This window comes from Trichoderma asperellum, chromosome 3 (genome assembly GCF_020647865.1).
Source record: "Trichoderma asperellum chromosome 3, complete sequence".
In the NCBI taxonomy this organism is placed as follows: domain Eukaryota; kingdom Fungi; phylum Ascomycota; class Sordariomycetes; order Hypocreales; family Hypocreaceae; genus Trichoderma; species Trichoderma asperellum.
Genome location: NC_089417.1, coordinates 4307959 through 5342831, shown reverse-complemented (window position 1 = coordinate 5342831; position 1034873 = coordinate 4307959). Strand labels below are relative to the sequence as shown.

The window sequence follows — 1034873 nt, the reverse complement described above, 5'->3', positions numbered from 1 at the left end:
TTATGGCCATATGCGGAAGGGCAGTTGCGGACAGTAAAATTGTAGCAAAATTTCAAGATGTCGAGATTATGAGTCCAAATAGCGAGAGAATTGGGCACGGAGGACCGTCCGTAAAAATCACGTCTCGTGTTTTTGATGCAAACGCAAATGTTGTTACAAATGCCAGTGCGGCGGAGATGTGGGACGTATTTCGGGAATCCACATAGTACGAAGCTGGTCCTCCAAGAGAACAATGACTATAAATTGCCTCTGTAGGATTAGACTCGAGTAACGCCCAGCCAGAATTATGACAATTTTCCCTAATCAACTCATAGGTCTGGCCAAAATGCTCACCTATGGAGACACTATTTCCATAAAATCCTTCAACCTTCTTGCCTTTTGATTCATTATAATAAAGGGAGCCAGCCCCAAATGGGAGATTTTTGTATAGTTGTCCCTCAACACTTACATTGAACTGTCGCTATTGCTGCAATAATGGCCAACAAACTTCACATGGCCGACAAATCATAACCGGGTTTTCTGTCGGCTTTTGCCGCCAGGGTAAGCTGAAAAGATAGAAATTCAGTAACCGGGAGAAACATATTGAAGCAGCTTCTCACAAAAGTAGGCAGATCTATAAAATGAGTGATTTGATTATTTAAATGAAGCTATCGGCGTAACTGCTATTCATTTAGATATGGCGAAAGCGTGTCTCTAAGGAAGAATCGTATACAACAGATCATTACCAAGAGACAAAGTGGAACCAAATTCGTGTTGCACACATTGGCTCATCACCAAGCCATGACGAGTTGATTGACACAATTTAACAAGAAAGTCTCTTTAATTTCAGAGTATATAGGTTTTGGGTTCATTAATTTTCATGACGGGGCGTTTCTTGCGCCAAGATCTAAAGAGCAAACGTGACAATACTTCAAGCTCTAGCTATGAATCCAGCTCAAGTGAAATTTGCATTGCGTGAGACCGCAGAGCTGACTCTCTTTAGAATAGATACGCGTTGAAAATAAAGTAATAATCCGAACGTGGAATGCTGAACATTGTGACGATTCGGTAGTATTTTAATCTGGCGCTTATGTACCGTAGCGAATTGGCTTCCTAACTATGAACAAGAATGATATCATCGGGCTAGGAAAATAAAAACATAAGTCATATCTTGGTCCAGAATACATGACTCCTGAAGCACGGTAGAGGTATTGCTCATTTTCAAAAGAATATGGAATTATTTACTTATCTACAGATGCAACGATATTCTATGATTTGTAGGGCTGAGATTGATATTCTGGCGATAGGAACACCCTTGACTGAACCCCATCTTGTATCAATTTAGACATAGCCAGCGCTTGATTAATGCCCATAGAATGACCAATTTTGTCCAGACAGATTGCAATCCATTTGCGAAGATCGCCGCACGCGATTGGGGAGTTCCCAGCAACCAAGAGCGGCCACATAATGGTGAGGCCGCCTGCCCCGGTAATTTGAAAGGATGATAGAGTAGCCCCAATATCTAACCCATGGCCAACAGAAGCGCCTGGAGCAGAAGATCCCAAGTGTCCAGAGTCTTCTATTTCCATGCCCAAGTTGTATGGTACGCTAGCACAGATATCTTCTACCAGTTGAAGACAAGTCTGTCTGGCTTGATTTGTCAAGTTGCTACGTTGTGGGTAGCCAATGTTATCGTTTGTGATACTTTCTAGATCCTTGACGGCGTTGATGATAAGTTCCTGAATAATGATACGAGCTGAGCGGTAGTTATTCCACATGCTACTTGCGTAAATGCTGTGATAGATGTGGTAACTATTACCCCAAAAAGCCTGGGTTATGGGCTTTCCATCGAGCATTGGAACCTTAACCGTATCGTATCTCCACAAAGGAGGCACGCTGATCATCAGTGATACCAATTCCGCGTCGATTTTTAGAGCTGTGCCAATGATCTCCTTGGGCTCGACGATATGTCTATTCTTTATGTTGGCGCAAAAGTCTGTTAACCGAGTAATCGCAATGAAAAGTTGGTCTATGATTTGATCATCAGGATTCCGATCTAGATGGATATCTTCGGTTAGGTTAGTAAAAACCGACGAGCTGTATCGTTCCTGGTATATTCGAATGATGCCCTAGATGGAATTCGATTGGTATTTTATTCTAAATGCGAGTAGCTTTATAAAAACTCACCACTTGAGCACGTAACTGAGTGAATAAATCCAGCCCCTCCTGCCGAGAAAGTTGCGCTGATCCGCGAAGCTCTATTAACTTTGTTGCGCCTTCCATGTGATTCACCCAACGATCGATAAATGAGCCATCAGTACATGTCATGACCTTCCCCCTCAACGTTAGTCAGCCATGCATTGGGGTGTTGGGAACAACTTACTTCAAACATGCCAAGCATAACTACCGCTGCCAGTATACCATCTGTCTTGCACATGGATGGGTCCTTCAGGGCTAGATTGGTTTTAGACAAGGCCGTAGTATACTCCTGTTGTGCCTTCAGCATGGTCTTGGGAGACAGTCGAATATTTGCCAGGGCCGCTAATGCGACGGCGCTTACTGCGGCATTGACTGCCGAATTTCGTGATCTCTCGATGAGTGGCAAAAGATATGACATATGGCCGCAGCGGGGACCTCCAATTATGTAATTAGCATAGAGATAGCTTCTTGCAATTTCTTGCTCAGGGTACACAAGATTAGCCCTTGGAATACTTAAAGCCGTCTTTTCGCAGCACAGAGCTCCAAAATCGTCCGAATCTCGAGGTATTCCAGTTGGAATTGATGTCTGAGGCTCTACAGTGCTCGTTGACGCAGGGCGCTTCTTGCTCGCAGGAAGTCGATAATTGCGAACGACCTCCTTGCTCTGATCCTTAAACTTAAGCTCCAGTAAATTTCGGTATCCAGGACAGCTGACGTCGGCTCGAATACACTGAGTACATGAAGGCGTCCTATAATCGCACTATGAAACATGCTGATCAGTACGTAGATTTTTTGCAGCCCCAACTCAACTGTTGCCTTGATGAGTGACAGGAAAGTAGAGTTTGTATATGTAAGTGTCACTGGCGCCTTAAACGCACGGTGTTTTCGGCCCGGGTGTGTAGTTTCAACGCACCTTCAGGCGGCGATGCCGGCAGCGCTCACACGCAGCACTCGGCTTGCCACGATAAACCATGATCCGTGTTGGGGTACAGCTGTCAATAAATTACTCAAAGAAGAAAGAGATGCGTTTACCAGCGACGGAAATGTTTGAGAGATCAATTGAATAAAAGACAAAGGTCATGATTGTGTCAACGCGGCCTCCCCGTTATTTAAGCAGATCCGTTTCAGGCAACCAGCTCGGCGCTATATCGAATAGGGCTCCAATGGTTCCGTTATAACCGTGCTCCGCTGAACTTGGCTGTCACTATCAACTGCTAAGCGCTAAGCCTTATTGCTATAATTCCCCACCATCTTCGGGCTGCATTGGTGACTAGAGCGGAGGCAATCCCTGCTTACACCTTGACAGCATGAATGGTTTGAGAAATTCGAGGCAGAAACCAGCTGAAACCGTCAACCAGAATGAATATTCGGATCGATCAAGATAAGACGCCGGACCTACCATAAGCAAGATAATTGATAGGAAGCACCATCTGCCGCATTGATTTAGAGACATGTTATCAAGTATCCATCGTAGAGAATTAGCATTCGAAAAGCGTGGGATCATAGAATAAAGTAGTAATGGGTAGAGAATCAAGATCTTAGTCATTATGGTATAACGATTTTGATGGTAAAATATAGCAATTGTCTGCTATAGTTCAGTATATATTCTTTTACTGAGAATACCTTTTTATAATACCATTATTTATGTACTTCTCCATTGCAGTATAAACAATCATAACGAGCATTGCATTGACTATTTTTCGTTACTTACATACACTTTATACATTTCTATTAAACTTTCTTACGACACAAAAAGTAAGAGTTATTCAAGCCTGAGTATTCTATCCAGACTAGCGTTATTTTTAAACAGAGATGATGTAACTTAGGGCGTGTTTTGTAATAATATGAGCATTTTGTAAGTGTCCTTATGCACTAAATACAATGCCTACCCACTAAACAAAAGTACAATGACAATTCATGAGATTTTAGCCCTTGGTTCATATTATAAATAATTTGAAATGCCAGCTAACTCTTTGGTGTCATTGTATAGTATTCGCGGCTTGTGTTCGCAGATTTTTGGCCACGAATTGGAATTACTCTTCAATGTATGCTTGATGCCACTTCCCTTTATTTAACCATAAGAAGAGTTATAATATCTTTATAAGCTTATGCTAACCCTATAAACCTGCATGCGATGGAAATTTCGCATAGTGTATATATTTATGTCCTGTTATTCCTTGCCTTCTAACCATTTCCGGGGTCCCGAGATCAATGAAAATTCGCTTAGACCATATACCCTACTCCCTCGTTCGGTGCTGCTGTCTCAACCCAATTTCAGCGGGTTGATGCTGACTCTGGTTATAATTCTCTCTGCTGAAGCTTGCGCTGGCTGCTGCGACTGCCAGAGATAGTACTCCCAACTTGCCACCGCCAAAATCTCCTCTAGCAGCCCGATGCGCGAGCTTTTCCTCAGTGGTTCGCTTGCCATGATTTCTTTCTGGAACGGCTTTATGCGTAAAACCGGCATACAAATACAGGAAAACGACGATCATCTCCTCGACCTTTGCCATGAATAGTTCTATCAGGACAGATGACGTTGATTCCTCTGCTGCCGAATCTTGGAATCGTTTGTTAAAAATGAGAAGAAGAGAGTGGATTATGCGAATAAACAAGAACGGTAGTGACAATGTTACGACAAGTAGCATTCTACTTTCACCTTGCCGTTCTGTTATGTAGCGCGTAATGTTGGCGCCTATCGTCAGAAGGGTGAGGAGAATCAGGACAACCAGGTACACAATAACTCCAGCCTTTACCGTGTCTTGGTTTATAATATCGGTTGCGGTGTCTGCCGATGTTGCTCCAACAATACAGAGGATGAGGGCGACAACAGCTGGGACTTGAACGATTCTCGCAATAAATAAATTGAAGATAGTGTTGTACGGCCGTTTAAGGAGATAATAGTATCTATGACCTGTTAACTAACGAGACTTGACAGTGAAAATAAATGATTTGATGCTAACACTCGAGATAAAATTCCTAGTGTTGCTAGCAAGAGCGGTGACAGACCCAAGAAGCCAGCAATGGTAGCAATGGTCTCGGCAGTGTCAGATGTGGCAGTTATCGTTGCAATCTGTGCAGAGCAACCGATGACACGCATGATGCTAAGTATCGTGAGAAAAATCCAGCCTGAACTCCGCGCTAGGCCGTGCCGAAAAGATACAAATACGCTGCAGATGAGTGTAACGACGTAGTAGACGAGTTCCCAGACGGCTAAGCCATCACTCAGCGTGACGTGAGCCATTGCGGTGTGAATCCGTTAAGGTATGTAATCTGATGAAGCCGATGAAAACATTGCTTAAGCTCGGACTATTTATTGAAAAGAACACACTTCATAGACTATAGGTTTACGAAAGGATCATATTGATTCGACGAATCCAACAGACATGGAGGTTTCCGAAATAGGCAATCGCTAAGTTTCGCGAGGATTGAATGCGCGCGGCCCCCTGCCTCGGGCTGTGCTTAGCGCCGAAATGCATTCCCGCAATGGCTTAACTCACACGTAATTGGGGCGGCGCCGTTGGAAAATTGGTGGTACCTCGTAGAGAAATCTCCAAACAGAAGACTCTTCGCATAAGGTACGCGTACGCACCTTAAACTGAGTCATCTGCTTTCCTCATAGAAGTCTATATGTCTCTGTTGTCAAATTTCGAATCCTGAGTTCAATCCCCTTAAATGTAGGCCGGGCTCCGCGGATTACGCTTGCTTTTCGGGCTGACTTGCAAGACCGACGATGTCTGGCAATGCTTGCTCAAAATTGACTGTATCTGTACCATGAGCAAGCTGCATTATCGTTCCTCTTATTGGTCAAGGCAAGGTAGGTATTTTCCGTGGTTGGCTAAAAGCGCTCTTTAATCACGTTATGTCGCCATAAGCTTCCCCTTCTTATATTATAGAGACGCTTAATTGATCCATACCCCTATAATCTTAGTGAACTGCCTTACGCGCTTTGCAAATAAATTATTTATAATTGCTTCATAATATATAATTTAAATACAATTTATCCCTTTGTATCTTCCTCAAGCCTAGCTCAGTCCCATCTATATGTTGCTACGGTAAACAATGTTCCTTTATCACTGGTGGTGTGTCTCCCAATACGCCAGTGCATCTGCACTAGCCTGTCTTACTATAAGCTAGGTATGCATCATGAATATCAGTAACCGTCTTCTGCATTGCGAAAAAGGTATATGGCGCTATATTATTACTTACCCATTTGAGGCTCCCTTCTAGATTATCGATCTCTTTTCTTTTCCCCTTTTCCGATTCCTTTTGCGCTTTCTCGATTTTCTTTTGATTATCTCTATCGGACATTCCTCGGCCCAGTAGAGCAATTGGATCATTGCGACCACACTGTTGCTGTGGTTGTAGGACTTGTGAAATCGGAGCAATAAGATCGCCATAACACGCTATTCTTTGCTTCGGTGATGCGGTTATGGAATATGGTCGTGCATCGCCCTTTGGGATGCCAACTTCAGCATCGACATCAGTTGAACTTCCAATGCTAAATTATGTTAACATACTATGTGATGGTAATTGACAACCTACTATGAAGACTCACCATAATTCAAGACCGGTTGGCAGAAAGAGATTCATGTTGGCGTTTAACAATGCAGAAGAGAGTTGTGATGCCTGGCCGGCTGCCACGCCGAGTCCGATACCAATTTGGCCGATTGTGAGACCGATGCCAGCAGCTCCAGGCCTGTACAGCAATACGTTAGCTACGACAAGTTAGGTGTCGGGGAGCTATGAATACTTACACGAACCAACTGGCGATTTTTGCAGCTTTCTGGAAGATCTGATTCTCTGGGCTGGGAACGATGGCAATATTGATTGCGTCCAAAACTTGCATGAAGAGTTCCATTGTGATATTGTAGTGGCTTAGTTCCTGGCTGTACCCACGGAGAAAAGGCTGTCCATCTCCATGAGCAATCTGTGGCAAGGCCAGTGGACGGAATATAGGGCCTCGAGACCACCCTCTGTCGCCGATGTAGTATTCACTAGCGCATGGTTGTTGATTGTATGACTGCATTTGGTATACTTGCCCATCACCTGTATAAGTCTCACTGCCAGCAGGGAATTGTAAAATTTGGCCGTCGTAACCATTGTGTATGCGTTGCATATCGTCAATCCAATGGCTACCGATTGATGAGCGATAATGATCATCTTGACATTGTTCAGCTCGATAGTGTCGACCACTTTGGCCAAGAGGCCGGTTGCCAAAGCTGCTTCCATCTGATGAGCTTCTAACGTTTTTTTTGCGATTCGTATAATCCGCATCCGCTTGGTTATAAGATGATGACCGCTTCCCAGTTGATAGAGGGCGTTGAGGGCTATTACGACTGTTATTATTCGTGAAGGGTAGTCTAGGCCCACCATAAATTCCGTTGTTCAGCTGATTAGCTCCAAGAGCCGAACCTATAGCATCGCGTATTAATCCCATACTGATAAAAATAGTCCTACTAAGACGTAACAGACGTAGGCAGGTTGTCTTAGAATAGTGATGACTTTGATGTAGGTAGCCTACTAAGGCTCAGCAAGAGTACGGCGGGGTCTCTTGGGGTGATTGCCATTTTTATAAGGGACGATCTTGGGAACATTTGACTATATATGTGCCGCCATGGCAAATGTGACGGGTATAAATCAGACGTAAGTTGAGTTTCTGTGCCCAAGCCACTGGGCTGCTGAATAAGGTTCCTATGCTACTCTATATCGGGCTATCAGTTCGGCGCTAGTTATAACTCCAGGCAGAACTACAAGTATACAATACGAACTTGAAGGTTCCTTGGGGAAAGTACTTCCATAAGCTCGTGGATTACTCCTGCACTGGATGTTTGTGAATTTTACCCCAGGTAGAGCCCCTTTGAAGATCGACAGTACAAATAGGTAGTTATGCTGGTATTACAAAACCTCGGTATATAATCGTGCTTAACTACGTTCACCATACCATGCGATTCCTTTCCTTCATGATTAATTGCATTATCTACTTTATGGTATAGATGTGAATGGTCCTCTCATACACCTTAGAACGGACTATATCCACTCTTTGCCATATTCACTCCTAACAATGTCGCTTCATCCAAATCCTCCTCCGGTAGACCAAACAAGCCATTATGAAGTTTCTTCTGGTAGACTGCAGGACAATCAGGAGAAAAGATGCGAGAATAATAAGCCTTGGCTAAACCTTTGGAGTCGCCCGCAGCAAATGCAGCTCTGCCGTCCTGGATACGCTTTGCCGTGCGCTCATACCGGATATCCCAATCAGCATCTGCTGTGCCTGTAACACGCTCAACACTATCTAGCATCTCCCGTTGACTAATTAAGAAACTCGACACATATATAGCCTTGTTCTGGAATTGCTGTAGTGTTAGCGATGGGTCGTTGTCATCGCCTGGGACCCTTTTCAGTCCCAGAAATGAGGCGACAGCGCGTCCGCACTGTGCCCATGTAGTAGTGTTGATTCGAGCTTGTCCATCATCAAATATTGTGACTTCTCTCTTGTTGATGTCGAATCCAAACCAGTCAGGTGGACACGCCAGACTAAATTCGTACCACAAGCCAGTCACCAAGACAGTCCATTTTAAGCCAAGGCGCTCAATCTCGGAGAGAAGTGGCCTAAAAGCTGGGCCCATTCCAGTTTCATCACCGATGGCTTGATTGTTCAATACAACATCCGCCGTGTAGATGTTGGGCATGATGTGTGGTATTTTGGCCTTTGCTGCCGCCTGCACAATTTTATTGTGTATTTCACTTCCAGCCGAGTAAGCTAATGTAATTATAAGAAACTCATGGCCTTTCAACGCGGAAACGATTGATTCTTCGTCATCATAGTCCACGAAAGCGATTTTGACGCTATCGGGAAATTTGGAAGCGCCTCCCTTACGGGTAAGTGCTGTGATTGTATGCCTATTAGTCTTGAGAAGTTCCTGAGTGATATGTCGTCCCAGTTGCCCAGCAGCCTGCTGGTTGTTAGTAGATGAATGCTAAAGCTTTGGTTGTTGGTTTGAACGCACTCCCACAATTGCCACTCGCTTGACCTGAGTTTTTAGGTCGAATGGCTGGTCTTTAGCGATCTTTTGCCCGTCCATAATGTATGGTAGTTTGGAGTGTTGGAGTTGGATAATGATTGAATAGTATAAATGATAGACATATGAGTCGTAACATAAAATAAAGTGTCTATGGACGGGTTATATACATCACAGCTAATGTACAAACAGTGTGCCAGCTTGTTTTGTTAACCAGGATTATTAATGATGGCTCCTAATACTATATATTCTGTTAGTCAGACTGGACTCCGGATTTCCGGGTCGACGAACATCGTCCTCCACCGGACTCCGTATGAGATCGCTGACAACTCACGCTCCATTCCTTTCCATTACTAACATTGGATCTGATGAATAATTGGCACAGCAGTTGAAAGCAAAATCCTTGGCTTATCGGACTCCGTTAAAGCTCAGGGCACGGATACACCGCATATAATGCCAATTGCAGTTGTTGTGTTGTGCGACTAGTAGAATGGCTAGGTATATATAGCCCTCCAAGTATTCCAATAATACTTCTAGAACCATAACATAAACACTACACTGTTACTCTACCATCTTAATATCTATATTCCTGATATATTAGGCCCTGGGCGTTGGTGATGGATAATACCGACAACCTGGTGATCCCAAAATGGGTATCCTTCACTAAAGAGTGGCATACAAAACCATACCCGGATATTTCCCCCAGTCGTAGTGGTCTGTCTGCTGCTGGGAAGAACGTGGTTATTACAGGAGGCGGCACAGGCATTGGGAAAGCCGTCGCCATTGCATTCGCCCAAGCCGGAGCCAACAGTGTCTCCATCCTAGGAAGGCGGCTGGATAGACTTAAAAGCAGCGTCATTGCGATTTCGGCCGCCACTCAGTCTAACACCCAAGTCCTTTACAGAAAAGCAGATCTTACAGAGCATGCGCAAGTCCAAGATGCACTTGCAAGTATTACAAGCGCAGTAGGCAAGGTGGACATATTTGTTAACAATGCAGGCGCACTTCCACCCCCAGGGTTGGTAGCAAAATACAATGCAACAACATTTATGGGAGCCTTTGAGATGAATGTCCTTACATCGCTCAATGCTATTCAAGCATTCATTCCTCTCGCCGGGGCTGATCCGATACTACTCAATATATCTACTAACCTTGCGCATGTACGGCCTATGGCTGGCATGCCAGCGTATGCGGCAAGCAAGGCGGCACAGCTTAAGATGGTCGAGCATTTTGCGGTAGAGAACCCGGAGCTACATGTTGTCAGTCTTCAACCAGGGGTTATTGCGACGGAAATTGCTGGCCCTGACTCTAATGTACAAGGTCAGGACGAAGGTAAGCAGCGGAATGCGGTTTTCAACTTTATAACTTTACCAATTTCCATGCCATCAAGCTAATAGTTTCATGAGTAGTCGAATTACCAGCGCATTTCTGTGTGTGGTTGGCGTCATCTGAGGCAAAGTTCTTGAAAGGGAAATTTGTATGGGCTAATTGGGATGTTCCTGAGCTGCTGCAACGGGCCGAGGAGATTCGCGACTCGCGACTGCTTACAATCGGCCTGGCCGGTGTTGCAATGTAAGGGAACTCGTCGGTCAGATATGTACATACGCGGCGCGCTATCGCATGATGCAACTTACGTAACAATAGCCTACCGGAACTCCGCTCGGAGTTCTTGATGACATGGCCAAGTCCGCACGGAGCTCCGCCCAGTTCCGTTGCAGGAGTCCTTCACTTTAGAATGCTAAGTATTTTTTTCTCCCCCTTAGGGATTTAGTATTTTGTTGGAACCAGCTTTGAAATCAGTTACTTTGGGCATTCATATATTCCGCCATTTTAACGACTTTGTTCAAGGCAGCAAAACCAACCGCGGCGTCTCCAGCCTTTCCCGTGTCTGAAAACCGGCATGGGTGAGACGAGAGTGCGGAAGGATCTTGGTAGAAGAAAGGTAAAGCTAATGAAGTTCACCATTAAAGACTCAATGTGGCTCCTTACACGTATCCTTAGGCATGCGATGCATGTTGCCGCCGGAAGATTCGATGTGATGCCAATGTCCCCAAATGCTCCGCCTGCGTCTTACACGGCACCTCATGCACGTGGACTCCAGGGCTTCATGTAAAAGCACCTGTTATAAAGATACAGGATGTGTAAGTATTCGCAGATCAATGACCAAACCAATGATACTGACGTGATTAAGTATGAGCTCACAAAATCGTCGCTTCGCTGATATCGAAAGTCGCTTAGCGGCTCTCGAACGCTCCCTTCGCGGCAACTCAGTGTCTCGGCACACATTGATGGAAGAGCCGAGATCCCCAGTGTCTACCCTTACAAGTGATTTAGCAGGATTTACGACGACGACGGCGTCGATCGAAAACAGCGGCCATTTCGCCTTGCCACCCCGGGACCAAGTGTCTGTATTGGTAGAAAACTATTTTTCTGACTACAATCAGGCCATGCCCTTGTTTCATCAACCCTTATTTATGCAAATTCTGGAAAATTGGTACCGATTTCCCCACGAGCGAAACGAAGCGTCATGGGCATCTATAAATGTCGTCCTCGCTTTAAGTCTACAGCAGACGCCCTCGGCTGCAACAACCAGCGACGACCTGGTATCCTCAGAATGCATCAAGAACGCTCAATCAGTACTGAACCGTCTTGTTATTCGAGATGAGGATTTACAAGGGTTGCAGGTCGTCTTGGCACTTGTGATTCTGTTTCTCGGCACCTCGCGGCCGCAGCCCTCTTGTGTCCTGATCGGGACGGCAGTTAAACTAGCGCATCGGCTTAAACTTCATCTCCAGGAAGGACTCGATGATGAAAATATTGAGCTGGCGGCTCAGAAGGAGAGATTACTATGGATTACGTACATACTGGATAGAGACATATCCATGCGAACGGTTGAACCCTATGGGCTTCAGGAGCACGACATGGAGGTTGATACCATTTCACCAATTCTGAAAGACGATCTTGTTGGTGTTTTGTCTCTGCCAGGCAACCCTAGCCAGACTGCAAACATATTCCATCTCCGGATTCAATTGGCCCGTATTCAGGGGCTGATGTACGATCTCACATACTCGGTGCGAGCGCGGAAACTTTCTGGCGACCAACAGACCACCGCCGTAGAACGGCTGACGCACTTGCTCGAGGGATGGCGCAATGCTGTTCCGGAAGGCTTTCGTATTGAAGATCTCCCTACTTGCGGATCGGATAATGTTCTGAGTCAGTTTGTACCCTTATATCTTGCATATTTTCTATGCCTGTTTACTGCAAATCGCTTGCAAATTCGCAATTCAACCTGGATAGAGCGCCTAATGGCTTTTTGTGACGAAATCATACATAGCGACGATGTAACCGGTCCATCCTCGTCGAAGTCACATATAAAGTCAAGTATGAAGTTGTTGCCGACTAATTGGTCCAGCATAGTTGAGGCCGCAAGATTATGTATGAGACTTCACCAATTCGTCAGCCATATTCGATTATCGACATTGCCGTAAGTGGTATAAATATTAGGAGCGCATACTCGTAATGCGAAAGACACCACTGACACAGCCTTTTTAGTAGCATTATTTGCAGTTACCGATCTGCACTTGTCATCCTTATCGCAAACAACCTGACCGTGGGAGAGCATCCTCTCCATGATCAGATCGAAGATGACTTACGGCTTATAGAAGAAGCATTGATAATATTCGAAAAACAGTCTATGGACACAAATGACGATTTTGGACAACCTAGTGTTTTGTCTGTTTGCCGGAAATTGAATCACGGGTCAAAATTAGCAATATGGAGGCTGCAGCAGGGTTAACCCCTTAGTGCTATTTGCAATTCCTTGCCTTGTTTGCTTAGGGTTCAATCCAAAGCCTTTCTCTTCAAGGAATCTGGTCTATACCCTCATTGAAAATGTCCACATCTTGAACAAAGTCTTGCAGAGCTAGATCCTCACTAATTATGAAGTTTGGATCAATGATCCGCACCCCGGCATTCGGCGATAATGCAAAACGTAGTATTGAGATGAATGTCAGCTGATTGTGCACAACTCGCGCCAGAATTCTCTCTTACATTAAATCCGGACCGTTGATACATTTTACGCGTATCATGTTCGATCCGAGTACTGTGAAGGTGGTTCCAATTATGTACTGGGCCGACAATGATTCAAAACAATCTCTACAACTTTGATACCACTAACAGGCGCTTGTCTGTCGACAAGTCCACATAGTAACCCTGAGGATGTTCGACTTCCCTCGGCCAAATGCACACTTCATATAGGTCAAGGTGGAGTCTCCAGCTTACTGACGTATATACGGTGCAAGATTCTTCAAGATTTTTTGTGGTGAAACCTTAAATCGGCCGAATACAGCCGTGCCTACGTTACCTCGGTCCGCGGATGAAGAAACCGGTAGGTTGGATCATTGCAGGTGGAAAGCGGTCGACCTCTGTGTCATTTCAGGTTTCTTCCTTTTGCTTTCTTATCCCCAATAGGTGTTATTATCGCTAATTAATAGAAATTGCATTTAGCACCACGCTCTAACTTTACAGCACTGTAATAAATGTGGCTATTTGTATTCAGTATCCAAGGAATTTGCATGTACTTCTTATAAAGCCTGGCATTACTAGTGTCGGATTTACTTCGGAGGTGGCGTCGGATCTTCAAAAAAGATACCCTTCACGGTCCCATGTTCCAAATCCTCGGAAGTTCGATCTTGCAACAGAATCAAGCCCGTAGGAAATATGCCGACCACATCAGCTACCGATCGTACGACCCCAACCCGCAGCTACCGCTGCGCAGTTGCCTGTCAGGGCTGTCGCCAGCGCAAAGTTCGATGCAGCTTGGCTGTCACGGGTAAACCTTGCATAGGCTGTACTCAGGATCGGACCGAGTGTATTGTCGTCCCAAAGCAGCGAAGGAAGTGAGCTTGGAACATTATTGAATTCAGATACTGTATCAAATCCTAATAACTGTAATTGCAGAACCCGAAAATCGCATCCCAAAGTCATTCGCCGGCATGATCCAAATCCTATGCAAGGTTCCAACGCTGTAGATGATCTTCCCGCTGATGATGAGTCGAATCCCAGTATGAGCTCATCTACCTTTCAAAATGGGGGGGGTGAGGTAGATCCAATCTCTATACCGACTCATCCGGCTTTTGGAGGTGACTCTAGTGAAGGCGGTCCGGGCAATGGAGGCGATGTCGGAATAGCATCGTTGGAACAATCTCAAGAAGTCGGTACTACGACTATTCGCGCCGAAGTTCACGGTGATATCGAGAATGAGGAGAGAAGCGGGTTTGAGATTGCGACAGCAGCGTTAGGGCAATCTCAAAGAAACGGCGAGGTGCCTTTCTACGCCGGTTAGCAATTTTAAATCTGTGACACTCGAATGATTCCAGCTGATCTACTACATAGGAGGCACGACCGGACCCACATCCGCTCTGGACATTTGTTCACCAGAGAAATCGTTGTCAAGGCACTTTCTCATCCCATCTCGGGCTCGTTCCCCTCTTTCAGATGTGGACCGAAGCTATCTTCAGGCGAAAGGAGTACTTACGCTTCCCAAGGCAGAAAGCTGTGACAGCCTCCTTCGAGCGTATCTCCATCACGTTCATCCCATAATGCCAGTCATTGAAGTCGATCACATCCTAGAATACCAGCATAGCGGGAGACTTCATGAGTACAACATTCTCCTACTCTGGAGTATTTTCTCTGCTGCAGTTAATGTGAAGGTCCTCTGGCTCTCTTCATGTTGGGTTGTGCTAATCAAGTAGCAGTTTGTCCCTTCTGAAATCTGTCAGCAAGAGGGTTATAATTCTCGAAAGGAAATGAAGGCTGCAATGTATTCACGTGCAAAGGTGAGTGGATAGCGAGCTTTGATCGGCCTGAGCGAGTGATGTTGTCTTGAACAGACCTGCTAATTCTGTGCAATAATAGTGTATGTTTACCGTCAGTAAAGAAATAGACAAGGTGGTCCTTATACAGTCTTCTTTATTATTGGGATTCTGGATTTCAGAACAAGATCAACATTTGCAACCTTGGTACTGGACTGGAACCGCAATCAACCTCTGCCAGATGCTGGGACTGCATCGTGATCCAGACTTCTCAAAATTTAATTCTGCAGTCACCGATCGACAACGGTGCCTGTGGCGTCGGCTTTGGTGGAGCTCATTCTATCGAGACTGCTGGCTTGGCTTAAATTTCGGAAGGCCACTAAGAATTAACCTTACCGACTGCGATACACCTTTGCCAATGGCCACGGATGTGCTTATTGATTTAGTAGGGGTGCCTGAAAGTACATCCGCTAGCTTTATACCAGATGATATGTCTAGGCTGGCCTCTTACTGGGTGACATTGGTTGAATTGAGCAAGAAACTGGGTGCTGTAATTGCTTTAAACTACCAAGCTCAACGACCAAGGCCTACTATCCAGCAGTTTACATCTCTTGAATCGGGGATTCTCCAGTGCGCATTACCAAATCAATATGAGTCTAATCAGACGAGTTTGGCACGGTTTCATTCTTTACATGTTCATTTGCACTACCAGTAAGTCTGGTTTCTGTGTCGTTCCGGAATTTTGGCTAATAACAGCGGGGATAGGGTACTTCTTATTGCTTTATATCGGCCTTATGGATCCGAAACTCCAGCTGGTCTTGATACTGAACCTGAAGATTGGCAACATCGGATGTGTCTGAAGGCTGGTGAAGCTGCATCTAAGACCAATGATATTTTTAATGCCCTCGCAGAAGATGGCCTTCTCATATTCGCCGGGCCAATGACGTAAGCACATGGACTTAATTCAATTCTTCGCTCATTTTATTCCTGACTCTCAACATCTGGCTATACTCAGCCGAGGATTACAATATCTGACACATTGTAGACCAGGACTCTTAGCCCCAGCAATGCAAACGCACTTACTTTTTTATAAGTCTGCCGACCCCCTCACAAGACGCCTTAAGCTTCACAAACTTGAGATGTGCATGCTTATTATGGAAGAACTTCAAAAAACCTACAGTGTCGCTTCCCTTTACCGAGGGATTTTCCTCAAGGCTATGGAGCAGATCTGCCCCTCCTACCAAACAAAATCAATGACTTCCGACCAAGCAATCAGCTCAGTTCCAAGAAGTGATTCTGCCAACAGGAACCACACTGGGGATAAGGTTGCCTCTAGTCAGTCAGTCGCAGAACATGTTGGTAACACCACTTCATTTACCAGTGCGTCGGGGCAAGATACCGACATACTTGGAGATTTCATGGACTCATTAATTGATGACTCCTCAATATTTAACTTCTGGGAAATATGGAATTAAAAAAAAAAAGCTAGTACAAATTCCACTTGATTCATTAAAAAAGCACCTGCTTCAATTCAAAGAATTAATAATTAGCAAAATTGGAAGCCTCAAGGTTATAGTCTTCAAGATCTAAACTATAGCTGTAAAGAAAGATAGGAATGTGACAGGTGTAACTCCATGCAATTGTTGTATATAGCAGAGGTTTGTTTCTCAAATAGTGACTGAATCCATCTAACAGAACATAATATTACGCATGAGGCGATTCAATTGGCTACGCAGAGATTACACAGACTTTCTCCATAATCAATTTTTATAATGATACCAAGTGTTCGCAATACAACGGCGAAGCAGCCTGTTGGTGGAACAAAACACCGCTTATCGGCTGCAAGACGAGGGAGGTGGCCCTGGCAACTGTTTCGGACTCAATATGCCTGGCAATTCCCAGTCTATTAACATAGCTGGTATGTGGACTAGCGGTGGAGGTGCAGATGGTGGTGGCTGTACTTTCTTTTCTGGCTATAACTGTGATGGTGCCAACCAAGTCTGGGCTACATATGGCAGCGGCTCAGGAACATGCTTGCCTGCAAGGGGCAGTGTTGGCTATCTGTGGAAGAGTGCATGGTGCGCGGCCGGTCTCTAAGCAGCGCTGCTGTTAAATTAAATAAACTAAATCTAAAGTATAGATTTATTTATTTAACTTTAAGTTTATAATATATATATATATATATGTATGTATTTCATTTATTTAGTAGAGTTTCAAGTTTACTATTTATAATATAATTCTTTTATATAAAACCTGGAATATTTTCTTTTTAAGTTATTTTCCTTATATTTAATGTAGACGAACATTACTTCAGCTACTATAACTATCGGTATAGCCAAAGTTTCAGCAAAGACAACCTACCGGCACAGTGTTATAGTATAATGAGCAATGACGACGAACAAGCTATGTCTGCCATTTTTGGACTTACTGTGTATGACTTGTACGGGTGTCATGACATGGTATGACTCGACCAGGGAATCAGCTCTGGAGTAATTGCTCAGGGTCATCTTAGTACATTTCCAAAAGAACTGGAATACCGTGTTGTGTCTATAACACTAGTTAATCCGGTTTTGCTGATCCATCACCGCTGCCCCATGCCTCATCTCGTGGATCCCGGTAAACGCATCTATTCAATGAGCAACGTCCTTTCGTAAGTCTCCACGAGTGAGAAATGTCGGCCCATGAGATCATGGAGAGCAAAAGAATTCCTCTAGAGACCGCAGAGCAGATTATAAAGCTATGTGATAACTGGCTAATGAGCGTTGCAGAAGCAAAAGGTTGATAGAAAGGGATGCAGGTGGAGCTTAAATAAGTGTATTTTACGACATGTTGCGTAAGGCTATACGACACATTGTAAACAGGCTTTGTGCAGGTTTACCCTTAGGCGCTTCTTCAACTCCAGCAGGTGTAGGTAATGGTGACATCCCTTGAATAGGATATCTGGTGGAATCAAATGGGATGGTTTTATTATTGTGATTACTAAAAACAAGGGCTATTTGGGTTACACAGCTATCCACTCCATTTTATTCTCACTTCTCATTGATACCATATACTACAATCAATAAGCTATCTGTAAAGAGATTATATAAAGAGCATAGATTTATGTTTTATGGTTTCTTATATAGCTTTTCTATATTAGCTGGTTGTCTATGTAAGCTGTGTCGCGAAATCTTTTCAGTCCACGATAAAAGAAAGGCAACGACAATTGTTCAGCTATCTTTCCGACAAAGGGGTCCATTGGCCTGCTGATACCAGTAGTTTGACCCTATGCACGTCACGCAGTAGAATAAGTCGTTGGGATCGTAGTTCTTCTTGATCGCTTCAAGCGTTGGCCTCGTTGTGCCGTAGAAATTTACCAGATAGTTCGGATCTTTGTAGTTTGCTTCATTGATATAGGTTCCAGTGTCAGGTGCCAGCGATTCCAATGAGGCGCCTTTAACGTAGGTTATATCATCCTGTGCCGCTTTCACTTCCAAGTAAGGAGCTGTATCTGGCCAGTTACGGGCCACGAGGTTGTTCACTAAAGATTGCCGCCAGACCGGGTTGATGGTAGTATTAGGGACGTCCAAAGCCACAGCACCGCCGCCGTTGACACCCACAACGGTAAACGCATTCTGGCCAGGGAGGCCTGCAGTGACATTGACCATTTGTCGCAGGGCAGTGCTATTAATGAGCTGCGTACTCCGCAGAAATCGAGAAGTCATAATTATACTCTGCCCAACGTTCATGCTATTTGCATGAACATCGTGGAAATAGGTGAAATAATCGGGAAATGCAATGTATTCTGCCATTATGTTCATACCCTTAGAATTTAATGGCGCTAATTTCGCTACCACGGGTGCCATGCTTTCTTGTATATCATCGACGCTTCTATTGAAGCCACCAAAGGCCGACTCTAGTCGTCTGACTTTCGGAGCCAAGAGTGTGTCTCCGTCCCAGGCCGCCCAGCCAGCATAACCACCAAGATTTGCCTCTAGGATCATAGGCGTAGTTTCATACCAGGTCGCAACGGCATCCAAGAAAGAATGCTTTGACGGTCGCGTTGACGACAACTCCATAGGTGCCACCGCCTCCCCCCTAAGTGCCTGGAACAAATCGGTATTCGAGCACGCATTCACCGTGACGACATTTCCATTTGCGAGAACAACTGTATACTCAAGGACTTGGTCCGTAGCAATACCGAAATCGCGCATAGAAGCCGAGTGGCCTCCACCTTGCAAGTATCCGCCAACGGCACCTACTCCTGTACACGTTCCGCCAACGACGATCGCGTTTTGTTCGTGCGCAAATTGATACACTTCTGCCCACGTGTATGCTCCACCAATGGTAATCGCGCTGCCGGCCCAAAGAGCTGCCCCGGTAGACTCCATACCCTCAGGTTCCTGCGGAGAACATTGGCTAGTTGATAAATATGAGTCGTGGAAAGTGAGGCCCTGGCGGAGGTTATGTGTCCAGATCTCGAGACTAGCGTAACCTGTTGAGCGGCCCAGGAAATCGTGACCAGTTTGCTTGATAGCAACGCGCATGTTATGTTGTGTTGCGAACTTGAGCGCAAGAGAAATGTCATTTGCGTTTGTCACATTGACGGCGTAATAAGGAGAGTCTCCCAGCGAGCAACTAGAGGTGTTGCCACCAGGAATATCACAGTTTAAAGCGTAAGAGTAGTCATAGCCAGTTGGAAACCATGCATGAAAAAGCGAGCTGTTCCAATTGGTCTGGATAGTGGCGCACTGAGATGGGTTGTTTAGAGGCCCTGGGTAGCACGAGCAGCTACGGGAATATTCTGAATAAGCTTTCCTGGGAGTGATGCGTTGAAAGCATTCAAAGCTGTCTCAGTTGGCCAGCAGACCGCGTCGCCTGGGACCTATATGTTTGTTAGCAAACCGATTTGAGTATGGGTCCTCCGCGGACTCATTGTTTACATACACATTTACATGTATCTGCGCGCAGGCAGGGAAGGATTGACAGAACGACCAATTTCCAGCCGACCATTTTTCACGGCACAGGTTGATATATTTGATAGCAAAATGATGAACTGAGTCCTGGTACAAAATGGCGGGATCTCAAACATTTTATCTTCGTACTCCTGCATAGGTCACCCATGCTTCTTCTTAATCCAGGTCTTTTCAAGACCCAACTGAGGCAGTCATCAAGATTACTTGGTTTACCACCTGTGCCAGAGCTATACCAGTTAGGGCAAGAAAGTCTACAACACTGGATCTACTCCGTTTGTTGAACTCAACCAGGTGCCTAGCCCAGTTCTAACCCATCCCGAGTTAATCTGCTACTTATACATAGCGTATATTCTATCTAGTCTCAATACACGATGTTTTCTTCTATATTTTCTACAGTCATTCTCGTAAGTGGTTGAACAACCCTCAATTACAGGTGTCTTCTGCTGCTTGAAAGAATTTCAGCATGTGCTAGACAACACGGTCATATCTCAAAACGCCTACATGTACGCACCAACCTCCCCATAAACACCACCCAAGATCTATCTACGTCACATAGTAAGCAGGAAGCAATTCTCTACCGACCGATTATTTTCCAACGTTTTGTCTGTCATCCAATCCTTGCTGTTTTGCCATGTACCAACCCTGCAACCTCTGCTTAGGGTTAGATTAGAGGCAAAGATCAGGATTAAGAATATCCCGACAAAGTACATGTCGTATCCATTACCACCAGTCTCTTCCTTTAATATTTGTACTTTCCCTTCTTCTCGTCAAGCTGACAAGGAATAAACCCAGTAGTATGTTCCCGACAGACTCCATACGACCCTGCCTAACTACATGTCCCTTGTTTATGTACCGTACAAGGATCCATTTCCGTACGATGGAAATATTTCCATTCATAATAAAGAGCGGTGATATACTTAAAACATTGCAATATAATTATGGAATCATTTTTTAGTCAGAACGTGTTAGCGACATCTCATACTTGTCACCTAGACGCAGGCATAGTTACTGCAGTTGATATCGGTAGCGTTGTTATGGTGAGTATCTCGCTGAATCAGGAACTTTATTCGTAAATTTAAGTATTACAGGCTAATATTACTATGTATCAATTAACCATTCTATATGCCTAATGAAATCGCACGAATGCTTCATAGCTGGAGCAAGTGAAGGAAAGCCTACTGGTGGCATTTGTTCGCGTTGGGCGTCGAGAGTTTTTCCGGGGGCTTCGACAGAGTATATTACTAGCGGTAACTAACATGCGCTTATACACCGCCCGGTAAGCAGCAGGAAATATAAGTAGTATTAGGCAATTGCAGGGGAATCCCAAACAGGGGAGGCCGACTGTAATCTGTATTACCCCATACAATTAAGGACGGCTTATGAAGCCCTTCCTAGCATAAATAGCACCTATAAAAGTAGGGTTGTAAACAAAGGCTGCTTTAAGTCGTGTAATCAAGCTATTCCTGTTATATTGCTAATACCTATACTATAATATCTATAGAACACTTATGTAACAAAAGTCTGCTCTACTAGTGACCCCACGCTATATTACATCCTACACTACATAACCTACCTAATAACTTTAAATGCAAATAATATAATAAATTTAAATAAAAAATATAATTTCTTTATATTATTAAATAGCCTGGCTTCTATAGATTAATATTTTATATAATAACCTTAAGCTGCATATACTACAGTAAAGCAGCATAGTATTAACTTAATAAGCTTATTTATTAAATTTTAGTTTATTAAGTCCTAAGCCTTTTTTATTTTTTACTTTAATAATATAATATTTATATAATTATACCTTAAATTTTAAAGCTTTAGGTAAATTTATAATAGCTTTTTCTTTAGGGTACTTTAAGTATACTTAATTAAATTAAAATCTAGGCTATAAGGCATTTAATTAATATAAGTAATACTATAAATCTAAAGCTATTTTAGTATACTATTAAAGTTATAAATTTTTATATTATTTTACTAAAATAAATATATACTATTATATATAAAAAAAAGGCCCTTTAATAATATATTTTAATAATTTTTTATATTATATTTTTACCTTAAGGCGTTAAAATTATATTTTATAATAATTAAATAAATCTAGATGCTTTTTTAAATTCTTTTTTAAATTATAATAAAAATCTAGGCTTATTTATATATTATAATATTAACAATTTTTTATTAAACCTTTTATAAAATACTTTAAATACTTAACTGCGCTTATTATTAAGTTTATTTTATACTATAGCTTTATTTAAGAAAAAGGCTTATTATATATATTAGCCTTAATTATTAATTTAAATTTAAATACTTATACTTTAATTAATTTTTTTTTAATTATAAATAAATTATAACTTAGCTTTTATTATTTTTTTTTAATATTTTAATTTATTATATTAACTTTTATTTATATTTATATTTATATTAAAAAGTATAATAAATTATATATAAAATTATATAATTATTAACTATATTAATAAGTATATTTTATATTATTTTTTAATTTTTTTAATAAATGTATAATATATTAAATCTCTGCTTTTAAAAGCTTTTTTATATAATATTATCTTTTTACTAGCGCTACTAAATTACTTATATAATTAACTATATAATATATAAATTAACTGCAATATATATATAAAAGTCGCTGTATAAAACTGCTTTATATATTATACCTTTCTGCTTTAAATTAAATTCTTTATTTCTTTAGTAATTCTCGCTTATTTAATATTAAAAGCATATGTTTTTAATATTTTATTATTATACAATTGCTATTTAAAGATTGGGTGTTATTTTTAGTGGTTTATTGTTATGTACTAGTGGAGTCTCTAGTGGCGCAGACTTTTGGCACCTGAGTGTAGAAAATAGTGGGATTAGGTTACCGGCAAATCGGCCAACAGCGTTCAAGCAGGTTGCCATCAGGTGGCATATAAAAACAGCTGGAGGGCATTGAGGTACTGTATCAAGCAGCGCAGCACCTACCTATATTATAAACAAAAATACAGCTGTAACCCCTATATTAGTGAGAATTTTACAATAGTAATTTAAAATATTGATAATACAGTTTTATTTTACCTGCTGTTTAATTTTAAACCGGCAAATGCCCTAAAATATAAAGTAATAAAATATATTGTAAAGAAAAATTTAGTATAAAAGCAGAATTTCTGTTTAAGATTATGCAGCAGTTTGTAGTATTTATGAGTACTATAACAGCACCTGGCCAGCACCTATTTAACACCTTGTTGGCACTGTTCCAGTACATAGAATAAATTACTTTACTTCCATAATTCTTCGGCGACCTCTTTCTTTGTCAATCCTCTTTAGGCAATCTCTCAACATAAAAGAATTCTTCCACAATGCGTTTTGTCCATTCCCTCGAAATCTCGACGAAGCCTTATTGGCATAGCCTTTAGGAATTTAACAGGACTCTTTGTGAGTATTCTTTCTCTGCCACGAAGGAATAAGCCCATCTGCTTTCACAGCATATTATCTTCTGTTGCTTGCTATGCTAAACACAACATCCTACATGTCTTCTGAGAGTCAGCATAGGATGCAAAATACAATTGGCCAGAGAAGATATTTAACAGTAGCCTAATGGAAGACGGCAGTGACCAATCTTCCCCAAGGAGTGGTGTGAGGTGGAGTTTTAGTGAATCCAGCGGTGAAACGGCCAAATTTGGCCGGGGGCGTGCAGATGGAGTGTCACCTTGCTTGAAGCCTCAATAGATGGTATGGGCCTCTGAGCTTTATGGCGACTGATTGTTATCATACGATAAACCATATTACCTTTGTCCGTGGTACTAAATATCCATTGCACTGGCCGCTGATATAATCCGACAGTGAGGCGTTTCCGCTAAGAATGACAAGTAACCATATCCCTGTAATCCGGCGTTGTAACAATGCTCTCTGGGTACTCTTTGACATCGAAACCATTCGCCGCACTAGTGTTCTATAGAGTCTGAAAAGGGGGAATAAATGCCGAAGATGACGAGGACACTCTACCAGATTCAATAAAATTGACAGCATTGGGGTGCAGCGTGTTCTTTCCAGGATCAGATGGATGTGGTTTTGTACCTGCCATTCTTGCTCCGTCTCTGGTGACAGTTCTCATTCTTGTTCTTCAAGAGTGGATTGTTGATTGCCCTGGCGATCAAACTGCATCGCTTTTGAATTTCCAGTATGGCGCAGCTTTGGCGAAGAGGAAGGTACATTGGACTTTGTGTGCTCCATCAAATGAGGACTGTGCCTATCTTCCATAGATCGCGCAAGTTTGCGAAGCATTTTTGCTTCCTCCAGAGACAACTGGCGTAGCTCTGTAACTATTGTTTGATCCCATATAGCTCTCTGACGCTCAAACCTCTCCCCGTACATGGCCTAGAGCGGTATATTTCGCCTTGCGCCAGCATACGTCTCCAAAATTGCCCAATGCAAAACATCCAAAACGCTAATCGTGTTTCTTTCTGAGAAGCAAGCTGTCGGGCAAATCTTTGTCTGGATCTCCTCTGGCACGCAAAGTATGACTCATTGGCCCTGGACAAGTTTTCGCATTCCCATGCATGCTGCATTCAATCAGCTATGGCCGTTATGCAACAGTTAACATTACTTACCTTGCACCAATCTATCTCTGATAAGATTAGCCCCCATGAGTAGCCGTAGTTCTATAACTAGCCGGACGCTTTAGATTAGTTCCTCTAGCGTGAGCCTCGCCAAGGTATATGAGACGAAGATCCAGCTGGTGGGAAGGAGGTATTTGAAGTTTTTTACGTATCCCTTGCAATCTAAAATGTATAGTTTATCGGCATCGTTGAAAAATCACAACAGATTCTTCTTTCTCTTCGACAGGGACAATCTTTATAGTCACTCCTGAGCAGCCTGGATGTTGGTGAATTCAAGAATATGTGCTCTAACACCAAGAATGACATGAAGATGAGGGTCTACACACCGGAAGAATGCCAAAAATGTCTTGTCGGACAGTGCTTCTTCTGTGTACCGTTAGATAAGCTCAATGCTATTCTCAGACTGTAATAACCATTCCAAAAGCAAGGCATTGGTGTGTAGCTAATCATTAAGATCCAACTGTTCAATTTCAAGAGTTCAAAAATTAAGTGGGTCGTTAGTGCCACTGGAACTATCTATTCAGAGGAAAGAAAGATAATTGAGATGTACTTGAGCATAGCATCTCTTGTGCTCCTCTGGTCGCCAGCCTTGATAATCTTTGGCTTCATCTCAGACACATCTTGGTGACTCATTGTCGCAATTGTTTTTGCAAGACCTTCTTGATATTGCTCCTCTCTGAACACCTCAAGGCTTACAGCAATTGAAGAAGGTGAAAAAGAACCCTTGAGACGCCCTGAAATAGCCATTACCCTTTCGTTCTGGGGTGAGAGTTCAAACGGCGCGAACAACGGTGTCCTTGTTGCAAGTTATGACGGTACCAGCATTATATGCTGTCACATGAAGCAACAAGAATCCTTCTACCGCCTGGTTAGCAAAAATTGCTCTGTATACACAATGTCACGTTCGTTTGCGTTGACCTGATGACGTACCATCTTACCAAGATCATACAATACCTCGCGAAGCATATCCTCATGCAAGAATCCGGTTGCATTGGCGATCTTACGAAAGCGATGGACGGCCTCCGCTGTCCTATCAATTAAATCCTTATGGCTTAGCTGAATGATGGTGCTAAAAGTTTGAATCGCATCGGCAACGATCGATAGCGGGGAAGCCTCGTGAGACAAAGCGTGGGGATCATCACCATTCCGTGGATGCTTTGGAGGAAGAGAGACATTGTTACGACCCGCCTCTTATGGTCGCAACAATGGGCCTACAGGGTAGGCAAAACTGGATTAACATAGGACCGACCTACTAATTACAACAGATCATTAGATCATTATAATAATCCAATAATTTATAAATAGATTATTAATTTTATAAAATAATTTATAATAAATTATTAAAATTTATAAATAATCTAGCTTAATTAATTAAATATATATTTACTTTTTATATTTATTTAAATAACTTAAATAGCTAATTATTAATATAGTTTTATATTTATAAATTAAAAAGTATTTTTAATTTTTATTAGTAATTATTATTATAATATTATTACCTATAGGTTTTTTAATTTATTTACTAATATAAACCTAAAGAATTTATTTTAGGTTTATTTTTTAAAAATTTACCTTATATTAATTATTTAATATATAGTTTATTATATATTAATAACTTTTATTTAAATAATTACTAAACCTATAAGTAATATTAAAATAAATAATTTCTAAGACTTTATTAAATCTATAAATTAATCTAATATAAAAGAATAAATATAATATTAAATACTTTTATTAAATTTATAAAACTTTATAAACTATTTAATTATTTTTAAATAATTAATTTATTAATTAAAAGTATAAAAAATTAATAATATATAAATTATTAATATTTTATAATAATAGCTTATTATACTTTATAATTTATTAATAATATTATTAGCTATAGCACTTGCTATAGTTATACCTATAGTATAATTTATTAAAATAATTAAAAAATAATTTAAAAAAATTCTTAAGTTTTTTTACTTTAATAAATTTAATAAAAACCTAATTAAGCTATATAAGTTTTTTAATAACCTTTAAATTTATTTTAAATATTATTTTTTAAACTTTTTTATATTTATTAAATTATTTAAATATATTTAATATATAGAAATTTAAATAAATAAAGCAGCAAAAGATTAAATTAAAGTAATTTTAAAAGATTATTAAAAAAATACCTTTAATAAATAAAAAACTTAAACTATAGCTTATTTATTAACTATAATAATTTTAAAAAAAAATTAAAAAAGTTTTTTAAAATTATTAATAAAACTTAAAAAGTTAAAAAAAAACTTAAAAACTTTAAATAAAAAAAACTATATTATTAATATACATTAATATTCTTTTAGTTATTTATTAAAGTAAATTAAATTAAAAATTTAAAAAAAGAAATTTATTATTATAGCCTAAAACCTAAAGTTAAAAATAAAATTTATAAAATAAATTAATAATAAATTAATTTTATTAACTTTATTTAAAAAGCTATTAAAATTAATAATTAATAATAAAAAAAAAAGTAAAAATAAAAAGCTAAAAAAAGCAGTATTATAATTAAGCTTTATTTATAGGTTAATTAAAGAAAAAATAAATAAATATATTATTAAAAATAATAAAACTTAATTAAGTAAAATAAACTTTAATATTATTAAAATTATTAAGTTTAAAAGAAAATATAATTTTTATAATAAGCTAGGCTATAAAAAAGTTTATTATTATTTTAAAAAAAAAAAAAAAAAAAATAAAAAAAGTTTTAAATAAAAAAATAAAATAATAATAAATATTATAAAAAAAAATATATAAATAAATATTATTATTAAAATATTTTATACTAGCCTTAATTAAACTATTTACTATAATAATATATACTTTATATATAAAAGTAATAAAAATAAATTAAAGCATTATTTAAAAAAACTAAAAAAAGCAAAAAACTAAAAAAAAGTTAAAATTAATATTTTAATTTACTATAAATTATTTAATAATAAAAATTTAAACTTTAATATAAAATTAATTTATAAATATTATAGATTTATTAATTTTATTTATAAATATAATAAAAAATAAATAGTAATTTAAAAAAAAAAGTATAATTATAATAATTATTATTTATAAAACCTTAATTATAAATACTAAAAATACTTAAATTATAGATTTATAGAAGGATATTAATATAGTTATAAAGGGGAATAGTAATAAAATATAAAAGCTATATATAAGCTTTTTAAAAAAAAAAAATAAATTAGTAAAGGAATACTTTAAAATATAAACCTTTAAGTTAAAATTAAAATATATAGTCTATAGTAAACTAAATATAAAAAAGTACTACTGCCTTAAGGAAAAACTATATAATATATATAAAAAAATAAATTACATTTATAAATTATTTAATTATAAACCCCAGTAATATAACTAATATAGTTCTTAAAAACTATAGTATAATAAAGCTTGCTTAAAGTTTAATAAAAGAATATATAAATACCTATAATATTACTTATAAAATATAAAATATTACTATAAGAAACTATAAAAATTAAATAAATTAATTTTATTTTATATATATTAATATAACCTCTATTACTCTTAAGACTTTAATTATAATTATAAAAGATATAATATTTATAAATTAATAAATAAAGAATATAATTATATATATATTTTAAAAGTATAAGCAGAAGAAAAAGAAAAATAAAAAAACAAGCAGTAATATCTTAAAGAATATTTACTTTAAAAAATAAATTTAAAATAAATATAAAAATAAATAAAAGCTATTAAATAAAACCTTAAAGATATTTATAACTATATTTTAATTTATAATATTTTTAATACTTTTAATAAAAATTATAAAAAGTATTATTAAAAGAAATATAATAATATATACTGCTAAATATATATATTTAATAAATTAATAAATTAATATAGTAAATAACTAAAGTAAATTAAATTAAAAAAGTATTTAATAATATACTTTTTAAACTATATTATATTATATTATAAAAAATATAATAAAGAAAAATATTAATTTTTTTAAATTACTTAAAAGCTTTTATAAAAAAACTATAACTTTAGTAATTATTTAAATATAAAATAAAAAAATAAAACTTTAATTAAAAAATATTATTAAATAATTAAAAAATAAAATAATTAAATTAAATACTAATAATATAAGAAGTATTAATTTAAAATATAGTAAAAAAGCCTTTTAAATATAATTATTATTAATTTAATTAAAATATTTAAAAAAAAACTAATAATTAATAAATATTTAAATTAATAATTAATTAAAATTTATATAAATAATAATTTAAATTATAACTTAATTACTAATAGCTTAATAAACTAGCTTAAAATATTATATATTATTAAAAAAGCTTTATTAATTATTTTTAATATTATAAATATAAATATAAAAATAACTATTATTTATAAAATTAATTATTTTTTTATAATAATTATTAATTAAATTAAAGATATTAAATTTAATATATTAAACTTATAAAATTATAATATTTTATTAAAATATCTATAGTTAAAAAAATATAACCCTATAATTAATTAAAAAATAAAAAAAATAATTTAAAAAGAAAATATTTTTTTAAAGTTATAACTAAATTAAAAAGGAGGTAAAGAAAGTAAAAATATATTTATAAACCTATAATTAAAACTTTTTATATAATTAAAAAAAAAAAAATAAAAAATAAAAAAAATAAAGTTAAGAAAATAAAAATATAAAAGAAAGTTAAATTTAATTTTAAAAAATTATTAATATTATTATAATATAATAATTAATAATAAAAAATAAAAATTATATAAATTAATAAAATTATTATTAAATATTATATAAAACTAGTTAAATTTAATATAATATTAATAAAAGTAAAAAAATAAATTAAAATTAATAAAAATAAGCCTTTAGTTAAAATACTATAATAATATTAAAAATATAAAAAATTATATTAATAAATATTTAAAAAAAAACTATTATTTTATTTAAAATAAAATTATAAAATTATTTTTAAAAATAAAACTTTATTAAAGCTTTATAAAATTTATAATTTTAATAAAATTAAGCTTAAAATACTTAAAAAATAACTATAAATATAATTAAATAAAAAATATATTAAAATATTAAACTTTTTAATAAAGTACTTTATTATTTTTATATTAAAAAAAAATAAAAAACTTTATTTAATTATTAATTATAAATAACTTAATAAAATAATTATTAAAAATAAAATACCTTTATTATTAATTATTAAAATTAAAAAAAGGTTATAAAACATAAACTAGTTTATAGCCTTAGATTTTATAAAAGCCTATAAACTTATAAAAATAAAAAAAAAATATAAATAAATAACTGCCTTTAAAATAAAATATAAATTATTTAAATATTTAATTATATTATAAAGACTTATAAATATACTAGTATTATTTTAAAAAAAAAATTAATTTTATTTTTAAAAAATACTTAAATAACTTTATAGTTATATATATTAAAAATATTTTAATTTTCTTAAAAATATTAAAAAAATATAAAAAATATATTTATAAAGTATTATAAAAATTATAAAATATTAAACTTTTTATTAACTTAAATAAATATTAATTTTATATATAATAAATTAAGTTTTTTAAATATATTATTATATTAAAAGAAATTTAAATAAATTTAAATAAAATTATTGCTATTTAAAATTAAAAATTTTTAAAAACTTATAAAAAATTATAAAGTTTTTTAAAATTTATTAATTATTATTAAAGATTTATTTAAAAATATAATAAAATTATAAAATTATTAATTAATATTATTTAATTTAAAAAAAATAAAAAAAATAAAAAAAATAAAAAAATAAAAAACTATTTTAAATTAATAAAATAAAATTAATATTTTAAAAACTTAAAAATATTATTATTAATAAATTAATATTTATTATATATAACTTAAATAAGCCTATTAAAATTAAAATAAATACTTTTAACTTTACTTTAAGAAAAACTTTAAAATAATAAAATAAAAATAATAAACTTAAACTAATAGCTTTTTTTTTAAAAAAACTATATAACTTAAAATTAAAATATTTTATTTATAATAAAGAATTTTTAATAATTATTAAAGTATTTAAAAAATAATAATACTATTATTTAAAAAATAAATATAAAATTAAAGTTTATATTAACTATTAAAATATATTTTACTTTATAACTATATAATAACTTTTTATATAATAACTATATTATTTTAAGTTTTTAATAAACTTTAATTATAAAATTATTTATTATAAAAAAATAAAAAATAAAAAAGCTAATGCTTTAAATTAAAAAAAAAAAATATTTTAAAGAAATTCCTAAATTTAAAGTATAAATCTTATATAAAAATAATTAAAGGAATTATAAGTAAATTAAAATTAATACTTTATTTAATATAGAAGAATATAACTTTATTTTTAATAAAATTAAAAATTAAATTAAAGATTAATAATTAAAATAATTCCTTAAGGAAATAACTATAATTAATAAACTTTTAAAATAAAATAAATAAATTTAAGTATTAAAAAAATTATAAATAAAAGTAATATAAAATATTTATTATAATATAATTATAGCAGTATATTAAAGTATATAAATTATTTATAATTATATATTATATTACTATTACTTTAAAAAACTTAAATAAAAAATTAAAGAGGTTATTAAAAAATATAATATATATAAGAAAATAAAAAATAAATAATATTAGCTATATAAAAAATTATAATTTATTTTAATTTTTAAATAAAATTAATATATTATTATATTTAACTATATTATTAATTTATTAAAGTTAAAAAAATTATTAATTAATATAATTTATAATAGTATTTTTATAATAATAAATAAGTTTTTTAAATAAGCTTACTTTTTATTATATAAGAAATCTTATATTATAAAAAGTTTTATATATTTTTATATAAAGTATATATTTATAAAATATAAATTATTAATAAAAATTATATTAAATAAAAAAAATACTTTTATTTTTAAATTTTAATAAAAATTAATAATTAAATTTAAAACTTATTATAAGTTAAATATTATATATTATTTATAAATAAATAAGTAAATAAAAAAAATAAATTAAATTATTAAAGTATATTTATAATACTATATTAAGTTTATATAAAATAATTAAGTAAAAAAGCTTTTTATAATATAAAGTTAATATAATAGTTTTATTTTAAAATTAATAAAAGTTATTTTATTTTATATTAACTATAGATTTATATTAAAAGCCTATAAACTACTTTATAATAGCTTAAATATAAAAAATACTTAAATTTTAGCTAAAGATATAATTAAATTATAAAAAAAACTTAAAAAATAACTTAAGTTTATTTAAAATTATATAAAGTAATAAGTTAATTATATAAAAATTAAAGAATTAACTTTTTAAAAAAGAAATATAGCTTATTTACTATAGTATTTATATAATAAAAAGTTATTAAATATTAAAATAAATTAATTAAATAATAAATTAAATTTTAAAAAACTTAAATTATTTAAAATTTTAAAAAAAATTAAAAAAGTTAATTATAAATTAAACTTATTTAATAATATAAAATTAAAAATAGCTGTTTTTTATATTTTATTATTAAAAAAAGCATTAATAAATAAAAAAATAAATAAGCTAATTATAAATAATATTATTATTTAAAATAAAAAAAAAAATATAAAATTAAAAAATTAACTTATATATAAATAAATAAAAAAATTAATAAATAAAAGTATTTTATAAAATAAAAAAAATATAATTTATTTAAAAATATATAAATCTTTAAAAAAAAAGTTAAAAAAAATATTTAAATAATTTTATAAAAATATTATTAATTTTTAAAAATAAAAATAATAATAAATTTAAATTAAATATAAATTAATTAATAATATTAATAAATTAAAAAAGGCTAGTAAAATTAAATATTAATATAATAGCTTAATAAACAGCAGTCTTTACTTTTTTATATTTAATATAATTTAATTCTTTTAAGTCTATAATATTTTATAAAACTATATATTTTATTTTTTTATATTATATTTTTTTTTATTTATAAAAATACTTAACCTTTATATTAATATATTAATATTTCTCTTTAGCTTTTTTAAATTTATTTCTTAAATAAAAATAATATATAGTAATATACTTTAATTACTTTAAAGTTAAATTTTAAATATTATAATATAATTAATTTAATTTAATATACTTTAAATAATAAAAAAAATTAATAAAAAATAATAAATATTTTTAATAATCTTTAAAAATATAAAAAAAATAATATTTATTTATTTTTTTAATATTAATAATAATTAATTTAAATAAAAACTTATAATATATAATTTTAAAATAAATTAATTTTAAAATTTTATTTAATATAATAAAGTTAAAAAAAAAAAAACTAAAAAAATATTAATAAAAAAACTAAAAAATAACTATATTTATTAAATAAAAGATATATTATTTATATTAAAATTTATAAAGGTCTTAAGGGTAAAACCTATAGAAAAGGAATATTATATTACAACTTGCTTTTTATAATTATAATAATAAGCCTATAAAGTAAGTAAAACTAGATTAATATAAGATTAATTTATTAATTATAATAAATTATTAAATTATTATAATAATTTAATAATTTATAAATAAATTATTAATTTTATAAAATAATTTATAATAGATTATTAAAATTTATAAATAATTTAACTTAATTAACTAAATATATAAGTTTACTTTTTATATTTATTTAAATAACTTAAATAACTAGTTATTAATATAATTTTATATTTATAAATTAAAAAGCACTTTTAATCTTTACTAGTAATTATTATTATAATATTATTGCCTATAGGTTTCCTAACCTATTCACTAATATAAACCTAAAGAACTTATTCTAGGTTTATCCCTTAGGAATCTACCCTATACTAACTATCTAGTGTACGGTTCGTCACAGACATGCTCCACCATATACAAGGTCCTTTACAATTATGTATAATAAGTAGCCATATACCCGAGATCAAATGCGCCCCGATGTATGCTGCTGGACGACGATATAGAATAGAAGGAAATTATATAACTGCTAAAAATCTAGACTTTTATTAGTGAATTTAGGCCATAATTAAATTTTAAAGTAAGAAAAGTAACCTTTATATATTCTAGGTAACATTAAAAGAAATTCAATTAAAAAAAATATAATAGTAATTAATAAATTATATATTAATTATTATATTAATTTACTTATTATATATAATATCTATTATTTATAAATTAGGTTGTTTATGTAATTATATTTTTATCTATAACCTGCCTAAAATTAATAATATATACTGCTATTAACTAAAATATCTCTTAAATAGAATATTATTAAATAGGTGATAAGAATTATACTTTTAAAAATTAACTATTATTATCTTCTATAGTTGCTTAGAATTATTAATTCATCTATTGATAAAGCTGGACGACGATATAGAATAAGAGGAAATTATATAACTGCTAAAAATCTAGACTTTTATTAGTAAATTTAGGCCATAATTAAATTTTAAAGTAAGAAAAGTAACCTTTATATATTCTAGGTAATTAATAGCATTAAAAAAAGATTTAATTAAAAAAAAAATATAACAGTAACTAGTAAATAATATATTAATTATTATATTAATTTACTTATTGTATATAATATCTATTATTTATAAATTAGGTTGTTTATGTAATTATATTTTTATCTATATCCCGCCCAGAATTGACGATGTATACTGCTATTAATTAAAATATCTTTTAAATGGAATATCATTAAGTAGGTGATGAGAATTATACTTCTAAAAATTGACTGTCATTATCTTCTATAGTTGCTCAGAATTATTAATTCATCTATTGATAAGTAGAGTTGCTGTAAGTTAACGGCTCATCTTAGTCTTGATTGACCTTCATGCCCACCTCGCTCCATTGAGCGGTAATAGGTTCATGATTCCCCGAAAATCTTTGTCCGTCAAACCACAGCTCAAATCTTAAATCTGCGGGAGCAACAATAACACGAAGATCAAACTTGCAGATGTAGAATTTGTATCCTTTCCGGAAAAAAATTCCTCTTTTCTGCTTAAGTAGGAGTTGATGTTGTTCTACACCATCCAAATTGCTTTTCACTCTACATAGTTTAGTGACACCAGCTATTGACAGACATTTGTGTTAACTAGCATTCTCTTTAATATCACTAACGTGGCCATGAAACTAACATACCTTGTTTAAGGCTCTTTGGGAGAAATGTGGCCTCGTTTTGAGAAGTTACTATGTCTGCATTCCAACTCCTCGTTGTGTCGTTAGGTCCCAAGCGGTATTCAAACGATTTAACAAGTGGAACGTTCGGATCGATTGTATCTCCCTACTCTAAGCTTTAGTGATATATGGAATATTTTTATTTCCGAACTACTTACCTTTCGAATAATCCATTGAATCTGATTAATGGCCCACTTCTTTTTAGGATTCCAATGATCTTCAACTATCTCTTCATCAAAATGGGTATCTGGAGAATACATCTCTCTCACTACAATGCCGTAACTTGAACGAGCAATTCTTGCTGCGAGAACAGGAATATTTCCCGTTTCTCTCCTTTGCTGGTAGTCTAGCAGGAGGCCTCGAACAACAACAAGTTGCGGGTCGTGGCATGGTACTACTGCAATCTTAGCGGCATTGGCGTGCGGGTAAGCTATGACATGTTGCTGAATCCTGTCACGTATATAGGTTGAACTGCCAAGTCCACCAGAGAGTACCATATATTCCTTGAAACAATCAGCTTATCTCAGGTTGCTGTCATTAATATCCAGCAATCTGTGCTTACCACTTGCTGAGTAGGATAATGCTCGCTTAGCCAATTTAGCTGCTCTGTTATTCTCTTCATGATGCCTTCGATCTGTATTTCAAAGAGAGATTGGATCTCCGCCCTATAATCTGTCAGCTTCGCTTGACAGTACTTCTTATAATAGATTCTTCGAGGCTCTTTACATTGAAAATAGCATGCGCCCATTTTCCACAGCAAGTGTGGGATAGCTTAAATCATTTGATACCCCTTCCATTGGCATTCTAAACACAGGTTGCATATACACTTTTTCACCAAACTTGTGTTTTAAAATTTTAAAATGGTGACTCTTGGACAAACGAACCGCCAAATCGTTTGGTAGCTGGCGCTGTATATCGGGATTCCCGGTAAGCCTCTCCATGATAAGTCGAACAAATGCCCGATCGATCAATGTTGATCCAATCCCTACACCTTTCACAGCGGAAACTTGTGCCATCTGAGGGAAATTGATATCAGCTGATGTTATGCGCATTAGAGCTAAATCGGTTGTTCCTCCCCCAGCATCTACCGTTAGAAATACGCTGCCTCGGTTGAAAACGATTGGGCTTGTCTTGAGCGTTGCAACGGCCGCCGCTTCAGCCTCTGTAAGATCGATCTGTGCTATGTGTTTTAGACCCTCAACTCCAAAACCCGCATCGCGCACAATTCCCTTGAAAATGTTGATAATCTCCATACGGGTCCAAGTAGTGGGCACACTGAATAGGAAAGTTACGGCCATGTCTGCCCAGCCGCCGAGGTATCGTTTCCCCGTCTGCATCTCAACAGTTTCTTTAACGTGCAGATATACCTGGTGTAGATAATCTGTCGCAAATAGCTGTGCTTCTTTTGTATTTTTCGGTAAATTCGAAAATCCTCGCTGCTGCGCTGCAGACAATGTTTCCTCATCGATGAAGATTTTAAAAAAATCTCGTCGTCGTTTTCCTGGCAGTTTATCATCGTCATCATCGCACATAAATCCCCAAGACGATACTGTTCCATCTGGATTGTATATCAGAGTCGTCGGGACTTTTCGCTCTCCTCGATCACCACTTCCAGGCCAGTCATTGATCACCTGAATTGGTGTCTTTGGGGTCATCCATGCAGCGCCTTGATATATTTCATCAGCAGTGTCAATTTTTGGTTTGCATCTTCATTTGCATATTCACCAGTATACGTTGTGCCGAAATCGATTGAGACGGTAATATCGCTGTTTTCAGCCATCATGACATCATTTCCATGTGTCGTCTAATTGACCTGTCTAGCAATCTCTCGTAGAGGTTGACTCAAAGCTAGCATCTGGGAATTTTATAAAACGTAAAGTTCGGCCATCCGGAAGTCTGCCGATGTTTGGAGAATCGCAATTATCCCCTGAGTAATATGCGAGGAGCGGAAAGCACGGCTGAAATGCTACGCTGTTGGTTGTGCATGTTTCAAAGGATCCTTGTCTAGTCTCTCATTTGATGCGACGGGGGGATGTATCTTCGCAAAAGATCCTGAACGGTCTGCATTTCATAAGGCGACTTTTCCAAATAGTGTTGCTATTCAATTGGTAGCCCAGTTTATTTTGCTTTTGTTTGCAAGCATAAAACAAATAGAAGAGGATCAGTCATCCGATTGTATGGATTGTTAGCTTTAGTAGGTGAGAAGAGCTCGAAAAGAGGGGTGTGGGGAACCAGTCTTTGCTGCGTAGAGCGAAGTTTGTCCCAGTTGCGATTGCATAATGCTAGTATATTCATTGTCCCACTTTGATGCGTGGCCTCATGGTATAGCTTGCAGGGTTAAAATCCGCCAAATAGAAATCTTTGGGGGCTAACGCTAGTGAATTTTATTAGAGTCGAGAATTCATGAGCAACCAACTCATTTCTCAATCTGGAAGTCCGTGGGACTTTGGCGTTGTTCTACATATATCCCTGGAGACCACATATATTTACTACTATATCAATCCATTGTCATACACATATTTCCCGCCTTTAAACAAGCGCTATTCCGAATAGCGCTTATTTCAGCATTCAAATCCAACATGAATGCAGAAACCTCAATGGCCTGGACCTGCCCTTCGACTTATACTATTACTACTGGTATATCTTCCGGACATATTTCAACATCCTGGGCTTGTACCGCGACCACATCTTCCAATCAAAACACTCAGACGACGAGTTCCATAAGCAGTTCATCGACCACTGCTTCTATTACGTCTACTACAAAACCAAGCCTCCCGATATCCGATAGCCCAAGCGGCCCTACCTCTGCCTCTACTGAATTTTCGGATACTCGCACTGCCTATACAACAACTGAAATAAGTGCAACTCCTATTCCAACATCTTCGCAAATTATTACACCTATTCGCCAGCATACGGGAATCTCTACTGGTGCTACAGCTGGAATTGCGGTTGGCTGTGCTGCAGCTGGCCTCGTTATCGGTCTTCTCGCTTCCCTGCTTTTATTACGCCGCCGAAAGCACAGGGAAATTACCCATGATGTGGCAATTGTTGCTCCCAAGCCGTCTCCATTGATACATGATATCGATTCCAGTAGTTCTGGCACGGGCATACAACTGAGTCAATATCTCCTTGACGGAGTTCCAGATCAAGATATTGTGAGCGAATTACAAGCCTTGGGGGAGCTTATCTGCCAGCATGTCGAGGATAACTATACTCTTCAGCCGGTAGACGCTAACATACAGGTTTTATTGCAATCACTTCAGAGACTTGAGCTGGAATCCAAAACCTCGGGGTTAGACACCGAATTGATGGTCTCTTTAAGTGCCAGGAGCAATACTCGATATATTGCCCTCCGCTGTGTTATTGCAGCTGTTATATTCGCCAGCATTGACTTCCACTCCGTTAGCCATTATTCAATGCTCCCCAGACCTGCAGCTGAAATTATTCTATCTATGCCTGCTGCTGAATACGGGGCCAACAATACTCTAGGTATGTGATAGTTGGGGCTTAAATAAGAAAAAAAGCTAACAGGGGTGTATATATAGCCTTTTCTCAGGCATTATCGACTTGGCGCCGCTTATCCGCTTTCCTTCTCCATTCAAACCGCAGCCAGCGTACTCCTTTGCAAATGAACCAAACCACAGTCGCGACACAAGCCCAACGTCTAACTACTTCTTTGGTCGATTTTCTCGGCGTTTTTGTTAGGCCGGGAAGAGAGAGCCTGCAGGCTGATCATTTACGAGAAGTTATAACAGAATGTGCAAAGTTTGGCTATGTACTTTTCTCTCAGCCGGCTGAATGGAAGTTCAATTTTGAAGGGACTTCTATGGTAAATGGAAATAGGCATTCTGTAGTGGTATGCCCTGGATTAGAAAAATACAGCGATCATAATGGAACGCCATATACGAAGCTACGAAGAGTTGCGGCTCCTGTCGAAGTAGCTGTTTAAGCTTTGACAAGGGTTGGGAGGTCTAATGGGTATTTGGACAATGAGGCAGGATTAGGTCTTTTAACACATCATTCTGCCTACAGCTATATCGTATTAATAGTAATAAAATGATCAAAATTATCCACTTCGAGCGCCACACATGAAATAACTTGCTATTATCAGCGCATTGGATGTGAGTAGGGTGATGGATATAGCAAATGGAAATACTGCGGTGAATTACAGCTGTGCATGCCTATAAATGCATGCTAAGTATACTATAAATGCGGAGCAGAGTTTGCTGATCCGCGGGGAAGAAAGATTCCTTGTAATAAATAAAATTACTTGCAGGGTATAGCTACATTCTGCTGAGCTATATATGTACTTCACGGATATCTTATTCCCAATTAGACGGCCTCGCAATGTCAATGACTCAGAACCAACATACATAATGCACGAACGGAAATAACATACAAATAGGAAAGTGAAGGTCAGTGTAAAGGGGGATATGAAGAAAAGAGGAAAATCGCCACCTCGAAACAGACAGTTTCCTTTTTGCCCAGACACTGCTATAAACCCCCAAGGTATTTAGAAGACGCACAAGCTAAAACTAACTGTGGGGACAACTGAGGAGATATCTGAGTTCTCATTTGGCTTCGCTGCTCCGATATTCCCAGCGCCCAAACGAAAGTTGCCGCGCACCAGATTGCATGTAACGCTGTAAATATGGCAATAATTAGCTGAGGCGCTTATCGCTATAGGGGTTACGCTAACATATAGGCAGCGTGTTCCGTAAAGAGGCAATGCTAGATTTTTTTTCCCCATTCATCATCTTCGTCAAATATAGCTCTTTGAACCTTCTTGAACTTATAACAGTTTTCACGGCATTTTATAAGCTCCAGCTTTGTAAAGCTGGTCAAAAAATATGAGCAAAATTTTCTCTTCTATTCGTTCAACTTACCGTGCAGCCAGTGTGGCTATTGACAGCGGGCACACCCCAAATGAAATGCGCCGCAGCTTTGAGCTTGTGCAAATGTGCCACCGAGACCTACAGCTTCTTATTAAACTTCGCCACGAGCATCTTCACCTTCTGGAAGATCAGACCCTGTCACTTGAGCGTCTTAATGCCGTCATTGAAAAAGTACATGGTGACATGGTCGCCGCGTATCGCATTGTCGAAAAATATCGACCGGGACTGCATAGTGGTAAAACATCGCTGCAACATCGTATAGCATGGGCTAGTCATGATTCTCAAGAGCTTCAAATGCTAGGACCAATCATAAGTCAGCATCATGCAGCTGTGTTAGCTGAGATTACGTTTCTCAGGAGCCTTACAATTATCAGCGCAACGCAAAATGACGCAGGGAAAGCGAAAGAGGGTATTTCCTCACAGAAACAGAAAATATTCGATAATACAGATCTTTTAGAGGACTTAATGGGTGATGCTGCTGGTACTTTCACCCTTTACCTCAGAGGTTGTTTCATGGGTGTACTAATCTAATCTGAATAGCTTCTCCAAATCTGCTGCCCACTGCTCCGCTAACTGAAGTCAGCGCCAGGGCAAGTATACCTAACCTGTTGACAAATCAGGTGTACTGTGATCTACCCGAGCCCGTTATTCCCAATCTCATTCCTCACCAACAACCATTCAGTATTCATCAACCAACTGAACAATTTTCTTCTATTTGGATGCCAAGTGCCGAGACAAGTCTGGAGAGTCATCTACGCAACCAACGAGTGGTTTTGAATCAAAGCGATCATTCAGGATTGTCTCTTCTGCTCGAGGGTGTTTCAAATCCAAGCCTCAATCAGACATTGAAGACGCTGGCTCAGCCTTCTTACACTTTATCTAGTGACCAAATGTGTCAGCCATTGCTGCCATCATATTCATTCTCTCTTATTGGCGATGACTTCGCTCCAAGCCCCCATGCTCAGTATTCTCTAATCTCTAAACCTTCCACTCTGTCTCTGGGTTCAAGAGAAACGCCCAGCCACCAAATATCCGAAATGCAGCGCAATACAATCTCGGATCTTTCTGTTAACTATTCACACCTCCACTCTCTTCAACCAACTCCATCATCGAAGACAACAGCCCTGGCTTCGATTTCAATAGCTCCTCTTGCATCGGAATTTTCGCAAAACAATCCTCCGAATCAACACTTTGCGGAACAGTATCAATATGCAGATAATAGCACAAAGGAAGATGATCCGCAATTTAGTCCACGGATAGAGATGAGAAGCAACAAGCTTTATGAGTTGCAAGGATCTGAAAGGTCTCGAGAACAATTGGTATCTCAATAGTGTACTGCTTTATTATGTAATATAGTAATTGGTCATCACAACAAAACAATTATTAACATGCCTTTAGGAGCCATCATTAAAGCATATCTATATTAAAGAAAAAAATGTCCCTATTGACTATCTCACCATATAATAGTTTCTTATAGTTTTTCATCATTTACTAATTGAATTGAATAGTTGGATGTTAAAAGTGGAACCAACAGGTAAGCAGTCAATTATCACCGAAACCGCAACGTCTATCACTCTATGGTGACGTGGTTATGACCGACGTTCGGCTTGGGTTTCGCTGCTTAAAATATACCTTTCTGTGATCTTCCTTTGCTTATTACTTGCACATTCATGTGCATAAATATCTTATCGTTTAAACGTTACCATGTCTGCCACCATTCTTCTTGAGTTAACTACCAACCGGTCGCCCAAGGATCATGCAGACACCGCCGGTGACTTGATTCAGATTCAAATGACTAATGATGTTTCGTTCCTGCCGAATGAGCCTGAAGCAATAACCACAGCAATTGCTCAACCCGAGCGTCTGCATACTGTTCGGTCTAGAGTAGCGAACACGACCGATAGACCTAGCGATGAAATACACGACCAGTCATCTCGGCTACCATTTCGGCGCCTTATCGCCGCGTATCTATGCCTTTCAATCATCTACTTTACTTCATCCCTTGACATCAATTCAGTTGCCCTAGCTCTCCCAGTTATCGCCCGCGACCTTGGCGCTGGCAGCAGCATTACTTGGACTGGAACGGCCTATTTGATGGGCCAGGCCGCCTTTCAGCCGCTTTACGGCCGCCTATCTGATATTATCGGTCGGAAACCGGTATTAATGCTCTCTGTTGGTTTTCTCGTCTTTGGCGACATTTTGTGTGCCAATTCCCACACTCCCGCTTGGCTCTACGCGTGTCGTGCCATAAGTGGCATTGGTGGTGGCGGCATTAGTTCTATCATATCAATCATTGTTAGTGATCTCGTGAGCCTTAAAGACAGAGGCAAGTACCAAGGAATGCTTAATGCCTCCATTGGCGCTGGATCGGCTATAGGGCCATTCCTTGCGGCAGCTCTGATACAAAAGATGAGAATAGCGGGGATTTCGAGTTGGAGATGGATCTTTTACATCCCTCCAGTCCTGGCATGCGTTTCTGCTATAGCCTCTCTGTTTTTTCTGCCGTTAACAGATGTCAGTGGAAGTTGGAAGGCTAAGGCAAGGCAAATCGACTGGATGGGCCTTGCAGCTTCTCTAGTAGCAACTATTTGCATCCTGGTGCGCGGAGCTATATTACTACCTCGACTATGAGATAATCCTGCTGATGAGAACTTTTTGTTCTATAGATACCTCTCAATCTAGGCGGAACGTCCTGGGCATGGAGTAGCCCCGCGGTTATCTCCCTAATGATCATCGGCGGCGTTGCAGTGGCCGTTTTCACTATCATCGAAAAAAAGTATGCTCGCATTCCTCTAATCCCTCTTAGGCTTTTCACCAGCAAAGCCAGCGCAATTCTGCTCATTCAGAGCGCTCTGTACAACATAGTATGGCAAGTAGATATGTATTTTCTGCCAACATATTTACAAGATGTTCGAGGATTCAGTCCTTTGCAAGCTTCTGCGTTGATGCTGCCCATACTTTTATTTTCGAGCGTTTCTGGTATTTTGTCTGGCCCAGCCATGGCGATTCTCGGAAGGCAAGTCATATCATCCACTAAATCCCTAATATTGAGAGCATGAACGGCGTTGACAGGTAGAAGCTACGACTATATATACCATCCAGGCATCTTTCTGTGGTTGTTTGGCGTCTGCTTAAAAATGATGTTCAGCCAAACCACGAGCGTTGGGACTTATTTGGGAGCATTATTAGTTGAGGGCTGGGGTATTGGATGTGTATTTCAGCCAGGTACAGTCTATTTAATACATGCCTGCTCCTATACGACGATGTTATCATGACTACTTACCACTTTTAGGTCTCGTTGCTCTGCATGCACATTGCCCACCCAAAGATCGTGCGGTTGCGACGTCAACGCGGAACCTCTTCCGAATGCTCGGTTCCGTCATTGGTATGACAATCGCAACTGCTTTGCAGAGTGCTGTTACACAGGCGGCCTTGTCCGACAATGTCCCAGCTTCAGTGCTCTCGCAAGTTAAGATGGGAACGTGGCGATTCGGCACTACATCTTGGGACCAAGACATATCTTATGCCAGGTTTAAAGGTTTCCAAGCGGTGTTTGCAATGGAAATTCCTTTCATGGTACTCTGTTTCCTTGGTTGTTTTGGTATACCCAGTGCAACGTTAGGGGGAGACGACCAAATAACAGAAAGAGACGATCACTTTTCGCTACAAGAGAGAAATTAACTTTCAGTAACTATACGAGCACTTTCAAGCCGATGACTAGCCAGAGAAGTCTTCAGAAGACCGCACACTCCAAATGCCAGTAGGCTTTTAGACACAGCCTTTATGTTAGCCTTTTACACATCCTCCTTGCTAAGATAGCTCTAATCTAGATAAAGAATGGTTATCTTAATGTTAAGTAGATACCGAAGGTCCAGATGATTGAGGAGACAACTTAAGTAAGGAACCTGGGAATATCTCGGTCGTGATAAGCACAAAGCCCAAAAAGATTAGTTTATCCGGTATAGAGGCGTACAGATGTCTGGTTATAGTATCGTAAACACATGCATACTCACCCAGGGCTTTCCAACTCCATGTTGTGAATGCAAGGGCTGGATATGTTTTATCTCCACATGTCAACGAAAGGTATACGAGAGCTAAGTTAGATTACAAAATATAATTCTAATATTACCAGCTTTCTGAATAAATGAAAGTGAAACGACATTAACCTCTCTTATTTACAATTTCTCAGATACTTTTTAACATCGATGTTGAAGTAGTGGACTTCCTGTTGCTGTTCCATGCTATGAATAACATCAACCCTTTCCATTACTGGTTAACGTTAAAGACTGAGCCATCACTGTTACCACTGTAAGTGTAACCGCAGTTGCCGTTACCAACGACATATCCTTCACCAGAGTCGCTGCCGGAGATGGAGAGGATGAAGTTGGGATGGTTAAGCTGTGATGAGCATGTCTCGCCTGGGTGGTACAGCAAAAAGCAGTTCCTGTTCCTTGGTCTGAAAATGAACGTCTCGCAAGTTCCGAAATTCTGGCAGGCATTGCAGCAGTCTGTTGCAGTGCTAGCGCCATCAGCCACAGTGTTGAAATCGGAACCGACTCCTGGTCCGTTGTTGGCGACATTGACAGCATAATAAGATTTACCACCACTGCTGAAGTTAGGGCCAAACGTATTCAGTCCGGTACACGCGTCATAGACGGTAGGGCCAGGGATGACGGCCGTGGTGGTGGTGGAAGCTGTAACAGTGCTGGTCTCGAAGGTTGTTGTGAAGGTTGTCACACTAGATGTGAAAGTGGAAGTAATTGTTGATGAAACATCAGCGGGAACAACAGTCTTGGTAGACGTAAGAGTATTGGTCTTGGTAATCTCCCTCCAATAGAAAATGGTTTCTGTGACTGGGTGCGCAGTGGAATGCACAGTCTGGGTCTTGGTATTGGGCAGGATCTTAGTACCTGTTAACGATAAGTAAGCAAGTTAGAATGCTCATACTGCGTGTTCAAAAGGGAATACGATAACCTACAGTCTACTTTAGTAGGATACATCGAGGCCTGAAGACCATGAGGTTTCTGCACTTGAGCACGGGGAGGGTGAGGGTGGCCGACAGCACGGCGATTGAGAACATCCGAGTTAACAGTATCCTGAATGTTTCGGAAGCCTTGAGTAGTTGGCACCACGGTGGTCGAAGTTGACGAGGCAGTGTCGGTATTTGTTGTGGTTGTGGTCACTGTAGCCGTAATTGTGTCCGTCTCAACGGAAAACACCGTAGACGTGGTGGAAAAAGTGTCTGTCACAGTGCTATCTGTGATAGTCTTCGTCTTGGTGGTAAATCCAGTAATAGTGTACCACAGACCAACGTAACTCGTCACCGTTGGGCGAACAGTGACAGTCGTGGTTGGCTGATGGCTGCTGGTAGATGTTTTGGTGACAGTAGACACATGTTTTACCGATTTCGTGCCAAGTTCAGTACGGCAAGTGGTTGCTGGGTTAGTAGCAACGATAGAAGTCGCTAAGAATGGCAAAACTGCCAAAATTTGAAGTGCAGTCTTCATAGTGAACGGAAAAGGACCGAATAGTACCTTGAGTGAGAAGAGAAAGAAACTGGGTGCACTGCTGCAAACATTCGGGAGAGACGAGGAGACAGGCGCCTGTCGATTTATACAGCTTTAACTGCTGTCTTAGGTCGTGATCAAGTTTTGCTTCCTTCTTTTCCTCATCCCTTCAACACTTTACAGGTAATGGGCGAAATTGCCCGCGGGTCCGGTAGACCTTCAAGCATCTCGTTCGTTGTGGTCGGCGTGTTCTAGACGCGAGTTGTCATGGAGTAGCATCAAACTAAGTGGATATCAGGCGTGTTTCTTCAGTAGCTCCTTTATGGAAAACACTATTGGCTACATCACGACTACGGCCATGCAGAACCAGCTGCTCGGTATGCTGATTTTAAACCAAGAAACAATAGCTCGAAGCAATAGCGCCAAGCAATAGCGCGATCGAACTATCTCTTGGCGTCAGGAACGGGGCCATTTGCCGGACTAGTCCAGCCGTTAGCTCAGGGCAGATTTCAACTACAATGTCGAGCAAGACAAGAGGTTTCCAATGGGAATCTAAACCCCAGCCTAGTATGTTGCGCACTGTGAAGAAAAAATGGAATGGAGGAAGTATAAGGCCAATTATTCAGAAGCCCAGCTTATATTCCCTCATGTTCCATTGCCCAACTGACTGGTCGCGCGACTCGAGACCAATGAGCTCTTCGGCCGAACTGAGAACTTCTGGGCCACATTTATAAGTAAGTTCGCTTGCGTTATAGGCAGTATCATTATTGAATGATTATGAATCTATGAGAACGATGTTTTAGTAGTATTCTTCTTCAGCAATCCAGCAAAATTACTGCAATCGTATATCAAGTACAGCTTGTCGCATTGCCCAGTCAGTACTTGATTCATGTAGGGAGAGCTCGCATTCATACTATCAGCATCCAATACTTTCACCTGAGGTATATTTAGCGTGTTTATGATTTAAGAATATATTAATAGATTGTAACAGGTTTACGGTGACGAACGTTCCAGGCAACAGACTAATGGAGTACAAAGGCTAGCTAGCACTAGACCAAGCAATACTTTATATTTAAGTCAATATTTTAGCTCCTAGAGACCCATCAGATTAAAATAAGAATTAAGTAAGGAATTAAAATCTATAAACCGGAGATAACGCTATTGACTAGCAATTCGCTTTCAGCCGGAACGGCGGACGCTTAACACAGCCTAGTGAAAAAAGATGATGCTCAGCTGGGACTGCGATAGTTAAAGTACAAGGGTTAGAAGTCGCGAACTACTGTAAACTTTTCAATAAAGGCTTTAATAGTTACAATTTAAGTCAATGCAGCGGGGTAGCTGAAGAATAAGATTGTCCACGGAGTAATGTAATATATCATCAGGGGACTTTACCATCTTGTCTCGGCTCTATCGTGAACAAGAGAAGGATATTCAGTGAAACGGAGGGGGGCTTCTATCTTCTTCTTGGTGGTATTTCCGCTTCTTTCCGTTCACCATTTGTGTTTCACTGAGCAACACATTTTATAGCTGAGACTCAAGCTCTTCTTTTGTCTCGAGCTCGGCTGCTATCTCAGCGGGTTTGGCGACTTCTTATTCAGAATGCTATCCCATAAAGGCATCGCCTTTCTAGGCTTTGCCACAACTTTTCTCTTTGGCAATCAAGTCTCTGCCGCTCCGCATGCCAATGAGGCCCGATATCCCGATGTGCCTCGCCTCAACAGTCGCGATGACTCTTCCAACGCTACAACAAATGGCACGAAAACGAGCCTAGAACCTATTGTTCCTCCGAGCATTGACCAGAACGACCTCTCAATTCTTTCTCTTGCCACTAATGTCACATTAGCATGGGCCGGCTCGACTGCCAACTCATTCACCAACTCAAGCCCTCAGCGGCGAATGCTAAAGCGCGATGGCGGTATATTGTCTCAAGCCCTTATGACATTTGCCTACCCAACAATCCCGCTTGACCATTCTTTATACGTATCTGATGTTAGCTGCACTAAGGGTAGCCTGACTGGCACTCTAAGCGATAATGCCTATGGATTTGCGAAGAAAGAGTGGACTGGGGCAAATGATATTGTTTTTGTAACATCTGTGGATGGCTGTGGCCTGGACAATCAAAACGACTTTTTTCATGCTAAATCTATCTCTTTTTCCGATAGCAACAAAAGTTTCACGGCCACTGGATCCTCAGCTGCTCTCAAAGCTGTAGCCGTCCATGTGAATCTCAAATGGGGCGACGTTGGATCCACACAAGTGAAGCGCGCTGTTGATAAGAGAGACGTAAGTATTAAGCCCTCTCGCCATGGATCTACAGCTTTATCTTTGCAGTTTTATTATTATGATTATTATTATTATTATTATTATGTTCCCTTCGAATTCCGCTAACACGCTCATCATAAATCTAGATGTTCGAGGCGCACCCCCTTGCAGCTCGGGATACAGAATCAGTTACCTTATCCTGGAATTACTGGCTTAACGACGACGATCACCTCGGTACCGATCCCGATGCGCCATGGCCAAACGCCGCTCCATTGGAGAAATGGGGTTCTGAGGGAGGTGAAGAAGATGATTCTTACGAGAAGGGCGAAGTCGCAGACCCTAGCGGTCACCATAAGCGCTCAAACGAAACGTCTTCATCTGTTTCTACTCATTCTGCCCGTGATCTCGAATACGGTTTGGCTCTCTACTGCGTTGAATGTGGCTTTGGAGGCTCAGCAACGCTCTGGGGTGAAATAGACGCATCTCTCTGGACTCTTTCGGTCGATACGCTGCAAGTGGGAATCAACGCCAACTTTGAAGCAGGACTCAATCTTGGCATGGAGGCGTTTTTTAAATATGAAAAAGAATGGAGCAAAGAACTAGCCAGACTTAATCTGGGCGGTTTCGAGATTCCCCTTCTAATTGACGTTGGTCCATTCATCAGTGTCTCAGTAGACGCTGAGGTGACTATCGATGCAACTGGCACCCTGCTCATCGGCGCCTCCGTATCTTGGGACAACATTGACATTATGCTGGATTTGCTTCATTCTGGCAACAGCCATGCAAATGGCCTTTCGCCTACCTTCCAACATACAGCCGAGGCTTCGGGTGAGCTTCATCTCGAGGCATCGCTAGGTCTGCCCATCAAGCTAGGCGTTGGCATCAGTATTCTTGATGGGGAGTTTGAGGTAGACGCTGCTATAGTGGACACTCCTTCAATTGTCGCTGAGGGCGCGTTTGAAATATCGGCCTCAGTCGGAGAGGATGGTGAAATCGAGGTCGATCTTGATGGCACCTGCTACGGTATTGCTTGGGATATTCATTTTGAGAATACGCTTCAAGCTGTTTTAGAAGGAGATTTCGTTGGTTCGGATACATTTGACCTCATTCCTCCTCAGGAGAGCGCTCCCATTGCTCAAGGGTGCATCGGATACGTAAACGATGGCACTGATGACAACGATTCAGGCAATCCCCAAGGTAAAGGTGCTAGCACCGGCATGGGCGGCAACGGCTTGAACAGCGGTGGTCTTGGCTTAGCCGGCTCTGGTTCGGGCTCCAATTCCGGCCCCAATTCCGGCTCTGGTAGCGGAAAGGGCTCCAGCAGTTCCAAGAGTACCAGCACTGCCAAGAGCACAAGCACTGCCAAGAGCACAAGCACTGCCAAGAGCACAAGCACTGCTAAGAGCACAAGCACTGCTAAGAGCACAAGCACTGCCAAGAGCACAAGCAAGAGCACCAGCACTACGAAAAGCACCAGCACCAGCACAAAGCCAGCCAGCACTTGCACGCCATCTTCAACGGCCATCGTGAATCCCAAAGTTCCTACAGGACTCACTTGCAAGAAGTCGGTTAACCAAGCAAATGTAAATACTACCTTTAATGTTGGTAAGGCTACCACAGTAAATAATGTCAGCCTCTGTGCTACCAGCTGTCTTAAGAACCCCAACTGCGCGAGTTTTACATATAGCGGCAGCAAAGTGTGCCAGCTATACAACAAAGCTGTCAAGAGTTTGGGGGTGACAACTAAGAAGAGCCAACCCCAGCTGACATTTTATGACAAGGGGTGCTTTGTATACAACACATGTCCGAAATAGACGACGAGACATATCCTGTAACATTCTTAAACGAAAACCCGCTTTATTATAGTTATATTATAATTATATAATGAATAATATTCACTTTTAGAACCTATACCGCTATTCATCAATATCATTAATTAAATCCTTTCATCTATCCACCTCCTCTTTTGGACTTTATCTCATTAATCTATTGTCTTATTAATCGTGGCGCGCATAAGATGTTAGTGTCGTAGTATATATATTACCCTATAGAACACGAATTATCTCAAATTCGAATTGAGCTGCTTTCGCTTTCGCCGCAAACGTCAAACTTCGGATATTACCTGTAGCGCTATAGCATATACATAGAACATAAAGAAGATATTTAATCATTTATAGGGTATATATATGAGGTTGGTTAAGCAGTTAAATCTGGCATTATCGTAGCTAAAAGTTCACATACACGATAGCTTCTATACACCTGTGCGACCTCTCCATTCATTAACACGGAATATCCAATCGTGAACAAGCGCTTCGAAAACACCAGTCTCATCTATAGGAAGGCCATGAGTACCACGATCCAGAACAGCATATGTTGATCGAGGATAAAGCTCCAGGAGGCGGATACTGTCTCGGTAACCCACGACTTCGTCCTGCCGACCACATATAATAAGGGTGGTGGGGGCGAGAAACTTGGCGTTTTTATCGTTCAAAGAGTTAGATAACTCATATCGCTGCGGATCTTCTCGTATCGGGTCCAGCGCTTTTTTATCTGCTGCTCTCTCTGCCGGAAGGTAAACCTTCTCATATTTTGCCTTTAAGGTCTTGATGTAAGCAGGTGTTTGAACAAGAACATTGCCAAGAAGGTTCTTGTCTTCAGTTGGCACATTTGACATGAGTTCCTTGTTTTCTACCAAAGGGGTGTAAGGATCAAGATCTCGCATGCTATCTTTGGGTTCAATAAGCGGTACACGTAGTAGTAAGCCATCGACTTGATCGCGATATTTTTGAGCTATGGCACGTGCAAGATAGCCGCCACATGAGGTACCGATAAGAACGAATCTTAACTTCTGGAGCCGAGAATCAATGAAATGTACTAAGCGAAGATATATATCGTCGAGATCTGTGACATTATCGGCAGGTGTGGCGCCCATGCCTGGAAGATCCACGTAAATTCGGAGAAGTCCTGGTGTTTTACAAAAGATTGGCTCAAAATCTAGCTCTTCGACTTTTCCTTCCGCCTGCCATCCGTGAATAATTAGGACGGGAAAGCCTTGTCCGAGCTCATATGCAGATAAAATAGAGGTCATGTTGCATTTGGGGTAATATTATAGTAATATAAAGAGCAAGAACCGCAAGAGGGTTTTATTTCGTTAACATGCAATTTTGTAACAAATAGCGCAATGCCACATAACTTTATTGTAAGAATTTGGAGGCATAAGTATTGTTTGTCAAGTAAGATTATTTATTCATTCTGTTCTCCTTTAGGGGGAGGTGATTATAAGAAATATACATTTATAAATAAGTAAATAAATATAGGTACTAAAATTAAAATAAAACTGCTATTATTTAAAATATACATAAATATTATTATTTAACAATAAAAGCTGTAATTTAAGGGATATATACTCTAATTAAGTAAAATCCACGCCGTGGTTAGTAAATAAGAGCTATAACATAAAGGATAAGTACTATAGTTTAGCGGATGAGTACTGTAGTTTAGCGGATAAGCGCTGTAATATAATGCTGCAAGTTATTGTTACAACCCGCCTCTTATAGTTGCAACAATGGGCCTATAGGGTAGGCTAAACCGGATTAACATAGGACCGACCTACTAATTATAATAAATTATTAGATTATTATAATAATCTAATAATCTATAAATAAATTATTAATTTTATAAAATAATTTATAATAAATTATTAAAATCTATAAATAATTTAACTTAATTAATTAAATATATAAGTTTATTTTTTATATTTATTTAAATAACTTAAATAGCTAGTTATTAATATAATTTTATATTTATAAATTAAAAAGCATTTTTAATCTTTACTAGTAATTATTATTATAATATTATTGCCTATAGGTTTTTTAATTTATTTACTAATATAAACCTAAAGAATTTATTTTAGGTTTATTTTTTAAAAATTTACTTTATATTAATTATTTAATATATAATTTATTATATATTAATAACTTTTATTTAAATAGTTATTAAATCTATAGGTAATATTAAAATAAATAATTTTTAAAACTTTATTAAATTTATAAATTAATTTAATATAAAAAAGTAAATATAATAATAAATGCTTTTATTAAATCTATAGAATTTTATAAATTATTTAACTATTTTTAAATAATTAATTTAATAATTAAAAGTATAAAGAATTAATAATATATAAAATATTAATATTTTATAATAATAGCTTATTATACTTTATAACCTATTAATAATACTATTAGCTATAGCACCTGCTGTAGTTATATTTATTATATAACCTATTAAAGTAATTAAAAAATAACTTAAAAAAATCCTTAGGTTTTTTTACTTTAATAAATTTAATAAAGATTTAATTAAATTATATAAGTTTTTTAATAATTTTTAAATTTATTTTAAATATTATTTTTTAAATTCCTTTATATTTATTAAATTATTTAAATATATTTAATATATAAAAACTTAAATAAATAAAGCAGTAGAAAATTAAATTAAAGTAATTTTAAAAGATTATTAAGAAAATGCTTTTAATAAATAAAAAACTTAAACTATAGTTATTTTTATTAATTATAATAACTTTAAAGAAAAACTAAAGAAATTATTTAAAATTATTAATAAAACTTAAAAAATTAAAAAAAAACTTAAAGATTTTAAATAAAAAAAACTATATTATTAATATACTTTAATATTTCTTTAATTATTTACTAAGGTAAATTAAATTAAAGATTTAAAAAAAAAATCTATTATTATAGTTTAAAACCTAAAGTTAAAGATAAAATTTATAAAATAAATTAATAAAAAATTAATTTTATTAACTTTACTTAAAAAGCTATTAAAATTAATAATTAATAATAAAAAAAAATAAAAATAAAAAGCTAAAAAAAATAATACTATAATTAAGCTTTATTTATAAGTTAATTAAAAAAAAATAAATAAATATATTATTAAAAATAATAAAACTTAATTAAGTAAAATAAACTTTAATATTATTAAAGCTATTAAATTTAAAAGAAAATATAATTTTTATAATAAAATAAACTATAAAAAAGCTTATTATTATTTTAAAAAAAAATAAAAAAAAAGTAAAAAAAGTTTTAAATAAAAAAATAAAATAATAATTAATATTATAAAAAAAAATATATAAATAAATATTATTATTAAAATATTTTATACTAGCTTTAGTTAAACTGCCTGCTATAATAATATATGCTTTATATATAAAAGTAATAAAAATAAATTAAAGTATTATTTAAAAAAGTTAAAAAAAGTAAAAAATTAAAAAAAAGTTAAAATTAATACTTTAATTTATTATAAATTATTTAATAATAAAGGTTTAGACTTTAATATAAAATTAATTTATAAATACTATAGATTTATTAACTTTATTTATAAATATAATAAAAAATAAATAATAATTTAAAAAAAATACTTTAATTATAATAATTATTATTTATATAACCTTAATTATAAATATTAAAGATATTTAAACTATAGATTTATAAAAGGATATTAATACAGTTATAAAAGTAAATAGCAGTAAAATATAAAAGCTATATATAAACTCTTTAAAAAAGAAAATAAATTAATTAAAAAATACTTTAAAAAATAAAAAAAAATATAATTTAAAAAAAAAATAAAAACTTTTAAATAAAAAAGCTAGTAAAGATAAAATTATCTATAATAAAAGTAAAAGAATTTATAAATATAGTTTTTATATAGTTAATAGAAAATATTAATAATAAATTAATACCCTTTTAGATATATACCTTTTTATAAAATATAAAATTACTTTTAAAAATATATATAATAGTAATAATATTAATAATAATAAATATTATTAATATAGTTTCCAGGAACTATAATATAATAAAGCTTATTTAAAGTTTAATAAAAAAATATATAAATACCTATAATATTATTTATAAAATATAAACTACTATTATAAAAAACCTTAAAAATTAAATAAATTAGTTTTATTTTATATATATTAATATAACTTTTATTACTCTTAAGACTTTAATTATAACTATATAAAATATAATATTTATAAATTAATAAATAAAGAATATAACTATATAAATATTTTAGAAGTATAGGCAGAGGAAGAAAAAAAATAAAAGAAAAGATAATAATACTTTAAAGAATATTTATTTTAAAAAATTAGCTTAAAATAAGCATAAAAATAAATAAAAGCTATTAAATAAAACCTAAAGAATGCCTATAACTATATTTTAATTTATAATATTTTTAATGCTTTTAATAAAAATTATAAAAAATATTATTAAAAGAAATATAATAATATATATTATTAAATATATATATTTAATAAATTAATAAATTAATAAAGTAAATAATTAAAAAAAATTAAAATAAAAAATTATTTAATAAATTATTTTTTAAATTATAATATATAATATTATAGAAAATACTATAAAGAAAAATATTAGTTTTATTAAATAATTTAAAAGCTTTTATAAAGAAACTATAACTTTAATAATTATTTAAATAAAAAATAAAACAATAAAACTTTAATTAAAAAGTATTATTAAATAATTAAAGTATAAAATAATTAAATTAAATATTAATAATATAAAAAATATTAATTTAAAATATAATAAAAAAGCCTTTTAAATATAATTATTATTAATTTAATTAAAATATTTAAAAAAAAGTTAATATTTAATAAATATTTAAATTAATAATTAATTAAAATTTATATAAATAATAGTTTAAATTATAACTTAATTATTAATAGCTTAATAAACTAGCTTAAAATATTATATATTATTAAAAAGATATTATTAATTATCTTTAGTATTATAAATATAAATATAAAAATAATTATTATTTATAAAATTAATTATTTCTTTATAATAGTTATTAATTAAACTAAAGATATTAAATTTAATATACTAGACCTATAAGACTATAATATTTTACTAGAATATCTATAGTTAGAAAAATATAACTTTATAATTAACTAAAAGATAAAAAAAATAATTTAAAAAAAGAATATTTCCTTAAGGTTATAATTAAGCTAAAAAAGAAATAAAAAAAATAAAAATATATTTATAAACCTATAACTAAAACCTTTTATATAATTAAAAAAAAAAAAATAAAATAAAAAAAATAAAGCTAAAAAAATAAAAATATATAAAAAAGTTAAATTTAACTTTAAAAAATTATTAATATTAGTATAATATAATAATTAATAATAAAGAATAAAAATTATATAAATTAATAAAATTATTATTAAATATTATATAAAATTAATTAAATATAATATAATATTAATAAAAATAAAAAAATAAATTAAAAATAATAAAAATAAGCCTTTAGCTAAAATATTATAATAATATTAAAAATATAAAAAATTATATTAATAAGTTTTTAAAAAAAAATTATTATTTTATTTAAAATAAAATTATGTAACGAACTGTACACTAGATAGTTAGTATAGGGTAGATTCCCAAGGGATAAACCTAGAATAAGTTCTTTGGGTTTATGTTAGCGGATGGGTTAGGAAACCTGTGGGCGATGATATTACAATAATAGTCACCAGTAGTGATTAAAAGAGTTTTTTAATCTGTAGGTATAAAACTGTATTAATAACTGGCTATTTAAGTTATTTAAATGAGTGTAGAGAAGTGAACTTATATATCTAGTTGGCTGGATGTCTTTAATGTATTTGACGGTCGAGTTCGTTGAGTTGTATTTAATGGATTTGATAATAGATTTTATCGAGTGGCTTTTAATTGGTTGATGGATTATAGTTAATCTATTCTGGCCTACCCTATAGGCCTGTTGTTGTAACTATAAGTGTTGGGTTGTAATATAATACTTCCCTTCTGTTAGTCTTGTCCCTAAGACCTTGTCTTTATATCTATCCCTTTCCTTACTATCTGTAAGTGTTGATTTCCCTCTTTTTTTATTCTTTCTCTAGCTAATAAAATAGTTGGTAGTAAGCGCAAATATTCTGAGTTTTCTTAGGTTCTACAGCGCAATGCGCTTAAGTATTTTATCTTACTTATGCTATTAGTGATAAAGTCTTGTCTTTATTGTAAGAAGTGCGGTTATAAGTGTCTGGCCTCTGAAGAGGATTCCCTGCGCTGTTCCTGGTGTGTTTATTATTAATAATTAAATTGTGAGGCCTTTGGTCTTTCTGCGACTTAGCTTTGGAAGATGGCGAATAAGGGTGCTGTTTTTGATTTTAAATTAGAAAAGGCGGAGGAGGCCTGGCTAGAGGCTGGTGCATGTATAAAGCGGCTTTGTACTTAAAAGAAGGAGTGGTTTAAGAAGATGAAAAGGGCTATTGAGCGAGGGATTGATAATTTAGAAGAGTTGGAGTGGATTGAGCGTGAAGAGCGTGAGGCAGAGGCCGCTTGTTAGGCCGCTATAGTGCAGTTGGTAGAGGGTTCTTCCGGGGCCGACTTTACTTCCTTAGGGCAGGTGGATTATTTAGCGATATTGGAGATAGATTCTAAGTTAGTGGAATTCTTAGGTTTTGGTGGAGTTTTTCTACAAGCGCTATTGCATTCTTAAGATTCTTAATAGGTTCTTATATTTTTTCTTTTTTGTCTCCCTTTTCTTATTGTACCCTATAGCATTGTTTGCTGTCCTCTTCTGTTTTTATAGCATTAATGTCTTTTACTTTATATTTTTCTTCTTTTCCTTTAATAACGATTTTATTTTAGATGATTTTTTTAGTGTTTTTATTGATTTATGCTTTTTCTAGCAGTAAAATGTGAAAGATTGGGTAAACTGGTTTTCTTTGTTTTTCCTGTTTCTTAGGGAGTTTAAGTTTATAGTTGACTTCTTTAATTTTTTTTAAAATTTTATATAGTTTAAGTTTTTTAAAGTTAAGCTTGTTACTTGGCTGATTTATTTTAATGTTTGCTTGCTTGTTACTATGTATGTGGTAAAGTAGCTAGACTATATCTCCTTCCTAAAGGGTTAGTCCTCTAAGCCGGTGCTGGTTTGTATACTTGCTTATTTGTTCTTAAATGAATTTAAGCTGTTCTTGTAGTTTATTGTAAACTTTAATTATGTTTTTGGCTTTAATTATAGCCTTTTTAACATCTTCCCCTAGCTGTGGCGTTCTATAGGCTTTGGGTTTAAATCTATAGTTTAGGAAGAATGGCGATTTTTCTGTAGATTTTAATGGTATGCTGTTATAGGCAAGTTGTATGACTAGTAAAAGTTCTATTTAGTTGTCTTGCTTGAAGTTGATGTAATAGCGTAGGTATGTCTTAATTATTTAGTTAATGCATTCTATTTATCCATTCATTTATGGGTAGTAGGCAGTGCTTACCTTATGGTTTATTTTAAGTCTGGCAGTGAGTGCTTTCTAGAATTTAAATATAAAAGTACTGCCTTTATTAAAGATTATTTCTTTCGGTAGTCTATGGTTACTTGTAATAAATCTTATTATTATATAGGCTAGGTCTTCTGTATTACTTGCTTTTTTAAAGGGTAGGAAGTATGTTATTTTTGTTAGTTGATATACTCCTATAAAGATACTATTGTATAAGGTTTTGGTGACTGGCTTTTTTAATGGTGGTAGTTTAGTGATGAGGTTAAATAAAATGGACTCCTATGGTTGTTATGGCATGGGTAAGGGTTGTAGCTGTCTATATGGCTTATGTTAAGAGCTTTTGGCTTGTTGGTAGATATTGCATTTTAAAACTATATTAATTACTCTGTTTATTATTCCCTGAAAATAGTAATACTATTAGTAATGTTTATAGGTGGTTTTAATGCCTCTGTGTACGGCAGCAATTATGCTATTATATACATCCTTTATTGCTTTATTTTGTAATTCTTTAGGGACCTAGATTTTATTGTCTTCCTACATTAGTATATTGTTTTTTATAGTAACTTCTTAAGGAAAATCGTTGGGTAGAAGGTTATTTAGTTGTAGTCCTTTAAATTGTGCCTTAATCTTATTTAGGATTAGGTGATCTTCTTTAATAGTGAATAAGTTGTTAATGTATATTTGCTTATAGTTGTTATTTTTATTTTTCTATAGGATTTAAGCTTTAAGTTCTAGGATTTCTTTAAAATGTTCTTCCTTTTGACTTAAAGCATTGGCTCTCCTATTCTCCGTCCCTTTATAGTAGATAATTTTGTAGTTATAGTCTATTAGGAATTTAAAGTAATGAGTTTATTGCGCAGAGAGTTGTTGTATAGTTGTAAAGTAGGATATATTTTAATAGTTAGTATAGACCTTAATTTTATGTTTGTTTCCTAAGCAATAGTGTTGCTATTCCTTAAATGCTTTAATAATTATTAAGAATTCTTTATTGTAGATAGGATATTTTAATTCTGGACTATATAGTTTTCTAGAGAAGAAAGCTACTGGCTTAAGTCTTTTATCTTTATCTTGTTATCTTAAGGTTCCTTCTAAAGTAAAGTTAGAAGCGTCTGTTTCTATTTTAACAGGCTTACTTGGGTTATATATAGTAAGTATGGGTTTGCTTGTAATAGCATCTTTAAGTTTTTAGAATGCTGATTTTATTTTATTAGTCTAGAATAGTCTTTTATCTTTTTGTTTCTTCTTGCCCTTTTTATTTTCCTTAAGTTAAGTGGCATTGGTTAATGGTTTTGCAATTTTGCTATATCCTTAGATAAATCTTTAATAATAGTTAGCAAGTCTTAAGAAACTTTATAATCCCTTATGGGTTTTTAGGAGTTTTTAATCTTAAATAGCAGCAACTTTATCTAGGTTTATTTAAACTTCTTCTAGTATAATAATGTATTTAAGGAATTTAACTTGTTGTATATAAAATTAATATTTATCTAGGTTAATAAAAAGCTTGGCGTTTTATAGTTTTTATAATACTTTATAAACATATCCCTTATATTCTTTTAATATCCTTAAGAAGATTAAGATATTATTAATGTATATAACTATAAAGTTATTTAGGTATTCCTTAAGGATAAAGTTAATTTTTTTTTAAAATAATGCTGGTGTATTTATGAGTCCTTATAGCATAATTAAGTATTTAAATAGTCTATATCTTGTTTTAAAGGCAGTTATTTATTTATGTCCTTCCTTTATTTTTATAAGTTTATAGGCTTCTGTAAGATCTAGGGCTGTAAACCAGTTCATGCCTTATAATCTCTCCCTAATCTCAGTGATTAATAGTAAAGGCATTTTATTTTTAATAGTTATTTTATTAAGCTATTAGTAGTTAATAACTAGATAAAGCTTTTTATTCTTCTTGGGTATAAAGATAATGGGGTACTCTGCTGAAGAGTTTAATACTCTAATGTATCCTTTGTTTAATTGTGTCTATAGCTATTCTTTAAGTGTTTTAAGTTTTATTTTATTAAGATTGTAAATTTTATAGAGTTTTAGCAAGGCTTTATCCTTAAGTACAATCTTATAATCCTATTTTAAGTAAGGTAGTAGTCCTTCCTTAAGTACTTACTGATATAATTTCTTATACCTCCGATATTGTTATAGTATTTTAGCTAAAGGTTTATTTTTATTAACTTTAGCTTATTCTTTTGCTTTTGCTAGTACTATATTAAGTTTAGCTAATTTTATATAATATTTAATAATAATTTTGTTAATTTATATAATTTTTGCTTTCTGTTGTTAATTGTTGTATTATAGTAGTACTGGTGATTTTTTAAAGTTAAATCTAACTTTCTTTTGTATTTTTGTTTTCTTAGCCTTATCTTTCTTATTTTATTTCTTTTTCTTTGATTGCGCAGGAGGTTTTAGTTGTGGGTCTATAAGTATGTCTTTGCTTTTCTTGCCCCCTTCCTGGCCTAGTTATAACTTAAGGGAGATATTTTCTTCTTAAGTTATTTCTTTTATCTTTTAGTTAATTATAGGGTTATATTTTTCTAACTATAGATGTCCTAGCAAAATATTGCAGTCTTGTAGGTTTAATATATTAAACTTGATATTCTTAGTTTAATTAGCAACTGTTATAGGGAGATAATCAGTCTTATAGGTAATAGTTATTCCTATATTTATGCTTATAATGCTAGAGACAACTAATAGTATTTTCTTAATGATGTATAGTATTCCTAGCCGGTCTATTAGGCTGTTAGTAATTAGGTTGTAATTTAAACTGCTGTCTATATAGATTTTAACTAATTGCTGGTTTAAGTATTTATTAATTATCAGTTTCTTCTTAAATGTTTTAATTAAGTTAATGGTAATTATATCTAGAGGGCTTTCTTGCTATATCTTAGATTGATATTTTTTGCACTATTAGCATTTAATTTAATTATTTCGTTCTTTAATTATTTAGTAATATTTCTTAATTAAGGTCTTGTTTTCTTATCTTTTATTTAAGTGGTTATTAAAGTTGTAGTTTCTTTGTAAGAGTTTCTATGTTATTTGATAAAATTAGTGTTTTTCTTTGCGGTATTTTCCGCAGTATTATATATTGTAGTTTAGAAAGTAGTCTGTTAAGTAATTTTATACTTTAACTTTCCTTGGTTATTTACTCTGCTAATTTACTAATTTATCAAGCACATGCATTTGGCAGTATATATTATTATATTCCTTTCAGTAATATTTTCTGCAATTTTTATTAAAAGCGTTAAAAATGTTATAAATTAAGACGTAGGTATAGGCGTTTGTAAGATTTAGTTTAGTAGCCTTTATTTATTCTTATGCTTGTTTTAAACTTGTCTTCTATAGTGGATGTTCCTTAAGATACTATTATCTTTTTTCTTATTTTTCTTCTTCTTCTGCCCATGCTCCTAAGATGTATATGCAGTTGTATTCTTTATCTATTAAATTATAGATATTATATCCTTTGCAGTTATAATTGAGGTCTTAAGAGTAATAGAGGTTATATTAATATATATAAAATAGAATTAATTTATCTAACCTTTGTAGTTTTTTGTAATAGTGGTTTATATTCTATGAATAATATTGTAGGCATTTATATATTTTTTTATTAAACTTTAGGTAAGTTTTATTGTATTGTAGTTCTTAAGAACTGCATTAATAATATTTATTATCGTCAGTGTTGTTGCTGTTGTATATGTCTTTGGCAATAACTTTATATTTTATAAAGGGGTGTGTATCTGGAAGGGTGTTGATCTACTGTTGGTGTTTTTTATAAATTTTATAGAAGCTGCACTTGTGGATTCTTCCAGTTTTGTTATAGACAATTTTATCTTTACTAGTTTCTTTATCTAGGAGTTCCCGTTCCTGTTTTTTAAGGTACTCCTTAGCTAATCTGTCTTCTTCTTTAAAGAGTTTACATATGGCTTCCATGTTTCATCGCTATTTGCCTTTGCAGTTGTATTGGTATCTTTCTATAGATCTACAGTCTAGGCATCCTTAGCATTTATGGTTAGGATTTTATAAGTAGTAATTGTTGCAGTTATAGTTTTCTTTTTAAATTGCTGCTTATTTTTTATTGTATTTGTAAATAATGTTAGTGGATTTGCAATATTTATAAATTAATTTTATGCTGAAGTCTAAATCTTTGTTGTTAAATGGTTTATAGGAGGTTAGAGTATTAATTTTAACTTCTTTCTAAGGTTTTGCCTTTTTTAGCTTCTTTAGGTAGTGCCCTAATCCATCTTTATTGCTTTTGTATATAAGGCATGTATTATTGTAGTAGGCAGTTTAACTAAGGCTAGCGTAAGGTATTTCAGTGATGGTGTCTACCTGTGTGTTTTCCTTTATAGTATTAATTGTTGCCTTCTCCTTTTATTTAGGACTTTTTCCATTTTCTTCTTGCTTTTTTTTAAAATAGCAGTATGCTTCTTTATGGCCTGGCTTACTATAGAAATTGCATTTTCCTTTAAACTTGGTGGCTTTAATGGTATTGAGGTCTATTTTGCCTGGTTGGGTTCCGTTATCTTTAGCAACGTACTTGTCTTTTTTCTTTCCTTAGTTAGCCTGTGGGTAAGGCTTGGTTGTAGTGCCGTTTCTTTTAGCTTTTTATTCTTACTTCCTTTCCTATTATCAATTATTAATTTTAATAGCTTCTTAAGTGAAGTTAGTAAAACTGGTTTTTTATTAATCTATCTTATAAATTTTATCCTTAACTTTAGGTTTTAGGCTATAGTAATAGATTTCTTTTTTGGAGTCTTTGGTCTAGTTTACTTTAGTAAGTAACTGAAGAAATGTTAAAGTGTGCTGGTAATATAGTCCTTTTTATTTGAGGTCTTTAAGTTTCTTTTTAGCCTCTTGGGTTTTATTAGTGATTTTAAAAGACTTTCTTAGTTCTTCTTTAAAATTGCTGTAATTGGTGAAGATGGCTGTAGTTTAAGCTCTTTGTTTGTTAGGGGTGTTCTCTTAATAATCCTTTAAAATTGCTTTAATTCAGTCTTCTACTGCTTTATTTATTTAAGTTCCTGTATATTAAATATATTTAAATAGCTTGGTAGGTGTAAAGGAGTTTAGAAAATAGTATTTAAAATGAGTTTAAAGGTTGTTAAGGAACTTGCGCAGCTTGAATGGGTCTTTATTAAATTTATTAGGGTGAGGAGGCCTAAGAATTTCTTTAGGTTGTTTTTTAATTACCTTAATGGGTTGCACTATAGGTGTAACTACAGCGGGTGCTATAGGTAGTGGCACTGCTGGTGGGTTATAGAGTGCAGCAAGCTATTGCTGTAGAATATTAATAGTTTATATGTCATTAGTTCTTTGCGCTTTTAATTAGTAAATTAATTATTTAAGGATAGCTAAGCGGCTTATGGGATCCTGTAGATTTAGTGGAGGCGCCTGTTGTTATGTCTGTTTTTCTATGCTGGATTAATTTATAGGTTTAATAAGGTCTTAGAAGTTATTTATTTTAATATTATCTATAGGTTTAATAACTGTCTGAATAAGAGTTATTAATGTATAATGAACTGTACACTAGATAGTTAATATAGGGTAGATTCCTAAGGGATAAACCTAGAATAAGTTCTTTAGGTTTATGTTAGCGGATGGGTTAGGAAACCTATAGGCAATGATATTACAATAATAGTCACCAGTAATAATTAAAAGAGTTTTCCAATCTATAGGTATAAAACTATATTAACAACTGGCTATTTAAGTTATTTAAATAAGTGTAGAGAAGTGAACTTATATATTCAGTTGGCTGGATGTCTTTGACGTACTTAATGGTTGAGTTTGTTAAGTTATGCTTAATGGACTTAATAATAGATTTCATTGAGTGGCTTTTGATTGGTTGATGGATTATAGTTGATCCGTTCTGGCCTACCCCATAGGCCCGTTGTTGCGACCATAAGTGTTGGGTTGTAACAAATTATAAAATTATTTTTAAAGATAAGATTTTATTAAAACTTTATAAAATTTATAACTTTAATAAAATAAAGTTTAAAATACTTAAGAAATAGCTATAAATATAATTAAATAAAAAATATATTAAAGTATTAAATTTTTTAATAAAGTACTTTATTATTTTTATATTAAAAAAAAATAAAAAACTTTATTTAATTATTAATTATTAATAACTTAATAAAATAACTATTAAAAATAAAATACTTTTATTATTAATTATTAAAATTAAAAAAAAATTATAAAATATAAATTAATTTATAACCTTAGATTTTATAAAAGCTTATAAATTTATAAAAATAAAAAAAAAATATAAATAAATAACTGCCTTTAAAATAAAATATAAATTATTTAAATATTTAATTATATTATAAAAATTTATAAATATATTAGTAATATTTTAAAAAAAAATTAATTTTATTTTTAAAAAACATTTAAATAACTTTATAATAACTTATATTAATAATATTTTAATTTTTTTAAAAATATTAAAAAAATATAAAAAATATATTTATAAAATATTATAAAAACTATAAAATATTAAGCTTTTTATTAATTTAAATAAATATTAATTTTATATATAGTAAATTAAGTTTTTTAAATATATTATTATACTAGAGGAAGTTTAAATAAACTTAAATAAAATTACTATTATTTAAGATTAAAAACTTTTAAAAACCTATAAAAAATTATAAAGCTTTTTAAAATTTAGTAATTATTATTAAAGATTTATTTAAAAATATAATAAAATTATAAAACTATTAATTAATATTATTTAATTTAAAAAAAATAAAAAAAGTAAAAAAAAATAAAAAAATAAAAAATTATTTTAAATTAATAAAATAAAATTAATATTTTAAAAACTTAAAAATATTATTATTAATAAACTAATATTTACTATATATAACTTAAATAAGTTTATTAAAATTAAAATAAATATTTTTAATTTTATTTTAAAAAAAACCTTAAGATAATAAAATAATAATAAAAAACTTAAGCTAATAGCTTTTTTTTTTAAAAAAACTATATAAATTAAAATTAAAATATTTTATTTATAATAAAATTTTTTTAATAATTATTAAAATATTTAAAAATAATAATATTATTACTTAAAAAATAAATATAAAATTAAAGTTTATATTAACTATTAAAATATATTTTACTTTATAATTATATAATAACTTTTTATATAATAAATTTATTACTTTAAGTTTTTAATAAACTTTAACTATAAAATTATTTATTATAAAAGAATAAAAAATAAAAAAGCTAATACTTTAAGTTAAAGAAAAAATATTTTAAAAAAATTTTTAAATTTAAAATATAAATTTTATATAAAAATAATTAAAAAAATTATAAATAAATTAAAATTAATACTTTATTTATTATAAAAAAATATAATTTTATTTTTAATAAAATTAAAGATTAAATTAAAAATTATTAATTAAAATAATTTTTTAAAGAAATAATTATAATTAATAAACTTTTAAAATAAAGTAAATAAATTTAAATATTAAAAAATTATAAATAAAAGTAATATAAAATATTTATTATAATATAATTATAGTAATATATTAAAGTATATAAATTACTTATAATTATATATTATATTATTACTGCTTTAAAAAACTTAAATAAAAAGTTAAAGAAGTTATTAATTAATATAGTCTATAATAGTATTTTTATAATAATAAATAAGCTTTTTAAATAAGCTTACTTTTTATTATATAAAAATTATATTTTATAAAAAATTTAATATATTTTTATATAAAATATATATTTATAAAATATAAATTATTAATAAAAATTATATTAAATAAAGAAAATACTTTTACTTTTAAATTTTAATAAAAACTAATAATTAAATTTAAAACTTATTATAAATTAAATATTATATATTATTTATAAATAAATAGCTAAATAAAAAAAATAAATTAAGTTATTAAAGTATATTTATAATATTATATTAACCTTATATAAAATAATTAAATAAAAAAACTTTTTATAATATAAAATTAATATAATAGTTTTATTTTAAAATCTATAAAAGTTATTTTATTTTATATTAACTATAGATTTATATTAAAAGCTTATAAATTACTTTATAATAATTTAAATATAAAAAATATTTAAATTTTAACTAAAAATATAATTAAATTATAAAAAAAATTTAAAAAATAACTTAAGTTTAATTTATATAATATAAAATAATAAACTAACTATATAAAGATTAAAAAACTAACCCTTTAAAAAAAGAATATAGCTTATTTATTATAGCACTTATATAATAAAAAGTTATTAAGTATTAAAATAAATTAATTAAATAATAAATTAAATTTTAAAAAACTTAAATTATTTAAAATTTTAAAAAAATTAAAAAAATTAATTATAAATTAAACTTATTTAATAATATAAAATTAAAAATAGCTATTTTTTATATTTTATTATTAAAAAAGTATTAATAAATATAAAAATAAATAAATTAATTATAAATAAAATTATTATTTAAAATAAAAAAAAAAATATAAATTAAAAAATTAACTTATATATAAATAAATAAAAAAATAAATAAATAAAAATATTTTATAAAATAAAAAAAGTATAATTTATTTAAAAACTTATAAATTTTTAAAAAAAACTTAAAAAAAATACTTAAATAATTTTATAAAAATATTATTAATTTTTAAAAATAAAAATAATAATAAATTTAAGTTAAATATAAATTAATTAATAATATTAATAAATTAAAATAAGCCAGTAGAATTAAGCATTAATATAATAGCTTAATAAACAGCAGCCTTTACTTTTTTATATTTAATATAATTTAATTTCTTTAAATTTATAATACTTTATAAAACTATATATTTTATTTTCTTATATTATATTTTCTTTTGCTTATAAAAATACTTAACTTTTATATTAATATATTAATACTTTTCTTTAGCTTTTTTAAATTTATCTTTTAAATAAAAATAATATATAGTAATATATTTTAATTATTTTAAAGTTAAACTTTAAATATTATAATATAATTAATTTAATTTAATATATTTTAAATAATAAAAAAAATTAATAAAAAATAATAAATATTTTTAATAATTTTTAAAAATATAAAAAAAATAATATTTATTTATTTTATTAATATTAATAATAATTAATTTAAATAAAGACTTATAATATATAGTTTTAGAATAAATTAATTTTAAAATTTTATTTAATATAATAAAGTTAATAAAAAAAACTAAAAAATACTAGTAAAAGAACTAAAGAATAACTATATTTATTAAATAAAAAATATATTATTTATACTAAAATTTATAAAGGTTTTAAAAATAAAACTAATAAAAAAAAAGTATTATATTATAACCTGCTTTTTATAGTTATAATAATAGGCCTATAGGGTAGGCTAAACTAAATTAATATAAAATTAATTTATTAATTATAATAAATTATTAGATTATTATAATATTATTGCCTATAGGTTTCTTAACCTATCTGCTAATATAAACCTAAAGAACTTATTCTAGGTTTATCCCTTGGGAATCTACCCTATACTAACTATCTAGTGTACGGTTCGTTACAGTTATAGCTGCTATTTTAAATATGGAATCCGCCTGCTTGAATGCTAGATAGGCCCTACCTATATATAATATTGGTTATACTTAAATTATACATAAAAATCTATTTTATATTATGTTAAACTCTAAGGCAACTTATATATAACTTTATGCTGCTCTCTTTTTGGTGTATCTTTCCTAGTGTAACCACGGGATTTGAGATGGATTTTCCGCCTTAAACGGGGCATTTTCGAGCTTATATGCCTTCGAAATAATACCAGGTGCACGAATTATTCCCATTTGCCTCATAGCATCAATTTGAGGCCCACCCCTACGCGTGGCAGAGTCAAGATTAGACTTCGAAATTCGTTCCCAGACTCCGGCTTTGCCCTCAATCTCTCCTTGATATGACCCAAACAATTGAGAAAGATCTTGCGTAGAAGGTTTTGAGTTATTTTTCAGAAGGGCTGCAAGCTTGTTCGTGAGGCAGGCAGCAGCTTCCATTCCAATATTAGCACCAACGCCCCACTTAGGATTCATCTGCATATTGTTAGTGTTTTTTTTTTTTCATTAAAACAAAAATAGATAATAAAGGAATAAATGATAAACAAAAAGGCGTTAGAGGAGAATTTGTTGACATACCTTATGCGCTGCATCCCCCACAAGAGCAACTCTATCCCAGTGCCATAGCTCCACAACACCCTCCTCGAAATTTGCGGCACCTCCAGCGAACCGCTTATCCCACAAGTCTTTAAATGCAACCTTGCTTGTCAATTTAACATTAGCAAATTCTGCGATTATATCTTCCGGCACATTCGTTGTAAAGGGAACTCTATCATAGCATGTCTCAATGCGCTTATAGATAAATAAGTGCGTCTCTTTCTGGGAAGGAAATGCCTGAATTACCCAGTCGTCTCCATGTATCTCAGCTCCCTGTCCTGAAGGAATATCATCAAACAGTGGTCCTCTGCCAAAGACACCAGTGAATGACGCTGTGAAAGGATTTTCAAGGAATAGACCATCAGGCGTAATTTTGCGCAACTGGTCACGAACTGAGCTCCAAATGCCATCAGCACCAATAATGACAGATCCTTCATGGCTTGTGCCATCAGCGAATTCCGCAGTCACGCCATCTGTGCCGATCACAATGTTGGTGAGGTCTTTCCTGGTAAATATATGCTCTTCTGGCTTATTAAGGCCGCTGAGGAAAACCTGGGAAAGGCTGGCACGGTCTGTAACAACTACAGGATAGCCATGGCTGAACAGAAAGAACGTTAGCTGGGGAAACAGATATCTACAGAAAGGCATGGATAGATTGAAGGTAATATCTTATTGTTCCTCACTTACATCTGGCAAAATGCAGCATAATCCTGATCTTGGCTTAGTTGCTCTGCGTTGGCATTGCGGTGCACCATGCCCGTCATTTGATGAGACACTTTCTTCAAGCTCTCCAAGAGACCTAGCTGTTCGAACATCCTCGTGACTTGAGGCATAAGGAAAATGCCAAATGCAGTAGTTGGAGCCACAGCACTTCGCTTTTCGAATAGCGCATAATCTATTCCGGCGGCTTGCAGACTGTTTGCAAGGAAAAGCCCAACGGGGCCGCCCCCAATAATGATAACTTTAAAAGCCATTTTGGATTGAGTGTTGAATGGAAACTGAATGTATAATTTGTGTGAGATACTTATGGCACCGGGGACTTTATAGTTGTTTCAAGCCCAGGTTGGCACTCCCTGCAGTATGAACGAAATTTAAAGCTTGGGCTTCAGATACGAATTCCACATTTCATGAGTAGTCTGTTTACGGGTATATATGCTACTTTGAATAGCAATACTAGAGACTCAACAGTATAAATAGAGAGCCAGGGGCATTTACTGTAATTTTGCTAAGATCTCTTACATTTGGCAATAAAGTTAAAATGTAATGGAGAGGTATACTTACATAGTTTTAAAAAAAGAATAGTGGATATAGCTGGAATATAAACCTTTCCCCACTAATTCTTAATAACAATCTGAACATTTATATACCAGAGCAACTCACACACTCGAGTAAGTACATTAACATTAGTAGCAATATTTTTTTAATTTAAAAAAAATATAGTTTAAAATGTAATTTAATATAAATACACACACACACACACACACACACACACACACACACACACACACACATATATATATATATATATTATTATTATTATTATTATTATTCTAAAATATATTTCAAAGGGTGAAGTTAATAAAAAAACCATAAATTTTATCATTTAATTACTAAATCAGTTTTTAAAAAATTATACTATTTTTTCAAGAATATTAAAAAACTATATTTCTATTTATTTATTTATTATAAATTTTCCTATAATATTATTATAATCTTTCTCTTTCTTTGTATTTACCTTTGATTGTTTAAAGAAGATGTTTTTTTTTGTTGTTTACCATTTGCCTCGTACGGCTTTTTGCTGATGCATTGTAGTGATCTGCCCATGGGAATCCTAGGAAAAATTCAGATACTCCGCAATTACTTTACTAGCACCTAGATTCAGGTGGTGGATCTAGGGGCTCTTACTTTGCTATGCAGGGGTAGAGTGCACCTTGCTTTGCCGGCAAAAGTCACTCGCGTCAATGTCAATGCTGCCGGTACTAATATTTACTGCTTATTGCGGGTTCCTGCTCTGCTTATTCCTTGTCGCTAACCCCTGCCGCTTATTCGCTGTCGCTTATTCCCTGCCCTGCGTCGTTTTTTTTTTTTTTTTTTTTTCTTTTAAACTGTTGCTTAATTCTTACCGCTTCCTCCCGGTTCCGTATTTTTGCTTGATCACTGCGGCTTGGCCCCTGCCAATCGCCTTGATTTATAGGCCATGGTGATGAATTGTGATGAATTGTGATTAATGGGCTTACTACCTATAATAAGTTCAACTGACGGCTACAGGTAAGGTTTTCGGTAAGCATTAATAAACGTTAGTCTGGCAGATCCGAGCGCTCCGTTCCGTGTCGGGCCGCACTCGATAGTACATACTATGTGCGTGCCTACGTGGAGGAGGCTGATGCGGATAAGCGGCTTTCCTCCAATTAGCTTTTCATTATCCACAAACTGAGGCGCCTGGGTTCGTGTGTCCCGTATTACCAGTGACATTCCTTTTGTCAGAACTAATCAACAACCCTTCATTTTCACCAATCATGACGAATATTAAACCTAGCTGCCTGGAATGAGTCGATACCAATGGCGCAGACAGAGAATCAGCAGTTGAGCAAAGCGGGGCGAAGCCTGCAGAGATTGTGCCATTTACTGACACTCCAGAGAAAAATGGCGCCACAGCGCAATTGGAAAGGACAGCTTAGCTAGATCAAGCTATTGTGATGGCCACGCGTCCAAATGGGCGGTGGAAAGCTTGGCTCCAAGTTGCTTGTGGTTTTTCACGGATGCTTAGCACATACAGTGCGACGGCCGCGATATCCAAAGTTAATACTCTTTGGGATTAACCACGAATCGATAGCTCTCATCAAGACATTCGAATCTACCAGAATTATTACACAGAACATTTTCAATTTGACCCTTCCCGCACAGCTATTCTCGGTGGAATCCAGACATTTCTTCTCCTCTTTTCCGGTGACGCTGCGGGACCTCTGTATGATGCCGGCTATACGCGCCTCCTGGCTGGGACTATAATGCAGCGCCTTTGCATAGAATACTGGCAATTTGTCTTGGCCAAATCATTTTGTATTGGATTCGGCGGTGGTTTAATATCATTCTTAACCCTAAATGTATGTGGAAGTATTTGCAGTTTAAGAAAAAAGATTGCGAATGCAGATTTTGGCTTTTGTATTATTGTAATAATAAATATAGCCTCAGCCCTAGGGTGTATATTACTTAGTTCTATCAGTTTATGTATAAGTTTTTTAATATATGCATACCCATTATCAAGCACCTTAACACTCATCTTTGCACTTGACTTTGATGGCGCACGCAATGTCGCCTCATTTATTGTTAGTGGAATTTATAGAGGCAATACTAGTCTGTTCTTTGTGCCACAACCAATTGTTTTGATTGAACTGTGTCCCATCTTAAGCTTATCGGGACGCGTGTTGTAATTGCACTAGGTCTCTTATTCTTCGCGGTTTCTCAACTAACCCTATAGGTGATGTTACTCAATCCAGCGGAGGATTTTCAGGGGTGTCGCTTTGAGCTGGCCTCACCACTGCGGGCTGGTACTGGCAGTATGCTCGTATCGCGTCCGATGGAGACCAAAAGTAATTTCTTCATAAGAGTATAGAACCGCGTTCAGTGAAATAGCTTATACTCTAAACGGCACTAAAAATTGAATAAAGAATGATGCTCATCGGTGAATGTAATTAGTCTATTACCACCACCAAATTTATTAGAGAAAGTAGATGGAAGCATAGAATTAGGTGTTTGTAAGTGTACTGTTAAGTCTATCAGTAAACTAACAAGAGTTAGGATAAGAACTTCAATGAAATATAGGTATCTTTTTCGTAGTATGCTAATTGCTTTGTAAAATGCATTGAGATAGTACCTAGTAGATTCGTTATTGTGTAAGAAAGTTGATATAAAATAAGTACACATTATTACGCACTCATTTGGATGTGCTACTTAACGAAAGTATCTAAGGACGTTGTACGCCAAATGCTAAGCAATTCTAGGCTATATTTCATATTTCGAAGATAATAAGGATGAAAGTTTTGAACGTCCATACTGCATTGAGCTGAAACTAGGATCTTGGCCAATACCGGCACTGTATTCGTTACACTCCTAATACTATGACGTTTCATTTGTAAACAACACCGGACAAATTCTAGAAGATAGATGACAAAAGAGAAAGGCGGGGGACAAAATACTCAAGTCAGTTTCCGATGAGTTATTATCTTATTATTGAAGAGTCAATATCCTCGTTATGGTTACAATTGGTGGATCAATATTCCCATGGTTGCAAGTTCTTAGCTAGGGGGAATCCTGCTAGAAGTTTACCTATAGTAATCGGAAAGCTAGCGCAAAAAACTCTCCGAAGCACATCATATCTCTGTGGATTCTTCGGCAACGGCAACGGCAAAGGTCAGGCCAGGCTGGCCCTGCCTAGTCCGCCCTGTTCTGGTCTTTACCGTTACCGATTGGTGAATATTCGCTTCTAGCTTGATGTACTGCTGAGAATAAATATTGAATGGCACTTGAAACCTGGATTTGAACGCTGTTCGCACAAGACTCTCTTTATCGTCCCTAGTGCTAAACCGTAAACTCAGCGACGATACTCATCCACCACAGTATCTCATCAAACAGCGCACAAAATAAATATTTACTTCTATTACCCCTTACCAATGACCAACAAGTATCATTAGGCCTCCCAACCACTTGATTAAGTAATAATTGCGCGAGTAATTATTAGTCAGTTATCAACCTATTCGGCCTAGAAGTACTCATATATGATTTGATATGACTGTCCATATTTCCTTTTCAAGTCTGCTAAATAACAATAACTAACTATCCCACAGTCACTGCATTCATCCATATATACAATACCTATGTTTTATTACAGTTTTTACTGGGAAATCTTCTTCCTTCAAGAAAAGAAAAGAAAATGCCATGTTGCTATATACTCACAATGTTTTCGCAACTGTATTAATAATTAATTCCACATAAGAAGCGTTAGCGGTACAACAATTAGTATTTATTTTAGAGACTACATCTTCAACTCCAGATCATTTAACATTTGTTTTCATCTAACTACTCTATATAACGCAACTCAGTACGTCGAAGGTACAATTGATAATCGTCCACCATCGCATACCAGCACATTTCCATTGAGATACGAGCCAGCTTTACTAGCCAAAAATAAGGCCACGCCAGCAATGTCAGTTTCTTCGCCAGCTCTCTTTTCTGGAATCAATTTTGCAGGGTCATAACCACTAGTAGTCATAGCTGAAGTCATATCAGTCGGAAACACTATCTTCATGTTAATATATCCATTCGTTAGCATTGCTATCTGGGACTGAGCACTCACGTCCTGGAGCAATGGAGTTCACTCGAATCCCGTATGGAACCATGTGTGTGGAAAGCTGTTTCATCATGTGCTGCTGCGACGCCTTGCTTTGACCATACGCGAAGCGTCCAGTTGGAGCAAATCTTCCAAAGCCAAGCGTACTGCAGGTGCCGACGATTTGACTGCTGAAGTTTACATTCTTCTGGCGATTACCAGCATCAAGAAGCTTGAGGAAAGCAAGAGAAGTGTACCAAAATCCGGCGGTGTTGATTTTGAACGTGTCTGCGTACTCATCCACGGAGTGTTTCCAATTCTCTTCAATAAACTCGTCTAGCGAAGAATTGTTGTTTAGGGTCTTAGATTCTGGCCCAGAAGTTCCTGAGTTACACCACAGAAGGTTGACATATCCAACCTCACTACGGATACGGTCGGCAGCGGCCTGGAGCGATTCTTTCGAGGTTACATCGCACTCCAAAGTCTTGACAACATCGGGGAAAGGTGCGGCCGTCTCTTCCAGAACGCTTACGCGACGACCAATAATATAAACTCTATGTGCCCCATTTGCGGCAAGAGCACGAGTGATCATACGACCAATTCCTGCATGGTAGTCGTAAATATGATCATCAATTGCTAACTCTATATCCAGACAAGGTTATGCCAAAGGAGATGTTGAGGTGGGTGAATTCCAAAGGATGAGCATTGTGTGCAGGGAAAAGTTTACTACTCACCAGAACCTCCACCAGTAATCACAGCGACGAGTCCAGAAACATCGAAGAGATTTTTGGTTTCAATGGACGCCGTGCCAGTGGAACCCATTGTGTCTTGGAATATCGAGATAAATTTCCAACGGTGTCGTATTTGAAGAGACTCAACGGTGTTTAAGTAGTGATAATTCACTCGCTTCAACTTCTATTAACAGTGAAGGGAATCTTGAGAAGTATATTGGACTGTAGTAAGATATAAATTTATATATATATTACGCGAAACGAGCGCATTAGTTTGCAGTAGCGAACAATTGCTCCAAGTACTTCACCGCCCCATCTACTGTACCCGAATATCCGATGTACATATCGGGGCGAACCACCGCGGCATTGAAGGAATCGTCATCGGACACAAAGTCAGTGGCGTAGACCAGGGCCTTGCCTCCACTAGCATTACTTTCGATGGCGTGCTTGGGAACCAGCTTGATATCGGTAACAAGCTTACCAAATTTACCAACATGATCAGTAATGTCACCCTTCACAAGGAATAAAAAGTTCCCATATGTTACCCGACTGTAAAGGCGCTTAGGAGCAGAGTCTCCCGCAACAATTACGTCGAAGTCAGGGCAGGGGTTACCTGCCTTCCAGGCACCAGTGCCCGATTCCTGAACAATTTCTGACTCAAGGCCGCTGTAGGTAATACCCATACCTGTGATGTATGCCGCATGCTTCTCCACATTGCCAACATATTGCTCACCCTCGTGTTGAGTATCTCGCACAAGACGTGCAGCAACTGAAATAACGTTCCCTGCAACTTTTCGGCGCTCTGTGTCGAAACTAGCAATGATATTGTGTGCCGCCCCTGGTTGCAGCTCGTTGGCATGGGCCAAAACATAACCTAAGCGCCATCCAAGACCGAAGGAATCTGAAAGGCCAGTGTTAAGACCCTGTCCGCCGTTGACGGAGTGCGCATGTGCAGCATCACCGGCAAGGATTATTCGGCCGTTACGACTCTGTGACACGAATGTATCGGCAAGTCTCTCCTTAACTAACGTGGGTTGTCAGCTTAGCCTGTCTGACTTGCATATTTATCGCTTCCGCTGCGCTTCTAGCTAGGGCAGCCTAAGGAGTGGGTGTAGAAGGGGTGGAGAGGCAGGGATCTGGGGGGTGAGGGGGGATAGCATGAAGCGATATCGTAAAAATTTCTCACCTTCAAAAGTGCTGAACCATTCGGTCTTAGTAAATTCAACTCTGTAAGGCGCCAAGTGCTTCTTGATCGACGCTTTAGATTTTTCCTCCGTAATCTCTCCATCAAGTAAGATGTAGAATCGGCACAAGCCCCGCTCTCTAGGAATCCATGCCACACGGGATTGCCCGTCTAGCTCAAAAGTAATAATTTCCGGTACGCGTGGGAAGTCGCTGTCGATAAAACAATCGAGGACAGCCCATGTCATCTCTGGCTTAGTACCTGTGAAAGGAATGCCAAGAGACTGCCGGACCATAGAGCGGGCTCCGTCTGAGGCAACACAGTAAGTGCTGTGAACGATGCGACCAGACACAGCCGTGACATCAACACCTGTCGATGTCTCACGCACTGACTCTACTGGCTCAGAAAAGATAATTGAGTCGCCAAGTGCGGCAGCCAGTAGCTGCTCGACTATAGGCTGCCCAATCATCAAAAAGTTCTTGTGGTGGACATTCTGCAAGTTCTCCCACCAATGGCTACGACGAGCAGTGAATTCTCCATTTGCAAAAATAGAACTCGCTATGAAATGTTAGCTAGTTATCCTACGGTTGCATCATATAGCGTACTGTTGCATTTGAGTCCTTTGGCCAAGAGTTCATCAAGGATGCCAACGACTTCCAGAACTTGCTGACTTCTAGCATTCAAGGCATCTGCACGGCCTAGCTGCAGGGGTTGAGGTTTGGTTTCTGTCGCAGGAGAGCTGTCAGCGATCATTGCATAAGATGAGCAACATCTCCGCCTCGCACAAGGATTCAAACAGGCGAGACTATTGTAGCTTGGATTATAGCGGCTTGACGTACCTAGAACAAGGACTGAAGCTCCAAGTCGTTTCGCCAGCAGAGCCGTCAAGAGGCCCGTGGGTCCACCTAAAAGTGGCACATCAAATTAGCCTGGATAAAGAAATAGAGGCTAGAATAGATAACACTATTCTAGCCATTCTAACTAGAGTGTAAAAAGATACTCCATGTGGAGATCACGTACCACCAACAACGGCCAAGTCAACAGTTTGTTCCAGCATTTTGTAATTCGTAGCCCAGTCACTTGGATCTTTTTTTTTTTTTTCAGTTTAGCGTAAAGAGAAGTTTGCTATTATGGCTTCAATAATCGTGTGATTGCGAAAATGAAACTGGGCCAAATCAGGAGGGCGATTGACTGTAAACCGAAGATGAATGTTGAGTCCGTTTGTAGAGGCAACCCGAAGGTCAATTTTATACTTCACTATCTGCCTGATTATCAGATTAGAATACTCAGTAACACCAGTTCTCAGTGAAGCTGAATCTATTGTCTGCAGCGTCAAAAGAAAAGTATTCGACCCCTACAGTAGCAAAATACAAGTATTTGGCCCTTACGTGAAGAAATAAAAATATTTAACCCCTGTCAAAAATCAATAACTAGGCTAGAAATGTTAAGAGATTGTACTAGGTATTACTACAAAGCAGAATAATTTTGTGAAACAGTAAAGAAGTAGGTATATGAGAATATAGCCGAGTAGTGTAACTAGTTCTATTATAACGTACATGTTTTGTTCATTCTTTTTATTCCGAACCAGGGCAAAGTTTGTTGCCGAAAGAATGCGATACATATATACGAATAAAAACAATGTATTGCCAATTTGCAATATAAAACTATTTCTGTTGAATATGTAAATTCTCATTATATCAACTACTAGTAAATACTATTTGCTAATGTGATTTTAAATTATCTTGAATATTTTCAGTGTATGCAATAATTTTGTAGTTATTCTTGATGTTTGCTTTACAATAATACTTTAAGTATACAACCTTGAATATTAATTTTTCGTTTTTACTAACAATAGGAATATACCCAACCCAAATTTCTTGAATATATGTATAATAAAATGCGATGACTCAACGTTTAAAATTAAGTTCATAACAAATGACAATATCCTATTTAAGTTTATTCCAACTACTACCCAAGTAACGCAGATAACTGATATGCTAATCCGTATAAAGGCCATAATACCTTGATATATTTCTATATTGCCTATTGTCTAAACTTTTCGCAATTTCCACCAGTTATACAATCACCTGCGTTTTTAAATCTGCTGGCCACTGTGCCTTATCCACTGCATTTCCTCTAGTTCCAATTGTAAAACCAGGTTTCACCACTCCATCTACAAATTGCAAAACAGGCTTTACCGTCCTTAACGAGACACCGAGATTGGGACAGGGACGTGTCTCGAAATAGGATGGGTCGAATAAGTAAGCAGATCGCTCTTTCAGCAACGGCATGATCCTGAACAGAAGTTGGAGCATATGGTCGTGGTGTCGATAGACTGGTGATCCATATCTCCCCCAAAGCTGCTTCCAAACGTCTTCAGGGTATGTTCCGACATTATTTATTAGCCAGTTGGTATAATAATCAAGAGCAAGCTAAAATTTGGTCGTTCATTAGATAACCGCAACATATAAGACGCTATAGATTCAGTTGGATAAAATGTGACTCACATTTACTTTGTAGGAGCCACCGGCCTCTCCCCGTCGCACTACTGCATCCATGACGGCGCAAATGCCACTAATACCAGCACTATAAATATGCGTGAGAAGTTTTCCTTCATAAATTCAGCCAACCTTTATGAGACGACGTACCAAAAGTCAGTATTGGGAAATATAGGAGTCACTGGCTCGTCATTGCCCATGGCGCGACCAAATTCATAAGAAACGCCACAAAACTATACGCAATTAGAAACGTGGATTTTGATAAAAGGTTTGTTGTGACTTACAGCATCGGAGATCTGCTGCCATCCACTCCGTTCCTGAAATGGTCCGTTCCAACCGTATGAATTCATTCTGACGACAATGATGCCCTTCTCTCGATCCTTACACATTTCCAACACATCATCAGCATCAAACCCAAACTTTGCCAATGCTCCAGGGCGGTAACTCGAAATGAAAACATCGCATTCGAGGATCAATTCCTTCATTTTCTGGCGATCCTCTGCTTTCGTAAAGTCAAGCGATGCATTCCACTTGCCCCAATTAAGCTCTGGATGATATAATGTCGCATCCGGGATAGATGGCGAGGTAATGCGGAGTACACTTGCTCCAAGTTCGGCTAGGCCACGAGAGACAATGGGAGCAGCAATAATTCTAGTGGCGTCTAGAACTTTTAACCCTGACAAGGGGCGAGACGGATCGCTAGGTTTCTTCCCATTGTCACTCCACCAACACGGAGGCTGGTTTTCATTTGACTTCCAGGTTTCCCAGAGACCGACATGGGCATTAGCTTTGCCATGCTCCGTGGCTCTATATTCCTCAATGGGATGGCAAATGGATCCAGCTTGCTTCCACACGTCGTTTGATAGCTTGTCTAGCTCGTGGCTGTCCATTTTGCCAATTATTTCAGAAAATATTGGCACAAGCTTTTCGAAAGTATCTTCTGTCGGCGGCTCTCGAGGAAGATTTAACATATCAAGAATCCTATCCGGGTTCATAGATCCGTGGATATGATAGAACTTGCCGTCTTTGGTCTTGTACATATTTGACGTGCAGCACCGATAAGGGCCGTCCAAAGATCTATGCACATCATAGTCTTTAAAAAGGCTATGATACAATGCCTTGGCAGAGGGATCGGTGCGAGTATCCGCAAAGGTCACATTACGCCCTTCGGGATCAATAGACCAAAGCATAAGAGACATGATAAAAAGTAATGCATGATCGCTATATTATTATTAGTATTATAAATTACCCCCAAAAAGAATAAGCAATAGGTAACCAACGTATTAATTAACACTTTTTGAGGTGCTATACCATAGACTTTGTCCAAGATAGCATTAACGTATATCGACTCCAGTCCTTTCAGAGCGGCTATGCTTTCTGCGAATCGCCAGTTAACCGGCAAGGAAGGGTTGTCGGAGCCTTCAAATGACACTGAGTCCGCATATTTATCCAAGCCACTAATGAGGTGTGGTACAGTAATTGGATGGTTCAAGATTCCATGTTTCAACACATCGGCAGACTCACGGACAACTGAGTATGGCTTGTCTGATATGTCGCCGAGGTGGTTAGGCGAGTTCGAGCTTGCCATTATGATCTGTGTACACTTGAATCAATAACAAATCTGGTCTAAGCTTAGAGACAGCTACTGAAGAAATTTATAACTCAGTTGAACAACTTGAAAGCCAGGCTGAAAAGTGGGGAACAGCATAATATGGTAACAGATACGTACAATAACAAGTAATACATTTCCATTATTATAGATTTGGATATATTTCTAGAAATTGCATTATTTTAATTATAAAAACTATTACTTAAAAGTATTTTAATTTATACTATTTGAAATATTTTTATTAAAATAAATATAGTATTAAATGTAAATTTTTATATAATATATTATATATAAAATAAATATATTATTATAGCTTTTTTAGTCCCTCGACCCTTTTGAAATTATTCTTTTTATTATTATTGTTATTATCTTTTTTTGCTAATTAAATTTATTTACCATTATAAGGTCTATTAATATGATTCCAATATATTACTTTTTGCTTAGGCTTACACCGCTTGCGGACCAGTCGGATAGTTGGCCTGCATCCTTCCAAATTGGTTCTGCGTAAGCGCTTGTCAGTTATCTTACCAAAGGATCAACGGCAAATCCACACTAGCCTTCTTGCAATACATCTCCATAATGTTGGTTAATAGTGCACCTGGTAGCAAATTCCGTTATGTACACATAGTGTCTATAATGCGGAGTGGATAATGGCTAGTTCCTAGAGATCTGTATAAAAAGTTTTTTGTTGGGGAGATCAACGAGATAAACACGTACAGCTAGGTATATAGACGTTCCGGAAAAGTCTTGTCATTACTTTGTAGGCGTACGGAGTAGTGTCTCTGCATTTTTATTATTGTGGGGCTGCCTTGTTTTCCATCCTGGCTTCCTATGTACAGCCCGTTTGCTAAGCAGTAAGAGTAGCTTCTGTTACATGCCAAAAATCCACATATCCGTGCAGTGAGAGCATGGAACCATGTATTTAATTTTTCCCGAAGGCTCATTATGACTTATTAAGTTTATTAATATATTCGCATAGCAATTCATAAATGCTGATGACAATTGCTACAGTCGGAATACTTCCTATAATAGTTTAGACTATCTATACTCGCCATAAGGCTTGCTGTCTCTGCAAGTAAGAGTAATATTTCCCGCAGTTCCCTTAAAATTTGGAATCCACGACGTGCTTTTACTAGGTGCTATGGGTATGCTTACGGAATAGATATTGCAATGGCAAGACCAGGTACGCATTGCTATCTTCCAGTTACCTCGGCTTACCTGAAACGCAACCAGGGTTCCATCGTTTGTTGCACTCTATAATTCGTGAAACCACTGCTTGGTAATTGTGTTCTCAAGAAAAAGCAATTAGCCAACTTCACATCTTTGGAACAATCTTAAATCCGCAATACACAACATACACGAGCAGAGGCACATATATAATTATACTTGCTACAACTACAAATCCAGCCTATCTCTATCTGGTGGCATTAACAGTTGATAAAATGCCAGAAGTTCATTTACTCGTTTTCGGAGACCAGACTGAGACAGCGATTCCTATGGATGAGCTTTATCAGTACGCGCATGAATCCAAATATATAAGCCAGTATCTTCAAAATTCATTCGACGCAGTACAAAATGTCTTGGATAGCTTAAGTGATACTGAAAAAGAACGATTCAAGTTTGATTCGTTTCAGAGCGTCGCAGAAAGAGTGAGACTGGATAAAACGCCAGATATAGTATTACGCACCCTCGTTCTATGCGTTGCACAGCTTGGATCCCTTATATTGTTAGATCTCTAAATTAATATCCTTTCGTGTAGCAAAATTACTAACTAGATACCTTTAGTACTCTGGAAAACGATTCTGATTTACGAAACTCATGGGCGTCGCAAAACATAATGATTGTCGCGTCTTGTGCGGGCCAGGTTCCAGCTGCTGCTGCGGCCACTACTCATTCGATTGATGATTTAGTCGCAGTGGCGCCCGAAATTGTTGCTATCTCGCTGCGGGTTGGCCTTGATGTAGATCGTCGAACTGCTGCACTTAGTAATGACCGCACTGGAAGCTGGGCGCGGGCGGTTATTGGTATTTCTGGAGCCGACGCTCAGGCATCTATTGATGAATTTCACAAAATCCAGGTAGTGTTTTACCATTACCCAATAAACTGCCCATAACTGACTTTCCAAGGGCACGCCTCAAAGTAAGGTACCTTATGTTGGCGCAACGTCTGCTTGGGCAACTACCATATTCGGTCCCCCTTCAACGCTACAGTCATTCTTTTCTTCAAACCCGTTTGGGACATCAAGAGTTATAGAGCTCCCCGTGGCTGCTGTTTTTCATGCCGCAAGCTTAGACAGGCCTGACACCGCAAAAATAACCGGACCAGCCAGCATACTTCAAAAGTTTTGGTTGAAAGACGTTTGTTTTCTCTCCAGCGAAGATGGAGTAGCTTTTAAACCTCAACGCCTTGATAGTCTTGTATCCGAGGCTGAGTTAAATATGCTGAACAGGATGACTGACAATGAAAAGGTGTTCAATGCGGTAAAACTAAAGATTAAAGATAAGCAGGTGGCCATCACGCCTATCGTTGCAACTAAAGTTTCTGAACGCCTGAAAAAGGCGTTAGGAGAGGCTAGCGCAACTGTCCGAACAGAGCTTTTGGTAGGCGGATTGTAATGTAGTTTCAAAATGCACACAGGAATGGCTATTTCAATAATCTCCTTGTATAGGAGATGTCATGTTTCAAGCGATACAGGGAGTTAGCAAATGATAGTCAGATGTAGCAAACACAACTTAGTATATGGCTTTCAATCAACTAACAAGTATGGTCAAGGCCAACTAATACTTGCTCTGACTCTGCAAAGTAAGAGTTTAAGCTAGGCACCATGTTCTGATTTAGAAGACATACGGCTACAGCTGTTAGCCCATTTATCATGATATCATATTCCCTTCGGGTATGATTTCTACGTAGTTTATTGCGTCAATCTTTGAGTGAGTTGCAGGATATGTACATATTTCACCTTGACAGATTTTAAAGGGTGGAAATGCTAATGGCAAGCACTGCAACAGCTTTGAGTTATTATTTCCTTTCTCTGCCTCTTTCCCCAATATCATTAGTTTATTACTGAATGCCAGATTTACCTTCTATCTCTCTCTAGGGTAGTTGCTTTAAATTGTTCGCGAGGTCGCTATTGAAACGGCTGGTATTCGGGCCGAACCTTGTTCAGGGAGGTAGAACAATACCTGCGTAGGTTACTCCGCATAGTGCTTTGTCAAGGTTTCCGCTACTGCTTATCACAAGTATACCCTGGCTGCACTAGTGCTCTTTCAGTTAATGACAGTGTCTCCAACTAACCGTCTGCTGCAAGGGTTAAATCCGCCATTGTTGTCCGATCCTGCTCTATCCTTGTACTTGCAGAAGCGCCTTGGACGAATTATGCAGCTTATTCTGTAAGTGCTAGTTTCGATACTATACTAATACAAGCAGTATAAAATACAAATTATTAACCGAAGCTTAGATGAATATTTGTTACAATATACATTGCATAACAATTGATTGACAGTATAAAGATATTAATTGTTGAACATCAGACACATTATAGAATTATTATACTATATACAATATATATAGTAATACATAATGTAACATAGTAATGTAGTAAATATAACTCTACTATAGTAACTTTATTTATTAAAGCCTACCTGTTTCTTTACAATTTCCTTTTCAACAAATAATATTATGAAGCATCCTAGTCTTATTTTTATCCATGCATAACTGCTCAGTTAACCCTTTGCTAGCTGTAACATGTATTCTTTTCGACTCATAATTGCAAAAGTCCATACAATAATGAATACCTCTCTATACCCGATAGAGAAAGAGGGGTCAGCAAGTTCAGCTTTAGGTGCCGAATATTAGAGTAGTAAGCCAAGTTTTGTTCAAAACAGGAATAATGCCTGTATATACCGCAATTTATGTACTCAATGTAGTACCCCGTATTGGCCTTACAATTAGTAATAATTGATAATTTTTGTAGTGCATTGATTAATACTACTCTATATACAAAAATAAATATTAGTAATGTTACTGCTTCTAATGATAAGTTGATTATTACTGCTCCCATAACTTTATGAAAACACTCTAAACTAAATATAGTTTCAATATAAACTGTATATAATATTATAATACATAGTGCAACATTATATACTATTTTAGAAAGTTATTCTTATATCTAGTATATTTATAAATTAAATTATATTTGAAAAATAAATACATTATTATATTATTTTACATGAAATTTACTTTGTTTGAATAGTTACATAATAAGTAGTACGTAATGTTTGGTCTATGAACTGCAATAGTGTTTTGTATAACCTCTTAAGTGAAACAATATAACTAATGTTCTTTTGCTCTCTGAAACCTTACATGCTTTATTACACGTAAGTAGTATTGTATTATACATATTAAAGCTGCATCCAAGAAGTATTCTATCTGTTACTACTATTACAATTAACTTAGCATGAATCAAGATTGGCATTGTAGACAGGTATATTTTTTTCTCCGAATTTGTGATTTCCATACTAGGTTTCCAAATTGAGGCAGCTGATAGCAGTATATTAAATGCATAATCCATATTATCTTGGGAATTATTCCCGCTATATAGTGCAATGCCCAGGGAATGACACACCATAACCCTCTTGCCGTTGAACGCAATGCTGTCAGAGCCTACACATTCCTCTCTGACACCGTTGTAATATCCATCCCAGTCTCTATCGTATATTTGCAGATAAACTTGCCGGTCTTACAGTCAGAGATGGATGGTTGAACTGTCATGTAAGCTTACTGTTGCACTTGCAGCCCCGGGAAATAAGACCCTCGAGGATACCCACAATCCTAAGATAGTACTAGGGTCTCGCATCCAAAGGATCAGCTCTGCCTAGTAGCGTAGAGGTGCGGGCTTCACACCTGTAAGCCATGCTACGATAATGCCACAGCTATTGAAGACCAGCAAGCGGACGTGAAGGATCTAAATCATCTACAGTCAGTGCTGAAACGCCTAACCTCCTCGGGAAAAAAAGCGGTCAACATGCCGGTTGGTCCGCCTAGGTTACTCATTATGTGAGAATCTGATTCCGTACAAAATAGCGTTGGCGGAATAAAGAATACAGCAACACAAAAAAAAAAAACAACTCACCGCCAAGGAAAGCTGAATCTTATATAGACTCAGGCGTGGACAAACGTTCTTCTTTTTACCCTTCTTACTAAAGGCTACTCATCTACAACACTAGTGCTTCGCTTGGAGATAGATCATCTTCAAGTACTATCACTCGCTGCACATTATACGTCTTTAACAGCGGCCATTAGTCTCTTCCACACTTCAAGATGATGGACCCGGTACCAATGGAGTCTGCCCTCCGAGGCACTCCAGACCACGTCGTCCTGCCTTTATCAGGCCGTATCCTCGACCATTCTCACATCGATATGGCTGCAAAGATTATTGAGGTTATCTACAGATATCAGAATAAGCGTGCGGGTAGCGAAGGCATCGAATCGGATATTGGTCTGCTGGCTGGTTTGGCACAGGCATACAGCCATGTGAAGGCTAACCAGCCTATCAAAATGTGTCTTCCTGCGTTTCCCTTCAAGTCTCCTAACACGAAAGTTAAGGTACTCGGACGCGTCCCAGACAAGGCAGAGGAGTATGCGCTGGCCCATCTTAACGGCCTCTGTGCTGCCATCAAGGATGTATACAGTCCGGGAGCAGAACTTACCATCATTTCTGATGGTATTGTATACAATGGTTAGTACTTTCGTTCAAACTTTTAGCAGCTTTGGCTTATGTTATGTGGCATTTAGACCTCTTGAGCGTCTCAGACTTGGACGTTTGGAGATATGGAGAAACTCTTCGAAACTTGGCGAAGACCAAGGGCTTCAGCTATATTCGCTTTTCACGACTTTCAGACCTTGTGCCGATGGAGGTACCTGCAGTGTTGGACGAAGTTTCATATGTCGCCAATGCCACCAACTTCCGCATTGCTCTCATCAACAACTTTAGAAGTAAAGATTGGGATGTCAATGAGAAGATCACATCCGACGAGGATATTTGCTTGACATATCGCGGTTACCTCAAGTTCCTCCAGACAGATCTTGCTGACACATACCCTATTTCGGAAACTTTCACCAAGTCAAAGTATAAGAAGGGTATTGAGAGCATTGCTAAGCAAATGCTCATCCGCGGTCAAGCATTTGCCCGTGCAGTTCGCGATAAATTTTCCAACCACGTTCGCTTGTCTATTCACCCTTCCACTGGACACAACAAAGTCTCTGTCAGCACTCTCCCCACCGACTCCAGCTACACAACCCCTTGGCACTGCGCTGTGGCTGTCAGACAAGATGGAACTATTACCTCAGGTCTTGCTCAGACGTTTTGGGACGATCCTACCTGGGAGCTTGTCTATGAAGATGGCAGACCATCATATTTCCGAGAGAAGAGCGATCTATATACCTGGAGCTCCGGCGCTATCACCGTTAATCCTTTATATCCTTGCGGTGTTATCATCTCCCCTGCTGAGGGAGCCAATAAGCTGTCAATGCAAGACATCGATGCTCAGAAGGTTCGCGCACTCTCTGAAATCAACTCACCAGTCATTCTGCGTGGCTTCTCTGGAACCAAGAACCGTGAGAAGTACATTGAGAAGGCTTCTGAGTTTGGAACCCCTCTTCCTTGGAAGTTCGGCATTCTGCTCGAAGTGAAGGACCGTGGAGCAGATACTCGAGGTCTCAACAATGTTCTATCGTCTGAATGGATGCCTTTCCACTTCGATGGCCTGTTTAAGACTTTGGACCACACCAGAGAGGATGGAACCGTGTATAAGCTTCCGAACCCACCACGGTAAGTGATCATGCTAAAAGTTATTGCCTATACGTATATCTAACTAAGTTTTAGATTCCAATTGTTTACTGCTGTCACACCTTCTCCTTCTGACACTGGTTTCACACTCTTCTCTACATCTACGTTTGTTCTGAAGCATCTACCAGCTTCCCTTCCTCTAGAGACCTTGAAGAATCTTACGTGGTCTGTTAGAACTACTTCATTTGAGGCGACAAAATTGGACGGCCTGCCTCTAATAGTTGACCATCCTATTACCGGAAAGCCCTGCTTGCGGTATCATGAGCCCTGGCCTGAAAACAAGACAAGCTTCGAGGCTACCAACATTACAATTGATGGTCAGACACCCGAGGTCTCTGATGCTATCTGCCGCGAGCTAGACGGTCTTTTGCATGACCGACGTGTGGCATATTACCACGCGTGGGAAAAGGGTGACATGTTGGTCAGTGACAACATTCTGGCTATGCATACCCGCAGCGACTTCCAGGGAGGCGCTGAGAGGGAGTTGTGGAGAATTCACTTTGATTGAGTGACTTGCGTATTACAGAAAAAGTTTGTTTGCAGCTTGATTTCTCATAGACATTAGATCCGTTACGGTCATTTTCATTGGCATGCTGTACTTATTCATTTATACTGAACGGAATAAAATTTCAATTTATTCGCTCGTCATTTTCTTCAATAGTTCCAGGTCTATTTACTAAGTTATTTGAGAAGAAATATACTGAGATGGTGCTCAGTACCAGGAAATGCAAATATTCTAACTGCATGCCGGATTCATATATATTGAGTAGTCTTGGAGCATTCAGCTCATGGGGTATACGACGCCCTCTATGAATGGAGTCGAGATTCGACTCTAATTCGTTGGTGGTCTCGTCTGGTTCCCCCGGAAGGACAAGACTTTTATTATGATACTAATACTACTGATCTCCTTCCAATTCTTGTATATTTCGTTAAGTGGCATGTGTACTATTAATTCTACAAACTCAAGCTCATTGAGCATACCAGTCTATGGCTTGTGAGGTGAGGACTCGCCACATTATTCGAAAGTGGAATTTAGTATTGGCGAATCCGTTGGTGACATGAGGAATACAATAGCTGAATATTAGAGTGAGTAGGTTTCTCTTGTGGTAATTTTAAATAAAGCGATACTGGCAGAATTTTATTCTGACACGAAATCTGAAAACCGTGTGGCCAGAAAGATTCTGGCCTGTTAGGTACGGATCCCGCCCACCACTGCCTTCATATTTAAGCTGACTTGTTACCAGGTTTAATAGTCTTATATACTTCTTTACTTTAAGTGCATCTTCTATATCTATCTCAGAAACTACATCTCATCACAATTAACTTTTTTTCGAAGGCCTAGTTACTCTTCAAACCGCTAATTTCCAAGATCATATCCTTTGAGCTCAGTTTCTCTCAAGAGTATTGAAATTAACAAGACTAGTTCAGCGATCTAAGTGTTTTAATGAAACTCACCTCATTCGAGGCGTCTTTCAGGGGCGCCAAAGCTCCCGTTAGCTGGACCGCAGTATTAGAGATAGATTCTGAAAATATATTGTTGAAAATTGCTGAAGATGTGGTGAGGCCAATGAGACCTCCAAACATGCGAATAGTATGAAGCTGTCCAATAGCTAGACCTGTGTCGTCAACATTCTTGACGCTAGCTTGAACAGGGAGTGAGACGTAATAATGAAACACCTGTCTCCCACAGAATCGGCAGCCCGTAGCGAATTGATGGTGAGGATCCCACCTTAAAGAGGGCCAACAACCCGGTTCCCAGAGTAAGTATGACCCATGAAAGCCGTAAAAGCCATACATATCCACCAAAGAAAGGGACCATCATCATTGAGACGGCTGCAATGAAAACGCTAATGATGACAGTGGGAAGCAGAGAGACGGCTTAGGAAATTGCGGTCTCAAGTTCAACGGCTTGTAAAAGTAAAGGCAGTATTGCAACAGAGATACATACTAGAATCATGCCATGAATGAAGCCTCCTATTAGCGCTGCATTTCCAGTCCTTGTGTGGAATAGTCGATGGGACACAATAGGTGCCACAGGCTTGGTCTCATAAAAGACAAACACTACAAGCAGAGTAGCTCCCAAGAGCAAGGGAAAGAGCGTCTGCCAGGAGGCCCATGGAAAGAGTGAACCTGCCCAGCTAAGCGGCACAACAAACAGCGTGACACCGACAATGATAAGGGCCATACGGACCCAATCAAGTCGATTCAAGTTCTGGGCGAGCGTGGCTTCTAGAGAGATAGGTCTAAGTTTGAGGAAGAAGAACACAAGTGATGTCCCCAACCCTATAATCGGCAAGTTGATCCATGCAATCCATCTCCAGAATACAAACGTTGGGAAAAGAGCACCCACTATAGGTCCCATAATGTTACCAATAGCCGTAGGGATAGCCATTAGACCGATATATTTTGAGCGTTCCTCTAATGTCGTCATATCAGCAAGTATTACCTGAGCCAGAACATCAATTCCACCGCCCCCGAGCCCTTGGAGGACGAGTCCAGCGATAAGGGTGTTAATATTTCTTGCTACCCCAAATATGACTGATCCAATGAAGAACAGTCTCAAGGATACGTAGAGAGGGGGCTTCCGACCGAATGCGTCGGAGATGCTGACCCAAATCAACTGCATGGTCAACCCACATAGAGTATGGGTCAGACTCGCCCAAAATGACTCCAAGCTCGTACCGTTTAAATCACCAAGCTATGGTCTAAGTAGAGTCATTAGGGACTGACATAATCACCATATTAGAGAAGGAGAGTATCTTATGGCTCACCGGAAGAGAAATTCCCAAACAAGTTGCATCTAGCTGGAAAACAAAAAGACTCGCCGCAATTCCAATGAAGGCGAGCTTAAAAGACAAGGATTGTTTTAACTTTGGTGCAGTGCCTCCTGCTGCATTCTGATCTGAAGAAAGCAGTTCTTGCTCAATTTCTGTTACTACTTCTGTATTTGCTTTCTATACGCTTTGTTCTAACTTTGCTTCTACTGGACTAGTAGTTGCAGAGATATCGGCGCTTGGGTCGGTACTAGTCGTCATTACGGCCATCTTAATGTAGGAGCACAAATCTGCAATACCAATTAGCTGGCAGCCCCTTCTTCTTATCCTTCAGAATTAGACTTGAGCAGGAGTGGGAGCTGATTCTGTGACTTGCGAAGATTGTAGCAGCTGTAGAGATGTGGAAGCTGGCCAACCGATCGATCGACAAAAAGGGGTGAGTTAAACCTGATGGATTTTCGATGCCAACTCGGATTCGGTCATTATCCGCCGCCAGCGCACCGCCATTCTTAGCACGCATTCTATGCCTGCGACAGGCCAGTTGCCAAGCTGCCAAACTAAAAAATGTTGGAATGACGAATTATAACGATTTACAATAGGTCAGTTAGCAACGAAGGAAGCGTTCTATATGGGTCTCATCAACTGGATTTATAGAGGAACTAAAAAGCTTTGTTGTTGCATAGAAGATTCGTAGAGTGGCATCTTTGAGTGTAAACTCTCATACGTCCGAGCAATCAGCCTATCAATCTACTGAGGAAATGCTCGAGGCCTGGCAAGAACGCTGTTAGAAGATAATATAAATAGTCTTGATCCTAGGTTTGCCAAGCCGCCACCTTTTCACCCCGGCGCTATTTTTTCAGATGTTTTTCAGTTTCTGACCAGCTTTCCACTGCCACGTTCCAAAGCTTGAGACCTATAAAAATCTGGGTTGCCATTGTTGCGCCGACTTAGACATCCATGCCTAGCTATATCATATAGCATGTAAGTGCTGTATTATACCTAGCACCTTAAGTCGCAGTATTTTTATCTACAAGTCTCTGTTAATTTTCTTTGATGCTTTTTGCGCCAGAAAGATTTATCGCATCAACATTCAGTGGGCTGCTATGGCATAATAGCAGCTGGAGTCTTCGGTAGTCCACTAAGATGGAAGCTACCTAGGCAGGCAAGTTGTTGACAGAAAACGCCGCCGGTCTGTTACTACACATTGTATGTATCTGGCGCCGACGTAATTTGTCACCCGCATCCTACCCAAGGTCCCAGGCTACCTACTACCTGTAGTACCTTAGATACCTAAGTACCTATTTTAGGCCGATGAGGTGGCTGTATTTCTCCGCACCTGCGCTGCAGCTGTATTCAAAAAGCGGGGCTATCTTGTGAGCGCGCATGACAGTCACGTGCACTTCGGTCAAATCTCCCAGCCTCCTTGTTTTCCTCTGCACGCGCATTCACTTTCAACGCTGTTGCTCTCCATATTCACCGTCGTCGAGGTCGCTAGCAATGCGTTCTTGGTCAACTGTCCGGCTTTCTACCCACTGAACGAGGCTATCTCCTTCTTTGGAAGACCCGGGACCAAGAGAAGGGGCCTGTTCAGACTCGCAGGTTTTCTGGAGCTCTGGACAGATTGCCTGTCCGCGAAGCTCGCTCCTCTGGGCCATCTTCTTTGTTCGCATTTAGTTGCTGCTTCAGACGAACAAATTTCACGCTCTTGGTCAACTGTCCGGCTTTCTACCCACTGAATGAGGTCATCTCCTTCTTTGGAAGACCCGGGATCTAGAGAAAGCGCCTGATTGGACTCGCAGGTTTTCTGGAGCTCTAAAAAGGCTGCTTGTCTGTGAAATTTCCCACTCTGTTGTATGTGGCTTTTCAATTCCGGTAAGTTGACTCATCCTGTCGTTCTGTTTACATAGGATATTTCGATCTTGGGAGAACGAACAATGTCAGAGACTCCATCTTTCGACTTTGGCTTCAAGGCTCCTGCCTGTATAGAATGGACCCTAAACAATGCGACGCAATATTTGATCGACCCGGATCCGCAAAGAGATAGCGTGAAACTCGATGCTTGTTTTTCCGGCCAATCCTCGGCGGCGTCTTTTCAGCTGCATTGTCCCATCAGAGTGAAAGGCATCGAATCCCACTCGTATATTACAGGCCTAATTCATATCCGTTCCATTACCTCTCTCAATTTTGATGAGAATCCAGAAATCCCGGATATTGTGCGGAGGAAACTCAACTGCAAAGCAGTTTGTTTGCATTTCGATCTTTGTCAGCCTCTTGATCTCATCGCCTCAACTGCAGCGACAGAACCGATACAGCCCAGAAAGCGACTGTCTGGCCAAGTAATCGATGCGTTACGATCGCTCGCTGAAGCTACGGCCTTTAACATCTATATATCGGCAAGAGAAATTTCATTGCCTAGATTAAATGCCATTTGTGAAGCTGTTTCTCAAAATCTGTTACAACCAATTATTACCGACACTTCGACTATCCTGGCTTCATTGTACGGTAGAAGAGGTGGGAAGATTATCACCCTTTCCTCTCAAGCTTATACGTCAACATCTCGGAACGAAAACCCGCCATCATACGATCAGCTAGAAACTCTACCTCTCAAGGCCGAAATCTCGCCACTCAGTACAAATGAATCTCTATCATCTGTAGCTGCGAGTAATAAGTGTAATGAGAAGAAGAGGCGCCGGTTAGATGATTCAAGTACCTCTTCTGAAGCTGATGACCACCATAGCATATGGATCACATTGACCAATATGCGCAAAGAAATGCATAAATTGACGAAGCGAGTTGAGCGGCTCGAGAGAGAGAACAAAGATCTGAATAAAGAACTAGATGAGTTACGCGCCAGCTGTGAGAAGGTTACAGATGCAGCAGACGCTGATGGAGCCGCTTTGCTTGAAGTGCACGAGGATCTCAACGAGCTGAGAGTACAGGTCGATTTTCTTGCTCAAGGCAGATTGGATAGTGATGCTGAAGAGCATATCATTGAAACAGTCAAAGAATCCGTACTCACACATATTTTAGAGAGGGGATATAATACTAAGATCATTATTGAAAAAGCCTAGTTCAAGTATTAGATGCGCTGCCAACAAGCAACCTTTACTTATTTAATAGAGTATAAATATTGCGACGTTTTGCTCACTGAAGCTGACAGAGTCCATAAATACTACATCGCATCCTACTATATTTACGCTCAAAATCGAACGAAAAATAAGAGGGTGGATACGATGGTCGAAGATACCGCTTTTCCATTTTTGTTTTCACGTTTCACCCGATGACAAGCTGCTCTTTGGGCTTCACACTCCCTACTTTGGCGACCGTCGGTTATAGCTCTCAATACCGTGGCAACGCCACCGTTTTTACTACTTCGAGAGTGAAAACATCTTCAAAATGACAGAGATATAGTAACAGACTCAATACTTATTTATCAACGAATTAATTTGGCAATACTTCTTGAGGACTAGAAACTACCAACAACAAGCCGCAGCTTACAGAGATCGCTAGAGACAAATTCCATTTATTTTTATCGATGGTATTTACCCCCATTTGTTGTCCGGAAAACCAGTGCAGTATTCACATAAGATTACTAAGTGAGCTTTACAGTGACGACTCCTCTGCTAGGCACAGAAACAGTGATGGCTCCTCCAGATAATGCTGAGGAAGTAGAGGCAAAGGTATGAGTATTGTCCGTGACGTATGCAGCGGCAGAGCTTGGAGAAAATCCAGCAAAAGTCACTTTGGCTGACTGTGCTGAAGTTCCACTATTTGTGAATACAAGGACTATAGAACTATCAGTATTCTGAAAGGCGCCAATTATGACGTTAGAGATGGATCCGGAAGTTGCGACACGATAAGCTCCAGGGCGAATATATCGGGACCACATGGCGAACGCCCAGAATATACCCGATGGTGTTGCTGTCTTCCCATCCAGGGCATCGATCAAGTGACTGCCTGACTGTGATTGTTGTATCTCAAACCCTTCCCAGAAAAGATAAGCTGAGAGCTGCGCATTTACCATCGCAACAGCCAACTTGTTGGCCCAGGTGAAGCCTTCGTTGGTGCCGCCGCTGCCATACCATGTCGTAACAAATGCTGTGCTAGGCCCGCCTTCAGTGTTCCATTTTGGTAGCGTAGTTTGGCTAAGTGGAGAAGTGGCATCTGCGCTGTACGAATGAGAAGTAATTACTCCAAGATATTGAGTTGAGCCAGCATTGACTAGGTTTGTCGTGTAAGTGCTCTGGTCAGTCCAACCTACTGCGTCACAGCAAGTGATCTTAGTACTAAGACCAGCAGCCTTCACTGTGTTGTAAAGGATCGGTATGAACGATATAGCCTCTTGGGCATTCGAACTGATCTGCATCTGAGAGTATGAGGGCTGGAAATCCGGCTCATTCAAAAACCCTAGATGTGTGATCGTGTAGCCCGCTGATGAGTAGTATTTGACGTATTGCACAAGGAAGTTCGCATACGCTTGTCTCCAGTCACCAGATGAGCATGAGTGGCCTGTGGTACCGCAAAGATACCTATCTCGCAGTCAGTTATTGTCGACTCTAACTCTAACTGCATCATGAAAAGGTTGGCAGTAAGATTTACTCACCCGGGAGATGAGTCTGAGCCGCTCGTTTTCATGAACCCCGGAGCACCCCATGCATCAGCATATATGGTTTTGACACCATACGAAACAGCTTGTTTGGTAAACCATACTTGGCCGCTGTCGTTGCCATCCCATACGTAGCTCGGTGATGCAGATGGAGAGCCTGGATTATTTGGCTCGATACTGTCGCCCGAGCCACCCGATCCGATACGGTTGCGAATGATGCTAAAACCAGCGCCAGTAGTAGTACTGAATAAATAGTCTAGAGCTTGTTTTTGAGTGCTAGCATTGGCACTCTGGAATTGGCTCGCGCGGCCAAACGCTTGAGAGAAGCCGAAGCCGTCAATCTGCTGATACTTCGTATTGACATTAACAGTTATCGTAGATTGTGCTACGCATAAGGCAGCAACATTTGCCAAGATTGCCAAGTGATTGAAAGCAAACATATTCAATATCATTATCCAAAAAGCATTATGCCCTTAGGAACCGAGAGAGATATGAGTACCAGAAGATGGTTATAAAGCATATTTAGTATAATTATTGCTTCTTCTTATTTTACCCGCCGGATACTACTCAATGTCACGAGTAACGATTTCGGTAAATCGGCACCGAAACTAAGTCCAAAAAAAACGTCTATAATGGGTTCTTAGTGGCCAAGTGGAGGAATGACATATTTTGAGAAGGCAGCATTTACCCAGTCTTGCACACATTTGCCGCATTTGCGGTTAAAAGTTCTAGTTCTGTGGTAATTAGAGCTTTTATTGTCCGTAAACACAGATAAATCAATATTTATATATAAACAAAAGTTCCTCAATATAGATGAAACGAGTACCACGCGTATCCTGAAAGTGACAAGATTTTGGCAGCCGCAATGAATTATGCCCTATTCATATATTTTCGGTCACTGTAAACTGGCACGAATCGTACATGTGCTCACGGACGCATCTATAAGTCCCTGAACCTCATTGATCGTGGTTTAAGGACCCTTATTTTGATGACTCATAAGAAAGTGGTATAGTATCATTCTTTATGTCTTGCCTTTTGTTCTAATGAGCTGAATAAGTCAAATTTAGCTACGTCTTTGAGCGGGTAGATTCTGAAAGTCATAGTTTTCTTCTGAAAGAAAAAGAAGAGAAGAGAGGGCGAGGGCGAGGGAGGGAGGAGAGGAAGCAGAGCAGAACAAAAAGAGGAAAAAGAATGGCAATTCGATCACCAAAGGCTTACATTGTTATAATTTGATATTAATGTGTAACAGGTCTCTTTACATTTTGTACATTGTGTGACAGCTTTCTTGTAAGATGCTTAATAACACGGCTAAATCCGCGGCGCGTAGTAACACAATGCCAACGCTTCTACCGCGACCGGAGGCTTACATCGATGAACTATATGTTCCGGTATCTTGTACAATTCGAAAATGATCTACACATGTTCTCTAAACTATATCCGGTATTATAATCATCATATTCGCAGAGGAGCTTCAATAAGTCTTTATGCCAAGTTTCACTTGCTGACTGGCAACACCAGCAATATATCGATAGCTCCCTGGAAGATATTTATGTAACGCCAGCTGTTAACGGTTAAGAGCAATTGTAAGACTCAATATGATTTTAGGGCGGTTTTTAGTTCTATCTATGGCTAATAAGAATTTAAAGAAATTTGTAATGGCTTAGTTTTTAAAGTAGGTAAATGCCACCCCAAGTTTATTCTGCATCAAATAGCTGAGCAGATTTCTTAGCCTGGGTATAGACGAAAAGAATTCTGTAACAAATATTTCCAAATTCAATAAGTGACATCAGAAGCTGTTTTCCCCACTACACTAATACCATCGGACAGGCTAGTAGTTAACCTTTACTCCTCAATCAACATGTGACAAACTGGGAAGCGCACCAATCCTATAGAGATGCAAAGCTTGATTTAGCCGGCAACTTGATTCTAGATCCTAGCCTCCATTTCAGGCTTTATGTCTAATAAGTGGGCTTAAGTAGCTAAATCTGGAAGCGTCAAAGCACATGGCCCTCGACTCTCCTCGTATTCAATGGTATTAGTGATACATGCGCTTAAAATAGCCAGTTCTGTTACACCGTCTCTGTATGGGGAAAAACGCTCTTTGTTCAAATATGGACGAATCACATATTCGGATATACGGAACATCGCTCGTTTAGCACTACGCCGAGAGTTGGTGCTCCTTAAGTATGCCATGAAAGAGAAAGTAACGCATAGACTTTTCAAAAGTGCTGCAGAGATAATGCCATCGAATACTAATGAAATATGTGTATTAAGCCGACTTCAGCTCTTTGGCGATATCAGCAGTGACCTTTCAAGCAATTCTTCCAAATATCGCACACATATCAATTTTCTGGAGGTTGCGATTTCATGTTGACAAACTAAACCATGGCCGTTAAAATTTGAAGTTTCTTTTCTTCGCGGTCCCAGTAGCAGCATAAATTCAAGTTTGGGAGCAATGCATGTAGTTTCCATCATAAATACTTGCGACGAATTGTACTCATACATTGCACAGGTGGTGGAATTGGCTGGGCTGGCCCAACTACATGCGTTGCTGGCGCGACCTGTGTGGCCTATAGTTCGTATTGCTCTCAATGTGTTCTTAGTGGACAAGCATCATTAACTATCAGAGCAGTGACAACAGCAACCATCAGTTTTGTTACCTCTGCCGCCCAATCGTCCACATCGATTCCTGGAACTCAAGCAACGACTGCCGCGGTATGCTCTGCATTACCACTTCCATATCCCTTAAGGCCAATTCTAAGCTAAACGACCTGTTCAAAATGTATAATGGAGATAGGATAACTACAAAAGATCAATTCCAGTACTGGCAAACCGAAATTTCTCAGCTACTCCAACGATATGAGCTTGGAACACTGCCAGGATGCCCTGCCAGCCTTTTGCCATTTGTTTCGGGAAATACATTGACAATCAACTGTGGAAACTCTGGAAAGTCAATGTCATTGTCCGTAACAATTACTTATCCTTCCTCAGGAACGGCTCCCTATCCTACAATCCTTGTTTATGGTGGCGGTAGTCTGCCAGCACCTTCTAGAGTTACCATGATTGACTTCAACAATGATGATCTGGCAGCCCAAGTCGGTACTAGCAGTAGAGGTCAAGGAAAGTTCTATACTCTCTATCGAAGTGGGCATTCTGTAGGTGCAACGACAGCATGGGCTTGGGGCGTCAGCCGAGTAATTGACGCCCTCGAACAAGTGACAACGGCAAGGATTGATACCACAAAAATTGGGGTGACAAGATGTTCGCTCAACGGGAAGGGTGACTTATTAGCAGGAGCATTCAATAACTGCATCGCATCAACACATCCCAAGAATCGGGTGCTGGTGAATCAATATGTTGGAGGGTTTTAGATCCCTTAAAATATCAAGGTGCAAATATCCAGATCGAATCTGAAATTATAGGAGAAGATCCTTGGTTTTCAGCTTCTTTCAACAGTTATGTTAACCAGGTACCAGTTTTACCATTTGACCACCATTCCCTGGTTATTTGATTGGCCCAATGGGGTTATTCGTAATTGGTAATACTATTGATAGGCTGAGCCCATAGAGTTGTTTCAGATGTATGTCAACGGCACATATAGCATGGCAAGCTCTTGGAGCCTCAGACCACATGGGCTATTCTCAGATTAGAGCTCACGCACACTATGCCTTCCCATGGAATCAATAATCTCAGCTGACGGCTTTTGCGCAAAATTCTTTGCTCGGCCAATCGACAAACATTACAATCTTTTAAAGCGATATTATATTTTTCACAGAGCCAATGGATTGGTTGAACCGTTTTATGTGGGGAATGGAATATTAGGTACTATTGTGTAAATTGCACTTATCTATACATATACGCACTTGTATTGCACTGCACTTATGAAGTCCGCACGCACCACATCATTAGGTTTGGTAACTATCGCGTCTTTGCTTAAGGTATGATCCAATATGCAGTTGAAAAGATATGAGTCGTGATACCACAGAGGCGGCGCACGGGTTACCAATTGTATATATATATATATACATATTGAACATTGTGACTAAGACATCATAGATGTATTTGGTTGAAAACGAGCACATTGTATACAATCTCAGAAATAAATGAGGTTTTCCATGGCACATTCAACACCTCAAGGCATCACCAAGTCTTTCACTAATTTCCAGAAGTGCGCTAAAATTTGCGGTTAGTGAATAAGCTGGTTAGTGAATAAGCTGGTTAGTGAATAAGCTGGTTAGTGAATAAGCTGGTTAGTGAATAAGCTGGTTAGTGAATAAGCTTGAAAAACTAAACTCTACTTCATAAGTGTTGCCAAGCAAATCGGGCAATCGGCATCAACCAACCTGCCATTTTTAGAAGTTGCCAAATAAAACATTAAGAATAATATTTTTTCGCGCCAACCTTTTCCACCAATGCAATCGTTGAGAAATATCATGATATACGATAAGAAAAAAAGATCTTGCCAGTGGCCAGTTATTTACAGAAGATACCATTAAGCCTACCTATGCTTAAGGGTGCAATGTTAGCGTATTAATAGCATGATGAGAGTAGCATTTATTCCGTCTATTGGTAATGTATAATTATTAATAATGTGTCTTCTATATACAATATATCAACCCATATAATATAGATTTAGCTAATAACCTTATATATGTCAATGTGATAACTAGACCTATTGGTGGTAAAATAAAAGGCAATATTTTCCAATATTCTTGGAAACTATTGATTGTGACTAGCACAAAATAAGAAGCTAACTTAGAATTAATTCTACCGATATCCAAATAAAGCTATGAGCTATTACTGTATTCGAATTGTATCACTTTGATATACCAAACCAGCCAATGTCGTTGAAAAATTGTCCCATGGGTAGATAAGTATAAGTACATGACGAATTTCTAAGTCTCAAAATACCATATTCTATCTTTTATCTTACATGGTTTAGAGTATATATGTCCGCATTTCTACCCTCAATTACCATGGGCATTATTAAAATCTGTACCGCCGCCTTCGCGATTTTGCCTTTCGCAATCGCCACACAGACTTTTCAAAATGGGGGTACTACAGCTGGGTTCGACTACGTTCGACATGAGAATAAAGGACAAGTTCTACAAGTAGCGGATATTACATACAAAGGCAACTCGGCGCTCCTAATGCAGCAAACATACACACCTGGCTACACTGGTCGATATCACTCCGAGGTGGATCACAACCAAGGCTATCAACGTGGAGACGAACTGTTTTACGGTTTCATGTTCCGCTTGTCATTCACATGGGAATTCGATCAGCAGTCCTACAATATCGCTCAGTTTATCGCTGACCGACCTGGGGCTGGTTGTGACGACGACGACTGGATGCCTTCCTCGCTTATCTGGCTAGAAGGTAATCAGCTCAATTCCCGAATTGTTAGCGGCAATTACCGCCAGCCGGACTGCAGCCGTACATTCACGGGAACTGGAAACATTGCTACTGTTTCTGCCGGAGTTTGGCACAAAGTTATCATCCAAGCCAAGTGGGCAAGCGACAGTTCAGGTTACTACAAAATGTGGTTCGATGGAAACAAAGTTTATGAGCATTATAACATTGCTACGACAACCAATGATGATGCCATATTTGCATTTCGGGTGGGTTTGTATGCTAACGGCTGGCATGACGATAAAAAGATGGTTGGTAATCAGGGATTCCGTCAAGTTTGGTATGATGAGGTTGCTGTCGGTACTACTTTCGCGGATGTAGACCCTGATCAGTACGAGTAACGATTCTATAAGTCAGCTCAGCGCTCCGGTAAATAGCATAGTTTGGCGCCGCTGAGCACGACAAATAATTTTACCACATCAAATATAATTGCGTTTTCTAAGATAAAACACAATCACATTGTATGGTGAAAATTGAAGAAGAGATAGAAGATCAGGGATAGTACTTTAGTGGGTATTGAGTAATCAGCTAATCAGCATATCCATCATGTAGCGTTTTATGTATTATATGATATACAAACCAAGCAATACTATCATACCAAATGCCGAAATACATTATACGTATTTGGTATTGATGACCAACTTATGCTACTCACTAAATTCATGGCTTTATGAAGATATATATATATATACTATACAAAGTTGTTAGAAAAAGAGAAATTATACGAGGGCGCTAGATTGTAATCTCGTTCATTTCGACAATAAACATAGTGGCCAATCCCCTTGCGAGGTTTCAGTCATCAATTGTACTCAACCTTTGCCGCCTCCAGATGATATGCAATCGTTATGGAGGCAGCTACCCAGCAGCGTTGTCCCTGGGACCGGTTGGGCTGTGGCATAGAATATCGTCATTTGTGATATGTCATCGACAATAGATACATCATGGTAGCCCTAAAAGTAGAAAGATTAAGGATCAAAGTAAAGAGCAAATGCAAAAGTAAACAGGACAGAGATTCATGTTTCGATAACATTGAAAATTGAATTATCTTAAAAAGTGAGCTATATACAAATCCCAAGTATGTACAAATATACCTAGAATAAATAAGATACTACGAATGAAAAGTTTTATATACATCAAAAGGAAGCATACATCGACCCATAATCTCGAGATGCTTAGTAGTTGACGGAGCCGCAGCTGCTGGGGTTGCTGTCGCAAGTGCAAGTGCTGGGGGCGTTTCTCCAACCGGTCAAACGGTTAGCAATATCGCTAGCATAGCAGTGAGTAGCAACATTGCTCTGGAGGTTGCCAGTGCTGGAGATAGAGCCAGAGTTGTAGATACGGGCGGCACGGTAAAAGGCCGAGACGTCGCTGCGGCCAGACTCGTTGATGCAGTTGGCAAGACCGTCACCATCGTTGGTGCCAGCAGTGCCCTCGCTAATCATCTGGTAGATGGTGGCCGAGGGGCAAGGGTTTTGAACATTTCCGTTCTCGTTGCAGGTAGCAGCACCATTGTGATCCTGCATCAGACCAGGGTTGCGAACGCCGTAGTTGGTGGTCCAAACGCGAACACAACCACCAGACTCTTGCATAATAACAGCAAGAATGAAACGGTGGTCGACACCAGTAGCAGCAGCAGCCGCCTGGATACCATCCCAAATGGCACCGACCTCTGGGCCGCTATCGTCAGGAACACCCATCCAGTCGCAAGATGAGAACATCTGGTTCTTGTAGTTGTTGAACATGTTCTCAAAAGAAACCCATTGGCTCTGGTCAGGCCAGCCAGCACCGGTGCTGCCGTCACCGAGGTACAGGGTGTAGGAGTCAACACCGTCGCCGACACCATCGGTGATGTTGGAGTTGTCGTATCGGGCCACAGCGTTGTTGACAGTCTCTCCGGTGGCTCGCTTATCCTTCTGATCCTTGGCAGTAGCAGGAGCAGCAGACGTCTTAGAGGCAGTGGTCTTGCCGGTACGCGAAGGCATGTAGTTACCGCCATTGACCTTCTTGTGGGGGTAGGCATGAGCGGGCACAGGCTCTCTAACGCCGTCGGTGGCAGAAGGCGGGTAAGGCACAGCCATGGCAGCGCCAAAGAGCAGAGAAGCAATGATAGCCTTGTTAACCATTTTGATTGATTGATTCGTTCAAGTAGTATTGCAAGAATGAGTTGTTGAAGAAGGTCAGTCTGTTGATTGCTGTCGGAGCTGGGCTTGAGAGTGGTGGTATCTTGCCTGATGAGCAGGATTGTTGTCTGATATATATACGCATCACGGCCACTGCAAAAGTCTGAGGAGAATTATACGGTCAATATCAGCTTCCTATTGAAGCAAGTATGTAATCTCAACAAGTGCGATTGCCGGAATCCAAGATTAGCCTACTAATCATCAGCTTACGCCTCTGTTGACAGACAACTAGAATAGAGCGATTCGGGCATCTCCATTGCGTTCTTAGCGGCCCCGTTGAACCCCTGTATTTCACACTTGTTTCGCCTTGGAGTTATATATATAAGGCTACTTAGTAAGACATGTTCATTTATAGACTATTCAAATCAGTAAACATTGGTCGCATTTTACCCATGGCCGCCACCATGGTCTAAGGCAAACGCTTCAATTACTTGATCTATGCAGTAACCTGCCCCTAAATAATATCATTTGGGCATAAAAATATGTGTCTTCTTGTAAAGACTAGACACAATAGCGTTCTCTACTGCTACATCTATTCTAGGCCATCTGCATTGATGATACGCTCCGGAAAGGGACCTACTCTGTTAGTTCGCGCCGTTAAATTAACCGTACATCGGTTGAGAGTTGCGGCCACACACCACTTGGGAATGCAGAAGGAGCTTATAATTTAACAAGTCACAAGCTTAATGTTGAGAGCCCGTCTATTCTCGGGTTTGCTGCCAAACCTTTGCCAAATTCGGGAAAGAAGCCCGCACAGCTGCCAGGTGGTACCTTACATCTCGCATATCCCTGTCCCCTGTGGCGTTCTTCAGATCGCAGTAGGCCAGGCACTGCAATCTGCCCTGAACGCCTAGTCGACGGATCCCCTGTCGAGCCGTGAGCCGCAATAGGCACCTGGGCTGCGCCAAAGGCAGGTACAAATCTATGGGGCCAGCCTTAGCGTGGATCTCGGTAAATTCTGCGGCGAAACCACCTTGCGTGGTGAGAATGTTATGCCGAATCGAGCAGGTGGATGCATTGGACTGTAGCGTTTACAGAAGGTAAGCGACTTCATTTTGCAGCTTGCAATTCCAATTGTAACGGAAACAGAATGCCTTACCAGTTAAGGGAGGTGCGCGCAGCACTGGAAGATACTGCAACCACTGCAGGACCATGCTGAAGAGCAATTCCTGGCGGAAGCAGAGATGCATTGTACAGCAGCCATCGTATGTTGTTAGTCGTTCTTCGTACGGCGTTATGGATGGAGCACTCTGACTGCGGTCACTTCCCTGCCGCCAGGCGATATCGTCCAACAGCTTTGCCCTGTAAGCTCTCTCCTTCCCAAATCACTGCACTATATTAAGCAGCTGACGACTATTAAAGAAAAGAGGCTGTACGGAGATATACGGGTAGTTTATAATAAGCCAAGTTACAAGCTTGCTCAATGTGGAAGGCACTGGCAAGTGATAGCCGGTACCCATGGTTTGCTTCACAGATAGACTACATGTAACTCATTTGCCTGTGTCGGCGTGCGATTAGGCACCCTTCAACTGCACGCCGGCAAATAACAGTGTCCCATAGGCTGATAAATTACATTCATATTACGATATTTAGAGTTAGATGCCAAAAATGCTATCAACATCCTAAGCTAATGGCTCTCGCGGTCTCCTGCTCTGGATAAGCTCTCATTTCTAACGTACCAGTACCTACTTAGTGGTCACCACGACAGAGTAACATTCCGTATAGTGCATTAAGAGGCTCTCGGAGAAATCTCCGTAGCTTCGGCATCTCCACTCCGTCGTATGCAGGCTGGGTACATATAAACGAAGAGCGAGAAAAGCCCCTGCACTGTTCATTTAGGTTTACGATCGGTACTTCGCAGCGGCCGCCTATGTAAGTAAGAGCATCGTGATTAGGTATGTTGGATTCGTCGTTATACACATGAGCTGTTCCGCAGTACACTGGAATAGGTATTCCAAAGGTTGGTTCGCGGATTGCATAGATAACATTCTGAGAACGAGAGAGTTCAATAATCAGCTGAAAGAGTTCTATATCTTGAAGACTTTCCAATCTTTCAAGCTTGTTTGGAAATGAATAAGTACAATCTAAGGTTCCATTCGCATTCCTAACCTGTCACTGTATCGAGTCAAAATCCCTACTGGTGCAGGTATTTTAGCACGGAACTCGGGCAGGAATGGTCGGTAGTAGCCTATTCTGTATCGACAGCTGCAAGAATGAATCCGGACAATCCGTAAAGTAAGATTTAATTCTCGTTAACCTTCGTACTATGGGTACACTGATCCTATTTTACCATTTCAACGTTACATTGTTTTTGTATACCCCTAAAGTGACATGTTTCATTACCATCAATCTGTTGAAAGGGAAGCTGCGACTAAAGTCACCTCTCCTTTCCTATCACAACGTATGGTGTGGTGCGAATAGATAAATCCTATGGCATGATGCCAACCTCATCCTAAGAGAAGGTAAATGGCTCAGTCAAGTGGTAAGAGGAGCACAAGTATAACCTCTTTCGGAAGCTCTGTAATCCCTGGCTTACCATCCACATCTTTGGCGTATAGACTTACTTAGACTATCGGCTAAAATTGAAATCTGGCACGGGGGGGCATTTAGATTGGTTTTTCTTGCCCCATACAGTTCTTGGCAAACCACATCTGATGGTTAAGCACTCGCCTCAAAATTTGTCAGACAGGCATAATCACCTCGCTCTTTCGAGGCAGTTATCATCCTAATATCAAGCTTGCATGTTACTAGAATTCATTCCATTGCCTGTGTTGCAATAATTAAGAAATGGCATATATCAAAAACAGTACCACAAACAAAACCGATTCCAGCATAGCAACTATGGCATAAATCCGGCATTGACAGGAGGAATAATTGATTCATATATAAAGTCGTTGATTTCAGTTTCGAGAAATTCAAGTCAAGTATTACTCATTCCAACGCGGCGCTCAAGAGTACCTCATTATTGGAAAAAGAGTTAATCGCTCTATATAAGCTAATGTGGCTCCAAATAAACTGACCGTCTCGCATTGGCGCATTATCCCAGATAAATACAGCCCAAAAATTTGGAAAAACTCAGCATTGAGTATAGAATTTTGGCTCAGTATAACATTAATTTAATTTTTTAGGATAGAATATACAGTAGTGTGAAACGTTTTTTTAAGCTCAAGGAGCACGTATCTGAAGATCTGCGCTACCCTGGCGGATCTGCGCCTGCAAGGCAATTCCCAAGATTCACAACGATCGTGATCGACAGTCGATCATACAACGCTCAGGTCACTAATAACCTGCAAATGGAAACAGATAAGATAAATATAGAATATTAGCAAGATCTTCAAAGATCCAGTATGCTGTACTAAAAGTGTGGCTGTCAAAAGTTCAACCCTGTCTGTGTCCCTTTTTTTTCTCCCTCATTTCAGGAGTATCGCAAATGGTGGATTCTCAGAAGATAGTGCCATATCGTGCGCATTAGTGCCCAGCTTACCTCATATTTGCTTGTAACGCAAGTCGAGCAACAAGGAACTACCCAGGACCTAACCTTTTGTTAACAACTATGATGCGCAGCAGCTTTCGTTATATAAATTATTACGGTCGTGAGAGTACCTTCACATTCTACTTTAAGACGTACCGATTTGCTTTGTAAGTGAAGCCTTTGCTATATAGCCAAAAGAGTAACTGGTTAATTCCGAACTGATCTCTTATCTACTCCATCACATTCTGTTTACAATGCCAGTTTTCCCATATACACACCCCGCAAACCGTTTTCTAATTGTGATCATTGTCTTATTGTTAAGAAAACTATTTAATACGACTACTTATTTCAACTCGTGCCTGGTTTATTTTATCGTTATGAGACCGAGACAACGATAGGTATTATAGGGTACCACAGCTCTCGGAAAAAAGGGGGTCATTCTCTGCTTTGCTACCATCTACACCATATGCATCCTCTATCCACCCAGGCCTCCCTTCAGGTAGTCTTGTTACTAATTCAGGAAACTCTTCGCGCGCAATATCTACTACGGTTTGCCATCGAAGAGATTGCCCAACCCAAAAACGTTGTCCACCTGCAGAAGGCACTTCGAGAGCAAGGAGATGAGCCGCACTGACCTCACGCACATCGGCATATCCACCAAAGTCAAATTCGGGTATCTCCTTGGCGCCTAACAGATTATAAATCAGCCGAACGCTCTCGATCAGATGCGCTGCGGACGTCAGCTTGGTAGCGTAAGGACCAAATATCCACGGCGGAGTAATTGTAACAGCATCGAAGTGTGCGCCTTTGTGCTTATCAGCCCACTCCCACACTGCTCGTTCGGCTAAAGCCTTTGAAGCACAGTAGACCGTAATGCCATCGGTAGCAGGGTCGGCCGCTTGCTCATACGTAATAGGGTTCCAATCCTTCTCATTATATACGTAGCCTGCTCTCTTTCCTTTGGCGACATCTGCGACAGAAGCGTGGGATGATGTCACTACCACTCTTTTAACGTCTTTCCCATGACGCTGGGCAGCATCCAGTATAGCTATGGAGCCTCTAATCGCAGGTTTAAGGAGGTCTTCTTCATTGTCTTTTGGCTGAAGGTTGAAGGGAGACGCGGCATGAATTACACCGACCACACCCTCAAATGCCTCTTTGTATGATTCAGGCTTCGTAATATCGGCGGCAATTACATAAGAAAGTTTCGGCGCGAATTCGAGATATTCTTCGGCGAGCTTCTTGAAAGATGCCTCTGATCGCACGATAGCGCGGACATTATGACCAGTTGACCACCAAGATAGCCGGTGCTGCCAGTAATGAGGATAACCATTTTGAAGAAGAAATGTCAAGCGTAAGAACCACAGATAAATCTTGAAGCTGGTTGTCAGATATTCCTAATGCTGCTGGACTTGTACGCTGCTAATGTTAGGCGAGCAAAAAGGATCATCTTTTTGGGTCCAGAAAGGTGTTTATATACTCCAAGTGGTATTATTAAGGAGTCTTATCTAGAGCTAAATGAACTGGCATCTTAGAGGCACTTCTGAATTGCATCATTCTACTGTGATATCTGAAATGCTCTTCGCTTTCACTAAACTTGCATATGGTGTCATCACGCAGAGTGCCTAGACGCACCAGGACAAATGAAAGCTGTGATAGCTTTGCATATTATAGTAACTCTTTATAGCTAGCATTCTCAATAGCCCCCTGAGCATACTATGCAAGCGATCACAAAGATGTTAAGTAGTCATTGTAAAAGTTTAATGTTTATTGATATAGCGTCTATACTTCTTCTAAGCCTCTATATATATGCCCGAAACAGCAGGGAGTGACTTTCACAATTTCTAGTTACTTTTTCCTACTTTTTGCTATATTGGCGCTAAGGTGAGCTCTGCTGCTGACAATCTTAAATGAAGCAAAACCAACGACCTCAGAAAAGACTGCGTTGCCGCTGCTGCCGACAATTCTTTCAAATTTCGGTTGCGGCCTCTAGAAGCAATACAAAATAACGCAGGTCATTCGGGCGAATTATCCTTCTATCGGCATAGTGCCAAGGTTCGTATCATTTAGAGGCTTAATGATTACATACATTTACAAGTATATATTACAACTGTCCTATGAGTACACCTGACAAGATGCTCCATATCAGATGTAGCTAACCTTGATGCTAAAAGCCAGCTGTTACCAGCAAACTTATTCACCGATTTCTTAGCTTTACATTAGACTGCCCCGCGCTTAATTCCGAAGAGTTGCGAGCTGATTGTCGCTCAATTCAGTAAGTCTTTAACTCTTGCCTGTTTTATAGCCCAAACAAGGATAAAAAATGATGAGAAATGAACTGAATATGAAAATTTTGATGTAGCTGCAGGATTAGTGAATGAATTTAGTCAATAATAAATACCCAATCATGATTTTTGTATTGAACACCAAGAACGTAGTATTTTGAAAGCGTTCCTTCTCTTCAGCTCATGGTCAACTATGTGTAGCATGTTTTGCGACGAGGCTTATTTTGGGAGCCAACACGACTTTCTAAGCTCTTAATTGAGCTATTAAGTATTCTATATCTAGCCTTTCAAAAAGACTGGAACGTAACTAAATTTGTGCTGATGTAGCACATTTTTTGCTTTTATTGGTAGCCTATAAACAACAGCATAAACTCTCAAATCTTTTCAACCTTTTCAGAGAATTGACGGCCGCTTTAGCGCAGGCCGTTGACATTGAAAGCTCCTGCACTAACGGTGCAAGCAACGTTGTAGACAGCAAAGGGAAACATTGTCTCGCCGTAGCAAATTGAATTGTAGCAGCAACCCAAAACAATAGTCCTCTGAAGTTCCCCCAGAGCCCTGACAGGTCGGTCATACGAAGAAGTTTCGTAATTTTAGGCCTATTCTCTACATGCTTCGCTGCAGCATGAATTGGAATGTTTCTTTTTGCGACAGCCAGTAATATTAAGCTCACTCGTCGACAGCATTCATATATAACCTCTGATTGGATGCTGCCATTTTCTGTCGCTGGTTCAAAGCTTTCTATCCTTTGACAAAGTGCAGTCCGCTCATGGAGTACCTCATCTGTGAGGGCCAATACAGCGTTGTCTTTATCAAGAAATGTTGAAAGCCATTGGTATGTAAGGCTTGTAAGCAGTAGCAACTGGGCCTCGATATGTGTCGCAGGAGTCTTCTTGACCTGCTGAGAAGTAATAGGCGACATCCACTCTTCTGGAATGGCATTTTGCTGGCAAGAGCCTATTGCTGGGAATAGCTTCTCAACATCTTCTAGAGGGGTATATAAATGATCTATTGCTTCCAGAGCTATTGATCTCGAAACTCTGTTAGAAGGCATCTAAAAGGAAATAGGATTTTTACATACATGTTTATATAATTGGATATATACTGCAATAATGCTAAACTGTCTGCGTCTTGAAAATTAGCGCTCGTTTTTAGGAACAGTTTACTCAATGCTTGTCGGTGGACAATCTGCTCGTCAAGAGAGCGCTGTGCAATAGCAGCGGATTGTTGATTGCACAGGTAATCTTCTTCTAAAGTTGCATTAATGTATTCTCGGATGCTTAGGCCTTGTGGCATATCCCTGGATACTAAACAAACAATCGGGGCTCCCAGAGCAACAATCGCGGTTAAGCATCGGGGACTGAGTAATCCATGCGACAAACTCATATTTGCACTTAGACGGTGCATAACTTGGCTTTTAAGTTCCAGTAATACCGTAGTCGTTCCATGCCCTGTCAATGCCATGTAATGAGCGTAGCTAAGTAAAAGACAGCTACTCAGTATTATGGGGCAGTCCTTATGGTCAACCATGACAAATCGTCTTATGAAGTCTTCGCTATAAAATTTGGACGCTGTTAGACTGACTGAGGAAGCGCCTGACCCTCTCATTTCAGCCATGACAGACGGAAGATACCTCAAATAGTTGGGCTTAATGTAGCGCGACATATCATATTCTGACTTTGAAGACATGGCTTTCGTATTGTTTAACTTGGTAGCCCCACGTCGCTGGATAGTCTGGACGGCGAAGCAGTAAAACTGGAGATTTTCGTTACGCCGACGAGGAACCTTATCCGTGACAGTGTCATGAACAGGAGTGTTGTCTTCTTTCTCTGCTTCGTTCTCTTTGTTGGCCTGCCATTGGCGCTTAGCAGGGCCACCCCAATAGGCAGCGTGACTTCTCGCAGCATCTGAATGAGTCTTCAGCCATCTTATCTCATTTCCTTCAAACTCTGGGGTAACGAAAGTGAATCTTGGCGGAGGTTTGGTATGTTTGCGTAATGGCATTTCTGAGGACTGCTGTGTTGAACTTGAATTGCGTTGTTATTATAGGTGAGTGGTCGAATTTGCTCAATGTCGCTCAATGCCGATTCAAGGTTGCTGTAGCTTCTCACTCGCTTGGCTCTAGATGGATGGGAAGCACGCCTTGTTTAATATTCCAAGTTAGGCTTCGGAAATTCGCAAGTAATCCATGGGCTAGAACATCTTTTACTAAAGAGAGTCTAGCATGTGTTTCTCACAACCCTATGGAAAGATTCCTGTAAATGTATAAGGCAATTAACAATGCCGTGGCAAATAAATTGTGAAGTTGGTAAACCCACCAACACGCTTGTGACCTTTGCATTGGTTCATATACGAAGCTGAGCCGCATATGATAGTAGTGCTCTTCAAAGCGCTTATAAATCCCTGTAACTGAGAATTCTCCGTATGCTATACCGTAGGGCTTAAGAGCGCTAAATCTCTTTAAAAGCCTAGTGCGTCGGGTAAGGCTCACTGACCCCTTAACCCAGGAGTGTCTGTGATCCTACAGCTACCTTAAAGTGCGAAATTTGCTAACTAAGCATGTCTAAGACACAGCTTAAATAAGGTGCCTCCACAGATAACTCCGTTTCATGCGCGAAGTACGAGGAAATGTCACTTAAATTCCATTTTTCGTTTGATCGTCTGAGATATGTAGCATCATACTTATAGCGTTTCCCAGAGCTGTGCGGCCACTGCGCAAAAATTACGGGACAAAAATCAAGAGGATGCGCATCACCCATAACAATAGTCGTAGGATACAGGTATTCCTAAGCGCATCTGCGTTAAATAATGACAATCTAAGTAACGAAGTCGCTAGCATAGCTAGAAATTTCAGCTATTTCATACAGTAGGCAATTTGTTATGATCAAAATTGGACCTATTGAGTCGGTTCCTTTTAGTGTCTCGTTACTATTCAGCAGTAAACTGCTGCTGCTTTGCAAACCCGCCCTGATTCCATTTAGGGTATAACTCTGCTCGTCAACATAAACTCAGGTTTAGCAATCAAGATTTTGCATTCTAAACTTTAAAGAGATGATATTGCTTTAAGAGCTTTTCGGATTTTTTTTTCCCTTCCTTATCCCTTTCTAGATCTGTATACCTATTATAGACGTGAGAGCACAAATCAATTTATGACTTGTCATGATGAATCTAAGGCTTTCGGTCCGATAAAATATAAACCAAGTTAACTGGTGGAAAGACAGAGCTAATACGGAGTAGATTTCCCGCAAATAGTCCCAGTTGTACCAGAAAGGGAAGCAGTTCTGGAACAATGGAACTATAACTCCTCCTAGCGGGCCAATTGGAACGCAAGAATCGCTCTGGCTCTTATACATGGACGAAATATGGCGATATCCAGTGGTTGTTAGCCCTCTTTTGCCTCATCCTTGCAGATATTTGAGGCTCTTCATCTATAATCTTGTATAAAATATTAGACCGCTTGTTAGTTGTCTAGAGAACACTCCTGGCATTGAATGAGGTGTGGCGCTACTTCTGACCTGTAAGCTGACAGGGGGCAATAAACGATAGAACTTTTGTCAGCTTCCTATTACTATTATCAGGTGAATAGATGCTTAACAAAATGTCCTTAACGTATAAACACGCGAGCTAATGAAAGCCCACATTGCCACAACTCAAGAACGCCTATTGAGATATCAAGGCAGCTAAAGTTCATAGTACATTTATATTTAGTGACATGCAGCAGATCGGTGAGCTTCATTCTGGATCGTGGCGGTCAAGTGCAACTGGCAGGAAACGCCATCACCGCTCTGAGTTTGAATAGTTTCTATACATTCGATTCATCACCCTTGAAACTTTTTATATTCATATCCTGTAGAAAGATTGGGATCCGAATTTTAAAGAAGGTTCGTAACCATTATGTACTGTGATGCATTGAGAACTTGCTCCATGGGAATTTGGTCTATGTCATAGCCTTTAGAAAAGCATTAACAACGCTGAGCCAATGCCGTTAGGGTTATGGGTTTAAATGTTAACTGCTCGGTATCTAAACCTTTTAGGTTTTAGAGTCATGGTGATGTTGAACACCATCCATCTCCGACAAACGGACCAGAGACTACATTCAAGCATTTTCGTAGTGAGCTGACTATAAGTCAGATTCACTGTGGTGTGGTATTGGGAAATAGAGTTTGGCCACATTTTGTCTTGTTACAGCTGATTCAACTACCGCGTTGCTCTCAAGTCACCTTCAAGCCTCTCGTTGAAGAGGGCTGCGGGCAGTTGGGAGGACAGAGGCCGAGTAGTGCTTTACATGAACAGGTTCAGAAGAATGGGTAGTAGATGCTTCTGATCAATAACCCATTGCTCGCAACTCCGGTTAATAATAAGTTCCAAGTTCCAACAAGAGATTTTCCGGTTCTTGTATTGAAGAGGAATACCTTTGAAATGCGATGGGCAATGCAAACCACTAAGCCTGGTGAGCCGTTAAACTTAGAACACATTGCGCCCGGGAGTATTGCTGCAGGCATCCCTGTTCGATGCGTCATTCAGCCCTTTGAACAGAAGACAATATTGCCAGGCGGGGAACCTTTTGGAGAGTCTCTGCCCCGCATATTCAATACGACATTGCACTTAGATGGAAACTTGAAGCAAACACTGAGTAGTTAGCCGAATTTGAACTTTTGCGTTGCTACTGGCGCCGAGAAATCATGTTTAAACAGCACTTTTTCCAGAGCCAATAGACCTCATCATCGACCGATCTTGGCTTGAATACTATCCACGAGCTCGTACCTGCTGATGGTAGATCCAACGCTAGCGTCACATACCGAGAGGGGTTGCATGCCTCTGTGGTAGTATTCATCTAGTCACGTTACGGTGGCATTACAGCCTATACATATATACCGTCATGCGCATTGGTGTAGAATAGATATACCCGATTCTGCGATGTAATGTATCGAAATTGTTATTCACAAATATATTTCTCAGACTATGCGGGGTTGAACAGGTCATGGTCATTTGACGAGCAGGAGAATATCTTCTTAGTATCCAATACAGCAAGAAGTAAATGCCATATTATTCTTAATTTCATGTTAAAGACCAATGCTGGGTTCGAAGTCAAAAGACCAAACGCGGAAAGGGAAAAAGCAAGAAAACAGGATTCATGCGGAGGGGTTGCTCCATGTTTACAAATTACATAAATATATTGTAAGTGTGCCCTCATTAGATCTCTAGGAAAGGTAGCTCTGCAGCTTCCTAATTTTCTTTTTTCTTTTTTTCCACATTTATCGAGTACAACTCTAGCCAATATCTTAATATGGCACAAAAGCGACTGTATGAAATGCTACCATGCTTCTTTTATTTAAATTTTAGCACTTTCTGTATGTTAATTCTTGCATCGATGTGTCATATCGGCGCTTCTGCCCCTCTAAACAACCGAAACGGAGAAGAAAGAGGCTGCTCCCGGTCTGTATCAGCGACATACGATGTTATAATATACGGGTCAACCCCAGCTGCGCTTGTAGCCGCCATCCAGACAACGCGTATGAATAAGACCGTTGCAATTGTATCTCCGACTAACCATATTGGCGGCATGCTGGTGTCTGGCCTTGGTTGGACGGATTCCAAAAATGGCAATGCTATCGGTGGTATCGCAAGAGAGTTTTTTAATCGGGTATACAACTACTATCAATCCAGTTCTGCATGGACTCATGGGACAAGAGCACAATATATCAGTCAGAATATAGCTGCTCAGCCAGGGCCAGCAATAGACCAAAGCAACCAAGTACAGTGGACTTTCGAGGCCCATATCGCTGAGCAGATATTGGAAGACTGGGTTGAAGAGTTGAACATAACAATTTTTCGGAATGAGACACTTGTGGCGTCGACTGATAGTGTGATACTAAAAAATAACCGGATTGAGTCTATCAAAACCTTGTCAGGTCAAGTTTATGATGCATTAATGTTTATAGACGCCAGTTATGAAGGTGATTTTATGGCTGCGGCCGGCATTCCATACATACTAGGCCGTGAAAGCCGGGCAGACTTTGGGGAATCTTTGGCCGGAGTGCAAATCGCAGCAGACAACAACTATCAGGGAATGTCTCCGTACGTTACTGAGGGAGACTCCACTAGCGGCCTTATTCATGGAATCGACCGTGTTCTTACAGCCACAGAGGCTCAGCAGTTGAATGGTACTGCCGATAATCTTCGACTTCAAGCATTCAATTATCGGATTAGCTTAACGCAGCAATCTGACAACTTAGTGCCCTTTTCTCAACCAGATGATTACGACGAAGGTTCCTATGAGATTTTATTCCGCTATATCGAAGCAGGCGACGCTACGCTTCCATTTTTCACATCGCAGTTTATGCCGAATGAAAAAACAGACAGTAACTCAAATGGACAAGTTAGCACCGATTTCTTGGGCGGAAATTATGACACAGTCAAGCAAACAAATTACATTGAACAGAGTTTGGAACAACGGCAAATAATCGCCAACAATTATAAAACGTACACTCAAGGCTTTTTTTGGACGCTGGCAAACCACCCCAGAGTACCTGCAACAATTAGGAATGCAACAAGTGCATGGGGCTATGCTAAAGACGAGTGGACAAGTAATGGAAATTGGCCATATGACATTTACATACGAGAAGCAAGACGCATGCAGGGAAACTATACTATGACGCAAAACGATGTACAGAGCCCCAAGGGATTCGGTACAGATAGTATTATTGGTCTTGGATCCTACACTATGGACGTTCACGAGGCAGAAAGAATAGTCATCGGGTCTGCAGTTCAGAATGAGGGACTGGTTCATGTCCCAGTGGCGAATCCTTTCCCCATTCCATTCGGCAGCATTATTCCTTCCTCGGACTCTATTACTAACTTTCTGAATCCTGTTACAATGAGCGGTACTCACGTGGCGTTTGCGGCCATCCGACTGGAGCCAACATATATGATAATGGGACAGAGTGCAGCGACGGCTGCTGTGTTGGCGATTGAACAGTGTGTAAACATACAAAATGTTGACAGGCAAGCGCTGAGCGACCGATTGGAGGCAGATAAGCAAATACTGTCTCTGTGAATATTGAAAATTCGCTAGATCTTTTGAGTTAGCTTGAGAGTCTTATATTACCGTCCTAATTAAATACATTCACCAACCACTTCTTCTCAGTCATCAATAACCCATAGAGAATGGGATTGAACAAGATATTAAGACAATCAGTTGTGTTACTAAGGCACTAGCAAGTAATTAAATGGTTGATTGTCGAAACTATGTAGAGGAAAACAATGAAAAGCTATAGCTCTGAACAAGATAATATCGCCAGGAAGTTAATACGCATATCTCTATGCTTTCATACTTTTTTTATCAAATCTCTGATTTTCCTCCCATTCCTGTTCAAGAATGGAATATAGCAGAGTATCAAACCATCTACGCTGAAACCACACGTTTTCTCGTTTTCTGCCTTCCAATTTGAATCCAACTTTTCCCCATAGCCGTATTGCTGTCTCGTTGAAGCTGTAGGACCAGAGTTCAATACGGTGCACACCAGCATAATTAAATGCCCAGTCCACAGCCCATTTAGTAGCTTCTTCACCATAGCCTTTACCACGGTATTCCTCTGGAAAGCCAGATAGCAAAGTTGGTAGAACGGTGATCTTCTTTAACTTGGAGCGATGGCGGGGCCATATTGAGAGACCCAATTGGTTGCCCGCCGTGACATTCCCATTCTCTAACTTTTCCTGCAAACAGATGAAAACAAAGATCAAAGCTTTCTTTTGGTACGACTCGACAAAGTCATCCATTGACTTTTGGATTGGTGGACGGGGAATAAACGGGTGACCCATTTCCATACACCCAGGTTCGCTGATGATTTGATAGAAGGTATCCAAGTCAGACATCTGCACGCTGCGATAGACCAGCCTTTCAGATATGAAAAGGGTGGTAATAGGCCGCGGCAAAGAAGTCATAATGACTTGAGTCATGATTGGGCATGTGGTGTTGAAAAGGTATATGAAATTTGATGCGTTGGTTGTTTTTCCCCCCTCCAAAACTCGAACCTGTAGCTGGGCTTTGGATTCTACTACTTTCAAGTGCGCGCGATATCGAGGGACGGCTTATCAAGGATCTCAACAAACCGGTCCCCATAGCCTATGACCACAAAAAAACTAATATCGCGTAGAATATTATATAACAGCGGCAATCAGCATTCTAGTACACTAATCTGCAGAGCACAATTTATTCAGATGCTGTGAGTATCATAAGCCGTTGGACTTCTGTTGTCAGTTGGTACACTAGTTAAGAAATTAAACATGGCATCTTTTAGCTGCTTTCGAGACATGTTCAATGCTAATAATGCAACTACTCCGCAGCTGGCGGGCGTAAAGGAGCCCATCAGCCCACTAGCAATAGTAATACGCAGCCAGATTAGAGCTTGGTCGAACGCTGTCAGTAGAGACACTATAGCAGTAACTCTTGATTTTCGACTTGATGATACCGATATAACAGAATGGGCCTTTTAAGGACATGATACGACATGAACGCTACAACTGCGAATATAGTTGAAGGTACGCCTAGTGCATGTGTTCGCAGTTGGCATAAGCCTGCGTGGCGCCAGATATAGACCACACCCGTCAGGTGGTTATGGAATTATGTATTAAGTATTAAATAAACTGTAAATATATATGGGTGTCTATACATGTCATATACTCATTGTGCGGCTGCAGTCTCATACTTCTGCAACCGTTGGGGTCTCTTCCTTTTTGTATTCCCAGCCCGCTTTAACCAGCCAAAACATTGCCATTAGCGGCGTTGTCAGCAAGCCCAAAACTCCGCCCAATATTAATTTAAAAACTTGGGGCAGCCATTTGTCGTGATACACATAATCGGCGCCCTCTTTTGTCCCGAATCCAGTCAATGCGCCCATGAAAATGGGCCATAAAACAAGGAAGCCCACGACGCCGAAACTGAGGCCCCTCAAGGCCTGCTGGATAACTTCAAGAAGAGTCCATGGGCGATGCGGGTTCCCAACTCCGGCGGATGGATCGCGAGGAAGGAAGAAGAACATTCGTACCCATGGGTGAGACGGCTGTGAGATAAAGCCGATGGGCTGTACTGAGTGATGGCGAAGATCATAGCGAAGGAGAAACAACTCGACGAACCAGGTGATGAGGCACTGCACAAATATCGTGACAGCAGCGTCACCGGCCAGCGTGTTGGGGAGCTGCCACAGGCGAACAGGCCGCTTGACTGTGTTTTGTGTGGTATACATGGCTGTGAGATTTGTCATTAGCGATGTGCGTGATAGAAAAGCAAGCATTTCGTGGGCGAGAGAGAACACAAAAAGCTTACCGTACGCGATGGCGAAATTGACACCCCCTGACAGAATCATTGCGCCCACACCATCCAAACCAAAGATGTAGAAAATCTGCCGGCCTGAAAACCGCGTGGTGGGCTCGAGAGTTTTGCTGGGCTCTTGTCTGGCTTCCCCTTCGACACATTGATTCTGCCCGTTCCCGTCTGAAGCGGTGGTGGTGGTGGTTGCCGTTTCCAGACTCGGCTCTTGTGCTGCCGCTGAAGGCGCCGCAGCCCCTGTTTCTAGATCTTCAGGGATCGCCATTGTGGTTGTCCCGCCTGTAAGCTGCTTAAAAAGGGCGGCGTGTTGTTATACGGGGTGGCAGGTTTCTTGTTGGACTCAACCAAGAGCGTTAAAGAAGCATCATCGTGTTTTTGTAAGATTGGCGAATTGAATAAGCATATAGATATGTTAAAAGACACATTTAACGAGCTCAATTTTATTTTGGAATCATCGCCGCCTTTATTAAGCTGGAGAATCCACAGTTGTGTCTTGGCCTGGGCAAAGGGGGGCGTTCAAAATATGAGCTGCTGCTAACCGAGCCAGGGAAGCGGAATAGCCCGGCGCGATAGGTGCTAGCTCATTTACCGAGCACGAATACGGTGAAGAGCACACAGAGAGAGAGCTTTGACTCGAGATCAGAGCAGCTGATGAGGTCGTTGGTGACCGTTGATAAATGCTAGGTATTTAGCTTATCCAGTACATTGCCGGGCTTTTATCTCTTGACAGGACACGCTCCGCATGTGTTAGTCAATGGCTGAATGCTTCCACTTGCATCATAGCCGGATGACTCGGTCAGGCGTAGAGAAAGACCAAGAGAGCCTCGATGCCGAAAGTGGACCGAGCTGAGTTGCGTTAAAGATTTAAACCAACCGCTTCGATTGGGCACAAGGAGGTTAATAGCGCGCGGCTGGCAAGCGGCTCTGGTAGCCGTGGAGATACTCTGGCAATTGTTGCTAACACTGCTTCACCGTCAGAGAAGAGCCCTCACACTAGTGGCGGCCAAGCCGTTTAGCAATAGGGCCGGCCAACGTATTTGCGGTGAAGAGAGAAAAAAATAATGGAAAAGAAAGGAAAAAAAGACAGCTAGCTGAGCTGCTCAGCTACCTCCAACGCCATCCACCATATTACCTCCTGCTAGGTGTGTGATCTACCACCGTCCCGGCTCTGCTACGGAGTACGCCGCATTGGATCTCCGAACTGCCGGCCGTGTCAACGGAGCTGCATTGCTCGGACAGCGCGATTGGTTCCTGTAGCCTGCTTATATTATGCCTCATACCATATTCCGCATCTTTGAATCTTCGACTACCGCTGCAATGGAGCATCTGCCGCGATCCACATTCACAGAAACAGGCTAGTGTCATCAGTGGGGAAAAAAAAAAAAAAGGGAAGATTATGATGTAATTTGATCTTTTGGATTTTCCCGCAGGGTCCTCCTGTCGCTACTTCTCACACCATGGTGTTGTGGCGAAATCATGAATAACCGTGATAAGCGAAGAAGACGAGCGCAGATAAAAGCGGTAGGAGCCCGTCAACGGCGAAGAGACACGCCTGTTGAACCGACTCCCGAAACCTGCTAGAAAGAAAGAAAGAAAGAAAGAAAGAAAAAATTCTGATGTGCGTGTTTATCGTTGTGATGTTGTTCTCATACTACATTTAGCCATGTGATGAGTTTTGGAATCATCGCTAGACTCAGATGGTCATCCTCGTCTTTACTCATCTGCCCTTTCTTTTGGAATACGCCCTTCTTCGCTTTCGGCCTCTCTTTCAAGAGCGCAAAGATGATTTCCGCTCCAACAAGCGACACAAGCTCAAGGCTCGGGCGGCACAGCGGTTACCGGAGATCTATCATAACGTGTTGCTTTCGATAACTTTTCGCTAGCCCCATTGGATTTGCCGCAATGTAGTAGTTGAGAAGTCGGCTAAATCAGCAAGCGCAAATACCTTGAGCCTGCTTCTATGGGCTTATTGAATAGTCTCAATCATGGTTGCGTCGTATCTTGTTCTGCCTAAGAAGACCGCGATGATAACCAGTGTCAGTTGAATCAGTTGTCACATGTTCTCTACGAGCGATTTTCTGTTGTTTCGGGATACTGCGGACATATGCGTATCTCCCGAAACTGATGCTCAGAGTTTATGCGAAAAGACCCATTTTAGCAATTAGACAGCAGTCGTTCATTGCGCTAGAATACAAAGTCAGTCGGTTAGCATTCCTTGGCGATGTTTCATATTGCCAGTCAACAGCTTTTTTTTTTTTACAAATATCGCTGAAGCTTGCGCCACTTGTGCTAGAGCACAGCCAAGTAGTCAGAGCCAATGGCACACTGCAGTCAAACTTCTTGGCCCCTTGACTGTTTATGATCAAAGATCCTATATTTCTCTCAATCACCGTGATCACGGGTATAGTACAATGTTAAACTCTGATCTCTAACACGGGATTTCTATATATCTCCTATAATTTACTTTGACCATATGAAGCCCCCTTCACACAACTCTGTATCCATAACTTTTTTCTTTATCTTGAAAAAGACATCTATGGCAACAATCTCTTGGGTGTTCGTGGGTAATATGCGGCCAAATGCACGCTGGGTAAGGCAAGATACCATGCAACCACACGGTCGAGACCAATACCACCTCCACCGTGAGGAGGTACACCGGCCTCGCGGAAGACATTGATGTACTCCTTAATACCAGAGCTGGTAGGGTCGACACCCTTGGAGCGGATGCGGGCCTCAAGCTCATCTGGGTTGGCAATACGTTCACCACCGGACAAGATCTCTTGTCCACGCAAGAACATGTCGAACGCGTTTGTCACTGGCTCGTCGGGCTTGCTGGCCGGGTCGACCTTGGCATAAAAGGGTCTCGCGGCTTCGGGGAACTTGTCGACTGCGAAGAAGTCGGTCTTGTACTTTTCACGAACCAGCGCGCCCAATGCCTTCTCTTGAGGTGTTGACATATCTTCGTCGTCGCGAACGTTGCGGAATTCTTCGGGGCCTTCCTCTCGGAGCAGCTTCTGGGCCTCTGCGAATGTCAAGCGCACTTCCTTTCCAGGTTCGGGGAGGAGAAGCTCCGGGGAAGGATAAACGGAACGGATGAGTTCGACCTCGGCAGCGCAATGTTCTGTGTGTTTTTCATTAGCGGGGAACTCAATGAAGCAAGCAGGGCCTTTAGAGAAGGGGAAGCATTAGAAAGAAGCTTACCCTTGATGCCGCGGAAGATGTGCAAAAGAACGCCTTCCAGCATGTGAAGGACCTCCTTGTAGTCTTTTCGGATTTCCATCTCCATATCGAGACCAGTGAACTAAAGGGGAGGGAAAAAAAGCACATTAGCTTCCGTGGAAAACAGCTGTACAGCAAAGTAGAGAAGCGGGCTTACCTCAGTCATGTGTCTCGGAGTGTTGGAGTTCTCAGCTCTGAACACTGGTCCAATGCTAAAGACGCGCTTTCGACCACCAGCAATCTCGAATTGCTTATAAAACTGCGGTGACTGGGCCAGGTAGGCCTTTTGGTTGAAGTATGGCATGGCGAAAACGTTGGCACCACCTTCTGAAGCGGCTCCGATGAGACACGGGGGCTCAAACTCTTTGAATCCATGGTCACGCAGATATGAGCGGAACAGGTGCTTGGCCTCGACTCGGATATCCTGCGTTCTCATTGTAAGCAAAGTAACTACTTGGAATTGAAAATATCGACGTGGTCATGACATACAGCAATGGCCTGCTGGACGGGAGAGCGCTTGTGCATGACAATGTTGTCCAAGTGAGTCAGCATAGACGCTGCCGGAGGACCGCCTTCAGCCTCCTTCTCTTGAGCAGCCTCCTCCGGCTTGACCTCCTCATCGCTAAAGTTGGTAACGGCACGGTTCGCTGCCGCCAAAGTCATGCCCAGGGTCGCGGGAGCAGCAGAAACGATAAACAGCTTAGAGATGTGCAGCTCGAAATCGGTCACGCGGCAGCTCTTGACGGGCGCAAAGGGCTTCTCCACGGTCGCCTCGACGGTGACGAAACTCTCGGGGTTGACAGCGCCCACCCACTTGACCATGCGCTTGCTGATGACGGGCGTTGAGTCGCCCTCGGCCTTGGCATCGCCGGTGGCAGACACAATGCCCTGGATGGCCCAATTGCCCTCCTCACGCAGCTCGACAAAGGCCATCTTGGCGCCCTGCATGCGCGTGTTCTGGAGCCATGCCCGGATGACGACCTTCTTGCCAACGTGCGATTCGTTGATGGACTTCAGGCTGACGTCCTCGGCATCGGGCGAAAAGCTGGTGAGCAGAGCCGGCGTGGCAGCACCGTAGTAGTCTTTGGAGGGGTCTTCTTCGGGCTCGTTGCTGGCTGAAGCGACGGCAACTCGCTCAGCAGCGCGCTGGGCCTTGAGAGCCTCCTTCTTCGCCTTGGCCTCGGCCTTCTTGGCAGCCTTCTTCGAAGGGCCGGCGTCGGCGGCCGGTTCGACGGGCTTGTCGGCCGTAGGAGCTGGGGGGTTCGTTTCTTCGGCCATTGTGCACAGCGGATTACACACAAGAAAGTGGTTGATAAGGTCTGGCTGGTATCTCGAACGTGGGGTAATGGGTGTTTCTTGAATGATTTTTTGGAGGGGCAATTTGGATGACTCATCCGGCTGCAATCACGTGAAATCTCGACGACAGGAGACTTCAAGGTGGTGAGTCAGGCCATTGCCGATCATGATGTAGATTGTAAATGCCGATACCGTGATTTCGATTGTCCAATGCCGTGATAAAACGCAAAATTTCTATAAAGAATTTGGTGTAAGTGGCGTTGGGAATATGCAAGACTCATACGGTGTAGCGGCGGGAGCACGGCCGGCGTCGGCGCTAGAAAGAGAGAGCGAAGAGCAGGAAAAGAATAAAGAATGGAGAGGATCATGTCTCTATGTGTCATTACTATGTATGTAGGTAGGTAGGTAGCTATCTCTGTCGCTTGACCAAAAATTTCAAATCGCATTCATGCAATTCGTTTCATCTGTACATGGCTCAACGTTTCGTAAATGCACTGGGGCTCTCCATCATCATAGCTTCTCCTTTTCTGATCCACCAATCTCGCAGAAGGCCTTGAACGTCGTGAATTCCTCTTCCTGGCCAACTGCAGACTCAAGAATCAGCTCTGCAGCAGATCCGACAAAATATATGTGTCCTTCCTCGATGTCGTGCTTTGCCTCACCGACGGCAATCGTGCCTTTGCCATTGGTGCAAATAACGATGCTGGGGCCTTCGAGAGGATCAAAGGTAGCCTTTGCTCCCTCTCCGCGGAGCAGGGAGCGCACGACGCTAAACTCTTCAATCGGGGGATCATACAGCATGACGGCTGATCCAGAGCTGTAGGCAGTCCGGTTAAGCGTTGCGTATGGGTATTCGGTAGGGTTCATCTTCTGCTCATCAATGGGCGCATAGTTGTACGTGAGCATGTCGACCAGAGTGGACACATCCTTGAACTTTGGTGTCAGGCCAGCGCGGACAACGTTATCAGAGGCTGCCATGCATTCAATGATGTCGCCGGAAACGTAGGCATGGATGTCGTCGGCGACGAGGAACAGGGCCTCGCCGGGCTGCAGAGTGACAAAGTTGAGGAAGAAGAGCACGAAAATGCCAATATCGGAGCCGTATTGGCCATGAAGTCGGGTGACAAGCTCAACAAGGACGTCGCCCTTGGTGGACGGCACGCCACCAGCAGCGAAATCGGCGCCCTCAGACTTGGCGAGCGCCACAAGGCTGGCAATTTCCCTGTCAATGTCGTCGGACGAAGAGGACATCAGGCCGCCGAATGCTTTCTGCAGAGCCTTCTTCTTGGATGCCTCATCGCCACCCTGCTCTTTGGCGGCCTGGATAAACTGTGACGCCTCGTGCTCTCCCACCAAAGTTCTTAGGGGCTTCACCGTCTCCAAAAAGTGTGCGACTTCGCCCAGCGGCCTGAATCCACACAGGCCCTCGAAGGGGGTAATGGCAATGGCCATCTCGGGCTTGTGGTTGTCATCGGGGTAGTTTTTCGGGTCTCGGGCGTGCAGCTGCTCGGCGAGCTTCTTGTTGGGATGGGCCTGGATGGAAAGGGCCTTGTTGACGGACAAGACCTTGAAGAGAAACGGCAGTTTGGCGCCGTATCTGGCAGAGACCGGTTCGGAGAGGAGACTCTGGTTTTCGGCGCAGAGGTCGAGGAGCGTGCGGCCGGTGTTGAGGTCCTTGGAGGGGTTGGAGGGGTGGGTGCCCATCCATAGCTGCAGCAAGGCGGCGGAGAAGGAGTAAGTTACTGCAGAAAAATCAAAGGGAGAAAAGCAATCAAGGATATGCAGGTCGCACCTCGGCGTAGGGCTTGTCAGCCTGGATCGTCAGGTCGGCTGAAGGCGTGGCGGCGGCGTATCGAGCAGCGGCCGATTCGCTGCCCTTTTTGCCCCATTCGTAGGAATTGACGCCGCACTGCAGACGGAACAGAGGAGCCTGTGCCATGGTGGATGTGAATGGAATCGGGGGTTTGTTTCGGGGGTATCTAAATTGCAAGTAAAAGAAGGGAGAAGAAGAAAACGAGATGGGGTCAGAAATGTGATCCTGCCTGGTACCTGAGGAAGCGGTCGACGGCCAGTGCTTGGGCAGGAAAACGAGGTGCTCGTGTTCGTCGTGATGGTGGCCGGAGCGCTGATTGGCCCAGAGCTTGGATCAGAGGCTCGCCGGGCCTTTGGCGCAGAATTACCCCGCCGCCCCGCCACCAACTGCCTGTAGCCCCCCCGCTGTGGAGCTCGCTGCCGTATCACTGCATGCGGAAGATGTTGAGCTTTAAATGTCAGAACGTCGTGTATTTTGTGTACAAGGAAAATAAGCTGCCCAGTTCCCGCGATCTGAAGACGAAATTTCAAATGACAAGCCATGATGCGTAAATGCCAATACTCTGGTATAAAATCCCCCAACGCCAAGCTCAAACAAGTGTAAATCAGCCATCCCGCTGTGAGACCACGTCCAGCCCTGAAAGCTCGAAAATCAAGGAACCAAAAATTCCAAAGCAGCCCTGGACCCTCCCGGATTGAAGAGACAACGAGTCACTCAGCCAGCGAGAGCTGTAGAATCATAACATGGGAAATGGAAACAATGCAGCTCCCCCTTGATGTGCTTCCCTCTCTCGGTACCCAGTACCTAGCAGAGCAGACCATGGAGCAGACCATGGAGCAGACCATCTGTGCCGTGACAGTATCGCCACCGTCACAGTCTCGCTCAGTCTTGCTTCGTCGCTTCGCCTAAACCAGTCCCCAGGCAAGAATCCCGGCTAGGCAGCTCACTACGGCTAGCACGACGCGCATGTCCGTCGCCCGCATCGGCGCATCGGCCTTGAGCACGGGCACGTGCACTCTGCAGAAGGTCTCGCCGCCGATGGTGGTGCAGGTGTATTCGCTGGTCATGCGGTAGGCTAGGTCGGACATGCTGGCGTCTTGGCCCGGCGGCAGTGCGGCGGCGAGGGGAGGAGTCGGCGAGGAAGAAGAAGTTGATGATGATGATGATGATGATGATGATGATGCAGCAGAAAGAAGAGCAGCAGCAGCAGCAGAAGAAGCAGAAGAAGAAGCTGCTGCTGAATCGTCAAGCTTGGCCTGCAGCGGGATCGTCACAAGCGTCGATAATGCGGCGTCTGCGGCAGACGGTGGGGTCGCGTGCCCGAGCTGATCCGATGGAGCTGCTGCAATCGAGGGTCGGTTCCGTGCGGGCGCGGGCAGTTTCTGGGCAGAGGCAGCAGCAGCAGAAGACGCTGAAGCTGCGGTGGACGGAGGCAGAGCAGACGCTGCAGGTGTGTTGGGATATGCAGAAGCTGTCGTGAAGCAGAAGAAGAAGAAGAAGAAGAAAAACAAGAAGAGGAGCAGCTCGACCAAGAAACGCTGCAGCACGGCGGCAAAGCACGGCCAGGGCTGGCGTTCCGGCTGCCGGTGGCGCATGACGGCCTGTTTCTGCTGGTGCCGGGTAGAGCACCGCTATTGAATGGGCGGCCCCACCGCTGGCAAACTCTGTGGCAGTTCGTCGACGTCAGAGGCGAGCGACTCTGAGACGCTTGTCTTGGACGGGGAGACCAGGCAAGGATAGCAAGGGGGCGAGTGACGCAGAGGAAAAAGAAAGGAGAGCAGCGAGAGGAAGAAGCAGATCCAGCATCTCCGGTCGCTGAAGCAGCATCTGATGCAATTGAGCGGCGAGCAATACGTGAAACAATACATGCAGGTGAAAGCAGGACAAGGGGGAAAACCGGGGAATCTTGAAAATCGCAATGTCGCATGGAAGGTGAAGCAACAAGTGCATGTATGTATGTACCATTTGATTGACGAATAGTATGTATATATAATTATTTGTAGACAAACAATGAATCAGCTGCCTTGCTGTAGTCAGACAGCTGCTTGCGCACAAACGCTGCTCAACACCAAAAGAGCCCTAGAATGTCCACGTCTCACGGCGTCCCCCCTACCCGTTACCCATCGTCATGCAGCAGCCAGAACCCAAGCCAATCTCTTCTCTCCCGTCACATCCTCAACATTTTATGATTCTGTGCTCAAAGAGGCTACTATTAACATACTGAGCCCATCTCCACCAACCAACCAATCGATCCGGCTTCCTCAGCTGCCCCCAAAATTGCCACGCTGCCCGCCTGAAATGGTTGGCTGACGATGCTCCAATGTCAATGCAATGCTGCCTGCTGTACGGAGAAGCCGCTGCACATCACCCCTTGTTGTTGTTTCCTCCCATTTCCTGGCCTCAAGCGTCTTAGGATTGCCCAAACTCAATTCTGTATTTGATTCCCACTTGGTCCCCATCACTAGCTTTTTAACTTTCGACGTTTGCTGTATGTTTGAATCCCACCCATCTCAACCAATTTTGGCGCCAGCGATAATGTGACACATGACACACAGCATTGTGAAACGCGCCCTACTGTATTGCGTTGTGTTTAAAAAGAAGGGGAAAAATAAACATGAAGCACGACTAACCACAGGGTAGCAGATTTGGCAACACCGTCAAGCAGTAGGTAGCAGTATCTGCAACAGAATGATACCCTACGGCTACGGCCAATTGAAACAGTTAAAGAATATTAAAGGCATATCTAAACTCGGCAAAAAAAAAAAAAAAAAAGTATTCACTTTATACTCGTAGATTATCACACCTTTAGTTCAGGCAGTGAAGAAGAAATAACATGTCTAAGTATGCTCGCTCATCCAAATGCCGCTCGCGCAAACTCAATGCAAACAAGCCATGTTGCTGACTCTTGTCATCGGCTGCTAGTCTTATGCACACACTCTCTCTCCATTTATACATGATTTACAAGCCAAGAAAATATCTTTACTTCTCTCTCACGCATCCTCATTCACCATAGCTGGAATCACCAGTCCTGCTCTACCGCCCCTTTCGCCCTCTGTATTTGCTCACAGCGCTGACAAGCGGCGTATGCGATAGCGGCTCTCCTTTAGCTTCTGATCGTCCTCGCCGACTGGCTCTCGATGAAGGTGTCGCCCTCTCTTTTCTCTTGCCGTTCGACCCATCTCTCTCATCCGGGGTGCCTTTCCAAACCCACCCAGGACCAGTAGGTAGCTTTCTCTTTCCCTTCGCAGGACTGGGTCTCCCATCTTCCGGTTCATTAGTCTCATCTGGCACGCCATTACTGGAGCCTGGGCTAGAGCTCAGAACAATGACTTGACTTCCAGTCGGTATGGCAAACGGTGATTTGTCATTCGTCTTCTTCTCCGGTTGAGAAAGAGAAGTTGACAACGCTGGCAGCTTCTCATCTGCAAGTCTCGTGCGAAGCGATGGCTGCGTTGCGTTGGGAAACACCTTGCTGTCTACTTCCTCTTGTTCTTCTTGCTTCTCCTCGGGAGAGGCATCTGACTCGTGCCCCTCATCAAGCTTGCGCATAGCTTCTTCGTATTCCATATCCCGTGCAGGCACGACCTGGCTCGTTGACAAAGAAGGGGTATCCATCTTCCTGCCGGAATTTTGAGTGGGTTGAGCAGACAGGAATATCTCCTCCAGCGACGGAAACGGGCTGCTTCTGCTGGAACTTGACGCCTGCGATTTCGAGTTGTTTGGCTGTGGTGTGCTCTCGCGTAGATGTAGCAATGTTTCGGGGATCAATGTGTCGTGATGTGCACCGTTCTCCATGGAAAATGCCGTCCGCGGTTGCCGCCCACTCGGGATACTAAACTGCGATACGGCAATGACTGCGTCGGAGTGGATCGCGCTGCCACTATGCGCTGATGTCTGCTCTTCTCCCTGCCCTTCTTCTCGTCGCGTCTGCTGTCCTTCATCCTCTCCTCCTTGGTCTTCAGACGGCTCCGCCATCTTCGGCATAGGCGTGTGAGAACTCGAGACTCCTTCTGCCACGGCATTCGCTAGGCTATATGCTAGTTCTGCCTCATGGTCAGCAGCTGCTTCGTCTTCTCGCTCTACCAAAAAATTTGACTTTGCAGAGTGTGCATTTGGGGGATTGGCTGCAGCTGTCAATGCGTGATCCAGTTGAGCGTCTCCTATTTTTGCCAGATTGTTGCTGTTCAACTGTCCCATAAACTCGAAGCTATTGCTGGCAGTGCTAATTTGCACTTCAGACATGGATAGATCCAGTCTTGGCAATCGCTGACCGGACTGTATTGTGCCAAAAGAGTCGTGCATCAAATCATTTTCAACAGCTGCCCGCACTTGACCCGTACTGGGTTGGCTCTCTAAAGCATCCGCCTCTGGTTGGAGTTCGCTTACCTGGTCATGCCCTGATGGCATCTCGCCCTCTGTAGCCGCCGCCGCCGCTTCCGTGTTGTTGTTGGTCACAGGAGCTTGCTGCAGAATGCGAGGCTCAAGCATCTCCGTCCACTGCAATGATCTGAAGCCGTTGTCCTCTTCTTCCTCGTCCTCTTCTCCGCTCACTTCATCTAGGTCTGGAGCCTCAAATTTGTCGTAGATTCGCTTTCCGGTAATTTCGTCATATACCTTCTCGTTATTCTCGCGGTCTCGTCTGGCCAACGTGACGTGGACGCTACCGTTTCCGCCTCCAGGAATAATTAGGCCCGTAATCGGTAACAATTCTGGCTGCCATTTCGTAGCTTTTGACATGAGGAGCTGATTCCAAGTAATGACCATCCCAGGCTGGGCTGATTCAGGCGTTACCAACGGCAGCGCTTTGATATCTTTGGGCAAGGATGGCAGATCATCCATGTCCGTAAACTGGCTGCTCTTTATGGGCGCTTCATCGTAATTGAGAATTACATCTTGCTCATCTTGTTCCACATTGCCACTCTGCAGGTTCGCAGACTTTCTCTGTTTCTTCTTTTTGCTTTTTTCTCCGGCATCTCTAGCGTAATAGTCTTCCTCGGGCTCATCAGCATAATAGTACGCAGAGTCGTCATACGAGGTATCGGCTTGGTAGTTCTCCGACGCGCGCTTTCGCTTTCGCATAGTGTGATACTTTTGCTGGGGATCCCAGCGTTGGACAAAAGGGAATGGGGGCTCGCTAAGTACCATGTCCTCATGGCAGCATTCCACAGCCTTGTAGACAATTTTCTCTCTCCAAGCATCAGGATCTTCTTCATCCATTAATGGGGCCTCGCTGGCGTTATTACCATCGCCATCTCGCAGAGTGCGTGGATTGACTAGCGGTCGCACGTCTTTCATGAGGTTGTCACGAATTTTTTGCTCATCAGCTTTGGTTGACGGGGCTTTCAAGCCCAGAGCGCCAAATACAAGCCGGCGACCTGCGCCCAGGTCAACACGGGTTGAGCGTTTTCCCGGCGTATCTTTCGGTTCAGATGTTTCGGCTTCGGCTACCTTATTGATATCTGTCTCCATTTCCTGCGGCTGGTCTTCAAGCATCTGATCTAGCAGAGGAGCAGCTTCCATTTCTGCCTCACCGTTTGTTCCGCCACCTTCGTGAGATTCATTAAGGATGGCAGCTAGGAGTGCCTCTTTTCGTGCCAGAAAGTCGTCTTTCGTGGCACCATCCTCGTCGCTGTTTGCTGACTGAGACTGCTCAAGGCCTAGTTCTTTGAAGGCCTTATTACGTTTCCTCCTCGCATTGCGCTTTTGTGTTCGCGTCAAACCAACTGGCCGTGGTTGATTAGTTGCTTGAGCTTGAGTGGCAAGTGCAACTGTGATGTTCTGTTTTTTGTTCGTTGAATGTGCAGGATGTGTTAGCTTTACTGGCTTTTTCGATGATACTTCTTCTACTTCAGACTCAGATTCAGATTCGGATTCAGACTCGGATTCAGAGTCTGAATCCGAGTCCGACTCTTCTGCTGAATCCGAATCGCTTGACTCGTCGCTGCCCTCGCTAGAAGAGCTTTCCCCTGACGAGGCATCTTTGAATTTCTTAGGAGCCGTGGTTGCTGTAGGTAAATTGCTAACACGGCCTCTGTCTCCTTCCTCGCCGGAGGAGCTGTTATTCCCAGAGGCATCGCTAGAGTCGCTCTCAGAGTCCGATCCGCTCTCTTCTTCTGAAGATGTATCCTCTTCTGAATCTGATTCCGACTCTTCAAAGTCAGACTCAGAAGTTTCGTCGCTGCTCAAATCTTGGATTTGATTTGATCTCGCGAGAGAGATTGAAACACCACCATTCAACTGAGATACTTTAGGATTCTCGGAAACTTCGGTTTCTTCAGAGTCTTCGACTTCTTGAATGAGCGGCTTCGGTCGTCCCTTTACTTTCTCCTGACTTTCAATGAGTAATCCATTGGTGGCTTCAATTCCATTGAGGACGTTGGTGTTCTCCTTGGCGCGTAGAAAAGATTCCTGAACAAGAAGGAAAGGAACGTCATCCATCATTTGATGAAAAGTTTGACAAGGTTCTTGAAGCATTGATAGTGATAAATAGGCTTTTCTCATATTCTTGTTCGTCTGGGCAAGAGCCGATTTAATATCTTCATCCGATAATTTTGGAAATGCCGATCGAAACACCACGACAAGGCTGTCCATGTGTAGGTGACTATAGCTCTGAGAAGCTATTGAATCCTTGCCAGAAGAGTTGGAGCTAGGAAGCTCGTCTGCCGTACTATCTTCTTCTTCTTCATTTCCTATCTCAATACCTTCTTCTTCATTAGAATGCGGTATGTAGGTATCAGTAGCCCTAGCGGTGGCATCTTGTCTTAGAAGGCGCAGTTCCGCTTCAAGATCTTCGTCGTCATCATCCTCTTCATCAGCATCATCGTCCATGTCACTATCGTCCTTGTGCTCGCCCACATGTATCCTTCTATTCGGAGAGGTATCAGATGTTGAAGTAGAGCCACCAGGGTATTCTTGATACTCTTGGAAATCGTAGTCGTCGTCGTCTTCGTCGTCGTCTTCGTAATGGTCTACAATTCGCACGTTCTTGACATTTCCGTTCTGAGAAAAAGGCAATGCTTCGAGCAGAAGTTGCTCCTGCTCTTCATCATCATCTTCAACCTCGTTGCTGAAACGAACACGTTTTCGTGGCGGCAGGTCGATGTGAGGGCGGTCGCGAGGAGTTCTTATCCAAGATCTGCCAAAGGCGAGGCCATCTATTAAGTGCCTCCCATCGTCGGAGATCTGGTGTCGTCCGCTGAGTCGCCGTCGCTTCAAATCGCCGGTGAGGAGAGATCGAATACTAGGTGGGAGAGTTAGAATCAATACCGAGCAGCCAAGCACAACGCGGGCGACACTCACATGACCTGGTCTTCGTCTTTCAGAATCCGGCCAACCTGCTGGAAGTGCAGACACTCGAAGCTGCCGCCTTTCCCATCCTCAAGCTCCACGGCGTAGTCTTCAAGGCCCCATTCGCCGCTCTCGAGGGGAATGACCTCGTTAACCTGCTCCAAAACCTTTGCGATGGTGACGTCCTCGGCGCAGGAACAGGGCCAGACAAGCTTGATCTCGGGCAGCCCGTGACGGCGGATCACCAGCCGAAGGCGGATGTCCTGGGGTTGCATTTTTCAGGGACTCGACAGGCGCAGCTGCATGGCCGGTTGGTTGTCGAAGCAGCCAGAGGGGATCGAGGATCGAGGATCGAGCAGCGTATTTGTAGCGCAGGCAGAAGCACGGGACGCGAGATGTTGGGAGGAAATGCCAGCCAGATCTGATAGAAAAATGAGCCTGCGCAGCGCTGCCTTGCCTTGGCGCGTGCTGTCAGAAGCGCTTTCAGCGCCTTGGCTGCCTTGATCTGCTGAAATTTTAGTGGACCCGCGGCTGTGGAGTCGCGGCCGTGCAGCGACTCGAATGGTCAGTTCCGCGCTACCTGAGATGCAACAGCCAGCAATGTAGAAGAGATGAGTTTTGGCACATGACGATTAGATTATATTAATTTGATTAGGTTGTTAATTATTAATATTTTTTTCTTCTTTTATTCCAGCTACTGGTTCTGATGAACCAACTTTTTTTTTTTGTGTCGCTCAATATTGCTAACCAGCAGTTATATATGCGAACTGGCTCCCTTCAGCTCAGTCGATGTGGATATATGGTATATGTATGTGCTAAATAGCGTCGGTTGACAGATAACAATCACGATTTCCATCCTGCAGCCAGAAAAGAAAAGAAAAGAAAAGAAAGGAAAAACTCCAAGTATGCCCATTACCCAATATTCAAACAAATATTCGTCGTCGTCATCGTCGTTCTCGTCTTCTTCTTCTCCTTCTCCTTCTCCTCTTCTTCTCTTTCTTCGTTCTAAATCTTGGTTATTGAGGAAATGATCCCATGTCCAGCATATGGCCCATCTTTTCGATCTGCACAGCTTGTTAGCACATAGTTCTCATCTATTTTCAACCACGAGAGGGGGGCAAAGATTCTTACCTTTGTCTTCAAGTAGCCCTCTACTTCTTGGCTTCTGAAGCCACCCTTGCCTTTCCATGACAAGGGCACCATGGCAACTCGCTCCTTGACGACAATCTCTCGATTCGGGCCCTCAATGGCACGGACCTTGTCGGGGTTATTGGTCAGCAGGCGCACATCTGTCTGTCCCAGGTCCATGAGCATGGCAGTAGCCAGCCCGTAGCTTCGAGCATCGGCCGGGTGTCGCAGCAGCAGATTCGCTTCCACTGTATCGGATCCAAGGTCTTGCAAGTTATAAGCCTTCAGTTTCTCGCCAAGCCCAATACCGCGGCCCTCTTGCCGCAGATAAATGATGATACCGCCAGCCTTGTTGCCCGGTAGAGCCATTAGCCGAGCAGCCTCGTCAAGCTGTTCGCCGCAGTCGCATCGCGCCGACCACGCAGTCTCTCCAGTGTAGCATTCTGAGTGTATCCGCACCAATGGCGGGTCCTGGCGATGGCTTTGCTCCTGCTGAGACTCGGACGAAGGACCGCCCATGCCACTCGTTGTCCGGCCTGGGAACAGCCGACCTGTGTAGGCACCTCGAATCATGCGGTCCATTTCGGTCTCTCCCTCGCGGGGTTCATCCAGCGACTTGCTCCGGATGTCATTGCCAAAAACAATGGCCAGATGCTCCTTGTTGTCGACATTGTTGGTATACAGGTGGAGGAACATCTCGGTGCCGCTGACGGTGGGGATGCGGGCCCGAACAACGCAATTGACCTCGGGCAGCGTTTCTAGTAATCTGGGCTTCTTGCTGCCGCATCCACCGGACGGAATAGAGCTGTCGACCGGTATTCCTCGCAGTCCAGCAGTTGTTGGCGTCTGGTTTCCCGGGGTGGCCGGAGGGGTGAAGGCGGGCGACAGCAGCGATGGCGGGGGCGGCTGCGTCGCCGGCGAGGGGCTGGCATGACTGGGCGGCAGCGACAGCTCGTCGATGGGCTGGCCATCACGGCTCTGGGGAGTGTCGGCGGCAGCGGTTCGGGGGGAGTAGAAGGAGGGCAGTTGGGCGCTGTCGCCAGCGGCTGGTCTCGCATTCGACGGCATTTTGGGATGGGTTGGTTGCGTGGGTCGCACGAGCTGTGTCGGGAGAGCTGAGGGCATGATTAGTGGACAAGACCGAATGCGCTGCGCAACAGGAGAAGAGGATGGCAACGGAGGAGGATGGCGAGGAGAGGCAGAGGAGAGGCAGAGGATGGATTGCTGGGAGCAGCCACGTACCGTCTTATCTGGGCCTGCAGCGGCGATGCCTCGCTTTGCAGAAACAAGCGCGCGCGAAGGTTTGATGGTGATTATCAATTTGCGCTGCGATGCTCCCGCAAAATTACTAACGGCTGGCTAGCAGCGCTGCACAGTGGGGTCGGCGGCCCGGAGAGCGCAGCTTCGGTGCTTCGCTGACTGCTACTGTACGATGGATGCACTGGCACGAGCCCTGAGGATTTCGTGCTGATGCGATTACGTCGTCGTCTATGGCTGAATTGGATCTGAATTGAATCCTTCCGTACAGCGCGCGCAGAGATGCAGAGTTGAGATCATGCCATACTGCAGACTACAATGTTTGCTGTCGCGCTGGTAATCTTTATGCGCTGGGCGTGTCGGCCGACCGCTGCAACCTCGGAGAGACAGGGCCAGGTCAATAGAACCCGCGTAGAAGCCGACCGAAGGACTGGCCCGAGGCGTCGCCTGGGGATGGAATCCCGAGCCAGCGGTGGGCCCTGGCGGCGTCTCGCATAGCCAAACCAATAATGCGCGTGGGCAGCTGTGAGGAGCAGCAATGGCTGCGGAGTCTGGTTCTAGCGAGTTCTTGGTGCCGCAGCAGAGAGCATGTTGATTCGCTTCATCGGCGGGAGCAATAGCACGCACGTTCGAGTCAATGCATCGACACAAGTATTTGCTGGGAGTCAACTGTCAACTGCTAAATGCCTGCGAGATACAGCACATGTGTGCACACAATGGCCCAGCAAAATGTCTGAGGCTAGCAGCGGCAGGGCCGGTTGGACCCTTTTTCTACATGCACCTGCACCTATGCCGTCATCAAGGCTTCTTGATGCATGTGCTCTCAGATGCAAATACTTGTAAGCATCAAGCATCAACAGCGTGACCGATTTAATCCGACCAAGCCGAGCCTCCGATTTCGTCTTGCGAGCTGGGACGACACTCACGTCATTTTCCGGAGCCCGGGCTTACTATTCACCAGATATCGGAAGGGTTTTTTTTTTTTTTTTTTTTTTTTTTTACATAAGCAGCATTTGACTCAAAAGAGCTAAACTGCTTTCAGTCACATCAAACGTTGGTGTAAGAGCAACTAAATATCGCCAGATTCATAATGGACTTGTATTGCACTCTATATCATTCTAACCGGGACTTTTATAATCTAATGGTCATATCTAGATCTATACCCCAAAACTAAATCCTCCACCGCTCAATTTAAGCAGACTGAGCCTTGCCGGTGCCGTAAACAATGTTGGTAACAGACTCGCCGGTGGGAGTGTGCTGAGCTCCAAGAGTGTGAGGGCAGGTAGGCTGGTTGCTCTTCTGAAGATCAAGGGAGCAGACCTCGTTGTATCCGTACTTGCAGAGGGGATCGGCCATGTTGATCAGCTGGTAGTTCTTGGCAACCCAGCTGTTGGGCTCGCTGATGCAGCTAGCAACGTAGTCCATGCTGTTGGAGGCAGACAGAGGAAGCTTTCCGTCGTGCAGAAGGCTGCTGCACTCGCTGGCATCAACAAACTCGTAGTTCATGTTGATACCGCCACCGGTGTGGGGGCTGGAGCTGGCGCTCTCGCCGAAGCCAAGGTAGTTCCAGGCATCGTATGAGATGTCGTGGGCGCCGCCGGACTGGTCGATCTTGAGGAGGTGGAGGCTGCGGTCGCCGTTGGTGACCTTGACGCAGATGTTGTTGCAGTCGACGCCCATGGGCCAGTAAGCAATGCGGTTGGTGTTGACCTTGCAGCCCAAAACACCAATGGAGGACGAGTACTGCTCGTGAGGAGTGATACTGGCGCTTCCGCTGTTACCACGGATGGCAACGGCCGAGACGGAGGCGGCGGAGGCAGCAAGGAGGGCAGTGAAGGTAGCAAACATTTTGAATGTAGTTTGACGACAAGTTAAATGTCTTGTAAAAAGGGAGTGTGTATGATGAAGTGGTTGTCTAACCAGGAATGTTGTTGTCTAAGTGGATATGTGTGCAAAAGAATGAACACACAGGCTTCAATATGAAGGAATGAATCGAAGCGAAAGAGTCTGTAGAAGTGACTGTTTGTCTTGTAGAATGGAGTGATGATTTTCTCTTTTCGAGGGAGGGATCAACGCCCTTATTTATACACATCTGGGATGTATGGAATCGGGGGATGCCGACCCATCTTCCCCCGCAAGTCGAAGAGATTTCAAACCCATCGCCTTCGATTCCCTTACGGTCCGACGGTACGCTGGGACCGCCGCACGGGTTGCGGGTCGACGTTGTTTGTCCATCTTCATCACAGTGTCCAAGAGTTGCTGTTTCCATTCTCTCGGGACATTCACGGTGACTCGGTGTGGCAACCTCGAGCTAGCGTTTCTTTGGCGAGTTTCCATTGTGGGAAAAGCCGGTCCATATTTTAAATGGCTCACCTAAACTAAACGTAGCTTGGCTCCAGGAACCGAACCGGCCGGCACACCACGATTGTTCTATTGTGACAGCGGCATGGCCAGGGGGAAAAGCAGGTACGCGGCGCCTCAGGACCTAAGGCTTCCACGTGGTTCCACCTCAGTTTCATCCGGTCAGTCGGTATCCAGCTTCCTATGAATGGTTGGATGAGTGGGAATAGTGGTTTTTGATGGATCTTTTTCAAACTCAAACGCCTGCTGATGATGGGTTCCGAAGTCGGTAACTGATTCCATTCGGGGATATGACCCTCAATAGGAAATGGCTTTTTCTCTTCTGTCCGAATAACAACCGAAACAACGGTCGACGCCAAACGCAATTCACATGCAAGTAAACTCTTTCCAAACCATCAAATATTGAAATAAGTAATATTTCAAACATAGTTGTTTTTCTAAGTAATTCAAATCACAAAATATAAGGGTGGGGGGGAAACGCTCAATCTACATCATAAACGCTCACTGAGAAATTGTTACGCAGGCCATCTGAATCGCCTTGTTCCACCATCATGACTAGGACAGAAAACTCCGCATCAGAATCAGAATCTTTATTCGGAGGACTACACCAAAAAGGAAATATTCAGATTTTTCCAGAGTTGTTGGCTGGCGAAAATTCTGAACTGCGAGGGGTCGCTCGCCGTTTGATCGGGAAAAGTGGGCGAGTTAAACGCCACCAACTCCGAGTCAGCACCACTATTCTTCAGCCAACGCTCAGGAACAAAGGACTCTAAAGGGGTAACGTCTAACTGTCAGGGAATACGTATAACGCCGCGTCACGTTCTTTAGGGGATTCGAGAAAAGGTGGGTAATCCAGTTTGGGGCTTCGGAGAACCAAACTCAGTGTTCAACAAAGCCTCTTCTTGCCTCCCAGGGGGCAAAGATCTTTTCGAAGCCTAGAAAAATTCTACCGCCTTTTCTTGCCTTCAGACTATGTTTGAAACAATGGATACTACGAATCTTAGTAATAACATTAAATTATATGCAAAATTGCCCCTGGTTCCAAAGAATTCTTCTCGAACAATTCTTTTACAAGCCCGTTATCCATTAAGAGATAAGTGGGCCTAGTCGGTTAAGCGGGCGCGTACCCATCAGCTTTGTCATAACTCTGGTGCCTTTTTTTTGAAGGACTTTTCAAAAGATTTTTCACTTGAGACATTTTATTCAGCCGGGAGAGTGGCTAATCACAGCTGGACTGAATGATTTCGTAGTTTCTCAAGTGGACTGCACTGTGCTGTGGAGTGTCTAGAGCAATACCGTATCAATACCCGATGCGATGTAAAACTGGGGTAGTTGGCTCTTTGATCACGATCGTGGAGCCCGGGTATGGGGACAATGGTTCGAAATGAGCGATAAAACCAACACCTACTAAGGGAAGGGGCAAGTTAATGGTCGGGCCATTATGGAGTTGCTCTCTTAGTCATCAGCAGATGAAATTTCTTCCAGTGTTGTGAAATTTTGACGATCCATCCTCCCGCTCCTTAGCATATGGACATAGGTGGGTTTTTACCGTAGTTCTTCAAGGTAGCAGCGTGATAATTGTCTAGAATCAGAGCCTAGTTAAACTAGCATATAAATAAGTTAATAAAATTCTGAAAATGAAATTATTATTGAGTCAATTCGCTGAAAGCTGGACAAGTCTTTGACCCCGGCCTGTCCGAGAGATTGATCTCCATCCCTGCTTTGGTCTAAAATGGTGCCAGATCTAGCATCTGATCTTAGATCTCGTGGCCGACTCAACGAAAAGACAGGGAGGTCCATGCTTTCTACAACGGGACTCATCTACCCCGGAAAACACCATATGGATCTCATTGCCTAGTGCTCTTCAAAGGATGCTACAAAGTCGCGCGGTATCTTAATTGCATAGGCACCAGGCGGAACGAGAGCTGACAAGTACTTTCAACTGCGTGAAAAGTGTACTCGGAACTTGTTACGTGTTTACACATACTTTTCTATATCTTAACATAAAACAAGCACAAAATTTTATGCATCAAGCGTAAGGAGAATCAAGCACCAAAGTCATCAAGAGAGCGAGTTGCTAACGGGTCCAGCCATAACTAGCGGTCCATCGTTTGATCTAGAAACATTAGTTATCGTGATCTATGAGCATTAGTTGCACTAATACCTTATCCACAATGCACTCGATTTTTCGGCAACGATCGTACCTTGTTTCAGAATCCATCGCAACAAGGGTAGAGGCGTACAGCTATCAAAAGCCCAGACCGGACTGGGCACACTGCGTGCCTAGCACTACCCCAGATCTTCGATAGACACCATACCGTTGCTCATGAGTAAAGCACCTTCAAGTCTTTGCTCTCTCCAGAAGTTCGTCATGTTGATCAACTGTTCATTCATAAGGCATCCCCACTTTCTCGCGAATGCCTCAGATACTTCCCATCCTAAACCACCTCATGGCCCTAACCTTAGAAAATACTTCTAATCAAACCCTTATAATATTTTTTTCCAAATTAATCACATTGACGAAGTGAATAAGTCGATTGCAAATCACCGAAAGTGGTTCAATGTCCACTAAGAGGACATAGAGAATGTCTTCTGCAGCAGCGTAGGCTCTAGTGATGTGGGCGTAGTGGAGTCATTATGTTAAACGTGTAATAGTGCTAGGTTGTGCAAGAATTTTGAGACAAAGCCACAGGTTGGCCAGTGGAGTTTTAGGATGAAGCGCCGGATAGTGCGAAACTGTGATCAAGACTTCTAATGAACATCCAGCAGAAATACTTTCGTTGGTACCAATCCTTGCTATTACTGGTAGATGCTACCCCGTATCATCTACATCCCTTGACGCATAAGGTGGTCCGGCAGCAATATACAGAATAATGATGGTTCATTTCAAAACGATCATTTATCAGTTGGGTGAATCGTAGCACTAGAAAGAGATTTGATTCAAGTCGCAACATCTGCAGATAATTTAGATTTAGTTTTGTATGTTGATCGCTTGACCTCCCAACAGGCGCCTTGAAAAGATGGGCGTAGCTAATTCCTCGGTCCATGAAGACACAATCTTTTCCCCTGTCTGGTGGCTTTTCAAGCATTTTGTATTACTCCTGGCCCTCTGTGAGAACCAACCTTAGATAGATATTGATCCTCTCCATTGGCCACTTTGGACCTGTCGTCCTCTGTCCTCATCAGAAAAGGTGTCTATGATTCTCGTATTTTAGGGTAAGCGTCTAGACTCTTTTCTCTCCACCATTACTTTAATTTGGCAGTCTGAGTTGAAAACAGGATACGATCGATACATGAGTTATCAGATTCTGGAGTCGTAACAACCTGTTGCCAATAACTAGCTCCTTTTTACTACGTCCCTCTCTGAAGACTTTCTGAGACACACCAAGATTCTGCCCGGGTAGTAAAAAAATTATGGAAACTCCCACAGAGACAATTCGGTTACTAATCAACATACACGAATCAAAAATGCCGGTCGAAAGAATGGGATGCGGAGAGCAAGTCCGCTGTCGGTGAAATGTTCCTTTTCCGTAACCGCAGCAAAGCTGAGACAACCGCGGCGCCAGCCTCAAAGTTACAACAACCACCAATTTTGAAACCATGTCTTCAGTTACAATGGTGCTTACGTACAGAGTTTCGAGCCCTTCCGTTGATTGCAATTCGTCATAGCAGGCTGATTAATATGCAGTAGTAAACTTTAGGAATAGTATGCTAATGAGATGGCAGAATCCATTTTTAAGCAATCTCAGCCAATTATGGAAAATAAGTAAATGTGGTAGGCGCGCATCGCATGGCTTTAATTAATTGGCTCTAATGTTATATAAGCAAAAGAAAATTCTAGCTCACTGAGACAAGTCAGTTCGAATAAGTATCGGTAGAATTATAACATGTATTTGCCGTCCTTCACGACAACCAGTTCATCGCCATATACCGCGGAGAACTAGAGTTTGCCTGAGCCTAGCTTATCTCCAGTTGTTAGCGTGATGGAATGGACTTCACTCTACGGGAACCGTCGTTGACAAATTCCAATTCCCATGTCCGACATACCGTACTTTAGCCTTCTTGCCCATACGAGCCGAGTTATGCTTAGGTATTTAATCGTGCCCAAGCCACTACGGTCTGAAATACTATCAATGAGGCGTAAAGGTAAACTACAAACTGAAACTGAATGCCGCATTCGCGAAGTTGCCAATTATTATTCCCTACATATTATAAACAGTAGCCGCGCTTTGTAACCTATCCTAGAAGCAATTTATGGAAGAAAACGTTATATGAAAATATTATATGTATGAAGCTCATGAAAATCCTTCAATAACTCATCAGGCTTTTTCACCATGATGAAAAGCTCCAGCGCAGCAAATCTGGTTGCTTTAACCAATGAAAACGCCTAGATGTATTACCCAGTTTTAACAAGGGGTTCGACAAGTTCCTCCGCATTGTTTCGTAGCAAAAAGCATATTACCTCATCATAGCAGAACATAAAACTCATTAAGCCATAGCCCTCGCCTCAGCCTCCAGAGTCTTCTGTATTTCCGCCCACTTGCCTTTGACACGGTATCCACACATCCAGTAGTTGCCCTTCGAGTCTTTGCCCATGAATAGGAATCCCTCTCCGAACTGGAAAGGCATCTGGCTGTGGTTGATGTACGACGGCAGACACGGTTCGCTGCGTGGATTGATGGCAGCGGCAGAAAAGTCCATGTTGAAGAGGTCGGATTGGGTCCAGTTAGAGTAGCTGAGCTGGTGAGTCCGGCTTGAGCCAAAGAATATTGGCAACGCGACAGCCTGCTCTCGGTACATGGACCAGTAGGCCTCAAGCTGTCCGCGTGATCGCTGGGCATTAACGGCCTCTCGAATTTTCGCCGCAGTGTAGCTGAGCGGCTTGCTGAGGATATCACTGGCCTGTAGCAGCACGTTCATGAAACCGAAACAGTTTGCTACGTACGGCTGATCGGTGGGCAGTAGATCTACCTTGAGTGACTTTCTCATAGACCCTGCCAGCTGAATCGTGACGGGCGTATCTGAGTTTGGTGGGAGGTGGCTCAAGGCCATTCGGGTGCACCAGGCAGTGAGGATGTCGTTTTCGGTCAGGAAGGGCTTCTTTCCCACCTCGGCTTGGCTCATGAGCTCGTCCATGGCGGTGTCGAACATCTTGTCTACATACGCACCGGGCAGACAAACCATGCGGTTTTCTTTGGCGCGGAATGCCAAATCGCCCAAGTTGTTGAACAGCCAGCCTGCCATTGCGCCACTCGACATACGCTCTTTCTCGAGTACATGTGTCTCAATCGGATATTTGCCGAGGTCAGCGCAGGGGTCGCTCTCGAATCCAGCCTGCGGAAGGACCTCGTCATCTCGTCCCTCAAGCATCAAGATCCAGTTCTGCATTACGGCCTTGTTGCCCAGCGTGTCACAAGAGATGTGTAGCCAGTGTAGCGTCACGAGCGTCGAGTCTGTGAAAGAGACGATGTGGAGGCCGAACATGGGCCGGTCTGAGTATAGGTAGTCATCGACAACACCTGGACAGTCCGGCCCTTTAGCCAAGGGCAAGAACTCGTCAGGGTCTGCCACGATTGTTGCGCCAGCATTGGTTGTTGGCTTGGGGAGCTTGCTTGCTAACGGGTGGTCTTCCCTCTTCATGTCATGTACAATGTGGGTGTAGCCAATGGCTGGGCGATCGTTGGAGAAGACGGCTGGGACGTGATAGTCGAGTCCTCCTTTGGCCTGGTCATGGTCAGATGCTGTCTCCTATTGTTGCACACAGCTTGATGCGACCTGCACGGCAAGATGAAGAGAAACCCACGTTGCTTCGGAGTCGAGCTCCCATTTTCCCCCAGCCCGGTCTTTGTACCAGCCGGTCAAGGGCATCACGAAGCTTCTCGGGATCAAGGACGTCATCGTAAGCCATCAAGTTATACAGGACAATTCTCGTCATCACCGGGCTGTTGTCCAAGAAGCCCAAAGGGATAACCTTATCGGTCTCCACGCGAGCGGGTGCGGCACGTCCAAAGATACCCATAATGACTTGCCGTAGTGTATAGTAGAGGTTGACGTGAGAGACTTCCCGATCGTGAATCAAGCAATGTGACGTCGCGTCTCAATACTGCAGAAGCGAAGTATCATCGAACCCGTCTGATGAATTGGCGTGTGGTCTGAACCGCGCCAACTTACCGGCCGATATTTATGTCGGCGATACCGGTTGGAAACGCCGCTGCCGGCTCTTACATGCCCTAGCAACTTGATACTGAAACCTAGTCCTAACTTTCTAACAGTGGCTAGGCATGTGGGCTAGTATTATGTATTTATTGGCAGCAGCTGCAGAAGCTGGAATGGCTGTTTGATTACCTACCACATGTATAGCTCATCAGCTGCACCTTACGTACATCTCTCAAGACAAAAGGTCCGATCAAGCGATGGTTAGTAGGCAGTGGCTTTCAGATACTTCCAGATTCCTGGCCACAAGTCCCATTGGCACAGATATTGAGGGCAATATGCATTATTGTTGGTTGGTGGCATTTGGTAGGCAGCGCCGCTGCTGGCCTTCGTAAACCTGATACTCAACTAAGGATTAGTCTGTACCTTTCCCCTAGACATGAGGCTAATACGCGTGGGCGTAATTCTGTAGAAACAAGGTTGTGACTTGTACACACAGGGTATCAATAGGGAATACTTCCTCCGGAGAGTATGGCAATGGTCAAGCAGACGGCGAGGTGAGAGTGCATGACAATCCATTCATCCGGGCTCTGTATTTGGAACACACCTATGTACAAACATGCAACTGATGTATGCTACATTACCCCATTCAGGATCCCTGTACGGCATCTTATCCGGGACGGGGGCCAGTCGAGCCTGATTGGCGGGGCTTTTGCTGTTTTGAACGTGGTGTGTGTGGAACCAACAGCTGATACTACTAGCTGCGGGTTAGACCGTCCCTCCAATTGACGACCGTTATATGACAGATTTCTTCAGCGCCCTCGCTTGCGGAATTAGTCAATCTTCTAGCTCGATCCTACGCGTGGTGCTCGCTAACCTTGTTTTCTTGAATCTATGCACCTCGGATCTTAGTGGGAGGAGAGAGAGCTCTCATTAGAGCTACTTCAGGGGCAGAACAAGAACCGGATGCCGATCTACCCAACTAGACAAAAAATATGTAAAGATGTGGACCAACGCCAAAACTTGGCGTGGTAGAAAAGGGGGTCTAGGTGCTTGCAGGCCTGCTTCTCCACGGCTACTCCTTTACTGACACTCAGTCTTCTTCGTCTAATCCTGGAGGAAGCGGAAATCCACAACGCCCCGTTAGATGCGACGTGCTGTTGGACGCAACGCGAGGAGTCCATAGTAAATTTGCGAAAAACTTTTCTCCTGAATACGAGTAGAGCAGGCTGGCAGGGTATCTCGCGGAACTCGGCGAGTTCTGTGGGAATTGTGAGTTGTGTGGGCACATGGTGCTCGTGGCAAGAGGGGGTGGAGCTTTCAAGTAGTGCACAGATGGGGAGAATTGCGTGACATTTTATATTAGGTAGTAGTACTAGTAAACCTGTGAAATTACCGGCAGATGTTTGCTGTGTATTCTAAATACATGTGAAAATCCAGAGATGCCTCCTTTTCTAATATCATATGCCGGTTTCTATATAGCACCGGGCAGTAAATCTAGCAACTTTTAGAATAAGTAATTAAAAGCAGTAAGCATATAACAAGTCATGAATGCTAATCAGACTATGGCTTTCACGTCTGTCTCCCAGTGGTCATGCCGATCTTCTCTGGGGTCGAAACTACTGGTCTCGACCCTAACTTCGGTTTCTCGAATGATATGGTGCTTGCTGGAGGTATCATCGTCCTCGGAGATTCTGTTCCACGTATTTCGAGATCCGGCCTTCATGTGCGACTTTCCTTGAGAGTTAAGGTCGCCGAGTTGCGTCCCGCGCCCTCCAGTAGACAGGGGTGCAGACTGATTGCCTGATCTTCCTGACGAACCTCGGTAATAAGCCTTGAAGAGCTGTTTCAGAGGCGGAAGGTTGCAGGCAATAATCCCAAAGCTGCCCTCGAGATGCGACCAGATGACGAGCTGGGCTTCCTTGACTGCAGATATCGTTTAGCAGCTGGGTAGTAGCAAGGTGGAGGGGAAAAAAAGATGGTGTACTCACCCAGATTGTCCTTTGGATGGAATCTCTCGTCTGTCTGGGGATACATGGCAATACGCATGATAGCTGCAAAGCTGGCGAGTACACCGAGGCCGAGAATGGCACAGACTGAGATCTTCTTTCTCCGGTTCATTTGCAATTTACGCACGATAAAAAAAGGTGTGATGGCGACAACCCAGTCTGTGGCGACCTGGATAGATGTTCCGATGTAGCTCATGATGAACCAGCCGTCCGGCGCCGGAGCCCAGCATTGTCCCCTGAGTATTCGAGTTAGGCATGTTTGAAGTCTTTCGAGGCATTGAATGCGCAGGCTGTACGAACAATTTCGGATTCCATCTTGTTGCAAATGGCTTGCAGTCAGAGAAGAGAAAGATGAGAGCACCAAATGCTGTGAGGGCCATGGTTCCCACTGTCGACACTGTCAGCACGATTGACTTGGATAGGCAGACCTAATCTGTCACATCGCTAAGAGATGATACTTACTAGCACCATAAAGAGCAAATCTATAGCGCTTCAGTGTGCATATCCTTAAGATGGTAAAGGCAATAGAAAACTTGGTGAGTGTTGAAGACCCAAAGTAAATCAGCTCATACAGCAACTGAAGTTCCTTGGCTCTGATCTTCATAAACGGATTGACGGCACTATCTGGAGCGCCAACTCCATAGTATGTGCCTGCGATGGCGAGAGCACAGGCAGGGAGATACGGGCCCTACAATGGAAGAATATCCGGTCAGTCACAACATGCCGTATATGGGATCATTGGATAGCCATACAAAACCTCCCACGGCCAGATAGTCATCGATGCCTATCGGCCTTCCTTGCTCCCGTCGAATAAATCGTACCCATACGCGAAGACTGAAGACTGCAGTGCACAAGATTGCCGTCGTGTAGACGATTCCTTGGATGGCGATACCGGCGCCTGCAGGTTTTATTGGCGGCTGGGATTCGGCAATCTTTTGAATCTGCTCTCCGGTGAGTCCATTGAATTCCGGGGTATACGGAAAGTACGCCGACATGATGGCTTGCAGCTCGAAACGGCGACTTCCTCTTGGATAGGTGGGGAAGCAACAAAAAACCACAGCCGACTGTTCACAATAAGAGGTCCCTCAGTATTACTTATAACAGACCCCCGAAATTCTTGAATACCAGCAGCCCGGCCGATGCTACTGTTGCCCACTACGGCACCATGAAATAGGAATATTACCCGCCACGGTACCGCGAAACAGGAAGCTTCCTATCTGGAAATGATCCACGTTCGCTCATCAAATGTTCCGGTCCTGGTCCGAACACGCGTAGGGGCGAACACATGCAATGGCTGGCTTATGGTGCCACCTCTGACTCTATACAGTTGTTCCTGCATTGTCGGTGCTGGTAAATGACCGGGTGTATTAGAAGGTGGAGTTGGAGGTGGCCCGTTACAGTGTTCTACAAAGTCGGGCGGATTCAGGCAAAAACTTGGGCTGATTACTGTCATTGCACATAAGGGATCAACCTGTTACAAGAGACCAGGTTATACCTATACCTTGACAACAAGTAATTCTTTCTCCCTCCAGGGCCCTGCCCCCGAAACCCTAGCTCTCTTGGATGCGTATCGAATGTAGTGAAATCAATTACATAAAGCTAGTGCTCCTTTTTAGCGTCAACGCATTGGCCTTGAGAGCGGCGGAGACCATCCTAGCTTTAAATCGGTCTTAACCCAACCGGATGTGAGCCCCCGAGCCACTAGCTTCTCGTGATTATGGTATTGTTGCTACGGTCACTTGTGGTAAAAACCGGCCAATACCCGGTTACGAGCAGGATGCTGGAGTCCCTGCCAGCAAAGTGCCAAAACGAAGCACGGTGGCAAACGCTTCGCACATCTGGACACTTCCAACCGGAAATCTCGGTTGCATAACGGGATTTTTGCTATACTTTATATATCTTTATATGTATTTCTGACAAAGAATGCTATTTTGTGGCGTAGAAAATTTATAGTTACAGGGCCTGAGAAGGCAAATGTTCAAGTGCATTGTCCATCTTTCTATCTTTCTATCCAGACTGCGATGGCATCTGTGCGATATTTGACATCTATAGAATTTGATAGTTACAGTTGCATTCCCACTCAACTAGGTGCGGCTTCGCTTAACATCAGGGCACTTCGTTGGCTCCTGGCTGTCATTTTTCCGGCACTCTGGAACCTGGGAACCCTGTTAGCACTTGTAACACCATGCCGGGAGGGCAACTATATTTCGCTATTTTGAACTACTCTATACATTGAAAGAAGGAAAAGATTGAGTAATTTTTTTTTTTTTAATTGCTAGCTGATCTAACGGCCGAACATGATTTGCTAATATCAGTGCCTTATAACAGCACTCCTTTTAATAACCACTTACAAAGGAACTTACAATCAGTGTCTTCTCTCTATACTGAGTAACATTATCCTAATCAACTGTTGCTGGCAGCTGGGAATGAACAGCCTATCTGCTTTTCTTTCTCGCCCAATCTCTTAGAGAACGTCCTATATATAGTTCGTGGTGTTTAATACCATTAACCAGGGTACGAAAAGCATGGGTAATAGGCAATCTTGGATAGGATAAAGCTATTCCGTGGGTTAGAATGGGAAATAAGCAAAGAGGAATGCCAGGGCCAAAGGCAAGCAGCGTAGTTATCTGCGCCTTGTACGCCGTGATGCCTTCGTTGCGGTAATGCTATAGTTGTAAGATGGATGAGCTTACAAGGGCTTGAGTCGAGTTACATTTCAGTCAGCGCCGTTTGGATGGCGAGGTAAAGACTTAGCAGTAATTGGAAACGGGAAACGAGATGTTAGAGCTATGTAGTCAACTCGCCAGATATGACCTATTATTATCGTTGCCATTGTAACAGATCCAGAGATGATAATAGGAGGCAAAAAAGAGCAAGACAGCTTCTCAATTTCTTATTTATTGTCAGGCCAGAGATCAGGAACTCCAGGAAGATTGATGTTGAAACGTAAGAAGTTTAATAACTAGACACTGCTCGGAGCCACGTAAGAATATACATTCTAGGAGCTCTGCTCACCTACATGTCTAAGAGAAACTATACCCTAAAGTACTAGTAGCTCCGATATTCCTTTTACTTCACATTAAAGTCACAACTATCTTCCTTATTAAATCATGGCGGAATCTATGAACATGAACTCTCCGACCTTTCTCAATGACTATTATACGAAGTCTCCGGTACAATTGCTAAATGTCATGAAGTATAGAAACGCAAATCACTCTCATAACGAGCGTGCAGATCGCTTCTAATACGTCTATAGGCAGACGGTAGGCCACTTTACTCAACCGCGTGTACATACAGAACCGAAGTTCAACCTGAGGAGGCTTAGAGTCGGCATATGAACGATATCCTTGCTGGTAGTAGATTACTGGATTGCTCTTGACAAGCAAGAGATGGCTAATCTTGCCATTTATTTCGCTTACACGCTGATCCATGATGATGCTACATAAGATTGGTGAATGAGAATCTGCCGAAGCTGACAAGCTACCATGATCCCTACCTATTGCTCGCTAGGCATCTACCGAAATACAACAAACTGCAGACCAAATGCCACCTTTGCTCTCTGGAGCCAGTAAGCTGATAAAAAATGTACTGGATTTTGCAGCTATTTTTCCAGCAGATGAGTTTGACGAATCCGAATAATTTCGCGAGATTACGTCATCAATATGCCAGCTGGAGTTCTATAACGCGTGGGTGAACGATATGCTGCCCTTCTATAAGCAATTCGACGACCTCCGTGACGAGTCGAGCCCGGTGAATTACCGCATGGTGAGCGACTTGACGCTATAGGAAGGGCTCGGCAAATTTATAGAGAACGCACTCCGAAATTCCTAAGAAGATCAAGAGCGTGTTTGCTGTTAGGGATAGCTGTGTGAAATATGTTAAATACGATAACCAAGTTCATACATGGCTACATAACACGGCATCTTTGCGATAGGCGTTACCGTATGGCCAGAGTCTATGGAGTTTCACGGGCCGACAATGCTGTCAGTGTCACATTCAGCCAATATTTTGAAGGGGGCTATAAGATTGGCTCGATCGATCCAGCAGAGTGGACAGAACCCACGTTCCTAGAGCTAGTCAGGAAGCAGAATCAGCGTCAGAGTCTATTGATGGTGAAGAGTCTTCAGCTGCCGAGCATGGATGTCACCAAAAGCCTCCCGGTAGTCCAGGTAGTCTTTGTAGTGTTTTTGCTGGAAAATATTCTGTTAATTGTAAAAGCACGACTTCCTCTATCTCAGTTGGGTACATGTTTTGAACGTATGAAGTGAGACACATTGAAAGTGTAATTTACAATAGCGCTGTTGCGTGAGAACAAACAGAAGAGAGATCTATCGCTGATCAAAGGAGGCAAAATTATTAAAGGAGCCTAATGTACGTCACCTTTCCATGGGGTTAGGAATATGAAAGAATTTCCTGACTGGAAAGGTTTGTTCAAAAGATTAAGATTACGATAACGAAATGAACGCTGCAGGCGAGTCCAAATCCATTATCACATATAGCATGTAGAACAGCAGCCCACTACCTGGATCTGGAAAATAGCAGACTACAATGGATGAAGCCGAAATTTATTGAGGGGCAGTGTATGAAGAGCCAGGTAGGAAATATTGGCAGCTTTCCGACGGGCGCTGTCCACCGGGATACATTTCGGCTTCTTCCCCGTCGACTTACTGGGTGAGTTCTTGAAGCACTGTGAAGAAGAAAAAAATGCAAGGCCAAGCATGACAATCGTTAAGCGGCAATACGAGCTATACAAGTACCCCTGGCATACAAGATGTAATTGCCGCGGGTTTACCATTGAGAGAGGAGCCTATTGACTTCTATCAATGTCTACTCTGACAAAGAGAATGCAGTTTTCCTTGTGTGCTTATACGTGTTCCATTGATCTACTAATTCGTGTTTGTTTAGCCTCCGCTCAAATGACAGCTCACAAACAACAGATTCCGACCACTTCTGCAGAATACACGCGTGTCCTTGTTCTCTCCCTCGTACGGCTCCACTGTCCCTAGTCCACTCTCTCACTCGAGCTTCATTCCGGAGAGCTATATCCGGAAGAATTCTGGCACGTCACAATGATGATGAACTCAATGTTTTAACCCCTTTGTTCAGGTCCACGTCGATCTGAATACTCCTAACCTTGAGAATAGTATGTCTGCTCAGTTTCAGATACAGCGTCATCCTCGGCCGCAGATGATTACGGTAAATGTATACGGTAGTGAGACGAAAATTATCAATGATTCGTATAGATCATTAGACTCTCATAATATTACCCTCTATAATGAATGGCCGTGCGATGGGGGCAGGATCTTCAAAAAGAATATGAAGCTGACCTGCCTATCACCACTACTCGTCCTATATCGCCATCGATGGCTAAAAAATAAAAAATACGATGTGATGCCTGTTTCTCCGGATAATACCCTTTAAACAACGACATCGAATCTACCACGGGGATGGAAAGACTGATCTAAGTTGGAGAAGCGTTGTCAATACGCTAAAGCCTCATGGCCGTCCGAATGGGCGTGCTCATATCTCCGAGCGCGGCAATCTCGACTCTTCGGAGCCACTAGATCGGCCATTTAATACAATGGAGCTGGTCGCCAGCCAAGCCGCCAGTCAAGCTATTGAAGTTGGCAATCGTTGAGATCATGCAGTTCTCACGAGAGCCGCCAAATGCCAACAATACGAAGCCTGTCAATGATATGAGAATTTTTAAAATGAGCAAGGTACGTTGGGAGTGTCAATGCATGCATGGTAAGCGGCATATCCCATATCTTCGCTATCGATATTACTTCCAAGAATCGCCTCATATAGTTGAGTCGCAAACATCTAGAGAATATTAGTAGTAGCATCGACTTGAGAAGCAGCTTGTGGAAACTAGCAAAAAGCCCGCGTCGGTGAAATAATAGTAATCAGACTAGCATGGTTGATGATCCAGCTCTAGTTTGGTTCTTTTGGCGTTCAAGGTCGCATGTGATGCTAGTCAATTGGTTAAATATACTAGTAGTAGTAGTAGGAGTAGTAATACAATGTAGGCCTGGGATATTCTGAAATAGCATGTGCACGTAAGCACACCGATCTTTGGATATTACTGTGTATTAGGCGTCCTGACGTGCACATTTGCTCTCATAGGCCTTCTTAGGTGATTCGTGTTTGATGCCATCTGACGGCGGCTTAGTCGACTTAGCCACCTCTGCCCAAAAAGGCTGCTACTAATATGGTAGCTACGCAACTATGTATTAATGAGGACAAGTAGAAATAAATAACGGTGCTATAATAGTGATGCTACGCTGCGAGTTAGTAAGCTCTCTTTGTAAAAGACGCGAGTGAAGCGTATTACACACAGCAGTGAACTTATCCCCTTCGCGGAAGAAACGGATGGGGCCAAACTCAGCCCCGCGGCTTCGCAACAAGCCCAATGCCTCCAAAAAGGATAAATCTGAGAAAAAAAAGGGCAGCCTCTGTGGCGCTAGCTGCTCAGCAACAGCATTAAAAGCATGGAGCGGGCACCAATGACTTTCAGCTCCAGAGTCTGCCGGACCAACCAAGTGATGATTTGCTGACGTACCCCGTAGATGGCACTGAATAGCCCAGTCACCTGAGGAAATGTAAGGGCCGCCAAACGCCCAAGAAGCGTAGCATCTCGCAGCCTGCCAGCGTGTTGCCTGCACGGCAATGACCGAATGGCCTGCCATAGAGAGCACTACGACAGCCTGGTGAGACAAGATCGGCCGAATCTATGCGTATCCGATTAGCATTCCGGTGTATTTGGCGCCATGCTAAATGGCCGGATGAGAAGCATCACCATTACCCGCATGCAGGATCACAACCACGTGAAGACTCTCGAGGCCCGTAGAGGTTAGTATGAAGTACTACTGCTGCTTCGTATACCTGTATGCGCCAGGATAATGCTTGAGCCGGCAGTTAACCTTTGTATGCTGTACTTGCATACTTTCAAGAGAAGCAAGATGCCTGTCTCACCCAAAATGAGTTTGGCGAGATCGCTGAAGACCGCCATGCCAGCCACCCCCAACAAGACAACGATGCACACAGAAGCCAATGATTGGTGGGTGGCTCGGCAGCAGCCAATGGAGGCTTTCATCGACGGCCAGATCTTCGGCAATTTTCTCCAAAGGGCTGAAGTTCCTCCGTCAGTATGGTTGAGTTGCTTGTTTTCACCGCTTCACTACCGAATAGCTGCCGAATAGCTTGTCGGAGTTTGGAACTCCCGGCAGTGCTTCTCCATACAGCGTAGTCGAAGGATCAGGTCCCCCAGAGCTGCAGGGCAGAGCAAATGATAGTTTGGCGCCACACCTCGTCGGTGAATTGAGATTGAAGAAGCTTAGGCAAGATTTGCGGGAGCAGTAATAAGGCGAGCTGGCCTCAGATCAGAGGTTGCGCGTCGCTTGAATTTCCCCGACACATCAAACCCATTTCGAAACCGACAGCCATCGGCGCAATGATTCCCTTTGGCCTGTGTGATGCTCTGGAATCGCAACTTCTGCTACCCTCAGCCTAATCCAACGCCATAATGACCGAGCATGGATGCTGAAAACTCTCCTCCAAGGCCGCGCGACACCGCTTCGCTGAACTCGTCTTTGGCTCGATTGGGGAAGTTGGCAATAGGAGGGAATTAGTTCACAACCCACAGCAACAGCACCTGCGATCATCCACTGAGACATTTCGCAGTCTTGGCGATATCATCATTACTCCTCGCTGTCGTAATTACCGTTACGTCCGCAAACCTACCCTCTCTCTGTGTCTCTAAAAGCTGCGTGGCGATAAACAACATCAACTTCGCGACAGCGAGCGTCTCGGCCACCGTTCACCTACAGATGTATCCAGTAATCGACCTGAACACGCCATGGCCGGACTTACAGAGGGGCAGTATCGTGCGCTCACCATTATTGAGCGTACATGTTCATCACTATCGATGCTAGGATGCCTGTTTACCATGTCCACGTTTTGTTTCTCCAAATATTTCAGCAAATCTATCAACCGGCTAGTTTTTTATGCCTCCTTTGGTAACCTAATAACGAATATTGGAACCATGATGTCTCGCGCTTATATCGACTCGCCCAATTCAGCTGGTTGCCAAGCGCAGGCATTCATAATCCAGACGTATGTCCTCCAAAGACCTTCCAACCCATGTCGCGGGACGCAAGTTCAGTCAAGGCTAACATCAGAGCGACCATGCACAGCTTCATGCCGGCCGATGTACTTTGGACGTTGACCATGGCCATCAATGTCTATCTTACCTTTTACCACAAATATGACGCCAGAGCTTTGCGCAAGATAGAGCCCATCTATTTGCTATGCTGTTACGGCCTTCCATTCGTGCCTGGATTCACCTTCTTTTTCATAAAAGATCAGGGGGGAACTCGAGTTTATGGACCTGCAGTTTCGTGGTGCTGGATATCTAGCGAATGGGATGTTCTTCGTGTCGCAGCCTTTTATGCTCCTTTGTGGTAAGTGGCTCGTGAATTAGTTTACGGCAAGTGAAAACGGAAATTATAGTTACTGATTACGCCAAAGGGTTTGTATCACAATCACATTTATGATCTACATCGGAGCTGGTCGTACCATATACAAAGTACGAAAGCAGGTATACCTCTTTCAGTCGTCCGACCTCGACCCTCTTTCAGTCGACGAGGTTATGACATCTAACCCCTCAACTGATGCAACAATGACAATGGAGTCCATGTCGGGGATTGAGCCGGCAAAACTTGGCCAGAACAGTAGCCAACCTAGTTATGGAGGTGGCTCAAGCTCAGAAACAGCAACGAGGCCTCAATCGGTCCACGTTGCCAGCAACCTATCCAATCTGTCGAACCAATCTGATGGGTCGCAATCAACATACTTCTATTCTTCGCCTCCTCATCGAGGGTCAAATCCACCGCGACCTAGTGTCACCCATGGTGTGGCATCACGAGCCTTCCGCTCTATTCGCCGGCGAAATCACGAGCGAGACAATGCCGCTTGGTCGTATACCAAATGTGCCCTCCTGTTCTTCACGGCCATGCTTGTCACATGGATACCGTCCAGCGCCAACCGCCTATACTCTCTCACACACGACAGAGCCACCTCCACACCGCTAGAATTTATGAGCGTCTTAGTGCTTCCTCTGCAGGGATTTTGGAATTGTCTCGTTTATATCACGATATCGTGGACGGCCTGCAAGAATTTATTCAACGATATGTGGCTGGCAGTGCGATCGGCCACTCTTAGCCGCATGGAACGCATCCGCGGAAAGGCCAATCACGAAGGTCAAGAACAAAGTCCAGAACAGTCAGTCTAAAACGGCGATGTTTATTTAATTTTTGTCGAGGTATATATACGAATGCGATAAGCGTGGGGAGGGTTTGCGGTAATGAGTTATGCACGGGATGGAGTACACGGCGTACAGGTCACAATAGAGCAAAGGCGAAGAGCAAAGGCGAAGATATACCCATGAAGCACAGAGTATTAAACATTGCAACACATGTACATTGATGGATGCACCATATGGAGCAGTTCATACTTTCTTCCAATAGCTCTATGATATTTGGCGAAATGAAAGATCTCAATCATGGCGTAAATGCATGCCGTTTAGAGGGAGCCGAGGCTGAACCAGCGCAACTACTAGGCAACCCGCCGTTATGCTTCTGCAAAGTGTTTGCCATTTGTAAATCACGAGCGCGCTACGGAGTTCGGAGCACCAGCATGTCTCCAAGCAGACGAATTATCTTGGCCGTATATGAAGTAGTTTGAACACTAGACAACATTAGCGCAAAGGACTATTGGACTATGGGCGTTGTGGAGGTCTGGATCTAGCACTTACATGGTAGTAGTAGTATTCCAACAATCCGTACAGAACGGCCAGTGCCAGCCCAAAACCGCCGCCGTTGGATGGGCAGGGTGCGATGGGCCCTTCTTACAGAATCTCGCGAATATAGCAATCAGTGTGTTATTGCCAAATGGTCCATGTATCCCGACTACGTAGAAACACAGCCCGCATAGCTTCATGCAGTCGCCGCCTAGTAGAGCTCAATGCTGACGAGCTGCAACCCATTCTGGGCATTTCATTACGCCATTTCTATTGTTCATTCTGTAATCCAGCGTGTCCTGCCCATCTCCACTTCTCCGCTACCCCAGATCTCCATTTATTTTGCTCTCAAACCCCTAACTCACCCACCTTCATATGCACAGTTGCTCACTGTGGGAAAATACATACAATGTCAACCGGGTGTGTTGTCTGCCGCTCGCGAAAGGGAAGCTGACCAACCCAATTACCCTTCTTATGCCCTATCGGGCCAACTCCCGTCCAGAAAACATGACTGCTTACATTCCAACAGGTTCGGTGCGACCGCAAATCGCCCACATGTCGCAATTGCGATCGCCTGGGGGTGAATTGTCCAGGTTATAGTGACACCACGGCAATTCTATCACAGAAAGATGGGTCGCGACAGCGACTTCAAGATTCAGTGGATTTCATCTATCGGGCATCAGGGGTTGAGAAGCGCAGAGTTGGGTCTTGTGATGAATGTCGTCGAACAAAGAGTCGTTGCTCTCGCACACGACCTGTTTGTAAACGCTGCACGAGGAAAGGGTTTACGTGTAAATACAACGCCAAGTACGACGCGTCTGTTGCCGGCACCTCTGCCACTGTTACTAGTCAGTCGCCGCAGTCACCGTCGGCGGCAGAAACCAGCATATTAGCAGCCACTTCAAATGGCCGCGGCATCGCATCTACACCTGGTAGCCAAGCTGGCACGATCTCTATGCCTCTATCATCATCAATACCGCAACATTTACAATGGTATGTACCTATAGTAGGAGAACAAACGGACAGTAATATGCTCGAATATGATTGACATGTGACAAATATTAACACCCTTCCTCTCACAGGCTCTATTCAGATACCCTGCCACAAGACAAGTTCCATTTACAGTCTCTAACTGACATGTTCTTTGACCGGATATCCACTCTTCGGTGTTTAGGGTTTATCCATAAACCAACCTTTTTTCAGGCACTGGACAGAGGCACGCTGAGTGAAGATTTTGGAGAGGCAGTCATCTATATAGTTGCTGCGCTTGGAGCTAGGTAGAAGCCATTACCGTTATGTTCAAGGTCAGCTTCTTTTTGCTAACATTGATGATAGAATGTATCTGCTAGATGATCCAGATCAATTCAATAATCCATTTTATGGTATTCCTGGGGTTGCGTGGGCTGAACGAGCCCGAGATCTTGCTATGCGAGAGATAGCAAATCCCTCTCTTTCAACCATGATGGTTTGTGACCTACATTGCCTACCGGATTTATAATGTCGGTATCTAATTCTGAATGGTAGGCAATGGTCCTCCTCTGCGAGCATTCAGTTTTCATGGATCAACATGCCTTGGCATTTGTCATCTTTGGATGCTGTGTCCGCATTATGAGATTACTCGGCTTAGACTCTCTGAAAAAGGCAGCCGCTCCATCAGGCCTTGCTCATATGACGCAGCTGGAAACAGAAAGACGACTTCTGTGGTCTTGCTACCTCATGGATAGCTTTCTTGGTGGCGGAGTAGACGGGAACCTGTACTGGAAAGACGATTTTCCATGCGTACCGCTACCTTGCTCTGATGCGAGCTTCATCGCCCAGGAGCAATATGCCGACTTTGAACCTCCAAAGCTGAGTACATTCGAGCTCTACCCAGATCGTAGCTACCTTACTCTTCGCTGCCATACGATATATCTTGTACAGCTGAGAACGCGGGTACTCAGGTCTGTCGCTGTCCAAGCATAAGAATCATTGGCCGTGCCACTAACCGAATATTCTAGACTCATCAGAAATAACAACCAGGAAGTCAACATTTGGGATTCCGGATCTCCGTTTCTCGATATCATTCAACGATTAGAACTTTGGTATGCCGGTTTACCTGAGCAATTGGTGATATCCGATTTCAATGTATACATCCACAAAGAACTCAACATCATTAGTGCTGTTTTCATGCTGCATTTTCTTTACCACTCCATTGTTTGCGATCTAACGCGAGTTTCGCTCCCGGGATATGTCTTTCCGCTATCAGCCGCGTTCCATTCTTCTCCCCTGGAATTTCGCAGACAATGCCAAGAGCGATGTCGATTTCATGCGGATGAGATATCACGACTTGTTCACGCGGGGTTCGGCTACGGCATCCGGGCTTTCGATGATTTGCACAGCTTAATGGCCACATTCGAGTCAACCAAGATCCAAATCATTCACACTGCGACAGCTACATCCAATTCCATCGACATAAGAGAGCGAACGAGCAAGAATATTCGTTTAAATATGCGAGCGCTGGATATTCTTTATCTGCAGAAGGATAAATCGAATCCTTATGTTAGTCTGCTCTTAACAGTCGATGAGACGATGCTGACCATAGTTACAGCACAAAGCCTTGATACCATTATTGGAGAAATTCGACTTCAACAACGTTGTGGCCGAATGGCAAGCCTATCCAAGCCCAATGTTCGTTCCTCGACGCGACTCCCTCACCATGCCTAAACAGCTACTGACATTTACGGTTTTTAGATCAATGAATTCGGAGCAAGCTGAAGTTACAGGACCAGAAGACGCCGCTTATTTGAGCAGTTTGGCCCCATTCCGCCTCGCAAAAGAAGAGATTCGCGCCCAGGTACGACAACGAAGAGGATCTTCTCCAGCAGGAAACGAGTTGCCAGAGTCTCCAGCAACGGTCCGCCCACCGCCCATCATCTCCTTGCCTCAAAAAGACGCCCTTGGCGGTATTAACTGCGCCAGCGGAAACGCCGGCCTGCTGGGAAGCGCAGATTTTTCTCTAGACCATATGCAGCTAGCATCTACAACACATCCTACACCTCCTAGCGCTACTGGCCAGGACGTAACGGCAGAAATTCAGGGGGAGTAGCGAAGGACATGGTTGGCTTGTCAGACTTGGCAGAAGACTACATCCGCATGGCAGGCGAGATGGCCAACTACATTTCTTGGGACATATCGGAGCCACATTCATGGTTAGATTTCGACATTAGCTCGAACAATATATGACAGCCACGTCCACTTCATGTTGAGGACGAGCGAGAACTGAAGATTCAGGCCTCTAATAAGCATATTTATAATAAGCTTGAAGAGCGGAAACAGCCTACTTAGATACGGCTGACCTCTCTATGACTGTTTTCTTTTTCTCTGAAAGAGAGAGTTGACTTTTCCCTTTTTTTTATATATATTAAAGCAAACTGCTTGGAGGTCTTTTTCTCATTATACTTTCTAATTATACAGCGGGAACAATTTCTGCCAACTCTTGTGGCGTTATTTCTGGTCTTCCAATATACTTGATCCATGCATACGGATCTTCCATCTCATCCTGCAGAGTTGTTTGCTGAGCGCCCTGGATAGCCTTTGGGTACTCACCAGCAAGGCCAACAACGCCAACGTCTTTTCTATATTCTTCCCACAATGCGAGCATCTCCTTGAGTCTTTCTGGCTCCTTTTCGCTTAAATCGTTTGTCTCGCCAGGGTCCGACACGAGGTTGAATAGTTCCCACCTCTGGGGACCCTTGGGCGCTGGTACATATGTTATCTTCCAGTCACCGCGACGCAGAGCTCCAGATCCAGCAATCTCAAAGCCTGCTACATAGTCGGTTTCGTGAATCGGCGACTTGCGGCTCCAGCGACTGACAGACTCTAAATAAGTTCTCCAGCTCTGGCCACGCAGCGATGCAATCTTGCGACCGTTGTACTCTGTGCCTGGGTGTTTCAGCCCAGCAAAGTCCAACACAGTTGGCACAATATCCATGACCGTGCAGAACGCATCAGTGATGACACCCCCATCATCGCTGCCGCGGTGGTTGTTGATCCCCGCATGAGGCTTCACTACCAGGGGCACCCTGCAGCCTCCTTCGGTAGAAAACATCTTGTACAATCTCGATGGCGCGGTTGCGGCCTGCGCCCACAGAGGGCCATACCAGACAAACGAATTGCCCCGGCCAATATTGTCCAGACTGTTATCATAATATTTATTTACATGGGCCATGACGCTATTGCCAACTAAGGGGGTAGCTTCGTAGCTAGCCCCTTCAGCACCATTGTCGCTCATGAACAAGATGAAAGTGTTGTCATACTCGCCCGTCTTGCGCAAATGATCAAGGACGCGGCCAATGTTCCAATCCATCCGATCCACCATTCCCGCGTACACCTCCATAGCCCTGGCAGAGGCGGCGCGTGTTTCTTCGTCCAAAGACTCCCAGTTCTTCACCTCGGCCCCAGTCGTGACAACAGGATGGGCCACTGCATCTTGACCAACAAGACCGAGAGACTTGAGCCGCTCAAGGCGTTTCTGACGTAGTACTTCCGGCCCGTCTGCGTATTGGCCCTTGTACTTGTCACACGTCTCTTTGGGCGCTTGTAGAGGCCAGTGAGGTGCGCTGAAGGGAAGATAGGCAAAGAAAGGTTGTTGGCGCTCCTCCTCGGTGCGGTTTTTCAAGTACGAAATCATCCGACCTGCATAACCGTCTGATGAATACCAATCTTCACCAAGCTCTTTCTCGCTCATGTAACGATCATCTTCTGCATGTAAAGCTCGTGTTGCCGTCTCGAAAAATCGCCCCGGCTCTGTGGTGGGATCCTGGTATTCTGGCTCATAGGCTATTATCACGCTGGTTAGAAAATGTTCGTCTTATCCAAAACGGAAAAGGGAATGGGAAACTAGTAAGCTCATACCGTAATGATTTGCACATCCTGGTAGCAGCGCCAAGCTCTTCTTGAAGCCGCGCTTAATGGGTAGATGCTGCTTTTGCAAGCCCAGATGCCATTTGCCACTCATAACAGTGAAGTAGCCTCCATCAGATAACAGCTCTGGAAGCGCAACTACCCTTTCGTTCAGGTAGCCCTCGTGGCCTGGTTGTCCCTTGTGAGCAGGTGAGCTGCGAACAAGTTCGTATAATTGTCCAAGCCCAGCAATGTGATGGTCTGTTCCTGTCATGAGCATCGAACGAGTTGGACTGCAAGCTGCAGCAACGTGATACTGTGTGAAGCGCAGAGACCCTTGCTGGGAGGCCAGCGAATCGATGTGAGGGGTAGCTATCTCAGAGCCATAGCAGCCAAGGTCACTGAAGCCAAGGTCGTCGGCGACTATGACAAGGAAGTTTGGTCGAGTATCCTTCTGGCTGCCCATTGTCGATGTGTTGACACCGCACGATACAAGGCTGTATGTTGGAAGGTTTGAAGAGTAGCGGAGTGTAAGAGACGCGCAACACGCCGACCACAAGTCCAAGTTCAATGTATGGAGCAAGAACTTTCTTTTTAATCATTAATACATATGGATCCATATGGAGTGTGCAACTACTGCTCCATAGTCAAATAGCTTTCCCCAGCCGTTCTTGTCAAAGCTGAGCGTGTCCACATGGAAGTCGGGGATTTGGCGGAACCGATGTTCCCCGGCTTTCTGGCTTTCGCAAAGTTTAGCAAGTTTAGCATACAGAAGCCATTCATACGGGGAGGCTACACACAATAGCATCTAGCCATGAGATCGTAACCGTCCTAGTTTGGCCACTTGCTCCGCCTAAATTCTGGGGCCGACCCGCGGCCCTCGCCTGCTGCCGGCTTTCGCATCGGATTTCGGTGCCCTAGTTTGCGGTTTTCGGTGGCTCCAAGCATTTTGGCAGCGGACAACGTCCATGGCGAGTTGATCCATTTGGATGGTGCAATGCTCTACGGTCCAGGCGTTCAAGGATTGACGAGTCGACAAGCCAACACAGTTGTGGCTGTAGAACGTTGATGTTGAAACATTCTATATATGTTGTGAATAATCCTGTCTTCTTTTCGTCCGGAGATGGTGGCAACATCTGGAGCATCGGGAACGCGACCAAACGCGGTCATCCTTTCCCTGTCAGTATATAGAAGGTTGTCTTGAACTTGTCTTCGTCTCTATTCATTACAACGCATCACCGTTTTGATATCCTCTATATTCCAAAAGAATTGCTGTCGAGTTAAAGAGGTTTATATCAAAGATGACGATCGACTCATCTTCGTCGGTAAACCTGTCTGCAGGTTACCGACTGAGACAATTCAATGGCACGATTGTGTTCATCATGCTGTAAGTGCTATATAAATTCCATCATTCTCATAATTGATTCTTTTCCTAACTGTTGTATGAACTTGTAGATATATGTGCTCCTGTGCCTTCAACTTTGGCTATGATGTTGGCAACTTTGGCGGAGTCCAGGGCATGCAGAGCTTTGGCAAGCGATTCGGCGAATGTAATGCAACAACAGGCGTCTGCAAGCTGCCTCCATGGTTGTCCTCCCTTATGACGTCCCTTCCCTTTCTCGGGAAGGCTCTAGGTGCCATTGCTTGTGGACCGATTGCCGAGCGATTTGGACGCAAGAAGTGCGTCTTGGTCTTGGCTTGTTTATCATTCATGTGAGTCAACCTTATATTCAATCTTGGGAGAAATACGGTTTCTTGTTGTAGATAGATTACTAATGTCGAGTTCTGCAGTGGCGTTCTATTACAGACGACAGCGAGGACAAGCGCACAATTCACTGTTGGCAGATTCGTAAGCTTCGGCATGACGGGTATGACTATTGTGGTTGTCCCGATTTACCTGGCCGAGACATCACCCAAAGTTTTACGTGGCATGATGACGTCTACATTGCAGCTCATGATTGTATTCGGCCAGCTGGTAGCCTCATTGGTTACATACGGAACGCAGCATATCTCAGGTGATAAAGGCTGGCAGATTCCCGTCGGCCTGCAATTCATTGCCCCAGCAGTCATCGTAGCGTTGCTACCGCTGGTCCCTGAATCACCTCGATGGTACGTACTATCAAAAAGTATCTCGAAAGCGTTTGTGTTATCTAACGCTTCATAAACTCCAGGCTTTTGACTCGAAATCGAATCGAGGAAGCAAAGGCTTCTCTTCGAAGAATATACAAAAATCATAGCGAGACCGAACTTGACCAGGAGATTGACATTTTACGCCATGCTCATTCTACAGAAGAAAAGGGCTCATGGGCGGAGGTTTTCAACAAAGACAACAGAAAGCGTACCATGGTTGCTGTGATTGCCATGTTTGGCCAACAGATTACCGGCCAGGCATTTTCCAGCCAGTACTCTGTTGTATTCTACCAGTCAGAAGGATATAAGAGCCAGGCTTTCCTGTTCAATATTTTAAGCAATGTCTCGGGTCTTGTCTGCCTAATAGCTACCTGGTTTATCATCGACCAAGTCGGAAGACGACCGATGCTGATGACTGGTGGATCAGGAATGGCTATCTTCCTCTTTGTTGTTGGCGGTGTTGGAGTCGTTAAAAACCCCAGCAATTCTGAGAGAGGAGGATTGGTAAGTTTTTTCTTAAGCTTTTTTCTCTCGTAAAATTGCATACTTACGACTACTAGGTGGCATCTTTCATTTTATTCACTTGCTCTTACAACCTTTCTTGGGCACCTGTTTCATACGTGGTGGTATCTGAAGCAGCTTCTACCCGTGTGAAGGAAAAGACAAACCTCCTGGCCTCTGTTATTTCTATCATTACCACATTTGTGACCTCGTTCACTATTCCGTATTTGCTTAATGCGCCGTATGCAGCACTGGGGGCCAAGGTTGGCTTTATCTACGGTGCTATCAATGTGTTGATGGTTATCGTGGCCTACTTCTTTATTCCAGAGATGAAAGGGCGAAGCCTGGAAGAAGTTGATGAACTGTTCGCGTCAGGCGTACCGTTTCGAAGCTTTAGCAAAGCCACAACAACCCCCACAGCCACATATATTGAAGACATTGCTAGGAAAGAGCCGGCTTCTGGGGAGGCTTAGAATGCGCTGCATTCGATAATAGTGGATAATTAGTGAGAAGGAGGCAATCCTAAAGTTAAATCAAGTTAATATAGTCAGCGTAATGAATGCTAGTCTTTTAATCTAGTTGGCTGCCATTCAATTCTCTTCTCAAATCGGTTTCTTTTAGGTCTACATCGTCTAAATTTCCGGTCTTGGTTGTAGCCCAGCAATGAGGAGTGGCCGCAGTTCGTCTTAAGGAACAGTGGAGTATTCCGGTTGCCATGTTAACGATCGTTTTTCATGCTATTAGAGCTGATACAGCTTTAAAAATAGTTTCCTACCGTGATGAAACACCACAAAGGAGGGCAAGTCAGTACTCAATCGATTTTAATTGACTCCAAAGTATTATGAAATTTTACGATTCTTAGACAACATCGAACCGTAGATGGAAACATGCTATTCGAGGCTATATTACTTCAGAGGTACTCCCGAACACAATATTTCATCACAGAAATACGCATAATTGTGCGCATGTAGGAGCGTCCGAGCTAGAATTATTCGCAATTTATCATCCAGACATGATCAAATACTATATTCTACCATTCTCCATTATGTTTTGTGTAAAAAAGATCAATATATTTTGGTCGTAGTGAGCATACTCCTAAGCTATAGACGCAATCTTAAGAGTAAAAGCTGTTGCTTACTTAGACCTTGATATATTAGATTTGTAAATAATGCATAGGATAAAGACTAATGCAGCTTGAGAAGTGAATATTTTGGGTTATGCGAATATCCTAGTCAAGCAAGAAACGTATCAAGTAGTTTTGACTCCAGCTTATAGAGGCAAAGACGCAAGGCTTGACTTATCTTTGAGGCTACTTGAACGTTCGTTCGGTGACTCAAATAGCGGATACGACTAATTAAAAGTCGTACCTATGTAGATCAACTTCAGATATCCCGCAGTTTGATACGTCAACTTGAGTTGCCTTTGCGTCAATTCGGACAAGCTCCCTAGCCTGGCCTCCTGTAAGAGACTGCATGGCGTTCAGGGAGAGGACAAAACCCGAGTCGGTGCTGTCAATTGCAAAGAAGAATTTATGCTTTTCACCATACTCGAGTTTCCAGCAGGAAAAGCATCGGGCAAGACCGAAGCTATGAATCGCGTCGATTCCAATAAATTCCACTGCATCTTTTTGAAGTTTCCAATCCAAATTAGGCTCGAATCCGACACCCTTTCTCCAACAAGCGACTTCACTCAATGAACGAGAAGGATTGTCGTAAAGCGTATTAAATGTTACTATTATGCATGAGTGTGGGATAGACCACATATTGGGGGAGTGTTTGTACAGTACTCACCAGAAACAATTTCAGCAGACGCTATGCTAATAATAGCAGCAGCCTGGCAAACGCTCAACGATAGCATCGTTCAAAGCTTACCACGGAGTTATAAAAAGAAATCTGATAATTTTGTCACTCTAAATATCAATGACTATTTAGAAATCTGCGAGTTTCGAACCGTTAAGCAGAATGGCTGACGGCTCGGGATTTATCTAGTACAATATTGGCCTCGTCGACAGCAAATAGACAGTGCTGCGGCATCTCACACACGTAAGAGGTAATTTCTTGTCATCATTCAATGCACCGCCTTCATATCCTTCCTAAACGTCCTACTTTCTGTCCAAGGTCTCCCTCTTTCCTCGGATGTTTCTCTTTTCCCTCGGACGTTTCCCTCTTTCCTCGGAAGTTACCCTCTTACGGTAGCAGTTGTTGTGGTAATTCTGCATAACGTGCTGGGGAAGCCTTTAGGCAACCATTTACAAAATAATAACATATCATGATCGCGTAGATAATGGAATGGTTGCATTGGAAGTAAAAAAGAGGTGTGACGTAACACTCCGAAAATACACATTGCTATTATCAGCTTCCTTTCTCATTTTTCGATTCATGGAATGTAAATGCTCACTACGCATCTAATCCATAGAGATTTGATAGCCATAAATATTGATAATAATGTAACTCCCGGGACGTTTTCAAGACATATCCACATGTGCGAGGCGCGTCCACTTCATCTGAATAACGTCTTTGGTAAGTAAAGCAATAAAACACTTGCTCCAAATAGCTCCAATTAACCTATCAACTAATAAATGGCGCTTTCTATTTATATCCTTCAAACAAGCTTCTTGTCCTAAAGTCATGGGCTTATCAGATCAGCCATGGGGCTGCGCCCAAAAGGCTGATGTGGCCGGCATGTCACCCTTCATGCGAAGACATGTCATATTTCTTTCTTGTTTAATTTCTCGATAAGGAGCTTTTATAGTCCATTATTAACCCATATTAGTTATGAGACTTCCTTTATAGTGCTATTCCATTCTCAAACTCTGCGAGCACCTCGGAAATCGTAGATAATACAGCGGAATCACACGCTTCAAGATGTCTATAAAATAATGGCATTACCTTTAAGAAAAAAGATGTTACTTTTGTGTCATCACGCCGTATCTGGCGGGTAAAGGTTGTCGTCATGCCATACGTATGACCCTGATTCCGCCGAGCAAGGGTTCTCCCTACATATAGACTATTTTCCCCACAGCTGCTAAAAACATTTGGCTTATAGATAAGTACTTTAAAAAAAAAACTCAAAAGAATCCCCGAGAGTATCCTCCTACAAAAGGCAGTTTGTGTCAGCCCCTCTTTTAGAGCCGACTTCAGTAGCATTTCGTGTTGTAATTCTTTTAATGGAAAAGTAACCTTGAAGTTCTGAATGTCCATTTGGGAACATCGCACGCATGACTCACTATCCCCCGTTTTTAGACGATGAAGTAATAAACAGCTTGATAAATCCCATGAAGTGTATGACAGGGCACAAGTAGGGGTTGTAAGGATTCAAGCAGGGAAAAGACCGGGGAGGCGGCGGGACACCATATTGGGCTAATTTAATTGATGATAAAATTATGCCACATTCTGATATATGTAGTATATTTACTTATTTATTTTCATGGTCTGACTAAGGATACACCCAGCCACTTCTTTAAGAGAGCCTGCACTGGCACGATGTCACTTTATGCCAAATTATGAGAGTGCACAGGCCACGATCCAAAGGCCACATGTACATCAATTTATACGAGCACTTGTGCCTATGTAACATACAAGATATTGGATTAAATACTTTCTTTCTCCGAATAAAAGTGGCCCAATTGGTCAATTAGTCAACATGCTGTCTATTGGCCCAGTTTCCGTATCTTCCTGCATCTGGAATCAGCTATCTTATTTTATAGCCATCTTTAGCCTGTAGCAAAACTCTCGTCTGACACGACTCTCTTCACAGCCTTGTATAGCATCACGGAAGATGGTCTGAGAGATCGATAAGAGTTTATTGTACCGCCACTATAGCAGCAATATGTAATCTCCATAAAAAGGCTATAGGCTTTGCTATTCGTCGCAATAGCACTTGTGATACCGACGAGCAAACGTGCCTTCACAACTTACTGTGCAGGGATAAGGAATAATTCAACAATATCTACTATCCCGATAGCTCAGATTGCACTGCACTCATCACCAATCCTGCCATATGCGCAGATAGCAACTAGAATCTATGCATGGAATGGTAAAGATGAGGCGTGGGGAGGATGGTTCTGCTCCGCGTCGAATCAATAACGGCTTCAATAATTCAGCTAGGCATATGTTGGCTGCGCATGGCCGGGAGTCGAGCGCAGGCGAGGGGCCCATTACTCAGTTATTATAACTACTGTGATACTTGGTATTTGCTTCGCTTTATTCGACACATCATGAATGTAGCAATTGTCAATCACTACCTTACATATTCATAACTCGGATCTTTATATCTAAGACTTCCAGTTTCTATTTTGACAAATAGACCTATTGACACAAATCAGTCAATTCATCTGTCTGATATTAAGTTTTATTGAAAAATGTTGACGTTTCTTATACCTTCATTTTACACTCCCATTTTCGGTCTTATATCTGTATAGATATAGGTGTCGACCCTAATAGACCTCCCCATATCACTCTCTCCCTACATTTCTTTCTTAACCTACTTTCAGTTAATATGTATATATGCACGCAGTCAAATTTCTCCCTCAAGCCAATAGCTGGGTTCTCCAACAAGGGGTTCCAAATTGGGACACTCATCTGTTACCCAAGAAGCGGTCACGGGTTCCTCTTCTATTTCCCAGCTCAATTTGCCAGAGACGTCGTGAACTTTGTAGAGTTGTAAAGCCTTAACGCTAATACTTCCTTATCTGTCAATAATTTTGTTTATTTCGACTTGAAATAGTAAATAGAGAAAATATCCCTCCATTAAATCCCATTTTGAACATGGAAAAGCTTTTCATCCTTGGGTAACTATACATTCAAAAATATATCATGATTCGTCAGAACCCGTTTCATAAGCAATTTGGGGTTCCAATTTCTGCATTTTCCGTGTTACCGTACGCAGTTTACAGCACAAATTTAATCTTCTGGCATAATAAAGGCTCGCTCCGCCTCAGATATGGTCCCACTCCACAAGATAAACGCGGAATATCTTGGTTTTTTTGTCAATAGCAATATCCCCAAGAACCGATAATACGGTGGACAAAATTCATCATGATCTTTATTTTTATTATCTGGACTTAAAACTCCACATACATTTTCCAAACACCTATGGCACCATCGAGCCCCGCAATGGGGTAGAGAGTAAAATTCAGTATTGCTTTGATATTCTGACTGCGGAGTATTTTTGCGAGATCACAGTACATCTACATTCTAAGACATTAGGTTGCATATGCCAGAAGGTAACAGCTGCTTATCCCGCGAGACGTTATATCAAGCGGAGTAGATCTTCCGGCGATTTCCTCTAGTTTACGTTAAATATTAAGTTAAACAGCCCCTGCAATATTTTTTTTCGCCACCTGAATACGGCTTATTGTGTATTATATGAAGTACTGTAGCCCCATTTGACGCTATAGTACCGAATTATGCTCCTTAAAGTAAATACTCCGGCGAATTTAGCTACTTCATCTAATCATCTTTCGCGGAGAAATTATTTCAGCGAGTCATCACATATAGGAATCGAGCCACTGCAAATTTCCTTGAAAACTACCCTAGCAATCGTAGCAACCCTGTCACTGCACACCTGTGGCTCAAAAGAGGCAAATAGAGCTACCCTTGGCATGTCGATCTGCTGTGCAAACTAATAGTGGTATCGTGTTAGTAATACTATTCGCGAAAACGCACGAATAGCAACCCTGCTCATAGACCCATGCTAAGGATATACGAGTTGCCTTGCCTATAATCAGTAGTTATAGGCCCATGTTAAAGTGCCCTTTTTCGATATAATCCACCTTTTAATACGAGATTTTGATGCACAGCAACAACTTTCGGCCATGTTGCGGTGTGTAGTAACGATGGCGACAATATAAATAAGTGCTGTCCCGTCGTATTACAATGTCTACTCTAAAGCAGTCCCATCGTCCTCGAAAAAATGAAGCTGCTTACACTTTCAACCGCAGCGGCCGTTGGTCTGTCCTCAATCGTCCAGGGAGGCTCGGTGGTGCACGAAAGGAGAGACCAAGTCCCTGCCGAATGGACAAAAATCAGTCGTGCAGTTCCTGATGCAGCGATTGAGCTCCGTATCGGCCTTAAGCAGAGCAATCTTGAGCACGCCGAAGATCTCGCTAATCAGATTTCTCATCCCATGTCTGAGAAATATGGCAAATTCCTTACTGCACAACAGGTCATAGACCTATTCGCCGCGCCACAAGAGGTCATATCTGAGACTGTACAATGGCTACGTCAAGGTGGCATCAATAGCAAGCACATTAAGCCAACTGCAGGTCGAAACTGGCTCAAATTTAACACGACAGTAGCCGTTGCCGAGAAGCTATTAGACACAACTTACTACACTTACAGGAATGAGGAACAAGGGGTCGAAGTGGTTGCCTGCGAATCATATAGCGTTCCGGAGGATATCCAGCCCAATATTGACTTGATTATGCCGACGATTCAATTTGAGACTAGAGGCCGCCCAGCAAGCAGCCGTGGAATTAACCGTCGAGATACCTTTAAACCCAAGTTTCGAAAGCTTGAGTCTATCCCGCATCCCAGCTCTCTCGCCAACTGTAGCCAAATAACTACTCCTGCTTGTTTACGAGCGCTGTAAGATCTATCTATTTTGCTCACGCTAAGGTTTTTTTTTTTTTTTTTCTAACAAATTATAGATATGGCTTACCAGACGCCGGCGAGGCTGTTGAAGGCAATAGCTATGGGATTGTGGAATTTGCTCCCCAGAGCTTTAATCAAGATGACTTAAATGCCTTCTACGCCAAATATGCCTCCAATGTTCCCAATAATACCGGCCCCATCATTGATGGCATCGATGGTGGCTACTTTTCAAATGATTCTTCAGCAGATACTCGTGGAGAGTCAAACCTCGACCTTTGCTACGCAATTGGCCTTGTTCACCCCCAGCCAGTTACGCTCTACCAAGTTGGTGATAATGATCCTGCCAACCCAGCGACCAACAACAACTTCCTCGACGCTATCGATGGCTCCTATTGCACATATCAAGGTGGTGACGATCCTGACTGGGATGGAATTTACCCTCATGACGGCGAGGTATCTGGTGAATACCTCGGCCAGCCTGATTGCGGAACCTATAATGCCACCAAAGTCTTTTCCGTCTCTTATGGAAGCAATGAGGGCGACCGTCCAATCTCCTACAGAACTCGCGAATGCAATGAGTATATGAAGCTTGCGCTGATGGGAGTGACTGTCTTATTTTCGTCTGGAGATGACGGCGTGGCAGGCATCCGCAGCACATGTCTTCTGCCAAACGGCGCATTGACACCTCCAGCTGCTGATTATGGCCGTTTCAACCCTAGTATGTATACATAGGCTGCCTTGGTGTTTCTAAATCGCTAACCATACTGCAGTGTGGCCCGGAACTTGTCCTTGGATTACCTCAGTTGGCGGCAGTGCATTACCCGAGAATGGCACCGTCAACGACAAGCAGGTCGCGGCGACTGACTTTGGATCTGGCGGTGGTTTCAGCAACATATTCGCGCTACCCTCCTACCAAACAAAGGCTGTCGCGGAATACTATGCCAACCACGACCCCGGATACAACTCTTCCGTTTACAACAACACGCAACAAGTGCGAGGATTTCCTGACCTTGCCGTCACATCTCATAGCTTCATCACCGGACTCGCAGGCGACTTGGTGGCCTTTAGTGGTACTTCAGCTGCAAGCCCATCATTCGGTGCCATGATCACGTTCATTAACGGCGAGCGAATTAAGAATGGCAAGGGATCAGTTGGCTTCCTTAATCCTGTGCTGTACAGCCATCCAGAAGTCTTCGACGATATCACGGAGGGAGTAAATCCTGGATGTGGTACCGATGGATTTCCTGCCGTCGAAGGTTGGGATCCGATTACAGGCCTCGGCACTCCAAATTTTGCAAAGCTGAGGGACCTTTTGCTCAGCTTACCATAGATTTAATTCTGACTATTACCATTGAAAAGAATATACGGTTACTTAGAAGGGAGGGATAACGGGGTGATAAATGAGTCATAAGCGCAAATCTATTAGATAGAGATACTAAATATGCCAAGCGTATTCGCAAGAATAGTCACCATCTTCTATAAAAGCTTTTCAGTTGGGTAGATGGGATATCTATAGCGCTATTCTTCCACATGTGAGAGATTTGGCCAAGCGCTCGCTCTTGAGAACTGGAATCTTACAAGGCATTTTCTAAGGTTTCACAGCATCTCGTATCCAAATTGTTAAACCCCCAGCTACCCGGCAATTTCCCAAATCAAGACGAGTGGATATCAGTTATTTTAGGATTGGAAAGTTCATAGATTTTAATATTAAAGTTTCTGGGACCCGTCCTCTGAACTGAATGGCGGTGAGATCTCGAGGAATAGTCCCGGTGAAGAAAAGACCAACCTCTTGAAGGACCAAATATGCATAATTTGTTCGTATTCTAGCTCGTAAACCCCACTATAACCACCATTAAGCAGTTCAACAAATACAATATGGGCAAAGGTCCCTAACATCCCAGAGCCTTTTTAGTTTTCCTTATTTACATGCAGATCACTGTACCCACCGTGTAGATTGGGGCCGTATTGCAATCTAGATCTTCGTAGGGTTACCCTGACGTGCTGTTAAGCTCCAGTTGCCTAAACATAATAAGTACTAGATCGAAGCTCGATACATTTACAGCATTCCTATAACTCCTCATGCAGACATGCATTCCCTGCGAGGCATAGTCAGTTATAGCGTTATTGAGTGCCTGAGCAGAGGTAGAAGCCAATGTCCTTCTAGGAATTGCGAAATAATAATACTACTCTATATATGTGGACTGAGATTAAGTAGTTTATTTGGGATATATCTAAGTATAAAACCTCTAATTTCAACCTATACTCGGCGCCTGAGTATTGGATAGAGCGGGGCACCACGAGTAAACCTTGTCGCCGGGGATGGCCCTAACCGGAATGAAATCCAGATAAATGACAACTCCATTCTAAAACAAAAAGATATATTGTATATATACATCGTGTGACTTCTACAACACGCAATGGGTACATTAGCCATATTTATTGATGGCGATAGGGTTCGTACGCCGTATTAGTATTCGCAAAAGTAGGTGCTGGTGCGGTAGTATGGCCGTGATGAGAGGCTGCGCCGCCATTTGCAAAGTCGACTTTTTCGTAGCTGCCCTGGGCAGGAGGACTTCGAGCTGCACTACGGCCCGAGCAACAACATGAGCTGAAAAGCCAAAAGAATGTGCTGACCATAGACAGTCCGAGAGCAAGCCATGATGCGGCAAAGGCGTTAGCGCCTATGTCGGACTTTACGCCATATTCTTTCAGCGATGAGTTGAAGACGCCAACGAGTGTGACAAAGAGAGCTGTTGACGTGATATTTGCAGCGATGAGGAAGCCGGTTGCGACCTGTGAAGTATAGTTGTTAGTGATGAGATGGCTGTTTGAGTAAGATGGATTCAGACTTACCGCAGACACGATAGTTGTAAAGATGCTTCCAATACGACTGAAAATAGCCGAAATGCCAACCAGCAGTTGAATAACAGTGGTAGCAAATGCAAGCACGTACGCAACAAACATCCAGTGAGAAACCTTCTGGTATGTCTGCAGATTGGACTGCAGGTGAGAGGGGAATATATCGTGAACGCCACTAACATTCAGGTGCCAGACAACAAGCGGGTTGAACCAGAAGCTTCCCGCAGGCTTGCTGCAGAAGTCCACATTGAAGTTGCTTCCATGCTTTTCTCCCTCGCAGTAGCCGAACAGACCAATGTCGTAAAAATCGCGTAATTCAGACTGCTTCTCTGCCTCTTCTAAAGCTGCGGCAAGCTCTTGCGTGGCATTGTTCATAGCATTCGAGGTAAGGTTCAGTAGCTGGTCGCCAAAATTGGTTGCTTCGGCCGCAGTGACATTCGAAAGATCAGCCTGTGATATTGGGTTAGGAAAGTTGTTCCATGTGGCATCTCTATAAGCCACCAAAACTCACTCTCATAAAATAGATCTTGTTTAGTGTAGAAGAGTCGGCATCAGTAGAACCAATGCCCGCAAATATGAGGGCAACTAATGAGCCTATTGTCAATAGGTATGGCAGCCCAATACACGCGACGCGGCCCGCTTTGCCCATTTTTTTAGAGAGATAACGAACAAGACAAAGCAACTGTTTACTTTGAGAGCGAACGCTTCTTCTCAGTTAGTATGCTATGCCACTCTCACGAAAACAACTCAAACGACGGTATGCGAGCAGAGTAAGTACATGATATGAATATTTGTTCAGCGGAAAGGCGCCATACTGGAATAAATGAGCCGCGCCGCCAGCTCTTTGACGCCAATGCAGAGCAGAATCCTATTTGGCAATCTAGGTATAAAATTAGAATCAGCCTAGAAAGCGGGCCGGTCATCATGAGCTAAGCCACGCCTACATCAAGCCATCTGACAAGTGGAGCTTGAAAAGTCCCAAAGGGCGAAGTATGACACGACGAGAGAAAATTAGGATAAGCATAGTCACTAGCAGACCGCCCAAGCATGAAGTAACGCGTACAGCGTCTCCCATTGGAGGACTAACTGACAGGAGCTGGTGCGCTGGCTTTGAAGACATCTATCCGGCGTGCAAAGTTGATTAAATCGGCAAAGATAGGCCGGAGTTACCTAACAATGCCGACCAGGGTTATTACAATATGGGCAAATATTATATATCATTATAAGGTATCAACAGCAGAAGCACAAGCAATCAAAGCAACTGTGCGCCGTAGAGAGAGACTGTTTAGGTTATAACTATCGATATAATGTCCAATCGTGTTACATTATAGTACCTATTTCCTTCCAAGAATGTATCTTGAATGGATTGTTAGAGGTGGCTTGGCATCTTCCAGAGCCCCCTGCTTTTTGCCTTCGCTTCCCTCGGCTGCAAGTGAGCCGCATTCTATCCCCAAAATAGGTGCAGGTTCGTGGGATGGGATCCATTGTTGTGAGGAAGCTAGCAGACGCACTACTACATACTAGCCTCTTGTTTTTTTGTTTTTTTTTTCTTCCCAGCCTTTTCTGGCTCCATATTGCGACGTAATTGTGCAGTACGCCTAGCAGGCTCTTATCATTCCAAAGAAAGAACTCAACCCAGCCTTCCTGATGTGAAGCGAGACTCTAATGCCGCACAAACCTAAATGTTTACTTCGTAGCTGCTACTATTGCTAGGTAATATGTATCGTTTCCTCGCAGATAGCTGCTCTTATACGGAGCTTGCCGAAAAGAAACCATGCAGCCCTTTCTACCAAGTGAGAAACGCAGAATATAACCCCCACAAGAGTAATCACTAGCTGAAATTACAGTCGATCCCAGATTTAAAAACAGATTTAAGCGTGTTTTGAATACAATTGCCCAATTCACCACACCCTGTGAGGTTGGGCTGCGTTGGCGGGTCGTTGTAAGCTCAGGGGTGGACTGTGATCCTCACAACACAACAGTATCTCGACTTTTATACCTCTTTACGGGAAGTTTATGGCGTTTCGAAAATAGAAGCGTACCTAGCGTTAATACAGTCGAGTGCCACCGGCTATACTCGGTAGTGGAGGTCCTTATGCCTGGAATGATTACTTATCAACTTACTAGAATACATCTCTCAGATCCAATAGCAGCTTTAATTTATAGCATTGAAGAGCATAAAGGTCATGGTATCTGAATGTTAGTGCTGTGCCAATTTAGTATCTTCTATTTATTACTAGTACCCCGTGCCATCGTTATTAGGTATTAGTGTAACTATTCCTAACGGCAACCCTACGTAGCGCTTCGGTCTTGTGCTCTGTCCCCAGTTTGTGAAGTTAGGCTGAGCTGGTGGGCCACCGTCAGCTCAGGGGTGTGTATTAGTGGGCTGTGACGATCGTAGTCCCTCAACTCGCTCTGTACAGCCCCGGCAGGCCCCTTAGAGCCGACTTATATCAGCTTGTATTGAAGCCAATATTGAGATAAATATCTAAGAGTCAACAGCAGTCAAGACTAGTGAAAATCTATCGCTGTGCTCCTTTGCTACTCTGTCTTTCTCAATATTATATCCCTTTGTTGATTCTGCACAGCGTTTGATCTTATTACATTCTGTGTATATCTTTCGAGTTTACTTTCTGGACGTGATGTCTCCTAGGATATCACGTCTTTCCGCTGTCGCGGCCCTTGCGGCTGTGGCAAGCGCCGCCACCGTCTCAGTCAATGCTACCAAACCTGCTGAGCCCTGTGCCCAGATTGCAAAATTAACTGCGGCAGGCAGTGAGTTCCTGTGTTCTTTAGCAGAATGATACACCCGCTCTAACACAGCCTAGCATCGGAATTCTCTAGTCAGCTTGGACTTGCTTGCTTGGAATCGACGCCATTCAAATCCGACCTCGCAGTAAGCTTTATTGATGAGTATAGCAAATACTTGCAATGGCAGTCTACTATCGAGATTCTCAGAAGTACGTCTTATATCGTCTATTACCTTGTTACATCTCCCTAACCGAGCCCAGATCCACCTGTCGGCTCTCTGTCTTCAACAGTTGATCTCGTTGGTGGCATATCGACAATTCGCAGTCGAGCAGTCGCGAATCAATACAAGTCTCAGTATGACTTTGATCGAGACCTATTTAATCTTATCAGTTCTGCAAACGATGGCCATCTTGCCATTGTCCCTTGCTCATTTGCCATTACTTTCAAGGCTTCCAATTCATTGGTGTCGCTTTCCACTGATGGAGTAGCTATTCCTAGGCTTTACACATTCAGTAGGTATATTTTTGCTGTACTAGAGATTTCTATTTGACTAATTTCGGAAACTAGGTGATGGTGAACTGCTAGCAAGGGGCAACAAGGACGTATCCCCTGTGACGTTGGTCAATGGAGTTGGTGCAGAATCTTTTGTCGAAGCACTCTCCAACATCGAGGGTCTGCAAGACCCCGATGCCCGATACAACGTCATGTTAGCCAACGTGCCTATTACCACCGCAGGCTCCGAAAGCCTCGGTTCTTTTTCAAGGTACAGATCATTTCCGGGCATACACGAATTCAACCTCACATACGCCAACGGGACCCAAGAAACAATCCCGCTCTTCGCAGAAGTTAGTCCTTCAGCTGGAAATTTCACTGCCACCACTGGCGACGAGCTATGGGATGCAGTTTGCGCTCCCGTGCCTGCTACGACTGGTCCATCGAGCAAGAAGCTCAAGAGAGACGTAGATGTGACGAAGGTCTCCAAGAGACAAGCAGATTCAACAGGGCTTCCGGAACCTAGCGGTTATCCTAAGCCTGTTATCAGAGACCCCTTCAACGTGATGGTAGGGTATTTCCCAGAAGATACAAGCCTCAAGGATGTTGCCGTCATGACTGTGTCAAGTTTTGAAACATCAGGCGACGGCATTCCAGATGATGAGACGCGAACCTTTGCCATAAAGGCACAGGAGTTTGTTAATAAGGCTGTCGCTTCTGGCAAGTCTAAGATTATCATCGACGTCACTGGAAATCCTGGCGGTACTGTCGACTCAGGCTTCGCGCTTATTAGCATCTTCTTTCCCAACATGACCATCTTTTCGGCAACTAGAATTCGTTCTGTTCCCGAAACTCAATACCTTTTCGAGACTGCCAGCCGCGCAACGAGCCCAGATGACAGGCAAGGCTTTCAGCAAGTGGGCTTCCTTATCTCAGAATTGGTTCAACCAGACCAGAAGACAGGTTTTGCTAGTGACGCCGCTTTCTTGGGTCCATTTGATACCCTTGGCGTCCCCTCAACAGCAATCTCAGCCGAGAACAACTTCATACTCGGCAACTCGACCAGCGCCCCTATCAACATTTTTGGCAAAGGAGGACCGCTCAATGGTACAGAGCCGCCGTACAAGCCTGAAGATATTATCATTGTAAGTAGTCACTGTTTTTTTTTTCTCTCCCCTTAATTTCTTTCTTCTCTGCTAACAACTGCCGCTAGCTTACCGACGGCTCATGCTCTTCGACTTGTACCATCTTTATCAATCACATGATCCCATATGGTGTGCGAGTTGTTGCAAACGGTGGCCGCCCACAGATGGGCCCAATGCAAGGAATTGGAGGCGTTAAGGGCAGCCAGGTTCAAGAATTGTCCACTATCTCCCTGTTCTACGGAGCGGCGAACCAGGTGGTCCAGAATGCCTCGACTGCCGGGAAGCCACTCTTTACGGAAAAGGAGTTAGACGCCTTCAAGGACCATATCCCCGTGACCCTGGAGGAATTCCCAATCAGACTCAGCACCGGAAGTGTCAACTACAGAAACGCCTTTTCTCCATTCAACGATCAAGTGCCCACGCATTTCATCTACCAACCCGCAGACTGCCGACTATTCTACACTCCTGCGACGCTTATCAACCCAGTAGCCAAGTGGGCAAACGTCGCCGACGCTATATGGGGCAAGGGAGAGTGTGCCTACTCAGTTGTGCCTCCGCCACCAATCCTTTCCATCCATGATAAGCCCTCTTCTAAGCCAAGTTCTACCACAGCTACTGGTAAGAAGAAGACACAGTCATCAGCCCACAAGGCACTTGGCCTATTACTGGCCATGGCAGACGGCTTGAAGCCACAGTAAAGCGCTTGATTTTATTGTTTTTATATATATAATGTAAGCTTTTGGCGGATATGTCCCCGTATAGATGGGGCTTATGTATTAGATTTATTTCATCGGATAGCATTCCAGAGTTATTTTTTCATTCTAATTTCAATTTTTGGCATAGCCCAAATCTGCTCAGAACGAGTTGTAGCTTGATATACTAGTACTACTTCTCGCTACGTATTAAAGAATATATCGAGGGCAGCTAATCTTCATCAAGACTAATCAGCCGGCCCCCTGGTTGTTTCTCGGTCACAGTAGCTAACCTCTACGTGTGGTGCTGGTGCATTATATAGTACTTATAGTCTTCCTTGGTAGCTAATTCCTCATTTATTAAACTCACATATCTATTAGAAGTGAGACGAACAGCAGTATTTTAGCAAAGGATAGTAACATCTCTTGTCTTCAAAGTTTTCGATGGTGTATCACTAATATCTTTATCCACGAGACTTGAGCTCGAAAAAAATCAATGTACACAGTGGCTAAGAAAAGCAATGTCCGTATTACGCCGCAATTTGTTGCATTAGCATATATGAACGAGCTCATGCACCAAGCTGCATTTAGTCATGATGGCTACTAGGGTTCATTTTCAGGTTTATAAAATTCATTAACCTCTCGTCTCGTAATTTTGATGTATATTAACCAAACAGTTCACAGGTAATCAAAAGCAGGCGCAGAGCAATTACAGAGCAACACATGGTCAGGCAGCCATTGCTCAACCAAAACAACGTTGCACATAGCCAGAACATACAGTTTCTCAGCAGCATACCATTGTGTGAGGTAAGCAAATGCAGTACATGCTATAGGCAAACAAAATAGTTGTAAACAAACCTATTAGGTAGTAGATGTAGGTTACTTAAGCGGACATAAAAAGATCCCTCAGACATACTATCTTCTATCTTTGTGATACAACACCAAGTTCGAGTTTCTCTTGCTTCGGCAGCAGTATCTAAACACAAACGACACACATACTGAGTTATTCAGCCCTCTATACTTCCATTCTGAAGGAAAGACAAAGCAGGTTCGCGATTACAATTCTAATCTAAAGATCAGGCTGCTCTTGTCATACCAATAGCCAACATCTCAGGAGTAAAACTTCTATCTCCGAAGATATTGCTCGGACATTCTCCGTTAGGAGAGGTATGTATCCCAGCTGACCTTGCCGCGGATGGTGCTTCGGCAAAGGGCATTCAGTTAATAACCCCACAGCGGTTCAACGCACGCGGAAGCCTATCCTCCCAGAGGGAAACAAATAGTACACAAATAGTATCAAGAGGGTGTGGGGGGCCAAGAGACGATTTATGTCATCGTTCACAGCACCAGTGGCGCCTAACAGAGATGAAGTTCCAAAGGCATGTTAGGGAAGGAATGTAGGGGTGAAATATACTTTTCTATGGAGAGACCTCCAATAGCTTCTACGCGAGAAACCCCCAGCTCAGCTAGAACTGCGGGGCCAAATTTTCCATGAATCCGCATCGACGACTCCGTAGTTTGACCGAATTGCCAGCTTCTACAGCATCTTTTGGAAGTTGAAAAGAGTTTGCGGCTGACAGAAAGTACGTGTAACTCGGGGCAATATCCCCGAGGTGCATCATTGACACGGGCAATATCGAAGGGCTATCCCAACGATGCTCATAAAGCCATCCACAGCCAGCCTATGGGAAAGCTGCCCTTGTGCAAGTAGATTGCTCATGCGGCAGTTTGACATGTGCTCGCGTAGCGTTGGATGTCACCCCGGCTATGGATTGGAAGATGACTGGACACAGGGCCTGCTCCAAGCTTTCGGAGATGGCACCCCTTGTGACCCGAGATGCTCCCCAACAGCGTGTTTGCCTCGCGCGTTGAACCACCAACCAGTCCTCTCTACCCCTACAAGAAGTCTCTGAAGGCTCTCACCCAAGAGTCGGTAAAACGATGAGGCAGAAACAAAAATATTGGTAACACAAAAAGTACATACTTTGCCTTGCTCTTATTGGCGGGTAAATCCATTTCAACGCCACCGGCAACTCGGCAAGCTGCCCACGAAATCAATGGCTCGGGGTGGTTCTGAGCGAGGCCCTTGGTCGTTCTCGAGCCTTGGCCGAAAACGTCTCTCTGGGCCGTGGCGTGCGGGGACTTTGCTCCTCATGCGGGGGAGTTTGCTTGGGGATTGGGTCGCTTAATTAGTTATCCTGAATTGTTGGTTCGGAACGTGGGCGCCGCGCCAAATGCATCCCGCACAAAGCCTTCCCCCAGAACCCCATATTGCTTCTGTCCGAGTGCCAGTATGGGGTATGGGGTTTGGAGAAGGCCAGCGACTACCAGGCCAAGAAGAAGAGCGTGAAGAGTACTTCGTAGCGGATGGACAAGGGAAAAAAAGGGCCTGCTTGTGGTATATCCACACTTATCCCGCCAACGGATGTGCAGCACGGCAAGTTAGTGTGTGCCTCTCCAAGATATTGCATGACCAGCCTGTTTAAGGTGGTACTCAGTTCCCGAAAAGGGTGAGGAATGCAAAAAAAATAAAGTTGAGAATCCAATCATGTGCTCGGCCGTATTTGTGTATATATGAAGGGGACCAGACCCTCTCCAGCTTCGTGTAGAGACTCGTTTGTTGTTGCTGGGAAGCTGCATCAGAACAGTCGTCACAATGCGGTTCTTCAAGAATTACCGAGTGTATGTGCTCACATCGGTGGCCTACCTGGGCTCACTGCTCTTTGGTACGTTTTTCCTCGTCTCTTCTCATCTCGCAATGTTCAAGTGCTTGATTTTGTGTCTCAACCAGCCTCGAGGTTTCACAGAAAGTGCTGACTTATAAACTGCTCCTAGGCTATGATACGGGCGTGATGGGAAGCGTGCTCGCCCTCAAGAGCTTCAAAGAAGACTTTGGTCTGCCAACCGACTCCAGTGGCTTCTCTTCGGCTGAGAACGCCCACATCTCATCCAACGTAGTGTCTCTACTCACGGCTGGTTGCTTCTTCGGCGCCATCACTGCCGCATTCATCAACGAACGCTTCGGTCGACGCTATGCTCTCATGCTCTTCACAACCATCTTCCTCGTCGGCGCAGCCGTCCAGACAAGCGCATCACACTCGATTGGCCAGATCTACGGCGGACGTGTCATTGCCGGTTTCGGTGTTGGTGGCATGAGCTCCATCACTCCTGTGTTTGTCAGTGAGAACTGCCCACCAGCCACTCGAGGCCGTGTTGCTGGTCTGTTCCAGGAGTTTCTCGTTATTGGAAGCACATTCGCCTACTGGCTCGACTACGGCGTAGCCCTGCACATCAAGCAGAGCACCAAGCAGTGGCGTATCCCCGTCGGTCTCCAGCTTGTGCCCGGTGGTCTCATGCTCTGCGGCCTCTTCTTCCTCAAGGAGTCACCGCGTTGGCTCATGAAGAAGTCTCGCCACGAAGAGGCTTTGCGATCTCTATCCTACATTCGCAATGAGGCTCCAGACAGCCCCGAAGTGCTCAAAGAACTTGCAGAGATTCGAGCCTCGATCGAAGAAGAGATGGCCCTTACGGAGGGTGTTACCTGGAAGGAGTGTTTGAAGAAGGGCAACTGGAACCGCTTCGCACTGGCTTTTGGAATCATGTTCTGGCAGCAGTTTTCTGGAACCAACAGCATCGGATACTACGCCCCTGAGATCTTCGAGACAGTCGGTGTCAGCAGCACAAACGCCTCGCTGTTCGCAACTGGGGTGTACGGCACCGTCAAGGTGGTTGCCACTGCCCTCTTCCTGGTCCTCGGCATTGATCGATTCGGCCGCAAGAAGAGTCTCATCGCCGGCGCAATCTGGATGGCCAGCATGATGTTCATTATTGGCGCCGTCCTCGCAACCCACCCGCCGAACCCGAAGAGCACCACTGTGTCCTCGGCGTCCATCGCCATGGTTGTCATGATCTATCTCTACGTTATTGGATATTCTGCGTCCTGGGGACCCACGCCCTGGGTCTACGTGTCCGAGGTAAGAAGAGGCTCCTGTAAAGCATCACGACATGCCCCCTGCTGACCGTTTGCTCTTCCGATACGCAGATCTTCCCCACCCGTCTACGTGAATACGGCGTGGGTCTCGCCGCCGCAACCCAGTGGCTGTTCAACTTTGTCATTACCGAAGTCACGCCTGCGGCCGTCAACCACATTGGCTGGCGTACTTTTGTCATGTTTGGATGCTTCTGCTGCGGAATGTGCGCATTTGTCGTCCTCTTCATCAAGGAGACCAAGGGCCGCACGCTGGAGGACATGGACGTCTTGTTCGGCCTCGTCAGCGAAGACCAGCGCCAGGCAGACGTGGAGCATGTGCTCAACAAGGGCATCGAGCTGGAGCACGTTGAGCAAGAAGTCCATGTTCCCGCCGACAAGGCCGTGTAGCCGCGGAGCGAGTGCGCTTGATGTGGCTGACGATGAAGTTGACGATGATTGTTTTGGCTGTGCCTGTCATTGATACCAGTTATACCAGTTTGTTTACATGCATTCAAAGCTCTTGCTGCCCCATAGTGGACAGCGCAATAGTACATGTACAGTATTTATTACTCGTAGCGTCTGCATTGTGAAGTCCTTGGCCGTTTCGAAGCGTGACGGGGTGAGCGTGTGAGGATGAAACAAGCTGCCTTGTCCTTGAATCCGGAATAATGCTTTTCCCTTGCCTGGGCGCATGGACGCTTCGTCCGTCACGTCACAGCCTAGGAGATTAGTAGGTACCTACGGAGTACATGTAGGCAATATTGCATCAAGAGAAAACCACGACTCTGGCACCAAAGCTGGCAAAGTCGAAAACGGCTCACAGCCAACGTCTCCGCTACCACCAATTGCTGTTTGTCTTGTTGGAGATCGACATGATCGTCAGTGCCATGAACTGACGCAGGACACACGAAGAGAAAAGAGCAAGAGAAAGAAGAGATCACATAACACGGCGGCAAAAGGGGGCCCTGTCCGGTGAGTAAGCGCCCTTTGGGCTGAGCTTGATTGCACTGCATTAGCAGCCAACCGGGCAGCGGCCAGCAACGCCACCGGCATGATGTTCGCTAACACGAAAAGAGAAGCACAAATTAGGCGCCGCTTATCGCCCTGATCTGATCCCAAGGATTGTCTGTCTGGAGCTGCTAGCGGCAGTGCCAGCCGTTAAAAAGCAGCATGGCGCCGACAAACGCCGCCGCCGCGGGCGCGCTCTTCAGTCCAGCATCCCTCAACCTGCCCACCCGGCCACCCACCCGCGATCGCGAACGAGGGCGAGATCGCGACCGCCCCGACCTGCAGCAGACGCCCACGTCGCTGTCCGTGGTCCGCACCAGCAGCAAGGAGCGCAAGGCGTCCTTTTCGTCGCTCAAGGCCTCGCTGCCCGGCTCGCGACGCCGCGCCAACGCCAGCGGAACTGCGACTCCCTCGACCAACACCGTCACCGACGCCTCTGCGCCGCCTGCGCTGCCCGACTACGCACTCGCCGCTGCGGCTAAGATTGTGGCCAAGGACAAGGACAAGGAAAAAGACAAGAGGGACGCCGCCGAAGGGCCCTCGGCGGCAGAGCTGGCGAACATGATCCCCAGAGGCTCGGCCATGACGGCCATGACTCCCGCAACACCCATTGAGGGCCGGCCAGGCATGACCAGCACCATGTGGGCGCTGGCGCAGGGTGAGACGCAGATGCTGCATCACCAGATTGCAGAGACAGCCCAGAAACGGATGTCAACGCTGGACTACCTACGGAAAGCGTGAGCCCCCCCCCCTTTTTCCCTTGCACTTTTGGTACGAATGAATGACAGACTAATATCATAAAAGTCACGAGGGCCGCGTCTACTGGTTCAACACATATCTCTTCGACAAGCCAGATCTCTCCCGAATGCCCAGCTTCGACCCGCGCAAGCTCTCTCGCAAAGCCACAAACTACCTTCTCCTCGGCCTCTCCATCCCCACAATCCACGACCTCTACTCGTCCACGCCGCTGGAGTTCCTTCGCTGCCTCAACGCCCTGCTGGCCGAGTTCGACTCCTTCCAGCAGCTCCACGGTGACTCTTCCAACGCAGCTCTCAGCCGTGCCCGTATCCCCAACATGTTTCGCCGCCCCGGCATGAAAACCCGGCGCTCGACATCTGCCGACGTCGGCCTCGACGACTCATCTCCCTTTGGCCACCAATCGCCCGGCGCGGGCTCGACAAACGGCGGACCGGCCCCCGCGGTTATGAACTTTGCGGCCTCAGAGTCCGACCTGCTTCCCGGCGAGGAATACACATACTTGCTCACCCCGTCATTGCCCTTTGACCCGGACTTCTTCGAGACATTTGCGACGCTGTGCGATGTGCTTATCGACTGCTACACAAAGTTCCTGGCACTGGTGCCTTCGCCGAGAGAGTGCACGGCTCCAGTTGCCGAGCTGTTCACAAAGGCGGACTCGAAAATTCGCAAAATCATCGTGCAGGGCGTGGTGAAGGACTTTGAAGACCACAGCAGGATGCACGTCAAGTCTGAAGTGGCGGGGATAGGCAAAGTGGTCTTGGGAGGATTAATGTGAAAGTGGTCTTGAATTGCAAGCGATGGCGTGTCCTTTTTTATGATGGCGGGCGATTTTCTTTATCTTTTTTTTTTTACTCCCCTTTCGTTTTCCTTTCTGCTGTACAATATTGGAATCACGACGACTATATCGGACCTGAGAAGCGGGCTATTTTTATCTGGGGCTATTTGGGAAGCGGCTCAATTATCTGGAGTTACGGCGGAGAGAAAGAATCATGGAATAATGGGTGGAGACGTGTGCGTATATCTGCCTGGCATAATACAAGGACAAGCGTAGATATTTATACACACATATAGCTGGTAGATAGCCAAAGATAAAAGCTATCACTCGCCACCGTCAATTGGTGTTTATATGTACAGAGTGTATGAGAGTATATATAGGTATGCCGTTATCCTTTCTCATCTTTTAAGAGCGGGTCCATCCATATGTATATACCATATCATATCATATCATACAAAATCTATCTATATAGGACAAAGATGTATATCTAATAGCCCAAGTTGCATAATCGTACACTCCCCTCCAGGCCATACAAAGTCCTCTATAATCGCCTCATCATTTCTTCGCCTTGGCCTCTTCCTCCATGACCAACAACTCAACCTCCTTTCCCACCAGCCACTCTCTCGCAGCCTCCATCACTCTGTCCAATGTCTCTCCGCCCTCCAACACGTTTGGCAAGTTGTGCACATCCAGCCCAGCCCTGTGATCCGTACATCTGTCTTGGTTGTAATTGTACGTGCGTATCTTGTCGCCTCGCGTAATTTGCGCCTGCGACAGCACGCTGCTTCGAAGCTTGGCAGCCTCTTCTTCGCGCTGTTCGGCGCGCTGAGTGGCAATGCGAGAACGAAGCACCTTCCATGCATCTTCGCGATTGCGCTGCTGCGAACGGTGATCTTGCATGGAGACGACGGTGCCGGTAGGAATGTGCGTCATGCGAATGGCCGACTCGGTCTTGTTGACATGCTGTCCGCCAGCACCCCTTGCCCGCATCGTCTCAATCTTCACCTCCTGAGGGTTGACATAAAAGTCGCTCTCCGGGTCATCGATATCGACGTTGTCACCGCCGCTACCACCTTCAGGAAATGAAGGCAGCACCCACACGGCCACAGCACTCGTGTGCACCCGGCCTTTGCTTTCTGTGCTCGGGATACGCTGCACACGGTGCATGCCAGCCTCTCCGCGGAAGATGTCGTATGCGCCCGGATCCTGGATTTCGAGGATGGCTTCCTGGACTGGCTGCTCGCCAGACGAGGAAGACTGGTCGCCCGCAGCCTCGGCCATTTCATATTTGAGCACGTTGGCCCTGTAGCCTCGTCGCGCGCACATGGCCTTGTACATCTTGAACAGCGTGTCGGTGAAATATCTGCCCTCGAGACCTCCCGGCCCAGGTCGAAACTCAACCATGCACGGCAGATCGGCAAAGGCATGTCTGGGAGTCAGACTCTCTTTGAGCTTCCTCTCCAGGAGGTCCAACTTTGCTCGTTCCCCCTCTAGTTCGTCTCGCGCAATCGATGCAAGGTCCGGGTCTTGGTCTGGGTCCTCCGCCATGGAAGCAAGCTCTGTGATTGACGACTGGGCCTTTTCCCAGGCTCGCAGCGCAGAGGCTACGCGGCCAAGTTCGCCAGCGCGCTTGGCCTTGCCGGCATCGAATGAGCTGTTGAGGCTCTTTTGAAGGTCATCGTGTTCCGCAGACAGCGACTGCGCGCGGCGGAGGAGGCTCGGTGCCAGAGATGTGGAGGCGTCTTTGGGCGTTCACCCGGTCAGCTAAAGAGGGAACAAGAGAGGTTTGCGATTTGCGATTGTGGCACACCGTTGGAGGAGAATCGGACAATCTGCAGCTGGTGCGACCGTCGCAGAGCCCGGAAGCAGCTGCGGCAGATCCATGGCGCTGCTGACATTGTCCACAGGGGCAAGACAGCCTTGACGCTGCAGCTGTAGGCGGGTTTTGATATGGGAAAGGTGACGCTCGACACAGGCTTGGAGATTTTTCAGTTTGGTGGCGGGGCAGCTCTCCAAGTACCTCCATGTAGATACATGGCCAAACCACATACCACTCTATACAAGTAGGAAATAAGCCGGTAACGTCGACATTTAATTCCTCAATTGTCTCATTCACAAGTAATGTTTTGTGCAGTATCACATCACATGTCAAAAGAAGACATCATAATACGTGAGTCACTGTCTCTATATATTACTGATTAAACTGTTCTCGCCCCAGTATCGTTAGTGGGGTCTTTTAAGCTACATGAAGCGCTCTATGCACTTTAAACAAACAGAATGCTATGCTTTTCTCCTTCTCTGACCTCTTTTGACGGATTTTCTTCATCTTTTATCCGCCAGCTGACTTTTATGCAGAAGCGATGGCTTCCTCTTTGCTCCTAAGTTCTCGCTCTTTTGCCCACCTCGCAGCTGTTAGAAACGCGGCTCCAATGAGCAAGCAGACGCCTCCCCAGATCTGCGAGCCGATATAGCGTCCATTCGCTACGACAATCAGCTTTCCTGCTAATGGCGGGCCGGTAAGAGCCGCAACGCTAATTATCGTGAATATCATGCCGATTCGGATGCCGGCCTTGCTCAGGTCCTTGGACAGGCTCGCAGTTGTTGCAGGGAACAGTGCCTGAACACCAGCGCCAAAATAACCAAAGAAAGCGACCCAGGCATAGTCTCCAGTGATAGAATCGACGCCTGCCCAAGCAAAGATGCAGATGGCCGTACCAATAATCGTAGGGATAAAGACGTTGACGGCTCCAAAGTATCGATCGGCTAGGTATGCAGGTATAAGTCGTCCCGGAACGCCAACCACGTTGATTATCATGAGCATATTGAAAGATTCTGGCTGAGAGCCATGAAGTCGGTCTATAGAATACGAGCGGGCCTATTAGAAGCAACGTCGGTTAGAACATGTCAAGGAAATCATCCATTGGGTGAATAGAAAACAGGGAAACTCACATAGTCGTACGCAAAATAGGTTGCCCAAAGCGTGAAGAACATGCTGATTGCAAACAGGATATATGTCGCTTCTCTGAAAGCTGACCAGTCAACCAAGGCGCCCGTCTTGCGGGGAGGCAGCCTCGGCCTCATCAGCAACAGGATGATGACGCTGGTCACCAGGACCACAAGGCCCATTGCTCGTACCGTCCACCCAAATCCAACCTTGGAGATCAGCTGCTGCGCAATCAACGGAAATATGACGCCTCCAGTTCCGCCGCCGCAAGCTGCGCTCGCCAGAGCCAGAGTCTTCTTCTTGGAAAAATATGTCGACACATGGGCAATCGTTGGTGCAAACGTGAGTCCGCAGCCGATGCCCTGGCACAGTCCCTGTGCAAGAAAGAGCTGCCAATACGTCGTCGACACGCTTGTTGTGAAAATACCAACCAGTTGCATGAGCAGTCCCACTGCCAAGACATGGCGGAGATATCCAGCGTCAAACGCACGGCCGGAGAATGTACCGACGAGAAAGATGAGACAGGTCTGGGTGCTTCCGATCCAAGACACGGCTGAGGGTCCTAGGTTGAGGGTTTCCACGTAGTAAGGCTGGAAGATGCCGAAGCTGATGGTATAGCCCCAGACGTTGAAGACAATCAGATGTCCGGCCACAACTTGAAGCCATGCCCAGAGGCCACCGTCAGGAGGAGGTCCTACTACGGGTCCAGTAGCTGCGGCTGGCTCTTCGAGAGGCAATTCCTGAGCTTTTTCGTCGGCCATGTTTATCTTTTGCTCCGAGGTGACATCATCATCGGTTGAAGATGCCTCAACAAACCCTACGTCCGGCGGTGTTGGCGGTGTAAGTGCCATGATGCCTATCACCGATTGATCTGGCAGGGCAGAGTTCTAAGGAACAAGAGTTTTCCTCGTGATTTGATAATGGGAGCTTAATAATGGGAATATGGTCGTCGGTGAAGTTTTTTCGATAATAATGCCGATGTCGCTAATACAACCCCGGAGAAGGACAATGAATCAGGAGGAATGCGACGCTTACATATAAGCCGAGATAGGTGAAGCGCTCATGACACCTTGAATGGAACAGAGTCACTACATGTGCAGGTCGAAAAGCAGCAATCATACATAGGCATTCGAAAAGGTGTAGGAAACTGGAAAAGCTTCTGGGGTCGAGCTATTCATACTGGAAATCCAGATGCGGGCACAGCCGTCCGATCCCCGAGCAGCGAATGCATCAACGCTCAATGTCTGTGGAGACTCTATTGCTTGCTGGACGATCCACGGGTCCAATCTCCAATCGGAAAAGGTGAAAATTAGAATAAACCGACAGAAATGCCAATTAGTCAACATCAAAAGCACGCAAAAGAGAGCCTGGCGTTCCAACAGCGGAAGACAAACTCCATTCATTGGCCAGCTCCATTACCAAGACTTCCCCCAAAAGGCAATTTGATTTCCACGCACAGGTGGTCTACGGTAAGGCGTCTCCCTACACCCAAGCCAGCCTAGCATCGCACGTAATTGCCGCTTAATTGCCGCTTGGGAGCCACGGAAAGCGAGAGTAGCGAGCAATCTTGAGGATTGGCGGAGGGCCAAGTCCGTCTACTACCTATTACCGTACTAGAGAGAACGAGCTGCTACAAGCAACCGCTTTGTACGGGTAAGGCGCGCATCTCGTTATGTAAAGCCAGTCCACGGAGCGGCATAAGCGGGCAAAGCGGGCAAAACGGGCAAAGCGGGTTCGTATCCAGTTGCAGAAATAACATTGAGGCGTGCTCTCTGTCCGAATCGCGGAGATGGAGAAGACAGGACGCTGTCAGCTGGCATGTCGGTTGAACAATCAAGCGGCTGCAACCACAACTTTAAAAAGAACATTAAAAAGAGATCGAACCTGCGTATCAGATCTGTGTACGGAGTACCACTGGCTTCATGCGACTACATATCATGCCGAGAGAAACATTCAGCCCTCCGCAGACACTAATTCAAAATTGCTCCATAACTGTGAAGACTTGAAAGAACGAGCTCACCTCGGCTACAGGCTGCTTACTAATGCATATTCATCTCGCACTCTATTTGCCAAGTCTCAATATGTAAAGTCCAGCCATCACGATGAGAGGAGAATTTAGAAAAAGAAAAGGATATGAATCAGAGTCGCTTGCTATCGGATGCGGATCGGTCCGTTGGCTAGACAAAAAAAGATTAATGTGGTTGAGGGGCGAGAAACCATATGAGTCGTTTCGGTTTTTGCTGCCAGGAAAGGAAGTGGCTTGGAAAATTGTGCTAGTTTCGTCAATTTAAGGACTTTTTCTTTTTTGTGATACATTCTCAATCGGAGCTTGAGTCAAGAGTTGCCAGTGATTCAACGGAGCTATCTCATCCATCATTTCTTCTACATAAATAACTGCTACTTCACGATTGGACTGAATATCGTTCTCCCCAACTTCATAAAGAGAAGTGAAGATATACAAACACCAACTACGAACCGCTCATTGATCGAAAATGACTTACACGCTCTACATCGGCAACAAGCGATACTCATCATGGTCCATGAGGCCATGGGTCCTCCTCAAGGCGCTCAACATCCCCTTTGACGAGAAGCTGGTATACTTCGGATCCGACCTCGCCAGCCAGCGCAACGAGTTCCTCAAATTCTCGCCCTCCGCCAAGGTGCCCTGCCTGATCGACGGCGAGTCCTCAGCCGCCATCTTCGACTCGCTCGCCATCGTCGAGTACGTGGCCGAGGCTTATCCTGCCGTGTGGCCCAGCGACAAACTTGCCCGTGCCTTTGCCCGGTGCGCCGCCGCCGAGATGCACTCTGGCTTCGGCGGGATCCGAACCGACTGCTCCATGAACGTGGCGCTGCGCATCGAGCTCGGGCCCCGGAGCGAGGCTCTGCAGCGAGACATTGACCGCCTCACCGAGCTCTTCAAGGAGGGCATCAGCAAGTTTGGCGGTCCGTGGCTCGCGGGCAAGGAGTTCACCGCAGTGGATGCCTTTTACGCACCCATTGCATCTCGGTGCAAGACGTTTGGCATCGAGCTGGACGGTGCTGCGGGGGAGTATCTCGACCGGCTGTTTGACCATCCGGCCGTGACGCAATGGGTCGATGAGGGCATCACAGAGCCTGGCATCGTGGCGCGGATTGAGGCGGACAGCATTCGGGGACGCAAGGTGCTGAAGAATTTGGGTGAGCAGATGATTCTTGACTTTTTGGGATTGTGATGACGATTATAATAACTGGTGTTTTCTTCTTCTTTTTGCTTTGCGTGTAGGTGCTTGAATGGGTACAAGCTGAGGATATATCATGAGGTGATTTTGGTGGTTTACGTAAAAAATTGGTCACATATTTACTGAGATGGATGATTACGAGCTATTTACTAGATATATAGACTCAATTGAACAAATTGGCGTTTTGTGAAGAGAATCTGCATCTGGTTGTCTCTCATGCGCATATAACCCAGATATGGCATGTGATTCTGCCCAGAATAATTGCTAGAATAGGCGCAAGTTGTAAAAGCGATCGTTCCAGCCAATTGCCATTATTATCAATTACCAATGATACATCACTGATTATACTCCATCTCTACCTGCTGAACATAAAGGTACTGTCTGGTTATGCCCATATTTATAATCACATGCCTGAAATTATTCGGCTCATTCTAGGGTAGTGCATACAAGGTCACGATGCTCGCCCATATTGAAGTTTACGTTGCACAAAAGTTAATCACAATACCGCCATGACAGAAGAGGGGAAAAAAAAAAAAGAAAACAAAATATCCAGACACTGATATGAAGCCAGCCAATAAAGACCTATCCTGGTAAAATGTCAATACTCAATATCCTTTAATAGACACATGGAAAGCCCCATTAATGCACTGAAAGCCACCAGCGCTCAAGAGGCTGGGGAAATTGTGGCTCAAGGCCCTGGAATTGCCAAAGCGGCAACCCTCCCGCCCTCCCCACCACTACGGCACAGCACAGCGCCTGATAGGGCCTAAGCTGACCGCAGAGCAGCTGGTCATTACCCGTAGCGTGGCCCAGTTGCTGCTTCAACCTCCATCATCGCTTCATCTCAGCCGCAGCTCGAGCTGTCAGTAGCCATCAAAGCGCTACTGCTGTCCAGCTCAACCCGTAACGATGGCCGGCCAGGGAGTCACCGCGTATCTCATCATCCTCATCGCCATTTCGACTCTTGGGTCACTCCAGTTTGGCTTCCACTTGGTTCGTTGCTCCATCTCATCACGCTGCATTCACCGCTTGCTTCTCCATGTTTCAAAGAACATGTAGCTTCAAGCGAACTTGCTGAGCATCCAGTTGTCTGCCACCAAGCGAGATAGATGCTAATAGAAAAATCCAATCTTCTACAACACAGGCCGAACTCAACGCTCCCCAAGATGTCATCACCTGCCACCGAAAGTCCATCTCGGCCGTAGCTCGAGCTCTCGCGAGGAGCTTCGTCACGTCCGTCCATGAAGATGCCATCGACGACTGCATCCCCATGGACGAGGCCGCCTTCGCCACCGTCTCCTCCGTCTTCACTGTTGGAGGGCTCATTGGTGCTCTGGCTGCCGGTCCATTCTCCTCTCGCCGCGGACGCCTCCTCGCGATGCGCATGACGGCGCTTCTCTTCATCGTCGGATCGGTCATCGAGACCATCGCCAGCAGCGTCTTTGTCATGGCATCGGGTCGGTTCTTGTCTGGTATTGGAGCTGGCGCATCGACAGTCATCGTGCCTCTGTACATTAGCGAAGTATGCCCGCCCGACCGGAGAGGCTTCTTTGGCTTCATGACGCAGATCTCCATCAACATTGGCATTCTCATTACACAAACGCTGGGCTTCTTCCTGAGCTACGGGAGCGCCTGGAGATGGAACCTGGGTATTGGAGCTTTCATCGCAGCTGCGCAGGGTGTTGGATTGTTAATCGTCCCCGAGAGTCCGGCATGGCTCGCTGCGCACGATGACGTCGCCGGCGCAAAGAAGACTCTCCAGCGGATCCGCGGTGTGGCCGTCGACATCAGAGAAGAGAGCGAAGTCTGGGGCCGTGACGGATCCGCCTCCGGAGAAGAAGAAGGTCTCCTTGCTCAGAATGCAGACGAGGTCCCCCCTCCCAATGCCACCTCGGCCAAGAACGAGCCCGTTCACCTCGGGTTCCTGCAGGTTGCCAAGGATCCCAGCACTCGGCCTGTCATCATTGCTCTAGTTGGCATCATGTTCGTGCAGCAGTTCTGCGGCATCAACTCCGTCATCATGTACTCCGTCTCCCTCCTTGCTGATCTTCTCCCCATTTCATCCGCTCTCCTGAGCATCTTGGTCTCGCTGGTCAACTTGGTGACAACCATTGCATGTTCCCCCCTGCCAGATCGACTGGGACGAAAGACATGCCTCATAACGTCCATCGTTGGCCAAGGCAGCAGTGCCCTTGTTCTAGCGCTCTCCATTGTGTTTGGCTTCAAGATTCTGTCAGCTCTTGCCGTCATCGTTTTCGTTGGTTTTTTCGCCGTGGGCCTGGGACCTGTGCCCTTCATTCTGGCATCAGAGCTCGTTGGCCAGGAGGCTGTAGGTGCAACTCAGAGCTGGTGCCTCGGAGCCAACTACGTTGCGACCTTCTTGGTGGCCCAATTCTTCCCCATCGTTAACAAGGCTCTCAATACGTGGCTGGGTGGGCATGGTTGGGTGTACTTCATCTTTGCTGGCCTGGCTGCTGTTTCCTTTGTGTTTGTGACTTGGTCCTTTAGATCCCTACGCTTCCATGGGGCTACCGGTAACTAACTGACAGATATATGTGCGTATGTGACATTGGATGATCCTCTAGCGTTTTGAGTAGTTTTGGGTGAAGATTGAATTTATAGTTAGCATGCATTGATTGTTATTGGCCTGTTTTCGTATTGCAATAGTTTTCTAGGCAGCGGGAATATCAAATCATTTTAGGACCATAATGAGAAAAAACAGCCACATGCTACGAGGGTAGTCCGGAGCGTCATTCATAACAGGATATTTTTTTTTTTGGTTTCATTTGAATTGCCCACTGATCATCACCGAATTTTGAGGGATTCCGGTCATCATAACAAAATCATCTCATCCAGCACATGGGCGCGTGCAACATTGTGTCTGGAGAGCCCACAAAATAAGAGGACACAGATTTAGACCGTAAACCCGAAAACACCGTTGATTTCATGCTAGTGTATCGAAGGCACACACCATGGGAAAGGGGCCGAGCCAACCACTCCCTCCCAACATAAGCCGTTTCTAGAGGTTCATCGACAAAAACATAATTTTTTTTAATGCCGAGAAAAAAGTCTGCAGCACTCGCAGGTGCGCAATCATGCCCAGTACCACAGCGCCACGCCCGCACCTCCCCTCCAGCACCAGCAAGCAACCATTTGAAGGTTGTGCGTTTATTTCTCCTTCTTCGCCTTGGCACCCTTGACCTTTGCGGTTCCGCGCAGGGTCTTCTGTCGGTTCTTGCGCTGCTTGCCTGTATTTCAAAATGTCAAGTTAGCCAACCACACGCTAAGAGAGGACAAAAAAAAAAGAAAAGCCAGATATTGAACGTACGCTGTTGTCTGCTGGCACGCTCGGGCTTGGTGGCGAGTCCGACACGGATCAGGCGGTACTTGGGCTCGAACTTCTTCAGAGCCTCGGGGGAGTCGTAGATGAGGGCGAAGCCGGTGGTCTTGCCGCCACCGAAGTGGGTGCGCAGGCCGAAGACCTGGACCTGCTCCTTCTGGGCCTTGTACAGGCTGCCGAGCTTCTCGCTGAGCTCAGCCTTGGAGATGTTGGCACGGCCGGGGTGGAGGATGTCACTATTCATGGATAAAAGATCATAGGTCAGTCAAATTTTCTTGGTTGGAGTTGTGGTTGAATTCGTTGGCCGCCATTCATGATTCTCTTCGCTCTCTTCATCCCAAAATCGTCCACTATCCAATCCAATCCAATCGAAGCTCGCTGCTCAATTCTGCAACAGAAATTGTGCCCAAGTGCGAGGCAGCAAATCAAATATCCGTAGACAAGAAATGGCAGCCGCCTTGGTTTTCCGCACCAAATGAATAGGCTCGAAGATCGATGGATGTCTCATGGATAGGGATTCAATGGCGGGCGATTCGAATCTGGCGGCGGCACGACGAGAGGAGGGCTTTCACTCACACCACCATCTGCTTGCGGCCAAGCAGGGGGTTGCGGATGAACTTGCGAGTTCGCAGGGTAACGGGAGCGTCGTTATCCGCCATGGTTGCGGTCTTGTGTGCTTGTCTCGTTGAGAAAAGTGACGAAGGAGAGACTCAGCGGTTTGGCGTCGTGGTTCGGTCGTGGGAGAAAGGGCTCGCCGCAAAACTAAAACCGGGGCAGGGAAAATTCCGAGCACCAACTCGTGTCGCTTAGTCTGGGTCCCAACCCTAAGATGCGATGCGGGCGCGCAATGTTGTGCGTTATGTAAGCAACACCGCCCACAGGCATCTGGAAAAAAATAGTTTCTCATCACGTGCAGGGTAAAACTCGGCAGATAGACTAGCTGCTATTTTTGTAGCTTGCCGGGCCTCCGCTCTTTTGGCCAATCAATCCCTTGCAGCAGGTTATGGATACTCAACTGTATGCTCCACCCTTTTGATGCATCGCCATTGACTGAGTATTTGCTACAGAGCAAGTCTTTAGCAGAAATGTGATGGAGAAGTCAAAAGCATTGGGGGCCTGTTTCTCAAATTATCAGATGTTTTCATAAGGCGTATACCGTTTTTATTCATGTACATACTTGGCCATGGAGGCTTCATCGCAAAGTCAAGTCGATCGCTTCTGCTATCAATATCTCCAGCTTGAGCAGACCTTGACGTATCCCGAACCTCAGCACCTCAGACGCTCCGACGTTCAAAATGCCATCTATGACAGACTCTTTGCTGATGACGCTCTTGCTGCTGGTCCTCCGCCACTCAGATACCAGGTGAAAGTGCTCAAAGAGCTTGTCTCTCGCATCGAGGCAAGCATAGAAGACTGGGATGAGCATGTAAGTTGCCCGACCCCCGGCCGTGATATGTCGGTCAGACACTCCACGAGCATGTCTCTGACGCGAAGAGCAGGGAGTCTCCGATGGTCTCATGTCATCCCTCTCTGTGTTACTATCCACACCATCCCCGGATGAGGCCGATGCCGTGCAGCAAAAGTGTCATGTCGTCTACCATCTCGCATCCTTGCCGGATCACGAGGCTCACATCACCTTATTTGAGAATCGTTCTCTCATCTCCGCTGCCGGGACTACTGGACTAAGAACTTGGGAAGCGGCGCTTCATCTGGGACAGCTCCTTTGTCAGGACCCCAGCATTGTTTCCGGGAAACGAATCTTAGAACTTGGGACGGGTACTGGATATCTTTCCATCCTATGCGCAAAGTACTTGAAGTCCACACATATCATAGCATCAGATGGGTCTGACGATGTCATCAACAACCTCCCCGAAAACTTCTTTCTGAATCAACTTGAAGGCTCAAGTGCCATAACGCCAATGGATCTCAAGTGGGGGTATGCACTCGTGGGAACCGAAGAAGAGCGGTGGAACGGCGGCCGTCCCTTGGATGTTGTCCTCGGAGCTGACATTACGTACGACTCGAGCATCATCCCCGACCTTGTCCAGACGCTGTTGGAGCTATTTGAACTGTATCCTCATGTTGAGGTCATTATTGCAGCGACTCAGCGAAACCTGCAGACGTTCCACGTCTTTTTAGAAAAGTGTGAGGAAGAGAAGCTAAAGGTGGAAGATGTCTCATTCGAGATACCGTCGCGTGACCAACAGGAAGGCCCATTCTATAATGACCAGGTTGCTATTAGAATTTGCAAAGTGTTTAAGCTCTGACCCAATTAGATCAAATCACATTTTGTCATTAAGCTGGTTCATCTCGCCAACATGAATTACACGCAAAAGAAGTCTCATTCGCAAGTCACTACAAGGGTGATGTAAGTTAACCGCGCCGCAGAGAAAGATTAATCTGCAATTTACATCATCAAAGAGGCTTGCAGATGCGAACTTCCGCGGCAAACCTTTTGACTCCTTCGGCGAACCGCTGATGAAAAGATGAAACGATAGAACGTCAATGGGTTTAACCTTCAGGGTAGCTCCAACAGATTGCTTCGCCTAGGACACACCGGTGATGGCGCCAGGCAACACGCGTGGCAACAGGGACCAGAATATTTTGGTGGCGTCTTGGGGGTCAAGCCACACAACAATTGGCTTTCTTGATCGCTTGGCACCGATGCATCTCATCAGGCTATCATCGGAAGATACAGCTGGACGCTTTCGAAACCATCTCCAAACTTATAAGTAAAGACAGCTGATTGCTCAATATCAGAGGCAATCCTCACCGATTGTTGACGTCATGTAAACCACAAGACGGTTTTACCCATGTACATGCGTGTGAAGCGCAGGGGATGGAACAGCAGTTGGGCCTTTGGCATCCATGACACCCTGTTGGCCGGAGGTATTTCGTCGACCAACCGCTCTAACCAAGACAAGATGAAGTCATGGGCAGGACCCAAAAAGTCTGGGGAAGTAAGACAAAACGCAATTGGCATGAAGTGACAGGGCTTTCGATTTCATTCTGGCTCACAGTGCTTGTACGGTACAAGTCATAGGTCAGCAACTACGCCATCTTACGGTTTCAGAGGCTGAAGACAGGCAGTGGGCCGACAGTGGTGTGTTCTCATCGGAACCATTGGATCTTCTTGCTTGTACGAGAGTATGCACTCCGTACAGTGCTCTGCACATATACGGACATCGAAGCGGCGGGAGTCGCACCTGCGGGGAAAAAAGAGACTAACGATGGCCGGCAAATGGGAATAAACGCGGCCTACACCGGTTGCTCGAGATCGTGGTCTAGGTAGGCGATGGAAGCTGTGCGCACTGCGCCGCCATTTCATTAGGTCTCCCTGCAGCAGTGCATTTCCAGTGGAGAGAGCGCAGTTTTAAGCGGGGAGGCATCGGTTGGAGTCGTCAATGGGCAGAGTTTCCAGCCTCCAGACTCATACCCTGGTTCGGAAGTCGACGATAGTTCAGTAGAGTTACAGAAAGCTCCGTGTAGGTGCAGCATCCTGCAGCATCCTGCAGAGCTCTAAAAGCTCCACCACATGAGCAATTTGACCTGTCTTGCTTTCTTTCCTGCCTGTTCACAGCGATGAATGTGACAAAGTCTCCGCAGCGGCAGGGATGAAGGAAAAGATAACCGATCAACGTTGGCGTTTTCTTTGAGAGTGAAAATTTTTCTGAAGCTTTTAGCGAGCCCACGCTGGTGGGTGAGAGATCATCGCTGATCGGCAGAGTGTCACAGAGTCTCAGATAAACGTGACTGCTAAGATTTATCCTAGCAAACAGCTTCTGAGTAAGAGCTTGTTGGGGGTGGCTACCGCCGTTGCTCCGTGTCGAGAAGCTAAAGTCGGATGTGATAAGCTTTTTGGTGGCCGTAACATGAGAGATTTCCTCTTGGTGCCTTTGGAGCTTTTGTGCCGCCTGGCTTGACGGGTAGAGCTGACGAGTAAAGAGGGGAGTTTATTGGGGTCAATGCAACGCTGCTGAGTCGTGAGAATGAAAAAGGATGTCGCCGGAGCCTATCGTCACATATGCGCAGCACCATCCGGTGGCCCCGTGAGGTGTGCGATGCATAGCATACGCGTAACACATACTGTACCGCACGTACGGACGCACAAGATGGCATAGGCATATTTAGCCTTGGGCATATTTTGAAGCTCTCTCCAGGTGGGTTGAGGTAGGATTTCTCGCTAGACCTACACATGCTGCATGCGACATTGCAAAGCTAGAAAGCATCTCCGGCGTCGATATTTCTCCAAGTAGACGCGCGAGTCTAAAACTGACATATAGTAAGGCCTACGCTGTGCTTGGCGCTCGATGCCCAATGTTCTAGACAGCTCGAAGTAAACTGACACGGCTCCGGCTGCAACCCGCGTGCCATGGACTTGTGGTGCCAATCTTGCTACTATGTATTTGGAGTGATCGGCTCTGTCTTGTGGAAATGATACTCAGGGGGTCTATGGATACAGCCGAATTTGCCTCCTCTTGCGAATGCTGCATTCTGGAACTGCTGCCGATCACTCAGTCGGGGGGCGGATCACGAGGCAAAAATAGAAGGTGTCTCAGGCCCGGTTGTACATGCTGATTGCTGATTGCTGATCGATCTCCAGGCTCGAGATGAGTACTGCGGTATGACTGCCTACAATAAGCAGTACGTACTATGAAGCGGGAGCAAAGGGGACGGGCTTCAATCTCAGCCACCAAGCAGTAGTGCTCATCTGCCTAGCTAGGTACTAATGTTACAGTATGTATAGACACAGATATCCTCACACTCTTGGGAGATACGTCAAATATCATGGAGCACTAGCGGCCAGTCAATTTTTGCTGTCTATGGCTTGTCGTTATCTCTTCGCCTCAGCCTCATTGGCTGTGTTATCTCCAAATCTCGAGGGGAGGGGGGCCAGGAAGCTGGACAGGGCGCTTCGTTATCTCTGGCGCAAATTGCAGAATTGGCCTGAGCCCAAGTGCTGATACTGAACTCTGTTTGCTCTGCCTGCTTTGGACGCCCTGTCTTTGTCCCACGCAGGCAAAAGTCAATTAGCTCGCTCCATGCACTCCATGCCGCACACCGCGACTCCGGCTGGGCACTGTTTGTTTGATTGCCACACCAACGCCATCTTCAGCGACTGCAGTTGCATGGCATATGCATTCCCATGCTATACTAGCAATTGGGATTCAAAGGTGAGGCCTCATGACCTACCGGTGTCGACATTGATTCGGCCGGGCTTCCGCCTCTTGTGCCCAGCTTCTCCCATTCCCGCCTCTGGATGCGTGACAATTGAGCACTTTTGAGATTGTATTGACCTACTAATAAACGCCTTCCCTTGAAGCGAAAAACCAAGTCAGTTCATCCACTGTGCGCAGAAAAACCAGCGCAACGAAAAGCACGCAAAGTGCAAGAACGCTTATAAGATTAATAAAAAAACGGAGACCCTGGCTCCCCCTCCTTGTCTTCGAAACGGGCTCTCCTCGAATAAGGCCCACTGGCCGGCTAGCCCTGAACAAAGCAGCCAAGCACCATCGCAACGTGCAGCAGCGCCATCGTCCAACTCGCCCGCCGCAAATGCGGCAAGGCAGGGCCCAAAAGAGCTTGTGCTGGCTAAGAACCACCCGAGTGGGCTCGTATCCAGAAAGCCAAGTTTTGCCAACAAAGGACCCATCTGCTGCAGCGTGTCTGGTGCTGAGCCCGCCATCCTCGCCACCCGCATCCGCGCCATTGGACATGCTGGACCTTGTTTGGGCTTGTTTGCCTCCCCGACATCCAGAACCTTAATGTTTGGCTTATAGACTACGCACTGCTAACACACACACAGACAGAAAGAGATTCTCCGGCAAGACACAAGAGGCAACAAGACGCTCCGTCTTGCATCCCCCTCCCCTTGGCGCCCAAATGTTACAGTAGTAGATTGTTCAGGCCGCGGCGAATCAAACTAGAGGCCAGCCCAGCCCAAGAAGGATCTAGACCAGAAATCAAAAAAAGCAACCCCCTTCTTTCAGCTTCGCCTTCACGAAGCTCTGGCAGTGGCTCTCATTGGCTGTCCGGGGCCCCATGTTCATGTTACCAGGCGATTGCGAGCTCCTCCCGCCTGCGTCTTCCAAGCTTTGCTGCCAGCTGTACCGCTACCGCTCTATTTATTGCTATCCTGCAGTTTGCAGTAGCTTGGCGTCAAGATAGGAACAGAAAGTTACTTTTGTCTGCGATTACTGACACCGTGGGAAGACAAAAGGCCCTGATTGACGTGTTACTGAGGCTGCAGCCGGGCAGTATATTACGGGCACGTCAACCCTCTCCCTCCATCCCATGTTACTACTACTCCCGCTTCATTTTATCGATACTCCGTGCCTTATTTCTTTCTCCACACCCTCATTAACCAAGTCTTGCGCACATCACTTCTGCTAGTGTTGCGACAGGGAAAAAAAGGCTGTACCCACTATTCTAATACTACACTACCACCGGCCGATCCACCTTCTCCTGGAAGCAGCTCCAAACCCGCCTCTGCATCGGATGCTGCTGCAATCGCCCACTTATACACTCCTCATCACGCCAACCATCCGCAGCTTGACCTGACCTTGTTATCTCGACGTCAGTCTTCCATCACCCTCGTGTTATCGTTATAAACCAGCACCACCCTTGCCCGGCTCCTGCGATCCTGGCTCAATAGCATCTATCAACACACACACACAATCGCATACTTTGCAAGAGGATTGCAATTACAAGGAAGCAGTACTACCGACTACCATTGCTACTAGCATACCCACGGCGGAACGTTACGCTTGGGCGAGAAGAGCAATCTCCTTGTTGCCCTAGAATAAAAAGAAGCTGCTTCGTGCACCTTTAATATCCGTCCTCAACCCTTGCCAGCCCCATACGACAGGGTACTTACACACATAACACACAACTACCGCTGCCACCGCCGAGCCCTTGAACCTCGATTCAACAGGCACACAAAACCATCTATCACCTGGTCATTGCCACGGTGGTGCTGCTATTTCTATCATAGTCGGCGTCGAACCCTTGTGATCTCGATCATATCATCATCGAAGCAGCGCTGGTTAATTCTACCGATTCTATTTTCGACTCGCTCTCCTCCAGCAATCTTACCTTCTTGATCACCTGCTGCTGCGTGGAGTTGAACCTTTTATGTGTCCGATGGTTTCGTCATTGCTAGGAACAAGAGCAATACCTCGATCATATCGCTGCAGCCGCTGAAAGAAATACAAGAGTAACGACGACGACAGCAACTACAAGAAGACAATACCTACAACTCAACAACTTGACACAACAAATCATAGTCACGATGGACTCCGAAAACTGCTATCACAACTACGCTTACACTCTGCAGAAGTATATGCTTTTGCAAGAGCAACACGAGCAACTCTGCAGCAGCCTCGATCAGATCCGCCCGCGCACTGCATCGACCGGCACACTTTCTACCATCTCTTCTCCCAGCACATCACCCGTCCGCTCTTCCATCTATGCACCTGCCTCCGGACGACGACACTCCCGCTCTGGCCAACGCCGCTCTTCAAGGGCGCACGGACGATTCAATGGCTGGGAAGATCAGCTTGACACCATCGTCGACGAAGACACCATCTTCCAGATCTCTGCCGAGGAACAGCGTCTTTTTGACGTCAACGAGAGCATCAAGCGGGCCTTGACTGAGCTGCTCAACTGCGACGCTGTCCGAAGTGACGTGACGACACGCATGTGGGCTCAAGCCAGACTGATGGAGACCGAGAAGGAACTCCGATCAGGGCGACGGAGGCGAAGCTCCCCTATCCGTGACTGAGCGAGCAATGAGCAAACAATTGATCAAACAAAAGGCGAATTACGCAGCCATTTGTGGGGAATTGAACAAAAAGCCATTGGACCCGCCGACGACGATCAGCTATTTTGAGCACCAAGCCAAGCTTTTGGGTCTGCGATTCAGTCACTCTTTTTCTTGATTGCAACATTCTTAATTCTAATCCTATCAAGGCTAGCCAACTAGCCTCTATACCACTGGGACCATCTTTTTATACGGGACACACCACTTTTTTTTCTTTTTTGTATGGAGGGGAGCAACAAAAGATACCAACGGCTCAGAGTGGAGAGCTGACCACTATTCGATGACACGGAGTTTTTTTTTCTTTTACTCTTTTTCATTACTGATGGGGGGGATACAAAAAAGAACGCAAAATTGGAGCCGTTCCTTTTTTCCCTTGCTATTTCATCATCAATTTTTTTTTTATTTCTCACCCACCTACCTAGATTGGTTATGCTGTGGTCCCAATGGTCTCCGTTGCCTGACGCAATAGGCTATTCTTTTCATTGAAGGCATCGCATTGCGTGCGGCGTGCGTTAAAATTATCTTATATGTACATAAAGCATGTTTATGTACATACCACATCCTGCGGATATTTTTTAGTGTTCATTTTTTCCATATTCTCTTTTTTTCTCTCTTTGCATTTGTTTGTGCGTCGGTGGGCTTTACAGGACGTGTTTTAGGAAAGGGGGGTTCATCGATAAAAGGGACTTTGGGAGCGAGCCTGCTATTGCATATATATTCCTTGTGGCAACTGATGTTTTCTTTTTTACCATTTATTGTTTACTTTATTGGTTGCGATATCATATAGGTAGCTTTGGGAGCGAACAAGCGAGCAGGCGGGTAAAACCAAGCAGTCTGCCAAAGGCTGCAGAGAGACAGTCACAATTGACAATATTGAGTTAAAACAAGGCTTTTCAGTTTCGAAGAGGAAAGAAAGTGATGAATCAAATTTGTATGCATAAATCCTGAGCGAAACCTGATTAAGTGATTGCCACTTGAGACGAAGATGGCTGCATGGATATCTCAACGGCTACTGGCTGGCTGAAACAGCAGGCCTGCTCTTTTGGGAATAAGCGAGCGGCATAATGGTATCAAGTTTATGATGCGTTTGGCCGCGCGCTAGGCTAGATGCTTGAGGGAGACTAGGGATTGGATGCCTGAATGGAAGGTTCTGAGCTGTCCAAAGAGTGTTCTGGGGAGAAAGAAGCATCAATTAATGCATCTGTTGCTCATCGTAATCGAAGCCTCTTTTGCGTGGTGCTGCTAGTAGGTACTAATAGGTCTCACGCACGACATGGCCATGGCCGGCATCGCCGAATAATTGTGCGTCAACTGGGATGTACGGCACTGTAGTTTGCTCTGTAGTTGTCTGGAATTTCGAATACTAATTTATTTAATTTCTCCCACTTTCAAACCCCGTCTTCTGCTGTCTGCAATAAACTGCTTTTGCTTCTCTTCTCTATGGCGTAGACATTACATAATCACATCACAGGCCAATGCTAGCGCTTCCCCACAAAATTGTCATTCATCTGATTGAATCGCAGCCTCGCGTCCGAGATACGCGGCTACAGCCAAAGCAGTGTTTTTCTTTGAGATACCCCGAGACTCGCCGCCATGTCGGTTTTGCTGGAGACCACCGTTGGGGACATTGTCATTGATCTGCTGGTCGACCATTCGCCAAAGCTGTGCGAAAAGTAAGTGCTGAGAGGGAACCTGTTCTATTCTCAATGGCTGCTAACTGGGCTGAATAGCTTCCTCAAGCTCTGCAAGGTCAAATACTACAACTTCTCTCCCATCCACTCCGTCCAAAAGAACTTCTCCTTCCAGACCGGCGATCCTCTCGGCCCTCTCGCCAAGCAATCAGATGGCGGCTGCTCAATATGGGGCCGCTTGTCGGGCGATCCGTCAAAGCGCACCTTCACAGCTCCGTTTCACCCCAAGCTGAAGCATCTCGAGCGAGGCACCGTCAGCATGGCAACAGTGCCGTTGGCTTCAGACCCGGACACGCGAGTGGCGGCGTCGCAGTTTATCATCACCCTGGGCGAAGAGACAGATTTCCTCGATAGCAAGGCTGCTATTTTTGGCAAGGTTGTAGAGGGGTTTGATGCACTGGAAAAGATCAACGAGGCCATGGTGGACGATAAGGGATACCCATTTGTCGATATTCGGATTAAACACACCGTCATCTTGGATGACCCCTATCCCGACCCGCCAGGCCTTCGAGAGCCCAGCTCGAGCCCTCCACCGTCCGATGAGCAGCTGAGGACGGTCCGAATCGCCGATGAACAAGAACTACACGAGAACGACGACGTAGATGAGGAAGAGCTGGAGAAAAGAAGGCGAGAAAGAGAGGCTAGAGCACAGGCCTTGACACTTGAGCTTATGGGCGATCTTCCCTTTGCCGAGGTCAAGCCGCCGGAAAATGTCTTATTCGTCTGCAAATTGAATCCCGTCACACAGGATGAAGATCTGGAACTCATTTTTGGTCGATTCGGAAAGATTCTGAGCTGCGAGGTAATTCGGGATCAAAAGACGGGCGACAGCTTACAGTACGCGTTCATCGAATACGAAGACAAGGCGTCATGCGAAGCGGCATATTCAAAGATGCAAGACGTCCTCATTGATGACCGACGAATCCATGTCGACTTTTCACAGAGTGTTAGCAAGCTTAGCGATGTATGGAGACAAGACACCAACAGTAAACGCAGAGCAAGGGCTCGAGGCGGCTGGGGTGGAGTGCAAGAGCTCGAAAAGCGGCGGCAATATCGTGAAGAGGATGAAAGGAGCTCTGGGAAGGACTATAACATGGTGTATAGTAAGGAGGAGATGAAAGGACGGCATGATCAGAGGCCTAAGCCTCGAAGAGACGATGACAAGCAGGACAGGCAGGACAGGCAGGACAGGCAGGACAGGCAGGACAGAGGAGGCCATGACAGGTATGATCGAAGAAATGACGACAGGCCCCGGCAACGAGACAATGGATATCAATCTCGGAATAGGAGCAGGAGCCCTCGTCGAGGAAACAGAGACGGTGATCGTGATAGACAGTTTAAGCCAAGGGACGGGTATCGACACGACAGGCGAGACAGAGACAGAGGGGACAGAGGGGACAGGGACAGAGACAGAGGGGACAGAGGGGACAGGGACAGAGACAGAGACTACAGGCGCAGAGACAGGTAATGATGGTTTCTTGGGAGCATTAACGACACAACTGAATAATATAAAAATTAGGCAACTAGGTATATGGGATTTTTGGAAGAGCTCCTTGTCATCACATATGAATAAATATCGCTAATATTGAGAAGTCATCCTTGCTTTATGCCTTGTCTTCGCTGCACATCTACCCTCGCCAATCGCTGGCTAGCTTGAACCAGCTGAATAACATTAATCACCTGCTTAAGCGCCATGAAGGGGAAGCATCCAATCACTATGATATTTGGCCAGTATTTGTCAATTTTGTTGGCGCGTGCCAGCTCAAGTGCCGCAGAGCTGAACGGGTCAGGAAACATCTTTGCTAAGAGCGAAGTGTCGACCTCAACTTCTGGGTGCAAGGGGCCGTGTCCATCGATATCTGCGTTTAGATATAGAGGAATGACGGGAGACGAGAAAGATAGGAGGTAGCAAGCGATGAAGAAGAGTTCATTCAGCGCACAAAGGGAAAACAGCACAATCTAAAAGCAAACGTTAGATACACAGAGCTGAGAACCGCCATGGCACGTACATTGTGCATTTACATACCTTGTTAGAGTAATACACTTTCATCAGCCAGCCCTGGCTCTCATCAATGTTCTTGTGGCTTGAGCCAGCACCGCCAATAACCAAAGATGCGTACATGTGCACATAATGGCTTGCAAAGTCCAATGCAATCAGGCCCTGGAACACAATAGCCCAGCGAGGGATAGCCGTCGCCAAGAAGACCAGCAGACACGAGGTGGTGCAGCGGTCGGTGACCATGTCCAAGACTGCGCCGAATTGTGTCCCCTGATTAAAGACACGAGCAGCATATCCGTCGAGGGCATCGAGAAGGCATGATATGGCGTAGAGAAGAGAGCAGGTGCGTGGATGGAGAGGCATGTAGTATAGAGAGGAAATGGCCAAGATTACTCGGATGTATCCTATGCAGTGAATCGAATCGACTTATTAGCAGCAGCAGGTGGCATGAGGGGCTTGTTCTTTTTACCGATAATGTTGGGCCAGAACAAGAAGACATTCTCTGGTTGTCTTTCGGCATCTTGACGGGAGTTGTCGTCTGAGCCGCGATCCTGGTCTCGCTGCGCCAGCGCTCTCCCCGGAGGCATTCTTGGCGATTGAATCAGAGAATCGTATACGATACTATCACATTAAGCAAATTGAAGACGCGGGAGAAAGGAAGCAATTGGTATTTGGCTGCTGACTAAGTGGAGATCCTCCAGATGCACTGATTCAACCGGAGGCTCTCAACCAACACGTTTTGATCTTTGGGCGCATTAGCTTAGCCGTTTCGACATGCATACAAAGCCAAGGCGGGTAGGCAGCAGCAGTAATGTTTATTACCTTGTTAATAAAATAAATAACGATGTTGTTGTATTCGTGTAGATCCACATTGCAATTTCTATCTCTGTTATACCTCCTGGCTAACATTGGTCTTTGCTAGATGACCGCTTCGTGCCTGCTTGGTGCCTGCATCAACAGTGATCATCTACCCTATATAGGGCATCGTAAGACCATATTGAAAAGAAGATTCTGTATAGTCTTCTATTTATCCATACATCTGGCTGTGCCGGTGCTTCAACCGTCGCTGATTACTGTTTGTCTCTAATATGGAAACATTATCTAGGGCAGATTAAGACTTTAGCCTCAGGAGGGATGCGTATGAATCACATAGAATTGTTGTAGACTAAGAGATAGAGAGAAATACAACACAATATTATTAATGATTTAAAGTGTTAGAAATTGAACGGCAATTCTACAATCCTTGCCCATAGATTCTATCCATCTCATCGCATACAGCTCCTCTGCAATCAATTCTCTCTGACTGTGCTGCTTTATGCTGCCAACTATCAATTTCTCAGCTTATAGATCACGAAGGTGACTTAAAAGTCTACAGACACGCAAAGTCGACTTTTCGAAAGCCCACTTGTTGAAAATCTACGAGTCGTATTCCATGAGGGAGACCAGCCACCATCATTTGGTTGTTAAGCGACTGTCCATGACTCAAGAATACTAATTCTTCCTTGGCCAAAGCGCTTTTCGAAACTCTTCTCGGCGTCAATGCAGCATTCACCGCATTTGCTCGGGAAACTGACAATCGGGGTCGTAACGTCAAAGCGTTCTTCTGCGTGACTCGGTAGCCCCATGAACAGAAAGCCAGGGCCGAGCAGCAGCAACGCCCACAGGCCTGCAGGCTAAGTGTAATGAAAGTGCAACGCTTTACAGGGAAACGAAATGAATGCGGTGAAGATGCATAACTCGCGATTCAGTTGACGAGGAAAGCTGCAGCACGTCATGGTCCTCCACGCTTCCGAAGCCCCTGCTCCTGGCCGCCTCAGCTTCAGCACAGCAGCTAATAGGAACTGCCCCCGTGGTGGACAACTCCATAAGTTGTAATATGACGTTGGAGCTGTTGGTTTAATCCCGATGGCTGCCGGCATCACACACTTGCGCTGCTTCCTCAGTCGCCAAATGCTGTCGAACCTGACAGGTTCCCCGCAGAAAACGGGGGCTAAAGAGCTGATATCTCAGATTCCCGTTGGCCCCATGAGTTAATCTGCAATCGCTCCTCCCGTATATGCTTCTAGAGGCTCTCTTAATTTCTGTTACCGCCATTTGCCGAGCCGCTGTTACGCGGAGGGAGGGAGGATTTGTTTATACGAGTTGCTTCCAAAACTCAGCGCTGATTTACGCCTGTGAATCGGCACTTGCAAAGCCTGGCCCATGTTTGTAATATGTAATATGCCATGTAGTAATATACACATTACTTCTCATACCCCGTACTAGTTGGTAATAGTAGCACTTTGCTCTACATGTTATTCATGTCACATGTTGGCTCCCCCATCATTTTACGGGCTGCAAGGGACCCGCATGGTGCTACCGCATCCCATCTCTCCGATGCAGTCGTTTCGGTGAGTGTTACGGCGAATAGCTGCTCTCTGACTCTGTCCATTATGTGCAAGTCTATGCCACTAAGCAAAACCAAGCTAAAAAAGAAGAATTGAAGCATTCAGTTGTTGCCCATTAACCTCTTATATAGATAAACTTGAACCCCGAATCACAGGCAAATCATATAATATAAACCGACTTCTCCATGTAAATGGTGGTGATGGTGGCAGTGATGGCACTCAATTCCACAATCAACCTGCATGTAGATACATATAAGGAATGACTCCTCTCTCTCCCCAAGGCACATATGCGGCAGGTCTTGGAGTATACCGCTCGATATGCATGCAGACTCAGTCACCGCCTCGTTTGCTTCTCGTTTGATTGGCTCTGCTTCATCCCGACGTCCAATTTACAAGAAAGGCAGCGCCCAAGATCTATTGGCCTAGGAGCAGCAGACATGCATAACGGGCATGCAGCCATTTGCTCCTCCCACGGTGCCACGACCGCCCTCCATCACCCACCGACACATATGTGTATACTCTGTCAAATCACAAGATGGTGTGCCGTTGCACTGGCACTTGTTTTTATCTTTTTGTTTTTGTTTTGTTTTATTCAATTTTCTCAAGTTAACTGTAGAGGGAAAGAAAATAGAATAAGCCTGCCAGTGGATGAAACCGATTCGTGCGTGTGTGAGGTGTCACGTAAAGAGTGAAGCCTGTCAGCGAGGCTGTTCAGCGCCTGCAACACTTGTATCTAGCTGGCTCAAGCACCAAATACTGATACATGCACTTCATACACACCATTGATTACTTTACTACTACTACTACTGGGAGCTTCTATAATACCTCTGCTTGAAACAATCCTTTCAAATCGTAAGCTATGAAAGTGATATACAGGCAACAGCTTCAGATCCTTGTCGTAGAACACCGTAGACGTTCGAGAACCCTTCTCCGTTTAAACACCGTCGTCTCACCGGCTGGAATTTGGAAGAGACCCAGCTTCGTCCACCGCTCTTCCTGCAATTTGTAGCCTTGCGAGTACAAACTTTTGTTTGCCAACTACCATGTATCTATTCCTTACATACACGCCTTGCACACTTTACACACCTTGCTCGTATCGACCAATCGCTAACCGTTGTGGTGTTCTACATCGGTTAAATGCAGGAACATTGACGGGATTCCTGTTGTACTGTAAAGGACCGCTGCCCGCCTTCGACAAGTCAGCGGGGTTGGTGGCTAAGAGATTAAAAATAATGGGAAAATTCCCGTGCTTTACTTTTCTTCTTCTACGGCAGGAGTAGCTAGAGTGTGACAGCAAGTATCAAGAGACGCTGCGGGTGTTTGGCAAAGTGGCGAGACTCCTGGGGCTGATGAGGTCAAAGCGCAATTGTTTTCCATGAGGCTTTGACCAGGTTGAAGAATTTCGGGACTCGTTAAAGCAGCAGATTATTCTCGGGCATTCCGAAATAACATGATTCAGCAGCCCACTTAATTTAACCCGGGCGAGGATGAGAGAGTGACGAGCTCCGGCAATGTACGATGGCCATGCAACCCGTGCTCTGCCTGGATCGGACACACAAGCTGAGAGTGTGATATCGGCAATAGATTCCCTCGGCCGTTTTCGACCAGGACAATTTTATGCATAGTCTTGGATGAAACATCGGTAACGGTGGAGCGAGGACGAGAGATGTCTCTCACCGCCGTCCAAGTGCGTCTGCCTTGTCCAATCCCCTGATGCACTTGTGTATGCGAGAAGGTGCAGTATCCAAGACTCAGCCGACTTACATGACTTACATGCATGTATAAACCTGGGCGTCATCGCTTTGCTTGCGTGGAGCCGAGACATGCACATATACAAGATCTCTCCACTGGGAGTCCAGGATGGTGAGCTCTGTACTACAACTGAGACGCTCTCTTCTGCGCGCCAGGCACACGTAGTTCCCCCCAGTCTTGCATGATTGGCACGCCACTACGCTATACTGCTTTCTGGAAAGCCTCTATTCATACAGCTTCGTTTCAGCCCAGATGGCGTTTCTTCTGGCAACTCGCCTGCAGGGATCACGATCTAACCTCTCCTCCTCCGCCATCAACGCTGTGCTTTGGCGTGCCTTGCTTTCAAAGCCGTGGCTGGCTGGTGTAGCTCCAAACAGCCCGGCAGCATGCGCGCTTTTTTCGAGACAGGCGTTGGGCCCTGCTGCTGCGGTGTGCCCGGACAGATGTGCCTACGTACGTGTAGAGTGTAGAGGGGGGTGGCCAGCTCATACGGCCACCGCATAGCATCATCGGCCAAACGACAGGCTTGGAGGACCAGGACGTAGCCCCTGCCATACTTGAGACGTGCTTCTCAACAGCCTCTGGCCTATGCCATCAGTGCTTAGCGGCACTGACGTCGATGGAGCATGAAAAATGACCTGTCTCTAAACTGTATCTTGTAAATCGTGGGCATTGGGGAGTACATACAGGCTGCTTGTACTTGGTATATCTGTGTAATTACTACACTCCACATATGCGTGTTGAATACTACTCAAGCAGTCCACAAGGCTCCCGAAAAGCCGGAGACGTTGCTCTCTCCCCTCCCTCTAACCGTATACTTCTTACGACCTTCTGGAAGCTACTAGCTTCTTGTCATGTTATAACAAACTGCAATATTCCATTGCTCACCGGGCAACATGCTTGTACCCTGTATGATTCGCAGGGGACCTGGAGTAGCAAAGTAGATGGAACATTCTCCCGTATGGCTGGTGCAAGGGCCTCTCCGCTCAAGCCCCCTCCCCCCTGTTCTTGTGGTGCTGTTCATGTATCTGCTTCTACTTTGAATCTCTCTCCCCCCCACTATTAAGGCTACACAACGGGGGCCAACGACGGAACTAGAAGTCTCCAGTGCAATAAAATACTTGTATTTTGGGGCGGGAGCCGGTGGAGGCTCTCGTACGACTCCGAGATGGAGACTTCTGCTTGGGGCCCTCGTTGTGGGTTGGCTATGCGATGTACCACAGAGGGCACAATTTGGTGAGTTCGATCCTGATTTACTTGACCGCCCATGCCGTGGTAACAGAGACCTTGATGGTCCAAAGTTTGCGTTCCGCCGGCGGGTGTATCTGGGCTGGCCTCGACACATGGTCTGGCTGGTCTATTTGCGCATCTGTTCGGGAATACCGAGCAACTCTATTGATTGTCACAGCCATATGGACGAATAAAGTACCAGCCACATAAGATGGCACTTACAATCTGCCGAAGCAAAATAAACTACTCCTTGAGAACACTCGTATACCGGCAAGTTAGTTAGCTGAACACATTGGCTGAACACATGGGTTCTCCGCATCTATGAAGGGTTTTAGTACACACCGTTTATTGAATTGGTATTGCTAGGGTTTAAACGACGTTTCCAAGGAATAGATTTTCTATTTTGTATACCACGTTGCTGATCTGAACCAGCTCTTACACGCCTCTCTGGAGAGACATGGGTGTAAGGCTCAAAATAGAACCGAAGAAGATCCTTCACCGCACGCCCTCTGTATACAGGAAGCAGTTTGGGCTGTTTCGTTTTGCCAGGGAGTCTGATCTCAGACCTTCTGAGACTTGCCCAAGGCCGAAAAGGCTGGCAAAGTACCGGCCCGGCCGTCCGGTGAGATCGATTTTGAGGGGGACCCCCGTCCAGCCCAGTCCACGTGTGGTCTTTCGTTCAGCAGTCAAACAGAACAAGTATGTACATGAGCAGGGATCGAGGTATCCACCCACAAGCACTTGATTCGATATGCATCGAGCCTCCCCCTTCCGCTGTCCTCTGCCATGATGGACTGCGCCAGAGGAAGCACAGCAGCTCCACTTTGTTTTGCGTGTAGCCTTCAGAAAAGGAAGAGACTGGCCGTCTCTGGGGGGGATGACAAGACCTAGGAGTTTGCCAACTAAGCGTGCTGCTGTGTACCGAGGCCAGTCTCTGCGCAGAGAGAAGGCCCAAGTCACTCGTGGCAGGCTTTGTTGAGCAGCAAAAGGGCGAATACAGGAAAAAAGACCACTGGATGTAAATAATTGGACGAATAGACCGACAGATGGATCCAGGCAAACAAAAGATGAGAATCACGGGGAATCAACCAGAGGGGATCGGCGTGTACCGTTTATGTATAACTATCTTAGGAGCTACTGCTCTCTCCCAAACCTTTAACTTTTCATCTCTCTTTTTATTTTATTTTTTTCCAGTTTAGGACTCCCTATTTTCTTCGCCTTACTGCTAAACTCCGTTTACGTTTGGGTGCTTCTCCCCAATCAAACCCTTCTTTTGGTTTTGCCTCAAGATACTTGTTGCCTTTTGTCTTAGTGTCCAGCGCCTTCGAGTCATAACCTTCAACATCAAGGCAACACAAGACGTCAGCCTCATCGTTTCCCATCTCTCTTTTCAACCCAACCACAGTCGAAGCACGAGCCTAACCCAGTAGCCATCTATCAGCGAAGATTATAATCAAGAACAGTTGCTCAAGATTGCTCACTGGAAGCGGCTCTTGCAAGTCTGGATCTCGAAATAGTTGCAGATAACTCGGTATTCCAAGATCTGACACTAAAGAAGACTAATTGGCAGAGAGTGGTACACACATCTATACAGACAAAAATAGATAGATATCCTCATCTTCTTTTCTCTGGGTTCTAAACATGGGTTCATCAAGTGGCTCCCAATCCACCAACCATCACAAACGGTACTCTTCCCCTCGGGACGGCATCTCGCCCTACGCCTCGTCGTATGCGGAACGCAGATCCAACCAGTACGCCCAGAGCGACTCCCACTCCCGAAGCAGCGTAATGAGCGACCAGGAGGGCGAAGAGCCAACTCCACGGAAGAGAATCGCCGTTGCAGTAAGTTATTTTTCCCTCCCTCCCCTTTCCTTTCCATTTCCATTCTACTGGCTTGACTATGGTCAAACTTGTTTTGCCCCATCTCCTTGGCATCAAATTGCAAGTACAAGGTGCTAACAGCCGATGGAACATAGTGCCTACGATGCCGTAAGAGGAAGATCAGATGCACAGGCGACAGCGGAAATGGCCAGCCGTGCTTGAACTGCAAGAATGCTGGACACGAGCCATGCCAGTTCCTTCGGGTAAGACGATCGATACATGCCCTCTCTCCTGTCCCCCATACACAGTCAACACAATAACCATGACTAACCATTGCTATCTCTCCAAAACAGGTGGCTTCTCACGAGACGCCTATAATAAAGAGCGATCCGTTCACCTACAGCATCGACCTTGCCCGCACCTTTCAGGCCCGCGGAGCGTCCCTAGTGCCCCCTATGCCAACTCCTCCGTTGCCGTCTTCCTACCCGGATACCATGCATGTGCCCAGTGGTGAGGCTTTGTCGTATAAGAACAGCTCTGCCTATGCCTACGGGAACAAGTATTATCCCGTGTCGACGTGGACGAACGGATATGTTGAGGATAGCAACGTCGACTACGCCGTGTATCCGCAGTCTTACCAGCCAGCAGCAGTTCAGCCTCCTGTCCAGCAGCAAGCAGTGCAGCAACAAGATGCCTCTTACATGATGGGCTATCGAATGAGCACAAGCTCCCCCGCTCCCATGAAGCATGAGAGCGGCAATGCTCCGCCGTTGTATGTCGAGCCAAACACTGCTGCATACGGCTATCCTACCGGACATGCTTCTGCAACCTCTACAGTAGCGTCTATGATTCATCGTTCTGCTGCCAGCACCGATACAAGCCCCAGCTATGCTTATCAAAGCGTCGCTTCTGGAATACCCAGCCATATGAATACCAATGAAAGACTACTCCCAGCACCTTCCACACGCTCTTTAACAAGCGCTCCTCAACAGCAACATCCCTACCGCGCAGAGTCCATCTCCTCAGCCTACAGCAAGACCTCCCAGTCTTCTACCGGCAGCTCTTCTCCAGCAGCCCTATCCGAAGCAGCAGCAACTACTTACAACAGCTTTGAGAGCTCTCCCTTGACTTCCTATCCCACGTCCGCCTCAACAAGCTCTCATCATGGACGCAGCGGCGAAGGATATACCACTGGCGCAGCTTCATCTCTAGAGGCAATCATCGAGCCAGTTATTGAGCCGCTGAGAATGACTGCCCCCGAGTTCACGTACAAGTATACTGACACTACGAGGAGATACAACAGCCAGTATAATGCAGCTATCGGGAGCTATCTTTCGAGCAGCCAAGGCCTTTCGAATTACACGCTCAGCAGCGATGAGCATGAGCGCAAGCCTAGTATGCGAACTTGAACAACGGGCATAGGTTGCATGTATTGGTGGTGCTTTTTTAGATGGTGTATTGTTTTTTGAGCCTTTCTTAATCTTGTCTGCTATTTTATTTTGCCTTTCTTTGTTCTCTTTTGGATCGTTCTCGCAATTGGTTTTCCTCGCCTTAATCAGATTGGATCACTCACAGGTGCCGCCTCCTAATATCAATCTCTCTCCTGCGTTTGAGATTTTCATTTATTTGTCTTTTTGGTTTGACCTGCCTTTGTCATGTTTTTTTGCTGCTTACTTCGGCGTTTGCTTTCTTCTTTGACGCTTTCTCTCCTTTCAAATTTACACCAGCGTCTGTTAATTTCATCCTTTTGACAGCATTTCGTATCCTGGAGACTGGAGAATAATTCGACTACTAAAAAAAAGTTCTGAAATTCAGTCCTAAAGGAAAGGAAAAAAAAAATTCGGAAAGAAAAAGCCAAAGGCTGGTTTAGAAGAAAAAGAGAGCGGCATGGGAAAAAAAGGGTACTGCGGAGAGTGACGGTCATCGGTCGTATTGCTTTTTTTCTTTATTTCTTTATTTCTTTATTCTAATGGGTTTGTCTGTAATGTTGATTCTTCTTTTCTTCAAGGGGTGTAATGTAAGGCTACGGCGATAGATAAATAGAGCTATTTCAATATTTCATCAACCTATTCTTCAACCTCAAAGGCTATAAGCCGCATTACAATGGCTTCGAGAAGCAACAAGTGAAAGTTACATGTACATAAGAGATGATGGAGAAAACTACAATCAACCCGGATTTACCCGCTTCTCAATTGCGCTTCACAAAGAGTCATAAAGATGGCCAATGAGAATAAGCCTAGACAGTTTGGAATGACAGAGAGTACTGAGAAAAGTCTACGTAGAAGTGAAGTGTGGTTACGTCAAATCGGCGCCCCTGTCGCACGACATGCGTCGTCAAGGACACCATCTGTTTCACATCTTGGGGTTGCTGCGTTTTCTTTGGAAGATCAAGTCGCTTGCCGTGAGTCTATGTTCCTACTGTCTTAAACCAAAAGGAGAAGAGGGGAGGAGGCGTGTATATAGTCGAAGATGCGCAACGTGAAATCGAATACACGGCGTAAAGTGTCAAAAAGAAAAGTCGTGCTTTACGAGGTTGTGCAATCACATGGCGACAGGTGATAGCAACAAGGAAACATCGTTTTTATCTTCCTCTTTTCATTTTCAGAGGGGATTCTCTTTAATGCTTTTTTGGTTATTCAAGCTAAATGAAAGGGATAACTGTAATTTATATCGCTGAAAATATATTGGGCCAGCTGGATGCCGTATGAGGGCGTGGAAATAGGAGAAGGGGGGAGAGGTAGACGATGAAGGCCCGGTAATACGGCGTGTGACAAGCCAAAATCGATGTGATGGCAGCACTCACTTTGGTAAGGATGAGACTAAAGACAACATGAAAGACAAGCAGAGCACCGTGTAAGTCGACCGTAAAAATAGAGTTGCGGTGTTGTAAATGACGCTGTGTTTAAGAAGCACATGTTAATCTGCAGGTATGATTGGAGCGTCTGACACAGCATGCTTAAGATTCAGTAGCGTTTTTTTTTTTTTTTTTACCGAAGACAGCCACTAGAATGACGAAAAGATGGGCGGTAAACGATGTAGATGCATATCAGGTATGCTTGCATGAGAGGTTGTACACGCAAACCGCCGGCTAGCCAAGCATCGTCATGTACGTTGATATTTCAAGAGACCCTTCCACACCGCAACATTGATATAGAGACATTAGAGAGCACACGGTTATATGAAGAGCGAGGGGTATAACCGCGAGAATAACATTTGATACCAGGGGCCATCCGTTCTATTCGACGACGCCAAAGACTCGCCGGCTCAGCACCGTTTGTTGCAGCTGTAGCACAGCAGCTTGCACTCCATCCACTATGCATACGTCTTTGGCCCTCTCCTGGCCGTATTCCTCGATGATGATGGCACGAATCATGTCTTGCAGGCCCCCCATGCCACCACAGCCCATGACGACACAGGTGATGTTTCCAGACGAGAGCAGCCGCTTGGTTGCCTCTCTGAGACGCACGTTGATTTGATCTTGCGAGATGGTGTGGAAGTCCCCTGCATTAAGGCCTGTGGAAAACACGCCGGCGAATCTGGGGTCACTGAAGCTTGAAGGCGATGAGGAAGAGCCTAGAAAGGCGGCCACGCCACTGGCAAGATGTGTCTCCCAGAATGCCCCAGTGGTTACAATGCCCCATTTCAGCTGTTCGTGCACGCCGTCAGCTTCAGCCGTAGGTACGAGAGACAATCCAGTCAGGATACTGGCTTCGAAAATGCCAGTTACGGGAACAGGCTTCAAGGAATATGCCAATTGCTTGACCAGGGGATGAACACTGAAGCACGCAACGAGCACAGCATCGAATGGCGTGGAGCGAAGACAAGACATGAGCCCCGAGTCGTTGGTGACGGCTTCAACACTGGCTTTTATGCCCTCATCGTTGTCGATGCTCGCTGGAGCTTGCTCGGGGGCTGTGTATGTGCGGATGGATATAGACTCGGAGGAGTCAGCTAAGCACTTCACTTGGTGATGGGCTACGGGTCGGATGGGTTTGCGGTATTACTGGGTTGAGAGCTGCTATTGTGTTGGCGGCTGATTCCATGGTCTTGGTCATGGCGAGAGAGGAGTTGGGGTTGAGGAGCAGGATGTTGATGCTGGAAGAGCTGGAGAGAGACATGGTGGGTGGGCGAAGGATTAGACGAAGAATAAGAGAAGGACCAGCTGGTTAGAAAAACAGAACGAGGCAAAAAAACAAAGAAAGAAGAATGGATTAATAAGAAATAGTCTTGCTATAGTATCTAGCGATATGAGGTGATATGATATTGCAGCAGCCATGAGCTTCATACAACATTGAAGCTTCATACAGCTTGATTGAGATGACAGGCGCTGCGGGGTATCACGTGACGTCCCCCAAAGCCCGCCTCTGACGACAACTCAATGCTTCGACCGCTGAATGGGCTATCGCGGGTCCTCCCCCACCATGGCCGTCAGCTAGCACCGCTACCAGACACGACTGACGACGCCTCCACACTCGCTGCCAGCTCCTCACCAGCAACCGCTTGCAACGCATCTCGCTCGCCTCTCCTGCCCGCTCATTGAACCATCGCCAACATGGTCCCTCCCATCGGTACGTGGCCTCAGAAGCCGCCTCCTCCCCGTGGCGCCCTTCCCCTGAAGCTGTGCAGCTGGCGGTAGCTGCTGCCGAGCTGCTCCTGGCAGCATCGCAATCAAGGGGTGCCGTTCACTGCTGACACAAGGAGCGTCTCTCCAGTTCTCGACGGCGGTACCGGATTCCTCAAGGTCGGATATGCCGCCCAAAACTTCCCCGAGCACCAGTATCCGTCGATTGTCGGTCGGCCGATCCTCCGATCCGAAGAGCGGACAGACAACGATGTGGTCATCAAGGACATCATGTGCGGTGACGACGCGGCGGCGGCTCGGACGATGCTGCAGATCAGCTATCCCATGGAGAACGGAATTGTCAAGAATTGGGAGGACATGCAGCATCTCTGGGACTACACCTTTTCCGAGAAGCTCCAGATCAACCCGCAGGGCGAGAAGATCCTGCTTACCGAGCCGCCGATGAATCCCCTAAAGAACAGAGAGAAGATGTGCGAGGTCATGTTTGAAAGATACGGGTTTGGCGGAGTCTACGTTGCCATCCAGGCCGTGCTGGCACTATATGCACAAGGTAACAAATGCCCTCCTTGTTTCTTATCCGTCTGGTCCTTTCCATCCAAGCTTGCGGCATGTGCATGTCACCACTGTCCAGACCTGCGGCTAATATCCATGGAAATTACATAGGTCTGAGCTCTGGTGTTGTTGTCGATTCTGGTGACGGTGTCACGCACATTGTTCCCGTCTACGAATCCGTCGTGCTAAACCACCTTACCAAGCGGTTGGATGTCGCTGGTCGAGATGTCACCCGCAACCTAATCAAGCTGCTCCTGCGCCGAGGATACGCCCTCAACAGAACCGCCGACTTCGAGACAGTCCGCCAAATCAAGGAGAAGCTATGCTACGTCTCGTACGACCTCGAGCTTGACAAGCGCCTGAGCGAAGACACAACAGTGCTGGTGGAGGACTACACCCTCCCCGACGGCCGAGTCATCCGCGTGGGAAGTGAGCGGTTCGAGGCACCCGAGTGTCTGTTCCAGCCTCACCTTGTGGACAATGAGTCTCCGGGTCTGGGCGAGTTCCTGTTCAACACCATCCAGTCGGCTGATGTGGACATCCGAGCATCGCTCTTCAAGGCAATTGTGCTGTCTGGAGGCAGCAGCATGTACCCTGGTCTCCCGTCACGACTGGAGAAGGAGCTGAAGCAGCTGTGGCTGACGCGAGCGCTCCAGGGCAACCCTGAGCGTCTGAGCAAGTTCAAGGTGCGCATTGAGGATCCTCCCCGGAGAAGACACATGGTGTTCCTGGGAGGCGCTGTTCTGGCCAACATCATGGCTGAGAACGAGAGCATGTGGGTGACCAAGGCGGAGTGGGAGGAGCAAGGCGTGCGAGCCCTGGAGAAGCTTGGGCCACGATGAGGAGTGAAGTAGTACCTAGTCTACCGCGTATATATACGGAGTATGAATGGGAGGGAGTAGAATCTAAACGGGAGCAGCAGAGTCGATGACATTTATTTGTATGGCTAGATGAAGCATTAAAAGACGTTATTTTATTTACACAATCATTTTGTTGATTTGGCTGCAGGTTTATGCGTGGTTGGTATAGTAGTGCGTACCTATCAAGGTAGTCGACACGATACTAAGGTACAGAATACCCGAGGTGCATCTTGGTGGCGGATTTGGCTCAAGCCAAGGAACCCAAACAAGATTGCCCCGTTGATTTAGAAAGTCTCAAGCCATGCGAATAAGGTACATAGTTGGTACCTGCTGCCCGTGGTGGTGAAGATTTGGCGACATACATGCAGCTTAGTCATCGACGTATGTAGAGTCAATGTACGATGAGCAGCAGCATTTCAGACAACAACAACATTTACCACGCGGCTGCAAAACATAATTCCCTTGTCTTCGTCATCCAGGGTTCAATGCTCGCCCTGCATTGATCATTCACTCTCTGCTCTTCCTTTTTTATATATTATTTCTTCTTTTCCCGCATTGCCTTACACTACTCTGATTGCTTTACACGAACGCCACATTTAATTTCTCCGCACCGGTCTAATAGAAAAGAGAAACATCCAGCAGGAATCAATCAATCCCACATACTGCATATAGCATATATCTGTCCGTCTGTCCGTCTCTCCCTCTCCATCGTGCTCGCTCGCTAATTCATTCCCAACGTAGCATCGTCTCTCTGCTCTGGCCACGTGCAAATACGGCCCAAGTGGCTCAGCTCCCTGCATCGCATCTGAGATCCGCAGCAGTCCCACCGCCACAGAGGAACCTCGACGGCGAAAAGGACCTGCTTCCGTAACTAACGGAACTGAGCTGCGACCACAGCCACGCACATTCGTGTAGCCGTTGTCTGAACTCAGCTTCACTCGGCCTGAGTCGGTCACTCCCCCCACTGTCGGGCGAGCTCTGACTCTGGAGAGACTGTCTGTCTCGAGGCGCTCGAGTTTCGCGTCTGGATCGACGGGCGGCATTTGAGCGACAACTGCGTGCGGCATCATCCAGGCCTATGTCGACAGACACCGCGGCATCCCGCTCGTCAGCAAGGCCAGGATACCCAATAACCAACCCTCCAACGTAACAATCTCAAAGCTCTCCAACAGCATCGACGGCCCGTCCTATCTCTCCAGCGCGTCGACGACCTATCAGTCCGTGCCCGAGAGCGGCTGCCGACTAGTGATCGCCCTGTCTATACCACAAGGAGTAAAAGAACCACCACATATCAATACGACAACACAGCGTATTACTGTGTTAGGTAGCCGCAATGAATCCGACAAATCCGTCCACGGCGGCATCCGGGCCTGGATCCGGCAAAACTGCTAGCTTTATGAATGCAAGGGCCTACCAGACGGTAAAACGCAGCGTCATGGCGACTTTTGAAGGTGCGTGGGTGCTGACTCGGTTGTTGTCTTTGCTTATTCCTTCTTCTCGTTCCACCCAACAACACAATCACCGACGACCAAGAGTAATCCATAATACTGCTAGTTTCAACGTTATTCCCCATCTGCATTCCCAGAGCACTGACGCTTTTTCCCTATCTCTTCTCTTCTCTTCTCTTCTCCCCCTCCCTCTCGTCTAAATCGACGACTTTAACCAATACCTTCATCCTTACCCACTCAAGGTCCACCCTTGTCATAGCCCACCCTTGTGTCCTTTTTCTGTGCAATCACACCTGGCTCTTGATTTGTCCCTGCCCACCGTCTTGAGCGGGTATTTTTGCTGCTCTGGATAGTGTCTCTGCTCTCATTATCACCATCACTGGCCAAAAGAGAAGGCAGACAGCAAGGAGCAAGGGAAGAGGAGGGGAATTTTCTCCTGCATCTACCAACGGGAATACCATCGGCGTCTGACAAGCGGCAGAAAATTCGCCACGCTCAGCCTCCCCTTTTCTTTTCGTGTCGCTAAAGCCACGCATCATTATCATTGCCATCTCGAGATCTCTTCTTACTCTCTTGTTTCCTCTTATCGGGAACTATTCAAAACCGCCCCTCTTCTCCTCAATCTTGTCTGCTAGTCAGATTTCCATACCCGTGCTAAGGGTCCCGCGCTGGTTATATTAGAACGATACCCGATCTGGGTCATCTTAGCAAGGCTACTCTTTCTAACCAGCCGTCTAACCTCGCATTAAACTCATCTCACCTCCGCCTTACCCACACACACACACACACACACACACACACACACACACACACACAGTTGTGTACATATCCAACGCATACCTCGGGCGATTCGTCGCATCCTCGCTTTCATTACTGTTTCCTTTATATATATATATATATATATATATATATATATATATAAATCTTTACTGCCCTCACCTTGCACTCATTTCGTACGCATTCAATAAGCACATCGTGATCTTGTTTCAAAGACCGCGCGCCTGTTTCCGTCTACTCCCCAGCCATGCCTCTGAAGCTGAGGCACGCTTATCCTCACCAGCCGCATCATCACTATTATTCATCCTCTTCTTCATCAGCTCACCGCCTATATGCAGATGGTCGCGATCAGTCGGCTGGCTACCAGCCCAAGGCGCGTGTGACGGAACGATACCGTATTATTGGCTTCATCAGCAGTGGCACGTACGGACGTGTTTATAAAGCCGTGAGCAGGACCAGCAACCCGGAGGGCATCGCCGTTGTCCGGACATCCAGCGGCCTCACGCCAACCTCCAGCTCAGGGCCGGCCCCTATCGAGGTAGCCATCAAGAAGTTCAAGCCAGACAAGGAAGGCGAGCAGGTCAGTTATACGGGTATTTCACAGAGTGCTATCCGTGAGATGAGCCTCTGTAGCGAACTACGACACGCAAATGTCATCCGTCTGGTGGAGATCATTCTCGAAGACAAGTGTATCTTCATGGTCTTCGAGTATGCCGAGCACGACCTTTTGCAGATCATCCACCATCACACGCAACAGCCACGCCACCCCATACCGCCAGCCACGGTCAAGAGCATCATGTTCCAGCTCCTCAACGGCTGCCAGTATCTGCACACCAACTGGGTTTTGCATCGTGATCTCAAGCCTGCCAACATCATGGTCACGTCCGGTGGAGAGGTAAAGATCGGTGATTTGGGCCTGGCCCGTCGCTTCGACAAACCATTGCACTCTCTTTTCAGCGGCGATAAGGTCGTTGTGACCATATGGTACCGTGCACCCGAGCTGATACTTGGGTCGTACCATTACACTCCAGCCATCGATATGTGGGCTGTGGGATGCATCTTCGCGGAGCTTTTGTCCCTGCGCCCGATCTTCAAGGGAGAGGAGGCCAAAATGGATAGTAAAAAGACGGTCCCCTTTCAGAGAAATCAGATGCACAAAATTGCCGAGATCGTAGGCCTACCGACAAAAGAACGGTGGCCCCTGCTTCCAGCGATGCCTGAGTATAGCCAGCTTAGCACGCTCTCGACGATGCAGCACAGCACCCACAGCCATCACCACCACCACCAAAACGCCCCTAACCGCGGCTATCCACTCAGCTCCAACCTCGAGAAGTGGTACTACAACACCATCAACAACAACTCCGGTGCTGGTTCTGCCGCATCAGGTCCCAACGGCCAGCCCGCACTCCAGTCTCTCGGCGCAGAAGGATACAAGCTCCTCGCAGGTCTCCTCGAATACGATCCGGAAAAGCGCCTCACCGCCGCACAGGCTTTACAGTACGAGTTCTTCAGCTCGGGAGACCGCGTCAGCTCAAACTGCTTCGAGGGCATCAAGGTCGAGTACCCTCACCGCCGTGTCAGCCAGGACGACAACGACATCCGAACCAGCAGTCTCCCGGGGACGAAACGCAGCGGCCTTCCAGACGATACGCTCCTCAGGCCAGCTAAGCGTATGAAAGAATGACAATTCTAGATTTTTACGTGCAGAGAGAGGGAGTGGGGGGCTTTTTGAACAGGAGCCAGGTATGACGATATTGGAATAAGGATGATAATTCTAGAGCATTTATAAGCGTTAGAGCTGTATCTTGTTGATGTTTTTAAGGCGTTGGCATTGGGAGGCTTCATGGTTATACGAATACACGGGTGGGTAATTATTAGGCGTTGGTAGAGAAGGTATTGTTCTATTAAAGAATAGAATTCAATGATGGATTATTCAGTGAGAATATATAAATTTGTAGAATCAAGGAAATTAATATTAACGAGAGGATCAGTGGCATGTCAGGCAATAATATCTTGCACTAACAATGAAAGCCACGGGATAACAGGTATATGGAATAAATTCCCTTCTTCCTCTTCCTCTTCCTCTTCCTCTTCCTCTTCCTCTTCCTCTTCCTCTTCCTCTTCCTCTTCCTCTTCTTCTTCTTCTTCCTCCTCCTTCTTCTCTTCCGCTTCTTTTCTCGCCACCTTTCCCACAATCTTCCTGCCTCAACACCACACTCCCTTTCACTCCCATCTTGTGCTGCTCTTCTCCTCTCACGCACTCTTTCTTTCACAAGAAAAAAAAATTGGCATGGTACAAAAAAGATATAAGCACGGGGTATTTGAGCATTAACTGAAAAAAAAAAGGGGGGGCGTATTGCGTTATAAAGAGGAACAACAAAAGAGATGCTGATACGCGCTTCAAGTAAAAAGAAGAAGCTGGCGAGACAACAAGAACAAAAAAAAAAAAGTCACAAAAAGAAAAAAGAACCACGTTAGAAAAAAGCACAGACGACAATTTTGTCCCTCCCACAACACAGACATGGTATACAGCAGTTCCATCACCTCTCCTCTCCTTTCCTAAGTCGATTCCTTCTCCCCTCCTATATTTTTTCCATCTCTCCATCTCCGTTCTTCTCCTTTGGCGAATTGTATATGTGGCGGTGCGCGCGTCTAGTCGGAAGCAGCCGTCTAGTGTATAGACGGCGGCCACCCGAGCTGAGACTGAGCCGTTCGAACTGAATAAGCAGTCCCAACGCAATATTAATGAAGGGGGGGCGATCCGTAGGCGGGTACCAGGGGTTGTATGCATCATTGAAAGATTTCCATTAAACGTCGTAGTTTTGCGAAACGAAACCAAAGCGCGCAGGGTATGTATCGTTCTGTTTTTGTTCTTTATTTCTTGACGGGAGCGGCAGGGGCCTTGACGTTGTTGGAGAGCCAGGCCAGACCTTCCAGCAGACCTTCACCACTGGTGGCACAGCTGGGCACGACATACCAGACCTTGTCCTTGAGCTTGGAGAGCTGGAGAGCGTCGGTGACTTCTTGGGGTGACATTGCTGTAGAAGGAAAAAAAAAAAATGTTAGCCGTAACCTTTCTTGCTGGATAGTCCAAGAGGTGACGTACCCTCTTTGAGATCCTGCTTGTTGGCAAATACCAGAAGCAGGCTGTCCTTCATCTCTCGGTCGTTGATGATGCGATGCAGCTCCTGTCGGGCCTCGTCCATGCGGGTGCGGTCAGAAGAGTCGATGACGAAGATGAGACCCTGGGTGCCTAAAGAAACGAAAAGGGCATGGTTAGTGTTTTGCTCTCTCGACTGGCTGGAAAGAAGGCGGTATCAGATAAAAAAAAAAAAAGAAAGAAAGAAAACATACCGCTGAAGTAATGTCTCCACAGAGGACGAATCTTGTCCTGGCCACCAACATCCCAAACGTTGAACTTGACGTTCTTGTAGGTGACCGTCTCGACGTTGAAGCCGACGGTGGGAATGGTGGTGACGTCCTGGCCGAGCTTGAGCTTGTACAGGATTGTTGTTTTACCGGCAGCGTCGAGACCCAGCATCAGCAGCCGCATCTCCTTTGATCCGAAGATCTTGCTCATAACCTTGGAAAGCTGGCCACCCATGATTGCGATATCGAGTTACTGGAGCTTCGTTATAGTTGGGGTTCGTCGCGACGAGAGAGAAAGGCGAGAATGCGCAGATGGCGGATGATGGGGATTGAAAAGGAGGGAGGGCTTGCGGCGTTGCAGAAGCGAGTCGCCAAGAAAGAAAAAAAAAAAAAAGGTGTACGAGTCGAATGAAACGGAATTTGTATGCAGGGAGCGCAGCAAGTCTATAGCAAGGCGTTTTTAGTTAGCAGCAGGTCAGAAACAAGTCCATCGCAAGCGCGTTTGCACTGCCAGCGAATCTTGATTTGCCTTTTTTTTTCTCTTTTTCCCTCCTTTCTCCTACTGGCATTTATGTCCAAATACCCGACGAAGCGACCAAGAGAAAGACTGCGCGGAAGCTTGAGAGGGAGGAAAGGGCAGAGAAAAAGGAGATGAGCAAATAGATGCTGTGATCTCTGCAACTTACATGGTAAACGTGGTGCTTGGGGCTCTTGGAGTCTTGAGAGAAGAAAAAAACCCCAGCGATTCTCGACTACCAGCTGCTGCAAGAGAGGAGATTGTAGTCAAACGTATATGAGGGCGAGGCAACACGCGCGCGAACCACCAAAGGAACGTGAATATTCGAAGAACACGGGGAGGGGGTTTGAGTATGACGGCGTTGACGAGGATCCCGAGGGCGCAAAGCTCGACAGGAGGAGAAGAAGGAGAAGAAGAATGAAGAATGGAAAACAAACAATCGAATTAGAGAGAGCGAGGGAGAAGTAGAGAGAGCGTGGGGGGGTTGCGATGCCTCGAGGAGCTCGAACCGGATTCTGGCGATGGTTGTGGTTTCTGGCAAAGGAGGGACGAAAGATGCGATGCCAATGCGACGCGGCACGTGTGGTGGATGGGCAGACGCTGCTAGAACTACTACTACTGGGTAGCACCTAAAAACGAGTGTGGAGGTACTGTCAGGTACGGGTACAAGCCTAGTCCAGGCACGAGAGGCACAAGCTGCAAGTACCTACTACAGCGCAGCAGCCAGGGCGGGGAATGAGGTGTCCTCTTTTCTGTCGCTAATTTGCGATTGATTAATTGAATCGCATCGCATCGGGGACGCAGCGCAGCGCAGCGTCCAGGCAGCTTAGTACATAAGTAGTAGTGGCAGCAGGGCAGCAGTAATTTGGGAGGGCCCTGGCCTGGCCTGGCCTGGCCCCGGCGATGGGGCCACGGGCATGGAATCAGCTGTGCAAATGTAAGTGCTTCATGCAGCGCAGCAGCGCAATTCAATTGGGCCTCCACTCTCGAGCCGGGCTGCTGCGTCTAGCGGCGGTACCGATACATTGACGGCCTAGCAGCAACCTGCTAGTGCTTGTATAAGGAGCACCTATAAAGGAGCACCACCTCTAAAAGGAGCACCAAAATAGTAGCTTGAGCCCCTACAGAGACAGACACCACACCTTGCAGAGCGCCTCTCTCCTCTCCTCCCCTAAACCTTGTATCGCCCATCCCCCGCCGCCAAGGAGCGTGGCCAATGGCAGCTGTGGAGCGGATGCAGTCATTTTCAGGGGTTGCCGCCTGATAATCTCCGCACCTTCGCTGTTTAAGCCACCAAAGTATCTGTACCTCTCTCCATGCCTTTTCTCTTTGTGTGGTTTTCTCGCAACTCATGGCATCGCAAGTCTGCACGGCCTGTGCGCTGCTGCTATCGCAGGTAGCTGGCAAACGCTCAATCTTCGGTGGGCTCCACCGCTGCCAAAAACAGGAGGGCCGTCCATTATTAGCATCAATTAGATCTGTGGGATGGTCTGTGAGTATTTTAGTAGAATTGCTATTTGCAGTACATAGTTAGTAAATAGCAGCTCCGTATTGGTAGCTTCAGCTCTCAAATTCACAACTAGCATAGACTGAGAAAACAGTGAAATCGTCCATCCACAACACAATTTTTTCAATTGACAAGCACCACCAAGAATAAGATAAATTGTGGATTAATCGTTCAAGATTAACAAACGGCAAACTCTAATAAACTCTTAGGCACCCCTTTTTCACTCTCACAACTATAATTCTTCATATGTCTTTCACACGTCGCATAGCCGACTCCCCTTAACTACTTACCTACCCTAAATACCTTGCAGTTTACAACTAACTCTATCTAACAACAATACTAATCAAATCAAAAACCTCTCTCTCTCCTACACACACACATATCGTATATCCCACTCAAGCTTATTTTTTAAACTCGGCTCTACTCCATACCCCAACCTGCATCACCTGCCCCATCCGGCAAACCTGCCTCACGGCCCACATCGTAAAAGTCCTGCTCACGATCTCAGGTTAGGAGTAGTGCCGAGCAACCACAGGTCGATGACAGCCCTTTTCGACGGCTGAGGCGCGCCTCTTTATGCAGATCGATGCTGTCAGCCTTCGTAAGTCTCGTACCGAAAGCCGCAAGATGGCTCTCTTTGAAACACCTTGGCACCAATGAGCGGTAAAAGAAGACGAGGCTCCCAGGCCAGAGATGGCAGGTTCCAACTTCTTACATTGACACGAGATTTCCAGCTCGAAGGACCCAGTTCACCTATAAATTCTCTGATTCCCACTGTTGATCCAAATACAAACCCTCGATCCATTCAGTGATTCAGATACTCTCACTCAACCGTAATTGTGTTGCTCAAACAAACAAACAAACCTCAAAATGAGAATTTCATCCACCCTCTCCGCGGCTCTCGTCGCCTCTCCAGCCCTTGCGGCTCCCACCGCCGAGGCAGCCTCATCCACCGCCAAAGTCGTCTACGCCAACTCTGGCCACATCTACCTCGCCTCCTACGACGGCTTCAAGTTCACAACAACTGTCAACTCCTCCTTCAAGAATACCGACCCCTCCTGGCTGGCCTTTGTCCAGCCCAACAGCCTCTATGCCGTCAACGACATCGCCTCAAACACCTACCTCTATAACATCGATGTCAACGGAAATACCATCAAGCAGGTAACCAACAAGCAAGGCTCCGGCGGCGTCGTCCACCTCGAGACTAATAAGGCTGGGACTCGTATGCTTGGTGCCGGCTACGGCTCTGGTAAGATTGACGTCTGGAACATTGAAAACGGCGGGTTATCCCTCATCAAGAGCATCTCGTCCCCTGGGCCCCTCGGCCCTGATCCCGATCGCCAGGATGCGCCTCACCCGCATCAGACCGTCAACGATCCCACCGGCCGCTACTTCTTCGCCAACGACCTCGGCACCGACTCTATCCTCGTCATAGACTCCCAGGACGACGCCTTCAACATTGCCAACCGCATGTCTGTCGTGCCCGCTGGCTCTGGTCCTCGTCACGGCGTCTTTTACCCTTTCGGTGCTGCCAAGGCAACTCACTACTTCCTGCTCTGCGAGATGGGCAACGTCGTCATCTCGTACAAGCTCAACTACACCGACAACGGCAAGGGTATTGAATTCACTACCACGCAGGTGCTTAACACTTTTGGCCCCAATAGCCAGAAGCCAGCGGGCGCGGGCGCCGGCGAGCTTGTCCTATCTCCTGACAACAAGGACCTGTACCTCTCCAATCGCTTGACCGGCCAGGCTACCGACAACATTGCCCATATCAAGCTCATTGACAACGGTGCCAACAATGTGCAGCTCCTTTGGATCAACTCGGTGTCCTCGGGTGGCACTGGACCTAGAATGTTCAGCATTAGCAACGACGGCAACTCCCTGTTTGTAACCAACCAAGATGGTGCTCTCGGTGTGGCAGCCATTTCTCGCAACGCCGCGGATGGTTCGCTCGACACTAATTTCCATGGCACCATCAGCAACAGTGCGTTTGGTGGCCAGGGTCCCCAGTATATCAAACAGATTCAGTAAAGATGACAAAGTTTTGAAAGGTCGCTTGGCCACATACACGGGACGGTGGCCGCGTGGATTTTGAGAAGAGGAGGAATTATGTAAATCAGCAAGTTAGTGTTATTGATAGCCGTAAGCTAGAAAAAAAAAAAGATGAAAATATAATCAACCACTGGGTGCTCCAAAACTCCGCATTTTACCAGCTCGAGTTCATTCCAAAGAACTCGGCTTTTCATTTGAAAACCCCCGTAACACCGTAAAAAGCGTTGCCGCTCTACTGTCTGGTAAAAGCAAGAAAATAACCTCGCACCCTGTCCCAAAAAACTCCTGATCCACGTATTCGACATGATAAGAAACTAGATGGCATGGAGGGGCATCATCATAAGAATGTATATAGAGGCCTAAGGTCGATATTCGATAACATATCGTCGCTCTACCTGCTGCAGGGTGGTTGAATCGTTTTCCCCTTCGAATTTGAGGTCAACCTTGCCGTTAGACGCCATGCTGTGAACCTCGGCTTTGTAGAACGTCGTCGTCTGGGGATAAAGGGCAAGTACTATATGGCCGGCTTCGTAGTCCTTGAGGGTGCTGGACTGGCTTTCTGCTGTAATAGGAATCATGCTGCTGGCGCTGGATCGGTATTCTTTTTGTTTGCTTTGGTCGTCCGGCTCAATGTCGATGACCTTGTACCGCCGACTCTTTCCTTCGCCGAGCACCTGCGCCACTTCGCCTAGTATCCAGTCGGACGTCTGATCACCGTTGACGGCCTTGGGTTTGAACGCTACCTCGTCTCCCTTTGAGAAGAGAATCTTGGACTTGTTTAGAGAGCCAGGAGCTCCGCCGGCACCGCTTATGGACCCGGGAGGCTCGACGCTATCTGCCTTGGGCGGGATGCTGTCCCTATCACGATTGCTGCTCCGATCACCATGCTTTCGGGAAGCACTCGCCATGGGGCTGGGCACGGGGGAGTCGCCAGCACCGTCGAAATCGTAGAGAGAGGCAGCTGCAGCGCTGTCTCTTGTAGTGGATCTCTTGGACGGACCGGTTGTTGCGGCCTCGGCCTGCTCCTTTGCAACCACCACGGCACGCACCAGCTTCAGCTGCTCCATGAGATTCTTGGCGGCGGCGATGTTGTTCTCGGAGAACTTGACGCCGGAGCGGCAGAGATGTTCCATCTGCTTCATCATGTCGGTGGGCACGCTGTCGGAATCCATTGTGCCGGCCTGCTTGTCCAGGCCGACCAGCTGGTCCAGGTTGTCGTTGTCGGCGTTGATGCCGTTTATGAGATCCTGGAAAGAGTTTTTAGCCGACTCCCATATGGTGGCTTCCTCGCCATGTGCTCCGCCGTTGTTGCGGTTCGAGCCGCGGCCGCTGCGGTTTCGTTGCGACATGTCACGTCGGCCGGGCTGGCTGTAGTAGGGGCCGAGGTCTTCGTGAAGGTTACTGACTTCGCGCTGCGCTTTACGATTAGCCATCGTGGTCCCCTCTCTCTCGGTGGGTGCCGCGCGGTTTTCGCCGACCGGCCCCAGCCGTGCGAGCCAAAGACCCAAGAATTGGAAGAGAAAAGCACGCCAGAGCAAAGACAATGGAAGAGACAAGAAGCGACAGAAACGATGCTATGCCGGGCTAAAAGACAGGGACAAGACAGGACAAGACAAAACAAGACGCATCAACTGGATTGGACGGTTTGGGGGAGGAACAGCACAGATGCAGGAGAACGAGCCAACTTGATATTAACGACACTACTGCAGGACGGGGGGGTCGCTGGAGCGCTGTGGACTTACTGGCCGTCTGCTCTGTCGGCAACCCTGCCAGGTCGCCCGAGTGGGTGCTGCTGGCTGACTCGCTTGTGCTCGCTAAGACGTGCGTTTCCGAGCCCGTCTGGCAGCTGTGCGCTGCGATGGCGACGCGATTTTCAAGTGCGGATGGAGGAGGAGAGGAGGAGAGAGCGAAGAGCGCAAAGAAGGCGAGCCTCGATCAGATATGCGAGAGAGAAAAAGGCTGGGAGAAACAACGAGTGGCCGGGCCGGGGGATAAGTTTCAACCCATTTTATGCGCTAGGGAGGGCTCAAGCGACAGGCACGGCGGGCGAATCAGCAGGTACGAGACACGGTCGCGGCCAGAGGCAGAGAGAGGCAGATGGTTACTGAGTCCTGTTCCGCCCAGCGCGCTGTCGCAGCCTCTTTTGCGCCTGGAGGATGTTGTTGGGACGTTCGGTTCTGCGACAGAGTTTGGCGCGAGGCGTGGTCTGGTGACGGATGCCTGGACCTGATCGCGACGCTGGGCCGGGCCATCTATGTCCCGCAGCCTAAGCTGGAGGCACGCCGGGGATACCTGCGCGACTACAGCGGGCGTGGCGGAGGCGGCAGCGCGTTGGCGGGTAGCGCTGCAGGTACCCAGCAGGTCAAGCTTGCTAGAGAGCACCGCAAACGCGCCAGCACTACTCATGTACATTGAAGTAGGGGCTGTAACAGCAGTACATGAACATGCTGTAAGGTACTTACATGTACACATGCATGTTTCAACTGAGTCGGTAACTGCTGAGCGCCTCCAGAGGCTAATCTGAACTCTGTAGATGCCAACGGGTGCTCTCTTCCCGCTTCAACAGCTCCCCAACGCCTGTTGATTGACTGGGCTCCGCTGCATGCCGGCTTAGTGCTACATGTAGGTATTAGTGGGCGAACCAGTGTTAGAGTTGACGGCTCGGATCGACGGATCAGCAATGCATCGGCTTCTACAAAGTATGTTTTCTAGCCACAGAGAGCCTCGAAATACGAGAGTCATACAAAGTGTCGTTGCATAGTAGGTAAGTACTAGGTAGGGTTGATCAATGTACAAAGTAACGATTCATCCAAGCAGCTTTGATTTCCTGTGTACAATGTTGACTACCTACGTTTGCTAGGTACATGTAGGTAGGTAGGCTATCTGTGCGTCTTGTATACATGCGTACGGCATATCATCATATATAGTAGTTGCCTCAACAATGATGACTCCTTCTCATGCGCCACCAGCCCTTTAGCTAACGTTAATGTTGGCGTTACCAGAGCTAAAGTAGCCCTCCACGGCAATGATCTGGTAGTCCAAGGTTCCCAGGGTCAAGCCCAGGTTGCGCCACGCGTTGAAGTGGTTCGCAACCGTGACCGAGCCGCTGGAGCGGTGGTTGCGGCGGACAGACCAGTACTGGTAAAAGGTGGCGGTTCCGATGATGGAAGGCTGGTTGACTCGCTGCGTGCGGTAGATGTCGTAGACGCTGCCGTCAGAGGTCACCTCGCCCAGCTTGGTGGTGCCGGTCGATGGGTTGTAGGTTCCAAAGTTCTCAACGATGTAGTACTCGATGAGAGGGTTCTTTGACCAGCCATAGACTGAGAGGTAGCTATTGCCGTTGGGGTTGTAGCTGCCAGAGAAGTTGATGACCCTTGATTAACAGAGCGAGTGGTATTAGCTCTCTGCACGTGAATATGGCACAGGGGAGTACTGGTGGCCAGTGTCTTGGAGTATCTGAGTTGTGTTCCTCACTTGAGTCACTTACCTGGAGCTGCTGCCGGGGTTCCATCCCTTGCCTCCGACAAAGTTGCCCGAGTTTGCCCAGTTGACGCTGAATGAGCCGCCAGCACCGTTGGTGTATGTCACGCCGGAATGGCCATCGTTCCAGTACGAGTAGTAGTAGCCGTTGTTGAAGCCAGTGCCGGGGCCAATCGTCTGGCGCTTCTCCACGTCCACGACCTCCACGTTCTCAGTGGGAGCGGACAGAACTCCGGTAACAGCGACGAAGCCGGCGAGGAGAGATGTGAAGGAGACCATGATGTCGATGAGCTTCTTTGTCTTACTGTGGCAGACTATGTGAATATGAGCTGAACTCTCTGATCGTTACTTCACCTGAATACTCCTGATCTGGAGCGGGCTGGCATCGTCGTTATAAGTTGGTTTGCGGATAATTGCAGGAACAGCTGTCCCGTTTCGCACGGCTCCAGGGCAGACTCCTGGTTCATTTTACCCCGCCAACAGGCAGCTTGCTCCTCATGGAAATATATTACGCCTTGATTTCGTATTCTGACGTGGTGATGCCTGATGGTTGACAATTGGTAAATTACAGCTCGCCACGACGTCTGGACCGAGGAATCCCTTAGCCCCGGCACATGCAAGAACGGAACATTTCATTTACTGGCTGACGGCTAATTTGGTCTTGGCGGTTGGGGTATCGAAGTTGAAGAAAAGAAGAAAAAGAAGAAGAAAAAAGGATAAAAACATATCCATGTAGTGTGCGAGAGATTGATTAATGTTTTCAGGCAGTGTCCACTGCCCCTAATTCTCATATGATCGTGGCGCAGTAAACCACAATAGGAAACTATATAAAGCATTCGGAATAGCCACTTGACAATTGCAATATTCTGGTCTTAAATGGCGAATAATCCCATCTTTTTGCCGCCAGGTAGAGACACTGCGTCAAGGTAGCACCCATGGGGCAGCCATGCAGCATTTACTTTATTAAGCTGAATGTATTACCTATACTTAATCCATATGCTTCCAATTAACCATAAACTTCTCCAACACCCCTGCCCACAGTTGCAGACAAGAAGAATTCCTCTCTATTAGCCTAGTGCCGATGAAGGATTCCGGGAATTAAAAAATCGGGACACAAAGACACTGATTTGCGGGGTGAATAGCGGCTTGGCCTGCAGCTTGTATAACGGCTAAATTGGATATATATAGTCGGGCTCGGGGGAGAAGGCATAGTCTGCGTGTTGCTGACACGATGTTTCGGTGGGTACGTTTTCTGTAGTAATGGTTCCAGAGAGTTTATGCGAGCGTCGAGTTCTGGTTGAATAACGATTGATTGTTCTGCCTAAAATCAGCTGGAAGGGGACAACGCATTGGGAATAGCTAGCTTTGCCGCTTTTGCAGAGAAAATAACCAGCATGATCAAAGAGGAAGTCACTATTGCGAATTCAAACTCCATTAGGAGGCTATGATGGACAGGTGACATGGAGTTGCTGAATTCTAAGAAATGCCTCTCCCGAGCGATGTAATGGTTATTTGGTCAATGTAGGTTACCTTGGGATAAAGCTATGAAACACAGCTCATATAAAAAGCTCGTGTGGGAAAGGTTGAGTTAATCTAGAGAGTAGAGAATAGAGCCAAAACATATGATAACACTCACCCTACAATACATGCTGCAGAGTGAAAGAGTAAAGGGAATTCCATCAATGAATAATCGATGGAATATATGGCTAGCTGCATTGTGAACATTATACTACTGGTAAATATTGAAATGAAAGGGAGTGTTATTCAATGCCCCGGTTTCGTTATCAGCAGCCCAGCAAAATTTTCATATATTCCTTAGCATTAAACCTGCAAACTGTGAAAATGAGAAGAAATGAGAAAAATATCGTGGATCAAATCAAGATTGTTCTAATTCACTGGTTGTGGAAAAAGTCTAAGAGACCAACGATACTGAAAGTCAGGCAGAAGACCCTAAAGATTGCAGAACTCGAAATAGCCAAAGAAGACATTCAAGCCGCCTGCAAGGTTTTATTAAACGTTTAGTACGATTGGAATAGACGTTAATTCCTACCCCACCTGTTTTAATACATGCTTTAAAAAGTAGTTAATATTGGAATCATTTAAGATACCGTCTGGTCCAACTGGGGAGGCCATGAAAACAGGGAGGGGGGTGTTTTTTTTTTAAAGAGTTTTCTTGAAACTTTTCAGGTTACGATTTGCCCTTGAAAAGATTTGGAACAATCTTGATTGTCTCACGATAGCGGCCCTGCTGCTGTCCATCTCCATAATGAGTACGATTGGTCTGGTCGCCCAGCTCCCCTTAAAATGTAAGAGCTCGCTTGGATAGGATTAATAGTCGGCAACGGCAAGATATGCATGCATGTAATATATTATAGAGCTATTTCAAGCAAAGGGAATTCAACATACGCTGATTTCTTTTTTTCCATGTTTTAGTGGGGCAGTAGGGCAGAAGATGGAATGGAGTAGCTCAGCCAGACTGAGTCTCTTTTGTAAATCTTGCTACGATCCTTCGCTGAATAGCTGCCACCGTTTGGATGAACGGACCGCATTAACAATAGTTCATATTATGAAATTTCATCGGCTGTCACCATCACAACTCACAACCGCGTAATTGGTTTAGTGGTAAAATTCTCCGTTGCCATCCGCAACGTCGGGGAGCCCTGGGTTCGATTCCCAGATTACGCAGCAAACATTTCTTTTTGGAGTTATCCTCATAATCTTCGTTATTTTTTGAGGCTCTTTTTCTTTTTTACTGTTCTTCGATTTCCTTGGCGTATCGATCGCATCGACCCGAGTATGCATGCCGTTCTTTTTCCTTCGCGGCATTCCATCCTCATGATTTGTGATGAACGTTCGCCTGTTGGTAGGTTCAGGCTAATGAAACCAAGAAGTTAAAAAAAAAAAAAAAAAGAACTTTCATTAAAGATTACGGTTGTCATCGCTACCCTTTCTAGCTACTCATATTTAGGTCCAATATTCTACAGCCGACGGTCTCTCCTATTCTAGAACAAGCCAGGCACGCTATAGATTGTCTTGTTCTCTCTATTCCAACTACCCCCGGCTTAAATGCGCTTCACAATCTCCTTCTTGAATTACGATAGGGGTTCAAAAACATGTGTCAGTGGATGGCTCAGTGAAGGCTTCGGTGGCAATCAGCAATTTATAAGTCTTTTTCTCTTCATCAGCCTTTATTATGTTACGGACCTACAGGTGATGTGCTGTCGACATTGTTTGTCCGCGCTGGAACTTCATATAAACGATTGGAAGAGAATTTCCGACAATATCGCTACTCTTGCCATCACTTGCAGTAACAATATCGCTGATATTACTTCTACTGACAATTAAAGGCCAAATAACCGTGTCTGTATACGATTCAAATGAATCATGTCTCTCGGCACGCCAAAATTTATGAAGCGTTTACATCATTATCATTTATATGTACTATATACGGCGTAAAGCATTTTTATAATTAAACAACATTACTAATATCCTCTCTCTTGCATGGCTGGGACCGCCCCTGTAGCCCCCGTCTCTGACAGAGTCAATCCTTATTCAAATAAAATGAGAATCCTCAAAGTTCGCCCTTCAACGTAGCCTTTGCCGTGGTAAAGGTAGTGGTAGCGGTGGCACAAACACAGCCCTGGCCGGAGATACTAGTCAAAGGAGGGGACTTGCAAGTCGGTTCGGTGGTGAAACCAGCGTAGGTGGTGGTGGGTTCTACAGTGTGCTGAACTAACTCGGCCTTGACAAGGACAGGAATGATCTGGCCGGTGTTGAGGCTGAAAGCTTGGTGGTTTAGCGCAGTCAGAATGCTGCCAATCTCACCAGAGTGGCTGGTGATGCTGATCCAGGTGTTGTCATCGTGAGAAAAGACATCGTCCATTACGGTCTTGCTACGTGCGACCTGATGGGCAGAGGTCTCGCCCTCGTCCTCGTTACCTCGCCACAGCAGGTCGTCCTCCGAAAAGCCCTCCTCAAACAGGAAATGAGGCGCGAATGCGTGGATCTGAGTCTTGGTAGAGCGGCGGTCGCAGGTGTGGATGCTGATGCTCTCACGGAAGAGCTCCTTGATAGTGGGCTTGAAGGGGTGCGAGTGAGGCAGGTTGAGGGTGGCAAAGGTAACATTGGCCGTCTGAATGCATCGCTTGAGAGGCGAGCTGTAGTAGGACTGAAAGTAAGGCAGCTTCTCTTGTTCGAAGCGTGACTTGTAGTAGGCATTGGCCTTGCTGGCTTGCGCAATACCGTTGGCGGTCAACTGAGCATCAGCCCAGGTGGCAGTGCCGTTGCCATCCAATTCAGCCCAATAGCACTACCGGAAAAAAAGGTTAGCAGCCGATTGAGAACTGATATAGAAAATGATGAAAGGGGCCATCTCTAAGACTCACGTTCCAAGCAGGAGTGCCGTAGAAGGTCTCGGCGGCGTTGTGCCATCCCTCACCGTGGCGACCCATGAAGAGCACCTTGTAAGTGGTCTTCCTGTCCTTCTTGCACTCGTCATTCAACGAGTCGACATAATTGGCAAAGCGCTGCCATTGAGTCTTCTTGTGATGAGGGTCGAACTTGGCATCAGTAGGATACGTCCTGTTGATGAGGCCAAAGTTCTGGTTGGCCTATGGTATATGTGAGCTCAGCCTTACTCTAATATCTTGCGGGTGATGATGGGGAATTTTTTGCGTACATAGTCAAAGGTGCTGGGATTGGTATTGGGGTCGTCCTGTAGGAAGAAGCCCGTAACTGAAGTGTACTTGATGTCGTCGCAGCTGGAGACTTCTTTCCAGGCAATGGCGGTGGGGACAAGCGCCAGGACAGCCGACAGCAGAGAGGACTTCATCTTGGAGGAGGATGCTTGGGCGTTTTTGGTAGCGACGGCAAGCTGGCGACCTGACAAGCAGCAATTCGGCTCGAACTCCAAACAGGCGATGCGCTGCGTGGCCTTATATAGTAGCGTAGATCTCTGTGTTAATGCCTGCCGCAGCTGTGAAATGTAACGACGACAGGGCCAGATGGGGCACCCATGAAGTCATATGGAGTGCCAATGCTACTCTGGGGCTCGCCAGCAATTGCGCCGAGCAGCGGTGCTTAGCGCGCCGTCGTCGGTGTCGAGAGCAGAACGGCCGTGGATGTCACTGCAGGCGAGGCGCCCATGTACGCTCCAATCGATGGGGAACGTGGCGGGCCAGGCCGGGGGCTGGAGGCTCTAATTCATGTGCGATGCTTCTGGATGTCCACGTGGAGGAGCAGGTTGGCGGCGTTTTCTGGCGATTTGGCGGTTCCTGGATCGGACAAGGCGGAAGATTGGCCTATCGCTGAAGATTAGACTTGTATCCATCCTGCTGCCAGAGGTGGACGAGAGGACTTTTGAAGCAAGACAAGACCCATGGCGGGATGGTGGAAATGGTGAAGCACATATTGGACTGACTAACTGAAAACTGAAAACCAAAGAGAGAGCAGTGCAGACAGGCCAATTGGACCTATGATCGATATCTCAACTCAATTTCCATTGGAAACATGGCTTCCGTGCTCTGAAAGAGAAAATAGAAGCAAGATGTTTAATGAGAAACGAGGTCTGAATGCCTTGACGTTAAAGCTTGCTGGCAACGCTGGCGTAAACCTGCTGTCACTTCACGTGTCAGCGTCTTTCGCCTGGGGGCCGTTTAGTGGGAGCCACAGGGCTTCCAAGCTGCCAACGCCCGCTAACCGCTGCGATAAGATAGCAACTGGAATGTCACTTCATTTCCCCGCAGTCGAGAATAGTTGAACCCCTGAACAGGCACTACTAAGGCAGCTTTCTTGAAATTCCAGCAACTCGGGAGCTTCGCCAACGCCGCCTTTGCAGCTTCACAACGACCCCAACGAGCTTTGAGTTGGCATTCCGCGGCTGGCGCGACTAACTGTGCACCTTTGTTCCACCCCTGCACCCGCAACCTGGCCGAATCGCTCCATTCCCTCTGCAACATGAGCGCACCGAGCTTCGAAGATCTCGAACAGCCTCGAGGAGAGCCCGCGCCGGAGCTTCTCGACGGTCGCATCTGGGTGGATGGCTGCTGGGATTTTTTCCATCATGGTTAAACCCCTACCTAGTACCCGCCTCTTTGCCATTGGCCTTTTGTGATGTCTTTGCTAACGTATCTTGGGCGTGATTTTAGGCCATGCCGGAGCAATGGTTCAAGCTAGACAGCTCGGCGATGAGCTATACGTCGGTGTCCACTCGGACGAATCGATCCTCGCTAACAAGGGCCCTACCGTCATGAATCTCGACGAGCGGTACGTTGCACCCTATTCGCGGCCATTGAAATATTACACAAGGTACTGACTAGTAGATGGGCAATGCAGGCTCGCAGCTACAGATGCTTGTCGTTGGGTTACCAAATCGGTTGGCCATGCGCCCTACGTGACGCAGCTGCCCTACATCTCGCACTATGGCTGCAGATACGTTGTTCACGGCGACGACATTACTTCTGACAGCGATGGAAATGACTGTTACCGCTTCGTCAAGGAGGCTGGGCGGTTCAAAGTAGTCAAGCGATCTCCCGGAATCTCTACCACAGACCTCGTCGGACGCATGTTGCTATGCACTAGGACGCATTTCATCAAATCGCTAAAGAAGGTGCTGGCTGGAGAAGAGGGTGTAGGCACGGCGGAGGAGCGCAAGATCCAGTCCGAGGCCATGTTGGACAGAATTAAGCTATACGCGACGGATGAGACTGCCAAGAACCCCGGTGTCGATGTCTGGTTCTGGCATTCCGCAACGCCCGAGAAATCGGGTTCCAGCGAGGGGGTACGCGGATCCTATGAGAGCTTCCTTGAGGGAGCGGGTAAGAAGCCTGGCCAGCGCGTGGTATATGTTGATGGCGGTTTCGATCTCTTTTCCAGCGGCCATATTGCGTTTCTGTGTAAGGTACTAGAAGAGGAAGACAAGCTTGCGCGCGAGGCCGGCTGGTTTTCTGCAGAGGCCACGGAGAAGAGAAAGCAGGCAAACGGTGGAAAAGACTACGGCCCAGCATATGTCGTGGCGGGCGTCCACGAAGACAGGGTGATTAATGAGTGGAAGGGGGTCAACTACCCGATTATGAATATCTACGAGCGAGGACTCTGCGTTCTCCAATGCAAGGTAAGACGCGAACACTCCCATTTCTGGCTATGTGCCCCCTTCCCTTTGCATCTGATGCTAATCACTTATTTGTTGCTCTAGTATATCAATGCGACCGTTTTCGGGGCTCCCTTTACACCAACCGAGAGCTACCTCACGGATTTGCCGTGGGGTGTTCCCGACGCAGTCTATCATGGACCAACAGCATTCATGCCCTTGACATATGATCCGTACACGGCGCCGAAAGCGATGGGAATATACCGCCAGATTGGCGAGCACACGTTCTCTCACGTCAATGCGGGTGAAATCGTACAGCGAATCATGAAGAGCCGTGACATGTACGAGGCGCGACAACGGGCCAAGGGCGTCAAGGCTGAAGTGGAAGCGGCAGCGAGGGCCCGAGAGCTGTTGGAGGAGGAGCAGCGCAAGAAGGAGGCAGAGCGAGGAGTCATGTCCAACTGAAGGAATGAGTAGCAGCCATGTTTGCATGCATTGGGTGGATGGCCACAGCAGGCGATGCGATGATTTTCAACTTTTTTGTTTCTGGAGTTTTGGGCAATACCCACAGAGAGTCTTCAACAGGCCAGAGGAGAAAAAAAATAAAGCTTGAAGAGGGCATTAGAATACAAAGTACATAATAGAAGCAGGTTGGCTTGGCGACGAGGTGTCCATGGGCCAAATTGAATAAGACAGGCGGTGATGGCTTTTGCACGCTGAGCTGTGGATTGGGGGGAATGTCACCGCCACGGCTTCTGACCACATGAGGACAGGCTTATGCGCCGCGACCATCTATGATCTCATCATTGTCATACCAACCAAACAGAGTTGCGCAACATGCGTTGAAACAAGGGAGGGGCTTTGTGCTTTGTTGGTGTTCCAAGCCAAAATTTACATGGAGGCACGGCTATTGACGGCGCAACTGCGAGGCCCGACTATTCCGCCCTCTTTTATTTTCTGAGGATTTTTTTTTTGGGTGGGGATAAATGATAGGACGCAGCTTATGTATGTGCTAGTGACGGGGGAGAGCTGATAAGAGAAAAAGAGGCGTTTCGAGAAATTGCCGAGAAGAGAGGAATTGCCATGGAGTTAAAAAAAATAATTAAGCGAGAAAGGCAAAAAGAAGAGAAAAGATAAAAAGAAGAAGAAGAAGAAGAAGGACATGAGGATGTGATGTGATCCCCCTTGATTCGACTCTCCCGGATCGGAGAGAGCGCCATTTGGGGACTCAGAATGTCACTCCGGGGTTTCATCGCGCAATCTGCGAATCTGCAATCTGCTCTCAAACGTCCCGAAGACGGAGCTTCAGCGCAATGCAATTGATTGACTGGCATTTGATTTGACCAACTTGGCGCGCCCTTCACCCCGCATTCTGCTGTCGAACGAGCTGCAAATCTGCATTCGGCGAAGGGTGCATGTTCGTATCAGCCCAGGCAAGGAGGGAGGGATGGCAGATTCTCACTCCTTGTTGACTAATTGGCTTACACGCACGGAGCACGATTGCTTCATTCGTACATTGTCGTCGTCATGATTGTACAAGCATGTAATCCATTGCTACATATCAGTGTACATACGCAGATACAGTAGTATCTGACTACTATTATCCACCACCCAAGAACAGAATGTGAAGCTTACTGCACGCCTGATTTGGCACGGGGGGCCGCGGCCTAAGCGAAAACAAGCGGGTCGGAGCATTTCCGCACGCCGGAAAGTTGGGCCGGGCTGTTCGGCATCGGCTGTTGGGGATCCGCTTTGGCGGGGGAGGGAAGGCAGAGACGAAGCGATAGAAAACGGCGGAATTGCGCAGTACAGTGTATTACTGCAGTACCGCTTGAGGATTGACCGTGTACATAGGTACAACTGCCGGGAGCAGCATCCATCCATCCCTTCAGTCACTGCTGCATCAAACCAAACATCTTGGCCAGAATAAAAGAAATAAAAGAATCCCATGACACAATCATCCATCAGCCATGAGCAGCATCCAAAGCAAGATTACGTACAAAAACTATCCCAAAACAAAAATCCCACACTATTTATAACAGAAAAAAAAAAAAAACGGTCGAGTCGAGGCAAGGAGAGAGAACCTCTCAGCCGGGCTCGGCACATGCGGTGGCGCGGGCAGACACGGGATAGTACAAAAAACATCAAGGTTGCGGGTTTGATAAACTTCGGCCGCGTCGCCTGGTCACCTGCCACTTGTTTTCCAGAGAGAGAAAAAAAAAACTAGCCCAGTCAAGGGCCCCCCCATGGCTTTTGTTGGTTGCTTCTTGTTGTCTTTTTCAGGCAAAAGATAATCTTTCAGTTCTCGTATACTGTACAGTACTGTATCCAACGGATCTCGTTATTTTATTTAATTTTAATTAATCTTTGGACATTTATATCCTGCTTACATCTTTGCAGACGGGGGTGTCTTCTTGTCTCTTTCCCCTCCGGGCCATTGCTGCTTCAACCAACACCAACAACCCCCACAGCCGCATCCGGTGTGTTACCGTACTGGGCAAGAGAGCAGCTGGAAACAATAGCTCCGTTTTAGGGAGCCTCCTCTTTGTTCATCTCTTTGTAGTGCTACCGTCCACGAAATTAACAGCACTTGGCACTATCTCACTAGTACTATCGCTTTGTCCTTTTGCGCCCTATGTCAAGTGTCTCTGCTGTGCTCCAATTGACTAGTTGCAGCCCTTGGCCAGACGGACGACCTTCTAGCGTCGCACATAGAAGCCCGCCTTTTTTTTTCTTCTCTCTTGGGGAGAACCCACATTACGCCGCCGTACCGATTTCTTCTCCTTGAGTAGCCGCTGTCTACTACATGCTTGTACTACTAACTGGAGCCCGGTTGGCACTAACTCACACATACTGTACCACTTGTTGGCTGGCAGCACGCCGGAGTTTCAAGTGGACCCCCAAAGGACGGGATAAGCACCTTTTTTCTTGCCAAAGGCGGAGCCGATTTTGCCTCCTTGGGGCAGTTTCTGTCACTCCCTCTGGGCAAGTGACAAACATTTTTTTTTCTTTATTTTTTCCCCTGCTTAAAAATATCTATTACAAGTACCTCTATTCCGAGATAATCTATTCCGAGACGCTCACCTGCCACCCCCAGAAAGAGAAAAGGACTTCCTCTTTTATCCTTGTACTGGCAACTTACCGAACTAGCTCCCCTGCACCGCTTAGATCAAGCCCAGCCCTCCGATACGGAGTTTCCGTCTCTGAGTCTCCTCCTACCTCATCTTCGCCTTCCCAGGTACAACAAGCCACCAGATTTTTTTTTTCTTCCTCTGCTCCATTTGAGTCATTCTCCATTGCCTTGACCCACCATCCCGCCGGGTACTCCTCTAAATTCCGGGCCTCCCCAATTCCACAGATAAAGACTTCTTCCCTCCTCTTTGCTGAACCAAGGAAACTTTGCTCCCAAAACATCACATTCACTTTGCTCCAGTTTGCCTCTCTACCGCAGCAATGGCTCCCTCCGCTATCCCAACTCAAGATGTCGACCTGACGGCCGCCAACATCCAGGTCAAGGAGGCCACTCAGCCCACCAAGCCTACCACCGATGACGTTGTCCCGGCTCCCCTTGATGCCTCCAAGCTCACCTACAACCTCACAAAGAACCCCCGTGAAGTCCCCGATGAGGCCGTCGCCAATGCCGCCGAGCATACCATCTGCACTGACCACATGCTCACTGCTACCTGGACTGCCGCTGGAGGCTGGGGTGCCCCCGAGATCAAGCCCTACGGTCCCTTGAGCCTCATGCCCACTGCGTCTGTCCTGCACTACGCCACCGAGTGTTTCGAGGGCCTCAAGGTCTACCGCGGCTATGATGGCAAGCTGCGCACCTTCCGCCCTGACCGTAACTGTGCTCGTATGCTGCTCTCTGCTAGCCGCATCTCTCTCCCCATCTTTGACCCGGCTGAGCTCGAGAAGCTCATCCTTTCTCTCCTCTCTGTCGATGGTCCCCGGTGGCTGCCTCGCGACAAGCCCGGCAACTATCTCTATATCCGCCCCACCCTGATTGGTACTCAGTCCCAGCTCGGTGTCCAGGCTCCTCGCGAGGCCATGCTGTACATCATCATCACCTACATGCCCAGACTGGACAGCCCCGTTGGCGGCATGCGCCTGCACACTTCTCCCGAGGACATGGTCCGCGCCTGGGTTGGCGGCTTTGGCTATGCCAAGGTTGGTGCCAACTATGGTCCTTCGCTGGCTGCCACCTCAGATGCCCGCCGCCGTGGCTACCACCAGATTCTGTGGCTGTATGGCAAGGATGGCGAGTGCACTGAGGCTGGTGCTAGCAACTTCTTCATTGTCTGGACGCGCAAGGATGGCAAGAAGGAGCTTATCACCGCTCCCCTGGACGACAAGCTGATCCTGGACGGAGTTACTCGCCGAAGCATCCTGGAGATGGCTCGCGAGCGTCTGGGCGATGAGCTGGAGATCACCGAGCGCAAGTACACCATTGACGAGGTTATTGAGGCCGATGCCGAGGGAAGACTGATTGAGTCTTTCGCTGCTGGTACTGCTGTAAGTCCACTCTTAGTTTGCTGATGCTGATTCAAAGGTTGTAAACTAACGCATTGCCGCCTAGTACTTCGTCTGCCCCGTCTCTGCTATCCACCACCGCGGCAAGGATATCAACATTCCCATGGGCCCCGAAAACACCCCCAACGTCATCACCTCCAAGATCAAGAACTGGATTGGCGATATCATGTACGGCAATGTTAGCCACGAGTGGGGCGTTGTCATCCCTGAGAAGGAGTAAAAGTCTTTTCTTTTTCGCCTAAAAAAAGAAGCAAAAACAGAAAAAGACGAAACTTGTGACGACTGGCAAAAAGAAGCAATGATTTGGACGCGAATGATTCCTTTTGTTATTTTCTTGCATGGCCAAGTGCACAGCCTTGGTTCATTTCACGATTTCGAAATCATCATATAGGGACGGAGTTTAATGGCGAATGGGAATACGCACACAGCGGCGGCGTGATTTAAAGTGTTGGCTGAGGAAAATAGATACATACGTAGCGGTAGAAGAAAAAAAAATTAGACAAGATTTCTTCACCTTCTTCTTAGTCCACCAACATGGCCTGCATCATCTTCATCGTCTCTGCTTGAATATCTTCTTTATATGTCTGCAGGCTGGGTTAGCGGCAAGCATGTTCTTCCACCGAGCCTTGGAATCAACTCACTTCTTCTATTTCGTTAAGAGCCTGTGTATTATCTAACACAAGCTGCTCTACTTCTTCCTTCAAGCTGGCCATCCTGGAATGATCCGCATCGCTCTGCCTAGGCGTCTTTTCTATGCTTGCAAGCTCTCGGCGAAAATTCTCTTCCAAGCGGACGTTCTCTTCCCATTCGTCTTGTAGATTGCGTATCATCTTCTCGGCCTCTTTCAATTGATCCTTGGCGTTGGCAAGATGGATCTCAATGGTGGCTGAGGGGAAGTTTGGAGCGCTGCACAAAGTTGCAGAGAGTGGGTACGACAAATTGGCGTATATGTCGTCTACATCAGACGCGATACAGGATGAGAATGCCTCAAAGTCGGAAATTTGGGAGCTCATATCCTGCTGAGCTTTGAGCAGTTTGCTCCTAACAGAGTTGTGGAGTTCCATGCCCTCTTCGACAAAGGCTCCTGCAAAATGAAAAACATTAGCAGCGGAGACAGAGACAATACCACTCGATAAACTTGTTGCGACTTGATAGCTGACATACTTCTTAGAGGTGCTAGAATGTCTCCCTCGACGGTCTTGTCTTGCTGTACTCTATCTCCCGCTGCAGCGTTATTGAAGGAAGCAGAACATGCTTGAAATAATTCATTACGGCGACGGGCTTCATCCTGAAATGATGAGGATGACGATGACCCGAATGGAATCTTTTCCGCCGAAAACAGCGTTGAGGAAGATAAGTCTTCGGTAGGGGAAAGCTGGCCGGTTAGACGGCCTTCTTGAGGGAAAAGTCGGCTCATCAGAGATGGTTTGCTGTGATGCGCCATGGTTGGATACTGGGATGGACGGGGTATTTGACAAGACAAGGCTGTGTAATAAGCGATGGTATAATAAATAAAATAAATGAATGAGGTGCGAGAAGGTAAGAGAGAACGAGGAAATGCGATGGGTCTGAAAATCAATAACGAAGAAAAAGAAAAGAAAAGAAAAAGAAAAAGAAGAGAAATGAAGAAACTGGCTGAGGAGATAAAGATGGAAGGCACGCGTGCTCCTTCCGTAGCAGCTGCGTGACTTGACCTCTGATTTCCCAGGGGTACGTACCAGGTACCAGGTACTGATACAGATGGAATATTTTCATTTTGCTTCAACCTCACAGATGCTTCAGTAACGCCTCTCATTCTCCTTTATCTTTCTCATCGCCATCTCCGCTCGCGTTGGCCGTCAATCCAAGCTTGTCCTGGATCGCCGCCACGATAGTCTCCCACGTTGCCATTGCGCCCTGGCCGACGTCACCGCAGGCAAGCCCCTTTGAGATGGTCTGGAGCTCTTCAACCCATCCATCTGGACCGCCCATGACATCGTTGAGAGTCTTCAAGTTGCGCTGCGTGACGGGGTTCCGGTACATGGCGGTGTTCATGGCTGTGGCCACGAGAATCTTCTTCTTCTTGCCGTCTACAGAGCCGTCGGTGTCCCATGCCAGGATGGTTGATGAGAGCAGAGAATCGGTGATGCCGTGCACCATCTTGGCAAGAGTGTTTGCACTGAGCGGTGCGATAACTGCGGTGGCCAGGTTAACCAAGTGTTTCTGGTATGCAGCAACTGAAGAACAACATACCTAATAGATCGGCCCCTAATGTGAACAAAGCATTGATCAGTACCAAATGAACGAGCAGCATGCTGGTTCAGGCCACTCACATCTCCTGAGCTCGATGTGCAGGATTGGGGCTCCGCGAGTCCACGGCTGCACCCACTCGGACTCGTCCGTGTAGATGGCGTCGACATTTGGATACTTGCGAATCTCCGCCAGGCTGGGCTGCTCGTCTGCCTGGCCCTGCAGAAAGTGGGCGGCTGAGCTGGTGAGCACGAGGCGGATCGACAGGTTGGGATGCTGCGACAGGCCCCTGATGATGTTGGGAATCTTTATGGTTGCTACGGATCCCGATGCGGCCAGCAGAAGATGCATCTTGCCGTCGCTGCGGGCGGCTGAGACATCCTGCGCCGGAGTGCTCGAGGAGAGCTCGTTGAGATGTGGCATGGCGACGGCTATAATACAGTGGACTACTGCGGCTGCGACTACAGAGCTGCGCAGTATTGTTGCGATGCTTTGGCTTTGGATATTGGACAGGATATCCTCCATTCTCATACGATAACAGCCGGTTTACAGGGGTCTTATGGACTCGGAGCTTCAGTGTCCGCTGCCCTGTGGCGAAGAGGCGGCTGCTGTAATTAAGCCCGATTTGTCACGCCTTCTGCGTCCCTTGGCGGCGAACCGATTTCCGGCTTACCGATCTGGCTGGTGATTGGCCAGCGCCCGCGATTGCATCACGCCTCCGCCAAATTTAGCTGTTAAGTCATCAACGCCGGCTCAACTTTTTTCTGCTCGGCCTAGGCATTGCTCGGCTGTTCTTTTCTGCATCATCTGGCCCCTCGCACGCATCCAGCCATGTTTTCACGATCAGTCGCCTCTGTAGGTCTACATGCGCCCGCTCGCCCGCTGGGGAGAAAAGAACGCAAATGATGGCAATTTGCTGACCATGATACTCTGCATCAGAGCCTCCTGCGGCAAGCTGCCCGGCCAGCAGCCCGGCCCGCAGTTCGAGCTCCTCTGGCGGCTTTCCGCATGCCCGTCGCCCCTCTCACGCCCTTCCAGATGCGACTGCTGTCCGATGCCACCCGCGGCGCCATCGACAAGGCCGTTGCGTCTGCGCCCGTCGTTCTCTTCATGAAGGGAACGCCCGAGACGCCCCAGTGCGGCTTCTCCCGCGCCGTCATCCAGATCCTCGGCATCCAGGGCGTCAGCCCCGACAAGTTTGCGGCCTTCAACGTTCTGGAGGACCCGGAGCTCCGAGAGGGAATCAAGGAGTACTCAGACTGGCCCACCATCCCGCAACTCTACCTGAACAAGGAGTTTGTTGGCGGATGCGACATCCTGGTCTCCATGCACCAAAATGGAGACCTGGCGAAGCTGTTTGAGGAGAACAAGGTCTTGGTCGAGGCGGAAGAGGGTGAGAAGAAGGAGCAACAGTAAGAGACGAAGATAGAAGAAAAGACAAGGTCGATAATTGGAATCAAGTGTACGATATGCGATGGCGTTATACGAAGAGGGCTTAAGCTAAATACACATTATGATATAAATGGCAGCCTTTGCATGCTTCAGGTTGGGCTCCAGGAATTATATATAAATCAAAAGAACCAAAGGAAGAAATCTCTTATTACTATCCAGATCTTCTTTGCTTATGCTCTATGGTGTCTACATCTACAATGGGTATGCTGCTCCGTCTGCTCTCATGTCACTGCCCGCCGACCAAATCGGCGTCTTCTCGACCGGATCAAGCGTGTACCTGATGATCTGCCCTCGTCCAAACAGGCCTCTCTTTGGCCCTCCGCCGATGACAACTACCTTGTGGCCCAACTGTCTCAGCCCCTCGATAACCTCCGGCGCCATCGTCTCCTCTACACTCACCGTCCAGTCCAACGGCTTGCCTGGCTCGGGGAAGCCCGCGCCAACGCATATCCGAGGCGCATCTAACGCTTGCTGGGGGTTCAGCTTGCCAACAATCTGGCCCAGCAGGACCTGCACGTGTCCCTGAGGCTGCATGAAGCCGCCCATGACGCCAAAGGAGGAGTGCAGAGAGCCATCCTTCAGGTTGGTCGCCATGGCCGGGATGATGGTGTGGTAGGGCCGCTTTCGGGGCTCCAGCCTGTTGGGATGGCTGGCGTCGAGAGAGAAGTTGGCGCCGCGGTTCTGGAGGGTGAAGCCGCATCCTTTGGGGATGATGCACGTGCCGAAGCCGCCGTAGTTGGAGTTGATGAAGGAGGCGGCATTGCCCTGGGAGTCGGACACGGTGAAGTAGACGGTGTCGCTGCTCTGGAGCGCCGGTGAAGGGAAGCTGGGCTCTCCGTGCTCAACGAGATCCAGCGCGCGCTTGGGGTTGAAGAGCGAGGCTCGCTGGAAGAGATACTTCTCGGAGAGGAGGCCTTCGATTGGGACGGGGGTGACGTTGGGGTCGGCGATGTACCAGCTGCCGTCGGCAAAGGACAGACGGAGCGCCTCGATGATGGCGTGGAGATAGGGCGTCGTGTTGAAGTCCTCGGGCTTGAACGTGGGGATTTCGCCCTGCTTCTCGAGCTCTTGGATGATGCCGAGGGCCATCAGGGCGATGATTCCCTGGCCGTTGGGGGGATGCTCCCAGAGCTCGATGCCCTCGTCGGGAGCCTCCTTGGCGAGGCCCTGGCCGCGGAACTTGAGAGAAATGGGCTCGACGGGCTCGCTGCCCAGCTTGAGGTGATGCTCCAAGTCTTGTAGCGTGAGATGGCCGCCGAGATCCTGCACGACCTTGACGAGTTCGTGGGCTATTCTTCCTGTGTAGAAGCCCCTTTTGCCTTCCTCGGCCAGCGTGCGGAATGTCCTGGCCAGCGTGGGATTCTTCATGATTTCTCCTGGACGGGGGGCTCTGACGCCGTCTGCTTGGCTGGGGTCGACTTTGAGCATCTCTGCGTAGTTGGGGGAGGCATCTCGGATTAGAGGCTCTGCACTTGACCACTTTTTTTTTTGTTTCTGGGGTTAGAACGTGAAGAAGATAAGAAACGAAAAGAATAAGATAACGTACGTAGTAACCGGTAACTTCTGATACGGGGAATCCCTTCTCACCCAGCTGGATCGCCGGGCTCAAGATCTGCTTCATATCGAGCTTCCCGCTGCCAAACCGCTCAACCGTGTCCACCCATCCGGCTGCAGCACCGGGAACAGTCACGGCGTGGACGCTCGTCATGGGGATCTTGCCCACGTCGCCGTCTTCGACATTGAGGTCGTTTCGGATCTTCTCGAGCGTGCAGTTGGCGCCTGAGCGGCCGGAGCCATTCATGGAAAAGACCTGCTTCTTGGCGGCGTCCCAGTAGAGAATGAACATGTCGCCTCCGATGCCTGTTGAGCAGGGCTCGGTCATGTTGAGGCCGGCGGCTACATGTTACACGAACGGCGTCTTGGGTTAGCAGAATGTACATGTAGTGGTATAATCTCACTTATTAAATGAGTTTTGGAGATTCAACTCACCAACTGCTACGGCAGCATCCTATCGTTGCCATTCTGTCAGTAAATTCGCCATCTAATTGATTTTACGCCTCCTTTTATTGTTGCTTACCGCGGCATTGCCTCCCGCACGCAGCACTTCAAGACCGCATTTTGCGGCCAGAGGCTGTGAACAGGCGACAATTCCCTCAGTGCTGTGGACGACGCTTCGCCGCGAAGGGAATTTGAACATGTCATAGGTTGGGTCCTCAAAGAGAGAGGAGCTGCTGAGAGGCATTGTGGCGATAGTTATTCCAAAATTTCCTTGTATAACGCTCTAAATTTGCTCCCTCTCTTTGTCTTTCTCCGCTGTCGACTATCCTCTAGATGAGGGGAAAGGAACGAAGATAAGATGCGTATCCAAGACAGCTCTGCGAATAGGGCAACGCGCACGAGTTAGAGTCAAATCGCCTGCAAGACAGACATCCATGCATCCATGATTCGTCCCGGAGTAATTTGCCGTGCTGCGTGCATCGTCCTATCAATCAAATGACTAACACGCGCACCCAGCAGCACCAAACTATCCGAATTCCGTAATACACAGCATCACATCATAAACAGCGCGGGGAAGATAAAACGGCTCCCCGCTATATTTCGCTCCGGTGGCCGGACGCTGCTCCTCAAACGGGCAAAACATGTTATTTCCGACGGGGACGATTGCAAGAGTTTGCGGGCTAATACTGGCAGTAATGAGAATTTGGCAGTTCCCATATAACTAGCACAATTGCCAAGAGCCATTTCGGCTGAAAGTTTGAGCGTTGTGAATGCCTCTTCATATGGATGCGGATTATTGATGAAAACTATTGCCATGCTGTTTTATACGCGTATGTAAGCATAGAGACAGTTTGAGAGTTTATACTTCAAGTCTAGAAGCTGACAAAAATGCGTGTGTATGGCTGGTGGATGCTTAGCCTTGCGCCGTGTAATAACTATATTCAGAGGCATATATGTTCCGGCTTATCTGATAAAGAGACAAAGAGGCAAATATGAAAGCGAATGAAACCTTATGCAGTTCTTTCTACAGTACAATGCAATAACAATAAGTGACCAATCTCCCAACTGCTCACAGTCGCGCTCGTCGACTAGCCCGCTCTAAATCTCTCAAAACATCGTCTACATGGCCAACCGCCTCCAAAGCCATGCCATATCCTGCCTGATATCCAGTGCCACCAGCGCCATAGTTGTGTACAAGGACCTTTTTCTTGCCGTCAATGACAATCTCTTCTCGCTCAATGCGTGCACCGCCTTCGCGGGATGGTCGCAGGCCCGCGAACGAGGCGATGATATCAAACTGCTGCAGCTCAGGACACAGTTTCAGGCAGCGGTTGACGATTGATTCCGTCTCATACGAATATGTCGATCCATCGCTACAACTACGCGTTAGCCGGCAAATTTTTGACCATAATGATACGTATATATATATATAGAACAGCACTTACCTCGAGCCCTTTTGCATGTATCCTCCCAGGATAACATGGCCATCCGTACCAGGTCGCGGAATCACATACGTCTCATAGTCCTTGCCATGGCGCATAATGTTTCGTTTGACACGCGGTGCCTTTACAAGGACAACCTGGCCACGAGTCGGGTAGCATTTCTCATCCTCGACGCCGGGCAGTGTCTTTGCCGCAATGCCAGTGCAGTTGACGACGACCTTGGTGGTGGGACTGGCATACGCAGCCTGGATGCTGGGGAACCTCTGTCTCACAAAGTGCACGCCGTACTGCTCTTTGAGTCGGCGGAAGAGATACTCAATGTGCTTGGGAGCATTGAGTGTCAGGGTGGTGAAGGATATGCCAAACTTGACGCCAGGCGGAAGTTCCTGGGAAGGCAGCTCTCGGAACTGCGACAATGTGAGTGATTCGACAATGTGAGTGATGCTGGGAAAAAGTAAGGGATGGAACTAGGATAGAATAACAAGAAGGGCTTACATCCTCCAGATACTCGGCTATGGCCTTGATCTTGTCGTGGGGCACGTGCTCATCCCAATACTCTATTGAGTGAGTCCGGCGGATATAGGCTTCATCGCCCTGCTCAGAAGCCAGCTTTGTGAGATGAGTGTAGCCGAGTCGATCCCACTTCAGTGCATTCTTATCGGTGCCTGAGATTCCAGAAAAGTTGCATCCAGCCCTGCCATCGCCATTGTCAGCCTCGGCCCCAGTATCCCTGGTCTGGAAAGGAGATAATGAGAGGCGAGAAAGCAAGAAGGCAAGAAAACTCATACAAAAGAATAGAAACTCACCAAGGCGACGTATAGGTAGCAGCTGTGTCTCCCGGCAGATGCTCTGCAATGACGGTGATGTAGGGGCCTAGTCCCCGCTCAGCCAACACGAGAGCAACGTCCAGGCCGATGATGCCCGCGCTAGAACGATTGAAAGAAGCACAGTGAGCAAGCAGGCAACATGGACTGTCTGCAGAGTTGATGGACTTACCCGACGATGACAATTGCGTCGCCCGCTGCTGCTGCTGACGTGCCGACGCGCTGGCTGTTGCTGCTGTTGTTGTGCATGCCGATGATTTACCCTGCCGATGCGATGCTCCCCAGAGAATGGAAACTGGAGACGAGCTTCAGTGGTTGCTGGCTGAGGCGGCTCACTCCGCCCAGTATCGAATCGACAGACGGGCACGTTGAGCGATTGCGGATAAGGAGCCTCGGCTCAAGTGGTGAAGCTGCGGGTTGGTGCACGATATTGGATGAAATGGCAGGGTTCTCCCTTGATGTGGCGTAAGTTATGTATGCATTAATTCTTGCTGGATATGCTGTCAGGGTTCGCGCTCTGCCCATGTACTCATAATTGTCGATGGCTGGGAAGATGGGGCCTGTTGATTGCTGCGTGTTAGTGCGAGCATTACATTGGGGCCGCGGCTAATGACATGTCAGCCAGCAAAGACACCCCCAGATCGATCTGGACACCCGCTGCCTACATACAGTGGCGGCTGAAGAGTTTCCGTGACCTTGTAGAAATCCTATTCGGAATTAGACGATGCTAGCGAGCGGATGGTGCCGCAGTTGCAGGACTCAGATCTTGATATTGCTCCGTGTTTATTTGGCACACCCCATGTCATGCGTGCCGTATCGTGTATGAATCATTGGCCTACAGCCTGACCTTATTTTCATCTACGCACGATGTGACGCCAAGGTAGTGGAGATACGCAAAGCCATGAGATGCACTCTACATCAAGTTGATGCCTAGACCTAGTCTCATCGCCCAGGTCGGAGGACTAGTACGCAGCTGAACTGGTAGCTATTGATTTACAACCCTGCTTATCGGCTTCTGTGCCTAGGTCGCAGTCCTAGTGCTGCTACCTAAATTACACACATGGGATGCCCGTCTATACAGCAGCTGAGTATTGCAACTGCGGCGTATCTTTCCACTCGTGCTTCGTATATGCACCCATTTCCAGATATAGACAGTTAATCCGCACTCGCTACATACCTACGAGGCTCTGCTAATGATGACGAATCTTGGAGGCAAATCTCGAGCGCGATGGTGGTAATGGCGGATTTATCAGAAATGGAACTCACCGAAAACGTGTAACCAAGATAAATCTACATCCAGAAGCCTTGTTTTGCGCTATATTGTTTGTACACATGACCTTGAAGCTGTGGAGGCTACAGATTCTCCTTCCGGGAACCCTGGCTCTCATAGTGTATGCATCTGTATTTAAAGGCTCTATATCAGAACCAAACTCTTTCACAAAAAAAAAAAGTAGAAACCAAAAGCTGTAACAATTTTAAAATATTTTCGAACTTGAGTCTCAAAATGGCAGAAACTTGGCTTCAATCAGCTGCTCGCAATTCAGTCTTTCAGGTTTTAAAACGCCTTCAACATGGCTGCTTAACTGTCGCAACTAAATACGCTAGTGGAAAGAACCAGAGCGTTACCTTTGGCAATGACAGCTCCGAATCAGATCTTGGGATTGTAATAATTGTCAAAAATCCTCAAGTCTTTGTTCGACTCTGTCAAGGATTTGACCTGGTAAGAATACAAAGCCCGTATCGATAGAAGTAGAGACTTATATCCTTTAATAGGGAGTCGCAGAGTCATACATGGCCCAAGACTTGGAATGTGACAATCTTGTTGGACTATTCTCTGTATGTTTGTCTGTGTTTTCTGCTCTGTTAATTACAACAATTGAATACACAAACTCATCAATATTTTCTAAAGCTTTACATAAGAAACAAAGACTCTTTAAGCGCCTCCGCTGGTAGCCTTCTATACACATTCCTACCTCGCGCAGCTCAATACTTCTTACCAGCCAATGACACCATCAATGCACTTAAGAATGCATCGTTCCATTACGATACCTCTAACAAACACTTTGCTGGCTTCTTGTCCCCTGACATGAACTACAGTTCTGCTATTTGGTCAGGCGAACCTGGAGAATCACTTCAGTCTGCTCAGCGCCGCAAAATCCAGAATATTCTCGACAAAGCCGACATATCGTCCACTGATCATGTCTTGGACATAGGATGCGGCTGGGGGAATTTGGCCATTACCGCTGTTCATCAGACTGGATGCCAAGTAACTGGCCTCACTCTGTCGGCAGAGCAAAAAACCCTGGCTGAAGAACGAATCAAGGCTGCAGGTCTGCAAGACAAGATTACGATCTTGCTTTGTGATTATCGCAAAGCTCCAGTCCCAGAGGGAGGATATGATCGAATTATTTCCATCGAGATGTTGGAGCATGTTGGCGAAAAGTTTTTGAATACGTACTTTGAAAAGATATCAACGTATTTGAAAACACATGGAGGCCGGGTGGTTGTTCAGGGCATCACAAAAATTAATTCTGTTAGTTTTATCTGTTTATTGACTTTTTTTCTTGAAAAAAAAAAATAAAAAAAAAATAAAAAAAAAAAAAAATAAAAAATAAAGAAAAAAATCCGCATTAGAGAACCACTACTGACTCTTTATAGCTGAACGCCAGCGGCCAAGCTCTCGGCGATTTTCTTTACCACTACATCTTTCCGGGAGGATATCTGCCAACCATAAACCAGCTCTTGACATCAATTCATAGCGGCTCTAACGGCACATTGGAAGTAGAAACGGTTCAAAACATTGGGCCCCACTACGCCCATACTCTGCAAAGCTGGAAAGACAATTTCGACGCAAACTGGGACAGCATTCGAGAGGACTTTGTCAGCAAGAATCCCGAAGCTACAGATTTGGCAATTGAAGCGCATCGGCGACGGTGGATAGTGAGCATACTCCTTTAAGGCTGTTTATGGCCTCATTTGTGTTCAAGCGTCTGTTACTGATTTTGATCATCACAGTACTATTTCCAATATTGTCTGGCTATATTCAAGATGCGCATTCTTGGGGACTATATCATTTCTGCTACTCGGACTCCCTTGCCCGAAATGCCATAGATATTTCGCACTAAGTTGAGGTTGTGTTCTATTCACATGGAATGTATGAGACGACACTTGCAAATGGTAGAAGAGTGGTAGAATGTTAGGCTGGTGGAGGCACTAGAGCTAGCAGAGGACAATTGAAGTAGGTAAAATAACTGTGTGCGTTATGACTGTGATGGATTATATGCACCCCTAAACAAACTACTGCTTTATTCACAGCTATACTCATTGTATTGCTTCTTATGCTACTGGCTAAGACGCCGTCTAAAAGATTGGCTCGCCTATTTTTATACGCAAATATATTTAAAATCTACGAGCATGGTGTATTAATTCAGCTTCTAGAAAAAGTTCTAATAGCTAATAGTGAAGGACTGAAACGGACGAGAGTACTAACAACGAAATTAATTTTTAGAAAAGAATTAAAGAAAAGAACTAAAGCTAACGCAACCAGACCCCCTTTACGTCGACATTCCTTTCGTATTATGTACACGCCGAAGAACGTTCTCCTGCTCGCTCTTGCCAAATCCATCTTCTGAAGAAGGAATGAATCCAAGCTTCTTGAGATACCGTACATTACTCTTGATTGCCGCCTGTGCATCTTTATACTCGGTATATTCTACGCCTTTGTACGGCAGAACGTTTCGCGGTATGCCGAGTTGACAAAGGAATTGCCGAACCGTCCACAACGGATGCGTAGCACCGACCCTTTCCACCGATGCTGTTGCAAGCTCTATCCATTCTGACCAGGGTATAGGCTTGCATGGGGTTTCTAGCTCAGAATTGACAAGATCCCAGAAAACAGGTACCGGCATGCCGCTTCCAGACATAGAGAACGGCGCGATTTCACTGTCGAAGACCTGATTTAGAATTCCCGAAGCGACAGAGCTTACGTCTTGGATATAATTCCAGTGCGCTTCTGGTTCTTCCGGGAAGGCTTTGATAGAGGCTGCGGTAGAAACGACTCTCCATATGAAATCATCCACATTAGCAACACCGTGCTCCACCGTACCGATTATTCGCCCAGGTTTGACAATCGACACCCGGTTCTGGTTGTTCGGAAGGCTCTTGGTGATGTTCTTGATGACTCCTTCGCAGACGAATTTTGTTTGAATATAGGCGGTGGTACCCTTGAGTAATGCCGCAGATATAGCCGGGTGATCTTCAGGGTTTGTGAAGGCTCCGCCCGAGACAAACACGAATTTTGGTTGGATAGGTGATGTTGCGGTCGCCATCAGCAGGTCGACCGTCGAGTTGACATTAGGGTGACATAGTGTATCATAGGTGGCATGCCAATTGACAGAAGCCCCGTTGTGGATAATGGCATCGATACCGGTCTCTGACTTGGATAGCCCTGAGAGTCGGTTCCACTGGGCTTCCGTGAGACCTAGGTGAGCTTTAGAAAGATCACCTGGCCAAATTTCCAACTTATCAGCGTCTTCATCAAGCCACCAACCTGCGATTCTGGCTGTCTCTCGGATTCGCCCCATTCCATCGGGTACCGACTTTGAACGAACATGGACAATAACAGACCGCACAGCCGGATTTCTCACTAATTGATTTAAAATCTCAGTACCAAGGAAGCCGGTGGCACCAGTGAGGAAAATTGTTGACTGGTTACGGATTGTAGTAATGGGGTTTGCCTGTAAAGCGTGTGGGTGCGATATCCAAGATTCCTTAGAAATCGCATTGATCTTGGCTACCAAATCGATACCTGAACCTGGATGGCACGGTACTGTAGCTCCATCCTCCACAGCTGATGCGATTAATTTCGCCATATGGCTGACCGTTGTGTGATTGCCGCTAAAAGATTTCTCAATAGGGACACCAAAGTTGTCTAGTGTAAGTTTTAACATGGTAATGACTCGGATCGAGTCGCCACCAAGCTGATAGAAGTTGTCATCTATGCCTATCGTGTCTGCAGGTATCTCAAGAATCACTGCCCAGTGCGCCCGGATCCAGTGCTCCAGAGCAGATGAGCAGTCGCGGAAAGGTGGGTGCTGGCTGGCTAGATACCTTCCGAGAGTTTCAGTAGAAAGCTTCATAACCTTTCGCATGAGGGCCGCCTTGTCAATTTTTCCGTAGTTATTAAATGGCATATACTCAATGGGAATGAGATATTTGGGAACCATATGATTCGGCAAGGCAGTAGCTAAATTTCTACCGAGGTGAGACAGATGCTCTTGCATTCTGTTACTAGATGCTACCAGTTGAACATCTGTAGCTTCGCCAGTGATTTTACCATCACGAAAGCTTATAAACGCCAGCAGAGACTTTTCAATGTCGTCAATCATCACATCAACTGCTACTTCTTTCATTGGAAGAGAGAGGAGCTTGATATGAGCTTCGATTTCACAAGGTTCCACATGTTGACCGCGGATCTCGACTTGTGCGTCTTTCCTACCAATGTAATCGACAGATCCGTCAGCATTATATCGAACTAGATCACCTGTCTTGTAGAAACGCTTTGTTTCAGTGGTTTGAGTGTCCGAAAGCCACTCAAAGTGATTAATGAATGACTCCGTGGTCTTTCTAGAGTCATCGATGTGGTCTCGGGCCAGTGCGGGGCCTTGTAATATGAGTTCACCCACGCACCCGATGGGAGCAAGTTTGTGATGGTTATCGGGATCAACAATCCAAAACCGATCAACATCCTGCATTGAGAAAATGTCTTGAATACACGATTCAATCGGTTTAAGAATGGCCTTATTTTGTTGAATTGCCTGCTTTACATCCCACTGACTTGCCACTGATACAGTCGACAGCGTTTTTTCTCCAGCATTTAGGAGCTGTTCAATAACACACTCAAATTGCTCAAGGAGAGCAATAGCTTGAGAGCCGTGAAGGAAGTCTGAATTATGAATTAACGCCAGCTGCATGTTGTCCGTGAAAAACTGGCACCGCACGACAAGAGGATAATTGAACACGTCACCAAGCAATTCGCCATCTGCAAGGCTCTCAATAGTGGCCGGATATAGAATGGGTAGTGATGCTACGTCTTGAGATGAAAGAAGTTGTTCTTCAGCAGGTTGAACAATAAGAAAGTTTGTAAAATTGCATGCATCCTTGGCAGAGGAGCTGATTCGTGAGATATTTGCTAGCCCGTACTGCTCATGAGCTACCATTTCAGAAGCTTGAATTTGTAAATCTTGAAGAAAGCTTGAAATAGTTTGCCGCTTGTCCAGGCATACTCTTATTGGAACTGTGGCTGTAACAGGACCGGGCATATCGTTGATACCCTCCACCGGAGCTTGTCTGCTGGAGACGGCTGTACCAAAACATACATCATCGGTTTGCGCATATCGTGCCAATATAATTGACCACGCAGCTCGGACAAGCGTTGTAAAGCAGCTTGGCGACTGTGACAAGTGGATCAGTTTACTCGTCACACTGGCGGCTTTCTTTAATGCTTGTGGTTTGTGCGATGCCACGCGCATGGGAAATGCGGTGCGTGTGGCGCCAGAAAGCTGCGTGGACCAATATTTGCGGGCTGCATCTCGGTCAAGATCCATAACGTACCGGATGAAATTGGTGTACGGAGTTAGAGTTAGTGGTTCGTTCTGGGTATATATGGACTGTAGAATTTTGATGATCATGGAGAAGGTCTGGCAATCAATGATGGCGTGATGGATCTTCAAGGCAAAGTAAGTATCGCAATCTTGAGAAATTATTGCATACCGACAGAGAGGCGAGCCATATGTCATATCAGTATTCTCATGTGACACAATGAATGAGCGAAGGTCAGTGTAAGTGCGAGGCCAAGCAATGGGGTCTTTGATAACAGCCTGAATTGTAGTGCTTCCGGAGAGCACAAATCGTGTGCGAAGGTTGGGAAAGAGAACCATAGTTTGCTCCCAGGCTAGTTTGAAGCGGTCCATGTTAAAGTCACGGCCAAGGCGATATATGTGTTTTGAAATGTAAGATCCAGGCTGCGCGATAGTCAACGCCATCAAGTTTTGCTGTAGGTCGGTGCAAGTGTACATATCTTCAACTTCCGCTGCGTCTGAGAGGTTACATTGAGCCATGACTGCCTGCTGAGCGTTGGATCTATCATCGACGGGAATGAGCCTGAACCGCGCAACCGAATTGTCTTCTTGCACTGAGGAGCTAAGCTGGATGGACTCTGCCATGGAAGAAAGATGAGGATCACTGAAGATTAACGCCACCGTAAGATCAATATTGTGCTGCCGAGCCAAGGAGACCAGGTGAATTGCACTAATGGAATCACCACCAAGCTGTAAAAAGCTGTCGTGTTTTCCAATGGCTGTTGGATCGTCCATATTAAGCACCTGTGCCCAAAGATCTCGCAGCTGGAACTCTGTCGGAGTTGTCGGCGTTTCATTGTCGTAGACATTAGGTGTAAAGCGCAGGCGATCTTTGACGGAGATACCGCGGCCATACTCGACGAAAGAACGACGGTTTACCTTGCCAGATGTCGTCTGTTCTGGTTTACCCTCAAAAATGAGATAAGACGAAGGAATCATGTATGTGGGCAGAGATGCGGCTAATGACGAATTCAGATGTGAAATGAAGCTTTGGACCTGTTCGGATACGGTTTGCAAAAGACGGAGAGTTTGTGGCAGCGTAGCCTCGCCTTCGGTGTACCAAAGGAAGGCAACAAGGATGTCATTGGAATTGCCATAGTCTGCTTTGGTAACGTCGACAATTGCAGCCATGTCATGAGGAAGGAATTCCTGGATTTGAGACTCAATCTCGCCAAGCTCGAGGCGCTGACCATGTCTCTTGATTTGTGTATCCATTCGGCCCATGTACTCAAATGTACCGTCAGCGTTGCGCCGAACCAAGTCTCCTGTGCGGTACACTCGTTTCTTGCCTCCAGGAAGCCAGTCGACATCTTCCATCCAGTTGGCGGCAACCTCGTCGCTGACGTTGAGATATCCTCGAGCAAGCATAGGGCCCTCAATCAGTAGCTCTCCAACACATTCCACAGGTACAAGTTGCCTATAGTCGCTTGGTTCAACGACCCAGAAGGCGCTGGATGTCGGTCTACCTAGATTTGTTGATCGACCTGATCGACCGACAGTAGGATTCCATGCGCAGATGGACGCTTCAGCCGGTCCGTAAAGGCCATGCAATTCGACATGATTTACCCAACGGTCTGCGCACTTCTTGCTGATAGCTTCACCGCCAAGGCAAAGGACCTTTAAGCTAGGGACTTCAGCAGGTGAGAGCAGTTCTGCAACTGTGGGTGTCAAGAACACCCAGTTAGCCTTTGAGGACTCTATAGCATCAGATAAATTGTTCATTCGGGCATCATCAGAAGGTATACAGAGGCAGGCGCCACGCATAAGGGAGACAAGGCAGTCTAGGATGCCAACATCGAAAGTGTAGGCCGAGAATTGGAATACCCGTGTGCCAGGTCCAATACCAAGGTCAGCGCCGTATGCGTTGCTAGACGAGCAAATATTGTTGTGTTGAATAACCATGCCCTTTGGTTTACCTGTAGAACCAGAGGTGAAGAGAACTACGCTCGCATTTTCGGGCTTGGCCGTTGATGCTACCGCATGGGTTGGATCAGGCAATTTGGAAAGTTCAGTCTCATCGATGGACAAGATATCAACTCCGAGCCCACCAAGTGCGTTGCCGCACGTTGAACCAACTAGGGCGATGCGTGCATGAGTGTCATTGATAATGCCTTGTAAGCGAGAGGATGGAGAGGCTGGATCAAGAGGAACAAAGGCTCCGCCGGCCATTTGACAAGCCACCATAGAGACGATAGCGAAAACTGATTTCGGAAAACATAAAAGGACGAAAACCTCGGGCCCAACGCCAAGTTCTTGAAGTTTCATCGCCAGGCGCGCTGCAAAAACACCCAATTGAGAGTAAGTAAGCTCTCCGTCCCAGGAGGTGATAGCTATATCGTTTGGTCTTGAGCGGATTTGGTCTTGAATGAGCCAGTGTACACACGTCTCACTAGAGGGACTCAAACGACTTGATTCAACTGCGTGTTGAAGGTCCCAGGGGCTAAGAAGGGAGACTGAGCTTAGGGGATCGTTAGTCGACTCTATGCTGAGAAGCTTTTGGGTGACGTGATCTAAATGAGAAACCAAGGCCTGGACCTGGCCTTCCACTAGTATTTCAGAGTCATAAAATATATTCAAAAGAAATTTGTCAGGGAACAGGCTAATAATCATCACAAGTGGATAATTAAAGTAGCTATTCATGGAGTCCATTGTGAAGTCATTTGTAGATTCATCGATAGTAAAAATTGTATCATCCGAATCATCCGTAGCGAAGACTGCCGGCGGCTGAATAACAAGAAGACTCGAAAAGTCACAAATCTCTTTGGCGCATGCACTGACTTTAGAGATTCTTTGTAACCCATATTGTTCATAAGGGATCATGGTCGAACCCAGTTTTTGGATATAATGAAGAAACTTTGATATCGATACCTGGTTATCCAAGCGCGCCCTGAGAGGGACAGTGGCAATCATAGGTCCAGAAATCATGTCTGCTCCAGATATTGGCGCCTGGCGACCTGATATAGTTACGCCATAAACGGCTTCGTTGCTATCACAATATCTAGCGAGAACAATAGCCCATGCCGCTCGAAGGATTGTTGCTTGAGTGATTGAGGTCTTGACGGAATTTGTGAAGGAAATTGTTGAGCGATAACGCCGACTTTCAACATTACCTGGCATGATGCGACGAGGTGGGAACGAAGCTCGCGTTGCTCCCGAAAGCTCTGTTTTCCAGTATGATGCGGCGGCGTCACCGTCAATCTCATGGGTGTATTTGATGAACGATGAGAAAGGAGATATTTCTGGAATATATGTGTCTGAATATGCCCGAAACAGGACTGAAAACATTATTTTCATTGTCCATCCATCGTATATTGAGTGATGAGCAGACCAAACAAAGTAGTTTTTGCCTTTCTCAGACACAATAGCGTACCAGCATAGAGGTGTCCCATATCCCATTTGCATGTTTCGTGGCGATCTAGTGATTGACTCGAGATTATCGTTCTCGGCGGATAGCCAATGACTATCATTATCTAGGACAATCTGAGTCGTAACACCATCCAATAACACGATGCGTGTTCTAAGGTTGCTGCAAACCTCCACAACCATATCCCAAGCATCTTTAAATCTAGCAATATCTGCTGATTCCGATAAATGATGGACATATGTGGCAACGTAAGAGCCAGGCTGCTTGACAGTGAGAGCTATGAGACCTTCTTGGAGGGCGGAACAGGGATATGCGTCCGTTATCGTTTGGCCATCACGAAGGCCACATTCTTCTCGGATCTTGTCTCCCAGAGCCAAGCTTAAGCGTGATTCGGATAATAAACTGAAAGGATTCGGAGTAGATTCTGCAACATCCGCGTTATCTTCTTGGATTAAAGTAGCTCTTGAAGCCACTGCTAATAACCTAGGATCATCAAAGATATCCTTAACAGTAAATGCAATTCCATCTTCCTTGGCTGTTGAAACCAGGTATATAGCCATAATTGAATCACCTCCAAGCTGGAAAAAGGTATCATCCTTGCTAATAGAATCCATCGGCACATTCAATATTTCCGCCCAGATTGTCTGCAGTCGCTGTTCCATTTGAGTCTCTGGTTGGCGTTTTGTTCTGTTTGATAACGAGTAGATAGCTAGCTGATCCCGAGTGAGAGAAGATAAGTGTTTATGCAGCAGCCTTCTATCTAGTTTAGTTGAAGTACTAAAAGGCATATATTTGCAGGGGATAAACAATGCAGGAATCATATATCGGGGCAACGCAACACCGAGCTCTCCGACTAAAGCCTTCAATCGATCTTGCAAGACGTCATCAGGTGATAAAAAGGGTGTCTCTGAAATGTTTGACTGGGTGCTTGTTGTCTCTGTTCCGTCACTGAAACAGAAGTAGGCCACAAGTGTAGAGCTATTGTTATTCTTGAACACGTCGACAGCCACCTGGCGAGCACCAGCCAAGAGCTGCTGAATGTGAAATTCAACTTCGCTGGCTTCGATACGAAGGCCATGAATCTTGATCTGCGTATCTTTACGTGCTGAAAATTCTATGGCTCCATCCAGATTGAAGTATCCGAGATCGCCCGATCTATAACACTTATTCCAGTGCGCTTCATCTAGAAGAGGCGCCCATCCAGGGGCTTGTACAATGGAAGCATTCGTACGATCTGTATCAGCCAAGTACTCTTGCAGTAGAGTAGGCCCTTGAATAATAATCTCGCCAACTGTGCCAATTGGTGCAAGGCAGCTATGATCTTCAGGATCCACAATCCAACAGAACCCACCAACAGGGCGTCCGACTGTAAGAGCCGACTCGTCAATAGACCTCCACTCATGCAATGAACTGAACACACAGGTCTCTGCGGGGCCCCAGCCGTTAATTAAACGAACTTTCCCAAACCAGGCCGTGAGCACATCGCGAGGAACTGCCTCTCCTGCCAGCAGTAAAAGCTCTAGCCCAGGGATATTATCTGGGCTTAAAGTACGGACGAAAGATGGCGTCAAGAAGGCCCATGTAACACGGGTATCTTGAATGAACTTTTCGACTTCATTGATCCTGCTATACTCTGATGGAACACATATACATGCGCCTGTAATAAGAGGAGCGATGATTTCGCCGATGGAGAGATCAAAGACGAATGCCGCGAACTGAAGAATTCGGACCTCTGTTGTCAGGCCCAGCCTCCTAGCGATTGCCTTTTGGCTTGTGCAAACAGATCTGTGTCGCATAACTAGACCTTTTGGAGTGCCTGTGCTACCAGAGGTGAACAGGACATAAACAGCGTTATCTGGAGAGACGCTGGTTATTGGTCCTCGCCGACTATCTACAATCCGTAGTAGCTCTTTATCAAACTCAGGAGTAACTTGAATCACTGAGTTGACGAGACCCGAGCAAATTTCGCTGTTTGCTGGCGAGCAAAGTGCAACCCTTGCTCCTGTTTGACTGACAATCTGTTGAAGGCGTTTTCGTGGATGTGACGGATCAAGAGGCACCCACGCGGCGCCAGCCTTGTTGATGGCCAAGATAGATATAAAATACCACATAGATTTCTCAAAGCACACATGTACCAGCTCATTTACTTGGATATCGTATTTACAAATGAGATGATTCGCAAGACGATTGGCCGCCTGATCAAGCTGCATATAGGTGAGGTCGCCATCCCAAGCTCGGATAGCTATAGCCTCAGGATGGTTATCAGCTTGATCCCGAACAAGATCGTGGAAACAAGAATCAACAATCTGCGGGATTTCAGAGTTGAATTTTTGCGATTGTTCAATATCCCACTGTGATGCAATAGAAATAGTTCCCAAGACTTGCTCGGACTTTGGTTCAGCTAATTGGCCAACAACATGCTTAAGTTGTTCACATAGGGCGACGAGTTGTTGCTCGGGGATGCAAAGCGAGTTATAAGTCAGTGTAAGTTCGATGGATTCATTGCTCACATAGGCCTGTAGGACGAGAGGGTATGAGAAGTAATTTTGCATACTATCCATATCATCTCTTCCCGTTTCAACCGGAACCAAAAGAGTATCTTCGTTATTGCCGCTGTTTGAGAAAAGCTGAGCAGGCTGGATAACAAGCAAGCTAGTGAAGTCGCATGCATCTTCGGCATATTCACTAAGCTTACGAATATTTTGCAGACCAAACTGCTCGAAGGGAACCATATCAGCCGCCTGAGATTGGATATGTTTCAGAAACTCAGCTACTGGTTTCTGATTATCAATATGAACCCTCACAGGCACAGTAGCGATAACTGGCCCAGGTATCTTTGTCAATCCACCAAGCGGTGCCTGTCGCCCCGAAACGGTTGTGCCGAAACAAACGTCAGTCGTGCCACAGTAGCGCGCCAAGACCATTGCCCAGGCAGCACGTATAAATGTTGCCGTTGTAATTCCTGTAGTGCTACGTACAAGCTCAATTTGTACCCCCATTGACTGCGTGGCACAGGACTTGTCGGAACTGTCAATAGCTGAAGATGGGAAGATTGCTTTCCTAGCGCCATGGAGCTGCTCGGTCCAGTAATCGCTAGCAACTTGATAATCAAGTTCCAAGGTATACTTGATGAACTGAGAATACGGAATTAGATCGGCGAGCTCAAGGCCTCTATAAGCACAATAGAGCGTCTGCAGGGTTAATGACAGAGTCCAGCCATCAAATATCGCATGATGCATAACCCAAGAAAAGTAAATACTTTGTTCATCTTCAATAATGGCGTAGTGACACAAGCGAGAGCCATAGCTCATATCCATATCACGTAATGAGAGCAAGTATTCTGAAATAGTCATCTGATGAGTAGGATCCCACATAAAGTCTCCTTTCACGACGACCTGTAAAGAGGTGGCGCCTAGTCTATGAATTCTTGTTCGCATGTTAGCACAGTGGTAGATGGTTTGTTGCCACGCCGCCTTGAATCTTGTTATGTCAACATGTGATGGAATACGGTACAAATGTTTGGCGATGTACGACCCAGGCTGTTTCACACTCAAAGACATAAGGCCTTCTTGCATCTTGGAGCAAGGATACGCGTCTTCAATATCCATATCATCAGAAAGCCCAAGAAATGACCTGATAGAGTTATCGCAGACTGCGTCCTGAGAAGTCAGGTCAAGTAAAGTAAAAGGTGCAACGGGAGTGACCTTTTCGGTCTCCTTAACCTCGATAAGAGAAGCCTTGGAAGCGACAGACTTTAGCCGAGGGTCATGGAAGACGTGGTTTACGGTCAAGGCAATGCCGTTATCACGAGCAGTAGCCACCAATTTGATAACAGCAAGAGAATCTCCACCAATGCTGAGGAAATTATCATCTCGACCAATCGAAGGGCATGATATATGCAAGATTTGAGACCAGATTTGCTGTAGACGGCACTCCATGTCTGTTTCTGGCGGAGATTTTTGACTGCTATTAGCTAGAGAATAGTTTTCAAGGTCTTCCTGGGTAAGTGAGGCGGCAGCTTGTAGTAGCAGCTTAACATTCATTTTGGAAGAAGTCAAGAGTGGCATTGCTTTACAAGGGATAAATAATTCCGGAATCATATAAGCTGGAAGGCAGAACTTCAAAGATGCAAGAAGATTGTTAAACTTTTCAGTTAACTCTTGAGTGAGTGGAAGTATCATGTCCGCTTGGCATTCTTGGTTAGCAGCTATTGTATTGCCGGTAAAACAAGCAAAAACCACCAATTTGGTGCTCGCGGCGGTGGTAAACACGCTGACAGAAATTTGCCGTGCACATTCCAAGTGCTTAGTGATGTGGTGCTCAATTTCCGCAAGATCAATACGAAGGCCGCGAATTTTCGCTTGAGAGTCCTTTCGGCTGATGAATTGCATAGTTCCATCCGCGTTGTAAGCTGCCAGATCTCCAGTCTTGTAATACCGATTCCAGTTGTGATGTGGCATCCAATCAGGAAGCTCAGAAACTAGAGATGATGATGTTTTGGTAGGATCATCTAAATATTCGCGCAGTAAGTTTGGACCTTGGATAATGATCTCTCCTACGCTACCTATAGGTGCTAGTTTTGAAGAGTCGTTTGGATCAACGATCCAGCAGAGGCCTCCCACCGGAAATCCAATTGTGGTAGGTGATTCATGGGTTGACTTCCATTCATGCATCGAGCCGTAAACACAAGCTTCAGTAGGGCCCCAACCATTTATAATTCTCAGTTTCCCAAACCACGTTTCAAAAACATCGTGGGCTACCGGCTCGCCAGCAAGGACTAGAGTCTGCAAGCTAGGAACTTCCGCGGGGTTTATCGTACGAGCAAATGAAGGAGTGAGCATTGCCCAGCTGACATTGGCGTGTTCAATGTATTGTGCAAGGGAGTTCATTTGCACTTCCCATGAAGGAATGCAAATACAAGCGCCTGATATGATCGAAGCAAAGATCTCTCCGACAGCTACGTCAAACGTAAAAGAGGCAAACTGAAGCATTCGAACATTTGAATCAAGTCCAAGGCGGTTCGTGATCGAAGATTGGCTACTGCAGAGAGCATGATGCTCGATCACTATACCTTTAGGGACACCTGTGCTGCCCGATGTAAATAAAATGTAGGCAGAGTGGCGAGGAGTAACGTCGACGAGGGTTTTACAGTCAGGTTTGCTGTGACCACTATTTTCAGCCGCTAATGCAGCGTCAAGAATTGGGGAAATGACGACAACCGTGGGAACCAAGTCCATACATTTGGACTTATTCTCCGACGATGAAAGCATCAATTCTGCCCGAGTTTGACGAACTATTTGTCTGAGGCGCTCTGAAGGATGTGCAGGGTCTAAAGGACACCAGCAGGCACCAGCTTTGGAGACAGCGAAGATGGCAACGAGATACCATGCGGATTTCTCAAAACAAACATGGACCACATCACCGAGTTTGACACCAATCTCATTAACAAGATAGCTTGCAAGCCTATCTGTAGCAGCATCTAGCTCTTTATATGTAAAGATAGCATCCCAGGCATCGACGGCGGTGCGGTCAGGATTATTAAGGGCTTGATGCTCAAGGAAGCTGTGGCAGCACTTCTCAACAACTTCTGGTAGTCGACGATTGGTCTCGAGAGCAAATTCAAGATCCCAAGCCGTGTTGCTGGGTATATCGCTGAGTGGCCTATCGCCTAAATTGATAAGCTGCTGAACAATAAGTTCAATCTGGTTTGATAATCCCTTCAGCAAATGCTCGCTAAGAATTTCACTATCATATATGAGACTCAGCTTGACATGACTATCATCCAGTTCACACTGGGCTACCAGAGGGTAAGTGTAGTAATTGTCCAGGGACTCTAATATCCTAGCCTGAGCTGCTTCATCGTTTATGAAGATGCCGTTACCAACGTCTTCACCGAAAGTGACTTTCACAGGCGGTTGGATAACCAATAGGCTAGAAAAGTTGCACGCCTCTTTTGCATAATGACTGACTTTAGAAATCCGTTGGAGGCCATACTGCTCGTACGGAACCAAAGCAGAGGCTTTTGTTTGGATGTCCAAAAGATATTGAGAAGCAGGAGTATCCATATTGAGACGGACTCTAACTGGAATAGTTGCCACTGTAGGCCCTGGCATCGCCTCGAGCCCGGCAACAGGCGCGTGACGGCCAAAAATAGTCGTGCCAAATATCACATCATCGGTATTGCCGCTGTATCGAGAAATGGCAAGAGCCCATGCAGCACGTAATATAGATGCAATAGTAACTGATTTTTCATCTGGCCTCGTGAAAGTAATTGTTGAGGTATAGACTTTGGTTATCGCGACATTCGTCTCCAAGGAGCGGCTCCGTGGAAACGAGGCACGCTTGGAGCCAGACAACTCTCTTTCCCAGAACGAAAAAACATCTTTGTCGTCAAGGTCTCCAATGTACTTGATGAAAGTGGAAAATGGACCTAGTACTGGTATGCTGCCGCCTCGGTAGAAGGCATCCAGTGTCCGAAATAGAATGCCGAGTGTCCATCCGTCGTATATTGAATGATGCGCTAACAGGGCAAAATATTTCTTATTGTTTTCGTGTATAATAGCATAACGACAAAGTGGATTGCCATAGGCAATTCTTAAATCTTTTGAGCTGCTCATAAATGTGGCAAGAGTATGTTTATCCGCAGATATCCAATTCTCATCATTTTTAAGCACTACTTGAATTGAAGTACCGTCTATGAGCAAAATTCTAGTTCGAATATTTGCGCAGGCTTCGACAGTGCGATTCCAAGCAGCCACAAATCGTTCGATATTGATGTGCCCAGAGATTTCGAAAACAAATTTGCCAACATAAGACCTTGGTTGTCTTAGTGTTAAAGCTATTAGGCCTTCCTGAAGGGCGGTGCAAGGATAGGCATCTTCTATAACATCTCCGCTAGAGATTCCACATTGCTGAAATATTTCTGGTGCAAAAATCTTGCGATGTAGGGAGCTCTCAAGTTGGCTAAATGGCTTTGGAGCAACCACTTCTAGTTGCTTATCCAACTGAATGGCCTTGGACGCTACTGCAAGTAATCTTGGGTCATCAAAAATATCTCTTACGTTGACTGAAATACCCCGTTCTTTTGCTTTGGAAACCATGAACATGGCTGTAATTGAGTCACCCCCAATATGAAGAAAACTGTCATCACGACCAATGTTTTTCGATGAAATGGCTAAAACATCTGCCCAGATGGCTTGTAGCTCGTATTCAGTTTGAGTTTTTGGCATAGACTTCTTACAGCTTACTAACGAATAGGAAGCAAGTTGGTCTTGAGTGAGGGCAGACGTTTGTGCTTGCAAAGTCTTTCTATCCAATTTCTTCGACGTGGTGGTCGGCATGCACCGACATGGGATAAAGAGAGTTGGAATCATATATTGAGGCAGTGTGAGCTTCAACTGGCTGACAAGGCCGTGGAATTTCTCTTGCGAACAAGAATCAGGACGGAGAAATATATCAGAGCCGCAATCAGTGTGGTTTTGACCTGATTGTCCGTATTTATCGAAACTGACGAAAGCTACCAAGCTCTTTCCAGTCGTAGTAGTTATAACATCAACGGCAACATCGCAAACAGCACCTAGTTTGTCGCGCATGTGATGTTCAATCTCACTAAGCTCTACGCGAAAGCCCCGTATCTTAACTTGTGTATCTCGGCGGCAGCTAAACACAAGATTTCCATCATCATTATAGAAACAGAAATCGCCAGATAGATAGAATCGGTCCCAATGGTCAGGATCGGGCAAAGGAGCCCAGCTAGGGCGTGAAATCAACGAATTTTTCGTCCGGTGAGGGTCATTGAGATATTCACGTAGGAGTGTTGGGCCCTGAACAACAACTTCACCAGTTGTGCCGATTGGTGCAAGGTTTTGCGGCATTTCTGGGTCGACTACCCAACAAAATCCACCTACTGGTCGGCCAATGACAAGAGGAGATTCTTCTGCAGATGTCCATTCATGTAGAGTGCTAAACACGCAGGTTTCTGCTGGACCCCAAGCATTTATAAGTCGTAGGGTCCCAAACCAAGAGTCAAATACATCCTGACTGACGGGTTCACCGGCAAGCAAGAGAAGCTCAAGATTTGGAACTTCATTGGGTTGAATTGTTCGAGCGAAGGATGGCGTTAAGAAAGCCCAGTTAACTCTTTGCTCTCGAATAAATTCTGCAATTCCGGCTATTCTCTGGTTCTCAGATGGTATGCAAACGCACGCACCAGAGATTAGGGGGGCAATTATTTCTCCAATCGACAAGTCGAAAACGAAGGCAGCAAATTGCAATATCCGCACGCTTGGAGTCATGTTAAGTCTCCTAGCAATTGCGGTTTGGCTTGTGCATACTGACCAATGTTCCATAATGAAACCTTTGGGCGTTCCAGTGCTGCCGGAAGTAAAAAGGACATAAGCGGCACTTTTGGATGATATTGACACGCAGGGTGTATATGACTCGGGTACGGTGTGAGTCAATAGACTATCGAGCTCGGCTGAGACCTCGATTACACCTTGAACCAATCTGGTGCAGAGAACGGCATTATTTGGCGAGGTTAATACTAGTCGAGCTTTAGTTTGGTCAGAGATCTGCAGCAAACGCTCTTCAGGCTGTGATGGCTCTAAAGGGACCCAAGCGGCGCCAGCTTTGTTGATGGCAATAAGGGAAACAAGATGCCATGCCGACTTGTTAAAGCAGACAAGTATAAGTTCACCAGGCTTAACTTTATGAATATGAATCAGATGATATGCAAGTCTATTTGCAGCAACCATTACCTGATGGTATGTAAATCTTGCGTCCCAGGCTGAGATTGCTTGTGCGTTTGGGGAAGTCTGAGCTTGCTTGTCAATAAGTTCATGGACACAAGAGTTGATAATATCGGGCAAGTCACTGTTAGATGCAACGGCAAGCTCGAGGTCAAATGACGACGAGATCGAAACAGACTGAACAGTCAAAATATCATCAGATGTGAGCTGGTGGATAACGTGACCGAGGTGGTTGGATAGTGCTTGTACTTGTCGCTCGGTCAAGACATCAGAATCATAAAATATTGCTACTTTCAATTCGTCGTCATAGATATGTGCTTGAACCACAAGAGGGTAACTAAAGTAGTTTGCTAAAGAGTCAGACAGACCCTCTGTCCCATTAGTAGTGATGAGCGAAGATTCTGTATCTTCAGTCAAAGAAATATGGCGCATTGGCTGAATTACTAGTAAGCTGGAAAATTGACATGCGTTATAGGGGTCCTCCCCCAATTTCATTATCCGTTGCAGACCGAACTGTTCATATGGTATCATTTCTGCTGCGGCCTTTTGGACAGTTTGTAAAAAGTCTGGTACAGGCTGTTTGTTGTCTATTTTGAGACGAACTGGAACAGTAGCAATTATTGGTCCCACAATCTCGAATATGTCAGGAACAGGAGCTTGGCGCCCTGAGATAGTTGTACCGAAGCAGACATCGTCAGTATCACAATACCGAGCAAGGACGATCGCCCAGGCAGACCGAACAATAGTGGCTACAGTAACACCGAGCTTGTCAGGGTTAATGAAGCCTATAGACCTTTCCAACGCGCATGTGACACCAGGCTTTCTAGACGCATTGTGCAGAGGTGGAAACGTTGACGGTTTAGCATTTTGCAGCTGAGACCTCCAATATGAAGAAGCTTCCTGAATATTCATTTGAAGAATGTAGCGGACAAAATGCGAATATGGAGCTATTTCAGGAATGTCATCCGACAAATATGCCTTATGCAAGATGCTAAGGATAATTTGCATGGATATACCATCAAAGACTGCGTGATGCATTGCCCAAAAGAAGTAAACATTTCGCTGTTCGTCTTCCGCAAAGGCAATCTCACATAGTGATGAACCGTATGTCATACGAATTCCACGAGCGTGGTCCAGAGCAGACTGGAGATCACGGTAGTCCCGTGGGTCCCAGTTTGAACTCGGTTTACATATAACTTGGATGCTTGACCCATCTGATGTTTGGATGATGCGAGTGCGTAGATTAGCACAGAGTTCCACAGTTTTCTTCCATGCTGATCTAAACCGAGATACTTCCACGTGAGCAGGAAGTCGATAAAGATACTTGGCAATATACGATCCCGGCTGCTTCATCGATAAAGACATTAGGCCCTCTTGAATCGATGTGCAGGGATAGGCGTCTTCGATAACCTGATCATCAGAAAGACAACACTGTTCACGGATAGTGGTACCAAGAACAGCCCCTCTAAGGTTGTTAGAGAGCAAACTAAATGGCACTATTTGTGTCTCGGCTTGATATGCAGTCATAGTAGCCTTTGAGGAAATTGCCAGCAGCCTTGGGTCGCCAAACAAATCCTTGACTTGGAAACAAATACCAATTTTGCGGGCGCGAGATGCAAGCTGAATCGCTAAAATTGAATCTCCACCGATTTGCAGAAAATTATCGTCCCGTCCGATAGACTCGACGGGGATGTTTAAAAGATCCGCCCAGAGTCCCCGAAGCTTGAATTCTATCTCAGTTTCAGGCATACGCTTCAGGCCGTTCTGGAGGGCGTATGTGGCCAACTGTTGGTTGTTAAGAGAAGCCATCAAGTGACGCAATATCTTCCTGTCCAACTTCGTGGATGTGATTGAGGGCATAAAATTGCAAGGAATGAATAAAGTAGGAATCATATAGCGTGGCAATGATACCTGAAGTTCGCCCAACATAATGGTAATTGACATGCGCAATTCATCCGTCATACTCATAAATAATTCACAGGAGCTGAGCTCGCTGTACCTCGATGAGCTTCTCATATCTGTATTAAAGCAGACATACGCAACAAGATTACGCGCGCCATCCTTCTCGTATATATCCACAACTACTTGGCGTGCCCCTCTTAAAGTCGTGCGTATATAATATTCAATCTCCTCAAGCTCAACTCTAAGTCCCCGGATCTTAATTTGATTGTCTTTTCGACTATTGAAAATGATTGTGCCGTCGGAATTATAACATCCAAGATCGCCAGATTTATAGAATCTGTTCCAATGCTTTGAATCTGGGAGAGGCGCCCATGCAGGAACCGAAGTTGTGGTCGAGATATCTGTACGGCCGATGTCTGCTAAGTATTCGCGAAGGATTGTAGGACCCTGGATAACAATTTCACCCAAAGTGCCAATAGGAGCGAGACGTTGATGGTTATCAGGGCTAACAATCCAACAGAAACCCCCAACAGGCCGACCAATAACGAGGGGAGATTCATTCATAGAAGACCATTCATGAAGAGTGCTAAAACAACAGGTTTCAGCGGGGCCCCAGCCATTAATCAGGCGAACTTTCCCAAACCAGGTGTTAAGCACATCTCTAGAAACTGCTTCACCAGCTAATAATAATAGTTCAAGCTGAGGTATGCCATTAGGATCAATTGATCGTACAAACGACGGTGTCAGATATGCCCAGCTGATATCCATTTTATTTATGAAGTCTTCAAGACCATTTAATCTTGTGTGCTCTGATGGAACGCAAACGCATGCGCCGGAAATCAGTGGCCCAATAATTTCGCCTATAGAGAGGTCAAACACAAAGGCTGCAAATTGTAAAATCCTGACCTTAGGAGTTAGGTTGAGCCTCTTGGCAATATCAATCTGGCTTGTGCAAACGGCGCGGTGTTCCATGACCAGGCCCTTGGGCTGACCAGTACTGCCGGACGTGAAAAGCACATAAGCCGCATGATCCGAGGTAACGGCTACTATTGGGCCACTGTCACTGTTTTCTTCCACAGCTAACGACTCATCCAGTACGGCATCAATTTGGAGAACGGTTTCAACAAGCTTCGAGCATAGATCGATGTTATGCGCCGATGTTAAAGCTAGCGTAGAACCTGTCTGGCCTACTACCTGTCGCAGTCTTTGTTCTGGGTGCGAAGGATCTAAAGGAACCCAAGCAGCGCCGGCTTTATTAATTGCAAGAATAGCAACAAAGTGCCATGCTGACTTTTCAAAACACACGTGGACAAAATCGCTTGGTTTAATGCTATGGGCTTTGACAAGATGATGGGCGAGGCGATTTGCTGACTCATTGAGTTGACTGTATGTGAAGCTGTGATCCCACGCGCAAATGGCCGGAGCTGATGGTTTGAGACGGGCTTGAGCTTCGATGAGTTCATGTACGCAAGCATCTATAATCGTTGGCACCTCGGCGTTGAATTTAAGAGATTGTTCGATATCCCAATCGGACGTAATCGACACATCTTCAAGCAAAATGCTAGGATTCAAGGCAAGCTGAGTGACAATGTGCTTGAACTGATTCGAAAGCGCAACAAGCTCCTGCTCCGCAACAGCAAGTTTATTATAGATAAAAACGAGCTTATCTCCATTTTCATGCAAATGAGCCTGAATAACAAGGGGATAAGTAAAATAGCTCCCTAGTACTTCATCTGCGGCGTCGTCGGATTGTGGGATAAGAAGAGCTTGATTGGCCGCATTGCCATATGATAAAACCTGTTTTGGTTGAATAACAAGAAGGCTGGAGAAATCACAAGCGTCTTTCGCCTCATCGCTCAATTTAATAATATTTTGCAGGCCGAATTGTTCATACGCAACCATTTCAGACGCCTGGGATTGAATATTCTCGAGAAAAGAAAGCACATTTTGTCTGTCATTAAGCCGAATGCGAATTGGAACAGTAGCAATAACCGGGCCAGGCATCTCTGTTATTCCAACCAGAGGGGCCTGGCGACCTGAAACTGTTGTGCCAAAACAAACATCAGAGGAATCGGAGTGGTGAGAAAGTACAACTGCCCAAGCAGCTCGTAACATCGTAGCTTTCGTAATGTTGGTAGTAGGCTTAGGAATACTCATGTCCAACTCAATATACCCTGTGTTATTCATGCCACTGTTTTGATCAGTGTATGTTAGTCGGCTGGGATAATCAATTCTTTTTGCGTTTTGAAGTTGCCTAGACCAGTATTCACTTGCTGATTGAGAATCAGTGTCTAGAGCATATTGAATAAACCGCGAAAATGGCTCTAGCTGAGCCGCTTGTACGCCTTCGTAGACGGTATGTAAAGCTTTGAATATCAACCGTATAGTCCATCCATCAAAAACGGCATGATGCATAGTCCAGATGAAATGGAATCCGTCTTCATGCTCAACCAGCCCATAGTGGCATAGTCGAGAATCATACCCCATCTTTATATGTCGTAAGCTCTTAAGATAATCATTTAGGGGTAAATCGTTCGTTGAATCCCAATGAATATCATCCTTGACAATGATTTGAATAGAAGAACCATCTACATGGATAATTCGACTTCTCAAATTAGGAAACATTTCAACAATCCTTTCCCACGCAGTCTTAAATTCGTTCAACCCTGTTTTGTCAGAAATGCGATAATGAAATCTAGCAATGTAAGAGGATGGACTTTTGGCGGCTAGGGCCATAAGACCTTCTTGAAATTTTGAGCAAGGATATGCGTCTTCAACTACTGTAGTATTGTCAAATAATGTAGTCGCGGAAGTCGAAGACGACTGTGTGAAGAGCGCTTCCATATGACCCTGGGTCAACAGGCTAAACGGTTCAATGGGTTTGATATCATAATCTTTATTGGTCAAACTTTGAGCTTTGGCAGCCACATTGAAAAGTCGAGCGTCATCAAATATTTCCCTTGCATTTAGGCCCAGACCACTCTCGCGAGCAATAGAGACGAGTCGTATGACGGCCATTGAGTCACCTCCGATTTGAAGAAAGTTGTCGTCTCTTCCAATTGATTCAACAGGTATCCTTAAAACATCGGCCCAGAGCCGTTGCAGTGTCTTTTCAACATTCGTCTCTGGAGCACGCTTGTTGCTATCAACAAGCGAGTATTTATTGAGTTGCTCATTGGAAAGCAAAGTGGTGGTGGATATGAGCAACTTCCGATCTAATTTAGTCGATGTTCCTAGCGGCATATAATTGCATGGAATGAAGATTTTAGGGACCATATAAGGGGGAAGAATATCGGCGAGTGTCATAATAAGCTCATGAAACTCAACTATTAGCCGATCTGGTAGAGTAGTGAACAAATCTGCGCTTGCATTATCAGCGGCCATATGCGATGGCAGAGTATCATTGTTGAAACAACAGTAAGCCACTAGATGCGATGTTTCCTCCCTTTTGATAACGTCAACCGCAATTTGACGAACGCCAGGGAGATGAATAGATATCTGGTATTCAATCTCATGGAGCTCTATCCGAAGGCCACGAAGCTTGACTTGGCAATCCTTTCGACCACATATTTCCATCGTGCCATTTGGATTGTAAAAGCCTAAGTCACCGGTTCTGTAGAATCGGTTCCAACATTCTAGCTCGCGATGAGGTGCCCAGCTGGGAAGCGAAGTTAATAGAGCCTCTTCAGTCTTAGATGGATTATCGAAATATTCCCTCATTAATGTTGGTCCTTGGAAGACAATCTCGCCAACACATCCTATGGGGGCGAGCTGTCTGGGGTCATTTGGATCTACAATCCACCAGTGGCCCGTAATAGGTTGTCCAATGGTCATTGGTGAGTCAGCTAGGCTTTCCCACTCGTGAACTGATGCGATAACACAAGTTTCGGTTGGACCCCAGGCATTGAAGAGTCGAAGCCTTCCAAACCACGTCTGAATGATGTCCGACGCTGCAGCTTCACCACCCACAACAAGTATCTCAAGCTGGGGTAATTCTTCTGGTCTTAGGCTGCGCACAACAGTTGGGGTGGCAAATGCAGCCGTTATAGAAGATTTAGACATGTAGCCAACTATATCGTTCATTTGTTCATCCCAAGATGGCATGCACACACAGCCACCAACGAAAAGAGGTGCGAAAATCTCAAACATTGACGCATCAAAGACAAAAGAGGCAAATTGAAGCATTTTTACACTATCCGTAAAGCCAAGGCGGCGGGCAAGAGCCGTCTGTGATGTACATAGTGACCTGTGTTCAATTACAACGCCCTTAGGAATGCCCGTGGTTCCCGACGTAAAAATGATATAAGCAATATCCGTCGTTGATACGCGAACTGCTAGCCGTTGGTCATTTGTCTCTTCTGCAATGAGTTTCTTGTCTAATTCTGAGGAAACCTCAAGTACATTCTGTACTAGGGATATGCATTTTGACGTGGTAGTCTGGGAGGTTAAGATCAACGACGCAGCAGTTTGTGAGATAACTTGCGAATACCTCTGAGTTGGATGAGACGGATCCAGAGGTGACCACGCTGCCCCAGTCTTGTTTATAGCTAGTATAGCCACAATAAACCAAACGGTTTTTTCAAAACAAATATGAATAATTTGACCAACTTTCACATCAAATTTATCCACAAGATGATGGGCTAAGCGATTTGCAGTGCTTTCAAGCTGGCTGTATGTGAGATCCCCATCCCAAGCTAATATAGCAGGAGCATCTGGGCGCATCATTACCTGAGCTTCGATGAGCTCATGAATGCAGGAATCAATGATTTCAGTTTCACATTGGTTAAACTTAATTGCCTTTTTGAGGTCCCATTCCGATGATAGTGCTAGCTCCCGTAAAGGAGTATCACTTAGCGAAGCAAGCTGGCAGAGAGTGTGGCCCAGTTGTTGAACCAGCGCCTCCGCCTGAGAGTCAATCATTGCACTTGCCTTATATGTGATGGTTAATTTGACACTATTATCATATATATTTCCTTGAATGATAAGTGGATAGGTGAAATCTTGAGCAGAATCAACTGATAGATCGGCTTCGATATCTGCGGAGGCCATCGTATCATTATTCGCTTCTTTTGTAGTATACTTTTGTTGAACTGTGAGAAGGCTGGAAAATTGACAAGCTACTCTTGAATCTTCATTCAAATTGGCAATATTTGATAGGCAATACTGTTCATAAGGAATCATCTCCAATGCCTGATCTTGAATTGCACAGAGGAAAGAAGACACAGGTTGATCTCGGTTGAATTGAATCCGAATTGGAACTATGGCAATGAGTGGCTCTGCTATATCCGTTGCACCAGTCATCGTTACCTGGCTTCCAGAAATTGTTGCACCGAAACAGATATCGTCTGTATCACAGTAGCGAGCTAAGATGAGAGCCCATGCAGCTCGGATTAGCATTGTGGTTGTAATACTCGAGGCGAGCATATTGGGTAACTCAACAACTGTATCAACAGTCTTGCTTATCTCTGTTGATATTCCAATGCTGTGATCCATAGAGGGGAATGTTGCCCGCTGGCAGTTTTCTAACTGCATTCTCCAATACCGTTCAGCGTCACAGGATGGAGTAGATCCCGCAAGATGCTGAGAGTTTGCGGCGTGTTCGATGTCCCAGTCTCCAGTGAGAGAGATTGATTCTAAACAAACATCATTATTGAGTTGCTGAATAACATGTTCGATTTGATATGATAGGGTTATAATTTGTTGCTTCTGAAGTATGTTTTGGTTGAACCAAACGCATAGTTCAACACTATCGCCAGCTACCATATAAACAAGAACAAGAGGATAATTAAAGTAAGTCTGCATCGAATCCTCAGTCATTGATCTTTCCGCCTCTCCAGAAAGGAGTATTGTATCGTTAGACTCTTCGCTGGAAAACTGCGGAGGTTGGATCACGAGTAAACTTGAAAATTTACAAGCTTCTTTTGCGTCAAGGCTGACATTTGCAATATTGTGTAACCCGAACTGCTCAAAGGGGACCATCGCTGTAGCCTGGTTTTGAACATCTTCAAGAAATTTGGAGACCTTAATTTGACTATCAAGGCGAATACGAACGGGGACAGTAGCAATTGCTAGTCCTGGCATTGCCTCCAGACCGGGCACGGGTGCTTGGCGACCAGATACAGTTGTACCGAAAGTGAAATCGTTACTACCACTGCATCTAGCCAAGACTATTGCCCAAGCAGCACGTAAAATAGATGCCTTAGTGATCGAGGACTTGGGTTTACCAGACAACGGGATTGCTCTTCGGTATACTTGGGTTGAAATGCCATCATTTCCGCCAGAAGAGCAGTTTAGAGGCGGAAATGCGGCTCGTTTGGAACCACGCAGCTCAGTGCTCCAAAACCTAGCCGCAGCGCTATGGTCAAGTGCCAAGTTATATCGAATGAATGCATTATATGGCTGTAAACGAGGCACCTCAACGTTTCGGTATACGGCCTCGAGAGTCTTCAAGATGATCTGTATCGTCCATCCGTCGTATATAGCGTGATGAGCGGACCATATAAAATAATTGGTTTCCGCTTCACAAAGCAACGCGTACCAGCAGAGAGGGGTGCCGTAGGTCATCTCAAGGCCTCTAACTGAATGTATAAGAGAGGAGAGATTTTCTTCTGTTGTTTCTTCCCACTTAGCCGAGTGTTTGACAAGCACCTGAATGGAAGAATCCTTCATAGGTATAATCCTGGTTCGAAGCACCCCGCATAACTCAACTGTCTTAACCCAGGCTTCTCTGAAGCGCGGAATGTCAACGTGGTTGGCTAGTCTATACACGTACTTGGCCACATAAGAACCGGGCTGCTTGGCAGACAGGGCCATTAAGCCTTCTTGCAAAGATGTGCAGGGGAACGCGTCTTCAACAGCGCTTGCGGGGACTTGACATAGCTCTGCTGCGGTTTTTATGGCCATGTCTCGGAAAGCCTTGGGCAGAAGTGAAAACGGCAGTATGGGGTCTTCTATCTCTCGACCACCGTCGATGAGAGTGGCCTTTGAGGCAACTGCAAGCAGTCTGGAATCATCAAAAATATCTTTTACACATATCTCAATACCCTCAGTTCGCGCTTTAGATACTAAATGTATAGCTGAGATGGAATCACCGCCAATCTGTAAGAAATGATCATCTCTTCCTATTGAATCAGCGGAAATGTTTAGAATTGATGCCCAAATGCGTTGGAATTGGCGTTCCATATCTGTTTCCGGAACTCTCTTTTCATTATCAGTCGCAGCAAAAGCTGATAATTGATCATGGCTAAGAAGAGATGTCATCTTGATGAGAGCTTTTCTGTCAAGCTTTGTAGAAGTAATAGAGGGCATGTATCTGCAAATGAGAAATACGGTGGGTATCATATAGCTCGGCAATAGTGTCTTTAGTTGTCCTGCCATGGCAATGAGCAGGAGCTGGATTTCAGCTGTTAGGTGTATAAACAGCTCATCTATACTGCTTTCTGATGTCTTTGGTAAACTTCTGGTTTCATCACTGAAGCAAAGATAAGACACCAAGGTAGAGCCGCCATCAGTGGCTAGAACATCTACGGCGACTTGACGGACGCCTTCCAAGTTCTCACGGATGCGATATTCGACCTCACTAAGCTCCACTCGTAAACCACGGATTTTAACTTGAGTATCTCTTCGACTGCAGAATTCGATTGTGCCATCATGGTTATACATAGCCAAATCGCCTGATTTATAAAATCGCGTCCACTGTGGTGCCTTTTGAATTGCCCACTGAGGGAGTGAGATCTCCATGGCTGAGCTTGTTCGTTCAGGATCGTCAAGGTATTCGCGAAGTAGTGTCGGGCCTTGCAACATAACTTCGCCTACAGTCCCAATAGGAGCTATCTGGTCCTGACAGTCGGGTTCAACAATCCAGCAAAGTGCCCCGACTGGCTTGCCAACATTTAGCGAGGATTCAGTAGCGGACTTCCATTCATGTAATGAACTAAAGACGCATGTTTCAGCCGGACCCCAACCACTGATAAATCTCAGTTTGCCAACCCAAGTATTGAAAATGTCGCGGGGAGTTATCTCGCCGCAAAGAAGAAGTAGCTCGAGACTCGGGACTTCTTCTGGCGTTAATACTCTTACAAATGAGGGAGTAAGATAAGCCCAGTTGACATCCATCTCACGAATAAATCCGGCAATGTCATTCAAGCGAGCTTTCTCTGACGGCACACAGACACAGGCACCTGATATAAGCGGTGCTACTATTTCTCCAATCGAAAGATCGAATACAAATGCAGCAAATTGCAGCATTCGAACATTAGAATGAAGCTTGAGCCTTTTAATAATAGCAGTTTGACTGCTACAAAGGGCCCGGTGCTCCATAACAAGACCCTTTGGTACGCCAGTACTACCAGAAGTAAAGAGCACATATGCTACATTGGCTGGTAACACAGCAGAAACAGGAGAACCTTGCCTGCATGCGCTATCCCGAGATAATTCTTGATCCAGGGATGCCGTTACTTGGATTATTAGCGGCGTAAAGCTGCTGAATAACGCGGCATGGGCTTCCGACGTTAACGCAGCCACGGCATTCGTCTGCTTGATAATCTGACGAAGTCGCTCTGGGGGATGAGAAGGATCAAGAGGGGCCCACGCAGCCCCAGCTTTGTTAATGGCCAGAATAGAAACAAAGAACCAAATTGATTTGTCGAAGCATACATGGATAATTTCGTCAAGCTTGACGGAATGCTCAGCCATCAAGTGGTGCGCCAGCCGATTAGCCGCACGATCCAACTCAGCGTAGGTAAAGCTGCCATCCCAGGCGCAGATGGCCGTAGCATCAGGAGTCCGGGCAGCTTGCATCTCCACTAAAGTGTGGAAGCAGCTCTCAATAGCTTCTGGCATCTCTGAATTGAATATTTCCGACTGCTGAAGATCCCATGACGACGCAACTGTGATGGCGCCAAGATTTAACTCCATGCCCAAGGCCAGCTCTTTGGCAACGTGCTGGAACTGGTGGGATATTGCAACGATTTGTTTTTCGTGGAGAATTTCAGAGTCGTAAATAAGAACCAGCTGTTCAGATTCATTGTTTAAATGTCCTTGAATGACGAGCGGGTAATTGAAATAATTTTGAAGCGCGTATTCGCCCGTTTCTAGAGCTTGATCGGTGGAGATTAGGATTGGATCCTCTCGGCCACCACCTGCGTACTCCAAAGCTTCTTTAGGCTGAATAACGAGCAAACTGGAGAAATCGCAGGCATCGAGCGCATCGGAGCTCAATTTACGAATATTTTGTAAACCATATTGTTCAAATTCCACCATGGTCAGAGCTTTCTCTTGAACACTTTGGAGGAACGAGTGAACTGGCTCTTGGCGATCCAGACGAATTCGAAGAGGAACAGTTGCTATAGTTGGCCCAGGCATATCCGTTATCCCGGGCACTGGGGCTTGTCTTCCGGATATAGTCGTGCCAAAACATATATCGTCGGTATCGCAATATCGCGCAAGAAGAATAGCCCAAGCAGCACGAAGAATACTGGCCTTTGTGATACCTGTTGCGCTGATATCGGGAAGGTCAAGATTTGCTACCAAAGAACGGACGCTCTTGGAGCTTTGCGACCGATTCGTAAGACTTGCATTAGTAGGTGGGAACGAAGCTTTCTCAGCCTTGTAAAGCTGCTCAGTCCAGTACTTGGAAGCAGATTCAGGGTCAATATTCATGGTGTATTGAATGAAGCGAGAATAAGGTGCGAGAGATTTAGCCTCTAGTCCATGGAACACTTTATGCAAGGTATCGAAAAATACTCGCATCGACCAGCCATCAAAAATTGCGTGATGCATTGTCAAAATAAAGTACGTTTCCTCTTTATTCTCTTGTATCAACGCATACCGACAAAGCTGAGATCCGTAAGCGGCCTGGACCGCTCGGGTAGATTGCAAATAAGACGCCAGAGTCATATCTTTTGTATCATCCCATTCATCGCCAGTAAGAAGCACTTGAATGGAAGAGCCAGCCAGATGGATGATTCTAGTTCTAAGAATGCCACATAATTGAACAGTTTTCTCCCATGCATTTCGGAACTTGTGAATATTAACTTGCTCTGATAGACGATACTGAAAGCTTGTGATGTAGCTACCCGGCTGCTTTACAGCTAAAGCTAAAAGGCCTTCCTGCAAGCTGCTACACGGATAAGCATCTTCAATTTCCATCTTGTCGGATAAATCTAGCTTCAATTTCATCTCAGGAGCCAAGATGTACGTTCTTTCATGTTCTTCTAGCAGCTCAAATGGTTTAATTGAGCTTGTCTTTTCCGAGAATACTTCAATACATCGGGCCTTGCTGGCTATGGCGAGTAACCGAGGGTCATTAAAGATATCACCGATGAGAAGCTCAATTCCACGACCTCGAGCTACAGCAATTAGGCGTATAGCTGCAATAGAGTCGCCGCCAATCTTTAAAAAGCTATCATCGCGACCGATAGATTGAGGGGGCATATTTAGAATTTCTGCCCAAATGTGCTGTAAACGCAGCTCCATATCAGTCTCCGGTTGAACCTTAATTCCATGAGCTAGCGAATATAATTCGAATTGCGCTTGATCGAGAGAGGCAACAAGTTGGATCAACATCTTCCTATCCATTTTGGAAGATGTCGCCAGCGGCATGGCTTTGCAAGGAATGAAAAGCGTCGGCACCATGTAGGTCGGCAAAACAACATTCAACCGTCCGATTAAGGTGTTGATACTGTCCTTTAGTTGTGGCGTTAACTCCAAAACAATATCTTGTATGGTCCTATCCTTTATGCCGACTGGAAGAGTATCATCGCTGAAGCAAATGAAGGCTGCTAAGACTGTCCTGGCGTCACGCTTCAATACATCAACAGCAACTTGGGAGACATTGTCCATGGCATTGCTGATGTGGTATTCAATATCACCTAATTCCATGCGTAGGCCTCTGACTTTTACCTGATTATCTTTTCGAGAGGAATACCTAATGGTGCCATCCGCATTATACACTGCCAAATCGCCAGTTTTATAGAACCGACCCCATCGATCGCGGTCAGGTACCCATTCTGGAAGCGAAGTAACTACAGCAGAAGCTGTTTTGTCCTGATCCGAGAGGTATTCCCGTAATAACGCTGGTCCCTGGATTACGATTTCGCCAAGGGTACCTATTGGCGCCAGCTTCTGGGGGTCCTTGGGGTCTACAATCCAGCAGCAGTAGGCAGCTAGAGGCCGGCCGATCGTAAGATGGGACTCGTTTATAGATTCCCATTCATGAATTGCAGCAATGACAGTGGATTCAGTAGGACCCCAGCCATTGAAGAGTCGCAATTTTCCGAACCATTTCTCGAATACGTCTCTGCCAACTGCCTCTCCAATAAGAATAAGAGTTTCAAGGCAAGGAACATCTTCAGGGGCAACAGTTCTAGCAAGCGATGGGGTTAAGAGAGAGCATGTAACTTTAGCATGTCGTATATAGGCTGCAAGTGAGTTCATTTGCGAATCCCATGAGGGAACACAAACACAGCCACCGGCCAAGAGAGTCGCCACGATTTCACCAACTGAGGCATCAAACACATAGGAAGTAAACTGAAGCATTCGCGTGTTGGCATTAAGGTCAAGCCTATTGCGAAGCGCAATTTGACTGCTGCTTAGAGAATCATGCTGAATAACCACGCCCTTCGGTAGGCCAGTAGATCCAGAAGTAAATATAATGTAAGCAACATCTTGAGGGCTAACAGCCACAGCCAATTGGGTCTCGTTGGATTGATTTGAGGCAAGCTCTCTGTTTAGATCTGGTGTTATTTCAAGGATATTCGACACTAGATCAATGCATTTTGAACTATTAGTAGGTGAACAAAGTGCCAGACGTGCTCCTGCCTGACGGGCAATCTGTCGATGGCGTTCTGTTGGATGAGATGGATCGATCGGCACCCAAGCGGCGCCGCTCTTGTTAATGGCTAGAGTTGTAATAATAAACCAGGAAGATTTGTCAAAGCATACAATGATAAGATCGCCCACTTGTACGCCATTATTCCTAACGAGATGATTGGCCAATCTATCGGCAGCGTCATTCATTTCAGAATAAGTAAATTCTCCATCCCAGCCACAAATAGCAATCGACTCGGGATGCATTTGTGCACGCTGTTCAATGAGGTGGTGGATGCATTGATTAACTGCAAAAGGCTCATCACATTTAGCGGAACGGGCAAAATTTATATCCCAGTCGCCTGTCAAAGATACATGACCCAGGCCATTCCAATCCATGGCCTGCTGCAAATCCCAAGGCCCCGCTATAGACACGTTGCGAAGCAGCTTCTCTTCATTATAAGATATAAGTTGCTGGATCAAGTGGTCAAATTGATTACACAGTGCCTGCACTTGGAGTTCTGATATAACACCCTTATCGTATACGAATTCCAAGTCAACGGTATCATCATCCAAATGGCATTGAACAACAAGCGGGTAGCTGAAATAGTCTGTCATTGATTGCCATGCCAAACGTTGTTCTGCTCTGGTAGAGACAAGGATAGTCCCTTCTTGATCGGCCTGACTTATTAGTTCTTTTGGCTGAATGACTAACAGGCTGGAAAAGTTACAGGCGTCTTTAGCATCCGGGCTAATCTTGGCTATGTTCTGTAAGCCGAACTGCTCATGTGCTGCCATATCGGTGGACTGCTTTTGAATATCGCGAAGGAACTCTGACAAAACTTGGTCTGGATCCAGACGAACTCGAATAGGAAGCGTTGAAATAACCAACCCAACGACGTTTTCCATACCAAGCGTATTGCGGCCAGAAACAGAGGCACCAAAACAAATATCATCTGTGTCGCAGTATCGTGCAAGAAGCATGGCCCAGGTAGCTCGAAGGTATGTTGCTTTGGTGATAGAACTGCCTGCCATTGGTGAAAGATTGATTTCTCTGGATGAAACACCCATATTCATCTCAGATGTAGTAATAGTAATGCCATCCATTTGTAGAGGAAATAAAGCTCGTCTGGCACCTGCTAATTGCGTTTTCCAATAGGTTTCCGAGGTCTTCGAGTCGAGCTGAAGTGCATACTTCACAAATCTAGAGTATGAGTCTAATTTTGGCGCGTTATTGCCGTGATAAATTGCGCTAAATGTACGAATCATAAGAGCCAATGACCAGCCATCAAATATAGAATGATGCATAATGGATACAAAATATTGGTCGCCGTTGGTATCCTGAACAAGTGCAAAACGTGAGAGCCGTGTTCCATAGGTCATATGGATATCATTTGCACGCTTTAAGAAGGCACCCATGTTCAAGCCATCTGTATCTTCCCATTGCGCAACCTCTTTAATAATTATTTGAATTGATGATGTATCACCCAAAGATATAATTCTTGTGCGTAAGTTGCTGGAAAGAGCAACAGTACGCTCCCAAGAAATCTTCAATCGATCAATATCAACATTTTCAGAGATTTTAAACACCATTTTGGCAATATAAGCACCTCTTTGCTTGGCGGTAATGGCCATGAGCCCTTCTTGTAATGCTGTACAGGGGAGCGCATCTTCTATCATATCCCAACTTGCTAGATCGCACTGACTGAGGAGTTCCTCTTTAATATCGGCATCCATCTGGCCAAGCTCGAGTAAGCTGAAAGGTGGAATTCCGGAAACTGAATCTGACTCTGCGTTTGCTTTATCTGCCACAGCAGCCACTTTCCAGAGTCGTGGGTCATTGAAGACATCTTCGGCGGTAAGCGACATTCCTGCTTGGCGGGCTTCAGCAACGAAATGGATCACGGCAATAGAATCGCCTCCTAGTTCTAAGAAACCATCGTCTCTTCCAATAGATTCAATCGGTATATTGAGTCTTTTAGCCCAAATCGCTTGCAATCTACTCTCCATTGCGGTTTCTGGCGCGTTCTTGATGGATTCGACCAATGAATAAGTGCGAAGGCTTTCGGGATCTAGAAGTTCAACTAGGCGCTTCAACATTCGCCTATTTAGTTTTGTAGAAGATACTGATGGCATATATCGGCAATGGATGAAGAATAACGGTATCATATACCGCGGAAGCCTCACAGACAGCCGTCCAATAGTAGAAGCAATTTGACTTTTCAACTCATTCGTAAGGGGAAGAAAAATTTCATTGACTGCCTCTTCAATAATACTACTTGGTGCCATTATTTTTGTTTCGTTACTAAAACAAAAGAAGGCAATCAAGCTGGAACCGGCCTCTGTAGTGATCTTGTCCACCATAATTTGATTGACTCCTTCAAAATTAGTTTTAAGCTGGTACTCTATTTCGCCTAACTCAACACGAAGGCCTCGAATTTTTATTTGTGTATCTTTTCGCGAGACGAATTCAATGGTTCCGTCTGGATTGTATTTGCCCAAATCGCCAGTTTTATAAAACCGACTCCAACAGTCGAAATTGCGCTTCGGGACCCAATCAGGCAGTGACCTCATTATAGCTGCTTCGGTCTTTGCAGAATCCGATAAATATTCCTTTAAAATTGTCGGACCTTGGATGATAATTTCACCTACGGCCCCAATAGGTGCTAGGCGATTTGAATCATCAACGATCCAGCAAAAGCCACCAACAGACTTTCCAATTGTTGATGGCGATTCTCCAAGAGATGCCCACTCATGCAATGTGCTAAATACACAAGTTTCGGCAGGGCCCCACCCGTTAATAAGGCGAACTTTTCCAAACCATGTCTCTAATATATCCCGGCCAACCACCTCACCGGCAAGAAGCAATACTTCAAGGCTCGGGATCGTATCTGGATTTAATGTGCGCGAGAAGGAAGGGGTTGAATATATCCAATTAATATTCATAGTGCGAATATAATCAGCCAATCCGTTTATTCTAGTCTCTTCAGACGGCACATAAATGCAGGCCCGAGCAATCCAGGGGCCCAATATTTCCCCAATTGACAAATCGAAAACAAACGATGCAAACTGGAGCATTCTAGCATCACGTGTCATGCCAAGTCTCTTAACAATGGCAGTCTGACTCGTGCAAGCAGCCCTGTGCTGCATGACCAAGCTCTTCGGTGTTCCAGTGCTTCCAGAAGTGAAGAGAACATAAGCTACAGCATCCGGGGAAACCAAGTTTAGATTTTGGCTATCTTGCTTTCTCGATTTCAGCATCTCGTCAAGGGCGGAAGAAACTTCAAGAACATGTTCGACCAAGCCATAACATACTCTAATATTGTTAGGGGAAGTTAATAACAGCTTTGCCTTTGTCTGTGATACAATCTGCTGCTGGCGCTTTATCGGGTGTGAAGGGTCTAAGGGAGCCCATGCAGCTCCGGTTTTGTTGATTGCCAATACGGAGACAAAAAACCAGACAGTCTTTTCGAAGCAAACGTGAATCAAATCATTCGGTTTAACTGCGAAATCATGGAAAAGATAGCTTGCTAACCTATTAGCAGCAATATTAAGCTGACCGTAAGTGAGCTTCATGTCCCACGCACAGATAGCCATTGCGTCCGGATGTTCTCGAGCATGTTCTTCAATAATCTGGTGAATGCAAGAATTGATGATGTCTGGCTCTTCACTGTTATACTCTATGGCGCGCTGAATGTCCCACATGCCGGAGGCTGTTATAGTTTTCAATGAAATATCTTCCAGGCTGAGAAGTTGTTGGGTAACATGTTCGAAGTGATATCCTAATGCTTCTATTTGACCATGAGTCATAATGTTATCATAGTATGTAAATTGCAGATCGATGAAACCATCTCCTATCCAAGCCTGCAGAACTAATGGATAGTTAAAGTAGTTTTTCATAGCTTCTTCAGATATTGCCTTTTCTTTCGGGCCTTGTTGAAGAATTGCATCGAATGCAGAGTAGGCAGTTGAAGAGAGGTGCTGAATGGGCTGAATGACTAGCAAATTAGCAAAATCGCAAGCCTCTTTCGCATTTTGGCCAAGTTTAGCGATATTTTGAAGCCCAAATTGCTCGTGTGCGACCATTTCTGCGGCATGAGATTGTACCTGCTGAAGGAACTCTGACACAAGCATTTCTCGGTCAATTTTAACGCGCACGGGAACTGATGCTATCATTGGCCCAGGAATATTATCCAATTCTGGAACCGGGGCCTGTCTACCAGATAAAGTCATGCCGAAGCATACATCATCAGAAATACAGTACTGGGAGAGAACCAGAGCCCAAGCAGCGCGAATTATAGTTGCTGCTGTGATTGATGCCTTAGTGTTTTGGAATGGCATAGATCGCCGGAAAACACGATCCTGAGATTTCACAGATAGAGAAGCATCGGGAAAGTGAGATCGTTGTGCTCCATCCATTTCCTTCTTCCAGTACTGATTTGAAGCCTTGGAGTCGAGCGACTTGATGTACCGAATAAAATTTGAGTAAGGTGATAGGGCAAGCTCAGCGCTGTTATAAAATTTGTGGAGAGAATCAAGAACAATTTTCATGCTAAGGCCGTCGAACACTGCGTGGTGAACAATCCAGATGAAATAAATTTCACCGTCATCCTGGTACAGCAATGTATATCGACTAAGGCGGTCTCCATAACTCATGGAAATATTTCGTGTGGTACTCAAATACGTATCGACATCAAAACTAGACACAGGGTGCTCCCATGAGTCATCAGTCGCGATTACAGCTTGTAAAGCTTGCGAATTGAGCAGAACTATTCTCGACCGTAGACTGTCGCATTGTTTTACGGCTTTGTTCCAAGAAGCCACAAAACGCTCAATATCGACATGCGGCTCTAGCCTGTAAACCTGACGATGTATATAACTTCCAGGCTGTTTAAGACCCAAGGCTAAGAACCCTTCTTGAAGTGGTGTACATGGGTAAATATCCTCGATACTGTCAGCCTGCAGTCCGCACTGCTTTTGAACATCGTTCTTGAAGCCCTCCATGCTATCCTCTGGGATCAAACTAAACGGTACAACGTTTCCTATCGTTTCAGTCTCAACAATGCTGGCAATCGCGGCCATCTGCCCAAGCTCAGGGTTTTGGATGACATCTACTGGTGACAAGCGTATTCCATGTCTATAGGCAGCTGTGACAAGTTCAATTGTTGTCAAGGAGTCGCCACCAAGGAAGAAGAAGTTATGTTGCCTTCCAATATCTGCCATGGGAATTTGAAGCACGTTGCGAAGGATGTCGGCCCAAAGAGCACGTAAGACTAGCTCTAATTCGGTCTTTAGTAATTCGCCAGCCGAGTTATCTGAAGGTACCATAGATGCTGCTTCCGAAATTATTCGACTGCGTTTATCCCTTGGCGAAAGCACCACGCTGCTGGCAACTGATATACGTCCCTTGTTATAGTCAGTGTAATTCCACGGATACTGGGGTAACCCTGAAATTGCCTTTCCAGTGAATAATCGATCAAGCTTCAAGTCCACAGACGTCTGCCACAGTCGCCCAATTGCAGATAGGAAGCTGGCCTGACAATTATTTCTTCTGGATTGGGAGCAAACATAGTTGCAAGGTACACTAAGAGTGGTACAAATTTGGGAGAGGGCGCTAGAGAGGGTAGAATGAGGTCCAATTTCGAGGAAAAGGCTATTCTTAGGAACAATATCGAGAAGAGATTCGACAGCAGAGGAGAAACGAACAGGTGAAGTTATGTTAGTCACCCAGTACTTAGGGGCAATTGCAGCGTCAACAATTCCGTTAGTGACGCTCGACATAAGAACAGCCTGTCGCTTTGTCTGCTCTGTAAAGGTAATTTGTTCAGCCTCCAGCAATGCCAGAAATTTGCCGGAGATCAATTCCATATGCTGTGAGTGGAATGCCGTATTAACCTGCAGCTTCCGCGTAGTAACTTGCGGTTTAGACTTCTGGATTGAAGCAATAACTTCTTCCAGAACGCCGCGGTCTCCAGAAATCGTCGTGCTGGCGGGGCTATTTTCGCAGGCCACGACAACGCCGGGGAGCAAGAACTGGGCCGTCTCTTCTGCACCAAGGCCAGTGACTGCCATAGCCCCGTCACATGTACTCATTGCAGCAACATAGCCATAATAATAGGAAATAATAACTGCCTCTTCGAAAGTCAGAAAGCCAGCAGCGTATGCCGAGGCAATTTCGCCGCTAGAGTGTCCAACAACGGCATCTGGCTTCACCCCCACTCGTTCAAATTGACGAAGAAGCCCAATTTGCAGAGCGGTAGACAACATGCAAGCAATTTCCACGGAATTGATCTGACAAAGAGGATCGTCATCTGTTCTCTGCATCTCCTCTTCAATAGTCCAAGAAGGCGGGTGTTTCAATTCTCGCAATACCATATCCATACGTTGTATGTCGTTTCTAAATTCACCAAGCTGGAGAAGTTCCTTTCCCATACCTGCCCACTGGGCTCCTTGGCCACTGAACACCATCAGAATGGATGGGGACATTACAGGGCTATCTATATGATTCATAGCACTTATAATCTTGCCGTCGGTCCCAAGGATTGAGAACGCACGATACTTCGAAGCTTCTCGGCGAATAGCTCGAGTGTAGGCGATATCAGAAATGAGGTTTTGGTGAGCCTTCGCGTAATCATGATAGAGTTTTATTTGCTCATTCAAAGAAATGATGTTGTTTGCAGAAAACAACATCAGCTCTAGTGCCTTATCACCATCTCTCGACTGAGCAGCTTCTTCAGGCGCTTTGTCTTGGCAGTGTGAATCAATAATGACATGAGCACCGAGGCCAGAAGCCCCGAGATGGTTGACACTTGCTCGTTTATCTCGACCAGATGGAAACGCAATTGACTTTGTCAACGCCGTAAGCTTAGGTAGATAACCTGCCCGCTCACTTGGGCAGCTATCCTCAGGGACAGGCATCAAATGCCGTCTTTCTTTCATATCACCCATATCACCAATGACAGAATGCAAGATCGTTTGATGCTCCAGAGAAGCCATCGCTTTCATTAAGCTTATAAGGCCCGAGGCGCTTCTGAAATCTCCCATTGCGCCTTGAGAGGAGCAGATGTAACTGCCGCTGTGACCAAAGACGTTTTGAAGGGCTAAATATTCGATCTCATTGCTAACGAAATTAGAATCCAAAAGAGACTGCGCCTGTTAGCTTTCTGAATTTTTTTTTCTTTGTACCGAGTAAATTGTGATTAATGCGTATTAGCAGCTTACCTCAATATATACGGTGTCTCGGGGATTCAACTGAGCAATGTCGTATGCCTCATGGACCATTGTCTCATGAGCACGTATCCGAGAGCTCGCAGCTTTTTTATAGCCCTTGTCATCGCATACACTTGTACCACGGATAATAGCTTGAACCGGATTCCCATCGCGAAGCGCGTAACGCAATGGCTTGATGAATACTGCAGCAATAGCTTCTCTTTCAAGTGTATTCGCGGGATTGGTCGAAGCTGCGGCTAGGTTAATGCCCGCCACAAGAGCAGCTTTGGCATTTCCATTCTTGATATCATTGCACGCTTTGTGAAGCGCTAGTAGCGAAGCGGAATGTTCTATGCTCTCTATCGTCTCACTGGCAAACAACTGTAGTTAGCGTCCAATGTTCATAGCAGCAAAATTAAATAGTTTCATCAAAAACATTCATGAAGATTATTACCTTGGTCCTTGAAAATCGTATTGCTGAGATATACGCTTTGATGTGGAAAGATTATTGGCGCCGTTCGTGGCGTCGTTATGGGGAGGCATAGCCACATAGCAAGCTACAGCAGCAATGCTGCCACGGTAGTTGGTCTCACATGCGTCTTCCAGACATTCGTGCGTAATTTCAAGTAGTTTATGATGATATGGATCGCACTCAATCGATGTATCCTTTGCCGTAGAGAAGAAAGCTGCATCGGACGACCTGAGGTCTTCACTTAAGAATCGCTCGCGCGTGACGTGACCAGCTGTAGGTTGGCCTTTTTGCTGGGATTCTTGATCAAAAGTTCGGCTACCTAGATCAATGATCATTGAGTTCCAAAATGCTTCGGTATTTCGTATGCCCTCAGGAAGGCGAATACCAACACCGCAAATGGCAATATGGGACCGATTTCCAGCGTCATCATTTTGGCCCTTGGATCCGTCAACAGAGCCGGTGAGGCCCTTTGTAGCCTCTCCGTCCGCAACTAGGGCAGGCATGGCAAATTCTATAATTACGTTTGATAAATCAGTAATAAAGAATGTCTAGAAATGGTATAGATATTAATCTACGCAGTCAAGATGAGTTGAGCTGTAAAATGAAAGAAGACAAAAAAAAGTCGAAGATCGAATGGCTGCTAATATGAATATGACCAGTACCCGGTTTACAGCTACGACTAATACAGGATACCAGTATTATTGTTCAGAATGAGACACAGTCATAGCCAACGGTAACATCAGCTTTAATGGCAATTACGTTTATGTCTCACTAGGCTGGCTCCCTACCGCCAGCGCGTATGCAGGCGCACAGCCGCGGGTTAGTCCGTAGCCTCTAATCTCCTGAGAGTAGTTATTTTCTCATGGTGGATAATAGCAGCTAGATTTTTGAGATTTATGCTGCATTATTAGTTAGCAGCTAATAATTTAGGGGTAGCTAAGATGCGGTCAGATAAAATGCCCACTTTGCAGCTCCCGTACTTGATATATATGTTTGCTCTATGCACAAAAGTGCTGTATATACGAGATTATTTTATATACGATATTAGCGTGTGAGCACGTAAGCAGGTGTGAAAAATATTATAAGATGTAAAATATTTCATGAGAATACCTATGTTGCGAATATTAACTTTTTAATAAATACTATCAATGTCTTTACATTGTCGCCATTATCGAGATGCACCAACAAAAAGCGCAGCGAGCATCGCTGGAGAAAAAGTAGTAAAAAGGCAATCCAATATACAAGAGGTAGAGTATGAAGAGTACTCAAGACGCCATAAACCGAGAAAAAAAAAAAAAAAAAGGGGGGGAAGTGGATGCCATCTCCTCGTCATTTGTCTCTTGATTCCCTCCCTTGCTTTGCGGTATGATGTCAGTTATCAGGGGAGAGTAGAGAGTAGAACCCGCGAAATGAAAATACACACATTAGGAGAAATAGGAACACTCGAGTAAATAGAGTTATCTGATGGGTTAAATAAAGATAATAGTGGCGGTAAAAAGTATTATTACAACAGCGTGAGCAATTATAGAGCTATGTGCTTATAGCTATATGCTTCCCCATCTTTTTGCTCTCCGCTTGGCTAGCAGGTAGGCATATAGAGTGGATCAAAAGGCCAAGCGTAATTGAAGCCAACAGTAAAACGAGGCTGAGATGAGTGTCAAGTAGATATCCTTGCATACGTGACATCTAGGATGTCAATTACAGCCTCTGCAATCGTCAAGGGGCAGCAATATAACACGAATACGGCTGTCCCGTGAAGCCAGCCTAATTTTTAAGCTCGGTCTACGATTGCTCACTCAGGACAGCAAAAAGGGCATGTGTGAGGAATACTACTGTTTTCAGGGGAAATCAAAGCTCTTATAGGTAAGTAAATAATATAAATTCACACCGCACATGCGTATCATCCATGTAGCATCTCATGCGACGTACTTTGATGTTTACCACATATAGTTTTAGAAGTAGAAACTGTAGACATGTATCTGTAGTACACAAATACGGCCGATAAGTATCCAGGTAGCAAATCTATTATGTGATTTGGTTAGGTACTTATCTAGTAAACGTGTTTCGAACAGAGGTAGGTTCTGATGCAGAACCAAGAAAAGATATTCACGTTACCTAACGACGACTGCTTCTTCTGCCCAGACAGTCAGATACCATGATAGGCTGTCGATCGGTCCGTTCCATGGCCATTTAATCAGAAATTAATTACTCATATCGTGTCTCTAAGTCGCCGCAAGTCTCATCGTTTCCGGCCAATAGCATCAAGTGGTTATCGCGCCTTCTTGGCAAGCTACGCCTTTATCCACATATTCGCCAAGGCTTACGTGATTCATTTCCGCGCAAAACCGACGCGGTTGTTACCCTGCATAAGCTACTACGCACTTCGTGTCAGAGGTAGGCTTCAAGCCAGCCACATTCGTCTTGTACTTTTGATTTGTCTTCCTCCTTGCGATTCAACTCTCAGCTTGCCTAACTTTGCTAACCAGTCCCTTGTTTCTTGAACTACCCATTACCCTTGATTTTCCATCAGTGCGATCTTCCCTATACAGCGAATTCAACGAGCTGAAACATAACCCTTGCTTGCATTTCAGCAGATACATCACCAGTGCACACCATTAAGATAATAATCTCGGCTTATCATACTCTAACCGAGCTCTTCATTAATATTAGTAGTATTTTATGAGGTAGTGCAATGATTTACATTCGTTGCACCTCAACGGGGATGATTGTGTATAAGAGGGTGGAAGAGCTGGCGTCTCATCTAAAAGCAGACTTAGATATCTGTTGGCAAGGTTGTGACATTCGTCTTTTATCTCTCATATTAGTAATGAAAATTTCGTATTTTTGGAAGTGAGCTCAAACCGTCTTGACGTGAATGCCACAGCCTACGACCAACAATGCTGTATTCTTTCTTATTGCATGTATATTGTCCACTGAGTATAGCCAGGAACGAATATCCGTTGTGTTCAAGTTATCTTGTAATATTAACTAGACCAGAAGGCGTCGGGTAAGAGAATTGGGCCTACACAAGGTGACACAGGCTCCACCCGCAGCGCTTCCTCTGCTTGTTATAGTATGTGGCGTCGGGAAGTTTCACGGAATAAGAGAGATGAAGGATTATTCACACCATATCCTGAGCGATCCATCTCATGAATTTACTAGTTTTGCGATACTTGTTGTAAGCTAGGCCATCTGACAGAAGAGTATCTGAGACGAGGGCCTCTCTTGCTCCAGATCTGCGCGTCGTGATCAGAATTTGAGACCTGCAGTAGCGCAATCGAAGGGCCAACTAGACGATTTTATGCAGTGATGTAGTAGAAAAGCGCGGGCACGTGATAGCGCGATTACACTCGCAGATGAATTATGTTCCATGTTGAGATTACCATCATCATGCAGTATGTCTTAGAGAGAAGGATTGAGGCCCATAGTTTATCACAAGGCCACACGGTGCTACCCTACAATTTATGGGAATTCAAAAAATATGCAAACGAATATACGTTCGCTAACTACCTACGAAAGACCTGATGTGAGAGCTCTATAAACTGGTCATATCTCGTCAAAAACTGAAAGAGTCATTCTTATACATATTTAAAAGGCTAGAAATACGATGATACCCACATATATTTGAGAAGTTCAATGGACCCAATTACTATCTTTCTCAATTCAACTATTCTATTCTTAACTTCTGGGTAGTATATCGTGAGTATTGCTAGTCGAAGAGTTGCTTTTCTCGCAACAGAATGCCTGTTTGGAAAGATGTCAGGCACATTTGCTCTGCTACGAATGATTTTTTGCACCTGCTCCCTGGCATGTACGTACGAACTGGATGCGGATAATGCCTTGCAGACTTCCATGTAGCTTCTGTGTATTGTGTAAAAAAATTTTGAGCGCCAGCGTAATATGCGCTTAATTATTGGTATGCTAGTAGTTTATGGTTTAGAGTATTAGAGCTGATAAATAAGTCCTTCATGGAAAGTCCTGTCTGTGCTTGTATAGCTGGTCTATCCGTATAGTTTTAGCAGCGAAAAGGTATGCGAAAAGGTATGGTTTCCATCAATAGCAAGCTTCTTGGAAAGCGGACCCGCTTGTTTTCGCAAAGCCGTCCACACACACATCAAGAATGTGGATGTTTCCTAATTAGTCGAATTCCGCTCCGCCAACTATGGAGAACAAAACTCCGCGGTGAAAAATGCCATTAGTGGCAAGTGCCGAGGCTCGGTCTATCTTCAAAGGTATTTGATATAAATTGTATGGTGGCCAAAGAAAAAAAAACAAGCAAACAGAAAACATTTATTCTACTCATTCACATGGGAGTCTGTGAGCAAAGCAACTACAACATGTCTACAACCATGCGAGCTTGGCAAATTGCCACCCCAGGGCCTCTAGAAGATGTGTTAAAACTTGTCGATCACGCAGAGCAGCCTTCTGTACCCCTTCAACGAGGACAGATTCTTGTTCAAGTCCTCAGTGCTGGCCTCAATCCTGCGGACTATAAAATGGTGGAGATGGGATTCGCATCCAAGGCGATTACATCATTTCCTAAAACTTCAGGAATGGACCTCAGTGGCCGAGTTGTCGCTGTAGCAGATGATGTAGCAGATGTCAAAGTCAAAGACGCTGTGATGGTGCGCCTGGACCCTAGAAAAGCACAAGGCTCGCTGTCTCAATACGTTATCGCCGAATACAATGGTTACGCTGTCTTGCCAGCTGATTTCGATCTGGATCTCGCCGCAGGCGCACCGACAACCGCTTTGACAGCATACCAGACTATAAAGCCTTATGTCCAAGCCGGCGCCAAAGTCTTTATTAACGGTGGATCGGGAGGTGCGGGTACCTGTGGCATTCAAATCGCAAAAGCCCTTGGTTGCCATGTGACTACTTCTTGTTCTACTGCGAAACGAGAGCTCTGTGAGCGGCTAGGAGCAGATGAGATCATCGATTACAAGGCTGGCGACATTGTTACACAGTTAAAGCAGAAGGAGATCACCTTTGATCTGATCGTCGATAACGTCGGCTCATCCCTTCCAGACCTCTACCAAGAGTCTCGTCACTACCTTAAACCGGAGGGGGCCTTTGTTCTCGTCGGAGGATCTGCATCTCTGAGCAGTATTAAGAACGTCATGAAGGCCAAATTTACGCCTTCATTTTTGGGTGGAGGTAAAGGCAAATTCATAACTTACATAACGGAAAATAACCACGACGACTTAGCTCAAATAACAAAGTGGTTAGGCGAGGGAGTGATCAAGACTATCATTGACTCAACGTTTGAGTTTGAAGAGGCCCTGGAGGCCTACAAACACCTTAAAAAGGGCTCAGCCGGTGGAAAAATCATTGTTCATGTCGCCAGCAAGGCATAGATTATTGCTTGCCACAGCACTATAGTTGTCCGGCGCGATTGAACTTTTCCGACATTGGAGCAGACACCGATGTCTACAAGCTACACCATGAAACGATTAGCTACCATTTGAAGCACAACTTCTATGAATAAAAAGTCCAATGGAATTGGCATGATACCCTTCAACATCAAAATTGCAAAAGGTATTTCACAGCTTTTGGAAAAAGCCTGGAATGGGCTACAGAATTGGTTTATTTCATTTTACACAAACAAAAAAAAAAGGGTTTCGGGGTGAGTGTGTAACGTAAAAAGCTTTTAGACTATAATCACCGTTCTAATTGTTTCACAAACGTTTCTCCTCTACCATAATACAAGTTATATGTGAAAAGTTGAGCTTTTGATCTCAGCGTCAATCGACTCCCCAAAAGTACCTTCGTAGCCGTTTTCCTCGAGATAGGCACGGAATCGCGCGTCTTCGCTCTCAAGGTCCTTCTCCTTATCAGGAACCAGGAACCATGTAAGAAGACAGCCAACCATGGCAAAGGCAGCTCCGATAAGAAAGACACCCTGAACGCCCTTTTGGGGATCGGAGAAAGAGTTTTGGATGGGGGTGAAAACTTGTGTGCCTATGGCAGCTCCAGCTTTACCAACGGCAGCGGCAAAGCCTAAGAAATGGCCTCGCACCGGAGTAGGAAACGATTCAGCACCACAAAGAAAGGTACCAACCTAGGCATAGTTAGATTTATGGCTGCTCTTAATAAGAATTCAGGAGAAGAAAAGCTTATACGTACGCCAGGACCCATTTCTCCCAAAGTGTTGAAAATGCCATACAGGACAACAAAGAGCGGGAAAACGCTGGTGATGGGATTGAGAGCGCCTCCAATGATGAATGCCAGGATAGACCACAAGAAGAATCCCAGTGCCATGGTCTGCTTGCGGCCAATCTTATCCATGAGAAGACCACCGATGAGGGTTCCGGGAAGGTAAAAGCAGTTGAGAACAGTGCCGAAGCCAATGTTTTGGACAAGAGTGTTGTTGGGGTTCAACGTCCCAATGATGGTTGAACCAAAGATACCAAAAGGATAAGTCTGTCCAACAGAGACATTTAGTTACTGAGATCTATCTCTTTTAGAGAAGTAAAGCAACACTTACAACAAAGTCATACATGAACCACGCCAGCGAAGTTCCAAGCATGGGTTTCCAATAGCGCTTGATCACCAACCAGTACGGAATGTCCGACTTTATAGCGTGTTTTCGGTACTGAGTTGAATTGATCAAGCGAAGACGGAAGAACAAAAGTCCCACTGGGAGGACGAAGCCAAGGCCGAATGAGACGCGCCATACGCCATCGTTAATATGTTGATGATATGCAGCTAGAACAATGAGTACAATGACGCCGGCCATAACGAAGCCGAGATCGATAGCGAAATCTGTAGCTACAGCAACAAGCATGCCGCGACGGCGTCTTACAAAGGCAGTTTCATCTGAGGCTTCAGCACTGCCAGTACCACAAGTTGGATATTCTCCTACCAGTTCCCCAACTCTCATTAGTGGCCGCTCAACATTTGTATATACGCGTGCGCAGCGTGACACTCACCTCCAGCACCAAAACCCGCAACTCCACGGCCTATGATCATCATCCAGAACATGCTGGTGGGAGAGTTTCCGTGGGCCGCAGTAGCCAGCACAATTCCTATGATGAGGAACAAGGTCGCAAAAACGATGCCCGTCCGACGACCCAGCCTGTCGATTCCCCATCCGAAAAACAGCATTCCAAACACTTCGCCGATGAGAAAAGCATTGGAAAGTCTGGTCTTGATAGTGGGAGTGAATGCATCGGGATATAGCTCTGCGAAAAGAGGGTTCATGTATCCAATGACCTGCGCATTGTAGCCGTCTGAAAATAGAGCTAAGCCACCGACGAGAACCATGAAGATTGACGAGATGCGACTGATACGTGAAAGAGTGCTTGGCTGAGCGATGGCATCTTTGCTAGTGTCATTGCTTGGGTGAAGAATTGGCGAAACGGTCACTTCGTCGACCTCTGACTTCTTGGAGTCCATCTTGGCGAAGTTCTTGCCAGCAGCTTGGCTATGACCTTTGGATTGAGAGAGTAAACCGATGCCAGCGCTGTTGTTCTCTCTGGTTCTGTCTCAGCTCCAGCCCGGCTGCATATAAGCGACTCCCACTTCCATGCAATGTCACTTAATATATAGTGAAGTATGGGAGACAGAGAAATTATTAACTCGGCAAATCCTGCACAATACACGTGAGTGCATGCAGCGACAGATAACTGGTGAAGCCTCAAAAGTGCCTATTTAATGTTGTATAAGCGCTATCTTTCCGTGGCCGTGTATGAGCCGGGTTATGATATTCTTCTGAACCAACATAATTACGAGATAAAAGGTCTAGATCTTGAGGGGATAATTGTGTATTGGAGCAGTCGCATTTTCACGATTCCCACGTGCGCATGAACCTGAGGGGTAGTCCCAGCTGCACCTTTGGCAATCTAGCCATTTCCCTTGGCCATGATGCCAACCACATGCTTCTTGTTGGTGTTGTATCAGCCCGAGGAGGCGCATCTTGTGCCGATCGACCGGCAACGACGGCCACGTGCGCCGAGAGCATCTCTTGATTCATTGGGGACGTTCCGGTGGTGGTCCACTTCGGTACTGGTCATTTTGGTGGGGCAGCCCGTGAAGCCATAAGTTCCTCATTGCAGGCGATAATGGACGAAAGATTTCCGGTAGAAGAGGATTCGTTCCCGTAAGCGAAATGCTAGCTTGACGGGTAACTTCCGGGCGCATAGTGGCGGTTTTGGGTGTAAGAAGAAAAGAAGAAAAAAAAGGCAAGAAGAGCTGAGCATTGAAAAAGAACCAGCTAGCTCTGCATAGATTCTACCCACCCATGTCACATATCGCTGATTGAAGTTGCATCGCGTCACCATGTTGTCTTCAGAACAAGTTGCTTTTTTCAAGGCGAATGGATATCTCGTCGTTCGAGATATCCTGAGCGATGCCGAGACTGAAGATTTACAAAGATGGGCTCAAGAGGTTCATGACTGGACTCCAACTGCCGAGTCTCAGTTTATGCCATACGAGGTAAGATCTTTTTCATTCTACATTACGTAGAAGGGGCATGTATACCTTAAAAAATCCCACCCTTACAATTGATAGGAAATAAATTCTCGCGGTGAGACAGTTCTTTGCCGAACAGAAAATTATGCCGATTACCATGGAGGCTTCAACGGGCTCCTGCGAGGCAAAAAGCTCTTGGGATTATTGGAAGAACTTTCAGGGGAGCCGATGAATCTTTTCAAAGAGAAGATTAATTATAAACTCGCCGGAAGCGGTACGTTGTTCGTTCGCTGGGTAGACTGAGCACATTTGCTGACACGAATAGGTGGATTTGCGCCTCATATCGATGCTGTGGCCTATAATCACATTAAAGATGTTAAGCATTTAACCATCTTACTTGCCGTGGATAAATCTAATTTCAACAATGGGGGGCTGGAAGTTGTTGATGCTAGCCATAATATGGATATTCCTCTAAATGTTGACGATCACTGCATCGCCGCCGAGTGGGTGAACGCTCATGAATGGAAGCCTGTTGAGCTGGAGCCTGGTAACGACATTGCCCTGTTCTTTCAACTTTAAACAAACGTTATTAGCATTTCCTAACTGTTATATCAATAGGCCAGCTGCTCATCTTCACCTCATACTTGGCGCATCGTAGTGGGCCGAATCACAGCGACGAGAATCGCAAAGCACTCTATGCTACTTACAATCTTGCTAGTGAGGGCGACTTACACCAGGAATACTACGAGCGCCGAATGAAAGAGTGGCCTGCGACTCACATGCGTAAAATGGGAGAGCTGTATGAAGATGGAGCTTTGAGATATGCCTTTGGTTCGCCCATGCTGAGCGTTGATGCTGGCCGCCAATTGGCCTTTTAGATATGAAGATCAGTATAAAGTAGAAGCTATTAGTATACAAGCAATAAATGTGCAACACTCGCCAAAGATGAGCCCTTGATCAATATTTGTTCCCTTAATAGTGCAGTAAATTTAGACTTGCGTATGCATCACCTTGGAGGCCGATTTTTGATTCAAAATCGTATTCAGTGGCTCCATAGAGATGTAGCATCTCAAGTGGATAAAATCTACACATTAGATCTCATGGAGACTCGTGAATTAGATTTGACCCATCAACGTGCCTACTGCATAATCCCGAGTGGACGATCTATCCACGTGTTCATGCATGGATTGTGTAGAGTGGAGCGTTTGAGCAATATTCTAGCATCTCGTATTAGCCAAAATAAGTGCTTATCTAGAGATTTTCCCATATGTCCATGATGGGAGTATATCTAATATGTTCCAATATTTTGCATTACGGCGACCCAATCTAAACCTTGCATCACGGCTGCTGACAGTTTTATTTTCCCAAAATGACTCTCCCTACATTCCTCGAGCCAGCGACAGTAACTTCCTACATAATATCCATTCTCGAGGCCTCGGATCATACTCCTTATATCGGCGAGCCTATCTCTCAGCTTCAACATTCCTTGCAATGCGCCTCTCTGGCTACCGAAGCATCGCCGCCTGTAGATGAGGCTACGCAAGTGGCAGCACTGCTTCACGATATTGGTCAATTTGCTCCAGCAGAAGATCTTTTAGCTTTAGCAAGGCTCCCTATCCAGAATCTAGGAGATGCCCCAACCACACAAAGTGTTGGCCGTGTCGGCCATGAAACTCTAGGAGCTCGCCTCCTTCTCTCGTTGGGCTTCTCCGACAAAGTCTCCCGTCTGGTGGAATCCCACGTGGCAGCTAAACGGTACCTGTGCGCTGTAGACGAATCTTACAACGATGTCCTCTCAGAAGCCAGCAAAAGAAGCCTATTCTACCAAGGAGGTCCTATGTCTGCCGAGGAGGTGAAGGAATTTAGCTCTGGGCCCTGGTGCCAGGAGATGTGCCAGCTGAGGAGATGGGATGATGAAGCAAAGGTTGAAGGTCTCACTGTGAGGAGCCTAGAGAGCTGGAGAGAAGTCATTCAGAGGCAGATAGAGCGAAAATGATGGCCAAAGAAGTATTCTTAAAAGTACACAGTATGGTATGAGGACTTGCATAAACACCAGTTTGAGTAGGTCTAGTCAGAATGGAGACTTTATGACCATAGTTTCTCATTATGAGTTGTGAATGAACTTCGACGTGGTAAGAGCCGTGGTTCAATATCCTGTATATTTGAGTTTCATCAATGGGACATTCAATTGTTGTATCAGCGGACAGGGCTACCGTATGAGGGAGATGTGTAGACTACAGCAATGAATATTGGCTGTTGCGACTCCTCTCCTCTTCATGTCGGCCCGTTTTTCGCGACAGTGGGGATGAGTTCTGTAGTGACTCAGGCGGCTATACTGACCCTATTTCTAAAAAAATCAGCCAAGAAAAATACTCATAGCTAATAGAGAGTATCCTCGGTGAATATTGAAATAGAGCTTAAAAAGGCCAAAGGTGTCATATAAGCGCCAAAGTACATACGGATGTATCCCGAAAAAGTTTAATTGTATGGCACGTTGTGGGAAAAAATGATTAATGTATTTTGGAACCTCGATTCAGTGCTTTTACTTCATAATACATTCTGGTCATATAGATATTCAAACTATGTCATCAAATATGAGCAGCACAGAGACTCACCCGCCGACAATCATATTTACAAGCGGCTAGTTGGCCTTAAGGGAGACTCCCGTGGGAGATCAAAGCGATCTAGATTCACAACCTTTGTCCAAGCAGCCACGAAGTCTTTCACAAACTTCTGCTTAGAATCGGAGCTGCCGTACACTTCCGCAACAGCCCGCAGCTCAGGGTGAGAACCGAGAACCAAGTCAACACGAGTTGCAGTCCACTTCTTGGCACCACTCTTGCGGTCACTGCCCTCAAAGAGATCACTATCAGAGGGGTTGGGCTTCCAGACAGTTCCCATATCCAGGAGGTTAATAAAAAAGTCGTTGGTGAGAACACCAGGCTGGCTGGTGAAAACGCCGTGAGTTGACCCGTCGTAGTTTGTGTTCAGCACACGGAGACCACCGATGAGAACAGTCAGCTCGGGCACTGAGAGAGTGAGAAGGTGGGCCTTGTCGACCAAGAAGTGCTCCAGCTTGACTCTTGGTGTTGACTTGCCGTAGTTACGGAAACCATCTGCGACAGGCTGGAGATAGCCAACCGAATCAACATCAGTCTGCTCTTGAGTGGCATCATTGCGGCCAGGAACGAATGGAACAGTGATATCGTGTCCAGCATCCTTGGCAGCCTTCTCAATAGCCGCAGATCCCGCGAGGACGATCAGGTCAGCGAGAGACACCTTCTTGCCACCACTCGAGCTGTTGAACTTCTGCTGAATCTTCTCTAGTGCCTGCAGAACCTCAGCCAACTGAGCAGGGTTGTTGGCCTCCCAGTCCTTCTGTGGTGCCAAGCGAATACGAGCACCGTTGGCGCCACCTCGCTTATCGCTACCGCGGAAGGTTGAAGCAGATGCCCAGGCAGTGGAGATTAGCTTGGATGGGGTAACTCCAGATGCCAAGATTTCCTTCTTAAGAGCAGCGACATCACTGTCGTTGACCAGAGTGTAGTTGACAGCGGGGATGGGGTCCTGCCAGGGGAACTGTTCCTTGGGGATTTCGGGGCCCACGTATCGGCTGATTGGTCCCATGTCACGGTGTGTGAGCTTGAACCAAGCCTTGGCAAACGCATCAGCGAACTGATCGGGATGTTCCAAGAAACGACGAGAGATCTTCTCGTAAGCAGGGTCAAAACGCAGCGACAAGTCCGTGGTCAGCATAGTAGGCAGCTGCTTCTTGTTAGGATCGAAAGCGTGGGGAATAAACGGCTCAGCATTCTTCGCCACCCATTGCTTCGCACCGGCAGGGCTCTTGGTGAGTTCCCACTCGTACTTGAAGAGATATTCGAAGAACTGGTTGCTCCATCTGGTCGGTGTCTTGGTCCAAGTCACCTCAAGGCCACTGGTGATGGTATCCCCGCCCTTTCCAGAACCAAAAGTGCTGGCCCAGCCAAGGCCTTGGTTCTCAAGAGGTGCGGCCGCAGGTTCAGGGCCTACATTGCTTGAAGGACCTGCGCCATGGGTTTTACCGAAAGTGTGACCACCAGCAATCAAAGCTACTGTCTCTTCATCGTTCATCGCCATACGAGCAAAAGTGGTGCGGATGTCCCGAGCCGCCGCAATAATATCAGCACTGGCATCGGGACCCTCTGGGTTCACATAAATAAGACCCATGTGTACCTACTATGTATCAGCATAATCTCTTCTAACATCGAGTATACGAAGCAAAAGGTACATACCGCTGCTAGGGGAGACTCAAGATCGCGAGAGTGGATATCTTTGCTGTCGTGCCTCTTCTCGTCGGAGTCGACGACACCGTGCTCTTTGGTAGTACCTGCAAAACCGTGGGCATATCGCACGTCGTTGCCCAGCCACGTAGTTTCGCCACCCCAGTAGGCAGCCTCGTCAGCTTCCCAAGTGTCGGAACGGCCACCTGCGAAACCTATGGTCTTGAACCCCATAGATTCGAGGGCCACATTGCCGGACAGGATGATGAGATCAGCCCATGAAAGCCTGTTGCCATACTTTGCCTTGATAGGCCAAAGAAGACGTCGAGCCTTGTCCAAGCTCACGTTGTCGGGCCAGCTGTTGAGAGGTGCGAATCGTTGTTGGCCCTATCAATCCAATACGTTAGCAAGAGCCAATGCAATAATGATGTATATAATGCCGAAATTCAATTAGTCGGCATCAGTAATCGCTTACCTGTCCACCTCCGCCACGTCCGTCAAAGACACGATATGTGCCGGCACTATGCCAAGCCAGACGAATAAACAGACCTCCATAGTGACCAAAGTCAGCAGGCCACCAGTCCTGAGAGTCGGTCATGAGGGCCGTCAGGTCCTTCTTAACGGCTTCATAATCAAGGGTCTTGAAAGCGGCCGCATAGTCGAAATCATCTCCCAGAGGGTTGGTTACATTTGTGTGCTGACGAAGAATGTTAAGCTTGAGTGATTCAGGCCACCAGTCACGGTTCTTAGTTCCACCACCAGCGACGTTGATGTGGTTTACGGGGCACTTTGCGGCGTCGCCCATTTTTATGATTTGTATGTCCGATATAAGGCAAACGGTATATGAGAGGGGAAAAGGTACAGTTCAAACTTTGCTGCTTCAGGAGCAGAAACAGAAATTGGTAAAAACGAGCAAAGAAGAAACGGAGGCAGCGGGAGGATTATAAAAAGCAGCAGAAGAAACCGAAAAGAGAAAGAGATGGACAAGTGCTCGCCACCAATGAAGAGGAGGGCATTAGAGAGGGGTTAGGGACGACCCCGCGTTTGATCAGACAATTAGCACGTTCTCGGGCCTCCGAGATGTCGCGATTGCGCTGCTCATGGCCCTCATCTGGATCTGCAGTGAAACACTATTTGCGGCTGTTGTGTCATCGTTCTCGCTGCTGACGAACCGAAGACTCGCAATTTCAAAGGCCCACGGCTTCTAGCTTTAAGCCGGCAGCCAAGTGGACAAGCGGGGTCTTGGTGGAGGGGAAGCTCTGGTGGAGGGGAACTTTGATCACGGATTGGTTCGTGAGAGGCAATGCAGCCACGCTTATTCGTTTCGGATTGCATGGGCCGAGTGTGCGCACGGTATGCGGTGGCTTGTCTGTGGTGAGCTCTCGGTACAGCCTGTTCGAGTTGCAAGTCTGTCTCGGAGGCTATGAACTATATCCCAGCTAGGTTGCTAGATGACGCACTTTGCTTGTCTCTACTCCGCATTGCTGACTAGCAGGATAGACTAGATGCCTCTAGTGCCAGGCTACAATCGGCTACCGTAGTAACAAATATTTGAGAACCCTTCTGTCCTTTGTTTGGAAAAGGGAATTAACTGAGAGAATATCAAAGCAGAGGCTGCTATCGGAGTTCTTGATCTTCCCTCTGTTGGACAAACTTGCAGCGTATGGAATCAAAAGTTGGAGCTTGCTTATATATACGAGACGACATTGCACTTATACATATGCGACATAGGATCTTTATTTTTGCTTCTAGAAACCTACTCTACTCTGCAGCTAAGTGCAATTCACAGGTCTCGTTGACCAATCGTATCGGTGACCGCCCTTGCCGCTGAAACTATAGACACAACGTCCAGATGAATTGAGCTTATTAGGGGCTTTTAAGTCTACCTATAACTTTAGTACCAACCAACGTTCGATCATTGCTAGGTCGTCTGTCTACCGTAGGGCTAAGGAGATGCATGCAAGGCATTACGCAAGTTGGCACATGGCGGGGCGATTATACAGCAAACCCCTTTTTCCCTCGATCAAACGCCCAATTCCGGCTAGATTTTGTATTTTACAAATAATTGAGTAAGCAATCCAATTACAGGAGGATTGGTGTCGTCTTGTATTTCAGCAACTATTGCCATCATAAACCCTCTAATTCCTTCCAATTCATTCAGTTACATCACTACCTCGCGAGATACGGCACCTTGTATTACAATTACACTTACACCAGAGACCTGGCCCACAACAACCCCACATGTGCGCTATTGTCCTCATTGAGTAAAGGTCAAGGTATGTAGCAAAATACCGACAAGATCAATCCCCGACTATTACACAGGAAGAGGTATTATTAGAATTTCTTAATCAGTTAGCATCTGTGGCTCTAATGCAAATGGAGATCTTCGCAACTCAGGAACGCACTGCCAAAGAAAGTTCTAGGTTGCCCAGTCTCGAGCTTATGTAAGTTGATAGTAGTAGGCAACTGGAACTCTTTGCTACAATCCACTCGAGCGGCGCCTCAACTTTTGCCTCTTAGCTGTGCTTCTCATCTACTTCAATGCCAACTTCCCCACCTAGCAATAAAAAATATCAAGCTAATCAAGCTACTAAATCACCCTCGCAGAAATATACTGTCCGAATGATAAAAATATACCCTCCGAATGACAAAATATACCCTCCGAATAGCAAAAATGAACCGCCTAAATAACAATCCTCTTATTCACTGCTGTCCAGACTAATAACGCCTGGTGAATTTCACTTTTGGTTTCATTGTTCCTATTTTAAACAGCAACTTGACAGCGGTGCTTATGCCTATTGTTGGCAACACCTAAAAGTGATACCTGAGCGCAGAGAGTAAAACTTTGCCAGGTAAAACTTGCCTAGTAAAGCAACATATTAATCTTGTATATTTTCTTCACTGGTCATGACAAATATACTTGGCCTCTTGTGGTATCTTTTGCCTTGCTTTCACAATGACAACATCATCATTCGAATATACAAGCTTCAGGAAAGTGAGTATCTTCAGTTGTAACTAAATAGTCCCAGAAGGTATATCTGCTGATCTGATGACTTATCATCTCCACTAATATCAGCCGACAAGCTAGTGCGCTAGAATAGAATAAGCTTAAATAGAACAGACCGCCGCAAGAACAGAATGTGCTTTGCGAGTTGACTGGTCAATAGTAGGATCTTAACTTCGATGGCATGCCTATGAACACCTTTGCGAGAAGAGTTTCATCGACACTTGGCGGATTTAATCTATTCTATAGAATGAATTGAGACAAATAATCCACGCCCAGGTCTAAGACTCGGTTCAAAATCGTTTTCTTGTAGTCTAAATCGTAAATTCCCCGTAGGGCGTTATCTATATGTTTGTCACAATGCTCATTTCGGATAGGTTCAGAGGTGGACCGGCAGCCAAAATAATACTCAAAGTCTAAATAAATCACCAGATTATTCTGGCCGTGGATTTTAATAGTATCATCATGGCTGAGGCAGAATTCAATCGGCAAATTGCTAATGGCTTCTCATTGGATTGGCTGCTCCGGTTCTTCCCTGAATCTACGATGGACTTACAAGCACCAATCATGATCTTGGCGCAATTGTATGATGATACTGTAGCAATTCGTAATTTTTTAGCATCAGCGGAGTTACGGCGCCGAATTCACGGTAGCACCTTGTATCGGAATCAGTCGGCCCTTTTCCCCTGCAGCCATCTTATCACTCACTTAGAAGAAAAGCCATCCAGACTTACAGATCTCTGAATTGCTCAATTTAGCCGCTTTCAGCCGAAATTTTAAATATACATGTGCCTTTATCTACTGTATACGTCTAGAAGACTTTGAAATGTGTATGGAGGGAGAGCAAAGCAATTAGCTCACTGTTGCGAGTGTATCTATTCTTAGCATAAGCGAATTCTGGGCATACAGAGTGTAGATACCTTGAAACAAAATTTCAATCGATAAAGTGCTTGTTAGCCACGCAGACTTTTCAATTGCGACGCGTCGTAATGTGCCGTACGGAAACGTTCTAGGCATTCTAAAAGCTTTCCCCGTTATATTGTATTCTCAACAGTCAGCTAACCGTGCATAACTTACATCGTGACTGATGCTTTGGCGCGGACTTTTTATTCGCCAACGCTACTTTGCGTATCCATTTTGATCACAAATTCACTTTCATCACCATCCTTTTACAGTTAAGTAAGCTGCATTCTTACAGTTGAACAACCTTGACTTGGCCCCATAAAACTTGACTGGATGAATCAATTGCCGGTTCTAAGAACATATATAAACACACCATCTGGTCACTTCACTCTGCAGTCAGACTACTTCAAAATTTTCAGCAGATTCTCTATATATCGCTTTAAACATGAAGGTATTGTCTTCAGAACTTATATATATATATATATATATTATCTTCTGATTTCTTTCATTCTAATTGATTCTTACAATAGATCTTTTATATTTCCTCATTTCTTGCCGGGCTCACTTCCGCGGCCACCACGACATTAGGCAGTATCTACTACGAACAGTGGTTTAACTCTGACTGCAGCGGCCAAGCATTTCTTACAGGTTCTCTGACCGATGGATTCTGTACCGTCTTTGAGAATTTCCCCGGCGAAAGCATTTTGTTAACTCAGACAACCCCTTGTCCTGCCGGCACGTCGCCACAGATTACAGTTTCCACGACCAATGACTGCGATAGTCAGCCTGACTGGACGTTTGACACCATAGGACACTGTATTGAAGTCTCTATCCAGCCACAGGCAATCCATCTGAATTGCGTCTGATTGTGAATGAGCATACACCTGCTGATGCGGAAATTGTGAGGCATGAGGAAATGCTGCGAATTTTATCCATAGCGAGCGTATATAAAATACGTAAAGCGAGATTGGTTTCGTATTGGTATAAGCCTCACGAGAAATTAAGATAGAGAATTTGAAAATGGTATATGGCCGCTACTGTTCTTACTGAATATGTTTAAAGCCCAATTTCGCCAAGTCAAGAAATCGTAACCCTCACATGAGAGACATCAATACAATCGTAATCTGGGATATGTATCATTTTCAAGAATACAAGAAAGTGCAGCATTTCTCAATTAGATATATTGGTGTAAATCTAAGCCTTTGACGTTTATATAAATGTGTGTTTCTAGATTAGTATTAACGACGTCTTCTTTCTAAACCAGCCTATGATAACGCTTATCAATATGCTCCTGCGGTGCAGTCTTTCAGTTTATATGTTCACCATCGCAATTTAATTTCCTCTCGCATATTGTGCAAAGATTTTTCTTACTCAGTGCAATACAACTTACTCCATTGTTCTTCATAAAATTTCTTAACATATCATGATATTATATCTTGACCTAGGTCCAAAGAGGATCACCATTAGGTTGAGCACATGTATTCATTTCGAGTTGTCATTCGCAAAGGTAAAACTTGGAACGTATGATTCCAACGTATTTGGTTAATACAAATAGAATTTATTCACACTATGTTAACGCACCATACTCTCCATTGCACGGTGAAAGAGACTAATGGAACTTGTTCAAGAAATATGGGTATTGTGTGACAACCAATGGATATACTCTCCCACTGACTCGTTATCAAGGCATGAAAATATCTCCCTTTCCGAAAATGCGAAAGAAAAACAGGTCAAGGTACACAATTAAACCAAAAAGCCGAAAGACAATAAGTCGTGGACACCGATTTTCCTGATTCCATGTATTATGAAGCGGTGTAACCTCCCCAAAAAAGTCAAAACTTAGGTGAACCAAACCCAACACGTTATACTCATGCAAACCCGTGTCTTGAATCCATGACAAATCTATTGTCAGATATTTGTATTATTAAAGCTTCCATTTTGATCCAATTTCTATGTTTCATATGAGGGCCATGAGCATCTCTCAATACGAGAACAAATGAACTTTTCTTTTTTCTTTTTTTTTTTCCCCTTGGAATAATTCGAATGTTTTTGCGTAAATCAAGTTCACCTAGGCGAAGTCGATTGCTTAAACTCTGTCTGTACCCGGATTCCGTTTAACGGTATATCGTCCCTTGTTAGGTCAGCCGGCAGCTCATCGATCCGAAGACTTTTGGTAGTATGTCTATACCCTTTTGTGTCTGGCCGGAATTGGGAATTCATTACGACCGGTTGTGTGTCAATCGTGAAGCTACCATCGGACTCTGTCTCATCGTTTAGGCGATAGAAGTTGTTGCCGTTCGTTCTATGCGTCGAATCTGCATTCGTGCTCTTGTTCGGATTAAGGGTGCTCAAGTTTGATTTGTTCACGTTGGAAGCGCCATTAGTTCCTCGTTGAGAAGAGAAGAGGTTTCGCTCGATACCGATGGCTTTGAAAAGGAGTCGTATAACCGGTAACAATGTAGGAAGACAAGCGGATATGATACCAGCAGATATTTCGATAACGGTCCAGCCGACTGTTGGCGCAAGAGTGTAAGTAGGATCATTATTCGTGTAGGTGAAAAGCACTGAGGTGCGGTATGCAGAGGCAAAGACAACGCTGTTGAGTAATTGTTAGCGCATGTAATGAGTACAAGGACAAGGTTACCAATAAGAGGGATGCGAGATTTGAAAAGCACAGCTCGACATACAAAAAGCCCAATCCAAAGGCAAAGGTCAAGCCCATCTTTTCTGCTGTTCTGAGTTGAAGGTTCCAGATTTGTGGAATTGGTAAAATTAGAATGGCGAGATCGGTAAAGATAGTCGAAGACGCATTTGCGATCCAAGTGCCAACTTGATTGATGCAGTGACCAGGAAGTTGAGGGTACCACAGTTTCTGGACTGGCACGCAGATGAAGATGAAGAGGAAAGTGATGCAAATAACCCACGCCATGACAAAGCCGCCAACTGCCCATGCCATCTTCTTGAAGTATGGCACGTGGAAGATGCGATAGTACATGAGTAAAAGGCTTATCTTGGTCCAGCCGAGATTCCAAGCATAGAGAATTTCCGCTACCAACAACCACTTCGCCATCATCACAATCTTCGCAGGCTTAACTTTATCCGCATGGAGACCCATGCCGTTGTCATACATGGCGAAGATAAACCCCATAACAACTAGATACCAGCTCTAGTGCATTGTATATCGTTAGCCATGGGCTCCCAACATGAAGTCAAAAGATAGGCATGCCCGTTTGGCGTTGCCTGAAGGAAATAGTTCGATATCAACAAGTCTCATCTCTCCGAGGACCTACCATTGAAAAGATAATCATGTAATCATCCCACCCCAATGGCTGTTTCCTGATACGTCGACTGACTATGCGCAGCACGACGCAAAGGAGAGCCAAGACAGTCATGGATACTGTTACCTGCACTGTCCATGGTTGAAGGTTGTCTGGATTGAAGCCTGGAAGACCTGGGAGCACCGATGGCGTCTCCGCCGCCGCCGCTCTTACTTTTCCTTCAAACAGAGACATGATGCATTTCGACGCTGAAAAGTGGACGGATATGCTCGTTCGAGGAGCTCAGCAAAGTGAGGAGACTGAGCTCTTTCATATTATTCCTTGTTTCTTTTCTTCCCCTGCTCTTTGCCTTTACTTCTTCGCTTATACCCTCCATGATTAGGGTCTGTCAATCAGCTGCTCATGGCAATGAGCTCCACGCCACCATGCCTTGTCAGGGGTGGGATGTACCTACATCGAACTGTGGACACTCAACAGTGGGTTCTGAACTAGCAATTGTGGAAGCTGAGCAAGGTACTATTCAGGCAGTCAGGGTATAATCCTCGTCAACTCAGGTACGGGCATCCGGTGTGAGTGCTTTTTTTTACACGTCGCACGACTAATGCGTAATTCAGTCATGGCAACGATCAGCTCTTCTGCAGGGACCGACCGACTTGGTGCCTCATGCACGCCACAGGTGCCCCGTAAGAACTACACGGCGGCGCCGTTTAAAGCTCAAAGTTCTTCTTTTGTACTGCAGCTCTATCACTGGTGAGATTAGTATGAACTACTCGGACCGGTCTCCTACCTCAAGGTAACGCCAGGTGCGGACGGGAAGCATCTCTTCACTTATGAGGGGATAGATTGATAGCTAGTAGTATGATATGAATATGTTTCTCTACCAATGCTGAATCAGATATTAGAACCAATGATACTAATCTAATCCGTCAGATCAGCGGTCAGCAAACCACACATGGGTTAGCGAGTTGCTGAACAACTGCGAGCAAGGATGTTTTCGTATGCCGTATAACTGTAGCATTCTTCTCTACCAGTGTTCGGACTTTGTTCTGCTTGCCAAGAACTGGCGAGTCGCACGAGTTGCCACTTAAAAGAGGAAGGGGAAATGGGGAAGCCAAGAAAAGGCCCAAAACGGCCTGGTAATCAATCACCTTTTTCTTCAGTAGCCTTGAACAGAGAATAATGGATCCCACGGACTCGGCGCGCACCGTACCCTTGTCTCAGCTGGTGAGCTGGCGTGGCATTGATCGTTTATCATTGGTTATACATCGAGACTGAACACCGCTTGGCGTGCACCATTCAGACGAGGGGGGCGAGTCATTACTATCAACGTCTTAGCATATGCAACATGGTCTCCTACTCGACTCCGAATTCCCTAATAACTCCATTGCGCGGTAGACCTCAGCTCCGCCAATGGGAAATCTCCTGCGTTGTTCCATTAAGCCCAACGGCATTTGGTGCTACTGTATTTAGTGCATTCGACCAAGTGGATAACAGGAGCGGACCGTTTCTATTACCGTAGAATAGCCTCAAATGTGTCTCGGCAGCAGAGATTTGCGTTATAAGTAAACTAAGGTGGCGAAGCTAGAATCACTGCAGAAACCTATCTCCCAAAGTTGCTCCGTCCGCCCCGCACGTCGTTGCAAGGAATAGTAATAGCACTTAGTAACGACCTTCTCTATTCCGCACATTGGCGTTTGCCTACTATGTACATTATGCGCACAGACGGCTTCTTCGCATGCCGGGAATACTCCGTACATGGGCAATGATTAGTTGTGGAACGAAAGAACCCACGAGGAGAAATAAGGAGCACCGTTCTTTTCCTCCTGATAGTCAGGGCGAGACATGAAGTATCATGCAGCCATCACGATAGTCATGGCAGAACCTAGTCATAGGAGATTTCTCACCGCCTATCTATGCCAAAGGAAGTCTTGAAACATTTGTTTTAAGGGCTCTAATGCGGAATTACCCAGAAATAGCCCTTGTCTTTGTATGTAAGGTACATGTGTCATGTTGTTTGACCCATGAAAGGGTTAGCCTCATATGCAGACATACCACGGCTATCATGACTACTAAATGCATACGAGATACAGTACAATACAGTATGCAGTAGTAGCTACTTCTATTAGTGCACACACTCCGTGCCCTGAACCCATGATAGACAACCTTCCCCCTCATTCGGATATTCTCGCCACCGAGGCAAATGCGGGTCATCCAATTGGAGGTTGCTCAATGCAGCTTCAAACCCCGCCGAGCTGGTTCCAAAGTTTGGGGTTCTCCCGAGGCTCAGCTCAAAGGAGCGCTTGAAAGTTTTGAGGGTTATTGTTGTGGCTCCCTTTCTGGTTGGGAGGTTAGTCAGGCGGTCTCTATACAAAGTAAATAATTAGTCCACCATGCCTCGCTGAATAGTTTCTGTTTTAACTACTTTTGACTATTCCAATAAAGAGACAAGCGAAACAAAAAGGAAGCTGGCTTCTTGTTTGTCGTAATTTTATATCTGCTACGGAGAAAACCACATACACAAATCTGTCTCTCTATCACCATCATGACTGCCGGAACCACCATCAGAGTGCCGCATCTGGGCGGAATTGATGCCGGTTACCGTTTGTCTAACGGCGCCGTCGACCCCGCCAAGCCTACAGTTGTGCTCATCAACTCTATGTGCATGACCTCTTCTCTATATGACCACCAGTTCGACAACAAGGCTCTTACCGATGCTGCCAACCTACTGGCCATTGAGCCTCTTGGCCACGGATCCACCGAGTGCTCTGCAGAGAATTACACCTACTGGGACACGGCCATCATGGCCATTCAAGTGCTGGATGCCCTCGGCATTAAGAAGGCTTTTGCTCTTGGTACCAGCCAGGGAGGTTGGATTGTTACAAGAATGGCTCTTGTTGCCCCAGAGAAGGTATGTACAAGTAACTTCTGAATCCGAGGGTAACGAGCACACATGTACATTTGTACGAAATGCATATAGTTCATACTTACTTGATCTATCCCTGCTAAACCCCCATATTTTCTCCACGTATACTATCCGGCTTCAATTCCGCGAAGTGTCTCACTTTACTTTCGCCTAAATGAAGTACTAACAGAGATGAACTCAACTACAGATTCAAGGTCTGTTGATTCTTGGCACTTCGCTCGACTATGAGTCTGCCGCCTCCCGAGAAAAGGGATGCTGGGATCCCGCAACAATGCTTGGCCCAGTAGTTGACACCCTTCACAGTAATGTGCCGACTCCAGATTTCCTCATTGACGAGGGTCTGCGCGAAAGCGTAGTGAACATCGGTTTCTCGGGTGCAATTTCACCAGAGGCTGTTGAGTTCTGGAAGACTACACTCAACAAGATTTACTCTGGAGACGGAGGACGCAAGAAGCTGCGTGGAGCTTTTGTCAACCTCTTGGAGCGAGATGGCTTGTTAAGAAGGGCGCAGGATGTCAAGTGCCCTGTCTACTGGCTTCAGGTGGGTCGTCAGATTAACTATCTTTGTCTCAGTTCCTAATATTAACGAAAATACAGGGCAACCAAGATCCGGTGTTCGGTGTTGAAGTACCAAAGGAGCACATCAAGGCCTTCTCAAGCTCTGTAGAGACCGAGCTGTCTTTTACTGACGGCGGCCACTACCTCAACGCCACCACTCCTAAGGAGGTAGATGCAAAATTACTTCAGCTCATCAACAAGTACTCTGCATTGTAGAGTTTAATAAAGTTGAATAGTCTTTTGAGTTCAAAATCATGATAGCCAAGCATAGCAATATCCAGAGTCTTTATTGAATACCTATAGCGTAAAGACAATACGATTATCTTTCTATTAGCACTATGTAACGAACCCGCTGTTCTTTACCTGTCTGCGCTGAATAGGAGTGCAAATCCCAAGACTATATAGCGTTAGTGGCTCCAACCTGCCGCCCCTTCTACATACTGTACATATGCACATACAAGATAGAAATCGATGATCTTCAACAAAGAAAGCATTGGTGACTTTAAGTGCTTACTCTCACAGGATCTAGGTACTAAAACAGAGGGATAAGGGGCAATCTAAAGAACTTAGCAAACGTGAGTACCGGCGCTTATTGAAGTAGCCTGACCTTGCTATGGATACAAATGACTTACTGACGCAAGAGCGGAATCCACAGGGCGGGGATTGAGCGGACTATCGGATAGAGTTGACGAAAGCGGTCCGCACTCGAAAACGAAATTAGAAGATCTGTGGCTTTCGCAAGACGCCAAAGGGGTTTGTGTGACGCCGTCCAAAACCATTACCGAGGTGTTGATCCCTGTCAGCCACTCGACCGGCGCAGGTACTAGCTGGAAGCCATCAATCTGTTAAGCTGCAAGAGGCCTAACTGGCGATCAATCGCGCCCTCCTAGGGCTCTAACGGCGTTGAACGTTTAGCCGGCCGTCCAAACGTGGAATTCCCAACAGTGAACTCAGCGTGTTGTTGGTTTCACCGAACCACTGGTAAAAACAACCCGGGGTAGGCTTATTGAACCTTCGGGTATGACCAATAGGAAATGCTCCGCTGAAGTGACGGCAACATGACCTGTAACATTCATGCGCACGATCCTACTGTACTTTAGAATACGGGAATCGGTCATACTACAGAATACCGACGGCGAATACCTCTTTTGACGTTGAAAACGGTCTGTGAAATCTTCTCTGCTTCTCCATTTTCTAAAGAGGCTACGCCTCCATTACGCGAAATTATGGGGATTGTGCCAATTTTTCACCATTGTGCCCTATCCACTCGCTCTGCCGTGTCCAATTCACGAATGAGTTCGGCTGTTCGGGTAATTTTCAACTGCGATGATGCCCCGACTCCGCGATCGATAGATATGGAATAGGCACACGTTCTAGACTAGGGCTCATAGCAGTATGTAGGCCTTCGTATGAGCATGGGTGAGTAATTTAATGCCTCCCCTGCTGCTGGCGGTGGGGGCAGAGAGGCGCGGAATCTTCCGCGTTACTTAGAGCTGGGATAATGCCTTCTGAGCGTCGCGGAACATACACTCCGTTCTGTATGTCCCTTGATCAATTCTCATGCCTTGGCAAGCTTTGAGACAAGCTAGGTTGCAGGCTTCAAGGCTTTGCATCGGATTTAATTTGTGTTCTACGGCCGACGAATCCAGAACAATTTACCCAGGCTCATGGTTCTTGAAGCAAACTGACGCGGTATATGGAAGCCAGCGCTCTTGTTACACTCGAGGAGATGATTTGGTGTCACGGACTTAACACCGATATGGGGAAAACCGCACGTTAGTAATATTTTAGAACTTGGAGGAGACCTATCCAGTAATTTAAGAGCCATCTGTCTTCGAAAGAGGAGGCTTCTATTATATGGTTTGGTGGGATGACACGGCAGGCAGAGTGACATCTTACAGATTTACCGATGACAATCCGTGAAACCGAAGGAGAATTATTACAACTTATTCGCCCAAATTCTTCAGGAAACAGTAGCTTGCCTAAAACTAACCACCAATCTTGGCGTCCCTTCCGCACTATCTCCGCACGCAAGTCTTCATACGTAGTTGCTGTCAGTGAATTAAGGATGTAATTAACGATAACAAAATCATATAATACCCTTTTGATCAACCATCAAGCTCCCGGAGGGTAATTCCCTGCCGCTTCTTGTACAGTATTAATCGCAATAAAGATCTGAAGACTACCACTAGTCCCTGGTACAAGCACCTCCAAAGCGAGTATCCGCCATTTACCAGAAGTGAGCTTATAAAATTTAATAATTATTCCAATGGAAGATTAAGAAAGCATCTTAAAAAGTGTATTACTGATATTTGGCTCAGACAAAGGATTGCCTTGACCCAACTTGATCAAGGGGAAATCTATTCCAGCGCCTTATACACTTGCGTTCCCTCAAACCATGTTTCTTTAACCACGCCTTTTATCAAGTTCTCTGGAGTCAGCTCTACATTGCAAACCACAAAATCAGCTTTGAGGCCTTTCTTCAAACTTCCAGTCCACTCGTCAGCGAATGTGGAATATGCCGACCCATGTGTCGCCGCCGAGACAGCCTGGCATACTGTAAGGGCGAACTCGGGATTGATCACAGTCTCCAACTCAGGCTCGCGATAGGACCTTCTCGTTGTCGCAACGTACATGTTGGGGATGGGAAGATGCGGAGCTGTAGGCGCGTCAGAGCCGAGAGCCAAAGGGGCACCTCCATCAGCAAACTCGCGATAGGCGAATGCTCGCTTGCAGCGGTGCTCGCCTATCAGTCTCGGCCAGGCTCGCAAGATGGCAGGGTCAGAGTGCACGGGCTGGATAGATGCCGTGATGCCCAACTTGCCGAGACGCACGGCATCTTCAGCGCTGGACAACTCGATGTGTTCTATTCGTGGGCGCCGCGAGCAATCTGTGTTCTTCTCCAGAACGTCGATTGCCATGCGAATTGTCCGGTCACCAATTGCATGCAGAGCAACTTGAAGCCCTGCTCCATGAGCCTTGGAGACCATGGGATTCAGAAACTCTTCCGACCATATGGGATCGGGAGTCTTTCCCGTTGAGTAGGGCTCAGTTAAGGAAGCGGTACAAGCATCGATAATTCCATCGCAAATGACTTTGATGCCGACAATGCGGCAGTCTGGAGTGCTGTGAGAATTGTATTGTGCAGCCAACTCGATTGCACGATCAATCTGCAACATCACATCCTCCAAAGAATCACTCGGTTTCATAAGCCAGTACGCAGCAATGCGCATACCGCCGAGGCCTTCTTCATTTCGCAGCGCAACCAGGGGCTCCCAGATGAGCTCATCCATGGCCATGTCGACCATGCCAGTATAGCCAGCTGAGTTGAAAGCCTTGATCGCTGCCTTGATGGCCTCTTTTCTGGCTTTCACCGAAGCGACTCTGGCGGTGAACGGCCAAATGTACTCGAACACGGCGCTCTCGTTAAAGACTCCATTAAGTTTGCCGTTTTTATCGCGCTGAAAAGTGCCACCCACCGGATCTGGGGCGTCATCCGCAATATTCATAACACGACAAACCTCCTTCAACCCAGCCGTGTTGCACCATGTGGAATGCAGGTCCTTCGTATCAACAAAGATAGGCCGAGGATCTAGACCGTCCAACAAAGTGGAATCAACGCCTTCGGGAGTCATCGAATGCATCCAGCCGCGGCAAAAGATGCGCGGTACATCCGGATGGGCCTTGGCATATTGCTTGATCTCGGTTTGGATATCCTCTAGGCTCGTGCACGCTTCCAAGCCAACCTTGGTGAGAGCCTGTCCGACGAGAAGAAGGTGTAAGTGGCCGTCGATAAATCCGGGGAGCACAGTCTGATGGCCCAGATCCTTGATCGTTGCGCCCGCAGCTTTAGCCGCATCTACCGCGGCATCTGCTTCAGGACCAACATACTGGATGATGCCATCCCTGATGATCATGCACTCTGTAAAGGTAGGGCCGACGGCCGCCGCGTCCGCGTTGGGCAGCGGCGCTTGGAAGAATTTTCCGTTAACCAATATGGTAAAGCCACGAGACGATGGTAGTTCGCCCATTTGTACGACTGTTTCTCTACTCAAAGAAATGGAAGATGCGCTGCAGTGAGTATCTTGTGTTTACCCCAGCTAAACATTAGAAATCCCCCCAGAGCTTAGTGAACCCCAGATGGAGAACATGGTGGAGCTGTTAGAGCCGAAGCCGGATCTCATGGTGCGATTGCCGCCCAGGCCGTCAACAACCGACTCTTTAACACATGCTTGGCGATGGGCAGTGGCAAGTGGGAAAAAAAGGTGACTTCAATTGGTAACAGCTGACGAGCGTTTACTGCCAAGGTAGAATACGTAATGGCGGCGGACATACTCCTACATGAAGCCGCGTGCGGCACGCCAACTCAAGATCTGATCTGATTAGTGGAAGATACAGCGGGCGCCGAACCGATTAAAGTGTTATGAAAAGAGGCTGGCAACTCTGAAAACGATTTAGTCTCATGCACAAACTCCGCGTATCTTTCGCTGTATAATGCGTCGAATGAGATGCACTAAATGTTGAACAAGGAAGCACTAGTCCGATCTGGCTACGTGGATCACATAGATTTTACATGTATAAGAGGTCCTACCTCCCGACTTCTCATCTAGAAAATGAGACCTTTCAATACCATTAATTCAACTCTATTGTTCATCTTTCCTGTTGACACTAAATTCCAACTTCCAGACAAACGGCGGCAGCGGGTAAATTAAACATTTAGGCATAAGCTAGCCTCTTATTTTTATATACTTTACAGATCTATCAATTGTGATATCGGTTTTGGAGATGTAACTCAAAGTAACCGGCCAAATTTACCAGAACCCACATATAAAGCAATATGCATTTACTATGGAAATAGACTATGGGGAATGGTAGATGATAGCAAACATGGATAGACAATTTACTACTAACCTACATTTCTTCTTAGATATGAGCTTGGTCTTGCGTGAGTGAAGGATGTAGTTACTCTATTGGCAACCCATATTGTTAAGTCCTTCTACCATTGGCAAACCTAGTTCAGAATATTCCATATTATCATCATACTTTATGAGTGAATAATAAGTAGCCTCCTTCTCAACTAATTCCATTTGCGCTATTCCTTGAAAAAGGTCGGTGCATGGGGCAGATTATCTCTACGAGCAAGAAGTGTTTTGGAAATGTCAGCAATATCGGCTCTAACCCCTATTGATGTACTATACCAACACAATATATCCAATGAAAATAGTACGCTATGAATCATGAAGAATTGTGTCACATTATCAGAATAAGAATTACTTTACCATCTATCTTCAAGGATGTTTATATCACTGATACCAATAGACTCTATACTTATCAGATATAAGTAGGATAAGACTTTATTATTACTACGAACGTTAACCACTTATTGATCTCTATCACTTCACCACCACTATCACTACTCAGATCTCAAATTCTTCATAGCATTTGTGACTGTTTGAACTATGAAAAGGAGAGGGGGCTATCTTATTCACATGAACCCAAGCATAATTCAATGACTAGAAAATACAATATCGACTAGTCCATTACTAGATCCAGTTTCTTATACAAACGCTCTCAAACAGTCCTAAGTCATCAGAGTCGAAATTGTCTTTATGGGAAAAGGACTCTGAGTGCCCAATCCTCCATTAATTGCAAATGTACGAGTAGCAATCCAAAATATTGCCAAAACTGCAGGCAGCGCTAAAGCTGTTGCAGTTTTTAATGCTGTTATCTCCAGGATAGCATGTGCCCTGTTCAGAGCCGTCTCCGCCAGCAATATAGAACTTCCAAGAGCCGTCGCCCTGGAGATAAAAGTTCATGTTGCCCACACCGCACATGCCATCAAGCTCAAAGTAGTTGGATCCCGTGGTGTGAATACCAACTGTTGGCGTCTGCCCACTAATGACATGGCCGGCGCGGTCACCGTTCATCAAGCAGTCGCAGTTGTAGTAGTTGGATGGACATGCCATCGTGGTGTCTGAGAGGGAGCCGCCCCATCCAGGAGCAATAGAGCATGGGCCTGTCAGGATATGAAAGTCGGCTGCGACAGAGCTGGCAAAGCCTAGAATGGCGAGGAAGTGATTGGCTGAGCACTTCATTTTGAATTAAAGTATATCGGATATCAGAAGAAGGGCAATGGACCCTGGGTAATGTGAATAAATGAGGAGTTGGCGATGTCGGCTGTTCTTCTCTTCGTTGTCTACAAAGAGGGAAGAGACCTCCTTTTATATTTCTTTTTATCATAGCCGAGACTGTAATGCGCTTGTGAAATGGCCCCGCGCGCCTTCCAAGCTTCTAGAAGCCATCTCTCCAACACAGCGTCTCCGCCTCAGATCGAAAAAGCATATTCGTAACTAGAATTTACAATGCATAAGTGATTCGCTTAGGTCAAGCCATCTTACCTTCTCAATATGGAAGGCAGGATGGTCAGACGGTTCGTCGGCTCAGCCAAGAACTTTGATGTATCATGGCGGACACTCGGGTTCCGCTAGATTAGCTGGAATAGAAAAGGACCAAAGCTCAATTGCGGCAGTTAGGCCAGCATATGGAGACATTGGGCTCCCAGGGCCTTCATCTATATGTACGCTCATCCATGATTTGGATACCTTGTACCCCGATAATTGGTGGAGAGAAAACATTGCCACCAAATTTGTATATGATAGGCGGCGCTTTTCTTTCCACCCTTGTCCTAGTAGTATTACTACCTATTTTGTGCTATGTCTCACCACAGTTACCACAGCGCCCAATGCCAAGCCTGTAGATCTTGCCAAAGTCGTAAAAGCGTAGATATGCTAATGCGATACGGGTACGCGTAGCTAGGTTGTGGTAAGTAATCAGCCGGGTAGACGTGGGGATATAGTGACAACACCCAATTTGGGCCCTAGACTTACCAAAGTCAACAAGATATGCTTCATGTAGAATAATGGATCAATCTTGGCCAAGTAGGTTTATTGAGACACATCAAAGGTATACAGAGATAGAGCAACACTGGCCTATTTCCCACCAGTGAATATACATAAATACAAAACAATACTTCAGGCGGAAAACTCAAGACTCATAGAGTAAAATTAAATTAAATTAACTTGGAATTTAAAATTAGCTTAAATAGAAAATGACTGGCGATAAATATAGTGGTGGTTGTTGTGATATTCAAGCGAACTAATTAGCCCATTTGAGCCTTACTATTTCTTGTTCGTCAGCCGTTATTATATATTCGGCGTATTTGGGGCATATGGAAGGATTCTGATTAATGGATACAACCCCTCATATGTACTCCGTACAATTCGAGCGAATTATGCTTTCGGGGTATCCTCCGAACGAACGTAGTCCGAATAAGCACATGCCTAATGAGTGCTCCGCATACACCTATGGGTTACACAAAAGCATAAGCCTACAGTTGACTTGAGAGTCTGCTCCTGGCTTAGCGTTATGCACTGGTTTCTAGAACCAGAAGCGAAGAAAGAAATGACATGGGTCATTTCAATGACTGATACAGTGATGTCCGATGTCCCGTCCATTCATTGTGTCGTCATTCGACAAACTTCTACATCCATAAGCCTGAAAATAAGACCCAAATAACTCAGCATCAGGAAGTATGCATCCTTGCTTCTAGGAGCGTTACAAGTAAAAGTCTGATGCTACCTATATATCGCCAAAGGGAATTTGCAGAATTAGCTGACATCCAAAACGGAAGGTCGCTCTTTGAACCTTCGCATCAATGATCACGCAAAGGAAATGTACGATATACCGTCTCATCTATCATTAAGAGTCGCGTGATATTTTTCTTCGTACGGGCTGTAAAGTCTAACCTACAGCGCATTTGGGAAAGATCTACTGCACAATTAACCTATACTATTTGCGATTTGTATTATTGGAACGCTTAGAAGTTGCTACTATCTGCCGCAAATGTATATTGAAGCGGTGGCAGTGCAGTGTACAGTTTTCCATAGAAACTATTTTCGAAATACTCCGTTGATGCTGAACCTTGACAAATTTAGCAAGGACATATTCTGTATAAATTTATATACCCAATTTCCTTCATATGCTTACGCCTCCACTTATAGAATCAAATCATTTGCCTAGTGTATTAGCCAAGACTATTGCCAAGCACCCGTTCTGTATATAGCTTGTTGGGGAGTCGAAACCTGCGCTCATTTTGAACATCTTATTCATGCAACACCGTACTATTGGCCATTCCGAATATTAATCATTCGTTAGAAATCCTAGCGGTTAGATATCGTTACGTAACTGTGCATGCCTATGGCTATTGTTTGCCGATAATACCTCCGTAACTCCCCGGGTGATTATTATTGGCATGTCGCTCACCAACATAAATCAGTTAATCGACATACATAGACAGGCATAATAGTACAACTATCTTTTCAAAGGCCCAAGGGCACCTTTGAGGTAGACACGGCAACTTGGGCCCAATCATACAGCAGCAAAGTCGGATATATGATAAAACAGAGAGGGACATACATGCTATTAGCTGTTCTGTATGCGTGCAGCTAACTGTAAAACAAAGGTGATGCAAAAAAAGATAGATATAAGTATATAATTTCTAAACGTTTTAATTTATATTAATATTAAATATTGTATTAAGTATAGGCTCGTGTATACGTGTATATTTGGCCTTTCCCCTTTCAGGCGTTATGCATCGAATTAGTAAACTTTCAGAAGATATACTGAAGATCGATGCGGATGCAGTTTATGCGTATTGGTAGGCTTAAATAGAGAAATACTACTCGTGGAGTAACATTTATTGATATCCTAGCGGAGTATCAATAATAATGTGGATCCGAAGAGAACAGGAAAGATCGCCCGGCTTCACAGAAATTGAAGAAATAGGCTTTGCAGGTTGATACCTTTCACCTACTGACCCAATTGGGTTCTTTGCCATCTCCCGTTCCCAAAATGCTGTGTTGCTCACTATGGACTCTACATTAATTCATGCTTCACACACTACCGGATCAAAGCACATGTAAGGTGTTCATGTCAATATACAAGATGTCTTTGGGTATAAGTTGAATTGGCAATCATGCAAACGGACTTGTAGCGCGCAAATAGCAAATGTATACCTTGGTATAATGACATAGTACGGCTACATATGTAGCTACTGCATATTACTCAGAGAAATCAGTTAGGGTTAGAGTCCACGTCTGCCGTTATAAGGCCGCACGTCTCGTTAACTTTTCCTACATCAAGTTCAGATCTTGTTGTATCTTGATATTCGTTGCCGTCTGGCCATCCGCTGCCCTGGTTCTTTCGCGCTCAAGTGGATACATCTGCGACGCCATGTTGTATAAATGAACTGACTCAACCAACCACAAAGCCATTCGCTCATGAATTGTAATAATAGTGTGGAACATCTTTAACTAGATTTGCCAATGGTATAGGGACCCAATAACATGGTGTGCTAATACTAACAAATTCACTACATCCTTTACACCCCCAAGACTAATTCTTACTTCCAACACCACTAGATCAAAGCATATGCAAGATGCACAAATCAACATTCAATACAGCGTTGGGTATAAGTCTCTTCTTCATCGTGATTCTTGCTCCAAAACGTTACATTCCCAAGACTAATCCGTCCACTTAAAGGTGCTTGGCAAAGAAATCAGCGGCCTGCTTGTAGCCGCGCTCAAACTCCTTGACGTTCTCCTCGTTCTTCAGGTCAGATCTGGCGCCCATCCAGCCGTGGTGCATAGTCTCATATGTGGTGGCCTCGACCTTGTCGCCCATAATTTCCTTGTACAAGGCAACCTTATCTGCGGGCTCGTCCTTGGAGGCAAGCAGGATGTGAGGAGCCGTCTGGGCCTTGGCATCAGCCTCATCAAGCAAACTATTCGAATCGACCTTGGTTAGCAGAGACGGGGGAGGCAGAAAAGTTGCGTTATTGCAGGAGACCATAAACACTCACCCAGGATGAGCGGTTCCACTGGCTACGAATCGTCGGCCAACGCCCTCGTTGCCCGCTCCGCAAGCCAGAACAGCCAGCTTGCCACCCCAGCAGAGGCCAAAAAGTCCCCAGTGGCCCTCGATGGCAGGGTACTTCTCGGTCAGCTCCTTGCGGAGAGCCAGAATCTTGGCTACGTTTGCCTCTGGGTTTGCCTTGGTGGCGAGGAATTCGTACAGCTTCTTGGTCTTCTCCTCTGTGTCATTAGGGATGACATTTATGTCTAGACCGGTGCCATCAAACAGGTCAGGAACCAGAACCAGAGCACCACTCTGAGCGGACAGACGGTCAGCGCCCTGGATGGTCTGAGGCCAAATGCCAAAGATGTCATAGATATCGACAATTCCCTTGGTAGCATCCTCAGATCCTACAATGTCTATGGTGTGATGTATCAGGAAGGCTGTTGATATGTCTCAGGAGGCTCATTGAAGGAAGCTCGTCTTACAGGTGTTGATGCCGGCAATCTTTTCGTATTTGCCCTTGGGGGTGTAGTCGGCAACGACCGGAGCCAACTTGCAGCATGCCTCACTAGCCATGGTGTTTAATGCGAGTTAAAGACTGAAGAAGAAGATATTATGGTATAGCTGTATAAAAAGGCTCTGGGGCTTGATGAGTTGATAGCCATGGTGGACTTCATCTTGGTCGCCTATATATATGTATCTGGACCTCTTTTTTCCTCAGGTGGGGCCTATGCGGACAAATTTCACACTTGGAATCGAGTAGCGCTGCTTCATGGTCGCAAAATAGGATCTTCAAGCACAATCGAGAGCTCGGATTGGCGGTTCAAGGGCTCCATTCTGGAGGCATTGGATCTTGCCGATGATTTGGGCGGCTTCGGTGCCGATCCGGCAAAATGGAGGTGAGTGGCATAGACTGTTAGCGGAGCTGGGATTAATATCCGGGAGGGGCCCGACGATAGCGAGTCGTGTAACTCGTGGTGTCAATCTGCGGGTTCACGGCGGGATTTATAGAGGATTTTTGATAGTGTTTATAGTGTTTCTCAACGTCTTGATCTAGTGGCTTTGGCTCTCAACTGCAGCGAGTCTTGTCGTTGACGCACAGCAAACCTAACGTTCAGGCACCGACCCGAAAAGCACTAGCCGATCACCGTAAAGGAATATTTTCTTACAAGGGCGGGGTCGCTGTTTGATCCTTTTTGGTGCCCCTCTTTTAGCGTGGAACAGCCAGCGAAGTGGAAGCTGAAGCCTCGATAAAATCGGTTGATTCCCATACAAGCGGCAGTGCTGTCGGTACATAGTCTACGGATTGTTATGTTACCGTAGTCCGTGGAAAAGGAAGAGAAATCTTGGGATTTTCCTTAATTCCGTGTTATCTCCGTGCAAACAGCCTCGTCGGCAGTTGCCAGATACCACCAATGTATAAAAGCCTGGTTTGTATCGGGTTTAAATGGTTTTAAGGGAAGCGAGTATCTTTGTGAATTTCATGCTTATATGTCTATTGCTTAAAGATCATGATGCCCGTTCTCGCATGATACCTCTATAGGGTACATTATAGTTGCAAAGTTTTAGACATTCTCATCGCTCATTTACTTCCCTATTGCAGTCTTCTATCGCTCACAGTTACATCACCGCACTGTCACCTCACTTACGTCATTCACTGTTACCACTGTTACCATTGATAGGCTCATAAGTCGCCTCGCGTCAATATTCACATCTAGAAGTCATGATAATGTAATTCCACATCTTGGCCCATGTTATCTGAAATGCCATACCTGGTTCAATTTGTTATATTCCAAAAACATGTCAGATCAAGCCTGGAAAACCAAACCCCCGTATCAAAAGCCCGACCAGTCCTTCAACAAGGTGTTGCAAGGCGCTTGTCATTGCGGCCAAGTAAAATATTGGCTGAGTAAAGATAGTCCACTTGCCTCCAAGTACTGTCATTGCAATGACTGTAAAGTTATCCACGGTATATTACTGCTCCTCACACATTTTTCCTCCTAGCTTTTGCTGCCTTGCTTGTGACTCAAGATGCTCATACGAAGCCAAGGCGCCCCTTTTCAATGGGCAGCTATATTCCACAAATCAAACATGGCATTTGAAAACGGTATCGAAAACTTGCGCTTTTACAACTCCGGTTCCAAGTCGTTGGAACACGAGTTACCCTGCAAAGTGAGCTGCTCCCAATGCGGGACACTTATCATGGATGAAGGGCGGAACATGGCATTGCTCTTTCCAACGCTCTTGCTGTTCCAGAATGAAACACAAAAGAAGAAATTTGAGGTTCAGTATGTAGCTCTGCACGTTTGCTTTGAGGAACATATATCTGACACTCCACATGCAGATGCCATATCTTCTACCCTCAGAGGGTCGTAGACTTACCGGACGGTAAGCCAAAATGGACAGGGTTAGATGGCAAAAGCGAGCTAGTGGACGAAATCTAACTCGCCCTAGTCGACAAATGCAATGCTTTCTTCATCGTTGGCGCCAAGATAGTTTGCTTCATGTTTTCCCATAGCATCAATGGTTCAAATAAAATCACCCATATCCAATCCCGTAGAGGCAAAGGGCCTGTAATCCGGCTCTCTTGTCAATCATAAAATAAAAAAAAAATCCTTTGCGCGCCATTCGAGAGCGTGTTTCTTGAAAATTCTTCTATTCCCATTTCTCATGCATGGATAATATGTACACTTCGTTTCCTCGTCCTCCCAGCAGCGTCTTAGTTGCTTCGCGCGCCCTCTTTTGACTCCCGCAGCTCGTTCATCTTCGCAACTCGCTTCTTGAACTCGACGTACTGGCACTTCTCGTAGCTGTGTCGCTCGTCCTGATGTCCCCGGCAGGGATGAATTAGCGATTTTGCTCGTTTGCTCCTGGAGCTTCCTGCTCCCTCGCCGCTCATCTGCTGCAGCTTCCGGCTGGGTAAAACGTACCGTGCACTTCCACGGAGCATACCAGGTCTCTCTTCGGCACTTGTTGAGGGGGATCAGAAGGTGGGCGCAGCTATCTCTGTAGGCGAGTGGGAGACGAGCATCGCGCATCTCCTCGCGGGTCGCCTCTGCGGTAAAAGTCAGCCGTTACAGATCGCCTTGGGAGGGCCTCTAGAAGGACACGAGAGCGCTTGCACTTACGCCGCACATCTGTAGCCGCGTCGGAAGCCATTCTTGCGGTTCAATTGGCCTTCGATGATATCGTGGGATGAGGTTATACAGATGCCGCAAGGTCCTGTTCGGGTGAAGGCCGGCCGCTAGCCGTGGCTTGTTTCGGCCTTGGAATTTAGGCGCCAACTTTGGTCTTGTGAGGATGTACCATGTACCGTCTACAAGAAGGCACTAAATGATCACAAAGCTCACAACCTCCATCAGGCAGTGAGTAGAACTTTTGCTTGTGTCTATGTTTTATTTGCATAGAAAATATCACGATGAAACAATTTCATTATTGTTATTATTTTGTACACTAATTGTCTGAGTTGTCTTTTAACCATCAAATTGTTATGGAACTCTCTCTTATATGGGCGTCCGATCCACCAGCCCAACACAGATAAGCAGCACTTCAAACATCACATCGTGAATCAAGCCATGTCAACACGACAAAATCGATCCTGAAACATGACGTTGCCCAGCTATGAGTAACATCTCTAGCCTCACCACAGCTCTCCTCTCTCGGTTCCCAATCGCGCGCCGCGACAAAAACTCCCAAACGCGCATCCCGCGTCCACCGCGCACCAAATTAGGCTGGTGTACAGCACATGATTGGCTCACAGCTGCCCGCTACTGCACCGTGAATCTCGTCGCTGCCCAAGGCCTCGCTTGATTCACGGCACAGCAAATGGCCACCACTCAGCTTGGATCAGAAACATTCAAGTATGCGTCATCTGCTTGTAGTTCATGCATGTTGGGTGCTTTCGCGACGCGGCCACGCCTGGTGCGGGCCAGTAGATGGCTTCGTCGTCTCTGCAGCGAGCGCGTTTGCCGTGAACAATGGGTGGGAGGTTGGGCCGAGATGCATCGCAGGTTCAAGTATATAATTAGAGAGAATACAATCTTTAAACGTGCTTCTTTCTTCCCTCGGCTATACAATATCATTTCTGTACAACTCTCTCTTTTTGGCTATTTTCGATCTTGCTCGCAGCTTTCTATTCACTTGCTTCTCTCATTTTAATCTGCACCTGTCCGTAACCGATTCGCTCTTTCATCCAGTCAATCATTCGCTTCATCATATTGTATTATCACTGCGCCATTCGTTCATTTCAGCGACATCTTGTTTTCGACATCAGTATACACACTTAATAATACCTTTACTCAACAACTCTCAATCATGACATCTCAACCTGACGACATCATCGCTTGGCTCGTCCCAACAACCCATTACTCCTGGGCCGACAAATCTACTCACATGCCCGAAAACGCCTCTCGCATCACCTCCACAACTTCAAACTCATATCTCTCATCTCGCCTCTCCGGCCTCACAAGCCACAGCTCTGGGAGAGCCATCCAACTTACCTTCTCACAACCGCCTAAGCGACCAGGCAGTTTTATCCTCGGCACAGACTCGAGAACCTGCGACATAATCTTACCAAGCATGGAGGGTATATCGAAACATCACTGCGCAATAAGCTTTGATGCGCAATCAAGACTCGTACTCAGCGACTTCTCAGAAAAAGGAACACAAGTATGGTACGACTGGGAAAGCAATGGCGACAGAACGGACTACTCGTGGATCCTGAGCAGTGGGTGCTCTGGAGAGTTCCCCAGCATGGTGCAGCGCACTATTGTTGACATCCAAGGAGTCCGATTCCAAGTCGTCGTAAATGATCGTTCAGAGGACTGGAATACTTTCAGAGAACAAGTCGACCAGTTTTGTGAGCAGCCTAGCTGGGAAGATGCCACTTATTGGGCTGATTTCTCATCGTTATTGCCATCAGAAATGTCTCCATTCCAGCACATTTTTGTGAAAAATACAACAAGTGAATCTGCGGAAGAGCTCTATCTTTGGAACCTGGAACGACCGTGGGAACCTATGGTAAAGGCATCGGCATAAAACAGAACTTTAGAAATGGGTATGGATTGCTCATTCCTCGGCATACATAGCGTAAACATCTGATGCTTAGCAATGGAATACTTTTTTGCTTCCTATTAATTCTCAAATCATGATCGCTCAATAATATTGTGACAAGCCCCCGTCTAAGGAGGGTATCATAACAAACTCCAAAAGCATGCCCCCCCGTTACCAAGGTAGTTCACCTCCTCTACAGCCACTCGACGTTCCAGCCCATAATTTTCACAAGTTGCCCCTTACTCCGCGGCCGCCACTGCTTCCTCAGCCGGCCTCTCTGTCTCGTCCATAAACCGTGTCATGGCAAACTCTGGCGCTCTTCTTCGGTGGGCGTTGCGGCCCTTATTTCCCCTCCTCAACGCAGCTGTTGCGGCTTCCTCTCTTACAAGAGCTTTCTCAGCCTCCTTATCAAGCATGGTGCCCTCCAGACTGAGGTAACTCGTCTCGCCGCTAACACCGACATCGAAATTGCGAATGCGGAAGCGAATCTTGCCCTTAACTTTCTTTCCGCTTCCATCAACCCAGAAACCGGTGCTGTGAATCTGGCGCACTACTCCATGGTCGTCGGCGGTAATCACTGATGCAGTCTCTTCCATGCCATGGGCCTCCGGATCCTCGTTGGAGACCCATTTCCAGGCAGATGGCAGACGTCTAGCTTCAATCGATGCGTTGAATTGGCCAAAGCAAACGACACCAATGTGGCCTTCTGTCTGGAGATTGATGCTGCCTTCCATCCAGGCACCGCGGCTAGGAACGAACAGCTCGACTTCGGCGGTGATCCAGCCAAAACCGACGGCGTACTCGTTGACGGATTTCAGGATGCTTGGGTCGTCGTCTGATGTTGCAGCACCTGTGCGCCCCGGGTTCTCGCCCAGCGCCACATTCTTGTAGCTAATCAGGACGCCACGCAGAGAGGGAACGTATTTGTTCTTGAGATGCTGTAGGTGCTGGTACTCGCTGCTCGTTACTGGCTGTGACCAGCCGGTGGGGTATATGGGTTCGTAGAGAGAAACTGTCTGGCTATAGAATGGGAACTGAGGTTTGGCGGGCATGTCGGGGGGCTGGTATATTCCAGAAGATGTTTGTTGCTCAGAGGCCTGGTCGACATCCATTGCGCTTGCATCGGCATCGGCATCGGCATTGGCATCGGCAGCTGAAGGCTTCTCGGCTTCCTCCTCGTCTTCGTCCGCATGCTTCTTTGACTTCTTCTTCTTCTTCTTCTCTCCACTAGCATCCTCCGCATCATTCTCCTCTTCTTTCTGCTTTTTCTTATGCTCCTTCTTCTTGTTCTTGTGCGCTAACTCATCATCGCCAGCTGCTAATTGAGAGGCCTCGGGTTCGTCATCTCTGTTTTCCTCGACAGATGCGCTCTTCGATTTCTTGTGCTTGCGGGTGCCGTCGGCAATTGCTTCTTCGTCTCTGTCGCGCTTCTTTTCTGATTTGGATGCTTTATCTTTCTTATGCTTCTTTTCTGGCTTTGAAATCGCCGGCTCGGGCGACGCAATTGAGGCGGACATTTTGTCGCAAACCAGGCCTTCGAACCAGGACTCGCTGTGGATTGAATAAAGCTTTGCTCTGCTAGGGAAATTTTTTTTTTCTTGGGCGAACTGCAGCGGCTTATCTTATCGATTATCGCGCTGAATGGCGGGGCGATTGATAGCTATGGCGTGCATTAGCACCTGGGAATCTTGGAACAATCTCGTAGATCTCGTCTTCTGCAGCTGTTCAAAATACTTTGATAGCTAGCAGTGATTCTAAATTTTAAATTCTAATGGAGTCTTTCCCTTATAGAATTTGTAGTAGCACAATAGCTCGGGGTGATGTACAGACACCTCTTTTGCAAACCTGCACCCTATCTTGCACTAGTACCAGCAGAACTTGGCGATGCTTAATTTAGGCTCTGCAGCTACAGCTCATTTTCCGAGACTTCAGAACAGGTTCAAACTTGTGGACATTCGGCTCGCATCCGAGATGGTTCTCGGCTGACACTTGTTTCCACGAATTGTTGCATATTGGGGCTGTTTCGGCTGCCTCGAGACCCCGCAAGACGTTCATACCAGACTACGTCTTCCATTTTTGCAGCCGAAAACTGGCGTCGTTTACATGCATAATAAAATACACACTTGGTCAACTATTACTAGCCTTGACATGTCGATGTTTAGCTTCATGTGGGAATGTACATAATATAGCAGCCCAAATTCCAGTTCACTAATAGGCGGGGTCTATCGTTGCTCGGATCACTGTCTATCCGACGGATAACGAAGTAGAATCCACTTGAAAGTTTCAATAAAGGGGCCTTTTGACCACTAAAGAACAAATTAAGCCACCATCGAATGTCACTTGATGGACTGATGTCGTTTGCTCACGGGGACCCTCAGAGTTCTATTTCTCGAGTCCGCCGTTCGTTTGAGACAACCCCGATGCCAGTTCCACCAGCGTCGTGTTCGTACAAGCGCGATTGAAGAGCTATCATGTTGACTAATTGCCCGGGCAACTTCCGGAAGAGACCCTCTACGAAAGCAACGAATTCTAGGAAGCATGTTCTTATTGCTTGTTCCAAACATGTAGATGGTTGCCAACTTGCACTGCTAAGAATTATTTTTCTGCTGAGACTGTGTGATCTCAGAGGTTGCCTAACAAGTCAATAGTGTCAAAAGCACTGTTCCATGCCTACTCAAAATTTTCTGTTGGCTCATCAGCGCTTGTCATGCATATTCCTTGTTCACCGATCTTGGCATTGCCGGTTTAGAACCACCTCTCGGGTTTCTTCCAGGCTTGGCCCCGTTATGCTTGGGAACTAAGGCCATGGCCATACCAACACGACCGGCGAAGAGTCCGAATGCGCTCTAACGGACGGAGCAGGTGCGTAAAAATTGGTGGCCATGTGGCACCCGATCCACCATCGTCGTCAGTGGTGTTTTAATCATTTATCAATCAGCGCCAAGAGTTATCAATCAGATAAGATCCCCGCTCGCATGCATTTCTTTAAAGGCGCCGATCATCGCTCGCGATCCTGCTGAAGCGTCTGGTTGCTTTACTCCTTCCAGTCAACTGCCGCTGGTCAATCTCGCCAGTTTCTTCCATTCTTTGTGGGTGAAATAATATTGCACATCATGGGCGATGAAGAAAAGAATCCCACCGTCGCCGATGTGTCGGTTGGTGACGAGTCGGACACCATATCAGAGCGGCAGCGAAGTAGCAACATCCCATGGAGTATGAAGATTCTCTCCGTCGTACTCGTAAGCTTGGTTGGCTTTGGCTCTCACTGGAGCAGCGGAGTGACAGGAGCCATGAAAAGTACCTTGAAGAAGGTTGGTTCTGATCAAAATTTTTCCTCTTGTTAACATATTCTGACCAGATCTGTAGGAGCTACACATCAATAACGCTCAATATGCAACACTGGATGCAAGCGAAAACTTTATCAAAACAGCTCTGATTCTCGTCAGTGGCGTCGTTACAGATCGAATTGGTGGTGCGAGTAAGTAGCATCATTTTCTCTGCTTCCATCACTGAGGTTCATTTTCTGACTCTCCAATCTTCAGGGGCAATGCTTTGGGGCAATGCTATATATAGCATTGGGGCAATTCTCATTGCGGCAGCCACCCAAGTCCGCAGCTTCAAGTTCATGATAGTTGGCAGCGTTGTTCAAGCCCTTGGAGATGTTGCCACGCAGTGCGCCCAGTACAAAGTTTTCTCGTCTTGGTTCGCTCCCTCGAATGGATTCGCTTCCACACTTGGGTTTGAGCTGGGTCTTGGCAAGATCGGAAGCTTTGTTGGCAAGGCATCCGCCAATGTTATTGCAAAGAGAACAGGAAACTTCAGCTGGGTGTATTGGTGTGCAGTGTTCATCAACCTCTTCACCAATGCGGTAACTGCTGTTTTCTACATTTTCACAAATTACTGTGAACGGCGCTATGCTGGCACCAATGATCCGGCAACCGGTGAAAGATTGACTGAGAAGAACAAAAAGTTCGAATTCACCAAAATGCTGAGGCTGCCTTGGCCATTTTGGCTTGTAGCACTATTTTCGCTCTTTCAAACTTCTGTTGCCAGTGTTTTCTCCTCCAATGCCACAGAATTCGCCCAGAAACGGTTCAATATTTCAGCAGTCACTGCAGGCTGGTATTCAGCCATGTCACAGTATCTCGGCTTTTTCTTGGTACCAATCTTGGGTGTCTTCATTGATATACTTGGTCAGCGGAACACCATTATGTTGGTTTGCGGTTCCGGTATGCTCCTCTCGATGTGTCTTGCCGCTTTTGGTCCTACAGTGGGAGGAACCGCAGCCAGCTTCGGCATTTACGCGTTTGCAGCGTCTCTTGGGCCAACAGTCATAATCGACAGCATCCGAACAAGCATGTGGTACCAGGAAGTATTTGGATCTGGCTATGCCATCAAGATTGCCATCAACAACAGCATGACCATTATTATCGGTATCGTCGCAGGTGTTATCCAGGATCATGATAATGACAGCTACAACAGGGTCATTATTCTCTATGTCGCGCTTGCGGCAGGCTCTGTTGTAGTGGGTATGATAATGGTCGGAATGAGCTTTGTTAGTCCCACCATGGACAGATTACAATGGACGCGCAAGCAAAGAATTATCAGAGGCGAAAAGATTAACGCTCTCAAAGAAGAGTTTGAGGAAGGCAAAAATCGAAAACGACACAACAATTTTAGCTTGTCTTGCTTCGTCGCTATGATAGTTCTACTATTGGGAGCCTGGGCAACTTACTTCTGGGGAGTAGCTACAGGGAACAATAACTAACTCACGATTAATGAAATTTTATGAATAAAGAGAGCAAGAATATTAGACAGCACTTTTAATAGTACTTATTTTACTAAATAATAAGTAGATCCTAAGTTTTAAGAGTATTACTATGCTTCATATCGCTTCATGAATTTATGATTCCCATCTCTATTATTATTATACTATTTAGCTTCAATCTAGTATGCTTCCACATATCTTCAACTATCCCTTCCGAACCGTAGCAAGAAGTTATTTTGTCTATTTATGCTATCAAAATAAAGCATCTCTCCGCAGTGGCCTTCAATGGCGATACAAATCTAAACCCAAGAAGGGCAAATGTCCCTTATCTCAAGGAGGCGTTTAACATTGATCATGACTTACTGCTTTTGCGCTCTGGACTGCTTTCTCCAACCAGCGGCAAATTTCCACTGGATGACTGGGCCTAGGAGAGCGACAAACTGAACAATTACGGCGATTGTAAATGCCAGTCCGACACCAATACCATTTACCATTGGCATTACTATACTCGTACCGCCAGCAGCAAAGAGACATCTAGCAAGATTCAAACTGGCACTTGCAGCGGCGCTCCGGTCCGGAAAGATATCAACAAGATATGTCATGATAATAGATTGAGTAGAGACGGCGGTCCAACCTGTGATGAAAGTAGAGATGATTGGGACAGCAATGTGCACACGATGAGGGTATTGAATCGTCCAGCCGAATAGGAGGATAGACAAACACTGGATGATAGAGAAGACAGGAACTAGGCGAAGTCGGGCTTTCTCAATGGGAAAATCGTCTTCGGTTTTGGAGATGGAATGTGTAGTATCACTGCCATTTTCAGCATCTCCTTGGACCATTTGTGCATCATAGGCGGCTTTAACTCTTTTATAGTCCTTGTCGAGGATTTTGCCAGTGATGAGCGTCCCAATCATAGAGCCCACGCCGTTTGCAATAAATGTCAATCCAATTTGCGTCTCCTTCAATCCATAATGTTCTTTGAAGAGGGTAGACATAGCAGTGATGCTCATTTGCCAGACAGCGTAGTAGATTGAGAGGAAAACGATGATAGGAGTCGCATGTTTGCTGATGAGGATGTGAAACGGTCCCAAAATATCAATGCGCTTTTTTGCGTCGGGTGCTGCCGCTGATGTTTCGCGGTTCCATTCAATCTTTGACAATTTCTGATACATGTTAAGGGGGTATCTCCCTATTAGAGACGAGGGAGTCCGACTACCATTGGCGACAATGGAGCGTAGTGTTTCCGGGAGAAGCAGTACGAGAACAAGTAGAAAGCCACCGCCATAGGCAGTAAGGAACCAGAATATGGCCCTCCATCCTAAGGATCCAGCAATAGCACCTCCAATCACAGGGCCGACGGCAACAGGAACGAGTAGGCCGGCCTGAAATATACCCATGAGGCTTCCGCGATTCGCGCGAGTAGTGACATCTCCAATTACACCCGATCCAATGGCAATCGTACTAGCGCTACCAGTGCTCTGAAGGCATCTGAGGACGATCAATGTGGCGTAGTTTCTTGTATTCGCAAGGCCAATGCATGCCCCTATAAAGACGAGAAATGTGCAACAGTATGCCACACGACGGCCTTTCACATCGGATACAGGACCCCACAGACTTGGAGCGATTCCTTGGAATATCAGATAGGAAGTGACAGTAAGATTGACGAGTTCGACGGAAACATTGAGGTCGTGAGCAATGGTTGGTAGTGCTGGAAAGTAAATGTTGGATGCGAATCCGGAGACTGCAGCATAGAAGCTATTATTAGTAAGACGAAGTTGATGGTTGCAATCTCTAGTAGGATCTGGAATTACTTACAAGTTGCAGCTGTGGAGACAATTACTACGATTAATGCCCTTTGCCGACCATCGAAAATACTATAAGGCTCGGTTGCGTCTGTACCTGATGGTGGTGTTTCTGGCGTGGGTGGTGTTGTTTCAGGATCTTGGTTATCTTTCAATGTAGATGACATTTTTGTTTTTGATTTGTATTTTCTGACTTTGGAAGCTTACAATTTATGATTTCTCCAAGATGCTAAAGGATTCGGCGATTCTATATATCTTTTCCAAGGGGCGAATCTCAAGACAGATCTCGGAACTGAGGACCGTATATCGGAGTTGATCACGGAGTTGATCACGGGGTTCACGGGGTTCACGGAGTTGAAGAAAGTTCTAGTATATGGGTATCTAGCCATGATCCACTATTGAAACGAGAGTTTAGTTATGCCTCAAGCCTTGAGTTCCGGGTTCGTCCGGAGTTCACATCATTTACCCTAGATGCATTCTAGAGCTCTACTGCAGTGAGAGCATAAAGATGGGTCAAGATAGAAAGTTGTATGCTCGTTTCAACGAACATACCATATTCAAACCGTTAATATCATCCCGTCCATCAAAATGGCCCCTATACAGTCCAACGGCACCTGCAGCCCCTTAACGTTTGGCAAAAGATATGCCATCCTGAATCTCGATTTTATGACTATTCTATTCGATATTGCCAAAACTACGCCGGAAGGACAACAATTCGTGTCAAACTGCACTCGTTGGGTCGACGCCTTGCATAAGCGAGATTCTCGACCTTTGAACATCTTCACAACTCTGTACTTCACTAGCCCTTCTCAGGCCGAGCTTCCCAATGAAGCACCGTTTACTAAATTGGTGAATGGTTTTGCCACATTCAACGAGCACAGTCCCATCGTAAAGGTACCTTCGTACCTCAATATTGACGATAAGGACATTGTGCTCCAAAAGATACGATGGTATGGAGGTGCGGGAAATGCCTTGGAAGAGATTCTCCAGAAAAACAACATCGACACCGTTGTCATCGTGAGTTAAATGTACCCAGTCCTGATGATAAGCATTGATGAACTGACGAATATTCGTCAACATAGTCTGGACTTAGTCTCTCCGGTGTCGTCATGAGTACAATCTATCGGCTATTTGATCTGGATTACAACATCTATGTGATTTCGGACAACGTGCTGGAGCTTCCGGTTCAGCATCATGAACAGTTTTCTGCCGTGTTACTAGAATCTTTGATGCCAAAAATGAATCTCCGGGTCATTACGCTTGAAGAAGCCCTGCAAGCCTTAGAAAACTCCTAAAACAGGCCGTAAACCGACATGTATGTAGCAAAGGGTTATTATCTTAATGAAATTAATTCTCCTCCATTCACCACTTCTATATTTCTATCCATGTCCTATAGTTTTATCAAAGTGATCAAGTTGGATTTAGCTGACCACAATTTGTACACAAGTTTCTACTCTTCCAAAGTCAAAACAGAGATTTTCTAGGCCTACATTATCATGCCATAAGTCTTCTACAAGCCACCCATATTTAACATACAGTCTCAACACTGTATAAATACTGTACGCTCTCAACTCTTCTGCTGCAAAAACGGCAAAGGTCCCTCAGGTACCACTATAAACTTCCAGCAATGAAATCGACGAGATACGCAACTTCTCGGCAAAAGGCTTGCCAGCAGTGTTCAGTTGCCAAAGCACGATGCGACCGCAAAGAGAGATGCTGCTCACGATGTGCTCAGCGAGGCCTGTCTTGTGTCTATGTGAACAATACAGGCGGCCCAGTTCCTTTCTCCAGCAGCTTTGCGCGCAGTTCTGGCGGTCCTCTGCTTAGTCCTGAGCGCGACGATGTGTCAACGCAAGGGACTCCTCAAGATCCACCGACGCCTTCAATTCATCCGGCCTTGGCTGACAGTAGGTCCATCGTTGAGTTTTCGCCAAGCATTCCTGCTGCTGCCGCTATAAGACCTCAGTTGCCGGTTACGCAGCCTTCAGGTCCTGTATTCACGGCTCCAGCGCTGCCGCCAGACATTCTCGAGTTTTCTAATCTCGATCTTGTTTGTCCAATTAATGCCGAGGAAATCAGCAACCGCTGGCTCAATGCGTACATTCCCATTCCCGGTCAAAGTGTCAAAAACTACCCGCCTACGGTATCGGCCTTCATCTATCGCATCTTAAAGTCGTACACTGGGATGGCCATACATGGCCGTGGATTCCCGCCATTTGTACATGTCTCTCAGCTGACTGGACTGAGTCAACCGCTCGCTACTTGTCTGAGCATCATACGCATATGCGATCGGCCTTTACTGGGCAGTGAAAACGTGACGGCAGAGATACTGCAGAGGGAGATGAATAATCTCTATGACCGGCGTGAAACTTACGACGACTTTTCTCTTCTCAGCGCATTTCAAGCATTTCTCATGTACACAATGGTCTTGTTCTTCAGGCTCAGCCAAGGCACCAATCCGTTTCTTCGCCAGGCTATGATGAATCTACAAGAGTTGGCATGCGTGACATCTCGCCGAGGGCTAATGTGTGTATCTGAGCAGCAACGCACGCGCCCCAAATGGGAAAGCTGGATCATAGCCGAGGCTAAACGACGAACGCTCTACACCATGTATCTCTTTGATAGCGTTCTTTCTTCTGAAGATGGCTTGCCGACGTTCCTCGGCACCGAATTGGAGGGATTACCAGCCGCAGCTAGTAGAGCCCTATGGTTTGCTCAGACACGACGGGACTGGGAGGCGGCTTATAATATGCATCTTGCGGAGTGGGTTGAGGGAAGCCTCTGCATTGATGAATTATGGCCCATACCCGAAACATTGAGTGAAGCTCTCGTAGCGAAAAGGCGATACAGGGTGGATAATTGGTTGGAGAATCTGGATGAATTTGGGATTATGCTTTATACAGTAACTAGCTGTACACATGGAGGGTAGTATAGAATTATGTTAAAAATTAATAATAGCCAACGTATTAATGATATCACAGCTGTTGAAGGCGATGGTAGTAATAGAACTAATAGAATTAATATCAGGGATAGAACTAAATATATAATCTAGTTATTGTATTTCCTTTTCTAATACACTATCCCCTTTTCCTTGAATAATTCTTCTACCTTCCCCAATTTTGCAGCGACGGTCCCAGCTGAATAACATCTCCATCCTCATATGTCGTTTCGAATTTGTGCTCGCCATAAAACACAACCAGAGACGAAGCCCTGGACGCCTTAAACGTCACGCCTTCCAACTTTCCTTTATTCCATGCAAAACTAGCCTCTAATCCTCCTCGAATACGCATCCCGCTCACCGATCCTTCTGACCAAGCCGCAGGCAGGGCCGGGAGCAAGTCTATCTCAACCGGTCCTCCTAAGCGAGGCATAATTGACCGTATCAACATCTCAGCAATGGCTGCGGCACCGCCGAAATTTCCATCAATGACGAATATATTCTTCTCGGCACCAGCAACGCCCGGCTTACTGTAACTCAGCAGGTTGTCAAAGCTCAGTTCCCCTACAAGGTGGCCAATTTGAGCGACAGCCTTCTCAGCATCTCCCAATCGAGCATAATTGAGGGCGAAGAGCGCGGCGGTGAACTCAATGTCCTCAAGATCGTCGCGGCCTTGCCTTCGCTCAAGGGACACACGAACTGCCTCTGCCAAATCTGGCTGATGCCTAGCTGAGATCAACGCTGACCGACATAAAGCCATGGTGTGAGACAGATGCCGGTGGTAGGGCTGGGCTTCTTCGTAATCATGCAGCCATTCTTGAAGTTGGCCATTTTTGCCAATTTGGAACGGGGGCAGCTTTGCCTGTACCCTTTGATATTCCTTGACGTCTTCATCCCAAGGGTAGCCTGTAATAGTTTTCAACCGGCCAGCAAAGTACTCGCAGAATGCAAAGAGATCGCGAATTAAGACAACATCAAGAGTCGGTGCCAAGTCGGCAGAGTGCTCTTCCTTTGTGCCATCTGCATTGACAACAAAGAAGCTGTTTTCTGGGCTTACAGATGGACCCGTGAGCAGCCAACCTGTCTTGGGATCCTCAATCATATAGTCAAGCCAGAATTTGGTCGCGCCGAGCAGAAGTGGCCACAAGTCGTTCATCATAAGACCATCATCTAGAGTGTACTCGTACATCTCAATCAGAGGTGCTGCCATCCATAGACCGCCAGTCACATTTAGTCCGTACGATATCTCCCAGCCAGGATCTGTAAAACCCCACGCGTTGCTGAAGACATGAGCTACCCAGCCTTCAGGGGAGCCATAGCAGGTACGTGCAGTCTGTTGGCCTTTTACAGCAATTTTGAGGATGTATTTGTAGAGAGGTTTCAGGAGATCCGCTAGGCCGCTGTTCAGGATGGCAAAGTAGTTCATCTGCGTGTTGATATCGAGATGGTAATCGCAGCTCCAGCCCATCTTGCATGCTTCGCCATCATTCCATAGACCCTGTAGATGTAGCGGCAAAGGCGAATCTTCGCGCGTACCAGCGATTGTAAGGTACCGTGAATAGTGGAAGTAAAGCGCAAACATTCCTGAATCAGTATACCCTGATGATTCAAAGTTGCCTCGACGTTGGTCTGTGGGAATGTTGGAAGTAGCGCTGGATATAGGTCCCAGGGTAATGCTCATCCGACGGTAGAGAGGCTGGTAGTCTTCCAGATGTTCTTTCAGAAGATGGTCAATAGGAAGCTGAAGAGCCTCTTCTATTTGTGCAAGAGTTCTCTCTCTCCACTCGTTGCGTAATTCGTTATAATCAGTATTGAGAGCTGCTAGTATCGTTATGCTCTTATGTGCTGAAATTACGAGCTTGCCACCCCTCTGCTCAACCTTTCCCTCGTCAACCGTTGCTGCGACCATACCGAAGCCTTTGACGCCACAGGTTCCATCACTATGCACAGTCTCGAGAGCTTGCGCATCAAACTCTAGCCTTGTATCTCCGTTTATCTTGGAAGTAAAAGCTTCATTTTCGCCTTGCACGCCGACGGCGATTTCGAGTCCACCTAGGTCATCGCCATCAAATTGTATCACAAGGACTTGATGCGGATGGCTTAGAAAGGATCTTCGCTTATACTGGCGACCGTTGAATTTATATCTTGTTTCAGTTACAGCCTCGTCAAAACGTAATTCTCTCTCGAAATCTTGGATATCGCCGGGATTTCCATGGCCGTTGATACAGATGTCAAGCTTCCCAACTCCAAGGTTGGTTCCAAAATTAATCTTCTTGCTCTCAAGGTACTTCTCTGCTCTTTTCTTGCCTTGAGCATAGTCTCCACTGAGATAACAGTTTTGCGTTTTTCTAACTTCAGCTTTGGGATCTTCAGGACGTTCCGTCAATCCCTCGCCGGCATTCCGAGCTTCTCCAGACCAGAAGGTAACTTCATTCAAGATAAACGTCTCAAGGTCTGGAGAGGAAAGAACTGAAGCAGCAAACCGGCCATTACCAAGAGGCAAAGACGTGGGGAAGCTTGTTGATGGCGTAGTATAGTAGAGTCTATGTTCTGAAGACATTTCGAAGATTTGGTGTCAATTCTTCAAGGTTTGGATTGCAACATTCGATGTCTGGTTATCTGTGACATATGCAGCTTCCAAATTCGTAAAGATACTTAACCAACAGAGCTCTACTATGCTTGTGAACCCCACGAGCATAAACAGGCCTTGTTAGTTGCAAAATAAGCCTTGAATTAATCACCAAACAGGTAGCTGAGAAAGTCTAAGCTCGCAATACCCTTCCCTTGGTAGCCCGTTAGCCGGAGCAAAAGTAGTCAGCTGCCCGCGTGGGGTTTTACGGCGCGGGAGCATTGTCCGGCCAGATTCTGTGTCTCACATGGCTAGCATGGCTAGAGCACCTAATTGATTGGCTGGCCTGGCCTTAGTTGCCCCCGGATATTGAGCCGGATATTGGCCCGAGAGTTGTGCGGCCTAGTTCCAACGCCACCAGGTGCTGCATGCCGGGTTATCGTCCGAATATCAAAGACAGCTTTCGATAACTCAACGATTGTCGCCAGACTTTTTAAGAGAATCGCTCTATAGCTTAGCTGAAGAGTTCAAACCGGCCGGTATACTAGAGATGAAAATACCCGTAGGCTGTTTTTACCCAACAAAGCCCAGCCGAAAGGCTTAATACTTGTACCCATGAACGTAACGCTATAGCATAAGCAGCATAAGTCATCACGACAGGGCTTTCTTAGCCCTACCAGAATTGGCCGACGGATCTGGTCACCTCATGCCATGACCATCTATGCTCCTGCCAATAGCAAGGCTGTCCTCGGTAACAATTCTGTCCATCCCCCCCATGCGGCTCGTTTCGCTTCCCCGGAGCCAAGACTCAACACTAAGTTGATCTTTGCGGAGCCCCGCAACTTGGCCCTATTAGTCCGGGGAATTGTGAGCCACAACCTGGAATATACATACATATAAATACGATGCATGCAACTCCTGTATGGTTACAGCGGACAGGGTCTTCTTGATTGTCCTTCAAGGTGCCTTGCTTGCGAGGACTTTTCATCAACTGTTTCTTCTTTCATCTCTTATAACTGTGAAAAGGAAATCTGCATCCGGAAGACCATCATGGAGAAGGAAACGGAAGTCAAAACCGCACTCGAAAACGTGGTCAGCAACATCGACAATGAGCTGACCAACGCCGAGGCCACTGGCAAGCTGGCCAGCATCAGCGAGGCCATGGCCAACAGCGGTACAGCCACAGAGCATCGACTTGGCGCGTGGGAGGCTTTCAAGCTGTACCGCAAGGGAGCGTTTTGGTCCATGTTCATCTCGCTCAGTATCATCATGCGCGCATACGACATCGAGATTAGCGGCAACTTTTTTGCACTGCCAGCTTTTCAGAAGCATTTCGGCATTGACTACGGCCCAGACCATGGAGGATTTCAGATTCCGGCACGATGGCAAGTTGCCATGAGCATGGGCAGCTTGGTCGGCCAAATCATCGGAGCGTACCTCGTCTCGTTCCCCATGGAAATGTTTGGCCGCAAGAAGACATTTGCTGTTTGCCTTGTGCTGACTGCCATCTTGACTTTTATGCAATTCTTTGCTAACACCATTGGCGTCTTGACGGCCAGCCAGTACCTCAGCGGTATTGTGTGGGGAGGGTACTGCGTTATTGCAACAACATATGCATCTGAAGTCCTGCCACTCAGCCTTCGTGGTTTCCTCACTGGTTATATCAACCTGTGCTATGTTATGGGTCAATTCATCCAAACAGGCATCACTCGTGGCTTCATCAACCGGCCCGACCAGTGGGCATACCGAATCCCCTTTGCTATCCAATGGGCATGGCCTGTTATCCTGCTTGCCGGCCTCCCATTTGCCCCTGAGTCACCATGGTGGCTGGTCCGACAGAACAATATGGAAAAGGCTGAACAATCTCTCAAGAAGCTTGTTCAGCAAGACTCCGGCATCAACACGAAAGATACACTTGCTATGATGGTCAAGACAGATCTTCTAGAGCGAGAACTGGAAGTTGGTACCACTTATGCCGACTGCTGGAAGGGACCCAACCGTCGACGTATGGAAATTTGCATCTTGCTGTTCGTCATTCAGAACTTTAGCGGTAATCCAGTCGGCTTTGCAACCTATTTCTTCGAGCAGATCGGTCTCAACAACGTACAGGCATTCGACATGGGAGTTGGCCTCAACGGAGTTGGCTTTGTTGGCACCCTCCTTTCGGCAATCCCCCTCATTTATCTCGGTCGCCGTCCTGCATATATCTGTGGTCTTAGCTTCATGGTTGCCACGCTCTTCGTCGTCGCGCTTTTGAGTTTCGCTCACGATTATACTACCAAAACTTCTTACCGTTGGGCTCAAGCTACTTTGCTTATTATCCTTCAGTTTGTCTGGCAGGCAACCCTCGGCCCGCTGACATACGTCGTCGTCTGCGAGACCCCATCCACAAAGCTTCGATCCAAGACAATTGCTATCGCCACGATGATTGATGCTGTTACAGGACTGGTAACATCTGTTATTGGACCGTATTTGCTCAACCCCGGTGCTGCAGGTGCCGGAGCCAAGATTGAATTCTTGTATGGCGGCATCTCGGTCTTTTCTCTCATTTGGACCATCTTTAGGATGGTGAGTACATCCATGATCTGACTTATCCGCTTAGAAATAATTCACTAACAAAATGTTCCATCATAGCCCGAGACCAAAGGCAGAACCTACGAAGAGTTGGACATCATGTTCGAGAGAAACGTGCCTGCGAGGAAGTTTGCCACATACAAGTTTGATGAGGAGGATCTGCACGTATAATATAACGTTAGTTTAGGCTTAACCTAGTAACACGATTAATATTTAACGACTTATGCTATGGACTTATGCTATGGACCTGGATACCGATACCCTTCCAGTAGGCTGATTAATACATACTTGGAAATGCGAGTCTGTTGCTTGCAAGCAAAACCCTCATTTTCTTATCAATACTCGGTGCTATACAACTAGGTCTTATTCGATTTTTCAAGACACAGGAACCAAGAAGAGGTAAAAGCGCTCGGTTCACGGAGCATACGTGCATATTATGTGTCGATTTATCAATGGTCTAGCCGCTCTACGATTTCGGTAGAGTACATTTAGGTCCATACGGACGAACAGTCATCACATGAATTTGATTAATTGGACTCTATAAAATGGAATTATATGAGGCACCTTCATATTAATCGTCTATACACCATTATTCACGGCACTGTGTTTGACTGTTGCTGGTTTGTCCGACTTGTATTGAACTTTATCGACCAGCCAGTAGCGCACCAATTTTGATGCATGCCAATCTCGCCCGTTGCATCAGCATCATGTTCCATCATCTCTCAATTCTTTAATGGCTTTTAAAATGGACATGTCTTATGGTTCAAGCGTCCATGTGCAGCTTCAATGCTCTAATTCAAGAGTTCCGTCATATGACCATCGAATCGCACATGACTAATCCACGGCGCCTCTCGGCCGACGAGCCGGCGACATCGCCGCTGGCCAGCATTTTCAGCTGGTCGTCTCATCTCCAGCCATCATGAATACCCACTGAAATGGACAACGAAGCGCCTCTACGCCGTCTCAACGGCCGTCTCCAGGCGTGCGACCAGTGCAGGGCGCGGAAAGTCGCCTGCGATCACGCGCGCCCGGTGTGCAGCAGATGCATCAAGCGAAACCAGGCCAGCGGATGCACCTACACGATTGGGTCGGTGCTTCAGCCACGAAGGCGCGTGCGGCAGCAAAAGACCAGGCCGACTAATCATTCCCTGGGCCAGGGCCAGGGCCAGGAGATGTCGCCAACACTGAGCCTCCGAAGCGGCAGAAGTGGAAGTGGAAGCGAAAGCGCAAATCTGAGCGCAGCCAGAAGCGCGACTGTGGATGTGAATGCGACTGCCAAGCCGAATGCATCGCCCAGCGCTGGCTTCTTTGGCTTCACCAGCCATACGGTTGTTTTTGAGGAGACAAAACGAAGCTTGAGTCGGCTCCAAGGCCAAGGGCCGGAGACACGCCTGCCACGGCCTGGTGTTGGTGGCCGGATGACTCCAAGACTCTCCTTTAACGAGCTGCCCCCCATAGTGCGCCATATGAGCATCTATGCTCTCGAGGCTCTACCAGGTCAGCCCAATGAGCAGATTGTATTTCACGAAAAGGATCCCGATGAAAAGCGTTGGTCACAAATTGTACTAGCTCGTATCACAAAGTCGGTTCAAGATTTGCTCAGAAAGAACCCAGATGGGTCTGGCCCTGACTTGGAGAGAGTCGCCGAAATACTGTGCAATAACTCTGCCCAACCCTTGAGAGATATAAATGACCCCAAGGAGTGGATGGATCAGTACTGTGGTGATAATCTTAGATGGGAGTCAATCGGCCTGATATGGGGAAACTTGGAGCGCCTTTCAGATACTATCAATTCTTTGCGGCCCAGCCACGTTGCCTGGATTCCTGGCAAGAGCGATAGGGAGCTGTCCAGAACACATCTCAGTTATTGCATTGATTTGGCACGGAATTTCACCGAGGGCAATGCTGTGCTTCTAGACCTTATGCGACGACGAACCACCCTTGTGTCTGTCTTGGATGGCGACGCTGGTAAGGCTTTCCTTTCCGATAATTGCTGAACTTTCATATTAATGCTGGCTTGATAGCTGCATCTTGTTGGTACTCTCATGGCGCGGCCGTATCTATGCTTACGTTCATGGGCTTGCATGCCCAAGTGGGAGAGATACCACACACGCCTACTCTGTGCTCTGAGCATAACCGGCGAATTGTTGCCCAAATCTTCAACCACGATAAGTTTAGTGTCGCATTCTCGGGGAGACCCCCGCTGCTTAATCGCCGGTACTGTATGACGCCTCTGCCGCTGGATCTTAGAGATGAGGATCTTGCAGATGAGGCAACCTTGCAGAAGGCGGTTCAAGAGCTAGATGAGCGTGGTTGGAATAAGAGTGGTGAAATGTATCCATTTACGCTTATTCGAGCTCGTCGCATAATGGCATCCATTTTGGAAGAAGTAATGGAGCTTGCCTTGGGCTGTACCGTCTGCACTACACTTGATGAACTGCGGTGTGTAACGGACATTTACTATCCTAGTCCACTCAGGTGAGTAGAATGGCTGACAGCATTGCGTAGAAACATACAGGTCAGACAGCTGGAAACACTTGCTGGGTTTCCAGCGTGTCTCAAATACGACCCGCAAGATTTATCAGATCCAAACCGAGACATCGAATGCGTTTACGCCAAGATATTAATTCGTCTAGGCCATCTACAGACCATGTTCTTCTTGGAGCGGCTTTTATGCATTAATGGCAGCTTGGATGAAGGCAACTTGCTCGTCTTGAGCTTCGAAATGCTCACATTGACGCTCACTCTGTGGACAAATAAAGATCAATTCGCAGCAATGCGTCGTAACTTTGAATGGCTTGTTAGTAACGCAATTTGTTTCATTTTATCTCTTGTATAGTCATTCCAAGCTTTATAGCCATTCACTAACCTTTTAACAAGCTCATGGCCCATGCTGCACCAGCGGGTGGCATCCTCTGCCTGGAACTACTCAATCCAAGCTTTAGTGGGAAACATCCCAGGGAAGAACGAATCACTCGCTCGAGCATCATACAAAATCTCAGTCTCTTAGTAGGTTTCCTCGATTGGGTGCGTCCGTCAGCACCGAATGGCGATTTGTGCATGGACTGCAAAGTCATTATACAGCGAGTGTTGGATCATACTTTGAATGGTAGCGTAAACGGCGACAGCCCTTGGGCAGCTCTGGCCTACGACTTCCCAGAGCCTTTAGATTTCAACTTTGAATTACTGGATACCTTTGACTGGCTGCACGCGGATTTTCAATAAGGGGCGACGGATACCGAAAATACGGTCGAAACACCTTTTCAGTTTTATCAACACATACACGGGCATGATGCAAGCGATACATTTTGAATATATTTAATCATATTAATAAATACACGCATAGCCAGAAACTCAAGTATTCGATTAAATTTCTACTAACGTGTACGGAGTAAATGAAATGAGGCATTAAATTTGCCTACAGAAAGCTACTTCATCTTTTCGCGCTTACACAAAGACTCCGCCGTGTGAACAAAGGAAAAGCGCAGCCAGAATAAATTCTATAAGAGCGAAAATCTATTGGTATACACATTAAGTGTACATCTCACGCAGGCTAGCGTTTACATGGAAGCCAAGTCTAAGACGGACCACGCTTCGGTCAATACATGTAATTGAAACCATTCAGCTCTTGGCGCATATTTTGCCGGTTGCCGAAAACACACGTTGCAGTTCTATTCATGACACATACAAAAATTCCTGAACCTATACATTTTCACCGGGGCGGTAACTAAAATTTGACTGTTCGGTTCCTGAATCGGTCGCAGATCGACCGCCATGGCCAATCTGAAGCCTTGATGTGAACACATGTAACATCACATCCCTGTCTTCGGTGCCGAAAGAATGCTAGAGGCATCCATTGTATCTTCCCCGCGTTTACGCTACATCAGTCGACCAATGCAGGCGAAGGGATTGTTAATAAGATGAAATTTTCTTGTATATCTACTGTTTACATGTTTTTAGGGGCTTCTGCAACGTGGAAGGGATTGCAAAATTTGTTGAGGATTCACATCCTAGTCGGCTGGAAATATCCATATATATACCGACTTGGGAGCCTTTAGCAGCATGGTAGCTTGCCCAGCAGGTTCCTGATCCCGCGCTGTTGACAAGATGAAGAAAAGCGGTGTCCTGGCAACTTTGCTTCCTCTGGTGGCTGCAGATAGCGATGCTGCCAACCCCCAGCTTCGGGTGGCTTTCCACGGGGACGATGGAATGATGGTCAGCTGGAATACGTTTAACCACGTTCCTCGTCCGAGTGTATTTTGGGGCAAATCGAAGGATCACCTCACTAACATTGCATCATCGGCGGTGTCTGTCACATATCCCACTTCTACGACGTACAACAACCACGTGTTGATTCAGGGACTGAAGCCAGATACCACATACTATTACCTACCAGCACAATTGAACGAAGATACGTGCTATGAGCCATTCAACTTCACCACCAGCCGAAGAGTCGGTGATAAGACGCCGTTTTCGGTCGCAGTTGTCGCGGACTTGGGAACTATGGGTTCTGAAGGACTATCTACGTCCGCCGGCAAGGGTGTTTCCAGTAACAATATTCTCAGGCCGGGTGAGAAGAACACCATTGATTCGCTCATCAGCAGCATGCCGGAATACGAGTTCTTGTGGCACGTTGGAGACTTTGCCTACGCCGACTACTGGTTGAAGGAGGAGATCCAGGGATATCTGCCCAATACCACCGTCGAGGAGGGATACAAGGTGTATGAATCCATCCTGAACGAATTTTATAACGAAATGATGCCGGTTACTGCTTCTCGTGCCTACATGGTTGGGCCCGGAAACCACGAAGCAAACTGTGACAATGGCGGCACCACTGACAAGGCTCACAACATTACATACGGCCTCAGCATCTGCATGCCGGGACAAACCAACTTTACTGGCTTCAAGAATCACTTCCGCATGCCCAGCGATGTTTCTCGAGGCACCGGTAACTTTTGGTATAGCTGGAACAGCGGCATGGCTCATTTCATCCAGCTTGATACCGAAACTGACCTTGGCCACGGCTTTATCGGCCCGGATGAGATTGGAGGCACAGAAGGCGAAGGTGCTAGCCCTGTTAACAGCAAGATGAATGCTCAGGTCAACTGGCTGGAAGCTGACTTGAAGGCCGTCGACCGCAGAAAAACTCCCTGGGTCATTGTTGGAGGCCATCGCCCTTGGTATCTCAGCTACAAGAATGTCACCAGCACCATTTGCTGGAGCTGCAAGGACGTTTTCGAGCCACTATTCATCAAGTATGACGTGGATCTCGTCTTAACTGGCCACGCTCACATTTATGAGCGTCAGGCTCCCATTGCAGAGGGTAAGATTGATCCCAGGGAATTGAACAACCCAACCTCACCTTGGTACATCACCAACGGCGCCGCTGGTCACTACGATGGATTGGACACATTGCAGAGCCCTAGACAGCAGTTTAGCCGATTTTCGCTCGATACGAACAATGCGACTTATGGATGGAGCAAGCTAACGTTCCACAATTCCACGCATTTGACGCACGAGTTTGTTGCCAGTAATAACAATACTGTGCTCGACTCAGCGACTCTGTACAAGAGCCACAAGTGTGAGTGGCTGGAGAGATAGGCACATGTATATCGGCACCGCAAATGATGATCTGAGCAGGGATATTGAGAGCTACAGAAGACATTTATAGGAGACTGAGAAGTATATGCATAGGACACCTATAAAAGGAGACGTTAATGAGATAAAATAGTAATATAATATATGCATTCAATTCGTAGGGCCGCATCAATATAACTAAAGCAACAAAGATGATACATGGATAAGAAGCAATTCCTCATTCTATAAAATGCCCTGCACAATTAGCCATTCTAATTTGATAGGTTTGTTCTAACAGCGTAATCATCAATATGTTATCCACACTTACCCAACTAAATTATACTAAACTAACTGTTGACTCACAAGTGTTGTTGTCTTGATGGCAATGTTTCATCACATCTTGACATCAGCACACTCTTGCGTCGAACTTTGTTGCATCCTGCAACCTCATGTTAGTTGCGGGTTAAAGTGCGGAAACCGCTCCATATCAGAAGCTCCCCTCAGTTCTCCACATGCTGCCAATCTTTCATTAAGATGAATTTGAATGAGTGGTCAATGCTAATGTCCTAAAGCCGCGGTGATAAGTTCCCCTCCTTGCCCAAGGGAGGACAAAAACAAAGGAACCGCAAGATAAATATGTACGTACAACGCTATAGCATGAACGCATATAGCATTGATTAAACCCTGGTATTGTATGTGTATAATCTTAGCCTATGTGCTCATAACCTCGCATTCCCCGTTTTTCTGTCACCTGCTCCTTGCGTTGGTTTCGTCATCTGAGACAAAAGTCCAAATACTCGTATACGCTAGTGATATAAATTTAGAATTTATACGTGCCTAGTTTGGAAGCTAAGCTTGGGTAGATACGACTCTTTGCAAGACGTTTTGCCACAAAGATGTAAGACTACCTATATCTCACGCTTCGTCATATCACAGCCGTGCAGCGGCTTATCGGCGGTTGTCAATAGGCGTTACTTGGAGAAGTCACTCCCGGAGTATTCTGCATATAGGCTTTGAATAACTTGCGTTCCTGATTTTCTGTGTACACACATCTTTGTGCCCCCCTTTTTTCCGCTCTCTCTTCTTGGTCTGTCCCACGTGAAGCTCGCACTCGCGTGTTGATCTCCAATACTTGTCATATTTTTTCGGATCCCCGCACTAGCTACTTGGTACTAGCTTGAGGAAAAAATGGGCCTGGTTTTTGTGTTACTATTCCTGTTTATCAATTATACTAATGTCCTTAATATCCCTTTGTAGCAATACCTCAAAAGGGAACTTATTTTCTGACGCTGCTGCCTCGTTATATCATTGGGTTAAATTGAGTAGCTACTTATTATTTGGACCAATGCCAGTAGCACTAATCTTCTTTAGAGCCCTTTTCAACTATATCTCTAGCTACATGTAAGCTTAAGATTATCATGACTCAAGATCTCTTCTACCCAGGCGCCTCGGATTCGGAAATGTCTTTGACAACCTTGAAATGGCGAGCGGGAACAATGTCTCTTGCTTCACAAATAACAAGTCACCCCGTTGTGAATACAACCCACTGTTTGGCGACCAAGTCATGAAGTTGCAATTTGCAAGCCCCGCTGTTTGGCTACAAAGTCACGAAGCACGAGATGCAACGCACTTGTTATGCGAATGACGTTACCGAGATGATGGTGGGATGGCGCAGCCCAACGCCCGCCCTACACAACCTTAAGCTTTGATGGATAACTCGGCGTTACAGTGATTTACTGTATAACAGTATTTAAATGAAAGCAATCTCCCGCTATTCGACTTTTTTTTTCCCCAATGTCCCCTAACTCTCCTCTAGAATCCTCTCAACCAACAGCATCTAGAGATACTCAGCAAGATGGATTTTCAACACTTCGCACCGCAAATCGATAAGCTTCCTCAACGCTCACGGAAGGATGTCGTCAATGTAATGTTTTGGAATGTCAGTTGCCTCCACCTTTTATCATCCAAGCATCAACGGTACTGGCGTCAGTGATGAGCAAAGATCAAATGTCAGACGCTAACAACAGATTCCTCACAGGCTATCCGCGACAGCTTCACCCTTTCAACATGGCTCGCAATCGGAGCCGTTGTCCAGGGACTCTTGGTTGTTTTTGTCCGGCCAACGTTTGCGGTTGCACCGGCAGCACTCGTTTTACTGTATAGGCTATCGCGCACGATGCTTCAAAGTTTCGGCGTTCTCCGCAACCCTCTAATGGATGAGATTCTCATGGGCAAGTTCTCTGTGCAGATTGGAGATGAGCATGGTAACGCGCCTACCGACTCAGCACAACAGCAAGTGGCGGTCATTATGCTAGGCGCAAGGTCAAATCAGTATGTTATCCCGTCTGAGCTCTTTATACATGTCCATTCTTTTCCATTTTGGATATTTTATCGCAATCTTCGCTGACATGGCATCACTACAGCCCCTTGGGCATATTTGGGCCTGGGTTTAAACAGATTGGAGACTATTTTGGAGCAATGATTGATAGGCTTAACGCGGATGAGGATAGCGGGTGTGAGTTTCCAACTTACAATAGCAGTATAAGCGTGTCTAGATGCTAAAGTGATACCTAGTTCTTGGATCGTCAACTTACATATGCAATGGCGAGCGACTCACGGTAAGCAGTTCAGGCCAACTCGTGAGAGAATTTTTGACCGATACATAGTTCTCAAGGCCAACGGCGTTATGACATGCTGCTACTTCCGAACCGTAGAGGATATCCATCGGTTTGCTCATGCGCCGCTCCACCGCGAAGCCTGGGATTGGTGGAATAACATCACTGCCACTCACCCACATTTATGTATCATGCACGAACTGTACGATGCGCCAAAGAAGGGTTGGGAGAACATTTTCGTCAACTACCATCGCACTGGCATTGGTATGTACAAAAGTCCACAAATGACGATGGCGCTGAACTAACCATTATGGCAGCAAATATAAAAGAGCCTGTGATCATCAATGGAAGAGAATATCAGCCCATCGCTAACGCATCTCGAGGGCCTTTGGCTACACAAAAGGGACGATTGGCACAGCCTAAACTAGGAGCCTATACTGGAAAGCAAGACCTCGAAAAGCAAGACTTCGTCAATGCTAAATACTAAGTATTCCGTCATCATTCTACACTATAATTGGAACTTGGTACGCTTCTACACTTAGGTTTTCAGTATGAGCAATATCAAAAAGCCGCTTTTGCAGCTTTTCATCATCTTAGTCATAAGAAGAGTCGTTATATAGCTATTTACATGCCCATTAAGTACATGAACAATGAAAATTTATTTACATTGACATAAATGTTTATGTCATGTCAAGGCATTAAATAAATAACCCCGGCCAAATCTTTCATTAATCTAGCAAGAAGCCTGGTTGCCTTCGTAGATGTTACCGGTGTTGCAAGTGCTGGGTGGGACGAACAAAGGAGTGGCTATTCCACGTTAGCTTAAAGAGTCGCGTAAAATCTTGCAAGTATGAATACGTACTGTCGACCTCGAGATCACTCGCCGGTTGTCTAACAATAGAGTACTGGCCTCCAGATGTGAGATTATCCTCGCAATCAACCTGAGCATCACCGCCACCCTGAGAGTTGGAGCCGGTCCAGATATCAATGTGAGCCTGGCCGTTGTTCCAGTCCGACTCTGTCATCCACTAATCAGCAAGAATCCTTAAGCGAAAATTCCTCATGTCTTACCGCATTGAGTGCAGTCATCCTCGTGACGACCGTACTTCTTCAAGAGAGGAATGTACACAGTCTCACAAATGTCGAGCTCACTTTCGGCAGTAGCGATAGTGATGGGATCGTCAAAGCTTCCGCTACCTATTATATAGGTTCATTATTAGACAATTTTATAAGTTAAACCAGGATGGAGTTGTTACTGACCTCCAGCGACGAAGTTACGGCCGCCACAGTCGTAAGCAGTGCCAGCTCCAGGAGGAGAGTTGTCGGGCCAGCCATAGAATGTTACCTCGACGTTGCTGAAAATGCTGCATGAAGCAGCGACACCGACGAGGGCAGCGCCCGCAGTAGCAAGAGTTGCGACAGACTTCATGATGTCGAGTTTAATTGTACGTATTGTACATATATCAAGTATGAAAGCAGATGTAGGTCGTTGATGGACCAAGCAAAGAAACAAGCTCGGCTCTTGAAGATCTCTTTATATTCTCAACAGCGTATACTCTTTACATTTTTACCCCTGGTTATTTGGGGATTCTCCATAACAGGCCTGTTGTAGGTGTAAACAACTAATCCAAACAAAGTAAGTCGTTTCTCGATCTCCCCAGAATCGTGAAGATCATTCCCACGACAAGGAGGTCAATAGCCTTGCTCAAGTCTAACTATGTAACTGTGGATCAACGAAGCTGCCAACACGGCTACTACGTAGCATGCTGTAGTACCTCTCGGATTTGCAGCCGAAAACACAGCTCCTGAAATTTCGTTTCTCACCTACTAGACTATGCATGCAGTAAGAAAAATACGAAGCCGGACCGAGAAGGGAAAGGTCGTTTCCAGAAATACTTTGAAGAGCAAGTCCTTTCCAATCGCATTTAGAAAGATAATGCCCTATGCCCAACCTGTGCCTGGCGTCCCCAGAATGCTGCCATTTACAGAGTGCCGATATTGCCGTGCTTCCACGCTCACCGACGTAACATCGGGCTCTCGCGCTGGACCTTGTTGGCGCTGATCGAAATATCGCATGGGCCGAGTGAGATACAGCTTACGGGTAGCCTATTCAGCTTCTCTCAGTATACTAGTCGGGTTTGAATTCGTAAATTCTCTTCACATTATTTTTACTCAAAATAGACTTCGCATTCTTACCCAAAATAGTCTTCGCAATATTCTTATTCAAAACAAGCTTCGCATGATTCTTACCCAAAATAGACCATTAGATGCATCAAAAAGCCCAAACAAACACACGCTAAGGATGTAAGCTGAGGCCAAGGCCGAATGGCACATATATAAGCGTGCGTATACCTGCCAGGATGTGAAGAGCTATATTAAAGATGATGAAGGAGAAAACAAAAATACGAAAGTAAATAATGCCACATTTAAAAGTCTCTCTACGCTAATTCATATTAATATATTGTATATTACTCCGATTATTTTTGTTCAAGCAGCAGTCCCTCGTAATTGAAGATAAATGCAAGTCCCGCCCTTGGTCTTCGTAAGAGTCTACGTGACTCTGGTACGAAGTATTGAAGAAATATTCTATTTTTGATTGGTTCTTCTCTAATGTATAATTTGAGTGCTGAAAATGCTACTCTTCAAGTATAGTATACAGACTGATAAAAATGGAATTGAAGCCATGAGGTGTATTCTGCATCACTGGTCTAAGGATAGAAGAATATAGATCACAGAGCCCGCTCGCCAGCCATTACGCTATCGCATGATGTAGCCTTTTCATCTCCCTTCTGGATGAAAAGGCTTCTTGTTTTCCTCTTTTGAACACTCAGTACGACTCACATTTATAAATCACATTTGCCCCCAGCCGTTCTACCAACGGATAGTGAAAGAGAGAAGCCTACCAACAGACGAAGCTTTGCTTACTTATAATGTTACCATAATTCATGACGATGATGTTCATGGCCAGTTTCTTGATTATAATATGATTGCACCGTAAGTGATCTGCAGCCGCCGTTCCCATTTCTTTTCTTTTCTTTCCTTTTCTTTCTTTCTTTCTCGCCCATGTTTCTAATATTTGCGATGCAGCCGCCATCCCTATGCTTTGAGCCCCGAAGGCCAGCCTTTGCAAAAAGAGCCGCGGAAGGAAATTGTGGGGGGAATTTCAAGAGATCGATCCTCAGATTCTAGTCTCTGTACGGAGTACATGATCGAGTGAATAGAGCCACTTTGTAGACGCGTGCTCGGACCGATGAAAATGATGCTTCCAGTCTAGTCAGTACCGCTATAGTCAATGTGGTATCGACCGAATAAACAGCAGACTTACTATACAGTGTAGTCATAATACGTCATGGGTGAAGTTTATTCCTATATTGAGATCGAGACTATGGACTGTCCGGGCAAGTTAAAGTGGATACAGCCTCAGGTCAGATGAGCTTTCGCCAGACTTGGTAATATGAGATTTGGCCCAGATTCAAGCTAAAGAGTCAAGTCAATGACGCTGTCCCTGTATAATCTCTACGAGTAATTAAAATCATTCTTCATTTTAACATTACTTGTATGTGGCAGATATTTGTATCAAGCAATACGAAATTCCTCCATGAATAACTTGTACATGTACTCTGGCCATGCTGCAACTGCGCTTAACAAACGAATCATGCGGTGCTTACGTGATTCTAATTCCGAGAATAGTCTTGAGCCTTTCCACCTCACAATTCTCGCCGTTGTTAAGTATGGAGTGTGGATCTTGACGTTGGTTTTCATCTCACTACGTTTTTGGTTTCGAAAGTATACGAGGCTGCTAGGGGCTGGGATTCTTACGCGAACAATGTCTGCCCAGAGAGAAATGCCTGGCCTCGCGCCAAATGCATGCGCCTCTTGCAAGATGAGAAAGCGACGATGCGACAAGAAACTTCCAAGTTGTCTAGAGTGTGCAAAGTAAGCAAAGTTGAAAATCCAAAGGATCAATCAACAAACAGTGAAAATAACGTCATTCTCCAGAAGGTTGACGCTAATGCAAGGCACAGGAAAAGAAGGCGCTGCGATTACGATTATGGCAAAAGGGGTTCACTGTTGGCCTCTGAACAGTCAGATTCGTTTCATGAAGACGACATCTCACCTCGGGCTATAGCCTCTGCATCTTACAAATATGCACTTCCTTCTTCCAACTTATCAGCTTTGTTTTTTCTTGATCCATCCGTCTTTCACAACCATAATATCGATGTTCCCAAGCCGTTAGCCAGGCTGCCTAGCTATATTACGGGACAGCTCGGCCGCAGTCAGCAACATGAAGAAATCGGCAGTCGCTTCTTTAATACAATTCATGCCTGGCTGCCCATGGTATCTCGAAAACGATTTTATGAGGATTTATACATACATTCTGAAAACCTCGGCGCCTCTGTCGACTTGGCGTTTTTACTCATGGGCATGAAGCTGGTGACATGGCAGCCAGCTTCAGAAGACGACGTCTTTCCAGAGAAGCAGACAGCTCGAACCACAACATACCTTGAGACGAAGAGGTTTGGCTTCGAGCTCGAGGCGTCCGGGATTTTCTCTCTTCGAGTCCTCCAAGGGCTGCTTCTTGTGGCGTTATATGAAGTTGGACATGCAATTTATCCCGCCGCGTTCATGTCTATAGCAGCGTGTGTTCGATATGCACAAGCACTGGGGATACAGCCAGGAGGGCTGCAGAGACTAAAACTACCGTTAACGTGGGTAGAAGAGGAAGAACGGAAGAGGGTATGGTGGGCAGCGTTTCTACTTGATCGGTAAGTACAGTCATTCAATGTAGTCCCTTATGGTTATCTAATTCAGACTAGATTTGTTAGCTTGAGCTGTCCCGGGTGTCCATCTACAATTGATGAGCCAGAGCCGGAAGATCCCCTACCGACGGATGATGCGCTTTGGGACGAGGGCGTATGTACATGTATTTTCGGTGCGAGCAGTACCTGATGAGATCTCTAACGTATATTTCTTAGGTCAAGAAAGTGCCCTATTCGCCGCTATTGAAAAATCCAGTCAACATCGATTTCGGAAGATTTGCAGTATTAATACAGGCCTTTGTCCTCATGTCAAAAGTGCAACGACTCACGTCCTCTTCACGAGACATCCCACCAAATCTACTAAAAGAAGAGGCGCAACGGCTAGAACGAGCGATTAAAGCGCTGTATTATTTCGGAAGAATAGAACGCAAGCCGGAAACCGGGCTGCCGAGTTCTGAACTTCATTCTGTGACTCAGATGTGAGTAGCCATATCCTCGGGCGATTTCTCATATATCAGCCATCGTGACAACTAATCACGTCAATAAAAGTTCCTTAATAGCAATATATACCCGCTCAGCTATTCCGATTGAGATGCCAGACAAGTTCATAGAATCGCTTGCTGATACTCTGGACGCCCCCGACTATGAGGACCTTGCCACGGCTGCTCAGCGCGGAAAAGATGAGATTTCTCTTTTTTTAATCCAGCTGATATACCAGACTTCCGTTATACTTCTGAAAGTCGAAAACCACCAAGATGGAGATGGGAGCGTTACAAGAGTAGAGAAGCTCAAGAGCGCCTTATTATGGCTAGACAAGAGGTGGAAGCTAGCTGGTAAGCTGCTGAACCGAGGCAATTTGTAACAAGAAGAAAACTAAAAATCGAATAGGTGTTTTTTATCAAGCGTTAGAAGCTCAGCAAATTGCGTTGTCGAGAGGACTTCAGCGGGCTTAATTAACTAATAATAGTACGATCGCTGCATTATACCGACGGACTTTGTTGTCCACTCGCCTCATGCTTCGTAAACTGAGTCCTATCGTATGAGCAGTGTTTTTCTGACGTCACGTATCAAGTAGTAGCGTCTTCAACTTGCCAGAGATAGCCGGACATACGAACATGTTACAAGCAATGGCAGCTGGACGAATGAAAAGGGCTCTTCATAGGAAGATCTATCTGATTAGTGCGTTTAGCACCAACTGTGGCGCTGCGTCTTTTGAAGATTCAGCACTAAAGCCAGTAACTGTAGCTTACCGCTGTCAGAGAAGTGCCTGTTTGTCAGCTTGTCTTCTAACCTCGCTTATTACTTCTCACTCTCAGTAATCTTCAATTATCGCCACAACTTCAAACCTCATATTCCGTATATAAACTTGCTTTTGACGCCCAAACACAATAACCTCTCACACCTCTTTATGCGTCAGCCGTAACCTCATCGGTCGCCATGTCGAATCGAGGCGAGAGCGTCATCCTACCCAGCAACGCCGTCTTCCTAGTTCACAAGGTTGGCGGCACTAAAGCCGGCCGAGGTTCTCAATGGGAAACTCGCACAAAATCTATGCGCGTCGCCCCAAATCTGGCGCCTCGTATATCTGTGGCAGTCGATGGAAATAACGACTCGAAATCAAATCCCAATAACACCGAGGGGGGTTCCCGGGAGTTTGTCGCCTACACACCTGGAAAACGACAACAGTTAACAAAGCGACCAAAAGAAGTCAAACGCGGCCGGCGTGCCAAACGCTCTGCGACACCGCCAAAAGATCGCTCTTTAGTATCTGTTAAAAAGGAACCGAAGTTGTCTTGCAACCCAAGTCCCATGCCACCGGAGCTCCCCGTTGGCCTGGTAGGACATGCTCTTCTTTACATCAATTTCTGTATGCTGCTACCTCTGCTCTTGTTACATCACGCTTGGTTCTTTACATTCAGCATAACTAACTGTTATCCAAGACTTCCATTCAATAGCCGCTGGCACATATACCCTACCATGTCTCCTTTTCAACCCCGCCAAAAGAGACTGGTTTCCCAAAATGATGGAAGATGAAGCTTGGCGGTGTATCATTCTGTCTCTCTCGGCCAACAGCCTGGCCTCGTTGACAGGTTCTTCCTCCAATTACGTTGATTCCCACTCTCTTCTTGATGAGGCGCTACGGCAGCTCAAGAACCGGGTTGCGAGTGGCTCTCTACCCACTGATCAGACGCTGGGGGCAATATCCTGCTTGGCCATGTGGAGTGTAAGTTATTGGGCTATATTCGTCTCCCTTTCTTTTATTTCTTTAAATAACTACTATACTGCACCGGCTGTTGATATAGACTGACTTGATGAAGAATGACCAAGGCAACCATGATAAAGCTTGGATTCACGCCCGAGGACTTGCAGAACTCGTCAAATTACGAGGCGGCTTTTCCAAAATTGATAATAGAATGAGATCTAAAGTGTATCGGTAAGAAATCTGTATTTCCGTTGACTCTATGTAGCTGTGACTCATGAGACCTTTTAGAGGTGTTTTTGATATTGCAGTGGACGTTGATAAGCCCCCACTACTAGACGATGGCCTTCGGGACTCTCCAAGCAGAGAGATCATTTCAGAAGACAGCTTAGACTCGGAATCTGAGCTACCTTTATCCGAGTGCTGAATCCCACCCCGACTGTCTAGCATCTTTCATGACATCACACAGCTTAACGCCGTTGTTGACGATGCTATGGCTCGTAACATCAAGTTGGACACGGATCATCTCTACGAGTCTGTCTTTGGGCTTTACAATCGTCTTCTCAGTTGCCAATCAGACAAGATGGGCGACTGCGAAAACAGCTTGCGCATCTCTCTCATCTTGTACATCAAGTCTCTCACATCAAATGGGCGTTTTAACGCAACATCTATGAACTTGGTTCGCAAACTTCAGGCTTCTATCCAAGGCTGCTTACACTCTCCATCGCCCCTAGGGAGGTGGGAGCTATTTATGGGTAGTATGGCTTCTTCAGAAGGAACTGTTGAACAGCGATGGTTCTTTCAATATTCGGCTGCAGCCATGGCTGAAAGCCACATGGCCAGCGAAGATGGTTGGACGGCATTCCAAGCAGAGCTGAACAGCATTTTGTGGGTTAAGCCAGTCCACGAAGCTGCTGGATATCATCTGTGGTTGCAGATTACGGGAGCTCAGCCTACGTGATCATAAGTCGCATCTTGCAACACAAACTTACGTCCGTGTGGAGCAAAACACCCACGATACACAAATACAACGACGTTGATTCATCATCTAGGGTTTGGGGAAACAGAATCATACTCCTCTCAAACACCACTTCCACCGATGATTGGCAACATCACTCTAACGCCAAACATCCTACACATGCACAGCCAAAAAGAGTTCTACAGGAAAGGACAACATGGCAAATAAATGCGCTTGGTGATCGCTCAAGATTAATATCTCTCTGCGAGAATATGAATGCGATAAAACATCAGCACGGTTTATAAGCCATTGATAATGTATGAGAGCTCCGTAAACATAAGCACAGAAAACCTATCCACAGACCTCACACCTTTCGAATCCATAAAACAATACATATACCATGCGGCAATTACGATACAAGACGCTCTTTGGATTGGCAGTATTGATGGTGAGGGAGTACACATCTCAGAATCAAGAAGAAAGAACAATATCACAGCCGCTTTATACATCGATAGTCTGGAGGGGAAAAGTTGGCAGACTACAACTTGGATGCGCAATCCAGGCTTACGTGCGGCCTATCATGTTGCAAATTAAATACGCAGGCAGATGCTAATACGAATGAAGGCGGAATTAGTTCGATTACAGCACTAGAGGCTTGATAGCAGAATCGCAAACTATCACACACATTAATGTAGATATGCTGCCATTCACAGCAGCGCTGGGAGAAGGTTCATGGATATTATGCGGCTCATTGAGAGAGCTGATAGTAATAGACATGTCAAGTATGGCTCAATTGCCAGTGCCAGACGAATAAAATCATGCCCGTGCTTTACAAGTGCCATGTATATATACAATCCACAAGTCTATGATAGAAGAAAAAATTACGCGACATAGTACCCTACATAACTCCTCTTGCTTCCCTTTTGCTATATCCTTCTTTTACCGGATCATAACTCGTCACGTTCATGCTGAATATCGGGTCGCCCGCTATCTTTGTGTAGGTCTACTCCCTTTTTCAACCGCCACTTCTCCCATAGGTCCCAGAACTCATTCTCCATCTTCTTGTCCATCTGATCTGGCAAAATAACCTCGTACGTGACATACAAGTTGCCGAATTCATGTTTGTGGTAGACACTTTCGCCCTCTTCGTGCCATACCGGCATACCCTCGCCAGAAATAGTCTCTACCAGTCCGCTTTGGACGACTTGGCCACGTTCGCGGCCGAGACGCACAACGTGCTTATCGAGGTGAGTGAGATTGCGAGTCCAGCCACCCATCCAAGCCTCACGCAGGGAGAGAACCTCTGTCCAGTACAAATCGTGGCCTTTCCGTCGGAAGAAAGTGCCGTCGACTTTGTCGGGGTTATCGTCATAAGAAGGAGCTGCCTCGGCAAGATTGACAATGAGATCGCCGGGAACCCAGTCTGGGCTTTGGTCGGCTTCGTTCTCAAACACCACTTTCGCGTCTCGGCCGATACCGCGCTCGACAGTCAGGCTAACCGTTGACAGTTTACGCTCAACCCGATTGCCATGGCAGATAGGACACTTGTTCTTGATACTCTTGCCCGTACCGCCACAATGATCGCATCGGACCTGCATCTGCTGGAACATGCCAGGGGCAAGCTGTTGCTTAACAATTCGGATACCATGTCCACCGCAAACGTTGCAGGTCTCGACCTTTCCGTCTGCGCTGCCTGAACCCTCGCATCTTTCACAAATGTGCTGCTTCTCCCACTGGAACTCGGTAGTAGCGCCGTTGTAAAAGTCGCGGAGGGAAATTTCTACTTTGACTTCGACGTTGCTGCCTCGGGGCTCGCGACTTGATCTTCCGAAATGTCCATGGCCACCAAAGAATCTGCTGAAGAGGTCGAAGGGGTCGCCGCCGCCGCCGCCTCCACCACGTTGACGATGGGACTGGACGCCGTCGTGGCCATAGCGGTCGTAGACTTTTCGAAGCTCGGAATCGCTTAGTACTTCGTAGGCTTCTGAGACTTGAACGAATTTTTCGTGTGCTGTTTCATCGCCTCTAAAAGAAAGTAGCATTGCAATTAGTAAACATTGTAAAAGTCATGGCGCAGATGCGGTGGAAGGACATACGGATTCTTATCAGGGTGGAACTTCTTCGAAAGCTGGCGGTAGGCAGACTTCAGCTGCTTATCTGTCGCAGATTTATCGACTCCCAAGATCTATTCCATGACTGTCAGCATCATTGTGTTCGAAGAAGAGAAAAAGTGTTGGCACACTTTGTAGAAGTCCTCGGCGCAGAATGCAAGTGATACTAGGGCCAACAAGACGAAGATCGCCCCGCGGAGTATCATGGTGCTGCCTCGTAGTAATTGACCTTTCCAGTAGAGAAAATAATTAATGAATAAAAAATCTCTCAGAAAATTTTGTCGTAATATTCTCTTTCCGAGCTGCTTCTGTAGTAGCAGGGCTCGCGTGATGTGCAGAAAAAGAGAGAAAGGCGGACACGCAGCTTTGTAAGTTACAGCGTGTTAACATTTCCAGTTGCGTCGACGTGTAAATTAGTGGCTTTTTGGGTCTCTAGCAGCACCTGCATCATAGGTGATAAGCAGCCGGTAGGGCTATCGCAGAGCCCCGATTGGCTGGCGGATGAACTGCGGGCAATTACTGAGGACCCCAGAATTTAGTATCTCCACTAAAAGTTAGCAGGTGCTGCTACTTCTTCACTCTATTTTAGGTAGCATCGCGTCTCATCTTCAGCAGGCCCGCTGTGGTGAAGGCAAATTTCGGGAAGATTCCAGGAGGCAAAATAGAAGACAGGACACTTAGTTTTTGCATTCTGTGAGGGCTGTTCGGTTTTCAACACTTCCGAAGATGAGTTCCAAGAAATATGCCTTCGTTCCGATGGACGATGGCGACTCCTCGGATCGCCACAAGGAGAGTCGCATGAGATCGCGACAGGAGTATCTCAAGAAAAGAGAGGCAGAGCGCTTGGCCCTGCTGAGGAGGCAAGTCGCCGAGGAGACAGCCGAACTGAGGAGCGGAGTGCGCTTGTCAGAGAGGGAAAAGGCAGAGTTTACCAAGAACCGAGAGCTTCTGCGGCTGGCTGAAGAGCGGCTGAGAATCGATGACCATCAAGATGGATACGTGATGCCAGAAGACTACATCACCGAAAAGGGCAAACTGGATCGTAAGAAGAAGGAAGAAGCCTTATATAAACGCCATGTCGAGCGGGACGAGTACGGCCAGGAGAAATTTGTCACAGAGCACGATGAGTGGGAGAGAGAGCAGACTACCAAAGCCAAAGCGCAGATTCAGGGCCGAGAGCGGGAAAACGAGGACTACGACTATGTATTGGATGACGCGCAGTATATCCAGTGGAGCCTGGACTCACGGATGCCAGGCGAGCGCAAGAATTTGACAAAGGAGCAGCAGTTTCTGGAGGCACAGATTGAGGCGGCAGAGAAGAAGGCATTGTCGATCCAGGAGACAAGAAAGAGTCTACCCATCTACCAATACCGAGAGCAGTTCCTGGAAGCGCTAGAACAGTATCAGATCCTCGTCATTGTAGGAGAAACTGGCAGTGGCAAGACGACTCAGCTACCTCAGTATCTCCATGAGGCTGGGTATACAAAGAACGGTATGAAGGTGGGATGCACACAACCACGACGAGTGGCGGCTATGAGTGTGGCTGCGCGTGTTGCGGAAGAAGTTGGCGTCAAGGTTGGCCATGAAGTCGGCTACTCTATCCGATTTGAAGACTGCTCAAGTGAAAAGACGATACTCAAGTATATGACTGATGGTATGCTGTTACGAGAGTTCATGACAGAGCCAGACTTGGCAGGATATTCAGCTATCATGATTGACGAGGCCCACGAGCGGACGGTCCACACGGATATTTTGCTAGCTTTGGTTAAAGATCTGGCAAGAGAGCGAAAAGACTTGAAGCTCCTAATTTCTTCCGCTACCATGAACGCCGAGAAATTTGCGCAGTATTTCGATGACGCCCCCATTTTCAACATCCCTGGACGGCGTTATCCTGTCGACATTTACTATACCCCAGCGCCTGAAGCCAACTACCTCGCTGCGGCCATCACAACTGTGTTCCAGATCCACACAACCCAGGGCAAGGGAGACATTCTCATATTTCTGACTGGACAAGACGAAATCGAAGCGGCTGAGATGGAGATTGCTGAGACGGCAAAGAAGCTGGGGAATCGAATCAAGGAGCTTGTTATCTGCCCAATCTACGCAAACTTACCATCGGAACTCCAAGCAAAGATTTTTGAACCAACGCCAGAGGGTGCACGCAAAGTTGTGCTGGCGACAAATATTGCGGAAACTAGTTTGACCATTGACGGCATCGTATATGTCATTGACCCAGGATACGTCAAAGAAAATGTCTATAACCCGGCTACAGGCATGTCAAACTTGGTCGTTGTTCCATGCTCTCGCGCATCTGCCAACCAGCGAAGTGGTCGTGCCGGACGTGTAGGGCCTGGCAAGTGTTTCCGACTATATACCAAGTTTGCTTATATGAACGAGATGGACGAATCACCGCTGCCTGAAATCCAGAGGACAAATCTCAACGGAGTTGTGCTGCAGCTCAAATCACTGGGTATCAACGAGCTGCTCGATTTCGAGTTCATGGATCCACCTCCAACAGAAGCTCTCATCGGCGCCTTGAATCAACTCTTTGCTCTCCAGGCTCTCAACCACAAGGGCGAGCTGACCAAGATTGGCCGTCAAATGGCCGAATTCCCAACTGATCCTATGCTGGCAAAAGCAGTACTGGCGGCTGACAAGGAAGGATGTGTGGAGGAAGTACTCTCCATCGTCTCCATGCTGGGTGAAGCTTCTGCCCTCTTCTTCAGGCCAAAGGACAAGAAGCTGCATGCTGATAGCGCTCGAAATCGATTCACCATCAAGGATGGAGGCGACCACATTTCATTACTCAATGTCTGGAACCAATGGGTCGACAGTGGCTTTTCGCCAATCTGGGCCAAGGAGAACTTTTTGCAGCAACGCTCACTAACACGCGCCCGAGACGTGCGAGATCAGCTTGCCAAGCTCTGTGAACGTGTCGAGGTCGCCCCCTCAACATGCGGCTCCAACAACCTACGGCCCATCAAGCGTGCCATCACAGCTGGATTTTTCCCCAATGCTGCACGGCTGCAGAAGAGCGGCGATAGCTATCGAACGGTCAAGAACAGCACAACAGTATGGATTCACCCAAGTAGCGTGCTGATGTCGATAGACCCACCAGAGAAGATGGTGATTTATTTTGAATTGGTGCAGACGACCAAGGAGTATATGCGCAGCGTAATGCCGATTGAGGCTGCATGGCTGGCAGAGCTAGCTCCTCATTTTCACAAGAAAAAAGATATTGAAGCTTTGGAGGAAAAGAAGATGCCAAAACAAAACCGACGAGACTGATGTTTCAGTCATTGTAATTTTTTTTTTTTTTGGCTTGATTTATTGCGACATACATAATCATAATCTCTAGCCCAGAATGAAGGAAGTTCTAGTTTTCCCCTTCAGCCTTTGGCTCATCTTCCCACCGATACATGATTTCCGTCCTCATAGTATACTTGAGGCCCTCTATGACCTCCACTCCTTCATGGTACAACAGCTGATGCTGGAAGATGAGGACACTGCCTGCCTTGGGATCAACATCCATTCGCCTCTTCTTATCGAGCGATGAAAAAGCGGTTGCACCTCCGACAAGGCCTTCGTCACTGAGGTAGAGATGCAATGTATAGTACGTCTCTTGAATGGAACCATCAGGGTTTTCAGATGAGTACGCGCCATCACAGTGCCCTGGGATGGCTCGTTAGCTCTCGGAGAATGAAAAAGTCAGAAACCCAAAGGGGGAAAAAAAAAAAAGAAAAAAAATTCTTGCGCTACACGCGTTGCTTTACTTACTCCTGAAGAACATGCCCGGTCCATACTTGAGGAACCTCATCCGCTCGTTTAAACCGGCAAATTTCCATGTCCCTTTCTTACTGCGGTCACGGTATGGCCTTGGGCATGGAGCTGTGGCAACGAGCTCCTGCAGTCCTTCAGCTTGGGCACAGCGATCCCATAGACGGTCGACAAGAAGTTGCGTGTCCCAGATGATTCGATCGCTGTGGCGATAGTTTGGTGCCGAAGCTTCTACTCCTGGAGCTACGCTAACAAGAGCGGGCTTCCAGGGAGAATCACCCGGCTTCTCAAGGGGAGCAGAAGCCTCGGCGTAGGCAATTAGCTCGCTGCACTCTTCTCGGGATAGGACGTTGTCGAGGATCCACGCCTTGCATTTGGCGTACTCGGGCAGCCCAGATTCTTTGAAAGGAACGGGTCTTATTGTGACAGGCTCAGACGCTGGGCCAGTAAGAAATGTGTCTGGGATGTCTACTGGATTAGACTTGTAGTCTACGCTGATGAAGCCGTTGAATGACATGCTGGCAGACGTATTGGTTGGTGCTGTTGAAGAAGAAGAAGAAGAAGCTGCAGATGAAGAGGTGGATTTGAATAGCCGAGAGAGCATGATCAATCGGATCCAATCAAGGCAAAATATATAAGACTTGAGGCTGAAAATTAGATGGGGCTTCACCGTAACTTTTTCCTGTTTATAGGTTTGCCTAAATATGCAGCTTACACGCAGGCAGCTAACTATAATTTGTATGCAAAAATGACATGACATGACGCAGCGAGAGCGCAGCCAGCTATTTAAACACGACTATTCTATCTGCTTTTTCGGAACAAGTGGCACAATCCAATTACAAAAAGCAAAATAACATCAAAAAGGCCAAATCATCAGTGAAACTCTGGCCTCATGACTTTTACTCCCAGCCCAACCAGGCAGTGCAAATGCGGCTGCCTTGAGCCCCTTCGCCGTGGAACCGAAATCCGCTGCCGATCCGGTATTGCTGTAGTGCGCATGCACGCTAAAGCGCCGCCTAATTGAATCCTAATCCACCTGAGGCTAGCTTTCCTGGTGCCTGGAGCTGGCTATGCGGAGCAGCTGGAATGTCGACTCTGCCGCGGATGTACCAGCGTGATTTGGAGAGAAGAAGGACTTCGGGGCATGTATCGTGGGATACTTGCCCACCTGGGCAGTTTGGTTTACAGTCTATAACAAGAGCAAGGTCTGGATGGCCCAATATTACGGCACGTTCTCGTCCACAGTCGAGTAGCCGGATTCTATAGCTATTCGTGTGTGGCGTTTATACTGACATTATCGCAGATAACACGCATCAATCTAATCAATTTTTGGTCTTCCATCATTGCTGGTGCCAGTCTGGGTTTTCAAGACCCGGCTCATGTCACAGAGATGATGCACATTACATGTATCCGAAGCCTAGAAACACTTTGACTGCCAGACAGATACTGAACCATCCCTCGCACTGCAGATCTACTCTTGATGCTGCCAAAAAGATGTACACGTCTGAAGGAGTAGTATCGTTCTAATCTGGTTCACGGAATGGAACTTATCTTTTGTCAGAATACGCATTCCTCCCGGCCCGTTTTCTCTTGTTCCAGACATTGTACCAGGATAGCAATGAAGAGTATCGAGGAGACTCGGAAAGGAGGAAGGCGGTGTAGCATTACCTGTACGTACATAGCATGGGAGTTTTGTTTTTAAATAAAGCCATTACTTGGATTATGTGTGCATTTAAAGTCTACATGCTGTTGGATATTGAGTGTGCCATCTCATCCCCGACCTGATTCTCTTCTGGCTGCCCTTATGGATGATCTCGTATATCTATGGCGGTTAGTCGAATTCAAGGTTTTTCGAACTGGCTCAAGGCTGCTTGGACGTACACAAATAATATGCTTGCCATGGTGAATGCTGCGACTGGCGCCATGAATTTCTGTAGACTGTAAGAACATGCGCATGTTTGTTTTTTGGAGTTTTAGATTGCAACTCTTTTGACTTACTCGAGGGCCCATACCTCGGATTTGGGTATATGAGCTGTTTTGGGTGACGATGGAAAATGATGCCGGGGGCCGTTTTCGCTTGTTTAAACTGATTAAGTGAGTGTACGTATGTCTGCGCCTATGGGCACTTTAACAAGGCCCGTGCGCCGGGAGTTTATTATAGTTGTATTTGTGAATGAGGAAGCCGAACTCGCATTTAGTTGTAAGATTGGTTTGTGCATGTGTTTTATTCAAGTCGAGAAGCTATAACTTCAAAGGATTGGTGGGTGGAAAAGCTAGTAGGCTCTCAAGTAGTCTACAAACTCACTGGATGTCACGCCACAATCCAACTAAAAGTGGATTAGTACTTGTTAGTATAATCATTATCCTTGAACAACTTTTTACGTGTACTACGTAATAAACCTATGCGAGTTTCACGAGTCTCTTTAAAGGGAGTGCTCGAAGGGAAATACTGGATCTGAAACTAAACGTGACATTGGACAAGGTTTTATATTTCGGTGTACTATGAAGCAAACGGTGACAATACCTCGGGCAGCAGTTTTCATCAAATGCCTCGTCATCATTTTACACAGCCGGGTTTCACAGCAATTTTAATCATCCCCAAGGGCATCGGCCGACCTAATTGGAAATAACCACTGCTGTAGGTATTCTATGTGATAAAAGTCCACGGCAGCTAAGGAGCGTTGTTAGAGCATTTTCAGTCCCTTTTCCCGCAGTGATGCTCTTAAGTACCGCTTGTCATACTCCAAGTGCACTCAGTCAAACACGCCGCAGCAGCAGGGCAATCCCAGTCGCCAACACAAATCCTGCAACATTCAGTATCATACTTGGCCGAAGCATGAGTAACAAAGGCTACGAAGGCTTACTCTTGCGACATAAATTTTATAGCAAAGATGGATTGCATAAAATATCATGCGTTAACTTTTCGCCTCCATATAAAATAGATCCCCCCAAGACCTAGAAGCATACTAAGCCTCCAGACCCAGATAGCAACCCCGTTGCTGACGCTTTCTCGCGCCAAAACGAGCAATTACCTCTGTTCTACCTTCAACATCCTCGCGTGATAGAAACTCATTTCCAAGCTATCCATTTGATGCCCGGTTGTTTTCGTTGACGTTCCCCAACTCAGAGAATAGACTACCCTACTGTCATTTCCTTGTCATCGTAAACTCCAATTCAGCAATTTTGGCCTTTGTCTTCTCCTCATTACACGGGATTCTCAGCTGGTGAGTCCAGCGATCATTGCTTGAGGCTAGCTGCATGGCTTAGCGGCCTTTTTCTTCACAGCATTTATAACCTCAGGCCTCATCTCAGGCAATATGTATTGCATCGAATGATCGAATGACACGAGGCGCGCCTCTCCATCTTCTTCACAGCAATTTTAATCCTCCCCGAGGCTTTAATTCACCGCTATAAAAGTACACGCCTACAAGTATAATCATAAAGACTACTTACTACATTAACATAAGAATTGCTGTGCTAGTACCTTGAGCATCTTGTATATAATTTCGAATGCAAAGTTAAAACATTCATTGTCCACACGAAATATGCTTCAGCAGACATCCCGCCTAAGAACCCATGTTACCCTAGTTACACGTATTACACGCTCTACAAGCCTCAGCTCCCACTTCAACGCTCCGATTCTGTTCCTGCGTCGACACAGCAACATCCAGCCCTGGATTCCCCCTGAAGAAATTAAACGGCTTCAGCCCAACAACCATCTTCTCCGACGGCATAACTGGCCAATCTTCAATACGCGGGTTATGCGTTGACCCAAACGTATGCCAAACAACAATATCCTCATTCCGCACAGACGTCTTAGCCAAAGCGTCCATCCGCCTCCTCTCAATAGCCGAGGCAATGCCATCTCCTCCTCGAGACTGCATCGTATGCCGCCCAGCCGGGAAAAGCTCCTCGTCATCATAGCGAGTAACCCAAATCGCATGCTTCCCATACTCCGAACGCCGCGCATGGTGAGACGTCGGATGAGAAAGCAGCATCTGGCTGTAAAACGGCACAATCTTAAACCCCACAGGCGTCCCGGTTACGGGATTGACAACCTGCTCATTCACAATCTTAAAAGTCCTATTCGTGGCAAAATCCAGATCCAGCCCCTGCTCATTATCAATCATCTGCTTGCTTGTCACATACCCTACTCCCAGCGGGTTATGAACCTCGGGATCCTCAATCGGCAGGGCATGGCTCTCCTCAACCTGCAACGAGTTTGCATGCCCATCAATCGCCGGGTCGATGCGAAGACAGAAAAGATGCTGGTGATACGGCGCAAGCACACCCGGCGCCACAACAGTTCCATACGGCACTGTTTCTCCCACGGCAATTGGCGCAGTCGACAAAATGCCCGTTGCTCGCACCTCGTAATGGATCGAGGCATCTTGTCCAAAGTGGAACGCAAAGATGTACTCGTAGTTGCTGACAGTGATGATGGTCTGCAGCACCAGAATGCGAGACCGCGTCACAACGGCATTCTTTGTGCGGAAATTGGTATGCTTCCATAAAATGCCGTCGTCCTGCTCATGGCAGCAAATCACGTTGGGCATCTTCAGCGGTTCACCAGACCGCGTGTTATGCCACCCGTCAAAGTACTTGATCGTCCCCAAACAATCGCACCCAAGCTGAAGATTGTTGGCATTGATGCCAGCCCCGTCGTTGCCCAGGTCAAAGGCTGCCTTTCGCTGGTACGGCGATCGGGGATCTCCATAAGGCACAAACATCTCCGCCAGCGACAGGCGATAGAAGAGGCTGCGCCCATCATAGCGAACATCATGAAGCGTGAGACCCTCTCGATAGTTGAAGCCGACGTGCAGATTCCACTTCTCCCAGGTTATCGAATTTCCATCGACATGGAATGAAGGACCCTCTGGCTGTACGACCTGGTATGGTTTTGTGGTCTGTCGGTATTCTGATCGTAGACTTGGGTGATATTCACTGTCTGTGGCTGGGTGGATCTTGCTGCGGTCATATGGCCGAGACTCGTTGTGAATTCTTTCGGCGTGGCTTGACGGCAGCCGATAGACTTTGATAACATGTAGTTTCTCATCTACTTCAGCGCAGATATCCAGCGGATATGCGTAGTAATTGGCATCTGCATTGCTCGTAAGGCGCATATAGAACCAGCACTGGGATGAATGGTCAGAATAAGTATATACGCGCACACACATATATACGTATTAACAAGCAGTGCACGCACCATGGTTATTCTCTCAGTCATGTCATTCATGCCATCCGTTGCATAAGCCCACGCTTCGACACAGACCACCGCCTCAGGAGGAAGCTGCAGAGTCTGTATCTCGGCTTGCACTCGCTCATCCGCTAGGCAGGCCCTCTCGACCTCGCCCATGTAGCTCGAATCAATATACGAGTGTTTTCCCTTGAGATTCTCAAGCTTCACTACAGATTGTTCGTCCAAGTCGACGATCAGTTCAAATAGTTGACTTGCTTCCTTTGGCGTTGGCGAAGCAATCACCTGAACGCGAGCTTGACGTGCTGGGCGAGCGGTTTGTGAAGCAGTTCCATTCTGTTGGCTATCGAGAAACGCAATCATGTCCCTCTTGAGAGGCTCCTTTAGAGTGATGAAGCGAAAATTCGGGTCTTGGCCTGCGAAGCATGGCCGTACAATGGATGCGGCCTGGAGGTGCAGGTTAGGCGCGAGCCGTCATGGAAGGACAGTTGAGAGACGAGGCATGGGCCCAAGTATGTACCTTTTGTATTTCCTCAGGCGAAAGGGGATCAAACGGATGCGAGCGGTAGGATGCCATAGTCGGCATTGTCCAGGTTGTTTCGTGCTTCAATGTTCTTTTTCGGTTTGTTGCTTTAGTTAAAGACCAAGAGTTTCCGTGATAAATATGCATGTAATAGTGCTTTGGCTCAGTTCAAGTTCAATCGTTGCACCCTGAACCAGCAAACCCCTCTACCCTTTTATAGTTTATACAACACCCAAGGCACCTATTGATATTTTGGCTCAGCAGTGATCCCTCCACTCCATCGCGTTACGTACAATCCATCTCCCAGATTTTCTCGCAGCGATGCCGTCTAAGGGAAAGGCTAGTGTGCGGCTGTTGGGGGTAGCGGCCGATAAAGGCGCGGGCCTGCAGCCTCCAAAGGAATTGTTTCCCACCGCGCTCTGCCTCCAAAGGCAATCATCTCCACGCAGCGTGGGAGGCGTCGCTGCGCCCTCTCGGTGGTACAGCCCTTAGAGGAACAACGGCTGCATGTGATGTTTTACAAGGCGCTGTGCCGTGAGTCAGCGTTGTTCCAAGTTGTCATAGTTATTTCAAATCGAGGGAGTAGATGAGAAGGGATTGAGCATGGTTTCGACATCAGCATTGCATCAGAGCAGCTCATAGTGCTGGTGTAAGCTGTATATACTGTGGTGTAGTGCGAACAGGTCAGTCGTTGGTGGCTTGTGGCTCGTTATAGCGCATTAGAACCATTGTTGCCCGCTATAAATGGGGCTCCATGTAATCTGCTCTCGGATTCAAGCATCCAACTTTACATCGTCTTCAAAATATCCACGTTTCATTCCATCGTCTCTCCTCCATCACATCACACAAACAAGACAGTGGAAATCTATAAAACCAGTCACACACTATTAATAAATTATTATAAAAGAAAAAAGCTGCAGAGCACTCGCTTCTTTTCTATATCTCATTAAACAAACAGCATACAAAAACAGCTTTAGCCATACATTTCTTATAACCCAAACATCATCATTAAAGCAAGCATAAAAATTCATCAATCGTGAAACAAACGGAAAACATAAATCATAGCATTAACGTCAAAAGGAGAAAAAGAAAAGAGAGGCAAGAGAGAAATATATCGTCGTCAAAAAGTCGTCATCGTCAAATCGTCATCGAATCGTTCCAAGTCCCATCATCTCCTCCTCTTATGTCTCCTATCTCCATCCTCATCGTCGTCGTCTCCTCCTCCTCCTCCTCTTCGTCCTCCTTCTCCATCGCCACCTCCTCCACTGCCACCAGCAGCTTGAAGAGCTCCCGCCAACGGTCCCAGTTGCCCCAATAAATCGCCGCCAAGCACATCGCCAACCACGCTCACCCAACTGCGCCGCCCCTGTAAAGCTCCCGTCACGCCGCTCACTATTTTCTGGATTTGCTCAGGGTCGGTACCAGCAAGCTGCCACCCACCGTGGATGTTCAGACCACCAGGCCGGTCCGCCAAACGATGAAATTCGCCGCTTCTAGTAGTCAGCCGGCTCCTGCCATGGCGCCCACCGTCCAATGGTCTCCCATGTGAGTCGAAACGGTCAGGCAAATTTTCGACTTCATCGTCAGAATCCGAGTAATGATGTCTCCGATGCCTACCCTCATGACCACGGTTAGGGGAACGATCGTGAGTGGTATCGGATGATTGTCGACGGTGGCGATTTGATCGGTTGAATTGGTTTTCACGGCGTGTATCACTAGATCTGCCTTCAGACTCCGAACTGTCTGATTCAGATCTGAGTTCGTGCTCCTTTTTATGCCTCTTCATCGTTATAGTGCTCGTCGGAGAAAGCGGCCCAAACGACACAGACTTTCTTCTACCAAGGGGAAACCCAGGTGGGGGAATCTCGATGCGAGGCGGCGGCAGCTGCTTGAGCGGTTTTATGGCCTCTGAAAAAGACGAACAGGTTAGCCTCAACAGATATCCTGTATTATCCACAAGACTTTGTCTAATTTGAAGAATCCAAAAAAATTGTTCTTGCAAAAAAAGTACGACTCAACGCACCCTCAGATGGTCCGCCCTTCTGTTCAGGTGGATTCTTGTTTCTGGAGAGGTCACTCACATAATCTTGCGGGAAGCTACCGCCCGCCGGTGGCCCTGGAGGGGGAGGTCCAGGGGGGGGAGCCGGGCCCGAAGGCGGGGGTCCAGCTGGCGGGCGGGCGTATCCTGGCACTCCTGAAGAGTTACCAGGAGGCGGCGGTCCCGAAGGTGGCGGGGGACCAGCCGGTGGAGGTGGAGGCGCGTACCCGTGGTAATCTTGAGGCACATAGGGGTGGTACTCACGAGGTTCCGGCACAGTGGGGTCAGTATACGGCGTGTAGGAGTGCTCGCGCGGCGGAACATTAGCCGGAGGCGGCGGCGGCCCGGCAGCTGGGGGAGGTGCTGGGGGAGGGGGGACATTTCCAGGGATGCTGGATCCCGGAGTTGTGGGATAAGGGGGAGCCCCGTAGTAGGCGCCGCCGGAGGCATTTGGGGGTGAATGCGGCCTGTTTTGGTCTTCAAAGTAGGCTCCGTTTGAAGGGACCTTGGGGTAGCCTACAAGAGCTCAAAAGTAAGTTATCGTTTGAAAGAAGACGCACCGAATAGAAGAAAAAAAAAAGAAACCAAGAGAAAGAGAAACAGCCAGAATGGCTTGGGGCTATGAGGGGGGAATCTTACGTTGTCCTTGCTCCTCGCGCTCCCTCGAGCGCCTCTCCTTCGACCGTCTCTCCTTTCTATCCTCTTTCCTCTCCTCTCGCTTCTCTTCCCGTCTCTCTTCTTCCCTACGCTCTCTTTCCTTTCTGTCCTTGTATTCTTTGATTCCCGCCGCCGCAGCGCCTGCGGCAGCCATGTCTCGCAGCTGACTTCTGCTTCGTTTCCTCTCCTCGTCGGACTCAGAAGAAGAAGATGGGTCTCTTTCACGTCTTCTCCGTCGGTTTCGCCGCCTTTCCTCGGCCTCGGATTCATATCCTTGGCCAGTTGGAGAGCGCGGATCGGGTGGTAGGGGATCGTGCCCGTACTCAATCAAGCCTAGCCCAGGATCAGCCACGGCTTCGGAATAAAGGGATCTGGCTCTCGACCTGCTCCTGCTCCTGCTCCTGCTCCTACTGTGTGAGTTGTGTCCATCGTACTCGCGATCTTCATCGCTGTATCCACGAGAGGCCGATTCCCCTCTCTCCCTCTCCTTCTTCTTATCATGGTGATCTTTCCACATCTTGCCAGCCACGCCTACTGCTGCAGCGCCGGCAGCAAGCTCGGCGCCACGGCGAAGCGCGGACTTGCTGCGGGATCTGCTGCCATGTCGAGAGTGTCGTGACTTGGATCGCGACTTTGACTTGTCACGAAAATGCTTCACGATACCAGCAGTCGCCGCGGTTCCGATGGCCGCCTTGGCCAGGGTGGAGAGACTGCGCTTGCGGCTGGGCTTGCGCGAGTGAGAGCGATCAGAGTAGTAGTCTTCATCAGATGAATAGTATCCTCGATTTCGGCTTCGTCCTCGGCGCCTCTCCTCCTTTTCAGCCTTGCTGGCTTGGTGATACTTGACGGCACCAGCTGCGGCGAGGGCAACGGCGGCGATTCCCAGACCTTTCTTGAGCGTCGAATGGCGATCGGGGGATTCATTGCCGTCACCCCAGTGCTCTTCATAGGCGCTGTGGGCTCGTCTGATGGCCTCGGTTCCGATGGCTCCCAGAGCAGCACCGGCAAGAACCTTCTTACCACGGTGCTCCGAAATCTCTCCGTACTCGTTGGGGCGACTGGAGAGCAGAGCAGTGATGCCAGCGCCGGCAAGGGCACCCTCAGCTAGATGGCGCTTGTGGTGATCTGAGCTCTGGCTTCGCTCGCGACGAGTGGTGCGACGAGAGTAGTAATAGTCATCCTCGTCGCTGTGGTAGTCGTCCCGTCGCGGGCGGCGATCGCCTTTGTAGGGGCCAATCTCTCGTCTTTCGCGGCGGTAATAATACTCTTCATCGTAAGGAGCGGGGCGAGCGACTTCTCGGTCGCCCTCTCTCTCTCTGAGCACAATGATGCTGGGATCCTGCCGGGGAATGACTATCTGCTGCGGGGGGGCTTCCTGGACAATAATCTTCTGGTCCGGAGCCCGTTGGCGGACCACGACGGGAGAAGACGTATGATCTGGCTCGCGGTAATACTCAGTCTCTTTGCGATAGCGATCGACCTCATGGCCATGGCCGTCGTCAAAGCGCTCCTCGACTCTCTTTTCCACTCGCACATCTTCCTCATGGTGGCGAGGGCGTCTTTCCCTCTCCCAGTCGCGATCCGTCTCCCGGCGCTCGACATCACGCTCATAGAAGACGGTGCGGGAGCGATCAGCCTCGACGTCTACGGCCGAGCGTGGCCTGTCCGGGACATATGCTCGCTCTCTTCGCTCATACTCGACAAAATCCCGCTCGCCAGGCCCAGAGTAGCGTGAGCGGCGTTCGTCGTCCATCTCAACAAACTTCTCAACACGGTCGTATCGCTCTACTCGGGGTTGGTTGACTTTGTATCGGGTCACAGTGGTGCTCTTGAAGCGCTCGTCGTCAGAATCGTTTTCGCGGCGTTCTCGATAGACCTTTGTAGTTCTATAGTCGGCCATCTCTCCAACCTAGCGCTGTCTGCTAGGTATATATCTCTCTCTCGCTCGCTATCTCTCACACTGTTTTGTCCACTCTTTCTTTCTCCGCTCTTTTAAATCGTCACTTAGATGAGGTACCAGGCAATTATGACGCGGGAGAGAAGGAAGAGCCAGGGCGCAAAGGCAGACACAGTAAGTACAGTATAAAGGATTCTGAGAGGCTGAAAAAAAAAAAGCACAAGGAGGGGTAACGAAGAAGGGAAAGGGAAAGGATATGACGCAGAAGAGTCGCCAAGTTATCCCACCCCTTGCTGTAACCGTACTAATACTTGCACAGCAGAGGGTCCTATGCCGGTGCTTGGAGCGGCTGCAACGGAGGAGGCAGCGTCTGCTGCAGGATAACGTCAGGACAGTACAAATAGCGTCGAGAGCGGGCCTCGCTGGGTGTGGACAGCTGATGACAATGTCTCATTGGGAGGAGGGGCCGAGCAGCAGTTGGAAGCTGGTCGAAGGTGGGCTGCTGACTCTGAGCTGCGTGAGAGAGAGGCCAGCTAACGGAGGGCTAGACAAGGGCAGGGGGTTCTTGGACTGGACGAGGCTAAGAATGCTGTGCGTTGATCTCGCTGGATCTTTTTGGGCTGCTTCTTTTGTTTTCTCTTTGCCCGGTGATATCGGGTTCCGCGTAAATTAGCGGCAGGGCGGTGGCAGTTCGTCTGTTGCTGTTGCTTGGATGAGCTGCCGCGTGTGTCGTGTCTTTGCCGCCGCATCGCCCCTCGTCTCGCTCTGCCTCGCAGCGTCACCCGCATCGCCAGCATCGCCAGCACCATCGTCAAATCACAGTCTCAACCATCCCTTGGTCCCAATCGTCTTCGACATTCGTCGCCTACAGTGCCACTCGGCACCGTCCACCTGTTCGACCTCGACCTGTGCCAACCCGGAAATCCTGCCACCCCCTCCCAACAAAACAGGCGAACCGCCGTGGTTGGTCACCTGCATGAATCTGGAAGAAAGCGGCCGGCGCCTTGTGACCAGGCAGAAGCGTGGCGCGGGGCCCAGTGGCTGCTCTTCACAGGAACCACGAGGGGCGCGAGTTTTTTCCGTCGCAGCGCCGAGCGCTCTGCACCACCCGATTCTTCTTTCTCGTTCTTTCTGCTCACGCAGCCAAGCCATGCGGTGACACAGTCTCAGCCTCACTCTCTGCTAATTTCTTAGCCCTCTGGTCTGTCGCCGTGACCCCGCCGCGCGCTCTGCCTCTTGCGCTCTCGCATGTTGCCCGCGTCAGGGAACGGTCAGTCCAGCGACAGCAGAATCACGCGTTTGGCGAGATGCGGTGATGCCTGCTCTGAGACCAAGATGTCTCCTGCTACATCTGCTGTCTCTTACAGTTTGAGCCTGTGGCTTTCGACTTTGCTCGCCTCGCGCCGTGCCGCGCTAAAAAGCCCCTCCAGGTACCTGGAGATGCCGTGCCTCAGTGGGAATTGCAGCGAAGAGGGGAGAAGCCTGGCCGGGCGGGAATGTCGTCATAGCGCCATGGCTGTGCGCTTGTCGCTGCTAAACAGCCCACTATTCGGGGTTCCACTGTAGACTCTGTTCTGGCAGCTTCAATGCTGTCTTGCTATCATTCTGCCGTTATGCATCAGACTTAACTTGCATGTATCATCATCTTTCTTGATCGCTGTTAGAGCCTCCCCCCCACGCCAACCATGCACAGCCTAGCTACTAGGTATGTACCGCAAAAAAACTCCGTAATGGGCTCGTCCTCTCGGCCACGGCAAGCCCCCAATCAGCCCACAGCCAGAGCGGCCCTTGCGTTCTGTTAGTACCAGCATCATAGTGCTGCTGCTGGTAGGTAACTGCCGAACATGACCGTGTGATTGGATTACCTGGACTCGAGACTGGGCGTCATTCAGCCTACCGGAGAGCCGACAGATGAGCCCAACGGGGACGTGTGCCAGAACCCGCTGCCCCTTACAGGTGGGAGTCGATAGAGTCACGTCGACGCAAGGGTCGATTTCGGTGAGACATGCCGAGAATGGCTGTTCGATAGTGTTCCTGCAGAGAATCAAAGGTACAATTTCTACAGGTGGAGATACCTGTACTATGATATATCATTGCCCAAAATTCCACAGAAACAGAGATGCCAAGAACAAAAACAAAAAGAGAAAAAAAAAAAAAAAAAAAAAAATACACCGGCTACGCCCATTTGACCCAATCTGAAGCTTTTTGACTCCATCTAGTATGTACACTGCGTCTAACCCAACCAATGCTTCAAGACAGGCTACAACTACTCGTCGAAGCCATGCTTGTTGCCCAAAACACCAACACCGCCGTTGCTTCGGCGCCTCTTGCCGATGACCTCGCGGACCCAGTCGCTCAGCGTGAAGCCCCAGTGACCGGCTACCATGACTCCACTAAAGACATTGACAATTTTGATCAAGAAGGTGAGGAATCCGTCACGGCTTTCCTCCACACTCAGCAGGATAGGCTCAATGTCGTACTTGAAAAAGATGCCCGGGATCTGATGGTCCGAGATTGTCTTGCTATGCTCGGTGACGGCATACTGGTTGGTATTGACGATCCTGCGGTTGGCAAGGTAAACGGTAGGGACCACGGAGAGATAGTACTGGAATTTATGAAAGTGGACAATGGCGGAGTTGACGGTACGATCGAGAGGGTTGACTAGCGATGGGTAGTACGGTCCATACGACATTTCCGAGATGATGTGGGAAAAGTTGAATTCTGCATTGAGCCGTTAGGGGACATGTATGACTTGAAAGTAACAAAGTAAAGAGGGGGGGGGAGAGGTAAAGGAAGTGAGAGGAAAGGAGAAGCACATACTGTCATGGTCCAAGTGTTGGCCCATTCCCATGTAGCCGTGGCCTCTCGCCGTGATGTGGAAGTCTCCTTGCACCTTGTTCAGATCCAGGCTTCCAAACATGCGGCAGCTGTCAGGCCTTCCCTTGGGCCTAGGAGTCTTTGCCCACTTGGCTCTCCTTTGAGTGAGAGCAATAATGTCATGGACATGCTCTTCGCCAAAGCCTTCGTCGTGTTTCGAGTGCCAGCCAAGGCCCGTGTCGAGCTGGCCATTTTCGTTCTTGCCGAGCTTGTGCATGCCCTTCTCATCAACCCACTGGCTCCAGGTGGTGGCCTCGCGGGCCAGCTTGTCCGCGGCGAGAATGCGATCTCCCGACGCATCCTGGACGTTGACGTGCAGATCGTCGCAGTTCATCTTGACAACTATATCCAGATTAATCTGCATGTCGTGCCCGACACCCCTCTCGACAGCGAACGTATGCGCCTCGGTGCCGCGCCACCAGCGACCAAGCTCAGTCCACATGAAGATGCTGGATATGAGGAGCATGGCAACAGTCCATTTCCCGCCACCAGCTGTCTGTGTCACATATTGCGGCTTGGATTTAGCTATACAGAAAATGTTAGATTAGCAAGCAACATATGGAGCTAGATGCGGGAGTGTGTAGCCGTACGGAATGCATCAAAGGCGCTGACGATGCCGCCCTTTGCGCCAAAGTCGTCGTCGTTCAAGCCATGCTTCTCGAACCCGTCCATTGTGTATAATATGCTGGGCTCTTCTCTGCAGAGGAATTACCAATGACTAGAATTGTTTCTTTCTTTCTTTCTTTCTTTCCTTCAATATCACTTAAAGAAATGAAACCGTCATTGAGGACCAAGGCGAAAAGAGGGAGAGGAGCAGAGTGACACTACAAGCCCACCGTCGAATTGCGAGCTACAGCTTCGTTTCTTGGTCGCTACCTCATTCCACGGAATATTGTGCCGACCACTTCGCTCCAGGCACTCAATTCGGTCCAGCGAAGTCGTGCGCAGCGTGAAATTCTCGATTCAGCCTCAACCAAGTCTTTTCCAAGGCGTGGCGAGCTGCGGCGCATGTGAAGCATCAATCGCATTCAGCTCGTGGACACGTCTCCGGTTCAGTTCCCTGCTCGGAAGCTTGACGGTGATTGGGTAGGAGGCTGCGACCGGACTATCCGCGGCCCGGGGAAGTTCTGGAACGGTCACCGGCATGCTAGGCTGCCCTGGATTTTTGGGTCGGCAATGGACTATTATTGAGCGCGCTGAAATGCAGACAGGCAAGACATTGGATATGGCGTGCATATTAGCGACAGAAATGGCAGCGCTAGACTGCTGCTACTCATGATGCTGCTCGAAGAAGCTCTGTTGAGATAGGGCCAAGGTATTTCTCCCGTCAGCAGCCCTGGGAAACTGTAATTTAACGAATCGCAGAACAGAGCACAAAGCACCAGCACCAGGGCAAAGGACCGCAAAGGACCGCGAGGTGACATCTCAAAGCATGAGTATGGAATCCGTCCTCCAAGAAACGACCGCCATTGTTCCAATCGGCAGGGCTGGCTTGTCAAATGCGAGCATGGGCTGGCTGGGGCCCGCAAAAATCGCCAGCCAAGGTTCGCGACTAGGTTCAGCCGGGCAACGAAGTCCCCCATAAAAAAAGGTCAAAAGCATGAAAGAGGCTCAGGAACCCTGGCGCTGGGAAAGCGACCGGCCGAGGGACCCAGCCAAGCCAAGCTGAGTGGAATCAGGGCAGCAAATCAGGTGGCACGGCTTCTGCCCACTAGGCACGATCTCTTGGCCGTGGGCTTGGGCGTTCTGATCCGATCATGGGGCCGAGATGGCCAGACGACAGATGCAGCTGTCAGGCAAAGGCGAAGCGTGGCTTGCGCATGCCGTGACGGTGAAAAGCTTTATTTTGTGACCGTGTTTTTGGCTTTCCTTTCGCTGCTGACGAGGGTGAGAAATGCGGCCTTTCACGGCAATAGCCTGCTTATACGGGCCGTATCCAAAAATAGGCGAGCCAATGACTAGAAGAGCGCCACCAAAGGGAACCACGCGCGGCAAAAGGCTAATAAAAGCCCAACAATAGCCCGCCGTTGCACAAGCTCTTCTCGCTCTTGTAACCGGCAACGAGCGTGGTATAAGGAACGCTGCTGTTGTTCCGTATCCGACGGAAACACCATGTCCGTCGTCATTGCTACGTGGGATGCTGCTCGTAACAGAGGCATATGAATGCTCCATTATATCTCAACTCAGCCACCAAGCTCGTCGCGGCATAATACGATACGCACATGCACCACTTCGTATTCCTCTGCAAAGAAAGCGTTAGCAGCTGCCAGAACGGGCAGCATCAGAAAACGTCAAGCTGCTCCCCGCCTGCGGTCCCCCCATGTCCAATCCCATTCATCTCCGCACCGAACCCGGGGAAGACATTTGTGTGATGCTTGCTTTAGAGATATTTTTTAAGCTAGGCTGGGCAGCAAAATCAATGGAAGGGAGAGTAGCTACTTGTAGAAAAGAGCTCGGAAAAATACTCGCGCAGCTCACGGCCCGCCATTAGAAATCAGCAAAAGGCCGGGTACTTGTGCGCGTAAATAAAAGCTGGCATGCAACCTGTTGCTGCTACCTGCCTCTGCTTGTATCCACGGGCGCGCACAGAGGGCCGCGGTACATACGCGCGAGGTACATGCCAGTCGGTGCAGCTGCCACTCTGCCCTTCCAACGCCCGTAGCGCCAGCCCATCGCCGGTTTTTGCGCCACCGCTCCAGTTAATCCCCAGTCGCAAGACTCTCACTTCTTCATACAGTAGGAATCGCCAAACCGCTGACTCTTTGCGGCCCCCCTTCACAGCGTGCGTGTCCAGTCGCTGCGGTTTTTTCTTCATCTCGTTTCCTGCTTTTCCTTCGTTTTCGATCCTCGTCATCCATTCGTTCACCGTCCACCAGCCCTCGTCTCTGTTCCCGTCATCGCCAGGTGTCGCGGATCGCAGCTGAGCATCTCGCCATCCATCGACTCTCGCTTCTCTTCCTCGCTCGCTCGCTCGCTCGCTTTTTTGCACTCCCCTCGCTATCCGTCTGGATCGTCAAGCCGGCGCCCGTATTCTCGCATCTCTCACATATCACGGAAGCGCATCATCCCGAATTTATCGCATTTTGTCTGCCCGCTCGATTCGCCTTTTCTGCCGACTTCGCGCTCGCTATCTGGCCTTCTCTCGCGCATTCGCATGCTTCGATTGACGCCTTAAAAGCCGGCTTTTACCGCGGGTCTTCATAACATGAAGTCATTCTTTGGGCCGGGCGCCATCGCCGCCCTTCTAGCTGCAGCAGACATTGCTGCCGCGCAACAGACTCCGTTCTCGATTTCCTCAACGGGTGAGCTTGTCCTCCATCTCCATCTGTCTCGATTTCATTTTCTTGGTGGAGCTCGCGACTGACATTGACGCCTCTTTTCTTTCTTCCCTTGATGTAGATGACATCAAGAAAACATCAGCCACCTTGGCCTGGGACCTGCTCCAATACTACAAAGGAAATGAGTCGGGCCAAACCCCCGGCCTTCTTCCCGGACCACCTCCTGCTGGACCTTACTACTGGTGGGAAGCCGGTGCCATGTTTGGCACGCTGATCGATTACTGGTTCTTGACCGGCGACACCACCTACAACGACCTCACTATTCAAGGCATCCAGTTCCAGACGGGAACTGACAATGACTTCCAGCCCCGCAACGAAACGCTCTCGCTGGGAAACGATGACCAAGGCTTCTGGGGCATGACGGCCATGACGGCTGCCGAGGAGAACTTCCCCAATCCTCCTGCTGATAAACCGGGGTGGCTAGCTCTGGCCCAGGCGGTCTTCAACACCCAGGCCAGTCCCGAGCGTCACGATGACACTTGCGGCGGCGGCTTACGATGGCAGATCCCCCCGACTAACAAAGGATACTCGTACAAGAACAGTAAGAGACATGTTTGAGCCTGATGAGAGATGGGGCGTAAATCATGACGATGGCTGACTGATGCATCTGCAGGTATTGCTAATGGTTGTTTCTTCAATCTGGGGGCCCGTCTGGCCCGTTACACCGGCAATACGACTTATGCTGACTGGGCTGAAAAGACGTGGAATTGGTGGGCAGACGTAGGATTCTTGGACAGCGAAACATATGCCATCTACGACGGAGCTGACGTTTCCAACAACTGCACCAAAATCAACAAGGCCGAGTTTTCGTACAACAGCGCGGTCTGGGTTCTCGGAGCCGCATACATGTACAACTATGTGCGTTTCCCCCTTTCTTAATCCCATCATGGCATTTCTATTTGCCCCCTCTCATTCCCCAAGCTAATTGTTGGACAGACCAAGAGCGACACATGGAAAACGAGAGTCGAGAAGCTTGTCGATCACGGCCTCGAGACCTTCTTTCCCAAGGGCATTGCGTACGAGCCCACGTGCGAAGATTGGGGCACTTGCTCCACCGACATGTTGTCCTTCAAAGGCTATCTCCATCGGTGGTATTCTACCACGACGCAGATTGCTCCCTTTACGGCTGAAAAGATTCTGCCCGTGCTCAAGACATCGGCGGCGGCAGCTGTCAAGCAATGCACGGGCGGTGACCTTGGTCGCCAATGCGGTTTTAAGTGGGATACGTTCAAGTACGATGGCGCCACTGGAGTGGGCCAGGAAATGGACGTCTTGGGGGCTGTTTCGTCTCTTCTCATCGGCAGCTCCAAGGGCCCAGTAACCAACAGCACCGGTGGCACGTCCGTCGGCAATCCCAACGCTGGTGGTAACCCGAACAGTTTCGAAGTGCCCGTGACCCCTATCACGGCTGGAGACAAGGTTGGCGCTTCAATCGTCACCATCATCCTCGTCTGCTCCACCGTCTCTATACTCGGCTGGATGAGCATTGGTGCTTAAAGTTGGCTTTGCATCTCAGAGCGCAGACTTTTCTTCTCCATCTTATTTCCAAACAAGAAGAAAAAACAAAATACAATACAAAATGTCTTGAAGTTTATGGCGAAGTTTCGTTGTAGCCAAGCTTTGTAAGACCATACATGGTGTTCCGGTTGGCTATTTAGGGGACGGACTGGAAGCACTTTTACGATTTCTTTATTACCACACGGCGTTGGAATGCACATTTACCAGGAGTCTCTTAGCATTATGTCGTTTGTTCTCTGTTTTTTTACTTTTTTTTTCTTCACTTCCCATTCGACGTTGGTCCTCAAAGAGGGCCTCTTTCGCCTCTGACGTATCGAGCGTATAACGACAGTCGACCCGAGGCTCGTTATCAAAGGAGTTGACCTCGTATTTAGGTTATACGTTTGCCAGATGATGGGATAAATACCAGATGGTGGCTGTCTTATGAAGGGGATGATGAGTTTGCTGATGCTGGATGAGTCATTCGTTCGATGATGGACGATGATGATTGATGGATAGTGCCGACAGAATATGTCGTCTAGGATAATGCGAATATAGTAACTACATGCTAAGACAGTGACTGTTGCTTCTAGTTTTTAAAAGAAATAACTTTCTGGTGAATACTTTGACTTTGACTTGCGAGTGTATGACGATCCTCGGGTTTGACAGTATCGATTTGACTTGAACTATATCGAACTTGTTCTTTGGTATGCAAGCCTGAATTTATCATGTAACGATCCATGCGTGCTGTTGCCGACAACCCGCCGGCAATGTGCGGACAGCGGCAAGATCCGAGTCACAAAAAGAAATCCGGCATCCGGGAGAAAAAAAAAATATGACCAAAATAGCAAAAGCTGCTGCGCGGCTTTTCCAATTGGGATGCGAGGCATGTTGATCGTCGGGATCTCCATTGGGAAAGTTGCATATGCGTCATAGTACATGACGGGAGCTTGGGAATTGGAGCTCGGAAGACATGGCATTGGCAATATGCGCGGATTAGTCACTACCAGGATTTTTAAAATAGATTAAGACTAGAAAAGAAGGAATAAGAAGGAGAAAAAAAATCTGCCATTGGAAAATGAATGAACTGGTGGTGCAACTGGATGTTAGTCACTGGTACTTGATGCATGATGGTCCGATCGGATCAGATCAGGTTGAGGCCACCGGTCGACGTCTCATGTCAAGTAAGAAGAGGTCGAGTCACGTATGGAGTGCTGCAACGTTGACTGCAGCTGCGGAAACTGCAAAAGTAGCTACTATGTATGTAGGTACAGTGCTACTTAGTACTAATAAGAATATAAAATTAAAAAAAAAAAAGCGCAGACAGGTACGGAGTAGAGCATGAAATGCTGTACAGCAGCAGCACAGCTCCGGCGCCGAGAGCAACGCCCCTGAATTGGAGCTCTGCTGTGTGGTTGCTCACAGCGCAGCGGCGCGTGGCAATGACGCAAGGGGCAGCTGAGGTGAGGGAAGGAAAAAAAAAAACTCAATTGCACCGCGTGATGGACGGGCTAATTTGCTCCTCGGCTTACATAAGTGCGTGCGCCCCGTCCGGACTGCGAAATACGTGCTCAATGCTCGGATGATGACTTGCGGATGCTGTGCGTGTGCTTGTACATGCCTGTAGCATCATTTGCCGGCCAGATGATCCCATGTCGGCTCCAGACACAGGCGTCGGCCCCTCGTGGCCGCTGTGTCAAGTCTGTTTGGATGCCCCCTTAATTGGTAGTACTACATACATGGCTTCACGGCGTTGCACAGACTGCAGCATCAGCATCTCGCTACTCCGTGCTGTGCTCCAGGCAGCACAATTGGACAATAGCAGAAAAAAAAAATGCCACAACACGTGGAATTTTGCAATTAGCTTAGTCGCCACTCCTCAATGCTTCACTGCAGCAGAAGACAAAACCAGAGAGAGAGAAAAAACAGGTCCAACCGCAGCGTTACCCCTTCCGGCATTCTCATTACCTACAATAAACTCGCCTAGGGCAACGCTCCGAGGCCCGCGTGACGCACGCCATCGGTCACCAGAGGATTCTCCCCCCCAAGCAGCCCCCCCTTTGCCCTGCTGCAAAAGCCGCTATAAGGCGCTGGAAGCAGAAGTCGCTGAGCTCCGCCGTTACAGTGTCGGGTCTGGCCACTGGCTCCACGCCACGCAAGCGCAAGCTACGGCAGCGATACTTTTGCGCCGACACAATTGCACTGCGGGATTAAAGTAGATGCCATGTACTACCTAAACTTTCGACTCGCTGGCGGGATGGGGCGCCCCTCCCCTCTCTGGCGTTTGCTTTATTAAAAAAAACTGCCCACCTGAGGAGCTGAAAATCATTTCACTGGCTGCTAATTTCGTAAGCCTGATGGACCGCCGGTAGCCATTTCGCCATGGCTTGTGCGCCAGGCCAGGTCCGGCCTTAGCGTTTTGCGGGGGAAAAATTGAAAGTGGGAAGAAAAGAGAAAATATTACGGCATCGGTGGTGTTCTATTGGGTGGAAGGCAGTGGATGCCGATGGATCAGATGGATCAGCAGGGAAAGAAAAAAAAAAAAAAAAGGCGAGAGAGAAAATCCCAGCGGAGCCAGGGGCAACCAAGGGCTAGAGCTATGGAGAAAAAAAAATTAATTTTTTTTTTTCTCTATTTTCTTGGCCCTGGTTAGTCCGAAATTGGAACGTTTTGGCTGGATCTTGGGTCTGGTGACCCCAATTTTTGGTTGCAGCTGCTGTGTGTGACTGCGGTGGCCACGGTTTGTCAGGAGCTTCGTTTCGTATAAGACGGTTCGTGAGCCGAGCTCTTTTTTTCGTTTGGTGTTCTCTGCTATTACAGCACTCACATACCTGCCTCCTATAATACTACTGCTATTCATTGCTCCTAAACTGCGCAGACTTGATTCATCGATCCTACAAGACGCATTGAAGCTCAATTCAACACCTGCACATACCTACCCACCTATACAAACCATCCACGCCACAGACTGAATCCAACATCCTACGAGATTCACCACCTGCAAACCACCTACCACAAATCACCTATAACCAACACCAAAACACCGCCATCATGCCCTCCAGCTACATCTTCACCGAGTCCGCCCCCTCACAGGCCACCTTCTACCGCTCAGGCCGTGGCGGCGCCGGCAACACATTCCGCACCTCAGCCGCCGCATCCTCGCCCTCGCCCGCCTCAACCACCTTCACCCCCCGCCAGCTGCCCAACCAGCGCTTCTTCTCGGGCATTGGCGGCGCGGGCAACGTCCACCAGGCCGACGAGCTGCAGCCCGCCATCCTGCGCTCGCTCGAGACGCCCGCCGACCACAACCCGTCCGTGGGCTACGTCGGTCGTGGTGGCGCGGGCAACGTCTACCGCCGCAAGACGAGCGATGCGGCCAGCACGTCGAGCGCCGACAGCAGCTCCAGCTCGATGAGCGACAAGGCCAAGCTGTGGGCGACGAGAGTGGCCAGCTCGCTTGGACGAAAGTAGAAAAAAGAAAGAGACAGGATTTCTTTTTTTTTTTTTTTTTGTTGTGATTTACTGCTACTTCTACTGCATTTTTACTTGCTTTCGTCTACACTGGCTACTGCTGCTGGACCAGCGAGGCAAAGAGACTCGGCGTTGGATTTTGGAACTTGGCACATGGGGAGAGCGATACAGCAACAATAATCTTTTCTTGAAAAAAAAAAGCAACAGAAACAATAGACACCAATTTGGTGTCATGGGACTACGATTACGAACAGCGCACTACAATACGGAGTAGTACTACTACTGCCGTGTTTTATTATTATTATTATTTATACCCGCCTGAATTTGATTTAGGCTAAGCAAAGGGGGAAACTTGCGAATAGGAGTTGGACACGGATCGGCAGACGATTCCAGAAGAACGGAGGAAAAGTTACTTGAACATACATGGTTCATTTACATACTTATATTACATATACATATATATATATAGTTGATGATGATCAATAAAGATTCTCCTTTCTGATTCACACAAGCTGCCAATTTATCTGCTCCTCCTATTCATTGCTTTGTACGAGTATGTGCCTTTGCTTTCTATGCAATCCTCCTCATTAATATGCCCTGCTGTACAACAAACACACTGCCTAGATACGTGTCACTGAAAGGTATGTTGTCGCCTTTGCTCCGCCTTCCAGGTGCTACACAACGTGCGTCCCAATCCAACATCTCCGCGGCGCTCTTGGATGGATGGATGGATGCTTAAAGTAGCACAGCATTGAAGCCAATCACAAAAAAAGGTATTACATACACGCAATTATGATTAAAAAGATACAACTTCATAAATTCAACAAGTATAGCTAGCTGGTAGTACATTTCATCACTTCTACTCTTATTACCTAGCAGCCAAGCGAAATTCCAACCTCCTCCACAGTACACCACACCGTAACCCCGCTTGTAGAACCGAGCCTCCAAAAACAAACGGAACCCCTCCCTAATTTCCAATGCCACACAAGACGTCTCAACGACAACAGCAAAATCTTCTTTTTCTCCTTTTCAGCCAAGCAATTAATCTAAGACCTTGACACAAGAAAAATAAGCAAAAAAGGACAAATTGACAACAAAAAAAGAATGTGATCTCGCCCGGGCTCGAACCGGGGACCTTTTCGGTGGTGTCAACAGATGTTGTTAACGAAATGTCATGACCAACTAGACCACGAAACCAGCTACTTGTTCAAGCTTCAGGATTGGAGCTTGCGTTGCGGATCAGCCAGCCACAAGTCCCTTAGAAAGCTTTGCCATCTACCAATCAACCAAACACATCAAGTCTCAATCTAATTCATTCCCAGCATTTATTCATCGTCAACGCATATACACGGCAGTCAGTCAACATAACATTCGACATACATTAACATAACAGAGCTTCAACCCAATCCATCACTTCAACCGCAAAATCGGGGTATCATTAGGCTCTCTTTATCTATCAGACAGACAAAAGTCCTACACAACTCCCTCATCTATTGCCCGCTTGCTCCATGTATAAATAAAAAAAACGGAAAAAATTCCACCTTCCATCTCTGTATCATATAAACCAAGTCCTTATGTCTTTTTCGTGAGAAAGAAAAGAAAAAGAAAAAGAAGATTAGTCGTACACCATCAGACTTCTAAACCCACTTTGGAAAATTTGTCAATTTTTTTTTTCTCTTGTTTCTCCTCTCTCCGTTGCTGAGTATCAAAGCAGTTTGTCGTCTTTGGAGAGGAATTTCATCAACTACGCGCGCTTCGTTTCAGGAGTGAAGCAACTAGACATGCAAGGGCAACTTTCGCTCTCCTCTATGCCAATACGCCAGTGTCCATTATCGTCATCAATCATGTGAATTTCGTGTGGATAATATCGGGATTCTCGTGCCAGTCATCAATGCTCACAAGCATCTATCCTCCTTGTTAGCAAATGCAATCCAACTTCACCCATCAAATCATATAAAAGTCCACTTACTTTGCGGAATGTACTCAAGCCAGCGAGAATACTTCCTCCGATCCATGTAGAGTATTTTCTTTCCGGAGGCGCAAAGATCTTTATTCTCATGTCCTTGACTGCCAGCTTCTGCAGTTCCGTCAGGAGTCGGTCACCAAAGCCCTTTGTCAGCGTGCTGCCTCCGGACAACACAATGTTGCTGTAAAGCGATTTTCGGAGATCCAAGTCAGTGCGGCTAATAGCATCAACCACGATCTGGTGGACACCAGGATACTCCTGGCCGATAATCTCAGGATCAAATAGAATCTCTGGCGCTCTGAATCGCTCGGCTCCAATCTACTCAAATGTCAGCAAACAAACAAGGTAATAACTCTCCAACTTCAAGCTCGTCGCCATTCTCTCACCTTCAGCTTGTGTCCGTCCGGCAAGACGTATTCGGCGAATTTGCTCTCGTTTGGCTTCACTCCGATCCAGTCCCTCTCCTCCTTCTTCGGGTCATGCGCCACGTACGACACACTCTCCTTGATCAGCCTGACAACCTCCTTTTCCGCGCTCGTATGGAAGATGTAGCCGCTCTTGCGCAGTAGTGTCTGCAGATACTCCGTCACATCTCGGCCCGCAACATCAATGCGCTGTATGCTGCTGGGCATCGCAAAGCCTTCGTATACGGGCACCGCATGCGACACGCCGTCGCCCGAGTCGAGCACAATACCCGTCGTCCGGCCACTGGCATATAAGGATAATACGGCCTGGATAGACGTGTGCAAGGCGGGAACATTGAACGTCTCAAAAAGGATCTGCGCGGCGGTGTCGCGGTTGCTTCGAGGGTTCAGAGGAGGCTCTGTCAGCAGTACAGGGTGCTGTTGTGGTGTCAGCGCGAAACCGCTCCTCTCATGCTATCGTCAACGCTGCAGGTCGTGCACAAACCTCTTCGCTCAGAGTCTTGAGTCCCTCGCCGTACACGTACTCCCAAATCCTCTCCATATCGTCCCAATCGGTAACGACACCATGCTCCAGCGGATAGTGGATCTTGAGCAGGCCCCTCAGTTCGTTGGAGGCCTTGTTTCCGATGAAGAGATCGCCCTCCAGCGCGCCAGCCAAGACTCTCAGGTGCTTCGGCCGGCCAACCCACGACGGGAAGAAGCATTTGGGCAAGTCTTCTCCCGCGAAACCGGCGCGAATCGTCCCCGAGCCATTGTCCAGCACAATCGGGGCATTGTGCAGTATTTCCGTCATTTTCGCGTGCTGAGCCCGAACCTGAACGATCCAGCTACGACGTGGTCGACCCGTCTATCCTCCTCGTTCTCCTTCGTTTGTCTCGCCCGCTGCTTTGCTTCGGCCGGCTGTTTCCCCTTACTCAGGCGTTTTTTGAACGAGTATCTTGTTGTCTTTACCCAGCTCTCGTTCAGGGTCTCCACAGCATTGGATCGGTGAGGGGCAAAGACGTCTCTCTCGTAGTCTGGTCGGAAAAAAAAGAAGAAAAAATCACAAGCGCACGAAGCCGTCGGGTTGCAGGCCTTGCAGGCTCAAAGTGACCATTCAGCGCCTCGTCCTTGCTCCAAAGTTGTGGTCGTGGGTGATTGGCGCTTCCAGCCGTCTAATCATCTCTCGCATGCACTGGGATGGAGCTCCCTCCTCAGCTATTACCCCAGCCACAACGCGCTGGCAGCTTGGCTGGCATCCAATGCGCAAGCCACACCCGCATCACGTGGGGCTGCATCCCGCCCGCTGTGGCGCCTCAGGCAGGAAAACGCAGCAGAGCCGGCTGTTAAAGTGGTTTCGCGTGGCTGCGCGTCTCCTCCACCGCAGACCGCGTCGCCGACGTGACATCGATCCAAGCTTTCTTCAATCTGTCTTATGGCGACGCCCGGAAAAGCTCTGCGTGACCCTGACGACCGACCATTGCGCCCCAGCCCGACCGTCTGAAGAGGCCACGACCGCTGCCGCTCTTTGCTCTGCCACCATTGGCCCTTGCTTGCAACGACTCGCTGCTGTTTTGTTTGATATTGTGCCGCATTTGCCATCGTCGAGATGGTCAAGGCCAATGCGGGCACCGGCATTTTCAGTGCCACGTACAGTGGAGTAAGAGATCCCCATTGATGCGACGATGATTGTGCGGCCGGCTTTGAATTGCGAGATGCTTGCATTGAGGCAATGGATTGAATTGGAGTAAAGAGGAGAGAAGAAGAAAAAAGTTAGGCAGCAGAAAAAAAAAAGGCTCTAGCTTTTTATGAATGCGAGCTCCCATCTATTGATTGCAAAGGGAGAAGCTGGAGAGGAAGACGAGAGGAAGAACATGATGATATAATGGTTTCAATAAAGGAGCTTATTCTCTCTTTGCCATTTCTGCTGCTACCCTTTCTGCATATTCTTATCAGCTTTCTTTTACTTCCATTATCACATGCAAGCGAAGCTTGAAAAGACGATTCAATGCCATCAAATAAACTAACCGCACATCTCTCTCCCTCCAGATTCCCGTTTACGAATTCCAATTCGGCGGCGACCAGAAAGAACATGTCATGCGAAGGAGACACGACGACTGGATCAACGCAACACACATCCTAAAAGCCGCCGGCTTCGATAAGCCAGCCCGAACGAGAATCTTAGAAAGAGATGTGCAGAAGGATGTCCACGAGAAGATCCAGGGAGGCTACGGCAAATACCAGGGCACATGGATCCCCCTCGAGGCCGGCGAGGCCCTCGCCCAACGACACAGCATCTACGACAAGATTCGGCCCATATTCGAGTTCGTCCCCGGAAACGAGAGCCCTCCTCCCGCGCCTAGGCATGCAAGCAAGCCTAAAGCACCAAAGTCCCGTCCTCCACCTCCAAAATGGAATTCGGGTAGGTCAAAGGTCGCTAGCCATGCGCCTCCTAGCGTTACTAACGCAGCTTCAGCTGTCATGCCTGTTGTCGAGGAGTATGAGAACAGTGAGAACGTCATGGCCGGCATCGAGGACGACACGCCAGACAACCTCACTGTAGCATCAGCCTCTTACATGGCCGAAGATGATCGCTACGATATGGGTCACATGCCCACAGCACACAGGAAGAGAAAGAGAGAAGAGCAGTTACAGGACCTCACAGAGCAGCAGCATGCTGTGTACGGAGATGAGCTTCTCGACTATTTCCTCCTTTCCAGAAATGAGCAGCCAGCAGTGAAGCCCGATCCTCCGCCAAACTTTCAGCCAAACTGGCTTATTGATGCTGAGAACCACACAGCCCTGCACTGGGCCTCCGCTATGGGCGACGTGGACGTGATCAAGCAGCTCAAGAGATTCAATGCAGATGTTGCCGTTCGAAATATTCGTGGCGAGACGCCCTTTATGAGATCGGTCAACTTTACAAACTGCTACGACAAACAGACGTTCCCCTCTGTTATAAAGGAGCTCTTTGAGACGGTGGACGTCAGGGATAACCAAGGGTGCACCGTCATCCATCACGCTGCCATCATGAAAAACGGCCGTGTCTACAGCCCATCTTGCTCAAGATACTATCTAGATAACATACTCAACAAGCTGCAGGAGGTGTTCGAACCGAGTGCGTTCCAGCGGCTGATCGACATGCAAGACAGCGCCGGAAACACCGCACTACATCTCGCCGCGCAGCGAAATGCGAGAAAATGCATCCGCGCGCTGCTGGGCCGCAATGCTTCGACAGACATTGCCAACCACGAAGGAGTCCGCGCAGAAGATCTCATCATGGAGCTCAACGCCTCCAAGAAAGACCGTGGGCCACAGCGGTCATCGTCTCCCTTTGCGCCGGACTCGCAGCGGCGCGCCACATTTCGGGACGCCTTCTCAGGTGCGGGTGGTGACAAGGCACGGAAGCTCCCTCTGTCCTTCCAATCAGCGGCGGCCACGACGGTGCAGTCGCGCATTTCCCCGCTCATTATGGAAAAGTTTCAGCTCCTCGCGAAAAGTTATGACGAGGAGTGGCACGAAAAGGACGTTGCCGAGGCAGAGGCCCGGCGCATACTCACAAACACCCAGGCCGAGCTGAATGCGGTGCGGCAGCAAATCACAGAGCTCGAAGCCCAGCTCGAGCCGGACGACGTGGCCACAAAGGTCATGAACGAGGCCAACCTCGTGAGGCACAACGTCCTATCACTAATCACCCACCAGAACCGGCTGCATATCCATCAGGCGGTGGAAAACGAAATGAGTAAGCTAAACGGCGACGGCAGCGGCAGCGGCAGCAACCCCAACGGCAACGGCAGCGGCCTGCAGGACGACTCATATGAGGAAAGGCTTACGCTCGCGCGCCAGCTGAGCCAGATGCTTATGGAGCAGCGGCAAGCGGAGACCGAGTACGTCGACGCCCTGAGCATGGTGGGTGTCGGCGACAAGATCGAAAAGTACCGGCGCCTGCTAAAGCGCTGCCTGGACTCCCAGGACGGGGACGTCCTGGACGCGAACCTCGACAGCCTGATTGATATGATGGAAGAGGAGCGCGAGGTGCACGACTTGGACGGGTCAACGCCAGCGGGGGGTGAGCCGATGGATTTCGCAGTGATGTGATTTTTCCTTCTTTCTTTCTTTGTTGTCGTTGTTTCTCTTTTGCCTTTTTCTCTCTCTTTATTTCTTACAACAGCTTGAAAGAAGAGCGAGCATATCTATGAGTGAGGAGTGAGTGACAAGAAGATGGTTGACAAGTCACATCCCGCTGTCCCTCTAAACCCCCCCCCCCCCCCCCCCCCCCCCAATTCATGAATGGAAGAGCAAAATAAGGAGGAAAAGATAAACACCACATTTCATGCGCAAAATTTTCCTTTTTTATCCCTTCTTACTTCTTTCCTCGGATATATATCCCTGGAAGAGTATTCCCACCCCTTCATTATATAAGATGTCATCAGAGTCCATGAGGCTTACTCTTCTTCCACTTTATCTCTCTCATTCTCTATTTTTATTTTTGGAGGGAATGGATATGCGTGTATGTGTGTGTTTACGTGGCCAGGGAAGGAGAAGAACAAGGGGGGGTGGCGGACGAAACTTACTTGCTGCCTGACTACCCACGTCGATAGCAGTAAGAACATTTGATGAGATACGTTTTTAGCGGGTTGGTGGTTAAATCTTTATGGAAGAGCACTGTATAGCAGTTATTGAGCGGAACGCATATATCAACCCTAGGCATGGCTTTTCGGCGGCGGATCCGGCGCTGGAGGGTTCAGCAATTTTACCACATATTTGTCGACGATTTAATTCCTCCTTTCGTTTTTTTTTCCCCGTGTGTTCCAAACGTCTTGTTGAGACAAAATCTATAAATATGACGATTAATCAGCTTGTTTGTAAAATCGCAGCAGCTTCCATACCCCATGGCAAGGAGATTCTCTTTTCTTTGCAGCAATTGCCGCAGTGTTGCTAGAGAACCAATTTTCGCAGATCTCGGTCCGGCAGACTCGGCGCTGGGGACAGGTTTGTGGAGCCCGATTGCCCCGGGGTAGCATTACGGCGTGCAATTTATGCGACCATGACGGGCTGCATGGAGATGGGCAGCTATGACGTTTTAGGGTGAATAGCAAAGATGCAGATGCTCTCGGTATTCGTCTTTGTATTTTCCGTGTCCGAAGCGCCAATCCATCAGATTCTGTCCGAGACAAACAGGGTGTGGCACAGGCCTTGGCTTGGAAACCAACGGCGACCTCCGATCCGAATGGACCAACCCCTCCGGAGACGGATGTCCGGGCAGCTCGGTCCACATCCAAATAACCAAATGGGTAGTTGCTTTTTTCTCTGGAGCTCGCGTGAGACAATGACATGCCGCAGCAGGAACGGGATGTGCCCTGCAGCACGAATAATGGAAAAAATTGAGCCCAAGGATTTTCGCCATTGTGAGTCAGTCAAATCAAGATGAAAGATTCCATTATGATTAAAATAGCAAGCTCCGAAAAAAAAAAAATACCCTGCCCGAAGCGACAGGCCCGGCCAGCGGCTGGTTGGATCCTCGGAGTGGTGGGACTGCGAGTGAAGGATTACCGCTTCTGGAGGAGCTAAACCAACGGCGACTGGCTCAGACGGCCTGCATAGTATGGGCGTCAGGTGAGCAGCTGAGTCAGGGCGCGTATGTAAAGACACCGTAAGATGGCGGAGATGACTGGTCGGGCATTAGACGCCGTGCTGCTACTCTGTATAAGTTCGCTCGAGTGCAGGACCAGCCATTCGCTCCTCGGCGCTGCTTCGACTGAACGGCGTCCATAGGGGGCCACGCCTGGAGACCATCTAGCGAGTCATGCCAGGTTAAGAGTATTCATGTAACCCGGTCGCTACGACACACGTAGCCCAGAACAGATGGCTTACAGGCGCTGCAATTTCCTAAGAAGCTGTTCGGTGCAATTATAAGTGCTAGCTCAAGGTGGCGCTTATTCCTAAGGCCACTCGGAAGGATGATGGCTACTTTCGTACAGCCTACAAGCTCTTCGGAGGGCGATGTACAGAGTACATTAGCTAGGAAAATCCAATGACCACACCGACATGCGGTCTAATGCAGTGAAACACCAGTCACGAGGCCTTGTCTAAGATAAGGAGTTCGGTATCTGCGAGAGAGAAGAAAATGGATGCATGTCTTTGAAACGTAAACGCTGGCTAGACGTCGGTATAAAAGATGAATCTTGACTTTAAAATTGCCATATGGAATGACATCCGCCATTAAGAAAGCCGGGAGCAGGGCTATTGCAGCTGAAACATCGATAGATATCCGATAGCTTGCAGGTGACTCCACCAAAATTTCAGACAGACACATGCAAGCCGGGCCAATACTACGAGTACCGAGCCCGAAACCATCTCCACACGAAGGCGTAACTTCTCATCTGTAGCCGTTTGATGAGCCTCACCGTCAGAGTGGCAAAGAGTAATGGCACAACTCGTGGATGCTCGAGGTGGCACCATATCATCGCTTAGAGGCGGACGCCTGTCGGCCTGAACATGGCTTCGGAAATGGAGTAATGGCTCTCCCTGCCCCACGTAGACAACGAGGCAAGCCGACGTGGCATCCAGCAATGGAGACTTCATCTTGCTGGCAATTTACCTGTGGTTGCACAGCATGGTGGAGAGCATCATGCGGGAGAGTCTGAAGGGCATGGGGTAGGGTGGGAATCCAGTGCGGTTTACGAAGTACATACGCCGTACTTGGTACGAAGTGCTTTCATACCGCCATGCAATCGACGTGTGCCTGCGGAGCCAGAGAGCAAGCCGTCGTGACGGCTGCGCTGTGGGATCCGCCAACCCGTCTAGGGGCCAAGTTCAGATGTACGTTGTGGCCTGAACGGTGAAGAAGTGCCTTCCTATGCAGGCCGTGATTTGCTGCGTCGCCCATGCTAGCGCAGATATCGAATGTGGCACCGCAGGATAGCGCCAGTAAAGTCAACAAATGCCATCCTAAGGAAGCCCAGATTCAAAGAAATAGGCCATTTTCATCATGGAGATGCAGAGCTTAACGTGCTGACCAACAGCGGGGGAGGGGTGCCCCAAGCGTGTAAGGCTGACGGAAACCCCCCAGATGAAGTAGGCAAGGTAGTAAGTATATGTAACTGGCGGGCGTAACAATGCCATGGCTGCTGGGTACGTCGACGCCGGCTGCCATTAGCACGAAGTACGGCGGCCTAAGCTGACTTGCTGACACAGCATAATGAAGGAAATCATGTACAGTACTGTAGACGACAGAGCAAGGAGGACGGAAACGAGTCGCTCGTCAATGGACCTTTTCGAGACTACGGCCACGGTCAGATTTGGTGGGGGAGGAGCAAAATCAAGGCTAGAGCCAGAGCGTCCAAGTCAGAGTCGGATTGAAGCTGATCCAAGACACGCTGCCCAAATGCAGGCAGTAGCTTGCTGATGCCCGATGCATGGCTAGACTGCTGATAGCAGGACCAAGTACTGGTACTGGCACGAGGTTCCCGGTCTGTTGCTCGTACGTATTGTGCTAGAAACAGTGTATCCAGAGCAACACGGAGTCGCTCTATCAGACCTGCACGAGCAGCACTAGATGCATACGCCGTGGTATGCATATGCATGCTAGCAGTGCTAGTGTGCAATGCGCATTTGAGCCGCAGCGGTCAGGCCTGCCAGGGTTCGTGCCACGACGAGCTGAAAGCGAAAGGTAGATGTCGAAGCGGTGTCTGGTCCATGAGCCGGAGAAATTTGCCGCCCCACGAGCAAGCGATGCTGGACCAACCGCAGCGCTGGATGTGCGGACATTCGGGCGTAGCTCGTGTGCGTTGCGCAGCGTAGCGTCCGATAGTTCAATAGTCGGAGCCTGTATTTTGATTTCTCAGATCGATCGGGAGAGCGGCGATGCGCTTGTGCAGGTTGATTCGCCGACGACGTGAGGCTGAACGGAATTGGCCACTGTGGATGTGCGAAAATGTAGTTTTGATTGAAGAAGTGGAAGAATTAGATGAAGAGGAGGCACGCGGAGGAGGAGGAGGGGCAGCAGGAGGAGCAGGAGGAGCAGGAACAGCAGGAACAGGCATCCGCTCCCTTGGACCTGCCCAGGCAGCAAAGGCCACCAAAGCGGAAGGCGCACTGCAGCAAAGGCCCTGCAACTCCAGTCGCTGCTCTGTTCCGGCAGGCCTGGGGGCAACGTCTTGCACCGCCGGCAGCGCTGAAGACGCCGTGTGCGATGGCTCGTTTTAGGGGACAGCGTGCTGTGGAGATCGGCAGAGGCTGCTTGATGGGGTTCTAGAAGCCCGCCGCTGGCGCCTCTGGTCAGCTGGGCAAGTATGGCTATGACGCGCACGGGTTCCATCCAGCATGATTCGCTACCGACATTCTGGGTTTGGGAGGACGCCTCTTTGAAGACTTAGTACCTGCAAGTACGTGTATTGATGTACTATTGAAGAATCGGTGTTCAGGTTAAACAGCACTATTACCCTTCGTGTTCTGCCACAATAGAATCCATTTCTACATACATCTCGGCACAGCTAGTCTGTCTTACACACGGATGAGAATGCGAGTGCGGCTCGGGTACCTCGTTCAAGCACACGTTGTGGCCATAGCGTCGTTGCCGCACATGCATCCTGAGCGAAAACAGGCCGGCTGAGAGAATTAATCAATCTGACAGACGCGGGAGTGGTCGCATGTGTTGCCAGGTAGGCATTGCCATCCATCACATTGCTCCAACGCCAGCATGTATGGTACGAGTGATATATGCAGAAGCAGGGCCCATGCTCCACGACTACCCAATACGGCCCGGCAGCATACTCGTGTTAGTGTACGGGGATGTTGCTGCTACCTTGTGCACTGCTGATACTTTGTGCTCCAGTGTCAATACCAGGCATGAACGCTTCGGGATGCCATGGATGGAGTACTAGTAGGTATATGAGTATATGGAGCATTCGAGCGCTCACCTATCTAGCATGAACGCTACTGCGCAATGCGTACACACCAGTAATAATAGCCGGTACCGCTATATATCTTTAGCACTATTACTACTACTGTACCTACCTACATACATATAGGTAGTAGTAGTAATATTAGATTAGATGCCTTTCTGCAAGTAGACTGCCGGTGTGATAACGCGGCTTGCCGTATATACCTTACCCGCTAACATGTCCATGTACACATATACCATGCTCCACGTATTGTACGGCATGCAGTATGATGATGATGTCCACCCATTCATCTGCTCGTGGATTAAACTGCTGCACCACCCCTCGGCCCTCTTCCGTGCTCGTCGCATCCCAAGACGGCAATGTCGTGGCTGCTAACATCTTATCCGCCCCGTGACTGCATGCTGGCCGCGTCTCTCTCAGGGCATTGGCCACGCAATTAACCCGCCACACCATCCGCACGATGGCCCGCACGATTTCCCGCAGTAGCCAGGTTTTTTCAGCTGCCTTGGACCACGCAGAGTGACGCACCTTTAACTCTATTTGCTTCCAGAATCAATGCGCGACTGGCACATGCCCCTGCCGCAGATTGACACCCGCCGTTAGGTCCCGGTTTGCTGGACGCAGGATGCAGTGGGCGCTGTCCGAGGCCTAGTTCCGCGGTATGCTGGCGTGTAATTTTTGCAATCTAGCAATTAATGAGAGGAGCCGTCGTGAGTTTCATATCCAGCTGCTCAGGCGTTTGGCTGGCTTTGTGGCGAGTTTTCGTATCTCTGTAGCTCGTATATATTATTCTTTTTTTATTTTTTTTTTCTCCCATCTTAGTCAAGGTACAGTAGCTCCGCCGATCGCCAAATTGGGGCCGCCTTTTCAGCTGAGCAGGTCTCGTGCCTGACGAGTAGCGTCCATGTACATCTCCATAGCCCCCGTCGCAGTGACGGCGATTGGAAGGCGCCGTGGGATACATGCGTTGTACAAACCGCTCCACGAAAGTCATAGCAAAAGCTCAGGGCCAAAGTCTATCGCCTGCGGTGCCACCCGGTGCAATTTTATTTCTGGTAGCCCCAGGACGGTAGCCCAGGACGCCACCAGATGCGCTGTGGCCAGTGCACATACGCATTTAGCAGCGTCTAGCTTGGGCACGGCCAGCCACGCACACTGCGCTTCGTATGTGCACACAGGTCCCGTAAGCCGACTGCTGGCGGCGTGTTGGAGCAAAGTAATCGGCAACGTACAGTATACGAGCCATGCAGCCGAAATCACCGCTGGCCCGGGTACAGGTACAGCAAGTACAAGCGGCGCAGGGCTGACGGTACCCGGCAGGTACTTGGTCGGGCCAATAAGAGTACCGCTAAGCTTAGAGTTGGCGCGGCGCCGTCTGCCGTATCTCCTGCATAATGTGACTGTACCTGCACCCGTACACGATGGTACACGATGGGCAAACCCAGCAGTACCTCCGTAGGACTCGAGGCAGGTCTGAGTGAGGGGTGGCCCTTCTCGCAGGGACGTGGCCCGCCCCCTCTTTTTGCTCTCTTCTTCTCCTCATCTGTCTGATCTTGTGCCCGGAACTGGCCAGCTTAGCTTTGACGCAAATCCATCGTCGCGTTCTGCGTTGCTGACGGCCTGGAGACAATGTCGCTGCTAGTGCGAGGGCAGCACCAGGCCACAGGACGCGCGCTGTGTGCCGCCGCCTCTTGTTTGGCGCTGCCGTGGCCCTCGTTCGCCCGGCACCACGGCCAGCCAACGGACGCCCATTCTTCTACATCGGCCACATGGCCAGCCTCGGGCCAATGGCCGTCGCCGGCAGCGCCTGTGTCGCCAAGCGCAGCGGGCAAAGCCACCGGGCTCGCATCGAGGGCGTCTCGATAGGGCTCACCTCAGCTGAATCCCCCTCCTCCCAGTCGCCGGCTGCCAGCTCCCGCCGGTTGCGGGCACCGCTAACAGCTACCAGCAGCGCAAATCGCCTCTGGCTCCCTGGATCTCGCTACCGAGCGTGCAATGCGCGGGGGCTGTGGCTCGCCAGACGGTCCCGACAGCACTGAAACTGGGCCCCAGCAAGCTCCATGCCAGGTGCTGCTGTACGGGGCGTGCTGCCGGCGCGGACGAGTCAGGAACGCCGTCAGTCCCTCGGGCTGCGTTCATGGCTGCTGAAAACAGGGATCTCTGTCGTGCCGCCAGGGCCTCGAAACACTCCCTTTGCTCGGGCCTTGCTGCTTTTGCGCCTAGCTGCTGGGTAAGCCGGCCAATGGCGGCTAAGCTGCCGGCATCAGACGCCGCAGTCTGCCCGTTGTTTGCTTGCTGGATTTTGCTGTCTTGCTGCTGCAGGACACAGCCCATGGTGCCCCCAACAGGATCAACCGCTTGGCGCGACCCAAATTCCGCATCTTGACGTCGACCCGCCATCTTCTTTGCCGGCGCCGATACCCAGTAGCTGGACGAGGGAGGGGCCAATGTGGAAATGGACATGCTACTTGCTGCTAGCAGCCATGGTAATACATGCTGCTACTGTAATGCCATGCCATGCGAGGCAAATCACAAGCACTGACCCTCGGATGCCACACCCCCAGCTCGACGATGCCAGCTCCCATCAGCATCGTGGACCTTGATCGCGGTGCTACTGTACATGAGTCTCCTGTTTCGTACATGGCGTTCACTGCCCAAGACTGCTCTAGCGGTGCGACTGCCATACTGCCACCCCCCCTCTGGCTCCGATGTTTCTCTAATGCTAGCTTGGATGGCTCGCTGGGCATCTGGTACTGCTCTTCTTCAGACGACCAGTATGCGCTTCCCCGGTGGGATCTAGCGCGGTGGGAAGTATCTCGCTCGCCGCTTTGCCCCTCTGTTTGCAAAAAGAAACAAGAGAAAAAAAGCCACTCGCATATATTAGACACACCGTATCCTGTCCCATCTCATTTTGAATTATATTAAGGTTCATCTCACCCCGACAAACGTCTGTTTTCTTTTCCCTCTTCCCTTATGGTTGTTGTGTCTCACTCTCACACACTCGCCCTCTTCCGGTCAGCCGTTCCTCTTCATCGCCAGCAGCAGAAAGGAGACTTACTTTTCAACTGAGTCGCGCATCCCTTCCCTCGTCATAGGCAGCAGACGGCCCATCGATGTTGTACCTGCTTCTTAGTTGCTATTACGACACGAGACAGCCCAAAAGACTGCGTACTACAACGATAGCAACGCCTGGTTTTAGATAATTCGTCCGCTTATATCGCCACATTCGCGCATAAACCGGTGTCACTTCGGCTCGGCCTGTATTCAACCTCCAGGGCCTCACTTGAAGGAGCGTCGTGACAAGCTCACTATCCGAGGCTGCCGACCTCTGAATACGTCCAGAACGCCGGGCCTGGGAATTACCACTTTGGGACTGTTCTTGTCTGCCAAAGCGCCCCACGGCAGCGCACATCGCCAGTAGCCGCCTCATCGTATCTCGCTCTCCCTGCAAACGCTACCAGACGCCGTAGGGCAGAAGAGTGCCGTCTGACCGCAGGAATAGTGCGACTTGGCAGGGACCCCGGCTGACGGCGCCAGGCCAAAATTTCCATAAGCAGTCACCTCCATTCCACCATGCCCGTAACCACGCGTGGAGGCCTACCCGGCGCCGACTACAATTACTTGAAAGCCCAACCGCCCGCCTGGGATTCGGTTCGAACTGGACTGTCCATTTTTGCTTTGTTTGTCATTGCACGCTACTGTGTGCAGAGGACGTACCGATGGCTTAGACCAGCTGCGAGGCGTAACACCACTGCATCACCCTCCCCCACTTACAACTTACTGCCCCAAAGACAGTACCAGCCACACCTTGGCCCGATGGATGATGAAAAGAGGATTCAAGGGGTCAACGACCAACAGCAAGATGTGAATGCGCCGGCGACAGCAGCGACGACGATGACGACGACAACGACGACGGCTTCTCCCATTGATCGGCGCCCGCATTGGAGAAGCGCTGGCGGCGCCTTGCCTGGACCCTTCATCTCCCGGCTGCCTCCCGCGCCACCTTTGACTCCGCCGGAGCTGAGCACAGCCGTCTTCACCTTGGACGAGCAGTCGCCCAGCAGCCAGAGCTTCATTCACCAGCCCAACCCCGATTACATGTCCTCGACGTCCACTACTGCCATTCAGACAGACGGCCCTGATTCTGCCTCCATCCCCCGGCGGCGATCCTACACTAAGACGTTCCCCATTAGCGTCTCTGTGTCTCACTCTCCTCCCTCGCAGTCGCCCAAGGCTGAATCACCGAATTCAGCCTTTTCGCCCAGCTCCTACCCCCCGTCGACTGGGTTGCTACCGCCTGCGCCTCCCTCTGGTCTGGACCTGGAGGCGGATGATTACAGCCATGGCCATGGCCACCGGAACGTCGATTTGCAAGGCGAGATCATCTCGGTCCTCGATCGCGAAGGAGCTGGCTGGACTCGCCATACACGTGTCTACGGTGGCGGAGCCTGCCTGGCCTGCGCCGCCAGCGGCGGAGGTTTCTACGGAGCCAATGTCACCCCAGAAGAGATGCGATGATGAGGCGAAAAGGTTGCTAGGGGCCCTGTGGAAGGCGGAAGGAGAAAGCCCAGTCGTCCCAAAAGGGGGGAGGGGGCGTATCCGCGTGCGCGACGTTGTGGCTTCGACCGGACCAAATCGGCATTCGCTAATCATTGTTGTTTCCCTCCTTGCACTTTCTTGTTGCTCTCGACCTGCTTCGCTTAGAAGATTCGAAAATAGCGCTGGCAAGGGGGAAAGAGAGCAGATGGCTGCATCATCTTACGCATGAAACCCAGTCAGGAGGCGCAGCATTCTTATTTTTATCTCTATTTCTTTCTGTAGTATGTCTTTTACATGGGTGGGCGCATCGCTGCATCTCTTTGTTTACAGTTTTGTTCCTCCAACATTCCTATTTATTTCTCGATATCTTTTTCTGCTTTCTCTTCTTCGTCGCTTGTTCTCGGTAGATGGCTGGCCATGTCATCTTGATTTGCATGTTTCCCCCTCCTCTGCTGTTATTTATTCCTCACATTCAAAGGCTTTTTCTAAGCTGCACTGTAATATGGAGTCAAGTTCTGTTTTATTGGAATGTTTAAAGAAAAGAAAAAGAGCTATGATTGGGGTCTTTTGACATTTTTTTTATTCCCTTTCCGCCTTTCTCGCCCTCCTCTTGTTCTACAGCTTATTAGGGTTACGAATATTATGACGATATGATGAATGCGTTTCTCTTTCCTTTTTTACACTTTCTATTTATTCATATCAATAAACTCTACGGGAAAATTCCTCTACTTTTTGATCGCAATGTTTTTACTTTGTGACTAATCATTGCCGGGCTACTACCTAGGTTAGTACCTAGTTTCAGGCCAAATGTGTACGAAGTTAGTATAGTACCTATTCCCCAGCAATCAATTACCAAATACGCAAGATGAAGCTCATAGTCCCCCTCTCTCTTCCCACCCTCTTACTCGGTTGAACGGTTCAAGGGCAACAAGTAAGTACCTTAGTAAATTTCTCTTCTACTTTATTGTTCCTAGCCCGTAACCTTAATTGATTACCTTTCTTTTCGCCCTCCAAACAAGGGCGGCATCCCGGAAGGACCCGTTTCATATGCCTCGAGCATGCATACAATATGACAAACACCACGTGTGGAACATCAGTCTTTATGACGATAGGTTATTTAATTAACAATGTGAGTAAGCGGGCACCTTCTATCCCTCACATCGCCTGGGCAAAATGGGCGGGGGGGCAAACAGTGCCCGGCTCTCCTATGGCTTTGCTCCCGGTGACTTATTACTTTTGCGTCCCCTTTGGGTTTACTGCCTGGTCTTGTGCTTGTGAGCTTCCTTTGCCAAGCTTTCAATAGCGTACTCCCCTTGAAAGAGGAAAAAAAAAAAAGTTCCAAAAAAGGTAATGAAGAAACGGTCTTTTTTGAGGCTCTAAAGGTCTCATGGGGCAGGAGAGTAGCCAAGAAGAAGAAGAAAGAAGAAACAAAGATTTGTCATCTTTTGCTGGAAGACAAGGGCTCCCGAATAGGCTACCCTTGTGTTAGGCTGCTGATAATACCCAGCGACTTTTAGGATGGTTGGTTGTTGACAGCTCTAGTTCCAGGGCTAATTGTTTGCTTACTTTTCTCGCTAATCCGCGAAGGACGTGGCTAATGATTAGTGTATGAATCGGAAAACACCAGGAAGATCCAATTGTACGATGATGACTGGGAGTAAAAGAGGGTGACATGGACAAGGACATGGATATAGACATGTGCTGAGCTGACTCAAGTGGTAAGTAATGGTCCTCGTATATTTTCAATGAGTCAGATCCCGGATGAATGACTTCCGAGCCGATGAGTGAAATGGAAAACGTGAAATGTTGTTCTTTTCCATCTTGAGCTATGTTGGTTCCATACGAATTACCAAACACACAAGATGGGGAACAGACAAGGGTGAAGTGGGATATATGATATGTTACCCAAACAGGAGAAAATTCTCACAAATCACATAGCCCGAAGACGCATCAATACCCTTGACCGAACACGCGAAATGGGTAGCAGCACAAGGCTGAAACGGGGCACCACATGCCGGAGGAATGGTCCGGATGACTGGAGAGGTTGCTAGCTCCTTTTTTCTCTATGTAAAGAGAGTCAGTATGTCTTCCCAATTTTTCAAATCCATATAGCGGTTAGTGGCGTGAGTTATGACAAGATTTTGACAACACTAATCAAGAAGTAGACGTCAGTCTGCTTCTAGCTCCCGATAAGCATCATATTTTCCAGATAAAAAGGCTTAAGGGACAAACTAGAAGAGATAGAACACACGCTATTTGTCGTGCTGTCGCTGTCGTACTACAGCACGTAGAACCACCTACTAGGATGGGCTTTTTACGGTTCTGACGTGAGCGCGTGTCAAAACCTGGTCAGCACCCCGGTTTTCATTGGAAAAACAAGCCTCAGGGCGGACTTATGAAGACGACTTTAGGGCCAAAATCCCACCAGGTCAATGTTCAAAAAGCCATTATGTATCCCTTATGCTTGTCTTTCCAAGAATCTATATATAAAAATTCCCAATAGAAGAAGGAAATCTCAGGTCAAAGCTTGTTGCTGACACGTAGTAAGACAAAAGAAATATATACTCAGAACCCGAAAGAAGAAAGAAAAAGAAAAAGAATCGCCAGCGAGATCCACTCCTTACCAGGGTCGGATTCCAGGAAACTGTTAGCACCTGTAGGACTTGGTAATTTATGCTAGTTGGTGCTTTAGTGTGTCCCTAAGCCAGGCTAGGTATCTGTAATCTTCTTTGGTGTTTGTTGGTGACGAACGAATACAGATAGAGCAGTGTGTATGTCACATATGGACCGATTTCAACACTAGAGCGGCCATCAGGATTTCCTTTTGCGTGATTATTAACAGTAGCAGCGAAAGATGAAGATGGGTCGCTCACACGAAGCTGAACGCAGGCATTTCGTAGCATAAAAGGAAAACTACAGATTGAGTAATCTGAAACTGCATGTAGTCTATCCCAAGTCGGCTCTGCTTCTCAAGGTTTGTTTTTCCTTCTGCTCCGTATAGAGGGAGTCATTGATCATCAAAAGTTCGCCACAGCATGAGTCAAAAGAGGCTCTCATAAGCCAGTCATGCACCCCAGCTTCCAAGGCCAAGGGCCAAGTGAGCTACCAAACAACAGGTTTCCTAACCAGGATGATGCGTGTTGGCGGGAGTCAGACGACGCCGTCTTTCTCATCAACGGGAGTGAGCATTGCCGATGGCCGCGCGTAAATGGATGCATACTTGCTAGTGTTTTGCGGTCAGTGATCCATAGTTCTCCGCTACTGCAGGCCTTTGGGACTCCAGAAAGGAGTCCCGCTTAAGGAGCGAAATGACGGAGCATATCTAGTTTATGCGGAGAATCCAAGTTAAAGACTGAGACGCATGAACCATTTCGATGTCTAGTCTCCTATTGACAAAGTCCTTTCCCAATCAAGTCGGTCAAAAACACCCAGCCTCTCATCCAAAGAATACTAATCATCCTCTTCCACAGGAAGCGAGGACCAAGGAGTCAACCAACGACCCCCCCTAATGCAGTTTGTCCGACTCGTCCGTACTCCGTAAGCACTGCTGCAACAGACCGAATGGGTGACTCGATAATCTATCCACCGACAGGACGTTCGTATCTTTGTAACGCGGGATATAAATACGTCGCTGAGACATGGACGGTCTCTTAAAGGATGTGGCCTAACAGATTTCCGCAAAGAGTTACATGAATGTATATCTTGGAGTCCGGTTTCAAGGTACCTCATAGCACACCCTGGCTGTGAGGCCGAGATGCAGTCAGATATTCGCTTAGAAATGCCCCCCCTCCCCTTGCTATAGCCGCTGTATTGTCGTAGATGGCATTATTCTCGCTTATGCTCGTCATAGAGGGGTGTGTAGGGTCCTAACCTGATTCTTTCCATCTTGTCCTAGAACGATCGTTCTGTTTAACGTTAAACGGACACGCCTTCCCCTCAAATGAGCCTCTCCCGGAGGAACACTTGATAGCAATAACGATACAGCAGCAATAACACACGTCGGCCGGCGGATAAGCGAGATAACCGCTTTGGTAGTACGCCCCCCTCCTCCATGAGGGTAGATTTTAACTTGTCACATTACTCCAATACCATTCGTTGGCTCTCCAGTGTCAGCTTCTAGGCATCTCATCGTCGAGGGGCGCATGACGGGCAGCCATGTAAGGCGCCGCACTCGGGGACAAGAGATTTCAAGAAGCTCGTCATTGGTTTCGTACTGTCCCTGAAGAGCATATTCTCATCGCCTGTGTCTTGGCGATCATTTGTCCTCCAAGAATAACACTCGTGGGGAAATGCACCAGCGTTTGCGCACTGCTTGCTGCCACTCCGCACCGAGAAATGCCCTTGCATTTAGCTCAACTTGCATTAAGTTGTCGGCATTTTGGGATCACGCCATGTAGAGGCCAGGCGGATATAAAGCCCGCGGCAACGTCTCTAAAAGGCGGAAATCTCTTAGCCGTCAAGCTGCGCGCGCAGAAGCAATTAGCATCTGCAAGATGAGTGGAGCGCATGCCTGGTTGTCGGCCATAGAAGCCCTATGTAGCGTCTCATGCAGAGGCGAAGGAAAATGGCTCACGAAGGAGTAGGACTTTGCAAGGCCCTGATCTGGGCCGTTCGAGAGGCTGTTTCCGACATAGAATGCGTGTGCTGCTTCTTTGCTTCATCATATCACAGCACCGCGGACAGGACCAGCGGCACTGCAACCGACCGTGTGGGGATACCCAGCTAATGTTACGCACAGCAGCATATCAAAGGGCCGATGGTGATGATTCTATGGCCTCTTGGATGAGATGAGATGCATTTGCTAGACGAGAAATGAATGTCTTTTTTCTTGGCCGCATGGAGAAGATTATACGAGTGCTCTTTCGATGTTGGGAAGGAGCATCTATGTGGGCTGAATTAGCTTTTGGCATGGACTTGGGAAGGCGTCTCGCTTAATTGCATGCATGAACAAAAAAAGGTAGCTCCAGTGTTACCCGGCTCTTCACTTAATTGATTGACTTTACAGCTATCAACGATTTCCACCTTCTATTAAAATTGCTATATCGTCTACTCTAAATAAGCCATCTGCCAGGGAAGGGATCGCGCGGTTGTCACATTAAAGTATCGCTTATACTCTCCCAGAAGCTCCAAATAATCATCAACAAACTTGGGCCCTCGAAACCCGTCCAAATAGCATTCACCAATGAGCTTAAATCTCCGCTCACGGTCTGGAGCCAGCCTCAACAAGAAAGGGACGCTCGCACCATAAACGGCACATATTTTGTCACCATCTTCAACTTGACCGGTACAAATAACCCACGATCTTTTGGTCTTAACTAGACGCCGCCCTTGACAAAATTGCTGCATAGAGTGGAAACTGCTCCCGTGGATTCTCATCCGCGGACCGTGGTTAAAGCGAGACATGAAGTCTAACTCTGGTTGCCACACCTGGGATTCAGAAATACCAGATACTGGAATATCAGCCCTTCTGGGCTTGGATGTCGGCCTTTGAGTTGTCTGTGCCACTGTATCGAGCTCAAGGATTTTGATCTCCAAGACCGGAGATGCCTCTGGATGCCCGCTTCTGCAAAGTCGAGCCACTGGTTGTTGGAAGATGGAGGCCTTGGATCCAATTTGGAAGGCAGAAAGCGATGCAAGACACGGGTGCCCGTCAAGATGCAGCACCCAGGACGGCAAAGGCTGTTGGCCTCGCTGAATGAATCGGGTTTGGCTGCGTAATTCGCGACTTATATGCCGATTCAGGTCAAAGAGGGACGAGGATCGACCGTTTTCAAGAGCGCGGTACTCTCGCATTGCCAAATCGGCGGCCTGGATCAAGGGATGCTGTTCAGCTTTTGCAACAGCATCGTGTGCTTCTTCCCAAATATTTCTTGCGGCAGCCACCACGTCTTTTGCAGCCTCGAGGTCGGTTGCTGTAGACGAGATTTCAAGCCAGGCGTTTTTTGCTTCTTTCAGTTCCTTCCATGCTCGCTCTTTGCCCCTTTCTACTCCGATTCTTGCCTGTTCTTGAGCCCATTGCCATCTATGCCACGCATTTTCTTCCTTTACGCTCAATTTGCGCCACGTATTGGCCTCGCGTCTCCCTCTGCCGCCTGTCTGTTGCTTTGTTTTCAAAGCGTGCCAGGCTTGTTCTTCGTCATCTTTCAGCTTCAGCCCAACCTCTTCGAGACTTTTCAATGCACCCCGAGCTTGTCTGCGCTGCATAATTTGTTTCTCAAGCAATAAAGCTTTTTCTCGATATTCAGCCTCTGCCTTTTCCGTCTTCTTTCTCCATTCTTCCCATTCTTTCCTTACATCTTCCACTTCACGCCAAGCTCTACTAGCCTCTTCTTTTATCTCGGGCCAGATACGCTTCTTTGCTTCGAAATCATAGAAGATCTTATTCTTTAATTCCAGTTCACACCGTAGAATGTCCGCTTTTGCATTCCAACTCCGCTGTTTTGCTCCCAACATACTCCTCAACTCCTTCTGCCTCTTCAGCTCTTTCCTTTCCGAGTAATCCCAGATTCTCTCTTGCTCTTCTCGCAATTTATGCATTGCCACCTCGTTTTCTCTTAATTCATGACACAGTTTTTGGTCTCCCCCTGCTACATTTTGCGGTGATCCTCTCTGCTGGCCCTTTAATTGACGCCATGCTCTTCCCCTTTCTGTTAACTCCCGCCATATGTCAGCTTGGCATTCTAACCCGCGCCATTCCTGGCTCTTCTCTTTCCATCTCTTCCACTGCACTTCCTTCTCTCTTAATTCATTCCACGCTTGGTTTTCTGCGTCTTTTGCTTCAAAGACTCTCGTCCTTATATGCTCAGCCTGTTTCTGTGCCTCTACAGCTGTTTTAGCGGCTGACTCAATGCGATTTTCCCATAGAACGCTCGATCTCGTTTTGAGTGCACTTATTGCACTTATTTCCTCTTTGGTTTGTCTTCCGATATGAGAAAGAATATCGAGATGATTGTATAAATTGATGATGTGCATCGTGACCTCGATATACAGATCTTTGACTGGCTTGTTATAGTCTGGGATCATCTTGTGAACAACTTGATCGCTAAGAAGGCCAAGTAATGCGTATATTTTGTCTCTCGGGTCAGTGGATGCACAACTCCGAGCCGTATGGATCAAGGAAGGGAAATCTTTCAACGGCTTTTTAATGCCTTGTGAGAGCTGAAGCACTGGCGGGATCTTGCCTGTTTCGTCTACCGGCATCAAGCCTAGGGTTGACAAGCGCGCAGTTGAGAGGAACTCCCATCGGAGCTCCGTTGATCCCCACATCACCAGGATTTTTCTTGCAACTGCCACTTCCTGAAGGACCCAAACTCTGGAAAACCACGGCCTCGACAAGAACGCCGAAATCCCAACCTGAGTTACTTGTCTTCCGGTGCTTGAGCCATTTTGTTGAAGAAATTCGAAGAACAGATCGACATTGGGACGAGTCTCTGCTCCCAGATGAACTACCACTTGTCTTGCTTCGGAGTATATTTTGCTCATTAGTGGAATTTGTTTGTTCTTCTCCAGTATATTTGACTGATCAATGCAAATAGCATCAATCCAAAGTACTCTGTCGTGAAATTTGTATCTCAAATCTCTCAAAGCTGCTGCGCAATTCGTGGTAACCTCCAACGACCCAACCGTGGAGTAGATCTTTTCTGACAGGGTCGACCCACCCCAGGCATAAGAGAGCCCCTCGAATTCTGGGTGATCGTGGAGGCTGGAATGAAAGATTTCGCATTGAATAGCTTCTTACGGTCGCCAGCATAAAGTCGAATTAAACGGATGGAGTCATCGAATTGAAGTTGAGTGTACCTGAATCGCACATTCGACTTGGCTAAAACGGAAAGACTCTGCATGTTGTCAAGGCTGTCGGTGCATTTCCTTTCCAAAATAAAGGTTGTATATCCGCAGCTCAGACAAGTAGTAACTCCGTTGATATGCCTGATATCGGGTCTCAAGCAGAGACAGCCATCTTGGCCTACCATGGTGATAACGTAAGGTAAATCTGTCTGCTGAGAGTCGGCAAATAGCAGAATAAGCACTGGCGGAGAACTCGCTTGCGTGATATTAGCTTGGTCTTCAGACGTTATCTCTCTAAGACATTCAACACCGAGCTAATATAAGTCAGGTCCTGAATATAATACGAATACCTGCAGTAGATCATCAGCCTTGGCAGATGTCTATTCAAGATTGAAATCTAAGCTTCGGTCTTTAGATGGAGGGAATCCCAGAGCTAGACTTCGTAGGACTGAAGTACTGCTATAAATTGTCTAGCTCTATTGATGCCCGATCCGAGACCGAGACAGCTGGCGGCGGTACGCTGATGTACGAGTGCCCAATTCGACGCAGGCAAGGCATGGATGCCTACGGACAGCGTAATTCAGCCCCTCCACAGCCACGCCGGGCATTCACTTAAGCATTGTATAATCATAGAGTTTTATGCGTAAATTTCTTGAGAGAAGAATATTTCATATTTTATTAGCCCTTTGTATAATTTAGATAGATATAATATCCGTGTTTAGCATCATGTTATGCATTTAGAGAATGTGGCTATTAGCGTCACAGTTCCAGCTACCCTGTTGTCCTGATACGGCTCGACATGTTGAAGAGTGTATCCTGGATGTATTAAACAACAGAGCAAGTAACTAAATAAACATGGTAAATATTAGAAATTTCTCTAGTTTTGTTTGTATATGGTCTAAATAATTGATTAACAAGCTTCAGATCAATGCAGCTTCACGAATCAGTATGATTAAGCTTATGGTAAAAGATTCCCGATCAACGTATATGAAGAATGAGAAAGTTTACACAAACTAAACGTAAGATTGAACTCGTGCCATTTCCGTTATACTAATTTTCCAGCCGATGCAAAGAATGACCCGACATTCCGATTAAACAAGTTTTGGCTTTCCATATCTGAGTCTTGGGAGGCAACCTTGACAATTCCTGTTTTACACGTTTTATATCCCACCAGGTAGCATTAGTGCGGGCGAGGACTTATTTCCCCCCGAGTCTATTCGATTACTCTCCAAGATTCTATCCCTGGGCAGCAAAGTCCTGTGGTCATAGCAAGAAAAGGATTGCTAGTTAATAACAAGAAGCGCCTTACTCACGAAGAGTTCAGAATACCTTATTCATACGGTGCACATCATATCTGTGATGGCTGTTTGGATCGTAATACAGCAGCCATGCTTGTTGAAGTAATCGAGGCATTAGCCCAAATTAGGTTTTATAGCTACAAGACTGGATCTATTGCTTTTGTAAAGACAGTAACACCGTGTCGGTATGTCAGGCATCGGCTATTTTACCATGGGAAGAACGGTTAGGATATATATATACCAGGCTGGCTTCTAAAATTGTCCAAAGACAAACATGCCTCATAATACCTTTGTCCCAATCAGAGCATGGTATCACCAACCGCTTGTATAGCAGCTAGAAGCGAAGCTGTACGCAACAAGAGGCAATTCCGCGTCAACGACGTCGATGAGAGAGCCTCAACGCGCAGCTAAATAACATCGGCATATGCGGCCGTATCCGTCGACAAAAGAGGAAAATCGATAAACGCTACTAGAGACATCAAGGAAGGACATCTAGGAGAACTCCAAATTACGCCATTACTTGATGCTTGAACAGACTCACACCTACGAGCAATAGTAGTCACTTTCCCCGCGCCCGAGATACCACTTGCACAATGCCCCGGTCACTATCCAGCGATGCTCTGCTGCCCACCGCAAGCACAGACGGTGATGGTGCTGGATGCCGCGGTCTGATTGGCTGCTGGCCAGGCTGGGCTCTGCCGTTAAGCGCCGGAAGGTCAGCCACGCACTTGCATGCATTGCTGCGCATTGTACCTGTACCCGTGCCTGTACATGATGCATCGCGGCTGTGGTGGCACACGATGGGTGCTTTGGTGCAGATACGGGATATGAGATGCAGCACAGCCCGGGGCATGGACTATGGTCTATGGTCTTCTGGCGATCCAGACCGAGTCGATGTTGACGCAGACATCGGATCAGTGTGCAGTACATTAGCACTCTGAATACGCTTGTCGTATGAATCGATCGCTATCAATGACACGTCGCATGCAGCGGCCGCGGGGGGCTCAATGGGCCATGCCCCATGCTACTTTCGATGAGAGGCCAGACCGTGGAGCTGTAGAGGAGAGGTAGGGATGAAACAGACTCGATCTGCTGCCTGCACGGAGTCATTGCGAAACAAGCAGCCGACCTGCCCAGTCGGAAGACTCCACCGATATTGTTATACTTCCTTGTAGTTCTACTAAGGCATTTAAGCGGATGTGCTTCTCGGTAGTGGCACACATTGAACTCAAATGCATATGCTTGAGAAAAACAAAGGATCGACTAGCCACTAGAACAAAGCGAGACGCGAAATTGCCTATGGGGTGCTTGCGTGCATTCTGCATGCCGGCTAATGCATATCAGCAGCCACTCGCTCTGCGGTTAATTAGCGATGAGCGCCAAAAATGAAAGGCACGCGGCATGCATTCCTGCGAGTACACCGTTCTGCCGAGTACCAGCGCTCAGCTGCAGAAAGAAGGTACTGTCGCGGTCTTGGTATTGGACTGCTCCATGCTGGCGGCGCTCTGTACCACGTACAGGCCTGGATGGGAAACAAACGCTCTGCGGGTTGCAGGTGAAGTAAATGCATTTCTGTTTGAACTTGTCTTGTGTTTGCTGGTAGAGCGCGGCTACGCCTCCACGAAAGGGAGCCCTGCACTGTACTCGCCAGTGGGCCCCGCGTCTCGTCTCGTCTCGTCTCGTCGTTGATGGATGGGGCTGTTTCGTATTGGATGGGTGATCTCGTTTGGGAAGGCCTGTGTCAGCCTTTCGAGAGCTCCGAAATTGATACCTGCTACGCCGGATTGTTCAGTGTGTATGTACTGCTATTCCCACCACCCTTTGCTCCTGTAAAAGGCAATCAGACAGAACAAGGCTGCTGCGAACCTCGAAGAAGCCGCGGCTTGGCGACAGGCATAGCATTGATAAGATTCAATAGTTTCGTCGCAGCCTGCACGAGCCTGGAGCAGAGACATGCGCGACAGGACTCGGGGCATGTTTCAGGACAGGTGCGCATATACGGCCAACAATTGCATGTATAGCTGACTGTGTATCGTGGCCAGAGCAAGGCTGACAAGCCAGCCAGGAAAGCGAAATTTAGACGGACATTCTGGCGGCACCACTGGTGCAGTACGCGTCCATTGCGCTGGTAGCACGTCTGCCGTGTGATGGGCTAGCAGGGCGACATGAAACACGGGAGGCACTGCTGCGTGAGTCGACGATCTGGATGGGGACTGGCATGGCTTCAGGGGGAGACCCATGTTCTAATTGTAGAAGCATGGGTCGCCAAACGTAGAACGCAGGTGTTATGGTAGCACTCTGGACGGAGTGCCGCCGTTGCTGCAAAGACGATGCGCTGTGTCTGCGCTCGATGCGGAACATGCCGTACCCTGGAGACGATGCCTCTTTGCATCCATTCGGAGCTGAATCCAGAGCATCCCAGAAACAGAGCCTGGCCAAACCCGGATTCCTGGCCTGGACGGGACGGAAAAGCAAAACCAACGCCAGCCGTGGTGGGTTAGGCGCGCTACCGGCAAAAACGAGAAGCGTTCGTGCGAAGGACTCGATGGCGGGAGCCAAAGCGATGGGCCCCGCCAATCCTCGAGGCGTTGGACTGTCGAAATCGTGGCTGTTCCTGATTGACTGGAGGAGACTTTTGGCTTAGTGCTTGTGCAAGCAAAAAGCCCTTTTGTTCCTTTCCTGCGCCTCACGTGCCGGCTTGGTGGACTTTGTGATGCTGACGATGACGCTGATGCCGCCGATGATGATGACGACGATGCGTAGAGGGCTTTCTCGTCGCCGCCGCGTTTGCTCTTGTTGCGTCTCTGCCGTGGTCACGCACAGCTACTGACTCTTGCGGCACAAATTTGTAATGCGCTGCTCCCGCATGGGCCGAAGCGGAGCAGCAGAGCGAAGAAGCAGACGAGATTCGGTGCTTGGTGGTGTCGTCATGTACGAGGTACCCAGTGCTGCATGCGTCGTGATTGGCTGAGGCCCGGCGCGAGCGAGCTGTTGGCGGGCTGGTACCGGAACTTTCCCCTGAGCTTTAAGGGAGGAATCCCCGGCGCTGCTGCAAGGAGAGGCTCACCGCGCTGGAGTTATTTTTGCCGCCCAGCGAAAGAGGAGAGTGGGCAGGGGGTTGGGCAGCTGTCGGGCCTCAGTTAGAGAGGAGCAGAGCAAGTACCGGCTACCTGCTTGCTCCTCGAGAATACGGGGCCCCTCCATCCTGGGCGTCTGTCACGCGGCAAGTTGCTACGTGCTAGAGAGAGTCCAGCAAAGCTTGACACATGGCGCATTCGGCGTGGCCCGAGTATATTTTTGGTTTATTTTTTTTGGTTTATTTGTTTATTCATTTATTTTAGTTTTCAACGCCTGCTCGGCCCGTGGGCATTTATGTAAGCTACTGATATTAATATACCAGACTCTTTACTACTGTACAGTAGCGCTGGGGTATGCAGATATAGTACCTACCAGGTCGAAGAGCATGGAGCTCCTGATCCCTGGCATTTTCATCACCCCGCAGAGGTGCAATGTACAGGTACCGGCTGCCCGTATGTGCCTACGGTACACCTGCACCGCCCAACGGCCCTCGTTATAGCACGTACTGCTAGTACCATCTGGGAATCCGCTGAGAATCGAATCCTCGGCCGTCCTCGCAGCCCTGATTGGCCACACGCCAGCGTCTTGCGGCTTCTGACTTGCGCCGCCCAGCAGCCAAACAGCGCCGCCGACAGCGCCTCTAGTTCCTGGCAGACCCTGCCGACGCCTCCCAGCCGCTGCCCATTGGCCGCCATGCCGCAGCCTCGCCCCGCCCGGCCTCTGCGCCGCGGCCTGTGACTGGCGGTGGGAGTCGCGCTGCTGCCACCACCACCAGGCTCTGCCGCTAGCAGCGCCCTCGCCCAGCTGTCAGTGGCCTGTCATGGCGCCCTGCGCGCTGCGATTGTCGCTGCTCAGGGGTCCGGTCCCCTAGGCCCACCTGCGGTTTTAGGGCCCTCAGCGCACCCTCCTCCACCGTCGCCTCCTGTCTAGCGCGTTTCCCTCTGGGCTCCCCATTTTGCCTCTCCCTCCGGCCACCTGCAATTCCCTGAAAAAATCGTCTACGCCACCAGCTCTTTTTTTTTTTTCTTTTTTCTTTCCAATCTTCTCCTCTCCACCCTTCCTCCACCTCCGTCCATCTTTGTCCCATCACCATTTACACCGCCTCTTATTATTTTCTCCTCTCTCTTCTCCCTTCAGTGGCCCCTTCTTGCCTCGCCTTATTTTCTATCTCTTCGCTTTTCGAGTCTCGTCTTCCTTTTTTCGCCTTCACTCGCCCTCATTCGCCGCTGCGCGTATCGCTTCAATCTCGCACACCGGGACTTTTCGGCTCGTGGAAAAAAAAAAGAATAAAAAAGACTTCAACCAAAAACGAGAAAAAAAAAAAAAGATTTCGACAACCCCCCAGGGACAAAGGGGACAGATTAAGGAGACCGACAGCAATTTTTTTATGGAAAGCGCATTCACTAGTGACATCGCCGTTAATCGACTGTAATTATTCTTCGACCGCTCCTTGCCTTCGTCAAGACCGCATCGCTCCAGCATTTCTGTTCGGCCGATCGTTGATAACACGCAGCATTTGGGACGCCGCAAAGCTTGTTTCTCGTTTTACCGCGCAAGGAAATACACGGTCCGCCCAACAATTTTGTCGCGAGGACACCGCCTAGCTGGAACCTTCGACACGTTGAACACGAGTTTTACTTTCGTGTGCCTTTCTGCCGCCATCGCGAAAAAAACGCACGCGCCCCCTTTTCCGTTCTAGCCTTTTCAATCTCGAGCGCCATCTGCTTGGGTTTTAACCTTGACGGAAAGCTCAACTTTATCGCAGCCCTTCTTGGCGCGTCGCTTACTCGTTATTTAACTCGTCACTTCCCTTCGCCAACAAATCTGCTTCGCTTTGGAACCATCCTTCATTCTCTTCCAAACCGTGTTTTTTCTCGTTCAATCACTCCGATTTAATTCCCGCCTTCTCCACTGTTTGATGCTCGGAGATTTCTTCTTCTTGTGAACATACTACAATTTCTTGGATTTTTGACCTTTTTCTTCTCTCTCTTCGACTGTTCTCGCGACTCAACATCCTTGACCGACCAAGGCCGTCTTGAACTGTCTTTGCTTGACGATTCATTCTTCGTCAGCTCTCGATCCAAAGCATCGCTTCCGCATTTTATCAAATCTCGATTCTACCACATATTAGACTTCTAATTCTTTCGCACCGCATTAGACATTTGATCCTGTTAATTAGGCTTGTCCGCAACCCCCGATTCTTCGCCACATCACTTCATTTGCAAGCACATTTTTTCTTTCTTTCTCTGAGCTATGGACGCAGGCAGTCTCGCTCAGATGTCTTCCAACTTTGTTTCTCCCGGTGGCCTGGCCTCGCGCCGTGGTAGCCAGAACATCAAACCGCTCTCCTTTGATACCATTAAGCAGGGCAACAAAAACCAGGATGGCGGCATTCCGACTCCCCGTACTAGCCGCTCTCATCTGCTTGCGGGCCTGAGAACGGCCCCCAAGTCTGCTGCCGCGGCTTCCTTTGGTCCCATGTCGCCCACTGGTGCCGATGGTCCTATGCAGCAATTCGCTCGGAACGGCGTGGCTGCCAATGCCTACGGCTATGGCCAAGGCAATGCCTACAACCCTCCTCTGACCGCTTTCCCTCAATACGGTCAGCAGCAGCAGCATCATTATGCCAATGCAATGGGACAGCAGTACACTGTTGACCAGGTGCTCGCTCCCCCCCAGCTGTCCATGGATGAGCAGCTGCAAGAGCAGATGGATCCCAACCTCTATGCTCAGCTTGTCGCGACCAACATGTATCTCGCTCAGCAGCAACAGAGACTTCAGCAGCAGCTTAGGAGCGTCCAGGCTGCAGCCCAGCAATTCCAGCAGCTCAATATCGGCAGCAACCAGCTTGCTCAGCAGCAGGCCGCTGCTTTTTACGAGCAGCAGCAACACCTCGCCGCACAGGCCGCTGCCGCTCAAGGTCAACAAGTCTACTACGATTCCGCTACTGGCCAATACTATGTCGATACCTCGGCTTCCAAAGCTGTTTCTTCCATCAATATTGAGCAGCAGCCCATGACTCCCGGCTTCAACAACTTCCAGCAGCAGATGCAGATGATGCAGCAGCAACAGCAGCAACCTCGCCAGCAACAGCAGGGCGCCCCTCGTGTCCAGGTTTCGCCGCCTCCTGAGGGTCAGCAGGGCTCGTTCCGTGGCTCCTCGCCTCCTCGACGCTACGATTCTCCCACCGAGGTAGCTCCTCTTCCTCCACCATCTGCTAACGCCTTCCGACGTGGACACAAGAAGTCATCTTCCCTGGCCGTTAACAGCGTGCTGGCAGCCGCCGCGGCAGCGGGTGACGCTGGCAAGTCTCCTGCACCCAAGACGGCCACCTTCCCCGCCCCTGCCACTGGTGGATATGGCCCTGGCCAGGCGCGGGCTGGTGAGCATCCGATTCGTCAGCCTCGTGGACCACCTTCCATGGACGAGCTGAAAACGAAGCCCACGGCCAAACATGAGGGCAGCAAGAACTTTGCCACTCGCACCCGACGGTCGGCTGTGCACAACCTTGTCCGCGCTGGTCTGGAACGCCGCAAAGGATCTGGCAGCTCCAGCGGTAGCATGAGCCCCGTCTCTGAGACGGCTGAGGAGTCAGCGACTCCCATTACAGATAACGAGTCTGACTCTGGACGTAGTGGGTCAGGCAGCTTGGCTGGTGAGGTGGAATGCCGTACTTCGCGAGGCTCTGCTGCTGGCGGCTGGGGCGCTATCGGCTCAGACCGACCTAGCTCGCGGCAAAAGGTCCGCGGCAGCGTTGACAGCAACTCTGGCTCCGAGAGCGACAGCAATTCGTTTGCCGATGTTTTCAAGAACGGTGCTCTGCGAGCATCCAGATCACAGGAGGCTGCAGATGGCCAGCGAAAGGCCCCCAGACTGGTTCTGACCAGCGTTGAGAAGCGCAAGATGGCTTCTGTGGCATAAAAAAGCTCAAGTCGTGTGTGTTTTTATACCTTATTATTCTTTGCCTTTCTCATTATTATAATTTCTTATGACTTGACGCTCCCGGACTCTTTATTTTTTTGATATGACCCCTTTGGACCTGCGAATTGCATTTACATCGACAACATCTCGATCTCGACGGCTTTTCGCTTTGCTTTTATTCTTCATTTTCTTTCTACTACAAAGGCAGCCTCGCATGGATGAATGCGTGCTTAGTGTACGTGAGGCGAAGTCATGGTCATACTTTTTATCAATGATTATTTTATAATTCACTTCTCGACTGTCCTTCAAAAACGATTTTTTTTTCTCTGAACCGGATCAAGAGGGCAATTGGCCAGGGAACTGCTTTGTTTTATGGTGGAAGTTGGGAACTTATACGACTAGTGAAAGACGACAATATCAACAAGGGCGGAGGCACAAACAGACTGCTGTCTTCTCGAGGGTAGACCCCAAAGTGTGCGAGCCGAGAGGATGCAAGACTCATCCAGCGGGCCTGGCAAAGCAGAAATGACGAAAACGTGCACCCCCTTGGCATTCTTTTCCTTGGATCTCTGTTGCTCTATTTGCTTCAGCATGTATGGTTTTTGACTCTACAAACGGCTGGATTTGACTAGGATGGAGGGAGCTCTAGGGTTGGGACATAGGTAGTGATAGTTTTTTACAGAATAGTGGCACACAATACAAATTGATGAGCCATTAACAGACTGGTACCTCGATGTGACGGGAGTAGTGAATTGTGTAATATTGTGCATGTCAAGTGTTTCCTGAACCATCTCTATCATATTGAACAATGATTGTCTTCTACTTTAAGATGCTTTAGCTACTGGTAAGATCCAGGAATATGAGTATCCTCTTCAGTTGAGTCATACTAGTCATTGATATAGTATATATATATGCGTGTTTATGTAGATGTGTATGTCTGTATATGTAATTATATATATTGATCGACAACGCAGAACAGCCATGCAGGTGAAAAGAGATAACAAAGACCAAGCCAATCCTTTTGTGGTCTATAAAAGCTTCAAGCTTGTGTGTTTCGGGTTCGGGTTATTTCCTCCTCTCCCTCCTAGTTTGTGTCTAAACCAAAAAAAAAAAAAAAAAACTGCCAAAAGCCTCTTGTCTCTCTAGCTAGCACTTGATAATAATTTTAGTGTAATTCATTTTACTTTTTTTAGCCTCCCGCCTTTTCTTCCTGCCTTCCTTCCTTGCCTCGTTATCGTTGCTTTCATTGTATTTAAGAAAAAAAAAAAAAACAAAAGGTTATATCGTAATAGATGCTAGTCGTTCTTCGTCATGTGTATATATTCTAATGATCAGGGAATCATCCCCTCACCTCCCCCTTTCTTTTTTTCGTTATGTTTGTTTTAATTTTGGTGAGAGAGTAGATAAAGTAAACGTAGGGGGGGAGTCAAAAGACACATTCGTGTTATCGACTTGCTTGCCTCATGACTTCAATCGACGACGAAGACGTTTTATGCCTTGCTTTCGGCGTCGAAATCATCCCCACGCTGTTATTACTGCTATTCGGTCGAGGTCCGTTCTCTCCTCTGCTGCTCAGGTTGCTCTCGCTGCGGACAACCATCGGGGCCATGAACTCTCCCCTGAGCATCCCCGCGCTGCTGCGGCCCTGTATGCTCGCTGCCAACGGCGTTCGCGGTAGTCTGCTCTTCACTGCTGGCACGTAACCACCAGAGCTGCTGCCACCGCTACTGGCCGCTGAACTCGAGTCGTTGCTCACTCGTCGAGGGAAGTTCGCAGGTCCTTCCCGGCTGTGGGGCCGATATACGACGTTGTCTCGGTCAAGTGCTCCTGAGCGCCGAGGGCTGGCAGCGACCTCTATGTATGCATTGCTCGCTATGCTGCCTCTGCTCCTATGCGTTGGTGTCTGAGGGGTCATGGACATCGGGGACTGCATGCCCACCGGTGTGTAGTTTGTGTTGTGCCTTGATCCGCGCCTGGAGGCGGATAAGTTGACCGACGTGGAAGACACCATTCCCTGGTTCATCATCATTACCGGGGGCGGGTAGGAAGAGTGCGATTTAACCAGTTCTGAAGCAAGATTGCGAACCAGCACGGCGGAATCCTTCTCTGCCAAGATCTGAATCGAGTCCATGAGAGACCGCATCTGGGCACTGTTGAGCGTGCGGGCGCCATCTCCGCTGCCGAGAAATCCTGGCTCGCAGACGTCCATGATAGCACGCACAAGACGTAGCAAATTCAGCCGTACTACTGCCTTCTTATGTCCCAGCCGCTGGGTAATACCGGCAAACATTTCGGGCTTTGCTAGTGACACTGTCAATCCCGGACTCAGTCGAAGAAGCTTGAGCAGCGGCTCCAACAGGTTAAAGTCAAACGCGTTGAGCCTATTAGTGCCAAAGCAAGAGACAATGGCTCGCGAGAAATTGTTGTCCATTAAGTGGCTCTCTACATTGGCCGTCTCCTCCTGCAGCCACACCAAGATGGCGTCTAGCGCAGTGACTTGCCAGTATTGGTCAGACAAGAGGGAAACATAGAAATCGAGGCCTTTGTTCTGCCAGAGATATCGTCGCCCCTTTGACCCAGAATGGGCCATGTCGCAAAGAATCGGCAAGGCAAATTCTTTCGGCGGCCGGTCTGTCTTCATGATTCGTAGTAACAGCGGGATGATGCCTCCAACGGCAGCATCTTCCTGCCTTTCCTTGCTTAGCCGGCAGAGGTTGAACATCGTGTTGAGAACCTGATTAGAGATCTCGCGGAGGTGTTTGTGATTCTTCTTCATGCTGTAACTTAACAGGTCGATGAGGAAGTCAATGGCATCGGCGGAGTGTAGTGATTCGATGGTTGTTGAGAGCATAGAAAGATTCTTGATGAACCTGAGCATGGTGATCTGGTGTATGGGCGTCATTCGTCGAAGATCCTTGAGGACGCTCTTCAACACCTGTCGATCTGCTACAACCTCTTTGACATAATTCTCGGCCTGGCTGAAGAGGTAGAATATATTCACAATACGCCCCTCAATCAGCTCACTGTATTCATCCTCCCCCTCTTCGTCGAGAACTCGGTGTAGAACAAGCGCTAGCGGATAAAGAATTTTGCTCCTCGAAAAAATGCGGCAAAAGTCATTCTTGGGAGTTGGGCCCTGTAGTTCAAACACATTCCAAATACCGTTTACGCCGATGAGCACAAGATCTCGAGAGCTATCGTAATCTTCGTCAAGAAATTCGACAAGAACATTCAAACCACCCGCTGAAACAAACATTTGTAGCGTCAAAGTCGAGGTCTGGTACATTTGGCGGACGAATGCAGCTGCTTCGAGGCGAATCTCGTTGGAGTACTGGCGAGCAGCGAATTTCGTGATGATGGGTATACCACCAACGAAACACAGGTTTTCTTGAATTTCAACATCGTCGAGGATAATCTATAGATTTCTAGATTAGAATGGAGAAAGGCTATTTCTTATATATCCAAGAGGGAATCTTTACCGTATTGACAAGTCTAAGCAAATGATAAATCAGGTGGTGTTTACTCTTCACTGTACAAGGCTCTAGAATTTCCAAAAGAGGCAGCAATCCGTGAGCAGTGATGATTAAGTTTTTTGCATCTGGATTTTCCCAGAGCAGATTCAGCTGGGTTCTCTCGGTTAGTTCAGCTTACACTTGAAACGATAAAGCACGTTCGCCATCTGATATTACTCACCAATTCGACAGCAAGATCTGCCAAATTTTCCTCGCCTTCCGTCATCTTCAAAAGGCCAACCATTTCTTCCACTTTTTCTGCGAGGCGCGCATGTCTGTCTCGAGCAATCTTTGCGTCCATATCCATCTCATCCCATCCTGGATCCATGGATGCAAAGGGGTCATCTTCATCGTCTTCATCACCCAGCCAAGAGTTTCCTGAGATCCTTGACATGAGCATAAGGCCGGCTTCCTCGGACCCCCGTTCGCTTTCTTCTCTTTCAGCTATTGATTCTTCAGGCCCGAAAATGTCAGAGAAGTCCTCGTCATCATCTTCGGCGAACTTCTGGATCTCGATAGAGGAGCGAGTGCGTCTCATGGGACGATCAGGGAGAACTGATGGCCTTGAGGGGCCCTTTTTTCTTACGCTCCCGTCTGCTGTCTGCATTGACCGGGGCAAGCTGGTAAGGTCAGATGGATGGAAGAGCTGAGGTGCATCAGGTTGGCGAAAACCCTGAAATGGACACATTGCATTGTTAGCATAGCTGGCATGTCAAGTTTGTGCCAAACCAAAGGGAGAAAGGAGAAAAAACGGTTGCAACAATAGGAAGCTCACCTTCCGGACTGCCTGGTGAATCTTCTGGTCAAACACACTATCGTCATCGGAGAAGAGATCGGAGTAGTCCTCAGAGCTTTGTTCTCGGTAAATAGCGCCAGGACGGGGCGGCAGCTCGAATTTGTTCCCAAAGTGTGATTTCGGAGGAGATTTCGCTTTAGATAGGTTGGGTGAAACCACTGCTGGATCCATACTCGACTTGGATCGCTGATGCAGCATTTTTGGCGGCGATGGAAGCTTCGGTGCTATCGCCTTTCTTGACATTGGCCGAATTGTCTGCTCTTGTGCTTCGATGTAGGCCTGCTGATTTGGTCCCTTTATGGTCATCATGTCGCCTTCAAAGTCTTCGTCGTAGTTATTTACATCACTTCGGAGATCATTGACGGACGCAAAAGCCTTGAGCTTATCAGCAGAAAGAAGGCCCCCAAAATTATCCTGTGGTCTCAGATGTGGTAGCTGCAAAGCACTGGGAGATATTGCCGTCGCAAAGTCGTCGTCCCAGTTGTCATCATCTAAGTTACAATGTCAGCTTTAACCATTATGAGCAAGCATCATTCAATTATTAATGCCAACGCACCTAACTCGGCCAGCTTAAAAGCATTTGCACCCGCACCCGCGCTGAGCCTTGTCTTGGCGAGGCTCAGGCGGCCCTTGGGCGTTCCACCAGAGTATCGAGACAGGCCATCGGAGCCGGTGGATACACGAAGTGAAGTTCCCGAAGAATTGAGCGCCCTGTTCCACTGCTTGACCTCCTCGACGGCCTCATTGAAGTTGGCTGGCGGCTTCGAGACTGGCGCATCAGTGCGGCGGCATCCTACGATCCAGGCGTGCTTGAGTAACTTGCGAGCCGAGACTCTAAGGTTGGGGTCCTTCTGAAAGCATTGCATAAGAAAGTCTCGAGCAGCCTATTTGTGCAGATTAGCATTTATACGATCTTATTCTACCATTCAAGCAGAGTTGGGTTGCTCAAGACGCACAGCTGATATGCCCTCAGGCAGTGGAGGGTGATCGTCATTGACAATGGCAAATAGTGCCGGCATGGCTGCCAAGTTGTGATAAGGCGGCTTGCCCTGAAGAAGCTCGATAACGGTACAGCCGACACTCCAAATATCCGAAGCCGAGCTAGCTCCAGACAGCTGGATAATCTCGGGGGCCATCCAATACGGAGTGCCTACGACTTGCGCCTCCTTATCCTGGCCACCAGCCAGCGTGCTAGTCGAGACCCCGAAGTCGGCAAGCTTCACCGTCCCGTCCTTGGTGGTGAGGATGTTGGCGCCCTTGATGTCACGGTGGATAACACCTTGGTCATGGAGGTAGTGAAGGCCCTGAAGAACTTGGGTCATGTAGACACCGACCAGGTTTTCGGGAAACTTGCCGTACTCTCTGCATATTGAGTGCAAAGAGCCATTCTCGCAGTATCTGAAGAAATCATGACGTCAGTTTGAGTTCATATCTAAGCAGAGCTCGAGTTGCCTTACTCTAGAATGATGTTGAGGCAGTCGGCAGTCTTGGCGAAACCGATGTACTTGACGATGTTGTCATGCTTCTTGTGGTTAGCTTCTCTCGATCTGCTCTGCTTAGAAGGGGCTTGCTCTTACAAAAAGGTTCTTGAGCAGATCGATTTCGCTCTGGCAGTCACATAATTAGCGTGACGCAAGCTTCGGGTTAGATATGTATAATGTAGTTGGTAGACAAGTGTCCTGATCCTGTCGCGCCACCATAGACTCACCTCCATCATCCGAAGCTCGCTCTTTGGTAGATCCGTCAGCTTGATTTGCTTAATAGCGACGGCCTCTCCAGTGCCCCAGTTGAACGCCTTGTACACCGACCCAAAGGCTCCCTTTCCGAGGCATTCGCCCAGGCGCTATCTTTCCAGTCAGCAAACTCTGCAAGTCTCACAAAAGAAAAAGAAAAAAAGAAAAAAAGAAAAAAAGCGCATTCCCATCCCAGCACCATAGTTGATTCGAATTGCAATTGCATGCATCAAGGGTCGGCACATACATAATCTTTCAGCCCTGGGTCCTGCATCGCTGAGCTCTCCCTTGCCCGCTCCTTGCGAGACGGCGTGGACTGAGTAGAGGATCTCTCTCTCGGAGTCCCTCCAGCGAACCGCCCATTGCTAGCGGGATAAATGTTCTCTGCCGGCATCTCGCTCGCTCGCTTTTGTCGTTCTGCCACAGGTGGTGTCTTATCTGCTTGAGCTTGCAAGGGTCACAGGTCGACGTCCGCTGTGTTTTCCCCCTCCTCTGGTTGATCTGCGCGGCCAGCAGACTCTCTACCTCGACGGCAGACAAAATCGTAGCGAATGGCGAGGTGGAAGAGAAATGGTTCGTATAATAATCGATGGCATGCCCGCCGATGGGTCTGTAGCTTCGTGTATCGCTCGCATTCGCCCGAATTTATTTCAGAGGGTGAGCGGCATTCATCGAAAAGGCGGCGGCGGGGGAGAATCGCTGCGACAGGGAAGAGATTCACGCATGGAGGCCGGCGAGGGAGAGAGAAAAGATGAAGTGACAGGAAGAACAAGGAGGAGTAGAGGATGGAGGGGGAGAAAAAAGACGAGAGTGAACGCGGATTGGATCTGCCCAAGAGCGCGTGCCGTCGAGTTGCGGTCCCCAATTCCGGTGCTCTGGACGAGAGCTGTGGAGTTGGTTTTGGGTACCTAGAGGGAGCTTCTGAAGATTAGCAGGTAGCTGCCGCCCAAGGGCATGTGGCGGGTGCTCTGAGCCTTCTTGGTGGCGGGTGCTGCCTCTACCACGGCCAGCACTAGGTATTGCTGATGGATGCAGCGCCCTGAAAAGGGCACAATCTGCACGTCTTAGACGATGAAACCACCTGCAGCAGACATTTGAGAGTGAGCATTGACATGATGGCAGCAGTCACAAACCCCACATGGCCCCAATCAACCCTGGAACAACCGCCGCTAGAACCATCCATCGTCGAGCACAGAGTTTACACTTGAGTTTATACTTATGGATCCCAGTGCCTGCTATCGCCAGGTGGAGCGGCCAAGAATCTGACCTGTTATATAGAATGATACCTCTATACCCTTCTGAGGCCGTCCAATCCCCCTCTAGCCTCGTGCTTGCAAATCATCGCCGCGCAAAAATGGCTAATCGGATCTCTAAGTTTCCGCTTAGGCATATTAAACAAACTTTGGAGCCCAAATAGTACTGCTGCGAGCATCACAAGATTGGTTTACGTAACGGCCTGGTGTTTCAGCTCTCAAAGTGCCATGTACAGTACAGTAGAGCAGATGCATGAAGAGGTGCTCAAAGACAGGAAAAAAAGACACATTTGAAACATGTTGGAGACAATGAGCACAGACAATCATGTGGATTTTTATATATTAATTGTATCCCTTTGGCGAGAGGGGCTTCTTTGAGCCCTCGATGTTTATAATGCCAGTATCATCATACTTTTGAAACGCTATCCTTGCCCGCTACCCCCCAAACCCAGTCCATTACCGTAGTCATATATGTCGTTTTCACTTCGTGAATATCAACATCCAATCTGCTGTTGTCATACTCTCTTTCTTACCAATGTTAAAGAGAGAGAGAGAGAGAGAGAGAAAGAAGTGGAAAATAAAAAGAAACATAAAAAGAAATAAAAAGAAAGAAAATGAAAAAAAAAAAAAGTAAAGAAAAAGAGCTGATGAATGAATAAACAAACAAACAAATCAGCCATGAGCTAATAAATGAAAATTCAGCAGCGATATGGAAGCATTCACGCTTTCCAATCCACACTGCTTCACTTTACGAATGAATAATGCCTGTCAGATGAGAATCTCTCAGTGTGGCCCCTCCCGAGGTAGTGTTCGATTAAGGCCAGCCCCAGCCCACCATTCGTCTGGGATATCTTCTCTCGCCGCGAGATTTCTCACGATTCGCTGCATACCTAGCCATTCTTCATCTCCTGTATGAGTGGTGGGTCCGCTCCCCGCGGATCCCTCACGGTTTGGCCGGAGCCGATCAGCTCTTCTTTCGTCCTCCGATCCTGCGTGTGAGGTCTGGCCAAATAATAGCTGGGAATAATGATTTGCTAGAACATCACTCGAGCTCTGCCCAGGTCCAGAGGACCTCGAAGACTCGGGTTGCCGAGCACGTGGCCCATCTGATGGCCCATCCAAGTTGTATTCGGGGACTAATTGGCTGATCCGCTGGTGTGCGCGACGAATGCCACGATACCCAGGATACCCAAAATAGGTATCCTCGTCGTCGGAATTTTCGTGGCCGGATTCGCAAGCAGGGTCCATGGTCTCGTCGGGCAATTCTGGAGCGGTTGGAGGAGGGTTGGAGGGGCCTGCGCCTTGAGTGGCCGCTACGGATGCAAAAGAAGAGCCTGCGCTGGGCGGCTGTGGATCAGGAGTCAGCGTTGAGCGCAAGGTATCCCAGCCCTCTGGGCTCAAGCTTCTATCGCGATCTCCCAGGCCATCAACCGGAAGCGGGCGCGAATAACGGTCATTAGGCAAAGTGCGCCCAGAGAGCAAGGCTCGGTACATTCGTGACTGGTTTCTGTGCAGAGATCTGTACCGGTTCGAAGTGGCTACCGGAGGGCCGTCGTCGAGGGACGTTGACGCTTCGAAAGGGATCCTTTCTAGTCCTCCATCGAGAAGACGAGGTGGGGGGAGGCGGCTGCTGGAGATGAGGCTACCGGGGAATACTGAGCCAATCATTGCGGGAAGGGGGCTGCGACTACGCCTGGAGTTGCTTATCACGGCCTGTTCGTGTGATTGTTAGCCACCTATCAGACTCAGGAATGCGACTGGAGAGCAGCTTACGATGCGCGCATGCCTAGCCCGCGGTCGAGGATCAGAGCTCCACCAGCCAAGGTCGCCTTCTTGGCCGCCTTCTTCTGCTCTCCCTGGGGGGTCGACACTCTGCCAAGTGCCGCCAAATAGGGAACTCATCTGTTCCTCTAGCCGGCCCCTCTGCCGCTCACCCCCGGAGGTCACATCTCTCAGCGCCTCACGTCCGAGAGCAGAAGTCGGCTGTTCGGGGGAGCGCCTAAGGGGGTTCCGTCGATTACGCCTTTCCAGGTAGGTTGCGCGCCGGATGGAGGAGTGAGAAGGAGAGAGAATGCCATGCTTTGGGGCCTGTTTGGCGGGTAGGTCGGTCTCAATAGGCGCAACGAAGAGTCTGTCATGGCGGCGGATGGATTAGTCGAAACAACTGCGACGCGAAGAAGGAAAAAAAGAGAGGCAAAGAATATCAGGCAAGATGACTGCGGTGATTTCACTGCGTGGCCGAAGATCCAGTCGACAAGGCGGCCAGATGCTCGGTACGATGAAGGCGCGCTGCGATGGCGACCGACGATGCGACCGCTGCACAAGATACGCGGTAGGCGCAGGCACAAGAGACAAAAGACGAGGAGCGCACGCATGGGCAGCCATTGGCCCAAGCAGCGGCTTGAAAACGCAAGACTCACGGGAGACCCATGGCGCACACGGATATCTGCAGATGGGATGCAAAGAGGCGATAACCGAGCGGCCAGTATCAGATGCGCAGAGGGGGACAAGATTTTTGCTGGATTGGCGCGGCGCTTTTCCAGCTGGCGCAGCAACCCCAGTAGCGATGACGGCGGCGGTGCAGGGGCAGATGTTGCCGGCAGCGCGTTTTCTGCGGCAGACGAGAGAATCCAATCGACTGCAGGCCGCAGACGAGATGGAAGTAGGAGCAGACGAAGAGCGAGCGGCGGATGGTTTGATGGAACCGAGACTGGTGCAGAAATGAACGGGAGAAGAGGCTGAAGAAACGTGGGAGAGGCTGAAGGAACCACTTCCGGGGGGCCTATTATTAGAGACATGCTGCATTGGGACAGTAGATGGGGGGCTTGGCGCTATGGGCGCTGCGGGCTAGGGGACGCCGAGCAGCAAGCTTTTTGGCGCGCAAGCCACACTTCGGTATCGCTGCCGCTATCAGCTGTGGCTGGTGCTTCGCTGCGCCGGTCAAGGTGAATGAGTGGAGATGGTGAGATTTCCAGCCGTGTTAGATTTTGAGATTCGGTTGCTGCGTGCGCCCCAAGACTCAAGACTCACCACCTCGTCTCAAACTCCTTCTCACCCGTCTCCTCGGCGAGGCGCGCAAGCTGCTGCTCTGTATGGCGCTCTCCGCCTAATGACACCGGCTCCCCTCCCGTAAAAGCTGCAGCTGCTGGCCCCGTGGAATGTCTCTCTGATGCCATCCGCCAAAGAGGTTAATCGAGCGCTGGCTCGCATCCGAGCTGTCATGCCGGCCGAGAAAAAGGTAGCATCGGCCAATCGCAACATCCGCCTTGGCCTGGAGCGCATCGGCCATATCGTGCCTAAGGAGCAGGGCTGGCTGGGAGTCCATGTCGGCGGCACCAATGGCAAGGGTTCTGTCTGCAACTTGATCTCGGGACTCTTCAGACTGTCCGGCATCAGCCATGGCATGTACACATCGCCTGCCATGCCCGAGAGGCACAATGGCGTCACCATCAACGGCCTGTACGTCAACCGCCGCATGTATGAGATGGAGGTGAAGCACATCGAGGACAAGTTCAAGAGAATTGCGTCTGGCTGGAGGTTTGCCGCTGGCGAGGACCCCGGCAACCTGACGCCCTTTGAACTTGAAACTGCTGCAGCCTTTCGCGTCTTTGAAAAGATGCATGTCAACTACGGAGTGGTCGAAGTAGGCATGGGCGGCGCCACAGATGCCACCAATATCATGAGACAAAAGTCAGTCACCGTCATCACCAAAATCGATCTGGACCATCAGGAATATCTCGGCAACACCATTGAGGAAATCGCCAAAGTCAAGGCCGGCATCATGCGGCCCGGCGTGCCATGCATTGTTGATCACACCAATCCCAGCTCAGTCATGAAGGTTCTTCGCCAGCACGCAAATAGTATAGGTACTCAGATCAGCCCGTCATGGAAGGGAGAGCCTCTGTTGGCCAATCTTGATACTGAGCGGTTCAAGCTGGAAGACTACGAAAAACAGAATCTTCTCTGCGCTACGCTGGCCTTCCGACACCTGTTCCCAAATTATGAAATCGACGTCAACAAGCTACTGGCAATGGAACCGTTTCCCTCTGGGCGAAAGGAGCAAGTTAGAGTGGCTGGCCTTACCGGTGGAAGTCGCGAAAAGCCTATTATCGTGGATGGCGCTCACAACCTGCTTGGCGCCGAAGCACTGGCCTCCTATGTGCAGCACCAAGTTCGTCAGGGCGATGAGCCAATTTCGTGGGTCATGGGCTTATCAGCTAGCAAATCCAAGCCTTTTGCTCAGGTCATCTCTACCTTGGTACAGCCTCAAGATAACTTTGCCTTTGTTGAATATCTTCCTGGTCCTAATGAGCCGCCCCCTGCTCCCGCTGAGCTTGGTCGCGAGATTGGCAAGTCCATTGTCAACCATGAATCTCAGCTGTACGATGGCGATTCACGGATTGCTTCGGGCGTGCAATGGGCTTGCGAAAAAGCTGGAGAGGGCCCAGTTATAGTTACAGGAAGCTTATACATGATTAGAAATTTTTACAACCTCGATGGCGTTGAGCCAAAGAGAAAGACTAAGACGAGGAGGCCTGGAGCCGCACAGCTTTGGCACTATATCCAGCTATCACAAAAGAGGCCGCTGACCGCTGAGGAGGCTAGAGAGTTTAAACAAGCACGGAGGCACTGGTACCTGTCGCCCACACGAAATACTGCGTTTAGAGCAGTGAGACACGGCGGCCAGCCCAAATCTTCCGCTGTTCCCGAGAGAATACGCGCCCTGCAGCAGCAGGTAGAGTTTCATAGAAAACAAGCTCAAGGCTATCGCAGTGCCATAGAGAGCATGGAGAAGGACTTGGCACAGGAGCCAACCGCCGCGGCTGCGAACGCTGAATCCTCGGATTTACAAGCCAGCCTGGAGACGCTCAAGCGACACCACCAGGAACATCTCGGCGCCTTCAACAGCGCCATGTTTAAACTCCGAGGCCATACTGCTTCACCTGAGAAGAAGTATATGAGCTACGAAGAGGTTTTTGGACGACCTGCGAAGCCCAAGGTTCAAAAGTTCCCCTTTCCCGATGATGAAGAGGCGAGCACGACGGCTAGTAGACAACACGAAGATACCACTGCTTCTTCTGAGAGCAGACTTGAATCCCGATCAGACCAAATAGCAAGCGAAGAGGAGAGCAAATTGGAGGCACGAAGTTCACGATTTGGAAAAAGAAAGAGTCGTCATAACGACAATGAGAAGGAGAAGGCTGCGACTGAGGCGCATGACCTTGTTGACAAGCTGACGAAGGGCCGTGTCGGCTCTGAAGCTGACGAGCCTTGATAGAGAGGTAGTGAACTGGGCAAAATAAAAGGAGGAAAAATTAAAGTAGGAATCTGTATGCGATCCTATATGTATATTATGTGGCTTGTAGCCTCTGTTGTCGTCTGCGTGGCAAGGCGACGTGTAGTAATAACCCCAAAATTCAACATTGAATAAAACTTTTTGGTGCAGGCAGCGCACATTAATGACAACAGAGAAAGCAATTACCTACAGCAAACCATCAGACAGTATTGCGGGAGAAATGTAGGATAAAGTCCCTGATTGTACAAAAACCAGGGGAGCGACCGAGTAAATGGAGCCGTTTACTTGACACTTAGCCCCTCCTTTACAATGCCTAGACCGGAGATTTGATCCAGCACCATTTTCTACCACATCAGCTCGCAATGCCATGGCAGTTCCCACCTCTCTCATTGTCGTATGCTGCCACGGCATTTGGAACGGCGGCCCTTCCAAAGGCGCCAATGAAGATGAGTGGCTCATTGCTGACTTTCAGCGCGGCGAGACAAGTACTTTTATCGAGCACATTAAGCTGGGGGTGAAACTTCTCAGCGAGAGCTACGATGACAGTGTGCTTGCTTTTTCAGGGTAAGCGACAAACAAAGAAGAAGAATCAATCCCAAAGAAAAAAAAAGAAAAAAAAAAGAAAAGAAAAGAAAAGAAAAGAAAAGAAAATCTAATCAATTATCAGATCAAGGGTGTTGGTCATTGGTTGTGCATATAGATAGCGATGCTAACACTCATTCTTCTCTCAACTGCAGTGGCCCAACCCGCAAAGAAACGACTCTAAGCGAAGCCCAAAGCTACAGCAACCTCGCCGCAGCGCAAAACTTATTCGGCCACAGCTTCGTCAACAAGCTTGAATCAACACCAGAACTCATTCCCAAAGTCATTTCGTCTAGGATCCTTGTCGAAGACCGCGCATTGGACTCGTACCATAATGTCCTCTTCAGCCTCACTCTCTTCTACTCGCGCTTCCATGCCTGGCCCCTCTCTCTAACCATCGTCTCTCACGATTTCAAGAGGCCTCGTTTCATAGATGGCCACTGCGCTGCCATTGGATTTCCACTTGAACGGACGACGTTTTTGGGCATCGACCCACCTGGTATGATTAATGGCGAGAACGAAGCGGCGATGAAAGGCGTGGGACAGGCGGTGGATGAATGGACGGCCGATCCTCATGGGCGGGGAGAGAAGTTGGCTGGGAAGAGGGCGAAGAGGAATCCTTGGGGAATGTGGCAAGGGGTTTTTGAAGAGCAGGTAGATGGCCCCAGGAAAGGAGGTCTGGTTACTGAGGGGATAGGCGAGATGGAGACGCTGGTCGACGATGCACCACGGCCATGGTAACGACGTTGGATTTGACGAATAAGCTGCCATTCTTCATTATACTAGGAATAAGACAGGAATATCTGGAATTATCAGGGTTATATAGACGGAAGCATTGTAGTCACATCACTTCATATTGACTACATGTATCTAGCCACGCAAAAGCTCAGCAATACCACAGTATCAGCACGACTCCTGCAGCCCCCTTGGCAGATTCCAAGCGAGCAGATAAACCTCAACATATTCATGAATCCGATTGCCTCACTGGTAGCGTCTTAAAGGTAAATTCGATCTTCAACCGTTCAAATATGCGATTCTTCAGGTTTATGCAAGACCGGCATGGGACATTGCTCACAAAAATTTCAGCACGAAGCTTTTTCTGCTGCTGCTGCAACATGAACAGCTGCAGAAAGTCATCACTCACATTGATTTCCCCCTTGTCATAATCGCGGAAGAGGTAGTTTTTCTTTACAAAAAAACACATTAGCTGAGCCTCCGCATGACACGCATTGTAAATGCCCATTGGGCCATCCTTGCCGTCGTTGGCATGCGGTTCAAAGGGAACATCAATATCCTCGGCAGCCATTCGAAGGCTTTCATATGCCCAATGACCTTGGTTCAACATCTTGAAACCGTCTTCTGGCGAGCTGAACTCTATGCCTAGGTGGCCTGTGTGGCCGCTTAAAGCGGCTATGGGTGGAAACGCGTCGCCACGGAAGAGAATGGCTGCGGTTTTCCACGGAGCATATATATGCATACCCCTCAGAGGCGTGACGAGAGATATTGTTCCGGCTTCATAAGATCTATAGAAGTATGCGTGTTGGAGAGTGCAAGGGCCGAGTGGTGCACTGATGCGCCTCGGTAGTCGGTTTTTCAATAATCCTCGAATCAATGTCCTGTCCTTCTTCTTAAGGAAAGGATTTTCTGAGTAGTTTGCACTTCGTTTGTGTCTTTCACAATCATTTCTCTCAGATTCTTCTGCCAAATTGATCGCCATCATTCCACGCTGGTCCGTCAAACGTTTGTCTGAGCCAGCCTGGAGTAGCATGCCCACAATTCTGGGATATCCCCAAAGAGCAGCTTCCATCAGAGGCGTTCGTCCTTTGTCGTCCATCACGTTGATATCAGATCCAGCTTCTAGAAGGTATTCCGCAACCTCATGGTGTCCATTTGACGCCGCCAGACTTAACAAGGAGCGACCATCCTGGTCCTTGAGCTGGAGGAGCCCATTTCTATCAGGTGAATTGTCTAGGACTCGTTTCAAGCCATCTAAATCTCCAGAACAAGCCGCCGCTGTTACCAATTCTGAAGCACGCTGAGTATCCGCTATATCTTCTCCATTTCTGTTGAGTCTAGTGGTGACCTCATAATCTCCAGTGTCTAGAGATAACGACTGCAGATTTATTATTTCGCGCTCTTCAGGAGCCTCGTCTAATGAGCAGCTTTCAAATGCCTCAAGAGCATTTAAAATTGTCCTTCTCATACTAACGGTTCGAAATCGTTCCACTTGCACTCTCCCGTCAGCATCAAGCCTTTGTTCAATTTCATACGATAGCCCCTTGACTCTGTCATCTCTGTCATCCTCGAATGGAAATAATATCACATATTGTAAATTTAGGCCAGCATGCATTTGGTCGCAAAGTGGACGTCTGTAATCACGCTGGGTGGCAGATGGGCCATCGTAAACATACCGCCCGCAGTCATCCTGAATTATTCTTCCCCTGTCATCCTCCTTGAAGTGAGTAAAGGCATGTTTGTGCGTTTTATCGCAAAATGGGCAAAGAACAGTTACATCGCGCGCGTCCCAGCACAGCACAATGGCGGCAGGAGGGGGTAGATTTCGTTTTCGCGCGGTTTCCTCTTGGCTATCACTTTTGTTTGTAGAGGCTCGTCTGATACAGAACCTGAAAAGAAATCGGAGGGTTGAGAAGTCCCACATTGCATTAATCGCCACAAAACAAGTAATAACACGATGCTGGCTATGTTGTCGTTTATCGCTCGCCTGTAAGTAGCGATTTTGTAGACTTTTCGCCTAAACCCAAGTCATAACGCATGTGCTGAGATCATGTGCATCGTCCATTTTGATATTCCATACTGTGTAGGACACGACCAACAGCCCACCCTTCAAAAGTGGACGGGCATTTCTCACGAGGCTGTGAATTTCTCTTCGCATCTTCGTGGAGGTTTTTTATTATATTGCCGATATTGATTAATTGCATGTAAAATAGACAATTCTAGCAATTATCAACTTTGAAAGATTGCCATACAAGCTTCTCTCAATCTACATCCGCGCTCTACTCTCAACATCCCTCTTCCTTTGTCTCGGCCCCTCCGCCACCACCCTCATCAAAAACGCAACCGCATCATTCACCATATCCGCCGCAAATCTATGCCCAACCCCCTCATAAACCCTATCATCCACCTCAACATTCCCATCAGCATACCACCCACCCGCCGCGTCCTTTAGCAGCCGAATAAACGGCTCCCCTTTGGAATACGGCACCAGCTCATCAGCGCCTCCCGAGCACAAAAGCAACTTCTTGCCTCGGATACGGCTGTCTAATATGCCGCGAAGACGATCCTGTTCAGCCGACGAGAGCGGCAGAGCAGGAATGGCGTTGGTCCCGAACAGAATACTCTTGGGATCGAACTTGCCCGCCGTGGCGACAGAATCAGCAGGGAAGTATTTGCTCCCCAGGAAGCCGGTCTCGCCACAGTCCAGCTTGGACAGCTTAGCTCGACTCGCCATCATGTCTGTTTTTGACATCAACGTTAGCAACTGTAAGAACACCCCATCTTCCCGATGTAGATAGGAAATGCGCCTCATCTTCCATGGAAAACTCACTTGTAAGATCTGGACATCCTACAATCGCCACGCCAGCATCTATCCTCTCCTCTCCAAACCACGCCTGCCACACCGCATGTCCTCCCAGACTCCATCCCAGACACACATGAGCATCTACTTCTCGCCCGAGATAGCTCCCTACCTGGTCCATCAGTCCGCTCATGGTCCTCATACCGCCCTTCACCAGGCCAAACATGTCGATGCCATGGTTCTCATTGCCCTCGCCCTCATCCCACGCCAAGTTGGCCTTTGCGCTTACCATCCTCGTCCCATGGTTGGGCATGTCAAAGGCCAACGCCACGAGCCCTCTCGCCTGTCCTTTCTGGTTCCAGGAGTGGATTGCCCGCTTGGCTACATCATTCATAGAAGCCCTTGTTCGTGTCCGAGGATGAAGCAACCACAGGCATGTCACCGGCGCTGGTGATGCGGGAAGCTCTTCCAGGCCGTAGACATCAACCAAGAGGCCGGCCATGGGCATCGTCGTCAAGGAGGCATCTGGAGGGGGCGGGAGGCCCTTTGTGGTGTATTTCTTGTCTTTTTCTTCGGTAGTCATTTTACCGTGATGTGTTATAGCGTATCAGGCACTAAGAAAGATATATTTGTACAAAGAGAGAGGGGGGAGCTGGCTGTGTTGCTGGAGCCAGTTGGGTTTAATAGTAAAGTCCCATAATACCATAACGAGCGATCTACAACACAGAGTCGACGCTCTATAAATGGCTAAAAGTGCCGCCCTAGCCTGTTTCAAGTTAGCGGTTTGATTCCCTCCTCACAAAATAATGCCCAACTCGGAAACTAGATCTACATGCCGCTTAGCTCAGATCAATTCATGTCAGTAATTCGGCAATTTTGCCGAGTGCCTCTCTCCTCAGTGCCTCGGCAACGCAGGAATTCTCACATCATGTATAGCATGTATATTATCTATACATGCTCGTCATTTTCATTTTCCTTAGCAACTGTATAAAATTTATTCATATACTGCTGTCTAACAAGAGGCTCATAAAAGGACTTGCTCGCTCTATATGCTACCTCATAGTAATGAGGTAATAGTTAACTGTAGACGACAAGGACAGAAGATTTTCATTTCTCCTTCACCGAGCAGACAACTCAGCATTCATTTTCTTCTCCGTACACGGAACAGGAGTCCGCCTCTCTCTGTAGGTATATCCCCTTCCTTGGCGATTTAGTTGTGAATTCCCCCTCCTTTTTATTTTGTAGAATGGCTGATCGTTGCGAAAGCCACGTATTTTGGTGAGGGCGGTTCCTCCCTTCGCTATTCCTTCTCCTATCTTAATTTCGATTTTTATCTCGTCTTATTCAATCCACCTTCCAATGATCTTGATCATCTGTGCTCAAAGACAGCTCAATTCCGTACAGCACCATGGTCAATCCTACATTGATCCACCGCCAAGAGCTACCGCCCACGTCCCCTCCCCTGAGTGTCCAGCCGTCTGGCCCCTCGCTTGTTGAAAAGTGCTGCAACAACAAGCTGGTGTAGACCGATATCAATATTGTTGGCGAGAAGTAACTAAGGATGCTCAGAAACATTGACGCTGCTTCTGAATCGTCAAAATCAGGCTCATGCATCATGGCTCGGGCGCCTAAATCTCGTACTGATGGGATGATGCGGGTGGCGCAGTAGAAGACAAAGAGACGGTATGCGAGAGAGATGATGACAGACGGCGTGATTGTCTGGAAAGCGGCGTACAACAGGGCAAGCGAAGAATGCAGAGCGCCAGGCAGGGTACTGAGTATATGAAGTAGGGTTGAGTACGAGGCCATGATGATGGGTGGAAGCGGAGGGATTTCTGGCTGTGATGATGCTTGGTCCTCGGTAGAATAGGTGCCATCGGACGGGAGGTAGTCGGTAAAGATCTGATAGACACAGAGCACGACGTAAGCAAAGAGAAGCGACGATTCGACGGGACTGCCGCGGCCACTGCCAATGCCGTATGCGCAGAGGAACACAGCCGTGGTCATGGTGACGCCAATAAGAGTGGCATCAACATTGCTGATCTGAGGGAACTGGGCAACGCGCCACAGGAAATAGACGGCGCTAGCAATGATGGAGCCGGAAAATGCAAGCAAGACAATCTGCGCAAAAAAAAAAAAAGAGGGTAAAGTTAGCTATGACCACCATGATATGATGCTTATTTTCAAATCGTAAATAAAACTCACCACCCAGGTATCACTCCTGCCTCTGTTGACCAGCCATCGAGTAATCTGGCCCGCCGCCTGGATAACAAGGAGTGTGCAGAAGCCCTCGAGCAGCTGGAAGACGGGCCCCGAGTACCGCAGCACATTGTCCCACGAGCCCAGCATGAGAGTCTCCAGCAGGCCCTCCTTGCCAAACATCCACTCGGTCCAGCTGGTGTTCTTGGACTGGAAGACGCCGCCGAGCGTCCTCTCGACCCAGCTGGAGTTGCCCGCATCGGCGTCGACGCCAAACTTGCCCAGCGCCCAAATAAGTAGCGACGGGATGACGAACCATTGCGCCAATCGCAGCAGCGTCACGATGGACCAGCGGATGCGCGACGTCTCGGGCGTGGCCAGCCGGATGGCCGAGTAAAAGATGTAGAAGATGGACAGGCTCAGGCTGTAGGCCAGCCCGCTGTCTCGGCCGCCGACATCGAAGGCGACGGGGATGGACAGGACGATGGCGAAGAGGAAGATGCTGCTGAAGAAGATGCTGAATGGCCACCACATCGGGGCGGTTGTGGGCGGCAGGGGTCGTGCCGTGCCGCGGGTGTTGTTGTCGGTTGAAAATCCAGGTCCAGGTGCAGATCCACGAGCCAGCAGACGGATGTCTTGTTGCGTGTCGTCTCGTCTCGTCTCGGAGTCCCCCGCGACTGGGAAGATGACACTCAATCCCCGAGAGGCAGATGCACAGGTCGCCCGCAATCGCTCCGTCACCAGCGGTTACTCATCTGTGTCGCCGGGTCTGTAGCCTGTAGAGCAGAGCGCAAGGGCCCCCGTTTCGTCTCGTCTGCGCTCGTTGCTTTCGTCTCCCAGATGGCCAGTTGCGTCTCCGTCGTCGTCCCGTGAGTCTTCTGCGTCTTTGGTCGTGCCAGAGACGATCCAGATGCCGCTGCCGCCTGCTACCCCAATAATTTAATTTTTAGCTCGTATGACAAACCAAAGCTTGTGAAGTGTCCAGACCCGGAAGGCCTGTCTTATCGGCGCATAGAGACCTCTTATCTGCACGTGAGGGGTCGCAGCCACATGGAGCAAAGCAAGCAGCTTTAAAGCTACATGTAGGTATGTAAGTGTGGACGATTTGATGAAGGCCAAATAAAGGGCACAGCAGGAGAAGAGCAGAACTGCTTCTAGAAGATGTTTGATGATGAAAAATTGTGTACATAGAATGAATGGAAAAGATGACCAAGGTTGCCATACCCGACATGCTACGGGCGGCTTCACGTCACATGCGGCTGTGCTTGGGATCAGCTCAGCGAATGACGACTGTGGCGCGCTGCAGCTACAGGGCACTAGCCACTTGGCCGACGACATGAAGCAATCAGGAATGTGCATTTGCATGGACGAGATAAGAACATTATACTAGCTGTCAAAGAGCTAACTAAGGAAGGCGATATTTGTTGTTTGGCTTGATTTTTTATTTAATTGCTACACTTGTGTAGCTCATTACGTATGCTCGCCTCCTCATAGCAAACGGGCTACTTACATGTATGCATAGCTTAAAAGTAGTACCTATAAAGCGAATATAAAGTGAGATTAAATACATCATCCATCTCCAGGAGAAAAAAAAATTATAAATTTTAATTACCGCTAAGTAATGCCTAAAAAAATTCTTCTGCTACATGCATATCTATCTGTAGATATTATACATGACAAGAAATGGTATATGAGAGCTCCAGAGTGTTCAAGAAGCAGCGAAATGGATCAAAAGTACGCGAAAATCTCGCTCATGCTGTTAAAAGAAATTAATCATAACCATATAACGTTTGCCTCCCCGGTATAAATGGGCAATGAACCTGCTTCGAAGTAGATTAGGCATGGCCTCCCGCCTCATCTTCGTCCCAGCCCTCGCGCTGGTCCTTGGGAATCCGAATCAAGACACACATCAGCGTCGCTGCGCCGGCCAGAGCAACTGAGAACCACAGAGCGTGTCTGATACCGCCGATTGGATCGGCGCCGTGCTTATTGGTATAAATCTCAATAGTGCCAGCAAATCCCAGGCCCGTGCCCAAGCCGTAGAGCTGAATCGTACCAACCAACGATCCAGCCACACCCTGAAGATTCCGTTTGACGCTGTTGCTGGTGATTATCTGTGCGGTCGTAAAGATGAAATCGGGGCTGAACCCCAAGATGAACAGCGCTGGAAATTCCTGTGGCCAGTAATTCTGATGCACGGGCATCGTCGCCAGCAGAATACCCGCAACAAGGGCCGATACCGTCCCTATCGCCATCACAAGCTGCGCAGGCATATATCGCACGCAAAGGGCGCTTACTCCACAGGCGAGCGTTGCCATGACGGTAAAAGTCGCAAATGCTGCAGCGTTGAGAAGATTGGAAAAGTGGCGGATATCAACGTGCCATCGTGTTACGTAGTAGAAGAGGATACCCGTGCTCATAAAGGTGAAGAAGGCGGAGAGCAGCATGGGCTTGAAGGATGGCGCAGACCAAACTGAAAGAGGCAAAATAGGCTCCTTTGCAAACTTTGCTTCCCATAGTAGGAAGAGGCATATGTGAAGCACAGACAGAATGAGGATTATGTATACATAATCGACCTTCCACCCCTTGATGGCGGCCTCTCTATACCAGCGTAAGCAGGTGGTGTTGAAAAAGTTGTAGTTGGGAAAAGGTAGAGACACTCACGTCCAGGCACAGTTGAACAGAATGAGGCCGCCAACGCCAAAATACGACCCAATATAGTCAACCTTTCCATTCGGATCCATTGTAACTTCTTCGGAGGGGACAAGGATCGCAGCAGTCATGAAAACAACCGCTCCAGCAATTGCACTGCATCATCCAAGATTAGCCTAGTCCACCAACGAACGCTCTTAGAAATGTATTGTCTCGCACGTACAAAAAGAAGAATAGCCACCACCAAGGCAGCAGCTGGCCAAAGAAGCCAGGAAATATGGAGCCACCACCAGCACCGACAGGAGCCATGGCTCCAAACAACCCGACCCAAATTAGGCGACCAATGCCCGGTGGGAACGATGTCGTAAGCAGAGCAATAGCATTCGGGACGATGATGCCAGCTCCCACGCCACTAAGAGCTCGCATTACGATTATAGTCGGGACGGTTCGCATAAACCCTGAGATGAGGTTGAACAGAACGTATATGGCACCGCCGATGACTAAAACTTTCTTATGGCCGTGGACAGCTCCAACGCGGCCACCCATGAGGACAAAAGTCGCCTCTGTCAGCCTAGTTTGCACCAGCAATCAGATAACCATGTCAGCTTTGGGTAGAGGAGGTGGCTCCTACGGGTATGAAGCAGCAATCCATATGCCCAGACTTGGATCAGATCCCAACTCTTGGGGAATCGTATATGAGATCAAAAGGCCGGAACCGAAAGGAAGAGCCTATTAGGTAGTTTCAAGAGAGTTAAGATGGGACCTCTCTGTGAATGAAATCCAGAACCGCCACATACCACAACAAGCTGACAGAGCACAATGCTCAACGCGATCAGGTGCTTGCGTATCCCTTGTTGCTCTTTGGACAAATCCCCTTCCACTTCTGTCGGAATTGCTGGTTCGGCATCGATCGTGGTTGTGCTTTCATCCGGGCTTGGAGCTGACGGCTCGGGTGGTCGAGAAGTATCGACTTTCGACTCTCCGTCAATGGCCATCTTGGAGCAAGATCATTCACATCACTTTCTTGCTTCTTCTTGCTTCGCCTTATTATTTGCTCTGATAATGCTGGCTGGCAGTCGACGAGTCAAAGATCACATAGCTCGATGCATTTATATGGCATACACGCAATGGACGTCTTTAATATGGCCATTTTCGTTATCTGAAAAGAAACGATGTCAAACATCTCCCTATTCTAGAAGATGTATGATTTGAAAGCCAGTAAACTAATCATTTGGAAGATTTGGAAGCTATGAGCCAAGAAGCTGAGAACAACGTCCCAAGCTCAGTTGGTCACCCTTCTTGTGGGGACACGGCCTAGGTATTATGTCGGAGGTGTTTAGCTAAGTGCTCCGACTCCCAAAAATCAACAACCAATCAAACGTTCAAGAAGACGTTACGAACGAGATGGATTGTCGGTAATGCTCTCCGAAGCCAGGAACCGTCCAAGAAACTTCCGGTAGGGCTCAGGTTGTGATGTTAACTAAGCGCCTCCGAATAGTCGTGCAAGGACCGGTCCGCTTCTGGGCTGCTGGCTTCTTAAAATCAGAGGGATGCGCCACCAAAAGTGTTCTAAGGAAACCATATTATTTTGATTACTGAACAACATGCTTGCGGTTCTTTTGGGTCCATTTGCCACATAAGACTGAGGCTAGGCAGCCAGGCTTAGCCAAGTCAAACCTATCAAAGGCGACTCCAACAGCTATCTATAAGCTTGGCAAAGGCGACCCAGCGGCATGAATCAGGCTTCTAATTAAAACACGCTTATAATTAGTTAACTCCGTAACCACTCGGAGGTTAAGCCTTGGCTTGTTCTATCGTATCTAGTTGTCAGCGTTCATTGCTATGACTACCGACTCCAGAACAGCTCTTTCGCAATACGCTGGCCCTTTGTCAATGCAGAAGGAAATGCCTCTCAAAACGTGGATTAATCGTGATCTTGATAGGCGAATCTTCCCGGAGCTGTTTCCCGAATTTATATCCGCCGCTGCGTGAACCTCTATCGTGGGAACATTTTGCAGAGGCATATGTTGTTGCTGCTGCTGCTGCTGATGTAATGATGCAAAGGCCTGCAGTAATTCCTCTGGAGTGTTCGGCGGTTGGTTATTTAGCAGTTTGCCCACCGGCTTGATTTCTTTTAGCTCAATTGTGTCAAAATCAAGATGTCTCATCCCACAAGCTAATAGCCACTGCTCAATCTGATAGGAGTTTAGAATCCGACTCTGGTTTGACGGAGAAGAAGCTCTCCTATTCGAAGGATCTAGGCCGCCCCCGTTAAAGACCCCATCGATACCCGAATACTGAGAGGTGGCGATTCCGTGATAGTACTGGGCCACCAAGTAATCATCAAACTCGGCCGTGGCCAATCTGAAAATTTCCGACGTCTGCGGTCTCAGATACCAGCGTAGTACCATGAGGATTTCTTCGCGCGATCGAAACTTGAGAGTGAATCCAAATATTCTGTCGACAACTGCGGAAGTCGCATACTCATCGCTCAGGATAGAATCATATGCATGCTGTAATGAGGCTCTGGTAATCATGATGCTGAAAGATTCTTCAGACGGATATGTATGCAGCATATAACCGGTCCTAGCGCAGTCCGTAAAGTTGATAGGTGGTAGGCCTATAAAGCCATTACCGAAGATATTGCTAATCGGTGACGAATGCGGTTTGATAAATGGGTTGAATCGAGCGGCCGATGGATTACGGCCAAGTTGGAGAGTAGAATGAGTAGGGGGGTGAGAAGTAGATTGAAGGGTAGGTGTCGGTTGGTTGAAGGAATGAAAATCAAGAAGCATGTTGTCTAGTGTTTGAGAGGGCTCCTCGTTTCCATGAGGTGTCTCTTGAAACTCAACGTCATCGCTGGTAGAGCTGCTTAGAGGCCGTCCGTTAGAAGTATTGATGTCGGTACTCTCCTGGCTATCCTCGGGGCTGCCATCCAGGCTACTGCCTCCTTGGCATAGATGTAAGATACTGTTAGTTGCAGACTGAAGCTTGGAGACGAGGGCAGGATCCTGTCTTATCAGCGGCGACTGAAGTATGCCGTTTGTAAAATCAAGAAAGGTCCCAGCCATCTGCTCAAGGGCTCCCTCTATATGGACCATGTTCTTCTCATAGTTTGCATGAGCAGCTTGCCGCCGTAGACGAAATAGCCGCTGCGCTTTGCGGTTCCGCTGCCGCCGTTTCTATCCCAGCTGAAGCGTCAGCAGAAGTCTTGCGTAATCGAACTCATCATCAACAGGACAAACCTCCAAGCTCTCATCATTATGCTCTGGCTTTGCTTGTGAGGCCGGACCTGGCCGACGTCCACGGCGTCGTGGCTGCTCTTCTGAAGCCTGGGCCGATGCCATATCGCGGCTACAGTGCCACAGAGTGGTTGGAGTCGAAAGCGGCGTTTGTTGCTTGAGCTCGAGGGTCCGGCTGGGTCCACTTTGCTAGTTCTCAGCCGTGACATTAAGGTATTAATAGGCGCGCAACTCCATCCAGCCTTCCGTGGCAGCCAATGAACCTATTCCAAATACATCACCGCATGAGTCGCTATCGAGCCATGAGACGCTTACAGATGGTGTTGGCAGTGGCCAGCGACCCTACGAAGTGCTAGTACCTTACAAATCGTACTATAGACTAGGCGCTAGCCAAACTAGTTCTCGTATAATCCATGAGCCGAGGTCGCCTCTTCCTGCGGCCTCATATTTCGCACCTATCGCTGTTTTTTTAACGGCGAGGGAATAAGTGCAGTTCCTCAGATAGGGAAAGGTTATGCTGATTAGTTAAAGGCAACATATCATCAACCCTGGCTCAACTCGTCAGCTTCAACGCGAAGCTTCCAGAGCGAATTTGCCTCCAAAACTTAGCCGCGGTTCGGACAATGCGAAACTATATATATGTGTGGTCATTACTAATAGCTAAAAGGAGACTGCCGGAAGATGCGACTGGCGGAGACTAAGCCGTCCTGAGCTACAAAACCCAGTAAGCGACGGTGAATTAATGTACCTGGACGAAAACAGATTATGCTTTGCATATGGTGCTAAGAGGACCTTCGCCTAGGAGCGAAGTTGAGACTAAGACCGGGCAAAGGCAGGTGAATTTCTGAGTGCTTACTGTTGCAAGCTATCAACTACGCCGATGAAGAGTTTCGTCTTTGTTACAACCTTCAACTCTTTTTTGTCTCTTCTTCATTTCAACAAACAATAGAGTCAAACGTTGTGGTTGGATTAAGGATAAGTATAGATCTTAGATTTAGCGTTAGCTATATGTGCCTCGAGATCCGATAGCCGAGATTCTGGGTTTTCCTCTGACCCAGCAGTGAAGCCGACGCCCTTCAAAGACATTTGTGGATATTAGACCGCATTTGGAAGTGCATTGTATGTATCTACCAATTGGTTCGTATGTTGGTTGGTTGGTTAATTAGTTACTTTATCGACATTCAAATTCTTGTGCTAAGCTTAGTTCTTGATTAAAGATCAACACTCCCTCTCCGTTCTTAAGCAAATGAAATGAACAAGGTAGCTGAGTGACTTTGAAATTACCATTGCACTAATCTCTTCTTGTGCTTAGAGCTCGAGCTCTGCAAAGGAGTCTTTAACACTCTTCAATGTCGTAATATCCAACCCAAGGTCGGCATAAGTCAAGAACCTATCTTCGCCAGTCCACTCTTGGTCCTTGACTAGTTCCCAAAACTCCATGCCGAGCGTAAATTCCTGGGCTTTCGCCGACCATGTAGCGAAAAAGGTATCCCGGGGTATCTGGACGTATGTAGCCTTGACACCATGTACCTCCGTCCAAATCTTTAGCAGCCCCCCTAGAGTTGACCTCTCCACAAAGGCAAATACGGTCTGACCAACACGAGTCGTTTCCGGCTGGGTCAATGCCGCTCCCACAAAGGCGCCGAAATTAGAGCGAGTGTTTCCAATGCATGCAATGGGCTGATCAGATGGGGTGGCTTGCATCTGGACGTACTGGCCAATAGCAGGGAAATAAACGGGCTTGAGGAAATCCCAGGCAAAGTTGCTTGCGTAAAAGGCACACCAAACAAATGTCGTCTTTGCAAGAAGCTCTGGCTTGGATTTGATATAACGAGTAGCCCTGGCTTTGTAATCGTAATGCGGAGGCTGACTCTTGCCACCGCTAAGTGTATAAGCATCCGTAAGGGGTTGACCAGAAGTAGTGGTACAGCGTCTCGGTGGCCAATGCCGTGTTCGCCATGTTAATGCCCATATCAGTTTCGATGGCTGCAGCCTTATCAGCCGCTAGGCTAGCATCCTTCTCCGCGGATAAATCCTTCTGTGCTTCTGAAAATAGACCCCAGAAGTTGGTGACTGCGAAAATGCCGCTCAAAGGGCTGCGACGTCGGTCAACTCCGCCTGAACGATCTCAATGCCGCGTGCGGCCAGGGCTTTTGCCGCTGCGCTATCGGGAGATCGAGTAACTGCGCGGATATTGTACTCTTGAGACTCGCTTCTAAGTAAGTGGTCAATAACAGAGCCCCCCTGAGCGCCAGTTGCGCCAATAACAGTAATGATTTTCTTCGCTGCCGCCATCCTGATTCAACCTAGGGTGAGTTTGAAGGCTTTCATCTTGAACTGTTATATAATTGGAGGATTAATGAGTGAGTATTTGACAGTTCTGAAATCCTTTAATATCGTTCTTCTTTTGAAGGTTATTGCCCCTTAAAGTCACCCCAGGGCACCCTGCTTTTCATTAGCATCTCTCACTATTATATTCACATTAGTGATCACGATATAGATATGGCGTATTTTTCAAGTGAAATACCTCCATCTCGCGCATCATTATGATCTGGCTTTATAAATATCTCCACCAGTATTTGGAATCGTTAACTGTATGAAGGAAGAACTAACTCCAGTCGGAAATGGATACAAAACAACTCTGCGCCTGAGGATGCTTCAACGACACCAACGACGACTATGATGAAATCATACGGGATCACACGAGTTTATAAGCACCGAATATTTCAATGTAGATGGATATGACTATGCAAACCGGCAGCTTTTACTGGCTCCTCAAGGCGTGGAAGAGCGGGTTCCTGATGACCTACATTATAACACTATAGACAGCCACAGGATAGCAACGCAACGCTGGAATGAATTTGTATCGATTGGTCAAAAAATCGATCATAGCAAAAACAGACTTCTCTACTGCATTGCAGGGCAGTTCTTGTTTGAAATGATCCCCCATCTCTCCTCAGACGTTGAGAGCAGCTTCCCCATTTCTCATCCAGATCTACATGTTGGCAACATCTATGTCGACGATGACCTCAACATCACATGTATTATTGACTGGAGTTCGGCGTCAACAGGTCCCATTGCTGAGCTGCTCGCGACCCCGGGACTAGGGGGCTCAGCCAGACCACCTTCGGATTCCCTCACTGCTGCTTTTCGGTCTGGTTTTGGCCGACGAGCCACGAAACTAAGCCCCGAACTCTGTAACCCAAAGCTTTGGCAGACATCGGATAATATGTGGTACTTTTCTCGATTAGTTCGGTTGCTTTCTAGAAATGACTATGAGCATTTTCGCCGATTGTTCGAGCTAGTTCAAAAACCGAGCGCTGAGAAAACGGGGATTCTCTACTTGTTTCATGAACGAGCCAACAGTGACGAGAATAAGAAGCTGCTTGCCAAGCTACAGGAGGACGACATGACCACAGAAGAAGTGCTGGAACAGGAACGAATGGCGATATCTTCTACTAGACGTGCAAATTCTGACGCCATTGCTATAGCGAGAAAGCTGACGCTGATGTCGGAGATGAATCCAGGTTTCCTTGCTAACCACGTATTATGGCGATGGGTTGAAGAAGCACTCAGGCAGGATGGTCTTCCATAGCTTTTCCAAATATTAGAAGCAGTCGACTTGAAATTAAGCCGCTGATATATTTTGGCCGATTTTGCCGCGTAGTAATGTCTTTTAAGATTTGTGAGATCCCTGACTAAAGTACATGATAGGTGTTATTCTATTCTTCCCAACAAGAAGTTGCTAAAGTGTTCGCCTTAGTATCGGATCTTACAAAGGGTCATAAGTTAGTCAATTCCGCAAAATCCTCGTTTCCCATTGGTCGTAGAGAAAAGCAAACGAAAATACCACCACATGATGCCCACTCAATGCACTGCACATCGAGGCTTACAATTTTCTTGCCATGTGGGGATAACTAGCGCAAGCAATCGATCGTGCATAAACTCCGTGGTGCGCAAGCCACCATTCCGATCTGGCTTTTCCTAAAAAGGTCATGCAAGATTGGCTTTCAGGGCGGAGATAGCAGCAAGTTCCCGGTGATACTGAAGGCCCAAGAGGAATTATGTTGTGTTGAAAGAGATATAAATAGGGCCCATTAGAGCATGTATAGATGTTAAAGACTCGCTGTATAGTTGAATTTGTGCACAGTATAGAGCATCATGACTTTGGCTAGCAATTTTGGGGCAGAGACAACTGCCGAAGAAGTGGCATCTTCTTTTCGCGACCAGATTACTGGAAAGACAGGTTAGACACTTGCTTCTTTTCTATCAAAACACAATCTGGGCTAACATACTCATAAAAGTTCTCATCACTGGTGTAAGCCCGAATGGTCTTGGAGCAACTACTGCTCAGGCTCTCGCCAAGTACAGCCCAGCAAACTTGATATTCACGGCTCGTACAGTCTCAAAAGCCTCTGCCGTCGCCGATACTATCCGTACTCAACACACAGCAATAAAGGCGCAAATTCATGTCGCCCAAGTAAATTTGTCCGACTTGGAAAGCATTCGCGAAGCAGCAGCCAACATCCAAAAACTAACACCTGTTATTGACATCATGATTAATAATGCGGGAGTTATGGCTATCCCAGAGAGGGAGGTCACGAAACAGGGGATCGAAGCTCACTTGGCCACCAACTTCCTTGGTCACTTCCTACTCACAACTCTCCTGTCTCCACAGCTAAAGGCGGCGGGGCCAAGGGCGCGAGTTGTCAACATTGTGAGCGGTGGATTCTACATACAGCCGTTTCGCTTTAGTGACTACAACTTTGAGGGAAACAAGGATCTTCCGCTAGAGGAGCAAGTCGATATTTACAATGCAGAAAAGCTCGGCATGGGCTGGGTAAAAGATGCCGGCACTGGATATATCCCCTTTTTGGCCTATTCTCAAAGCAGCACAGCGCTGATGCTGTTGACTAGAGGTTTGAATGAGGGCTATGCTGGAGAAAGGATTACGGCTGTCAGCGCTGCTCCGGGAGGTGGGTCAACTTTTGCTCTTATTACGGATGATAAGGATGCTGATTTTGGCTGATTAGTTGTCCTGACTGAACTTCAAAGACACCTCCCAAGCGAGTTTAGGAATCCAAACATGACGTATAAGACGGCAAGCCAGGGAGTTGCCAGCTTTCTCGTTGCTGCTTTAGATCCAAGCCTAGAGGGTATGTTGCTTCTTCGTTTTGGCTCTGCAGAGTACGACTAACAGTCTCATAGATCATCCAGGAGCCTATATTGATGACTGCCAGATTAAAGAGGTGCCAAAGTACGCACAAGAAGCAGCCATAGCTCGTAAACTCTGGGCAATGGCTGAATCATGGGTCTAGGATGCATGAAGGGATAATGCTGGTGGAAAGGCAAACTATGAAGCCGCTAATCAACATTGCTCCTGAAATCTCAGCTACCAGAAGCAAAGTATTATTTAAGAAGATGTCAGTTAGATGACTTTGATCAAACTGGACCACTCCATCCAATATGTAGACAATTGTACATAGTACCTCTGATTTCGCGCTCTACCATTCACGGTGTAATCGCCGCATGCATTTATCGGTGCGGCCAGTCCACAAAGGGCAGCCCATTTCCGCTTCGGGAGTAGCTTGCCCTCAAGCGCTATCCATTCCGACACCAGTTTCCAGCACGCCACCTCCATTGTAGACTTTTATTTTTTTTTCCCCGTCTTTTGCCTGAATTTATCATAATTTGTCCATATTCTGGCGAGTGAATTTATAACTTTCATCCAACACCTGTAATCATATTTGCCTCGACTATTCGGCGTATATTTATTCTCCTGGCGCCTTTTTGACCTGGGTTTGCCTGCCTTTATCTTGACACTGGCGAGAGGGACTGCGAGTGCAGTGATAACCCCTGCGCCCTTTTCACGACAGCCAGCTGGGCAGGACGTGGCCACCAAATCGGAACTGCCACTTGGATTGTTTGAGGCTCTTATCCATTTGGTGCCAAATCTAGGAAGCTGTTTGTCATCCAATGAGTGGTTTACATCTGCTTACTCTGCACCTATATTCTTCGAAGCTGGATGACTGAGATGCGGATATGTCACAAGACGGATCTCTCGATTTGTCTAGAGCAGCTACAGACTTACTATGAGCTATTCCAGCGTAACTCATGGCTATATCTTTTCAGCTCTGCGGATCATCAGCGCAGATACAACGGTGCCCTAGACACTTGATACAGCTCCTAGGTGCCTCTTCAGCGTTCCTTTTCCCGCAACTGGAGGACGAGGAACGGACAGCTGGCAACTAGCAGCTAATGACTGACAGCTGACGGCAAAACAGCACACATAGCCTTATAATCAGTGTTTTCACTTCTGGTGGTCGGGGAGGCAGGGGCGCCGTGGTGCAACGGTCAGGTCAAACTGCCTCCTCTGGGGATCGATTGGGATAAACGACACTCTGGTTCGACTCTCAACGACAACAAATTCGGCAGGGACGTAGGTGTTGGAACCTAAGGGGTCCAGCACCGAACCCTTTTGCCGGTTGTGCGTATCTTTTTTTGGGTTTTCCTCCTTTTTCCTCCTCGCGCCATCTCAGTCCAGTTTTTCTTTTTTCGTCTCGAGTTGTGTAGGACGAGAAAAAAGAGAGAGAAAGGAAAAGGCAGCAAGATTCTGTAGTTATTTGAAGTTACGTCTGGTGATATCAAAGGTGAGTGAGTGGCAGCTGGTGTTGAGCGCGTAGAGTGTCAGATAGGCAGTGCCCAGCACTCGCTGACACTGCCGTTATTTCCGCACGCCGCATATCCACTTTGCGCCTCGGCTTGAATTTTCGGATCAGACAATCACTCCCATTCATTCCTCTCGAGAAATATGTACATTGTTCCGAGATCCAAAACAAAAGACAATCCCAAACCCTTGAGCTCACTCAATGTCATCTCTCGATATCTCCCCCGTTGTATGTGCACGCATAGTAGCACGTGAAAACGGTGGTGCCTAGAGGGTACGTACTGAAATAAGCTTAAACCACCACTAGAATTGCCAAATCTGGCCATCTCCAGCCCGCTGAGGCCCCGGCTTCGCGGATTGCGCGATGCGCTTGAGCAATGGCGTGTGCAGCAACTTCTCAGTCTATCTCAGGCTTGGACCTTGCTAAGCTCTTCCTCTAAACCTCCACCGACAAACATCACGCGTCTATTGAGGGCTAGAAGAGCCCAGTTCGCTATCTGCGCGGTGGATTGTCGGTCATAAACTCCAGCCTAGGACATGGTCCTATCAATCAACCTGGTAGCCTTGTTCAAACCATGGAAGGGAAACCATGCGACCAACTCGCCATTTACGACCTTGCTTTTTTTTTTTTCGTGTCAGTATCCCTCGGCTGGCCCCAAGTGAACCAATGGTAACAATGATATACCAATCAATATGTACCTACACGCTCTCTTACGACACCGTGGCGACAAACGGGAAAAACCTCCATCTCAGGCACTAGCCACCACTATTTGTCCGTGCGAGCAGCTGAGATCAGATCTGTTGGCCCGCTCCAGCAGACAAAAAGGCACAGGCAATGGAGAGTTTCAGCTAGAACAAGCCACAGAGACGCCAGACCCGCCACCTCGTCCAATCAGGCGCCCCCCGTCTCTCGTCCCCTGCCAAGTGCCTTCTGAGCACGCAACCAGAGCTATCCTCTCACAACTGGCCAACTGGAATGCGACTTGGCCAAGTCCGGCTGCGAAAAATCGTTCTTCTCCCTTGCCTTGCACTTTTCCTGTTTCCAATCCCGCGCAGCACAAAAGCGGATCGGGCGGCAAAATTATGCGACTCGCAGCGGAGCGTTTTCTTTCGGGGGGTGGTCCAAGCCAAGACCGCAAGACTCAACCGCTCCGCGAGATTCGGGCTAAAAAATGATGCGACTCCACAGGATTCGTCGTGATGCGGGTTGGAGGCTGTCCCAGCCTGGGGCCCGCTAGATCGAAATAACGTCATCGTTCGGTGAGCAGCAGTTCGAGCGCTGCCTGGGCGGGATCAAGGCATGGGGGCCGCGCTCTCTTCGCTTCTGGGGGCTCCAGACATGGCCGCCACGGTTGACGTGCTCGCGAAATCCCTGCTCTGGCCTGCCGCTAAGAGGTGCAAACCTTGCCTACGAGCCCGTCTTATTGGACCAGAAGCGGCAGCAAGAGCGTGCTACTGCGTGCGAGGGATCGCCGTTTTTACATATTGTCGGGCCCTCGCTGCACCGACGCTCCATCTCCCTCTCCTCCTCTCTGTCGTCTTCGTCCTCCTCCTCGCCGCCATCATAGAATCTCCATTCCAGCTTCATATCTTGTCCCGTATACCTGTGGCATAGTAGAGTCTGGCTTGATGTTCCTGTTTCATTCCTTGGATTATCCGTCGAGATTTTAATACAGATTGACCTTGCCAGTATATACATACATAGCACATCTGTTCACTTCCTTCTTTTCTTCTCTTCTCCCCCTTTCCATTGTTCTCGTGTCGCAGTCATGTCTGAAAAGTTCAAGACAGAGTCTGATGACCTCGAGGCCACCGTGTCTCACTCCAGCGGCTTCTCGCGCTTTGCCTCTCTCTTTGGCGGCGCTGGGGTCTGGGTCGGTCCTCGCATAGCGCCGCTGCCGGCATATCTCAAGAACGACGTCTCCGAAGGCGAAGAGTCGAGCGAAGCAATTCTCAACCGACAGCTCGCCTCAGAAGATGGCACCTCGATCCAGTACCGAACCTGCTCGTGGCAAAAGACTGCCGCGCTGCTCTTCAGCGAGTACATCTGTCTGGCCATTATGAGTTTCCCCTGGTCGTACAGCGTCTTGGGCCTTGTCCCCGGTCTGATCTTGACCGTGTTCGTGGCCGCCGTTGTGCTCTATACAAGTCTCATCCTGTGGGAGTTTTGTCTGCGACATCCAGAGGTGCGCGACGTGTGCGACATTGGCCAGATGCTCTTCTGGGGCAAGGAATGGGCATGGTGGGGGACCGCCATCATGTTTGTCTTGAATAATACCTTTATCCAGGGCCTGCACGTTCTGGTCGGCGCAAAGTACCTCAACACCATGACGGAGAGCGACCATGTCGGTGGGTGCCGCACCGTGGTATTCAGCGTCGTCGTCACCGTCATCTGCTTGATCGCTTCGCTGCCTCGTACGTTCAGCATGATGTCCAAACTTGGCACGGCGTCTGCCTTCTTTACCTTCATCTCCGTGCTGCTGGCCACCATCTTTGCGGGCATCCAGAAGGAGCCTGCGGGCTACACTGCGGCCCTGGGATCGCCAATTGTCACGGCCATCCCAGTCAAGGGAACCTCATTCGTCAACGCAATGGGTGCCTTCCTTAACATTAGCTATACGTTTATCGGCCAGATTACGCTCCCGAGCTTCATTGCCGAGATGCGAGATCCCAAGTGAGCAATTCTTTGACCTATTTATATTCTTCTTTTTCACAGATGTATACTAATCAAGTCACTTGCAGGGAATTCCCCAAGTCGCTCTGGGCCTGCACCATTGCCGAAATTATCGTCTTCTCCGTTGTTGGCGCAGTCATCTACGCATATACTGGCAACCAATATGTTACGGCTCCCGCTTTTGGATCCCTGGAGACTGTTTACAAAAAGGCTTCCTTCTCCTTCATGATTCCGACACTGATTTTCCTTGGATGTCTGTATGCTTCGGTCACGGCTCGTTTTGTCTTCTTCCGCATGTTTCGCAACTCGGTGCACATGAATAGCCACACTTTTGTGGGATGGGCCAGCTGGTTCGGCATCCTGCTCGTTACCTGGATCTTTGCCTTCATCATCTCCCAAGTCATTCCCTTTTTTAATTCTCGTGAGTTGTTCATGACTGCTATTCATCAATATCATATACTAACAAAGTGCCCTCATAGTCTTGGCTGTCATGTCATCCCTTTTCGACAGCTGGTTCGGCTTCATCTTCTGGGGCGTTGCCTACCTGCGTATGCGAAGCGTAGACGAAAAGGCCGGTCGAAAACGGAACCCCATCACCGCCGCCTTTTCAACGGCCATGAACATCTTCATCATCCTCATGGGGCTGTTCTTCCTCTCTGCAGGCACGTACGCCAGCGTTCAGAGCATTATCGATGCGTACGACTCTGGGTCAGTAGGCGGCGTATTTTCTTGCGCGAGCAACGGGCTATGAAGTTATGAAGTATACGAGAGAGAGAAGAAGAAGAAGAAGAAATTGATACCACAACGAGAAGAGAGAGAAAGGGACAAGGTATATAAGCCAAAGTTTGGGCTAACGAGACGGCATTGCGAAGCGTATAAACATAATGTCCTTATACATATTGCATTTTTTCTAGAGGAAGGACGGACAGCGGCCAAAGGGGTGCACCACTATAGATGAGCCGCGTACTGGGGTACAAAGGCCGAAGAGTCGAAATATTCACTACGTCTCTCGCGAAATTGTTTTTCGGAGAGAACGATGCAAAAGCCTGCAGAAATGCATGGCAGTTTTCTTTTTTCTTTTCTCTTTTTTTCTCCCTCATCTCACACGATGTCCTGCATCGTGCGAGAGCTAACGATTTAATTTGTAGATGATGTTGACGCAAGTATTGGTAGGTAAGGTATGTTATTAGCATCGATCGTAGCGTAAGAGTTTGTAGAGGCCACTCAATCGTATTCGTAGCTATAACTGTAAATTTGTGACGAATGTATGATGTTGATGATGCATGACTTTCGGGGTATTAAACTTTGATCAACAGGAACACGAGAAAGTAGATCCATATTTGGCCACAATAAGATCCTCCTATCCTCGTATGGAGATAATATGTAGGGGCTCTGTACTCTATATACCTGTATAACACCTACCTTCCTAAAAATAGAGAAATTCTAAAACAATATACACTCGCTGCATGCAACTTCAGCAGCCGGCCAGCAACATATCCAACTGAAGTCCATCTCTCAATAGTAATAATCGTTCAGCTCCCGGGTAATGGTGTTACATACCCCCGAGATGCTATTTGCAGAGTAGTACTATTAGTCTAGTGCATGCGCCAAAGTGGGCTGAAACTTGGCTCCATGTTTTATACCTAGGTAGGTAGTATCGTGAACTTGACAATTTATACTGCAGCTGCCCAGTCTTGCATAATATCCCATCCACCTTAGTAATCCATCTGCTCTATCACATCATTCCCTTTGTACCGTTTTTATCTCTATTTCTATTTTTATGCTCATTGTGCTGCTTGTCTACCTATCACCCTTTATTACATACTGTCAACTCCTCCAAATCAGACCACCCACCAGCTCTCGGCTCCGAAGCGTGTCCACCGTCGCCACCTGCTCGATCCAGCGCTCTGATTGGCGCCTCAGCCCCCCGGTACTTCCTCTCTCGGCTAGACAAGCTTTTTTTACAGCGCAGCTACGGAGAGCGCCACCCCGCAATTATAGGTGGTTCAGTGCGTGGCTGTACCTGCAAACCGCGCGCTGTACCTGTCCCTCTGGCTTCCATTTTTTTTTTCTTTGGGCCACAAACTACCTAGGTAACTGCCCGCCATAACCAATGCTTGCGTATGTATGTACGGAGTAGCAGACACCGCCTTTGCTTTTAGCATTACGAAACAGCCCACTTGGCAGATCAAACACGCCAGAGCTGCGACCAGCTGTTTCTAACCTCGCACCTCGACTCTCAACTTGCATCTTGGCAGTGGTGACACAGTCGCTGACGTTGGAGTTGCTATTGCTATTGCCATTGTCACTGCCAGCTCTTCTCTGCTCTGCGCTGCTCTGATAGTGGCCATTCATTCTCCCGTTACTCAACACCAAGCTTGCCCCCAATGGCACGGTCTGCGGCCTCGACGGCCACCAAGGAGGCCACTCCTCCGGCCAATGCTTCGTCTGCGCCTCAACAAGAACAAGACAAGCTCGACTTCCTCTGGACCTACACCGAAGAACCGCACCGCACGAGGCGTCTCGCCATCATCAAGGCCCATCCCGAGGTAACCCCGCCACGTCTCCCCCCCGTCTCTCCTATATTCTGTTCAAACATGCTGACATGATTTGGTCCAGGTCCTTAAGCTATGCGGCCCCGAACCCATGACTAAATATGTTGTTGCCGGCGTTGTTGGTCTGCAAGTTGTGCTCGCCTATCTCCTGCAGTCAACGCCCTTCTGGTCCCTGAAATTCTGGGCCATCGCATACATCTTTGGCGCCACTGCGAACCAGAACCTCTTTCTGGCGATCCACGAGATCTCCCACAATCTTGCTTTCAAGAGTCCTCTGGCCAATCGCTTGATCGCCATGTTTGCCAACCTGCCCATTGGCATTCCTTACAGTGCTTCTTTCAGAGTATGTCAAACTTGCCTATCCCCACAAGCGATTGGGAAACTGTATGCTAACTGGTCTGGTCTCCTTTATAGCCATACCATCTCACTCACCACAAGTCCCTCGGTGTGGATGGCCTGGACACTGATCTGCCCACCGCTCTGGAGGCCATTGTGCTCAACTCCATCCTCGGCAAGGCATTCTTTTGCACCTTCCAAATCTTCTTTTATGCCATCCGCCCCATGACGGTGTATCGCGTGGACTTGACCAAGATCCACTTCCTAAACATTCTTGTTCAGCTCTCCTTTGACGTCGTCCTGGTTCGCTTTACTTCTTACAACGCCCTCCTCTACCTGCTGCTCTCCTCCTTCCTGGCTGGCAGCTTGCATCCCTTGGCTGGCCATTTTATCGCTGAGCATTACGTATATGAGACCATTACCCCCACTCAGCGCAATCCTGACAACAAAATCCCTCTTCCGGAGACCTTCTCGTACTATGGTCCTCTCAACTTCCTTGCCTACAATGTTGGATATCACAACGAGCACCACGACTTCCCCGCTATCCCTTGGACACGGCTTCATTCCCTGTATGAAATTGCCAAAGAGTTTTATGAGCCTCTGCCTCACCACCAGAGCTGGACTTATGCCATCTGGCGATTCATCTGGGACGACAACGTTGGTATGAGCTGCCGTGTCAAGCGAAAGGAGGGTGGCCGTTTGGTCGGCGGTGGCACCAAGTGGAAGGAGTCTGAAGTCGAGGCCTAAAGATCTAGTAAAAATGATCAAGGTGTTTCATGTCCCTTTTGTACAGTCGTCTTGGTGAGCTCAGTGCTCGGCTCGGGAAGGCTAGAATCTTGTAATAAGCGTTTTTGGAGATATATAAAAGTGCTCCGTCTCCTTACCCTTTGGCGTTTTAAGGAGCATGGGTAGAATCCAATACGAGGGATCAGCTGAGACGGATTAACACATCTAGATGCATCTAGAAGAGGGCTATAGATTCTAGACTGGCTATGAGAAATGAAGTTTATTGCTATTTGACGAGTTCAAACGTGTAATTCATATGGCGGCTTATTGACTTGCCATAAGCCAGGGATATCGGGCAATGATTTTACAACATACATTAGTTGAGTTATTAATATATTCAACCTAAGAAAATCTATGAAAGGAACACGGTTATACGCAATCTCCCTAGAAATAAGCAATGGGTGAGCATGGTGCGCCTCAGCGGATCTCAGCCACCCGTCTCATCTTCCTCATTTTCCTTGCCTTCTTCTCTCAGTTGATGGTGACCCAAGCACCCGTGGTTCCCTGTTAGATAAAGTGTCCATCATGTAATCTGCAGCTGAAGCCCCCGTATAAAGTCCAGCAACGGCCATCCCGCATACGAGAGGGATTGCGACCAGTGGCGCCAAGGGAGAAGCAAGCATACCCAAACCTACCACGGCAATATCCCCCGTGACGGCCCCAGCAGCGAAACCTCCAAAGGCCGATGAGAATTCTGTCACTCCCCCCACGACTTTTGCCGCACCCCGATTAAGGAGTTTCTCTTGAAAGTTATTCCCTACAGCTTGTAGAGCCAAGGTTCTCTGCTGCCGAGGAAGGACAAGTGACACGAGGGGGTTTGCCTCCATCATGTTTTGGTCCTACCAGTCTCAAAGGAAGAATTTCATCCGGAAAATGAAGAGGATCCGTAATTGCTATATTGTACCAGGACGGAATCAAAAATATGAAAAGTAGGGTTTTTTGCTGGGACCCTTGCCCTGCTCCTTCATGCCCTGCCGAATCGCCTTCATCGCAATACACAAACCGGTCTAGACAATCCGACCCGCCCATAAACGTCGACGGCAGCGGCTTGTCCTTGACTTTTGCGTAAAACGCCGAATGCCACGAAGTGTCGGGATGCCAAACAAAGAAAGCAGTCATTCTCATACTGACATCTCCCGGCCTCCATATCGACAAAGTTATACACCACTTCAGCGAATCCGCCTTTGCCCGCGCCGCCAGACGTGGTGCGCCAGAGCTCCTCGCGAATACTCTCCAGGTTGCGATTCACCTGCTTAATCTCCAAAAAAAAAAAAAAAAAAAAAAAAAAAAAAAGCATCTGCTCCATGAATGGCCGCGATGAAGCCCTACGCTTATGCACAGCGATTTTTTGGCCATGAGGCGCACTCCCGTGCACTTCCGGAACGAGCTCCTTCGCAGCTGTCTTGATGGAGTCGGCGGCTGAGGAGATGGACTTGCCTGAGGAAGACACGGCTGCGTTGATGCTGTTGGCGTTGTGCTGTACGGTGTATCTGCGGCTTTAGAGATGGACTTGCTCGAAGACGAGACTGATGCGTTGATTCCCTTGACATTTTGCTGTATGGGTATCTGCGCAATTGACCTGAGCGTTGGCCATCTTTTTCATAACGATTCAGCCATTTGCCTGACACTACTGGCGATGGCATGATTGCGCTCTTTGCCACTATCGAAAAGTTTGCGAGTGTCGTTGAGTAGGTCTGGGAGCTGCTTGTTGATAGTATTGAGCGTCGCGGCCTGAAATCTCGCCGCCTCGCCCTCTTCGTAGTTCTTGTACACTGCCGTCCCGGTTTCGCCTATCTCAGCTACCTTGTGGACGACGTCTGCAGTAACAGTGAAGGGGGGTAGTTCATTTTTTTTCTCGGGGAGACTGGAGACAGAGTCCGGGATGACTGTTACAGATGGCATCCACTCTGCTGGAAGGGTCGCCGATGACTTTTTTTTTTTCTTTCTTGTTACTGAATGAATGAATATATATGCCTTTAGTCAAGATGAGTGAGAAGAGTACAATAGGAGAATAATAGAGATTAAGATGAACGAAGTGGCAGAGCAAAAGGAGGGGGGGTTCTAACTCGCGGACGCAACAGGAGATACAAAGGGGAGATTATATCTTCAGTATCTGGCACACCTAGCTTGAGGCCGCCAGCTCCAGAGACTGCTATAGGCATACCACAAGGCTCCTCAGCGAAAACTCACTTCATTTCCCATCTATTTAGGCCCCATTGGATCATCGCGCTGAAATTTTGAAACAAGGCGCTGCTGTAGACCACTCGCCGCTATTGTAGGCGGCCTGTGTGGGCGGCCTGGTGGCTGCATGGCCGTCGTTTTATGCAGCCATGAAGAAGGAAATGCATAGAGGAGCGTCTGGCCTTTATACTTATTTATATCGGGAAGATGATCCTTCAGAATAGCCCAACACACTGTTTCTTATAGTTGGTGTGGGCGCATCGGCTCTCCCGCGCCGTGCTGTTCTGCCTGCTTCATCAGTGGTAAGAATGCGACCTGAAGCATTCATAATAACCATTGACAACCTACGCGCCCTGAAAACTGAGCTTGTATGTTCTCCAAAGATCTGGTAGATGTTCTATTCAACACAGCTGATGCCGCGGATATGATGGTTTCTTCCTGGTGGGTGGGTTTGGCAGGACGGCTTGGCCACTGCTGCTGGCGACTCTGGCAATAATTCTCTTTGTTAAAACTGCTTAATCAATAAGACTTTAAAAGAACAAGAAGGGAAGAAGAAGGAGCAAAGGCACGCCTATCAGATACTAGAAACTATTGCCAAAAAAACAAAACAAAAAAAAACAGACAAAAAAGAGTTAAAGTACAGAGAACTCGCACCACAATGCTCAACTTCACTCAAAACAGCTTCGAGAAGTCAAGTGCGAGTGATGCTAGCCCTGCTTCCATAGCCCCCGTATTCTTCGCCCAAGAATATACGGACAATATGCCATGAATTCCAATACTGCGCAATTCCCATCCATAGCTCTCGCACAGCTTTTTCCCTTATCAACTTTCTTCATACAAGCAAAAAAACAAAAGCCCCCATCCCCTAAGGTGAATGCGCCGCCATCATCCCAAATTCCACTAGGTGGAATGGTGATTCTTATGCGCCCAAAAGAAGCCCTGTCTCTCGTCATTGAGACTGAATATTGCCGCGGAAAATAATTTTCAAAATCAGGCATCCTGTGTTGGGCGACAATGCTTCTCCTAATGCAGCAGGTATAACCCCTATAATTGATTCTCCTCCCATGTCTCTCGCCTATATTAGTTTAGGAAAAAACACAAAGTTGCGTGTTGCTCATCATCAAGAGAGACCTAAATCTAGAAAAATAGGTAGGCAAGAAGGAAGCTGACGAGACACAAGATGGCTGCAATCTGAACGGGTACACCCTCGACGCCTTGCTTGGCTTGTTGAGCAACTGCACCGGCAGCGCCCTTCTCACTGCTTGAGCTGCCCTTGACATTACGCTGTCTCAGGCCGCCATCTTTGTAGTTTGCCAATTCAGCCTCAAGCTTGGCGATCTTGGCCTTGAGTTCGTCGGTGCCTGACTGGACTGTACCAGCAACGGCAGAAGCAGTCTTGGACGCTGCTGACTTTGCGGTTTGCGGCCTAGAATCGTCGTCTTCCTTTTCGTCGACATACGGAGGTGGCGCGGGGGTTGAGGCGTCGCCGCTTGGAGATGAATAAGCTCGAGTAGGTTCGGGAGTATCGTAAGACTGGTGGGCTGCTGTTAGCTGCATCGGAAAAATTTAGCCGGGGTTGACGTCTATACGCACTCCATTCACCGCTGCTTGCTTGATGGGTGTCGCATTGGCGGGGTGAGCTGCACTGGGGCCATTGTCGGGGCTTTCACCAGCAGCAAGCCAGTTGACTCGGATCTTTCGCTCAAATATGCTGGCCTTGTCTGTGGTCTCGAGCTATGGGCGTAATACCGTCAGTTCATGCACCTATATATAGACAATGCCATGCAGGTGGTGGCTTACCACTGAAGCAATAGTAGCGAATTCCTTGTCTGCAGTGATGGGAGCGGATTGGACGAGAAACTTGTCTCGGCACTTGGCATCCAGCGGAGGATCAGCCTTCATGGCCTGCAGGAGGACTATGCCATTGTCAGCCACATAATGAAACCTGCTGCTCGTTTGTCGTATTTCAACGTACCAGTGACATCAAAGTCTTGCCCAGGCTCGATACGGCCCGCATTTGGTCGAACACAATATCTGTAATAGGGGGGAAATTGTTAAATCTTGCTTCCAACGGAGCCAATATAGAATCGCAATAGGAGGATCAATCGTACTGCTTAGGAGCCGTAGTTTTGACCTAGAGATATGTTTGTTAACAGGGATTATGATGAAACAGGAGGTATCCACAAGCAGACGCAGGTCCAGGCAGACAGCTGAAGGGAACAAAAAAAAAAAAAAGCTAAAGGTGGCATATTTGCGTAGCTGCATACCTTGAAGGCCAAAGGAGATGAACTTGGGTTTCTGATCTTCAAGATCTGCGAGACCTCGACGGTGAAGGGCCCTGTGCATAGCCAATCCGTCAACGATTATTCTGACTCGGAAACATCCTTATGGACACGAGAGAAGGCGCAGACAAACATACGCCTAAATGACAGCTCAAGGGGCTCGATTTCGACAGACATGGCGGATTAGGAGGCGGATAACAAGCTGCTTCTGAGCAGGAGGAGGCTGTAGGGAGTTTCTGAAAAGAAGATCGAAGGCAGACGAGCCACAAGTCGTGAGTGGAAGATGTCGTCGTGTTTAGATCGATGGCGCTGGTGACGGCGGGGAAACGCGGCGGAATTAGAATTTAAGTTGGAACAGAAAAAGGGAGACTCGAAGAAGAAGAAAGAAGAGAAAAAGAGCCTCGTGTGGGAAAAAAAGGATGATGCGAACAACAGCGGCGGGGAGAAATAAAAGTGTGTGCTTGTTGGGCGACGGGCACGCGGGCAGCTATTGTCTGATTACAAAGAAGAGATCCGGAGACGTTTCTGGCGACGTGATTGATGGCATGTCGCTTTGGCTTCGGGCCCCTGTATCGAGATTGGCTGGCGAGGCTGAGCTGGCCTGAATGAAGATTGCGGGCATGACTAAGCCGGGTCTCAGGGACCTTTGGCCCGTGCAGGGGGCAGACACGGAGACGGACAATGCTGTGTATGCCTTTTGTATGGTTTTGTATACACTGGTCTCTACAATGTCTCTCTAAAGAGTAGAAAAATAGCAAAAGCCATGATGATTTGAACTAGTTGGCATTTTAGTTAGCTGTCCATGTATGCAAGTAGCAGCGTGTGATGCTCTCCACGTGTGGCATTCCGAGAAAAGCTAAGGAGCTCTAGATGTTGACTGCTGCTGGGTGTACCTGTATTGGTTGCTTGATGGCCATCACATGATAAACTGTCAGTCCTCCATGTCAATCAGTCAAGGTGCAATTGCACTTGCTGCATTTTGCCTTGTGACAATCTCTTGTTTATTAACTTTGGCGTAGCATCTAGATAGCTCAATAGCTTGAAACCTGGAGTTTGATGTATGCAACCTGCTCTGTAAGTGGCGTTGACGCCATCTTACGTAGCTGTTGGTACCTAAATGCCTGCAAGTTACACCACATTAGGTACAAAGCGCAGCCAGCTTGGATCCACGGCTTACCAAATTCAATGCTGTTCATAGGCACACCAAGCCTCTATCTTGTCTGTCGTCTTACTCTTCCAATCTTCATTCCTACCTTTTGAAGCCTGCTACAACAGCTGCACTGCACTCTCCCATCCTCAACGCTGCCCCCACTCGACGTCCCAATCTGAGAGCTGCTGCCATTCTCCCTACCCCACACCTGCTCAATCGCCTTCACACCTATTTCATCATCCACGGCCACGCCCCCATCTTCACCATCTCCAATCTCTCCAAATCCGAGAATCGCAAACATGGCTTCCGATCTAGATACCCTGATTGACATGGGCTTTGAGCGAGCTCGGGCTGAGCTCGCCGTCAAAAAGTCTGGAGGATGTGAGTGGCTTCGTGTTTCCAGCATCTCCGGCGACTCATCTCATCTCACACACTTCTTTACTTACAAGTTCATAACAGTGCAGGGTGCCTTGCAGTGGCTAGAGGATAACCAGGATAAATCGCTGGAGGAAATCCAAGCCGCAGCCCCCGATGATGACGAAGAGGAGGATGAGACCAAGGCAAAGATTGCCGAGCTGGAATCTGGCCAGTCTGCTAAATCACTTATCTGTAACGAGTGCGGGAAACGATTCAGGAACCACGATTTGGCCAGCTACCATGCTACCAAGACGTATGAACTCTCATCTCTTGCTTTTCTCAGCTCCAGGTGGTTTGTATTGACATTGAAATAGTGAGCATACAGACTTCTCCGAGTCTACTGAGGAGATTGCACCCCTGACCGAAGACGAGAAGAAGGCAAAACTTGAAGAGCTGAGAGAACGGCTTGTGGCAAAGAAGGCCGCTCAGGCAGAGAAGGATAAAGAAGATGCAAAGCGCAATGAGGTAAACCATCTATTTCCCCATCTTCATCATTGTGTCTCACGCTAACACGTGCGTAGAAAATCCGACAAAAATCTACAAAGGAAACCCAGGAGGCAAAGGAAGAACTTGCACGAAAAGAGCAAATCAAAGAAGCCATGCAGAAACGCAAGGAGAAGATTGAGGAAGCCGAGGCAAAGAAGCGAATCAAGGCCAAGATTGAAGAGGACAAGGCTGAACGTCGCCGCAAAGCTGAAGAGGCTAAAGCTGCTCGTGAGGGCAGAGCTCCCGAGGCGGTATCCTCCTCATCTTCCGCTGCGCCAGCCGCCGCTGCAGCCCCTCGACCAAAGGCAGACCACACAGAGGCGAAGCTGAAGCTGCAGACTGACTCGGGCAACATTATGAAGACGCTACCCGCCGAGACGACGCTGTTTGAGCTTGCGCAGCAGTTACAGAGCGAGACTGGAAAGCCGGTGACGACATTTACGACTACGTTCCCCAGAAAGACATTCCAGGGCGATTTGGACATGTCCAAGACGCTAAAGGAGGCCGGACTTGTCCCTTCATCTGTGCTTATTGTAAAATAGACCGCTTGGTATGCCGTAGAGCATGGAACTGCCGGCATGGAGGGAATACGAGGAGGCAATTAAGCCTAGGTTGGCTGCAAGAACGCCCTAATTGTTTTTCTGGAACAGAGGGTTGCACATTCGAGAGCTTTTACCACTAGATGAACGTAGCGTCCACCATTACGAGTAGTATCAATCTCAATGCTCCTTTCCGCCCCCCATTACTTCACGGTCACCGGGAATAAATTCCAAGAGTTGATCAAAAAAATTTCTTTTATTCTTCCCGAGTCATTTAATTGACCATTTGTCCCTTCCATGCGTGAACTCCGTCGTGTGAGAGCATTAATCATATTATCCTTATGAAAAAAGCTACTCTGCCCAGGACGCGGGATATAGGCGCCCACTCCATCCTGAATGCATCCATCGATGTGTATAAAGACTCCGAAGTGCCCTGCAGTTGAAGTACAAAGAAGCAATAGAGAAAACAGTCGCCGCAACAGATGATGTTGGCTGTTTAGTCGAAGAGACCGAAACCCATGTCCTCGTCGGACTCCTCCTTCTCTGCACAAAAGTATTAGCATATAAATCCCCTGGGTTGCCAGAAACGGGGAGCCGTAGAATGGCCAGTACGCACCCTCAACCTTCTCCTCCTCGGGAGCGGCCTCAGCGGCAGCACCGCCAGCAGCAGCGGCAGCGCCACCAGCAGCGGCAGCAGCACCGCCACCAGAGCCGACGTTGACCAGGAGGTCCTTGATGTCCTTGCCCTCCAGAGCCTGTATAGCGGGGGGAACCATAACTCGTCAGCGTCCATAATTCAATTTCTCATTCGGCGTTTTTTTTTTTCGTCGAGTCTAGGTGTTTTTTTGAAATTCGTACCTTGGCGAAGATTGAGGTCCAGATGGGCTCAACCTCGACCTTAGCGGCGGAGATCAGGGTCTGGAGCTTGTCGGCCTAGAGAGTTGCGAAAGAAGAATCGATTAGCACACAAAAGAGATTTCCCATGGTGTTTCATGTCGCCTCTTTGCTCGCGGGGCACAGAATTTTTCGACATTTCCGCGCCGCAGACGACGGCAAAAAAAGGCGACGGGATATGGAAACACTCACGGTGATCTCAACGCCATCGTCGGCGAGGATCAGGGCCGCGTAGGAAGAAGCGAGCTCGGCGGTAGACATTGTGTGAGATTTGTCTGTGCGGATATGGGAAGATGTCAAGTCTGCACGAGAAGAGAGTAGTGGTTTGGACAAATCAATTATCACCACAAAAGGCTGTAGAGGGACCACAAAAAATTACCCTGGTCGAAATTTCGGCGGATGGAGGGCTTGAAGACCTAAAGCGCTGGGGTCAATGGTTTTTCCGCGTGCCGTCCAGGTGCCGCAAGCGGGGTTCGGCGCTGATTGGCTGGAAGCGGCTGGAGCCGCCGACGGCCAATCAGCATCCGCAGACCCGCTGCAGAGCGAGGCCGCCCAAGCTGCGCGACGTCGTCACCGTCTGAACTCATCCAAACGCATTCCACAGCCACCCCACCTTGAAGCTCAGCTTCCCCACCAGTGCATTGAACCAAGGCAGCGAGTTTGGCAGTATTGCGACTCTCTGCTTGTTTGCGATTCGGAAGACCATTCTTGTTCCCTTGACTTTCATTTACTGGCATCTGTGCGGCAATCCCGTTGCCCCCGAATACGCGCCGTAGCATCTCCACGAGGTTCTCCCAGGCTTATATACTTACGGCAATCAATTGGCCGACGAATCCCGGATCCGGGCATCAGATCTTATACAAGTTTGTCCCCGGAACATCTGGAATCTAGAGTTTCGACGAAATCTATCTGTCGCCATCACATAGTCAGCCTTTTTGCGTGATCGCGCAGCTACTGCTATCTTCTTCCAACCTATAACTACCTATAACACAGCATGGATACCCCCGCCGTACCTCTGCCGCAGGATGCCCGGGAACAGGCTATCCTAGACAGCCTTGTCGTCGTCCGCGACAAGCTCCTACTCTTGAAGCAGGACCGAACCACATATATTCGAAGCCAAGACATCCTCCCTCTCTATGACGAGACGATTGCAAGGGTAAAAGAGCTGAACGAAATACGCACTGAGACGGGGAGCAAGGAAGAGAATCGACGCAAGTCAAGCCAAGCTCAGTACCACGCGAGAGAGAGAGAGAGACGATGACTAACTAATGGCGCAAACAAATAGTTGACAAAGTCTTGGAGAGCTGCTTCCAACTGCTGTCCCTGTTCTACCTCACGATCGGACGCAATAACGAGATCCCCGCAAACTACGCATTAACATCGACTATTAAGAGACTGCTTGACCACTTGACCGAGGCCGATCTCTATTCAGCCAAAGATCTCGGGAGCATCAAGGCGACGCTAGCAAACCTTTCTCTAAGCATAAACCAAGCAAAGACTCGCGATAACAAGACAGAGAACTATCCGTATCTCCTCGAGCTCCTATCAAAGCGAGTGGAGAAGTGCCAGTCCACATTAGAGAACCTCCAAAAGCGATTAGGACGCATCGGAGAGCCTCTTCTTGCAACATATGAGAAGTTGATTTCCATCATACGATCTATTTCGTTTGCGAACACAAAAGCAAGGGTATGTACCGTGGCAAATATTCCTCTATAGAGGTACTAATTCAGATTCTCATCTTGGGCTTGCATAGTTTTCGAGCCACGAAGTACAAAAGCTGCAAAAGCAGCTGCTCGATATTGGAGAGAAGCGCAAAGATGGCCAGTTTATCGCTGAAGATGGATCCGTCCCCAAAGGTTCTGTGGAAATTGGAGAACTCTATCAGCGTTGCCTCAAGTGGTCGGAGATAGTATTGGAGAGGTAAGTAACTGACTGAGAAGCGCCTTTGAGTATCTCTTTGCCAGCGTCTAATTGATCTTCTGCAGACAAGGTGTTATGCCAGAGGCATTCCGCCCAACTTACAATACCCTTGTTGGCATTCGTAACGAGCTAGAGAAGCTATCATTGACACAAGCCTGGGCTCTGCGCGAGACAGATTTATATGACTTCCAACGCCAGCTGGATAAGATTGACGAAAGCCGACAGAATGGAAACTTTTATGATGACAGAGGCAGACCCGCCGACCTATACACGCAGCGAACGATGCTGTATTTGACGAGGCGAAGCTACGCCTACATTTATTCTTTCATATTAGCCTCAGAGCCGGTTTCTGAGGCACTTTTGCCCATCTATAACCAGCTCCAAACTCTCAAGAGATGTCTCCTCGAAGTCAGGGACAGTGGCGGCGTCTCTTCAGTAAGAGAGCTGTATCCTTATAGCATGAAGGTATGAGCCATCAAAAAATTACAGAATTGGAAGCAAAGAATTGTATCATGGACTGACTTTATCTTTCTCTCTATTCTAAATAGCTCAACTCTCTCGATAACCTGAGGGTAGACGGCAAATTTGTTGTTAATGGCGATATTCCCGAAGGACAAGGCAGTGTCAGTGAGCTCCTTGCCGAATGTTTCGACCTCAGTTATGATCTGAGAGTTGCAGCAGAAGAGGCAACAGCGGCTCATGCCGATGACAATTGAATTGTTATTTGCAGCACGATAACTTTCATTTTGCAAGGTGGCTTGGAAAGATGGCCTCTCGTGGCCCTCTTATCTATTAGCCCTCGTTTTTAAAGTCTTACGTATGTGAATCGCTTTTGGGAAGCTTAGTGTAATATTTCCTTTTTAGTTCTATCATTTTGCATTGGGGTTTCTTAAGGGTCTGGAAGTTATAGTGGCCGTCCAGCGATGGTATCTGCTCAGCTATGCTGATGGGATGATGGCTAACGGGGACATCGGATACATCACTTTTTAATTTGCTTTGGTGGCATTTACTCTTTTTTTTTCTTCATTTGATAAGATGAATCGATCAGGACCGTTGCTATCTATACAATGCTTCTCTTCCCTTGGTTACAAGGGGAATCTGAATCCGCACTTTATGGGATAGACTTGGACCTGGTGGGTTGGCAGTGTCAGTCTCTATAGCCTTAAAATGAAGTCAACTGAAGTCATTCTCACCTTTTCCAAATCCCAGACATCTGCTTTGACGTAAATATCGTCCTTGAGCATGTTTTTGGCTTCCTCCGCAGACTCTGCAACCAAAACCATGAGGCTGCCGGCGAAGTCCAAGTTTTCGGCTTCGTCGTTGACAGGAACGTCATGCAGAATGGCTCCTAGAAATTGCCATTTATTAGTCCATGCAAGTTTGAACAGTTGAGGAAAATAAGGATATAGGTATATGTACCGCCCATTTTCAGCTTGCCAGAGTCCAGGGTAGGTGCCATATCTGAAAAGTGTTGGCTATGTATGGTGATATTACACTTAGTTGTCTATCTCGCTTACATACGGTAGCCGAAGGAATAGGTACATACGCTCTAACTTCGAGACGCCTCTTCCGCACCTCGGGGCCAGGCTTGTCCGGGATGATGAGAAGAAACTCATATGGGCGGCGTACTCCTGAAGTGGCCATTGTGCGGATGAAAGACGGTCGTTGGAATTGAGGTTTGGTAAGAGGAGAGAGTAAACGACGGGTGGCGATCCTGGAAGCCATGGCGGGGGGTTGACAGAGGATTTTATAGCACTCTGTATAAGAAATGGCCAAGCCAGAGAGATCTGTAAGCAAGAGAAAGACAAGACTAAGTATTGGTTGTATTATGGGGAGGGGCTGACGTGCAGCAGGTATCAGCCCAAGAGAAGCATAAGCAGTGATAAACAGAGATGCATGTGAGATGGTTGCATTGCGTCGGAGAAGGGACAGAGGGTGCGCGCTAATGTGTAGCCGAGGGGTTCGTCTTACCGGCAGGATTTCTGTTTGAAGCTACAAGGAGCAAGCTCTGAATGCTAATTGGGTATGTTTGATAGTATCTGGAAAACTACGCTTAAGGGCCGCTCTGTGGTTTTAATACACGTACGAGGCTGCGGCTTGCTGCGGCTTCCTATTGGCTCGGGAGATGGTAACCCGAAGGGACTAGCCAACCAAGGCGCGCCCTTGATACTACCGTTGACTGGTTTGTAGGGTAGATGCAGGATATTAGTGATTGAATGCTGCTGAGGTGGTGTTTAGAACAGCTTTGTGTCCAAATAGCGGCGCTAGGAATGTCGAATTAACCCCTCCTTTTGTTAGGCCTCTTGCCTCCTTGTTGGGCACCAATCCGCATTTATTTGTGGATAAATGGCCTGGCAGCGGAACAGTACATGACACGCCATATTCTTGGCTCATCTCACCGAGTTGAAAGAGCCTGGAGACAAAGACCCTTGTTTGATTTAGCTTAAAAAGACACAAGGTAGCTTTAGTACCTACTACCTATATAGCCTTGGTAGGTATAGCAGTACGCAGACAGTATTCCGTTCTCAAGGACAAGCTATTATTACCCCACAGTCCCTTTCTAATAACGGTCGTCTACTGATATGCACGAAACCGTCCGAAACGAAACTCAAAATTTAGCTTGGCTGATGTCATCACGGATCAATCTCAATTCTGTGAATAAGTCCGTACCAGCAGATTTGGAAGACGTATGTACGGCAAAAAGGATGACCTCAAAATAACGCCATGTATGATGAGCATATACTGTAGTACATGGTAGGTGTAAGTAAGATTCCTCATAGAGGCTACCGACCTCCCTTAGTCCCTGTATGCAGAGTTACTGCTGGTGTTATTCGGTTATCGATAGGATCAGATCTATCTAGATTTCCATGTCTAGAGCAGCGCCCTACGTCATACAGCATTCGAAGATGATCATTCATTTGCCTCCGGCAATTTGAGCTCGAGACATGGAGAACCGTCAAGCATCATCATCGCAGTCAACATTGACATTAATGTTCACGCAACGCCAACGAAGAAACATCCTGCCTTTATCAACACCCTAAGAGAGCAACGCACTTTCAATGGCATACCGAGCGCCCCACGACAGAGACCGCCGGGTCTACATCATCCTCCACCAAGACAGCGTGTCAGTCACTATCCTGGGCGTCTTTGAAGAGCTGCAAGACGCCAATCGAGACTGCCTGTTCCAAGCAACGCAGGCGGGCATCGACCTGTTCCAAGAATCGCCTACCTATGGCCCCGACAAGTATCACATCGCCCCAATCGAGCCTGCACGGTGGGACACGGCGGACGGTGTGTCGTGCTGGGTTGAGAGCCATACGGTGGAACCGAGTCGGGTTGCGGCATCTAACCTGGCGGGGCGCCGGCACGGCTGATGGCTGGAATTGATGTCACGAAGCGAAATACAAGATTGTTGAGAGCAATAGAAAAGAAGGAAGAAAAATAGAGAACAAGAGAAAGGCCAAAGCTATGCGGAGGAATGAAGGAGGAAGGGCTTGGTTGCATTATGAAGCGATCCCGCAGCTTGCACACTGCACAACCTGAATTATACCTACTCGCGGGGGACATACAGGCGCTACTTGCTGTACGTGGAGGTGGCGAATTGAGGGCGCATCAGCCGGGAATATTCCTGCACAATGTACGATTACTATAGTGGACAGTCATACACACGGTATTATTGCAATCTTGCATCTCTCCCTCTGGCGCTGAGACGCGGTGCCCGGAATATCCCATCCTCAAGCTTCCATACAGCCGTAGATGCCCTACCATACTATGCATATTATGAGGATCGTCTCCTTCAAGACACGCACCTTTGACAGCCCCTCAGCTCCGCCCATTTCCCCGTAACGCCGCCGAGCTTGAGCGGGAAGCGCTGAAGATTTGGCGGGGTCTTCAGCACGTTGCAGGGCCCAACCGCCGAGTGCTAGCGCCGCAGCCCCCTGAAAGCTGCCCGCCCTAGTTGCCTGACCAACTCCAAGCTGCGCCCCAATAAAGTCGCAAAGCCGCGTATGTAGTCTCTTTCCCCCCCATCCTGCCGGATGCCATCTCACATCTGACCTCGTTTCCCCACGTCCGGAACGGCCAGACGCTGCATTTCCACTCGCGAGACGACGTTGCTGGAGCCTGCCAGCATTAGCATCAGCTTTTGTTGCCTTGTCCTTGCATGGACAGACGCCGGCATTGCATGACTTGCGCCCCAATTCGAAACTGCCGCCAGTGTCAGTAAGGCGTCTTTGTCTTCTCCCACCATGGCCGAGGTGGACACTGCGCCTACCTTTGGCGCAGAGCTAAAGGTGCGTTTGCGAGCTTGGCGATGGTAGACTCGTAGTGGCTTTGGAAGAAGGAAGAAGGAAGAAGGAAACAAGAAGGAGCAGTTAGGAGACGGAGGCTGAAGTTGAAGCTGGAGCTGACGTAGAAGCCGAAGCTGCTATGGCCCAACATCACCACCCGTCTTCTGGGCGCAATGCTGACCAAGACTGCTACTCATAGGATGGCTTCAAATCCGCCAATGCCTGGGTCAACAATGGAATCTCTTGGCTCGACGAGATCCAGCAGTTCTACCGCGAACGAGCCGCCATCGAAAAGGAATACAGCGCAAAGCTCGATGCGCTTGCCAAGAAGTACTTTGAGAAGAAGAATAGGAAAATATCCAACCTGAGCGTTGGCGACAACCCGACCTTGACTCCCGGTTCTCTTGAAAGGTAAGCCCAAAAGACCCCCAATAGGAGGAAATGGAGAGTGCGGCATATGTGCGGCGAATGTGCGCTGTGTTTGATTTGATGTGACATGTTATGAATAGGCGCTGATAATGTCGCGCCAATAGTGCTTCCCTAACCACATGGTCTACTCAACTTACCACGCTCGAATCTCGCGCCACCGAGCACGATCGCTATGCGAGCAACCTTATATCCCAAGTTGCTGAACCCCTAAAGTTCTACAATGCCCGATTCGACGAGCTGCGTAAGCGCCATGCCGAATATGCCGATAAGCTCGAAGCTGGCCGCGATGCGTGCTATGCCGATTTGCGCAAAGTAAAAGGCAAATACGATAGCACATGCCAAGACCTCGAGAGCAAGCGCAAGAAGACTGAATCACACGCCGATAAGGCCAAAGCACAGAGCGCCTACCAACAGCAGCTTTTTGACATGAATAACGCCAAAAATACCTATCTCATCGCCATCAACGTTACCAACAAACAGAAGGAAAAATATTACCACGAATACATCCCCGAGGTTATGGACAGCTTGCAAGACTTGAGTGAGTTCAAAACGTTGAAGCTCAACTTTTTGTGGGATGTGGCAACTCGGCTGGAGACTGCCATGCTTCAACAGAGCAACGGACTTATCGAGCACCAAGGCAAGGAAATCCAGAGAAACCTGCCCCATCTGGATTCCATGATGTATATGCGCCACAACATGGGCGCCTTCCACGAGCCACCAGACAAGGTCTTCGAAGCTAGCCCCGTCTGGCATGATGACGACCTCATGATTGTCGATGAGACGGCCAAAATTTACCTGCGCAACGTACTAACCAAATCCAAGTCTCAGCTAGCTGAGCTCCGGAGAGAGGTTGACAAGCAGCGAAGAGAGGTTGACACCGTTAAGCGGCTCAAGCAGCGTGTCCGAGAAGGTAAAGAGAAGAAAGACGAGGTTGAAGTCATCCGCACGCTGTTTGCTATGCAGGAGAATCTTATTGCTGTGGACCAGAAACGGCTTACGGCTGAAGTTGAAACCACCACCATTACGTCTGTAGTTGGCGATGTCACACTGGGGGCTAAAAACCACAACTTTAAGAGCCAAACCTTCAAGATACCAACCAATTGCGACTTGTGTGGAGATCGTATCTGGGGCTTGAGCGCCAAGGGATTTGACTGTCGAGATTGCGGCTATACATGCCATAGCAAGTGCGAGATGAAGGTGCCCGCGGATTGCCCTGGCGAGCTGAATAAGGAAGAGCGAAAGAAGATCAAGGCTGAGCGCCAGGCCGCCACTAATAGGCTTCTCACACCTGACGCAGGATCCCCAGCGCACGTGTCAGAGGACAACCTCACACGATCTAATACCATGAACTCGGCAAGCTCACAGTCACTACGGCAGTCCGTCGTGTCTGCGCCACAGACGCCATCAGAAGATACGCCTTCCGAAACACCACCCAAGGCGACCACACCTGTTGCAGCACCCGCCAAAGTTGCTGCAGTTGCTGCAGTTGGAGCGGCTCCCCCAAAGAGGAATAGGATAGTTGCGCCTCCTCCCACGGCATATATCTCGCAACCACCAGCGGGTAGCACGAATGGCATTGTTGAAAGGGAAGAAAAGAAGGGCAAGATGCTGTACCAGTTTGAAGCTGGTGGAGATGGAGAGCTATCGGTAGCAGAAGGCAAAGAAGTGGTGGTTTTGGAAGTAGATGGTGAGTATCAAAGAATCCCCTTGTCACTGAAAGTCCCTGAAACTTATATGTTATATAGATGGTACTGGCTGGGTCAAGGTTCGTGACGGTTATAAGGAAGGTCTCGTACCGGCCACATATATCGATCTCAACATTGCACCATCAACACCCGCGGCATCTGCTCGCCCATCTTCGACTTACTCCACATCAACCACATCATCAATAGCCGCTGCTTCAAGGAAGAAGGGCCCTGCGGTGGCGCCCAAGCGAGGTGCCAAGAAGCTGCGATATGTAGAAGCTCTGTATGACTACACGGCACAGAGCGAAGCAGAGCATTCCATGACGGAGGGCGAGCGTTTTGTGCTGATCAAGGACGATCCCGGCGATGGCTGGGCAGAAGTCGAAAAGGCTGGCGTGACGGCCAGTGTCCCTGCTAATTATATCCATGCTGTGTAGGTCAGACGGCATGTGGTGAGATGGTAGGAGTTGAAACGCTATGCTGTTTTTCTCTTCGTCCTGTCCTTTTATACCTCTAGCCCGAGAAAAAAAAAGGTAAGAGGAGAAAAGAGAGGAAACAAGCTTGACATGAATGAAGGAAGTGGGATTAGAGAAAGAGAGAAAAAGAGGGGGGACACATGACAAAGTGTGATACAAATCAATAGAGGAAGAGAAAAGAGTCATTTATACGACCACAAAAAAAGTAATAAGGGGAAGAAAACGGTCGAGCCCGCGCTAGCAAAATCGTATGCGTGTGTATATAGATGATGACAATGGGAGGACAAACCTTTTTTTTATGGGATTTTTGAAGCGTTATCTGATGATGGGTCGGCCTTCGCTTTGCTACTTTGTGTTTTTGCATTGGGAGGAGTATGGCATGGAGAGGGGGGTAAAAACAGAGATTGGCATATATATATATATATTTATATACATGAGATTATATAAGTTTTGAAGGCCGATAATGCTGTGATAATTCATTTGCTTGTTATCAGCTGCTTATAGTTATATATATCCTTTGGCTCAGGTTTTTACCTGGATTACGAATGGGAGTTTGAGTTACCGACTTCAATGGTTGGTCAGATTGTCAATACTAAATATTGAGCACCAGAGTCACGATTACTTGAAAATGGAAGCGAAGGGAGTATAGAGAAGTGGGTATATATGAATGATTTGAACCGCTGGAAAGAAAAGAGGTTCGTCTTTAGTGCCGAGTCCGGAGCCACGTAGAGGTGAGTGAATCTAAATTACAAAAAAAACCAAAAACCAAAAAAAGAAACCAGCGCTATAAAACACTCATACACAGGATGAACCTCCTGCTTCCATGGTTCATCCTTATACCAAGTCATGTCCATTTGCCTGCCCTTCCGGAGGATCTGTTCCCCCGGCAATTCTCCAATCTTTAGCCAGTCTCTTAAATGCAGGGAAAGCGTTAAAAAACTTAGGATACCGTGGATGCCGTATTCTCCCGTGCCACCTGTCCCTGATACCCTGTGAAACGCCGTTGGGGGAAATATATATAACGATAATAATGTCCCTCTTCTAAATAACAGAGGCAACCTCCTTAGTGTAAAAATGAAAAGCAGTGAAAAGAAAAGAAAAGAAAAGAAAGAAAAAAAGATCCGTTAGCTCCTGATATGCGTCCACCGTACTGGTGATAGTTGATCCCATTGATCGTCCCAAGGCGCAGATTGGGGGAAAGTGGTGAAGGTGTTCATGAAAAGGGGAATAGGCGAGGGACAAGTCTATGCATTATATGATTTTGTCTTCGTGAGAGATGGGTTATGTATGTGTAAAAAGAGAAGAGGGGAGGATTTAAGGTTTAATAAAAAAAAAATATACAGAGCGGGGAGTGTGTGTTTAATAAGTCTCATGGGATATATGTCGGCATATCGCAATCGCAATCTGGTGTCTCGTCTGACACATTTATGCCGGGGAAGCAAAGCGCATCGGGTAGAGGCTCCTAAATCATCTGTGCCGTGGGGGCTCCGAGCCCATGAGGATTAAGGCTATGATTTAGCGCATCTTGCAGCTCTGCAATTTGCGCCATCATAGCCAGAGAGTGCTCCTGTTGCTGGTCCATCTCGGACTTGAGCTTCTCGTTTTCCTCTCGCACCCGCTTGATCTCATCACGAAGATCAGAGAGCTCGTCTCCCCCTTGGCTACTTAGGCGGCGTTTTCGCTTCGTCCCAGATTTCTCGCTTTCATTGTCGTCAGGAGAGGCGGCGGCCTCAACTGGAGATGCCGAAGTATCCATGTTTGTATGTACTCGACGAAGATGCTCGTTAAGGTTCTCCTGTCGAGAGAAGCCCTTGCCAGTATGTCGCTTGCAGTTGGGGTGCGGACAGTTGACGGTGTTCTTAGGGCCCCCGTGCTTGCCATGAACCTCCCGCTCATGTCGGAGGAGGCCACCAGAGTATGTAAAACCAGGAAGATTTTCACATCCTTCCGCCGGGCAGCGATAAGGGCGTTCGTGCTTGTCCATGTGCTTGCTGTAGGTGTATCCGGTTAGCTTTGAGCTTCGCAGATAGTGGGGGAGGAGGGGGATGGGGTTAACTTACTTCCATTCGCATTTGCGGGAGAATGCACGGACATCCTCTTTGCAATCATCTAGAGGACAGTGAAATTTCCCATCCGACTTCTTGTGAACTTCACGCTCTGGTTTGATGATGGGCTTTACTCGCGATGACGGAGAAGATATGTCGGTGCGTGGAAGCTCTTTGCTTTCGTGTATAGGATCTGGTAGCGGCGGCGCATGCAGGGCGACCTGGAGCGGCGATGAGAACTCTGGTGTGTCGAGGTCTAGTTGGGCTGCTTCTTGAACGACAGCATCGTCATCAGCTAGGATGTCTCTTTCATCTCCCATGACGCCTCTGTCATCTGGTAGCATGGAAGCTTCTGCGGTATAATGGCTGAGGTGCTCGGCAACATCGGAGTCTGTGAAGCGTTGCTCGGCGGCATGATCATGCTCGTCGCCTATGGGGGGATAGGCACCCTCATGGATAAAGGATCGGGGCTCGTATGCGACGCTCATGGTGGCGTGTAAGTCGGAAATATACCCTAGCTGGAGTTTTGGGTGACGACACAGTACTTTAAGCTCAACGATGCTCTGGAAACTCGGCGATGGTGGCGCTCCGGGTGACAAGGGCGCAGCGACTGCGCTCGAAGTGCGGCCTCCAGGGCAAAGAGCGGCAGCTGGCCGTTGGCTTGTGATTTCTGCGGCCTGTGAATTGCAGCTCGGCCGGCTGTCGATGCTGGTACTGTTAGTTCGAGGTCGGGATGATGGCCTGAAAATTCTGGTATGAATGTTTTGCGCAAGGCCCTCGTCAGCTCCGCCTCGAAAGCAGGTCATTGGTCATTAGTCAGCCAAGGTCACGTGGTGTGACAGGGCGCTTGTGGCAAGCAGCTGCAAAAGCTGTGGCGAGGAGCTGTGGCAAGGAGCTGTGGCAAGGAGCTGTCGGTGGCTGGCTAGGTGGCTGTGCTTGTTTCGTTGCATAGACTCCACCGTTGACTGCCTGGCTCTCAAGCTCCCTCTTGAAGCTTCAATCTATCAAAGAACCGTGAGACCCAGATGCGCTACCTCGGCCCCTTAATAAGTCCCGAGCTCTTTTAGGCACCGAGGGCTCGTCTCTCCAGGGTGACTGATTTTAGATGAAAGATAATAAGCCCGCGGCCTCCTTGATGCGCTCACCAAGCGAGTGACTCATTGGGCAAGTTCATGACGCACGCGGGGCAAACTATACCGCAACGCGCTGCGCCCGGTTTAAAGAATGGCATAACGGCTTGGGAGCTGTGATGTTCAGTCGACCAGGCGGCAACCGAGGCACTGCCAACTTTGGTATGGCATCCTTGTGAACCGGTAGTTTGACACGGCGCCAGGCATAGCTCGCCCCAGCTTTGGTGGACAGCTGTATGCTTGCTTGCCTAAACATAGAGAAGCCATCCATGTCGGAACGCCCTGCACAAAGCTTCTGGCCTCGTGGGATGAGACCCAGCTGGTCGTATTCCTTGGCCGGCTGGCTGACGCTAGGCTGAGAACAGGATGAAGCTGGCCAACGAATGCTTCAGCTTTTAGGTGGCTGCCGGCCTGATTCATAAACAGGAAGCTGATGGATGGCTGCTAAGGAGTTGCTGGGGCAGAAGATCCTCGGGGCTTATGCAGGACTTCAAGAAAGCCTCTGGCATCTCATGCGCCCCTGACATTCTCTCCACGTATCCACAGCGGAAGGACGAAATTCTGCTGAGCGGCGATGCCTGTTTGGCTAGTTGATGGTGGCCATGATTGGTTTAGCCCTCGCTGTACAGCCTGGAGATGGGAGCGATGAGAAATCCAGCTAACATGATTGAGAGAGTAAAGCCATGACCAACCAAGTCGTTTGATGAGATGCTACCCCCCCTTTTCACCTTTCCCGTGGTCACTTGATATACACGGCACTCCAGGCGGTGGTTACCAACGTTCCGCCAATAACTCTGTGCGTGCATTACTATGACAAATTCCGTTTTAAATGCGGAAAGCTGGATGACTTCCGGCGGAGGGTCATCCTCCACATGACCTGGATAGAGACCTGGCGGTCGGCTTGCACGCAAAAACAGGCATCAGGACCAACTGTGCGAGGCGTAGGCGGCAAAGCCCAGTAAGAGGCTCCAGACGAAGGCAGCTTCATGAGACGCTGAAAACCTGTGGCCTGAGGCGGTCCGGTGAAGCCTTTATGAGGACGATCGAGGTTCTGAAGCAGAGCCGCAAAAAGCGAGTGGATTGAAAACGAGGCTGTTGGGGGCGGTGACTTGAATCTCAGGCATTGACGCATACAGACCAAAAGGTGAGGCTGGCAGGTCAGATCCTCAGGCAGACACCATGCAAGGGCACAGCAGCGGTGGGAGCTGCAGCCCGAATTCACTAGCTGGGACTTGCAGGTGTGCACAGTGTAGAGAGTAGGCAGTAGGTAATATCTAGATTGCAATAGTGATTACCTTACTGCATACCTACTAGTAGTACCTAGCATGGAAGCATCTACTAGTACTACCTGGTATACAAGTAAATCACTGTATGGAGGGATATTAAACAATTTGTAAGTGATGATACTTACGAGACAAGAGAGTGTAAGCGATCGGATTGGCCAATATAATACCTACTACTACTACTACTATTACTATGCAATACACGCTGAATCAGTGCTGCCCACAATTACGGAGTTCTAAGCATTAGAGTGTTATCTGGGCCTGTATCCGCTATTATGGACCTACAAAATGAGCCTTTGAGGTAAGCCCCCATGATACGCAAACGAAATGCGAAATGAGATGAAATATCTAGACTGCATGAGATGTACAAAGGCTAATTGCAATCCTTATTTACAGCTTGGCGTTTATGAGTGCTAGGCACTGTATGCTACTATTCTTATGCGAATATAGCGTTCTTTGGGCTGCACTCCTTTTATACACATGGCTTGGACCCGATGCTGTGGACCCGCACGCCTTATCAAGATCCGATTGCCGAGCCACAGGAAGCTTCACTGAGCTCAGAAACGCGACAGCGCCAATTGCCTATTGCCATCATCTAATACCACAAATACTGTAACTATTCCGTACCTACATATATACGGAGTACTACCTAGTAACTTGTAGACACAGGGCATGTATTTGCCTGACTCTCGCTTGTAATGTCTGATTAAGTTGCCAATACCTAGCTCATAGGCAGGTATCCATAGCCTGTGCTATCCGGTCTCGGCCCTTGCATCCTTGGCCTTGGCGCTGTCCATGTCGCGCAAGAGCCCTCGGCTATCGCTGGAAACGGCGCAAAATTGTTGAGAGAAGGTTAATCGCGGCAAGATCGAGCCACCCACTTTTTTTTTCTAGCTCTTGAGCTTCAACACTTTCTGCATTTGTTTTTTGTTTATTTTCTTTTCCAAGCTTGAAATCTCAAGTCGCCCATATAATTCAGACGTCTTCTTATTTTACTTGATTATCTTTTGCGGCCTTTTTCGTCCTCCGAGCCCTTATTGTCGTGCCGGTCGGAAATAAGCCCTCGTAGCAGCGTTTGAAGAGCGCCCGTCCAAGGATGGCCTCCCAAGCAGCACCGCCTGATGGCGATTTCAAAAAGCCAAACAACACTGAGAGCGTTGTTTTCTCTCCCTCTGCATCATCTCATGGTGGTCCCGAGAGTCGATATGGGGGCGATGTCCGACCGGCCGACTACGACAACGAAACGGTGGAGAAGGTCTATCGGTACTGGGCTTTGCCTCATCCTCACTCTTATAGGAATAGTTGCCGGCTAACTCTTGCTCTCTGCCAAGGAAAATCGATCTCAGAATTATCCCTCGTCAGTATAAGCTGATTTTCCAGCTCACTCGTTTTGAGATTGAAACTAACCAACCCCTCAGCCTTCTGGATTCTATACTTTCTTTGCTCGGCAATTCGCTCCAACATTGGCATTGCCCAGACAATGAACAGGGACAAAGGCCATGACTTGGAGACCGTCCTCGGGCTCACCCCCAAAGACGTATCAACAGCACTTGCGCTATTCTATGTCTCCTACGTCATCTTTGACTTCCCATCAAATCTCATAATGAGCAAGCTCAGCCCCCGAGTCTGGATGGCTAGAATCGTCTTCGCCACTGGGGTTGTTGGCTCATGCTTCGCGGCTGTGCAGTCACCCTGGAGCCTCAAACTGCTACGTTTCCTTTTGGGCTTGGTTATTGCTGGCATGTGGCCGGGCATGGCGTTTTATCTGACCCTCTTTTACCCTCCATCTCGCACAGCCAAGCGAATTGGCATGTACTTCACTGCCTCTCAGGTGTCCGCGGCTGTGGTCGGCCTCGTCTCGGCGGGATTCCAGCTCATGGACGGCGATGGAGGCCTGGTTGGCTTTAGGTGGATGTTTCTCATCTACGGGCTTGTTGCCGTTGTCTTGAGCTTTACGCTGCTATGGTGGCTCCCTGACAGACCCCTGGCGCCAGGCGAGGAGAGGAAGCGTACTGGTTTGTTCAAGTGGCTTCCGGCTACCCCTGAAGTTCTCAAAGGTGAAGATGCTTTGGTTCATTACTCTGAGCTCAGGCGTGTGTACCATGCTCGCCCATGGGGCGTCAAGGACCTCTGCCTTGTGCTGCTTGACTGGCGACTATGGCCTCTATGCCTGATGTATTTCGGAGTAGTCGGAGTCGGAATCGGCACTCAGCTCTATGGATCGGTCATCATTGCTGCAATCCAGCCACAGGCGAGCGATATTGTCGTTAGCTTACTCTTTGCTCCTATCTGGATTGTGAGTCTCTTGCATCTTGGTCTCCATCCATCTATTGTTCCTAACACTGTATATTATAGATGGACTTGATCGCCATTCTCCTAGTCACGCCTGTTTCCGACCGCTTTCATCACCTGAGGCCATTCTTCTTCTCAGCAGCCGTCTGCATCCAAATCGCAGGCTTACTGACAACCACTTTTGCTGTTCAAAACGGGTGGGCTCGTTATGGAGGTCTTCTGATGGTGGGCTTTGGTCTTGGACCAACCGTCCCAATTTGCATGACGTGGACTTCCGAAATCTTCCAACGCCGACATGGCGAAGTTGGTGTGGCAGCCGCAACAGCTCTTGTATCCGGCCTGGGAAATCTAGGCAGTGTTACTACTACATACGCTCTGTACACAGGGTGGCCTGAGGATGCCAAACCAGGCCCCCATCAATTCCGCAAGAGCAATCTTACAATGATTGGAATCCTGGGCGTTAGCATTCTTAGCTCCTTGGTCATGCTGGCCCTGTTAAAGGTCATAGGAAACCCTCCTAGCTCAAGGCTTGACGACACTGGCTCTCCTAATACGCTTGAGGATGGCGCAGCAAGACGGGAAGCTGCGCACCGCGGCTTCGGGAGGCTTTCCCGGCGAGCCCAAGAGGTTTAGATCGCTGCCTGTGAGGCGCATCACTCAAGGCAGCAACACCAGCCGGGATCTGGCCTTCAACAACAACTTGGCACTGACGACGTTTTCACCTGCCCAAAATTACCATTCATACATGGGTAGTTCAACCTACCATTTTACCTTTCCCTTTATTCAAGGGCCTTCTCCACTTATACCGGCATCCTTGATATACACTCTTTTATTCTTCAGTCGTCTATACGACCCCTCTTTACGGTCACACTCATCTTTTCACTTGAGGCAGCCACCGATGGGTTACGGCCTTTTCTGTCAAGGTGGCAACACCATCACATTACTTTCAGAGGGCAAAGCTGTATGAACTTGGAAAGAATCTGGTTGTGACAATGCTCTCGCGCTATCATACCAGGCTATTTTCAAGGGATCTCACAGCATATACCTCGGCACCCATAGTATTCACAAGTGTCGTCCCCTCTTGCGAAGAGCTGGGGTATGACTCTTGTTTGAAGATGGGCTTGTTCCTTGCATTTTTTTCCTTTGCATTTTTTTTTCTCGCTTTTTTTCAGTTGATATGATACCCCATCAGCGTTTAATACCCGCTGTCTAACGAGTGGAATGTGTACGGAATGAGAAATCTCGACAGCGACAGTGCTTCTACGCCATCGCTGGGACGGCGTGTTTGGACCGAGGCTCAACTACTGACGACAATGCTGGTGCGCTATCGTCGGAGAGCCTCGTGGGCGTTTGCTCTTTTTTTTTTCTTATGTCATTAAAAGATATATATATAAACGCCGTTTTATAATACAGGATAGAAATACAATAGACGGCAGTCTGATGAAACAGCTTATAGCTGTTCAAATTCAGTCTGCATTATCCCGGCTATACAACATGTGGCATCTTCAAGTGACAATTGTGTATAGTATGATCTTGGCATGGAATAAGAATGCTCTCGTACAAGTCATTATGGGCTCCGGAGCACGTCTTCCCGTTTCTGCCCACTAAATGATCCCTTCGAAGAGGATTAAAAGAATGCCCGCTGATATTTGTCAATGGTGCAGAAAGAAGGGAAATGGCTTTATCATATCTTCCCTAGGTGAGTGATTTCTGTGACTTCTTTCGTATAGATTATACCCTGGTGTAAATTATAAGCAGTCCCTTACCTGTGAAAACAGATATAGGGAAGCTGACGTTTGAGTATTTTACTACAAAGTAACGGAGACAATGCCCTTTGGTTTCAAACAATTGGTTTGATCGACAGGGGCTTGGGCAAAACGGCATTTTAGACTTTTTTTTTTTTTCTCTCCCCTACTAGCCCCTTGCTGTATCCGTTTAAGTTTCGTAGTGACATGTTGGGGCGGCAAGACGTTGTATGTCTCATTGGATTAGATAGGAATCATATAATGTCAGTAGAGGGACAAGATAAATAGCATTTATCATCAAGGCCATTACAGATCCCTTTCTCAGTCGTGATATGGCGTGCCCACCCTAAGAGTGATACATTGATGCAACAGGCACCACATGGTATAGAATACATGATGCTATAAAAACTCATACACAAGTGCGAACATGTATTCTAAAGTAGTACTAACTGCGAATTCCCGACCATTTAGAGTCTGGATATGAGGTAGCAAGCATTCGTCTTTGCAGAATGCCAAAACTAGCACTACTTTGTGAGGAGAGCAGTCGAATATCTGTTGTAGAAAATGGCTAGCTAAGCCAATATAGTTTTTATGAATACTGTTGTACTTCTCATGTGTGCAAAACGATTGGTTCAAATTGGCGAGTACGAGAGGGTCATGAGTAGGGCCAAGCAGGTAGAGCTAATTGAAGTACTGGCTTTTTCTAGAAAGACATTCCGCATATGAAGTTGTAAGACGGCTTTGAGTAAATTGTCTAGCTTCCTCCTAAAAATCCTGCTCATGGAATGTCAGTATTTGTTTTACTTTAAGCCCGGTCAATTACATCTTGTGATGGATTTCGCCAAGCTATAGTCTAAATTGATGTTTAATGATGGCAGGGTTACATCCAGCGGCACGCGACGTCTTTCAGACCATAACTGGCTAGATTTGAGCAAGCCATATCGTGACCTACTTCTCAATGTTTTGCGTTGGGCAAGTCCTCCAAAGAGATCGACAGTGGAGAGTCTAGACGTTGGGACCTGAGATCCCATGATGCGGAGCAGGGGTGGGGAGAGAGCGAAAGGAGATGTTAGAGAGGGGCAGCATTGTCTTAGACATGCAGGAGTCTTACACAGTTTAATGACGGGCAAAGGGATAAGAAAGCAACAATGGGATATTCAAGTCACAACAAAGCATTAGAGCCGAGTGCGGAAGCTGTCTCAAAGCCTGCGGAAGAGAGATTCTTCCGTTGTCCGGACCTGTCTTGACGCGAACTTCATACCAGTGAACACGCATAAAGCTTCACCTCATCACAAAAATTGGTTTCCTCCATGCAACTGCATTCGACTACCAAAGCGTATGCCGTCAAAGAACCGGATCATACCAGGGCCGAAAAGAGGAGGTTTGGACCAGAGCCCAAGCCTGTCACAATATCTCTGTGTCCCTTGACAGAGATTCCCTCCCTGCCTACACCCGCAGTAGCGCTCTTGCTAGGACGTCGATGCAACGCGATACGCCTGCGCGCATTTACTGCTGCTGTGGAGAACGTTGCGGGGGATCGGATCCGCTGGAGGCCCAGGGAGAGCAGATTGCCCACTGAGGGGCAATTCGGTGCTGCTAGCCGATAGCATCTTGAATATTCTAGGTGTGCTGATGGATGTATGCCCTGGTCTTGGAGAGGTGCAATGTCTAATTTATTTCAAGGATAGCGGCTGCTGCATACCAAGTGTACGGACTACCAAAGTCTGCCAGAGCTGCATCATTCTGCCGATACGCTACGCTGCCACTACCCACGACTCTGCAGCGCATATTGATGCCATATACTACAAGGTCCTGCTTCTCACAGTCGGCTAAGCTGCGAAGCTCCCTCTCCACAGTCCACAGCACAGCTACTAAGCTAGGGGCTAGCCACCAGCTTTATCCACTAGGGAGACGACAGAGCACTAGGAAGCGAGCCTGCCTCTTGGCAATTCCGAGAGATCCTTTGGATGCGGATTAGACCCTTGTCCCATGACCCTAGGTCCTGAACTGAAAACTGCCGTTGAAGTGCTGATGCCGTGTATGACATCAAAATCGATCCCCGCTCTTGCTCACACATACCTGCATGATTCCTCCTTGCTCCCATTCTACCTACTTTGCGAGCTGGAATGAAAGCCTGCAGGCATATGTAGATTGAGCCGAGCGAGAGCATCACGCGCATTGCCATCGTTGGAGGTTGATGCTACATCTCATGTCGCTATACGAGCCAAGCCCTGGTCTCTCCCTGCCTTGCTCTCACAGCAGGGTGAACTCTGCGGCTCGAGCTAATCACTTGCCCTTCTCGATTGTGATAATTGACTATTTGGCACGCTGAGTCTAGGGATTAGCCTTTGCGCCAAGGCTACACAACACCGCAACGTCTCAAGCCGTCGAGGTTGCAATCGGCCGTGCTTGGCCACTCTCACAAACATACTAGCGATCATTCTATGAGCCAGCGTGGTGGTACTTCACATTTGTGAGCATTTAGCTGCGGTTGTATTATTAGACATATTTTACTAGAATCACTTCCAGGCCTCAGTACAGTGGTCATTCTCATGCAGCTGCGCTTCAGCCAAGCTCTTTCGTCTATACCGTCATACGATCAACAAAGGCCCACTCAAATTGTCTCGCATCCCTCGTTACAGCTTAAGAATACTCCGACTGGGTTATAAAAACACTGATAGAGCTCCGGCCCCAGATTCCGTATATTTATGCTCCCCTCCTTTCTCTCTTAATTCAGATCGAGATTATCAAGCTTCAGGTACCTGCCTGCGGCTTACATTCGACTATGAAGCTCTTGCGAGTCGCTACGGCGGCTGCCCTTGCTCTTGCAGGGCGTGCGGATGCAGTTTCAACTTTTGAACCGGCACGGCCTCCCGCGGCTCCTCTTGCCGTTAGAGCTCCTTATCTCAATGTTTGGCTCAATGGCCCAAATGATGGAAGCCCTAGCGGCTACCTGCCTGGCCAATGGCCTAGGTACTGGACGTAAGCAGCATTATTTATACACTGCTTCATATATAAGATGTTTAACAGATGCTGAATGATTCTTTTAAATTACAGGCAAGGAATTCAAGCATGGCAAGGCTTCATCATGGTCGACGGAAAGGCCTACAACTGGATGGGAGCGGCTCCCGGCGCAGACAATGTTGACCAAGTGTCACTCAAGTATACATCAACTAGAACAACCTTTACCATGAACGTGGGAGGGTCAGTCCAGATGGCTGCGGAGTTCTTCTCCCCAGTCTACCCAGATGACCTCAGAAGACAGTCTATTCCGTTCTCGTACCTCAAAGTTTCGGTTGTCTCCCTTGACGGGCGGCCACACAATATCCAAATCTACTGCGATGTATCAGGAGGTAAGTAGTTACGGTTGCAGATGAGAGGGCGCAATTGACCAGTCTATAGAATGGGCATCTGGCGACAACTCACAGATTATCCGCTGGGAGCACCAAGAGGCAGACGGGGTGCTTTCCCACAAATTTTATCGCCAAAATCAAGACGGTTTTCAAGAGGCTAATGATCAGGCATCATGGGGCAGCTGGTATTGGTCGACCGGCCGTATCGTGAGTATTTTAACTGTCTACCAGATGGAATCTCTTGTGAAATAGCACTGACAATGTACTGCAGAGAGGTGTAACGTATAAAATTGGTGCAGATACAGATGTCCGCGGCCAGTTCCTGTCCACGGGTACGCTTGACAATACCATCGACACCAACTACCGTGCTGTCAATGACCGTTGGTAAGAACCAGTTACTCTCCAAAGAGTCTGTGCAGAAATTTGACGCATAGTAATAGGCCTGTGTTTGCTTTTGCACGCGACCTTGGTACAATCGCGGGAGGGGGCTCCGCATCTACTCTCTTTACAATTGGCATTGCGCAAGAAAATGCCATATTATTTCAAGGTCGGGGTAGCTCCCCTGAGCAGGTGCCGTCACTTTGGACGAGCTACTTTGATGAATCGGACCTCGTTCCATTCTTCTATATGGACTATGGCTACGCCAGCCAATATGCTAACAACCTCGACAACCGTGTTGCAAGAGATTCTATCAAGGCTGGTGGACAGGATTATCTCACTATAACAAGTCTTGCCGTCCGCCAGGCTTTTGCAGCCCTCCAGTACACCGGCACTCCGGATAACGTCAGAGTATTCCTTAAAGAAATCAGCTCCAACAGCGATATCCAAACGGTGGATGTGATTTTCCCTACTTGGCCAATCATGCTGTATTTTGATCCAAACCTCATCAAACATACTCTATCGCCCCTTCTCGAGAATCAAGAAAGCGGCCACTACCCGAACAAATATGCGATTCACGACCTGGGTAGATTCCCTCAGGCTCTTGGCTATCCGCAGGGCAACGATGAGGCCATGCCCCTGGAAGAGTGCGGCAATATGATTATCATGATGCTGTCCTATGCTCAGAAAACAGGAGACGTATACTATCTGAACCAGCATTGGCAGCTCATGGCGCAGTGGGCAGAGTATTTGATTGAAGATGCCAAGATCCCAGCAAACCAATTGTCCACGGATGATTTTGCAGGCCATCTTGCGTAAGTTGACCATTTCATGAGTGTCCAGTCAATCAAGCATATACAAGTATTAACCATGAAATAATAGGAACCAAACCAATCTCGCCATCAAAGGCATAATTGCTTTGCAGGCCATGTCGGAAATAGCCGACCGCACTGGCCATAGTTTCCTATCTGACAAGTACTCGGCCATAGCCAGGGACTATCTCAACTTTTGGTCTCGCCACGGCATTAACCGAGCTGCTGTCCCTAACCACAGCGTGCTTCAATATGATTCTGGAACCACATATGGTGAGTTTTGTAGATGCCCTCTACAGCTTCATCTTTGCTAATGAGTAACCTCTACAAGGATTACTATACAATATTTACCCGGACAAGGCTCTTGGGCTGAACTTCATCCCCCAGTCCGTTTATGATATGCAGAGCGATTTCTACAAGACCAAAGCCAATAAATACGGAGTTGTTCTCGACACGCGCGGTACATTGACCAAGACTGACTGGGAAATGTTTGCTGCTGCAGTAGCTAAGCCTGACACAAAGGCCATGTTCATCTCCTTGATTGCCAAGTGGATCAACGAGACGCCAACGTGGCGAGCATTTACCGACTTGTACGACACGAACACGGGAGAATATCCGGGTAACCAGTTTACCGCTCGGCCGGTTGTGGGCGGTGTGTTTGCATTGTTGGCGCTGTCGTGAACACTTTAGCGAGGGGCGGGTCATGAGCACAGCAGATTTTTCTTCCATTTCTTTTCCTATTTTGGACATGGTTTTTCTCCCTCTCTCCTGCTGCAGGATTTATGGGCACAGTGCTTCTCAGCAGTGACAAGCATGGGGATAAGTAAGAACAGGGGGGAAACGCGGTATTGCGATTAACCAAATTTAGTTGAGGGAGAATATCTATACGAAGTAGAGTAGTATTTTTGTTTTCTTTTTTTTTTGCTGATGACACCCAAATGAGAAAGCGTTGAATGAACCGTCTAATCATGCAGTGCTTATGCATTTACAGGTGCGTATTTTGAACCACGTATATCAAACCACTGAGCGGCCGGAGACGTGTTTGCTGCCGTCAAATGGCCACGTGAAGGAACCAGACGCTGCCAGGGGGACAAAAAAAAAGCATCGTGTAAATGAAGCACGAAACGAGGGCGAGAAAGCTGCATTTCGCCATATTGTCGGTGAGCCGCCGGCTGGACGCAAGTGGTTCGAGATCTGCGAGTCGTGTGCCTGGTGATCGATCCGCGTCCAATGGGGTTGCGCGGTTGCATCTGCATGCCAGCGAGTCCCAGCGGCAGGGCATGAAGTGGCTTGCTTGGACGATGGTGATGGTGTCTCAGGAGCTGCAGATTGATGGAGCCCGCGGCAGGATTACGATGTTGACTAGTGACGAGGGAAGGATTTGGCTTTCGTTCATCAGGGCTTAGCACCGTTCTAAGGGAAAAGGGGGAAGCTCTGCTGGCTTCGATATACATGTATACGAGCCGGTTATAGCCTCGGCGATTACGAGCAGCATTAGTAGTAGCTGTCTCTGGGACTACTATTGATCACGCTGGGGATGATGCAACGGTGATGATGATTGCAGCAGGGAGAGCGCCGGGCCGGGCTCTAACTGAAGAGGGGGACCGCCTTGGCTTGGGGAATGCGGGGAGTGGGTTCCGCGCTGAGCAGTGCCCCTCTCAGGCGACACTAGGCGGCCCTTAGGGGAGGGCTAACAGGGCCTTTAGCGGTTGACGGGCCCCAGCGCAGCTCCGTGCTCGACCGCCCATTGACGCTTGAGCGTGCTTCGGCACCCGGAAAGCCAGCCAGAGCAGTTGCCGGCGGCGAGCGCCCCCTATGCAATTGATTGCTACAAATACGGCCCGGCGCCTTTTTGGCCGCTGCGTCGTCCAGGAACACATGACTGCCAGGCGGACTCACAATCCCAACAATCGCTTCTGGTGCTTCGATGGGCTCCCTTACGATGGCTTCATCGACAATTGCTGTCGCCTCATGCTAAATCACACCCCGTGCTTGTCGTTTGCTTGCTCTTGCACGCTTCTGTTCTCGCTGCAGTCCCTGTCTTTGCGTTGCTTTCGCGCCATTGCCTCGTTTAAGTAGTGTTTCTGTTTTTTGAAAGAGGCCGCCAGATCCCACAGCATGGCTCGCTTCGTCGATCTCGATGACGAGGACAGCCAGGCGCAGCCAATGGCCGCTTGGCCGGCGCCGGGCAACCCTCTGGCACTGCCCGAGCACGGATCGGTCGCCAACATGGCGGCTGGAGATCGAGATCGAGGCATCGTCTCTTCTGCGCGCAGGTTTCCCAGCAGGAAGAGTACCATGACCGACAAGTCGCCGCAGCAATACGGGGACGATGCGTCTGAGGCTGAGAATGGAAAGCAGCCGGCGACTCACAGTGCCATGGAGGAGGCATTCCAGTGTTATCCGTATGATGAGCACCCGTCGATCCTTTGCGATTGTCTGCTTGCAGCACAGAGAAGAGAGATCTAACACTTTTGTTTCTAATTTAGTATTGTCGTTGGCATTATTTCCTACATTGACCTCAACACCCTCGATTCATTGGCCCGTGCAAGCCGCTTTATCCACGATGGCTTGATCCAATATCGAGCGAGCCTCATGGGCGCAACACTGCGCTGCTCTAGAGAGGGCGTTGCGATCGATCCAGAGCAGACGCTGCGATACCGCGCCAGGGCGACTGATTGGAATTATATGCAAGATGACAACAATTATAACGGGAAAGCGGGCAGCTGCGCTCGCGACATGGTGGCCGAGTGCAGGAGATGCGCAGACATCATTTGTAGAGTGAGCTTTCCACCTCCATCCCAAGCAATGCCATCCATCCTCTTGGGCCATCTGCTGACGGTTGAACCCTTAGAACTGTGCTATAAAGCCCCCTCTTATTGCTGCTCTGCGCGAGCGACACCGCCGGCTCTGTGTCACTTGCGTCAAAGCTCCCATTGCCGCGCTCGCCGTGCCGGCATTGGATATATCTTTACCTCTGAATTCAGATGCCGTACAGCGAGCAATCTGCCAGTGCGACACAGAGGGCGTCTGGCTATGTCAGCCTTGTGGTCATAGCATTCGCAATGCCGACCACGATTATAAAGCGTATGTCTCGCTTCAAAGTTCCATGCTCATCATGGCGCGTTTTTTTTTTTTTTTTTTTTTTTTGGCCTCATACAAAAAGTAATAGCTAACATAACGGGGCAATACAGTATCTGGCGTTGGCGCACAAAGTATGGAGGCTTCACAGGCATTGGAGACGGCGACCGTGGCGTAATCTGCGGCCGCGAAGAAGCCTGTCTTGCTGCTCGTGAACGTGAGAACGAAATCGACTGCGATGCCGAAGACGCCCGAGGCAGCACCCTTACTCCGTGGTCAACCGGGTCCTCCTCCTCCGGCACGCCGAGCCCGGGCCCACAACATGCGGGCACCACACCCCCTGGCGCCACCGCCGGGTTTCCCTTCCCTACAAATGGCACCATCGAGTCGATAATCGATGAAATTCGCCATCAGCGGACGCCCTCGCCGCAGCTGGGACCGGGGTACGAGAGACACGAAATCGAGGGGATTGGTGGCATCGTGAAGAAAAAACTGGTCCGCATGGTTCGAGTGGGGGCCTGCGTGCCCGAGTGGGAAGACGAAAAGGGCAGCAACAGCAAGATTTTGGCCCGGGAGGTGAATGGCGCGGCACGCAGCTGGTGCGGCTGGTGCTGGAGAGTCATTCCTGGGGAGAAGGATAAGAGGCAATGTGCGAAATGAACACTCACATATACATACAAAAAAAAAAGTGGGAGCGGATGAGGGATTGAATGACCTAGACGGCCGAATATGGTTTTGATGACGGCGTTCCTTATTACTTGCTTATTATTTTCCTTATTTCTCTCCTTTCTTTCCAAAACCTTATACAGGCGTCTTTCACTGGAATGATTTCAGAGCAGAGTTTCTGGTCGAGTTAAAAACGAATGCAGAGGATGACGACTTCTACTAATATCCCTCGACGATAATGATAGTGCTACCACAATAGAGAAGAATCTCACTCAGGACTTTTTGAATAATGTATAATGCATGTCTCGTCATGAATTTGTTCTCTGAAGCTTTGTATATCGTACACCACGCTCAGTTACCCTTTTTTTTGCCTTTTCATGCCCACTCTTCTCTATGTATACCAATGTTTCCGTCACTAAGACATCCATCCACATGGCCATTGATCCACGCTTTCCTTTATACACGATAACTTCTCTCTCTTTTATATATATCCCCCTTGACTGCATCTTTCCCTCAACCGTCTCCCCCCATGCAATATTATCCTTATAACTCTCCCCGGTACAGCATCTCCGCCCTCCTCTTCCTATCCTCCCTCGCCTGCGTCCTCTTCGGTCCCCACCTCTCCATCTTCCTGTCCATCTTGGCCTTGAGCCACTGCAAATGCTCAGGCGGAGCCGGCGCAGCCATCTGCACAAAGACAGTCGAGCACTCAAACTTGCGAGCCAGCTTCTGCACGCTCCACGTCAGGGGATCCTCGCTGCGCAGGCGGCGCATCTCCTCAATGTGCTCCTTGGTGAGGTTGTACTTTGGCTGGCGGCGCTTGTAGCGCATCTCCGGGGGCAGGTCGGCCTCTGCCGTTACGCTGCTGTCGTAGGCGGTAGGGTTGCCGCTGCCGCTGCTACGGAGGCGCAGGATGGCCTGGCGGCGGGGGTCGTTGCGCGGGAGGAAGATGAAGGGCGTGTGCTCGGGCGAGGCCTCTGAGGATGGCGGGTTGTAGATGATTGAGTCGGCGGCGGCGGCGGAGGTGCGCGAGGGGAGGAAGGAGTCGTGAGGAGCGATTTTGAGGGCGCGCTTGGTGCGGGTGGTGGTTTTGTGGCCGCGGGAGGGTATCAGAGGGAGAGGAGCGGCGGAGGGCTTTGTGATGGCGAGGAGGCGGAGGGGGCTGAGCAGCTGGGACGCTGGGCGGACGAAGAGAGTGCGCAGATCCATTGTTTTTGTCTTTTCTCTAGTAACTTTTGGTGATGTATGTTCTATATGTTGTGTGGTGTTGAGAAGGTGTGAGGGGTTGCCGGTGGTGGGCGCTTTTTTTCCCCAATTGGCCGATGAAAGATTCGATATTATGATTCTAGAGAAGGGTAGAGTCGAGTCTATCTCTGGCGAGTGTGACTGACTGGCGCCCACGGCTGGAATTGGGAGCTGCGTTGGGGATCCCCTCGTCGTAAATGCTGATAGCTGCTGCTGTGGTTCTAAACTGAAGGTTTTTGCAAAACGAACGATATCAAATTATGTAAGCAATGCTTAGGTAAGGATGTTCGAAGATGTCACGTGCGGATGTTCTTTGACCAGCTTCTTTCTACAGATGCAAGATGATGATTTATTTGTGAAACGTCTATGCTGTCATCAAATTATGTCATGACTATAATATGATGGTCGGAGGTAATGCTCTTCATTTGAAATTGTTTATGAGAAAATTGACATTATTTGTTATTAAAGTCGACCTAAGCAGGTCGAATCTGGTAATTGGCTTACTAAGAGACCTTGTCGACATCGATACGGGCCTAGAGCTGAGCTACAAAATTAGCACATCATCTGAGCAAGCCCCCAGCCAGCGCCATGTGCTACCCTTTGGGAGGTTTTAACTGATTTGGATAGTAGATGATGGTGCTAGGCACATGCGTAGGAACCGTTGAATCCTTCTTCGATAGAGCCCCCAAAAAGGGTCTGAGCCATTTGCTGATCCAGTCAGCGAGCTCCACGATGATGCTCGTCCTCATCACGGACCAGGCAAACTGCTAGTGATCGAGGGACCTTGCATAGTGCCATGTGACATCAACAGCCTCGGCGGATGGCTAATGCAGCGGTTCCGGCGTCATCCCGCAGAGAGATATGTCTGCATTTGTGCCACTTCCAGAGGCTGGTTTGCATCCATCGTAGACAGACGGCAGCCCATGGAATGGAGCCATCAATATGGTGAGGTTGCTTCTCTGTGTGAGGAAAGAGGTAACACTTGGTATGGATCCTCGTCTTGTTTGCCTGCTCTGGCTGCGGGGGAGGCTTTGAAGATCGTCGATGCAAAGTTCCAAGGCTATGGAGTACCCAAAATGAGGAAATTACTCAGAGTCAACCAAGCTGGATACCGGACGAATGATGGCAGAGCAATTGGGTCACGATAGAGGCTAAAATTGTCTCTGATAGCCCGCATTATCGGCGACTTGGGAATAGCTGGTACGACGCATGATGCGCAAGTGCATATCCTGCTGCCAGGGTTTCGCAGCGATGGCCCTTGTCCTTTTTTGCTCACTTATACACCACATTGACCACCGCCCTTCACCCAGCTATCTATGTGATATTACTGTTCTGGCGTATTAGCTGCTTTTCCTTATTAGGGTGCGACCAATTACGCGGGAGAAAAAGACACTGCGATGGTGCGCTTTTGTAGCGGCTTCCGGGATGGTACGTTGGTCCTTGCGGAAAGGAGGAGGGGCGAAACATCACGAGGACCGAAAAAAAATATAGAATAAAAAAAAAGAAGAAAAGAGAAACAAGCTCGGACTGTTGTTGCATTACGGATAATGGAGACGTGATGCAAGTGATGCAGTGATGCGCCGGCTGAAGCAGGTTCGGAAACAGGGTTCTTTTTTTTTTTTTTTTTTTTTTTTTTTTTCATGCCTTAATTGATGTCTTGCGATGACATACCTGGTAAACAGCGAGGCCATGTGAGGTCCGCAAGCGTAGGCAGCAGATTTTGAACCAATTTTTATTAGACATTGAGGCCGAATTCGTGGCCTGGACGAGGTGGCACTTATTAAATGCCAGACATGTGCTATTACGTATTGGCAGTGCAGCTCATCCCTCGTTTACACGGGCCGCCAAAAGAGGGGGTTCGATATCAAGCTGGGCAATGTAAGTCATCCAAGCTGATAAAAGGTGTAAGCGAGATTCTCCTCAATACCACCCACTGTGCATTTGACTGGCAGCATCAAAGAACTTTTATGGTTTCAGGGGATATGTGGTGGTCTGGCAATATGGCAATATGGGTCGTCAGTCTAGGATTAGGCAAGCTGGTAGTATTGTGGTAGCGATAGCCGCAGTAGTAGTGCATGCTACTTGAAGAAATATCAACGGCAGGATGTAAAAAAGAAAAAATGAGAAGGAAAAAAAAAAAAAAGAGTGAATCACATGGTATTACTTGTGGCAGCCTAGCGAGTCAAAGTGAAGCCGAAGCCGAATAGGGCACGGATGTGCGAGGTTGGTGGCCGAATTCAGACAGGACGGCCCGGCCAGAGCATCTGTTCATCCAAGTGGACGCATGTAGCTCGTTGAAGTAGACAAGAAGAAGAAAACTTGGATAAAAAGGCCTCAAAAGACCAATCCGGGATACGTGCGTTCCAGCAAATACGTATGTACGTGATGGCCCCCGGCAGAAGTCGGTTTGGTTTGGTTTGGTGTGTGCGGAACCAAGGCGGGAGCCTCGCATCATTGTGCATTACCGCCGCTGGTCTTTCTGTTTCTTGTGGTAGCACTCCGCTGTATTGAAGGGGAGGGGGAGGGGGCTTCAGGAACCGGCCACAGCGGGCAATGCCAGAGCCAAAGCAGCAGCATGTAGTAGCATGATGTACCCGCTGCCGCTGAGAGGTACGCGACGAGGTACATTGCAGCAGCGGGTGCGCCGCGCCTGCGGACGGAGCGGTACAGTGTACTTTGCCTAGCTGCGGCGTGGCTGACGGGCCACGCGGTATTCAGTACCGGCGGCACAAAGGCCAGTACGTCACGGCGGCGACGGCCCCGGCCGACAAGTCTCTGGGAAGTCGCTCCGGCGGTGCCTGGGAACCTGTGGTGACCTTTTGGTGACCTTTGGAGTCCCCTCATCACAAAACTCATCACAATCCTTCCGTCATCTGCGACTGTTCTGGTTTCGCTGCCTCCGTATTTCAATTTATTCATTTTTTTCCATCTCATTTCTGGCCCTTCTTTTTTTTTTAATATCCTTTCAGAGCACTTTCGCGTCCTTTTTCCAACCCCCCTTGGAGTCGGATGAGTGGGATGAATCGTTTCGTTTGCCCTTGATACCTGCTATCACTGCTGTTGTTTCTACTGCTGGAGCTACCAGCATCTACCTGCTAGCAGCAGTAGTATAAACTATAGCAGCTCATCATCAGCTCCTATACCTACTACTGTACCTCGACCTCATCCCCCATCCAGCGCTAGTCCAACATCTGGCGGGATCTGCTCTGCTCTGCTCTGCGGCTTTTCAGAAGCCCAGCCTCCTCGCCCATCTGCGTCACACGCAGCTCTCCGCCCAGCTACTGCTCGCTGCAAAATCTCGTCTTAAAGCCTTAGTGCCCCCCCAAAAAGGCTCCAGAAACCAGCGGTTTGGCGCCTGTCACACCAGAAGCTCCCTCTTCGCGCTCTTCAGCGGGTCCCGCTCGTGTCATCTGGGCAGCCCCCCCAGCAGGTACGACGTGCGACGCAGCATCTGCTTCACCAATATTGGTCGCCACCCCCCGTCGAGCTTCCATACGTTCCCCTTCAGCAGGGCAGCGGCGAATGGGTGGCCCTTGGATCGCTTAGCCGTCGAGTCCTGCGAGTCGATAAAAACTCTCGCTGGTGCTCGTTTCGTCCTTTGCCTCTCTTTATCTGCTCCATCCCTTCTCCATCTCCATCTCCATCTCTCTCTCTCTGTCCTGTCCTGTCCTGTCCTTTCCTTTGTTTGTTCCACCGATCATCGTCGCCCTCCTGTCGATCGCAACACCGACCCTCCTTTTTGTCTGCGCTGCGTCTGCGTCTGTTCTGCCACCCATTGACGGCGGCTGGTAGCCACGACGACATTGAGTCTGTCCTCAGTCCCGTTGTTTATCGCGATCGATCCCGTATCCGTCACACTGGCAGCCCTACCAACGGCGAGCTAATCCAGCTGCGCACTTGCTTCCACAATGAGCCTCGCCTCGCCAGCCCAAATCACTCCCACCGCCATTACCGGCGACCGACGCAGCACCATGGCCGACGAGAGGAGTACTGGCGGCGACTTAACGCCCCGAGCCATCGACGTCGCTTCATCCGACAGGCAGACAGAACAGAGCAAGAAAGAGAGCAAGAGCAAGAAACGAAGTCTGTTTGGCTTTGGCAAGAAGAAGACGGAGGCTCAGTCCAAGGCTGGTCCTGGAGCAGGGAGCCCGTACACTGCCCAAGAGCCGTCAAAACCGTCAACCACGCGCTCTACCACGCGATCAACCACGTCGCCAATTCAGCTTGCCCACGGCGACCACCCATTTGCCCCTTCTTCTCCTACCCGTGCATTCTCCGGCTCCCCGAGAATATCTTCCCCGGCGACGTCCCAGATATTCGAACGTGATGTGCAAGACCACACTCTCCTGAAATCCTCATCCCCAGCCATCCCAAGCCACATCCAGACCGAGAACTACATCCCTCCTGTATTGGATGATGCGTCAGAAGCCATCACCAACAACAAGCTGGATCCCGACAGCGTTGAGATTGTCACTCACGCTTCCCACCAGCCCGCCTCGGTCGCCGTCCCCGGCACAAGTGCCATTCACACGCCATACGACCAGGGCCCGAGTGACTGGGCTTCAGAACTCGCCTCGTTTGCAGACCGCATAGGATTCCCGGCCGATAGCGCTTCCAACTACGGCTCCCTCGATTCTGCCGATGTCAGACGCCTCTCCTTCATCTCGTTTGCAGATGTCGTCCAAGCAGAACATAGTGGCCACCATCTACCTTCCATGTCATCGCGAGACAATATGCACATTGTCGGGCTTACGTCTCTTTCTGCATCAGCCATGAACCGATCGCCATCACCAATTCGATCGCCAGTCTCCAGTCAGGGACCCGGAACCAGCCCACCAACGAGCAACCCCGGCAGTATAAAAGGCCTGGATATGAGCCCGTCGCGAAAACCGATTGGTAGTCCTTCCAGCGGAAACTACACTCTGACAACGCCGGGAGAGCTAAATATCGAGACGATGAGCCAGGCGCTAAAACGGACCGGAAGCAGAGACTTTAACAGCAGCGTTCGCAGCAACCCTCAGAGTCCTGTGTAAAGTCTGGGTTCACGATGCACGAAAACAAAAGCAACCCATACAAAAAGCTTTTGTGATTTTCTAATGATTCCCGAAGTGAGCATCAATGTTCACACTGCGATTTTCCAATTTGCCTCTTTTTGCCAAGTCTATTTCTCTCATGTCTAATTCCCCTTGTCTGTTTATACGAGTGGGCTTCTTTTCGATTTTATTTTATTTGATTCGATATTGCTAGCGACAAGCATGCAATATCAAACTTGGACAATCAAGGGATGCTAGGAGTTGGAAGAGATGTTTAAATTCGGCAGAGACCATAATGCATCTCTGCTTATTTTCGATTTTCGATTTGCGCTTTTCTTTTCTTTTTTTTTTTTTTATCTCGCCTCTTGCCTGAGGAGAGCAGGATGTTGCTCCTTTTTATTTACACAAACGAGAAAAGACGAGATGACTATTGACTGCTATGGAATGAATTTTGATTACCTTTTTTTCTTTCTTCTCTTCTTTTTTTGATGGCCAGCTCGGTGCGGGGGAGTGGGACAACCTGTTTTATATGTCGATTACCTGAATGATTTATACTAAGAATGAGGAGAAGTGAAGCAAGAATATATACCTGAATTGCCTCAAGCTAATGGTCCAACTGTGATCTATTCTATGCTACCCATATAGTACTCATAGGCACTGCCTTATCCATACAAGGTATCCTGACGAAAAGAGCAAGAGATCCGAGTTATTGCGTATGCTACGAGCGGGACCTTGCAGCCGAGCAAGCGGATTGCAGAGACAATGAGCGATGCATGTTCCAGCCATTTTCCCTTCTCCTGCATGCTGCACGTTGGTGTTGCCGACGGCGCTATCCACGCGGCAGGTGACGAAGGCTGCTGCTAAGGCCGTTGTACTGTGCCATCATCCATGCAGTCCGAGTCATTACAACAGGCACACAAGCTTTGCCCCCTCTGCCAAAATCTCACAGGGTTGCCGACCGTTCCACAACGGACTCGAGCTTGTGGCCTTTGGAATTAGAATAGAATGAACAAGGGAAAGATGTTTACTGTAACTCTGTACATATGCCCCTGTTGATTTGAGAGTCAGTTGGGTGCGTCTGGCTGTCTGCAAGTGTCTAGATTGGGCTTTTTGATGTGGAAACACCTACTCATGGGTTTGTATTTACACTTTTTTTTTCTTTTTTGCTGCTTCCGAGGCGAACCTCTATAGTGGAAAAAGAATAGAGTAAAATACTACCTACTTATTGATTACTTAGATTAGTAGGTATAGTATCTTTCTAGTAGTTGCAGTGCATTTGTGCGCAAAACACATCGCGTATTGGAGCACGCATGTTTCAGATTCATTGAGAAGAACCATCTGTGTCTTTTTTGTGTGTGCACGGTGTTTCTGATTTCCATTTTACCTACCTACTTCATCAAGTATTACTATCCCTTTTTGAAGGCTGGGGGTGCTTTGGGTATTGGGGGGGAGGTTGTTTTCGTGTATCGGAGTGGTTTCAGATTTTAAGAGAATTTTATTTTCCTCTGAGTGCGGGTAATTGTCTATTATCTGTCTACTATTAAGGTGCTGTAAATGAATATGAAAGGCGATATAGAGAATTTTTTTTTTTTCAAGAGTTTCTTTTTATAGAGCTGCAATAAAAAGGCAAATTTTGAAGCATAATGCCCCGTATACATGTGTACGGTATTATATCACATTACAAATACAGTAGGCTCCCTAAATCAAGGTAATTTGGCAGTGTTGCACCAACCGATGCATTCAATTCAATTCAACAGCGGATTGACATATCAGTTTACGACAACAGAAAAGGAAAGAAAGAAAATTGAGCAAATCAAATTTTGATTAATATTCTTCTCCTTTTTTTTTTTCTTTTTCATCACTTTTCACATCTTCTTTGACCATCGGTTCGGAAAGTATATATGTATTGATACGGAGTAGTAGTGAGAACCTAATAAAACGACCCTGCATCTCAATGCTACGCACCTCCTCTCTAGGATCAAGAAACAAAAAAAGAAGGAATAACAATGGGAAAAAAAAAAGTAAAAAATCAGGTACATGTCTTGAGCCCTGGTCACGGACATCCGCGGAATCGAATTGAGTTTGTGGTCCTCCCCCTTAGCTTGTACGACTTCAAGGAGGCGTGAGGTGGTATTGATGTGTGCCAACTTCCAAGATTACAAATGCGCACATGATACCACCCAGCAAGCAACACTCAATTTTCTTTACAAGCCACGCTGCGTCTTAATCTCCATTTCTCGTCGAATTTCTTTTTCAAATTGGTGGCTGGCATATCGTAATTCCACATGCCAGCCACTACAGTAGGTAGATGCTGCCACGGAGTGATTCGTAGTAGCACATCAATTTTTTTTTTGTTTCCCAGTAGGCGAAACGGGTGGCACGATGGCTCGCATGCATGTCTCGCAGGGGGGAAATTACTACTAGCCAAAGTTGCGACTGTCCTTGTGCTACGAATATGAGGACACAGAGACGATGGACCAAAAGCCGCGGTGACTGGTGCTGTGCTGTGCTCTGCTTTGATCATTCCGAATCAATCAATACCTGGGTACTCGCAAGCAAATACTTCAGTACTTAGTTGCTGGTAGTGGAGCTTAAGGAGGCCCCCCCCCCCCCCCATTTCGCCCTTCTCGTCATAACGCCTTTTTTTTTTTTTTTTTTTTTTTCTTCTTCTTATTTTTCAGTCGTCTACCGCGTCAACGATGGGATAATACCCGTAGATGGCATAATATTAATCGAGAAAAAAATACTCATAATCCATCCATCCATACCGGCCATCTGACTGATCTAAGGGCCGCTACCAGGGACAGGCCTTGTAGCCTCCGGCGCGACCAGGCCGTAAACAGCCTGGGCCACGGAGGAAGCCCTCCCAAGAAAGAAAAAAATCGTCCAACCCCTGCTGGGCTAGCAACTTGTGGGGGTGGCTTTCTGGTATGTAGAGACCTGCGAGTGAGTGCCGGCTCGGCACCCTGTCTTGTCTTGACGTTTTCGTATGTGCGGAGCAAGCAGCAGAGTCGATATTTTTTTTCCCTTTTTTTTTTTTGGGATGCATGCATTATACAAGTATAGCATGCAAGACAGGCAAGACAGGCAAACAAGCACAGAGGAGCCCGTAGCTGACCCCTGGGTTGCTCAGATCCAAGCCGATGGTTCGCTCACGACGGCTCACCGATGAGGGGGCCCAACATATATGGAGTTGCGACTCCAGGTTCGAGAACAATATCTGGCTCACCGCTTTTGGCGGTGCTCATCTTTTTTTTTCCGCTCTGCGTCCCTGATTCATGCTTGCTTGTGTCTCTCTAATGAAGCATCAGCATCAGAGGGCCAGGGAATATTGCGTGATGTATTACTTATTGTCCATGGCCTCTCCCACAAACACGGCAGCCTGCTTAGCCTGGTCTCTCTACCAGCTGGGGTTCGATTTTTTTTTTTTTTTTTTTTTTTTTTCTTTTGCCGTCTTCTTTTTTTATAACCTCCATAGCTAGCATGACGTTTGCTCACGCGCCACCAAGTGGATATCAGCCGGTCCCTCGCGGTGCTGGAAGCATCTGGAGTCACGTCCAAGCGTTGATCCATGTCTGGCTTGCCGCTCCACCACGACGCCACTAGCCAGCAAACGAGACATGGTGCTGATGGGCTTACTGACACGGCATGCTGGTTTTTCTAGAGCCTGCTGGCATGTCTTCTGTGCATGCTTCTGGCTTCAACCGGTTTCCGGTGCGTCGGTGCAGCGGTTAAACAGGGCGTCGTGTGTAGAACCCAAGACTAGCCGGGCGCATGTAAGACTGTGCTGCCACCACTGGTGTAGCCATGGAGGCAGCACGAAGCTCCGTTGATACTCGTACACGAGTGCTCACTCACAATTGTCAACCATCATCATCATCAGCAGCATCATCATCATCATCATCATCATCATCATCAGCCGCTAGGCTCTGGCCCTGGCAGAAAATCTGAGTAGAGCACCCAGGACCCTGGCTAGCCTTGCACGAATTGCCCACTGGGCATTGTCGGGCTGGGGAGCCTCAGTCTAACACTTGTCGCAGCATGTAGATTGTAGTATGCTAGATTCTCATCTTCTTCCTCGAGTCATCAGACAGATGAGATGAGTGCCACAGATCTTTCGGCGCACACACAGTTCGTCGTTGCAGCGGTCTGATATGAGCTGCGATGCGAGTTCCAGCTGCTGGGCACGGCAGGGAGGCTCTGGTGCCGGGTGATACCCTGCCTTGTCCTCTGCAGCCCGCAGCCTAAAAATACTTCGTAGCATCCAATTGTGTCAGTTGAGAGGCTCGGGATGAGCAAGAGGCGTCTGATTGCCTTCATTGCATTTTCATGCTTCGTCCAGGGGGGCCGAGAGACCTTTGCAGGAGCCGTGGTTGAGCAGCGGTCCTTCTGCTTACTCTTTTCTTGCCGTTGCAGCCCCTTCCTTCCTCTGCTCTCCTCCTTCACTCCAGACAAAGTGGCGAAAGCATCGCGCAAGTCTGTTTAAGCTTCATCCAACCACCATCTTTTGCCTGTCAAATCGATCCATCCGCCTGTCTGGGGCGCCTTTGCCTCTCACCTGCTGCTAGTCTCTGACTGGGTCCTTCACCTGCCAGAACGGTGCCAGAAGCCCGACCGGTAGCGGCCATTGGCGGAGAGCCAGAAACCGCAGACAAGGCCATCAAGGCAGCCAGCCCCAGCTCTCGAAAGGAATCAGAATCGCTGGGGGAGAGCACCAGCAAAATCCCCGAAAAGCTGACCGCCCAGCGAGCCAGGCACCCAGGAACACAAGATCAGGCACACACGCACGCACACACATACACGCACGCACACACACACTCGGTGTATCTGCCGCGCGAAGGAGGCTTCAAGTCACCATCACCACGGCAAGCGTGCAATCATATCGTCTCGTCAGCTACACGATCCTCTTTCGTGCTCGCCAAGGCACTGGAGAGCGGATACGGCAGCCCAAGACAGGTAATTCGGGCTCAAGGCTGCGGAGCAAATCTCCATCTCGCCAGTCCCATTTGTCCGGCCGAACAGAATCCTCCTCCAGACTTGTCCACCGCCTAAAACCCAGCATTCCCACCGCTCTGGTGCCATATCCGGGCCCTCAATCACGGGCTCAGTCGCTGGCCAGGGCTGCTAGGCTTGAGCTCCGTCCTGATCGACACCGCAGCACATCCTAACGCTTCGTGCTGGGACTAGCACTGCGAATTGCTTGGACAGCCCCAAGGGGTCCCCGCTCGACCTGGACTTTGGCTTGCGCCTGTGTCCGCTGTGGATACTGTATTCGCTGCAGGTATGAGAACAGAGTTGCTGAGGTGGACAAACCGCTAGCAAACACGCACGACGTCAAGACCCTCCGGCGGCCTTTGGCTGGAACTCTATTCCCAGGGTGTGTCCAGCCACACATTCAAGTACTGTACAGTAAGCACAGCACACCACAGCACGCAGGTACTCGGCTGCCAGGGACAGAGGAGCAGCGCGGCGCCTTACCACGCGAGCTCGCAGCGGCATCCGTCTTGGCTTCTTGCCGAGGAGCGAGACACACAGAACTCTACTAGACGAGACACGGGGCAGCTCAGCGGTGCCAACGCAATCCCACACACAAACTCTGCCCTCCATCGTGTCTTTCTTTCGTGGGGGGAAAGGCTCTCTGGGAGCGCAGACATCAGACAAATTCACTCAGCGCTTCGCTCCTCGCACGCCAATCTCCCGTTCCGCCGAACTGGTGCTCCGTTCCAAAGAGCACAATACTTTACTAGCACCTATTGCTACCCTGTCGCATCCCCATTGTGCCTCCACCCATCTACGGAGCACACTCTCTTAGCCCGCAAGGTAGCGCCGCGAACAAGTCGTGAACCCCGCTACGAACACGGCAGCGGCAGCATCGTCGCTACTAGAGCCTTGAACGGCACGATACTGAGGTTACTTGGGGGTGTTTTTTCGACAAATGCCATTGATGCGGACGCAGTGGCCGCTTCAACTCGACCATCTAGCAACCCGCCGCCGCCGCCGCCGCCAGAGGGAGGGCTCCGAAGCTACTCAACTTCACGATAACCACATAGAAGCAACAGATAAGAGAAGAAAGAAGCAGAAGGAGCAGAAGAAGCACATCAGAAGCAGCAGCAGCAGCAGCAGCAACACCAACAATAACACCAGTAATACCTAGTAGTTACACTCCTGCGAGTATACAAGCTCGATACAACGAGTAGTCCGAGTCCCAGTAGCGGCTGCAGCAGACGCAGCGCCAGTAGTGCCAGCATCAGCGGCGACGTTCGATGCGGCACTGGAGTCTGCATGGTGTCGAGCAATGGCATGAGCATGTCACCGCCAGTCATGGATGGATATGCAACCCGCCTGCAGGAGAGCGGTAGCGATAGCGAAGACCAACAGGCCCTGCCGCACCGGCAGCACCAGCATCGACAGGCCCAGGATCAGAGCCTAATCCAGAGTCGGCAGCACCAGGGCCAGATGCAGAAACAGCAGCGACAGCAGCCCCAGACCAGCGGCGGCTCGCCCCCTCTCCAAATCCACCGGAATAACTTGGAGCGCCTCAGCGCTTCGAATCTCAGGTCTTCATTTAGGGTCAATGCCAGCCCGAGACCTGGTCGTTCCATCACACCTGACCTACTCCAAGGTCATGGTGGTGCTGTGAGCGCTGCGCTTTCTGATTCAAACATGGCCCACCCATCCCGCAGCGTTGGCTCTCAGCAGGGCTCGCCTAGGTCTGTTCCCGGGAGCCTTGGTCGTCGCCAAGGTGTTGTCTTCAGCGATACTGTTTGCGACTCTTCAGATGGCACAGACTCCAGCCCCGCGACTCAACAGCAGAGAAATGCAAATGCGATACGGCCCAGGACGCGGACAATGGATGCCTCTATGCTAGGGCCCAGAGGCTCTGGCTCCTCCGCTACCGAGTTTCGACACAGAGTTAGCAGCGTCTCGTCTGGGTCGCAGCCCACCGTCGACGATCAGAAAACGTTGACGCCAAGTTCCGACCCTGCCAACTACTCGACGATACCGGCCGTCAGAGTACCTGAAATCACAACGCCAACGTCCAAGGACAAGAGTAGCAAGTCATCTCACCACCACCACAATAGGCGACTTTTAAAACGGCAGCCCTCTCGCCCGACCTCGCCATTGGTCGCTCCTGCGCCTTCTATCGATTCCCTCCCGTACCCTATCCCGACCGACGATGCGAATCGCTTGGTGGTGCTGATGAAGGCTCTGGGTGGGCGGATGCGTGGTGAGCTCGAATACCAGGGCGAGTACCGGGGAACCTGGCACACAGGAATGGCATATATCGACGTAGAGAAAGGCACCCTCATGTTTGGATTAGGTCACACTGGCCAAAATGCGTCGTTCCATATACCTCTTGTCTCGGACTTGCGAGGTTGCAAAGTTCACGTCACTGGCTACCCCGATGCAGAAAGAGAATGCCTGGAGATTGTCCCCAGCGAACCTGGATTGGAACTCTTGATCAGGCCCATCATGTCGGAGGAGCTGGAGCTGTGGCTCGCGGCGCTCTTGTGCTGGCAGCAGCTCACACCTCTCAACCTCAAAGTGCCCAACGGAAAACCAGCCAGCCCCGCCGGGCCTATTCGCCCTGAAATGAGACAGCGTGCCAGGTCAGGCGATACTACAAAGGCCACAAACATCATCAAAGTAGGCAAGTTCATGCTTTGGGACAAGGGTCCAGCAAGGTCAGCCCCTGCGGTCGTCCAACGGTCGTCAACGCGCGATCACATGCATCCATCCATGTTTTGGAGAAGAGTTTCTTGCGTTTTACAAGATAATGGCGAGTTTAGGCTCCTTATGGAGAACGATGTTTCAGTCTTATCCATTATTGAACTATCTCAGCTTTCTCGGTGTGCCATCCAGGGCCTCGACCGTTCCGTTCTAGAAGAAGATTATTGCATTGCCATTTTTCCCATTTACGCCTCTACCGCAACACACATATCCGTCTACCGACCCGTCTATCTAGCTGTGGATAGCCGTATCGACTTTGAGGTTTGGTTTGCGCTGCTTCGAACTTTTGCCGTCCCCGACATCTTCGCCCTAGATGACCCGCAAACAGATGAGATTCAAGATGTGGTTGATATCGAAAAAGATCTTCCGGGGGAAGTTTTCCGTATGGAAAAAATTATTAGGGTCAGAGTTGTAGAGGCCAAGATCAAAGCCAATCCAGTTGGGGTAGAGTGGTTCTCGCCGGAGAAATGTGGCAGAATGGGTCCAGATCCTTTGGTCGGCAGCTACCTTGCGGAAGTGATTTTGGATGGCGAGGTCAGAGCCAGGACGACGACCAAAAAGGATACGAAGAACCCATTCTGGAGAGAGGACTGCGAGTTTAACGATTTACCCGCGGTGGTGCAAGATCTTTCTGTTGTGCTAAAACGAGTTGATTGCGGCTCTGACGGGTACTCAAAATCGATATCCGTCCAGGAGATTATATGCGGCAGTGTAAGAATCGCCCTGGATGACGTAGAGAGAGGCCAGGGGCAGGAAAGCTGGCAGCCGATTCTGGATGATAGGCAGCAGAATATTGGGTCGATGCTAATCAAGGTCTTCCACGAAGAGCATGTCGCCTTGCTGTCGAAAGAATACGAGCCGCTGTCTGAAATTTTGCATCGATTTCCTTCAGGTCTAACTACTCTCATCTCTGCCTCTCTCCCAGGCCAACTGCGCCCACTTTCAGAGCTGTTCCTCAACATTTTCCAAGCCTCCGGCTCCGCAAGCGATTGGTTGATGGCCTTGGTCGAAGACGAAATCGATGGGATAGGAAACCAGACGTCTATCAAGAAATACCGATTTAGTAATAGACTCAAATCTAGCGAATCCATGGAGTCTTCAAACGAGCGAGAGTTGATGGTTCGCGATATCCACAGGACGTTGGCAGGAGAGGCTAACCTTTTGTTCCGAGGTAACTCGCTGCTAACACAATCTCTCGAATTTCATATGCGCCGCTTGGGCAAGGAGTACCTGGAAGAAATTCTGCAGGATAAAATCAATGAGATCAACGAATTGAACCCTGATTGCGAAGTAGATCCAAGCAAGCTGATGCAAACCGGAGGAGACTTGGATCAACACTGGGGCCGTCTTATTCACCTCACAACAGAAATATGGCTGTGCATCGCAGATTCGGCGGAAAGATTACCGGCAGAGCTGAGGCATGTTCTGAAGTACATTCGCGCTGTAGCAGATGACCGCTATGGAGACTTTCTCCGCACCGTCAGCTACACTTCCATATCGGGCTTCCTCTTCTTGCGATTCATATGCCCTGCCATCCTCTCCCCAAAACTATTTGGGCTATTACGGGATCACCCCAGACCGCAAGCACAGCGTACCTTGACACTCATTGCAAAAGCATTACAAAAGTTATCAAACTTGTCGACGTTTGGAAAGCGAGAAGAGTGGATGGAGCCGATGAATCGCTTCTTGACCCAACAGCGGCCAACCTTCCGAGGCTTTATCGACCAGGTCTGTGGTATTCCGGCTGATCGAGGCGGCAGGACCTTACCTCCCAGCTATATCACGCCTGTCACCATACTGAATCGACTAGGGCCTACAGCGAAGGAAGGATTCCCTAGCTTGCCATACTTGATTGACCAAGCTCGAGCCTTTGCGAGTCTCGTCAAACTGTGGGTAGATTCACGGCCTATCGATGTCAAACAGGCGCAAGTCGATGGAGAGCTGTTGATATTCAACGATCTATGCTTTGGGCTGCAAAAACGCGCCGATGCCTGTCTTGCCAAGGTGGTTGATTTCCGAAACAAGGAGATACCGTCGTACATGTCCCCCGAACAGCTGGCCGAGATCCTGGAACAGGTCAACTTTACTGGGCCATACCACCCGTATTATGTGGGAAGCCCAACCTCTAAGCCCAGTAGCTACGAGCAACCTCCTGGAAGCTCCAGCAGCGACGGAGGCGACTCAAGCTCGAAAAGACGCAGCAAGGAAATGAAGCGTGGAAGGGATGACGCAGACACGAAAAAAGGCAACAGTCCCCGAAATTCGAGCGGTTCAGCCAGCGGAAATCCGAAGCAGAAGAATGGAAAAGTCGGCAGGACTCTTTTGAGTGGCCTCATGAAGATTGGCGGTGGAAGATCCGAGAGTCCAGACACAAAAGGGCAACGATAAAATAAAGCCCTTACTTTTCTTTTCTTTTCTATTATATTTTTTTTCTTCTTCGGATGTATACACGTATATACATATACATGACTTGGATGTGGGGATATCAACCAGCTGCCAGTCACATGAAGGAGAGGGAAAGATTCCATCTTTGAAAACATACCTGGAGTTTTATTTTTCCCCCTCTCTTCTTTTTGCACTTTTTGTCAGACTATTTACACTTTGGTCTTGTCATTTTTTTAGACGTCTTCCGGTTGGATACACAAAATGGTGTTGGGAATTAAGGGCTCTTTGCATGGAGAAAGCTGGCGAAAGCTTTTACTCCCCCGTCTTTCGTTACGCTCTTTTTTTTTTTTCTCTTATTCATTACATCTTTTTCATTTCCATCTCCCGTCTTCTCCTTTCCAAAACAGATTGCCGTTTGTTTCTTCCTCCCTATAAAGGATTGATATGATGATATGGGGACAAAAAGGATTATGGGAGAAATTTACATCACAGGAGGCTCTCTCTCTCTCTCTCTCTCGTTTTTATATACGTTACACTACAACATGCATGCATACATTCCCCAGGTGAAAACTTTTGTTTTTTTCTTCATGTCCCCTTCTCTCTACTTTTTTTTTTATTCCCCCTGAGTTAGTTGGGCGGTGGAGGGGAGGGAAGGGAAGTTATTATTCATCACTCTTGCATTGTCATTGATAATAATGTGCGGCATAAGTAGATGCATATAGTATAGGTGGGGAAGGGGAAAAAAAAGGAGGTTCAATAACATTTCAATCTCTGGTTTGACTCTCGCTACTACTGTACTTCTCTCTCGTTCAATCTGTCTCCTCTCTCTCTCTCTCTCTCTCTCTCTCTCTCTCTCTCTCCTTGTCTGCCTCTCTCTCTGAATGGTCTCCTTTTCCCCTTTTTTCTTTTTTCCTTTTTTTCAATTTTTATTTCCTAGCCTCTTTTCTTTCCATTAAGTTCGCGACAAAAGAAGACGAACATTTTTTCTTTTAGATGAAAGTCTCTACTTTGAAATGGTAGAGAAATGGCATCTTATGAATGCGTGTGCGTGTGCGTGTGCGTGAGTGTGTTTGTGTTTGTGTTCGTGTTTGTGTTTATGTGAAAAGCGGCAGCATTTCGTTAGATAGGCATCATCGCCAATAAGTAGTCAAGTCTTATTAATACGCAGTTTTGTTTGTTCCTTTTGTTCGAATTAGGAGGTAGCGTTATGCTTTTGTAGCTTGGAATAAAAAAGTAAATGAGCTCTTAGACTTCTTCCACTTAATCACATTTTGCTTCTTCTTGTGGTGACAAGAAAAAGGGAGGGGGGAGTCTTAAGCTGTGTTTAAGCATTTGGTCACATACGCGATGTTACGTCTACAGCAATTTCTTATATCAAAAATGCCCTTTCCATATAAGTAATTGATTGACAAAGTATAGATTTTTTTCTTATTGAACCTTTTTGTTTTATTCTTTAACTCGAGTGCTGTGGTATCTTCCCCTTCCACTCTCTGTGCCTGATTCTTCTTCTAAACCTTTACGCCTCCCATGCTTTAAAACTTTTGAGACATTTTCCTCTTCATAGCAGCAATCTTGCAAGCTTCCCGTGATTTATTCCTTGAATTTTTTTTTTCTTTTTTTTTTCTTCCTCTTTTTCTCTTTTCTTTTCTTTTTTTTAAATTGTTCACCCTTCAGTTACTGAAAGAACTTCTTGTATGCAGCCTTCTCCTTCGCAGCCCGAGCAGCGGCCTTTGTTCGCACGGCATTCAGCTCGTTGTTGACAGCAGAATCAGTGGGCGCCAGCTTATGCGCCTCTTCAAGATCTTTCAGGGCCCCTTCCTCGTCCTTTTGGCGAACGTTGGCAAAGCCACGTCGGTAGAAAGCCTTTGCGCGGTCTGCGGGGGCGATGCCACCGACAGCGAGAGCGGCGGTGGCGCTGCGGACAGCATCGGCCCAGGCTTCCAGCTTGATGTGCAGAAGGGCAGAGTTATTGTTTAGGGAGAAACGCAGAGCGTCAAGCTGGGCCTTGCCTTCGGGCCAGTCGTCCAGCTCCGGCTCCTCGTTGATGTATCGCAAGCCCTTTTCGTACTTTTCGAGACCAAGAGCGATGTTACCCGCCTTGAAAGCCTTGTTACCGAAATCTTTGCAGTCCGAGGCAATCTTGTAGGTGGTCTTGGCGTCAGGAGGTGTAGAGCAGTCCTCGGGGAAATCTTCGTGGGGGTCTCCGAGGGCATCGGGCTGCTTGACATCAGCGCTGAGGGCTTCGTCTCCGGAGAGCTCGCCACAGTCGGCGATGATGGCGTCTTTCGAGGGTCGGTCGCCGGCCTCGGTGCGGACATTTTCGATCTGGCGGACGACGGATTTGCCGTTGAGGACTTCGCCAAAGACCACGTGCTTACCATCCAGATGCGGCGTAGGGACGGTGGTGATGAAAAACTGAGAGCCGTTGGTGTCTGGAGGAATGCACGAGTTAGCCACAGTTTAGGGGGGAGATTTGGGGAGACTAAGAGGTATAGATCTTGGGATATGACATACTGGGGCCAGCGTTTGCCATGGACAGAAGGAATGGCTTGTCGTGCTTTCTGGGGAAGGCCTCGTCCTCGAACTTGGCTCCGTAGATGGACTCGCCGCCAGTGCCATCTCCAGCTGTGAAATCACCACCCTATATTTAGCAATGTCAGCACTCGTATTCGGCCTAACCAACGCCATTTCTGCGAACCTGGATCATAAACTGCTTGATCACGCGGTGGAAGGAAGAGCCCTTGTAGTGCAGAGGCTTGCCCGACTTGCCCAGTCCCTTCTCGCCAGTGCAGAGAGCACGGAAGTTCTCAACGGTCTTGGGAACGAGATCAGAGTACAGCTCCATGTTGATGCGGCCAAGAGGCTTGCCGCCCAGGGTGATGTCGAAGAAGACACGGGGCCGGGTGGCCTTGGTCTCGGTTTCAGAAGCCATGATGGTGACGGTCGCGGAGAGAAGAGAAAGAGATCAAGTCGGCGGGGGGCGGTGGATGGTGGACGAGATCAATTGGATCGCTGGAGAGTGGAATGAAGGAGAAGAGATGAGTGGAGGGGAGAGTTTGCGATGCCTAAAAGATGGCGAGTCGTGGCCTGGCCGGAAGAAGGCTGCGAAGATTCCTTCCGCTTCTCTCGATATAGTGATGCGGGGTCAGGCTAGCGATGGAAAGTCAATGCGTTGACGCTCTGTGTCTGAGCTGGAGGAAGGGAGACAAAGAGGTTGGGAAGAAGAGGATAGAGCAGGGAACTTGGAACAAAGGAAAAGAGAAGAGAAGAGAAGAAGAAGAAGAAGAAGAAGAACCAGGTGGGACGAGGGTAATGAAACAAATGGAGGTCAATTGAGCGCTGTTGATAGCTAAGACCTGATGCTGGAAGCTGCTTAGGTAGGTGCGTACTAAGACTGGTGATATAATGGATGCTAAGCTATTATTACAGGCTACCTATCTTTAGCTACTGATCCATGTCTGGCACGACTGAGATGAGCACAAAGCACAAGCTCAAGCTCAAAGGCATCAGGCGGCTGTGCTTTGGGCTGGTGCTGAGCTTCAGCCCAACTTGATCAATCACAAGATTCGAGCTGACATCAGTTTCTACACGCTGCCCCTCCATCAGTAATTCTGCCCCTCCAAGCTCTGTTTTTTGAGATTGGAAGCTCTGCAGTGGAGCCCGGTCTAGGTGCTGTTAGTGGCCAGCCCCCCGCTGCTGTAGAAGTTTCTAGCAGGTGGCGCTGGGCCGCAGCGCATGATGAACGCTGTCACGCATTTGCATCGGGGTACATGCAGGCCGTGCATGTGTTGCTATCGACGGGCTACCTAAGCTATTCCATCCTGCAACAAACACCCCATTGCATATCTACATGCATACCAGGGCCCCTGGGCATTCTTTAGTCGCATTTCTGAGTGAGCAGACTGGCCACCTGTCGTAATATCTTCTGATATCATATCCGGCTCCCATGCTGCCGTTGCTAATAAAGGGATTGTTGGATCACGCATGCATGCCCTCAAGGCACAATCATGTCTGAATGGCTCCTATACCGCCTTTGAACTATTTTTCTCATTTAATTCCGTTCCAAGATGAATTACAAGTATTGTATCCAGTCGTCTCTTGCTAGCACCCTACTCGGAGTAAAGTGCCGTCAGCAAAATGACTACCCGGGATGAAGCAAGTTGAAAACCAAGTATCAAAGCGTAAATCTATGGCTGTTTCTATAGACTAATTTCCCTCAATTCTATTCGCTCTATGCGTCACATCGTATTCTCATCATCTGTATCACCCTCTACCTTTCAGACACGGGAGCTCCGGCCTGGAGCTCCAAAGTAACCTGTATCACACAAATACCGATCGTATCAGCACCATTCTGGCATGATCAGAAAGTCCCGAAATCAAGCAATGACTTACCGGCCCATCGTTGACAAGAGCAACTTCCATCATGGCCTGAAACTTGCCGTCCTTGACTCGATCCGCCAGATAGAGGTCCTTGACCTTTTGTACAAAGTAATGGTACAGGCGGCTCGCTTCTTCGGGGTTTGCTGCGCCATGGAAATCGGGCTTGGTGCCCTTTTTGGTTTTTGCTAGCAGAGTAAATTGTGATACTAGTCGTCTCTCATGAGCATCTTCATCTTTGTAGGGAATATGTGGTGCGTATTATATTACTCACCGCACAGCACCTCGCCCTCAATGTCTGTGACGCTCCTTTTCCACTATCACTCCAATCAAATCATCAGCAGTGTCTCACAGCCTGGGCAAAAGGCCTCACATACCCGGCCACCGTCTTCGTCATCCCAAAGCTTCATCTTGACAACCTTGTTCGCTAATGAATCGGCTTCTTTTTCTGTGTCTCCCGGCGCAACGGCCGCAAATACCAGCACTCCACGGCCAATGGATGACACCAGATGCTTTTCCACCGTCACGGACGCAGAAAGCACGCGCTGAATGATTGCTTTATGAAGATAACCATATTAGATCTTATTGCCATGCTATAATAATTTATTGTGTACATAAAAGGCCTTCAATAACAGCACAGAGGGGGAAGATAGAGGGTAGCAGGTTTGGCCTACCCTTCATTGTGAGCAACGTATAGCCGGTGCCGGCACTTGTTCCACCAAGAATGGATTGATTACAACAGCAGAGGATGATAAGAGAAAGAATGAAACCCCTTGTCCCAGTGGCCCTGCTGCCAACCCACTGAAATCAACCAAAGCCCAGAGAGAAAATGTATCAAATAACAGGAGCAAGGGAATCTTGTACCGAGACCGGCGACATCTAATCGGCTTGGCCAGACAAAGGCAATCCAATCAGTCTAAAGATGCCATGAATCGCGCATGCAAAGTCTGTGTCATGTGAGAGACGGCGTAGCCACTTATCAGACATCCCACCTTGCCAAAGTATCCTTTGATAGCCAAAGCCATGCGATAATGATAGACTGATTGATTCAAGTATGCAAATAGGAATAAAAAAAGACTCAATTGTAGTTATGCAATGCATTTTTTGTAATTGATTATTTTTAAATCAATTAATATCGGGTCATCCATAGCCATATGCACAGTTTTTGCTTTCTCGGCTAATCATCGCACAGCACAAAGTACCGCCCTGCTGTTAGCTCGGTGCAGCCTCGCGACCTGGCCTCACCAACTTCAATCTCGCACGTCCATCGCCTTAAAGGCTCAATCCAGCTGATTATCGCCACAGACACCCCCGGTCAGCGCTTTGGAGTTGATCCCGACACGACCGCCTCTGCCGCTTCTGTTGCTGTGCACAGCAGCTCTGCGCCCATCACGTGGTCGAAGCCGAGCCTCGCACGCATCTACAGCCTTCCGTCACAAAGGCTGCCCCACGAAAACGGATCAAGCCACCGGCGAAATCTTATTGTACCCTTTGTGCAAAGCACAACGAACTCGGACATCTCTGTTGGCGACCAAATCTCCCAAACACAACCGGAAAGGACGCCGCTCGGGCTTTTCTCCCCTCCTCTACCGACAAAATGGCGGCGAGGAAACTACAACAAGAAGTCGACAAGTGCTTCAAGAAGGTGGCGGAAGGCGTCGCCGAGTTCGAGGCCATCTACGAAAAGATTGAACAGTCAAATAACCCGGCCCAGAAGGAGAAGCAGGAAGACAACCTCAAGCGCGAAATCAAGAAGCTGCAAAGACTGCGCGACCAGATCAAGACATGGGCCGCCAGCAACGACATCAAGGACAAGGCTCCCTTATTGGAGCATCGCAAACTGATTGAGACTGTTGGTGGGCCCCAGTAACGTTGGGTATTGATGCATACCTAGTATAGAGTCGCATACTGACCTACTTCATTTCGCCGACTTCTAGCAAATGGAGAAATTCAAGGCTGTGGAAAAGGCCATGAAGACGAAAGCATACTCCCAAGCGGGCCTCTCAGCCGCTGCGAAACTAGATCCCAAAGAGCAGGCCAAAGTAGAAGCCTGCGACTTCCTGAATAGCATGGTTGATGAGCTGGAGCTGCAGATCGAGACCCTAGAAGCCGAGAACGAGTCCATACAGGCTACGATGAAGAAAGGAAAGAACAAGATCGTTCAGGAGAACCGCATGGCCGAGATCGACCGGATAATCGAGAAGCACAAATGGCATCAGGGCAAACTGGAGCTGATTCGAAGGACGCTGGAGAATGGAGGCATCGATACCGACGACGTCACCGGCCTAGAGGAGCAAATCCGCTACTATGTGTCTGATGGCATGAACGAGGACTACATGGACGACGATGAAATATACGACGATCTAGACCTTGAGGAGGAGGAAGGTGTCTTCGGCATGAACCAGGATAACGAGAAGAACTCGTCTCAGGATACTCAGTCTATACAAGACGACACCCATGATTTCGAGCTGCCAGCCAAACCGAGGAAACCAGCCAAAGACTCCGACTCCACCACGTCAACGCGAACGAAATCTGTGCAGTCCAAATCACCCTTACCGGCACTGGCAACGCTGCATACTCCGCTATCAGCAATAGGTAGTGGGGGTAGCGGTAGTCCTGCCATGAAGCCTGCTTCTATCCCCTCGAGGCCTGCGGGAGAGGGACTCAAGTATGCGTCTGCCGCAGCCGCAGCCGCAGCCGCAGACAAGAACAACGTCGGCATTGCTCCTCTGCCGCCGCCACCAGGAGTTGCTGCCGGTATCTCGCCTTTACCGCCTGCGCAGTTGAAGACGAGCGCAACGAATTCACCGGCCGTCTCGTTTGTTCAGCCAGCTCAGGCGCCCGAACCCAAGCAAGCTACACCTGTTGTTGCGCCCGCATCTACTTCTACGCCTGCGCCCGCGTCCACACCCGCACCTGTAGAGAACGCCGAGGCACCGTCAAGTACGAAAGCGACAAAGAAATCAAAAGCGTCAGGGAAACAGCCAGCCACATCGGAAGCACCACCCTCCGAGGCATCCTCTGGTAAGTTGCCAATGAGAGCACCTTGTGGATGTTATTATGTGTGTATTCTCCAGCTAACACCGGATCACTTCCAAATAAAGCAACCCAAGCAAACGGTTCCGCCAACGGTGTCAAGTCCACTACGGAGGAGACCGAAGAGGAATCCATCTATCATCTCCCTGCGTCCCTACAAGATCTCGTTGAGTCGTATGAGACATCACGAAAACGACCTTACCAACCATTATCGCCTTCAACCCTGAGCTTGATGAAGGCGAGCCAGCTGAGCTACCCCAGCGCTTTTGAAGCCGATGTCCCGCGAACATATCGTCCCGATATGCCTGTGCCGCAGACTGGTTCTGGATTCCCCACACAACCGCTGCCCATATTTGATGACCCTCGGCTGTACTCGAGGATAGACCCCGACACTCTGTTTTACGTTTTTTACTACAAGCAAGGAACGGCGCAGCAGTATTTGGCCGCCAAGGCGCTGAAAGATCAAAGTTGGCGGTTTCACAAGCAGTACCAAACCTGGTTCCAGCGGCACGAAGAACCCAAGAATATCACAGAGGAATTCGAGCAAGGCACCTATCGCTTCTTTGACTACGAGAGCACATGGTAAGATGCACCTTAACGGTCTTGTTGCATTATATAATCTCAATTATTAACCTCTACTCTACTATAGGATGAACCGGAGAAAGGCTGATTTTAAATTTGCTTACAAATTTCTTGAAGATGACATTTAGTCAACTGTTGGCTTTTGATGATGGGATGCATAGGCTAGGCTGGGACTATTATGTGTTTTTGCTTTTGTCATCCGTGCCCTGTCCATGACGGGGCTGATTTTTTTCTTTCTTTCTTGTCTTTATGGGAGTTATAAGAGATCATCATCGTAGCTGCGACTATGCGCTACTAAAGTTGGGTTTCTCAAATGGAGGGAAATGACTAGTGCCAAAATAATCTATATGAGGCGGCGTCCCCCCCTTTTTTTTTCCTCTCAAGGGAAACAAATTCTGTGCCGAGAGATTGTTTGCAGTTTCCTTGTCTCGCAATGTGGCTCAGTAAGCAAATGGTGTTGTTGAGATGCTAATTGAAGTGACAACAAACAAGCGGACTTGCAAAGCCAAATGGCTTCGCACATATGCATATACCTCTTAAGTGAGTAAACCCGCGTACATCACTAAGAGCTGGGAACTATGGCTGAACTATTTAGAAAGAAACTTGGACCTCAGTTAGAAACTGGCGCTAAGGGGTTCAGCTAACTTCACACAAGCCGCTCAACCAGATGGAACTTGCCGCAGACAAAGTCGTGATAAGCCAGCTCGTATATTAGAAAAGTACTTCCTAGATTGATATCGTTATCTTAGGGTTGTCGCCGTATCGCATTCGGGCCTGTTATGACAGGGTTTGTTTGAAGGAGACGTCATAGAGCCAAGCGTTCATGGTGCTAGAAGAACACCTCGGGAAGATCCGTTGCACATAGAAGAAAGGGTACAGCAAAGACTTATTCCCCCCCACAGAACGTCTCGAGTCAACGTACTTGCAGTTTACGATCAACTGTCATAAATGCGCGTGGTTGCATGGGGACATGGCGGATGCTACATCATGTCAAGCCATGACTCGCGAATTATCCGGGGGGCCACCATCGGCAACTCCCGCTCTCTACAAGGATGTACTATCGTACTAACATTGGCCTTGATGGTACATACTGCTATGTACCACTGCTATCAACTGCAGTGCTTTATGTACGAACACTCCTACTTGGTAGGCGTGCAGATCCAGCCCTACGTTTTGAACTACACCCCCACAGGGATCACAACTGTTAGGAACTTTGCAGCTAAAGGATTTAACTGGGGACCAAGGATCGATTAAAGTACTCCAGTCCCTAAACTTGTACTCTATAGTGTTTTGTGATGGAGTCAAGGGCGCATCAGTGTAATATATAGACAGCAACTCGTAACAGTTGCGATCTCTGTAGGGCGTGTCTTGTCGAGCTGTCTCGCCTCGCCTCGCCTTAACTCGGACGCACTGCGACTCAGCCTTACCCAACTCAGTGCGTACTATTCTCCCCTACTTGCCTGTAGCATGCAGGTACTGCGGCCGGCAGAGGAGGGGTAATCTACACGGAGATCTGAATGGTACTACTACCAGTATCATCTCACTGCTTGGTAGTGTTTATTCTATGGACCGACTATAGATTTGTGAGATCTGTTTATCTTGCAGGCTTTGGGAAGATCCTTGGCGCAGAGTCTAGAAGGAGTGGGAACTTGCGGGCGCTGAGTAGCACGGTGAGCAGAAATGCGCAGACGCATGGTACGGTACAAACGGATTAGGCATGGAAGTGATTTTTGATTCCACATCAGCCATTGGTTGTGGAACTGAGGAATTGCAGGATTCCGTTTGTTGAAGTGGACACAGCAGTGATTCAGTGAGAAGATAGAGCTGCAGCTGGCCATGAAAGATCGGATGAAGCAGATGAGTGAATAATGCTGTTTATGCTGCTGCGTTTGCAGAGCGTTTGCAGAGCGTTTGCTTCCTCGCTTGTTTGATATTGTGGCCACTGACACAAACTCTACTCTTCAGTCTCGACAAGACAAATCTGCACACAGAAGATATTCTCAAAGTGCTTTTACGAGCAAGCAAATCCTATTTGACAGTAAGTAACCATGAAACTGCCACGAGGGCACTCCATCGTGGCTTATATTCCAGACTAGGACATTTACGAAAACGAAAGGGTGAAGAAAACAAGGAAAAGATGAGTGCCAATTCGGAGTGGGTGTCTTGGTACGACAAGCCGCACAAGCGACAGTCCGCCGCCGCTCCAGAGGAAACGTCAACTCTCGGCGCAGACGAGAAGGATGCGTCCATCACCGACCCCAGCACCGTCAACCTCCAGTCCGGCGTCTTCAACAAGGTTGCCAGCACCTTTACGCAGCTCTTTAGTCACAAGCGGTCTCATCTAACTCGCAACCAGACCCAGACCCGTCTTGGCTGGACCACCACCGGCGAGCTGGGCGTGCTGCGCCAAGAGCAAGACGCGCAGTACGAGTTCATGGAAGAGCTGGAGAAAAAGATTAAGGACCTCAAGAAGGAGGTGGAGCAGCTAAAGGGCCTGGTCAAGGCATACGAGGCCAAGATGGAGCGCAACGACGACCTTTTGCAGCACTGCATGCACTGGATCACGATGGCGCAAGTCTTTGGCGACGTGCCCGTGGCGAAGGACCGGATGGGGTGGAAGCCTGGCCGGGACGCGGCACTAGAGGGCAGCAGTGAGGACGGCAGTGAGGATGGAGATGAGGGAGACAACAATCTAGTTTGGTAAAGAAACAACAACAACAACAACAACAACAACAACAACAACAACAACAACAACAACAACAACAACAACAGCCCCCCTTATGATGGAAATGATGGATGCATATGACGATGATGATGATGATGCCTGGAGGATTGGTGGCTTTAATTGGGGGTCATATGCATGGCGAGAGATACCTAATACGATACGATATTGCTTGGGGAGGTACCTGTAATGTTTTCAACCGGAGACGATCAATCTACGGCTTGCATTTAGCCTGTCGACAGATAACAGAGCTTAGAGACTTCTAGAAGCCATACTAACCAGCCCAGCCAGGGGGTTAGTTTCGCTCATCAAAGGCTTATTTTCCTTTTTATCCAAGACGCCACACGTCATCGTGCCTTCGGCCCTATTAGTAGTAGCAGGCGCAATTATTTTTCTTCTTAATTTTGAATTTATTACTACAAAATTCATAAGTTAGCGTCTTTTTTTTTTTTTTTTTTTTTTTTTTTTTGAGATATTATTTTTTTCGTTTTCCCATCAGGGGCCCCCCAAGTGCCCCTTCCCAATAGATCTATTGCATGCAGAATGATATATGGTGAGTTGGCAAGAGCAATTACCGTCATCAAAACGGTTCTAGCCCTCGGGATTATGGCACAGCCAAGATGCAGAAGCGCGCGCCTTCCCTCGTTTCTCGTTTCTCGTAAAAATCATCAAACGGCCAAGGCAAGACCACAAGGCGCTATTACTACTTACTCCTCCTCCTCCTCCCTTGCCCTGGCTTCTGTTCCACGATGAAAATTTTTCTTCATTTTTCCCCCTTTACCCTTTTCTGCTCCTAGCTTGCAAACTTCTAGAACAACCGGGGCGTTGTTCTTGATCTTCGCGTTCCTTCGTGCGTGTGTCTATTACAGTTTTGTTGACCGCCTCTAGTCAGATGGCACAAAGATTGTGAAGTTTTTTTCCTGTTTGACATCATCCCGTGCCCATGTCATTGGCACAGAGCCAAAAAAGGGAAAGAAAAAAAAAGTCAGAGATGATGCCCCATGAGCGGGTGAGATGAGTGGAAAAACACTTCCCGCATCACTCACATCACGCTTGGTTCTTCCGGCGGCGCCTGGCTATCGCTCTCTGCCCAGGGATACCGCTACCAGCATCCCGAAACCGCCCCCGAAGGCCCTGTTATGCTTTCCCAACGCGTGCCGGCCAAGGATGGCGCGCCGCCCTAGACTCGCAGCAGTGCCTATTTGGCTGCCATGGACGGGAGGAAAGGCTAAGCGGGCAGATGGGACGTGTTGACTTGTGGTGGAGTTGCCGCCCGTCAGCATGCTCTACTCTCGTCGTAGTACTATTGCTACGAGGAGGGTGCATGCTCCCCATCTCTGGCTGCTGATAAGATGCTGAGGAAAAGAGGCTAGGCGCATATGACTGCTCTGCTACATACGATACGTACATACGGTTGTTGCCGCCCCCATCATCACCAATCGCGGCTATACTTTCCTCGTGGCTTTCCTAGGGCTATTTCAGACAGAGCTAGGACAGAAGGCCGGAGGCCCGCAACGCAGCAGTTCGGCATGACGATCTCCCAAGTCTCAATATATGCGACGGGGGCACAAGATCAGTCCTGGTCGACGATCATCTGAATCAGCCACGTCTGGCCGCTTTATGACGGCCCCGAGGAGCGCAGAGGTTCATCAATGTCCGCACGCTATGTTGCAAAGCCGCGAGTGGAGCATAGCTTGTTTGGTCCTTCATTCCCTTGCATAACCCAGTCGATCCTTTGGGTTATTACCAGAGATCAAAGTGAGGCCCCAGCATGAGGCGCGGAAAGAGAAAATTCAGCCATGCAGAGCACGCGCCAGGCCACTTCACCTCTGAAGACGCCCGACCAATGACGCTTACACGGACACGGACACAGACCTCTCCTTATAATATGGAACACGTCTAGAAAGAGGTTGTCATCTCGATCGTGGCTGCAGTCTAGAAGAAAGAGGCAAGGAAATCAGTGCTCAGCGAGATACTGTAAAGCGGGTTCACGGATGCTATTCAGTTGAGTGTTGCTCAAGTCCTCAGCGCCGATCGTATCCATATCTGTTGAGTTTCGAACAAACCAGCCACTTGTTGGCGGGACTAGGAATAGCTTGGATGTCCCGACGAAGACTCGGATTGTCTGGGTTCTACCTCCTCCATGTATGAGGACTACTATTGGTTCGATACACCCTGAACGCCTAACAAGGCAAGTCGTATAGGCTATTTGGTGCTTTGTTCGCAATTGACAACAATGGCTTGTCTGTTGCAATTATAGCACCACTGCTGCTAGTAGCATCGAATGGCAGGCAGTACCTGAACTGACATCCTACGCGGTCGTTCCCTCTCCTGGAATAGAGGCGGCATTAGCTCGCCATAGGCCGCGATATCTATTGCCGACGTACATATGGGTGTACACCTTGAGGCTCAATAGTCGGGCTTCTGTGCTGGACTTTTGGGATTCGGGATTCGCTGCACTACACCCACGCCTACATGCACGTAAGGTGGGGGAAGGGGCTAAGGTAAGATGGGCTAAGTTGCTGGCAACATGCGAAGGGTTGCTATGGTGCTAATCCCTACTAGGAGATAGCTTCCTGCCCAAAGCGGCTTTCACGACTTCGGGATAGTCAGGCCGACTCGGCAGATCGCAGCGAGTCCTCTAAGACGGGCAACGAATCTTTTGGCAGTGTCTACAGCACCTATACCAGCGCTTCAACAGGTTGTTCGCTGCTGTGGCCATGAACTGTATGGGCTGTAACGTGCAAGATATAGGGCATGAAAGAGACCCCCCTTATCGGGCCATCCTTGCCGGTTTTGACGGGATTATCAGCGAGGGATAAACGGTATACGGAAAACATGGCACTCGGAGCCCGGGCCTCGGTAGCGGGGCATGCGGTGACAAGAAACTACCACCAGTCGGTGATGTTGTCTTCCTACTCCTGGCGGTGATATCTTCAACCAAGTTCTCGGCAGTCGGATTAAAGAGTCATCTGTGATACAAGCTTGCCTAGCTCAGGCAATCTTTTTGACAGCTCGTGCGGCTGAGCCTGGCAGCCACATGTTTCCATATCATTCACATCTTGCTAGTTAGTGGCTCTTTTACGCGAACCCGGACCCAGAGCTTGTACTTACTACCGCTACTTAGTAGTAGGACTCGTAATTGCCTTTATCAAGTCTTTTAGCAGGGCAATTCTTTGCGTTAGGGGGCCCTGGGCCCCCACCACTCACTTAAATCAACCTCAAAAAAGATGTTCCTCGACGAAATGCCATGGGCGTTGTACAATTCAGCATTGTCGTCAAGTCGGTGGAGCGAGGGTACATGAAGACTCGGGCGCTAAAGTTCACAGCAATCGAGATACTCAGTGGTCATCGCAACGTCTCGGTTTCGGCTGATTCGGCAACGCTAGGTCTAAGTCGTGTTCGTCAACTTCCATTGGCCAATTCAGTCGACAGGAGCCAAACAGGCATAGCATAGGAGGGGAAAACAAAGACGACGGGAAAATCAAAGAAGAAAAAGCAAGATAGATGGAAGCCCATGCTGATGGGACCCCTCATCTCCACAGAGCTTTGGCCAGCCCGCATGTTGCCCATGCCCAGTCCCTTCCCGTCTATGGTTGGCTCTGGGCCACGGGTAGCAGTAGTGCCTCCGAAGCCAGGTATACAATGCCCTCACCAGTGTGAGTGTGACGCCCCTCTGCATAGGGTTTATGCTGCATAACGATTAGCGTCTAGTTCTACGTCACCCTCATAGCACTTCTGAAGAGTCTCCACCAATGCATTTCCGCCCTGCCGGATCCTATCCGCGCTAAATCTAACAACTCTTCTAGAAGCCTGGGCCATAACGATGGTGTGGTGTACCCTTGAGCAACGCACAAGTAGTGTACGAGAGTACAAGCTCCGGGACGGTTTGTTATCTGTTGCTCTGATCCTCGGTCGAAATAAACACAGCCCTCCCCCCTGTCACACCTGGGATTGGCAAGCCATGCATATATACTTGGGCATGTATCGTCCCCTCGAGAGCTCTAGACTCATAAGCCTTCGACTGCCCTCGTCTTGACGCTCTGTTGTCTTGAAGTATCTTTCTTATACCACTTTCCATCCATCAGAATCATCTTGTTCCTCTCCATTCTCTTTCTCTTACTGTCATATACCAAACGGCGACACTGAATAACCACCTTTGAGTCAATTTGGCAAACTGAGCAAGCGCATACCACTACGCTTATATATAAAGACGGTTTTGCTCGATTTACGCAAGCAATTGCTTATCCCAGAGAGCTTCAGGGATGGCTTCCCCCTACGCGAGCACCATGAACGACGATATGCAATCTAGCTTATACAGCCAGCTCTTCAGCGAGGCTCAGCTGTACGATGAGTGCCAGATCTACGGAGCGGCTCCTCTATGCGAAGAGAACCTGCCATACAACGACTGGTTTTCCTTCGGCATGACTGACTACAGCTCCATGGCAGATGGCTCTGAAATCTGCGATTCACACTCACAGCCGCTGTCTTCGTATGGAGGCTCAGAGGGCTGCTCGGAGGCGAGCTCCCCCGCATCACCAGTCTCTACGGACTCGTTCTTCTCACAGCAGACCTCGCCGGCCCCCAGCTTATCTTGCTTCCCGTCATATGCAAGCATCGGCACGCCTGCGACGTCCACCTATAGCAGCCCAGATGCCACGACTAGTCAAGAAGTGGCTTCGCCAGCAGAGTCACTAACGTAAGTTGCTCCGTGCCGCCCAACAACCACAAATCGCACTTTACGATTAACCACATTGAGCGTAGGTTTGCCTCCAATGGCCGCGACTATCCAGTGTGTTGCTTACATCCCGGCTGCGATGCGAAACCTTTTAAGCGTCGCGCCGATCTCGACCGCCACTACAAGCACAAGCATGCTCCGGCCTCTCAGAAGGAAGCGTATCACTGCGATTACGCCCGCTGCGGCCGTCGGCGCGATCCATTTCATCGCCGCGACCACTTTCGCGACCATCTGAGAGACTTTCACAAAGAGGACATTGAGAAGCGCGGAGTGGCGGCTAAGGAGGACTGGTTCGAAGGCCGCAATGCCTCCATCACATGGTGGCGCTGCACCAAGTGCCTGAAACGAATCTACATCAGCCGCCATGGCTACGAATGCCCTACTTGCAAGACATCCTTGCAAGCGAAGCGAAAGGAGATTCGCCGGCGAGAGTAGCAAGAAAAGGCAACACTAGAGATGAGCTCGGCGACCAGCCCAAATTCGCACCCGCGGATGAACTTATCACCAACCAATACTTGATACACGTATCCAGTATATACGCCCCTCCACCCCCCTTTATGACTAAAGCCGCGCCGGCCGCACCCCTACCTCTCTCTCTCTTACCACTGCTATCCTGCACTGTACCATGGGGTCCCGCGCAAGCCAACCAAACAGCTTCAGGCGCTGGATCCGTCAAAGTTTCGACTTACATCTGCCGACATACCATTAGAGCAGCTATACTTACTACGAAAAAGGGCTTTTGTTTTTATCCGCGGTTTCATTTTCTGTTTATCTTAGCATAAGCACGGGGAGGGATCTTTGTTTTTTTACATGCAGGCAAACAATCCCATTGACTACATTTTACTACGGAGTATTACCTATACAACAAGATACCATCTAGGCAGTAGTACCTAGCAGCAGAATACATACCTACCTACTACTTACGACCTGTCAGAACCTCTTGATACTACTCCGCATTCTTTTCTTTCTCTCCGTCTCTTGTGCGGAGTACTAGCTGCGTTTTGCTGCAGAGCCTCTGATTCGCTTGCTCGGATATGTGCTCTGCAGTACTAGCACCAGCACCAGCACCAGCACCAGCACGAGTACATACCTACATAGTACTACTATTGCTACTAGCTACTAGCTACTACTATTGCTACTGGCTACTGGCTACTAGCTACAGCTATAGCTACAGCTATAGCTACAGCTACTGCGGGTAGGCAGTCAATCTTTGATCCTTTCTCTTCTCATTCAGCTGCCTGCCAAACACTTCACTGGTGGCTGGTGGCTGAAGAGGCGCCTGCCTCGATTGGCACCTGATCAATCCCCGCTTGTCAATCTTATTTCAAATTGGTAACTTATTATGTATTCCCAATTTTGGTACCTTTTCTTGCCAAGTACCTACTTATCTACTGAAGAAGATAAAGGACCTTTGTGTTTCTTTCCAGCCTTATTTACAATTATCAAATATAAAAAGCCGGGGGGGGGGGGCTTTTACGAACCGCTAAAAATTGGCCAGCCATGCAAGAAAGAAAAAATAAATAAATAAATAAAAGGACCAACAATTTTTTTTCTTATTTCCGCAAAATAACAGGGATCAAATGGCGATGGGACGGAATATGCTTGAGCTGGCAATCTCGGCACGCATCAACAGAACAGGGAAAAAAAAAAAAAGGGCAAATACTTTGCAATAAGAAAAAGCGTTAATTTGTGGCGCAATTTTTATTACCCTCTTAAGCCAATGGGAACGGCTGGCGAGGTGGTGCTTATTCTGCTATAGATGGGGGAGTGGAAAAAACACATGGCGTTTATGCGTTTTGGGAAAATTGGTTTGGAAAGATAGGAACAGGTACTCTCGGCAGTTCTGTCTCGAAGGCCAAAAAAAGGCAAAGCCCTTGGTGGGCGTTTGGGATGAGCGGATGCTACATTCTGGCCAGTTTCTGTTTTTTTTTTTTTTTTTTTTTTTTTTTTTTTTTAATCTTCATTTATTTGTTTCACACTTGACAATTTCCTCTTTTTGGTGTTTTGATGATATTTCATTTTGCCTTATTCATCAAAAGTAGACTAGACAGAAACGTGCCATAGGCATATCATATTAGACCAAATAAACACGCGGGTACGATTCATTTTCCTGGCAGCTGAGACGGGTATCGCTGCGGCTCAGGCGTGGCGGCCGCGGCTCTGTGCGATAGCGTCGGAGTAACATTGCCACGAGAGAAAGGAAAAAACAGGGGCGGAGCGTTGATCAATAGTGTTATGGAAACCCAGTTGTCAGAGTCAGAAACCGAAGCTCTCGTCTCTTTGTCTCTGTTGCTTGAATTACACCATGGCCCTGACCAGCCCCGCACGCCGTTTCATTGCTGCACAAGTCTTTTGCTCCTCCAATGAGTTTACGTTGGTGGTTAACCTGTCAATTAGCCCACTTTGACCTGCCTCTTCAAACGCCACCATCGAAACTAACTTTGCTCCAGCATACAGCTTGATGGCCCGTGGCTCCGTACGCCATCGCCAAAACACGAGGCCGAAGGGATCCGCTTCATAATGGAGGCTAGGTTAGCTGGCTAGGCCTTGCGAGATTGGCTTGTTTAAACTTTGAATGCTAGTCCCAGTATTTGCTGTTCCATCGCGGCCGGTTGGCCAGCCTGTTAGGTAGATAGGAGCTTTAGGCTTGCACGCACGCGTCAGGTATCCCTTTGGGGCTGAGCTGAAGCTGGATGGCTTCAAGATGCTGGATAGGTCGGCAAAGTTCCCCTCTCGCTAGGATTCTGGGTGCAGCAGTAGTGCTCTGTTGTTCTCTTCTTGCGCTGGCGTAAGACAGGTGGCGACTACTGGGTAGTACCTGTCTTTGGAGATTTTTGGAGAACGGGGATAGCTTTGGGTGCACTAACATGTATCCGTATGCAGCTCACGTACGAGCCGTGCATATGTACGGCAGCAGCAGTTTGCCCATGGCAATCAAAGACAGGTTTTTTTTCTCTCTCTCTCTCCGTCGTCTCCTCTTCTGCTCTAGTTTGTCATGTCGGATATACTATACGCCTATTATTGCCAGATTGACAAGGGGTGGTTAGCTCAGTTCCCTCCTCAGCTGTTTTTGGTCAGATCATCAGCGACAACTGCGCATAGTCTTGATGCCTAGCGCTGCCTATTGATCTGTACCCCATTCTCTGCCTTGCCTCCAGTCCAAAAATCTGCAGCGGGGAATGTTATACTCCCATTCATGGCGACTTCCAGCATCCAATGGTGGCAAGTAATGGCATCATCAGCGCACGAAAAGACAGCTGGACAGTCCGGCGATTCATATTGGCGGCGGGTATCATTATACGAATACACGGCTGGTTATTCCGACGAATCACACAGCTACATGCTCCGCGAGACAGCTCCTCCTCTCACTTTCCCCGACATGGACAGGACCCTTGGCTGCACTGCTTCAGAGCTTATTGCCATCTTCAGGGCATCTTTAAATTCCGCATGCAGCGCCACGGCGCTTTGTTCGGCCAGACAAGCGCGGAACATCACCGCCGAAAGCTAATGCCGCCGGTCCTTTGGCGGTCGTCGGCACGTGGCCGTGGCTGATATTTCCCACTTCAGCTCCACCGTGCCATTCGGAACCGGCTGGCTGGTGGGGTCACAAGCTGCCGCTTTGGTCTGAGTCTGTATCCGCCAAGCTACCCACGACTTCATCCCACAGCTCTAGGATCGCTTGGACATATCCCCATCCAAAAGGCAAAATTTTCCCATCAAGAATCCGTTGCCTGAATATTACTATCAATCCTTGTCCCTGCAAGCGGAAATAATGGCTCAATCTCATGACCCCCACTCGTTGGCCATCCGAATGCATCCGTCGTGGTGCTTGTGCAGCTTCTGACCGCACTAAAATGTCGGCAGTTGTGTTTTCTCAACTTCGTGTGGGGCCATGGTTCCTTTCAACAGGTGCTTCGCTCTCGTTACCCCCGGTTCGGCTATATGCTTCGAAAGGGCATGGATACGCAAATTGTTCACAGTCTTCCGTCAAACCGTCTTTTCAACCTCACACTAGGTTCTTGGAGGGCGCGTTCGCAGTCAGCTTGGATTGGCAATGCAGCAACTGCTAATCCCCAAGGCACGAGTGTTGTACGAGGTCTGACAATATCGGCAGCTATGTCTTGTTGTATTTTGGCACCTGGAACACGGGAATGTCTTTGTTCAGCCACGCCCTCCATATCTCTTCTTCACCTATGCAAATCTTCGGAGAATTTTGACCACTGCCAACCTCAACGACCATGCTGCTAACGGAGTCAATCGCAGGCGTTGATGCCGGCGGTCTTGGTGATAGCCCATTAGTATAAGCTGTCATCGGGCATTGAGATTTTGCCGATGCTGCTCTGTCAATGCGCTGCGTCGGGTCGGAGAACCTTCGGCAATGTGTAGACTGATTGCTTCCAGGGGATAGCCAAGGTAATGAACTGATAGCTAGTGACGAGAGCCTTGCAAGAGACTTGCCAATGACGTATGATGGATTGCCCGTACTGCTGGTCTTGCATCCAGTTTCATCTTCACTTTGACTTGGTGACGAGTAGTCGCTATGATACGCAGGGTCTCTTACAGAATTGCCCGCCTCGCTCCATTGATAGTTTCTACTCCCAACTCGTATCCTGATCGTTGTATCGACGGGCGAAGACGTGATCTGGCTCGATCTCCTCTTTCTGCTACCCCTTTGTCCGCCAACGCTTGGCTGCATCGCGCGACGGCTAGTAGGTTTTTCAAACTGCTGCTGTTGCCCGACAATTTGCCTAGCAGCGGTTGAACAGCCTCTTTTCTGCGTGGGTTTTATTATTGAAAGTTTCGGCAGTTCAGTTGGCATAAAGTCTTCATCTTTGAGAAGTCTCCACCGCTCGGCCTCTAGATCAAAGATGCCAGCTAAATGGCCTTCCATCGACTGACCAGTGAACATAGCCGACCCGCTCATCTGGCTTGGTGGCACGACGCATAACAGCTGTTCAGTAACATCGCGTTGCATGATTTGCGACGGGTTAGCCTTGTTAGCCGAGGACTTGTCGGAAGTGTCCAGAGGCGCTGGTAGCGAAGAGGAAGGACTTGATCTGGTCACCCCGGTGGCTGTTTTCGATGAGGCAGAATAGCTGGGGACGAAATTGGCAGCAGATAGAGTCACAGGGCTGGTTTTTGCTTGCTCACGCTGCCGAGAGCGGGCCTTTGCGAAATATTGCTCTTGTTTTACAATGTCCTCTTTCCAGCCCTTTCCTCGACGATGCCGAGAGAGGTTGCCTTCCACCCAGTTCATGACGAAGGTTTTTGCGAGGGAATGGGATGGGGACCTAGGGTCTAGGAGATAGAAAATTCTTAGAGAGCAAAAAGGAAGAAACTACCGTCAAAGTGCAGAAGATGGTGAAGAACGAGAGACGGGGATGGAAGGTGATGAGGCGAGACGAGAAGATGGCGAAGCAGAGAGTTTGCTGTGCAGCCCAGAGAGCAAGAAAAATCAAGCAAGACGATGCTCGCAGCGAACAGGCACAAGGCAGAGGCACCTGCCACTCGTACTTCCCTAGATGCAGCGGCAAGGGCAGGCAGATATCAGGTGATTAGGTGGCATCAGCTGCAGCGACAGGGCACCTCAGGCATCTGTTTATATCGGCGGGTGTTGAACTTTGCGTTCCATTCTTGAAGTGCAGGCGTGTGAAGCAGCTCTCCAGGATGAGTTGTGAGCAGCGACATTCGAGTAGGTACCAGTTTGATTCTGCCTTAGGTAGGTACCTTGCGCCTACGCTTCTGGGCACAGATGCAAACGAAATCCAAACGGTAAGGACGCACTTATTTCAACCATAATTCCCATCTAGTGGAACATGCAATGCCACGCTCGCTCCGATGCTTAAATTGGCTTGAAGTTTGCAAATATTTTGATTTATTCGCCTGTATTTGATATTCTCTTATGCACCGCCATCAGCCTTGATGCAAGTGGGTTACAGTGTGTGGTGTCACAGTACGCACAGTTGACACTGTAAGCCCCCAATGGCCACCTATGACGAAGGTGCGTCGAGGCCAGGGCAGCACCATAACCAGCCAAGGGAGCATCTACGCGCCGCTTCAGTACAAACTGCATCAGCCGCGCTGTCCATAATTTGTATTCCAACCGGCTGAAAATGGCAGACGCAGACGACAAAGAGAAGAGGGAGAAGATTGCCGCCGCAAAGAAGCGCGTGAGAAGCCCCAGCTGATGCTCAGCCAAGCTGCCCCATCAAGGTGCATGTGCATGTAGCTAACAGGACGCTTCCAGGTCGAGCAATTGAAGAAGAAAAAGAAGAAGGGGGCGTCTTCCAGCTCAAAGGCAGAGCCCAAAGAGGAAGTAGAAGCGCCCGCTCCCGAAGCTGTCGAAGACACCACAGAGCAGCCCCAGCCGAGCCAGGATGCAGACGACACTGCTGTCGAAGAAGCCAAGGCTGAGGGCGAACCTGAGGACCAGCAAGAGGATAAACAAGACGACAAGCTAGAAGACAAGGCCAGCGAGTCATCACCGTCCGAAACACCATCGCTCGCACAACAATCAAAGCTCAGATCGACCTCATTCCGCGCCGGCTCCCTTGCAAGCCCGGGGCCAATGTCGCCTGGACCGTTTAGCCCTGAAGGCGACACGGCACCCGATATCTACAGAAAGCATGTGGCGAGGATAGAAGAGCTAGAGAAGGAGAACAAGCGCATCATCAAGGAGGCTGCTGACTCGGAGAAGAGATGGAAGAAGGCGGAAGAAGAGTTGGCTGACCTACGTGAGTCTGATGGCAAGGACGACAAGGACGGCCAAACAGAGAAATTGGTACGTAAAGTCGAAAGAAACAGAACCCTTTCTTCAGCCTACATGTTGCAAGAGTTGCTTACTAACGGCGCTGCAGAAGGAGGAGATTGCGTCTCTACAGCGCCAAAACTCTCAGCTGCAGCAACAAGTATCACGGAATATAGGCCATGGCCATCGTCAATCAGTATCAGCAACAGCATCGCCGCCATCATTACAACTCGAATTGAATGCTAAATTGGCCACGATTGAGTCTATGGAGATTGAGATTTCAAAGCTGAAAGCTCGCGTTGAACGCCAGGAGAGCGGTGCATCTTCAGAAAAGGAGCAGATTACTGCCCTCGAAGACAAGGTTGCTCGTGCCGAAGCCGCAGCGGGCAAAGCTCAGCGCGAACTGCAAGATTTGAAAAAGAATCTTGAGCGCGCGACAGAAAAGGCCGTTCGCGAAGGCAGCGAACGAACCAGCGCAGAAACCAAGGTAAAGACGCTTGAACACGACTTGGACGAGGTTAAAAAAGCCAAGGAGGAGCTAGAGAAGAAGGCCGAAGCGCTCGAAAAGAAGGTCGCGACATTGACTACGCTACATAAAGAGCAAGACGCCCGGTCGCAAGCTCTAAGGAAAGACAAGGAAAAGGCAGAGAGCGAGGTGCAGGAGCTGCGATCCAAGGTGGAGAATCTAGAAAGCGAAAACGTCAAGCTTCGAAGCCGCAAATCTGCAGAAGGGGGAGGCGGCCTTGACGATGAGGGTGTTGATGAGCTCGAAGCCGAAGGAAGACTCAAGCTGGAGAAGAAGATTCGCAGTCTCGAGGCAGAGATCCACGAGCTTCGCAGCGGTGCCTGGATCGAGAGACGGCGCGAAATGGAAGCCATTAGTCCCGGGTTCGACGACGTTGATCTCTCGGGTAACAACCACCCTCCGGCGCACAAGAAGGGATCGACCGGCGGTATTGGTGACTTTATTGCGCACGGGCTGAATGCACTGGCAGGAGGTGGAGATGACGAGCTGCTGGCGGATGACGATATGGAATTTGATGAAGAGGCCTTTAGGAAGGCGCACGAGGAGGAGGCGAAGAGGCGGATTGAGAGGATCAAGGAGATTAAGCGGTCCTTGAAGCACTGGGAGGGATGGAGGCTGGATATTGTGGACGTCCGCAGGGGCGGAGGGCAGGGGATTGGAGATATATTTGATATTTGAGCAGGTGATGCTATGAATACGAAATAGATGGGGTAAGCAAGCTCATTTCAACGAAGCCACAGATGTATCCGCTGCGGAATTGATTTACACAGAGTATGCGTGCGTTGTTGTTGCATACTCGCTGCGAAGTGGATGTGACATCATAAGCCAAATAATGGAGATTCTTCCCATCAGGGCTGTATAAGCGTGGGGTCAGACTAAAAAGAGAGCCTTGAAGCTTCTGTTGCCCTTCAAACTTCACCTTTACTCACCTGCTTACGCTTCTCGCGTCCTCTTTTCATCTCTCATCTCTCTCAACCATGGCGCCGGCTCAAAAGACGTTCCTCATCACCGGAGCCGGGCGGGGCATCGGCCGGGGGCTATCCCGGATTCTCCTCCAAACCGGCCACCGGGTGTTTCTGCTGGACAGCAACAAGACAGAGCTGGACCACACGGCCGGACTGCTGGCGAAGTCGCACCAGCGGGGGAGAGATTTCGACACGGCGCTGTGCGACCTCCGGCAGCCGCGGGAGATGCAGGCGGCGGTCGAGCATGCCGACAGGCTGTTTGCGAGCCGGCTGGACTGCCTGGTCAACAACGCGGCGTACACGGGCGGCGTGGGCGGCACGGCGCTGGCGGACATGACGCTGGAAGAGTGGAACAGGAGCATCGAGACGAACCTCACGGCGCCGATGCTCATGACGCAGGCGTGTCTGGGGATGCTGCGCGCGGCCCGGGGCTGCGTGGTGCACGTGTCGTCGACGCGGGCCGTCATGAGCGAGCCGGACAACGAGGCCTACTCGACGACCAAGGCCGGGCTGCTGGGCATGGCGCAGAGCATGGCGGTGTCGCTGGCGAGGGACGGCGTGCGCGTCAGCGCGGTGCTGCCGGGCTGGATCCACGTCGGGGACGAGTGCAAGGAGGCGGACGAGAAGGGCGTGCGGTGGGAGGACGGGCTGGGCGAGGCGGATATGCGGTGGCAGCTTACGGGGAGGGTTGGCAAGGTGGAGGATGTTGCGAAGGCGGTGGTTTACTTGGTGGAAAATGAGGGCGTGACGGGGGTTGAGATGGTGGTGGATGGGGGAGTGACGCGCAAGATGGTGTATCCTGAGTGAAGGGGGGCATATAGGTATGAAGATACAATGATGCTATACGGAGTACACGATTGAAGATGGTATAGTTGTAGACTTGCTGCTAAAAGTGAGGGCACGCATATCAAGGTTGCGTGCAGTCACGCATCATCACGAGGGTGCCACGATGAGCAACACAAGTAGTAGCACATCTTTTCCCCCTTGCATTGAGATTGAAAGGCTGGCATCATCATCGCCTGTTAATGCTTGCAAGGCGTCAAGGTGTGGTTGCACGCTGCACGTCTCCAACACGCTCGTGCCGGCCTTCTCCTCACTTTGGAGCTCGGGCGAAACCAACCCCGCACGGACTTTTGTGTGGTTATAGCAGCTGGTTAAGATTCTCTGGTGTTTCTCTCTCCCTTTCTGGTCGCGCGGCTGAGCCCGGGTAAAGGGATGCGACAGGCAGGTGTGTGTAGTGGTGGTGGTGGCAGCGCATGGGGTTGGGAAACAGTTGGAGATGGATGCGGCGGCGCTGCTGATACTTTTTGAGTTGACAGGTGCTTCTGCAGCGCATAGTTTAGGTAGCGCACACTCAAATTTGACAGCTACGTCAGTGTTCTTTTATCTTATCTTAGTACTACAGCCAAGATCTAATAACAGTGACTGGGCCAGCGCCTCCTACATCGGCCTCGACTTGGACTAAGACCTATGTATAAGAAAAAAGAAAAAAAAAAGAGCAGCACAGAAATAGAGATTGACTGACTGACTCCTCTCTGGTAATAGAATCCTGTCAAGTCACTAATTCCCGAACCCTGGGCAGTGGAACCCCCCGCCTCGAAGAGAGAGCACGCGCCATTCTGTAGAAAAAAGAGATGCTGCCTTGCACCATTGGCTCGGCTGAGAGTCCAAAACAAGACAGGAAAGACACGAGCAGCAATCAAGCCGCAAAGAACAAAAAACCACTCATTTTGTTTCCCAATTTTGCCGTGTTGGGTGTGACACGAGATATCCGGTAGTCATTAATTACTGCTACATATTACATATTAGTAGTTAGTAGTTATTATCTGGGATTGGCGATGGGTCCAGCTCCGTTTGTCGGCGATCGATAGCGATATCGAGCTACTAATTTATACAGCATCGATTGTCGCTTCTTCTCCTTCTTCTTTCTCTCCCCATCCGTTGTACGTTTCTGCGCTCAAGGTATGTGGAATATATTCCAATTCTTCCCCCCTGGTCTTCGATACTGAAATCCCCCCAATAGTCAATTCCCCTCAGTCGATCTCCGTTCGGCTCCCCGCGCGTTCTCCGATTCATCGCTGCACCCCACCTTTTTTCCTCCCCACGGTCGCATCGCATCTCAGCGCATCGCATCGGCTAAATATCGTTGCGCCAGCCAGCGTCGCCACCTGGAGAACCAAGTAAAACGAGAAGAAAGCAGCCTGTGACGTGGTTTCTTGTTTAGAATTGCATTCTGCTGTATATACGCGCCGTTTGCAAAAAAAGAAACGAACGCCTTCAAGACCGAGCGAGAAGAAAGACGCGGCACGCTTGAACCTCCTGCTAGCGGCTTGTCTACAACGGATCGTCCCGCCGATTCGGCTACCTCGCCTGCGATACCTCGGGAAACCCTCCTTGGAACCGCAAACCGGCCTCTCGTCTGCCCTTTCGTTGCCCCCTAAGCAAGCGCGCCTAGCTCTTTGAATAAAGCCCTTCCGCCCATCATGAGTGCCGCTCCTCGTCTCCTCTCCTCTCTAACCCTTCGCCGGGCCGCTACCCTCCGTCCTCTGCAGCCGCTTCGATCAGCCTCCTTCGGCGCAGTCCAGACTCTCTCTATTTCCGCAATCTCAGCCCGCAACATGGCCACCGCCAGGAAGATCAAGGTCCAGAACCCCGTCGTGGAGCTGGACGGTGATGAGATGACCCGCATCATCTGGAAGAGCATCAAGGACCGCTTCATCTTCCCCTACCTCGACATTGACCTCAAGTACTACGATCTGGGGCTGGAGTACCGTGATGAGACCAACGACCAGGTCACTCTGGATGCAGCCGAGGCTATCAAGAAGTACTCGGTTGGAGTCAAGTGCGCCACCATCACCCCTGACGAGGCCCGCGTCAAGGAGTTTAACCTGAAGCAGAGTGAGTATTAACAGACAAGGGAGATTGTATAATACAGTTACTAACTTTTGCTCTTAGTGTGGCTCTCTCCTAACGGCACCATCCGCAATGCCCTCGGCGGCACCGTCTTCCGCGAGCCCATTGTCATCGACCGCATCCCCCGCCTTGTCCCCGGCTGGAAGAAGCCCATCATCATCGGCCGTCACGCCTTTGGCGACCAGTACCGCGCCAAGGACCTCGTTGCGCCTGGCCCCGGCAAGCTGGCCATGGTCTACACCCCCGAGGGCGGCAAGCCCCAGGAGATTGAGGTCTTCCAGTTCAAGAACGGCGGCGGCGTTGCCCAGACCCAGTACAACACCGACGAGTCCATCACGGGCTTTGCGCACGCCTCGTTCAAGCTAGCCCTGGACAAGAAGCTGCCTCTGTACATGAGCACCAAGAACACCATTCTCAAGAAGTACGATGGCCGCTTCAAGGATATCTTCCAGGAGCTGTACGACACCAAGTACAAGACCGAGTTTGAGGCCAAGGGCATCTGGTACGAGCACCGTCTGATTGATGACATGGTTGCTCAGATGATCAAGAGCTCTGGTGGCTACATTATGGCCCTCAAGAGTAAGCCTTTTTTTTTTTCTCCTCCCACTTCTTTTTTTAGCCATCTAGCAAACAAATCACTTACCATCTCTTCGTAGACTACGACGGTGACGTCCAGTCCGACATTGTCGCCCAGGGCTTTGGCTCCCTCGGCCTCATGACCTCGGTCCTCATCACCCCCGACGGCAAGACCTTCGAGTCCGAAGCCGCCCACGGCACCGTCACCCGCCACTACCGCGAGCACCAAAAGGGCCGCGAGACCTCCACCAACCCCATCGCCTCCATCTTCGCCTGGACCCGCGGCCTCATCCAGCGCGGCAAGCTCGACAACACCCCCGAGCTGGTGGCCTTTGCCGAGGGCCTCGAGAAGGCCTGCATTGACACCGTCGACGTGGACGGCATCATGACCAAGGATCTGGCCCTGGCGTGCGGCAAGACTGGCCGGGAGGACTATGTTACTACGAATGAGTATTTGGATGCTGTTGAGAGGAGGCTGAAGGCTTCGCTGAAGGAGAAGTTGTAAGGTCTTTTTTTCTCTCCTGAAGGAAGAGGGGGGAGAGTAAAAGAAAGTAAAAAAGAAACAAGAAAGAAGACGTGAAAAAAAAAAAAAAAAAATATGAGGAGATAAGAAGGACATGTATGAATTGATAAAGGGGATGATGCATTGTATACCACATGTACCATTGAAGTTATTCTTTTCTATATAGGTAGAGATGTCATGTACATATATAGAACTTTTAGACTTGAGCCGTCTAGAAATGGAAATAAAGGGTACGAAAACAAGCAGGTTGACACATGAGCAACACTCAGTGACTTATTGAAATAATCATTTTCGCATTGGGGGCATACTCGATATTCATTTTAAACATCAGATTGAATTCATGTTTTGTTCTTCTATCCGCTGTCCTGGTTTGATTTGTTTGTTTGTTTTTTCTCCCATTTTTCCTTTCTGCTAAAATACATCATCCATCTATTATTACCAACACGCGTGAAAATTCTCAAAAAAAGAAGAAAAAAGAGAATGAAAAAAAAAAAAAAAAAGTGAGAGATAATGAGACAACACAAAAACATGCAATAACAAAACCCGAGAAAAGAGATTTAGGTATTTCTGATACAAGTCCACCCGTCCCTGGGATTTCCCCCAAAGTATGCCAAGAGCCTTTCCTTTCCTTTCCTTTCCTTTCCATATCCTTCAAAAAGGCCAATTAATGAAAGCTTTTGTCATTGTTGTTGTATCTCTTTTTTTTCCTCTCTCCTTTCAAAAGCGCTGGCTGTCATCAACGCAGAAAGAGAAGGGGTGAGAAACAACAGTCCAGAAGTTGCTTCGAGTAGCTAATCCTCCTTGAACATGCATTCTAGAAACTCGTAACCAGTCAAACAATATTAAAGGGGGCTCCGTCATCTCTCTAATCGTCCTTATTAGCCGCAGCTTCCTTCTTGGACTTGCGCACCGTAGGCGTGGCCTCGACGTCGCTCTTCCGCTTCTTCTTAGTCGGCCGGCTCGAAGACCCCCTAGGCTTGTACCCGGCATCGTCGTCCCTCTTCCGCTTGCTGCGCGCCGTCACGGGCGTCGCCGCGAATTCGCCATCGTCGTCCATGCTGGCATCTGCATCTCCACGCTCTGCCGCGCTGATACGTGATGCCGCGCCCGTCTTCTTGCCCTTGCCGCCGCCAGCTTTGCCGCCGCCACGCTCGCCCTTGGCACTGTTGCGTGGCTTTCGCGCGCTGGAGTGGCCGCTGCCGGGTCCTGCACCTGCGCCCGCTTCGTCGTCGGCGTCGCCATGTGTCTCTCCGTCTTGGAGGAATATCTTCGGGGCGTGCTTCCGTAGCCAGTTCGTGACACTAGTAGGATTCTTGGCTTGGGGATTTGAAGGGGCGTTGGCGGCTGGGTGAGCGAGTGGCGCCATCGTGGGCAAGGCTGAGTCTGGGTCGAGGCCGGTATCGATCAGGTAGATGTAGTCGTCGATGTCGTCGGCGGAGAGGAAGTGTGCGGGATGGGACTCGCCATCGAGGGGGCTCAGGTCGGCAAGGAAGGCCGATTTTGAGTCTTTGGCAGAGCTGTAGGTGGGATGGGGAATGTCGAGCAGCTTGTTGAGCTTCTTCATGGCTTCATCCTTGTGCGTCTTGCGTTCGCGGTCGATCGGCAGGCAAGGAGCGCTCTCGTCCGAGGGCGGCTCGAGAGAGAGGTCTATCCGTCGCTCTGGAGGGATCTGCGGGGAGTTGTTGACCTCTAGGAGGAGATCCAATAGTCGACTGCGGTGAAGAATGGCTGGTTAGCTCATGGTGAATTGAGGTGAAGCGAAGCAGGGTCTGCAAACATACTCGTTCTCTATGGCCAGGCGCTTTACCGTGGACGCGGCCTTGGCCTCCTGTTTGTGTAGCTCCTCGCACTCGTGCATCTTCTGGTCGAAAACGATGCGCATCTTTCGGTACTTCTTCTTCCACGACTTGTAGCCCGCGGGCCTCCGCTCGCTGCCGCCGTCGGCCTTGGCTGGTGAATCAGCCATCGCGGCGGCCGGATGGGGGTGGATTGGCAGAGTTGATGAAGCTATCGTGATTGCGGTGACGGAATGCGCGATTCCGACGTGGGATTGGGGCAGGGGGTCGCGCGATGGTGCGGAATGATGGCGAGGAGGAAGAAAAAAGTTGGCCGGGCTTAATTGCCTAGATCAAGCCACGAAGTCGGCGGGCGTGTTGGCGATGACGGCAATGAAGGATGGAGGGCAGGAATAAGCGGAAGTGGTCGTCAACGCATTAAAGTTTGAAGGAGAGAAAAGAAGAAGAAAAAGGCGGGTGGTAGCGAAAGAAAGAAGGAGAAGACCAGCGTGGCAGGGCGATCAAAGGAGGAGGCTGATGCCAATTAAAACGGCAACGGGGCGATGCGGCGCGATTCCTGTTCACGAGCCGCATTGCTCGAGTTTTTTTCGCGCGCTCAACGTTGGCGCTGCGGGCTGCACCTCCGATGGGCGTCGCAGGGCGGCCAGCGGTTTCCCAGGGGCCGGTGTATGCACTACAAGGTGCGGTCTCGAGGCTATGGCGTCCATGGATACCTGCAAAACACAGTATATCTACTAATGCTCCTGGGGAATGAATGGCCACTAAAAGCTATGATTGCTTTTTACATGTATTGTTTTGTTCATTGAATATTTCTATTTCTATTTGTATTTGTATTTTGGTCTCCCTGTTCCAAAATACCCATCTAATAGTGGCGTCCACATCCTTCACAAAAGCTACAGGGTAAACAGCACCGGTGGAAAGCAGCTTGACGTTGTAATATAATAGCAGCACTAACATAAATGCCTTGAGCCTCTTTTGTTTTATTTTTGTAGGCTCTTCTATTTTTCACCCAGTATTACGTATGCGCCTGGCCCTTCCATCGCTGCAAACTAAACTACATCCATATTGTTTCTCTCATGTGGTCTCTCCTCGGCACCGAGCTGTCTCGAGCTTAAGCCATCTCTCCACCACGCCACTGCTATGTCGTCAAAACATCGCCCTGTTCTCCCCATTAATACACTTTGGACAATTACGACGAGACCTCTTTGCCAAGTCTTTCCAGCTCCTCCTTGATGAATTGCCCAGCGTTAATCATCTCCGTGCTGCCATACACCACTCGCTTGCGTGCGCGATCTCCGCTTGTTCTGCTAACCCACTCATGCAAGTTTCCATATTCCTCCATGCTGCCGCCGCCAACTGTGAATACAACGGCTTCACTAAAACCCTGCCGTCGCTGCCCGAAGCTGGCTGCCTGGCCGCTCTGGGATCCTGGTAAACCACCCGGCGCGCTGCCTGCGCCTCCTGACCGGATAGCACTGGGCGGTGGCATTGTGCCTCGAGCGTTAGCGGAGCGGGGGTCAAAGTAGAGATAATTCTCTGTCTTGGCAATTGCTGAGGATGAGGCCGTAGAAGGTTCCATGATGGACTCGACAATCTTGGTGATTGTGAGATCGCGGTCGGCGGGCAAAAAGTTCTTGACTCCGCTGATTAGAGAATCAAAGTTCGATGATAAACCAGACGGGACACCGGTCTCTTTGAGACGGTCTGTCAAACGGGACGAGATGGATGAGAACCGTCCAAATAAGTCAGAAGAGGCTGCTTGCTGGTTCGAGTTGCTGTTGATGGTAGTCAGCTGTGTCATCTTCGTAGTAGCGCGCACCCTGAGACATCGTTAGCAAAAAAAACAGTGCATGCAATTATCTGACCCTTGTGAAGCTTACTGGCGAATGTAGGGCAGTGATGAGACATCTGCACCAGCCGCTTCAAGCGCCTTCTCAAATGACTCGAAATCCGCTCGCGCAACCTCTTGCTCCGTGCTTAGGAACCAGATGATAAACAGTCGTAGTTTATCGGTTGGATCGTTACCCTTGTTCTCATCCTTGATGATTTCTAGAACCTGAGCTTTTGTCTGTTTCGTGGCATTTTCCTCCACCTGGAAATAGTTATCCAGCTGCCGATCTTTGATGCCAGATAGCAATGCCGCCAAAATGTTCATGTGCATGTCGAGAATACTCTTGCGTTCCCGCATCTCAGGTAGCAACGTTATCGCGGCCTTGAGGTGCTGCGCACTTGCACTCGTATCATTTTGCAAGTCTTCCAAGCTCGATACTCCTGTCGTCTTTGTTATGGCGGCCGTCTCTTCCTTGTATTTGGTAAGCTCTGCGTCAATATCTTCTGCTACCTGCGGGAAAGGGACTCCGGCATTCTTGATCCAGAAGAAGTCGTTGGCAGTTAGGTCGTAGCCCTTCTTTGATGTGCCCTTGGCGGGGTTGGTCTCGTCAACGGGTGTCTCGATTGTAATACGGTTGAGTTTGATGGACAGGACGTCGTGAACGAGGGACTGATATGTCCAAGAATGAGACAGCATAGGTATCAGGTCAACATTGCGGTCGAGAAGGATAAGCACAGGTCTGGAGCTTGGCGTGCCCGCTGCCGTCGGTCGTGCGTTGGAGAACAGGTTGTCTTTTGAGTTGAGGATGTGATCTCGAAGCTTGCGGTCGAGACGTACAGCAACCATTTCTGCCGCGGCACCCTTTGGACATCGGATAATCGGAATGACGCCTGCGGCAGTAGCAATCAGCACGAGGTCACGCAACATAGTGCGCTCAATTGCGCCCCCAACTTACCCATGGTAACGACGACGCTGAAAAGCCCACTGACTATCCTGTCCACCACTGCATCTAGCTCGGCATCGCTCGTCTTTGCGCTGTTCAGAGCCCAGTAGGTGTGCTCATTTTGCATCCCCAAGCTGAAGAGGTCTGGCTCTGCGACAATGAAGTTGAGGTATTGATCGAAAAGCTGCGCAATCTTGTCTGATGTCCCTGCTTCCGCCGTCTGGGAAGCAAACTCTTCTAATAAGACTCGAGGAAGAGAAGACAGGAAGTTGACGTAAGCCGGTGAGTACAGCCCCTTTTGTAGGTCCTCTGTCATGAGCTGTAGGTTGCGCGCATTCGGTTCGAGCAGATAGATGACTGGCACATCTGGTATAGGGTATCGCGGAGTGCCAATATGCCTGTGAGGCGCATCGTTAGATTTAGTATTCAGTCGCATTGTCATCGGGTAGACCAGGGAACTAACATGTGCATCGTCACTCCCATAGAGCGAAGGTCACTGACCCGCATGACGCTGCTGATAACATCTCTGCCCAGGTCATCAAAGACGAGAACTTTCCAGATAGGGTTTCCCTCGGCATCTAGAATGGGAGCAACAGGAGCCAAAAGTCCGTTGGCATGTGCCTCCTCCGCCTCGCTCGATTCGATGGTCTCGTTGAGATTGAGGATCTTTTTGAGAGATGCTATTGGATGTGGAATTATTAGCGATTGCCATCACCCACATAGAGATAACTATGCATGTTTACCGATCTGGCGATCTCGCAGGGAGACTGCTTTGGACGCCATGACTTGGCTGAAGCTAGAGTTGGCGTATGCGAAGATGTATGTGTCCGGTCAACGATGCAAGGCCGTCAAGGACTCGCTCGCCACTCCACAGTTGTAGCAGAGGATAAATCAATCGTTGCCGCACATGCGCCTGCAATCGCAAAGTACAAGAGAAGATCGATATGCAGCTAAGCAGGAGTTTGCGTCAGTGGTATCACACAGTCCGAGCTTGAGGCCACGATATCGAACTACCCCCCCAACCCAATCGCCGCGAAATTGGAGCTCTCAATCCCACTATAACAGCCCCCCAGCAGGTCACTGCAGCGCGCTAAATCGCCGCGGTGCCAGCGCCGGAGTGCGTGTGTCGCGGGCCGACTGAATGGCCGACGTGCGAATTCCTGCGGTGGAGCTGGGCCGTTATGACATGGGCCTGACAGGTCGCATTGGTGCCTGAGGGCGCAACACACGCCTGTGCCAAACACGTCTGGACTTTTAACAGCATTGACAACGCTCCATCAACATCAACCGCCTAATAGTTTTCCATCCGGTTGCGACAAGCCCAGCATCGGCGCCATCAAAGCACGGCGCCTTTAAGCATCTCTGGCAGCTGAGATTTAGGAATTCGCGCAAATCACTTCTGCGACGCCGACTTTCTTGCTCTCCGCTGTCTTCCCGACTCTCCCTCCTGTCTTTTTGGAGAGGGCGGGCTACGTGTTCGCCTCCGGATAATACTATTGTAAACAACTGGTGGGAAAGGGGCCATGAAGTTTCTGTTTCGACAGAGTACAGAGTAGGCTGTGACTACGGGACTTTAAAGCTGCTGCGACAAGTCGCAGCGAGACGCAGGGTATGCCCACCTCCTAATCCAATCCAATCCCCTCATCTAGCAGCACTCCTATTCCCGATGCTCTGCGCATCTCGCATCTCGCAGCCCACCACATACATCATCATGTTCAAATTTCCTCAGCGCCTGCTTTTTTCTGCCTGTTACTCGCCCAGTTTTCTGGTGTTGGCAAGGCCATGAAAGTTGGAGTGGCTTCTTTGTATCGTGTGACGGCCATGACCAAATCCATGGGCCGCACGCTCTATAATCCCTCTGTTACCTTTATAAATGCAAGGCGTTGAGCAAAACGCGGAAGCGAGCCTTGGATGGTGGACCTGGGCTTCTCTGTAAAATCTCAGGGAGCAGCCGGCCGCGATGGGAGTTGTGTGAGTCGTCACCGAACAGTGCTCAGCCGTGCCTGCATCCGAGCCGCGCCGGGTCTAGATGTGAAGGGCATTGGCATGGCGATTTAAAGTACCACGTTGTTGCGCCTTGTCGCAGCCCATCGGCCTGGTTGCCAATCACGCGACGCCTGACTTGGGCTGTCGTGGCGGCCTTGGAAAAAGGGACCTGGAGACGTCCGTCACAGCCTGGGCTGGGACTTGGCTTGCATAACCCCCGCCGGTACCTGGTCCAGCATTAAAAAAGAAAAAGAAAGAAAAAAGAAGAAGAGGAAGAGGAAGAAGAGCAAGCAGACAAAATGCTGCCTCGAAGGCTATACTTGTGCTATATTTTTCGACATCGACAAGCTTTTTTCTGCTGTCTTTAATGGGGCTGGCTGTCTTTGGCTCCCTTGACAGTTTCTCTCATGTTTGCTGCCGATCCACGGCCTAGCCATGGCGCTCCACCCTCTGTACTGGCAACGCTGCACTTGCGCCTTGGCCCTCATCACATCCTTCAACGTCGTGGTTCCGCACCGCCGTTTTCACGCCTGCAATATTTTTTTTTCCGTCTTCTCCATTGCGAACAAACTGCTGCAATTTCCCTCTTTTCCCTTCTTTTTGCCAATGCTAACCCGACTCTCGTTTTCCTCCAACAGAATTGTCTGCTCCAACCCCTAGCCCATGCAAAGTTGCCCCTATACGTACTAGCGCTCTGCGGTCGCATTCTGCCGACAATCTGCCGCCAATAGACTTCGCGTGGCTTGCTTTAAGTACCGCCACACGCCGGTTGCCCAGGTGAGTGACAAAGCTGCCTCTGCACCGCCCTGCAGCAACTCTGCATGAACGCCACAGCCACACCCACGCGACCTGCGCGTTTCTCGCAGGCGACGTCACTTTGGCAGACCCAGTTTCTGCTTCTCGATCTTGTTATTTCTTATCCCTTCTAAACATGGGAGCAATCTATGATTGCTGATGGAGTCTCAATAGTGCTAGAAAAAGATACCCCCCTTATTCCCCTTTGCGTATGTTGCTGTCTGAATCAGCATTAAGTTTGTCGAAATGCAGTCCTGGCCTGGCGCTGGTCAGAATGGCGCAAATGACGGACATAATTCCTGGCAATCCGGCTTCGCATATGCCGACCAAAACAACCAATTCGACCCTAGCCAGGCATGGCCGCAGCCAGGCGCTGAGCAACCCTTCTCCCACCTAGATCCGCAGGATCCCTCCACGTCCAACTACTTTGAGGCGCCGCACCAGGGAAATGCGAATGCCTACCTTGGCGGCGGCCTTCACGCTGCGGCCTCTAGCCAGGCCCCGTTCCATGCTGGCCATGGCACGCTCGCTTTAAATCAGCAGTTCTCGCAGCCTGGCCAAGATGTGCTAGATCCTGCCTTCAGTAATATCCACCCCGAACTGTATGGACACCAGCCCAAGGTCAGCCTGGCGGGAGATGGAATTGGCCAGATGGGACAGGTTCAGAGCCACCCACATGCCCATCCTCAGGGATTCAACCAGCACGAATTTCCATTTGCCTCGCAGAACGACCAGCTGTACGACGCTCCCGGTCCCTATAGCCAGCCTCAACAGGTCACCCAGCCAGCGCGCCAAGGAAGCAACACTCCAGTCCAGCATTTTGAAAATCTGCATGGAGGCTTCCCCCAGGGCCCTCGCTTCGGGCAGTCGCCCCAGCCGCCGTCAGTACAGCATCAACAGCAACCTCCTTATCGTCAGGGACAGCCCTTTTCCGACCAGTATCAGCTCAATAACGGCCTCAGCTACCAACAGCCAAACTCGTCCCAATATTCTACGCAGCAGGGATATGCACCACAGAAACCGAATACCTTTACTCCGCCTCAGCAGGGCACGCCTGTGCAGCAGCAGCAACTGGCACCACAGCCTCTTCAGCAGCAGCCTGGTGCGCCGTCTTCCGCTCACTCGACAATGAGGGTGAATCCCAATGCTCAGTACGGAGCAGCCCAGCAGCCCGTTAGTACCGGTGCTATTGCTACTTCCACCATTCCACCAGCAATCCCTCCTGTCATCTCTCAGCCGGTAGAAAGTGGCCCCAAGAAAAGGAAGCGTGCCACCAAGAGCACTCCAGAGCCGGCTGTTCCAGAGCAACCGGCATACCCCATAGACTTCCCGGTCGACATCCTCCCAAGAAAGAGCGAAGACCCCGAAATCTTATCTGTTCCCTTACCTTCAGCAGAAGAAGCTCAGCTCATTGCCCAGTTTGCGAAGCGGAATAAGGCTGCCCAGAATAAGTATCCTTCTATCAAGGGCCTTCCATATCTAGTATATGATGGCACGATTAAGCTTCCAGGTAAGTGGCTTCTCCGAGCTACGCTTTCCTTGTTTTCACAATATTGACGAATTTTGTCCTCGCTAGCGCCCAAGAGCTACGACAAGCTGTCTCCTTGTATTGCCTTGCCACCGCACGGCGATCGTTCCTTGGTACCCGAGCTAGGATATCTGCCTTGCGAAATTCAAGGAAAATTCACCACGCAGTATCGGCCGTCTGCAGACAGGAGTGGTTTAGACGAGCGACGAGAAGAGGCGAAACAGCTGTTGGATGAATATGATCGCTCCATGTACAGCCTTGGCAAACGCCGGCCAAAGTACACCGAGTATCCTCGTATGTTCAGAGGTCCCCATTGCAATCCTGATGACGCAGTGTTACTAACTTCTCTCAGATGCATTCAAGGAACAGCTCAAGTCCGACGAAGCTTCAAAGAATAAGGCAGAGAAGCGAGCAAAGAAGGAACAGGAGGATGACCGAGCGAAGCCGGTATGTTGTTATATAGCGTCAAAGCTAAGGTGGCTATTTGTTTGCTTACTCTTCTCTAGATCCGACCTCTGGTTCGACCGACTGATCCGACCGAAGCCGCTGCCTGGGATATTATTGGAATCGTCAACATTGAACCTTCTGTGGCTCGCACATCATCTCTTATTGCCGGAAGGGTTCAACAGGCTGGTGAATTCTTTATCAAGCTTCGTGGTGAGATGAATAAGGCCAAACTGGACGTGGACAATGCGACAAAAAATGAGGTCCCGGAACCTGAGCTAGCGGAGCTCAAGAGGGTAGCTGAACAGAAGAAGGAGGCTTTCTACCGCGCCCTGGACGTCACTATCGAGCACGCCGACGATGGCGTTTTGGATAATCTTGGTGGCCACCAGAAATTGGTCCTCAGCCTTGTGAACGCCATGATATCGTCCATCAAGGCGGGTGATTTTTCGGGGAAGCTACCCAAGGCGCTGTTGGAAATCTTTACCCATTTCCGCATGACTAAGAGGATTGCCGAGACTACAAACTTTGAAACGGTACGAAAAAGGTTTGAAGACAAAGGTGATGATGAAGTCAAGGAGATGGCGCGCGAAATTGCTGCGAACATGAAGAAGGTCACCAAAACGGCCGAGCCAGAAACGGCTACGGGGTATACTGGAACATCTGCAGCCAGTAGGGCCAAAGCAGGTATCAAATCATCTGCAGATGCCTCTTCAGCTAAGAGAGCTAGAGATGATGACTCCGATTCTCGCACGGTGAAGAAGATTGCGGTGGAGCCCGGAAGCAGCTCTCTCAGCAAGAAGCTGGCACAGCCAAAGATCCAACAACCAGCGGTATCCAAGATTATTGCTCCCAAAGGCCTTTCTTCGATCCTCCCGGGCAAGGCACGCCCGGTATCAAAACCCGTGGTCAAATCAGATGCAGATAGCCCTTCGACGTCTAGCGATGATAAAATCAAGGTAGACGCTAAGAAGGTGGTGACAAAGACTGAACCGAGCAAGTCGACGGTTCCTAAAGTGGAAGCAAAACCCCTCACGGCAAAGGTATCTTCCACATCAAGCTCGAGCGCCTTGTCGGGAATCGCTTCTCTGCTTGATTCCATCAATGCACCGAAGCCGGCTGAAGTCCCCGCTCCAGCGACCAAGGAGACAAGAGAGTCCGATACCCCAGAAGCACCGGAAGAAAAAGCGAAGAGACTTCGAAAGGAGGCACGTCGAAAGCTTAGGGTCAGTTGGAAGCCGGAGACGGAGCTTGTGCAAGTCAGAATCTTCCACAAAGACGACGAAGAAGATGAAGGCAGGGGAAGCAACTTGACACGAGATGCAGCTGATGATCGTTCCGAAGGTATGGTCTTGAAGCAGCGTGCTGACGTCGAAGATGATGAGGATGACGACGATATTCCGTATCAACCTTGGCTTGGGCCTGTCGGAATCGACTTTTCAGCACTGGCCGACGATGTCCGGGCCAAAAATTACGTTACGCGTGGTGGCACTGTTACTTTCACGACTGACGAGCAGCAACGGATTGCAGAGAGAGAGCAGAGAGAGTTAATGGCCATCTACACCGACGTCGACGATATCCCTGCAACTCCCAAGTCCCCACTTCCAGAGGCGGCGACTACTGCCAGTACCGAAGCTAAGACAGGCTATCTTCCTCGGGAGGATGCCAAGTTTGAAGAAATCCAGCTTAGGTGGCGAGACGAACAACAGTACGGGCTGGACGAGGCATTACGATCTGCCATGAAGCGACTCGATGCCAAGCATAGCCCCTCTAGCAAGCTGGATTCCATCCTTGGCCGGCTTCAGGGAAGTACATCGACATCCGCGTCGTCCTCTCAACCCATGGCCTCTCTGCACAGCCAGTACTCGCTTCCTCTCCTCTTGGGCGCCGCAGCGGAGAAACAGCTACTTGCGGTACTTCAGTCGGACAAGACCAAGGCTTGGCGTGATCCCAACCCCGTCCTTTACGGCGATTCGGTTCGTGTGTATAATTATACCGACCCTACAGTTCGACTCAATGGAAGTGCTGTTGAAGAGGTCGTGAAAAGCTTGATTAGCAAAGCATATCCCCCGACATCTCCTCCCGACTGGCTTTCGTTTGATCAAGAAAGAGTCAGAGAGTGGTGGTTCGGATATAACAAGGAGGTTGCTGCCAGGCAGAAGAAAGAGGACGAGGCAAAGGCAAAGGCTGAAGCTGAGGCAAACGCACTTAAGGTTGCTGCTGCTACGGCTGCTGCCGCCGCCGCCACCGCCAACCCGGCAAATACCCAATCCCAGGACTGGTCGGCGCAATACGCGCAGCAACAGAATTATGCTCCGTATATGGCACTGCTACAGCAGATGACTGGTGGGCAGCTTCCATCAGCTGCGGCGCCGGCGTCAGCCCAGCATCCTCAAATCCCTGACGGACAATTACAATCGATTCTCGCCGCCATCAACCAACCTCAACAAGCAGCCCCTGCGCAAGCTGCGAATATTGCTAGTTATCTGAATCCGAATGATCCATCGTATCAGCAGCTAATGATGCTCACCCAAATGGCGCAAGGCCAACAACAACCGCCTCCTCCCCCACCGCCTCCGCCATCATCCTTTGATCATAGGCCTGAGCGAGACTGGGATCGGAACGATAACCAGAGGGGAAGTGAGCAGCACGGAAAAGAGGGTAGGAAAAAGAAGGGCACACTACCGCCGCATAAACCTGCAAATAAAGCCCTTATTGGTACTAAGCCATGTACGTTTTGGCAGCAAGGCAAATGTGCTCGAGGTGATAAGTGCACCTTTAGACACGGCTGAAGATGACAACAAATCTCTTTATGTTGTTGCTGTTGTTCTCTTCCCTTGTTGATTTGAGATTTTTTTTTTTATTTGCATTAATATATATCAAAAGCAAATACGGTTAAAACATGTTTACTAATGGACAAGGGAATACCGGAAACATGGTAGGCGTTGGAAGATTTTAGAACGGCCGAGGGGGAAGTTGGACAAAGGGCTGTCCAGTACACAGTTTATGGGACACTTGGGTGCCTGTATAATAGATATCATCGCTTCAACTCGTCGTGGTGGGCAATTGGTGGCATCAGCTACAATGAAGATGGGATTGATGTGGAAGCACAAGAGAGAGGCGTCAAGGATACAAACAGACAATTTCTGTGCTGTTATATACCACTTGAAATTTGAATGTACGAGCTCATAACCTCGAGCGTCTCTTTTATTAATCATCATTTGCGTACGTATTCGTCAATGTGAATGTGTGAATTACTTGATCTTCACCTAGCCATGTTGTAAATATTAAAAGCGTATGATGTCACCGTTTGTAAATGATATTTTTAAGTTGATGTCCATTGTTGCATTATCCCTTGCTACTCTAACCCAAGAACTTAAGCAGACTCCATCTCGGTGTCTCCAGCCGAGGGCCGCTGGATCAAGCCCCTGAGGCTCAAATCGTACACGACGTCCTCGACCCTCTTGACCTCGTACTTTACGCTGTCGGCGCGCTTGCGGATGATGTCGTTTTTGAGGTTGAGCAGCTGGAAGCCGGCGAAGAGGTCCTTGACGAAGGCGCTGATGGTCAGGGGAAGCTGGAAGTCGCCGAGAGTGACGGCGTTTGTGGCGAGGCGGGAGAGGTCCTGGGTGAGGTCGACAAGGGAGAGGAGGTATTCTTCAATGGTGAGGTGGAAGGCGTCGCGGTCCTTGAGGTTTGTTGGGACTGTGTGTGTGGTTTGGTTAGTAATTTTTTTTTTTCTTTCCTTCTTCTTCATCCTAAAAACAAGAATGGGTACCTGAGAAGATGGCGCCGACTTCTTCGAGGGTGAGGAGGCGGCCGATTTCGGGTGCCTTGGAGGTTGATTCAGGTGAGGATGAAGAAGATTCGGCGGGAAAGCCGCCCAGCCAGGCGCAGTAGATGGTTGTGCCGATGGCGTTTTGGATGGAGCGCGACCATTTGTGGTTGTATCTTTGATTTTTGATTGGAATGAGTTAGGAGATGGAATAGTGAGTGGTGAGTGGTGAGAGCGAGAGAGAACAAACTTGTAGTAAGGATGCTGAGAGGCGACTTTTTCAAGCTCGCTGATGATGAGGGCTTCTTCCTTGACGGCGGCTTCGACTTGAGCTACGAGGGCGGGGTCTATAATTTGGAGAGAGACAGATTAGATGTTTTGTTTCTTTTGATTTTACAAGATGATTTTTTTTTTTACAATGAATGAGAAGGGAGAGACAGAAGGCATGAAACTACATACAGCGTGAGCGAGGCGTCGAGTGGACTCGTGAGAGAAGGCCCTGGGCTGTGGCGACGGCGCGTTCGAGGCGCTGGACGATCTGGGAGAGGGTATCGCGGACTTGGGTCTCTTCCTCGAGCTTGGACTCGAGGGAGGCGAAGATGGAGGGGTCGAGGAGGGAGTGTGGAGGAGCTGACATGGTGGTGATGGACGATGTTGGTGAGATGTGAAGGAAGGGTGAATATTTTTTTTTAGGTGAGGCTGAGAGATGGAAAGATGGATGTCTGTACTGTTCAGTCAGAATTTTTTTTTACAGGCTAAGTATACTAAGGTAGTGGCTGAAGATGCTACAGATTGCAACTTTTGGAATGTAAAAAGAGAGGCTTGAGGTGAAGTGAAGAGGCAGAGATTTTACAGTTTGGAGACGCGTCGAGGCTGCACCAAAAAAAAAAAAATCACTACAAAATTTCCAAGATTATGACGCGAAGCTACGACCAAGAATGACAGCGCTCAGTCGGTGGTACGACGCTACGAACAGCACTCTTATTCAACAAGACACACACAAATTCTCGAAATGCTACGGAGTCTCTTCTTCGCTGCCAGGGCAAGCCCCAAGCAAAAGCAATGAAAAGAAAAGAAAGGGATGTTCGCGTCGCCTGGAGGCAGTGTAATACCAGGGACACTGTGGGCAGAATCATGCGCAAGCACAGAGGAAACCGCCCCAAGATCAAAAATAAGAATAATCACGATTGGTCTCCTTAGAGACCTTTCAGAGATTAAACTGAAAAGAACAGATACTACACTTGATCTAAGCCAAAAGGCAAAGAGAGCTAAAGAAGAAAAGAAAAAGAAAAAAGCGAAGCTTTTCGGGGGTGGGAGAGGAATATATAGGCGGGTGAGGGCGGTGAAAGAGGTGCAGCTGTGGTGGGGCGGCAGAAATTTGGTTGGCGGGGTGGGGCTGGTGACTAGGCAGGTGAGGAAGTGAATCACTGGAAGGCGCTGTTGCTGCTGCTGCCTACCCTGCGGCTGAGGATTTGTTTTAATAGCGAGGCAAGGAGGATTCTGGTCATGGTGAGGATCTGTCTTTGACCATTCATAACGGTGATGGCACAGAAGTGGCATATCTGCCTACAGTAACGCTGCCAAATCTAGTGCGGATATACTATTAATACCAACCCATCAGCGTTGTCTATGCTCAAAATATCGGTATTACTAAATGTAATACAATTGTACTACTGTCATACAAACATAATAGAGGAGAGTCGGAATGTCTTGGCTGTCTGTGCGGTCTTTCAGGTGCCTCGGACACGCCGTGCCTCGTATAACCACCAACCAACAAACAATCGTTGTTCTGTACGAGGATTGAGATACGAGCGGTGTCCGCAGATGGGAGCTGAGTCTGCAGCGGACCGGCCCTAGTATTGGCGTTACGCTGTACTTAGGGCAAAAATTGGGGAGACGTGAAGATGCAGTCTTGGGCTCTCTATCAATCGGCATGGACCCAAGATCCTCCAGAGAGCTAAGCTGATGGACGAAAAGGAGTCTCTGGCTTTCGAGCTTCTTCACAGCTTTGGAGAACGCGACAAGACCTACTGACTAGTTGCAGACACCCGCATGAAATAACAACAGCGAGCCATTACAACTTTTCGCGAAGTGCTTCTGGAGAATGGACCAAAGCCATATTTCCAGCCAGCGCCTCACTTTATTCCCACAGACATCCATATCCCTGAATGGGTGACTGGACTTAATGCTTTCGAGAAGCTGCAAAATCCATGTATTGTTTCCACTGCACACCGCTGACGGGGGGAAACAATATCACGCCTTGGCATTGTTCTTGCTTGGTATGCGGCAGCCCTGCCGTCTGGTGGACCAACATGCGGCGAGGCTGAAAGAATACCAATGAACAAAGCTCTTTGTGTATTCTCGTGAAATTACTCTTGGGGTAGAAAGAAAATATCAAGTTATTGCTTGTGTATAAAGAAATCATTCCAACTTATCAGCACCACGACATCTTTTTTTGTACTATCTCCACCCCAATCTCCAACCTTGAAGATGAAAGCATCGTGTCTGCTTTTTTTCGGCATCACCGCCCAGGTCACTGCAAATCCCGTCAAGCAGCGAGAAGAGACTCGACAGCCAGAACGGATTGTGGAACTCTCTGTCGCCCTGAAACCAGAATCTCGCCAGCTTCTTGAACAAGCCCTTGACAATCTTTCTAGTCCTTCCAGCTCACGATATGGACAGTACCTTGGCCGCGAAGCAGCCAAAGCTTTACTCCGTCCTCGGCAAGCCTCTACTGATGTAGTCCGGGGGTGGTTGTCCCAAGCTGGCATCCCTGCTAACCATATTCTGACTGATGAACAATTTGTTTATGTTCAGACAAACGCTGAGAGAGTGGAGGCGCTCCTGGGAGTACATTATAACGCGACCCGTGGTTCACAGACCTTTGCCGTTTCTTCTTTGCCTCAAAACATCCAAGACCATGTAATGACCATTCAGTACGCTCCAGCACATCGAACAACAGCCTGTCCTCTGCTCAAGGCGAATATATCCTCCCCAGGTGCGAATACAAAATATCATCCTCTTGATCAACACTTGACGAACGCCAGAGTTGAGTGGGAGAGGTGCAAGTCTGAGATCACGCCAGCCTGCTTGAGGAGGCTGTACCACGCCGGCGACTATCAAGCGAGGCACGAAGAGAAGAATCTTGTCGGCGTAGCTGGTTTCGACGGCGTAAGTTCTATATTTACCGAAGCTTTGGCAGTTTCCACCATTTTACTGATATGGCCATGCGGGCAATTTAGCAAGCTGCTCAATACCACGAGTTGGGCGAATTCCTACACAGATTCGCACCCTATTCTGCCAACGCCAATTTCTCCATTGCATCGGTATATGGAGGAACCAGCCCTCAGGGAACCAATTTCCCTTCGAGCGAGGCCAATCAAGATGTCCAGTATGCCATTGCAATGGGGCAAAATGTACCGGTGCGCTTTTATGCAACCGGAGGCCGAAACCACGATATTGTCCCGGACTTGGAGTATGTTTTTTGCCCCCCTCATTTTTGGGGGGCCTCGATGAATATCAAGATATATGATACTGATACAAAGTGCTCCTTTATTAGTCTAGTCGATCCCTTCAACCAATATCTCGAGCCCTATCTCGAATTTGCAAACCACCTCCTCAACCTCCCCGACGACAAACTCCCCAGTGTAGTCTCGATCTCGTACGGCGCCAACGAGCAGCTCTTTCCAAAGCCCTACGCCCAGCAGGTCTGCGACATGTTTGGGCAGCTCGGCACGCGTGGCGTCTCCATCATTGTGTCCTCTGGCGATTTCGGCCCCGGGTTGTCATGCCAGTCAAATGATGGTGCGAAGACGACCAAGTTTATTCCTTCGTTCCCTGCAACGTGTCCGTATGTGACGAGCGTGGGGTCGACGCAGGGCATCAATCCCGAGATTGTGGCCAACTTTTCGGCGGGTGGGTTTTCTGACTACTTTGCACGGCCGAAGTGGCAGGATGAAGCCATTGGGGGGTATCTGCAGCTCTATGGAAACGAGTGGAAGGGATATTATAATCCTCGTGGAAGAGGGTTTCCTGATGTGGCTGCCCAGGGAGTGAATTATCGGTTTTGGAATCATGGCAAAAGCGACTTGACAACGGGAACGAGGTACATGGTACAACCTGCACGATACAGTTTTCTCAGGATTGTTTAGACTGACTAATGATTGGTCTATAGCGTTTCTACGCCGGTATTTGCAGCTCTTATTGCATTGCTCAACGATCATCGATCCAAGAGCGGGCTACCAACGATGGGGTTCTTGAATCCTTGGATCTATGGTATTGGCAACCGTGCATTCACAGAGTAGGTTATGGCCTCTTGTTATAGTCAGGTCAAGAACGCTAATCACAAAATGAGGAGCTATAGTATCACAGAATCCAAGTCCATCGGATGTCAAGGGGAATCTCTTTCCGGCCTCCCATCGTCTGTGATTCCCAACGCCGGCTGGAGCGCTGTGAAGGGATGGGATCCGGTATCGGGATGGGGAACGCCACTGTTTGACAAGATGATGAGCGCATCCTGCGGAGATGTATACGAGGTGGAGAGTTGATTAAGTTGTATGTAACGGGCGAAAGAGGAAAGATGACATAAGAGGGTCAATGCGGATAGAGTTCCAATGGTTTTGGGAATATAGCAGCCTTTATAAAGTTGATACACCATAGCATGATACATACATTTAAACGAACTTGCAACCAGGAGAAGATTACACAAGCTACCCAGGGAGCAATTGGATTAGGTGAATAATACACAAAGGTGTACCTGGCTAAATCAAGGGCAATAACCAAGATTATGTAGATAGATATAGACTGACTATTCAGTGAGGGAAAGATAAGATCAGTGTGGTATGTTATAAACTGCAAGCTTATGTTACTCAAGACCCACTGCCGGCCTCGTTATAAACAGTGATATTACTCTGCTGCCTCCGAGATGTTGGCCGATCAAAAGCCTCGGTGACCACAAGTGATGCCTTCGGCCGTAGTACAAACGCTTGGTTGGAGGAAAGTGTGTGAAACTCCTTCTGCAGTTGCACTGCCTATACGAGAACTGTATGATTGAATGAGAGGTTGTCTTCGAGGAGGACAGTCGTACCAACCATTTTCTGCCCAATGCTGCCTAATCACTTCTATTTAAGCCATGGCTTCAGCATCATGGCCTCTACCATACCTTTGAGCTTATTTCGAACAAGATTTGGCAAATGTGCTGAAACTCCGAGGAAGGCGCCATCAAGTTAGTTGCTACGCATCATGCTCACCATGGTCTATAGGCGAATCTAATTTTCCGAGCACTTATAGTTTATCGTGGAGATCACCCCTTGACTGAACATGTCTCAACTTACATGTAATGATATTCTCAATTGGCTCACGCCAATCAGCTACGGCCCCGTGCAAAGCAACTACATTAGGAAGCGACAAAAAGACACCGGCCAATGGTTGCTAGACTCAACAGTATTCAATGCATGGGTGGCAACTGAGCAGAAAACGTTATTCTGTCCGGGCATCCCCGGGGCTGGGAAGACTATTCTCACGTCCATCGTGGTTGACCGTCTAACGTCTGAATTCGAAGGCGGTCCAAGTGTGGGAGTTGGCTATATCTACTGCAATTTCAAGCGGAGTAACGAACAGAGCATCCATGATCTGCTCGCCAACCTATTAAAACAGCTGTTGTTAAAAAAGCTGGCTGAGGATTCTGCTCCCTTGCCACAGATTGTGGAAAATCTCTACACCCGCCACCAGGCACATCGGACAAAGCCGTCACGAGAAGAACTTTCGGCTGCTCTCCATTCCGTTGCCGCCAAATATTCGAGAGTATTCATCGTCATCGATGCGCTCGATGAATGTCAGTCGGATGGCTGCTGGGCAGGGCTGCTCGCGGAGCTCTTTAATCTGCAGAATAGTCAGCGAATTAACATTTTCGCAACATCGAGGCACGTTCCAGAGATCATTGATCAATTCAAGGGCAAAAGCGAGTCGTTGGAGATTCGAGCGAGCGATCAAGATGTGGAGAGATTCCTGGACATGGAAATACAAAATTTGGGTCTGTCGCGAGCTTGTGTGCGGGAAAATCATGAACTACAACAAGAAATCAAAACTGGCATCGCGAAATCTGCCGGCGGAATGTATGTCGAACCGAGGTGAAGACTGTAATTGTTACTAATGAAAGAGAAATAGGTTTCTCCTTGCACAGATCTATATCAATACACTTTCTGGTAAAACATCAACAAATGAGATCCGAAGCGCACTGAGAGCCTTTCAAAACCAGAACCCAGAATCAAGCGGAGACAGAGAGGTTATTGCATTGAAAACGGCATATGAGCAAACAATCAAGAGGATTAAGAACCAACAACCCGGCCAAGTGAAGTGAAGCTCGCGATGAGTATTCTAGCTTGGCTCACCTGCGCAAAGAGACAGCTAACGAAATCGGAACTTCAGCACGCACTTGCAACGAGGCTGGGGGCAGCAGGGTTTGACCCGGATGACGTGCCAGGCACCGATGTCATGGTCTCAGTGTGCGCTGGGTTGGTGACAGTTGACGAAGAAAGCGGCATCATTAGACTGCTTCACTATACAACGCAACAATACCTTCAAACAGACCAACGTTGGGTTTGTAATGCAGAGATATATGGCAGAAACCTGCGTAACATATCTCTCCTTTGATATCTTCGAGAGCGGACCGTATGAAAAGATGCATGAGCTTAGGGAGCGGTGTCATGTATATCAACTCTACCATTATGCCGCGTGTAACTGGGGACATCATGCTCGCGCTGCTTTAACGGAACAGTCGATTCCTACTGCCCCAGGGAATCGGCTGTTTCAGCAGATTCTTGCTTTCATACAGAGTGGAGCGAAGATGTTGGCATCATGCCAAGTAATGGATAACCCTGAAGGACATCAGTATTGGCTCTCGGTGTATCAGGGAATGACTTCCATTCACCTTGCTGCGTGTTTCGGTTTGAAGCGCATCATAACTAACCTACTCGCGAATGGCTACGACATAGATGTTAGAGGTCACTGTAATGAGACGCCGCTTCATGCAGCGTCGGATTGTGGCCAAGAAGCTGCTGCTAGACTGCTACTGGAGTTTGGCGCTGACATTGAGGCTAGGAATTGGCCTTACCATCAGACACCGCTTCATCTAGCCGCATCTGATGGGAATGAGCGTGTAGTCAAGTTGCTGCTCGACAAGGGCGCCAACATTGATGCCAAAGATAACGAAGTTCACTCCTTTCCGATGGTAGATGACGAGTATGGTGGAACGCCGCTTTGTCTAGCCGTAGTGATGGAGCATGAAGCTGTTGTTAGGCTGTTACTCGAAAAAGGTGCCGATGTTGAGGCTGAGAATAATGATGGAGTGGTTAAACATACTCCTCTCTTTCTGGCTGCCTGGATAGGGAACGAAGATATCGTCAGGCTGTTAATCGAGAATGGCGCTGATATTGAAGTGAAAGACAAAGATGAGGGTTTTACGGCGCTTCACCAAGCCGCCAAAGAGGGGCATACGGATGTTGTCAGAGTGTTGCTTGAGGCAGGCGCCGATATTGAGGCGAGGTATCGCCCAGATGAGGCAACGCCGCTTGCCACTGCTGCTGGAGCAGGAAGGACTGATGTTGTTGAGCTTCTGCTTGAAAAAGGCGCGGATATTGAGGCTAGGAATGATGGCAGAGAGACTGGACATACTCCTCTCTTTCTAGCTGCCTGGATGGGGCATGAAGATGTCGTCTGTGTGTTAATCCTAAAAGGCGCTGATATTGAAGTGAAAGACGAAGGCTACGCATGTACGGCGCTTCACCAAGCCGCCAAAGAGGGGCATACGGATGTTGTCAGAGTGTTGCTTCACGCAGGCGCTAATATTGAGACGAGGGGCGGCCGGGATAATACAACGCCGCTTTTCACTGCCGTTAAAAATGGAAAAACTAAAATTGTTAAGCTTCTGCTTGAGAAGGGCGCTGATATCGAGGCGAGGAGTTGGGGTGACAAAGAGGCGCTCAACCCGGCCAAAGACAAGACAAATCATGAAGCCCTCGACCTGCTGGCTGGGAAGAAAGCTGAGATTGAAGAGAAAGAAAAAAAGAGATGATTTTTACGGACGCCGCTTCATTTAGCCACAAAGAAGGGATATAAAAGCGCTGTTATATCGCTGCCCGAGAAAGGGCGCGGGTTATCATGTGAAGGATATGTCTGTCTGGTGAGGCGCCATTTTGGCTCGCTACTGAAGGCAAGCATGAGACCGTTGCCGGGCTCTTGCCTGAAAAAAAAAAAGGACCCCAGTATAAAGGTAAAGGATGAAGGTAATCAGACTCTGCTTGGTCGTCAAGCTATTGATCGCGGAGATGAGTGTGCTGTCAGGCTGCTGCTTGAGGCAAAGGGTCATGATGGTTTAACGCCTCTTTTATCAGTCTTTCGATAAAAGCATAGAGATGTTCTTCAGATGCTGCTTGTAGAAGGCGTGGATATGGAGGCGAAGGATCATGATGGTTTAACGCCGCTGTGGTGGCTTGACCGCTATTGGGTTGCTATTTGAGAAGGGCGCCAGCATTAAAGTACAGGATAGCTACTAGGTAACTGAAGGAGGAACCACAACTGTTGTTGGGTTGCTTCAGACGATTATTGTTGTCAAATGGAAGGATATGTATTCTGGCTGGCTGCTTGGAGAACTTACGGGCAAGATCTTGACTACTGACGCCGGAACTTACAGGTAACTAGGAAAGATGTTCTTTATTGCCAACATATTAGCGGGAATGTTTAGGATTTTTGTCAAATGTTATCAAATGACTCATTCATGTAGCATCGGTGGCTGAGGTTATTGAAGATGGAAGGAACTTGAGACTAATAAGAAGCTTCACGCATTTTATTATTTACAATTTTGTGTGTACACAGAGTCCAAATATAAGACACTATTCGCAACGGTATAAAGTAGAGGATACGCACTGCCCAGACACAATACCATGGGTGGTAAGAGTACATAAACCGTGGCGGCGGAAATGAAGCAGGGCTTGAGAATGAAATGGTGCGGCTCCTTTCCCCCCCCAGCTCTCGGCGAGTGATGGAAAATAGAAGGGCGTATATAGCTGGCTGAATGACGGAGCAATGGAAAGCATTTGCTGCTGCTAGGAAAGGCAAGGGAGGTGGGAAAGCAAGGGCGACGTGGTGAAAGTTATCTGCAAACAGATCCAAAAACATAATAACTATTCTTCTTAAGACAACAGAGCGGGCACTGCGCTAGGTGGTAGGAGGGACATTGCAGATGCAGTTAGGGAAGAGGCAAAGAAAAGGCCTTTGTTATAATGTAATAGAAGCTTAAGCATTAGACTAGTCGTGAAGAAACATAAGTGTAGGTAGTCGTAAATGGCTGATGATTGATTATGTTTGTAAAAGCTACAGCCAATGCCATCGTTCGCTTAATATGGAATTCAATGCAATAGCACGCTTCACGTCATTCTTATCTGTATCACTCATTCGTCACAGGAATCATCTCAAGCAAGACCAGTTTGCTGTCATGGCATCTATTTCAACTGCCGTCTAACAAAAAAAGAAAAAAAGAGATTCGCAGCATGTGCAGCTGCATTCTAAAAATACAACAAATGTTCTAAGTCTCTAAAACAAAAAAAGACAAAAAATCGGGAGGAAAAAAAATGCAGAAGTTCTAATCATGGCCCGCACGCTGATCTCGCGAACAGAAAAACAAAAGAATATGCTGTGCGGACTTTGCTCTCTGTCTTTCTTCGACTTTCTGCTTGATGCTCTCAGAAAAAAAGAAAGAAAAAGAAAAAAAATTAAGAACCTCATGACTTTGAGTCCCCGATTTTTGGTCTAAAGCAGAAATTGGTATCTCCATCTCGAAATGCCCATTAATCCTGGCCACCGTTTTATGTTTGTTTCGCCGTGATGGCCGTCTGGTTTCTTTCAGTCATGTCTTTCCCATTTTTTGTATATCCGTGACGCCGCGCCGTAAAAAAAAGCAGTGAACAAAAAAAAAAGTTTACCCCGCCATAATCTCTTTCCCGAACAAAGGAGAAGATGTAATAAAAGCACATGTCGTTATAGTGGAGAGTGATTTAGTTCATGTCCGGGGTATGATGGACGGTGTTTGTTTAGGTTGTTGCAGAGTTGAGCTGCTTTGAAACAGGGAGAGAAAAAGGGGGGGACAGTAAGCAGCATTGGCGATGACGTTGGACGCATTACATCAGCGCCAGCTTCTGCTGCTGCAGCCTCTCCTTCTCCTCGGCGAAGACGATGCGGCTCATTTCCAGGACGCGCTCGAAGCCCTCGCGGCCCTTGACGGCGTTCTCCTTGAAGCGCGTGCACAGCGAGTCCTCGATGCCGTTCTTGATGCGCTGCCAGCCGCCGCACAGGGCGGTGATGCGGGCGCTCTGCAGGAACTGCGTCTGGTGCTCGCTGAGCGGCTTGTAGACGACCTCCTCCTGCACGCGCACCAGGTTGCTCCACGTCAGGTTCTGGCTGACCATGGTGACGGTCTTGTTCTGCGGGTCGACGTAGCTGGCCTCGTAGACGAAGCTCTCCTCCATGTTGCCGCCCAGCAGCGACTTGATCCAGTCGGGCGCGGCCTGCTTGCATGTGATGAGGCGTTCGGTGCGCAGGATGCCGGTCGCGACGTCGACTCGGCGGGAGAGCGTGTCGACGGCGATGACGTGCTCAGACTTGTTGTTCCACGGGCCGTACTTGCGCCAGTTGGCGGTGGAGACCTCGTCCCACGAGTACTCGTAGGTGACGGTGTTGGAGAAGACTTTCATTGTCGATGATGGTTTCTCTCTGTAGGAAGTAGGGAGCGGGAGAGATGCAGAGAAGAGAGAGGGATGATGAGGTGGTCGGTGGAGGATGGAGAGGTGAAAAGAGAAGGGAGTTGTTGGTTGTTATCGAGAGAAGCTCCGATTCGGGTGGCGGGTCGCAGATGGCAAAAAAACCCAATCAATTTCGTCAATGTTATCTCGGCTAGGGTAGTGATCAACCCAGTCGCGTGCCTCGACGCTGTGACTCTTTTTTTTTTTTTTTTTTTTTTTTTTCCCGGGCGCCGGTTCAGGCAATGACGTCCGCACTGCGTTTCAGCAATGTCTTGGAGTGAATTGAAAACAAAAGGAAATTGCCGTCTATGCAAGAACAGATCTTTGGAGAATGAAGATCAAAACAGAGATTGAAACGAGAAAACCCGGGGGTGGGAATTTCTATATAGTGTCTGCGGAGGAGGAAAAAGGTAAAAAATCTTCTAGTAAGCCCGTGAGGGTTTTTCTCGCTGTTAGGAGCTTGATGGATAGCCGCGCATGTGAACGGCGCTGGCAAAGAGGAGCCTATTCGGTATCGGAGCAAGCGACATGCGGAAAAAGTCTTTTTGCCAGGGCCTCCGTTGGCCTTAGTAAGCTCGCTATCGCAGGGCTAAGCCGCAAAGGGCATGACGCAGCCCGCAAACGGCTAGTCCAGCCTCGATAGAGCGAGAAATCTTCGGAGCGGTGGATTCCGGAAGTGGATCTGATTGGATATCGGCGGTGCGGGAATCGGTAAGTACGAGAGGGGGAAGGGGCAGCTGGGAAAAGGGCAGCTGCGGTCCGGCCACACACTCTCGGCTCCAGCGGTCCTAAGCCTTAAATCCCAAGGTCTGCAGGGCAGGCAGGCATCGGCCCCAGACGCTTCTGTGGCGAAGACGGCTGCTCCGTGCAAGGCAGTGGCAAGCCGGGCTGTGGCTGGGCCAGCGATCCTCAGTGTCACCGACGCCGGCTCATTGGAGCTCGGCTGCACAAGCCATGGAAATCCATGGAGATGATGGAACGCTGGATGGCGGTCCTCGATCCGGGGGGAGGGCAGCGGCTGTTTCTAGATCGATCTAATGCCGGGCATTCGGGCGACGGGCTGGAGCACCCCCGCATCAGAGATAAGGCATTGCTGGTATGAGATTCTATTACACCACTAGTACCGTTGTATTGCCGCCGCGTACTCATTCAGTGAATAATTGAAATGCAGTTCGGATTGGCCACTAGAGAGGATCGTACCTAGTCTACGACGTAGTCTCTTTTGATATGTAGCCTATTCTTGTAGTTTATTTGTTTTCTCTCCGCTGCACTGCTGTCGCCTAATGGAACTGATGAAAATCTAGCTATTCACTCTTCAAGAGAAACGCCCAATTCCTTCAAAAGTCGCATCATTGTGCCGTCTCCAGACCTAGCCCTTTCGCGGAATTCCGTTTTGTTCTGCTCAAACTACTCCTTATCTTGGCCGGGCTAGGTCAGTTGAGAGTGTTAGCATCGGTGTTTATACGACATACTTGAGCAGCACCCTCTACTTATATATAGAGCTGTAGGTAGTCCATGGGAAGAAACCTAACCTCGGGCAGAATAAAGCCGTGCTCCCACATCGCGTTGATGCTTCTTAGCACAAATGCACCAGCCAATTTTCGCTCTACGTTGCTAGTCGCAGAATCGTTCCTGGAGATGACCTCACGCCAAGCATTGGAAAGCTTAACACAAAGCTCGTTGAAGACTTTTGTTGTCCGAGATCCTCCTATTCGCACAATGGCAAATATACGATTGTAGCCTGGTTTCTGTGTTCCCCATTAGCAGGCAGCTACGGTTAAACTGTGTAGCTTGGGATTCATCAAGTTTATCGTACTAGTACTCCTCCTTCGTAGAAATCCGTCTTTGAGATGTCTTCGAAAACCACACTTATAAAAGGCGTAGGAGTACCATATGTAGTCTTGTGAATGTCTGTTATTTTTGCTGCCAGCTCGTCCTTTTCTGCCCTTGTCAAGGGGTCAGAATGTTCTACTTGATACAGCGGCATCTCTCTAAACTAGACCGTATAGGAGTGGCTAAAGAAGAAAAAAAAGCCTATGTGAGTATTGTACGTTAATCGTTGTTCCACCGTCAAGTCTTTGGTATATAAGGATTTGTGCATATGGAGCGAAATGAGCATGATATTGCTACCTCGGTTGCTTATGCGACATTCGTAAGCAACTCCAATGCTCACCACATCCATCTCAGATATCACCTACGTATACGCAAGTAAACGACCTCAAAAGGTATTTGCGCGCCACGCCGCGGAAGCTAGAGACGCCCTGTTCTTGTGCTTGCTCATAAATGCATATGCCGGGTTAACCGGGCCGCTACAAAGGTCAATGTATGAGCATCGAATGGCCAGTATACTACCGAGGACATGCAGAGATACTCCAGGAGGAGATCTTAGACGCCTCGAGTATCTTGGCTTCTGCAGCCTTAGCAAGCTAAGCTATACGAACTATACGATTCTTGCATAGATACTGTGCTTATGCACTGTCTACCAGGTTTCATTAATTTGTCGATTTAGCTTGCTGTAGCTAAGAACATCATGCCTTCTCCTACCTCGTGTACTCTACCAAAGATATTCTTATTTTGTTTTCCTATGCAAGGAACATATTCTCCACAGGTGGCTTGTCACTCAAGGGCTAAGATGATGACTCCATCGTCTTGGTGAATGATGCATAGCCATACTTCCAGGGGTCTTCTTCGGCAGCCCCAGCCCCATCAATCCACTCAAGATAGTTCCCCCCAGGCATCAAAGTAGTTACATTCATTAATGGAACTGAAACCCCTAGCAGATCTGCAGACTCCTCCAAGTCTGGGACATGCGCTGATGCATAGAAGATATTACCGTCTCCATCACGCCAGCCTGCTCTTGAACAGAAGAATTGGTATGCGATTCAAGGGCAAAACTCTCTCTCTTGAAATATATATATATATATATATATATATATATATATATATATAAAGAAATGTCTAGCCCTCAACAGCCTGAATCCCTTCATCGTCAACTCCGAGATTGGCATCCCTGAAATCATCATCCTTTGGCAACTGCAGATCGAGGCGTTGAATAGCCACCGCTCTAAGTGTTACCTGCTCAGTTGCCCGACAAGCCTGCAAATGCCCTCCAAACTTTCTATCCTCGGAAATCAGATGCATATGGTCACCGGCGACGCTGATGCCTTGGAAATATGCCGGCGAGCGGAATCCTATGATTGACCCCCTTATTGATGGAAAAGTGTGCGTTGCTTGACGTTTGCCGACATCAGTGAGGCTTTCGTGCGGTGATAGTTGACCGCCGACTGTTCGGACGCCGACTTGCTCAAACACTCCGTCTATCCTAAACGCGAGAAAGTGGTTCTGCGTTCTGGGAAGTAAAGCTGATATTTTGTCCGCGAGGTCTTGCTTGCTGTCGAAGATGATGGTCTCAGTAACAGAGGGTTGAAAGCAAGTAACCATGGCAAAAGGGATTATCTGATCACCATGGTCTCTTTCAAGGTTGGGTATCACAGATCCATCAGACTTCATCTGGTACGCCGATCCGTCGAGGACAATCATCTCCCCTTCCAGTCTCTGAAATGTACCTAGGCCGTGGTTCCCGTGGCTTAAGATGTGCGACAGGGGCACACCAGATGTTGCGGCGCCACTCATGAGGGCGGAGAGGACAGAGTACTGGTACAGCTCATTTGGCACCATCTTTGACGATTTGGCTTGGGGCTATATAATTAAAGAAACCAAGTAGGCGGGCGAAAGAAACTGCAGCAAGGGCTATGATGCAAGGTTGAACGGGGCTGCAGATGTTGGCGACTATGTGCTCTTATAAACACCGATTGGCGTAGTTGAGTTGGGCGAGTTGTACAATGACATCACACGTTTAGACCAATTCCTGACTCTTAGTTGGTTCCTGAAAGCTAGACCCACGGGAAGGTGCTTAGTGTGGCTACTACACAGCTACTAACCCTGAAGAGCGTATGTCCTCATACAGAGTCTTGCGCGTTATCTCAGGTTTGCGGATCTTGTTTTCTTGTGTAACGGTTGCCAACTAGACTAATGGAGTATCTTTCAATTAAAACAAACCGTAATTACCTCTAGTAGATTCCTTCTGATTATGATACATCAGATGAGACCAAAGTCCTCATCAGGTTGTGGTTCTGACTGTAATCAATCTCCACATCCACAAGACAGACACCATCGTAGGCCAAGGCTTCTTTCATGACAGCCTCCAGGTCTCCCGCACTGGTTACACGCAGCCCCTTGGCGCCCATCGAGTCGGCAAGCTTGACAAAGTCGACTCCTCCAAGATCGACGCCAGAGCTGCGGCCGTACTTGTTTACTTCTTGGAACTCGACCATGTTGTACTTGCCGTCGTTCCAGATGAAGTGCGTGATGTTGCAGCCCTGCTGAACGGCAGTGACCAGCTCCTGGCTGCTGAACATGAAGCCGCCATCGCCGCTGATGCTAACCACCTTTTTGGAGGATGGGGGCGTCTGGCTGAGAGAGACGCCAATGGCCCAAGGCAGCGCTACGCCCAATGTCTGCTGTACGTTTGACATGAGGAAGGTCCTGCGTGCGTAGGAGTAGAAATACCGACACAGCCAGATATAGACGCTTCCCACGTCGGATATAACCGTCGTGGACGGATCAATCATGCTCTGGAAGAGCCGGATGAAGTGCAGTGGATGCACGGGTCCGGTGGATCGTCCTAATGCCTCGGGGCTGTTCACCCATTCCCACATGTTCGTCCGAATGGCCTCCCCTGCCTCGGTGAGCTGGAGACGAGCTACTGTGTCCAGCCTGCCCGTGAGATCTGAGATGTTATCGGCCAGAGACCCGACGAGCTCAATCCTGGGCACGTAATGAGCAACAACGTCAGCTGGTTGGATGTCCACATGCAGGATTGTCGTATTGCGCGCGTTCCACATGTTTGCATCGTATTCTGCTTGATCCAGCCCGACGGCAATGACCAGGTCGGCGTGCTGCAGCAGCTGGTCGCCCGGCTGGTTGCTGAAGAGACCGATTCGACCGTAGAAAAGGTGGACGAGCTCCTTGGAGATGGCCCCGGCAGCTTGAAACGTCTCGACAACCGGCACGGGGTGTTTCCTGAGGAAGCCATGCACAGCATTGATGGTTTCGTCTGATTCAGACACCCGCATGCCGAGAAACACGACGGGGGCTTTGGCTGCGGAGATGAGCTGCGCGGCTGCTTGGAGGGATGCCTCTGGGGATTTGCCGTACTTTGGGGGCGCGAAGCATGCTGCCGGGAATGCCGAGACGGCGGACGTGCTCTTGACGGGCGTCATCAGGTCGATGGGCAGGCTCACGGCCGTGGCGCCGGGAGGAGACGCTGCCGCGACTCGAAAGGCATCCAGCATGATCTCGGCAACCTGGTCCTCGACCACGGCCGATACGACCTTTTTTGTGACGGGGGCGAGCAGGTCGACGCCGCGCAGGCTCTGGTGCGTTCTTTGCAGCGACTGAGACCGCTTGACGCTTCCCACGATGGCCACGACCGGCGCGCCTTCGTCCGTCGCGGTGACCAGGCCGGTGACGAGATTGCTGGTGCCCGGGCCGGACGTGGCGATGCAAACGCCGGGAAGGCCAGTCACTTTGCCCATGGCGGCGGCTATGAAGGCGGCATTCTGCTCGTGCCGGCAGACGACGAGCTTGATGTCTGGATGGTCGATCAGGGCGTTGAAGACGGAGTCGATCTTGGCGCCAGGGACGCCGAAGACGTATTTGACTCCTGCGGCCTTGAGTGAATCGATGAGAATGTCAACTGTGTCTTTGGTCATGGCTGGAAGAAGAAGATGTGAGTTGAGTTCTTTGAAATTTGTCAAATGGGTTTTGTTATTCAGGAAGATGGAGCTACTCTATTTGTATGGGAGGACTAAAGGCTTCACAAGTCTGAGCTACACATGAATGACGACTTTAATATCCATCCTGCGATATAGGAAGCTTCTCCCCTTCGGGCGCTAAGAGTTAGTCCCCGTTGTGTGTTATGTTGTCATAGGAAATACACGGTGACTCGTTCTACTCGGAACTGGCGGAATAGGGCTAGTGCAGGTTCTAGTTGACGGGACTTGACGGGCGCATTTGGAAGGCTGAAGGAATTTTATTATTATTACTTATTACTGAGAATGAAGCTATACAGCGTCATATCCCGCTAATGATCTTGCAGCCCTACGGTGGTTTAGTTGGTGATCCCGCCCTCTGAGCTTGGCCCCGCTATTTCTTGATATTGAAAGTTTTCTGCTAATAAGTAGAATAGCTAGGACGAATTTGTTCGTTTCTGCTTGGGATCTTATTCTCAGCTCATAGTTAACAGAATCATCATCAATATTTCCTTCAAAGAAACTGTAGTCAGCGTCTTAAAGTTGATAACCACCAAGTGAATCAATCAATCACAACAGTAGCAATTCTATGAACCTCTTGTAGCAGAAAGGCCAGCTCAAGAGAGCCCTACAAATGCAAAGCCGCCGTCCGCGCCTTCGAAAATGCTGTTAACAGCGGCCAGATCTCTTTATCGGACCCAATGTGTGTACTTCAAGGCAGCCAGTCTCTTGTCGCCATTTCTCTTGACAATCTACTTGCCTCAGTCGGTCTAAAGTACGCCACCCGCCCGATCGTCCGTATATTCGTGTATGTGCCCGGTGTGCGGCCCCACACGCCCGATGCTTCGTGAACTATTCTCATAAAGATAAAAGTAATCAGAATTGCATGCTACTATTCCTTTTAATAATTCTTGATAATTCTTAATAATTCAATTGCCTCTTTGCAGAGTGTGCCTGACCAAATGTTCGTGTATTCGTGTGGCTATCTCCAGAATGGCCTGTGATTCTTTTTAATTCTACGTTACAATACTTGATTATTCAATAGACTTGCCAGACAATGTAACTCTTCTTTTATAAAAGAGCGGTTGTGCTCACTTCTTGGCTAAGAACAATACTGAACAACACTGCTTGCTTCTAACAGACATATATATACATACACATACACACACATACACACATATATCTATTGCACCGGTCTTTTTGCTCGTTTTGAACCTATATAACTTCATTCATATATAATCTCTCTCTCTCTCTCTCTCTCTCTCTAAACATATATATATACACATATATACACCATGCTCAACGGATTCTCAGTCCCCCTCTCTCCAGCAGGAAAGTCCTCCCTAGTATCCCCTCCCCCATGGCACTACTCAAGCGACTGCATGGCCATCGAGTACTGGACAGACCCAAAAGCCATCGCCGCTCTCCTCCCACCCGGTCTCACCGTGGACGAGTCTTCAGCCGGCCGTGCCTTCTTGTGGTTTCTCGACTGGCAGTTCACCGGCTCCGACGATGAGCTGACAGACCCTGCGCGCTACCAGTACCGTGAGGCCTTCATCCTAGTCGAAGCCATCTTTGAAGGCAAACCAGTAAACTACTGTCCGTACATCTTTGTCGACAACGATGCTGCCATTGCGCGTGGCTGGGCACAGGGCTTCCCCAAAAAGCACGCCAGCGTCTTTCAAACGCGAACCTTCTCGGCTCCTGGACCGGCTGCCGCGTCTCTTGCGCCGGGAAGTCGCTTCGGCGCCAGCGTGTCAGCGCACGGAGAGCGGATTGCGACGGCCCGCATCCAGCTTGAAGAGAAGGTTGTCGATCCGAGGACCGTCTTCAACCGCCCTACTGTGATGCGCCGCTACTTTCCTCAGCTTGTGGCCCGCCGTCAGGACAGACCGGCGGTGGACGAGCTCACAATGTCCCTGACGGATAACCTCAATATCGTGGACGTCTGGGCTGGGTCGGCTGAGGCGAAGATCCCGGAGGTGTTTGGCGAGGAGGTGCATTTGATTGCGCCGCTGCGTGTTGGCCGGGGCTATCGGTTTGGCATGTCATACTCGGTTACGGATTTGAGCATCTTGAAGGACTATACCGCGCAGCCACTTTCAGGAGAGCCGGTCATATCGTCTGCCCTGCTGAAAGAGATGGATAGCTGATTATTACTAGATTAGAAATATATATGTATATTTACTTGTATATGTGAATAAATGATAACTAGAGAGAGATGGAAATTTTACAAGGCCTGGGAGCTATTTTAAGTTATTTTACAAACAACTTCATTTCAAAATGTTGTAAATCTCTTTGTGTAATTTATTCTTATAGTTTATATGTCTCTCTCCCCACTTTTGCTGAAACTATAGCTATTACTATAGCTATAATTGCACTTATTGCCACTATACCAATACAATCCACCTTTTCTTATTTCTTTTACCTTTTTGAGCACTGACTAGCTAGCTATCAAGAACGTCATATTCCAGATTCCATCTTGAACTGCCATCAGTAATCGTCTCCGCGGCTGATGACCTCCTTCACGGTGGGTCGAATAAGGATAGTCTAAAGAGCGCAAAATTAGCCACCATGTCATTTCGGCCATGACGGTAAAAAGAAGAGGTAGTCAACTTACATGCTCATACTGAGCAGTGTACGAGCCCTTCTTATCAACCAAGGGCGGGTACGCCTCGACAATGTCGTTCTGCACCAGGCTGTTGAGCTGTTCCACGAAGAAAGAGAAAATGTCATGTCAGCGCTGCATTTTTCTTTAGCAATAAAGGCGATTAAGATATATAGACTTACACCGAGAAGATACTTCTCCTGGCCAAGGCGGTCGAGGTATCGTCGGCAGAACGGCAGCGTTCCAAAGTTCTTGTTAATCACATTAAGCAGGGACTTGGCCGAGCTCAATCGCAGGTCGACGTGCGACACGTCGCCAACCTTTGCATAATGCGAAACTTCGCCGTCGTCGCGGACATAGCCGTTGCCCGTGCTGCCAAATGTCTCAATGGCAAACACGTCGCCTTCCTCCATCTTGGTCTGGTCGTTGCTCTTGACAATGGGCACGGCCTTGGTACCGTGGATGCTGTACGGCAGAATGGTGTGGCCCGTCAGGTTGCGGATACTCTTGACTGGGTAGGTCGTGCCGTCAATCTCGACCTCGTAGCTCTCCATGACTTCCTGGATGACGCCGCCGATCTCGCCAACGCGGGCGTCGATGCCGGCCTCGCGAATACCAGCGTTGGTGGCCGCTCGCACGGCCGCGAGGAGAGGATCGTACTTGGGCTCAAAGGCCATTGTAAAGGCAGAGTCGACAATCTTTCCGTTGACGTGGACGCCAAAATCCACCTTCATGACGTCGTTCTGCTGGAGCACCATCTTGTTGCCCGCGTTGGGGGTGTAGTGAGCCGCGCAGTGGTTCAAGGACAGACCGCAGGGGAAACCCATGCCGGCCTTCAGGGCATCTCCCTCCTCCAGGCCGGAGTGGCCCGTCAGTGCGCGGACGCTGTCCTCGATGGTCTCGGCAATCTCGGTCAGGCTCTGGCCGGGCTTGATGACCTTTTGCGCATACTGTCGCACCTGTCGGTGGATCTCAGCAGCCTCTCGGTAGTCGGCCAAGAACTCGCTGTTGAGGTTGTCCAGGTGGCGCTTCTCCTCGTTGGTGGTTCGGTAGTTGTTCTCGTCCTTGTACTCGACTTCCTCGCCCTTGGGGAAGTTCTTGTTGGGGAACAGCTGGCTGACCATGACACGAGGGGGCTCGGTCTGGCTGGTGGGGTTCTTCTTCTTCTTCTTGGGCTTTCTCTTCTTCTTCTTCTTGGCCGCGCCGGGCGCAGGAGTGGCGTCCTCAGCGTCGTCCTCGGAATCTTCGCCGTCGTGTGCATCTTCGGCTTGGCCGTTGGCCGCGTTACCAGCCTGGCCAGCCGGCTGGGTACCGTCGGCCACTGAGATTTGCGCACAGAGTCAGCATGTACCGCACGTCTACAAGCCTGCGTTCAACAGCAATGCGCACCTTTCAGCTCCTTGAGAGCTTCAGTGGGAATTTGGGCTGCCATCTTGGCTGATTTGTACGATGTTGAATGTGCAGGTCTAAAATTTTGGCAGATGCGGCTTTGCAGCGGCTAACCCCGCCATGGGTGCTGACAAAATTAGGCATGGCGTCAAAGGTCAAATGCACTGCCTGTAAATATGGAAAAGCAACTAGCTATTTGTGTCGCCATCCCAAAAGGGCGTATGACATCAATGCCGTTTCGAGGTGCCTATCCTCGGCATAACCACCACCTCCCTGGTAGCATTTATCCACCAACAAGCTTGTATTTTAGCCAATTGACCAGATAGCTGTAATTCTATTATGATACAAAATACTACCCGCCCCCATTGGACATCGTCGCAGCAATACTGTTAGCATCCTGCAGCCATGACAGGCCAGAATTTCCCAGTGGAGAGACGTGGGGTTGCCCTGATAAATATGGCGGGGCTTTGGATCGCTCTCGATCTCGTCCCAAGCCAGACTCCCAGGCAGAAGCCTTTCATACAACAATCAACGACTGCAGCTGACAAAGAGGCTTTGCCATACTGTTTGATCGTTTGGAGACAGATGAAGTCGATAAGCTAGCATGGAGCTCCAAGTACAGAGACTGGTAGACAAGGTGTGGAAGAGCTACTTAAATATACCTCGAGACCAGCGCCTGTGTAAGTGAGCCAGATATATATCTTTTACTTTGCACAGCTTCCGTCTAGATAAACTCACAACAGCTCTTTGATGTATATTCTCTGCTAACGTCTCTTGATCCAGTAATCGGAATCGGTGGCATCCCAGGCTCAGGCACGTCCACCCCGAATAAACCCTCACCCATTCGTCTCACCACCACGCATCATGTAGCACTAACAAGCCACCAGGCAAAACAACGCTGGCCCAAACCATCACCTACAAACTCAACGCCCTCGCCAACGCATATGCCCCAAATGCGCCTCCACCAACCATCTTCGTCCCCATGGACGGCTTCCACCTCACCCGTGCCGAGCTCTCCGCCATGCCGGATCCGGTAACTGCTCATGCTCGCCGCGGCGCCCCTTATACCTTTGACGCTCACAAGTTTCATGCCCTGGTGCAGTCGTTAAGAAGGCCCATTTCGCCTTCGGAAACCATCTATGCGCCGTCTTTTGACCATGCCGTTAAAGACCCCAAGGAGAATGACATTGCCGTGCTGCCGACTCATCGGATTGTCGTCATTGAGGGGAACTATGTGGCTCTGAACAAAGAAGTGTGGCGCGATGCCGCCTTGTTGTTCGATGAGCTGTGGTTTGTTGAGGTGGACTTCGAAGTGGCCAGGAAGAGGTTGAGAGAGAGACATGTCCGAGCAGGCATTGTCCAGACCATAGAAGAGGGTGATAAGAGAGCTACGGAGAATGACTTGGTTAATGGAAAAGAGATTGTAGACTACAGCTTACAAGTGCACGAGCTAGTACAGAGCAGAGAAGACGGAAGTTGGGTTCATGAATAAAGGCAATCTTTAAATAGGTATATACATAGACGAAAACAAGGCCATTTCCCCTAGAAAACCCCGTAAACAACCAAACTATACTGTATGTAATCCAAGCAAATGCTGCACCAGCTTCACTCTGAGAGAAACTATCAAATTAGAAAGAAACATGATACATTAGTAAGGTGTAAGAATCCAACGGGGTGCAATCCATAACCCCTAAACACCCACTAGCACAAGCAGACAAAAGCTTTCCAAATCAGCCCAATTTTTGCTTCTTTACTTGTCCTCCAGCACTACCGGCTCATGAGGAGCCTGATCATGAGCCTGGTCAACGCTTGCACGGGCAGCTAGGCTTAGCCTCTTCATCTCGGGGGCCATCGTCACACCCGTGCCCTTTCTACTCCGCGTAGCCTCCTCCCATCTCTTTTCGTCCTTTTCGTCCTTAACCACGGGCTTATGGGTTGCAGTGTCCAGGCCCAGCACCTCCATCAACTCAGGTAACTCTACATGATCCCTAGTGGTCTTCATCCTGTGGCACCAGGTAATCCTCTTGTCTTCAGCCCGCTCGTCTTCGACGTTGTCTTGGCTGGTTTCCGGCTTGGCAAGTGATCCAAACTTGGGCGGCTGCTCCTGTGTCGGCGTTGAGATGGGCGTCGCGACATGGAACGGCTCGTAGAGAAACTCGCCGCCCACCTGTCGGTGATCGCCAGACTTGAGAGCCAGGCCTTTTGGCACGTGCTTTAGGCCCTGGACAATGCTGTCGAAAATTCCCCTTGACGTGCTCTTCTTTGCATATGCGGGCTTGGTGCCCATTTGGAGGGTCTTCACCATGCCCAGTGCGTCGAACAATGACCGGGTCGGGTCTGTATATATGGGGAACTGGCAGCCCGTTTCTTTGGCATACATGTCGATCAGGCCGGGGTCACCGCATCCCACAACGGTGATGAAGGTGCTGATGGGCAGTCGGAGGAGTGAATCGGGGGTGATGGCTTCAGATAGAGTGCGGAGATATTCCTGGCAGTTCTACATGTAAAACAAAGTTAGCTATGAGGTATGCAAGGTTGAATGATATCGCCAGGAGTAAGTAGCGTACACCGCAGAAGAAGTGCCGAATAAAGATGACGAGCACCCGTCTAGCTTTGTTTTCGCCCATGTATAGGCTCTTGAATGTCTTCGACTTGCCATGGCGGTCCAGCACAATGTAATTCTCAATCATCTTCTGGACTTCAGGAGACGGCAGCTCATTGTTCGTCGACAGCTCGCCATCGAAATCTTGTGGCTGCGACTTGTCGATATCGAGCGACGAGGCCTTGGACCATCTGTGCGATGACGCCCTGTCTGAATGCCTGTCATGGCCTTCTGTCTCGTCATGGCTATGGGGAGCACCGTCGTACTTGTGTGGCGTTTGCTGGTCTAGGTCGTTGAGGATGCCCGTAAAGGTGTGCTGCGGGGGGTGGGCCGGGGCCGCATCGTCGATCTGCACCTCTGCCATTTGGAGAAGTGTTTTATGCTGGCAAGAGGTGGTGAATGGTAGCAGCAACAGTGCGGTGCAGCAGCGGTGGTGTAGATGAAATCGTAACACGCTGCTTTACAGCATGAAGAGGAAAAGAGAACGACAGAGAGCTTGGCGATGTGTTATATGTATCATGTCATGGCCTGCTGCAACCGGATTTCAAGTTTCCAGGGGCGCTTGGAGCTCCATCTGGCGCTAACTGCAGCTCCATAGTCCGTCCCGGCCAGAGTTACTCCGTCCATGTCCAGCATCGCATCTGCTTCACTGCGCCACGGCTGACCAATGCCACGATATTGCAGGAACCCCTCTGGACCGGCGGCAGTGACAGCGGCACTTCGTTTTGCTTGCTGGCATATTTTTGGGCGCTGCTGACCTCCAATTTGATTGGGCTGGGCGTGGCGTAGTTGGGTTGGAAGCTCTGCTGGTGTGAATCAAGGCCATGTGAAAGAACAGGCGACTGGGCCGGCGGTGGCCAATCATCTTACGCGGCTCGGTGAAAATGCGTCCGGTCGATCCGATGACTAAGCACAGAGAGTACCTTAACCTGCGCCATGAAGTAGCTAAGCAGGGCTACCTTGCAATAGTAAATGTATGTTTGGTGCTGCTTGAACAACTTCATCGTCGGCAAAAATACCAAAGAAGGCACCACGTTGGTCCAGCTGATTCAACTTCTAAGCCACCCGCGTGGCTCAGCGGCTGTGTTTCGTTTCAGCAAAATAAGTGTTTGCTTGGCATGTACTATCAATCTCGATTCTCACAAAAACTAATACCTGCAGCCGCTAGCGCACCAGAATCCGCAGGCGATATAGCAGAGCCCCCACCAATCAATAAGCCCGGCTTCAGATTCTGTCACCAAACTCACCTCGCTTAATCCAGCACATTCGCCATCGTCCAATCCAATCTTCCCTTTCCAACCATGTCCGACGCAGATGAGAACGACCTTTTCAACATCCAAGTCTCCGACTCCGAAGACGACAAGGTTGAGAAAAAGTCCAGACGCACCGGCCAAACAGAGGATGAGTTCCAGGCCGTAAAAAACACTTACCGCGCCAAGGTGGAGAATGGCAATGTAAGCCCATCCATTATCTGCGACATTCTCTCTCCCCTTCTCAGGCCTAAGCCTAGATCTCCATCTTGACCAATTGTTTCCTCTCTAGATTCAGCAAACCATCACTCTTCCTTTAGAACCTGGTGCCAACAAACAGCATGTCCAAGAAGTTCTTCATGCAGCGGAGGAGCTCTATTTCTTCCGCCGCTATCAAGACGTCGTTGACCTCGTATCACGAGTCCTGGCCCCAGAAGGCGACAAGGGTGGCTTGGATGAGGAAACAAAACAGATTCTTTCCATGTATCAGTCAAGATGTAGACAAAAATTGAAACAAAATGATTGAAACACCCGCCATCTCAGCATGGCCGCCATACAAGACCGGGATCACTCACACGAATTTGCGCTGCGCCTGCATCAAGCTCACCTCGTTTTACACAGCCCATTTTCTCGAGCTCATACCTAGTAGTTACATTCGTATATAGTTACACACTTAGAACCTTCCTCAATCACACTAGTGAGTTGCCTAAGGCTCATCTCTATTAAGATAGGCCTGTTCCCTTTCATCATTCCAATATTCCATTCAGATATAAAGTCGCGACTATGATCTACCAGTTAGAAATCCCAATTATACCCACCAATATCCCTCTCCACCCATATCACCTTCAGGTATTGCTGCTATCAGAAACCAGCAAACTTGCCCTCATTCTCAACGGGCTTGTCCGCCCACCGAGAGGAGCTTAGGCCTTTGGGGTTCGATTTCAGGCTCATAGGAGCAGCCGCCGCCGTTGCAGCTTTCGGAGGTATGGCAGCCCGCTCCTTGACAGCCTCTAGCTTTGCACTTGTGACCGATATTTCTTTAGAAGCAGAGTCAGTGCATGCAATCACCGATACTTGTCTCTGGCATAACGTACCGCTTGTAGAAGCCCATCGAGATGTCGCAAGTCCTCCGGCTGCCCTCGGATGAGAACTAGAGATTACCTGATCTTTTTGTTTGGCTATGCTTTGAACCTTTTTCTTTTTGGGAGGCGAACCTTTTTGGATCTCATATAAGCCCGAAGCCTTGATCTTATCTTGGCGCGACACGGCCTGCGCTTTCAACTCCTTAATATCGGTAGGGGTGTACTTGATCCTCTTGCTCGGCTTTTCGACAATCTCCTGGAGATCTTGAAGCGTTTCACTTGAGATAGCCACGGGGTTTACATGGTTGCTCCCGTGCCTGAACTGTACCTTTCTTTTGATACGAACCAACAGTCGGAGAAGTTCAGCAAGTTCTTCCTTTAGCTCATCAGACTGTGTCTCTGTCTTCATGAAGCCTTGATCCATCCAGTTAGAGATTGCCGTTGATTCGATTTCGTCAATACCGTTTTCAGGAACTTTGATACCGGCTGCCGTGATTTCAGACAGTATTTGCTGAACTAAGCCTTGCATGTGATCTGCAGCAGCCTCGATGGTGAGTGCTGGATTGGAACAAAAGCCATCCTCTGTGTCAACTAGGCTCTCTCCGGCTAGGCTTTCTTGAGTGTCTCGCTGCAAGGATGCCTCGATGGAAGTTGGTGTTTGTAAGGGAGTCTTCTCGCTATCATTAGCCCCTATCGGAACTGTTTGAGCTACTTGAGACTGAGTTTTCGATGGCGTATTTAGATAACTAGCCGCAATCTCTTTGTTAGCAGTAGGCATCTTGTTAGCAGTTGGCGTCTTGTTAGCAGGAGGTGTCTTGTTAGCAGCAGGTGTCTCGTTGATAGTAGGCGTCTTGGTGGTAGTAGGCGTCTTGTTAACGGTGGGTATCTTGTTGGCGGTAGGCGTCTTGCTGGCAGTAGGCGTCTTGCTAGCAGTAGGCCCCTTACTAGCAGTCGGTGTTGGAGTTTGCTTCGGAGAAACAAGACCAGTTTCTCTGAAGAGTAGAGCCGATTGCTGAAGACTTTTTAGTAAGTATTGGAATCCTTCTGCAGCAGCAGAAGTTCGAAATTTCAACTTGTAAAGGCGCTCTCGCTGAGCATTAGAGATTAGGCAGAATGGGCCTTGTATCACCGGGGCGCCAAGAGTCAGGACATCATGAACCGATATACCCTTGTCTGGCAACTGCATCGCCAGCAAACCTTTGTTCTTTTGAAGTTGCACTTTCAACATGAATTTGATCTCAGACGAGGAACTATCCGACTCATTGATAATTTCGCAGTCGCCTAGAGACAATATGTGCTCTTGGACTTGAAGCGGTGTAGAAGGATTTGGCTTGGGCTCTGCTTGGCTGGAGAGCCTATTAGATGGCTTAACTGTTGCGTTTTGGACTTTAGAGCCGGGTGGTGCTGCTGGCATCTTTGAGCTACTTCTCGCCGTCGTTCCTCGGTTGGCTTGCGTGTTCTGATTAGCGGGCACCTTCCTGTTTGAAGCAGGGGGCAAAGTTGGCACAGGAACTTTGCTAATGCTCCCTGAGGACCTGATGGATGAAGGTGGCTTGGGGACGGCAAAAGTCCTGGCAGGCTTTGTCTCCTTTCGGAATCGAGGTGGTGCTCTAGGATTGAGGATGGAAGATGAGTACGATTGGAGCACAATTTTGTCGAATGGGGCATCCTTGACTTACGACTCAGCCGCATGGCTTGCCATATAATGGCTTGTTAATGTAGCCCAAGGACGAGCATTGCCAAGCTCAAGGCCTTCCATTTGCTGACTCTCTTCGTCCACAATTTTGACTTGATGTGATCAGATATAACAAGGCTTTGGTACCAGCGCTTCATGGACTTACCTCCCCACTTGCTCTCCAGCTTCTCTTTCCGAGCTTGTGGAATATGGCTAGTTCCAGACCTTCCAGGTAGATATGTTGGCCGCTTAGCTTGGTTGCTGAGTGGAAGTTCATCTTGCCTGCTTCTGCCGAGCTCAGCCTGGAATTGAGAAATGTCAGAACAGCTCTTTGTATCTACCTTTCTCATGAGGCCACTGCATCTCTAGATGTAGACAATCGAAGGCAGAGCAAAATTGGATGAAGTTGATCTTACTAGAAGAGCCTCTTTGATGCCCTCAAGATCCTGGGCTGACATTGTGAAAGCTCAAACCAAAAATTTGATGAATGGTGATGGCCTCAAAAGATTTTGCTCAAAATATACCTGTGTTGTTGAGGAAGAATGTCTCTTTGACGTAGCAGTGGATTAGTGCTAAGACGAGATCGTATAGAGAAAATGAGAAAGGAAAGAGAAAAATTGGAAAAATGTCAGAAAATAAGAACAAGCGGCGAAATTAAACAAAGGAGTGACTGGACTGCGCGATGATACACCGCGATTACAAGCTGCCAGCTTGGTGTGGTGGAGGGACGAGGAGGATTAGAGTGGCGTGCCGAGCAGAAGTTGTCCTAGCATGGGATGGAGAAGATGCACATCGGATGTAGAAGTTTGGACTTTCTATACATCTGTTTTTGAGGAATTCCAATAACGGCGGGCATACCTCAGGCACCCAGACAGTAACTGAACCCTTTATTTCAGGTGCAGGCAGGTGCCGGGCACTCTGGATGTCTGTGCTAAGCATGACAGATGGCCATTGCCATGCCAACTGATGAACTATTTACTTTTTTTGGCTATGTAAAAACATGAAGCGAGCTCTCGTTTCAGCACTTATTGAAAGTGTATTGCTGCAGGGGTGGTGAGGGAGTTGATGGTTTGTGGCTGTTTGTAATACCAACAATTGCAAAGAGCGCAGCTCTATGTTCAAGATTAGATGATTTTTTGGAACAAAATAAGGCCTCTTCAAGGTGTACTCCTCGTTATTATATGTTATCAATAAGAATGTGTTGTCACGCAATATTATCCGGAGTAAGCACAAAAATATTGTCTTCAACACATCACACAAGTCATTACACAATGCATTTATGCCAGACATCCACGCCTTTGTTTTCTAGTAAAGCTACAGTAAAGGTGTTGCATTTACCCAAGTGCTATGTTTAGATGCTATGTCCTTGAACTAGGAGATGTACAAACATCAATTAGCTGTAGACTCGGTTCTAAAAAATAATTACATATGGTTGGAGAGAAGCAAAACACAATTTTGGTTCAAGTATTAACATCTTCCTGTAGGTCCACCATAAATTCCGAAGCACTACCCTTTTAACTATCCTAAGTTCCCAATATTAAAGAGCATTGAGCTCGACTAAGGCAATGTTAGTATCTGTCCAATATAATATTCGAATATATTATAAAACGGCATATTTTTTTCTCTACCAACCGTCTCTTACCTTATGTCAACCTCGACCAACAGCTAGGACACTAATAATTTGTCTGTCAAAATAGATAAGTACTTACACATACAATCTGCTCAAGTGTTATTACTCGAGTACGTTTAGAAAGAATTGTCCAAATCCCGAATAGTTAAACAAGCCTCATATAAGATGACCGCTCGCAATACGGCATGCAGCTGAAAGAAAACACCGGGTTGATGTCCATACAAAAAAACACCAAATTCGGTGTTTATTAGTCCGGTGAATTTCTCCCTCCTTGCATGGGTGTGCATGTAATCAACGTCTGGCCAGATTTGTTTTGTCTTGACGGCTATTCGCTTAAATCAGAATGCAAAACCACCCGCTATCCGCGCTAAATCCGCGGAAAATGGCCATTAATTGGTATCGAGAAGTATCCGCATCTTGATCTCGGTTTAGTGATTAGCGAGATCAATGCTGCTGCGTACCGGCTCGAGACCCCAAGTCTCGCTAATCCCCGTTTGTAACGCTTCCTCGAGATGCGATGTCGGCAGATGGACATATATGCTATACTGCTTGGATACCAATTTTTTCTTTCTTTCTTTTCTTATCCGTGTCCTGAGATGGCAACATTCCACCCCGCGTTTACACTTCGGCTACCAAGACAGGCGTAAATAATGCGGGGGAATAAGACGGCTAAGCTCCAGTCTGCTTTTACATACCGACTTGGCTTCTATAAAACACCGGCCGTAAACCTCTAGACTTTCTATCACACACAAAAAAAAGGAAAGAAAAAAAAAAGCTACGTTTCCATTGCCAGCCACACAGAATAGAACATCATGGTGAGAAAGGTGACCGCATCGGAGATCCTCCAGCACAACAAGACGGACGACCTATGGATTGTTGTTAATGGAGAGGTATATGATATGACTGAATTCGCACCTGAGCATCCCGGCGGGCAAGAGAGTATGTTTCAACCATAGACAGCACTTCCTCGATTCAGTAATTCAGGTACACGTTGCTCACGCGCCTCTAGTTATACATAAATTTGCTGGAAAGGATGCCACTGAAGAGTATGGTCGGGTACACTCGCCTTCATTGATCCGAGAGACTCTGGGAGAGAAAGGCCATATCGGATCCCTAGATGAATCCACTATAACAGAAGACTGGAAAGCCGCCAATCAACCCTCAACCCAAACTGCTTTGGTGAAGTTAGGCGAGAAGCCGGCACTCGGTGACATTTTCAATATGGATGACTTCGAAAAGGCGGCGCATATAGCCTTATCCGAGAAGTCTTGGGGATATATCCGGGGAGGATCGAATGATAACATCTCACGAGACGCCAATAGTTCCATGCTTCGCCAGATCTGGTTGCGCCCAAGAGTCTTACGCAACGTCGGTACTGTGACAGCACGCACGAAGCTTTTTGGATGTGACCTTGACATGCCCGTCTTTATCTCACCGACTGGCGCTGCACGAGCTGGAGGTGCCGAGGGTGAACTGACGTTGGCTCGAGGAGCTAATTCGGCGGGAATCGTTCATTGTTTCGCGACCCCCTCGTCATATACGCATACAGAAATCTTAAACGAGACCAAGCGGCAAGCCTTCTTTCAGCTGTACGTGGACAAGAACCGTGATAAATCTGAAGCTGCCATCCGAACGATCGAGGCTAGCGGTAAAGTGAAGGCTATTCTCCTGACTGTTGATGTCCCTGTCATCCCTAAACGGGAAGACGACGAGCGTGTAAAGTCAAAAGAACAGATGGCAGTATCTGGAATTGGATCGAATTTTGAAACCGAGACGAGCGACAAGAAAGGTGCCGGTTTTGCGCGCCAAGCAGCGTCGTTTATCGACCCGACGACGAGCTGGGATGATCTCAAGTGGCTACGGAGCATCACGCAGCTACCAATTGTTATCAAAGGCATTCAGACCGCAGCAGATGCCATTATGGCTGCGAAGATGGGAGTTCAGGGCATTGTCATCAGTAACCACGGCGGTCGCGCAGCGGATACAGCACCGCCTTCTATTCTTGTCCTATTAGAACTTCAGAAGCAGTGTCCTGAGATATTCGCCCAGCTTGAGGTTCTGATCGATGGCGGATTTCGACGAGGGTCGGACATAGTCAAAGCTATTTGCCTGGGCGCATCTGCAGTTGGGCTGGGCAGGCCGTTCCTCTACTCCCTCAGCTACGGCCAAGAGGGTGTAGAGCACGCAGCATGGAGTAAGTTTTGCATTTCTTGCTTCTACCACTCGATTTTACGCGAAAAATAACTGACAATCTTTGCAGTTCTTAAAGAAGAGATCGAGACGGCGATGCGTCTATGTGGCATGACGGATTTGATGAGAGACGCACATCCGGATCTTGTAAACACTAGCAGTCTTGACTTCATGGTTCCTGGACTTAGACATCCATACGCGCGCAAAGTTGATAAATCAGCTGGATGGCTAAGCTCGCTACGATCAAAGTTGTAGGAGACTTTGAAAGAGGTATTTCGATTGGAAGAGTCGGTGGGAATTGAAGGAAACAAGTGGCACCTTACAGGACGTATACTAAGCTCAAGGGACAGCGCGTTCTTATAGACATTATGTACCAAATTTACCAATTGGATAATTTTGTTTATTGGTTCGGATAGCAGTCAGCTCTGGCATTCACGCATGCCGTATCGCTACGAGAATCTCTTGCTAGATATGTAGTAATGGATATTCCTTGAACCATGTACAGTCCTGGTGCTTTCAACTTACATGTAATCTGCATTGTGAGTTCTATAACTCATGACGAACAGCCGCTGCTATTATTACACGCCGTCACGCCATTTTGAGATTCGCTTTGGTTGACTGTCCGGCAGAAACAGGAGGACTGGACAGTGATATCGGCTAAACACGTCGCCAGTTTCAGCGGCAACTCGAGCATCTTCGCCTCAGCTGTTCGTCCCAGCAACGTCAAACACTCATGGTAGCCATGCAACGCCCAGATGTTATTTGGGTGCTGGTGGCCACGCGGCAGAGACTCGTCGAAGCCGAGGTCTTCTGCGTACGCCTTGGCAGCTTCTTCTACGCGGCCTTGCTCCAGCAGTAGAGCCGCGAAGGCGTGTCGGGATGGCTGCATCCAAGCCCATGGCTCGCTATAGTTGAGATGGTCGTCTAAATAGATGGAGCGACGCAAATGCTCAAATGCCAACTCGTAATTGCCGCGGCGGTATTCAATCTCACCGGCCAGCATTGCTTCACCGACGGCGAGGATGTCGATGCATTTGTTTGGGAAATCCATTCGTGAAGGAGGCACGCGGGCTACAGCTTCTTTGAATAGTATTTGCTGCTTCAACGCCTCGTCCACTTTTCCTGTAGCGGCGAAAGCAACACCTTTTGCGTATTGGATTGTAGCAGTTGTGACACAGTAGAGAGACTGATCTGTGGGAAGCTCAAGGTTGATGATGTCGTCCCAACGGCCAAATCTGATCAGGACATGAGGTCGGACAGCGACAAAGGCTTCTAACCAGTCTGCCATGGGCGGAGACTTGATGGAGAGTAGCTCTGCAGGGAGTGCATCTTCCATGTGTTTGCAGTTCTCGATGGCGATTTTCGACTGCCCAGATAACATGGCAGCATATATTAAAGAGTGATAGTTATGACCTCGATAGAGGGCATACATGCTCATGCCACCAGCCCATTCCACATATTTTCGATCATCTTTGACAGCGACTGTGTTAGCGGTAATCGAGGCTTGATAGTCCCCAATAAGAATGTCGAGATGCGACGGCATGTGGTTTAAATGGGCGCAGCCAGGTACGAGGCCACGAAGCCGATTTCCCGAGGGCACGGCAGCTTCGGGGGTGCGTGACATCTCCATGAGGTGAATATGTAAATGAAGCAAGCCTGGATGCTCGTTGGCGCCTGGTTGCTTCAATGCCCGCGTAATGGCTGCTTCAGCCTCGATAGCACGAGAATTGGGGCCTGGCTTGCCGCTGTACGGATCCCACATGGCCCACGGAGTGAGGTTCATCAGTGCGTCGATGTAGAGGGCGGCGACATCCAAATCATCGCCGAATTGCTTGTATGCAACTCCCATAGCATCAGCATATGCGCGATTCCATACCGAGTAGTCATCTGTCGGAGTACGTTGCGGGAATCGGGCAACGAGCGCATGGATGAGAGCCTGTTCGACTGGACTGGCATTTCCTACGAGTTCCAATGCCTTTCGCGACGCGGTATGAGTGGCGTCCAGGGACGTCTTGAGATCCTCGGGATCAAACAACCGCCACGCTTTGTTGTAGTAGGGGCCGCGGGTATATGCTAGCCCCCAATACCCCATGGCACAGCTGGGATCAGCAATAGTAACTTTCTCGAAACAGCTTGACGCCTCCTGTGTATTGAAGCCATAGGCCCAAATGAGACCTCGGTTAAACCATCGCTGGGCGTCGGGGCTTTCCGTTGTAATGGGGCGATGATAAGTCCCAAGATCGAAGTAACCATCATCCTCTAGAGCAGCTAGTTTGGCTTCCATTGTCGATAATTTGCTTACTCTGCGTCTTTAAAATGAACCTTTAATGTATTGAGATGGATCAAATGACGACATATGCCTTTAATTGTAAGAACGCGGGGTTGAGCGCAGCTATGTTTAGTTCTAAACACGGGTAGTCATTCACTTCCGCACTTACAAATCCCACTTGACGTAAAAGGGTAGTTGTGTGTCACCACTTTAAGTAAATGCTAGCCCATGCAAATGCATATAGAAGGCTGATGATTGTATATACTAGTACTCTTAGTCGAAGCTTCTCCCCGCGTTCTATATACTACATAGAATTCGCTGGCATCGGCCGACCCTTGTTAGAGTAGATCTATATGGGGCAGCGGCAGCTAGTATTAGTAATGTTTGCCCGATCTCAGTTGCTGACACTACGTATGTATGTAGTTGCAAAAGAATCAGACCCATAGCCTGGTTTTAATGTCATTTTATGAATTTGTATCGAATGTATTGAACGAACCTGAGATGTCTATTTTCATATTGGACATCTCCGATCAAAGTAGACTTTTCGAAACAACGAAGAATGAAAATGATAGGTAGTGTATACAGAAAGGTTATCACGAATGCGCGAGAGTTATATTGCTTGCCAGCAATCAAGACAAGGGTTCAAATAAAAGGCTTAACTTGCTATATAGAAATAACACTAGTGCTTAAAATTCCAGACTCTATATTTCTTTTTCAGTTTGCGACCTTAATCACAACCTTTCCATAGTGCTTTTGATCCCACTGGTACTGGTACGCCTTCTTGATGTCATCAAATGAGAAGATGTTGGAGTCAACAACAGGGCGAATCTTTGCAGAGTCAATAGCCCGGTTCATTTCCTCAAACTGCTGCCTGGAGCCGACAAAGACGCCGCGGACAACGCAAACGTGGCTGAGAGCGTCCATCAGAGGAGGCTGCTTCTCTGATGGTGCAAGGAATCCGATGATAGTGATGACACCCTCCAGCTTGATGGCTTTGAGAGACTGTTCAAGACTTCCAGGGCCACCGATCTCAAGAATGTGATCAAATCCAACGCCTCCGGGAGTCAGAGCTCGGGCAGCCTCACCCCAGTTGGTGGTCTCTCTGTAGTTGATAACGTGGGTGGCTCCCAGCTTCTTCAACTCCTCGGCCTTTTCCTTTGTAGATGTAGTGGCGACAACGGTTGCGCCAGCAGCAGCGGCGAACTGGATACCTGAAAGGCTGACACCGCCGGTGCCCTGGGTCAAGACCCAGTCGCCTGCCTTGACAGGCTTGAGTCCGTAGAGGGCGTTCCATGCGGTAAGGGGAGCGCAGGTAAGGGTGCTAGCCTCAATCGCGTTTAGAGAAGATGGAGCCTTGACAAGAGCGTGGTCTCCAAAAACGGCATACTCGCGCAGAGTACCATCAACTGCACCGCCAAGACCACTTGCGACGGCCTCGGCGGTAATTGGGTTGGTGTGGTGGAGTTCATTAAACAGCGTGCAAACTCGGTCTCCCTTGGCCACTCTGGTGACCTTGGGGCCAGTTGCAAGGACGATGGCGGAGCTGTCAGATCCAGGAACGACGGGAAGTTTCATGGAGAAAGGGTAAAGTCCCTATCAGCCAGGTTAGATCTCAGAAATTGTGTCAACATCTTTGCCGGCTTTACATACTTTGGGAATGACCAAGTCTCTGTAGTTGAGAGACACGGCTTCTATCTTAACCAAGACATCATGATCGCCAAGGTTGGGAAGAGAAACGTTCTCCTTCAGAACAAGGCTATCGAAGCTGTCTTTGTTGATCGCGTCGATAGACCATGCTCGGGTAGTAGTTGGGAGAGCCATTGTGATAGAGTGTAAGGGTATAAAATCTTTCAGAGTGAAAATATGGTGACGCGGTAACTTGCAGATGCTATGAATGCTTTGACTGATAACTAGAAATCGTTAACTGGCGTCCATTGACAGATATTTATATCAGTATGTGGAAAGCGGATTCATTGTGGGCTCGCCCCAGTTATTGAAAAATAGTACCACGGAACTTGCCACTGCATTTACTGAGGACATTCAAAGTCATGCACCGCTTTGGCACATAGTAACATTCTGCATTATTAATGATACGTCAATGATGTGATTCGGTCTCCATCGTTCTAGAGTGAATCATCTGGCTTTCTAGTGTAACAACCCTACGGCTTACACATCTAGTGCCACATAGCACAACGGCCTGCAGACAAGCGTATCTGCCTGACGAGTAAGATAGAGTTTGTTTCCCCCCTTGCCACATTTGCAAAAACCAACTTTGGACAGACGAGACACGTGAAGAGTTCGACTAATTGCCCGATTCCTAAAACTCGATTTCAAATGAGCATCCTGCAATAAAATCATGCCAAGCAAAGCGCCGCGGCATTTTGAATCAGTCGGGCGCCCACTTTAGGAAGTTTCAAAGACTCAACCTCATTGGCTCAACTTGTGCACAAGCGTCGGCCGACCCCTGTCAATATAACGGAAATGGCTATTCTGGAGCGGAAGCTAGAGAGGGTCGGCCGACCCCTGTTAGGCACCTCGCGTACACCGTTTGCCCTTGAAATTCGCCCACACTGTCTGTCAATGCAGCTTCCATGTCGTTGAGGTAATACACCAATACTGCACACCTCCTGGTGTCATCCACAGCGAGCGAGGACGTTTCAAGACGTTACTGCCGAACAATTCGTCAAGCATAGCAGTCCTCAAATGTCTTTCGACCTCAATTTCTCCCCTCATATGCGTAGACTACTCCACAGGTGACGCAAAATTGGTTCGGTATTGCTAATACCCATCAGACACATGCGATGTTTAGCAGCAACGTTTGGCGGCTTCGTTTAATAGTTTCAACGTAAGTGCTTTTTATAATGAATTAGAATGAACATTGGCGTTGGACTAATAGGTTTTGAATAGCACGAGCTCTTCGCTTCAGTCAAAGTTTCAGAGTCTTTTTATCCTATACCAGCTACGTCTACGTCGTGTCTTCATATGGAATGCCAACGATGGTGTATCTATGCTGAAGTGTTATCACACAGTGACTAGAGGAAACAGCAGGCCGAATATACTCAAAATGGTAAAAATCTACATATTCTACAATCCATTGTCCTTCATAACGTCTAAATAAATCGAGGCAATTGCTTGGCTTCCTCCCGCTGAGCGACAAATCCTACCCTGTCTTTACAGTAGAACTCGACGCCAATGCTGCTGTTCAGGTTTGCGGCTCCGTTATCCAATGAGCCAGCCTTGATAACAATGTCTCCAGGCATGATATCGAGCTTTCCATATAGGCTGGAACCGCAGTTGGAGCAAAAGAAGTGCCTGTTCTTTCCTCCAGACTCCCCGGTAGTATCATACCACTTGGGTTCGCCTAGGTTCAATTGAGTCTCAGAGTAGAACTTCGAGGTTGATAAGGAAAGTGCTTACCCTTCGTGACTTGAAAGCTATCCTCAGTAACCACAGCGTTTGAAGTATATGCCGAGCCGGTCCACTGTGAAGTGTTAGTGGTGCAATTCAATTTGTTCTCTATTGTGGCCCATACCTTTTGACAATCCACGCAGTGGCAGAGAGCCGTCACTTTCGGCTCACCTAGTATAACACTTTGTATTAGTGGACAAATGAGTAGAGTTGGAATCACACCAAACATTTGAACTCACTGCTGCTAGAGTATGCGATCTCTCCACACAGGCAACTTCCTGAAAGAGGCATTTTGGGCAGGATATTTCAGATAAAAAGTTGATAACTCTATGTTCAAAGCAAAGGTTCTTCCGTTTAACCCCTTATTCAAAAATGCGCGGGGTAACTTACCCTCTTAAATAACTACATGTATTCGCGACTTATCCGGTGACACACGAATTATCGTGCAATCGTCCGCGTTAGCCCGCGACAGTCCGATGAAGGGCCCCAGCTATTGCCACAAATACGGTGGATTCAAGATCAACTTCATTTATTTTTGAGGAGTTCTACAGTTCGTTTCCGATCCTAGCCGGATATCTTTGCCGATTCACGTCCCATATTTGGAACAGTGCTTGGCGTCTTGGTTCTCTTCGATTACATAATGCTGGATGGGCACGGCAATAGCACTCGGTTCATGCATTCGCCACTGTGTGGATCGTTGTTCGGAGCATGCAGCCGTTTCTTATATAGAATTCACTAAAGACAGAATTTGTGGTATGCTAATTATATTCTATAAAGTAAGCTAAGTTTCCACGTGGATGATGGCGGATAAGAAGCGCTACACGATACATGTATGCGCCTCGGTAAGCACACATATATGGGCCTGGGCCAAGCTGTCCCATCTAATAGTTAGACACCTCAATCATATATTAGATACGGAAGCTTTGCGCCTTAAACATTAATTAATTCTCTACTCGATCTGTTGGGATAAGCTTCTATTATATGATTGCTTCCTCATCTTACGCCAACGCTTAGAGTCCAACGCCATGTCTTATATCAGCAGAATGAAGCGTGACCTGCCCTGGGTCCAGCTTCCGTTTATTGCAAATGCACCGATGAGTGGCGTTGCTACCAGCAAACTTGCAGTTGCAGTGACCTTGAGCGGAGGCCTAGGACAGATTGGATTTACAGGCAGCCCCCTCGGACTGAGAGCTGAGCTGGAGAGTGCTCAAGCTCAGCTGAAAGATTTCATGGCCACCAATCAGAATTTAGGTGTGCTTCCGGTGGGAGTTGGTATCATCGTCATCGGTAGCACACCGCAACGCTGGCTACCAATCTTTGCAAAGTTTAAGCCTGCAGTGGTTTGGCTGTCATTCGGGAGTGCGCAACAGATGCAAGCCTGGACGGAAGGAATTCGAGAAGTAGCCTCATCTTCCAAGGTGTGGATACAGGTCGGAAGTGTCAATTCTGCTATAAAAGCGGCTCAGATCTGTCAGCCAGATGCATTGGTAATGCAAGGAAGCGATGCGGGCGGTCATGGCCATGCAAAAGGGGCAAGCGTGATGACGCTGGTTCCAGAAGTGGTAGATGCCCTCAAAGACCATGGGCTCTCTCACATCCCGGTCCTTGCAGCTGGCGGCATCATGGACGGAAGAGGAGTAGCGGCAGCTATAGCTCTTGGAGCTGAGGGCGCAGTTCTAGGCACTAGATTCATTGGAGCAGAGGAAGCTGCCATGGATTCGGATGTCCGCGAGGAAATCCTCGCAGCATCCGACGGCGGAGAGTCGACGGTGAGGTCTCGGGTGTTTGATGATATTTGGGGCACAAATCCCTGGCCACAGCTATACGACGGCCGATGCTTGAGAGGCGCGATTTACAATAATCGGGAGAATGGGATGGATATTGAGTCGGTACGGACACAACTCTACCGCGATACTGAGCGATCCCAGGTAGAGGAGGTTAGCATGAGAGACGTCGCTTGTATCTGGACAGGGGCAGGAGTGGGATTGCTCAAAAAATTGGAACCTGCCGCTGACATTGTCAACCAGGTGCAAGAAGAGGCGAGAACGAGATTACACGATACAAGGGCATTAGTCTAGCAATATGTGATAGTTGTGATCCATCGATGCGAAAATAGAGCATTACAAAGCAGCATGGGCGAGTTGCCTGGCCAATTGGTGGCTGATTTGAAATATAGAGTGACTGCATAACCTTTTTTCACAGATATAATCACTAATGACATGATTCATTTCAGATCTAGTGTCCCAGTAAGTGTCTTTGCATCTAGATCCTCCCGACCTGACATAGCATATCATGGCATAGCCGTCGTTTCGTGGCGCATAACCAGGATTCTTCTTACATATCGCACCAATCGACGCTGGATCCACTGACAGGGATCGTCCGACGCTTGCTCCTGAGTTTTGCCTCGTGGCTTGGTAGCTCGACAGTTTGCATCGCACTGTAGAACTAGACATTCTTTAGGATTTCTCACGCAGCGCCACCATTGGCAGACATTTTACCTCTGTATCGATACTTGAAAGCTAGCTCAGCAATAGAAGCAATAGCACACTTTACTTGTATTTCTGTGCTGGTTCATGTACTAGTACCATGTTTAATTGAGTAGTCTGTGCTAGCGAATGTTTAGCTTCCGGAGGAGGCGGACTAGATTTGACAAGGGTCGGCCGACGGCATATTAATTCACCTTGCTTCTCTTGGGTCTTTTCCAATACGCAACCCTACGAGGTACCGAATTATCCTGCCCAGTATCGTATCCTCGCCCTGTCCTCCAAAATCACGTATCCGTTTGTATCCGACGCCTCTCAGCATGACCGATCTGGCAATCCTGGCGTCAAGCAGCAATGAAGTCAAGGTCACAGCTGCTCGGACCGGCTACATCCCCGGAACGTGCTTAAACTGCCGGCGTCAAAAGCAGCGTTGCGACAGGGTCCTCCCTCAATGCTCACGTTGTACCGCGTAGGCTTCTTGTCATACTGTCGGTTTGTGGCAGTTGATCATGAGCAAACACTAACATTATGGCTGTTAGGAAAGCAGTTCGATGTGTCTACCCAACGAAGACGGATGTACAAGGCCGCGGGCTGGCACCGATATCCAATGGCACGGCTGACATGTTGATGCCGTGTTCCAGTCCTTGTCGGTTCCATCTATCTCCTCTTGGCGAGCGCAACTTGCTCTGGGCAGCTTGCTCAAGCAACGGCTCATATGTCGAAGGAGATTCTCCCCAGCCGTCACTGTCTCGTCTCGTCAGAGATATTTTTGGCCTTGCTTCCATTGATATAATAGATGTTGTAGCCAAATATTTTAGTCTCGCCTATTACTGGTTTCCTTTCTCGGACAAAGATGCCATCTACGGTGAAGTAGCGCAATTTATCTCGGGCGGCGCGGCCAATCACGACGAATTTGCTCTGCTGCTTCTTTCTATGCACGTATTTTCGGAGAGCACTTGCGAGTATTCGCCTCGCCCGGCACAGAGTGCTTTATACCGCACCTCACGGCAGCTTTTTGTCGTTCTGCAGTCATCTCCGGACGTTCAACTCCGTATTTTGCTGCAATGTGGAATCATCCTAACGATGTACGCGTGCGGTCATGGATTGGGCAGAGACGCCTATGAAACCCTAACAATATGCATTGGTCTCATTCGCCGGCTCAGCTTCAACGAATTTGTGGCAGGATCAAAGGAGAGTGCGATTAAAGACTATCACAGCCAACTAGAGCTAGATCTCTACTGGAGCGCAATAATCTTATTGGATCGGTAAGCTACAAGCACGGCAGGCGTTTCATCAACGTCACATTCCGCGGTATTAATCTAATCTTAATACAATAGCACTATCGCTTTGTCCACTATCGATCACTGCCTACCATATCTAGTAGAGGAGGCTCACCTCCCCCCAAACTCTGCCATCTTGAGAGTAACACAAGCCGATCTCTACTCACAAGATTCTATCCGAAACTTCTTGGCTAGAGCAGAACATGCCATCCGTATGGGAGATACGCTGAGGGCTATAAGAAGCTCTGATTTAAGCCAATACGAAGTGGTGGAGAGAGAGATGTGCAGTGAAATTGGTAACTACATCCGCACAACTGAAGGAAGTAATTTTCCTATTTGCGAAACTATTGCTATGACTCTTAGGTGAGCACCGCAAGTCCATTTCTTATTATCGTGGAATATCGGGTTAACTAGGATTGGAAGTGCTTTGATTATGCTATATCGCACGAACGACTACTATAAAGTTTCAAGGAATAACCCGAAATCTATATTGACCTTCAATTGCGCGCGCAACATGATTATAGAGACATGTCGTGCCGAATCTGAATGGCTCAAGAGGCATGGATGGTTCAACAGCACCAGACCATGCTTCATAGGTTTATGTTGCTTATACGGTGCCGCTGCTCACCTAGACGAGCTTTGTGCAGATGGACTATCCGCAGAAGATAAGGGTACTCTCAGAAACGCCGTATCGGGATTCGCAGCACGCTGGAAGATTTCAGGTATGAGAGTTCTTTTTTTTTTTTTTTTTTTTTTTTTTCTTTCACTTTGGCCACGTTGGCGTTTCAAAAGATAAATTTTCTAATCAAGTGAGCAGACAGCTTTTTGCGTCACCTTGACTCGGCCAAGAGGGTAAGTCAATTAAAGAGAACTGAGCTGAATCATTTATTAGACTACTAATTGTGTATACTCGCAGTTTTAATTCATATGCCTTGTCAAACTTGAGTTTATTCGCTTGGATATTCTCAGCCAACATACTTTCCATACTTTGTCAAAACTTCATCCACCTTCAAGCGATCAATATCCTCCTCCCTCAAGCATACGGCCACATCGATATCTCCAGCATCTGTTCTAGGCATAAAGTATATAAGACCTTCCATGGGCTTGAACTTGTGCCTTTTAGCTATGCTTGGCTTTCCCAGCTTTCCAAAAGATTGCTGATATAACCCCTGTCCAGCCCAACTTGAAAACATGACGTCGTACTTGGAAGGCTCCAGCAAGGCTCCGTACACCAAGGCACCTTTGTCTTCACTCTCTGCTAATGCTGTTGCAAAGCTGTGGATTGCAACGGGCTGCAGATTTTTAATATCGTCACGGAACCTACCAGCGAGAACAGGGAGATCCATGGCACCCGCAGCATCATTCAGCGGTAACGTTCGATCGATGCAGTATACCATATGGCCCATGTATTCCGGAGGGACTGGCGTCTCCAGATAGCGCCGCGAATTAATGGCGCGACAGAAAGTCGCAGTTGCTCCAGGTGGACCAGATCCAAGACGCTGAACACGCACGGCCGTGATCCGTTGACAGACCAGAGCAGACAGAGCATCGTCAGTCGAAACCCAGGAGCCTGGCGTGGAAGCAACACGCTTGAGTTCTGCCAAATTCGAGCCAGGGAAGTGAAAATACACCCATCTATACTCTGGAGGTGGGCTGGAAGCGGAATCTGGATCTGGATCCGAGGTCTTTTTCTGAACGCGAAAGGGGGTAAGGTCCGTCTTGGGCTCATCCGGATTTAACAGTCGAACGACGTTCCTACGATCCCGATTTCCCTGCTCGAGTTCAAGTTGCGTAAGCGGCTCGCCGCCGCTAACTCTTGCGAATAGCCGAATCAACTGGGCCAGGCCGTTCATATCAAGAATATTGTGCTGGCCAGCGAACGTTACCAGCACGCCGCCTTTAATGAAGTTGGCTTGGATGAGGAGTACCGGGGCCGGTTCAATTGATTCGTCATAGCCGTAGGGTATTCCGTCTCGTGACGACAAAATCTCGCCATCAAGCATCGACATTGGCGCACCTGCATCCACGATGGATTGAAACGACGGACAAAGTTTGCGGCAGTCCTTTGCCACCACAGGAGTGAGGCGCGTCCCTGGAGCATATGGGACGATTTTCGCAAGGCCCGTCTTGCCTGGAGCGGCTCCTTCGCGAATAACGTGGCCCGAGAGCCAAGGGAATGCATCTGTGAGCTCCTTTGCCGCTGCCTCAAGGTCTTTTGTAATGACTTCGTCGGATAACGTCTCTGGCGTAGGGAAGCCGAAGACGATTTGGGTGTATGTCTTGAGGAACATGAGCTGCCCCATGACATCCTGGTATTTGGAAAAATCCTCCATAGTGTTGTTTGTGAGGGAGAGAATGGGCTATGGTCTGAGCTTGTCTGCGATCGCGGCAAGTGAAACGCGAGCTGTGCTATACCGATACGGTGAGTTTTATAGGGCTTCGGATGGCGGGCGGAGTAATTCTTCCCCCCTCCTTTGAGCGAGTGTTTATTTATGCAATTTGTAAACGATTTTGAAGCTGCGCTATTTAAATATTCGTTGAGGTGTCTCACTTTGAGACTGATTGCCATAAGCGATAGATCCGCGTTAAGGATTAGTGGCCTGCATGCATATGATCCTATGAACCAAAACCATGACGCGATGGATGGTAGGACAAGAGACTGCTAGATCAGAATTTGAGCGGGTAACGAATAAATTGTAAGTTTTGAAATGCAAGTGCGAATTTAATGAATTATCAGCGTCTATATATGAACCTGCATAAGCTCCAGTCCCGAAAGCTATTGCAGCGAACTACTATCAAGCTTAGTTTCGTGCTCTTTCAAGACTGGAGTTAGTCTCCTCAATGTTCCGCTTTTTTTTTTTTTTTTTTTTTTTTTGCTATACTGTACCTGTTCTCTTTTCTAGAGGCGAGATCGAGGGACGGCCGCAATATCCGCGGGACCCTGGCCTCACTCTACTGTCTAGCAACAATTGGATAAATCGGCAGTTTGCGCCCGTTGAATTGTCACTTATTAAGGAAAGATTGAAAAAGGACAGATATAATCGAGCTACTGCGGCACTAGTTTGTGTCGTGATGTAACATTGTCTAAGATATACCAGCGGCTCCCTACATACAATATCACATGCATGCATTTACAAACCCCGCACCATTTCTAAGCACAGATATAGAAGCGTGGAGACGTATCTGCGCTTTCTATGAAAGAGAAGGCGTGTTGAAATTATGCCTTTCTGATTGAAGAAGGCAGAAGATTTGAGGTCATATTGTTAGGAATCAGAATGAAGTCTACACTTTCTTATATGTCTGTCATATGACTTGTATTTTCTGAGCCTAACGTATAGCCTGTCTACTAGGTATGATCGCGCTTACATCGTTGCGGAGATTTTTCTGTTCGCTTATTTCTTGGTCAATTTTGTTAGACTGCTTGGAGAATTCGTGGGAAACAAAGGTCCAAAAAATATAATAGGGAATTAGTATCTGTAATATTTTAGTATGTTTGTGTGTTTGTTTGAAGATTAACAACTGTGGCAGTGTAGCTCGGCCGAAATCCATTTTACGGGCCTTGCGGTTGGAGCTAACTGGTTCTATATAAATTACGTATATAAGGTTTTGCCATTCGCGACCCGCGGCTGACATAAGGAATTAGAAGATTTTCGCCGATTTCTTCTGTTTTTTAGTAATTCTTTCCAGTTGCCTCTTTTCCCATTTCCAATGGGGAAAATAGCTTTAGGGTATGCAGTCTTCAGGATAACACTATGAAGAAGGCTGCCGAGTGAGTTCTACCTTCTGTATCATATCTTGTCAGTTGTGGTTATAGCGTTAATCCTTCTGAATATTGAGGTTTGTAGGCTCCGGCCTCGCTAGCGGTCGGTAGGTAAGCCCTGCCAAACCCTTCTGAAAGTTGATTCCCAGGGATCTAACCGTACGGAGGTTGCCTGGAAATTCGTTTCTGGATGGGCCTGGTGCCTCTGGCTCAGTCAGGCGGCGTTGGGTGACAGCACGGGAAACCCGCCTGTAGCTGACACTGTAATGGTTAACTCTCCAGGGCTTGGGGCCCCTACGGTTCGTTGAATGGTTGGCTTGCTGGCCCCTGTGTGCCTCTGCTGCAGCGGTTGGCTCAGGGGATATCAGGCTTCTGCGGTCGGCTGGTTTATACATGTAGGTGGTCTATTACATGCAGTTGGTCTGCTGGAAGCCACACTCCTACCTGGAGAAGCGCTTGTTCGAGTCCTAAGGTCCCTGCAGTTTGAAAGTGTTGCAGGGCCCCTAGTTCCCATAGTGAGAAGGCTTGTTGCGTGTTGGCTGCCGGGCTTCTCCGTGGGCCAGGCGAATCCAGCCCCCGGGGCCCCGGCTTCAGTGGATTCGGGAGAGGTTCCTCGGAGGCTGATTTGGGCCGGGCGTGCTGGGTCCAGTCCGGCGGTCCTGGGGCACTCTTAATGGCTGACTCAGCCAGGCCAGGCAGGGTAAGCCATCACATGGCGGTTGCTGCCTACAATTGGTTGCTCTTCATTTCCCCGCGCGACATTTATATAAGGTATACGGATATTGATAGAAGAGCTCTATTAGTCCGTCTGGCTGTTCGCATTAAACTTTCGGGCTGCCGAAGCCATTAAGTAAGTAGTCGCCCACAAGATTGTCTGGCAAGCCACAGCTACCGGGCAAATGTATTTAACATGAATCTCTCTAATGGCAACGTGAGGTTAGATCGCAACTATGTCGCAGCGACCGTCCAGCCGCGAAGACTTCGAAGTTGCCATCATTTGCGCTTTGCCACTCGAGTATGATGCGGTTGTCCTCCTGTTCGATGAGTTCTGGGATGAAGATGGGGATACGTTTGGAAGAGCAATTGGAGACGTCAACAACTACAGAACAGGTCGCATTGGCAAGCATAATGTTGTGCTAGCTCTCTTATCCCACATGGGCAAGGCTCACGCAGCGGCGGCGGCCGCTAGCATGCGGTCCAGCTACGGAGCTCTCAGACTGGTTATCCTAGCGGGAATCTGTGGCGGCGTGCCATTTAATAGCCAAGGCGAAATATTCCTCGGAGACGTGGTTATTAGCAAGTCCATTATCCAATACGATTTCGGCAGAAAATATCCCAATGGGTTTATGCGCAAGACTACAGATGAAGATAACCTCAGGAAACACGGAAAAAATATTCGCAACTTCTTGACGAAATTTGATACAAGCAGCGATAAGGGTAGGCTTTTCGAAAGAACGGCTTATTTTCTTAAACAGCTCCAACAAAAGGCTTCAAAGGATCAAGACAAATATAAATACCCTGGAATAGCCGAAGATAAGTTATTTGAGTCAAGCTATCGTCATAAGCACCGCAACTCAGTGGCGTGCATCTGCAACAATTGTCATGGAAGAAAGGATCCAGTATGTGATGGAGCCCTTAGCTCGTCGTGCGATAATTTGGGGTGCGATGAAGATTATCTGGTGGTGAGAAAACAACTTAAAGAGCAAGACAAGGCGCAGGAGCCGGCTATCTATATTGGCGCAGTTGCATCGGGTGATACTGTAATGAAATCTGGAGAAGACCGGGACAGCATCGCAAGGAGGGAAAGCGTGATTGCGTTTGAGATGGAGGGAGCTGGAGTCTGGGAAGAAATGCCATGCATTGTGGTCAAAGGCGTGTGCGATTATGCCGACTGTCACAAGAACAAGCTATGGCAGCACTTCGCAGCGGCGACGGCAGCATCTGCATCGAAGGCAATTCTTGAACAGTATATTCGAACGGATAGAGGTCGTGGCCAGTTTATTGAAGACTCGCTGAGATCCCTCTTCCTCGTTCCTCTTAGACGAAACCAAGACTTTATTGGGAGAGACACTATTTTATCAGGGCTTCTGGAAAAGATTCGGCCGGACGCAAATAAAGACAACTGCCAGAGAACTATTATAGAAGGTCTCGAGGGTGTCGGTAAGACACAGATTGCATTAGAGGCTGCCTATCTACTCCATAACGAGCAACCTGACTGCTCCATTTTCTGGGTCCCAGCGGCAGACGCATTGACTTTTGAAATCGCTTACCGCAATATCGGCAAACAGTTAAAGATTCCACAAATTAACGAAGATGAAACCGATTTTAAGCAGCGTGTTAAAGTTGCCCTAAGTGCAGAGAGCAGCGGTAGCTGGCTCTTGGTCGTCGATAATGCAGACAATATAAATCTGCTCTTTGGCCCTGCTGGTATTCTACATTATCTCCCGTTCAGTCGAACGGGCTCGATCTTATTTACAACACGGAATCATGAGACAGCAGTCAGGTTGGACATCTTAGCGGAAAGCATTTTTAGTATACCAGAAATGTCTGAGAGTGAGGCCCTCAGCCTACTACAGGAAGGTCTAAAGAGGAGCCAGACAAGCAATATAGAGGCCTCGAAGAGGCTGCTTGATATGCTAGCAAACCTACCGCTAGCAATCAGGCAGGCGTCGGCATACATGGCCACAAAACACATATCAACTCTCGACTACCTTGAACTTTGCGAATCAGAACCTAAGGATATGATTGATTTATTAAGCAGAGATTTCGAGGACCGACATCAATCCGCAAAGAACCCAGCGGCTATAACATGGCTTATTTCATTTAGCGATATTATACAGCGTGACCAGCTGGCAGCAGAGTATCTTAAATTTATAAGCATCTTAGTGGAAGAGGATATTCCAAAATCTCTTTTACCTACAGCTACGGAAAGAAAGGCTATACACGCAATTGCAACGCTACGGGCATATGCATTCATCACTGAGCGGGAGGGAGAAGATTCATTTGATACACATCGGCTTGCGCGACTAGCTATGCGAAACTGGCTAAAGAAGGAAGGGGAGCTGAAGCAGTGTGTAACGTCTGCGATACAACGGCTTAATGACGTGGTGCCATATCCAAAGCATACGAACAGCGCTGATTGGATGAAGTACCTACCGCACGCACAGGCTGTCTTAGAGCTTTCAGAATATTCTACTAGCAAGGAGGCTGAGGCGAGTCTATTTACCAAAGTGGCCGAGGGAAATAATCGGCTAGGACAATATCAAATAGGAGAGCAGATACACCGGAAGGCAATTAAGCTAAGGGAGAAGGTGTTCGGCAAATATGACCAAAACACACTTGTCAACATGAGTAAGCTCGCAGATACGCTTTATAATTTAGGCAAATTTCCAGAAGCAGAGGAGGTATATCGGCAGACATTTAATCTAAAGAAAGAGGTGCTTGGGTTAAACCATCCATCAACTCTTCAAACAATGAACTACCTTGCGACTGCGCTCAGAAGATTAAGCAGATATCGAGAGGCAGAGCAGATATACCGGCAGATATTTACGCTAAAGGAGAAAGTGCTTGGTATAGACCATCCGTCAACGCTTGAGAGCATGAATTGCTTTGCAAGTATACTTTCTGATTTAGGTAAATACAAAGAAGCAGAGAAACTACATCAGGGGGCACTTAAGCTAAATGAGGTGGTGTTTGGCAAAAACCATCTTGCAACACTTAATAGTATGAATAACCTTGCGCTTGTGTTTTTTCAATTGGGTAAACTTGAAGACGCAGAGAAACTACAATGGGAGACACTTGAGCGAAAAGAAAGAGTGTTTGGTAAAGAAGATTTATCAACACTTGATAGCATGGGTAACCTTGCAAATACATTTTCCGTTCAAGGTAGATATAAAGAAGCAGAGGAACTACTTCAGCAATCGTTCAAGCTAAAGAAGAAGGTCCTTGGCAAAGACACTCATCCATCAGTACTTAAAGATATGCATGGCCTTGGGATTTTGCTTTATCAGCTCGGCAAGTATATGGAGGCAGCGAAATTGCAAGAGAAGACACTTGAGCTGAAAAAGGAAGTGTTTGGTAGAAGTCATCCAACAACACTTGAGGCCATGAATAATTTTGCATGCGTGCTTAGAAAATTAGGCAGATCTACAGAAGCAGAGAATCTACATCGACAGACACTCGCGTTTAGGGAGGAAGTCTTTGGCAAAAGTCATCCTGCAACAATTGAGAGCATGAATAATCTTGCGAATTTGTTTTCTGATTCAGGCAGGTATATAGAAGCAGAGGAACTGCGGCTGCAAACGTTGAAGCTAAGAAGAGAGTGGTTGGCAAGAGATGTCCTTTGATATGAAAGCTGGAATAATATTGCGAACTACATAAGAGAAAAGAGCAGGCAAGGGGTCAAAGCTAGATATTCTCTACCCCTTTAGTGACCATAAAAACAGGTACTTGCACGTGTGCTAGACTAGTGCATATAGGCTTATGGCTTATACATCCAACTCGCGGTTGCACACAGTCACTATTATATTATCTCATTGACAATTGTCTGAACAGGACGGCTTTCCAGAGAACGGTCCGGCCTGAGAGACACACTTACTGGGAAGAGGCAATCGCCTCGGCCAAACCAGGCAAATCCATCTTCCGCATCATGGAATAATAAAAGAGGAAAGAACCCTTCCAGCTACCGTCTTTGAAAGACAGATGTAACTTATACTCAACCGCTAATAAATTTACCACCAACTTGAGAGGAAAGCTCCTCAATTGACAGTTCGCCGAAGGAGATATTGAAGACCTGTTAGCCCCAACCCCTCCCCCAACCCCCATCCCACTTGCACTTCAAATCACCAAAGATAAGTCATAAGATACGATCCTCAGAACCAAGAACCCTGCTCCAAGATCCAATAGCATCACTGTTTAGCTCCTCAGGGCCGCCTAGCCGCACATGTCCAAAGCCATCCACGCAATATATCTCTCCGCTGTCCGCATTAGTCATCACCCCAATCCTCTCAAGAACGCAAAGGTAGTTATAATCCTTAAACCAGGCAGCGTACTGCACAGTTTAGTAAATAAATAGAGACATATATACTTATTGTTGTACATGGGCAAAGGAATCGAGCGTCTTATTGCAAGGTGAATCACGGGGCTACAATAGCATATAGCATTATTCCCGCTCAGTACTTCGACGCCCTACCTAAACGCTCCTGTGCCGACCTTGCCGCTTGACTGGTTCGTGAGATTGAGAGAGCCGTAGCAAAAGGCAGGCTTGCTGCCCTCCTCACCTTAGATATATCCAGCGCATGTGGCATTGTCTTATGCGACAGACTCATCCTTAGGCTAGGGCAGCAAGGCTTGCTTACTCCCATTATTAAGTGGTCCTTTGCGTTCATTCCCGGAGGGACTGTTGTATCTTCTCTAGATAACGCATATGCTGTATAACTTTGCCGAGTCTATTACCTTCGTTCCATACTATCTATCTTGACTGCGCTTACATAAATCAATGTAATCTTTCTTCTCTGTCTTCTCTTTCTTCTCTTTCATCTTTTTATTTATGGGAGGTTATAACAAGTTTGTGTCAATCTTATTATATTACAGGGAGGACGCATAACAAACAAGCGGTGTAAATTCATCTACCACATGCTGCTACGCTAATAATTGGTTAGCTAAGAAGTTGTTTGGTGAGTTAGTTTTAATAATAAAAACCTCAAGAGTACCTTGGATTTGGCTTGTCTCTAAATCGGAAATTCAGGTCTGAAGATACATGTATCTTGACCTAAATCTTCGGCAGGCTTTGTCGGGGATATCCGCTTATTTCGGATGGTAGGCAGTATCTTATGTCAGAATAAAAGCAATGCATGTAAAACGCTTTTAGCGCCATAGACTAAGCAATTGCTAATCAAGCGCATGTATCTGTAGTATTGAGATTTTTTTTATATGAAGACAATATGCCTCGTCTTTGATAGCTTTGCTGTATAAGGCAGAGCCATGTTACTGATATGTAAAGAAAGCAGTATGAAGATACCCGACATAGCATCCAATCTCGGCAGAAAGAGAGGTCAAGATCTACTGATAACGCAGAGAATACAATTATTAATCAAGACTATTTACTCCGTATTTAACAAATGTTAGGTAAATATATCTACCTTATACAGTAGGTGGCGCTATTGATGCTACAGACGGGTTCAGTACCCATCTTCAAGTAACAAGTGCCTACGATTCTAGCTCATAGGGTTAAAAATAGTATAATATCGGCACATTTTATAATTTACTTATCAGCATTTGCTTTAAGTGGAACTCGTATTCCGTAGACGACAGGGTGACTTGTTCCTGTAGCTGTATATACCGATGGCATGGCGGTGGGAAGAGCTCTGAAGTAATTCGACACGTCAGCCAAACCCTATTACTACTACGATCAAGATACCCCGCGAGGCAGCTTCAAAGCCCCGCATTTGTTTTCCAGGTTGTGTATAAAAAAACAAGGGCAATAGTCTATGCTGTATCTGAGGCTGAGAAGAGTTATGCTAGAAATAGAGACTAGGCAGTACTAGTAGTGGCCTGGCTGCTGATATATGGGCTGTGCAATGCTTCCAATCATGCACCATTTTACGCTTAACTTTCCTATTGAGAAACTCGCTGCATGAGGAGATACGGCGTTTGGAGAAAAGAATATTAAATAATACAAGCGACCATCGGACCATTTACAACGTTATGGCCCAGTATAAAATCTGGAGCAACCCGACGCTATGCTGATCGTCATTAAGAGAGAATTTTCATAAAAAAAAAGAAAAAAAAAAAAAAAAGGGCGATCCCTAGATCGGCTAGAATCTAGCGATTTTAACTCACTAGACGCATCAGCCGTGACGACAAAGGCTACGCGCGGACAGAGGCTTGGAGACCCTTAACCCGTTGTGTGACGCCACCAGAATTAATGATTGGATGATGCCGGCGAGGCTGAGCTCTGCTGGGGTTATTGTATCCAGGCTGACTGCGGCAGGCTCCCTTTCAGATCCGTGGCGAATGTTTATTTTTAGCTCTTGCTCGTAATGGAGAGATGGAGAGAGAGGCGAGTGTCTGTAAGTGGAAGTCGGAGATGCTCGCCGCATGAATATACACGGAATGGTGACGCTGACGAACACACCAATATGTATGTGCATGTATACTGTATACCGTCATGTGAGAGACATGTGGCAGGCTCGTGCCTTCATCGGTATGAATATGATATCGCGCATGATGATCATTGCAGTACGGAGGAGTCGTGCCGCCATCTAGCCGCCCTTTCTTAATTGCAGTAGCGTCTCTCTAGCCCCCCCTCAGGGTGGCTTGGGTGGGTACATTTGACGGAGCAGGTATTAATAGCGTCGCCTCACACAGAAAAAATACAATGCAAAAGAGCGAAAAGAGCCTCATGGCACGTGTAATAGGACAGCACACAGAGCACTCAGCGCACCCCTGAATCTGTGCTACAAAGCACGCACGGCTGATTCCTCGTCTAATCCCGTTCGATGTGGTATCTTATCGACGTCACTGTTTGCTCCCCCCCGTCGCCAAGGCAATTGGTGGAGTGCTGAGCGCTGCGGACCAGTAAAAGCCCGCCAGTCTGCCTTCCCACGGCCACCCCCAAGCCCCTACGAGACGCTACAGGGCACTAGCCCCCCACTAGCACCTCTGAAACCGACAGCTGGACCAAGGGGCCTTCGGCTCCAGCTTCATTGAAACTCATCAGCTTTGAAACCGCCGTTTGATCTCTTCACATCCTCATCATTTTCTTTCTTTTTCATGCGCGTCCCCCCGTTCGATTCGCAACAGGCACACCGAGAGATCGCTCCAATTACGATTACGATTTAGCTCCTCGCGAGAGGATCCACCGCTATTTCAGGGCTGTTTTTCTGCGTGTCTGCTTCGTGCCTCTGCCAACCCTAGCATTTCGCGAGAGAGAGGTGATCTGCGAAAGTCGACAGAAACACGGCCCCGACGTACCTTGCATATTACCCCAAAGCCGCTCATTGGAGCTTCATCGACCAGGCCTCGAACCATCCCAGGGTGCGCGCACAGGCCCTTGCTTCCCTTAAACCATCAGACGACGACGACGACGCAGAGCCGCCGCTGCGCCGCCCTCTTTCTCTGAACTCGGTGTCGTAAACACGAGGCGACTACCGGCTGTCTCCATTCCACGCGCCACCAGAAGCAACGTGGAAGGGAGAGAAGAAAAAGAACTCGCGATTCATCGTCTGCCTCGCTCCCCAGCTCTACCTCGCACCGTCACTAGCACTGGCAATTGATTTGCTCCAACCATGTCGTATAATCGCCTAGGTATGTACGCTTGCAATCGTCCAATTTCCCCTTCTGACGACTCTTGGCACCTCAACCCCCTGCCCGCTTAATCTCGAACACCCACTTTTGCCCACTTCGTCCTTACGAGTCCCTGTTGCGACATCTTCATCTTCTCCCCATTGCGATGCTCGACGCTCTTGGCTAGCTCCTCCCCGCGGTCCCTGGATGTGCGGCGGGCTACATGCTACGTGATATATACTGGCTAGTAGTATACAGCTAGCCCTGGGGCGCATCATTGCGTTGTTTCCACATCTCTCTTCTCTCCTGCCTCTCTCACTTCTTATTCGTTTTTTGGCGTTTTCCTTTAACTCAACGACTGGCTCGTTTCTTTGGATCTTCGCCATATCTAACGAACATTATACCCGCAGATCACAACTACGAGGACGACCAGTATCACCAGATGGATCCTCGGGGTAACCCATATAGGACTCCGTCGCCTGGACACCCGCTTCAGCAGGGATACCAGATGGACGAGAATCCCTATGGCCAATATCATCCTCAGAATGCCCAGATGCCCAATATTGGGCGACTGGCAAGCCCGAGCGACCAGCTACACATTAACCCCGCTGTGAGTGCTTGAGATTATGCTGTTCATAAGCCAATGGGGAGTTGCGGTGACTGACTGAGTTTTTGTTTGTTTCAGGCCTCTGTTGACGGTTTGTCCTACAACCCCGACCAACCTTACAACACCGGCCACCGTCCGTCCGACTACTCAGTAGATCCAGAGGCCCATCACAATGCCTACTACAATGCTCCTTATGAGCCGCATCCACACACCGGCCAAGACTATGATCAACCGTACGAACACCCCGACTATGACGACCGACGACCGATGCTCTCACATCAGAACTCCGAACACCCTCTCACCCAGCAGGAAGAGACTCGGCCTGTCACACCGACGGGTGGCATCAAAAGATGGAAGACAGTGAAGCAGGTGCTTTTATACCGTGGCAATCTGGTGCTTGATTGCCCAGTGCCGCCTGTACTACTGCGCGAAAACCCTCACGGCGAACGTGATGAGTTTACACACATGCGATACTCGGCCGCAACCTGTGATCCTAAAGATTTCTATGATGAGAATTTTACGTTGCGTCAGAGGCTCTTCAGTAAGCCTCGGCACACCGAACTGTTCATCGTAGTTACCATGTACAATGAAGACGACGTTCTCTTTGCACGAACTATGGTTGGTGTTTTCAAGAACATTGAATACATGTGCAACCGCCCAAACAGTAAGACCTGGGGTAAGGACGCCTGGAAGAAGATTGTGGTCTGCATTGTCAGCGATGGTCGTTCCAAGATCAACCCCCGAACAAGGGCAGTGCTAGCTGGTCTCGGAGTCTATCAAGAGGGTATCGCCAAGCAGCAAGTGAACAACAAGGATGTGACGGCGCACATCTATGAATACACCACCCAGACGCACCTGCAGCTGACCAAGGACGTTGTCTCGCTGGTTCATCGCCGAACACCCGTCCAACTGCTCTTCTGTCTCAAAGAGAAGAATGCAAAGAAGATCAACTCCCACAGATGGTTTTTCCAAGCATTTGGCCGTGTTCTGGACCCCAACATTTGCGTCCTCATTGATGCCGGTACAAGACCGGGAGGTAGTTCTATCTACCATCTGTGGAAGGCGTTCGACCTAGAACCCATGTGCGGAGGCGCCTGTGGTGAGATCAAGGCCATGTTGGGTACTGGTGGCAAAAACTTGATCAACCCTCTGGTTGCAACGCAAAACTTTGAGTACAAGATGAGCAACATTCTGGATAAGCCCTTGGAGTCGGCCTTTGGCTTCATCTCCGTCTTGCCTGGTGCCTTCTCAGCTTATCGATATGTTGCCTTGCAGAACGACAAGAACGGCCAAGGCCCTCTCGAAAAGTATTTCTTGGGTGAAACGCTGCATGGTGGTCACAAAGCAGGTCTCTTCGAGTCCAACATGTACCTGGCCGAAGATCGTATTCTCTGCTTCGAGCTGGTCACTAAGCGAAACTGCCACTGGATCCTGCAGTATGTCAAGTCTGCCACCGGCGAGACTGATGTGCCCGATACAGTGACGGAATTGGTCCTCCAGCGACGTCGTTGGCTCAACGGCTCTTTCTTCGCTGCCATCTACGCCATCGCTCATTTCCACGACTTCTTCCGCTCTGACCACTCTTTCTTCCGAAAGATTGCATTCTTTATTGAATTTGTCTTCAACACCATCAACATGATCTTTGCTTGGTTCGCAATTGGTAACTTCTTCTTGGTCTTCAAAATCCTGATTACGAGTCTGGGCTCGGACGATCTCCTCGGCAAAGTTGGTAATATCCTGGGCGTTGTATTTGAGTGGCTGTATGGCGTTTGCCTGATTACTTGTTTCGTCTTGTCTTTGGGTAATCGGCCGGCTGGTTCTGGCAAACTTTACACTGCCATGGTCTGGTTCTGGGCAGGTATCATGATGTACGTTCTGTTCTTCTTTCTCCCCCCTCCCCCTTTAATTAAGTGATTACTAACCCGAATCGGACAGATACTTGATGTTTGCTGCCATTTTCATCGCCGTCAAAGCTATTATTGCAGATATTCACAGCGGAGGCGGGTTTAGCATCAGCGAGATTTTTAAGAACCAGGTCTTCTACACGCTCATCGTTTCCGTCATGTCGACCTACGGTATCTGGCTCATTGCATCTCTTCTCATGTTCGATCCATGGCACATGGTTACCTCGTTTCTCCAGTACATGCTCCTGACTCCAACTTTTACCAACATTCTCAACGTCTACGCTTTCTGCAACACCCATGATGTTTCCTGGGGTACCAAGGGTGACGATAAAGTGGAAAAGCTGCCGTCTGTCAACACCAAAGACGGCCAGGGTAAAACAGATCTCCCTGATGAGGGTGATTTGAATGCGCAGTACCAGCGAGAAGTCTCGGTATTCAGCGTCAAATATAAGGAAGTAAAGTCTGCCCCCACGGAAGCTCAGCTGCAAGAGAAACAGATGGACTACTACAGAGGTGTACGAACTGGTGTCGTGCTGATCTGGATGATTACCAACTTTGCCCTGGCAGCCGTGGTTTTGAGCTCAGCTGGCCTCGAGAGGATCACGCCTGGTAACCAGCAGGATATTGAGAATCAGCAAACAGAGCGATCCAACATCTACATGGCTGTCGTCCTTTGGAGTGTTGCAGCATTGAGCAGCTTCAAATTCTTGGGAGCCATGTGGTTCCTTATCGTCCGTCTGTTCAGAGGTGTCTAAAAGGACACTGTGTAAAACCTATTGAGGGCTGAAAACGAAGATGATAAGTAACAATTGGAAAGAGGAGATAAAAGGAAAGGACGAAGAAAAAAATTATACAAAGCTCTCAGCAGGCTACGATAAAACATTATGCTATTATCATTTCTTTTCGAATTATACCCCTTTTTATATATATTCTACGACAGGAAGGGAAAAACACACATCCCGACGACATGTTGGAATTTTGCGCTTGAAGGAGAGCAGGGGAGAGGAGGCATCATTTGGTGTAACTATCTGTCTTCTTGCATGCATACATTTTACGGCCAGTGTGGTGTTTTATTTCCTCTTCTTTGTATAGCACACGACGGGGCGTTCTTTTGAACGAATGTGTGTGAGTTGGTGGCGTTTTTCTTTTCTTCTCGTTTGTCCTTTTCTTTCTTTCACATGAACGCATTTGCATAGCAGATATTTTATAATGCGCTGAATGATGATGAAATATTTGTGATTTTGAACGTTGATTGAGGATTTGAGTATGCTGCTTTCCACTACTTGGTTGGCATTGAGCAAGCTGTCTTCACTTATTCTAAACCTTGAAGGAATCACCAGACGAGCATTGAACGTGAATTTATAAACATCTAATCATATTATTGACAATACTTCGTAATTTATACCATATACCATGCAATCATAATTCTAAAAAAATGGAGAACCAGCCCAGTCTACTGTAAAGTCCTGAAGCCGCCCATCTTTCAAAGGAACAGGACCATTCACAACTCCTGTAACTTCTAAAATAGCCACGCAATATAACGGTTGTAAAACTTGCGCATGCCCTGGCTGTCTGCGTTTTTGATCTGCTCTTGTTCCAGATAGTCCGCCTCCTGCGAGTCGATGATGTCTTTTCCGGTGTAAAAGTCTGCCTCGTGAGGCTTGACACCTCGGCTGCCAGTGAGGAGCATGTGTCCAAAGAGCATGGAAATATAGAGAGGAATTCCAAGATATCCTGTGATGAAGTTCTTGTAGTCAAAATTCGTCTCCTTAGTGTGGATGAAGACGTTGAAGTTCTTTGTTAGACTGATAAGAATAACAAAGGCCAGGCAGATGACGGTGCCCCAGAATCCCTGAGGGCGACATAAGGCATGGCACTATCGGGAATGTTTTGGGCTCGGCGCGCGCGGAGGAAGAAGAGGTAGGTGACGAGGATGGAAATCCAGGTCAAGATACCAAAGATAGTGACGAGATTGACGAAGTAGCCAAAGACCTAATCATCGTGTTAAAATAAATCCTTTAGTGTTTCATGAGGGACCATTGAAGAAACGTACCACTGTGCTGCTGGTAGAAGCGTTCATAAACGCAAGGCATGAAATAGCTGCGGAAAGGAAAAGCGCCGGGTAGGGCACGCCGCGCTTATTTGTCTTCTTGAAAATAGCTGGAGCAGCATCATCTGAGGCAAGGCCATAGAGAGTTCGGCTCGCAATGTACAAATCAGAGTTGGAGGCGGAAAAGACAAAGACCAAGATGCAAGCATTGATGATGTGCGGCAGGACCTTGACACCGGCGAGAGTGGCCGCGACAACGAAAGGCGAAGCGTTGGCGCCAGTAGTCTGCTTGTTGGCGAAGGCGAGGTCCTTACTGTTATAGGGGACAATCATGCCGACAAGGAAGATGCTGAGGCAGTAGAAGATGAGGATACGGAAGAAGGTAAGCTTGATGGCTGCGGAAACCCGTTAGTCTTCGTAGTATGGAAGTGTGACTGGTATAAAGGAAAAGAATGAACATACCCTTGGGGATGCTTCGTCGAGGATTCTGGGCTTCACCAGCGGTGACACCAACCAGCTCAGTTCCAAGGTAGGCAAAAGTTGCATTGACCATGACAGACCAGAAGCCGAGGAACTTGCCGAGGGAACCATCGGAATACAATTCAGCAAATGCGCCGGGATTGTGCCAGTATCGGAAGCCAGGAGCATCACCGTTGGGGCCGCCCCCGCAAGCAATGACGAGAGCGAAAATGATGATACCGACGATTATGACGACCTTGAAAGACGACAACCAAAATTCCAGCTCGCCAAAGAGTTCGATTCCTAGGTAATTCTGTGTAGTGGTTAGGACAGAGTAGAAAAACCGAGAAGGAGGAAAAAAATAGATAGACATACGACGACAATGATGGTGACTAAGAAGATGGCAATGAAGACACCCGGATTGACCTTGTCTCGAGGGCACCAGAATTGAATTACCAATGCGGCAGCCGTCAACTGATTCGGAGTGGTGATAATATACTTGAACCAATATCTTGGGTTTCCATTAGCCCTACAAACCAAAAATTGCAGTAGAATTTCAACTCACGTCCAGCCAAGAGCAAATCCCAAAGATGGATGGCAGTATCGCGTCGCATAACCTGTGAACCCAGCACTCATAGGTAGCCAGGCCGCCATTTCTCCCAGAGATGCCATAACGCCGTAGACGAGAAGTCCGACGAAACAGTACGAAATGAGCAATGAACCAGGTCCAGCTTGAGCGAGAGCCTTGCCAGTACCAATGATGAGACCTGTACCGAGAGCGCCACCGATGGCAATCATAGAAATGTGACGGGCTTTGAGACCGCGATGCAGAGACGTCTCGGCCGAAGTCTCCAAGCCACGGATGCGAACATTTTCGAAGTTGCCGGCGCCGGTGCTGAATTTCTCGGCATCGTGGCCGTAGGCAGTGCTGTTGGGGTGATGGGCGTGAAGCCCGTCGTCTTGATAGCTCATGACGGCGAGATTCTAGGAAATTGATTGGGCTTTGGTCGCGAGAGGAGAGAAGGCCAAATGTCAAAAGAGTGATCTATAATCACCTGGCGGCGGTTCCTCGCACGATACAGATACTCTTGGGCACCAGAGTCGTCGACAGGGGACGAGTAACGACAGAGGGCAGAAGAGAAGACCACTATAGATAAAAGGGAAAGCTTTCTCACGGAAGAAGCAGCCCCCGGAAGTTTATAAACGATACGGCTGGGAACTAGGGCCGTCGGCATCCATCATTAGTAGACGTATGGAGACATACGGAGTACGTGTATCTTCGCACCTACCACAACCTACATGTATTAAGCGTTGGGTTTAGGTTTACCCAGCTATCCAGGCTCGTGCCACGTTCTAGCCTCCATGTATGTGTACTTGCAGCCTGTATGTACAAGTACACATGGAAGCCCCGAGGCTACCCCATACCAAGCCATGGGGACGCGGTCTCTCTACGCCCATATCTGGACCTTCCTATCACCAGGCTAGGCCTATCGCTAGACTAGCCGCAATCAGAAACGAGCAAAAAGCCCGAAGTTGGATCGTCGGCGGTGGAGAAAGGAAGCTGAGAGAGGCAAAGAGCACGGCCTCGTGGGCTGCACGGACCGGGGCGAAGTCTTTGAGGCTGGCAGATTGAGGTTGGAAGACCGCTCTTTTCCTCTACTGCTGGCGCGTCCGCCAAGGGAGCTAACTCTTATTTTTTTGTCTTGGTGGAGGCTCATTCAGTACGCATGTACATGCCGTATGTATTGCAGATTATAGCAAGATGATGATAAAGCCCTGGTCAAGGTCCGGCGGCCTTGGCTGGGGAAATTTGGGGATGATGGCGCTTTGGCCGTGTGGGTTGGTGTCTCTGTATTTTCTCCATTCGTATCCATCACAGCTTTTCTTTCGCTGATATTCATGCAGCAGTACTATGATCTCCAGGTCTTGGTTCAGAGCATCCGCTGCAAGTCTTTCTTACTATCGCTTGCATATTTTCTCCAGCCACCTGAGCGGCCGGTGGAGAGTCCGCACGTGTCCTCCGTAGAGGGTAGCAGTGTTGAATGGCAAGCGGTTGGTCTGTCCAGAGTTAGTGTTGACGTCTGGATTGCGTGCAGCAGCGGATCATGTCGCCTGACTCAGGCCCGGTGGCCGTAGCACCAATCTTGTGCCATGCGAGGGGAAGTTGGGGCTGACCTGTACGCGAGAAGTCGCCTAGCAGTGAGCAAACGCAGAGAGACGTGAGCCGATGGTAGCATTCTGGAGAAGCCCTGGCAGTTTGCCACGAGTCGGGTCATTGCGTTCTCACCATCGAGCATCATCCATGTTATCTCGCCCCGCTTACGGTCCAAGAGCCTTATCTGCTCACTTAATGCTGTTAGTAAACCACAAACAGCGATATTTATAGTACAGAGAAGAGCAATAGACTCAAGTCATTGTCTCATCTTGCCGGCATCATTGTTGGACAACCTCGCAGTCTGTCGAGTCCCAGAACGCATCGGCCGAGGCGCCAATTCCGGCTCTGCCTGGGGTAATTTGGAGAATTGGAGAATCCTTGAAGACACAGCGTCGAATCAATACCAGCCTAGCCCATTCATCAGACGTGCCAAGGCCTATGCGAGCAATGCTGGTGCCTGACCAGATGATTGATTCGATTGTGGTTGGTTGGCTGAATAGTGAGAGAAGCGCCGCTAGAAAGCGCCACGCTTTCATTGTGCGGCGGAAGCGTTCTAGAAGTGCGAGCTAGCAGAATAAGCACTTCGCTTAGCGCTGTTGGGGGCTGCTTAGGGGTTGTTGGCTGCCCTTAGCAGCATCCTACAGCGAGCTCCCGGCGCTGCGCAAATTTTCCAGCATTGGGCGCATTGACGATGTTCTTATCATTAGATAGAGCACGTCCTCGTGACTGCATATAGCATTACCTCTCGGGCCTCACTTCATTCACTCGCTTACATGTCGCAGCCAGCAACAGCGAGTCTCACGCTCGTAGCATCTTCTGCCAGCCGCCAGCTTCTCTGTGTGCAAAGCGACAGAGCGACGGATTAATTCTCGCTCTCTCCAATGCCCGCACTAAGCAAGCCTCGTCCGCTATTGTGGATTCCCAGTTCTAGGTTATCTTAAGGTTGTTAGACCCGCCACGCCACTCGCCCTTCGGATTTTTCTATTTGTCGGCACCCAAGGATAAGCATTTCGACCTGCCTAATTGGGCCCTTGACGTGATTTACCCCGGTCCTGAGGTCAAGGACCGCTGGGTGGCACGTCCTCCTCGCCGAATGCCTGCAGGCAAGGAGGGGGCGCAGAGATGGGATTCAGCATGTGCGGCTGAGCAGCACTGAACAGAGTGATGGACTGTGCTGTGTATGTTTTGATTCTGAATTCCGGCGTGTATACAGCGTCAAGATGCTTGCTCTCTGAGCTTCAATAACTCGATCTTAAAACAGTCAGCTGTTTGAACGGCATATTACTCCCGTAACAACTGACGTCTTTTCATCTACAAATCTCGCCATCTGCTAGTCATTGCAGAGTGCCCTTTCTCGTGCCGGTATCCGTGAAAGAACACTCAAATTACCCTCATCGACGGGGAATACAAAAGTCATCATAGAAAGTCATACGGCAATATAGGTACCCAGGAATGTTAAATCCTCCTCATTGTGTATACGTAATACCTACTATACTCCCTGTTCAATACTTCGCCTTATTGGGATGCGAAATAGCTCCGTGTGGTATTCTTCAAAAACTTCTCCAGGCATAGAAAAGTCTTGAGCTGTTTGTTTGCTCATACGAATTCGGAATATTGATTCTCTCCTTGCTTCTCTCCACACCGTTTGTCAAGAGCGTTCACTGTCCTTTAAGTGGAGGTTTCGCCAAGGCTCTTATCAATTCTCCAATACGGAGACCCAGCGCTAGAAGCAAAGATCGACTTGTGCCCTCTTCATCTGGCTCTTGGCATAAGCCACCATGGCTTGGTATGATGTACATGTACTTTTACCCCATACTCATGAACGAAGTACCTGCTACTAGTCATGATACTCAGATTAGGCTTGTTCAGGTGAGGCGTATAATGCTCCTACTACTCCAACGCGCGGAGCAATGCATCTTGGATGCTACACAAAATCGTCAGAAACCGCCTAGCATTGGCAAAATCCCATTCAACGTATTCTGCATTGACAACTAGCCCGTCTCTACGCTGCTCTTGTGCCTGCAGGGAACATGAGAGCTGACTTATTTCCCTCGATCCCTAGCTTCCAGAGACAGATGCTACGCTGCGAGTGCTACTAAACGATGCGAGTATATCGTAGTGTACTTCTATTCACAGGTGAGGGCAAGGGTCTCGGCCAAAGACCGGAACATCGCTCCACAAACAGGAAGCGTCTCACAGCATGTCTTGCCACCTACCGCGGGTTCCATCGGAAGTCGGGCCTGGATTCAAGGCGCAGTTCACGGACCAAGTGAGCACTGCCATTTTATCTCCAGCGATGGATCAGACCGCCTCACCCAACTGTTGTCCAAATGATCACGAGGTATGCCTCAATGTGGAGGTGCCATTTGGTTGTGCAGCTTCTCCAGCGCCTGGGACAGCTATGGCAATTCGATTGTAGCGTTGCAGCGATTCCATTTTATAGGCGCATCCATAAGCTTAAGTAAACTTTATTGCGACTACGTATTGTGGAAGGCAAATGGGTGTCCCCTTTTTGTTAAACAAGTTTAATAGTAGATAGCCAATTTGGGACAGGGACGTGGCTGTGCATGAAGGAGGTCATCTAGATGCTATAGAAGTACCAGTATTTTATACTCTGACAGAATGACTAGAGTCATTTCTAGACGTATTAACATTAAATTGCACATCCCCCTCCAATCAGAGTGAATTGATGCTCAACACACGTGTCATTACAACATATTCTGATAGTAAGATATGCTTCCTATAGCCAGAGGCGGTGGTGTTTCCATGTGTACCGCTGTTTCTAGAGCCTTGAATACTGAGATGTGGCTAGAATAAAACACTCGCTTAGTGACGGTGCTTCGCTGTAAGAAATCACTATTCAGTTCTTGCAGTGTTTCAACTAGTGAAAGTCTGTACTGGATATACTACAGTGAAAACACAAGTCAATGATATAAATGTTATTGACCAAAGAAAGTAAATCGGCAACCCAAATCCAGAATTTCAAAAGCCAATAAGTTGATCCCCAAACAACCAATCCGCAGAGAAAAGACTGAAATCACTGGCCAAATTGAAGTCGGTTTCATCTGGACTCCTAGAAAGTGAATCATTAAGTGAGGATATACTTATTCCACCTTCTTTACAAAGTGCAACATTTTCAGTCTTCTCCGGCGCGCCAGTGGTCTTTGCCTCAAGTTGAGAGCGCAATCTTGTGATAAATTCCGGCTCAGGCGTGGCATCGCTTGGTGGATTGGCTGCCCAAGCTTTGAGTGTTACCTTGCCAACTGCAGCATGTAACGCTGTCTTGGCGTCAAGGATTTCAGGATGGTTCAGGCAGACGTCTGCCATTTTCCTCCAGGTACTATTGATCTCTGTGGGAGAGAAAACCCCGACCTTTGCCAGGCTAGTCAGGATACACATTAGCGCATCCCAAAGGAACAATGCCTTTATTTTCCATCGAAACCTCCTTAGCTGAGAGTTACCATAGAGTGTACAGTCCGTATCGAGGATTTGCTGAGCTAGAATACAAAGCTGTTTCCTTTCGGCATCGCCGATGGTGTGATTCATTAGTGGGGAGATTCGGATGCGTAGCCGTACAGCATTGATGGCTGATCTCACGCTCCCAAGTACCAGGACATGCAGCGGGTTGATTATATCACAGTACCGGAGATACTTGGTCTCAATAGTGCTTTCAACCTCGTCGATGAGCGTTTCAAGTTCCTTATTCGCCTTCAGTTGAATCGTACCGTCAGCACCCTTCATTTCGACCCCAGTTCGCGTGTACAAATTGGACAAGTCTGTCTTCGTGAGACAGTAAATCATCTCAGAAGCACCTTTTTGCTCTTCTGGCTGGTGCGTCATGCCGGGATAGATCTGCGCATCATTGATATTGAGCGGCGGTTTGGTGTCCCAGCTGTTAGGTGAGATGGAAATCCCAGTGCCTGAGACTTGGCCTGCGTATCCGTCGAGAGGGAGGAGCTGCCAGAACAATCGCCGCCGCATTTGCACATCGAACGGGGATAATCTGAGACCTTCTCCATCGCGATGGAGTCCCATGCGCTGGCTAATGCGGACCGCGATACCGGTCAAGATCCAAAATAGGTGAGGATCAATTTGCGTGCGGATCGAGATGAGAAAGAGCACGTACGCCTGGATAATGGGCATTGCAGTTGTCTTAAGCCACGATGCATTGACTAGGGCTTGCCGAAAGGCATGTTGGTACTTGGACATTAATTCGATGCGTGATTGCCTAAATTCAAGCACACAATCCTCATCCGACATGGAGAAGACTGCAAAGTGGTAAATGGCAAATAGCAAGCACTCGTCTGCTTTTGAAGCCAGGGAAGGTTTCTGAGAGACTGTCTCAACCATCTTCGCTGTTGTTGGGATATGCAGGATTTTGCAAAGAGGCTCGACATTTTCAATGTGCGCCACCCAAAGCTTCATTGCGTCTTTGTGGCTAGGATGATGGTGGACGAGAGTCTGTGAACCTCCAAGCAGAGCGCCGGTTATTGGATCGATTGCAAACATGTTAGTACCCACTGGTGGAATGGGCTGGTCTTCATGTTCATCCTCCGATATCTCATGCATGCTGACCGATCCCGTATTGAGCCAGAGACTGCTGCCGATATACCGGGATTTGCCGTCACCAGAGAGCAGCTCACCGGTCCTCCTCGCGGGGACGATTGGGTCTTGCGTGTTCTGGTGTTGTTTGTCGTCGGCCATAGAGAGAAGGCCATTCTCTTGTAAGATGCGCTCATACCGCACCAACCGCTCGTGCACGTTCTCATTCCGCTTTCGTTTTCGCGGTCGCGGAGGGTTCGGTGCCTGATAGACACACTCAAACTCGCCTTTGCCACAGCTCGAGCATGATGGGAATGTCTTGTCACATTTGACCTTTCTACGCACACACTGTTGACAGGTGTAGGGCATTGTACTGATGAGTTCCAAGCCGCTGTTCCCATTCTCAATCGGGGTCTTGTTCGGCGCGGGAGCAATTGCTATAGGTCGGGTACCCATTGCGACTCTTGACGGCCATCAGATATGCTTCAAGTTCATGGAATATCTTTGCCTCCTCGGTTCAAATGGGAGGATTAACGGAGGCAGTTGAAGTTCAGTTAATATGTTACGGGTGTCCGGGACGGAATGCGACACGGGCCCGATGTAAATCGATGGCTCCGATTGGCTAGTGGTATCCAATTCTACCTATCCAAGTTGTTCTATAAAACATCGTATAAAAAGTACTCGAAATCCCAGCAGATATTGGAGAATGAACTCTTTTATTATAATTCATCTGAAATACACTTTAATTACAATGAGCCAGAAATCATCAGACTTGGAGGCGGCGAAATCATCTGCGGAAAGCATCAATGATCCCAATCTCGTCACCTGGGATGGACCGCAAGACCCAGAAAACCCAAAGAATTGGCCGAGCAAGATCAAATGGCGCTACACAGTAGCCGTGTCTCTCTTTACATTCATTTCCCCAGTTTCATCGGCCATGGTAGCGCCAGCTCTATCCAAACTGGGCGAAGACCTCAACATGAACAACAAACTAGAGATGGAATTGTCACTTTCTATCTTTATCCTCGCCTACGCAGTCGGTCCACTGTTCTTCGGGCCTGCATCTGAGCTTTACGGCCGCGTCCGCCTACTACAGCTTAGCAATATATGGTATCTGGCATGGAATCTAGGTTGTGGATTTGCGCAGAACCCGGCCGAGTTATTTGTCTTTCGCTTCCTAGCTGGGATCGGCGGAAGCGCTCCTCTTGCTCTGGGAGGAGGAGCTATTAGTGACACATGGAGCGCTGACGAACGCGGCAAGGCCATGGGAATCTACACTCTTGCACCGCTCCTGGGTCCGGTTGTTGGACCGATTTCTGGGGGTTTCATCGCCGAGTATAGCACCTGGCGTTGGGTATTCTGGTCATCTAGCATTGCGGCTGTGTTTATCCAGGCTGTAGGCTTAATATGGCTCCGAGAGTCGCATCCAGGTACCCTTTTAAGAAGGAAGCGAGATCGTTTGGTGAATGCTACAGGAAACCACAACCTGTATACTGGAAATATTGAGCAGGAAAGTCTTGTAAGGAAAATTGGCAAGGCCCTGGAACGACCAATTCGTATGTTCATGACCCAGCCGATCATCACGGTCATTGCCATTTACATGGCATACCTCTTCGGGACTCTGTATCTGATGCTCGGCACCTTCCCGAGCATTTGGACGGAATGGTATGGCGAGAGTGTGAGTATTGGTGGGCTAAACTATCTCTCTATCGCTATTGGTTCTTTCGCTGGTCTTATACTCAACTTCTTCTTCATCGACCGAATTTACCGTAGCCTCAAGACGAAAAACAACGGTATTGGTCGGCCAGAGTTCCGAATGCCAACCATGTTCATCGGATCGATTATGGTCTCCATTGGCTTGTTCTGGTATGGTTGGAGCGTACAGGCGCGCCTTCACTGGATCATGCCCAATATTGGTGTCGCCATCTGCTCGGCAGGGACCATGGGATGTTTACAAGGCATGCAGACGTACATCGTGGACAGCTACCCGACCTACTCGGCCAGTGCCATGGCTGCATGTGCGCTTCTCCGCAGCTTGGCTGGTTTTGGATTCCCTCTCTTCGCCCCATATCTGTATAGTGACCTGGGTTATGGATGGGGGACTAGCGTTCTCGCCTTTATCAGCATTGGCGTGGGTATTCCGGCGCCATTTATCTTTTGGTTTTTTGGAGATAAGCTAAGAGCTATGTCGAGATATGCTGCAAACTAAGGGTTGAAAGGGCGACGCCGACTCCAAGTGGTACATGACTCTGCAGGATTAGATGGTGCTGCTGTCGCTGTCGCTGTAATGGGACTCTTGTAATTAGACGACAAAGGTTTTGCAGTGTGCTTTGAGCATGATATTCTAACAAAGGATGAAAATCAGTATATATCTGCCCTCTTGAGATATGACCGCATCAGGGATTGTGTCCGCTCACTCACTCGCTCACTCTCCCATCCATTACTTCATCAAGGAAAGGTAGACTTTTAGATGACTTGATGAAAAAACAGGTGGAAATGGGTTTCAATGGCAACACCAAATAGCTCTCGTTAATAAAGTTCTCTCCGTAAGCGGCAGTAAGTGGAATCATATGTTAGTGCACATAGAGGGGATATAAAGCTTATCATGGCGCCTAGTTCTACATGATTCCACACCAGCTATTTCGTTGATCCAAAAGAAGAAATAAGATTTTTATCTGTTGCTATTGATCTCACACTTACAAATTGGTATCCAAGCGCGCCACTTATACTACATAAGAATGCTGCTGCCTCCTTAGCCTGGATGTCATAGGAATGTCGACCTATAGCAAGAGGCATAAACATATTTTTTTAGTGACCATTGGAATACAAGTTTGGTAGTGAAATACTAATCTAATAAATACATACATAATTAAAGTTATAGCAGCGGCAGCGTTGTAAACGAATTTGGCGACAACCAACCTCAATTATGCATTAACTCATGGCTGAGGTGGATCAGTATCAGTAATCATTTTTTGAGTACACTGGGTATGTATAATCCAGAATAGGCAAATAGATCATTCAAATTATTTCTTCGTATCTTATGTTTCTTTTCTCCTTCTCAAGCCTCGCACCATATTAGCCTACCATCTAATACTGTATGAAGAGAAACAATTATGGCAAACACAACCTCAGAAAGACACCTGTATGGGTATTAGAAACAAGTCGCGAAGGTATAAGCTCCAATCAGGCGTCAGAAGCCTTTTCTAAGAACTATACTGAAGGAGTGGAACGGAATCCATATATTCCAGCGCATACTATATCAGCTGTCTGCCAGCAATCTCACATATTCCCACACTCCATTTCCAATGAGCATCCCGAAGCTGATATTACGAGGGAAAAAAAAAAAAGATTCTGAGCCTTATCGAATCTCTCATCGGGCTTCACATGGGAGCTAATGCGCAACCACCTTCTACTTTGAAACTGGGATTATGCTGACCGCAGCTGTCTGAGAAGAATATGTTGTTATCTTTCATTCCATCTCGATACAGATACTTTCCTTTTAACTACGCAATAGACTGCCTTGCCGCGTGTTTTCGGCAAAATACGTGAAGTGATGATGAATTTTCCGCAGAAAGACATCTTGAAGCCCTACATCTATATGGTAAGGCACTACGGGCTCTCCAGGAGCTAATTGATGATGAAGAAACACGAATGACGCCAGAAGCACTCTGTGGTGTGGAATTACTAGGACTTTTCGAGATATTGATAATAAAATGCTTTAGTCACACTACAGGCAGTCCGCTAATATATGACCACCAATGTTTTAGCTCATAGACGGTAGCTCACCATCACATTCTTGGACGCGTCATGCTGCGGGCATAGCTAAACTTATTCAATTTCAGGGAGCCGATCGAGATCGAACAGAGTTTGAACTAGCTTTGAATCTCTGCCTTCGCTGGTCCACTGGTATGTACTCCTACTTGATGTTGATGATGGTACTCGAAGTTATACTGACAACCTATTCGTCTGTCAAAGGTTTATGAAGCATTTCTTAATCATAAAACATGCTTTTTTAGCAGAAGAAAGATGGAAAATAGTTGATAAAGAGGCATTTTGTGACAAATTGTCAAGTTCAGCAGATGAAAATAATACCGTGCTGTCATTATGGTAACTAATAATTATTATTAGGCCTAGCATATGTAGGGAAGTCGTCAAGATTGTCTTGACTCTTGTGCCGGTTCCAACAAAAACATTTCAAGACGCCATAGATTACCTTACAACTGATTTAAAAAAAAAATGGCTGGGTAGGGAGTACAATCCACGCAGTTCCGATTTCTCTTCCCAGAGCATGAGCAACAGTTTTCTTTAGTGGCAGATTAGCTTTAAACAGTTCATACTCCATTTACAGTAGCAGAAATATACTAGCCGGTCAATATTAGAAGGAGTATACATCGTATCTTGGCTAGTCAAAGTCCAGTTTCTCATAAAATTATCGCCATCCCAGATTCGCGACTTGGAGACTACGTGCCAACGACTCGCCCGCGAGATTACAATAGCTACCCGAAGCTACTTAAGATTGACCGAATGGCCCATAAAAGCTGAAATTTAAAATTCTCCCCACAGCAGAGAGATTATAATTCCACTCACAACTCGCCACAGGATGACCTCAGAAACTGTATCAACGCTAGGTATGATAGTGTGTACTAGGGATCCCAGTGCCTAAAAGCGGTATAGATAGTAAGGTTTTGGATATTGAGTTTCCTTACTCTCTTGGAGTATCCTTATTTGCTTCACCTCAAGTGATACAACAGGCAAGTATTTAAGATGGATGAAGGCAGTTATCGTCTCAAAGTTTCTCTGTTCTTGCCTTTTTTGCAACAAGTCATTCAATAAATGACAAAATGCTTGAAAATCTAATTTTATTCGATGTCCCCAGCAAACATGGCAAGGCTTGGTCTGTATTTGGATGGAGAAGTACGTCTCTCCAGCAGCTGAAACTATTATTAACAGCGGTCTTTACCCCAAATTATTTCATTATTTAGAGAACACTATTGCTAAAAGATTATTGTGTAGCACGGATGGTTCTCAATTATAAGGGAATTCCCCATGAAGTGAAATGGTTGGAATACCCGGATATAGCACCAACTCTCGAATCGTTCGGCCTCGCTCCCAACCCGCCGTCTCCATTGTTCAAACCGTACACTGTACCAACTATCAAACATCCATCTGTTGGTTACATCATGGAATCGAATGTTATCGTAAAGGAGCTTGAAAAATTGCACCCCGAACCTTCTCTACATCTCGATAATGGTTACTACGACAAGGCACGTGCTAGTGCAGAAGAAGCAATATATTTTCTCTTGCCAGAGATAGTACCCCGAATATCATTTACCATTCTCAATGAAGGAAGCATTGAATACTTCAACCGCACACGCGGAGAACTGCTTGGTATGCCTGTTTCAGAGATCCTCAAATCGGACAAAGCCGGGGAGAACGCTTGGGCCGCTGCGAAGCCCGGTTTGGAAAAGATGAAAGCTCTGTTGATGGAGAATAGCTCTGGGCCATACATAGACGGTGGACAGGTTAGTTATGCAGACTTTATTTTTGCTAGTTTTTATGTGTTCTTTGAAAGAGTACATGGTGAGTCGTTCGAAAGGTTGATATCGTATGATGAGTGTTTCAAGAGACACTATGAGGCTTGTCGAAAATGGATTCCAGAATAGTTTATTGAGATAGCTTGTATTTTATTTCTACTCTATTTTTACACATACAAAATTAACAAGTTAATAAAATTGAAATTTCCAGTCATTATCCAACATATTGCTACACACAGAGACAATTAGATGGCTAAAACCAATCGTTCCCTGCAGTCTTGAAGCCGTCCAAAATGGCTACCTGGGCCAAGCAGCCCCCGCGCAGACAGATAAGTGCCTAAGCTGACAAGGTACATAATAGGTTATAGATATATACATGTACACTCTCTGATATGCTGGATGCCGGTTGGGTGATGTAATCACTCTGGCTCGTCTGGCTACCGGCAGTCACCAATAACAAGAACTCTGGCAGCTTCACGGCCTGTGCTCCTTTGGACATAGTAAAGCTGGGATCATTGGAGAATGTGCATGATTGATATACTTTAAAAAACAAAACACTATGATATTTTAAGACCTCAAAAGTAGCTTAATAATCCACCTTTTAAAATTGCCTTTGAATAAGAGATCAAGTAATGGGCGTATGTTACCTATATGCCGGAATATAGATATTCTAGATCTTGCATGGATACTTATTATACATAATTACTATTTAGGAACAACCCGGTTAATTTTAATATTGAAGCTTCCTTAATATGTACAAAGCATAGAAACTAATGTACAAGCACTTGAACGTCTGATGAAGTTTGGTTCATATTTTCATGGACATATTGAAGATGTTATAGTGGCCTTATGATAAAACCAAATATATATAATATATATATATATATATATTAATAGAGACCTGCCTACATTTCGTTTGTAGCAATTATCTAAAGGATGTACATTCGTGTATTCTTTTTACTCCTTTGCTGGTGATTCGCCCTCAGCACCAGAGGGCACGTAGAAAAGATTCTGGAGCTGCTCACGCTTGGCTGGAGCTTCACCCTCGGCACCGGATGGCACATAGAAGAGATTCTGCAGCTGCTCACGTTTTTCCGGAGCCTCACCTTCAGCACCAGAGGGTACGTAGAAGAGATTCTGTAACTGCTCGCGCTTTTTGGGAGCTTCACGCTTGGCTGGAGCATCACCCTCGGCACCAGAGGGCACATAAAAGAGGTTTTGAAGCTGCTCACGCTTTGCTGGCGCTTCACCTTCAGCACCAGATGGCACATAGAAGAGGTTCTGCAGTTGTTCACGCTTAGCTATAGCATGGCGTATATTTTAGTACATATCCATAAGGCATATATGAGAGATTTGAACTAGGCGGTGGAGATATTGCTTTCATACCCTCTTGTGCGACTGGTGCAGCAAATGCCACCGATGAAAGTGTAAAGAGGACGACTGCGGCCTTCATCTTGAGGGGATGTATAAAGTAAGATCTTGGAAACGCTGGTTGATAGAGAGTTGTGAAAATGAGCTAAGAATATAATAATATATTCGAGACAGCAGAGGAAACCAAAAGTTATACAATGTGGTTATGAACTATTTAACGGGGGGTAGCTTGTAACATTTACAGATTGTTATCCAACTCCGAGGGCCCCTCTGAGACGCTATGGGAAAACGATAATCACTAGATGCAGTCCCCGCTCCCCTCAGTCATTGAATTTCAACTTAATTAAAAGACGCAATATCCACAGGCTAACACTATGGGAAATACTACGAAACATTAGCCAGTATTAGCAAGAATATGTCATTTACCGGATTGGAGTGCACTCAAGAGCTAGCATATCTCCAAAAACGGCAGGTATAAAGGATGATGGAACTGGGTATGAGGTGTATCACGATACTTTTACATTCATATCATACCTGCTTTTGTTTCTTAACTGCATCTGGACAATTGACCGAGAATTGACACTCGTTGCCATTAGTGGGCAACCAGCGTTCATGTGTATGGTGTCCTACCACAGCATCGACCCTAACAAGTGTTTGCTTCCACGGTTACATCTTTCTTACCGACTGTCAGGAATTTTCCGACGCATGTTGAATGTAAGTATCATCCCATATTAATTGTACAAATAATAATATACGGGTATTTGTCTACTAGTACGTCAGTTGCAAGCGAACTACGGCAAGGACAAGACAAAGATAATCATCCAGATTACCAACACATCTAGTACGAATGTAGTAAAGCCAAGGTTCATAATACTTTTACAATATAAAGCTAAGAAAGCACGCTAAATAAGTATTATCTCTGTGTGCTTCATTGTTATACTTAAATTAGTATATACGAAGTTTACTCGAGCTGTTAAACTTGGCCTGAAGTTAATGGTGGGGCGTTCTTGACTTAATACAGCAGGTGTATAATGTTTAAGTGACAGCACAGAACTATCTCATGCAGTGATATTTCCAAATCATTATTGATTTCTATTAATCCCTGCTACTGTGATATCACTGGGTGCCTACCCCTCCTTCTATGATTGTACAGTATCCCACATGGCCTGGGATGGGGATGGTGCCCATTGTTTCCGGATCTGTATCGTTGTTACACTACGGACTATCTAACGTAATCTGTCTTTGCATGGCATCTCTACATTTCCTTCGGACTTCGTTTGCATTCCTCCCGCAATTTCGTTATTGTCTTGTTCGACTCGGTACTTAGAAGATTTCTCTTTCCTTGCTCTTTTGATGCTGAATACGTTCATTCATCTCTAAGATGGAAGGAAAAGACGAAGCTCGGGACTACATTGACTATGAAGAAGTAGGCGCTCCGTCGCATGTGCGGCATACAAATCGACCTAGCAAACTCACTGTCTCAGTGGCAATTCTATTTGTGTTCGCTGCTGTTGCCAATTTGAGTGTCTGGATTTGGGTCACTCGCAGTCCTCGAAATGCGCTGGATGAAGAGTGGAATCACTGCGGACGGTCAAGCACAGAAGCTATGAGACGCGGATGTGTCATGGAGCCTTTATTCTATGGCTGGATGCCCAGGCAGTGCGTATATCAGGAGCTCACCGACCGTTATCCCGTGTTTGAGGATAGAAAATGGTATCTTGAACAGGATATGATTGTATGTATATACTTTTATTATTTTTCTCAATATTGAGAATACTCTCGGACTCATTTCTAACCTGTTAACCAGAATGAGGTTGACGCGGCAGCACTCTGGCGCGGTGACAACGTCAAAGTCTACACGCATATTTACCACGGAGAGCATTGTATGTTTCAATGGCGAAAGATTATGTTTGCCATGGAAAACCAGGAGCGGTACATCGACAACAAAACAATCAGTGTTCATCACTCCAAGCACTGCGCAGACCAGATTACGGAGGGGCATATCGAAGGAGATGACGCAGTTAATGAAGTGGAGCTTGGCTTCTATCGATGTAGAAATGCTCTCTGGGCGAGCTAGCTGATTGATACTGTAAAATATGATGCAGGTTATCATCTTAATGCCCACCCCTGTTTGTCTGTACGTAAATATTGGAGAGTGGCACCTGCGGGTGAAACAACAACTACCCCGGTAAAAGAGATATGTTTTATCAGAGGGTAAATTTCTGATAGTGTCGAAAGGCTCATTCCAAGCTATTATGCTATATATTACTAATGTACGTTAATGGAGATTTAAGGCAGAGTTGACAAAAGGACTTATCAAGAGGCCTTTGTGCTGGGTAAAAAACCCACCCCGCTCCCACCGAACAAGGTTAATATCCTTATGGGGGTTATCATTTTCAAGCACTTTGTTTGATTCTAGACCTATTCTGTGGATTGAACCGGACGTCATGAGAAATTTGACCCTGAACTAGTTAGCAAGTGAGGAGAAGCTTCAGTTTGTTTCGCAATAGGTGCTGCAGGTCAGAGTAAGCTAGTGCTAGCACTGCGGTAGTGATTATTACTCCCCATATGGTTGTGAGTAGGCAAGTGCCTATCGTATCCTAATCCATACCGGCAGATCAGTGGTGGCGTTTAACCCCACGGCAATAGGCTATTACCTAGTTAGTTGCCTCAATCTTTACAGGACGCCTCGTATTGAGCACTGCAACGGGCAAGCTATCTATCTTGAACCCTCGTCTAGCGCAGAACTCCCTACTAATTACCTATCGGCAGTATTGAGTGAATTATCAATTGATCTTTGGACTTTTGTCTAGTGCACTGCAGACGCTAGTCTGCAGACCTCTTGATGGGTTGCCTATCGGGAAACTGCATGCACTTATTGATCTTTGAACCGTTGTCTACATGTAGTGTACTGTGGAGGCTAGTCTACAGATTTCAGCATGGGTAAACTAATAGTTTAGTAGCTGCCTAGCTACATGGAACGGCTCGTATCGAATTAGTGCGTGTTAGTCTATAGATCTCCACGGAGTAACCTCCACGGAGTACACAGCGAGCTTTGCTCTTCCTCTATTCCACCCACATATGCTACACATTCCGGCACCAGTCTGGATATCCAGCCAGAGATAGCCGAGGAGTTAAAGAAGAAGAGAGAGAGAGAGAGAAAATGAACAAGTTCAAAAACCAAGAGCTTGACGGCAAGGCATTTGCAGATATTGATGATGCAGAGTTAGGAAAGGGTCTTTTAGAGGGCAGCACAGATGCAGACACAGACACAGACACAGACACAGGCACAGACAGATCTACCACTTCTACGAGCTCACGTGGCTGGTGGTATAGATGGTACAAGGCTATTATCGGATTCTCAGCACTGCTATGCGCGTCCAACCTCCTTACATTCTGGATCACAGCTTCTGCAAGGCCTCAATGCCAGGCTACAGAGTCAGTGGCAGAGCCTCCAAATCTCACGCCAATGCTTCGAGACTTGAATCTCAAGACAATTCATGTCAAGTTTGATTCAACTTTCTTTAGCCAAGGGAGCCGCTATCGTAAGCCCCCATCGCCAGAGACTGATGCTGCTTGGAACTATGCAGGTGCCAATTGTATGTACCATATATGCTCTTCTCTTTCGTAGTTCATTTGTGTTTCTGCCACTCCCTTGTCATATCACTACGAGACTAACTTCCAAGCAGTTGGATACATTCTCATTCCCGAGGAACATGCAAGCGAATCTGATTTAACAACTAATAACATTCATTTCGCTGGCGGTTCTGATCAAGCTTACATGAAAGGCTATCCTGCCAATGTTGAAGTATTTCATCAGATACACTGCTTGGTATGGCCTCATCCCTTTTAAACCCCCGTCAAAAATATTGGCTAATACGGAAATCGCAGAATCTGATCCGAAAGGCGACGTGGTACAATCATGACTACTATCGAAAGCTCGGAGCGGACGAGTTTCGGCATCCTGATAAAACACTGTCTGTCCATGTTGGTATGTAGAGGACTCCGATGAAACATAAATCATCAAACCCTGACCGAGATAAACATGCTAATCACAGGATACTTACTTTTCTAGATCACTGTATAGATAGTTTACGTCAACGGCTCATGTGCACCGCCGACGTTGGGCTGGTTCCCTTCTTCTGGGTTGGCGATGATGGCGGAACAGATCCTGAATTCAGTCGGACGCACACCTGCCGTGATTTTGAGACTCTCCATGATTGGATGATGAAGCACATGGTAACTCCGGACTCTAATCACACTCTGCTTCCTAGGCCAGGAGACTACAGAGTGGATCATTTCCATTGATTGGCTCTTATGCTATGAGACGCAAGCCAAAAGATATGGATGCAATGTAACTATCAGGTAGCTTGGAGAGAGATAAATGTTGGATAGGTTTATGTTGTATAATATTATAAATAATGATGCCTATAGCATACACCCAGTAAAAAGTGTATAGTATAAGTTTCTCAATTGCTAGTATTATTAAGAGTAAAGGCCTTCTCTTTGTTCATTCGGAAACTATCCTCCATCTAAGTTGCCATACGTATGATCATACGCCTATTTCTTCCCAAAAACACTCCGGATTGTGGCTCCCGGAGACCAATCGAAAGATTGGACAGGATTCTCCTCAGACGCAAGCACAGTCTTCCAAGCCAGCGTCGAGTCACGGCAAGAATGCTGATGCCCTTGCCCACTGACAGCACTTAGTACTATATTGCCCTCAGCATCATATTTCGTAAATGGTGGCTCCAGAGTGTCATCGCCATTGCATAACAGTGCCTAGATTGTTAATCTCTTAGCACACTTCCATTACTTGAGAGCTGTAGATTCAGAAGAGGACGAGGGAGGGGCAACAAACTCGACCGATATATCCTAAGCAGTGTTCTACATGGTTTCTCTCGCCTACATGCAAGGTTGCGCCATCGCGCTGGCCATGCGCATGCGCTCCATGGCCACCATTGTCGGAGGCAAGACCGAAGTAATTTTGCATCGTAGAGCGCAGTATCCCCAAGCAATGGATGCTATGGAACATGCTAACGCCCCAACCTTGGCTATACGTCTCGTTATGTCGAACCAAGAGAAAACCGCCAAGAGGAGTGTTCATCGCTTGGTTCCATGCTCCGTCAATGAGTTTTCTCTGGAAGCACTAGAACTACGTAAAGCATCATCACTTGGGTTGTAGATGGTGCGTTGTGTGTCTTGGTGCCCGTCCTCATTTAATGGCCTTGATGAGCTGGTAGGCAAGCCCGTCAACAGAGACTGCAGTGAAGGCAATGCTATGATCAGGAGCCCAATAACTGCTGCAGAGGATAGAGTCCATATCCAGAACTGGTTTATCGGTGGCTTCGGCATCTTGTGCTGCGTCGTAGCAATGGCGAAATGAAATTTGGTGGTATTGGACAGTAACCAAGCTGGAAAAGCTTCTTAAACCAAGGCCCATCTATCAAACGAGGAGAGTAAGTGACCTCATGGGCTCTCTGCATATTGGCGCCGGGTTACCAGAATCAGACTAGGAAAGTGCATATGCACGATACGAAAGACAGGGATGCAACTGATACGGAATATTGCACGGATGCCACATTCATTGTCTAGGTGGGCGTAAGGGTGGATCTTTGTTGGGCCCGGTATTGTCCCCATGTCTGCAAGACTTCACACTTATAATTTCCACATGACCATACTAGGAAAAGTTACGCCTGCCACTTGGTGATGAACCAACTACATACTTGTAGCTCAGTAGGTAGACTAATAGGTGTTTAATATGCATCGTCCGCCTACAGTAGGCGATAGCGAAGCCCCACAACTAGCTGCGGGCTTTACCTCAGGCTATGTGCAGTATTGCGACAACATCGAAAATTGTTTGCACATTCTATGTAGACGCAGTAGATAAATTGAATAGAAAGATACTTCATATTTAAAACAAAAATGCAAACAGTTCATGGAAATTTTATAGTAAATAGCCTTGAAATGATGTACGAGGCACTGAAAGCTTACCTATAAGCTTAAGCTATAGATATATACAAGCTTAAATTAGGCGCCCCAAGAACAATTTCTCGATGGCCTCGGAAGAGTGTATGAACCACCTTGAAAATGCTCCGTTTTATCTGTTTCAATAGTGCATGGGTAAAACAGAAGCTATACGTCGGCACTAAGTGCTTTCTACTGTCATACGTCGCTTTGCTGACAGCGGAGATGGAAAGGTCTATAGATACATTTCATCGCCCGCCTTTTTGCACTGCTGATGAGCGGTGGTGTAATGATTCATTAAACTATTATGCCAAAGAAGGTAAAGAATTAGGTAGTAATCGTAATTGTAAGCAATTATTGTAGCAGAACCAGCTGGTTATAAGGTATTTAACTGTAACGAGGGGCCAAGTCGTAACAGGTGGCGGTACGCGGTATTAACCATCTGTGTAGTAGTAGCCACTGTCGTCTCCAAAAGAGTTATTATTTAAAAAGCTTTATCTTGCGTTTCCTGGAGTCGGAATTATTCGCTGTTTACAACAACCGTAAAGTACAGGCTAGTGGAGGCAAAAAGCTAAGTAAACAGAATTGTGTTATAATCATTATTTTCGATGCGGATAGAGCAAATCTATGAAGTTTTACATATCGACCAACCATCCTTTGTTGAGTTAAGAACTTCTTTAGTTTCTGGTATGTGATAGGCATGGTGATCAGGGTTTATACAATCTGCTATCTCCTACTCATTGGAGAGGAACAAATTCTTTGCCTGACAGTGCTTATACAAAGGAACATTGACTCAATCCCTTACTTCCATATTGATATCGTGTGGAATAATTGGGTTACAAAGAGGGAGAGAGTGATAGAGAGATATTTGCGAAACGATGTAGATGCTTTGATGCCGCAACGGCATAGATCTGTAGGTAGGTGTACATGTTGACCTCAATCTGGATGAAGCCTAGTGAAATTGAAAGTCTTATAGATTAAGTGTCGGTAAGGCAAGTTAATAAAAAAGGTTTTAATTTTAGCTCAATGCCAGATTGCGGATTTGATAATACGCAGATTAAGCATTCATTCAAGGTCGATTTCCCAAGCAGGAAATAAGTAGAGAAAACTCATAGATCGTAAATTTGGCAGATACAAGAAAACAGCTGAGGAACATGTATGTTTTTGTGTCCAACAGGTTCTAAAACACCTAGCTAGTTGAAATGCCATAATCTATTAACTCAACATTGTAAATCAACGTCATGACAATAGAATAGACAAGTCAGTAACCCCCATCGGAGACGGATTCAACTCCAGAAGCATTCAAGGTGCGTTTATCAGTGAAAAGATAAGGTGCTAATAAGATTTCAGAATCTATTCAGTCGGCTGACTACAATTGCTCAACTGTAGCTGGATACTCCCTATACAATGGGCCACTGCACAAATATTGAACTTAATAATTCAGGAGACAACTAGTTGTAAAACCGCAATGAATGGCAATACGCTAACCGTCCATTTTGTATTTGATCCTGACAGTAATTCAGTCCAGTTTCATTTGTCAATTATATGACAGGGAACGCATGCTTCAATACAGGTGGCACGCAGCCTGATAATAATATAAGAGCTAATTGCCTTTTAGTTCTTGTATGAGGTTAATTGAGACGCAAATAATTTCTGTAACTATCCCCAAAGTTGTCTAGTGAGAGCCTGTAAAGCAAACAATGTGTCCTCAGTGAGTTGTACGGTGGAAGTGCACCATGCTGTATACTCACTTTATAGGTCTCACCTTCGTATATGTTTTATTCGCTTCAATGATAGTTGGTGAGCATCGCTTGTGCTTTCGCATTAAAATGGTATATTATGCAAGAAATTACAATTGAACACCCTTTCTGGATCTTGGAAATAATACACAAGAAAACATATTCCAGTATATGTGGCCTATTAGTATAATAAGAAGATTTAATACAAGTGAATAGTTAATTCATCTCGGAGAATATTGCGAACCAACCAGGTTTCATTAAACCAAGTCGATTCAATAGGTAGAAATAAACAGATTACTTAATCGAATCGTACCTTCGGAAGCTACTATCTAGTGAATGCTTTAGCTGACATAAGTTTAGCCAGGGATGCTATCGGAGAAAAAGAAAATAAGAAGGGTGAAATGTTATATAGATTATGCATAAGGCTCCTATTTAATGTTGTATCGTAATCCTACGCTCCTCTTCACCGCATATACTGCTTGTATTTTAATATCTCAAAGATTAAGACCCCTCACCAAGCCAGCGGCCTGCGCAATTCTACGCACTATTATTAATTCATAAACCCTGCCTTGCTGTTCCACAAAAAATGACGAAAGGGTGTTAATACTCCCGAAGATTGTTGATACTCCCCGCTTTCGTCTACCAATATTTTGCGGCGACATACTAAACATCGTATCTTGCCCGATTTGTTGTATGTAGTCTTATCATTTGATCGTTATCTATCGTAAAATCCAGGATTTATCAGTATCACGCACCCAAATCCTGGGCCTTGGCAAACGCTAAGCTTTCCCAAAGAGACCTTACGTCTAGGTGAGTTGCTACTCTCGGCCAGTCGTGTTGCAAGAACCCATACCAGGATTAAATTTGTTGAGCGTTCTCGAATGGTCTGGGAAACTTAAAGCTTTTGTAGCTTCCGAAATTGTCCATGCATATGCAGGTGTACGCTTAGAACGGCAATGGATGGGTCACGAACTCATCAAAGATACAGACAATGAAAAGTAGACTTATTCAAATTCTGCAGTTGTGACTTGTGTGTGTCACTAAGATGTCTATGTGTATATGAGTGAAAAAAAAAGAGGTGAAGAAGAAGAAGAATGAGAAGATAGAGAGCACGACAAGTACATATAAGAGGGCACCCGAAGCACGTAATTCTAGTCTTTTCTCACCAGCTAGTGTTTCTAAGATAGGCTGCTCCCCTCTTGATGCTTGTCCTTTAATGCGAGTTCAGCTATGGTTCTTTTGCGGTCACTTTTCCTTCCTCTGGCAGCTGCTCTTGTGTCAGGCTCCTCTAAAAAAGCTGGCAGGGCTTTGATCATTGAATTGGATGAGAAATCAACCACTCTAGATGCGTTCACACAGAGTGCCAGCGACATCAATTATACTGTCCGGCGTACTTTTAATGCCTCCGGGATATTCACTGGCATTGCTATCGATATACTCGACGGCAGTGATTTAAATGAAACAAAATCGCGCCTTGATGCTATACCCGGCGTCGTCGGCGTAGCCGATATTGTCCAATATGAGATCCCTCCGATAAAGAGCACATTTATCGCCCCCTTAGGTGATAGCTCGCCACTCACACGCCGCGTTGATGTCTCTGAGGATTTGGGGTTCACTCTACGAATGGGTGGTGTTGACAAAGCCCATGCTATAGGTATAAAGGGGGAGGGAATAAGTATCGGCTTCATTGATACTGGAATTTATTACGATCACCCTGCTCTTGGTGGCGGCTATGGAAGTGGTAAAAAGATTGTTGGAGGATACTCTTTTATTACAGACGAAGGAAAATTAGTCGACAGCGACGATCCATATTCTGATTGTTCCCAGTCAGACCATGCGACACATGTGGCAGGTTAGTAGAGCGGAAACATCCAAAGCTATAATAACTAGGCAGTTGTTAACCAAGAATATTTAGGCATCATTGGGATGGACCCATTACAGGCCCCCGATGGCTTCCCTATATCTGGTGTTGCCCCTGAGGCATCTCTGTATGCTTATCGCATCTTCGGCTGCGGTTTGGGTGGGGTGGCAAGAGAAGGTGGTACTACTGATTTGGTCTTACAAGCAATGCTAAAAGCCTTCGAAGATGGCGTTGACATTATCAGTATGTCATTGTCAATTAACGGAGGAATGACTGGGGAGCTACCATCGTATGACCCTGTGACGGCGACTGCCCAACAAATTAAGAATGCTGGTGTTGCCATTATTGTCGCCATGGGAAATGGCGCATCAGGTTCATTATACGCAAATAACCTCTACGTCGAAACGTTCCCTGGCGAACTTTCGAGTGTTGTTGCAGTTGCCTCGATTGCCAACTCAAACTACCCACTGATCTATACAGCAACGGATGAGTACGGCGCGGAACTCCACTATTCAAATGAGCATCCTATTCAAGCAACCGAAGGACTTGATGTCTATTTGATTCCGGGTGATGCGTGTGATACAATCGACTGGAAGGGAGTTGTTGATGACATTCAAACTTCAGGGAATCTAAGCACCACTATCATCGCTCTGAGTGTTAGCGCGTCATGTACGTTGTCAGGCATGGCATGCTGCGGCAACACAGTCCCGCCTTACCTACTTGGCTTTTACGGTAACGATACAAATCCATACGATCTGGATTATGAGAGTATCCTGCCATACCGATTTAATAATGGGTCAACTCAAGCATACACGGTGCTAGAGCCCGATTCAGATACATTCTTCAGCAACTACAATACTTCTGGGGGATATGGGAAATATAAGTTGTTTTTTGGCAACTCTACATATATCAACCCTAAACAGAGTTTAGGCGGAATGGTGGACTCATATAGTGACTGGGGTCCCGTTAGGCTTACATATGAGCTTAAACCGCAGATTGCGGCTCCAGGAGGCCATATTTTGTCCACTTTCCCAGAAAGTATAGGCAGCTATGGTGTTATATCTGGAACATCCATGGCAACACCTTACATTGCTGGCTGCTTCGCGCTCGTCAAGTCCCAGTTCCCTAATTGGTCAGTCGACGATATCTTGATCGCATTGCAAACTACGGCCCAACCAACGGTTTGGGCATGGAACCAGAGCTTGTTGGCGACCACTGCTCAACAGGGAGCTGGCTTAGTCAATGTCTACGATGCCATCACAACATCCACCCGCGTCTCTCCAGGACAGCTAGCTGTCACAGATAATAACAGTACTTCATTCGGCCTAGCCAACATCACCGTCGAAAACAACGGAAACTCTACTCAGACATATACGCTTGGCCATCGCGGAGCAGGCTATACGCATGAAAACGTCGGTTACGGCGAAGTGGCGCAGATTGCCAATTTTGGATCGGCAGAATTTGCAACCCCTACCTTCGAGCTGGAGCCCGGTGAGACAACGGAAATCCCTATACGACTGTCTTACCCGCCTCTTGCAATCGATGTGAGCCGGTTGCCCCTCTTTTCGGGTTATATTGATATAGTTCCCGTGACAGGAGCGAACCTCAGTATCCCGTATATAGGTCCAGGCTTCTCACCCTACAACATGGATTACATAACTTATCTAAATGCCACGCCTACGTATCCAGGCCTTCCATGGCTCTCATTCCCAAACGACAATGGAAGTAACTACAACGATGGATTTTCTGCGGTAGACTCATCTACAGAATATTCATTTAGCCTACATGTCCAGCAGTTCTCGAATCTATCGAGGGTGGATATTGTCCCGGCAAACACAACGTTAAAGGCTCACTTTAACGCTGCAAACTTTACCCTCCCTTCGAACTATACGTATCTCCCTTCTACTAGCCAGCCTACTTCGACTCTGTTTGGCGAACCAAGCTATGGCAACCTTTGGATCGTGGAAGGACTGACGCAGCCCCAGAGCATTTTTCTTGGAGGCACAGGTCTAAACGTCACAGATGACAGCGGTGCAAAACTTTGCTTAGGCTCTGGTGATTATAGATGGTTTTTTAGCATATTGAGATTGGGCGGCGATGCTACACTAATCGAAGACTATGATACTTGGCTAGGTCCAGTTGTTCGGTTGCTAGATGGATAGTCTCTTGCCTTACACTCTCAGGGGATTCTCTCATTTAGTTAATTAGTGGATAATGTTGCTAAGGCTGGATAGTGTATATATGAGCGCATTAAAATGCATTAACTCGGTATAGAGCCGTCATTTCTCTATCTTCTCATTTATCTCAGGTGACACCATGGGCCTTCTAATTAACATAGTCAAATGGCCATCCCATTAGCCCAATGCTCAGTTTTGTCCCCTCCTCAATTTCCTTGGCTTGGGCCTTTAGTTCCTCTACATCCCAGTTACACCATACGAACTTACCCCTTAAAAACCGGGCTTCGGGACTTGCAAGCCAGAGGTTGAAGCTTGCCGGAAGAGAGACTAAATAATTCTAATTAATTTTCATCTGTATTATCATAAGTGACACTACCTCACTTACCATCGTCAGTCTTGATACCCTCAAAGCTCGCGGCGCCCCCAGCGCGCAGGTTCATCTCAGTAAGGACTACGCCAGGCTGCGTATGAAAGACGCTCAAACTTGGGTTGGAAATGGTGATGGTATCCCAGAGCCGATAGACAGCCAACTTGGCGACGCAATACGAAGAGAATACGTCGTTGAGACTCAGATGCGCGGCCCACGAGTTAATGATGATGGCGACTGCATCCGGCGCGGCGTGACGAAGGAATGCTTGCGCAACCCATAGCGCACCGGCGATATTTTCTTGGATAGCCTCGAGATAGCTATCGCCGTCTGCATTTGCAACACCCTCTTTGGGTCCGATTACAGCTGCGCTGTGGACGAGGACATTAATCTTCCCGTTGCCGGCGAACTGGGAGAATGCCGCATCTACGTCACTTTTCTTGGTGATGTCTGTAGATACAGTTATAACTTCGACCCCGGGGAATTTCTCCTCAATGAAAGCTTTGTTGTCAAGAAGCGGCTGCGTCCGGCGGCCGAGCAGAGCGATTCTCGACGCGCCCGCTTCAGCGAAGTAGCGGGCCGTCTCCCCGCCAATGCCGGTACCTCCTCCTGTGACTATCACGGATTTTCCCTTGGAAGATAACTCATGACGAGTGGGCAGTGTAGATGGCTGTGCTTTGTGATGCCATTTTTTAGTCGGGGACGGAAAAGTGAGAGCTTGGGCCATGATGAGTGTAAGACGTGCAATGTATGATGATGGTAAAAAGGGAGGGTGACTGATGAGAGTATGTGTCTGAGAGCAACACTTGACTTTATATATGATAATTTCATTGTTAAAGAGACTACTACTAGTTGATGACCAAGTATTCAATTTGTCAAAGAAAACGCAGTAAAAGCAAGGTTAGGATAGTTTACAACATTCCCCGTTACAATTTGTTCCGCCCGGCGGCTTGCTCTAAATTAGCATGGAGCAGATTTCGCGATTTATAAGCGCTGCATATTCCCTTTATCTTTGACAAAAATGTTTCATATGCTATGATGATATGTATGTTATCTATTTCGATAATTATGCACCCCGTAGCCATGTGTAGGAGGCATCATGAAATACAAACAGCATCTATCTACAAAATATCACATTGCCTAAATAGGAAACTACCAGATATGGAGGATGAACCTCTCCTCGGGTAAGTATGGAGCACATACGCCAATCTAAGCACCCTAGTGACTTGCGCTAGGTATCAGGGGCATTATTTCCCCCAAAGGCATTACTAATGCTGAACAGCAACAGCGATCATGTTATTATTCAGCACGGACATTTCACAACGACAAAACGACAACATCCCGCTCAACAGGCCCCAAGATTTAACATAGCTCTGTTTTAAAGGTAATTATATGGTATGGAACTCATTCTGCGGTGCGAACAATGCCATAAACCTTTTAACAAAAGTGAGCTGCCATTTGTGCTTGACTTTGTGTCACATACTGACGCTCCAGGGGCATAGAGTCGACATTCAAGCGGCATGGATATTACTGCCGGTCTCGAAGAGTCGGCAATACCTATCGGCGTCGATCATGTCTTTCTTGCGCGAAGAGTAAGGCAGGCTGCGACACTAAGCAACCCAAGTGCTCAAGGTGCATAACCAAGGGCATTGAATGCGAATATCCAGCGAAGGCATCCAGAGCTCCAGCGTTGGAGACCCCACATAGTGGTAATGCCTTTACTGAACGAGAAAAGGCGACAAGTTCATTGGTGGTGGATTCCCTCAATCTTAATAGTGGTGAGGCCATTCTTGACGATGCCCTGTTCATTCCGCAGCTGGGCTTCGCAGACCTTGGGGGAGACTATCTCCACTTGGACGACCCCAGCATTGGTCCTAATGATGAAGACCCCTTGAATCCCCAAGCCGGCGCCAACGAGTCACACCTATCAACGGGGCTGCCATCTTTGATTCATCGCTCGCCGCCTTCGATAGATATAAGGGTCCCAGCAGAGCAGGACATGTCATCTCTAAGCGTTTCTATACCAATGACTCCAGGTGCTGTCCGATCAATGATCCGCCGACCAAGAACTCAGACTGCAGCACAAAGGGTTTCCAATCTCATTTCCCACACGCTGAAATCCTATCCCTTGATGCTACTACGCTCCAACACTCTTCCGCCTTTTATCCACCCTAGCATGATAACTTCTGAGAACGAGAATGCCCACATGGAGCCACTTACCAATTGCCTCAGTCTGGTTCACATGATCAGCACTGGGATCCAGACAAGTCGAAAGCTGTTCTGGAAAAACGTACGGATGGAATGTGAACGTCTGTCTGAAGAGGTACATTGGACAGCCTCATTTTTTAATGACCAAGGTTAATAAGAGGTTAACGGGCAAACTCTTTAGTATATAAAATTGAGCAAGTATGAACTTCTCACTGCCATGCAAGCACTCCTCATCTACGTACTCATACGACTGGATGAAGGAGCAACAGATTATAATAGTTTCGACAGTTTATTGCTGAAAGCCGTGACTGTAAGGTGAACCCTCCATTTCTTTTACTAAGTTAACTCTAATAATGGGCCATAGGTGACAGCTCAACGATTCAACGGCTTTGACGATGCAACTTTCCATACAGAATGCGCACATTGCAACAATGGATTGGAAATTAGTTGGAAAGAGTGGGTCTTTAGAGAATCAAGACGAAGGTTGGACATTTCCACTCTCTCTATGATAGCAGACTTTCTATATTGATAAACTAACTATACAAAGACTAGGAATAGTCTACCGGGTTGTGAATATGCTCGTTTATTTTGAGCCAATGGCCATGTGCGATCTGCCTTCTGACCTGATTCTAGCGCCACTGCCGGCGAAGAAACAGTTATGGGAGGCAGGTGATGAGTTTGGGTGGAAGGCCGTGGGGCAGAGAGAGATGGGAGCCAAAGCCGCCTTTGGACTGGCAACGCACGGTGGACTTGTCAGGCTGGACGATCGTGAGTTGTCTTGCAATGATGCTTGGGCACCGTATAAATGCTTGGATACCAGGGGCCAGCCGAGGAGCACGGCAAGCTGGGAGGAGTGGTGCTCGGGAATAGATGGGTTTGGAGGGCTTGTTATGCTTGCTGCGTCCTTAATAGCGTAGTTTATATGTCGGAGAAATCGCAAGGCCCACATGTCTAACTCTCAACCGGCGTTGCCGTAGCACTTGAAGATGATAGTGAGACTAAAAAAAAACATCGTGTTATATATTCATCGCTTGTTGAAGGACAGCTTCAGGAAGTAAATGCATACCCTCCTAATTTAGCATACATAAATCTAAAATCCAGCATCGGATTCTGTTCTAACATCTTTGCCGTGACCGATGCGGCGCGTAAATGACCAGATGCGGCTATATATTTCATTGTGTTAATCACCCAGAGGCGTAAATTAGGGTTCGTCGTTGCACTGCCAGCTATGAACATAGCCGGGAGAAGGGTACCACATTTCAGAGTCTGGACGGCGGTGAAAGGGATGCAGTTGTTCGGATGGACATTTGGGAGAAGGAACTGAGGTGCTGAGGCACAGACTTCCTCCGCAATGCGCTCCGTGAGGGCGCGTGACTCTGAGCGAATACGGATAGCTTCTTCAGACTCGTTGCCTACCAAGGACTTTTGGACGTAAAAGTGAAGCTGGAGGTGCATTATTCGAACCGTGTTGCGTACTTGCGTTGTAAAGTGATCTCTATAAACATCATAGTGATCCCCAAAGACGAAGGGCCGGCCGGGGTCCTCCTCCGACACCATGGCATGCCTAGGCTGCCATCTCTGTGATGAAGTCTCCTCAATTTCGCGATAGGCGTCCTTGAGCTGCCAGGCCTGAGCGACAATTTCGCTTTTGGATAACTTTCCCTCGGCAACATCGATTCGGAAATTGATCATCTTACAATTCATGCTTGAAAGCCGCCACTTGGCGTCATCTTTGTCGTGAAACATGTCAAGTCTGCGTCCTAGTTCCACTACGCCTTCCGGAATCCGCTGAGACGCAATGTAGCAACTGATAAGAAGAGTCGTGAAGAGTTTGTTTGCCAACTTTCTACTAACTTCGCTTCTCATCATGTCATTGTAGCCACGAGCCTTGATTAGTGCTAAGGCGCCATTAAGATGGGCTAGCCAGGATTGCTCTGAAATGAGGTCGCGACCCATTATCTTCTCGTAAAGATCAAGAAGTAGCACTGACTGTAGTGTGGAATCAGCACTCGCGAGTTCGCGGCTGGATAGAGCCTTGTTGATTTGCCGCAGAGCGAGCATATAATTTTCAGCAGCCAACCGCAGAAGCTCTGTTGAAGGTGTCGGGTGATTACTCGCAAAGAAAGCGAGGCTGGCCGCATCCACGCTGAGAGACAAGTGGTCTCCTAGCTTTGCTTTCTCGTACAAGGCAGGTAAGATATCATAACTGCTAGATAGGCCGTATACATAGTGAGCAAAGAAGTCATGACGAGCACGAACATTCCATGCCGGCTGGGGCTGCGAGAAAAGACGGTTGGCATTGGGCAATATCACATGATTTAGAGTTCCAAGTTGCAGAGATACTGTCGTGGCTTTGGAAGCCAGCATCTTTCGTTGGACGCTGCGTGTCTGGTCGCGGAAGATGAGATCATTTGTATCCCGGTAGCCAAAACATGAGATATTGGCCCGCAGGCATTGGCCGCATCCATCCTTACGCAGGTCGCACTAACATGTCCGCCGTCCTTATGTTAGCCCGATGAATCTGGAAAGGAAATACTAATATATAACCATATATAGAAAAAAAAAACGGAAAAATGGGGATCGCACCTTGAGCTTGCGTTTCCTGCATGGCAAGCAATCTTTGGAGGGTCCTCGATAAACCATGAGGGGAAAGCGAACTGATAGCCCCTTGGAGCGGGTGACTGGTTGCGTAAGAATCAGAGTATCACGGCGCTAAACGACAATTGCAGACGGTCCATGCCGTCGTCCTTGTTGAGAGAAGATGCTTCATTGTTACGGTTTCCAACTTCCGGGCTGTAGTCGTCGCTCTCGGAGCTAAACCTCGCGTCGGAGATGGGCCAGATGTTAACAGCGGGCGCTAGGCTTTCAAGGGCTAGCGTTCCGGAGTGTTAGATCTGCGGGTCTGTCTCCACTACAAATGCAGGTGCAATGAATGATGCTTTGGTGGAGATTCTAGGCAGAGAGAGATTCGACATCGTGAGACCAAGCGGCTCTCTATACTGACGTAGCGTATATGAACCTATCATACCTGCGGATCCAAGTCCGGAGACGGACTACATGGATTTTTATCTCCCCCGATATCTAGGACCCTATAAAGCTAGCGTTCCGGTACACGGGCCATGTGCGCAGCGAAAGAGGAGACTGGAGATGGCTTCACCAAGCGACAGAGCAATAGTGATATACAGAATGGAGCTTCCAAGTCCGGAATTCACGGACTCTGAACCCAGGCCGAAGATCATGTTGATATATAAAAAGGACACTCCTTGACGACCTAGAAGATGAACCACAGATCAAACTCCTCCAAATCACCCTTCATACAGGCTCAATCTTAGATCCCAACTCCTTAGTCAAAATGGTATTCCAGTATAAGCGCGTTCTCCTCGTAGGTGCAACTGCTGGCATTGGCGCAGCCATGGCAGACAAGCTCATTGAGGAAGGCGCCAAAGTCATCGCCGTTGGTCGCCGCCAAGAACGTCTCGACGCTTTCGTTGCCAAGCACGGCCCGGAGCGTGCCAGCGGCATCAGATATGATGTTACTGACCGGACTGGCCTTGATGCTTTCGTGAGCAAGTATGCCAAAGCCTCTTTTGGTCATCTATACATAAGCAGATGCTAAAACAAAAGTGAATTGCCGCAGGGTTGTCGAAACATATCCCGACTTGGACTGCGTCTTCCTCAACTCGGGAACCCAGACCGCAGTCAGGCTTACTCGACCTACTGAAATCGACATTGATGCTTTCCACCGCGAATTTGAAGTCAACTATACTTCCATTGTCAACCTCACTCTCAAGTTTCTGCCGTACCTTGAGAAGAAAGACTCTCCCGCCAGCTTAATTGTTACGGGAACATTTTTGTCTCTCGTCCCCGCATTTGTGCTGCCAGCGTACAGCGCATCCAAGGCCGCCCTTCGATCCTTTTTTGAATGTCTTAGGAGACAACATCAAGATTTCTCAAAGATCAAATTTATCGAAATTTTGCCTCCTGTAGTGCAAAGTAAGCCTTCTTTACACCCACCCGTCCCCTTGTTATTATCGCTATGATGCAGCCAAGCTAATAAATGGGCTTTAATTCACTCTTATTAGCTGAACTCCACGATTACATGGGCATTGAGCGCGGCCGTGCTCTGGGCATGCCGCTTGCAGACTTCACCGAGCAAGCATACGCTGCGCTTGCCTCGGGTAAGGAGGAAATCATCATCGGCAATCTTCAGGGCGCTACCCCGGAAGATATCCAGTTGTTCTTGGAAAAGAGGAAATTGCTGTTTGATAGCTTGTCGAATTCATTGGCCCTCCACTTTCAACCATGAGTACAATCGAGGTTGAGACTGAATCCATAGACATAAAACGGAAGAGTGCTATTTAGATGACCCTCTTTACCTACGTAGCATGTACGCTCAATACGGGTAGACGCATCAAGTGTACCTCTTGGATAGGTGTTCTGATTAAGAGAACTATTTGTCTACCATGTCATTATTTTTCTCCTTCACCGTCGAATTCCATGACAAATAAACGCCGTAAGCCTTTTGAGACAAAAGGCACCGTCCGAGAACTGTGGGGCACCGGAGCGAGTGGAGTTTCCGGAGGCCAACATCTCGGTCCCGGAGCTTGTCATCAAGCCTAGTATCTAGCTCGGCCACCGCCGTTATTATGTGCTTTCTTACTGCATATGTGTTAATGATTGAAACGGCAATCGAGTCATACGATTTTATACGCAATGCGCGCTATCACTGTAAAATAGCGGGGTGGGGTGATGGTGCAAACCTTAAAATGAGTCTCGTCGAAAGCGGAAATCTTTTGGAATCCACATTGAAAGTTTGCGCGTCCCGCTCAAACACCGCCGACGTCACATAAACGTAGCAAGGCTAAGACGGCAGCAGAAGGATCCTGACGGTTTCGGTGCCAAGACAATATCGATATTCTAGAATCTAGACGATTTATCAAACGAATTTCAAAGTGTTTACTTTCATCGACCTTTCTATTAAATCCTCGTTGATAGAGCCGTCAGCAGGATGCTGTCGTTCATAGAGACAGAGACCCCTCCTACGAAAGTCTTCTTTCCCTCATTTCAGCTGCAGATATGTGCCGAGCTCTTTGCACCAGAGCCAGGGTCCCTTAATCGCAAGGGGGCGGCTATCGTAATCAGTCATCCAATGACTGGCGTCAAAGAGCAGACATCAACCAAGTATGCCAAACTCCTCTCCACCGCGGGGTTCTATGCCCTCGTCTTCGACGCCGGGTATCAAGGAGAAAGCAGTGGTGAGCCACGGGGCCTGGAAGCCCCCCACCAGCGAGTGGAGGATATCAAATCGGCGGTCAGCTACTTGACAACTCTCAGCGGCCGAGTGGACGCCCAAAGGATCGGCCTCCTGGGCATCTGCGCCTCCGGGGGTTATGCGTCCTATGCTACGCAGTCAGATAGCCGCATCAAATGTCTTGCAACCGTGAGTGCAGCTTGCGTGGGCCGCATGACACGCAACGGCGTCGTTCATCAGTATAGCCGGGAGAATCCTCAGGCTATCGCCACAGCTCTGGAGGCCGCCGGCCAATGGCGCACCAATGCTGCCAAGAACCCAACATCAAAACCTGATGCTCCTGTAATGTTTGAGACAGATCCATCCAAGATCGACGATGAGGCAGATCCCTTCTTTAGGGATGCAGCAGCCTACTATGGCACCGAACGTGGCAAACACGAACGAAGTAACCAAAAAGTTCCTCCGCAGAGCTACGACCTGATGATTAGTTACGACTCATTCAACTTTCAGCATTTGATAGCGCCGAGGCCTTTATTGATGATCGCAGGATCAGAGGCGCAGACGCTGCACTACAGTAAGACTGCCATCGACGGAGCGAGGCAGCCAAAGGAGCTGTTTGTGATATCAGGGAAGAATCACTTCGATCTATACGACGACTTACGAGAGTCTGGACCGAAAGTGGTGGATTTTTTCATCAGTGGGCTCGACTGAAAAGCGAAAGAGATGGAGAGGGAGATAGCAGAGGGGAATGGCGTTACAAAGCCGTGTTTGTTTGAGATTTGATGTGAATAGTAATCACACTTTTTGCTTTGGGTTGGGCTCGGCGTGTATGCAGTCACGGGCAGTGTTGAGTAATCTGGATGGAGTCGTGTCCATTTAGCATGTTTTCCGCCATACAAACATAATCAATAGCAGCCATCGTGCGGATGTGTCACTGTGTCCGATAATTCATGAGTGTGAGGTTTGGGGAGCTGCGTCCAGGGCGGATGAATTATATTCTCGCACGCTGTCATATTCCCGATGATGACGGCAGTCATCACAACGAAAAGAGGACCTGATTCCACTTCCAGAGCAGATTATCCATTCAATATTTCCACCAAACAAAGGTATGACTCGTCTTTGACAAAAGAAGAAATGCGGCAGCATATCGCAACGCAGAGGATGACCGACATCAATTACATGCAACGTAGCTAAGGACGCAGCCTATTAATGCCCGGCGAACGAGCCTTTGGGATCTGCAGCCATCCATAGCCCCAGAATAGCTACGCAGAGAGGCCAAATCTGAAATACTAATTTGTTTTATCACACTCACAGTAACAGCCTTTCTTTTTTCTTTTTTTTTTTTCTTTTTTTTTTCTGATTATCGCTTTCAGCTCGTCCTCTCACGTCCAGAAAGGGGGGAGGTCCACAAGCCCAACTCAGCACGCTGGCCCAATTAAAAAACGGTAGTACATGCAGGTATATGTAGTATTAATGAACAGCTCGTTCTGGGATTAGATTTTTTTGCTTCTTCTCTCTTTCCGCTGCTCTTCTCTCTCAAAAACGTGCTACGATACCGTTTCTTTTCTTCTTCATTTCTCGCGTGTCGCAGGATTTATCGGCCTCAGACAACTCCGGAATACCGTCGCCTTAGTCAGCCCCGCCTGCTGGGTTCCGATTCCGACACCCATCACGATCAAAACTCCAGATATCAATCGCTTCATCCATATCAGAATCGCTGTAGAATCTGGCTCAGCAGATACTCGACGGTCCCTGGTGGTGCACATTCAAATGCCACCTCGTGCCTGAGAGCTTCTTTTCGGTCTGGCGGGCAGAAGCGTCTCTCTCCGCGCGGAGAAACTCAGAGACGCTGGATCGCCTCACTTGGATCGAATCAGTCTCGTGCTTTCGCGCCGTTTGTATTGGCGCTTGTTGGGTTTGGGGCTTTACAGACCTCTACCTGACAGTTTTCTCGCTTCCCTGCCTTCTCTTGCCATCTTGCCGTTGCAGTATCCCCATCTTCAATATCTTATCTCATCTCTCACCACTAGCACCCCTAAAAGGCCGAATAATGGACGTGGACGACTCTTCGTCTGGAGCATCAAGTCCATCCTCGTCGATAGATCAAGGCCATGGATTTGATGCCTTGATGCAGGCTCGTCAGGCCGAAACTATCGCCTATCATGCCTTAGTCAACGAAGGAGGTCGGCCGTCACATCCGCTGAGCCACCTGCGGAGCATTGTCGCTTCACCTGGCCAGTATCGCGACATTTTGGCATTCTGGCAAGACCAGTCAGATGAGTGGCAGGTTTTCAGCAAGCAGTTATCAAGATGGCAGATGTTTCGTGCCCACCAGAGAGCATCTAGAGAGCCGGAACGATTTCCTAGTTACATTGAAGAGCTCAATGAACGACTGGAGCGCCATAACTTTGAGCTTCCTCACTCATTTGCAAAGTCCGCATCTGGATTCAGCAGGCAGTTGGACAGACAGGACAAGTTAGCAACATGGATTGAATACTTAAACTACGAATTTACTAGGCATGACGAGTATGACAAATGGCTTGAGACTTGCCAGCCAGGCTATGATGCAGCACTGGCCCAGCTGCTGGAAGCACAGGTTTTGAGGCCTTTTGAGAAGATAAGGACAGCAACAACCGATATTTGCCGCCCAACTAGCATCGAGATCACCAAGAGAAGAGAAGAGCGCCGCAAAGCAGAAGAGGAATGTGAGAATGCAAAGAAGCAGATACACTGGAGGAATGCTCTTGGCAACCCCCAATCGGAAGAGGAAGATCGCCAGTTGGTGGAGGCTAGGAAACAATTAAGATCTATCCATAAACGGACCTATGTTATTGCTGATTTTGCCCGCAAAACACACGCCTATCGCTTTGCTTTGGATAGATCTGAGCGCCACGAGCTGCTTCTTCGCTGGGCGTTGGACCAAATTCCTATGATTGAGGAAGAAATCAAGCAGTTAAACACACCTAGCAGAATACAAGACGCTTCTCAAGGACATACTCAGCCGACGAAGCCAGCGTTCCATCGATTTAAGCAACTCCCGCCAGAAATTCGGTACCGAATATGGGCTGAACTGATTCCCAAAAAACCAAGTGTGCACTTTTTCGACGTCTTGAATCACCAGCGCAAGCGCCATCTAGCTACTTCCTGGTCGAGCGAAGAATTCCGCGTGCGTGCCACAACAGCTCGCGACTCCGGCTATCGACCAGTATACACTCTCTTATCGACCTGTCGAGAATCGCGACGCATTGCTCAAATGTACTACACGCGCCAATGGCAAGACTTGACGTGCGCTGTGACAGGCGCAAGGATTAAAAACTGCGCTCACGCGCCTGATTTTCGCACGTTTGACTGGATCCCCCCCGAAGATTTGATTGTCTTGTGCTTCCCACCAATTCAAGTAACCAAGCTTCCTCCCGGGAATGCCTTTACCCTTTCACCTGGAATGTCACAGCCGGCAAGACGAATTGGTGTATGCGTACCAACGGAGATTATGAGCATGCACAACCTTCACCCCGATGAGGGCGAAGGCGAAGACGACGCTGCGCAATTGTCCTTGATACCAGAATTCATCGATAAGCTTCACAGGCCCATCCACTCTGACCATAAGTGGGACGCTAAATATCGAGGAATTTGGAAGTTATATCTGATCGTTGAGGGGTGGTCTCCGAACCATCTAAGTATGCAGGTGACGGCGGGCATCGACACCAACAGGGCGGTACACACGTGGTCCAATAAACAGATCAGCTGGCATTCCCAAGCAGCAAAGAAAGACGAGCGGAAAACACAGTGGAAAAATATACTCGGATCCATAGACGACAGGTCGGCTCCGGATGAGAAGAACAACAAGAGCAATAATAATACTAATAATGGCGACGTTAAGCGTCGACTCTGGTGGCTAGGCTCGAACCGCCCAGCCCTGGGATCCCTAAACCCCGAAGATCTGGTTCAAAAATCCCAAGCAAAGAGGCTTTGTGAATTCATGGATACTCTAGCAGCAGAATGCCATTTACAGCCGTGGCACAAGGGCTTTGAAGGCGTCGAGGCCTTGGGCTGGCTCCAGCCGGCGGACATGGATGTCCTTGAATGTCACCCGTGGGATTTAGTAGAGGTCATGAAGAACCAGAACGAACGAGGCCACGTTATCAGGGGCGCCGGGGGCCCGGCTTCAAGCTGATATGGAAGAGCATATCAATCTCTTTCTTTCTTTCTTTCTTTCTTTCTTTCTTTCTTTCTTTTCTTCTTTTTTTTTCTGAAAAGGACGTTTACAGACAGTCGCCCCTGATTCAGGAATTGGAACTAGGTATTGGGATTTGGATAGAACGTTTTCGTGCAAGTTGAAGTAGAGATACCCCCGTTTATTTATTACGCACCGCGTTTGTCATTCTCATACAGCACATCCTAATTCTTTATATTTTCTGCCAGGTAATTTACTAGGGTAGGAAGCTTATACACACACAGGGTAAAGGAATTCGCTTTCATTCTCTACTTTCCTCTACTTGAAGCCAATGTCTACCTATCATATCTTGAAATTATCTCACAACTCTAGCTTATTGTGTTACTGCAGCTACCGAAACGCCACAAAGTTATCGGCCGAGTGAATTTGTGCTATTGCAAATACCATTAGCGATGACTAGGCCAATCTAGGTGCATAATAGCACACGGAAGCCCTGGTTTGTAGGATCGGGGCTCATGAAGTCTGCAGTGGCCATCTTCCGCCGATGAAACTTGGGGGAGATTACCCATGCTTGCACCGTAAGATACCTAATACAGTTTAGGGATCGGGTAACAGATTGCAATTAGGCTGGAATTGCATATTTGTTTCAATATTCAGTAATCCTTTATAATAGCGTCAGTGCCGAGGTTCCGTGACTCGGCACTACATGTACATATAAGCTGTCCCCTAGGGGGGGGGCGAAACGCTAGCACAGAAAGTGGCAGCGTATAACTGTGCCGAACCGCAAATATTGAATGACTTGCATCCTGGAAAATAGAAAATGGCGCGAATAGACTTGAGCACTGGGTGCTCAGTAAACACTGGTAGGCCGAAAAGGCCGACGGTGTATTTCTGTTAATACTAGTGGCGTATATAGAGGCGCAAGAGAGAACATATTACCGTTTAGAGATCTAGGCGATCTGGCTTAGTCGACCTTAACCTGACCAGATTAGCTGGACTTTGTTGCTTTGGGACCTCTTTATCTAATTCATATACTGAATTCGGGACTAGGTATGGCCCTTTATTGCACCAGCCTTTGCAGCTTATTTTGGGCCTGTCATTGCATTTATGAACACATCTTTATATCAAATATATACTAATACATTACCAGTAAACAACTCTAAATGAAAGGCTATTTGTAATACATCCTATATCTTGGCTGTACACAAATGCGTGCTATTGATCGTCGATTTTCAAGACTGAAAGTCCTGGCATGTTAAGCATTGAAGCTTCCAAAACCGTCCCGGTAATCTTTGAGAACAGAAGACGGTTTTCCGGTATATCCCGTTTTCTCCATCCATTCCTTCACACTCTTCACTCTATTAGGCAAAATCTCATCCAACAACTTGTAATCCCTTTTTGTTAAATCATCCTTCCACATATTCCAAAAGCCCGAGAAGTTCTCACGGAAAGTGAATAGAGTGGGATTCTCCTTATTAGTGGAATGGCCCAAGACCATGTCCGGGTTCGAAAATACCGGGAGTTTGAAGTATTCGTCTAATGTGAGGTCCTTGTATACAGCTTTTCGGCCAGTGACCTCTGTAAAAGCAGCCGCAAGGTCTTTCCAAGCGATATCTTCCGTAGCAACGTGCAATTGTATACCATTACTCTTGGATGGTGTATCAAGAATCCACCTAGCATATTGGCCATAGTCCTCAAGATAGATGAGGGGCAATTTTCCTTGTCCCAAAGGAGCAGCAAAGACAAGCGTGCTTGGATCTTCGCGATCTGGTAAAGGCTGCAAGAATTCTGAGAGCCCTTCCATATACAAACAAGAGGTCAGGACTGTCCAAGCCATAGGAGTTGTTGGCTGTGCAGAAATATAGTCCGCGACTTTGGCCTTGCCGTCCAAATGGCCACAGCGGTATTTGGCGTCGTAATCTCCGAGTTTCGATGCATACTCGAGAGCAGCATATATAAGATGCTTTACTCCAAATTCCCGAGAAAGTTCATATATCCGAATACCCCAATATATCTCTGCCATTTCTCCAATAGCAAACCCATTGGTATTGGCAAAGACATACTGGACGCCTTTAAACGCCTCGCGGAGTGTCGGTTCATCATAAGCATTTCCTTCAAATAACGTCACTCCGGGAATTGATGCCAGTTCAATGGCATCCTTCGAGGAAGGATTTCTTGTGATGACGCGGACAGCATATTTATGATCCGATGCCAGTGCTATTGGAAACGTTAATGAGAGTAATGTTAATAGTAGGAATAGCTGATTGACCTTTGACGACGGGCACTCCTTGAGCGCCTGTACCGCCGATAACTAATACGGTTTCCTGGGTAGTCGACATGACTTATAGCCTTGGGTTTCCTTACTTCAGAAAGTTGAACGAAGCGAGTCTTGAAGAATAAACTGACACGAATGGTTGATGATGTTGGAGATTTTTGAACAATGGCGACTTGATATGAGATATATATATATATTTGTCTTTGCAGGCCATCACCTGGCTCACCATTTTATTGCCACATGCCATCTAGCTGAAGTTTACCAATACTTGTAAATTTCCTTCAATTTGTAACGTTTTCAACATCGAGAACGACAGCATTAGGTATATCTCGGGCATTGGAAATCCATAAACCCTGAAGTCTTGAGCCATTTCAAAAATCCAATTAATCAGCTCTTGCAAGAGCCTGTGTGGCTTCGTGAGTTATGCAGACCTTTAAATGTAACCGGAGGCTGCATCGCTATGATCAGTAATCACTAAACCTCGGGCCCTTGAAAGCACCTTAATGAGGCTAGGTTGCAGCATTGATCAGTAACCACGAAATCTTTTTAGCCCTTTACTTCATGAAGGCTTTTAAGGTTGACATAATTAACTTTTATTATTACCTTTAACGCTATGAATGCTAGTGAGAGGGATAGACACGTCTGTGAAATAGACAATGAAAGGCGCTTGGAACCGAGGTTTCAACATTGATAAATGATGTCATATTATTGAGGTGACTTGTAGATAAAGCACCCAGCAGCGAGCAAGTGAGCGGCTATGTATATCTAAGCAACTCCTTCAATGCAGCAATATGAATTGTTTATAGTTTTTATTATGTTTAGTTATAGCTGACATATAGGTATCTGATACTGTTGCTCGCAATCTATTCCAACCAATTTATTGAGCCTAGTCGGAGAAGCAACTGCAGAGTGGGACGACAACGAGATGTCAAAGCCAAAATGCATTGCTCACGGCCTGGTGAAAGACGGTTGAAATATTAAATCCCTATAGCTAAGCCCCTGTAACTGGGTCCTGATGGCTGGGGCAGTTCACTTCACGTTATGAAATGTCGTGAAAAGAAGAGACATCAGTCAAAAGGCGATCGGAGCATGGTATTCCATGTAAAGGATTGTTAGTATTTCCGTGCGGGTGGTGCTATGTTCCGAAGTGCCTCGCTTCTTTTCCGTAAGTTCTACTTTGACTTCGGATATGTGTCGGATCAGTTCTCGGGCCACTTATGGCTGTCAAGCCAACATCCGGTTGGTCGAACCGGGGACTATTGGTTATAATAGTAATCCATCCCCTACACAGTAAGGAAGACGTGTTGCTATGAGCTGACGGGCCCGAGTGTCGAATAAGGCGCCAAACAGAGCGCTGTGCTCCACGCTACGTAGCTCGAAAGCCATGCGCATATCCGCTGCCTGTGTAGATTATCCCTGCCATAATCTCCTTCGATGTATACTCCTTGGATATCCAATGAGACGCTCCATGGGTGATCAGTGCTCTATCATTGCTCGATAAAATGTCGTCCATGACCTTGTAAATCCGTTCAAGCAGCCGCCGGTTGCGGGTTGTTACCGACCGTTTTATACAGGTCTCTCAGCTCGAATTCATCATGCGCTCCATCCGGTAGTTCTCCCACAACTCGTCCTGGCTTGCCAGCAACAATGGAGAAGCTCGGAATGACCATATTCGCCGGAACAATCGTCCCGTCCAAGACCTTGACATAGTCCTTGATTATGGCAAACTCGTTGATTACGCAGCCCTTCCCAATGTACACATGGTTGCCTATGCTCGCAGCTTGCACCACTGTTCCCTGTCCAATAAAGACGTGATCGCCAATCCTCAGCGGCATATACGTAAATACACCCTTGTAGATACGACCAGGCGGCCGAAGCAGCACAGTACGGGCTAGAAAGCAATATCGGCCGATGGCAACGGCGGTAGTATTTGGCGGAGCGGCGCTTCCACCAGATGGCGGCTGCGCTTGTGCTGTACGGACGAGGTCGCCTCGGATCATGACTTCGGGCTGGATGACGGTCTTGCCGCCCAGCATGATGTTCTGCGTACCGACGAGGACGGCCTTGCGAGAGACCTTGTTGCCAGTGTCCTAGTAATCAGAAGGAGTATCAATTAGCAGATGTCGCGTCTAGTATGTGTGAGAATTGTGACCAGAGAAGGTCCATGTGCATTCTTACGGTCTCGATGTAATCTCCTTTTGCTGGACGGCGCGACATTTTTATGGCTGCGAAGCTGGTGTTTGCGGTTGGTGGTGAAGGCTGAAGGGTGATTGAGGCGTGGATCGAGCTCGGCTTTGGAAGATGAAGATCTGGTGGGGGCTGGAGCTTAAGCTATGGCCACCCTGAAACGCCGCTTCACTTACATCAGCAAATCGCAAAGACTCGGCCTCATCACTCAACATGCACAACTCGCAGATAAAAATGGATACACGTTGATTTTCTTTTTTACCATTGAATTTTTAGCTGTTTATGGATCTACTCTTGTTCGGCAATTTCGAGCCGTTAGCTGCATCATTAATTCGGAAAGACCTGATCAGGTGTGGTATTGCATGACGGACTGCGAATCCTTTCGAATTTGGGCGCGCAGACTCCCAGCTAGCAGCCCAACATAGTATGGCCTATTCTACACCAAGCCGGTTTCCTTCCACATTGTGTATGTTCCAACCAGCTGCAATCTATTTAGTTCAATGCTCAAATCCTTTTCTTCCCCTGCCTAGCCCTCTTTGGCTCGAAGCGTGGGGCATCTGCTACCTCGTTTGCAGGCAGCGGAGAGGCTAACGAGTGCTGTTGGTTGTGTCTCGACTGATGATGGATGAGGGCCAGGCTACCACGGGAAATGCCTCTTATCATTTTAACCGCTATGCTATTTGAAAGTTTTTTTCCCGGGCGTCTGTTCATTTAAACCAAGGATCGCGATACTTGCTGTCTTCATATTATATGTGGTTTCATATCATGAAGGAAATTCCGCCTGAATATAAACCACATGCAATTTACGGCAATACTTGATGAACAGTGCAGCCATGCAACTTCAACCAGCAGTTGGTACTGCCTCGTTAGAACCTCGAGCTACTCAGCTTCCACCGCCAGTAGCTGAGTCCACAACTCAAGCATTAACAGCTCCAGTCTTCACATATGTGACCCCTCCAGTAGCAACAAATGAGTCAACGTTCTCCGTGGGCACAGGCAACTCCAATAAATTCACAGCAGGGGCTGAATCCGGTATAAGTCTTGGAGTATGTGTCGTGCTTTTGGTTGCTGGTCTTCTTATCTATCGCTTCAATAAGTGGAGGTCGAACAAACGCGCCAAAGCCAATCAAGATTCCACGTCGAAACCAAGCGACGCGAATCCTCCAACATCAGAGCCGTCTACTCAGCACATGTCGAGTCGGCAGCGAGAAAAAATGCCAGCGACTAATGATGCAGTTCAGGCGGCTGCGGACGACGAGATACATCCAGTACCTCCTCAGAAGGTGTTTACGGCGTTGGAAAAGGGAAAGAAGGCTGATTATGACTCGTCTTCGTTGGTGATTTCGCCGTGTTAGGATACAGCAATGTTCGGAACAGATACCCTCGGATGTCAGAAATATTTCAACGTTTGGGTTCGACACTCAAGCGTTAACGATGTCAAGAGAACAGAATATCAATATACGCCCGCGAAAAATATGATATCGAATTATCGATATAGCATAACACGCAGCTTTACGAGTAAAGTCAGGGAATTGATGAACTGGAGCGAATTGAGGAAGATCAAGTATTGCCAAACAAGGATCAAAATAATGTATAGTAGTAGTCTACTTTAGACAAGTGTATACTTTTTGAAGCTACAACTAATTTTAGATAATCGTTAGTAACGTCTGCAATGTTGGATTCGCAAAGATGATGAGAGTGTCCAACAGTCCAACCGTCAAGCAATGCCAACTACAGCCAACACATGTTTCTTCGTGGCTGAATATATTCACTAAATAATTATCAGCCCAAAGAGCGGCTAAAAATCGCCTTGCAGAGCCACGGCGGCCATATGGTCGCCAGCGGTTTCACACTCGCGGCGGGCGCTTGTTCAAGGCACACTTGCGGTAGTCAATCTTAACGTGATGGCTATGTGCAACTCGGTTCGAAAGCCAATAGAAAAATCGCTTCCTAATTCCCGACTATAGCCAAAGGATCATTTCAAGCAAGAGGAATGTGCCTCATCATGACCAGATCATGGGCCATTGTCGTTTCGACATCAAAACATTTTTTTTTCCCGGGTGTGTCCTTATAAGTCACAGAAACCACGGCAGGGTAATAAAGGATCAAATTCCTCGATCTAGCCCGTAAGAGGTTAATTATTCTAGAGTCTCAGTTGTCACAGTGAATAAAGGAAATTGCATAGACTAAATCGTCTAATTGAAGGATGAGGAGGATGACAACCTTGTGCGCTAGGTAACGTTGACACTGGTATTTGTTTACAGAACTGAGGACTATCTTAGCTTAAGAAGTAGCTCGCTCATTGTACACTTCGATTACAAACCGATTTTAGATCTACAGGAAATGCATTCCCAGTAGCAAAAGCGTTTCTGGAATCAATCCAGCGATAAACCCGACACGGAGAAATTGTTGTCATTAGATGATGCACATCTTCACTCTGGGGCCCGATTCTGTTCTTCGTTTCTTTCGCCTATCTCAGCGGCTCAAGACACCGTCCGCTGACAGGTGGAGACTAAAGAACATTGAATTGGGGGGGGTTTATAAGCCGAGGGGGCCCATATTTCGTGGTGCGTCTAAAAATAGCGAGCGTGGTGGGCACCAAGGATCGCCAAGCGGTCTGTTTGGGAGACTTGGCGATCTATTCACATTGACAGAACACTAGGCAATACCTACCACTGCATGCCAATGCTGCAAGCAAAGTAGTGTAGCATCTGATCGGGTAGGATTTGATCCGAATAAGTTTGCAGTAGGTGACAACCACAAGCTACATCTCCTCGAGCAAGCATGAAGCAGACACGGGGGAGATTAAAGAGACCTTAGCACGCAGCCCCCTGCTACGGTGACAAGTAAGCAAAAGATTACACATCTATATGAGTTGAATAATATAAAATACCGAATACAGACTGCGCTCAATCTTGCCCTCGTCATTGTGTCGATCTAATTACGCTGCGTCGCCGTGTAGATTCATCATGTCACAAATGTCAAAACAACAATCCCCCATTAGACTGTCCCAAAGTTCCCAATGCCATGTGGCTGAGCCGCGGGTATCAAACTTTCCGTCCTTGAAATCAAAATCTCACCCAAACGCCAAGACTGTTTTGGAATCAAGCCGGCCTCATGGAATTTTCCAGCCTTGCGCCTTTCTAGCTTAGGCTCCTCCAGCCACCAGTCAAGCAGAAAAATCCCGGCCTGTCGCTAAGCGGCCAATGGCCTTGCTACGCCCTGCACCCCTACCATCCAAGCGCGACCTACAGGGATATTTGGTTTGTTTTGCTGCTGGGTGTTTGTTCTAGCTCTTACTAGCAGCAGCAAAATGCGGAAGCTGGAGTTTGTAGGATTCGACTTGCTTGGATGCATGAACGATAGACGCGGGACAGAGAACGCGGGATTGAGAAGCTGCATCTCAGATCGTCATAAACATTAAGGAGAACCAGGAAGTAAAAAGGAAGGAATTAGAAAACTCAGACCCCCTTTTCTCTGACCACGACAGCCAAACTGGAAGGCTTCTCTCCAGCGCTAAAATTCAGCCATCACCTCGGTCAGCATTCTATTTTCAACGCTCCCAGACATCTCGGGCCCAGCGGCTGCTGCTATGACCTCAATCCCATGACAACAATAGCTATAGCTCCAAGATGCTAAATATACTATAGTGATCGCCGGTGTATAGCGACAAAAGCCGGAGATGTGAGTTGCCGGGTGGCTTATTTCTTACAATGAAGTCATAACCATAGCATCCAAGCAAACAAGAAGAATTCACACCGTAGAGAACGGGCGATGTACATGTATTCCATTTGCCGCCGCCAAGGAATGCGTCTCACTCAAATCGAGTGCTACAGAACACACCAAGCGATCCTCGACTCAATATAGCCACACCGTTTATGCAGCCCCCGACTGAAGAAGGGAGGAGAGAAAAGGGAAACAAACGCGTTTTATTGTTTGGCTGCTGCAGATATCCGCAACCCGGTCTGGCCGCACAGAATCTTCAATGGCTGACGCCTCAGACACAAGCTGAGAAGAAGTGGGATTGGAACTGGGGCCCTCTGTTGATCCGGATGCAGCCAGCCGAGACCGAGAGACACAACAAAAACACCCCACCAGCAAAAAGAAGAAAAAAAAAGGGTGTCTCTGTAATACATTCTCGCCGTGAACTTGTCCAGCCACACACATCTAAATCCAGGCCCTTGCATGCAGCGAAGACGCCTTGCTCCTCCATTGTTTGTTTTGTGATTTAGACACAACCGGCATCTCATCCAGCCACTCCATAGACTCAGCCCTTCAAGGCTACAACTATGACTAGAGCTTCATCGTGAATCAAGCAACCCCAGCATCTGTTAAAATTAATCCCCGATCGACCTCAATACAAGTCCTCATGTTAAAATAAGTAACCGTATCAAAACAAGTCCTCGTACTAATAGTAGTACACAAACCGCACTACTGCAACTCGCCGTTCTAAGCGCCCAAGCGGATACCCTGGCCATTCTACTCGCTGCGCTGGCCATGCTGCTCGACCACACCCTCATGGGGGGCGTGAGAAAGTGGTTCCTCTGCTTAGGCCGATTTTCTATTTCTATTTTCTGCTCTCGTTCGGCCGTGTTTAGCTTATAGTCTGCATGGCATGGCGTGCCAGGGTCCTTTTCTCCCACCTCGCCTGCTTATAACTATCCTGAGCTTCCCCGGCTTCTTGGGTCGACAACACTCTAGTTCAATCCAGCTTCTTCCCAAGGCTTGTATACATACATATAGCTTCCTCCTCCTCTTCCTCTTCCGGTTCTATACTTCGAATTACATCGCCACCACCACTTCTTACCATCAACAAGATGCTCGGCCAATCTCTTCTTGTTCTCGCCTCCGCGGCTCTAGCTCTCGCCTCGCCCGTAGAGCGAGACGTTACCTGCCGTTCTCCCATGCCCGACCCTCCTCTGCCCACCACCGGCGGCGGTAAGTTTTCTCCTACTTCCTTTATACCCTTTTTCACTTATAAGATTTTCTTCTCATATATATATATATATATATACTGTATCACAACATGCTAATTGTCCATTCACAGCCACCGAGCTCCCCCCCGTGCCTGACAACCTCGAGCTCAAGGTCATCGCCCTCGGCCTCGGAATCCAAAACTACACCTGCGCCTCCGTCGGCGCCACCGCCGTCTCTACCGGCGCCCTGGCCATGTTCTACGACATCAGCCTCCTCTACCCCGAGTCCGGCCCCAACTCGCTCACCATCGAAAAGTTCAACCAGCTGCCCGCCTTCGCCCTCAACCACCACGCGATCCCCTTGCACTTCAACGACTCCACCGTCGGCCGAGTCAGCATCGAGGGCCCCGGCGCCTCGCTCAAGCGTCCCTTCACCCGCGCCGCTCCCCTGGACCTGGGCGAGTTCGGCAGCATCCCCTTCCTGGGCCACCACTTCTTCAACTCGGACGGCGCGCCTACTTTCATCCTGCAGCGTGGAAACATCAACGTCGTCGCCTCCAAGAAGGCTTCCGTCCCGGCTCCCGGCAGTGCCGATCCCGGCCCAGCTGGCACCGGCGCCGTTGCCTGGCTGGCTCTCGACGGAAACGCAAACTCTCGCGGCTCTACTCTCGTCTACCGTGTCGAGACTGCTGGCGGAAACTCCCACGGCTGCGCTCAGGCTGCTGGCCAGGACAGCACTAGTTACGCTGCTCAGTACTGGTTCTACGGCCCTAAATAAAGAGGCTCTTGGAAATAGATCTCTTTCTTTTTTTTCAATTTCTCTTAATTTCTCATTCTCATATTTTTATACCTTTCTGATTCAAAAAGGCATTAGACAAGGGGCTTGGAATTGGATAAAGTGGCTTTCTTCTTTTTGGCGATTTATAATTATCTTGGGAGGGAGTTCTTATTGGCAAAACAGGACGACTATTGGGCACCAATAAGAGAGTTTTAGGTAGGCAAATGTATACATGAGTTGTTTCTTGGGAGAGGTTCCTACCTCATTTGCATAGTTTCGGTCGTTTCAGGAGTTATTTTGCGCATAGACTTTCTATTGCGGGAGAATATAGAGAGCACTTAGCTTGTCCTTACCACCAGTTAGGTATTCTTTGACTGCTTCTATAAAGTCGTTTTGTTAAGTCCAAAAATATGTGCCATTGGTAATTGGTGATTAAGGCTGTCCAAAATCCACCACTCGCTAGCTGATTCGCTAATTCGTAACCAGGCTTAGTTCAGCCCCCCCAGTTGTTCGCTTTAAAATCTCACGAGGACCTGGGTAGCATTGTCAATTTAATAACGTACGCCACAGGACTGAAGGCTAGATTATTAAAATCTCACACATTGTGCTCTATAATGTGTCCAAGCTCCTGTTCCTACACTATTACATACTTTATCGCTGGAGCACGGCATAGAGTTGCCGGCTAGTTGCGACAACTACTGTAGAAGTCAGCCTTGTCTATAATTATCAGCACTAAATAAAAAGAATAGAGAGTTAGTTGTCAACAAAGGGTAGATAGGAGAACAAGCATTAGTATAGGTGTTTAATCATTCAGAAAATTATGCCCAGATGTGCTATGGAGAGTGTACAGTATTTTAAATTGTATAGTAGTATCCATATTCGTCCCAAATTTTGCTCCATTTCGACGTACGCATTTTCGCTGGCCTGATACCGTTCCCAACGTCGGGAAACTGGCTTCCCGGTAAAGTAACTCCTCTTTGTTGTATTTTCGCTTTTCTGTCCCGCTGTAAAGTCATGGGTAATGTATGCAGCCTTTCAACATAGACTTCTTCATAACTCTTGTATCAAACACCAATAGACATGCATGCTAAACTGTTATTTCATTGTTTTCAACGGATTTATCTCCTAACGTCCATGCCAGCTTGAAGATCCTGCTCAAGCCCGTTGGCGTGGCCCATGTATTCCTGTGGCCGCGGGTCTTCTGCCGTCCATTGTCCGCCAGCCTGGGGCATTGGGACTTGTATCTGCTGAGCTGCGGTTTGGCTGCCAGAAGCAGGGGCTGTCCGCACAAGCTGTCGGAAACGCAAAACTTCATCCAAAATCATCTTTCGCATTTCACCAACATCCTCAACCACTTCGAAGTCGAAGTTGAACGTCGTAGGGCAATCCGGCTCATCAGACGCATCATGCCATATGTGAAGGTAGGGGTGCTCGAGCGCCTGTTCGACGCTGATACGCTGCGAAGGGTCAAATGCAAGCATTTTGTCGAGAAGATCGAGGGCGTCGGGGTTAGCGTCAGGGAACAGAGATGGGAAGGGCTTCTTGGGCATGAATGGTAGGTTGCGGACGTATTCCTGGGCACGAGGCGATCCGATGCGGCGGAGGGTTTCTTCGTTTGGCGTTCCGAGAATGTGCAGAATTTGATTAAGTTGGTCGACGTAGTCTCGTCCCTTGAAGAATGGTCGGCCTCCCAGGAGCTCGGCAAGGATGCAGCCCACAGACCATACATCAACTGCAAATTATCATTAGACTTTACACATCACACAGGGCAATCGTTGATATCTGTAGCCGGAATCGACATACTAGCTTTCGTGTAGCTCTGGAAGCTCAACATAATCTCAGGTGCACGGTACCATCTCGTAGCAACGTACTCAGTCATATACCCGGCATTCTCCTCGGGATCGACAGAGAAGCCACGAGCAAGACCGAAGTCACAGATTTTCAGCTCACAGTCGGCATTCACAAGCAGATTTCCCGGCTTCAAATCTCGGTGGAGAACATTGGCGGAGTGGATGTACTTGAGACCGCAGAGAATCTGGTAAATAAAGGACTGGAAGTGAGCATCTGTAAGTGGCTGACCGGAACGAATGATAGCCGCCAAGTCGCACTCCATCAGTTCTATATAGAAGCGTTAGTCATACGACCAATGTATAATCGACATGTGCAGCCTCCATATGAGACTGTCCTGCGCGCTCGCTCCGGTAATACTGACCCTCGTAGAGGTATGTCTCGTTGAAGTTGTCGGGTCGCGGAATGTCCATATCATAGAGACATGTGATCTAATAGGTTCCGTAGGCGTCAGTCTTCATGTAGAATATTCGGTCGCAATCGTCGCAATCGCTGGTCCATGCAAAACATGGCTCGACAGGCCGGGTTGTCACTCACGTTGCGATGGCCGCGGAAGTGCTGCAGCAGCTTGATCTCGCGCAGAGCGCGCTTGGCGAGAATCTTCTTGCTAAAAACATTGGTGACCTTTTTGATAGCGACGCCCTCGTTCGTCTGTCCGTTTACCGCCGCGCTGTCGTCGTGTTGCTCCCAATGGGGAGCTTATCGTTAGCAAAAAATTGAAGCCGATGATGGCGGTGGGGAGGCTCCCAGCCAGCAGGATACATGTATACCATGCGGGGTGCCTAGCACTGGCAACTCACCAGACAATGCCATATGCGCCCTGGCCGAGCTCCTTGGTGACTGTGTAGCGCTCATCGACCACAAAGTCCTGGTTGAAGACCTTGAATACTTTGCGTCCTTGGAGATCCGCCATGGCTGCGCTTTTGGGTGTTGTTGCGAGAGGTGGCCTTGGGACTTCTCGAGGCGGGTGTGGGGGAGAAGAGGGGTTTATGTCTGCGCTGAGCCGCTGTGGGCTGGAGCTTTCAGGGGGCGGAACAGCGCTGTCGGGAGCTTGTTCTGAGAAGCCGGAGTCTAGATCGACTGAAACGCAGGGGACTGACTATCGCGAAGCCGAAACTATGAAGGACAAGGTGATGCCAGTGCCGCGGCGCAGATGAAGAGAAGAGGGAAAGAAGAGAGGATCAGAGAAAAATTCAATCGGGAGGAAAAGGGACCGTCAAGTATCAGCGTGATCCAGGGAGACGCGGCCAGGCCTCGTCTGAAGAAAATTGAAACTACATACATACATGCACATACATACTCCATTAGGCATACCGGCTGGCAGCGCGAGCCGTGGTTGGCTGCGCCGTAATACGAAGCTCAGCAGAGCCTATGGCAACGTCCAGACAAAGATCAGCTCGCCGGCACTAGCGCTGTGTCCTGGAGGTGGATAATATGGATACGACGGCAAAGAACCAACAATCACGTCGAGTCAAGGCGGCAGCCAATCGCAGCGGGCACTGGAGATGTGATGGCATCACTAGCCGCGCGCAATCGGGTCTGACATATGAAGTACCCTCTTCCTCCTCTTGGCGCGTTTTGCACGGGAAGAGGCTGAAATTGAGGCTTTTGTACACGAGCTGTGAGCTGGGGAGAATCATTACCCGCCGGAGCTCTTGATTCCACGTCAACCAGGCTTCAAGCTTTTCGCTGTCAGCGTTGTGGAGAGTCGTCACATGCTTCACGACATGGCGTAGGTATGTAATCTTGGCTATAGATAGAGCCGTGAAGGTAGCACTGCTACGTTAGTAGACCGTGCCAGCCTTTGCTCTTTTCAGATAAGCCGCATCTAGCCAACCATGCGGCTAGAGTCTGATGTAACACGATATTGGCGGGGCGTTGAAGAAAAAAGTCTGCCAATTCAATCAAAGGGCTCGTCGAGGTATCTAAACAAAGAGGTGCTGAAGGCTCATGTGCCATCCCTCCAGGTCGACGGTGCCAGTCAACAGCCAGCCCGGCGGAGTGGGCCGAAACCAGCGGCAGCGGCGGCCACCGTGAAGAAGAAAAAAACAGGCTACATGTAGGTAGTCTTCGTTAGTTCGTATATACAAAGGTTATACAGCATTAGCGATTTGTGGCACTCGAGATGTTACAGCATATACCTACACCATCACACTTGACTCTGCTGTCTTCGTATGAATCATAGTATAGTATTCAGTCATCTCCAACTACTAATACTAGGTAATACAACTGCATTGGCCTTATGCATCTCCTACATTGCCCTTGCCCTTGTCAGTTTCCAAGCCTGACCTATTCGCTCGACCGCAGCCACTCCCGAGACCCGCATCCCAGACCGGCACATCAACACTATCGCATCGCCCTGTCTTAGAAGACAAGGGCTAGTGGGAGTAGCAGACCAATCGCCGCTATAAATATGTCCTTGTAGCGCTGTGGCGGTTCTCCCATTGTGTATTCCCTGAGTGCCCATGCATGTTCCCATATATCCATATATCAGCCCGCCATCCATCATGCGCTCCTGTATCCAGAATCGAGCCAATGAGATTGCCTGCCTGTGGAAAGGGGAGAATGGCAGCATCTCCAGGCGCAGGGTAATGCTCGGTAATTTAACCCGCCGCTCACCAGCGCCTTTCCACCAGCAGAACTCCGTATGTGGGGTGCAGTATTCCATGTAGGGATAGACGATTTACATGGCTGTATTATGTATGACCAATTGACGTGCCAACCTCGACCTGCTTCTTACATCTACGCCGTCTTTGACGAACCGTTCCCCTTTCTTTCCTTATACCTTTGAATTTTGTTTGTGTGCTATTTCGAGCGTCAACAGCCGGACCGTTCCAATGTTTCCAGTGCGACCAAACCGAACGGCGTCCTTGACCGCGGCGCAACAGGCGGCGGTGGTGCAGAGACAAGTCCACTTGCCCGGCCAACCCGTGTCGGTTCTGTTCGTATGTTTGGGCAACATTTGCCGGTCGACGATGGCAGAGGGAATCTTTAGGCACATGGCGCAGCAGCCGCAGTACAAGGACAAGATTGGGGATATTGATTCCTGCGGAACAGGTTCGTAACGGCCAGCAACAAGCGGTCCGAGATGTTGGACGAGACGCTGACCATGTCACTGCAGCTGCGTATCATGCAGGCGAACCGCCGGACGATCGAACACTGGAAACGCTGGAGAAGCACGACATCTTCGACTACGATCATGACGCGCGCCGCGTAAGTTGGGTTTCTTCCATTATCGGAGATGTGCAACGGAATGAATAGCTGACAGACCACGGTGTATAGATTACGCGAAGCGACTTTGACAGATTCGATTACATCTTCGCCATGGACCTCTCCAACCTCTCAGACCTCGAACGCCTCAAGCGCGAGAATAAAGACTCAAAGGCCAAGGTGATGCTCTATGGCGACTACAGCGGCACCAAGAAGCCAGAAGTAGTTAGCGACCCCTACTACGGCGGCCAGGATGGCTTTGACAAGGCATTTGAGCAGTGCTCTCGTTTTGCCAAGAACTTTTTGCGAGACGTGGTGGGCGAGCAGGGAGAAGAGAAAACAGAGTGACAAGATGAGATAGAGATCTAGAATAAGGGGGTTGAGAGGGTGTATGTGCGCATGCATGGGTAAATTACCCTGTTTTTTTCCTTTGTGAAATGACAATTGGAGTAGATGGGAAACGGCGGGACTTGATACCCAACACTTTGTTACCTGGGATACGCGGATTACACTATACAAGCTACTAATATGCCTAGATATACACAAAGCATTTTGGGGGATACATGGTTTTGTAGATGATACAACAAGACACTGATCTTAATTTTAGAAATTCACATTTAACATAATGAGAAGAGGGGCTATCAATACTAGTGTTGATGAGCCCATGATAATTTGAGACAATGCTCGAAAACGTGGAATGGATCAGATCTGGGGTAATCCCTGAGAATAGCAAGGGAGTCTTTACACAATAGTTGTATTCTCTAGTCCTCAATAATACTATAGATACTGTTTAGAAAAAAACGTCACATTTAACTGATCCGACGTCAGACTCAAAGATTGCTTGAAGTGTTGGCAAAAAGCGCATGACCTGGGCCCCAGTCCAAGTCGAATTGGTACAGTCATCGGAGCTTTAAAAAAAAAACACAATAGTTAGCCAGCCACATCGAATAACGCACTTAAAAGGCCATCTTACCTGTAGAGGCGGCAGTAGAAGCCTGAGGGTGGGTTAGGGTATTCTAAAGATACTGATAACACATGGTGATATCTTCTCAATCCATTAGCTCACTTTTATGCTCTGGGGAAAAAATAGCTGAGGAGGGGAGGCACATACACAGCGTCGCCGACTTTCGTGCAAACATAGGGATCGCCAGTGAAGGCCCAGCTATCCCCATCATGGCGCGGCCCGGTATATAACAAAACCTATATCGCTTTGTCAGGAACTAGCTATAACGAGGGAAATGGAAGGCATAAAGTGAGGTTTACATTAGTTATGGCTTGGGCATTGACAGTCGAAAGCATGGCTATAACGCCAGTGATCAGTGTAGGTATGTGCATTGTGGCTGATTTGAGGTATGTTTGACAGGCAGATATATGGTTGTGATAATGTTATCTTTTTTTTTTTTGGCAATCCTCTTTCTCCTTCTTTATATCTTTTTAAAGATTGCTCAGATCTCAACTTATGAGTAATGTTACTAGTTTAGTGCTCAACTATTGGCTTCCCTTGCATTACATTATCCTTGTCTTCTACAAGTAAACAACAAGGGGGGATTCAATCAGTCATATAGAATGCGGTCTGACTAAGAGTTATCCCAATACAAACAAGATAGGCACAGGTATTAGTCGGCTCTCATAACACGTGCGAGTAGTAACGTTGAGGATTCAACGGAGATGGTCTCGCCTTTATCTGCATTGAATATAGGTAATTAACCATGAATCGATTAAGGCGTAGTAGAAGCCACTCCACGGCCAAGACTTTTTACTATTTCAGTTTGTCATTGACTGCTATGGTCTTCAATTCTCACATGTTGGTCAACTACCCAAAAACTCGACACTGGATCGATCGGAGATGTGACTGAGCGATCATATCAGTCTTTGAGAAAAAAAGGAGTAAGTGCACCACCTTCCCAAGATGAATTTTTGCAGTCAGTCATCAGTGCTGCATTAGAAAGCAGCAACAATAACCCGGGAAAAAGTGGTTATCACATATAGCATATCAGATGTCAATTTACCTAAATAAACGGCAGTAGAAGCCTATAGGTGGATTAGAGACTACAAGGGATGCTGATTGCGCGTAATCGTATCTTTACAATCCATTCGTTTAACTGTATTGTTAAATACAATAATTGAAAGGGAAGTGGACAGATAGGTCATGATGGTTCTGAGAGTTCCTAGCAAGAGCAAGTGCCGAAGAATATATCATGACCCAAGTGTAAATTATCCAAGATTAGGTCGAGGGGTATATATCAAGAAAGATGCTCATTTTTTCTATTTTTTCATTGTTCAAACACCTACGAATTCATCCATCATCTCATTGATCCGTAGTTGAGTTGAGTGTTACATATGAAACGGATGATATCGGCAGCTTTCCCCACCGATGTCTAAGCTCTACGCAGCTTTAAAGTCATACGAGGAGCAGGAATAAGGTCATACCTTGCTGGTATCAATTCTGGTAGACCAAAAGTATGGTCGTCGTTATATACTTGATTTATCTTAGAAGATATTCATGCATTTTGTGCTCTATGAGTGGTGAGTTGTCCAACGGGAGAGGCTTAGCAAGACACGGACTTGGAGAATGGAGGTTTAAAGTAGCACATGGCTATATATGTTGCTATGTCAACTCTCTTTCGAGCACATTTGTAATCTCGAGTGAAAGCGACTATGAATCTGCTTGTGAGGCGTCAAGCTGGAAGATCGTCCGCTTCGCACCCCTGATCAGCCCGGATCGACAGCTTAGCCCCAGCCGGCCTCGAGTACTTGTCCTAAAATGTTCACTACTAGACTATAAGGTATGTTACGTATTTACGTAGGTAAGAGTTTAAATCAACTCCTTACAGATGCAGCTCTCATCGAGTTCCGAGAGTTCTTCAGACAGGCAACGTCACTTCACTTCACACTATTACGCGTCCGAGGAAATCTTCATCTTGAATAATTTTATTTCTTTTCCATAAGAATATCTTGACTCAATGCAAGAGAGGGGATGTCACACTTTCTTCCGCATGCGTGACTTCGTGACGCAAAGAAATTTCTCTTCTTCCTCGGCAAGCCAGCACTTTGGCTCCACCGCAGCCATTTTTGCGGTCCCAATAACGCCGATAAAAAAATCAAATAAAAACCATATAGCGCCTTGCTAAGGGTAGAAGGAAAAGACGAGTGGTAGTATACAATGTAGGGGTACAGAGAGATCCGTTATCATAAAAGCTTTGCTGTGCGTCGTGGGCGATATCCAGCCCGTTCCGGCGGTTTCATCCAGCCCGGCACACCGCTCCTTTTTGTTTTGCTTCGTTTTTCATTTCTTCTTGTTACAGTTGTGATGTTGTTACATGGTCATGGTTTGTCTCTGGCGCTCTTGGCGGAGCTTCTCCATGACTCCAATGACACCTCCATTGCGGAGGCGCTCGAGGACAAGGCGCATGCCATCGCGGCTCTTGCTGAGCTGGTCGATGGTCTTGGTGGAGGCGAGGCTCTCAATGCTCCGTTGAATGCCCTTTGCACCGAGTCCGCCGAGTAAGCCTGGTAGCCAGCCACTGCCCCCCTCTTGGGCTTGGCCAAGCTTTCCTCTGATTTTCTCTCCGAGTCGTGATTTGAACATGACGCTGGAATTGACATCCGTCTCGTTGCGAGCAATCGCTTCGGGTGTGCTCGGCACTTTGAAGTGTTGCTTCTCGACGACGGATAGCACGCCAGTGAAGTTGAGGTTGCGACTCTCCGTCTTCATCCATCCTTCCTTGATGTCCACAACGCTGGTCTCGAGAATGTACGAGGCCTTTTCACCAGAGCTGCCACCTGAGACGCTAGCAGGAAGCAGCTTATACACTGCGCTAGGCATGCGGCTCTTCTTCAGGTGAATGCGAGTGGTGTATAGGCGCTGGGTTTTCGGGTCGACATGGCTGGAGATTGTGTCGGTGCTCAGGACATGAGCGGCGAAAGGGTTGAGCTGAGGGGAGGAGTATCGCAGGAAGTAGGCGAGGGTGACGGTCGGGAAGGGATGAGAGTAGGTGTGGTTGGTGGAGTGCGTGAGAACCATTGTGAATAGTGTTACAGGCGTAATTGGCAATTGAGTGTGTTGATATGCTGTCCTTGCGGAGAGACCCAGTGGTCGAAGACGTCAAAGGCTCACAGGCTCGCGCTGTCTGGTCAGAACGCTCGATAACTCGGCTTCAATTCGCTCGGCCGGCATCCGCGCATTCCAAGCAGCTCGTGATTCGGACAGCCGTAATTGCACGGGACAAGAGAGCAACAGCACAGGACGCACGCAGAAAAAAAGGGGAGCAGGCGCTTCCAAAGCCTCTGGTCGAGGAAATGAAATCGACTGACGGCGAAAGTCAGTGGCACGAGCATCAACTTTTTTGCCGGCTATAAGCACGCGGGCGGCGGGGCTGTGATTGGCCACCGGTGAGGGGAAAACTGGCTGCGAGCCCAATCCGGGGTGGCAGCTTCACGTGACCGGCCTTTGGCACATGCAGCGAAGCTGGCTAAGCTCCGGGCACTGGCGACCCCACCATAGCTCTGCTTGATGGCAACGCCATTTGTTCACCAAGCCGTCACATCGTCAGGTCGATGGTCTGCTTTGGGCCGGTGATGTGGCAAAACCCAATGTATTCGAGGTCCAATCGCACCCCCGGCCATGCTGCCGCCGGGTTGCGTTACAACTGCTAAGCACTAATCCATGTTCCATTAACTGGCATCCATGCCATGCCGGCCCTCCGCTGTTACATACAAGCTGCTGCATGTAGTCTATGTGCTACCTCGTACAAGCAAGTACCTATATGTAGTATAATCCCGTATTATATGTATATGTATATGATAAATGACCCAGAGCAAAGAGGGGGAATCCCCCAGAAAATATCGTACAACGTCGGCGAATTATCACCGTTATAGCCGCTGCTCCGCAACCCCGCTCAGCAATGCTACCATCCTTCTCGCAAAAGCAAGGCTATAGCAAGAACTCTTCGCCCGCATAGTGTCGCAAAATCACCCAACCCTCGTTAAACGTCTTCTTCTCAAAGCGTACAATGACGGCCGCATGCGTGTGTCGGTCATTTTGAATCCAGACGGGGTATTTCCTCCATTTGAGTGAGTTTAGGGATCGAATCATCTCGAACTGGCATGGTGCCAAGGCCAGCGTTGGCTGCGTAGGGATGGACATTCTCCTCTCTCGAGCCATTGTGCTTCTATCTTCGGCATTCATGCCCGTCTCTTCGTCTTCGTCTTCGTCCGCCAAGTATTCTTGGTGCTGCGAGTTGTTCAGGGCCTCGTAGACGTGTTCGACCTCTTCACGAAACTCCTTGATCAGGATGGGGACCCGGTACTCCCTGATGTCGATGCCCGCTAGGCCACCTTCATGTAGCTTGATGCGCTTTGTGCTTCGTATGGTTTGAAAAACCGAGTTGATAAGATAGGCCACCACGCCAATAGGCACCAGAACCGATACTGTGACCATGAATGGGATTCCTCTCAGCCATCGCACACCCATTTCGGTCAGCGATGAAATAGTAATTGGTGCGGGGACTTTGGGTCGCGGAGAGAAGGGATGCGCAGCGTCTAATAGTACACCCTCTTGATCTTTAAGAAAGTTGACCTTGATCCGATCTATATCCTTGTATGGATCCGTCTTTTCTATACAGGTCGTATAGTAAACCGCACTTCGGTCATTAACGATATTGCTGTACAACGTATGTCTCCTAAACTTTTGCAGCCCCAGCATGAAAATAGATTGCGGATCGGCCATGACAGATAGTAAGGGGCGGCCGGTGTCTCGAAACTTGTCAATGGTGAATAGTTGGCTCCCGGACATTGACAATGTTCTCGCGCCCAGCACATTCCATATGTGATTATGCCATCCTTTGAGAGGAGTGCGTACTCCCAGATGTGGCGAAGCAAACGTCGTAAAGTTCTGCCCTTGGCCGTCAGTGATCCAGCCTTTCTCTCACGACTTGGGAGGTCGGGTATAGGCCTACCATGCACTCAACTGAGTCCAGAATGCCCTTTGCGTACAGCAGGCCGACTGCATATCGCGATACCAGCCCGCCGAGCGAGTATCCTACGACACTCAGCTTCCTAATCTTGCCGCCATTGTTCTCAATGGTCTTGAGCTCTTCTATAATCTCGGCGCAGACTCGCTCGCCACCAAGCTCGATGCCATCGTAGGTGAAGCTGCCGCTGTTTCGCTTGGCCAGTAAGAGGTAGAGGTCGTCGGGGGAGTGTTGAGCTCGCAGCGTCTTGGCAATGTTGTTCATGTGGTTCGGGTTCCCCCATAGCTTTTCAAAAGCCCATGTTAGCCCAGACAGATGGATTCCAGAGACTGTTCCAAAAACTCACTCCATGAACCAAGACGCAGAGGTGGTCCGCCTTGTTGCTTCCGCCGGCAAAATCCATGGTGAGCGCTGCACCTAGAAGTCTTGAGCCGGCCAGGCGAGCAGTCATTTGCTGCAAGAGAGGCTATAACGGCGAAAGGGGTGGAAATAGGCGTTTACACGCATTACGTAGGTCATGTCCGAGGCACGATGAAAGAGGATGCGTAATCGCTCGCGGGCCGTATTTACCGGGCGCTAGGGGGTGGGCTGATATCCACCCCTGGCCTTGTCGGTGCTATATATAAGCTGTCAAGGGATTATGAAACTTGGCTTCGGAAAGGTTATGGCCGTGATTCAATAAATTGAAAAGGTTTCATAGATTTGAATTTGTAAATAGAATTCTGCCGTCAACATATATATATATTCAGAATTGGGTCAAGTCACCATGTCGGCTTGGTGTTCTTCAGGGTTCTTACCCTGGAAACTGAAGTAAGACTTTTGCCTGGCGAAATTCAAGTGCTCAAATAAAACTACTAGTCCAAAGTGAGGATCTATTCTGATATACTATCAAGATTAAAGCCTAATCTTCTCTTAATACGTGGATAGTAAGACCGGCTATAGAATGTCGCCGGCTAGTAGCAAAATACGTGTAGTGTTCAAATCTTTGAGAATATTGTCCACATTATCACATGTAATACTCAGTAGCGCTAGACAGTTGGTTTGTCCTAACAGGTAGACTACCAAACAAAGAATCAAGGAACAAAAGAAAACCATAGTTTTCGAAGATTGATTTTCAATATTTACACCCCATTTTACATCTACTGCAACTTCTCCATTAAGAGACATCAATAGCAGCATTCACTAATCGCTGCACAAGCACATCAATTTAAAGGAATCAGCACCCCCGTCATTGTTGCTTAGCGGCCTTTAGTGCTCCCTAGCGACTGTGCTCGGCAGCCTCGCGCCTAAATGTCGGCGCATTCGCCCCTGGCTTGCCCTGCAGTTGATACAGCGTGCCGTCTATCTTTGTTTCCAATCATCAATCCAACATCTTAGGCTTGACAAACATTTGAATCGATTTTTAGTCGTTTGCTTTGCGGGGAGATACACAAGTCTGATCACACACTTATTCCACACATGATGCCGCGCAGATGAACTTTCTGCCTCCCCAAATATAGATCACGCGTCACTTGTTTCTAACGCCCAGTGCTGCCAGGCCATCATGAGCCTCTCACTCAAGCACATTCCCTGCCCAGCAGGCAACAAATGCACGGCATTTCAGTGTATATTCGGGCATGAAAAAGACAACACCAAGATCGATGGAGACAGTGTTAGCGAGCTGGCAAAGAGTGACATATTGTCACCTCCGGACCAAGATCGCCCGAACAAACGCCTAAAGGTCGACGACGCTTCCCTCACATCACAAACTGGTGTAGCCTCCAATGGTCAGACCAAGCAAACGACAGAGGAGCATAAGAAGCCAGGTTTGCCCCAAAGCGCTACGCGTTCAATCTCTCCTCCTCCACTCAAAAGGAAGACAGCCTCCTCAACAACCCAGAGTGTGAAGGATCCTGCGACTTATTCTCCAGCTGCAAAGAATCAAGCAGGTGCTTTATCCAGCTCTAAGACTACGGCGATGCCGAAACAAAAGAAAGCCGAGACTCTCAATCCTCGGCTGCTCAAAAGTTCCCCAGCCAGCCATGAAATTCGGCTCAAGCTGCTCAGACTTGTGCACCAGGAATTCAAACGCCTAAACGAGGAATTGAAGAAAAGTGTAACAGACAAAGAGAAGAATCTGCTTTTATCTGATCAAGACCTCATCATCAGATCTCTTGACGAGGAGCAAGCGTGCGCTATAGAAAAGCCAGCTGTGTACTCAAACGTAATGAAGAACAAGGTCATGCAGTATAAGCGCATGACTGCGGCCCAGTGGAAAGAGACTCGCGCCAAAGAGAAGCAAGATGCCCAAAAGAAGCTTCAAAAGGACGATATGACTGATGGAGAGCCAAAAAAGATTGAGACTGGTCTTACAAATGCACAGGAAGTTCAACTATTGAAACGCATCCTTACGCCACTCGATAACATGGCAAATCATGGTTACGTCCCTACTGTTCCCACAGAAGAGCAAATAAAATCGGCCTTGGATGGTATGGAAGCAGGAAAAGGATGGGAGAAATGTGATCGATGTCAGCAGAGATTCCAGGTCTTCCCTGGACGGAGAGAGGAGGATGGCGCCTTGACGACTGGAGGAGCTTGCAAGTTTCACTGGGGTAAAACCTACGTTCCAGAGAAGCAGCCTGGTGATAAGACAAGAGTGCCTAAACGATACCACTGCTGCGGCGAGGAAGTTGGTGATTCGGCCGGTTGTTTCACCCACGAGCACCACGTTTTCAAAGCAAGCGATCCGAAAAGACTGGCTGCTGTTCTCAATTTTGCAGAGACACCAGAGAACCCTCTCGCGCCGACGGACAGAGCAGTGTGCTTTGACTGCGAAATGTGTTATACGGTTCATGGCCTTGAGTTGGTGCGTCTGACAGCTACTTCATGGCCTACTGGAGAAGACTTGCTTGATGTTCTGGTCCAACCTCTAGGCGAAATCCTGGATCTTAATTCTCGATTTTCAGGCGTCTGGCCCGATGATCTTGCTGGCGCTGAACCATGGTCCGTCCATGACGATCTCAAACCAGCTAAGGGCGGCGAAGAGACGGGAAGTGAAGACGGCGAGGTGAAATCTAAGAAAAGGAAGCTTAAAATCGTATCTTCCCCCGAGGTTGCGCGAGACCTCCTCTTCTCGCTTATATCGCCATCGACACCTCTCATAGGTCACGGTCTGGAAAACGACCTCAACGCCGTCCGCATCGTGCACCCTACCATCATCGATACCGTCCTGCTCTACCCACATAAAATGGGTCTGCCATACCGCTTTGGCCTAAAGACCTTGATGAGCGTTCACTTGAATCGCAAGATTCAACAGGAGACGGGACCGAAGATGCTCGGCCACGATTCTGGAGAGGATGCTAGGGCGGCTGGGGATTTGGTTCGACTACGGGTTATGGATGTGTGGAATGATTTGAAGAGAAAAGGCTGGCGAGTTGTCGATGGTGAGATTACGCCTCCTGAGGGTGGAGGGGTTCTTACAGAAGCTTTTATTGAAAGTCGCTTTCGGCTGGCTTGAAGCTGAGTTATACGATTGCTTGGGGAATTATAACGGAGTGTTTAGGTTGAATACCCATCCAAACGTTCGCGTTGATTGCTTTTAATTTAATCATCTAGCTTATATAGTATACGGAAGCTTTACCCTGTATAGCTTAAGCCTGCATTTGCAGTAAGGAAACTTTACAATAATACACGCCAAGAATAGAGCATGGGTTTCTTTTTTTTCTTCTTCTTCAATGAAAGGCTCCTTTGGGCCTGTTATAGCTAAAAGTACAAGATTGTCGTGATTGATCCCACCCCCCTCCCTTGACCCTATCCCAGCATTGAGCGGGGTGCGCTCTCCATCCAAGCATCAGCTTTCATTATTCCTACACTCCTCCTTACGCCCTGCCTACAGACAGCAGATACTGGCTGCCGCTGCCACCCTTTCCTCCTGAAGGCAGATACGCCACGTTGGGATTCGACGACAGCGCCTGCGCAATCTCTCTGCTCGCCTCGATCTTTCGGATCTGCACCAGTCCGTCACCAGCCTTGGCAACAGCCTTGCTGATAGTCTCTGCGCTCTCAGCCTCGCCTTCTGCCCGGATAACGTTGGCCTGGCGCTCTTGCTCGGCCTTCTCGACAATGAAGCGCGCACGTTCGGCATCCTGCTGGGCAATCTGCTTCTGCTCGACAGCCTTTGTGAACTCGCGGCCGAAGGTCATGTGGGTGATGGAGACATCCTCGAGGGCAATGTTGAATTCGGCGGCACGGCGGGTGAGGTCGCTGCGGATGCGCTGTGAGACAGCTTCACGCTGGGTGATGAGCTCGGCAGCGTCGAACTGGGCGACGATGGCCTTGAGGACTTCGTTTCCAATGGAGGGGAGGACTCTCTCATCGTAGTCTGCGCCGAGGTTCTACATTGTTTAATTTTGAATTAACTAACAGTCCAGAGTGCGGTTAATTCGCATGAGCATATATTTACCTGGTAAATCTTTGGCAGAGCCTTGACCTCTGGTCGGTGCAAAACTCTCAGCGTCAAGCTGACCATCTGGAGATCCTTGCTGCCGGTGGTAGTGGCAATGTTCCTGGGCTTGGTTCGCACGTCGAAGATGACGCTTCGCTGTACCCAAGGAATCAGGAAATGCGTTCCCTCGTTGACGACATCCTCCTTGACACCGCTCAATCTGTCGAAAATAACGGCTCTTGTTCCGCCTCGAACGTCGTAAATGGACTGTGAGATGAGGAATGCGCCGGCAGAGGCCGGGATGGCCATGCGGTACATGAGGTTGAGAGTTCGCGCAAAGGCCGCCATCTTGTATCGCAGTTTTACAAACAAGGACAAGAGCGTCTCGAGGGCCCGATTGGATCCAGATTTCCCAAGAGCTGGCGACTGGCTCTCTGCGGCTTATGAAGCTCTGGCTCTGCCTATGAGGCCGAACTCGATTGTCCCGCAGTTGGTGCCTTTTGCAGGTGGTGCTTGATTTTCCGCCCGAGGAGCGCGCCATGCCTATTCGGGCAAGCTCGGCTGGACTCGCGAAGATGCTCTGCGTTTTCACCAATTCCGAACCCGAACTCATTCCACCTCTGCTTCTGCTATCTCTCCCACTGTCGAAAAGGAAGCGCAACACCGACCTCCTTTGCTTAATCCGAGACGATGAGACCTACTCAGATCCTCCTGGGCGGCGGCGCCCCTGCACCCAAGCAAGGCCAGTATGTGCAGCCTCTCCCCCTCCGGCAGATGCGGCCAATCGTACCACCGACTTGCGGCTTTTCTACGAGATGCGAAAGTCGACGATGCGACGCCTACATAAACACGACTATTTTTGGTCAATTGATGGCGATGCTAACTTTCTTTTACTAGCTGGCTCGGTGACTGGGGTTCCTTCGGTAAGTGAACTTTGCCTGTCGAACCATTACAAGGGACAAACTGCGAAAGAGGATGCAAGGTGCTGGGTGGTGGAGGAGTCGAAGAGCAATGGACATCCATTGGTACAATGAAATGCAGTGAAAGAGTTGGAGGAGAAGAAGAAAGCATATTAGACTGGTCGAGGACAAGGATTGCGACCGACACCCAAGCTTGGATCGAACTGCGAATATCGAAAGAGTCACCCGGATGCTAACATGCCATGATAATAGGCGGTGCCAAGCAGAAGGGCATCATCGACTACGGCGTTTCCGCTAACCGTCAAAACCCCTTTGCCGGTGCTGCCCACGATGCCATCTTCAACACCTTCCGCCGCACAAAGTCTCAGATCTTCTACTGGCTCCCTCCCATGCTGGCTGGCTACTACCTGATGAACTGGGCCACCGAGAGGTACGACTGTCGAATTGCAACAGAAAAAATTGAACGTTTGGCGTTGATATAAAATGCTAACTCTTGAATAGGAACCACTACCTCAACTCCAAGGCTGGCCGTGCTGAGTTTGGCGACGAGGAGGAGTAAAATGGTGCATAACTTGTGTTGGAATATGGGCGTCCACCCAGTGTATATCAGCGTCTAGATCAGGTGAAAAAGAATAGAAACGGTTGGCTCTACGAGTGATTTCAATCTATCAACGAATTTATCAACGAGCAGAAAACAAAACGAGTGATGAACTGATGCTCTCTGAAGTTTGACTTAGTGACCTCTGGAAACAGACCACCAAAAGATGTCAAGACTTCTCATATCACTCTTCTCGCAGCACTTTCCATTAGCTCCTAGAGCTTAAGTTACTCATATATCGTAATTGGCAATTGCATCTTCTCATTAAGCATAACTCCTGATGCAATGCAAAAATCCACGGCTCGATTAGGTCATCTGAATCTTGCTCAATGGGATTGGCTCAGAGCTTTATCACGTGATCCAACGCACACCTTGATTCGGCATCGGCTCTACAAAACGCCGAGAAATTTGAGAGGGTCCCCTCACCGAGAAAAAAAGTTTGGCTTGAGTAGGAAATTTTTGAAGAGCGATCGTGTGAGGACGACAAGACATTGACAAAAACGCGACCAAGTTGCGCAAGACTCTCAATTGGTGCAAAAGACGCTAATTGTGTTGAATTTGGTCCATTGAGCCCTTGTATACACTCAATAGGCACTCAATTGTCCTGTCCATCCTTCGTTTTTCCATTTTTTCTTCAGCAGGTTCCCTCGTGCTTTCGCATCACATACCGCAGCCATGGCCTCTGAACGACCCGACAAGAAGGAGAAGAAGGAGAAGAAGGAGAAGCGCAGCGAAGAGTCTGGCGTGAAGAAGGAGAAGAAGGAAAAGAAGGACAAGAAAGACAAGAAGGAGAAGCTCGCCGCTGCTCTGGACGAGAAGCTGCAGCAGGATGTCGCTGGCCAGATCTCTCCTGTCAAGGGCTCTGAGGATTCAGATGTGGAGGAGGACAAGGCCCCTGAGGTTGCTCTTGAGCGAAAGGTTGTGCCGTTCGCCGTCCCTCTGGCCGATGAGAAGGGCCAGAAGAAGATCTGCAAGACTATCCGAAAAGGTAAGAATTGAGCCATACACAGACACAGACACTGCCTCTGGCGTTTCTGTTTCAGACAAATGAGCAGTTGGGATTTGGACTTTTATACTAACTACGAAATCTTGAATAGCCGCCAAGAATGGAACCCTCAAGCGTGGTGTCAAGGAAGTCGTCAAGACGCTGCGAAAGTCTCCCGCCAGTGCTCCCGGCTACACCTCATTCCCCGGCGTCGTCGTCATTGCCGGCGACATCTCCCCCATGGACGTCATCTCACACCTGCCCGTTCTCTGCGAGGACCACAACGTCCCCTTCATCTTCGTCTCATCGCGCGCTGAGCTCGGTGCCGCCGCCAAGACCAAGCGACCTACCAGTGTTGTCATGATCATGGAGAAGGCCGAGGGCAAGAAGAAGGCTTCCAAGGAGGCTGAGAAGGACGACGATGATGACAAGGAGTCTTACAGCGAGACTTATGCTTCCCTGGTTAAGCTCGTGCAGAAGGAGGGCAGCAAGCAGGCGTTCTGGACAAAAGGTGAATCCAAGGCGTAAGAGGATGAGGGGGTGAAAAAGTGTTGGAACGGTGTGTGTCAAAGAGTGGGATCTTGTTGATGCGAAGCGCTTAATCTGGGTGTACATTAACAATACCAGAGGGGATTGTCTTGCAGCAAGAACTTTGTTGGGGCAACGGCGGCGTTCAGGTATATAAAGTACTTTCTTGATCAATGGAAAATCATTTGCGTTTTTACCATGTACAAGCCTAGCCAGGCTCCTCTTCCCCTTTGGCTTGACAGTGACCTTGAGGTGTCCTACTACTAAATCATGAAAGAAGTTTTGAGGTATGTTGTATTAAAAAGAAAGCTCTCAAATTGGACTAATATAGTTGTTGATACAATCATCCATCAAGTATGATGGCTTTTTACTACAAAATAATCGGTAATTCCCAATCCAAACTCCCGAAAATTGCATCAGGGCAAAGACCATGAATAGACGTTGTTGGTTTACTCAAAGGGGTTGGTCCTGGTTCCCCACCAGTTGAGAACCAGAGCCAGGCCGACAGTCTCAAGCAACTTGGCGGCAACATTGACGCCGACGATATCAAGAGATCGCTTTTCACTGAAGACCTGAGTAATGAACTACAGAGGATGAGAAGTTAGCATAAGGGAAAAAAGGACAAATAGCAACCATTGAACAGCAAACTTACGCCAGGAGCCGACGTCGCCGCAAAGATCAGAGCGCCCAGATACGCCGCGCCCTTGTGGCTCAGCGTGCCCGTGGCATTGAGCAGCGCACCCACGCCGTAACTCTGCAGGGCCGAGCCCACAAAGGACGTGCCCCAGGCGAGGGCCGCGCCGCTGGCCTCGCGCGAGCGGATGAACTCCTCTTTGGTGTTGGACGCCTTGGCACGGTGGTAGGTCTGGCCGAAGATGGGCGCGAGGACGACGAGGTCGACGCCGTGGTTGAAGAAGGTGCCGAGGGCGATGGCGGAGGGCTTGACGGGGGGGAAATCTAGAGGGATGTTGATGAGTTTCTGAGGAGTTTTGAATTTGACGATTTAGGAGTAGATGGGAGTGTTTCTGAGAGTGGCGAGAAGCAGCACTGAGGGGGGGGGGGGTTGGGTGGTGAGAGTGAGATTTGGGGAGCTCTGGACTTACATTGGAGAGACATGTTGAGATGGAGAGAATGTTGAGGAGAGGCTTGAAACGATGAGTCGAGTGTGTTTATGAGAGATTATTATTTGAATGCCTTATTCGTTGCTAAGATGCAGTATCTTCAGATCTCAGATCTCAAAAATGGGAGAAGAGGCAGAACTAGCAGCTATTTGTATTCCGCCCAATTCAATCGGCAAAGCAGGAGCTAATTCCACCAGCAAACATCAATTACGTCTTTTATTTCCCCTCTTAGCATCTCGATTCGCCAAAAAGTATATTCCCTTCCCCCATTCATACTAGAATGCCTCCGCATTTGTGTTATTTGTTTGAACTGCTTGCGCGCTTGCAAAACGATTTCGTCACCCGTGACGATGATGTCACGACTACGCCTTTGGACAGCCCTTTCTCGAGAAGGCGTCGGATGGGGGAAATTCCTTTTTTCCATGGCACGGGGGGCTGGGAAAGACACTTCCGCAAATTGACTAAACCAATTGGAAGGTTAAAAGTCATTTTTTCTACGCCTTGGATTGAAAACGCCTCTTTTTACTGGGCAGTTGTGTGTATCCGTACTCGGTGTGATTTATTATACTCGGCAGGTTGTGAGTCTGGATGCCCTCCAGATTGTATTAGGTAATGATGCGACTGGTATTGGATATACGTCTTGCCCCTGTCCTTGATTCTGTATGTATGTATGTGCCTACATAATCTACCTTGCTGTATGTATGTAATGCATGCGTCTACATAAACACCTCTGCAGGGCTGCAAACCATTGGCGACGATCTTGCTTTATTCAGGCCGTGCCTCGGCATTAGTACTAGCAGCAGTATACTGTAAGGCATTGTAACACAACTAAGTAGATCCGATGAGACAATCTGACGACTTTACTGCAATGAGACCACCTAAGGCAAGTACATGACTGGGGCAGACCACTCTCCTCTCCACGGCAATGAAGGCGGCAGTAAATATCTGTACAGTATGCAGACACCGAAAAACCGATTACGAGACGCTAGATCTAGCCCATGGCACGACGGCCCATCCGATTCTGCCCCAACGCATTTTCTCAAGCAGGAAGCATTTTTCTTGCCTGGCCTTTTCTTGCTCGAGATCCACTGCGGGGATGTCAACTTCAGCTGGGCGTGGGGCAGTCCTTGACTGTAATCCAAGGTCCATCCATGTTCAAGCACAAACATCATCGTCACTAAGACAGCACCTCAATCTAGCAGGGAAAAGAAAATCTCGCAAAATCCGGACAAGTAATACAGGGTGTTATACATTTAGTCCCAACATCGAAATAGCATCGTACAAAGTACACAAATCACATCTTCAAATCAGACCAAATACACGCAGAAATACACACTCGCAAAAAAACACAGCAGTCCCTGTATTGGCTTTGAAGCAAGCTTCCCATAAATCATGCCTCTTCCCGTCATAATGCCTAACTACCCTCATCGCCTGAACAAAACCAAATGCCATGTTAACTAAAAATAAGGCCCTTTCCCGCTTGGTTGAAAAGAACATGTTACTCATGCCGGCCAGATGAATACCAAATGTGATCTGAAAAACTCCCATGACGTCTTTTCTTCGTATACTATCCGTACAATCAGGTCGCCTTTTTTTTTCCCTCCAGAAAAAGAAGAAGAAAAAAGTGAACAAGAAAAAGAATCTAGGCAGGCATCAGCTACCAGAATTCCCTCTTCATTAGCTCCCCTTTCCACAATTCGTTCATCGCTCGTCTCCTCGCCTCAAAGGACTGCCAGTTTTTGCCAGGTTGCATTATGTATATAAAAACTTGAGAGGAGCAAAATTGAAAACCAGAAAAATAAAAACAAATCTTGCCGTAAACGTTTCCCATAATCCTCTATGCTTGGAGATGACCGTACTCGCCGCTGCGTAGCCCTAGTAAAGCTCTAACGTCATGAACATACTGGAGGCCTTCCAGCAGAGGTACTAAATGCATCAAATCACTATCTGTCGGATCGTTTATCCAGCCTTGGATCGGTATGGCATTGTCTATGGGGAAAAAAAAAGAGTTAGATCGATGTGCGTGACGTATGGCATGATATGATATAGCCTAGTCAGAAATCTCTCACCTTCATGGAACAAATAGCTCAGTGGGCTATTGTCCAGAATCATGACCTTGCTCAGATCCGGCTCAACAGAACTCAAGTCTTTGATATACGCTCCTTGTCGATATGTGCAGTGCTGTCGATAGTATCTTGCAGAGAAAAACTTCCTTTCGGACTCAAGCCAGTCGATTACAGGGTCGGCATACTCCTGAACCGAAGCAGTAAAAACAACCAAGTTGAACCACTTGCATATTCTGCGGAGAAACTCGTCACAATAAGGTCGCTTGTTTACCCAGTACAGGATTGGATGCTGCGCAACGCTGTTCTGCCCACTCATTCCCAGAGTCGCAGTGTTGAGCTGGACTTCAATCATGTGGCCGCTGTTCATTCTTCCCCCTTTGGACATGCTGTGGATGAGCGTCTCGTCAAGATCTAGGATCAGCGTCTTCTGCTGTTTCCTGGAAGGCTCCAAAAGATTCAAATACGATGGCTGTCGTCGGGGGATCAAGGGTCGTGGCGGTGCTGGCGTTTTCGGATACTTGGTTAGGGCGGCGATGGGTGACGTCGGAGACTTGAGCTGTGCGGACAGTTCGCTTCGACCGAGGTCGCCTTTCCCCTGAGAAACGGTAGACTGAGATTTTCTATGTTTCCGCTGCTCTTCGTCATTGAGTTTGATTCGGATGGATCGTCGCGCCGAGCCAGTTTCTTCGGTGGACTGGGCGGACTTGGATCGATTATGCCGGCCCTTGGCGGCACGGGGCTCGTCTTCGGATTCGGATGATAGGCCAGATGAGGATGTATTGGAGGAGCGAGGCGGCGTAGACGGGATTTTGAGATGCCGCGAATTGCGGCCAGTCTTTTTCGAATTCGGTGTCGATGGATATAGATCATCCGCGCCGCCATGGAAGCCAAACAGCTTTTTCAGCTGCGTCATGGGCGCAAATTTGCCAAAGTCGTCGTAGAAGCAAGCAAGCAGAAAGTATCCGGGCGCCGTCAGCGTGGCGAACAGCCACCGAATGGTATTGATGATGCTGGACGCGATCCCCCGTGGCAGCACATGCCACCACCTCGAGCGCTTCCCGTCCGACTTGGACTCGCAGAACAGCGGTGTCTCTTCGGTAGCAAAGGATGCTTCGTCGTCGTTATCGAATCGCTTCTCGGAAAGGGAGCCCTCGGCAGACAAGGGCTGGGCCTCCTGTCCATCCGCCTTGTCCTCAGACACATCGAGCGCCTTGTCGTCGTCGGATTGCAGGCCCGTGCCGGATGAGATGCTGTTGGATCGGGAGTGGGTAGGACTCGGCGGCGGCGACACGCGCGCGGTGATGATGTTGAGGGAGTTCATGCTGAACAGTGAGACCAATCCATGGGACATCGGAGGCGGCTTCGGGAAGCGGGTCGGGCGCAGCGCTGTTCGGGAAGACGGAGAGATGGAAGATGCGAAGGACGAAGCGAGGCCTGGCGAAGAGAGACAAGAGACGGCCCAGAAAAGGGAGCGTCGCAAGATCCCGGGGAGGCGATCGAGACCGCTTGCGGCGTCAACGCTCGTGGCTTTCCGGGCTCTAGGCCGCTGTCAATGGCCCTGCAGCGCACTCCAGGGGGGTTAAAATGAGCCTCCGCAGGGCGCTCGGCAAACGAATGTCATGAGTGAGTCGCTTCCAAGGGGGCGGAAAGGAGCGAGAGAGGCGGGCGGCGATGGCGATGGAGCCGCAGGCGAGGCTTGTGGGCGAGATGAGACGAGATGGGAATGCGATGGCCACAAGAGGACAGCCGTGGGAAAGAAACGACGCTACGAGCCACCCGAAAAAAAAAAAAAAAGGTTCTGAGGGGGCCTCTGGTGTAAATGAAACCAAGCAAAGTACAGGTCTGGCACACGTCGCTCTAGCACGTTTTGACAGTTAGCTGGCCCGTCCAGGCGTTGAGGCACCCAGAAAACGTTCCCCAAGCAAATCGGGCCAGGTCGTCATCAACGGCAAGGGTGTAGCGGGCCAAGGCCGCTGGGAGGTCAGATGCCGCCCACGCTAGGGCGGTTTTTGGGGGGTTTGCAGCGGCCATTGCAGGGGCGGTTGGGGAGCCCTACCGTCCAATGCGCTGCTGAGGCTGGAGCCCGTTTGCGGTCAGCAGTGCCGAGGTGTGGCAGCGTATCAAATCTGCGTGTGGTCGAGGTCGAGGCAAGATTATGTATGGCAGACACGGGTACAGATACATGTGCAGATGAGACGGCGTCTTATCGCGAGATACTATCAAAGGCAGCGTCAAAGCAAATAACCAACGACAGTTTCGGCTTCTGTAAACACTACGTTCTATCACTAACAAGCTAAGTAGGCACTTGTTTTTAATACGCTGTCCGTATCTTGATGCCCGTGATGGTACGAGTCTCAGCCATCTCTTGGCCTTGGGTTCGCCCATCTAGTGGTTCCTACGCTAGCATGTGTCAAATCCAGCCCGTTCGTATCCGAGCACGCGGTTGACCTGAGCATTTAATTTATTTTAGCCTCCCAGCCGCCACTACCAACTGGTGCAAGTAAAAGAAGCAAAAATGATGAAACAAGAAGAAATGAAATGAGGTCAAGAGGCTGGCTGTGTTAAGCTTCGCCCTACTGTAATACGAAAGTATCAGCTACCTGCGCACCGCCGTTGTGTCAGGTATGCATTCAGGTATCGGGGCCGCTAAGCTCGCAAATCTTACATTAGTGCATACTCAGGTGGTGCGGGCTGCCTTAAGCTGCATGTACGAAATTCTTTTTTGACGCCACTACCACGGGCTTTGCGTGTTGAGTCACGATCGCAAAGGCTCTTCTTGCACCCACAAACCATTCCAAACCCCGCTCACTTCCACCACACCCATTCCCGGCTTCTGCGATAGAGCGCACCTCTAGCATCACTTGACGTTATCACGTCCCTCGTTTTTTTCTCTCTTGTGCTTCGCCAAAACTCGCAGCCCGCGCAGCGATCAAAACCCGAGTCGGTGTCCGTCGCACAAAATTCGAGTCATAGCGCTGCTAGTCATCCCACCGAGCATCGGCCCTTCGATAACCGCACACGAAGCCAAATAACCATCGCTCATCAGCAACAGAGTCTACGATGCCCTCCGTCTCTGCGGGCCATGCGCTCGACCTCGAAAAATTCCTGAAATCTCTCAAAGGACAAGCATTGGAAGCTTCCATCAACAGCTTGATATCGTATGTGCTGTGATCCATCAGTAGTTCGCAATGCGGGGCACGATAAGATTGTCGCATTGCGGCACGACTTTTTCTTTTCATTGGTCGCGGTGCAGCGAGGGGTGTACTGCTAGACGGCATGATACTGACAATGCACGGCATATAGTCTTCTGAAGCGACGACAGATCAGAGGATCCGAGCCCTGCGCCATCGCTACCGCCCATATCCTGCTCCAAGTTGTTGCCCGCTCAAAATGGCACGACGTCAACAGCCTTTTGCTCAACGTCTCAAGAACCGGCCGTAGACTGGTCGACGCCCAGCCCAACGAGCTTGTCATTGGCAACATTGTGCGCCGTGTTCTTGGCCTGATCCGAGACGAAGCTTCCGAAGATCGAGGCGATGCTGGCGACGAATCGGCCAGCGAAGCGCCCACTCCAACGGACATTGTTCCGCCAGCCTCCATCAGCCAGCAGTGGTCGTCAAAACGGTTCGACTCAGCCAGCAGCGCAACCGTTGCCGCACGGCCTCCGCTCGTCTCCTCCTACAGCTCCATCAACCCGCCCAAATCACTGTTTCATCTGCTATCGACCTCGCCTCCCACTGATGGAGATGTGTCGCCTTTCAAAACTTCGGGCGCTTCGACCCCTACCTGGCGGGGGAACGCGAGCCAGATCCATGCGCTGCGTTCTGAAGTGATTGACGGAATCGAAGAGATCAAAGATGAGATCAGCCAGGTGGATGACCAGATTGCCGCCTCTGCTGAAGTGCAGATCCACCCCGGAGACTTGGTACTGGTTCACCAACCATCCACAACAGTTGAACGATTTATTCTCCGTGCCGCCCAGAAGCGCAAGTTTACCATCCTCATCGCCATGGCGCCGCCGAGAAGACAGCACTCACCTGAGAACCAGCATGCTGCGTTTAGAAAGAAGCTGTCGGCAGCCGGCATCACGGTGGTGAATGTAATGAATGGCGGACTTATGGCTTACATGTCAAGAGTCAACAAGGTCATCATCGGTGCGAGAGCAGTTGTTGCTACGGGAGGCGTTGTGGCCGACGCTGGCTCTGCTGCTATTGCACGAGCTGCCAAGGAGCAGGGCGCTGCCGTTGTCGTGCTCAACGGTATCTACAAGCTGAGCCCGGAGAGCCCCTTTGACGAGAGTTCGCTGATTGAATGGGGCGACTCGTCGACGTTTGTGAGCTTCTCGGACGGTCCTCTGGTGTCTGGTGCGGAGATTCGAACCGCACTCACTGAGCTGATTCCGCCGGAGCTTGTCGATACTTATATCACAAACCTGTAAGTTGGATCCAGATGTCGTTTTGTTCTTCTACTCGAGCATCTCTTGTTGTGAGTGTAGCATATAGCTAATCGGTTGGGGACTATAGGGGCACACATTCACGCGACCATCTGTCGAGCCTTATCGCAGACCACTACAAGCGAGAAGATGCAGACTTTCACATCTGGGAAGAGGCTCTCCCGTGATGGCAATGACGATTTCACGAGGAATGACTACAAATCAAATAAGTAAAAGAAGCAAAAAAGACAAAGGAGCCTTCATCACATACATAGTGACAAGCCAAAGGATAGTTTAAAAGGATAGTGTAGAATGTTCCTGACACAAAAAAAAGAGAGAAATCAAAATCATCGACGGACAGCCCTCAAGCCTCGTCGTTACCATTGACGTTGATACGTGCCGTATATGTCTTGTCTGCCTTGTGCCTGACTAGCAATAACTTTGTCCGGGGTGCAGCTCCATAACGAGGATAATGGCAATTAAAGCTGGATGCTAATACGCCATCCAGTCAAGGCTGCCAACAGCGTATTAGTAGCATTGCCATTCATTAGCTCACCACCAAAAGCGGCATCAGTCATATTCAATGAACCTCGTCGTCGCCAAAACGTCACCGATGCAGCCGGCCGCGTCAGCAGGCATAGGCGGCCCGGGTACTCTCATTGGCTACCTCTCAACGCCAGCGGCCTATCCGTAGGATTCAATCAGGCGATGCTACGCTCGGCTAACCCCAGCGCCAAGTGACTCTAACAGGCCCAACGTAACGGGGCTGCGTGGCCTGGAGATATGTCCCGAGAGCCACTAGACAGCCTAGACGGCCACCTCATCACGACGCTAAATCCGCCCAGCGTCGACACTAACACGACGACGATTTCGGCTGAAAAAGCGCCCCGCGTCACGCAGCAGGAGATGCGACGAGGCACAGCGCTGGTGCGAGCTGAGACCATAAAGATCTGCTGAGGACGGGACAAACAGGACTCGTGTCTTGTTTACCTTCTTTTGCCACACACAAAGCAGTCTCTGCCGCTTGATTCTCTTGTCAATTCCAGGCGAGCTTAGGGGGTATAGTACCCGGTGTCTGCCTAGAAAGCGTGGCCTGCCTGCTTTAAGCTTCTACAACTGCCATTGTTCAGACTGTCATCATCTCCATCGCTTTACTTGAACAGCAATACACTGCGAGATACTCTCCAAGACGATAAAGATAAAGCACTTTGAATCCCCTGGGGATAGCAGCCAAAAGAAAAAAAAGTATTTCATTGCAGGGTACACGCACCTCGCATTCGGCTCCAGGCCGCCATCGCCAAGATGAATCCCAACACGAGCAACAACAACAGCGACAGCAATAGCCATCTCAACGTCCAGGGAGACGAGGTTCCGCCGCCCCCATATTCCGAAACAGACGTCTACAGCAATTCAAATGGCTCCCGCTCTCCTCGCCCGGCAGTAGCCGCAGCAACTCCGTCTCACAGCTTCGTTGACGATGCTGCTTCGTCGACTGCCGACGATGTCATCTACACGCCACCTCTTAGCCCCCAAAACACCTCAGATGCTGGACAGTCCGCGGCCTCGCTATACTTTGACCGGAGGCCAGTGCCTCAGCAAAACGCAACGCCCCGCGAACCTCTCCTTCATACCATTGAGGTAAATGATGCTTCGCAGCCTGACGATTTCCCCTTCCAGAATGACTGGGCTGCCCGAGATATCTCTGCCCTGGACTGGTCTACTTTTATCAACTTCCTGCTTCCCGATCACAGCACAAGACAGAATGAGGCTATTCTCCATAGAAAGCTGCGGGATGAGATACAGTCAAACTCGGGCAAAACTAACGATACCACATCGCAGGTCGAAGCCCAGCTCGGCCGGAATGCTGATGCAGGAACTACAACTAGTCCTAATTCTATCCAGCGAAGGAGAGATGTCGAAGCCACCGTCCAGCAGTGGAACGATGGCTTCTTCGGCCCCCGTGGCGTCCAAGTCCGCCTTCAACCCCTGAGAACTCCATCCGCGCAGATGCCCGGTGCCTGGGAAACCGGCTTTGACCAGAGACCTGAGGCTGCTCGATCTACCCAGTCTCCGCAGACGGCAGGCCGCTCAGAGCCTGCCAGCTGGAGTCCCTGGTCTGCGTTTCAAGTGGATAACAACGGTATTCGATTTGGCAATACCTTTGTCGCAGACACAAACGGCCTGCGTATTGGAAGTCTAGTCATGGATAACAATGGTATTCGATTCGGAAATGGCGAAGGGCCAAGCCAACAGCAGCGGCAGCAGGGTACACCCACTGCCGATGCTGACCAAGATGTTCGTGGTCGTGCTGCGTATCAAGGAAGCTATCCAGACGAGAAAAAGGATCACAAACGCTCGTCTTCCTGCTCGTCGATCTCATCTTTGTCTTCCATGAGTTCTGTGTCCTCTATTGGTTCTCTCCCAAGCTATGACAGCGTTCCCCAGAGGTCGGTGCAGCTTTACATAGCACGACTCCAGGATTGGACTAATCATCCTGATCAATATCGCACGAAGCAAGACGTCAAGCAGCTGAAAGCTGAACTCAAGAGCGTCCCCAAAATCGATAATCCCGTTTCCGAGGAGGATAAGAAGGCTCTGAAAGCACAAATCAAAGCATTGACGAGTGCTTGGAAACAGATCAAGAGAAACCAAAGAAAGGAACGCAGGGCTCTCAAAAGGGAGCGCCGTGCCCAGAGGAGAGCAGAGTGGAAGGAAAAGAGACAGCATAAAAGGGAGATGAAGAAAGCACAGAGAGAGGCGAAAAGAGAGGCTCGAGAGGCTCGAAGAGAACCTCCCGCCCCTCCGCCTCCTCCGCCTCCTGCTGTTCCACCAATGCCACCAATGCCACCGCATCCTCCCGCACACGCCGTGCCTCCTGTGCCTCCTGTGCCACCGATGCCTCCAGGAAATCCTCCACCGTTTACCGGTAGCTTTCCCTGGGGCCCTCGCAGCCCGGGGAGGGGGGGAAGAGGGGGAAGGGGCGGTCGAGGCGGCCGAGGTGGCCGAGGTAGTCATGGTGATCCCCAATATAATCATTATGGTCCCTTTGGCCAAGACTGGACTGGCGAGAATGGTATGTTTGGATCACGCGGTCCGTTTGGCTCTGGCGGTCCATTTGGTCCTGGTGGTCCGTTTGGCGCTGGGGGCCCGTTTGGCGAGAAGGGCATCTTTGGAAACGGCGGCAGCGATGGCTGTGGTTCGAACAGTTTCTTTAGAAGTACTGCAGAACAGCGACAACAAGCACAAGATCAGCGTGATCAGCTACAGCAACGGTTACAGCAACAGCGTGAACAGAGACAGCAACAGCTAGAGCAAATGCGTCAGCAGCAGGCGCAAGCACGTCAACAACATGCACAGCAGATGCAGCAGCATGGACAGCAGATGGAACAAATCCGACAGCAAGCTATCAACAGCGGCATGGCATATGCCTCTCGCTCCATGCCGGGCTACTGGCCCGACGAGAAACAAGAACATTCAATTCCCGTATCATCACAAGATGACCAGCAGATCCCTCCCTCTGGCGCCGCGGCAGCAAAGTACCGCTCCATCATGGGCATCGAGACTGCGATTGAGCATCAGCTCGCTGCGGCGGAGAAGGCCGAGCCCGGTCCTCAAAAGGAGGCACTGGAATGGGCCATTGCTGAGATGTTGAACCAGTTGGAAGTTATGAGGATGGAGGCTGATGAGGAGTATGCAAAGGAGCTGAGCGGGCAATGATGAATTGTATGATATTGCAAGTTGATTCTGAGGCTTTGGGCTTATGGGATTTCAAACTTTGAGAGATTGGACCACTCACCTTTTCTCTTTTTCTTTTTCTTTTTCTTCCTTTTTTTTTCTTCTATGGATGTATAAAAAGAGCAAAAACATTTACGATAGCGTTAAAGATACCAAAGGTCATGATATATAAACAAGGCAGTCATTACGAAAAGGGGAAATACAAAAAAAAAATCTTACTGTAAATCAAAACTTTTCCGTCTTCATGGTCTTCATCTCAACTACGTTTCTGATTCATAGGCAATGCTTTTTTATCTATTTCCTCTCCTCCCAATGTTTTCATCCCCGTAGAGTAAAAAATGCCACATGAAAAAAAAAAAAAAAAAAAAAAAAAAAGAGACAATCTCCTCCTTGCCAACAGAAAAAATAGTACAAGAGAGGTATGGAAATAACCACAAGTAAAGTCGAAACATCTAAACATAAATCCCCAACTTTTATACACACAAACAGCCCAACTTGAAAACAGAAGAAGAAAAGAAAAAAAAGGAAGAATGGCCATTTTTAATGCTTGCTCTCATCCTTCTCTACCAAATCTCCAACTCCCAATCCCCTCCCCACCGCAACCTTGACCTTCTTCTCCTTGTCATTCGCCTCCGGATCTCTCCCAACCTCGCCCACCGCCTCGCCCTCATCCACGCCCTCGCTCCGTATCGCCAAGTCAGCCGTAGCTCCAGCGGCAGGGGCGCCATTCGTCGTCGTCTTCTTGCTCTTCTTCTCGCCGTCCTTGTCCTCGTCCTTGTCTTCATCCTCGCCGCCGCCGCCAGCATAGCGCTTCGCCAGCTCGGCCACGTCGTCAAGGTCGAGCCGCATGCTGTAGGCGTCCTCGCCGTCGGCGTAGTACTTGCTCTCGGTCTTTTCGTTGCGGAACTTGAGCGTGTCTTCGTAGAGGTGTCTGGCGGCGACGTTGGAGACGCGCACGTGGAGGGAGACGTATTTTGCTTGGAAGGTTTCCACCATGGCGAGCTCTAGATAGCCCCCAAGTAAAGTTAGTCAAACACACGCAAAAAAAATACTTTATAGAAATTGTATGATTGTGTAATATCATTCACATACGGCTTTGTCTCATGAGCTTCTCGGCAATTCCCAGCCGTCGATGCGTCCGCATCACACTCAAGCTCGTAATGTGCCCGTGCTGCACGCCATCCGTCGGCTCCTCCTCCATCTTGGCCAGCACGTAGCCCACAATCTTGGGGTAGTCGTAGGGCCCCTTGCGCGGGCGCGAGACGTCCACCGCCACGAAGCTGAGCTGCGGCCACGACAGCGCATGGTAGAGGTAGTACTTGAGGAAGTAGTTTTCCGGCAGGTTCTCCAGGTTGGCGTGCTGGATGAGCGGCAGGTCGGCGGTGGTGAGGAGTCGGATGTCCATGGTGGGCGGTTTTTGGGCGTGTGTGAGTGTTGTGAGGTTTGAGCAGAAATATGGCTGGTTTCTGGTGGTGAGAGAGAGAGAGAGAGAGAGAGAAGATGGCAAAGAGAGGCAAGGCAGCGGATAAAGGTTGCGAAACTCGGTGCAAGGCCGAAAGAGATTCCCCCACCAAAAGCCTCGTCCACTGCGGGGCCACCCGATTTGGGGGGGCCCAGAAGCTCTAAGAAGGGAGCTGTCGGCGAGATTGCTTATAAACAGCAGAAATACTTGTATTTGAAATAATACTAAATACCAATTGAGTAAACAAAGAAATTTATAGTTAGTTTAACAAAACGTCTTGAGAAAAATAGGAAACGTCATCATAATTTTCATATGCTAAAGGCGCCCTAGTACCACTTAAAACATCAGTTCCCAACACGCATACACCTTGGCTCAATAGACGTCTATAATCTTTTCATTTCTTTTTTTTTTTTTTTTTTCTGTTCTTGTTTCCTTTATCGTCTTTGTCTCTTTCTAATTGTCTACTTTCTTCTCGCGAATCGGCAAGTCTTTCGTTACCTCGGCCGACGTCGCGGTCATGCCCCCAGCAGCAGAGGTCTCATCTTGAGCTTTAGCATCCACGTTGGCGGCGGCAGCGGCCTTAGCAGCTTCAGCCTTGGCCGCCTTGGCTGCCTTCTTCCTCTCCTTGTCCTCCTGCTTCTTCTTCTTAGCGGCAGCTTCGGCAGCACGAGTCTCAGCAGAACCGCCGAATTGTTCCTTCCACTCCGCAATCTTCTTGTCTTCAATTCTGGAGAAGAGATAGGCGGCCTTTCCAATCTTGTGGCCAGCCTTGATGGCAGTGGGTTCCCAGACGTCAGGGATAAAGGCCAGCTTGGTGTTGAGCTGCTGGCAAATAGATTCAGAGGTGGATGGCATATACGGAGAAGCCACCGAGGCGAGCAGGTGGCAAAGGTTCAAGGCAAGACCAATGGTGGTGTGTGTCCGCTCAGGGTTCTCCGCCAGGTTGGCGTTATCGAGTCGGCCCTGGAGAAGGTTGTTGCCCTCTCTGCTAATCTCCAGCAGGGCTTTGCTGCCAGCACGGATGTGAACATGCTCCAAAAGGTCAACGTACTCCTTCAGCAGGCCATTGACTGTCTCAACCCAAGCGCCAAAGTCAAAGGTGTCATCCTTGTAAGAGGGGTTGTACTCGGGAACGACGCCGTCCAGCTTGGCGTTGACAAACTTGACAATACGGTTGACAAAGTTACCAAAGTTGGCGAGGAGCTCGCTGTTGTTGGCCAGCTGGAATGATTGCCACTCGAACTGGGTATCACTGGTTTCTGGTCGGTTTGATAGGAGGTAGTATCTCCAAACAGATGGCGAAATGCCAATTTCCTTGGCCTGGTTGCCAAAAACACCGATTCCTCTTGACTTGGAAAACTTGCCGTTCTCGTAGTTCAAGTACTCGGTAGTGGAGAGGTGGTTAAGTAGAGTCCAGTTGTATCCGGTACCAATCTCGGATCCAGGGAAGATGACTAGCACCATACATGTTAGCTCAATCTTGAAAAAAGAAAAGAATCATTCATCCATCCCACGAACCTGTGTGGAAGGGCACGTTATCCTTGCCCATGAACTGGTAGAGGGTGACCTCGTCAGGGTTCTTCCACCATTGCTCCCATTCATCGGTATAGTTGGCCGTGATGGAAGGATAACCGATACAGGCATCGAACCACACGTAGATGACCTTCTTCTCGTATCCAGGCAGGGGAACCGGCACACCCCACTTCAAATCTCTGGTGATACTGCGAGGCTCCAGGCCCTTGGTCAGCCACGACTGGGTGATGGATACACCGTTCTGAGGCCATCCGTATTTCTTGTGCGCATCCTGGAACCACTTGTCGATATCAGGCTGCAGCTTCTCGAGACGGATGAAGACGTGTGTCGTATCGCGGGGCACGGGAGTTGCGCCGTCGATCTTGCATCGCGGGTTGATGAGCTCAAAAGGATCTAGCAGGCTTCCACACTTGTCGCACTGGTCACCGCGGGCATCATCGTAATTGCACTTGGGGCAGGTTCCCTCGACGAATCGATCAGCCAGGAACGAATCGTGCTTCTCGCAGTAGGGCTGTTTTGTCGTCCGCTCCTCGAGGAAGTCGTTCTCGTGCAGCTTGAGGAAGATGTCCTGCACAATCTCCGTCTGCTTCTTGGTTGAGGTTCGGCCAAAGTAGTCGAAGCCAATCTCAAACCACTCGTAAATATCCTTGTGTTTGACGTGGAACTCATCGCAGAGCTCCTGGGGGGTTTGGCCCGTCTCAAGGGCCTTGGTCTCTGTGGCCGTGCCGTACTCGTCTGTGCCGCAGATGTACAGCGTCGGCCGGTCGCGAAGCTTGCTGAAGCGGGAGTAGACATCGGCGCTGAGGACGCTGCCGACGACGTTTCCGAGGTGAGGGACGTTGTTCACGTAGGGAAGAGCGCTGGTGATGAGGACGTTCTTCTTGCCCTTGACGGGCAAGATGGGATTTTCAACCGCCATGGTGATGGTGATGTTCTTGTTTGCAACCGCCGAAACTCCAAACGCCGCGTCTCTATCGATGCTTTTATGCGTCTCCCGGGCTTCTCGAAACAAGCGTCACGCAGGTGTAAATGACTAACTCGACAAGGGTTCTGACTGACAGACGCGGGTGTCAAATCAACGAAGGGCGCATGTGCAAAACGATGCACACAATTCGAGTCATCGCGCTGCCCCGCTATCGCTGTGCGCCTTAATGGCGGGGTGTGTCGCAAAAATTCTGCCGGCTAGCCTCTACCTAATTCGGAGGGTGGTCAAGACTTTCTTTGGCGCCGGTCTCGACTCACTACGTATTATTAACCAAGAACGAGCCTCATATGTGGTGTATTCAGCTACATAGGTACAGCTTGAATACGATAAAAATTCAGCATAATTATTTAAAATAAATCAATATTTACAAAAATGTCGTCTGATCTCTTCGACGACGTCTTCACTCTTGAAGACCGCTTCTACACAGAAGGCTACAACCAAGGCGTTCAAGACGGAGCCCGCGCGGGAAGAATAGAAGGCCGCTCGTTCGGCATGGAAAAGGGCTTCGAAAAGTTTCTCGAAAGCGGCCGCATCGCCAGTAAATCTCTCGTTTGGGCAAACAGACTCCCCAAAAACCCCCAGCCAGGTGGTGCTTCAGACGAAAAGTGCTCTGAGGCTTGCACACTGCCACCACTGCCGAAGAATCCACGGCTGGAGAAGAACATCAAGCTGGCATATGCTCTGGTCGAGCCCGACACGCTGTCTACGGAAAACTCCGATGAGGCTGTGCAGGATTTTGATGACCGGGTCAAGAGGGCGCAGGGCAAAGTCAAGATTATTGAGAAGATGCTGAGCTAGGTGGACGACTTGGCCGACGACATTGGGATCAAACACATTTTCAATGGTCTGCTGAAGGGAAGGCTTCTTCAATCTCATCATCAGCGATATAGAATTATAGAGGGTATTTAGCATTTTCGGAGTTATGGTATCGGGTTAGAATCATCAAGGGAAAACATTAGGAGTTCGTAGAAGGAAACAGAGGATCAGTGGGAAATTCTATCATCTTTCTTCATCTCATCTATATTTACACAAAGCCACCCTAACCCAGTTCATTTGAATGTTCTGCAAGGATAGCTATTTCATTCAAATCATTAGCAAATCTCATTCCTTAATATCGAGGGAAATAATCACAGTCAGGGCAAAGAACTTACCCAGCACCATATGTCTGCTCCTGCTCCTCGTTGAGTTCGTACTTGTGCACATCCCACGCTCCCGACACCAAGGTCTGTCCGCTCGGCAGGGGAGGCAGGCCATTGACAAACACATCCTTGGCCACATCCTTGGGGGCCTTCTCGAAGAACTTGGCCAGTCCTGTCTCGCCCTCCTTCTGCGCGGCCACGAGGGTCTTCTCTCCGGCCTCTCCAATCAGCTCGACCTTGGGGTTTGCGGCGCTGCCGACCGTCAGCAGGGACACGGCGTGGCCCTGGTTCACGACGCTGAGCTGCGGGTACGAGCGACGGACGTCACGCTTCCAGTAGGCGTTGTCGGCGATGTCGCCGGCGGGAATGGTGACGGGGTCATCGTAAGTCTGGGGGTCCAGGCCGCCGGGAGTCGGGTTTCGGAAGTAAGGATTTAGAGGGACGCCGTTGGAGCGGTTGGGGTCAATGGCAAACGCCTTTCGGACCGTCTCCCAGATGCCGGTGGACTGGAGAGTTTGTTTCTACGGGCTCAGGGTCAGCATAACCTTGCCTCGTCCATCTTGATAGCTAGTCCTGGACGAAGCCGCAGGCCAGAATTGAGCGTAAATTGGCGCCAATTGAGGCTGCAGATGGCCGAGAACGCGCATGGATTTCGAACCTTTGAGATGGAAACAAGGCCACCAGCAGCCTTTGCTGCCGCTTGAGAAGCCATCTTGCGGAAGCGATGGGATAGTAGCAGTGCTGTATGTCGAGCGAATTGGCTCGGAGTTGGTCGATCTCGAGTTCGCAGCTGCAATGCTAGCGATAGGTCTAGCCGAAGCTTTGCCGACGGCGCCAATACCCTACAGAGATGGAGGCATCGCAATTTCTGGCGCAGTATAGTACGACTCACAACGGCAGGGGAAGAAATATAATGTATATTTTATTGTATATGTAGCTTTTTGATTTAATATATCTTCTGATGAAATCATATCAGTTTCCAATTTCATTGGTGGAAGTCTATTGCTGAGGTGGCTCTTTTTGTAGCTGCGACTTTGTACCCTATCTAGAACTCGCAGCACATGGTGATTTTACCAATTGTCAGAGACGAACAGGATAGTCGCTGTGTTGCGCAACTGATAAATAAATTCTATCTAGCTGCGCAACTAATAAACCCCCGAAAATAATTCTGCCAAAGAGAATACTAACCTTGTTCCTCCCATCAATAGCTGCTACAATATTCTTACGCAATTCCTCGCCCTCTACCTGCTCATAGTATTAAGATGAAATAGCAACCTTGAACGTAACATGGTCCTCTTCATTCAAAGTAGGTGTACTACGTGAGTAACTCGCAGTATCTTCAAATATCCTCTCGTATGTCCAGCAAACGAGAAGGACACAATGCTACCACTCCCTCTCTATCAAGTTTACCGTGGCAGAATACCACTATTCCTTGGACATAACGACGGAGTTACACAAACAAATCAAGCATCAAAGACAACGCGAAACCAATGACTAAATCAATTTACACGGTCCTTAGGAGACTAAAGAGCAATTCATACGAGAATAGTGGGCTCTACATAGATTCCCAGTGCCAGTAGACAAATATAAGCACGCTTGCTATCCCTCATACCGATCAACTCCCACGCCAACTTGTAATATGACAAAGCGAACATTTTTTCTTCTTCTTCTTCTTTCAACATGTGCAGCATCAATACGAAGAAACAGGACGAGGCAAAAAGGACGAGAGAAAAGAGAGACAAGAAGCCAATTCCTTAGTTCTTTCCCTTCAACTCCTCGACCAGGGCCTTGACTCTGTCCACAGTAGCAGCAGGACCGCCAGGCTCGGCAACAAGCACCTTGCCCTCCTTGTTGACAACAAAGACGCCGCGCTGAGTTCCCTTGGGCTGCTTCTTCAGGCCAATGGCAGCGATGAGAGTCGCCTGGGTGTCGCACAGGAGGGGGTAGGGCAGCTTCTGCTTCTCCTTGAAGGTGGTGTTGGCCTTGGTTGAGTCGGCGCTCAAGCCGTAGATGGCAAGACCATCGGCAGTCAGAGGTTCATAAGAGTCGCGGAACAGGCACACTTGGTTGGTGCCTGAGAATTGACAAGTTAGCAAGTGTAATCGCGTCAAGAATTGTATAAACTGGTAAAGAACGCGGATAAACGCGCGAAGAGCAGAAGAGGGGAAGCAGTAGACGATACTATATATATACATTGTGGTAGAAGGGAAAAAAGACTTACATCCTGGAGTCGATGCCTTGGGGTAGGTGAAGAGAACAACACCACTCTTGCTATCATCGACAAGCTTCTTCAAGGTAGTCTTCTCGCCATCGTTTGTTTGAATCTCGCCACCGAATCCCTCGAGGTCAATGACATCGCCAACAGCGACCTTGCCCGCAGCAGCCGGCTTCTTCTCCTCATCCTTGGCCTCATCTTTGGCATCCTTCTTGGCGTCCTTCACCGTCTCTTGCTCCTCAGGGGCTTCCGGCGCAGAGTCGGTGGCCTCCTCGTCCTTGGATGGCTTCTCCGCCGCGGCATCTGGCTTCTTGACGTCCTCCTTGGCCTTTGCGGCGGCGGGCTTTCGTCCCTTGGCAGTAGCCGCCTTCTTCTTGGTCGGCGCGGGCGCGGGCGGCGCCACGGGGGCCTTGCGCTTGCGCAGCTCAACAGGCATGATATTGGTCTGATAAGGGCTGCGTATGCGTCTTCCAGCAGCTGCTTTTTTTGTTTTTGGTCTGTGCCGCGACTTTTCCTGCGGGACAACAAAAACTGGGAAGAAAAAATGACACGTATTACAGGCCAATAATGCTGCACAACGCGGTTGAAAGAAGGAGGCGTTGGGAGTAAGCTAAAGGGGAGGAGGAAAAAAAAAAACAAAACAGACAGAGGCCTGGCCGTCTTTCGTGACAGGGCAAACCACCAGAAATTCTGCCGTCGTATGCGGTTCCCAAGCAAGGTACATGTAGGTACCCCCATCCCATCCACCATTGGCAGCGCAGCTTGCTTGGGCGGCCCTGTGCCTGGCTGCGGCAGCCAATCACAGGAGCTGGGCTATTCGAGTTGGAGCTCTGTCGAAGCTAGGACCCGTTGGATTAACGCGGAGCTCCAGTTTACGGAATATAGCCGTGGACTGGGGTTTGTTGAGATGGTCGTGTATCTGACGGCAAGTCTCCGTAGCGCTCCGAGCTTGGTTGTGATTCGCTTACTTGTCCATGTCGCGAGCCCAGGTGTGTGTGCAAGTACCCATCCATCCACCCATCCGCCCATCTATTGCGCCATACATATGAGCCTATACAGAGCAGAATACGGCTTATACACTATTTATGGTAGGAGTAATCGACTGGCAATACATACTACGAACACTATTCGAGCTTCTTTTGCTTCTACAAACCGGTTGTTGGCGGTAAAGACAGAGTGCTCTGTTGCCCGAGATACTAAAAAATTGAGTTGGTGTGCGTGCAGTGACTTGCATCTTATCTGCAGCTTCGGGCGCAGGGCCTCTATTTGGCTCCATGCGTCTGCTGTCGAAGCACTGACGGCATGTCTCGGCAGAAACACAGACGGCAGTCAAGTTGGTCTTGAGGAATTGAGTTTCAACGAGCTCTCTCACAAATTTGCAGTATCACGATTGATGAAAAATCGAGAGCGAGAGCAGGATTTTATATCGCAAACTTAAAATGCAGCAATTTCAATGCCGGTGTCCCTTAATTGTTTCACTATCAACCTGGTATATCGCATGCTCTTAGGTCTCTCCTTCTCAGCAGTAGCATCTTGACGTAGAGTCATACTAAGACGAAAGAAAAATATTCATCCTTCAAATGTCCCCTGAAAAAAACACAGCGTGTCTTCCTTCCATTGCCAAATCACGAGCCGCATCGAATGCATCAATCCCAAGATGTCCTCAGCATATAGGCTGAAACCTATATAGCCCACAAGCACTTAACAACGTGAGTTGCATGATAAGCCGTTATATGGTCGTATCGATCATACCGAATCAACTTTTTGTCCGCAGCCTGGAAAAATGCTCGGAAAGAAATCCATAACTCAAAGAAAAAAAGACAGTCAAAAGAGACTATCATCGTGGGTATCATAAGCTGCCACGCCAACTCTCTCTCCATCAGATGAACCATGGAGAAAACAGCTTCCGCCATTTAGTTAGGGCACTGAGCCTGAACGTGGCCGCTCTGCTGGCACTTGTAGCAGATCTTCTCGCCACCAGCGGCCTCCTTAGGACAGTCGCGGGAATAGTGGCCGGACTCGCCACAGTTGTAGCACTTCATGCCGTTGACGCACTCGCCTGCGGAGAGGTTAGTATGAAGTTCATGGACAAATCGAGATGACTGATACATACGAGACATGTGGCCGTAGCCGCCGCAGGAGTAGCAGGTCTTGCCGGCACCACCACCGTAGCCGCTGTTGCCGCCATAGGAGTTGCCACCGAATCCGGACTTGGGGCAGCTGCGGGCAATGTGGCCCTTCTCGCCGCACTAGAGAATAAAACCCATTAGTTTCATTTTATGCATTTGTCGAGATGATCAATCACATACCTTGTAGCACTCAGTGCCGGCCTGGCCTCCAGCAGCGCCAGCTTGGGGGCAGTCGCGGGAGATGTGGCCGGGCTGGCCACACTTGTAGCAGGACTTGTTGTCCTTCATGGGCTCAGTGCAGTCACGGCCTGGGAAAAGTCAGCGGGTGAGCAAGAAACAAGAGAAATTGCCCGTCAGGTAATGCTTACTGAGATGGCCCTCGCCTATTGAAAGTAGCTAGCTGTCAGCAACAAATTCATCCCAATATTTGCAAGAGGGAGACGGAGAGCATACCGCCGCAGTTGTAGCTATCGAGAGGTTAGCACTTAAATTTGATTCTCATGGCGACAGCGATGATAATACATACCACTTGGCAGGTCCCTTGGTGGGGCAGTCACGGGCCTAATAGAACCTGTTAAACTGAATGCCTTTTGTGAGGTTGATGGTGAAGAGGATTCTACTGTACCTGGTGGCCAGTGTTGCCGCCTAGATGAACTTGTTAGTGAAGGCTATAATTGATGACGATGAAGATGAGAGCGAAGATGAGATTGAAAACGAGTAAGAAAAAACAATTAAAAATCAGAAAATGAGAAAAGTTGATAGCAGCAGTAGAAGCTCAAGGCTTACGCTCTGCAAGACGACCCAAAGGAATGCTTTGGCCCTAGGATTTGGAGGGGCCGCCAAGCATCTCAGAAAAAATCAAGGTACCAGGCCCAGAGAAGAAAAACGCGGGGGAATTTCAGGTGAGGTAGCACAAGTGGCAACTCATGATGCACAGGAAAAAGGGAAGAGACTCACAAGAGTAACACGCTCCACGGGGTGCGTAATCCATGATTGACTTGGTGTTTTGGGTAGAGAGTAGACTGTGAAGTCGAGGTCATCAGAGTTAGCGACTATTCATGCGAGCTTCGAGAGTCCAAAATGCAAGGCCATCTGCCGGCTTGAGGCTGAGGGGCAACAAACGACCCAATTCGCGGCGACATGTCAGATGCGCCACCGAGGTTTGGGAAATGGGAATGACGAATTGACGATATTCCGTCAATAAGGGGTGGTGGCATGGACGGGGCGTCACTCACTGCGATATCGATCGAGATTGAAGTTGAAGAGTCGAGAAGCTGTGGGACGAAGATGTTGATTCCACAAATTGATATTGGAAAAAAAACGTGTAGACGAAAAAGGGAAAAGTTTTTGACGATAACGGACTATGTGTTGGGGCCCTCAGCCTAGGCCGGTCTAGTGCACAGCTGGCCGTGGCCCACTAAAGCACAGCCGAGCGAGCGTGGGTGGCCCTTGCACTGGGCGGAAAAACCGATGGCCCGCCGTCAGCTCAGGGTTGGGGTTCTGCTACAGCGCTGTAGGCCGCCTGTAAAGCGCTGCTGCAGAGTGAATCGCAGCCACTTGAAAGTGAGAAGATGGGATGAGAATGTGCTCAAATTTGCTTTTGCTGGCTCCGATTGCGGAATGGCCAGTGTTTATGAAATTTCCTAGGCCTATGTAGCATATGATGTGGTGTTACAATTGCATTCAAGCTGCGAAACCCGTAGTATTTCCCGTGAGCAACGGCTTGGTGCATGCACATGTATCCTAACGAGTTACAAACTCCATGAAGCGTTGCCTGGATGAATGCGGCTGGCTACCTGAGGATTTCTACACCTACTAAATTCAAACATCCTCCATGCAACTCCGAGAGAAAATGGAAAGCGAGGCTCTTGTTGTGCGATTTGCATTGATGCTTTGAAAACACAAATATGAGGCACGTGTCTCCATATCAACAAAGTAGCAGTGGTACATGTAGTTTTTAGGCACCACCTCAACCTTATGCTGGCTCTTAATGCGGGTCACGTGGGCTGGCGTTTCCGCCATTGTTGTGGCGCGCGACTCGCTGCGGCAGCATTCACGTATTAGTGTCGTAGCTTTGTCTCCCTGCTTGGCACAGCATAACTTCACTGTAAGAGACTTGAAATGGAAAGCTGGTCTGGAAGAGGGCGGGCAGCTGTGCGCGAAGCTCTGGATCATGTATGGGAGATCATTGATCGTGAGCTCCAAGATGGTACGTTGGAGCTCTCTCCGTCTCGACGAGGTCGTCGTATTAACATGGGAAAGAGCTCGGGCGAAGGGCAGCTTTAGATGCTGCTGCAAGGAATGAGCTGCTAAAGAGCAAGCTCGCCATCATTGAAACTCTGGAAGCTGAAAACAAGAAGTTGCGAGCTCAGCTGGCAGCCATGTCCTCAAACTCAAGTCCTGTTCCAGCCAATCCGAGCAATTCAACCGAGAGTGATGACACAGCAGCTGGGTCGAAGACTCCAACTGCGAGTATGACCACTACTCTACCAGCTCCCATCTCTTCAGCAGCTATAACGTCTCCCCCAAGCTCCACAGGATCAGAAGGTAACGAGCTCGTAAAGTTCAAAATGAGATTCAATGCCCTTTCAGACAACTTCAAGCAAGCTGTGGAGCTTATTAGGAAGAGAAAAGGCGAGCGCGATGTGTGGATGGAACGAGCAAAGAAGTTGGAAAATATTGCTCGAGTAGCTGAAGAGAAGCATGGAATACGAATTCTTGAGGAACCAGATGTTAATAACTCTGGTGGATCACGCCACACACATATCAGTTCAGACAACCAAACTGCTGCTCTTGAAGCCATGCCACCGCCTGCTACTCGGATAATTCCTGATAGTCAGTCAATTACCGATGTGGAAGATGCGCAGCTACAATCTACTCAAGGAGATCCTGATGAAGCAGAGACTGAAGATCTACCGCCTCTACCAGCACCTAGCGACGATCAGGATCCAGTAGATATCAAACAGGAACCATCTTCCGATCTTCCGGTGGTGGTGTCAGAAAGATCGTTGAAGCGGAGAAGAGTTGAAGACGACACATGCACAATTGCCACAGTCCCAAGAATTAAGGCTGAGCCAAATAATTCTAGCCCGATTACTGCATCTGAACACTATCAGTTTAACATCCAGGAGAGCATTGATCTTGACGATATAGCGCAGAGGATAACCACCCCACGAAAACGCAAAGATCTGGACGCTTCGAATGCCGAGCAGGAAAAAGAAGAGCCGAGATTAGCTCCTCACACAACTCCAAAGTCTGGCTACGTATGGGCAGATGGGCTGCGATACTCAGCCAAGAATCCCCACAGGCCGCCTGTGCTTACTCCCATCAGTGGTAATAAGAGAGTGTCGAAAAGCATTGTTGATGATAATCCCCCCCTACCTGTGAAAGATGGATTAGCCCACGGCATTGCAGCATTGGCGGAAGATGGCACTCCTTATAGAAAGCATAGATTTGAAAAGGGTTCAAAAGCTTTGCCTACGCCCAACACAGCTACTAAGGGTCGGCTGGATTCGCTGTTGAACACCCCAACTTCGGAGAATATATCAGCCATTACTCGAACTCCGCAAAATCGCCAGCCAGGTATTGCTTCAGCTGAAGACACGCCTCTTAGCCTCATGTTCCCCGAGCCTAGAGCCCTGCCCTTTGACAAGACTCTGCGACAGACCAAGAAGCGTGGCAGTTTGAATTCGGAATTCACAACACCTTTGAACAAATTGGATAAGAAAGGTCCTGCTCGAGATAAGTCTCCTAGCAAAAGACCGACATCAGGTCTCCGTCATAAGCCTCTGGCCGATCTTCGACTCGATGACTTCAAGGTCAATCCCTTGTCAAACGATGGCCAAGACTATGCTTATTCGGAAGTCGTCAGAGACAAGGATGAGAGGGCAGGCCTTCGAGGATGTACAGATATGCACTGCTGCGGGAAGCATTTTCGAGAACTGGCTCTATCATATCGGCCAGATCCACCGTTGACAGCAGCACAGCGACAAGAAGAGCAGAAGCTACTAGAGAATTACATGGGCGAACGTTCATACCGACTAGCATCCATGACCAAGGCTGAAAGAGACGAAACGTGGATCGAAGCCAAGACAGAAGAATTGGCCAACAAATACGGCAGACATAGACACCGCTTCGCTCGCATGCAGTCTCCCCCGGGATTTTGGAATGCCGACTTTCCAGATACACAGCAGCTGGCGGCTGACAGGGAAGAGGCGCAAAAGAGAGAGAAGCGCGCAATCGCAGATCGATATAGAGAGGCTATGCGTCCTGGTGGCATGTGGCTATTCAGAGACGAATAGATTACTTTGATTACGAGCAATCAGAGAATATGGCGGCGCATTAGAGAGAGACAGAGAGAGAGTACATGTATGGAGCATAGCGCAAGTATATGGCAAGCATCGGCGTCAGGGTTACATAAGGGTTCGGGGCTGTTGATTGGCTGTTTGATCTGGTTAGAGCATGTAAATAAATGATGGTTGATTCCAATAGATATTACCGATTCACAGAAGCTCCATTTCCTTATTCATTCTTCAGCTTACAAGTCTTGATTCAGTGATGCGGATGCTAGTACGTTCTTGTCAGTACTATCATGCTATAAATAGTACCTGCCTAGATAGATAATCCAAGGACTGGATCTCATGAAACCTTGTACAGTTTAAAAAAATCATAAACTACTCCTAGGAAACAATTATAAAGGGATTCTACACGAAATCATGCATTGGTGATTACACTACCGTTGGCCACCCACTTGCGCCAAACTGAATACAAAACTCTCGCAGCACTCCGTATTTCGCAGCCTCTATCCGGTGTCGGCCAATCCTCGGATCTCTCCAGCAAACGGAGGGCACGGACGCTGGGGCGATCTCTGCACGCTAAACTAAACTCCAGTCACGGCCACACAACCAATTTCTGCCTTCCGCGCTAGAGTGAGGCCTGTAGGAGCCAGCCGCAACTCTAAGCCAGCGAGCGCTTCCAAACATCGCCGTCCGCTTCTACAGCCCATTTTTACTCCTCGCACCCGCCTGGCTGCAGCCTCGACTCCTGCAAGCAAGTGCCGACACGGGCATCTTGGCCTCGAGCCTCTCACGATCATACCGCTTCTCGATTCTTGATCCTCCTGCTTTCGACCCTGGCGGCACAATCGCCACTGTCGCCGGTCACGCCACCCGTTTGCGCATCTCCATCCGCGTCGCGCAGCTCGAACCAGCAATCTCCATCTCCTCCACGCCGGCCCAGGACTGCCAACCTCAGCTGCGACATCTCCCCCTCCCCGCACTCAGCTGGCGGCGCAAGTAGATGCCGGAGCAGCACTGGGCGATATCCGCAACAGTACGATCCCCCAAGCCGGCAGGATGAGTAACCGCCATCTGCCGGCTGGGCAGAACATACAAGCTGCAGCCGGAGGCATCAACGGCGGCATGGATATGAACGGAAACATGGGACACATGGGCAACATGGGCGGTGGCCCTCGGAGGAAGCAGCCGCAGTACAACATGCCCTACCACCAGCACCGAGAGCATCCTCACCATTATCCGCATCAGCAACATCCGCAGCACCCTCAGCACATGATGTACTCCAACTATGCGCCATACGGCCACCAGCAATACTACGCCATGCCGCCGCACCAGTACCAGGCCGGAGGTGTCCCGGCTCCTGGATACATGCCTTACCAGGGCTACACTAGGTCGCCGCCGCCGATGCAGCAGTTTGCCCCGATGGTGGGCGTCAGCATCCCACCGAGCTACCCCCGAGGCGTTCCGCAGTCGCCCAACCCGACCACGCCGTATCAACCTCCGCTTGCTCCCGCCCCCGGCCTGCCTCATACGCCGTCTTCGACACACTCGACGCAATTGCTGCCTCCACATACGCCTACAACTCCCCAGACGCCCCAGAGTGTTCAGCCAGCCCCTGTTGTGCCCACCCCTCCTGCTCAGGAGACAGCTCTAGCTCCATCTCCAGCTCCAGCTCCGACTACAGCCCCTGTTGCTGCTGCCGAGCCACGCGAGCCGTTTCGACCACCGGTAAGTTTATACAAGCAATGCTGGATAGAATGTACATGTTTGGCTAAATTCAGTAAACATAGCTACCCTGGCTGTCACATCCCGATGTTGAATTCCCTGTGAGGACTTCACGAACAAAACGGCAGAGAAAGCCTTTGGTTGCGGGGGACAAGGCGGTATCCCTACCTACGGGGCAGCATGATGTAGCTGGAGAACAAGGCAGCCAGAAGCCTGCTCCCCCTGCCCAAGACGAGCCGAGCACTCAAGCTCCGGCTCCCAAGCAAAAGGGAGATCCTAGTGCAGAAACATCTGGAGTATCAAAATCCAAGGAGACAACCAAGGATTCTACTGCAACCAATGTTTCTACCACGCGCCCAGCTGCGCCCGCCATTCCTGTGGTTCCAGTGCTGCCAAAGCACGGTCCCAAACCTGAGACTGCGAGTCAAGAGAAGGCAAACGAAGATGCTGTCAAGCCTAACGACCAAGACATTGTGGCTGCCAATCCAGATGAGGCCAGCCCTGACGGAACAAACGATGCTCCTGCCCCAGCAGTCAAAGCTCCTCCCACGAGCTGGGCCAATCTATTTGCCAAACCATCAGCACGAGCTCCGGTCGACGGCTCAGGAGTGAATGGTGCCAATGGCGTCAATGGTGATTCGGCAGATGCTAACAATTTCCCCGGCTCTGCCTTTTCCAAGTCAAATGTCAATTCCCTTGCGGAAGCAATCCAGTCATATGCAGTTGAGAACAACGGTAAACTCGACTTCCTTGAGCCACGTGGACTCATCAACACTGGTAATATGTGTTACATGAATTCCGTAAGACTATTCTTTGGAAATAATCAAATTTTGAGGAAATGGTAACTAACTTGTTATTTTAGGTGCTTCAAGTGCTCATGTTCTGTGTACCTTTTTACGACTTGCTTGATCAAGTTGGCAAGAGGGCTGCTCATAGCTTCAAGAGCGAGACTCCTTTGATTGACGCTTTGATTATGTTTATGAGGGAATATAGGGTTCTCAAGTCGTCGTCGTCGGTTGAGCAGCTGAACCGTAACCTGAAGAGCGAGGACCTCGAGCGCTATGGCGAACCATTTACACCCGAGTTTGTTTATGACGCCATCCGACAACTATCTCGATTTGACAGCATGCGAGTGAGTTAATTCCCCTCTATCTACCTCCCTCCTTTAAACCCGAAACTTGTAACTGACTCCCGGTTTTAGCGTGGTCATCAACAAGACGCAGAGGAATTTTTGGGCTTCCTTCTTCAGTCCCTCGATGACGAGTGTACACATGTCATGAAAGATCTGTCAATCGCAGCCGAAGAAGTGCCCTCATCCAACACCTCAACCGGTGGATCTGTTGCAGCTTCCGATGATTGGCTTGAGGTCGGCCGCAAGCAACGGGCTGCAGTATCTCGCCTATCAGGCCACAATACTTCGACTCCTATTACCAAGATTTTTGGCGGCCTTTTGAGATCTGAATTTCGCGTGCCCGGGTTGAAAGATTCCATCACCACAGAACGCTACCAGCCTCTCCAATTGGATATTCAGTCACCAGATGTCAGGAATGTTGTTGATGCCCTACGTGGGCTGACCCGGCCAGAGCGCATTCAGGGCGACTTTAACTCGCCACGCGGAAAAGATGTCGTTGCTACCAAGCAAGTCTTCATCGAATCGCTGCCTCCTGTCTTAATTCTCCACCTGAAACGGTTCCAGTTCGACGCTGAAGGCCATGGAACGGTCAAGATCTGGAAGAAGATTGGATATCCTTTGGAGCTTGAAATTCCTCGCGAGGCTTTGTCACGGCAAAAACGCGATAGCTCGATGCCTAGATACAAGCTTATCAGTGTCGTCTACCACCATGGAAAGAACGCCAGCGGTGGTCACTACACGGTAGATGTGAGACGACAGGACGGTCGCGAGTGGATTCGGTTAGACGATACCGTTATTCGACGCATACGTCCTGAGGATGTTGCTGAAACAGGATCTGAAGAAGATCACAAAGACACACGAAAGGAAGCTACCTCGAGTGTCACCAACAACCGATTTGGAGCGATGAATGATGAAGATACTGGTGATGAAGACGGCTGGAAGCAAGTTACGGCGCCAGCCAACGGCAAGCGATGGAGCAGTGTCGTCAATGGCGGGGCTAACGGGGCTGTCAAAGAGAAATCAGTCAAGGACAGCATCAAGGACAACAAGGTGGCATACCTCTTGTTTTACCAGCGTATATAAGAGAGCCCCTGGCTTGGTACCCTCTGACTCTACCACAACATAATGGATCTACGGGGTCAAAGGGCCGGATAGGAAATGAGAGATTTGCATTGGAGGATTTGTACATGACAACTACAGTATTAAATGATGTTTGATACAAAAGCCATTTACTATTTCATGTCAAGGATGAGCATAGGCGAGAATGGAGGGCACAACAGGAAAGAGGACTCGTAAAACGATAACGGAGGCAGAAAGTTGGCAGATGCCCAGCGGGTCAGATTTGGCGTTCTGGCGTCTCGGCAGGATTCTTAGTTTTTTGTCGAGACGATAAAAAGAGGATGAAAAAAGGGGGGGGGGGGGGGGACCGGCTCTGGCTACAGGGCAGATATTGATTTTTTTATACGGCGGCACGTCTAGACTAGACTGGGCTTCGAAAGAGGGATGTTTGGGTCAGGGTTAAGAAAAGCATTTTGTTGGCGGGGAGTCTCTTTTCTTTGTTGCTTCCAAAAGTGCATTTTTTTTTACTCCTGTACTATTAATAACATAGCCAGTTTGAGTAAGGGTATTTGAAAAAAGAATAAATCACAAGTAATTACTGCATATAATTAGAGGTTGGTTGGTTGATGGGCGAGGGAGTAAAGAGGCTAGACCATGTCTATAATATTTTGATTTTAATACAAGAGACCTGTGTAGAATCTCTGAATAACCATCACTTCGCCGCCGCTACTTGATCCTGATTCTCAAAACCAATGAGTACATTTATCATTTTCTTTATTCCTTTCTCTCCTTCTCTTTTTAGTGCTTCTTGATGACAGTCATGGAGTCCAGAGCGTCCTTTTCGGCCAGCTCGGCCTCGACTTGAGCCAGGATGGATCGCAGGTAGGGGACATCCTAGTTAAATATTGTTAGTTTGCAGATATTGGAAAAAAAAAAAGGTTTTATATCGAGGGTTATATAATAATTATACATGGTATAATTATATATGTTTGTATCGCGGCGGGAATATAGTCGTACCTCCTCGGGCTTGGTCCACTGGTCCTTGGGGAGCAGCTTGTGGGTGTAGCTGCACTGGACGGAGCGACGGATGCGGTAGACACGCTCGTAGGACTCCTTGGCAGACAGACGCTTCAGGGCGATCTGGACAGCTTCGTTCTCTTCCTCGAGGAGATCGTCGTATCTGGTATTAGGGAGAGCATAGCGTTAGCATGGCCTGGTCCCATATTGCCCAATTCTATACCAGCAATTCTCTTTTTAAAAAGTTTCCTCCTCTCTCCATGCCATATATCATTCCCTCCTCCATAACCATTGCTGACATCCGCGCAAAAAGCTTTAAAAGATTCGGTTCGTACCTCAGACCGAGCTGGCGGTAGCCGGCAGCGCTAGCATACCAATTGGCAGCGGGCGTCAGCATCTTGGTCAGCCAAGGCCGCTTCAAGACGTAAGGAGCGAGAGAGACCATGTCGGGCGACTGTAAGGGCGGCGATAGGGGGAGATGCTGCGAGAGAGAGAGGCGGCTGCGGTTCTCGGATTGGCCTTTTCGTGAGGATTGCGCGAAATGGGATGATTCGGCGGGCCGCAAAAGTTGGGAGAGCTCGGGATGTCACGTGCAAGGTGCTAAAGTGGCAGCGTTTTTGGTGGGGGGTTAACTATTTCTCTTTTAGGCTTCAGTAAATAACGGTTTGAAAAACGGTACCATGTTTTTTCAAAGCCATTTTAAATGGCTTTGCTACAGCCCACGGAGGGACCCGGAAGCGAACCACGCCCGATGTGGGGAACGAGACCGGCGCTTTGTGTCCCAATCACGAACTTGGCCTTGGCTTGATGCTGCGCGGAAGATGCAGGACAATGGCCCGTTGCATTCGTTTTGGGGGGGCTGCTGGAGGGTTGCCATACGTCAGCATGTGATGACAATGCAGTTGCAGAAGCATGGCTGGCCTGCAATTAGACAGCCGAGCGGCATGTGAGGATGCCGATGGGCGTACTCTGAAGTTGTATATGAAGTGAGATCAGATCTACAAGTGCTCGTCATGCCAATTACCAACAGCGAGGCCTACTAATGCTTGCTTTTGTCGGCGTTTGTTCTAAATGCCTGGGCCCTGGCTAAATTTGCGTCATTTGTCTCTGACGTAGTGACATTTTTTTTCTTTGCCCCCCCCTGCATTTTGCGAGTTGCGAACTTGTGCCCTGAAGGGAAAACATTGTACTCTGGTTTTACGGGTTGAGTCGCTAGCGCTACTTGTTTGCTCGCTGTTCTGATAGCCACTTTAGCGCTGAGAGGGGCTCAAGTCCAGTGGAAATAGAAGGCCGAGCCCCCTCCCGCTAAAGCCCCAAACCAGCGCTTTGCTACAGTTGAAAACGCTGGGGGAGACCCGGAGAAGCGTGGGCCAGCGGAAACCGATTGCCTGTGGCTATCTTCTTCGCACTCTCCACACGCTCTTCCATTCTTTTCCCTCTTTCCACTCCCATCCTCTGCCTTCTCTCCTCCTGCGCAGACGCCTCCTTACACCCCGACCAGCGCGATTCATCCCATAGCCTCAGCCGCTCTGGGCGACTCTCTTTGGCCTTCGCACAAGTCAATGGCCGGCGGCGTTCGCTAGGCAAGGACGGTTACTGCGCGTGGGAGCGTTCCCCGCAGTACCCGGACTTCCTGGACCGGACGGATCCTCGATTTGAAAACACCATACATATCGACAGCAGGGTTGGAAGGAGAATAACCAAATTTTTCTTTTTTTTTCTTCGAATAGTTTACGGGTAGAGCCGCAGAGCGGTGTCTTCCACCCTTATAGGCTACGCTGGGGACTGTCTCTAAGAGACGCTACAGGATCGGATCAAGAAAGCGATCTTGATATCATCGCCAGCAGAATACAACATAACATAACCTTCGCCGCCAGATTCTACACCCCGATACTACCCCCCACAAGCGCCGTTTCGACTGTTGAAATATTAGACTTTTCTCTCTTGTTCTTTTTTCTTTTTCCATCGTTAAAGAGGGTGCTATGTCTCACGACCAGTCCCCCGAACAAACTCAGCCTTCGTCTGCAGATCATGCGTCATCTCCCTATCGACTCGCCTCTGTTGCCGATTCTCCAATGCCCTCAATAGCCGGGGGTTTAACCCCGCTGCACCGATGGACACTCTCCGCCTCCGATTCCCAATTCAATGCCATATCAGGGGCTATTGGTGGCTTCACGTCTGGCGTTGTGACTTGTCCGCTTGATGTTATCAAGACCAAGCTGCAGGCCCAGGGCGGCCTTACCCTAGTAGACAAGGGCCGGCATGTCGGACATCCGAAATTGTATAATGGGCTGATAGGAACAGCCAAGGTCATCCTGCGTGAGGAAGGAATTCGGGGCCTGTACCGGGGCCTGGGGCCCATTGTGCTTGGATATTTGCCGACCTGGGCAGTGTGGTTTACCGTTTACAACAAGAGCAAGACGTTCTTACATCAGTATAACGGTACGTAACTCCGTCGGATTTAATCCATTTTGGACTTTTTTTTTTTTTCCCTTGGCTGACTGACTTTCCCTTCGTGAGCAGACAACCCACACATTGTGAGCTTTTGGTCATCCATCGTCGCTGGTGCGAGCAGCACCGTTGTAACGAACCCAATATGGGTTATCAAGACCCGACTGATGTCGCAGAGCAATCCGAACGTGGCTAGAGGCCACCACGCATTTGCTCGTCCTGGTAATACCCCGACAGCAAGGCCGATTCTCCACGACTGGCATTACCGATCGACGATTGATGCGGCGAGGAAGATGTATTCTTCCGAAGGCCTTTCTTCGTTTTACTCTGGTCTTACCCCTGCTCTTCTCGGCTTGACGCATGTTGCCGTTCAGTTCCCTACGTATGAATTTTTGAAGACAGCATTCACCGGGCAAGGTATGGGTGAAGTACAGGAAGGAGAAAAAGCCCACTGGACGGGCATTCTGTCTGCTTCCATTCTATCGAAAATCTTAGCCAGCAGTGCGACTTACCCGCACGAAGTCATTCGGACTAGGCTGCAAACCCAGAGACGGCCGGTTGCTGGCGAGACCTTCCTGGTAGATATGGCGGCACCAGGAGCCAAGGTAGCATCTGGACCGAAATATAGAGGGGTCGTCATGACATTCCGAACCATCCTCTATGAAGAAGGATGGAGGGCGTTCTACGCTGGAATGGGCACTAACATGATGCGAGCCGTCCCTGCTGCAACGGTGACAATGCTCACATACGAATACGTTATGAGGGAGCTGAACAAGACGAAGATGCAGGCTCAAGAGATAAAGCGGGCGCAGGAGGGAGAGCCTTGAACAATCAAGATCTTCCATCGAACACGGAAGAAATTCGCGGCATCATGGTTCTATCCGTGGATATTTTTCTTTAATTTCTTTTTTCATACGTTCATGGAAATGGGATTCTACGAAACAATAAGCAAAGTATCATGGGGGTTCAGATATACCCTTCTTTCGGACCTCCCCCCCTTTTTTTCAGTTTCTGGGCCAAATTGTAGGTATAGACTCGCTTGAAATTTTGTAGCAGAAGCAGCACAAACATATACGAGATGTTTTGGGCCCAGTAAAATCTTTTCTGATAGCCCTTGTTTCCATTCCTATTTGTTTGCTCTATTCTCCTTTCTATTACTCTTTTTATTCAGTTTTCGATTATTTTCCCTCCTTTTAGTCTAGAGAGATTATTTGCATCGGGAGGGAAATGGTGGAGGAGCGTTTGTATTTTCTGGCGGAAGAATAGGCGGGCGGAATGGGGGGTGTTGGGTTAGGCTTTGATTTGCTAGCAAGCTATCTGTGTATATCTAGTGACATAGGAAGAGCAGAAGAATTACGCTATTAAATGATTAGTTATGTGGTGCCTCGTTTCTGCTTTTTTTTGCTAGTTGAATTTTTTTTTCTCCCTCGAGACAATGGTGGCTGAAAGGATAGGGGTTTTTGTTAAAGCCGCTTATATTCGGGTAAGAGTTTGAATGTGGGTATGGTATGGCGTAGACATTATGTGGATGTAGTTCTATTAGTCTTTGAGTGGCTCCTATGAGTCGCGTGGTACAGGGCTATATTAAACGGTAAAAAGCTTGATATTTTACTTTGCTTTAGGCATATCTACATGTAGTCTTGAATATCTACTATGGCTATAAGTAACCCCAAATTTGAAAAAACAAACGCCGTACACTATGTGGCCCAAATAAACACCCACGTAACGCAATAGCACAAATAGTTTTCCTTTACACCCAGGTGCTAGGCGCTAGGCGCAATAACAAATAATCCCCAGTACTGTTATCTTTGTCTTACAGCATAGCCTTGGGGAAGTTCCTCATCGCCTGTCTCACGCCCAAATCACCGAGAATCTCCTCGGCGCCACCAAGGATGGCATCGAACTTGTACGTCCGGTTGAAAATCTCGACGTACTTGCCCATGCCGGACTGGGTCAAGCCACGGCCACCCCAGATCTGGACGGCTTCGTCGGCGACTTCGTGGGCCACGCGGGTGATGCTCATCTTGAGCAGGCCGATGGGGCCGGCGAGGTGGATGGCCTGCTGCTTGTAGGGCATGTTGCACATTTGGTATGTAATTGTCTCGAGCCAGGACTGGTTGGCCTCGACGAGGGCAATCATCTTGGCAAGCCTAGAGAGTGAAACTGGTTAGCTACCTGCCTCTTTTTTCTTTTCTTTTTACAGCGGAATTTGATACTCACTTTTGACGAATGACTGGCTGGTCAATGAGACGCTTGCCAAAGACAATGCGCTGGTTTGCCCACTTCAAGCACTCCTCGGTGATGAAGCGCGAGGCGGCAATGGAGCTGCAGGCCATGGCCCAGCGCTCGTGGTTGAAGTTGCTGAGGATGACGTGGATGCCCTTGTTCTCCTCGCCAAGCAGGTTCTCCACGGGGACCTTGACGTTATCAAAGGTGATGTAGGCGGTTCCTGCGGTGGTAGAGTAGGAGGTCTTGATGGACTTGGTCTCGACGCCCTCGCCGCGCTCGATGAGCACCACGCTGAGGGCTTTGCCGGTGCGGACACCGACGACGAAGTAGTCGCAGAAGACACCGTTGGTGATCCACTTCTTGGTTCCATTGACGATCTGCAGAGATATTGATGGTTAGAATGATTTGCTAGCTGGTGAGAGAAGAGCAACGAGAGACAACTTACGTAGTGCTTTCCATCGGGCGTCTTCTCGGCAGTGGTGCGAAGACCGGCGACGTCAGAGCCGGCAAAGGCCTCGGTGATGGCCAGGCAGAGCTTCTTTCTACCGCTGAAGACTTCATCGACAATCTTCTTCTTCCACGGGCCCTCGCGAGCAAAGTTGAGCACGGCTGTGAGGCCAATCGCCATACCGGCCAAGTTGCCGTCTTGGAAGCCTCGCATCATGGGGCGGGTCATCTCCTGACACATGACCATGTCGTGGAAGTAGTCAAATTCCTCGCCCTTGACGGCGCCGTTGAGGAGGTTCACACCGTGGAGATGCTTTCCGGGGCCGAGGCGCATGTGGATGACGCCGGATTTGCTCATCTTGTCAATGACTTCTTGGCTGACATGGCGGCCAGTGGCCTCGCACTCGAGGGCCTCGGGCTTGACGACCTCGTCGGTGAAGATGCGGATGGCCTTGCGGAGCGAGTGGTGAGAGTCCTTGAAGTAAGGGCTCTTGAAGTGAGGGGTCAGCCACAAGGGCTCGGCGTAGGGGACCGGGCTGAGGTCGCCAGGCTGGGGGGTGATGACTTCGGGCTTCTCGCCCTCGATGGTGCCGATGGCGAGGTCTTCATAGCGGGAAAGGACCTCGTGGCGGTGGAGGTTGTAGAAGGCTGAGGTGGCGTCCTGGCCGGCGATTTGCTTGAGCACGCTCTCGCCGCCGGGGTGGGCGTCGACGAAGTCGGTGAGGTCGTAGACAACGTGGTCGATGACGCACCAGAGGGAGTCTTCGGAGGTGTGGTTGCGGACCTCTTCGCGGGTGAAGGTCTTTGCTGGGGGAGCCATTGTGGTTTGGGAATTTGAGCTGAAGGGGGAGGAAACAGAGAAGATGAAGCAAAAGACGATGCAAGACTTGAAAGAAGGGAAAGAAGATGAGAGAAGGAGAAGAGATGAATGACAAGGGATGAAAAGTTTAAAACGAGAGCTAGGTCGATTGCATTTCCTGGAGTCGACGTCGCTTTAAAGCTGACACAGCGGCTCATTCGACTGCTCTGAATCTTTGTGCCCGAGCCTCGGCTTGGAGACGCGGGTACCTGGGGTGAAATAGAAGGGTCGCTATTGGCTGGAAGGCATGGAAACGCAGCTTTCAACGGTTGCTATCCCTGTTTAGCGCTCCGGGGGCAGTTCTGTCTTTGTCTTAGCGCTGTGGAAGTTGGGGATTTTATCGTACTTGGCATTTGGGAAAGCCGGAAGCAGAGAACATATTGCTGTGTTCGGCGGAGGGTCATTGGCGAGAAGTATGGGGTTTAGATTCGATGTAGAATCTGGGGATTTGGTTTGATTTTCTCGTGGTAATAGCCAATGTCATTTTGATGTGACGGCCCTGTTGTGTTCTAATACGAGTATTCGAATCCACGTACGAGCTAAGAGGCACTGTAGGGCTGTTGTTCAAAGGACTGAAGGGATGATTTCATCGTTGGGCGCAAAACTGCATACTAGAGATTATCATTCATCCGTCTCAAAATGGGGAACGCTCTCCGCATACCAACGACTTCCCGGATTAGCATCGCATTGCCGCATTTATTGGTTGAGGGATCTTGAGCCTCGGCAGAGATCGTAGTGGGTACCTTTCTGCATCGCCCTTGGACTGTGGGGGTTCTATTCGGCCTGTCTCAGTGTCTGCTGTGATGCTGGGGCCCCTTCTCTCTCTCTTTCTCTCTCTCTCTCTCTTCCCTGTCTAATTTTTACTGGGTGCATCATGTTCATAATTCGCATGATATACTTTGTAATTGTAAATTAACTGTTTCGCGGACAATATATGGCTTACAGCGAGGCCGCTTATACACAGCACTGAACGAAGAATCAGGCCATTGCACTAAAGCTGGAAATAGGCGCTATTCTAAACAGGGCTGGATGGACCCTGAAAATGAATCCGCCCGGAGCCATGGAAAACCCACTTCTGCCTCAGTGACTGAACGATTTATTCGGAAACTGGCGAGAACTTTTTTTCAGCCTCTTCTTGTCAGTAACGCCAAGCTTTTGAAGCGAGTATAAGTCTACAGCGTTGGTTGGTTACATTACGACTTAACGAAGTTGGATATCCTGGGAGGGCACTCTACAAGTACATGTTCCGTTCCTTATCACGCCTTGGTACGTAAGATCGACCAGCACCTTTTTTTCAGTCCTTTTGTTTTATCTCTTTTATCTCCCAGTGTTGAGCAGCAGCCGCGCCGTCCAGTGATTGTCGGCACTGTCTTGACGTCTTACACGCCTAAGCTCTATTCTATCTTCACTTGCACGCCTCCAGCATCTATATACATATCAACATATGCACTCGTCATGGAATATTTCTTATTTGAAAATGCCCATTTGCGGGCTAGCTCTTGCAAGTACTTGTGTGTGGCAAGCGCCGGCACTTGGCCACCTCCAGTCACCGGACTTCTTGGTCCCTCGTGGCCTGGATGCGACGCTGGCCTCGTGATCGACCAATAGCGCTCTTTTAATCTATCTATCAGAGCCTACCACTCGCTGCTTGGCCTCATTATCTCGCATATCAGATACATGCACATGGATTTGATTTGTGAATCAATCTCGGCTATTCTCTCGTTCTTATTCCTATCCATCTCTTTACTCAGCACCCTGCATCTGTCTGACTTACTGCATTCACGCCGCATATCGTCTCACTCATACTGTCCATCTGCACCCTTACAGCGCATCTGCCCATAGTCTCCAACTGAGTCAAGTGACACAACTCATCATACAGCTGCTGGTCTCTGCATCAGCACCACTTGGCAACATGGACGCTTATGCAATGTATCCAGTTAGTCTCTCGAAACAAAGTTCATCCAGAATATACCAGGATCTCTGGGCAACACGACTCCACAGCCTGGTGCAGCTGGCATCGGATCATTCGCTAGGTAGAGCCGTGACCATGGACAGTTTCAAGCAGGTATAAGCCAACTATCCACCTATGCCCTTTCTTGGTCTTTTAGAATTCTTGGCCCACCCTACCATGTCATATCGTTTTGTACAACCCCTCGTGTTACCCGCACGAACTTGCTAAGAACACCAAAAGAACAGCACCCAGCCCTTTGAATCACAGGAATTTCCCCCAATTGACTTGAACTGGTACTCACACAGCCTCCAATAGCTCAGAAAAATTAGCCCGGGCTCAAAACCGCACGTAGGCATCGTCGGCGCAGGACTGTCTGGCCTCCGGTGCGCAGATATCCTGCTACAACATGGATTCCAAGTAACAATCATCGAGGGCCGTAGTCGAATCGGCGGTAGGCTTTGCCAAGCGAGGCTCGGAAATGGCCATTTGGTTGATATGGGACCCAACTGGATACACGGCACTGATGACAACCCTATGCTGGATCTGGCCAAACAAACGGGGACAGCCGTTGGAACTTGGGATGTAGCGTCTTACGTGTTTAACGAGTCTGGGGATTTGTTACCGGTAACAGAAGGAGAAAAATACTCTTCCCTGGTGTGGGATATCATTCAAGATGCATTCGTGCATTCGAACAAATCCTCTGCAGATATCGACGAGAAACTTAGCTTGTTGGATTTCTTCAAAGAAAAGGTGGTGGAAAAGATACCCGAATCTGAGGACGATTTCCAGAAAAAGAGAGAAATGGTTTTGAAGATGTCTGAGATGTGGGGTACTTTTATCGGCAGCCCCGTTGGCCAACAGAGCTTGAAGTTCTTTTGGCTCGAGGAATGCATCGAAGGGGGTGAGTTGAGACCTATCCGCATAGAAAGCGAGACTTGACCGACTGTTTCGCACGCAGAATAGTGCTAATCATGGCACAGAGAATCTCTTTTGCGCCGGCACATACGAAAAAATCCTCCAAGAGGTTTCAAGACCAGCACTTTCTAGTGCCACCATCAAACTGGACTCCATCGTCGACAAGATATCGTGCCGGACAGATCCAAATGATGAGACTCGAGTGCAGCTGAAGAGCGGACAGACTTTGGCGTTTGACGAACTGGTTATCACATGTCCTCTAGGGTGGCTGAAACAAAATCTCGCCGCATTCGACCCTCCCCTGCCGTCGGTCCTAACAAAGGCGATTGGCTCCATTGGCTATGGGTGTCTTGAAAAGGTCAGCTAGCCACGGCGAGAGAACAACAGCCTGTATTACCATTAGATTGAGATCACTAACAGTGTCCTCTCCACTTCACAGGTCTACATTAGCTTCCCCAAGGCATTCTGGCTCCCAGCCGAAGGCGAGGGCCGCAGAGTACATGGCTTTGCCCAATGGATAGCGCCCGAATATCACGCTGAGAATGCTCGCGGGTGGAATCAGGAATTGGTCGAGCTGGCCAGCATTGCACCTGAGGCAGCTCACCCAACGCTGCTCTTTTACATTTACGGCGAGCAGTCGGAGTACCTGACAGCCAAGGTGGCTGAGATTGACGGACAAGAGAAGAAGGACGCTTTCCTGCTGGAATTCTTCAAACCTTATTACTCCAGGCTGCCGCAGTACTCCGAAGGCTCAGCAGACTGCCAGCCCGTCTGCTGTCTCGCAACCGATTGGGTGCGTGACGAGCTTGCCGGCTACGGTAGCTACAGTAATTTCCAGGTCGGCCTATCCAACGGAGATGAGGACATCAAAACTATGAGGCGCGGTCTGCCGGAACACGGCCTGTGGTTGGCGGGAGAACACACGGCGCCGTTTGTTGCGCTGGGGACGGCAACTGGGGCGTATTGGAGCGGCGAGTCGGTCGGGAAGAGGATCGTGGAGGCCTACGACATGCCGAAGCAGAAAGAGTCATTGGACGCAGCTCCGTAATCTTTGATTTTGATTTTGCTTTTGAGGGACTGCACTCCTGCGGACTCTGCATGTAGACACCGCCATGTACTGATCTATATACATACATACATACATACATACATACATACATACATACATCTTACTGTAGTAGATAAGTAAGTAGAAGCAGCCTGTAAGACTTTCAACGGGGCAAGATAAACTGACATGATGCTGCTACGGAGTACAGATGAGCCAATTCAATCGCACAATCACGTACCGTGCGGGCCGCAGGCAGAATTTCCAGGCTGTGAGCTTTTCCTCTGCTGCTGCTAAGCCGCCCTACAGTAGCATGCTCGGATGCCTGGCAAAGGCTGCGGCGTCCCTCCGTGCATTGCGTGAATGCAGCCTGTGGTTGGCCTTGGCCCTATCTCTCGAATGCACAAACCATGCCGCGACCCGCCGATCCACCGCCTGGTGCATATGCCAGTAATCCGGACAGTGTCTGGCCAAGCGGTTCCAGGGGCGCAGATGCGTGCGCTGTCCAGGATAGGATGGCCTTGGAGTGCATGATAGGCAAACGGCGTCTGCTGCCATTGGACCTCTGCCGTCGCACGGTCGCTATCAGGAGGGCTGCCTAGCACCAAGACAAGGCAGTAGTAGCACACACCTAATGCTCCAAGCTCGTGCCTGTGCCGTTTACGTAGAGCAGAGTCACAGGCACCAAGGCTAGGCAGTCCGCGGCACTGCGCTGAGACAGGTTTGGATCACAATCAGGGCTGTCGTAGTACGTCCCCGCAGCATAACTGAGTCTCGTCCAAAACGCCAAATACGAAGTAACTCTCAGCCATGGTGGCACAGGTACCGTCGGTGTAGGCAGTGACATCTCGGGTACTCCAGACTGACGTCGCCAGCTGCTATCGATAGCGGCCCACCGCCAGTGGTCAAATGACGCTGAGACGCCCTGGATCAGCCTGCCATGACTCCCTGGAGCGTCACGAGCTAGTGCGTGAATGGGGCCTCCGGGGGCCCTTGACCCAGGCATTGGCGTTGCCGCTGGAGGTAGAGCGGCTGTACTGCGTGGTATCGCCTTAACGAGAGTGCCCTCGAGCCCCTCGACCGATTCCGCCAGCCGCTAAGCCCCGAGCAACTCACTCCAAAGTTTCATCCTGGCTGGGGGAGATCCTGGCTTTAGGTTCTGGCACGATCTTCGTCCATCTCGCTTCCCATCCTTCTCTCATCTCTCATCTTTCCATCTCTTGTCGCTCCTCGCAGCAAGCTGGCGGAAGCTGAGCCGAACCTCCCCGCGCCTGCTTCGCTCCCACAGCTGATCTTGCGCCGTTGATGCCTCGTTCTCGATCTGTTCAACCATGAACCTCGTCCCCGCATTTGGCCGGGGGTCTGTTGATATCGCGCCTACCGCAGCCTTTGGCTGGAGCCGGTGACGATCTGATTTCCGTTCAGTTCCGTTTACCTTTCTTATCGTCGCCAGCGCCAGCTGTTCCGATCGCCTCTTTCCTCTCTATAACCATCTCCAAAACCTAAAGCCCCGAAACAACAAACCATCACCATGGCTGGGCTTTTCCAGTCATTTCGGAGCTCCAGCATGCCTAAACGGCTGCTGCGATATGCTTTATCGCGGCTGGAGCTGCTCGATTCCGACGCGTTAGACATGGATAATCTAGATCTGGCTTTGGGTAGAAATACAGTTTTTGAGTTTAGGGATGTTGGAGTTCAGCTAGATGTGAGTGTCGATTCTTACTTGCTATTGGGAAAAGAAGAAAAAGAGAGAGGCTGACATCCATTTTAGAAGCTTGAGAAGCTACTGAAACTGCCTAGGACGTTTGCGCTGCAAAAGGCCAAGGTCCTGCTCCTGCGAGTCACCATACCTATGGATTTCTATACGAGCCCTATATCTATCGAAGTTGATGGCGTGGATGTCAAGTTGAAAGTACTAGTATCTGATGCAAAGTCCAAATCGGACCGGTCAACTAAATCTACCTCCGACGATGCCTCAGCCGCTGTCCCAAACACCGTGGACCTTGCGCAATCATTCCTCGAAACGCAGCCGTCATCGGAGAGAAGGAAACTCGAAGCTGCGCTAGCTGCAGAAGCGCAAGATCTTGGCGCATCTACAGCAATGAGCGACGATAGCAGCGAAGATGAACCCGTCGTGGGTACTGGACAGCCTCTATCATTGCCCGGTTTCCTAGCGGGCTTCCTACAAGGAATTATGGACCGAATGCAGATAAAAATCAAAGGCGTGGGATTCCAGCTAGATATGGATATCCCTGTAGACTTGCATTCGCCAGCCACCGAGCCGGTGTCTTTCCAAATCGCCCTGGAAGGCATCGATATCGAAGGCGTTACTACGAGAAGCGAGAAATCGGAAGGGTCGCCAGTTGCAGCTCCCAAGGAAGGGAAGCGACAGATCTCTCTGGACAATGTCCGTGCCTATCTTGTATCCGAGGCCAACGTCTTTTCTACCCTAACACGATCCTCATCCATGACTTCACCATCCGCTACGTCTTCGCCTCATGCGACAAGGAACCCTCCTTCGAGGGAATCCACATCCTTGTCGTTAGAGAGTCCCCAGGAACCATATTTTGCGCCATCAATAATGTCATCACACCACCATCATCAGGCACAGTCGCCTCGGGAGAGCGTTTATAGCCAGCATATGACTTCATCGCAAGCGAGTTTCAATGATCAATTTTTGCCATCACTTCAAGGGAGCTTCAGGGACCACCTAGCCGACGCAAATGAAGCAGATCAGCCCAATTACCCATTGGGAGATAGTGAGGAAGCTCTTGGAATTCCATACGACTTTGGAGAAAATGAGGATGAAGGCATGCTAGATGACGAAGCCCCTGCGACTCCCCGCGCTTCACTATACCAAGACTTCAACTCCCCCGAAAATGCAAGGTTCCATTCACCTGAAGATCCTGCGCCATATTCCTCACCCCCAAGAAGTATGTTCGATAGCGGGCTATCTAGGTCACAAGATGCCTTAGAGGAGCAGGACTTCCAACCGACCTATGCCGTGTCGCGACAAGAGTCAGATTTAGGGGCGTCTGGTGTTATTCATGCTCAGTCTTTGGCGGAGTTGGGGTACCAAGATCATTATGAACCAGAAAATCTGGCTGAAGATCTCTCACAATCGCATCTCTATACACACGAGGAGGCTGAGAGCATGTATATGAGTGCTTTCTCGAAGGCAGAGAGCGAGGCTGATATATCTGAGCTCAAATCCTCAACACACTCAGATGCGTCAACCATTGAACAAGCAGTTCCGTCGTCAGTGGAAGAGGCAGCTCAAATTCAAATTCCTCCTTCTCCTCTCCCTTCATCTCCTCGAGCTCCTTCATCTCCTCATGTACTTTCATCTCCTCAAGGACCTTTATCTCCTCAAGGAACTTTATCTCCTCAAGTACCTTTATCTCCTCAAGTACCTTTATCTCCTCAAGTACCTTCGTCCCCTCGAGTTTCTCAATCTCCTGGAGTTCCCCAGTCTCCTCAAGCTACTTTGTCTCCTCGAGCACCTTCGTCTCCCCGAGTTCCCCAGTCTCCTCAAGCTACTTCTTCTCCTCGAGTTCAATCTCCTGGAGTTCCCCAGTCTCCCCAAGGCACTTTGTCTCCTCGAGTACCTTCCCCTCCGCAAGTCATCCAATCGCCTCGCGCTTCGCCGAAGCCTGCCAAGGAATTTGTCTCAGCCATGCCCGGGGGCTGGGATGATAATGCGTCTGAAGGTTCATCGGCATCCGATCGGACGATGTCTCCCCATGTTGAGACTGAGAAATTGGTTCCCAAGCCGGACGAGAAATCAGAGCCACAACCACAGACTGAAGCCGAGGATGAGCCCAACTTTAGGTCTGAGCAAGATAAACCGAATTCTCATGTTCTCGACCAAACTTCAATAACCGAGGACGCACCGATTGGCATTGAAGAGAAGCCACAGCACGAGGATGTGGCTACTCCAAAGGGGCCGACACGAGTTGTCAAGGAAATTCTACATCTCAATTCTATTTCTATATACGTACCAACCACACATCAGCACATTGAAATAGAAGAAGATACTTCTGAATCAGTGGCCGAGCTTGCTAGGGCGATGAGCAATTCGGTATATCCTCAAGCGCCTGGAGCCTTTTCTGTGCACGCGCCATCTTCCGGCTCTGTGTACGGCCACAGGCCCTCAATACAACGAACTCAGAGTGTTGATAACGTTTTGGAGGTAGATTTGTCTCCAGTATCCATCCGCTTTGATGCTTCACTCGCCTTTGTGCTTGCTATGATTGTTGGGAAACTTCTCGAAGCGGTCAAGCAAGACAACCCAGTAAAGGTCTCAAGCAGTGGGGCTGAAAATGAGCAACACTTGGATAAGACGCCAGAGATTAAGGTGACTGTACAGGAAATCTCATTGGATTTCTTGAGCCGACTTGGTGGAGTGGCAGATACGCCTCAGCGCCATCTGGACTCTTCGGCGTTTATGTTTGCCCACGAAGTTCTTCTTAATGCAACATTGAGCGGCTTGACCATTGGCGTTTCCCCAACCAAAGTACCGGTACGGCTAGCTGGAAGAGGCGGTCCGGATAAGCAAGATGCCATTCAAACAACAATCGACCTGCAAACTTTCCGCTTCGGATATGCCAAAGATGATATCATCTCCTTTGATAAAGCCAAGCCAATGAGTACCTCTGTAAGAGATACTTTTCTTTCAAACGGGCATGATGTTGGCATCAAAATCACACAAACAAAGGAGGGCGTCAAAACCGTGATTGAAACCCTACCACTGGCTGTTCATATTGATCTACAGAAACTAGATGAGACATTTAGCTGGTTCGGAGGTCTCAGTAGCTTTCTTAACATGAGCGCTTCAATGACTTCCAGCCCGTCGCCTACACCTAAGCCACCGCCCAAACCAGCATTCATCCAGAAGCCAAAAGGTGTACGATTTGATACACCTATCAAGCCAGACGATAAATCCGCTGCTTTTGAGAACAAGATCGATATGCGGATAGGTGGCTCTTTTATCGAGCTCCTTGGCAAAGAATGCAGCTTCATTGCCGAGAGTAGAGCCATCACGCTCGTTAGTCGAGACGAAGGCATGGGAATTGGATGGCGCATGATGCGCGTATCTGGGCCATACTTGAAAAATTCCATGGCTGAACCTGCTATCAATACCGAGATCATTGGAGTTAGACTGGAATTCGTAACTATCCCCACCAATTCAGATCTCGAGAAGCTTCTTGAGCTGATTACGCCCTCGAAAGCCAAGTTTGATCATGGAAGCGACGAAATCATGGTTGATACTCTCTTGCGCCAGCGAAGGAAAGGCTCGGTACTCAGAGCTAAAGTAGATACTTTGAATGTGCGAGTGAAGAACCTGGCCCAATTCGAAGTGCTACCAGCCCTAGCTGAAGAAGTGGCCAAGTTGTCTACTGTGGCGAAATATCTCCCAGAAGACGACCGACCTGGACTCATGACGCTAGCAACAATCCATAACCTTGGCACGAGTGTTGATCTTGGAGGGAACTTTGGGCAGCTTAGCTGCGATATCCAGGATCTTGAAGCTGCGCATATTACCGTTCCATCGCTGGTGGCTGTTGCAGTCTCTATGATATCCGTCCGACGCAACGAAACCGAAGAGCTTATCAATTCTTCGATCCTGTATCCTTCTGCAGAGACTGCTGCAAGTCGAGGTCCAGTCGTTATGGCGAGAATGATTGGTGACGACATTGAGCCAGTCATCAAGCTCAACCTACAGGATATCAGCATCGAGTACCGAGTTCCCACTATTATGGATATTCTTGGCCTGGCAAACGATGCTACGCCGCAGGATTTCGAAGAGAGTCTTGCTGCATCAGTGGCCAGTCTTGGTGACCAAGCTCACGCCGCACTGGCGCGACCGCAGCCCCAGTCACCGACTGAGGTCGCCGCTAAACAGAGTAAACCAATGACTTTGGATGTATCATTTCGAGACTGCCTTGTCGGCTTGAATCCTCTCAACCAAAAATCCAAGATGGTCCTTGTATTCACAGATGCTCACCTCGCCGTCACTCTTCCAAAGGATGAGGTGACGAACGTGAATCTGGATATTAATAAGGCCTCGATTTTGCTGACAGATGATGCCTCCCTTAGCGCGCCAGATGACCGTGCTTCCAGAAACCCAAGACGCCGGTCGTCCTCATCAGCAACTCCTCAAGTAATCTCCTTGTGTTCTCAAGGATATGTGGATATTTGCTACATGTCCTCAGCAAAAGTCATTGTCAATGTGGCTCCGGGCATGGATGGTGAGAAGCAGGTAGAAGTTGAAGTTCGAGATGATCTTTTGGTGTTGGAGACTTGTGCAGATTCAACCCAAACCCTGATAAGCTTGACCAATGCTCTTTCGCCACCGACTCCGCCAAGCAAAGAGAATAAATACCGGACCAAGGTAGTGCCTGTCCAAGACTTGCTTGCTTCAATTTCCGCAGAGGCATTTGGCAAGCCTGAAGGGGAATACGACTTTGATCAGGATTTCTCTGCTGCACAAGAAATGGCTAAGAGCCAGTCCGACATCGGTTTTGGAAGTGATGGTTCTCTCCGTATCGAATCTCAATTTTTTGGAGATGAACCTGTGGGAGAAGAACTGTTCGATGCTATGAATCTTTCCATTACATCACAAGATGCGAAGATGCAAGATACTAACGAGGGAGTCTTAATCTCTGGGCTTGAATCTTCCACTAGCCACGTCTCGGAAGACAGCGAAGGTCTAGTTATTCACGACGACTTTTATAGCCGCAATGCCGCTGAAGAGCACTCTGCAAAGATTTGGAACTCGAATAAGAATACTTATGACAGAGCTCCCGCGCACCTGGTAAAGCGCAGCCCCCTCAAAGTATCTGTAAGAGATGTGCATCTCATCTGGAACCTATTTGATGGCTACGACTGGGTCCATACTCGCAATGTTATCAACAAAGCTGTCCACGATGTAGAGGCTAAAGTCTTTGAGCGCCAAGCACGACTTGCCGGTCAGCCGGTTTACGAAGAAGAGCTTGAAGATGAAGAGACAATAGGCGACTTCTTGTTTAACTCCATCTATATCGGAATCCCAGCCAATCGAGACCCGCAAGAATTGGCTCGTGCCATCAACGAAGGCCTTGCCGACAATGCGACGGAGACAGAATCAGTCGCTACTACAGCTGTGACAGCAACATCGAATCGGACTGTACGTAGAGGGTATCCCAAATCTCAGCGCCTGAAGTTGCGACGGAGCAAACGCCATAAAATCACTTTTGAGCTTCGAGGCGTCAACGTTGACATGGTTGCATTTCCCGCCGGAACTGGAGAAACACAGAGCAGCATTGATGTTCGAGTTGAGAATCTTGATATCTTTGATCACGTTCCCACGTCAACATGGAAAAAATTCGTGACTTATGATCAAGATCAAGGGGAGCGCGAGATGGGTACTAGTATGGTACATCTTGAATTACTGACTGTGCAGCCACTGCCAGAGCTCAGGGCTTCTGAGATTGTGCTCCGAGCAACTGTGCTGCCCCTGAGACTACATGTCGACCAAGATGCGCTTGACTTTATTACTCGCTTCTTTGAGTTCAAAGATGACAGCGTGCCAGTTCATTCGTCGCCAAGTGATGTCCCTTTCTTGCAGAGAGCCGAGGTGAACGATATTCCGGTTAAGCTTGACTTTAAGCCGAAGCGAGTCGATTATGCTGGTCTTCGATCGGGCCATACGACTGAATTTATGAATTTTATCACATTGGAAGAGTCTAGAATGGTGCTCCGGCATGTAATCATTTACGGAGTTTCTGGCTTTGACCGCCTAGGCAAAACACTCAATGATATTTGGACGCCTGATGTCAGAAGTAATCAGCTTCCAGGTGTTTTGGGAGGTCTAGCACCGGTGCGATCACTAGTCAATATCGGCAGCGGCTTTAAAGAGTTGGTCGAAATTCCCCTCAAGGAATATCAAAAGGATGGCCGTATTATTCGAAGCATATCCAAAGGAGCTGCTGCGTTTGCTCGCACCACTGGTACCGAGCTGGTTAAGTTTGGAGCAAAGCTTGCAGTTGGTACGCAGTATGCATTGCAAGGTGCAGAAGAGATGCTTGGAACTGGTCGCCGACCTGAAGAGGCTTGGGAAGACGATGATCTCGACGCAGATGATAAGAAGCAAATATCGCTGTACGCAGATCATCCGACAGGCGTGATCCAAGGCATTCGTGGCGGCTACAGGTCGCTTGCTAGAGATGTAAACCTGGCACGAGATGCTATCATTGCGGTACCGGGTGAAGTTATGGAGAGTCAATCAGCTAGTGGTGCTGCCAAGGCAGTGCTGCGACGAGCTCCGACAATCATCTTCAGACCAGCAATGGGCGTCACCAAAGTAATTGGCCAGACATTGATGGGAGCGACGAACTCGATTGATCCACACAACCAACGCAGAATTGACGAGGTAAGTCTCATAAAGTTATTGCATGGCCTATTTGGATACAGAATAGTTTGACTAACAATATCACAGAAATATAAAAAGCATTAATCAAAGGCGGAGAAGCATTATGGCGTTAAGCAAAGAAAAAGAAGAAAAAAAAAAGTTGATATTTGACTATACCCACCGATACATATACGAGAGCAATTAGCTTCGAATTTACTGCGGCTGCCGTTTCATTAGCGATGCAATGTCCTTTCTCTGAGAGGAATATACGCAAGGGTTAGATTTTCATTTCTGTCTCTCCCTTTCCAGAACATTACACATCAGCATGATGGTGTACTGAATATGAAAAGGGAATCCTTTATGGTGATGATTTTTCATTTATCTCATGTTGGCAGGCGTTTGGATTATTTAACTATACCAGAACAGAATGATGCTGAGTTTTTATTTTGTTTCTTTGGGTAATATTGGAAGGGCTTGGAATGGATGGATTCGCGATGTCGAGTGGGTAAATTTACAGAATGGCAGCCCGAGCAAACATTTCGAATTATTAAACGATAGACAGCGCCTGCGCGTTATGGATATATACAGAATACTACAAAGTTGTGAATTAAAACTTGGTGTATGTGCGTGTTTGCATGCGTGTCTGCAAATAAACGAATCTATTCGTGTTGTAGGCAGTTTTGATCCTAGATTTCTAAAGATTTATAAATAGGTTGTCTACCGCGTATATACGTTCATTGTTAGAATACCATAGCCAATTAATATTAGAATATTAGAAAAGCTAGAATCCTCTTTTCAGAATTTCTAGCCGATATCCAAATTGCCCTCATATTTGATTCAAAAATATTTGATTCAAAAATTGTCATTAATACGCTGTTCCCTCTCAGCTGCCTTTCTCTCGCGATTCGCATCAACCCACCACTTGTGCGATTCATCGCTCCCTGTCCACTCTCCATTCTCGTTTGTCTCGTCCCACGGCTTCGGGCTTAATATATAGTGAATGTTCTTTACTTGGTCGTCTCTCCAGATCTGATGGTGTACACCCTCCCAACGCAGCGTCTTAAGCGCATTGTAGGTGTACGGCAGAGGAACCCACCGCCCGCGGTACAGGTCCGACAGGAGAGACTGGTCTGCGAAGTCCATGTTCGCGGCGTCGGCCTCCATGTGCGCGACGATTTGGGAGTATAAGACGGCGGAAGGGTTGACGACCTGGAGGCCGCCGTTCATGAAGCCCAGTGGACCGACGGAAGGGTCTGCGCCGACGGTCTGGGCGGTTTCCGGGTCGTCGTGCTGATGTGTGAAGGCGCAGTTTTCGGGGATCCAGTTCTTGGGGTAGTGGGGCTTTTTGAGGGGGTTGCAGACGCAGGCGTGGCCGGCGGCGAAGACACGCTTGCTTGTGGAGGCATCGCCAGATTCGCTGATTGAGGGCGGATCGAGCTCGAGGGTCATGAGCTCGTCCATGTTGCGGAGGACGAGCATGTCGGAGTCGAGCTGGACGATGCGCGAGTACTCTGTGAGGGAGAAGGGCACGAGCTTGCTCCAGCAGTCGTAGAAGCGCGGGTCGTTGGAGTAGTCTTTGCCGGCGGTTGGGAGGAGGTATTCGATGCGCTGGGAGGGAATCCCGCGGGCTTGGAGGGCGGCGAGGCCAGCTTCGGGGAAGGTGTCTGTGTAGAGGGCGACGAGGGGGTATTTGGAGTTGACGGCGCGGAGGGAGTGGTTGAGGGTGAGGAGGCCGGGGAGGTAGTCGAGGTTGGTGATGAGGGTTGTCCAGACTGAATGGGAGAGAGAGTTAGTTGGTTGGTTACTTCGTTAGTTTTGGAGTTGAGAGAGAGTTGTTAACCTTTGTCTGAGTCAACCGCGCGCTTCTTGTCTGACATTGTGGAGGTTATTGGTTTGAATTAATGAAGAGAGAGAGAGAGTCGGAATTGAGTCATGTGTAGAGAGGGAATTGGCTCGTTTCAGTCAATGGAGAAGGAGTAAATGCCTCTGGCGCAAAGCGAGGATTAGAAATGGTTCATGGTGGGGGAGGGGCTCTAGATTGATGATGCGAACGATAAGGCGTCATTTTTTTTTTCCTACGGCTTGGCTCGGCCTGGCCCGAAACTACTAGTGTATTAAGCCGCTAAAGTTTAAGCCATGGATGCGCTAAAGCTGCTGACGTCAAAAGCTGGCAGATACAGTGGGGATGAAGTTTTTGTATTTGGTACGAATGGTATATTGACTAAGAGACTGCCTACAAGAGTGATGCCTAGAGAGAAAGAAAGGGAAAGACGCAGCAAGTAAATCTCCAATCCATATGAGTGGCAAAGAAGAGAACAAAGCGAAAATATAAGAGTAACAGGTGAAAAAGGAAAACTGAATACTGTAATGCAGTTTTCAACCAGTCTTTGCTGTAATGCCTCAACCACTCAGATACATTTCCGTCTGCAGGACAATACTCAAGAATGATGCTCAAATAGGAAGATAGTCCGATGAATCTTCAACTGGTTGCGATGGATCAGTCTGGCAATCGCACGGCATGGGATACGGCCGCACATATGCCAACCCTTGCGGCTGGACCATGAACCCGATACCATTGAAATGGATGGTGGCATAGCCGTTGTATACAGGTCCATATTCGAAGGTGCTCCAGATGTTCGTTGCCGCTGATGAAGCAGGCCTCTGAATGGCTAACTGTGGAGTTGCGGAATAATGATTACCAGGAGGACAAGCGTAGGGAACATTGCTTATGGATCTCGGGATGATGCTTCTCAGCGGTGGAAGAGGACCATTGTTATTAGTAGGGCCATCACGAGGGCGGGGAGCTGCACAACAGCTAGCCATGCGGCGATGGGGGCGTGGGTTCTGTTCCACCTGTCTCCGTTCGCTCTCTAGTCGTTCCACTTGTCTTTCATATTCAAGGCGGTTCATCTGCCCTCCGTATTCGAGCCGTTCAATCTGTCCCTTGTGTTCTATGCGCGGCTCAGGTTGAAGATGCTCGTCCTGTTGTGTCACTTCTGGTGGTGACTGCGGATACTCACTCAGAGGTGAACTACTGGTTTCTCGAAGTTCGGCTGGGACAAACACGGGTTGATTGTGCCCTCCGCGATCCAAGCTATTGGCTGGAAGGGGTTGTGCCAACGGCACAGATACAGATGGCCTTTGGATAACATTTGATGGTGATAGCCCCAATGGCCCATCCAGTCCGCGAAGATCTGCTCTAGGCCCGACAAGAACCAGCGGCTCTGTCTCCAGCCGGCCGCTTCCATATAAGCCGAAATATTCAGTGCTGACATCAGGATAGTCTACGCCGCCGTAATAGTTTAGCTTCTCTTTCGGCCTCAGCCGGTGGAACATGACAGAGGCGGAGGCTCTCTGGGTGGGATTATACCGCGACATGCCCTCCACCTCAGGCATCATAAAGCCTGTGTCCATGAGGGTTTGGAGCATTTCTAGAGGGCTTTTGCGGCCCATCTCGAGCTCGGAAATTCGTCCGCTGGCAATGGCCAGCGTCACGAAGAGAGACCAGACGTCTTGCTTGCACGTGACGGGATAGATATCTGAGTGCGTCTCAGGGGCACTATAGAGATAATCGACACGGCCGGTCTCGGGATAAGTGAGTGCAAAGTCTGTGAGATAGAAGCCGTAGCCTTGCTGAGTGGTCTGCACAAGGATATTAGTGGGCTTGATGTTTCGGTGGGATATGCCTTCCTCTTGGAGGTACGTGAGTGCAGAGAGCATCTGAATCGTCAGGCTGTAGAAAGTTGAAGTTTTGTCTTTCATCTCGTAGGGCATAGGAATGAGAGCGGAGAGGTTGCATTGTTTGATGGGCATGACGAGCAAAGCCATTCCTGGACGGACGAGTGCGTAGTGGATGGGTATGAGGTTGCGCTGTCTGCAGTTAGCAAGACTACTTTGATTATACGCGTGGGAGGAAAATTGATTGGTTCTTTGGTGCTAGACTTACGTGTCTAATCCTCTTGAAATAAATAATTTCTCGTTTGAGCTGGTCTTCTTGGGCAGACGAAGATATGTCTAGCCTCTTGACGGCTACGACCGAATCCATCTTCTCATCGTAAGCCTTATATACTCGCCCGTGAGGGCCACACCCAAGATAGTCAAGGGAGTGGAATCTCTCTGCGCGTATAGGAGCCTGGTATTCGGAAAAGGTAGAGGCCATCTTCTTGACTATTCCGTTGGGTGGCGGTAGAGCGCAGCGATGACAGTTGATACGTGGTGATCAATGCAAAAATGAAGATATGTGATCAATCAAAGAAGATAGGATGATGCAGACGATACATTACTATTCAAGGCGCGGCTTTCATAATATGTTTGAAGAGTGGCATAGTTTTGCCGCAAACAATTGCAAGCTCTGTATTGACCAAGGCAGTGTAAACAATTTACGTCTGTCATAGTAATATTAGTAGGTAATTTAATCATCTGTGCGTACAGCGTGGGAAAGCAATCACTTCCATCTCACTTTTGAGAAAGTTCAGGTGGCAGGGATTGTTCTTCACCAGCACTGCGGTTGGTCTGAGTAAGTGGCTATAAAACACCGCATCTACCCTTCCGCCTGTCAAAAGCAAACAACGGCTGTCAGACTGCATGGCAGCTGGAGGAGCTTTATTGTGCATGAGAGGAGAATATATGCCCCGCGATGTATTTAAACTTGAGACACGCAGGTCGAATGGCATCTCAAGCATAAACACAGCCGATTTGCGAGATTTCCCAACTCAGCCTACCAAACAGACTTATCAGCCGCAGATAAAAGTCTGACAGCAGAACTCTTAAATTAATTTGTTTCTACTACCCTCAGTATTCTTGGTTATAGTCCGGTCTTTATGTAATTATTTGGCCGCATGGTGTCTCGCATCAGTCAGGCCGCCAAAGATGGCTTCAATTTTCGGCTGCCGCCCACTGACCCTCGACTATGCAGCAGCTGCAGTAGTATAAATTAGTGTGGAGTTTTGCCATTGTTTTCCAATTCCGTGATTGGATGCTGTGGCACTCATAGAATGCAAGGGAGGATGGGCTGAACAGAAGCAAAATCAGGCTCGGCTCGGGCCTCATTGGCGGCTTGTTCCGATTACAAGTATTCTTGGCTAGTATAGCAGTATAGAAATTGTTTTATGTCGAATGGCAACGCCTACGAAGCAAGTGATTCAACTTTACATACAAGTTGATGAGATAGATCCATGACATTGCTGATATGAAGGCACCTAAATGACTGAGAAGGTGAACTCACATTGCGTGTTTTCAAGCTTCTGGACGACAGGGAAGAAGGTGATTTTCTTATAGCACCTGCATTAGCTTATAATAAAAGAACTTAGTTGTATTGGAGGTAAAGTATTCTCGGTCTGGCCCTATAGATTTGCATTAGTTTGCATTTTTCGTTTCTTTTTTTTTCTTCCTACTCTTACACTCAGCCTAACTGTTTGCTACTGCGACAGCGACGATCCCCTTTTCCTCTTTCATATAAAATGGGGAATCGTAGTTGTATACGTCGTTTAACTGGAGAGCCACTGTTTGAAACAGACGGATGCTTGGAGAAAGATGTTAGAGAAGGATGCTTGGAGGAGGATTGGGAGCTGAGGAGGGGACTGAGCCCGGCATACCCCAGGCGTAGTGAATTTCTTCTAGTCTAGACGCCGTATGCATGTATATGCGTCTTTTGGTCTCGTGACTCTGAGGAAATGAGGAGCGGAGCTTTGGGGTTGCACAAAGTCTATGCTATGCAGGTGAGGATGCTGATAGTGCCGTGTACAGTTTCCATTGACTTCTACGATAAAATGTAATTATCAGCACCCTTTCTACTGTATTACAAGTTTAATCGAAGTCAAGGATCTCATTGCTGTAGTATTACAACATGGTCTTCCAAGGGATTGCTATAGTTAACTTATCCTACCAGTTTTATATTACCATGGTATCGCTAAAAACTAGATACATGTATGTAAATGCGTCAAGTTCTAAGCTGGGTTCTAAGCTGTTAAAGTAGTCACCACCTTCATTCTTTTGCCAGTTATGACATCTTAAACTTAACATTGCCCGAGCCTGTTTCGACTAGCGCTCAATGAGATTTGAACAAAGATTCATGATACACGTAAGCTTTTCCTCATATCCAAGTTCAGCCTCTAAGACTTGGCTGGCGGGGTCGAACCGGTCCCAAACTTGAATAAATTGCCCACTCTCCATCTTGCCGATTCTATTGAAAGCTGCTTTAAGAACATCCCGATCTGTGATCCTTTCAACGTCTGTTGGCCTGACGAGCTCAGATCCAGCCACGTAATTTTTGCCCTGTTGCATCCGCGCTGCAGCGAGGCCTAACGCGCTCGCTTTGAAACAGTACAGAATAGCAGCTGAGAGTCCAGCTGCCAGAGCAGTTGCAATACTAGAGCCTGTCGACTCTTTAGTCGACGAGGTCCTGTGGGCTAGATATGACGGCAAGCTAGCACCTTTAGTAGTGTTTACATTGACTCCGGGAAAGATGAAGTCGTTATTCTTCCCTGCGTGGCCGAAAGCAGTGCCATCGTCATGCGCAGCACCTATCAAGAAGAATTTATGGCGTCTGAAAGCTGAGGGATAATGCTGAGTAGCATTAATCTGATCCGAAGACGAGCAGAACATTAGTACCTTTTGTGCGCATGCTCTGTCAAGTACACGGTCCAGCAGTATTTTTTCTTCGCTTCCCTCTGGAGGTATTGGTATTGTCCACGACATGGAAATTATGGTGGCTTTCTTCTCTAACGCTGCTTCAATAGCCTATGGTAACACCGTCAGGCGTTAGCTAATTATTGAAACTCAGAAACTCGTGTCGACTTACCAATGCGGCAGAGGTTGCATCGATTGTAACCTGCCCTTTATCCGGACTGATGTGTGTTTTGAGTCGGATGGAGTAGATGCTCGCCATAGGGCAGACTTTCAGAATCATCCTCGCCATTTCTGTACCGTGGCCTCTCGCTGAGATGTAATACTGCCCTACACTTCCGTCTCGATAGTCAAATGTTTTGCCCTCAATTACACGGCCTGCAAAAGTAGAATCGCAAGAATCAACTCCGTCATCTATTAAGGCAACAACAACATCTCTTTTCAAGCTATTGAGATTCTGAGTGGTGTCTTTGTCAAACATGCGATTGTTATTGTCTTTTTCGACGCTTTCTTTAGATCTCTTTAACGTTTCTTGCCAAAATATGCTCATGCATCCTGCGAATCTTTCCATGCAGTTGAGCCATTCGTGCTCGGTTATAGGGTTGAACCTTTCAGTCGCTTTAGAGATATTATTTAATGATGTGGGACGGTCAACTTCCTTGTCGCTCTCCCGTACGATAACCTCAATCTTGCGCTCCTTTTCTGGCGTGGGATTTCGCTTTTCGTTCTTCTCTTCTGTTGAAGCCTTAGTAAGTTCTGGTTCGTCTATCACTTTGGAGTCCGTCGCTTGTCTAGCATCGCGGTTATAGTTGGCACTGCGGTTCAAGCGAGTTCGAAATCTGTCAATGTTCGACTGTACCCAGCTTCTAGAGTCATATAACTAGAGCCAAATGCAATTAGCCATTGCTATCGGAAATTTTTCAACCGAAAGGCGAAGGGCAATACTCACATTGGACTGTGCTGGAATACTGAGATTAACAACCCGTAACTTCGGTAGTTGCGGTAGGCCTTCAATCTCGCTCCACGACCGTAGGACAGCATTATTACCGCTCCATTTGAGAGTAAGCTCCCGCAACTCATTTCTAGTGCCGGTCAAATTGCTTTCGGGGTCGGCGTTACATATTTCGGTATTTTCGCTAATTTGACGAATGATTTGAGGATCCAAGTCCGGCTTTGACCAGTCAAGATGTTCAACCACAATCCTGCGCATTGAGTTGTAGATTGCCTCGTCGCTGTGTGGAATCTCTCCGCTGTCGTGTACTTCGACTTTCAGAATGCGGCGTACGCCTTTATTATAAAGCCAATCGAAAAAGAATTCCATATCTTGTCGGCCTGGCGCTCGGGGCTTGGGAGCCCTCCTTCCATTACGTATAACAGTTACGTTTGGGAACCTCGCATACATCAGGACTTCGTCAAACCGAAGACCGCTCTTTTCATCCTCCCCAAATCTCTCCAAGAAAACATTGTCATGTATCTCGGGCGGAAGACCACCGTAGTCAAAATAAATTTGAACATCTTATATTCATAATTGCAGTTAGCAAACAATTTCGAAATGCAGAAATTCATGCTTCTTACCATTCAGGTTACTCTTGCCATAGAGAAATGAAGTAGCCATTTCGATGCTCCTCGTTCGCATATAATGAAGCTTTAGCATCTTAAGAATAACAGCTGAGTTTTTAGCCAACATCTTGGAATCTGGCTTCTTCTGGGTACTCTTTGTCGCTGCTTTCCTTTTCTCTTTATCAGCACTGAATGTAGTCGTAGAAACCCTTTTTAATGGAGTATTTGGCGCGTGATCACTTCCAACTGCAGTCAAAGCAATCTTGGGTTTGTTTGGTATTGCATCATTCGGCGATTCTTTCTCTCGAGGCTGCCTTGTAAGAGAGTTACCGTAATCCGAGCCTGGATATCGCAAATTCTTTCTCTCTGCCTTAAATTTACTCTCTTGTTCCTCATTCGCCTTCAATTTCTTGCCCTCTTCTGCTCTGAGCCGCTGTCGTTCTCTCTCAATCTCATCTAAGTGCTCAGATAATTTCTCATGTCTCTCGTTTTCATTATCGGGGTTTCTAATTCTGTCGTCGTACTCTAGCGTGTTTTGGTTCTTCAGGAGGCTGTTTTCGGTGAGAGTCTTGGGAGTATTTTTATCTCGACCAGGGTGATCAATATCCACCTCCCTGTTGTTTGATTGACGTGGAGGATTTTCCCGTAACATGGCCTGAGACTTTTTCTTATTTTCACTTGCCAAATAAGCCTTTGACGATCTCTCATGCTCTGTATATACGGAATATTCCACCTCGTATTTGGAGCTACCCTCCATTCTCTTATATTTAACATCTAAAAAACTCTCCACTGGCTGAAATGGTGCATCCTCTTTCAGCCCAGCGAGGATTTTAGTGTCTTTCTGAAGAAGTAATTTGATAATCCCAATTCGTTTGTCGTCGCATTGCTCATATTGTACTGCGCGGTGAAAAGGCGTCATCCCGGAACCGTCTGTAAGCTTCAAGGAGTTCTCAGTCGCGTGTTTTATCAAAGTTTGAAGTGCCTTCAGCTTGAGATCTTTTTCAAACGCCAATGTGAGGCAAGTTTTCAAAGATTCTCCCTTACTACAAGTTGCCCCAAGAACATCTTCAATGATCTGGTCATCTGAGCAGCTGCTCAGCATAGGCTCAATTAGATTCCAAGTGAATCTCTTGAGGTAAATGGCCCGATAAAGTGGAGTTTGGCTCTCTTCATTCCTATTTCGTAAATGATCTGGATACATTTGTATGATTCTCGCAACCAGCGGCTTGATGTTTAAGGCATTGACGGGTTTCCCGTTATCCCTATCAGACACCAAATTGACGATTCTGTGCAAAAATGTTGTCCCACTATCCTCGACATATTTTATAACTTCGCTATGTTGTTCCATGAATTGATCAAGATCATCTTTACTGGCCTGATTCTCAAAAATAGCTTTCAATGAAGAGGTAGCTGCATTAGTCTTGGCTAATATGCTATCTTCCTCTTCTTCATCTGTAGTCTCATCCTCATCGTCGGTTTCTCGGTGTACGTCTTCTTCTGCATCCGACATTGTCCGTAAATGGCACGAAAACGCTCAAATGGTATTAGAAAAGTTTAGCAGCATATATTCTGGGAGGTCTGGATATTGATATACGGTCAAGTGATACCGCAGCAGCGATTTTACTCGAAGTACCTAGACCTGACTATGAAGAGTTTTATAATATGACTCTTAGATGATAATGCCAAAAGTACCTTTGACTATATTGAAAGTGGGGCAATTAGGCATAGATATTCCAAAATATTCGTCATCGGCTAAATTCCAAGCCGTATACATAGGTAAGAAGTACTTGGCTATTGAGGCGGTAACCGTTTCTAACGCTCTTGATTGGTTTTATCAGAATAAGTCTCACAACTTGTGGAAATTATTGGGTTACATCAGCCTGCTTGATAGTGATACATGACCACCTAAATCTATCCAGGAATAGTGAGCGAGACCGCTTACAGAGCTCATGCAAACTAATGGTGTAAGCGAGTTACCGTGCCCTTGCATGTTATTCATCAACAAATTATTGACTCTTCCATACAGAAATGTAAATCTCCCTAGCAGACTATCAAGTCAACCTACGTTATCCTAACCACAACATCAAACACACAGAGAGCATTACAACTTCTCCTAGTACTCGGAATGTCGAACAACGAAGCACCAGCTGCCAGACTGGAAGGACTGGAAGATGAAAATGATACTGAGGTGTTTGACGTTGGAATGTTTGAAAGCGGTACCGTTGGTAGCGGGTTTCATATCAAGAATAACCCGAAAGATCCGTATCAGCGGCCAGATATAATTCAGCGGACTGGACATGGTGTTGATATTAGATGTACTCTTATTGATGCCGTTCATGGAGCTATGTCTGCGGACAGCGACTACTGGGCGACTATACTGGTATTACAATTTCGGTTCGACCCTCAAAAGAGAGCACGTCGAGTCGCAGAGGCAACGATTGAACTATGCTTTGGCGCTTCTGATGCAAACAAGAATTTGCCCGAGATCGACGCAATATCCTTCGACGGAAATTACAGCTTTTTGTCTAGCAAACAATCTGAAACTATTACCAAAGGTTGTGATGGGAATATTGGAGCCAGCTACGGCGCTGATCTTGGCGCGTCAATAAAATGGGAGAAGACGGTAGTTCGTGAAACGGCAGATGCAACTACGATAAGCGGCGGGAAGCTCGTAGTGGACAACATGCCCCCCAACCGCATTGCCAAATGGACTTTGTTAGAAAACAAAACTCTCAAAACAGGGGTGCCAGCTTCCATCCGAGTGGCGGTGAGAATCAAGAGATTGGACGAGGCTATATTCACCTGCCTTCCAAGACTCCAATGCAAAGCAGACAAATGGACGACACTAAAGACGTTCTTTGGAGGAGTGCCTGAAGATGACCCAGTGCTACTCAACCCAGAACTGAAGCCGACGAACAAGCTTATGGCATATGACACTGAAGAGCTGGGCAGTGTCAACCTGCAGATGCTGAGCGATGTGACTTTTACAACAATGATACTAGACGCTCAGAAATAGTCTAGATAGTTATGGCTTCGACGCCGAAATAGGTTAAAGATGAGTTAAATGTTTGGGAAGGCCATTTCCAAGGGCACATTTTTTGACTATCTAGATTTGGAGTGACTTATAGTGCTCAGCTGGTTAAGAATTACACTTATACACGTATGGATGGTATCAGGGTAGTATTCCCTCACCTGGAAGCGGTAGAATGAGGCTCAAATGAGGGATTTTTTTAAGCGAGGCTGACCCCTCCATTTCTAGCAAACGTTCCATCCTGCATGACCCGACCCGTAATGGCCTGGGGGGCTTCCTGCGTAGGCTCAGCCAAGACAATCCTACGAGGCGCAATTTTTCCCACTTCTGCAGGTATTAGTGTGGTACTTTGGTTGTATCTCACTATGACAAATTGACGCAGCATTTCTGGTATCGTTGATTATCAAGTGCCTCGTTTAATTAACCCTAAACCGCTGGCCTAGAAACTTATCTAGTCACCATTTGAAACTCCGCTATATCCCATACTACTTCATGGAGCTCTGGTATCGATGTTTATACTATTCAAGACCTCTCTTAGATTCTCATAAAACAATATGTCGACAGTGCAGCAAAACGAAGGGGGGAATATGGCTTGTACCGAAACCATAGCAGAGACTGAAGATGCAATACGCATAGAAAGTCATGTCGATATTGAAAGCTTTATTCAGCAAGAAGACATAGAAGACGATGACGCATCTACGGACTCATCAGAAGTATCTGACGTAGCAACGTCGATATTGCTGTCAACTGCAGAAAAAGTCCCGCCTCTTGGCCTCAGTAGAGGCTGGGGTAGTTCGTCCTATGATGACTATGAGTATGCTAGACAGTTTCCTCTCGCAATCGTATTCAACTCATCCAATCTTTAGTGTAATTACTGTCCATGGCCTTCGTGATAACCATAATACAGCCTGGAAATCATTGAACGGAGAAGACTGGCTTAGAGTTGATCTATTTGAAGATATGCGAATCCGCCAATTAGATTTCTTTTATGCTACTGATGAATCAGCAAGAGTATTCCAAGAAGAAGGAATTAAAACTGAAGCACGATATTTGCTTCAAAGTTATTATTATAAAAGGCGCGAGCTTCCAGATGTGAGTGTATTAAGAGCCTGGTTAACATCTCTAACTAACATCACTGGTAGATTGAAGCTAATCGACCTATCGTATGGATATGCCATGATATTGGAGGATCTATTGTCAAACAGGTCTATCGCATTCCCAAATATTACCAATTTGGCTGTCTAACATGTACGAAAGGCTCTTATCGAATGCATGCAAGCCACGACTGTAGAAGAATATGGAGACGTAGAAACATGGGGTCATATGAAAGAATTCCGCAGAAAAGTCATAGCATGCTCTACTACAATTGTAGGATAAAGGGTCTCGTACATCTACTCTATTGCTTTACTAACATAATCTATCTTGCAGGTATATCTCGGTTGTCCACATAGAGTTGAATCCACAGACATATTGGAAGATGAGTTACACGAGCTGCTAAGTTTTCCAGGTCATATAATCAAGCAAGGCATTTTGAGAAAAATAAAAACTGTTGCCCGCCAAGTGAGCAACATTAATTTTCAGTTTTGCGAGACGAACCTTTTCTCTCATATGACGAGCATTAACATATTCTGTCTTCACACTCAGAATGAAATAGAGTTAGACTTACAGATGGATGATGAGAACGCAGCAAACCCCCATCAGATAGCAGAAAGGTGTCAAGATGATCTACATGCTAAAAACGATAGCGGTCAGAAATCAGACGAAGGTCTCCCGCCAGCCTTGTCAGAATCACCAAGCTTTTTAGCCGAATCAGGGCTACCCTTCTGTCGATATTCTATAATCCTAGACAACACGTTTGGCAGAGAGGACAGTTATCAATTGAAGGAACATGGAACAGACCATTTAGAGCTTGTCAGAGGCAAGCAAGCAGATAAAAGATGGGTGTTATTCTTTTCAGATCGCTTTGCCGAGAAACAGTATCGTACGTCATACGAGGTATTATTTAAACTATCGTTCATATCAGATGTCTAACCAAGCAGTATTTTAGCCTTGAAAATTAACACCGACGCTATCTACGATCAAATTTCTCTTTTATCGCTGATTCCTCCCAGAAAAATGCCCCGTACGCACATGGGCGGCGCTCTGACCGAACATCACATTCGAAAACTCCAATTCACATCTTGGCTAGCTAATCAAGACGCATACAAAAATTGTCTCGAGGGCCGTGGCCCGCATATCTTGTATATTGACTGCTATGCAGAAGAGGCATCGCGCGCTGCCATGCTCTCCCAGTATATTCGTACTATGTACGACTTTCACGTCGGAGACAGGTCACAATATTCCTACAGACTTCCATTTTATTTCGAATTCAACGAATTTGATACTAGATATAATAGCATCAAGGCCATGCTAGTCACATTCCTCTGTGAGATGGTCTCGCGGCATTGGCATACTTCCCCGACAATTCGTCTAGTGTTAAGAAATTTCCACTATTACCGCTGTTGGTCGCTAAAAGACCTTTTCAAACTCTTTACCGAAATTAGGAAATGCCCATATGTGAATAGATATACACTATTCCTTTGCTGCTGGGATAGCTGCATAGAAGACGAGCGGACTTGGTTCTTAACTAGAGTCCTCGAGCAGCATAGCCGCAGTGAGCTGGATTATACTGTAGTCATTACTACAAGAGGTCCAGACAAATTTTTGAAAAGCTCTATTGACAATTCACAAGTTTTATCTTTAGAAAAATGCCCGGTACCTCTTTATGGCTTTGCAGAGGACGAGGGGGATAACGTAAGCGGACTTATGCTATTGCTAGAAGATATACTTCGAAAACGTCCAGCTTTACAAGGGTTGAAATCAGTCATGATACAGCTAATTGACGAATGCTCTCAAAAATCTCATCTTGGATATATAATTTTAAATTGGCTTGGCCATTTTGGACGAGGCAGTCCGATATCAGACATTGCCAGAACGCTCGAACGACTACGTCCGGTTACCCCTGATAGCATATTAGCAGTAATTATTGGAAATTTGCGTCCAGAAAAACGAAAATTGGCTCAAACAATTTATCGATGGGTCAGATACGGAGTGGAACCCCTGACAGTTGAAGCCCTTGGCCATGCCATAGCAGCATCTACAACTTCTGATGACATATCGCTACTCGATATTGACCATGAATATCTGCTGGAGAATCTGGAAAGAATATTCTGCGGTATAATCAAAATTGAGGGCCACGACATCAAATTTTCGTACGATTCGTTTTATGTTTCCAATCTCGTTGAATTTGAGGGCGACGTCCATGAACAGGGTTTTTCCTCGCATGGTGAGCTAGCCCGGGCTTGCTTGAGATATTTGCTTTGCGACGAGGTACAGAAACAATACTCTAAGTTCTCTGTCGAAAATTACGGGGGAGACATAGATAAATGTCTCCTTCTGCCCCCCCGGGATGACTTGTTAGCCTATGCTGTCCGTCTATGGGCCGCGCATTACCGCTTAAGTGGTCACCATAGACCTCTTGAGCTGGCTCTGGAATTTTTCAAAGCAAAGGGAGCAAGAAACAAATGGGCTGAGGCGCATTATCTTCTTTCAAATCCCTTCACGCGCTGCCAGCGAAGCTTTATATCTGTTCTACCCTTGACAGCCGCATTAGGTCTCGAAGATGTTATCTCTAAACAGATTGAAGAACAACAGCATTCTCAATACTTTCAACAAGATTGCTGGTTAGCAATTGCCGAAGCAGCCCGCAATGGTCACATACACATAGTTCGCAAGCTTCTGGGTCATGTGCAGGCGGAAGAACTCGGATTACAAGACGCAATTTTCTGGGCGACCCATTCAGGTAACGAGAAGATTATGACTGAACTGCTAGGTAAAGTTGCCTTATTGGATAAATTCTCTTTTCCTGAGTCAGTTCTCCTCCGCGCTGCTGCAGCTGGCCTTCATGATTTGGTCTCCTCCATCATACAAACGGACTATGATCTTTCTGAGACAAATCTTGATATTAGAAATGAGACTGCTCTTCACACGGCAGTATACTGGGGTCATGAGAAGATAGTAGAGCTTCTTCTGGACTCTAACATGGACCCAACTACGGAAGATGGAGAAGGGAGAACTGCTTTTCGGTTGGCAGTCATGATGGGTGACACCAACATTATACAACTTTTTCTTAATAAGAGGAAAATGACACACGACGAGGAGCAACTTGGGCCATTGATATTGAATACTGCAATATCTGTGGGCGAATATGCCGCATTGAAGTGCCTATTATTTGCCGGGGCGGACTGTAATGTTGGAGCATTCGACGCAAACGACGAACTCCGATATCCCATTATCCACGCCGCAGATTGCGGGAAGATCAGGTGCCTTCATATTCTCCTAGAGAACGGCGCAGATGCTTGCACTAAATCTAAAGAAGGGAGCCCCTTATACTTGCTTTGCAGCGAAATACAAGCTATCGACGGCTATCGTGCTCTTTTAGAACATGGAGCAGACCCTAACGAATGTTACTCAGATAAGGAGATGCTTATAAAACGTGCTTTAAGAACAAATGATAAACGTTTGATTGAGGTCCTCAGCGAAAATGGCGCTCAATTCAACAAGCCAGATACGAATGGCATATTACCAATAACAGTCGCTGTATCTCTATGCTCCACTGAGATATTAGAATATATCCTTGATAAGGGGGCAGATGCGAATTACACTCCAGAAGGGGCCACCGCCCCAATATTATACGCAGTCACCCCAGAATGTGATATCAAAATAGCTGAGCTTCTTTTGAGCAAAGGTGCAAATGTCAACTGTGCGAATAGACCAGCGGAATATACACCTCTTCACCTGGCTTATGACATGCCTGATTTTGCCACCCTATTTTTAAAACATGGTGCAGATATAAATGCCATGTCTCGATACGGAACTGTATTGATGTTGGTCGCCCAATGGGGGCGCGTGGACACTATGAACATCTTATTATCTCATAAAAGTCCTCCGGCAGATCTAAATGCCACTATCATTGAGGAAGAAAACGGCGAAGATTATCCTAAAACGGCTTTGGATCTCGCGCTGCAGTTTAAACAGTACGAGTGCGCAAATCTCCTGCTTGAGGCTGGGGCCCAGCTAGATGCCAAATTTGAAGATGCTAGACTTGTCGTACAATCATGTGAAGACAATAACTCTGGGGAAGCCATCAAGGTCATGAGATACTACCTCCAGCATGGCATGCAAGCAGATCATGTGGATGAGCACAAAAATACGATCCTTCATGGCATTGAGGAGCTTACCACGACGCCTTTAATACAGCTCCTCATTGGCTATGGATGTCCTTTTGATACTGCTAACAATGACGGGTTGACGCCATTGGCTATGGCTGTAAAATTTGACAACGTTGCAGCGGCAAAGTATCTTATCAGCATTGGTGCCAGGACGAATGTCTCTGGGCCATCTTTTGGCAGCCTATTACACCTAGCCTTAAAAAGCAAATCCAGAGACGAGAGCAAAATCATCGAGATGATGAAAATTCTCATTGACGCCAAGACAGATCCTCATAAACTAAGCCAAGGGCCCGAGGGTAAATCCCTACTTCAAATGGCAATATCGGAATTTTACGGCAGAACTTTGCATAGACTTGCTAGATTTCTTATTGACGATGTCGGCATAGATGTCAATGAGCGGAGTGGATCCGACGAATATCCTATTACTATCGCTTGTGACTACAGAGAATGGAATCTTGTTGATTATTTTCTTCGTCGCGGCGCTGATGTCAACGTTGCCAACGGTCACGGTCGTCGTGCTATTCATTTCGCTGCTGCTTTGGCAGAAAAACCAAGACCAATCCAAGTCCTGGCAAAAGCTGGGGCAGATATGCAAGCTGCAGACAACTTCGGGCGCACCTCATTGCATTTCATAGCAACGTCTAGACATGCACGTATTACATGGACCAAGGCCTTCACCAAGAATTTGGACATCAATATAAAGGATATCGATGGATGGACACCGCTAATGTGGGCATGTAAAGCTGGCGAAGAGGCTGAGGATATTATCGTGAAATTGGTTAATGACTACGGTGCAGATATCTGGGCAAGGAGTACTGACGGTGAATGGTCTCCGTTTAAGCTTGCTTGTCTCAATGATATGGATACCGGCATTCTGGAGATCTTGCGGCCCCCGGAAGGAAAACAGCAACGAATTTGCGAAGACGGAACAATACAACACTGGGATGTTGCTCCGCATTACGATACGTGGAAAATTGGCAATGGCCGACTGTTTTGTGGTAGTTGTTTCATGGTATGTTACATATATTCAATCAGACTTTGTTCGAATGCAACGGCCTGGTGGATTGACACTAATATGCCTGATATTTAGTCTACTGGATGGCCGCGTTTTCGGTGTACTGTGTGCAAGCTCCCTTACATGTTATGCTTTAAATGCATAGCTCATCAGGATAAGATGCACAATGCAGAACACGAATTTACCGAGTACTTTGATGAGACAGAGGACGCAGTTGGGGACGAGATGCCCGACTCTGACAATGAGAGTGATAGCAGGGATAGACACGATTCAGGAGAGGGAGAGGACAGTAATGACGAAGATGAGGACGAGGATGAGGATGAGGATGATGACGAGAACGACGATGAAATTGACGAGTCTGATGAGTAGATTAAAGATGTCAAAGACTACTGGACGCAGCGATAGGTCATATTCTAGAGAAGAGTTACTATTGCCGAAATGATTGGATCCCCTATCTAGGTTTGTAAGACATAATTTGTCCAACCTTGCTGATAGAATAACCCATCCTCTTCTTGAGGAATTGGGGGGGGGGGGTTAGGGGGGAGGGGGGGGGGGCGAGTAAAAAGGAACTGATTCAACCAAGAGTTTGGGGAGCAATCAATAGCCTACGATGACTCTCGCTAGACTTGCTAGCGGCATCTTGCATCACGCACTAAAACGTATCAAGGAGCCTTGTGTCTTTTGCACCGATCTAATCGGAGATTAGGAAGCATGCATAATAGCATAAAGCTCAAGAAGCTCGGGGATTGCATCTCGTAGCAATGCGGGGGACTTATATTGTGGCAAACGAACCTCACGATCACGAGACTACGTTTGTTGTCCGAGGTGGAGATGGCGGCTGATAGTATCGCCACTTTGGCATGAGGCTAGAGCGGACAAGGTGGCTAAATTCCTTCTCGGATTGTCAATATTAGATCATGTGAGTGAGACGCTATGGAGGCTGGTATTAAGCATGATTGCGAGTAAGACACGAGAGGAGCTAGACGTCATTATAAGGCCATTGGCTCTCTGTTGATAGGAGCAGAGACGAGCGTTCGTGAATGGCGAACTACCAAAAATCGAAGACCAAGAAAGCAATCTGGCCTCGGAAATCTTGAATGTGCGGCTGTTGAATGCTTTGCAGCAGCAATTCAACTGGCAGATCGCAATACCCACGTGGGCACTGCCAAGGATTCTTGCAGGTTCTGGATGAGAGCACAGATCAATTTGATGACGGCTCCAGGGATTGTAGTAAGCATAGCACAGGTAGCGTTATAAACAAGGTGCACGATCTCATTCTACTGTATCTCGCCCTCGCTTAACTGCTTACCTTGCAGTACGGAGACTCCGTACCTGGCATTGTGCATTGCTTCTTTTTCCAGGAGCATTCTAGTTTATTCTATGGAGTGTTTTTTTTCGTTTCGTACTCGGATGAACTGCGATTGACGATTCGTACTACCTACGGAGTACTGCAATTACTATTAGCAGCTTTGGCACGGGTAGGGATTAGCTGGCTGCCTGGGCGACGCCCCTTTATAGTAGGTAGGTAGTTTTGCGGCTAAAATCTATCCCTATTTTCAGGATCTAGATAGCAGAGCACAATACGAGATAGAGCCGTGTATTTCCCCGTTTGTCGCGGTGTTTAATCGAGGCGGTGAAGAGTCTGCTTCAGAGTTGCTTAAAAGTTGCAGCAAATAAGGCGGAAGCTTACTGGTTGGATACAGGAAGCAGGCAATTAAGAACATCAATACTATTGACAAAGCCAGACACAAACGGCTCCAAGAAAAGGAATGGCCCTGCGGAGCTGTCAGATTTCCCAACGCCGGAATCTCGGAGATGTGCCGGCGGATGGCCCAAGCGCCCTGTAGTGCGTGCGTGATGTCTTCTGCCAGCGTAGTTTCTGGCCCAGCGAACTGGTTACTGGTAAAGAAGCAGAGAGCCGCTGTTCTACATGTGCTGTTGGCCGCGTGTCTAGGAGTCATAGTCGCCGATATAGGGGCTGCCTCGTAGCCATGGCAAGTATCACATGGAGATGATGAAGAACAAGAGGCAGAGAATCAAAATCAAAGAGAGCGAAGCTCCACGTCCGGCATCTCGTTCCCCTCGTCGACTGATGTAGCGGCCCAGATCAGCCAAGCGCTGCAGAGCGATAAAGAACCGCCCCCATTTGCGGCATCACACCACGAATCTGCACATGGCTGCAGTTTCCATGTTTCCATTACGCATTCACCCGACCCGACGCGGCACGCACACACCGAGCAGAACTTGTCACAGTCACAGATGCTGCAGATATAGCACTGCGGCAGTTGCATGTGTGTGTATAGGATGCAGCTCTGCTTCGGGTACCGCGGACGTTGGCGTGGTTCCCTTCATGCATGGCTGCACATGATACATGATGGGGATGTGGCGGTGATTAGGAAGGTGAGCTACAGTACATGTATGTGGTCAACGATAGGGCATGTGCTGTAGAAAGAAGACACGGTGCTGCTGCAAGTATGTACATACATGTAGTTAGTAATTCGCCGTCGGCCATTTGCTGACAGCAACATCCGCAAAGAATGCATCCGGAAAGGCGGGATTCTTGCTGGATTCAGTCTCTGTTGATTCAAACATCGGTGAGAAACTGTTCCAGACAGTGAATCAACAGCTAACTACTGTATTCTATCTATCCCGTAGATCCATCCTTCCAGCCAGGGGAGAAGACAGTGCCAAGCTAAAAAAGCCGGTGCTAAAAAGGGAGCTCTTCCGCTCCCCTCCCCAGCTTGCCCCTGGGCGTAGCTCGAGCTTCTGTATCCTCAACAGCTTTCCGACAAGTCGCAGCCCCTCCTTTGCAGGCCCCCAAAAGATGCACATCTACCTCGGCGGCTCACCGAAGAACCGCCCAACGCTGCTGTACCCTGCTATCGCGAAAACGCCCCCACCCCGCCCGCAGGGTCCCCCGGGAATCGCCCAACCGGTACCCGGCACAGCGGGTGCGTATTCGTAAAGGAAGGGGTCCCAGTTGGCATGTTCTGGCTTGGCCCCAACTTTGTTGAGGAGCGCTGGATGGACATTCCCGTGGTTGATTGAATACTAACCTAGGTAGATAGGGCTCCGCTTAAAAGCACTACCGAGCTACGGAGCACTATCTACTGTACTGCCTTGGTTCTTGTATGTGCAGCAGTCTGGGATGCTCGAAAAGAGAAATCGAGGCCATGGCCCCCAGCCCCCATAAGGCAAAAGTGTAATTCTGGCCCTAGCCTGAATCGAGTCCATCCATGAGTCCATGGCTCTAGTATCCAGTTGCGCACCGCCTGTTTGCCTCTGGTGGCAGCTGTCGTAGTATAAGTAATGGCTGCTTGCGTCGCTTCTCCCCTCTCCTAAAAGCCACTACTCCTACTCCTCTGCTTTCGATCTTCTGCTCTCTCTCTTCTTTCTTCCCGCATTGTAAAGAAGCCATCTGTCTTGCTCTGCTTCTCGTTCATCGCATCTTCTTCTCTGAATCGCCGCAACTTGCGCTCCCATCGGCTGCGTATCTCTCCATCTACATCAGCCAAGCCAAGCCATTTACACCACACAAGCTCTCCCAGCTTTCAACGTCTCACAACCTTGCATTCTTTCTTCTCCTTCCATCAAACACAGAACACAACCATGTCTCGTGTTACTGCTCCCGTCGTCAAGCTCACCCGCGCCTTGAGCTCCACGACCGCAGCTCGTGCCGCCAACCCGCTCCTCGACGCTTCGGCTTACAATGCCGGCGCCGTGCTGATGCCAAAGTACGCAGAGCTCCTGCGCGGTCGCAGAAATACCATCGAGATGTCCGAGGTACGCCCCAACTCTACAATTCTTGCATTTTGATTAATCAAAAAAACGCTGACAATTCATCTTCAGTCTTCTCGAACCCTCACCACCACCCACCGTCCTACTCCTCAGCCCTCCATCGCCAACCGCGCCAAGCCTCTGATGCAGACCTTCTCCAGCGTCGCATCCTCAACCTCAACTCCCGCTGCGCACCTTGACGCCGCTGTCCTCCCGGCCTTTAGCAGCTTCAACTCTTCCTCTTCATTCGCAGATGCCCTCCCCCGCATGCCCCTTCTGCCCGACAACTACGGCGCTGCCCACCCCGCGCCTGATGCCGATCTGCCGGTTTCCATCCCCAGCTCGTCCATCGTCGCGGTTAACCCGGATAACGTTGTCCCTGCCACACCGCTCTCTTCATTAAGCGGCGTTCTGGACACGGTTGAGCTGAAATTCGTGCATGACCAGCCTGCTTCTCCTGCCGCTCAGGAAGAGAGCCAGGGCATGATCCGGGATCTGTGGAAGGGCATGGTCGAGGATGTCTTTGGCTCAAATCAGGCCGTCCCTAAATCACATTAGCAAGCCTCTTTTTCTTTTCACCATGTGTAACTATACATGGTGGGTATTTTCTTCTTTTTCTGTCATGCGAAATCTTCGTTTCTGTTTTTATTATTGTAAGCGGTTACTTCATGGACACACTCCATATCAAGGGCGATATATGATGGCAGGCAGGCAGGCCGTTCGCTCTGTAACTTTCCCGAAAAAAATGGGCATCATGATCAGGTTGATCAAGGGATTTACTCGTTATGAAATCGAGACATATATAGGAAATTTTAATCAAAAAACTTCAAATTCTTCTGCTTATTATAACAAGTACAAGTTTCCACTCTGAACAACCAATACAATAAGCATGCAATTACTACCTGTGGAGTATTCAATGTCACAATCATCGTAGTGATTCGCCAATAGTATAACAAAAAAAAAACGTCGTATTTTAGACAAAACCAAGGTTTCGAGACCTATTGCCTCGACTCCATTATGCTGACTCCCTCCCTCTCAATCTAAACTACGGAGTGATAGTGCCTATATATAACATCTTGCGCACATCAAAAAAAGGGCGTCGTAGGTAGGTATTGTCACTCATTCTGATCAAATTCTCTTCGTCTCTCATCCATCCTTCGACTGGCCTTCGATCAGCTGTTTTCTCCACCGTATGGATCGATCGGCAAACTCCCCCACACCACCGTCTCCTCCGCATGAATATATCCATTATATTATACACCGCCAATCTCGTCTTCTTTCCCCTCTCGCTTTACCTCTTCTTGGCTGATGGTCTGGGCTTGCACTCGTCGTTGTTAACGGGATGCAGCATGACCTTGATTGGGTAGTTCTGCGTGTTGTGTTGGAAGCCCTTGCTCCAGTCGTAGCAAACGGCGTAGGCGAAGATGCTTCCCGTCTTGTTGAACGTCGTCGAGGTGATGCTACCACCCACGTTGGGATAGCCCTTGAGACGGTGCTTGGCATCCTTGTCCCAGAAGTGGAACGTGCCATCCGATCCAGCGGTGCTAAAGGTTCCGTGGACAGGGTGGAAGGAAATGTCGTTGACGGCATGCACGTTAACCACATTGCTCTGAACCGGGTCGCGATGGCATTTAAACGAAAAGTTGGATCTATTCGAGTATTGGGTTAGCTTCACAATCCCTGGTATTCGCCGCAAACAACGTCGTAACCACTTACGTAGAGTCCTTCTCCTCCACATACTGAATGGCACAGCGGCCTTCGATACTGCCAATTGCGAAACCACTTGAGTCGGGGAAGCAGCTGACAACTCTGGTCTGCCACTTTAGGGGGCTCTGCAGCGTCTTGTAGAATTTGGTTGGGTTCTTGAGGTCGACAACGTTGATGTAGCGATCAGCCGTGCCGATGACAAGCAGGTTCTGCTGCACATCCATGGTGTACACTCGCTCTTGGCAGGCGAGAGTAGCGGCGGGCTGTTGTTGCCGAAGATCCCAGTATTTAACAGTCTTGTCCCAAGATCCAGACACAACCATTGTTCCACTGCCGCTGTCGAAGAAGCGCACGCTTCGTACGGGCTGGTCGTGTGTTCCAACAACAACATCTTGCTGAGATGCTAGGTCGCAGACTTTGACGTTCTTGTCCGCACCAGCAGAGGCGACTTTTGTTCCATCCTGTTTCGTTTTAAAGCCATGTTGTTAATATTTTATAGTCCAATCGATTCGCTTCCTTCGTCCCCGTTGCGCTCGCTTACCTTTGAAAAATCGCATCCCAGCACGGGCTGGCTGTGCTCAAACGCGTGACGGCCCTGGCTCTGGCCGTTCTGGGCAATTTCGTAGATTCGGACCTTGTTATCCCAACTTGATACGGCCAGAAAGTCGGGTCCGTTGGGGGCTGGAGAGAACGAAAGGTCGGAGATGCTGTCGGAAGGAGGGTCGCTGAGGGCCACGTCCTGCTTCAGATCGCCCACCGTGGTCGAAGCAGCGGAGCTGGCAGCAGCACTTCCGAATAGACCGGACATGTTGGCGGATAGGTTAGGATCGGACTGATATTTCGATCGATTTCAAGCCTTTTATAGCTTTTTTTCCCCAGACGCAATTGACGCCCTGGCGCGTTGCAGCGCGAGGTCCGTCTCGTGTATTATTTTTTTTCGCTGGCTTCCCGTGGCCTTGTCGTCGCAAAAGCAAAGAGAAGTAGAATCGTATGAAAAACCAGCCCGAGGCGATGGTGGACGCTTGTCACCAAATATCCCCTTGGCGGCGTCGTCGCGTTTGCACAATTTATAACCAAAGTTGACTTCTAGGCACGAAGGCAGCGACCTAGCATTTCTCAACGCGACGTTCGGATTGGCTGGTGCTCTTCGCAGGCTGCAGCAGCAATGCGATAGATGCATAACTGCGCATTGATGCATAGATCCCACTACGGGGGCTCCACTAAAAATTACTAGAAAAAAATTCATAGCTTCGCGCAGCTACCGAGATTTTTCTCTTTCTTCTTCTTCTTCTCTCTATCCCCCTTTGCTCAACAAATCGCCATTCGAAGCTTACAAACGGAGATTCTGCTCTGCAGCATCTCTCCAAACACAGCTTTGGGAGAAAGTCCCCGGACGTCTCCTTTTTGGAGCATGCGGAAACGCGCCGCCATAGAAGCACTGCGGCTGACCTCCGCGCCTTGGCCCGGCTGCGGCATCTGCCCTGCCTGCTGCTAAATCCGTTTCTCACGGAGCACTGTCAACCCCTGATCTTGCGTCTCTGGCCCCTATGGATGAAGATATGAGTCCGCGCTGGAAGGCAGTGGGATTGGGGCGGCGATGCTGAATGGAGGTGGATGGCAGGTGGACGTTTGTGATGTCTGCTGGCCGTGGTATCGGGTGCAGAGGACTTGTTGTCGAGGTCGATAGTTATGCGATTGCCTGGCGCAAGCTTGGTTACTCGATGGGGCCCATTCTTGATGCGAAGGGGGACCCCGTCTCTACCATGACGGTATTCCATCCATCCTTTTTTAACACTCTGAAACTTCGCTGGAAGTTTTTTTCTCTCTGCGTTGGGATGCCCTACTTGGTGGAGATGGCCAGAAGCTTCATATGATGATGACCAATATAGAGTCAAGCACCGAGTCAAGAAAATCTTGCCGTTGTGGATAAAAATATTTTCATGTCAACTGATGAGCTTCTGGATTATATCTTTTGATGGAGGGTTTATGATATATAATAGATTATACGTGCCTATGTAGTAGTTTGTACATCTGATTACTACACTCTAGCCGAGTGGCTAGGAGTCTGTAGCTTCTAGATGTTCTACCTGCCTACCTCTCCAGGCAGGTTCTGTGCGTAGAGACTCGTGAATGAGACTCACAGAATGCACACATGGTTGCTTCGACAGCAACAGTAAACCGGAAAGATGCCGCCGGCACCGATCTCCGCACCACAAGCACCAAAATCAACGTACCCCAGTCCGGCCTGTTCTTCCCATGCCCTGGTCGTTGAAGTGCTAGGTATTATAACGGGCGTACCAGCTTTGCACCCTGGAGCTCAGCTCATCGCAGCAGGGAAATCGAGCCAACTCATGTCAGCTCTTTATTATTTCGTATAAACATCCCCAGCCCAACACAGAAAGCTCCCCTGCCAAGCTCTGCACCGCTTGCAACGCTGGCAAGTGGTCCAACCAACAGTTGCAACGGCCGCCGAAGATGATGATCAAATCCCAAATCCACGCTACTGGCATTGAAGAAATTACATAACTTGGCGCCGTTGGTCCTGACTAGAGCACCAGCTAAGTGTGACAGGAGTGGCCAGAAGCTTGCCGGAAGAGGCTACAGAGCGCAGATCGGGTCAGCTTTTGCAGACTACGCCGCCGTTTTTCGCTCGTCGTTTTATTAGCTAGTCATGATGAAGCAACTGGACTGCCTGCTGCCGTGACGCTGGCAAATGACATGACATGTAGGCATGCGCATCTGTTGGAAGTAACGCCGTCCAAGAGCGAGCGAATAAATCAAGAATCCAGTCAGTCAACCAACAAAGAGCATCCTTTTTTTCTTCCTTCATTTCAAACTCGGTAACACATGATAAAACGCTGATATTTAGCCAACCCAGCACCTCGACTTCCAAAACGCCCCCTGCCGTAAAAAAAGTCTCGCAGCGAATCGCCTCTCTTTCCCACCCTCCAACAAGCAAATCCTTCCAGCTTTTGACAGCAAAAAGCCACATGCAACCACACCCAAAATAACACTCAAATCATACAACGGCAGAACGGGTGCCTTGTCCCTCTCCAACTGAACTTGCGATTTAACCACCCCCTAGCTAGTACAAGCAGTAGCCAGTCCCACCGTCCAACCAGAATCCTGTTCCTGGTAGCGGGTTTCATCTACTCCATTCCCCGGTCTGGGTTTTGCTGCGGTTAAAATGCGTACATATGTATACGCGGGATAAAAAACCCCCATAAGCCCATCAAATAAGACGTTGGCGGGCTAGTCTGCTTTGTTGACTAGGCCGTGATATACATGTCCATTGAGCTAAAAAAAAAATTCCTCCGTTTAGGCTTGGGATGGCGGTTTAGCACGAGTATCGAGTCTTGGGCCCCCTTGTTTGTGTTGGGGTGAGGTGACATCGCGCATCGTGGACATTGGGTGCAGAGTATGGGGGAGAAAGCGAGAAGCGAGACACGGCTCATACTGTACGGCACATGGTACGGGTCTCGGTTTCTTCCATCCGTTCGTGTCTGCAGTAGCTCTGGAAATCCATAATAATAGTCGTTGTCGTTCTCTCGAGACAGTTCACGTCTCTTCGGGTTGTCGAATCTCTCTTTCTTTCTTTATTTCTCTCCTCTCCCTTTTCCATATGTTTCTCTTCAACAATTGAAGCCACCCCAGTCAAGATGGCCTCCTTATTCCAGCTCTTCGTCCTCCTCTTCGCGGCAGCCCTGACTGTGTCAGCTGCCTCCGCCCCCAACATGACCAGCCTCGTCGACAAACTTCCCCCTTGCTCCCTCAATTGTATCGTCGAAGGCGTCACTCAGGATGGCTGTGCCATCAGCGACCTCGCCTGCGGGTGCTCCAAGATCAACGAACTCACAAAGACTGTCTCGCCATGCATGGCGAATGCTGGCTGCACTCTCGATGAAATGACTCGTACGGCTGCCCTTGCTCCCAGTTTCTGCTTTTAGTAACTCAATTTGTCGTAACATTGTTGAAAATTTTATCGTTCCTAACTTTTTTTGGTTGTCATCATTAAATAGAAGCTGCTTCTGCTGTCGTTCAACTCTGCGAATCTGCCGGTCTCATCACAAACACCACCGCAGGTGACCCGACTTCGACCACTGGAGCAGCATCGGCAGCAACTACCAAGTCTGACGCGGGGCGATTCGCACGAGAGTTCGGATTCGCGTACGCCGCCTTTGGTGTATTGGTAGCCATGGTTGTTCTGTAAGCGAAAAGGGGGGTTTCGCTATGGGTTTTCTTTGGACTTGGTTAGGACGGACAGGACAGGCAATAGGGGGAAATATGGTTCCAACTATCTGGATAAGAGCCACGGATTTTGCTCAGCACATGTTATTGTACAACAAGACGGGCAACTGTTTTATAAGAAAAAGCTTAGCGTCTATAAGCAGCCAAGCAAAAACGTATCTTGTCATTTCAAAGTTCTAGTAACAGCCTACCAGCAGTTCTAGTCTAGTGTATCGTGTCATTCATATCGTCAGGCATCTTTTTCCCCTCAAGTTATCCCCAAAAGGCACAAGAATGCATCAAGGTCTAAACATTAAAAGTAGAAAAAGGGGGGAGTAAAACAAAAGTCGCAGGTCTGGGTCGAGGTTAAGGTTCAGGTTCAGGTTATCGAAGTATTAGCCGGGTCCGAATCTGGCAATGGCGCCGTAGTTGCCGCCGTCAAACGAATCGTGAAGTCCATCCAGGGCATTGAACTGAGCCGCCAGCTTCATGCCTTCCCGACGCTGAGCTTCAATGCGGCGCCAGTCCCACTCGCCATCGGCAGCCAGGTTGATGTCGCTCACGTCTACAGTCTCATCGCCAACTTGATTAGGACCGCTAACCCAGCCACCAGGTCGCTGAGGCAGCAAGCCCGAGTCGGAAAGCACCGTTGCGGGATGGACAGTAAGGCGGCCAACCTTGAAGACGTATTTGCTCATGGCCGTGGCATGGATCTTCTTCTCCCAACCGCTAGTAGCGTCCTTGTGATCTCTCGTCCTCACGCGGCGGAATCGTGGATCCAGCCACTCGGTTGGTCTGGCAGCGCCCTTGGGCATGAAGTATGTGATGATGTAAAGCCACTTCCGGTCCCAGGTAGCAACGCGACTCCATAGCTCGTAGGACTGGAATGATGAGATTTCGCGCTTGAAGCTGCACATGACGGAGCCCAGCGCAATGGCAAAGCTGCCCTTGACAGGCTCGCCGGTACGAGGATCCTTGACAAGTCGTGTCTTGGCGTTGTTGGACATGCTGCGGATGGCTGGCCGCAGCAGATAGGCACAGAGGTGCGTTCGCGATATGTCGAGATCGGCAAAGTATGTTGAGTTGGATTTGTGAAGGTTGTAGTCGATTTCAAGAATAGGGGCTTTGGTTTCGGAGATCATGGGTTTGAAGAGCGCACGGGGGCCGAGCTTTGGTGATTTGCGGAAGACCATGTGGTAGAGCATGGCGTATATGATGCGATACTGTTGGGTCGAGTAAGTCGGTGTCATTCAAGGGACGGGCGGGCAAAAGAAGCTGTTCACATACAGTCCACGCAAACGGGAGAGTCTTCCAGTTGAAGATGATGAAAAAGAGCAGCAGCAGCCGCGATGTCCGGCCTGGCCCTGTCAGAAAGGACTGCACCAAGGCCGGCCAGTTGATGCGCCAGGCGGCGTATCCCATCGATCCGACGGCAACAGAGATGATGGGAATCGTCATGGCGAACCCGCCGATCCTGGTGGACGACATGGCTCGGTCGTGAGGCCGTCCGTTTGGCCGTGCGCGCATTCTAGACTTGTATGAATTTGTATGTCTTTCAACCGAGGCGCTGATTTGCTGCCTCTTCCCGCGCGAAGCAGGTTCGCGAAGAGCTCGAGGCGGTGCGGGATGCAAGGAGCCGAGCTCAGCAACACGGCCGGTTTTGACGCTCTTCCACGCGCGACAACGACTCAGACACAATCGGTCACAGTACTCGGAAAATCTGCGCGCCTCGATCAACAACTGGCGTGAAGGTATTGCGCGCGTGGCTGGAATGCGGGCAGATGGCGCATGCACAAAGAACGGGAGGGCGATCGGCTAGGCGAAAATCCAGGAACCGAGTCGTTTTTCAATGCAGGGGTTTCGTTGGCTGGACGGGCTTTCGCTCGGCTCGGGGCCCGTTAGTCTTTTTTCTCGGTCAGCAAAGACGCCACAAGCCGAGGTTCATCGAAGATGAGATTTTGGGGTCGGATAAGCTTTTGGCTGTCCGATGACGAGCTTGCCTAGGTAGACAGAAAGAAGAAAGAGACTAGAGAATTCAAAGGGAGGAGATTTGAATTAATGAGCGAATTTTTACTATGTAGTATTTGAAAATTTAGGCTTGCTCTTGGAGCCTCAAGTATTGTCTCCCAAAGTGTTGGGAATGAATGAAGGATGCACTGGTTCTCTGATTCTTCCCTGCAGGTTCGCCGCGTGAGAGGACCCGCACGCACTTGTGAAACTGCAGCTGCAATAGACGCTCGCTTACTGCCTGAGATGATGCAGAAGAGGGGCACAATGTCAAAGCTACCTGGCGTGTTGTTGGAACCTGCAAATCGCATAAGACAGCGTGCCATATCCATGAGGAAATCCGTTGGGCGCTCATGGCCAGCATCAACAGCGCATCAGCTCCCCTTTATGCGTCACGCCTCCTTTTCTCCCCTACAACTTATACCCTGAGATCTGAGAGGTCGCCTGAAGACTCGCATAACACACACAAAGGGCTGCCAGCAAAGCAGTCCTCCTTTTCAAGGCCAGCGAGTCAGCGGCTGCCATGTGTGCCCACCATAGCTCTCCTCTGCAGCCCAAGGCTCGCTGTTTAGGAGCCATCTGTGCCAAAGGGCCAGGTTGTAACTGTTGCTGTCTGTAATTGTATTCTATTGTGTGGATGCACGGCTAGACGCGCTTACATACACTAGTCCTAAATACTCTTGCAGATAAAAGCCTATAAAAGGTTAGATATCCTCTAAGAATAACATCGATTTGACGTCAAGATCCTCTCCTATTAAATGGCATCGTCACATGTTCTAAAACTACATGTACCAAGTGCATTGATGCTGAACCGGAGTTCGCGGACCTTTGCCAGGGAGCATCGGCCCCGTAATTTCGGACCTAGGCTTACTTTATATTGAATTCGTTTGTACTGGACCACAGGTCTTACACTACCCAGTTACATTGAGGAGCTCTAGCCAACTTTCATGCAGCGAAAGGCTGAAGATATTAGTGGTCGTCTTCGGATTTCATTACTTGCAAACATCGCTAGAATAGAGTTTGTAGCCGAGTGGCTCTAAAGCTACCCGGGAACAATCGTAAGGCACAGCAACTCCAGCTGTCGCATAAACAACGATGAGTCTATATATTTACAACGCCAATTAGCCGCATTTGCCGCTCTGTAACGAGTAAACCACCGTCAATGACAATTCTATACCGCCTTTTATAGAGGTTAAGTGTCATTCTGAGTCTTCGAACACAATTGCCTACAATCTAGTGACACACGGAGTCAAAACTCATTGGATCTCAATCTTAGATCAATATTCTTGCCTTCTCAGTTGGCAAGAGGTAATACATATTCTTGTAAAGAGGGCCTCTTCCTTCGAAGTGTCGCACGATGAATTATGTCTACTGTATTTCGTCTAGCAATAAGACTATGCTTATTCGGTAAGGGTGTCTCAAGACAGCTCAGAACCCGGTTTAAATTGCACCGCACGCAGAAAAAAATCGCAAAAATCGCAGCGGTAGCTGGCAGCGCTGTTTCTTGCTCCCTATGGCCCTGACGCCGGAGATCTAGTCCGCTAATCAAACACTGAAATCGTCCTTCGTCGTTTTAACCCCGGGCATGGACTCTGATTAACACTTGCGAAGGTTTTCTGCAAAAAAGACCAACTTGTCAGTTTCTGAATCTAGAACACTCAAGGAATGGTAGCATTACTGGAGTTGCACTGGTCTGAAGTATAAAATCCGTTGATATAGCATTTCAATCCCGGGATGTAATCCCACGAACTTAACATTGTTAACATCTATCATTATCCCCACTCACGATTGGTCTTCAGGTGGACGTACCAAACTCCTTCATAACAGTCTCCTGACTTATAGCAAGAGAACTCCCAGGCATCTCCATCGCCAATCGTGGTAACTGATTTGGCGCTAAAAGACGGACTGCTTCTGCAGTGCACGGGGCCATCGTTGTTGAATACGTTGCACATCTCTCTTTTGTCGAGGTTGGGGGCCGCGCTGGCGAGAAGAGGAAGGGCTAGGCAGAGGATGGCAGCAACAGTCTTCATCTTGGCGATTGGTCAAGGAGTTGGGTTTTTTTTTCTTCTAATTGTAAAGCCTTCAAACACAAGAGAATCCCACTCTTATATATCTTTCCAACGGCGGCTTGGCAGAAAGTTGGGAGACGTATATGCCTACAAATCCAGCAAATGCTCCGTTTTCGAGTCATGTTAGCCCACCGAATTCTCTGAAATAGTCACCTTCGCTTGCATTAGAAGACTTTAGCAGCAAAAAGATTATACTAACTGCTTTTACACTACCATAGCGAAGCAGATATTTGTTTCGCTGCGAGTCTAAGCAAGTGGAGCATCTGCGAAGCGATTCCGCTCCTACTTCCTATTATAGAAGCTGTTGTCCGGATAAGCTCAAGGCGCAGAATAAGACGGGGAAACAGAGTCCCGAGAGACATAAGCTTAAATTTGGGCCTCATGGCTTTTCAGCTACATGACAGTGGATCTCCCTACTATATTCATTCTATTAGCATGCGTCGTCAGTGTTAGCGGGCCAATGTCCGTGGCGATGTTCTCATTTAGAGCACTTAGGGGTCGCCGATCTTCGATGGCGGCAAGTCCTTTCTCGATTACCTGAAGATCGTATTATAGTGTAATTGGCGTTTCACATCTGATAGAAGTGACAATAAGGGCTTGTGACTTTTCATGTATGCGCTTACTATAGTTCTCCTCTGCATCCTAAGCCCAAAAGCAATATATTTCAAGTGTTAAACCAAAGTCATTCTCTATAGTGTTATCTTTTGTTGTGCGTATAAGAATAGCCCATTAATGTGCACGTCACACATAGGCAAATTAGCCATATGTATTAACCTTCACTATACACTTTTATAAATAGAAACTTATGAAAGAGCTAGACATTTCCACAAAAGAATTAAGAATTTCTTGCTTTATACAACATTATTATATATGTGAAAATCCACGTGCATTAATGCTAAACTAGACTTGATTGGGGCTCTACCGTGGAGCATTAAGCCAGTGTATTTGATCTAAGCCTGGTTTCATAGATCATCTCCATTAATACCACATATACTAGGAAGAATCGATGACCGTAAACGTGGTCATCGAGTCTACCTAGTATAGGTATATGAGTTGTCATCGTTTTCACCAGTAGGGCCTGATGGCTCTCATCCAGCATTGCGACAACTGCAGCCATCTCCAACGGTAGGACGATAGGCAATGATAAAATATCCCGGGCATTTGGAATACATCTGTAAACCGCTGTTAGCTTGGCAGTGAAAAATACAAGCCGCCCTAGGAAACACCAGCCGATCTATGACATTGGAATGAGATGCTCGTGCGGAGTGCTTCAGGATGGCGGATGCAATATATGCTTAATTTTGTAATAGCAGATGATTGGGAGAATCTAGTGCAATGTAGATAAACCAGAGAGCTTTATATAAACACTCGACATTGGGAAAGAAACGGCATTTTACGCTGATGCCGCCAGCCCCTACGAAGGTTCCCTTCCCCAAATGGGTCTAGAGTTAACACTACTTAAATTCAATAATTAGCAAATTTGTTTAAAAGCAGTAGTTCAGAATGAGAATGTTTAGTAAACAGCTACTGTTATAGGGCGAGTCTCCTGAGGTCCTATGTTGTGTAGTGCACAAACCTGTACCTGTGACATAAGCGCTAGGTGCCACTTCAGCTGACACGAAGTAACTGGTTTTTACATACACTTATAATTGCTTCACCTTCTCATCAGTGAAAGCTATGCGCTTTGTATATTTTTGATCTCTCAAAATGACTATTCGTAACGTTATAGTGACTGGTGCCACTGGAAGACAGGGACAGGGATTTATACAAGCGCTATTGAATCCTTCGAATGCCAACGGCCCAACTGCCCCAACCTACTCTATTTGGGCCGTAACTCGGGACACCGCGTCGCCAGCAGCAACTCGGCTTTTAGAGATTGAAAAGAGCCATGGAAATGATATTAGAATAGTCCAAGGCGATCTCAGCGATTCGGAGAGACTAAAGCAAATTTTCGCCCAGGTAGTCGCTGAGGGTGGAATATTCGGTATTTTTATTGTGCTTCCTTATCCAGGCCTTGGAAACAATGGCGGTGACGAAGAGAGACAAGGCAAAGTAATTCAACGCACATGTAAACAACTTGAGAAGCTACTAATCAAGAGCCTTTGTTTGTTGGCATAGGCGCTTGTGGATCTCGCAATTGACTTCAAAGTTGAAGCGCTGGTTTATTCCAGCACGATCCCACCGGGTCCGGATTTAGCCAATGGAGTTGATGCCTCTCGTCTGGCAAAGCGAGAGATCGAGCTGTATTGCAAAAGCATGGGCGAAAAGGGTCTAAATTGGAGGTTAGTACGGTTGCGCAATACAAAAGCATTGAGCTAACCGAGATGACAACATAGCATTGTGCAACCTGGAATTTTCATGGAAAATTTTGATGGATTAATGGGAGCGCTGGCCGTATCCGTCTTTTCGCAGGGTTTGCAAAAGGGAACGGAGATGCTACTCGTCGTACGGAATTTGCTTTATGAGCCAAATCATATAATAATTAGCTAACATCGGATATAGGCATCGGAAGATATTGGGAAAGTCGCTGCGGGGGTAATCCAGGTAATGCGACTATACCTTGAGTCGTAACAAGCTTTGCTAACAACTCTTATAAGAACCATGAGAGATACACTCACAAGACTGTAACTGTCGCAGGTGGAAGTTATAACATGGATGAGGTGAAAAAGGCATATAAAGAAGTCATGGGAAAGAACATGCCTGCTTTTCCAGCCATATTGGCATGGCTAGCTCTCAAGTTAAGTGTCGGTGTACAGCATGTGTGAGTTTCTTCAACTTGCAATATTTGTTGATTCCTTTTTCCTAATTTGGCGTCTAGAGTCCAAGATACTGAGAGAATTTATCAGGCAAGGGTTAGTGGAGGATATCCGACACTGGAAGAAGAGATTGAAGCGGCTAAAGCGGTATGCGAGATGCAAGATTTCCGCACGTGGCTCCTCAAGCGGAAAGAAAAACAATCTTGATGTATATAATAATACATATGAGAATACACTATGACATAGGATTATTTGGTGTATTATAATTTTTTTTATTATATTTGCACTTAATTATATCAATCATGTACTCTGAGGTGGATATTATACTAAAACACTACGAAGATGGAATAGGAATTAGTTCAAAAGTAATCAGTGTTCCCTTTACAAGCGCCCCCTTAACACTACCGCCCTTCCCTTTGGCATACAAAGATAGCTTGATAAAGATATCAGGCACTACCCCATTCGCTTCCGCCATCTCTTCCTCCGTAAAGGCTTCCTTGGTACCATGGTAGAGGAAGAAATGCCTTTGGCCAAATTCCGGATGAGCGGGCGCCGCGGCCTCCCAACTATATCGTGTGACATTTTTATGTGGGCTCTCGTTAACACCAGGCTTGTTGAAAATGGCATTGTAAAAGGGAACCATGTTGGTTAAGACCTCTTCATCTTTAATGAAGAGAGAAATTCCAGCAACACCAACTGCACCCGATGGATGAGATGCATTCCCTGGCGTAATGGGAGCTCGGAGAGATCGTGGGGTCCGATCAAAAGTCCAGAAAGGCTGCTGATTGACATAAATTGGCCCTTTGTAGTTGTCAAAGTTGGGTATCGCATTGGCCCAAATCCTCTTTGAGCCATCTGCCATTGTCCTAAATCCCGGTTCTGGATCCAGGTACTTAATTCCCACTTGAGAATCTTGGATTCTGGCTTGAACAGCACGGAATTTCTCTTCAGAATTGTTTGAACCTTCTTCCTCTTCGTGACTTAGGATGGTGTGGGCCCAGTGGATAATATGTCCATCGGGCTGCCTACCCCACGGGTGCATGGCTCTATGCTGGGGGTTCAAGCCATCAACAAAAGCAATGAGTTCCAGGTAGACGCCGTCTTTGAAGACGACGATCTTATTCTCAGTCATGCCACCCTCATGCACACCTCCTTCAAGGATAGTGAAAGCATCCGACAGCCATTGTGGAAGTGAAATGAGTTGGGAATGGGGAATTAAAAGAATAACGTGGTCAAAAACAGATTCTGGAGTAGATTGTGACGCCATGATTGCTGATTTACTGTGCTCTTAATGTCTTATTATTTTATTTCTCTCCTTTTGCATATAAGCCAGCCTTGCCTGCACGGCGCCTTATAAGTCACCCAGACGGATATTATCACCAGTCAAACTCGCCGCCGGAGTTTTTAGCTTATGTCGCTCCAGCTCCAGTGGCGACGGCGACGGCCCGAGAAAGAGCTACTAATACTAGCACCAACAGTAGCGGTAAAAACGGCACTGGAGTGGGATACTTGCGGAGTTCAAATTTCTCATCTAGATATATGCGAGCGGGGTTCGCAACTCCTTTTCCTTTTCATTTTTTTGTTCATCAAATTCATCCGACAATCCGTTTGTTGCCATCCAAGTGATCTATATTTAAAATCCTAATGCCTCACCTTTTCTTTCATCGCTCAAGCCACTTAGGGACAATATAGTTTGAACGATTAGCGGTAGTTTAGCGATCTGTTCAACCTAGCCGGAACGCGGAGCTGATATATCGTTATCCACCACAGCTCCAGCAGACTTGCTTAGTGTATTGGAGTTGCGCAAAGGATGCTTTGGGTTCAATATTCCTAATAAGTTTGGTAGCTGTTTATTGTTTAAAATTCACACAGTTTCTGCTGTTAATATGGCTATTACAAAAAAAAACAAAAGTGAAACTTTCTTCAGATGTTTAAGAGAGAAATGATGCGCGGCCTATTTATTAACCCGCCTGGTCATGTCATTCTTACATAGCTCGTCTGGCGCCCGAAAGCTCATCAAGTCCGAAACTCGCGTCTCCCCGAGTCGGCTTTACAAAGTTTAATAAACATCATAATTCCGGCTTAGAAATCTTCTCCGAAATAATCGTTCTCCGAGCCGAGCATATTCATTCTTACAAGGTCGTTTGTGGTGGATTATAAATAAGCTTCTTGTTGTAGTAAGCCGATGTCATCGCAACTCGTCAAATCACCAAAGTAAAGCGCCAGTTAGCAAACACCACATCGAGCATCATCATCATGTCAGCTCAATCTATCCTTTTGCGCAATGCTACCATCTTGGTGCCAGGTCCAGCGGGAGGCAAGCCGGTCGTACCACTTCAAAGTCACTCACTTCTCATCGAAGGAAACAAGATTGCTCGCATAGCGGCTCATATAGATGCCCCATCTGATAAGACCCAAGTGATTGACTGCACTGGCAAGATCGTATCTCCCGGCTTTATTGATACGCATCACCATGTATGGCAGACGCAGCTCAAGGGACGGCATGCGGACCACACTTTGTTGGAATACGTCCCTACTGGCAACATGCAATCATTTAATTATACCACTGAAGATATCTTCTGGGGCGAGCTAGGAGGGTGCCTCGAAGCGTTGAATGCGGGAACGACGACAATAGTCGATCACGCGCACATGAACTATTCTCCAGCCCACAGTAAGTTGCAGATAGAATTTTATGTTTTCCACAGGCTAATACAAATAGACACAAACGCCATTGCCGCAACCGTATCATCGGGAATCCGCTCCACCTTTTGCTACGCGCCCACCGCAAGGGTGAAAGAGTGGGAGCCCGAACTCTCAGTAAATACTGAGTTCTTACCAAGCTGGGCAGTTGAACAAGTTGAAGAGCTCATAAAAGCTGGCCCATATGGTGATGGCCGAGTCAACGTGGGGCTGGCGTTTGACGCATTGTTCCTCCCGACGGAAATTGTTGCCGGTTTGTATAAGCGGGTTCGACAAGCTGGAGCAAAAGTGCTCACTAGCCATTACACGCGTGGTGCCATTTTTGGTAAGATTTGTTACCTCTATTATTCATTGCTTCATATATATTCGGTGAAACTAACTAATAATGCCAAGGGCAAAACTCGGTGGTGGATGTGCTTGAGAGCCATGGTGTTCTTGGTCCAGACATCATCATCTCCCATGCCAACAATCTCTTTGACTCCGACGCAAAGAAGCTCAGCGATGTAAACGCCGCCATCTCCTCAACACCAGATACGGAGATCCAGATGGGCCTTGGCTACCCGGTCTGTTTCCGAGACGACACCAGCGCTATCAGCTCTCTGGGCATCGACTGTCACAGCAACAACGGATCCAGCATCATAAATCAGATGCGACTCGGCCTGCAAGCCGAACGAGGAATCCGAAACCAGGCTCTCATTGAGGCAAGCAAAGCGCCAAAGCATCTCACCGTGTCCGTGCAAGATGTCTTTCGACTTGGCACTGTCGGCGGCGCGAAAGCCATCGGCATGCAAGACCAGCTCGGATCTCTCGAAGAAGGCAAACTTGCGGACATTGTCATCTTTGATGGGCTTAGCCCCGGCATGATCTGTGCTGCCGAAGAAGACCCCGTAGCAGCAATTGTTTTGCACTCTTCAATAGCGGATATCGAGACTGTCATTGTGAATGGAAGGATTGTGAAGCAGCAGGGAAGTCTTGTGCCCGTTGAGTTGGATCTGTCACTATCGGATTTCAAGCCTGCCAAGACGCGATTGGAATGGTCTGATGTGGCTAAAGAGCTTTTACAGAGTCGCCAGCGCGTGATTGAAGCAGGTAAAAAGAGCTGGGGGGGCGATTTAGAGAAGGCACTGGGAGGCGTGATGAAAGCATTCTACATTGATCCTAGCAATGTAGTCTAAGCAGAGCTGCACTTGGGTTGGCTGATTATATGAAATTTGAGGCTCAATCAGGGGTTGGTGGTAGTAAGCTGGAAACAAGATGTCTGATGTAACCTGATATAACTTTTAAGTAAATACCCCATCATCTCTGCTCAATAGCATAAGCAATCATTTGTGGATAAAACTCTTCACATTATAACATGGATTCTATCTTACTTTTCATAACCTTGCGGTCCATCTTATCCCTGCACCCAAAAACGCCCAAAATACCATTATCCAAGAGAGGAGTAACCAGTTCTAAAAAAGCGTGCACTATATAGTTTACAATCCTCATTTTCAACTTGATCGAATAACGTGAGTTCCCTCCGCAGGCTCCAAGACTAGCCACTGGCAGGCAAGATCCTTCTTCTCGTTGTGTTTCCTCAGAGTAGCGATGATCTGATTGGCAATGTCCTCATAGTTGGACAGGGCAAGGGCCAAGATGGTGGGGCCGGCGCCGGAAAGGCATACGCCGAGGAACCCGGGCGTGGTCTTGGGCGACATGGATTCGACAATCTCAGTCAGACCAGGGATAAGAGTTTGGCGGTAGGGCTGATGGACTCTGTCTTGCATAGCCAGGTTGATGAGTTCAGGATCGGGTGGCGACTGGCCAAGGGCAACGGGGAGGAGGGCTATCCGCTGCAGATTGAATACCTAAGCAGCCACAGAGTCAGTAATAGCAAACAATTGCTTCGTATCGCTCTACTTACGACATCGGTACGCTGGTAGTTTGGTGGCAAGACGGCTCGGGCGTCGTGGGTGGGCACGATAAAGTCCGGAATGATAGCTACAGCCTTGATCTCCTTGTTCCATGGGAACTTGATGTGGTGGCCGATGCCAATGGGAGGCTCCGGGGGCCTCTTGCCAGTATCAACGCCTCCCGCCGGGTTGGGCAACACTTCACTCAGCGGAATTTCGATTCTAGACGCATCCTCGGGCTTCAATGGCATGAGGTACGTTCCAACGAAGCCTCCAAAGAGGGCCGCGCCGACGTTATCCGGGTGTCTCTCTGCAGTCGAACAAAGAAATTGTGTTAGCGCAGGGTTCATGTAAAAGTCCATGCAAAAGTCCATGCTCTTCCTCTCAGCGCAACAGAGAATCGATAGACGCACCAATCATCAAGCAATAGTCAAACAGCCTCTCCTGGGTCAAGTGGTGCAGCTTGCCAACTTCCTTGCCCAGCTGCACGCCAGCCACCACAGCAGCTCCCGAGCTCCCCAGCCCCCTCCCCAGCGGAATCGGGTTCTTGATATGGACGTGCGTCTCGACGGGGAAGCTGCGCTGGTCATGGCATCGCAGGACGTAGAGCGCAACCCTGGTGATGAGGTTGTTCTGCGGATCCAAGCTAATATCGTCGGTGCCTTCACCCTGGCCCTCGTACGTCACTCTGCAGTTGAGAGGGTGTTCGGACCTGGTCTTGGAGCGGTCAATCGTGACATGCAGCTCGAGGTACACGGAGAGGGCAAGGCCAATGACGTCGAAGCCGGGCCCAATGTTGGCGCTGGAGCAGGGCGTCTTGATCACGAATGACTCCATGGTGGGCGGATTTTTGATTCTTCGTATTCGCCCCGGGCTTGGCCTGTCACAATTTTCTGAGGCTGCAGCAAAGACAGCAGATCAGCAGGAGGTGTATGGCGTGTCGTCTGCGTTTCAATTGCCAAGCAAATGTCGAATTGGCCTGGCCGGCAAAGAGTTGCTGTCTTGTTGAAAGGTGCAGAGTAGAAAAAATGTTTGTTGGCTTGCTGGCGCAGGTAGTCACGCCTTGCGATGGGCCCGATAACCGGAGCTCTCTGGAACGTGCGTGCGCTTTTCTGGTGGCGGGGCAGGCTAGAGAGAGAGTCACAACGATACCCGAAATATCAGCCCAGAGCTTTACCAGCAATGCTATCGCGATAGACTTACACATTGGAGACATCAATGATGTTCTGCACGTGCCCAGATACTGAATGTCTATGTATACCAAGATTGGCAGTCTAGCTGTGGTTCATCGCTTACACAGTAGGAATACATCTTAGCTCATAGGAACACCTATATACATGTACTCTGTATGGCGCTTAGGGTTCAATGAGCTCTGTATTTTGTTCTCAGCACTCCATAAATTGGCAATGCTCAGTAGATCGGTATGAGTTGAGTCTATGGCGATCATTTCAGAGTACTCCATACACAAGCCTTGGGATAGCTAATAAGGTAAGCGTAAGATGAGCTTGGAGGGCCGTTGCAACTACTAGGAAAACGGTCAGCACAGCTTCTACGAAGGTAAATCGAACCAATCGTAGGGTAGATCATCACCATTGAAACCGATGCTTGACGTTATTAGACAGTTGCCTTGCGCGTTCAAAAGTGCATTGGAATTTATATATTATAGATTTTTTTGTCTTAACAATTGATGATCTTGCGGTTAGTGCAAGAGTTGAAAATGTACCGAGAGACTCTTGGTCTCCTCCAGGTGGACTAGATGCTGGCAGGTAAATCCTCTCAACCCCCGTGGTACCTGCGGCAGTATATAATCCAAGTCTTCGTTGCTACAGGATAGGGGGAAAAAGAGCAATAATCATTTAGTTTCAGCTATACAGAGTATGGTTTTTTCAATCAAGTTCCACCATCAAGCTATCCGTCTGAAAAGAGGCGAGATTGCCTTCCATGTCAGCTTCACGTAAAAGTTGGTGGTGGAATAGCGTTGATACGCGTGAAAATCAATCCAACAAGACAGGCATCTGGGCAGATTACCTGCCTATTATTTAGCAGTGCTATTATACAATGCTCTACTTGAGGAATAAAACCGATACTTTCAGCAGAGATGCGCTGAAAGCTGTACAAACAAACTGGTCTTGAATTATGAAAGGCGCCTCTCTTCGGTTAAAGTATTCTTCAATGTAGCCTCGCGGTGTACCTCATTAGCAGTAACACCTCACCAGCCCTATCCCTCTAATCCTCATAAATGATAGAGAAGGACATGGATGAGCTGTCAAGCTGACCGGCCCCCCTGGGTCAAAATGTCGGCCGCAACGGCGTTGCACCAACATCCATTGCCCTACTGGGAAACAATTATGGGCAAGCCAGCTAAGCTATTCGACGTTGCTCCGCAGCGGACCTACAACAAGCGTTAGATCGAGTGGGTGCCCGGCACTGACTAGATGCTGGTCTGTTCAGCCCGCATTTCTTGTTTGCCGTTTTACTAGCATCAATGCACTGAGGTTCGTATATGCCGGCATGACTCCATCCAAGCAGTAAAAAGCCCAAGGCCTCGGTTGCGTAAATATATACCCAGAAGGACCTCTGTCTGCCAGGAATGTGATTCTCGAAGAACAAAGGAATCGGAGAAGAGAGAGATAGGGGAAAAAAAAGAATAAGAATAAAAATTAGACGTCTCGTATTACGATCCTTTTGGGCTTCAATTACATCCCACCCGTACATGCACTGCGTGCTCCGACCCATCTTTTGGCGTCTTCTAGACAAACCGCCAACCGTCCCATTTCTCGTACAAACTGCATCACAAGGCCGGCACACTGCGTCATCAATACGAGCCGGATCGACACAGCGTGCGCTCCTTGCGGCTGTGGCGATGCTCCAGGGTCCTTGTCCGGGGAAAGCTGGTTGGGTGATTGGGGGGACCGTCGTCAAGAGGGAAAGAATCCCCCGATAATCCGGTAGGCCCGCTTGCAGAAGATGGTTGTTGCTAGTAGAGGAACTAGCTGTAAGAATGGATCTTGAGGGCTGAAGAGGAGATATTGTGGACTGAGAGTGAGAGGCCCGACTGAGTGACGAGATGGACTAGGACCAGAAGAGCAATGGATGGACGCCTCTGACAGCCATCTCTAATGCAACGGCAAAAATACGAGCTTAATTGCGAGTATGAATTTTAGCCCTACTTTTTTTCTTAAAAAAATCCTTTTCTTTCGGTGTAAAGCTATGACGAATTCTGAATCTCCGTATACGCCTATTCACGTATACTTCCTAACCTTATGCCAGCCATCGGACATGGACTTGTGGCCCAGCACCACAGCATCAAATGGCCCGTGCCGCCCATACCACGCACCAACCTGATGGATCTCCCCATGGCTTCTTCCGGTACCGCGACAAACAAGTTACGAGCCCCAGGTGCTCCTTGTCAGGCTGCTAGCTACGTCCGGGACAGGGATGCGTTGCTATTTGTGGATTTGTGGACCAGAATCGGCATCAGATGATCGGACACGAGCAAAGAGCCGGATGATGCCTGAGCGCAGTTGACTCGTCACAACGATTGCTACCCATTTACCTCCGATTAACTGCATGAGGTACTAGTATCTGATATTTAGTAGGTATTATTCTTCACCGGGTCATATGTAAGTATACTTCCGAGGGAAAGAAGAGGGGCTTGGCTGACTGGGATGCAGCAGGCGGGAGGACTTGGCGATGGATGGATACCACGATCCCATCGAACGAGAAGGAAGAGGCGACTGAGTTTCGACGGACAAGTCCCAAAACGGCCATGACGGGCAAGTTGCTCTGAGTATAAAAACCAGACTCGTCCTCGCCTGAGAAACCAATTGCTTTGAATCATCATCTTCAGTCTTCATCACAACATCAACCGGCCCAAGCCTCCTCACAACACATTCGCTTTAATACTCAGCTTTATCTAATATCCATACCTCGACAACACAGTCAAGATGCAATTGTCCAACCTCTTCAAGCTTGCTCTCTTCAGCGCCGCCGTCTCTGCTGATACCGGTATGACGACTCCATTGCCTGTATTGGGCGCTCTCATTTTGCTAACATAATTTCACCCACATAGTCTCGTACGATACCGGCTACGATGACGCATCTCGTTCTCTAACCGTCGTATCTTGCTCCGACGGCACCAACGGCCTCATCACCAGATACCACTGGCAGACCCAGGGCCAGATCCCTCGCTTCCCATACATTGGTGGTGCCCAGGCCGTCGCTGGCTGGAACTCCCCTAACTGCGGCACTTGCTGGAAGCTCACCTACAGCGGCAAGACCATCTACGTCTTGGCCATTGATCACACCGCTGCTGGTTTCAACATTGGTCTCGACGCCATGAATGCTCTGACCAACGGTAATGCTGTTGCCCTCGGACGTGTTTCTGCCACTGCCTCTCAGGTGGCTGTGAGCAACTGCGGCCTCTAGTAAATTCGTCCGCTCAGGAACCACCAAAAAAATTGGGTTTTAAGCCTATTTGACTATCATCGAATTGCATTACTGGATAAGGCGGGATTGCATTGGGATTGGTTTTTCTTTTTTTAACATGGACGTACGGGAATGAAGACTTCGTTGGATGTGTAATGAGCATAAACGAGCTACACGGCAGACGCTACTACTAAATTATACACAACACCCTCATCGGGCATCATTACTATTTTTTTATTATCATTCTGAAAGTGATTCCCAATGACAATGATCCAAAAACGGTGGAGCACGGAAATGGCGGAGCATTGTAAGCAGATCGACGTGGCCGTTCGATTCGACAAGATGGACATGCATTAGCCGCTGCTTGAAGTGTAAGCCTTCGTCATTCATCTTTAGACGACGGGGGTAAATGTATGCATAGTTCACTCGTCTAGCCAATCTTACAGCTGCGGCGGTCACTTCCGTTATTTCCGTATTATGAGCTCCAGATTCTCATCAACATTACGCCAATAGCTTTCATGCACTTATGCTTCATACCTATTTTCGCTACTCTCCAGTCCACTCAGCCTCAATAAACCACATCCTTGACTTCTCCGGCTGCCATATGCCATTAAACTTGAACCGCTCATCAGCTCGTCTAAACAGGTCCCTCCAATCATCCGGCTCCCTCTCCCTCGCATTCACAGTGACTTGCATAAACAAATCCAACGTCCTCATCGTCCTGTCTTCAATGTACCCCGCCGTGCCCGGTTCCGGAAGGGCTCCATCGTTGATAATTACCTTTGCGCCCGGTCTGAGCGAAGGGATGAGCGCCCTTAGAATTTGCAGGCAGTACTTGTCTGAGAAGCCATGGAAGATCATGCGGAAGAAGTAAGCGGCGGCAACGACGGGCTGCGGGGTGAAGAAGTCGTGGGTGGTGAGCTGGACTCGCGATTGGAGCTCTGCGGGGACTTTGCCGATGGTTTCGGCGGTGCGCATGCCAGCGGTGTCTTGGACTATGAAGGAGAGGTTGGGGAAGGCTTCTGCGAGGGCGAAGGAGATGTAGCCTTGGTTACCGCCCATCTGAGGTATGTTTCAGTCAGTGATTGTTCTTGTGTGTAGGTGGACCCGGCTGCATGTGTTTCGAGGGTGGTGTGTGTGTGGACTTACATCGACGACTGTGCCGTCTTGAGGTAGCTTCTCCCAAGGATATCCCTTAACCACAGTCTCCATGGAATATCCTTCTCCGCTGCCATGAGCCTGCATAGCCAAATTGTATCTCTTGGAAAACTCCTGATCCTGCTGAATAAAGTCGAACCAAGGAAGATCCTGCTTATACGCAAGGTTGACGCCCGTCTCAGTCGACTCCTCACTCGCGGGCCACTTCTTCATCGCCGGGATGACATTAGCCAACGGCAGCCACAAATCGTTGCACATGAACCCAACCCAATTCCGCAGGGGCGCATCTTCGCGAATGAGCCGCGAAGTGCGGGAGTGCGCCACGAAGCCCTTTTCGGGCTCTGCGAAGATGCGGTTGGTGATGGCGTGGCGGACGAGGCGGCGGAGATCGAGCACTGAGAGGCTAAGCCCGTTGTTTAGCTCTTTGACTTTGGCTGTGAGATCTTCGTATGAGATCTTGCCGTCGAGGGGGACGGCATCGGCGATTTTGAATTCCCATATTGATTGAAGAGACAGGGTGTTTACACACTATATGCCAGTTGAGATGAGATATGTCAGCTCAACCCCATCATATGTGAAGAGAAGTCAAAACTACTACTACTAGGTAAGCAATAAACAGTCTGTCCACTCACATCCCACGCCAAGTATCTCAAGCCTTCCTTAGGACCCAAGGCGATATCATGGAGCTCCTTAGTCAGGGATATAAGCTCCAAGCGAGCCTTGTATGGCTCCTCGTCATCCTGTGAGATGGGAAACTCGGCAAGCCCATTCACATCAAACGATGCAGCATCGAGGCCCTTTGCGGTAAGATGGTCGGTGATGATCTTGGTCTTGGCTGCAATCTCCTGCGAGAGAACCGTCATCCGCTGGACGGATTGGGATGCCATTGTTGGAACTGCGCGTCGAAGCGAGGCTGGCTGATAGGATGAGAGCTGGACTTTCTCGATTGAGTCGAGGGATTAAATCCACGCTCCCATTGCATTGAATCTTGACGTCTCCACCCCTCCTTTTTATTCTGCAACAGGGTAGAAAAACACGGGCTGAGGCCAAAAGGTGGATGGATGGATCGATCTAGCCTCTCCGTCGCTTATAGGACCTAGTAGTAATTGAAATTCTCAGCTCCGCAGACGCGGGGAACTTCTGGCCGCACTAATTAAACAAAAGAGCGCTGTCTATTATATTACATCTAATACTGTATGTACAGTACGTGAGCGTATGCTGCTTGGGTTGTGTCTTTATTCTTATCTTTAGCATCGTGAACAAGAAAAACAAAAAAAAGAAAAAAAGCTCCCATCCTTTTTATCTTGGTTTTTGCCCTATGACAACATTAAATGGCATGTAACCGTGTTGGCTGTTGTCTGTTAATTCCTTGCGGACATCCACTAGATAGACCTCCAGCTCCTCCAGTGTCCACTTGAGCCCCCGCGTAAATGGCCTCACGGCAACTCCATACAGCGCATCTTGAATCATGCTCCTGTTGTAGAGCCCAACCATTTTCAGCCGGGGGTCTTTCGGCCACGTGCCGATCGGGATCTTGAAGGGTATCTCAGTGACATCGACAAAACCCGCATCGGTGACGTTCTTTTTGTTGTGTCGCATAGCGAGCAGATCGACGTTGAAATGGCCGAGTGCGCTCTCCATGGTTTCGTAAAAATGCTGGATTTTGTTGCCCTCGCGGACCGTTCCGTCGTCGCATTTGACTTGGAATTTTAGTTCTTGCAGCTCGATCCACCCACCAGGCTTTAAGGCTCTATTGGCAGGGGCAAAAAAAAAAAAAAATTAATACCACGGTATCTCAATAACAAAATGGCTGATGAGATAAAGAGCGGGAGTGGACTTACCGATATGCTCGTGATAATAGTGTAGGCCAGTCTCGTATTGACGAGGTCATATGCCGAATGTGAATATAGTCTAGAGACTCAGGGGGGATCAACCAGTCTGCCTCGGCATCATCAACCATGAAGGAGACGTTCGGCGGCACCCATTGCGGCTGGATTGGACTCAAATCAATGCCCTGAATCTCTGCTTCTGGGTATTCGTCTCCCACTATAACAATTGCATGGTCAGTTATGACTGGTCATATTTTTCCCTCCCTCACTTGGCTCTGAAGCGAGAAAAGGAACAAAGAGCGCCTTTGCGCAAAGAGAGCGCCGCAAAATCGGCGAGAGCTTCTTACTATCAATGGCCCAAATACCCGTCCCTGTCCCTACATCCAGAATCTTTTGCGGATTTTCCAGCGGCGCATAATGAAGCTTCCCCTGACAGAGATGCACTATCATGGCGTGCTTCATGTCCTCCCTCTCCTGCTCTGGCTCATCGTTTGGGAATTGATATCGCCCTTCTTGGAACCGGTGATAGCGCCTGTTGTTCTCGAATTCGTAGTCGCGCACAGTACTGCAGATTGATGTTGAGGCTCGCGACGCTGAATCGGTCTCGTAGCCGTCGTCGCTGGCCGCATCGTCGTCGGCTTCGATCGTCTCATCGGGAACCAAATCTGCGACGAATGGCGCTGAGCCCGGCGAAGCTGCTACTTCAGCAGGAGAGGACCCGGCGTGAGGAGAAGCGCCGACGCGAGGCTTCTTCGCCGGCGTCGCTGTGGGTGATGGTGATGCTTCGTCCTTGGCATGCTTGGCGATGGCAGCAGCAGCAGCTGCTGTGTTCACTGTATGTCTTGCGTCTGCTGGTTTCTCCATCGTCGCACTCGCACTCGCATTCAGCTGCGACTGGGCCTTTGCTGAAGATTTCCAGACAGTCGGGATCGGCGCGCGCAAGGAACGCAGGGAAACTGCTCACGATTTGTTTGAGCTAGAAATGCGACGGAGATTCATTTGCCAGAATAGGAACAGCTAACTAGAATCTTGCCTTAGTCAGTCGTCGGCGTGGGCGCGCGCTCGCTCGCTCCTCACGATTGTTGGTAGGGGCACAATATTGGCGGGTCGCCAACTAAAACCAATCACGCGGTCGCGGAACGTCCGCCGGTCTCCGCATAGTCTATAATTTAGCAGCATAGGATTCCATTCTAGAGGGTAAAGACTGCATGTGGCCCTTTGCCCAAACCGGCACGGGCCGAGGCAAGGCTGCTGGCTGTACTCTGGGCACGGATATATATGTGATATATATGTGATATGTATGTATCAACTCATCAAGCCAGAGGGCTTCAATGCTCTTCACGACGTGGCGGAGGATATTGACGACCGCCTCCCAGCCAATTCATAAGCCCACGTCCAATTCCACCAAGCCCAGCTATGGCTCCTCCAGCGACTCGAACTACGCCAGCGAGCACACCTGAGCCGTATCCTCCGGCTGCTGCGCTCTGCACAGTAGCAAAGGCGCCCTTGGCAGCGACATTCCCGGCAGCGGATTGAGCTCCTGACGCAATCGAATCTACAACATTGCGATTATTGTTAGTATACGTAAAGTGAGAGGGTAAAGGAACTGGACAACGCTGGAGAAGGGTGTGCTCACTGGCGGCAATGCCTCCTGAGGTAAAACCCAGCACTCTGGCCACGCCCATCACCGGGGCCGTGATGATTCCAGGGGCAACCATCATGAATAGTCCAGCGACAAGTCCAGGGTTCTCCTTCGCGAAATTGGCAGTCTGCATCGACGTTAGCATGTTATATCATACTTGTAGGGCATAAAGCGAGTCTATCACTTGCCCCCTGAGCTGCAACTTGAGCAGCATTCTTGACGGCCTCAATATTTTTCTCATCTTTGGTCCACTCCTCCACATGGCTTGCTGTATCTTTGAGACTGGTAATCGCTCCTTCAACATGAGGCCGAGCGTTCTCGGCCGCCTCACCTACAACTCGCACGGCGTTGTCTAAAGCTTTTTGTACTTCTTCGCTTGCTCGGTTCATATTTTCTGGAGTGACATGCTGATTATTATTTTTTTAGCTGAGTATTACACAGATCTAAAGAGGAACAAAAAAGAGAAGAAAAAACAGAAAAAGAGGACGTACCTCCTGTATTTGCTGCGCAGCATAATCGACGTGCTTCCGAATCTCTTCGCCCGCCCGATTCATATTTTCTAGAGTGGCATGCTGATTATGAAGTTCGCTAGTTGAGCATTACATAGATCTGGGGATAAAAAAAGGGAAAGAAAAACAGAGGACGTGCCTGGTGTACTTGCTGCGCAGCATTATCGACATGCCTCCGAATCTCTTCGGCCGCTCGGTTGATGTTTTCTGCGGTGATGTGTTTGGCAGCCTCTCGCTGAACAACAGCCAAGCCCTGGCCAAGCTGATCTAAAAAAGACATCTTGGTTTCTTTTTCCTTTGTTTGGAAGTAGAAGATGGAAACTTGTTCCTCGATGCAACTATGTTTTGCGGGGGACTAAAAGAGCAGAGGAAGGATGAGGGTTTGGGCTTTCGGAGCTTGCAGACTACTAAGTTTTGGGTAGCACCATCAAAAATTAAGGTGTGTATAGCCAGAGATATAGATAAATAGCATTCAGCAAGGGGATATTTTTTCCCCGCTGCCATCTCCGTGTTTGGTTGTATCTGCCCAAGTACATGTACAGGCCGATGCGCATGACAATGCGGGAGGCCTACAATGTGGCTTGGCAAGGGAGCCTTCTATTGAGCGAGTCGCGTTATTTGGAGGGCAGCAGGTGCAACACTTGCCGAGTAAACAGAAGAAAGTGAAAGAAAACCAGGAATTAAAGAGAGAATTCACCATTTGGTAACTGAACACACATGTACCTGTTCCAATGCAAAGTATGCCAGAACACCTGTATCAATATGGGATTCTGCTGTTATATTCCCATCTATATCGATGCAAAATCTTGATGCTCTTATGATTCTAGATGCTGTCATATGTGTTAATGCAAAGGTTGAGAGTGAGTAGTTCTGAAAACCGCCTCATTATATACCCAACCCTGTTCTTTGGTACGTGCTACTGCTTTGATGGCTCTGCTTTCGGTTTGCCTCTCAACCAAGTCCAAGCTGTTCCAATGCTCCCAGCACCAGCAACAGCGCCTCCAACAGCCTGAGCCGTGCCAGCCAAAGCTGCCACGCCGTATCCTCCAGCAGCAGCGCTTTGTACCGTCGCAAAAATGCTTCCGGCGGCAACGTTGCCGATGCTTGCTTGTAGTGCCGATGCAATAGATGCTACATTTCGAGTAATTAGTGAGAAGATATGTTCCCAAGTAGCGTGGTATGAACAGAGGAAATTCGTGCTCTTACCTCCAGCTATTCCTGCCTGGGTAAATCCCGCCATTCCAGCTATTCCCATGATAGGGGCAGTGATAAGAGCGGGAACAGCAACGACAGCAACTCCAGCTCCAGTGACTACCGTAGCTGCAGCGAGCATAGGATTCTCGCGAGCAGCTTTTCCAAGCTATTTGATAAAAGTGTTAAAAGAGCATGCTTGATCTCAGAATCTCGAGGATAGCGTATGTTGTACTCACTCGCTGAACCGCTGTCTGAGCTCCATCAGCAGAGAGTTGTGCGGAAGGTTCTTGTGCCCCATTCATATCTTCGGTACTTGAAGCAGTGGCTTCAGCGTTTGCAGTCGCTTTTGCAGTTGTTTCAGAATAATTTTGTGTCGCAGTGGAATAGCTCGAGCATTCGCCGATGATGTCGTCAGTAACGCTATTATCGTCTTCTACGTGGTTTATTGTCTTAATAGATGAGCTATCGGAGCAAGTCATTGAAGTTTCGGTGCCATAGTGAATGCTGCGAGCTTCTTCATCAGTCTTGTGAATAGCATTGGGCAGGCTGGCTGCATTGACATGCCTGGCAAACTCCCGTCGGGCGTTTGCTAGACCGCCTCGGATATGAGAGACAGAAGGCATGTGTCGGTCTGTTACGTTCCGAGCGATATTCAAAATTATGATATGAAAAAGTGAACAAGACTTGTACTGGCCGTTTCTAACTTAAATTTGAAGGGAAGATGGCGAAATGGAGAAGTCTGAAAAGCTGCCTGAGTAACTACAACTACATGGAGGTACGGATCTTGCTTGGGCGGTATCAAGCTCAAAGACCAATTACAATCGCCTAAAAGGTGCAATGTGCAAGAAGAATTATAGTGTCGGTCGCACATTTAATCCTGCAGGTCTGGTTTTGGGTCGTGCTATTGGCTGTAGCTGTCAAGGGTGGCGCTTATCTGTAACATGCGGGAGGCCTACAGTTGAGGATACTGGCATGCATAAGCATGTGCATGAATAACAAATCAGACGAGTATCCAATAGTAGCATTATGAAAAGAGGAACTGAAATCCTTCTGTAATCTATTAACAAATCACCGCTATAACGTTTATTTTCTTGGTGGAAACGTAGTAGCACAAGCGCCTCATAAATCTTCCTCGCTCGTCTCACCATCTCTTATAGGCGGATTTCGATCAGTCCACGGTTCAAAAAATTGAGCGCCCTTGAGAAGTCCTCCAATGGTCTCCCAGATAATCAAAAATGCAAAGAGTGACATGACTATGGCCATAAAATCCGTGGTGGATAAGCTGTCATTTGTTGCGGGCAACGCAAGAAGAATAATGGCAACGACTAGACGCATGCCGATACGAGGCGTCTTTGACAGAATTAGGCAATCTTCATCGTGCGTGCGATACAACATGCCATAGATCCAGAGACAAAACATGCCGACGCCCAGACCTCCTCCCAGTAACCATCGCTGTCCGTCTTCAAACTCATCTAGTCGTGTACTAATGGCTGCAATGTGACCGCCAATGAGAAACGACGCGGATAATGGCAAATGGAGCAGAAAGAAGCCAAAGGCCGTCCAAGCAGATCTCCGAATTGGATGCGTTGCCTCCAAGCTCCCATCACCGCTGACGTATATCCAATTGAGACAGAATGCAATGATGAGGGTGAAAGCAGCTTTGGCATAACCCTGCGTCAAGCCTACCCCAGCTGGGTCTCCAACAATGACGCTGTATACGAATTCGCCAAGAATAATGATGAAAAATGCAGCCATGCGGTCGATTTCATGAGCAATGTCAACCGCCGTGCTGTACGTAAGTTTCAATTTGCGCTTTATCCATGGACTTAAAGTGATTGACCAAGTTACCTCTTGGTAAAAGATAATAACAGCGACAACAGCGATTTTGGCCTCAATGCTAACCTCCTCAAAGAAGAGCGGAATAGTGATAAACAGGCCTATAAACATGAAAAAGGCCAAGATACGAGCCTGCATGCGGTGCTGATAGCTGGCGAAAGAGCAGACTAGAAACGCGCACATGGTGGTGAATCGGGCGACGACGTACGCGCCAGCAGTCGTTTGCATTGCCGATAAGTCTTCATCAACGAGACGAGCATTATTCGCGTAGAGAACCAAGAGCGCCATGACCCATAAGATGATGAGTCGCTGGAGGAGGTCATCTGTGTAGTACGAGTTCATGATTTCGCGGAGATCGACCCAGATATGCCATGCGGGCGCAAAAATGAGAATGTATTTGGCGAGATGCTGGCCATCTGGATTCTCTGCGAGGTCATCGCTGAAGTTCGCTACTATGGCGACATCTGCATGGCAATGGACGATATCTCCATTAGCAAGCCCTTTTCTCTTTAGTTCAACAACGGCCATAACTTACACAACAGATCGAGGAAGAGCTCAAAACGACCTGCTTGTCTCTCCTCATCGCTCTCCTTCACGAGTCGCCCATTATGGAACCACTGCAGCGCCTTGGGCCGCTTAATCATATAGCGCTCCCCAGTGGCGCTTTCTTGGAGCTCGTTGCAATTCATAATGAGCCAGTGACTTGTTTAATGCCGTTTCATGTGCCTTTTTGGCAACATTGAAAATTAATCATGGCAAATCATTTTTAACAAGGATGGAAAATGCTGGGTTTCTCGTCTCTCGCGTGGTAGCTCGCGTACTAAACGTGAGCTAGTCGGAGCTAATGTGATATTTGGATTTCGCTATACCCGGAATTCTAAGTCAACATTCCAATCAACAGCAAGAGAAAGCTATGAACACGCTAAAGAAGCAGCACAGGACTATTAAGATAACAACTTGATGCTGTGTCTCCTATGGAACCATTGAAACTTAAAGTATTGCAGTTGGAATAAAATACAAAACTATCCGCTAAGAGCAATCATGGCTAAACTGTCATACTATCTATACATGTTTCTTCCAATCATGATAAAACTCGTTAAAAAAATTTCGTATGCTCGTCCAAGTATACTCCATTCTCCTAGGGGCCATGCCTAAATCTCATCCTCAGACTTGCTTGTTTCTCGTAAGATACAGCAGCCAAACTCAACAAACCCACACACCTATATAACGAATACTTCACCATTCACGAGACGAGTATTCTCACCAAGACCTATTCTTTGACCAGAAACGCTCCCCACCGGCAAAATCTCTTTTAGAAATTGGTGTGCGCGATCTAAATTCTTACTGTAGCGGCTCATCATCTGAAATCGACCGAGGATCCAACGCCGATGAACTTCGTCATTCGTCTCAAGAGCAACCACAAAGAGCGGCCAAGCAACTCTAATGGTCGCTTCAATACCTTGATGCTTGTCAGCTTGAATGGCCAAATCAATAATGGCGCTAATATGTGCTTTTGGAACTATTTCTGTTCTGATGGCTATGCCTTTTCCTCGAATTAGACGCATGAGTTCAAGCTTGGAAGCATGATATAAGGGAATGAAGGCGCGAATGTTGGCGACGAGACGATGCGAGTTGTCTGTAGACAGAGAAATGTTTGATGCTACCTCAAGTAGCTCCCCATAACGCTTGTCAATCTGTTCAAAGGCGGCTTCAATTACTGGTACGCGTTGCCTAAGCTCATTCACGTCAAGCCCAGCTAGACCAGCTATCATGGCGCGAAGCTGCATGCATGCGCAGAGAAACGCAAAGATGTCTCGATTCTCCACATCATCCAGCAGTTCTACCTGCGGGTATGAATCACCCCACATTGAGCGGTATAAAGAATTCGAGTATCTATGTAGAGCATCGAATCCAGGAATAGATGAAGTGTCATCGGGCCCCACAATATCCTTTATCTCACTGTTGAACTGGCCACCAATCCCAAAAGTTGCGGCTGTCGAATCGCAGAGAGCAATCCAAACAAGCAGCCGGATCACAAAAAGGGATAAACCCGGTTCATCTGGGTGACTTCGCAGCCGCTTTGTTCTGGTCAATACCGGAGTTCCCTGCCACCCACGCTTGGATATTTGATCTGAGAGGTTCTGGCACCGGTATTTCACAATTATAGCAGCTCCAGCAAGGTGATTTGATAACCCTGAGCAAGACCCATCACCATACTTCTGCTCGTAAACAAGCATCAGGTATAACACAGCAAAGATGGGGTCCAGTTCTAACTGCCGACCGTCGTCTGCAGCCCCTATTACATCGGCTAAAAGGCCCAAAGCAGCTGAATAATGTTGGACAGGAGTCCATTTGCTGCTACGATCTCGTTCTTCCCTGGCACTGTGGCTAATTGCTCCGTCTGAGTTACTGTTTCGCCGAAATTCAATTTCATTGCCTCCGAGAGCCAACAAAGCATGCATAACCATCGGCTCATCTTCAGCAATTGCGAATATTATGGAGAAGAGCGAGTAATCAGGATTCTTGGTGTGTTGAATCCTAGCAAACGTTGTACGGAAATAGCGTATCGCCTCATGATCAGCCGAAGTGAGATCCAGCGAGCACGCGCTACTGGGAAACTCTGGAAGCCGTGTTGGAAGAGCAAGAGCTCTAGTTAGCGCTGCGCGTTGTGCCCAAGTCGGCAATGTCTTGGAGTTCTCAAGTGCCAGCCTGTATCCTCGAGACATGGCCAACACGTCATTGTGCTTCATCTTGGGCTCGTAGTCACAGAGCCGTCTTAGACGAACGCATCGCTCACACCGTGGCCGTACTTCGTCACATTTGACTTTCTTGATGCGACAAGTATAGCATCCGTTTTTTGAGCGGCGGACTTTTGGACGAATGTCAGCGGCGGAGTTGGCACAATCCATGTCGAACAACTCAAGGTTCCAGTTTTGTCCGATCAATATCCTAACTGATGCTTGACTCAGGGAACAAAATGTCTGCCCCCTTCATAAAAAGAGGAGAAGTTGATTTTCCAAGATATTATCAATCTCTTTTGTGGGCCTACGAGATCGCCCCGTCTTAAAAGACTCTGAGAAGGTGCCTGAGAAAAGGGAGGCTTGCGGGATGCTGTCCTCGTGCGCCGTCGCTGCGGCTGAGTTGCCGACCGTCGGTAAGCCTCAGCCGCTCATAGTCCGCCTTGTCAGTTTAGAAGATCGGGCTGACAGTTGCTGAGATTCGGGGGCTGCTACCCCGCATGACGTGAATCAAAGCTGCCGATTTAGCAGCCGATGGTCGCTAAAGATGGGCATTGAGTTGGTTATGGCCCAATCAAGTCGACCAGAGCGTACTAGCCAATGGAGAGCTCCCACTTTTACGTATCAGATACGATGAAAACGTCGCCGTCATGGGCACATTGGCGAGATATATATTTGTTCAAGAGTGCTCACATTAGCTTTGGTCAATATCTCTGCCCACTATCCAGAAGCTATCTATTACTTCAACGTTTTTATAACATTGTATATCATAAACATGGGTAGCAAAGTCGATATTGAGCAAGCACGGCAGCTTGTCAACTCTCATCTTGACGAGGTGAGCTCGCAGCTCCGCGAGGTCAATAGAGCAATCCATGATAATCCCGAACTTGCCTACAAAGAGTTTCAAGCACACGACACAATTACCTCCTTCTTGGAGAAGCAAGGATTTGATGTAAAGCGAAAGACTTGGGGCCTTGACACCAGCTTCGAGGCTACCATTGGCTCTGGTGGGCGTCAAGTTGTTGTGTGTTGCGAGTACGATGCGTTGCCAGACATCGGGCATGGCTGTGGCCACAATCTCATTGCCACATCGTCTATAGCTGCGTTCCTTGGAGCCGCTCATGCTCTATCCAAACTGGGTGTCCCAGGCAGGCTGAGAATTCTGGGAACACCCGCAGAAGAAGGTGGTGGCGGCAAGGCCAAACTGATTACCGCTGGTGCCTTCAACCCCCCAGAAGACATTGCTGCGTCTATCATGGCCCATCCCATGTCTATCCATCGCTTGATTGGCTCAGGAGGCAGCCAAGTCTCTGGCATCGCAGGGTTAGATCTCATTGCCAGCTTCAAGTTCCGTGTCGAGTTCCGCGGTGTAACAGCACATGCGGCCGGCGAGCCTTGGAATGGCGTCAACGCTCTTGATGCTGCCGTTGCTGCGTATAACAATGTGTCGCTTCTGCGCCAACAGATCCGCCCTGACGAGAGGATCCATGGCGTAATTGAAGTTGGCGGGACTGTACCAAATGTCATTACCGATTACACGCGTATGAACTGGTATGTACGAGCTCCTACGACTAAGCGTGGGGAGCTTTTGATGGAGCGAGTAAAGGCTTGTATGGAGGCTGCTGCTGCAGCAACTGCTTGCAAGGTCAATTATATTCCGTAAGTAGAATCTCTCTCGTCATTTCCCACTTCGTGGCAGATGTGCCGATGAATACCTTACTTACTTAAAAATAGGACGGATACGTATGAGAGTGTCATGTCTAATCCTGTACTATGTAAGACGTATATCGAGGACATGGCTGTACTCGGCGAAAAGGTTGATATGAAGCTCCTTGAGAGCTTCAACGCCTCAACCGACATGGGCAATGTCACTCACGTGGTGCCTGGCATCCACAGTGGATTCGGCATCCAGACAGCACCGAATGTCTCTCTGCATAGTCGCGAGTTTGCCGCTGCTGCAGGGACGGACGATTCGCATGAGGTGGCAATGAAGAGCGGAAAGGGGATGGCAATGCTGGCTATAAGAGTCCTAGTTGACGATGCAATTGCTGAAAGCGCAAGGGCCGAATTTAACAAGCGATACGATTAGAAGAACGAAAGGTTCTCACTAATAACTGTAAAACGCGTGAAACGCATACACATTGACTCTAAAAATTAAGCCAAATTCAAAGAATCCATCTCAAAGAGTTTCGCTCCTCCTTCTAAAACTCAGCAGGTATTGCCATACATATGCAACATTGCAAGATGGCAAAGTTGCAATGTTGGACATTGAGAAGTCTTGTTTTGCTTTACACACAACTACTGATGAACATAGTCTCGGCTTGGGCATATGAGCGAATTTGGATAATTCGGGCACACTGCTGGCGTGCCAAAAATTCTACTGCTTGCAAAAAAACCTGCATATCAGACTCAATTGGGCAGCTACTCTATTTATGTTTGCACTGCCTCATCGAACTGGTTCATGCGCTTGCTGGAAGTTGGTTGCCGTTTTATCCAGGATGCCGATTGTTCCATTGTCAGCTCCATGTCCCACATCTCGTAACCACCACTCCCTGCTTCTTCTTTTCAACAAGAATTTGCAAGATGAAAGAAAAAAATCGCAGGAAATAAGCATATCGATCATTTCTGGACTAGGCAGAGATTGACAAAAGATGAGAAATACTAATATCTAGTTCATCTTCTTTTCCTAAATCGTCTACCGAAATGCTTCGTCCGCTGTCACAACGTGATGTTTCTTCCAATGAGATGTAGCGTATACGGTGGCACCTTAGATAGGGTGTGCAAGAGTGCAAAAACCCCAATTTTCTAAAAAAACAAGAAAACTAAAAACTAAAAGATACAGTGTATGTACAGTATATGTACTGTATTTTCCTAGTTACAGCGCCTTATAAGGCCTCTGCAAGGCTGAAATATGCCTTAATTTTTAGGCAGTATGACTACTTATAAGCTGGATGACCTTGATCAAATAGGATGACCTTGATCGAATAAGATGACCTTGATCGAATAAGATGACCTTGATCGAATAGGATGACCTTGATCGAATAGGATGACCTTGATCAAATAGGATGACCTTGATTGAACAAGATGACCTTGATCGAATAGGATGACCTTGATCGAATAAGATGACCTTGATTGAACAAGATGACCTTGATCGAATAGGATGACCTTGATCGAATAGGATGACCTTGATCGAATAGGATGACCTTGATCGAATAGGATGACCTTGATCGAATAAGATGACCTTGATCGAATAAGATGACCTTGATCGAATAGGATGACCTTGATCAACTAGATGACCTTGATTGAATAAGATGACCTTGATTGAATAGGATGACCTTGATCGAATAAGATAACCTCCTATTTGATCAACTTGATCATGATCATCTTGTTCAATCAAGGTCATCCTATTTGATCAAGGTCATCTAGTTGATCAAGGTCATCCTATTCGATCAAGGTCATCCTATTCGATCAAGGTCATCCTATTCGATCAAGGTCATCCTATTCGATCAAGGTCATCCTATTCGATCAAGGTCATCTTATTCAATCAAGGTCATCTAGTTGATCAAGGTCATCCTATTCGATCAAGGTCATCCTATTTGATCAAGGTCATCTTATTCGATCAAGGTCATCCTATTTGATCAAGGTCATCTTATTCGATCAAGGTCATCCTATTCGATCAAGGTCATCTTATTCGATCAAGGTCATCTTATTCGATCAAGGTCATCCTATTTGATCAAGGTCATCTTATTCGATCAAGGTCATCCTATTTAATCAAGGTCATCTTATTCGATCAAGGTCATCCTATTTGATCAAGGTCATCCAGCTTATAAGTAGTCATACTGCCTAAAAATTAAGGCATATTTCAGCCTTGTAGAGGCCTTATAAGGCGCTGTAACTAGGGAAATACAGTACATATACTGTGCACACACTGTATCTTTTAGTTTTTAGTTTTCTTGTTTTTTTAGAAAATTGGGGTTTTTGCACTCTTGCACACCCTATCTAAGGTGCCACCGTAAGCGTAGCATCCCCGTGTTAGGTGACACGGCGGGGATTAATTGCTCCCGCAATGCCAGATGGGACAAGCCGATGGGCCTCAGCCCGGGGTCTCCACAGTTGATGGACATGCCGTGGGATTAAAGTCGCATTTGCCGTCTTGGCGATGTTGGCGCAAACGCTGTGAGAGCATCTGAGATTTGTAGACGAGAGACTCCATGTTTGAGTTTAATTGTAGAACTCATTACTCGCCTTTATGCGCTCAGGAGTCTACCTGCCGTAACAAGTGCAGGCACTAGATCATGAAACGAAGCGATCTACAAACCACGTTTCGGAAGCCACTCTTGGCGCCTACATAAGGAGATTTTTGCACTCACAATTTAGGGACATAAATGTCGATCCCTTCCCTGTTTCCTTGCTGGCCCTACGGAGCATCGGTCGCGATTAGGAGATAGCGCCCTGGCCTGCTCCAGTTGCCGGCTGAAACAACTAGATCAAGAAGGAACGAAAGCTAAATGTATGCAAGCTGGACTGGGGGAAGAAGCGAGGAGCCACATACAATTATGGTGTTGCGCTCGCTGTAACATATAGAGAGCTGGGGATATAAATGCCATCTCTGTCCCTAGAGTCGCACAGATCACTTCCTCTTCAGCAGTAGCTTTGCAGCACTTCAAAAGCACTTCAAGATGAAGGCCACATTTCTTCTCCTTGCCGGAGCCGCGCTGGCTTCCGCTCAGACTGTCTACTTCATCCGACATGGCGAGAAGCCCAGTGATGATAGTGATCCCAACCTGAGCACCCAGGGACAGGAGCGTGCCCAGTGCCTAAGAACCGTCTTTGGCGCCAGCTCCCAATACAACATCGGCTATATCATCGCAGAGAAGCCCAAGGGTGAGTCAGCCCGTTAAACATCATGGGAATCTTGCTAGATAGGACATCAGCTAACTGAGTCGAATTCAGATGACAGCCGACTTCGTCCTCTCGCCACGGTCACTCCTTTGGCTCAGGACCTTGGCTTGACTGTTGACACAAGCTGCGGCAAGACCAAATCTGATTGCGTCGCCGACCTTGTCAATGACTATACCGGCTCAGGCAATATCCTCATTTGGTGAGTGTTCATGATCAATGTTCCCGCTATTTAATGATGCATTTAACTAACTCCATGTTTAGCTGGGAGCACAGCGAACTTACTAACATCGCGGATGCAATCGGCATAGACAACGCTCCTACATACCCGGATGATTCATTCAACCTGATCTGGACTTCCCCTGCGCCATACACCTCCGTGACCAGCATCACATCCGAGAACTGCCCTGGCTTGGACAACTAAACGAACGATAAAAAAGATATAGAAAGAAAAAAGCGAAACAAACATGAAACTGCTCATGAGTAATGCTATATATAATGACGATCATTTGGCAGCAAAAATATTGCAAAAGAATAGAATACTGGTGGTTGGCATGCGTTTGAGAATAAAAGTTCACTGTGATAAATGATGGCGATTGATCGCGACGACAAATGGCCGCAATATCAAGATACTACATGTATTGAATTGGAAGGCCATAGGCTAGTTCTCCGCACTACATATACTGCCTAATATCGCTGTTCTAATATTATAACTTCTTGGGGAATATCTATAACGTTTCGTGGGGCGGATAACACCCTAAAGAGGCAGCGAGCCGACGTGAGGGACTTTGTTGGCTGTTGGGCGTGACTATTCGAATGTCTTTTTTTCCAAGGGGCCTATCTACCTTTTTGCGGGGAAATTATTGAAGGATGTAGGGTGAGCAATTTTCATCTTTCGGCAGCTTCGCAACGGTTTGTGTTTCCCCCGTGCTCATTTTAGGCGTCTGGTAATTGAGGGAACCAAGATGTCATCTCCCCAAGCCCACGAACAGCCTGCATCACAATGCACGGCGTCATCCCTGGTTCAAGGCGCCGAATCAGTCCTTGGCAATTCGGCAAAGCTCATAGACAGGCTTGTCGCTTCTACGACTCTAGAGAACGTCAGCTTTGCAAACTTTATCCTTCCGATAGCTTGGGATGAGAATGTGCGAATATCGCACCGCAATTCTTCGGTCATCCATGAATTTACCTCATCCGACCCTGTTTTGAGAGAAGCGGCTGCCAAGGTCCGGCGTCTCTTTCAGGACTTTGAGACAACCTTGTTCATGCGCGAGGACGTGAGTAGAAGATGCGAAGCTGTGCGTCAAAAGAAGGAAGACATTTCTGTCGAGTCCAAGCACCTGTTGGAAGTATTCTATCAGACCTTCTTAAGAAATGGGGCCTTTTCACGATCGGCAGAGGACAAGAGCAAGGTTCAAGAAATCAACCAATCTCTTGCAAAGCTTGAGTTCGCATTCCGCGAAAATATCCGGACAGCAGACGCCAGCTTGTTGCTTGACCCGGACGAACTTCAGGGGGTCCCGCAAAGGCTGCTTGATGGTCTACCCCGTGAGGCGGATAGCGGTAAGGTTCTCTTGTCCGCCAGCGACCTCCAAAATGGCTTTTACCGCACGGCGACCGAGAGCTCGGAAACACGGAGGGCTATTGTGTATGCCTATGAGACTTTGCATCAGGCAAATCGGCCCATCTTCGACGAAATCATCCAGCAGCGTGCACTGAGAGCTCGCCTTTTGGGATACCGTAGCCACGCAGCGCTACGGATATCCGAACGACTGGCGGAAACACCTGAGACCGTATCGAATTTCCTTTCTGAAATAGCAACAGGGCTACGTGAAGCTGGTGAAGGACAAGTCAGCAGACTGAGAGACCGGAAACAGGCAGACCTTGAATCCCGCGGCAAACCTTTCGATGGGAAGCTGTGGCTGTGGGATGTGTCACACTATCACCAAAAGGTGGTCGCCGAGAACTTTTCACTGGATGGTATGACCATATCTGACTATTTTCCCTTGACATCGGTCCTGAATAATGCAACTGAGCTTCTGGGCCATCTGTTTGGTCTGAGATTTGAGCGTGTTTCCAAAGAGCAAAACTGGGATGCCCGAGACATTGACATGGCTCCGCAAACCCATATTTGGCACGAGGATGTGCAGCACTTTGTCGTGTGGGACAGTGGGGAGCAAGGTAAGTTCCTTGGGCATCTCTATCTGGATCTGTTTAGTCGCCCAGGGAAGTCGGGCGGCCCGTCCCTTCACAACATTGTTCCAGTAGGTCGCTCACCAAGGTCTCTCTATCTGTGCATACGTATGCTCACAAGTCTTCTAGGGCTTCACCAACGAAGCTGGCCATCGCCAACACCCTCGTTCCGCCATCCTATCTGGCTACTCTCGTCCTTCTGATGGAAGCCCTTGTACACTTAGATACTTCCAGGTGGTGTTGCTGTTCCATGAGCTTGGGCATGCTATACACGACTTAGTGTCCATAACTCAGTTTGCTCGGTTCCATGGGCCTGATGGGACCCCTGTAGACTTTGGCGAATTTCCAAGTCAGCTCTTGGAAAATCTATGCCATGTGCCGCTCGTCATCCACGAGATCAGCCAGCATGTTTCCACGCTGAGAAATGGCCATTCTTCCCATCTCAACCAGGATCAGGAAGGTGCCGCTGCCGCTGCTACGAACCCCCCAGAGAAGATTCCAGAGGCGTCAATCCGTGTGCTGCTGCAACGGAGCAAGGCCATGGAGGCTTTGGATCATCTCAATCAGATATTCCTTGCCAGGTTTGACTTGGAGGTTAATGAAGCCAATAGCAATCAGGTTGCGGAAGCCACAGACATCCCAGCTCTGTTTAATTCGTTACGGGCCGAGATATACTTAGCGGAGATACCACAACCCAATCAGGACGAACCGGGATGGGGATGTTACTACACCAGTTTTAAGCACTTTATCCATGAGTATGATGCTGGTTACTATGGTTACTTGTTGTGAGTGTCATCTCAGATATGGAAAAAAATTGACTTTGGAAATAATTAACCGCTACCAGCGCCAAGTCGATCGCGGACGATGTTTTCGACACTCTTGGAGGCGATGCAAAGAACGCCGAGGCGTTTCAAAGGTACCGTCGCACGGTATTGGAGAAAGGCGGCAGCGTACCCGGAAGGGATGCATTGAAAGAATTCTTAGGACGCGAGCCCTCCACCGAGGCCTTTTGCAAGCATCTAGGGATGGTATAGTTATGTTTGGGTTATTCATAGTCTATCACTTAAGTTCGCACTTGGACTTCTGACAGGCCTTGACAGGCTTCTTCACAGCGGTTGCATTCCAAGCTTGCATTGAAATTGGCATTATTTTTCCATTCGCATTGACACAAACACAGACGCACAAACTCAACTATCAGCGCCATCAAAGGTGTGAGTGTGCTCTGCTAACAGGGGGGTAAATAATCTCTACGTTGATACCCAAAGCATCAGGGTTATTCATGCACAAAATCAGGTTGACGCAATGGTTGGTATGCTTTAGCTGGATAACTTCGGAGTTAGCTGTCCGTCCCTGAACGAGAGCTCGGTTGAGCTTCTTCCACATGAACGAGCAATGAGCCCAATGCCAGCGAACCGTGGTCCATATCGTCCCTGTCTGGCTACCCAGGATATCACGTTCCTTGGGATATGGATCTGTGCCATTCGGGTCGCGAAAGTACTGCCAGTCATATAGAGCTTTCGAACTCGGCGACCAGCTCATAGTCAATGCACCTGGGAGGCAGCCATGCCGTCGCGACAATGTCAAAATGTCAAAATGGCACCTAGCCGCCAACGCCTCGGAAGGCGTCTTCCCACATGGAAGTGGCGCAAATCGCTGCTCCCAGCTTAGATAGCCGTGCGGAAACGCTTTCCCGTCCAAAGTAAATACGTCTTCTCGGAGGCCCGCGGTTCTCTAGCCTGTGGCGCTATGCTCTGCCAGTCGCCAAATAGTGAACAAAGTCGTAAACATGAACAGCACAGCGGCTTTGTACCGCCAATTGCGTTTCAAGGCTGTACACATAAAGTAATCTTTGGTGCCCTCATTCGGATTCCTTCTAGCCCAGACTACGTAAGAGATCCTTCAACAGAACTTGAAGAAGCTTGGAAAGAGCTACGTCCAGGTAAATGAGAATCCATTGTCAGATAGTGAGTCAGTAGACATGCTGATGGACGCATCGCCGTGACTGTCTGGGTTACGCGAAGTGAAGAAAAACTTCTCGTAGGAGGGCTAGTGCGCGATCCAGAGTACGATTTGTATTATGGGCAGTATGAAGAACTCGTATCCAGCTTTATTGATACTTTGGCTAATTCAAATTGAAGGTTATCAGTAACACACGGGCTACACTGCGTCGTATGTTAAGAGTCCATCGAATCATATGCCAGAAAGACGCTAATGCCCTGCAAGAACTTGTTGCGACAATACACGAAACTCGACTATTACTCCGAGCTAGGGGCTGATCCAAAGCTCCCTGTTCACCTTGGTGAGTTATTTCACTCGAGACTGCAAGCCTATGCAAGCCGTTTCTAAGACCTGTTCCTTAGAGCACTGCTTAGACAGGCTTCGCCTTACGATATGACAGTTGAGCCTATCAAATATCTTGAGGGCGGTAAGTTGAAGTCACCCACCTGGTCATCCGTCCATACATGCCGCAACTACGGGGCTATTGTGAATTGGACAGTGGCAAAGGATGTGGCGCATCCCGAACGTATGTATAGAAACGCAGAAAGGCTTCGAAATGAGGGTATGTAGACCAAGCCCTAATGAAGATATTAGACCCCCTAAACACCCAATGTGCGTTGTAGCCTCATTCAGATGAGCAACTTGTGAAGGTTGTTAGCCTGGACAATTGGCCATTCAAATGTCAGCGTTTTCAGGCGATACGCAAAGCCTATCTCATTATGTGAAACTGCATCAACCATCGCCGGCTGGGTGTCATTCGCGCTAATGCATAAAGCAGCCTGTGACTTTAGCAGAAAATAGACTTCCTGGCAAGGTCATGATCCAGTGACCTACCGTAACTAACTCGGATAGGGCAGGATATGCGGCAAATCGAAAGGCGCAGTCTCTCGTACTGATCCAGCTTCCTATGTGGTGATAATGAATTGCACTAGACCACGATGGCTTACGTGGTGATCCCTGATGATCTGACACTGACCCATCACAGGAAGAGCAGGGTAATCCTGCATTCAACCCTTGACGTTTCGCTTCAATTAGAACCGCTAAATTTGCTACTATTCTCTTGGCAAGTGTCTTTATATAACTATTGAGTGCTCTCACTTAAATGTCGGCAACTCGAGTTGCCTTATAATCTCTCAGAGATTTGATCTTTCCATTACTTAGCAGTGCTCTTCTAAATATTCAGCTTTAAGCAACCCTGAAGGCTTTTCTTCATTACTATAATATGCCACAATCTATCATGGATCCCGAACCTCCAAGCGCCGTTGATGTGTCGCGGCCCTCAGTTGCCCGGATGGTATGTATTACAATACTAGGAATACAGATATTCGTCCTTTTGTGTCTGACCGGCATCAAGTACGATTTCTATCTAGGTGGAAAACACAATTATCCTTCGGATAGGGATGCTGTTGCAGCAGTCATAGATGCATACCCAAAGACCATCGACGTTATTGTGGAAGCTCGTCATTTTTTGCGCCGCACAGTGCGGTATATGTGCTTCCAAGGCATTGATCAGTTCATCGACATGGGCTCAGGACTGCCTAGTGCAGATAACACGCATCAGGTGGCCCAAAGGGTAAACCCTAATGCTCGTGTTGTCTATGTTGATATTGACGAAGTTGCCGTTAGTTTTGGTCGACAGATGCTCAGCGGAGATCCTACAACTGCATTCATCCAAGGATCAGTTCTCGAGCTGGAGCCGATCTTGAACCACCCAGAAACTCGAAAGCTAATTGACTTTTCGAAGCCGGTCGGTGTACTCATGATGGGATTGCTGCATTTCTTCTCTGTGGATACCGACCAAGCCATTCTTAAGGATTTGCGAGACAATCTTGCTCCAGGCAGTCTCCTTAGCTTTTCTCATACAGTATCAAACTTTCTGACTGAAGAGGAGATTCGACAGATCCTTGATGCGTATGCAAGGACGCCCACTCCTTTAATTATTCGGGATATGAGCGTAGTTGAACAAATCATGAAAGGTTATACTGTTATTGAACCCGGGCTTGTCCTAATGCATAAATGGCATATGGATATAGCTGAAGAGGGAGAACCTGAAGCCCCTCAAACTTCTATTATGGTTGGAGTTGTGCTACGCACATAGATTCAAATGTAGTCTGGAGCAGCGTGAGACTTTCTAGGTAGTGGATATCTTTAAAGGATGCATAAAGATATCATATGTACATGAATGCAACCAAACCGAGACACTCAATATATACCCACTCCCTATTGATATTATGCTGCCTGCCTTGGCTGCTTTACGATCGAGGAAATGGAAAACAAACAAGGCTTTCCATTGGAAGAAGTTTTCAACGAAATATCAGTCTAGCCTCCTATTTCCGTCAGCCTATACACTTATATTCGGCTACAACCAATTCCAACTGCCGATATCTATACATGTTTTCTGAACCTCGCCCTATGCCTCGCTACCAAAAAACCCATATAAACTAGGGCTCCCCTCCGTTCTTTACCATGCAAAAGCGGCTGACATTCAATTAATAATGCATTAATAAAGCAGCAAGAAAACTATCGAAATCTTTTTCAAACTAATCGTCACAAATTACCCATCCAACTGCACAGTACATTTCTCTTTGATGGACCATTCGTGGACAATAAACAGGCGCTAACCGTTTATGGTAGCATTATCCGCCAAGACTTTTGAAAGCTGGGTATAAGTCAAGCCATGATGTTTCAATTACTCGAGAACGCCGGGCGAAAACAAAAGAAAATTCGTAAACGTGAGTTAAGCGAGGTAAGCAGAGCAGAGTTTCGCAATTCTTCGATTATTAACGCAATTGATACTTGCGATTGAAGGTTTGTCAGAATGATGATCGTTGAGAAGACTTGTACCACTTGGGTAAGTCTCCCGAGTTAAATGCGTTGACAATACTACCGTTGAGTAGCGACGATAAATACCCTCCATCTTCTCCTCAAAATCCAGAATCCAGAATTTTCACGCAGCAAGCACACAGATCTCCTACAAATCCGACAATCAGGCAATAACCAGTCGAAAAATCTCGCATCAAACCTAAAAACAATGTCTTCCTTCAAGGGCTCCGTCAGCGTTACTTATATCGGTACTGCCACTGCGCTGCTTCAAATCGACAATGTCAGCTTCTTGACCGATCCTTTCTTCTCTCCTTCTGGCTCAGAATGGGTGCGCCCCGTGGTCGTGCTCAAGAACACTCAAGATCCCGCAGTCAAACCCGAAGACCTTCCTCATATTGACGCCGTCCTCCTCAGTCACGAGGATCACCCGATAACCTCGACGAGATCGGTCGCAAGGTCCTCGAAGGCAAAAAGGTTTTCACAACCAAAGATGGCGCTGTTCAGATTGGAGACAAGGCCATATGCACAGGTCTTAACCCCGGTGACAAGGCTACCCTCGTCGCTGGCGGTAAGACTTTTGAGATAATTGCGACGCCAGCAGAACACGCTCCGCAGGGCGAGTGCATCGGCTTCATTGTCACTTCTTCCGACTTTGGTACAACCAATGGTCTTCCCAACGCCATCTACTTCTCTGGCGACACCATCTACAACCAAGATGTTGCCAACAGCCTCAAGAGCTACCATATCAGCCTCGCTCTGCTCAATCTTGGCAAGGCGTCTATTCAAGTAGGACAACCTGAGCCTCTTGAAATTACTATGGATGGTAAACAGGCTGCACAGCTTATCAAAGATGCTGGCGTTGAGAAAATTGTGCCCCTGCACTTTGAGGGATGGGGCCACTTCACTGAGGGTAAGGATCCGGCTTCGAAAGCCTTTGATGAGGCAGGTGTTAGTGAGAAAGTCTTCTGGCTTCCTCGTGGTGAACGAAAAGTCATCTTCTGAAGAGGAATAGCATGATCATTGCCGGGTGATTTTGGAAAAGATCATATCTGGCCTATTTTGGGATGTCATTGGTTGCAGAGACGAATGATTTAGCGGAAATAAAAATTGATTTGATCTCTCACCCCAAATCTCATACACCGTCATCGTCCACTATATACTGAGCAATATAGTCGTAACCCTTATTTCTGATGCCGTCAATCAATCCCTCGCACCATGATATCAACTCGTAGTCGTAAAAATGGTTGAATCGGAGGAATTGGTAGGCTATTCTAGTTGGTAGAGTTGCAGATATTGCTCCGAATAGCTTCATCTCTTCTTGCACCAAGTACTCGATGCTTTGGAATATCCAAGTTGACATCTGAATCGCCATTTCTGTAACGATGGGGCTCTCTGGGCTCTCTCCGTTAATCAGAAAGTCGTCGTCTCGAAGTTCAGGATAGTTATCTCGCAGCTTCCTAATATATACAACGCACATTATCCAGAAAGCCCAGTAGTGCGTCATTGAATTGGCTGAAGTGATGTCGGGAAACCATAAGCACGGTCTTTCTGCACCTTTGTTGAGAATGCGAAATGATGGTTTATTGTCAAGGCTTTGGAAAGATATGTTCCAATTAATCAAGGCGTTTAGAAGGTCTTTGAGAGCCTGAAAGACGAGGAAGGGTGAATTTGAGCTGGGTGAGTCGTATTGTAATTCGTCTATATCGACTAAAATGGAAGGAATTGCGGTCGCCTCCGTCATAAGAGCGTGGAACGAATTTGCCTTGACATACTGGAATGGCTTCGTCCTCCACTCGGGAGCAGCAAGAAATGTAGGCTGTTTTTTGCGAATTGCATGGATAATCTATTTTTACGGTTAATAATCAATTAAATAACTTGAGAGCTGGGAATCCTACAATAGCGGGACGGAGGCCAATGAAGATCCTATGGGACGGCCCGGATGAGTATGCCTCTGGACCATGCAGCTGGATCAGATCGCTTAAGCCAGATGCATGGGCGGTGCCACTAGAGATAGATGTTGGCAATATCATCTACATAAGCAAAGTCTAAATCAGCGTCTTGGCATCAAATGGCACTGTGCGCCAGGGCCAAAAGAAGCTCGGCACTTACCTCAGAGATCATTAGGCACATAATGGCTACCGCCAAGACGTCGGAGTTGGACGTATCTATGTTATGCAGGCTGTCGTGAAGCGAATTTAATGCGGAGCAGTGGGCGGCTAGAGCATCTGAAATCGGCGCTATTCCGTTGCGGCCTCTAGAAAGGATGGATACGCCCAGGGCCTTGACGGATGAAGATAGAGTCGTTTCATACTGTCGAGTCATTGACAGTAGAGGCAGAAGCTCAATCCATGCTCCGCAAACGCGAGGAAACATATCCACATCCCAGCTCAAAAAAGCTGAGGTGCTAGGAAGCATGGCTGGTGAAAAGTTCTGCACAACTAGGGAGATGATATCCTGGAAAGGCCAGGCCAGGGATGGCCACACTACAGCCGCCTCATGTCTCACTACTGGCCTTGCTGCTTGAGTCAATTCGTCGTGCCTGTCCGTGGAGACTAGGCTTTGACGCTTTATACACTCATCTCTCTTCTTTCCGGCTTTCCCATCTTTCTGCACCTTGGACTTTGTCGATGGCCCTATAGATAACGAGGATGGTACAAAGACGAGATCATACTGGTATCCTCCACATTTGATCTTTGTTCCAGTGCACTGAGAGCATGATGGGCGTTTTCCATCACACTGAAAATGCCAGAATTAGCAAATAATGCCGAGATGCAAGATGTAAAATGATAGATCATCGAAAAGCAATGTGAGACCAAGGGGAATTAAGCAAACTTACCCCTAGTTTCCTCGCTCTGCATGTATGGCACACGGTTAACTTCCGAACCTTCATGGTGTTCACCTCACAGTGTTGGGTTCCAGTATAAGCAATAGAATCCGATTTTGCTTGTTCAAGATAGAATCATAAGCCGAGCGCATCGCTTTTAGCTGGCGATGGCCAAAGGGCGTTGACATGAAGTGGAGCCATCTATACGGACCGGATGCCAAGCCGAAGGCCGATGGCTGGCTACCGGCGAGATGATTGGGGAAATCCCATGCGACACTATGCTCAATATGGCAGCAAAAGCCGCCAAGTACGCTATAATACGCTTGTTCTGTGGGCTGTGGTACTTTCAGCTTTTGACAGCTTAATAATAGAAGCATAGTATGATAAAGAAGCTGAGAAACGGTCCTAGATGTTAGGCTGATTGATAAAGAGCGGGCTGCTAAAGATCCGATAAGGCAGATTGCTTGTTTCTCCGATGCACCACATAGGAGCTTCTCAATATACAAGCTTATAATATAAGTCTACTGTAAATGTAAGGCTTGGCCCCTGTAGAAGCTTTATTAGCCTGCAAAATCGAGGTGGCTGAAGTTTTCTTTTACTCTTGTCAAAACATCTACTCAACAAGGCTACGATGTGCAACGTTGCTTGCACTCATCTAGCGTTGTGCGGAATACAATAAGGACATTATTGTAGTTGTCTTATCTCATTTTCAAACGTAATGGCGAAAGAGACATCTGAAGAGGGTCTTTCAGCTTGACTTGGCGTCGGCCAACTTGATGAAGCCATGCAGCAAACAATATGACCCACACGCTATATTTCGTATACTCCGGATTATATCCAGCTCGAATCATATGATATCTTCAAATATTACACGCAAGAAATGCTCTGCCGAGATGCCGTTCCGAAACTCCAATTACCTACTCGCCTCCAAAGTAAAATGCCACAACACGGCAGAGAAATGCCCAGCCATTTACGACATTCGCTCACCGGTCTGGTGTGTTTCTTGTCCCTCTTGGATTCTAGAAACAAAAGTCCCATCAACCGCGCGCTAGAATTATCATTGGCTATATAGTACGGAGAACATCGCTGATATTTAACTTTTCCATCTCGCTATTTTCTTACTCCGTACGGATAAGAATACTTCGCCCGACGCCGGAGATATTACATACTATCTCCGATACCAACAGCGCTATTCATACGGCTGAAATGCAAGATATCCGACTCCGAAATATTCTTTTTCATTTTCAGCTCTATCAGATCACTGTCGTCTTTCCGAGAGAGAATATGTTTTTAACTAAATCCAGCAATTGCAAAGTCATTGCCATAAATACCAGATACATACTTCAGAGTTAATTAATAATCCGCATACGCAATCTATAGTAGAGGGGCCGTGCTTTACATCTCATAGGGCGCGACGCAAATTAGCCAGCTCTCGCACCGTCGTATTTAAAACCTCCATTTCCAAGTCTTACGACCTAAAGGCTTGGCAAGTAGGCCATGCTTTGTAGCATTTTAGTTATAGTCAAAGATAAAGTAGATGTGTTCTTCGTAGACTTGATAGACACCAGCTGTTGATCTGCTTCCAGCAGATCACTTAATACTTTGCTATATATTATGTTGCTATATATTATATATCAGTTTCCTCTTAAGTCCTCTATGTTCATGTTGAAACACTGAGAACCAGTAGAATCCTGGTTATGGAGATAGCTAAGGGCTGATGCCTTCCTACGAGTTGCGATTTCTATTCAAATTGTCCGTCATCTCCTACTTCCAAACCAGTCATGAGGACAAGAATCACAAACTTCATGATGATATCATGTGCAATTTCATTGTAATGGTATGTTGCCATGGTAGGAGAACTTGCGGCGTCACTGAGCTGGATACCGCCAACAGGCATCGGCAGGAAGCAACGCCGAAAGACGCGAAAACGACGTAACCAAAAGTGCGCCTAAAATCAGCCTCACTCCTTCGGTAATACTTCCTCTTTAATACCATGGATGCCGACAATACGCGATAAACTGCGGCCGAGGCTTTACCCATAGCCAGGATGAAGATCCAAAGCCGAGGTTCTAGTAAGGAGTGCCCCTATCAGATGGGTCAGCTCAAAATCAGGCGCTCGCGTAGTTCCGTCTTTCTTTTGAGATGTCTTGAGATGGCGAAACAAGTAAAGAACTTTTCGAGGCACAAGCTTTTGCTTCTAATGGAGGGCTAGTGAGGAATACGGGCGTGGTGCCCCTAAATGTGACCATGGCTCCGAGGATAGAAATCAGCTCCTATTCTTCAATATTGCCAGCGACAGTCTCTCCAACTCCGTGATTAATTAGGTTAGTGATCATACTAGTGATTGAATTCTCGATACTACCTAGCCATCTGTGTAGTACATTATGAAGTCTCAGTATCTTGTCCATTGTCTCGGCTGTCTTCAGGCATGTGAGCTCATCATCGAATATAATTAGGGGACGCCACAGCATCCACACCGCCTGAAAGGAATCTAACATCTATTGTGCCTGCATAATCTTGGTTAATGCATCATAAATTAGCGCCCATTCTTCACGATGATGTCGTAGCTGCTACACCTTTGCCCAATCAGGCTGGCGCGGCTGCACATTGCGGAATGTTGCGGAAAGGGCTCGCTTTTAAATTATATAGAAGGATTCTAAATATGGATCTACAATCTTCAATACTTTCAGAGTTCTGAAATTAATAACTTGCTGTTCAGGGGGCTCTGCATATCTAGTAGCCACACAAAGACTAGGCTCAATTTGAAACCGTTAATCGTAACAAATGCTTTGAGCCATATCTTCGGAGCACGTAATTGACTTAATAATGAAATTCAAGAAATGCTGGCCGGGCTTCAATCTATTTAATACATTATAAGAGTGTATCAGCAGCTGCGGAAATACATCTCGGTAGTAGAGAGCATAGAAACGAACTTGGTATTGGCAGATATGGTCAAAAGATATCCAAAACATGCGATCTATTCAAATATTAGCTCATTTATTGAGCCGATGATGTTTTCCACCATTCAAGACTTAATGCGAAACAGGTTGGCCATGAAAGGCACCAAAACATCAGATATTTTCATGATCTGGCTGTGTTCTTGCCACACAGCAGATGCGAAACTATATACTACTAGCAATATTTTACTTTATGGCTCTATTTCTGTTATTTTTTACGTGTTGCCGAACCTTACCTCACTCAATTTCTAGAGGGTTTGGCCATGAAGCTCTAGCCTCACAAATACAGTGCTTTACATTTCTACAGATATCCGTTGCACTTTGTTCATTATGATTTAAGAGAAATCTCAAGCACTTCAACGTCTTTAAACCGCCTTTTACCCTTCAGTTTTTAATTTAATCGAAAACATCAGTCCAATATCTTCCGTTCCTCTGTTTGTCAAACCACGCCTTGGCTTCCTCTGTAGAAAGGTCCTTGCCAAACTTCTTCTTGTGGGCTTCCTTAATCATGCCAATGAATACTTCTTCAACAGCTTTACCGACATCCTTGCTGCCACAAACATAAACTTTGGCACCGCTTTGCCACAGCCTAACAATGTCTTCTTTTTCGTGAATTATACGGTGCTGCACATACTTGCAGTCTTCAGAGTCACCACAAGATCGAGAGTAGGCACGTCGTACATCAACTGCGCCGAGGCCCTCCCATTTAGCGAACTCCTCATAATATAAGTCATCCTGGTCTGGGGAGCGACATCCGAAGAATAGAAGAGCTGGAGCAATCTTCCTATTAGCCATAGCCATGGCAGCGCGCTCTTCAATGAAACCGCGGAATGGTGCCAGGCCGGTTCCGGCGGCAATACAGATTAATGGAGTGTTTTCCGCATCGCCTGGCAGGTGAAAACCTTGCGATGGTCGTACAGCAACATGAAGTCGTTCTCCAGCAGTAAGCGAAGAGAGATAATTGCTAGCAACACCAAAATAAGGACCCAGGCCGGACAGAGCAGGCTGCTCCAGAACAGAATAGGTCAGGGTCACCTTGGAGCTGTCAACCAAAGGAGAAGAGGAGATGGAGTACTGGCGAACACGCATAGGCGGTAGCATGCCCAAGAACGCCCCAAAAGGAAGGCTAACAGCTGGAAATTCCTCCAGGAGGTCAATAATAGAGACACGCTTCGCAGTAATCATTTCCTGGTAGTTGTCGCCGGCGAGATTTTGGAGCTGCTTGATAGTGTCTGTGTCTTGCGTTGCTCCTGCCAAGGCTTGAATGTTTTTCCTGGTAGCGGGCTGGCTAAGCTCGACGTACGCACGAAGCACATCTGCAGCTGAGATGGGGACATCAGTTGGCAGGCTGGTCGGTCGATCTGAGCTGATCTTAAGCATAGCATCCCATGAAAGATGAAAGCGTTTAAAGGCACGAGATACGGTAGTCTTGGGGTTAAATGGTAGGACAGCTAGGTAATCGCCGGCGCGGTACGTCATGCCTGTAGGCAACTGTATCTCAATGTGCTTTTTCGTGGAGCCAGATCTAGTAAGAGTCGTGTTAGAAAGGACAACCGCCTCTTCTACATCCTGCCTTAAGGTAGCCTTTCGAGGTGTGGTGATGTCAACGGTAATTCCCTCTCCAGTAGCATCTGCGTTATCCTCAGCTCCATACTTTTCTTGGAGAGTGGGCCAGAGAGATTCGTCTTCCCAAGTCTCAAAATCACTGAACATATCGCGATTAGCTGCGTCGGTGGTAGCTATTGGTAGGAGACGATTGCCACCAAGCTTGTTGAGAGTGCTATCAACGAGCTTGGGAATCCGTTGGAAGGTCTGAATCCAGTCATGATGCCCGCAACCAAACACTGCATATGATACATTCTTCATTTCATTGCCCGCGAGGCTTTCTATCCAAGAAACAAACAGCGCGGCATTTGATGGCGGTTGGCCCTCATAGGAAGCTGTTACTATGATAACGGGGCGATCCTCTGGGAGATTCTGATTCGCGGCATCCAGGGGCGCTACAGTGCTGGCCTGGAATCCGTGGCGAGGTGCATCGCTGGCTATTCTCTGGGCCATTGCCTCACAAGTACCACTATTAGAGCCATAGTAAACGGCGAGGGGCTTTCCCTTGGTAGAATCCGCGGCAGTCCGCACATCCTTGGCCGCTTGTGCATGGCGCTTGAAGTCTACAGCCTTGCCGGCAAGAGCTTGCTCAAGTTCTGTTGGAATCATATCGTGCCGTAAGCTGGCGCGTATGTAGAAGTCTTTGGGCTTAATTGTCAGGGTCTGCTGAATTGTTAGCTTGTAGCTGGAGTCAGCCAAGGTGAAATTGAAGTTCTGGAAGAGCATCGCCATGCATAATAAAGCCTCTTGCCACGCAAAGGGGCGACCAATACAGGCACGCCTTCCATTGCCAAAAGGCTTCCAGCAATTTGGAAACTCTTTATTAAGACGTTCGAAGTTCTCTTCGGACATACGCTCCGGCTTAAATTCCAGGGCATCTTCGCCATATACAACGGGATCCAAGTGAGCCTTTGCTAAAAGCACGGTGACAGGCTCGCCCTTGCGAACTAGATATTTGCCAGCGAGAAAAGTGTCTTCGTATGCTTCAACAGTGAAAGCTGGAATACCCGAGCTCAACCGCAAGGTCTCTCGAAGAACTGACGCAGTGTAGGAGAGCTTGCTGACGTGCTGGACCTCAATACGCTCCCGACCAATTACCTGGTCAATTTCCTGCTGAACTTTTTGGTATGCCGATGGATTCTTTAACAAATGGTAAAAGGCAAATGATAGTAGGCCGGAGGTAGTTTCGTGACCAGCAATAAGAAATGTAATAAGCTGATCAGTGATATTTTCATCACTTAATTTCTCGCTCGTAGTAGGGTCGGTATTGTTTAGCATAGCATTAAGCAAATCCTTGCGATCACTGGGATTGTTTTTGCGATTAACAATGACTTCATCCGCAGTCCTTCTCAATATAGCAATGTCTGAGTAGAATTTCTCATTTGCGGCGCGATATAAGAAGTTGGGGGCAAACGCTGGTCGCCTTTGACGGCGACCAGCTTCAGTGAGGAAGTCTCCCATGGCTAGAACGAAAGGATGCATTTCTTCGTGATAGAATGAATTGAAACGGAAGTCCATGGCGCAAAGTGCTAGTGTGTCGAGAGCAAGTCGGGTAAAGTTATCGGAAACATGTATGGGGCTTTGGGGTCCATGGCGAGCAAACTTCATACATAGCTGCGTCGAGATATCGTGCATCTCATCGAACATGCCTCGGATGGAAAGCGGTCCAAAAGCGGGAGTGAGGACCCTATGCGCCTTGCCCCAGTTTGGCTCATCATCGTGCGCAGTAAACAGGCCGTCGTGAACGCCTTCTCGAATAATTCTTATTGCTGATTGCAAGGACTTGTGAAACTTCTTCTCATTGCAGACCTCGTTCACAAGTTCGTTTGAGGTAACATAAACCATGGGCCGAGAGCCAAAGCGAACCCTAAAAATCTCTCCATATTTGTCTGCTAATCGCATAAGATCATTCAGCGGGCTGGAGGTAAACTCGCCCAAATTGCCAATCAATGGCAGGCCTGGAGGCTCGGGAATGGGGACTGTCTCAGCCATTGCTGTCGGTTCTTTATTAGAGCAATTAGCTTGGGACTGAGTCAAGGACAGATATGTGTATGAGTTGCCCAGTTCTAAACTCTAATCTCGAGGTATGTAATGGAAAGGCACTCTAAAAATAAGCAATTAATAACACGAGTCAAGATTGATGAGTGAAAATCGAGTGAAATTCCAGCGGAGCCAAAGCGAACATTCTCTATATTTGTAACTTATCTATTATGCGGGGCTGAAGCAACTTGAGTGACGACAAAGTTAAGCTTCGATAGTCGATGCTAGTAATAATGATGCTAGCAAGAACGGTGGTGCGGGAGGCCGGCATGTTCAAGGGTAAAAATTGACTTATGCCAATAGAACACTTACAGTATGTTTCTGAACGGCACCTTTCTTATGCAGCTGGGCGGTCTCGTCGTCCTAGCATTAGCCACGCGAAAGGGTCTGGAACGAGCTGAGTTGACCGACTCGCAGGGTGACACTTTGCGTGTGGTGTAGCGAAAGCTTAAATGGGCCTTCATATGGAATACGAATAATGAACAATTGGAGCCTCGGCCATCAACCTTGTTGGGGGTTCATAGGCGCACAGCAAAAGTCAGATTGTGGCTCTACTCTACGAGAATGGGAATGCAAATGACGAGCGTTCCCCCTCCAATCGGATCAGACCCAACGAATATATTACTTGTTCATGACGTAACAGCCTCGAAATTGTCAACGGCAAACAGCAGCTGGATCGATATCAATTTCTCGATATCCACATTTAGGGCTTATCGAATGAGGACTGCCATGCACAAGTTTAAACCCGCCGTCTATAGCTTGTAGATCTCCCGTTACCGATGAAGGAGTATTTTCGCTCATGACGAGCCCAGAACAACAGCGAAATGTGGTTGTAGGCGAGTCCTCAGAGAAGCACGAGCCGCCCGCTGCTGCTGATGGTAAGGAGAAATGTCAGAAGAGTAAGCCGACTACGATGGAGCGCTTCCAACGCTTCATAGACGATGGATCAGATGTTCCCAATCTTGATCCTAACGCTCAAGTCGACCCCGAATACATGTATTATATATTACTTAATATTCTTTCTTTGCTATAACAACATTACAAGTCGAGATGGCCATGCTACATAACCTGGTCCTGATCTAGTCCTTAATGCGGCGCGGTCACATAAAGTTTTGCTTCTTTACAGTTTAAATAACTCCCTTGTTTATATATATATATATATATATAAGAGGTAGATACTACACTGCAAAACAGTTAAATAAACAAGGATGCGTAATATGTCTTTATTCAACCAATAAACTGCAAAGACGATAAGTAGCGGAACTCAAAAGACGCTGACAGAGTACAAAATAACGGCACTGCTTCTCCTGCAAGGTTTAGGCGCGCTTAGTTGGGGGAAGTGCCAATAAGGGGCATTTATTTGATGAAATTCTTGATATCCCCCAAATCTTTTCCAACTTATTCACTCCTTTCTAATTTCTCATTCATACCTTCATCCTAGTAATATTTTTAGCCACAATCTTAATTTACCGCATTCTCTGCTCATTGGCGAAATCTCCGCTTGCTTTATTTTCATCTAGCCTCTAATTGTAATGTTTAAGTGTGTTAATTATCCTCCAACTTGCTATAATATTTCTCCTTCCACATAATATTCAGCTTTCCATAGAGGAGTCCGATTGTCTAAAGAGCTCTTGAATATTTACTCTATTTTGCATTTCTGATTCGATTGCTTCGGCTTCCTCTTTCTGTTTCCAGTTTTTATATGCCTTGGCAACTGGTTTCAATCTTTTAATCAAGCCAACAATGTCTTCGATAGCTTCGGGGAGAAGAAATTCAGAACGCTTTAATTTATAAAAGAGTGGAATGAACAAATAGCGCGCTAGGAGGTAGAAGACTGGGTCGACTAATTTGTCATATAATAGTTTAGTTATCCAATGCACTGATATGAAAATCCCATGATATGCTGGTTTAGCAACCGACTCAGATATACGACTAGCTCCATTGAAAATAGGCCTCAAGCCTTTGTCCAACAGATTGGCGTTAACCAAAGCAAAGGTAGTAACCAACAGGGCAACGGCTGCAGTTATAACCATGTGTACAATCGTTTGTGGTGAAGGCGATCCGCTCATGCTATACAAGCTGGTACCGAAACTGAGTGGGACGAAAACGACTGTAACGTACGTGAAAAGGCGAATATCATTGTTGCCACGGTAGTCACGTTCATTGCGCACATTCTCTATTTTCTTTGTGAGGGCCGTGTCAAAATACGTGATAGTAGTGATAAAACGGTATAGTTCATGAATTTTTTGGCCGTTTGATTCCTGCAGCTTGAATATAGCTCTTCGGTATTTTCGCTCATCATTGGCTGTCCATCGTGGTTTATCTCGTCCTTGCTCTTTGCCTCGATCCGTCCACAGCTGAATTGTCTTCAAATTTTCATAAAGTTCGTCTTTGATGACTTGAAGTATTCGCCGTAGATCATTCCATAGATGGCTTAAGTGCTGGAATGTGTTGTTATCGAGTTTATCAATGAGATTAAAACGATCTGAAATTGCGGATATAAGCGCGGTCTCATCTCCATCCTGTTGACGAGTGGCGAGTTTCAAATGTTTTTCAACCCTCCCTTGAACATCAAGAAGGATTTGTTTTGCAGCGTCTAGCATCTCGTCCAGCATCATATCAAGTAAGACAAGCTCTAAGACCTTTCGCTGTCTCCATGGACCCCCCTGTGACGCACCAATCTTTTTATTTGCAATCTTAATGATGTCAGATGCAATCCCTCCTTCCTTGTTCATCTTCCATTGATTATATTCAATGAAATGACATGTCCAGAAACGGTCAAAAATATCTCCATCGACTCGAAAACTCATTGTAGTTCGACTAATCCAATGCAAATTCTCCTCGCTTCCTTCACCGGGGAGTGTGATTACATTAGGGAGATTAGCATGCATGGGAACGGAAAGATTTTTTTTCGTAATCCGATAGAAAGGAAGATGCAGCTCAGTCACCCATTTGTTGAGCGCTGCCGTTGTTTCTCCCAAGAAATATCGACTGTATGATGCGTGTCGATCAAAGTAAGCAGAAATAGCTTCTTGCTCAGAAGATGCAATGTAGCAAGCCAATGCGGTAGCAAGTGTGAGAGGGCGAAAATATAAAAATCTCTTCTTTGCGCTTGTCGAGGTTCGTTCTCTCTTAATAATGTGTTTGACATTTTTTGTTTGGACGAACTCAAGATGCCAATATCTACCTGTCGCGTCTTCGACCTGGTCTTTCTTTGGCACATCAATAATATATCCTTCTTCAACAGTCCTGTCTATCGGAATGCTTATGTTATCTTGGTCGTTCAGTTTATTTTCAATTGCTTTCTGTATTACTGATCCGTAGAGTGCATCATGAGTTTTACAGAAATTTCTCATGGCTGCATCTGATAAATTGTGAGGGCCGTTGAAGAAGCTTGGCTCGTGATATAGCCATTCATCTGAGATTTCCATTATGTTACTCTGATCGGTAATGTTAGTAACAACCCATTGAGTCTGATTTCCAAGCTTACCTCATAGACTAGCGACCTCGGTGCTCTTGCCATTGCATCCTGATGGTCGAGTATTTTCTCCATCCGCTGGGCGATCTTATGCAATGATTTTTTTAATGATTGAGTGACCACACCCTTATTTGTAAATACCGGTGCCCGGTATTTCCATAAAATGTAAGGAATTTCGAATGTAGTGTGCCAAAAGAGGTCTCGGGCAGACTGGCGATCGAATAAAGTGGGCTGGTAGTCCTTATCTAATTGGCCTGGAAAGAGCCCATTGGGCGAAGTGCTGGAGAGAAGTACCGATTTTGCGTCTTTATATGTGTCTTCTGCTGACTGAGAACCAATACATTTATTATTTGCTGATATAATTGTGGCTAAGGCCAGCTGAAGTGGACGGCTTCGGGCGGCATCGTGACCAACTTCTGTACTCAACGCTTGATAATTAACTGTATTCTCCCATGCATCGATTTTACTTCCCCAAATATCAGATTCATCTTGAATAGCTTTGGGTTTATCAAATAACCCGTTATCCATAGTATAAAAGAGAACAGTGTCATCAATCCCCAGCAGATATTCATTCTTAGAAAGACTACGGGAAACCGTAGTTAAAGTGCTTGCCGCGTCCGGATTCTCAGCAATGAAATTCTTGTGGATACTTCTTTGAATATCATTAGAGGAGTAGCTTATCTCGCTCTTTGCTATCTTCATTGATGAGCTGGGGTTGAGGTATGAGTTCGAACCGAGTATGACTTCCGCAGATTTGATAGCCCACCAAAATTTGGCGTGATCGCTGGTATAAAATGTCTGCGGCATCTCTTCTCTAAAGCGCGGGAAAACGTACTCGCTCCTTTTTTTATTTCGGTGAAGACCTAAAATGAAGTGCCGGATGATATCTTTAAAATCCGCAGCTATGTCGCGTCGTAAATCCTCGTCTGCTATTGTTTGACAGAAAGATCCAGCTTTGATAACTTGAAATATTATGGTAGTAAGAGGAGATTGTGATAACCCAAATTTATTCTCCCAATCGGATATTGCTTTCCCGCTGGCCCAGAAACTAGGAATGGAGTGACGAACTGGCCCCATCTCCCTTTGAGCATAGCAATGGCAAATCCACTTCAAATGTCCCAGACATGCATCCCGGACTCGGGAATACATCCCACAACCATATTTTTTGCACAGACTCCTGTTCTCCGATGCGCAGGCACAATTCTGTCTGGCATTTTTAAAGTATTCCAATAAACCAAGTATAAACTGAAAAGCATAGCTACATTCATTAGCCTCTTCTTATAGTCTAGCATGAAGTGATTCAAACTCTTAAACTCACAAGCTCGCTGAGGGCTCAACTCGATGACCTGAAATATCTCCACACGTTAAAGCAATTAGCGGTGGCGGCACTTCACGAGTATGGATGTGGTTTGCTGAACTGCCATGGGCAGGGGGGACATCTCTTAAAAGTTTTCGGATAGGAATGCAGCAAACCGAGAGAATATGCTCCAAGTTTCGCCTTATAGTAAAATTGAGATGCTCATCTTGAGTAAACGGTATTGTCGCAAGTGGGGTTCCAATAATTTTCTGAAAGCTAGAATAATATGCAGAATAAACGGGCTGGAGCATGTCGTCCAAGGAGTTTGACGAAGACAGCTCTAGTGTATAAGCTAGCGTGACCTCTAACTTTCTGTCATTTTTCAAGTCATTTAATGCTTGTGCATCTGGTTGTATCGTGCAATATCCGTCAACTCCACCATGTTCAGCCAGTGTAATCTTTTGACGGCGTCCGTTTAAGAACGGCGATATAGACAAAGCAACAACGTCTCGGCCCGCCTGTCCAGATGAACGAATCTCGTGTTTTCTCATTATAGAATGGCCATCATTCCACTCTCGGTAACCATAGTTGAAATGACTTCCTTCACGTTTGTTTTCGTCATTGTCTTCCATGAAGTTGAGATTTCGAAGAAGCAACTTGACGCTTATCGCTAATACTGGGACTAGCTGAGGGAGCGATAGTTTATCTTTAAGCGTAAATATATATGTCTGATACACAGTATTATCAAATATGTAGTACTGTATCTTAAGGTCAAATATTGGGGTGTGTGTGATGAATGACGGCCAACGATCTTGGATAAAGCTCATGGCTGGTATTTCACCATCTGGTATCCAACTTTTACTCTCCTTAGCATCATGAAAGAGAAGACGCATCCCTTTAGTAAAGTCTTTGGAGGAGCTTTGCAAATTTTCCATGCGGGTTTTAACATAAAAAGGGTTGGATATATGAGGAAGGTCGACACAGAAGAACCCGGAGGGTTTATTCCCAAAATAGCGCGTGATTTGTAATAAATGACCATATGCGCTTGCAGTTGCTGTGATGCCTTCACGCCCAAAAGAAGCGTAGGTCATTCGATTACGAGCTTGCTCAGGAGCTTCTTTAGGGATCGATGCAAATGATTCAATAGGGCGTGCGAATATTCCATTAGGAATAGGTGTAGTAGGATAAATATGGGATGATGAGACATCGTCGAGAATCGATCCGTGTTCATGGTCTTGGGTTGCTGTGGAAGCTTGAAATGTAGAAAAAGTGTTAGCAACTCGTCACAAAAATGCGAATTGGTGGGAAATACATGGATTCATGTTGAAAACTTTTTATCGCAACAAGCTATGGACGATTCTCGGAGAGGCTCTTGATACAACGCTGAGCTTGTGATAAAAAACTTTTGTTGCGTATGTTCTCAGGAGATGTGTATGATGGTAGACAATTTGTGTTTTGATGATTCATACAAATGATAGTCGAGAATATGCTTCTTATTTATAGATCGCTCATGGTATACTGGAAAAAAGAAAGAAAAAAGAAAAGGAAAGACCTACACCTACACCTATCTTCTCCGTGTAGTACTCGTCTTTGGCTCCAAGTTCGAGGCATCTAGTCTACGACAAAAGCAACGAGGAATTTTCAGCTTAGTAAATAGTAAGAGTAATAATAATAATAATAATAATAATAATAGTCATACTAAGGCATCTGTACGGAGTAGCATTTCATATTTCTCGGCGCGGTTCCGTGGCCGATGGCCTCAGCTGAACAACCAGCAGCTAATCCTGGCGACTTCAGCCGCGGGTTTAGTCGAAATAGGACACCAAGCCGAGACATTTCATTTAATTTAGGGTCTTGATATATTTGGAAGCTTTGCTGTCTCCTTAGGATTGGTCGCCTGATTTTCATGAGCCTGGTTGTGTTTCCCACCCATACAGCCTCCACTCCCAGCTCTCAAATTGTTGTATGCAGCGGTTGCACAAATAATTGTGTTGGTAACAGACGCAGAAATGAAAAATCATTTTGCATTCGCCCGCTTGGAAATGTCAATCATAGAGGTTGTTCTGGATCTTATGGCAACCTTGATTTTAGATCGATAGATTGGAATTAGATACATCTAGGCAGCCATCATGATCTTACATCATTTAAACATAGATAACATATTATTGAGAATACGCAATACAAATATATGAAGAGAAGAAAACTTCGAAGGTTGGCATTACACGCACTTCTCAAACCCCTGCAGGTTTGGTGCGAATATTATACGTCGGACACATAGGCTTGGAGAGCCACGCACCTAACCTCTACATAACGCGACTATCCCATCGCTTCCCATTCAATAATATCATAGGTTACCATAATGTTAGGTGATTAAATTCCTCATTTGCACCGTAGAAATTACCATATTAACCAAAATGTTAATCAGAATGAACAATTCGAAAGTCTCTTATCCCCAATGGAGAGAATCAACGCCTACCAAGCCAAGGCCATCACAACCTTGGCAATACCTAATCCAAGTTCACACCTTTGCTTATTAGTGGAATCCCCGCTCTCCAGCCTCGTTTTACAATGATAAGCCCCCTAATTTATGGTCACCGAACCGCTATGTGATTGGTTTACTCGTTTTCTTATGGTTGGATTAATACTTGTAAGATTTGATATTACATCAGGCAGTTTCAATAGCAATATTGATAGTTATGTATGCGGAGCAAGCATCTGCGTTTTGTCTCAACTATGTAATGGATGGATAGATACTGCTCTGTTTAATCACTGTAGAATTATAGAACACGGAATTGGTACTATTTTTGCTATATGGCTTGCTAAAAACCTCCTCTCAATTGGGATTGGCCGATATAGTTATACCACAGCTATGTGAAATTTTTAACCGATCAAACGTAGAACTGCTCTTCAATTCCACGCGCTGGGAAAAATTGATTAATCGCTAAAAAAGAAACTTAAAAGTGCATAGGGAGCAAAATACATAATCGATGGGCAGTTACACGTTATCAAGCTTAAAGTATAACTCTTCATCTTGTCGAAATTCATGCTAATTAAGAACACTTTTGCCACATCTAGATTCCTAAACAGCAAAACTTTGGGATACTGGCATTTTGACGCCTGTGTAATTTTTTTTTATCTTCAGATTCAAACCGCGCTCATCGTCAAGAGTCTACGATAACACCACGATTTTACTTCCCCCCTTATCAATGCTATAATTTGCGGTGCGTGAGAAGCCGATTGGTCGAGCCCCCTCATCTCCCACACCACTAATAAAGCTCAGTACATACTCTCTATTTAGAATACCACTACATGTACGGTAGTATGTTATGAAATGGTGAGACGAGCAAAACACTAGCAATAAACTGACGTGCTATCGGCACACGTGAATATCTCTACGAGTTGGCTCTCGCTTATACAGATTGCCGTTGCAACCGAAACAAAAGTAAAGATGCGCGCATGATCCTGAATGTGCCACAGAAGGCTGTTTAAGGTATCCATCAACTTCCGTGGAATCCGCGTAATTAAATGGAAAGCTGAAAGGTTAGCCATTGCAAGATCATGCCGTCATATCGTCTCTACGCGCAACGCTCTCCAAGTGGCGACGCAAGCCACAGCCGAATGCTGCGGGGGAATTATGCCTAACGCTCTCGATGCCTCAAACTCTGAAATATGAACATGATGAATTTTCCCGGTAATGAAATATATATATGTATGATCTCGCGCAAGAGCAGAACCAGAAATCGCAATACAGAGGAGCGCTCATTCTATCATCAAGACTGCGCGGGTAGACACGGTCATTGATCTATAATAGCCAGCGACTTTCTTACCCAGCTACGTCTGTGATATATTCTTCGTCACTTGCTTCGATAAGCCATCCACAACCAATGGTGTCGGAGAAGGCTTCTCTAGACCTCCTGCCGCCAGAGCTGGTGCATCTAATATGTTATTGGATTCACGTGGACAGGAAAACAATAAATGGGGATTCCATTGAGCAGTGTGAACGCCCTGATGGATGGAGAGATTCGGGACATCACACGCAATTCTCAAGAACTCTAGCCAGGTTGTCTCTCACATCCAAGCGCTACCGCCAAATTGCCCTACCGTATCTTTACTCATATATCGCACTTACGAAATATGATGAAACGCAGCTGCCTCAATTCATCTATACATTATGTCGCAACCCAGACTTGCGACCTCTGGTCAGAAAGATTGATATCGAGGGCTTGCCACCAGGATTCGCTTTTGGACCAGAGATTGACGAATCCGCCTTCAGCGAAGCCGCTGCAGAGTTTAATCTTCCTCCTCTTAATCTTTGCAGTTTCAAGGACTGTTACGACATATGCGGCAAGCTGCGCGACGTGTGTGGCCATAGCCAGCGTCTGATCATTCTGCTCTTCTTGCTCACGCCTAACCTGGAATATGTGGGCAGTCTATCGCCTTACAACTTTTTTGCTGTCGAGTTGGAAAATGTGACAAGAAAGAAAGCAGCAGAGTCGACAGCCATCTCTCCTTCTTTGCACTATGCATTCGGGTCGCTGCATCACCTATGGGCGGCTGGAGCTCAGGTATACTATAACGGGTTTCCATTATTTGACCTGGAATATGAACCTCAGGATCTGGTTTTCAAATTGGGCGCATGGCTTGTTCCAAGTCTTCGCACCTTGAGAGTCCGTATTGCATGTACGTTCCGTCCAATTCCAGTAGACGTACATCTCGACAACCTGAAAGAAATCACTTTGGACACAGCACTTCTCACAACCGAGGGCCTGATTAGCTTGACTTCAGCTTGTAGAGTGTTGGAACGCTTCTCCTTCTACTCCAGAGGAAGCTGCCGTATGTTCTCTGACCATCTCTTGCTTGCTCTCCGCAGAAAAATGCCCCCTGTCGAGTTTCTCCCCGAAGATATCGTCCCCGCCTTTTCACACCTCAAGGGCACTCTCCGACGCCTTGCTATAAATCGATGGGATGGTGCTCGAGGTGATTTAACCTCTCACGCCAATTTCACCTCCGAAACCAAGGAGATGTATGCAACTTGGCCACTCTGGATGGGAAGTGGCAACTTGATGGGCTCTTTGCAAGATTTCACTGCCTTGGAGACTCTAAAACTCGACTCTACATGTCTCTTTCACAATCCCAGAAACCAGATCCCACCAGATCTCCCACCAGATCATCTCATCGGGCGGCTGCCAAAGTCTATATGCCATCTGGTTCTGCCAGGCGCCCCCACTCAAATGATTCCAGCACTTCATGCATTGGCCCTGGCAGCAGCCTCCAAAGAGTTTCCCGCCCTTCGACTAGTGGAGATCACATGCGATGAGATGGATGGCCAAAAGCGGGAAATATCGATACGCAACTCTTACATTGGAGACTTTCTCGAGGATACCTACTCCAAATTTATAAGCATTGATGAATGGGGCCCTCTTGAGCAGAGATTTTCAGATGCTGGAGTCAAGTTGGTACATATAGATTCTGGGAATACCCGCTGTTTTGCAAGAGATGTGCTTGTGAATGCTGGGCTGGTGAAACCCGTAGAAAGGAAATATCGGTAAGCCGCCTTTCAGTCATTTATATACGCGCATGATGGCTAACAAAGCGTAGCACCCGAGGTAATCTTCCCGAATTCCCCTAAGCTCTCAATTTACGGCTCTAAAGAGGAATTCACACATTATGTTTCATTTAGCAAATTTCCATATAATGGTAAACGATGATGTCGTCTTAAAGTCAGTCCGGTGACTTAATCTTGCTGTATGTAATGCAAATTCCTGGCAGCACCGAACCAGTCTAGAGGACACTATCAACACAGTTTAATGCTGCTTGGATTTTTTTGCATAAAATAGCTAATAGTATACCATTTTTAGGCCGTCTTTATTGCCCTTCAATTGGCTTAATGTCCCACACGCCACACGCCCTAGACTTTGGCGTATGTATATAAATCTTATCTGCTATCATCTTAAGCAGATGCAGTAACCTTCGCTACAACCGCTTTAATCATATCGTCAGTCGCATATTTCTCAATCAGATGCTTCTTGAACCTTTCATGAGCCTCCTTATCCTGTTTCTGCAGCATTTCATTATCCTTTTCAAGCAATGGATGCGAATCGGTAAGTTCAGTAAGAACGGAAACCATGAGCGCGTTTGCTTCGGTCGGACCTCCACTCCATGAAGAGTATTCTGAGTCTGCCTGAAGGCCAAGCATAATAAGTCCAACTCGCTCAAAGCCCACTGCAGCAGGCTCGAATGTCACCAGGCATCGACAGCCTTCTTCGCCCGCAACAAAGGTGTGCGCTGTGGATTTCGGAACCGTTATGGACTCTCCAACTTTCAACTCGTACTTCTTCATGGCATCAGCTTTTTTGACACCCTCTGGCGCTACAACGACGGATAAGGAGCCAGAGAGTAGTTTGAAGTTTTCTGTGAAAAGGGTGTGATAATGGGGGAATGTAGTGGAGCCGGGGCCGAGCTCAGAGTCCAAGACATAACGCTTGCCGCCGTTCAACAAGCCGGACTCGACAACTGTAGGAATTTTATCGGCCATGTTTTAAATAAAATGTTAAAATATTGCAAGGATAATACGCCGCTATGTGAGATTCTTTGCCGCTCTTGGATCGGAAAGTCAACTTCGGGAAGAGATTGCTGGTATGAACTGCGAGATTTCGCCTCTATATATAAGCACTTAAAGAAACTAATAAGAGTCTCCTCATGAATTAAGCTCCTCAACCCTTTACTAGCTTCTCCAGTGACCTACGATGTACATATGTATGTAAGACGTAGCGCCGCAAATTGGAGCGAAAAGAAGCATGCTCACTAATCACTAACAACAGCTAGCCAATGCCAAGTTGACTTGAAGGGCGCTACATGGGCCTGTGAATCTGAAATCTGATTTATGTGCTATTACGCGTAGTATTTAAAATAAATGCCAGCTCAGAGCCACATCCATTTATTTATAAACACCTGACTATAGCTCCTCATGTATGTGGTTCTATGTTTGGGTAATACGAAATACGAAGTATGCGTTACGTCTATAGTATCGGAGATTTGGAATCAAAGACCAGAGTATTGCGGCACCAGGTCGTAAAGTAAAAGCGCCACTGTTCAGCCGCCTAAATACCTATATCACGGTATTCTACATTCCATAATTCGCAGTAAATACTAAGTCGCGGAGTTTGGCTAACTGGGCAGCCCGTTCTATATGATGTCTGACTGGCGCTACGAGACGGCAGCCTACCATATCTAGTGGCTCAAGAACATGGAGTCTTAGTATATCTATTGTTACGTCGGCAACCTAAGTCAGCCACGCTGCTCAATTTCCGTATAATACACTTTACCGTTCTTTTTATTTGTCGCCTTCATAACCATACCTTCTATCGCCTCAGATGCTACCTCAAGGAGGTTTCACAGAGCATAGGGTTATGAAACTGTAGTAGAGATTAGTTGTGCTTCTCTTAAAAAAAAAAAAAAAAAAAAAAAAAAGAAGAAGGGGGGGGGGGGGGGGGGGTTATTGTAAGGGTTCTTTTCGTCCTATGAGAATAATACATGCATGAAATTAGTGGTTGTCAAATATCAACTAAGACGAGGCCATGAAACGATATGGGCTGAATACAGTTACAGAACTAGAACCCCGCGATTATCATGCAGTATCAGATGAGGCGACTACAGAACACAAAGATGGCTTTTGTGAGGAGGGTATTTCATATGCCATTGCTATATACATTTACATACAATCGTGGTACCATTAATCCTTTGGTGGCCGGTTGACGTTGATTTCTCTCAGAATTGCATCTGCACCTCCTTTCACAAGTTTCGCGGCCAACTCTTCGCCAAGTGCCGTGGCTTCATCATTGGTCTTTACTATCGCATCAACAGAATCTTGGACACTTTGAGTACCGTCGAGGCTGACAACTATTCCTCTCATTTGCAGAATGTGCTTCGCTTCATCAATCCATTCCGTCTCGACGCCAATAGGGACAGTGCAGCCTCCTTCAAGGGTATACAAGAGAGCTCTCTCGGCGAGACAAGCAAGAGTAGATTTTTTATCGGCCAGTTGGTTGAGTAACTCCAACACTTTCGCATCTCCCTTGCGGATCTCCAGGCCAAGCGCCCCCTGGCCGACTGCATGCAAAATGCCTCCGTCTTTTGAACCTATGTACTGGTTGATGCGGTGCTGGAGGCCGAGGCGCTCGAGGCCGGCCGCAGACATGATCATGCACGTATACTCACTTTCAGGATTGTCGATTTTGGCCATACGTGTTTCAACGTTACCACGTAGATTGGCAAACCGGAGGTGAGGGTAAAGACGACGGAGCTGCGCAGATCTCCGCACAGATGAAGTGCCGACCACTGCGCCTTCAGGCAGTGTCTTTAAGCTAGTATACGGCAGACCAGCTTTGACGATTAGAGCGTCACGAGGGTCATCACGTAGAGGAATAGCCGCGAGATCACATGTTTCCGGAAGCCTAGTCGGCATGTCTACCTCAGCTATTAGACAAATGCCACAAGTGAAAGAGACCATGAGGGTTCACCTTTGAGACAATGCACGACAACATCCAGTTGGCCAGAAGTAAGCTTTTCCTCAAGTTCAGCTGTCCATAAGCTCTTTGCGCCAAAGTTATAGAGCTCTGTCGACTTGTCCTTGTCACCAAGAGTGTGAAGTGACTCAATTTCGAAGGATCGACCAGGAGCAACCTTTTGCAAGTTATCGCGGATGCCCTCGGCTTGTACTACGGCCAGAATTGACCTTCGAGTGCCAATTCTTAGCGGCGGCTGGGCAGCAGGAGAAGCGTTGGACATTGTGAGGGTTGTCAAGTGGCAGAATTGCGAGCAGAATGAGAGATGAGATGGGACACAAAGGCCGCATTAACGGTAGACTAAATGTGTGGAGCGGTGGATCTTCGGCATCCTTTGTCAAGTCTATAGCCTCTTCGTGCTAAATTAGGTTAACAATATATTGGAGAAAGGAAAAAATAAAAATATGTATGATTATATCTGATAAATAAAATAGAAAGGAAATCCAAAAATCAGCTAGTAGTTGCGAGTATATGTTGTTAGTATGTAGAATCTACCTCCACTCTCTCGCGTCGATCAACGCTGTTGGTTGGTTGCCACGATAGACTTCAGCCCTATACATTTTAGACTCATTCCGTTGGCACTAGCACTCCGCAGGAGACTATAGTTTATAGCTTATAATGTGGTTATTGAACAAAACATCTGCTTCGTCTCTCTCTCTTACAGCGCCCCTGCCTGTTCATAGAGGCATCCTGCCGCTAGTGCTTCACTGCGTAAGCTACGCTATTAAGATTACATTACACATAATTTCCCCAAGGCTGTCAGCCAATTCTGAAAATCAATGGCTGTAATAGCATCTGGTTATACGAGGTACAGGAATGGCAATTTACTACTTTTGATATTAAGAAGTACTAATTTATGGCATCTCAAGGTCATTGATGAGCCAACCCCAATCTTACAGCTGTCAATATGTTTCAACTAGTGTTTTGACACATCAGTCCTGCAAGTTGTCACAAAAGGGAAAAAAGTGACAGGCAAGGATATTTCAAATCTAGGGGCAGAAAAGCAAATAAATCTCCGCTCCCAAGCATCATGTGACTTTGTACTGTTACTTTTCACTTGTCAAGTTGTGCCTTGCCGTTTCGGTCAGCGTTGCGACTGGCCCGTCTTTTCATTTTATGCCCTGTCAACTCTGACTAGTATGGGTGTGCATCTACTATTCCCATTCTACTTGTATTGCTTGGAATCTCAGCGTTGAAAGCTGTCCCAGAGGCAGATAATGCAAAATACCGCCAGATTTGGCTGTTGAACAAACGAATTAAGCAGTTGCCACGTCGTGCACGACTACATACCACTGCTACTACCATCAGCTTACTTGACATGTATAGTTATATGCACTTTTGCAAAGATGTTCTATTTTTCCCCCATCAATCACATCTTCAATACTTCTTTCGTATCCTGTTGGCTGGTCATACCATCGATGCATTGCACAAGCTTTACTGCGCCTTCACCTGCGTGCAGGCATCGGCGGGATTCGGGTGTGATTGCTGCAAGCTTCCTTGTCACAATGTCATTTACCCGGTCAACGATTCGCTCTCAAACACTAGCTAATTCCCCTTGCTCGGCATTGCGAGTCAGGAAAGACAGCTAATATGCGTGCATACTAGTAGAAGGCGTCTCTCATGTGTTCCTTCGGCATTGGTCACCGAAGAGAAACAAGTACATACCTAGGTACCTTAGTCGGCCCATACGAGCATGTACATAGCCCGCAGATCTGCAGTCTCGTCCCCTCCCCCAGAATCCTGAATTCAAGAGAAGCAGCTCTTCCTCATGCGGTCAGCCTCGACATTGTAATCGGCAGTATCGGCAAATTTAACAGGGTGCCTTCCAAGGGCTGCTGCTCCAACCACTAAGCTTATTTTGTGAAGTAGCAAAAGAGGCGACTTGACCAAGGATAAATTTGGCATCAACAAACAACGGGCACAGTCATGTACCATACGTGTATTCCTCCCGGCACACACCGCATGTTCTATACAGCTACTTGTGTTCACGTGATGGCAAATGACATACATGATGGGGCCCAGACCAAACTCCAAAAGTAGCAGCTGGCGATGATGGAGAGGCTCAGTTGTAGCCGAAATCGGCAAAGAAGCAAGGCAAAACTGAGAGTCGCTAGAATCATAAACGCAGTCTGACGTTTAGCTATCGGGACAAGGAGCAGAGCAGGTGAATGGCTTGCATTGCAGCATCGGTGTTATCGCGGCGTGGGCCAGTCTTTGCACGGCGATAGTATATGTGTCCTTGGCATCTCCTGTCGTGAAACTCTGTGGCGCTTTAGACGACATTGCTCCCTACATACTAACTAACACGAAGCCGGCACCAAAAAAGAAAGAAGAAGAAGAAAACAGACAGCTCACAATCTCAGGGCTGCCTGCCAAAGGCCCAATTACATACAAATTATCCACGACCTGGCAGCATGGACCAATCGGTGCTCGCAGCCCAGTTCCGGCTACTGCACGCCAAACACCGGTTGGACAGTTCCTAGCGCTGCGACCTCAAGGATATCCCCCAGGAGTGCTTCCAATGAGGGCCCGGAATGACAGATGGTAGAGCCAGACAAGGGTGCTATCTGGTGGCGGCATGGCCTAGTCAATTTCAATTACTATTCAGGGGTAGTACTCCTATGCACATGGGTAAATCCATCTGTAGGCACGCCGAACAAAAATGCAGCTAAAAGATCTCTAATATGCTAATCCGTTGAGGTTAGATGCGGAACGATAGAAGCAAAGGGCCGGCAACGACTGCGCTAATCAGCATCTTCGAAAGTGGCCTCGTCAGCTTGCGTCTGTTTCACTTGACCGTTGAAGGATGGACAGACCATCTTGGGTGGCAGCCCATAAATCGGGCTGATCAAGATGAGATAAGACCCACCCCGTCAACCCTCAACCCCGGCCCTGGCAGTTTTGTTAGTCGGGCTTGTGGGCCGGGTCTGTGGGCCGAGAGAGCCGAACGAGGCGAGGTTATTACCGCTTGGAGTTGTTTGTGTGCAGGCTGAAGCACAGACTCTTTAACTTGAAGTCGTGTACCTTGGAGGACACTAGGCAGGCAACTGCCGGTGTACTAGCTATGCAGAGAAGCAGCTACTACTAGTCGCAATGCCATGTAGTCCATATCGTAAGGCGAAGTGTAGGTATTGCCAGTAAAAGCAGTATTCTCCGTATCTCGTTTGAGCAGGAAGGTAATCAGGCTGGAAGTGCGCAGGGTTCGTCTCTTTTGTAGGTAAGCCTCGCTCGATGATCTCAAAAAAGGTAACTCGTAAGAACGTATGGAGAAAACTATGTCGTGTACGGAGTGGGTGCATGTGAGTTAGCTGCATAGAGGAACTGATACATATTATACTCCGAGTGAAAGGCGTTAGAAATACTCCCTAAGTACTATCTGGTTTCTGACGTGGAAAGTGAGCTCATGGAGTCAACAAGGAATACGGATGCCAAGTTAGAATCCTGACTGCCTGTCCTATCTTGGCGCTTTGAGATTTATATAGAAAGAGAAGAAAAAAAGGGTCCGAAGGTGTGACCAGAGTCTTCTTTTGGGCTCTTGCTGACTCTTGCTGTTTCCGTTTTCGTCTAGAGAGGGTCAAAGAGCCTCTCCACATAGGAGGTATCTCATGATTTGATACAAAAGACAAGTGCAAAAAGGCACCTGTTCTAAAGCCTTTTAGCCTTTTGTTGTATCAACATCCCATGATTTTCCAGAGCGGAATACGACGGCGCCAATCAATGCCTCCCTGTCCTGCAAGTACAACAGCAAAGCGCAGTCTGCGTTGCGTGATGCGCTTATCAGTGCGGGTTATAATGCCGGGCCGCAGTACATCAAAGACACGGCTCCATATCACATGCAAAGCGCACTCTTACACGTCCGGGGTCTGTAATACCGCCAGGTTGCATCTGCGTAGAGTCAGAGTGAGAGCATACAGAGCGCATACGGGGCATTGTCGCAGTGATGCTACTGCCCAGGCCGCACGTAGCAATATTACTGCGCGGGAGCAAAGCCAGCCCCGGGCCTAGACCGCAGAGCAAGATCTGATATCTGATACATAATAAATGGAGAGCTGGAGCCAGAGCAGGAAATGCTCGCGGCCGAGATGCGGCACTAAGGCAGCAGGCCGCGATCCATGCCCCTGACTAGATTCACTGTATCTAAGCAACGCCCAAGGCAAGCCTGCAGCAATAGCGACGCCGGCAAAGGGCGACGCCGAAAAAAGGCACTCGAAGCGGCCTAGAAGCTGAAAAACAATGCCCAGCTGAAGCCGGGCGATAGCACGCAGAGTTCGACACCTGACGCTGAGAAGAGGTCCCAGTTCTCAGCCCACGTCATACGCTGCACACCATATCGAAGCAGACATGCTCCGCCCTCAGCAGCGTTGTATTCTAGGCTGGATTTCGGAACTTCCCAACCCCGCTGAGGCTAGAATCGCAGCGACCGGTTTCTGCCCTGTCCCCTCATTCGACGGACGGTTGTGCGGGGGAAATCGCCCAAAGAATTTGGCTGGCCGTGGACCGTGGACCCGCAAGGGGGGTTTTATATACAAGCGCTGGATGATGGGCAGGGGAAGGCTGTTTCCAAAGCAGGAAGAATTGAAATAAATCAAAAAGAAAAAGAAAAAGAAAAGAAAAAAAAATTGAACACCTACATCTGTATCAAGTATCAAGCGTCGTATGCCATCACCATCCATCTTAGGAGTGTATTGATATCCCGCTTTTGATAAGCATTTATACGAACCGCCGACGGCTTGCACAGACAGCCACGCACCTGCTACAGTGCATACAGAGCCTGTGGCGTTTGCATGACCTCATGGAGGAGATGGATGTTGTACATGTACATCGTTCCGCCAATTTCTCCATCCGCTCTCCCATCTGCACCTCATTCTCATCTCAGGCCGTCTCCCCTTCGCCGGATGTTGTTATATGCAGCCCTCGCTCGACCAACAGCGTCGAAAAAGAGCCTCGATCTGCTCCTCCCGTGACCACACATTCCGCAATCGTCGTAGTCCGGCCACCTAGGCAATCCTCCCGTGCTATTTCTTATTGTCCTGCCCCGCAAGGATTGCCTTATTCGCAGCCTAGCGGCTAATGCTGCGCTACTGCTGGCCTACTGCTGCGCTAATGTATGCATGTACAGGGACTTGGCCCGCCCCTGCTAATATCACGGCTCTCTCCCCTTGGCGCAGACCTCACCACTCAGGCTGTCAGGATCCGAGGGATCTGGCACTGCGTACAGATACTTGGCCAGCATTGCCCGCGTGGCTGCTGCGCCGGTGTCTGTACTTCGCGATGGCTGTCTCTCCTGGCTCGCGTCCCATCTACCGATCGGACAAGTACATTATGCGCCTAACGGACCTGGACCTCTCCGCTCAGGCTCCCCTACAGTACATGATTCAAAGGCCGGCTCGTGGAAAGTTATTCTCAAACTCTCAGCCATTCTTCCGCTGGCATCATCAACTTCATTCACGCCTTCATCCCCATTCACCACCATCGTCGTTCTGATATTATTGCACAATCACCGTCACTGCCGAGGAATCACTCTTCAATCATGGCGCCCATGACAATCTCACAGCTCCCCAGCGAGCTCCTCCTTTATATCTTTGATTTCCTCGATGAGCCACCCGCATCTGAACAGCGCCAATACGATGATCCGGCACATATTCCCAGGCCCATTGCTGCCGATGATAAGCCAAATCAGCATGGCACAAGCTCACACAACGACGCCGGCTGCTTCCGTGGCAACATCAAGAGTGCATCTCTTGTTTGCCACCTCTGGAGACGCTGCCTCTTGCCATTGCTCTTCCGGGATATCGTCTGGAGATTCCAACACATCATCCGTCCATCCGAGCGGGATGACCCGATGAACACTGTCGAGGAGCTCGAGTTTCTACGCTTCCTTACCCGGGCTGGCCTTACACGTTACGTGGATAACCTGACCATCATCATCGACTATCCCGAATCCGAAATTGGCGAGGACACTCAGCATCACACCAATTGGGGCATCCTCCCTAGCCATTGCCCTGCGCCGGACAACCGAGGATTTAATAACGGTCTGATAGCCCCTGAATCAACCATCGACACATCTTCAAAATGCCAGTCAAACGATTGGCTTTGGCAAACCATCTTCGACAAATTGGATCCTTTGTCCATCAACCTCATCAGCTCCCCGGCCATTCTTGCATCGTTACTAGGGCGGCCAATCAATCTGTCAGGGTCTTGGATCTTTCGACAACGGTTTCACATCCTTTCCCTGTCGAGGCCCGCAGACCAACGCCAACAAAGAGCCACCAACATTGACGACTCGACAATAGTGCCACCACTATCGAATAGGGCACCTACGCCAGCAACCAGCCATTGTTCTCTCTTCGGCATTCGCCCATGGAACTCTCTGCTCCTCAACGAAGGGTCCTCCGTCAAAGTCTACACCACATACGAATACTTTCATCACACGCCCCCGTCTCTTCTGCCCGCCCTTCTGGACTCAGACGACGAATCCATGCAGCCCCTATTAAGAAACACCCTCCGCTCATTCTCCTACATCGCCATCTTTCCACTCGCCAGCCATATCAACAACATCCTCATTCCTCACGCCCCAGCCCTCGAGCGGTTCTACATCCAGATCGTGCCCCGGGCGCCTAGCTTCGCTGAAGATGACTATCGCCACCCCGCCATGGACATTTCGGATCTGTGGATGGAGCGCAACACGGCCTATGCGCAGCTAGTCATGGCTATATTTGACCCGCCTCCGCTGGGGCTGTGGAACAGCCTGCAGTACTTTGAGAGTGGCGACGCCGTCGACAGGGAAGCGTGGGAGCAGGCTGTCCGATATGTGATTTTTGCGGCGGGTGCGGCGTGGAAAGTCGCTGGAGAGGGAAAGTTTGTTCGCAGGGACAATGCTGCGCTTACTTCCTAAGAGACTATTGTATTTTTTTTTTTGTCTTTTTTTTTCAGGCTATCGAATTTTAGAGTCATTCATTATGGGGCTATCACCGGGCAAACTGGGGAAATATTGGTTTATAGGCCGCCTTCTATGGATAAAGCAGCTTTGGTATGGGCGTTAGGATATCAGCAGGACAGCTTTTGGGATAGCGTTTGGGTAGCGTTTGGGTACTGATAGGATTCGGGCATATTTTGGCTGGGTTTTAAGTCAAAAGTTGATATCATTGGTTAACTGGTTTTGGGCTCGCGAGGTAGGCTGACAAGAAGATTGCCAAACTGAAATAGGTTTTTCCCTAATCTAATTAAATTGACGAATGAGGTTCAGAAATATTTGCTTAATATAGAAACAATAAGTAATAGGGGGAGAAGGCCATGGAAACGCAGCTGCATGGCCGTTTCCATCCGCTGTCTGTCGGTGAGACCGGTGTCGTCGGTATTGCAGACAGTGATTAGCTGCAGTAATGCAGACAAAGATGGAGTGAATAAATGGCTTAGCAGCGTTTGACACATTGGAGATCATGACACTCAATACTGTATAAAGCTTTATCATATGCCAGTCTATAGCTGCCCCTTGGCGATTCGGAGCCACGACAGTACATTGCCAAATATTCCCCCATGATTGTTCTGCCACTTGGGCAAATATATAACCCGTGTTCTATCTTGACCGCCCCGTAGCATGTCCATTATGTCCATCCATAATCCATACCCGTGAGATCAAGAATACTCCACCCACAATGCATATATAAACGCCTCTAAAGCCAATGCAACTCCGAGTCTAGAAGAGGAAGTGTTCCCCGTAAACAAATTACTATTCTTCCGAGAAAAAAATGACAGAAATGGTAAAAAAGAAGAAGAAAATAAAAATATTTCAATCTTCATGACTGCTCAGATCGCCATCCTCGTCACTGTCGGCCAAATCCACCTTCCTCTTCGCAATTTCGTGCTCCATCATCTCCCGGTAAGTGCTCCAGCTCAACGCACCAAACGCAACAATGATCATGGAGCCGCCAATCACCGCCGCGGGGCTCAATGGCTGGCCAGTAATGAACCAATCCGCAAGAGCAACGATGAAGATGGTGAGAAGTGCGGCGACAGACGACAGCACGGGTGACGTAAGAGATATGAGGATGAGGAACGAAGCGCTGAATGTGGCATTGGCCAGCACGGCACACAAGATGAGCCAGCACGTCGAGGCGTTTGGAATCTCGAAAATCTCTAGGCCGGACCAGTGCAGGAGAGGCAGCGGGATCCAGAGCACGCTCAAGGTGAAGAGGCCGATGCAAGAGCCAAAGGTATTGGCGAAAATCATACCCCGGCCAGGGGAGACGCCATCTGGAGGACAGGCAAAACGCTTGTACAAGACCTCATACAGGCCGTACAGCACAGAGCCAACTCCGATGACAATGTTGCCCAGAAAACGGCTGCCTGCTTCTACGTCCACGCCCTCTCCCTCATCCACACCCTGGCCCTCGGCAGATTGGCCACCAGTGTCACCATAGGCCACCACCAGGACGCCGATGATGGCGATGATGACGGCAACCGACTTGTCCAGGCGCAACGGCTCTTTGAGCAGAGGCACGGAGAACGCATAGGCGAAGAAGGCCGAGCAGTTGTAAATGGCGGTGAGGTCGGACGGCGTGGTGAGGCTGACGGCGACGTACCAGCTCAAGCCAGCCACCGTCAGGGCCGTGGTGATGAAAGCCGTAGTTCGGGCCAGATATCGCACCGACTTTGCGGCGGGCCGCTGCAAGCCAAAGACGTCCAGCGTCTGCAGCTCGACCATGAGGGCTGTCGACTTGACGAGCTGCAGGTGGCGTCGCCAGAATGTCTCCCACGGCATGTCACGCTTTTGCAGCCGCAGAATGAGTAGCTGGGCCGGCCACATCAGCACCCACGAGCTGTGCGTGAAGAACATCATGCAGTAGGCCTTGTCCCAGCCCAGGTCGCCCTGGATGTGCGCGCTCAGCTCGGTCTGCACGCAAAAGGCCACCAGGCTGAGCACGAGGAAGAATGCCGCATACGTGTACTTCTTGCGCGCCGAGCTGGCGGCCAATTCGCCCGGGCTGCGGCTGCGCATCGTCGAGCGCCGAGACATTGTCGCTGGTCGCGAGATTGGTTCGTACATGTTGCCCGAGCCGATGTTGGACGCTCCAGCAGCCTGTCCGTCGCCTGAGGATCGTGAAGATCGGCCTCTCTCGACGTCCTTGTCGCCCAAGTCTGCCCCTTCAGAAGAGTCGGGTCTGGAGAGCAGGGGCTCGCTGGAGCGGCCATCGGCTGTCGTCTCACGAAAGAGGCCGGGTCGACGATTATCCGAGCCCATGGCTGTTGCGTCGCAGAAAAAAAAAAGGGTCAGAGATCGACGTCGTTCTTCGTTTGTTGTCAGCCTGCCGTTCAGGAGCGAAAACGGCGTTCAGACGGCTCGTATTGGGACGATGGCCTCCAGCAGTACTTGATTTGGCGCGAGCGTCGCGGAGACGTTGGCTGTTGCGGGAGCATGTGGCTATCTCGAGCGAGATGGCTAGAGGAGCGGAGGAGGCGTAGCTTGTACGCTGCTTTTTTTGTCTCTCAATACCAAGGAGAAAAGGCCAGCGTTGCAGGAGCCAGACAGAAGTCGGGGCTGGAGATTCGGATCTTCACTAGATGGAGAATTGGCAATTGTGGCGCGGATCCTGGGGGGGCTTGGCAACGGCTAGATGTTACGGGTTGCAAAACACAGGGGAACCTGCACTTGTTGGCCGAGATGAAAGTCGAAAGGCGAATTAGAATAGAAAGAGGGAGGTTCCCAAGGGATGCCGTCATTGCTGACATGCGGGCTTCGCCTTACGGGCCTTACGGCGGGTGCCAGCCACTAGAACGCCCCTGAGACCCCTCAGAATCTCCAGATGGTCGCCTACAAGATGCGCTAGCGCTGCACTGGAAGCTGTCAGAGGCTGCACTACAACTGCTGGTGCGGCTATTGGGACCACGCCGCCAGCCCAGCCTTGGAACCATCACGAGGACGCAGCGCATGCTGTCTTAGTGTGATGTTACCTTACAGTGGGCATGTAACATACTGCCCTGTTTATTTCAACGTTCAAAATGGCGAATCAACAATTATTTACATGAAAAAGGAACAGAAAAGACAACTCGGTGCCTAGGTCTAGTACAAATGCAAGCACCACGGTACATAACAATAATGTAAGCTGTGTCTTATATAGGTATTTACAGGGCCTTTTTGTCCTGTTAAAACTTTTGTAGATTCTTCAGTATACATACAGCTGGTTGCGCATGGTCTGGTCATCCGCCCAAACAAGCCGTCCAACCAGACTCAAAGCCAGGTCCATTACAAGCAAGGCCGCCATCACGCCATCCATCACCCGCGCAAGCCATTTATTTCGCACCTTCACCAAACAGGACTTGCTGAGGATCGTATTTGTATTCCAGGTCACCATGCCAGTAGTTGACAGACTCGGCCTTGCAGAGGAGCCAGGCCTGGTCCAGCGCCTGCACCACCTCCTCAGGCAGCGGGCCCTTCTCAAAGTTATCCAGGTTGTTCTCCAGCTGCTCTACGCTCGAGACGCCGACGATGATGCCGTCATTTCCGTCCTTGACCTTGAGCGCCGAGTGGTGGACAAGCCATCGCATTGCCACCTCAATCAATGTCAGTCCTTCCTTTTCAGCAGCCTCCTCGACGATGCGCAGCGCCTCAAAGGTGCTGTCTCGGAAGTATCTGCCCCGGGAGATTGCCCCCATCGGCGTATTGCCAGCGTGCCGTCCAGTCGTGGGGACGAAATCCTTGGATTTGATCTTTCCTGAGAAGAGGCCCGCGGCAAGAGGGTTGTACACCACGATATCGAGGCCATAGCGACGGCATGCAACAACCAACTCGGGCTCAATGTTTCGAGTGATGGCGTTGTACATGGCCTGGAAAATAGTAGGGCGAACCCAGCCGTTATACTTGCATGTCAACACGACCTCGGCTACTTCAAAAGCTGTGAAGTTACTGAGACCCAGCTTGTTGAATTTGCCAGCCTTGTGAAGCTTGTCTACTGCCTCAAGGGTATCAGCAAAGGGCGTTGCGCGGTCTGGCTTGTGAAGGTACAGAATCTACGGCGTCATAGTCAGCTAAAATTTCCGCATTGCGAGACTCTCTATCTACGGGAGCAGTTTTTCTGAGGGTATAAAGGAAAAAAGAGTGAAAGTTTGGGCCAACGCGATGTTTTGCGCCATATTAGACTTACATCAACTTTGTCGGTTCCCAGCTCCTTCAAGCTCGTCTCGACGGATGCGATAACCTTTTCTGGTGTGTTGTCGCCATATTCTCTCGGATACTGAACCTTGGTCGCCAAAGTGAAGCCATTCTTCTTCCAGTTTGTCTGGCCGGTGAAACCCTCCTGGGTTCCCTCGCCATACATTCGCGCCGTATCGATCTCATTATATCCGCGAGCCTGCAGAAGGTCAAGTGCCTTGTTGAACGTATCCAAGTCGGTGACTCTGCCGCTGGTGGTAGGAGTCTTGTAAAAGGTCATAAGACCAAGGATAAGTCGGGACTTGGGAGCAGCCATCTTTTCTCGCTGTGTTTCTAAGCTGGTTGGATTTATTGGCTCATGAAAAGGTGACGAAGTATGAGGCCTCTACAATATATAAGAGAGGGGAGTGGATCCCAAGGCTCAGGCAAATCCGCGGGGCGGCTTCCCCCACGGCATATCGTTCGCATTGCTCTGCATCTATTGCGTGCGCTTGATTACGAAATACTACTAGGCCCAGGATCTTCGCCGACAGTGTTCATGATGGCCCTGATAAACTCCGACTGGCCTTGAGTCCTTAAAAACCGATTCATGCTAACTCCGGCGGCGCTGGCAGAATCGATGGGCGAAAGTTCTATGGCTAGCATTGCAGATAATGTGCTGATGGTCCGCGAGCCGGCGGCAACATCCGCCCATCTTACTAAACTGCAGCAGGTAAGATTCCCCATTGCGCTGTTATTGCCAGGCCCAGTTATGCTCCCCCGCCTCTAAGCGCGGCAGTTATTTCGGGTATAACACGAGGTGCAGATTTGAGAAAATGCTCGCGGGCGTGCTTTACACTGTACAAGCCTGCAGGCCTAATGAGATACATCTTGCTAGGCGAGATGCTGAATTGAAACATGCTACAAGCCGATGGCGGAGATCCAACACCGATTCGATTTATGTGCCGCCCAACTACATAGTATAGCAACGTAAATGCAGCCTTGTAACCATAAAGACCTACCTGCTGTAGGCAACCAGGAGAGTCTAAAAGGGCTGCAGTCACTCAATGAAGAAAAAGATCATTCATGTCTTTTTACACCGAAATTCACTATCGGAGATTGGTCTGCTGTCCAATTTGGTAACTACAATGTACCGTGTTCCCTCGAAAGACTCAACGGTGGATTGCTGTTGTTTTTTGTATTATACAAGGAAAATGTAGCTACCTTTTCAGTTATTTCGATCAATACGTGCTTTTGCTCCGAGGATGGATGTCCATTCCATTGCCGTGGGGGCGGGGTGCAGCATCAATGCGGCTTATCGATAGGACTTGATGGCAATAAACGCCGCCGGAGAAACCACGGTAAAACCCCCCATTCGACCGCGACTCGCAAATGTGTGCTAGAATTGATAGCTGGCGATGAAGTTGAGAGCTTCAAGAGGCGTGGTGGATTCGAATCAGCTGCCTTTGTGCAAACTGTGCTACTCGCCTGTCTCAAATATGATCCAGTGAGCACTTCGATGGCCGATCTGCACCAATTGACTGCTAAGAGCCTCCAGGCGCATCGTAACATAGACATAGTCAAACCATGAGGGCAAACCTGGCCCGTCATGGCAGGCGATTACTTGTCTGCCAAGCGAGGACGGCGCCATCCTGCGCTTTGTATGCGGCCCCGGCTCGACGAAGGCCAATCATCCAAAGACCGGTGACACACATCAACTTCGAGCGAACGTTTCTCGGCGGCTTGTTCCAAAGACCCCCGCGGGAGGTCAGACAGCCCGAGTATGAGCCGGGATGGCTGCAAATCATGGTGTGGAGGAGTCGCATGCTCGAGAATGTGAGGCCACCGCCGCGGGGTGAACTTTTGGATGCGTGGAAGAAGTTGATGCAATCAAAAATCAACACCAAATTGCCTTTGAACGCGACACAAGCTCTGCAATGCCGCCGACTGTTGGAGTATCTCGCAGATCCGGAAAACGCCGACGATAAAAAGCTTTCTGCTATTCACCTATCGATGACGAGGCAAGTCCTCCTTGAGATAGATCCAGTTGAACGAACGCATCATCATCTCGATCTGGCGAAATCTCTACATTCCGTGTGGACGGCGGGAAACTTTCCCAGCAATAGAGCCAACCCCGTGGTATTCCAATGGGCCTCTCTAGTCAAGGCTATGAGTCTATATGGCGGATCCCGCGAAGCTGCACAGATGCTGTATGAGAAATGGGAGCAGTCAGACTATTTTGACTGCATAACCCAAGACGACCGACTCTTGGAAGTCGTCGCAAAGGGGCTAGCAAGAGAAGGATGCGAAACCGAGCTCTTGAAGCTGGTTGAATATGCTGAAACACACAATGTACCATACAATGCCAGAATTCAGTATATCATGGTACAGTTTTTTGCCGAACAAGATCGCGTCACCGAAACCAGATACTGGTTCAATAAGCCGCTCATGAGCGGCAACATACAGGCGCATGTATACCGTGTCCTGGCGCCTTTCGCCATGCGCAACAACCTTCAAGAGTGGGCGACCTCACTCTTCCTTAAGCTCGGCGAATCGCAACCATGGAAAAAATATTGGAACGTATTGCTTCAAGCAATACTCATTACCAGAAAGAGCCTTTCTGAAGTGGACACCATGATGTCGCACATGGTTGACAGCGATGGAGAGATATCTCCAGACATTCACATGATTAACGGCCTCCTCAGAGTTGCTACTGAGCAGCGAGACGCGGCTCTGGGCGAAGACATTCTTGCGCTCGCCGCAAAAAGAGGCCTTGCCCCCAATGGAGAAACACATCTCATCTTGCTCAACCTCTGGCTTGAGGCTGATAACTTGATCGGAGCACGAGAAGCATACAACCAAACTAGACATATACAGCCTTGGGCTAACGAGTCTAAGCCTCATCTGTTTGGCGAATTCCGCACGGCCGTTAACAAGTATCTGGTGGCACTGGCTGCTCAAAAACAACCCGACTTCAAGTTCATCTCCTCAGTTCTTGAAACCGTTGAAGAAGATCAGATGCGGCTTGAGCCAGCCACTGTCGCCGCACTCTGCTTGAGGTTCCTAGAGAATGACCAGCACTTTGATGTCATGGATATCCTCTCTATTTACTCTTTCTTGTACAGCGAAGCAGAGAGAGAGACTGTTCAGAACGCCTTTGTCTCCTTCTGTCTCGACCGCAACACGAGCACAAATCGAGCCTGGGGCGCGTATCAGCTTCTTCATCAATTCTTCCAGGACACCAGCTTTGAGCGGCGGGTATCATTAATGAATGTATTTTTCGAGCGAAGACGCCCAGATATGGCTTCACATGTCTTTGGGCATATGCGGGCACACCGAAACAAGTCTTACCATCCTACAATAGACACCTACATCACATGTCTGGAGGGCTTTGCTCGATATCCCGACCAAGAAGGGCTGGAAATGGTGCACAATATGCTGAAGATGGATGTCTCTTTACAGCCGTCGACGAAGCTATATACTGCGTTGATGTTGGCGTACACAGGCTGTGGGCAGCCACTAATAGCGCTGGATTACTGGACCCAAATCACGCAGTCTAGAGAGGGGCCATCGTATGCTACATTACAGGCAATGTTCTGGACGCTGGAGAAGAAAAGCGGCGGGCATAAGCAAGCCCGAGAGGTTTGGGATAAAATTGAAAGGATGGATTTGGAAGTACCGCCCAGCGTCTACAATGCATATATCGGCGCTATAGCAGGAAGCGGAAACGAAAAGGAGGTTCGAAGTCTAATTATGGGAATGGCGTCCGTTGTCGGATCAGAGCCAGATGCCATGACGTGAGTACAAAGTCCCCTCCCCGTATTCCTTCTTTGGTTGAAGTAAGTCCAAAGTATCGCTAACTTGGTTTTTTCTATAGACTCGGCATCACATATAATGCTCTGCCCGGACAGCAGCTTCAGCGAGGATTCCAGGAGTGGGCCAAGGGCCGATATCAAGATGCTTGGACAGAGCTGATGAAGGTGGGCCGGCGAATGGACGAGTATTCGCTGTGCCAATTCAAAATAGAACGGATCATGAAGGCTTAGAGGGAAAAAAGAAGGCAAAGTGTACAACATTGGGAAGAAGAAAAATATGAATATGATCATGACATTGTAATTGAGGGCGGCATCTATTGTACACATATAGTTTGGGGGGGAAATATCTAGCTGTAACTAAAACATTGTCTTGCGTGAGCGCCATATTTCATAGAAGGCAGCTCTAAACCAAAAAAGAAATTCAATCACAATACGCCATTTTTTGTTGTCAAAACTTCTCATCTCCTCTCAGGGAAGAAGCTGTCCCTGATCATCTCCGGGTGGGCGTGAATCGTCGGGTACAGACCCATGCCCTGAACTCGTCGGATCATCTTGGCAATCTTGCGCTGGTTGACGGGGCGGAGGCTGGTGCCGGATGAGTGGGTGATTTGGCCAGAGGTGGAGGTGAATTCCTGGATCAAGGAGAAGTTCTATACGCTGCATTAGTTCCCCGCTTGTCTCCTTCTTTCTGCGTCCCTTTTCAAGACCACAAGCTAGGTGTGAGCCACATACCTTGTACATGTCCAACGGTCGAATTCCCAGCGCATCAACAACGTCACCACCTCTGGGCGACCTCTTCCTCCACTTCTGCATCTCCACAGGGCTCATATCATGCGGCGAGTAAACATCACCGGCGTCCCACCTTCGGGGCATCTGCTTCAGGTAATCATTCGAGTTCTTCTGGTTGCGCATGATGTCGAGATGGGCCTGCTTGTTCCTCAGCGACGTCTGCCCCGCCTTCTTATATCTCGTCATCAAATCTGCCGCAGCCTCGCTGGGCTTGTGCGCCGACTGCGGCCCGGAACGCGACGTCCGCGAAGAAGCCGGGTTGTTGATGGAGAGGAGGCTGCTGCTGGACGAGTGGCGGTGGTGAGAATCTCCTCCGCCGCGGGGCGGTGCGCGGGCCGCTGCGGTGGTTGAGAAGGCCCGGATGGAGAGGCCGCGCATGGCGCAGGACGAAGGGAGGAGGGAAGGCATGGCGGGGGGCGAATTGAGCTGGCGAAACCGTCTCGAGTGCGTCGAATTGCTCGGTCGCTGGTGATGGGCGAAATCCTGGTGTTGTGCAAAAGGTGGCGGGCGGAACGCTTCCGCGGATGGTGCCGCATGGCCCCACTTTAAAATTGTTCTGCGATTTTCACCTTTTGAGAGACTCGTGCTCCGATTCTTTGGACGATGCTTGCGACCAGCGACTTTTCATAGCAAACCAATTCCTCTTTCCTGGGCTGCAGCAGTCTCTTAATTTATCCAAAAGAGAACAGAAACGAACAAAAGAAAAAAAATCACCGCAGCAGCGACCACCTGCCAACGCGGCCCCCCGACAAAATGGTGCGAAAACTCAAGCATCACGAGCAGAAGCTCCTGCGCAAGACCGACTTCTTCACATACAAGCAAGACAGCAACCACCGCGACAAGCTCGTCAGACGGCGGTACATGATCCAGAACCCAGAGGACTACCACAAGTACAACAGACTCTGCGGCGTGAGTTTCTCTCGTCATCCCCTCAATGTCCATCCACATATATGCTAACATCCAGCGCGCAAACCAAAAAAAAGTCCATCCGCCAACTCGCCCATCGCCTCTCCCTGCTGCCCCCCGAAAACCCGATCCGCCGCAAACACGAAGAGCTCCTCCTCAACAAGCTCTACGACATGGGCATCCTCTCCTCCGCCTCCAAGCTCTCCGCCGTCGAGAACAACGTCACCGTCAGCGCCTTTGCCCGACGCCGCCTCCCCGTCGTCATGACCCGGCTGCGCATGGCCGAGACCGTCCAGGCCGCCACCAAGCTGATTGAGCAGGGGCATGTGCGCGTCGGCGTCGACGAGATCACCGACCCGGCGTACCTGGTGACGAGGAACACGGAGGACTTTGTGACGTGGGCGGTGGGAAGCAAGATTAAGAGGAATATCATGAAGTACAGGGATGAGCTGGACGACTTTGAGCTGTTGTGATTGGGTCCTTTCTTTCTTTCTTTTTCTTTTTCTTCTTTTCCTTTGATTTGGGTTTTTCTTTGAAGAATGCTGGGTTTTTTGTGCGAGGAGAGGATTCTCCATTTAGACAGTGCATGGGGGAGAGCATATTGCCAGGAAGCTGAATTTGGCGTTAAGGGCTTGGTTGGTTAATTAGGCTGTTCCTGGATTGCATTGCAGCCAGACATTGCAAGAGATATAGATGATAATCTGAAACTCCTTCTACAAGGCATTTTTGCACCGTTCGCGCTCATATCAGGGAAATCAGATACGCAGTTCCCTCCCCTCAGGTCGGAGAAACACAATCTACTGTATACACACATTTCTAGATACATTCCGCTAGAGCATATATTTCAACCTCGTTCGAGTGTTTATACTCGCCATCTTTCGCAATCATGCACTTTCACTAGCCAATAAATCGTCAGCATGCATGCCATTAAGCTTTCAATGACAGCCACAACGACTGAAGTGTTGCAAAACATGGCCACTCTACGCTCACTAATCAGAAAACGCATCAACGCTCCTCTCAAGTAAGCGGGCCGTCGCAACTCCTTTTCCCTTCTCATATCCAAAGTATAAAATGCCTTATGAACACCGTTCAATTTTCTTCTTCCTGTGGTATACTATTACCAAGATCACGCCGCGCGCTATCTTTCCATCATACTCGTTCCGATCCTCGCCCACATTATTGACTCCCAGACCTCCATGCGTAAAACGCCTTTACGTATTTCCAAGCGATAAAACATCCCTATAACCCAATAAAACAGTACGCCTTCAAATATCGCAAATCTCATCCACCATAATCGCAACGACTCCAAGCGTCTCATCTTCACCAGTGGAGGAGCAGAGACCGGGCACTCCACTAGCATCGGCCCCACCCCCGTAGCTTCGTTTTGCAAAAGGCGCAGTTTGCTCAGATAAAGGGCTAGGCTCGTATGTGTTTGGAGGATCTTGTGCCAAGTAGGCACACTGTGCGTTCCGGGTATAAAAGCCCACATCCAAACAGGCTCCCACACTCTTCTCTATTTTCCCCTTGGTGAGCCTAAAGGATCTCATTCTTTTGCTTCTCCTTTTCGCTTTATTGAGCTCTCGTTTTCTTTTCCCTCGGGTCCCTTATATACACACATGCGGTCGCCATAAAAGTCGCCATCGTGCCATTCACATTCATATAAGTCCCCTGAGCGCTGGAGGGCGGCTACCCTCTCCTCTCTCACCATGGGCGCCCTGGCCACCATCTGGGATGCCTTCATCCATATTATTGATCCATGGCACTTCATGAGTATCTCTTTCCGTCATATACCCGCCACCATACGTGGTCTCATCCGTGATAAGGACTATGGAGCTCTGTTGTCATTCACAAGATTTGAAGAAGCTCTGTTTGGCACATTCTGGGCCACCATCGGGCCAGATGTCAAGCTCAATGCAGAGCAGCGCGTCATTCCTCTCCTCGAAGGTCGTATCAAAGATGGCGTAGTTCACGATGAAGTCGTGAGCACCCCGGTTTATGGTACGGTGATCGAGGTCGGTGCTGGAAGCGGCATGTATGCCGACGTTTTTGCCCGTTTTCGCGAAAATGCCGACAGCGCCCACGACACCGAAAGCCTTCGATACAGAAAAACCACAGGCGGCCACATCACCAAGATGTACGGCGTAGAGCCTAACCCCATTTCCGCCAAAGCGCTTGAACAACGTGTAAAGGACCTCGGTATGGACGATATATATCAAGTCGTCCCTGTCGGTATCGAATCTGTCGACGATCCCTCTGCCTGGAATGGCAAGATTGAGCCAGGCAGCGTCGACTGCATCGTCAGTATCCTTTGTCTCTGCAGTATCCCCGAGCCTGAGAAGAACATCAAGCTTCTATACAAGTTGCTCAAGCCAGGAGGTCACTGGTACGCCTATGAGCACGTCAAGGTATGGCGCGGAGGCCCATTGCTCAGTCTATATCAGCGTAAGTTAGCGCCCACACTCTGCTTCTATCCAGATTATCATCATAGCAAAAACTAACAGCTTTCGACTTGCCAGGCTTTGTCAACCTCGTCTGGCCGCACTTTTTAGGAGGATGTGAGCTCTGTCGCGATACGGAGAAGAGTCTCAGGGCTGCTGGCATCTTCAAGGAGGTCGATTTCGTGCAGCCCGTGGATCAGCCTCCTTATCAGGTTTTACCTCACAAGATTGGCGTTTTGACCAAATAGTCATGATTTGAGAAGGAAAAAAAGTGTGCCAGCGCAGCGAATACCCAAAGATAGAAAGATCTCATGTAAGCAGCAACTCTTTCTCAAAGCTCGTCGTCCTCGTCCTCATCCAAAAGAAATATCGAAGTCCTCTTGGACATTCCGTCTCCCGGTATCGGCTTCCCCTCATCAGGAACTTTATGTGTTCTTGCGTCCGTCTTCTCCTGTTTGATATCGTCTGTGATATCTTCAGCCGTCGTTTCCGTTTTGATTTCGTATTTTATGCCACTCGGCATCTTCTCAGTCATTTCCTCCTTCTCTTCCTCCCTTTTCACAACTTCGGGCTTGACTTGAGGCCATGGCTGCAACTTTTCGAGCTTTACCCCGCTTCTTGCCTTATCATTCATCGCATCCGGTTTTAGCTTGTGCTCAAACTTCAGGGCTTCTGCCCGCTTGTCTACCGGCGACTTTTCGCGGTTGACGATACCCTCTTTTTCCAGCTTAGCCTCGCGTCTCTTATAGAATGAATTCAAACAGTTCCTTCTCGTTTCTGTTGTCCAGCTTTCCACAATAAGAGCAAAATCCGTAGCATTGGCGAAGCCAAACTCCCTGGCCATCTCACAAAATTGCCGCAAGCAAACATCTTCAGGCGGTTTAAATTTGCTGTGCAGCCCATCACCATCATTCACATCGCTGTCACCAAATAAAGTAGCCTGCCCCGCCAGGTCTCCCTCACCAAACAATCTCATAGCCGCCTGCCGTGAAAGCTGTTCCTCTACTTTAGAAGTCCCAATCACCTCTGAATTATCGTGCGTGTATTCTACGCCAGCTGCCGCAAGAATGGCTTGCACAGCGTCGCTTTTGGGACGGTTGACCTTCTTAGAGTCAATAGCCTTTTGCTTGCCATTAGAGGTCAACAAATCTGCCAGCTGACTTAAGCCTCCATCTTCTGATTCATCGTCTTCTTCACGTTTGACGACTCCCAAATCCTCCCCATCTTTTGCAGCCTTTTCTATGTCAACATCGGCCAAATGTACCCCAGCTTTAGCCTCAGCAATGTTTGTCTTGTTGACAATATCGCGGAGCAAGCCCATATCGCTATGGTAGGTGAAAATATTTGATAGTCCAAAAATTTCGCCCTTTCGTTCAGTATCTTGCTGAACGCCACGAAAATACCGCCGCTCAGATGAGGCCGTATATCCGATATTTGCTTGCTGTTGCTTGTAAATTTGACGAGCGTAGACAATTTCCTCAATCGTCCCAACAGAAATTAGTCGAAACACTTCGACGTCTCTTGTTTGGCCTATCCGATAAGCTCGATCTTGAGCCTGCAAGTCATATGCAGGATTCCAATGAGGGTCAATGATGACGACCTTGTTAGCTGAAGTGATATTCAGCCCGACTCCACCAGCTTTAGTCGATATCAGAAACACAAACTGAGTAGGATCCGAATTAAAAGTGTCAACCACATCTTGACGCGCCTCGTAGCTCAAGGAGCCGTCTAGGTAGCTCACAGTGTAGCTTGTGTTGGTAAAGAGATGTTGCAATATGCGAAGAAATCGCACGCTATGAGAAAACACCAGAACTTTGTTTCCGCCCCCATGCCAAAACTTGAGCAGTTTCTTGAGAATTTTCCACTTGCCGCAAAACTCCGGGTTGACCAGGTTACTAATCCGGTCTCGCTTCTCATACAACACTCTCCAAGTGTCAGGCATGCAAGTCTGTAGTGTCGCAAGTTCTTGTTCGTGCTTCTCCTCCAAATCCGTTGTCAATGGCACCAGCAGGGTGAGGTGGTTGGCCAGCTTTTGTAAAACCATAATGCTAGGGAAAACAGCGCTCTGCCAGCGTTTGCCATTTGGGAGGAACTGGTTACAGCACCAACCTTTCTTGCCTCCATGCTCACAATCTTCTGAGGCAGTCCGTAAAATAGCTACTTCTGTACTGTCAAGGAAGTTTTCGTATGCTTTCAGTTGCAAGTCTGTAAGGGGACAGAAGACCACTCGATCAGTCTTCTTCGGCAGCTGATCTGCAATCAAAGATTTCATGCGACGCAAAAAGTATCGAGGAAGGAGGTTTTGCACCAGCTTCTTCGCTGTCTGCCTTGCGAGGCTCAGTTGCGCAACGGTTGCCTCATGGGACTGACCGACGGTCAAAGGTCTTGTGATAGCATTTGACCACTCTGCCTTGGTGCCAAAATGACCCGGGTTAGTCCAATCCAGCAATGTCCAGAGCTCTTCATATCTGTTTTGGATAGCAGTTCCTGTTAGGCCAATCCGACAAAGCGCGTTGACTTCCTGCATTGCTTTGGTGGTCTCTGAATAACGGTCTTTGAGTCGATGGCATTCATCTGCGACTATGGCATCCCACTGTACCATGTTGATGGAGCTGCGAGAGTTTTTATATGTCTCGTACGTCGTGATCATAATTTCCAGCATACCTGCCCGAGCTGCGCCAAGCACGTCGTCTTTGTTTGCGCCGTGGAACACATCTACATGCCACCACCCCCATCGGCTCAGCTCATTTCTCCAATTCATAATGAGAGATCCGGGGCAGACGATGAGTATCTTGGGATACCATCGATTGCCAAATAGTCGCATTTGCCTCAGACGCTTCCCATCTCGTTCATCACCTGTTTTTCCAAAAGCGGTTGTTAGGAAAGCGGCGACTTGAACTGTCTTGCCGAGACCCATGTCGTCTCCTAAGATGCCTCCCTCTTGGTATACAAATTTCCTATGCAGAAATCGAACACCGTCGACTTGATAATCGCGTAGGTATTGCGCAATTGATGCTGGGATAAGACCGCCTGACTGGGGAAGCTCAATATCTTCGTACGGCCGAGACGGTTTGATACCACTTTGTGGGTCAAAATCTGGCCTCTCCTTCAGTTCTTCAAGTCTCCTTGACTCGTCGAATTCAATATCAGTGTAATCAGGCGGTAGCATCAGCGCCGATTCATGATATAGCTTCCTCTTGGCATCAAAATCTCTCCTCCGCTCAATCAAGTAGTCGGGGAGGTCCAAAGCCTCTGAATCATCCTCTCCACGGCCATGATTCCGGCCGTCGTTCTTATCCTTCTTTTTCCTAGTGGATTTACGGTTTGTCTTCCGTTTCTTTGGCCTGGAGGGCACACTGTCTGATTCATCCGTCCACTGAACCTTTTCCGTTAAGTCGGGTTCGGTTTTCCTCTTTGGAGGCGGCGGTTTAGCCGTTCCCTCAAACCCATCTTCGGAAGCGGATTCTGTATCGTCATCATCTGATAATACAATGACATTACTTGCCATTTTTTGAAGCTAAAGCAGCAAAAATGTCATGAGAAGTCAGCAAAGTAACGCGTAGTGATAACGCGAGATGGCCAATGGCGGACCCACGTGACGCTTGCGATGTTGATGGTCTCTCTGCCTAAGCACACACTACGCAGCGCCTGTATTTTAGCGGCCGCCAGGTCTTCGATGCAGCTTTAGGCAGCACTACAGCATTACACGTATAGTGCATCGCTAGATATTCGGGATGATAATCGCCATCAAGAACCAGTATGTCTCTGCCCATATTGAAATATTCATGATTGGCCATTATACAGGCACGGCATCATGGTAGCCTTAGATATGTTGCTATTGACGTCATATTATTTTCCGAGTACAATACTTGCATGAGTCTGGGCCAGCAGCGTTTGAGTATTTCAAGGAATTACAGGTTGCCTTTGAGCCATTTGGAGCCAATGTCAGTTTTTAATATATGTCGGTCATATCTTACACTTTACGCTTTGCCGAATCAACTCACAGTTGCCGATGATAATATTGGAGGAAACGCCTGTATAGACAGTCATCAAACTATTGTTCTCGTGAATATAATTAGCAATTAGCATGGTAGTATCCCATAGTTGGCCTGCATTATAGGCGCCTACTCAGGGTAATATGGTTGGAACCTCAGATCTTATACTACTAGTATTGCTTATTGCTTATACGGAATGTAGCTCAGTAGCCCTATCCGAACGTGACAATGTCGCTTCACCCAATTCAAAACATGAACGGAGCTGCCTCAGTCGCTAAGCAAATAACTAACAAGTCAAAGGATATACCATGTAATCGGCGGTGTCTTACCCAAGCAACAATGCGTGATGACCACATCAAGATGCGTTTAGTGCCAGGGGGGTATTAATCCAGCGACTGATGAGATAATCGCCGCCTATAAAATTTGGGCAGCCCAGAACTCCTGGGGAAGTCAAACTTTTACATGTGCCTAGATGCTTATGCTAGCGATGTGCAGAGCAAGAGGCTCACTTTGAAGATTTGCAAACCCAAATGCAGATGGTCGCTATGGCTGCAAATATTAAAAACGTGCCAACGGCACCTATCACCAAAGCTAAAGACTCAAAACAAAGTATCGCTCTTGCTCGTCCTTGTTCACCATAAATCAGTATTCACAATGGCATCAAATCTCTCTTTAAGCCCCGAGGAAGCGCGGGATCGAATCGCCATCCGCCATGTCATCGACCGATATGCTCACTGCGCCGATCGCCGCTTGCCAGAAGAGCAAATGTCACTTTTTACCGATAAAACCAACTTCTTAGTATACATGCAAGGAGAAGGAACGTCGCCCTCGCAAGTTGTCGAAAAAAAAGAGGATTTGCGGCCCGTCTTCGAGTTTCTGCGCGGCTACACCCACACAACACACTTTAATGGACAAAGCACCATCGATATCGGACCGGACGGGAGGACTGCTTCTGGCGAAACATATTGCATTGCATATCATTTGTCTGAAAAGGATGGCCAGCGACAGATGTATGTGGCCAGTTTGCGGTACCAGGATATCTTGAAGAAAGAGGCCGATGATGTCTGGCGGTTCTCGGAGCGCAAGCTGTACCTCGATTGGTCAGAGACGAGGCCGTCAAACCCATAGTCATTCCATTAGATTGTCTTGTAGAGCCATGTCGTTATCGTTTCGTGGCCTGCATTATGAATATATATTGTTCATATTCCACACTTTTGTAAGTTGTGCTGTTAAATTTTTGAGCCAATCTGGCGTGTTCAGCTTCAATTTGGTTTCAACTTTATCGTACGATTCTTCATTTCGTATTTACCCCCTTTGGATAAGAAAGGTGCATCTTTGCAGGTTTCCCGCGAATATTCCCTAATCTGTAGCAGCAGAAGTAGTCAGATTTTAGAGCACAAGATACCACTTTGGAAGGGCGAATTGGGGGGGATACCGATACATGACTCGGCACATCGCCCGAAGGAAGGATTCCGCATGCTTATGGTCTATGGCCAAGACGGCAGCTAGTTTGGTTCTCGCAGAGGATATCAAAAAGATTTTCGCATTTGATTCGTTAAAATCTTCAGGTAACGCACCATGTCTCCAGACATACTAGCTGCTGCCACCGTCCCAAGAGCAAAGGCGTCACCTATCTCAAACGCATCATCGTCTTGTGGGAGGGAACGAGAGTATTCTGAGCCAATTATTTCACCTTAATCTTATGCAGTCCGTGATGATAATCGCATTCTTCTGGGATGTACGCCGTGGCAAAAGAATTTCGACGCTGGACGACTGTGTTTCTAGCAACCTGCCCTGTGTCGTTTCAAACTTCATCGAAATCACAAGCCTAGTGGCCTGCTAAGACAATTTGAATTTGACTCATCATTTTTTCCAAAAACACATAAAGTCTTTTTCATACAGAATCTCCGGTTGTAAATTGATGAAATACTTTGAATTGGCGAGGACTTCTTTCCAACGTCGCCATAGAGAATGGTTACCGCTTCTGGGCCATTCTTTCGTAATGATCAGGTCGTAGTGAGTCGATGTATGGCTAATCGGATAATATGCCACAAGATGATTTCTTTAGTCGGATTGAATCCAGTCAGTCATGGATATCTCAAGGTGTGTGAGTTGGCGTAAAGTTACCTGCCAACACTATTATTCGCAATACTTATCCATTGCTCTGTATCAGGCATATATTGGAGAACTTGCCAAAACAAGTATTCAAGTTTTCACGTTGAACTATAATCACACTTGAGAGAGAAGTTAGCGAGCATCCCTAGCCCTAAGAACATAACCACTTACCCAAAATAATGCGTATGTTCAAAAAAGAAATAAAGAAAACAGACAAAATGATAGTTAGAATAAGAAGCGAGCATATCCTTGAATGGTTATTGAGATAAGCAGTTCACACATCACGAAGTTACAGTTATTGCAAATGACACATTAGAATGATTTAACATAAGAAAATCCATTATTTAAATGCGTGTAGCGCCGAAATATGCGTTATATCCAAGTCCACCCAAACGCCCGAGGTATATATACAATCGAAACATGGACAATTCTAATTTTTCTGTCCCGTTCTATGCCATGGCCGCAACCAATGCTTTAAAGTCGTCCGATTTGTCCGTCAAGAGCCCACTTGCAAAGAGCAGGCCAGCCCAGCATCAGGCCAAAGGTAGGAACATAGCTGCAAAAAGAGTGTCAGTAAAACGAAATTATGAACCATATTGGTTTATCAAGAGCAGCTTACGTTACGATCTTGCCCGCGACCCAGGTAACCTCCTTCATATAGTCGGGAGCTGCAGGCTTGGCGGTGACAGGAATCCGCTCATAAGGGTGGTGCTCAAAAGCGCGTCCCATTCTTCGGATTTGCATAACAAATGAAACAGGTCTGCGAGCAACAGTTTTGGCTGCAGTACGAGTGATGACGGTGGCAGACATCTTGAGAAGTGATTGAAAGATGCGTTTATCAAACGGTGTTGTAGGTTGAGGAGATTGGAAATGCAATCAAGTTCGATTTCGAGTCTTGATGATATTACACTCGGTAAATGTGAGTAAGTAGAGATATTCGAAGACTATAAAACAAGATTGAGTTGAGAGGTAATCCCCTGTGGATTGTGTTGTTGCTTTGTGATGTTGTGATGATAAACCAAAAGCGAACCAGAAGGCTTCCAATCCGGACATTATGTATCCCAGCAATCCATCGCAAGTCGCCGCACGCCATGCGGCGCAGTCACCACCCGAAATTTGATTTTTCATTTTTTCCCACCTTCATGATGTCAATTTGGCGCTGCTTCCGCTCTCGTGAGCCTCCCTTGCCGCAGATTATGGGCAGATGCCACACATCTAGCTGGGTGAATATCACACCACTGTCAGGACATACTACTGCCGTTGTTACGAAGCAGCCGCCCAGCCATTGGCTAGCCTTAACTTTGAGCTAACGATTTTCAGGCCTGCCACATTGACCTGGGAGCTGTGGGAATAAGCGACTAAAAGCAACACCCCGGTCGGTGGTGCCACTCCGGAGTATACCGGAGAGGGGGGAGCCATTGGCTGGCCGCTGGCGTTTACGATTTTTACCTTTTGCTTTGAAAGTAGCGATCCAGAAGGTCGGGCGGCCGTGGAGACACAGTCGCCTAATGACTGACGCCCGGGACCTCCCAATGTGGAATATTCTGGCCTCATAATAGCCTCCTGTGCGCCTCTGCAGTTTCCTATTATGAGCAGATTTGCCTAAGATTCGCGCCCGAAGAAGGCGAGGTTGCAGGATTATCATACCACTCCTCAGTGGCCGCACCGCCGAGAGGCCGGGTTTGCCCTTGTGCTTCTATACGTAATCTGGGGAAGTCGCCTGAGGCGTCAAATCAGAACAAGGCAATTAATATTCAGATCACAGAGATCCTGAGAAGTGGTGTGTTGTCCTTGCATAGGAAGAGCCATCTATAGCGATTCTGCTAGCAAGCCATGGACTCAGATGCATCTGGTGTAGATGGCGCTATTCAAGAGATCTGGGCAAACCACAAAACATCAACAGGTCTTTCAACACCGCTGCGGCCACAATGCGCATTCCGATTCAAAACATGCTCGGCTCCATACAGAGGAGTCATCAGGCGATTCCATCTCGTCTCTACTACAGCTAAGGCATTGTGAAGGGATTAAAGCGGATTGCTTAGCGGTTTTGCGGCGACTGCGGCATCAGCTGAGCGTCCAGTTCTAGCCGCAGCGGCGCACTCCCCGATATCCACTCAGGGGATCAGGTTCGGCCAGCGCCGATCTGTTGTCTTCGCCTCGATTTCCATTTGTGCACGTGGCTCAAAACCCAGCTAGGTATGTTCTATTCCAAGATAGCAGTTGCACGACTTCGTAAGCTTGGAAAATATGACCTCACCAATGCCTTGCAAGAGAAGATTCAGGTTGGCAACTCACGGAGGACTTTCGGTATGAGTTGCGGGAGAATGGAGAGAGACAGCGGGTTATAACTACAGATACGGTATTGAAATACTAGTTGCAGGGCAAACAAAGACAAAAGAAGGCTAAACGACACACTCATCTTTTCACTTGGAGATGGTCTCTATTTGTAATCTTTTTGTTTCTTCTCTCTGCATATTCTACTATTTGTGGTAGACTTCTGGTAATGGCGCCGTTCAACGGTGTACTCAGGCCATATGTTCTGAGGCTAACTCTAGGGAGGATGTATGCAGCTTTCCCTACATGTAGTTTTTGTTATACAATACAGACTGTGGGAATGCTGCTTCCGCATTGAGCAAAGACTATGATTACGCCTACCGGCAAATTAGGGCAAAAAGAGGAAAAGAAAAAGGAAAGTAAGGAAGAACAATAAAAACAATTGTCTAGCTCACTCAAAGAAGCAAACACTGCAGATGGGCTAAGACAAGCTCCTTGCCCATCATAGGTAGTACAGGGTATACGATCCTCCGCACAACCAGAGCAAACATATTATAATACGAAATTTACAAGAGCTGAAACACTATTTGCTATTTCTCGTTTTTTTTTTTAAAAAAAAAATACCATTTTTTGGCACAGAGAAGAGCTACGAGCAGGGAGAGATTGATTCCTAGACCCTACCTATGATTCGAAAAGCTAAAGCTGATATTTTTGGCAATACAATCCTGCAAGAAGACGTGCCTTTGATGACAGGTGGTTTATGCATGGGCAGGTAAATTCACGCAATACAAGGCGGTGCTAGTTATATGTACTTGGTTTTCGAGAATTAGCGGCTAGATTACCGATAGGTGCTGTGGCAGGCGTCTTTATCGGGTGCCGTCTTTCTAGAATAGATATCCAGAGTGCCAATCGAACAATGTCAAATCTGCATGTGGAATTGGCATCAAAAACGGGCCCTTTAGACGTGCCTACACGCACCAACTAGGCAAATTGCGTCGATAGCCGCCGTCTTCCAGGCTTAGTCCTTGGCTGGCTCGCCAAAGATGCCAGGATTGACGGCAGCTCCCTGCGCTAAAAGGCTGCTAATAGAGCCCACAGCCTGCTTGCGCGCAGTGACAAGCAACCCATGCACACCACGTCGAGACTCGCATACGGACAGTCTCTGCACGAGGGGAGATAACCGTCTTTTGCCGGCGTTAGTAATTCGCATGCGCGGATACCTCTGGCGATAGACGTCCCAGCAGACCAGCCATTGGCGCCAGCATCATCCATCATCTCCAGTCGCGCGGTCGCAATGGCCAGCCCAAAGTCCCCCAAAAGCCCACGAGGCGGCTCCTCCACCAAGTCACCACCAGCGCCGATATCTCCTGACACTGCGCAGCCGTCAGCAGCAGGCGAAGTGCCTACGACGGAAATCCCATTTGTATGTTGGGCAAACTAATGTCGCAGCTGCGAGATTATGATTATGATTATTATGATTTTTATTATTATTTTCCAAACTTGTACTGACTGGAACGCAATAGCACGATAATGAGAATGAAGAGGGCGACTCTGGCGTAGAAGATGACGAGGATGACAAGTAGGTCGACCTGAGCACTGCGCGATATATGTTCCATGCGCCGAGCCATATTAACTGGGCAACCACTTCTGCAGCGCCTCATCCACCGCTTCTCTCACCGACAGCATCTACGATTATCGCAACATCCACGGGCGCACATACCAAAACTCCAAGACGACCCAATACTGGGGCCCCAACGACGAGCGACAGAACGATGGGCTCGACATCTCGCACCACTTCATTACCATGGTCCTCGGCGACAAACTATTCGAGGCGCCCCTGTCCAAACCCCCCACCAGAGTTCTTGACGTTGGCACCGGAACAGGCATCTGGGCCATCGACATGTCCGACGCATACCCGTCCGCCGAGATCATAGGAACCGACATCAGCCCCATCCAGCCCATGTGGGTGCCGCCAAACTGCATGTTCCACATTGAAGACGCGCAGCTCGAATGGACCTATGAGCCCGAATCATTCGACTACATCCACATCCGAGGGCTCTACGGCAGCATCAGCGACTGGGGCGCGCTCTACAAGCAGGCATACCGAGCGACCATGCCGGGAGGCTGGATCGAGAACTTTGAGTACAACATCATGGTGCTGAGCGACGTGCCCGAAATCCGAGACGACCCAAAGCACATCTTCAAGCGCTGGGCAAATATATTCTTCGAGGCCTCTGAGCGCATGGGGAAGACGCTGCGGATCGGCGAGGGCGGGCAAATGCGCCGGTTGATGCAGGAGGCGGGCTACGTGGACGTTGTCGAGAAGAACTACTCCGTCCCAATCGGTGCCTGGAGCAGCGATCCCACCATGAAGCAGATTGGGGCGTACAGCCTTGCTTTTCTGGACGAGAGCCTGGAAGGGTTTGCGCTCTTCATGCTCAAGGAGATCATGGGCTGGGACTACATCGAGGTCCAGGTCTTTGTCTCTGAAATGCGCAAAAGTTTGCACAACCACAAGATTAGACCGTACTATATATGGTATGTGCCTCGTGTTTTTGAATTCCCCCTCTTTTTCTCCTGTAGATAACGTAATTGCTAATGCACGAGTACAGCACAAATGTCTTTTCACGAAAGCCGTTGACCGGAGAGTAAATTTTGTTTACTTTCGTTGTATTTTTCCTTGCTTTTTCTATCTCACTACCCCACGGCCATTTTTTTTTTTTTTCTTTCCTTTTTCTCTAGCGTTCATGTTGAAAATTGTGACAAAAGCAATCCCTGCACAAGATTATAAGAGCTGTCACTCAAGGCTATGCCCATCAAGGAAGCGTTCGTGCCACCACTCCACGTGGCCAACAGGGTGGGTGGCTGCATGACTTGACGGCAATGTCACACTGCGTGTTATTTTCCCCTGTATTTGCCATCATGGAATCTGTTTTATGAGATGCAATATTGGACCGAATGATTGATTGCTTATAATACAGCTGGTCGCTCGAGCCTTTTGTACTTTACTTGAATTTATGCTCCCTCTTGTTTGACCCTTGCAAGGCTGTAGATGATACTGGGTTTATATACCACACCGCGTCTCATTGGCCCAACTGTTGGAAACCCTGCATCTTATGATGGGATATATTATTATAGACAAATCTTCCCTCGTTTGCGTTGCTATAGCCTAGCCTGCTATCCGCCAAGCACCACAACTAAGCTATCCTATTTAACATGTAATAGCGAGTAGCTAATACCCTTTGCTCGCATAGTATGACCTATAATCAAGGGCTAATAGACGATATTTAGTAATAGATAGGTGCAGGTCCGTATTAGCTAGCACAATTGAAGTCTAGTGGTTTTATGTGGAATTAATCACAAGTATGCTCAATGTGCCCCTGATGAATGGCGAAGCGTTGGGGGGAGAGAGGGCATGCATAATCAAGCATCCATGTCATGAAACTCTTCAGCTCATGCACGCTAAAACAATAGTCTATATAATACAAATAAGCTCATAGTTCCGTAACAAGCAGCAACTTGGATAATCCGAGACCCTGTTCCCTCCACTACCTAGTAGTGCTCTAGCCGCATCTTCAACAAGCCCGGGTCGCGGGACTATCGTAACATCCTGGACTCTGTAGCGCACTCAAGAAAGTGTCATAAAGTAAGCACTCTGCCGACGCTACTGCACCTTTATTGTGCCTTCTCGATCGTAAAGCGAGACAGTATTCTGTAATAATATTTCCACCAGTAGGCACTGCTAGTAGTGGCAGTGGTAGTAACACATGCGAAGAGAGGAAAAGACGTAATGGCGCCCATCCTTTGGTCGTACAGAGCACTATGAGTACGTCTTTACTCTGCTATCTTTTCTCTTTGTCCCCTCTTTCCATAATTCTTTTTTTTTTCTTTTTCATTTTTGGAAGAGCATACCAACTTCATCGTTTCTTTCTTTGATTCGCCTTTTTTCTACGCTACATCTAAAGACCTGGTTCGGGCCGCCCCGCGAAGAGTCTAGCGGCGGGCGCTTCTCCATCTTTGCTCCGCTCCACAGTGTAAATGCAGTTGGTCGCCGCTTGCAGGAGGGACAAAGCGGTGTTTTAGAAATTTACAGAAATTTCAAATCTTCTCGGAATCATCGGCTACTTATATGACAGGCTCTATTCCATATGTAGATGCGTGATAATGGACGAATTTGCCAGAATTCCAGGATACTTCGTCCTGCTCATTGGCGGTCTCCTCGTATACTTCATCACAGGGAGAATCACTGCGTGGGCGAGACTAAGGTCCTTCCGCGGCCCTTTTTTGACCAATTTCACCAATTGGCCTCATAGAAAAGCTTTGCTTCAACAGAGATGTCATGAGTTTTATGGGGAAGTCTGCGAGAAATATGGTTCGATATTGAACTCCTCCCCCTTTTTTTAGTAGATAGCAAACGCGATCCGTTCTGACGAGTTGAATCTTTGCTAATTGCGATTATTGTATGGTGAATGATAGGCCCAATAGCAAGAGTTGCGCCAAATATCCTGGTCACCTCGTCTCCGGACGTGTGGACTCATGTGAACAACTCGCCTGGTTATAAACGTTCTGAGTGGTACTACTCAGCTTGCCGCATCGAGTATCGACGTGACAACGTCTTTTCGCAGTCCGATAATGCAAAGCATGATAATCGAAGGAAGCAATTGGCTCCAGGTGTATGTTGTCGTCGTGTCACTAATGAAGGATTTTACTGATCATCACGCAAACTCCAAGTATTCCGGGAGAGAAAACCTCGATATCGAAGATTCCATTGACCAGCGTCTTCGGGATTTTCTCGACTTGGTGAAATCCAAGTACGTTTCCACAACAGCCAAAGTTGTGCCCATGGACCTAGCACGAAAAGTCCAGTTCTTCACACTGGATGTCATAAGCGCCGTGGGAACGGGTAAGACATTCGGCATGCTGCAGAGGGATGCCGATGTAGAGAATTTTCTCCAGTCTAGCGAGGAAGGACTTCGTATAGCCAACTTTGCAGCTGCGCTAGGCTTCAGCTGGATCGCGCAGGCCCCTTTCATCGGCCGTTTTATAGCTCCGTCGGCAGAGGACAGCAAGGGGTTCGGCAGGCTGATGGCAGCTTGCTTCCGCCATGTTGACGAGCGACTCCAGAATCCAACAGACAAGAAATCCGATATGTTGGCATCATTTATCCGTCACGGCGTATTAGGCGATGACCTACGCTCCGAGGCTCTCGAGCAGATCGTTGCTGGTTCTGATACCACTGCAAGCGGTATTCGATGCACTTTGCTCCACGTCATAACAAATCCTCGAGTATATGCCAAGCTTCAGAAAGAAATTGATGAAGCAGTTCGAGACGGTAAAGCACCCCAAGACGGCTTCATCACTCACAGTGTGGCAAAACAACTCCCATACCTCCAAGCCACCATCCGTGAAGCTATGCGAGTCTGGCCCCCTGTTGCAAACATCTTTTCTCGAGATATTCCACCCGGAGGCGACACTGTAAATATCGATGGTAAGGACATATTCTTACCTGGAGGTGCTTACATCGGATATTCTGCGCTCGCAATGCACCGTAGCACCGAGATTTATGGCGAAGACGCCAAGGCCTTCCGTCCAGAACGTTGGTTCGAAGATGACAAGGACAAACTTGCCACCATGCTCCGCACAAACGAATTGATCTTTGGTTATGGAAAGTGGCAGTGTTTGGGCAAAGATGTCGCTCGGATAGAGCTTGAGAAGGTTGTTTTTGAGGTACGTTTTGGTTGCGAAAAGGGGGGCTGAAAGGCAGGATTTAGCTTCTCACCGAATTGCTGACAATGATATAATAGCTTCTTCGTAATTTCGATATTGCCATACTTAACCCAACGAAGCCGTGGACGGCTTTGAACAACCTTGGATTGTTTACCATCTCTGACATGTGGGTTCAAGTAATGGAACGAGGGAGTGGTTGAATCATGGATTATACTAGGGATACGCTTGAATTTGGTGGATCTTTGGAAAGTAAGATATTCCCAATCTATTGGTTTATAAATGAAAGATGGATGGAAAGATTGATAAATTGTACCTCTTTATCTTTGATCTTTTCTTCTCCTTTTTTTTTTGTAATAATTCAGCTCCATCTTGCTTCGTGTTATGAGCGAGTCAGTGCAAGAGACTCAGCTCCAAGCATACGGTCACGTGACTCGGATCTTTACCAAACCTTGCCTCGGAAGCTTCCATTTCCAAAACCAGCTCAGTCCCAGAGAACACGATAATGCCGCTGGTAGATCCCATCACCATGTCGTCAGCACTGGTAAAGGGCTCGTCGGCCCAGGCCACCGACACCAAGCCGAAAGCTGCCATCGCCGCCGTCCCGACGTTCAACAATGCCTTGTCCAAGGGTGTCTCTTTCGGCCGAGTAGCTGTCCTGCTGGGGCTGCTGGCAGCTCAATTCAACGAGCTGGTGGCACAGCCAGCCCTGACGTTGCAAACCGCCGTGCCTGTCGTGGCGGTCGTCCAGGTGGCATATGTGGTGCTGTGCCTGCCGGCTGCGGGCTCTCAGCAGGCAAAGGCAGCCAAGAAGCCCCGTCCTGGCGAGAAGAAGAAGCCGGAGGCGGCCGGAACGAGCTCCCTGGTGGTGCGCAGCTCCCACTCAATTGATGAATACACATTGTTGCATTGGGTAGAAACGAGATTATGCTAACATTGGTGCGCCTTTCTTCTGTAGACTGCTCTCCTCGCCCTCGTCCTCACTACGATTTCAACCCCCGTTATCCACGCTCTCTTCATCCTCTTCGGCGCGCCGCTCCTAGACCACGTTCTGGAAACCTTCCTCTGCGCTGCTCACTTCGCCCTCCTCGGTGTCTTCCCTATCATCTACGCACGCGGAGTGGATAATCAGTCCCTGGTTGCGGTGGCTGGCGTGTCTGCGCCTCTGGACGAGACGCTGGGCGGGCTGCTTGGCGCAGTGCTTGGCGCATGGTTGGGCGCGGTGCCTATCCCCCTGGACTGGGATCGGGACTGGCAGACGTGGCCGGTGACTATCGTCTGCGGCCTGTACGCAGGCTCGTGTGTTGGCAGCTGGTTGTCAGGCACTGTGTTCTACGGCAAGCGAATCGGCGGAACTGCGCCCCCCGCCAAGGAGGAGTAGGGAGAGGCACAGTAGGATGGGGCATCTATCATTGGGCGTCATGTAACGGAGCGTATTGTTGGGGAAAACAGTTGCCATCGTGTGCTGAGGCAAGCATTACGAGGAACTAATCTCTGAGTTTGAGGTTAATTGGCTTATACACGGATAGAGAAAATGATATAGTAATACTATAGTAGGTAGCTAGCGGCAGTGGTTTACTTTCTAATAGGCACGAAGCAGCTAGCTGGACCGTTAAAATCTTTTTTAACAATACATGGCTGTAATTACAGCACACCCTCCTTTTTGCGTCGCAGCTGTTCGTTGGTTGGATAGATTTGACACTGGGAATAGGGCGCCCGCAGAACAAGTTTAGTCCAGCTATCTTGGAGCGACGCCAGCCACTTCCGCCCTCTCAGCTTGGCGACGACACATGTATGGCCCGGTGATTACAACCATCTCACTCGCCCGGCCGCCACCGCAGGTTTCTGCGAACCCAATTAGTAAAATAAAAAACAAACAACAACAAAAAAAAACTTTGGCGGTTCTCGGCTCGCACGGAGCTCGGAGTAATTTCGCTGGGCAGCGATACAGCATCCATCCATCCATCCAATCCAATCCCATTCCATCATTCGCTATCAGCCCAGCCAAGCAGCGCGCGCACATGTCACGTCGAGCCACTTTTGTCCAGCCGAGACGGGTTTTTTTGCTGGTGCTAAGGCAGAAGCAGCAGGATAATTCTAAATTCTAAGGATAAGTCAAGACTACCCGCCATGAACGCTTCTGGAAAAGGGGCCAACCTAGTGCTGGAAAAAGCGATTTCATCGCAGAGCAGCTGAGGTCACTCCTACGTACGTGAGGCAAGCCGCATCGGCTCACACGGAAATGCGCATCTCCTCTAATCCCTGGCAGGTGTGGCTGGTGCTTTGCTGCTCCCAGATCCACCCCCCAAAAGCGCCAATCAGCCTGTGTTTTTGTCGTCATGTTGTGGCGTGAGCAGCTAACAACTCTCTCTTACGCTAACGTTTGCTGTTTCGCCCATCACTGTCACAGCTTGGCAGCAGCTCACAATCAATCAATCTGTGGCGGTGCAAGCACACTTGATCAACCACCCCCCAGCCCAGCCTGCATGGCCAAGCAAGCACTAGACAGGGGTCTGCAGCACGCTTAAAAACGTCATGACGTATCAATTGGTTCTACTGCGCTGCCAGAAGGCAAAAAAAAAAGCTAAGGTCCATGATGGCATAGTTTGCAGCGGTTGTTCCAGTGCAGCATTCAAGCTTGTTCCGGGGACACTTGTGGCGCGTAGCCCTGACATGAGCAGACCACCAGTCAACCTTGGAATGCCATCAGATCAGCTACATGACATGTATGTAGCTAAACTGCTCGCGGCTTTGCCTCGCCCTTTCATGCTTCTGTGGCTTGACCTGCCGATGACGCAACATGGAAACCAGTTTCTCTGCTCTGCTCGGCCGGAATGCATGGAAAGCGCCAAGATGACTGGCAATAAATAGTACAGGCTTCGCAGAAACCTTCTTGCCATCTCCATCTCCTCTCCCAGTTGTGCCTCACTGCGTTCAGGTTATTCCCGACTAGAAATCTTTCTTCTCTCCTCCATCACCATCACAAAAACACTTATACACAGGAGCCATCCAAGGCCTCTCTGCTACGACTCGACAACACTCGTATATATCAACAGCTTCTTGAGCTTCCAGCACTATTCACCATGCCGTTCACATCCAGGTAAGCTCCGAGCATGACGTCCCGTAGCTTCCGTCACGCTCTTCCCCGCAGCTCGCGGCTCTCAAGCGACAGCACCTCGTCACAGCGATGCCAGCCTGGGAGCTTGACGATACGGAGAAGAACCAGTCATCCGTCGACAGCTTTGGAATACTAACAATGTCTTCTCTCACTCAGCGATATCGCCAAGATCATTGTTGCCATCATTCTGCCGCCCGTAGGTGTCATCCTCGAGCGAGGCTGCGGTGCCGACTTCTTGATCAACGTCCTGCTCACAATCCTGGGTATGTATAAGCTATTCACTGCCCCCGTTTCACTAATAGCAAAACATCACGTCACGACTGCTTTCACATGCTGGATGATTGGCTAATACGATACCACATTAGGTTACATCCCCGGAATCATCCACGCTCTGTACATCATATTGAAGTACTAAGCACCTCCACCACTCTCGTATCCGCCAGCTCAGATCCATGACGCCGCACTGCATTATGTGTGCTGTGCATCAGCTGTCTGTCACCTTTTAATCGATTTGACTGGCAAGTCTTTTTAGAATGGATATGCGCTTGCCAAGGAGTGCTGTGGTAATGGTCGCCAGCTCACCACCTGGCTGGTTATAGATGTGGTAATGACAGTCAACGGTCTTTTCTGGATTTTGTTTTCTCTCTTCCTTTTTGTCGGCTGGATGCAGGGGCGGCCTGTTTGCCGGGGGCATCAGGTTTGGCTATTATAATAATATATTGATACCCGACGACCTCTTAATCACAAATCCTCTTTTTTTTTTAAGCTTGTATATTTCCTGTGCTTTGTTCAATGCCAGTGACATTTCGCGATGAAAGTGAACTGGCGCCTGCTAATAGTGAAGTGAGTAGAAGAAGCCCATGAGTCTGCATACGAACTCCCTCCCCACCTCAGTCGGACACGACGAACTTTGCGAATGTCTGCTGCAAGGGTGAAGAAAAAAAAAAAAGAAAAAAGCAAGGGATATCCACAGAGCCAATCGAGGTTTGATGCAGTGCAAAAAGAAAGATGGTGATTCCGCCCGGGCTCGAACCGGGGACCTTTTCGGTGGTGTCAACTAACTGTTAACGAAATGTCATAACCAACTAGACCACGGAACCGATCTGATTGTTGACTTTGCCGTCACTGTTACTATCTATACAGGCATGACAGCTTTCCAAATCAAAAGATGAGAGTTGATGGACAAAAAAAGGCAAAGCAGATGAGCGTGCACAGAGTGACTCCATTGATAAGACTAATACAAACATTCAATGCTTTACATACAAAAGCCGACTCTTTGTGATAGGTCAAAGTTCAGAAACAAGCCACTATAGACAAAAATACCAAGAAAGTCATATATATAAAAACAAAACAAAAAAAAAAAAAAAAAAAAAAAAAAAAAAAAAAAAAAACACGAGCGCCAATTCTAAGAATTTCCCATTCCCTGTGCCTTCTACCAAATTGAACACTAAGCATGGAGTTTTACCACCATCTGAGTAAGAAGAGAAAAAGAAACGAATGCCTTTTTGCTTGCTAGGCCTTAGAGGAGCTCTCCGTCGCCCTCCTCTTCAGCTGCTTCGTCGTCGTCCCAGTCGAGCTGATCGTTCAGCTCTTCAGCTCTACGCTGGACTTCGGCGAGACCTGACAGTTCGGCGACGTAGTTCTTTTCCTCGAGAGCTTTCTTGACAAAGCTCCATCCATCAGTGCGGAAGGCGTCCAGAATCTTGGGACTACAGGCGCTACAGCTATCATAAGATTGGCCGCGGATTACGATATTCTGGAAAGTAGATACGTAGCCTCTGACTTGGTGCGGCACGAGTCCGAGTGGATGATCAGGGGGGTCCCTCTCAAGGGTAACTCCCTGTCTTGGTTGGGGAGCAGGGGCACTATGCTTCAAGGGATGCTGCAAGAGGCTTGTAAGAAGTTCAACCAAAAGTGCGGAAGCAATGGCAGCAACTCCGGGTCGAGTCACAGTGCACTGCTGGTCAAGAGTCTGGTCCTTCATAGACTACACGTTGAAAAGGTGGTCAGATTTTGAAGAATGAAGCGAGAAACTTTCAAGGGAAACTTACATCAGCTGGGGCGACGACGTCGTTGCAAAAGTAGCATCCGAGAGTATCTTGACCTTCGTGCGTGGCTTCGGCGCCGTGTCGCATAACGACATAGGAGTCAAATCCAAGAGCGGCATTCATGACAATCTTTCCGGCTGCCTTTCCCATTACTGTCGGTAGCCATCGAGACTCACGAGTGTCCATCAGCAAGAAGATGACGTCGTGAGCATTGATTAGGGCTTCAAGCTTGTCGTAGTCGGCTTTCGTCTTCGCTTCATCAGTGAGGGCGTGACCGAGCATCGGCACGGAGAAGGAGTGACCTTCGGCGTCCACGCCTGGATATATCCTCTTCAGCATTTCGGCGGCTTGGTTCGCCTTTGGCCTACCACCGTTGAGACAGTCTTCGTACTCAAACAGCGGCTGGCGAACTGGGTTTGAAAAGGATACGCTGCCGTAGTCAACAAATGTGATTTTCCTTACACCCCATCCCATCAAATTTCTTGAAACATAACCTCCCAAGGTCCCGGCGCCTAGGAGTAGACACTTTGTTTCCTTGATTATGTCGAGGTTTAGGTCTGGGGCAAGTCGCCACTTCATGAGCTTGAGATTCAAATCGACTGATGAATCTGCCAGTCGAGTTGGATCCATGTATTCGCCCAAGTTGGCCAGCTGTGCTTGAAGTTTACCGTTCTTGGCTCGTTCCCAGCCAGTAACTTTAGGCATTTCCTTGATTTCCATGTTTTCAACAGGGTCCATCTTGATGGGTATAATGATGCTTTTGGCCTCGTGTCGTCGAGACCACTCATCTCTGAAGCACAGAATATTGATCTTGGACAGGCGGAACCGGTGGCGAATCAGGATCAAGAGATTGCGAAGAGGCCATGACGGACCTTCAGAGAATGTTGATGGGTCCAAAAACGTAACAAATCGATCTTTCTCTGCAACACCATCGAAAAAGCCATCTTCAAAATTCCGCAGCGAGGCCACCTCCCATCTGTACGGAATCTTATGCGCAGGGTCGTGTTCGCTCAAATCTGCTGGCTTCTCCCCCCATATTTTCTTGGCCAAGAAGAATCCATGCTCGCGCTTATCGACTATGTATCGCCACGTGCCTACTCGATCCAAGAGAGCCGTTGTCTCATCCGAAGTGAGGCGCTGAACAGGCCCGGCTCGCTTCCACTGCGCATCCGAGTGCAGCGCGGGAAACGCACACCAGTATATGAACCTGTATTTTTTGAGGTCGGCGTATGATAATATGATAAAGGACGAGAGTAGCGAGGGGACAGAGTATATGCTTCCGTCGTTAATGGCGTCCCATATCTGCCTGCCCGCCAGCTTCAACATGGCCGCCTTGTCGGTGTTTCTGAAATCCTCGATGGTATTAACATTCTTAATGATGCCTTCAGCCCTTGCTTTCCCGAGAGGGGGACTACGTATCACACCTGTCAGCTTAGGAAACCTATCAAGTCTTACAGTCACGGCGAAAGACGCACTCGGTGTTTGTCAAAGCACTGCCGAGAATCTGCAGCTTGGAGCTTGCATCTGGATCCACATCGCGCGGCTCGTACACGCCCATCAGCCTACGCGCAGAGTCGTCGAGCTTGTCATATTCTAGCTTGGACGAGAAGAGCGCCGAGTAGAACGGCAGCTCGATCTCGGAGGTAAACGGCACGAACTGAAGCGGCTCGTCCATGGCAACGGCTCCTTTGCAAGTTACGCCTTGTATTTCGTTCGAGCTCAGCAAACTAGTCGCTATGGATGGTGCAGTCGTCAGCAGTATGTATTTGTGGGCTTGTAGCTGGCGACAGATTTGGCGATTTTATGTCGTGTAGGTGCAAGGTTCGAGCTGCAGGCAGGCGACGAGGCAGAGTCATCTGATATTGGATTAGAGAGCTTTCATCACGAGCTACAAGCCAAGTGATGTCGTAGCGCTGAGCTGCCCCGCGGAGAGCGGGGAATCTGCACAGTAAGTGCTGTGCTGTGCTAACTAATGGCCATCTGCGCCTGCCTATGCAAGGGGGCTTGTTTAGGCGATCCAGGCGACCGATTAGCGCCATTTCAGCATCAAAGGCTGTTTGCGGACTGTGGCTCGTTTCGAACGCGGGTGCTGTTAATAGAGTTGGTAAAAGAACACGGCTAGCATTTTGGATATTACAAGCAAGGATTTTATTGTTGGAGCATAGTATCAAGAGCCGTGGTGTGCTGGGGACGTTCAGAACCTCTTGCGAGCAGTCCAATTGTGCCTTATAGTAACTATTAGCGTGCACTCGTACATCGAAAAACAAGTCCGATATGGTGTAGTGGCTAACATCGCTCGCTCTCAATCTTCGATTGAAGCTCCGAGCAGCCCTGGGTTCGATTCCCAGTATCGGAGAAGATTCTCTTTTTTGCTTTTACTTTCAGTGTTGAAAGGTGCAGAATCAAATCTTTTTTGACACAAGAGAGGGTTCTTTGTTTTTGTTTATCTGCTAAGCTTTCGCCCAAAGGTTTTCAAATTTTGTTTTGAAGTTTTTTCATCGCAAATAGTAGGAAGCAAATGAGAACCGAACCCCACTTGTGTAAAGAAGCTCTGGTCTCCATGGGTTGGTTTCAGCAATGAACGCTAGATCTACGAAGTATGTATGCAAAGCTTAGTTGGTGTAAACGATCCAGTGTGTTTCCCGTAAAGCTACGCAGACGAGAATAGCCGCACGAAGTAGATGAATCAGCTGTAAAGCTAAATGCTAGACTTTATATGTCTCTGAAAGGCTTCAAATTCTCGAATACGCCACGTTGATGGATAGCATTGCGCACGCCGCCAACTCAATGTACCCACCAAAAGTCCTTTGGACTACTTACTACCCTTTTTAAGCATCAATCACATAAACCAAGCAGCTCAAAGCTTTGCTGCTTATTCATATAATCATACTCCTGTACATCTCGCAATTGTATGTGTATGTAGGAGCAAGGATGCAGTAATCGAGCTACCATCTTGCCCCGGACTTCTGCAGCCCAGCGGATCGCATGTAAATTCACTGGACAAGAGGCCTCGTCCACATCGTGCCCCACTTGCCAATGCCGCCCTGAAATTCTCTTGCGGAGGCGCTTCATCTCCAGCCCTCGGTCGAAAAGCTCAGGGCAATTGGACATTCGCGACTTCGCGGGATTGAGACCAGGATGTTTGTCGGAATCTGTGGCAGTACGTCATTGCCTGGGCACGGCGACAGAATCTCGTGGCTAACCCAGCTTTTCAGGCATCTGCTCGGGCAAGCAGACAGTGGCCCAGTATCTAGTTGAGCATCACGGATTCAAGCGCCTCTATCTGCAGGCCCCTGCATCAGTTTCAGAGGAGAACCCTCCGTCCCTCGAGGGCGGCACTGCGGCCTTGGCCTTGAACGGCGTCGTGTCCAAGAGCAATGAGACATCCTCTTCCCATGTCTTCACCACAGCCGAGGAGCTATTAGACTTTGTGACTCGGCGATGGCGCAGCCGCTTTGTGACGACCGACATCCCCACGGAGCAGGTGCTCGACGTCTTCATCCGGCGGCCATTCTTTCTGCTCATCTCAATCGACGCGCCGCTCACTCTGCGTTGGCGCCGGTTCCAGCAACGCTCCAAACAGCCGGAGCAGTCCGCCATTAGCCTCGAGGAGTTTGTCTCGCAAAACGACAGGCATCTATACGATGCGGCCACTGGTCTGCAGCCGCTCATTTCACGGGCCACCGTCAGGTTGCTCAACACCTCATCGTCGCTGGCCCATCTCTATGCCACCCTTGGAAAGCTCGATATTCCCAACCCTGATCGTATGCGACCAGGCTGGGACACGTACTTCATGGCGCTGGCATCTCTGGCAGCACATAGGTCCAACTGCATGAAACGCCGCGTCGGCTGCGTCCTCGTTGGGCGAGAACGGCGAGTTATCAGCACAGGATACAACGGTACGCCCCGGGGTCTGCGAAACTGCGCCGACGGCGGCTGCCCTCGATGCAACGAAGCAAACGGCTCTGGGGTCGGACTGTCAACCTGTCTGTGCATCCATGCGGAAGAGAATGCGCTTCTGGAGGCCGGCAGGGAGCGCATCCGGGAGGGCTCCGTGCTGTACTGTGATACGTGCCCGTGCTTGACATGCAGCATCAAGATTTGCCAGGTTGGCATCACTGAGGTGGTGTATGCCCATGGTTACAGCATGGATACTGAGACAGCAGAGGTGTTTAGACAAGCTGGCGTCAAGCTACGACAATTTATCCCGGTGAGTTGACGCAGATGATTCAGAGTAGCGACATGGCATACTGATTTTGATGCAGCCTCCGAACGGCTTGATACATTTAGAGAAGATGGAATTGTACTCATAAATGGCTAGCAGTTGACCCAGGTTTCTTGGACAGGCTTATGATTTTTGTAGAGGACAGCATACAGATATTAGATGCCTTGTGTATAGCAGCTCTGATGAGCGCTGTAGAGTACATAGCAATAATTCATTTACTCAGTACCTACGCTGCTAAACTAGCAAACTTCTGTAAAATACGAATACCAGGTACTACTAGTCAGAGTAATGCTTAATTACCTCTAGTAGGTAGTAGCTAAATATGGCTATGGAAACTTTTGCTGCGGATGTGCCCTTGCATTCTATACTTCACCAATTTAGGCCATTGAGATAAAACTTGTGGCACCTGAACGCTGTGTTTAATTTGCGTATTATCCCGGGAGTCATTCCTGCTACTACGGCCCAGCTATAAAAAAAGCATCATTGCTAGGATTTACAGATACCATAGCAAAATACCGTTCAATTGAAAGAGATGCCCGGCAAACGAGGAAAAAGGCCAACATGAGTAGAGTAGCGATGATTCCAGGGTAAATACGCAGGAACAGCAGAACCCCACAACGTCAAAGACAGCTTGATCTACGATCACTGATGCATCGTCAGAATCAGGGGAACAGCTTGGCACACAAGACACATTACATGCATGCTGTATAATGTATATGTGAATCTCAGACTGCACCATGTGACATGAGATTGGGCTTTTTCTCGGCAGCAATGGCCAAAATATGACCTTCGCATCCAAGCTACAGTCATCCCGCCCTCGTTCTCCACGTAAGATGTCAGGCTGTGGAATACTCTGCAGCAGTGGTACTGTAAGGTGGCTTTGCTTGCCATCCCGTTGCGCTTTTAGAAAAGTATGCAGTGATGCCGGCGGTTAACAGCCCAGCTAGGTGCACAGTTTCCACATCAGAGAAGAGAGAGAACATGGGTGTTATGGGCCAGCTACAGACATGGATACCTAGTAGTACTGCTGGCACTTGCTCCCAAGGCTACCTCCTTGCTTTGTCCCCCGGGAGATGCGCGAGATGACGACGGGCTCCGGCAAGTCAAGCCGGCATGGCATACATTTGCTTACAAGGAGGCCCTGCGCAGGCTGACTATCTTGATACGATGAGTAGTACAAAAAGCAATAAATCAGAGATACTCAGACTGAAGCATTTGCAGCACCAGTGGAAGTCTGGCGATAGTACTCTATACGGAGTACGAAGTACCTGGCTCTAGCTATTGGAGACACCAGAATTCAAATGGTCTAACTGATATCATCAATTGCCTACTAAAGTACCTGCTGCAGAGTACCGGATTGTATCACATTCTCCCTCGAGCGTAAAGGATCATTGCACTTGGAACGTGCGTAGTCAGCAAGCCCCAGCCGCATGGCACCGGAAGAGTGACCCGAGGAAGCGAAATGACGCATGGAGGCTTAAGAAAAGCGACGCCTTCATTCGAAACGCAAACTCAATCGGATCCCATAGGAATTGGGACGGAACTGAATAAAGGACACCAACCACAGTGGAGGGGATGAAATGGGGGATTTGCACACGAGCAAGTGGCTGTTTTGGTGGCTTGAACGCGTTGTGTGTATAAATGGGTATCAAAACAGTGGCGATGTGCGTCATCGCCGTAAGTAAACAATGGCCATGTTTTGTTTTGATCGGTGGGCGAGTCGCCTTCACCGATCTACGCGAGCAATGACTACCCATCCTGCTGGAGAAGCCGGCGGGTAGAGACTGTGTTAAGGAGAGACAAGAGGCAGAAGAGGTGAATTTGTCACAGGTAGTCGCCGTTTGTCTCTGACGCTGCGGCTGGCTCAGCTGGCTACTCGCGGTATATTGGCCATTCATTCTTTGACAGCATGCTTCTGCTGTTGTTTACCACGTACGCTACTATGACATATGAAACATATGAACCCTGAATCTGGGGAGTGGCGAAGCTAAGAAAAAGACAAAAAAAAGACGATTCTGAGACATGCAGGGAGAAGCAGACGGCTGGGCCAATCTTTGCCACTTGTCCCCCTCCTCTATCTGGTCCCATGCGACCTTGATCGTCGATGCTACGGCCCGGTTTGGCGTAGCAAGAGGCGCCATGGTCCCTAAAGACCCTCTTCCCAAGGCGCCGTTCCTGGACCCGTAGCCCCTCCTGGAGGTGCAGCCGCTGCGGCGCTCTGGCGACGCTCCCTTGAAGCACGGCGCTTGTTTGATACTGAGGTTGAACTCCGCGCGCAACAGTTTGAAGCTCTCCCTTCACAAAAAGAGGCTTAGGAGAGGCCTGCTAAGCTCGGGCAAGGCCACGGCGAGGCCATAAGGAGTTGTACGAGTACCTCGGAGCCTGTCGAGGGACCTGTGGGCTGCTGCGTATCCGTGGGGGATGGGGAGCTTCGATAGCTCTAGCACCTAGTAGCAGTAGCTGTATTAGGCGGGCATGCAATGTCTTGCCGGTTGTAATGGACAGCTGAATAGGATATGATAGATGATAGAATTTATGGGAGGTGAAGAACTGCCGTCGGGAAATGCTACTACGATATGATGATTACAGCCGGAGGGTTTTTTTTTACTACTACCACCTATTATGTACGTACTGCTAGGATAGAAGATGATGTGTAGAGAGATATGAGGAATAGGAAAAAAAAAGGAATTGTATATGGTTTCTGAGCAAGGGTACTGCTCAACCGTTTTTTTTTTTGTGGGCGCACTCGTACCGGTACAAGCAAAGGCTCGCAACTACAAGGCGGCCAATTAGGGGGGCAAATTCTGCCGGGCGGCCACAGGGAACAGGCCAAATGGGCTCCACTATGTGTGGCCAAAAACGCGTTCCGGCGTGTTACACTAAGCCCCTTTTGGTAAGATGATAAACAATGCAGCAGTGCAGTCGCGCCTTTTTGCGCCTCAAGCTAGAAAGCGCAACCGCCAGCTAAGCCAGCTCTTGACCAGCTTCCATGTACGGATACTTGCACCTGGACTCCCTTCCTCGCCGTGCACGCCGCATCGTCGTTTTGCATACCATCCACCGTCCAGACCTCGCTTGCGTGGCCTTGTCGGCGCTGGATTTTCACTCTCTCCCTGCGTGTGTTTGCCGTTTGTGTTTTACTCTGTCTCGCCATTGAGTCACCGCCGCCACCACGACGTTCATCGAGGGCAGCCGCCGCTGCGTTGCCAAAGTCAATTTCGAAACCCTACCCGAGTCAAGCTGCGGACCAGGAGAGCCCGAGCGACGATACAACAGCAGCGACCGACGGCGACGGGAAAACGAGGGCGGCTGTCGAAAGGCATCTGCGGCGACGAATTGACCCAGCAGAATATTGGCCTTGCGATCCTCGCCCGTCGACGCAAAGCGCAGCCCGCCATCCACATCTACACATAGTGGGCGGTGTTTGCGAGAGCGTGCGCCAGACACCCGCGTATCGTGAGCATCTCTTTTTCCTTCTCCTTTTCATTCCTTCCGCTCTCCTCTCCTGCGAGCAAGCGAACGCCATGCCGTAACTGCCTCAGCTGGCCTCAAGTCTACCTCATACTTGTCCCGAGTTCTTGCCATTGGACCTGCATTTGACTCTCGGCCCCGCCTGCTTTGCCGCCGATCTATACGACCCGCTTGGGCATCATCCTCACGGCTTGTCTCTCGGGTTCCTCTTCTTTTCCCTTTTTAATCCGGCATAGCCCTCCCGGGCAATCTCTATTCATACATCATCATACAACCGACCTCCTCTGTTGCGCCTCTCACAACGCCACAGCATCTCAACTTGATTTCCTTTCTCCAGCATCTCAGACTACGACTCCTCAACAGACCGATTTACAAACTCTTGTGTTTTGCATTTTACTTGTTGTTGCCATGCACGGATTTTTCTGGCGATATTAGGGATACCGACGACGAGAGAGCCATCTACAGTGCACTTCATATATAACCCCTTCCTAAGAGACTAGCTAATCCGAAGCTGCGCTCTACATCAGACGTCTTCAATCTTCAATACTATCGACATTCCTTAGGCCCGTGTCCTTTGGGCACGACATCTTCACAGTTTTTAGAAGACACCAATCATTGTTTTGCACTACCTTCATTCCAGTGCCATGTCCTTTTCCAGCGGCGGTGGCGGCACTCTGGCACTGCCCTCGCCAACTCACGCACATCATATGGATCCCACGACTGTGCGTAACCTTCGACGCTCCATGTCACGATCACCCACGAAGCTTATTGCGCGTGCAAGCTCTCACGGCCCAACAAGTTCACGACAAAGTTCGCCAAAATCACCGAATCGACGACTTGCCACCACGCCGCTACAGCAACGGCCGGTGCTACATCCTCCTTCGTCAGCGCCGCCGTCTGTAAACTCATCGTTTCTCACTAGCGCCCCGCAATTATCACCTGCGCAAACGCAAACTCCCCTTCGGCCAGGCGTTAAGCTCTCGCTCCGGTCCGCCAAAGCTACTAAAACGGCGCCTCCGTCGCGCATCACCCGGGCACGAGCTTCTCCCAGAAGTCCATTAAAGCGCGCCCTGTCCACGACTCCTGACTCTGGAAACTCTACCTCTTCACAGTCACCAATATCGCCTCTCAGAGCCAGATTCTTAGGCCAAGAAAACAACAGCAGCACGACTCCTGAGCACTCTGCACCCCGGAAAACGATCGATCGAGCAACCCGCCCCGGTGTGCAGTTTGATATCACCGGTGCCTCTCAACTTGCGTTCCTCAAGGCGCTGGATGAAACTAGTGATCCATCTATGACTCCAACAACAGGCGCGCTAAAGCGCAGTGATGCGACCATGAATTTGGATCAGTCAAACCAAGGCAGCCCGGTGGCGAAGCGACGAAGTCTACACGGCATTATGAACTCTGCGCAGTCTCAAGACCTCTTCGGTTCGAGCGCATCGCCGCCTGGCGTTTTTGATATTCATGAAGATGCATTCCCTGAATACGAACTGTCTGGTACTGGAGGAGCTACCTTTGAGCGCGATCACCTGGCATCTCCAACTCACGCATCAAATATTCCAAAGCGATCATCGTCTCTCCGGAGATCAACGTTACAACAACGATATGGCGAAAAGATTTCTTGGGGTAAACGATCTGGTGAGCGACAACTCTCGCCGCTGGGGGCTGATATATCTACGCAAGTCCGACACCGGCCACGTCTCTCTGCCGATTCTTTCGTCCCCCCGACAGCGGGTCGCGAAAATCCCTTTGCACCTGGCGCCAGCGTTGCGACGGAAAGCAAAAGCCACCAGCCGCATCCGTTGTCCAAGACACTTACCACATCGACCTCTGGCAACAGTTTGACCGAGGAGCAGTCTTTCTACGCGCCCGCAAAAGTTGCGTCGAAGCCACACCCTTTCTCTAGATCTCTGCCCCCTGGCGCTATGCGCCCATCTAGTCGACATGCCGCTGAACAAAGGACCATGGCCACGCCAAATCAGTCACACCAGCTCTGGATCGGTGCATTTAACTCAACCGGCCTTGTCTCCAAGGTAAATCGAAATCTGGAAGAGGAGGCCGACAAGAGGATGGCGCCCCCCGACACTCCATGCAAAAAGCATATCAATCCCTTTGCTACCTTCCCGCCACCTGGCAGTTCGGGGAAGAAGAGGGGAAACAGCCGCAAATCGTTTGGTGGTATTCCCTCCACCCCCTTTAACCCCATCATGGGTCGTGCCCCTGATACGGTCGCCAATCCTGGAAAAGGGCTGTCAATTTTCCAACGCAGCAGCGTTCTAGGGAACCGCCGTGGGAGCATCCTTAGCGTTGACAGCGACGACCGCAAACTGTTTGCCGATAATGTCGACTCTGCAACCTCTGCGGAAGGCGATGCTCCGCCAACCCCGACCAAGAATCTCCTAACACCAAGCTTTAGTGGCCTGAGCAATTTTAGTGAAAGTTCTCAAGAAAGCCCAAGTGCTAACCGGACCTTGACGCTTTCTCTCTCAGCCGTCAAGCCGCCGCCACAATCGCGGGAATCTACCTGTAAGTCGATCCTGGACGTGTCCGATAGTCCCAGAGGCCAAATCGAGGAGGCACATTCGCAGGCCGATCGATCTACTCCTTTAGACTGTGGACCATCTCCAACAGATCCTCTTTCTTTATCTTCATTTGGACGGGCAAGGACCCGGAGGGGGCTCAGTGCGCCCCCACCGCTCACCACCGAGCCTTCAATTTTGACGCACTCCAATCGCGTACCTCCAAAACTATCCAGAAATGTACTTACTAAGATGATGTGTGTTGAATCAGTGAGCCCCGATGGACGACGCACTCCTCAAACCCCTCAGGAAAACTTGCTGCCGCTGGATACCAGCCGGCTGTCTATCTCTCAGACCAGAGAAAGTCGGCGAGAAACGCACATGCCGCCTCCAGTCACACCTACTAACTTCCGCTCATCCACGAGCATTTTCGTCACTCCAGTTAATGCTCGCAACACTAGCTTGGACATTGATGCTAGCCTTTACTCCAAGTTTGACAAGGTTGAGCAGATTGGCAAAGGCGAATTTTCTACGGTATACCGTGTGACGAAGCAAGATCTTGAGAGTTCCTTTACTCCATCCTCATTCACCCCAATCGATAACCACGCCAGAAGCCCTGCCAAGACTCAGGTCTTCGCTGTCAAGAAGACCAAGCAGCCGTACCATGGCCCCAAGGACAGGGAAGCAAAGCTGCGTGAAGCTCGGATTCTGCGGGCTTTATCACATGCTGAACATGTTGTGCAGTATATTGATGATTGGGAGCATAACTTTCATCTCTACATCCAGACAGAGTTTTGTGAAGAGGGAACTCTGGATAAATTTTTGGCCCACGTCGGGCAGTTGGGTCGATTGGATGACTTTCGTATCTATAAGATCTTGCAAGATCTTTGCTTGGTAAGTCAACACCCTAGGAACCTAACTCTTTCTTCTTTCCTCTTCTCATTGCTAACCTACTACGTTCTTTACAGGGATTGAAAGAAATCCACGACGCGGGATTTATGCATTTAGATATGAAGCCGGCAAATATTCTGATTACCTTTGAAGGAGTCATCAAGATTGGTGATTTTGGATTGGCGCAGGCCGTTTCCGATGACATTTATCTGGATATTGAGGGAGATCGCGAATACATGGCCCCAGAGATGTTGGAAGGCAAGGTCGATCAGTCTGCCGATATCTTTTCCCTCGGCCTTATGACGCTAGAGGCTGCAGCCAATGTGGTGCTTCCCGACAACGGACCTACCTGGGTTGCCCTCAGGTCTGGTGATCTCTCCGAAGTGCCCAGCCTCACCTGGACCCCGTCAAGCGATGTTCAGCGGGATGCCCTCGGTAACCCGACCGAGTCTGTGATGAGTGAAGAACTCGAGATGGAGAAGAAGCCACGCAGCTCCGGCAACCTCTTTGGATCTTTTAAGCGATCGGAACTTCAGCTGCCCCCTGAGTTTATGGTTGAAGCCTTCCACCCCAGCTCCCTTGATTCTATTGTTAGGTGGATGACGCAGCAGGAGCCGGAGGAGCGACCACGCATCGAAGAGGTCTTGGCCTTGGAAGGCATGCAATGGGTGGCAGAGCACCGGAATGCGCCCGCCATTGTCTACGAGGGAAATTGGGGCCCCTCTGAGCTGTTTCCCGTCTCCATCGTCAATGATAGCGACCTTGAGATGACAGATATCTAGAGAGCGAGAGGGTTGACTTCTGTTTGTTTGATTGTTTTCAAAAGATTTGATATGCCCTGAGCACTTCGGAGTCCACTGCTTCAGAGACAAGGAGCTGGATGGCATCCAAGAAATACAGGATGCTTACGATCAATATTGGAGTCACTCTATTCTTGTACTGGAACATGTACGAGTGGATAGAAAGGGCTGGTGTTTGAATTTGTCCAACCGTCTGGTTCAGCATATAGCGATTTTTTTTTCTTTTTGTTTTAAGGGCATTACACACTGATGGATTATGAACAACTTCGACCTTCTTTTTTACATTTCAATCCAGCAGTCACGAGAACCGGCGGAATCGATTATACTGGAACCACCGACGACGCATGTGGCCTCGGCTTCTCGATCAACTTGTGCGGACTTCGCACATGGAGGCTATGCTCGACACCGGTGGTTGCGTGTACCAAATATATTTGATGTCGAATAGAGAGGGCCATGGCACGCGGCTAGAATTGGAATGGCTTCGGATATAAGCCCATGTTTTCTGGAGTTGATGGAAGACAAAAAGCACATTACCTGTGTTTAATCAGAGCACGATCAAAGATGAGACCCACAGGGCATTATCGTGTATATATATAATGAGGGAAAGATTGCTTGTTTTCTTTATAACTGATGTCGGAATAAGTATTCGCAGGCAGGGAGGATACACATTGGAATGGACTGGTCAATTGCGGCGTTGGGACTATTGGTTTTGGAACTGGGAAGGGATCTTGAGGGCAATTCTCCGGAGTTTTCGGAGAGGTAAAGTGTGTCACTCATGATTCTCACGACGAAATGGAATGAATGCGTTATGATATCTTTAGAGACGACGACTGTGCAAAATCGCCCATTTGTGACTCATTGGTTAATTCGATGGTGATTTGTGACCGATGTCTCGAGCACTACGTGTATTGTTATCCACTCCTGAGCTGATCTGTAAGACGGGGTTTGAACCCCGCATTGATAGTGCACGTAGCAGCAACACGAAGCAGCGGCTTCGGTAACCGGTGACGAATTGTCTTTCCTTCACCGTCACATGCCATGTTTCATGGACAGTATTGTTTACGTATTCCTTGAATAGACCCGTGATCTTGTAGCATATACGCTCTGATTTCCTTCCATTCCGATTCATTCAACATTCAACTATCTCGTCTACTGCTTATCCAATTGTGCCTGTACCAAGTAAACGCAAACCATGGTGACCGCCACGCTGCAAGATGGCCAAGCTGGGCTGCCAACTCCGCACAGCACAATGGCATACTGGCTGCAGAATCCCTCGTATGTTCTCTTGGGTCGCCGGTCGACTCCAGAACTCCCGCCTACGGCAGATGTCATTGTCATTGGCAGCGGAATCACTGGGGCGTTTGCCGCTAGAGAGCTGGTTGCCAAGGGGAGATCGGTCTTGATGCTGGAGGCGAGGGAGGCGTGTTGGGGGGCGACGGGGAGGGTGAGTTTTTGTATCTGTTGATTCTTTGCGTATTGGCGACTGACGACCAAGTTGCAATGATAGAACGGAGGGCACTGTCAGCCAATGATTTATGGCAGCAAGCCGCACATTGCGCACTTCGAGCTCGAAACGTATCACTTTCTAGAAAACCTCGTTGAGCAGTACGGCATTCCGTGTGATTGGAAGCGCGTTGGCGGCGTGCATGCGTTGCCTACAGATGAACTGGTCGATCTCACAGCAAAGATCATTGCGAACCTCAACGCCTTCCACCCTCAGCTAAAGGACTGCGCGAAGCTCTTTACAGATCCCGAGAGCATTGCCAAGTTTCGGGTACAGCCGGAAGGTGCTCGCGGCGTGGTGCATCAGCCCTGGGCGGCGAAGCTATGGCCGTATAAACTTGTGACGTGGATCTTGGAGGCGCTGTTTACGAATCAGCCGCCCGAGGTGTTTAACCTGCAGACGACCACGCCGGTGACACACTTGCAGCAGACGGAGGGCTCCAGCAGGTGGATTGTTCACACAACGAGAGGGCAGGTGGCTGCCAATGACGTGCTTCTTGCTACGAATGCTTATACGTCCCATTTACTGCCTGAGATGAGCCAGTTGGTTGTGCCGGTTAGGGGTCAAGTTGCTGCTTTGGAGCCGCCGGATGGGGATGTGGCGTTGGAGCACAGTCATGTTTGGTTGTCGGAGAAGAGCGACAATTACTTGGTTCAGAGGAACGATGCGCTGGAGATGATTGTGGTGGGTGGTGAGAGGACGAATGTGCCTGGAGGAGGAGAGGGCATATGGTGGGATGACAGCATTGACGAGGAGTTGGCTGAGCGATTGCGGCGATGCCTTCGTCCAGCGCTGAAGCTGCGACCCAGTGGCGAAGAGGAAGAGGAAGAGTTAAGGGCGCGGTATCAATGGACTGGGATAATGGGCTACACGACAGATGGCTACCCCTTTGTAGGCAAAGTGCCCGAAGAGCTCGGCGGCGGAAACGGAGGATTGTGGCTCTGTGCAGGGTATAACGGCCACGGGATGCCGGTGGCGGCGAGATGTGCGGTGGCGATCTCGGAGCAGATACTGGGACGGGGGGAGGACGAAAGGACGGTGAATTTGCCGGAGGAGTTTGTGCTGACTGCGGAGAGGGCGGCGAGGGTGAGGGGAGGGGAGTTGCCGAAGAGTATTTTGGAGGGGTTTACGATGGTGATGAGGGAGATGGTGAAGGAGAGTATGAATTGATGGTTGATTGTTCAGAAGGGGGGGAGAAAGGCTGAGGGAAGGAGATGTATAAAAATGGGGGAGAATGGGGGAAAGGCTTAGATGTTTGCGTACTGAGATGAAATGAGTTAGCGGTTCAGGCAGCTAGGGAGCTGAATAAAGTGGTTTTCGACCATGTTGGGCACGGTTCTCACGTATTGTGCAACTACAGCCAATTTAGGATAAGAAGAAACAAAAAGGGTGTGAAGTTGCATTCTATATGTGATGAGAAGAAGCCAGGGTTCTAGATACGCGGGCTAAAAGTGAATATTTTAAAAAAATGTTATCCATGTTGCATACGCTGGATTTCCATACTATAGGAATACAACAATGGAGCAAAGAAGTGAAAGAAACTGAGAGGGGAAACTGAGAGGGGACATGAAAAGAGGCTATAAAACAAGGCCGTGTAACCATGTACGTCATGGATATCGCAATTCATCGCTATGAGGCAAATAATAACTCTTTCTGAGATATTCATAAATGTCTGTCTTGACGCTGTTACCTTGGAGGCGTCAATGCCTATAAAGATTTTACGCGAGGTGTTATAATGACTAAGATTCTATTACATACATGGTAATATAGTACTGAAGGTATTGTGTCATAACGATCAAGAACCGAATATAATACGAGCACTTGTGGTTCATCCCCAAGATTTGGCTACGATCCATCTATAATGTATCTACAAGATAGCTTTCCATCGGAGAAGCGTGCCTGATGTATCTTGTGTTAAGCAAATCATTAGTTTCTGTGGCAATTCGAGGCTTGAAAAATGCTACTTGCAAAATCAGGCGACGAATGAAAAGCTTGGTCGGTAACGCCGAGCTATCGAATTGGCATTTCAGCTACCCCACTCGTCTTACAACAATCCTTTACTGAAAGGAATAAGACCGACGAAATCAGAAACACCGAAAAGCAAACCGAAGAAGGTTGTAGCTCGAGACAGTGCCCGAGTCAGTTTTTATCATGGAGGCTGTTAGATATGGGATATAGAATTGTAAGTGAGTGCTAGTTTCTCAACGTCAAAACGAAACTACCTTGTGGCTCCGTTACACATAGATTGATATAGCTGTATATATATCACCGAATTGCGAGCTGTTCTTTTCTTTTTCTTCTTGTTTCTCTAATCATAATCAAATTAGCTTGACCACTTCAATATTCAAAGTCACCCTTCAGTGCTCTAATCGAAGTAAACATGGCGAGCGTCTTCCACAATCTGCTATCTCAACCGCAATTTGATAGCTTGGATTTTGCAGACGTCAGATGTCTGACAGAACGTGAGAAAGCGGACATAGTTGAGTGTCTAGATGCCGCACTATTATCCTTTCTCTCTGAAATAAACTTTTCTCACAGATTTTGCCAAAATGATTCCAAGCTTCGTGACGATCTGTGGTCCTGGAGCAGGGAAAATTTAAGTGGTGTCTGCATTTGCGAAGATGAAATTTTGAAGGGAATACTTGATGAAGCTGCGGCTATTGTCGAGTATTACTATCCACATGCTCATCATGACACTCGGCTACAGATGGCTATAAGTATGGCGGCAGGGCTCACTGCTGATGACGGCGTCACCCCTGCAGCTTCCAGGGAGGCATTTGCAAAATTCCACTATGACTTATGGTGCGGAATGCCTGATTCAGGAAAGGATGAATGGTCAAAAATGTACCTCAATGTCATTAGAAATTTCGCTCGGCATTTTGGAGCCAGTGATCCCCGGATGGGAACCATTGGCGCCAACGGATTGGCTGGCTTCGCAGAGGCAACATTTATGGAAGACAGTCTGGCCATGGCCCTGCCACCGCATTTCTCTCAAGCTCAACCTGGGATGGATGACCATGGTTGCTGCCCAGATGGATTTGCTTACTTTTTTAGAAGCCTTTCTGGAGTCACTGGTCCTCTTATGTTGGGCATGTTTAAGCCGGGGAGAGACTTGGAAGTCCCACTTGAATATTGGATTACAAGCATCGTGCCTCTTACGACGTTTATTAATCTGATCAACGACCTACTCTCGTTCCCCAAGGAGATGTTGGCCGGCGAGGCCCACAACTATATGTCTCTTCAGACGCAGGCCAAGCGCCAGGGCTGTCAACTTTCTGCATTTGCCCAAGAGGATGACTGTGATGCACGATGGACGTTTCGAGACACAATATGTGAGACTATGGATCTGTTGTGTGACGCCATTCGCTCTCTGGATAGAGCTTTTATCCAGTTCCATGGGTATGTTGAACTTTTTGCTTTTCCGAATAGTGGCGTCTTGAAGCTGATGCGTATTTTTGCTTAGTGTCTGTTTAAATCATGGCAACGACGATCAATGGAGTAGTGAGCTGGCCAGTCAGGTGTGGAAGGCATTTAGAAATGGAATCATCTCTTGGCATATTAACCGCCCAAGATATGGACTTGGTACTCTGAGACGCATCTTCACCAAGGAGATATTAATCACCGAGTAGCACATAGCAGAGATGGAGTAGTTTACACAAACTTTTCGATTTAGAGTCGCGACGAGATGTAGAAGCTGCAAATGAATTCAAAAAAAAAAAAAGGCAGATGTTTCCAATTTGTGGCTAATTACAGTGTTTCCATAACGTCTGTTGTTACCATAGTGAGAAGCGGGGCCCGTCATTCAAGCTTGAGAACAGACTGCAGGTCAAGCTTGAAAATCATAACTCTCTAGCACAACCTTGGATGACTTTCACAACTTTAATTTCTAATCATGATGAAAACAAGAATACGCGTTCCCGTAGAAGTTGAGACAGGACTGCCGACAACTAATCATAAACTAAAACTTCCACAAATCAACTTTGAACAAAAGGCCCTCTTCAGAGAACTTTTGCATCTTTTTCAAATTAAATTGTCACCAAAGAAAAAAAAAAACCTCGTTGGGAGGCTGATGGTGCCTCAGTCCTCGTGTTCACTCTGCATTGCATGTGCATTCGTCCCGACGCATATCGTATACTTCCTAAACAGGCAGTCGCCGAGGTTACATGCTTAAGCCTGACAGCAGTGACAACAACCCCCTGTTTAACTTGGCTGTCTCTGCAGCCCAACTCGTCGTGCCTTTCGTATTTTTTTTTCTGGCTCCCAGCCGCTTGGCTCAAGGAGGAAAGGCGGTGGAGGCATCGCTTTTTTTTTTATTAATATTTTTTTTTTTTTTCAGGCGGGCCAATGTATTAGCCCGCCACTCAGTCGGGTTGCAATATGAGGCGCAGGTTTCCAGAAGTGCCCTTATGCCGTATTAGGTGCAGCAGGATTGCTTAGGCTAGGCGGCGGAGTCAGGGGCGCAGAAGGTCACTCCATTGCTTAAGACAGACTTGACTCTTCAACCTCGTTTCAGTTGTTCTTGTCCTTTCTCAAGTCGCGACTCGTGAAGCAGCTGTCATTCGTTTTGTGCCGGCCTTCGTTCGTTTACTCACCGGCTTATTTTCTTGCTGTATCGCGTCTAAGAGCTTGCCACCACTCGTTTCGTTGTGAGTTGAGAAGTGCCACCGATCTCATTTGGCGCGCTGCAATCTACGTCGAGACTTTAGCTTATTGGCGATCTTTCCTCACTTATAGTTGTCGATTTATCGGAATTGTGGATATGAAGTTTACGATGCAGCGATCTGCCTTGGCCCTTGCGCTTCTCGGAGCGTCTGCTGGCGCTATCAAGGTTGACTTCACCAGCGATGGTGCGTCAGTCTCCTAATGTTTACCGTTATCATAGACTAAGACGACAGGTTTCTAGATTCAATCAAAGCTGGTGCGAGCACAATTGCGTATGGGCTTGTCAAGTACTATAACGGCAATGAGACGGGCCAGGTCCCAGGCACTCTCCCACAGCCGTATTACTGTTCGACCCCTTCACCCAGGCTTAGTTTGAGGCGTGGCACTAATTCCTTATAGGGTGGGAAACGGGCGCTGTGTTTACAACCTTGATCGATTACTGGGCCCAGACTGGCGACAACACTTACAATGCCTTGACGTCCCAGGGCCTGCTATTCCAGGTGGGCCAGGGCAACGACTTTCTCCCGGCGAACGAGACGCTCTCTGAAGCCAACGATGACCAAGGAGTGTGGGCTTTGGCCGCCTTGGCCGCCGCTGAGAATGGCCTGGCCGGCAGCCAGCCGAGCTGGCAAGAGCTGGCCAAGAACGTGTTCAACGAATTTGTTGCGCGATGGGACCCCAAATGTGGTGGTGGTCTTCGATGGCAAATTGCCGCAGTCAACGCGGGCTACAACTACAAAAACTCGGCCGCCAACGGCGTCTTCTTTGATCTCGCAGCCAGGCTGTTCCAGCAGACGAATAACAACACGTACTCTCAATGGGCGACCAAGGTCTTCGAATGGGAGCAGAAAGCCGGCCTCATTTCGGACTCGTATCAGGTATTCGACGGCGTCATGGTGGAATCCTGCAGCAAGGTGGACAAGATGCAAACCAGCATGAGCACGGCGCTCTTCCTGGACGGCAGTGCGGTCATGTACAATGCCACGTCGTCGTCGGACTGGAAGACGCGAGTGGATGGACTGGTCAAGGACGTGCAGGCAACCTTTGTCAAGGACGGCGTTCTGTACGAGTCTGCGTGTGAGGGGGAGGCGCTGTGCACTGTTGACCAGCAGAGCTTCAAGAGCTTCCTCATTCGATCACTCAAGGCCACGACGCAGCAGGCTCCCTACACGGCTGCTACTATCCAGCCCCTGCTCCAGTCGACTGCACAGGCTGCTGCCCATAGCTGCAGCGGATCGGTTGACAAGAAGGAATTTGCGGGACAACCTGGAACTGCTTGTGGCTTCTCCTGGGTTGGAAACGCCGCCTTTGATGGAAAGGCCGGGGTTGGAGAGCAGATGAATGCCCTCTCTGCCCTGACGGCGCTGCTTTCCAAGGCCCCCAGGAGCCAGATATTCCCCAGCAACTCCAGCAACTCGACGAGCTCTGCTGGCCCGACCCAGCCCAGCAAGACGTCTGGATCGGGCACCCCTTCCGTCAGCCCGAAGAGCCCTGGCAACAAAGTTGCTGCGAACCTCCTGACGGCATTGGCTGTATTTGGTGGCGTTGCGTATGGACTTTGCTAAATGGAGACATTGTTGTGTGAGAGAGTTGAGGTGAACATGGTTGATTGCAGAATAGTGCCAGTTGAGGGGTCAGATGCAAATCGCAGGGCTTTAACATTCTTATCGAATAACCTTTGAAACCATACTTTTGATTTTTATGACGAGCTACGACTCAATATGATTTTCACGAGATTCAGTAACAGAACAAAGACTCAAGTTAAATCCAGATGTTTGCATGTGTAAATTAGCATTCAAAGTTACTGCTATAAAAGGCTTAGCTCCGAGCGTTGCTTTTTCTCGAAATCGGAAAAATCTTTCCCAAGTGGCGGGGCATTTCAGACGTGGAACGCATCGTCATTGCAAGACTCATTTGAACAACAATTCATCTCAATTCTTTATCTGTTTTAGGAAGAAGAGTATAAGACGAAAAAAAAAAAAGATGCAACTCAAGACTCTTCAGAAGCTGGAGCTGCCGGCCGCAGCGGACATGCACGTCCATTTGCGCCAGGGCGAGATGATGGAGGTGGTGGTGCCGACGCTGGAGCAAGGAGGGATTGACACTGCCTTTGTGTATGTTGATTCTGAAGAAAGATTAGGAGTGTAGAAGTTGGCTGACTCTGGAGAATATAGTATGCCGAATCTTGTATGTGAAGGGTGTAATTTTTCGTGTTTTTGAACTGGCATATTGGAGCAAATTCCTCCACTTGATAACGCCTTGTGTGACTAACAGCTTTCATAGGTGCCTCCCTTGACGACTGTTGACCAAGTATGTGCCCTTAAATGAACGAGCTACATAAAGTCCCAGATTGCTAATAGTAAACAAGGTCGTGGACTACCAAGGCAAGCTCCGTGCTATTGCTCCCAATGTCCATTTCCTCATGTCCCTCTACGTAAGCTATCGTCACTTTGCTTGAATGATAGACCTATGTCTAAACGGGACTCAGCTTCACCCCTCAGTCACTCCAGAGACGATAGAAAAAGCAGCCCAAGCTGGTGTTACTGGCGTCAAGTTGTATCCGCAGGGTGAGCTACTGGTGTTTCTCCATCTGAAGACTGTTACGTATTCGTATTAATACGCCGTAGGCGCAACCACCAACTCTGAGCACGGAGTGGCTAATATCGAAGCCTTCTATGATACCTTCGCCGCCATGGAAAAGCATGATCTTGTGCTCAACCTACACGGAGAGGTCCTGGAGGCTTTGGCTCCGGAGGGCACTACGCTTGAAGAGGCTTTTCTTCCCACCCTCAAGCAGCTCCACGAGAGATTCCCCAACCTGCGCATCATCGTGAGTATCATCTTACTATATAATCCATTTAGATTGTACCATGTGTGCTAATTCTTATGGACTTTAGCTGGAGCACTGCACCACAGCTGCTGCAGTAGAGGCAGTCAAGGCTTGCGGATCCAACGTTGGAGGTACCATTGATCAACCTCATTTCTCCCTCCTTTCTTGGCTTAAAAGCTATCGTACTGACCATATCCGCACCACTAGCTACTATTACCGCCCATCATCTTTACCTGACAGAGGCTGACGCCTGCTGCGACCCCTTTGCATTCTGCAAGCCTATCCCCAAGAAGCCCACCGACAGGGATGCCCTTCTCAAGGCTGCTGTCAGCGGCAACCCCAAATTCTTCTTGTAAGTGATACAATGGACAAGCCTCCCTTTTTTATGTCTTTACTAATACAAATGTTCGCAGTGGAAGCGACAGCGCTCCCCATCCGATAACCTCCAAAACCTCCGCTGCCCAAGGCAAGGCACCGGCCGGTGTCTTTACGCAGCCGTACGTTACACAGCTCGTGCTCTTGGGACTGGAAGAGGGCATTGAGCGGGGTATCATCAGCGAAGAGGATGTGACCCAGGAGAAGCTCGAGGGATTCCTCAGCAAGTTTGGTAGACGCTTCTATAAGCTGCCCGAAACCTCTGGAAACTCGCTCCTGTTGGAGAGAAAGGGAGAGAAGATTTCAACGAGCGTGAAGAGCGAGAGCGGAGCTGTCGAAGTTGGCATTTCGAGAGCAGGTGCTGAAGTCTTCAGTCTGACCTGGGTGAAAGGGGCATGAGATGTTTACAGACCAACAAGGGGGGGAAGAATGTAGATTGAGAGACGCTTCGCGGCTCTCGGCAAGTGCTTCCACGGAGGACTCCGAAATCTCTGGGCTGCGGGTATTGCGGAGAAATAGGGTAAATCTTGGCGGCGATCGAGTCTGCGAACCGTAGCGATTTGAAGGTGTGTAGCAGATTGATAGCGAAATTTTGGCATCAAGGGTCAAAATGGTTATGATGATGTACGACGTCGTGCACTCCTTTCAAAGGGGATCTCACCTATTTACTCTGAGTTTGTAGTGTGTTTTCTGATTACTCATATAAATAATCTATAAGAGAACGCGCTTTGAATCTCAAGCTATTAAGTTTATACATACGAATAGCATAGCTTTGGCTCTTTTCTTAAAACGCCTCGAGCTCAAATCGTCTCCCTACGCTCGCAAAAGTTCAACAGCTCTCAATTCCAAGCCGCAACACCTGTGTTGTTAGGGTGTCTCTGCGGGCTCATCAATGATTGGAGGATCAATTACGGCTCCCACGTTGCAAGATCGCCGAGGCCAATAGCACCTTCAACAGGAATTCTTACCACAAATTACTGGAGACTTGCCTGACGCTTACCACCTGCTACTCAGTAGGGCTGCGCTTTTTAATCTGTTTAGGGCGGGCGCAACGCTCTTAGCTCTATCACGAGCGTGCCTAAGTCACGGCGACTCACCCTTCGATTGGAACCTGTCGCCCTCTGGTATCCACCCCGATAGCTGAAGAAACGCACCATTGACCTGGAGCTTCTCAATGGTATTAATATTCATTCGTTATGTAAGTGGTTCACCGTGTTATGTAATTTTTGCGCTACAAATGTGATGCTGCAAGCGGCTGCACTAGCGATTCATGAACAGGGCCGAGATAACGTGTCAATGACTAAGGCCATAGAGAAATCGGACAATATCAACTACAAAACTGTATAGGGGGCGTATGAGTGAGAGATGGATGGAGGCCTGTTCTTGCCATAATATAGAAACTATTCAGGAGTGAGCTCCCATCTTGGGTCTGGTTGCTTCGTAATCTAAAATCTCGCCTGCTTTATCTTCTACTCATATCCCCCCCTGGGTGTGAGCCAGCATTAATATGCTTGTCACAATTGAATTTTAATCTCATAGCGTCCGGTGATGCAATGCCATTTTGCGTACTAGTTTAAGTAACTAACGTATCGAGTTGATGTGCCTCAGCTGACATGCAATCACCGGTATTGGCTGCGACCCCTGTTTGCTTCGAGGCCTGCGCTATCTCCGCACACTTAACCGTGTGCCTCTTCATAATCAATAAAGATGGAGTTGGCGCTCTTTCCTTTGAGAACTCTTTTTGAGAATAAACCTGATTTTGAAAGGTATTGAACCCCAGTGGGTTTGCCGCATCTGAAGCAGTAAAGGATGGAGTCGCTTGTTGTGGCTCTGGCTTCCTGTGCTGGCGTCGTTTTATTGCTGCAATACAACTACACTGAAGCTCCCGTGGCAGCTGGATTTGGTGTCGCATTTTTTGTTTTGGGAACAACTGTGCATAAGATTGTAAGGGCGCTGATATACCCTTTCTATATCTCTAAATTGCGAAATGTTCCTGGGCCAAAGGTAAATGGCATTTACGTTGGGTGGCAGTTTGAGTGCAGTAGCAGCAGAGAGAAAAGTTAAAAAGGCTGATAAAATACTTGCGGTAATATAGGATAATCAATTTCTTGTTGGTCAAGCTATTCGCCTGCTAAAAGCGGCCGGTCCAAACGAATTGTATCTCGAGTGGGTGCGCAAATGGCCCGATGCGCCCTTCATTCGGCACCTTAGCTGGGGTAACTCAGAAGTCCTCTTGGTAAACAACCTGGAAGCAGCTCGCGAGGTGTTGCAGACACACGCATACTCGTTTGTTAAACCGAGCTTCTTTGTGAAGCTGGTTGGTGAGATGATGGGCACTGGGCTCTTATTCGGAGTAGGCGAGCAGCACAGGCAGCTAAGAAGAATCACGGCTGGTAAGCGGCCGGTGGACTGGCATTGGGATTTCATAAGAAAGAAGAAAATTAGTTGGCTAAAAGAGTGATAGGGCCCCTTGCGAAGCCGAACGTGCGAAAAATGTTGCCGATTTTCCAGGATAAGGCTAAGGAGGTATCTGACATCCTTGACAAGGCGATTGAGGGGGAAGACAAGGGGGTAGTTGAAGGTACAATAAGAAAGCTCTCCATTCTTCTTTGCGTATGATTTTTTATTAAAAATAGGCGCTTACTTGAAACAGTTGAATATTTGTTTAATCGAGCAGCCTTCAAAATCATCAGCACCGCACTCCTCAATAGGGACATCAGCAACTTCAGATCCAAAAATTCGCCACTTACCTTTGAACAATGTTACAAGGGAATCCTCGACCAGCCACTTCTGGGAAAGCTGATTACATTTATTAATCCGTTCATCCCGCTTCGATGGCTTCCTATTGAGGCCAACCTCGCCTTCATCCGGGCTAATACTGCCATGAGGAGCATGCTGGCTGAGCTCATACAAGAGCGCGTGGAAGAGGTGCGGCTTCAGCAGAGCGAGAAGGAGAAAAGTAGCCAAAGCGATGAAAAGACGGAGAAGAAAGACTTTTTGACGAATATGATTGAGGCAAATCTTTCCGAAAGAAAAGGGGTCTCAGAGCAGGTTTTAATTGATACGGTAAGATTCCGAGGAATTCTCAAATGCAGCTTATGACACTAAGATGATTAATTTACAGGTCATCCAATGTGTCTCTGCTGGCCACGAAACCACAGCAGGAGCTCTCACCTGGACCACGTATGCACTCATCAAGTATCCAGAAATCCAGAAACGACTTCGCGAAGAGATCGTTTCAACCCAGCAGAAGCAGCCAGAGCTCAGTGCAGCAACCATCGATAGTATCCATTACCTCAACAACGTCGTAAGTGAGAGTCTTCGAGTCTATTCGCCGAGTCTGTTAGCACCATGGGAAGCTGGCGAAGATCTCGTAATTGCAGGCGTCGCCATCCCTAAAGGAACTACCGTCACAACGATCCCCGCCATGATTCACTATAATCCGTCGGTCTGGGGAGCAGATGTGAACGTCTTCAACCCAGATCGATGGGACGCGGTGACTGGAGCGGTGGCCAATCCGTTTTCCATTGAGGCCTTTATCAACGGCCCGAGAACGTGTCCTGGAAGAGCATTGGCGCTGCTGGAGATTAAGACGATCCTCGTGGAAATGCTCAGCAATTTCTCCCTGGAAGCTGTCAATGATGTCGACGTGGAGTTTTCGCATCCGACGTTGACGCTGAAACCCAAGGGCGGTTTAAACGTTCGGGCACGGAGGCTGTAGCGATGTTCTGAGCGTGACGACGGCTACACAGACATAGATACCGGTGTTTGGGATAGCGAAATGGCCAGCATTTGTAGATGGAGAGAATGACGGCGGGCAAGGCGTAGAGTACAGTATGCATGCAGTAAATATAGGTAGTAGACTACTCCGTAGGTTCTGGCAGCAACTGAATGCACGCTCCTTCTTTGCGGCATCATGTCACGAGACCATGCCATCACCACCCAAATAACAGGGCGTCACTCTGTCGCCCATTTCGTGTGTAAATCTTCATGCCGCCTTAACGCCGATTCGATCGGATTACAGCCTGTCAGCGCCCGTCGCCCCGGCATTGAGACGCCTCTCCCGCTATGGGGCCGTTGACAGTAGCCTCAATCCTCCAATCAGCATCGTGTGTTGGCAACCAATCGAGATAATGCTGTAGGTGCATCTCCGGCAACTCTCTTAATAAGAGCAATGTAACCAATCAAAAAATTGTTATCAACCCTGCTCAAGCAGTATTCGCCGCTAGTTATTGCCGCCTCTCCTTTCTTTACCACAGGGGGTGCGTACATGTTACCTGACGACATTTCCCCTCGCTCGCCCGCTCGTAATACTACTGCCTCTATTCGTCTCCGCTTGATCGAGCTTCTCCACGATCCAACAACAAAAAGTCCGGATGTCTTCGAGCCGCCAGCCGCAGCCAAGAAGCACGTCGGGCCGCACGCAGTTAGCCTGTGAGCCTTGCCGCAAGAGGAAATCAAAGGTGAGGCCCTCCGAACCAGGCCCCGATTTTTCCCACCAGCTTGGCAAACTGCCGTGAGCTGGGATGCGGGTTTATATACGGAGATGATGTCTCCATGGAGTTGTCGTTGGGGCGGGAAGATAAGAAGAATCGGACAACGCACCATGGCATGGCACGGCTGCCACCGGTTAGATGTTCCGATGGGGCTGGTACAAGTGGCCGACCAGGATTATTTGAACGGATCATAGTCGATGCTGATGCTACCGTTTGCAGTGCGATGGCGAGAGGCCCCTTTGCGGCAACTGCCAGGCTCATCATTTCGTCTGTCACTATGAGTCGGCCCGGCCTGCACGACGGTAAGAGTCCCTTTCCCCATGTACTACACGTTGCTTCCATATTTGTTTCGATTCAACACAGTACGAGAGATGGTGCTTGAAAAAAAGAGCTTGTCAAGTTAATAGCGCGTGCGTCACAGACAAAAGTACTGGGATCGTGACTATGTACAGGCCCTGGAAGACCAGGTCCGCATGCTGTCCGCATCCCTTGAGCAATCCAGAGATGCTGGCCCTTTAAAGTCATCGCCACAAACCTACCAGTTGTCGCCTTCAGAGGCTGCAAGCCGGCTACCTTACGGGCCTAAGACACTCAGAGCACTGAGCGACTTCAGCACCATGAAATGGGCCGCCATCATCGGCCAGGACGGTGTGCCTGTTCTTGCTGGCCCAGGCCGGTTCTCCATCTTCTCGAAGACGCAGCTGCCGACGTTTGAGAACGAGTCCCAGCCTTTGCGGGTGCCGAAGCCGCCAGCCCCGACTGAGACGTTCTTGCTGGAGATTGAATCCAACTTGAGCCTTAAGCAACATCTAAAGACGCATTTCCTTGAGAACTTGAACCCCTTTTACAAGTTTGTCGACCCTATCTGGCTCAACTTCTCTGACCTGTTCCCACACAACGACACAGCGCTTCAGCTGCTCTACAGCGCTCTCTTTGGCGCTGCGGCGTATTCGTCGCCTATGGCCAGCAGAGACATGGCAGAAACATTCATTTCATACGCAGAGAGTCTCGTGCAAAAGTGTTATCTAGAGCACTTGTGCCTCCCTGTGCTGCAGGCCTTGATAATTCTGGCTTGGTATAAGCATATGCAGTTAGACTCTGCCAAAGGCAACCTATATCATTGTAAGTTGGGAGACAGTATGGTTCACTGTGATTTCCTTTACGGTTGCTCATATACGAAATGAATATCGCCTCGTAGACATGGCCATTGGTTTATCCAACCATCTAAAAATAGGAGACGCGACACGGCGCAATCATACTGCCAACGAGATTACCACTATCAGAACCTTTTGGTCGTTATATTTCTTAGACCGGTTAGTTTATGTCTGTATAAATCAACACCAGTAGGCGAAACTGATTAGACGACGGTTTTTATATTCCTCATACAGAACCGCAACCCCCAAGTTGGGATGCCCATCGGGGATTCCGTGGGATATTGACCGCGTCACTCCTTATATTGACACTATACCGCCGGATGCGGTTGATATAGTTGCCCTTGCCTTTGACCATCACTGCCGGCTGTTTCACATACAGCAGCAATATATTGATATCATGTAAGAAACGTCTCCAAGGCAGCTACGTGAGTTGTGGCGCTGCAGGTGACATACATACAGTATATCTGTCACTGTTTCTGATCAAGATTAATGGCAGGTACACGGCGGGCTTTGATAGCGCTTCGTCTGCAGAAAAGCAAGCCATATTCGCCAAAGCAAACAGCGAGATGCTAAAGTTTCGGAAGCAAATCGATAAACGCCTCTACATTAGCCGTAGCACGAAAGCTCACAGGGTCCAAGTTGTCTTCTGGATTTCCTACCACTCCGTCTTGACCAACCTCCAGCGCCCGCTCCTCAACCCTTTTGACCCAAGCATGGCTCACAACATCCCGGCAGTCTTTCGATCTTCTATTGCCTCCGCCACGGCAATTGCTCGGCTTCTCCGGGCTCTACAAGCGACAGACGAAATCAAGTATCTGCCTCCGTTTGCCGTCCAGCATATACTCCGATGCGCTTTGGTACACGGCCTCAATTGCCTAGCCATTGAAGAATCAGGTGGCCAGCGAGCGTCGTCTGGGAACTTTTGGTTGTGCTTCCGGGTGCTGGGGGAGCTGAGCATTGTTTGGAAAGAGCTCAGCGAGGGCACGATGCCATTTGCGCTTATGGCTACGAGGAACTGGGGGTTCCAGCAGGATGTGGTATCTGGAATAGGGGAAGCGGACAAGGAGAAATATAGTGCAGACGATGGATACGATGACGTTGACTACGGAACGGGACTGGGCATGAGCGATGATTTTTTTGAAGCCGGGGGAATAACGGATTTTGTATTATAGGCATTATAAAGGAGTTTCTTAATGGCATCAACTGAAATGGAAATGCGAATCATTTTTTAATGTATAAATGATATCCAAAAGATATGTAGAATCAAGCTGCATATTCACGTATATATCGTTATATACGACGCCTCGCCTCCGTCAACTGCTCCCTCCGAAAAGCAAAGAGAACAAAAAAACCACTCGAATTAGAGCAACAGTTTTAAAAACACACAATCTCCCAAAGTAAAAATATATAATACATGACGCTGTCCATCCCGTCTAGTTGGAGTTGCAAGTCACATAGCCGATAGCAGCAGGAGGGTTTACAGGCACCGTGGTCGGCTTGCGGATTGAAACGGCCCCAAGGCTCTTGTTAGAAGGAGCCTGGAAAGAGCACGAGGTGAGGACGTAGCGGCGGCCGTCAAAGGGCGGAGCGACAAAGACCTCGGAGACGATGTTGTTGGAAGCTATTGGAACAAAAAGTTCGTGTTAGTCAAAATCACATGGTGGCATGTACTATTGCCTCTTGTCTTGTTTCTCTCTTTCGACAGCGGGGGTTGGACTTACGAAGTTGCTGGGCTTTTCCGTTGGTGACCACGTCAAAGGGCTTGGTGAAGGTGCCGTTGGGGTAAGTGTAGGCAATGTGGGCGGCGTGCTTGTCGAACTTGTGAGCGGGCGAGGCAGAGGCGAGGCCAGCCAAGGTGGCGGCGGCGGCGACGATGATGGCAGAAGAACGCATTTTTTTTTATTTTTGTATATAATTTATATATGGAATATATTTTGTTTTGAGAAGATAAAAGTTGTGTGAGAATGTGAGAAGCAATTTGAAGTGTTCTTAAAGAGTGTGAGATGCTTCGGAGAGTTGTCTAAAAGGAAACAAAAGAGCTGCTGCTGATGCTTCTCCCCTTTTTTTTCTTCTTCTGCAGCTCCTCCACGGCCATCTTATATATTCCGCTTCTTTCGCTTGATTCATTATCAGTCTCCATTTCCCTCTTGCCCATCTTTGCCGTTTCCCATCAATATGGAGTATCATCCAGCAGGGCCTTTTGTCACCCCCATGTCGCACGAATATACACATGTATGTAGGTAGGTATGTAGTAATCACAGCTACATACAGTATTATCTGGGTCCCCATCACGTCTAATCTAACCGTTTGGTGTGCTGTTCAGGCCCGCAGCAGCAAGAGATCAGCAATCAAGGGCCATGCAGAGATATCTCGAGGTCTGACAGGCCGGCGTTGTCCAGGGACCGGGGGGGACCTGAAGATCATTGCCGAGTTTGGACGGTCGGCTCGTCATGTAAGGGGGGCAGTGAAGCTGTGAGGCCTGGGTATATCATCGCCGGAATTGGTTGAGACTTGCTATACTATTTCTAGTTGTCCTAGACGCCTATTTTTCTCGACGTCAACGAATCTTGTATTTCGAGACTTGTCAATCATATACTGAACATTTGTGGAATATTCATCAATTGCCTCTTCTGCAGGCACAATTATTCTCTAGCAAGCCTCTGGATCCATTCTGTTTGAGATTTGGCGGTGATCGACATCAATTATGGATCTGCACTCGGTGTAAATATTTCTCTGGTGCTCCGTGCTTGGTTGTCCAAATATTTGCGTTGCGGCCTTACCGGCCGGACCCAGGCCGACGGCAGTTGTTTACTGAAGCAAAATGAAATGTGATAGACTATCCTATTACCCATTCGAATAGCATATGTAAAGGGGGGGGGAAAGTTCTAGAAGCAATCTCTCTTCAAAGGCATAGCATGATAGCGCAGCATTCATCAACAAACAGGTAGGCTACGTTGCTTTCTCTCAACGTCTATATCTGCGACGCGGCCTATTTGTTTCCGTCCAGTCGCACTCCCACAAAAGCTTGATCGACATAAGCGTCGCGCCATTACAGATCTGCGCAGAATTCCGTTCCTGGCAGGTCGCACAATGGCCGGAGGCCGTTGCTGGATCGACAAAGTGGTAAGAGATCGTCAGCACTGCGACTTGGCTGCTGTCGCAAGATTGACGTGCTAGCAGGACGTGTCAGCAGTCGATGTCACATATAATCCAGGCGCCGAGATTAGATCAATCTCACAAAGCACACAACAAGGCATTGATAAACAAGCCATTGCCGAGAAACAACAACAGGTATTTTGCCTATTACTATTCTATCATCTAACCTAGTTGGAGGTGAGGCGAGTAATATTGACGTTATCGAATTCGGCCTGCGCCTTGAAGACCCTTACGCCATCCATTCCATTCGCATAAGCATCGTCCGTCACAGCGATGACAGCGGGCGTCTTGCTATTTATGGCCACACGGATGGAGCTTCCGTTTGCCATCACCTTTAGTCGGTATCGCTGCGCCGGTTTGATGTCAGCTTTTGTGCTTCCCAGAGTGGTGGACTGCGACCCATTGCTTCGGCTGAGGAAAAGAGTGCCAGCAGTGCTGATGCCAGCGTAGTAGCCTTGGAAGCTGGTGGTGTCATTAGATGTCCCAGATACTCGGAATATTAAACCTGCAGTGCTGTCACGATGGCTGCCACCGCGCGTCAATAGTTTGACGTCAGCCTCATAGGTAAAGTTGGCAAAGTTGGTGTTGAGGAGGGCGTTGCTGCTCGATGAAGCACTCCCTCGGAGTGCGTTCGTCTCAGCGCTCCAGTCGCCTCCGTATGTTTGCCAGCCAATCGTGTTGCCGTCCTCAAAGTTATCATGAACCAGCATCTTGACTGTCTGGATTGTGCCATCGTCGTTGAAGTAGAGGCGGTCGTATGCCAAGTGCCGATCATTCCCGTCCGTAGAGCCCAGCGGATGCCGATGATACAGGATGAAGAATATGTCTGTATCCGGAACTTGAATCACAGCATTGTGGCCCGAACCTGTAGCAACCGCCTCATCTTGTTGCAATATCTTGGCAATGCGATCAAACGGGCCCAGCGGCGAGCTGCTCATGCCGTATGAGACTGCATAATCGGGCCCCGTCCAGCCGCCTTCGCTCCAGAAGAGATAATAGATGCCATTCCGCTTAACCATCTGCGACCCTTCAACGTAGTTCTCTGGCGTAATCTCCTTGAACATAGTTCCGTCATCAAAGGTGCCCAGGCTTATCATATCGTCGTTCAACTTGGCAACATTGGCATGGGAGTGCCCGCCATAGTAGATGTAAGCCTGTCCATCGTCATCGATAAAGACATCCTGATCAATAGGCTGGGCACCGTTATGATACGCGCCAATCAGCGGCTTTCCCAGCGGATCGGTGTATGGGCCCTCGGGCTTGTCTGCCACTCCAACGCCGATGCCGCCCAGCTCCGAGTCTGTCTGGATGTCGTTGGCGCCAAAGTAGAGATAGTACGTGCCGTTGCGGTAAATGGGCGCCGGGGCCCAAACAGCTCGATGTGCCCAAGTGAAGTCGGCCGTCGTCAGGATCGACGAGTGCTTCGTCCAGTGCACCAGGTCTTTTGATGAGAAGGCGTCCAGGTAGGTCTGGTCGTCGTATGGCAGCGACGAGGTCGGATATACCCAGTACGCGCCATTGTAGAACTGCGTGTCTGGGTCGGCATACCAGCCGTCGACAAAGGGGTTTCCTGCTTCGGATGTTTCAAAGTCTGCTGTCTTGGTCGCAGCGATCAGCCAGAGCGTCGAAAGGAGGCCCAGCATCTGTCGAGACAGCATCTTGGGCAGATGATGAGACAGACGGTTCAGTTGAAGCGTTTGCCGTGTACAGCTTTATGCTTTGTTTCTTCCTTTTGTCCCAGTTTCCCTCTCCTCCTGAGCACAGGCGGTGTAGATGCTGGATCATAGCGATGCCGATGCTGTCGGTAGTGCTGCGAAGGATTCATGAGGCCATGCTTGGGCTTAGTGCTGCGACGATGCATGCGCCATGTAACTCAATGCGGCCGTCGACGTGCATGGATGTTTAGGCAGCCACATCTTAATCTCATAGTTAAAATGATGCCTCTAATACTACCTCCCTGTATAAACCATATACAGATCATGTATGATAGAAGAGAGGAATTGTTGGTCACATACTAGGCATAAACTACAAGTCATCGGCTTACCGACATGACAGGACAAGCAACCTTCTGTGTCTCCGCTGCAGACTGCAAGCCACCGAATCCCACAAGATCGGCCAGATTGATAAGATAGCATCCACTAAGCAATCAATCAATCAGCTTAATCCAATCAACTCCAGCTATCCGCATCAATAGACACAACACACACGGCTCAAGTGAAAGTTCTACTGTACAACCGCTGCCCAGCCAATCGATTCTCCACGTAGCTCCCCCCGTCGCCCCAAACTCGGCATCGCGCGCCACCAATTGATTTTGACAAGACGGTACTCGGCACGGCGTCTCCAGCCGCAAGCGAGTCCACTTTACGGAGTCAACTCCATCAATGGAATGGTCTCTCATCTGAACTTTTGCACAGCCGCCAACTAACTTGTCTGACGGGCCAGCAGTCTAGCCGCGATGGAGAAGAAAAACTGGTTCTGTTGAAACCCCGGAGGCGAAATCTGGTCTCCGGCCGGGCACTTGGTCTTTTATAAGTGGTTCTCTCTGCTATACATGCACACTTGGATCCAAAACTCGTCTGATTATCGAAAAGGGCCGGCCGGGTACTGCGGAAGCTTGAACTTGAGGCAATGAATTAATTTGATATTGTTTCTTGAGAAGAACTGGAGAACGGTATTTGTAGTAGCAAGATACCCTCCAAGTGTTTTCAAGTAGTTAGATGTTATTAGCTCTAGGGAGATATTCCACTTCCCAGGAGATTTACGACCAGATGCTGCAAAAGCGCATGCCAAGGTAAAACGGATCGTAAAGACGTACAAAAAATTTCTCATCAAGCATGATTCTAGCGCTATTATCAATCTAATCGTAATAATAATCCGCTCAACTTCTGGGCAGCTGTTTACACGGCTCAATCCCAGGCCGGCTACTAGGGCTGAGCGTGGGTCTTACACCAGGTAGAATGGCCTCATACTCCGATCAAGATGGCCGACATGTCCCGTCCGCCAGTCATCCATATATAATCAGATTCTCCCCAAGTTCTCATCTAATCTTATCTGATCTGATAATCTTTACCCATGGTCTCCTGGCTCCTCCGCCATCTCCATGTCTACCATGGAGTCCAAGACGCCAGAGGATGCCGAGACTGGAGAGATTGGTCAGAGCAGAAGATCCAGCATCTCTGAGGACAAGCGCCCATCAGGTATACAAATTCCATCATTCGTTTGTCTTTTGTAGCTGGCCCCCCAAACTAACAGACTCTTCCATAGAGGAATCTAGAACGCCGACGCAAGAGGTCCTCTTCGCTGCTGGAGTCGGACTCCGGGCCGATGACCCTGCTCTGCCATGCCTCACTCTTCGCATGTGGATGATTGGCATTGGCTTCTGTCTCGTAGGCAGCGGTGTCAATACGCTGTATACATTCCGGTTCCCATCAGTCACTTTATCCCAGTCTGCCATCCAGTTCCTGGCGTACCCTCTGGGCAAAGCTTGGGAGTTTGTCGTCCCGGACTGGGGGGTGACTCTGTTTGGCACCCGCCACAGCCTGAACCCTGGCCCATTCAACTACAAGGCATGTATCCCCCCTTTTTTGAAAAATATGCGAAATAACAAACGGAATCTGACCGAATTATTGTAGGAAAACATTCTCATCTACATCTTAGCCAACCTGAGCTACCTGACCCGTCTAAGTGCCGACGTCTTGACCGAGCAGCGCGTATTTTACGGTGCTGATACCAACTGGGGCTTCGAAATAACCATTACGCTCGCGACAATCCTTTTTGGATTCTCCCTGGCTGGTTTCGGCCGGTCCCTTGTCGTCGAGCCAGAGAGTTTGGTATGGCCAGGCGTGCTTGCCAACACGGCTTTAAACGCAGCTTTGCATCCTGCAGGCAAAGAGGATGAGACTGAGTGAGTCTTCTAACACACGTTATTGATACAATTTCTTAAAGCAAAGCACTTCATCTGACATGTATCCAGGGCCAAATGGAGATCTTCTCGTTACAAATTCTTTCTGGTTGCCTTCTCGGCTGCATTCGTCTGGTATTGGTTCCCAGACTTCATCTTCCCAGCGCTGGGATATTTCACATGGGTATGCTGGACTGCGCCTCGCAACCCAGTCGTAAACCAGCTTTTTGGCATGAAAAGTGGCATTGGTCTTTTGCCATTTACATTTGACTGTAAGCAGCAACACTTCCTCGATATGTACATGCAAAGTCTCACATACCATTTTTGAAAACAAGGGTCGCAAATTTCGTACATTGGCAGTCCGCTCGTTGTCCCGACGTGGGCCATCCTCAACACCCTTGCTTCCGTCGTCTTCTGGATCTATGTCGTCACCCCTGCGATATACTACACAAATACTTGGCTATCGGCCTATCTCCCTATTCAAAGCAACTCCATATACGATAATATGGGCAAAGTATACAATGTCAGCCGTGTCATCAACAGAAAAGACGGTTTCATATTTGAGCCTGAGAAATACGAAGAATACTCACATGTACGATAAAACTTCCTTTCGCTCCTCATATCCCAACCCCCTCATTAACACTTTGTACCTAGATTTATCTTCCGGTCACTTATGCCCTGAATTCTTTTGGTCTATGCTTCGCTTGCATTTCCTCACTATTTGTCTGGATGTTCCTTGAGAAACGGCACGAAATCGCCAGGGTATTCCGAGAATCCCAGCTTTCCACCTTGTTTGGGCGCAAGAAAGATGCTAGACCAAGTCTTCAGCCTCAGTATAACAATGTTCCCATATGGTGGTACGGAATATCCTTTCTCGTATCCATGGGGCTAGGCATCTTTGCCTGCGAGTTTTATGCTGTGCAGCTGCGCTGGTACGGAGTTATCTTTGCCATGTTTGTGTCTGCAGTCTTCTACCTCCCGGTATGTACGCCCACATTCTTCACAATATTAAGCATAATAATAACGACTTTAATCCCCTATTAGCTGTCTTGGGTCTATGCTACCACAAACATGAGAGTCCAGATTGACATCTTTTGCCGCATAATCGCTGGCTATGTGTGGGAGGGTAAGGTCCTCGCCAACATCTGGTTCTTTGATCTGGGCTACATTTCCGGCATCAAAGCTCTCGCGTTTGCCCAAGATCTCAAACTCGGAATCTATTGCAACGTAAGTTGATGTCGCCCATCTTCTTCGACTGCATTTTGAACATGCTAACTTTTATATGAAGATCCCACCAAGGCACTTATTCGTCGTCCAAATCGTAGGCCTCATCATGGGTACACTGGGCCAAGTTGCTGTTCTAAATTGGGCCCTGGGCCATGTTCCCGAAATTTGTTCCCTGGCTGCAAAGAACGGCTTCACATGCCCCTATTCTCGTACTCACTTTAACACGAGCATGGTCTGGGGTGCTTTGGGGCCTCGCAGATTCTTTGCTGACGGGACTCTGTACCGTGGCCTTTTGTGGTTCTTCCTCATAGGAGCTATTCTGCCTATCGTGGTATACGGCATGAAGAAAACTTGGCCGAAACAGCGGTGGCTGGAAAAGATTCACGTCCCCCTGTTTCTTGGCGGGCTGAACTACATCCCTCCCGCCTCTGGGACAAATTACGGCAGCTGGGTCATAGTTGGCTTGGTCTTTGGCCTCTGGATCAAGAGAAACAGTAGAGGCTGGTGGCGGCGATACAATTTCGTGCTCAGCTCAGCGCTGGACTGTGCCACTGCCATCGCAGGCATCATCATCTTTTTCGCCATTTTCTACACAGGAGCATCCGATAAGTTCTCTTGGTGGGGAACCACTGTGTATCAAGTTCGTTATTCTCCCAGTGTGTGATGATTCTTTAAGCATCAGCTAATGGCTTTCCAACAGGATACTTGCGACTGGGACAGCTGTACATATAAGACAGTTCACAAAGGGCAGACGTTTGGGCCGTAGCGGGGGCTTGATAACCATTGGTAGTAATGAATTTGAGCGATTTTTTAATAGATTTCTGAATTAAATGTCGTCGAGAGATGTCAATTTTGCTATATACAAGAGAATACATATATTCAGGACTCATTCAGCCCTTAGATTTAGTGATACTACCTAACCTGTCTCTCGTAGTGGAGGTACAGAGCCTGCAGCAGATTTCTGTATCACAAACTGTCATCGGAACACCGAAGGCCGTATAGCAAAACAAAATATGCAAAATATATAAACGAGTTAATTAATATATAAACGAGTTAATTTTCAAACCATTGATCTAAAAAGATGCACATGTCTGCGCTCAAGGCAGAAAAACAATCTGCTCAGCAGCGCAATTCGCTGCAATGAGGGAAATATACACCCAAGTATGTACACATGAGCCCATTTCCCGGACTTCAGCCGTCCCAGCCAATCACCATCGTCCATTTTACAAGCAAGCTCCAATCGCATTGGACGGTCCAACTCCCGAACGGTATATGCCATTTCAAAGCTTCAAATCTGCCACCACCCGAGCAGCCTCTCTTCCTCCTCCTCCTCCCCGTCAAGAGCCTCTTCCGCCCGCCGCCCGCCCGCGCAAGCCTCAATCCTCTCACAATGGCGAGCAAGATCACGCCCTTCCTCCTCCGCTCCGGCGCCCGCTGCGCCTCGCGCGTTGCCCGTCCTCAGATCCGCGCATTCTCCATCACAGCCAGCAGGCCTAGCGATACCCTCCAGGTGGTAAGTCAAAGTCGCTCCAAAGCCGTCCACTACCTCGATCCGCTGTCAATTTGACGCCGCTGCACTTTGTCGACAAGTAGATGGCTGCCATGCAAAAAAGGAATTTCACATTCAAAATTATCACGGCACAAAAAACGCTGACCTCAACTGCCCGCAGCACCGAAACACACCCGACAACAACCCCGACATCCCCTTCAAGTTCAACGCCCAGAATGAGAAGCTCATCGCCGAGATCCTTAAGCGATACCCCGCCCAGTACAAGAAGGCCGCCGTCATGCCCCTGCTGGACCTCGGCCAGCGCCAGCACGGCTTCACCAGCATCAGCGTCATGAACGAGGTCGCCCGCCTGCTCGAGATGCCCCCCATGCGAGTCTACGAGGTCGCTTCCTTCTACACCATGTACAACCGCACCCCCGTGGGCAAGTTCTTTGTCCAGGCCTGCACAACGGTACGCATTGAACCCTATCTTGAAAAGCTACCCAACTACCTATTCCTCCTCCAATGCCATTCCATCATTTTGGCAATCATTTAAAAAACGAGGGGCAGCATCACTATTCAAGATTTTTAGAGAAGAAAAAAAAAGTGTTAAAAAACATACGACTAACCCCTCCATGTAATCCCAGACCCCCTGCCAGCTCGGCGGCTGCGGCTCCGACGTCATCGTCAAGGCTATCAAGAACCACCTCGGCATCAAGCAGGGCGAGACCACAAAGGACGGCCTCTTCACCTTCATCGAGGTCGAGTGCCTCGGCGCCTGCGTCAACGCCCCCATGATCCAGATCAACGACGACTACTACGAGGATCTCACCCCGGAGACCGTCGTCAAGCTGCTCGAGGACCTCAAGGCTACCGGCACCACCAGCAAGGCCCCCATCGCAGGACCCCTTTCCTCCAGAAAGTCGTGCGAGAACAGCGCCGGCCTGACGAACCTGACATCAGAGCCTTGGGGAGCGGAGAAGACGAGATCGGATTTGTAAAACTACTATTTTAAAATATCAAGGAGGGGGTAGAGGCGGCGGCAAGGCAGTATTTGACACGGGTTTTTAAATGTACATAACGCCATGTTGAATGCCAAGAAGATAAAAAAGTATAGAACATTGTGCAAATGGCGGACGTGTACAATGTAATTGGATTTTAGTAATGCAAGTGTATGCTCCTAAACGAGAGACGTTGGCATTCGCTTTTTTATTTTCCTTAGAAAACCAGTAAACAGAGACGCTTATTTCAAGGCTACTACTGCCCAAAGTTTTTTTGTTTCGCAATCTTTACTCATGTGCAGCCATATCAAAAAAAAACACGATATAAAGGAAATAGTTTAAACAAGCCTCAAGATCCATCCCTCTCCACGCCTCCTGTTGTTATCATCCAAGCCACCCCAAATCACAATTCCAGTTTCCTCCAGGTCAGACATTGGGGCACTCGCCAACCAGCCCCGACCCCGCGGCATTTCCAAAACCTCTTCGTCATAAGGACCCATGGTCACCTTTGTCCACTTGCCTTCGCCCGTTTTGCGTCCCACAGCTTGTAGCATGGCCGCCGTAAAGCTCGCGGCGGTCATGCCCACCGGCGGGACTTGAAAGAGCCATACGTCGTTATGGGACTTGCCAATGCCGGTATGGCTTTCCGAGCTTGAGGTTGCCTCGCCCATGGTCAGGACGAGATACTCGGTACCACCACCAATGGTGATGGCCTCAAGAGAAGACACGCTTCGTGGCCCGGGCCAAGCTTGAATATTCTCCGAAGAAAATTCTTTCGAGGAAGCTTCCGGTGCGTTTTCATATATGGACTGCCATCCGCCACGGGCCCGTACCGACACCTCACCGCGAGTAACCCGGTCATCAAACATCTCAACTTCGAGGTTCAAGAAATCGACCTGGCCTCCAATCTCCCTCTGCCCGTCGAATCCACCAAAGCGGAAAATCCGGCTCTTACTGATGCAGATCGATGTGCCTGAGCGGGAAGGTCCTGGTGCCGCGGGCAGTTCAGTCCACGTTCGCGAGTGGACGTCAAAAGCCCAAAGGTCACTAGTACGATCACCGCTGGCATTAATACCAGCATGCACGAAAAAGGTACCGTAACCATCAGTCTCCTCATCACTCGCGTTTTCGGCGACGTGACCAACGATGGGGTCCTGCGGAATGCCCGTCTTGGAAGTATCGCCAAGCGCCCACTCCTGCCAGCTCTGAGCCTGGGTTGGCGGGGGAGGGGCAAAGTCGCGGGGTCGGTCTGTCGCTGTAGCACAGTGATAGCTTCGTGGTGCTGGGTGAGGGATGATCGATCCGCCCTTGACTGCAGGGACGGGGTCAAGGTAGGTCCAGAGACGGGTGCGAGTATCAAAGATCCAAACTCGGCCGTTTTCATCAAGAGGCCTCATGTCAGGACCAGCGTAGCCGCCGAATACGAATATTCGCGAGCCAATGACGGCAGTTGCATGCCCAATTCGTGGTGGAGGGACGTCGCCAAGATCTTGTGTAGCTCGCCCCTTGCCTTTGTCAACAGATGCCGGCTTGGTGTCGCTCTTGGTCTCGTCAGTCTGCTCCGTATTGCGGCTTTCGCCACTATCGCTCTCTTCTTCTTCTCCGACTTCCTCGCCAAGATCTTCAGCCTTGGCCTTGGCCTTGGGACTCTCAGCAACATCCACTGCTGCGTCATCTGATTTGCCCTTTCTACCCTTGTCCTGAATTGACGTCGGCGTGGGGATAGTCGTGTCCGGCTTTGCTTTGATTTTGAAGTAGTCGGCACCGGCGCTGCTGAAGGGAAGACGGATGACGAGCATGTCATTATCAACGGGTTCGCGGGGAGTGACTTCGCCACCGAAGATGTAAGCGCAGCCAGAAACGATATCAAGAGAATGCGAGGAGCGAGGCACGGGAGGGAGATCGATGCGCTCCCAAGTGCCTCTCATGCCCTCTTGATTGGGCTGCCTCCGGAATGCATCGAGTGTGAACTGGCGCATGACGGGCAGAGGAGGCAGAGAGGGCAGAGCAGGCATTGAAGGCATCGCCGGCATAGAGGGCAGATTGCTCTGCGCAGCGTTCCATGCCTCTGTGGAACGGCGCTTGATGGTGCCGCCAATATTCTCCATGGTGGTGATGGATGGCTTCCCCGGGATGGCGGTAGAATCAGGGCAGCTGAGGCGGCGATGGAATGTCGAAAGATGATAACAAGGGAGGCTACGAGGAAGACCAGCAGCTCCAGCAGCCCAAGAAGAGGAGCTTGGGACGGATTAGTGAGATGCAAGATGGTTGGCTGCTGACGCTGGTTTGGCTTGTGGTGGATGGAAGAGAGACAATCGGGCAGATGACGTACGAGCACCTATTTCAGTCCTACCTGGTAATGGGTGCTGCCGGTGCCTGTGGACGAGCGACTAGGGAGGCCTTGTGAGCCCCTAGCAGACGCCAAAAGACATGGAGCTCCAGGGCTTCGACGCCGTGCCGTAGCGACCGCGGCCGAGTCTCGATCGTGTGGGCTTCGGGGGCTGTGATCCCTTCAATCGAGGGCGGGTGGAGACCCTGTCAGCCAGCGTGAGGCGGAGCAAACTGGGCCAATCGAGGGGCGCGGGCTATCGAATGGCAAAGCCGGCTGCTTTTGCTCTCCCATGATGCAGCTTTCCATCTTGGTGTATGCAAGTCAGCATCGAGCAGAGCAGAGCAGGAATTGGTGCCGCTTCGTGCGTTTCAACGGCCTTTCGCTAAGATTGAGGCATCGAGGTGAGCTGACGGCAATCGCTAGCGGGGCTTAGCGTGCCGCTTCACGGCTGGCGGGGCGTTCAGGCTCTATTAAGGCTTTAGAAGTGCGCCCACTTACCCTGTCAAAACACATGTCAAAGGAATGATGGGGGTATTTGGACTTGCGGGATGCCGCGTAATCTAATCATTGACGGCATTACAGAGGTTGTCCTTGGCATCAAAGTCAATCTATACTAATTTTGATTATATTAGGGACAAGCAGTTTAACGTCGCTGCTTGTGTGAATGAAATTATTACTGCCTATGTAATATCTCTTGCTTTCCTAACTTGGTCGTATACGCCCCATTCGCAAAACGTTTTACCTCCTGGGAGGCATAGTCCCCAAAGAAAAGAGGCCATCATGAAAGCTAAGAATCATTTTATCTGGAAGAACGTATATTCTCTTTTCTATATAATACCTACCCTATACTAGTAATCATTCGAGATTTTTGTAAGGAGGTCTTGCCACAACGGCAACCTACGTGTACATGTAATTCGGTCAGCAGCTTAGCTATGTCGCAGACTAAGCTTAGGCTTGTCAAATTACCAAGCCGAGAACGCACCTCTGAACTGGCTTCCATACCTACATATAAACACATCCTCAGAAATCTAGCTTCTGAGGCTTTTATTTAGACCATGAAGCGAAAACGAGTCACGGAATCATTTGATCTGGCTTGTACCCCCTCGTTCTTTCAAAAATGAAGCTGTTACCGCAGCTAAAAGTCATTTTGCATAGCGAACTTGAGTGGTTGCCCCCCATCTCATCTTATAAAAAGAAACCCATTCTCTCTATATGCTAATGTGCCGAGCCAAGAGCCCAGTTTATATATTCATTACAGCTTTCTGCTTCACCTTGAAAATAGGCTGCAAAGCTTCATCATCTTATTGCAGGTAAGCCCTTGTAACTGGTGTACTAATATATACTTAGAACCAAAGCTTTTGTCCTTGAAAATCTTTAGTGTTATTCATTACTAAATCCTGGATTTACAGATCCACGGTACATCTTACTAGGCATTAAGTGGGATGAAAGCAAAGTTGAGTAGAGATTTGAAATCACAGTTAAAATGAGATGATATCTCAATATTTCTGCTATCCTACAGTTCAGTGGATGCCCATGCAGTTTCCCAAATTCTTTAGCAAAATAATTACTAGAGATCAAGAAATTACTAATGCATTTAGAATCCTACATAGTCTTACAGAGCACAGACGTCGGTAGTCGGCGTTAGTCGGCGTTTAGGTAATAGAATCAACCGTGAAGACTCAGACACAAACACTTATATACATACATACATATACATACATACATATATATATATAGGCATTCCAGTCAAGGCTTTTTTTTTGTAGAGAATAGGTAAACCAAATAACTCGCTTCTTATATATCCATAATGTCTTTCTTCTCGATTAAAGTCGCCGCAGGGCGTAAAGTAACGCTTTTTGCATCCATTTCCAGTTTACTTCTGTCCCATGTTCATGGCCAGTTTATTCCGGAGATTGATGCAACATATTCTTCTCCCCCCAAGCCATTCTCTCTCAGCGTGAATCCTTCATTCATCGAGACAACGCGGTTCAAGGTGCAGTTAGGCAGGATAGCCAATGACCTCGGAGTGGCCCCTTTTACTGACGGGGTCTCGACTGAGATGGCTGCAACTCTTCAAAACTACTGGGTTAATGAGTTCAATTGGACATCCATACAGGAGCAAATTAACAAAAAGTCCGTTTCCTTTTCCCTAAAGAGACTCAAAGCACAGCTAACATGGGATGGCAGTTTCACAATGTTTACCACAGTTGTCAAAATAGACGATCAGAACTACACAGAGCCAATACCGCTTCACTTTGTGCATCATCGCTCAAATCGTAGCGATGCAGTTCCCCTTCTCTTTCTCCACGGCTTCCCGGGCTCGTTCTTGGAAGTCGGGCGAATCATCTCGTCATTGACTCATCCGCCTAACTCGTCTGTGCCAGCATTCCACGTCGTAGCGCCGTCTCTGCCCGGCTTTGGATTCACCCCTGCCCCCGTGCATGCCGGATTGGGCCCGATCGAAGTGGCTCATGCGTTTAACGCCTTGATGCACCAACTGTCCTACCCACGATATGTGATCCAGGGCGGGGATCTCGGGTCTTTTGTCCTTACCTATCAGGCTGCTCTCCACCCCGAGAGCGTAATATCTGTGCTCTCCAATCTTTGGGTTCCTGCTCTCACCGCGGCGGATATTGCGCGTTTCGATGCAAATGAGACGACTCCAGGAGAAACAGCGTATATCCGCAACATAACAGCCTACCAGAGAAAAGGCGCCGGCTATCTGTTTCTGCAGTCTACGCAGCCCCTGATGGCAGGCCATGCTTTAACCGATTCCCCCCTGGGTTTTGCGCTTTATATCTTTAACCTGATGCAAGAGCTCGGGACCTTCTACCACTGGTCGCTGAGTGAGATCATCACCTGGGCCATGATGTACGTTATCCAAGGTCCTTACCCGGCAACACGGACCTATAAGGAGTTCCGATTCGCCGATCAGATTGTGGGCACTGATAGCTCTGGGCCAGCATTGTTTGTTAATGTCCCAGTTGGTGTTACACAACGCCCACAGGATGCCGGATGGGGCGTTCCCCTGGACTGGGCGCGTAGGATAGGCAACGTCACCGCGCTATATGTGCATGACTTTGGGGGCCACTTCGCAGCGTACCAGACACCTGACACACTGCTAGATGACTGTTGGCGCTTCTGGGGAAATAAAAGCGCATCTGGCGTAGGGAAAAGTCACTAAGTACTTGTAGTAGGCCCAATAGACTACAACAACAGGATGTTCAATCGAGACTATTAGCACTTTATTAACAGTAAGCACTCAAACCGTATGTTTGCTAATAATCTCATTTATTTATCTTATTATTTTTTATAAAGCAAATGTTTAACTTGGGAGTGCTAAGCATCGCGAGAGTGGAGTAGGGGAATAGAAATGCTGCTGTTGCTGGTGGTAGAACAGATAACTGATTAATAAAATCCGTTACTTGCGTTGCAAAGGAAGCATCAAGTAGTCCGTATACTTTACCCTCTCAGACTAAAATTGTCTATATGCCAAGAATCATATGATAGTCTCAGCTCGGTATGTTTTCTGTACATGATAGATGCCGGGTAGTGCGGCCAAGTTGAAGGGCGTTGAGAGGTAGCCTACAGAGTGCCTTCCTGATCCTTCTAAGCAAAGAATCTATCTGGAGAATTAATACGCTCCATTTCTTCATGATAGCGACTAGTGAGGTAGACAGCTATGCCATCAATCAATTAAAGAAGACAACCTAGTTTATGGATTACTATTTTTTTTTCCCTACAGAACGCCATAATTCCTGCATCTATACCCCTGCATGCGTGTCAAGTAGGCCGCTGTTGGTCATACAAAGCTCGTGGAGAGGGGCATCTAAGCCACACCACCGTTGCAAGCGCCGTAGATGGTGGTGAAACTGTCCAATACTATGCTTTGAAAGATGGATGAGAACATACATGTAAGTACCTATCCATCCAGGGCCGGGGCCATGACGCTCTATTTCATCCTGGCCGAATTCGTTTGTCCCCACGAGACCATGACACCTTATATTCAATGTCGTCTTCAGCCACTTCCCTATCGGCAGCTACCTGTCTCGGCCATTTTTTGACATTGCACAACCCTCTTCGGCGAAGTGCAGATGCTGGGCAACAGCCAGTAACCAGAATTCCCGCGACGGCCTTCAGTGAGCGGTCGTAGTCTCGCTTTGATTATTCCCAGCATCCGTTTCGGTTCGCAGTCCTGCAGGCATGGTCGGCGCTTATTAGTTTCGAGCGAACCCCTGGTCGCGGCTAGCCACCCTCCCAGAATGTTGTTATATTCATCAGGCTACGGCTGGATAAAAGATGGTGGTACCAGACAAACCCGCGCGCGCGCGCGTTATATTTAGAGATGCTCAGTAAACCCACATAATTCCTCAAATACGTCGATCCTGGAGATGTCTGTCGCTACCTAATCAGCCTCCACCAAGCATCGACAATTACAGCCTTCCATCGTCATTTGCGGCGTGTTTAGCGATTTGTACCCATGGAGGAAATATACCAGAAGCTTAGCGTAGTAAATCTATGGCAAGGCTTCAGGAATTCAGATGAGCCCTCATTTGAGGTGATTGAGGCATGGCTTCATCACAGCTCTGGGCAGATCCACATGAGCCGCAAGCCTGTCTCTGTCAAAGAGCTAGATGACTGGCTACCTATCGACGAAACTGACGGCGAAGGCGACACAAAGAAGTCGCTCGTTTTGCGAATAGCTCTGATAGGCTGCGATATCAAGAAAAGGATTCTGAAGCTCTCCAGCGATGTGATGAAAACCCTCCTCAAATCATTCGACCTCGAGCTGGCCTATAAATACTCTCAGAGCTGCATCACCAACGTTGCCGCCATTCCGCCGCAGTCAAACGAACACCAGGCGTATTCCTTCTGCTACATGCCAAAGCTTGCAGCAATGTGGGCACATCGCCGCTTCGACGTGCAGAGCCCGACAGATCGGTCATACCTTACTCAAGGCGTGATATTCCTCGATGAATCCAACATGTTGTTCCTCTCCGAGGTGTTCCGCACACCCTGGAGTGCGCTTCTCTATGAAAGCCCGATGTTCCCAGCCTTTCTCCTCACCCTCATTCTCAGCACGCAGATCCACCAAGGGGAGGAGAAGGTCAAGCTCAAGATACGCGCGAGTGAAAGATGCTCGTCGACTCAGATGCCTCACCAAGGATACGATAAAAGTGTTATGGGCTTGTTCATCTCCCTAGCTGCCGAAGCAGATCGATGCGCTGTGAAGCTGGGCAGCTTGAGTAGAAAAAGCAAAATGGTGGAAAAGGCTTTGAAATTCATATTGAAGAACATATCGGAACAAAGTGGCCATGGAACTTCACCCACATCGGTGTCGGCCGAAGCTTGTCAACTGCTGAAGAGCCATGTGCTTCTTTTGGAGGATCGGCTGGAAATGCAAACTGTGGACATAGAGTATACTTTGAAGCGCGTCCAGCTTCAGATCAACATTGTTAGTGTCTTCATTCCTTCTTCTTTGTATCGCGGGAGATTAACTAACACCCAAAAGCTTGCTGGCATCATTTCTAGAAGCGATTTTCAAGCAACTCTGATGCTGGCTGAGTCCCAGCATCGTGACTCACTCTCGATGAAGACCCTTGCCATCGTCACCATGTTTTTTCTCCCAGGAAGTTTTGTTTCTGCCTTATTCTCAACATCAATGTTCGACTGGGACAGCGTCGACCCATCATCGAACGGCATCGGGGTGCGGCTGCTGCCTCAGTTTGGACTGTACTGGGTCATTACTATCCCGCTCACCATCATAACCTTCATACTCTTCTTTATGTGGCTGTGGATAACAAAACTGCGGCATGATGCTCAGAAGAAGAAGGGAGATGAGATAAAAGACAGTTACTTTGAACGCATTTCCGAGGAAGAAAAAGCAGAGCTGAACTTGACGCAAATGGCTAGGCTACGGAACGACACAGGGGTCACACAATAGGCATCTTTTTGATGAAAACGAATTTCTTTTTCACTTTATCTATTTTTTATGGGGGGGAGTGTCTATTCTATTCTCATTTTTGCTCTCTGAGTATGGTTCCTGGATTTTTGTTTTGGATTTTTTTTTTCTTTTTTCTTTTTTCTTTTTTGCCTTTTTGGCGATTTCTCAATTTGCTAGGTGGCCTTGATGGGTGAAATGGATTGATTACACTTGCTAAAACGCATACTGTCTATCGTCTACCTATGCTATACAATTGTCATGACGTATGTCGATGAGTTAATAAATATTCTAAAAAAAAAACAATTTTGGTCAATTAATACGGCTCATACTTTTAAATTGCTGATGCATGTCATTAGATCCGCTTGATTCTCTCATCGCACCAGCAATGACGCAGCGCGCTTTTGGAGGGGCTACTACTGCTAACATTGAACGCTGGTGCTTCGAGAGCCCAAGCACTTGCAAAACTTCCCCTCTATCAAATCTGGATCTACAGCTCACCCTCGTAACGTCTTCTTTGCCGCGCGGCAATCATATCCATGAACCATAAGCTATCGTATTAAAGGGCAGAACTTTTACCCGTAGATCCCCAGATTTGGCTGATTATGCCTATTTCCACCACTTCATAGCTGCCCATTCGCTCGATCGGTTGGGTCACCCAGCGTCGGCCTTATGGCTGCTTATGCTTCCACGAGCGGCATTGTGCCCGCGCAGCTGGGCTTCCTGGCCCTGTTCAATCCTTCGCTGGGCCAGACAGATGAGACAGTTGACGACCAGATCGTTTACTATGCCTCTGTTTCTACACAGAGCTCCAGCCGCCGACGCAGGCGGGCGCGCACGAGACCGACAGATGGCATCTCCCAAGAGGAGCGCCACGAGCGGCTGCGACAGATTGGCCTCGCCCAAGGAATGGTCAACTTCGGCCGCGGTTTCTCTGATGGAGCTGCGGTAGATGTCATCGACACAGAGAAGTCGAGGGTGATTGCCCATGAGCTGGAGCCGGGATGGTGGATTCTTGCGGTGAGCCTTGCACAAGCCTGTTCTTGGCCTGATGATGCGCAAAAAGTGCCCGTTAAAGATGATACGATTGCTGACCTTGACACGAATAGAGCATCGACCTGAATAAGGTGCCTCTCCCTCCAAGGCTACCTACCAAGACTGGAGAGCAACAGGAGGAGAGATATGAGTATTCGACCCGGGAGATGAAGCCGGCTACGCTGCTGCTGAGGGATCTGTTGCGTGCGCACAGCATCTTCCTCTTGCATCATGGATCATCACTAAGCGCCTTGTTTGTGCGACATCGCCGAGTCAAGTTCATCGCGCTGCTAAGCCGCTACTGGGACCTGTTTCTATCTACCTGGAACGTCATGCTGCACGGAAACCCTGCAAGAGACATTTTCGGCGGCATCAACGTTGCTGCCTCTGGAGAGCTCGGGGTAGGGGTTGGTGAAGAAGACAGAGGAAGCGGTGAAAGAGAGGTGCTCGAGGGCTTGGTCAGCCGAGTGGAAGGCCTTGTTGATCTTGTCGTCTCAAGATTCGGGTCTGACGATGTCGAATCAGAGCCCGGCAAGTCGAATAAGACGGAGGTAGAGCCATGGCTTGGCAGCGGCAAGGAGCCTAGAGCTGAAGACGGCGCCATATTCCTTGGGACGGGGGCGTTATCACGAAAGTCTCTACGGGACGTGACAAACTGGATGGAAGATCTGTATACCTGGGGCGAGCACGCATATGGTGTCATAGAGAGTCCAACCTCAACACGGCGCGCTCGAGGCAAGAAGTCGTCTTCAAAGGTGGTGGTTCCGGATGACATCCAGCACCCAAAAGATGATGCAGCACTCAAGGCAACGGAGCCTGCAGAAGAAAGCGTCCCATCTACGAGTGATGTGCAGGATGCTCAGCCAAAAGCATCGGAAGGTGAACAGAGTCAAGCAGCTCAAGAGCCTGAGGCTGGAAGACTTGACAAGATGGTCAGCTATCTAACGTTAGGTTACGGATCGTATTGGTCTTTTCCCGGAGCTGGAGGCAATTCGTCAGAAGCGGCCGATCAACAACAAGCTGCCGCTAATGGCAAGCCAAATGCCACAGGCGCACCGGACTCGCGTCCCAAGTTGTTGAAACGACCATCTTCTATGGCTTCTGGCCACTACTTGATTGGCCTCAGAGGGGACATTGAAGACGAGGAGATTGCTGAGAATGATCCAGAAGGCGCGCTGGTTTCAGACGATCCTGACGGCGATGAAAACAACTCTCGTACCGTTCTTCGCACCCTCCACGTTGAGCTGGAAAGTTCATCTGCTACGGAGAACCGCCTTGACAGTGCCATCGTCAGAGATTTCGAGCATCCTGCCAATCCGTTGACTTCATCCCAAGAGGTGGGAAACATGCTCCCCAACTATGCCTCTCACGACGCCAACATGGCGGGAAAGCTCCGCGTCGTCGTCTACGTCAACAAGCCCTTCATCTTCACCTTTCTTTTCCGCCTCCGCACGGATTCCCTGGCTTGGGACACCCTTTACCGCTCCCTGCACTACCAGCTCTCTCCGCTGAGGAAGCCCCTCTTGGCGTCAACCAAATACCGTCCCGAGCGCCCAGACGCTGGCCCTGTAACATCCCACATCCAAGACCTCGTATGGGATCCGCCCTCGCTCACCGTGCACTCGTCCATACCAAACATCCCCGACTTCTTCCCCGACCCGGCGGCTGCATCTTCACCGTCTCCTTCACCCGCGTGGTCCCGCGCGGATGCCGTAAGTACACACCTCCATCTCCTCAACATCTACGCCGCGACGCGCTCCCGCATCACCAACCTCGAGCGCACGCAAAAGACAAATCGCGGATGGTGGATCGTCTGGACGCGGGTCCTTCAGCGCACCGCCGCCACCCCTTCCACAACCCACACTGCCACGGCGGCACTGCCGCTATCCACTATTCATGAGTCCGCGTCGTCATCATCCCTGAACTCGAATTCCCACGCAAGCAACCATGAAGAAGAAGAAGCTGCCCTCGAAAGCAAGGCCCCTTTGTCTCATCGCTCGTCCTCTTCTTCTGCATCCTCCCACTCACCTCCCCCCATCGTCGACAAGGAGATATTCCTTATCCGACGCGCAAGTGACCACATTGGCTTTCGTATTGCTTCAGACGAGGGAGCTTCCGGGGGTGGAGAAGGTATGGGCCGGTTGGCGCAGGGGATTGGCGTCGATACGAGGCGATATATCGAAGAGCTGTTGACCCTGCTGTAAAGAGAAGAGGCCAAGAAAAAGAATAATATGACAGTTTGTAGTTAGCGGCGTATCGTATGGGGAATGCCCAGTTTTTGGCGAGTTGAATAGAGATTTGAGCTCTGGTTGATACGAGGTGACAATGGCTATCACAATTACCCAAAATTGCGTTGAAGAGTGTTGCCGATGTTACCCAGTAATTAGTATATGCTATGGCGCAACTTGGAGGCATACATGGCATAGTGTAATTAGGTGCAGCGCAAATGAGCACACTTTTAGTGAATTTTAGTGAACAGACTAGACAGACACACTATTTTACTGCGCGTACTGCTTAGCCTGTAGGCATTACAACACTCACGGCTCACACCAAATCACGCGGCATCACGAATAAAATATGTAGAATATCAGATATTGATGGGCATCTAAAAGGGTATGTCATTCCACGTTGTCTCCAATATGAGAGGACATGTCTATAAAATTTTGTCTATATGTACAATAGAAAAAAGATTTTTTTTTCCCGTTCCCTTGTATTTCCCCTCCTCAAAACTTGCGTTTAAGAGAGGATCTGTTGTTATTTTCCGTTCCGGGACAAAATTTCAAAAAATGTGTGAAGAATAAATAAAAAATAATAAAGTAATCATTTTCCTATTCCATATCGCATTCCCATCCACGCCAGGGATGGTGAATCCAAACAAGTTAAATCAAACGAATGTAGGGTATAACGTGAATTTTTGTCCAAAAGATGGTCTAGGGTATATGTGTGCCTTGAGATTTGAGGCGAAGCCTGGCAGAGGATACATATACCCATCATGCACAGATTGTCTTGGAGACAGCTTAGTTGAAAGACCAGCTGCAAGGAGCACGGCCGGCGGTAAGGCTGCCGAAGAGATCGGTGAAGACCTTCTCGCTGACATCGATGGAGCCGGAGGCACAGCCCATGCACTTGTCGACGACGAGGGCGGTGGTGGTCTTGCCGCCAGCGCTGATGGTGATGGTCTTGCCGCACATGGGGTTGCCGTTGGACTGAGCACCCATCTGCTCCCAGTTGATGGCGACGAGGTTCTGGGTGGTGTCATCGCCAGTGTTGTCGACACCGCAAGAGCCGAGGCCGACAGTGTAGTAGGTGATGTCGCCGTGGAAGCTGCTGCCGCTGCTGCTTCCGCTGCTGCCACCAGCAGCAGGCTGGCTGGGGCTAGGAGAGGGAGAAGGAGAGGGGCTAGGAGTCGAAGCCGGAGGAGGAGGAGGAGCCGCAGAGGAGCTTGAGGGCGCGGGAGGAGGCACAGCCTGGACCGAGACCTGAGAAGAGGTCTGGGGAGGAGGAGGCGGCGGCGTGAAGACGGACGAAGACGAGGCCGCAGCAGTGGTCGGAGGAGGAGGAGGAGGCGCCTGGCTGCTGGTAGTAGGAACAGCGGGAGTGGTCGAGGAGCTGGGAGCGGTGGAAGACGAAGGCTCAAGGAACTCGCCGGCAGAGGCAGCAAGGCCGCTGCTGGTGGGAGCCGCAACAGGAGTGGTCTTGCCGTCCTGGACCAAGTAGGTGGTGGTAGAGTCGATAATCTCAGTCTGGGTGACGTACTCCGTGTGCCACTCGATCTCGGTCACGACGGCATCACGAGCAGCGTGGTGGTGAGCGTGGCGGCCGTGGTGAGGCTTGGCGGCAGCGGCCGCAACGAGGAAGGCAGAAGCAACGGTAAAGGTCTTCATTTTGAATAACTGTTTGGCTTAAGGAGCGGTGGTGTCGCGATGTTGTTCTGTTCAACAGGACCTGATATAGCAAAGTGCCGTAGAGGCGAAAGTGCAAGTGAATTGAAGGAATGTGGGTTGCAAGAGGAAGGGAGAGTCCTGCTCCGAAGGTGGGAAATAGATCGACTATGAAGTAAGTCTGTTTCGTTTGCGAAGAAGAGGAAGACGAAACAATCGGCCAGGGGGAGGAGGCTGGATTTATTAATGGGATTGCGGCTTACCTGGGCTCCCAGGATTAATACGGAGCGCTAGCCGGGGGTGCTTCAAATCGCCCGGCTTGGTGTGGCCATTGTGGGCGTCTGTTCAATTAGCCTGGTGCCGTCCGCGCTGAGCTGCTGGAGCCCCTGCTGGAGTCCTGCTGGAGCCCTGCTTGAAGCCAAGCGCCGCACAACGCAGCCAGTGCCGATACAGCTGCTGCTTACTGCAAGGGCGTTGGCAGCGGAACCGAGGGATGGATGGAGGCCTGAGACAAAAAGAAGCGTGCGCACACTGTTCAAGAAAAAAGAGCGAACGGCGACCCCTAACGGATCACAGCCGCGCGGAGCTAGCCAGTCGCCGCTGCCACGTCGCCACTGCGCGCTGCCATTGGCCCCCGGCCTGCTGTAGCGCCTGTATTACAGGGGCGAATAGCCTTCGCGGGCTCTGCAGGGGCCGCCATCCGGACCCGTCGCAGCGTCGCAGTGCCAACCAGGTACCCGTCTGACCAGCCAATGGGCGCTGGCCGGTGCCTGAGGCGCTGCGGGCCCTCGCACGCAGATTGGCAGGACTCGCAAAACTCGAAACATGGGCGGTGGACCTCTGCTTTGCAAAAACTCGCTCGCCATCTCGGTGGATCCGCACGCACGGGCAAGAGAGAAGAAAAGAAAATGCGCCTTGTCATGCAAGTTTTTTTGCTTGATCCTGTTCACGCTTCTTTTAGCTCGACCCCCCCATGTTCGCATTTTGCCGACCGACACTTGAGGGAAATTCTTTCTTCGCAGACCCGCTTCGTCTCCCATCCACTTGGATCTTGACATTCTTGTTGCCGTCCGGCTATCGAGATGCTGCCTGCCGTGGGGACTCGACAACGGTGCGCTGTTTTTCTCCCTCTTGTTCTCCAAAGAAAGGAACCCATCCATTGTGCCGCTGTGGGTGCGCCGGGAAGGGAACAGCGCTATTCAACGCCATCTCGTGCAATGGAGAGCGCCTCCACGTGCTGGCCGTCAATGCATCTTTCATTCCAAAGGCAGTCGGAGATGAGGCGAGTCAGAGGTGATCCGCCCCTCTTTTCATTCCGAATGCTACAGTACTGCGCTGATGTGGAGGGCACTTTAATGTGATTAACATGTTCAATATGCGGCAGGGGCAGCGCACAGTATGGTGCTACTTGGACTAGGCTGGCGGCGTCGACGGAAGTTAGGCTTTTTCCGACTAAACTGCGTTTGCTTGTGTCTCCGACAACGCCGACCCAAGGCACGCTCATTCGATCTAAAACTTGTGGCGGTTGACTCCCTGCTTTGTCGTGGCCAGTCGTCTAACTTCAACGACTGTCTCCACCACGCGTCTGCTCTGTACCAACCGGATGGGCATATTGAGAAGCCGTGTGGACGACAAATATGGAACCGTTGCTACATGAGTAGCCAGTAGCCCAGGTAGCAGCACCATTGCCTCTGTACAGAACCGAGAAGAAAAAAGGAACAAAAAGAAGCAATGCAATCGCCACGCGTCAGAAAAATTTTCAGACCATCGTCAAAGGCTTGCGTATGCTTGCCCGACTCGCAGCATGGAGACAAGCCATGCTGAACCGTTAATCTCGCTCAGTCGTCAAGCTCACAGCCGCATCTGCTCCACGGCCTTGTCCCCCCGCACCTTTATTTGCCCTATCGTATGCCAATCCGTCCGTGCTCGCTTGACATGGGAGGAAGAGTGCATGCAGGCTCCCTCCGGTCTCCCTTCTTTGGATACTCACTCTGCTTGGTGCAACCGCCGACGGGCCTCGTGCTGCCGATGTCCTGCAATAACACGGAAGGAAAAAAAGAGGAGTCAGGTCCAATCATGGGGTTGGGTGGCATCATCTTTCGGTTTGGATTTGGCCATTATGGTTGGCTGCTATCATGCCGCCTTTCTTCTTGCTCGTAGTGGTGCCACCGGTTGCCCGCTTTCTAAATGTGAAGAGAAACAGTGACTCTCGCTGAAACACGGGCCTGTCCTCGTCGAAAATCTCCTCGACCACAAACGCTTTCTTGGCTGCTTTGACAAACTGCATGTCCGCTCGTCTCCTCTTCTTGAAGCAGAAATACACCACTGCATCCTCATTGAGCTCGAACAGGTCCTTGAGCGTCTGCATCAGTAGCGGGAAGGCCGGCTCAAAGTACACACATTCAGCTGCCAATATCACGTCCGGTTTGTGCGCCACAACGGCCTCTGGAAGCGTCTCGCCCCTGGAAATTTGCACCCATTGTGTTAGGTCAGTCAAGTACGTATTGGCTTCGGCGCTGAAAATAGAGCCACTTGGAGGTATGGCAACGTAGCACCGCCAAGCACAAGCCTTCCAAGCAGCAGTTTTCTGCTGGGCGGATACCAAGACGCAGAAGCGGAGAATCTCAAGTCACGACGTACCAGTCCAATATTGAGGCCGTGGCTTTGCCCTCAAGCTCGTTCAGCTGAATATTATGCTTCATCAGCTCCAGCATCACATCCTGGTCAGTTAAGATGAGTGGCGCCTGGAGGTCACAACCAGCCGCCACAGCCAGTCCGACTAGTCCTCCACCAGCGCCCAATTCCAGTCTGCGTTAGGCCTGAGTCAGCAACCGTTCAACCATTCTTTGGGAGTGGCTTTAGTCATGCATCGCGGTGGGCATCTTGGGCGCGAAAAAAAAAAAAAAAAAAAAAAAAAAAAACGCCGAGCGCCTCTCGGTAGAACAAGACAGAAGTTGAGGGAAGGGAAAACCACTCACATTCGGGCAGTCTCCAGCTTGGCTCTGTGGTAGCGCAGCATGTGCTTGCCCAGCACCATGCCCGCAGGCCACGTCTGTCCACCGCAGCCTGTCCGCACGTCCTCGTGGAGCTTGATAGACTGTGCGAGCAGTCCGTCAAAGTCGATGTGTGTGTCGCCGGCCACCTTTGAGTTTGGTAGTGAAACGAGGTCCTCCGTGACGCCCGCCACGGGGTCCAAGTCAGGCGACGGACTACGGCTTTCCATGGCTGTAAGCTGTGCTGGTGCGATGAAGGACGAAGGCCAGAGTGTAATGTTGGCAGGATGGAGAGAAGATGAAACAAGAGGCGGTTGTGATAAAGTTTAAGATCTGGCAGGGCGTCTACGAGTACGAGCACACGACCTTGTCCGACTCCCCCGCAGCAGCCTGTCCCTCTTTTTTCTGATACCTTATCTGTGATGGCCCTAAAGTGATGTTTTTCCTGGCCACGATAGTGTTTCCGAAGGAAAGACCCTCAATTGTTCCGGCCTGCCGCAGATGGCCGCCGGGAGAAGAACAATCGATTTCAACGCCCATGGATGTTTGCTCCTGCAAAACGCCAATGAATACCTGCTCTGGCCGCCTTTTGCTGCGCCGACGATCGTTTTCGCGATGGATCAACTGGACTACTCCATCTATACGCGCGGCAAGGATTATCAAGTGTGTATGTATACAGCTTGCCGGCTGTGGGTCTAACGGTCCAGCTGCTCGGAGGCTGCCAAGGAGCTATGCTCGGGATCAGGCGTGATCAACAATATGTTAAAGTGGTTGCAGCATTGTCAAGGGAGGATATCGCGTTACGCGTTTCTCGCCGATCCCCTCCATTCTCTAGATGCTAATAGTCTGCCTGGCCATTCTTCTGGGTGGTATCCCATGTCTCAGTCTTCAGCACCGCCAGCGCGGGGTATCCTCAACTCTGGAATGCCATAGCCTCTCTGGCCAGCCTTTTTGACGCTCTATCGACGGTAAGACCCGCCTATTCTATTGGAAGACTCTTCCTCTGTCTGGTCTCTGAAACATTTCGCCTCCCACCGTAATGGACCAGCTGTGCGTTCTCGTGATTCCGTCGGCATTATTGATAGATCGAGCCCATGATGGCTTCGTGAGCCGGCTGTAGTGGAATGAAGGGGGCTTGCACCCAAGTTAATACCCAGCCATCTCCTAGACGAGTTCAATATGACTTCTTCCTGCTGGGTTTCCAGTTTCCAGTTTCCAGTCCTTCTCCTTCTCATCTACTCCATGTTTGCCTCCTTGATATCCTCTTCTCCAAGCCGTACTTTCAGCTAAAGCTCTCTCTCCTATGCCACATGGCTTTTGTGCTGCGCTTTTGAAGCTATCCAGCGCATTCTGGCGCAACATTGTAACACGATGGCTTCGCTCTTCGCGGTTCTCTTTACTCTTCGCCTCCTAGAGACTGCTTGGGCTGAGCCTGCACCCTCATATCCTTTCAACGCACAACTCCCTCCTGCCGCCAGAATAGATCGGCTCTTCTCGTACTCTTTCTCTCCAAATACATTTACATCCAATTCCAATATCACCTACAGTCTAGGCCATCATCCAAGCTGGCTATCTCTCGAGAAAGGCGGCCGACGTCTGTATGGGACGCCAAAAGATGACGATATCCCTGCGGGAGAGGTCGTAGGCCAGCAGTTTGATCTTATTGCGACGGATAGTATCGGTTCGGCCTCTATGAATGCTACTATTGTAATATCACGCAATCCGCCACCCTCAGTAAAAATACCTATTTCACAGCAGATGGACAGCCTGGGACAATTTTCAGCCCCGTCTTCGCTCTTATCCTACCCATCAACCGATTTTCGGTATACTTTTGACCTGAATACGTTTGGTGCTGGGAAAAATTTCAGCTATTACGCTTCGACTAATGATAGCACTCCTTTGCCAGCATGGATCACATTCGATAAGCAAACGCTGACCTTCTCCGGGAGGACTCCAGCTTTTGAGTCCTTGGTCCAACCTCCGCAGAAGTTTGATTTTAATCTCGTCGCCTCTGATATTGTGGGGTTCTCGGGAACTGCTCTCTCATTTGCTATTGTGGTCGGCAGCCACAAACTTACTACGGATCACCCCGTCATTCAGCTGAATGCTACAAGAGGCTCCAAGATTAGCTATGATGGACTGACCAAAGGGATCCAGCTGGACAACAAAGCTATCGAACCTAGCTCCCTTAATGTGTCGACTGAGAATATGCCCTCTTGGCTGTCTTTAGATCCGACGACGCTACTCGTGGAAGGAACGCCGACAAGCAACGATGAGTCCGCCAGTTTTACAATCATCATTCATGATTCATTTGCAGATGTTCTGAATATTCACGTCCGAGCTGATGTGGGCACTGGTTTATTTCAGTCAAACCTCCAAAGGGATATCGAAATCCAGCCTGGAGATGAATTTAACCTTGACCTCTCGTCATATTTCCGCGACCCTAAGGATATAGACCTCAAAGTTGATCTGGATCCCGAACCGGGCTGGCTACATGTTGATGGGCTCAAAATATCAGGCAATGCCCCCAAAACGGCAAAAGGCAAATTCAAAATGTCACTCAAAGCTACGTCGAAAAGCAATGGTCTCAGCGAATCAGAGGTATTGCAAGCCGCCTTTCTCTCGCCAGACAAAGCGACGTCGTCCTCCGGTTCTCATGCATCAAATTCCACGATGCCGGCTGGCATGAGTTCCGAAGATGGCCCCCCTCACCGTATGAATACAACCGATATTCTCCTGGCTACTCTTTTACCGATTCTGTTCCTCACCTTTGCCATAATGCTCATTGTATGCGTCATGCGCAGAAGACGGCATCGTCGAACTTATATCTCGTCAGCAAAGCATCGGCCCAAGATATCAGACCCAATACGCTTTACACTGCGCAATAACGAGTCAGACGAGGAAACAATCTACCACGTAGAGAAGACTATAGGCTCCAAAAGATCCAACACGCAGCTACAGCTATTCAAGAAAGGCAATGGTATCTTTGCAGAGGTGGCATCACAAATATCATCAAGGTCAAAAAGATCGGGTACTTTGCGCGGTGTTTCCATACCCAGGCGTACTCCTACAGCGCCAATGGCATCGGGAGCTCGGCCTGCCACGGCTAGGAGCGTTAGTCCGCTGGACGACGAAGATCAAGCCTCATGGTTTACCGTAGAGAGAACCACAGCTAGCGGGCGAAGCCATAAGGCAACAGACAGCTGCCATTCAGACACGACCTTGCCCGAAGCCGCTCAGTTGTATTTGCCCACATCAAGTTTCCTCACAGAAGCTGGGGGGAGTGCATTTAGGAGCGGACTAGATCTTACGCTGCCGTCCTTTGATGATTTGGCCAATATACAGCCCATGTCCGTTGCACCTCACAACGTTTCAAGCGAGCGAGCTGTCTCGGGGGCCTTTTCGGCTACAACGTCCAGTTCTGCCGCGTTGCCGTCAGTCCTTTCGACAGTTCAAGACATTCAAGAGCCATTTGACCCCAGCCTTGTTAGTCGAGCGAAAGAACCCGCCAATAAGCCTCTCACGAAGGAAAAGGAGCCCGCCACAGAAACAAAGGCAGATGGCGAAGCAGCTGAAAGCATCTCAGAGCTAAAACAGCCCAGCCAAGCGCGACTTTCGAGCCACAAATGGCTCAGCCGCCGCGGTTCTTCTTGGATGAACACAGCCTCTATATCAAATAGAGCCAAGAGCTTCCAAACAGAGCCATCATTTGGATCAAACGAGAACTGGCGCGCGCTCGCCCAACGAGATCCAAGCATAGCATACCTAGAGCTCGTAGACGAGACGCCTTTCCTCCCGTCCAGATCGGCATCGAGAACAAACGTGTCACAGCTAGAAGAGCGACGGAGCCTGGAGCTCATGTCGCCAAGCAAATGGGGCGAGGATGAGAGGAAGAGCACGATACGGCCCATGAGGTCCACGAGTGCGATATCTGCGGTGAGCGAGGGTGGTACGTCGTCTGTGTTTGGGGAGAGAGAGGCGGCGACCTGGAAGAGAGAAGCTTCGGCTGCTAAAGTGTCAGAGAGGAGCTTCAAGATGTTTATATAAATCAAAAAGGGCGGGTTTGCACAACTGCTTTATGTTGACATATTTGCTTTTTCTTATGAAGTAGCTGTGGTTGTTGATTTTGGTTTCCCCTACCTATGTGGCATTTTCTTTTCGATACCATGGAACTAGTACTTGGGGATAAAGAAGGCAAGTGAAGAGTAAAAGAATAGAGAATCTTCCAAGCATGAGCAGGCAGGTCTATTCGCGCGCGGAGGTATTCTGCATTTGCATTGCGTTTATCATATATATACAATATAAAAGGATTCTTTATATACCTCAGTGTTCTTATTCTTCCCTGTGTGTGTATTTTCATACTGCCGGTTCCTTTTTTTCGGCTTTCCGCTGGAGAAGTTGGGATACAAGGAGCCAATTGAGTCGTTGGATGTGCATTTGTCACACAGAGATTGCCACGCGGCATGATAAGGCACAGTTAAGTGCCGAGTACCTGGCCCTAGTAATCGCGGCTGCATGGTACATGCGCATCTACCTACCTGGCACTTGATCGCTTTTTTTTCTCCAGCCACAAAAACCCCCCCCTGTCCGCTGAAGATGGATGGAGGGGTTGGTTGCAGTGAAGCATCAATGCCACTCTGCTTTCTAATATGTAACGGAAGTATGCTTCCATTTTAAGCCTCACCTCTGCATCAAACGATTGTCCAAGACAAGAGAAGAACGAACATCAAATCTCCGCTACGGGGCACTAAACTAAACATAAAATAGAACTGCTCCGCATCGTGCTAAGGGACATGGAGACGCAAAGGAAATTAAGCCCTTTGCCTCTTGCAGAATCGCACAGATAGCGGGCTTCTCGCTAGGCAGCTTGCAGTAGCTTGCTTCGCCACATCTGGCTGCCTATCTACAGGACAGTGAAGGTGAAGTGAACAGAGCCTGCCAGGGGGGTTGAACAGCTCTAGCGCTATCACGCAGCCTGTAGCATAGCGCCCGGGGAGCCCGTTTGCAGTGCAGACGTGATGGAAGAAGAAAAAAAAAAGTGTGGCGTTCGGTTTGGCTGATGTATTCTGGTACCCCGCTTCCTACGAAGCCGACCGATTTTGCGTCGCTGGCAAAACCACCACACACAAACAAATCTCCATCCACCTGACCTCTGGTTTTTTTTGTCCCTGACACGCCTTCCACTTCCTGGAATCTAAAGCCAAACAGAGGCTCTTTGCGAGGTGTCCAGCCTTGCCTCAGCGACGCCTAGACCCCGCATCCTTTTCTTTTTCTTCTCTCGCCTTCGTTCGTGCCGCACGCAAAGCACTCTCGACGATCGCCCGCACCCCCGAGCCTCGCTTCTCGCCCATATCGATATAACCCTTCGCTGGCCCTCGTGAGCCAGGACTCCTCTCCGCAGCCATGGGTCAGACCCTCTCGGAGCCCGTCGTCGAAAAGGTGTGTTGCGTTGCGTTGCGTTGCGGGCGCCTCGTCTGTGAGGTGCCCGCTGTCTGTCCCCGTCATGCCTTGAGCGCACCGTGACGCTCTCGTCATATGCCTCAGCCGCGACCCGATAGCTTCAACGGGCTATAAAAGTCCAAGCCTGCGTGGTCTTGTACCATCTCGTATTGCTTCTGTCTTGTCTCTGCCCTGCCTCGTGCGTCCCGCCATTGTGGCCTCGAGGAGCAGAAAATCGGCCGTCGAGCGCATGCACAACCCCGCCGCGCATAGCTGCTCATCTTTTCCTCTTCTCTGCCTCGTGTTTCTGCCTCTAGATGCCATCTTGGAGCTCTCTTTCAAGCTGCCCTCACAATCGCTAACCGCCCCTCCTTTCTCCAACATCTAGACTTCCGAAAAAGGCGAGGATGACCGACTCCTCTACGGCGTCTCAGCCATGCAAGGCTGGCGCATTAGCATGGAAGATGCCCACACGGCTGAGCTGAACCTACCCGCACCTGACAACGACACCAAGACGCACCCTGACCGGCTGGCATTTTTCGGAGTCTATGACGGACACGGAGGAGACAAAGTCGCATTGTTCGCAGGCGAGAATATCCACAACATCGTATTCAAACAAGATTCTTTCAAGACCGGCAACTATGCTCAGGGCCTCAAGGACGGCTTCCTTGCAACGGATCGGGCTATTCTCAACGGTACGAATATGATAACCCCACTTAACATACATTTGCCAGTTTGTGCGCAAAGCATAGACACAATGAAGAAGCAGGAGAGAGGCAGAACAAATATGGATTACGCCTAAAATTCTATCGCTTCTCTCGTGCATATACTAGACTCGTCCTTTATGGAAGAATAAGTTTGTGCTAACTTGCCTTGTGCGACGTTGTTTACAGACCCCAAGTACGAGGAAGAAGTTTCTGGCTGCACCGCTTGCGTTTCCCTGATCGCTGGAAACAAGATCTATGTCGTACGTCCGCCTGGCCTATGGAAATGGAAGCGTTCTCAGACTAACAAGAATATCGTAGGCAAACGCCGGTGACTCTCGAGGTGTGCTGGGCATCAAGGGCCGAGCCAAGCCCCTATCTAACGACCACAAGCCTCAGCTTGAAAGTTTGTACACCCGTTCAATCAGTATTTGAAGACTGGGAATACTGATTGCCATTACCTTGCGATTTACAGCGGAGAAGAACCGAATCACAGCGGCAGGCGGCTTCGTCGACTTTGGCCGTGTCAACGGTAACCTGGCACTGTCGCGTGCCATCGGCGACTTCGAATTTAAGAAGAGCGCCGAGCTCTCCCCCGAAAATCAAATCGTTACCGCTTACCCCGATGTCGAGGAGCACGATCTCACAGAGGAGGATGAATTTTTGGTCATTGCTTGTGATGGTGAGTTGGGATGATGCCAACAAAATTTGGTTATAGGCGTGAAGAAACACCAGGCTTACATATACCTTTTTTTTTCGCCGCTAGGTATCTGGGATTGCCAGTCTTCCCAGGCTGTTGTCGAATTCGTGCGACGAGGCATTGCTGCCAGACAAGACCTTGACAAGATTTGCGAGAACATGATGGACAATTGCCTTGCATCAAACTCAGAAACCGGCGGTGTTGGCTGCGACAACATGACCATGATCATCATTGGTTTCTTGCACGGCAAGACCAAGGAGCAGTGGTACGATGAAATTGCCAAGAGAGTGGCTGACGGTGATGGCCCTTGTGCTCCCCCGGAATATGGTACGAGCGAACCATTCCCCAGCTTCCAATATACAAGCCTAGAGGCGGAACCTTAAAGACTAACCAAAATATCACTATCAGCGGAGTTCCGCGGCCCAGGAGTCCACCACAACTACGAGGACAGCGACAGCGGCTATGATCTTGACCAGGAGAGCGGCGGCAAGTTTAGCCTCTCGGGATCCCGTGGTCGGATCATCTTCCTTGGCGACGGCACAGAAGTCCTGACCGGAGCTGACGACACAGAGATGTTTGATAACGCTGACGAGGACAAGGATCTTCCCAGCCAGATTTCAAAGAACCCTAAAGAGTCTGAGGCCAAGGAAGATTCAGAGTCCAAGCCAGCGCCCGAGTCAGCGTCTGCACCGGCGGAGAAGAAGCAAGACGAGAAGGCACCCGAGGAGAGTAAGAAGGATTAGGTGGTCCTTTCGCCCTGCTCAGGTAGCTCGCCTTGAAGCCCGCCCTTTGTGTGATTGATGAATATGTGCCATTATTCTTTTTTTGGCTGTCGCTCGAACCAGGCGTGATCTCGATCTCGAACCAAGGCGTGAAGGAATGTGTACCCTTACCTAGGTAAGCCAGGAAGAGGGAAAGGGAAAGGTTTTAGCAAACGTCGTGGGAGAGGGGGCAGAGGATTAGGGGGCGATTAGACATTTTGAGTGTTCCCCTCTTATACGGTTCTTTCTATCGTTGTTGATATTTGGTGTACCGGTGGTATAATATTTGGATCAAGGAGAGTTGGGTCTCTTGCAGCATACACACGGTTCCCCCCCTTGACGCGCATCTTCTTTTTTTTTTATTACTCCGTCCTCCGTCTTGGAACAGGAAAACCGCCACTCTGAGCTTGATCCTTTGTTTCTATTAATTCTTTTTCGCATTGCTCCAGACCCATTTATTATCATTTCTGATACCCAACCAACCTTCTCCAACAGACGTCCGCTTTTCATTCTTCAAGCTCGAGTGATGTTTTTAAAACAATTGGTGAAATGAGGTACCTACCGTTCGTGTTATAAATCCGAGAGACGCTACAGGTTCGCTTCTCGGATACTGTACGGGGGCTGGCTTCTTTCCTTGATCATGCTGCTGCTGCTACCTAGGTATGTATACATCACCTTTTCTGCCCCAAGTCTCTCTCTCTCTCTCTCTCTGGAAACTAGATTTTCATCTCATTTTCTGGGGGGGAATATGAGTTGTGGTGCTGTGGAACTTACTCTAGGCTTCGCTTGCTTGTAGATGGAAGTAGAAGAAGAGCTGAGGAAAGGATTACAAGGATATAAAGTAAGAGTGGAAAAAGACTTCTCTCTTGCTGAGGTAATATTGGCGCTTTTTGGGGGGATGGGATAGGCAGGTAGGTAGATGGCTTAGAGACTTTTTAGCATACGCTATGTCTTAAATATATTATACATGAGATTATATGCTCATCTGCTAGTATACAATTGTGATATTCGTAAATGTCCGTAAAAAGCAGAACTGCTGCTCATCTGTGTGTCATACATACATACCATGCTACCCAACAAATCCCCCCCGAGTTCTATATAAATTACAGAGATCCATTGATCTTGCCAAAAATGATATAAAAATGCCCACAGCCTTATACATATATATATATATATATATAATAAAGCCCATCCTCCCTCCTCAAGAACTCCTTTTCAAGTCACCCGGTATCCTTTTATTTCGATCAAACCATTCCTGAGACTTCTTCGCCTTCTCTTCATTCCAGCCTTTCACCATTGTCTTTGGATCAAAATGCCAGTTCAAATGCACATACATCGCTTTCTTATCCGCCGTCCCACTCCCGACCATCTTAATCGCCAAATCATCACTGGGGGCATCAGCGCCCTCGTATTGGAAGTCCTTGGGATATCTATGCCGCAGCAGCAGCGGCCTATCTTTGGTCCGCTGAGCCAGATCGAGCATTTCTACGAGGGGCTTCGCGGGCTTATATCCCTCACAGACTTGGTTGATGGCCCATTCCACGCGGGACAGCATCCTGGATATCCCTCTGTTCCGGTTGTCCTGGAGGAGGCGGCCCATCTCTTTGGAAAGCATCTTGGGCTTGTGCTGCAGCCAGAATGTATCTTTGACATGATTTGCCAGATGACGGCGCAGAATGATTCTCGTAAGATACTGTAGTTTATACTCCAGCGCCCCGTAAAAGACAGCAACACCAAGGGCGTGCGGCAGCTGAAGCCTGATAGCCAGCCGAATAATATACTGATACGTCGTCGCGTCTGCCTCATACCCGGACTCCTTCAACTTGGTAAGCGCCCAAATGGCGGTATCCCAGTCCTTGTAGAACAGGCATGTTTCTAGAACCAAGTTAATGGTGTCGACGCCGACCTTGCGGCCATCTTCAGACTGCATTTCGATGAGGCTCTTAAACTCGTCATAGCGACGATTGTTCCGCTCGTGAAACCGGAAGAACTCTGTTAATATGCTCTTTATAGCATCTGCCGTAAACCAGTCATCACCATACCGCGACTTCTGCTCCGCCATGAAGATAGGGAGCCTTTTTCCTGATTTAAAAGCAACGTAGGCGTCATGGGCGGCCATGATCCGCGCGATTCCCCTGCGTGTGGCGGGATCCTTGAATAAACCCAAGTCGTACATGGCCACGATGATTTGTCTTCTTTCAGTCTCCTTTTCGACAAGCTCGAGGAATAGTAGCCACGTCCGCGCATTGGGGTGAAAGTATCGCTGTTCCATCTTTCGAAGCAGCCAGTGGAAGAAGCCAACGTCGCGTTTAGTGACGTAACCTTCGAGCATGATGTTGAAAACCTCTGTATCCAGAGGGATACCCCATTCTTCTGCCAGGGCTAGCAGTCGGTCTGCATCTGCCCGATGGCCTCCTTTATGAGCCATGAATGACATGGCCATCTTCAGCATCGACGGTGTAATGCAGGCTTTTGCCTCGGGGTCCGTGAGGGCATCCATGATCATGCGAATTCGAATGCCATCCGTGTCGACAAACTTGCCGTCCTTTTCGGGTTTTACGTAGTAGCGTAGTGCAAGATGCGGACGCAGCCGGCCGCAAACAAGCGTTGTGATGTATGATTCGAGATTCTCAATCGTCCACTGCTCCGGCTTGGGAGTCTGCTCATACGGCGTCTCGATCCAATGCGTCTGATGCTCTTGATGCACCCAGATGTTGTCGAGTTTGTCCTCCGGAATAAACGTGCCACCATCCACGGCATCCTCAATTGCGGGCCAAAGACGCTTCACCTCGTAGCCAAATGCCGCAACTTCTCCAAGCTTATATACTTCAACGTCCTTGCACGCGGCTACCAATTCCTCCGCCGCACTGGCCAACACTGAGCTCTTTCCACGTAGAATGATCGCCGAAGGGTTCTGATGATCCGAAGAAACCCGTAGCTTTGCGAGCAGCCCCGTCGTCGAATCCACAAACTCAACCTTCTTGTTGTCCAGCTCCAGCTCCCACGACTTGGGCAGAACAATCCTCATCGCCGCCATGCTCAACGGCTCGCTCCTCTTTGTCATCATTCTCTTCAGCAGGTTAAACGTCTCAGACCAGTCCGGCATCTCCTGGCCGAAATCCCGCCATATCATATCAAACGCCACCTGCACCTTCGCCACCTGCAACGCATGCACTTTGCTCTCTTCCGCTGCATGTGCCAGCGGATAGCCCCTCACCGTAGGGACATACGGCGAAGCGAGCTTCCGTTGTACATCTGTTGACTGTGCCGCACTCTTTTCTCGAAAAGTCTCCCTAAACATGCGATTTCGTGCATTGTTGGGGCGTGCCGCTTTCGAGGACGGATTTTCTGAAGCAGGTAATATCGTCTCAGCCTCTACAGGCGAGGCATTGTGCAATTCGGCAACAGCAGACTTGTTCGTCGAAGCAGCTGAAGATGTAAAGCGCGAGGTCGAGGCCAGGGCCGGTGCGGGCCTAGGAGATGCTGCGGTGCGCCATGATAGCGCTCGAGTCGGACGAGATCCAGGCGTGCCGATGAACTGGGACCGAGTCCTCCAAATCGACTTGATCCCTTGGAACATTGGTCATGAGGTGCACATGTTGCTGCTTTATAAGAGGGCAGTAGAGGCAGAGTTCGCAATAGGAAATGCACTGCCGATAAGCTCCGATAAAGGAATTTCTATTGCCTCTGCAGCATTTTAGCACCGTCACGTGCCACTTGTACTTGCAACGATCCTTTCTCTACAGAGTTACTCGGTTGAACGAAAATACAAGAGGCTCTTTATTAAGAGTCAGATATCTTGTCTCATAATTCTACTAACAAATCCTTGATTTCCAGCCCAAAACCCAAGCGCCAGATGCTGCGCTCCCATGCAAGTAGATGCCAAAAACAGTAAACAGCCGAGTCGCCCCTCAATCGTCCCAAAGTAGCGCCAGTTTCACAGCCAGGTATAATCAATCGTATGGGCCGTATTCTTTCAAATTCATGCTTTACCAACTCCTCCAACACAAAAAGGGTATATGCATTTACCTGTGCAGTTTCTCTCAAGCCAAAAAGGCCGTAAATTCCACAAAAAAAAAAAAAAAAAAAAAAAAAAAAAAAAAAAAAAAAAAAAGCGTCTCAGGGCTTTGGCATCTTGCCATCTCTAGGGGCTTCAGGGGCGCTCTTGTCTAGACCTTGCCATGGATCATCACCAAGTCCCTCACAGGTGCCGACAACGTCGCGCAATTCTCCGCTCTCAGCCATCTGCTTCACATCGCTCCAGTAAGCCAGCTTGCAGACCTCTTCTTCAGCATGCCTCACGGCGGCGTCAAGGGCCTCTTTGCGAACCTTCAATTCTAGACTCTTGTCTTCCTCCCATGCTTTTGCCGTCTCTTCGTGTTTATGCATTAAATATGATAGCAGCTGCCTGCGTGATTGTTGGAATATGAACAGACACATGATTTCATGCATCTCATGCTGTAGTTCTGACAAGTCTATCGCATGCTCGATATAGTTTTCGACAGCTTCTCGCCTCTCTCGGTCAATCCTGGCAGTGCGGAGGATATGAAGAAGCATGTGTATATCCTCGATATCGGGTCGATTTTGCTCTGGTTCAACAGACGATGCCTGCGTCGTACTAAATCGGCTCGGAGCCCTGCTTGGAGCTCTGCTGCCGACCCGGCTACCTTGCGGGCTTAGGACGGATGGTAGCCCAGTGTGGAAATAGTCGAAACTGGCAAGAGGATTCGATCCAATTGCTGCTTCTTCAGGCCGCTTCTTCGCCCTCTTCCGAATCCATGCACGCCGTCTGACAAACGAGTTCCACCACTTTGGTCCGTGCCATGAGAATGCCTTTTGAAAGGCAAAAGAATATTCCCAGCCACCTTCATCCAAGCCGTCTTGCTCATTGATCCGCCATTCAGGCCATACCCACTCCCACGACGGGTCGGGAACCTGCGCAGTATGAATATCAGTGGGAGATGGATTGTGGTAAGCATTGGCTACCATATATTTGGTTAGTTGAGTTTTTTTCGCACAATGTCACGATTCGCAGGTATAACTCACTCCAAGGGGTGGGGTCAAGCCCGCCGAGAGCTGCGGCAGAAAACAAGCCGACGCCACAACATAAAAATCCGCCTCTTTCATTCTCGTATAGAATATCTATAGCCGTCTCCCGCTTGTCTCTTGACCTGGGCCTTGAACGGTTATCCCAATGTGAAGTGCGTTCCGAAACGGCGTCGAGACTTGGACCGACTGTTTCAAAAGAAAGCAGCAATTAGCATGGATTATGGCGAAATGAAAGGTACAAGCTACCCACCTCGGATTTCGATTGAGGGTCCTTCGCCGGAAACTGAAGGACGTAAATCGCTGGTCGTCTCCGCAGTAGGGAGCTGGTAAATATGAGTTTCGGCGTTTTTCGCCTTCAACGCACTGCTTGGCTGCAGATGCGTGTCGTCCTGGCCGTGTCTCTCGCCACGGTGCGAAGGCCGCTCCTGGTCATCCTCTGTCTCTGCTTCCTGGTCAGATAGCAGGCGTGAAGCGGTATTCGAGGCAATGAGCGCTCTGCCTTCAGAGCTTGCAGCTCGTTGTGATCCTTCTTCGGCCTCATCGTCCAAGATTGTAATCTCGTGATCGTAGTCACCCGGCTGTAAGGTCGCAACGCGGCGTGAGCCGTGCATCTTGATTATAGTCGTCGGCAGATCATGAGGATGTTGATTCCGGGTCGATTGCAGTCGCACAAGAAGGAGCGTATATAGCAATATCGCTTGGGGCTAGGGCTTGTCTAATGATTCGAGAGTGTGTTGGAGCTCACGTCATCGATTATAGCAGTTTCGATGTGCCAGACAAAAGAACTTTGCTATAGCATTCGAGTCACTGCAGTATCAAATGTATTATTAAAAAAAAATTATAGCAAAGAAACAGAAAGAATCAAAGAAGAAGGCAGCTCCAACGTGAAAGAACCAGGAACGCTTCGCAAGCAACAGAAGCAAGAAGTTGGTCCGTGTAAAAGGAGTAGAACAAAAAAATGGATGAAGCAGGCGGAGCTCCAAGCTTGTTTTACTTGTACTGCTTCCAGCCAGGCGATAGCGCGACTTGCCTGGGAGGCCAAATGACCCGCAAGTGGGGAGATGGATGCAGATGCGCCGATTGCCCTGCATGCCACTGGAGCGCACCATTACATAAGTTCTAAAAGCGCACGGCCATGTCTTATCACATGGTCCTGTCAAATCTACAAATGCATGTATATAGAGTACATTGACATTGCCCTCCGCTGCTGTACAGGTGCTGGTGATCACCATGTCAGCTCTTGCCGATGAAGGCATCGTTAGAATTAGAGCCTCGTCTGCGGCGTACCTTGCGAGCTAGTGGCGGGTAACTGGGCCGCAGAGGTGCTTTGTCGATGATGTAATGGCAGCAACCGAGAGCTACTAACAGCCTACAGGCCGCACGCTAGATCGCTAAATTACAGCGTGATTGGCGGATGTCTCTCCCCGAACAGGCACCATGGACGGTGTTGCTTCAGCGATTTACTTCAGTGGATCGACGTCTTCTTAGTGATCGATCGCACTGCATGCACGGGGTTCTTTTTCTTCTGCAGATCGCAGATTCGTCCCATTTATGCTGCATTATCGTCCTATGTAGAATATAGCCCCTGTCACTCTCTAGAACATTTGTTCCATGGGGCCTCGTTCTGTTCCATCGCATCTCCTCTTGCATTCCAGTCATGATTTTCCAGCCACAAATCTCAAATCAGCAGCCATTTACACACAGCTCTAATAAGATTGACCAATCCTCTGCCATTCACAGCGCTAAAAGTTCAGTCTCTGCCTACTACGGCCATGGTAAAAATCCGGGGTACTTGTACTTGCTACTTGCTGCCCCGCTCTCACGACCACACTACGTCATGTATTCCCAAGTCGACGCTTTTGCATCACCATCACGAAGTTTTCCCAGCAGGTTGCCTCAGCATACCGAAAGTCCAAGGTACCATAGACGATGCGTCATAATGAAGTAGCTGGTTCGTGCATGCCTTGCGCGTAAGAGTGATAAATAATGCTGAGCTTGTGGCCGGATGCCAAAACGGTTTCCAGCTAGCAGCATCACACACACAGCTTTTCCTCCAATTAATTCTTCTGCTCACCCGTCCATTTCTAGCCCATCAAGCAACTCTCTATTCCCTTTTTGTTTTCCGATCTGGTGTTCTCGCCAGAAAATAATCATCCAATCCTCCACACATTCGCCACCTACCACCATCATCGCAAATCCCCCACAGCGCATCAGAACCACAACCAACACTTCATCCATATCGCAGCGACGCGCAAAGCCAATCCAACAACCATGTCTAGATCACGAATGCCCTTAGTCCTCGGCCTCGGTGCCGCTGGTGGTATCGGCTACTATCTCTACAGCGCGGGCGGCAACGCCAAGGCGGCAGAGGCCAAATTCGAGAGTATGAATTACCTTCTCCATCTCAAATATACCCGTCTATTTTATTTTATTTTTTACTGACGCTCTCACAATTAAGGCGACGCCGATCGAGCAGCTGCAAAAATCAAGGGCAAGCTCCCCGGCGACTCTCCCGATGCCGAGAAAGGCTTTAAAAACGTAGGCCAAGAAGCTGGCGCCAAGCTCGACAAAGCTGTACGTCGTCTTCTCGTTCCTTTGACTAGTTTGAATTAATTTAAACTGACTATTTCTCTTAGTTGGCCGATGCCGATAAAGAAGCCAACAAGCTCAAGAGCAACGCAGAATCCTACGCCAAGGACGCCAAAAGCGAAACCTTGAAAGCCATCGACAAGTTTGACCAAAAGGTTGAAGACGGCGCCGCAAAGGCCAAGAGCGGCATCTCAGGCTGGTTTGGAGGAAGTAGCAAATAAGAAGAATCATTGCGACTACAGGTTGTGGTTGAAGAGTAGGAGAAAAAATGAAGCTAAAGCCGATGAAAGGACATAATAGCAAGGCTGTGTCTATTTAAACCTAATACCAGTATATTTTTCTCATCTTATTTCTACCGTAACCCTCTTGAGAAGAAATATGAATCAAGTCTTGGTTCATTAGCAGAGTCTATTATACTCTCTTTCAATGAAACTGTGCAACTGAGAATATTCCAAGCCACCCATACACCGCAAAAAAAATAATAAAAATAATCATACTTGCAGTATCAAAAGAATCCTAAACCCCTCTTCAAACTCCTTTGCCATTTCTAAAATCAGTATAATACGCCTTCCCTGCTCTGCTCATATCCACAAGCAAGATCACTGTTCTAGCTCTGCCGCAACAAGCTTCAGAATCTCCTCCACGCTCTTCTTCGCATTCTTGGGATTCTTGGCCACAGACTGCCACACCTCGCCGTGCCTCGGCTCGTTAAGCACACACTTGGTCACCATATCCGCCCTCTTCTCGTCCGTGCCGTGTTGCACTAGGAATCGGTAGTACCAGGCCCAGCTGTCGCCCTGATCCGCGTCCAGCACAAGGGCCTTCTCGAACCAGCTTTGCGCCTTCTCCAGTTTACGGTCGCCCCAGAAGATACGGGCGACGGCCACAAAGAGGATCGGGTCGTTGTCCACCTTCTTGATGGCCTCCAGACTGCGGGGCTTTCGCTGCGTGCGAGGCTCCAGATTCCAGATTTGCTCGACCCAGAGGATGCCGCTCTTGGGGGCTTCTTGAAGCGCCTTGGCCATAAGTGACTTGGCTTGAGACAGGTTGCCAGCACGACGCTCAAGGCGAACAGACTCACACCAGAGCTCTCCATTCTTGGGTACAGCCAGACGGGCTCGGTCAAGCACTGAACGGGCCTTGACAGTCAGACCCGACTTTTCCTCCAAGCGAGAGTACAGAAGCCAAAGAGGCACGGATCTGGGAACCGCCTTGACTCCCGTGGCGTATGCCTCTCGAGCTTGCCCCGTCTTGCCCAGGTCTTCGTATATTTGGCCCTTCAGCATCCATAGCTTGGCTGCGGTGGGGAAGAGTTGTAATGCCTGTAGAACCAAGTCCAGCGCAGTTTCGACATTGCCCAAGACCCGCTCAAAGACAACGCTCTTCATCCAGACACGATCAGTAGGTGCTTGTTCTCTTGCAATCGCCAGCAGTTTCCGAGCCTGGTCCTCGTTGCCATTCTCAGACTCCAGTTTGACGGCGGCCAGCCAGATGTCCTCGTTGTTGGGGTTCTGGTTGAATGCTCGCTTAAGCACCAATCTCGCATTGTCCACATCTCCCGATTGCCATTTCTCCTTGGCTAGCATCATCCACAGATCCTCGCTCTTAGGACAGGCTTCGACCGCCTTCTCTAGGACCTGCCACAGAGATTCGCGCGTTCCGTGATTCCGCTCAAGGTCTGCTGCAGCCATCCACATCGTCCGGCTATTGACAAAGACGCGCAGGGCGTAGGCGTAGATAGCCCTCGCCGTCTCATATTTGCCTCTGTTGATACTTGATTTGGCATCCTCCGCCCACGTATCCTTACGGTCATCGTCTTCGTCCAGGCCCCAACCCAGAGTTTCCTGAATAATGTTCTGGCAGGTAATAATAGCACCCTCTTCCTCACACTTTTCCGCCTCACCAATCCACTCTTCACGCTTTGGCATGGCCGATTCTTTAGCCAGAACTTGAACAGCTCGCTTCAAAACAGGAATCTTCTGTCCTTGGCCCAGCTGTTCCTGTAAACGAGCAGCTGCAATCCAAATCTCGTGCGAAGTTGGAACTGCCTTTCGTGCCTTGTTCAATACCTTCTGCGCATTCTCAGGGGTTTCAAGTCGTGCCAACGCCAGCCACAAGTCTACAGAAAGCGGGATGAGCTCTGTAGCCTTTGCCAGCATGAGCTTCGCGTCTTCGGGGTCGTCCTCCAGGTTGACTGCTTCTTTCCATAGCGCCTCTGACTCCGGAATATGGTCCAGCGCCTGTCTGATAACTCGTTTCTTGTTGCTTGGTATAGTCTCCAACCTCATTGCCTCCACCCATAGCCTAACTGAGCGGTTGTTGGCCTCGATAGCTCGTCGTGCAATAATCTTAGTATTTGGTGAGTCGTGGTTAAGTCGAATGTTTTCCAGCCACGCATCCTCGCTCTTAGGGCACCGGGTACAACCCTGGTCGATTGTTTTCCGCGCGGCCACAATTTTGCCAGCCAACTCCTCCAGTCGGGCGGCTGCAATCCAGCCTAGAGCGTTATTGGGGTTGGTCTTGACAACAGATTGAAGCAACTCTCGCACTCGGTTGATATCACCGACCTGCGCCTGAGATTCGTTCATCTGCATCTTGTTTAAGCTCGTAATGTATCCCTGCGCATCGATGCTAGTTGAAGTTCCAATGACCGAGTCGCCACCAGCGGTTTGTGAGGCCTGTTCCAGCCTCGACTTCAGGACTCTGTCGCGGGCAGCACCGATCTTAGCAAAGTTAGTCATGGTGCCGTCAGATGCGTCCGTCGTGCTTGACGCAGCCCCGTCATCCATAACCGTTGTTCCCATCTCTCCCGAGGCCCCTGCGGCCGCGAGCACGCTGTCTGGCACCGCATAGAACCGCTGCCGCAAAGCCTGCTTGCTGCGCCGGTTCTTACCAGTCAGATCGCCCACCTCGGGCAAGTTGGCCCAGTCATCGTCCGAGACCGAGGCGAGAGCACGTTTCAGGTCTGAAAACTGCTGCTGGATTTTGGGGTTGTTCCTCTCATATTCATCGCGCTCAGCATTCTCACGAGCCTCTCTTTGCCGTCTTCGTCGGTCCATTCGTTCATCTACCCACTCCCAGATCTTGTCCGCTTCCTCATCGTCCTTGTCGTAGACTCCGCCCGCGAAAAGTCCAACCTCGTTATCAGGATCCTGGTATCTTTCATCGTCTTCCTCCTCCTCCTTATCTTTGCCCTTCTTGCCTTCAGGCACGAGTCCAAGCTGTGCAGCACGCTTCGCAATCGCCTCTTTGATCTGGTCTTCGCTGGGGCCGTCACGAGCAGGTCCAAGATCGGATCGGGTTGTGAAACCGGTGGCACCTCGACCCAGACCCGCGACGTAGTTTTCTGGAGCCGGCTGGCTCAGAAAGTCGCGTCGGGTTGACATCGTTTCGGCCGGATTCTGAGCGGATGGTTGGAATTCAAGATGAAGATTGATCAAGGCGAGAGAGCCCTTGTCGCGAGCCAAAGGCAACACTTAGCCCGCGAGCTTGAAACAGGTGTGAATTTAGGAAGCTTATGAAGTGGATCCCAGCTAGAATTTACACCCGCTTTGAAAAATTCTGGTACTTGCCAGACCGCTTATCGATAATCTCGCCTGGACAAAAAAAAAAAGTTTCCCACCACCAGCCATCGCCCCTCGTCTCCACGATATCGCAACGCCTGCAGATATACCCAAATTGCGCCAACCGGGCAATATTTTTTTTTTTTTTTCAACCATGGCCAAAGCCGACAGAGCGAAGCGCAACAACGCTTCCAATGGCCCATACGAGAAGCCAAGTGAAAAAAACTCAAAAACCAACAATGTCTTCAAGTTCAACACCAACTTTGGTCAGCACATTCTGAAGAACCCCGGTGTCTCAGACGCCATTGTCGACAAGGCCTTTCTCAAGCCCACAGACACCGTCCTTGAAGTCGGTCCCGGTACTGGCAACTTGACAGTCCGCATTCTGGAAAAGGCCAAAAAATGCATCTGCGTCGAGCTGGATCCTCGAATGGCGGCCGAAGTCACCAAGCGTGTGCAAGGAAAGCCGGAACAGCGAAAATTGGAGGTTTTGCTGGGAGATGTGATCAAGACAGAGCTACCAGCTTTTGATGTTTGCATCTCAAATACCCCCTATCAGGTATGCTCAACATTAAGGCTCCCCAGATTGACTTTACCACATCGTGCTAAACTGTACCAAAACAGATTTCAAGTCCCCTCGTCTTCAAGCTGCTCTCCCTGCCCAACCCTCCTCGATGCTCCGTTCTCATGTTCCAGCGTGAATTTGCCCTCCGTCTCACAGCCCGCCCCGGCGACGCCCTCTACTGCCGCCTGTCCGTCAACGCCCAGTTCTGGGCCAAGATCACCCACATCATGAAGGTTGGCAAGAACAACTTCAGGCCTCCGCCGCAAGTCGAGTCCTCCGTCGTGCGCATCGAGCCCAAGATGGGTAAGGACCGGCCCAACGTCAGCTGGGACGAGTGGGACGGCCTTCTGCGAGTGTGCTTTGTCCGCAAGAACAAGACGCTCCGCGCGAGTTGGCTGGGCACCAAGGAAGTACTCGCCATGGTTGAGCGCAACTACCGCACCTGGTGCGCCATGAACGGCGTGCCCATCGACGAGAGCGTCGTCGAGGGTGCAGAGGAGGAGGACGACATGGAAATGGATGACGGTGGCGCCAACGATGGCGAAGACGCCGGCATGGACGTCGACGACCTCGGCGATGATACCCCCAGTTTCTTCCAAGACCTCAAGGCCGCCAGCGCCAACGTTCCCAAGACCAAGAGCAAGCGCAAGAAGACCAAGGTTGCGGAGCTCGTCCGCGAGAAGATCCGCAAGGTCCTCGAAGACGTGACAGAACTCGCAGATAAGCGAGCCGGTAAATGTGACGAAAACGACTTTTTGCGTCTGCTCTTTGCTTTCAACGAGGAGGGCATTCACTTTTCATAGATGTCTCTTTCTTTCTTTCTTTCTTTCTTTCTTTCTTTTTTCTTCTACTTATTGATTGAGGTCACCGAGATGGTGAATCTGAAAGAGATATGAAGTTATGAAGGAATATGTCTCTATTAGAAGACTCTTTTTTTTTCTTTACACCATGGTTCGCAATAAAAGCCGGGAAAATGGGCGTTACTGGAGTTTTAAAAACCATCTTGCACTGGGCATCGAAGAAGCATCACGTTTTTGTTGCACGCCTGCGGCCTTACATATATAGTACTTACTAAGTAGTTGGAAAGAAATGTTATCATAACTTAAGAGCACAAGATATAGCCTCTAAAAAACGCCATCATTGGAAATCATCCTAGTATCACTGTATTTATCTTGCCTCTTATGCTTTAAAATATCTGTCTTCTACCGAATCAACTGACCCTTTTCAATTCTAACGCATATCCCTTGAAATACTTCTCTCTTATTGCCTCCTCCTTGCTTCTCAGAGTAAAAACAAATAAGTAAAATAGCTGCTCTCCTGTTGAATGAGATCCCGACCTGCTCGTCATGAAGAAGTAATAACCCGTTACAATTACAAAAAAAGGTAGTTGCCACTTTTTCTCATCTATGTCGCGTATAAAAAAAAGAAAAAAAAAAGAAAAAAAAAAAAACTCCATCCGAAACAAAAAATATGCCGTTCGTGCTCCCTGCTTTTTTATTTTTCATTCTTGTACGTTTCTTGCGAATTTTAAAGAGAGTTTGGAATCCTTCTCAAGCCAGGGAGATTTCATGACCACAAATAAGCCCTCCAAAAAAAAATCCTCCCGAAAAAGAAAGAAAAAAAAAGAGAGAGAGAGGGGGGGGGGGGGATGAAGCAAAGTAAAATAGATAAAATAAAAAAGGGGTGAAATTTCCATTTCCTCGCCCAACTTCTTTTTCGCGTCTGGACACATACACACATACAAAGACACCCAAAAAACACCGTTTGGCAGGGCCAACTTTGTCTTTACCAGTAACCGAACAAGCCATGCTGTAGTTGGAAAGATTCAACCCAACGCCTCTGCTCCATAAGAAAAAGAAAAAGAAAACCTCGCTATGCGCGCTCGATGTACACAGCCAAAAGGAAAAAAAAAACTGTAGGAAACAGAATGGGAAAAAAGAAAAATAGAGAAAATAAAAGGATGAGGGTAATAATGACGGAACAGGTATTGAATGAAAAGAAATATATGAGTCTGCGCGTCTTATGCTTCAAAATTCACTGCCGTAACATTGGGTTTCGATGGAGGATTATTCGCTGAGTTTGGTTTGACCGTCGTTCGTCCGGACACCGTAGCGCTGCGGATATGTGCGCTCAGGGGAAGGCTATACTTGACAACACCCTTCACAATAAGATCAAATTCGTTTTGATAAATTCGCTCCCAACGCTTAGAGCCACCGGCAGTAGCGTTGCCAGGGTATGGTAGCTGCATCTCGCCTGTTGAAGAGGACAGGCCTTGGTGGAACAGTGATCCCTCGAATGTCAGGGGGCTGTCAAATTCGGTAATGCGTCCAAGCAGTATGTTTGGCTTCGTCTCGTCCTCTCCTCCAGGAGTAGTGGGATCGTTCGGGGGGTCGTCGTATGGACGTACCAAGTTGTCTTTTAGTCCATCCGGGTTATCCCACCAATCCGAGTCAACACCTCCATACTCCGATTTGGCGAAGATCTCAAGGTTTGCATGGTCGATGGTGACAACCACAACGTTGGGATTGTGCGCCTTGACAGTGACATCAAACATGAGAACCTGTTCGCTGGTGACGACATTGTGGATGGAAACAATTTCAATGTCACTCAGAGGCTGGGAAGTCGCAAACATGAAGCCAATGGCACCAGTAATGACCAGGAGGAACATCATCGTAAGGACCAGGCATGCGGCAAATCGGTTGAGATAAGACGACCTCCTAGTGTAGGTCTGAGCCTCCGCCTGCCGCAGGTTATGCGGGCCACGCCTAAATCGTCCTCCTCTGCGGCCGTTGTCAATCAGAGGCGTCCGTTCGTCATCTGCGCCAGTAGTATCGTCCAAATCATAGCTCGAAGACATGTGTATCGCTGAACGTTTAGAGCTCAGGGGTCCCCGCATAGAGGGGTGGTTTCTCGGGCTAGGTGGCCCAGAAGAATGACGAGAGTTGGCCAACTTGGGCCTTGGCGTGTTCTGAAAAGGCGATTCGTTGTCAAAAAGTGAGGGATGGCCATTGCCGGGTTGTCGACCCCAGCGTCCTATGTGGTGATGCTGTCGAACGGTGCCACGGCCAGAGCCACCGGCGCTGCGGCCCGTTCCTCTGCCATCTTCGTCGCCGGTTAATCCACCACCATCGATGGCACCATTGCCGTAAGTATTGGAGAATTTCATGCTCTTCTTAGGCGCAGGAACATGGTTGTCCATGATACCATATATGGAGCGCAAGTTGGGGCGATCTCCCTGGCTAACGATAGATGTTGCACTGGGGGTGCGAGAGTGGAAGCGGCGGGTAACCCTGTCTCCCACATCTGGGGGATTAGAATCATACACAAACGTCTCCTCTGAATCAGAGGTATTAGCTTCATCAACAGCGTTCGCGATCTTGGCTTCAAAAATATCCGCTTTGGATGATCCTAGCAATTAAAGGATTTTTTAGCACAGCTGTCCATCGTATATGGGTAGAACACGACCGAGAAAAAAAATGCGAAATAGAAAGGGGAAAAAAAAAGCTCACCATTTCCGCTGTTGACCGGTTGTTTGCGAGATCTTTTCTTTTCTTTTTTAGGTTTAATAGTCTCGTTGCTTGGTTTCGTTCTCAGGGTACCATTCATGCCGTCCGGCTTTGGGCCTACTGTAAGTGCCACCTGGGGAATGCTGGACACGGTCTCAGTCTCCACCGTCATGGTCTGCGTAGAACCCTCAGGCCGGGCTTTTGCTTGCTTGGATAGCATTATCGCACTGGATTGTCTCGAGAGGAGAGGCGGAGGAACAGAGGTTGTTCTCCTGGCACCGGTGCTATCGCCGCCATTCTCCTGGCCGGGAATCATGGGCCTGGCTCGCAGAGTCCGACCGCCATCAATATCTGACTGATTGTCGTATGAGAATTTTTCCCTTACGTGCTCCAGAAGGGACGAATCCTGCTGCTGGCGGCGGCGGGCTGGCGAGTTGGGCTGGCTAACCTCTTGAACAGTTTCCAGAGGCCCTCGGGCCGGTGTTCGTAGGCCGGAAGCCATCTGCAAGTCTTCGGCTTCGCTTTCGCTGGCAGTTAAGTACTGGTATGAGTCTGCCGGCTGGGCAGACGGACTGGGGTGCTGTACGTTGATAAGAGGAGGGTCCTGCTCGCTCGGGCGAGGCGTAGTGCTGCCGTTTCTAAGCAGTTGCAGCGGAGGGGAGCGCACACGCGGCGACACGGGCCATTTCGTGTTGTCTCTCAACTCGGACGACTGTGCAGGCTTCTGCGGCTCTGGTGCCTGGACGGACTGCGAGTCTGGGGAGTTGGCGGTGACGGGCACGAGGACTGGCGTGGTAGTCGCGGAGAGGCTTCGAATGCCGGAGGCAGGACCGCCAAGAGACGACTTGAGCTGGCGAGATGGACTCTGATCCAGCTGGCTGCTGTTCCGTGAACTGGAACGGTTGATCCTGCCCGACGACGAAGTTGCTCTCCGGGGATGACGGGTCGGAGAGGGGTCTCGGGAGCCCATGGGTGAATAAGTGACGGAGTTGCTGGCGGATGATTGTCTCGACGTCTGGCCCGCGGTGGCACTGGCGCTGGACGTCGCACCGGACGCAGGCGCACCAGGTGTGGGCTGATGATTCGCCATGTCGGGGCCGGCAGGCTGTGTGGCGCCTTTACCACCGTCAGTAGCAGCAGCCGGTGGCCTGTTCATGGCTGTGGTGGATAGCGAGAGTCGTCGTGGGGTGTTCGCAGAGCATGCATGCCAACGGGGCAGGCCTCTACTGGTCTGGGACTGCGTGCGTGTACGAATACAGGGTCCGATGGCGAGTGGGAACTGGTATTAGGCCCAGATCATTGTGGTTGGCTCGCGGATACAGGAGCGGTGCAGGCCGTCGAGAGACTGCGGGAGGATCGGATGGGCGCGCGATGCCCAACGTTGTGCTCGAGCGGTACTATCTAGGAGCCCTTGCGAGCGAGTATTATGTACGACGACGCAGAGGCTGCGAGACTGGCAGGATGCGGCGAGCCAATGGCTGGAGTCTGGCAAGCTCGGCGGAGCTCGAGCGGCGTGTCGCAGCTGACGGGGGCAGAAGCCAAGGGAGGGTGTTTGGATGCAGGCTCGCACAAAGCAGAATGGCAGAGGAAAAGGTGAATATTCGCTTCGAGCCGGGGAAGAGAGGATGACGGGCCTGAGATGGGGACGCTGGGCGGAAACAAGGATGACACAATCAATCAATCAGGTTGACGGCCAAGATGGTGGGACTTTGCTCAGGGCCGCGCTAGAGCCAGGAGCAGGAAGGCATGGAAGGGTGTGGGAATACGATGGAAGGGCTTGCAAAACGAAAAATGGGCGTGGGCCGCCGGCGATGGGGAGGCGGTACGGGCTGGTACTTGGGGACATGGGGAGGAAGCGCTCCGGGGGCTGCGGCCTGGCCAGCGGTTGAGGTAGCACCAATGTACAGTGCCGCCCACTGTGGGGAAAGTACCAGACTGCTGCTGTAGCGCGACCTGCTAACCGGCTTCTGTCATGCTGATTGGCACACGTCGAGGAGATTTAGGCGGTCGGTCGATTAAACCTTGTTGCAACACCGATTCTGTGCCAGCGATAGGGCTAGAAGGGCCAGAAGAGGAAGACGAAAAAATTGCAGAAGAGAGAGGCTCCCTTTCTATATGTTTGGGGTCTTGTTCGGGGCTCCATCTGAGGACGTGGCGCCTCTGTTCTCCATATGTACAGCACCTACACGACATGCCTGTGTTGGCTGCGTGTGCTTATGTGTAAGTCGCAACGAAGCAAAGCAAAGTGCCGGTGAACATGGCCAATGGAAACGATGCTGGGCGTTTTTCTTTTTTTTTCAATGTACTTTCGTACCGGCTCAACAAAAAAGAGACCTGGCCTGGAAGGGTAAGATATCTAGGGCTCACGCTCTGCAACCAGGAACGCCGGGGGGTTGCCGCGTTAGCACCGTCTCGCCAAACACTAGCAGCAAAAAGATGGGAGCAAAAAAGCCCAGCCTCTTCGGTGCCAGGCAGAGAGACATGTGCAGTGCCGCGGTCCCGTAGTCGCACTGGTCTGCTGACTGTGTGCTATTCCGGTCCAAAGTGCCTTGTGCTCCGTACTACTGCCGAAATCACAAGCAGTGGCTACCTGTGGCTACCTGCACTTCCTTCGTGCCAGCATGTGGCTTGATGTTTCGTCTACCTCGACCGGCATGTCTGGTGGCACCTTGTGCTTGGTTCCGGGCACCTCGACAGGCCCCAGCTGCAGCACAACATTGCCAGGTGGCACCTTGGATGCGGGAAGACAGAAAGAGCCTGCAGCTAGTCGGCCCGCAGCCAATAGACGGTGCGCTGCTGGTGGCCCAATTCGCAGTGAGTAGGGCAGGTATCCGCTATCAGGCAGTGGTGGTGAGCTGCCTCTGCAACTGCCAGCAGCGTGGGAGACAAAAAAGCTACTAACCTACTACTGCTCCGTACTGAAAGCCTATGACCACTCGGCTGTCTTTGCTGTCACATTTCTTATAACTGACCACGGGTGATCAATCCGACTTGACGCCTCCAAAGTCAAGATGCCACCATCTCAACAAGCTCCAATGCGACGGTCGCAACACTGGTAAAGCATTGAAACCCCCGTTGAAGCAACACAAGGCCAGGAGCAGAGATCAGCACGTCATGGAGCATATCTCGAGCAGCAGCGCCGGAGGAGACACGCCGCTTCTGACCTCTTGTGGCACCAACCAGCCTTACGCAAGCAACGGCCGTCCAATTCGCTTTGCTGGCCCCCAAAACGAAAACCTGGAACCAGAGCAGCTGCACAGGTCCGTGACGATGCAAGATGGGTGGTGCAGAAGCACAGGCTCTGGCGGCGACGCCCGATCCACACACGTCATGGACTGCGCAACATGAACAACAACAGCCCACCGCGCTGGTTTCACTTTGTTTTCCCGCTCGGCAGCGCGGAAATCCCTTTCTTGCCTTGCCGAATCGCCCAATGTCTAGGAAACGTCTAGCCTCTGGATTAACGACAAGACCAACGCCACGGGGGGCGCCTTGGGAGGTGCTAATGCCATGCACTGTATGTATGTACGAGTGCAGCGCTGGTGCATTGCTAGTTCATGAAACTGCGTTCCACAGGGGCCCCCAACAAGCAGGCGAGCGGCTCCCATGCGCCCCAAGACACCTTCAAACTGACCGCAGGTTCTGCTCCAGGGAGCGCATTGAATCGGTTCAACAAGTCTGTGACTGAGTTCATGCTGACTGATGGTAATGCGTATGTACTACATGGACTTTGGCTGATGCAACAGGCATCTCGCACAGCAGTACGGAGTACTACTGATACTATACCACGTACATAACATAACAACCATGTGCTTGATGGCGCCTAAAATAAGGTAGATGTGATTGCCTCTATTCAGCATGCCCGATCCATTCCCCAGGATTTATTGCACAGCGGCCCAGAAGGGCCAAGGCCAGCCTGCGCCAGGGGCCGTCCCTGTCATCAACCACTGCAACGGCCTGGCCTGAGCACCGCATCTCTCCTTCGGCTCCCTTTTTGCATGACCGTGCGCGCGCAAGTCATGTAAACACTCTATTTCATACTTGTAAGACGTACCAGCAGTTGCACTCACATATATTAAATGGCTCAGTCGGCAGCCCTGTCCAGGTGCAAAGATTTTTCGTTGTCTCCCGTCAGGCGAGATGGAAAGAACCGGAACGACTGCACGACGAGCGCAGCACGGTTGTCGGTAGCGGCCCAATGGATGGATGGCTGTCCATATAAACGAAACAGCTGGAGGTGTTTATAGAGATTAATGCTACGTAAAGCAATTAATCAGGACAGCGCATCGGCCAGTTTAGGTTGTCACAGCCATTACTACTGCTACTACCCAGTGCTCGGGCTCGTCCCGTTCCATCCGCCCGTCCAGATGTGAGATTGGATTCTCTATCACATCTGGCGAATAGATGTACTGTATCAACTACTCCGTTGAAACATACGACAGAATGCTACATGTGCCTAGTAGCGCTGCTATAACACAGATCCGGTGGATGTCCGTCCTGCTCCGTCGTACTAAACACCAAAAGGAATGCTGTGCAAAGTAGCGCATTCATCATCACCATCTTCATCCTCATCTTCGCCACCCAAAGACCGTCGGTTCGCTCCTGTAACGGGATTGCTACGCGCACGATGACATTCTCGCAACACGGCGATGGCGCCCTCAACCTCCAATCAAACAGACGGCATCTCTAACTTGTGATCACCGGACAAGTCCTTCTCAAGTTACTGGGTACTGCTGCTACCTCTCTTTTCTCTTGGCTCTTCTCTTTCTCGTTCTTTGTGACTCTTATCAACCCTCTCGCTGACGACGAGAGATGAGCCCACACCTCTCTCTCCCTCTCCCTCTCTCTTTCTCTCTCTCTCTCTCTTTGCAGTGGGCACCCTTTCTCGAACTCTCACACACCCCCCAACCAGTACTATTGGTTCTATTGGTGCTGGTCCCCCAGCAGGATTCTCCCATCAGCCTCTGCCGCCAGCCTCTGCCGCCAGCCTCTCACAGCTCGACACGATAGACGGCCACCCCTGTCCATGTTTCCATAGTAGGCGCATGCGCCCTAACTGTCTTTTGCCCCTTGCCGTCCCGCTTTGGAGGGGCTTGCAGAAGAGCAGCCGTTGGAGCTAGCTGGGGGAAAGCTGGATTCTCTCTTTTTTTTTTCCCGTTTGAATTTTTTTTTTTTTTTTTTTTTTCTATTATCCGGCGAGAATAGCGCGTATTACTGTAGTGCACCCACAAGCTTTATGTGGCTGGTGTTGAATTTTGCATGCTCTGCTCTTCTCAGGCCTGCAACTTGATCGTAGTCGTACTCCCTCGGATACCCGCATATTGCCCAGTAAACTCGGAATACCTCCACCGCGTTTGCTTGGAGTCAGACATGGCAGGGGTACTTTACCCTAAGAACTACATACTAAGCAAACGTCGTCGTAACACCAGTCTTTGACGTACAGAGTAAGTAGGTATATTGACTGGTGCTACCGCCAGAATCCCTTCCCGTCTTCAGCCACCCTTCCACTCACCCACATATGCTAGATCACGGCTCCCGATATCCCAGACCACTCGTGCACCTCCATATTCCACCTCGTGCACCACCGCATCTAGATGCTCGCACATAGCCGTAAGCCAATGATTATAGCGAATTGCCCAGGAGGCCTATCAAGCCTCTAGGCTTCCGCACAGGTGACCACGCCTCCATGTCGTCCCACCAAGGCTCGCCCGCTGCCGAGACACAGGCTGCCGATGTAGTGCTATGTAGTTGGTATTAATTACTGTGCAAGCAAGTACTAGCAGGACAAGATGGAGTGGTCGAGTCGGCTTGGAGCCGAAAATGAGACCAAGGAAGGGGCCTTGAGCGTGGCTTGGACGACAAGCAAGAACCATGTTGCTACAAAGGTGCTCGTGCGTGCTCTGTGTTACAAACTACGCCGATACCGCAGAGATTGCGTAAAACATCCATTCCAAGCTCAAAACTCGCTATACCATGTAATTACATGCAGAGAACGTCTTGGTGGTGAATACATAGCAGCATGTGCCGTAACCGCCATAACCGCCCCTATGCCGTATATCTCATATCTCAAAGCCAGAGATGTCAACATTCTCGTATGTATGGAGGCCAAGAAGGCGATCTCTGCAAATCCAACATGATCATCACTCACACCACATCCTAAAGAGCTACTGTCTGATCAACCGCAAGGATGAATTGATCTCACTTTTTGCCACACTTGTACGCGACAGGTGTCTTCCTATTCAAGAATGCTATCTATCTATGCACCTATGATATGTACTTGATAGACCCGTAATGTAATTATACCAAACTGAAATAGCCTCTTCGCAGCTCATCTATTCCTATTCAGCCGTCAATCCCAACCCGCCATTGATTTTCCGCTAGCTTTTCAAACACTAAATACAGCGGCAAAAAGGGAAAAGAGACAAAAAAATTGTTCACTTACATATACGCCTGTACCACATAGGGAAAAAAAAACAAAGAAGAAAAAGAAAAAGAAAAAAAAAAGAAACACCACCCCCCAGCAGCATCAATCTCACAAGACCCCTACTCAAGCTTGTCTCCAGTTCTCCATAGTATCCCTACAGCAGTTTTTAACTAGCACCCGCTCTCCGCCCTCTTCTTCACCGCCTTACTGTACACAAACATACACGCCCGCATGCCATACATGCAACCGTTATGTAACAACCCTCACCAAAACGAGAAATACTAACGACACAGACCCCAAACAAATCTCTGAAAGAAGGCAAGAAGCAGTGGTCCAGTTCCCACCAACCCGTGATCGCAGGTTGGGCATCAATCGCAACAACAAGATAACCTTACATGCACACACTCACGCAACCACCTTGACAGCCCTCCTCTCCACCCGCAAAGCTCATAAGACCACCAAGAAAGTGGAGAAAAGAGTCGGCATCTTTTGGGGACAAACAAACAAGATGACTAAAAAAAAAAATATGAAGAAACAACTACTAGGTCATTGCGTTTTCCATTGAGGAGCTTTGGTCTGGCCAACTGACATGTACAACAAGCGGTCAGGCAGTATCAATGTGTTTCAATCAAAGAGCCATCAATAATAATACCTAATAACAGCAACACACGCCGTACGCGAAGGCATTAATGAATGGGGGGCGGCGCCTTTGCTAGCCACTTTGTTAGTCCTGCCACTTACAAGCACTACAGAGGTCCGTCGTGCTTCATGTTGATGTTTTGACTCCATATTACCGATATATCGCATGCCCCATCTATGGAGATCGTATTATGCATTTTCTTCGTCGAGTCAAGCCTCTCTACATACAGCGTACAAGCACCCCCTCCCCTTGTCTTTTGAATGTGTGGATAATACGTACTATTACTCCGTAGACGTACGCGCTTCGTTGACGATTACGCTTCGTACATGCACGCATTTACCACCTTGCTCTCTCGCTTCTGTAGATGCTAATGCAATGTAATGTACACGGGACCATCCTAAAAAAAACGAGGAGGCCAAAAACGTTGATGAGGCGTTCTCTCATCTGACAGGTTTATTTTCCCCTTTTCATCCGTTCTCCGTGCTAGTGACATCAAGAACCGCTGCCGCTGCAGAAGACGTGTAAGTATGCATGCAAGCAAATCTACAACCTCAAGGCACTTTGCCGGGAAATTAAATTGTGAAGTGGTACAGTATTTAAGTATATGATATATATATAAAGTGTATCAAATTAAAATAAACTACCTAATCCAACGGAAAAAAAAAACTGGGTTAAGTAAAAAGTCCACTCCCAACATCAACTGCCACCAAAGAAGAAGAAAATAGCCTACGTATGTGGTTTGTCCGAACGTCGTGCCTTATGTATACATGTAATGCAACGTAATTTTCTTGGGTTTCATTCCAGTAACATCCTTCATCAATCAAATAGCCCAATAAATCAAGACGTGGTCCATCATCCTTCAGCAACAGCGGGCTAGGTGCTCCCATACAATATAGTATCTAATAATGACAATCATGGTAATAAAAAAGCAAAAGAAAAAAAGATCGTATGTGTGTGGGAAAAAAAAAAAGAAGAAGCAGACAAGGTTATATCATATATCGATCTGTTTGCAAGTCATGTGCTTGTCGTTGTTCATCATCGTTCGTCTGCTGTCCAAGGGGTTTTCTAATGGGTGAAAAGGGTATCCAAGCCGCATTTCACCTGCCAGTCTTGCCACTGCGTCGTTGATGTCGTCATTTGCCGTGCGTTATCATCCATCAAGGTTGAAAAAAGAAGCCAATCATACTGATCCTTAAGTTTAAAGAAATTATCCGTTGCATATCGAAGTAGTTGGTGCACTCCCGTGAAGACGCCTGTCCGAATCCCCCAAAAAAGAGATTATGAACCCAAGTTTATTTATTTTTTTCGGCAATAATCATCAAACGCCACTCTGGCTCAATCATTTTCTTTCTCTACTTCCATCACCGCCCTATTCTGGGATGGCAGGGCTGACTGGCGCGTCGTCCTTCTTTCCACCCCAGCCCCAGCCCGATATCCAGCTTTGCCGCTTGTTGGCGTTGTTGTCTTTGACGGCGTCTGGGTTCTCTTGGACAAGTCTCAACGGACGCGGCTTGCTACCAGTGAACGTTGTCTGCTTGTCGGACTGAGATCGAGGCGGTGACTGTGATGGCGGCGTGGAAATCTCGCCAGACTCGCCGCTTAAGCTGGATGTCTCGCTTCTTTCACCTCTGGTGCCTGGGAAATTTCCGGACGAAGGAGCCTGGCTACCGCTAGGAATCCGTCCAGGAGTGCCAATGACTCCGGCAGTCGGGAAGAAAGCAGTTGAGTGCCTTTTGTTAGTGAGCGGCGGCGAGGCAGGGCTGTCTGGACCCCTATACATCTGGCTGACTAGGCTTGCCGCTCCTGGGAATTGGTCGCTCGCAGGTCGCGAACGCCGGTTAATCCGGCCCAGACCAATGGGAATGCTTGGGGCCTTGTCGGGATCAGTGTGGTCCAATACGTTGCCATCGGATGTTTGAATGATGGAGAATGGCCGAGGCTTTGTCCTCCCTGCCATGATGGGCGCAGTTCTGGTTCGCTGTAATGGAAACTGTCCGCTTGAGAGCCTTTTCTCACTTTTCTCACTTTTCTCACTTTTTTCACTCTTCTCAGCTGGCGGAGGTGGTGGTGGTAGATCTTTGTCTTTTTCGGGCAACGGAGGTTTCATATCTGCTGATTGATCCAGAATCGTCTCAAAGTCCTGGTGCTGGAGGAGGCGCTCGATGATCTTGTTGATATACAGCGAGAGAGCCTTGTTCTTCTCCCTCAAAGCCTTGAGTTCACTTTCGAGACGACGATGGTCAACGCCAGTATCGGGCTCAGATTGTGTTGCGTCGTCAAGCTCATCAGCAAGACTGTTGCCGGCTGTTTTGCCCTCTAAGGCGTCCAGTGCCTCGTGGTTCACGCTTGGGTTCATGTAGCTAAAGTCGCTTTGGCCGAAATCTCCCTTGAGAGTCTTTTCCTGGAGAAGCAGTTGATAGCTTTCGTTGTCTTCCATGAGTCGTGCGTTGGCCATGCGCGCCTCCATCAACAGACGCTCAACCTCGCGCAATCTGCCCCCGCCCTGGTTTTCGGATTCTACCAGTTTGATCTGGGCTTCTGCAAGTTCCAAGCGCAGCGACTCGATGAGCTTGTCTTTCTGTAGGATCAATTTGGAGCTATTTCGCGAATCGCTTCGCTGAAGAGAGGACGGTGGGGCGAAGCTGCTGCCGTCAAGGGAGGGTGAACCGCTAGTTGCTGTAGACACTTCAAATTAGCGAGCGAACAAACGGCAACTTCTGCTAGACATTGCTTACATTGCCTCGATGGCCTCGGGTCGTCCTCAACGCTCAGTTTTTGGGCCAAGCTCTCCTTCAATCGCGCGATTACCATCTGCATCTCCTCTTCCTTATTTGCCATCTCTTCCTTCTCCTTGAGGATCGCGCTTCGCTCGGCCTCGTAGATTGTCTCCATCTCTCTGATTTTGCGAGTGGCTTCCCGCTTCTCGTTTCGTAATGTCTCGAGGAGCTCATCGTGCTCGTGAACCTTCTCCTCCAACTTGGCCGACTCCTTAACCGAGTCGTCCAGTTTCGACTGGAGGACTTCCGACTGCCTCCTATACTGCTCCGATTGCTTTTCCTCCTTTTCCAAGCGCTGCTGGAGGTCTTCCAGCGCAGCGGCCTGGGCGGCCCGGGCGTCGGAGTCAACGGTGCTCATAACTGATTCTCGTCTGCTGGCAACAGCGGCGCGGGCAGAGACGGGAGCGGCGCGAACTGATCTCGTTCGCGAGTGTCCGGCGGGGGGAGTCGAGGATCGCAGGGATTGGGTTCGCGTATGGGAGGAGTTTGGAGGAGACGTGCCCGTCTCTGAATTTGTGACTCGGCCGACTGCGCTGACCTGCGGCTTCTTTGCAACCGTAGACATGGCGCTGAGTGCGGTCTAGTTTGGAGATTTCAATAACACCTTCCCGCGAGGTCGGTGAGCTAACTCTAGTTGAAACGCTCAAACGGGGGCCACTAGGCGCAGGGCCAAACAGGTTGGACGGTGGGAATAATTATGCTTGAAGTTCGAACGGTCGTCTTGCAGTTCACTTCAGGTCGTTGGTGAAGAGGAGTTACAGACTATTAGGAGGGATAACAGGCCACGAGGGTTTGGACTGTCTGGTTGGGCTCCACCTCGCTGGACGGCAATTTAAAGGGCATGGAGAGTTGGGGAGCAGAAAAAGATACCTCCGCCAAGGGGCCAGCGCCTTGCTGGGGGAGGTACCCATACACAAGGAGTACATCCCACATACAGTACTTTGTGCTACGACCTATTACGCCTCTTTCTAAGCCGTTCGGCGGTAAAAAACACGATGCGGTGACGAAAGCGGCATGAAATCCTTCAACAGACTCTCAGCCACCCATTTTTCAGAGCCTCTTCTTTTACGAAATAGTAGTATAAACTTTAGCAGCTGTTCCCGTCGTCTCTGCCTCAGAAAGGAGGCGTCCAGCATGCCGTCCCTGGAGGTAATTGCGACGGAGTTCCTCTTCATGCCTCTGCTTTAAACAGTGCATGACTCCGATCAGAGTGCCCTGCATCTGATGCCGGGACGGGTGCCTGATTGGCCATCCAGAACCACCAAAGGACCCCTGGGGCCTCTCCACCCCCACTGCTGGACGCTGCTAGAATCTCTGCTGCTCCCCTCTTTCTGCCTTCTGTCGCTCCCCTAAAACTTGTGCCACTGCGGACGCAGTGCAGCGCTTCGCCCTCGCCGGTGGCCGCGGCCCAATCCAGTCTGTTGCAGTACTGACCGCTTCTCTGCGCTCGAGAGACAAAACAGCGCAGTCCCTTTTCTGGAAAAATGAATATACCCTTGGATGAAATAGTACTAGCTGTGTTGCTTTGTCATGTCTGATCCCATCCTGTCTGTATGATTGTGCAAACAGAGCACAGGGTCTTGCTGTTTGTTCCTGTCTGTCTCACGTTTCGTGCTCGAAGCGTTCAAACACAGTGAGGCGCGACTGAAAACGGTCACCACAAAGTACAGGTACAAAACTGAGTACAAGCAACGACTAGAGAAGGCTGTGGTTGCTATAATTAACGATAGGGCTTCCGCTGAGCCTTCTGGTGGCAAAAAGTCATGCGTACGGGCAAATCAGCACTTAAACAGCGCTGTGTGCCTGGCATGCCCCAGAGTATGACATAAAGAACATTGAGATTTGAGATATGCTTTGACCGAAGCGTCACTGCTCGTATCAGACTGCCGTTTCTATTTTGAGGGCCAATAGCTAAGCGGTTTTGACCTTGTCACTCTCATAAGGTGTCGTACAAGTTGCAGCCACAAGCCACTCTGCCTGTCCCAGCTGCATTTTGCAACTAGACTTGATTGACGAGTAGTGGATTGAATGGAATTCACATGATACTTGTAGGCCAAGTGCCGGAAGTGTTTAGGCATGGAATAGAATGGCCCATGCGGTAATACATGTATTCTGTGGTAGCACGACTGGCAAGGGTATACATCTGTATATCGACCCTATTCTCTCGAGAGCCTCTGGCTGGGCGCGTCTAGAGCAAGGCAGCTTATAACCGGCTCGCCTCGGCGTTACTTAATTCCTGCGGGCACTTGTATATGCTGCTAGGTACCTACATATCTACGAGTATCTGATTCGATGATTCGAGCATAATAGAGAGTAAATGCGAATGTCTATTGCCAAGGCTGCTGCTCGATAGATGAACACCGCAAGGCGCAAGGTAGGCGCAGGTTAGCAAAATTCGTAAGCTTATGTGGTCGTCACGAGTTTACATAGTACACGGCATCACTCATGAGAACAGCAAGCAGTTTTTTTCAACGTGACAGGGGAACAGTCTTCATGGCTGTATTATTCCATTGAGATAACTATCACTTGGAAGCTTTTGATTTTTGCTTTTCATGCCCAAGGGGCTTTGCCTCGTAGTGGATGATGTCTCGCATCAAAAATTTTCGCTTTACACATCACGTGAAAGTGAAATGGTATCCATATTGCCCGTGAACCGTTTTACCCCCAACGCCGTTGAATGCACAAGATAGTGGCTGCTTAAGCCTGCTGGTCGCTGAGGATATCAGAGTCACCAGCATCCAGGATGGCAAGGGTAGAGCAGCGGAAGAGCTTTCCGCAGGCAGTGCCCAGCTCAATCTATTTTTATGAGAAATGTAAGCCAATGTGAACCCTCCAAAGTCTGATAAAGACTTCTTCTCTGGGCAATTCCACAAGAATTGGAAAATTCTCTGTGGCAGCAAGAGTAGCTTCTGAGAAGCAAGAAGTAAATTGTACAAGTGCGCCCTGTTTCCAGGGATTTTCACTCGTCGATAGTGTGTCGGGTTACAAAACTTACGTTGTTGCCAGCAAAGTGGTGGATGGGAGCCTTGGACAGCATGCTGTAGTACTCGAGTTCACTCTTTCGCAGAGGAGGAGTGTTGCCAGCGATGATAATCAGCTTGGCCTTGCCGGATCGGAGAGACTTGAGGGTAGACTTGTATCCGAGGGTGACTGGCAAATATCATGTTAGCACAACCTGCGTCGAGAGTTCGAGGAGTTCAGTTTCCTGAAAATTTGGCTGCATACCCTTTCCGGACTTCATAACAAGCGCCAACTTGGAGTTGATGCTGTTGGCATCCTTCTTGCTCTTCTTTTGGGGGGCCATTGTGATGGATTTTGGGCGCGAGCGACGATCTTGCGACTTGATTGATGCGGTTGCTGAAGACACTCGGAGCTCTCGAAAGTTCGTGGGTTTGCAGTTTTCTTTTAGGATGCACCAACTTTGAGTGGGGCAGGGCTCTGCCACACCCAGCCAATGAACACAGACTTGCCGTTTTGGTAAGCCCTAAAGTGCCGAGGTTTAAACGAAACACCATCTGCGGTGGCCAAAGTTGCTTTGAAATCAATCCAGCAGATTTCACTGAAGTGGCTCCGGGAATCCTTGTGTTGGAATTATCTTCCCCCAAACATCATCACCAACATCCCAAGGTAATCGTCAGCGAAACACCGACAAAATGGCTCGCCGTCCTGCTCGTTGCTACCGATACTGCAAGAACAAGGTATGTTGCTGAAATTTGACGACTTTTCGATGCGCAAAATGAATATTTCGAGCTTGGGAAGATTTTATGGAGGGAAAAATTTATGGAGTGACGCAAGAGGTGGATTATAAATTACCAGAGATGAAGCATTCTCGATGGATGCAGTTGGTCACTACCTCCAGCTCTCTGTCTCGAATATCATGGGCCAGATGCAAACATGTTTTCTTCTTCCTGATGAGCTGTGCTGATATTCTTTTGCGCTGTTCAGCCGTATCCCAAGTCTCGGTTCAACCGTGGTGTCCCCGACCCCAAGATCCGTATCTTCGATCTGGGCCGTAAGCGCGCCAACGTCGACGACTTCCCTCTCTGCATTCACCTCGTCTCCAACGAGTATGAGCAGCTGAGCTCCGAGGCCCTCGAGGCCGCCCGTATTTGCGCCAACAAGTACCTCGTCAAGCACACCGGAAAGGAGGGTTTCCACCTGCGTGTCCGCGCTCACCCTTACCACGTCGTCCGTATCAACAAGATGTTGTCTTGCGCTGGTGCCGATAGACTGCAGACCGGTATGCGTGGTGCCTGGGGCAAGCCCAACGGCACTGTCGCCCGTGTCAACATTGGTCAGATCATCATGAGCGTCCGCACTCGTGACTCTAGTATGTGTTATCCGTTATTACCAACTGCTGATGATATCAAGATCCAAGTATGCTAACAATGCATCTTCTCAGACCGTGCTCTGGCTCTTGAGGCTCTCCGACGATCCCAGTACAAGTTCCCTGGTCGCCAGAAGATCATTATCTCCAAGAACTGGGGTTTCACCCCTCTCCGCCGCGAGGACTACCTCGAGCGCAAGGCTGCCGGCCGTGTCAAGGTCGACGGTGCTTACGTTCAGTTCCTCAGCAACTACGGTTCCATTGAGAACAACATTCGCCGTTTCCCCGACGCTTTCTCGTCCGAGGCGTAAAATGTTTCTTCTTCATATGGCATCTGGGTTTTAGGTTGGCGTAATTATGGCACTGTCAGATAAGAGATTTCTCGATTTGAGAATCATCAGTTAGGCAATTCAAACCATTGTGCGTTCAGCACTATACCCGCTGTGTCCTACCATGTACAGAAATTTTGATTCTTATCGCTCGCTATGTTGAAATTACCCATAAAGTGGCTGTTTCACCTGAACTGTCTGGTGAATAAACCTAGCCCTTGTCATCAAAAAGGGGAAATCCTTGGGTTGATTTGTAAGTAGGTACTCGTATTTGCACTTGGCCAAGCTGAGTCCAGTGTGCAGATACTACAACGTCGAACTCAGAGCTTGCCTACCTAGCATCAGCCACCGCCGTAATGGGTGTCTTAGCAAATGCCGTTCTATGCCAGGAACAGATAGTTTCCAAATGCCATCCGAGATCCGGACCTGGCGCTGGCAGGTTATGACGAGACCACCTGACTTGAGTCAGTGACACTATGGTCACAGAAGTACGATGGATGAGCACTGGATGGGGATGCCCCAAGAGCTTTTTGTTGGGCTGCACAGTACAATAGAGTTTTAGCAGTGATACTACCATATACTGCTCTGTGTACCAAGTTGGTTTACAACGAAGCACTGTATCGTTCTGTATCTGCCCTGAGACACATACGGGTAACGGGAGCACAATAAGATTGCACAATACGGATGGGATGGCACACGGACACAGCTATTGGTTGGTGGGGGAGGAAATATCCATGACGCAGGGTCTTGGTCTTGGTCTTTTTTTTTTTTTTCTCTTTCTCCTCCCAAGCGACACAGAAAGGCGTCACAAAGGGACCCCGAAAGTCGGATAGAGCCGCCTGTGCCGATAAGCAATTCCGCCAACGTGCCGCAAACACCGAAGTATGCACGAGTCGCTGAGTGCGCGCATTGGTCGTGCATGTAGGTACAAGGAACGGGTGGTGGCGGGCGTTCATCAGCACTTTGACAAAGGACGCTCCGCCTAACTTCAGCACGACGCAGTAATCGGATGGAAAACTTTTTATTTTGTTCTCGCCTCCTTCTTTTGCTTATTTTCCCGTGCCGTGTCGTATCTAGATTGCTGCTCAAGCATAACTGGCCTTTACCCGTGAGGGTGGTGCAGCGCTGACTTGGGCGGCCCAGTAGCGGAGCGTAAATGTGACGCAAAGAAGGTGAATCTCGCCGTAATCCAGATGGATTTGCAAGACCCAGCGCGCCAAGTCAACTGTAGGTTACGTGCTAGCATCGCTAGTATCAACGATGTCCCCCTACCGCGCTGCTTAGTGCTCGACGTAGCCCGCCCGGTGCTAGCAGCTACAGATCATGTACGCAGGATGGAGCCGCGAGTACAGTGCCCAGCAGCTAGCGACAGCGGGAGAAGTCGCTGAAACCCGCGGCGACGGCGCTGTCTCGGAACGTCTGTGCAGCACCAATCGCACTGTCAGTAGGCGTCAGTGGGCGGCAACAGCGCACAAGTGGCTGGCCTCTGACCACTGTCACCTCAGCTGCCAGCACGCGAGCAGCCACCAAACCCCCACCCCGGCCCATCAGGCCGTTGCTACTACCCAGGTGGCCTGGTCGCGATGACGCTCAACAAAAACAAAAGGCTGGCCCGTCCAGCCTCTCCTTTTCCTCCTCAGTTTTCTTGCTCTTCGTCGCCTTTTGCTTGCTGCTCCCGGCCACGTTCAAACCCCAGGCCATTGGCGACTGGCACGATTTGTTCCAGCGACACCCCTACACATCCGCTTATTCCCTTGAGCGCTCCACCTTGACTCGGCATCGCCACATGCAGCTATCCTTCACCGATCAGAGCGCCCCCCATTTGCCTTATCGCGCGCGACCTTTCCCCGATAATTAGAGAATAACCGACATTTGGAACCCACATTAAACGCCTGTCCTCTTCTTCTTTTTTCCCTTCTTTATTCCTTCCAAATACATACAGCCATCATGGCATTTCAACAGCAGCCCAACCGTCCGGCCGTGCAGCGGGCTGCTCGCTCCGCTGTTGGCAGCCAAGGTCTTTCTAGGCGATCGGCGCGCAGCGCCCAGGAGCAAGAAGCCGACGAGGCGCAGACTTGGGTGCTCTTCTCGCCTCCTACCGATGTGACCACCACGTCCTATCTGACCGAAGATGAGCATGACGAATCGTTGGAGACCCCAGGCCGCTCGCGCCTAAGCGACCTCGGCAGCTTAAATACAGTTGCAAGAACAGGGTCGGCGGCGGCGGCGGCGGCGGCCGGGCGAAATGATGAAGCCCAGTCCTCGCAGCTCTCTGCGGCTGTTGACGAATCACAAGCGGATGATGCTGAGCTGGATAGTCTCGATGGCCATCTGCCTGGGTTCAGGTCATTCCCCCGGAATAGCTTTGTTATGCCGGTCCTCCCAGCCCACGATGGCCTCGGCTCGTTCCACTTGGATCAACCCGCCCTCGGCTTAGACGCTCAGGACCACATTTACCAGTTTGAGAGGTTTAACCCCAGACGAGTACGCCGGAGGCTAAACAGCTTTGATGAGGCTCAGTTTGAATTGGAGCAAGCGCAAATCCAGGAGGCAGAGAAGAGGGCACGGATTGAAGCCTGGCGGCTGGAACATAGCCGCATCATCCTAGAAGAGGTGCAGCGCGAGGCACGGCGATCAAAGATATTGCAGCAGAAGCGGGTCGTTTCACAGAAACCCGTGCCAAAGGCAGAGGAAGTCACCGAGACGGAAGACATGACTTGGCATGAGGAAGACCCAGATACTCACCCAGAAGACAAGGAAGACAGCGAAGGGCTGATTACGAGAATCACTCGCAAAGTTTTGCGGGATATACTTGGTATAGATGAGAAGCTACTATCCGTGGTACTCGGGGGCGATCTATTAAGCGATGAGGAGCTTTCAAGGACCCCGCGTCCGTCAGAGAGTGGACACGACCAGGAGCCATCAGCTCCGGAATCAGAAGAATCGTGGCATATGCGCATCCTGGAGACAGTATCAAGAGAGCTTGGCTTGCTGGTCAACCATCTCTCAAAGCACCCCGGCGCCTTTTCAACGTACTCGCATGTTCACCAGGTACCTTTGCCTTATGCCGGTTTGCCGGCCATACCGGAGGCTGCAGGCGCGCGGGCATCTTCGTCCGCACGCACAGCAGCAGATAGGGCCAGCGAGAATATATTTCCAGAATTCAGACCCACGATCCGATCCACTCCGCGAACGACCAACAGACCACCACTGAGGTCAACGGCATCAGAGGCATTATTACAGGATTTGCCCATGGACGACACATTTACTCAAGAGGAGTGGGAGAGGGACATTGATATCAAGCTCATGTTCCGATACCTAGTGTCACGCTTTACGTCTAGGCCTGAGCCGACGATCCCTACCGAGATGACTACCCGTCCGGTTCCTGCGAAGCCGCAAGACGCTGCCGCTAAGGCTGCCAGAGTAAGGCAGCACCACCCCCTCACCTCCCGGACTCGCCCTAATGAACGTCGAGCTTTCAAAGCAACTGCACCTAGCAGCCCCGTGGCTATGCGACATCACTCCAGCTGTGCCAGCCAGAGCACACGCCGATCAGCCAGGAGAAGCAGCGTCTCATCACGACACTACTGGGACATTGGAGGATCCATCGGCACGGGATCAATGATTGCTGCTGCTGCTCCCAATGCCGCGATGGGCAGCTGGGGCGAAGTTTAAACCGAAGCGGTGCGGGTTTTTATCATCGGGTTTTTATATCATTCGTTCATTATCATCATTTTCTGGCATCACTTACAGCGGCATTACTAGGCGACTATCACATTATTGTTCCCCTCATTACTATCATATTTTTTATTCAAGAGCAAGGCGTAATGCATTTGTTGGCGAGATGCATGATGTTAATGATTTGAGGTCGACCGGGAAAGGCGTTTTTGGTTATCTTTTTTCCTTGGCTATTAGATACATTACTATTGGAAGAATCCGTACTCGGAGATAAGACAGCGGGCTTTTTGTTTTTGACATTCTGCAAAAGCCACGCAAGCCTTCCTAGCATACTAGGGGGTTTTGAATATAATCATCTATTGAATGACAACGATTACACATCCTATTCTTGATTATGAGGCTACCAGGGGATAAGCCCGCCTGGCGCGGGAAAGCAGACGTATATGCCGGTTGGTGGCTTGACAGGATGTCGTGTCTAACGCATGCAGGACGGCAAGAGGGTCCACTGAGCTGCGCTCGTGATGAGAGTGACGAGGCGAGGCTACGTGGATGCCTTACGGTTTTTCTTCCCTAGTGGTATTGAACTGGCTGTATGTACTCCGTATATGGAATGGGACTTTTGTGTTACAGCGTTATGATGAGAAGTGGCGTTGTTTGGAAGATCTTCCATACTTGTATGGTAGGTAGATCTATATGTAGGTCTCCTTTTGGTACTACAGGTATGTATGTACATACTGTAGGCTAGGACTTTTACTGGAAGGGGAGTCTTGAGGCCCCTGCAGAATGAGTGATATCGATAGTGGGGCAGCCGTTTGTTGGCTTAATGCTGTAGATGCCTCGATGGTGTCCGTTTTGCAGTGATGGTGGCTGTGCTGTCATTGAGTAGTTCCGTCAAGAAGCGAGGGTAGAGTTCTGGCAAAAGACGACTGGACATGGCAGCAATCATAAGAGCTGCCCGTTGTTTTGTTTCGTTTCGTTTTCAGCTATCAAAACGCTTCAAATCAACTGTAGTTGCTCATGGAGCGCCACGCCGCACTACTGCTAACTAGCACCACTCAACTAGCCAGAAAGGCACGGGCCATGCCGATAAGACAGCATACACCTGTGGGCCGGTTTTTTAGAGAGTGTTTTCTCGCGTTTCAGGGAGGGAGAATATCGCCAGTTGACCGCGTAAAGTAGTGGGTTTGGCGGGGTTGGAGGGAGAGGAAGCAGTGAATAGCGTCATCTCCTGTTATTGCCATCGGGGGGCTATTAGTTGTTTGTTTATTTATCATTTTTTGCATATGTTTCTTTCGCGCGATGACTTTGTTGGGCTTGCTGTATTGTATTTTACTACGTTGTAATGAGAGAGAGAGAGAGAGGGAGAGAGCTGTGATGGCGCTGGCTGAAGAAGATGTGATGCACATTGGTCCATGTTGGCTGTCTGTCTGCTCTCATGCGACCCAGATATGACAGTTGACCCGTCCTCAACATCAACGTTGGATAGGTACCTATGCAGCGCTGTATAATACCATTGGGCATCGCGCAATCTCCGTACCTGCTCGTCTTCTCTCCCGGCAGATGCGGAATTGAGAGGTAACCCAAGCGAATTAACGCTGCAGTGGCAGCAACTAGCAGTCACAGCCTGGGAAAGGCGCGATAGGATGGTGTGCAGCCCCCTGTTCTCACTCCTCCAGTTCTTTGGCCTCGTTCTCGTCTTCGGGGCCGCCAACCAACGGTGACTCTGCATCGTCTGCCAACTGACTGTGTCCTTCACAGGGAGCGACTCCGGCTTCAAACAGGCCGCATCGCAATAAAGGCGCGCGCAAGCCATCCTGCCCGCCGGCTGCGCAACTCGCAATCTTGTCTTCCCATCTTCTGCCACTTTCAGGCGATGGTTTTGGGCCAGTTTTAGTGGCCGCAGCGGGCACAAAGGCGCGTTTCGAGGGAGCCGAAATGTGGGGAGCCTCTTAAACCACGGCCAAGCCTGGGGCTCCCACATAAGACGAGTCCTTTCCAAGCTCAGCACCTTTTTCTGGGCTCCCGCATCGCCTTTTTCAGCTCCATGACAAGCCATCTGCTCTGTTGCTCGATTTTTGTCGTTTCTGCCATGCCCGCCAAGCCTGCAATGCTGCGACCTCCATAGAACAGTCAGTATATATACGCCAGCGTCGCCCGCCTTCTCCCTGTCGTTACTTGTCGTCTTTCACTTGCTCGTATCCGGGAGCTGCGACTTCACCCCAGACCTCTCGACACACTCTGCGCACGAAACTGCTGCTGCCGACCTCAGTCTCCGCAAGCTCTTCCTCTTCTCCGGCTTCTCTATCCGCAGTGCCATGAACTGAGTGGCCAGCGGACCTGCGACCCGTCTGGGCCTGCTCACCGAGTGAGGCTCAACCATCTCCCTTAAACAAGGACAAGACGTGCCATCGTCAACCTTGCCAACCGAACGACGAGCGAACTTTGCCGCCCCTACGACTCTTCGACACTGTTCCACCCCATTTTCACCACTTTAAGAGCTAGACGCAGTCTCCTCTGTGTACCAATGGCCTCGAATCCATTCGAAACAGCTCAGTTCGGCACCGGAGTTCTCGATCTCTATCATGAAAACGCTGCAGTTGTGCGGACCGCTGTTCCTCTTCCTCAGTTGCCTAGCGGTGGATGCAACTATGTAGATTTGACACCAGGCGCCAATGGATCACGATGCGGCTGTCGGCGTTTCTGGTCTTCCCACCCAGGCAGCCCTCTCGTGGATCAAGCCGGTTGGTGCATGTGCAACCATCATGCGTGCTACCATGACGATCGCCCTCGCAACTCCCAGCCTCAACAACAGCCAGCAGAAATGATTCATATGCCCGCCACTGCGCAGATTACTGAGAACCTGCAGGCAATTCAGACACTGGATGCCATGAGCCCCGCTCTGGACCTCATCTCAGCCAAGGAAGCAACGGCGATGCTTGGGCCCGAGCTCCTCAGCTTCAATGGAGCCAGCCCATTGTCCTTTCTACAGAAACCCATCGACGAGCATTATAATTCTCTGGGGGCTGTTCCCACACCCCAGCAGGCGTCTAGCTCTATGCCTGATACTCTAGCCTGGGCTGATCCTGCACCGCATACTCAGCCGGAATCTCCTACAACACTGCCATCAATTCCTCCTCAAAGTCTCATATCTCAGGCGACCTCCAGCAACTCTTCTGTACACGCCAAGTATCTAAGGCCCTTTGCCGGAAAAGGTTTGCATACTCTGAGCAGCAACAATCCATCTATTGTTCCACAACAGTCAATTGTACACCCCAGCTTGCCAGAGTCACTCTTCCAGCAGAAGACTGAGAGTATCGAAGAATCGTTTGTATTCCTAACTGCGGATGAGGAATCTACCCCAAGACCAGACACTGCTACCACTCAAATTGAACCTCGTGCGGCGGCGGCCGCCGCCGCCGCCGCCGCATCATCCGAGGCCATACCTACTGAGACATTAAAGAATCTCACAGACATAGTTGGCGCTCACTCACAACGACTTGACAAGCTGGAGACCGTCTCTTTCTCGGACAGCGCTCACGAAGAGTGTAGTGACAGATATGAATCAATGGACCTTCGTGTTATTGAGCTGGAGAGCAAAATGGAAGATATTGAGAAACGTGTTATCGACAATGACAGCACAAATCGTCATCCAGATGACGCCGCCACTCCAATCGAGGATACATCGGTCACCTCCAGTGCCGCCAGCCGCCCAAATTACTCGCAGGAAGTTTATAGCCAGCTCCAGTCACTGCAAGCCCAAGTTGACCAACTTCAATCAGTCATTCCTTCTTGGAACCATGCCTGGGAAGTAGAAGTTGTCTTTATACCCTTTCCGCTCGGAAGGCTATGGCAGCCTATTCACCAATTCAAGGCTGACCCAAATATTGATAATGAGGATGACTGGACTCAGCTCCCCATGACACTTAGCACATCCAGATCCCGCGCTCAATCTCCATTCTTAGAAGACTGGCCTGCGCATAACCGTGAGATAGAGTGGCTCCTGCCTAGGGCGTGCAGCGATAAGGGCGTCGCAGACTGGCGTCTGAGGAGTCGTGGCCTAGTCAAGAAGATTGTGGTAAAAGATTCGGATGCAAGAAGCGTTAACGTTGCGATGCTCGCGGCTTTTGGGAATGTGTTCCGCGACATGCAGATGTATGCCAGACCGCAAAGCCCTCTATCCAAGGCCTCTAAGTATATGGGACTTCGATCGCCATGGGTTCCTCTCCGCAAAATTCATAAAGACTCACGCCTGCGATTCTTGGGTCCAGAGGAAATGCTAACTCCAGCATTGTGGGACGTCCAGTTCCTAAACTCAGTCATGATGAGGTCATCAGAACCTAGATTGTTCGTTACTCATCCTGACGCCTACCTTCAAACCCATGAAGCGTACGAGTCGTCTTGGACTTGGACAAGATTACAGGAGATGCCACCGGCCTATGATGTTACAGAATCGCAGGAGGCACCCGAGGTAGATCGACTTGAAGAATGCTGGGCATGGAATGAGCAGCTTGACGGACCACTGGCTACGCAGGTCCCTAGCAAAATTCCCCGTCAAGAAAGACACCGGGTCTCCATATCGCCATCTGTTGAGATTTTCCCTACCAGTCGTCTTTGGCCGGAACCCACTTCGGCTACTGTCCATCGCCAATCAGTAATAACTAGGAGCAAAGAGTCAGTCCCGCCTTTCCCTAGGACTCCTTCAGCGCCTATCACTGCCATAACGCATCATACCGCGTCTGGAGCAATTTCCAAACGGCGACTCTCATCTCGTGGCCAGAGCCGACGGTCTTCACCGACTATCCAGAGCCTACCTCAAGCAGGCGTCACAAAGAAACGCCAGACGCGAGAGTCGTCTGGCTACGCACGACACACCCCAAGACCAACCAAGTCACCCTCTCCTGCCCCCTCTGTTTATCGTGATCGCCAGCGCAGCCGAAGCGTAACTCCTGGCTGGGGCATAACACCAGGTCGGGGCACAACTCCAGGTTGGGGCACAACTCCAGGTCGGGGCACAATTCCAGGTCGGGGCACAACCCCCGGTGACTATGCTACACCACATAGCAATGCTCCCCTTCAGGAACTTCGGATGGAGCGAGAAACCAGCTTTTTCCGCGAACAGTCAGTGGCCATGGATGACGCTGACGATTATGAAAGTGAGGACATTGATAGCTCCAGTTATATGGATGAGGACGACGAATCATATAGCGATGAGGGACATGATGGAGGCGAAGAAAACGGAGAGGAAGGGGATATCAGCACCATATATGCACCGCAAGGTTCTCAACTACTTAAATCATCCCAATCTGCTCCTCAGAATAGCTCACAGCCACAGCAACCTCGTCCTTTGAGCAGAGATAACCCTTGGCCAGGTGTCGAGGATCAAGGGTTAAATAACCATCCGGATATGGAAAATATAGCGCCTCAGACAAACAGTCGGCCAGGTGATGACACTCACCATTCTGACGGCGAGAATATTGATCCTAACCTCATGGACGTGGAAGACGAGAGCGATAACAGCGGACCGTCTGAGTATCCGAGCACACCGAGAGGGTGGCACAACCAAACAACAAAGGAATTTGTTATTCACCGGGATGACCAGGATAAAAGAGCTTAACCCTCCCTCATCTTCTCTTATCTTTCTTTATCTCCTTTGTTTTGAAGTGTGGCATGTTTTGTTGGCATTGAATTGAGTGGTATTTTAGCGAGCAAGTATGACATATGTCAAAAAAGATCACAGAGGAGGAAGTTATGATTGGACGGACGTTTATATATGCATATATACGCACATATATAAAGCTGATTTGCATGGGCAGGGCACAGCTGTCGTTAATCAGGGCGTATGGAAACAGAGCGGCCATGTGTTTGTTAGGATCTTTTTTTTTTTCTCCTTGTCTGATTATGCATGGCGTTTGGAGAGAAATCATTTCTTCTTCTCTTTTTTTTTCTTGGAATATGTTACCATCTTGGTTCTATGTTATCGGCGTCTGGGGTATGTGTGGATATAGGGACGGCTTTCTATCTTTCCTCTTTTATAAGTGTACCTTGTCCTCTCTTTTTTTCCCCCTACGCTTCGTTGATATGGGGAGGATATATCAGTGGGAGTGTTCATCTTGGATAGTCTACATAAAAGACATATTAGAAGCACATGTCATATGAAAGACTTTGCTCTCTTCAACCTCAGTATCTTACGTAGCAGATGTGTGGCAACCTTTTCCGCGCAAAACACAATGTAGAGCGACTTTTCATTCGTCATGCGTTCTAGGAAAAGGGTGGGCATATGACTTACCCCACGAGACACATTCAATGCTACTGCACCACACACAACACAGCCAAGCACACCAGCTAGGAGATTTTGATTTTTAGTTTGTTTGCATTTAATTTTCATTCTTATTTATCAATGTATAAGTATCAAATAAATATTATGTTAAATAGCAAAGTCTATATCGGTGTGCCAAAACAATAACAAGCAGAACAGTGTAAAGCAGATTTCTATGTTGCGGTGATAAAATATCACATATGACAAGTGATGACAGGTATAGTGTAGAAACATGTGTGTATAGGTATATATGTACATTGTGAGGAAAGGCGCAGCAGCGGGATCGGGTATCAAAAGGCCAAAGACTGACCCTTGAAAATGCTCAAGCAAACTCCTTCACACTCAAAACACCAGACTAAATACAAGGGGAGGATGTGAGGGGGTTCATCAATTCGTCTGCGAGGACCGTTATGAGGCCCAAATGGGCACCCATCAGGACCAAACATTTGTCAAGTTGGACAACTCAAAGATGCAAATATCAATACCATATCCGAAAAAAAAAATGAAAACAAACGGGGGGTAGTTATAAAAGGAAAGCAGGTAATGCCAGTAAATTATCACAACCGCCGTCTGGAAACGCCTTTTAAAACACGTCGTCTTCCAAGTGGCCCTCGGAAAATCTTCAGTCCACTTCGTACGATTCGTCTCCATTTGGGTATCAACTGCTAATCTTTCTTCGCGTATGCATTCATCTAGCCAGGCAAACTGTGCAGAAAGATGTATCGGGAAATGAAATGGAAAAGAGAAACCAAGTAAGGAAAATAAGACCTTCATGCATATGATTAAAATGCATGTCTGATGCTTAGTACCAAGTACCCTTGGGATCAATCTCATATAGTAGACGGCAAGTTCTCGCTGGGCATAGGGTTTGCCGCTCGAGATTCTTGAACTTAGGTCCACTGGGTCCTGTAACATAATGATACTGGCCAAAGAGGCGCCATTGGCGAGGATCAGCTAGGGTGTAAGTCTCATCACCCCAACGGCCCTGATAGTGCAGCCACGTAGTCGGCGCATCCGGATTGGACGCGGCGGGGACGAAGCTGTGGGTGTCGTGCGTCAGTCCCTTCGCTCCAATGCTATCCTCGTGCTCGATGGTGTCTTCGGGGTTCTCGAGGGTGTAATCGTAGAAATAAGCATAGTTATTAAGCGCAGGATCCCATAGGGGGCCCTTATCCGTAACATCCTTTAGCATTTTGAAGGGCAGAACGTAAGGGTGCGGACCGGGCAGAGCATACATGGCATGGGAGCCAACAGCCGAGTATATGACGGGCCTCACGCCGCGCTTTTCAATGGCCTCCCATGCGTAAGCCTGGCCACCCTCGTGCTCAGAAAAGAAGATGCCGCGGGGTTCTCCATTCTGGAAGCGCACCATGCAATGCTCCCAGTCACCCACATGGTTTCCGAATCGTAGGCCAAGCACAGTTTGCCCTAGATTGTAGCTGTAAAAGAAAAACCAGAAAGCATCAACAATGCCCGAGCCTTTATCCACCAGAACGAGGGTAGCCGGCGCTTTGGAATAGCCATCGGCATCTGGTTTGTGGCCGCGCGGAATTATCCGTTGCTGTTCTTTGCCGGGACTAGGTGTAGGGGCATATGCGGGTTTGTTTTTCCTTCGAGGATCAGAGATACGATGGACAGGATGCTTCTTGTCTGTGTCGAACCAAGTGTCGGGCTCGTTATGTGGTTTCCTACCACTTCCTCGAGGAGGTGGTGTAGAAGCATCGGGGTCATCAAAGGGGTTTGGCAGGTTGTCATGGCTGTGAAGCCACTTGGGGCGAGATTCAACGTCCTCCAGGCTGTGAAGAGTGACCATATGATTATCGAAGCGGTTGAGGCTCTGCAAGTTATGCAGCGTCACATTCTCGGTCGTGTTCAAACGCTTGTGGTCGATTGTGACAATCATGTGTTGGATATGCTCGCGAATGTCTGAAGGCCAAAACTGCTCGCCAGAGTAGAGGTGCACTAACGGGGCATGATCGATAACATATTGGGGAACTTCCTTGAGGATCTTGCGACGCTCCTGCGGATTCCTCTTCAAGTCCCTCTTGGCTTTCCGGCTTCCTAAGCCGTGGAGTTCAGCATCTTCCTCCCACGTAACGTCCATACGTTTTCGCAGTTCTACTCTTAGCTCGTCTTCAGGGTCTTCTTCGAAGATGGGCGGGAGCACGGCAGGGTCCCTCCGCAGGTGGTGCAGACCACACAAGCTTATCCATCGGCATGCTTGGCGATCCCAGAAGTATGGGCTACTGCTAACCCAAAGTCGATCGCGAGCGCGACTCTCAGGTCCTCTACTTGTTGGATCGAGGAGAACGGGGAGGTAAGTAGCCACAAAGATAATGAGTAGCACCGGCACCGTCAGGTAGGTGAATCGTCGCACCCAGTACATGGCGGCTTCGGTGCCCGAGAACGCTCGGCAACGACGGGTGAATGATTTTGCGAGTCGAGTGAAGAATGGTGATATGATATCGGTAGATGTGTTGGTATATGGTATTACAGGCCCAATCAAGGGAGATTGGATATTCTCAGCTGAAAGGACGAGGCGGGATGGCTAAAGATGCAAAGTGGCGACGGATCTGGCAAGGCTGCGCATCAAGGATGACGTTCGGGCGTCTTAATCGTATACGGCAGGGTTAAGAATAATGGTTCAGCAGAGCCTTGCAGACTGCAATCGCAAGCAAAGAATGAATGGCTGAGGTCGAGAGGCGTCGAGAGGTCAGAGTTCCGGGGGAAGCGGGATATCCGGGTGAGGCTGGGGTTCGGAGCAGATCTAAGACCCGAGGATGAGGAATGCAAGGCGGATTATTATAAGTGCATCACAAAGGAGAAAAGAAACGCTGCGGAATAGGCTTATCACGGCGCCCCTGGCGACATGGTCGAGCTATTCGCAAGCGAGATCACAGTGGAGGTGGGAAGTAGAAGTAAAATATGAAAGTCGAGAAGATACAAACAAAGAGAAGAAAAAAGTCAAAAAGAGGCCCGGTTGTCAAGAATGTGAGATGCGGTTTGGCTGAGGGTGTGGCTGTTGCAAGGTCGCGGTACTTGTGGCCGCAAGAGTCCAGGTACATGCAGGCATTTGGGCGGCAGGTGGCCCGCTCCTCCACCGGCACCGGCCAGGCGTACCTGTACGAGTAATGATAATAGATTCAGGGCGTACCGGAACACCGCCAGAAGTAGAGATACCTGGCTAGCACTGGGCAACACGTTCGAATCGAGCGCCACGCGGCGGCGTGGTTGGCCCTAGGCGCCTGTTTTAGTGGGCTCGGCATCGTTCGGAGCCTTGGGACGCCAGAACCAATACGCTGCAGCCGTAGGGCCATGTACCGCTACCTCGCAGCGATGCCTGACCGCCCCGGCCCAGCGCCTGAGTCCGAGTACGAAGCCAGCAAGGCGCGTGGACCCCTCAAACTCTGCAAGGACTGTCCGGCTGAGCCGCCCTGACAGGAAGCCAAGCCCAAGGTGCCGCGCCTGCCCCCTTCTGCGGCCAATCATGTCGCCTTAGGATTCGCCAAGACCCGCATGCATCGGCGCCACGACTGCCCTCCGTCTCTCCTTCCCTACTCACCTCAAGTAAGCACTTTGGCACTTCTTGCGCCTCCAAGTAGCGGTACTACTCGGCAGTCTAGAATGCACCGGGACAACTAACATCTGCTACTGCTAGTGTGCTGCAAGCCAAACAAGAGCCTCTGCTAGGTGCTCACATTACGTAGGTATTGCTTCGTGCACACGTACGTCCAACACCTTTTGCTTCACTTTGCCGCATGATATCCGAATCAGCTAAAGGGCTTGTTCTCGCTCCTCCCGACATTGCGAGTTTCCGCTTCTGCTTCACATCTTCGCCCACTTCCGCAGCCCCCACTTCCACATGAACTCTCCCCGCTAGCCGGACTCCCCCCGAGAGCCTTAGTGTATACTGTAGGTCGTCCACAGAAGGTTCGTCATATCAACCTACTGCAGGACACGTAGTTTGCCGGCTACCTTACCCTGTATACAGACGCGAAGTAGTAATGGTCATTCGATCAAGCGCATGGAACGATTTGCCGTGAACGCATATCATATCCGTTGATTTGTGATTAATATTCGGCATTACTGCTAATTGTGCCTGTATCTGCTCTTGGTGTATCTGTTCCAGCCGGGCCAATTCGCACATTCCTCGGCCTCACCCGGCGCTTCCACGTTAACGTCAGATCTTCCGCTCTCACCAGATCATGTAATACTCTCAGAAATGTAAAGAGGATGGTACGTCATTCATGCATGAATCACAAGGACGACGTGAAGACCAAAGGCTAGAGAGAAACAGGCACCGCGACTCTGGAGACGGCTGATTCTATCCAAGTCATGTTGGACAGATGACTGCGAATGCTACTACCGATTGTTGCATTGAGGCATTTCACTGGCTGCTGGTGCGCCTACTTCCATTGATATCTCTAGTCTTTTCTCACGGTCGCCACTTTTCAATCCCGACCATCTCGTCAAAATCTCTTTAAGCTCAGGTACCTGTATCCGTATATGCAGCCGGGAACCTTGGTTCGCATGCCACCAAGGCTTAGCGTTTACGTGAAACGGCATGCTTACTTGTTGCGCGGCCTTGCTCAGCCTCTGCTGTTTATAGACTCGTTGCCGCGGACTATGATACTGTCCGGTAGGTACTAAATAGGAGTAATTGATACTTTCACATGCTGGTTGGGTCGTACATTTTCCAGCCCAGGACCGATTCCGCCCGCTTCATGTGTCAGGACTGAAGACCAGCCCAAATATGAAGATGGATGCTAAGCTTGGCCCTCTAATAGACTACGTCGTACTCGTAAGCTAGCACGCGCTAGCACGATCCTCCCAGGGTTCTCTTCTTGGCCATACATCGAGATGATCAAAGTCTCAGTACTTCGACCGTGGGGCGGAATCGCATCTTTAGACTGGCATCTGCGTTGATCGTGATTGTATCCATGCAGCCATGCCAGTTTAAAACCACCGCGAAGAGTATTCACGCCTGCCCTTTCAATTCCACGATTCGGACACGGATCTTTGGCTCTGGCCAATGGTAGTGTGTTTGATACACATGCGGCACATGGATACATCTTAATGATAGTCGGCTGGCACATAGAATAACAACGTGCTCACCATGTGCATGATTAGCCTCGCCTAATAGATTAATCCCGTGAACCCTTGATATTCAACGCCAAGAGATCGCCCAGCCGTGCAGTAGTCAAGAGCTCATTAGCAAACCACTTTTACCTAGACCACCACATGGGACTGCCCAATGGCCAGCGCTGCCCTATCGCCATTTAGCAGTTTATTACGCAAGGCTATCTTCAACTCGCTTATTGTCACACATGACTCTCGGGCGTATTTACCCGGAAGCGAAGAGTGAGAATATCGACGACGATTGAACAGACACAAGTTTGCTATATTGATCCCTCCAATGAAATAGCCATGAGCTCGCCATCTATTAGATTCCTACCATGGTTTCTTGCTCGACTGTCATCCGTAGCCACTGAGAAAGCGGCGTGTCTAGTGATGCTACCCTAATTTGCTAGGGAAAAGGCAATAGCCAAGTTGACGACGGCTTGGTTGTCGGCAAAATCAGATTCGTTGAAGATTACTGTACAATACCACCCTTTGAAGGGTAGCAGAAGCAGAGCTTCAGATGGCTAAGAGTGCTGAAGTTGACATCCAAACATGATACTATTTCATAATCACCGCTCATGGAATCATTAAACTTCCTTTTTTTTTTTCGAACATGTGCCAATGCTTGCGTTAAATTTTTTTTTTCGTCCAATGTAGTGTACGTCCAATGTAGTGTACAGCACGAGCCTATTCAGACTCTGTTAGTGTGAGGAAGTAGATGCTCCCTGTAACCCTAGCCAAGCATTATCACATCTCCGTCGTCTTCATCATCATCCTCATCCTCATCTTCAACTTCGTCGTCATCTTCATCTTCGCCATCAAAGCCAGTACGCATTCTTGCCGATTCATCGCTGTCCTCATCGATGTCACTGAGGCTGTCATTATTGTTATCATCTTCGTCGCCCTGTATTCCCAAAAGTTCATCCCAGTGGCTCGGCGTCGGTGTAGATAGCGTAGTTGAGTCGGGAGTTGGGAAAACGCCCCTATCTGCTGCTGCGGCTGCTATGCCTCTGACAGCAGAAGCTCGCCTTCGTCTGCCTCCCCGGCGGCCCTGGCTCCGTCTTGTATATCGACGTTCCCCTCTGTCACTCTGACTAGCACCATTGCTTTGTTCCACACCAAGACTGGGCTTTTTTCTGCGAGGTTTGAAGTCAGGACCCTTTCTGTCATCAAAATCCTTTCCAGCGCCATCCATCGCATAAACGGTAACTTCATCTTCGTCCCCCCTTTTCTTCTTGAGGGCGATGAGATTCTCTAGGAAGCGCAACTGCTGCGCCCTCTCGCCCGTCCTATCTTTCCCAGGGGGGATGCGAATGTTCCACTCCTCACGAATAGCCTTTAACGAGTCCTCTTGTGCCACTTTGGGCTTTAACGTCTTTTCAGTGGTCAGGATACGTGAGGAGCTGGCTCCAAGGATATCTACACCGCCAGGAAGATGGCGAAGAGCAGGTAGCTGGGCGGCATCTTTGGCCTCACGATCTGCTAAAATCGCTTCTGTCCCGATTACTTCTGCCCACTGGCCCTCAAACACTCGGCCTCTGTAGGATATAATTGGGTTGCGAGAGTGGAGTTCCAGTATCTGTATCTCTTCCAGAGGTTCGCTGGAGTCTTTATCTATTGCTGGTTCAGTCGTCTCTTTCATAGCCGAGTCTTCTCTCTCTTTCTCTTTCTCTTTCTCTTTCCCTTTCCCTTTGTCCTTCTTCACTGGTTTCGTAGTTTTCGTAGGGTTGCTAATCGCTCTTAGACGAGGGTCGATATTCGCGTCCTCTTCATTTTCCTCTTCTTCCCCTGGTGCATCTTCTTCTTCTGGAACCTCTTCTTCTGGTTCAGCAGCTCCTGAATTGCCCTGGCCATCTTCTTCGTCGTTGTTATCCTCGTTACGACCTGGTTCGTGTGGACCAACAACATGTTTGTCGTTCTTCACGTCTGCGTTATTGTTATCGGCGTACTGATCTGACCAATTTTTGTAATACCCTCCACGGCTATGATGATGGGCCTTTGCTGGGCGTTCTTTGAACTCTGGGTATGATAGATCAAGCGTTAAATAGTAGACCTAAGGAGTGGTGTGATTTAGCATGAAAGAATTCGAAGTCCTCATTGTGCAGCAGCTTGTAGATCTTACTTCTGTCTCAGTCGTGGAGTATTCGTATTCCCACTCGTCCTGATCATCCTGCGATACCTGTTCCAAGACTTTATCGACATGCAAAGCTCCAGGCTCCTCGTCTAGCCATGGAGACACTGTTGATTTTGTTGCCAATGGTTCTGAGGTCGAGCTTGACGCTGCGGCTGCCATGGTGGATACAGCGTACCTTCCCAAAGAACAGGCACGGTTGGCAATGGAATTCGATATCGCGACTGATGATAAATAGATTGAAAAGGGTTGTCCGCCTAAATTCGAGCTTCAATTGACAACCGCGAAACGCGTGAACCCGACCAAGCCTCAAGCCAAGGCCGCCATTACGTAGAGCGAAAAGAGCATTAATAGCTTTGGCGGAGCTCTTGACAAGTCCAATACGACCCTGCTCTGTCCATTTTCGGTTTAGCGCACGAACTGATCAAGACTAGACCCCGCTATCGCTCTTCACTGCCGTTATCAGGGCTACGATAAGAAATTCGAGACTCACTCCATCGTGATTGACTCTTCGACTCGGATTCCTGCTTGACTCACAAATTGCAAAGGGGGGATTCCTTGGCTACAAATATCTTTAATCTCAGAGCCTCATCCTCAATCTCGCGAGATAGCTCGTTCAGCGTATACAAACCAACGGGGCTGAGCCTTTCGACTATTCGCATCTCACTTATTGTCAGAACCCCGCGGAACATTTTTGCAAACAGCAGCGGGCAAGATGCCCACGGTTCACCTCCTGGATTACGTGGCCGGCAATATCCGCAGTCTGGTTAATGCCATTGAGAAGCTGGGCTACGAGGTTGACTGGGTCAGATCTCCCGAAGATGTGCCCAGGGCAGAGGTTTGGATGGCCCTTAACCAGTCTCCAATATTGGACCACTTACTCACCCTTCCTGACAGAAACTCATTCTGCCTGGCGTCGGCCACTTCGGCCACTGTATGACCCAGCTTGGCCAGGCAGGCTATTTGCCTGCCATTAAAAAGCACATTGAAGCCGGCAAACCATTTATGGGCATCTGCGTTGGCCTCCAGGCCCTCTTTGAAGGTTCAGTAGAGGATCCTGACGTTCCCGGACTCGGCCTGATTCCTTCTACACTCACACAGTTTGATGACTCCGACAAATCAGTACCACACATTGGATGGAACAACGCCAACACTGGAGGCAAGGTCATGTACGACTTGAGCCCAGACTCAAAATACTACTATGTCCACACTTACAAGTCCCCTTACAACAAGGCCGAGTTCGAAGCCCAAGGCTGGACAGTTGCGACGGGAACCTACGGAAATGAGACTTTCGTCGGCGCCATTGCAAAAGGCAACATCTATGCCACCCAATTCCACCCAGAGAAGTCAGGCGTTGCCGGTCTCCGAACAATTCGGGCCTTTTTGACCGGCTCCGGAGCGCAAAACCTCGGAGCCGATATGCCATCCGGCACGGCGTCAACCGAGTTCAAGGACGGCCTCACTCGCCGACTCATTGCCTGTCTTGACGTCCGAACCAATGACCAGGGCGATCTTGTCGTCACAAAAGGTGACCAGTACGATGTCCGTGAAAAGGGCGCTGACCGCAATGTCCGGAACCTGGGCAAGCCCGTTGAGATGGCCAAGAAGTACTACGAATCCGGCGCCGATGAAGTCACCTTCCTCAACATCACTTCCTTCCGCGACTGCCCTCTCGCCGACCTCCCTATGCTGGAGGTTCTCCGACAGACTTCAAAGACTGTCTTCGTGCCGCTTACTATCGGTGGTGGTATCCGCGACACCGTGGACACCGATGGCACCAAGGTCTCAGCCCTGGATATTGCCACCATGTACTTCAAGTCTGGCGCCGACAAGGTCTCTATCGGATCCGATGCCGTGCTAGCTGCTGAGGAATACTACTCCCTTGGTAAGAAGCTCTTCGGCAACACCGCCATTGAGCAAATCTCTCGCGCCTACGGCAGACAAGCCGTCGTCGTCAGCGTAGACCCCAAGCGCGTTTATGTCCCTAAGCTCGATGCCACTCGCCACGCCATCGTCAACACCAAGTTCCCCGGCCCCAAGGGCGAGGCCTTCTGCTGGTACGCCTGTACCATCAAGGGCGGTCGTGAAACTCGTGACATGGACGTCGTGGAGCTCACACAGGCCGTCGAGGCCATGGGAGCCGGCGAGATTCTGCTCAACTGCATCGACAAGGACGGCACCAACAGCGGTTTCGACCTTGAGCTCATCGAGCAGGTGAAGATGGCCGTCAAGATTCCCGTCATTGCGTCCAGTGGTGCTGGTAACCCAGGACACTTTGAGGAAGTGTTTGAAAAGACTACAACGGATGCCGCTCTTGGCGCGGGCATGTTCCACAGAGGAGAGTACACTGTAAAACAGGTCAAGGATTTCCTACAAGAGAAGGGTTTACTGGTACGACAATTCGATGGAGACCTATGATTAGAGATGGTTACGTAGGGGGGGAAAAGTTGTTATAGAATATTCACATGTATGGTATGTGATACTTGTATGTTAATGATTGGATTGTGCTCAAAATATAAAAAAGCTTTGAAAAAAAAAAAAAATTCCATTCTCAAGCCATCACTGGCAACTACTACCTGATAACTGATAACTACTGCTTGGCTTAAACCCGTCCGGAGTACTCCGTACAGTCTAATCCTTTTGAGCCGTGACTCCAAATGCAGAAAACAAAATGTTGACACTTTTCTCAGAGGCAGTTTGCACGAAAACAACAACAACAATGACCAACAATAAAAAAATTACCAACAGCGCCAACTAAAAAGAAAAGAAACTTTGAAGAGTATGATGCCGTTCAAGGTCAATAGAACTACCGAAAAAAGCGGAATCATTACTAACGCCGTTTGGCTCCTTTGCTGGTCATACACATTCAACACCATCAAACAACGAATAGACAGATTGCAAATGAAATCATTCTGGTTACAAAACGAGGTAATATGCATGTTCTCTCAGTGACAAATGCGCAGAAAAAAAAGAACGAAAGAAAGAAGAAGAAGAAAAAAAGTTGAAAAAAGTTGAAGTAACTGGGCTGAGGAGACTAGAGCTCCATACCCATAAAGATCCACTGGCTGCTCGTCACGTCCAGGTCGTGAGCCCAGTGATCCAGCGTGGCCATGTCGAAGCCAACCCATTGAAGGCTCTTGATTAAGTCGCGAGCATTGTCCGCAGGCATGCGGCGGTCAAGACATGTGACGATCTGGCTACAAGCCAGAGGACCATCAGCAAGTTCGATGAGCGCCATAAGACTATATTGAGCGTCAGTACCAGATATATATTGCGATTGAGATATTGGAGGAGGTATATGCTTACGCCTTTTTCAAGTCTCTTCCTAGCACGCCTTCGGTGTCGAAGAAGATGAAAAGTGATTTCTCCTTTCCATCGTCTGCCACAAAGGCGCGGAAGCTCGATCCGCCAGCGTAGTCCCAGACTTCCATCCAGGCCTCGATCCTCGGGCCAGCCGGAACGTCGTCCGGGCCCTGGTTGAATGGATCCGCGAGGTGGTTGTCTGGTGGCGGCGATTGCAAATAAGCACCTGTCAAGCCGGAGCCATGGATAGACAGGTTCCTCTCACCAAGGAACACGGTCTTCATGGTCTCACAGAAGAATCTCTCACATTCTTCCCTGATCATGAGTGCTGCCCCCCCTCGTCGCTCCAGGCGGCGGCCTGGAATGTCGCGCTTCTTCTGCTTAGGAAGAAGGGCGAGCTCGTTGGACGAGGTTAATGCGGCGAGGGGGGGACTTGAAGGAGGAGAGGGCAGACCTGAGGAAGGAACCTCAGGAATACCACTCGGCCCCTGTAAAGACGGCAAAGAGGGAAGATTAGCCTAATGATACGATATTATATGGTATGAAGCTGTAAAACTAGGACGTACCTGTGACCCCCGTAGTGCAGTAGTGGAGGCCCTTGAGGTTCGCGGAAGAGTCAACGACGTAGCAGGAGGCAAGGACATTGACACGGGCAGTCAAGTCCTCGCCATAATTACTACTGTAATTTATACTTTGGTTACTCATTGGCGCCATTGCGATGGAGTTCCACGGTGATTGCTGGGAAGTCTGGTGGTTGGGCGTTGCTGGAAAGATACCGAGCTGAGAGCTAGGTCGACCGAGGGTGGCGAAAGTTGGTGCGGTGGTGTTGCAGCGCAGCGGAGCGTTCAATGCGGTCTTGATCGAAAAATCGATTTGGTGCTTGTGGAATTTATAGCTTTGGGAGATGCTTGACAGATCGTATTTCCAATTCTTTTTTTTTTTTTTTTTTTCTCGTTGAGCGGATGTCTCGAACGGGCGTTTTGTCGAATGTTTTTCGATGTGGTTGGTGTAGAGGAAATTTGACTTTTGGAGTGTGAAGAAGAAAAGAGAAAAAAAAGCGGAGGAGAGGAGAGGAAGTGCGTGTGCTGCGAACTTTAACAGGCCCTGTGTGGCTCCCTTTCTGCTGCTGACTGGACGCTTCTAGTAGCATGAGTTAGCAGCCCGCTTACAGCGGTTCAGCGGCGCTTTCGGTGCCAATCATCCGGGTCGCCAAGCCCACATGTTGGGCCGCTCTGATGCACGGTTTCGGGCCTGTGCACACTGTCTCGGGCGGCACAGACTGCGTGCAATAATACAGTGCGACGCCAATACTGTGTTTGCTGCTGGCTGTGGCACCGAGCTTCCGCGGTGACAGGCCGAGATGACGAAATGCTGCGCTGCCAAGGCCCTCGCCCGGCTATATTACTCGTATGCAGCGATTCGTCTGTGGCAATAGGGGGTTGGTCGGTTGATGCTCAACTGGGGTATGCAGAGAGAGTGCATCAAAGTGCCTACATTGCTCCCGTATTCGACGTGGGTGTTCTACAGGATTGATTAATCACAGGGGGCTCTAGCCGTTAGCTCCAGGCTTGCTCTAGCTCTGCGTGCTTAGAGCGAGGCTAGAGACGAGAGCTAGTGACGAGAAGCCTCAAACAGCGTCTAGTTGAAACTCGTCTCTGAGCCGACACAGACGCCGCCCGTCATGGGATCTCAATACTACCATCTGACTAAATATTCTCCTCCGGGTTCTTGCACAATTAGAACTTAGACGATTCTAGAGATACGGCCAAGCCCCATTTTGAACTAACATCTTAATACTGTTGCCGGCAACGTGATACGCTTAGTGGTGTTATAAGACAGTGCGAGTGTTCGTCTCGATCCTCAGAGGTATCAACAAGAGATTTCAATACGGAACGAGATACGAAATTAAAAAGGGTAAAATATCTGCATTTGCAGACTCCTATACAGTCCTCAAATGTACATCCTCATGTCTGCTATGACCACTACTTACATCCTACCAAAGCAGATGGGCTCTTTGACCATCCGTCTCGCTACCCAAACGACTTATCAGGTATAGATTTTCATGACCCTCTGAAGCCCAATGTCACAAAGCATATACAAATAAACAAATGTGCCAAGCCCATTGCTTTGGCATATGCGCCTGATTTAAATAGGAAAAAAGAAACAAAAAAAAAAAAAGAAAAAGAGGCAAGGCAAGGCAAGGCAAAATTCACACAAATTCTCTCCAGCTCTTCCTCTTACTCATCCATATCTCGCACTGAGGCTTGCAAAGGCATCAGGGCTATGACGCCCGTTTGTCCATGCCAGGTCCATCCCCAAGTTCATGCTTTCTCTGCTAATCTTCCGATCTGTGGCAAAAGGGTCTGGGGCTGCCACCGGAGGCCCACTCTTCATGAATGGGTTATTGTTACCCGCAGTGGGCTGCGAGGTGACTAAAGGTGACTGTGCCGGAGCTGCCACGGGCTGCATGGACTGCATTGGCTGCATTGGCTGAGCTGGCATAACCCTATCCTCCGGAATAGCTGGCGGTTGTGCGTGCATATTGGGCTCAGAAGCCGTAGGGCGTGCTGCCTGCGGTTGACCATACAGAGCCAGGATAGACGCTTTATCTTGGCGCTGGGGCTGGTAGTACTGTTGGTGCTGCTGTCCAAAGAACTGAGGCTGTTGTTGCTGTTGTCCAAAGAATTGGGGCTGTTGCTGCTGCTGCTGCTGCTGCTGGTACTGTACGCCATTGTTCAAAAAGGGGTTTGTCCCAGTCAAATGAGGCTGTAGTGGCATGGGGCTCTGGAACATGGTAGGCAGAGATTGCTCCGGGATTTGCGTGAGAGAAGGCGAGGATATCCTGGTCGGAGATCGTGTGAAGGGATTGTTTCCATATGCTGCAGCCTGACTAGTATTTAGTGATAGACTTTGCTGAGGCGCCGGCTGCTGCTGCTGCTGCTGCTGCGGCTGCTGTTGCTGGAATACGGGCTGCGGCTGCGTGAAAAACGGATTATAGCCCGTTTGCTGAGGTGCCAGGGGTTGTGCAGCAGGCTGAGGGTACGTCATGCTGCTTTGGAAGCCCAGATTCTGATATTGTTGAGGAATTGGCGGCTGAGCACCTTGCTGTGGCTGATACACCGAGTACTGATGATGCTGCTGCGGCGAGGTCACTCCGCCAGTGTGATGAGGGAACAGCGACTGGGCTGCTGGAGACAAGGACATATTCTGAAACGCTTGGGTGACAAGGTTGGCCTGCTGCGCTGGAGCTCCGTAGGGATTCGTCGAGGTTATGAAAGGGTTGTTGGTTTGAAGCGTTCCAGTAGAATGGGCTGTCGCTGGCTGGGCCGGGGGGAAGATATCGAAGGGGTTCGTGGACGCTGCCGTTGCTGTCGTCGGTCGTTCTGGAGTCGTGTCCTTGTGTGGTACACTTAAGCCTAGATTGAGTCCTGCAGGATTCGAACCCACGGGCGTTAATGACCTTGAAGTTCGCAAAGTTCGCTCAGCTGCTGGCGGGACGGGTCCTGGCGATTGTCCATCACCCTCGCCGAGACGAACGAGCGCCTCAACAGCACGCTCCAAATTGCCGTTAACTCCTCTCAGAATAGTTGCGTTTCGTTGATCATCTTGGAAACCCATATCTCGTAGTCTCGCAAGCTTCTTATCCGTATCGCCCTGGCCGTAATCCACAGCAGCGCCAAAGACTTTCGATTGCTTGTTTGCATGGTTCGATGAATGACTGGAATTCGCAAGCTCCTGTGCGGCGGCCGCCTTGGCCTCCTTCTTCGCCCGGGAAGATAGTGGGAATATCGACGAGGCTGACCTGAACCCGAACTTGGAATTCTTGGGCGGGGGCGGCGGAGGAGTGGCTTCATCCAGTTGTGGTTTCTTGAGCCTCCCACCCTGACCAGCGGCGGTGTTGACGTACTTTTGTCTAATAAATCTCTCCATTGCCGAGTCTGCTTCATCTACATCGATGGGGATCGATGGCTCTTTCTTCTCGGGATTGTATATTTTATTAGAAGCAACGTTGCCCACCTTTCGCATATTCTGTAACCAAACCAAATCAGCATCAAAGACATTGACGAGCTCAAAGGCAAAGAACGGTGTTCACTCACGTCGACTTGTTCGTTTGTCCAAGAATCCATACTTAGCGACTTCACTTTGGATATGTGCGTGCCCAGCTTTCGATGAATTGTCGCGCATCGCATACACAGGAAGATGCCCAGCTGTAAATCGCATCATTAGCACATGCCATTTCAAGTTATAACGCGGGCGACCGGCAAAGGCCCATCGAGAGAGGGATATCGTACGCTCCATGATGCCCAGGCTGTGACACAGAGTTGTGGTTAGCAAGTGGTTGTACCAGATGTGTGAACAGAGAGACGCAGATGCATACATGGATTCCGCGCGTGGCAGTCGGCGCACTGGTCATTGCCCGGCACGGAATGTACCAGCTCTTGTAGAATCGCCTCGTTACGCGCCTGCTGGCGCTTGCTCAATGCCCCCGTCATGACGCCGTCGTCTCTGTCTGGTTATTACTTGGTTGACAAGCGAGAGTAGCGGAAGGGACTGCGTGCGCGTGTTAAAGCTTCGGTGTGGGAAGACCGGGGTGCTCCGTTGTACCCAAGCAATCAGAGACCCAGGCGGGTTTGATTGATTTTTTGACGGCTGGCGGGCTGTAAGATGAGGCTTTGGAATCAGACCAGGGTCATGGCGATGGAGGCAGGCAAGGAGGGGCCGCGCAGAAGCTGGCAAACTGGGCTTCGCTGAGGATATTGACGATGCTACCAGGCAACCTGCAGATGGCAGAGAAACAAAAGCAAGGAACCAAAAAAGAACCCCAACGGCTAAATCCAAGTAGAAAAAGAGACGATGCGAAAGCAGCGAAGAAATGGTGCTAGCGAGGCGAGCGACTCATGGGTGTTGCGATTCGATTCCTGACTTATCCACTGGGGAAAAGGAGAAGCATCGAATCATTACCCGTCTTTCATTTTAGCCTGCAGATGCCACACGACCAGCGCAGCCTAGCCAAGACACAGCGCCACAGCGCATGTGGGGAAGGACATTGTTCCATAGAAGCGCTGGGCTCAGGGCCTGCAGAAGCCTGTGCTCAGGGAAGTTAGCGGCCCGCCGGCCCAGCGCTTCAGCGGTGTTTTGGGAGCGCTCCAGAGCCTCTGCTTCGTATTTGGGCGCCAAGCGCCACCCCGAGCAATACGCGCTGGAAGACACCGACGAAGAACCGGAGTGGCGGGGCTAATCGATAAGGCTGATGAGAATTCAAAACGGCTGCTTGGAGAGGCGGAATGTGGGCGCCATGTGCGGATGAACCACCGGCGATGGGAAGCAAAGCTCACAAGCCCAATCTAGGCTCATTGCTTGGCAGCAGTGCCATGGTTGGTCTGAGTAGGAGTAGGAGTAGGAGTAGCAGGCACAGACCGACGATTGGCTGCGCTGCCCACCCATTCTGTCAGCATTGACCCCATCTAGCACTCAATCCAACGGTGATGTCAAAGCGCTTGCGAATTGATCTTTTATTAGAACGCGCACTCAAGCGAGTGACAGCAGAACAGGATATTTCGAGCCAAGACCATTGATCTCCCTGAAACTTGAGGTCTGCACATGATGACGAGTAGGCAATTTGTATACTTCTTTTTCGGAACTATTGGAAAATTTTGCGAATTCATTTGTTCCCGGTTCATCTTCGCCCTCTCTCCTCTTTAGTAATTCTCGCCAGACTCGATCAAGAGTGACGGCACCAGCACCGGCATCACTGAGTCAAGATCCGGCACATACCGCTGCTATATAATGCAAAATACTATTTCCCGAGATGCTGTCACCCACGTGCTCATGGACCCGAGGCCCGGCCATGCCGACCTATCAGGGTTTTTTCGGACGTCGAGTATTCGGAATATTCCAGGTTAAGCAGTTTCCGAGGATCAATAGCAAAGCCCGGGCCTCGGAGCCCCTCGACGCCGCGATGGTGCCACTGACGCAGGGCCTCTGGTAAGCGCAGCAGTCCCCTATTCTAGCTCGTGCGGATGACAAAAAGAAAAGAGCAAAAGAAAAAAAGGTCGCTCACGAGCCGGCCGACGCCTCTGGAAGCGAAATTTGTCAACGCCCAGCTAAATGGCCTGGACGCATCCGCTACGCTGCCCGTGCCTTGCGCGAACCCTCAGTCCGCCGTTGCCAGGTCCGCTTTTCCGCCTGTCGCCGCTGCTCCCAACCTCGCGTCGACAGGGCCGGACATCTATTAGTACAGGAGGACCCCTACTTGATGGATGCTGACGGCTGTGCCCAGTCCATTGCATGCTATACGAGTGCCTTGAATGGATCTGTATGCCACTAACAAGAGCACGGGCTTACGGCGATGCTGAGCTGCTGTGCTGCCTGCGCTGAATAAGACCCCCGGCCACAGCCACCGGATGAAACCCACTGCACGGTTGCGCGCTCATATACCCAGCCACAGCCCCGTACGCTCCCCCGAGACGCAACCCGCAGTGCGAAGCTACCCGCAACTTGTTGAGTCCGACTGCTAACGTGTCAGTACCGTCTCCAGCTCTAGCTTCAGCTCAATCTCGCTCAAAACCTCGACTCTGGCGACGCTTCCCAGCCACACGCAATCTTACTTATTTGCTCGGTCAGCTTGTCTTAGCTGTGTCTGGATCCTAACCGACTAGCCCGACTGCAAACCTACGATAGCGGGCGTTTCTGCAATGGAACAAGAGCCTTAAAACACGCAGCTTGTTTCGCGACCTTCTGTTCCACCCCCGACATTTCGAGTCTCTGGTTGACCCATTTCAACAACAATGGCTGGCATCGAGAGACTAGAGGTCCACAGCAGGGTAAGGCCGCTCAATTCTCTCCCCTTACCAATATCATGAGCTGTAAATGGCTGACAGAATCGCATAGTCCTACATCGTGCGATGGGTCAAAGTCGAGGAGGGGAACACTCTCTCCTGGAGCGTACAACCACACAAAAAGTCAATGTGAGCAGCGGCAAAAGAGCCAATGTAGCTTGCTGCAACTATAGCTAATTATAAAACCATCTAGAAACTTCGGTATCGTCAAGCACCCTGGCAGCGGCGCCACAGGCCTCTCTTCCACGACCGGCGACGACCTTCAGCCCAATGCACCCCACACGCAAGGGGTTGATGAGGGCAAAGCGAGCCGATTTGCTAAGAAAGACGTCACAGCCCAAGAGCTTCTCTCCAGCAAGGGCTTTATATCAATAAAATGGTTTGGGAAGTGCGAGGCGGACAAGGTATCCATGGGGGCCTACGATGTTCCCCTGGGGCAGACGGGCATGTATGGCTTGGTCTTTGACAACACATTCTCCAAGCAGACGTCCAAGACAGCGACTTTTGTTGTCCTGACGTATCCCACCGGCGCCGCCCCCCAGAGTGCCAACCACCTCCCAAACCTCCAGATGCCGAATGCTAGCCAGACCAGCCTGGGGGTACATACCAGCCCGCCTCAAGAGGCCGACCCTTCTGCTTCTGTGGATAGCTTCCATAGCCACCCAAGCAAGGGCCATGCCCGCAACATGTCCGAATCAACTGCCCCAGCCAACTATCATGTTGGAACGCTCTCAAAGCGCCGAAGAAAGAAGGGACAAGGATATGCCCGCCGCTATTTTTCTCTCGATTACTCTACCTGCACTTTGTCATATTACTACAACCGCAACTCCTCTGCCCTTCGTGGTGCTATCCCTCTTAGCTTGGCTGCCATTGCTGCTGATGAGAGGCGAAGGGAAATCAGCATAGACTCGGGCGCAGAAGTATGGCACCTCAAGGCACCCAACGATAAAGAATTCCAAGAATGGGCCCGAGCCCTCGAGAAAGCAAGTAAACTGGCCAGAGGACTCGAAAGCTTGCCACAGCAGCCAAAACTTGGCCTACAGGTTGATCATCGCACTCTACAGGATAACAAAAATTCTACCGGCAACCATGTAGGCCGTGATGAGGAGGTGGAATGGCAGCAGGTCGAGACCCTAGTTAGCCGCGTGGTTGGGACTCGTGACGCACTGCGCCGTTTGACCAAGGAGGTTGCGGCTCTGCCAAGACCGACTTCGTCATCGTCCCATCATCTCCAGAGCCAATCGGGGAGCGCTATCGAAGATAACGGCGACGGAGCAGAGCGGAAGTCATTCTGGAAACGCAAATCTAGCTCTTCCGTATCGAGTCCTCCGGGATTACACCCTCACTTTTCGCCTGGCGAAGATCATGATGATTCGAATAAACGCAGATCTAAGGGAGCGACACAAGAAGAAAAGTCTTTGCAGGATCACTGTGCGGCCCTGCTAGCCGATTTGGACTCTGTTGTCAGCGAGTTTACCATTCTTATCAACAACAGCAAACGACGTCGACTGCCGGTGCCCAAATCAGCTGATGCTGCCTCCCGCCTGAGCTTGGATACGACCTCTACTGGAGATGAGTTCTTTGACGCGGAAGATGCCGCCGGCGCAAGCGTCGTCAAGATTGATGCTAGCGACGATGAGACGCACGAGTCTGAAGCTGAAGGTGACGATGCCTCATCTCACGATGGCTCGTCCATCTCGTCTGTGGAAGAAGAGGAAGTGCGAAATGGGGGCGCCAATGCGCTGTTCCCAGCCAAGCCAAAGAGTCTTAGTCCTCTGCCTCTTGATGTCGTTGTTTCCCGCAGAACTGGCATACCGCCTGCCATGGTTTTGCCGCCTAGTCTGATTGCATTCGTCCGAAAGAATGTCGGCAAAGATCTTAGCACCATTAGCATGCCAGTTTCCGCAAACGAGCCGATTTCTTTGCTACAGAAGATTGCCGAGCAGTTGGAATACGCGCAGCTTTTGGACCAAGCCGTTAAGCGTGGATCGGTAACCGAGCGACTGCTGTATGTTACCGCCTTTGCTGTCTCACAGTTTAGCAGTGGCCGTGCCAAGGAGCGAGCTATCCGCAAACCGTTTAATCCTCTGCTAGGCGAGACGTTTGAGCTGGTTCGCTCGAGCAAGGAGATACCCGGAGGATTCCGGTTGCTCGTGGAGAAGGTTCAGCATCGACCTGTCAAATTGGCCATGCAGGCCGAGTCAGCCAGTTGGTCGCTTTCTCAATCTGCCGCTCCGGGTCAGAAGTTTTGGGGTAAAAGTGCCGAGATTACGACTGATGGACGTGTCAGAGTGGTGCTCCGTCTACCAGACGGATCTGACGAGCTGTACTCGTGGAACATTGCTACCATGTTTTTGCGAAACGTTGTAATGGGGGAGAAGTATGTGGAGCCCGTCGGGACGATGAATGTAGTAAATGACTCAACAGGCCACAAAGCAGCTGTTGAGTTTAGAAGCAAGGGCATGTTTGGCGGAAGGGCCGAAGATGTCAATGTGGAGACATTTGATCCCAAGGGCAGCAACACGGGCAGCGGCTTGACTGGTACCTGGACAGGAGGACTCAAGACGGCCGGTCCTGGAAAATCTGGCGGTGAAGAGATTTGGCGCGTCGGCAGCATGGTTGACAACCCTACACAGACCTACGGTATGACGGCATTCGCAGCCTCGCTGAACGAAATCACGGAGATTGAGAAGGGCAAACTACCACCAACCGACTGCAGATTGCGTCCTGATCAGCGTCTCGCCGAGCAGGGTAACCTAGACGAAGCCGAGCTTTGGAAGGTGAAGCTCGAGGAAGCACAGCGAGCCCGTCGCCGTGTCACGGAGGAGCGAGGTGAAGTGCACAAGCCCAGGTGGTTCGTCAAGGCGGACGAGTCCCCGGAAGGAGAGGAAGTATGGAGGATTAAGACTGGCAAGGAGAGTTACTGGGAGGAGCGTGCCCGCGGCGCCTGGACTGGCGTTGAAGAGATATTCAGCGCGCCTGGGGAGTAGAGCTTTTTCGGGCAGTGTTATTGCTTCCTTGGGTAAATAATGGCGGTAGAAGCGGTTCTTTTAAAGACTATGAGCTTTGTGTTTCTTTCTTCCTTTCCCCTTCCCCTTTGCCTCTTCTCTGCTGGAAAGATCAAGAATTAGATTATAAAGGGTGGGATGGGATATAAATATGAAGTATGAATATTACGACCTCTTATGACTTGCAACTTTGCTAGACTGTCTGCTTTCCCCGCTCAACCGTTTTGTGTGTGATATTGTGTGTGTGATTGTGACAGAGGTATGCAAGTAGGCAAGGCTACGGAGTAGGTGGAGAGGACAGTGAGACTGTTTGATACAGAGATGGACAATGAGTTGTGTTCTTGGCAGATCGCAATCTGGATCTTGAGCCGGGGAGGAAAAGAGGAGGTGAAGACACTGGTCTGGTGACATGGAGGACCAGTTGCGTCACTTTCAGGCAACATGGATTTTCTGGTATGTAGTTGAAAGCTACCCACCAATCCTGTTTGGACTATTCCATGGCATAGAGAGATAAGGAGAGAGCAGCTGATCGGTTATCCCCGTACTATCTTTAGGTTGTATCCATAATGCGTATGAAACTTCATTTTGATAATGGAAGCTTCACAGGCATTATTCCAAGAATCCGATAGGAGATTAATGGAGGCACAAGGTAGTAGCCAAGGAGTATAGGGGCATGTAGAAAACACCACCGCTCATCACATCAGATCTATAGTGACGGACGGACGTTGTTTTTTGTCCATTGCATGGGAGCATGCACCAGCTGACAAGCAAGAGCAAGATCGCCACGACGATTCAAATTTCCGCATCTCAGAATGTCTCGAAAAGACCAGAAGAAACCGCCGATCACAGGCTTCGGTTAAAACCTAGCGGCATTAACATTGGCCAACAAGCTTCTTTAGGGTCCCCAGATTAAGAGCGCTGGTTCTGCGTGGCAGCGGCAAACGCTGTGCCGGGGCGGTTTGCCCATGCGCCGCTGGAACGAACGAAGAGGGTGATGGCCCCTGAAGATCAGAGGCTTTGCTGTGGGTTTTGGGACCAGTGCGGGCTGGGGAGCTCCTGGGTGGCGGCGCACGTTGAAATGGAATCCACGAGTTTGATTCCTTCGAAAACGGCTTGGTGGTGTTCTAAAGCTTGTAAGGTGAGGACGAAAGAGGGATACCGAGCCGGAACGACGCTGGAAATGTTCCGACAGGACGACGCGATCGATGCATCACGGCAGGGCCTCACCTTAGATGCCCGGCTGTTCGTGATTTGGTGGATGGATGAAATACGATGTTTTTTTCCCCAGTCAAATTGCCGCATCTCATTGGCAACAGCTATGCAAGCTAAATGATCTAGCTGCCATCTAATGGCCTCCAGCTCGCCGTAGTTTGCTTTCTCGCTCGCTGAACCCAATACTGTGTGCTCTATCCTCGCACGTACGGTGAAGAAGGCGAGCCAGATCCAAGCCGTATGGCTTTGAGATGCAGACACTGCAGGGTGGATTCCGAGAGGGGCGCTGGCAGGGGTAATTGCGGGAACATTTAACCTTGGAAGTCTATTCTAAGCCCTCGCGGCCTCCACTCGCAACGACGACCAAGTTTCAAGTTTTGGAGCGTCCGCCTATCAATCGTCACGAAGATGCATTGAACCAGACTTCCAATTTGGCTGTATATGTGATGGCATACTGTTTAATGGCAGTTCCACGAGCATGATGAGTCGCTGTATCATATACATTGCAGGTGTCTACCTATATTTCCCTTGTATTCCCAGCAACTAATCAAAATATGCAGAATCAAAAGAAGCTATTAAAAGAACAAAGAGCTCGAGAACTTGTGGAGCAATGACGATCGGTATATGTCACCCACTCTATGCATACAAGAAAAAAAAAAAAATACAGGCAGCATTCAGGCTTTCTTTTTCTCGTGTTGGCCGAATCTCGCTCGTCTGGTTCGTTGCATCAACTGGGGAATACGAATGATGGCATCACGAATAATAGACTTTGGCATCGCGCGCTGGATAATCCCATAGTCCATGCGCCACGCTTCCTTAGAACAAAGAAGGCTTTTAATTGACTTTTTTCTTATTCTACTTGGATACCTTTGTTTTATTTTTATTTACCTATACTAGCTACTTTTATTCCGTACCAGGCACAGGCAAAAGCTGCCTCTTTGCTGCTTCTCCCACGCTGATCCACAGAAAAACGAAGCCTCCGCGCAGTGTCTCACACTGTCTGCCTATCACAACCTCGCGACTCTACTATCGTCTTGTCTCTCCCTGCTGTGCCTGTTAGTGATTGGTAGCTCAGCATAGCCAGCTGGCGGTTTCGAAGTGGCGCCGGTCAGTGGATCATGCAATCCGTCTCCTTGTGGGTTTGTGTGCGACGCTCTCGGGCCAGTTGCTGGCAGCTCGACCCGTCGCTGGGTGGCCTCAAGCCTGGATGTGCGCGTAGCACCTGGTAGCAAGCACCACACTTTGGCCAAGCACGAAGCTGGCGTGATGTGATGCAGCAATGGAGATCAGAATTCGTCCGAGGCCCGCTAAAGGGCGCAGAGAAGTCGTCTCGGTGCGCGCCCAGGCGTGTGGCTGTTGTGCTTTCTGGCATTAAATATCGAGGCCCTCCATTCCAGCTGCCCTTCTTCCTGCCCTTTTCTTCTCTCCCTCCTCCCTCTTCTTGCCGCAACATCCTCTCTTTCCTGCAAAGCCTTTCACTCGTTTCTCAATCTCTCGTTATTGGAGCCTCTCGCTTCTTCTTCTTCTTCTTTCCCTCCTTCTCTGAATTTTCGTTATCAAATCTACCGTATAATTCTCGACTTGGCCTCTCGGTTTCAATCCACTCCTTAACAACTCATCCATCTATCGATACATTTTGTCCGCGGCGTTCCACAAAGACTTATCACATCTGCGCCGTTTCATCAATCAGCAATTGGCATCATCATGAAGGGATACGCTTTTCTCTCGGCCATTGCCGGCCTCAGCGCCGTCATGGCCACTCCCACGCCATCCAAGAACAGCCCTCCGTCCAAGCGAGCCTCGCTGCCCGTCGTTTCGGCTTCTGGAAATGGTAAGTGAAAGACGACCTCGAATGGAAGACGGACATTAATAAGTTTGAAATGGGTAGCTTTCTGGGCCGATGGCAAGCGCTTCTATCTTCGCGGCATCGACTACCAGCCTGGTGGTTCTTCGGGCACCTCGGATCCCTTGGCTGATTCCAAAACCTGTGAGCGAGACATCAAGAACTTCAAGGACCTTGGCGTCAATGTTATTCGTGTCTATGCTGTCGACAACTCCAAGAACCATGACGACTGCATGAACGCTCTCGCCGACGCTGGCATCTACCTGGTCCTTGACGTCAACAACCCGGGCTACTCCATCAACCGCTCTAAGCCCGGACCTTCCTACAACACCATGTACCTTCAGAGCGTTTTTGCCACCGTTGAGATGTTTGCCAAGTATGACAACACACTGGCCTTCTTCTCCGGTAACGAAGTCATCAACGACGAGCCCGGAACTGATGCATGCGCCCCCTACATCAAGGCTGTCACTCGTGACATGAAGAACTACATGAACTCTCGTGGACTGCGCAAGGTTCCAGTTGGATACTCTGCCGCTGATGTTTCTTCAAACCGCTTGCAGACAGCAATGTACATGAACTGCGGTAGCGACGATGAGCGATCCGACTTCTTCGCCTTCAACGACTACTCGTGGTGCAACAGCGACTTCAAGACCTCTGGCTGGGACCAAAAGGTTAAGACCTTTACCGACTACGGAATTCCTATCTTGTATGTATACCACACTTGACTTGCCCTCCATTATTTCAAAATAGCTTGCTAACGACTGCTCGCCAGCTTGTCCGAGTGGGGCTGCATCAAGAACCGCCCTCGCAAGTTCGAAGAGCTGTCTGCCCTCATGAGCTCACAAATGAGCGCCGTCTACTCTGGTGGTATCATGTATGAATACTCCAAGGAGGACAATGACTACGGAATTGTTACTATTGATGGCGACTCTGTTTCCAAGTCGGATGAGTACGATCTCTTCAAGAAGGCCCTGGCTGCTAACCCTACTCCTACTGGTTCCGGTGGCGCTGCCAGCTCTAGCAAGGCTGCTCAGTGCCCGCCCAAGGCCTCTGGATGGAACGTTGACCCCAGCTTGGTCCCCGAAATGCCTTCTCAGGCCAACAAGTACATGAAGAAGGGTGCCGGCAGTGGCCCTGGCCTTGGTGGCGATGGATCTCAGAATGCTGCCGATAGCGGTACTGCCACAGCTAGTGCTACAGCAGGCACGGCATCCCCAACAAGCTCAGGTGGCGCTGCGTCTGAAACCGAATCTGACAGTGCTGCTGCTTCTCTCTTGCTCGGCCCCATGGACAAGGCGCCATTCATCGTGTCTGGTTTGGCCATGGTGTTTACCCTGTTCGGAACTCTTCTCCTGTAAGGGCCTGATTAGCTGTCAATTCGGGAGATTTTGAAGTTTTATTATTTTTGGCGATTGGGAAGGATGGGGCTTTATTAATGCCGTTATAGATCAGGAGTCTTCAGCTGTATGGTATCAATGAACTCCGGGCTGAGCAGTAATGTAAAGGCCACCCGGGTCTGGGTCTAGGTCTGAGTCTGGAAAGTCTGGACAGGAGTGGGAGGGATGATAATCTTACAGTTTAGGCTTTGGAGCCATTGTTTATACATGCATCGCCTTTTTTTTTTACCCTTAGAATTCATTTTGGTCATTTGATTTGTATTGCAGTTAAAGTGAAATTTGTATATGGAAGGGAGGCTGTCGACGCTACAGCCTTCTGTTACAAGTCTATCTGATTATTTGATTGGATAATATCTTGATATCCCTAGGTATGTGTATATATTCACCATTAAGAGGTAGAGCTGGCCTCAGAGTTCGTCTGCGAACTCATCCTGATGTTTGTCCTACAAGATTGTTCTATACCAGAAGATCGAAATTGCAGGATTATATGTAGGATGTTCATCTGCTTTAATCTTTAGCTCCTTGTCTCCATCAAACCGTAAACGTAAGGGGGTGTTCTTATCATACCATTTTGCAATTTTTCTTTTAAGAAAATATGAATACTGCAAGTTCGTCATCTGCATGAAGCTTGATTCCGATTCTCGATATTCCGTGAATATATCATACCACTGCCGAAGCTTTGTACCGTAATGGGATCTTGAATACCCATCCAGATGTTTCCATCTCTTTGGCCATTGATGGACGTCCGCAAAGAAGTTCAAAACATTTTCCAGAGCATCGCACTTATAAAAGTCCCGGGGAATACTCAAAAGGTATGTAACCCTCTTGACCTTGCAAGAGAGCGTTTAGTTTACCAAGCTGCTTATTCTTTTGATGATTTCAAGATTGGCCAACGACTTCACTGTTTCCTCGGAGCGTAGTTTCTTCGCTGGGTAGAATCCATGGTTCTCATGCGCAGCTTTATTCAGCATGGCTCGTCTGCTATTTACGAAATTAATATAGCAATTTAGAGGTATTGCAAAAGCGAAGATGATCTGTATCCTCAATCTATGAAGCAGCAAAGAGAAAGTGAAACGCAACATCTGAGGTATTCTCTAATGATGCTTGTCAATTCCTCATTAACTCTATAGTGTATGTACCTTATTGGCCTCAAAAGATAAATTTCTCAGCTATCGAGTTTGAACCAAACGACATTGTTATCAAACCCATTCACGGAACTTATAGCTGAGCATGAGAAGAGAAAGTAAGTACACCCAAGTTATTTACCAGAAGACCTAATCTCTCTGGCTGTTCTTGCTTTAAACGATGCGCAGAGAAAAAGACCAATTTATGAGAATAGTTGTTCGTTAAAGAGGAGAGACAGTCTGAAGGAATGGGCAGCCATAGCGATTCAATACAGAATGGATAACACGATCAGAAGCCCGCTATCCCCAGACTCGGACGTTGTTAGCCCCACATTAGCTGTGCCTCGGCTTCGCTGGAAACGGCAATTGCTAGGATAAGCAAAGCGCCTCGGTATGCCATGCTGTCGACAACTTTAAACAGTTGATCTTTTTCTTCTCTTGTATGGAAGATTGGCTATCATTTTACATTAGTCTGGTTATAATTCGCTTTACGCCTTGCGAAACATAATATATACCTTTCGCGATTGATTGGCGCCTACGATCCCTTCATTCACTCACCTCTACGCCCGAGAATCTCATACCCAGCAAAGCACCAAGAATAGCATCTCAAGATGTCATCCGCGGCGGAATCTCCCCTCGCGGCCTACAGCGCCTACAAGTTCTTCACCATCACCGGCCCCAAGCCATTCGTAGCACACGTGCAGATCCAGCGGCCAGAGAAGCTCAACGCCTTCTCCGAGCCCATGTGGCTCGAGTTTGGACGCATCTTCCGACAGCTGAGCGAGGATGCCGATGTGCGGGCAGTGGTGCTGAGTGGAGCGGGCGACAAGGCGTTTACGGCCGGACTGGACGTACAGTCGGCGTCTCAGGATACAGTGCTGAACTCAGATGCGAGTGATCCGGCCAGGAAAGCGAAGAAGATCAGGGCGCACATTGAGGAGTTTCAGAGCTCTATTGGAGCGTTGGAGAAGTGTGAGAAGCGTAAGTCTTTATATATTCAACCTCCCTTTGGACATTTTTATTCTATCGAGGAAAATTCATCTAAAGTAATATTCTAACAGCGGTGATTTGTGCCATGCATGGAATTTCTATCGGCCTCGCCATCGATATTTCCTGCTGCGCCGACGTCCGCGTCTGCGCGTCCAACACTCGCTTCGCCGTTAAGGAGGTCGACATTGGTCTCGCCGCTGACATCGGCACGCTCGCGCGTCTCCCCAAGATCGTGGGCTCCAACTCATGGGTCAAGGACGTGTGCCTGACGGCCCGTGACTTTTCCGCACAGGAAGCCCTGGCGGTGGGTTTCGTGAGCCAGGTGCACGAAGGCAAGGAGAAGACAGTGCAGGCGGCTATTGATATGGCGACGTTTATAGCATCGAAGAGCCCCGTGGCGGTTCAGGGTACGAAGGAGCTGTTGAACCACGCGAGAGACCACACCACGGTGGACGCTCTGCGGTATACGCAGTTGTGGAATTCGGCAGCGCTGCAGGGGGCGGATTTCCCGGCGGCGATGTTGAGTGTGTTGAAGAGGCAGAAGCCGACGTTTGCTAAGTTGTAAAACATCGGTCGATCGTGGATGGTAATGTTTAGATATTAACGATACGGTTATTTGTACAGTGGCTAGAATAAACTGCCTGGTAATGTATGGGCTCTCTTTTAGTGGAATAAATAAAGGTTGTTTTCGCCAGACGTGGGTTTGAAATTTGAATAAAATAGACCCCGTAGTGTATGTAAAATGCTTGATATCGGGCGGCTTATTCGGAACCAGACTCGTCGACAGGAGGAAGATTCTCCTTCAGGCGCTGCAGAAAATGGTCGTGTGAGCAGAAACCGAGGAGAATAAAGCGAGTAAAGAAGACATCGGGGGGTTTCAACATACGTCCTCGAGTTTCTGTTTGAGCAATTGAACCATGTTTTCCTTCACCACGACACGCTCCTCGTCTAGATCCTCGATGATGAAGTCGTGATTGACGCTATCGATGTTGACTATGATGGATTTGATGGAAGGATCGCATTCGATCAGTACGCCTGAGCACGAGGCAAGAAAGGTCAGTTACAGGCTATGGCCCGAGTGAGCTGGAAGAAAAGCGAGCGAGATGCATACCTCTGATTGCGCGGGGCATGCTGGGCAGGAGGTGGTTGATCCGGAGTCTGAAGATTGTGAATCGAGGCAAGGCTGCGCTAAGAAATAGATGATGACGGCGATCGCTGGAGAGTTCTGGTGCCTTAGGTGTGCACGTCGATTTACGGCGGGTCTTGGGGGGCTCCAGGCCGTGGCTTTAGCGCCCGAGAAACGGTCGGGGTGGACCTTGAAGGGGCGCGCCGGTGAAGCTTCCCGGGCATATATACGTGTATCTTTAAATCACGTACAGTTCAGCAAGGTAGCATCAGTCGGCTTGGACATCAACTTGACAGCATGCCGACGACTTCATGCGGGCGTGGTAGGTATCAGCGTGTTAATCGCCGACAGCTCCGTATTCCGCAGCGATGCTCCAAATCATAGGCACCACACTTCGGTATAATTGTGCCGTGCTCCCCGCACAAAAGATCCCGCGAGGTGCTCACTCCAGATAGCGAGCTTCATATAAACGGCTAAATTATAGCTAGACCGAGCAGTAGATGCCCAGGCCCGACTCACTTGGTCTCCCCTGGGCTCCCTTGATGCACCATTACGGATAACTGGACCCGTGGATGCCACTCACACTCAGTGACAAATCCGTCGATGGCAGCGACTATTGATGTGACTGGCCGGCGGGCGGACTAGGAGCTGCGAGCATAATACATAACATAATGGATGGATTCGGAGGTTTGAAGAGTGACGTCTGCAGAGGCTGGTCCGGATCGTACAAAAGCATTCCGTCACCTCTTTATCTGAGTGGTTTTTAGCTTCACCTTTCCGCCCTCTACGATTGCATTTCTTGTGTCTTGAGCCTTGCTGCCATGTGTTAAACGCGATACAAATCTCATTTGTTATCTGCCCACCCTATTTCCTCTTTTATTGGAGGAAGTGAACTAATACTGAGATTGTATACAGCTAAAACTCTCATGTGTTTGTTTGGGTAGCTGCTCGCTGGCTTGGATGCAATAGACGCAGACACACTTCAATACACACACAGTTGACGACCATCATCATGTCTCAGCCTTCAGATCAGTCTATGTCGACGCGACCGTTGACATATATAATCATCCCTCTCCTCGCCCTCTTTGCCGTATTTTCGATGTTGGTATTCTTCTACATACGCCGTCGTGGTACTCGGGAACCCACCCTCGATCCTTCGCTTTGGAATCGAGGCCGCTGGGTGAGACGAGACGGAGCCTTGGTCTGGCTGAGACGAGATGGAACCTACCTACCGCGGCATTCCAGACGTAATCCTTGGGGAGGATTCGACTCTCGCGAAGGGCTTAATGAGCTGGGGGAAGCACCGCCTCCGTATTTGGTCAGGAAACTGTCGGCTGAAGGAGAAGATGTCGCGGCTGGAACACCGACGGAGCTGAGGGATATGGAGGAGGGGAGAAGGCCGCCGGAGTATATCGCTGAGCCACCGCCGGCTGTCACGATAGATTCGAGGAGGACAGAAGCATAGCGGGAATGCTGACTATATATTTTGCGGATGAGATTGAGATTCAATGTTGCTTGTCATTTCGCGGAGTTTCGAGGCGTGGTGTAATGATGGATTGAGGTTGTTTTTGTTCTAAGTCTCATGGCAATTGGATGGTGTTTTGGAATCTCCATATTCAACAGTACATTAAAATCCGAATATACGACTTTTTCGAATCTTTATTTCCGCGGAAATCAATATGATTTGGGTCTGGAGCCGGCTTGTTCCCGTTCAAGACATATCATGATACTGTATAAGAGCTGCGCAGGGCGAGTACTGGCTTTCGAGACAGCACCGACGTGGACTGATGGGACAGTAATTTGGTATAAATGTATTTATACTGATGTCTACTTATACCACTTGACTTGTCTCACTTTACCCATTATACCTTCAATATGAAGAGAGGAGAGCATACTGTACATCTTTTGCTGCCCAACGGCTACACCCTTCTACAAATGAAAAGAGATGGCTTATAACCCTATCTCTCAGCTCACGCTGGGTCACGCTTCACAACCCTTCGTGTCGGAATGAATTACTTGCACAAATGACCTGCTGGTAGCCGAAGGCGACCGTTGATGAGAGACAAACGAGCTCTGCCGGTATCACGAGTGCTACTCCCGCGCATCCACTCGGTGGCGCGCATTTCTATCACGTACTCGTACACTGCGCTATTATACATGACCAAACGCCGCCAACCTGTGAGGGGGGAAAAACAAATTAAGACTTGCATGCGAGGAACCTACATCATTGGTGTGCTTGTTTGAGAAGAGAGGTACATTCTGCATTCGTTGAAAGCTAAGAGAATATGAGACAAGTTTATGTAAACGAGAGGCTGGATGGCCAGTATGATTTGAATAATTCAAACGCAAGACACCGTTGATTAACTAGTTCTTGACGGATGTGGTTTATTTTGATGGAAGATGAAAAAGTAGCCTTTAACGCTTGAAGTCGAATGAGCTTATTAGTATACTGTCGCCCTTCTTAATATTAAAGTGTTAGACAGCATCTGGGTCACGGCAGGCTCCCGGATATCCTGTCAAATAAGCTCGATTTTTTTTTTAATCTGGTAAAACGAGCCACGGCAGTTCCGGAGCTATAGAACAGAGGCTTGGGCCGGTAGTGTATTAATTGAAAAGGCGCCCCATAGAATGAATTACAGCTCAATGACTAGCAGCTCACTTGGCCGATCGATCACGATCCGCCGGGCGGTGCCCATTTTGGGGTCCGCTGAAGCCGCTGAATGCAGATGGCGAACGCCCACGAAGTGCATCTTCAAACGCTCGAGTTTAACCTGCGTCTCAGCCCTACCCATCCATGTGCACCACGAGCTGCTGGGGGTGCGGGAGAACGCGGAACGAGAAGTGACAAAGATTTGGCAGCGTCCATGCGCAATCGGCAACGAAAGACGACCGACGACGCACGAGGATGGAGGTTTGGAGCACATCGTACCAGTGCGAGCCCAGATCAGTGGCACAGGTGCTCCGTAATTACTCGTACTTCCAGAGCTAAGCGCTGCAAGCATTTTGGGAGCTGCTTGTCCGCCATGCACATCACGCAGATTCCCACTTTCAGCCCTCGGCAGGCCTGCCAACGTCGGCCTCCTGGTTCGTGTCCCTTGTCCCATGTGCCTGGGCCTGGCAGCAGAAATACGTCCAAGCTGGGCTGTTAGGCGGTTCTGGTTACCCTGCCAGCGTGACGGCCGATTCAGGTCGTTCTGGCGCCATTGGCGGGTCTCTTTGGATTTTTTTTTGGAGAAACGCCATGGTTCGGCTTCTCCATGGCTGCCAGGGGTTGTGGACGCGGTTGCGGCTTGAAGCCATGGGGCGGGAAGAAGGTGTCAATCAATAGCAGCAGAGCAGAGCACAGTACAGTATCACAGGCAGAGCGACGGAGTAGCGAGTACAGAAGCCGCGCCGAGGGGAATACATCATGGTGACTTCAACGATGCTCAACGTTGCATGCAGATGAGGGAATAAGCATGCTGAGCTGAGGTTGGAAGAGAGAAGACGCAGCGACACGTTGGGCGTTGACGGGCAAAACACGGCTCTGATTCGAGCTCAACTCTCCTTTTTACCCCCTCAGGCTGACGATCGGCCATTGGCTGGAAATGCATGCGCAGAATGGGTGGTAGCGCAAGCTGGTGCAATGGCGCTGCGCTGTATCACCAGCCTCGTCCTTTTTTTTTTCTTTCCCCTACTGCGCCACCCGCCTATCAAAAGCGCAAGGGGGATCGTTGATTGATAGAGTAGGTAGATTAGGTAGCGAGAGAGAGAGAGAGAGAGACAAGCGAAAAAAAAAAGATGGCTGGTGTTTCTCCATAGAAGATGAAAATATCGGTTTCGCGGTTGGCCAGTTGTGCGCTACTGTGCTTGCGCTCTCTTGAAAAAGAAGCATCATCAGTCCGTTGGATGCATCACGCATGCATGTACCCTCCATGTAACCACTTTTGACCTCAGCAGGTACCGCATACCCCGTGCCACCGCCCAATCTGGCCAGCAAAAGGAAAACAAGTCAGCCACCAGCCATAGCGCACAGCACACCGTAGACGCTACTACAGCGTGGCCTAGCACACCCGTTCAGAGGGCCCAGCAGGCGGCACCACCCACCCCTGCCCGCCCGAGCGCCATTGGACAGGCGCATCGGCAGCGCCAACTCATCAAGCAGAGGCCCCAGCCCGCTTCTGGACAATAACAAGGCCTCAATCCATCCCATCAGCCTGCGAGTCTCAGGTCGGGCCCTCTCCTCCTCCTCCTGCTTGCATATCGCATCGCCCACCTGCGCCCACCTGCGTCGCCTCGCGTTTGCTGCTTTTCCCTGGAGAGGAAAAAAAAAAAGGAAACGCGAGAGAAGCAAAAGAGAAAGCCCCCCAGCAGCGACTCGCAGTTCCGGGCATCTTATCGCATCGCATCGCATCGCATCTGCTCAGCTGGCAGCCGCATTTGCAGCTCACCGACAGGCTCCTCCAGCAAACCCCCGTTTTGCTGCTGCTCCTCCGCCTCGCTCAGCTAGCTGTACATACATATTACCTCATTATTCCCACATATTCCTCCTACATAACCCATCCTACAACGGCACGTCGTCGCCCGCACGCCATACGTACTTGTGCGCATTTCCAGGTACAGCTGGCTGGGCCTGCAGCTACTCCCTGACTCTACAGCTCCGTTGTCTGTGAACCTCTTTACCGCTTCGGCGCCTGAGCTTCGCCACTGTTCAGCTAAAAACTGGCCCTGGCCCTTCCCGATTCCGCCCTCTCCTCTTTGGTTCCTGTGAGTTTCTGACATCCAAACCCACCTGCTCGGGCCCATCTCGAGTGGCCCATCTGGAGATTCACTTTGCTCTCATTCTTTTCACGCTTTCCATCGCTGTGCCCGTCCATTTGCTGACGTCGCTCAAGGCGCCCGTCCCATTCTTAGCCAAGCGTTGGGCCCTGTTCCGGATGTCTGGATATTACTATTATTTATTTTAATATCTCTTCCTCAACCTCGCCCTTTGTTTCCCTTGACGCCCCTTTCCGTAAACTTTTGGGAGTTCGCCTTTGAGGAGCTTCCCTGCCGCGCTCACGCCCATTGGTAGCGGTACGACGTTAGGAGGCAAGGATACCGATTGCCCTTTGTGCCTAACATGAGCACCGTCAGTAGAAAAAGCCTCCCGCTGCCTGCCCCGACCGAAACCGACGAGACAGAAACGCCCACGGAGCTTACCGCCGACATCTCCAGGCTTGGTGACGAGAAATCGGGCTACTCCATGGCCGACGACAGCACCGCTCCAATCTCCAGTCGCGCTCGCGGGCACAGAAGCCACCGGTCTCAGACATCGCTATTGATCGAGTACTTTGAAGGCAGCAGGACAGGGAGCTCGACCAGTCGTAAACCCAGCGTGCGAGTGCGGCTCACCCCCTCTACCTCCAAAAGGGGCAAGAGCAATCACAATATCCAAGTGACGGAGACAAAAACTTCCCGCAAAGGTTCGCTGACTCGACGGATTCCCTTGGACGATGGCGTCCCATCCCGCGAGCACGAATTGCTCGGAGCCGACGATGGCCATAGCGTGACGTCGTATGCTTCGGCCACCGAGGAATCCACTGTCTCACGAAACCCCATCGATATAGAGATTACCCAGGGCCAACAGCAGCAGCAGCAACGACGGCGCCGCCCTGCCAGCCCACTGATTCCAAATAATGAGAGAGAATCCTCCTATCCGCCAGGAAATGGCTCTGAAATCTCAGCCATCCCCACAGACAGCTTCCTGGATGGCTCTCCTGGACGCGAACTGGGCTCGGGAGAGCATCTCGAAGAGACTATAGAGGATCCCAAGGCTACCAAAACTAAATCAAAAGACCGCTCCTCCAAGGTTTCATCAGACAAGCCCAAGGAGAAGGGAGAACGCAAGCGGCGGTCAAAGAGTCGGGCTGGAAGCATCAGTGAACCTCCGCCCGAGGAGATCTACACGTCGTCACGACGTCGCTCCAGCCGAAGCCGTAACCCGGAACCACCAGCGCCTCAATTTTCTGCTGTTGACTCGAGTGTCTTGTCATCAAACTTGGCCCCAAGCCATCGCTCCATGGATACTCGCTCTATGCGTTCTGGCGCATCGAAATCTTCAATCAACAACCCCAAGTTGCTCGAGACGGTTGAAGATGCTATCCGAAGATTGATTTTGCCAGAGTTGAGCGCTCTTAAGCGAGAACAGAGCAAACGAGAAGGCCGACGTGCGTCCTTTTCTTCATCCGCCTCAAGGGAAGATATTGCATTGGACCGCAGGCGGTCTGCAAGTCAAAAGCCCGAGTCAAGCAGAGATAAGGACGGCGCGAAAGAGAGTTCCAGGCACAAAGAAAGACGAAACCGTGAAGCTCGTCACGACTACGATGACCTGTCGGTGCACAGCCCTAGCCGAGATTCTCTCGATACGGATTTCCGCGCTCATGATGATGGCAACACTCCAAAGAGAAGCAGTTTGGCCAAGGCAGCACTCGCTGGCGCGACTGGCGCAGCAGCAGCCAAGGCTTTGTCCGGCACAGCAGACGATGTATCTGAAACTGGGGGTGAAAAGAGGCATCGTGAGAGGCGCAGAAGAAGGAACGAATCCCGAGCCAGGAGCCAAAGTCTCGGCCGTGAACGATACGCGGAAGAATATGATGATGAGGAAGAGTTGCCGCCAGCACCACCAATGCCCCTCATGAGCGAGATCAACCCCTCAGAAATGACGCGGACCTCGATATTGTCAGCAGAATCTGATGGGCCACACTCAGCCACGGAAGAAATCGCCCCATTGGCGAGTCAACAGAGAGACATCCCTTCGGCTTCGTCAACACCCACTCCTTCTAGAGCATCTGTAGACATACCCCAAGTACTAGGCAGGACTCATGCCAATGTGTCACAGGGCGACCTTACTGCTCTGCCACGTGGCAAGAAGGAATACAATCAAAGCCTGGAGTATGATACGGACGAGTTCGGAAATAAGATTCCCATCGGCAATTTCAACTACGATGGAGATCCTCGCGATATTGACCAGGGCGAAGACCCAGACGATGGCTACGATGATGGCTATTACAATACGCAGGACGTTCCTCCGCCTCTGAGATATGTCCCGTACCAGGCGGGCCTACGTGGCTTGAGCCCAATACCCAGCGTGTCTGGCTTCACAGAGGCTGATGGAGAAACGCCAAATAGGAATTCACGCGGCGACGCCTATGGATCCATCAAGTCTCATCACTCACTGCAATCACTTGACTCTGTCCCTGGTAACGTTAATGGGGGCCAAAGAGGCACTGCCTACTCTGAAGATTCTCAGATGGGACAGACGGCTGCAGGAAAGGCTGTCCGACCTATTGCTGCTAACCCAAATATCATTCATCCCACCATTGCGGCCGAATCTGCCGTTGCCTCCCTGATTGATGGGTCAATGCTTGACCAATCCGTCCTAACTGGCGTCTATAGCGGTGCGGGAGATTCCAATCTCTCATATGATGACCGACTTAAGCTTCAAAGCAGCCGGGGTGCTAGCCCGGATAAGCGTTCTGGCCTTGATCACCAAGAATATGACGACGATCGTCAACCAACTCCTGGACAGTCTCATGGATACATGGAATATGAGCTTGATGAGAATGGACGAAAGGTGCCTCGCACAAAGTATCGCCAGTCCCCCACATCGTCTGAAGCTGCCATCACCGCAGGCGCCGTTGGTGCTGCCGCTGCCGCTCTAAAGGCCGCTCAAGAGAGAAAGCAAGCCACCGTTGAGGATGCTACCGACGAGAACTACGAACCTGCCGGCGTGTTCCGCAACAAATCATTCAAAGAGCGTGCTATGGAAGGCTGGAAGCCACGAAACACCCCCACTCATAGCTTGGACAGACTTGATTATGAGGCTGCGCCCCAGTTGGACGCTAGCAGTGTTCCCGATCAAAATAACCCAATGCCTGAAATTGGCTACATTGACTCAGAGTTGCAAACCAACCCATCGATACTAAACGAAGACATTGCCCCTGGTATGTGGTCTGGCAAGGCCACGCCTACAGAATATGGCCAGGTCATTCCCAGGTCAAAGTCTGATGAGGAAATGAGAGATGCTCACCTCAACGATGCTGCCCATCTCAGCCGAGAGCCGAGTGGAGAAGTTGACGAGTGGCGGAGAACGTCTGCTGAGCGGAAGCGTGACACTCTGCTCACCAACCCGTATGAGGATGCCAGCCCCATTGTCAACCCCGAGCTTAACGATAACCTTCTGGGCTCTCGCGGCCTGGGTTTCAGCACGGGCAGCCCTGGGTTCAAATATGATGAAGGATACATGTCTAATGGACCTAATCGAACCCCCGACGCCGAACCCAAGGGCAAGGCTATCAATCTCGCGGGTCCGTCCAAGTTTATGGGAGGCGAAGATCCATTCTACGGATCTCAGGGCAACCGCGCTCTTAGCGGCATGTCTCAAGGCATGGCTTCTCCGTTTTACGATGCTTCCACGGGTGGAGGAATCGACCGCATTGAGAACAAGGATATTGTTGCCTTGATGCAGCACGTAAGTTGAACGAACAAGACCCCCCAAACTCTGTATATAACTAAAATTGCTAACACGTTTCTTTCCTTTTTAGCTCATGGTCCGCGATGCCCAGCGAAGTGCCCGTGACACAGAAATTGTTGCTCTCCTTATGAATGCTGCCATTGAGATGCGCAATTCCTTCCGTGACTTGAAGGAGCTGGTTCAAGATACCGGAGATGATGTCATCTTCGCCAACTCTGAAAACACCGAAAAGCTTCAAAAGGCTATCAACGGACCAAGACCTTATCCTGGCCCTCGCTCTGTGCAAAGCGCCTCAGTTGCCACTGTGGATGATATTGCAGTGAAGAAGAAGAACTTGTGGAAACGCGCTCTCCAGGGCCTTAGTGCCAAGGGCACAAGCGATCTCACTCGCATCGAAGACATGCTGATGCAGCTTCTCGGAGAGGTTGACGTTCTCAAGACTCAGACAGCCCCGCCCATCTCTGCTAGAGTCTCTACCAGCGGTGCAGGACAGTCATTTGACAATCTGCAGCCGGAGGGGCAGTACGAGCATGACAAGGGCTACGAACCCGAAGGCAACTCGACCACCAGCCATGGCAGCCAGTCCCAATCCCAGGGGCAGCGTAAGTTCTCCGATCATCGCATCGACACAGTGCCCGAGCACGAGGATGAGTATGAGTATGATCACCCTACTCCGACGGCAGAGCGAACTCAAATCATTCCTCCGATGAGCCCCATGGATCGCGAGATGCAACGTAGCGGCTCTGTCCCTCCAGACGGCGCACAACAGGTCTCTGACCAGGGCTACCACCAGCCGCACAGCGCCGACAACACCCCCCCTCGGAGCGACAAGGGACGAAAGGGCAAGTCAAGTAGCACCAGTTGGTTGCCTAAGATCTCCCGCTGGTCTGGAACGACAGCGTCTACCGTAAGCAAGGCGCTGCGCGGCAACACCAAGAAGGACGCCAAGAATGAGGACATGCTGCAATCTCGATCAGGATCAAGCATGGCTTCGCGTGATGATCTCTATCCTCTCGACACCTATGGTGACGACAGACTTCCGGGAGGATTTCCCGAGGCACGCCTGGCACCGCCACACGAGATTCATCAGGAATCATCAGCGCCTATTGTGCCGAATTTCACCACACCAGAAGATCCGAAATACAAGGCGCACCGCAACTCGCTCAACCTCATGCACCCTCAGCCAAGAACAGGACAGACAGAGCGATTCCGAACCGCGTTGGAACATTCTGCTCAAGATTTCGATGCTCCGGCGACACCCAGATCTGCTGATTGGGGTGGCTCAGTGAACAGCCTTGGCCGTCTCAATGGCAACACAAATGAGCGATATGGAAACGAGGGTGGTGATTACTGGCCCGCTGCTCTGCAGCAACAAGGCTCTGCCCCAGCCCGGCCACCCAAGGAGCCCATGAACGGCTCAGCTCAGCAGACATCACCCCGATCTACACGGATTTCAGCGCTGCAGAAGGGCAGCCCCTTGGGCCCTCAAGGCTACGAAAGCGGCTACGGCAGTGGCACCGGCACTCACCCCAGCCAATACAACAGCACCAGCCCCAAGCCTGAGAATAAGAACTTGAACGCTGCCCTTGGCATCCCATCGCGCAGGCCCAGCGGCCCTCGAGCAATGACTCCCAAGAGCCCAGATGACGTGGCAAGAGAGGAGAGGCGACGAAAGAGAGGTACGTTACAATGATGATGACAATCACTACTGCTTTTTACTCAGGAATGAAAGAGTTTATTAACTTGTTATCCTTTTGTAGACACGTTTGGCAGCATTGCAAGCCACGTTAGTCAGGCCAGCCAAGAAACGGACACATTCTAGGCAAAATCGTACCGTTTCATTGGGCCTCGGCCTCATCCACAAATTGATAACGCAGCTCAAAGAAAAGAGCGAAGATGGTGATTTTTTTTTTTCCTTGATTGTTATTATTACATGCACCATGGCTGTATACATGGGATACATGCTACACAATACCCGTAAAATGGTTTTTCGTTATTTCAAAAGAAAGAAGGAAAAAAAAAAAGCAAAAGGTGCATAAAAAACTACTCCAGCAAAAGGAGAGACCAAGGGGAGGGTAGTGGGGATTGAGGGGAGAAGAAGAAGATCGCATTGCCTGGCTGTTGTGCAAGGCAACTTGCGAGGATATTACATAATGCCACAGGAATTGCTTCGAGAGAAGCTGGTAGGAAGGATATATGGGATACGAAAGGATTTTGAAGATGGACTTTTGCTTTGCGAGACTATATCTGCGATGAGCTGTTTTAGCCGGCTCCGTTTGACTTTTTTTCCCCTTCTTGATATTTTTGTATTTCTCTTTCTTCGTTCTTGACGACGACATGACATGATTATTTGATTCTAGAGCGGAGCGGAGGCATTATTTGTGCTGGTCTTAATCTGGACGATGCACTGCTGGCATTGAAGACGAAAAAAGGAGATGAGACGAGGGACGGGGGGTGAAGCTCTCGGCCTTTACAAGCTGACAAGAGGCGTAGCATAGTGCGTGTTTTTTTTTTTCAATGGCACAAATGATGCATATTTGGCAGTGAGATTTTGCCATGCTCTCTATCTACTTGCTCTCCTATTCGTGCAGCCTGCCTAGTGGTCTAGATACAAGTAGTATATGCATGTGCGAGACTGTGTCTCATGAAGTTGTGAGACAGACGTGAGTCCTGTTGGTCCCATCCAACCATGCAAGAGCAGACACGTTGATAATCACAAGATGGATGTTGGAATCGGCATGTATCACACTCTGTGACGCCGTAGATGGCTGCTTTCCGGGCCGTTTATAGGCCAATCAAGCTGCCGGCCCTCTTCACCGGTATTACTGTCCGTCTTACGTGAATCTGCAGCCGATAGGATGCCTGTGGCGCCGCTAATAAATAGTAAGTCGGGGAGGCAAGTACAGTACTACAAGTATGTATTACGGATGGGGGACTTACGGATGGGGGGATTTTTTCCCACCCCACTTTCTTTTCTCTATTCGTTTTTGACAGGGCATCTCATTTCATCTATCACAGTAGTATTCAACTGCGGAGTGCTGATTCCTCTCACTTTTCTGGGGAAATGGGGAGTGTTTGAAGAATTTAGCACGAAGACGATCTTTTTTTTCCCCCTTCCTTATCTGAAGAGCGTTATACAACGAAAGTAAAAGGGACTTGCTGTTCTTGTTTCTGCAAGGGGGTACGGCGTTTTTATCTGAATAATACTGCGGTGCCTGGCTGGCTGACCTCATCGCTAACCGACTCAACTACCTAGGCCTTTTGCTCTTATACACACATAACACTTTTTTTTTCCTTTTCTTCTTCTTCCTCTTCTTTTCATTTCCTATTCATAGCGCTGGGAAGTTTTCTGCATCCGTTCTCTCTGCGTAAAACTCGCCGGGCGTCGCAAATGGCAGAGGCGACCGCTTCTGGGACCTCGACGGGGTTGACGTCGAGTTCGGTTGTCGCTCAAGAGACGAAGCCTGCGACATCGGCCAGGCGCGATTACAAGGGATTTGTGGCGGGCGTGTTTAGCGGAATTGCAAAGCTCACGGGTATGTTGTTTGTGTTTTTTTTTTCCCCCCAATGTATATCAATTTACTACAAAAACACCCCTTTCTTTTCTTTCTGGAGGCTTTCTATGTTGGAGAGTTGTTAGCCTATGCGGATGAGATAACCTGCGTTTGGTGGTTGGACTCGAGCTTTCTTGCACTGAACAATCCTGACTAACCTCACATCCTTGAATCTTTGCAGTCGGCCATCCTTTCGACACCGTCAAGGTCCGGCTTCAAACAACCCAGTCCTCGCGCTTCAGTGGCCCTCTGCAATGCGTCCTGCAGACGATCCGCAATGAGGGCGTGACGGGCCTGTATAAAGGCGCCACGCCGCCTTTGGTCGGGTGGATGTTTATGGACTCGGTGATGCTGGGGTCGTTGAACGTCTATAGACGACTCATGGCACAGCATGTCTTTCACGTGGATTCCTGGACGCCAGGGGCTGGATCTGGATCAGGATTCGGGCTTGGAAATCTGTCTTCGTCGCTGAAGTCGTTGGGGGCAGGGCAGACATCTAGATCTGCGTCGTCGTCATCAGAGCCGTCGTATCTGCCGCCAGTGGGCCACGGCATCGCGGGCATCATGGCCGGCTCTACCGTCAGCTTCATCGCCGCGCCCGTAGAGCACATCAAGGCCCGTCTGCAGATCCAGTACGCCGCGCGCAAGGCCGAGCGCCTGTACTCTGGACCGCTCGACTGCATCCGCAAGATCTACACCCACCACGGCGTGCGAGGCGTCTACCACGGCCTCTCTGCCACGCTGCTCTTCCGGAGCTTCTTCTTCTTCTGGTGGGGCAGCTACGACGTCCTTTCACGGACTCTTCGCAAGAACACCAACCTGAGCAATCCGGCCATCAACTTCTGGGCTGGTGGGCTGAGCGCGCAGGTGTTTTGGCTGACGAGCTACCCGAGCGATCTTGTCAAGCAGCGCATCATGACGGACCCGCTTGGCGGAGGGCTGGGAGATGGAGAGAGACGGTTCCCGAAGTGGCGGGATGCGGCTGTGACGGTGTATCGCGAGTCTGGATGGAGGGGATACTGGAGAGGATTCTTGCCGTGCTTTTTGAGGGCTTTCCCGGCGAATGCGATGGCGTTGGTGGCTTTTGAGGGTGTGATGAGGACTTTGCCTTGAAAAGGGTGATGCTTTCGTATATACTTGACCCCCTCCCCCCTTTTTTTTTTACTTGACACTGAAGATACCTCGTTTATGTCTTGTAATTTATGAATGATTGCATATGAATACACAGATAGATCATTTGGTAGTATATCGAAATTTAAGTTGATATCAGTGGTTCGAAGAACTACGCTTTGAAAAATCACAGAGAAATATTATAGGAGCACAAGATAGAAGTGTTTGATGTAGGTCCACTCGAAATGGCCGGTCAGTTTATTCCCTTGACTAAAAAAAAATCTAAACAGCATCCACACGCTGGCGACAGACTCTTTCACAAGTCCGCACGTGAGTATACATATCTTCCATCATGAAAAAAGATATATCCCAGATTGCTGTAATATTTTTTCAATTAGTTTCCCATAGCCCATTTCATCATTTTCCCAAAAATGGCTTTTTCTTTTTTTGTTCGTCATCCTAGTACCGGAAAGAAGCGAATTTACTCGTCATCCTCATCAGCCTCGTCGTTGACGACGTTGAAGAACTTGAGCTCGTAAACACCGCGGGAGGTGGAGACGACACGGAGCCAGTCACGGAGCTGCTGCTTCTTGAGGAACTTCTTGGTCCTGTTGTTTCCAAATACGTTAGCGAAACATGGTAAAGAGAGACTTGTCATATGTGGTAAAAGTCGTACAGGTACTTGAGGTAGCGGCCAGAGAGCTCGTTGTGGGCAACGACCTCGATCTTGCCGTCGGCAGAGGAAGAGATGACGATGTTGTCGCCCAGGTTGTTGGTGCGGCCGTCAACCTTGATGTGGTCCTGGAGGAACTTCTCGAAGGCGGAGACATCGAAGATCTTGTCGCTGGCAGGCTGAGAAGCGTTGATGATGAACTATAATAGGAGGGTACATATTAGCATCCTCAGTCAGGGGCAGCAACGAGGATTGAGGCACGTCTGTTTGGAATGGCAACTCACCTTCTTGGTCTGCTTCTGGGCCTTGCCCGACTTCTTCTATATCATGACATTCTCAATCAGCCTACTGCATTTTTGGGTGTTTTTTTTTTTTTCTCTCCGGCGGCGGCGCCAATTCCCTTCCTCAACACTCTCTCATCTCTCCAAACGGAAAGATGATCGAGGAGAGCAAGGGAATCGACGTCCGCCTACAGCAAAGCGACTTCTCAAATGTCATTCCAAGCAATACATACAGTGATGGGAGCCATTGTTGATATTGGTGGGGTTTTTGGTGAGTGGACGTGAAGAACGCAAAGAGATCGAATCCTGCGCCTTTTTGGTATGAAATTATTTTTTTGCTGGAGTTGATGCGAAAGTGCTCAGCTCCTCGCGAAATTTTTAGCCGAATTTTTGGTGGGCTGCTCGAAATGGGGCCACGCTGCCAAACTAGGGCTGGAGCGGATCAAGTAGCGCCGAGGCTCCGAATGAACCAAGAGGATGTGTCACGTGATATCACAGCTTACAGCAGATAGGTTGGTAGCCTCCTTAAACGACTTACACACAGCATCTGGAACCAGTGTTTCTTATCGTCCTACGAGATTAGGATATACTTGTACTCTGTTGATATAGTAGTAAGCAGCAAGCAGAATGGAGTCTGGCTTTCGGCTTTCTAGCCCCATCCATATTTAAAAGAAAGACAACACCCAGATCTCATAAGTGTCCCAGAATCAATATAGTTCATTTTAACCGTAATTGAACGTAGCTATCATAAACCAGCCTAATGGCCAGGTAGTAATCATGAAGAAGAATTAAACAAGCCATTCACACATAATTCATTAGATCGTTTCAACAAATGATCGCCTTTAATCCATCGCTGTTGCTTCTGCCATATGCCCCCATTGCTCTATCCATCAATTAAACAATCTCTTAAACACTCCCCTGATTCCTCCAGACTTCTTCTCTTGCTCCCTAGCCTCTTTGGCCTCTCTCTGGCGCCTGCGTTCATTGCGAGCTCGTCGAGCAGAATCATCACCTTCGTCCAGCGGCGCTGATTGCCTAGGAAGGTGTTCGATCCGACTTCCGCGAGGTCTGTCATAGGTGGCCTCGGATAACCGACGTTCACGAGTTCGGGGAACATCCCGGTCTCGTGTTTTAGGCCTCGGCCCTTCTGGAAGTGAAGACTCCCGTATTGGTACGTAGATAGACTTGTCTGGAAGTGGCGGTGACGATGACCTGCGAACAACTCCCTCGGCATTCTTCATTTCGAAAAATCTCTTTTCAGGAACGGGGAATCCAGAGTCCTTCTCAGGAGACTGCGATCGCCGTAGGAAGTCATCTCGAGAGTAATGAGAGTTATTGGCACGCTGGCGAAATGAGCGGCTACGATGGCGCTTTATATCTTCTGGCGGCAAGTCGAATCCCACCTCTTTACCCTTGCGCTCTGTAGGTGCAGATGCAAGTGCAGGTACAAATGCAGGGGCAAGCTCCGGGGGTCGTTCTTGGCTATCGTCAGTAGCTGGGAAGTGCTCAGTCTGGGGCTCCAGGGGTTTTTCGTAGAGTTCACGACGTTCTCGGCGTTCGCGCTCGCGCTCGCGGCGTTCTCGACGCTCACGTCGCTCACGTCGTTCGTATCTTTCAGAGCGGTCATAGCCTTCGTCTTGCAAGTCACGGTCATCGAGCAGCTGAGGTGGTTCAGGTCGCTCAAGCTGCTCAGAACGTTCGGTACGCTCCGAGCGCCGATTGCGTTCGAGACGTTCCGGACGTTCTGAGCGTTCAACGCGTTCCGGGCGTTCAACACGATCTGAGCGCTCAACACGTTCCGGGCGTTCAACTCGACCTTGGTGTTCAGCACGCTCTTGACGTTCCGGGCGTTCCGGGCGTTCTGAGCGTTCAGCGCGCTCTGGTCGTTCAGCACGTTCTGGGCGTTCAGTACGTTCTAGTCGTTCGACACGTTCTGGTCGCTCGACACGTTCAGTACGTTCAGCACGTTCATGGCGTTCTGAACGTTCACGACGGTCTCGGTGTTCACCTCTTTCACGTCGCTCGTTATATCGTTCAGGCCGCTCATATCGTTCGTGCCCTTCGTGCCCTTCCCGTCCTATTTGCTGTACCTCGTTCATGTCGAAACGCTCAGGCTGACGAGCGGCACGACGCTGCGCTCTGCGTTGCTCGCGCTGCTCGCGTTGCTCCTGAGCTTCCTGCTCATCAGGGATTTTATATCTCCGGCTTGAAGATACAGGTGCTTCGCCCACAATTCCGCTGTGGCGCCGTCGAGGAGTTCGAGGCGGGGTGTCCAGCTTGGATGACCCAGAACCAGGCCTAGAACCACCGTTATCCTGGGTAGAACGACGGTAGTTAGACCCTTGAGATTCGTGTGAGCGACGTTTACTGTCTCTGCTCTCTCTATATTCTCTGCCCTCTTCCTCTCCACGATTTCTGCTAGAATGAGAAGAATGGCGAGAATGACGATACTTGTGGCGTCTTTCTCGATCTCGGTCACGGTCACTGCTCGATGAGATGTAACCCTTTGATCTATCCTCTGTGAAAATGTCAGCAATGGATTTATGAAGATCCTCCTCAACATCACTAATACTCCTGCGTGTAGTAGGGACGGCTAGAGAGTGAAGTTCCTCCGAATCCAACATCATCTGATGTCCCAGATGAGGGAGGTCCCCACCGCTGCGGAGGCCGGCAATCGAAGGACCAGCAACAGGTCTCAATGCGTCTGCAGTGGTGTTGGTGACCACAGCAGCTGCAACTGCGTCATCATCAGCTTCGTGAAGTGGAATCTTTTGCTTATGACGCAGCATTCGAGCCCTCCGCCTGTCAGTCACAGTCATTGCCTTATCGGGAACCACAGCGGCAGGAGTCGGCACTTTGAACTCATCATCCAATAACACGGAAAGAGACAGCGGAGGCGGAGTATCTTGAACCATTCCATCGTATTCAACGGGAGAGACCATATTCATCCATTTCGGGAGGTAGTGACTGTCGGCGTTGCGAGCAGGGTATCGTAAAGGGGGCACGTGGCTAGTTGCGGCAGCGATTTCTAAGGGGATCATAGTTCGATCCAATTCATGTGATGGTATTATCTCTCTCTTCATCATAACTTCCGCCCGGTGTCCATCGTCGGATTGAGCGACCACTGTTGCAAACGGAGGTCCATCGAGAACATCCCTTTCGATGCTATGGCTCAATCCGGGCATGGTATATGCATTTATTCGTCCGTCTTCTTCCCGAAGATCTGGGTGCGCAGCCACACGAACGGCGCCAATAGCCAAATCGTAAGCGCCTCCAGAATACTCGACTTGGGCTACATCCTGTAAGTTTGTGTTCTCTTGAATAGGCTCCGCCCTTTTGTTGATCTCTTTACTTGCCTGTTCGGGGTCCATTACTATTACTGCTTTGGTAGTGTCCACCTCGTTTGATGGTTGTCGTGACGAGGCTTCTGGAGTAGTTTTCGCAGCAACTGGCACCTTAGACGTCGAAGGCGCAGCTGTCTCGGCAACAGCTGCCGGTTCAGCCTCTCGCGCGGCAACGGGCTCTTCAGTGGGCTTCGTAACTTCAGGGACAATCTCTCTGTGTGTCTCTTCCGGCTCAGGGGCTTTTCTCTCAGACTTGGGTGCTTCAGGAACAACAGGCTCCTGGTGAATGACGGCAGCTGTCGCCACTGCAGCAGTAGCAGCCGTAGCAACTGCAGCTGTGCCAGCAATGAGAGCAATCTTGTCCGACTCCTCATCTGGTAATGTTCTCTCAGCATCTTCCTTTTGTGAAATCAATGGCTCAGAGACGGTCTCCACATCAGGTTTGGTAGAAACAACAGGCTCCTCCACAGCCGGGGTTTCAGCCCGTTCAAGCTCATCTCGCTTGAGATCTACTTTCTGCTCCTCTCCCAAGGACTGACTCTGAATTTCCGAAATGTCTTCCGAATGTAACTCCAAAACGCCGTGGTCCTTCGACTCCTCACCCGATGTGGAGTCACCAAACCGTCCCGAAATATCAACAGGGGTATCATGTAATGAATGCTGCTCCTCACCTTTCCTAACTCTCTCTACCACAGTATCCTTAACTTCCTCCTCTCTAGTCTTGGGTGCTTCCACCTCAACAGCCACGGGCTGTTCGACTTCTTCCACTGGCTCTGGCACAATTGCCTTTTCACTTTCTACAACGGCAGGCGTTGATTCAGGGTCGACCACCGCAGGCTCCTCCGCAGGCACAACAGGAGCATCTTGAACAGCAGTCTCCTCGGCCGCAGGAACCGGAGAGTGCGATTCTTCAGGCTTGGCTTCTACCTCCTTGTCAGCTTCAGCCACAATTTCCTCAACATGAGAGGTTTTGGAGTCTTCAGTTAGCTCGGAAGTAGCCTGGACCTCTGATGTCTCTTCCTTGTCTTCGTAAAGGGCCTCAGGTTCGGCAGCCTTCTCAGCCTCAACGGGAGCAATAATTTCGACCACTTCATCCAAGTGCTGGGCCTCTTCAAAAGTGGATTCAGCTGGCTTGTCATGGTGAGAAAGCTCCTGCTCTGCAGCAACTTCACGCTCAGCAGCAACCTCGGATTCAGTAGCGACCTCGGACTCCGTAACGTTAGCAGCGACCTCTGGCTCAGCAGCAACCTCGGATTCAGTAGCGACCTCGGACTCCGTAACATCAGCAGCGACTTCAGACTCAGGAGCGACCTCGGACTTCGTAACAATAGCAGCGACCTCTGGCTCAGCAGCGACTTCAGATTCAGTAGCAACCTCAGAGTCAACAGCAGTTTCGTGTTGAGCAACGGGCTCGGAATCGGTAGCAACTTCGGATTTAGCAGCAACTTCAGATTCCACAGCAGCCTCAGGCTCGACAGCGACCTCAGATTCAACGGCGGCTTCGTGTTGAGCAACGGGCTCAGACTCAGTAGCAGCCTCAGAATCAGCAGCGACTTCGGATTCGACGATAGTCTCAGGCTCAGCAACATCCTTCTGAATGTCACTTTCGGTCTCAGTGGCTGTAATGTGCTCGTCATGAGTAGATTCACTCTCGGTCGTTTCAGGCTTCACCTCTGAGACTTCCGACTTGGCCTCAGCAACTTGGGGCTTAGCCTCGGTGGTTTCCGTGGCATCCTCAGCAGGTGTCTCAACCTCAGAATGAGTAGTATGAACAACTTCTGGCTCGTCCTTGGAGATTTCGGACTCGGTGACCTCTTCAGCTGGGACAGAGGAAACCACAGACTCTTCAGCAGCAGGTGTTTCTTCGTGAGAAACGTGTTCTACTTCAGAATGGGCCACCTCTGGCTCGTGAGTAGTTTCAGCCTCAGCAACAACCTCATCCTTTTTCTCTTCGTGGGTATCAACAACAGGCTCGCTCTCTTGGGCTTCGACATGCTCTTCGTGAGTCTCTTCTTTGGCAACTTCCGCGTCGTGTTCATCAGCAGCCTTCACTTCCGAGCTGGTCTCAGGCTCAGCAACAGGCTCAGCAACAGGCTCAGCAACAGGCTCAGCGTCTTCGACTTCGGGGGTCTTCTTAGCCTCCTCGTTGTTGGCTTCTTCGGCAGACACATGAGACTCAGTCACAGTATCCCTAGGAGTCTCTTCGATAATTTCCTCCTTGGGAGCCTCCTCGTGGACCTCCTCAGCCTTGGTTTCAGCCTCAACAGCTACGGGCGCGTGTTCAGCGACAGGCTCCTCATGCTTCTCAGAGTCGTCATGCTTGGCCTCGGATTCGGTGGTCTCTGGGGCCTTCTCCTCTTGAGGAGCAGCCTCCTCTACAACTGAATTCTTCGCAGCTTCTTCAACATGTTCAGTAACTGGTGCTTCTTCAGTAACATGTTCCTCGACTTCCTTAGTAGGCTCTTCAGTAGCTGTTTCGGCGACATGCTCTTCAGCGACTTCGGGAGTCTCCTCAGCCTCGATCGCAGGCTCAGCAGCTGGCTCCTCCTTAGTCTGGGATTCAGCGGTGTCCTTCTCGGTGTCGAGTTTCTCTTCTTCGACAGTCTTCTCTTCTTCGATGGGCTTTGCCTCTTCAGAGATAACTTCGTCGGAGTGCTTCTCCTCAGTGTGGTTCTCTTCTTCCGCAGGCTTGTCATCGGAGATGTTCGCCTTCTCGACATGCTTTTCCTCTTCCGAGTGGTGCTCTACCTCTTTGTTGTCGGCTTCAACGGGTTCAGGAACGTCCTTGTGCTCTTCCTGGTGCTCAGCGGGCTCCTCAACTGTCGCTGGTGCTTGGGTATCTTCTGTGTGAGCAGCCTCTTCGACAGGCTTCTCATCGTGTGTCTCAGCAGCTTCATGAGACTCTTCAGCTGGGGCATTTTCATGCTCAGCGGGCACAGACTCTGGCTCCTTGACAGGTTCAACCTCCTCCTGGGGAGCGTGATTGGGCTCCTCCTGATGTGTCTGCTCGTGCTTGTGCTCGTGCTCGTGCTCATGTTCATGTTGATGCTCTTTGGGGGCTTCTGACTCTGGTTCCACGTGCTCGGGCTCTTCGGAGGCAACGGCAACATCGTCGGCGGGTTTAGCCTCTTCTTCAACAGCCTTGGATTCTTCGGGAACGGGAACAGCGTCATTAGACTGCTCAACATCAGCAGAGCTCTCCTCTTTCACAGTTTCAAGAGCAGCCTCGGGTTCCGGGGCCGCAGTCACGGCCTCCTCTTGCGCTACCGGCGTAGCCTCGTCCTCGCCTCGTCCCTCGTCCGTGTCGGGGGGTGATGGAGGCTGGGCCGGGTCAAGAGCGCCATCAGAAGTAACATCCGTTTCGGAGTTCTTTGGGCCGTTCTTCTTCTTCTTCTTTTTCTTCTTCTTATCCTTCTTAGCCTCGTCTTCGACTACCAGATTTGATTCCTCTGGGGGAGGGGTAACTGTTCTGTCTTGCTCCGCTGCCTCGACGGTTTCTCCTCCCTCGGCCTTGATGTCAACAGCGGGGATGCTGTCGGCGGACTCTATAGGTGAGGTGATTTGGCTCTCGCTCTTGTTCTTCTTCTTCTTTTTCTTCTTCTTGCTCTTGGAAGAAGTCGGCTCGGCCGCAGCATCTCCCTCTACCTCGGCCTCTTCTGGGTGATCTTCGGCACCCGCATCTTGAGAGATTTCGGACTCTGTTCGAGCGTTAGCATTGGACGTATCTAAAGCAATGCCCTGTGAAATTATTGCTCGCTACCTTTGTTGTCTAATGACAATTTTGAACCGAGCTCAGAGTCATTCTTTTCGAAGTGCTGCACATTGGAAAAATCTCTGTTAGTCCCAACTAGATAGTATTCGACTTCTTGGGCGGCGCTCATACTTCCTGTGCCCTCTCGACCTCTGAGACCGCAAACTCTCCGGGCTGAGCGAGTTGGGGCACGGCTTGATTATCGACCTCCATACAAGCTGCACTGCGATGAGATTATCCGACAATGCAGGTAGAAGGCGCCAATAACGAAACAGCCGGTCTCTTGGGCCTTGGCGCTTCAGGACACGACTGTTTGTGGCTGCTTCAAAGCGAACGTAGCAGCCTATTGGATAGGGATTGTGACGGGATTCAAACGAGTAGTTTGAATGTACGATGCAGGAGGTAAACTTTTTTTTCCCTCTCTAAAGCCTGCGAACAGGTGGGAAGTCAGTAAAGTCTTTTGAGATGACACCACTTGGAGCCTTGCTTCCTGGAGCTGCATGGGCCCATACAAAAAAAAAAAAAAGCACGTCCCATGTCAAAAAAAACACCCATGACCGATCACAAGCGAACCACAGAAGATTGACGATGCGGAGCCCAGCACATCCAGAGAGCACAGTTCCGGGCCAGACCCCCCTTGCCACAAAGATCAATATCCACACCATGCCTTGATAGCACCAGCGAAGACCCAATTGGAAGAAGAAGGCCATTTCGCCCGCCGCGCCGCACTACGATTGGGCTCAGCAAGCGGCCTTGTCGCCAGCCGGCCGCATTTGCGGGTTGAGACATGACTTGAATCCGCACGGGCTGACAGGAAAGCTGCCCGACGCAACAGAATTGGAACATGCATGATCAACCAACGAAAAGTGGGATTGGGCCGCGCCGGGCAAATCAGACACACAGACAAAATGCAATCATGAGTAGGCGGCCAGATGAGCTGGCTAGCTGTGGGCCAAGTGGCTCCGGCTTTCTGAGCGATATCAACGAGCGCCCACCACGAAAAGACCTAGCGCCTGAGGATGCGTCCGCGAAGGCTGGATGGACATGCATGCTGTGACTGGTTTCTCCCCCGGCGTGCTACGTGGCTCGCCTCTTGATGCCCCGCGGTCGTTCTCATGCAGCTCGACCCCGGAATCTATCGGCATTGAACAATTGCGTCAATTACCTAGGAAGACGGTTCCTTGATGGATCAAATCTCTTCATCTCCTGTGGCGAGCATAGTAATGACTTGCTTGGGGACATGACTTGCAGAAGGGTCCCTTATTATTCTCGCAGCATAGGGGGGGAAAATCGCACCACAAACTAACCGTTAAGCCACCTCGAGCTACTCGTATGGCTGCCAGGCTCGGAGAGGCTGGTTCCTTTTTGGCTAACCAGTGCTACGACGATGGAGCCACAGCCGACACTTGACAGGGATTGTTCCGTAGGAGAAATTTCTCAAAAAAAAAAAAATGCGGCTGGGGGTCTTGTCGACTGTGCTGCTCAAAAATATCAGCCGACAGTCATACAAGCACACAGCGTAAGGATTATAACCATCTGCCACAATTATTGCCACCGACCTCACTAGAAAAGGAATCTTCTGTCTTCGCTTGGCTTCTCCCTCGTCTCTCTTTGTTTCCTTACCTTGCCAGATTTGTCTCGACCAGAACTGCGCTATTATGCAAGGTGTGCCAATAACGGGAAATGCGAAAAAAAATTAGTGGTGTCTAGTTGGCGGTGTGCGGTGGCTGGACGGGAGACAGAGAGAAAAGAGTGGGGGTTGCCTGTAGCGCCAATCCTCGATGTAGTTTTGGGAACCACACGTGAGATGCTTCACCGCGTAGATTTTCTTAGGGAATTTTCGCTCCTCTGTCATCTGGCTGTTTGTTGTTGTTGTTGCTTTGTTACTTTCCTTGGCTTCTTCTCTCTTGGCGCTGCAGTGACATAATGGTGGATCCTAGCTGTGATGAGGGGAGAAGATAGGCAGCTCTATTTCGTCGGTGATGGTGTAGTGGTACGGCATCAAAGCACCCACAAATCCGCTGAGACAGGCGACTTGCTCGTACACCTAGCTATTCATCAGATATCCTGTTTGCTCGCCTGTGCGCCTCCAGCGTCTGATTCACAACTGCAGAGTAGCATCTCCTCCAACCACTGACTTAATTGCGTGCATAATATCCAGCCCTCGTGTAAGCCCAGACCCCTCACACACTGCAAGTACAGTGCCAATGGTGGTAGCATCAACCCCTCCCAGCAGTCTTCATATGCATCTACGCTCTATATTTTCTCATTCGCGTACGAGTAAGTTCTATACATGCGGACATACATCCGACGTGCATGCATCTACATTAGCACTACATAGTGTGAGCCACCTCGGAGAAGGATCGAAAAAAAAAAGAGGTGGTCGGCCAGGCTAAGAAACAATCTCTCCAACCGCCAGATATCTTCCGGTTACGGGCGTCTCCAACCTCCTCCGTTGTAGTGTTAGCCTGGCATGGGGGTTTAAAAAAAAAAAAGGCCGCAGAAAGCGCTACGGCCAATGAGATTATATGCAAAAAGGTGAATGGAAAGACACAGACTTCTTCTCGGTTCAGATTTTGCCACCGAATCGCAGTACCTTTTGCTTGTGAGAGTCAGTCATGTGCCGGAAAGTGAGAGACGGATCCATGAACCGCAGGCTCCATCGTAATGCTGCTGTTACGCAGCTACGGTGCTTGGCAGTCCTTCATGCACCTTCTACAAGCCGATATCCACTTTGAGCTGCATAAGCCATGCCAATCTCGTGAAACTCTGAATCAGCACTGGCTGAGTGGTGATGATTAGCTGTAAAATAGTACCTAGATCATGCGTTGGAGTTGGCTTGGTTGAGTAACCGTGTGAGCTACTATTATTCAACGCTCGTCGCTGAGATAGTTACGTAGGTACGAGACAAGCATTACGAAATCAGCCAGATATTTATAAATTTCAGCGACTTCAGTCGTCTTGCAAGAGCGCAAGTGTGTGAATTTTTGGTATCTCGTCGTGCCACATTCTACAGATCCATTTGTATAATCCCTTATTGCCGTACCATTCATCGTGAACTTGTTAATACCGTAGCATCTCACCAAACCAAAGAAAAGAGAAAAGCAATAAATATAGACCCTCCACCAATTTACATCGTCATCCATGCGTCAAACCCATCTTTCTAGGATGCCTTGGCGTTATCCGTAGCGCTCGGGGCATATGCAGCCTGAGCTCTGTTCTTCTTGATGACTTCCTTGACACGCTCCTCCGCCTCATCCCAGTCATCGGTGTCAAGACGTACGAGATCAATGCCATATGTGTTGGCAATGCCGAGGAGGGCATCGTAGCTCTTTTTGTCATAGACGAAACTGATACTGACACCAACGCGGCCAAAACGTCCAGTTCGACCAATACGGTGGAGGTAAGTCTCGGCGTCTGGCTCACTATCGCCTCGGCCTTTCATGGGGATATCGTAGTTGATGACCATGGATACGGTCGACACGTCAATACCACGGGCGAGGACATTGGTGGTGATGAGAACCTTGTTCTCGCCTTGTCGGAACTTGTTCAGCAGCTCGTCTCTCTCATTACCATCAAACGCAGCGTGCAGAGCAGATACTTTGTGTCCATCAGCCACCATACGTCTCTGGATCTCGTTGGCGCTTTCACGGGTCTATTTAATGTCAATAATATTGCTCCAAGTTTATCTCAAAATTCCATTTACAACATACCTTGACAAAGATAACCGATTGTCCAATGGTCATAAGACCGTAAAGCTTGCAAAGGACGTCGTACTTGATGTTGTCGTCCGCGCAGTCGATGAACATTTGTGAAATGCCCTTGACTGTAAGCTCGCTTCGCTGTAGCTTGAGAGAATGGGCATTCGGCGCAAACTTCATGGCATATGCACCGACTTTGTCGGGGAAAGTGGCTGAGAAGAGAAGAATCTGCACAGTCTTCGGCAGCAGGCTACATTCAGGCGTTAGTTATCTTGTTCTTCACCCCATCGTTTTTCTTGTTAAATAGGCGTACTTCTTTACTCTCAGGCACTGGTCACCCATTCCTTGCTGATCCAGCATGTTGTCGGCTTCGTCCAAGACGAGGACCTTCAGTTGAGAAACATCCAACTGTCTTCGTCTGATAATGTCCTGGACAGTACCAGGGGTGCCAACTATAACAGCGGATCGAACTGGCTGGTCGCGAGGCAGAGCACCAGGGATAGCTGCAGCAACCTTGAGAGGTTCAATAAAGCGACCAATAGCGTTTATAACACCCTCAATCTGACGAGCCAGTTCTCTGCTGGGCGCCAAGGCAAGGGCTTGAGGCTGATCCGGCTTGGTAAAGTCGACACGCGAAAGAATGGCAGTAACAAACGCCGCCGTCTTTCCAGTACCAGATTGGGATTGGGCCATCATATTTCTCGGAGGATCGCTAAGCATTAGAGGAAGCGATTTCCCCTGGACTTTTGAAGGTTTCAAGAACTTGAGAGCCAAGAGGCCCTTGAGGAGGTCCTCCGAACTTTGGGGAAAACAGTCAGTAAACATTCAGTTTAGGGTAGTAAATAACCATCGATACTTACAGTCCCATGTCCTGCCATTGTGTAGCAGAGTGGAAAGGAGTTGCTTCGTTGGCCTGGAGATCGCTGAGAGAGACTTCAACATCCCAGTCAGGTTCATGCAGACCAGAGCCACCGAGCTCTTCAACAGCACCGTCAACCTGAACCTCGGCAGCGCCAGCATCAGCTTCTGGCTGCTGCTTAGTTTCCTCTGCCTCAACAGATTCAGCCCAATCAGTAGTCTTGGCCGGCTCGTCAGGCTTCGTAATACGGCTCGCGAGGTCAGACATTTTTGGAAAACGGTGAGTGATTGAGATAGATTATCGGGATTCGTAAGTGGTATGTAGTATCGGAGGCTGATATACAGATCAGAGAAGGATGCTGAGGAACAGTTTGCCTGCAACTGTCTCGGGCCGTGTCCAACCGTGGAAAAGTAAACAATTGAATAAAGGAAATACGGCGCCTAGGCGTGCTCCCCAAAGCCTACACCGAAGTCTATGGTGAAGTTAAAGTGACCTACGACGAGGACAGGACGGGGGAAATTTTGGTGGGGTTAGCTGATTGGAGGGGCGAAGCTGCAGCTCAAGGCTTCCTTCAGTTGATTGAATAACGCCGATAATTTTCCGAGGCGCGCCGCAGCTTTATAGCTTATCAGCTGTATCGCCAACTTAGTAGGTACGAAATAAGCCCAGCAACTCAGATCTACGAATTTCATTACCTACCTAGTACTACCTATACTTTGGTAGCGCCTCAAGCTTTACATACTTACTAAATTTTTATTTACATGTATTAAACGTCTCCAAAAGCCTCATAAGAGCCAAGTGCAATTTGTGGTGAGGCAACATGGCGGCACCTCCGCCTCGAGGACTCTCCCTCTACGACAACCTTCACGATCCCAATGACCCGCCCGCGTCGGCGACGATATCTTCCGCGCCAGTGACCTATAAACAAGGCGAAGCTACCGCCGACGAGCAGGCGCCGAAAAAAGCCATCAATGCCGCCCTCCAATTCCAACCCATCCGCCGACCACAGGTGAAGCAGCCGAAAGCCAAGTCGGCATTCCCAAAAGCTATTCCCAGGCCTGCTACGGATCCAGTGACGGCCACAACTGCCACCGGAGCGCCGCAATCTGTAGGGCCTCAATCAGTACCGCATCAGAGCTCTCTTGCCGACTGGGTAGCGACAGAGGAAGATGAGTGGATGTATGGCGTTGGAGAGAAGCGCCAGCGCGGCGGTCGCAAGAAGAAGAAGAGGAAGCAGGACGAGCAGTTCGAGACGGATTGGGACGAAATGTACGATCCGTCGAGACCAACGAACGTGGACGAGTTTCTCAAAAGCGATGAGAAAGTAGCAGAGGTGCAGGAGTGGAAAGGTCTGCTATATCGACACCGAAAGAGACCAGATGAGAGTGACATATCAGACTCTGAGGACGAGGGAACGCGCGCAGCACCTTCCAGTAAGCCGACTCACGTCAAAGCCTTGAGGAACCAGTCTAACAGGATATGTTTTCATTACAGACCAATTCGCTCCGCCTACCTCTTACAACTTTGCGCCTCCTCCCAGATCTCCTCCAGCCGCTCCACCACAAGATGAAACTGCAGATGAGGCTTATGCCCGCCGTCTAGCCCTCTCGTCAACAGAACAACCACCTCCTCCTCCTCCGCCACAGCCTTCCAACTCATCAATACCTCTCCCACCGCCTCCACCGCTTGATACGAGCCTCAATCCTCCTCCGCCTCCACCACCGTCAGATTCCGTCTCGATATCCAAAGCTCCCGTCCGTTATAACCAACCCACCCTATCCCTCGACAATGTCGAGGACGGCGAAGACGAAAGGTACTCCCCACCGCCCAGCTTCAGTCACGCCAACCAAGACACCAACCAAGACGACGACGACGATACCCCCCAAGACTCCTCCCAACCACGATCCAACCGCCCCGGCCAGGTCGGCTTCGCCCAGCGCCTCATGAGCAAATACGGCTGGACAAAGGGCACCGCCCTCGGCGCCAACGAATCAGGCATCCTCAACCCCCTGCGCGTCCAAGTCGAAAAGAGGCGCAAAAAGGCCGACGCAGACGGCGGTGGATGGGCCGAACCGGGAGGCAAAGGCAAGATCATCGGCGGCAAGCGCAAAGAAGCGGCCGGCAAGTTTGGCACCATGAGCGAGGTCATTGTGCTTCAGAACATGCTGGAAAACATGCCCGACCTCGAGGCGGAAATCGCCGATGGGCTTGGCCAGGAAATTGGCGGAGAATGCGGTGAAAAGGTTGAGATTTATCCCCTCCTTCTCTCTCTCTCTCTCTTTCTCTCTCTCTCTCTCTCTCTCTCTCTCTCTTTCTCTCTCTCTCTCTTTCTCTCTCTCTCTCTCTCTCTCTCTCTCTCTCTCTGAGCTAATGCGTTGACAATAGTATGGACGAGTCGAGAGACTATACATTGACGTCGAGACCCGCCAAGTCTTTATCAAATTCACAGATCAGGTGTCTGCCCTGCGAGTAAGTCATGCGTACTCGCATGTACAGAATCAAATAAATAGCGAAACAATAAAAGCCGGGGCTAACTCAATAACAATAGGCAGTCAATGAATTAGATGGTCGCGTTTTCAACGGCAACACCATTATCCCAAAGTTTTACGACACTGAAGATTTTGAAAGGGGCATTTACGTGAATAAATCAAAGTAGCGTTACCACGGTGTCAAGCACGAAGCAATATTTGCATTATAGTAGGGACTGTATTTCATTTTCACGACCAGGAGCGAAATAGATATGTAATAATTAGGCAAGGTTGAATTCATAGAGAAAACAATGCGAAAAGTGGTATAAAGTACCCTAAGTCTAAACATACACCAACACCAATAAAGAAAAAGTCTAAAGAGAGGAACAAATCGTGATAGAATAATCACCAGTAACCATACACACGTAAAATCCTTTTCAAGTCTGAAGCACACCGGTGCTAACCAATTTGTCGCCAATATAGATGTGCTCATCACGCCGTGCACAGTGGTGCCTGAACATGAATCTCTCCTTCACATGAGTGGAGAACCAGAGCCGTCCAGGCGTATACACACTGACAAACGTACCGACGCGACAGGCATCATACATCATGCGCACCATGCGTCCTGTCGAGCTTGCCAAAGGATAAAGAAACGTGGCGACAATATTTTTTGAAGTACATTTCCATTATTAAGTTCTAGCGTTAGTGCCGCGGACATAAGTAGTGCAGCCATGGCCTGGGAGAGGTTGATGAAACCACAACGTGTTGGCTAATAGAAAACAGAAAACATCTGAGAGAACAGAGATTGACGCCAAATTCCCACCTATCATCCTTCGACTTTTTACCACAGCTGAGCCATGCCAGCAACGACTGACACACCCAAGAGGACGTTGTTGACGCTAAGAGCGGCGACAGCGTTGTCAGTGCCGTTACCACTGCTGCCCTTGCCGCCGCTGGAAGTGTTGGAGTCACCGTCGCTACCTCCCTCGTTGGCGGCCTTAACGTTGCTCTTGCAGGATTCGGTACCCTTGATGATCTTCTTAGAGTGAGCATTGTCAAAGAATCCGCAGAAAGCAGAGATATCGGTAGTGGAGAAGACAGTGCAGCCACCCTCGACGTCAGAGAGAGAAGGAAGCTCAACACTGTAAGAAAATAAATGTTAGTAAGAAAACGACTCATGGCTGTATTCAGGCTGGATAGGTGCTTACGTTTCGAAGTTACCACGGAGGATGATACCACCAGCGACCTTTGACAGCTTGGGGAAACCCTCAACTGCAAGCAGCTTGGTGTTGTTCTGAATGGTCATATCACCGATAGAAGTCAACAGGGGGAAAGAGACGTTGGTAAGCTTGTTGTTGTTGATGAAAGTGACACTGTCGGTGATGCTGGTAACGTTCTTAGCAGAGAAGGTGGTGAGTTCGGGGTTGGTGTCGAATTTGAGAGACTGAGTAATGGTCTTGAGGCGAGGAACCACGAAGCTCTTGACGTTGGAGAGCTGGATCTCCGCAGCAGAGGTAAGCTTGGTCATGTTGATTTCCATGTTGTTTCCGTTGCTAGTAACACTGAGAAGACTGGTGATGTTGACGAGATCGGAGTTGAAGGCAGTCAGCTTGTTGTTGTTGGTGATGGTAAGGCTGTCAACACTGTTGATGTTGAGACCGCTCAAATCATTGAGGAAAGTATCGGAAATGACAATGTCGGAGGCCTTGGTGACACCAGAAGTGCCAAAAGTCAAGGTGCTCAGCTGGGGGAGCTTGACCATGTTCAGCTTGTTCAAGGTCTTGAGCGCCTGCATGTTAACAGAGCTCAGGAGCTCGAGACTCTGAAGCTCGAAGTTGCCCTCAATGGACTGGATGGTAGAGCTGGAGATGGAGATGAGCTGGGTGGCGTTCTTGATGATGAGATCACCTGTGATCGCCTTGGGTCCCTCGAGGCTCAGGCCGCCGGCCACAGACGCGTCAATGGTGATGCTAGCATCGACAACATCGCAAGCAATGACGGGAGTGGGCTGGGTAACCTTGATGTCCTTGGTGCAGGTGGTGACAGCTACGGTTGAGTTAGCACTGCGAAGCCATACACAAGCAAGAGGAAGCGCTTACCAGAGACCACGCTGGCAGAGCCAACAGCCAACACGGCTGAGAAAAGCTTGGAATGCATTATGATCTAATGAAAGGTGAAAGGTCAGCAACCATGCATCACGGTGCGGTTGGAAAAAAAAAAAAAAAAAAAAAAAAAAGTCTGAAATTCGGGTCGCGATTCGGGGCTCGATGCTTGTGCAAATAGGGGGTTATATCTGACTCTGGCGTTTAAACTATGCAACCGGTCCAAAAGGCACGACGCAAGACCAAAAGATGTTGACAGAATCTAGCTCTTGGACGCCCAAATGATGACCCAGGTTACTAGTTATTCTCGCTCGAATCTGCACCGGGCGAGTCCAGGAAGGAATAGTGTCGGTTGGGCCGAAGAAAGAGGGAGCGTCAAGTTTGAACAGCGGAACAGCGCAGTCGCAACTGGGGCGCAGCAGCAGGCTTGAGACGCAAATCGAGGCTGAATTGGCGTTGCAGAATTGTGTATGGAAGGAGGAGAGCAGGTGAAAGGTTGCGGAAATGCCAGGTGAAACGAGGTTTGGGGGGAGCAGCAACAACAAGGCAACGTGCACGCCGCAAGCGAAACCAGGAGAACTCACACCTTGTAGCAAAAAGTCGATCTTTTTCCGGACGCGAAAATTGGAAACGTTCCTCGGCAACGGCTTAGAAATGTCTTAAAAGATGGTGGTCGAAGTTAAGGGCTACTGGTTGGCCTGGAAGACTGTAGTTGGATTGGAATGAAGAAGAGGAAAATAAAGAAGCTATAGCGCAAATTGCTTGGCCTGGTAACGAGTGGCAGGAAGTGAAGCAGGACGGCGAGACGACGGCAATCGTAAAACGAACGAGCGAGAGAAAGCGAGGAAGAAGGGGAGAAAAAGGATTTGGACGTGAAGAACTTGCTCCTTGGACGAAACCAAGCGACACCCCCTGCCGCGACTGTGCACCAACCACAAGCTCCGACGCGGGCCTTGCCAGGGGGTGAGGTCGTCCAAATCTCCCCTGGGAATGGAGCTTCTAGGGGGTGTGGGTGGGACGCGGGCAGGGACATGAGCCGCTGGAAAGGGCACCTGGGCCCCACCGGCCTCATGTCCATAATTTGCCGTGAAATTTGCTGCCCCGTACTGTATTAGTACGAGCGCGCAAGCCATCAAAACCAAGAGCAGCGCGAGGGTGGCCTCGGCTGGCGGCACAGAATGATGGATGCGATGCGCACCATGGGCGCGATGATGGCCCGATGGTACAGTGCGGAGCGGGCTAGCAGTGCGTATCTGTCTGTGTCTGTGTCTCTGTCTCCGTATCTGTATCTGTAGGTACATGTGATTGTGTGCTTTGCTCCCGCATAGGTACTCCAGCGCCCGAGTGTGTGGGCGCCGCAAGCTTCAAAGCGGCTGCAACTTTATACCATCATGTCATGGAACTAACACACTAAAGTGAACGCTGTCATACAGCGCACAAACATGCATATATAAATACAGTCCTCGGTACAGTGCAGACAGACAGCTTAAACAGCTGCTGTGCAAGTATCCTGTTGTTGACTCGCAGCAGCTCTCCCCCCGCAAGGGCTGACAGCCAGAAAACCTGATCCGAGCTGGGCAGGTAATAACTCAGAGACAGACCGTGCCTGGACCTTGCCGTTACGGGCAGCACCGCCTGGAGGCACGGCAAGCCCGCATGCGTCCACGTACCTGGATCCTGCAAGTACAGCACAGCACAAACAAGAAAATCTCATCTCGGCGCGAGGGTCGCAATTGAACAATGCGTGGGCCGACCGCCTGTCGTTATTCTGCTCTTGTTTGGCATGTCGCATCGCGACTTACACACGAATAAGGGAAAGAAAAAAAAAAATCATATGTTTCTCCGCACTCGTGCGCTACTCGCAGTGGGAGGCATCCGATCTGCATGCAAACGCTGCTAACATCACCACGACGTCGTCCGCCGATGCAGATCGTATCGCATGCGCCAGCTACCGCCACGCCGATACTAAACAGCTGCTAACGCTGCTAACGCTGCTAACCCGCCAGTAGGGCATTTCGCCAAAGGACCGTCCCAGCGACCATGTGTGAGCTAACAGGGGTGCTGGAATTGAAAGGCTCAATTGAATTTGCTAGCGCCCCTAGAGCCACTTGCGCAGAGCCATGGCGCTCTGTAACAATGCGAGCTGGGAATAGGTACCGCACATAATGCCTGCCCCTGGTGCCTGTTAGCCACTGACCGAAGCGTGCGCGGAATCTTCGGCCGTGAGCCAGAATCGTCCCCTTTTTATGGGTTCCTTTCACATTCACGAGTGCAGTACGGAGTAGGTAGTACCTAGTACCAGCAAGATTGCTGGATTGGCCACTGCCGCGGAGGGGGTCAGCGCAAGGAGACCCGGCGGCATCGAGTTCTAGGCCGGTTTACTTGGCCAGCGATACTTGCGCTACTTCCAGGAGGCGCTCCTAGTCTCTACAGCTACGAATAGGCGATCTGTCGGCGGCCTGTTTTCCCCCCCATAATTAATACGGAGCGCCTCCTCCGTTGGTATTCACGGCGCTGCACTCCTTTTGCAAGCACAGGGCTGTATATCACTATGTTGTCCACTATCTTGGTGCTGCGCGTACAGCTCATATTAACCACCCAAGCGTTTCATCGTTTCATGATCCATCTGCCGCTCCATGTTTCCCTCTGCAGCGCCCGGCATCACGGCAACGCCGTCCGGTCCATGATGCCGGCGATGACGACCTCGAAATGCAGCAACCACTTGAGACGTGACGCGCTGACGTATCTGCATTGGAGCTCTGCGAGGACGACGTTAATTGGTGGCTGCTTGGCACAGCGGGTGTGCCACACTTTCTCTCCCGAAGCTCCAATAGTCTCCGACCCGACCGTTGCGATACGAGCTGTTGCTAGCAGTATTCTATTTTGGACTCTAGCATGTTAATGATAATGTACGCGTAGAGTTTGACGGCATTGATCAATGTCGGCAATAATAAGCATACGGGTGGCCTAGTGGTCACCAGATGAATTGGTGATGGATTCATTATTAGCGCCTGTCCATCAACATGAAGTCGACTACGTGTATGCGGAGTGCGCCTCAAGTGGGACATCAATCCTCGTCATCACCCAGATACGCAGTAGTACTCCATACAGTGCATCGCGATACGGCATAGAAAGCCGTCTGCATTGATGCAGTCACCCCTCTCAAGCTACCAATAGCTGTGCCACCAAATAACAAAGTAAAAAAGCTTGTCATTGTCCACTGTTACACTCCCGATTTGGAACCATAAGAACAGCAGCTGTGCTCAGATACTCGTATAAGACACTTCTCCACCATGAAGTGCTTGTTATACTCGCTTCCAAATACGGAGTTAATTTACTATAGGCTTTTGTAGCCGACATATCGTTTACTTTAGCAGTTCGCTGCGCTGATACGAAGACACGAAGCAAGGTAAAGATGAAATACTCTTATTGGCTGTAAGGATTACTATACCTGTACTTCGTACGGAGTACTTCGTATACAAAGGAGGTCGGCATGCTACATGTAGTTGCTCCGATATCCGTACGCGGGAACCATACGAGTCATAATGATTTGGCCTGATCCGTATTATTATAAGCAGAGCTGCCTTATCAGTCACGATTTGAAACTGTTTAATTATATCAAGATGCTCCTGTGATCAAGGCTCGTCGCTTCCCTGATGGTCTGTAACATGTTACCACTGCCTTGCAGAAATTAGTGTCACTTTGCTTCAACGTCTCCCTGCTTTGCAACGAAGAAAGCTTAACCAAACAATTTACAATTCGATAAATTGCCCGCATGGTGTGATATCACACAGTCCGTCTCCAAAGTAACTTCACATGTGGCCACCCTCTTATCTGTAGCCGCTGCACGTGTCATCCGCGCCGAGCCGTGCAAACAAGCTTGCTTCTAGACCTGGAACCACATCTTACACGTACCCACCTGACATATGCAAATACCCAAACACGAGAAATCTGCATGATTCACTCTCGAGATTGGTAAAATCCTATCTTGAACCTAAATTTAGGAAACACCCCCTGGCAGGCAAATCCAATGGTGATGGGCTACAGTACACATTTCAGCTGATTCCAGGCTTGAGTTGTACAACGTATATATAAATATATATATCCTTCGCACATATGAAAGGAGAAACGCAACAACTAACATCAAGCATTGAGCTAGAAACTGTAGAGGGCCCATCTTGCGACATTCTATAATACAAGCTGCACAAGTGCGCTATAACATTCAACATTACTCCATAGTACTGACATCCACCTCCTCTACCTTCCACATGTACCACATAAACAAACTCCGATACGGTCTGAACTTGTCTGACAGTTCCACCATGTCTTGCTCCGACATATACTTCCACTTGCCTCCCTTGTTCTTGAGCTTGGCTACATCTCGACCGACAAATGCAGCCATGCCCCTCTGGATACCGAGGTCACCCAGTGAGAAGACGTTCATCCTCTTCAGAGCAAAGAAAGCAAACATTTCGACGGTCCACTTGCCCAGCCCACGCACAGCGACGAGCTTCTCCATGAGTTCCTCGTCTGGCGCATCGTGAAGCATCTGCGCCGTAATCTCGCCGCTCGCAAACTTCTCAGCAAGACCCTGTACGTACTCTGCCTTGCGCTGCGAGAGGCCAGCGGTGCGCAGCTTCTCAATGGAGCATGCCGCGACTTCGGATGGCATCGGGAATCGTTCCACGGCGGCCTCGTAGTTGGCAGGCTGAGAAGCCTCGCCTTCCGGGAAGAAGAGGGCGATGAATTTAGATTTGATTGACCGAGCTGCCGCGCCGGATACCTGTTGCGATATGATGGAGCTCACCAAGCTCTCAAACGGGTCAACCTTCTCGGCCAGTCCTTCGGGTGAGAATACATGGCAGTGATGTTTCTCAACCAGAGGCCTCATACGCTCGTCCACGTTGATCAAGTGATCGCACGCCTCCCGCAGCAATGTTGCCGTTGTCGTCGTGGTCTTGCCGCCGATAGAAGCCGCCTTTGAAGGAGACTCAGGCTCCGCATTGCGCGAAGCAACTATCCGGGACGTCTGTGGCGACAGCAGCGTCGCATTGGAAAACCTGGGGTCTGCGAGGCGAGTGACAGACTTGTGAGCTGCGCCTTTGTCTTCGCCATTGAAACTGACAGCGCTGGTGGTGGGTGTTAAAGGGGGGGCGGCTGATCGCTGCTTCTTGGTTGGTGTCTTGGGCACTGCTGGTTCGGGATCGGGAACTGCTTTTCTCTTCCTCTTATTCTCCTTTGGAGGCGCAGGAGCAGCAGCAGTGGGCTTTGTAACCGCGGCTGCTTCTTTGGCGCTCGCCTTGCTGCTGATCCGTGCAGAACGCCGTGTGGCTGCCATTGCTGCGTGTGAGTATGTGCTGAATCTGGGCGTTGTAAGTGGTCTGTACGCTATGGCTAGAGATCTCGCGTAGCTGAGTGATTGCATTCGCTACTATGTCTGTAGATGATCTAGAATTGGCATTGGCAATTGGGCAGACGCTTTGGACTTGTTCCAATTGGCGTATGGCGATGTAACTGGAGAATTGAATCAAACGTATGTCACCTGTGGTCTGTTACAAGATTTGCGGTATGGAAAGGCAGTTTGTCATCACGGCTCAGGTACCGACATGCGTAGCAACGCCACAATTGCATGTAGAAAAAAACGGAGTGACATCCCTCCAAGTAAAGGCCGGTCAGCGAATAGTTACAGCCAAGTCGGCGCTTGGAGAAAAAAAGGACGACAGCTATCATTTCGCACATTAGGTCAGGCTTTCTAAACTAGGCAAGATAATCATGAATAAACTTGCCTAGTTCGTTCTCCATGTCCAAGAATCGGTTGCCGGCATCCGATTTGTTGATTTGTTCCCAGCTATAGAATTACGGAGTCTGCGGCGTGTGAGGTTGCCACTGCGGCTTGGTCTTTTTTTCCAGGCTCCTTCTAGATCGCAGCCCCGGACCGCCATTCATGCGCAATTGAAAAACTCTCTTTTGATCGAACTCTATTGTAACCTGTCAATCTAGTTCATCTCACTTGTTGGTACTCTGCTTACTTTATATATCTACTATAGTCGTTTGATACTCAATTGCGGTGCTCACAACCACGACCAGTTGTTGGTATTACTATTGCCATTGCCGCAACTCGTATTCCGTAATCTATAGGGTAGCATTGCCGCTTCCTGCATTCTAGACCTCCTGATTCGAAGTAGCGTGTCTCAATTGGCACAAGCAAATGTTTCGCGACGGGTGTCGCTAATAAAACGCAACTTCCTGGGTACTAATAGGAACCACTTTTCTGCCGGCCCCGGCCAGCAGGTGAAAGTATCCAGAATGTATTGCTTTGCACTGCCCAACGGTTAAACTTTTTCAACAGGATAGCAGCAATCTGTCTGATAGGTAACGCTAAGATACGGAGCGCCCTATCTCGACTTGTTCCCCCTTCTCTCCTTCGTTGGCCATTTGTCCAGCAGCCTCTCATTACAACGCTGGCTCTGTCCATTTGTGATCCTTGGCCCAAACTAGGCGTCGCCGCCTCCACTCTCGTTTTCAAAGACCCTCTCTTCCTTCTGGCCCGTCTCTCCTAAGCCCGCCTATCGTCTCCAGTCCTCCTGTGTCATCCCCAAGGACTCTGGAATCGTTGCGCGACAAACGACAAGTCCCCGATTTTGGGTGCCAATTGTGATCGACATCGCAACCGATTAAACGTCCCTTGCGAACCGAGGCGCGCCTCGAGACGTCATCATGCTGTTTCCCAAGGGTGGACTGAACTGGAAGTCTGCCAAGGCGCAGATACCTCCAACTAGGGCTCTATGGAACGCCGTGACGCGAACACGATTTATACTGCTGGTTGGCGTCACGGGAATCATCCTGTTACTATGGCGCGGCTTGTCCCATTCGGCGTCGGATATGCAGAGGTAAGCAGCTGTGCGCTGGTTTGCTGGTGATAACGCAGGCGCTGATCATTCTTGACGCCGCATAGCTTCTACTGCTGGGGTCCTGCCAAACCACCCATGGAAATGTCGCCGAACGACCACAACAGATGGAATGGACACCTACAAACACCGGTCATCTTCAACCACCACGCCCCGATAGAGGTCAACTCTAGCACAATCGAACACGTTGACCTCAACCCTATCGAGTCGACCAAGCAAGCTGTTAGCAAAGAAGAGAGGATACTCATCCTGACGCCGCTGAAGGACGCCGCTCCGTACCTGTCTAAATACTTCGAGCTTCTCGCGGAACTGACTTACCCCCATCGCTTGATTGATCTGGCGTTCCTCGTGTCAGACTCTACCGACGACACCCTCGCCGTTCTTGCGTCCGAACTCGACCGTATCCAGAAAAGACCCGACCAGATCCCTTTCCACAGCGCAACCGTTATTGAAAAGGATTTTGGGTTTAAACTTAGCCAAAATGTCGAAGAGAGGCACTCATTTGAAGCTCAAGGCCCCCGACGAAAGGCTATGGGTAGAGCAAGAAACTATCTCCTCTATACCGCTCTGAAGGCCGAGCACTCCTGGGTTTACTGGCGCGATGTCGACATTGTAGACAGCCCTACTGGAATTCTTGAGGACTTTATTGCCCATGACAGGGATATTCTGGTTCCAAGTAAGGAATTATTTGTGATTGCCCTGAAAGATAAAGACTTGCTAATCTCCGATGCCAAGACATTTGGTTCCACCGCTACCGCGATGGCGTGGATATCGAGGGCCGATGTAAGTGACTTTTAACTATAGAGCACATGCAGAATGTCGTCACTCACAGCAGATAAATAGTTGATTACAACTCCTGGGTCGAGTCAGACCAGGGTCGCAAGCTGGCGAATAGCCTCGATAAGGATGTCGTCCTTGCTGAAGGTATACCGCCCTAAACTAGACGTTAGCATGGATAGTGCTTACTAGGTCAACAGGCTACAAGCAATACGACACTGGTAGAGATTATATGGCAAAAATGGGCGACTGGCGCGAGAATAAGGACGTGGAGCTTGAGCTCGACGGCATCGGTGGCGTCAATATTCTTGTTAAAGCGGACGTGCATCGCTCTGGTATGCCGCTAGACCTCATTCTCTTATTGATATGGGCAGCTACTAACATGTTGTTTTCTTTTCCTTTTAATTAGGCATCAACTTCCCCTGCTATGCCTTTGAGAACCAAGCCGAGACAGAGGGATTTGCTAAAATGGCCAAGCGCGCCGGCTACCAAGTCTACGGCCTTCCCAATTACGTTGTTTGGCATATCGACACCGAAGAGAAGGGCGGCAACGCTTAAGCTCGACATCAACATTCTCCCGAAGAATTAGATTCCACTTCACGTGTGTCATATTTTGCGAACTGGTTCGAATAATTCGGTTGTTATATTGGCAATGGGGACAACACTTATACGAAGACTCATGATATTATACTTTCTGGCGGACCGGACTACCTTTTAGATACGACCAACCTCAACGTTGACGCATCAACTATTACGGCTGGCTATGAGTACGTTCTTTTGCATACCGTCGGCAGAGACCGTTTGCTGGTTCGCACTTTTCTTAATAATGATGGGATTTTGTCTGGGAAAGGCTTGCGCATGTTGGGTTGAGCCTGGAAGGGCAATAAGCGAGTTAGATCTTGTCCGCCGCGATACTAGATTCTGGCTACTTGCGTTGCGCATATAGGAGCTACTGGAATGGAGGTTGTTGTTTGTGCTATGGCGGGAGTAATGGCGAGGCTGGTTGGAACAGTTCTATGTGTTTTTGGAGTTTAGAGTAGGCATGGCATATTCACGTGGCCAAACGGGCTTTGTATTTTTTTCTGTCTCATCATTTGATAGATGCTATATCATGTTAGGAAGCCTATTTTATTTTATTTTGATGCGTGAGGCAATGACTGCTTTCAAGCCTTTTTTATCATGTGACAGTATCCGAAATGACAAAACAGAACAGACGTTCAAATAGCATGATCAAAATAGCATGCGCCTCGTTGTCATGCCGGTGTGTTCTCCCGTGACGGCCATGTTTCAGCCCTCCCTGTATTATTCCGGGTGTTTTTCTGCTGCGCATTGCCTGGTCAGCCGACCTACGCCCGAATTTCGGCTCTCAAAGATAAGGAGAAACTTTAACAGGCGCGCGGGAGAGCTTCGGTTAAATCCACCAGTTAGGTCGCTGGGTGCCGTCATAGCAGCAACACGTACAACTTAGACGAGTGCAATCACATCAGCCGCCTGCGACTGGCTGCGCATCCCCACGACGAGACTTGACGACGCACCTCTGTGCATGCAAATCCTACCAGGTACGTAACGCGCGGCGAATGCCGTTGATTGTTGCATGGTTGCCTAGTCGCTTTTGCGCATCCCGGACTAACGACGACGGCGACGACGACGACTTTAGGCTGACCCCTCCACCGAAAGCCTGTTGCGTCGGCCGCGGCATCACACCGTCATTTTGCGACCGACCAACCTCCTAGGAATCACTTTTATCGGCGATTTCGAATCTCCATCATCTTTAACACCTATTCCTCAGACTCAGTACATCCCGTCTTCTATCCATCATCCATCATGTGGGGCTGGTTTGGAGGCGGCGCCGCCGCGCAGAAGAAGAAGGATTCGGCCAAGAATGCCATTCTCGGCTTGCGGGCGCAGCTTGATATGCTGCAAAAACGAGAGAAGCATATCATGAACCAGATCGAAGAACAGGATCAGATCGCTAGGAAGAACGTCAACACGAACAAAACAGGTATGTAGACTGATGTTGTTAGATGCCTCGGAAGTGGCGGGGTGGCAGTATTGACGAGATGAAAACATTAGTGGCCAAGGCTGCCTTGCGACGCAAGAAGACACAAGAGGGAACATTGGATAAGACTATTGCGCAGATCGCGACGCTGGAAGCGCAGATTAACTCGATCGAATCGGCCAACATCAACCGCGAAACGCTGGCAGTCATGGAGAAGTCTTCAGAGGCCATCAAGGCCATCCACCAAGGCCTGACGCCGGAGAAAGTGGATGAGATTATGTATGTGATTCCGCATCCATCTGCGGCACCAATATTGCGTGTGTATAGGTGAACTGACGAGAGTATAGGGAGAAAATCAATGAACAGAATGCGCTTAGCGATGAGATTGTTAATGTCATTACGCAAAACCCGATCGGCGAGCAATTTGATGATGGCGAGCTGGAAGACGAGCTGGAACGCATGCAACAAGAGCATCTTGACGAGCAAATGCTGAACACAGGCCAGGTGCCCATAGCGGATGCCGTCCACAAGATGCCCACACCATCGAATGCAGATCGTCAGTATACCCCTCGGGACTTGAACAATGTATGTGATGCTAACATTCAAACAGCTATATCTAGCAAGAAGGTTGCCGTGGAGGACGACGAGGAGGCTGAGCTTCTGAAGCTTCAAGCTGAGATGGCAATGTGAGCTGCTTGCTGTTGAATTACGAGGCATCACAGTATATGGGGCATTTCGCGGACCGGCGTAAATGGTGATGTACTGATTCTGTGAATACGGCCACTTCGCTTCACTCTACCTTTGTTGAAGGAGCATATTTGCTGTGTAATTCCTACGCAGACTGACTTACTGGCTTCTTTCTCTTTTCTTGCCTCCCCCCCCCTTTTTTTAACACGAGTGGTGTTGTTTCCCTGGCGTTGGCGTCTTTGAGGGCATGGTTAATATTTCTTCTGGTGTGTGATGGGCAACAGATTCTTTCCTAAGGACAGGAGAAGCGAGGCACTCCCGTCTCAGGCTGGGCAAGTCGCATTACGGGTAACGACATTTTTGGCGCTCTCTGGTACAAAGGGAAGAACTGGGTCTAGGTAGTCGAGGGTTTATTGAGCTGATTTGGTAGAGAATTAGATGCCAACCAAAGATCAAATCTAAAGAGAATATCTTTTTGTTTTGTTTTTTACTTATATATGAACATATGCTACAACACTCGGTCCTTAATGCCCATTACTGATGGTTTGTGCGCTGCGAGGCATTCCTCAATCCCTTTGGTGCAAGCGGTAATAAAAATCTTCAAAATTAAGACGATTTCAGTAGGCGCCCCGATGCACCCCTTATCTGTAGAATCACATAATCGAGGCGGTTACGTATCTTGAGGCGGCATCTTCTTAATAGACTGGACCAGACTAAACAGCCGGCCCAATGGTCATTACGGGGTGTCTAAGAATAAAAGAAAAAAAAAAAAAACGAAGGTGTAGATTGGGTCATATCTACGGATCTGTTGGGCGGTTTTCAGTTGAAAATCGCCCTGATTTCCCAAGCGACTCCATTCTCCAGACTCAGATCTGAGAGCTGTTGTAGGTAGTACTAGTATATGCATTCAGCCAGAAATAAACGCGGTGACGTGACAGGCCCTTTGCCTAACAACATCCTACAAGTACATACGCAGACCATTGAATCATATCAACAAGGATCCCTCTTCTGGCAAAGACGCCGCGAGCCACTGATATCTCAAACACAGCAGAGACTCGCCCATCGCAGAACCGCCGCCAGTGATTGATTGGACCAGCGGCGACGTCAAACGGGCCAGGCCGCTCATCGCTGGAGGCCGTGCACGTGACCTTTGCGGGGCCTTTTCCCCAGGCGCCAACGAAGTCTTCTGCAGCAGCAACTATTTCTTACGCGCTTGCAATTTAGGCGCCCTGAAGCTTCTCTGGAGAGGGAGGGCTCCACTGGAAAACCGGATCCTCCCCTGTCTTATGGCCATCATTGGACGAGACGGGCTGATATGCAGTCAAGCGCCCGGGCGGGAATATGCATAATGAGCTGGGAAGAAGAAGAGAGACAGAATCTGGGGGGGAGGGCAAAAGCGTTTCCATGGGCGTGAAGTAGGTGGCCAAAGAAGAAGAGTTTGTTTCTGCGCTGCTGACGATGACGATGGCAGCAAACGATGAAAAAGACATGGGGGCTGGGCGGCTGTGATGGGCGTTTGATGTGCCCTGCAGCTGAGAGGAAAGCCAGCAAACCATGGAGCTTTTCTGCAGGAGAAGAACAAAAAAAAAGACGTTCCTGGCCAGAGAGTGCTTGGGGCGATGCAACTTTGGCATTGCGGGCGCGTATCGTGTTTCTGGTAGATGGTAGTTCAATGAATAGTTCCCCCCCCTCCAGGACGGTTTGGACCGATCTCTCTCGTTTCTCGTTTCGTTCTACCAACTTCTCCTTAGCCACTTTCTTTCTATTTTCCATCTCCTTTTTTTTTGTTTGGCATTTCCTTGCTCTGTTGTTTTGTTTTTTTCTTATTCTTGTCTCCGTAATTGTTACTCCGGCTCGTTTCATTTTTCTATTTCCTTGTTGTACGACATATCGGTTTCCATAGAGCGAGAGCCATACCTTCGCTATTCCTTCTTTTCTGCTTTAGCGTGTTGAGCCATGTTGAGATGCTGGTCGTCTCTCCTCTAATACCGGATCTTTCTTTAGGTAAGTTCTATCGATTCCATGTCGATGATATTGTACTTCACAGTATAATACTCGAACACTTGAGTTAGGCGATCATCTTGGATTGCTCATGATGATAAAATATATGACGGAAGAGATATGAATGGATTAAGCACTGACTCTTTGTTCTACAGATGTTTCCTAATAGAATGTCTAGGGGGCTCCCTTCGTACATGCTACTGTTGTTCATCGCACTCATTTATACTGTAACAGCGGCACCCCTCAACTCAGCAGGAGGCCTCGATTCTTTTGTTCCTAGTTGTGCGATTCAGTGTTTCGATTCATTCCTTAATATCAGCTATGGAGACCACACTGCGAGAACATTGGCAGAGCTTTGCCCACTCATTGGAGCATATGGATTCACAATCGGAGAGGCGGCCGTCCAGTGTCTTGTCGCGGAGCGGGCAGCAGGTGCTTGTTCTAATCAGGTCGCAAACAGTAGGTCAAACGATGATTGGATGATTAAATGAACGTAAAGAAGCTAACTGGTAAAAAGACGCGGTGATTGATAAAGCCTACTACATGTGTTTTGGTCAGCCTAGTGCTCTGTTGCCCACTCACACCGTCATCACAGCTACCCTTGCCATGCCACTCTCCGGCACGGGACCAATTACATTTCCATCAGTTACCAAGACTAGCCACCAGACTTCGATTCCTACAGCAATCTCCGGAGAGACCCAGTCATCGATATCGCTTCCCACAACGCTGATTACAGATCCGACTTCGTTATCCAAGTCCAGGCCGTCTATGACTGGATCTATAGCCAAACCGACGGCTACTACCACGATTAGACGAACAACTAAATCGGCCACCTCATTCAGATCATCGACATCGCCTCTGACCGATGTTTTAACAACTGATCCAACGGGCCTGGCATTCACCAAGACTACCGCAGCCACAGCCGAGACCAGTACCGGTACTAATGTTCCCAATGGCATAGTTGGCGGGCAGGGTGAAAAGAAGGCCTCGGCACCTCTCAGCAATGGGCAGGTAGTAGGGATTGCCATTGGCTGCATTACCGGTGCAGGATTTATCGGCATTGGAATCGCAGTCTTCTGTCGATGCCTTCGAAAAAGAAGATCTCAATTTGGTAGGAAGATGAGAAAGGATGGGCGATTGCTGAGGGATTCATGGGGCCCAGAAAAGCCCAACGGCGGTGGAGGAGGCACCGACTCATGGATCGTGAATCAACTCCGAGCGCCTCTTGATCCTGGCCCTGTGCCTACTCCGACAAAATCGTGGTATAATAGAGCGAGCTGGAGGCCTAGCGCCATTGGACTGGCAATATCACCCTCACGTACAAGAGACGTAAATCGAGTAACGACGCCAACATCGGCGAGGCCACTATCCAAACTGCTTCCAGCCAAACCTGTTATGGGCCAGGGACCACCACGGCTAGAAGTATCGCTCCCTAGCCGGGACGGCGACTCTCATTTCGGTGCCGCAGCATTCATGGGCACGGCCGCAGCCGGTCTAGCTTCAGGAGCCGTCATGAGCGGTGCCATGGCTGCCTCCTCATCGCCTAGACCTGCGGCTCTACCCAAAGTGCAGCCTATGGCGCAGCCTGCGAATCGTGAACCAACAACAACCACGCAATTCGCCCAACCTCGAAGTCTTACCCCCCCTCGAATTATAACACCTCCTAGAAATCTCGCATCTCCTCGAAGCAAGCCTCAATCGCCTTTGGCGCTGAAGCTGATCATTCCAAAGAAAGGGGCTTTTAAACCATTCGTGCCCATACCCGTCATCAGCACCAGGCATGATAGTTCAACCACGGAATTTGAAGAGGATGGTAGGACGTCGCTCTCGCCGGGTGGCCAAATCTGGAGGCCACCTTCAGCCGATCCTCTCACGGCGGCTCCTTACTATGTTGCGGATAGGAATGGTAACTGGAAACTTGCGGACCCGGTACGGGCTCAAGAGATTGCAGAGCTTGAGGCCTCTATAAGTCCATTGACGGCTGCTCCCAGGTCTGCAGCACCCAAATTAGTAGCTGGTCTAGGATTAGCCACTGGAGCAGCTGAGGCTCTGGAGCTTGTAAAAGCTGCGAGTAGGCGGGAGGCAAACAGAGCAGCCGCAAAACTCAAGGCTGCTGAGCAATCTAGGCAAGATGGCTTGGGTATAATGATTCCCCCGGAGAAAACGATCAGAGCCGTTGAACCATCACTTTCTTCAGACGAAGAAATTCAAGAGCAAGAACAGGACCAACAACCATATGCTCCGCGGCCCCTTTTTTCAGGGAACGGTAACAATATCAGCTTTCCTCGCCGCCTGTCATCCCACCGTCGGTCTTCGACCCGGTCTCTGACCCGTCCTCGAATTACTTCTACCGATAGTGGCGTAACCACTTTTTCGACTTCCACAGAGGACGATACTGAGTTGAGATCGCCGCCTGGAGCAGAGCAATTGGGTAACCTCTCCCCTGTAGTCGAGTCTCCGCGGTCTCTACGACCTAGAAGGGGCCAATCACCGACGCAATACCCCAAGATTCCAGCTAGCTTGAACGCCGCGATCCCTTCTTCGGGAAATCTGAATATTGAGATGGCTACTTCTAAGGGCGGAAATGCAGCAGCGCCTTCTAAGCCCGCCGCGACTGACCGTCCAGCGCAGAAAAGCCCGAGTTTTGGGGCCCCTCTTGCTGCTGGCACAATGTCTTCCAATGACAATAAGTCAAAGCAACGGGGGAAGCGGCCTATGGGAAGTGATGCCGTAGGAGCTCCTAATGCTATTAGAACCGGCTCACCGATGATGAGAATGGAAGGTTCAACGTCTCGAACAGATGAAAGATATCTGGGACCGCGTGGCCAAGCATCTCAGCAACCTAATATGTCTGCACAGCCAAACGCCTCCTCACGGCCATACCCGCCGCAGCAGAATCAACAATATCCTGCACCAGCTTATCAAAGACCGACGGGTTCCAACAACTACCACATGCCATACCGGCTCCCTCCCCACCCGACTGCCTACAGGCCGAATATCGATTCTTCTGGCTATCCATACCAGACTCGCCTCCCAGATCTCAACCAGGGCCCTATGACTTACAACATGCCGTATGCTCCTCAGCCCAATAGATACCCGTACCACCATCCGCGTGATCACCAGCCACCCTTTGCACAGCAGTCCTCTGCCCGGCCGATTTCGCAGCTGCCGCAGCAAAGGCAACAGCCGAGCCAGCGACCACAGCAACAACCTCAACAGCAGCGGCAACAACAACAACAACAACAACAACAACAACAGCCGCGACCACAGAGGCAGCAACGGCCGCCGTCTCTAGGACGTATGCCGCAACAGCAGCAGCAACAACAAGACTTCTACCTGCAACCCTCCGCCTCATCATATTACCCAAGTGGCATCTCCCAGGGCCCCCTCCCCACCGGCACCTCCACAACCACCACCGCAAGCACCGACTCCCAGTCATCCTCTCTCCTCGCCAAGCGTCTCGGCACCTCCCGTGCCGCCAACATGGCCCTCCCAGTGCCCCAAGCCACAACAGGCTCATCTTCGCAAAACAAATGGCATCGCCAGGGCCAGCAGGACCAGCAGCAGCAGCCCTCTACGCCGCAAATGCCTCCGCCGCCCCAGCAGCCCGCCGAGTTGCCCGCGACGCCCGTGTGGAAGCCCAGATTGACTCCCACGAGGCGCGGAGATGACTTGTACTTGATTGCGCGGTAAAAAAAAAGCTGTTTATCTTTTTCTTTCATCTGTTTCTCCAATCTGTTACACATTACGTATATACCACGTTCATTCCGCACCATGTACACTTATGAGGAAAAGCGGAAGAAAAAATTGTACTCCCTGTTAAAAAAGAGAAAAAAAAAAAAAAGAGAAAAAAGAAATCACTACTGGGATTATGCATTTGGATTTTGTTTGTTTGCCCCTAATCTTTCTTTCTTTCTTTTTTTTTTTTTCCCAGTTACCCTGTCATGGTATGTTTGTTATGACATCTGGTTGAAGAGTACCCAGCAGTTATTTACAGCTAATATTTCCTTTCTTTATTTCCTTTCTACTTGTCTTAGCTGGCTCCCAGGAGAGAGCCTCATGTACAATAGATAAACACAGCGCAGGAAGAGTCCTTGTTTCATTTATAAACACATGCAGCATACCATTTTTGTGTCTGTACAGGTCAAAGAGGAATAGAGTGTTATGTATATTATTATTGGCTAGCCTAGGTATTCAAGTGTTCAAAAGCTCCCTGTCTCTCCTTCTCCCGTGCTTCTCACACTACAACATTGCGATATCTACGGCGAACTTCAGTGCTTCCTTCGATGGTCATCCTGACCTTCGTTTTCCTCTGCCACCGTTTGACTCATGACGCATTCTCGCTCCACGAAGCGTTTCAGAGATGGCCTTGATCCCGATGCCTGATTACCCATGTTTACCATCTCAATATCCTGAGCTGACTCACTGGTTTCGTCTGATCGACGTAAACGTCTTGAACCCCTCTTCTTTACACTTCCTAGCCCGAAAAAGTCTTCTACATCGCTCTGGATATCACTTAGTTTGTCATCCAAAGCCTCCAGCCCTTGGGTCCACGCTGCTTGATTTAGATGGGCGTTCTCATCCACCAGCTTGTTCTTCTTTCGGATCTCTTGCCATCGTGACTTGCTCCCGAGTTCAAAGACATTTACCCTTCTCTTTTTGCCAATAGGGTTTCCGAGCATAGCAGGTCGCCATGCTTTCTCCTCCTCAACAGCCGCTTGATGATCATTGGGCATAGAAGCACGTCGTATGGTCGACCTTCGACGAGCCTCAATCAACCGATCCATTTCTTCCATCTTGGTATTTGGTATAATTTGCACTTCTGTAAAACGAGCCAAGATTAATAGTAGCAAGATGGTGAGAATGAAAAGAATGCCTGCTACAACTCCAGTAGCGACCTGTTGACCTAGGGTTCTGGTGACCAACCCACCTAGGGCAGTAGCACCCGCTGCAAAGATGAATGCTAGAGTATGAATAGCTGCAAAACCAGCCGTGACTCTTGGGAAAGATGAGTAATTGGTGCGCTTCTCAGACTTTCCTGATTTGCTGCGTTGGCGTCCCGTCATTCCAGGTGAAAGATCAGAAGTGTCAAAGCACTCCATCACTAAACCGTTGCACTCCGCAATTGCAAGGCATGATAGGAGTCCTATGCAGAATGCAAAGACGGTTGGCACTCCGACATGCATCGGAGGTCCAGAAGATACGGCAGCGTAACACACTCCCGCCAAAGGCAGTAAAATGGTAAAGATTGTGCGCCGAACGAGATGCGACGACCACGCAATCTTCCTGTCCATGGTTGCCTTGTTGGTGTTCAGCTGCGCTTGGCGGGATCGCGAAAAGAAGCTGGCTTTTTGAAATGGAATGGCCAAGATGGCTCCAAGAGCAACACTTCCAACAAGAAGTCCCACGTTTGGAGACCGAAGTTTATAGAATTTGGACGTTAATGATCCCAGGAGTACAATGGTCAACACCACCTGCGCGTAGATCCACGCAGAGTAGAGGGCGAGGATCAGAAAACCAGGCTGGCGAAGCATCTCCAGAGTGAGAAGAATGCCATGATAGACCTCTTGCCCCCACCATTTCGGGCCGGTCTTGACTCTGTGCATCATGATCTCGCCTCGAGCCACCCGGCGAGAAATATCACCCCCAGTCCTCACTTCTGCCACCGATCTTCTGAACGCAGACCGGCGGACTTCGGGACAGAGGACATTGAGGAAGAGCACAACAGCAATCATGATGATGCTGATATAAAAGCCCCATGTTGGCGGATATTTATCAATTACGCAAGCGCCAACAAAGAAGCCAATGCCAAGGGAACCAATCCAGCACCAAGTCCAAATACCCAGCCAAACTCCCATACCGCCGCCATGCCGTCTCGCGTCATAGTGATCAACTACCTCTTGGTGGGGATTTGTGCTCATGAGCGATGCGCCGAATAAATCTGTCAGTATTGAATGAAAATTCATGCTAGCAAACCCAAGTGAGGCCCCCATTAATGCTCGAGATACAAGAAGCGTAGCTCTCCACATCCCTGTGTTGGTTAACCTCTGAGCGTTGACTGCGAGTGCTTGAGGAAATAGGAGAGGCATAGCAAGCACGAGACTCGTCATGATGTACGGCTTCCGTCCATGCAGCAATGGGAGTGGCCACAGAAAGAAAGTGGGTATGGCCAAACCCAGAAAACAGCCAGTGTTTCCATGGACAGTGGCATGAGACTGATCGATGATATAGTATTGGATTGAGGGAACTAAGCCAGCATAAACACCCAGAATAACTCCAATCAATGCGGTACTGATACAGGCAACAGTAGCAACGAATCTCTTGCGAATTGGTGACCAATCTCTGGCTGTGGGTTGCCGTTTGCGTGACTTTGCTAAACTGAATCCTTGGGCACCTCGTAAACTGACATGAGATCGGCGCCGAAGACTGATTCCATGATCAGCATGCGGTCGACGATTGGCAGCCTCGCGCCCTGGAGGATCGTCCTCTCCGGACTCGTGTGAAGCATGCCGTGCATGCGAACCCCTTGATGCCGCTTTGGCTTGACGAGATTTACCTTCTACAGCAGCGTCCTTCGTTCTATTTGCCAAATCATCGTATTGTCTTTTGCGAGTTAGCTTCTGTGCTCTGCCTGAAGCTTTGTGAGGTCCCTGTGAAGTATAGGTCGCTCCTTGGATACTGGATCTTCTCCCCGGTACAGCAACGGATGCTTCGCCTACGGCCTGAGATGGCGGCGCCTCCTGCACCGGAAAATTTATGGCAGCTGCGCGTTCACATGTATTGGAGTAATTTTGTAAGATTTCATTTAGTCGCGGACGTTCGGGAGCGCCAGCATATGTAGCCGCATGTTGGTATAAAGGCCTCTTCTGCTGGCTGTCGTCTTGGATATCAACATCCTCAAGGCGGCCAGGACTCTCATGAGTGCAGTCTGATGTGCCATTGTCTTGAGAAGCTCCATCTTGACCACCGGGTACACTATGGGAACGAGATTGTAGAGTGATTGACACCCGGTGAGGTTTAGGGCAAGAGGGACTGTCAGCACGCTGCACCACTTCTGAAGCCAATGCGATAGCTTCATTCATAAGCTTTTCAAGGTCATTGACGGCGCGTTGAAATATCAATGGATCGATCTTTGGTTCAGATCTTCTAGAATGCGATGAAAGGCCTGTCATACGGCGCGAGGGGAGGATGCTGGATAACGCTGTATCAGACTGCCTTCGTTGCTCTGCTGACGAGGATCTTTTGTCTTTAGTCTTTGATGGTAGCTCTGTGAATTTGGAAGTATAAGTTTCGGGATACTTGAGAATTTCACGTAGCCATTGAGCAGTGCGCTTGTAATCCAACGTTGAGCCAAGAGAATGCGCCCGCGCGGACGAGCCATCAGACATTTGTCTCTGCAGGTTTTCCTCCTATGAGTGGAGAGACTGACCCATTTCCATCTGAAAAAGGGGCCTATCTAGAGTGGCCGTGGCATAGGGGTCTTGTTGAACGGGCTCAATTTTGGATGCGGAAGAATGGCTTTCATGTCCGCTTGACGAAGGCTGGACTGTGAAAATGGGACGGATCTTTGAAACGGGAATTGGAGAGTGGATTAAATGCTCAGAAGGAATATATTTTCTGCCTTGAGATGGGATTATGTCTCCAAAGCCTTGAATTTCGGTCCCATTATCTATCTGTGGGCCGTTATAGCTGTGTGAAATCGCCGTTTCAAACCCTCCCAATTTTGACAAAATTGCCTCTTGATTTTCATGGCCGGAGAGTTGATCATTGCTACTGATTGTAAGATGCTCTGAGCCAATGTTTGTTGAAGGAAGCTGATGATGCGAGGTTTCGTTGCCATCTGTTCCAGTGTACGGCTTGACTTTTAACAAATGGCTGTGGCATTGATGGCCGCCTTCTGAGTGTAGTTCAGGGAGGAAAGCTCGAATTTTGGACGATGGGAATATAAGATCCCGAGTCTCCTTTATATCTTTCTCAACATCATCTCTATTTAGTCTTCCTGTAAGCTCAGGGTGATCGAGTCTTGAGTCAAATGGCTGAACTTTGTTGGCAGAGCGGCTATAGTTTAGTCCACGCTGACCTCCGGGGGTTACTGGATGATGTGAGGGATAGTAGGAGAAAGCCGGGCGCACTTTGACTGCAATGCTGTGATCTTTGTGACGGTGAATAGGCACCGTTACTTCGGTGACGGAAATATGACCACTGGACAGAATCCGATGCATCTCACCGCTTATCATTGAACTATCGGATACTGGAGATGACGGTTCAGTCGAGGAAATCAAGCTTCGAGATCCTGCTGATCGGATCCCATAATCGCAGAAATCGGCACCCTCCAGTAGCCCGGGGTGGTGAGTGTCGGTATACGTGTTGTAGTTGTATAGGGAGGCAGCATTGACACGCTCTCGGTCGATGGGCTGTATTGGGGGCGAAGAAACTATCTTGTCTGGTCGATGAATAGGGAAGCTCAACCAGGGAAGCGCGGATGCAGGCCTGCTCGGGACAACACCTCGATTTTCGAGCTCTGGCTTGGATGGCTGGGAGGGCGTCTTGATAGGGGGAGATCGACTGACCACCGGTGGCGCGGGCAAGTCTCTGTCGACAAGGGCCGGGCCGCTGGTTGAAGCCTTCAACAGGTGGTGTCTAAATGCAGCAGCCCTGCTCATGGATATTTCGGATATATCAGCCATCTTGTGGCTTTCTTCGGTCCTCAACACGGTGAGGGAAGGACGGGCGCTGGGAGCGGGCGTGTGATCGAAGTCGCCGGCCTCCATGTCGGCTCGATATTGGGGCTGCTGGGCATGGATGTAGTGGGAAACTGCCAAGACCATTGCCACCTGGTCGACATCCACCCTTGCTTGTGAATATGTGCTTGCACACAAGCCGGCAAAGAGGCGTGTGTTGAGCAGGCGCAGGAGTGTCGAGTGAAGAATAGGGGGTTCAGACCAGGGGGAGCAGATTTCAAAAGTTCGCTCGGATCTGGTGGATCTGCTATTCGTCGAAGGGTCTATTTGAAAGTAAGCGGCGATATCGTGGCTGAGAGGTGCTGGACGGTGCAGCAGGGAAGAAGACTGATGGCCTCTCGGCACCAGAGGGCAGACGAGGCTGTGAAACCATGCAGCTACAGCGTGAGTAATGATTCTGGGTTAAAAATACATCTGAAACTGGCACAGGGAGAAGAGAATAGGGATGTAGCACGAGGAGAAGATGCGGAAGAGGTCGGTGATGGAATCAAAGTGATGGAATCAATGATGGCGAGGAGTGAGTCGAGATGGGCGAGGGGCAATTCGTCAGCCAAATGCAGCTTATCCGTATCTGCGTTTGTTGACACTCGCGAAACGAGACAGAGCCGAGACGTTGGGGATGCGCCTTCCCCGGGAATTTCAACAGCCTGGGTACATGTATCCCTCTCTGTGCGTGTATTTCTGTCACTTTTTGGGGGCGGAACGAACTGCCGCCATTCGAAATACACCTGGGCACGGAAGGGACGGTAGGGGGCAAAAGGGGCGACCTCAGAGCTGGGACGGCAGCGTAGCAGTGGCAAACATCTGCCCTGCAACAGCTGCGGGTCTTCATTCCAAGTTGCAGCAGAATAGCTGTGCAAGCTGCTTAGTTGACTAGTAGCAACAAAGGATTCATAATATGCCCCCTTTGGGTAAATATAAGCCTATCCCTTTTGATCCCTAGAGCTGGTACCCAGACACGGCGCAAAAAGCAATACAAGCTACATACAAGAGAAAGCCGAGCGTCACAAGTTTGCTTCATCTCCGGTCTAAAGACAACTAAGATTCAACTAGGTCAGTAGATGATAAGTGGTGGCCCGGTGTCGATGCCTCCATGGCAGGGGCAAGGTCAAGGCCAAGTTCAGTGGACGCCTGGCCAATGAGGACTTGGGACATTGCAAGGACCATTAGCTGGCTAAATGATGCTCTGCCAATAATAACACAGTTTAGCACTTGCTCCTTCAAAGACAAGGTAGACACAGACTATATCTCTCACCGCAATAAAGCCAGCCGCGGGATGCGGAGTAGATGCAACAGATAACCTTGTAGGTCAGATATGCGTGCACGTTGCATGCATATTCTCCTGGCTTAAGCAGATACTTGGCATGAGAAGTACCTAGCAACTACTACAGCAAAGGCACTTACCTCCCTCCCTACCTAGTAGGTACTACCTTAGTTGCTACAGATGCTCGGAACTGGCCTAAAGCCATTCACTCGTCATTTCTCTATCCTCAAAGGGCGTGGCCCCCAGCAGTTGTCGTAACCAACTCCCCTCATCGGCCTCCTTTCTCGCAGCTGCAATTACCCATGCAATGAATTCTTTCCTGCATCTATTAATCTACCGGAGATAGTAAAATAGTTCTATTGTAGGTATCAAGCATACCAGAGTGCTCCGTACGTATAGCATGTTTCACTAACCCACACGCACATATCCCAATGGCCACTCACACTTCGCTAGACGGCTATACGGTCTGACACACCAGCCGACCACTCAGCCTTATGGCTATTAACCGTGTGGTAAAGAGGCTTTCCGGTGTACATGCAGCCAAAGTCTTATGCCACATGGAACTGCTCAGCTGAAGCCTCTCCGAATAAAAGCATACCCCTTCACCTCGTCTGCATCCTCCTCTCCTATTGTTAGGCTCAATACGACAAGATTGGAGACACCCCCCTTCAGTCGGGTCGCACAACCATCAAAGTCAGAGGGTCGTTCTTTATTGTCATCTTTTCAGTTGTGCCAGTCTGACGTGTTCAACAACTGACACGAAAAGGAAGAGCGTGGCTCTGGGGCCGCTCGGCTCGACGGGGGAGAAAAAAAAATAGAGTTCGCCGGCTGAAAGCACAATCATCCATCCATCCATCCATCCAATGTCGATCGTTGCTGACACCCTCTCACAGAAAGTTGCCAGGCACCAGAAACATGCCCTAAATTACCTGCCACTCTTGCGTCCTAATCGAGCCACATAGGCCGATGCAACCCCATCCTTTCACGCCGCCACACACACCAGGCCAGAGTCCTGCCGGACACGCTACCGAATGTTGCCATCTCGGCATGTAGGACACGTGAATCTAACCAGAACTGGGCGAAAAGAAAAGTCCAGAAAGAATCCTCCCGGGCGATGACTCCCCATGACAGCTGCACGGTATACGAGCAGTCCTACGCCATTCATATCTGCAAAATACGGTGGTTTCTGCCTGGAGCAGCAGGCTGCAAGTCACTCGTGACAGTCAGGCAGACGGATGACTACATAGCACTGAGCCCCAATCAGAGGCAGGACTTTGCCTCTCCGTTTACGGGATGCCGAATGGATTCTCCCAACGACAGAGCCAAGCCACGCCACCACCAAAAAAAAAAAAAAGGAAAAAAGAGTGCAAGGGACAAAGAGGTTGAGACGCTGCCATGCGAAACCTAATACGCAAATGTCAATAGTACCACCATGGCCCTCTTGACATCTCCCATCCGGCCTATGCCCCATTTGCTTCACAGAGCCTCAAATGGCAGGGAGCCCTGCTGCGAGCATGTACCAGTACGGCGCGGTGCAGACAATTGAATGTGACACGTCCGTCTTAGTACCGTTACTCTGTAGGGGAAGCCCCCAGCGCGCCGGGAAAAAAAGACGCTGGGCGGTACGGCAGGGGTTCCCCGTCCAGTTCCCAAGGCTGCTTGTCCGTGCCGTTGCATCAGCACCCCCGTATTCGGCTCAGCCCACGCCCAGCACCCTCATCCGCAAAAGCACCTGATGTCGATGCGATGCCGATTGATGTTTCGGCTGGGGAAACATTGGACGACAAGCGCGATCCACCGCCAGATAAAATTAGGACCAAGCTAGCATTGCAAAACAAGCGCGGCCGCGCATAGCGGCGTATCTGACTAGCAGCGGCAGTCAATACAGAGTACAATATCATCGTCATCTTGCGCCCTTTGCGCCCCATGCGATCGCCCGCGTCAAGTGCGCCTAGCTCAGACGCGCTTGCGAATCCGCCCTGGGGGGCCGTTCGCACGACAAAAAAGCCCCGGCAGCGGTGTCCCGTTCGTCGTCCTGGATGTACATACATGGAAGCCGGGTATGGTATCCGTCTATGCATCTCCCATGCGCTCAGAGGCCGAATCTCACGCCTACCCTCCCTATCCCAGCGCCGTGGAACCAATCAAGGCGCAAGCCGGAGAGCAGCAGCATGGGAGAGGGTCCCGCCCCTTGGTATTCCGTGCTGAGAATTGCACATACTTGTAAGACAGAGATGATGCATTTTTTGCTCTCCTTCATCTGCTTAGTCTACATCCATCTTGATCTGGCTGGGGTGACATCGCTTAACCATCGCTCACGAAACATACAATAGACGCGAAACAAGAAGTCAGTTGCTGTCAGACATGTCTATAATAAGCAACCGACCTTGGCCCTAGCAATAAGCTCTTTCATGCCTGGTGTTTTAGCGGCAAACAGCTCACAGTCTAAGCTGAAAATCCCCTTCCCTGCCTTCAAGCGCGCAGCCGCCTGCTAAAAAAGCCCCAGCCAACCCACGCGCCACACCTGGCCCGATTCGGCAAGAATCCTTTCCGCATACTGAGACAAAAGCAAGCAGATCTAAAAATAGCACAGAGCTTTCTTCCCTCTAGCCTCATTCTTTTTGGTACTACTATCCCGTCTCTTGGATCTACTACACCAAAATTAAAGTGAAGGAGAGAGAGCATACAGAAGTTCAAGTAAAACAAGGTCGATTTTGACCCCAAGCGACTGCGCCCCATTATTGTCTTCTTCCCCTTACAACCCGGAAAAAAAAAATATCGGCCCGTTGCTTATTTTCACGACTCATCCAAGCCATCTATATGTGCCCCTCTCGAAAAAAGTACCAAATTATAGTAGTCCGTAGTACCGCAGCAACATACTAGCAACTTAACTTGATAACGCCAAAGTAGTCTATCCAGTAGTTTCTGTACTAAGCCCGAGAGCTTATGCTATTTCCTCTTTACCCCCCTTATTAGTGGACGGCTATCGCGGGACAGGAGCGGTGATTGATTTTTTTTTTTCTTCTCTAGTTAGACTTGATAATATTGTTAGGGCATTCAAAATTCAACACGCTGCTCCAAAAAAGAAAAAAAAAAAAAAGTGCGAGTAATCATAAGAGAGGAGTGATATTGCAGCGGGGCAGTTTAGCAACTTCGTAGATATCAATGAACCCAAGTGACGGAGTTGCTGCCATTCCTGTAATCTAAAATATCGGCAGTTGGCAAAGCGCCGCTTTTTCTCGGTCTACCATTACCCCGTTTACTTTGGTCTTCGCCGACTGTAGAGTACCCAGGTACTATAAGTTAGGAAAAAAAGAAAAGAAAAAGAAAAAGAAAAAAACCCAAAAATCACGCCACAAGAGATTGATTCCATGAATGTAGTTATAGAATTGCTTGGTTCTATTGATTTGGAAGCATCCAGATGCTTGCCTACTAAGCTATAAAAGAAATAGTGGTGGTGCCAGCCACCGATGTCACTGAGACATTGCGCGCTGCGCAACCCATCTAGGTATCTGCTATGGAAATAATTGAGAGGACTGGTAGTACAGCTGGAAGAAAGCAAAACAGTGAGAAAAACAAACCGAAAAAAAAAAAAAGAAAAAGAAAAAAAAAAAAAACATGGCTATTTGAGCAGAGAGTAGATCCGTTCCCTGCGGTGCACACCCAATAAGCGCAGCACGCCCAAATAAGACATTACCGAGTATCAACGTATGCAACACCAGGCGCATGACGTGGTCCTTTCGCGAACAGAAAGAATTTCCCAAGCCCAATGTAAATGGCCCAAAATACCCAGAATCCTGAAACAAGAAGAGAAATAACCGAAGAAAGTAAAAAAGGAAAAAAAAAACAGAGGTGCAAATCAAAGTGAACGAGACGAAGTAGTCTATGCCATGCCATGCCGTGTATCCCGTGGCCAATCCAGTTGGCTAAAAGACCCAAGAAAAGTGGACGGGGCTCCTTCGGAGTCGCCTCGCGGCGACCCGAGAAGGCCCCGTCTCAAGAAAGAAGAGACAAGGTGAAAAAGGAAGGCTCAAAAGAGAATGTAATTGCGTTCCCAGAAGCGGCCGTGTCTCTCATTTATCGTACCCAAAACCAAGAGATGACATAAGAAAAAATCCCAATCCCATATGCTATGCATTAAACAAACAGCAGAAAAAAAATAATAGAAACGGACAACTTTCGCGATCGAATGAAAAACAAGGTGCTCGAAATGTCGTAGATGAGAAAGCGATATACTCGGTGCTTCATTCCGCATCATTCGCTAATGCCTAAACCAAGGTATGAGGCTGTGAAGAGGTGGAGTTGTCGCTTGCGGCGCATCATAAAATCATTCGGAACATGCTCCGGTAGGAGAGTCAACTCGTCAATGTCTCATTTCCGTGTCTTCAGTAACGTCGTGAAGGAGGTGGGAGGAAGTCGAGGAGGATGGAGGTCGAGTGAGGAAGAAATGAGCGAGATCTCTGATCAAGATCAAGTTCATATGGGAGCGCGATTAGACGTTGCGCTTTGGCGGCGGTGGCGGACGAGCATAAGGAGAATGGATGACGGATTGGCAGAGTAGAGAAACGAGATCCAGTCGTCGAGCTCGAAGCGAAGAAGCCGCGGGAAGCGCAATATCTGAGGGCCCGCTACCGAAGACAACACCCATCATCGGTAGCTCTTGCGGCTGGAGCGGCCGCCACTACCGTAGCCAGAATCTGAATATGTAGATTCATGTGCGTAATGAGCACTGTGACCAGTATGTGCGCTGCAGGCATAACCGACGTAGATTGTGCGCTGCTCGATGCTGTGGCCCGGTCTTCCGTATGCCGCGCAGCGGTCAATGGCGTGCTGGTAGTAGAGGCAGCGGCAAGCCGAGTAGAGTTCAACAAGCTGATAACACATGGTGCCTTGTATTGTTGTAGGGGCAAGAGTATATAGCGTTTGGTCGACGAATTGGACAAGGTTGCATCCGAGGAGGCAAGCTAGGCAAAGACGGTGGAGAAGGCCCGGTCTGTATCGTGGGCCAACAACGGTTGTTGGAGCAAGCAGATGAAGATTGACGGCAGTTGCTCGCCCTTGTTTGCTGTTGGTTGAGACAGAAGCAGGCTGTTGTGTTGGTGGGAGCTGATGTAGATGCCTCGACAAGATTGATGTTGGTTTCAAGGTTGGCGCTATAGCTCTTTATAAGACGAGCAATGCTAGGACAAGGAACAGGACAGATGAAAGGGACGGACAAGACCAGAACTAGACAAGACAAGACAAGAGGAATAGGAAACTAGGCAAGGAAACCGATCTCTATAGGAAACTGCCGGGGGGCTATGATGAGGTGGGAGTGTGATTGAGCAAGTGTAGCAGGGTGAGGACTGGAAGGAAGAGGCATCGCAGCCTTATAGCTCGTGCATCGCAGCCTGGGTAGAGTGGCCGACGACAGGCGGGAGCCGGAGCAAGGTGTCAAGGTGTCAAGGTTCGAGTGATCGGTGTACAGGATGGAGGAGTGCCTGAGAGCAGGACTGAGGCGTGCAGAACAGGGGCCTGGCCGTCTTCAAGAGAGATCCTGGCCTGGGAGCAGGGCCGCTGCGGGAGGCGTGCGCCGGCATGGTTGGGACGCACAGGGAGATGGTGATATCTGCACCCCCCGCCGCCAGCCATTGCTAGCACCAGAGCTAACGTCGACACAGAGGCACAAGCATATGTAATCCATCGGATGGCTCTGGGGAGCAAGGGTCCATCCATGGTCCCAAACCCTCGTCTCTGGACCGCGTGGATGTGCAAGTGTGGGTTGCGGGAGGGCTGGCTGCGCGGGTGGAGCGCGAGGCAAGGCGGAAAAAAAACCAGATGAAGCAGCGGTTGCAGATTACATGTACTCACGGCATTAGTAGCAGTACCTCTTACTAAAGCAGATGAGGGTAAGGTAAGGTAAGCAGGTGGGCGCTGCACCAGGTCAGCACCAGAACAGCAGGGTTCTCGCAAGTAGACTGAGTCGCGCCGCTAGCCACCGAGTAGCGGTATTGCGAGTGCTGCCTCTGGTGATGATGCTGGTACGAGTACTCATCGCAGTGGTATCATGCGGGAATACCGCCGGGACACCGTCGCCAGGCATAGGGGCATTTGAACAGACACTTGGACGAGAGGTAGTGGCGCGGAATGGATTCGAATACTGATTAGTACTGGCAGGTTGGAATAGCACGCAGCACCAGCGCTGTATTGCAGCACGTTGCAGTGCAGCGCAGCTAGCTGCAAGGCGCAAGGCACCAAGATGATGCCAGTGGCGGATCAGCCAGTAGTGGACGAACCATGGCGCCCCGAAAAGCGAACCGGCCGACGAGGACTAAGCGATGAGTCTGGCCGTGCTGTTTGACAGGAGACAGCGCAAGCACTCGTACGAGTACAAGCAGCACAAGCAACGCGGCCGCTGCAGGGTCGGCGCGCGGAATACGGAGCAGGCAGCATATCCGTAGAGCGTGGCGGTTCTCAGAGCCGTTCCCCTCGGCGAGCAGGTTTCCTGAAAAGGGATCCAGATAGGTAAGGTGCTAGGTAGCCAGATACAAAAATACAAATACAGGTCTGGGTGTACTCGTGTAAGGTGCGCTAGTCGGCAAGTAGGACGGCGAGCAGGGCTTCTTCGGGGTCTGGAAGAGTCACCCGGGTCCTTGGTGACCAGGGGCGTGGGAAGCAAAAGAGCCCTTTGGGGGCCTGGAAGTTGACCTGCAGCAAGGCTGAACTGGGGGGAGGGTGTGCAGCTTGTCAGCTCGTCCTCAGCAATCTGGAGGCGTCGGCTACAGCACTGGGACCACCACTTCCGTGTCTGTAATCGACCACCACCACTAATAGCAGACGGCTATGGAGGCACTTGGAGTGCCTGCATTGCGGTGCAGTGCAGTGCAGTGCAGTGCAGACTGCAAGGGGCCACGAGTCTGCGGATCCAGGGCGCGCATCATCAGCATCATCAGCATCATCATCATCATCATGATAACAAGACGTCGAGCGAGGCCTTGCGGCGAGGAGATGGCTCTTGCTGCATCCGGGCAAAACAGTCGACGCCGGGGCAGCGATGCCACGGGGCGAAAACATATGGAAGAGGCTGTACAAAATGCCCCGACGTAATTAATTCATGACTGACTTCCCTAAAAAAATGGGCTACGAGCAGTTTATGAATTTCACAGGCAGAGATTCAGCAGGCAGAGACAGTATTGCTTGTCCAAAAGCAGTATGCACGAACCGCCTTTCTGTCATCGACGTAGAGACAGCCGACCTGGTGGGGTGCAGTCGGATTGGTTCGCTCGGCAGCGCTGGTAAGGCTGCCTGGAGAACATTTTGGGCCTCTGATGTCACAATTCCACCCACCAACAGCTTGTCCAGGCGGGCTCATTCGCTGCAGCTAGCAACACTAGCAGCTTTTTAGCACCCGACCCGTGAGGTTGGGATGGAAACAAAACACACAGCATCTCGGCGCGGACAGAATATTCACAGTTCGCCGTATAGCATCCGTTCATCCTGTTTTTTGCTTTCCGCGTCACCAGGCACATGCAAGAGATTTTATGGCACTTGATGAATTGGCATCCAAGGAACCGCTTCCTTCGGGATGGATCATGCGTCATTGGTGGGTATAAGCCGTTCCTGCCTCGATCACTGGCGATGACAGAGGATGGCCCGCCTTCTCTCGGAAGTTGCCAGGACTTTGATTGTACTTGTACAGATGTAACATATTTATCTGGTTCTTCTTATGCGGCTCTTCGAGAGAGTGCCCCCGTGCCTTGCGGCGGTATTCTACGACTACCAGCCTATATCAAACAATTTTTGCTGCGAGTGGATCTGGCAAAGTGGTGGATAAGAAGAGAGCCAGATTATGGCTATTGAATATGGTTCAATAGATTAGTCGGCCTTCTTAGGTACTTTAGCAGTAAGGCGGGTGCCTTGATTCACTTTATTTACTTTGCACCTCGTACCTCAGTAATATGCGTCGTGTCCTAGCATTGGTATGGAAGGTGTGGCTTTGTACACTTGCAGTCGCGGGCCCCGGAAGGCGCGCTGCACCAACAACTTCGAATGCCTACCGGCTAGGTGTGAGTTGGTTCTTCGTCTCCACGCGCAATTTTTGCATCTGCTTACTGCTTCACACAACACCATCATTTCGAAGCCCCCAATAAAGCGCTGTGAGCCGGGATACTTCTCTCTCTCTCCAAATGCCGGCATCGCTCACCGTCTGAAGTGTTCCATGCGCCTTTCCCGTTAATCCGGCCCTGAGATGGAATCGCGGCCCCGCTATGCGTCCGCAGTCGTCGGCGCCGTCAGCATCAGCAGTCGGAACTGGACTTTGCCGAGCAAGGCTCGTTTAATCTTGGGAATCAGGCGAAAAGTGAGAAAGGAGCCAAAGTAAAACAAAACAAAAGACAAAGAAATAAGAAAAAAAAAAAATCATCGGCCCCAATAAGCCCGTGCACCGAAGAGAGAGTTTATTGTTACTCAAGATGCCAGATTGGGCCGGATACCTTGTTCCCAATAGTTACGATCCTAAGCCGTCGCACTTCGCAGAAGTCCATATGGGAGCGTCAGATGACGGCAGAATCGGATATGCCAGAGCGCTAAAGCCCGAACAGTGCTCAAGGCAGTACGTCATACTTTTCACTGAGATATCTTGATCACTCCAGATACGCACGACGATCTGCCGCCCATATGATGAAAGTCGACGCTGCCGCGATGTAGCTGATTGATGCTCAATGTTTGGCGCTCGCTGAAGCTGGTTGACAGGCAAGATTTGGTTACCAATGCTGCTTGGGTCGAATGAGCGCATGCACCACTATGCACATTGCGAACACTATGCGAACGAGTGCGACGGTGCAGGGTACACCACCACTACTGATCTATGCAGGTACGATGTGGCCAACCAGAAGAGCCAGACGCAATGTGGATACAAGCAGCACAGAGCCACAGAAACAGCCTGCAAGCAAGCATGCATTCTATCCCAAGCGCGTGCTGAGCCACAAGGGCCATCGTTCATTCAACAGCGCTCCTCTTGTTTCTCCTACTCACCTGCAGGCCACGGCAAGGGAATAATTCTCTAATGCCTCGCTAGCCGCCGTCACGGGATGATGTGGTTATGATGCACCCATCATCACGCCGGCCCGTCAGCATCGTCATTTCATCGTGTCGCAGTATCCGATGGTAGTGTCGCTCACGTTGCACAAGCCCTTGGTCATCTAGAAGAGGGACACCGGAGGACGGGAGAGTGAGTTGAGCCCCAGTGGGAAAGCATATACGATGATGTACTGGCTCTGTTTCGAGCTTTGAACGCTGTATATTGGAATGGCGCTACCTTTGCACCCTTATCCATCCACGATCCACTTTCTGGGCGGACAAAGTTGATCACAGTCATGTTTCACATTTCATGCTGTGCTACGGCTTGAGAAGCTTGTATTTACCTTCTCTGCCAAAATACGCTCTGCAAGAATCCCAATTGGGATGAAACACAGGCCCAGCTGCAGCCTTACGGCCCATTCAGGCAATGTCATGCAGGATGCTGCGGGACACCAAAAAAGACAGGTAAAAGAAAAAATCGCCAGGTGCGATTTCCAATAGGGTAATGCACACGTCGGTCAGCTACCCAGAGCAAACGGAGCAGACGGTATTGGGAACTGCGCGCAGTGTGGGACTTGGCACTGCATGTTTGAACGAACTGCAGTGCGACTGGGCCAACTGGCGGCCGCTTGCCTCAATTGCATGGCCGTCTGGGGCGCACTTTAACCGTGCATTGCAGCTGCTTTGCACATGGAGTCGAGAACATATTAGCCGGCAGCCACCAACGCTTGAACTTGGGACCAAGCGCATCTGTGCATCCATCCCGTCCTTGTCCCCATAAGCCACGAGGCGGCCTCACAACC

At 48.0% G+C, this 1034873-nt stretch overlaps 349 protein-coding genes and 3 non-coding genes across 372 annotated transcripts; 176 read left to right on the top strand and 176 right to left on the bottom strand.

Moving 5' to 3' along the window:
* Positions 1 to 1236: 1236 nt before the first annotated feature.
* Positions 1237 to 3127, bottom strand: TrAFT101_006362 (uncharacterized protein). The gene is made up of 4 exons (XM_066127736.1): positions 3057 to 3127; positions 2363 to 2938; positions 2167 to 2310; positions 1237 to 2108 (listed from the first exon to the last, which is right to left on the bottom strand). Exons 2-4 carry the CDS (start codon positions 2594 to 2596, stop codon positions 1248 to 1250), a joined length of 1239 nt encoding a protein of 412 aa, XP_065983849.1. The 5' UTR covers positions 2597 to 2938; positions 3057 to 3127; the 3' UTR covers positions 1237 to 1247.
* A 1288-nt stretch (positions 3128 to 4415) lies between these two features.
* On the bottom strand, positions 4416 to 5419 carry TrAFT101_006361 (uncharacterized protein; the record flags this gene model as incomplete). The annotated part of the gene is made up of 2 exons (XM_024910427.1): positions 4416 to 5082; positions 5139 to 5419. The coding sequence occupies 2 exons, from the start codon at positions 5417 to 5419 to the stop codon at positions 4416 to 4418; spliced, it is 948 nt and encodes a 315-aa protein (XP_024754632.1).
* Positions 5420 to 6729: 1310 nt separating this feature from the next.
* TrAFT101_006360 (uncharacterized protein) lies at positions 6730 to 7036 on the bottom strand (the record flags this gene model as incomplete). Its single annotated transcript, XM_024902195.2, has 2 exons — positions 6730 to 6874; positions 6933 to 7036. The coding sequence occupies 2 exons, from the start codon at positions 7034 to 7036 to the stop codon at positions 6730 to 6732; spliced, it is 249 nt and encodes an 82-aa protein (XP_024754631.2).
* Positions 7037 to 8195: 1159 nt separating this feature from the next.
* TrAFT101_006359 (uncharacterized protein) lies at positions 8196 to 9260 on the bottom strand (the record flags this gene model as incomplete). Its single annotated transcript, XM_024904711.1, has 2 exons — positions 8196 to 9131; positions 9186 to 9260. The coding sequence occupies 2 exons, from the start codon at positions 9258 to 9260 to the stop codon at positions 8196 to 8198; spliced, it is 1011 nt and encodes a 336-aa protein (XP_024754630.1).
* Positions 9261 to 9814: 554 nt separating this feature from the next.
* On the top strand, positions 9815 to 10773 carry TrAFT101_006358 (uncharacterized protein; the record flags this gene model as incomplete). Its single annotated transcript, XM_066127735.1, has 2 exons — positions 9815 to 10529; positions 10607 to 10773. 2 exons carry the CDS (start codon positions 9815 to 9817, stop codon positions 10771 to 10773), a joined length of 882 nt encoding a protein of 293 aa, XP_065983848.1.
* Positions 10774 to 10886: 113 nt separating this feature from the next.
* TrAFT101_006357 (uncharacterized protein) lies at positions 10887 to 13585 on the top strand. The gene is made up of 4 exons (XM_024902917.2): positions 10887 to 11139; positions 11199 to 11338; positions 11389 to 12681; positions 12750 to 13585. Exons 1-4 carry the CDS (start codon positions 11098 to 11100, stop codon positions 12991 to 12993), a joined length of 1719 nt encoding a protein of 572 aa, XP_024754628.1. The 5' UTR covers positions 10887 to 11097; the 3' UTR covers positions 12994 to 13585.
* A 314-nt stretch (positions 13586 to 13899) lies between these two features.
* TrAFT101_006356 (uncharacterized protein) lies at positions 13900 to 16744 on the top strand. Of its 2 annotated transcripts, XM_024909156.2 has the most exons (7): positions 13900 to 14095; positions 14157 to 14536; positions 14592 to 14902; positions 14954 to 15034; positions 15114 to 15721; positions 15776 to 15955; positions 16056 to 16744. In XM_024909156.2, exons 1-7 carry the CDS (start codon positions 13917 to 13919, stop codon positions 16483 to 16485), a joined length of 2169 nt encoding a protein of 722 aa, XP_024754627.1. In that variant the 5' UTR covers positions 13900 to 13916; the 3' UTR covers positions 16486 to 16744. The 2 variants fall into 2 exon arrangements, with proteins under 2 accessions (XP_024754627.1, XP_065983847.1); XM_066127734.1 differs by having other exon boundaries at positions 15776 to 16744.
* A 1475-nt stretch (positions 16745 to 18219) lies between these two features.
* Positions 18220 to 19536, bottom strand: TrAFT101_006355 (uncharacterized protein; the record flags this gene model as incomplete). Its single annotated transcript, XM_024906407.2, has 1 exon — positions 18220 to 19536. The coding sequence occupies one exon, from the start codon at positions 19534 to 19536 to the stop codon at positions 18220 to 18222; it is 1317 nt and encodes a 438-aa protein (XP_024754626.2).
* Positions 19537 to 34393: 14857 nt separating this feature from the next.
* TrAFT101_006354 (uncharacterized protein) lies at positions 34394 to 36791 on the bottom strand. Its single transcript, XM_024901579.2, has 6 exons — positions 36586 to 36791; positions 35587 to 36526; positions 35423 to 35525; positions 35019 to 35363; positions 34825 to 34966; positions 34394 to 34754 (listed from the first exon to the last, which is right to left on the bottom strand). The coding sequence occupies exons 1-6, from the start codon at positions 36641 to 36643 to the stop codon at positions 34498 to 34500; spliced, it is 1845 nt and encodes a 614-aa protein (XP_024754443.1). The 5' UTR covers positions 36644 to 36791; the 3' UTR covers positions 34394 to 34497.
* A 561-nt stretch (positions 36792 to 37352) lies between these two features.
* Positions 37353 to 38918, top strand: TrAFT101_006353 (uncharacterized protein). Its single transcript, XM_024901581.2, has 2 exons — positions 37353 to 38349; positions 38406 to 38918. The coding sequence occupies exons 1-2, from the start codon at positions 37440 to 37442 to the stop codon at positions 38807 to 38809; spliced, it is 1314 nt and encodes a 437-aa protein (XP_024754444.2). The 5' UTR covers positions 37353 to 37439; the 3' UTR covers positions 38810 to 38918.
* Positions 38919 to 39628: 710 nt separating this feature from the next.
* On the top strand, positions 39629 to 41210 carry TrAFT101_006352 (uncharacterized protein). Its single transcript, XM_024910847.2, has 2 exons — positions 39629 to 40236; positions 40296 to 41210. The coding sequence occupies exons 1-2, from the start codon at positions 39711 to 39713 to the stop codon at positions 41084 to 41086; spliced, it is 1317 nt and encodes a 438-aa protein (XP_024754445.1). The 5' UTR covers positions 39629 to 39710; the 3' UTR covers positions 41087 to 41210.
* Positions 41211 to 41446: 236 nt separating this feature from the next.
* Positions 41447 to 43639, top strand: TrAFT101_006351 (uncharacterized protein). 2 transcript variants are annotated; one of them, XM_066127733.1, is made up of 4 exons: positions 41447 to 42353; positions 42422 to 42771; positions 42835 to 42980; positions 43048 to 43639. In XM_066127733.1, the coding sequence occupies exons 1-4, from the start codon at positions 41460 to 41462 to the stop codon at positions 43434 to 43436; spliced, it is 1779 nt and encodes a 592-aa protein (XP_065983845.1). In that variant the 5' UTR covers positions 41447 to 41459; the 3' UTR covers positions 43437 to 43639. The 2 variants fall into 2 exon arrangements, with proteins under 2 accessions (XP_065983845.1, XP_065983846.1); XM_066127732.1 differs by having other exon boundaries at positions 42422 to 42980.
* A 382-nt stretch (positions 43640 to 44021) lies between these two features.
* On the bottom strand, positions 44022 to 45262 carry TrAFT101_006350 (uncharacterized protein; the record flags this gene model as incomplete). Its single annotated transcript, XM_066127731.1, has 2 exons — positions 44022 to 44665; positions 44734 to 45262. The coding sequence occupies 2 exons, from the start codon at positions 45260 to 45262 to the stop codon at positions 44022 to 44024; spliced, it is 1173 nt and encodes a 390-aa protein (XP_065983844.1).
* Positions 45263 to 46861: 1599 nt separating this feature from the next.
* On the top strand, positions 46862 to 49338 carry TrAFT101_006349 (uncharacterized protein; the record flags this gene model as incomplete). Its single annotated transcript, XM_066127730.1, has 2 exons — positions 46862 to 47545; positions 47671 to 49338. The coding sequence occupies 2 exons, from the start codon at positions 46862 to 46864 to the stop codon at positions 49336 to 49338; spliced, it is 2352 nt and encodes a 783-aa protein (XP_065983843.1).
* Positions 49339 to 49628: 290 nt separating this feature from the next.
* TrAFT101_006348 (uncharacterized protein) lies at positions 49629 to 50713 on the bottom strand. Its single transcript, XM_024909190.2, has one exon. The coding sequence runs from the start codon at positions 50610 to 50612 to the stop codon at positions 49776 to 49778; it is 837 nt and encodes a 278-aa protein (XP_024754449.1). The 5' UTR covers positions 50613 to 50713; the 3' UTR covers positions 49629 to 49775.
* Positions 50714 to 66496: 15783 nt separating this feature from the next.
* Positions 66497 to 68191, bottom strand: TrAFT101_006347 (uncharacterized protein). Its single transcript, XM_024908253.2, has 3 exons — positions 67700 to 68191; positions 66995 to 67610; positions 66497 to 66892 (listed from the first exon to the last, which is right to left on the bottom strand). The coding sequence occupies exons 1-3, from the start codon at positions 67984 to 67986 to the stop codon at positions 66551 to 66553; spliced, it is 1245 nt and encodes a 414-aa protein (XP_024760880.1). The 5' UTR covers positions 67987 to 68191; the 3' UTR covers positions 66497 to 66550.
* A 3913-nt stretch (positions 68192 to 72104) lies between these two features.
* On the bottom strand, positions 72105 to 73157 carry TrAFT101_006346 (uncharacterized protein; the record flags this gene model as incomplete). The annotated part of the gene is made up of 3 exons (XM_066127729.1): positions 72105 to 72304; positions 72363 to 72938; positions 73070 to 73157. 3 exons carry the CDS (start codon positions 73155 to 73157, stop codon positions 72105 to 72107), a joined length of 864 nt encoding a protein of 287 aa, XP_065983842.1.
* A 178-nt stretch (positions 73158 to 73335) lies between these two features.
* Positions 73336 to 75306, bottom strand: TrAFT101_006345 (uncharacterized protein; the record flags this gene model as incomplete). Its single annotated transcript, XM_024900201.1, has 5 exons — positions 73336 to 74090; positions 74253 to 74807; positions 74855 to 74974; positions 75089 to 75154; positions 75270 to 75306. The coding sequence occupies 5 exons, from the start codon at positions 75304 to 75306 to the stop codon at positions 73336 to 73338; spliced, it is 1533 nt and encodes a 510-aa protein (XP_024760877.1).
* An 886-nt stretch (positions 75307 to 76192) lies between these two features.
* Positions 76193 to 78505, bottom strand: TrAFT101_006344 (uncharacterized protein). The gene is made up of 6 exons (XM_024905282.2): positions 78477 to 78505; positions 78028 to 78341; positions 77032 to 77968; positions 76898 to 76980; positions 76757 to 76835; positions 76193 to 76681 (listed from the first exon to the last, which is right to left on the bottom strand). Exons 2-6 carry the CDS (start codon positions 78333 to 78335, stop codon positions 76325 to 76327), a joined length of 1764 nt encoding a protein of 587 aa, XP_024760876.1. The 5' UTR covers positions 78336 to 78341; positions 78477 to 78505; the 3' UTR covers positions 76193 to 76324.
* A 978-nt stretch (positions 78506 to 79483) lies between these two features.
* TrAFT101_006343 (uncharacterized protein) lies at positions 79484 to 81205 on the top strand. The gene is made up of 4 exons (XM_024905281.2): positions 79484 to 79539; positions 79590 to 80082; positions 80142 to 80433; positions 80483 to 81205. Exons 2-4 carry the CDS (start codon positions 79799 to 79801, stop codon positions 80969 to 80971), a joined length of 1065 nt encoding a protein of 354 aa, XP_024760875.1. The 5' UTR covers positions 79484 to 79539; positions 79590 to 79798; the 3' UTR covers positions 80972 to 81205.
* A 1778-nt stretch (positions 81206 to 82983) lies between these two features.
* Positions 82984 to 85852, top strand: TrAFT101_006342 (uncharacterized protein). The gene is made up of 4 exons (XM_024900235.2): positions 82984 to 83126; positions 83202 to 84093; positions 84150 to 85185; positions 85240 to 85852. Exons 2-4 carry the CDS (start codon positions 83676 to 83678, stop codon positions 85709 to 85711), a joined length of 1926 nt encoding a protein of 641 aa, XP_024760874.2. The 5' UTR covers positions 82984 to 83126; positions 83202 to 83675; the 3' UTR covers positions 85712 to 85852.
* Positions 85853 to 86541: 689 nt separating this feature from the next.
* Positions 86542 to 88648, bottom strand: TrAFT101_006341 (uncharacterized protein; the record flags this gene model as incomplete). The annotated part of the gene is made up of 4 exons (XM_066127728.1): positions 87975 to 88648; positions 87264 to 87908; positions 86659 to 86842; positions 86542 to 86595 (listed from the first exon to the last, which is right to left on the bottom strand). Exons 2-4 carry the CDS (start codon positions 87827 to 87829, stop codon positions 86542 to 86544), a joined length of 804 nt encoding a protein of 267 aa, XP_065983841.1. The 5' UTR covers positions 87830 to 87908; positions 87975 to 88648.
* A 780-nt stretch (positions 88649 to 89428) lies between these two features.
* TrAFT101_006340 (uncharacterized protein) lies at positions 89429 to 89632 on the bottom strand (the record flags this gene model as incomplete). The annotated part of the gene is made up of 1 exon (XM_066127727.1): positions 89429 to 89632. One exon carries the CDS (start codon positions 89630 to 89632, stop codon positions 89429 to 89431), a length of 204 nt encoding a protein of 67 aa, XP_065983840.1.
* On the top strand, positions 89440 to 91199 carry TrAFT101_006339 (uncharacterized protein). Its single transcript, XM_024908252.2, has one exon. It carries the CDS (start codon positions 89912 to 89914, stop codon positions 91046 to 91048), a length of 1137 nt encoding a protein of 378 aa, XP_024760872.1. The 5' UTR covers positions 89440 to 89911; the 3' UTR covers positions 91049 to 91199.
* A 223-nt stretch (positions 91200 to 91422) lies between these two features.
* Positions 91423 to 93078, bottom strand: TrAFT101_006338 (uncharacterized protein). Its single transcript, XM_024902573.2, has 2 exons — positions 92581 to 93078; positions 91423 to 92506 (listed from the first exon to the last, which is right to left on the bottom strand). Exons 1-2 carry the CDS (start codon positions 93033 to 93035, stop codon positions 91570 to 91572), a joined length of 1392 nt encoding a protein of 463 aa, XP_024760871.1. The 5' UTR covers positions 93036 to 93078; the 3' UTR covers positions 91423 to 91569.
* Positions 93079 to 94752: 1674 nt separating this feature from the next.
* Positions 94753 to 96275, top strand: CIP2 (carbohydrate-binding module 1). Of its 2 annotated transcripts, XM_066127725.1 has the most exons (4): positions 94753 to 94786; positions 94858 to 95040; positions 95096 to 95158; positions 95216 to 96275. In XM_066127725.1, coding segments are annotated over exons 2-4 (804 nt in total). In that variant the 5' UTR covers positions 94753 to 94786; positions 94858 to 95038; the 3' UTR covers positions 95955 to 96275. The 2 variants fall into 2 exon arrangements, with proteins under 2 accessions (XP_065983838.1, XP_065983839.1); XM_066127726.1 differs by having other exon boundaries at positions 94858 to 95158.
* A 1284-nt stretch (positions 96276 to 97559) lies between these two features.
* On the top strand, positions 97560 to 98336 carry TrAFT101_006336 (uncharacterized protein; the record flags this gene model as incomplete). Its single annotated transcript, XM_024906745.1, has 1 exon — positions 97560 to 98336. The coding sequence occupies one exon, from the start codon at positions 97560 to 97562 to the stop codon at positions 98334 to 98336; it is 777 nt and encodes a 258-aa protein (XP_024760869.1).
* An 831-nt stretch (positions 98337 to 99167) lies between these two features.
* On the bottom strand, positions 99168 to 100118 carry TrAFT101_006335 (uncharacterized protein; the record flags this gene model as incomplete). The annotated part of the gene is made up of 1 exon (XM_066127724.1): positions 99168 to 100118. One exon carries the CDS (start codon positions 100116 to 100118, stop codon positions 99168 to 99170), a length of 951 nt encoding a protein of 316 aa, XP_065983837.1.
* Positions 100119 to 104048: 3930 nt separating this feature from the next.
* TrAFT101_006334 (uncharacterized protein) lies at positions 104049 to 105177 on the bottom strand (the record flags this gene model as incomplete). Its single annotated transcript, XM_066127723.1, has 2 exons — positions 104049 to 105020; positions 105172 to 105177. The coding sequence occupies 2 exons, from the start codon at positions 105175 to 105177 to the stop codon at positions 104049 to 104051; spliced, it is 978 nt and encodes a 325-aa protein (XP_065983836.1).
* A 5712-nt stretch (positions 105178 to 110889) lies between these two features.
* TrAFT101_006333 (uncharacterized protein) lies at positions 110890 to 113063 on the top strand. The gene has a single exon (XM_024908251.2). It carries the CDS (start codon positions 111220 to 111222, stop codon positions 112987 to 112989), a length of 1770 nt encoding a protein of 589 aa, XP_024760865.2. The 5' UTR covers positions 110890 to 111219; the 3' UTR covers positions 112990 to 113063.
* Positions 113064 to 113252: 189 nt separating this feature from the next.
* TrAFT101_006332 (uncharacterized protein) lies at positions 113253 to 113891 on the bottom strand (the record flags this gene model as incomplete). Its single annotated transcript, XM_066127722.1, has 1 exon — positions 113253 to 113891. The coding sequence occupies one exon, from the start codon at positions 113889 to 113891 to the stop codon at positions 113253 to 113255; it is 639 nt and encodes a 212-aa protein (XP_065983835.1).
* A 642-nt stretch (positions 113892 to 114533) lies between these two features.
* On the bottom strand, positions 114534 to 116463 carry TrAFT101_006331 (uncharacterized protein). The gene is made up of 2 exons (XM_024902572.2): positions 115258 to 116463; positions 114534 to 115179 (listed from the first exon to the last, which is right to left on the bottom strand). The coding sequence occupies exons 1-2, from the start codon at positions 115523 to 115525 to the stop codon at positions 114635 to 114637; spliced, it is 813 nt and encodes a 270-aa protein (XP_024760863.1). The 5' UTR covers positions 115526 to 116463; the 3' UTR covers positions 114534 to 114634.
* Positions 116464 to 117794: 1331 nt separating this feature from the next.
* On the bottom strand, positions 117795 to 119757 carry TrAFT101_006330 (uncharacterized protein; the record flags this gene model as incomplete). The annotated part of the gene is made up of 4 exons (XM_024906744.1): positions 117795 to 118381; positions 118462 to 118561; positions 118637 to 118903; positions 118969 to 119757. The coding sequence occupies 4 exons, from the start codon at positions 119755 to 119757 to the stop codon at positions 117795 to 117797; spliced, it is 1743 nt and encodes a 580-aa protein (XP_024760862.1).
* A 32-nt stretch (positions 119758 to 119789) lies between these two features.
* On the bottom strand, positions 119790 to 122763 carry TrAFT101_006329 (uncharacterized protein). The gene has a single exon (XM_066127721.1). It carries the CDS (start codon positions 121477 to 121479, stop codon positions 120286 to 120288), a length of 1194 nt encoding a protein of 397 aa, XP_065983834.1. The 5' UTR covers positions 121480 to 122763; the 3' UTR covers positions 119790 to 120285.
* On the bottom strand, positions 122494 to 123518 carry TrAFT101_006328 (uncharacterized protein; the record flags this gene model as incomplete). The annotated part of the gene is made up of 1 exon (XM_024909889.2): positions 122494 to 123518. Exon 1 carries the CDS (start codon positions 123181 to 123183, stop codon positions 122494 to 122496), a length of 690 nt encoding a protein of 229 aa, XP_024760860.1. The 5' UTR covers positions 123184 to 123518.
* Positions 123519 to 124292: 774 nt separating this feature from the next.
* On the bottom strand, positions 124293 to 129331 carry TrAFT101_006327 (uncharacterized protein). Its single transcript, XM_024900143.2, has 2 exons — positions 128888 to 129331; positions 124293 to 128828 (listed from the first exon to the last, which is right to left on the bottom strand). The coding sequence occupies exons 1-2, from the start codon at positions 129148 to 129150 to the stop codon at positions 124622 to 124624; spliced, it is 4470 nt and encodes a 1489-aa protein (XP_024760859.1). The 5' UTR covers positions 129151 to 129331; the 3' UTR covers positions 124293 to 124621.
* Positions 129332 to 129495: 164 nt separating this feature from the next.
* RIB1 (GTP cyclohydrolase II) lies at positions 129496 to 131621 on the bottom strand. 2 transcript variants are annotated; one of them, XM_066127720.1, is made up of 3 exons: positions 131246 to 131621; positions 130007 to 131118; positions 129496 to 129939 (listed from the first exon to the last, which is right to left on the bottom strand). In XM_066127720.1, exons 2-3 carry the CDS (start codon positions 131069 to 131071, stop codon positions 129892 to 129894), a joined length of 1113 nt encoding a protein of 370 aa, XP_065983833.1. In that variant the 5' UTR covers positions 131072 to 131118; positions 131246 to 131621; the 3' UTR covers positions 129496 to 129891. The 2 variants fall into 2 exon arrangements, with proteins under 2 accessions (XP_065983833.1, XP_024760858.2); XM_024900293.2 differs by having other exon boundaries at positions 130007 to 131252.
* Positions 131622 to 132337: 716 nt separating this feature from the next.
* TrAFT101_006325 (uncharacterized protein) lies at positions 132338 to 133413 on the bottom strand. The gene has a single exon (XM_066127719.1). It carries the CDS (start codon positions 133106 to 133108, stop codon positions 132452 to 132454), a length of 657 nt encoding a protein of 218 aa, XP_065983832.1. The 5' UTR covers positions 133109 to 133413; the 3' UTR covers positions 132338 to 132451.
* A 4377-nt stretch (positions 133414 to 137790) lies between these two features.
* TrAFT101_006324 (uncharacterized protein) lies at positions 137791 to 139882 on the bottom strand. 2 transcript variants are annotated; one of them, XM_024900163.2, is made up of 2 exons: positions 139425 to 139882; positions 137791 to 139345 (listed from the first exon to the last, which is right to left on the bottom strand). In XM_024900163.2, the coding sequence occupies exons 1-2, from the start codon at positions 139638 to 139640 to the stop codon at positions 138110 to 138112; spliced, it is 1452 nt and encodes a 483-aa protein (XP_024760856.1). In that variant the 5' UTR covers positions 139641 to 139882; the 3' UTR covers positions 137791 to 138109. The 2 variants fall into 2 exon arrangements, with proteins under 2 accessions (XP_024760856.1, XP_065983831.1); XM_066127718.1 differs by having other exon boundaries at positions 137792 to 139882.
* A 1241-nt stretch (positions 139883 to 141123) lies between these two features.
* TrAFT101_006323 (uncharacterized protein) lies at positions 141124 to 142804 on the bottom strand. Its single transcript, XM_024902571.2, has 5 exons — positions 142536 to 142804; positions 142246 to 142471; positions 142084 to 142171; positions 141766 to 142019; positions 141124 to 141700 (listed from the first exon to the last, which is right to left on the bottom strand). Exons 1-5 carry the CDS (start codon positions 142776 to 142778, stop codon positions 141333 to 141335), a joined length of 1179 nt encoding a protein of 392 aa, XP_024760855.1. The 5' UTR covers positions 142779 to 142804; the 3' UTR covers positions 141124 to 141332.
* A 5881-nt stretch (positions 142805 to 148685) lies between these two features.
* Positions 148686 to 148985, top strand: TrAFT101_006322 (uncharacterized protein; the record flags this gene model as incomplete). Its single annotated transcript, XM_066127717.1, has 1 exon — positions 148686 to 148985. The coding sequence occupies one exon, from the start codon at positions 148686 to 148688 to the stop codon at positions 148983 to 148985; it is 300 nt and encodes a 99-aa protein (XP_065983830.1).
* Positions 148986 to 149641: 656 nt separating this feature from the next.
* Positions 149642 to 151075, top strand: TrAFT101_006321 (uncharacterized protein; the record flags this gene model as incomplete). The annotated part of the gene is made up of 3 exons (XM_024900303.1): positions 149642 to 149898; positions 149979 to 150245; positions 150313 to 151075. 3 exons carry the CDS (start codon positions 149642 to 149644, stop codon positions 151073 to 151075), a joined length of 1287 nt encoding a protein of 428 aa, XP_024760852.1.
* An 898-nt stretch (positions 151076 to 151973) lies between these two features.
* TrAFT101_006320 (uncharacterized protein) lies at positions 151974 to 155039 on the top strand. Its single transcript, XM_066127716.1, has 7 exons — positions 151974 to 152575; positions 152665 to 152859; positions 152918 to 153047; positions 153107 to 153522; positions 153580 to 154120; positions 154170 to 154249; positions 154313 to 155039. The coding sequence occupies exons 1-7, from the start codon at positions 152538 to 152540 to the stop codon at positions 154665 to 154667; spliced, it is 1755 nt and encodes a 584-aa protein (XP_065983829.1). The 5' UTR covers positions 151974 to 152537; the 3' UTR covers positions 154668 to 155039.
* Positions 154967 to 157211, bottom strand: TrAFT101_006319 (uncharacterized protein). Its single transcript, XM_024903979.2, has 2 exons — positions 156476 to 157211; positions 154967 to 156400 (listed from the first exon to the last, which is right to left on the bottom strand). Exons 1-2 carry the CDS (start codon positions 156927 to 156929, stop codon positions 155028 to 155030), a joined length of 1827 nt encoding a protein of 608 aa, XP_024760850.1. The 5' UTR covers positions 156930 to 157211; the 3' UTR covers positions 154967 to 155027.
* A 233-nt stretch (positions 157212 to 157444) lies between these two features.
* Positions 157445 to 159678, top strand: TrAFT101_006318 (uncharacterized protein). Its single transcript, XM_024901941.2, has 5 exons — positions 157445 to 157850; positions 157919 to 158176; positions 158255 to 158572; positions 158635 to 159097; positions 159154 to 159678. The coding sequence occupies exons 1-5, from the start codon at positions 157765 to 157767 to the stop codon at positions 159565 to 159567; spliced, it is 1539 nt and encodes a 512-aa protein (XP_024760849.1). The 5' UTR covers positions 157445 to 157764; the 3' UTR covers positions 159568 to 159678.
* Positions 159679 to 165007: 5329 nt separating this feature from the next.
* Positions 165008 to 167017, top strand: TrAFT101_006317 (uncharacterized protein; the record flags this gene model as incomplete). Its single annotated transcript, XM_024906743.1, has 3 exons — positions 165008 to 165681; positions 165744 to 166405; positions 166458 to 167017. The coding sequence occupies 3 exons, from the start codon at positions 165008 to 165010 to the stop codon at positions 167015 to 167017; spliced, it is 1896 nt and encodes a 631-aa protein (XP_024760847.1).
* Positions 167018 to 167888: 871 nt separating this feature from the next.
* TrAFT101_006316 (uncharacterized protein) lies at positions 167889 to 169310 on the bottom strand. Of its 2 annotated transcripts, XM_024902570.2 has the most exons (3): positions 169058 to 169310; positions 168541 to 168996; positions 167889 to 168480 (listed from the first exon to the last, which is right to left on the bottom strand). In XM_024902570.2, exons 1-3 carry the CDS (start codon positions 169193 to 169195, stop codon positions 168124 to 168126), a joined length of 951 nt encoding a protein of 316 aa, XP_024760846.1. In that variant the 5' UTR covers positions 169196 to 169310; the 3' UTR covers positions 167889 to 168123. The 2 variants fall into 2 exon arrangements, with proteins under 2 accessions (XP_024760846.1, XP_065983828.1); XM_066127715.1 differs by having other exon boundaries at positions 168541 to 169310.
* Positions 169311 to 171790: 2480 nt separating this feature from the next.
* TrAFT101_006315 (uncharacterized protein) lies at positions 171791 to 173636 on the top strand. Its single transcript, XM_024909888.2, has 3 exons — positions 171791 to 171809; positions 171865 to 172934; positions 173003 to 173636. The coding sequence occupies exons 2-3, from the start codon at positions 172002 to 172004 to the stop codon at positions 173630 to 173632; spliced, it is 1563 nt and encodes a 520-aa protein (XP_024760845.2). The 5' UTR covers positions 171791 to 171809; positions 171865 to 172001; the 3' UTR covers positions 173633 to 173636.
* Positions 173637 to 176202: 2566 nt separating this feature from the next.
* Positions 176203 to 178210, top strand: TrAFT101_006314 (uncharacterized protein). Its single transcript, XM_066127714.1, has 3 exons — positions 176203 to 176352; positions 176462 to 177600; positions 177669 to 178210. Exons 1-3 carry the CDS (start codon positions 176283 to 176285, stop codon positions 178002 to 178004), a joined length of 1545 nt encoding a protein of 514 aa, XP_065983827.1. The 5' UTR covers positions 176203 to 176282; the 3' UTR covers positions 178005 to 178210.
* Positions 178211 to 178373: 163 nt separating this feature from the next.
* Positions 178374 to 180477, top strand: TrAFT101_006313 (uncharacterized protein). The gene is made up of 3 exons (XM_024900216.2): positions 178374 to 178572; positions 178676 to 179341; positions 179409 to 180477. The coding sequence occupies exons 2-3, from the start codon at positions 178767 to 178769 to the stop codon at positions 180136 to 180138; spliced, it is 1305 nt and encodes a 434-aa protein (XP_024760843.2). The 5' UTR covers positions 178374 to 178572; positions 178676 to 178766; the 3' UTR covers positions 180139 to 180477.
* On the bottom strand, positions 180214 to 182095 carry TrAFT101_006312 (uncharacterized protein). 2 transcript variants are annotated; one of them, XM_066127713.1, is made up of 2 exons: positions 181949 to 182095; positions 180214 to 181880 (listed from the first exon to the last, which is right to left on the bottom strand). In XM_066127713.1, exons 1-2 carry the CDS (start codon positions 182034 to 182036, stop codon positions 180694 to 180696), a joined length of 1275 nt encoding a protein of 424 aa, XP_065983825.1. In that variant the 5' UTR covers positions 182037 to 182095; the 3' UTR covers positions 180214 to 180693. The 2 variants fall into 2 exon arrangements, with proteins under 2 accessions (XP_065983825.1, XP_065983826.1); XM_066127712.1 differs by having other exon boundaries at positions 180508 to 182095.
* A 212-nt stretch (positions 182096 to 182307) lies between these two features.
* TrAFT101_006311 (uncharacterized protein) lies at positions 182308 to 184450 on the bottom strand. The gene is made up of 2 exons (XM_024910648.2): positions 183088 to 184450; positions 182308 to 183013 (listed from the first exon to the last, which is right to left on the bottom strand). Exons 1-2 carry the CDS (start codon positions 183931 to 183933, stop codon positions 182486 to 182488), a joined length of 1374 nt encoding a protein of 457 aa, XP_024760842.2. The 5' UTR covers positions 183934 to 184450; the 3' UTR covers positions 182308 to 182485.
* Positions 184451 to 184871: 421 nt separating this feature from the next.
* On the top strand, positions 184872 to 185201 carry TrAFT101_006310 (uncharacterized protein; the record flags this gene model as incomplete). The annotated part of the gene is made up of 1 exon (XM_066127711.1): positions 184872 to 185201. One exon carries the CDS (start codon positions 184872 to 184874, stop codon positions 185199 to 185201), a length of 330 nt encoding a protein of 109 aa, XP_065983824.1.
* Positions 185202 to 185574: 373 nt separating this feature from the next.
* On the top strand, positions 185575 to 186355 carry TrAFT101_006309 (uncharacterized protein; the record flags this gene model as incomplete). Its single annotated transcript, XM_024905279.2, has 2 exons — positions 185575 to 186262; positions 186348 to 186355. 2 exons carry the CDS (start codon positions 185575 to 185577, stop codon positions 186353 to 186355), a joined length of 696 nt encoding a protein of 231 aa, XP_024760841.2.
* A 759-nt stretch (positions 186356 to 187114) lies between these two features.
* On the top strand, positions 187115 to 189087 carry TrAFT101_006308 (uncharacterized protein). The gene is made up of 2 exons (XM_024900198.2): positions 187115 to 187296; positions 187448 to 189087. Exons 1-2 carry the CDS (start codon positions 187213 to 187215, stop codon positions 188843 to 188845), a joined length of 1482 nt encoding a protein of 493 aa, XP_024760840.1. The 5' UTR covers positions 187115 to 187212; the 3' UTR covers positions 188846 to 189087.
* Positions 189088 to 189471: 384 nt separating this feature from the next.
* On the bottom strand, positions 189472 to 190302 carry TrAFT101_006307 (40S ribosomal protein eS24; the record flags this gene model as incomplete). The annotated part of the gene is made up of 3 exons (XM_024901940.2): positions 189472 to 189551; positions 189632 to 189879; positions 190220 to 190302. The coding sequence occupies 3 exons, from the start codon at positions 190300 to 190302 to the stop codon at positions 189472 to 189474; spliced, it is 411 nt and encodes a 136-aa protein (XP_024760839.1).
* A 524-nt stretch (positions 190303 to 190826) lies between these two features.
* On the top strand, positions 190827 to 191910 carry TrAFT101_006306 (uncharacterized protein; the record flags this gene model as incomplete). The annotated part of the gene is made up of 2 exons (XM_024900164.1): positions 190827 to 191069; positions 191143 to 191910. 2 exons carry the CDS (start codon positions 190827 to 190829, stop codon positions 191908 to 191910), a joined length of 1011 nt encoding a protein of 336 aa, XP_024760838.1.
* A 2869-nt stretch (positions 191911 to 194779) lies between these two features.
* On the top strand, positions 194780 to 195570 carry TrAFT101_006305 (uncharacterized protein; the record flags this gene model as incomplete). The annotated part of the gene is made up of 3 exons (XM_066127710.1): positions 194780 to 194817; positions 194967 to 195380; positions 195450 to 195570. 3 exons carry the CDS (start codon positions 194780 to 194782, stop codon positions 195568 to 195570), a joined length of 573 nt encoding a protein of 190 aa, XP_065983823.1.
* A 1364-nt stretch (positions 195571 to 196934) lies between these two features.
* TrAFT101_006304 (uncharacterized protein) lies at positions 196935 to 197426 on the top strand (the record flags this gene model as incomplete). The annotated part of the gene is made up of 1 exon (XM_024900217.1): positions 196935 to 197426. One exon carries the CDS (start codon positions 196935 to 196937, stop codon positions 197424 to 197426), a length of 492 nt encoding a protein of 163 aa, XP_024760836.1.
* A 1468-nt stretch (positions 197427 to 198894) lies between these two features.
* Positions 198895 to 201273, top strand: CYP6 (Peptidyl-prolyl cis-trans isomerase cyp6). The gene is made up of 3 exons (XM_024900212.2): positions 198895 to 199138; positions 199196 to 200683; positions 200750 to 201273. The coding sequence occupies exons 1-2, from the start codon at positions 199059 to 199061 to the stop codon at positions 200622 to 200624; spliced, it is 1509 nt and encodes a 502-aa protein (XP_024760835.2). The 5' UTR covers positions 198895 to 199058; the 3' UTR covers positions 200625 to 200683; positions 200750 to 201273.
* On the bottom strand, positions 200578 to 201742 carry TrAFT101_006302 (uncharacterized protein; the record flags this gene model as incomplete). The annotated part of the gene is made up of 3 exons (XM_024902569.2): positions 200578 to 201115; positions 201183 to 201559; positions 201625 to 201742. 3 exons carry the CDS (start codon positions 201740 to 201742, stop codon positions 200750 to 200752), a joined length of 861 nt encoding a protein of 286 aa, XP_024760834.1. The 3' UTR covers positions 200578 to 200749.
* A 6423-nt stretch (positions 201743 to 208165) lies between these two features.
* On the top strand, positions 208166 to 210361 carry TrAFT101_006301 (uncharacterized protein; the record flags this gene model as incomplete). The annotated part of the gene is made up of 4 exons (XM_024900229.2): positions 208166 to 208366; positions 208501 to 208608; positions 208699 to 209740; positions 210354 to 210361. The coding sequence occupies 4 exons, from the start codon at positions 208166 to 208168 to the stop codon at positions 210359 to 210361; spliced, it is 1359 nt and encodes a 452-aa protein (XP_024760833.2).
* A 570-nt stretch (positions 210362 to 210931) lies between these two features.
* TrAFT101_006300 (uncharacterized protein) lies at positions 210932 to 212613 on the bottom strand. Its single transcript, XM_024908248.2, has 2 exons — positions 212350 to 212613; positions 210932 to 212282 (listed from the first exon to the last, which is right to left on the bottom strand). Exons 1-2 carry the CDS (start codon positions 212461 to 212463, stop codon positions 211581 to 211583), a joined length of 816 nt encoding a protein of 271 aa, XP_024760832.2. The 5' UTR covers positions 212464 to 212613; the 3' UTR covers positions 210932 to 211580.
* Positions 212614 to 212766: 153 nt separating this feature from the next.
* On the top strand, positions 212767 to 214480 carry ARP2 (Arp2/3 complex subunit, actin nucleation center). Its single transcript, XM_024908247.2, has 3 exons — positions 212767 to 212913; positions 213058 to 213477; positions 213591 to 214480. Exons 1-3 carry the CDS (start codon positions 212898 to 212900, stop codon positions 214319 to 214321), a joined length of 1167 nt encoding a protein of 388 aa, XP_024760831.1. The 5' UTR covers positions 212767 to 212897; the 3' UTR covers positions 214322 to 214480.
* Positions 214481 to 214782: 302 nt separating this feature from the next.
* SSN3 (cyclin-dependent protein kinase) lies at positions 214783 to 218597 on the top strand. The gene is made up of 3 exons (XM_024900138.2): positions 214783 to 215028; positions 215081 to 215790; positions 216903 to 218597. Exons 2-3 carry the CDS (start codon positions 215673 to 215675, stop codon positions 218246 to 218248), a joined length of 1464 nt encoding a protein of 487 aa, XP_024760830.1. The 5' UTR covers positions 214783 to 215028; positions 215081 to 215672; the 3' UTR covers positions 218249 to 218597.
* An 841-nt stretch (positions 218598 to 219438) lies between these two features.
* Positions 219439 to 220168, bottom strand: ARF6 (ADP-ribosylation factor, Arf Arf6; the record flags this gene model as incomplete). Its single annotated transcript, XM_024906742.1, has 3 exons — positions 219439 to 219602; positions 219671 to 219817; positions 219919 to 220168. 3 exons carry the CDS (start codon positions 220166 to 220168, stop codon positions 219439 to 219441), a joined length of 561 nt encoding a protein of 186 aa, XP_024760828.1.
* Positions 220169 to 222646: 2478 nt separating this feature from the next.
* Positions 222647 to 224149, top strand: TrAFT101_006296 (uncharacterized protein). Its single transcript, XM_024909887.2, has one exon. The coding sequence runs from the start codon at positions 222828 to 222830 to the stop codon at positions 223989 to 223991; it is 1164 nt and encodes a 387-aa protein (XP_024760826.1). The 5' UTR covers positions 222647 to 222827; the 3' UTR covers positions 223992 to 224149.
* Positions 224150 to 224371: 222 nt separating this feature from the next.
* On the bottom strand, positions 224372 to 225361 carry TrAFT101_006295 (uncharacterized protein; the record flags this gene model as incomplete). The annotated part of the gene is made up of 1 exon (XM_024909886.1): positions 224372 to 225361. The coding sequence occupies one exon, from the start codon at positions 225359 to 225361 to the stop codon at positions 224372 to 224374; it is 990 nt and encodes a 329-aa protein (XP_024760825.1).
* A 1363-nt stretch (positions 225362 to 226724) lies between these two features.
* Positions 226725 to 228179, bottom strand: XYN2 (Endo-1,4-beta-xylanase 2). The gene is made up of 2 exons (XM_024910983.2): positions 227500 to 228179; positions 226725 to 227385 (listed from the first exon to the last, which is right to left on the bottom strand). The coding sequence occupies exons 1-2, from the start codon at positions 227769 to 227771 to the stop codon at positions 226986 to 226988; spliced, it is 672 nt and encodes a 223-aa protein (XP_024760824.1). The 5' UTR covers positions 227772 to 228179; the 3' UTR covers positions 226725 to 226985.
* A 1918-nt stretch (positions 228180 to 230097) lies between these two features.
* TrAFT101_006293 lies at positions 230098 to 230177 on the top strand. The gene has a single exon. It is a non-coding gene; the product is annotated as a tRNA-Gly (tRNA).
* A 713-nt stretch (positions 230178 to 230890) lies between these two features.
* Positions 230891 to 233556, bottom strand: TrAFT101_006292 (uncharacterized protein). The gene is made up of 4 exons (XM_066127709.1): positions 232849 to 233556; positions 232171 to 232792; positions 231878 to 232102; positions 230891 to 231801 (listed from the first exon to the last, which is right to left on the bottom strand). Exons 2-4 carry the CDS (start codon positions 232321 to 232323, stop codon positions 231064 to 231066), a joined length of 1116 nt encoding a protein of 371 aa, XP_065983822.1. The 5' UTR covers positions 232324 to 232792; positions 232849 to 233556; the 3' UTR covers positions 230891 to 231063.
* TrAFT101_006291 (uncharacterized protein) lies at positions 233194 to 236605 on the top strand. 2 transcript variants are annotated; one of them, XM_024900166.2, is made up of 4 exons: positions 233194 to 233556; positions 233639 to 233756; positions 233826 to 234603; positions 234685 to 236605. In XM_024900166.2, the coding sequence occupies exons 1-4, from the start codon at positions 233448 to 233450 to the stop codon at positions 235042 to 235044; spliced, it is 1365 nt and encodes a 454-aa protein (XP_024760822.1). In that variant the 5' UTR covers positions 233194 to 233447; the 3' UTR covers positions 235045 to 236605. The 2 variants fall into 2 exon arrangements, with proteins under 2 accessions (XP_024760822.1, XP_065983821.1); XM_066127708.1 differs by lacking the exon at positions 233194 to 233556 and having other exon boundaries at positions 233578 to 233756.
* Positions 236606 to 236971: 366 nt separating this feature from the next.
* Positions 236972 to 239655, top strand: TrAFT101_006290 (putative secondary metabolism biosynthetic enzyme). The gene is made up of 2 exons (XM_024900146.2): positions 236972 to 239094; positions 239159 to 239655. The coding sequence occupies exons 1-2, from the start codon at positions 238033 to 238035 to the stop codon at positions 239330 to 239332; spliced, it is 1236 nt and encodes a 411-aa protein (XP_024760821.1). The 5' UTR covers positions 236972 to 238032; the 3' UTR covers positions 239333 to 239655.
* TrAFT101_006289 (uncharacterized protein) lies at positions 239634 to 240556 on the bottom strand (the record flags this gene model as incomplete). The annotated part of the gene is made up of 3 exons (XM_024906740.1): positions 239634 to 239696; positions 239754 to 240196; positions 240277 to 240556. 3 exons carry the CDS (start codon positions 240554 to 240556, stop codon positions 239634 to 239636), a joined length of 786 nt encoding a protein of 261 aa, XP_024760820.1.
* Positions 240557 to 240903: 347 nt separating this feature from the next.
* On the bottom strand, positions 240904 to 241764 carry TrAFT101_006288 (uncharacterized protein; the record flags this gene model as incomplete). Its single annotated transcript, XM_024910982.2, has 3 exons — positions 240904 to 241286; positions 241345 to 241359; positions 241425 to 241764. The coding sequence occupies 3 exons, from the start codon at positions 241762 to 241764 to the stop codon at positions 240904 to 240906; spliced, it is 738 nt and encodes a 245-aa protein (XP_024760819.1).
* A 282-nt stretch (positions 241765 to 242046) lies between these two features.
* On the top strand, positions 242047 to 242952 carry GRX5 (monothiol glutaredoxin grx5). Its single transcript, XM_024908246.2, has 2 exons — positions 242047 to 242196; positions 242281 to 242952. Exons 1-2 carry the CDS (start codon positions 242173 to 242175, stop codon positions 242755 to 242757), a joined length of 501 nt encoding a protein of 166 aa, XP_024760818.1. The 5' UTR covers positions 242047 to 242172; the 3' UTR covers positions 242758 to 242952.
* TrAFT101_006286 (uncharacterized protein) lies at positions 242938 to 245312 on the bottom strand. Of its 2 annotated transcripts, XM_024908245.2 has the most exons (4): positions 244871 to 245312; positions 244783 to 244801; positions 244340 to 244689; positions 242938 to 244272 (listed from the first exon to the last, which is right to left on the bottom strand). In XM_024908245.2, exons 1-4 carry the CDS (start codon positions 245033 to 245035, stop codon positions 242986 to 242988), a joined length of 1821 nt encoding a protein of 606 aa, XP_024760817.1. In that variant the 5' UTR covers positions 245036 to 245312; the 3' UTR covers positions 242938 to 242985. The 2 variants fall into 2 exon arrangements, with proteins under 2 accessions (XP_024760817.1, XP_065983820.1); XM_066127707.1 differs by having other exon boundaries at positions 244783 to 244888.
* A 400-nt stretch (positions 245313 to 245712) lies between these two features.
* On the bottom strand, positions 245713 to 247641 carry TrAFT101_006285 (uncharacterized protein). The gene is made up of 5 exons (XM_024910647.2): positions 247230 to 247641; positions 247040 to 247159; positions 246729 to 246927; positions 246237 to 246640; positions 245713 to 246164 (listed from the first exon to the last, which is right to left on the bottom strand). Exons 1-5 carry the CDS (start codon positions 247304 to 247306, stop codon positions 245861 to 245863), a joined length of 1104 nt encoding a protein of 367 aa, XP_024760816.1. The 5' UTR covers positions 247307 to 247641; the 3' UTR covers positions 245713 to 245860.
* Positions 247642 to 248471: 830 nt separating this feature from the next.
* On the top strand, positions 248472 to 250427 carry TrAFT101_006284 (putative secondary metabolism biosynthetic enzyme). The gene is made up of 5 exons (XM_024900239.2): positions 248472 to 248777; positions 248831 to 248893; positions 248967 to 249590; positions 249716 to 249997; positions 250073 to 250427. The coding sequence occupies exons 1-5, from the start codon at positions 248562 to 248564 to the stop codon at positions 250166 to 250168; spliced, it is 1281 nt and encodes a 426-aa protein (XP_024760815.1). The 5' UTR covers positions 248472 to 248561; the 3' UTR covers positions 250169 to 250427.
* A 184-nt stretch (positions 250428 to 250611) lies between these two features.
* Positions 250612 to 287700, bottom strand: TrAFT101_006283 (putative Hybrid PKS-NRPS biosynthetic cluster; the record flags this gene model as incomplete). Its single annotated transcript, XM_066127706.1, has 6 exons — positions 250612 to 260476; positions 260591 to 269899; positions 269969 to 279470; positions 279534 to 286662; positions 286738 to 287095; positions 287180 to 287700. The coding sequence occupies 6 exons, from the start codon at positions 287698 to 287700 to the stop codon at positions 250612 to 250614; spliced, it is 36684 nt and encodes a 12227-aa protein (XP_065983819.1).
* A 3846-nt stretch (positions 287701 to 291546) lies between these two features.
* TrAFT101_006282 (putative secondary metabolism biosynthetic enzyme) lies at positions 291547 to 293006 on the top strand (the record flags this gene model as incomplete). Its single annotated transcript, XM_024908244.2, has 1 exon — positions 291547 to 293006. One exon carries the CDS (start codon positions 291547 to 291549, stop codon positions 292552 to 292554), a length of 1008 nt encoding a protein of 335 aa, XP_024760813.2. The 3' UTR covers positions 292555 to 293006.
* TrAFT101_006281 (uncharacterized protein) lies at positions 292768 to 294897 on the bottom strand. The gene is made up of 4 exons (XM_024910981.2): positions 294130 to 294897; positions 293685 to 294058; positions 293324 to 293620; positions 292768 to 293258 (listed from the first exon to the last, which is right to left on the bottom strand). Exons 1-4 carry the CDS (start codon positions 294593 to 294595, stop codon positions 292908 to 292910), a joined length of 1488 nt encoding a protein of 495 aa, XP_024760812.1. The 5' UTR covers positions 294596 to 294897; the 3' UTR covers positions 292768 to 292907.
* A 401-nt stretch (positions 294898 to 295298) lies between these two features.
* TrAFT101_006280 (uncharacterized protein) lies at positions 295299 to 296559 on the top strand. Its single transcript, XM_024910646.2, has 4 exons — positions 295299 to 295633; positions 295709 to 295883; positions 295935 to 296156; positions 296228 to 296559. The coding sequence occupies exons 1-4, from the start codon at positions 295478 to 295480 to the stop codon at positions 296485 to 296487; spliced, it is 813 nt and encodes a 270-aa protein (XP_024760811.2). The 5' UTR covers positions 295299 to 295477; the 3' UTR covers positions 296488 to 296559.
* Positions 296560 to 296833: 274 nt separating this feature from the next.
* TrAFT101_006278 (uncharacterized protein) lies at positions 296834 to 301104 on the bottom strand. The gene is made up of 4 exons (XM_024900169.2): positions 300347 to 301104; positions 299884 to 300258; positions 298069 to 299824; positions 296834 to 297956 (listed from the first exon to the last, which is right to left on the bottom strand). The coding sequence occupies exons 1-3, from the start codon at positions 300674 to 300676 to the stop codon at positions 298241 to 298243; spliced, it is 2289 nt and encodes a 762-aa protein (XP_024760810.1). The 5' UTR covers positions 300677 to 301104; the 3' UTR covers positions 296834 to 297956; positions 298069 to 298240.
* TrAFT101_006279 (uncharacterized protein) lies at positions 296924 to 297808 on the top strand. Its single transcript, XM_066127705.1, has one exon. The coding sequence runs from the start codon at positions 296979 to 296981 to the stop codon at positions 297603 to 297605; it is 627 nt and encodes a 208-aa protein (XP_065983818.1). The 5' UTR covers positions 296924 to 296978; the 3' UTR covers positions 297606 to 297808.
* Positions 301105 to 303879: 2775 nt separating the features above from the next.
* On the top strand, positions 303880 to 304813 carry TrAFT101_006277 (uncharacterized protein). The gene is made up of 2 exons (XM_024901939.2): positions 303880 to 304229; positions 304309 to 304813. The coding sequence occupies exons 1-2, from the start codon at positions 304224 to 304226 to the stop codon at positions 304642 to 304644; spliced, it is 342 nt and encodes a 113-aa protein (XP_024760809.1). The 5' UTR covers positions 303880 to 304223; the 3' UTR covers positions 304645 to 304813.
* Positions 304814 to 305412: 599 nt separating this feature from the next.
* Positions 305413 to 307605, bottom strand: TrAFT101_006276 (uncharacterized protein). Its single transcript, XM_024906739.2, has 3 exons — positions 307069 to 307605; positions 306466 to 306944; positions 305413 to 306374 (listed from the first exon to the last, which is right to left on the bottom strand). Exons 1-3 carry the CDS (start codon positions 307288 to 307290, stop codon positions 305843 to 305845), a joined length of 1233 nt encoding a protein of 410 aa, XP_024760808.1. The 5' UTR covers positions 307291 to 307605; the 3' UTR covers positions 305413 to 305842.
* Positions 307606 to 309359: 1754 nt separating this feature from the next.
* TrAFT101_006275 (uncharacterized protein) lies at positions 309360 to 310861 on the top strand. The gene is made up of 3 exons (XM_024901938.2): positions 309360 to 309964; positions 310167 to 310520; positions 310577 to 310861. The coding sequence occupies exons 1-3, from the start codon at positions 309599 to 309601 to the stop codon at positions 310751 to 310753; spliced, it is 897 nt and encodes a 298-aa protein (XP_024760807.1). The 5' UTR covers positions 309360 to 309598; the 3' UTR covers positions 310754 to 310861.
* Positions 310798 to 311526, bottom strand: TrAFT101_006274 (uncharacterized protein). Of its 2 annotated transcripts, XM_066127703.1 has the most exons (3): positions 311170 to 311481; positions 310996 to 311094; positions 310798 to 310934 (listed from the first exon to the last, which is right to left on the bottom strand). In XM_066127703.1, the coding sequence occupies exons 1-3, from the start codon at positions 311314 to 311316 to the stop codon at positions 310857 to 310859; spliced, it is 324 nt and encodes a 107-aa protein (XP_065983816.1). In that variant the 5' UTR covers positions 311317 to 311481; the 3' UTR covers positions 310798 to 310856. The 2 variants fall into 2 exon arrangements, with proteins under 2 accessions (XP_065983816.1, XP_065983817.1); XM_066127704.1 differs by having other exon boundaries at positions 310798 to 311094; positions 311170 to 311526.
* Positions 311527 to 312825: 1299 nt separating this feature from the next.
* Positions 312826 to 314767, bottom strand: TrAFT101_006273 (uncharacterized protein). Its single transcript, XM_024908243.2, has one exon. It carries the CDS (start codon positions 314566 to 314568, stop codon positions 312898 to 312900), a length of 1671 nt encoding a protein of 556 aa, XP_024760806.1. The 5' UTR covers positions 314569 to 314767; the 3' UTR covers positions 312826 to 312897.
* Positions 314768 to 316179: 1412 nt separating this feature from the next.
* TrAFT101_006272 (uncharacterized protein) lies at positions 316180 to 316632 on the bottom strand (the record flags this gene model as incomplete). The annotated part of the gene is made up of 1 exon (XM_024903976.2): positions 316180 to 316632. One exon carries the CDS (start codon positions 316630 to 316632, stop codon positions 316180 to 316182), a length of 453 nt encoding a protein of 150 aa, XP_024760805.2.
* A 3265-nt stretch (positions 316633 to 319897) lies between these two features.
* Positions 319898 to 321683, bottom strand: TrAFT101_006271 (uncharacterized protein). The gene is made up of 3 exons (XM_024905274.2): positions 320938 to 321683; positions 320457 to 320868; positions 319898 to 320378 (listed from the first exon to the last, which is right to left on the bottom strand). The coding sequence occupies exons 1-3, from the start codon at positions 321026 to 321028 to the stop codon at positions 320132 to 320134; spliced, it is 750 nt and encodes a 249-aa protein (XP_024760804.1). The 5' UTR covers positions 321029 to 321683; the 3' UTR covers positions 319898 to 320131.
* A 505-nt stretch (positions 321684 to 322188) lies between these two features.
* TrAFT101_006270 (uncharacterized protein) lies at positions 322189 to 323107 on the top strand. Its single transcript, XM_024909885.2, has 3 exons — positions 322189 to 322421; positions 322503 to 322740; positions 322797 to 323107. Exons 1-3 carry the CDS (start codon positions 322253 to 322255, stop codon positions 322894 to 322896), a joined length of 507 nt encoding a protein of 168 aa, XP_024760803.1. The 5' UTR covers positions 322189 to 322252; the 3' UTR covers positions 322897 to 323107.
* Positions 323104 to 323988, bottom strand: TrAFT101_006269 (uncharacterized protein). Its single transcript, XM_066127702.1, has 3 exons — positions 323581 to 323988; positions 323383 to 323507; positions 323104 to 323276 (listed from the first exon to the last, which is right to left on the bottom strand). The coding sequence occupies exons 1-3, from the start codon at positions 323609 to 323611 to the stop codon at positions 323172 to 323174; spliced, it is 261 nt and encodes an 86-aa protein (XP_065983815.1). The 5' UTR covers positions 323612 to 323988; the 3' UTR covers positions 323104 to 323171.
* Positions 323989 to 324766: 778 nt separating this feature from the next.
* TrAFT101_006268 (uncharacterized protein) lies at positions 324767 to 325489 on the top strand (the record flags this gene model as incomplete). Its single annotated transcript, XM_024900301.2, has 1 exon — positions 324767 to 325489. The coding sequence occupies one exon, from the start codon at positions 324767 to 324769 to the stop codon at positions 325487 to 325489; it is 723 nt and encodes a 240-aa protein (XP_024760800.1).
* Positions 325490 to 325517: 28 nt separating this feature from the next.
* On the bottom strand, positions 325518 to 327051 carry TrAFT101_006267 (uncharacterized protein). The gene has a single exon (XM_024908242.2). The coding sequence runs from the start codon at positions 327019 to 327021 to the stop codon at positions 325744 to 325746; it is 1278 nt and encodes a 425-aa protein (XP_024760799.2). The 5' UTR covers positions 327022 to 327051; the 3' UTR covers positions 325518 to 325743.
* A 1505-nt stretch (positions 327052 to 328556) lies between these two features.
* On the top strand, positions 328557 to 330324 carry TrAFT101_006266 (uncharacterized protein). The gene is made up of 3 exons (XM_024903975.2): positions 328557 to 328815; positions 328871 to 328982; positions 329047 to 330324. Exons 1-3 carry the CDS (start codon positions 328618 to 328620, stop codon positions 330270 to 330272), a joined length of 1536 nt encoding a protein of 511 aa, XP_024760798.1. The 5' UTR covers positions 328557 to 328617; the 3' UTR covers positions 330273 to 330324.
* Positions 330325 to 330631: 307 nt separating this feature from the next.
* TrAFT101_006265 (uncharacterized protein) lies at positions 330632 to 332244 on the bottom strand (the record flags this gene model as incomplete). The annotated part of the gene is made up of 2 exons (XM_024909884.2): positions 330632 to 332016; positions 332091 to 332244. The coding sequence occupies 2 exons, from the start codon at positions 332242 to 332244 to the stop codon at positions 330632 to 330634; spliced, it is 1539 nt and encodes a 512-aa protein (XP_024760797.2).
* A 421-nt stretch (positions 332245 to 332665) lies between these two features.
* On the top strand, positions 332666 to 333372 carry TrAFT101_006264 (uncharacterized protein; the record flags this gene model as incomplete). The annotated part of the gene is made up of 2 exons (XM_024906560.2): positions 332666 to 333094; positions 333160 to 333372. The coding sequence occupies 2 exons, from the start codon at positions 332666 to 332668 to the stop codon at positions 333370 to 333372; spliced, it is 642 nt and encodes a 213-aa protein (XP_024760796.2).
* A 332-nt stretch (positions 333373 to 333704) lies between these two features.
* On the top strand, positions 333705 to 335104 carry TrAFT101_006263 (uncharacterized protein; the record flags this gene model as incomplete). The annotated part of the gene is made up of 1 exon (XM_066127701.1): positions 333705 to 335104. The coding sequence occupies one exon, from the start codon at positions 333705 to 333707 to the stop codon at positions 335004 to 335006; it is 1302 nt and encodes a 433-aa protein (XP_065983814.1). The 3' UTR covers positions 335007 to 335104.
* A 22-nt stretch (positions 335105 to 335126) lies between these two features.
* On the bottom strand, positions 335127 to 337788 carry TrAFT101_006262 (uncharacterized protein). Its single transcript, XM_024910980.2, has one exon. The coding sequence runs from the start codon at positions 337573 to 337575 to the stop codon at positions 335182 to 335184; it is 2394 nt and encodes a 797-aa protein (XP_024760794.2). The 5' UTR covers positions 337576 to 337788; the 3' UTR covers positions 335127 to 335181.
* A 552-nt stretch (positions 337789 to 338340) lies between these two features.
* TrAFT101_006261 (uncharacterized protein) lies at positions 338341 to 340379 on the top strand. Its single transcript, XM_024900266.2, has 2 exons — positions 338341 to 340152; positions 340219 to 340379. The coding sequence occupies exons 1-2, from the start codon at positions 338494 to 338496 to the stop codon at positions 340327 to 340329; spliced, it is 1770 nt and encodes a 589-aa protein (XP_024760793.2). The 5' UTR covers positions 338341 to 338493; the 3' UTR covers positions 340330 to 340379.
* Positions 340380 to 341049: 670 nt separating this feature from the next.
* On the top strand, positions 341050 to 343883 carry TrAFT101_006260 (uncharacterized protein). 2 transcript variants are annotated; one of them, XM_024900186.2, is made up of 4 exons: positions 341050 to 342126; positions 342183 to 342600; positions 342667 to 342958; positions 343039 to 343883. In XM_024900186.2, exons 1-4 carry the CDS (start codon positions 341094 to 341096, stop codon positions 343381 to 343383), a joined length of 2088 nt encoding a protein of 695 aa, XP_024760792.2. In that variant the 5' UTR covers positions 341050 to 341093; the 3' UTR covers positions 343384 to 343883. The 2 variants fall into 2 exon arrangements, with proteins under 2 accessions (XP_024760792.2, XP_065983813.1); XM_066127700.1 differs by having other exon boundaries at positions 342183 to 342958.
* Positions 343884 to 343955: 72 nt separating this feature from the next.
* On the top strand, positions 343956 to 345965 carry TrAFT101_006259 (uncharacterized protein). The gene has a single exon (XM_024908241.2). It carries the CDS (start codon positions 344266 to 344268, stop codon positions 345757 to 345759), a length of 1494 nt encoding a protein of 497 aa, XP_024760791.1. The 5' UTR covers positions 343956 to 344265; the 3' UTR covers positions 345760 to 345965.
* A 1518-nt stretch (positions 345966 to 347483) lies between these two features.
* On the top strand, positions 347484 to 349137 carry TrAFT101_006258 (uncharacterized protein). Its single transcript, XM_024908240.2, has 6 exons — positions 347484 to 347674; positions 347774 to 348066; positions 348159 to 348250; positions 348310 to 348353; positions 348410 to 348614; positions 348668 to 349137. The coding sequence occupies exons 1-6, from the start codon at positions 347591 to 347593 to the stop codon at positions 348835 to 348837; spliced, it is 888 nt and encodes a 295-aa protein (XP_024760790.2). The 5' UTR covers positions 347484 to 347590; the 3' UTR covers positions 348838 to 349137.
* TrAFT101_006257 (uncharacterized protein) lies at positions 349084 to 349779 on the bottom strand (the record flags this gene model as incomplete). The annotated part of the gene is made up of 4 exons (XM_024906559.2): positions 349084 to 349157; positions 349213 to 349368; positions 349422 to 349547; positions 349611 to 349779. 4 exons carry the CDS (start codon positions 349777 to 349779, stop codon positions 349084 to 349086), a joined length of 525 nt encoding a protein of 174 aa, XP_024760789.1.
* Positions 349780 to 351919: 2140 nt separating this feature from the next.
* Positions 351920 to 354119, top strand: TrAFT101_006256 (uncharacterized protein). The gene is made up of 6 exons (XM_024910645.2): positions 351920 to 352286; positions 352376 to 353116; positions 353168 to 353264; positions 353327 to 353589; positions 353660 to 353943; positions 353999 to 354119. The coding sequence occupies exons 1-6, from the start codon at positions 351949 to 351951 to the stop codon at positions 354061 to 354063; spliced, it is 1788 nt and encodes a 595-aa protein (XP_024760788.2). The 5' UTR covers positions 351920 to 351948; the 3' UTR covers positions 354064 to 354119.
* Positions 354120 to 354547: 428 nt separating this feature from the next.
* On the top strand, positions 354548 to 355737 carry TrAFT101_006255 (uncharacterized protein; the record flags this gene model as incomplete). The annotated part of the gene is made up of 4 exons (XM_024900225.2): positions 354548 to 354977; positions 355051 to 355334; positions 355429 to 355544; positions 355602 to 355737. 4 exons carry the CDS (start codon positions 354548 to 354550, stop codon positions 355735 to 355737), a joined length of 966 nt encoding a protein of 321 aa, XP_024760787.2.
* A 66-nt stretch (positions 355738 to 355803) lies between these two features.
* On the top strand, positions 355804 to 356271 carry TrAFT101_006254 (uncharacterized protein; the record flags this gene model as incomplete). The annotated part of the gene is made up of 1 exon (XM_066127699.1): positions 355804 to 356271. The coding sequence occupies one exon, from the start codon at positions 355804 to 355806 to the stop codon at positions 356269 to 356271; it is 468 nt and encodes a 155-aa protein (XP_065983812.1).
* Positions 356272 to 356992: 721 nt separating this feature from the next.
* Positions 356993 to 358737, bottom strand: TrAFT101_006253 (uncharacterized protein). Its single transcript, XM_024903974.2, has 3 exons — positions 358511 to 358737; positions 358365 to 358453; positions 356993 to 358293 (listed from the first exon to the last, which is right to left on the bottom strand). The coding sequence occupies exons 1-3, from the start codon at positions 358583 to 358585 to the stop codon at positions 357216 to 357218; spliced, it is 1242 nt and encodes a 413-aa protein (XP_024760786.2). The 5' UTR covers positions 358586 to 358737; the 3' UTR covers positions 356993 to 357215.
* A 245-nt stretch (positions 358738 to 358982) lies between these two features.
* CDC28 (Cyclin-dependent kinase catalytic subunit) lies at positions 358983 to 363978 on the top strand. Its single transcript, XM_024903973.2, has 2 exons — positions 358983 to 363361; positions 363460 to 363978. The coding sequence occupies exon 1, from the start codon at positions 359106 to 359108 to the stop codon at positions 361665 to 361667; it is 2562 nt and encodes an 853-aa protein (XP_024760785.2). The 5' UTR covers positions 358983 to 359105; the 3' UTR covers positions 361668 to 363361; positions 363460 to 363978.
* On the bottom strand, positions 361657 to 362971 carry TrAFT101_006251 (uncharacterized protein). Its single transcript, XM_024908239.2, has 2 exons — positions 362157 to 362971; positions 361657 to 362051 (listed from the first exon to the last, which is right to left on the bottom strand). The coding sequence occupies exons 1-2, from the start codon at positions 362914 to 362916 to the stop codon at positions 361756 to 361758; spliced, it is 1056 nt and encodes a 351-aa protein (XP_024760784.2). The 5' UTR covers positions 362917 to 362971; the 3' UTR covers positions 361657 to 361755.
* A 1762-nt stretch (positions 363979 to 365740) lies between the features above and the next one.
* On the bottom strand, positions 365741 to 367939 carry TrAFT101_006250 (uncharacterized protein; the record flags this gene model as incomplete). Its single annotated transcript, XM_024909882.2, has 3 exons — positions 365741 to 367291; positions 367363 to 367800; positions 367874 to 367939. The coding sequence occupies 3 exons, from the start codon at positions 367937 to 367939 to the stop codon at positions 365741 to 365743; spliced, it is 2055 nt and encodes a 684-aa protein (XP_024760779.2).
* A 1105-nt stretch (positions 367940 to 369044) lies between these two features.
* TrAFT101_006249 (uncharacterized protein) lies at positions 369045 to 369662 on the bottom strand (the record flags this gene model as incomplete). The annotated part of the gene is made up of 1 exon (XM_066127698.1): positions 369045 to 369662. One exon carries the CDS (start codon positions 369660 to 369662, stop codon positions 369045 to 369047), a length of 618 nt encoding a protein of 205 aa, XP_065983811.1.
* Positions 369663 to 369775: 113 nt separating this feature from the next.
* TrAFT101_006248 (uncharacterized protein) lies at positions 369776 to 372471 on the bottom strand (the record flags this gene model as incomplete). The annotated part of the gene is made up of 3 exons (XM_066127697.1): positions 369776 to 369784; positions 369958 to 370430; positions 370554 to 372471. The coding sequence occupies 3 exons, from the start codon at positions 372469 to 372471 to the stop codon at positions 369776 to 369778; spliced, it is 2400 nt and encodes a 799-aa protein (XP_065983810.1).
* A 1929-nt stretch (positions 372472 to 374400) lies between these two features.
* TrAFT101_006247 (uncharacterized protein) lies at positions 374401 to 376653 on the bottom strand. Its single transcript, XM_024903972.2, has 3 exons — positions 375936 to 376653; positions 375289 to 375870; positions 374401 to 375189 (listed from the first exon to the last, which is right to left on the bottom strand). Exons 1-3 carry the CDS (start codon positions 376015 to 376017, stop codon positions 374735 to 374737), a joined length of 1119 nt encoding a protein of 372 aa, XP_024760777.1. The 5' UTR covers positions 376018 to 376653; the 3' UTR covers positions 374401 to 374734.
* Positions 376654 to 378550: 1897 nt separating this feature from the next.
* TrAFT101_006246 (uncharacterized protein) lies at positions 378551 to 380180 on the top strand (the record flags this gene model as incomplete). Its single annotated transcript, XM_024900289.1, has 4 exons — positions 378551 to 378647; positions 378745 to 379224; positions 379297 to 379541; positions 379620 to 380180. The coding sequence occupies 4 exons, from the start codon at positions 378551 to 378553 to the stop codon at positions 380178 to 380180; spliced, it is 1383 nt and encodes a 460-aa protein (XP_024760774.1).
* Positions 380181 to 382929: 2749 nt separating this feature from the next.
* On the top strand, positions 382930 to 383691 carry TrAFT101_006245 (uncharacterized protein). The gene has a single exon (XM_024908237.2). The coding sequence runs from the start codon at positions 383232 to 383234 to the stop codon at positions 383649 to 383651; it is 420 nt and encodes a 139-aa protein (XP_024760772.1). The 5' UTR covers positions 382930 to 383231; the 3' UTR covers positions 383652 to 383691.
* A 1148-nt stretch (positions 383692 to 384839) lies between these two features.
* On the bottom strand, positions 384840 to 387267 carry RO4 (Actin-like protein). Its single transcript, XM_024906737.2, has 4 exons — positions 386527 to 387267; positions 386004 to 386459; positions 385621 to 385935; positions 384840 to 385556 (listed from the first exon to the last, which is right to left on the bottom strand). The coding sequence occupies exons 1-4, from the start codon at positions 386833 to 386835 to the stop codon at positions 385494 to 385496; spliced, it is 1143 nt and encodes a 380-aa protein (XP_024760771.1). The 5' UTR covers positions 386836 to 387267; the 3' UTR covers positions 384840 to 385493.
* Positions 387268 to 387337: 70 nt separating this feature from the next.
* On the top strand, positions 387338 to 390821 carry TrAFT101_006242 (uncharacterized protein). The gene is made up of 3 exons (XM_066127696.1): positions 387338 to 387681; positions 388071 to 388443; positions 388498 to 390821. The coding sequence occupies exons 1-3, from the start codon at positions 387631 to 387633 to the stop codon at positions 390117 to 390119; spliced, it is 2046 nt and encodes a 681-aa protein (XP_065983809.1). The 5' UTR covers positions 387338 to 387630; the 3' UTR covers positions 390120 to 390821.
* Positions 390822 to 396868: 6047 nt separating this feature from the next.
* On the bottom strand, positions 396869 to 397390 carry TrAFT101_006241 (uncharacterized protein; the record flags this gene model as incomplete). The annotated part of the gene is made up of 1 exon (XM_024903971.1): positions 396869 to 397390. One exon carries the CDS (start codon positions 397388 to 397390, stop codon positions 396869 to 396871), a length of 522 nt encoding a protein of 173 aa, XP_024760767.1.
* A 54-nt stretch (positions 397391 to 397444) lies between these two features.
* Positions 397445 to 397852, top strand: TrAFT101_006240 (uncharacterized protein; the record flags this gene model as incomplete). Its single annotated transcript, XM_066127695.1, has 1 exon — positions 397445 to 397852. The coding sequence occupies one exon, from the start codon at positions 397445 to 397447 to the stop codon at positions 397850 to 397852; it is 408 nt and encodes a 135-aa protein (XP_065983808.1).
* Positions 397853 to 398500: 648 nt separating this feature from the next.
* On the top strand, positions 398501 to 399445 carry TrAFT101_006239 (uncharacterized protein; the record flags this gene model as incomplete). The annotated part of the gene is made up of 1 exon (XM_024903969.2): positions 398501 to 399445. The coding sequence occupies one exon, from the start codon at positions 398501 to 398503 to the stop codon at positions 399443 to 399445; it is 945 nt and encodes a 314-aa protein (XP_024760766.2).
* Positions 399446 to 402241: 2796 nt separating this feature from the next.
* Positions 402242 to 407653, bottom strand: TrAFT101_006238 (uncharacterized protein). Its single transcript, XM_066127694.1, has 2 exons — positions 404040 to 407653; positions 402242 to 403927 (listed from the first exon to the last, which is right to left on the bottom strand). Exon 1 carries the CDS (start codon positions 406946 to 406948, stop codon positions 404513 to 404515), a length of 2436 nt encoding a protein of 811 aa, XP_065983807.1. The 5' UTR covers positions 406949 to 407653; the 3' UTR covers positions 402242 to 403927; positions 404040 to 404512.
* Positions 407654 to 409911: 2258 nt separating this feature from the next.
* On the bottom strand, positions 409912 to 410525 carry TrAFT101_006237 (uncharacterized protein; the record flags this gene model as incomplete). The annotated part of the gene is made up of 2 exons (XM_066127693.1): positions 409912 to 410320; positions 410416 to 410525. The coding sequence occupies 2 exons, from the start codon at positions 410523 to 410525 to the stop codon at positions 409912 to 409914; spliced, it is 519 nt and encodes a 172-aa protein (XP_065983806.1).
* A 2138-nt stretch (positions 410526 to 412663) lies between these two features.
* TrAFT101_006236 (uncharacterized protein) lies at positions 412664 to 416288 on the top strand. Its single transcript, XM_024900245.2, has one exon. The coding sequence runs from the start codon at positions 413881 to 413883 to the stop codon at positions 415546 to 415548; it is 1668 nt and encodes a 555-aa protein (XP_024760763.2). The 5' UTR covers positions 412664 to 413880; the 3' UTR covers positions 415549 to 416288.
* A 172-nt stretch (positions 416289 to 416460) lies between these two features.
* TrAFT101_006235 (uncharacterized protein) lies at positions 416461 to 422607 on the bottom strand. The gene is made up of 10 exons (XM_024908235.2): positions 421837 to 422607; positions 421565 to 421699; positions 421434 to 421463; positions 421314 to 421378; positions 420813 to 421254; positions 420413 to 420740; positions 419836 to 420347; positions 419242 to 419733; positions 419028 to 419171; positions 416461 to 418963 (listed from the first exon to the last, which is right to left on the bottom strand). Exons 1-10 carry the CDS (start codon positions 421981 to 421983, stop codon positions 416993 to 416995), a joined length of 4266 nt encoding a protein of 1421 aa, XP_024760762.1. The 5' UTR covers positions 421984 to 422607; the 3' UTR covers positions 416461 to 416992.
* A 534-nt stretch (positions 422608 to 423141) lies between these two features.
* On the bottom strand, positions 423142 to 425659 carry TrAFT101_006234 (uncharacterized protein). 2 transcript variants are annotated; one of them, XM_024902568.2, is made up of 3 exons: positions 425263 to 425562; positions 424616 to 424973; positions 423142 to 424555 (listed from the first exon to the last, which is right to left on the bottom strand). In XM_024902568.2, the coding sequence occupies exons 1-3, from the start codon at positions 425271 to 425273 to the stop codon at positions 423626 to 423628; spliced, it is 1299 nt and encodes a 432-aa protein (XP_024760761.1). In that variant the 5' UTR covers positions 425274 to 425562; the 3' UTR covers positions 423142 to 423625. The 2 variants fall into 2 exon arrangements, with proteins under 2 accessions (XP_024760761.1, XP_065983805.1); XM_066127692.1 differs by having other exon boundaries at positions 424616 to 425659.
* TrAFT101_006233 (uncharacterized protein) lies at positions 424889 to 428315 on the top strand. The gene has a single exon (XM_024908234.2). It carries the CDS (start codon positions 426012 to 426014, stop codon positions 428115 to 428117), a length of 2106 nt encoding a protein of 701 aa, XP_024760760.2. The 5' UTR covers positions 424889 to 426011; the 3' UTR covers positions 428118 to 428315.
* A 163-nt stretch (positions 428316 to 428478) lies between these two features.
* Positions 428479 to 430302, top strand: TrAFT101_006232 (uncharacterized protein). 2 transcript variants are annotated; one of them, XM_066127691.1, is made up of 2 exons: positions 428479 to 428584; positions 428871 to 430302. In XM_066127691.1, the coding sequence occupies exons 1-2, from the start codon at positions 428501 to 428503 to the stop codon at positions 429459 to 429461; spliced, it is 675 nt and encodes a 224-aa protein (XP_065983804.1). In that variant the 5' UTR covers positions 428479 to 428500; the 3' UTR covers positions 429462 to 430302. The 2 variants fall into 2 exon arrangements, with proteins under 2 accessions (XP_065983804.1, XP_024760759.2); XM_024900219.2 differs by having other exon boundaries at positions 428479 to 428702; positions 428876 to 430302.
* TrAFT101_006231 (uncharacterized protein) lies at positions 429223 to 431012 on the bottom strand. Its single transcript, XM_024906736.2, has one exon. It carries the CDS (start codon positions 430921 to 430923, stop codon positions 429685 to 429687), a length of 1239 nt encoding a protein of 412 aa, XP_024760758.2. The 5' UTR covers positions 430924 to 431012; the 3' UTR covers positions 429223 to 429684.
* Positions 431013 to 431721: 709 nt separating this feature from the next.
* On the bottom strand, positions 431722 to 432838 carry TrAFT101_006230 (uncharacterized protein; the record flags this gene model as incomplete). Its single annotated transcript, XM_024901936.2, has 2 exons — positions 431722 to 432194; positions 432286 to 432838. The coding sequence occupies 2 exons, from the start codon at positions 432836 to 432838 to the stop codon at positions 431722 to 431724; spliced, it is 1026 nt and encodes a 341-aa protein (XP_024760757.1).
* Positions 432839 to 433599: 761 nt separating this feature from the next.
* On the bottom strand, positions 433600 to 434988 carry TrAFT101_006229 (uncharacterized protein; the record flags this gene model as incomplete). The annotated part of the gene is made up of 2 exons (XM_024900190.1): positions 433600 to 434376; positions 434461 to 434988. 2 exons carry the CDS (start codon positions 434986 to 434988, stop codon positions 433600 to 433602), a joined length of 1305 nt encoding a protein of 434 aa, XP_024760756.1.
* Positions 434989 to 436065: 1077 nt separating this feature from the next.
* TrAFT101_006228 (uncharacterized protein) lies at positions 436066 to 437839 on the bottom strand. Its single transcript, XM_066127690.1, has 3 exons — positions 437330 to 437839; positions 437119 to 437262; positions 436066 to 437055 (listed from the first exon to the last, which is right to left on the bottom strand). Exons 1-3 carry the CDS (start codon positions 437650 to 437652, stop codon positions 436290 to 436292), a joined length of 1233 nt encoding a protein of 410 aa, XP_065983803.1. The 5' UTR covers positions 437653 to 437839; the 3' UTR covers positions 436066 to 436289.
* On the bottom strand, positions 437734 to 438366 carry TrAFT101_006227 (uncharacterized protein; the record flags this gene model as incomplete). The annotated part of the gene is made up of 2 exons (XM_066127689.1): positions 437904 to 438366; positions 437734 to 437835 (listed from the first exon to the last, which is right to left on the bottom strand). The coding sequence occupies exons 1-2, from the start codon at positions 438099 to 438101 to the stop codon at positions 437734 to 437736; spliced, it is 300 nt and encodes a 99-aa protein (XP_065983802.1). The 5' UTR covers positions 438102 to 438366.
* A 560-nt stretch (positions 438367 to 438926) lies between these two features.
* On the bottom strand, positions 438927 to 440656 carry TrAFT101_006226 (uncharacterized protein; the record flags this gene model as incomplete). Its single annotated transcript, XM_024909881.2, has 2 exons — positions 440352 to 440656; positions 438927 to 440288 (listed from the first exon to the last, which is right to left on the bottom strand). Exons 1-2 carry the CDS (start codon positions 440451 to 440453, stop codon positions 438927 to 438929), a joined length of 1464 nt encoding a protein of 487 aa, XP_024760754.2. The 5' UTR covers positions 440454 to 440656.
* Positions 440657 to 441656: 1000 nt separating this feature from the next.
* On the bottom strand, positions 441657 to 442320 carry TrAFT101_006225 (uncharacterized protein; the record flags this gene model as incomplete). The annotated part of the gene is made up of 2 exons (XM_066127688.1): positions 441657 to 442230; positions 442277 to 442320. The coding sequence occupies 2 exons, from the start codon at positions 442318 to 442320 to the stop codon at positions 441657 to 441659; spliced, it is 618 nt and encodes a 205-aa protein (XP_065983801.1).
* A 116-nt stretch (positions 442321 to 442436) lies between these two features.
* TrAFT101_006224 (uncharacterized protein) lies at positions 442437 to 442643 on the bottom strand (the record flags this gene model as incomplete). The annotated part of the gene is made up of 1 exon (XM_066127687.1): positions 442437 to 442643. The coding sequence occupies one exon, from the start codon at positions 442641 to 442643 to the stop codon at positions 442437 to 442439; it is 207 nt and encodes a 68-aa protein (XP_065983800.1).
* Positions 442644 to 443286: 643 nt separating this feature from the next.
* TrAFT101_006223 (uncharacterized protein) lies at positions 443287 to 443943 on the top strand (the record flags this gene model as incomplete). Its single annotated transcript, XM_024906558.2, has 1 exon — positions 443287 to 443943. The coding sequence occupies one exon, from the start codon at positions 443287 to 443289 to the stop codon at positions 443941 to 443943; it is 657 nt and encodes a 218-aa protein (XP_024760752.2).
* Positions 443944 to 444509: 566 nt separating this feature from the next.
* TrAFT101_006222 (uncharacterized protein) lies at positions 444510 to 445666 on the top strand (the record flags this gene model as incomplete). Its single annotated transcript, XM_024903968.1, has 4 exons — positions 444510 to 444594; positions 444653 to 445324; positions 445382 to 445504; positions 445557 to 445666. The coding sequence occupies 4 exons, from the start codon at positions 444510 to 444512 to the stop codon at positions 445664 to 445666; spliced, it is 990 nt and encodes a 329-aa protein (XP_024760751.1).
* A 2042-nt stretch (positions 445667 to 447708) lies between these two features.
* TrAFT101_006221 (uncharacterized protein) lies at positions 447709 to 448191 on the top strand (the record flags this gene model as incomplete). Its single annotated transcript, XM_066127686.1, has 1 exon — positions 447709 to 448191. The coding sequence occupies one exon, from the start codon at positions 447709 to 447711 to the stop codon at positions 448189 to 448191; it is 483 nt and encodes a 160-aa protein (XP_065983799.1).
* Positions 448192 to 448784: 593 nt separating this feature from the next.
* TrAFT101_006220 (uncharacterized protein) lies at positions 448785 to 450440 on the top strand (the record flags this gene model as incomplete). Its single annotated transcript, XM_024900161.2, has 3 exons — positions 448785 to 449689; positions 449758 to 450110; positions 450169 to 450440. 3 exons carry the CDS (start codon positions 448785 to 448787, stop codon positions 450438 to 450440), a joined length of 1530 nt encoding a protein of 509 aa, XP_024760750.2.
* Positions 450441 to 451721: 1281 nt separating this feature from the next.
* Positions 451722 to 453743, top strand: TrAFT101_006219 (uncharacterized protein). The gene is made up of 3 exons (XM_024905676.2): positions 451722 to 452238; positions 452309 to 452587; positions 452659 to 453743. The coding sequence occupies exons 1-3, from the start codon at positions 452077 to 452079 to the stop codon at positions 453325 to 453327; spliced, it is 1110 nt and encodes a 369-aa protein (XP_024760749.1). The 5' UTR covers positions 451722 to 452076; the 3' UTR covers positions 453328 to 453743.
* A 2941-nt stretch (positions 453744 to 456684) lies between these two features.
* On the bottom strand, positions 456685 to 458006 carry TrAFT101_006218 (uncharacterized protein; the record flags this gene model as incomplete). Its single annotated transcript, XM_024905673.2, has 7 exons — positions 456685 to 457080; positions 457141 to 457281; positions 457348 to 457463; positions 457523 to 457581; positions 457659 to 457681; positions 457815 to 457885; positions 457967 to 458006. 7 exons carry the CDS (start codon positions 458004 to 458006, stop codon positions 456685 to 456687), a joined length of 846 nt encoding a protein of 281 aa, XP_024760747.1.
* A 926-nt stretch (positions 458007 to 458932) lies between these two features.
* On the top strand, positions 458933 to 460691 carry TrAFT101_006217 (uncharacterized protein). Its single transcript, XM_024900300.2, has 5 exons — positions 458933 to 458952; positions 459028 to 459360; positions 459439 to 459649; positions 459711 to 459861; positions 459918 to 460691. The coding sequence occupies exons 2-5, from the start codon at positions 459279 to 459281 to the stop codon at positions 460422 to 460424; spliced, it is 951 nt and encodes a 316-aa protein (XP_024760746.1). The 5' UTR covers positions 458933 to 458952; positions 459028 to 459278; the 3' UTR covers positions 460425 to 460691.
* ALTA12 (ribosomal protein P1) lies at positions 460607 to 461664 on the bottom strand. The gene is made up of 4 exons (XM_024908233.2): positions 461508 to 461664; positions 461280 to 461354; positions 461038 to 461176; positions 460607 to 460964 (listed from the first exon to the last, which is right to left on the bottom strand). Exons 1-4 carry the CDS (start codon positions 461574 to 461576, stop codon positions 460918 to 460920), a joined length of 330 nt encoding a protein of 109 aa, XP_024760745.1. The 5' UTR covers positions 461577 to 461664; the 3' UTR covers positions 460607 to 460917.
* A 260-nt stretch (positions 461665 to 461924) lies between these two features.
* Positions 461925 to 464418, top strand: TrAFT101_006215 (uncharacterized protein). The gene is made up of 5 exons (XM_024909879.2): positions 461925 to 462526; positions 462601 to 463001; positions 463069 to 463235; positions 463301 to 463700; positions 463784 to 464418. Exons 1-5 carry the CDS (start codon positions 462310 to 462312, stop codon positions 463949 to 463951), a joined length of 1353 nt encoding a protein of 450 aa, XP_024760744.1. The 5' UTR covers positions 461925 to 462309; the 3' UTR covers positions 463952 to 464418.
* TrAFT101_006214 (uncharacterized protein) lies at positions 464248 to 465441 on the bottom strand. The gene is made up of 5 exons (XM_024903965.2): positions 465207 to 465441; positions 464782 to 465022; positions 464655 to 464710; positions 464429 to 464583; positions 464248 to 464365 (listed from the first exon to the last, which is right to left on the bottom strand). Exons 2-5 carry the CDS (start codon positions 464958 to 464960, stop codon positions 464321 to 464323), a joined length of 435 nt encoding a protein of 144 aa, XP_024760743.1. The 5' UTR covers positions 464961 to 465022; positions 465207 to 465441; the 3' UTR covers positions 464248 to 464320.
* Positions 465442 to 466294: 853 nt separating this feature from the next.
* Positions 466295 to 466609, top strand: TrAFT101_006213 (uncharacterized protein; the record flags this gene model as incomplete). Its single annotated transcript, XM_066127685.1, has 1 exon — positions 466295 to 466609. The coding sequence occupies one exon, from the start codon at positions 466295 to 466297 to the stop codon at positions 466607 to 466609; it is 315 nt and encodes a 104-aa protein (XP_065983798.1).
* A 657-nt stretch (positions 466610 to 467266) lies between these two features.
* Positions 467267 to 470576, top strand: TrAFT101_006212 (uncharacterized protein). Its single transcript, XM_024908231.2, has 4 exons — positions 467267 to 467527; positions 467724 to 467935; positions 468058 to 469640; positions 469699 to 470576. The coding sequence occupies exons 1-4, from the start codon at positions 467483 to 467485 to the stop codon at positions 470073 to 470075; spliced, it is 2217 nt and encodes a 738-aa protein (XP_024760740.2). The 5' UTR covers positions 467267 to 467482; the 3' UTR covers positions 470076 to 470576.
* A 1000-nt stretch (positions 470577 to 471576) lies between these two features.
* TrAFT101_006211 (uncharacterized protein) lies at positions 471577 to 472965 on the bottom strand (the record flags this gene model as incomplete). The annotated part of the gene is made up of 2 exons (XM_024900197.2): positions 471577 to 472105; positions 472175 to 472965. The coding sequence occupies 2 exons, from the start codon at positions 472963 to 472965 to the stop codon at positions 471577 to 471579; spliced, it is 1320 nt and encodes a 439-aa protein (XP_024760739.2).
* Positions 472966 to 474097: 1132 nt separating this feature from the next.
* TrAFT101_006210 (uncharacterized protein) lies at positions 474098 to 474421 on the bottom strand (the record flags this gene model as incomplete). The annotated part of the gene is made up of 1 exon (XM_066127684.1): positions 474098 to 474421. One exon carries the CDS (start codon positions 474419 to 474421, stop codon positions 474098 to 474100), a length of 324 nt encoding a protein of 107 aa, XP_065983797.1.
* Positions 474422 to 475460: 1039 nt separating this feature from the next.
* TrAFT101_006209 (uncharacterized protein) lies at positions 475461 to 478351 on the top strand. Of its 2 annotated transcripts, XM_066127682.1 has the most exons (4): positions 475461 to 475835; positions 475904 to 475929; positions 475991 to 476868; positions 476928 to 478351. In XM_066127682.1, the coding sequence occupies exons 1-4, from the start codon at positions 475669 to 475671 to the stop codon at positions 477495 to 477497; spliced, it is 1641 nt and encodes a 546-aa protein (XP_065983795.1). In that variant the 5' UTR covers positions 475461 to 475668; the 3' UTR covers positions 477498 to 478351. The 2 variants fall into 2 exon arrangements, with proteins under 2 accessions (XP_065983795.1, XP_065983796.1); XM_066127683.1 differs by having other exon boundaries at positions 475461 to 475929.
* A 3043-nt stretch (positions 478352 to 481394) lies between these two features.
* TrAFT101_006208 (uncharacterized protein) lies at positions 481395 to 483833 on the top strand (the record flags this gene model as incomplete). The annotated part of the gene is made up of 7 exons (XM_024900269.2): positions 481395 to 481591; positions 481667 to 481962; positions 482012 to 482169; positions 482234 to 482346; positions 482403 to 483155; positions 483223 to 483425; positions 483484 to 483833. 7 exons carry the CDS (start codon positions 481395 to 481397, stop codon positions 483831 to 483833), a joined length of 2070 nt encoding a protein of 689 aa, XP_024760737.1.
* Positions 483834 to 485270: 1437 nt separating this feature from the next.
* On the top strand, positions 485271 to 486893 carry TrAFT101_006207 (uncharacterized protein; the record flags this gene model as incomplete). The annotated part of the gene is made up of 4 exons (XM_024900150.2): positions 485271 to 485557; positions 485642 to 485933; positions 486007 to 486239; positions 486347 to 486893. The coding sequence occupies 4 exons, from the start codon at positions 485271 to 485273 to the stop codon at positions 486891 to 486893; spliced, it is 1359 nt and encodes a 452-aa protein (XP_024760735.1).
* A 549-nt stretch (positions 486894 to 487442) lies between these two features.
* TrAFT101_006206 (mitochondrial 54S ribosomal protein mL58) lies at positions 487443 to 488108 on the bottom strand (the record flags this gene model as incomplete). The annotated part of the gene is made up of 1 exon (XM_024908230.2): positions 487443 to 488108. The coding sequence occupies one exon, from the start codon at positions 488106 to 488108 to the stop codon at positions 487443 to 487445; it is 666 nt and encodes a 221-aa protein (XP_024760734.1).
* A 3944-nt stretch (positions 488109 to 492052) lies between these two features.
* Positions 492053 to 493177, top strand: TrAFT101_006205 (uncharacterized protein; the record flags this gene model as incomplete). The annotated part of the gene is made up of 1 exon (XM_024909878.1): positions 492053 to 493177. One exon carries the CDS (start codon positions 492053 to 492055, stop codon positions 493175 to 493177), a length of 1125 nt encoding a protein of 374 aa, XP_024760732.1.
* Positions 493178 to 495371: 2194 nt separating this feature from the next.
* TrAFT101_006204 (uncharacterized protein) lies at positions 495372 to 495701 on the bottom strand (the record flags this gene model as incomplete). Its single annotated transcript, XM_066127681.1, has 1 exon — positions 495372 to 495701. One exon carries the CDS (start codon positions 495699 to 495701, stop codon positions 495372 to 495374), a length of 330 nt encoding a protein of 109 aa, XP_065983794.1.
* Positions 495702 to 497395: 1694 nt separating this feature from the next.
* On the top strand, positions 497396 to 504536 carry TrAFT101_006203 (uncharacterized protein). The gene has a single exon (XM_024900135.2). It carries the CDS (start codon positions 499460 to 499462, stop codon positions 503294 to 503296), a length of 3837 nt encoding a protein of 1278 aa, XP_024760730.2. The 5' UTR covers positions 497396 to 499459; the 3' UTR covers positions 503297 to 504536.
* A 92-nt stretch (positions 504537 to 504628) lies between these two features.
* On the bottom strand, positions 504629 to 506849 carry CPR6 (peptidyl-prolyl cis-trans isomerase cpr6). The gene is made up of 3 exons (XM_024900204.2): positions 505992 to 506849; positions 505808 to 505934; positions 504629 to 505725 (listed from the first exon to the last, which is right to left on the bottom strand). Exons 1-3 carry the CDS (start codon positions 506223 to 506225, stop codon positions 504968 to 504970), a joined length of 1119 nt encoding a protein of 372 aa, XP_024760729.2. The 5' UTR covers positions 506226 to 506849; the 3' UTR covers positions 504629 to 504967.
* Positions 506850 to 507234: 385 nt separating this feature from the next.
* Positions 507235 to 508587, bottom strand: TrAFT101_006201 (uncharacterized protein). Its single transcript, XM_024908229.2, has 5 exons — positions 508345 to 508587; positions 508048 to 508226; positions 507945 to 507987; positions 507686 to 507879; positions 507235 to 507608 (listed from the first exon to the last, which is right to left on the bottom strand). Exons 1-5 carry the CDS (start codon positions 508349 to 508351, stop codon positions 507564 to 507566), a joined length of 468 nt encoding a protein of 155 aa, XP_024760728.2. The 5' UTR covers positions 508352 to 508587; the 3' UTR covers positions 507235 to 507563.
* A 226-nt stretch (positions 508588 to 508813) lies between these two features.
* Positions 508814 to 511969, top strand: TrAFT101_006200 (uncharacterized protein). The gene is made up of 5 exons (XM_066127680.1): positions 508814 to 509522; positions 509608 to 510694; positions 510775 to 511288; positions 511356 to 511828; positions 511888 to 511969. Exons 1-4 carry the CDS (start codon positions 509268 to 509270, stop codon positions 511414 to 511416), a joined length of 1917 nt encoding a protein of 638 aa, XP_065983793.1. The 5' UTR covers positions 508814 to 509267; the 3' UTR covers positions 511417 to 511828; positions 511888 to 511969.
* Positions 511970 to 513338: 1369 nt separating this feature from the next.
* TrAFT101_006199 (uncharacterized protein) lies at positions 513339 to 514027 on the top strand. Its single transcript, XM_024909877.2, has one exon. It carries the CDS (start codon positions 513426 to 513428, stop codon positions 513990 to 513992), a length of 567 nt encoding a protein of 188 aa, XP_024760726.2. The 5' UTR covers positions 513339 to 513425; the 3' UTR covers positions 513993 to 514027.
* A 4248-nt stretch (positions 514028 to 518275) lies between these two features.
* TrAFT101_006198 (uncharacterized protein) lies at positions 518276 to 519183 on the top strand (the record flags this gene model as incomplete). The annotated part of the gene is made up of 2 exons (XM_024903961.2): positions 518276 to 518709; positions 518775 to 519183. 2 exons carry the CDS (start codon positions 518276 to 518278, stop codon positions 519181 to 519183), a joined length of 843 nt encoding a protein of 280 aa, XP_024760723.2.
* Positions 519184 to 521944: 2761 nt separating this feature from the next.
* TrAFT101_006197 (uncharacterized protein) lies at positions 521945 to 522256 on the top strand (the record flags this gene model as incomplete). The annotated part of the gene is made up of 1 exon (XM_066127679.1): positions 521945 to 522256. The coding sequence occupies one exon, from the start codon at positions 521945 to 521947 to the stop codon at positions 522254 to 522256; it is 312 nt and encodes a 103-aa protein (XP_065983792.1).
* A 153-nt stretch (positions 522257 to 522409) lies between these two features.
* Positions 522410 to 524378, bottom strand: TrAFT101_006196 (uncharacterized protein). The gene has a single exon (XM_024908227.2). It carries the CDS (start codon positions 524003 to 524005, stop codon positions 522863 to 522865), a length of 1143 nt encoding a protein of 380 aa, XP_024760722.2. The 5' UTR covers positions 524006 to 524378; the 3' UTR covers positions 522410 to 522862.
* Positions 524379 to 524782: 404 nt separating this feature from the next.
* TrAFT101_006195 (uncharacterized protein) lies at positions 524783 to 526947 on the top strand. Its single transcript, XM_024903960.2, has 3 exons — positions 524783 to 524918; positions 524996 to 525529; positions 525606 to 526947. Exons 1-3 carry the CDS (start codon positions 524862 to 524864, stop codon positions 526698 to 526700), a joined length of 1686 nt encoding a protein of 561 aa, XP_024760721.2. The 5' UTR covers positions 524783 to 524861; the 3' UTR covers positions 526701 to 526947.
* Positions 526943 to 528352, top strand: TrAFT101_006194 (uncharacterized protein). Its single transcript, XM_024903959.2, has one exon. The coding sequence runs from the start codon at positions 527000 to 527002 to the stop codon at positions 527792 to 527794; it is 795 nt and encodes a 264-aa protein (XP_024760720.2). The 5' UTR covers positions 526943 to 526999; the 3' UTR covers positions 527795 to 528352.
* Positions 528353 to 528707: 355 nt separating this feature from the next.
* On the top strand, positions 528708 to 531262 carry TrAFT101_006193 (uncharacterized protein). Its single transcript, XM_024900128.2, has 4 exons — positions 528708 to 528949; positions 529011 to 529885; positions 529943 to 530479; positions 530557 to 531262. The coding sequence occupies exons 2-4, from the start codon at positions 529471 to 529473 to the stop codon at positions 530979 to 530981; spliced, it is 1377 nt and encodes a 458-aa protein (XP_024760719.2). The 5' UTR covers positions 528708 to 528949; positions 529011 to 529470; the 3' UTR covers positions 530982 to 531262.
* An 84-nt stretch (positions 531263 to 531346) lies between these two features.
* TrAFT101_006192 (uncharacterized protein) lies at positions 531347 to 533566 on the bottom strand. The gene is made up of 2 exons (XM_024909876.2): positions 532781 to 533566; positions 531347 to 532711 (listed from the first exon to the last, which is right to left on the bottom strand). Exons 1-2 carry the CDS (start codon positions 532963 to 532965, stop codon positions 531865 to 531867), a joined length of 1032 nt encoding a protein of 343 aa, XP_024760718.1. The 5' UTR covers positions 532966 to 533566; the 3' UTR covers positions 531347 to 531864.
* Positions 533567 to 533708: 142 nt separating this feature from the next.
* Positions 533709 to 536694, bottom strand: TrAFT101_006191 (uncharacterized protein). Of its 2 annotated transcripts, none has more exons than XM_066127678.1 (5): positions 536313 to 536694; positions 536033 to 536249; positions 535582 to 535967; positions 534661 to 535516; positions 533709 to 534615 (listed from the first exon to the last, which is right to left on the bottom strand). In XM_066127678.1, the coding sequence occupies exons 1-4, from the start codon at positions 536350 to 536352 to the stop codon at positions 534672 to 534674; spliced, it is 1488 nt and encodes a 495-aa protein (XP_065983791.1). In that variant the 5' UTR covers positions 536353 to 536694; the 3' UTR covers positions 533709 to 534615; positions 534661 to 534671. The 2 variants fall into 2 exon arrangements, with proteins under 2 accessions (XP_065983791.1, XP_024760717.1); XM_024908226.2 differs by having other exon boundaries at positions 534676 to 535516.
* Positions 536695 to 536762: 68 nt separating this feature from the next.
* TrAFT101_006190 (uncharacterized protein) lies at positions 536763 to 543527 on the top strand. The gene is made up of 6 exons (XM_024900285.2): positions 536763 to 537178; positions 538194 to 538332; positions 538525 to 539860; positions 539927 to 540172; positions 540231 to 540325; positions 540385 to 543527. The coding sequence occupies exons 3-6, from the start codon at positions 538597 to 538599 to the stop codon at positions 543112 to 543114; spliced, it is 4335 nt and encodes a 1444-aa protein (XP_024760715.2). The 5' UTR covers positions 536763 to 537178; positions 538194 to 538332; positions 538525 to 538596; the 3' UTR covers positions 543115 to 543527.
* Positions 543518 to 544956, bottom strand: TrAFT101_006189 (uncharacterized protein). The gene is made up of 4 exons (XM_024908224.2): positions 544557 to 544956; positions 544348 to 544444; positions 544101 to 544273; positions 543518 to 544027 (listed from the first exon to the last, which is right to left on the bottom strand). Exons 1-4 carry the CDS (start codon positions 544732 to 544734, stop codon positions 543699 to 543701), a joined length of 777 nt encoding a protein of 258 aa, XP_024760714.1. The 5' UTR covers positions 544735 to 544956; the 3' UTR covers positions 543518 to 543698.
* A 659-nt stretch (positions 544957 to 545615) lies between these two features.
* TrAFT101_006188 (uncharacterized protein) lies at positions 545616 to 548887 on the top strand. The gene is made up of 5 exons (XM_066127677.1): positions 545616 to 547268; positions 547340 to 547572; positions 547657 to 548202; positions 548272 to 548397; positions 548455 to 548887. Exons 1-5 carry the CDS (start codon positions 546588 to 546590, stop codon positions 548642 to 548644), a joined length of 1776 nt encoding a protein of 591 aa, XP_065983790.1. The 5' UTR covers positions 545616 to 546587; the 3' UTR covers positions 548645 to 548887.
* A 529-nt stretch (positions 548888 to 549416) lies between these two features.
* TrAFT101_006187 (uncharacterized protein) lies at positions 549417 to 550455 on the top strand (the record flags this gene model as incomplete). The annotated part of the gene is made up of 2 exons (XM_066127676.1): positions 549417 to 550210; positions 550263 to 550455. 2 exons carry the CDS (start codon positions 549417 to 549419, stop codon positions 550453 to 550455), a joined length of 987 nt encoding a protein of 328 aa, XP_065983789.1.
* Positions 550456 to 550941: 486 nt separating this feature from the next.
* Positions 550942 to 552168, top strand: TrAFT101_006186 (uncharacterized protein; the record flags this gene model as incomplete). Its single annotated transcript, XM_066127675.1, has 1 exon — positions 550942 to 552168. One exon carries the CDS (start codon positions 550942 to 550944, stop codon positions 552166 to 552168), a length of 1227 nt encoding a protein of 408 aa, XP_065983788.1.
* A 2101-nt stretch (positions 552169 to 554269) lies between these two features.
* TrAFT101_006185 (uncharacterized protein) lies at positions 554270 to 554842 on the bottom strand (the record flags this gene model as incomplete). The annotated part of the gene is made up of 1 exon (XM_024900230.2): positions 554270 to 554842. One exon carries the CDS (start codon positions 554840 to 554842, stop codon positions 554270 to 554272), a length of 573 nt encoding a protein of 190 aa, XP_024760712.1.
* A 1455-nt stretch (positions 554843 to 556297) lies between these two features.
* Positions 556298 to 556877, bottom strand: TrAFT101_006184 (uncharacterized protein; the record flags this gene model as incomplete). The annotated part of the gene is made up of 3 exons (XM_024905663.2): positions 556298 to 556318; positions 556423 to 556638; positions 556707 to 556877. 3 exons carry the CDS (start codon positions 556875 to 556877, stop codon positions 556298 to 556300), a joined length of 408 nt encoding a protein of 135 aa, XP_024760711.2.
* Positions 556878 to 557322: 445 nt separating this feature from the next.
* TrAFT101_006183 (uncharacterized protein) lies at positions 557323 to 558709 on the bottom strand. The gene has a single exon (XM_024908223.2). The coding sequence runs from the start codon at positions 558566 to 558568 to the stop codon at positions 557849 to 557851; it is 720 nt and encodes a 239-aa protein (XP_024760710.1). The 5' UTR covers positions 558569 to 558709; the 3' UTR covers positions 557323 to 557848.
* Positions 558710 to 558881: 172 nt separating this feature from the next.
* Positions 558882 to 560961, bottom strand: TrAFT101_006182 (uncharacterized protein). The gene is made up of 2 exons (XM_066127674.1): positions 560742 to 560961; positions 558882 to 560666 (listed from the first exon to the last, which is right to left on the bottom strand). The coding sequence occupies exon 2, from the start codon at positions 560662 to 560664 to the stop codon at positions 558979 to 558981; it is 1686 nt and encodes a 561-aa protein (XP_065983787.1). The 5' UTR covers positions 560665 to 560666; positions 560742 to 560961; the 3' UTR covers positions 558882 to 558978.
* A 735-nt stretch (positions 560962 to 561696) lies between these two features.
* TrAFT101_006181 (uncharacterized protein) lies at positions 561697 to 562856 on the top strand (the record flags this gene model as incomplete). The annotated part of the gene is made up of 2 exons (XM_024906733.2): positions 561697 to 561703; positions 562018 to 562856. The coding sequence occupies 2 exons, from the start codon at positions 561697 to 561699 to the stop codon at positions 562854 to 562856; spliced, it is 846 nt and encodes a 281-aa protein (XP_024760708.2).
* Positions 562857 to 562944: 88 nt separating this feature from the next.
* TrAFT101_006180 (uncharacterized protein) lies at positions 562945 to 564779 on the bottom strand. Its single transcript, XM_024909875.2, has 4 exons — positions 564701 to 564779; positions 563494 to 564632; positions 563324 to 563410; positions 562945 to 563253 (listed from the first exon to the last, which is right to left on the bottom strand). Exons 1-4 carry the CDS (start codon positions 564741 to 564743, stop codon positions 563197 to 563199), a joined length of 1326 nt encoding a protein of 441 aa, XP_024760707.1. The 5' UTR covers positions 564744 to 564779; the 3' UTR covers positions 562945 to 563196.
* A 387-nt stretch (positions 564780 to 565166) lies between these two features.
* Positions 565167 to 566257, top strand: TrAFT101_006179 (uncharacterized protein). The gene is made up of 3 exons (XM_024909874.2): positions 565167 to 565380; positions 565484 to 565513; positions 565588 to 566257. The coding sequence occupies exons 1-3, from the start codon at positions 565305 to 565307 to the stop codon at positions 566190 to 566192; spliced, it is 711 nt and encodes a 236-aa protein (XP_024760706.1). The 5' UTR covers positions 565167 to 565304; the 3' UTR covers positions 566193 to 566257.
* On the bottom strand, positions 565801 to 568107 carry TrAFT101_006178 (uncharacterized protein). Its single transcript, XM_024900291.2, has 2 exons — positions 567268 to 568107; positions 565801 to 567197 (listed from the first exon to the last, which is right to left on the bottom strand). Exons 1-2 carry the CDS (start codon positions 567664 to 567666, stop codon positions 566451 to 566453), a joined length of 1146 nt encoding a protein of 381 aa, XP_024760705.2. The 5' UTR covers positions 567667 to 568107; the 3' UTR covers positions 565801 to 566450.
* Positions 568108 to 568326: 219 nt separating this feature from the next.
* On the top strand, positions 568327 to 569261 carry TrAFT101_006177 (uncharacterized protein). The gene is made up of 2 exons (XM_024900167.2): positions 568327 to 568756; positions 568845 to 569261. The coding sequence occupies exons 1-2, from the start codon at positions 568604 to 568606 to the stop codon at positions 569076 to 569078; spliced, it is 387 nt and encodes a 128-aa protein (XP_024760703.1). The 5' UTR covers positions 568327 to 568603; the 3' UTR covers positions 569079 to 569261.
* Positions 569262 to 569413: 152 nt separating this feature from the next.
* Positions 569414 to 571767, bottom strand: TrAFT101_006176 (uncharacterized protein; the record flags this gene model as incomplete). The annotated part of the gene is made up of 5 exons (XM_066127673.1): positions 569414 to 569589; positions 569647 to 571244; positions 571314 to 571422; positions 571476 to 571611; positions 571726 to 571767. 5 exons carry the CDS (start codon positions 571765 to 571767, stop codon positions 569414 to 569416), a joined length of 2061 nt encoding a protein of 686 aa, XP_065983786.1.
* A 1926-nt stretch (positions 571768 to 573693) lies between these two features.
* On the top strand, positions 573694 to 575619 carry TrAFT101_006175 (uncharacterized protein). Its single transcript, XM_024900132.2, has 3 exons — positions 573694 to 573878; positions 573949 to 575133; positions 575200 to 575619. Exons 1-3 carry the CDS (start codon positions 573752 to 573754, stop codon positions 575382 to 575384), a joined length of 1497 nt encoding a protein of 498 aa, XP_024760701.2. The 5' UTR covers positions 573694 to 573751; the 3' UTR covers positions 575385 to 575619.
* Positions 575509 to 577499, bottom strand: TrAFT101_006174 (uncharacterized protein). The gene has a single exon (XM_024909873.2). It carries the CDS (start codon positions 577411 to 577413, stop codon positions 575683 to 575685), a length of 1731 nt encoding a protein of 576 aa, XP_024760700.2. The 5' UTR covers positions 577414 to 577499; the 3' UTR covers positions 575509 to 575682.
* Positions 577500 to 578020: 521 nt separating this feature from the next.
* On the bottom strand, positions 578021 to 579308 carry TrAFT101_006173 (uncharacterized protein). Its single transcript, XM_024910642.2, has 2 exons — positions 579049 to 579308; positions 578021 to 578991 (listed from the first exon to the last, which is right to left on the bottom strand). The coding sequence occupies exons 1-2, from the start codon at positions 579217 to 579219 to the stop codon at positions 578113 to 578115; spliced, it is 1050 nt and encodes a 349-aa protein (XP_024760699.1). The 5' UTR covers positions 579220 to 579308; the 3' UTR covers positions 578021 to 578112.
* A 1072-nt stretch (positions 579309 to 580380) lies between these two features.
* On the bottom strand, positions 580381 to 581339 carry TrAFT101_006172 (uncharacterized protein). The gene is made up of 4 exons (XM_024902567.2): positions 581046 to 581339; positions 580931 to 580977; positions 580816 to 580879; positions 580381 to 580759 (listed from the first exon to the last, which is right to left on the bottom strand). Exons 1-4 carry the CDS (start codon positions 581095 to 581097, stop codon positions 580509 to 580511), a joined length of 414 nt encoding a protein of 137 aa, XP_024760698.1. The 5' UTR covers positions 581098 to 581339; the 3' UTR covers positions 580381 to 580508.
* A 492-nt stretch (positions 581340 to 581831) lies between these two features.
* TrAFT101_006171 (uncharacterized protein) lies at positions 581832 to 582884 on the top strand (the record flags this gene model as incomplete). The annotated part of the gene is made up of 1 exon (XM_024910641.2): positions 581832 to 582884. One exon carries the CDS (start codon positions 581832 to 581834, stop codon positions 582882 to 582884), a length of 1053 nt encoding a protein of 350 aa, XP_024760697.2.
* Positions 582885 to 583471: 587 nt separating this feature from the next.
* TrAFT101_006170 (uncharacterized protein) lies at positions 583472 to 587300 on the top strand. Its single transcript, XM_066127672.1, has 6 exons — positions 583472 to 583758; positions 583829 to 584554; positions 584627 to 584932; positions 584993 to 585291; positions 585387 to 585421; positions 585486 to 587300. Exons 1-6 carry the CDS (start codon positions 583610 to 583612, stop codon positions 585489 to 585491), a joined length of 1521 nt encoding a protein of 506 aa, XP_065983785.1. The 5' UTR covers positions 583472 to 583609; the 3' UTR covers positions 585492 to 587300.
* On the bottom strand, positions 585381 to 587609 carry TrAFT101_006169 (uncharacterized protein). Its single transcript, XM_024908221.2, has one exon. The coding sequence runs from the start codon at positions 586900 to 586902 to the stop codon at positions 585535 to 585537; it is 1368 nt and encodes a 455-aa protein (XP_024760695.2). The 5' UTR covers positions 586903 to 587609; the 3' UTR covers positions 585381 to 585534.
* Positions 587610 to 588296: 687 nt separating this feature from the next.
* On the top strand, positions 588297 to 593470 carry TrAFT101_006168 (uncharacterized protein). Its single transcript, XM_024902565.2, has 2 exons — positions 588297 to 589179; positions 589271 to 593470. Exon 2 carries the CDS (start codon positions 589280 to 589282, stop codon positions 592673 to 592675), a length of 3396 nt encoding a protein of 1131 aa, XP_024760694.2. The 5' UTR covers positions 588297 to 589179; positions 589271 to 589279; the 3' UTR covers positions 592676 to 593470.
* Positions 593471 to 596065: 2595 nt separating this feature from the next.
* CHS3 (Chitin synthase, class 3) lies at positions 596066 to 600542 on the top strand. The gene is made up of 4 exons (XM_024903956.2): positions 596066 to 596636; positions 597026 to 597225; positions 597301 to 599090; positions 599158 to 600542. The coding sequence occupies exons 1-4, from the start codon at positions 596618 to 596620 to the stop codon at positions 599879 to 599881; spliced, it is 2733 nt and encodes a 910-aa protein (XP_024760693.1). The 5' UTR covers positions 596066 to 596617; the 3' UTR covers positions 599882 to 600542.
* Positions 600543 to 600645: 103 nt separating this feature from the next.
* TrAFT101_006166 (uncharacterized protein) lies at positions 600646 to 600831 on the bottom strand (the record flags this gene model as incomplete). Its single annotated transcript, XM_066127671.1, has 1 exon — positions 600646 to 600831. One exon carries the CDS (start codon positions 600829 to 600831, stop codon positions 600646 to 600648), a length of 186 nt encoding a protein of 61 aa, XP_065983784.1.
* A 95-nt stretch (positions 600832 to 600926) lies between these two features.
* TrAFT101_006165 (uncharacterized protein) lies at positions 600927 to 602607 on the bottom strand (the record flags this gene model as incomplete). The annotated part of the gene is made up of 5 exons (XM_024902564.2): positions 600927 to 601118; positions 601180 to 601571; positions 601639 to 601948; positions 602011 to 602146; positions 602201 to 602607. The coding sequence occupies 5 exons, from the start codon at positions 602605 to 602607 to the stop codon at positions 600927 to 600929; spliced, it is 1437 nt and encodes a 478-aa protein (XP_024760692.2).
* Positions 602608 to 606541: 3934 nt separating this feature from the next.
* Positions 606542 to 608903, bottom strand: TrAFT101_006164 (uncharacterized protein). Its single transcript, XM_024908220.2, has one exon. It carries the CDS (start codon positions 608786 to 608788, stop codon positions 606773 to 606775), a length of 2016 nt encoding a protein of 671 aa, XP_024760691.2. The 5' UTR covers positions 608789 to 608903; the 3' UTR covers positions 606542 to 606772.
* A 180-nt stretch (positions 608904 to 609083) lies between these two features.
* Positions 609084 to 610541, top strand: TrAFT101_006163 (uncharacterized protein; the record flags this gene model as incomplete). Its single annotated transcript, XM_024902563.2, has 1 exon — positions 609084 to 610541. The coding sequence occupies one exon, from the start codon at positions 609084 to 609086 to the stop codon at positions 610539 to 610541; it is 1458 nt and encodes a 485-aa protein (XP_024760690.2).
* A 2632-nt stretch (positions 610542 to 613173) lies between these two features.
* On the top strand, positions 613174 to 613995 carry TrAFT101_006162 (uncharacterized protein; the record flags this gene model as incomplete). The annotated part of the gene is made up of 2 exons (XM_024900222.2): positions 613174 to 613246; positions 613346 to 613995. The coding sequence occupies 2 exons, from the start codon at positions 613174 to 613176 to the stop codon at positions 613993 to 613995; spliced, it is 723 nt and encodes a 240-aa protein (XP_024760688.2).
* Positions 613996 to 614823: 828 nt separating this feature from the next.
* TrAFT101_006161 (uncharacterized protein) lies at positions 614824 to 615319 on the bottom strand (the record flags this gene model as incomplete). The annotated part of the gene is made up of 2 exons (XM_024903955.1): positions 614824 to 615167; positions 615253 to 615319. The coding sequence occupies 2 exons, from the start codon at positions 615317 to 615319 to the stop codon at positions 614824 to 614826; spliced, it is 411 nt and encodes a 136-aa protein (XP_024760687.1).
* Positions 615320 to 616618: 1299 nt separating this feature from the next.
* On the top strand, positions 616619 to 617314 carry TrAFT101_006160 (uncharacterized protein; the record flags this gene model as incomplete). The annotated part of the gene is made up of 2 exons (XM_024900181.2): positions 616619 to 616972; positions 617045 to 617314. 2 exons carry the CDS (start codon positions 616619 to 616621, stop codon positions 617312 to 617314), a joined length of 624 nt encoding a protein of 207 aa, XP_024760686.1.
* A 1086-nt stretch (positions 617315 to 618400) lies between these two features.
* Positions 618401 to 619545, top strand: TrAFT101_006159 (uncharacterized protein; the record flags this gene model as incomplete). The annotated part of the gene is made up of 4 exons (XM_066127670.1): positions 618401 to 618836; positions 618927 to 619069; positions 619129 to 619228; positions 619313 to 619545. 4 exons carry the CDS (start codon positions 618401 to 618403, stop codon positions 619543 to 619545), a joined length of 912 nt encoding a protein of 303 aa, XP_065983783.1.
* Positions 619546 to 619653: 108 nt separating this feature from the next.
* On the bottom strand, positions 619654 to 620712 carry TrAFT101_006158 (uncharacterized protein). Its single transcript, XM_024902562.2, has 2 exons — positions 620099 to 620712; positions 619654 to 620019 (listed from the first exon to the last, which is right to left on the bottom strand). Exons 1-2 carry the CDS (start codon positions 620342 to 620344, stop codon positions 619798 to 619800), a joined length of 468 nt encoding a protein of 155 aa, XP_024760684.2. The 5' UTR covers positions 620345 to 620712; the 3' UTR covers positions 619654 to 619797.
* Positions 620713 to 624173: 3461 nt separating this feature from the next.
* Positions 624174 to 627085, top strand: TrAFT101_006157 (uncharacterized protein; the record flags this gene model as incomplete). The annotated part of the gene is made up of 2 exons (XM_024909872.2): positions 624174 to 624795; positions 624859 to 627085. The coding sequence occupies 2 exons, from the start codon at positions 624174 to 624176 to the stop codon at positions 626964 to 626966; spliced, it is 2730 nt and encodes a 909-aa protein (XP_024760683.2). The 3' UTR covers positions 626967 to 627085.
* A 273-nt stretch (positions 627086 to 627358) lies between these two features.
* On the bottom strand, positions 627359 to 628075 carry TrAFT101_006156 (uncharacterized protein; the record flags this gene model as incomplete). Its single annotated transcript, XM_024909871.2, has 1 exon — positions 627359 to 628075. One exon carries the CDS (start codon positions 628073 to 628075, stop codon positions 627359 to 627361), a length of 717 nt encoding a protein of 238 aa, XP_024760682.2.
* A 782-nt stretch (positions 628076 to 628857) lies between these two features.
* TrAFT101_006155 (uncharacterized protein) lies at positions 628858 to 630473 on the top strand (the record flags this gene model as incomplete). The annotated part of the gene is made up of 4 exons (XM_066127669.1): positions 628858 to 629671; positions 629738 to 629866; positions 629921 to 630039; positions 630104 to 630473. Exons 1-4 carry the CDS (start codon positions 629348 to 629350, stop codon positions 630471 to 630473), a joined length of 942 nt encoding a protein of 313 aa, XP_065983782.1. The 5' UTR covers positions 628858 to 629347.
* Positions 630022 to 632350, bottom strand: TrAFT101_006154 (uncharacterized protein). 2 transcript variants are annotated; one of them, XM_066127667.1, is made up of 3 exons: positions 632143 to 632350; positions 630623 to 632040; positions 630022 to 630554 (listed from the first exon to the last, which is right to left on the bottom strand). In XM_066127667.1, the coding sequence occupies exons 1-3, from the start codon at positions 632197 to 632199 to the stop codon at positions 630515 to 630517; spliced, it is 1515 nt and encodes a 504-aa protein (XP_065983780.1). In that variant the 5' UTR covers positions 632200 to 632350; the 3' UTR covers positions 630022 to 630514. The 2 variants fall into 2 exon arrangements, with proteins under 2 accessions (XP_065983780.1, XP_065983781.1); XM_066127668.1 differs by having other exon boundaries at positions 630022 to 632040.
* Positions 632351 to 632790: 440 nt separating this feature from the next.
* TrAFT101_006153 (uncharacterized protein) lies at positions 632791 to 634012 on the top strand. The gene is made up of 3 exons (XM_024902561.2): positions 632791 to 633126; positions 633194 to 633549; positions 633639 to 634012. Exons 1-3 carry the CDS (start codon positions 632909 to 632911, stop codon positions 633860 to 633862), a joined length of 798 nt encoding a protein of 265 aa, XP_024760679.2. The 5' UTR covers positions 632791 to 632908; the 3' UTR covers positions 633863 to 634012.
* Positions 634013 to 634512: 500 nt separating this feature from the next.
* TrAFT101_006152 (uncharacterized protein) lies at positions 634513 to 635858 on the top strand. Its single transcript, XM_024908218.2, has one exon. The coding sequence runs from the start codon at positions 634565 to 634567 to the stop codon at positions 635516 to 635518; it is 954 nt and encodes a 317-aa protein (XP_024760678.2). The 5' UTR covers positions 634513 to 634564; the 3' UTR covers positions 635519 to 635858.
* Positions 635859 to 636372: 514 nt separating this feature from the next.
* TrAFT101_006151 (uncharacterized protein) lies at positions 636373 to 639920 on the top strand. Its single transcript, XM_066127666.1, has one exon. The coding sequence runs from the start codon at positions 636858 to 636860 to the stop codon at positions 638979 to 638981; it is 2124 nt and encodes a 707-aa protein (XP_065983779.1). The 5' UTR covers positions 636373 to 636857; the 3' UTR covers positions 638982 to 639920.
* A 316-nt stretch (positions 639921 to 640236) lies between these two features.
* On the bottom strand, positions 640237 to 641320 carry TrAFT101_006150 (uncharacterized protein; the record flags this gene model as incomplete). Its single annotated transcript, XM_024906732.1, has 2 exons — positions 640237 to 641198; positions 641251 to 641320. The coding sequence occupies 2 exons, from the start codon at positions 641318 to 641320 to the stop codon at positions 640237 to 640239; spliced, it is 1032 nt and encodes a 343-aa protein (XP_024760676.1).
* Positions 641321 to 642785: 1465 nt separating this feature from the next.
* Positions 642786 to 643473, bottom strand: TrAFT101_006149 (uncharacterized protein; the record flags this gene model as incomplete). Its single annotated transcript, XM_024900187.1, has 2 exons — positions 642786 to 643346; positions 643435 to 643473. The coding sequence occupies 2 exons, from the start codon at positions 643471 to 643473 to the stop codon at positions 642786 to 642788; spliced, it is 600 nt and encodes a 199-aa protein (XP_024760675.1).
* Positions 643474 to 643646: 173 nt separating this feature from the next.
* Positions 643647 to 645114, top strand: TrAFT101_006148 (uncharacterized protein). The gene is made up of 2 exons (XM_024898711.2): positions 643647 to 643909; positions 644080 to 645114. Exon 2 carries the CDS (start codon positions 644262 to 644264, stop codon positions 644796 to 644798), a length of 537 nt encoding a protein of 178 aa, XP_024760674.2. The 5' UTR covers positions 643647 to 643909; positions 644080 to 644261; the 3' UTR covers positions 644799 to 645114.
* A 2939-nt stretch (positions 645115 to 648053) lies between these two features.
* Positions 648054 to 649533, top strand: TrAFT101_006147 (uncharacterized protein). Its single transcript, XM_024903952.2, has 2 exons — positions 648054 to 648381; positions 648491 to 649533. The coding sequence occupies exons 1-2, from the start codon at positions 648261 to 648263 to the stop codon at positions 649135 to 649137; spliced, it is 768 nt and encodes a 255-aa protein (XP_024760673.2). The 5' UTR covers positions 648054 to 648260; the 3' UTR covers positions 649138 to 649533.
* A 402-nt stretch (positions 649534 to 649935) lies between these two features.
* On the bottom strand, positions 649936 to 652319 carry SPM1_1 (Subtilisin-like proteinase Spm1). Its single transcript, XM_024902560.2, has 5 exons — positions 651786 to 652319; positions 651523 to 651655; positions 651350 to 651416; positions 650941 to 651255; positions 649936 to 650869 (listed from the first exon to the last, which is right to left on the bottom strand). Exons 1-5 carry the CDS (start codon positions 651896 to 651898, stop codon positions 650256 to 650258), a joined length of 1242 nt encoding a protein of 413 aa, XP_024760672.1. The 5' UTR covers positions 651899 to 652319; the 3' UTR covers positions 649936 to 650255.
* Positions 652320 to 653457: 1138 nt separating this feature from the next.
* TrAFT101_006145 (uncharacterized protein) lies at positions 653458 to 655014 on the top strand. The gene is made up of 3 exons (XM_024910640.2): positions 653458 to 654042; positions 654107 to 654198; positions 654268 to 655014. Exons 1-3 carry the CDS (start codon positions 653823 to 653825, stop codon positions 654541 to 654543), a joined length of 588 nt encoding a protein of 195 aa, XP_024760671.1. The 5' UTR covers positions 653458 to 653822; the 3' UTR covers positions 654544 to 655014.
* TrAFT101_006144 (uncharacterized protein) lies at positions 654963 to 655565 on the bottom strand. Its single transcript, XM_024908217.2, has 4 exons — positions 655459 to 655565; positions 655307 to 655395; positions 655169 to 655240; positions 654963 to 655103 (listed from the first exon to the last, which is right to left on the bottom strand). Exons 1-4 carry the CDS (start codon positions 655528 to 655530, stop codon positions 654986 to 654988), a joined length of 351 nt encoding a protein of 116 aa, XP_024760670.2. The 5' UTR covers positions 655531 to 655565; the 3' UTR covers positions 654963 to 654985.
* A 1544-nt stretch (positions 655566 to 657109) lies between these two features.
* Positions 657110 to 658535, bottom strand: TrAFT101_006143 (uncharacterized protein). The gene has a single exon (XM_024908216.2). The coding sequence runs from the start codon at positions 658217 to 658219 to the stop codon at positions 657512 to 657514; it is 708 nt and encodes a 235-aa protein (XP_024760669.1). The 5' UTR covers positions 658220 to 658535; the 3' UTR covers positions 657110 to 657511.
* Positions 658536 to 658748: 213 nt separating this feature from the next.
* TrAFT101_006142 (uncharacterized protein) lies at positions 658749 to 660723 on the bottom strand. The gene is made up of 3 exons (XM_024900286.2): positions 660514 to 660723; positions 660153 to 660452; positions 658749 to 660088 (listed from the first exon to the last, which is right to left on the bottom strand). Exons 1-3 carry the CDS (start codon positions 660616 to 660618, stop codon positions 659129 to 659131), a joined length of 1365 nt encoding a protein of 454 aa, XP_024760668.2. The 5' UTR covers positions 660619 to 660723; the 3' UTR covers positions 658749 to 659128.
* A 745-nt stretch (positions 660724 to 661468) lies between these two features.
* Positions 661469 to 663858, top strand: TrAFT101_006141 (uncharacterized protein). Its single transcript, XM_024910639.2, has one exon. It carries the CDS (start codon positions 661711 to 661713, stop codon positions 663661 to 663663), a length of 1953 nt encoding a protein of 650 aa, XP_024760667.1. The 5' UTR covers positions 661469 to 661710; the 3' UTR covers positions 663664 to 663858.
* PHB1 (Prohibitin-1, subunit of the prohibitin complex (Phb1p-Phb2p)) lies at positions 663852 to 665063 on the bottom strand. Its single transcript, XM_024905657.2, has 2 exons — positions 664609 to 665063; positions 663852 to 664540 (listed from the first exon to the last, which is right to left on the bottom strand). Exons 1-2 carry the CDS (start codon positions 664936 to 664938, stop codon positions 664025 to 664027), a joined length of 846 nt encoding a protein of 281 aa, XP_024760666.1. The 5' UTR covers positions 664939 to 665063; the 3' UTR covers positions 663852 to 664024.
* A 144-nt stretch (positions 665064 to 665207) lies between these two features.
* On the top strand, positions 665208 to 666167 carry QCR8 (ubiquinol--cytochrome-c reductase subunit 8). Its single transcript, XM_024908215.2, has 4 exons — positions 665208 to 665336; positions 665488 to 665513; positions 665763 to 665940; positions 666012 to 666167. The coding sequence occupies exons 1-4, from the start codon at positions 665281 to 665283 to the stop codon at positions 666067 to 666069; spliced, it is 318 nt and encodes a 105-aa protein (XP_024760665.1). The 5' UTR covers positions 665208 to 665280; the 3' UTR covers positions 666070 to 666167.
* A 426-nt stretch (positions 666168 to 666593) lies between these two features.
* On the top strand, positions 666594 to 667812 carry TrAFT101_006138 (uncharacterized protein). The gene is made up of 2 exons (XM_024901934.2): positions 666594 to 667096; positions 667206 to 667812. The coding sequence occupies exons 1-2, from the start codon at positions 666784 to 666786 to the stop codon at positions 667619 to 667621; spliced, it is 729 nt and encodes a 242-aa protein (XP_024760664.1). The 5' UTR covers positions 666594 to 666783; the 3' UTR covers positions 667622 to 667812.
* A 92-nt stretch (positions 667813 to 667904) lies between these two features.
* Positions 667905 to 669230, bottom strand: TrAFT101_006137 (uncharacterized protein). The gene is made up of 3 exons (XM_024901933.2): positions 668725 to 669230; positions 668274 to 668578; positions 667905 to 668205 (listed from the first exon to the last, which is right to left on the bottom strand). Exons 1-3 carry the CDS (start codon positions 668735 to 668737, stop codon positions 668071 to 668073), a joined length of 453 nt encoding a protein of 150 aa, XP_024760663.1. The 5' UTR covers positions 668738 to 669230; the 3' UTR covers positions 667905 to 668070.
* Positions 669231 to 669576: 346 nt separating this feature from the next.
* On the bottom strand, positions 669577 to 672595 carry TrAFT101_006136 (uncharacterized protein). The gene is made up of 2 exons (XM_024906731.2): positions 670812 to 672595; positions 669577 to 670731 (listed from the first exon to the last, which is right to left on the bottom strand). The coding sequence occupies exons 1-2, from the start codon at positions 672157 to 672159 to the stop codon at positions 670580 to 670582; spliced, it is 1500 nt and encodes a 499-aa protein (XP_024760661.2). The 5' UTR covers positions 672160 to 672595; the 3' UTR covers positions 669577 to 670579.
* Positions 672596 to 673559: 964 nt separating this feature from the next.
* Positions 673560 to 675603, top strand: TrAFT101_006135 (uncharacterized protein). Its single transcript, XM_024908213.2, has 3 exons — positions 673560 to 673966; positions 674112 to 675242; positions 675332 to 675603. Exons 1-3 carry the CDS (start codon positions 673869 to 673871, stop codon positions 675426 to 675428), a joined length of 1326 nt encoding a protein of 441 aa, XP_024760660.1. The 5' UTR covers positions 673560 to 673868; the 3' UTR covers positions 675429 to 675603.
* A 474-nt stretch (positions 675604 to 676077) lies between these two features.
* TrAFT101_006134 (uncharacterized protein) lies at positions 676078 to 679248 on the top strand. Its single transcript, XM_024908212.2, has one exon. It carries the CDS (start codon positions 676543 to 676545, stop codon positions 678955 to 678957), a length of 2415 nt encoding a protein of 804 aa, XP_024760659.2. The 5' UTR covers positions 676078 to 676542; the 3' UTR covers positions 678958 to 679248.
* ARD1 (N-terminal acetyltransferase A complex catalytic subunit ard1) lies at positions 679153 to 680486 on the bottom strand. Its single transcript, XM_024910638.2, has 2 exons — positions 680068 to 680486; positions 679153 to 679979 (listed from the first exon to the last, which is right to left on the bottom strand). Exons 1-2 carry the CDS (start codon positions 680378 to 680380, stop codon positions 679516 to 679518), a joined length of 777 nt encoding a protein of 258 aa, XP_024760658.1. The 5' UTR covers positions 680381 to 680486; the 3' UTR covers positions 679153 to 679515.
* Positions 680487 to 680634: 148 nt separating this feature from the next.
* TrAFT101_006132 (uncharacterized protein) lies at positions 680635 to 683081 on the bottom strand. The gene is made up of 2 exons (XM_024900158.2): positions 681956 to 683081; positions 680635 to 681891 (listed from the first exon to the last, which is right to left on the bottom strand). Exons 1-2 carry the CDS (start codon positions 682887 to 682889, stop codon positions 680891 to 680893), a joined length of 1935 nt encoding a protein of 644 aa, XP_024760657.1. The 5' UTR covers positions 682890 to 683081; the 3' UTR covers positions 680635 to 680890.
* A 152-nt stretch (positions 683082 to 683233) lies between these two features.
* On the bottom strand, positions 683234 to 684842 carry TrAFT101_006130 (uncharacterized protein). The gene is made up of 3 exons (XM_024909868.2): positions 684753 to 684842; positions 684107 to 684615; positions 683234 to 684029 (listed from the first exon to the last, which is right to left on the bottom strand). Exons 1-3 carry the CDS (start codon positions 684804 to 684806, stop codon positions 684005 to 684007), a joined length of 588 nt encoding a protein of 195 aa, XP_024760655.1. The 5' UTR covers positions 684807 to 684842; the 3' UTR covers positions 683234 to 684004.
* TrAFT101_006131 (uncharacterized protein) lies at positions 683328 to 683753 on the top strand (the record flags this gene model as incomplete). Its single annotated transcript, XM_024909869.2, has 1 exon — positions 683328 to 683753. One exon carries the CDS (start codon positions 683328 to 683330, stop codon positions 683751 to 683753), a length of 426 nt encoding a protein of 141 aa, XP_024760656.2.
* Positions 684843 to 685507: 665 nt separating the features above from the next.
* Positions 685508 to 687205, bottom strand: TrAFT101_006129 (uncharacterized protein). Its single transcript, XM_024905264.2, has 2 exons — positions 686316 to 687205; positions 685508 to 686168 (listed from the first exon to the last, which is right to left on the bottom strand). Exons 1-2 carry the CDS (start codon positions 686743 to 686745, stop codon positions 685849 to 685851), a joined length of 750 nt encoding a protein of 249 aa, XP_024760654.1. The 5' UTR covers positions 686746 to 687205; the 3' UTR covers positions 685508 to 685848.
* A 513-nt stretch (positions 687206 to 687718) lies between these two features.
* TrAFT101_006128 (uncharacterized protein) lies at positions 687719 to 689753 on the bottom strand. The gene is made up of 9 exons (XM_066127665.1): positions 689674 to 689753; positions 689396 to 689460; positions 689064 to 689083; positions 688965 to 688999; positions 688892 to 688905; positions 688807 to 688821; positions 688619 to 688746; positions 688423 to 688558; positions 687719 to 688368 (listed from the first exon to the last, which is right to left on the bottom strand). Exons 2-9 carry the CDS (start codon positions 689427 to 689429, stop codon positions 688223 to 688225), a joined length of 528 nt encoding a protein of 175 aa, XP_065983778.1. The 5' UTR covers positions 689430 to 689460; positions 689674 to 689753; the 3' UTR covers positions 687719 to 688222.
* A 767-nt stretch (positions 689754 to 690520) lies between these two features.
* On the top strand, positions 690521 to 692938 carry TrAFT101_006127 (uncharacterized protein). The gene is made up of 2 exons (XM_024909867.2): positions 690521 to 690647; positions 690701 to 692938. Exons 1-2 carry the CDS (start codon positions 690560 to 690562, stop codon positions 692737 to 692739), a joined length of 2127 nt encoding a protein of 708 aa, XP_024760653.2. The 5' UTR covers positions 690521 to 690559; the 3' UTR covers positions 692740 to 692938.
* Positions 692939 to 693340: 402 nt separating this feature from the next.
* Positions 693341 to 697334, top strand: TrAFT101_006126 (uncharacterized protein). Its single transcript, XM_024900295.2, has 4 exons — positions 693341 to 694461; positions 694524 to 695258; positions 695321 to 695590; positions 695660 to 697334. The coding sequence occupies exons 1-4, from the start codon at positions 693793 to 693795 to the stop codon at positions 696671 to 696673; spliced, it is 2688 nt and encodes an 895-aa protein (XP_024760652.2). The 5' UTR covers positions 693341 to 693792; the 3' UTR covers positions 696674 to 697334.
* QCR7 (Cytochrome b-c1 complex subunit 7) lies at positions 697280 to 698636 on the bottom strand. Its single transcript, XM_024908211.2, has 4 exons — positions 698546 to 698636; positions 698002 to 698306; positions 697667 to 697829; positions 697280 to 697543 (listed from the first exon to the last, which is right to left on the bottom strand). The coding sequence occupies exons 2-4, from the start codon at positions 698109 to 698111 to the stop codon at positions 697448 to 697450; spliced, it is 369 nt and encodes a 122-aa protein (XP_024760651.1). The 5' UTR covers positions 698112 to 698306; positions 698546 to 698636; the 3' UTR covers positions 697280 to 697447.
* A 422-nt stretch (positions 698637 to 699058) lies between these two features.
* Positions 699059 to 701502, top strand: TrAFT101_006124 (uncharacterized protein). The gene is made up of 2 exons (XM_024906730.2): positions 699059 to 700108; positions 700190 to 701502. Exons 1-2 carry the CDS (start codon positions 699649 to 699651, stop codon positions 700942 to 700944), a joined length of 1215 nt encoding a protein of 404 aa, XP_024760650.1. The 5' UTR covers positions 699059 to 699648; the 3' UTR covers positions 700945 to 701502.
* A 148-nt stretch (positions 701503 to 701650) lies between these two features.
* On the bottom strand, positions 701651 to 704107 carry TrAFT101_006123 (uncharacterized protein). The gene is made up of 3 exons (XM_024900185.2): positions 702792 to 704107; positions 702338 to 702723; positions 701651 to 702267 (listed from the first exon to the last, which is right to left on the bottom strand). The coding sequence occupies exons 1-3, from the start codon at positions 703611 to 703613 to the stop codon at positions 701931 to 701933; spliced, it is 1545 nt and encodes a 514-aa protein (XP_024760649.1). The 5' UTR covers positions 703614 to 704107; the 3' UTR covers positions 701651 to 701930.
* Positions 704108 to 705347: 1240 nt separating this feature from the next.
* Positions 705348 to 707779, top strand: TrAFT101_006122 (uncharacterized protein). Of its 2 annotated transcripts, XM_024908210.2 has the most exons (4): positions 705348 to 705717; positions 705919 to 706504; positions 706584 to 706876; positions 706958 to 707684. In XM_024908210.2, exons 1-4 carry the CDS (start codon positions 705565 to 705567, stop codon positions 707564 to 707566), a joined length of 1641 nt encoding a protein of 546 aa, XP_024760648.2. In that variant the 5' UTR covers positions 705348 to 705564; the 3' UTR covers positions 707567 to 707684. The 2 variants fall into 2 exon arrangements, with proteins under 2 accessions (XP_024760648.2, XP_065983777.1); XM_066127664.1 differs by having other exon boundaries at positions 705348 to 706504; positions 706958 to 707779.
* A 415-nt stretch (positions 707780 to 708194) lies between these two features.
* On the bottom strand, positions 708195 to 708569 carry TrAFT101_006121 (uncharacterized protein; the record flags this gene model as incomplete). Its single annotated transcript, XM_066127663.1, has 1 exon — positions 708195 to 708569. The coding sequence occupies one exon, from the start codon at positions 708567 to 708569 to the stop codon at positions 708195 to 708197; it is 375 nt and encodes a 124-aa protein (XP_065983776.1).
* Positions 708570 to 708689: 120 nt separating this feature from the next.
* Positions 708690 to 716772, top strand: TrAFT101_006120 (uncharacterized protein). The gene is made up of 3 exons (XM_024906729.2): positions 708690 to 709268; positions 709335 to 715976; positions 716043 to 716772. The coding sequence occupies exons 1-3, from the start codon at positions 709095 to 709097 to the stop codon at positions 716058 to 716060; spliced, it is 6834 nt and encodes a 2277-aa protein (XP_024760647.2). The 5' UTR covers positions 708690 to 709094; the 3' UTR covers positions 716061 to 716772.
* Positions 716581 to 717992, bottom strand: TrAFT101_006119 (uncharacterized protein). The gene is made up of 2 exons (XM_024910637.2): positions 717796 to 717992; positions 716581 to 717727 (listed from the first exon to the last, which is right to left on the bottom strand). Exons 1-2 carry the CDS (start codon positions 717830 to 717832, stop codon positions 716808 to 716810), a joined length of 957 nt encoding a protein of 318 aa, XP_024760646.1. The 5' UTR covers positions 717833 to 717992; the 3' UTR covers positions 716581 to 716807.
* Positions 717993 to 718323: 331 nt separating this feature from the next.
* On the bottom strand, positions 718324 to 720114 carry TrAFT101_006118 (uncharacterized protein; the record flags this gene model as incomplete). The annotated part of the gene is made up of 2 exons (XM_024898707.2): positions 718324 to 719825; positions 719902 to 720114. 2 exons carry the CDS (start codon positions 720112 to 720114, stop codon positions 718407 to 718409), a joined length of 1632 nt encoding a protein of 543 aa, XP_024760645.2. The 3' UTR covers positions 718324 to 718406.
* Positions 720115 to 721818: 1704 nt separating this feature from the next.
* Positions 721819 to 725788, bottom strand: TrAFT101_006117 (uncharacterized protein). The gene is made up of 4 exons (XM_024903951.2): positions 724155 to 725788; positions 723529 to 724094; positions 722755 to 723459; positions 721819 to 722693 (listed from the first exon to the last, which is right to left on the bottom strand). Exons 1-4 carry the CDS (start codon positions 725647 to 725649, stop codon positions 721995 to 721997), a joined length of 3465 nt encoding a protein of 1154 aa, XP_024760644.2. The 5' UTR covers positions 725650 to 725788; the 3' UTR covers positions 721819 to 721994.
* Positions 725789 to 726169: 381 nt separating this feature from the next.
* Positions 726170 to 727199, top strand: TrAFT101_006116 (uncharacterized protein). The gene has a single exon (XM_024908209.2). The coding sequence runs from the start codon at positions 726265 to 726267 to the stop codon at positions 727153 to 727155; it is 891 nt and encodes a 296-aa protein (XP_024760643.2). The 5' UTR covers positions 726170 to 726264; the 3' UTR covers positions 727156 to 727199.
* A 365-nt stretch (positions 727200 to 727564) lies between these two features.
* Positions 727565 to 734732, top strand: TrAFT101_006115 (uncharacterized protein). The gene is made up of 7 exons (XM_024902559.2): positions 727565 to 727984; positions 728037 to 728262; positions 728313 to 728375; positions 728428 to 728538; positions 728599 to 729151; positions 729218 to 733452; positions 733531 to 734732. The coding sequence occupies exons 1-7, from the start codon at positions 727725 to 727727 to the stop codon at positions 733822 to 733824; spliced, it is 5742 nt and encodes a 1913-aa protein (XP_024760642.2). The 5' UTR covers positions 727565 to 727724; the 3' UTR covers positions 733825 to 734732.
* A 1873-nt stretch (positions 734733 to 736605) lies between these two features.
* Positions 736606 to 738121, top strand: TrAFT101_006114 (uncharacterized protein). The gene is made up of 2 exons (XM_024903950.2): positions 736606 to 737238; positions 737305 to 738121. The coding sequence occupies exons 1-2, from the start codon at positions 737065 to 737067 to the stop codon at positions 737788 to 737790; spliced, it is 660 nt and encodes a 219-aa protein (XP_024760640.1). The 5' UTR covers positions 736606 to 737064; the 3' UTR covers positions 737791 to 738121.
* A 76-nt stretch (positions 738122 to 738197) lies between these two features.
* On the bottom strand, positions 738198 to 740011 carry GLE2 (RNA export factor gle2). Its single transcript, XM_024910636.2, has 3 exons — positions 739481 to 740011; positions 738949 to 739400; positions 738198 to 738881 (listed from the first exon to the last, which is right to left on the bottom strand). The coding sequence occupies exons 1-3, from the start codon at positions 739745 to 739747 to the stop codon at positions 738524 to 738526; spliced, it is 1077 nt and encodes a 358-aa protein (XP_024760639.1). The 5' UTR covers positions 739748 to 740011; the 3' UTR covers positions 738198 to 738523.
* Positions 740012 to 742598: 2587 nt separating this feature from the next.
* On the top strand, positions 742599 to 743149 carry TrAFT101_006112 (uncharacterized protein; the record flags this gene model as incomplete). The annotated part of the gene is made up of 2 exons (XM_024905656.2): positions 742599 to 742851; positions 742959 to 743149. The coding sequence occupies 2 exons, from the start codon at positions 742599 to 742601 to the stop codon at positions 743147 to 743149; spliced, it is 444 nt and encodes a 147-aa protein (XP_024760637.2).
* Positions 743150 to 743284: 135 nt separating this feature from the next.
* TrAFT101_006111 (uncharacterized protein) lies at positions 743285 to 745417 on the bottom strand. The gene is made up of 2 exons (XM_024900282.2): positions 744454 to 745417; positions 743285 to 744389 (listed from the first exon to the last, which is right to left on the bottom strand). The coding sequence occupies exons 1-2, from the start codon at positions 744691 to 744693 to the stop codon at positions 743562 to 743564; spliced, it is 1068 nt and encodes a 355-aa protein (XP_024760636.2). The 5' UTR covers positions 744694 to 745417; the 3' UTR covers positions 743285 to 743561.
* A 1087-nt stretch (positions 745418 to 746504) lies between these two features.
* Positions 746505 to 747203, bottom strand: TrAFT101_006110 (uncharacterized protein; the record flags this gene model as incomplete). The annotated part of the gene is made up of 3 exons (XM_024902558.2): positions 746505 to 746789; positions 746852 to 746922; positions 746983 to 747203. The coding sequence occupies 3 exons, from the start codon at positions 747201 to 747203 to the stop codon at positions 746770 to 746772; spliced, it is 312 nt and encodes a 103-aa protein (XP_024760635.1). The 3' UTR covers positions 746505 to 746769.
* Positions 747204 to 748949: 1746 nt separating this feature from the next.
* TrAFT101_006109 (uncharacterized protein) lies at positions 748950 to 750205 on the top strand (the record flags this gene model as incomplete). The annotated part of the gene is made up of 6 exons (XM_066127662.1): positions 748950 to 749294; positions 749361 to 749524; positions 749579 to 749687; positions 749745 to 749786; positions 749840 to 750003; positions 750061 to 750205. 6 exons carry the CDS (start codon positions 748950 to 748952, stop codon positions 750203 to 750205), a joined length of 969 nt encoding a protein of 322 aa, XP_065983775.1.
* A 127-nt stretch (positions 750206 to 750332) lies between these two features.
* On the bottom strand, positions 750333 to 751265 carry TrAFT101_006108 (uncharacterized protein; the record flags this gene model as incomplete). The annotated part of the gene is made up of 1 exon (XM_024900257.2): positions 750333 to 751265. The coding sequence occupies one exon, from the start codon at positions 751263 to 751265 to the stop codon at positions 750333 to 750335; it is 933 nt and encodes a 310-aa protein (XP_024760633.2).
* A 250-nt stretch (positions 751266 to 751515) lies between these two features.
* TrAFT101_006107 (uncharacterized protein) lies at positions 751516 to 754030 on the top strand. The gene is made up of 3 exons (XM_066127661.1): positions 751516 to 752669; positions 752718 to 753023; positions 753092 to 754030. Exons 1-3 carry the CDS (start codon positions 752255 to 752257, stop codon positions 753871 to 753873), a joined length of 1503 nt encoding a protein of 500 aa, XP_065983774.1. The 5' UTR covers positions 751516 to 752254; the 3' UTR covers positions 753874 to 754030.
* Positions 754031 to 754188: 158 nt separating this feature from the next.
* On the bottom strand, positions 754189 to 755427 carry TrAFT101_006106 (uncharacterized protein; the record flags this gene model as incomplete). The annotated part of the gene is made up of 3 exons (XM_024900208.1): positions 754189 to 754545; positions 754602 to 754900; positions 755004 to 755427. The coding sequence occupies 3 exons, from the start codon at positions 755425 to 755427 to the stop codon at positions 754189 to 754191; spliced, it is 1080 nt and encodes a 359-aa protein (XP_024760631.1).
* A 46-nt stretch (positions 755428 to 755473) lies between these two features.
* Positions 755474 to 755797, bottom strand: TrAFT101_006105 (uncharacterized protein; the record flags this gene model as incomplete). The annotated part of the gene is made up of 2 exons (XM_066127660.1): positions 755474 to 755718; positions 755794 to 755797. The coding sequence occupies 2 exons, from the start codon at positions 755795 to 755797 to the stop codon at positions 755474 to 755476; spliced, it is 249 nt and encodes an 82-aa protein (XP_065983773.1).
* A 2056-nt stretch (positions 755798 to 757853) lies between these two features.
* On the top strand, positions 757854 to 758380 carry TrAFT101_006104 (uncharacterized protein; the record flags this gene model as incomplete). The annotated part of the gene is made up of 3 exons (XM_066127659.1): positions 757854 to 757989; positions 758187 to 758213; positions 758265 to 758380. 3 exons carry the CDS (start codon positions 757854 to 757856, stop codon positions 758378 to 758380), a joined length of 279 nt encoding a protein of 92 aa, XP_065983772.1.
* Positions 758381 to 758537: 157 nt separating this feature from the next.
* On the top strand, positions 758538 to 759018 carry TrAFT101_006103 (uncharacterized protein; the record flags this gene model as incomplete). The annotated part of the gene is made up of 2 exons (XM_024900288.1): positions 758538 to 758598; positions 758663 to 759018. 2 exons carry the CDS (start codon positions 758538 to 758540, stop codon positions 759016 to 759018), a joined length of 417 nt encoding a protein of 138 aa, XP_024760629.1.
* Positions 759019 to 759194: 176 nt separating this feature from the next.
* TrAFT101_006102 (uncharacterized protein) lies at positions 759195 to 761255 on the bottom strand. Its single transcript, XM_024909866.2, has 3 exons — positions 760809 to 761255; positions 760168 to 760704; positions 759195 to 760080 (listed from the first exon to the last, which is right to left on the bottom strand). The coding sequence occupies exons 1-3, from the start codon at positions 761061 to 761063 to the stop codon at positions 759565 to 759567; spliced, it is 1308 nt and encodes a 435-aa protein (XP_024760628.1). The 5' UTR covers positions 761064 to 761255; the 3' UTR covers positions 759195 to 759564.
* Positions 761256 to 761475: 220 nt separating this feature from the next.
* Positions 761476 to 762869, bottom strand: TrAFT101_006101 (uncharacterized protein; the record flags this gene model as incomplete). Its single annotated transcript, XM_024909865.1, has 3 exons — positions 761476 to 761926; positions 762018 to 762222; positions 762353 to 762869. The coding sequence occupies 3 exons, from the start codon at positions 762867 to 762869 to the stop codon at positions 761476 to 761478; spliced, it is 1173 nt and encodes a 390-aa protein (XP_024760627.1).
* Positions 762870 to 763333: 464 nt separating this feature from the next.
* Positions 763334 to 764436, bottom strand: TrAFT101_006100 (uncharacterized protein; the record flags this gene model as incomplete). Its single annotated transcript, XM_066127658.1, has 5 exons — positions 763334 to 763560; positions 763642 to 763774; positions 763836 to 764054; positions 764139 to 764219; positions 764296 to 764436. 5 exons carry the CDS (start codon positions 764434 to 764436, stop codon positions 763334 to 763336), a joined length of 801 nt encoding a protein of 266 aa, XP_065983771.1.
* A 448-nt stretch (positions 764437 to 764884) lies between these two features.
* On the bottom strand, positions 764885 to 766084 carry TrAFT101_006099 (uncharacterized protein). The gene is made up of 3 exons (XM_024910635.2): positions 765587 to 766084; positions 765363 to 765516; positions 764885 to 765287 (listed from the first exon to the last, which is right to left on the bottom strand). Exons 1-3 carry the CDS (start codon positions 765971 to 765973, stop codon positions 765073 to 765075), a joined length of 756 nt encoding a protein of 251 aa, XP_024760625.2. The 5' UTR covers positions 765974 to 766084; the 3' UTR covers positions 764885 to 765072.
* A 385-nt stretch (positions 766085 to 766469) lies between these two features.
* On the bottom strand, positions 766470 to 767976 carry TrAFT101_006098 (uncharacterized protein; the record flags this gene model as incomplete). Its single annotated transcript, XM_066127657.1, has 2 exons — positions 767722 to 767976; positions 766470 to 767650 (listed from the first exon to the last, which is right to left on the bottom strand). Exons 1-2 carry the CDS (start codon positions 767873 to 767875, stop codon positions 766470 to 766472), a joined length of 1335 nt encoding a protein of 444 aa, XP_065983770.1. The 5' UTR covers positions 767876 to 767976.
* A 179-nt stretch (positions 767977 to 768155) lies between these two features.
* TrAFT101_006097 (uncharacterized protein) lies at positions 768156 to 770349 on the bottom strand. The gene has a single exon (XM_024908207.2). It carries the CDS (start codon positions 770093 to 770095, stop codon positions 768407 to 768409), a length of 1689 nt encoding a protein of 562 aa, XP_024760624.2. The 5' UTR covers positions 770096 to 770349; the 3' UTR covers positions 768156 to 768406.
* A 231-nt stretch (positions 770350 to 770580) lies between these two features.
* Positions 770581 to 772105, top strand: TrAFT101_006096 (uncharacterized protein). The gene is made up of 2 exons (XM_024901932.2): positions 770581 to 771583; positions 771659 to 772105. Exons 1-2 carry the CDS (start codon positions 770700 to 770702, stop codon positions 772011 to 772013), a joined length of 1239 nt encoding a protein of 412 aa, XP_024760623.2. The 5' UTR covers positions 770581 to 770699; the 3' UTR covers positions 772014 to 772105.
* Positions 772106 to 774603: 2498 nt separating this feature from the next.
* Positions 774604 to 775247, top strand: TrAFT101_006095 (uncharacterized protein; the record flags this gene model as incomplete). The annotated part of the gene is made up of 3 exons (XM_024905652.2): positions 774604 to 774808; positions 774878 to 775025; positions 775088 to 775247. The coding sequence occupies 3 exons, from the start codon at positions 774604 to 774606 to the stop codon at positions 775245 to 775247; spliced, it is 513 nt and encodes a 170-aa protein (XP_024760622.1).
* Positions 775248 to 775788: 541 nt separating this feature from the next.
* Positions 775789 to 778050, top strand: TrAFT101_006094 (uncharacterized protein; the record flags this gene model as incomplete). Its single annotated transcript, XM_024900268.2, has 3 exons — positions 775789 to 777087; positions 777146 to 777801; positions 777861 to 778050. The coding sequence occupies 3 exons, from the start codon at positions 775789 to 775791 to the stop codon at positions 778048 to 778050; spliced, it is 2145 nt and encodes a 714-aa protein (XP_024760621.2).
* Positions 778051 to 778219: 169 nt separating this feature from the next.
* Positions 778220 to 778555, bottom strand: TrAFT101_006093 (uncharacterized protein; the record flags this gene model as incomplete). The annotated part of the gene is made up of 1 exon (XM_066127656.1): positions 778220 to 778555. The coding sequence occupies one exon, from the start codon at positions 778553 to 778555 to the stop codon at positions 778220 to 778222; it is 336 nt and encodes a 111-aa protein (XP_065983769.1).
* A 1696-nt stretch (positions 778556 to 780251) lies between these two features.
* Positions 780252 to 781112, top strand: TrAFT101_006092 (uncharacterized protein; the record flags this gene model as incomplete). The annotated part of the gene is made up of 2 exons (XM_024900261.2): positions 780252 to 780308; positions 780369 to 781112. 2 exons carry the CDS (start codon positions 780252 to 780254, stop codon positions 781110 to 781112), a joined length of 801 nt encoding a protein of 266 aa, XP_024760619.2.
* A 414-nt stretch (positions 781113 to 781526) lies between these two features.
* On the top strand, positions 781527 to 782540 carry TrAFT101_006091 (uncharacterized protein). Its single transcript, XM_066127655.1, has 3 exons — positions 781527 to 781587; positions 781649 to 781760; positions 781823 to 782540. Exon 3 carries the CDS (start codon positions 782046 to 782048, stop codon positions 782421 to 782423), a length of 378 nt encoding a protein of 125 aa, XP_065983768.1. The 5' UTR covers positions 781527 to 781587; positions 781649 to 781760; positions 781823 to 782045; the 3' UTR covers positions 782424 to 782540.
* A 113-nt stretch (positions 782541 to 782653) lies between these two features.
* TrAFT101_006090 (uncharacterized protein) lies at positions 782654 to 782839 on the top strand (the record flags this gene model as incomplete). The annotated part of the gene is made up of 1 exon (XM_066127654.1): positions 782654 to 782839. One exon carries the CDS (start codon positions 782654 to 782656, stop codon positions 782837 to 782839), a length of 186 nt encoding a protein of 61 aa, XP_065983767.1.
* On the bottom strand, positions 782815 to 784782 carry TrAFT101_006089 (uncharacterized protein). The gene is made up of 4 exons (XM_024905651.2): positions 784674 to 784782; positions 783947 to 784573; positions 783733 to 783867; positions 782815 to 783680 (listed from the first exon to the last, which is right to left on the bottom strand). Exons 1-4 carry the CDS (start codon positions 784725 to 784727, stop codon positions 782970 to 782972), a joined length of 1527 nt encoding a protein of 508 aa, XP_024760617.1. The 5' UTR covers positions 784728 to 784782; the 3' UTR covers positions 782815 to 782969.
* Positions 784783 to 787813: 3031 nt separating this feature from the next.
* On the bottom strand, positions 787814 to 791352 carry TrAFT101_006088 (uncharacterized protein). Its single transcript, XM_024908205.2, has one exon. The coding sequence runs from the start codon at positions 791213 to 791215 to the stop codon at positions 788015 to 788017; it is 3201 nt and encodes a 1066-aa protein (XP_024760616.2). The 5' UTR covers positions 791216 to 791352; the 3' UTR covers positions 787814 to 788014.
* Positions 791353 to 792668: 1316 nt separating this feature from the next.
* TrAFT101_006087 (uncharacterized protein) lies at positions 792669 to 795548 on the bottom strand (the record flags this gene model as incomplete). Its single annotated transcript, XM_066127653.1, has 2 exons — positions 792669 to 794703; positions 794754 to 795548. 2 exons carry the CDS (start codon positions 795546 to 795548, stop codon positions 792856 to 792858), a joined length of 2643 nt encoding a protein of 880 aa, XP_065983766.1. The 3' UTR covers positions 792669 to 792855.
* A 507-nt stretch (positions 795549 to 796055) lies between these two features.
* TrAFT101_006086 (uncharacterized protein) lies at positions 796056 to 797360 on the bottom strand (the record flags this gene model as incomplete). The annotated part of the gene is made up of 2 exons (XM_066127652.1): positions 796056 to 797290; positions 797351 to 797360. The coding sequence occupies 2 exons, from the start codon at positions 797358 to 797360 to the stop codon at positions 796056 to 796058; spliced, it is 1245 nt and encodes a 414-aa protein (XP_065983765.1).
* Positions 797361 to 799388: 2028 nt separating this feature from the next.
* Positions 799389 to 802751, top strand: TrAFT101_006085 (uncharacterized protein). The gene is made up of 4 exons (XM_024909864.2): positions 799389 to 799528; positions 799594 to 801583; positions 801637 to 801783; positions 801897 to 802751. The coding sequence occupies exons 2-3, from the start codon at positions 799923 to 799925 to the stop codon at positions 801665 to 801667; spliced, it is 1692 nt and encodes a 563-aa protein (XP_024760613.1). The 5' UTR covers positions 799389 to 799528; positions 799594 to 799922; the 3' UTR covers positions 801668 to 801783; positions 801897 to 802751.
* TrAFT101_006084 (uncharacterized protein) lies at positions 801856 to 802573 on the bottom strand (the record flags this gene model as incomplete). Its single annotated transcript, XM_024908204.2, has 1 exon — positions 801856 to 802573. One exon carries the CDS (start codon positions 802571 to 802573, stop codon positions 801989 to 801991), a length of 585 nt encoding a protein of 194 aa, XP_024760612.1. The 3' UTR covers positions 801856 to 801988.
* Positions 802752 to 803716: 965 nt separating the features above from the next.
* TrAFT101_006083 (uncharacterized protein) lies at positions 803717 to 804922 on the bottom strand. The gene is made up of 2 exons (XM_024902555.2): positions 804558 to 804922; positions 803717 to 804504 (listed from the first exon to the last, which is right to left on the bottom strand). The coding sequence occupies exons 1-2, from the start codon at positions 804823 to 804825 to the stop codon at positions 803771 to 803773; spliced, it is 1002 nt and encodes a 333-aa protein (XP_024760611.1). The 5' UTR covers positions 804826 to 804922; the 3' UTR covers positions 803717 to 803770.
* A 4859-nt stretch (positions 804923 to 809781) lies between these two features.
* TrAFT101_006082 (uncharacterized protein) lies at positions 809782 to 812046 on the top strand. The gene has a single exon (XM_024909863.2). It carries the CDS (start codon positions 810133 to 810135, stop codon positions 811495 to 811497), a length of 1365 nt encoding a protein of 454 aa, XP_024760610.1. The 5' UTR covers positions 809782 to 810132; the 3' UTR covers positions 811498 to 812046.
* On the bottom strand, positions 810733 to 814306 carry TrAFT101_006081 (uncharacterized protein). Its single transcript, XM_024908203.2, has one exon. The coding sequence runs from the start codon at positions 813841 to 813843 to the stop codon at positions 812392 to 812394; it is 1452 nt and encodes a 483-aa protein (XP_024760609.1). The 5' UTR covers positions 813844 to 814306; the 3' UTR covers positions 810733 to 812391.
* A 360-nt stretch (positions 814307 to 814666) lies between these two features.
* Positions 814667 to 816137, bottom strand: TrAFT101_006080 (uncharacterized protein). Its single transcript, XM_024902554.2, has 2 exons — positions 815744 to 816137; positions 814667 to 815609 (listed from the first exon to the last, which is right to left on the bottom strand). Exons 1-2 carry the CDS (start codon positions 816065 to 816067, stop codon positions 814893 to 814895), a joined length of 1041 nt encoding a protein of 346 aa, XP_024760608.1. The 5' UTR covers positions 816068 to 816137; the 3' UTR covers positions 814667 to 814892.
* Positions 816138 to 817163: 1026 nt separating this feature from the next.
* TrAFT101_006079 (uncharacterized protein) lies at positions 817164 to 820043 on the top strand. The gene is made up of 3 exons (XM_024900162.2): positions 817164 to 817237; positions 817289 to 819527; positions 819608 to 820043. The coding sequence occupies exons 2-3, from the start codon at positions 817318 to 817320 to the stop codon at positions 819774 to 819776; spliced, it is 2379 nt and encodes a 792-aa protein (XP_024760607.2). The 5' UTR covers positions 817164 to 817237; positions 817289 to 817317; the 3' UTR covers positions 819777 to 820043.
* Positions 819776 to 820845, bottom strand: TrAFT101_006078 (uncharacterized protein). Its single transcript, XM_024905262.2, has 2 exons — positions 820278 to 820845; positions 819776 to 820195 (listed from the first exon to the last, which is right to left on the bottom strand). The coding sequence occupies exons 1-2, from the start codon at positions 820740 to 820742 to the stop codon at positions 820004 to 820006; spliced, it is 657 nt and encodes a 218-aa protein (XP_024760606.1). The 5' UTR covers positions 820743 to 820845; the 3' UTR covers positions 819776 to 820003.
* A 102-nt stretch (positions 820846 to 820947) lies between these two features.
* Positions 820948 to 822014, top strand: IMP3 (Small subunit (SSU) processome component). The gene is made up of 2 exons (XM_024908202.2): positions 820948 to 821243; positions 821318 to 822014. The coding sequence occupies exons 1-2, from the start codon at positions 821088 to 821090 to the stop codon at positions 821711 to 821713; spliced, it is 552 nt and encodes a 183-aa protein (XP_024760605.1). The 5' UTR covers positions 820948 to 821087; the 3' UTR covers positions 821714 to 822014.
* TrAFT101_006075 (uncharacterized protein) lies at positions 822014 to 827186 on the bottom strand (the record flags this gene model as incomplete). The annotated part of the gene is made up of 2 exons (XM_024905648.2): positions 822014 to 823672; positions 823740 to 827186. One exon carries the CDS (start codon positions 827184 to 827186, stop codon positions 824010 to 824012), a length of 3177 nt encoding a protein of 1058 aa, XP_024760603.1. The 3' UTR covers positions 822014 to 823672; positions 823740 to 824009.
* TrAFT101_006076 (uncharacterized protein) lies at positions 822643 to 824515 on the top strand. Its single transcript, XM_066127651.1, has 2 exons — positions 822643 to 823682; positions 823757 to 824515. Exons 1-2 carry the CDS (start codon positions 822947 to 822949, stop codon positions 823924 to 823926), a joined length of 906 nt encoding a protein of 301 aa, XP_065983764.1. The 5' UTR covers positions 822643 to 822946; the 3' UTR covers positions 823927 to 824515.
* Positions 827187 to 828327: 1141 nt separating the features above from the next.
* Positions 828328 to 828801, top strand: TrAFT101_006074 (uncharacterized protein; the record flags this gene model as incomplete). The annotated part of the gene is made up of 1 exon (XM_024906727.1): positions 828328 to 828801. The coding sequence occupies one exon, from the start codon at positions 828328 to 828330 to the stop codon at positions 828799 to 828801; it is 474 nt and encodes a 157-aa protein (XP_024760602.1).
* Positions 828802 to 830262: 1461 nt separating this feature from the next.
* Positions 830263 to 830598, bottom strand: TrAFT101_006073 (uncharacterized protein; the record flags this gene model as incomplete). The annotated part of the gene is made up of 2 exons (XM_024903946.1): positions 830263 to 830344; positions 830408 to 830598. 2 exons carry the CDS (start codon positions 830596 to 830598, stop codon positions 830263 to 830265), a joined length of 273 nt encoding a protein of 90 aa, XP_024760601.1.
* A 2533-nt stretch (positions 830599 to 833131) lies between these two features.
* Positions 833132 to 835400, top strand: TrAFT101_006072 (uncharacterized protein). The gene is made up of 4 exons (XM_024903945.2): positions 833132 to 833485; positions 833586 to 833641; positions 833716 to 834600; positions 834675 to 835400. The coding sequence occupies exons 1-4, from the start codon at positions 833357 to 833359 to the stop codon at positions 834712 to 834714; spliced, it is 1110 nt and encodes a 369-aa protein (XP_024760599.1). The 5' UTR covers positions 833132 to 833356; the 3' UTR covers positions 834715 to 835400.
* Positions 835401 to 836176: 776 nt separating this feature from the next.
* On the top strand, positions 836177 to 838141 carry TrAFT101_006071 (uncharacterized protein). 2 transcript variants are annotated; one of them, XM_024908201.2, is made up of 4 exons: positions 836177 to 836434; positions 836539 to 836735; positions 836794 to 837789; positions 837867 to 838141. In XM_024908201.2, the coding sequence occupies exons 1-4, from the start codon at positions 836227 to 836229 to the stop codon at positions 837987 to 837989; spliced, it is 1524 nt and encodes a 507-aa protein (XP_024760598.1). In that variant the 5' UTR covers positions 836177 to 836226; the 3' UTR covers positions 837990 to 838141. The 2 variants fall into 2 exon arrangements, with proteins under 2 accessions (XP_024760598.1, XP_065983763.1); XM_066127650.1 differs by having other exon boundaries at positions 836177 to 836735; positions 837867 to 838101.
* Positions 838142 to 838249: 108 nt separating this feature from the next.
* Positions 838250 to 839526, top strand: TrAFT101_006070 (uncharacterized protein). Its single transcript, XM_024908200.2, has 2 exons — positions 838250 to 838654; positions 838745 to 839526. The coding sequence occupies exons 1-2, from the start codon at positions 838292 to 838294 to the stop codon at positions 839165 to 839167; spliced, it is 786 nt and encodes a 261-aa protein (XP_024760597.2). The 5' UTR covers positions 838250 to 838291; the 3' UTR covers positions 839168 to 839526.
* Positions 839527 to 840869: 1343 nt separating this feature from the next.
* Positions 840870 to 841319, top strand: PMP3 (plasma membrane proteolipid Pmp3; the record flags this gene model as incomplete). The annotated part of the gene is made up of 3 exons (XM_024908199.2): positions 840870 to 840886; positions 841061 to 841167; positions 841270 to 841319. The coding sequence occupies 3 exons, from the start codon at positions 840870 to 840872 to the stop codon at positions 841317 to 841319; spliced, it is 174 nt and encodes a 57-aa protein (XP_024760595.1).
* Positions 841320 to 841916: 597 nt separating this feature from the next.
* On the bottom strand, positions 841917 to 842004 carry TrAFT101_006068. The gene has a single exon. It is a non-coding gene; the product is annotated as a tRNA-Val (tRNA).
* Positions 842005 to 842113: 109 nt separating this feature from the next.
* Positions 842114 to 844833, bottom strand: ATG7 (Autophagy protein 7). Its single transcript, XM_024901931.2, has 3 exons — positions 844428 to 844833; positions 842956 to 844363; positions 842114 to 842891 (listed from the first exon to the last, which is right to left on the bottom strand). Exons 1-3 carry the CDS (start codon positions 844625 to 844627, stop codon positions 842424 to 842426), a joined length of 2076 nt encoding a protein of 691 aa, XP_024760594.1. The 5' UTR covers positions 844628 to 844833; the 3' UTR covers positions 842114 to 842423.
* Positions 844834 to 845220: 387 nt separating this feature from the next.
* On the top strand, positions 845221 to 845308 carry TrAFT101_006066. Its single transcript has one exon. It is a non-coding gene; the product is annotated as a tRNA-Glu (tRNA).
* Positions 845309 to 845907: 599 nt separating this feature from the next.
* TrAFT101_006065 (uncharacterized protein) lies at positions 845908 to 847446 on the top strand. Its single transcript, XM_024900249.2, has 3 exons — positions 845908 to 846112; positions 846168 to 847162; positions 847218 to 847446. Exons 1-3 carry the CDS (start codon positions 846091 to 846093, stop codon positions 847263 to 847265), a joined length of 1065 nt encoding a protein of 354 aa, XP_024760593.1. The 5' UTR covers positions 845908 to 846090; the 3' UTR covers positions 847266 to 847446.
* Positions 847447 to 851292: 3846 nt separating this feature from the next.
* On the top strand, positions 851293 to 854843 carry TrAFT101_006064 (uncharacterized protein; the record flags this gene model as incomplete). The annotated part of the gene is made up of 3 exons (XM_066127649.1): positions 851293 to 853177; positions 853442 to 854064; positions 854139 to 854843. The coding sequence occupies 3 exons, from the start codon at positions 851293 to 851295 to the stop codon at positions 854841 to 854843; spliced, it is 3213 nt and encodes a 1070-aa protein (XP_065983762.1).
* A 1210-nt stretch (positions 854844 to 856053) lies between these two features.
* TrAFT101_006063 (uncharacterized protein) lies at positions 856054 to 857535 on the top strand (the record flags this gene model as incomplete). Its single annotated transcript, XM_024900137.1, has 2 exons — positions 856054 to 856305; positions 856369 to 857535. 2 exons carry the CDS (start codon positions 856054 to 856056, stop codon positions 857533 to 857535), a joined length of 1419 nt encoding a protein of 472 aa, XP_024760589.1.
* A 1210-nt stretch (positions 857536 to 858745) lies between these two features.
* On the top strand, positions 858746 to 859994 carry TrAFT101_006062 (uncharacterized protein; the record flags this gene model as incomplete). The annotated part of the gene is made up of 2 exons (XM_024909861.1): positions 858746 to 859764; positions 859829 to 859994. The coding sequence occupies 2 exons, from the start codon at positions 858746 to 858748 to the stop codon at positions 859992 to 859994; spliced, it is 1185 nt and encodes a 394-aa protein (XP_024760588.1).
* A 1142-nt stretch (positions 859995 to 861136) lies between these two features.
* Positions 861137 to 862592, top strand: TrAFT101_006061 (uncharacterized protein; the record flags this gene model as incomplete). Its single annotated transcript, XM_024909860.2, has 3 exons — positions 861137 to 861212; positions 861269 to 861373; positions 861427 to 862592. 3 exons carry the CDS (start codon positions 861137 to 861139, stop codon positions 862590 to 862592), a joined length of 1347 nt encoding a protein of 448 aa, XP_024760587.2.
* Positions 862593 to 862806: 214 nt separating this feature from the next.
* On the top strand, positions 862807 to 864631 carry TrAFT101_006060 (uncharacterized protein; the record flags this gene model as incomplete). The annotated part of the gene is made up of 9 exons (XM_024902553.2): positions 862807 to 863141; positions 863202 to 863214; positions 863311 to 863337; positions 863396 to 863461; positions 863516 to 863594; positions 863655 to 863857; positions 863925 to 863988; positions 864065 to 864209; positions 864271 to 864631. The coding sequence occupies 9 exons, from the start codon at positions 862807 to 862809 to the stop codon at positions 864629 to 864631; spliced, it is 1293 nt and encodes a 430-aa protein (XP_024760586.2).
* Positions 864632 to 866041: 1410 nt separating this feature from the next.
* Positions 866042 to 867953, top strand: TrAFT101_006059 (uncharacterized protein; the record flags this gene model as incomplete). Its single annotated transcript, XM_024902552.2, has 5 exons — positions 866042 to 866236; positions 866328 to 866625; positions 866697 to 866813; positions 866886 to 867298; positions 867357 to 867953. 5 exons carry the CDS (start codon positions 866042 to 866044, stop codon positions 867951 to 867953), a joined length of 1620 nt encoding a protein of 539 aa, XP_024760585.2.
* A 503-nt stretch (positions 867954 to 868456) lies between these two features.
* On the top strand, positions 868457 to 871103 carry TrAFT101_006058 (uncharacterized protein). Of its 2 annotated transcripts, none has more exons than XM_024910633.2 (6): positions 868457 to 868695; positions 868948 to 869030; positions 869150 to 869850; positions 869927 to 870041; positions 870117 to 870281; positions 870379 to 871103. In XM_024910633.2, exons 1-6 carry the CDS (start codon positions 868609 to 868611, stop codon positions 871052 to 871054), a joined length of 1827 nt encoding a protein of 608 aa, XP_024760584.2. In that variant the 5' UTR covers positions 868457 to 868608; the 3' UTR covers positions 871055 to 871103. The 2 variants fall into 2 exon arrangements, with proteins under 2 accessions (XP_024760584.2, XP_065983761.1); XM_066127648.1 differs by having other exon boundaries at positions 868923 to 869030; positions 870379 to 871102.
* A 35-nt stretch (positions 871104 to 871138) lies between these two features.
* TrAFT101_006057 (uncharacterized protein) lies at positions 871139 to 871889 on the bottom strand. The gene is made up of 2 exons (XM_024908198.2): positions 871604 to 871889; positions 871139 to 871503 (listed from the first exon to the last, which is right to left on the bottom strand). Exons 1-2 carry the CDS (start codon positions 871773 to 871775, stop codon positions 871316 to 871318), a joined length of 360 nt encoding a protein of 119 aa, XP_024760583.2. The 5' UTR covers positions 871776 to 871889; the 3' UTR covers positions 871139 to 871315.
* Positions 871890 to 873153: 1264 nt separating this feature from the next.
* On the bottom strand, positions 873154 to 874932 carry TrAFT101_006056 (uncharacterized protein). The gene has a single exon (XM_024908197.2). It carries the CDS (start codon positions 874694 to 874696, stop codon positions 873206 to 873208), a length of 1491 nt encoding a protein of 496 aa, XP_024760582.1. The 5' UTR covers positions 874697 to 874932; the 3' UTR covers positions 873154 to 873205.
* Positions 874933 to 876147: 1215 nt separating this feature from the next.
* TrAFT101_006055 (uncharacterized protein) lies at positions 876148 to 879039 on the top strand (the record flags this gene model as incomplete). The annotated part of the gene is made up of 9 exons (XM_066127647.1): positions 876148 to 876235; positions 876303 to 876550; positions 876671 to 876942; positions 877012 to 877211; positions 877275 to 877531; positions 877594 to 877920; positions 877984 to 878166; positions 878228 to 878806; positions 878867 to 879039. The coding sequence occupies 9 exons, from the start codon at positions 876148 to 876150 to the stop codon at positions 878930 to 878932; spliced, it is 2220 nt and encodes a 739-aa protein (XP_065983760.1). The 3' UTR covers positions 878933 to 879039.
* Positions 879040 to 879556: 517 nt separating this feature from the next.
* Positions 879557 to 880656, top strand: NUO24 (NADH:ubiquinone oxidoreductase 24; the record flags this gene model as incomplete). The annotated part of the gene is made up of 3 exons (XM_024909859.1): positions 879557 to 879679; positions 879837 to 880127; positions 880303 to 880656. 3 exons carry the CDS (start codon positions 879557 to 879559, stop codon positions 880654 to 880656), a joined length of 768 nt encoding a protein of 255 aa, XP_024760580.1.
* Positions 880303 to 883432, bottom strand: TrAFT101_006053 (uncharacterized protein). The gene has a single exon (XM_066127646.1). The coding sequence runs from the start codon at positions 882762 to 882764 to the stop codon at positions 880995 to 880997; it is 1770 nt and encodes a 589-aa protein (XP_065983759.1). The 5' UTR covers positions 882765 to 883432; the 3' UTR covers positions 880303 to 880994.
* Positions 883433 to 884779: 1347 nt separating this feature from the next.
* On the top strand, positions 884780 to 886494 carry TrAFT101_006052 (uncharacterized protein). The gene is made up of 3 exons (XM_066127645.1): positions 884780 to 885121; positions 885176 to 886242; positions 886307 to 886494. The coding sequence occupies exons 1-2, from the start codon at positions 884796 to 884798 to the stop codon at positions 886170 to 886172; spliced, it is 1323 nt and encodes a 440-aa protein (XP_065983758.1). The 5' UTR covers positions 884780 to 884795; the 3' UTR covers positions 886173 to 886242; positions 886307 to 886494.
* A 974-nt stretch (positions 886495 to 887468) lies between these two features.
* TrAFT101_006051 (uncharacterized protein) lies at positions 887469 to 889321 on the top strand (the record flags this gene model as incomplete). Its single annotated transcript, XM_066127644.1, has 3 exons — positions 887469 to 888443; positions 888501 to 888920; positions 889289 to 889321. The coding sequence occupies 3 exons, from the start codon at positions 887469 to 887471 to the stop codon at positions 889319 to 889321; spliced, it is 1428 nt and encodes a 475-aa protein (XP_065983757.1).
* TrAFT101_006050 (uncharacterized protein) lies at positions 889254 to 892678 on the top strand. Its single transcript, XM_024908196.2, has 2 exons — positions 889254 to 889949; positions 890039 to 892678. Exons 1-2 carry the CDS (start codon positions 889602 to 889604, stop codon positions 892166 to 892168), a joined length of 2478 nt encoding a protein of 825 aa, XP_024760576.2. The 5' UTR covers positions 889254 to 889601; the 3' UTR covers positions 892169 to 892678.
* A 303-nt stretch (positions 892679 to 892981) lies between these two features.
* On the bottom strand, positions 892982 to 893848 carry TrAFT101_006049 (uncharacterized protein; the record flags this gene model as incomplete). Its single annotated transcript, XM_024908195.2, has 1 exon — positions 892982 to 893848. One exon carries the CDS (start codon positions 893846 to 893848, stop codon positions 892982 to 892984), a length of 867 nt encoding a protein of 288 aa, XP_024760575.2.
* Positions 893849 to 895040: 1192 nt separating this feature from the next.
* TrAFT101_006048 (uncharacterized protein) lies at positions 895041 to 895349 on the bottom strand (the record flags this gene model as incomplete). Its single annotated transcript, XM_066127643.1, has 1 exon — positions 895041 to 895349. One exon carries the CDS (start codon positions 895347 to 895349, stop codon positions 895041 to 895043), a length of 309 nt encoding a protein of 102 aa, XP_065983756.1.
* A 588-nt stretch (positions 895350 to 895937) lies between these two features.
* Positions 895938 to 897068, bottom strand: TrAFT101_006047 (uncharacterized protein; the record flags this gene model as incomplete). Its single annotated transcript, XM_024905643.2, has 3 exons — positions 895938 to 896307; positions 896486 to 896653; positions 896824 to 897068. The coding sequence occupies 3 exons, from the start codon at positions 897066 to 897068 to the stop codon at positions 895938 to 895940; spliced, it is 783 nt and encodes a 260-aa protein (XP_024760574.1).
* Positions 897069 to 898058: 990 nt separating this feature from the next.
* TrAFT101_006046 (uncharacterized protein) lies at positions 898059 to 901147 on the top strand. Its single transcript, XM_024902550.2, has one exon. It carries the CDS (start codon positions 898210 to 898212, stop codon positions 900883 to 900885), a length of 2676 nt encoding a protein of 891 aa, XP_024760573.2. The 5' UTR covers positions 898059 to 898209; the 3' UTR covers positions 900886 to 901147.
* Positions 901148 to 901572: 425 nt separating this feature from the next.
* Positions 901573 to 905414, top strand: PTC2 (Protein phosphatase 2C 2). Its single transcript, XM_024905641.2, has 7 exons — positions 901573 to 902277; positions 902666 to 902972; positions 903171 to 903244; positions 903303 to 903387; positions 903457 to 903663; positions 903748 to 904008; positions 904090 to 905414. Exons 1-7 carry the CDS (start codon positions 902242 to 902244, stop codon positions 904422 to 904424), a joined length of 1305 nt encoding a protein of 434 aa, XP_024760572.2. The 5' UTR covers positions 901573 to 902241; the 3' UTR covers positions 904425 to 905414.
* On the bottom strand, positions 905183 to 908091 carry TrAFT101_006044 (uncharacterized protein). Its single transcript, XM_066127642.1, has one exon. It carries the CDS (start codon positions 908020 to 908022, stop codon positions 905644 to 905646), a length of 2379 nt encoding a protein of 792 aa, XP_065983755.1. The 5' UTR covers positions 908023 to 908091; the 3' UTR covers positions 905183 to 905643.
* A 127-nt stretch (positions 908092 to 908218) lies between these two features.
* On the bottom strand, positions 908219 to 910421 carry TrAFT101_006043 (uncharacterized protein). The gene is made up of 3 exons (XM_066127641.1): positions 909742 to 910421; positions 909489 to 909677; positions 908219 to 909424 (listed from the first exon to the last, which is right to left on the bottom strand). Exons 1-3 carry the CDS (start codon positions 910100 to 910102, stop codon positions 908562 to 908564), a joined length of 1413 nt encoding a protein of 470 aa, XP_065983754.1. The 5' UTR covers positions 910103 to 910421; the 3' UTR covers positions 908219 to 908561.
* Positions 910422 to 911762: 1341 nt separating this feature from the next.
* TrAFT101_006042 (uncharacterized protein) lies at positions 911763 to 912301 on the top strand (the record flags this gene model as incomplete). Its single annotated transcript, XM_024900256.1, has 3 exons — positions 911763 to 911874; positions 911950 to 912065; positions 912128 to 912301. 3 exons carry the CDS (start codon positions 911763 to 911765, stop codon positions 912299 to 912301), a joined length of 402 nt encoding a protein of 133 aa, XP_024760569.1.
* Positions 912302 to 912379: 78 nt separating this feature from the next.
* Positions 912380 to 915571, bottom strand: TrAFT101_006041 (uncharacterized protein). The gene has a single exon (XM_024908194.2). It carries the CDS (start codon positions 915464 to 915466, stop codon positions 912680 to 912682), a length of 2787 nt encoding a protein of 928 aa, XP_024760568.1. The 5' UTR covers positions 915467 to 915571; the 3' UTR covers positions 912380 to 912679.
* A 107-nt stretch (positions 915572 to 915678) lies between these two features.
* Positions 915679 to 917433, top strand: TrAFT101_006040 (uncharacterized protein). The gene is made up of 2 exons (XM_024902549.2): positions 915679 to 916202; positions 916268 to 917433. The coding sequence occupies exons 1-2, from the start codon at positions 915798 to 915800 to the stop codon at positions 917009 to 917011; spliced, it is 1149 nt and encodes a 382-aa protein (XP_024760567.1). The 5' UTR covers positions 915679 to 915797; the 3' UTR covers positions 917012 to 917433.
* Positions 917434 to 917843: 410 nt separating this feature from the next.
* Positions 917844 to 921331, bottom strand: TrAFT101_006039 (uncharacterized protein). The gene is made up of 2 exons (XM_024900174.2): positions 919718 to 921331; positions 917844 to 919616 (listed from the first exon to the last, which is right to left on the bottom strand). Exons 1-2 carry the CDS (start codon positions 920868 to 920870, stop codon positions 918229 to 918231), a joined length of 2541 nt encoding a protein of 846 aa, XP_024760566.2. The 5' UTR covers positions 920871 to 921331; the 3' UTR covers positions 917844 to 918228.
* A 1497-nt stretch (positions 921332 to 922828) lies between these two features.
* TrAFT101_006038 (uncharacterized protein) lies at positions 922829 to 923680 on the top strand (the record flags this gene model as incomplete). Its single annotated transcript, XM_024906725.2, has 4 exons — positions 922829 to 922974; positions 923167 to 923231; positions 923291 to 923426; positions 923572 to 923680. 4 exons carry the CDS (start codon positions 922829 to 922831, stop codon positions 923678 to 923680), a joined length of 456 nt encoding a protein of 151 aa, XP_024760565.2.
* Positions 923681 to 927368: 3688 nt separating this feature from the next.
* Positions 927369 to 930377, bottom strand: TrAFT101_006037 (uncharacterized protein). Its single transcript, XM_024903940.2, has 2 exons — positions 929514 to 930377; positions 927369 to 929454 (listed from the first exon to the last, which is right to left on the bottom strand). The coding sequence occupies exons 1-2, from the start codon at positions 930118 to 930120 to the stop codon at positions 928148 to 928150; spliced, it is 1914 nt and encodes a 637-aa protein (XP_024760563.1). The 5' UTR covers positions 930121 to 930377; the 3' UTR covers positions 927369 to 928147.
* A 1652-nt stretch (positions 930378 to 932029) lies between these two features.
* RPL30 (60S ribosomal protein eL30) lies at positions 932030 to 932914 on the bottom strand. The gene is made up of 3 exons (XM_024902548.2): positions 932781 to 932914; positions 932551 to 932705; positions 932030 to 932351 (listed from the first exon to the last, which is right to left on the bottom strand). Exons 1-3 carry the CDS (start codon positions 932857 to 932859, stop codon positions 932253 to 932255), a joined length of 333 nt encoding a protein of 110 aa, XP_024760562.1. The 5' UTR covers positions 932860 to 932914; the 3' UTR covers positions 932030 to 932252.
* Positions 932915 to 935534: 2620 nt separating this feature from the next.
* TrAFT101_006035 (uncharacterized protein) lies at positions 935535 to 936069 on the top strand (the record flags this gene model as incomplete). The annotated part of the gene is made up of 2 exons (XM_066127640.1): positions 935535 to 935655; positions 935717 to 936069. 2 exons carry the CDS (start codon positions 935535 to 935537, stop codon positions 936067 to 936069), a joined length of 474 nt encoding a protein of 157 aa, XP_065983753.1.
* Positions 936070 to 936158: 89 nt separating this feature from the next.
* TrAFT101_006034 (uncharacterized protein) lies at positions 936159 to 937886 on the top strand (the record flags this gene model as incomplete). Its single annotated transcript, XM_024905639.2, has 1 exon — positions 936159 to 937886. The coding sequence occupies one exon, from the start codon at positions 936159 to 936161 to the stop codon at positions 937884 to 937886; it is 1728 nt and encodes a 575-aa protein (XP_024760560.1).
* A 6369-nt stretch (positions 937887 to 944255) lies between these two features.
* TrAFT101_006033 (uncharacterized protein) lies at positions 944256 to 947185 on the bottom strand. Its single transcript, XM_066127639.1, has one exon. The coding sequence runs from the start codon at positions 946589 to 946591 to the stop codon at positions 945008 to 945010; it is 1584 nt and encodes a 527-aa protein (XP_065983752.1). The 5' UTR covers positions 946592 to 947185; the 3' UTR covers positions 944256 to 945007.
* A 2529-nt stretch (positions 947186 to 949714) lies between these two features.
* Positions 949715 to 951775, bottom strand: TrAFT101_006032 (uncharacterized protein). The gene is made up of 2 exons (XM_024900248.2): positions 951449 to 951775; positions 949715 to 951379 (listed from the first exon to the last, which is right to left on the bottom strand). The coding sequence occupies exons 1-2, from the start codon at positions 951617 to 951619 to the stop codon at positions 950060 to 950062; spliced, it is 1491 nt and encodes a 496-aa protein (XP_024760556.1). The 5' UTR covers positions 951620 to 951775; the 3' UTR covers positions 949715 to 950059.
* A 181-nt stretch (positions 951776 to 951956) lies between these two features.
* TrAFT101_006031 (uncharacterized protein) lies at positions 951957 to 953965 on the top strand. Its single transcript, XM_024902547.2, has 2 exons — positions 951957 to 952295; positions 952355 to 953965. Exons 1-2 carry the CDS (start codon positions 952173 to 952175, stop codon positions 953873 to 953875), a joined length of 1644 nt encoding a protein of 547 aa, XP_024760555.1. The 5' UTR covers positions 951957 to 952172; the 3' UTR covers positions 953876 to 953965.
* Positions 953954 to 955778, bottom strand: TrAFT101_006030 (uncharacterized protein). The gene is made up of 3 exons (XM_066127638.1): positions 955327 to 955778; positions 954764 to 955248; positions 953954 to 954699 (listed from the first exon to the last, which is right to left on the bottom strand). Exons 1-3 carry the CDS (start codon positions 955402 to 955404, stop codon positions 954492 to 954494), a joined length of 771 nt encoding a protein of 256 aa, XP_065983751.1. The 5' UTR covers positions 955405 to 955778; the 3' UTR covers positions 953954 to 954491.
* An 868-nt stretch (positions 955779 to 956646) lies between these two features.
* TrAFT101_006029 (uncharacterized protein) lies at positions 956647 to 959647 on the bottom strand. The gene is made up of 4 exons (XM_024900159.2): positions 959139 to 959647; positions 959053 to 959069; positions 958858 to 958968; positions 956647 to 958789 (listed from the first exon to the last, which is right to left on the bottom strand). Exons 1-4 carry the CDS (start codon positions 959251 to 959253, stop codon positions 957002 to 957004), a joined length of 2031 nt encoding a protein of 676 aa, XP_024760553.1. The 5' UTR covers positions 959254 to 959647; the 3' UTR covers positions 956647 to 957001.
* Positions 959648 to 960306: 659 nt separating this feature from the next.
* TrAFT101_006028 (uncharacterized protein) lies at positions 960307 to 964797 on the top strand. Its single transcript, XM_024905638.2, has 3 exons — positions 960307 to 961584; positions 961652 to 961728; positions 961793 to 964797. The coding sequence occupies exons 1-3, from the start codon at positions 961549 to 961551 to the stop codon at positions 964587 to 964589; spliced, it is 2910 nt and encodes a 969-aa protein (XP_024760552.1). The 5' UTR covers positions 960307 to 961548; the 3' UTR covers positions 964590 to 964797.
* A 1393-nt stretch (positions 964798 to 966190) lies between these two features.
* Positions 966191 to 969608, top strand: TrAFT101_006027 (uncharacterized protein). The gene is made up of 4 exons (XM_024900179.2): positions 966191 to 966328; positions 966380 to 967650; positions 967708 to 968368; positions 968435 to 969608. Exons 2-4 carry the CDS (start codon positions 967524 to 967526, stop codon positions 969018 to 969020), a joined length of 1374 nt encoding a protein of 457 aa, XP_024760551.1. The 5' UTR covers positions 966191 to 966328; positions 966380 to 967523; the 3' UTR covers positions 969021 to 969608.
* Positions 969609 to 970617: 1009 nt separating this feature from the next.
* TrAFT101_006026 (uncharacterized protein) lies at positions 970618 to 971930 on the top strand. The gene is made up of 2 exons (XM_024909857.2): positions 970618 to 971164; positions 971245 to 971930. Exons 1-2 carry the CDS (start codon positions 970795 to 970797, stop codon positions 971736 to 971738), a joined length of 864 nt encoding a protein of 287 aa, XP_024760550.1. The 5' UTR covers positions 970618 to 970794; the 3' UTR covers positions 971739 to 971930.
* On the bottom strand, positions 971164 to 973374 carry TFB5 (TFIIH complex subunit tfb5). The gene is made up of 3 exons (XM_024903938.2): positions 972285 to 973374; positions 972060 to 972208; positions 971164 to 971982 (listed from the first exon to the last, which is right to left on the bottom strand). Exons 1-3 carry the CDS (start codon positions 972301 to 972303, stop codon positions 971935 to 971937), a joined length of 216 nt encoding a protein of 71 aa, XP_024760549.1. The 5' UTR covers positions 972304 to 973374; the 3' UTR covers positions 971164 to 971934.
* On the top strand, positions 973312 to 973764 carry TrAFT101_006024 (uncharacterized protein; the record flags this gene model as incomplete). The annotated part of the gene is made up of 1 exon (XM_024908192.2): positions 973312 to 973764. One exon carries the CDS (start codon positions 973312 to 973314, stop codon positions 973762 to 973764), a length of 453 nt encoding a protein of 150 aa, XP_024760548.1.
* Positions 973765 to 974927: 1163 nt separating this feature from the next.
* TrAFT101_006023 (uncharacterized protein) lies at positions 974928 to 975397 on the top strand (the record flags this gene model as incomplete). Its single annotated transcript, XM_066127637.1, has 1 exon — positions 974928 to 975397. The coding sequence occupies one exon, from the start codon at positions 974928 to 974930 to the stop codon at positions 975264 to 975266; it is 339 nt and encodes a 112-aa protein (XP_065983750.1). The 3' UTR covers positions 975267 to 975397.
* A 2003-nt stretch (positions 975398 to 977400) lies between these two features.
* On the top strand, positions 977401 to 982615 carry TrAFT101_006022 (uncharacterized protein; the record flags this gene model as incomplete). Its single annotated transcript, XM_024900255.2, has 3 exons — positions 977401 to 980790; positions 980864 to 982472; positions 982554 to 982615. The coding sequence occupies 3 exons, from the start codon at positions 977401 to 977403 to the stop codon at positions 982613 to 982615; spliced, it is 5061 nt and encodes a 1686-aa protein (XP_024760547.2).
* A 1569-nt stretch (positions 982616 to 984184) lies between these two features.
* Positions 984185 to 985460, top strand: TrAFT101_006021 (uncharacterized protein; the record flags this gene model as incomplete). The annotated part of the gene is made up of 2 exons (XM_024908191.2): positions 984185 to 984329; positions 984529 to 985460. 2 exons carry the CDS (start codon positions 984185 to 984187, stop codon positions 985458 to 985460), a joined length of 1077 nt encoding a protein of 358 aa, XP_024760546.1.
* Positions 985461 to 985680: 220 nt separating this feature from the next.
* Positions 985681 to 986792, bottom strand: RPL22 (60S ribosomal protein eL22). Its single transcript, XM_024908190.2, has 4 exons — positions 986645 to 986792; positions 986415 to 986450; positions 986134 to 986330; positions 985681 to 986065 (listed from the first exon to the last, which is right to left on the bottom strand). Exons 1-4 carry the CDS (start codon positions 986657 to 986659, stop codon positions 985939 to 985941), a joined length of 375 nt encoding a protein of 124 aa, XP_024760545.1. The 5' UTR covers positions 986660 to 986792; the 3' UTR covers positions 985681 to 985938.
* Positions 986793 to 987045: 253 nt separating this feature from the next.
* Positions 987046 to 993719, bottom strand: TrAFT101_006019 (uncharacterized protein; the record flags this gene model as incomplete). The annotated part of the gene is made up of 4 exons (XM_066127636.1): positions 987046 to 990129; positions 990427 to 993453; positions 993516 to 993570; positions 993639 to 993719. 4 exons carry the CDS (start codon positions 993717 to 993719, stop codon positions 987302 to 987304), a joined length of 5991 nt encoding a protein of 1996 aa, XP_065983749.1. The 3' UTR covers positions 987046 to 987301.
* A 2704-nt stretch (positions 993720 to 996423) lies between these two features.
* DBP5 (RNA helicase required for poly(A+) mRNA export) lies at positions 996424 to 998580 on the bottom strand. Its single transcript, XM_024908189.2, has 4 exons — positions 998068 to 998580; positions 997521 to 998006; positions 997220 to 997457; positions 996424 to 997161 (listed from the first exon to the last, which is right to left on the bottom strand). The coding sequence occupies exons 1-4, from the start codon at positions 998331 to 998333 to the stop codon at positions 996670 to 996672; spliced, it is 1482 nt and encodes a 493-aa protein (XP_024760542.1). The 5' UTR covers positions 998334 to 998580; the 3' UTR covers positions 996424 to 996669.
* Positions 998581 to 998745: 165 nt separating this feature from the next.
* Positions 998746 to 1000921, top strand: TrAFT101_006017 (uncharacterized protein). The gene is made up of 4 exons (XM_024905635.2): positions 998746 to 999499; positions 999561 to 1000309; positions 1000452 to 1000535; positions 1000615 to 1000921. Exons 1-4 carry the CDS (start codon positions 998887 to 998889, stop codon positions 1000720 to 1000722), a joined length of 1554 nt encoding a protein of 517 aa, XP_024760541.1. The 5' UTR covers positions 998746 to 998886; the 3' UTR covers positions 1000723 to 1000921.
* On the bottom strand, positions 1000795 to 1004009 carry TrAFT101_006016 (uncharacterized protein). Of its 2 annotated transcripts, none has more exons than XM_024900277.2 (4): positions 1002833 to 1004009; positions 1002634 to 1002697; positions 1001743 to 1002580; positions 1000795 to 1001676 (listed from the first exon to the last, which is right to left on the bottom strand). In XM_024900277.2, the coding sequence occupies exons 2-4, from the start codon at positions 1002689 to 1002691 to the stop codon at positions 1001376 to 1001378; spliced, it is 1197 nt and encodes a 398-aa protein (XP_024760539.1). In that variant the 5' UTR covers positions 1002692 to 1002697; positions 1002833 to 1004009; the 3' UTR covers positions 1000795 to 1001375. The 2 variants fall into 2 exon arrangements, with proteins under 2 accessions (XP_024760539.1, XP_065983748.1); XM_066127635.1 differs by having other exon boundaries at positions 1003221 to 1003476.
* A 2647-nt stretch (positions 1004010 to 1006656) lies between these two features.
* On the bottom strand, positions 1006657 to 1008176 carry TrAFT101_006015 (uncharacterized protein). The gene has a single exon (XM_024908188.2). It carries the CDS (start codon positions 1008059 to 1008061, stop codon positions 1006865 to 1006867), a length of 1197 nt encoding a protein of 398 aa, XP_024760538.2. The 5' UTR covers positions 1008062 to 1008176; the 3' UTR covers positions 1006657 to 1006864.
* A 693-nt stretch (positions 1008177 to 1008869) lies between these two features.
* TrAFT101_006014 (uncharacterized protein) lies at positions 1008870 to 1011472 on the top strand. The gene is made up of 6 exons (XM_024900263.2): positions 1008870 to 1009526; positions 1009592 to 1010220; positions 1010280 to 1010327; positions 1010388 to 1010468; positions 1010522 to 1010656; positions 1010731 to 1011472. The coding sequence occupies exons 1-6, from the start codon at positions 1009354 to 1009356 to the stop codon at positions 1010877 to 1010879; spliced, it is 1215 nt and encodes a 404-aa protein (XP_024760537.1). The 5' UTR covers positions 1008870 to 1009353; the 3' UTR covers positions 1010880 to 1011472.
* Positions 1011473 to 1011711: 239 nt separating this feature from the next.
* On the top strand, positions 1011712 to 1013528 carry SNF7 (ESCRT-III subunit protein snf7). The gene is made up of 5 exons (XM_024909855.2): positions 1011712 to 1011880; positions 1011979 to 1012323; positions 1012395 to 1012599; positions 1012668 to 1012876; positions 1012931 to 1013528. The coding sequence occupies exons 2-5, from the start codon at positions 1012146 to 1012148 to the stop codon at positions 1013008 to 1013010; spliced, it is 672 nt and encodes a 223-aa protein (XP_024760536.1). The 5' UTR covers positions 1011712 to 1011880; positions 1011979 to 1012145; the 3' UTR covers positions 1013011 to 1013528.
* A 637-nt stretch (positions 1013529 to 1014165) lies between these two features.
* On the top strand, positions 1014166 to 1019198 carry TrAFT101_006012 (uncharacterized protein). The gene is made up of 4 exons (XM_024901930.2): positions 1014166 to 1014422; positions 1014479 to 1015011; positions 1015164 to 1015467; positions 1015526 to 1019198. Exons 3-4 carry the CDS (start codon positions 1015164 to 1015166, stop codon positions 1018699 to 1018701), a joined length of 3480 nt encoding a protein of 1159 aa, XP_024760534.1. The 5' UTR covers positions 1014166 to 1014422; positions 1014479 to 1015011; the 3' UTR covers positions 1018702 to 1019198.
* On the bottom strand, positions 1019194 to 1022396 carry TrAFT101_006011 (uncharacterized protein; the record flags this gene model as incomplete). Its single annotated transcript, XM_024906548.2, has 1 exon — positions 1019194 to 1022396. The coding sequence occupies one exon, from the start codon at positions 1022394 to 1022396 to the stop codon at positions 1019280 to 1019282; it is 3117 nt and encodes a 1038-aa protein (XP_024760533.1). The 3' UTR covers positions 1019194 to 1019279.
* Positions 1022397 to 1022417: 21 nt separating this feature from the next.
* On the bottom strand, positions 1022418 to 1023836 carry TrAFT101_006010 (uncharacterized protein; the record flags this gene model as incomplete). Its single annotated transcript, XM_066127634.1, has 1 exon — positions 1022418 to 1023836. The coding sequence occupies one exon, from the start codon at positions 1023834 to 1023836 to the stop codon at positions 1022418 to 1022420; it is 1419 nt and encodes a 472-aa protein (XP_065983747.1).
* Positions 1023837 to 1034873: the final 11037 nt, after the last annotated feature.

Bases quoted from the DNA above. Each gene is read 5' to 3' on its own strand.
- TrAFT101_006362 (XM_066127736.1), bottom strand. From the start codon at position 2,596: ATGTCATATCTTTTGCCACTCATCGAGAGATCACGAAATTCGGCAGTC. The intron at 2,311-2,362 runs GTAAGTTGTTCC...TTGAGGGGGAAG, and splicing joins TTATGCTTGGCATGTTTGAA to GTCATGACATGTACTGATGG. The intron at 2,109-2,166 runs GTGAGTTTTTAT...AATTCCATCTAG, and splicing joins CTCAGTTACGTGCTCAAGTG to GGCATCATTCGAATATACCA.
- TrAFT101_006357 (XM_024902917.2), top strand. From the start codon at position 11,098: ATGGGTGAGACGAGAGTGCGGAAGGATCTTGGTAGAAGAAAG. The intron at 11,140-11,198 runs GTAAAGCTAATG...ACGTATCCTTAG, and splicing joins AGGATCTTGGTAGAAGAAAG to GCATGCGATGCATGTTGCCG. The intron at 11,339-11,388 runs GTAAGTATTCGC...GACGTGATTAAG, and splicing joins GTTATAAAGATACAGGATGT to TATGAGCTCACAAAATCGTC.
- TrAFT101_006356 (XM_024909156.2), top strand. From the start codon at position 13,917: ATGCCGACCACATCAGCTACCGATCGTACGACCCCAACCCGCAGCTAC. The intron at 14,096-14,156 runs GTGAGCTTGGAA...CTGTAATTGCAG, and splicing joins GTCCCAAAGCAGCGAAGGAA to AACCCGAAAATCGCATCCCA. The intron at 14,537-14,591 runs GTTAGCAATTTT...TCTACTACATAG, and splicing joins CGAGGTGCCTTTCTACGCCG to GAGGCACGACCGGACCCACA.
- TrAFT101_006354 (XM_024901579.2), bottom strand. From the start codon at position 36,643: ATGATGGCTGAAAACAGCGATATTACCGTCTCAATCGATTTCGGCACA. The intron at 35,364-35,422 runs GTAAGCACAGAT...GATTGTTTCAAG, and splicing joins ATTATCCTACTCAGCAAGTG to GAATATATGGTACTCTCTGG. The intron at 34,967-35,018 runs GTAAGTAGTTCG...AGCTTAGAGTAG, and splicing joins TTCAATGGATTATTCGAAAG to GGAGATACAATCGATCCGAA.
- TrAFT101_006353 (XM_024901581.2), top strand. From the start codon at position 37,440: ATGAATGCAGAAACCTCAATGGCCTGGACCTGCCCTTCGACTTATACT. The intron at 38,350-38,405 runs GTATGTGATAGT...GTGTATATATAG, and splicing joins CGGGGCCAACAATACTCTAG to CCTTTTCTCAGGCATTATCG.
- TrAFT101_006352 (XM_024910847.2), top strand. From the start codon at position 39,711: ATGAGCAAAATTTTCTCTTCTATTCGTTCAACTTACCGTGCAGCCAGT. The intron at 40,237-40,295 runs GTACTTTCACCC...TAATCTGAATAG, and splicing joins CTTAATGGGTGATGCTGCTG to CTTCTCCAAATCTGCTGCCC.
- TrAFT101_006351 (XM_066127733.1), top strand. From the start codon at position 41,460: ATGTCTGCCACCATTCTTCTTGAGTTAACTACCAACCGGTCGCCCAAG. The intron at 42,354-42,421 runs GTGCGCGGAGCT...TTTGTTCTATAG, and splicing joins TAGCAACTATTTGCATCCTG to ATACCTCTCAATCTAGGCGG. The intron at 42,981-43,047 runs GTACAGTCTATT...TACCACTTTTAG, and splicing joins TGGATGTGTATTTCAGCCAG to GTCTCGTTGCTCTGCATGCA.
- TrAFT101_006348 (XM_024909190.2), bottom strand. From the start codon at position 50,612: ATGACCTCTATTTTATCTGCATATGAGCTCGGACAAGGCTTTCCCGTC.
- TrAFT101_006347 (XM_024908253.2), bottom strand. From the start codon at position 67,986: ATGGCTTTTAAAGTTATCATTATTGGGGGCGGCCCCGTTGGGCTTTTC. The intron at 67,611-67,699 runs GTAAGTGAGGAA...CTTTCTGTTCAG, and splicing joins TATGCTGCATTTTGCCAGAT to CCATGGCTATCCTGTAGTTG. The intron at 66,893-66,994 runs GTATGTCAACAA...AACAATATGCAG, and splicing joins TGGGGGATGCAGCGCATAAG to ATGAATCCTAAGTGGGGCGT.
- TrAFT101_006344 (XM_024905282.2), bottom strand. From the start codon at position 78,335: ATGGCAAGCTCGAACTCGCCTAACCACCTCGGCGACATATCAGACAAG. The intron at 76,981-77,031 runs GTAAGTCACAAC...AATTGCGTATAG, and splicing joins GGCAGCAGATCTCCGATGCT to TTTTGTGGCGTTTCTTATGA. The intron at 76,836-76,897 runs GTACGTCGTCTC...GCATATTTATAG, and splicing joins TTTCCCAATACTGACTTTTG to TGCTGGTATTAGTGGCATTT.
- TrAFT101_006343 (XM_024905281.2), top strand. From the start codon at position 79,799: ATGCCAGAAGTTCATTTACTCGTTTTCGGAGACCAGACTGAGACAGCG. The intron at 80,083-80,141 runs GTTAGATCTCTA...AGATACCTTTAG, and splicing joins CAGCTTGGATCCCTTATATT to TACTCTGGAAAACGATTCTG. The intron at 80,434-80,482 runs GTAGTGTTTTAC...TGACTTTCCAAG, and splicing joins ATGAATTTCACAAAATCCAG to GGCACGCCTCAAAGTAAGGT.
- TrAFT101_006342 (XM_024900235.2), top strand. From the start codon at position 83,676: ATGATGGACCCGGTACCAATGGAGTCTGCCCTCCGAGGCACTCCAGAC. The intron at 84,094-84,149 runs GTTAGTACTTTC...TGTGGCATTTAG, and splicing joins TGATGGTATTGTATACAATG to ACCTCTTGAGCGTCTCAGAC. The intron at 85,186-85,239 runs GTAAGTGATCAT...ACTAAGTTTTAG, and splicing joins AAGCTTCCGAACCCACCACG to ATTCCAATTGTTTACTGCTG.
- TrAFT101_006339 (XM_024908252.2), top strand. From the start codon at position 89,912: ATGTCAGAGACTCCATCTTTCGACTTTGGCTTCAAGGCTCCTGCCTGT.
- TrAFT101_006338 (XM_024902573.2), bottom strand. From the start codon at position 93,035: ATGATATTGAATATGTTTGCTTTCAATCACTTGGCAATCTTGGCAAAT. The intron at 92,507-92,580 runs GTGAGTAAATCT...ACTGCGAGATAG, and splicing joins GGCTCAGACTCATCTCCCGG to GTATCTTTGCGGTACCACAG.
- CIP2 (XM_066127725.1), top strand. The intron at 95,159-95,215 runs GTTCGTATTGCT...CTATCAGAGCAG, and splicing joins CGCGACCTGTGTGGCCTATA to TGACAACAGCAACCATCAGT.
- TrAFT101_006333 (XM_024908251.2), top strand. From the start codon at position 111,220: ATGGCACAAAAGCGACTGTATGAAATGCTACCATGCTTCTTTTATTTA.
- TrAFT101_006331 (XM_024902572.2), bottom strand. From the start codon at position 115,525: ATGGCGATCCCTGAAGATCTAGAAACAGGGGCTGCGGCGCCTTCAGCG. The intron at 115,180-115,257 runs GTAAGCTTTTTG...CAAATCTCACAG, and splicing joins CAATTTCGCCATCGCGTACG to CCATGTATACCACACAAAAC.
- TrAFT101_006329 (XM_066127721.1), bottom strand. From the start codon at position 121,479: ATGGGCACCCACCCCTCCAACCCCTCCAAGGACCTCAACACCGGCCGC.
- TrAFT101_006327 (XM_024900143.2), bottom strand. From the start codon at position 129,150: ATGCAACCCCAGGACATCCGCCTTCGGCTGGTGATCCGCCGTCACGGG. The intron at 128,829-128,887 runs GTGAGTGTCGCC...TCTCCCACCTAG, and splicing joins AAAGACGAAGACCAGGTCAT to TATTCGATCTCTCCTCACCG.
- RIB1 (XM_024900293.2), bottom strand. From the start codon at position 131,128: ATGCCCTCAGCTCTCCCGACACAGCTCGTGCGACCCACGCAACCAACC. The intron at 129,940-130,006 runs GTAAGAATCTTT...CAAGCTGTGCAG, and splicing joins AGGGCTACTTGAAGACAAAG to ATCGAAAAGATGGGCCATAT.
- TrAFT101_006325 (XM_066127719.1), bottom strand. From the start codon at position 133,108: ATGTTTGCTACCTTCACTGCCCTCCTTGCTGCCTCCGCCGCCTCCGTC.
- TrAFT101_006324 (XM_024900163.2), bottom strand. From the start codon at position 139,640: ATGGGTATCTTTGGACGTGCCGCACCCGCTCGCGTGGAGACCGATAAG. The intron at 139,346-139,424 runs GTGGGTTTCTCT...GACCATGACCAG, and splicing joins GAGCTCGACTCCGAAGCAAC to GCCAAAGGAGGACTCGACTA.
- TrAFT101_006323 (XM_024902571.2), bottom strand. From the start codon at position 142,778: ATGTCGGCGTACTTTCCGTATACCCCGGAATTCAATGGACTCACCGGA. The intron at 142,172-142,245 runs GTAAGTATCATC...CAGTGTCGACAG, and splicing joins ATTTGCTCTTTATGGTGCTA to TGGGAACCATGGCCCTCACA. The intron at 141,701-141,765 runs GTGAGTACACCA...CGATATCTGCAG, and splicing joins CCATCCAAAGGACAATCTGG to TCAAGGAAGCCCAGCTCGTC.
- TrAFT101_006320 (XM_066127716.1), top strand. From the start codon at position 152,538: ATGCCTCTATCATCATCAATACCGCAACATTTACAATG. The intron at 152,576-152,664 runs GTATGTACCTAT...TTCCTCTCACAG, and splicing joins ATACCGCAACATTTACAATG to GCTCTATTCAGATACCCTGC. The intron at 153,523-153,579 runs GTCTGTCGCTGT...CGAATATTCTAG, and splicing joins CTGAGAACGCGGGTACTCAG to ACTCATCAGAAATAACAACC.
- TrAFT101_006319 (XM_024903979.2), bottom strand. From the start codon at position 156,929: ATGGGCAGCCAGAAGGATACTCGACCAAACTTCCTTGTCATAGTCGCC. The intron at 156,401-156,475 runs GTATGAGCTTAC...GCGTGATAATAG, and splicing joins AGGATGTGCAAATCATTACG to CCTATGAGCCAGAATACCAG.
- TrAFT101_006318 (XM_024901941.2), top strand. From the start codon at position 157,765: ATGACGATCGACTCATCTTCGTCGGTAAACCTGTCTGCAGGTTACCGA. The intron at 158,177-158,254 runs GTGAGTCAACCT...CGAGTTCTGCAG, and splicing joins TTGGCTTGTTTATCATTCAT to TGGCGTTCTATTACAGACGA. The intron at 159,098-159,153 runs GTAAGTTTTTTC...TACGACTACTAG, and splicing joins ATTCTGAGAGAGGAGGATTG to GTGGCATCTTTCATTTTATT.
- TrAFT101_006316 (XM_024902570.2), bottom strand. From the start codon at position 169,195: ATGGGCAAAGCGGGCCGCGTCGCGTGTATTGGGCTGCCATACCTATTG. The intron at 168,997-169,057 runs GTGAGTTTTGGT...CCAATATCACAG, and splicing joins ACAAGATCTATTTTATGAGA to GCTGATCTTTCGAATGTCAC. The intron at 168,481-168,540 runs GTAAGTCTGAAT...TATACTTCACAG, and splicing joins TTACAACTATCGTGTCTGCG to GTCGCAACCGGCTTCCTCAT.
- TrAFT101_006315 (XM_024909888.2), top strand. From the start codon at position 172,002: ATGTTAGCCAACGTGCCTATTACCACCGCAGGCTCCGAAAGCCTCGGT. The intron at 172,935-173,002 runs GTAAGTAGTCAC...AACTGCCGCTAG, and splicing joins AGCCTGAAGATATTATCATT to CTTACCGACGGCTCATGCTC.
- TrAFT101_006314 (XM_066127714.1), top strand. From the start codon at position 176,283: ATGCGGTTCTTCAAGAATTACCGAGTGTATGTGCTCACATCGGTGGCC. The intron at 176,353-176,461 runs GTACGTTTTTCC...AACTGCTCCTAG, and splicing joins CCTGGGCTCACTGCTCTTTG to GCTATGATACGGGCGTGATG. The intron at 177,601-177,668 runs GTAAGAAGAGGC...TCCGATACGCAG, and splicing joins CCTGGGTCTACGTGTCCGAG to ATCTTCCCCACCCGTCTACG.
- TrAFT101_006313 (XM_024900216.2), top strand. From the start codon at position 178,767: ATGGCGCCGACAAACGCCGCCGCCGCGGGCGCGCTCTTCAGTCCAGCA. The intron at 179,342-179,408 runs GTGAGCCCCCCC...ATATCATAAAAG, and splicing joins CTGGACTACCTACGGAAAGC to TCACGAGGGCCGCGTCTACT.
- TrAFT101_006312 (XM_066127713.1), bottom strand. From the start codon at position 182,036: ATGTCAGCAGCGCCATGGATCTGCCGCAGCTGCTTCCGGGCTCTGCGA. The intron at 181,881-181,948 runs GTGTGCCACAAT...GAACGCCCAAAG, and splicing joins TGTCCGATTCTCCTCCAACG to ACGCCTCCACATCTCTGGCA.
- TrAFT101_006311 (XM_024910648.2), bottom strand. From the start codon at position 183,933: ATGGCACTTACACCGCCAACACCGCCGGACGTAGGGTTTGTTGAGGCA. The intron at 183,014-183,087 runs GTGAGTTTCCCT...TGCTTCTAATAG, and splicing joins CCTATTTTGCGTACGACTAT to GCCCGCTCGTATTCTATAGA.
- TrAFT101_006308 (XM_024900198.2), top strand. From the start codon at position 187,213: ATGGCCGGCCAGGGAGTCACCGCGTATCTCATCATCCTCATCGCCATT. The intron at 187,297-187,447 runs GTTCGTTGCTCC...TCTACAACACAG, and splicing joins TCCAGTTTGGCTTCCACTTG to GCCGAACTCAACGCTCCCCA.
- CYP6 (XM_024900212.2), top strand. From the start codon at position 199,059: ATGTCGGTTTTGCTGGAGACCACCGTTGGGGACATTGTCATTGATCTG. The intron at 199,139-199,195 runs GTAAGTGCTGAG...TGGGCTGAATAG, and splicing joins TCGCCAAAGCTGTGCGAAAA to CTTCCTCAAGCTCTGCAAGG.
- TrAFT101_006300 (XM_024908248.2), bottom strand. From the start codon at position 212,463: ATGTCTCTCTCCAGCTCTTCCAGCATCAACATCCTGCTCCTCAACCCC. The intron at 212,283-212,349 runs GTAATACCGCAA...GACTCCTCCGAG, and splicing joins CAATAGCAGCTCTCAACCCA to TCTATATCCATCCGCACATA.
- ARP2 (XM_024908247.2), top strand. The intron at 213,478-213,590 runs GTAACAAATGCC...GAAATTACATAG, and splicing joins GCTGGCACTATATGCACAAG to GTCTGAGCTCTGGTGTTGTT.
- SSN3 (XM_024900138.2), top strand. From the start codon at position 215,673: ATGAATCCGACAAATCCGTCCACGGCGGCATCCGGGCCTGGATCCGGC. The intron at 215,791-216,902 runs GTGCGTGGGTGC...GCCTATATGCAG, and splicing joins CGTCATGGCGACTTTTGAAG to ATGGTCGCGATCAGTCGGCT.
- TrAFT101_006296 (XM_024909887.2), top strand. From the start codon at position 222,828: ATGAGAATTTCATCCACCCTCTCCGCGGCTCTCGTCGCCTCTCCAGCC.
- XYN2 (XM_024910983.2), bottom strand. From the start codon at position 227,771: ATGGTCTCCTTCACATCTCTCCTCGCCGGCTTCGTCGCTGTTACCGGA. The intron at 227,386-227,499 runs GTAAGTGACTCA...CTGTTAATCAAG, and splicing joins AACCCCGGCAGCAGCTCCAG to GGTCATCAACTTCTCTGGCA.
- TrAFT101_006292 (XM_066127709.1), bottom strand. From the start codon at position 232,323: ATGAAGTCCTCTCTGCTGTCGGCTGTCCTGGCGCTTGTCCCCACCGCC. The intron at 232,103-232,170 runs GTACGCAAAAAA...CATATACCATAG, and splicing joins ATCCCAGCACCTTTGACTAT to GCCAACCAGAACTTTGGCCT. The intron at 231,802-231,877 runs GTGAGTCTTAGA...TTTTTCCGGTAG, and splicing joins ACGGCACTCCTGCTTGGAAC to TGCTATTGGGCTGAATTGGA.
- TrAFT101_006291 (XM_024900166.2), top strand. From the start codon at position 233,448: ATGAGCGCACCGAGCTTCGAAGATCTCGAACAGCCTCGAGGAGAGCCC. The intron at 233,557-233,638 runs GTTAAACCCCTA...GCGTGATTTTAG, and splicing joins CTGGGATTTTTTCCATCATG to GCCATGCCGGAGCAATGGTT. The intron at 234,604-234,684 runs GTAAGACGCGAA...TTGTTGCTCTAG, and splicing joins TCTGCGTTCTCCAATGCAAG to TATATCAATGCGACCGTTTT.
- TrAFT101_006290 (XM_024900146.2), top strand. From the start codon at position 238,033: ATGGCTCCCTCCGCTATCCCAACTCAAGATGTCGACCTGACGGCCGCC. The intron at 239,095-239,158 runs GTAAGTCCACTC...ATTGCCGCCTAG, and splicing joins CTTTCGCTGCTGGTACTGCT to TACTTCGTCTGCCCCGTCTC.
- GRX5 (XM_024908246.2), top strand. From the start codon at position 242,173: ATGTTTTCACGATCAGTCGCCTCT. The intron at 242,197-242,280 runs GTAGGTCTACAT...ACTCTGCATCAG, and splicing joins TTTCACGATCAGTCGCCTCT to AGCCTCCTGCGGCAAGCTGC.
- TrAFT101_006286 (XM_024908245.2), bottom strand. From the start codon at position 245,035: ATGCCTCTCAGCAGCTCCTCTCTCTTTGAGGACCCAACCTATGACATG. The intron at 244,273-244,339 runs GTACGTTATCTT...CAAAAAAAAAAG, and splicing joins CAGAAGTTACCGGTTACTAC to TGGTCAAGTGCAGAGCCTCT.
- TrAFT101_006285 (XM_024910647.2), bottom strand. From the start codon at position 247,306: ATGCACAACAACAGCAGCAACAGCCAGCGCGTCGGCACGTCAGCAGCA. The intron at 246,641-246,728 runs GTAAGCCCTTCT...ACATTGTCGCAG, and splicing joins TAGCCGAGTATCTGGAGGAT to TTCCGAGAGCTGCCTTCCCA. The intron at 246,165-246,236 runs GTAAGTGCTGTT...GCGTAGTTGTAG, and splicing joins TACATGCAAAAGGGCTCGAG to CGATGGATCGACATATTCGT.
- TrAFT101_006284 (XM_024900239.2), top strand. From the start codon at position 248,562: ATGGCAGAAACTTGGCTTCAATCAGCTGCTCGCAATTCAGTCTTTCAG. The intron at 249,591-249,715 runs GTTAGTTTTATC...GACTCTTTATAG, and splicing joins GCATCACAAAAATTAATTCT to CTGAACGCCAGCGGCCAAGC. The intron at 249,998-250,072 runs GTGAGCATACTC...TGATCATCACAG, and splicing joins CGCATCGGCGACGGTGGATA to TACTATTTCCAATATTGTCT.
- TrAFT101_006281 (XM_024910981.2), bottom strand. From the start codon at position 294,595: ATGGACTCCAAGAAGTCAGAGGTCGACGAAGTGACCGTTTCGCCAATT. The intron at 294,059-294,129 runs GTGAGTGTCACG...GGGAACTGGTAG, and splicing joins TGCGGGTTTTGGTGCTGGAG to GAGAATATCCAACTTGTGGT. The intron at 293,259-293,323 runs GTACGTATAAGC...AACTATGCCTAG, and splicing joins TGGGAGAAATGGGTCCTGGC to GTTGGTACCTTTCTTTGTGG.
- TrAFT101_006280 (XM_024910646.2), top strand. From the start codon at position 295,478: ATGTTGTCTTCAGAACAAGTTGCTTTTTTCAAGGCGAATGGATATCTC. The intron at 295,634-295,708 runs GTAAGATCTTTT...TACAATTGATAG, and splicing joins CTCAGTTTATGCCATACGAG to GAAATAAATTCTCGCGGTGA. The intron at 295,884-295,934 runs GTACGTTGTTCG...TGACACGAATAG, and splicing joins TTATAAACTCGCCGGAAGCG to GTGGATTTGCGCCTCATATC.
- TrAFT101_006279 (XM_066127705.1), top strand. From the start codon at position 296,979: ATGACTCTCCCTACATTCCTCGAGCCAGCGACAGTAACTTCCTACATA.
- TrAFT101_006278 (XM_024900169.2), bottom strand. From the start codon at position 300,676: ATGGGCGACGCCGCAAAGTGCCCCGTAAACCACATCAACGTCGCTGGT. The intron at 300,259-300,346 runs GTAAGCGATTAC...TTGGATTGATAG, and splicing joins GACGTGGCGGAGGTGGACAG to GGCCAACAACGATTCGCACC. The intron at 299,825-299,883 runs GTATGTACCTTT...GATACATAGTAG, and splicing joins TTGAGTCTCCCCTAGCAGCG to GTACACATGGGTCTTATTTA.
- TrAFT101_006276 (XM_024906739.2), bottom strand. From the start codon at position 307,290: ATGTCTCTGTTTGAAGGAAAAGTAAGAGCGGCGGCGGCGGAGACGCCA. The intron at 306,945-307,068 runs GTAGGTCCTCGG...ACAATGCACTAG, and splicing joins ACATGATTATCTTTTCAATG to AGCTGGTATCTAGTTGTTAT. The intron at 306,375-306,465 runs GTATGTCGAGCT...ATTACTCAACAG, and splicing joins GCCTTTGGATTGGGCTTTTT to CGTTGTCTTTGCCTCTGCAT.
- TrAFT101_006275 (XM_024901938.2), top strand. From the start codon at position 309,599: ATGACTGCCGGAACCACCATCAGAGTGCCGCATCTGGGCGGAATTGAT. The intron at 309,965-310,166 runs GTATGTACAAGT...ACTCAACTACAG, and splicing joins CTCTTGTTGCCCCAGAGAAG to ATTCAAGGTCTGTTGATTCT. The intron at 310,521-310,576 runs GTGGGTCGTCAG...ACGAAAATACAG, and splicing joins GCCCTGTCTACTGGCTTCAG to GGCAACCAAGATCCGGTGTT.
- TrAFT101_006274 (XM_066127703.1), bottom strand. From the start codon at position 311,316: ATGGTTTTGGACGGCGTCACACAAACCCCTTTGGCGTCTTGCGAAAGC. The intron at 311,095-311,169 runs GTAAGTCATTTG...TAAGTTCTTTAG, and splicing joins TGGATTCCGCTCTTGCGTCA to ATTGCCCCTTATCCCTCTGT. The intron at 310,935-310,995 runs GTATGTGCATAT...AACGCTATATAG, and splicing joins AGATCATCGATTTCTATCTT to TCTTGGGATTTGCACTCCTA.
- TrAFT101_006273 (XM_024908243.2), bottom strand. From the start codon at position 314,568: ATGGGCGAACTACCATCGTCTCGTGGCTTTACCATATTGGTTAACGGA.
- TrAFT101_006271 (XM_024905274.2), bottom strand. From the start codon at position 321,028: ATGGCTAGTGAGGCATGCTGCAAGTTGGCTCCGGTCGTTGCCGACTAC. The intron at 320,869-320,937 runs GTAAGACGAGCT...ATCACACCATAG, and splicing joins GATTGCCGGCATCAACACCT to ACATTGTAGGATCTGAGGAT. The intron at 320,379-320,456 runs GTGAGTGTTTAT...CGATTCGAATAG, and splicing joins AGTGGAACCGCTCATCCTGG to TTTGCTTGATGAGGCTGATG.
- TrAFT101_006270 (XM_024909885.2), top strand. From the start codon at position 322,253: ATGTCAGATCAAGCCTGGAAAACCAAACCCCCGTATCAAAAGCCCGAC. The intron at 322,422-322,502 runs GTATATTACTGC...TACGAAGCCAAG, and splicing joins TGACTGTAAAGTTATCCACG to GCGCCCCTTTTCAATGGGCA. The intron at 322,741-322,796 runs GTATGTAGCTCT...CTCCACATGCAG, and splicing joins AAGAAGAAATTTGAGGTTCA to ATGCCATATCTTCTACCCTC.
- TrAFT101_006269 (XM_066127702.1), bottom strand. From the start codon at position 323,611: ATGGCTTCCGACGCGGCTACAGATGTGCGGC. The intron at 323,508-323,580 runs GTAAGTGCAAGC...CTTTTACCGCAG, and splicing joins CGCGGCTACAGATGTGCGGC to AGGCGACCCGCGAGGAGATG. The intron at 323,277-323,382 runs GTACGTTTTACC...CGGGGACATCAG, and splicing joins ATGCTCCGTGGAAGTGCACG to GACGAGCGACACAGCTACGA.
- TrAFT101_006267 (XM_024908242.2), bottom strand. From the start codon at position 327,021: ATGTCCGCCTCAATTGCGTCGCCCGAGCCGGCGATTTCAAAGCCAGAA.
- TrAFT101_006266 (XM_024903975.2), top strand. From the start codon at position 328,618: ATGGGCGATGAAGAAAAGAATCCCACCGTCGCCGATGTGTCGGTTGGT. The intron at 328,816-328,870 runs GTTGGTTCTGAT...CCAGATCTGTAG, and splicing joins TGAAAAGTACCTTGAAGAAG to GAGCTACACATCAATAACGC. The intron at 328,983-329,046 runs GTAAGTAGCATC...TCCAATCTTCAG, and splicing joins AGATCGAATTGGTGGTGCGA to GGGCAATGCTTTGGGGCAAT.
- TrAFT101_006262 (XM_024910980.2), bottom strand. From the start codon at position 337,575: ATGTCTTCAGAACATAGACTCTACTATACTACGCCATCAACAAGCTTC.
- TrAFT101_006261 (XM_024900266.2), top strand. From the start codon at position 338,494: ATGCAACTCCTGTATGGTTACAGCGGACAGGGTCTTCTTGATTGTCCT. The intron at 340,153-340,218 runs GTGAGTACATCC...GTTCCATCATAG, and splicing joins TTTGGACCATCTTTAGGATG to CCCGAGACCAAAGGCAGAAC.
- TrAFT101_006260 (XM_024900186.2), top strand. From the start codon at position 341,094: ATGGACAACGAAGCGCCTCTACGCCGTCTCAACGGCCGTCTCCAGGCG. The intron at 342,127-342,182 runs GTAAGGCTTTCC...CTGGCTTGATAG, and splicing joins TGTCTTGGATGGCGACGCTG to CTGCATCTTGTTGGTACTCT. The intron at 342,601-342,666 runs GTGTGTAACGGA...AGCATTGCGTAG, and splicing joins ACTACACTTGATGAACTGCG to AAACATACAGGTCAGACAGC.
- TrAFT101_006259 (XM_024908241.2), top strand. From the start codon at position 344,266: ATGAAGAAAAGCGGTGTCCTGGCAACTTTGCTTCCTCTGGTGGCTGCA.
- TrAFT101_006258 (XM_024908240.2), top strand. From the start codon at position 347,591: ATGGATTTTCAACACTTCGCACCGCAAATCGATAAGCTTCCTCAACGC. The intron at 348,067-348,158 runs GTATGTTATCCC...GCATCACTACAG, and splicing joins CTAGGCGCAAGGTCAAATCA to CCCCTTGGGCATATTTGGGC. The intron at 348,251-348,309 runs GTGAGTTTCCAA...AGTGATACCTAG, and splicing joins CGCGGATGAGGATAGCGGGT to TTCTTGGATCGTCAACTTAC.
- TrAFT101_006256 (XM_024910645.2), top strand. From the start codon at position 351,949: ATGAATAACTTGTACATGTACTCTGGCCATGCTGCAACTGCGCTTAAC. The intron at 352,287-352,375 runs GTAAGCAAAGTT...TGCAAGGCACAG, and splicing joins AGTTGTCTAGAGTGTGCAAA to GAAAAGAAGGCGCTGCGATT. The intron at 353,265-353,326 runs GTATGTACATGT...TATATTTCTTAG, and splicing joins ATGCGCTTTGGGACGAGGGC to GTCAAGAAAGTGCCCTATTC.
- TrAFT101_006253 (XM_024903974.2), bottom strand. From the start codon at position 358,585: ATGATACTCCGCGGGGCGATCTTCGTCTTGTTGGCCCTAGTATCACTT. The intron at 358,454-358,510 runs GTGTGCCAACAC...GTCATGGAATAG, and splicing joins GCGCCGAGGACTTCTACAAA to ATCTTGGGAGTCGATAAATC. The intron at 358,294-358,364 runs GTATGTCCTTCC...ACTTTCTTTTAG, and splicing joins TTCCACCCTGATAAGAATCC to AGGCGATGAAACAGCACACG.
- CDC28 (XM_024903973.2), top strand. From the start codon at position 359,106: ATGAGTTCCAAGAAATATGCCTTCGTTCCGATGGACGATGGCGACTCC.
- TrAFT101_006251 (XM_024908239.2), bottom strand. From the start codon at position 362,916: ATGTCATGTCATTTTTGCATACAAATTATAGTTAGCTGCCTGCGTGTA. The intron at 362,052-362,156 runs GTAAGTAAAGCA...GAGCCATCCCAG, and splicing joins ACCGGGCATGTTCTTCAGGA to GGCACTGTGATGGCGCGTAC.
- TrAFT101_006247 (XM_024903972.2), bottom strand. From the start codon at position 376,017: ATGGACGGGTTCGAGAAGCATGGCTTGAACGACGACGACTTTGGCGCA. The intron at 375,871-375,935 runs GTACGGCTACAC...TTTTCTGTATAG, and splicing joins CAGCGCCTTTGATGCATTCC to CTAAATCCAAGCCGCAATAT. The intron at 375,190-375,288 runs GTATGTGCTTCT...GGCTCAATGCAG, and splicing joins CCAACACTTGGACCATGACA to AATTCAACTTTTCCCACATC.
- TrAFT101_006245 (XM_024908237.2), top strand. From the start codon at position 383,232: ATGCCCTCCAGCTACATCTTCACCGAGTCCGCCCCCTCACAGGCCACC.
- RO4 (XM_024906737.2), bottom strand. From the start codon at position 386,835: ATGACGGAAATACTGCACAATGCCCCGATTGTGCTGGACAATGGCTCG. The intron at 386,460-386,526 runs GTTTGTGCACGA...ACACCACAACAG, and splicing joins TCAAGACTCTGAGCGAAGAG to CACCCTGTACTGCTGACAGA. The intron at 385,557-385,620 runs GTAAGTGGACTT...CAAGGAGGATAG, and splicing joins GCTTGAGTACATTCCGCAAA to ATGCTTGTGAGCATTGATGA.
- TrAFT101_006242 (XM_066127696.1), top strand. From the start codon at position 387,631: ATGGTCAAGGCCAATGCGGGCACCGGCATTTTCAGTGCCACGTACAGT. The intron at 387,682-388,070 runs GTAAGAGATCCC...CTCTCCCTCCAG, and splicing joins TCAGTGCCACGTACAGTGGA to ATTCCCGTTTACGAATTCCA. The intron at 388,444-388,497 runs GTAGGTCAAAGG...ACGCAGCTTCAG, and splicing joins ACCTCCAAAATGGAATTCGG to CTGTCATGCCTGTTGTCGAG.
- TrAFT101_006238 (XM_066127694.1), bottom strand. From the start codon at position 406,948: ATGAGCAAAATATACTCCGAAGCAAGACAAGTGGTAGTTCATCTGGGA.
- TrAFT101_006236 (XM_024900245.2), top strand. From the start codon at position 413,881: ATGGACGCAGGCAGTCTCGCTCAGATGTCTTCCAACTTTGTTTCTCCC.
- TrAFT101_006235 (XM_024908235.2), bottom strand. From the start codon at position 421,983: ATGCCGGCAGAGAACATTTATCCCGCTAGCAATGGGCGGTTCGCTGGA. The intron at 421,255-421,313 runs GTAAGGCAACTC...TGATTTCTTCAG, and splicing joins TGCCTCAACATCATTCTAGA to ATACTGCGAGAATGGCTCTT. The intron at 419,734-419,835 runs GTGAGCTTCCTA...TGTCCATTTCAG, and splicing joins TTCACCAGGCAGTCCGGAAG to GGTTTTCGCCAACCTGATGC.
- TrAFT101_006234 (XM_024902568.2), bottom strand. The intron at 424,556-424,615 runs GTAAGCTGCTCT...TCACACGAACAG, and splicing joins GGGCTAGGCATGCGCGCATC to GCCGTGATAAGCAACTCCAG.
- TrAFT101_006233 (XM_024908234.2), top strand. From the start codon at position 426,012: ATGCCATCCGCCAAAGAGGTTAATCGAGCGCTGGCTCGCATCCGAGCT.
- TrAFT101_006232 (XM_024900219.2), top strand. From the start codon at position 428,506: ATGGCAGTTCCCACCTCTCTCATTGTCGTATGCTGCCACGGCATTTGG. The intron at 428,703-428,875 runs GTAAGCGACAAA...TCTCAACTGCAG, and splicing joins AGTGTGCTTGCTTTTTCAGG to TGGCCCAACCCGCAAAGAAA.
- TrAFT101_006231 (XM_024906736.2), bottom strand. From the start codon at position 430,923: ATGAGAAGGACAATTTTAAATGCTCTTGAGGCATTTGAAAGCTGCTCA.
- TrAFT101_006228 (XM_066127690.1), bottom strand. From the start codon at position 437,652: ATGGGTGGCCGCGTTGGAGCTGTCCACGGCCATAAGAAAGTTTTAGTC. The intron at 437,263-437,329 runs GTACGTGCGAGA...TGGATGATGCAG, and splicing joins TGGTGGCTATTCTTCTTTTT to TGCAATTGCTGGAGCGGTTG. The intron at 437,056-437,118 runs GTGAGTGTCTCT...ACGCTGGTATAG, and splicing joins CTGTTCAACTGTGCCTGGAC to AGAGGCCGCCATCAAGGGGT.
- TrAFT101_006219 (XM_024905676.2), top strand. From the start codon at position 452,077: ATGGCACGGTCTGCGGCCTCGACGGCCACCAAGGAGGCCACTCCTCCG. The intron at 452,239-452,308 runs GTAACCCCGCCA...GATTTGGTCCAG, and splicing joins TCATCAAGGCCCATCCCGAG to GTCCTTAAGCTATGCGGCCC. The intron at 452,588-452,658 runs GTATGTCAAACT...TCTCCTTTATAG, and splicing joins CTTACAGTGCTTCTTTCAGA to CCATACCATCTCACTCACCA.
- TrAFT101_006217 (XM_024900300.2), top strand. From the start codon at position 459,279: ATGGCTTCCGATCTAGATACCCTGATTGACATGGGCTTTGAGCGAGCT. The intron at 459,361-459,438 runs GTGAGTGGCTTC...AGTTCATAACAG, and splicing joins CGTCAAAAAGTCTGGAGGAT to TGCAGGGTGCCTTGCAGTGG. The intron at 459,862-459,917 runs GTAAACCATCTA...ACACGTGCGTAG, and splicing joins AAGATGCAAAGCGCAATGAG to AAAATCCGACAAAAATCTAC.
- ALTA12 (XM_024908233.2), bottom strand. From the start codon at position 461,576: ATGTCTACCGCCGAGCTCGCTTCTTCCTACGCGGCCCTGATCCTCGCC. The intron at 461,355-461,507 runs GTGAGTGTTTCC...GCAACTCTCTAG, and splicing joins ACGATGGCGTTGAGATCACC to GCCGACAAGCTCCAGACCCT. The intron at 460,965-461,037 runs GTGCGTACTGGC...ACTTTTGTGCAG, and splicing joins CGAGGAGGAGAAGGTTGAGG to AGAAGGAGGAGTCCGACGAG.
- TrAFT101_006215 (XM_024909879.2), top strand. From the start codon at position 462,310: ATGGATACCCCCGCCGTACCTCTGCCGCAGGATGCCCGGGAACAGGCT. The intron at 462,527-462,600 runs GCAAGTCAAGCC...GCAAACAAATAG, and splicing joins GAGCAAGGAAGAGAATCGAC to TTGACAAAGTCTTGGAGAGC. The intron at 463,701-463,783 runs GTATGAGCCATC...TATTCTAAATAG, and splicing joins TGTATCCTTATAGCATGAAG to CTCAACTCTCTCGATAACCT.
- TrAFT101_006214 (XM_024903965.2), bottom strand. From the start codon at position 464,960: ATGGCTTCCAGGATCGCCACCCGTCGTTTACTCTCTCCTCTTACCAAA. The intron at 464,711-464,781 runs GTATGTACCTAT...CACCATACATAG, and splicing joins AGGCGTCTCGAAGTTAGAGC to CCAACACTTTTCAGATATGG. The intron at 464,584-464,654 runs GTACATATACCT...GGCAATTTCTAG, and splicing joins TGGCAAGCTGAAAATGGGCG to GAGCCATTCTGCATGACGTT.
- TrAFT101_006212 (XM_024908231.2), top strand. From the start codon at position 467,483: ATGGCCGAGGTGGACACTGCGCCTACCTTTGGCGCAGAGCTAAAG. The intron at 467,528-467,723 runs GTGCGTTTGCGA...TGCTACTCATAG, and splicing joins CCTTTGGCGCAGAGCTAAAG to GATGGCTTCAAATCCGCCAA. The intron at 467,936-468,057 runs GTAAGCCCAAAA...TCGCGCCAATAG, and splicing joins ACTCCCGGTTCTCTTGAAAG to TGCTTCCCTAACCACATGGT.
- TrAFT101_006209 (XM_066127682.1), top strand. From the start codon at position 475,669: ATGGCCTCCCAAGCAGCACCGCCTGATGGCGATTTCAAAAAGCCAAAC. The intron at 475,836-475,903 runs GTACTGGGCTTT...CTCTCTGCCAAG, and splicing joins ACGGTGGAGAAGGTCTATCG to GAAAATCGATCTCAGAATTA. The intron at 476,869-476,927 runs GTGAGTCTCTTG...TGTATATTATAG, and splicing joins TCTTTGCTCCTATCTGGATT to ATGGACTTGATCGCCATTCT.
- TrAFT101_006203 (XM_024900135.2), top strand. From the start codon at position 499,460: ATGGTGTCGAGCAATGGCATGAGCATGTCACCGCCAGTCATGGATGGA.
- CPR6 (XM_024900204.2), bottom strand. From the start codon at position 506,225: ATGGCTTCTGAAACCGAGACCAAGGCCACCCGGCCCCGTGTCTTCTTC. The intron at 505,935-505,991 runs GTTCGCAGAAAT...TGCTAAATATAG, and splicing joins TCAAGCAGTTTATGATCCAG to GGTGGTGATTTCACAGCTGG. The intron at 505,726-505,807 runs GTATGTCATATC...GCATTCCTCCAG, and splicing joins CATGGCAAACGCTGGCCCCA to ACACCAACGGCTCTCAGTTT.
- TrAFT101_006201 (XM_024908229.2), bottom strand. The intron at 507,988-508,047 runs GTATGTGAGGCC...TTGGAGTGATAG, and splicing joins ATGACGAAGACGGTGGCCGG to TGGAAAAGGAGCGTCACAGA. The intron at 507,609-507,685 runs GTAAGTCATTGC...TGTGTGATACAG, and splicing joins CTCTTGTCAACGATGGGCCG to GTTACTTTGGAGCTCCAGGC.
- TrAFT101_006200 (XM_066127680.1), top strand. From the start codon at position 509,268: ATGGCGGCGAGGAAACTACAACAAGAAGTCGACAAGTGCTTCAAGAAG. The intron at 509,523-509,607 runs GTTGGTGGGCCC...GCCGACTTCTAG, and splicing joins ATCGCAAACTGATTGAGACT to CAAATGGAGAAATTCAAGGC. The intron at 511,289-511,355 runs GTAAGATGCACC...ACTCTACTATAG, and splicing joins TTTGACTACGAGAGCACATG to GATGAACCGGAGAAAGGCTG.
- TrAFT101_006199 (XM_024909877.2), top strand. From the start codon at position 513,426: ATGAGTGCCAATTCGGAGTGGGTGTCTTGGTACGACAAGCCGCACAAG.
- TrAFT101_006196 (XM_024908227.2), bottom strand. From the start codon at position 524,005: ATGAACTGGGTGGAAGGCAACCTCTCTCGGCATCGTCGAGGAAAGGGC.
- TrAFT101_006195 (XM_024903960.2), top strand. From the start codon at position 524,862: ATGGCAGACGCAGACGACAAAGAGAAGAGGGAGAAGATTGCCGCCGCA. The intron at 524,919-524,995 runs GTGAGAAGCCCC...GGACGCTTCCAG, and splicing joins TTGCCGCCGCAAAGAAGCGC to GTCGAGCAATTGAAGAAGAA. The intron at 525,530-525,605 runs GTACGTAAAGTC...ACGGCGCTGCAG, and splicing joins ACGGCCAAACAGAGAAATTG to AAGGAGGAGATTGCGTCTCT.
- TrAFT101_006194 (XM_024903959.2), top strand. From the start codon at position 527,000: ATGGCGCCGGCTCAAAAGACGTTCCTCATCACCGGAGCCGGGCGGGGC.
- TrAFT101_006193 (XM_024900128.2), top strand. From the start codon at position 529,471: ATGAGTGCCGCTCCTCGTCTCCTCTCCTCTCTAACCCTTCGCCGGGCC. The intron at 529,886-529,942 runs GTGAGTATTAAC...TTTTGCTCTTAG, and splicing joins GGAGTTTAACCTGAAGCAGA to TGTGGCTCTCTCCTAACGGC. The intron at 530,480-530,556 runs GTAAGCCTTTTT...ATCTCTTCGTAG, and splicing joins CTACATTATGGCCCTCAAGA to ACTACGACGGTGACGTCCAG.
- TrAFT101_006192 (XM_024909876.2), bottom strand. From the start codon at position 532,965: ATGGCTGATTCACCAGCCAAGGCCGACGGCGGCAGCGAGCGGAGGCCC. The intron at 532,712-532,780 runs GTATGTTTGCAG...TCTTCACCGCAG, and splicing joins CGCCTGGCCATAGAGAACGA to TCGACTATTGGATCTCCTCC.
- TrAFT101_006191 (XM_024908226.2), bottom strand. From the start codon at position 536,352: ATGGCGTCCAAAGCAGTCTCCCTGCGAGATCGCCAGATCG. The intron at 536,250-536,312 runs GTAAACATGCAT...CACATCCAATAG, and splicing joins CCTGCGAGATCGCCAGATCG to CATCTCTCAAAAAGATCCTC. The intron at 535,517-535,581 runs GTAAGTTGGGGG...CTACTGCCGCAG, and splicing joins CAGCGTCGTCGTTACCATGG to GCGTCATTCCGATTATCCGA.
- TrAFT101_006190 (XM_024900285.2), top strand. From the start codon at position 538,597: ATGCAGTCCTGGCCTGGCGCTGGTCAGAATGGCGCAAATGACGGACAT. The intron at 540,173-540,230 runs GTATGTTCAGAG...AACTTCTCTCAG, and splicing joins AAAGTACACCGAGTATCCTC to ATGCATTCAAGGAACAGCTC. The intron at 540,326-540,384 runs GTATGTTGTTAT...ACTCTTCTCTAG, and splicing joins AGGATGACCGAGCGAAGCCG to ATCCGACCTCTGGTTCGACC.
- TrAFT101_006189 (XM_024908224.2), bottom strand. From the start codon at position 544,734: ATGTCAGCTCCTCCACACTCCCTCCTCGACCCCTCCATCTTCGCCTCC. The intron at 544,445-544,556 runs GTATGTAGTTTC...TCCAAATTATAG, and splicing joins CTCGACGCCTCGCTCACGCT to ACCCCGCCCTCGTAGCTCAA. The intron at 544,274-544,347 runs GTTTGTTCTCTC...CAAAAATCAAAG, and splicing joins TCTCAGCATCCTTACTACAA to ATACAACCACAAATGGTCGC.
- TrAFT101_006188 (XM_066127677.1), top strand. From the start codon at position 546,588: ATGAAAGCATCGTGTCTGCTTTTTTTCGGCATCACCGCCCAGGTCACT. The intron at 547,269-547,339 runs GTAAGTTCTATA...CGGGCAATTTAG, and splicing joins GCGTAGCTGGTTTCGACGGC to CAAGCTGCTCAATACCACGA. The intron at 548,203-548,271 runs GTACATGGTACA...ATTGGTCTATAG, and splicing joins GACTTGACAACGGGAACGAG to CGTTTCTACGCCGGTATTTG.
- TrAFT101_006183 (XM_024908223.2), bottom strand. From the start codon at position 558,568: ATGGTGCCAAATGAGCTGTACCAGTACTCTGTCCTCTCCGCCCTCATG.
- TrAFT101_006182 (XM_066127674.1), bottom strand. From the start codon at position 560,664: ATGACCAAAGACACAGTTGACATTCTCATCGATTCACTCAAGGCCGCA.
- TrAFT101_006180 (XM_024909875.2), bottom strand. From the start codon at position 564,743: ATGGCAGCCCAAATTCCCACTGAAGCTCTCAAGGAGCTGAAAG. The intron at 563,411-563,493 runs GTAAGTCTATAT...TTCGTGGAACAG, and splicing joins AGGAGAAGTATCTTCTCGGT to CTCAACAGCCTGGTGCAGAA. The intron at 563,254-563,323 runs GTAAGTTGACTA...TGCGCTCTTTAG, and splicing joins ACACTGCTCAGTATGAGCAT to ACTATCCTTATTCGACCCAC.
- TrAFT101_006179 (XM_024909874.2), top strand. From the start codon at position 565,305: ATGGAGCTCCAAGTACAGAGACTGGTAGACAAGGTGTGGAAGAGCTAC. The intron at 565,381-565,483 runs GTAAGTGAGCCA...CTCTTGATCCAG, and splicing joins ACCTCGAGACCAGCGCCTGT to TAATCGGAATCGGTGGCATC. The intron at 565,514-565,587 runs GCACGTCCACCC...ACAAGCCACCAG, and splicing joins CGGTGGCATCCCAGGCTCAG to GCAAAACAACGCTGGCCCAA.
- TrAFT101_006178 (XM_024900291.2), bottom strand. From the start codon at position 567,666: ATGGCAGAGGTGCAGATCGACGATGCGGCCCCGGCCCACCCCCCGCAG. The intron at 567,198-567,267 runs GTACGCTACTTA...TTTTACATGTAG, and splicing joins TTCGGCACTTCTTCTGCGGT to AACTGCCAGGAATATCTCCG.
- TrAFT101_006177 (XM_024900167.2), top strand. From the start codon at position 568,604: ATGTCCGACGCAGATGAGAACGACCTTTTCAACATCCAAGTCTCCGAC. The intron at 568,757-568,844 runs GTAAGCCCATCC...TTTCCTCTCTAG, and splicing joins CCAAGGTGGAGAATGGCAAT to ATTCAGCAAACCATCACTCT.
- TrAFT101_006175 (XM_024900132.2), top strand. From the start codon at position 573,752: ATGGTGAGAAAGGTGACCGCATCGGAGATCCTCCAGCACAACAAGACG. The intron at 573,879-573,948 runs GTATGTTTCAAC...ACGCGCCTCTAG, and splicing joins GCATCCCGGCGGGCAAGAGA to TTATACATAAATTTGCTGGA. The intron at 575,134-575,199 runs GTAAGTTTTGCA...CAATCTTTGCAG, and splicing joins TGTAGAGCACGCAGCATGGA to TTCTTAAAGAAGAGATCGAG.
- TrAFT101_006174 (XM_024909873.2), bottom strand. From the start codon at position 577,413: ATGGAAGCCAAACTAGCTGCTCTAGAGGATGATGGTTACTTCGATCTT.
- TrAFT101_006173 (XM_024910642.2), bottom strand. From the start codon at position 579,219: ATGGCTCTCCCAACTACTACCCGAGCATGGTCTATCGACGCGATCAAC. The intron at 578,992-579,048 runs GTATGTAAAGCC...CCTGGCTGATAG, and splicing joins GAGACTTGGTCATTCCCAAA to GGACTTTACCCTTTCTCCAT.
- TrAFT101_006172 (XM_024902567.2), bottom strand. From the start codon at position 581,097: ATGCCTCTTTCAGGAAGTTGCCTGTGTGGAGAGATCGCATACTCTAGC. The intron at 580,978-581,045 runs GTGAGTTCAAAT...GTGTTATACTAG, and splicing joins GATCGCATACTCTAGCAGCA to GTGAGCCGAAAGTGACGGCT. The intron at 580,760-580,815 runs GTAAGCACTTTC...AATTGAACCTAG, and splicing joins TAGCTTTCAAGTCACGAAGG to GCGAACCCAAGTGGTATGAT.
- TrAFT101_006170 (XM_066127672.1), top strand. From the start codon at position 583,610: ATGACCGATCTGGCAATCCTGGCGTCAAGCAGCAATGAAGTCAAGGTC. The intron at 584,555-584,626 runs GTAAGCTACAAG...TTAATACAATAG, and splicing joins GCAATAATCTTATTGGATCG to CACTATCGCTTTGTCCACTA. The intron at 584,933-584,992 runs GTGAGCACCGCA...TAGGATTGGAAG, and splicing joins ACTATTGCTATGACTCTTAG to TGCTTTGATTATGCTATATC.
- TrAFT101_006169 (XM_024908221.2), bottom strand. From the start codon at position 586,902: ATGGAGGATTTTTCCAAATACCAGGATGTCATGGGGCAGCTCATGTTC.
- TrAFT101_006168 (XM_024902565.2), top strand. From the start codon at position 589,280: ATGTCGCAGCGACCGTCCAGCCGCGAAGACTTCGAAGTTGCCATCATT.
- CHS3 (XM_024903956.2), top strand. The intron at 597,226-597,300 runs GTGAGTGCTTGA...TGTTTGTTTCAG, and splicing joins AGCTACACATTAACCCCGCT to GCCTCTGTTGACGGTTTGTC. The intron at 599,091-599,157 runs GTACGTTCTGTT...CGAATCGGACAG, and splicing joins TTCTGGGCAGGTATCATGAT to ATACTTGATGTTTGCTGCCA.
- TrAFT101_006164 (XM_024908220.2), bottom strand. From the start codon at position 608,788: ATGGGTACCCGACCTATAGCAATTGCTCCCGCGCCGAACAAGACCCCG.
- TrAFT101_006158 (XM_024902562.2), bottom strand. From the start codon at position 620,344: ATGAACACTCCTCTTGGCGGTTTTCTCTTGGTTCGACATAACGAGACG. The intron at 620,020-620,098 runs GTTTGTTGCCCC...TTAACAATCTAG, and splicing joins GCTTAGGATATATCGGTCGA to GCACTGTTATGCAATGGCGA.
- TrAFT101_006154 (XM_066127667.1), bottom strand. From the start codon at position 632,199: ATGGTTTATCGAGGACCCTCCAAAGATTGCTTGCCATGCAGGAAACGC. The intron at 632,041-632,142 runs GTGCGATCCCCA...CGGACATGTTAG, and splicing joins GCAGGAAACGCAAGCTCAAG to TGCGACCTGCGTAAGGATGG. The intron at 630,555-630,622 runs GTATGCATTTAC...GTTTTTTTTTAG, and splicing joins ATGTATGCTAAATTAGGAGG to TCTCACTATCATCTTCAAGT.
- TrAFT101_006153 (XM_024902561.2), top strand. From the start codon at position 632,909: ATGGTATTCCAGTATAAGCGCGTTCTCCTCGTAGGTGCAACTGCTGGC. The intron at 633,127-633,193 runs GTATGCCAAAGC...GAATTGCCGCAG, and splicing joins CTTGATGCTTTCGTGAGCAA to GGTTGTCGAAACATATCCCG. The intron at 633,550-633,638 runs GTAAGCCTTCTT...CACTCTTATTAG, and splicing joins TTTGCCTCCTGTAGTGCAAA to CTGAACTCCACGATTACATG.
- TrAFT101_006152 (XM_024908218.2), top strand. From the start codon at position 634,565: ATGCTGTCGTTCATAGAGACAGAGACCCCTCCTACGAAAGTCTTCTTT.
- TrAFT101_006151 (XM_066127666.1), top strand. From the start codon at position 636,858: ATGGACGTGGACGACTCTTCGTCTGGAGCATCAAGTCCATCCTCGTCG.
- TrAFT101_006148 (XM_024898711.2), top strand. From the start codon at position 644,262: ATGAACAGTGCAGCCATGCAACTTCAACCAGCAGTTGGTACTGCCTCG.
- TrAFT101_006147 (XM_024903952.2), top strand. From the start codon at position 648,261: ATGCTCGGCCAATCTCTTCTTGTTCTCGCCTCCGCGGCTCTAGCTCTC. The intron at 648,382-648,490 runs GTAAGTTTTCTC...GTCCATTCACAG, and splicing joins TCTGCCCACCACCGGCGGCG to CCACCGAGCTCCCCCCCGTG.
- SPM1_1 (XM_024902560.2), bottom strand. From the start codon at position 651,898: ATGGCGGATCTCCAAGGACGCAAAGTATTCAAGGTCTTCAACCAGGAC. The intron at 651,656-651,785 runs GTGAGTTGCCAG...ACACGACGACAG, and splicing joins GGCGCATATGGCATTGTCTG to CGCGGCGGTAAACGGACAGA. The intron at 651,417-651,522 runs GTGAGTGACAAC...GGAACCTATTAG, and splicing joins ACTTCCGCGGCCATCGCAAC to ATCACATGTCTCTATGATAT.
- TrAFT101_006145 (XM_024910640.2), top strand. From the start codon at position 653,823: ATGTTTCCAGTGCGACCAAACCGAACGGCGTCCTTGACCGCGGCGCAA. The intron at 654,043-654,106 runs GTTCGTAACGGC...ATGTCACTGCAG, and splicing joins TATTGATTCCTGCGGAACAG to CTGCGTATCATGCAGGCGAA. The intron at 654,199-654,267 runs GTAAGTTGGGTT...CACGGTGTATAG, and splicing joins ACGATCATGACGCGCGCCGC to ATTACGCGAAGCGACTTTGA.
- TrAFT101_006144 (XM_024908217.2), bottom strand. From the start codon at position 655,530: ATGCACATACCTACACTGATCACTGGCGTTATAGCCATGCTTTCGACT. The intron at 655,396-655,458 runs GTAAACCTCACT...AAAGCGATATAG, and splicing joins ATGCCCAAGCCATAACTAAT to GTTTTGTTATATACCGGGCC. The intron at 655,241-655,306 runs GTATGTGCCTCC...TGGATTGAGAAG, and splicing joins ACGAAAGTCGGCGACGCTGT to ATATCACCATGTGTTATCAG.
- TrAFT101_006143 (XM_024908216.2), bottom strand. From the start codon at position 658,219: ATGGTTCTCACGCACTCCACCAACCACACCTACTCTCATCCCTTCCCG.
- TrAFT101_006142 (XM_024900286.2), bottom strand. From the start codon at position 660,618: ATGACTGCTCGCCTGGCCGGCTCAAGACTTCTAGGTGCAGCGCTCACC. The intron at 660,453-660,513 runs GTGAGTTTTTGG...GCTTTTGAAAAG, and splicing joins TCTGCGTCTTGGTTCATGGA to CTATGGGGGAACCCGAACCA. The intron at 660,089-660,152 runs GTAGGCCTATAC...GGCCAAGGGCAG, and splicing joins TGGACTCAGTTGAGTGCATG to AACTTTACGACGTTTGCTTC.
- TrAFT101_006141 (XM_024910639.2), top strand. From the start codon at position 661,711: ATGAGCCTCTCACTCAAGCACATTCCCTGCCCAGCAGGCAACAAATGC.
- PHB1 (XM_024905657.2), bottom strand. From the start codon at position 664,938: ATGGCGGCCTTTGCGCGAACTCTCAACCTCATGTACCGCATGGCCATC. The intron at 664,541-664,608 runs GTAAATATATGC...TAAACAATGTAG, and splicing joins CTCTGCCAAAGATTTACCAG to AACCTCGGCGCAGACTACGA.
- QCR8 (XM_024908215.2), top strand. From the start codon at position 665,281: ATGAGACCTACTCAGATCCTCCTGGGCGGCGGCGCCCCTGCACCCAAG. The intron at 665,337-665,487 runs GTATGTGCAGCC...TTCTTTTACTAG, and splicing joins CCTGCACCCAAGCAAGGCCA to CTGGCTCGGTGACTGGGGTT. The intron at 665,941-666,011 runs GTACGACTGTCG...ACTCTTGAATAG, and splicing joins ATGAACTGGGCCACCGAGAG to GAACCACTACCTCAACTCCA.
- TrAFT101_006138 (XM_024901934.2), top strand. From the start codon at position 666,784: ATGGCCTCTGAACGACCCGACAAGAAGGAGAAGAAGGAGAAGAAGGAG. The intron at 667,097-667,205 runs GTAAGAATTGAG...AATCTTGAATAG, and splicing joins CTGCAAGACTATCCGAAAAG to CCGCCAAGAATGGAACCCTC.
- TrAFT101_006137 (XM_024901933.2), bottom strand. The intron at 668,206-668,273 runs GTAAGTTTGCTG...CATCCTCTGTAG, and splicing joins CGGCGACGTCGGCTCCTGGC to TTCATTACTCAGGTCTTCAG.
- TrAFT101_006136 (XM_024906731.2), bottom strand. From the start codon at position 672,159: ATGTCCCATGGATTGGTCTCACTGTTCAGCATGAACTCCCTCAACATC. The intron at 670,732-670,811 runs GTGAGAGATTTC...TTTTCCCCATAG, and splicing joins GAGCTATTTGTTCCATGAAG to ACAATGCCATACCGATCCAA.
- TrAFT101_006135 (XM_024908213.2), top strand. From the start codon at position 673,869: ATGCCCTCCGTCTCTGCGGGCCATGCGCTCGACCTCGAAAAATTCCTG. The intron at 673,967-674,111 runs GTATGTGCTGTG...CACGGCATATAG, and splicing joins TCCATCAACAGCTTGATATC to TCTTCTGAAGCGACGACAGA. The intron at 675,243-675,331 runs GTAAGTTGGATC...TGGGGACTATAG, and splicing joins GATACTTATATCACAAACCT to GGGCACACATTCACGCGACC.
- TrAFT101_006134 (XM_024908212.2), top strand. From the start codon at position 676,543: ATGAATCCCAACACGAGCAACAACAACAGCGACAGCAATAGCCATCTC.
- ARD1 (XM_024910638.2), bottom strand. From the start codon at position 680,380: ATGGACATCCGACTCCTCACCACCGCCGACCTGCCGCTCATCCAGCAC. The intron at 679,980-680,067 runs GTATGTGAATGA...GGGGCTATCTAG, and splicing joins GAAGCTCATGAGACAAAGCC to AGCTCGCCATGGTGGAAACC.
- TrAFT101_006132 (XM_024900158.2), bottom strand. From the start codon at position 682,889: ATGGCGGTTGAAAATCCCATCTTGCCCGTCAAGGGCAAGAAGAACGTC. The intron at 681,892-681,955 runs GTTCGTGGGATG...GTATGGTGCTAG, and splicing joins TAACGTGCCCTTCCACACAG to TCATCTTCCCTGGATCCGAG.
- TrAFT101_006130 (XM_024909868.2), bottom strand. From the start codon at position 684,806: ATGGCTTCTCAAGCGGCAGCAAAGGCTGCTGGTGGCCTTGTTTCCATC. The intron at 684,616-684,752 runs GTTCGAAATCCA...CTGAGCCCGTAG, and splicing joins GCCTTGTTTCCATCTCAAAG to AAACAAACTCTCCAGTCCAC. The intron at 684,030-684,106 runs GTAAGTTCTTTG...TGAATGAAATAG, and splicing joins GAGCAGACATATGGTGCTGG to CTATCCTTGCAGAACATTCA.
- TrAFT101_006129 (XM_024905264.2), bottom strand. From the start codon at position 686,745: ATGCCTGTTGAGCTGCGCAAGCGCAAGGCCCCCGTGGCGCCGCCCGCG. The intron at 686,169-686,315 runs GTAAGTCTTTTT...GTCAATTCTCAG, and splicing joins CAAGGCATCGACTCCAGGAT to GCACCAACCAAGTGTGCCTG.
- TrAFT101_006128 (XM_066127665.1), bottom strand. From the start codon at position 689,429: ATGGATTACGCACCCCGTGGAGCGTGTTACTCTT. The intron at 689,084-689,395 runs GTGAGTCTCTTC...AAGTTCATCTAG, and splicing joins CCGTGGAGCGTGTTACTCTT to GCGGCAACACTGGCCACCAG. The intron at 688,369-688,422 runs GTATGTATCAGT...ACCTCTCCGCAG, and splicing joins CGGCTACGGCCACATGTCTC to GCGAGTGCGTCAACGGCATG.
- TrAFT101_006127 (XM_024909867.2), top strand. From the start codon at position 690,560: ATGGAAAGCTGGTCTGGAAGAGGGCGGGCAGCTGTGCGCGAAGCTCTG. The intron at 690,648-690,700 runs GTACGTTGGAGC...AACATGGGAAAG, and splicing joins TGATCGTGAGCTCCAAGATG to AGCTCGGGCGAAGGGCAGCT.
- TrAFT101_006126 (XM_024900295.2), top strand. From the start codon at position 693,793: ATGAGTAACCGCCATCTGCCGGCTGGGCAGAACATACAAGCTGCAGCC. The intron at 694,462-694,523 runs GTAAGTTTATAC...CAGTAAACATAG, and splicing joins GCGAGCCGTTTCGACCACCG to CTACCCTGGCTGTCACATCC. The intron at 695,591-695,659 runs GTGAGTTAATTC...TCCCGGTTTTAG, and splicing joins CTCGATTTGACAGCATGCGA to CGTGGTCATCAACAAGACGC.
- QCR7 (XM_024908211.2), bottom strand. From the start codon at position 698,111: ATGGTCTCTCTCGCTCCTTACGTCTTGAAGCGGCCTTGGCTGACCAAG. The intron at 697,830-698,001 runs GTACGAACCGAA...CCCTAATACCAG, and splicing joins TACCGCCAGCTCGGTCTGAG to ATACGACGATCTCCTCGAGG. The intron at 697,544-697,666 runs GTACGACTATAT...ATATTTAACTAG, and splicing joins AGTGGACCAAGCCCGAGGAG to GATGTCCCCTACCTGCGATC.
- TrAFT101_006124 (XM_024906730.2), top strand. From the start codon at position 699,649: ATGTCTCACGACCAGTCCCCCGAACAAACTCAGCCTTCGTCTGCAGAT. The intron at 700,109-700,189 runs GTACGTAACTCC...CTTCGTGAGCAG, and splicing joins GTTCTTACATCAGTATAACG to ACAACCCACACATTGTGAGC.
- TrAFT101_006123 (XM_024900185.2), bottom strand. From the start codon at position 703,613: ATGGCTCCCCCAGCAAAGACCTTCACCCGCGAAGAGGTCCGCAACCAC. The intron at 702,724-702,791 runs GTAAGTTGTCTC...ATATCTCTGCAG, and splicing joins CGCCCGATGGAAAGCACTAC to ATCGTCAATGGAACCAAGAA. The intron at 702,268-702,337 runs GTGAGTATCAAA...TTCACTCTCTAG, and splicing joins CAGCCAGTCATTCGTCAAAA to GCTTGCCAAGATGATTGCCC.
- TrAFT101_006122 (XM_024908210.2), top strand. From the start codon at position 705,565: ATGGACGCTTATGCAATGTATCCAGTTAGTCTCTCGAAACAAAGTTCA. The intron at 706,505-706,583 runs GTGAGTTGAGAC...ATCATGGCACAG, and splicing joins CGAGGAATGCATCGAAGGGG to AGAATCTCTTTTGCGCCGGC. The intron at 706,877-706,957 runs GTCAGCTAGCCA...TCCACTTCACAG, and splicing joins GCTATGGGTGTCTTGAAAAG to GTCTACATTAGCTTCCCCAA.
- TrAFT101_006120 (XM_024906729.2), top strand. From the start codon at position 709,095: ATGGCTGGGCTTTTCCAGTCATTTCGGAGCTCCAGCATGCCTAAACGG. The intron at 709,269-709,334 runs GTGAGTGTCGAT...CATCCATTTTAG, and splicing joins ATGTTGGAGTTCAGCTAGAT to AAGCTTGAGAAGCTACTGAA.
- TrAFT101_006119 (XM_024910637.2), bottom strand. From the start codon at position 717,832: ATGTCAGACAAGAAGCGCGCGGTTGACTCAGACAAAG. The intron at 717,728-717,795 runs GTTAACAACTCT...TCTCCCATTCAG, and splicing joins CGCGGTTGACTCAGACAAAG to TCTGGACAACCCTCATCACC.
- TrAFT101_006117 (XM_024903951.2), bottom strand. From the start codon at position 725,649: ATGTCGGATGCAGAAGAAGACGTACACCGAGAAACCGACGATGAGGAT. The intron at 723,460-723,528 runs GTGAGTATTGCC...ATTTGGCTCTAG, and splicing joins GTATTCCAGCACAGTCCAAT to TTATATGACTCTAGAAGCTG. The intron at 722,694-722,754 runs GTAAGTCGACAC...GTGTTACCATAG, and splicing joins ATGCAACCTCTGCCGCATTG to GCTATTGAAGCAGCGTTAGA.
- TrAFT101_006116 (XM_024908209.2), top strand. From the start codon at position 726,265: ATGTCGAACAACGAAGCACCAGCTGCCAGACTGGAAGGACTGGAAGAT.
- TrAFT101_006115 (XM_024902559.2), top strand. From the start codon at position 727,725: ATGTCGACAGTGCAGCAAAACGAAGGGGGGAATATGGCTTGTACCGAA. The intron at 729,152-729,217 runs GTACGTCATACG...GCAGTATTTTAG, and splicing joins CTTTGCCGAGAAACAGTATC to CCTTGAAAATTAACACCGAC. The intron at 733,453-733,530 runs GTATGTTACATA...CCTGATATTTAG, and splicing joins TTTGTGGTAGTTGTTTCATG to TCTACTGGATGGCCGCGTTT.
- TrAFT101_006114 (XM_024903950.2), top strand. From the start codon at position 737,065: ATGTCTCGTGTTACTGCTCCCGTCGTCAAGCTCACCCGCGCCTTGAGC. The intron at 737,239-737,304 runs GTACGCCCCAAC...ATTCATCTTCAG, and splicing joins ATACCATCGAGATGTCCGAG to TCTTCTCGAACCCTCACCAC.
- GLE2 (XM_024910636.2), bottom strand. From the start codon at position 739,747: ATGTCCGGTCTATTCGGAAGTGCTGCTGCCAGCTCCGCTGCTTCGACC. The intron at 739,401-739,480 runs GTAAGCGAGCGC...AAAACGAAACAG, and splicing joins TGGGATGCGATTTTTCAAAG to GATGGAACAAAAGTCGCCTC. The intron at 738,882-738,948 runs GTAAGTGGTTAC...ATACTCGAATAG, and splicing joins GTGGAGGAGAAGGACTCTAC to ATCCAACTTTTCGTTTAAAT.
- TrAFT101_006111 (XM_024900282.2), bottom strand. From the start codon at position 744,693: ATGCGCGCACGGCCAAACGGACGGCCTCACGACCGAGCCATGTCGTCC. The intron at 744,390-744,453 runs GTATGTGAACAG...TCGACCCAACAG, and splicing joins CTCTCCCGTTTGCGTGGACT to TATCGCATCATATACGCCAT.
- TrAFT101_006107 (XM_066127661.1), top strand. From the start codon at position 752,255: ATGTCAGCTCAATCTATCCTTTTGCGCAATGCTACCATCTTGGTGCCA. The intron at 752,670-752,717 runs GTAAGTTGCAGA...TAATACAAATAG, and splicing joins GAACTATTCTCCAGCCCACA to ACACAAACGCCATTGCCGCA. The intron at 753,024-753,091 runs GTAAGATTTGTT...AATAATGCCAAG, and splicing joins CACGCGTGGTGCCATTTTTG to GGCAAAACTCGGTGGTGGAT.
- TrAFT101_006102 (XM_024909866.2), bottom strand. From the start codon at position 761,063: ATGGCATCCCAATCCGTCCAGCGGATGACGGTTCTCTCGCAGGAGATT. The intron at 760,705-760,808 runs GTGAGTGGACAG...ACTGGCATATAG, and splicing joins TGAGATACTTGGCGTGGGAT to TGTGTAAACACCCTGTCTCT. The intron at 760,081-760,167 runs GTAAGTCCACAC...AACATACCTCAG, and splicing joins AAGACGGCACAGTCGTCGAT to ATGGGCGGTAACCAAGGCTA.
- TrAFT101_006099 (XM_024910635.2), bottom strand. From the start codon at position 765,973: ATGCCTTCTGTCTCTCATATCCGAGGCGGTCTAGCAAACGCCCGACGG. The intron at 765,517-765,586 runs GTGAGTACAACA...TTTATCAAATAG, and splicing joins CTCAGACAGCGGTTCAGCGA to CTTGGAAAAGCTGCTCGCGA. The intron at 765,288-765,362 runs GTAAGAGCACGA...CTCGAAATGTAG, and splicing joins CCAGGCAGGAATAGCTGGAG to CATCTATTGCATCGGCACTA.
- TrAFT101_006097 (XM_024908207.2), bottom strand. From the start codon at position 770,095: ATGGATTGTGCCAACTCCGCCGCTGACATTCGTCCAAAAGTCCGCCGC.
- TrAFT101_006096 (XM_024901932.2), top strand. From the start codon at position 770,700: ATGGGTAGCAAAGTCGATATTGAGCAAGCACGGCAGCTTGTCAACTCT. The intron at 771,584-771,658 runs GTAAGTAGAATC...ACTTAAAAATAG, and splicing joins TGCAAGGTCAATTATATTCC to GACGGATACGTATGAGAGTG.
- TrAFT101_006091 (XM_066127655.1), top strand. From the start codon at position 782,046: ATGTCTTCCTTCAAGGGCTCCGTCAGCGTTACTTATATCGGTACTGCC.
- TrAFT101_006089 (XM_024905651.2), bottom strand. From the start codon at position 784,727: ATGAAGGTTCGGAAGTTAACCGTGTGCCATACATGCAGAGCGAGGAAA. The intron at 784,574-784,673 runs GTAAGTTTGCTT...TGGCATTTTCAG, and splicing joins GCAGAGCGAGGAAACTAGGG to TGTGATGGAAAACGCCCATC. The intron at 783,868-783,946 runs GTAAGTGCCGAG...TTGCTTATGTAG, and splicing joins TGTGCCTAATGATCTCTGAG to ATGATATTGCCAACATCTAT.
- TrAFT101_006088 (XM_024908205.2), bottom strand. From the start codon at position 791,215: ATGGCTGAGACAGTCCCCATTCCCGAGCCTCCAGGCCTGCCATTGATT.
- TrAFT101_006085 (XM_024909864.2), top strand. From the start codon at position 799,923: ATGGTGTCGGAGAAGGCTTCTCTAGACCTCCTGCCGCCAGAGCTGGTG. The intron at 801,584-801,636 runs GTAAGCCGCCTT...AACAAAGCGTAG, and splicing joins CCCGTAGAAAGGAAATATCG to CACCCGAGGTAATCTTCCCG.
- TrAFT101_006083 (XM_024902555.2), bottom strand. From the start codon at position 804,825: ATGTCCAACGCTTCTCCTGCTGCCCAGCCGCCGCTAAGAATTGGCACT. The intron at 804,505-804,557 runs GTGAACCCTCAT...TAGCTGAGGTAG, and splicing joins TGTCGTGCATTGTCTCAAAG to ACATGCCGACTAGGCTTCCG.
- TrAFT101_006082 (XM_024909863.2), top strand. From the start codon at position 810,133: ATGGCGCCCATGACAATCTCACAGCTCCCCAGCGAGCTCCTCCTTTAT.
- TrAFT101_006081 (XM_024908203.2), bottom strand. From the start codon at position 813,843: ATGGGCTCGGATAATCGTCGACCCGGCCTCTTTCGTGAGACGACAGCC.
- TrAFT101_006080 (XM_024902554.2), bottom strand. From the start codon at position 816,067: ATGGCTGCTCCCAAGTCCCGACTTATCCTTGGTCTTATGACCTTTTAC. The intron at 815,610-815,743 runs GTAAGTCTAATA...ATGACGCCGTAG, and splicing joins TGGGAACCGACAAAGTTGAT to ATTCTGTACCTTCACAAGCC.
- TrAFT101_006079 (XM_024900162.2), top strand. From the start codon at position 817,318: ATGAGGGCAAACCTGGCCCGTCATGGCAGGCGATTACTTGTCTGCCAA. The intron at 819,528-819,607 runs GTGAGTACAAAG...TTTTTTCTATAG, and splicing joins TCAGAGCCAGATGCCATGAC to ACTCGGCATCACATATAATG.
- TrAFT101_006078 (XM_024905262.2), bottom strand. From the start codon at position 820,742: ATGCCTTCCCTCCTCCCTTCGTCCTGCGCCATGCGCGGCCTCTCCATC. The intron at 820,196-820,277 runs GTATGTGGCTCA...TGCAGCGTATAG, and splicing joins GACCGTTGGACATGTACAAG to AACTTCTCCTTGATCCAGGA.
- IMP3 (XM_024908202.2), top strand. From the start codon at position 821,088: ATGGTGCGAAAACTCAAGCATCACGAGCAGAAGCTCCTGCGCAAGACC. The intron at 821,244-821,317 runs GTGAGTTTCTCT...ACCAAAAAAAAG, and splicing joins AGTACAACAGACTCTGCGGC to TCCATCCGCCAACTCGCCCA.
- TrAFT101_006076 (XM_066127651.1), top strand. From the start codon at position 822,947: ATGGGCGCCCTGGCCACCATCTGGGATGCCTTCATCCATATTATTGAT. The intron at 823,683-823,756 runs GTAAGTTAGCGC...TCGACTTGCCAG, and splicing joins ATTGCTCAGTCTATATCAGC to GCTTTGTCAACCTCGTCTGG.
- TrAFT101_006072 (XM_024903945.2), top strand. From the start codon at position 833,357: ATGGCCAGCCCAAAGTCCCCCAAAAGCCCACGAGGCGGCTCCTCCACC. The intron at 833,642-833,715 runs GTAGGTCGACCT...CCACTTCTGCAG, and splicing joins GAAGATGACGAGGATGACAA to CGCCTCATCCACCGCTTCTC. The intron at 834,601-834,674 runs GTATGTGCCTCG...GCACGAGTACAG, and splicing joins ATTAGACCGTACTATATATG to CACAAATGTCTTTTCACGAA.
- TrAFT101_006071 (XM_024908201.2), top strand. From the start codon at position 836,227: ATGGACGAATTTGCCAGAATTCCAGGATACTTCGTCCTGCTCATTGGC. The intron at 836,435-836,538 runs GTTCGATATTGA...GGTGAATGATAG, and splicing joins GGAAGTCTGCGAGAAATATG to GCCCAATAGCAAGAGTTGCG. The intron at 836,736-836,793 runs GTATGTTGTCGT...GCAAACTCCAAG, and splicing joins GGAAGCAATTGGCTCCAGGT to TATTCCGGGAGAGAAAACCT.
- TrAFT101_006070 (XM_024908200.2), top strand. From the start codon at position 838,292: ATGCCGCTGGTAGATCCCATCACCATGTCGTCAGCACTGGTAAAGGGC. The intron at 838,655-838,744 runs GTGCGCAGCTCC...TTTCTTCTGTAG, and splicing joins CCGGAACGAGCTCCCTGGTG to ACTGCTCTCCTCGCCCTCGT.
- ATG7 (XM_024901931.2), bottom strand. From the start codon at position 844,627: ATGGACGAGCCGCTTCAGTTCGTGCCGTTTACCTCCGAGATCGAGCTG. The intron at 844,364-844,427 runs GTGCGTCTTTCG...TGTGATACGTAG, and splicing joins AGTGCTTTGACAAACACCGA to TCCCCCTCTCGGGAAAGCAA. The intron at 842,892-842,955 runs GTAAGTTTCCCT...TTCAACGTGTAG, and splicing joins ACGTCGTCGCCCCAGCTGAT to TCTATGAAGGACCAGACTCT.
- TrAFT101_006065 (XM_024900249.2), top strand. From the start codon at position 846,091: ATGTTTGTCGGAATCTGTGGCA. The intron at 846,113-846,167 runs GTACGTCATTGC...CCAGCTTTTCAG, and splicing joins GTTTGTCGGAATCTGTGGCA to GCATCTGCTCGGGCAAGCAG. The intron at 847,163-847,217 runs GTGAGTTGACGC...ATTTTGATGCAG, and splicing joins AGCTACGACAATTTATCCCG to CCTCCGAACGGCTTGATACA.
- TrAFT101_006058 (XM_024910633.2), top strand. From the start codon at position 868,609: ATGTCTTCGAGCCGCCAGCCGCAGCCAAGAAGCACGTCGGGCCGCACG. The intron at 868,696-868,947 runs GTGAGGCCCTCC...TACCGTTTGCAG, and splicing joins GCCGCAAGAGGAAATCAAAG to TGCGATGGCGAGAGGCCCCT. The intron at 870,282-870,378 runs GTAAGAAACGTC...GATTAATGGCAG, and splicing joins CAGCAATATATTGATATCAT to GTACACGGCGGGCTTTGATA.
- TrAFT101_006057 (XM_024908198.2), bottom strand. From the start codon at position 871,775: ATGCGTTCTTCTGCCATCATCGTCGCCGCCGCCGCCACCTTGGCTGGC. The intron at 871,504-871,603 runs GTAAGTCCAACC...TTGTTCCAATAG, and splicing joins CGGAAAAGCCCAGCAACTTC to CTTCCAACAACATCGTCTCC.
- TrAFT101_006056 (XM_024908197.2), bottom strand. From the start codon at position 874,696: ATGCTGTCTCGACAGATGCTGGGCCTCCTTTCGACGCTCTGGCTGATC.
- TrAFT101_006053 (XM_066127646.1), bottom strand. From the start codon at position 882,764: ATGGAGAATATTGGCGGCACCATCAAGCGCCGTTCCACAGAGGCATGG.
- TrAFT101_006052 (XM_066127645.1), top strand. From the start codon at position 884,796: ATGTCTTTCTTCTCGATTAAAGTCGCCGCAGGGCGTAAAGTAACGCTT. The intron at 885,122-885,175 runs GTCCGTTTCCTT...ATGGGATGGCAG, and splicing joins CAGGAGCAAATTAACAAAAA to TTTCACAATGTTTACCACAG.
- TrAFT101_006050 (XM_024908196.2), top strand. From the start codon at position 889,602: ATGGCTGCTTATGCTTCCACGAGCGGCATTGTGCCCGCGCAGCTGGGC. The intron at 889,950-890,038 runs GTGAGCCTTGCA...TGACACGAATAG, and splicing joins CGGGATGGTGGATTCTTGCG to AGCATCGACCTGAATAAGGT.
- TrAFT101_006046 (XM_024902550.2), top strand. From the start codon at position 898,210: ATGGCTTCGCTCTTCGCGGTTCTCTTTACTCTTCGCCTCCTAGAGACT.
- PTC2 (XM_024905641.2), top strand. From the start codon at position 902,242: ATGGGTCAGACCCTCTCGGAGCCCGTCGTCGAAAAG. The intron at 903,245-903,302 runs GTACGTCCGCCT...AGAATATCGTAG, and splicing joins CTGGAAACAAGATCTATGTC to GCAAACGCCGGTGACTCTCG. The intron at 903,388-903,456 runs GTTTGTACACCC...TGCGATTTACAG, and splicing joins CCACAAGCCTCAGCTTGAAA to CGGAGAAGAACCGAATCACA.
- TrAFT101_006044 (XM_066127642.1), bottom strand. From the start codon at position 908,022: ATGTTCCAAGGGATCAAGTCGATTTGGAGGACTCGGTCCCAGTTCATC.
- TrAFT101_006043 (XM_066127641.1), bottom strand. From the start codon at position 910,102: ATGCACGGCTCACGCCGCGTTGCGACCTTACAGCCGGGTGACTACGAT. The intron at 909,678-909,741 runs GTGGGTAGCTTG...CTTTTGAAACAG, and splicing joins ACCCTCAATCGAAATCCGAG to TCGGTCCAAGTCTCGACGCC. The intron at 909,425-909,488 runs GTGAGTTATACC...AATATATGGTAG, and splicing joins GCTTGACCCCACCCCTTGGA to CCAATGCTTACCACAATCCA.
- TrAFT101_006041 (XM_024908194.2), bottom strand. From the start codon at position 915,466: ATGTCAACCCGACGCGACTTTCTGAGCCAGCCGGCTCCAGAAAACTAC.
- TrAFT101_006040 (XM_024902549.2), top strand. From the start codon at position 915,798: ATGGCCAAAGCCGACAGAGCGAAGCGCAACAACGCTTCCAATGGCCCA. The intron at 916,203-916,267 runs GTATGCTCAACA...GTACCAAAACAG, and splicing joins TCTCAAATACCCCCTATCAG to ATTTCAAGTCCCCTCGTCTT.
- TrAFT101_006039 (XM_024900174.2), bottom strand. From the start codon at position 920,870: ATGAACAGGCCACCGGCTGCTGCTACTGACGGTGGTAAAGGCGCCACA. The intron at 919,617-919,717 runs GTGAGCTTTTTT...TTTAATTGCTAG, and splicing joins ACCGGTCAACAGCGGAAATG to GATCATCCAAAGCGGATATT.
- TrAFT101_006037 (XM_024903940.2), bottom strand. From the start codon at position 930,120: ATGTCTACGGTTGCAAAGAAGCCGCAGGTCAGCGCAGTCGGCCGAGTC. The intron at 929,455-929,513 runs GTAAGCAATGTC...AAGTGTCTACAG, and splicing joins CCCGAGGCCATCGAGGCAAT to CAACTAGCGGTTCACCCTCC.
- RPL30 (XM_024902548.2), bottom strand. From the start codon at position 932,859: ATGGCCCCCCAAAAGAAGAGCAAGAAGGATGCCAACAGCATCAACTCC. The intron at 932,706-932,780 runs GTATGCAGCCAA...GATATTTGCCAG, and splicing joins TGTTATGAAGTCCGGAAAGG to TCACCCTCGGATACAAGTCT. The intron at 932,352-932,550 runs GTAAGTTTTGTA...TCATAAAAATAG, and splicing joins ACCACTTTGCTGGCAACAAC to ATTGAGCTGGGCACTGCCTG.
- TrAFT101_006033 (XM_066127639.1), bottom strand. From the start codon at position 946,591: ATGTACTGGGTGCGACGATTCACCTACCTGACGGTGCCGGTGCTACTC.
- TrAFT101_006032 (XM_024900248.2), bottom strand. From the start codon at position 951,619: ATGGCAGCCGCAGCGTCAAGCTCGACCTCAGAACCATTGGCAACAAAA. The intron at 951,380-951,448 runs GTAAGATCTACA...ACCACTCCTTAG, and splicing joins ACTCCACGACTGAGACAGAA to GTCTACTATTTAACGCTTGA.
- TrAFT101_006031 (XM_024902547.2), top strand. From the start codon at position 952,173: ATGCCCACGGTTCACCTCCTGGATTACGTGGCCGGCAATATCCGCAGT. The intron at 952,296-952,354 runs GTTTGGATGGCC...CCTTCCTGACAG, and splicing joins AAGATGTGCCCAGGGCAGAG to AAACTCATTCTGCCTGGCGT.
- TrAFT101_006030 (XM_066127638.1), bottom strand. From the start codon at position 955,404: ATGTCCTTGCCTCCTGCTACGTCGTTGACTCTTCCGCGAACCTCAAGG. The intron at 955,249-955,326 runs GTACGTCCTAGT...CCGTCTTTACAG, and splicing joins CTGCACTACGGGGGTCACAG to GGGCCGAGTGGTATTCCTGA. The intron at 954,700-954,763 runs GTAAGCATATAC...CGCTCAATATAG, and splicing joins GGAAGAGACTTGAAAAAGGC to TCTTATGGCGCTCATCGAAC.
- TrAFT101_006029 (XM_024900159.2), bottom strand. From the start codon at position 959,253: ATGACGGGGGCATTGAGCAAGCGCCAGCAGGCGCGTAACGAGGCGATT. The intron at 958,790-958,857 runs GTGAGTGAACAC...GTTTGGTTACAG, and splicing joins GGACAAACGAACAAGTCGAC to AATATGCGAAAGGTGGGCAA.
- TrAFT101_006028 (XM_024905638.2), top strand. From the start codon at position 961,549: ATGGCTGGCATCGAGAGACTAGAGGTCCACAGCAGG. The intron at 961,585-961,651 runs GTAAGGCCGCTC...AGAATCGCATAG, and splicing joins GACTAGAGGTCCACAGCAGG to TCCTACATCGTGCGATGGGT. The intron at 961,729-961,792 runs GTGAGCAGCGGC...AAAACCATCTAG, and splicing joins CAACCACACAAAAAGTCAAT to AAACTTCGGTATCGTCAAGC.
- TrAFT101_006027 (XM_024900179.2), top strand. From the start codon at position 967,524: ATGAAGGGATACGCTTTTCTCTCGGCCATTGCCGGCCTCAGCGCCGTC. The intron at 967,651-967,707 runs GTAAGTGAAAGA...TGAAATGGGTAG, and splicing joins CGTTTCGGCTTCTGGAAATG to CTTTCTGGGCCGATGGCAAG. The intron at 968,369-968,434 runs GTATGTATACCA...ACTGCTCGCCAG, and splicing joins GACTACGGAATTCCTATCTT to CTTGTCCGAGTGGGGCTGCA.
- TrAFT101_006026 (XM_024909857.2), top strand. From the start codon at position 970,795: ATGTCATCCGCGGCGGAATCTCCCCTCGCGGCCTACAGCGCCTACAAG. The intron at 971,165-971,244 runs GTAAGTCTTTAT...ATATTCTAACAG, and splicing joins GTTGGAGAAGTGTGAGAAGC to CGGTGATTTGTGCCATGCAT.
- TFB5 (XM_024903938.2), bottom strand. The intron at 971,983-972,059 runs GTATGTTGAAAC...CATTTTCTGCAG, and splicing joins TCAAACAGAAACTCGAGGAC to CGCCTGAAGGAGAATCTTCC.
- RPL22 (XM_024908190.2), bottom strand. The intron at 986,331-986,414 runs GTGAGTTGCCAT...CTCCTATTATAG, and splicing joins CCCAGAAGCAGACCAAGAAG to TTCATCATCAACGCTTCTCA. The intron at 986,066-986,133 runs GTACGACTTTTA...TGGAAACAACAG, and splicing joins GGCCGCTACCTCAAGTACCT to GACCAAGAAGTTCCTCAAGA.
- DBP5 (XM_024908189.2), bottom strand. From the start codon at position 998,333: ATGTCTGACCTCGCGAGCCGTATTACGAAGCCTGACGAGCCGGCCAAG. The intron at 998,007-998,067 runs GTAAGTATCGAT...TTTTCCCCAAAG, and splicing joins CAATGGCAGGACATGGGACT to TTCGGAGGACCTCCTCAAGG. The intron at 997,162-997,219 runs GTATGTTGTAAA...GACATTAAATAG, and splicing joins AATCGGTTATCTTTGTCAAG to ACCCGTGAAAGCGCCAACGA.
- TrAFT101_006017 (XM_024905635.2), top strand. From the start codon at position 998,887: ATGGCGGCACCTCCGCCTCGAGGACTCTCCCTCTACGACAACCTTCAC. The intron at 999,500-999,560 runs GTAAGCCGACTC...TTTTCATTACAG, and splicing joins AACGCGCGCAGCACCTTCCA to ACCAATTCGCTCCGCCTACC. The intron at 1,000,536-1,000,614 runs GTAAGTCATGCG...CAATAACAATAG, and splicing joins ATCAGGTGTCTGCCCTGCGA to GCAGTCAATGAATTAGATGG.
- TrAFT101_006016 (XM_024900277.2), bottom strand. From the start codon at position 1,002,691: ATGCATTCCAAGCTTTTCTCAGCCGTGTTGGCTGTTGGCTCTGCCAGC. The intron at 1,002,581-1,002,633 runs GTAAGCGCTTCC...ACTCAACCGTAG, and splicing joins CTCTGCCAGCGTGGTCTCTG to CTGTCACCACCTGCACCAAG. The intron at 1,001,677-1,001,742 runs GTAAGCACCTAT...ATTTTCTTACAG, and splicing joins CTCCGTGGTAACTTCGAAAC to TGTTGAGCTTCCTTCTCTCT.
- TrAFT101_006015 (XM_024908188.2), bottom strand. From the start codon at position 1,008,061: ATGCAATCACTCAGCTACGCGAGATCTCTAGCCATAGCGTACAGACCA.
- TrAFT101_006014 (XM_024900263.2), top strand. From the start codon at position 1,009,354: ATGCTGTTTCCCAAGGGTGGACTGAACTGGAAGTCTGCCAAGGCGCAG. The intron at 1,010,221-1,010,279 runs GTAAGGAATTAT...TCCGATGCCAAG, and splicing joins CAGGGATATTCTGGTTCCAA to ACATTTGGTTCCACCGCTAC. The intron at 1,010,657-1,010,730 runs GTATGCCGCTAG...CCTTTTAATTAG, and splicing joins AGCGGACGTGCATCGCTCTG to GCATCAACTTCCCCTGCTAT.
- SNF7 (XM_024909855.2), top strand. From the start codon at position 1,012,146: ATGTGGGGCTGGTTTGGAGGCGGCGCCGCCGCGCAGAAGAAGAAGGAT. The intron at 1,012,600-1,012,667 runs GTATGTGATTCC...ACGAGAGTATAG, and splicing joins GAGAAAGTGGATGAGATTAT to GGAGAAAATCAATGAACAGA. The intron at 1,012,877-1,012,930 runs GTCAGTATACCC...ACATTCAAACAG, and splicing joins CACACCATCGAATGCAGATC to CTATATCTAGCAAGAAGGTT.
- TrAFT101_006012 (XM_024901930.2), top strand. From the start codon at position 1,015,164: ATGTTTCCTAATAGAATGTCTAGGGGGCTCCCTTCGTACATGCTACTG. The intron at 1,015,468-1,015,525 runs GTAGGTCAAACG...ACTGGTAAAAAG, and splicing joins TTCTAATCAGGTCGCAAACA to ACGCGGTGATTGATAAAGCC.